The 1,117,185-nt window shown below is 45.5% G+C and overlaps 19 protein-coding genes, 1 long non-coding RNA gene, 1 other non-coding gene and 2 pseudogenes across 39 annotated transcripts; 10 read left to right on the forward strand and 13 right to left on the reverse strand.

Moving 5' to 3' along the window:
* Positions 1–18,927: 18,927 nt before the first annotated feature.
* Positions 18,928–19,757, reverse strand: LOC121474188 (annotated as a pseudogene).
* A 7,566-nt stretch (positions 19,758–27,323) lies between these two features.
* On the reverse strand, positions 27,324–29,417 carry LOC121473205 (annotated as a pseudogene).
* YWHAE (tyrosine 3-monooxygenase/tryptophan 5-monooxygenase activation protein epsilon) lies at positions 29,336–81,395 on the forward strand. Of its 3 annotated transcripts, none has more exons than XM_041725365.1 (7): positions 29,336–29,515; positions 66,763–66,962; positions 71,625–71,731; positions 72,406–72,612; positions 75,638–75,774; positions 78,749–78,795; positions 80,417–81,395. In XM_041725365.1, the coding sequence occupies exons 1-6, from the start codon at positions 29,452–29,454 to the stop codon at positions 78,754–78,756; spliced, it is 723 nt and encodes a 240-aa protein (XP_041581299.1). In that variant the 5' UTR covers positions 29,336–29,451; the 3' UTR covers positions 78,757–78,795; positions 80,417–81,395. The 3 variants fall into 3 exon arrangements, with proteins under 3 accessions (XP_041581299.1, XP_041581297.1, XP_041581300.1); XM_041725366.1 differs by lacking the exon at positions 78,749–78,795 and adding an exon at positions 51,020–51,117 and having other exon boundaries at positions 29,385–29,515; XM_041725363.1 differs by lacking the exon at positions 78,749–78,795 and having other exon boundaries at positions 29,337–29,515.
* Positions 81,396–100,262: 18,867 nt separating this feature from the next.
* Positions 100,263–137,753, reverse strand: DOC2B (double C2 domain beta). 2 transcript variants are annotated; one of them, XM_041724991.1, is made up of 9 exons: positions 137,184–137,753; positions 129,392–129,471; positions 126,270–126,344; positions 123,156–123,265; positions 122,844–122,970; positions 120,136–120,293; positions 105,377–105,458; positions 104,468–104,564; positions 100,263–103,794 (listed from the first exon to the last, which is right to left on the reverse strand). In XM_041724991.1, the coding sequence occupies exons 1-9, from the start codon at positions 137,602–137,604 to the stop codon at positions 103,658–103,660; spliced, it is 1,287 nt and encodes a 428-aa protein (XP_041580925.1). In that variant the 5' UTR covers positions 137,605–137,753; the 3' UTR covers positions 100,263–103,657. The 2 variants fall into 2 exon arrangements, with proteins under 2 accessions (XP_041580925.1, XP_041580926.1); XM_041724992.1 differs by lacking the exon at positions 126,270–126,344.
* Positions 137,754–166,244: 28,491 nt separating this feature from the next.
* Positions 166,245–314,488, reverse strand: RPH3AL (rabphilin 3A like (without C2 domains)). The gene is given in 11 exon segments (XM_041724990.1): positions 166,245–167,389; positions 169,135–169,164; positions 169,166–169,281; positions 172,142–172,255; positions 192,044–192,218; positions 218,674–218,760; positions 244,900–245,029; positions 248,440–248,583; positions 253,902–254,013; positions 308,410–308,543; positions 314,389–314,488. Coding segments are annotated over 9 exon segments (1,524 nt in total). The 5' UTR covers positions 253,979–254,013; positions 308,410–308,543; positions 314,389–314,488; the 3' UTR covers positions 166,245–166,738.
* Positions 314,489–337,047: 22,559 nt separating this feature from the next.
* On the forward strand, positions 337,048–340,115 carry C12H17orf97 (chromosome 12 C17orf97 homolog). Of its 2 annotated transcripts, none has more exons than XM_041725812.1 (2): positions 337,048–337,334; positions 339,528–340,115. In XM_041725812.1, exons 1-2 carry the CDS (start codon positions 337,130–337,132, stop codon positions 340,019–340,021), a joined length of 699 nt encoding a protein of 232 aa, XP_041581746.1. In that variant the 5' UTR covers positions 337,048–337,129; the 3' UTR covers positions 340,022–340,115. The 2 variants fall into 2 exon arrangements, with proteins under 2 accessions (XP_041581746.1, XP_041581747.1); XM_041725813.1 differs by having other exon boundaries at positions 339,531–340,115.
* Positions 340,116–344,961: 4,846 nt separating this feature from the next.
* Positions 344,962–354,460, reverse strand: RFLNB (refilin B). The gene is made up of 3 exons (XM_041725687.1): positions 353,585–354,460; positions 350,983–351,092; positions 344,962–348,269 (listed from the first exon to the last, which is right to left on the reverse strand). The coding sequence occupies exons 1-3, from the start codon at positions 353,789–353,791 to the stop codon at positions 347,939–347,941; spliced, it is 648 nt and encodes a 215-aa protein (XP_041581621.1). The 5' UTR covers positions 353,792–354,460; the 3' UTR covers positions 344,962–347,938.
* A 14,838-nt stretch (positions 354,461–369,298) lies between these two features.
* Positions 369,299–510,757, reverse strand: VPS53 (VPS53 subunit of GARP complex). 3 transcript variants are annotated; one of them, XM_041725241.1, is made up of 22 exons: positions 510,540–510,757; positions 508,461–508,541; positions 500,371–500,420; positions 498,618–498,684; positions 473,204–473,290; positions 469,336–469,451; positions 467,566–467,685; positions 457,544–457,622; positions 454,836–454,979; positions 453,650–453,792; positions 450,160–450,301; positions 435,436–435,537; positions 427,937–428,031; positions 417,751–417,993; positions 414,481–414,628; positions 410,983–411,065; positions 409,984–410,062; positions 395,314–395,462; positions 389,870–389,939; positions 375,066–375,203; positions 373,200–373,304; positions 369,299–372,706 (listed from the first exon to the last, which is right to left on the reverse strand). In XM_041725241.1, the coding sequence occupies exons 1-22, from the start codon at positions 510,624–510,626 to the stop codon at positions 372,536–372,538; spliced, it is 2,499 nt and encodes an 832-aa protein (XP_041581175.1). In that variant the 5' UTR covers positions 510,627–510,757; the 3' UTR covers positions 369,299–372,535. The 3 variants fall into 3 exon arrangements, with proteins under 3 accessions (XP_041581175.1, XP_041581176.1, XP_041581177.1); XM_041725242.1 differs by lacking the exons at positions 508,461–508,541; positions 510,540–510,757 and adding an exon at positions 497,560–497,617; XM_041725243.1 differs by lacking the exons at positions 473,204–473,290; positions 498,618–498,684; positions 500,371–500,420; positions 508,461–508,541; positions 510,540–510,757 and having other exon boundaries at positions 469,264–469,389.
* A 17,511-nt stretch (positions 510,758–528,268) lies between these two features.
* On the forward strand, positions 528,269–537,077 carry TLCD3A (TLC domain containing 3A). 3 transcript variants are annotated; one of them, XM_041726923.1, is made up of 5 exons: positions 528,269–528,533; positions 528,986–529,069; positions 533,493–533,697; positions 534,848–534,943; positions 535,400–537,077. In XM_041726923.1, exons 1-5 carry the CDS (start codon positions 528,412–528,414, stop codon positions 535,667–535,669), a joined length of 777 nt encoding a protein of 258 aa, XP_041582857.1. In that variant the 5' UTR covers positions 528,269–528,411; the 3' UTR covers positions 535,670–537,077. The 3 variants fall into 3 exon arrangements, with proteins under 3 accessions (XP_041582857.1, XP_041582858.1, XP_041582859.1); XM_041726924.1 differs by lacking the exon at positions 528,986–529,069; XM_041726925.1 differs by lacking the exons at positions 533,493–533,697; positions 535,400–537,077 and having other exon boundaries at positions 534,848–534,905.
* A 993-nt stretch (positions 537,078–538,070) lies between these two features.
* Positions 538,071–544,369, reverse strand: GEMIN4 (gem nuclear organelle associated protein 4). The gene is made up of 2 exons (XM_041727177.1): positions 544,099–544,369; positions 538,071–541,425 (listed from the first exon to the last, which is right to left on the reverse strand). Exons 1-2 carry the CDS (start codon positions 544,106–544,108, stop codon positions 538,256–538,258), a joined length of 3,180 nt encoding a protein of 1,059 aa, XP_041583111.1. The 5' UTR covers positions 544,109–544,369; the 3' UTR covers positions 538,071–538,255.
* Positions 544,370–545,041: 672 nt separating this feature from the next.
* On the forward strand, positions 545,042–545,424 carry LOC121472742 (diazepam-binding inhibitor-like 5). The gene has a single exon (XM_041724089.1). It carries the CDS (start codon positions 545,074–545,076, stop codon positions 545,335–545,337), a length of 264 nt encoding a protein of 87 aa, XP_041580023.1. The 5' UTR covers positions 545,042–545,073; the 3' UTR covers positions 545,338–545,424.
* A 3,840-nt stretch (positions 545,425–549,264) lies between these two features.
* GLOD4 (glyoxalase domain containing 4) lies at positions 549,265–570,875 on the reverse strand. Its single transcript, XM_041724494.1, has 9 exons — positions 570,723–570,875; positions 568,602–568,651; positions 567,912–568,032; positions 562,058–562,202; positions 558,312–558,448; positions 557,457–557,543; positions 557,072–557,185; positions 556,896–556,982; positions 549,265–550,712 (listed from the first exon to the last, which is right to left on the reverse strand). Exons 1-9 carry the CDS (start codon positions 570,816–570,818, stop codon positions 550,647–550,649), a joined length of 903 nt encoding a protein of 300 aa, XP_041580428.1. The 5' UTR covers positions 570,819–570,875; the 3' UTR covers positions 549,265–550,646.
* Positions 570,876–570,898: 23 nt separating this feature from the next.
* Positions 570,899–578,406, forward strand: MRM3 (mitochondrial rRNA methyltransferase 3). 2 transcript variants are annotated; one of them, XM_041724492.1, is made up of 4 exons: positions 570,899–571,228; positions 571,484–571,725; positions 574,429–574,596; positions 577,099–578,406. In XM_041724492.1, exons 1-4 carry the CDS (start codon positions 570,915–570,917, stop codon positions 577,641–577,643), a joined length of 1,269 nt encoding a protein of 422 aa, XP_041580426.1. In that variant the 5' UTR covers positions 570,899–570,914; the 3' UTR covers positions 577,644–578,406. The 2 variants fall into 2 exon arrangements, with proteins under 2 accessions (XP_041580426.1, XP_041580425.1); XM_041724491.1 differs by having other exon boundaries at positions 570,900–571,228; positions 571,481–571,725.
* Positions 578,407–582,551: 4,145 nt separating this feature from the next.
* Positions 582,552–735,215, reverse strand: NXN (nucleoredoxin). Of its 2 annotated transcripts, none has more exons than XM_041724489.1 (8): positions 734,716–735,215; positions 612,721–612,838; positions 610,761–610,894; positions 610,183–610,283; positions 608,453–608,559; positions 588,917–589,096; positions 587,117–587,241; positions 582,552–584,187 (listed from the first exon to the last, which is right to left on the reverse strand). In XM_041724489.1, exons 1-8 carry the CDS (start codon positions 735,091–735,093, stop codon positions 584,005–584,007), a joined length of 1,326 nt encoding a protein of 441 aa, XP_041580423.1. In that variant the 5' UTR covers positions 735,094–735,215; the 3' UTR covers positions 582,552–584,004. The 2 variants fall into 2 exon arrangements, with proteins under 2 accessions (XP_041580423.1, XP_041580424.1); XM_041724490.1 differs by lacking the exon at positions 734,716–735,215 and adding an exon at positions 665,021–665,071.
* A 14,050-nt stretch (positions 735,216–749,265) lies between these two features.
* Positions 749,266–749,767, reverse strand: LOC121473603 (thymosin beta-4-like). Its single transcript, XM_041726133.1, has one exon. The coding sequence runs from the start codon at positions 749,750–749,752 to the stop codon at positions 749,618–749,620; it is 135 nt and encodes a 44-aa protein (XP_041582067.1). The 5' UTR covers positions 749,753–749,767; the 3' UTR covers positions 749,266–749,617.
* A 3,079-nt stretch (positions 749,768–752,846) lies between these two features.
* TIMM22 (translocase of inner mitochondrial membrane 22) lies at positions 752,847–759,736 on the forward strand. The gene is made up of 4 exons (XM_041723791.1): positions 752,847–753,373; positions 755,574–755,770; positions 757,439–757,511; positions 759,060–759,736. Exons 1-4 carry the CDS (start codon positions 753,136–753,138, stop codon positions 759,134–759,136), a joined length of 585 nt encoding a protein of 194 aa, XP_041579725.1. The 5' UTR covers positions 752,847–753,135; the 3' UTR covers positions 759,137–759,736.
* Positions 759,737–761,833: 2,097 nt separating this feature from the next.
* On the reverse strand, positions 761,834–949,445 carry ABR (ABR activator of RhoGEF and GTPase). Of its 6 annotated transcripts, none has more exons than XM_041723785.1 (23): positions 948,246–949,445; positions 857,312–857,496; positions 835,209–835,307; positions 827,445–827,630; positions 820,798–820,905; positions 818,172–818,232; positions 813,376–813,428; positions 812,662–812,802; positions 810,500–810,621; positions 808,756–808,921; positions 804,700–804,822; positions 804,283–804,358; positions 803,706–803,810; positions 802,481–802,555; positions 799,494–799,591; positions 798,953–799,084; positions 770,673–770,732; positions 770,335–770,444; positions 769,498–769,637; positions 768,338–768,472; positions 767,462–767,567; positions 765,163–765,310; positions 761,834–764,483 (listed from the first exon to the last, which is right to left on the reverse strand). In XM_041723785.1, the coding sequence occupies exons 1-23, from the start codon at positions 949,303–949,305 to the stop codon at positions 764,478–764,480; spliced, it is 3,495 nt and encodes a 1,164-aa protein (XP_041579719.1). In that variant the 5' UTR covers positions 949,306–949,445; the 3' UTR covers positions 761,834–764,477. The 6 variants fall into 6 exon arrangements, with proteins under 6 accessions (XP_041579719.1, XP_041579718.1, XP_041579722.1 ...); XM_041723784.1 differs by having other exon boundaries at positions 761,834–764,532; positions 948,246–949,443; XM_041723788.1 differs by lacking the exon at positions 948,246–949,445 and adding an exon at positions 905,979–906,401 and having other exon boundaries at positions 761,834–764,532.
* On the forward strand, positions 917,635–919,012 carry LOC121472571 (NHP2-like protein 1). Its single transcript, XM_041723792.1, has one exon. The coding sequence runs from the start codon at positions 917,670–917,672 to the stop codon at positions 918,054–918,056; it is 387 nt and encodes a 128-aa protein (XP_041579726.1). The 5' UTR covers positions 917,635–917,669; the 3' UTR covers positions 918,057–919,012.
* A 10,072-nt stretch (positions 949,446–959,517) lies between the features above and the next one.
* On the reverse strand, positions 959,518–959,624 carry LOC121474323. Its single transcript, XR_005983338.1, has one exon. It is a non-coding gene; the product is annotated as a U6 spliceosomal RNA (small nuclear RNA).
* A 38,865-nt stretch (positions 959,625–998,489) lies between these two features.
* Positions 998,490–999,872, forward strand: BHLHA9 (basic helix-loop-helix family member a9). Its single transcript, XM_041726927.1, has one exon. It carries the CDS (start codon positions 998,490–998,492, stop codon positions 999,150–999,152), a length of 663 nt encoding a protein of 220 aa, XP_041582861.1. The 3' UTR covers positions 999,153–999,872.
* A 9,963-nt stretch (positions 999,873–1,009,835) lies between these two features.
* Positions 1,009,836–1,025,788, forward strand: TRARG1 (trafficking regulator of GLUT4 (SLC2A4) 1). 3 transcript variants are annotated; one of them, XM_041725907.1, is made up of 3 exons: positions 1,009,836–1,010,644; positions 1,021,777–1,022,004; positions 1,023,286–1,023,725. In XM_041725907.1, exons 1-3 carry the CDS (start codon positions 1,010,258–1,010,260, stop codon positions 1,023,418–1,023,420), a joined length of 750 nt encoding a protein of 249 aa, XP_041581841.1. In that variant the 5' UTR covers positions 1,009,836–1,010,257; the 3' UTR covers positions 1,023,421–1,023,725. The 3 variants fall into 3 exon arrangements, with proteins under 3 accessions (XP_041581841.1, XP_041581842.1, XP_041581840.1); XM_041725908.1 differs by having other exon boundaries at positions 1,009,837–1,010,644; positions 1,021,777–1,021,909; XM_041725906.1 differs by having other exon boundaries at positions 1,009,844–1,010,644; positions 1,021,777–1,021,909; positions 1,023,582–1,025,788.
* A 26,546-nt stretch (positions 1,025,789–1,052,334) lies between these two features.
* GOSR1 (golgi SNAP receptor complex member 1) lies at positions 1,052,335–1,106,994 on the reverse strand. 2 transcript variants are annotated; one of them, XM_041725353.1, is made up of 9 exons: positions 1,106,911–1,106,994; positions 1,104,040–1,104,154; positions 1,099,128–1,099,215; positions 1,098,653–1,098,760; positions 1,093,789–1,093,880; positions 1,090,351–1,090,425; positions 1,064,483–1,064,512; positions 1,057,419–1,057,501; positions 1,052,335–1,054,314 (listed from the first exon to the last, which is right to left on the reverse strand). In XM_041725353.1, the coding sequence occupies exons 1-9, from the start codon at positions 1,106,939–1,106,941 to the stop codon at positions 1,054,190–1,054,192; spliced, it is 747 nt and encodes a 248-aa protein (XP_041581287.1). In that variant the 5' UTR covers positions 1,106,942–1,106,994; the 3' UTR covers positions 1,052,335–1,054,189. The 2 variants fall into 2 exon arrangements, with proteins under 2 accessions (XP_041581287.1, XP_041581285.1); XM_041725351.1 differs by having other exon boundaries at positions 1,104,034–1,104,154.
* On the forward strand, positions 1,106,989–1,108,028 carry LOC121473262. Its single transcript, XR_005983130.1, has 3 exons — positions 1,106,989–1,107,206; positions 1,107,757–1,107,859; positions 1,107,957–1,108,028. It is a non-coding gene; the product is annotated as an uncharacterized LOC121473262 (long non-coding RNA).
* Positions 1,108,029–1,117,185: the final 9,157 nt, after the last annotated feature.

Raw genomic sequence — 1,117,185 nt, forward strand, 5'->3', positions numbered from 1 at the left:
CTCATGTTCTCTCAAACAAACAAACAAACAAACAAACAAACAAACAGGGGCACCTGGGTGGCTCAGTGGTTGAGCGCCTCCCTTCGGTCCAGGGCGTGATCCTGGAGACCCGGGATCGAGTCCTACGTTGGGGTCCCTGCGTGGAGCCTGCTTCTCCCTCTGCCTGTGTCTCTGCCTCTCTCTCTCTCTGTGACTCTCATGAATGGATAAAGTCTTAAAAAAAAATGAATGTTACTCTTGTTGGATGTAATAATGATATTGTGGTTATATTAACAAAATCTGTTAGTAATACTGTAGGATATACAATAATGGTCCCCCAGAGATGTCTACATCTTAATCCCTACAACCTGTGAATTTGTCACCTTACATGGCAAAAGGGATTTAGCAGTTGTGAATAAGGATCGTGGGGTACCTGGGTGGCTCAGCGGTTGAGTGTCTGCCCTTGGCTCAGTTCATGATCCCGAAGTCCTGGGATCGAGTCCCATATCGGGTTCCCTGCAGGGAGCCTGCTTCTCCCTCTGCTTCTGTCTCTGCCTCTCTCTGTGTCTCTCATGAATAAATAAATACAATCTTTTTTTTTAAGGGTGTTTACCAATTAGTCCATACTGCAAGCCTAGTAACCTGGAAAGCATGGACTACCATTCAACTTTTTTTTTCTTTAAAAGTTTTACCTATTTATTTGAGAGAGCACAAGTGAGCATGAGCAGAGGGAGAGGGAGAAGCAGACTCCCTGCTGAGCAGGGAGCTGGATGCAGGGTTGATCCTAGGACCCCAGGATCATGACCTGAGCCAAAGGCACTTAACTGATTGAGCCACACAGGTGCCCTAAATCATGGAATCTTGAGAGGTTTGGAAGTGATGGGTTTTACTAATGATTTGGAGAACCACAGAAACTTGATTGGAATCAACCACAAAAGTAGAAGGATGCAGATGTGGTAGATTGCTCATGTGTCCAAGCCTTTCTTGGCACATGACAGAAGGATTGAGGAGGGATGGCAGGATGCAGAGGAGGTGCCAGGGGAGCCATCTGCACTCCCATCTTTTGGCACAATATAAACGTAGGTATTTTCTTGTGGGTAAAATGGACAAGACAGTAAGTTGGTGGGCTGAACCCACTTGCCCGTAACCTGCCAAGAGGGGAAGTCTTTCAGAACCCTCCTAACAAATTTACACAGGTGTTCCCAAGAAAGCCAGTCACTGGCCGCCTGCCAGATATATATATATATCAATAAGGAGAAGTTATCCCACCAATGTAAATAGGAGTCCATATTAGAAACTCTACTGATATAATTAACTATACTTATTCATTGAAGAAAAAAACATATAGTTGATAAAAATAGAGCCTGAAGGAGCATCCAGTAAAAAGTCAACACTTTTGTTTAAAATTTCCTTAAATATGGGATCCCTGGGTGGCGCAGCGGTTTGGCGCCTGCCTTTGGCCCAGGGCGCGATCCCGGAGACCCCGGATCGAATCCCACGTCGGGCTCCCGGTGCATGGAGCCTGCTTCTCCCTCTGCCTGTGTCTCTGCCTCTCTCTCTCTCTCTCTCTGTGACTATAATAAATAAAAAAAATAAATAAAAAAATAAAAAAAAGAGTTGCATGTTCTACAGACTGAGCCTTATAGTTTTTCTTTATTTCATAACTTGAATATTTTGCATGTGCAAGTGTGATTTTTTTTGTATATTTTGTTATTGGAGTTCGATTTGCCAACATATAGTATAACACCCGGTGCTCATCCCATCTAGTGCCCCCCTCAGTGCCCGTCACCCAGCCACCCCATCCCCCTGCCCACCTCCCCTTCCACTACCCCTTGTTCGTTTCCCAGAGTTAGGAGTCTCTCATGTTTCTGTCACCCTCTCTGATATTTCCCACTCATTTTCTCTCCTTTCTCCTTTAATCCCTTTCACTATTTTTTATGTTCCCTGAATGAATGGTTGAAAGATGAATGGATAAAGAAGATGTAGTCTCTATATACAATGGAATATTACTCCGCCATTAGAAACGACGAATACCCACCATTTGCTTCAACATGGATCAAACTAGAGGGTATTATGCTGAGTGATTTTTATTTTCTTAAGTAATCTCTACACCCGACCCACTGAGTGGGGCTTGAACTCATGACTTTGAGGTAAAGAGTTGCATGCTCCACCAACTGAGCCACCGAGGTGCCCCTGCCACTTTTAGCACCTGCCAAAGTGGGTGTTTGGAATTGGAATTGGGGACTGTTTGAGAAGAAAGGCACATGGAAAAAGATTACTGAGAATGAAAAAACTCAGCAAAGCTTCTTAAGGTCAGGGTGTGTCCTTTATTCACTTTTATCTGTAGCACTTCACATGATTACCACATGGAAAACACTCAGAAAACATTTGTTAATGTTTAATAGTAAATTTCTATTTACTATTGTAAAGGAGAACTAAATGTCAACTCTCCTACCCACCTAGTTTTCTACGCAGTGCTGCTGCGTATGGATATCCAGGTTACGCCCATTTAAGACGTGGAGGGCGCAGAGTAGAGTTGAAATCTAGCCTAGTTCCTGGCTTTACTTGTCTGCAAGGGGCACAGTTTTATTCTATTTTATTATTATTATTATTATTATTAAAGATTTAATTTATTCATGAGAGACACAGAAAGGCAGTGACATAGGCAGAGGGAGAAGCAAGCTTCCTGTGGGGAGCCTGATGCGGGACTTGATTCCAGGGTCTGGACTGAGCTGAAGGCAGAGGCTCAACCACTGAGCCACCCAGGTGCCCCATGGGCATAGTTTTAAATCCAAACAGAGGGGTGCCTGGATGGCTCAGTGGTTGAGTGTCTGCCTTTGGCTCAGGTCATGATCCCAGGGTCCTGGGATCGAGTCCGACATCAGGTTCCCTGCAGAGAGCCTGCTTCTCCTTCTGCCTGTGTCTCTGCCTCTTTCTCTCTGTGTCTCTCATGAATAAATAAAATCTAAATAAATAAATAAAATAAATCCAAACAGAGCCCGTTTTTTGCTTGCTAAGCAGCGGCAGCAAGGCCCTAAGACTCTAGGTTGGAGGGGGCACATTTTACAAATCACACAGCACTTCCTATGGCCTGGCAGGGCCCTGATAAGCCATGGGAGTAGAGAACTGGTTACTGAAGAATACAAGATGGCGCAAAATGCACAAAGCAAGGAAAACTAAGCATAAAATCAGAGACACTGTTCTTAAATATTGATCAACATAAATCAGTGAGGGATTGAAAGAAATAGGAGCAAGAAAATAAAAGATAGGGAGGTTAAAAATGTCTAAATCTGGGACACCTGGGTGGCTCAGTGGTTGAGTGTCTGCCTTTGGCTCAGGTCATGATCCCAGGGTCCTGGATCGAGTCCGACATCAGGTTCCCTGCAGAGAGCCTGCTTCTCCTTCTGCCTGTGTCTCTGCCTCTCTCTCTCTCTGTGTCTCTCATGAATAAATAAATAAAATCTTAAAAAAAAAAGTCTAAATCCGAAGCAGAAATCAACCAAGAGTTAACAGAGAGACCAAACAGTGGAGCTCACAAAACATGATTTGTTTCCATAAAGGGTAAATCTTTGAGGTCTGAAAGAGATGAATGGCTGCCTGGGGCTGGAAATGGAAATGGGCATGGGAAATTGCACTGTAAATCTCTCAAAGTTTCATTTTAGTGTGATGGAAATGTACTAAAATTAGGTGGTGGCAATGGCAATATAACTCGATAAATACACTAAAATTCATTGCATTTTATGCTTAAGACAGATGGATTTTATTATGTGTAATTTATATCTTAATAAGGCTATTTAAAACTATTTGTCTCCAAAAAAAGAAATAAAAAAAATAAATAAATAATTAAATAAATATTTGGCTTGGGGGCAGCCCGGGTGGCTCAGTGGTTTAGCGCTGCCTTCAGCCCAGGACCTGATCCTGGAGACCCCAGATCGAGTCCCACGTCGGGCTCCCGGTGCATGGAGCCTGCTTCTCCCTCTGCTGTGTCTCTGTCTCTCTCTCTGTGTCTCTCATGAATAAATAAATAAAATCTTAAAAAAAAAAAAGAAATAAATAAAATATTTGGCTTGGCAAGAAATAACAGGTGTTGATGTGCCTGGCTGGCTCAGTCAGAAAAACATGTGACTCTTGATCTCGGGGTTGTGAGTTCAAGCCCCATGTTGGATGTAGAGATTACTTAAAAATAAATAAAATCTTAAAAAGAAATAACAGGGCAGCCAGGGTGGCTCAGCGGTTTAGTGCTGCCTTTGGCCCGGGGCCTGACCCTGGAGACCTGGGATCAAGTCCCACGTTGGGCTCCCTGCATGAACCTGCTTCTCCCTCTGCCTGTGTCTCTGGCTCTCTCTCTCTCTCACTGTGTGTGTGTCTCTCATGAAAAAATAAATAAAATCCTTAAAAAAAAAAAAGAAAGAAATAACAAGTTGGTGAAGATGTGAAAAAAAGGAAATGTAAATTGGTGCAGCCACTGTGGAAAACAGTATGGAATTTCCTCAAAAAAATTAAAATATAAATACATAGGATCCAGTAATTCCATTACTATTTACCCCTGAACATGAGAACACTAATTTGAAAAGATTATATACACCCTATGTTTATTGCAGCATTGTTTACAATAGCCAAGATACAGAAGCAATCCAAGTGTCCATCAATAGATTAATGGATAAAGAAGATGCGGTGTATATGTATATACAGTGGAATATTAGTCATAACATAGGATGAGGCTCTGCCCTTTGTGGAAATGTGGATGGACCTGTAGAGTATTATAAATAAGACAGAGAAAGCACATAATTTCACTCATATATGGAATTTAAAAATTGAAAAAAAAATTGAAAAAAAAAAAAAACTTTTTTAAAAAGAGTTTATTTATTTACTTGTGAGAGATACAGAAAGAGAAGCAGAGACAGAGGGAGAAGCAAGCTCCCCACAGGGAGCGATGCTGACTCGATCCCTGGACCTGAGATCATGCCCTGAGCCGAAGGCAGACGCTCAACCACTGAGCCACCCAGGCGTCTCCCAAACAAGACTCTTAAATGCTGAATACAAACTAGTAATTTCCAACAGGAGATAGGTGGGGGCAAAATAGGTGAAGGAAACTAAGATAATAATTTCCAGTAATAAAAGAAATAAGCCATAATAATGAAAAGTACAGCATAGGGAATATAGTAAATAATGTAATAACATTGAGTGGTGACAGATGGTGACCACACATAACTGCGGTGAGCACCAAATAATGTATTGCTAAATCACTGTGTTGTACACCTGAAACTAATATAACATTGTATTTTGCATTTTTTTTTTTTTTTTTTTTATTTAACATTTATATTTCAATGGTACAGAAAAAAATAAAAAAAATAACATTGTTCTTTTTTTTTTAAGATTTTTATTTATTTATTTATTCATGAGAGGGAGAGAGAGTGAGAGAGAGGCAGAGACACAGGCAGAGGGAAAAGCAGGCTCCATGCAGGGAGCCTGATGTGGGACTAGATCCCCTGAACTCCAGGATCACGCCCTGAGCCGAAGGCAGGTGCTAAACCGCTGGGCCACCCAGGGATCGCCCAATAACATTGTTCTGAGTGTAATATTGTCCTTGTCAATGTTAGCCACACTAAAAGTGAACAAGACATTGTGTGTCTCTGATGGTTACAACAGGAAGCTCACAGCAAACATTACCTCTGACACATTCAAATAAAAAATTAAACCTGATTCTAATCCAGCTATCAGTTTACAGAAATATGAGGAATATAGGAACAAGGTAAATAACACTATGAGGAAGTGAAGAAACAAATCCAGGATGTGAGATATTCTGTAAGACAAATGGCACAGTTTCTTCTCAAATAAATGGCATAAAAAAAAAGAGAGAGAGACAGGAAGGGAGATCTGTTATGGGTAAAAAGAGACTTAAGAGCTCTATCAACTGATATATTTTATGAATTATTTTGTATCCTTATTCAGGTAAACAATTGGGAAAAAAAAAACATTAGACAACCATGGGAAACTGAACATGGGCTGAATATTATTAATTATTTTTTGAATATTAGATGATATTTAAAAATAAGGGCATCTGTGTAGCTTAGTGGGTTGAGTGTCTGACTCTTGGTTTGGGCTGGGGTCATGACCTTGGGGTCGTGGGATTGAGCCCAAGTTAGAATTCGAGCTCAGCGAGGAGTCGGCTTGAGATTTCTCTTTCTCCCTCTGCCTCTCCACCTGCTCATGCTCTCTCACTCTTAATAAGTAAATAAATCTTTAAAAATAAATAAATAGGGCAGCCCGGGTGGCTCAGTGGTTTAGCGCTGCCTTCAGCCCAGGACCTGATCCTGGAGACCCCAGATCGAGTCCCACGTCGGGCTCCCGGTGCATGGAGCCTGCTTCTCCCTCTGCTGTGTCTCTGCCTCTCTCTCTCTCTCTCTCTGTGTCTCTCATGAATAAATAAATAAAATCGTTTTTTTTTAAATAAAAATAAATAAGTAAATAAGTGTGGGGCATCTGGCTCAGTCAGCAGAGTCTTTGACTCTTGATCTTAGGGTGGTGAGTTCAAGTCCCAGGTTAGGTGTAGAGATACTTTCTAAGAAATCTTTAAATATGAGTGAATGAGGGGCACCTAGGTGGCTCAGTTGGTTAAGCATGGGCCTTCACCTTTGGCTCAGGTCAAGATCCCAGGGTCCTGGGATTGAGCCATGCTTTGTGCTCCCTGCTTAGTGGGGAATTTGCTTCTCCTCAACCTCTCCCTTCCCTCTGCTTGTGCTCTCTCTTTCTCCCTTTACAAAAAATAAATAAAATCATTAAAGGGGAACCTGAGTGGTTCAATCAGTTAACTGCCTTCAGCTCAGGTCCTGATCCTGGGGTCCTGGAGATCTAGCCTGTATCAGGCTCCCTTCTCAGTGGGGAATCCACTTCTCCCTCTCCTTCTGTCCCTCTCCCCACTCCCACTCATGTTCTCTCAAACAAACAAACAAACAAACAAACAAACAAACAAACAGGGGCACTGGGTGGCTCAGTGGTTGAGCGCCTCCCTTCGGTCCAGGGCGTGATCCTGGAGACCCCAGATCGAGTCCCACGTCGGGCTCCCGGTGCATGGAGCCTGCTTCTCCCTCTGCCTGTGTCTCTGCCTCTCTCTCTCTCTGTGACTCTCATGAATGGATAAAGTCTTAAAAAAAAATGAATGTTACTCTTGTTGGATGTAATAATGATATTGTGGTTATATTAACAAAATCTGTTAGTAATACTGTAGGATATAACAATAATGGTCCCCCAGAGATGTCTACATCTTAATCCCTACAACCTGTGAATTTGTCACCTTACATGGCAAAAGGGATTTAGCAGTTGTGAATAAGGCTCGTGGGGTACCTGGGTGGCTCAGCGTTGAGTGTCTGCCCTTGGCTCAGTTCATGATCCCGAAGTCCTGGGATCGAGTCCCATATCGGGTTCCCTGCAGGGAGCCTGCTTCTCCCTCTGCTTATGTCTCTGCCTCTCTCTGTGTCTCTCATGAATAAATAAATACAATCTTTTTTTTTTTTTAAGGGTGTTTACCAATTAGTCCATACTGCAAGCCTAGTAACCTGGAAAGCATGGACTACCATTCAACTTTTTTTTTCTTTAAAAGTTTTACCTATTTATTTGAGAGAGCACAAGTGAGCATGAGCAGAGGAGAGGAGAAGCAGACTCCCTGCTGAGCAGGGAGCTGGATGCAGGGTTGATCCTAGGACCCCAGGATCATGACCTGAGCCAAAGGCACTTAACTGATTGAGCCACACAGGTGCCCTAAATCATGGAATCTTGAGAGTTTGGAAGTGATGGGTTTTACTAATGATTTGGAGAACCACAGAAACTTGATTGGAATCAACCACAAAAGTAGAAGGATGCAGATGTGGTAGATTGCTCATGTGTCCAAGCCTTTCTTGGCACATGACAGAAGGATTGAGGAGGGATGGCAGGATGCAGAGGAGGTGCCAGGGGAGCCATCTGCACTCCCATCTTTTGGCACAATATAAACGTAGGTATTTTCTTGTGGGTAAAATGGACAAGACAGTAATTGTGGGCTGAACCCACTTGCCCGTAACCTGCCAAGAGGGAAGTCTTTCAGAACCCTCCTAACAAATTTACACAGGTGTTCCCAAGAAAGCCAGTCACTGGCCGCCTGCCAGATATATATATATATCAATAAGGAGAAGTTATCCCACCAATGTAAATAGAGTCCATATTAGAAACTCTACTGATATAATTAACTATACTTATTCATTGAAGAAAAAAACATATAGTTGATAAAAATAGAGCCTGAAGGAGCATCAGTAAAAAGTCAACACTTTTGTTTTAAAATTTCCTTAAATATGGGATCCCTGGGTGGCGCAGCGGTTTGGCGCCTGCCTTTGGCCCAGGGCGCGATCCCGGAGACCCCGGATCGAATCCCACGTCGGGCTCCCGGTGCATGGAGCCTGCTTCTCCTTCTGCCTGTGTCTCTGCCTCTTTCTCTCTGTGTCTCTCATGAATAAATAAAATCTAAATAAATAAATAAATAAATCCAAACAGAGCCCGTTTTTTGCTTGCTAAGCAGCGGCAGCAAGGCCCTAAGACTCTATGTTGGAGGGGCACCACTTTTACAAATCTCACAGCACTTCCCTATGGCCTGGCAGGGCCCTGATAAGCCATGGGAGTAGAGAACTGGTTACTGAAGAATACAAGATGGCGCAAAATGCACAAAGCAAGAAAACTAAGCATAAAATCAGAGACACTGTTCTTAAATATTGATCAACATAAATCAGTGAGGGATTGAAAGAAATAGGAGCAAGAAAATAAAAGATAGGGAGGTTAAAATGTCTAAATCTGGGACACCTGGGTGGCTCAATGGTTGGGCTTTTGCCTTTGGCTCAGGACATGATTCTGGAGTCCAGGATTGAGTCCCACATTGGGCTGCCTGTGGGGAGCCTGCTTCTCCCTCTGTCTATGCCTCTGCCTCTCTCTGTGTGTCTCTCATGAATAAATAAATAAAATCTTAAAAAAAAAAGTCTAAATCCGAAGCAGAAATCAACCAAGAGTTAACAGAGAGACCAAACCAGTGGAGCTCACAAAACATGATTTGTTTCCATAAAGGGTAAATATATGAGACAGAAAAGAGATTAATGGCTGCCTGGGGCTGGAAATGGGAATGGGAATTGACTGTAAATAAGCTCAAAGTTTCATTTTAGTGTGATGGAAATGTACTAAAATTAGGTGGTGGCAATGGCTATATAACTCGATAAATACACTAAAATTCATTGCATTTTATGCTTAAGACAGATGGATTTTATTATGTGTAATTTATATCTTAATAAGGCTATTTAAAACTATTTGTCTCCAAAAAAAGAAATAAAAATAAATAAATAATTAAAATAATATTTGGCTTGGGGGCAGCCCGGGTGGTTCAGTGGTTTAGCGCTGCCTTCAGCCCAGGACCTGATCCTGGAGACCCAGTATCGAGTCCCGCATCGGACTCCCTTCATGGAGCCTCTGCCTGTGTCTCTGTCTCTCTCTCTGTGTCTCTCATGAATAAATAAATAAAATTTTAAAAATAAAATAAAATAAAATATTTGGCTTGGCAAGAAATAACAGGTGTTGATGTGCCTGGCTGGCTCAGTCAGAAAAACATGTGACTCTTGATCTCGGGGTTGTGAGTTCAAGCCCCATGTTGGATGTAGAGATTACTTAAAAATAAATAAAATCTTAAAAAGAAATAACAGGGCAGCCAGGGTGGCTCAGCGGTTTAGTGCTGCCTTTGGCCCGGGGCCTGACCCTGGAGACCTGGGATCAAGTCCCACGTTGGGCTCCCTGCATGGAACCTGCTTCTCCCTCTGCCTGTGTCTCTGGCTCTCTCTCTCTCTCACTGTGTGTGTGTCTCTCATGAAAAAATAAATAAAATCCTTAAAAAAAAAAAAAGAAAGAAATAACAAGTTGGTGAAGATGTGAAAAAAAGGAAATGTAAATTGGTGCAGCCACTGTGGAAAACAGTATGGAATTTCCTCAAAAAAATTAAAAATATAAATACCATAGGATCCAGTAATTCCATTACTATTTACCCCTGAACATGAGAACACTAATTTGAAAAGATTATATACACCCCTATGTTTATTGCAGCATTGTTTACAATAGCCAAGATACAGAAGCAATCCAAGTGTCCATCAATAGATTAATGGATAAAGAAGATGCGGTGTATATGTATATACAGTGGAATATTAGTCATAAAAATAGAATGAGCTCCTGCCCTTTGTGGAAATGTGGATGGACCTGGAGAGTATTATAAATAAGACAGAGAAAGCACATAATTTCACTCATATATGGAATTTAAAAAATTGAAAAAAAAATTGAAAAAAAAAAACTTTTTTAAAAAGAGTTTATTTATTTACTTGTGAGAGATACAGAAAGAGAAGCAGAGACAGAGGGAGAAGCAAGCTCCCCACAGGGAGCCTGATGCAGGACTCGATCCCTGGACCTGAGATCATGCCCTGAGCCGAAGGCAGACGCTCAACCACTGAGCCACCCAGGCGTCTCCCAAACAAGACTCTTAAATGCAGAATACAAACTAGTAATTTCCAACAGGAGATAGGTGGGGGCAAAATAGGTGAAGGAAACTAAGATAATAATTTCCAGTAATAAAAGAAATAAGCCATAATAATGAAAAGTACAGCATAGGGAATATAGTAAATAATGTAATAACATTGAGTGGTGACAGATGGTGACCACACATAACTGCGGTGAGCACCAAATAATGTATTGCTAAATCACTGTGTTGTACACCTGAAACTAATATAACATTGTATATTGCATAACATTTATATTTCAATGGTACAGAAAAAAATAAAAAAATAACATTGTTCTTTTTTTTTTAAGATTTTATTTATTTATTCATGAGAGGGAGAGAGAGTGAGAGAGAGGCAGAGACACAGGCAGAGGGAAAAGCAGGCTCCATGCAGGGAGCCTGATGTGGGACTAGATCCCTGAACTCCAGGATCACGCCCTGAGCCGAAGGCAGGTGCTAAACCGCTGGGCCACCCAGGGATCGCCCAATAACATTGTTCTGAGTGTAATATTGTCCCTTGTCAATGTTAGCCACACTAAAAGTGAACAAGACATTGTGTGTCTCTGATGGTTACAACAGGAAGCTCACAGCAAACATTACCTCTGACACATTCAAATAAAAAATTAAACCTGATTCTAATCCAGCTATCAGTTTACAGGAAATATGAGGAATATAGGAACAAGGTAAATAACACTATGAGGAAGTGAAGAAACAAATCCAGGATGTGAGATATTCTGTAAGACAAATGGCACAGTTTCTTCTCAAATAAATGGCATAAAAAAAAAGAGAGAGAGACAGGAAGGGAGATCTGTTATGGGTAAAAAGAGACTTAAGAGCTCTATCAACTGATATATTTTATGAATTATTTTGTATCCTTATTCAGGTAAACCAATTGGGAAAAAAAAAACATTAGACAACCATGGGAAACTGAACATGGGCTGAATATTATTATTATTTTTTGAATATTAGATGATATTTAAAAATAAGGGCATCTGTGTAGCTTAGTGGGTTGAGTGTCTGACTCTTGGTTTGGGCTGGGGTCATGACCTTGGGGTCGTGGGATTGAGCCCCAAGTTAGAATTCGAGCTCAGCGAGGAGTCGGCTTGAGATTTCTCTTTCTCCCTCTGCCTCTCCACCTGCTCATGCTCTCTCACTCTTAAATAAGTAAATAAATCTTTAAAAATAAATAAATAGGGCAGCCCGGGTGGCTCAGTGGTTTAGCGCTGCCTTCATCCCAGGGCCTGATCCTGGAGACCCCAGATCGAGTCCCACGTCGGGCTCCCTGCATGGAGTCTGCTTCTCCCTCTGCCTATGTCTCTGCTTCTCTCTCTCTCTCTCTGTGTCTCTCATGAATAAATAAATAAAATCGTTTTTTTTAAATAAAAATAAATAAGTAAATAAGTGTGGGGCATCTGGCTCAGTCAGCAGAGTCTTTGACTCTTGATCTTAGGGTGGTGAGTTCAAGTCCCAGGTTAGGTGTAGAGATACTTTCTAAGAAATCTTTAAATATGAGTGAATGAGGGGCACCTAGGTGGCTCAGTTGGTTAAGCATGGGCCTTCACCTTTGGCTCAGGTCAAGATCCCAGGGTCCTGGGATTGAGCCATGCTTTGTGCTCCCTGCTTAGTGGGGAATTTGCTTCTCCTCAACCTCTCCCCCTTCCCTCTGCTTGTGCTCTCTCTTTCTCCCTTTCAAATAAATAAATAAAATCATTAAAGGGGAACCTGAGTGGTTCAATCAGTTAACTGCCTTCAGCTCAGGTCCTGATCCTGGGGTCCTGGGAGATCAAGCCCTGTATCAGGCTCCCTTCTCAGTGGGGAATCCACTTCTCCCTCTCCTTCTGTCCCTCTCCCCACTCCCACTCATGTTCTCTCAAACAAACAAACAAACAAACAAACAAACAAACAGGGGCACCTGGGTGGCTCAGTGGTTGAGCGCCTCCCTTCGGTCCAGGGCGTGATCCTGGAGACCCGGGATCGAGTCCTACGTTGGGGTCCCTGCGTGGAGCCTGCTTCTCCCTCTGCCTGTGTCTCTGCCTCTCTCTCTCTCTGTGACTCTCATGAATGGATAAAGTCTTAAAAAAAAATGAATGTTACTCTTGTTGGATGTAATAATGATATTGTGGTTATATTAACAAAATCTGTTAGTAATACTGTAGGATATACAATAATGGTCCCCCAGAGATGTCTACATCTTAATCCCTACAACCTGTGAATTTGTCACCTTACATGGCAAAAGGGATTTAGCAGTTGTGAATAAGGATCGTGGGGTACCTGGGTGGCTCAGCGGTTGAGTGTCTGCCCTTGGCTCAGTTCATGATCCCGAAGTCCTGGGATCGAGTCCCATATCGGGTTCCCTGCAGGGAGCCTGCTTCTCCCTCTGCTTCTGTCTCTGCCTCTCTCTGTGTCTCTCATGAATAAATAAATACAATCTTTTTTTTTAAGGGTGTTTACCAATTAGTCCATACTGCAAGCCTAGTAACCTGGAAAGCATGGACTACCATTCAACTTTTTTTTTCTTTAAAAGTTTTACCTATTTATTTGAGAGAGCACAAGTGAGCATGAGCAGAGGGAGAGGGAGAAGCAGACTCCCTGCTGAGCAGGGAGCTGGATGCAGGGTTGATCCTAGGACCCCAGGATCATGACCTGAGCCAAAGGCACTTAACTGATTGAGCCACACAGGTGCCCTAAATCATGGAATCTTGAGAGGTTTGGAAGTGATGGGTTTTACTAATGATTTGGAGAACCACAGAAACTTGATTGGAATCAACCACAAAAGTAGAAGGATGCAGATGTGGTAGATTGCTCATGTGTCCAAGCCTTTCTTGGCACATGACAGAAGGATTGAGGAGGGATGGCAGGATGCAGAGGAGGTGCCAGGGGAGCCATCTGCACTCCCATCTTTTGGCACAATATAAACGTAGGTATTTTCTTGTGGGTAAAATGGACAAGACAGTAAGTTGGTGGGCTGAACCCACTTGCCCGTAACCTGCCAAGAGGGGAAGTCTTTCAGAACCCTCCTAACAAATTTACACAGGTGTTCCCAAGAAAGCCAGTCACTGGCCGCCTGCCAGATATATATATATATCAATAAGGAGAAGTTATCCCACCAATGTAAATAGGAGTCCATATTAGAAACTCTACTGATATAATTAACTATACTTATTCATTGAAGAAAAAAACATATAGTTGATAAAAATAGAGCCTGAAGTTGCATCCAGTAAAAAGTCAACACTTTTGTTTAAAATTTCCTTAAATATGGGATCCCTGGGTGGCGCAGCGGTTTGGCGCCTGCCTTTGGCCCAGGGCGCGATCCCGGAGACCCCGGATCGAATCCCACGTCGGGCTCCCGGTGCATGGAGCCTGCTTCTCCCTCTGCCTGTGTCTCTGCCTCTCTCTCTCTCTCTCTCTGTGACTATAATAAATTAAAAAAAATAAATAAATAAATAAAAAATAAATAAATAAAATTTCCTTAAATAATCTCTATACCCAAAGAGTGGCTCAAACTCACAACCCCAAGCTCAAAAGCTACATGCTCTACCGACTGAGCCAGCCAGGTGCCCCAATACTTGTTTTTTTTTTTAAACTCATTTTTAATTTATTTTTAAAGATTTTAATTATTTATTTGAGAGAGAGCAAGCACAAAGAGTGAGGGAGAAGGAGATGCAGGCTCCCTGCTGTGCAGGGAGTCCAACTTGAGGCTTTATCCCAGGACTCTGGGATCATGACCTGTGCTGAAGGCAGATGCTTAACTGACTGAGCCACCCAGTCACCCCTAAACTCATTTTTAATAAACATTCTTACCAAATTAGAAATAGAAGAATCTCTTTAATTTAATAAAACAACAACTAGGGACTCCTGGGCATCTCAGTCTTAGGTGATCTCAAGTCAGGTCTTGATCTCAGGGTCATGAATTCAAGAAAAAACAAAACGAATCAATACAAATGATGACAACAACAACTATTTATCAGAAACCAATAGAAAACACTACTCTTAATGGTGAAATATTAGAAATTTACATTAAAGTATTGAATTTAACACCTGGGTGGCTCAACGTTGAGCATCTGCCTTCAGCTCAGAGCTTGATCATTGTCCAGGGATTGAGTCCCACATTGGGCTCCCTGCTAGGAGCCTGCTTCTCTCTCTGCCTGTGTCTCTGCCTCTGTGTCTCTCAAGAATAAAAAGTAAAATATTTTTTAAAAATATGGAATTTAACAATAAATACCCTATTTATTTTATTTATATATTTATTTGACAGAAAGAGAGAGAGCAGAAGTAGGCAGAGTAGCAGGCAGGGGATCCCTGGGTGGCGCAGCGGTTTAGCAGTTTAGGGGATCCCAGGGCGCCATCCTCGAGACCCGGGATCGAATCCCACGTTGGGCTCCCGGTGCATGGAGCCTGCTTCTCCCTCTGCCTGTGTCTCTGCCTCTCTCTCTCTCTCTCTCTCTCTCATAAATAAATAAAAATTAAAAAAAAAAAAGAGTAGCAGGCAGAGGGACGGGAAGAAGAAGAGAAGAAGAGGAGAGGGAGAAGCAGACTCCCTGCTGACAGGGAACTGAATGCAGGGATGGATCCCAGGGCCTCAGGATCATGACTGGAGCTCAAGGTAGATGCTTAACCGGCTGAGCCACAGATGATCCTATGCATTAATTTTAAAAGATAAAAAGGTGAACCAAAAGAAATAAAAATAACTTTTTCTGCTACAATAATATTCTTCTGTAGATTGCCTTTTCCATTTAATATATCATGTGTGTGTGTGTATACATATATTAGGTATATTCTACACCCAAAGTGGGACTCAGACTCCTGAAAAATATGTATTACCTTAAAAAAATATATGTATTACCTTTATAACACAAATGTATTTATAAAGATACTGGGGCAAAAAAAAAAAAAAGATACACATGGGGACACCTGGGTGGCTCATCGGTTTAGTGTCTGTCTTTGGTTGGGGGCATGGTCCCAGAGTCCCGGGATGGAGTCCCACTTCAGACTCCCTGCAAGGAGCCTGTTTCTCCCTCTGCCTATGTCTCTGCCTCTCTGTGTGTGTCTCTCATGAATAAATAAATGAAATATTTTTTAAAAGATTTATTTGAGAGGAAAAAGAGGGCACAGGCCTAGGAGCAAAGAGAGGGAAAGAGAATCTCAAGCAGACTCCCTGCTGAGCACAGAGCCCAATGTAGGGCTCAATCTCATGACCCTGAGATAATGACCTGAGCCTAGGAGATCCCTGGGTGGCTCAGTGGTTTAGCACCTGCCTTTGGCCCACACATGATCCTGGAGTCCCAGGATCGAGTCCTGCCTCAGGCTCCCAGCATGGAGAGCTGGGATAAGTAAACAAATCTTAAGGAAAAAAAAAAGTAATATACAGCCTGGTACTGGACTCCCAAAAAAAAAAAAAAGTGACCTGAGCCTAAATTAAGAGTTGGTCGCTTAACTAACTTAGCAATCCAAGTGCCCCTATTCTAATAGTTTTTCAGTTAATTGTCTTGACTCTTCATAGTGTATTGCTGAAAATTTAGTCTCTTCCTTTATAAACTATATTGTTCCTATTTACTTTTCATTTCTCCATATCTATGGAGCTTCAGAGAAATATTGAATGAGAGATTAAAATGGGCATTTATTGGGGAACCTGGGTGGCTCAGTCCATTTATCACCTGCCTTTGGCTTGGGTCATGGTCCTGAGGTCCTGGGTTCAGTCCCACATCTTTTAAAATTAATGCATAGGATCATCTGTGGCTCAGCTGGTTAAGCATCTACCTTGAGCTCAAGTCATGATCCTGAGGCCCTGGGATCCATCCCTGCATTCAGTTCCCTGTCAGCAGGGAGTCTGCTTCTCCCTCTCCTCTGCCTACCACTTCCCCTGCTTGTGCTCTCTCTTTGTGTCAAATAAATAAATAAGGGATGCCTGGGTGGCTCAGTGATTTAGCACCGCCTACAGCCCAGGGCCTGATCCTGGAGACTCAGGATCAAGTCCCACTTCAGGCTCCCTGCATGGAGCCTGCTTCTCCCTCTGCCTGTGTCTCTGCCTCTCTCTCTTTCTCTGTGTCTCTCATGAATAATAAAAAAAAAAAAAGGCTCAGGGCATGATCCCAGAGTCCTGGAAAAATCTTAAATAAAATAAATAGAATCTTTTTAAAAATTAAAAAATAAAATATGTAAAGATATTTATTAAAATACAAAAATAAATAAAAATAAACACAAAGAAAAAGCTGAAAATAAAACAATTAGAATCCCTAAAGGGTGCCTGCATGGCTCAGTCTGTTGGGGGTCTGACTCTTGGTTTCAGCTCAGGTCATGATCCTGAGGTCCTAGAATCGAGCCCCGCACGGAGCTCTGTGTGGAGTCTACTTGTCCATCTCCCTTCCACTCTGCTCATCCCCACTGCAGTCCCTCACCTGCTCTCTCTCTCAAATAAATGAATAAAATCTTTTCTAAAAACCCGATTTTAATCTTCTTTTAATGCATTTTTATTGTTTTCTAAGTATAATTGTATTTTTTTAAAGATTTGTTAATTTATTTATTCAGAGAGAGAGAGAGAGAGAAGCAGAGGACACAGGCAGAGGGAGAAGCAGGCTCCTCACAGGGAGCCCGATATGAGACTCAATCCCAGATCCCAGGATCACGCCCTGTGCCAAAGGCAGGCATTCAACCACTGAGCCACCCAGGTATCCCCATGTGTATCTTCATAAATACATTTGTGTTATAAAGGTAAAACATATTTTTAAAAATGTAAACAAATTCAGCGGTGCCTAGGTGGCTCAATTGGTTAAGTGTCTGCCTTTGGCTCAGGTCATGATCCCAAAGTCCTGGGATTGAGCCCTGCATTGGGCTCCCTACTCAATGGGGAGTCTGCTTCTCCCTCTACCCCTCCCCCCACTTTCTTTTTTTTTTTTTAAGATTTATTTATTTATTCATGAGAGAGAGAGAGAGAGAGAGAGAGAGAGGTAGAGAAAACACAGGCAGAGGGAGAAGCCCCCTTCCCCCACTTATACTCACTTTTTATCTCTCACTGTCTCCTAAATGAACAACTAAAATCTTTTAAAATATATAAAAATAAAAATGTAAACAAATTTAAAATAAAATAATTTTGAAATATTTAAAATAAAATAATTAGCCTATCTTTACAAATAAAAACACAATGATAACTTAAAAAAACACTAAACTGCAAGCTCCCGGAGGCAATGACTCATCATATTTTTAATGTCCTATTTCCTTCTTGTAGTGCTTAGTACACTGCCATGTATGGATATTCTACTCAAGACAAGTCAAGTGAAGTTTTGTTTCCATTATAGGAAATTTTTCAACAAAGTTGGGAGATTCATACTTAAGCGTGTGATTTAATGACCTGGTGATTGTTTTAAAGGATTTTCAATGGAGTATAAAGTACCCATTAACACAGCAGCTGTGAGAAGTGCTGTATCTTACCGTGAGAGCCACCTCTACAGCACCATGATTTCTTTTTTAAAGTAATCTCTCCACTCAACGTGGGGCTCAAACTCATGACCCTGAGATCAGGAGTCAAGAGTCCTACCCATTGAACCAGCCAGCACTCTGTGCACCATGATTTTTTATAAGTTTATAGCCCCAGATGCTATATCAAAAATGTTTCTGCTTTTTTATTCAACACGGTACTGAAAGTCCTCGCCACAGAAATCAGACAAGAAAAGGAAAAAGAAGGATGACTAGGTGGCTCAGCAGTTGAGCGCCTACCTTTGACTCAGGGCCTGATCCCAAGTTCCTGGGATCGAGTCCCGCATCGGGTTCCCTGCATAGAGCCTGCTTCTCCTCCCTATGTCTCTGCCTCTCTCTCTGTGTCTCTCATGAATAAATAAATAAAATCTTTAAAAAAAAATGGAAAGGAAAAAGAAATGATAGGCATCCAAGTAGGTAAGGAGAAAGTAAAACTTCCACTATATTCTTAACAGATGTAAACTATTTATTAAATATTTGTTACCAAATATTGTTAAATACAATATTTACAGCATATCGCTTTTTTTCCAGCATATCACTTTCAAATATTTTTTATTTATTTATTTGAGAGAGAAAGAGAGAGCATGAATAGAGAAGAGGCAGAGGGAGAGGGAGAAGCAGACTTCCCACTGAGCAGGGAGCCTGATATGGGACTCTATCCCAGGACCCTGAGATCATGACTTGAGCCGAAGGCAGACGTTTTTTTTTTTTATGATAGTCACAGAGAGGCAGAGACACAGGTAGAGGGAGAAGCAGGCTCCATGCACCGGGAGCCCGACGTGGGATTCGATCCCGGGTCTCCAGGATCGCGCCCTGGGCCAAAGGCAGGCGCCAAACCGCTGCGCCACCCAGGGATTCCCTGAAGGCAGACGTTTAACCGACTGAGCCACCCAGGCGCCCAGAGCAGTATATGTTTTCAACATATACAAATTTCATGCCACAGTTTTGAAGGTCTGAATTATCAAGTTGGTTTGATGAATTAAACAGTTGACACTTATGAACATATTTATTGCCTTGTCATCTTTATAATAGGTTTTCAGAGTAACACTGAAACCTTTGGAGTACTTTACAAATTTCAAGTATTCAGTATTCAAGTTCACTGCAGTTCTGGTATTGATATTTCTTGAAGACATTATTCATTTATATTATTTTTTTTAATTTTTATTTATTTATGATAGTCACACACAGAGAGAGAGAGAGAGGCAGAGACATAGGCAGAGGGAGAAGCAGGCTCCATGCACCGGGAGCCCGACGTGGGATTCGATCCTGGGTCTCCAGGATCGCGCCCTGGGCCAAAGGCAGGCGCCAAACCACTGCACCACCCAGGGGTCCCTATTCATTTATATTAAATTCTTTTATTACACTAGCTATATCCTTGATTGCAGAAATGTCTCTGTCATTGATCTTATCTGGGATCTTATTGAGAATTTGTTTAAATGTTCATGCCTTTTCATTTAGCTTCTGCAATTCTGGATCTGTTCATTCAGTCATATGCTCTTCTCCATCATTAGCTGCTATTTGAAGGAGGGACTCTGTGAAGTTAAGTTCTACACTTTTTTTTCTCTAAAATTTTCGTAACGTCTTGTTTGAGTCCTGGATTTTCTTTTTAAGCCTTAATGAAAGCTGCTTTCAGTATCTGAGCTGCAGACAGGTTTACTCATTCTAGCTCATTAAACATAGGATACATTACTGCATAGAGGGGTGTAGAAACCATGGAAGTGGTCTCAGCTTCATTCTTTATCTCTTCCATTGTCATCCTCATCCAAAAGGCAGCTACAGTAGAACAAGCAGTTCTAAAATTCAGAGGAGGGGTAGCCCGGGTGGCTCAGCGGCTTAGCACCGCCTTCAGCCCACGGTCTGATCCTGGAGACCTGGGATCCAGTCCCACATCAGGCTCCATGCATGGAGCCTGCTTCTCCCTCTGCCTGTGTCTCTGCCTCTCTCTCTCTCTGTGTCTCTCATGAATGAATAAATAAATAAAATAAATAAACCAATTAAAAAAATTCAGAGGTGTCTTTATCCACAGCAGTATTTATTTTTCCTTTTTATGTTGAAAGAATAGGGCACAAAGCATATACTGACTGGCAACTGAGGCACTGATTTCACTTCCCACCTTTATTTATTTATTTTTCAGTAGGCTCTGTGTCCACCAACTCACGACCCTGAGATCAAGACCTGAGCTGAAATCAAAAGTCACATGCTTAACTGACTGAGCCACCCAGGTGCAGATACTTCCCACTCTTAAACTTTCACCACTGGGGCACCGGGATGGCTCAGTTGGTAAAGAAACTAACTTCTTTTTTTTTTAAGATTTTATTTATTTATTCATGAGAGACACATAGAGAGAGGCAGAGACATAGGCAGAGGGAGAAGCAGGCTCCCTGGAAGGAGCCTAATGTGGGACTTGATCCCCAACCCCAGGATCACGCCCTGAGCCAAAGACAGATGTTCAACTGCTGAGCCACCCAGGTGTCCCAAGAAACTGACTCAATTTTGCCTCAGGTCATGGTCTCTGGCTCATAGGATCAAGTCCAGAGTTGGGCTCTGTTCTCAGTGTGGAGTCTGCTTGAGATTCTTTCCCTCTCCTTCTCCCTCTGCCCCTCCCCTTGCTCTCTCTCTCTCTTTCTTTCTCTCAAATAAATAAGTAAATAATCCTTAAAAAAGACTTCCACTATTTTCAGAAGACATGATACTATATACAGAAAACCCCAAAGACTCCACAAAAACTACTTGAACTAATAATCGAACTCAGTAAGGTCACAGGATACAAAATTAATATAAAGAAATCTATTGCATTTCTACACACTAATAATGAAGTTGTAGAAAGAGAAATTAAGAAAACGATCCCATGTATAATTGTACCAAAAATAATAAAATACCTAGGAATAAATTCATACTCATATAGAGTATGAAAGACCCATACTCTGAAAACTATAAAATTTGGATGAAAGAAATTGAAGACAACACAAACAAGTGGAAAGACATTTCATGCTCATGGATTGGAAGAACAAATATTGTTAAAATGTCCATACTACCCAAAGCAATCTACAGATTTAATATAATCCCTATCAAAATACCAACACTATTTTTCACAGAACTGGAACAAATAATGCTAAAATTTGTATGGAACCATAAAAGTCCCCAAATAGCCAACGAAGTATTTTTTTTTAACTTTTTACAACAAAGTCAGTTTTATTTTTTTTATATAATAAATTTATTTTTTTATTGGTGTTCAATTTACCAATATACAGAAAAACACCAGTGCTCATCCTGTCAAGTGCCCCCCTCAGTGCCCGTCACCCATTCACCCCCACCCCCTGCCCTCCTCCCCTTCCACCACCCCTAGTTCGTTTCCCAGAGTTAGGAGTCTTTATGATGTTCTGTCTCCCTTTCTGATATTTCCCACACATTTCTTCTCCCTTCCCTTATATTCCCTTTCACTATTATTTATATTCCCCAAATGAATGAGAACATACAATGTTTGTCCTTCTCCGATTGACTTACTTCACTCAGCAGCCAAAGAAGTCTTGAAAAATAAAAACAAATCTGTAGGTATCACAATCCCAGATTTCAAGATATACTACAAAGCTGTAGTAATCAAAACAGTATGGTGGTGGCACAAAAAGAGACACACATATCAATGGAACAAAATAGAGAGCACAGTAATAAACCCACTGTTATATGGTCAGTTAATCTTTGACAAAGGAGGCAAGACTATCTAATGGGAAAAAGATACTCTTTTCAACAAATGGTGTCTGAAAAACTGGAGCAACATGGAAAAGAATGAAACTGGATCACTTTAATATTCTATACCCAAAAATAAATCCAAAATGGGGCACCTGGCTGGCTCAGTTGAGGAGGGTGTGACTCTTGATCTTGGATTCATGAGTTTTAAGACTGACGTTAGGTGTAAAAATTACCTGAATAAATAAAATTGAGAAAATCCAAAATGGATTAAGGAGCTAAATGTGAGACCTAATATCATAAAAACCCTGGTTATAGAGCATAGGTGGTAATTTATCTGACATCAGCCATGGCAGCAATGTTCTAGATATGTCTCCTGAGGCAAGGGAAATAAAAGCAGAAATAAACTATTGGGACTACATCAACATGAAAAGCTTGTGCATAGCAACAAACCATCAAAATGAAAAAATAATCTACTGAATGGGAAAGATATTTGCAAATGACATGCCCAACAAAGGGTTAGTATACAAAATATATACATAATTTATACAACTCAACACCAAAACCCCAATCCAATAAAAAATGGGCAGAAGACATGAACAGATATTTCTCCAAAGAAGATAGATGGCCAACAGACACATGAAAAGATGCTCAGCATCACTCATCAGGGAAATGCAAATCAAAACTACAATTAAATATCACCTTACACCTGTGAGAATGCCTAAAATAACACAAGAAACAAGTTTTGGCGAGGAGGTGGAGAAAAATGAACCCTCTTGCATTATTGGTGGGAATGTAAACTGGTGCAGTCACTGTGAAAAACAGTATGGAACTTCCTCAAAAAGATGAAAATTAGGGATTCCTGGGTGGCTCAGCGGTTGAGTGCCTGCCTTCAGCCCAGGGTGTGATCCTGGAGACCCAGGATCAAATTCCATGTCAGGCTCCCCTGCATGGAGCCTGCTTCTCCCTCTGCCTGTGTCTCTGCCTCTCTCATGAATAAATAAATAAAATCTTAAAAAAAAAAGATGAAAATTAGAAGTACCATGTGATCTAGCAATTCCATTACTGGGTATTTACCCAAAGAATACCAAAAAGATACATGCATACCTATGTTTATTGGAGCATTATTTACAATAGCCTTACTATAGAAGTAATCCAAGTGTCTATCAATAGATGAATGGACAAAGATGTGGTATATATACACAATGGAATATTATTAAACCATTAAAAAGAATGAAATCTTGCCACTTGCAGCAACATGGATAGATCTAGAGAATATGATGCCAAGTAAAATAACCAGTCAGAGAAAGACAAATACCATATGATCTCACTCATATGTGCAATTTAAGAAACAAACAAAGGCACCTGTGAGGTTCAGTCAGTTAAGCATCCAACTCTTGATTTCGGCTCAGGACATGATGTCAGGGTCATGAGATGGAGCCCTGCCTTGGGCTCTGCGCTGGGTAGAGAACCTGCTTAAGACTCTCTCTCCCTCTCCCTTTACCCCCAACCCACCAACCACATATGTGCACACTCTAACTCTTAAAAAAAAGGAAGAAAAAGAGACAAATCACTTTTTTTTTTTTTTAAATACTCCACACCTAGTGTGAAGCTCAACACAGGGCTTGAACTCACAATCCTGAGATCAAAACTTGAGTTGAGATCAAGACTTGAGTTGAGATCAAGAGTTGATTGCCCACCCAGGCACCCCCAAAAGACTCTTAACTATTTATACACAAACTGATGGTTAGCAGAAGGGATGTGAGGGAGATGAATGGAATAGGGAATGAGGATTATGCACTTATTGGGGCATCTGGGTGGCTCAGTGGTTGAGCGTCTGCCTTCAGCTCAGGTCAGGATCTTATGTGCACTTATGATAAGCACTGAATAACATATAGAATTGTTGAATCAGGGGATCCCTGGGTGGCGCAGCGGTTTGATGCCTGCCTTTGGCCCAGAGTGTGAACCTGGAGTCTGGGGATTGAGTCCCACGTCGGGCTCCCTGCGTGGAGCCTGCTTCTCCCTCTGCCTGTGTCTCTGCCTCTCTCTCTGTGTCTCTCATGAATAAATATAACTGGTTTTGCAAGTTGATTTTGTGTCTTTCAACTTTACTGAGTAAGATCTAACACGTTTTGTTTTGTTTTGTTTTGTTGAACCTTTAGTATGTATTTTCTGCTTAAAAGGTCAAGTCTAAAAAAAAAAGGTCAAGTCTACAAACAGAAGTCATTTTACTTCTTCCTTTGTAGTTCAAGTGCCTTTTAATTCTTTGTATTTCCTAATTGCTTTGGCTAACAACTTCTAGTACTACACTGAATAGCTGGGGAAAGGAGGCATTTTATCTTGTTCATGATCTTAGGGGGAAAGCTTTGGGTCTCAACATTGAGTATGATGTTACCTGGGGTTTTTTCATATATGGCCTTTATTATGTTGAAGAAGTTCCCTTCTATTCCTAGTTTATTATATTTACTATGAAAGGTCAATTTTTTTTTTTAGATTTTGTTTTTTTACGATTTTACTTTTTTTTTTACTTTTTATTTTTTTGTTCATGAGAGAGAGGCAGAGACACAAGCAGAGGGAGAAGCAGGCTCCATGCAGGGAGCCTGACGTGGGGAAGTGGGGACGTGGGACCCGATCCCGGGACCCCAGGGTCCTGCCCGGCCGAAGGCAGGGGTAACTGCTTAGCCATCTGGGCTACCCGAGATTTTACTTTTTAAAGTAATCTCCACACCTAGCATGGGGCTTTAATTTACAACCGAAGATGAAGAGTCACATGTTCTACCAACTGAGCCAACCAGGCACCCTTAAAGATTTTACTTTATTTTTTCCAAAGATTTTATTTCATTTTTTTAAGATTTTATTTATTGGGTCAGCTCGGGTGGCTGAGCGGTTAAGCTCTGCCTTCAGCCCAGGGCGTGATCCTGGAGACCTGGGATTGAGTCCCACTTCAGACTCCCTGCATGGAGCCTGCTTCTCCCTCTGCCTGTCTCTGCCTCTCTCTCTTTCTCTCTCTGTGTGTCTCATGAATAAATACAAATCTTAAAAAAAAAAAGATTTTATTTATTTATTCACGACATACACACACACACACACACACACACACACACACACACACACAGGCAGAGACATAGGAAGAGGGAGGGGAAGCAGGCTCCTTGCAGGGAGCCCGATGCAGGAGTTGGGCTCTGTGCTGGGGAGAGTCGGCTCAAGATTCTCTTTCCCTCTGCCTCTCCCCCTGCTCTCTCTCTAAAAAAAAAGAAAAACAAAAGGATCTCCTTGGGGCAGCCCGGGTGGCTCAGTGGTTTAGCACCACCGAAGGCCTGATTCCGAAGACCCTGGATCGGGTACCACGTTGGGCTCCCTGCATGGAGCCTGCCTCTCCCTCTGCCTGTGTCTCTGCCTCTCTCTCATGAATGAATGAATGAAATCTTAAAAAAAAGAAAACAACAATGAAGTTCTTTTTTTTTTTAATTTTATTTATTCATTCATGAGAGACAAGAGACAGAGAGAGAGAGAGAGAGAGAGAGAGAGGCAGAGACCTGGCAGAGGGAGAAGCAGGCTCCATGCAGGGAGCCTGACGTGGGACTCGATCCCAGGTCCCCAGGATCACACACGGGGCTGAAGGCAGCACTAAACCGCTGAGCCACCCCGGTTGCCCTGTTTAAGTTTTTTTTAAATGAATTTTCCATTATTTAGGCATGATTAAGTCACTGGCCATTGGTGACTAACTCAATCCCCAGCTTCTCCCATCCCTGGAGATCAGGAGTAGGGTGGGTAAGTTAAACAATCCTTGGGGGTGCCTGGTTAAGTATCTGACTCTTCAATTCAGCTCAGTTCATGATTTCAAGGTCATGGGATGAAGCTCTAGGTCGGCTCTGTGCTCAGTGCAAAGCCTGCCTGGGATTCTCTCTCTGCCCCTCCCCTGCTCTCGCTCTCTATCTCTCTCTAAAATAAAACAAATCAATGTCTTTTTTTTTAAAGATCTAATTTATTTATTCATGAGAGACAGAGAGAGAGGCAGAGACATAGGAAAGGGAGAGGCAGGCTTCTCACAGGGAGCCCAATGAGGGACTAGATAGATTCCAGGACCCCAGGATCGAGACCTGAGCGGAAGGCAGATTCTCAACCACTGAGCCACCCAGGCATCCCCTAATCCTATTTTTTGTTAATGCTACTACTAGTGCTCATTATCCCAGTGACTCAGTGGGAAGGTGGGAACTCAATTTTAATTTTTGTCCCTCCTCACAAAATCTACACATCTAATCAGCCTTTCTTTTTTTTTTTTTTTTTTAAGATTTATTTGGGAGAGAGCAGAGAAAGCACAAAAGTGAGCATGAGTGGGGATGAAAGTCAGAGGGAGAGGGATAAGCAGGCTCCCTGCTGAGCAGGGAGACCAACCCAGCAGCTTTCCCTACCAATCTTTTTTTTTTTTTTAAGATTTTATTTACTCATTCATGAGAGACACAGAGAGGCAGAGACATAGACAGAGGGAGAAGCAGATTCCTCACAGGGAGCTGATGAAGGACTGAATCCCCTGACCCTGAGTTCATGACCTGAGCTGAAGGAAGATGCTTAACCGACTGAGCCACTCTGATGCCCCACAAACCTTTGTAAAAAAAGGTTTTATTGGGACGCCTGGGTGGCTCACCAGTTAAGCCTCTGTCTTCAGCTTGAGCGTGATCCTGGGTCCCACATCGGGCTCCCTGCAGGGAGCTTGCTTCTCCCTCTGCCTATGTCTCTACTTTTCTCTCTCTCTCTGTCATGAATGAATAAATAAAATCTTAAAAAAAAAAAAAGTCTTTGTTTCTTGAGAGACAGAGATTGTGAGCACAGGCTGTGGGGGAGTGACAAAGGGAGAGGAAGAAGCCGACTCCTCACTGAGCAGGGAGCTCCAAGTGGGGCTCGATTCCAGGACCCTGGTATCATGACCTGAGCTGAAGGCAGTCATTTAACCGACTGAGCCACCCAGGCGCCCCAACTTTTTTTTAAATATTACTTTTAAGTAATCCCTAAAGCAATGTGGGGTTTGAATTTACAACCTTGAGATCGATTTGCATGCTCTACCAACTGAGCCAGCCAGGTGCCCCCAGCTACAAACTCTTGTGGTTTTTCCCTGCAGTACTATTCTTATTTGTTCTTTCCTTCCTATTTTCATTGCAACAATGTGTTGCCTTTTACCTCTTTTATTGTAGCCTGATAGTTTATTTTTTTTTAAAGATTTAATTTATTCATGAGACACAAAGAGAGAGAGAGAGAGAGAGAGAGAGGCAGACACAGGCAGAAGGAGAAGCAGGCTCCATGCAGGGAGCCTGATCTGATGCACGACTTGATCCCGGGACTCGAGGATCACTACCTGAGCCCAAGGCAGGCACTAAACCACTGAGCCACCCAGGGATCCCTTAGCCTGATAGTTTAATCTCTTCTTTAATCACAGCTATACCATCTATTTTGTTTAGTTTTTATTTCATAATCATAAATTTAATTTTGCAATCCAGTTAGACTTGGAGAGGAGTAAGGAAAATATGCAATCCATAGAACTGTAGTGAGAGCACAAAGATTATAGGATATTTTAAGCAGATGGGGGTACAGGGGCACTCTCCTGAGCTATAGAAGTAACAGTCTGTAGTAAAAATACAAGTCAAATTTATTAGACTTGTCCATAGTCAGCAATGTTGATCCTCTTGCTGGTCCTGCCATTCCTGGGCCCATAGTTCTTCATGGCTTCCCCGAAATACATGCCCTCTTTCACCTTGCCAAAGACCACATGCTTGGCATCCAACCACTCATTCCTGGCAGTGCAGATGAAAAACTTTGTGTTGGGTCCTCCATTTGCCATGGACAGATGCCAGAATCCGTATGCTTCAGGAAGAAATTCTCATCATCAAATTTCTCCCCATAGATGGAATTGCCACCACTGCAACTTATGACATGTGAAATAACTACCCTGGCACATACAACCCAAATAATCCTGTGAAAGCAGGAATTTTTTTTTTTAAGATTTTATTTATTTATTCATGAGAGACAGAGAGAAAGAGAGAGGCAGAGATACAGGCAGAGGAAGAAGCAGGCTCCATGCAGTGAACCTGATGTAGGACTCGATCCCAGGTCTCCAGGATTACACCCTGGGCTGAAGGCAGTGCTACACGCTGAGCCCCCCCCCGGGCTGCCCAAAACAGGAATCTTTATAACCAAATCCTTTTTCCTTAGTGCTCAGGGCGAGAAAGTTTTCTGCTGTCTTTGGAATTTTGCAAATAATTCAAAGGAGAGGCGGCCCAAGGGCTGAAAGAATGTGGTGGAGTTGACCATGGCTGGGTGGCACAGGTTGTTGCAGGACGGCAGGTCTGCAAGGCCTGCTGTACAATCTTTATTAATCTTTTTAAAGTACATCTATGATGGCATCATCCTCCATGAAAAATCATAAAAACATAACTCCCCTGTGCTCACAGAATAATGTGCAAACTTCCTAGTTTACTATCCAAAGCTCTTCATAATTTGGTTTCAACCTAGTCTTTTTGTTTTTAGTTTGTTTGTTTTAGGCAGGCTACATGGCCAACGTGGGGCTTGAACTCAGGACCTTGGGATCAAGATTTGCATGCTTTACACACTAAGCCAACAAGACACTCCCAATCTACCTTTTAAGAAGGATTTTATTTTGAGAGTGGGAGGGAGAGAGAGAGAGAGAGAGAGAGTGCAAGAGTAAGCATGTGCGAGGTAGGTGGGGGAGGGGAAAGGAGGGGACAGAGAGAGAAGCAGCCTCTCTGCTGGGCAGGGAGCCTGAAGCTGACTGGATCCCAGGACCCTGGGGTCATGACCTGAGCTGTAAGCAGATGCTTAACCTACTGAGCCACCCATGGGCTCCCAATCTCCTTTTAATTCCACATCTATTGCACACCCTACCACATAGTTTATATTCGAATCTGAGCTTCAGTTTTGCAACCAATATTTATTGAGTGAGTACAAGGTGCTGGGAATCCACTAGGAAGCAAAACAGGCCAGTTCTTTCCCAGTCCTGCCTCCTCAAGCTGGATTTAATCTCGGTCCCACTCTTCCACACCCTGCACTGGACAGGAGACTTCTCTAACAACTTCCTTGTTCCTATCCATGATGGGCTTAAGGCCAAAAAAAAAAAAAAAAACCGCGCTAAAAAGAATAAAAAGATGGCAAAATGTGAAGGTGAGTTGAGGTGTGAAAACTGGGAGGCCCCTTTCCCTTACTATTTATAGCAGACCCTCACTCTCTACCCCGAGTGGAAAGGATGTGAAAAAGGCCCAGCACTGGGCTTGGCTGAGAAAACAGGGGCCAGGTAGGAGAGAAGTTGGGTTTCATGAGGAAGGCCTGCCATTACAAAGACCACTACACGTTTCTCTGCCTGCTAGGTGCAGGGGTCGGCCCTCGGTTCACGGACCTGGATCCCTCACTCACTCGCTTCAGGAGCGGTCCAGGCGGGCCCCCCCCACCCCGCCCTCTCTCGGGGCTGCTCTCCTCCCAGGCGTCGCAGTTCCCGCCTCAGCTCCCCAACACCAGCGGAGCCGGTGGAGGAGGAACGTCTAGCTGCTTCCAGCGTCTTCGGGCTCAGAGCTCCCGGATCCGCCCCCCGCGCCAGTTGCCAGGGAGCGGTTGCCATAGAGCTGAGCAGTTGTCCGCGTGCGCAGGCGGAAGTCCCGGATTGAGGCGCCGCCATTTTTGCTGCCCGGACACGGAGCGAGAGGCTGAGAGAGTCGGAGACGCTATCCGCTTCCATCCGTCGCGCAGACCCTGCCGGAGCCGCTGCCGCTATGGATGATCGGGAGGATCTGGTGTACCAGGCGAAGCTGGCCGAGCAGGCTGAGCGATACGACGGTAAGTTGGGGGGGCAACAGGGGGCTGGAATTGTCGGACCCTCTGCCGCCGCCCACAGAGGCCGGGAACAGGAGACAAAATGGCGGCATCGCCTCCGAGCCTGGCCGGGGATGTGGATTCGAGAAGTAGGAGATGGCCTGTGGGCTCCCGGAGCGGTGGCAGGCCCCAGGCCCAGGAATTTGATCCCTTTGGTCTCCTCCGCTGCAGACACTGGCGGGCCAGAAGGCCGAGGCGAAAGGGTGGAGGAGTTGGTTGTAAAATGGCGGCTGGGGGGAGGGCGAGTCCCGGGGCGGGGGAGGGGGAGGAGATGGCGGGTGTTATCTCCCGGCGAGCAATCCCCAGGGGAGCTTCTGGGTCATCTTGGGATGTGGAGAACAATTGGGTGGGGTGATGGGGGAAAGAAACACTCGCCACATGGGGGAGAGTAGCACCAGGAGCTGCAACGCGGACGCCTATCAGGGAAATATGGCGGGTGGGGGCGGTGGCTTTTCCCCGGAGGCCCAGTGTGGGGCGGCGGCTGTGGAGGCTCACAAAGGAGAATCCTTGCGAGCGGAGGGCAGCTTTGGGTTCGTGGTGGAGGGCAGTCTTGGATGAGGGCTGAGGAAGGACCGTGAGAATCACTGCGGTTCATCTTTGAGCAGAGGCCAGCTGAGATGCTGCGATCGGATTTCCTTTCTGTAGGCCGGCACATCTTGAGTTGAGGGTATTCCAGGCTTTATGTTCAACCTCCCCTTCTGGGGAGGTCTAGAAAAATCTCACGATCCCTTTCCTCAGACTTACCCTGGAGAGCTCAAAGTTCCTGTAAGCATTTTCTTGCACCGTTAGTTAGGGGTTCTGGTGGATACAGCTTTGTACAGGAAACATGGAGACCATGGCTTAGTCCCTCAATTGCCCAGGCCTCAGTTTACCAGTTTTTAAAAATGATGACTTTCCTGTTTACACTAGACGCGCCGCTGTGACAAATGGAAAGACCTGTTGGAAAATAAAGTTATTTCAAATAACGTTTAGTAACTGTGTTTTGGTTGACTCCCCGGGCTTGGAATGGGTGTTTATACTTCATTGGGAATCTTAACCTATCCCAAGCAATCGCCCGAGGCTTGGGTTTTTGGATTTTGAACATAAGGCTTCCCAGCAGATCCTATTTTCTTTTTTCTATTTTAAATAAATGGCTTTGTGTACAGATTTGAACAGTTCTTTGTTCATTGGTTCTTTGCCCCTAAAGGTTCTTTAGTCCTTTTTTTCAGAACTTGATCGAAATGTCCATTGTGTCCGTTTAGTCAGTCTCAGGCTGCTGCTTTTTAAAATTGCCCCCCACTCCCTCCATTTTGGGTCTAGGTCCTTGAATTACCCCCATGTCCGTTAGATTGTAGTATTATAAAAACACAAATTCTTATATGTGGCTTCTGTGGTCTTAATGCTGTCTGGGGTGAGACAAGGTTGGAATCAAGTGCCATTGATCTTCAGATTTTTTTCGTAATTACTGTGAAGCCACTTTTTCAAAACGTTAGTAGGGCCCTTGCTTTCCTTGAATGCCAGATTGGTCATGTGAGTAGCCTCAGGGGGAGTCCCAGTACATCCTCATACCTTAGGAATCAGGAATTTGAAAATCAGGAAAAAAGCCCAAGAACTCAAAATGAGGAAAAGTGTAGTGCACTAAATTTCGTTTTGTAAATCCTTAAATGTCTGCAGTATTGAAGGAGATTCTTGTTGGGAGGGGGAGGGAAAAAAGATGGGGAAGTACAGCTCAAGGTCAGATTTGTCCTTAATTCAATGTTTAAAAGTGAAACAGTGTAGGTGTGCTGGTAGTGGAAATATGATTACTTAATCGTACTGGAGGAAGAGCTAAGTTGTGTTCAGGAAAAAGACACTTGTGGGTTGCAGATAGGAAATAGGAAGTTTGGAGCTAGGACTCTTCACCTTGAACATCCTTTGAAGATTAAATGTAGCCTCTCATCACTTATGAAGTCTGTAGTCTAAGAAGTAGTTTTTATAACATTCGTAGCCATATGAAGCAAATCTATCACTTTTTAGTATTCCTGAACCAAATTTACATTCTCATAAAGAGAAGTAGTCACATTTTTTTCAATATAGAGGGGGCAGCATAAAGTACTTTTGGGTTTGTGGGGTAGTTGCTGGTTTTGTCCTTTCATTACCTTTTCCCTGTGATGATTGACTCTGGGGGTAAGGGTAAAGTTTTGATGGTCACTTTTGCTTCATTCTGTATGTGAGTGCCTCAATACTAGAAATGCATCTATTCTGAGTCACTTACTTGAGAGCTGTCCTTTTAAAACACGAGAGCCTCATCTCTAGCTTATTTTGGTAGTCGGTGAAGGGTGGGGACATATTTTGAAATAACTCTTTAATACACGTTAGGAAAAAATGGGTAAATAGTAATTTTTTTAAAAGATGTATTTGTTTTAGAGAGTGGGGAAGAGGGGGTGCCCTCGTGGCTTAGTCAGTTGTCTGCCTTTGGTTAGTTAGGGTCATGATCCTGGGGTTCTGGGATCGAGCCCCATGTTAGGCTCCCTGCTCAGTGGGGAACCTGTTTCTCCCTCTGCTCTCTCTCTCATGCTCTCTGTCTCAAATAAGTGAATAAAATATTAAAAAAAAAAAAATAGAGGGTGTGGTAGAGGCAGGAGAGAGAATCCTAAGCAGACTCCTTGCCCATTTCGGAGCCCTGGGAGCCTGGAGTAGGGCTTGATTTCAGGACCCTGAGATCATAACCTGAGCTGAACCCAAGAGTCCTGCTTAACGGAGTGAGCCGAGCCACCCAGGCACCCCAGCAAATTAACTTTATTTTATTTTATTATTTTTAAGATTTTATTTATTCATGACAGATGCACAGAGAGGCAGAGACACAAGCAGAGGGAGAAGCAGGCCCCATGCAGGGAGCCCCTTGTGGGACTCGATCCCGGGACTCCAGGATCACGTCCTGGGCTGAAGGCAGGCGCTAAACCGCTGAGCCATCCCCGCAAATTAACTTTAAGTAGTGACTTTATTTTTTTAATTTTTAAAAGATTTTATTTATTCATGAGAGAGACGCAGTCAGAGACATAGGCATAGGAAGAAGCAGGCTCCTTGTGGGGAGCTTGATGCAGGATGCGGGACTCGATACCGGATCATGACCTAAGCCAAAGGCAGATGCTCAACCACTGAGCCACCCAGGCGTCTCTAAGTAATGAGGTTTTTTTTTTGTTGTTGTTTAAGATTTTATTTATTCATGAGAGACACACACACACAGAGAGAGAGAGACAGAGAGCGAGCAGGAGAGAAAGGCAGAGACATAGGCAGAGGGAGGAGCAGGCTCCATGCAGGAAGCCTGATGTAGGACTCCATCCGGATCCCCAGACTCGGGATCATACCCTGAGCCAAAGGCAGATGGCTCAACCACTGAGCCACCCAGGCGTCCCTCTAAGTAATGAGTTTAAAACAGGTTGCTATCCTTTGACTGTAGGCCAGTAATAATTTTTATTATTGCTACTTCAGTTAATGGAGTTAACTTTATTGGATATATTTTTTCTGTATCAGATAATGCAATAGGTCGCTTTTAGTCTTCATATTTAAAGCAGATGCTGTTGTGTGTAGAGGTCTTTTTAGTGCTTCAAAAAGATTTTTTTTTGTTTGTTAAGTAAATTACACTACACATGAAGCTTGAACTCACCACCGACTCCAAGATGAAGAGTCACATGCTCCACCAACTGAGCCAGCCAGGGACCTCTACTTCATACTTTTATCCAGTATTGTGCATAGTGGGCAAACTTTCACGTTATTTTGTTGATTTCCCAAACTAAGGAATATAATGAAATCATTGTAATTTGAGATGATGGGAGTACATTCTTATTACTGTGGACATTCCTAGGCATTCTTTGTACCTTTTTTTGTTAAAGATTTTATTTATTTATTTGAGAGAGAGGGAGAGCTCATACACATAGGTGGGGGAGGGGAAGCGGACTCCCTACTGAGCAGGGAGCCTGATACCAGGCTCCATCTTAGGACCCCGCAATCATGACCCCCCAGTGGAAGTCAGACGATGCTTAACAGACTGAGCACCCAGGCACCCCCTTTTCAGTTTCATATGAAAAGGTCTCAATTTGAATTCTACTTTGAGGTAGAACACATAATCTGAGCAAAATTTGGACTAAGTACAAGAAAACACACTGAAAATTTATACAAACAAGCAAGCTTTTGATAATTAGCTAATAGCTTAGTCAAGGGAATATGAAATATTTAAAAATATTTCTTGACTTTCATCTGTTATACTAAGTGAATTTTCAGTCTAGTTTTTTTTTTTGAATTTTCAGTCTAGTAACTTAATGTACCTAATTTTACAGATGAGTTGGCAATACTTTAAGAAGTTGATCTGAAAGCATAATTTTATTTTTTTTTTTTTTTAAAGATTTTATTTATTTATTCATGAGAGACACACACAGAGAGAGGCAGAGACACAGGCAGAGGGAGAAGCAGGCTCCATGCAGGGAGCTTGACGTGGGACTCGATCCCGGGTCTCCAGGAACATATCCCGGGCTGAAGGTGGCGCTAAACCACTGAGCCACCCGGGCTGCCCTGAAAGCATAATTTTAAAAGAAGAAGCCTGTAAGGCTGAATTTGCTTTTTTTTCTTTTTAAATCTTATATTTAAGCATATGTATCTTAAAGTAGTGACAGGAGCAGTGTAATGGTTAAATTTTTAAACTGTTTAATCCCACACTTATATAGAACTTCACGTTTCACAAGCTTTTTTTTTTTTTTTACTTCATGCATCAGTGAACTAGATGATGTTATTTCTTTTTTAGGGTTCAGGAAAGTGAATTTGAGATTTACTGTTTTTTTTTTTTCCCTCTATCATATGACTGGTTGGCTAGTAAATGGCAAAGCCAGAACTTGTCTGCTGACCTTTAGACCAGTACTCTTATTTCTCCTAAGCCACTGACAAAAATCCTATGTGTAACTAAGTAAGGTGGTACCTTGGGGGGAGTGTGTGTGCTTATTTCTTTAGCAGTTACTTCAAATAATATGTCGGTGCTTATGACCTGTATCCATCATAAACATTAGAATATCTTCATGCTTTTATGAAGAAACATTGTGGTTTCAAAAAAAAAATCCCATCTTGAGGCACCTGGTTAGCTCAGTGGGAAGAGCATGTGACTCTTGATCTTGGGATCATGAGTTTGAACCCCACATTGGGTGTAGAGATTACTACAAACAAAAAATCCCATCTGAAGACACAGTGAATGAAATTAGAATGAGGGATTTTAGGTAGTTGCAAAATGTGTGTTTGCTTGCATATGGTTTCCTTGGCTTGTCATGATGTCTGAGCTATGGCTAATGGCCTGCATTTCTGTAAATTGCTTATAACACATTCTTCCTCCACCCCCACTTTTGTACTTTTGTCTTGATGGATGTAGCCTTTTAGTTAATGATGTAGTATAACACTTTTAGGAGGGAGAAAGGTTGGCAATAAATTTGCAAATGTTTCAAATACCAGTTTAGATAGCTGTCAAACAATCCATTAAGAGGTAATGAGGGACAGCAACAAAAAATTATGTCTGTTTCTGAATGATCAGTTAACACTTTGATAACAGTTAAATACTGATGTACCTTAGTTGGCAAATTGGTTTGCCAATGTAATTCTGTGGTTTGAGCTCATTAACTAAATATTCTTGTTAGGTTACATGATAATAACTGGGTGATAATTAAAGGGTCATCATAATTTATCATTCAAATCAGAATGCCTTGAAACAAAGGGGTACCAATTCATAGTGCTGGGACAGTAAACATAAACTAGGATTGTTCTGAGCTGCCAACTTGCATTATGGTTATCATACTTAGACCATTTGTTCTACTCATTTAGATTCATATAAAGGTTTCTATGGTTTTCATTTTTGTTATTTTTTAGATTTTATTCATTCATGAGAGATACACAGAGAGAGGCAGAGACATAGGCAGAGGGAGAAGGAGGCTCCTCACAGGGAGCCCCTGTGGAACTGGATCCTGGGACCTTAGGATCATGCTCTGAGCCGAAGGCAGGTGCTCAACTGCTGAGCCATCCAGGCATCCCAAAAGTTCCTAAGCTTTGTCCATCCCCTCTACCACAGAGGTATCTTAGATTTAAGTCCCCTTCTTTCTGAAATGAAGTTAACATTTGACAGAATATAAGAGAAATCAAAAGCAAAGTGGAAGATTTCCTTCTCCCCTCTCCCCCAGTTGGGAACTGGAAAAGTCAAGGATATGAATAGTTGCTGAAAATAGAGCTTGCTGGCATACCAACTAGTCAACCTGACTGATAGTATGGTGTCAGAGCCAAGTATGTTGGTTTTATGTATGTCTACCTTGAGCTAGATCAGTGTTTAAAAATACTTAGGTATTAGTGGCAGTGTCTATCCTTAAGCTCAGAACTTTTCTCCCAAATACATTTTTATAGTCCATCCATACATGACTATTCTGTTTAGAACACTGAATTTTGTTTGATTTAGAAAACATGGCTATGATCCTGGTTTATCTTGTTTGAAATTTAATCTTGAATTTATTGCCATTCTTCCAGTGATCTAGCACGATGGCTGGGCAGATCTGTCATAGGTAGGCTTGATTTGTGATCAGGTCAAGATTTTATCCAGCTAAAGCAGTATGAAATATGTTTAACTTTTTTCTTTGTATATAAAATTTGGAGGAGACACTTTGTACTAAGGGTTATGACTATTTCATACTTTGACAGATGCAGTATAGTGCAAAGGCTTCGGAATCATCTGGATTCCTTGCCTAATAATGGCATTTAATGATACCTATCTTGTCTGCTTATTTACAGGGTTATGAAATTACAGGCTGTAGTAAAGGGCAGAGTATAATATTTGTCAGGTAGTATTATTTATTGTGAAAAATTCCTGTTTTCCAGTGTGAAAGATGAAGTAAATGTTTTTGCCGCTGATATACTATGTCATACTAAATACGAACTACCTTTGGGACGCCTGGGTGGCTCAGTGGTCGAGATCTGCCTTCAGCCCAGGGCATGATCCTAGAGTCCTGGGGTCCAGTCCCACATTGAGCTTCCTGCATGGAGCCTGCTTCTCCTTCTGCCTATGTCTCTGCCTCTCTCTCTGTGTCTCTCATGAATAAATAAGTAAAATATTTTTAAAAAATTAATTTTCAAAATCCTTAATTGTAACTTAAATCTGAAAATTTGCATATCCTGAAAGTGAAGGTGGCTAAGTAATTCCCAAGCAGTATAATCTATAATTTGGCCATGTTGAGCTGGTGTGTAGTTCTTTTGTTTGTGTGTAGTTCTTTTGATAGTAATTTCAGGTTAATATCAGGAGAATATTCCTGTCTCCCTGGCAAATATAACTTGTATATGGATTTGGAATGAAAGGTTCCATAGAATAATAAAAATAAAGTAATTTAGAGTTAAAATATTTTTGTTAAAGTAGTCTCAGGTTACTGACTAGGAACATAATGATACTACATATAACGAATTTTGTGAAATGTGATTTTAAAAGCTTAGTGTAAGTCTTGGGCAGTGAATGGATTCTGATTAATAGAAAGCTACCAATTAGTACGACAATCCTTAGTGGTTAGTCATTTGAGGTTCTTGTAGGACCTTGGAATGATTATTGTGAACACCTTTTTGTTGTAGAAATGTGCTACTTAAGAATTTGTGTGATTGATTTTTTTTTGTGTGTGTGTGTGTGTGATTGATTTTTAAAAAGATTTTATTAACTAGAATGAGCAGGGGAAGGGCCAGAGGGACAAGCAGATCCCCCACCCCTTAGGCAAGGAGCCCAATGAAGGGCTTGATCCCAGGACCCAGAGATGACCTAAACTGAAGTCAGACACTCAACTGACTGAGCCACCCAGGGGCCCCTTAGTTGATTTTTTTTTTTAATCGTAATAGGTTGGATTGTAAATTGAGTAATAAAACTTTTTATAAAAGTATTACCATGAAAATTTCAAAACATTGTGGACTCTTTTTTTCATTGTGCACTCTTTACTAAAAAAATATCACTTGATGGTTAAAATCCTGTTTATAGATTTTCCAAAAGGAATTCATTAATGAAGTCTTTTTCTGTGCAGTATAGACTTCTTTCTCACAACTTTAAAACTGCTTAAATTTTGATGATTTCTAGTCTGTTCAGACTTAAGTCAGATTAATAAATCTGAATAAGTAGTACAACTTTTCTCTTAAACTGTATCAGTATAAGGATTATTTCTTAATTCAGGGAGCCCGCCAGGGAGCCTGATGCAGGACTGGGATCTCATCCTGAGCCAAAGGCAGATGCTCAGCCACCTAGCACGCAGGTGTCCCTCTTTGTACTCTTTTTTTTTTTTTTTTTTGTATACTCTTTGATTCTACCATAGCTAAACATATTTGGCTTCTTGAGGGAGTATCCTCTTAAATTCTAAGGAAAAATCTTCTGTTTTTATAGAGTAAGAGGGAATTCCCCACCTCCTCCAATTTTGAGACTGATGGGAGAGAGGTACTTTATTATTATTTTTTTAATTTTTATTGGAGTTCAATTTGCCAACATTTAGCATAACACCCAGTGCTCATCCCGCCATTGCCCCCTCAGTGCCCATCACCCAGTCACCCCAACCCTCCGCCCACCTCCCTTTCCACTTAACCCCTTGTTCGTTTCCCAGAGTTAGGTGTCTGAGAGGTACTTTATTGTAGTCAAAATGGTAGACTCTACGTAGAAGGTTGTCTTGTTTTCTACCTAACAGCTTAATTGGTAAGGTTTTAATTCTTTAGAAGAATGCTTGAACTTTTTCTCGTTTCTAGGCAAGATAGTTAATTTACAGTGAGAAGTACTTCTGTTTACCAGAAGGAAAAATTGTATTTGCTTGAATGTGAAAGATTGTTTTGAAAAGCCTCAGTATTCAGAGCATTAAAAGTAAGTCCCAGGGATGCCTGGGTGGCTCAGTGGTTGAGTGTCTGCCTTTGCCTCAGGGCTGTGATCCTTAAGTACCGGGATCGAGTCCCACTTCGGGTTCCTTGCATGGAGTTTGCTTTTCCATCCTCTGTCTATGTCTCTGCCTCTCTCTGTGTCTCCCATGAATAAATAAAAATCTTTAAAAGAAAGGAAATTTGACAAATCGGTGTATTATAAAAACAAGCTCCAAAGGCATTTGACAAATGCAAATTGAAATTAACTATGTACCAGGCACTACCAAGACATTTGGGAGAGTCCCTTCAAGGAGCTTATATTGTGGTAAATGTATAAATACTTTTAGAATTATTCTTCTGTTAGTATATGTAATTGTTAACTTGGATTAGTAACAACAGTGGTGTTGCACATAAGGCACTAAACTTGGGCAGCCAGGGTGGCTCAGCGGTTTAGCGCCCCCTTCAGCCCAGGTCCTGATCCTGGAGACCCGGGATCGAGTCCCATGTCGGGCTCCCTGCATGGAGCCTGCTTCTCCCTCTGCCTGTCTCTGTCTCTCATGAACAAATAAATAAGATCTTTAAAAAAAAAAAAAAATAAGGCACCCTACTTGATGCTGGTCCTTGCCCTAAATCAAAGACTGTAGAAAACTACAAGTGTTTTTTTTGTTTTTTTGTTTTTTTAAAGATTTTATTTATTTAATCATGAGAGAGACAGAGAGAGAGGTGGAGAAGCAGGCTCTACTGGGCCCCGGGGCTAAACCGCTGAGCCACCTGGGCTTCCCCCCCTTTTTTTTTTCTTTCCTTATGTGGGCTCCACCAAGCCCAGCATGGAGTCCAACATGGGGCTTGAACTCACAATCCTGAGATCAAGACCTGAGCTGAGATTAAGAGTCACATGCTTAACTGACTAAGCTACCCAGGTGTCCTTTATATGTGCTTGCGGTATTGACTACTAATTGTCAAGGGTGCTAACAAATCGAAAAGCTTTACAAATTTTTCATTGACTCTGTAATTATAAAACTCTATAATAATACCATTTACTATTAACAATTATGCCAGAAATTTACCATTCCTCTCAATCCTCAAAACAAAACAAAAAAACACCCTGCAAAGTATATATAACAGCCATTTTATAGGTAAGGATTAAGAACTTCAGGAGAGGGATCCCTGGGTGGCGCAGCGGTTTGGCGCCTGCCTTTGGCCCAGGGCGCGATCCTGGAGACCCGGGATCGAATCCCACATCGGGCTCCCGGTGCATGGAGCCTGCTTCTCCCTCCGCCTGTGTCTCTGCCTCTCTCTCTCTCTCTGTGACTATCATAAATAAATAAAAAAAAAAAAAATTAAAAAAAAAAAAAAAAAAGAACTTCAGGAGAGGTGTGGGTAATCGGTAACGTCATTGAGATCTCTCATTCCCGGCTGGTAAGACTTCCATACTTGTATGTAAACATTAGTCTAAACTGCTTAAAGCTCTATTTCTGTTCCTTAGATTTTAACTTTAAACTTAAAAGTTGCTTTGAACAGCTTTTTGATTTCTGTTTAGCATTTTCTTTCATATGAAGGAGACAGAAGGGTATGTAGTTTGAGTATATTTTCCGGTGGAGAGGCAACAAGAGATGGTAGAATAAACACTGGACCAGAAGTCATTAAATTTAGGGGGAAGTCTGTCATGTCCAGATTTTATCTCAGTTACTCTCCCTTTTAGACCTGTTGCTTTTAGAGCCTATTTTTCTCATCTTTATAAGGACAGATTGCTGAAAGTTATTTTATGAATTACAGGCTGATTTTTCTTTTTTAATAATTTGTTTTGTGACCAGTGGATGGAAAGCTGTGAAATCTAAATTCAGCTCTTTATTACACCTAAAACTTTAATTTCGGGATCCCTGGGTGGCTCAGTGGTTTAGCGCCGCCTTCCGCCCAGGGTGTGATTCTGGAGACCAAGGATCAAGTCCCACGGCAGGCTCCCTGCATGGAGCCTGTTTTCTCCCTCTGCCTGTGTCTCCGCCCCTCTCTCTTTCTCTCTCATGAATAAATAAATAAAATCTTTAAAAAAATAGAACTTTAATTTCTACTCCAGCCAACTTAGCTACTGGTTCATTGAACACAGAATTTCCATTCTCTAAATTTGCACTTATTTATTTTTATATAGATTATTATTTATTCATGGGAGACAAAGGGAGAGAGGGAGAAGCAGGGTCCTTGCAGGGAGCCCCATACGGGACTCCATCCCCGGGACTCCATCCCCAGACCGCAGGATCAAAGGTGAGCACTCCATCCCCAGACCGCAGGATCAAAGGTGAGCCAAAGACAGATGCTCAGCCGCTGAGTTTGTAGTTCTTTTAATGCAGCACGTTTAGGGTCATAATGTCGTACAACTTCTAGAACTGTGTAGCATAGGTACTGCAGATATATTTTGAAAATATTGGAGAAAAGGTGGCAGGCATATTCCCCTCGTAATGAATGGATTTACCCTTAAAGATTTTTATTTGTTATTTTTAGATTATTTGAGAGAGATGGTGAGTGCATGAGTGGCGGGGAGTGGTAGAGGGAGAAACTGAGGGAGAGAGGCAGACTCCACTCTAAGCAGGGAGCCTGACACAGGGCTCCCATCTCTCAACCCTGAGATCATGATCTGAGTTGAGGTCAAGAGTTGGATGCTGGGACGGCTGGGTGGCTCAGTGGTTGAGAGTCTACCTTTGTTTTTTTATTTTTATTTTTATTTTTTTAAAGATTTTATTTATTTATTAGACACAGAGTGGGGGAGAGAGAGGTAGAGACACAGGTAGAGGGAGGAGCAGGCTCCATGCAGGGAGCCTGACGTGGGACTCAATCCCATGTCTCCAGGATCAGGTCTTGGGCCAAAGGCCATGCTAAACCACTGAGCCACCCAGGCTACCCGAGTGTCTACCTTTGGCTCAGGGTGTGATCCCGGGTTCTGGGATCAAGTACCCCATCGGGATCCCTGCATGGAACCTGCTTCTCCCTCTGCCTCTCTCTGTGTCTCTCATGAATAAATAAATAAAGTCTTTTTTTAAAAAAAGTTGGATGCCGCCGACTGAGCCACCCAGGTTGACCATTAAGCATCATGGCTCAGGTCATGATGCATTAGGCTCCCTACTCAGCAGGGAATCTCCCTCTCTCCTCCCTCTGCATGCTGCTTCCCCTGCTTGTGCTCTCTTTCTTTCTGTCAAATAAATACAATCTTTAAAAAATAAAGACTAGAAGGTTGAGAAATAAGGATTTGTTAGATTTCCAAGCTAGAAAGAATCTCACAGTGGGAGAGGGGAAGAGGAAGGATATCTTTTAAAAAAAGAAAGTAAGAAAATTTCCACATTTGTAAATGGGATTCTACTGGTTGTAGTTAAGTAAGCATGTTACTACTGCATAATCTAACAAATCCAGACATTTTCTTAAAACTGGAGTTTACCAATTGTCTTTATCTTTTACTCTGTCAGACTGCTTTAATATTGTTTCCCGGTTCTCTTTCCTGCACTTCTAAAAGCTGAAAGAATTTTGGAACACTAGTAGCGATCTATTTTATTTTAGTTTTGTATGGCTTTGAAAATAATTAGATTAAGAGAATGTTTATACCTATTTTAGATGCCTTCAGGTCAAGTCTATTTTTTTTTTTTTTTAATATTTATTAATTCAGAGAGAGAGAGAGAGAGAGAGAATGGCAGAGACACAGGCAGAGGGAGAAGCAGGCTCCATGCAGGGAGCCCGACATGGGACTCATCCCGGGTTTCCAGGATCACGCCCTGGGCTGAAGGCAGCGCTAAACCGCTGAGCCACCGGGGCTGCCCCAGGTCAAGTCTAGATCAAGTAGACTTAATTTCACTAATTAAGATGTGATTTAAAGAATTAAAATTACTTTTTTGTCTTATTTTTATTTGACATTTAGGTTTTTAAGCTTAATCTCAAACTGACTTTAAATTTCCTGATACTTGTGAAGCAGAGGAATTTAGGAGGACAGTCATTACTAAAAATAGCTGGCTAAATTGCGTGAAAATTAACTTTAGCAACTTGGATATTTTCAGCTGTAGTTTCTTTCTTTCTTTTTTTTTTTTTTTAAGATTTTTTATTTATTTATTCATGAGAGACACAGAGAGGGGCGGGCACAGGCAGAGGGAGAAGCAGGCTCCATGCAGGGAGCCCGACCTGGGACTCGACCCCGGGTCTCCAGGATCAGGCCCTGGGCTGAAGGCGGCACTAAACCGCTGAGCCACCTGGGCTGCCTCAGCTATAATTTCTTCCTTTTTTTTTTTTTTTTAAATTTTATTTTATTTTTATTTATTTATGATAGGCACACAGTGAGAGAGAGAGAGGCAGAGACATAGGCAGAGGGAGAAGCAGGCTCCATGTACCGGGAGCCCGACATTGATCCCGGGTCTCCAGGATCGTGCCCTGGGCCAAAGGCCGGCGCTAAACCACTGCGCCACCCAGGGATCCCCTCAGCTATAGTTTCTATTCGATATATTTTCTTTTTTCTTTTTTTTTTTTTTTAATTTTTATTTATTTATGATAGTCAAAGAGAGAGAGAGAGGCAGAGACACAGGCAGAGGGAGAAGCAGGCTCCATGCACCGGGAGCCCGATGTGGGATTCGATCCCGGGTCTCTAGGATCGCGCCCTGGGCCAAAGGCCGGCGCCAGACCTCTGCGCCACCCAGGGATCCCCTCTATTCGATATATTTTCTGTATTTTTTTCAGTATAAATGTGTTTACATATTGGCAGAAAATCTGAAAAAGGTTGGAAGAAAACTTCTATTTTTTTAAAATAAGATTTTATTTATTCATGAGAGACACAGGGAGAAATAGAGGCAGAGACACAGGCAGAGGGAGAAGCAGGCTCCCTATGGGGAGCCCACTGTGGAACTTGATCCCAGGACCCCAAGATCACTCCCTGAGCTGAAGGCAGATTCTCAACCCCTGAGGCACCCAGGGTCCTAGAAGAAAACTTGTATTAACTGGTGTTTTCTATGCAGTCGTTTTCTGTTTTGCTGTTTCATTGTGCGTTTTTTGTTTCATTGTTTTTTATATATATCTATATCTGGTTTTAATTGATTTTGTACCCCCTTTTTTTTTTACACTTAAAAATATTTATTTAAAATTCTATGTACAACGTGGGTGGGGCTTGACTTCACAATCTTGAGACTAAGAGTTGCATGCTCCACCAATTGTGCCAGCCAGATGCCACTGGTTTTACTTAATTTTGTATCATGGACATTTTTCTTATATCATGAACTATTTGTGAATATGTTTTTGTGTGTGTGTGTGTGTGAATATGTTTTTTAATGATTATTTAACTCAAGTGGCATGTGAGAGGGGAGGGGCTGAGGGAAAGGGAGAGAGAATTTTGGGCTCAGATTCTGCAAGGACTCCAAGCTGGGTGCTGAGGCTGATGTGGGGCTTGGGATCATGACCTGAGATCCAGAATCAAGAGGTTGATGCTTAACCACCTAAGCCACCCAGGTGCTGCTGTTTGCAAATATTTTTTATTGGCTGTAGACATACCAACTAACATACTACTCTAAGTTTTTGGTTAGTATGTTGTTAGTAACACTGCAGTGAAATACTTATATCCAAAATAGAACTTTCTGTAATTTGGGCTATCTGCTTAGGAGAGACTCTGAGAAATGGAATTTACTGGTCAAAGTAAATAAACCTAAAGCTTTTGGCTTCTGTGCTCTCATTCTGTGAAGGGATTTTTTCATTTTACGGTACTACCAATTTATGAACATGCAGTGTATGATTTTTTCCTACAAAACTCATGTATTTAAATATTTTAAATGTTCCTTAAAATGTGAAATGCATACTTTTAATTACAAAATCTAAAATAAAATGTAAGAAAGCTAAACAGTGCAACCCTATTAAATATATACTGATAGCTACACTGCTCTGCCTGAAGTAACTTGTAAATGGTTTGAATATACTTTGAGAACTTTTCTTTTTGCTCATGTCAATGCATGTATAAACACAGAAATTTACTTTGTTTTATGGATACCAACGTGCTATTGATTTAACATGCATTATTATTTTAAATAATACTAATAAATAAAAATGCTGCCAGTTGGCACCATTGACACATCAGTAAGAAAAATCTGTATTTCATTGATGTTAATGTGAAAAAATGTTTCCTGGGACACCTGGGTGGCTCAGCGGTTGAGCATCTGCCTTTGGCTCAGGGTGTGATCATCCAGGGATCAGGTCCCACATGGGGCTCCCGGTGAAGAAGCCTGCTTCTCCCTCTATATCCCTGCCTCTCTAGGCTCATAAATAAATGAAAAAAATCTTTAAAAAAGAGAAAAATGTTTCCTAAAATAGGTGATGTGAACATCTGTATTATGTTTTTTTGTGGAAACATCTATATTATTTAGCAACATGCCTTTTTCACAAAACATTCACAAAACATTGTGAATATAAAAAAAAAAAACTTTAGGGGCACCTGGGTGGCTCAGTTGATGAAGCATCTGACTTTCTTTTGGCTCAAGCAAGCCATCCATGATCTCAGGGTTTTGAGATCCACTCGGCATGGAGTCCGTTTAAGATTTACTCTCTGCCCCTCCCCCCCTAAAAAGCTTTAAAAGCAAATTGGATGGTTTTAGCCAGATTAACATGTAAACTTATTTTTTTAAAGGTTTTATTTATTTATTTATTCATGAGAGATACAGAAAAAGAATGCTGCCAGTTGGCACCATTGACACATCAGTAAGAAAAAAAAATGCGAGGCAGAGACATAGGCAGAGGGAGAAGCAGGCTCCACGCAGGGAGCCCAATGCAAGACTCGATCCCTGGACTCTGGGACCATCCCCTGGGCTGAAGGCAGACGCTTAACTGCTGAGCCACCCAGATGTCCCCAAAACTTGTTTAATTTAGATTTAAACTAGTTTAATCTAGGTCGGTGTAGCCTCTTTTTTTTTTTTTTTTTTTTTTTAGTGTCAGTCTAATCTCTATAAAAAATAAAAACTAAAGGAATTTTAGTGTGCAGCCAGGATTGAGAACCCCTGGAATCCATCAGTGTTTCTCATGTGCCTTACTGAGTTTGCTTATTGAAAATTTAGGCATTTGGTCTGTACTCAAATTTAATGCATATCTCTTGTGGATATACAGCTGGGTTAGACTAGATGATGTTGTAATGTTTCTTTCTGCATGCTGTCTCAGCTGTTTTTCAGCCTTAAGTAATTAATTGCCAGGGATTGAGTTTTAGAATATTGGAAGCTATGTAGCTATACTATATAGCTTTTTGTCTATTTTTTTCTGTTTAACTTTTAACAGACAATAGTTAATGGTTATGTGGATATATTTTCCCAGTATTGAAGGATTAGTTACTGCCTTGCAAATGATGGAATTTCACCATTAATTTAACCTCTTTTTTAGTTTTTTGGAATTTATTTTTAAGTAGGCTCCATGCCCAATGTTGGGTTTGAACTCAAAACCTTGAGATTGAGAGTTGGGTGCTCTACTGATTGAGCCAGACAGGCACTCACTCCATAGAAGTTTAGGCTTAAATTTAGCTATAAGTGCTAATCAAATTTAAACTGACTTAAAAGGGACGCCTGGGTGGCTCAGGTCTGCCTTTGGCTCAGGGCGTGATCCCGGGATCCAGAATCCTGCATGGAGCCTGCTTCTCTCTGCCTGTGTCTCTGTCTCTGTGTGTGTGTGTGTGTGTGTGTGTGTGTGTGTGTGTGTGTGATGAATAAATAAATAAAATCTTAAAAAAAAAACCTGACTTTAAAAATACTATTTACCTTGTTTTATTTATTTTTTATTTATTTAAAGACTTTATTTATTTATTTATCAGAGAGAGAGAGGTAGAGACACAGGCAGAGGGAGAAGCAGACTCCATGCGGGGAGCCCGACGTGGGACTCGACCCTGGGTCACCAGGATCAGGCCCTGGACCAAAGGTGCTAAATAGCTGAGCCACCCGGGCTGCCTTTTAAATCTGGAAGACAGGCAAGCAAAGAAAAGTATTTTTATATAATGCTGAGTTATATTTTGTGCTAGAGAATTTGTCTGTGGCACTCTTCATTTAAATCTCAGAACCCAGTGAGACGTGGGTATCTCTCAAGCTGTATATGAGGAAACAGGAAACTCAAAGAGGTGAAATAGCATGTATGTCAATACCTATTCCAGAATGAAAGCCTCATCTAAATCTTTCTGGCTGTAAAGGTGGTGGTTTTCTCGTATGCTAGGTTTCTTAAAGTGTGTGTGTCTTTTGGTCCACCTAATAAGAGTATAAATGGTATATAGATTTGACAAGAACAGTGAAAATGTTACTGAATAGAATAGGACCTCTTAGGGAGGCTTCCCAGTTCACCTAATTTCTTTTTTAAAAATCCTGTTAGTAGTACCCAACACAAAATATACTTCTTTATTTATTTTTTAAAAAAAATTTATTTATTTTAGAGCATATTTGCCTACAGGGGAGCGGCAGATGGAGAGGAAAGAGAGAAACCCAAGCAGACTCCAAGCTGAGCATAGAGCTCGATGTGGGGCTTGATCCCACAAACCTGAGGTCACAACCTGAGCTGAGTTGGATGCTTAACTGATGGGGCCACTCAGGCGTCCCCAGAAAGTATACTTCTAAGTCAGTTCACTTTTTTTTTTTTTAAAAAAAAAAAAGATTTTATTTATTTATTCATGAGAGAGAGAGAGAGAGAGAGAGAGAGGCAGAGACGTAGGCAGAGGGAGAAGCAAGCTCCTTGCAGGGAGCCCTATGTGGGACTGGACCCCAGGACTCTAGCTTAGGATCACTCCCTGAGCTGAAGGCAGATGCTCAACCGTTGAGCCACCCAGGCATTCCCTAAATCAATTCTTAATCCTGTCCACTTTAAGCTGTTTAGCCGTTTGCTTAAAGTAAAAATCCCAGGAGCAATTTCCAAATCTTGACAAGTTGTTTACTTTAAATTATTCTTTCCTTATATTCTTTCCTTTATAACTGCTCTCCCGCCCCTCTTCCTCTTTAATCTTTACATTCAATATGATGCTTGACCTTGTGACCCTAAGATCAGGAGTTGTTTGCTCTATTCACTAAGCCAGCCAGATGCACCTTTATAATTTTTCTTAACTGACTCTTAGACCACATATCCTGGGGCTCCTGGCTTGCTCAGTTAGCAGAGCATGTGACTCTTGATCTCAGGGTCATGAGTTCAAGCTCCACACTTGAGCCTACTTAAAAAATACATTTCTTGGAATGCCTGGGTGGCTCAGCAGTTGAGCATCTGCCTTTGGCTCAGGGCATGATCTTGGGGTCCTGGGATGGAGTCCTGCATCTGGCTCCCTGCAAGGAGTCTGCTTCTTCTGCCTGTGCCTCTGCCTCTCTCTCTGTCTCCCATGAATAAATAAATCTTTAAAAATATATCTCCTCAATATTTTGCAGGTTTTAACTAAACATGTCTAGTGATTATTGCAATACCATTTTATCTTCCTTGGGAAACATAGGTGATACAAGACTCCTAAAAGCTTACTTCAAGTTTTTTATTGTACTCTTAGATCTTTTCTACATTATTTGCTGTTGGAATGAAAGTAATTCAGGCTTTTTTTTTTTTTTTTTTTTTTTTTTTTTTTTTAAGGTGTGCCTGGGTGGCTCAGTCATGTGTCTGCCTTCAGATCAGGTCATGATCCCAGGGTCCTGGGATCTAACCCTATATTGGACTTCTGCTCAGTTTGCTTTTCCCTCTCCATTTGCCCCTTCCCCTGCTTTCTCTCGCATGTGTGCTTTCTCTCTCTCAAGTAAATAAAACCTTTTTTTTAAAAAAAGTTTTTGGAGGGGGGTGCCTGGGTGGCTCTGTTAGTTGGACTCTATTGGTTCAGCTCAGGTCATGATTTTGGGGTCTTGGGATCAAGCTCTGTATTGGACTTTGTATTCAGTGGGGATACTACTTAAGGATTCTCTCCTACACCCTCCACCCCCATGCTTGTTCTCAAGTAAATCTTTTTTTTAAACTAAGTTTTTTTAATAGATTAAATTATAGTTTTGAGTAATGTAAAATCTTTTTTAAAAGATTTTATTTATTTATTCATGAGAGACACAGAGAGAGGCAGAGACACACAGGCAGAGGGAGAAGCAGGCTCTATGCAGGGAGCCTGACGTGGGACTCCCGGGTCTCCAGGATCACGCCCTGGGCTGAAGGCAGCACTAAATGGCTGAGCTGAGTAATGTAAAATCTTAAGGTGTGTTTTAGCATCCCATAGAGCCCTTAAATGATTTGGAAGCATACTTGTACAAGTGCAAATAGCCGTTAAAATGATGGCACCACACCCTTTGAGTAGACTGGAGCCGCCAAACAAAAAATTGTTTATTTTTAAAAGATTTGAGACCGATTGAAAGTGTGAACAGGGGGAGGGCCAGCAGGCCGGGATAAGAGAATCCCAAGGGGACTCCCTGCTGAGGATGGAGCCAGAGTTGGGGCTTGATCTCTCGACCCTGAGATCAGGATCTGAACCAAAACCAGGAGTCAGATGTTGAACTGACTGTGCCACCCATGTGCCGCAATATACATAATTTTCTACCAAAATGCCCTAACTGGGAAGTTTAGGTGGCTAGTTGGTAAAGCTTCTGATTCTTTTTTTTTTTTTTTTTTAAAGCTTCTGATTCTTGATCTCAGCTCAGGTCTTGATACTCAGGGTTGTGAGTTTGAGCCCAGTGTCATGGAGCTTATTTTAAAAAGAATGAAAGAAATGCCCTTAAGGATTTCATGAGAACCAGAAGTATACAAGTAAAAACTGCTGCTTCTGTAAATCTAGTAAAACATTTCCTGTCATTATTCCTTTTTTTTTTTTTTAAGATTTTATTTATTCATAGAAACACAGAGAGAATGAGAGGCAGAGACATAGGCAGAGGGAGAAGCAGGCTCCATGCAGAGAGCCTGACATGGTACTCGATCCAGGGTCTCCAGGATCACGCCCTGGGCTGCAGGCGGTGCTAAACTGCTGCGTCACTGGGGCTGCTGCCCTCATATTCCTTTTTAAGTAAAGATTGGTATGGTATGAATTTTAGAGTATCTTGGAATACCTCCTCCCAGTAATCTTGCGTACTTCTTTTTTATAAATAATAGTAAAAACAATTTAACCGGGACGCCTGGAAGGCTCAGTAGTTGAGAGTCTACGTTCAGCTCAGATCGTGATTCTGAGGTCTTGGGATCAAGTCCCGCATCAGGCTCCCTGCAGGGAGTCTGCTTCTCCCTTTGCCTATATCTCTGCCTCTCTGTGTTTCATAAATAAATAGGTAAAATCTAAAAAAAAAAAAACAAGCAGCAAAAAGACATTTTAGATTGTTGCTTTAATTGCTGATACCATGGACAAAATTTGTGGTCTTCGTTAATTACTCATAATTCCTATGTGTAGCTCTTTTAAATAATGTCTGATTTGACTTGACAGCCTTTTTTTTCTCCCCAAGCATTGATTGATTTATTTTAGAGAGTGGGAGAGGGAGAGAGAATCTCAAGCAGACTCCAAGCATAAAGCCCAAGACAGGGCTTACTCTCACAACCCAGAGATCACTACCTGAGCCCAAACCAAGAGTCTGAGGCTGAACCAGCTGTGCCACACAGGTGCCTCAGTTTGACAGCCTCTTTTATTTTCGTGTGGCTTCATTGGCTTTTCTTTTGATGTGCTGTAACGCTTCCTCCCCTCTTTTCCCAACTTTTCTACTTAGGTGGAAAGGCCTTGTGAGCTGTTGCTATCATTGAAACTTAAGCAGAACTTATTTAATTATAGAGGCAGTGAAAACCCCTCTCCTGATAATTTTGTTTTTCCCTCTTTTGCTTTGACCAGGAATCCTCAACTATGAAAAGGCATAGCTCCTCACTTAAGAAACCTTTGTTGTGTGAAGTGTCTGAAATTTGGAAGTAATTTGGTTCCCAGACATACCTATCCTGTCCTTTGAAAATACAGAATTTTTACTCAAAATATAGGTCAAATCAATCCCCCTCATCCTCCAGGCTTATCCATTCTTTAGAAAGAGTTTAAAATATGTTTACACCCTGCTTTTGTGTTTTCAATTTTGAGATGCTAAGCAAATTACATCCAGGATACTTTGCCTTCCAGAATCTTAAGGGATTGTTTAAAAATTATGTGCTAGTAGCTTCTCTGAAGATGAAAATTATCCTTTAACTGTTACATTAAATATGTGCATGCATATGAAGGATACTTTACTTCCATGGCAACCTCAGAACATGAATAAATCCTAAAGGGGCAGGATGCCTACCCCCTCTGTGTAGACAGATTCTCTGGTAGAGTCCCTTCTTTTTATTCCTTAATTTCTAAAGTGCATCTCTTTAGAAGTAAGTACTGAAATTTTATCTTAGGTCTTATTTCTCCCTTTGGCCCTTAATCTAGCAATTCTCCAAATTTATTTGCTGGCACAGGTTTGGATTTATGTTTTTTATTCATTTGGGCCTCTCCTACCTCCCATGCAGACATCAGGTTTTCCTTTGCTGCTGTACTTAATTCCCTTTTTAGCCCAGAAGATACAAATATTTTTTTCCACATATAGTGCAAGAGACATTATCTTCATGCAGGGGTCTCTGCTCTCACTGTTAATAGTATCTCTGGTAATTAATCATATAATGAGAACATTGCTAAATTTAAGCTATTGACACTCTCCTAAGTTCACTTCTTTTTTATCATCAAAGGATAAAATACCTTTTTGCAGAAGCTGGGAAAATACTACAAGATGTTTTTTCTCTTCCTTCTTGCTGTTCTCTTCTAGTGCAAATGGCTTTCTGTGATGGTAAGTCTTCTCTATTATATTTGTCCTTATTTTTAGGTTTTTAGTTATTTGGGAAGTGTCTGAGGTAATAATCCTCACATGATAAGGGAAAACTCAAGGTGAGGGAAAGATTGTGGCATTTTATTGGAATGTACAGGTCTTAGACTGCCACTTAAAATTGCACAGATTTTCCTTTATTGGTAGAAGTATTCTTCATAGAAATATTTTTGTCTGAGGAGGTGAAGACTTGTTTGTTGATACATGCATATAAAATACATTCTGGTAGATCCCAGAGTAACAGGTTCAAACAACCAGGCCTGAGAAGTAATAATTAGTCTATAGAGGTTTTTTACTCAGATGATTTTTATAATTACACCAAGGTGAAATTTAGAGAGTTTTATAATTTACAGAGGTACCTTGCTCCCCGCCCCCGCAACCCCCCATGATGTTTCTGCATCAACACTAAGATAGCTTTTCATTCTTTCCATTTGACATGGAGATTTGGGAAACTTGCCTTCATGCAAGCCAGTCTTTTTTTTTTTTTTTAATTTTATTTATTTATTTATGATAGTCACACACACACACACACAGAGAGAGAGGGGGGGGGGCAGAGACATAGGCAGAGGGAGAAGCAGGCTCCATGCACCGGGAGCCCGACGTGGGATTCGATCCTGGATCTCCAGGATTGCGCCCTGGGCCAAAGGCAGGCGCTAAACCGCTGCGCCACCCAGGGTTCCCCCCCCCCCCCCTCGTGCAAGCCAGTCTTTGCAGGAATTCCTTTCAACAGTCTTGAGTCAACTGAATATTCCACTGTCATCATCACGTCTGTCATCCAAGTTACTTTTTATTGAGAAGGGTCCTAGTGGGGAGCCCCAGTGGCGCAGCGGTTTGGTGCCGCCTGCAGCCTGGGGTGTGATCCTGGAGACCTGGGATTGAGTCCCACATTGGGTTCCCTGCGTGGAGCCTGCTTCTCCCTCTGCCTGTGTCTCTGCCTCTGTGTGTGTGGGTGTGTCTCTCATGAATAAATAGATAAAATCTTTAAAAAAAAAAGAGAGAGAGAAGGGTCCTAGAGTTTGGGACATAGCTACTTACTTCATCTTCGTTTATTTTCTCGGTGTTAAAATACACAACAAAATTTATTATCTTAACCTTTTTAAAGATTTTATTTATTTCAAAGATTTACTTATTTTAGAGAGGGAATGAGGAAGGGGGAGGGGCAAAGGGGGAGAGAGAATCCCAAGCAGACTCCCAGCCAAATGTAGCCTGATTCCGGGCTCTATTATCCAGGGCCATGAGATTCTACCTGAGCCAAAACCAGGAGTCAGTTGGCTTAACTGACTGAGAAACCAAGGCACCCCGAGATTTTATTTCTTTATTAGAGAGCAAGCACACATGTGTTGGGGGAGGGGCAGTTGGAAAGGGAGAGAGAATCCCAAACACATTCCATGCCAAGCACAGAACCAATGTGGAGCTTGATCCCAGGGCTGCGATGACAGTCTGAGCCAAAATCAGTCTGGTGATCAACCAACTGAGCCACCAAGGTGCCCCCTTCTTAACCGGTTTTTAAAAAAACATTTTAAAATTCATCCGTGTTGTAGCATATTGCAGAATTTCCTTTTTTTTTTTTTTTTAAGATTTTATTTATTCATGAGAGGCACAGAAAGAGGAAGAGGGAGAAGCAGGCTCCAAGCAGGAAGAGGGAGCCTGATGTGGGACTTGATCCTGGGATCATGCCCTGAGCCAAAGGCAGACACACTCAACCGCTGAGCCACCCAAGTGTCCCTCAGGGGACTCTTTTTTTTCTTTTTTTAAAGTAATGACTTTATTAATAAATATACATCCATATGATGATGTAGATACAAATCATGAACACTATTCCATTCCCATACACATAATTGCACAGGAGTAGCTCAAGTTCATGGACAGCTCAGGGGACTCTTTAGAGGACAAATATAAGTTTTCTACTAAATAATACTGGGTGCAGGAGAAAAGGTCTATTGAAAATGCTGAGAAAGGATTCAGAATCCCTGGTCCTACCTAGAGGGAAGCTTTAAAGATTTCATTTACCTTTGACCCACCAGAATATATGTCCTTTTTTCCTTTTTTTAAAGATTTTGTTTATTAGCGTGCACATGAGATAGGAAGGGGCAGAGGGAGGGGGAGAAGCAGAATTCTCCCTGAGCAGGGAGCCACATGCAGGATTTGATCCCAGGACCCTGGGCTCATGACCTGAGCTGAAAGCAGAAGCTTAACTGACTGAGCCACCCAGGTGCCCCTATATCAGTCTTTTTATTTAACTTAATTTGGCATCTTTATTTTTTCATCAAATGTTTGTGTATTAGATAATGTGGCATTAGATATTGTGCTCTTTGGGGAATAAACATGAAGACACACAGTTCATGCCTTTTTAGGAAAGTAATTCTTTTTTTAAGGAAGGTAATGTTTATTGGAGAGAAAAACAAATGTGAACACAAATTGGAAAGCACAGGAAGGCTTTACAGAAAAGATGTTTTAGTTAGTTTTTTTTTTTTTATTTTTTTTTTTTTATTTGTTTATGATAGAGAGAGAGAGAGGCAGAGACACAGGCAGAGGGAGAAGCAGGCTCCATGCACCGGGAGCCTGACGTGGGATTCGATCCCGGGTCTCCAGGATCGCGCCCTGGGCCAAAGGCAGGCGCGAAACCGCTGCGCCACCCAGGGATCCCCAGATGTTTTAGTTTGATTCAGAGGAATGAATAGTTTCCCAGGCAGAGGAAGGGTCATTGGCCAACTGATTGACCTCTACATAAAGCAAATCAAAGTTCTCTCTAGAATTTTGACTGGACCTTTTTTTTTTGTTTTGTTTAAAGATTTTTTTTTTTTTTTAAATTTATTCCTGAGACACACAGAGAGAGAGAGAGAGAGAGAGAGAGAGGCAGAGACACAGGTAGAGGGAGAAGCAGGCTCCATGCAGGGAGCCTGACATGGAGGAACTTGAATCAGGTCTCCAGGATCAGGCCCTGGGCTCAAGGTGGCACTAAACCGCTGAGCCACCCAGGCTGCCCCTTGACAGAAGCTTTTTAAGGCAGTGTCTGATGCTCTGGTCCTTTTCTACTCTTGGGGTGATTATTTGTGTTTGGATTTCATTGTGTTTGGATTTAAGGATTTCTTGTTTCTTTCTTTCTTTCTTTCTTTCTTTCTTTCTTTCTTTCTTTCTTTCTTTCTTTCTTTCTTTCTATTTATTTATTTATTTATTTATTTATTTGGATTTCTTGTTTCTATGAGCACTTTACTTGGAAATTTAGTTGAAGGTGGTGGTTAAGAGTTCAGGGACTTACGTTAGATTCAGTTTGAATTCTGGTTTTATCACTTACTAGCTATGTGACTTGAGGCAAGTTATTCAACTTCAAGTTTTTTTTTGGTTTTTTTTTTTTTGGTCTTTAATAAGTCAGGATTATGTTTTTTAACAGCTGGCAAATATTTTTCCTATATTGGGAGTAATTATGGGTTATGACCCTATATGCTTCTTAAGTACAAGGTACATTAGTTCTGGCAGCCAGTACAGTGCCTGCTCGTTTTCCCATGCTGATTCTGAACAGTTTGCTTCTTTCCTGATCCTGGATCTCATTAGGAACTATAGAATCAGGCTTTGTGGTAACTTGTCAGTCTAATAGGTAGAAACACACCCTCTTATAGATTGGTACTTTACAAGATTATAAGGCTATTGAATCTCAGCAGAGACTTGCTTTTCCAGGTGTCAAGGACAGTCTTGGGAGAATCATGTTTACTGGAATGTTGATGTAGAAATACTAGTGGCATGGGAGTATCTGCTAAGCATTGGCATTATGCTTTTTGTAGATAATTTTCCTGGAGGGTTAACTTGGTGGAAAAATGTACTTTGAACTGGAATACACATTTTAATGTATTAAGCTTGTGTCTCTTGTCATTGCAAGCATTTATTGCATCTGTTCTTAGAAAAGAGAGGATCCTGGGGCACCTGGGTAGTTGGCTCAGTTGGCTGAGCATCTAACTCTTGGTTTTAGTCAGGTCATGATGATCTCAGAGTCCTGAGATGGAGCCCTGTAGCAGACACCACACTCAGTGGAGAGTCTGCTTGAGATTCTTTCCCTCTGCTCTTTCCCCCCTTGCTTGCACTCGCCTTCCCCCTAAAAATAAATAAATACATCTTTAAAAAACAAGCAAAGGGTCCTGTCAGTTACACTTTTAATGGAGAAAAAAAAAAGAATGGATCCCCATTCAGATGAAGTCAAGTAAATATTCAAACTTGGGGTAATGGGATTAGATCACAGTACAGCTCTGGAGTCAGATTGCCTGGGTTGGTATTGTAATCTGCTGAATTTGTGATTTTGAGCAAGTTTAACATCCATATTCTTCAATTTCCTCATAAAACGAGGATAATACTGCTACCTACTTCAAAGGTTTATTGTGGAAATTATTATTTTTTTATTTATTTTTTATTGTGGAAATTAAATGCATTAATACATACAAAGCATTTGCAGCAGTGCCTGGCATGATGTGTTTTATTTGTGAATGAGTTTATTGAATGAATACTTCAAAGAGCAAAACTAAGAACCAAAGCTGAATTAAGGTCAGGGTGAAAAATAATGGGACTCTCTTTCTGGCAGATAGTCCAGTAGTCAAGCTGGTTTAATGTAATAGATGTCTAACTGGGCTATTACACAGTGAAGGGAAATTACCTGGAACCAAACAGACTTCTCATTAGTGTGTTTACGATGCCTTTTCAGTTGTGAATATTAGAAATTTCAGTTTCTGTAATGTGATTTTCGATCAGCTACCCATTGTCTTTAAACTTTACTGGAAGTCTCTAAAATTTTGCTGCCTAGATTTTATGTACCAAACTGCCAACACATCCACATGTAGTCATTGACTCTTCCATTCTCTAGTTCATAAGTTATGATCATACCTGCTGCAAACAGATTTGACAGCCATACTCCGTTTTAGAAATACTCGGATCACACTGATGAAAATAGTTGTTGCAAAGATGATTTTATGAAATACTAGTATGTTAAGAATTTTAAATGAGTATAATTCTGTTAATCCTCTGCTGATGGTGGTTTTGAGGTTGTGGCCAGTTTTGGGTAAAATCAGAGCTTTCACATCAAGGTTTGGGATATGTTATAGTTAGGATCATGTTTCTTTTGCTGGTGTTAAAAGGGTGAGGATGACACCATGGTCCTCATGAGAGCTTCACTATAGTCATAATTTGTGCAAATTTGTACAAAGCATTGATACAGAACTAGGGGTAGTAGGAAGTGTTTTTCTTTTCTGATTCATGCTACTACTCTCCCTTAATCTACCTTCAGGAATGGAGAAATTCCTGAAGATGAGGGGCTGAGAAGAGTATTTAGAGTTTTAAAACCAAATAGCATAAGTAACTCCTGGAGTACCTAGATGGCTCAGTTGGTTAAGCATCAGACTCTTTTTTTTAAAAAAAATATATTTTATTTATTTATTCATGAGAGACAGAGAGAGAGGCAGAGACACAGGCAGAGGGAGAAGCAGGCTCCATGCAGGGAGCTTGATGTGGGACTCGATCCCGGGACTCCAGGATCACACCCTTGGGCCCAAGGCAGGCACCAAACCGCTGAGCCACCCAGTGATCCCAGCATCAGACTCTTGATTCAACTCAGGTCATGATCTCAGGGTCATGGGATTGTCCTGCATTCATGGGGAGTCTGCTTGAGAGTCTCTCCCTCTGCCCCTCCCCTGCTTTCATGTACACACCTCTATTCTTTCTCAAAAAAAAAAAAAGTTGACAGCATTTGAATATTTTCCAAAGAACATACACAAATGGCCAGTAAGTACTTGAAAAACTGCTCAGCATCGTTAGCCGTCAAAGAAATCAAAGTCATGCACTAAGGTGATTTTTTTTTTTTTTTTTTAAGGAAACTAACAAATGTTAGAGGATGGAGAAATTAGAATCTTACTATATTGCTGGTAGGAATGTAAGAATAGTGCGTGCCACGTGAAAAAGTTTGGCAGTTCTTTCTTCAAAAAGTTACTGTAATGATTCTGCAGTTCCATTCTTGGCTATATACAAAAGAGACCTGAAAGCATATTTGAATAAACTATGTTCATAGCATTATTCATAATAGCCCAAAAGTGAAAATTCAACTCAAATATCCATTAACTATAAATATATAAATGTGGTGTATCCATATTATATTGTTAGGTGCTGCACTCTGGGTGAACCTAGAGATGTGCTAAGTGAAAGAAGTCAGTTACAAAAGACAGTGTATTACAGGCATACTTGGAGATATTGAGGGTTTGGTTCTGGACTACTGCAATAAAATGAACATTGCAATAAGCCAGTCACATGGATATTTTTGGTTTGTCATTGCCTGTAAAAGTTATGTTTACAATATACTATAGTCTGTTTTTTAAGATTTTATTTATTTATTTAGATTTTATTTATTTATTCATCAGAGACATAGGCAGAGGGAGAAGCAGGCTCAATGCCAGCAGCCCGACGTGGGACTCGATCCCGGGACTCCAGGGTCGGCCCTGGGCCAAAGGCAGGCGCTAAACCGCTGAGCCACCCAAGGATCCCTATTTTTTTATTTTTTAAGAGAGAGTGTGAGCACGCAGAGCGGAGAAACAAATTCCCCTCTGAGCAGGGAGCCCTATGTGGGGCTTAATCCCAGGACCTTGAGATCGCAACCTGAGCCAAAGGCAGACATTTAACCAACCTAGCCACCCAGGCGCACCCTGGATGGTAGAATTTCTTTCAAAATTGAGTCAGGCTTCTTAAACCCTGCCACTGCTTTATCAACTAAATCTAAGTACTGTTCTAAATGCTTTGATGTTATTTCAGTAGTCTTAACCAGGAGTAAATTCCACCTCAAGAAACTGTTTTCTTTTTTCCGTTCATAAGAAGCAACCTAACTTGTTAGTTTTATCATGAAATCGAAGCAATTGAGTCAGCCTTTAAACCAACTTTATTTTGTTGTTTTTTAAGTTAATGTACAGTTTACACACAATGTTAACACTAGTTTCAGGTTTACAGTGTAGTGATTCAACAACTCTAGTCTATGCTCACCACAGGTGTAGCTGCCATCTGTCACCTTACAACACTGTTACACCCCACTGACTATATTCCCTATGCTATACCCTTCATCCCTGTGATTTGGTCATTCCATACTGGAAACCCGTACTTCCCACTCCCCTCCTACTTCCATTTTGCATATGCCTCTACTTTCTTTGCTCTGGCAACCACCAGTTTGTTTTCTGTATTTAGGGTCTGTTTTCTGCTTTTTTGTTTGTTAATTTATCTTGTTCTTGAGATTTCTTATATAGGTGAAACCATATGGTATTTGTCTTTCTCTTATTTCATACTTAGCACAATACTCTCTATGTCCATTTGTGTTGCAAATGACAAGATCTCATTCTTTTTTAATGGCTGAGTAATACTCCATTATAAGGATATGTGTGTGTGTGTGTGTGTGTGTGTGTGTGTGTGTGTGTGTGAGTGTGTGTGAGAGAGAGATTGCTTACAAACATCTTTATCTGTCAGTGGACTCTTAAGTTGCTTCTATATCTTGGCTGTTGTAAGTAACACAGCAATAAACAGGGTGCATATATATCTTTTCATTTTCTTTGAGTAGATCGTAGTGGAATTACTAGAATATATGGTATTTCTGTTGTTAATTTTTTGAGGAATCTCCATTCTGTTTTCCACAGTGCCTATCCTATACCAGTTACCTTCCCACCAAAAATGCATTAGGGTTCCTTTCTCTCCACATGCTCACCAACACTTGTTATTTCTTTTTGATACTAGCCATTCTGACAGGTGATACATCTCATTTTGGTTTTGATTAGGTCCACTTTTTTTTTTGTTTATTTATGTAATTTCTCTACCCCACATTGGTCTTGAGCCCATGACCGCAAGATAAAGAGCCACATCCTATACTGTCTGAGCCAGCCAGGTACCCCAGGTTAGGTCCACTTCTAATTCTAGTTATTTTTTTTCTGTTTCTACCACATCAGCAGTTAACTTCCACTGAAGTCATGAACCCCACACACAAAGTCATCCATGAAAGTTGGAATCAACCTCTTCCAAAACTCCTGTTAATGGTGATCTCTATTGAACTCCTCCCCTCAGTGTTTTTTTTTTTTTTTTAAATTATTATTAATGGGAGACAGAGAGAGGCAGAGACACAGGCAGAGAGAGAAGCAGGCTCCATGCAGGGAGCCCGATGTGGGACTCGATCCCCGGATTCCAGGATAATGCCCTGAGCCGAAGGCAGGCCCCAAACCAGTGAGCCACCCAGGCGACCCTCCCCTCAGTGTTCTTAATAACATCTAGAATGTTCTTACTGTTCTTAATTGCATCTAGAAATGATGATTCCTTTCCAGAAGCTTTTCAATTTATTTTACCTGGATTCATCATCAGAGTAATCACTATGGCAACCATAGCCTTAACAAAATTAATTCCTTTCTTCCTTAGTAAGCTCTGCACCCAACATGGGGCTTGAACTCATGACCACAAGGTCAAGAGTTCTGTGCTCTACAGACTGAACCAACCAGACACCTGGATTTAGCATGATTCTTTTTTTTTAAATTTTTTTTATTTATTTATGATAGTCACAGAGAGAGAGAGAGAGAGAGAGGCAGAGGGAGAAGCAGGCTCCATGCACCGGGAGCCCGACGTGGGATTCGATCCCAGGTCTCCAGGATCGCGGCCTGGGCCAAAGGCAGGCGCCAAACTGCTGCGCCACCCAGGGATCCCGATTTAGCATAATTCTTAAAGGCCTAGGATTTTCAGGAAGGTCAGTGAGCATTCAACTTAAAATCACCAGCTGCTTAGCCCCTACCTAAAAGAGAGTCAGGCTTTCCTTTGAAATTTTGAAGCCTGGTGTTGGCTTCTCTTTGGCTGTGAAAGTCTTAGATGGTATTGTCTTCCAATATAAGGTGGTTTCGTCTACACTGAAAAATCTGTTTAGTGTTACCACCTTTAATGATGATGGTGAGATCTGGATAACTTGCTGTAGCTTCTATGTCCCTGCTTCCTCCTTCACCTTGTTAAGGAGAAGACTTCTTCCCCTAAACCTCATGAACCTACCACTGCTGTCCTGCAACTTTTCTTCTGCAGCTTCCTCACCTGTGTCAGCCTTCATAAAATGGAAGATAGGGCCTTGCTGTGGAGTAGGAGGTTTTGGCTTAAGGGAATGTTGTGGATAGGGTAATCGTCTATCTAGACCACTAAAATGTTTTCTTTATCAGTGATAGGGGTGTTTTTTTGCCTCTATTCATTCTTGTGTTAACTGGTATAGCACTTTGTATTTCCTTCAAGAATTTTTACTTTGCACTCACAATTTGCAAATTGTTTGGTTTAAGAGGCCTAGCTTTTGGCCTGAGCTTTCAATATGCCTTAACTAAGCTTAATCATTGGTTGCTTTTGATTTATAGTGAGAGATACTGACTTTTCCTTTCACTTGATTTAGAGGCCATTGTAGGGTTATTAATTGGCCTAATTTCAGTATTGTGTCTCAGAGGATAGGTAGTCCTAAGAAGAGAGAGGGAGAGACAGTTAAGAGTGGGAAGACATGACATGGCACTGAATGGCAGGCAGGTTGGTGGAACAGAATACAACATTTATTAAGTCTGTGATCTAATGGTGTGGTTTGTGGTGCCCCAAAACAATTACAATAGTACCATCAAAGATAACTGATCACAGATCACCGTAACAAATATAATAATGAAAAATTTCAAAATATTGCAAGAATTATTGAAATGTGAACACAGAAACATGAAATGAACAAATGCTGTTGGAAAGAAGAACCTGGTAGACTTGCCCCATACAGGGTGGCCACAAACCTTCGCTTTGTAAAAAAACAAAAGCATAATAAAACAAAGTATGCCTGTATATGCTTCCATTTATATGGAATGTTTAGAGTGGTAAATCCATAGGGATGAAAGTAAGTGGTTACCTAGCTTTGAGGGAGTTGGAATTGAGTGGAGAGTGTGACTACTAATGGGTATGGAGCGTTTCTTTTTCACGTGATGAATATATTCTAAAATTGGCTGTGGTCATGGTTGTACAACTTTGTGAATATACTAAGAACCACTAAATTGTACATCTTGTTTTTTTTTTTTAAAGATTTTATTTATTTATTCATGAGAGACACAGAGAGAGAGAGAGAGAGAGAGAGAGAGAGAGAGAGGCAGAGACACAGGCAGAGGGAGAAGCAGGCTCCATGCAGGGAACCCGACATGGGACTCGATCCTGGGTCTCCAGGATCACGCCCTGGGCTGAAGGCGGCTAAACCGCTGAGCCACCCGGGCTGCCCACATCTTGTTTTTTTATTTTTAAAAATATTTTTAAGTTTATTTATTCATGAGAGACAGAGAAGCAGGTTCACCTTGGAGCAGGGAACCCAGTATGGGACTTTTGATCCCAGGACCCTGGGATCATGACCTGAGCCGAAGGCAGACACTTAACCAACTGAGCCACCTAGACACCCCTAAATTTTACATTTTAAGTGGGTGAATTGTATATGTAAATTAATAAAATCAATAAAATGAAATAGATAAAGCTGTTACTTAGGAAAACTAGATAACTGCTTCTGTAGTTGTACTATATAGTCTTTTTTGCCTTGTTTTTGGCCTTCTAAATGAAGAGAAGGATATATTTAATTGCATTTGGGATAGGATATCATTGAGTGTTGTATTTATTTAAATTTTTATTTTATTAGAGCAAGTGAGAGAGAGTATGAGCAGGGAGAATCAGATGAAGAGGGAGAGGCTGACTTCCTGCTGAGGAGGTCGCAACTTGGGGCTCAATCCCAGAACCCTGGGATCATGACCTGAGCTGAAGGCAGATGATTAACTCACTGAGCCACCCAGGTGCCCCTCATTGAGTGCTTTAATTTCCCCCCTTTATTATTGTAAAAATATTGTTGAAATGTTGGAAAAAAAATTTGGGGATGTCTGAGTGGCTCAAGTCGGTTAAGAGTCTGCCTTTGGCTCAGGTCATGATCCCAGGATCCTGGGATTGAGCCTGCTTCTCCCTCTCCCTCTGCCTGCTGCTTCCCTTGCTTGTGCTTACTTGTGCGTGCATGTGTACTCTCAATAAATAAGACCTTTATTAAGATGCTGAAAAATTGTAGAGCATAGAAAAGGAAATGTAAATTATCTGAAATAGTACCCAGAGACATATATAATTGTTAAATTTTTGGTGGTATAGGTATTTGTGTATAGTTTTTCCCTATATAATGTTACAAAGTCCTACAGTTTAAGATAATTTATAGTCTTTTTTGGTGTAGCGAAGTTATTTTTTAAATTGCTTTGTTGGGGCCAATTTAGAAAAGCTAATTACTGGTTCTCTTCTGGGGCATTTTAATTTGTTAGTTTTTTAAAAAAAATTTTTTTTCTTTTTTTAAAGAGATTTTATTTACTTATTCATGAGAGACACACAGAGGCAGAGACACAGGTAGAGGGAGAAGCAGGCTCCCTGCAGGGAGCCTGATGTGGGACTCAGTCCCAGGACCCTGGGATCACTACCCGAGCCAAAGGCAGATGCTCAACCGCTGAGCCACCCAGGCGTCCCAATTTGTTAGTTTTTGAAAATAAACTAGTATGGAAGTGATCTTGAATTTACCCTTTGACTCTGCTGCCTCTGAATTTAGCTTTTTTTTCATGGCTAGTTTAAAGGGGGGGGGATGCTTTCAGGCTTCCACAAATGAATTAATGGTTTTGTTACTGTACTTCCTAATCATTCTTTAATGTTTCAGAATTACATTTAAAAATACATCTTATTAAAGTATTTGTATGCAATAAAATAGATCTTCTTTCCATGTACAGTTGACGAACACATAGGTTTGAACTGTGTGGGTGTACACTTATATGTGTGTGTGTGTGTCCCCTTCCCCCCCGTAAATCCAGTATAGTACTGTGAATGCTTTTTCTCTTGATTTTCTTTATAGCATTTTCTTTTCTCTAGCTTACTTTATTTTTATTTTTTTTTTATTTTTTATTTTTTTTATTTATTTATGATAGTCACAGAGAGAGAGAGAGAGGCAGAGACACAGGCGGAGGGAGAAGCAGGCTCCATGCACCGGGAGCCTGATGTGGGATTCGATCCCGGGTCTCCAGGATCGCGCCCTGGGCCAAAGGCAGGCGCCAAACCGCTGCGCCACCCAGGGATCCCTCTAGCTTACTTTATTATAGAATACAGTATATAATACATATAACATGCACAAATATGTGCTAATTATCAGCAAGGCTTCTGATCAACAGATTATCAGTAAAGTTTTTGGGGAATCATAAGGTATACTTGGATTTCAGTCTGTGACTGCTTGGTGGGTCTGCTCTCCTGTGTTTTTTTTTTTTTTTTTCCTCCTGTGTTATTCAAGGATTAAGCCATACAGTTAAGTGTTTGATAAATCTATTCAGATGTATAACCACCACAGCAGAGCATTCTTTTACTCTCCAAATTTCCTTTGGACACAAGCCTCCCTCATTTCACCCCCATACCACTTATTTGCTGTCTTTATAATTTTGCATTCTTAAAAAGTTATTTATCCATGAGAGCCATAGAGAGGAAGAGACATAGGCAGAGGGAGAAGCAGGCTTACTGTGGGGGGAGCCTGATGCAGTACTTGATCCCAGGACCCCAGGATCACAACCTGAGCCAAAGGCAGGCGCACAACCACTGAGGCCACCGCCCCCCTCCGCCCCCTGCACTCCTAATTTTGCATTTTATATAACTTAAAGTGAATTATACAGCCTTTTCTGGTCTGGCTTTTTTCATTTAGCATGATTTCGTAACTCATCCATGTTGTTACTTGTACCCATGGTTTATTTTTTGTTGAATAGTATTCCACTGTATACATGGACTTTTTGGATTGTTTTCACCTTAGCTATTTTGAATAAAGTTGCTGTGAACATTTGTGTAAAACGTCTTTGTGGAGATAAATTTTCATTTCTTTTGGGTAATACCTAGTACTAGAATTGCTGAGTCTTAGGGTGTTCCAACTGTATAAGAACTACTATACTGGGGACGCTTTGGAGGCTCAGTGATTGTCTGCTTTCGGCTCAGGGCGTGACTCTGGGGATAGAGTCCCACATTGGGCTCCCTCTGAGGAGCCTGCTTCTCCCTCTGCCCGTGTCTCTGCCTCTCTCATGAGTAAATAAATAAAATCTTAAAAGAAAAAAACACCAAAACGACCACACTGTTTTCCAAAGACCTTACCATCTTAATGTTTCTATTAATTTCCTGATATTCCTGAAAGGATGTTTTTGAACATATTTCCCTGGGATTAAACAATTTATTATGCATTGTTTCATAAAGTTACCATCTGCATCATGTCTTAAGGTATTGCTCATGTTTAGAATGTTAATGTATGCTTAGGGTGCTTGTTAAAATGTAGATCCTGGGCAGCCTGGGTGGCTCAGCGGTTTAGCACCGCCTTCAGCCCGAGGCGTGATCCTGGAGACCCTGGATCAAGTCCCATGGCCAGCTCCCTGCATGGAGCCTGCTTCTTCCTCTGCCTGTGTCTCTGCCTGCCCTCTCTCTCTCATGAATGAATGAATGAATAAATAAATAAATAAAATCTTTAAAAAAATAAAATGTAGATCGTTGGGTCTTAAAGATTCTCAATCAGTAAAGTAGAAGAGCCATATGATAATATGGCATTTAGTCTTTTCTAAAAGCATAATTTTCATTAATGTATTTATTAGGTTACTGTTCATTGAGCTTTTTTTCGTTTTTCATTTGCATTCCATTGTTTTATCTGAAAAAATTTTTATTTTATTTTATTTTTTATTTTTATTTTTTTTTAAGATTTTATTTATTCATAGAGATGCAGAGAGAGAGAGGGAGGCGGAGGCAGAGACACAGGCAGAGGGAGAAGCAGGCTCCATGCAGGGAGCCCGACGTGGGACTCAATCCCGGGTCTCCAGGATCACGCCCTGGGCTGCAGGCGGCACTAAACCGCTGCGCCACTGGGGCTGCCCTGAAAAATTTTTTAAAGATTTGAGAGCATGCGCACAGTAGGGAGGGAGAGCAGAGCGCTCGATCTCACAACCCTGAGATCATGACCTGAGCCAGATGTTTAACTGAGCCACCCAGGTGCCCTTTGTTTTAAGTAGGCACCACATCCAGTGTGGGGCTTGAACTCATGGCCCTGAGATCAAGACTTAAGTGTAGATCTAGAGTCAGATACTTAACCAACTGAGCCACCCAGGGGCACCTCATGTGGATTGTGTTTGTTACCTGTTTTTTCCTTTACTTGCCTATCTCCTAAGATTTATCTGGGCCCCTTTCTTTGGTCGCCACCTAGTGGTAACAAATAGGAACCATCACGAGTTTTGCTGATGAATTGAAATTCATAGGAAGTGAACAGTGTCCCTTCTTAAGAAGGATGGAAACATCCAAAGATAAGTTTGGTTTGTATGTGTGATTAACCAAATGCTCAAATGTGTATGTTTGCTATATGAATGCTCTTTCCTCCAACTTCCTTATTTTTGAAAATACAATTTATTTGGATTTAATTGGGAAATAATTTATTTGTAAGAAAATCTATTTTAGAGCCTATAACTTTTTAAAAAATATTTATTTCAAAGCGAGAGCAGCGAGGAGGGCGGGGAGGGGCAGAGGCAGAGGGAAAGAGAAACAGAAGCCGACTCTGTGCTGAGCACCGGGCTTGGTCTTACCACCCTGAGATCATGACCTGAGCCAAAACCAAGAGTCGGATACTCAACTGACTGCCACCCAGGTGCCTCTATAGCCTATAACTCTAATTTTTGTCTAAACTGCCAGCTTAATTATTTTTACTGGGAAATGGGCAGGTGTGCCTTCTTAGTTCCCTTATTTAATGAGATAGATGTTTCCAAACCTTGCTGTGAATTACACTAGGTACTATATGAACTTTTGTTTACATAGAACTTATATTGCAGATTCTCTTATTCTAGGCTTTTAGTTTACTTTGTTTTTTTTTTTAAAATTTTTTATTTATTTATTTATGATAGTCACAGAGAGAGAGAGAGAGAGGCAGAGACACAGGCAGAGGGAGAAGCAGGCTCCATGCACCGGGAGCCTGACATGGGACTCGATCCCGGGTCTCCAGGATCGCGCCCTGGGCCAAAGGCAGGCGCCAAACCGCTGCGCCACCCAGGGATCCCAGTTTACTTTGTTTTATATGTTTTTAGTTTTTTGCTCCTTTTTAAAAAATATTATTTATTCATGAGAGACACAGAAAGAGGCAGAGACACAGGCAGAGGGGAAAGCAGGCTTTCATGCTGGGAGCCTGATCCGGGACTCTATCCCGGGACCCTGGGATCACGCCCTGAGCTGAAGGCAGACACTCACTGCTGAGCCACCCAGGCATCCCAGTTTTTTACTCCTTTTAAGAAAAGATTTATTTGAGAGGGAGAGAGGGGTAAGCATACTCTTCCCCACTGAGTTGGGAGCCCAGTGCAGGGCTCAATACCAGGACCCCTGGGATCATGACCCGAGACTAAGGCAGAGGCTCAACCAACTGAACTACCCAGGTACCCCTACTCGTTAGTTTTGATGATTGTATTTTTGTTAAGATTCTTACTTTTTACACTAGTTTGACAGAAAAAAAGAATTCTATTGTAAAGGGGTATTGTATATCAAAACTTACGTTGTATGGTCTGATTTTACTTCTCTTTTCCTTTATAGAAATGGTGGAATCAATGAAGAAAGTAGCAGGGATGGATGTGGAGTTGACAGTTGAAGAAAGAAACCTCCTATCTGTTGCATATAAAAATGTGATTGGAGCCAGAAGAGCTTCCTGGAGAATAATCAGCAGCATTGAACAGAAAGAAGAAAACAAGGGAGGAGAAGACAAACTAAAAATGATCCGGGAATATCGGCAAATGGTGAGATTATCATATCCTAGACATCTTTTTTTTTTTTTTTATCCTAGGTTTTGGCTGTTTTATTTTAAAGTTTTATTTATTTAAGTAATCTTTACCCTGATGTGGAACTTGAATTCATGACCCCAGGATCAGGAGTCTCATGCTTTTTCTAATTAAGCCAGCAAGGTGTCCTAGGTTTTGGATATTTTAGATGACAGCCTAGTACTCATGAGTTAAATATGCATAAAATACATATCCTATTTGGTTGATTTGCATTTTTTACTTACCTGGAATTAAGAGATTATGGGCTATACAATATTTCAGGAAAGAGGTAAACTATTTTTCTCCAGAAGCTGCAGAGGGTGTTCAATTTTTAGCACCTCACAGGTAGAGAACCAGTTTGTTTTTGTTGTAGTTAGCTGCAAAATGCTACAGTGAGTGACTGGGAATTGCCATTCAGGATAATTGAGCGAGTATATTTGTACTTGTTATGAATCACAGAATTTGCTGGGTGCTATGGGTGTAAAGATGAGACAGATACATATTATAAAGCCTCCTTAATGGAGGCTCAGTCTGTTTTTTAAAAAAATTATTCACTTATAAATATTTTTTTATGTTTATTTATTCATGAGAGACATAGAGGCAGAGACATAGGCAGAGGGCGAAGCAGGCTCCTTGTGGGGAGCCCGATGCGGGACTCGATCCCCAGGACCCTGGGATTATGACCTGAGCCAAAGGCAGACACTGAACCACCCAGGCACCCGGTCCTTGTTTTGTTTTTTTTTTTTAATTTTTTTTTTTTAATTTTTATTTATTTATGATAGTCACAGAGAGAGAGAGAGAAGCAGAGACACAGGCAGAGGGAGAAGCAGGCTCCTTGCACCGGGAGCCCAACATGGGATTCGATCCCGGGTCCCCAGGATCGCGCCCTGGGCCAAAGGCAGGCGCCAAACCGCTGCGCCACCCAGGGATCCCCCGGTCCTTGTTTTTTAATATAAAATGTTAGAGGGCATTGGACGTCTCATGAAGTTACTATTTCAGATGTTACATTTGTATATGTAAACATATGTAATTTTTCTTACTGTGAATTTTGGTGGAAAAGTAAAATAACCATTGATCTAGTTCACGGTGTTCTTTTTTTAAAAAAAGATTCATAAAAAAAAAAAAGATTCATTCATTCATGAGAGAGAGAGAGAGAGAGAGAGAGAGAGAGGCAGAGACACAGAGGGAGAAACAGGCTCCATCCCGGCAGCCCCACGTGGGACTCGATCTCGGGACTTTTATCTATTCATGAGAGACACAGAGAGAGGCAGAGTGGGGAGAAGCAGGCTCCCCACAGGGAGCCTGGTGTGAGACTCAATCCCAGGACCCTGGGATCATGCCCTGGGCTGAAGACAGGCACTCAACCACTTAGCCACCCAGTGTCCCTAGTTCATAGTTTTATTTCCTTTCCTTCCCCTGCCCCTTCCCTAGAGAGAGGAAGAGACACAGGTAGAGGGAGGAGAAGCAAGCTCCATGCAAGGAGCCCAATGTGGGACTCCATCACAGGAATCCAAGATCAGGCCCTGAGCCAAAGGCAGACACTCAACTGCTGAGCGATCCATGTGTCCCTAGATCATGGTTTTCAACTAGGGGGTGATTTTGCCCCTCAAAGCATTTGGCAAATCTTTTGAAGACATTTTTGGCTGTCAGCGACTTGAAGGGTGCTACTGGTATCCAGTTGGTACAGACAGGGATGCTTCTTGTTATATATTCTGTCGTGCATGGGACAGCACCACACAACAAAGAATTACCTGGCCCAAAATGTCAATAGGAGTACTGCTGAGAAACTGATCCTGGTGGAAGAGACAGGTATATTAAACCCATTTAGAATACAGCGAGGAAAATTACAGGAACCACTCACAAAGTAGCGTGGGCAATGGGAAAACAGAAACTACATCCATTAATTATCTCTACTTTTGTTGGACACTGTTCTGAGTGGGGAGATATTTATTAGTACATATAATGACCCTGTAAAGAATAGGTTATTGTTCTGCTTTATAGATGAGGAGGAAACTGAGGTTCTGAGTGATTAAGTAACATACCTAGAGCCACAGAGAAGTTATATGCTATCAGTGTGTCCATTAACCTCAAATATGTTGGAGTAAGAATATGGATTGTCAGTAGAAAAGTTTGGTGTCTCAGCAGGATGATGAAATGAGAAAATTAGAAGTGCTGAAGGCTGTGCTAAATTGTGGGATTTGGAGTAAGTAAGAAAGGAAGCAGGAAGCAAAGAGTGGGACTGATAAATTGGGGGAAGATGAAAGATTCAAGAGGCTGGGTGTCTTGATGTGTCCCTAAGTAGGATTAACCAGGAATAAAGGAAATAAAAAAAAGGAAGTTACATTCCGGTAGTAAAATACTAGAATTTACAACTTCTTGGGTTAAAGCAGTACAATTAGGGATGTTGACAAATAAGGTCATAGAGAAGAGATCAAAGAACAACTGTGTTGAAAGGAACACGGATGTGATGCCAAGAATTGAAGAGGTAGACTGAATGTGAGTGAAAGGCCTATAGAGATCCACTGACTGAGAACAGATTTTTAGAAATTAAATTGAAGGGCAGCCCCGGTGGCTCAGCAGTTTAGCACCTCCTTTGGCCCCGGGGTGTGATCCTGGGGACCCAGGATCAGGTCCCATGTCTGGCCCCCTGCTTCTCCCTCTTCCTGTGTCTCTGCCTCTCTCACTCTGTATCTCTCATGAATGAGTGAATAAAATCTTTAAAAAAAAAAAAAGAAAAAAAATTAAGTTGAAGATGAGCTTCCAAATAGCAGACACTCAACTGCTGAGCGAACAGTTTGGAGTAATACTGAGTTAGTGGGGAACTGAGTGAATCCAGAAATTGTCTTGTCTCTACAGTAATCGCCACTTAAAAAGCCACAAAAGAGGTAAGTTTTTCAGGAAGGAGCTAGTTTAACATAGAATCAGGATGAGATTACAGGAGAAGAGAGAGTGGGGGAATTCTTTACAGTGGAAAGGGCCTAAATAATTATGTGTGTTTGTGGTGGTATGCATTTTTAGTATGATAAATTGAGATGAGTGGCAATATTTACTTGAGTATAAGCATTTTTGGTGTCATGATGGACTGTGGATCTGAGCCACTCAAGTGATTGGCTGTTGAGCATAGTAGTGGTTTGGAATGTGAGCACTGGAGGCAGGCTGTGCCTAGGTTAGAATTTTTTTTCCTTTTTTAAGATTTTATTTATTTATTCACGAGAGAGACAGAGAGAGGCAGAGACCCAGGCAGAGGGAGAAGCAGGCTCCATGCAGGGATCCCGACCCGGGACTTGATCCCGGGTCTCCAGGATCACACCCCAGGCTGCAGGCGGTGTTAAACCACTGCGCCATGGGGGCTGCCCTGTTTTTGTTTTTGTTTTTTAAGATTTTATTTATTGATTTGTGAGAGAGACACAGAGAGAGGCAGAGACCTAGGCAGAGGGAGAAGCAGGCTTCTCGCAGGGAGCCGGACGCGGGACTCGATCCCGGGTCTCCAGGATCACACCCTGGGCTGAAGGCGGCGCTAAACTGCTGAGCCACCTGGGCTGCCCTAGGTTTTTAATTTTCATTCCATCCCTTAGAAGCTGTGACCTTAGGCTTTATAGCCTACATTGGTTCAGATCCTAGCTCTCCTCCTTTTGGCTAAATACTATAATCATTGTTTCCCCATGTAAATAGAGACATAGTTTCTACCTTGTTAAATATGCTAATTAAGTATGCAGCACTTGTAAATAGCAATCAGTATTATACTCAGTTCTGTAGCTAAACCATGAGGTTGTTGGGTTGGTGTGTTTGTTTGTTTGTTTGTTTAGATTTTATTTTTAAGGGCAGTCCGGGTGGCTCAGTGGTTTAGCGCTGCCTTCAGCCCAGGGTGTGATCCTGGAGACCCGGGACCCAGTCCCACGTCGGGCTCCCTGCATGGAGCCTTCTCTCTCTCTCTGTGTGTCTCTGTCTCTCATGAATAAATAAATAAAATCTTCTTTAAAAAGAAAATGATTTTATTTTTAAGTAATCTTTATACCTCACGTGAGGTTTGAATAACTATGAGATTGAGAGTCACATGCTCCACCAGCTGAGCCAACCGTGTGTGTGTGTGTGTGTGTGTGTGTGTGTGTGTATGTGTGTGTAGGGGGGTTGGTTTTGGTTTTGGTTTTTTAGCATGTAGAAGGAAGATAATGTCTATAACCTGGAGACAGCTTTTCTCTGCTTTTTTTTTATTTTTTTTTAATTTTTATCTGCTTTTTTTTAAAATCAAGAGCAGGGGAGATTCAGCATTTCATTTATTTATTTATTTATTTATTTATTTATTTATAAAAAATTTTAAAGAAGATTTATTTATTTATTTATTTTTTAAATTTTTATTTATTTATGATAGTCACAGAGAGAGAGAGAGGCAGAGACAAAGGCGGAGGGAGAAGCAGGCTCCTTGCACCGGGAGCCCAACATGGGATTCGATCCCGGGTCTCCAGGATCGCGCCCTGGGCCAAAGGCAGGCGCCAAACTGCTGCGCCACCCAGGGATCCCTAAAGAAGATTTAGATAGAGATGTGTATTCTGTTTACTCTGGCTCTCTTCCTCAAAACCAGTGGGCAAATATGTCGTAATTCATGTTACAATTAAGTAGACAATTTTTTACTTTTTTTTTCAGGTTGAGACTGAGCTAAAGTTAATCTGTTGTGACATTCTGGATGTACTGGACAAACACCTCATTCCAGCAGCTAACACTGGCGAGTCCAAGGTTTTCTATTATAAAATGTAGGTTCTATACTAGAAGGGAAAATGTCAGATTAAATGTTGGCCCCCTTAGAATTATCACTTTTTTTTTTTGAATTATCACTTTTTTGTGTAGGTGTTCAACTTTTATTTAAGAATAATTGTTTAATGTTTAAAGGATAATTACATGGGAGGAATGATTTTCAAAACTTAGAGTGCTCATTTGCATATTCACTGCTAATGAACAATTATTGTTGCATTTAAGATGCTCAGACTATTTACTATAAGAGTACTAGGTTTTACCTCTTTGCATTTGTTTTTGTGTGGAGTTAACCCATCAGCTGTTGCAATACATTACATAGTTCAGTTTTAATGTTTTATGTAGAAATTTTATTTCACAATTAACTGTCATGCCATTTTTTGGAACCACTTTTTTGTGTTTAATTCTAGTTGGCAATAAATTTATTGATTTTTTTTTTTTTTTAGAGGCTTTTCAATTAATTTCTCTAGGATTTTGCTTATATTTAGTATTCTGAACTCTGAGAAGGAAAACTGAATAGTCTTTCCTGATAGAGTGAAGTTATTGAAGTATACATGCTGATTATTAAAATAATTTTTGTTACATTTCATTTTATAGATTATAGAAAAATTTTAATAGTTTACTTTCATTTAAAAAGCATTTTTCCTAATTCTTGTTTTGTTTTGTTTTGTTTTAGGAAAGGGGACTACCACAGGTATCTGGCTGAATTTGCCACAGGAAATGACAGGAAGGAGGCTGCAGAGAACAGCCTAGTGGCTTATAAAGCTGCTAGTGATATTGCAATGACAGAACTTCCACCAACGCATCCAATTCGCTTAGGTCTTGCTCTCAACTTTTCTGTATTCTACTATGAAATTCTTAATTCCCCCGACCGTGCCTGCAGGTAAGTCATGGAAGAGAAACAAAAGTTCTCACTGGGAAAGTGAAAAACATTACAAAAGAGAATTACTTGTCTTATTTCCTGGGATTGCCTTTGTGGCCTTGGACATGTAAGAATTCTTTTGGCTTTTAATGAAACTTCTTTGGATTATTTTAAGACCGACTCTATCTCTGTTCACTAGGATAGCAGTTTTAGATTATGTTGATGGGGACAATTTTGGTTGGTAGGTTGAAATTTTAACTTGTTAGTGGGAGGGTGGAATTATTATTATTATTTATTTTTTTAAGATTTTGTTAATGAGAGACACAGGCAGAGAGGGAAGCAGGCTCCATGCAGGGAGCTTGAGGTGGGACTCCATCCCAGGACCGCAGGATCACACCCTGGGCTGAAGGCAGGCATTTAACCTCTGAGTCACCTGGGTGTCCCAGAGGGTGGAATTAGAATAGAATTATTTTCTTTTTTTTAAATATGAGCTTTTAGTCTTTTGTAGGTATGTTAACATAGTTAGGCTCTTAGTGTACATATTTTGTATTTTCTAATATGAATAGTTTTCCGTCTTTCTATGTTAATAATTCCCTCATTTATATGTATTTTAGATTGTTCCCAATATTTGATACAGATAGAAATTTAAGGGCTAGCTCTATGTACATGGCTTTTTCTTGTAAAAGTTATTGCAAAATAGAACAGTTTATCATTCTAACCATTCTTTTAAAGATTTATTATTATTATTTTAATTTTAAGGATTTTATTTATTTGAGAGGGAGGGAGAGCATGAGCATAGAGAGAGAGGGAGACTCCCTGCAGGGCTCGATCCCAGGACCCTAAGATCATGACCTCAGCCAACAGCACATGGTCAGTGGACTGAGCCACCCAGCCACCCAAAAGATTTATTTATTTTAGAGATAATGAGTGAGTGGGGGTGGGGTGCAAAGAGAATCTCCAGCAGACTCTCTGCTGGGCTCAGAGCTGATGCAGGACTTGGTCCCATGACACTGAGATCATAACCTGAGTTGAAATCAAGAATCAGATTCTTAATGACTGAGCCACTCAGGCGCCCCTCATTCTAACCATTTTTAAGTTGTATAATTGAATGGCATTAAATACACCCACAATATTGTGTAACCGTCACCACTAAGTTATTTCCAAAACTTTTTAATCACCTGAAACAAACACTAACTGGTACCGGGTCATTGTCCAGATTCGCCCACCCTTGACCCCAGTTATTTCTACCTTTTCTCTTTGTGAATTTGCCTATTTTAGGTACTTCACATAATTGTTATAATGTATTTGTTGTTTATAGTTTACAGTCGTCAGTATGTTGGGATCAGATACTTGATGAAAGGGAGAGATTGTCCTTTTGTGAAGTGGATTCATTTGAATGCAAACCATTATTTATTCATCTAAAAACATTCTAGGGGCACCTGGGTGGCTCAGTGGTTGAGCGTCTGCCTTTGGCTCAGGTTGTGATCCCAGGGTCCCGGGGTGGAGTCTCACATCGGGCTCCCATGGGAAGCCTGCTTCTCCCTCTGCCTGTGTCTCTGCCTCTCTCTGTCTCTCATGAATTAATAAAATCTTTAAAAATAAATACTTAAAAATAAAAACATTCTAAATGCCTTGTTGAGTTTAAACAGGTACAGGTCTCAACTGAAGAAGTTATAGCTATCTGTTCAGCTAATAGTATTGATTGGGTCTTTCATTTGTCATTCTGCAGTCTGCTTGTCCCACATATCACTTGGAGTTAAGTCTTCTCCATGCCTTTATTTTTATGCATTTGCTTTAATCTTAAATTAAATGAATGCTTCATTCTTTTCCCTACCCTTTAAGATGAGTTTATATTTGATTTTTCCTTTTGCTTGTCCTCTAGGGTTTCTGAAGTACTTTCTCCAGAGAAGCACTTCATACTTGTTTTATAATGGTTTTGTATGTCAGTCCTCTATTTTCTAGATGTCCACTGTGGACTGAGATTGTTTTTTCCCTCTCTTCTGTTTCTCCACCAGTGTTCCACATCACTTGGTATACATCATACAGTATACCCAGTAAATGTTGTTTCTTTTAAATTCTAACGAATGGCTTACATACATTTTTGTGGGTTCTATATTGCCCCTCCCCCCATTTTTGGCTTCTGTTAACATTAAATTCTTCGGAAATAAACTGAACTAACATTTCATCTTTTTGCATTAAAATTTTATTAAATAAGTGAGCTGTTAATGCCTGGGTGGCTTAGTGGTTGAGCCAGATATCTGCCTTCGGCTCAAGTCATGATCCCGGGGTCCTGGGATCAAGTCCCACATAGGCTCCCCACAAGAAGCCTGCTTCTCCCTCTGCCTATGTCTCTGGCTCTCTCTCTCTCTTCTCTCTATGTATGTGTCTCTCATTAATAAAATTTTTTAAAAACGTGAGCTGTTGACTAGAACTTGGTAATACTTTTATTATGCCTATATTTTGGTTGGTTCAGGATAGAATTTATTTAGTCCATATTCTGTTTATTGATAGGCTTGTCAAAGGCCTAGTAAGAAGTGGTGTTCTGGGGTGCCTGGCTAGCTCAGTAGGTAGAGCATGTGACTCTTGACCTCAGGTCATGAGTTTGAGCCCCACATGGGGAGTTTTTAAAAAAATAATGTAGTAGTGCTCCTAACAATTTTATGCCTCCAAATTTGCTAGATTATAAAATTAAATAGAAAATTAATTTTCGGGCAGCCCTGGTGGTGCAGCGGTTTAGCGCCACCTGCAGCCTAGGGTGTGATCCTGGAGACCTGGGATCGAGTCCCACATTGGGCTCCCTGCATGGAGCCTGCTTCTCCCTCTGTGTCTCTGCCCCCCCCCCCAAATAAATAAATCTTAAAAAAAAAAATCTTTAAAAAAAAAGAAAATTAATTTTCATCAGTTACATCTATTTTTCCTTTATTTCAGTATTTAGACCCAGGATAGTATTATATACTGTGGGATAGCTGAAGAAAAAGATTGATTTCTAACACATCATTTCTGTTTTGAGGCTTATTACTATAATATAATTATTAAATACTTTTAGGTTGGCAAAAGCAGCTTTTGATGATGCAATTGCAGAACTGGATACGCTGAGTGAAGAAAGCTATAAGGACTCTACACTTATCATGCAGTTGTTACGTGATAATCTGACACTATGGACTTCAGACATGCAGGGTGATGGTAAGGAAACTCCGAAGTTAAATGCATCTCTTTTCAGCTATTGAATATTTTTACTCTTAGGAATTCCTAAGAATTTCTTCATACTAAGCTACAGTTTAGACTCAGCCTATCATCCAACAAACTATCAAATTTTAATTATTGTTTTTATAGCAAATGATCTCAAAGTACAATTTCCATTTGGGGCTGTATGTTAATAATATAAAAGACCTCCTTGGAAAGGGGGATCTTTTTAATATTCAAAGATTTAAAAGTTAAAAGATTTAAAAGTTTTGTCTCTAATGATGTTTGCTAACCTTAGTTTTTTTCTCTCACTGTGTTTTGGAAAATGGAGACAGGAATCAGCTCATTTTCTTTTTCTCAGATTCAATTTTAGGGATCTAAGATTGTATTTGATTGTCATGATCACTGCTTTGGCTGACTGGTATCCTGAGGTTAAAACTAGATGGTGTAAAAAAAAAAAAAAACTAGATGGTGTCAGTAAATATTTATGAACCATTTTCCCTGGAAATCTTTAAAGAAGGAACTTGTCTCTGGATTTTATAAAGCAAATGGAATGTCCTGCTTTTTGTCTGTAAGAGGTCTGATATAGTCTCTGTTTTGTTGTTGTTATTGTTTGTTTTTAGTTATAAATATTATTTTACAAAACTTAGTCTTGTGATGGGGGGTTAATATTTATTCTAAATGCCCAAATTTGTCATAATTGTTGATTTTAAAGGAGATTTTATTCTTATTCTTTATTTATCCCAAATAATCCTTTTTTATCCATGATAGATTGTTGAAGAGTTGGGGAGAGGGCATGGGGCACATAAACTAGTGTGGCATGAGCATTTTATGAGCTAGCTCTATAGTTGGTGGTATGTGGAGTGGAAACAAAAAGTTTGTCAATTTTAGTTGCAGATCCTTTAAGGACTGAAGCATATGTTGCATTGCTTGAGGCTGTATAGTCTGTTAGTCAAGACAGCATGCTGAATCCAGCATGTTGTCTTTGGAAGCATTGTACTTAAAAGTATTTCTGGGGATGCCTGGGTGGCTCAGTGGTCAAGCGTCAGCCTTTGGTCAGGTCACAGTCTCAGGTTCCGGGATTGAGTTCTGCATTGGGACTCTCCCTGCAAGGAGCCTGCTTCTCCTGCCTATGTCTCTGTCTGCCTCTCTGTGTCTCTCATGAATAAATAAATAAAATCTTTTTAAAAAATTAAAAAGTACTTCTGAAAATGGGTTTTTCAGGGCATGTATGTTTTAAGTTTCCTTACTCTAGAAGGATAGAGTCAGATTTTAGACTTCTTTAGGTAATAAAGTGAGAATTAGGTGACTCAGCTTTAAAGCTAACTAGCTTTATGAAATATTTAGATATTTGACTAGGGTTGGCTTGAGATGTGTGGCATATGTGATCTACTTGCACACTTACCCAACAAAGCCAGGTGGAGCCACATACTACTTTTCAACACAGTACTTCAGGCAACCACTACCAGTCTGTAGGACTCAAAACCAATTTACCATATCTGAACTAATGACTTGAGGTTCCTTCCAGCTTTGACATTCTGTTGTATTCTAAATAATATGTACTCAGAAGAATGGCCAAACAGCTGTGGACTCTTCACAGTCACTCTCAGCTCAGAGAAGACTAATATCTCTCTGCCTGTTTGAGGGGCTAAAGGAAAACATGTGGAGAGTTTGGTAAGCGGTATTGACCTATAAGTAAGGTATATACCCCTGTGACCTCTGGGGACATTTTTCTGAGGGTGAAAATAACAAAGAAGGTGACCTGGGTTGAAACCTTTCTTTCTTTATTTTTTTTTTTAAGACATTTCATGCCAACTTTTATAACTAAACTTGCTAGATTATAAAAGTAAGTAGAAATAAGGTTTATTTTCTAATGCTACTTATTTATCACTGATAACCAGGAATTAATCAAAGTAACTATGTCCATTCAGTTTTTACAAAGAACCAAAGATAACACTTTTTCTTGGTTATCAAGCATTTTATGAAATAGGATTATTCTCTTGAAACTACTTTTCATAGTTGGAGGGGTTCTTTGTATAGAGATGTTTTATTACATTTCTGATAGATCTCTCTTTAATCCTGTTTTAAATTTAGTGAAATCCAGTTGCTATAGTTCTTATCACTTTGTAAGTTGAACAGTTGATTAAATTTAGTTGAGACAGACTAATTTTCATTGAAGAGCTTTGTATTTGAAATTAGGAAACAAAAAAATTATGAAACATACATAGTTTATTAAAAATTCAAGTAGTCTTCGGACATTTTAGTAAAATTAACAAATTATCTGAATTTAAAAATTGTTGTGGGTACTAGTAATTTATTACATGTTTTATTAAATAGGTTTTGTGACTTAGAATCTGCAAAATTGCAGTCATGAAATAGGCAGTTCCTCAGGATGTTAATTTACTTGAACATTATTTAGTTTTTTTCCTTTTTAATTTTATTACGAAAAACGGTGTCAAAAAACTAGAATTAAGGGTTTCTAAAGGAAGAAATGTATGTGATTCACAAGCTTTTACTGAGATGTTTTTATCTTTTTTTTAACTGCAGAATATGTTCACTTTTGTCTGTGTTGGAACATCTTTATAAACAGATTACCACTTTTTCTCATCAAGTGATTTCAGTCCTCTTGTGTTCAGAGGACTGTTTCATACATAAATGCATAGAAAGAAAATGTGCATTCTCTGCCTGTTTCCCTCTTCCCCCCAAATCCGAAAACAGTGGGCTAAGAGATACATATCCAAAGAAACCTTTTTCCCCCCTTCTGTATACCTTTTAAGAGGATATTATTTCATCCTTTTAAAGGTAAAATGAACAAATAATTTTTGTTGTGTGAGGTTTTTATACAAAGTGAAAAGGCCAGAGTCTGACTCCGCTAAATCATTGATGTTTTCTTTTGTCCTGCTCTCTCGGTTTATTTTTCTTGTAATGTTGCTTTCATATGATTGTTCTCCCTCCCTTTCTCCTTGCAATATAGATTCCTAAAGGAAAATTCAACTCTTCCTTTCCTAAAAACTCTACTTTGTAAGTCATTATCATGGCACAGCGAGTTCTGCTTTTTAGTTTTGGTTCTTCACTAATCATGCCTGCATATATCATCATCCTTTTGCTTACAAAACTGCCTGTTCTACATTCTAGGATGTGAAACCTTTTAAGACATTTATGATCTGCTACCCTTGTCTACTTCTGGTTGGGTGTGACTCATCTGACCTTACCCTATGCCAAAGTTACTTGGAACTTGTGGCAAATCTAATGGTTGCTTATAAGTGAATTAGCGTGTGCCCTATTGTTGTTTGTTAACCGTATTTTGGCAGTGTATTGCTGTTAAAAATGAGCGTGAATGTTCCTATCATTTCCTAAGTTTGAGTACATTATTTTGGGAATGGTTGGGTGGTGCATCATTTCTTTCCTCAGGAAATGGATTTTTGTCTTTTTCTGCATGTTTTTTTCTATATAGGAGTCAAAAATCTTTATGTGCCTTCAGTACTTTTTAAGAGTCACATATTAGTGTCAAACATTTTTGTCAGAGAAGAAAATTTGAAATGTCTAAAACTATCTTTACCCAATCCTTGTTTGTAACAGCGTTTATCATTTATCATATCAAGATCTTTCAGACTATGAAAAAGCACTCCTTAGGTTAAATATTTTACATTGGTAGGCAGTTGGTCTTAGTGTCATTTGTCCATCCTAGTTAAGTAATTTAACAAGCAATATGAATGGATGGATTGTCTGAACTGTTGTTGGATTAGTTAATTGGTATTCATTTTGATTCATACTAGTAATTACATAGGAATTGTAGCGGTTTATTAAAGCACAAAAGAATGTAACTTTTACCTGTTCCATTATTTTTTAGCAAAAGCCTGCATGCTTTATTATGGCTGACTTATTTTAATGCTTATTAATAGGTAGATGATTCTCCAGTGAATAGGCTGGCTTTCTGTTGCATGTCACAGTGCAGTTGAAACTCCTCAGGCCAATCACCATGTTGTAAGGGAAAGAAAAATAGCATGAGAGAACTGGTCCAAATGCCCTTCTTTAATAACCTCAGCGGTCTGGTTTACTTTGAGCATGCTGTTTCACCCTGGAGTAAGAAATTTGGTTTATGGTTTAGTGTGACTGGCCAAGATCTAAAATGATATAAAAGTGAAATCACTTTGAAAAGCAGAACCCTCCCTCTAAAACTATAGAACTTCTTTGGAGCATTTTTCTGCTCAGTTCTCTTTACTGAAGTATTTCACATGGAGCTTATGGGTAGATTTTACAAAAAACTATAAAGTACCCTTGGTTTTTGAAGAGGTGAGGTTATTGAGAAAGAGTATTTTGACCCAAGAAATACATAAAAGCTTGAAAATCATTTAATAATATGGTTACCTTGGCTGTCTACTTTTAAGAGCTTATTTAGCATAAAAATAGTTTCACTGTGCATTTTTTTTTCATCCTATTGACCATTCAGGACCTTGATCGAGCAGCACCTCTTGGCTTAGGCATTTCAGGTGTCAAGGATTGTAGAAGTCCTTTGGCTGTCTGTGTTTAATACCAATTGTAGCAAATATAAGGAGTCTTTGCTTGGAATGATAGTTTTTTTGTTGTTGTTACCACAACAGTCTAATTTAGTATGAAATAATTAACTCATTCTTCTTTGCAGGTGAAGAGCAGAATAAAGAAGCGCTGCAGGATGTGGAAGATGAAAATCAGTGAGACATAAAAGCCAACAAGAGAAACCATCTCTGACCACCCCATTCCTTCCCATCCCACTCCCATTGGAAATTCCCCCATTGTCACTGAGAACCACCAAATCTGACTTTTACATTTGGTCTCAGAATTTAGGTTCCTGCCCTGTTGTTTTGTTTTGTTTTGGTTTTTTTTGTTTTTTTTTGTTTTTGTTTTTTTTTTTTTTTTAACAGTTTTCAAAAGTTCTTAAAGGCAAGAGTGAATTTCTGTGGATTTTTACTGGTCCCAGCTTTTAGGTTCTTTAAGACACTAACAGGACTGTGTAGAGGCTTTTTCAGCATTACTGTATTGTCTACTGCCAGATGTGGCAAGATCACCATTAGAAATGGAAATTACATTTGAAAGCCATTAGACTTCTAGGTGATGCAAGCATCTAAGAAAGAGGTTAATCACACTATAGAGGCATTGTGGTATCATTTTTCCTTTTTCTAATTGTTTAAATCGAATTTTATACCAATGTTAAAAATTAATTGGATGTTAGCTTGAAGTGGTTAAAGACTGTTTGGAGAGTTGTTATAATGGTTTTGCTGTAAAAAGTGTTGCGGAAATGTTGCTGAAAAGCATGGTGCTGGTAACAGTTCAACAATCCGTGGCTGCTCATTCTTGCCTACTTTTACTCTCCCTCTAAAGCAGGTTAGCATTGAAGGTGGTATGGAAAAGCCTGCATGCGTGTTCAGTTCTTTGTTTCTTCTCCTTCCCTTTCCCCTTGGGCCCCCCCTTCCCTCCTTCGCTCGCTCAACCTCTTTTGTTCAGTATGTGTAACTTGAAGCTAATTTGTACTACTGGATATCTGACTGGAGCCACAGATACAGAATCTGTATTGTTCTTACTGAAACACAGCATGGAATTAACATTAAACTTAAATAAAACAAACCTAAATTAAAAATGCCAAATATTATTGCGCCTCCATCCTTTATCTTTTTAAAATAAACTGTAGTCCAAACACGTTGACAGTATTGTTTGCCTGAATGTGGAAAGATCCCCCTCTTTCTTCTACAAATAACTTGGTTTCCCAAAGGTGATACATATTTTTTGAAAAAAGTTTTAGAAAAAACTTTTACCTATAGCCTGGTTGTTGAAGAACACTGAATAAGAACACCAAGTCAATTCATTACTATCTTTTCTCAACCAGGTAGCAAAATGGTACTTATTTTTTAATCATTAAAGTACAAATTCATACTTAAGGTACAATTATGGGTCATTTTCTAGCATGGAATTTTGGGTTGTACAACCAAATAAGGCTGAATGTGTCAGAACAGTCCTCCTTAGACTAAAGTAAAATTACCCATTACCACCTCCAAAGGTCAGGGGCAAGAGCAGAAAAGAATAATTACATTCATTTTCAGTAGTACATGTACACGTGGTAGAATCTCCTTACTAGACACACTCATTGTTAACTATTTTCTTCTAGAAATAATCTATACATCAGTGTATATAGGTATTATAGACCATTCTGTATCAGGCATTTAGATCTAATATGAGTGTGTAACATGGGTATACTCCTGATTTTTATTTTAAACCAGTTGACTCCTTTGAACATTTCAGATTGTTTTCAGCCTTCCTGTTGTAAATGGTGCTGCATTAAATATCCTTATAACGGTCTCCACTTAAATATTTGCATGTGTATTTGTGTGATACATTTCTAGATTTCCTGTGTCAGAGAACATAACTTATCAACTGATAAATACTGCCCATTTCCCTCCATAGAGGTTGTTCCACATTTATAGGCGCCCCCCCCCCCCCCCCAAATCAGCAATGTGTGAGAATATCAGCTCCATCACCACGCTTGACTCTGCTGTTGTCAAGATGTTGACACCAAAAGTAATACCCTGGCTTAATTCTCAGTAGTGAAGTCTTAGGAAATTGACAATAGTGATGTGTTCTAGTAGTTTTTATCTTATTAAAATATATGTTGTATGCCCATAATTAGAATAAGCAAGGTTTTTGGGTATTCCTCTTCTATTATATATTTAGATGCGGAGCTATGTCCAAGAGATTTTCAGGTTGATTTGTTCTCTTCCAGCAGTAAAGTGGCCAAAATGCCTACTGCATCAAGGTGCAAACCTGAAGGGATTTTTAAAATTCTGTCACAGACTTTTAAAGATAATGGGACTCAGGGTAGTATAGTCTGCTCCCATGGTAAACAGTTGCACAAATGCGTGGATTTTAAGAGTCGAATGCATAGGCAGTGTTTTTACCAAATAGTCTGGCTTGTGGAGGTGATTTCGGTCAAGTTCCATTGTTATGTGAACACGTTTAGTGAAAGGGTTCTCTAGTTGGCTTTGTGGATGGACTTATATATATTCATCAAACTCAGGATGCCACAAGCATTCTCAAGATTATGGCAATCTTGGTATGGAGAGAAAACTTGCCACTCAAACCACTGAAGGCACTTGGGAAAGATTGTGATGATTGGTACAGGTCTTCAGTTCCTTATAAAAAGTTGGAAGACAGGCAACCAGGGAAGACTGCGGAAAGATGATGGCTCTGTAAGGACAGTGTCCCTCCTTCTGTCTGTGGTCTGAAAAGGTAGAGTTTCAGCTCTGTTTAGCGCTCTGAGGATCAGTTGGTTTCAATAGAAACTCGAGTTACCATTACAATTTGCAATTTATGTTTCAGTTATAATTCTTAAGTGTTTTGCTTTGAAAAAAGTTTCAAACCCCCAAAAGCTTTTTTAAATGTTGCAAACACCAATAAACGTGTATCTTTCCATGCTCGGGTTCTGGAACAAGTGGCAAAAGCAAATCTCCAAAGTTACGTTTTGCTTCTTTAAGGAAGATGAGCATGAACTTTAAGTTAGATCTTTGTAAAGGGAATTTGATGGAATAAATGTAAACATCTAACTTGGCTTCTGTTTCAGACAAATGCCGCTTTAGAGTTTAGTGAATTCCCAAATCAGCTGCTTGCTCTTGATCCTAGGGACAGTAGGAGAGTGAGCATGATGAGATGGCATTTTAAAGATGAATATTGCTTCTGAAAGGTTTTGAAAATTTTAACAGGGACAGTGGGTTTCTTAGGGGTTAAACGTCTGCCTTCAGCTCGGTGTGATCCCAGTCCCTCATTGAGTCGCATATCAGGCTCCCTGCATGGAGCCGCCTTCTCCCTCTGCCTGTGTCTCCCTCTCTCTGGGTGTCTCATGAATAAATGATAAAATAAAATCCTAAAAAAAATAACAAGTAATAGTTAATAGGGGTCCCTGGTGGAATTCTAAGATGGGTCATTAAAAGGAATTTGTGAGCTTTTAGAGGAAGTGATTCTGGATCTAATCAACTAAGCAAAATCAAGCCCTATCTTGTTTTATGATACAATAACTAATATTTAGCTAAATTCAGTATTGGCTGTGTACCAGGCATTGTGCTAATCTTTAAAATTTTTATTTTTGAAGATTCTCATTTTGAGAGCATGAATGTGGGGGGAAAGGGCAGAGGGAGAGGGACAAGCAGATTGCCTACAGGACCCTGAGACCATGACCTGAGCCATAGTCACACTTAACTGACTGAGCCCACTAGGTGCTCCATCACTGTGCTCATTTTTTTAAAGATTCATTTATTTATTCATGAGAGGCAGAGATGGAGAAGCAGGCTCCCCGCAGGGAACCTGATAAGGGACTTCACCCTGGATCCTGGGATCACCCCGGGATCACACCCTGAGCCGAGGCAGACGCCCAACTGCTGAGCCACCCAGTCTTCCCTCACTGTGCTCATTATTAAGCAGTGTCCGTAATGTAGCACATATACTCAATAGTATGTTATGTTGTCTCCTGCATTTTGGAAATTGGATAGGGAGAAGTTGCCCAAGGCCACACAGCTAGTTATATTGAAACAGGATTCATAGTTGGGTTTGTATGACTACAGAGCCTATGTTCTTTTTTTTTTTTAAGATTTTTTTATTTTTTATTTATTCATGAGACACAGAGCGAGAGAAAGAGGCAGAGACCCAGGCAGAGGGAGAAGCAGGCCCCATGCAGGGAGCCCGATGTGGGACTTGATCCTGGGTCTCCAGGATCACATCCCGGGCTGCAGGTGGCTCTAAACCGCAGTGCCACCGGGGCTGCCCAGAGCCCATGTTCTTAACCATTAAGCCATTCTACCTTTTTGCTCTTTATCAAAACTCTTAAGGTTTCATTGCAATATTTTCTCTAAGGTGATCATTTAAAAATTTATTTTAACATTTCTGAGATCACCTTTTTTACAATTGATAGACTCCTTTTCAAAAGCTGTAATATACATACTAAGAAATGGGCCCTGTGCTGTCTTACTACTTTGAGGTAGGCACTCTTGTAGGATTGGTTCACTCTGTCAGGTTGTATGTACAGGCCTGCTATGTGTAAGGAGGGCTGAAATTTTTTTTTTAAGTGCCTTGTTTTTTGGACATTTACTTCTTTCATAATTGAAGAATGTATTTACACAACCCAGGCGGTATAAATTCCTGTCCAGGGGCTACTTCTCTCTCTCTCTCTCTCTCTCTCTCTCTCTCTCTCTCTCTCTCTCTTTTTTTTTTTTTAAGATGTTATTCATGAGAGACACACAGAGAGAGGCAGAGACACAGGCAGAGAGAGAAGCATACTCCTCACTAGGAGTCCAATGCTGGACTCGATTCCCAGACTGGGATCTTGTCCTGAGCCAAAGGCACAAGCTCAACCGCTGAGCCAACCCAAGTGTCCCGGGCTTGCTTTTTCTTTTCTTTTCTTTTCTTTTCTTTTCTTTTCTTTTCTTTTCTTTTCTTTTCTTTTCTTTTCTTTTCTTTTCTTTTCTTTTCTTTTCTTTTCTTTTCTTTCTTTTCTTTTCTTTTCTTTTCCTTTTCTTTTCTTTTTTTTTCTTTTCTTTTCTTTCTTTTCTTTTCTTTTCTTTTCTTTCTTTTTTTTCTTTTCTTTTCTTTCTTTTCTTTTCTTTTCTTTTCTTTTTTCTTTTCTTTTCTTTCTTTTCTTTTCTTTTTTTCTTTTTTCTTTTCTTTTTTTTCTTTTCTTTCTTTTCTTTTCTTTTTTCTTTTCTCTTCTCTTCTCTTCTCTTTTCTTTTCTTTTCTTTTCTTTTCTTTTCTTTTCTTTTCTTTCTTTTTCCTTTTTCCTTTCCTTTCCTTTTTTTCTTCTTTTTTTCTCTTTTCTTTTTCCTTTCCTTTCTTTTTTCTTTCCTTTCCTCTCCTTTCTTCTCTTTCCTTTCTTTCCCTCCCTCCCTTCCTTCCTTCCTTCCTTCCTTTCTTTTCTTTCTTTCTTTTTTTTTTTTGCTACTTTCTTTTAAAGCTACCACTGACCATTCTTCCAATTGTGCTGAAACTCCTGGCATTCAGGCTTCCATCCTATATTGCTTGTTTCTGGTCCTCCCCCACGCCCCCCCCCCCAATCCTGTCTTTTTGCATTTAAAATTCTGGTGCTTGTACATTTGGGATGGGGCTTATTACAGCATCTAATGCTTTCCCATTAATAACATATTTGTAGCCATGATAACAGGCCACAATAAACTGCTGAGTCCCCTTAGAATTTGTTTTTGATGGAATTCTCAGAAGAACTTGAAGAGCATTTCCCCCCCCCCCCCACTAAGCTTTGTTCCTCATTAAGATGTAAGCCAGAACATTTAAGAGATGCTAATTTTGCCTAGGTAAATACTCTAATTGTAATTGGCAAAGATTAGATTGTGAAGATGTAGAGAAACATTGTCATATACTGTTGGCATTCTTTAAGTTTTGTGTTCAAGTATAAAGAAAATACATCAAAAACATACAGCTTAATGAATTTCCACAAAGAGAATACACTGTTTAACTCTCAGTCACATCAAGAAATAGAACAAGACCAGCATCCTAGAAGACTCCTTCATGACCCCTTCTCAGTCATGTAATTACTCCCTAATTCCAACTGAAGCCAATTTGATTATTGCCTTCAGTTAGTTTTGCCCGTTTTTGAACTTGATATACAAGGAATCATACAGAATTTTTTCCCCTCAGTATTATGTGAGATCATTCCATGTGTTTTCATGGCTATATAGTATTCTGTTGTATTAATATACAACTACCTAGTCTATCAATTAGAATTGAGTTATTTTAAATTTTAGGATGTTACCAGTAATATTATGGACATTCTTGTACATCTCTTTAGGAATATATACCTGAGAATGGAATTACTGGGTAGTGGGGGATACATATGTTCAGCTTTCATAGATAATTACAAAACCGTTTTCCAAAGTAGTTGTCCTGTTTTATAGTCTTGCCAGCAATGTAGGAGAATCTTAGTTGCTCCACATCCTGACTGGTACTTGGTATGGTCACTGTTTTTAGTTGTAGTCTTCTGGTGGGTATGTTGTGGAATCTAATTCTGTATTTAATTGGCATTTTCTTGATGACTAATGAGACTGAGCACTAAAATATGTTTACTGGACATTTGAATGTCCTCTTTTGTTAAATGCCCACTTTTGCCTGTTTGTTGTCATTTGCTTATTGATTTGTAGGAAATCTTTATATATTAGGAATAGAGTATGTTTTTGGAGTTGTTAAGTGCAATTATCATCTATATTCTGTGCCCTGCTTTTTCATTATCTCGATGTCTTTTGACAAACATCTTAATTTTAGTGTAGTCTAATTTATCCATATTTTCCTTTAAGGTAAGTGTTTTACATGTTTTATTTAAGAAATGTTTGCATATCATTATCTTTCATGTTATTTTTCTGGAAGCATTGTTTGACCTAATACTTAGATCTAGAATCATCTAGAATTTGTTTTGTATATGGAAGTAGGGAGATGTTAAAACTAACACTTTCCTGTACAGATATTCAAAAGAGCCAGCACCACATATTGTTTGATTGGTCTATTTGTCTTGGTGCCACTGCAATTCTATGTTCAATATCTGGTAATGTGAGTCCTGTAGCTTTTTGTTTTTTGTTTTTGTTTTTGTTTTTAGAGATTTTATGTATACATGAGAGACAGAGAGAGGCAGAGACACAGGCAGAGGGAGAAGCAGGCTCCCTGTGGGGAGCCCAACATGGGACTCGGTCCCAGACACCCGGGATCACGACCTGAGCTGAAGGCAGACCCTCAGCCACTGAGCCACCCAGGCGTCCCTCTTTTTGTTCAAGATAGTATTGGTTATTCTTGCCTCTTTGCATTTCCATATATTTTTTAGAATTGGCTTATCCATTTCAGTAATAGAACAGCAGCAACAAAACCTGCTGGGATTTTGATAAGCATTTTATCAAATTTGGGGAGAAGTAATATCTTTACACAATTATGTCTTTTGAACTATGAACATAGTGTATTCCTCCATTCTTTAGATCAATTTTTCTTCAATAATGTGGTTTTCTTTGTAGAGGTCTGATACCTTTTGTTGGCCTTATTCCTAGGTTTTTAATTTTTGATGTTTTTTTTTAATTTTTTTTATTTATTTATGATAGTCACAGAGAGAGAGAGAGAGGCAGAGACACAGGCAGAGGGAGAAGCAGGCTCCATGCACCGGGAGCCCGACGTGGGACTCGATCCCGGGTCTCCAGGATCGCGCCCTGGGCCAAAGGCAGGCGCCAAACCGCTGCGCCACCCAGGCATCCCATTTTTGATGTTATTTTAAATAGCATTTAAGTTTTTTCATTTTCATATCATTGCCATTTAATTTTGAGTACTGTATATTATCTTGTATTCCATGACCTTGTTAAATTATTAATCCCAACAGTTTGATGTAGATTCTGAGACAAGTTTTTTTAAGATTTTAAGTAATCTCTACACTCAACATAGGGCTCCAACTTAAAACCCTGAGATCAAGAGTCGCTAGGTACCCTGAGACAGGCTTTTTTAGACAGCATAAATGAAAATTTTAAACACTTGTATTCTGGGGCGCCTGGGTGGCTCAGCGGTTGAGCTGAAGCTCAGGGCGTGATCCTGCGGTTCCGGGATCAAGTCCCACGTCGTGCTCCCTGCATGGAGTCTGCTTCTCCCTCTGCCTGTGTCTCTGCCTCTCTGTGTGTCTCTCATGAGTAAATAAATATAATCTTAAAAAAAATAAAAAAAACATGTATCCTTTACTTGTGTGTATATATGCTCACAAATATATGCAGAATATGCTCATTTCAGCATTATAATAGCAAATTAGAAATAACCTAAAATGCCCATCAGTCATGGCACATCCTTGTTATGTACACTATTTTTAAAAAATGAGATAAAAAACATTTCTTCTACTATAGAAATGTAGACTTCTGCATATGTTAACTAAGAAAAGATACATAATCTTGCATGTAAAACAGGAAAAATATTCTGTATGTGTACTTGCCAATCTTTAGAAAATTTCTGAAAGATAGAGTTTTTTAAAGTAAAAAATTCCAGCTTTATTGAAGTATAATTGACATATAAAGTGCATGTATTAAACAATACAGTTTGATAAATTTTGGCTTGTGTATGTACCTATAAAACCATCATCATAATCAAGATAGTCAATATAGCCTTCACCCTCACAAGCTGTATTTTGTAATTCCTCTCCATTCTCGATCAAGCGCTAATCCGCTTTCTGTTATATTAGTTGGTGTTCTTTAGAGTTTTATATAAATGGAATCCTATAGTATGTACTTTTTTGTTTTTAGGAGTGTCTAGCTTCTTACACTAAGTGTAATTGTTTTGAGATTCATCCATGTTGCGTGTGTCAGTTCATTCCTTTTTATTGCTGAGAAGTATTCCATTGTTATGATATACCACAGTTTGTTTATTTACCTATTGATGGACAATTTGGTTGTTTCCGGTTTTTGTCTGTTACAAATAAAGCTGCTGTGAATGTTTGTGTTACAAGTCTTTATGTGGGCATATATTTCCCTTTTTTTTTTGTGGATAACTAGAAGTGGAAGGGTTGGATGAATGATAGGTATATATTTAGCTTAAAAAAAAACTGTCAAACAGTTCTTCTAATTAATTATACCATTTTGTATTTCCACCAGCAGTGTCTGAAAGTTATTTTTCCACATTCTCTCCAGCACTAGGTATGGTCAGTCTTAATTTCTCCATTCTTTTTTTTTTTTTTTTAAGAATTTTATTTATTTATTCATGAGCGACACAGCAAGAGACAGAGGCAGAGACATAGGCCTAGGGGAAGCAGGTTCCCTGCAAGGAGCCTGATGTGGGGCTCCATCCCAGGATCACGCCCTGGACCAAAGGCAGACACTCAACCACTGAACCACCCAGGCGTCCCCTTAATTTCTCCATTCTTAAGAGTGTAGAGTGGCATCTCATTATGGATTTTTTTCTCTCTTTTTTTTTTCTTTTAAGTAGTCTCCACACCCAGCATGGAGCCCAGCATGGGGCTTGAACTAAGATGGAGACCTGAGCTGAGATTAACCAACTGAGCCACCCAGTTGCCACTCATTGTGTTTTCTATTTATATTTTCCTAATGACTAATGAAGTTGAGCATCTTTTTATGTGCTTATTTGCCATCTGTATATCTTTGGTGAAATGTCCTTTAATAATAATATTGAATCTTTTGATCCATGAACAAGGTTGTATATCCAGTAGTTTAGGCATTCTTCAATTTCAGCAATATTTTGTACTATTCAGTGTACAGGTCTTTTGTCAGATTTGTCTCTATAATTTTTGATGTTTTTGTAAGTGCCTGCTTTTTAAAATTCAATTTTCATTGAATAGTTCATTGCTAGTATATAGAAATAAAATTTGATATTTGTATGTTGATATTATATCCTGTAACCTTGCTAAACTCATTCTGTAGGTTTGTTGTTTTTTTTTTGTAGATCTTACCAGATTTTCTTCATAGACAATCATATTGTCTGTGAACATAGAGTTTTCAATTATTTTTTCCTCCAATCTAGAGACTTTTTATTTTGCCTGATTGCACTTACTGAAACCTACACTACAATGCTGAATGGAAGTGGTATCGACATTCTTGTATTGTTCCTGGAAAGCATTTGGTGTTTCACCATTAAGTATGATGTTAGTTCTAAGTTTTTCATAGATACTCTTTGTTAGGTTCAGGAATTTAGTTTGCTGAGAGTTCTTTTTTTTTTTTTAATAACTTTTTTTTTGAAGATTTTATTTATTCATGAGAAACACAGAGCAACAGAGAGAGAGGCAGAGACACAGGCAGAGACACAGGCAGAGGAGAAGCAGGCTCCATGCCGGGAGCCCGATGTGGGACTCGATCCCAGGTATCCAGGATCACGCCCTGGGCTGCAGGCGGCGCTAAACCGCCGCGCCACGGGGCTGCCCTGCTGAGAGTTTTTTTTTTTTTTTTTAATAGTCACAGAGAGAGAGAGAGAGAGAGAGAGAGAGAGAGAGAGAGAGAGGCAGAGACACAGGCAGAGGGAGAAGCAGGCTCCATGCACCGGGAGCCCGACGTGGGATTCGATCCTGGGTGTCCAGGATCGCGCCCCGGGCCAAAGGCAGGCGCCAAACCGCTGAGCCACCCAGGGATTCCCCCCTGCTGAGAGTTTTTATCAGGAATGGAAGTTGGATTTGTCAAATGTCTTTTCTATATTGAGGTGATCATGAGTTTTCTTTCTTTTTTTCTTTTAGTTTTTTTTTTTTTTTTAATATTTATTCATGAGAGGCAAAGACATAAACAGAGGGAGAAGCAGGCTCCATGCAGGGAGCCCAATGTGGGACTCAATCCCAGGACTCCAGGATCGTGCCCTGGGCCAAAGGCAGACGCTCAACCGCTGAGCCACCCAGGCATCCATCATACGGGTTTTCTTATCTAGTTTGTTAATATAAAATTGATTGCTTTTTTGAGTATTAAACCAACCATTCCTGGGATAAACTCCAGTTGTATATTATCCTTTAGATTTTTTTTAGATTTGATTTGCTAGAATTTTATTTTTTGTATATATATGCATGAGCCCATACCTGAATGTTCTGAGTTGATGAAATGTTAATAGCACCAAAATTTTTCTTCTGTGGCATTGTGGACAATATAGAACAACAGGTGGCATTCATAATGGATCTGCATGAAGGAATGAAAGAACACTTTAAATGGTAAATATGAAGGTAATATAAAAGACTTAGATTTTTTTTTAAATTTTTATTTATTTATGATAGTCACACACACAGAGAGAGAGAGGCAGAGACATAGGCAGAGGGAGAAGCAGGCTCCATACACCGGGAGCCCGACGTGGGATTCGATCCCAGGTCTCCAGGATCACGCCCTGGGCCAAAGGCAGGCGCCAAACCGCTGCGCCACCCAGGGATCCCAAGACTTACATTTTTAAAGAAATTAAAAAATAAGTATTTAAGGCAAAAATTATAAATATACTGTGAGGTTTATAACATATGTAGGTACATTTACATATGGTTACTATAGCATAAAAAGGCAGCCAGAGGTCAGTAAATGGATCCATTTGAATGCAAAATGTTTCTTACATTTTATTTGGGGTGATACAGTACTTTGAGAAGACTGAGAAATTAACAATATATGGTAATACTTAGGGCAAGCACTCCATAAAAATAATGCAAAGAAATATAGCTAAAAAATATGTAGATAAACTAAAATGAAATGGTAAAAAGTATTCATTGAATCCAAAAGAAGGCAGGAGAGGACAATAGCATTTGTACTGCCAAGTCTTTTCTCAGGGAGAGATTGAAAACTCAGTAAGACCTAATTTTGACAGCTGGGAACATTTCTTCTTTGTTTTTTGATGGCTGTGAGCTTCTCAACAGTGTTGACGTTTGGAAATGAATCCTCCGAGAAACTTACAGAATAGTTCTGCAGATTATGCTATGTTGTGCTTTTTGAAAACAAAGTCAACTTTAAAAAATAAGTCCAAATAATTTCCTCATCTAAAAATTACTTTGTTCACTGAACTGACATTTCAGCTGCCACCCACTGCTAGTGATACATCATTTATAGTTTTGATTTCAGCCAAGTAACTGCCTGATAAAAATTGTCTTTATTTTTTAAGATTTTATTTACTCGTGAGAGACACACACAGAGAAAGGCAGAGACACAGGCAGAGGGAGAAGCAGGCTCCATGCAGGGAGCCTGATGTGAGACTCAATCCCAGGTTCTCAGGATCATGCCCTGGGCCGAAGGTGGCGCTAAACCACTAAGCCACCGGGGCTGCCCAAAAATTAAGTCTTTAAAGGAGCATAACAATCTAGAGTCTCATCATTAACAATAAAGTGGATACAGTCCAAAACAGCATATGAAGAAACAAAACGTGACCTATACTTGAGACAACCAATGGAGATTATCCCTGAGATGACCCATGTCAGTAAATTAGCAGAGTTTTATTGTCATTGTTGTTCTTCCACCATAGCAGACAAGGATTTTAAAGCTGCTATTATTATTATGTTCAAGAAGGAAATGAAAATGTTTGTGACCAGTGAAAAGAAATTCCTGCAGAGAGATTGAAACTATAATAAAGAACTGGGTGGCACAATTGGTTAAATACCTGCCTTCAGCTCAGGTCATGATCTCTGGGTCCTGGGATTGAGCCCTCAGTGGGGAGTCTGCTTCTTCTTTGTCCCTCTGTCCCTTCCCCCCGCCCATGCTTGCTCTCTCAAAATCTTAAAAAAAGAACCAAGTGGACATTTTGGAACTGAAAAAATATTATCTGAAATAAAAATTGACTGGATGGGCTTAAATGATGAAAAGAACCTTGAAGTTATCTCAATAGAAATTATCCAATCTGGGATCCCTGGGTGGCGCAGCGGTTTGGCGCCTGTCTTTGGCCCAGGGCGCGATCCTGGAGACCTGGGATCGAGTCCCACATCGGGCTCCCGGTGCGTGGTGCCTGCTTCTCCCTCTGCCTGTGTCTCTGCCTCTCTCTCTCTGTGTGTGACTATCATAAATAAATAAAAAATTTAAAAAAGGAAGAAATTATCCAATCTGAAAGAGAAAAAGAATTAAAAAAAAAAATGAGGGTCACCTGGGTGTCTCAGGTCTTGACCCTGGAATCAGAGTCCCGGAATAGAGCCCTGCATTGGGGACCTTGCTCGACAGGGAGTCTGTGCCTCCTTCTGCTCCCCTACCCCCTCGCTCGAGTGCTCACTTGCTCGCTCTCTGCCTTTCAAAGTCATTTTTTAAAAATGAAAACAGCTTTAGGACACCCGTGAGATACTATGAAAAGGTCTAGCATACGTGTAAATGTAGTTTCAAAAGGAGAGAAGAGAGCAAAAGGGAGTGGGAAAACTTAAGTTATACTTTATACTTAAGTTATACTTTAAGTATAACTTAAAGTTTACTCATGTTTTGTGTAGATTTACAATTCAAGGAGCCCAGTGAAAATTAAACAGAAAATGAACACTTAGGCACATTATAGTCAAGGGGCTGAAAATGTAAAACTATTGAAAATAGCATATATAGGCAAATAGACAAATTATATATGAGGGAATGATTCAAATCATGGACTTTATATCAGAAACAACTGAAGCCAGAAGACAAAGAACAGCAAAATTAAATTAAAGTGTTCAAAGAAAACCAGTACAGAATTCTACAGTGAAAATATTAAGAATGAAGGTGAAATAAAGACATTTTCAGATAAAAGAATGAAGAATTAGTTGTGAGCAGATTTCACAAGTGGGAATGCTGAAGAAGCTCTTCAGGCTGAGAAGAAATTATACCAGATAGAAATGTAGATGTTTAGGAAGGAGTGAAGAGTACTTGAGAAGTAACATGGAAGTAAATATCCTCTTTTAATATATTTATTATTTTTTGTTTAAGTAGGCTCCATACCCAGCACAGAGCCCAATGTAGAGCCCAACACAGGGCTTGGACTCAACCCTGAGAACTAGACCTGAACTGAAATCAAGAGTTGGATGCTTAACTGAGCCACTCAGGTGCCCCTGTTTTTGATGTCCTTATTTTATATATATTTTTAAAGATTTGTTTATTTATTCATGAAAGATACAGAGAGACACAGGCAGAGGGAGAAGCAGACTCCTTACAGGGAGCCTGATGTGGGACTTGATCCCAGGACCCTGGGATCACGCCCTGAGCAAAAGGCAGATGCTCAACCACTGAGCTATCCAGGCATTTTGCATATCACTGTTTACATTTAAAACATTATATCATGGGGTTAATAGCTACACATGGCAACCATAACAAGTAACTGAAACACTGGAGAAGTTCAACAGAAGATGTGACCAGTGGAAGAAAGTATCAATGAACTTGAAGAAAAGATAGGAAACTGATATCCATATGCAAAAGAATGAAGTTAGACCTTTATTTACCATACATACAGAAAAATTAAAATGAGTGGAAAACCAACTTAATAGCTAAAACTATAAAACTAGGGCAGCCCGGGTGGCTCAGCGGTTTAGCGCCGCCTGTGGCCCAGGGCCTGATCCTGGAGACCCAGGATCGAGTCCCATGTCGGGCTCCCTGCATGGAGCCTGCTTCTCCCTCTGCCTGTGTCTCTGCCTCTCTCTCTCTGTGTCTCTCATGAATAAATAAATAAAATATTAAAAAAATAACACTATAAAACTAAAATCTTTTTTAAAAAGGGAGGGGCGCACCTGGGTGGCTCAGCAGTTGAGCGTCTGCCTTTGGCTTGGGGTGTGATCCTGGAGTCCCGCGATCGAGTCTTACATTGGGCTTCCTGCATGGAGCCTGCTTCTCCCTCTGCCTATGACTCTGCCTTTCTGTGTGTCTTTCATGAATAAGTAAATAAAATCTTAAAATAAATTAAAACTATAAAACTCTTAGAAGAGGGGTGTCTGAATGGCTCAGTTAAGTATCTGCCTTAAGCTCAGGTCATGATCCCAGGGTCCTAGGATTGAGCCCCAAGTTTGGCTCCTTGCTCAGCAGACAGCTTGCTTCTCCCTCTCCCTCTGCCCTTGCCCCTTGGTCATGCTCTCTTTCTCTCAAATAAATAAATCTTAAAACTCAGGGCACTTAGGTGGCTCAGTCAGATTAGCATGCCTTCTGCTCAAGTCATGATCAGCAGAGAGCCTGCTTCTCCATCTCCCTGTCTGCTGCTTCTCCTGCCTGTGCTATCAAATAAACTAAAAAACAAAACAAAACAAAACAAAACAAAACAACCCCAAAAAACTCTCTTAGAAGAAAGCAGGTAAACCTTCATGATGTTGGATTTGGTAATGATATCTTAGGACAGGAAAACCACAAAGTGCAAAAGAAGTTGGTCTTGGAATGCCTGGGTTCAGTTCAGGGTGTGATCCTGGGTCATGGGATCGAGTCCTGCATCTGGCTCCCTGCGAGGAGCCTGCTTCTCCCTCTGCCTGTGCCTCTGCCTCTGACTGTGTGTCTCTCATGAGTAAATAAATCTTAAAAAAAAAAAAAAAAAAAGCTGGTCTTAAAATGAAGAACTTGTGACGCTTGGGTGGCTCAATGGTTGAGCATCTGCCTTTGGCTCAGGGCATGATCTTGGGGTCCTGGGATTGGGTCCCACATCGGGCTTCCTGCATGGAGCCTGCTTCTCCCTCTGCCTGTGTCTGTGCCTCTGTGTGTGTGTGTCATGAATAAATAAATAAAATCTTAAAAAAAAAAAAAGAACATAAAAAGATGCTAAATCTCACCAGTCATTATGTAAATGAAAAATGAAAGCCACAATAAGATACCACTTCACATCCATTAGGGTAGCTATTATAAAGACCAACAGCAAACGAAGTTTTGGTGAGGTTGTGGAGAAAATGGAGCCCTCGTGCATTGCTGGCAGAAATGTGGCAGCCACTGTAGAAAACAATTTGGTGATTCCTCAGAAAGTTAAATATATATTCACCATGTCCCAGCAATTCCACTCTTAGATATGACCCAAAATAATAAAAAGCAAAGACTTGGATACCTGTACAATATTTCTAGCAGCATTATTCATGAAAGCCAAAAGATGGAAATGACCCAAGTGTTCATTAATAGATGAATGGATAGAGGTGTGTGGCTGTCTCAGAGAGTAGAGCACATGACTCTTGATCTCAGGGTTATGAGTTCAAGCCCCACTTGAGGCACAGAGCTTACTTAAAAAAAAATTCAGATGAATGGATAAACAAAATGTGTTATATTCATATTTTTCAGCCATAAAAGGAATAGAGTTCTGATACATGCTACAACATGGAGAAGACTTGAAAATATTGGGGATCCCTGGGTGGTGCAGCGGTTTGGCGCCTGCCTTTGGCCCAGGGCGCGATCCTGGAGACCCGGGATCGAATCCCACGCCGGGGTCCCGGTGCATGGAGCCTGCTTCTCCCTCTGCCTGTGTTTCTGCCTCTCTCTCTCTCTCTCTCTGTGTGACTATCATAAATAAATAAAAATTAAAAAAAAAAGAAAAATAAAATATTATGCTGAATGAGATAAGTCAATCATAATATATGATTCTGGTTATATAAGGTACTTAATATTTAAGTAGTTATATTTAAGTATATATAAGTATATATGTATAAGTTTATATATGAATATATAAGTATATATACTTAAATATAAAGTACTTAGGCAATTCATAAAGACAGTGAAATAGAGGATACCAGGGGCTGAGTAGGGGGGGAAATGGGGAATTATATTGTTTAACAAGTACAGAGTATCTGGGATGATGAAAAACTTCTGGAAATAGTGGCAGTAGTTGCACCAGATTGTGAATATACTTAATGCCAGTGAATTGTCAACTTAAAAATGGTTAAAATATATTTTTCCCTTAAAGAAAGGCAGACTGCCACATGCAGCTTATTTGGTTGTGTCTGGAGTCTTTGACTACCCTACATTTTCCTACAAATGGACCTTGAAAGTTGGTTTGGAGGTCCTAGCAGAGGAGCACAGCTACTCATGTACCCTTAATTGAAAAATGGTCATCCTCTTGGGTACATAGCTTTGGAGGGACACACATGGAGTAGTGGAGGAGGAAGGAGACACCTGCCTAGCCAGCTAGATCAACTGAATCAACCTTGGTGATCAATAGGATGACAGATGTCACAACCAGATTTCCCTCACATCCTAAAATGAAAAAAAAAGTTTTTTTTAAAGGTTTTAATTATTTATTCATGAGAGACACACTGAGGAGAGGCAGAGACACAGGCAGCGGATGAAGCAGGCTCCATGCAGGGAGCCCAACATGGGACTTGATCCCAGGACTCCAGGATCATGCCCTGGGCCAAAGGCAGATGCTCAACCGCTGAGCCACCCAGGTGTCCCAAATGAAAAATTTTACTGCATTTTACCACAATGAAATACTTTTTTCATAATAATAGCCCTCTACACTCATTTTTCATTTTGTTTTGTTCCCTTTACTTTCTATCATACATTTCCAAGATATCTCACCATGTTTATAATTAAAAATGGAAATGACTACATGACTTTCTAGTCTTCAGATGGGCTATAATGGAATTTACATCAATTTTTTGTTTCTGTAGTGTTTTGGTTGCTTACCAGTCTTTGCTTTTTGAGTGATTACTGCCCTAGAATACTACGGCAATGCTTTTTGGCTTTTGTCCCCTTTTATTGCCTTGGCTGGCACCTCTTCCTCCTTTTCCGCTGGCTCAGGGACTTCTTTTAAGAGACACCCTTGACCCAGTGTGCTTTGCCCATAGCCATGGTTTTGTCATGTGACCTCACCCCCTGGCTCTTTGACCCAAGGAGGTGAGTTATAACCTGAACTGGGCCATTTCTTTCCTGAGAGACTAAGAGTCAGAAAATCTTTCTAAGGATGCCTGGGTGGCTCAACGGCTGAGTGTCCGCCTTTGGCTCAAGGACATGATCCCAGGATCCGGGATTGAGTCCCACGTTGGGCTCTTGCAGAGAGCCTGCTTCTCCCTCTGCCTGTGTCTCTGCCTCTCTGTGTGTGCCAATCATGAAAAAATAAATAAAAAAAATATATATATTTTTAAAGAATCTAGGTAGCAGTGGCTGAAAAAATCACTGGACTTGGGGTTGAGGCCATTTTGGATCATTTATATACGGATGAATCAGAAAGCCTGTGTTGTCAGAGGCAGGATGGAGGCAGGTACAAAGTAGTGAAGAAAACCCAGGAGGCTCTGAGACATCTTGGTCTCTTTCTCATAATGTAGTGATTTTGTTGGCTCATAGCTCACAGCCACACAAGTGCTCCGCAGTTCAACATGTTCTCTAGGTAAGAGATCTTGCCTACCTGTGGCCAGGGAACACACAGAAGGGAATTGGGGCCTATGACAGATAGGAACCCACTGGGCAAAGGTGAGCATTGAATTTGGTCAAGATGATAGCAAGGACCCTCAGAGTGAGCACTGGAAAATCTTTCCTCGCAGAGCAGGACACTGCTAGATCTGGGAACTTGGGGATGAATACGGCTGAACCTACAAGAAAACTAGTGGGACCTGGGCATTTTCCACTAGACCTGGCAACACCATTTGCTTCTTATAGCAGCATAGGGTAGAGATTAAGAGTATGGATTCTGGAACCACAAGGCTTGGGTCCAAATTCCAGCTCTATCCTTTAATTATCCTTGAGCATTCTCCTCTGTTCCTTAGTTTTCCCATCTATAAAATGGGAAAACAGTATTATACAGTATTAGAGTATTATAATTATGAGGATTAAATGAATATAACATAAAACAGTCTGCATGTCTGAGAGCTCTATATGGCTATTTTTGCTGCTGATATTATAGTTCTGGCACCTTCTCTCTGGCTCCTATTATTAGAGTCCTTAAGGACTACTTTCCTGCTGAAATAGCACAAGAACTAATTGCCTTTCCTCAAATGATCTTTCTCTCTCTTTTTTTTAATAATAATGATACTTTTTTAAAAAAAGATTTTATTTATTTATTCATGATAGACACACAGAGAGAGAGAGAGAGAGAGAGAGAGAGAGGCAGAGACACAGGCAGAGGGAGAAGCAGGCTCCACGCAGGGAGCCCGACACGGGACTCCATCCCGGGTCTCCAGGATCAGGCCCTGGACTGAAGGTGGCGCTAAACCGCTGAGCCACCAGGGCTGCCCTGATCTTTCTTTTTTTACCCTCCCTTGTGCTCTGGCCTTGTGTGGGATTTGCTGCTTTCGTTATGGTGGTGGAATATCTAAGAGGAGAGACTATAGGCTTTTACTCTCCCAGGTGGCCTTTTAGAACTGAAATAACCTCTCATCACACAGAGTGAAAACTTGTCTTTATAAAGTCCTACTTGATCTAGCCCTCTGTTCTGTGCCCTCATTTAGGGCTTGTCCCTTGCCCTCCCCTGCTTTGACCCCATTGGCCTTCCTTGCTATTCTCAGTCATGCCATGCTGGCCCCTAGGGACACTGGCCACTTCCTCTACCTAAAACACGCCATTCCTGGTATCTCCACAGCTCCGTATCTCAAACCCTCCAAGTCTTAGCTTAGAAATCACCTTTGGAGGTCTACCTCACCTCCCTATTTAAATCCAACTTCCCCCAACCCCACCCCACCTAATTCCTTTCTTCTTTTTTTAAAGTAATCTCTACTCCCAATGTGGGGCTCAAACTCATGAGCTGGAGAGGGAGTCACATACTCCACTGATGGAGCCAGCCAAGTGCTCCTATTGCCATCATTTAAGATGCTAGATTTACTGTGTATTGGCTGTCTCGCTGATGAATCTGCCCTAGGTGCCTAGGTGGTAGAGTTAATACTCCACAGCTGTTTGCTGAGCAGTAGATGACAGCATGGCATAGTGATCCTGATATAAAGTCTTGGGGGGGGAGGGGGCATTAGTTGAATCCTGGTCGTGTCACTTACCAGCTGTGTGGTTCAGCCAAATATTTAACTTCTCTGAGTTTAGTTTTTCCATCTGTAACTCCAGACCTACCTCTCATGAGTTCTTGGTGAAGAGTTAAAGGAGACAACGTGCTGCGTGAGCTTGTTGCCATTCTCTCGCTCTTTCCGGTCCTTTCATCAATCTGTTTAAAGCAGTCTCCCAAACAAATGCCATTGCAGTGAACGTTTTCATTTATTTTGAATTACAGGTCATTATAAATATTAGCAAATAAGACTTAAAAAGGACACCCTCGAGTCGGTCAGACATAAGTACAAAAATTGTGTGTGGGGCTGCAGTTTAAGGACATTTTTCTGCAGCCGCCACATGGTAGCAAAACGGTGGTAAAGCAGTGCACGAGTCTGCGTCGACGACAGCCAGAGTCCATGCATCGGGAGGTTCTCTCGGTTTGAGAAGAAACGGTAGGACATGCACGGGCCGGGAGGTGCAGTTCCTCGCTCCTGCCACTAGGGGTCAGGAGGTCGCCGCCTCAGGGCTGGGAGGTGGGCCCGTCTGGGATTGGCTAGCGGCGGCGGGAGGCGGGGCGGAGGGTGCCGCGCGCCGTCTGGCGACTTCCTGTCAGATGCCAGACTTTGGAGTTACTTTTTGGGGGTGGGGGGAGGGGCGTCAGCTTTCCCGTCTTTTTGTGGGGCTGACAGACCGGAGGGAAGATGCCAGTTTGGGGTCAAAGGCAGAGCTGATACTGCAGCTTCCAGAACTTTTTCTTTCACTGAAATGCAATCTGCAAGGGGCCCGGCGGTCCTGGCGGAGACTACTCCCTCATTCCCTGGGGGGCCTCCTCCCTAAGCGCCCATCCTCCACGTGGGCTGGCCGTCCAGAAGACCTATCTTCCATCCTGTCCCTGTGGTCAGCTGGGACCATCTTTCAGGACCCGTGTACTCTTTGCACAGCCTTGGTCAGTTAGCCCTAAATGGGTTCCTTACCCTCGCTGGCTGGGCCTCAGTTTCCCTGGTGTCTAGTAAGGAATTTGTATTCAGTTGAGAGTCAAGGCCCCTTCCAGCCTTGCCCTTCAGCCTTTCAGTATCCTCAAGGAGAAGCTGTGAGACTCCTCTTCAAACAAGGCCCTTCAAGAAGCAAAGCTAGAAGATACTTAGGGCTCACCCAGCCGGGAGGTCCCTCAAAAACAGGCCATCTCTTTCCTTAGTCCCCCAGAGGTTCCCCTCTTCCAGCCTTGTGGAGAAGAGAGAGCCCTGGCCTACAGACTCCGAGGCTAGGGAGGGATTGCTGAGGTCCCAGCGGACCCTGGGGACCTCTGGGGGTAGCTCTAATTGGACCAGTGATTTCAAAGCCATCTAGGGGATGAGGCAGCAGGACAGCAATGGGGTCTCACCCCTTCCTCATGCACTGCGTCTTCTGAGTCTATCTGCTGAGCAGTCCTCAGCTCAGGAGGGAGAGGACTGGGGAGTTCTGTCTCCCGACATCCAGAGGATGTGGCAGTCACAGGACCTGGCCTGAGACCTAGTTTGCCCTTTCCCAGCTCTGTGACACTGACAAATTACTCAGCCTCTCTGAATCAGTTTCTTCATCTGTCAAATGAGGATGACACACCCACCTCAGAACTGTGAAAATTCATTAAGAGAGTGCGTGTAAAACTCTTAACATACACAAAGCCGCCTTAAAGACAGGAAACCCAAGGCTCTGTGACCAGCAATGTTGCCAGGTACCATGTGGGGGCTGGAGTCCTGTCGTCCCTGCAAACTGGGAAAGGGCTGATGGGCACTTGGTGGAATTCGAATCATCACCCCAGACCTCAGATGGTGATGTGCTTTGTGTCTGCAGCAGGGAGAGGTGAGCCCCAGGCAGGCAGCTGACAGAGCCCGGCTCCCTCCTTCCCCTGAACTGTGTTGTCCAGAGCTCTGGGCTAGAGGTGAGCCTGGCTTACCCCTGCTGTGGTGGGGCGGGAAGGTCTCCCTCCGGCAGGTTACTCTTCCCCTCTCTGGGCCTCTGTTTTGCATTAGTGCAGTGCTGGGGCAAACAGACATTCCCCTCGCTCCGCATTTGTTCACACGGCAGTCTTGAAGTCTCCTTGGTAGGCAGGAAAAGCTTGGGGCTTCCTACTTGGGCTCCAAAATCCCGATACCCTCCATCTGACTCAGGGTGCCAGGCCCACCAAGCCGGGGTCTCTCTTGGCTCTTGGAAGCGGGATCCAGCCTCACAGGCCTTCCCAGAAATGAGGCCCGGGACTGCCACCCAGCACTCCCGAAAGGGACACCAGTGGCCCCAGCAGAGCCAGGATGTATGGGTATCACCTGGGCCTCTCACTCCCTGGCCCTGAACTCAGAAGTGGGGGGTGGGTAAAGGGGAGGAAAAGGTGAAGATGAGGATTTTTTGCTTCTTTTCATGAAAAAAAAAAAGGGGGGGGGGAATCCTTTTCTTGATGATAGCTGACCTCATGCTTATGCTAGCAAGAATGAAAGGCAGGATCCATCCTCGAAGCTCCTTGGGAGGAGAAAAATTAAAGGTGGGAGAACTGGGTCTAAGGACTGAACTTGACCCTGCTGCCCCAAGATCAGTTTCACCACAGTGCTTCCATCACTTCCCCCCAAGCTATGAGCTGAGGCTGGCCTGGCAGGGAGGGGTGGGGGTTGGAGCAGGGGTGGGTGACATCCTGTAGGCCCCACTCCTGTCCTAACAAACTCTGTCTCTAGGGTGAGACCTCAGGTCTTGCACAGCAACCCTAGCCCAATCACCATACTCTTCCTTCCATTCCTGCTGCACACACCGCCCTTCCCCTTTGTCTGCCTAGAAACTATACTCACCCTTCAAGGCCTTGCTGAAGCATCACCTCCTCCAGGAAACCCTCCCTGCCTCCCAGCAGAATCAGAGTCCAGGCCACTCACAGGTATGTCAGCCAGGTCTTGGCATTCCTCATTCCCTGTTGTAATGGTTTGTTTCTAGTTCCTTGATTAGACAAGGAACTCTCAGAGGGCAGTCCCTGGGCCTCATTCATCCCCAAGGGCTCATGGAAACATTGAGTGAAGTGCTTGCCAATTGCCCATGTTCAGTGAGAGCCTGTAGGAACTTTATCATACTCTGCTCTCAGGTCAACTTTTTCCCACCTGCTCACTAATGCCAGAGATGAACAGATATAGCAGGAACCTCTTTTTGGTAATACTTTCCCAAATCTCCTTCCCCCCATATCCCTCTTGGGAGTTCTCACTGGCCCTGCCAAGGCTCCCCTGCACTCCTGTTCTCAGCCTGGGGTCCCTGTGATTTCTGGTTGACCTCCAGTAGGGTCCTCACTCCCTGGGTGACCCCATTCCCTTCCCTGGGGTGGATGCTGAGGCCAGGGTCCTCTCCTACCTCCTGCCCTCTGGGGCCCCAGGAGCTGAAAGCAGGCCCAGCTCTCTGGTCTTGCTGTCCCTTGGAGGGACTAGGCCCTCCACAGCCTCTAAGCAGGGGCTGCGGTGGCTCTGTGTCCGAGCAGGCACCCTGGATCTCCCCCAAGATGAGGGCTGAGGCCCTTGGTGGCAGCTGAGGAGGCCCAGGGCCAGGCCGGTGCCGGGCCAGGTGACAGGCAGGGGTGGGTGCAGCAGCAGGTGGGGGCTGGTCAGTCGCTGAGCACAGCCCCTGGGAGTTCGTTGGTGAGAGTGTGCCAGCGCTCTATCCGCTTGTCCTTGTTTTTCAGGCAGTCAAACCAGTGCTTCAGGCGTTCACCCTTAGCATTGATGCCCAGAACCACACCTCCTGCAAGAAGGGAGTCAAGGGGGTAGCCAGGGACACAGTGACCTTCTGACTCCCAGGGACCTGGGGGCAGGTACTCCCATAAGACCATCTCTCTGAAACCAGTGACCCTCCCCCAAAACTACCCTTTCCAGATTCTGTGCTCCAAGGCTGTACTCTCTACCCTGCCCACTGGGCTCTGAGGGTGGGCAGTGGACTGACCACCACACCACACTCTTAGCCTGCCCCCTTCTCCCACCTGATCAGGGCCCTGGGATCCTGTCCTTCCCCTCTCCAGGACTGAGCAATGCTGGGGTGAAGCGCAACATCATGTTTTAGGGAATTTCTAGTCGGCTTTATGGCTATGCATAGAATCAGGAATTCAGGGCCACCTGAAGCTTTTTGTTCCATAGAGTCCAGCCCAAAACACCATCATCATCTCTCACCCCTGCTCCACCACAGGCTGCTGTGTGACCCTCCCAGACTTCTTTCCCTTTCGTGGACCTATCTATTCCTCTGTCACATGGAGTCAGGCTGGAGAAGGTCTGAGGCCCCTTGTTTCTGAGGGCAGATAGTCTGGGGAAAGCTGGGGCCATAGAGGCCAGTAAGGAGGGCTGTGGCTTAGATTTACGGACACTGCCCTCTCTGAATTCAGAATAGGCCTGTGGCTAAACGGTATTCTCATTGTTCCTCTTACCAATGAAATCGTTGGATTTTCCAATGTCATAATCCCAAACAGTGACTTCCAGGGTCTTCTTGGCCAGGTCCCCATGCTTAATCTCATAACAGAATTCCTGGTGGCCAGAAGAAGAGAGTCAGGAGCAATGCCATAGGGCCTGGATCTTGGCCAGTGGCCAGGGAGGCTCTGAGGTGTGGTGAGGGGATGAATGAATGGAGAGAGCAAGGGAGGGAGAGATGAAGGGTGGCCAGTGCTCGATGGTGGACAAGAGTGGATTCTCACCCATTCCATTCACTCTGCCTGAGCGCCTGGCTGGGGTCCTCAGGGCCCCCTGCCCTCCAACCTACCTGCTCCTCTGTCACTGACGCTGCTCTCTCCAAATCCCCAAGAGCCTCCTTACTGCTAGATTAATATACACATGGGAGCCTTGGTGTGCTTGGCGTTTCTTGAGTCTGGCTCTGCTCACTACTCCCTTGTTTGTAAGGCTCTCTCACAGGCTCCTGGGATGATTTGCCCCTCTGCTCCTCTCCACGTGCATCTGCCCTCTGGGCTGAGGACCTGGGGATCTACCTGGACCAGATCTTCTCAAGGCCCTGGGGCATCTCAGATTCTCACATCCCACCCAGAGCATCCCCCGTGTCACTTGCACCTCCCCTCTGGCTGTTGGGTCCCTCCATTCCACCTCCACATCCTACATGGCCACAGTCCCATCAATTTGATTCTCTGAAGAGCTTTCCAGGCTTCCCTGTCCTCCATCTATACCACCTTGGCCTTGTCTCTCCCCTGCCCCCCACAGCCAGGGGCTCTCCTGGTGGCCCCTTCCCACCTCTCAGTTTCCACAGTAGCTCTTGGAAAACTCAGTCCTCCAGGCCCTCTGCCCTGGGGGACAGCAAGCAGCTTCCCAGCAGCTTCGCCAGCCCCTTGTACCTCGTTGAATTCGGGGTTCAGGGTCTTCTTCTTTACTGCTGTCTTATGTTTAGATTTCTTGTCCACATCTGGCTTCAGGTATCTGGAATTATAACCAACAAATGGGCAGAGGGTGGGGAAAAGCTATGGGTACAAATGGAGCCAGCAGGGATTGGGAGAGCTTTTTGTTCCTAGAGAGAGATCCCTGGGCCTCCTGTCCCTACTAATCATAGGATACCCCAGCACTGCCCTGTGGCAAACATTAGTGGCCAGCTGCAGTGGGAGGAGCGAGTGGCTCCTTTGTCACTTAGACTTTTCTCCACATGCCCTTTCCCTTTCTTTCTTTCTTTCTTTCTTTCTTTCTTTCTTTCTTTCTTTCCTTTCTTTCTTTCTTTCTTTCCTTTTCTTTCTCTTTCTTTCTTTCTTTCTTTCTTTCTTTCTTCTTTCTTTCTCTTTCTCTTTCTCTTTGATTTTTTTCATTTATTTGACAGAGGTAGTGCATAAGCACAAGCAGGGGAAACAGCAGGGAGGGAGAGGGAGAAGCAGGCAGAGGTGGAGGGAGAGGGAGAAGTAGACTCCCCACTGAGCAGGGACCCTGATGTGATGCGGGACTTGATCCCAGGACCCCAAGATCATGACCTGAGCCAAAGGCAGATGCCTAAGAAATGAGCCCCCCTTTGCCCCCACATGCCCACTTCTGAAGTTAATCATAGAGTCCCCTTCCCCCCTTGAGGTTTTTCTTTGCTTCTGGAAGTTTAATTTTCATAAAGCTTATGTTTCCCACCAGAAAAACATTTTTAGCAGAGTTGGTCCGTTAGAGATTTTCCCTTTTTTAAATAGCAGATTTATTGAGATATGATTCACATACTATGAAAATCATCTTCCAAAAAATAATCTTCCTAAAGTATATGACTTATAGTACGTAATTATATAAATACTGCCTATGGTATATAACGTATTAGTATATTCCTACAGTTATATGACCATTGCCTCTACTTCAATGACTCTTTGAGGAAGTTACAACAGTGCCTCCTGTAGGGAGAGGGAAGCCTGGCCTGTGAGCCAGCTCCTCTATAGGTATTAGTTCCTTAGACTTTGATGCCCAAGAGCTGCTTTCATCAGGCTCAGAGAGATAGAAGGACTTGCCCAAGGTCACACAGCTGCTCAGCACAGGGCTAGTACTCAGAAGCCATAACAGGAGTTCCTTTGCAGAACTTCTTACCCTGTTCCTGTATAGACACTTGCGTGGTAATTGTACTGCCTCTGCTGAGGGTGCTTTGGGGGTGGGAACTACATCTGTCTCATCACCAGCTTCCTAGCACCCTATTTGGGACCCAGTACACTGGGTAGGTCAGCAAACATCTGTTGAATGAATGACTGAATTCCCAGAAGTGAAATTACCCACCCAAAGGCACACATGTATCAAACTTCTTGCTTCATTATGCCAAACTATCCTCTGAAAAGGCCATATAGATGATGCACAGTACGCTCAGCAAAGCTGAGTATCGTTGCCTTAAATCCTTGCTGATTTGCAGTTATCTCTTGAACATCATCAGCCTTCGCAACATATTTATGGATGTGTCTCCTCAGGCAAGGGAAACAAAAGCAAAAAATAAACTGTTGGGAATACACCAAAATAAAAAGCTTTTGCACAGCAAAGGAAACTATCAACAAAATGAAACAACTTACTGAATGAGAGACGATATTTGCAAATGATTTATCTGACAAGGGGTTAATACCCAGAATACATAGAGAACTTATACAACTCTACACCAAAAAACCCCCAAATAATCTGATTTAAAAATAGGCAGGGAACCTGAAAAGACATTTTTTTTAAAGAAGACATACAGATGGCCAACAGATACATGAAATTCAATAATCACCAAGGAAATGCAAATCAAACCATGATGAGATACCACCTCACACGAGTCAGAATGGCTAGTATCAAAAAGATAAGAGGTAAATGTTGGTGAAGATGTGGAGAATTTACATTCACTGCTAGTAGGAATGTAAATTGGTGCAGCCACTGGGAAAACAAAATGGAGGTTCCTCAAAAGATTAAAAATAGAAATACTAAATTCCATTACTGGGTATTTACCCAAAGAAAATGAAAACACTAATTCAAAAAGATATCTATACCCCTGTGTTTACTGAAGCATTATATACAACAGCCAAATTATGGAAGCAACCCAAGTGTCCACTGATAGATGAACGGATAAAGAAGATGTGGTATGTGTATGTATATTTGTGTATGTGTATATGTTATGTGTATATATATATATGTTGTGTGTACAACATATATAGTATATGTATGTATACATACACGTATGTATATACATATAGAGTATATATGTGTGTACATATGTATATGTACACACACACACATAATGGAATATTAACCATAAAATATAATGAGATCTTGGTGTGGTGACATAGATGGACCTAGAGGGTGCTGTGCTAGGTGAAATCAGAGAGACAAAGACCATGTGATTTCACCTATATATGAAATATGAAAGACAAAGTAAATGAACAAAACACCAGAATCATCCTTATAAACATAGAACAAACTGGTGCTTGCCAGAGGAGAAAAGGAGGAAGGGGAGGGACAGGCGAAATAGGTTAAGGGAATTAAGAGGTACCGACTTCCAGTTATTTATTTATTTTTATATATCTATTTATTCATGAGGGATGGGGGCGGGGCAGAGACATAGGCAGAGGCAGGAGAAGCAAGCTCCATGTAGAAAGCCTGATGTGGGACTTGATCCCAGGACTCTGGGATTGCACCCTGAGCCAAAGGCAGACACTCAACTGCTGAGCCACCCAGGTGTGCGGTTATTAAAAAAGATATCTATATCTTCCAGTTATTAAAAAAGAAATCCTTGCTGGTTGGAAAGTGGTATCTCGTTGATTTTTTAGTTGTGATTTTTATTATAAATATATAAATAACACTAATTCATTATAAAAACACTACAAAATATTTATTAAAAAAGGCTGGAGGTGGGAGAGAGAACTAAAGACATAGATCCACACAAAAACCCATTCTTCAGCAGCTTTATGAAGTCATCAATAACTGGAAACTCATAAAAAACAATAGGAAACAATTAGCAAAATGGCAATAAATACACACCTATCAATAATTAGTTTAAATCTAAAAGGTCTAGGGACGCCTGGGTGGCTCAGTGATTGAATGCCTGCTTTTGGCTCAGGGCATGATCCCGGAATCCTCGGCTCGAGTCCCTCTCCTTCATGGAGCCTGCTTCTCCCTCTGCCTCTCTCTCTCTCTCTCTGTGTCTCTCATGAATAAATGGGTAAAATCTTTAACTAACTAAATAAATAAAGCTTTAAAAAAATCTAAAAGGTCTAAATGCTCCAATCAAAAGACAGAGGGTGACAGAATGTATAAAAAAAGACAAGACTCATCTATATGCTGCCTACAAGACACACAGTTCAGACTTAAAGATACAGTCTGAAAATGAAGGGATGGAAAAAGATATGCCATGCAAATGGAAGCAGGGGTGGGGGTGAGGGGAAAGCTGAGGAGCAATACTTACTTACATTAGACAGATTTTATTTTTTATTTTTTTTAAAGATTTTTATTTATTTACTCATGAGAGACACACACACAGAGAGACAGGGACACAGGCAGAGGGAGAAGCAGACTCCTTGAGGGGAGCCCGATGTGGCACTTTATCCCAGGACCCCAGAATCACCCTCTGAGCCAAAGGCAGATGCTCAACCACTGAGCCACCCAGGTGCCCCAACAAAACAGACTTTAAACCAAAGACTAACAAGAGATGAAAAAGGACATTATAAAATGATAAGGGGATCAGTTCAACAAGAAAATATGATAAATATCTATGCACCCAATATTGTAGCATCTAAATACATAAAGCAAATATGAACGGACATAAAGAACAAAACGGACAGTAATATAGTAATAGTAGGTGACTAACACCCCAATTACGTCAATGGATGGATCATCCAGGCAGAAAGTCAATAAGGAAACAGTGTCTTTGAATGGCACATTAGACCAGATGGACTTAACAGATATGTACAGAACTTTCCATCCAAAATCAACACAACATACATTCTTTTCAGGTGCACATGGAACATTCTCCAGGATTGATTACCTGTTAGGCCACAGAACAAATCTCTACATTTAAGGGATGCCTGTGTGGCTCAGTCGATTAAGCATCCAACTCTTGATTTTGGCTCAGGTCATGATCTCAGGGTTATGAGATCAAGCCCCAGGTCAGGCTCCATGCCATGCTCAGCTTAGGATTCTCTCTCTCTCTCTCTCTCTCTCTTTCTCTCCCTTGGCTCCTCCCCCTGCTCATTCTCTCTCTCTCTCGCAAATTAAAAAAAATATATATATAAAAAACTCTACATTTAAGAAGACTGAAATCATATGAAACTCCCCCCCCCCAACTACAACAGTATGAAACTAGAGATCAAAAGAAAAAACTGGAAAAACCCACAAACATGGAGGATAAACAATATGCTACTAAATAGCCAACGGGTCAACAAGAAATTGAAAAGAAAATTTAAAAATACATGGAGACATGGAAAATGAAAACACAATGGTGCAAAATCTTTGGGATGCAGCAAAAGTAGTTCTAAGAGGGAAATTTACAGTGATACAGTCCTATCTCAAGAAACAAGAAAAATCTCAAATAAACAATCTAACCGTACACCTAAAGGAACTAGGAAAAGAACAAAAACACCCTGAAGTTAAAAGTAGGAAATAATATAAAGATCAGAGTAGAGGTGCCCCTGGGTGGCTCAGTTAGTTGAGTGTCTGCCTTTTTTTTTTTTTTTTTAAGTATTTTTGTTTATTTATTCATGAGAGACACACAGAAAGAGAGGCAGAGACAGGCAGAGGGAGAAGCAGGCTCCCCAGAGGGAGGATGTGGGACTTGATCCCAGGACTCTGGGATCACAACCTGAGCCAAAGGCCGACGCTCAACCACAGAGCCCCCAAGGCGTCCCAGAGCGTCTGCCTTGGACTCAGGTCATGATCCCAGGGTACTGGGATGGAGTCCCACATCGTGTTCCCTGCTTGGTGGGAATCTGTTTCTCCCTCTACATGCTTGTTCTCTTTCTCTCTCTCTCTGCAGAATAAATAAATAAAACCTTAAAAATTTTTTTAAGAAAGATCAGAGTAGAAATAAATAACGTAAAGACTTAAACAATAGGAAAATACCAAAAGAAAAAAAAAGTAAATACCTTGTTTTTTCTTTTTTTTATGAAAGCAAGAGCTGGTTCTTTAAAAATATAAAACTGGTTGGGGGGATGGGATAACTGAGTAATGGGCATTAAGGAGGGCATGTGATGTGATGAGTACTGGGTGTTATATGCAACTGAAGAATTACTGAAAACTACATCTGGGGACACCTGGGTGGTCAGCGTTTGAGTGTCCACCTTCAGCTCAGGACCTGATATCCTCTCTCTCTCTCTCTCTCTCTCTCTCTCTCTGTGTCTCTCATGAATAAATAAATAATTTTTAAAAAGATTTTTATTCACCTAATCATGAGAGACACACACACACACAGAGAGGCAGAGACACAAGCAGAGGGAGAAGCAGGCTCCACGCAGGGAGCCCAAAAGGGGAGTCAATCCCAGGACTCCAGGGTCATGCCCTGGGCTGAAGGCAGGCACTCAATCACTGAGCCACCCCGGCATCCCTAAATAAATAAATCTAAAAAAAAAAAGAAAAAGAAAATTACATCTGAAACTAATGATGTACTATATGTTGGCTAACTAAATTTAAATTAAAAAAAACAAAATTGATAAACTTTTAGCCAGACTCATCAAGAAAAAAAGAGAGGACCCAAATACATAAAATCAGAAATGAAAGAGAACAATGACTACTAAGAGACTACTATGAAAAATTATATGTCAAAAACTAGACAACTTTGAGGAAATCAATTTCTAGAAACATACAATCCTTCAAAACTAATGAAAAAGAACCAGAAAATCTGAACAGACTGATTACTAGTAATGATATTGAATCAGCAATCAAAAAGAACTCCCAATAGGGATGCCTGGATGGCTTAGTGGTTGAGCATGTGCCTTTGGCTCAGGGTGTGATCCCATGGTCCTGGGATCGAGTCCCACATCGGGCTGCCAGCATGGAGCCTGCTTTCTCCCTCTGCCTCTGTCTCTGCCTCTCTCTCCGTGTTTCTCATGGATAAATAAATAAAATCTTAACCTCCCCCCCCAAAAAAAATCTCCCAACAAACAAAAGTCCAGGACCAGATGGATTCACAGGTAAATTCTACGAAACATTTAAAGAAGAGTTAATACCTAATTCTCTTTAAACAATTCCAAAAAAATGGACAAAGAAGGAAAGCTTACCAATACATTCTATGAGCACAGCATTATCCTGATACCAAAACCAAAGACACTACAGAAAGAAAGAAAGAAAGAAAGAAAGAAAGAAAGAAAGAAAGAAAGAAAAAGAAAGATGAACAAACTATATAGGCCAACATCTTTGATGAACATAGATGCAAAAATCCTCTAGGAAATATTAGCAAAGCACATTGAACAATACATTAAAAAAATCATTCATGGGATGCCTGGGTGGCTCAGCGGTTGAGTGTCTGCCTTTGGCTCAGGGTGTGATCCTGGGGTCCCGGGATAGAGTCCCGCATGGGGCTCCCTGCATGGAGCCTGCTTCTCCCTCTATGTCTCTGCCCCCCCATCTCTGTGTCTCTCATGAATAAATAAATAAAATATTTTTTAAAAAATCATTCACCATGATCAAGTGGGATCTGTTCCAGACATGCAAGGATGGTTCAATATCAACATGATACACCACATTAACAAAATGAAAGATAAACATTATATGATCATCTCATTGGATGCAGAAAAAACATTTGACAAAATACAACATCAATTCATGATAACAACTCTCAATAAAGTGGTTCTAGGGGGAACATATTTCAACATAATAAAGGCCACATATGACAAGACCACAATTAACATCATACTTGGTGAAAACCTCAGAGCTTTTCTTCTTAGATCAGGAACAAGACAAGGACACTTGTCACTTTTTTTCAACATAGTACTGGTAGTCCTAGCCACAGCAATCAGAAAAAAAATAAAAAGGCATCCATACTGGCAAGGAAGAAGTAAAACTGTCGCTATTAGCAGATGACATGATACTATACATAGAAAACTCTAAAGAGTACACCAAAAAACTGCTAGAATAAGTGAATTCAGTAAAGCTGCAGGACAGGTAATTAATATACAGAAATCTGTTGCTATTCTATGCACTAATATTGAATTAGTAGAAAGAGAAATTAAGAAAACAATTACAGGGACGCTTGAGTGGCTCAGTCAGTTAAGCATCTGACTATTTTAGCTCAGGTCATGATCTCAGGGTTGTGAGATTGAACCCTATGTCAGGCTCTGTACTGGGCATGGAGCCTGCTTGAGATTCTCTCTTTCTTCCCTTGGCCCCTACCCCCTGCTTTCTTAATAAAAAGAAAAAGGAAAAAAGAAAAAAACAAAGAAAAAATTCCATTTACAGTTGCACCAAAAAATAAATAAATAAAAACCACCTAGGAATAAACTTAACCCAGAAGGTGAAAGACCAGAAGGTGAAAGACCTGTACTCTGAAAAATATAAAATGCTGATGATAGAAATTGAAGATGATACAAATGGAATGATACACCATACATGGATTGGAAGAATTAATATTGATAAAATGTCCATACTATCCAAAACAATCTACAGATTCACTACAATCCCTATCAAAATAGCAAATACATTTTTCACTCAACTAGAAAAAATAATTCTAAAATTTGTATAGAATCACAAAAGACCCCAAATATCCAAAGCAATCTTGAGAAAGAAGAACAAAACTGAAGGTATCACACTCCCAGATTTCAAGACCTACTACAAAGCCATACTAACCAAAAGAATATGGTACTGGGGTGCCTGGATAGCTCAGTTGGTTAAGCATCTGACTCTTGATTTTGGCTCAGGTCATGATCTTGGGGTCATCAGATTGAGCCACTCTTTGGGCTCTGTGCTAGATGTGAAGCCTGTTTGGGATTCTCTCTCTTCCTTTCCCTCTGCCTCCCCCATCCCTCCACTATACTCTCTCAAAAACAAAAACAATATGGTGGTACTGGTACAAAAATAGGCATATACATCAGTGAAACAGAATATAGAGACCATAAATAAATCCATGCTTGTATGGTCAATTAATATACAACAAAGGAGGCAAGAATATACAATAAGGAGACGCCTGCATGGCTCAGCAGTTGAGCATCTGCCTTTGGCTCAGGTTGTGATCCCGGGGTCCAGGGATCAAGTTCCACATCAGGCTCCCTGCAGAAGCCTGCTTCTCCCCCTGTCCACATCTCTGCCTCTTTCTCTCTGTGTCTTTCATGAATAAATATATAAATCTTTTTTTTTTAAGATTTTATTTATTCATGAGAGAGACACAGAGAGAAAGAGAGAGGCAGAGACACAGGCACAGACTTTTTTTTTTAATTTTTATTTATTTATGATAGTCACAGAGAGAGAGAGAGAGAGGCAGAGGCACAGGCGGAGGGAGAAGCAGGCTCCACGCACCAGGAGCCCGATGTGGGATTCGATCCTGGGTCTCCAGGATCGTGCCCTGGGCCAAAGGCAGGCGCCAAACTGCTGCGCCACCCAGGGATCCCTTTTTTTTTTTTTTTTTAAAGACGACATACAGCTGGCTAACAGACACATGGAAAGATGCTCATCATCACTCATCATTAGGGGAAAGTCAATCAAAACCACAATGAGATACCACCTCACATGTATCAGAATGACTAATATCGGAAGTAACAAGTATTGACAAGGATGTGGGGAAGAAAGAACCTTTATGCACTGTTGATGGGAATGTAAATTGGTGCAACCACTGGTGGAAAACTGAGTGGAGGTTCCTCAAAAAATACCAAGGAGAAGGGCAGCTGGGTGGCTCAATCGGTTAAGCATCCTGTTATTGATTTCAGCTCAGGTGATGATCTCAGAGTGGTGAGATCGAGCCCCGAGTCAGGCTCTTAATTGGGCATGGAGACTGCTTAAGATTCTGTGCCTCCCTCTGCCCCTTCCCTGCCCTGCTTGTGCACGTGTGTGCACATGCATGTGGGTACACACATATGAACACTCTCTCTAAAAAGAAAAAAAAATACTAAGGGGCATGGGAAATTCAAGCTTCCAGTTATAAAATCAATCAGTCATGGGAATAAAAGGTACACCAAAGGGAATATAGTCAGCAGTACTGTAATAGTGATGTATGGTGACAGATGGTAGCTACACCTGTGTGGAGAATAACATAAAGTATATACTTGTTATATACCTGAAACTATTGTAACATGTGTCCACTATCCTTCAGTAAAAAAAAAAAAATACATAGTAGAATGGAAAAAAGAAATTGTCTGGAATGCCTGGGTGGCTCAGTGGTTGGGCATCTGCCTTCAGCCCTGGGCGTGATTCTGGAGAGACCTGGTATTGAGTCCCAAATCACGCTCCCTGCATGAAGCCTGCTTCTCCTCCATCTCTGCCTTCTGTGTCTCTCATGAATAAATAAATAAAATCTTTATAAAACAAAAAACAAAAAGCAATGAGATCTTGCTATTTGCAACAACATGGATGGAGCTGCAGAGTATGATGCTAAGTGAAATAGGTCAGACAGAGAAAGACAAATACCATGATTTCACTCATACCATGGAATCTAAAGGATAAAACAAGAGCACTTGGGTGGCTTAGTTGGTTGAGTGTCTGACCCTTGATTTCTTTTTCTTTTTTAAAAAAATATTTTATTTATTCATTCATGAGAGACACAGAGAGAGGAGCAGAGACACAGGCAGAGGGAGAAGCAGGCTCCATGTAGGGAGCCTGATGTGGGACTTGACCCAGGTCTTCGGGATCACACCCTGGGTTGAAGGTGATGCTAAACCGCTGAGCCACCCAGGCTGCCCATGACCCTTGATTTTGACTCAGGTCATAATCTCAGGGTTGTGGGATCGAGCCCTGGGGTTGTGTGATTGAGCCCCATGTCAGGCTCTGTGCTCAGCGTGGAGTCTGCTTGAGATCCTCTCTCCTCCTGCTCTCACACTCTAAATAAATAAATAAATAAATAAATAAAATCTTAAAAAAAAAAAAAGAGAGAGAGAACAAATGAACAAATAAAGCAGAAACAGACCCATAAACAGAGAACTAGTGGGTGCCAGAGGGAGGGAGGTGATCACAGGGATAAGCAAAATGGATGTAGGGGGGTGGGAAGTCCATGCTTCCAGTTATGGGATGAATCAGTCATGGAGATGAGAGACACAGCACAGGGAATATAATCAGTGGTGCTGTAATAGTGTTATATGGTGACAGGTTAGCTATACTTCGGTGAGCAGAGCATAATGTATAGAGACGTCCAGTTACTACTTTGTGCACAAACTAATGAAACATTGTAGGTCAATTACACTCAAAAAGGAAAAAAAAAAAAAAGGAAACTCATATGCATTTCAACACAACTGAGCAAAGGCAACAACTTTGGTTTCACTATGAATGACTCTTTGGCAATAAGAAAGACCAAACTAGGGATGCCTGGGTGGCTCAGTGGTTGAGGGTCCAGGGCGTGATCCTGGGATCTGGGATCGAGTTCCATATCGGGCTCCCTGTGAGGAGCCTGCTTCTCCCTCTGTGTTTGTCTCTACCTCTCTCTCTGTGTCTCTCATGAATAAACAAATAAAAGCTTAAAAAAAAAAAAACTATTGGCACATATAAGCATGTGGATGAATCGCCAATGCATTATGCTATGTGAAAGAAGCTAGATTCGAAAGCCAAAATACTGAAAGTTTGCCTTTATAAGAAAGTCTGGAAAAGGCAAAGCTATTGGGACAGAAAACATATCAGTGGTTGCCTGGGGCTGGGAAAGTTTCCTGGGGTGACAGAAGTATTCTTTATTTTGACAGGTGGTAGTAAGATTGTATACATCAGATGAGCTTCAAGAGGGGAGAAACTTATAGTGTGTAAATTATAGCTCAATAAACCTGACTTTTATTTTATTTTTAAAGAGTTTATTTATTTGGGAGAGAGCATGAGAGAGAGAACACACAAGCAGTGGGGAGGGGCAGAGGGAGAGGGAGAAGCAGCTCCCTGCTGAGCCGAGGCTCCATCCCAGAATCCTGAGATCATGACCTGAGCCAAAGGCAGATGCTTCACCGGTGCACTGAGGCACCCAGGCGCCCCTAAATCTGATTTTTAATCCAGCATAGGACCCTGGAATTCCTGTCAACCTGGCAGTTGGACACTGAGCCAGATTTTTTTAAAAATTATTTATTTACTTTTAAAGATTTTATTTATTTGAGAGAGAGAGAGAGAGAGAGAGAGAGAGAGAGAGAGTGCATAACTAGGGGGAGCAGCAGGCAGAGGGAGAGGGAGAAGCAGGCCTGATGCAGGGCTGCATCCCAGGACCCTGGGATCATGACCTAAGCTGAAGGCAGACGCTTCACCAACTGAGCCACCCAAGTGCCCCACTGAGCCAGATTTTAAAACTCACACCATTTTGACTTTGGATTATCTTTCCTTCTGTATGGGAACTGTAGCCTCACAAGTACCAGTGCAGGCACTTTGTTGCCCTCCCAGGCCTTCCTCCCTCCCTCTTCAGAGACCACCAATACCTTGAGATTCTCTGCAGGGCTGGAGATACACAAATGTACAGAAACAGTATCACACTGTGTGCACTGTTCTGAAGTTTGCTTTTGGGATCAGCATGTTTGGATAGCTGTCCATGTTAATTTACCAAGTCCTAATTTATTCACTTTTACTGCCTAGTACTTCATTATACGCACATGCCACATTTTATTAATCTACTCCTCTGCTGATGAATGCTTGGCTGTTTCTAGTGCATTGCTATGACAGGCAATGCTGCGATGAACAGCACTTCACCCGTACCTGGGTTTCTAGAATACAAACCTGGAAGGGAAACAATGCAGCCATACACACTGGCCTAGTTGACTAGATATTACTGACTTTCCCTCCAATGGTTATAAAGAGTCTCCTGATGAGCTTCTGAATGGTTATGGCATTTCCTCTCACAATGGTCTCTAATTCAGTGGAAATCATGGTTTCGCTAATGGTTGAAGTGGGGACCCAATTCACTTTTTTTTTTTTCACGTGGAAAACCAGTAGCCCCTGTGCCATGTGCAGGGAACCTGCCTTCCCCCAGTGATCCTGGTCAGCTTCCTGTTAAACCTGGTACTGCTCCTGGGCCTGGTGGCACTGGATTTTTAAAAAATAACACCTCTACTAGAATATGATTCACATGTATAATGCACCCTTTTAAAGTATACAATTGAGGGACGCCTGGGTGGCTCAGCGGTTGAACGTCTGCCTTTGGCTTGGGGCATGATCCCGGGATCCCTGATGGGACAGAGTCCCGGAGTCCCGCATCGGGCTCCCTGTGGGGGGCCAGCTTCTCCCTCTGCCTATGTCTCTGCCTGTCTCTATCTGTGTCTCTCATGAATAAATAAATAAAATCTTTAAAAAAAAGTATACAATTGAATGGTTTTTAGTACACTCACAGACAGTGGTGTCACTGTCACAATCACAATTTTAGAACATTTCATCTCCTCAGAAATCCAGTTACTCCCTGTTCTCCCCAACCCTCCCCCAGCCCTTGGCACTACTAATCTAATCTGCTCTCTGCCTCTATGGATTTGCCTATTTCGGACTTTCACATAAATGAAATTATATAAGGTGCAGTCTTTTGTGTTTGGTTTCTTTCAGTTAGCCTAATCTAATAATCTTTTTTTTTTTTTTTTAAGATTTTGTTTATTTATTTGAGAGAGAGAGTGCAAGTGAGAGAAGAGAGCACAAGTGGGGGAAGGGACAGAGGAAGAGGGACAAGCAGACTCCCTATCGAGCAGGAAGCCTGACACTGCCGATCCCAGGACCTGGGATCATGACTTGAGCTGAAGGTAGACACTCAACCCACTGAGCCATGGACGGAGCCATCCAGGCGCCGTCTTTTCTTTTCTTTCTTCTTTTCTTTTTTTTCTTTTCTTTCTTTTAAGATTTTACTTATTTGTCCATGAGAGACCCAGAGAGAGAGAGGCAGAGACACAGGCAGAGAGAGAAGCAGGCTCCACGCAGGGAGCCCGATGTGGGACTTGATCCCGGGACTCTGGGCCAAAGGCAGATGCTCAACCACTGAGCCACCCAGGAGTCCTACCTAATCCAATAATCTTTTCAAGGTTCATATATTATAGCATGAATTAATACTTCAGTCCTTTAATTTTTTTTTTTTTAAGAGAGAGCAAGTACGCTGTGGGGAGAGGGGAGGGAGAAAGAGAATCTCAAGTAGACTCCATACCCAGTGCAGAGCCCAACTCGGGGCTCAACCCCACAATGCTCAGAATATGACCCAAGCTGAAATCAAGAGTCAGGCACTTAACTGAGTGAGCCAGCCAGGTGCCCCTTCACTGCTTTCTATAGCTGAATAATACTCCATTGTATGGATATGCCACGGTTTGTTTATCCATTCATTAGCTGATGGACATTTTAGGTGGTTTCCTTTTTGCCTATTGTGAATATTGCTGCTGTGAACATTCGTGTATAAGTGTTTGTGTGGACATGTGTTTCCAGTTCTCTTGGGTGTGCACCTGGGAGTAGAACTGCCGGGTTGCGTGGTATTCCATGTTTAACTTTTGAACACACCAGGCTGTTTTCCAAAGTGGCTGCACCATTTTTGCAATAGGATTTTATTTATTTATTTACCTAAAAATAAAATCTTTAAAAATAAATAATCTCTACATCCAATATGGAGTACACACATTGTGGGTTGTGAACCCACAACCCCAAGGGAGAGTCACTGCTCCACTGACTGAGCCAGCCAGGTGCCCCTGTAATAGGATTTTAAAACTGATAGAAATATAATAGTGGCCAGTGGGCATGGTAGCTCCAGAGTTGGGTCATGGGAGCACTGGGGCTCCTGACTGTCCCCTCAAGCCAGGCTCATCCCTGCTTCTGCGTCTTCACTCCTTTATTCCTCTACTTAAATAGGAACACCTCCTTTCTGCTGAGCCCAATTCTTCCCCACATCTACCCTTCAAGAAAGCCTCAATGGGAATCCAGACTAATATCCATCTTTTATTTGCAGAAGGCCCAGGGCCCTGAGGGTGCTTAGTGCGCCACCTGCCTCCTTCCTAACTGGAGGGCCACCAGCCCCTGCCTCCCTCTCAGAGTCATAGCCCATGCTGGCACAGGTTCATGACTCTGGAGCCCATGGTACTTTGCATGGCCCCCTGACTTAGGGTTTCTCTCCAGCACCACCATGAGTCCCACTGGCAGGGTGGGTGGACTTTCTCAGCATCTGTGCTACCAGCATAGGCCTGGGTGCACACAGGCAGCACTGAGTCTTCACTGGATCTCCTGGTCTGGTCCAGGCCCAGTCCTACCTCCAACCCAGTCCTTTCTGAGGTCACAGTCAATGGGAGGTCTGAATGGGGTGTCAGGAGAGAACTATTCTCTCTCTCTCTCTCTCTCTCTCTCTCTCTCTCTGCATGACCTGGGAAAGTCTACAGGCCTCAGTTTCCCCATCTGTGAAATGGGGCTGGTCAAACTTAACCCCCAGCATTGCCAAAGGAGTACAGAAGAGGATACACCCCCAGGGGTGCAGTACCCGCTGTGCTTCAGGAGCTCTTTTAGTGCTTGCCACACTAGACTCCTGATCTCATCCACAGACCTCCTGTCCTTTGAGGTGAGGGGGCTAGGAGATGGCTGGCCTGGGCCATGCACTCACGTCTTCACGTAGGGGTCCGAGTAGCCGTTGGCATCCATGGCAGCCAGGTGTGCACAGCGCACAATGCCGACCAGCAGGCCCTGCTTCTGTGAGCTGTACTTGAGGGAGATCAGGATTCGTCCCCGCTCCTCCAGGGACTTGTCTTCTGTCTTGTCCACCTGTTGGGCAGGGAGCCACTTGGCTAGCCTCACCTGTTCCCACTCCCTCCCTCAGCTATGGGCTACTGAGGCTGTCTGCTGGCCCAGGGGATGTAGGGGATAGCCCCCTTGTGGAGAACCCAGAAGACAGAGCTTTGACATATTCCCAACCCCAAGGGGAACAGGGAGGCACGGAGGGGCTATCTAGGCCTCTCTCATGCTCCAGCGGCTACCCAGGGCTCTCCTCAGGGGTCAGACCTCAGCTATAGGCGTGGTGTCCCAGTCTGCCTCCCTGTCCCAATTAGCCTGAGAGTTTCCATTCCCTATCTTTCTGAGACCACTTTCCACCGTCTGACTCCTGCTCTTCTGGAACTCCTCCCTACCCTCTGTCTACCCGGACATACCAGTTAGAGCCCCCAGGGCTCCTCCTTAGGCCTCTCTGCTAGGCTCCTCTCACTGAAGTCCCAGCCACATCCCTTTGTCCACGATGGTCTGCTGGTTGTCCCTAAAGTGATGCCCCATGTGGCTCCTCATAGGCAGGGGCCCTGCCTGCACCTCTCTGGAGATGGGCTCCTATGAGGTGAAGTAAGAGCCACCTTCCCCAACTCCCACACCCAGAGCAGAGATGACTAATTGATCACTGCACTTACTCTGAGCTCATATGAAGCCTCAGCACCTTTCAGTGCTGACTGGGCAGCCAACATTAACGGAGACTAAGCCTGCGAGATTTACCTATCAGCCACTCTGGCCTAGGGCTTTGTGCAGGATGGCCTCACTAAACAGTGATCTTATGCTAGTTTGTGAGATGTGTGAAAATTAAACAATGCCAGTGAGCAGGAATATTTGCAGCTGTCTTTCTGGGATGGGACATTACATACTGCGTTGTTTCATAGGAAGCCCACTGAACTGGGAATGACTGATGTTCACAGACTGTGTAAAATCTAAAATGTACCATCAAAATGTGTCTTTCCTGCCAGAGCAGATACCCTAAACTGCACTCCTGTGGTCACCGTATGTCTCTGAAACCAGACAGATGAGCTACCAGCAAATTCAAGCAAGGCGTGCCCATGCTCTTACCCATCCACGTGCATGAACACACAGGCATGCACGCAGTCCATATACTTGAAAATATGCCCGCCTGCACTTTCACAGGCATACACTCATACACACATCCCTGCACGCTCATGTCCCCATATGGCTGTTTGTTGTGCCAGGGCTCAAAACTCAGAAAAAACCATAGTAGGGAGCTGATGTTGCCTTTTATAAGTGACATTGATCATTTGGAAAAACTGGGTTTTGGTTAGTGACTAATAATAAAATAAAAAAGGTCTTACCTATAATGCAAAGGTCTATGAGTAGGAAAGAATATGACCAGGGAATAAAATTTGGTCAAATTATGCAAAAAGGCAGAGCCAGGATGTTGGCCTCAGGTAGACTTTTTCCCAGGGCTTGGCTTGGGCCAGCCTGCACTGAGCATTCGTCCCCATGCCCAAGCCCCAGCAGGGATGGGTTGGCTGCCGGGCTATGTCCTCTTGAGCTTTTCCCTTGCCCAGGACTCTAGGGGGAAGATGTCCTCAAAAGGGGATTGTGCCCTGAACATTGGGCTGCTGGAGGGTCTCAGGACCCTGGGGCCTCCTGGCCAATGCCTCCCTGCACTTCTGAATAGGGTCAAGGCCAGGCCTCCAAGAGATGGGACAGGGGAGAGAGGACGGGGTCAGGAGGGGAGAGAAAGGGAGACACCCATGGACAGAGTTTGGGAGGCTCAGCTGCTGCAGACAACAGGAGACAAAATTGGTTTGGATATGATTTTTAACAAATTGCAATTTCTAGGAAAGAATGATTTTCTCTTCTCTAGGCAGCTCACAGGTGCCTCATGCCTGTCGTGTTCCGGTTGAGCTCCAGAGCATCCCCAGTTGTTCCTCCCAGGGCCCTCCACACCACAGTTAATGACACCTCATCTCTCCAGGTGCTCAACTCCCAGGTCGGGAAAGTTTGACCTGCCAGTGCACCCAACCAGGATCTCACGCTTCTCTCCCTCTGCTATGGCTCCTGTCCAGGCTGGGTCAGGCTCATCCCCTCATGACCGTCCCCACCCTTAGCCCCTTCTCCCTCCCGGTCTGCACCCAATGACCCTGTTAAAATAGTCAGATGCCCTAGTCCCTGCCCAGCATCCCCCTGTGGCCCGCCTCACTTACGGTCAAGAGTCCCTCCCAGCTCCCTCCACCCCACCAACCTCTGATCTCACCTCCTAGGACCTAGTCCCATCCTGCTTCCTGCTCCACACAGTGGGCCTCTTGCTCGGGCCTCCAACAGGCTTGGTACTTGCTTTTTCCTCTGCCAGGAATATCCCCCAAACCTCCATCTAAACCACTGCGCTCTCATGCTTTTCTCTGTGACCCTGATCACTGTCTAACACAGGCTGTTTGGGTGATTCACGTCCTTGAATCTGTCTCCTGCCCAAGCTCCACGAGGGCAGGGACTGTGGTCTGTTCCCCCAGCACCTGAAGCTGTGCCAGGCACAGAGCAGCCTGGGCAGCCTGGGCAGCTTGTGGAGCCCCATCCCCCACTCACCGGCAGCTGCTTCTCCAGGCAGATGCTGAACGTCTTTGTGTGGTTGGCTTTCAGCTTCTTCAGGGGCACGCGCGTCTCCCCAATGAACTCGTTATGACGGAATTTGTCCTCGTCACACACGGAGATCCTGGAGGACGGGAGGCATGGCCAGCTCTTCAGACACAGAGGTGCTCCTGCTTTGCTTCCATGCTTCCAAAATCAGTAGGGATTCCCACACATGGGGCAGGCAGGGACATTGGGGGCAGAGTGGGGCCCCAGAGGTGAGGCTGGGGAGGGGCGTGGGGGACCAGGGCGTCTGAGGCCCTCACCCACCGCAGGGTCTTTCGAATCATGTCTTCGTCCGTGATCCCGTAGTAAGTAAGGGTCTCGTTCCATGTGGGGTTCAGAGTGTTTCGGAGAGTTTTCGTTCTGAGTTTATTTGCCTGGTGAGAGCAGAAAAGATGCTCTGAGCATCTGGGAGCCCGAGGGGCAGAATAATGCCCCAAAGACGGCCTTGCCTGGTCCCTGGGACCTAAATATGCCAAGGGGAATTAAGGTTGTTAATCGGCTGATTTTTTAAAGACGTTATGTATTTATTTGGCAGAGGGAAAGAGTGAGCACGAGCAGGGGGAGCGAGAGGCAGGGGCAGAGGCAGAGGGAGAAGCAGGCTCCCCGCTGAGCAGGGAGCCCAACCCGGGGCTCGACTCCAGGACCCTGGGATCATGACCAGAGCAGAAGGCAGACGCTTAACCCACTGAGCCACCAAAGTGCCCCTGGGCTGACTTAAATGTACGGAGATTATCTAGGTGATCTGGGCAGGTCCCACGTGATTATAGGGCCTCTGAAAGCATAAGAGGGAGGCAGGAGAGGAGCATCAAGGGGACACGTAAGGAGGGAGAGGTACCAGGTGGACACTGGTGGAAAATGGAGGAACTGTCCAGAGTTGAGCGATGTGGGTAGCCTCTAGGTGCTGGAAAAGGATGTGAATTGCTTCTCTCCTAGAGCCCCCAGAATGGACTGCAGCCCCCCACACTGGAGTTGACCCGGTAGGAGCTGTGCCAGCTTCAAACCTGCAGCACCGGAAGATAAGTAATGTGTGTGGCAAACCACTCAGTTGATGACTGGCTACTGCAGCCCTAGGACACTAAAAGAGGAGGCTCCTCTCCTCCAGGTCCCTGGTGTATGCTTGGGGTGGAGGTTCTGCAGGAGGTGCTGGGGCTGGACGCCCTCCCACATACCTCCTTGCCTTTGCCCAGGCCCTGCCCTCCACCTGGAATGCCATCTCTCCTAGAAATGCCTGTGGGTGGCACGTCCCAGCTGCCACACTGCCTCCCCTCCTCTCTCTGGGCTTCTGCAGCTACGGGTCCTCATATTCCTCACTGTGCTGCCCATTTAGACTCAGCCCCATGCTGGCCTCCCCTTGCTGTCTGCCAGCCTGGCTCTGGGGTCAGACAGGCCTGGGTCCCCAGGCTGCTCCATCCCTTGCCTAAGCTCTGTGGAGCCCAGCAGGTTACTTATCCTCTGTGGGCATCAGGTTCTCCACTATAAAAAAGGGCATAATAATACCTCTTTCTCAGCATGGTTTTCAGGAGCCTTCTTTATCAGGAGACTGCTTTTTTTTTTTTTAGATTTTTTTTATTTAATCATGAGAGAGAGAAAGAGAGAGAGAGAGAGAGAGAGAGGCAGAGACACAGGCAGAGGGTGAAGCAGGCTTCATGCAGGGAGCCCGACCTGGGACTCGATCCCGGTTCTCCAGGATCATGCCCTGGGCTGAAGGCCACGTTAAACTGCTGAGCCACCCGGACTGCCCAGGAGACTGCTTTTTATGAAACACTGCCCTACGTGGGAAATCCTGTGTGTGTGGTAAGGTCCCTAGGACTAGCTTTCCAGCACTGTCAATTTGAGGTCCCATGAACCTAGGGACTCACAGCATTGAGTTCCTGAGTTAGGGACACTCCCCTGGTCATAGTGCCCTCAGCCTTCAGCGCCCTGGGAGTCCCACCTGCCAGTGAGGACACTAGGCCTAGAGCGGGGAGCAGCTTCTCTAGGCACAGGTGGTGGGCTGCTGCTGTTTCCCCAACAGCCCTGCACCCCCAAGAGGGAGTCATCACCTCTGTTGGGGTGGCCCTCCTGCCTTGTGGGGAGCCTCAGCCCTTACAAACCAGCCCAGGGAGTTTGAGTCTCAGGCTCAACGGGGGGCCCCAGCAGCCTGGGGCTCCTCAGCCCGGGGGCAGGACTGCTCAGTCAGGCTGCAAGAATCGGTGGCAAGGCAGGCTCCCTGCCCAGGAACCCATTACAGACTCTTCCTATCAGGCCACTTGAAGGCCCAGAAGGAATTCCCCAACTACTGGTTTCTTAGAAAGAGGTCAGGACAAGAACACCAGCCACTGGGCTCTGGGGCTCATGCTCCTGTGTCCCATGTCCCCCATCTCCCTCTGGTCTCCTCTTGGAAGTGAAGCCGCTAGTCTCTAGTTGATTCCCTGCCCCTAAACAATGGGGTCCACATAACCTGCCCCTTGAAAAGTCTGTGGGTTCCAGACCCAACTCTGAAAGGATGATAAAACCCTCTCTTCCCGTGAAATTAAAAAATGAGACAACACTGAACTATAAGACACATGTAAAGAAGTGTTATCGGTTTTGTTTTTCCAGGGCTAAAGGTCAGCGTGATGCTTTTTTTTAATAGCAACTTTTTTCTGAAAAAAACTTTCTTGGCTGTCTGGGTGACTCAGTGGTTGAGCATCTGCCTTTGGCCCAGGGCGTGATCCCGGGGTCCTGGGATCGAGTCCCACGTCGGGCTCCCCGCATGAAGCCTGCTTCTCCCTCTGCCTGTGTCTCTGCCTCTCTCTCTCTGTGTATCTCATGAATAAATAAATAAAATCTTAAAAAATAAAAAAATAAAAAAAATCAATTAATTAAAAAAAAAAAACTTTCTCTTTTCCCAGGTGCACCAAGTGCTTGGTCTGCCCGCTGGGTCACCAAGTACAAGGGTTCCGTGGCCCCCAAACTGGGCAGAACCTACCCACTCCATCCACTTTGTGTAGTGTCACAGGGTAGCCCACAAACATTTTAAAGGCTCTGATAAGTCCTAGAGTAAAGACACCTGTTTAACAAGGTTTCCCAATGTTATTTGGCCACAGAGCACCCCGCCCCCAAACACAATAGTAACCTCCAATTGAGTCTGCTTCTCATAAAATGCTGGCCTAGAAATTCTCTGGAGGGTTTCCCCAATTCATCAGGCAGGCAGTGCTGACCTGAGGTTCCCAGGAAGTCTGGGGGCTGTGGGGCTAACTGGGTGCTCTGGGTGGAGGTGAATCACGGAGATCCCATCAACTTGCTTGATCTGTGAGAGGCCATGGGAGGTATGCACCTCCCTGGGCATCCCGAGTTCAGCCTGGGCCCAACCCAGCAGGCAGAGTTGGCTGACAGGCTTGGGGTGGACCCCCTCACCTTACTGGCTCCTGGCAGCAGATGCAGCTTGACATAGGGGTCTGCTAGCCCGTTGTGGTCCATCGGCTTCAGGCCCTGAGTGGAGGGGAACAGCAAAAGGTGTGAGATGGGACCTGGAGACACAGAGCAGCCAGGGCCTCCAGGCACCTCGGTGGGCAGGTATCCCTTGTCCATTCAAGGGCATCCCAGCTGGGTCCATTCAAGACCCTCTCTGCATAGGCCCCCTGCGCCCATGCTCTCAGAACAGTGAGGATGACCCAGGGCTGGTGTTCTCCCCTTCCCCTCAGTCTCCTGGCCCAGGGCAGGTGTCATGGGGTGTCTTTCAAGACCAGACTTTGTCTTCCTATTCTCCCTTTCTGCCAGGTGACTCCTCCACCTCTGAATGAGGTCCTCATTATCCTGCTTTGGTGTGGCCCTTCCTTCTTCTGGATTCCGCTTCCCCCATTCCCCAACAGAGACTTCCCTCACTGATCCCATGTCCACGTGACCCTCTTGACCTTCTGTCCACTCACCTATAGATTTCCCTCTTTACCATGGGAAAATGTTCTGTGTCCTGGAGACCAGGCTCAATTTCTTTCTGGATTTGCCACAGCTCCCTGCCAGCCTAAGTCTAAGGAGGCCATACAACCTGGCTGGCCATGGAGGGTCCCTCCACAAGATGGCATCCCTCACTAACTTTGAATAACCAGTCAAGTATGCACAGCCAGGGACCCAATGGAACCATAAACAGACAGGGGCTTATCTGACCTCATGACTGCTCTTAGCTATGAAAATTATATTCTTTTTCTTCTGCGGTGGCACGCAGACATGTAGGGAGGCAGCTGTGATATGTGTGGCATCACAGATTAGCTGCCAAGTTGGCTACTCAGGACCAGACCCACCTCTAAGGAGGACTGAGGCTCCTTCCTCCCCCTGACCTTGGTTTGGTTTGGAGAGCTGGGGGGGGGGGAAGAGGAAGCTGAGATAGGAGGTGGGCTCCTCCAGTCCCCCCACAGCTCTGCTCCTGGGAAGGAGCACACAGACTTTAGAGCCAGGCTGGCTGGGGCCCACATCTCTGCTCCTGCACTTATTAGCTGGGAGGGTGGAGGAGTGACTTTGCCCCAGAGCCTCAGTGTTATCTATAAAAGGGGTTACTAGTTCTCATTTCCCAGGGGTAGGCCAGGAGTAGAGGTGGCAATAGTACCGCGTGGCAATTTGTTCCCCTTCCTCACCCGCTGGGCCCTTTTGAAGATGCTGGAGAGGTGGCCGAGGGCTGGTGTGAGGGTATCTGAGCTGTGCAGGAGCTTCTGGGGCTCCGCCTGTGCCCGGCTCTGCAGCCCCGTGTGCACCCATGGCAAGGAGGCGGGCCTCCTGGACACAAGTCCCCCATCTCGGCCTCACCACCTGTCCCTGACGTGCCCAGCGCTGGCCATTTGGTCAGTGCCTTCCCAGTTGTTCTGGGCATGAATTCCCAGGTGTGCGTGTTTGTGTGGGTGGGGGGCTGGGTACCTGCCTCCTCTAGGACAGCAGCTGGGACCTGTGACTGCGCACTTACTCACTTGATGCTCACAGCCGCTGCATAGGCGGGGTGCTTACCTTATTTTTACAGAAGCAAACTGAAGCTGCCCTGCTTACCCAGAGGGTATGGCCGAGTTAGGGTCCCAAGTCCATGGCATATGGCCCCCCGTGCAGGGCCCCTCCACCTGTCAGCCCTACTTCAGCCTCCTTAACCCCCTTTTGCTCCCTCCCCAAACCCCAATTCAGAGCCCCAGTTCCTCCCAGGTTTGTAGCACCCCCTCCTCTGCAAAACTGGATCTCAGCAGATAATGACCTGGAGGATGGGACCATTCTATGGCTTGGGGTCCTCTCATGCCCCACCTCCAGTGTTTTGAGCGACATATCCCAAAGGACACACACAGGTACCCACAGAGACTCACAGATGCACACATGCACCCCCCCCTCCCCAGTACAGCCCCACAATCCTTCTAGAGCCTGGGTAGGGAAGGCAGGGCACACAGCACAGAGGGGCCTGGTGTCTGGGCTGGGAAGGGGAATGGATGGCTCTGGCCAGAGTGGCCTGCCAGCAGGTGCCCATTCCCCAGTTCCCAAGCCTGGACAACTGCTACAAAGCTGGGTGAAGAGAGAGGGAAAGGGATATGCCAGGGCCCTGCAGCCTGCCCTCCCCTTGGCACAGCTGGGAGTCACCATTCTCGACTCCTTTCCTAGGGGCAGGTCTGGAACCCTGGCAGCAAGCCCGGGCAGCTCCCCAAGGAGAGGGCTGTGCCCAATCACGACACTGGGCCCAAAGTGGACACTGCCGTGGCAGTCCAGGCGTGCGGGCCCAGGCGGGGGGAGGTGGAGGTGGGAGGGAGGCACCAGGCAGCCTGACCCTCTGAGTGGGCAGAGGCATGGCTGGGGGCGCTGTGGGCAGGGAAGCTCACAGGGTGGGTTGAGGGCAGGGTCTGGGCCCAGGCAGCTCTGATTTTAGTCCCTTGCCCTGAGCCCAGCCCAGGCCCAGACCCCTCCACGGCTCTACAGGGAGTCCTACCTTGGCTACACTACTACCCTTACCTTGGGAGAGAACATCAACTTTGGCACCTTCCACCCAGAGGGTTCGATGCACAGGGCAAAGGGAACAGCACGGCTAAGAAGAAAGCTGATGCCTGGCAGCCCAAAGCGGGACATGCTCCTGGTTCCAACCCAGGGGCCAAAGAGCAATGCTGGGGTCCCGAGCCCCAGAGATAGAGCTCCTGCCTGGAGCCCACTCACTCCGGGTGGGAACCTTCAGGAGGCCAGAGGCAACCAATCCAACCCCTGCCCCCCTGGCCATCAGGACAGCCTGTCAGCTCTCCCCTTCTCTCCTCCCCACCATAGGCCCTCCCCAGTTCTTGCCCCACACTGCTGCCCCCCACGCCTTCCTCCTTTCATTCTCTTCTTGCCTTTTTCTTCTACTCCTTCCCTGGATGTCTGGCTGCGGGAGGCTCTTAGGGCAGCTGAGGAGATTTAGGCAAGATACACCCATGGTGCAGATGCCACAGAGCCTGGACAGGAAACAGTGCGGGGGACAGGCCCTCGGACCTCAGCCCCTCACCTGCACCCAAGGCCCTGGACCCGGGGGACCGAGGTGGCCGGCGGGGGCCTACCTTGGCCTTGCTGATGGTACAGTGGAGGGCGTTGTTTTCCTGGTCGTAGAGCAGGCTGAAATCCAGCGTGCCCAGGGCAGCTGCGGACAGAGGGCTCAGGTCATGCTCTGGCCACACAGTGGAGGAGAGTCACCCACCCCTGTGCGGTGGGACAAGGTGCCACATTGCCACAGTGACTGCCATCAATTGAGCACCTACTGGGTGCAATCCCTCCGCCCAGCCTCCCAGTGCTACCAGCACAGCCAGGTTCCAGATGCGGGAGGAGTGGAGGCTCAGTGAGGTTAGGTCAGCCCCAGTCACCACAGGTGGTGGCCCAAGTCAAACCCAGGCAGTAGGCCCCACAGCCCAGGCCCCTTTGGCTGGTCCCATGTTGTGCCACCATACAGGGCACTCAGCCAAAGGTCCCTGTCCTCCTGCCCTCCTCATGCAACTGCCAGTCTTGGCACCATGCCTCGGTTTCCCTGATGGTTAACTGTCACAAGGATTGTGTAGGGAGGCAGGACAGGGCCTTGAGAACCTCTGGGCCCTGGCCGGGCTGACAGGCTGATCCACCCCCAACAACACTTAGTGCTGCAGCTCCCCAGTCTCTCCATCCCTTGAGGGGCCCTGGGCAGGCTGCCAGAAGCCAGCTGGGTCCTCACGCTGCAACCTGCCAGCCTCTTCAAGGCAGTGGGTGAGTCCCTAGGGGCGGGCAGAGCGGGCAGCGATAACTAGGTGCAGCCGTAGCCATCAGGGACAATCACGCGTGGCAGCTGTGGCCCGTTGTGCTCACGTGGCTCCTGGCGTGAAGGTGGGGGTTGTGGGTTGGGGGACAGCAAACCTCAGGGGGCAAATCTCTAGACAGCAAGATGCACATTGACAGATGTCTTTAGAAACCCCGATCCTGCACACAGACTGCTGGGCTGGTCAACTGGCAACCTGTTCATTTGTTCGTTCATTCATTCATTCATTCATTCATTCATTCATTCATTCCCAAGCCTTATTACAATAAGCTGGCCTCTAGGGATGAAAATATCAATAAGGTGGGGTTCCTGCCCCAAGGAAAGCATAACTTAATGGGAGACACTGATGAAAAGAATCTGCCCTAGCAGTCTGGTGAGCCAGGAGCAATAGGAGTTCAAGGGGTATGCCTTGCCTGGCTGTGAATGGGGGCCACCAGGGAAGGATCCCTAGAGGAGGTGATGCTTCACCCGAGCCACGAAAGATGAGTAGGAGTTGACCAGTGCACAGTGGTGCTGGGAGAAAGGGCTTTCCAATCGTAGGCCAACTGGAGGTGAGAGGCTGAGCCGCTGAGGTAAGGCTGGGGGAAAGGCGAGGCTCTCCAGGCCAGCAGCACCTCACGCGGTTCTAGATTCATGCCGAGCCTGGATATGCTCATCTCATGTATCTGCTGCTTTTGCACTACAATGCCACAGCTGAGTAGATGCCATACGCCTGCAGACCTCGGGGCGTCGTGGGGGTGGGGGTGCGGACAGTATGGCAAAATTTGGCTTTGCAGAGAAACAGGCAAATTAAGGCCCATGTGGAGCCTCCCTTATTCTGAGGTGATGGCACTAGGTTGCATTTGTCTTGCTCTCTAGCTTCTAAGACAGGGTAAGGAAGGCACTCGGCTCAGTCTCTGCCCTTGCCCAGAAGGAGCACAAGTGGGGTACAAGACCTGCCGTGCCTGACACCTGACCCTGGGTTCAAGTTCTGGCTCTATGCTTCCTTGCTGTTTGACTTTAGCTAGCTTTTCTAGCCTCCTTGTTCTCAGTTTCCTCATCTGCAAAATGGAGACGCAATAGTATCCAGTTCACAGCATTGTGCTTTGACAGCCCCTGGGGTACAGAAAATGCTCAGCACGTAATTATAAAAGGAGCAGATCCACTTAGGTTATTTTTCTGGATAAATGTACTTGCCCCTCTGAGACGCCTGCTGGAATGAACTCGTTCCAAACTGGATCACTCCCCTCCCAGCCTTTGTGAAGAGAGTATACAAATGGTCACTTACACTCTTCCGAATGACCTGAGTCATCGCTGTGACTACAACTCCCATTCCATGCGTTGTGGTTGCAGCCTGGATGAAGTGATCCCCAGCAGCCACTCTTTGAGGTTTTCCTAGGTTTTCTTCATTTTTCTGCCTCCCCCTTTGCCAACAGCCTGAAACTCCTCTTACAATACTTGCCTCTGATAGCACAAACGGCCCTCCTTCCTTTTCCATAGCACTTGTTCCTCCTACCAAACCAGGTGCGAACACCTGCTAGAATTGTGTCCAAACTATGAGTCAGTAGGCCTTGAGCAGAGCCTATCGTGCTTTTCCTAAGTAGAGTCAGGGTGCTTTGGCGCTCGCTGTATCTGGCCGGTTTCCGGACTCCCATCTATGCAGGCTGGAAGTGAGGTATATAACACCATGCCTATAACGACAACCACAGCCATGGTCCCAAGATTCTCCAGGTCCACGCTTTTCTAATATTCTCCAAAGCTGTTGGCTTTATGTGATAGTAAATTAGTCTGCTGCTCAGTTCAGGCCTACCCATGGCTTGTTCTCTCAAGACATCAGCCTCCAGAGAGGAGCGACCATGCCTCGAGCCACGCCAGCGACACCGGCAAAGAACAGATAGATGTTCGATCTGCACAGTCAGGCCATTCAACCCAATTTGCTCTCCAGCTGTTCACAGGAGCAGGGATTTGGTGATGCCCACGAGTTAAGATGCACACTCCGCAATCTCACCCATTTCCCACTCTCAGAGGAGGCCAGCCAGCCAGACATTGGGGCCACCTGCTCCACACTGGGAATCTCAGGTCCCGGAGAAGAAAGAAGCCCCCTTGCTGGCTCTGCAGACATCTCTGTTTAAGGAGGGCTGACACCGCTCAGTGAAAGCGACACCCATGATCAATTCCCAGGAACAGCACACCTTGGGTCCGCTCCATGTGATTGATGAATTCTTTTGACTGCCACTGGAGGTTTTGTAAGAAATAATGGTTTATAAATGTTTATAATAGTTTATTATAGTTTATAAATAGAAGTATGGTCACTATTTTTAGACATTTGCTGGTGGTGGAGCTCTCTTAGGGATCTTACAGTCCGAAGTCTTCATTTCCCATTCAGAGAAATGAGGCTCAGAGAGCATCGGTGACCTGGTCAGGGTGGCCCAGCAGAACTAGACACAGAATCCAGACCTCTTCATTTCCATCATGACAGTTCTTTTCTTAAAGCCTACTGGCTTGGGGGCAGCCCAGGTGGCTCAAAGGTTTAGCACTGCCTTCAGCCCAGGACGTGATCCTGGATACCCAGGATCAAGTCCCACATCGGGCTCCCTACATGGAGCCTGCTTCTCCCTCTGCCTGTGTCTCTGCCTTTTTCTCTCTGTGTGTCTCTCATGAATAAATAAATAAAATCTTTTTTTTTTTAATTTTTATTTATTTATGATAGTCACAATAAATCTTAAAAAAAAAAAAAAAAAAGCCTACTGGCATCCCCTCCCGCCCTTTTTTGTCTGCTACTTTGTGTAGCTGAAATCTCAGGATGATGCAACAGAGAACCAGAGAGAGAAAAGCAGAGTTGCTGTCAGGGACAAGGGAGGGCTGGGCGGCCATCCTAGAGGGGCCTCTGAGCTGGAAAGGGAGCTGTGGGCTTCTAGTACAGATAAGGAGGGTCCTAAGGGTAGGGGAAGGTGCTTATCTGTGTGAGCCACTGCATCCTGCCCTCTGCCCACTGAAGTCACATGTCCTGGCTAAAGTTTACAACCTTGGAAAAATAATGAGGGTTGGTCACTAATGGGCCGGTGAGAGTTGTCACTCACTTGTCGATAATTATAGAGCTTTAATGGGGCTAATTCAGAGAAAATCAGGCTCAAGCCCCTGTCAGTTCCTGTAAGGCCAAACATCCCTTTGCTCTGCTGATGGAGACTGACAGCATCATTCTGACCTTGGTTTGTACCTGGACTTTCCTCACCCCCGTATACCCTTGGGAATAGGAAATCAGCCCTTGCTCGTTTTTTGTTTTTGTTTTTGTTTTTTTTTTTAAGAAAAATGTCAGTCTCTCAAATAGTTCTAAAAAACTGTGGCAAGAACCACAGAAAGTGCATTTCATAGATGGGGAGGCACTATGAGGCACTGAGCCTAGCACTGCAGGGGAGACAAAGAAGAAGGAGCCCTATGTCCCTGCCTCCCAGGAGCTCAGAGGCCAAGGATAAGAACTTTCGGACCTTCAGAAGTCTATTCATTCTCCAGCTTTAAATTATTCAAAGGTTCACCACTGCCTCCTGGACTTGGTTTAACCTCCTTGGTGTAGCATTTAAGGCCCTCGGTGACCACTTTGTCCTCATTCTGGGTCTTTCTCCCTTACTTCAGACACTTGACTGTGGCACCTCTGGGTTGTTTCTTCTACCTCTACCTGTGCACGTGGCAGTCCCCGTGTCAGGAGCATCTTGCTTTCCTAATTGCACTTAGTCAGCCTGCTTCCTCCCTTCTCCCAGCCTGGAGCAGAACCTTCTCTGTGGGTAAACTATGTAAGCCAGCACTTCCATTTAGGTTGCTGCCTCCCTCTCGTCACTGCTGGGCTACTTGTGCCTCTGTGTTTCCACGAACTCCCTCATGTCAGAGACTCTGTCTCAGGCATTCTTAAATCTCAGCACAGTGCCCGACACACAGCTGATCTTGTAATGTTGAGTACATAAAACTGTGGTCTGAGCTGGCATGTGCGGAAGGAAGGGGACTTGCAACCAGCAGGGACTGGGAAATGCTCCCAGCTGAGGGCCTTTGGGACAGTGCTTCCTCCACTCCATCCTTGCTCCAGGCACTCATGGGCACCACTCCTGACCCAGCCCAGGGTGAATCATGTAACGGCAGGTGTAAGCGCAGGCATGTGACACAATTCTGGCCAATGAGACAGAAGGACAGGTCTCCTGGGGACTCTGGGAGAGCTCTCCTCACTTTCCAACCGAGATATGGGCAAGGAAACTTGTCCTTCTCATATTTAGGATCTTAGTGTTACATGTGACACGTGGACCAACAGCAGCCACCCTGGACCAGGAGGGAGGTCAGCCTAAGAAGAGCAGAGCACAGCCAGGTGGAAAGGGGGACAGAACCAGCACCTTTGAGGTTGTTGACAAGCCTGGGCACAAACCTCCCTGGGCATTTGCCATCTCACTGTGCTCATTGTTTCAGGCACTTTGAGTTTTTATTTGCAACCCAAACATTCTAGTCCTCATAGTTTGAAGAATGGACTGGGCTTCCACAGGTGGAGGTTGGGTGGGAGAGCATGGGGAGAGGGGAGGGGGGAGAACCCGACTGGGGGGCAGCAGGCAGTGGAGTCCACTGGGCCAGGCCACACTAGGGACCAGTGGGAGGAAGGATACTTCTCACCCCAATGTTCACTGCCTTTTCTCCCTATCACGGCCCCTATTAGATCAGTCTGGAACATGTGAATTTCGTGCTTGTGTCTTGAAGTGACTTAATAAAGCATAGGCTTTAAAAAGAAGGGAAAAAAAGGCTGAATAAATAAACAGCACTTCATTCTCAGCTTGGACAAGAGAGCAACCGCCCTAATTTCTTTTTGTTAGAACAGAGATAATCCAATAATTAGGGCAGCAAATAGCATAACCCCTGCTAAAGCCATAATGAACCATCTGGCTTAAATCATTTAGGCTAATTCTAGGGATCTGGTTGTCAGAGCCGAGAGGGGTCCAGGCCAGGGTATGGGCTGGAGGGTGGTTCCACCCCAGAACCCGGTCCCACCACAGGAAGGAGCCAAGATTTCTGTGTCCTCATGCCTGGGAAGTCTGCTCGGCCACTGATGAGATCCAAGCCTGGGGTGGGCTGCTCCTTGAAGGGGACAAGTGACCCAAGCTGGCCCAGGCTCAGCCACAAGCCTCCTCTTTAGCTTTTTTTCAGGAGACCACCCGGTGTTATGGGTGTGGCCAGCCCACCATCCAGACTGGCCAGGCTGTGACTCATGTGAATCTGTCCCCTGCTAGGACATGTGAGCTCCCTGGGTGATGAGACCCACTCCTGTTCCCCTTTGCCACACTCTCTGCTGCTGGGACAGTGCTCAGTGGAGAACTGGAGTCGATGGGCTGGAGATGAGGCAGCTGACCTGCTTTGGGGACTTTCGGGACTCTTCCTCCTCACCTGGAGGTTGAGGGAGGGCCCGAAGAAATGACAAGATTTCTCACCCTGTAACAGTGTGTCATCCAGAGGGCCCTTGGTGGCACCAGGAGGGTTGCCTGAAGTTCATGTGGAAGCCCTGCCCTGCCCTCTCACTCCCTTGGCACAGCATGAAAGATGTCCAAAGGGGAACAAGTTCCCTACCCCTTCTGGAGGTGGCTTTGGATTCAGGGCATCCAAAGGGGTGACTTGGGTTCCAGTTAGGGCCTGCCCAGATGCATGGAAGGTGAGGGGGTGAGATTTGCCCAGGGTGTGGGGAGCTGAGGGTGGGGAAGATTCGGGGCACAGCCCCGAGGGCATATACTCTCTGCAACCCAATTTCCCCCAGCTGGCAGGGAAGTGGAGGGAGAGGGCTGCTCCCCGCCCCCACACCGAGGCAAGGCCTCAATACCCCGGGATTCGGGCAGCGTCCAGACCCACAGAAAGTGCACAGGGGACAGTTTCTCTCCTTGGAGGGCAGAGGACAGGCCTCCTCCAGCTCTCTCCTCCTGGGCCTCCCTCGGTAGGACGCTGAGAGGTCGGCCACCTCCCCCAGTGACACTGGTGATCTCCCCCTTCAGCGTCCAGAGACCCACTTTATGCTTAAGGAAACTCCAGGCCCCGGCCCTGGGCCCACGGGAGCCCGCAAACCAGGCGCGGCCACCCTCGCGGCGCCGAGCGACCCTCGGCTCAGGCCGCGAGCGACCCCTGCCCGGAAGGGTGCACCCGCCGCGCGGGCCGGGGAGGGGGCTACAGCGGGGCTGGGTGGGGCCCTAGCGAGCCGCGCCACCTCCCAGCCCCACCCCCAGCCCGCGCTAACCCCTTCCGAACCCGGCCTCGGTTTCCCCTGCAGTCCCGGGTCCCGCGCGGCAGGCGCTCTCAGAGACCCGAAAGGCCAGGAGCGCCCGCCGGCCCGGCCTCGCCCCGGGGCCCCGGCGCTCGCCCACTGCCCGGGGCTCGGGGCTCGGGGCTCGGGGCTCGGGGCTCGGCCCGCAGAGAGGGCGGCGCGGGCTGGGGCGCCCTTCCCGGCCTTGGGAAGCGGGCGTAACAGGTGGGCGAAGGTCGGCGGCCGGGAGAGCGCCGCGGCGGGGTCCGCGGGCGCGGGCGGTGGCACGGCCAAGGGTTTTCCAGAGGACGAGCGGCCCCGCGGTCCTCCGTGCTCGGCCGCACCGGGAGCCGCTGCGCTCTGCGGGCCGCCGGGCCCACTCGGGAGGCCGGCCCGGCCCCGGCCCCGGCCCCGGCCCCGGCCCCGGCCCCTCGGCGGCGAGGCCGGCCCGCAGCGGCTCCCGCGCGGCCCGCAGCAACTGGTGTCTCCGCGGGGCGCAGCTCCGCCCTTCCCGGGAACAAAAGCCGCCGCCCGCGCCGGAACTCCCCGCCGGCGGGCCGAGAGGGGGCGCGGCGCGGGCGCGCAGATCCGGGCCCCGGAAACGCGACGCCCTCCGCGGGCGCCCCCAAACTTCCCGCCTCTCGGGCCTGGGCCCGGGGAGGGGTCGGGGTTGGGTCCGCAGGGCGCGCGGGGGGCGCGCGGAGCGGGGGGGCCGCCCCCGCGGGACTGGGTGCCGGGGACAGGGAGCCCGCGGAGGCCGGGCCGGGCCGGGCGGCGAGGTCGGGAGCGCGCAGAGGCCGGGCCGGGGAGGGGGCGGGACGTCGGCGAGTTGGAAACTTACTGCAGTCGTCGGACTCGTAGCCGTCGGCGTCCGGCTCGTCCTCCGGCGGCTTGGCGGGCGGCCGCCCCGGGGCGGGGGCGGGGCCGGGGCCGGGGCGGGGGCCGGGGCGGGGGCCGGGGCCGGGGCCGGGGCCGGGGCCGGGGCCGGGGCCGTAGGCTCCGAAGAGCTGGTCGACGTCCTCGTCGTCGTCGCGGGCGCCGTCGGAGGGGCTGCGGCGGCCCGCGCTGGCGGCGGCGGGGCGCGCGGGGGCGTCCGGGGCCGCGGCGGCGCGGGGCCCGGCGTCCGGGGGCAGGCCCCGAGGGAAGCGGGGGAAGTAGTCGGAGATCTGCTTGATGGGCCGAATGGGGCCGGGGCACACGTCGATGGCCATATGCTCCTGGATGCTGATGGTCGCTTTCTCCCCGCGCCGCCGGAGGGTCATGCAGGCAGCGCGGCCCCGCCCGGGCGCGGCCCTGCCCGGCCCGGGGACGGCGGGGAGGCGGTTCAGCAGGCCCAGCGGGGCGCGGCGAGGGCTGCGGGCACCGCCGGCGGCGCCCCCGGACGGCCCTGACGCGGCTGCTCTCGGCTCGGCGGCGGCCGGCTAGTGAGCGCGGGGCCGGCGGGCGGGGGGCGGGCCCAGGCCGCGTCACCGGCGGCAACCACGCGGTGTGAGCGAGCGGGCTGCGCGGGCGGGCGCCGAGCGGAGCGAGCCGAGCGGGCGGCGCCGCACTCCCCCGCGCGGGCCCCGGCGCGCGCTCCCTCCGGGCCCCGGGCGCCTTCCACGCGCGCACAGCGGCGGGCCCGCGGGGAGGCTGGGCAGGGAGCCCAGGTCGCGCCCGCCGCGTGCCCGCCCGCGCCAGCCCTCGCCGGGTTCCGTTCGCCCGCGCAGGACACACGCGGGGTGCCGAGTCACTCCAAGCAGACACCGGCAGAGCGCCCGCGGGCTCACACTCGCAGGACGCACACGCGGGCCGATGGATCCTTGCAGAGTTGGTTGAGGTGCCTGTAGTCCACCACGCTCCCAGGACACGCCCGCCGCGCCCGACACACGCGCAGCCCTCCTCCCAGCTCCCAGCCAGCAGGACACACAGGAGTGTGCCGACAGGTGCATCCTCACCGGTCCAAGGTCACGGGCAGTCTGTTCACACTTCCTCTCAGGCCACGTGCAAGCACACGCTCCGTGGCCCTGAGTCAGTCCCTCAGCTGGTTAGTGAGTCTCCTGGTGGGGACAGGGCAGGTGAGAACCTTGACCGCCAGCTGTGGTCGGGAGAGGGGACGGCGGGAGACGGGGCCTGGGCCCAAGGCACCTTCCCAGTGAGCGATGGATGAGGTGAAAGTGGGGAGGCAGGGCGCTGCCCGCCCGCAGGCTCAGGCTTCCCACCTGCTAAGATGACTAAACACGCCCGATAGCCGGGCCCAGTGCTTTCCCGGGACAGCTCTGTGGGGAATGGCTGCCGCTTATACAGGTGTGTCTGCGGGAAGCCCTGGGCCCGGACAGGACCCTGTTTACTCCCCAGTTTCTAGTGACATATTAGAAACGCTTATCTTCAGAAAACCTGGGTAGCTCAGTGGGTGAGCATCTGTCTTTGGCTAAGGTCGTGATCCCAGGGTGGCGGGATCCAGTCCCGCATCCCACATCCAGCTCCCTACAGCCTGCTTCTCCCTCTGCCTGTGTCTCTGCTTCTCTCTGTGTGTCTCTCATGGATAAATCAATAAACTCTTAAAGAAAGAGGGAAAGAAAGAAATGCTTCGCTGGGTCCCTTCCATGAGTCTAAATGAGGGGCCCCAAGCCAGTGTCCCTTCCTCCACCATAACCCCTTGAAAGGGGTGGAGAGGAGAGAGAAGAGACCCTTTCTCATCACTTCCAGCTGCTACATTCTGACAGATCATTTGATCTCTTTGAACCTGTTTTCTCATCTGTGAAATGGGGCTAATTCCAACCTAACAGCATTGTGGTGAGGCCCCATCTAGCACAGAACATGACAGATCAGAGGTGCCCAGTAGGGTTGGCTTTCTCTTTCTCTTCTCTTGGGAGACAAGACTCACTGGTAAGAAATGATGGAAAACCATATGCTGTTTTGTGGTAAGTTCTGTGCTGACTGAGCGGTGACAGTCGGGATACTGTACCTAGACCGTTCACAGCAGTCAGCGCAGTGATTCCTTACATTAGCCATGACGTAGACAGGGATACCGTTCCCATGTTCCCGTGAGGAAATTAAAGCTGAGGCACACTGACTTACCCACAGTGACCACTGTTTGCAGCAGAGCTGGGATTAGAAACCTAGGTGTCCTGACTTTTTTCGAAGCTTCCACGTCCCCTTCCTCTGCCTCTTCCTCCTCACCCCTTCAAAGCTTGAGGGGTCAAAGCAGAGAGCTGGAAATGCAGGTAAAATGCTGTTCCCCAGAGCTACTCCTGAGCTTCTGGGGTGGAGACAGCCCAAATTAAGGTGGAAAAGGAGGGGAAGAATTGAGGAGGAAGAGGCGGGGTGGAGGGAAGGGCCAGTAGCCTCAGGGCTTACACTGGGAAAGAGCGGGGCTGGCAGCTCCCCAAAGACTATTGGGGATCCTGCTAGGAGAAGAATTCAGCCTTCCAGGAGTCTAAGGCCAAGGGAAGGACTAGAGAGCCTGGAAGCCTAGTGGGTTTCCAGTTTCTGGGCATGCTTAAGGGGATTTGTCCTTAAATAGGCATAGAGTGACTTCTGTGCCAGAGGTGGCTGCTTCACAAAGTGATTATGTAATGATACAGGTATTAAAATACAGACACTGAACCATCATTTCGTAATTTCTTCACTTGAGAAAGAGAGTGCTGTTACCATTTTACAGTTGGGGAAAAGGAGGCTTCAGGAAGTCAGGTGACTGGCAATGAGTGTGGATATCGTGACCCCTGACCCTGTGCCCTTTTGACATCAAAGGTATACCACTGGGGGTGCCTGGGTGGCTCAGTTGGTTAAGCATTTGCCTCTGGCTTGGGTCATGAGCCCGATCCTGGGATTGAGCCCTGTGTGTGGGAGGGTTTTCTACTCGGAGGGGTGTCTGCTTATGCCTCTCCCTCTGCCCCTCTTCCCCACTTGTGCTCACTTTCTCTTTGATAAATAAATAAAATCTTGTTTGTTTGTTTGTTTGTTTATAAAGGTATACCTCTGTATTCACTGTGGATGGGGACAGGAGGGGGCTGACCTCTTCCTCTGCCCTCTTTGACCTTCTGTGGGTCTGGCTTTTTGGAGCATCTACTTGCAGCTTTTGACTCTGCAGGTGCTGGCTCTCAGAGGGTCTGGAAGAAGTGGGGAGGGCCCAGCCTCCAAAGCACTGAGTCAGGGAATCCTGAGATGTTCCTTGGAAAAAGAGGTGGCATATGTAGGGCCAACCTCTGGCAGGTGGCAGAGTGGAGAGCCACTCTGAGGTCTGAGTTCCTCCAGCTATGAGCCCCAGTGAGGTGGGGTAGAATTGGTGCTATCTGGGCAGGTATCCATCTTCTAGAAAGAGTATGGGCTGGAGAATCAGGCAAATTTGGATCCAAAAGCCAGTGTCTCCCAGCTCCTGTGTCTGACTTTGGGCAAGTTGCTAAACTTAGGCTCAGTCAGTCCCACTGGTGGAATGGGGGAGGCCACGGACAGTTTTCCGAGAGATGCTGATGAGGACGGATAGAAAGTGCCTGGTGTGCAACCGGCACTCAGTCACTAGTAATTCTCTTGCCCCTGCTGTCCTGGTGCAAACCATCTCCATCTGCCCTGAGCCTGCCTCAGTTTCACTATCAGTGAAGTATATTTGGCCGCCCTCTCCTGCAAGGACCAGGTGAGGATGCTGAGGGAAGTGCAGTGAGAAGTGAACATACTTGCCCAGGCTGGGGTGCTGACTGGCATGAATGAGCATCTTTTAGCAGCTGGACGTGTCCAGACTCCATCAGTCATGTTGCCTTCCATGTTGGCAGCTGAATCGGCCCTTAACGAAGTTGAGTGGGACAATCTGCCCTAGGTCATAGCCCTCAGGAACCCTGTGCTTATACTTGCTTCCTTTCTACCTGCTTCTCTTAACAGGCTTCTGAGCACCACCCCCAAAAGGCCCCCATCCAATGAAGTAGAGGTGGGTTCCTCGAAGGCTGGCCCAGGTGTCTACCAGCAGGATGCTTATTAATGATGCAGATTCCAGGTCCCTACCTCACACCCACTGAGTCAGATATGTGCGCGAAGACTCAGGATGCATCTTAACCAGCACCCCTGGATTATCTTTATGCACAATTATTTTTATAAGAATTGCTGGGTTAGAGGGTGCCACGGTTTAATAATTCTCAACTCATCTTGCTGCCTCCACACTGTTCAATGAACAATGTACGACACCCAGGGAGGGGGTGGGTGTTGGAATTTCTAGAGTGCTTTGGCAAAGATCCCCACATGTCGCTTTGGGCATTGAGACTTCTTTCCTGGCTGAGAATGAACAGTTAAAGCCTTTCCTTTCAGTAGGTGACAGGCATTTCACAGGAAATGACTCTGCACTTGGCTAGATGTCCTTGGTTGGCATCTCTGGCTCGTGTCCAAGTGCCCTGGGAGGAGGGCGCCCCCCCCCTCCTGGGCTCTGGCCTAACATGTACCCCCAATTTCCACTATTCCTTGATTATTGGAGGAGCTCTTAGCATGTTGTGCTGAAAGAACCTTCTCTGTATTCGTAGGAATGTTTTACCCAAAGGAGGGCCTGAGGGACAAATTCTAAGCCCTGTGGCTGGTTGATGGAGAGGCCATTCAGGGTCTCTTGAAAATCCATACATTTACAAGTACTTATTCAGCACCTAGGCTGTGACAGGCTCTGTTACGTTCTGCAGGGGGCCTGGTGATGAAATCCCCTTTGTCTTTAGATTCCAGTGATGGAGGGCAGATCAGGAAGGGACCTGGGAGCCTTCCACTCTGGCCAATGGCTGCCTCCTCCTTGCTCCACACGGTGGCCTCAGCATGGAGAGCATGGTGGAGTGCTGAGGAAGCAAGTCACCGCAAGCGTTTGCAGTGGAGCCTGTGGCTGCTGAGGGCAAACTTGATGTGATAATTTATTATTCACATTCTCATAAACAGATTACACTCGTCACAGTACATTTACAACCATTAGGTCTACCAGTGGGGAAAAGTTAACACTTACCTGATGATGTTTTGCAGATGTCAAATGTTCTGGGAGCTGCCATCGTGGGCTAAATGGCTTAGAGATGCTCGTCGTCTTCCCCTTCTGGGACACCTGTTCAGTGGTGTGTGGACCACAGACGTGTGAGCCCCTCACCCACCCCCCTCGATTCCTATGTGAGGAAACATGCCTGTGGAGATGGAGAACCTGGCCCAAGTTCACACAAGGTAGAGCCAGACTCATACCCAGGGGTTTGGGTAGAAGGACCACACCCCTGTCTCCCTCATGCAGGGTGTGGTCTGTGCTGCTGGACAGGAAAGAGACCCCGGTGAGAAGCTCATCTTCTAGGAGGGGGCTTGCCTGGGATGAGGCTGCCTCTGGCTGGAGATCAGATGCCAGCAAAAGATAATGCTGAATCTTAAGGGAAGCTCCAGAAATGACCTGCTGGAGGACAAGAGTGTAGCCTGAGGCTAGGGTGACAGCACAGAGGAGGCAGTGGCCCCACCACCCTGACCTCAGAGACCTACGGGCCCCTGGAGCCAAGGGTCTTGTCTGAGTGTCTCTGGGACTGGGGTGGTCATGTCAGCATTATGGGAGGTTAGAATGGGCAGGAGCTCTAACTGGCAATTTTGTTCATTTGTTTTGTTTTAAAGATTTTGTTTATTCATTAGAGACACGCACAGAGAGAGAGAGAGAGGCATAGACCCAGACAGAGGGAGAAGCAGGCTCCCTGCAGGGAGCCCGACGTGGGACTCGATCCTGGGTCTCCAGGATCACACCCCGGGCTGCAAGCGGTGCTAAACCACTAAGCCACCAGGGTTGCCCTAAAATTTATGGAATATTTCAATCATACAAAAAAGGCCCAGAGTTTAATGTAAAGATTGCCTGAACCCATAAGCCAGACTTCAAATAAAACATTACAGGCTCCTCAAAAAGCTAAACATAGAATTATCACAATTAAAAAAAATTACAGGGCAGCCCAGGTGGTTCAGCAGTTTAGCGCTGTCTTCAGCCCGGGGTGCGATCCTAGAGACCCGGGATAGAGTCCCGTGTTGGGCTCCCTGCATGGAGCCTGCTTCTCCTGCTGTGTCTCTCATGAATAAATAAAATCTTAAAAAAAAAAAAAAATTGCAGATGCATTTAAAATGCCCCAATATTTCTCCTCCATCCTATTGCCCTCCCCAGGGGATGTCACATCTTGAAATTTTAAAAAAAGATTTTATTTATTTTTTCATGAGAGACACAGAGAGAGGCAGAGACACAGGCAGAGGGAGAAGCAGCTCCCCACAGGGAGCCTGATGTGGGACTCAAACCCCAGGACCATGGGATCCCGCCCTGAGCCGAAGGCAGACACTCAACCGCTGAGCCACCCAGGCGTCCCCACATCTTGATTTTTTTAAAAAAGATTTTTAAAATTTATTTATTCAGAGGGAGACAGAGAGAGAGAGAGAGAGACACACAGGCAGAGGGAGAAGCAGGCTCCATGCAGGGAGCCTGATGTGGGACTCGATCCCGGGACTCTAAGATCACACCCTGGGCCAAAGGCAGGCGCTAAACCCCTGAGCCACCCAGGGATCCCTGATATTCTTTTTTAAATAAGATTTTATTTATTTATTTGGGAGAGAGCATAAGCAAAGGTAGTTACAGAGGGAGAGGGAGAAGCAAGCTCCCCCCTGAATAGAGAACCTGATGTGGGACTGGATCCCAGGACCCCAAGATCGTGACCTGAGCCAAAGGCAGATGCTTAACAGATTGAACCACCCAGGCGCCCCTCTATTGATATTCTGATGCACTAAAAACCTTTTCATCTCAGAAGTATGGTTAAATTAAAAAAGAGGAGGCATAAACAGTATATAAAATGATGCATACACACATGGATATTTTCATATCTTTCAGATACCTCTGGGACTCTTGGACTCTTGGTTTCAGCTCAGGTCATGAGCTAAGGGTTGTGGGATCGAGCCCCGCATTGGGCTCCACACTCAGTATGGAGTCTGCTGGTCCCTCTTCCTCTGCTCCTCCTTGTGCTCTTGTTCTCTCTCTCTCTCTCTCTCTGGTAAATAAATAAATAAATAAATAAATAAATAAATAAATAAATAAATAAAATCTTTAAAAAAATAAAATAGTTCATCTGGGAAGGGAATTGGGGGATAGGGAGACATTTTTCTGCTCTGTGCACTTTTACTACATACATGTATTACCAACTAAAAAAAAAAAATCAGCCTGGAATAGATGAATTGAGAGAGATAGGAAGTATATAGAAGTTACCAGAGGCTTGGAGGGCGGTGGTTATTATTTAATGATTATGGAGTTTCTCTTTGGGAAGATGAAAAAGTTCTAGAAATAGATAGCAGTGATTCTTGCACAATGTTGTGAAAGTACTTAGCCCACTGATCATACTCTTAAAAATGGTGAACATGTGGGTTTTATGTTATGTATATTTTACCACAATAAAAAAGTAGGAAAAAAATAAGCCCACAATGTAAACACGTTTTTAATTGCACCATTAAAAAATAATAATGATGGGGCAGCCCTGGTGGCCCAATGGTTTGGCACTGCCTTTGGCCTGGGGCATGATCCTTGGGACCCAGGATTGGATCCCACGTCGGGCTCCCTGCGTGGAGCCTGCTTCTCCCTCTGCCTGTGTCTCTGCCTCTCTCTCTCTCTCTGTTTCTCATGAATAAATAAATAAAATCTTTTTTAAAAAATTAAAAATAAAAATAAAAATATAATAATGCTGAGAGAGTAGGTCTTCTGTAAGTAGGTTCCAACATGGGGCTTCAACCCACGACCCTGAGCTCATGACCTGAGCTGAGATCAAGAGTCAGATACTTAACTGACTGAGCCACCGAGGGACCCCAAGAGAATATCTTAAAAGTTCTCACCATGAAGGGCAGCCCAGGTGGCCCAGCAGTTTAGTGATGCCTTCAGCCCAGGGCCTGATCCTGGAGACCAGAGATCAAGTCCCACGTCAGGCTCCCTGCATGGAGCCTGCTTCTCCCTCTACCTGTGTCTCTGCCTCTCTCTGTGTGTGCGTGTCTCTACCGAATAAATAAATAAAATCTTAAAAAAAAGAGAAGTTCTCACCATGAGACAAAAAATGAGGGGCGCCTGGGTGGCTCAGTGGTTGAGAGTCTGCCTTCCGCTCAGGCTGTGATACTGGGGTCCTGGGATCGAGTTCTGCATTGGGCTCCCCGCAGGGAGCCTGCTTCTCCCTCTGGCTCTGTGTCTGCCTCTCTCTCTCTGTGTGTCTCTCATGAATAAATAAATAAAATCTTTAAAAAATAAATAAAAAGAAAATGAGACAGGAAATGATAACTATGTGTGGTGATGGATGTTAACTAGACTATGTTGATCGTCTTGCGATATACACTAATATTGAATCATGATGTTGTATACCTACATGAATATATGTCAATTATACCTCAATAAAAAATTATAATTGTTTAAACAGTCACTGTCTGTATTTCCAGCCCCCAGGGCAAGTCCTAATCCTGGATCCAGGGCTGGAATGGTGGGATTCAGGAGAAGCACGGGGATCCACCAAGGCAGGAATCCCCACGGGAGGGCGCTGTGACTTCCCAGGTTCTCCACTGGGCTGAGGCGGCTGCTCCAGAGGCCTCCCCTTGGCTGAGCACTGCCTAACAACTCCCAGTGGGACTCCTGTCCACAACGACCCAACCGACCGGGGCCCTGGGTGCCCAGGCATCTCTGAGCTTCCCTAGCTCCACGTTTCCTCCCACTGCTGGCTTCCCTCTCAGCCCTGTCCCTAGGGCCCAGAGATTCTTGCTCCTCTGTAGGTAAGACTTCTGAAGACCTGGGCCTTCCCCACCATTTCAGCACCCTCCTCCATCCCTGGCAGTGGAGTCTCCCCAAATCCCTCTGAGGCTCCTCCCAACACACCGCATCCCAGGCCCTGTCAACACCCACACTATCCATGCCATTCCAGTGGCTCCCGACACCTTGGAGGCCAATACAACAGATCCAGGCCTGGACACCTCAACCGCCAACCACCTTCCTGGTAGCTTCATTTCAGCCACCATCCCCCATGGTCACACCCTGGGCCCTGCTATGTTCCTAAACCACATCTGTGAGCCCAGACAGGGTGCAGGGATCAGACACCAGATGTGGGAGTGCCTGGCTCACAGGCCAGAGGCGCTTCCTTCATGTCATGGCTCTCTGCTGCTATGGACCACTCTGTCACCCAATAGGCCATGCATCTCCACCTGCCCAGGCTTCTGGGGTCCCAAGGTCTGAAGAACAGTTTGAAAACCATTACCCCCTGTGAAACCCCAAAGCAGAGCTAAGCAGGCCCTGAAACTGGCATTCCCCAGGCTCTGTCGCTTATGAACCAGCTTCTCAACTGAGACCTGCATTATTTACTTTATAGTTTTCTTTACAAATCAACTTGTTTTATTTTTTAAAAGATCTTATTTATTTATTCATGAGGGACACAGAGAGAGAGGCAGAGACATAGGCATAAGGAGAAGCAGGCTTCCTGCAGGGAGCCTGATGTGGGACTCGATCCCAGGACCCCAGGATCATGCCCTGGGCCAAAGGGCTCAACCATTGAGCCACCCAGCTGTCCCAAATCAACTTGCCTTAAAGCTGCTTTAAATATCCAGCTTAGGGGATCCCTGGGTGGCGCAGCGGTTTAGCGCCTGCCTTTGGCCCAGGGCGCGATCCTGGAGACCCAGGATCGAATCCCACGTCGGGCTCCCAGTGCATGGAGCCTGCTTCTCCCTCTGCCTATGTCTCTGCCTCTCTCTCTCTCTCTCTCTGTGACTATCATAAATAAATAAAAGTTAACAAAAAAATAAATAAATATCCAGCTTAGCTTTGTCCTAACAATAGCACCTGTGACACAAATCGATGTGTGTCAGTTATATTTCTCTACCGCACACTGACATAAACATGTAGTTATTACAATGAAGTATTTTTCATTAAGTACATGAGGGTGAGTCAGTTGGCCAAGGTCTCACCAACTGAAATGAGACAGAAGCCACACTTGAGCCCAGGCAGTTTGGCTCCAGAATCTGTGCTCTTAACCATCCCCTGTCCCGATGTGTTCAGCCCCGTCACCCTGGCTGTGACAGCGACCGTCCCCCAACTTCCACGGACAATCCAAGTTTGCCACACATATTTAAGCTGAAGATAACAGAGCACAGCTCTTTGCAAGTGTGTTAGGGGGTCTGGAGCCTGGCTGGGGTTTCCTCACTGTCCCCCACGGTGGTGATGGTCAATCCCAGGTCAGTCCCCCGCCTGCATGGGACAACTGCTCTGGGGCCCAGGCTCCTGCAGGGTAGGCCTAAGGGCTCGCCCCCAGATCTTCGGAGGACCCAGGGTCGGTGTGGGGGAGTGGGGTTAGCAGCAGCAGCCCTGCCTCCCTTGCCCCACTTGCTTGGTCCCTGAAACCCAAGGCTGAGAACGAGTTAGCCTCGTGAAGGCGGTGGAGGAGCGAGAAGGGGTCCTTGCAGGGGGCACAGCCCGCACTAAAGGCCGTGTGGGAAGGTGTGGCTGTTGACAGAACTGTTTCTGGTTGAGCTGGCTGGAGCATGTGGTGTGCAGGGGCCCAGGGGGTGGGGTGGGGGGGCCTGAGGCCCAGCTGTCACCCCCCCCTCCGCCCCCATGCTGCCTGCCTTCTGGGAGAGTGTGTGGAGCACTTGGTGGCATCTGTACTTAGAGTCAAAGAGTCAGGGACAGCGAAGGGCTCCTCCAACTCCTTGGGCACCTCTCCCGCTGCGCAGGCCGGTGCCCGGACAGCCGCTGGCGGGGCTGCCTCTGCCCTCACCCCTCCCTGAGCAGCCAGCCCCTCGGTGCCCTCTGCGCCAGCACAGGTGTTCTTCCCACCATGTCCCCTTGTGGCCACGTCCGTGACATGTTACAGGGCTTGTCACACATCTGGTGATTTTAGTTTAAGAGTCTGTCTCCCCAACAGGGTCAAATTTCTTGAGGACCTGGAGGGAACCGCTCCATCTCTGTGGCCCTTGAGATGTGGGGTGTTACTTCAGGTGACTTTGGACCGCCCAGGAGGTCCTCGGGACTCACCCTCAGAGAGGCCTGGAGCTGGAGTGGGGCCTGGGAATCACCCACGTTCCCAGGGTTCTGCAGTCAGGGGCAGGCAGGGTCCACAAGCATGGCACATCTTGGCTAACATGGAAACCGAGGTCCCGAGAGGTGCCCCAATCTGTCCAAGGTCATCCAGTAATTTTGAAGCAGGGACAGGGCTTGAGGCTCCCTACCTCCTTCTGTCTGAGGGGCAGAAAGGGTGGTCGTCCCCTCTCCTGCCATCTGGGATCCTCTAGACGCAGCCTTAGGCTCAAGGCTTAAAGCCCACTCAGTAAGCCAGTGGGGTTTTCCTGGGGCTCCTCCCTTGGCCCTGCCTGGGCTCTGGTGGCCCTGGTGGTGACTCTACCTTGACACCTCCCCTTGCCCCCCAGGGCCATGGCAGAGGGTATTCAGTCTTGAGGAGGAATCCATTTCATTTCCTTCATCCTATCCTCCCCTGAACAGAAGCATGGGCTTGCCTCAGGGCATTTGTACTAGCCTGTTCCTTTTCTCTTTCCCTCCCTCCCCCCCCCCTCCCTTCCTTCCTTCCTTCCTTCCTTCCTTCCTTCCTTCCTTCCTTCCTTTTCTTTTCTTTTTAAAATATTTTATTTATTTGAAAGAGAAACAAAGAGATAGGGGGAGCGCACCATGAGCAGGGGGCAGGGGCAGAGGGAGAAGCAGATGCCCTGCGAGTGAGAGCCCCCATACGGGACCCAATCCAGGACCCCGAGATCATGACCTGAGCCTAAATTAGTTGCTTAAGCCACTGAGCCACCCAGGCGGCCCCAGTCAGCTTCTTTTCTAAAATATTCTTATACCAAATCACTTGATGGGTGCCTCATTCTCACCTTTTATTTTATTTTATTTTATTTTATTTTTTTATTTATGATAGTCACAGAGAGAGAGAGAGGCAGAGACACAGGCAGAGGGAGAAGCAGGCTCCATGCACCGGGAGCCCGACGTGGGATTCGATCCCGGGTCTCCAGGATCGCGCCCTGGGCCAAAGGCAGGCGCCAAACCGCTGTGCCACCCAGGGACCCCTCATTCTCACCTTTTAGATCTCTGTTCCAGACCCTCTTCTAGAGAGGCCTGACAACCCCACCGAAGCCAACGTGCTCATTGTTTACTGTCCAGGGGCTCCCTTGGGGCAGGGATCTAGCTCAGGGCCTGGCCCCTGCTGGTGGAGCTCCGTTCACAGGAATTGAAGGGGAGGGATCTGAGCAAAACAGCACCCCAGGCCTAGCGCTGGCTGTGGGTGAGACCCCGGGGTTACTGGCAGGGCAGCTTGGGTGGAAGGAGGCCGGAAGGCCAGCCGAGGCCCTGCCAGCCCGCCCAGCTCCTCCCGCCTGTGAACATGCTCCCACTCTGGGCGGGTGGCCTTGGAGACAGAAGCATTTAGAGGGAGGAGAGAGGGAAAGCACAGGTCATCCATCAGCAGGGAGACGTGGAGAGCCTGGTAAATCAGGGAGGCTGTCTGAGGCCCCTTTGGCAACTGTCTGCCAGCGCTCAGTGCGTCTGGGAGCCCGGGGAGGGAGTGAGGCTGAGGGGCCGCTGCAGTGCAGCTGCTCCCATGGGGACTGAGAGCAGCCAAGGTAACCCCAGGGCCACCCTGGTTGAGGAGGGAGGACCAAGGTGATGGATGCTCAGGGCTCTGCCCCTTCCTGTGCGCTTCAGTCTGTGGTCCCAGAAGAGTCTCATTACCCTCTACAACCCTCACCCCAGCCCGCAGGCAAGCCATTATCTTGTTTTAACTATTTTGAATTTCAACAAATAAGAGTATAGAGATTCACATAACAAACCCCAAAACATTCTCAACAAAATGAACACTTTCATCTTTTTTTGTTTGTTTGTTTTTTTGGAGAGGGTTTCAACTTAAAAAGAAAAAAAGTGCTTGAAAATTGCCTGGAGCACGGATGCATAATCACATTTCCACCCAGAAGTCCTGAAATAAGGAAGTGACTTCTGGACGCCAAGCCTCCAGCGAGGGTCCTTCAGTCACGCTTCTCAGCTTCTCCTGCCCCCTTGTGCTCTGGTTCTGTGACACCATGGCCTGGATTTCCCAGTTTAAAAAATATCCATATTGTGAAATACCACAGATAAAACTTTCCCTTCCTGGGTCTCATGGCCAACCCCCTCTCCCGTGAGTGAACATAATCACGCAGCTGATGTGGGTCCCCTCGGGGCAGACTTCAAGATTTTTACTATGGGTATTTGTGTAACAGCAGTATTGTTTTATACAGTTTAGAACTGTCCATAAATGGCACAATACTGCATGCATTATTCTGCAACTCAGCTCTGAATGCCTTATTAAAAAACAGCTTTAATTGAGGCGTAATTTATATGCTATAAAACTCAACCGTTTTGTGTACGAGATAATGATTTTTAGTAAATTTACATGGTTGTGTAACTATCCGCACAATCCAATTTTAGAACTGTTTCATCCCTCCTGAAAAGTCTAAATAGTTTTTTGTTTTCTCTTTTTCTCTAAATGCTTCTCAACACACATTTTACTGGCTACCGTTATAAAGCTCCCACTGTGTGCCAAGCACTGTTCACACAGCGTTCCGTATATCACTCACTGAGCCCTGACAGCCCCTGTGTCAGGGAGGGTCTCTTAGAGACCGGGACACGGGGCACAGAGAGGGCGAGAAACCACCCGAGCTCACACTGCAAGAAACCTGCAGGACAGGCTGTGAATGCAGCCTCCTGAGCCCAGAGCCTGCAATGCAACAGCCCATGCGTGGCTGCTCCCGCGTCCGAGAGCCCGCGTTGGCCTGTGGTGCAGTCTGTCAAGCAAACACTCCCAGAAGGGACTCTGAGGCTTTGGATGGGAACTGGCTGAGCTGGCATTCAGACCCATGGCCCTGTGACTTCCAGGTCCCCTGGCCCTCTTCTAGTCTCCTCTGCAGCTTGTCTTTTTTTATTATAGGGAAGGGAGAAAAGGAGAAAAAAGGAAGGGGAGGACGGATGGAAAGAGAGAGAGAGGGAGAGAGAGGTCAGAACCAACTTTTAAGGGGATCCCTGGGTGGCTCAGCAGTTTAGCACCTGCCTTTGGCCCAGGGCGTGATCCTGGAGTCCTGCATTGGGCTCCCTGCATGGAACCTGCTTCTCCCTCTGCCTGTGTCTCTGCCTCTCTCTGTGTGTCTCTCATGAATAAATAAATAAAATCTTAAAAAAAAAGAACTAACTTTTAAATTCTTTTGTGCTCATGCATATACCACAAAAACACATATATACCTGTATCTGTGCATGCACACCCACACTTGGACATGTGACCGCATGTGCTTATATGCTTGTGCACACATCTGCACATACCCATACAAATGCACATCATGCTCACGTGCACACATGGTCACGTGCGCACAGTGTACACACACTCAGCTGACCAGAGTCAGTGTTCAGAGGTCCTCTGGTGCTCAGAGGGAAGAGACTGTCAGAGTGCACACATGCATGCATGCGTGTGTGTGCATGTATGTGTGTGTGTGTGCGTGTGTGCATGGTAGGAGAGGGGGTTTCAGCCCTGCCTCTGTACCCACAGCCCCCTCTTCTGCCCCATGCCTGCTGAGGACCTTTGTTAAAGTTTCAGTGGAGCCGGGTATGGTCTCTGGAGACTTCCTGGAGCTGCTGGAGCCACAGGGCCAGCCCCGCCTTGCACTGCCAGGAGTCCAATCCACTGTGTCTCTGCTCCCTGGCCTGGATGCTTCCTGTCCCCAATGATCATTCCTGTCCCTGGACTCTTTTGAACATACACAGACCTGCAAGGAACAGTGGGAGCTCATTGAAAAGCACCTCTCTCTGTGCTCCTCCCTCTGCTCATGCTCTCTCTCTCTAATAAGTAAATAAAATTTAAAAAAATAAAATGGTTTAAAAACAAAAAAGAAAGAGCACCAGTAAACATCGAGTCAGCAGGCACTGTGTGCCAGATATGTGGCCTCATCATAGGCCCATGAGGTGTGCATGGTCACTGCTGCCATTATAGATGGGAAACTGAGGCATGCAGGTCTTTAGCAGGATCTTACAACTAACAAGAAGAGAGCTCTTGATGCAAAGCCAGGCTGTGTCTCTGCTCTGGCTGGCTGTTCCCCAGCCAGCCCCATGCCATGCAACAGCACAGGAGCTGCCCTGGGCCCAGACCCAGGAGTTCTGGCATCTAGCTCCCAAGTCTTGGTCCTGCCTGGTGGTTTGCAAAGGCTAGGAAGCTGACGGGTCGTGAAGAAGGCTTTGCCCAGCCATGGTAAAAGAAGAAAAGCAGAGGACAACATAGTAAGTTTTAAACAAGGTTAAATCCGCCCCCCCCCCCGCCTCTTTTTTTAGATTTTATTTATTTATTCACAAGAGACAGAGAGTGAGGCAGAGACACAGCCTGAGGGAGAAGCAGGCTCTTTAAAGGGAGCCCGATGTGGGACTCGATCCCCGGATCACGACCCGAGCCAAAGGCAGACACTCAACCAGTGAGCCAGGTGTCCCGAGAGTGATCTTCTACAGTGGTTATGATTTGATATTCTTACTTGGCAAGACAAAAATGTGGGCAACATCATGCTAGCCCCCAAATCCGGGGTAGATTTTTTTCTGGTTTGTGCCGCTCCTGAAAGTTTGGGTCTCTTTGGGGTGACCACCACTTGGCATACCTCAGCCTGCAACTGGGACCTATCCTGTATCTATCCTCCCCCGTTTCATATTTGCATTTGCCAAGACAGTCTAGTTGGGGAAATGCTATCCAGGATGTTTGCAATTTCTATGTTACCAGCTCAGACTCTGGATTGAGTTAACAACAAAATGGACGGAAACTCTTTCTCCTTCAGCAATCAGACTTCAAGGCAACCTCAACCCTGGGAACTCAGCCAGTTCCCAGGAAGTGAAGGAATCAAAGGCCTCTAAACAGTGAAAAAAAAAAAAAAAAAAAAAAAAAAGTCTTTAGAACGGAGCTCAATTCAGAGCCCAAGCTTTTGCCTCACTGCAAATTAAGAACAATGAGTTGGTAAAGCTTGTTTATCTCCCTTGCGCCAGCCCCGGGGGCAGTGAGCATCAGGTTCCAAACGCAACTGGGAGGACTGCCGAGGGCTGGTCGGCTAACAAGAGCATTCATTTATTTATTTATTTTAAAAAATATTTTATTTATTTATTTGCCAGAGAGAGCAAGCGCAAGCAGGGGGAGTGGCAGACAGAGGGGGAAGCAGGCAGAGGGGAAAGCAGGCTCGCCACTAAGCAGGGAGCCTGAAGCGGGCTCAATCCCAGTGATGAAGTTTTGGAAAATAGGTGAGGTCTGGAGCCAACGACCAAAAAAGAATTCTTGAGACATTTTTGGTGCAAAATGGTGGTTTTATTAAAGCCTAAGAACAGGACTCGGGCCTGTGAGGGGAGGCTGGGAGTTGGGAGGGGTTTGAGGATATCCTCCTCTCTAAGGAATTTTGGAAGCAAGGTTTCCCGGACCTTGAGGGGGCCAGCTATTGTTGGGAAAAGGTCACTTACTACTGCCCAATAAAACCTGAGTCATGAGACCCTTCAGATGAATATCGGTGGGCCATGTGCTTGGGGGATGATCGATGGCCAACATATATCTTGGGGGTTTAGAGATAAAGGAAATTTCTAAAGGAATTTCTATATGTTAAGGTAGACTTACAGGATCCTGGGGGTTGGGCTAAGATTCCCTTTTGCCCTTAGCAAAGTATAACATCCAGGCAGTTGAGTCAGTTGAGCCCGTAGAGGAATGTCCCTTTGCCTGTTTCAAGGATTGTCAATGTGTTGCCCCAGGCTCGTGCCTTGTCCTGAGCTAGCCCTGTGTTTTCCCATCACCAGGACACTGGGATCATGACCTGAACCGAAGGCAGATGCTCAACCACTGAGCCACCCAAGTGTCCCTAACAAAAGCACTTAGAGAGAAGGCTGCTGCCCTCAAAACCGAGGGTCATTTAGTGTGGGGGCAAAGAGGTCTCATTTCCACAGCACCCTGTATGGTCAACCAAAATGGACAAGACACTTATAGGTTGATCTGGAGAAACAGGATGCTCTTAATACATCTCAGGAAGTTTCCATAAAACTGGCTAGGAAGCGATCATAAAACCAAAACAAGACCCCACTGGCAAGGGAAAGGATGAACATCAGTTCTCTGGCAGCTTCAGAGAGAGTGGAGAGCACCCCAGGGTGAGCGCCTCGGCTGGTGGGAGGCAGGCATCAGCATGGGCATGAGCTTTTCTTTGGGAGCTGGCCCTTGGAGTGGGCCCGGTACCCCGGGGCCATGGGTCCAGTTGCTTCCGGTCCTGGCCTTGCTGGCTGAACCTGCACCCGGAGCCCGGTAGCCATCCTGTGTCCCCCTCTGCTTCTGGGGAGTGGGCAGAGCCAGAAACAGTGGGTGTCAGGGCATTTCCCGCCCTCACCATGGACGAGGCAGCGTCGAAGCCCGCGCCATACACCGTTTCACAGTTGTTACTCCGGGAGACTGAGTCCTCACAGAGGTTATCAGCCTCCGATCTCGCAGCGCTGCGCCGGAGCCGAGAGGACACAGCTCTGCTGCCCATCCCCGGGGCCTGGGCTTCCTGCCATGGCCCCTCCAGCCTCTTGGGCCAGCGCTGCAGGTTCTGCTGCCTGGGGATCCCGGGCAGGGTGTGCCCCCTCGGGGCAGCCAGCCGTGGGCCCGGCCTGGGGTTGACCTCACCTCCTCTCTCACCCCTAGAGAGGCACTGACAGCGCAAGCAGAATGCTTTCATTCCTCCTTCCCCAGATACCAGCTCTGACACCTCCAATTTCTACTGTGATCACTGTTTTCTGAGTCAAGCAGGGTATAAGGAAAATTGCTCTTTCCCTGGCATAATTTATCATCTTGTTATTTCCATTAGCTGACTCTGTTTGAGCCTATTCCATGCTGAGTTGTTTGAATTCCCTGTTTGGAAATCCCTTGAAAATGCTGCTTCCCACTGGGGGAGTGGACGGAGGAGTGCTGTGGTCAGATGGGGGACGGAGCTGAGGGTAAGAACCAGGGCAGGAAGCAGGGGGCATTCTTGCTTCTGCTGACTCCACACGTGTGCGTGTGCGTGCGTGTGTGCGTGTGTGTGTGGTGGAGGGGTTCCACAGGGCCCTGTTGGCTGATGGTGGGGGGTAGCAGAGCACCCCTTGGGCCCACAGCTAGGGGACATAAGGAAGGCAAAGCCACAGGAGGGTTCCAGAAAACGGGACTGTGGCCCTGGACCAGGGCCTGGAGTGAGGCTGGGAAGGATGCTGACTTCAGTTTCTGATTTCCACCAGTTGCGCATCCTCAAGAGACCATGGACAGGCGCACACAGCTTGAGAGCAGGAGCCTTGGGTGCAGGCCCCATGCTGGCTGTGTTATCTTGTGTAAATTGCTTTCCCTCTCCCAGCCTCAGTTTTTTCATCTGCAAAGTGGGAGGAATAATAATGCCTTTCTCTCAGGGTTGTGAGAACTAATGGGGGGGGGGTGGGGGGAGTACCAGAGGGGTTTAATGTAGCAGCAAGCTGTGGCATGTGTGACTCAGATGGAGATGGGCTCTTCCCAGGCTGCCCAGGGACTCTGTTGGCTTGGGCATTTTTATTGTGCATCCTGGGAATCCTCTTAGTTGTGGGGAGACTGGGACGGCGGTCGAGCTGGCTGTGGTCTCCATGCTCCGCAGATCCAGGACGGAAGCTCTCAGAGCCCACCTCAGCACCCTGGGGAAGGCCAAAGCCTTTGCCAAGATTCCTGTATAATCCTGAGCGCCAGCGTCACTTGGGCTCTGAGCTCTTGCTCTGGCTGAGGGAACTCCTTGTTGGGGGACAAACTTGTTTCCTTATTCAAGATTCTTTTTTTTTTTTTCTTATTCAAGATTCTGAACCACAGAGATCCAAATGTGAAATTCGGGCCCTTCTTCACTCAAATCCGTATGCATAAGCTTCCGGGTGTGCAGGTGACCCTGGGGGCGATCAGGGTGGGGTGAGGAGTGGCTTCTGTTGCTGCAGCACCCATGGCACCAAAGAGAACATGGCACGCTGCTGCTTCTGCCACCCCTGAGGGGAGAGTGGTCATGTGGGGGGCAGTATGGGTGACAGTCAGGGATTCCCATCTCTCTAGTTTCGGCCTCTGACCTCTTTCCCTTCATTAAATACCTGTTCACTTATGATATCTTTTTTTGGCCTTGGTCCCCTGGTGAAGCATGTTCTTAGGATCATCTATGATCACCAGCCTTTAAAAGTAATTTCCTAGGGCAGCCCCGGTGGCTCAGCGATTTAGTGCCGCCTTCAGCCGAGGGCGTGATCCTGGAGACCCAGGATCAAGTCCCACGTCGGGCTCCCTGCACGGAGCTTGCTTCTCCCTCTGCCTGTGTCTCTGCCTCTCTCTCTGTGTGTCTCTCAGGAATAAATAAATAAAATCTTTAAAAATAAATAAAAGTTTTTTAAAAAAGTATTTTCCTAAACAAAGACAGTTCCTCCCCAGGGGGACTTCCGGGGCCAACCGCCCAGATATTAGCAGCTGTGCTTCACAGGGAACGGTGCTGAGTCATCTGTTTAGATTTGGAAAGCCCTGCACATGGGAAAGGCCACGTTTGGGATCCGTTCCATCCCTCTCTCCCTCCCTCTCTCTACCCTGTCTGCCCACTCATCCACCTGTCTGCCTCCCATCTACCAATCCAGCAATCTCTTTCTCTCTCTTTTTTTAAAGATTTTATTTATTTATTCATGAGAGACACAGAGAGAGAGGCAGAGACACAGGCACAGGGAGAAGCAGGATCCATGCAGGGAGCCTGACATAGGACTCGATCCTGGGTCCCCAGGATCACGCCCCGGGCTGAAGGCGGTGCTAAACTGCTGAGCCACCCAGGGATCCTCTAATCCAGCAATATCTCTTGCCAGCTAAACCAAAGACGAGTAAGGCCAGGCCTCTGCCTTTAAGTCGGTGGGATGTCTGGATGCCAGGGAACCCAGCCCTGCACGCACACAGTGTGCAAGCAGAGTCCAGGCAGTGAGTCCCAGGGAACTGATCTGAGCAGGCCTGTGTGCTGATGGAGGGAGGGCAGGAAGACAACCCCCAGCCTTCTGTTCCTCTGCCCTCCTGAACCATGATGAGCTGGAGAGCTTGCAGTCAGGAAGGAGGGAGTGAGCAAGGGAGAGGCTTCACTAGTCAGCTGCTCTGCAGGTACAGTCAGAATTAAAATGTCCCCAAAGAGTGTCTGCTGAGAGGCAGGGGGTGAGCACGCTGAATTATTTCTCCAGTAATTGGCCCCAAACAAGCCGCAGACATCCTGGGGTCTGCCCAGAGCTCGCCTGTCTGGGTGAAGATTAGGGGGCAGCTTGTCTGGGTCTCCTGGGGCTCTGGCAGCCCCACCGTCCTGTCCTTTCCCCTCCCCCTTCCGACTGATGGGGTGAGCGAGCTCTCCTTGGCTTTCTGCGCAGGCAGCCGGGGGTGGGGCTGGGTGCGGGCAGGTCAGAGCCCTGGCTGTCTGCAGTGGGGCCTCGAGCCTGCTGTGGAGGAAGGGCCAGGGATGAGCACACACATCGAGCATCATCCACCGAGCATCCAGGCCCTTCTCTGCAGGGAACAGCCTTGCCAGAGGCTCTGTCTCTGCCTGGTAGCAGTCTGGGCAAGGCCAGTGCTGGGTTTTCCTTTGGTCCTATCCTTCGGTGCAGAAGAGCCTGTGCTGGCATTTTGGATGAGCAATCTGAACCGACCAGTCAGTTTGTCAGTGGTTAAATCTTTCTGTGTCTGTTTGCACTAGCGTGTGCATGTGTGTGCAGGTGCTCGGTGTCTGTCTCCCTAGGCAAGGGTTTCTGGCTGGCCCCTGGGGCACCTGTCCCACAGCTGGGCCCTCTAGCTGGTAGCCTCCTGCTGGAGGCTTCTCTTCCCTCCTGAGAGGCAGAGTACTTAGGTCGGCAGCTCGGGGTGGGGGTTCCAGACAGGTCAGTTCCTAGCCATCTCTGCCTCCTTCCTGCCGTGGAACCAAGGATTGAGAACAGGTCAAAGGGGAGGCCCTATGTTGGCAGAAGGGGTGGGCATGGGTCTGAGACTGCCCCCTGGGACTTCCTGTGCCCCCACCCTCACCCCAGGCACTCTGGGGAACATGATTAGAGAAAATTTTCTATTTGGTTCAGTTCCCCTGTCTCATGGATGGGGTGTGACAAAAGCAGAGGGCTGGCAGCAGGGCCAGGATGAGGGCCCATGTCTCACATTGCCAGGCAGGGGCTCCGGCCCCCAGCCCAAGTGGAGAGCTGAAGGACTCTCTTCATCCGGCCTCCACGGAGGATCCGGCCCTACTCACAGAGTAGTAGTTCTTCAGCCATAAGATGGAAGGAAATTCTGACGTAGGTTACAACGTGGATGGACCTTGAAAACATTCCACGAAGTAAAATAAGCCTGATGTGAAAGAATACATGGTGTCTGAGTCCATGTACACGAAGTACATGGAGAGTGGCGCTTGTAAAGGTAGAGGGATGTGCGCTGGCTACCCGGCGGGGGGGGGGGGGTGGGGGGGGGCTTGCTCAGTGGGAGTGGAGTTCAATTTGAAATGACCAAAAAGTTCTGGAGATGGATGGTGGGGATGGCCGCCTGACTATGTAGAGGTAGTTAATGTCACTAAACTGTACATGTAAAAATGGCTAAAATGGTTAACTTCTGTGGATTTTGCTGCAATAGGGAGAAAAAGGAAAGAAAGGCAGGTTGGGCATGGGAAGACAAGACAGTTGTGGGGCTAATAAGATATGCTGGGGGCTGAGGAAAGGTAGCTCCTCCTCCTGGAGTTCAGGAGCCAGGTTCAGGTGCAGCTCCCCTAGGCCTTGGAGGAGCTGCAGGGCAGTCCAGAGACAGGCCCTCGTGCTAAAGGCCCCGAGAAGCTACTTGATGGATGGAAGCTCTTGGAAACCCTCTAAGCCAAATCCATCCCTGCCTGCAATTGCCTGGTGTGGCCGGAAAAGACAGCCGCTTTACCGAACCCACCCCGGGTGTCCCCAAGAGGCGTGATTTATGAGAGCACCTGGTGTTAGCCACACTGGGCCACGGGCACAGGACAGCGTCCAACACGGGGGCAAAATCTCTGGGCTGTGCCTGAGCCTAATTTTCATTTATTACATTAGCAATGGAAAAACACCCCAGTGGGACAAGTGGCTGACTTTACCCTATTTATCTAGAAGTTGGGATCTGTGCTGCTGACACAGCCCCACTCCCCTTCTATCTGTGCCCAGCTCTCCCAGTCTCGGAATCCCTATTAACCCCCCACCCTGCACTGAATGTGATCTTTGGCATCCAACTGCCCTGCATTCAATATGGGCTCTTTTGAGTCCTCTGGGTCTCAGTTTCCTCTTCTATTAAATGGGAACAATAGAAATATCTGCCTTATAGGTGGGTGAGGATCCCTAAAGCTGGTAGGTAATTGACTCACTAGATGGTGGCTATAATGGTGTTTTGTTTTTTTTTTAAAGATTTTATTTACTTGAGAGAGAAGGAGAGAGAGCACCAGCAGGAGCTGGGGGAGCAGGGACAGAGGGAGAAGCAGACTCCCCACTGAGCAGGGGGCCCAAAGCAGGGCTCTGAGATCATGACCTGAGCTGAAGGTGGATGCTTAACCAACTGAGCCACCCAGGCACCCCCATGATGGATATTATGCAGCAAAATGCGCCCTCTCTCCCTGGCCCTGGCTCAGTGGACTTGAGGGCTCTGCTTGTCCTCTGCAAACAAAGTGGTGTGAGGAGGTTGGGGAGGGCAGCGAGGGAAGCCAGGGAGTTTTTGCTGGGCCTCCCTCTGGAGCCCGCCCAGCAGTTTCTCTCTCTCAGTCCTGTTGTACCCGCACTCAAGCAGAACGCAGAGACAATTCATGGGAGAAGCAGAGATAGGCAGAAACAGAGACCTCCGGCTTCTGGGAGCCTTGAGCTGCAATGCCTGGAAGGGGGTGTTTTCTCATTGCGGAAGATCTCGCCCCACTTTGTGGGTACAACGGCCCTCACCTGCTGGGCTGTGCATGCTCTCGGCTCCAGGCAGCGCATCTGTCCCCCTGCTGACATGGCAGCAGGACTCTGTCGGAGGTTTGTCCCCTCAGCTTGTGGGGGCCGCATTTTCTCTGCCGGTTCAGTCCTCATCACTGCTTCCCTGCCTGGGTTGGCCTAGGGATGGCTGTCCAAGAAAATGCAGGTAAACTGGCTCCCACAGACCAGCCCTTTTTTTTTTTTTTTTAAGATTTTAAATTCATTTATTCATGAGAGACACAGAGACACAGGCAGAGGGAGAAGCAGGCTCCATGCAGGGAGCCCGACGCAGGACTTGATCCCCGGTCTCCAGGATCACGCCCTGGGCTGAAGGCAGATGCTTAACCGCTGAGCCACCCGGTTGCCCTAGACCAGTCCTTCTTGAGGTGCGATCTCCCAGTGAGGAGCATTGACATCACCTCGAAAATTAAAAATGCACATTCTCAGCCCCACCAGCCAGAAGCTCTGGGGTGGAGTCCAGGGCCCAGTGTTCAACAAACCCGTTGGGTGATTCTGATGCTACCGGAGGGCAGGGACCACTTGTTTTGTCCACGCCTGAGCTTCAGCCTCTAGCCCTACACTTGACACCAGGCAGCTGCCCAGTGAATACTGGATGGAAGCAGATGAGCATCATTATCCCAAAGGGAAGAGTGTGAGTATTTAGTATGCCCCCGACTCCATGCAACCACGGCCCTCATATTCTTTTTTTTTTTTTAATTTAATTTAATTTATTTATGATAGGCACACAGTGAGAGAGAGAGAGAGAGACAGGGGATCCCTGGGTGGTGCAGCGGTTTGGCGCCTGCCTTTGGCCCAGGGCACGATCCTGGAGATCCAGGATCGAGTCCCACGTTGGGCTTCCGGTGCATGGAGCCTGCTTCTCCCTCTGCCTGTGTCTCTGCCTCTCTTTCTCTCTCTGACTATCATAAATAAATAATAAAAAAAAAAATTAAAAAAAAAAAAAAGAGAGAGAGAGGCAGAGACATAGGCAGAGGGAGAAGCAGGCTCCATGCACCGGGAGCCTGACGTGGGATTCGATCCCGAGTCTCCAGGATCGCACCCTGGGCCAAAGGCAGGCGCCAAACCGCTGCACCACCCAGGGATCCCAACGGCCCTCATATTCTTATGTCATCTGAACACCTTGCGGGGCAAACACCACATCTGAGTTCTACGGGAGTCATAGGTAATAGCGGTGGTTGGAGTTTTATATGTGCTTTCAGGCTTTGAATTTCCATGATGGTCCTGTGAGAAGTATGATCCCATTTCATAGTGGAGGAAGCTGAGGCACAGAGAGGTACCCATAATTTCAGCTACTAAGTGGTAGAGTGGGATTTATAACTAGGTGTCCAAACTTCATGAGCTCTCCACTTGCTATGTGTCTTAGGGACTACTTGGGTTATCCAGTACTGACGACAAATCAGGTCATGTCTCTACTCCCTGATTTTTGCAGATGACATAACATTTTCCACCCCCCGCCAGGAAAGGCCTAGTTCTAAAAGTTAAAATTTTTATTTTTATTTTTTTTTTGTGAGGGGCAGGGAGCTTGGGTGGCTCAGCTGGTTAAGCGGCTGCCTTCCACTCTGGTCATGATCCTGATCCTGGAGTCCTGGGGTTGAACCCTGCATCGGGCTCCCTGCTCAATGGGGATTCTGCTTCTCCCTCTGCCCCTCCCCCTGTTCATGTTTGACTCTCTCTTTCTAAAATAAATAAATAAAATCTTTAAAAAAAGATTCACAGGCCAGTATCTGGATAGAGACCTCCCAGGTTGTATATTCACCAGGAAGGTCTTCATTGCTCCCTCTCCCTCACCTGCTATGGCCTCAGGATTCTCACTACTACCCTGTGCAGTTATTTTGAATTTGACATGTTTCTTCTTTTAAAAAGAGTTCAGTGTTAGAAATGCAATATGCTATAAGATGAAATAAGGGCAACCGTCCTCCAAAGTTTATAACATAGGGCAGCAACTCCTGCCTCACGTCCCTCTCTAGGTGACCTTCGAATTCCTAACCCCTCTGCTGGTATTCACGTGTTTTTTAAAAAAATTATTTATTCATAAGAGACACAGAAAGAGCGAGGCAGAGACATAGGCAGAGGGAGAAACAGCCTCTTCACAGGGAGCCGAACATGGGACTCGATCCCAGAACTCCGGGATCATGCCCTGAGCCAAAGGCAGACACTCAACCACTGAGCCACTCAGGCCTCCTGTGGTACCCACGTTTGTAACTGAAATTTCATGCTGATTCTATTTCTTGATTTTTTTAGTTTATATATTTTTCAGTATTACATATTATATATCACGATATAAAATATCATACCATATACAATCTCTCCAAAACATATGTGCTTCTTATACTTTTATATCCTTATATACCTCCTCTGTGCTCATGCTCCAGACTGGGCTGGCTGGCCTTGGCTGCTAGCCTGGCACGCAGCCACTGCCATCACACTGGGGATTCTCTTTCCTCCTGTCCTGTTTGGATCTCCAGGTTCCTGTGTCCCCATATCCACTTTCCTAGTTTTCTCTCTTGTTTGGTTGAGGTACATCCTCTAGTAGCTGTCTGAGAAAGAATGTATGGGAGGTAAATTTTTTAAAAACTCACGTTCTGAAAGTATCTTTATTCTATTATCACTGAAATTTGGCTGGATACAAATCTAGATTAGAAACCATTTCCTATCGGGACACCTGGGTGGCTCAGTGGTTGAGCATCTGTCTTCAGCTCAGGGCGTGATCCCAGAGTCCCGGGATGGAGTCCTGCATTGGGCTCCTCACAGGGAGCCTGCTTCTCCCTCTGCCTGTGTCTCTGCCTCTCTCTGTGTGTCTCTCATAAATTAAAAAAAAAAAAAAAAAAGAAACAATTTCTCATCAGAATTCAGATCTTTTTCTTTTCAAAAAGATTTTATTTATTTATTCATGAGAGACACAGAGAAAAAGTCACAGACATAGGTAGAGGGAGAAGCAGGGTACCTGTGGAGAGCCCAAAGCAGAACTCGATCCCAGGACCCCAGGATCATGACTTGAGCCCAAGGCAGATGTTCAACTACTGAGGAACCCAGGTGTCCCAGAATTCAGAAGATATTACTTCAAAATCTGCTTTGAGAATTTTAGTGTCATTTAAAATCCTGATCCTTGATATATGACTTGTTGGGTTTTTTTCCTTTTTCCCTTTCAGATTTTTAATCCCGGAATCCTGAAACTTCATGATAAGAAGTCTTGCTATAGTTCCTTAAATTGTTTAATATTGAAAGATTTCAGACCTATAAAAATAATGCATATGTAATAATGAAATATTATAATATTGCAAAACCATCTATCCATCATTGACATTTAAACATTAACAACACGCTGAAACCCCCCCTTAGCTGGCCCTGTCTTCTCAAGACATGCCTTGAGATCTGTTGTTTATCCTTCCTGTGCATTTATTCTTTCACTGCATAAAATATATGTTAATATATGTCATTTCTCCCTGTTTTAGAATCTATATATAGATGGTGTCATAAAGTATGTATTTTTCTGCCATCTGTTTCTTAGCTCATGGTTGTAGAAAGTCATCTACGCTGAGAATACCCACTCATTTCCACCAGCATGATATTCCATTGTTTGACTACACTGTATCACCACTTATGCATCTATTCTTCTGTTGATGCTATGTAGGTTGTTTTCAATTTTTAGCTAATAAAAAGGTACTGCTCTAAATAAACACTCTGTACACATCTCCTGGAGCCCACTTAGAGGAGCTTCTGTATGAAAATGGTTCCCAGTTTCGCCAGCACATTGGAGTCATGTATGGAGGTTCACAGAATCCTACTATCAAGGTTGTGCCCCCAATTTTTTTTTAAAGATTTTATTTATTCATGAGAGACACACACAGAGAGAGGCAGAGACACAGGCAGAGGGAGAAGCAGGCTCCATGCAGGGAACCCGAAATGGGACTGGATCCCCGGACTCCAGGATCACGCTCTGGGCTGAAGGCAGAGACACTCAACTGCTGAGCTACCCAGGGATCCCCTGTGCCCCCAATTTTTTTAAAAAAGATTTTATTTATCTTTTCATGAGAGACATAGAGAGAGGCAGAGACAAAGGCAGAGGGAGAAGCAGGCAGGGGAGCCCGATGTGGGACTCGATCCTAGGACCCCACTCAACCATGGAGCCACCAAGGCGTCCCTAGAATCCTACTATCAAGGCTATGCCACAAATTGAAATCAGAATCTCTGGGGAGGTGGAGGAGGGGAAGACTGGTGTGATGTGCTTGTAAAACGCCCCAGGCAATTCCAGTGAATAGCCAGTGGTGACAACCACTGCCCTAGACTGGTGCTACAGAGTGTGGTCCTCCAGCCCGATTTGGGACTGGATCCCAGGACCCAGGGATCATGACCCAAGCCAAAGGCAGACGCTCAACTGCTGAGCCATCCAGGGGTTCCTATATTTTAATTTTCAAGAGCCTTAGCACTTTTTTAAGATTTATATTTATTTGAAAGAGGGAGAATGTGAGCAGGGAGAAAGGGAGAGGGAGAGAAAATCCTCAGACTCCCTGACAAGCATGGGGCCTGACTTGGGTCTCAATCCCAGGACCCTGAGATTGTGATCTGAGCCAAAATCAAGAGTCGGATGCTTAACCGACTAAGTCACCCAGGCACCCTAAGAATGTTATTTTTTTTAAGAAGGAAGTGTTAAAAAAAATAAATAAAAAATAAAAAGGGACGCGTGGGTGGCTCAGTGAGTTAAGCAACCACCTCTTGGTTTCAGCTCAAGTCATGATCTCAGGGTCATGAGATCGAGCCCCACATTGGCCTCTGCACTCAGCAGTGAGTCAGCTTGGGGATGCTCTCTCCCTCTGCCCCCTCCCCCTTCACTTGCTTGATTTTTCTCTAAACATAAATAACTGAATAACTAAATAACATTCTTTTCCTGTTTCATGGGTAGGTGTCTTCAGAGGGTTGTTCCCTAACTCCTTCCTCCTGTTTATTAGAATCTCTGTATTTTTAGTTGTTGGTTTTGGTCAACTGTTGGTGCCTTTGGCTGTTTCAATTGAGTGTAACACAGCCAAGCTACAATCTAAATTGTACGTGCAGGTGGGGCTTGCGGAAAGGAGGCCTTGCAGGGGGTAATTGGGCAGAGAAGGGGGAGTTGCTGACAGCAGGATCTATGTCCATCTTTTCTCTTTAGTCAGTTCTCCAGTGATGGGCTGAGTAACATCTTGCCTGGGGGGTGGGTAGATGGAGAATAGCCAGGTGTTGGAGGGGGAGAGGATGGAGGGTCTCTCCATTAACTGCTGCCTCCCTCCAGCCTTTGGCTGGGCTTGGGGTCCCCAGTAACAACTTTCTAGTTCACCCTTGGCCAACAGTAAACCTGTTTTCTCCCAGGGCCAGGGAAGGGCCCTGTGGGCTAGGGAAAGGGACTTGGGGGTCTCAATGCTTGCAACCAATATGATTTTCATATGCATCATAGTTTCCACCTTAGGAACACCTGGTCCCTCCAAGTTCTCCAATTTGGTGGATTCTGCAAAGCAAATGGACTGGTTCATGGCTGCCTTTCTCCCCTGCAGACATTTTGGGGACCTGGGGAAGCTGGCACTAAACAAAGTATACTCTTCCATCTTCCAAAGTTTTCAGAACTCTCCTGTCCTTTCTGGCTTTGTAATTCATGCATTTCATTCCTTTAGGTTACTCTGATAGAGCCTGGGGGGCAGAGGAGATATAAATGTATCCAGCCCACTGTATTTAACCACAAGTCCCTGTCTGTTTTACAAGCATTTTCACATCTGTGCACAGTTCATACAATTCATTTGCTTAATTTTTTTTTTCTAAATGTGAATGGCCTTGTTTTTCCATTTAACACCAGGTTTGTGGGTTGGAGCTGGAGACCGAGCTCATTCCTTTCACTGTGGCTCAGAGAGGGCTCCAGCGGTCAACATATGACATTCTCTTCCATCCATTTGTCTATCGATGCATTTCCGAAACACAAGTGACGGCAGCCTTTTGATCAGCACACTGGCTCAATGCAAATTCTAATTTTTATTGTTAGAATTCTGAAGCATAACTTGTCACAGGGAAAACAGTCTTTTTACCATCTGCCAGCAGCAAGAGCCAAAAAACTAATGGTGGGGGCCTGAGAGCCCAGAGAGGACTTTCAAGGACCAGGTATGAGGGGTGGTGGATGAGGGGCATGAAGAAAAGATATGGACACAAAACGCATGCACGCGCGCGCGCGGGGCACACACACACACACACACACACACACACACACACATTCTCAATCTCTTTCAATCTCTGTCTTCATTTTCCAGAAGCATTTGCTCACATGCTGAATTAATTATTTTTCATGCCAAATCAAACCTACTGAGGAGAAGTGAATTAAAGGCTTCGGGGGGCCTTGCACCCCACCTGGGGATGCAGCAGAAGGCTGTTCTTCAATGAGTGAACTCACAGTATCCACCAGAACCCTTCCCCACTCTACAAGCTGGGGAGAGGCTGAGCAGAGCCTGGGGAGGCTGTCAGAGGGGTTCCACAAGGAACCCAAGTGAGAGCCAGGTCTGGATACTGCTCCTAAGCCAGTCTCGAGCAAAGGGCAGGCGAGCTTCACTCTCTAGGATCTGCTGCTCATCTCTCGGGGCCAAGTTCAGCCTGGAAGGGCAATGTTCAGGGATGGATTCCTCTTCCATTAATACAAATAGGGAGAAAGCCCAGTCCAGTGTCCTCCGAAACCGCAGTGCATATGGGAGGGCCCCCTGAGTTGGGGCTGCAGGCCCTTCTGGCCCAACCCAGGACAAGGGCAAACCTAAAATGAACGTGGAGGTAGCCTGGGGGAGGGCGCGGAGGCGAGCGGTAGAGAATAAATAAAGGTCATGGCTGAGGGTTCTGGCAGTGGGGGGTGCCTCCCAGGACAGAAGGGTGCAGAAAGGCACTGAGTGCGGGGAAAGGAGACTCAGCACCCCCAAACACTGGTTTGCTGGGTCTGAGGTCACGTCTAACAGGTCCACTGAGGGCTCCAACACCACTCCCCAGACCCACCCAGCTTGCTTTCTCCCTCGAACTCTTCCACTGGGACGTCTGCTCCCTGCACCAAGCGAGCCGGTGCCAGGGCCGGCGGACAGAGCTTCGGAGGCCGTGTCAGCAGCGGGGGATTGTCCAGGTGTGCTTCTTGCCTTCAGGGGAGAGAAAAAAAGGGCCACCCTAGGGTGAGCAGAGGCGGGGACCCTCCCCAGTGACAGGCGGGCTCCAGCCTGCACCTGAAGCAGCTTCCCTTTCTGCCCCTAAACGGGGGTGGGGGGGAGGACTGGGGCTGGTGCCCTGGGCAGGGGACACACACTCCAGCAGAGCTCTGCTCCTTCCGCTGCATCACTGCCAACAAATCATCTACTCCCTGTGCTTCAGCATGGCCATTGAAACGGGGGCAGCAAACACGGCCGATCTTAGATGCCAGGAAGAACAAACGACGTGGGGTCTAAAACTCCCCTTGGGTTGTCTCACAAGCCCCGGGCCCCTTCTAGGCTCCGGGCCACACAGCCTCCCCCTTATTGGATATCTGCTGAAGCCCCATGTGGATGTTTCATCTCACCCTCCTCGTGGCCCTATGAGGAACACAGTTGGTTTCCACTTTCACAATAATGGAAACAGGGTCAATGAGATCAGATATTAGGTTGAGTCAGATCAATGCCAATACTTGACTATTTTTGATCAAAGGATCAAAGGAAATTTCCTATGGTTGAATCTGATGGTTTGCCCAAGCTCACGTGTCTGTGGGTGGCAGGGCTGGGACAAAAACGTGGTTGATTCCAAACTGTCCTCTGTGGAGGATTTCAGGAGGCCAGGCGGAGGGGAGCGGGTCTGCTCCACTGCCGTGCCAAGGGGCCTACCTCTCCCAGAGACCCGCCCACCTGTGGCCTCTCTTATGTGCCCTGCCCTGCGGCATTATGACGGTAGAGAGGGGGAGGAGGGAAGACAGGGAGCAGGTGCGGGCACTGGGGCGGGGGGCTCCTGCAGGCTTGCATGCAGATTCCCGCAGTGAGCTGTCCTCGGACCCCTGGGGAGGTCAGCTGCTGTGCAGATCCATGTGTGCACTACATGTCCCGGGGTCTTCTGGCCCAGAGGTCCCAGGTCCGGCTGGGGCTTTTTTTCTTGCAGGAGACTGAGGGCAGGACTGAGGACCCTCAGCCTGCCCACCCCCATTGCACGATGATCCCAGGTTGGTCAGGTAGAGGCAGTGGGCCTGGTGGGATAGAGCCTGGGTTCCCACCCTTAGTTTCCACACCCATCAAATGGGGATAATAAGCTTTCCATCTACTGCTCCAACAGAATGCAAGTGGCCCTTAGGGGTGTGAGGGCAGGCTAGGCTCCACGCCACCAGCTCTGGTGGACCTGAATTCTCACACTGATTTAGGTCTGGGTTGTTTTGGGTGCATTGATTGGGCTTCTTCAGCCACATGGTAGGTAGTTGTAGGTAGGTGACCTTTCTGAAGGTCAGGGACTGTGTTGTACCTGCCCAGGCTGGGCACACGATTGGGCCTGGTGAGGACTGGGTTGCCTGGTGCATGGCAGGTGTTCCTGAAACAGTAGTTACTAAGGCTATTGTGGAGATGGGTAGATGCTTCGAAAAACGACATGTTTCACAAAGCAGAGGATGGTAAGAACCATTGTTAGGATTATTAAGAATGGATAGGGGTGGTTCCCATTATTATTTTGGGTCCCTTTCTCTGTTCATTGCAGGCAGGGGTGGGGTCTGGCTCACCTCTGTTCCCCCCAGTGCCTGGCACAGCGCTCAATAAACAGAGAATTGCAAATATCATCTAGCACTCTCTAGTTTGGGTGGATTGAGTAAGGAAGGAGGAGGAGCATGGAGAAGCAGAAGAGGGAGAGGCAGGTAGGTTAGAAGGTGTGGCTTGGTACTCACTGGGGCCCTTTGGGTCTGGCCAGGATGGGGTGCCCAGCTGTGGGTCTGCAGAGCCCATTCCAGTCTCACTTGCCAGGCTGCTCTGGCTTCCTGAGAGGTGGCTGGGCTGGCGGGCAGGCCCCATCCTGGGGGACTCCACACTGCCACCTGCAAGAGACCATGGGTGCTCTTTGGGCCTTGAACAAAGATGGGACAAGGATGATCTCAGACTGATAAGGAGCTAGTCTAAAGTCTTCTCATTTGTGGGGCACCTGGGTGGCTCAATCAGTTGGGGATCCAACTCTTGATCTCAGCTTAAGTCTCAATCTCAGGGTCATGAGTTCGAGCCCCATGTTGGGCTCCACACTGAGTGTGGAGTCTACTTAAAAACAAACAAATCTTCTCATCTGGAACTGTGGTAGGTATCTGTGGGATTGTCTGCTCAGAGCCCATCAACCCACTGCCCCCACGTGGTTGCCATGTTCTAGTGAGATCTTCCTCTCCGGCCAGTGCTAATTGGTCCAGGATATATAAAGGCCACTACATAGGTCCCCAGATTGGTTCAGTAAGGAACAAGTCATCAACATGAAAACTTACAGTGAGGAGGAGTTTTTCTTGCCTTTATAGAATGAGGGGGAAAGGTATATATCTCCATTAACCCAATGACATTTTAAAAAACTTATTTATGTATTTAAGTAATCTCTACATCCAATGTGGGGCTTGAATTCACGACCTTGAAATCAAGAGTTGCATGCTCTACTGACTGAGCCAGCTAGGTGCCCCCCACCATGGGTTTTTTTCTTTAAAAGCTGGCTGTGGAGCCTAATGTGGGGCTTGAACTCACCATCATGAGATCAAGACCTGAGCTGAGGGCAGCCCGGGTGGCTCAGTGGTTTAGTGCTGCCTTTGGCCCAGGGTGTGATCCTGCTGGAGACCCGGGATCAAGTCCCATGTTGGGCTCCCTGCATGGAGCCTGTTTCTCCCTCTGACTGTGTCTCTGCCTCTCTCTCTCTCTCTCTCTCTCTCTCTCTCTGTGTCTCTCATGAATAAATAAATTTTTAAAATCTTAAAAAAAAAAAAAAAGACCTGAGCTGAGGGGCACCTGGGTGGCTCAGGTCCTGCTTGGAGGGTCCTTGGATCAAGTCCCACATTGGGCTCCCTGCAGGGAGTCTGCTTCTCCCTCTGCCTATGTCTCTGCTTCTCCCTCTGTGTCTCTCATGAATAAATAAGATCTTTAAGGAAAAAAAAAAGATCTGAGCTGAGATCTAGAGTTGGACACCAACCAGCTGAGCCACCCAGGCTCCCTCCCACCAATGGGGTTATTCATTGCTGCCTTTATTAACTAAGGAAACTTCCTTCAGATATGGTTGCTACCTTGCTGTCTGGGAGCACAGAGGCGGGACCTGTAATACTGCACTCCATCTTCTCCCTGTCTCCCAGACCACCCTGGTCATAGCTGAGAGCTGGTGTTAGTGGGGTTTAAGAGCTCTATGAGAGGAACAGGTTGTAAAACCTGCCCTGGAAACCAAGGCTGGCAAGTAGGTTTCCTTCCTTCCTTTCATTTCCTTCCCTTCCCTTCCTTCCTCCTCCCTCCTTCCTTCTCCCTTCCTCCCTTTCCTCCCTTCCTTCTCTATTCCTCCTCTCTTCCTCCCTTCTCCCTTCCTCCCTCCCTTCTTCCTACCTTCCTTCTTCCTTCCTTCCTTCCTTCCTTCCTTCCTTCCGTCCTTTCTTTTTAAAGATTTTCTTTATTTATTCATGAGATACACACACACACAGAGAAAGAGAGAGAGAGAGAGAGAGAGAGAGAGAGGCAGAGACATAGACAGAGGGAGAAGCAGGCTCCTTGCAGGGAGCCCAGTGTGGGACTCGATCCCCGAACCCCGGGATCATGCCCTGAGCCAAAGGCAGACACTCAACCATTGAGTTACTCAGGTGCCCCTCTTTTATACTTTTCTAAGATAGAATCTTTAGCTTGAGAAGCCTAAGAGATCATCTGGTCCAGAAACTGGTGTCGTCTCTTGTGCTGTTTCCACCTGATACTAACCACTTGGAAAACTATGCTGAGGAGGACTCTGAGGCCATGTCAGGCTCTGTGGGAGAGTACCAAGATCAACTAGTAATGTCTGCCAAGGGCACAGGAGTGGGAGTGGAAGTACGTGTGCTAGGCATTTGCCATCTCCCATCTAGCCTGAATTCAGCCTCCACCAGGAATTTCTTCCATAACAGCTCTGGGAGATCACTCAGCCTTGGTCCTAGGACAGCACCCTGAGGTGTTCAAGTTTGGAAAGTTATTATAAAGCTCTCTGCTTATGCACTAAAATCAGCCTCCCTGAACTTTTAAATATTCTGGTTCTAACCTCTGCAGTAATTCTGAATGACATTGGTCCTTTTCCCAGGAAGGCCCTTCCTGTGTTTAAAGGAGAGAAAAATGTGCCCCCAGGCTATCTCTGCACCAGCCTCAAGGCCCTGTTAACTCTCTTCCATATGAGAAGGTCACAGAGGAGAGCTCTGGTGTTAAATCTGGAAGACACTTGGGGGACCACCTGCTCCATCACATTTGTGCTGAACAGAAGGGGACAGGAGCCCAAGAGGTCAAGATATGTGTTCAGGGTCCCACTGTGGTTTCATGGCAGAGCTGAGCTAGCTCAAGGAACTGCATACCTGATTTTTGCAGCTCTCAGCATTCACGAGACACAATCTCATCTAGGGAATGCTCACAGGGAGACTGAGGAATTCTGGGTGTGCAGGCAGGCTGGCTAGGTCTGCCTCCCTCCCTCCACCCCTGCACACACAGCTGGGTCTGCCCTCCTCCCTCCACCCTTGCAAGTACAGCGGGGTCTGCTTTCTGTCCTGCTCTGCAGTGGTGCTAACACTTTAGCTCCTAGTCATCCCAGCCTCAGGCCCCCTCCTCCTTCCTCATTGAGAGTGGCTCTGTAGACATCAGCTGGGGAGCCATGATCTGAGGAAGCAGCAAAGCCATCTGCACCAGGGGGGCTTCAGAAACAAGCAGTGTCCTTGCTGTGCTTACCTGGTTCACTGTAGGGTTTGTCACTTTTGGGCTCCTTGACCACCGACAGAGGAAGTCGGTCCTCCAGGCTAGAGGAGCTGAGATCCGAGTCACTGTCGCTGTCACTGGAAACCACTGGAACAGACACAGGCATAGGAGATTACCCTGACCAGTCACTCTCAGCAGACTCATGGGACGGAGGGGCTGGGGCAGGCCTCCCCTCTGCCTGGACAAAGCGGCACACGACTTCAGCTGGTCCTTGTGTTTGGGACACAGAAAAGTGGCCTGGGGACAGGGATGGCAGTTCTGTCAGCCGAAGAGGCAAGTCCTGGTGTGAGGAGGCCCTGACTCAGGGCCAGAGTGACCAGCACCAGCAGGGAGGGCTGGCCCCTCAGCCAGCGGCCTCCATGTGTGACCCCATCCCAGGGGCGGACTCAGAAGCCTCTCGCTGGAGGAGGAGCCAATTATCCTCTTTGGTGCAGGCACAACCTCTCTGAGGCTTGTACCCGGTAACGCTCAGGGGTACAATGCTGCTCTACCTTTTAATGAGGCAAAGCAGCTCTGCTTGTAACAAAATTTCCAGTCCTCGCCAGCCCTTATGAAGCGCTCCTGGCACTCTACATATGCTAGCTTGCTGAAGCCTCAGAACATCCCTGGAAGACAGGACTGTGCTCATTTTACAGGTGAGGAACCCAAGGCACTTGCCCAAGGTAGTAAGTGGGAGAGCTCGGACGATTATCCTGGCAGCTGGCTCTACACCTTGTGTTTGTAACTACTGTGATTTTGCTGGAAGGAATGAAGTGGGGAGGCCTGGGCCCTCATTTCAGTTCATCCAGGAATTCACAGCAGGGCCTTGTGAATGCAGAGGGGAGCCAGACTGATGGGGCTGGTGTTCCAGGAGAGGGGAGGGCAGGGAGCTCTCATGGGGAACTCCCACTGTGGTAGAAATCTTCTTTTCTGGACTAAATGGGACCATATTTGGCTGGTTGGTCAATCATGAGAGTCATAATACAGGATGTATTAATAGATTAAACATCCTATGTTGATTTTAAGCATAGACATGTACATCCATTCACCAATCCTCTGATGGAGGGCTTTGAGATAGGGCCCACATGGTCTTTCATGTCCGAGCTGCACCCACATTGCACCGTCTGTGATCCCTGTGTTTAGTGTCTCTAAACTGCAGCACAGCTTAGACACTAGCAAATCCCTAGAATCCCTCTCTGCTGTTCCATTTCTTTCTCCTGCTTTTTACAGTTGTCCTGCCCACACCTGATCCAATAGCTTTTTTAAGCAAGTAGGCTTCTAACAAGACTTTCCAAAGTCCTGGTTTTAATGAAACAACTCTGTCTTTCCTGGCTCTTTTCATCTGTGTACATAACATTTGATTATGCGATGTAACTCTAATAACAAGTTCAACAGCACAGAAAGGTTTGGGATCACAGGTAAGGAGCACTCACAGATGACTGACCTGGTGGATGGGGTAAGAGTCAGTGTGCCTTGCTAGTGAGTGTGCAAAATGCTGATTACAGAGGGAACTGAGGAGAGTTTGGGCACTCTGCTTGGCACAGTGCCAGGTGCCCAGATGGCACTACTGCCAATCAACCCTATGCCACAGGGACCAGTCTGGTGGGAGATGAGACTGGAAATAAAATCGGTCTATGCCAAGAGTGGCTAAGAGGTTTCATCTGATGGTCTGGGTCCCTTGTGGAGCAGTGTGCAGAGGAGGGCCCTGAGACAGCATTAGCAGCCCACAGCAAGGAGAGCCTGATCAGGTAGGGAAATACGCTGTGGGCACTGGAGCAGCAGTGGCAGGACTTGTGCCATGTAGCTTCTACCCGGAAGGGTCTTTTGGAAAGTCTTTGTGCCTTCAGCCCATGTCAAAAGGAGTCACAGGTCACAGAATTTGGCAACCAGACAGATGGAGCTGGCCAAACATTTCAGCTCTAGGAGATTGTCAACCGTGTGCTTCCATAGCAGAGCATCTGGTACCTAGTAGGTGCTTCGGGAAGCACTGAGGACTACTTCACTCTTTTCTCCCCCTCACCCCACATTCTGCCAGCTTTGCCTCCTAAACAGTTCTTCAAACAGTGGCCTCCTCACCGTGGCCACCGCCCTTGATTAGCTCAAGAGCTCAGTGTCTCCAGCCTGGACTCCTTCAATAGCTTCCCACCTGGGCCCCACCTGTGGGCACCTCTCTCTGCGCAGAGGGGAATGCTCCAACTAACACACAAATGCTAGCTTACCTGTCTTAGAAGCTCCCTGTAACCTACATGCCCATGGTCCTGTTCTTCATCTACTTCTTGAGCCTTGTTCTGCACAATCTTTTTTTTTCAAGATTGTATTTATTTATTTGAGAGAGAGAGAGCATAAAGAGCGGGAGGGGCAGAGGGAGAAGCAGACTCCCCACTGAGCAGGGAGCCCATGTAGGGCTGAGTCCCAGCATCCTGGGATCGTGACCTGAGCCAAAGGCAGATGCTTAACTTACTGAGCCACGTACACGCTCCCATCCTGCACAATCTTACCCAGGTTTTTCCACATGGCTGAATTCTTACCAAACTGCTGGTCGGTACCTCCTACAGCAACTTACTTCCTACCGCCCAGAATGCCCTGCTCATGGCTCTTCTCCTGGCTCATATTATTTTTTTAATTATCTCAACATTCAACATGGGGCTTGAACTCACAATCTCAAGGTCAAGAGTCGCATGCTGTAATGACTGAGCCAGCCAGGTGCCCCTTTCCTGGCTCCTTTTGGACACCATCTCCTCCAGGGAGCCCTCCTCCAGGGAGCCTTCCTTATCTCCTGTGCCTGGCTGGCTGAATGCCCTATGCATTCTGCTACAGCCACTCTCTGCTTTCAGAGTTTGTGCATGTGTACATTTGTGCGTGTGTGTGTGTGTATGTGTGTGTGTGCATGTGTGTGCACACGTGCGCTTCCCCCAGCAGACTCCCAGGCTCCTGGAAGGGGCCAAAGCACACTGCGAATGGTGTGCTTTTCCTGCACAGCCAGGCCCACACGGGCAGGGCGAGAGTGATGCTAACCTGATTGTTCCCAGCTTTTTCTTCCTCTATCTGCTCAAGGATTTGCCTTTTCTGCTCTTTCCCTCCTTGCCTTCATGAGAAAGAGTTTTGCTTTGGCTTTTTGGGCTTTCGTGCTATAGAATCAAGAGGGAATTCAGAGGGGCTGTGATCCACATGCCCCTTCATAGTATCTGAAAAATGCAAAGGCCTGATTTATTTTGCAATTGCTTTGCGGGTCCGAGACTGGGTTTCTTTGATCATGACTCCCCCCGACTGGACCTTGCAGCGTTGGTTTTATAGGCATTTATATATTTTTGACTCACTCGGTGACTGACTAAGCACCAACCCTGTGGGTCCCCAGATAAAGGGAGTGGGAGGTAGGCAGGAGGTAGCAAGTGGTGCCCCCACCAAGGGAGACCCTTGAGGGGGCAGCTGTAAAGGAATCAGCAGAGGGTCTGGTAGCCTGTTAGGCAGACAGAAGTCCCTGAGAGCCAGGACTCCCGTCCACACTGGCTTCCCCTTGTCTCTGGCAGCCATTCTTCCTGATCTGGAATGCAGGATCTTCCTCATCCTGGGGCCAGCCCACAGCTGGGGCAGGGGGAGGAGGGGTGGGCAATGTGCAGCGCCCGAATGTTGAAACAATGCCTGGGTCCTTTGGTGCTCTTGTGCCGGTGACAGAGAGCACAAAATACTTGGAGCTCCAAAGGAGACAATGGGGAAGGGTGTCACCATAAAACCCAAACCTGGGCTAATTTGCCATTGGATTGCTGATTGCCACCTTTCTCGCTGCGCGGCAGCTGTGATTGTAAATCTTCCAGGTCTATTAACAAAGCTTTCAAGCTCATAAATCTTCTGGCCCTTGCTCTTCCATCCTCAACAGAACACTCTGTGTGTCTGAAGGCTGATTGTTCCCTTCTAATTCCCCAAAGACAGTCTAGGATGGCTTGGCGATGAGTGCTTGCCTTCAGCCCACGCCTCATTTTTCAGATCGAAGTTGGGAAAACACCAGGGAGAAGACTGTCCCACTTGTCCTCCCAAGAAGGAGGAGTCACCAAATGGACTCACCTGGGCTCTGCCAGGAGGCAGGGAGGAGGTTGGGCCTCCCCCACTCCTGTGGCCTGAGACCCTGGACCTCTTGCTTGGGGAGCTGTCATCCCTGAGATTTTCCCATCATGCCCCAGAAGGGGTGCCCCCCTCTGCTTGGCTCTCATCCTTAGCAGTGGCCGGCCTCAGTGCCAGCCATGCCCACTTCTCTGGGGATAGGCCAGATTTTTTTCTTTCCTGGCTCACTCTTAGATAGATCTGCAATTTGACTGTCACCATGGAAACTTAGAGTTTTGGTACATGAAGGTGGGGGGAAGTCTTCCCTTTTGGAAAGTCTTTTCTGACTCCCTCAAAGGACACATGTGGCAGCTGCCATCCTGTGAAGACACCTTGCCTGGGATGGTCCAGGCGAGAGGTAGGATGCTGACCACTTGACCTCATAACACCATACTGGGATTTGGGGTGACCTAATTTCTGGCTCTTCTCTGCCACCACCTCTCTTTATGACCCTGGGCATCTCTCAGGGGTCACACACAGAGAGTCCAACCTGGACAGCTACTCGGTCTGAATCCTAGGATTCAACTTCAGATTAGCTCTATTTCATTAGTAGAGGGATCCCAGTGTTCCTCTCTGGTTAAGAGATGGGGTGATGTGACTTCTGGGCCACAACATCCGCCTGCCTGGCACAAGAACAGCCCGGGAGCCTAGGAGGCACTTGCGAGCTGCTGCTGTTCCACTTGGAGGCTTCCAAAGGCTCCCCAAAACTACGGGAATTAGAGAGGAAGAAAGATATTTTCAGCAAACATTCTGCCAAGGCAAAGCAGATGGTGGAAAATTTTGCATACTAAAAACAAAATAATTTTTTTAATGTAAAGGGAAGATGATAAGGCCTTGGGGAATGCATAGACATCCCCAATTAGCCTTACTCTGCCTACCAGGCTGCAGAGGGGAGCCGCAGGACTGTCCCCTGGGACAGGCGAGAGCTGCCTCACTTGTAAATAGAGCCAGGCCTGCAGACTGAATCCCACTGAGATGCCTCCCAAGTCTGGGGCGCTGGTGGTAGCAGGAGGAAGGTATGGGGTGGTGAAGAGGCACTGGCCTGGTTGGGCCCTTTTCTGGGTTGTATCATCAGTAACGTAACACAGGTATCTGGCACATGGTAGGAGCTTTTTACTTAAGGGACTCTTCCTGAATTCGTGGCCCACACCACATGGCACGTGGCTGGCCTCTGGAGTTAGAATGTTTGGTGCCAGGGCCAACCTCACAGGGATGGACTCGCCTTCCCCAAGGGGGCTTAGATTCCTAGGTTGTGTTGCACAGGACATTGGAGGCACGAGATGCCTTCAGGGGCCATTTGCAGGCTGAGCTGAGATGTGAGCCCAGGCCTAGCTCCTGCTGACACCTCTGCTCTTTCCTCCCCACACAGCAGGCAGGGCACCCCGCAGTCTGGCCTTGCCCTAAGGGCTCTGCTCCCTCAGGAGTTCCCCTCTCCAGGCATGCCAGCTCCTCCTCAGTCTCTGCAACATGCCCTTCCCAGGCTTCTGTCTGGGCCTTTCCCTTCAGAGGTAGGTGCTGCGATGTGAGTGTGAGGCTCCCTGCTCCCTCCCCACATCGTGGGTGGAGTCCAGCCTCCAACATTCCTGAGCAAAGACCTTCATCTCTCTGAGCCTCAATCTTCTCATGTGGAAAACAGAGACAATAGCCACCCCAAGGAAATATGATCGAGCAGGACAAAAAGCATTACGAGTTCAAAAAACTATGCAAGACTGTATATATTTTTAAAAATTCGATTCCAGTTCATCCTCCAGGAACCTATTTAAATCGTGCCTCTACTGAAAAGTGTCTCTGGCCTGGGGAAGAAGAGATGGAAGACAGGCCTTTCCTCGCTCTCCCCATGACTGCTGGGGCAGCTCTTCTGGCCCCCCAGACACTGCCTGGCATTGCATTTCTTTACCATGGATGCCTGCCTTCATTTCCCCAACTGTACCAGGAACCATTTGAGGGCAGGGCCACATCCTAATCTGCATCTGGCTTCTTTCGGGCTCCTAGCACTGAGCCTTCAGTCAAGCAGGCACTCAGTAAGTACCTGACTGCTTCCTGGAAGAACCTCCCAGGAGAGGACAGGGCACTCACTGTACAGAGACAGCAGGACCAGACGGCGGTCGGCACGGTTGGCACGGTGGTGGCGAGCCAGCTCCATCTCCAGAAGAGGTGGACTCCCCATCAGGCAGGCACCTCCTCACAGCCTCCTCCTGCTTCAAGGACACTCAAGTGGGACAAGCCAGGCTGCTTGGTGGAGCCAGGGACAGACTAATGGGGGGAGGGGCTGTCAGAGGCTGCTTGTCACAGACATGGGGTGATGGGCCCTGGGCGGGTGGTGGTAGGTGGGAGGGATGATGCACTGCTTACAGAGAGCCTGCTCTTCTTTCAAATCCAAGGCCAAGCCAGAGGAACAGGTTCTTCCTTTGTTTGGCAAACTCCCTCCGGGGCCCAGACAAGGAGAAAGGTGGCCTCAAGGCCAGGGGAGGCCATTTCCTTCTCTGTGAAGGAAGAGGTGGAGGTATCACAGGACCACCTCAGAGTGTGGGGTGAGCCTGTGGCACCAAGGGAGGCCCTCTGCCTTGGTCTCCCTCCTGGGCTGCCACCAAGGACACCAGTAGGGATAACACAGACCAGGCTGGGAACTGATAGCTGGGGGATGGAGGGTTTCCTGGGATTGTTTGTGTGTGCCCCATTGATTTTAATTAACTACCTCCTTTGGGCTCACAGACAGACAGGAGGCACTGGGTAATGAAGACGAATCAATCAATAGTGATGTGGTCACCAGCACTGAAATCCTGTAGTCCTGGCTTTGCTGGAGGAGCTCCAGATAGAATGAGAGGTGGGTGGATAGAAGACAAGAACAGCTTCCTCCAGAGAGAATCTGATACTCTCAAGGGGAGGCAGAGAGTGTTCAGGGAGAAGGGAAGTCAGGGAAGTGCATGTTTCCTGCCTTTGCTGGGATGCAGAATGTGCCTTGGTTCTGTCCTTGACCACAGCTCTCTCTCTGTCTCCTTCTGCCTCTGTGGGTCTTTGGGCCTTTGTCTTTTAGTTGGTCTCTTGGTGCCTCTTTTAAGGCTGATGTTTTTAAAAGCCCCTCTCTGCCTTTGCTTTCCCTCGTTCTGCCTTGTATGTCTGGTGTGTCTTTGTGTTCTGGGGCTTCCTGGTTTTCTCTTGGTTCCTCTTTCTGCTTTCAATCAGGTTCTCTCTCTCCTGTCTCGTCTCTTGTCATCTCCACTCATCTGTCTCTGGGTCTCTCTCTCTCTCTCTCCTCAGGCCTCACTGAGGAGAGAGAGAGAGTCCATTCCTTAAGGGTCTAGCTTCCTGGCCTCTGGGTTCATCCTTCTGGCTCCTGCACCTAAGCAGAGACTCAGAGCCTAGGGGTCAGGGTGGGCTGCTGGATCTACCTGAACCCTGGGTGGACCCAGAGGCAAGTGAGGCAGGAGAGGCCTGGCCTCCTGTCCTGCATGGAGATCTGGGCTCGGCCAGACTCTCTTCTCCTTGCTGTGGTTGCCAGGTCAGCAGTGGGGAATCAGCTCAGCCTGTGTGCCAGGCCAGCCTTCACCTATGATGGACAGAAGACCCCAGGAGACAGCTGCGGAGGAATGGAGCCAAGTTGGCATGGCTATCTCCTTGGGCTTTACTGGAGTCAGACAGGGCAGGCAGGCCCAGGTTTATTCACTTCAGCTAGGCCCCTGAAGGCTGAGAAATCTAGAGTGGGTAGGATGGGGTTGTAGGTTCCCACAGTGAGACAGGTGAATAGCTGGAGAGGGTGTGCACTGCACAGGGTTGGAGACCAGCCCTGCCTGGCCCCTGGAGGCTGTGACAGGAGCTCTGTGCACATCTACTGAACCAAAGCCAGAGGCTGGCTGGAAGCCCTGCTTCCCTGTGTCCATTCAGATGGGGTGGGAGTGGGGACAAAGAGGCCCAAGACCTTGCCTTGCACTTGGAATTGGCTAATCAACTGAGGTTATTACTGGCTTGGACAAATCAGAATGGACAGCCATGCTCCCGACCTCTGTGGTGTGGCTAACGATGGCCTTCTGCTCTTGGGGAATCAATCCCCAAGCCAGTGAGGATGCCCAGGATAAGCAGGAGGGCTTCTGGGGCAGGAGTGCAGTGCAGCCGAGGTGCTTCTGTTCTGAGGGTGGCCCTCCCATTCCCAAACACTGGCATTGGGCTCGTGTTTGGCTTCACCAAGGGCTCTGAAGGTCAAGACAAATTAGTATGCATGGGTTTTTCTTTCAAAATACAGCCACATAAGAGATGGCCAAGCCTCTACTTCCCTGGGACTTAGGGAAAGGATAGAGTTTCCTGAACACTGAGGGGATCCCTCTGTCCACACTGAGATCACCTCTCCATGCCTTACTATGAAATGGGACAAGAGTAGTTCCCCCCACTGCCCCGCCCCAGTTATCTGGGGATTCCATGAAAAAAGGAGTGCACAGAGCCTGGCACAGGCTGCAGTGAGCAACCATGCAATCCTTGGCAGCTACAGTTGTTGCTGATTTTATTTGGCTACTCAGCACTGAGGCCTGAGGCTGCCTCTTTCACCTGCACAGACCTACAGGCAAACAGCACCCGGGCCCTCAGTAGAATGGATCTACTGGTGGAGAAATGGTGGCCACGTGAGAAGACTGCCAACTGCCTGACTATGGGTGTTTGCCCCGGTGTGGTCCACAGGGGTTTGGGCAACCTAGCACCATCCCCATCACCTTCTCCTGCTCACGGAGAGGGATAACATTCAGTTCCCCAAATGGCTGGTGGGAGCCCCAGACAGCACTGTCTCTGACTCTTCTTTATTTACCTTCTGGACCAAAACAGCAGACCTACACCACGCAGACCTGAGCCAGGGGGTGTCTGGGGGTTCTGTGAGGGACCCACAGTGCCTTCTCAGATGGCCAGAAGCCTCTCCCGCCCTCCTCTCTAAACCTCCTGGCTCGTGTGTGTGTGTGTGTGTGTGTGTGTGTGTGTGTGTGGTGTGTTTAGTGGTTTCTATTAACTTTATATATAAAAAAGTACCAGTTACTTCCACCACCCTAGGACTCCAGAAGCCATGCAAGGAGTAAAATGGACACGACAGAGAAGGCCATGATTAAGTGAGTGACATGATCCTGGGGACAGAACTTTGAAAGGAAGATTCAGTCAGTTGATAGACACTTAGTGAGCACTTACCACAAGCACCGTGCACAGGTGTGGTGGGGGTGGCACGAGGTACTCGGAGGTCTGAGGGGCTCCACTGGCAGTACACACTAGGGACTGTGTGTGTGTGTGTGTGTGTGTGTGTGTGTGTGTGTGTAAGCGTGCCCAAGTGTATGCACAGAGGGCAGGGTCAGTGCTGAAAGGAGGCTGATCTCTGCAAGAGGAGCAGCCTTAGTGTACGATCTGCAAGCTACCTCACCACCTGCCAGAAATTTCTCCAGAAAGTTTCCTTCCCTTGTATTTGGAACTGTAAGATATGAAAGCTGGAAGAGAACAGACTCTGTCCTGGCTCCCTGGTCTCCATCCTATTCTTGGGGCAACCAGAGTCCAGAGAGAAGGAAGGACTTCCAAAAACTCATTTCCCTAGCCTGGGATCAGGACTAGGAGTGGGAATGCACAGATGTGATATGATCAGGCCTGTCCTTGACTGGTCAAAGGGTCAGTGGGTGACGTGGGCTGGATATGATATTTATTTTGATATACTTATTATGATATTTCTGGATATGAGTAGTGATTTCCACAGAGAAGTGTGTCCACTTTTGTTGCAACAGATGCTCCCACTGGTCTAATTCCTATTGTCCCTCTTTTTTTTTTTTAATAAAGATTTTAATTAATTTATTCACGAGAGACACAGAGAGAGAGAGAGGCAGAAACATAGGCAGAGGGAGAGCAGGCTCCCAGCGGGGAGCCCAATGTGGGACTTGATCCCAGGACCCCAGGATCATGCCCTGAGCCGAAGGCAATGCTCAGCCGCTGAGCCACCCAGGTGCGCCTTGCCCCTCCTTTTGTAGGGATGTGGAAATAAGAACTATTTCACTTCCTTCTTAATAACCGTGTAAGGTGGTGATCAGAGTGCCAAGGGACACCAGAGAATGGTGGGGACTACGGTAGACCCAAGACTGCGAGCCCAGCGTGGAGGGGGAAGCTGCTACTTAAGCCTGTTCAATTTGTCCAAGGAGGGGGCAGTATTGGCAGACATTCTGATTTTCAAAAAAGTAGCCAGAATTCCATAATTTTTTAGTAAGAATTCTCCATGTTTAAAAAAGTTGTCAGTGAATGTAAAGCAGTGAGCCAGGGGATCCCTGGGTGGCGCAGCGGTTTGGCGCCTGCCTTTGGCCCAGGGCGCGATCCTGGAGACCCGGGATCGAATCCCACGTCAGGCTCCCGGTGCATGGAGCCTGCTTCTCCCTCTGCCTGTGTCTCTGCCTCTCTCTCTCTCTCTGTGACTATCATAAATAAATAAAAAATTAAAAAAAAAAAAAAATTAAAAAAAAAAAAAAAAAAAAAAAAAAAAAAAAAAAAGCAGTGAGCCAGATCGAGTCACTGCTCCACCAGTTTGCAACCGCTAACACCAGCAAATGTCTAACCCTTGGAGGACAGATGGCATCCCACCTCCCAACCTGGAAGCCTTCCTGCTCTGATGTCCTCTGCTTCTTTCTCCAAGCCTCAGCCAGCCTGTCCCCCCTGCACAAACATACCCTCCCAGCTGCTCCAAAGGCTGCGGGGAGTTCACATGCCATTTTTGGGCCAATGTGACAGAAATGGCAAGTCCAGAGTCTGCTGGGGAAACATTGGGGGGGGGGGGGGGTGTTGAGTCGTGGGTGGGAGAGGGCAGCTGAGCACTCGGAGTAGCTTCCAAAATGCTAATTTCTTAGGAACAGAAAAAGAAGGAAGGTGGCATAGCAACAGCTGGCTCTGGGCAGTGAGCAATCCTGTATGAAAATAAAACATTTTACAATCTACAACCGTGGCTCATTAAGAATGAATGGATCTACTGGTATAAATAGCACGCTGCGTTAAGAAGTCAGGAAACAGCATATGGGTTTGATGGAAAAACGGCTGCCACCAAACTGCTGATTAGCTCAGTTGGCTGCAGCTCTGCACTACCGAGACAGAGGTCTCTGATCCCAAGCTTTCAGGAGCCATGTGGATTTCTCTATCTTGTATCCCCATCTCCCCAGCCCTGATCACAGTATGGGGGCTAACTCTGGGCACACAGTAACAAATCCATATTGAATTTCTCTCAGTATCTAAAGCATAGCATCCTCACTATAATAGCCCGTCTCTTCTCAAATGCTCCCAAAGACAGGGAACTCACTACCATATTAGACACAAGATACCCAATTCTGTGACTCAGCAGCTACTGAGCAAGATATACGAATTCCCCCCTATGCTGTCCCAGCCCTGCTTTGAGGGAAAGTAGCCCTAACTAGCCATGCCATCTATTATATCTGATAGGACACAAGCTATATGCAAAAAGGACAGCCTGAGTAGGAATGAGTTGGGCCTATTACCTCCTCCCTGAGTGCAGATGTGGGGTTCTGAGGAGAGCAGGCCAGAGGAAGGGCATATGCAGATGTGAGACTGAAGATGGAGCTGATCTAAGAGTTCCCTGAGAAGCAGAAGTGGCCGCTGCCATACTCCTCTCCACCACAGGGCTTGCAAGCCTTATCTCCTTCCCCGCTCTGGAAGACCTCCCCTAGTGCCTGGCACTGATCCCTGTACTTGAGCTGGCCTCGGTGGTCTCTGTTCCTGGCAACCAAATATCCTCTTGCCAAGTCTGAATGGGGACAGCCAGTGTTCGTGGTGATTTGGGCAATAGCCTAGTCAGTGTTAAATTCAGGGGGCTGGGGGGAACAGGCTGGGATTCAGAGGCTTCTTGGCCGCAGCCTCTAGGACAGCTTCCCCCTCCTCGTCCATCCTGAAGCTGCCCCCATGGGCTGGCTGAGCACCCACAGAACTCCAGCTGTGCCAACATAGCACCCAAGGAACGTGGTGGCATGGGGTAGGTGGGCCAGCCGGGTTCTTCAGAAGGCTGGCCCAGGCAAACATGTGTAGCCTGACTTGAACCAGACCGCTCAGCCCAAGCAACCCTAAAGCTTGCTTTTCTGGACTGCAAACAGAACTGCAGCTGAGGATTTTTTTTAAATTGCTTAAAATGTAGTGAACCAATGAAGCGATAATGAAACCCCTCTATTTTTCTCAAAACGATCCAACTGGAACAAATCCAAAACCTGGAAGTATTTTTCTGGAACAGACCTTGAAAGTCAACTGGTGTGTAAATCTGTTCAAATCCAGGAAGCCCCTGCTCTGCTCATGGGCTGCCAGAGGGTGGGAGGCGGGGGAGGGCATCCCTGCAGAGGGACAGGGATACAGCCTCATGGAGATGGGAAAGTGCACTTGCTCCATGGCCACGGGAGCTTTAGAGGTCTGCTTTTGCCTCAGCCAGGGGCCTTTTGGCCTACCATGGTTTCTTATCCATCTTGGAGGAGATGGAGTGGGAGGAAATGGGTATTTGTACCCTGTGGGTAGGGCTTTATGGGGTCTAGGGTGGAAGGCAAAATGAAAGGGCCTCCCTAATCCGGCCAGGCCACAGGGCAGTGATGAAGGTTTTAGACAAGGGGTCCCCTCCCACCTGCCCAGTCCTAGGCTCCCAGGGAGAGGCTAACACAGCAAAGCTTCCCAAGCCAGGGTCACTCAGCTCTCTGGTTCCCATCTGAGAAAAGTATACAGATCCTAGGAAGCCCTGTGAACAGTATATAGACTCTAGACTCAGGGCTTCAGGCCTCTAATTTCAGGAGCTCAGACCCACTTGGGTAGGTTGGGGCAGACCAATCACAGAGCAGATCCAGAGTAATGTTGCCTCTAGTCAGAGGTGGAGAAACACATTCCATGTGTTTCTGAATACACAAGGAATGGGGTGGAAATCTAAGAAGCCCCATCATGTTAAGGATCTTTGCCACTGGAGAGAGAGAAGCACAAAATCCTATCTGAGAATAATGACTTCAGTCAGATAAATTCAGCTGTCTCTTTTTTTTTTTTTTTTTAAAGATTTTATTTGCTCATGAGAGACCCAGAGAGAGAGAGAGAGAAAGAGAGAGAGGCAGAGACACAGGCAGAGGGAGAAGCAGGCCTCCTGCGGGGAGCCTGACCTGGGACTTGATCTGGTGACTCCTGGATCACATCCTGAGCCAAAGGCAGATAGATGCTCAATCACTGAGCCACCCAGATGCCCTAAAAAACATTTAGGTTTTTATTTTTATTTATTTTTATTTTTTATTTTTTATTTAAAGAGAGGTAGGGGTAGGGAGGGGCAGAGGGAAAAAGAATCTTAGGCAGGCTCCATCTCAGGACCCTGAGATTGTAACCTGAGCTGGTAGCAAAAGTCGGATGCTCAACCAACTGAGCTACCCAGGTACCCTTAAAATTTAGATCTTTAATCTATCTGCAGTGTGTTTCTGAATACACATGGAATGGGGTGGAAATCTAATTATGCTAATTCTGGTTGTTACATAAACCTGTTATTTTCTCACTGAATTGAAAAACTACCTATGTTCAGCTTCCATACATCCTTAGGTCTATTACTTCTCTATTCTGTTCTACTTCTCTATTCTATTCACTTATTCTATAAATAAATATTCTATTTATTCTGGTGCCATACTATACTATTTCTATTGATTATAGTCACTTTATAGTAAGCCTTATCATTTGGTCAGGCAGCTCCTTGCCACACTTAAAAAAAAATAAGCAAACCATTTTGTTAAATTGAAATATAACTCATATACCATAAACTTCATTCTTTGAAAGTGTATGATTACATGGTTTTTTAGTATGTTTGTTGAGTCGTGCAACCATTGGCACTATCCAGGTTCCAGAACATCTTTGTCACATGTTCTCTGTACCCATTAGCAATTGCTCCCCTGACCCCTGCTTCCCTGGCCCTGGCAATCAGGAATCTACTTTCTGCCTCCGCGGATTTGCCTGTTCTGAACATTTCGTAGAATTGGAGTAATGCATTGTATGACCTTTGTCTCTGGCATCTTTCACTTAGCATAGAGTGTGCACATTGTAGCCTATGTCTGTAGTTCAATTCCTTTTTAAGGCTGAATAATATTCCACTGCATGATTATGCCACATTTTGTTTATCTAGTGGATAAAAGAAACTTTTGAATCCATTGCTTCCTAAAACCTCCACTGGCAATCAGACAGAAATTATTACACTTATTAATTTGAAGGAATCAAGATATTTGCCTCTCTGTTTGTGTCTCACTTTTGGTCTTTTGATAAGACTCTATATAATTTTCTTCAAGTTAGACCTCTAATTGTCTTTTTTTTTTTCTAATTGTCTTTTCAATTTCACTTCTAGGCATCATTTTTGTTGCAAAGATGAGTGAATTTTCCCATTGCTCCTTCTAAATTGTCAGCATAGAGTAAAACTACTGGTTTTTTTTTTTTTTTTTTTTGGTGTGTAAACTACCGGTTTACTTTGTATCCTGTCAGTTCCCAAATTGTCTTATTAAACCCACTAGGTTGATTTAGTAGGTTCTCTTGGGTTATCTTAGTATGCAACCACATCATCCGCAAATAAGATCATTTCTTCTTTTTTCAACAGCAACAGATTATTTCCTTGCCTTATTATATTAGTTAAAGACTATGAAACACTGTCAAGTGATGGTGGTAATGGGGTGGGGACTTGCATCTCAATAGAACATGGCTTCAGTTCTTTACCAATGAATATAATACTTGGTGTTAGATTTTTTCTTCTTTGGTAATTTTATCATGTTATTTAATTTCCTTTTAATCTTATATTAATTTTTTAAATTTAGCATATACTTCTTTAATCTTGGAGAGGAAGACATTTAGAGTTAAGACAGGAAACCTAGAAACCACAAAACCAACAAAAGACACACTTGACTTCACAAAAATGAAAAGGAACAGGTTTTGAATGGCCAAATACTATGAGTAAAGGCTAAGGTCAAACAAAATGGGAAGTCAAGGAGGAAAGCATTGCTAGCCATTTACCATTCCTAACACAAAAGCAGCACTGACAAATTAATATGAGAAAATAAACCACTTAATAAAAAATGAGGAATGGATTAAAACAGGTAATTTTTAGTATCTGTGCTACCAAAGCAAGCACCAAGATTTATTAGAGAGAGAGAGAGAGAGAGAGAGAACACACAGAAGCAGGAGGGAGGGGCAGGAGAGAGAGAATCTCCAGCAGACTCCCTGCTGACTTGGAGCCTGCCATGGGGCTCGAGCTCAGAACCCTGAGATCATGACCTAAGCCGAAATCAAGAGTCAGATACTCAACCAACTAAGCCACCCAGCCACCTCAAATGTGTATGAAAATTTGAAACACACATCCCATTTTTGGAAACCCACCCCATGGAAATAAAAGCATCATATACACTTAAAAGACTTCTCAGTATCGCCTGCAGCAGTGAAAAGCCAGAAACAATTTGAAATGTCCATCAATATATGAATAATTAAATCATAATACATGGTAACATGAAAAAGAATAAAGTAAAATATCTATTAATCTGGAGGGATGTTCATGATGTTCTTTTAAGTGAAAAAAGTTACATGCAGAGTTATAGGTAAGAGCCTATTTTTGTTGTTAAAAGCAATAAAACAAAGAACCAATCCTACATAAAGTGTTTGTAGGAATAGGGACAAAGGGGCTTGGGGATGACAGCAAGCAGAAGAGATTTTAAATTTTCATACATTTTTGAATTGCTTAACTTGTTAAAATATATTATGTATACTTATGTAATTAAAAATCAACATGGAGCACCTGGGTGGCTCAGTCTGTTAAGCGGCTCTTTGATTTCAGCTCCAGTCATGATCTTGGAGTTGTGGGATTGAGCCTCACATTGGGTTCTGCACTCAGTGTGGAGTCTGCTTGAGATTCTCTCCCTCCCTCTGCCTCTGTCCCTCCCCCCTACTCACACTCTAAAATCAATCAATCTTTTAAAAAAATTAGTACAAAAAATTTAAAGGAGAAAGAAAAGGAACCTGCCTCAAAAACATCAATATATATTACCTGATTGACCTATGGCCTGAAAAGTTCATGGCTTATATCTGTTGATTATTCTTCCTCTTGTAACAGGGCACGAGAAAGAAAGCAGGGTGGGGTGGACTGGGGAAGAAGCTGGAAGTCACAGGTGTACGAGTGCAAGGGCAGAGAGAGAGAGAGAGAGGGAGAATGAAAGAGTGAGAGGAAGGGAAGAACAGGGGCAGGGGAAGAAGGGAGCAGCCTTTTTTTTTTTTTTTTTAATTTATTTGAGAGAGGAAGAAAGAGAGAGAACACACAGCAAGGGTGGGGAGGGGCAGAGGGAGAGGGAGAAACAGGCTCTCCACTGAGCAGGGAACCTGATGTCGGGCTAGATCCCAGGACCCTGAGATCATGACCTGAGCAGATGCTAAATCCACTGAGCCACTCAGGCACCCGCAGGAGCAGCTTTCTCCCTGGGAAGCAGGGACTGTGGGGCAGGAGAGGGATGATGACCCTGGGGTTCCCAGAGGCAGAGCCTGGGAGTGGGGTGGTTTGAATAGTCTTCAAGGGTCTCTTGGGGCTGCCCAACAGAACTCTGGTCCAGGGGAGCCTGCAGGCCCTAAGGAAAATCCTTCTACAGTTTTTCAAATATCTTAGCAGGGAGTGGGTGGTTCATCCATTCCTTCATCCACTCATTGACCTAAGAAGCATCTGTCCCATGCCTCTCCCATGCTAGGTGGTAAGAAATTGGCCTATTCAGGACAGACAGGGCCCTGTTCATAGGCAGCTTCCAGGGTGGTGGGGGTCCACACCCCGATGCGGATCACTGTATTTCTGCCCAGCCCTGAGCTCAGTTTGGGCTGGACTTACCTGACAGGCCCTAATCTGGACCACAAACTACAGCTTTGACCCCAGCCAGCTGCCAGGCACCCAGGCATCATGTTGGGGCAGGGGAGGGGAAGCCAGTCTTGGAGCCAGAAAAATGCTTATTGGCTCCCCAGCTGTCAGTGGTCTGGGAAGGCCCAGGGATGCCCCCATGCCAGCCTCCCAAGGCTGCCAGCTGAGGGCTGTCTGCTGTCAGGAGTCTGACAGCCTAGAGACCAGCTTGAAAAGGAACTGGGGCTGAGGCAGCAGCCCCCCCAGCTTGGGAGACTTCCCAGACAGGCCAGGCCAACATTTCCCTTGCGGCTGCCACAGACTTGACCTCTAGGCCACGTACACCACCAGAAAACCACAGAAGAGCTGGCATGGGGCTGCCCTCCCCTAACCCCCAGGCCCAGGGCCAGCTATAGGGAAGGCTATAAGGATGGTTCCAGTTGGCCTAGGGCCTCTAGTCTCCTACAGGTGTCCAGTAGCTACCTGAATGCCTCTGTGAGTACATGGCCATGTCTGCGATGGCCAGGGGACCCCAACTCAATTGGAAAGCACAGATCTGGGCAGCCCGGGTGGCTCAGCAGTTTAGTGCCACCTTTAGCCCAGGGCCTGATCCTGGAGACCCGGGATTGAGTCCCACGTCGGGTTCCCTGCATGGGGCCTGCTTCTCCCTCTGCCTGTGTCTCTGCCTCTCTCTCTCTGTGTGTGTCTCTCATGAATAAATAAATAAATACAATAAAATCTTAAAAAAAAAAAAAAAAAGGAGAGCACAGATCCTGGCTTCCACATAGGTCAATCAGAGGACCACAGGATCAGGCGTGGAAGCCGTTCAGGAGCAGTTGGCTTGTTAGTGGCCCCCTCCTTGCAAATGCCTGGTGCTCTGGTTCCCTGGTTCCTGTGGCTTAGAATCTCTTGGCTTTCCTCCCCCCTCCCCAGCAATGCCTCCTACTTTGTCTCCTCTGCCAGCTCTGATTCTTCCTTCCTCTCCTCTTGACTGTGGGTTTCCTTGAGTTCAGGTACCCCCATGCACCCCCAGTGTGTCCCATTTCTGGGTGTGTGCAGACGCTCCCTGGGCCTCCCCAACCAGCCTGGGGCCAGCAGCCCTCACCCTTCTGCTGCCCACAGGCAAGACACATAGGTCATCCATCTGGGCCACCTCCTCCTGCTTGGCAGGAAAAGGCGGGTGGTCACAGAGCTGCAACACGCTGCCGGGCCCTGGACCTGGCAGGAAAGATGCGCTGCCTCATGCTCTGGGGGCCTGGAGGCCTCTGACTCAATCTGCAGAAGGAGCTCAAGTTCACAGGGGGACCTCCACATAGCCTAGCCTGGCCACAGTGCAAACTCAGTTAATAAGCCGTGCTGGCTGCAAGCATGTGGGCCGCTGGCCTCCTCGCTCGCATTATTAAAAGGCCATCTGTGCCTGCATGACCGAGGAGATGGAGGCTCTGCCCTCCCCAGGGGTGTGTGTGTATGTGTGTGTGCATGGATGCGTGCTCTGCGCTGAGTCTGAGCAGACAGGGCCCCCCACCCCAACCCACTTGAAGCCACATTATTTCCCTAGCTGCAATGTCCCCCCTGAGCCCGAGGGACAAAGATGTGCCCTGACAGGGATGGGGCAGGAGAAAGCCCCAGCTCAAGGGTGGAAATGGGACTGAGTAGAGGAGGGAGCCCCTTCCCCATCAAACCCCATTTCGGGCTCCTCTCCGGGGGCCAGTCCCAGCAGGGCTTGCTCCTCTGCCTGCCGGCCCAGGGCCCACCCGCACTTGCCCATGGTCCTACAAGGGCTTTGCCGTGGCAGTGATGGCAGGAGAGGCAAACTTATGGGAATGAGAAGTGCAAATGGAGTCCGACAGAATTAGGGAGGAGGGTCCTTTGCAGAAAGAGCCGGGGGATGCTGAGGAGGTTTCAGGAGAACAGAGGCCCAGCTGTTAATGCCAGTCCTGTCTGAAGGGGCTGCCCTATAGCAGATTTTTACCTTCTACATAGTATCATTTGACAACCTTCAACACTTTATAATAAACACACCTTACTTTTGCAACAAGAGAGGAAAAAAAGCCCAAACGAGATAAAGATAGATGCCAACTCATAATCCAAAGACAGAAATCTCTAAGAGCCCTTCATGTCTGCCTGCCTGGCCCAGCATCAGGTAAGCCGCTTGTCCCTCTGACTGCTCTCTCTCATTAAGGACCCTCAGTCTCTAAGTCTTGGGCTGAAACTTGGACCCTTTAGGACAGAAGGAGCCAGGGCCCAGAGGACAGGACGCTGCCTTTTGGTCTCAGCTCAGCCATACAGGGGCTCAGTAAGTGCCTCCTCTTCTTGGGGCCTCAGGCTACACATCCACAAAACAGGACTTAAATACCTGCCCTGGTCACCTCTGGAGCCTGTTGTGAGATGAGAATTTTAAAATTTAAAATCATGAACATGCAAGCCTCATGCAAGCTGTGGAGGGTCATCTACCACATCAGGAACGCTCCCGCTGGTGGGCCTGAGCTCCCCTTCTGACGGCGGCTGCCCGGGATGCAATCACAGTAGCGTAACCTCCATGAATACCAAAAGGGCCCTGGGCATGAAGTCATTTTGCTCATTAGGACCAGGGACTCCAGGAGTCTTCCCTTACTGAGATGCAAGACAAGCACCAAGAAGAGATGGTACAGGCCAACTTTGGAAAGATGCATTTTCATACTCTGCAAAAATCCTTGAGGGAATCACATTTCTGCAAAGATCCATAGTGCTCACAGCATCCCCAGCCCCAAATTAGTGCTTGTTTGTGAAATGGCCTCCAGTGGATCCTCCTGCTTCGAGCAGTCACTGTGCTAAGGCCCCGCTGCCCACACAAGGGCACAGGGAGGGACGAAGTACCAGTACGAGCCACCTGGAGGGTATGGCAGACGTTGGCCTGGTGCCCATGGCACTGCCTGGCTAGCGGACAGTTGCTCTCCCAGTAGAGGGGGCCAGAGGGGACTTACCTCTCCCTCGGGCCCATGTGTAGATGCGACTAGTCTCAATGCTTCTGGGCTTTGGCTCGGTGGGCTCCATGGGCAAAGGTCGGAAGTGGGAGTCATCAGCCCGGCCGGGCGTCTTCAGTGGCAGGATGTACTTGGGGAGCCCTTTGTAGAACCAGGCCCCTGACCTCTTCCAGACCTGGCAGGGGTGACATCTGCTTAGAGCAAGGGGTGCAGAGCAGCCTTCCCTGTGCCATGCTCCCACGCACACCCGCCCTCCTCCCCTGTTGGAAAGTGCTTAACACTCAGTAGATGCCACTTGCATTCCTCTTGCCACCCCTTCCCTCAAGGCTCCGGGGCAGAGCAAGCCAGGGCTGGGTGACAGCACAGTACTCAAAGCTGTCCCAGAGAGCTCCCCAGGGATGAGACTATGTCTGGGAAGGCACGGGGCGGGGGGCAGACCTCTGAGAACCCCAGATTAGAATTCAGAGCAGCACAGAGATAAGACCCCTGAACTCTTAATGCCTACTTCAAGAAACACCAAGTACTCCATAATCTCTTTTCCACTGAAGTAAATATATTCAGGGTATTTAGTAAGATTAGGAGAGTGTGAAGGAATGTGGCCTTCTCAGGGAAGAGCAAGCCTTGGTTTGCTAGAGCAAACAGCCTGGGTCTGAGCCCTGGATCTGTCACCTGGCAGCTGTGAGTTTTGGACACATCGGCCTTCCGGATCCCTAGTTTCATCATCAGTAGGTGGAATGTAGGAACAGTGCCCGCCTCATAGAGCAGCCATGAGATTTTTTTTTTTAAGATTTTATTTTATTTGAGAGAGAGTGAGAGCCAGAGAAATCACAGGAGGCAGAGGGAGAAGCAGCCTTCCTACTGAGCAGGAACTGGGATGAGGGGCCCAATCTCAGGACTCCAAGATCATGACCTGAGCTGAATGCAGACACTCAACTGACCGAGTCACTCAGGCATCCCAAGGACCAAACTCTTTTTCTTTTTTTTTTTTTTTTTGTATCTTTCCTTTTTTTTTTTTTTTTTTTAGATTTTATTTATTTATTCATAAACACAGAGAGAGAGAGAGGCAGAGACATAGGCAAAGGGAGAAGCAGGCTCCATGCAGGGAGCCTGATGTGGGACTCAATCCCAGGTCTCCAGGATCACACCCCAGGCTGCAGGCGGTGCCAAACCGCTGCACCACCGGGGCTGCCCAAGGACCAAACTCTTGAATGAATGTAAGGTCCCATGGCCCAGTGTCAGGCATGAGCAGCCATTTCACAGATGTGATGCTTATGATTATCATGATCACCCTCTTCCTCTCATCTGACAAACATGGAAGTTTAGCAACTAGTGGACCATGTTCCCTACTCAAAATACAGAATTCATTCATTCATTCATTCAGGAAGGAAGGAAGGAAGGAAAGAGAGGGGGTAGGGGCAGAAGGAGATAAGAGAGAGAATCTTAAGCAGGTTCCACGCCCAGTGTGGAGCCTACTACGGGGCTTGGTCTCACAACCTTGAGATCATGACCTGAGCTGAAATCAAGAGTTGGATGCTTTACCAACTGAGTCACTCAAGCATCCCTCAAAAGAGTTAATTTAAAATCAGAAGGCCAGAGGGTACCCTGCTTCTCTCTAGGACAAGTTTTCCTAATCCTCAGTCTTCCTCTGTACATTAATTCTGTGAGATATTAACATGGACTGGACCCCCCCCACACACACACACAAAAAGGTTCTTGATCATGTACACTTGGGAAGCACTAGGTGGTTAAACCAAGCATTACTGCAGGACTTCTCAGAGCCTTGAATGTGCCAATATACAAAGAGTTCTCCATCAGAGCCAAAAAACACCAAGTGGTGTTTCCCACTTGGAATCTACTCAACAAGTTTTCTTACAGATGCTCAACCCTAGTAATTGGTCTGTGTAGACTCAGCACCTAACTGTGCAGCACCGGAATCACTCAACTATCATGAGTCATCTCTTTATGCTCCAGAGTGCCAGACACAGCGCCACTGAGTCCCAACCCTGTCTCTGGCTCGAAGGGGTTGAATGGCTCATGGAGTCCCCTTTAAAAAATCCTTTCCGGTCCTCTCATGGTCCTCCTATGGGAAGTATTTATTTGAATTGACAGTGTGTATACATGGTCTAAAATTCACAGAGTGCAAAATTAAAGTCTCCTCCCCATTCCCAGAGGCATCCAGTGAGAAATTCTTTGAGGAAGCTCTTATTATCCCCACTTTCCAGATGGGAAAACCGAGGCTCTGACAATTTAAGCAACTCGCCCAAGGCCAGCCCACCATTCTATTGGCCTCTATTCCACACTGGAGGCCCCAGAGTCTCATCCCAGTGTTTACAGAAGCAAAGTAGATGCTCACTAAGTGTGGCTGAGTGGTGAGTAAAGCCTCAGCAGGGCAGACATCACCATGGACTCTAAGTGTCCTGCAGACTGGGTGCCTAGAGAGGAGGGAGCTGCTGTGACTGCCAAGGCCACCCTGTCTTTGCACAGCTGCCACATGGTTTCTGAGAACATGTGCCCAAGCCCATGAAGCCACTGGTGCCAGTGAGGAGCTCACTTGGCCTCCGTGTGCTGAGAAAAGGTCTGAGCACCTGTCACTCTGAGCGCACCAGCCTCCTGCCCCCCAACATGCACTGGGCCTCAGAGGGACCAAATGAAACAAGCCCTCAAGAGCCAACTGTATACCTGGGGTATATATGCAATTTTTTTGAAGGATCATGTAGATGCAACCTGTGTTTGCCTCTCTCCTAACTATGTATCACAGCAACTGTTTTGTGTTAATAAGTAATGGTGGTCTCCACTGCCATTATTTAATAGCTTCATTGTTTGGATTTATTAAACTTAATTAAACCAGCCCTCCACTCATAGATATTTAAGTTGCTTCCAGATTACCACTCTTGTTAACAGTGCTGCAACAATCGTCTTTGCACACACATCAGACAGGTGTCAGTTTCGGCCTTAGAAAACACTCCAAGGGGCGGATCTGCCAGGTCAAGAGATGTGTATATTTAGATGATGACATATATCATCAGACCACCCTCCAGGAAGAAAAGTTGAATATCCAGTGAAGTGCTAAGCGTCTTCAAGGTGGGAAGCCCAGACTACACTTCCTGGTGGGATCTAGGGTCTGGCCTCGGGGCCCTGCTCAGGAGCAGTTCCCATGGGCTGCTGGGTGTGGGGAAGGTGCTTGTCAGGACCCAAGGCCACCAGAGTTAAGTGCCATAGCAGGGAGGATGGGGACCCCACTGTGACCCCTGGGGCACACTGTCACATGTGCTGTTTGAAGGGGAGTGGGCAGGACAACATCAAGGGTGACTCAATGAGATGTAAACTACATCACTGTTATGTGGCTTTCAGTGGGAGAGACCAAGAAATGCTATAGAGCTGCATTCGGGGGTTCCACAGGGCCAGACACATCACTGATCCTCCCTAAGGCCTCATCTTGGGCTCCTGGGCAGTTCCTGCCGAGCTGGGACAACAGTTCTGGTCTATGTGTGTGCATAGTCCTTTCTTTCCTTTTTTGTTTTCAATTAAAATTAAGTTTTAATTGCAGAAAATATCCATAACATAAAATTTACCATCTTAGCTCTATCTCTAGGTATATAGTTCAGTAGTGTTAAACACATTCATGTTGTACACCCAGTCTCTAGAACTTCCTCTTGTAAAACAGACTCTGCACCCATTAAACAATTCCCTATTCCTCTGTACCACCCCCAGCCCCTGACAGCCACCATTCTACTTTCTGAGAATCTGACTCAGAATTTGATTACTCTAGATTTGATTACTCTAGATACTTCATATGAATGGAATTGTATGGTATTGATCTTTTTTGTGACTGGCTTTTTTCACTTAGCATAATAACCTCAGGTGTTGCAACCCTGTGTCAGAATTTTCTTCCTTTTTGAGGTTGAATGGTGTTCCATTGCAGGTATACATCACATTTTGTTTAGTTATTCATCCATTGATGGACACTTGGGTCGTGTCTACCATTTGGCTGGTCCTTTCATTTATTTATTTATTTATTTTAAAGATTTTATTTATTATTTATTCCTGAGAGAGAGAGAGAGAGAGCGGGAGAGCAAGAGCGGCAGAGAAACAGGCAGAGGGTGCAGCAGGCTCCATGCAGGGAACCCGATGTGAGACTCAATCCCAAGTCTCTAGGATCAGGCCCTGGGCTGAAGGTGGCGCTAAACCGCTGAGTCACCTGGGCTGCCCTGGTCCTTCCATTTTTAGAAACCACTTGGCTTTACCTCCAGGGAGGCAGGTCCAGGGCACTGTGTTCACCACTGTATCTTCAAACTTCTAGCACAGGCTTGACATACAATAGGTGCTCAGCAAACACTGGTTGTGTGGCTGAAGTAGAGTTATAGGTAGTTTGCTGGAACGTGCCCAATCTATATAGTTGCCACCTTTCTGGAGATGTGGCCTGAGGGTTTCTCACCTAAATTCTTGTAATTAATCAAATAGATTTATTGTTTCAGATTAAAGAAGGATAAAGGAGAAGTGCTTAGCAGGGCCTGCCAGTGAAGAGCAAGCTGCAGTGAACCTCCCTGGCTGTGCGCTCCCAGCTCCTCTTCAAGCACCAATGTGCCCCTGCAGCCCTGGCTGCCCCTGGCTCCCCTGGAATGTCACGGCCAGCAGTCCCCATGTCCTCAGCCTCACCTTCCGTTGCAACAATCCACCTCTACCCCTCCCCCATGCTTAAAAATACTAATCAGTAAAGTGCTTTCAGAAAATGGGATAAAGAGGCCAAGATCCAAAGTATTAGGCTGAATTGCATGAACATGCTGATAATCAATGGTTTTTTTGGTATTTGATAATTTTTTATCTATAAATCCTCCCATAAGGTTCATATAATTCATTCTGATATTTATACTCAGCAGGGCAATGATGCCATGGGGTTGCCAGGCCTGCAGCACCTCCCTGGGGCCCAGGAGGTCAGTCATTCTACCTGAGTCCATGGTCATGAGGCCTGGGGTCTACCTCCTTCTCTCCCGTTGGCACTGTGGTCCAGGCAGAAGGACCAAGACTGGAAGACCAGAAAGGCCCATGGTCCTGGACCAGCTTGAGGAGCTGCAGTTCCTGAAACCCCACTGTAGGGGTACTGGAGCACACAGGTGGGGCCAATATGGAGGGGCCTTCCTGGGTAGGAGTGCATGAAACATGGTGTTTTGGAAACTGCCTTCCCCATGGGAGAGCAGGACTGCTGAGGTGAGGCATAAGGGACCCCAGGGCTGAATTCTGAGCTGCCACCCCTCTTCCCCTCATGTCAATCCATGGCCATCCTCAGACCTTCTCTCGCCTTGCTGCCCACTCCACCCTGCAAAATGCACAACTGTAGCTTTTAATCGCATGATGTCTGCTCTGTGCATCCAGGCCTATCACCCACTGCATGGCCCAACACCCAGCCACCTCTCCAAGAACAGTAGCAAGAAATGCCCTCCACAGATTGGAAAACCTTCACTTTCTAGTGAAGCTGTGGGATCTGCAAAACCCTAGTCGGCTCCCCATGTGTGGTTTGCTGTGATAAGGCCAGCACAACAGCCAATCTTGAAAATGCCATTTAATAAGAAAAGACCCACACTGCCGCCATGGCACTCGCAGGAGTGGCCAGCAGCATTAAATCCTCCCCATAGCACTGCTTTGTGCTCTGCTTCAAGGTTTTCATTAGGATTTCAGTTCACAGCCAACCTGACTGCTGATACCGATGGATATTAGCCAAGCCGTTCCCAGGGAATTTTAATTACCATGATAACAATTGCTAATCATTGGCATTTCCTAAATGGCTGTGGTTGGAGAAGGTGGTGATTGCCAGGCCCCATTAGGAAGAAGAGGATCCTAGGGGACCAGTCACTGGGGAGGGTGGGCAAAGGACAGCCCAAGACCTCTGTCCTTGCCCACTGCCCCACCCCTTCTGAGTGTTACCGCCTCTTCTTGCCTCCCAAGCAACTCTGGAGTGCACCTGCACAGATTCAGGCAAGAAGTCCACACCTGGGTCGGAGCAGGGGTACAGTTTGCAGCCTTTGCACATGCTGTTCCTTCTACTTGAGATGCCCTTCATCCTCGTCTCCCACCAAGACTGTGACACTGCCCCTAGGAAGTCTTCTGTGCCACCTGGTACAGAACAAGAGCACCTCTGCCGTGCTCTTGGAGGCCACATGGAGCTGAGCCCAATGGCAAGGCTGTGTCTGTGCCACCCCTGTACTCCCAGGACCCCACAAGGAGCCTGTGTGAGGCAAGAATGCTGCTGACTGACAAAACGGATGAATGAACGAAGAAGGCAAAGAAAAGGAATCGTCCTCAGGGGACAGAACATGGGACTCTGTCTTTGGGGAGACAAGTTCTGTCTGCTTAACAAGCTCCAGGCTGGCCCAGTCTTGAAAAACCACAAGAAATGGCCTATCAAAAAAAAAAAAAAAAAAAGAAATGGCTTATCATAGAGAAGTTTTCTTGCTTACACTTTGGTCTTTTAAAAAAGGGCTCTTAAAGGGGCAACCCACCTGGCAGAGAGGCCAGACAGCCTTCCCCCATCAGTTACCTGAACACACACACACACACACACACACATGCATAGAGTGCCAGCCTGGCAGGAGCTCTACCAGGCAAGCAAAACTCCTGTTAGCATGGCCAACAGGACCCCAGAACTCTGCCAACCTTGCCACCCTCACCAGACTCATCTCTTGCCTCCTCCTGGTCCATGCTTGGGATCAGCCAGACACAGCCACTCTCACTCCCTGGCCACATTAAACTTGCTTCCAGGTCTTTGTACATGCTTTTCCTTCTTCCCTCCATGGGCTAGGATAAAGAAATCCAGCCTTTAGGAAATTACTATTATCCAGAAGCTTCCACAGAACTGTCAGGTCTCCCACTACAATGCACACACAATTATGTATGCCTGTTTCCCGCACCAGATCGAAAGCTCAAAACTCCATACTGGTAGGATGCATACAGGGGCCCCAGTGCATGATAGCACACAAAAATCTGTCATCTGAGGCTACTGAGCACATCCAAATTTCAAGGCTTTATGTAACTCAGGTTACTTAAGAGAAGCACTGGCTTAGAGGGTGTCATAGACTAAGCTGTGCCCCATGCCCCAATTCATATGTTGAAGCCCTACGGGGCGGTGCTGGAACACGGGCCTTTGGGCAGTGATGAGGGCTAGATGGGACTATAAGGGTGGGCCCCTCATCATGGGATTAGTGCCCTAGAAGAGACACCAGAGGGCTTTCATCTCTCTCCTCTGTGTGAGGACATAGAGAGGTGGCTGACATCTGTGAGCCAGGAAGAGCACTCTCACAGGGAACCCTGACAGTACTTTGATCTAGGACTCCAGCCTCCAGAACCATGAGCAGTAAACTCTTGTTGTTTAAGGACCCTGTCTACGCTCTCTAGTTATGGTAGCCTGAGCTGAGGACAACACAGGAGAAGCTTCCCAGGAGGCTGTAGAAGATGAAAAATGGCCCCCCGTTATTTTCCTCTCGTCCCATCAAGTGGTGAGGTACAGGTGGTGTACCCCACCTGCTCTAGGCGGGTGACTTGTTTTGACCAACAGAATGTGGTGGTGGTGCCATGGGACTTCTGACCAGACCTCAAGAGGCCCAGCAGTTTCCTTTCTCACCGTCTGGGAACACCTTGGCCACCACGAGAGACTGCCTTGTCCAGTGGATGAGATGAGAGACCCGGTGGAGAACCAAGACACCCCAGCCATAGCGAGTGCCGCCAGCAGAGGAGTGAGCCTCCCTGGGTCCCTCCCTATTGAATTGTCCAGGCCTGCAACCTTTGGATGAGCCCTGCTCAATCTCCTTGCTGAGCCCAGCCCAAACTGCCAGATCACAAGCAAAGGAATGTTGTTGTTTTAAGCCATTTAAGGCTCCTTGCCTCCAGTAGGTCACCTATCCTCTGTTTAGACACTCCTAAAAAAAGAAACAATCAGGTATGTTGATAACTAATTGAGTAAAGCAATAGAGTTAAATTCAGGGACTTAAACGAAATAATTAGAAAGGAAAAGGCTCCTAGGAAGAATACAGTGCAGAAATATAAAAATGTAAAATAAAGGCTCAAAGATAAAAATGAGGCCATTTGGAATGTGGCACACAAAGATAAACAGAAAAATGCAAAAGAAGTGATAAGGGGGGTGGGGCGTGGGCCTGGGTGGCTCAGTGGTTGGGCTCCTCTCTTTGGCCCAGGGCATGATCCTGGAGTCCTGGGATTGAGTCCCGCGTAGGGCTCCCTGCATGAAGCCTGCTTCTCTGCCTGTGTCTCTGCCTCTCTCTGTGTCTCCCATGAATAAATAAATAAAAATATTTTTAAAAAAATCAGTGATAAGGGACAGGGTCACCTGGGTGGCTCAGTGGTTGAGCTGTTGCCTTCAGCTCAGGTCTTGTTCCTGGGGTCCTAGGGTCGAGTCCTGCATTGGGCTCCCTGCAGGGAGCCTGCTTCTCCCTCTGCCTATGTCTCTGCCTTTGTGTTTCTCATGAATAAATAAAATCTTTAAAAAAAAGAAGTGATAAGGGACAAAAATGCTCAATTTGAGGGGTCTACTTCCTAATAATAGACTCCCCAGAGAGAGAAAAATGAAAAATATCTCCAGGCACTGAAGAAGAACATGTGTCTTTAGATTAAAAGATTTTTATTGACTATAAGGCAGGAAAAATGAAAAGTAAAAAGCAATAGACACACATACTCATAAAATCATTTAGTTCCAAATATAAAAAGAAGATCCTGAAACTTCCAGAAAGAAAAAAACAGGCCTATGAGAAAACCAGAATCAGAACAACATCAGTCTTATCATCGGCAACACTAGATGCTAAAAAAACTATGCATCTAGAATTCTATCAAACTATCAATCAAACATGAGAGCAGAATAGAGACATTTTTAGACTTGCAAGGACTCCAAACTTTTCTTTGTATGGGTTTGTACAGATGGGTTCCAGCAAAATACTGGTGAAAAATAAGAAAGAGGAAGACACTGGGATCCTAGAAACAGTGTCCCCAACTCAGGAGGGCTGTGGAAGGAGATCCCATGAGGCTGGCTCTCAGTAACTAGTGCAGGCTGGAGCTGGGAAGGTTGTGCAGGGGTTTCTGACATGGCAAGAGAAGGCTCTGTACAACAGAAGATAAAGGTAAAATCAAGAAGTTGCACAAAAGGGCACCTGGGGGGCTTAGTCGGTTGAGTATCTATCTGCCTTCCGCTCAGGTCATGATCCCAGAGTCCTGGGATTGAGTCCCACGTCCGGCTCCCTCCTTCTTGGGAAGCCTGCTTCTCCCTCTTCCTCTCTCCCCTGCTCATGCTCTCTCTCAAATAAATAAATAAAATCTTAAAAAGAAAAAAAATGGAGCTGCATAAAAGGACATAAGTTTCATGATTCTTTTGTCATTAGAAAAAAATCAATAAAAACCTTGAGGGAAAATTAAAAATCAGATCGGAAAGGTCATGATCTAAATATTAGGTAAATTAAAATGTGACAGAAATGAAAAATTAAGAAGGAATGCATCAGGTCATGTTATTAGGATCATTTTCATTTGGGGATGCAGGGGTCAAGGTAGTTACCAAAATGTGATCTTCACATACCATTTGACCCTGAGCTGTTTAATGTTTATATAAAAAAATTTAAAAATTCAAATATTCAATAATTACTGAGCACTTGGTATATGTCAGGCACTGTCCTAAGAATTTTAAATACAATAATTTATTTAACCCTCAGCATTATCCTATGTTGTAGGTACTACCATCAGCTCTATTTTACAGACAAGGACACACCAGGTGCAGAGAGAACAGGGAAGAAAAGGACAGAACTGGAACCCAGGCAGTCTAGCTCTGGGATCTGCCCCCTTTACCCTCTCATAAAATCATATACGGGTTTGCTAAATTAAATGCTATTTATAGATTTCTCAACCTGCACTAACCTGGAGACAAAGTGCTCTAACTTTTCTTAGATTCTTTATTTGTCTATCTGGCATCCATTAATCACGTGGCCAAAATAATGGCCAAAGATGTTGCTATTTATCCTGTGATGTGACTTTTGCAGACCTGTGAAAGTCATGTTGCAAACCCTCCGGCCAATCCTGAGTCCACACTACACCACTGCCTCAGCTAACCCTCACATACCACGCCAATTCTCCTCTGCCGTAAATCACCCAGGGTCCCTCCCTATTCCCCAATGCCTCCCTAAACTGCTTAAACTAGCCAATCTGAAGATAAGTACCCTGCCCTACTTTGCCTTTCCCATAGAAACCCCAATAAAGGAGAGCCTGGGTAGCTCAGTTGGTTAAGTGTCTTCCTTCAGCTCAGGTCATGATCCTGGGGTCCTGGGATTGAGCTCTGCATTGGGATCCCTGCTCAGAGGGAAGCCTGCTTCTCCCTCTCCCTCTGCCTGCTGCTCCCCCTGCTTGTGCTCATTCTCTCTCTGTCAAATAAATAAAGCAAAAAAAATATTAAAGTTCTAACAAATTGGTCATTGGATGTTCATGTTATTGAATTCCTGGGCTGCATGGCAGGTGGACACATGTGGAGTTGGGCCATCTATGGCTAGTATACTGAACCTGGATGTGATTAAGAGAGAAAAGTTGGTAGTTCAGGAAAGGAAAAGAAAGCAGTAATTAAATTTTTAAAAAAGATTTTATTTATTTATTCATGAGAGTCACAGAGAGAGGCAGAGACATAGGCAGAGGAAGAAGCAGGCTCCTTACTGGGAGCCCAATATGGGACTCAATCCCAGGACCCCGAGATCACGACCTGAGTCAAAGGCAAGAGGTTCAACCACTGAGCCACCCAAGTGCCCGGTAATTAAAAATTTTTGTAGTAGCACAGGATAGGAAAAGAACCAAACTATGCTTAGTTGAAAAACACCTGCATGAGTTCATATTACTGAAATTTCTGTCCCTGAAGAAAGCCAAGTTCCCCCTCAGATGTCACTGTACCCATCTAACTTCCAGGAGTCAGAGATGGGAAAAACTTGAACAGTTTTTTCAAAGGGAACCAGGGCTTCCAAGCATAAAAGGCAGGCAGAGCTGGATCCCTCAGAAAACAGGAAGGGCCAGGAGCATTGGGTTGGAGGGAGACTGCTCTCAAAGATAGCTGGCCAGTACCCTTTGACCAGGTTTCCGTAGTGACAAGCTGAGTATGAAAAACCATAATTACAGCCAAGGCGACAAGCTGATATTGAGCAAGGCAAGCTGACATGAGATGTGCTAACGCAATGCACATATACGTTTTAGTACCAGTTCGTGCTGGTAATGCTGTCGCTCAAACCAGATTGGGACCATCCTACCTTAAAGTTCTGGCTGGCAGCTTGATAACTTGCTGCCCTACTCAAGGAGCAAGGAGACTCAGCGTTTACACAGTGTGTGTGATTCTGGCATGGACTTGACCGTGTGCATTTGTTCAACGTGAGCAGTGAGTGGGGGCAGGGAGCAGGTCCCCAAGGCCTGTTACCACAGAGGCAGCCCAGGGAGCCCTCTATCAGCTGTAACGCCTACAAAAGCAACCTCTACATACTCCAGGAAACTGGGTGCCCCTGTGATCCAGAAGGTGGCTGCGATTCTTATCCTGAAAAGGTACTGTGGATCACATTAGCAAAAAACAGAAATCAGGTGCATCCAGTCTGCCTAAAAAAATTGCTCAGAAGTAGAGTTCATTTGATCAACAGATGAATTAAAATAAAAAGCTCATGAATGAGGAACTCGTGGTACCAGAAAATGAAATGATCAATGAAATAAAGGCAGAGTTTAGTCTAAATAATTAGTGTATGTATAACTACAAAATGATAAAAAATGTGAAGGAAATGATGCTTAAAATATTGGTGTAAAATAACCAGTTAACAAAAATAATCTGACCCCAGATTTCAGATTGTCTCAAGAAAAGTGAAATGTGGCTTCAAACCATAAGATACTTTGGAATAAACCTAACCAAAGAGAGAAAGGATCTGTACTCAGAAAACTATAGAACACTCATGAAAGAAATTGCGGAAGATACCAAGAAATAGAAAAACATTCCATGCTCGTGGATTGGAAGAACAAATATTGTTAAAATGTTTATACTACCTAGAGCAATCTATACATTCAATGCTATTCCTATCAAAATATCATCAGCATTTTCCACAGAGCTAGAATAAATAATCCTAAAATTTGTATGGAACCAGAAAAGACCCCAAATAGCTGAAGGAATGTTGAAAAGGAAAATCAAAGCTGGTGGCATCATAATTCCAGATGTCAGGCTATATTACAAAGCTGTAATAACCATCAAGACAGTGTGGTACTGGCACAAAAACATAGATCAATGGAACAGAATAGAGGACCCAGAAATGGAACCTCAACTCTATGGTCAACTAATCTTCGACAAAGCAGGGAAGAATATCCAATGGAGAAAAGACAGTCTCCTCAACAAATGGTGTTGGGAAAATTGGACAGCCACATGCAGAAGAATGAAACTGGACCATTTTCTTAAACCATACACAAAAATAGACTCAAAATGGATTAAAGACCTAAGTGTGAAACAGAAATCCATAAAAATCCTAGAGGAGAACACAGGCAGCAACCTTTGTGACCTCAGCCACAGTAACTTCTTTTAGACACATCACCAAAGGCAAGGGAAACAAAGGCAAAAATGAACTATTAGGATTTCATCAGGATAAAAAGCTTTTGCACAACAAAGGAAACAGTTGACAAAACCAAAAGACAACCAATGGGATGGGAGAAGATTTTTGCAAAGAATTGTCAGATAAAGGGCTAGTATCCAAGATCTATAAAGAACTTACCAAACTCAACACCCAAAGAACAAATAATCCAATCAAGAAATGGGCTGAAGACATGAACAGACATTTCTCCAATGAAGACATACAAATGGCCAAGAGACACATGAAAAAATGCTCAACATCACTTGGCACTAGGGAAATAAAAATCAAAACCACAACGTATTTCATTATGGCTAAAAAATAAGCAAGTCCAGAAATGACTGATGTTGGTGAGGATGCAGAAAAAGGGGAACCCTCGTACACTGTTGGTGGGAATGCAAGCTGGTGCAGCCATTCTGGAAAACAGTATGGAGGTTCCTCAAAAAGTTGAAAATGTAGCTACCTATGCCCTAGCAATTGTACTATTGGGTATTTACCCCAAAATACAAATGTACAGATGTCCATCGACAGATGAATGGATAAAGAAGATGTGGTGTACATATATACAATGGAATACTATTCAGCCAACAAAAAATGAAACCTTGCCATTTGCAACGACATGGATGGAACTAGAGGGTACATGCTAAGTGAAATAAGTCAATCAGAGAAAGACAATTATATGATTTCACTCATATGTGAAATTTAAGAAACAAAACAGACGATCATAAGGGAAGGGAGGGAGAATAAAACAAGACAACATCAGAGAGAGAGACAAACTGGAAGAGACTCTAAATTATAGGAAACAAACCAAGGGTTGCTGGAGAGGAAGGGGTGGCGGGATGGGGTAACTGGGTGATGGGCATTAAGGAGGGTATGTAATGTAATGAGCACTGGGTATTATATACAACAGATGAATCACTGAACTCTACCTCTGACACTAATAATACACTATATGTTAATTAACTGAATTTAAAGAAGTTAAAAAAAGTGGCTGAAAAAAAAGCTTTGGACTCCTCATCCTCAGCAGCAAGGGGAGTTATTAGACACTGTTTCTATTATAATATAAGCAATTAGACAAATACTGGCTTAAATATTTAAACACTAATATGTGTATGTATATATATACTTATCTGTCCCTTTAAGACAATCAGCAGAATTTAAACTAGGGAAAAGTTTTGTCACACCAAAATACATGATTTTTGAGGTTTTTTTTTCCTCTTCCTTCTTCCCTCCCTTTCTCTCTCTCTCTCTCTCTCTCACTCTCTCTCTCTCTCTCTCTCTCTCGGTTTTATTTTTTTATTTTTTATTTTTATTTTTATTTTTTATTTTTTATTTTTTTTTTCTCTCTCTCGGTTTTAAAAATTTTCTCCTTGTTCTTGCCATTTTTGCTTTGAGCCGAAATTGAGTTTTAGAGCAGCCATCTTTTCCTCATTGCTTGCTTCCCCTCCTTCAGAAAGCTGAAGCTGGCGGTCAACCCCTGAAGACAGAGTGAGTAGATATTAATTTATTCAAATAACATTTATTCAGCACCTTCTATGTGTTAAGACAGAGCCTCGGAGAAGAAAAGATCAAATGTTCTTGCAAACGAGTGGTCCAAGGCATAAATCCATACCAGGCTGGGGTCTGTGTCCATGTTTTCCTTCCACGTGAGAGTGTTCATGCTCGCCTTCGTGAGCTGTTCCGCACTGATGCAGCTTCCCTACATCCATCCCCCAAGCACCTGGGGTGAAACCTTCAGTCTGTGATGTAGAGTGTGAGTAAGCAATCCTGAGCCAACAGCGGGCTTTGAGAAGCACCAGGGCAGCGGGACAGAGCTCTCCTCTTTCCCCAGGCTCTCCACTTATCCCTTGGGAAGTGCTAACTCAGAACTGAGGCTTTAGCAGAAAACTAAATGAGACTCCTCTCAGGAGTATTTGTGTATTTGCATTTTTTTTTTTTGTATTTGCATTTTAAAGAATGCTACTTTAAAACCTCCAGGTGTGTGTGTGTGGCGTGTGTATTGGTGAGTCAGAGAGAAAGCCTCCACTGTCCTCGAGCTCACCCTGCTCACCCTGTCTGAAAAGCCTCCAGTTCTTTGGGTACTGCTGATGGCTGGCCGGCTCCCCACCCTGGGGCCAGGCCTGCATCTCACCAGGAGGTAGGTGGGAAATTAAGCCCCAGCAAAGATGGAGCACACACTTGATGACCCTTTCTGCAACCCCACTGCAGGCAGCTCCTCCCTCACCCCAGGAGCAGGTGGCCCCAAGAGCAGGAGGGAGCCCTTGTGAATTTTCTTTTTCATTTCAAGTGGGTTTTGAGTAACCAGGTCAATCTGGAAGGCAAGCCAATTTGCCAGCATAGTAGAACGGAAAAAAAATGCAGTGAGCAAAATCTTCTGAGAGTGCTGTTTTCTTGACAGATAATTTAAACACCTTGGCTAGATTATTTCTGAACCAAAGGAAATGCTTTGGCTTCCATTAACCCCTGGCGAGGGGCTTGCTCCAGTGAAGCTTCTGCACAATTACTGGTGAGGTAATTCTGCACAATTACTTGCCAGCCTCAGAGGGAGGTGGCTCCCAACAATGGCTCTCCATGTCTGCGGGCTGTGGGGCTGTGTGCCCCCAAGGTGCCTAGCCCTGCATCTCCCTCATTACCTGCACTGTGCAAAGGTCCCTGCAAGCCACTGAAAACAGGGACCCCATCTCCCCTCTCTCTCTGGCCCCACAGGCCATCTTCTCCCCGTATTCAGAATGGTCTCCGGAATTCAACAAATCCATGCAGGCTAATGATGCTCTTTCACAAATGTTCTTAATTACTTGCTTTGTCAACACTGCATATGGGCCCCCTCGCACTCTTCATTTGCATGCAGCATGAAATCCCTTTGAATCCAAAATATTTAACTATCTTCTCGGGTCCAAGACAGATTTGAGAGGACAAGCGTGTTCCAGTGGTGTTTGGCTGCAGAGCACGCCTCTGTCCCCAGATGGAGTGGGCCATACACGGGAAATGAATAGAGCTGGAATCAGAAAATTGGACAGGCCAATTAGACCCAGCCAGGTCTTTTCAGAGGAGCTTTATGATTTTGATTCAATTCCCAGAACAACAAACATGCCTATGTTTAAACACAGTTTCAGAAACATATTCCAAAGCCAATATGACAGCATTTCTGGGCTGACCACTCCCTGGCAGGGCTCGTGGGCCTTGCAGGAATGCTTTCCTCAGCTGTGGATTTGATTATTGCTTCATTTCCAATTGGTCTTGTCCCTTCTTGGGGAAAACCTAGAATTCTGGGATTCCATGGCCATCCATCTTCCAGATTCACTGTAGTGTCTCTTACTGTTTTCAGCTCTTTTGTCCCTGCCTCCTGGAAGAGCTTTAAAAAAAATTTTTTTTAAGATTTTATTTATTCATGAGAGAGAGAGAGAGAGAGACAGAGACATAGGCTGAGGGAGAAGCAGGCTCTCTGTGGGGAGCCTGATGCAGGACTTGATCCCAGGACCCCAGAATCATGACCTGAGCCAAAGGCAGACGCCCAACCACTGAGCCACCCAGATATCCCTAAAATTTTTGTTCCTATCACTGATTCAAGCTTTTTGGGGGTCTGACTTTCGTGATCCTTTGTTATATTTAAGAGGCGTGCCTGTGAAATCCAGCATCCATACTAAAGTACATAAAGACATAGTACACTTCAAAGAAACATACTCAACTCAGCACCTGTGAACTCATGGAGAAATTAAATATTACTGAATCTGAGATGCCTCTTTAAGCCCTCTTTGTCTTCCAGAGGTAAGCACTGGGGATCTTGCATTAAGCAATCCCTCACTTTTCCATTCAACAACAACAATAACAAAAAACATATGTGTGCATTTCTAAATAAAATTAATATTTACTATTACTTGTTTGATCATATTCTTGAATCAATGTATTTGTTGGTAAATTTTTTTCTTTTGCTTATTGTGTTTTCAATTTATCCTTTGATGAGTTTAGCTGAAGTTCTTTTTTTTTCACTGCTATTACTTTATAGCCATGATTTATCTATCCATTGCACCATGAAAGGCCAGTTAGGTAGTCTCCAATTTTTTTGTTGTTACAGAATATGCTGCTACATGCATTCTTGGTCATGCTTCCTAGGGAGCCTTGTGAAAGTTTCTCTAGGTCGTACAACTGGGAGTGGGGTGTGAGGTGGAGCATCTTGCATAGGAGATGATACTCACAAGGTCCAGGGGCAGTGTGGAGATGAACCAGCCAAGGATGCTACTGAATGGGCCCCTCTGTGATTTAGTTTGTAGACAAGAGAGCATCAGGACCTGGCCCACGACCATGACATGACCCTCAATTTGATGCATCCTGGGAGCAGTGAGAAAAAATTCAAGGGACAAGGGGACAACCAGGTGCTGGGACCAGGCTCAGAGATGCAAATCATTATTAGAAAGTGGTCAGGGCCAGGCTGGGCTTCAGTTCTGGGTACATCAGCCTGGTCTGGGATGTAATGACTTACAAAGTCAAAGCAAGAAGAAGTGAGGCAGGGAGCTAGGAGTCCCCCAGACATTGGGGGATGACCATTTTGGCAAAGAAGGAGAGAAAGTCTGAGGGCCTCTATTTATTTATCCTGTCTTCCTCCAGCCCCAGAGCTGTCCTGGAATAGGAAGGGGTGAGGGCCTATTCTTGAGAGAAGTGGTCCCAGGTTTGGTAGAAAATCAGGAGCAGGAAGCTGACCTAGTGGCAAGAACCAGTCGGACAGCCCAGGTTCAAATCCCAGTTCTTTGTGTCCTCGCTGTGTCTCCTTGGGCTTGTCACTTAACATCCCGGAGCTTCCATTTGGCTGGAAAATGAGACACAGAGCCCCATGCCTGCTTCAGAGGAGGATCCCAATAAAGGCCAATTCTTTTCTGCTTCCTTTTTTGATAGACGGTTTTCTGGCACTGTGGTATGTTATGTGTCTTGAGTTATTTCCTTAGAAGAGGGGATGGATGTGTTTTTCCAGGGCTGGGCACCACTTAGGAGCTTAATAAATACTTCCTGAAGGATGCAGTCACACTCTACTCCCTAGTCTCCATCTGCAAGACCACTTGCTAAGGAGAAGGGCACAACTGTACCAGCCAATGTCATTTGACATCTGAAAAATGGGCAGGAAAATCTGATTATTCAAAATTTTATTCAAATTAATGCAGGAAAACGACTAAATTATATGCTTTCTCCCTAGCTTTTTGCCCACCGCCCCGGGGACACATTCAGGAGGGTACCATGGCAAGGAAAACCAGGTCATAGAGGCCCAAGACAGGGGGAGCCTGGGGGAGCTAGGCTGTAGTGTCACGACACTATTATACCAACACATCCAGAGGGACAGTGAAGCCGGTCTGCACCTTGTTATACTCAAGGCTGGTGTCATAATTCCTAACTCCACAGGCTGCTGAGCACCCTGGGGTGGCTGAGTAAGCAGGGGCTAGAGGGATATTGGTGTGACAGAGCCAAGTGCTAGGAGCTGTGGGCCATGCTCCTGGTGGGGCTTCATATCAGGCCATGTCAACTAATTTCCCCACTCCCTGTGGCCAAAAAGCCTGTAGTACTCAAACCTTCCTGCCCCCACCTCAGTAGAACCCAGGACCTTGAAGGTGGAAGGTGAGGAATTTCACTGGCTCCATGCTGCTCTGTGAACACGGTACAGTGTGTCCCCATCCTGGACGGCCCCTGGCCTCCCTGCTATACCTTCTCTAGGTCTTTGTTCACACCTTATCTTCTCAAAGAGCTTCAAGCCCTGGCTCTATTGATTACCACTTGGGGTCTTTGGGCAAGTGATCTCCTTTCTCAGTTTCCCCATCTGTCACATAGGATTACAATGAGTACCTCACTGGGCTCCTGAGAGGATAAAGCTAGATATTCACTGTCTAGCCCACAGTGGGTGCCAGACTGGATTCCTTTGGCATGCATGGGCAGGACAACTGGCCCAGTAGACTGGAGCACAGTGGTGACAAAGTCCTCTTGGACTGGAGAGCAACTCTGAATGTTCTTTCTCCAACACATAGACACAGGCACAGGTAGGCACCCCAAATAAGGGGCAGGGAAGTGGGGGGGGGACTACTCTGCCCCCGCACCCTACAGGAGGAAGGGGGGGCTGGTGGGCCCCAGCATCCTACTCCTCTCCTGCCACTTCTACATGTGTGGGAGGCCAGGAGCCTGTACTGATGGTTGGCTTGGCAGAGCCATGGAGTGTGGGAGGTGACCAACACAATGAGGAAGTCTGACCACCAGGGTCCCCCCGGGACGCTGTGACAGCAGTCCAGAGCCAGACACAGATGGTGGGGCACTCAAGCAGCCGCTCGCCTGCCTGCTCCAGTGCCAGCCACCCACTCCTGAGTGCGCTTGTGGGCCTCCGGGTGGTTCCTCTGGCAAAGCTGTTTGCAGCAAAAATCCAAACTGCAAGTAACAGCAGGACCAGGAGAGAACCAGCGTGGGGAAGCAGATGGCAGTGAGCACAGGCTGCCAGCCTGGAAGGCAGGCTCCATGAGGGTGCCGGGCTTGGTTGGCACAGCTGCTCCCCACTGGTGCTGGCTTGCGGAGCACCAAGGAGCTCTTGCTTCTCCTGGCTTCCTGCAAGGAAGGAGCTCTTCCTTGAGGAGCTCTTGCTTCTCCTGGCTTCCTGTAAGCCTGTGCCAAGGTGGACCCTCCACGGGGCCTACCCGGGCTGTACTGGTCACCGTCCAGGCTGTGCAATTGAGAGGTGAGTTAAAGACCACCATGTGAAGCCACTTTCTTAGAAGTGGCTTCCTTTTCAGAAGCCCCTCTTTCAGTCAATCAACAAACAGAAGAGAGGGGCCAGGAGATGAGAATACAGACTCGGCACCAATGGGCATCAGTGTAGGACCCCAGCCAGGGCAAGCTGCGATGAGACTTTGGGGGAAAATCAAATCAAAAGCGCCATGCTGGGAAAAGGTTCTAAAGTGATCTGAACAAGGAACCGGCTTTCCTTTTTTGCAAATGTCTCTTTCAATCAGCAAATGTTTCCTGAGCACCTTTCATGTGCAGAGCACTGCAGGAAACAGAGTAAGTGTCCATGCCCCCCCCACCCTGCTGAGTTATAATCAGGATGTGGAATGAAACTGGGAAGGCAGAGCACGTGCTCTAATTGTATTAATCAGCTTTCAATTGCTTACAAATTGGTCTTCTCCCCTCTCCAGCTCAGCTGCCTTGGAGAATGCCTGCATCCTCAAAGACTTACTCCAGAGCTACAGGCCCTAAAAAGAGCTAGAGGAAAGGTTTCTAGAATCCTGGGGAATTTATTTTTTTTATTTTTTTAAAGATTTTATTTATTTATTCATGAGAAACAGAGAGACCGAGAGGGAGAGACACAGGCAGAGGGTGAAGCAGGCTCCATGCAGGGACTTGATGCCTGGTCTCCAGGGGTCACGCCCTGGGCCAAAGGCAGGCGCTGAACCACTGAGCCATCCAGGGATACCCAATCCTGGGGAATTTAGAGTCTAATTAACTTCTCCATGGGTTACAGTGTAACTTTGAGCGTGAGCCACTCTATTTTTTTTTTTAATGAATTGAGATTAAAGGCTAATATATATATAAAACATGTCCATAGGTTATTTAAAGAGGAATAAAAGCAAAGTCTGGCTCCAGACTTCTCCCCCATGTCTGTGCTTGCGTGAAAACTACTTTCTGTTGTGCACTGGATCTTGTCATCCCGCCTTCTCTTTTTCTCAGTTTTCTCTTAACGGGCTTCATCTACTTGTAGGCTCAGCTGCATCCTTGAAATGGTCCTCTGGCTCACAAAGTCTGTCTTGGGGTTCTATGGTCCTGCCTGATGTGCAATTTAACCAGTCTACCGAGGGCTGCTTCATTCCCCCTTCTGGTTTTGTTTTTTTTAAATCCCATTTGCCAACATACAGAATAACACCCAGTGCTCATCCCATCAAGTGCCCTCCTTAGTGCCCATCACCCAGTTACCCTGTCCCCTCACCCTCCTCCCTTCCACAACTCTTTGTTTCCCAGAGTTAGGAGTCTCTTATGGCTTGTCCCTTCTGGTTATTTAAATCTTGAACACATGTCTGAGTTTATTCATTTGACCACAAAGAAGTCAGGAAAGTGACCACAAAGTGTGCCTGTTCAGGGAGGGAATGGAGATGGGGGTGGGGAGAAGGAGTCCGGAGATTAAAGGCTTACCTAGAAGCAAACTGAAAAAAGGCCAATTGGGTAAGGACTGTAGTTTTGTGTGGTCACAAAGACTACATATTCACGACAGTTGGTATAGCAGAAATAAAGACTTGGGACTCCAGGCTGTTGGGTGTGCCAACCAGAGATCAAAAATCAAAAACAGTAAGAAGCAAATGATAAGGAAACGTGTGTGGCTGCTAATGGGAATGACAAGGTTTATTGCTTTACAAAATTACTGACACATGGTTCAGTTGAGTTTTTAAATTTATAACATTTCTCATTTTTAGAAATGAAAACGTTTCAATGGGTATTTTTCAAATTTGCTGATTCCCTTTTTAAAGGTCCTATTTGTTCAGTGTGGTTTCTCCTCTGTCTCTTATCTCTTTTATTTCACTAATTTAAAAAAATGTATTTATATCTCTTAGTTTCTCTTTTATCCCCAGTTTTATAGACACCAATCCTAGCTGTTACATTTGCTGACTCTCCCTCATGGTGATTCTTTCCACATATGGTTGGCAGACAACAGGGGCACAGAATTTTGAGTGGGAAAGATTATTATCAATTCTACCATCAGTCAATTTGTCTTTTTGTGTAAAGGCAAGAACTACTGGGGTGCCTGGGTGGCTCAGTCTATTGGGGTTGTAAGATGGAGCTGCACGTTTTCTGGCTCTGTGCTCAGCGGGGAGTGTGCTTGAGATTTCTCTCTTCTCCCTCAGCCCCCTCCCCTGCTCTCTCTCTTTATCAAATAAATATTTTTGAAAAATTAAAGAATAAAAGCAAGAGTTATTATTAGATAGCAAAAGACTCAGAAAACACCATCCATGTGCCCTTATTTACAATTAGATAAAATTATACACCAGCTAATTATTGGATGAATCAAAATAGTAACTTGAGAGCCTATAAGAAAAGAGGGAATATAAATGCTGGTGTTTATTTTCCCCTTCTAAGAACCCATTCTGAGGATATAATTTAAAATTTAGGCAAAGAGTTGTGTACAGATGTATACTGCGGTTGTTAAAAAGAAGGGGAAAAAAGGAAGTAACTTAGATATCCTAAATTAAAAGAAATAGCCATATGGCAGAATATTTACAAAGAGTTACTGATTATTTTGAAACTACTTACGATATAATGTTAATTTTAAAACACAGGTTCCATAATATAAAGAAAAAAAGTCAGAAAAAAAGTCAGAAGTAAACATGCCAAGATGTTAGCAGTGATTGTCTCTGAATCATAAGATTTTCGATTTGGGGGGTATTTCTGTTTTTTAATACACTGTAAATGTCAATGATTCATATTAATTTCATAATCAGAAAAGAGTAAAATGTATATAATGTTTTTAAAAAAGGAAAACTTTGGGGCACCTGGTGGGCTGAGTCAGTAGAGCATGTAACTCCTGATCTCAGGGGTGTGAGTTTGAGCCCTACAATGGGGAAAGAGGTCACTTAAAAATAAAAAAAAACTTTTAATTTTTTAAAAATTTATTATTTTTATTATTTTTTAAAGATTTTATTTATTTATTCATGAGAGACACAGAGAGAGGCAGAGACACAGGCAGAGAGAGAAGCAGGCTCTATGCAAGGAGCCCAATGTAGGACTCGATCCTAGGAATCCAGGATCACACGCTGAGCCAAAGGCAGACACTCAACAGCTGAGCCACCCAGGCATCCCCTAAAAAATTTTTTTAAAACGAAAACTTCTGAGAGTAACAACAGCTAAGAACTAAAATAACATGATTAGGAGAGATGAAACACTGATATTATAGTACATGATTTATTCTCAAAACAATATAGCCAGAGCATCCTTTAAAAAGAGGGAGAGGAGGGGCACCTGGGTGGCTCAGTTGCATCTGCCCTCTGCTCAGGTCATAATCTCAGGGTCCTGGGATCAACCCCTGCATTGGGCTCCCTGCTCAATGGGGAGCCTGCTTCTCCCTCTCGCTCTGTGTGTGTGCTCGTTCTCTCCATCTCTCTCAAATAAATAAATAAAATTAAAAATAAAAAGAGGGAGAGGATTCGAGTCATGTCTCTCCTCTACTCAAGACCCTCCATGGGTTCCCCATTTCACTTAGAGTAAAACCCAAAGTCCTTACAATGGTCTAGAAGGACCAACCTGCTCTGACCCTGGCCATATCTCTGACTTCCTCATCCAGTCACACTGGTCTCCTTGCTGCTCCTCAAACCCACCAAGGACACACCTACTTCAGGGCCTTTGCACTCACTGTACCCTCCACTTGGAATACGTTCTGATCACATAGCCACATAGTGTCTCCAACGTCATCTTGTCAGTAAGCCCTTCCCTGACTCCCATGTAAAATATAGCAGCTACCAATGTTTCCAGCACCCTGCTCTTTGTCCTGAGCACTTTGTCACCATCTGTAACATGCCAGAATTTACTTTAAGGTGTCTGTGATCTCCTTTCCCCACAAGAGAGTTATTTTGCCTGGCACATAGAAGATGCTCAAGAAATACGTGTTGAATGCTTGAATGAATATATGCATTAGATTAGGGGCTGCATGGGATCCCTGGGTGGCGCAGCGGTTTGGCGCCTGCCTTTGGCCCAGGGCGCGATCCTGGAGACCCAGGATCGAATCCCATATCAGGCTCCCGGTGCATGGAGCTTGCTTCTCCCTCCGCCTGTGTCTCTGCCTCTCTCTCTCTCTGTGACTATCATAAATAAATAAAAATTAAAAAAAAAAAAAAAAGATTAGGGGCTGCATGGCAGCCTGGGTGGCTCAGCAGTTTAGCGCCACCTTTCAGCCCAGGGCCTGATCCTGAAGACTTGGGATCGAGTCCCATGTCAGGCTCCCTGCAGGGAGCCTGCTTCTCCCTCTGCCTGTGTCTCTGCCTCTCTCTCTCTGTGTCTCTCATGAATAAAGAAATAAAATCTTAAAAAAGAAAAGATTAGGGGCTGCAGTTCACACTGCTGTACCACTGAGGTACATAAGGTGGGCAGCAAACCAACGTGACAGCCCCAGGGACATTTAACCAGTATCCAGAAAAAATAACATACAATTACAGTCAGAGAGGACAGAAGGGAAGCATCAAAAGGAAAGATAGACAGGAGTGTCTGGGCATAGCACTATGAGATTCCATTGGAAAATTCAAGATCTCCCATTGGATGTGGCTTCTGCTGCAGGACAGAACACCACATTTTTATCACAGACTCAGAATCAGCTATGTGCGGCACTTAAAATGACATTCTAAATGCTCTATCTTCTTGTCGTGATTAGATAGTTTTTTAAGACAAAAAGGCATGAGAAAACCAATTACCCTGTCACTCTCTCACCCCAAAAGCAGGCAGGGAAATGCAGCACCCAGGTATGGTCCCCACAGGCACCCAGATGCCTAGACACATGCACTTTCACAGCCTGTCTACACACTCACCCTCCCAGCTGTCCACCGTGTGCCCAGTGCTGCAGAGAGGAAATGGGCCATTCCTGGTCCTGCTAAGTTATATCAACCTCTAGAAATTCAAGGACAAACTGATAGCATAATGCACAGCCTCATATTCTTTGCCTTAGAAGAGATAAGAAAATTCATCCTAAGTTATTTTGGACTTTTCTGGGCACCAGAGCACTCTGAAGATTAGGATGGGCCAGTGGTGGGCCCTGTGCGTGGCAGCTCAGGAAGGTGAGGGGGTGTGAGGGCACCCTGTGGGGGGCTGGCCAGGGGCAGCTGCCTCCTCAATGCTCCACTAAAGTGTTCTGTTTGCTAAATTTGTCTTCCACCTCCTTTTCCCGGATAGCTCCTTCCTCTCTGTCCTCCCACAGCTTGGCAGGTGGAGGGGTGACCAGCACTTCATCCTGCTTAGTGTCTGCCACAGGATACTCTCTGGAGAGATTTCCTTTCTCCTGACAGTTGGTATCTGCATCTTAAAAAGGGAGCCCCCCACCTCCAAGACCAGAAGGACCTCAGGTTCAAGCCGGGATTTCTGGCTGGGTGAGAGGGAGGCCTCTGATATTACGAAGTACCTATCCTAGGCCAGACATTCTGTGCACTTTATATGCTTCAGTGACCTTGCTGATTTCCATGACACCTCTAGGAAATTGGTGCTTTCATCTCCATTTCAGGGAGAGAAATCAGGCACCTCTGGGCAAGACAAAGTGTTGATCCATACTCTTAAGACCTTCTCTGTTCCAAAAACACGGCAATGACAGATAAAAATATTCTAAAAACAAACAGAAAACTTATCTGTGTTCAAAAATAAGATCTATCTACCTATCCAACAGATCAGAAACTCCAAAGTTACTATTTTGAGGGGCTGAAGACAGAGCCTGCTGGGGTCTGGGTACAGAAGCAGATGGAGGAAGCCAAAAGCCTAGCCTTCCAGGGAACAGGGGTTAAAAGTGGTGCCTGGGGGGTGGGGCCCAAGAGCCAGAGTCACTGAAAATGGGAACTGGTGAAGGGATTTCCCACCTTGAGAAGGAGGCTGAAAAAAGCAGAGACTGCCTCCTGGCCCAAGACCAAGAATGTGACCACTGAGGCAGCTGGAAGTAGCACACACACATCCAGGGCCTGGCTAAGCTGCCTGGCATGGTGATGCTCAGCTCTGGGCACTGTCACTATGGACACACAGCCCATCGCTAACCCAAGACACCTGGCTCTGCACTGGCATGGGAGGTGGGAAGAGGGACTCGGGACCTGGGTGGAGGAAACGCAAGATCTTTTCACAAGGACAGCTGAATGGAGGTGTTGGGAAGGGAGACAGATGGACTCCCACTCAAGTGTACAAACGCAAATTCCAAAAACACCTGAGGAAAGCAGACGCTAAGAATGGCAACCGACAAAACCAACAGTTGGGAGTTAAACTCTAAAGTTTAGTGAACTAAAGACTCTCCAGAAAGTATCTCAGCAAGATAAAGAAAGAAACAGGAAAGAGCTGTTGGGAGCTCCAGGAAGATGGACTGAGGCTCTACAAAATATCCAACAGGACTTCCAGAAGAGGAGACATGCATTAGCAGGAGAGCAACATGTAAGGACAGTACGGCTGAAAATCTCCCATAACTGAAGACCTTTTATGGATCCTCAGATTAAAAGCCCATTATTGGTTGCCAAGCGAGTTAAGTGAAAAAATAACTCCGCATCTGGAAAAGCAGGGGATCTACTCCCTGGTGCCGGGATTGTTTTGTTACCACACTCCCCATCTCATGACCCTCTCCAGAGAGAAGCTGCCTGCCAATGTCCTGCTCTGTTTTAGCCCCGATCCTGGTGCAGTGAAGGGGGCTCTGGGTTTGGGGTCAGGAGACCTACTTTGAGTCCCTGATCATGATTGCCTCAGAGAACTCACTGAGCCTTGATTTCTTCTCCTAAAATGGGGTCAGAACTAGAATTATGGAAACATCGCATCAGAAGGGACTTTGGTCCCACAACAGACCACGGCTGTGTTTGGTTTCTAGCTCTTCCACTAACTAGCACTGTGCCCCTAAGTTAATCTCTTGTGTCTCCATTTTTCCATCAATAAAAGAGGATAATAATAGCACCCACCTATGGGGTTGTGTCAGGATGAAACAAATTTATTTATGTAAAGAATTTAGTGCAGTGGCACTAAATTTAGTAAACCCTCAACCTGGGATAGCCATTACTATTACAATAATAATAACCTTGCCCAAAATGCTGCATGTACCTACACACAGTGTGAGGGGCTTCCCACTGAGACCACAGAACCCAGGCAAAGCAGAACCAAGGCGCATGCCAGCTCTCCACTATGGAACAGGCAAGCACCCACTATAGCTCAGGTTAGCCCTCCCCACCCTTCTCCTTGGCCATGCTTGGTAGGTTCTCCTTGGCCTTTAAAGAAGGCCCTTCCAGCGACCACCCATGAATTTCCCCAAGTGCAAGTGTGCTCGGACCTGCCCCAGCCCACCTCCGCCTGTTGCCCTGGGCATCCTACCTCTCTCTGCTCACTGCAGATCTTACATAGCCACAGAGGCCGCTTCTGGCCAGGGGAGGCCTCAATTCCACATTTGGTGCAGACTTTCTACAAGAGAGAGGACATGGGAATGTAAGCACTTCAGCTAATTCCTCCTCAGCTTAGGGGCTGAAAAAACTAATCAAGGAGCCCTTTGGCATCTTCCAAGGGGATGGTGTTAGCTTTAGGCTGTCAGAGTACACAACTCAGAGGGCACAGATCATCTGTAGCTGGCTTTGGGGCACAATGGATGTACCCATCCATGCATTCACCACGATATAAAGTCATCACTACTATCCCCATTACATTCTGTTTGGATCACCAGGCAAACAACAGAATATGATGTGGCCTTGACTTAGCAGATTGTGTCAATACTTGGTAATGCAGCCAGGAAATGATATTATTCAACACAGAAAACACACTTTTGTATATAACTGCACAAAAACCTCACACCTGTGCCTGACAAGGTGAGAAGGTGATTGAGTGAGAAACACCAGTGACAGCTTTATGCCCTGTTGCCCACAGAATGATTCCAGGAATCCTATTATGTAAATATTAGGCCCATTTCACAGGTGAGCAATCTGGGGTCAGAGTAGTTTGAAAATTTGCCCCAGTTCACATAGCAGGTAAATAATGCACTTAGGTATGACTCTAAAGCCATTATATTATTTTCTTTAGACAGACACACAAGTAACCAGAACTTAATTTCTGCAGTGTTTTTCCTTCTATGGTGTTGCCTAAGTTCCTAACCTCTGCATCATTTCCATCTTGCTTCTCTGAAACACATAGCAACAAGCGGGGGTGGGCAAGGCCAGATGAAATCCGCAGGGAAGCAAAGGGAGACTTCATGGGGCTGAGATGAGTTTCCAGCGAACCCAGGCAGAGGATGATTCAGTGACAGTGCGTCCTCCTCAGAGAGCTGTCCCACCAGCTAATCAATCTTCCTACCGCAGGGCAGCTGCCCGGTCTCTGCCAGGCTGGGGGGCTCTCTCCTGTCTCCCGCCACCCAGGGAAGTCCAGAGCTGTAGCTTGGCCTTTTCTGCAGGCTGCCAACTGAGCAAGAAGCACACTCTCCTCCGAGAGGAAAATGTCACCAACTTGGCTTCCCAGAACATGTCGTCACCCGGCTCAGGTGGCTGAGCCCAGCGCTGCAGGAGGTGGGACTCAGCTCTCAGCAGAAGGAAAGCTGTGATACATTTGTGGGGGGTAGACATTTTCTATCATTTGACACTCAGGTATGAGAAGTGTCACTTTTATTTCTCCAAATAAAATGGAATCTGCTTCAAGCTCTTGTCTGTCGGGGCTAGAAGAGACATCTACCCAGCTCTTGTGAAGGTCCTATGCTTGGGGTCTTGGGTGGTGTGGTCCCCCATCTGGGAAGCAGTCAGTGAGTGCTGTCTGGGCTGCTCACTGCTGTGCTTCTCTCCCTCCTGGGCTCCTACAGTCCCTCAGAGGGGGAAGAGGCCCAGCCACTTCTGTACCAGGCCTGGGCTTGGAAATCTGTGACAGGCTGGGGCTTGTGTCACCAGGGGCCAAAAGCCCTGGGCTGACCTCCCTGACCTAGTCTGGGGATTCCTCCTACCCCACCTGACAACTGTTCTACCACCTAGGACAGGGGCTCCCATAAGCCCATCAGGTGGGTCTCCAAAAAACCTAATGTGGACCTTTCTTGCTGGGGGGAAAGAGAGAGATAGGAAGCACTGAAGCCAGTTGGCTGTTTTCCTTGCTAATTCCCACCATCCTGTATAAAATGGGACATGTGGGGATCCCTGGGTGGCTTAGCAGTTTGGCACCTGCCTTTGGTCCAGGTTGTGATCCTGGAGTCCCAGGATTGAGTCCCACATCAGGCTCCCTGCATGGAGCCTGCTTCTCCTCTGTCTGTGTCTCTGCCTCTCTATCTGTGTCTCTCATGAATAAATAAATAAAATCTTTAAAAAAATAAAATAAAATGGGACATGTGTGAAACTAAGTGTGGTCCTCCCAGAGAAGCAAGATTTTCCTACTGTAGGGTAGGATGACAGCTCGCCCTCCCAGCATGCTCTCCTCCTCCCAGTGAAATGAAGGTGCGAGGAATAACGAGAGAGTAGAGGACCAGTTGCTACCATTTATTGAGCAATGGCATGTGCCATGCACTGGGACCCTGACGACAAAGTATGAATGAGGGCGGGGATATCACCATCTCCATTATAAAGATGAGGAAACTGAGGCTCGGAAGTGTTCACGACTGCCCAAGAACCCCAGCTTGCTGGGGGCAGTCAGGATTTAGGAGGCTCCCTTCTTCCAGATCTCTTCCACCATTTCTTCCAGGAAGAGCTGGATAACTCCCTCCCCTGCCCAGGTGCCCAGCTGATGCCCATGGCTCTCCAGGGAGCTGGTTCATGTCCCTGGGAGTGGGGCTGATGCCTCTCGAATAGGCAGAGAAGGCAACGCAGGATGACCCTGAGACAAGGCTTTGCCGGGGATGGGGGAGCAGCCACACTGCTTACCAGCTGCATGACACAGGTTCTAGGAGCCAACACCTGGACGTGAGGCTAGGAGGGTGGGTGGGCACATGCCCTCTATAAATATCTGGCTGAATGAACATCTGTGCTATCAGGGGCAATGCAATAAACTAGAACAGAGTGCATAACAGCTGTATTGTCTTCTACCCACAGACCCATCCAGCCTGGTGACAGGAGTGGCATGGACCAGTGGCACTCGAGGCTGGGTTAAAGGCTGTTGTTGGTCAACTCCCAGTCTGGAGGGCAGGAAGAGGGATGGGATGCATGTCCCAAATGTCCCCCTGCCTCTTGTCCTGTGGAGTGCTGTGGGGGGTTCAGAGGTGGCACAGGTGGCACAACAGGACACATCTGCTCCAGCCCATGCACAAGCCTGTTTTCAGGTGACCAGCCATCGCTGGTTGAGCCACAGGTCTCGCTATTGCGCTGTTGTCTTCACATGCCTGCAGCATCTCTGGCTGGGGAATCCAAGCCAGCAAAAAGATATCATGCTCCAGTTCAAATAATACACAATTGTTGCTCTATTAAATCTTGGATCAATATGTGAATAATGAGACCTTTCACCTTATGGGCTTGGTCTTTGTTCCTAGGTTCCAATAAAGAAAATTAGGCAGGTGACATTTTAAAAAGCCAGGGATAGAGAGGGCAAGCCAGCCACAATATCGACTCGGTGGAAAGGGAACACTGCACCATTATGTCGGGATGGTCTCGGGGCCTGAGGTGCTCACTGACTTCTCTGCCTGGGGAACTGAGCTTCCACTGAGCAGAATTGCCCTAGGGGGAGCTGGTACCAGCTTCCCTGGCATGGCTGTCTCTTGCTTCCTGCAGCCTAGAACTGTGTCCAAGAGTGAAATAACACGAGTCTAGCTCCTGTGCCTGCCTCCAAGCAGAAGGGACAAAGTCTCAGGCCTGCAGCCTGCCCTTGTTCTCTCCTTGCCCTTACACCTTCCTCTTGCAAGTATGTGTTCCAGCTCAGAGGGGTGGCTCAGGACACAGTCCACGGAACACAGGCTTTGGGGCAAGAAAGCACAGTCCACCATTTAGATGCAACCTTGGGATTGTTTCTAAGTTTCCCTGAGCCTCATTTCTTTGCTCATAAAATGGTGGTAATAGGCAGACTCCTGCCACTGTTGGAAGGATCAAGGGAGATGATTCATGAAAGTGCTCAGCACACTGCGTGGTAAAGAGAAGCAACAAGCACCGTTCTTTCCTGCACACCTGTTTCAGTGAAGGGTGCCAGCACTCATCAGTCACACAAGCAAACCCAGAATCATCCTTGGTCCCCATGCTCCCTCCTTCCCACCAAACAACCCACTACTAAGAACTCTACATCTCACCTGACATTGTCACCTCCCCTCTACCGTGCCCCCACTCCACCCTGTGGTCACCTCCAGTGCCCAGCCTGCACTGCGGCCTCCCAGTAGATCACACTCCTATCTTGGCCAGCTTCCAGTTGGTTCCCGGCATAGCAGCAGGAGTGATCTTTTCAAGATGCAAATCTAATCATGTCATTTCTCCTGTCCCTGCCAGCTTAAAAGCCTCCAGAGTCTTCCCACTGTTTTCTGGATGAAGACCACCTGCTTTTACATGCTGTGCAACACCTGCTCAGGCTGGGCTTTCCTCATCTGCCTCAGTTTACATCCCTCTCCCCTGTTTTACTACCTTGCTCTCCATGTGCTGAGACCTAGCCTTGCTGGTTTGCCTTTAGTCCCTGGTCCTCACTTGCTGCCTCTGCCACAGGACCTTTGCATATGCTGCTCCCTCTGTCTGGGATATACTAGGCCACACTCTCTCATTGTTAACCTATGCATCCTTCAGACCTCAGCAAAAGCACCACTTCGTCAAGGAAGTGTTCCCTGACTTCTTACCCCATTGGAGCTTCCATAACAGGCTCTTGCCTCTTTTCCTCCATTGTCATGGTCAAGATTTTTTCCCTTCACTGTCACTGCCTCTACTAGGCTGTCATATCCCCAACTGTGGAGGCCATGTCCATTTCTGTTCACTTTCCTGTTTCCATGACTGTCACAATGAATATCTGTGAAATGAATAAATGAACAAATAAATAGGAGATACTTTTAGTATTATAATTGAGAAGGCAAGACATAGTCCTTCCTAGAATGTGCCAATTTGTTGGGGAGATGGCATGTTTTCCTGCCCAGAGGCAGGAAACAGTATGCACCACAAGCCAGGGTGTGCATTCCTGTCCACACCAAGCGATGTTCACCAGCAGGGCAACAGGAGAGCCCATATGTAGGGCAGTGTCCAAGGTGGTAGGAATGCTGGCCAGGTGGGCCTCACTGTTAGGGTATATGGGGCATGAATCGAGGCAGCCCAGTCACAGAAGAAATGACACTGAGGGTCCTTTGTTAAGGATGGTGTGGTGGGAGGGATGTGTCCCCCACCCTTTGTGTGACTGCTTCTGCCTGCTGCCCCAGGGTACACTCTACAGGCCACCTGTGTGTGCAGACTCAGCCCAAGATCTCATTGGGTGCCCTTTTCAACATCCTCATAATCCTGGCCACTTCAGTTACCCCTCTACTCCCTGAAACTGCACATTGCAATCCAACAGCATCACCTTCCCACACTACAGCCAAGAAGCAAAAGTACAAGGTCTATGAGTCACATGCACCAGAGCTCAAGCACTTTACTCCCAGGCCAGGCTTTCACATCCTCAGTGTGAGCCCCTGACCTGTTTCAGGGAGATCCCATGCTCTCTGGGGGTTCCCAACCTGCTGCCAATTAGGAGAAGGGCGGGGGCGCAGCGCCAGCACTGGGCAGGAATGACCCTGCAGGGCATGCAGACTCCAACACCTCCCAGGAACAGAGGTCTGAGAGCATTTAGCAAGTGGGAAACAGCCATACACCCCTCAACGGGTCCTGAGAGCTTCACAGCATTATCAGTTATCACACAGAAAGCCACACTTGTGATGCTCAGTCAAGCAAAAAGAGATGAAAATGTGCTCAAATGTTCCATGCAAGGAGACCAGAAGATGTCCGCTGCGCTGTAGAAATGAATATTTAAGATGGCTAATTTTAAGATATTTGATGCTTCAATTCAACAAACACTAGGGATGCCTGGGTGGCTCAGTGCTTGAGCGTCTGCCTTTAGCTTCAGGTCATGATCCTGGGTCCTGGGATCAAGTCCTGCATCCCCCCACCATAGGGAGCCTGCTTCTCCCTCTGCCCATGTCTCTGCATCTCCCTCTGTGTCTCTCATGAATAAATAAATAAAATCTTTACAAAAAATTCAGCACACACTTGATACTGGATGTAAGGCTCTGTTCTAGGAAGGAAGGGGATGAACAAGGCATGACCCCTTGTCCACAATGACTCAGCTTGGGAGGTCCCACTGAATGGAGGAGTTTATGAACTGACAAAACATCGAGAAAAGGACTTTCCTAAGAGTTCCCATCATCTGAGGGTAATCTGGAGGGGAGACGCCATCGTGAGGACCAACGCTGCTGTGATGCTCACGGAGTGGCCATCCCATCCCCATGGAATGGGGGAAGAAACAGCCCCACCTGAATCACTGTAGCACCTGTATGAAGCCACGTGAAGACCAAGCTTGCAAGCATGCCCCTCAGATCACACAATGTGCTCCCAGGGCTAGAGATCAAATCCTCAACAAGGAACAATCTGCTTTTGCTGGAGAAAGCTATGCAGCAATAAAAATGCTGACAATGGAAACCAAAAGAGTGAAAACAATCACAGTGAAGCTGTATTTGTACTGAAATGGAGCAATACTCACAATAAATTAAATTTAAAAAGCATGTTATAAACAGCATGCATGGTGTGATTCTCCACCATATAAATATGTATAAGTGCCTGTATCTATTTCGAAATCAATACATGTACAGGAAAATATATGGAAGGATAGTGCCCCAAATGTAAATGAAATTGTGCTAAGTCAAAATCTATTTTAAATGGTTAAGCAGAATTCCTATTTAAAAGAAGCCTATGCTAAATGCTTTGGGAAATCACTCGCCCCAAGTTCATTTTCTGGCTGGATCTGGATTTTTGTGGGTCAGGAAGGATTAAAGAAACTGAAAGCACATGCATGAATAGGCAGGAGACAGGGCTTTTTGGTTGACTATGGCTCAAATGTCGACAGTCAGCCGTGTCCCCCAGCCTCTCCCAGATGTTGTCACTGAGTCACTGACCACCCCCCTCCCCATCACAGGCTCAGCACTGCTCAACCCTGGAGTCGTGAGGCAGGTTAGGAGGTGCTTCACCTGCCCCAGGGGCCAGGAATGCAGGGGCTGGGGATGGACTTGTGGCCACACATTCAGTATCTGGAACCCAGGTCCTGCTGTCAGAGGACCTCAGATAGCTGAGATACTGAGGTACATATTATAAATATTTATACACTTTACTGAGCACTTATGCTACACCAGACACCAAACTACAAGTGTTTTATGTAGAATCTTACTAATTTTTATAATAACCTAGAAGGTGGGCATTACTGTCCCCGTTTCATATATGAGGGATCTGAGGCTTGAGGGTTAGTAACTTGACAAAGGGGAGCTGGGATGTGAACCTTAAGCTATTTGGGCCCCAGGTAGCTGCTTAAGCAGATACTCACCCAAGCCTTCACCCCACCCTCGCCCCCACACAAGCAGAGCTGGCCCCTCTCCGGGGCTGCAGACTAGGTCAAGCCTAAAGTGGGAGAGGACACAGCCTGGTGCTGTGTCCTTCCCATTCACTGGGACACAGCCTGGGGGCCAGTGGGGCTGAAGGCACACTCACTTTAGCTCTGACCACTTACAAACATGGAGTCACTGGGGCCCAAAGACATGCAGCCTTGACAATGCCAGCCTTCTGCTGCTTCTTCAGAGACAGAAGCCAGAAGACAACAGGAGAAGAATTTCGGAGGGAAGTCAACTCTCTCTGTGCTCCCCCCATATGCCCAGCCCAGGAAACACCAGCTCTCTCCAACCTGGCTGTGGGTGGCAGGTGCAGGGCCATGCAGGGCCAGGTCTCCCCTCTTCACCCAAGATTCCGGGAGGCTTCACGCTCAGCTTTGAGCAGGCCCACCTCCACCAGATGAGCCACCGACGCCTGCCCATCAGTCACCCCCAGGCCCCAGCCCCCAGCTGCCTCTCCCATTTGAAAGAAACCACGGCAGATTTCAGGAACACCTCACCCCAGCCAGTCAGCACTGAGCCCTGAGTGGACAGGGGGGGTTCAAAAAAGCAACAGAGTAGCCTCTCTGGATTGTTAACATTCATGAGCGCATGATAAGAAGTTGTGTTTACATGCGGCTTTGGGTCATCTCTGGGCTCAAGCCCCATAGTGCGTGTCTGACGGGGATATGGCTACTTCGGGTAAGATGAAGCTGCCAGGCTGTCAGGGGTGGGGGTATGGATGCTGCCCCACCTGCCCCCTCAACCCCACTAACTCTTTCAGGTCCTGCTTATCCTCAGCATCACCTTTCAGACCAGACCCCGTGTGTCTGACTTTTGCCTCTTTTCCAGACAAACATGGGAAACAATGTGTGTCTCAGAACTTGCCACTCCTCTGAGAATGGTCCTATTAGGTCCCTGAACACAACCCTCCTAAAACCTCCTGGGCCCGGTATGCACCTTGGGGCTCCCCTGTCCCTGAGCCAAGCGGCCAAGGGAGAAGAATATACATGGTCGATGGAGTTCCACCAGCAAGCTCTCCATAAGCTCCGAACATGACCTGCCTCCTCCTGCTTGGCTCTAACAAGTCCTGGGACTAGAATCCTGAGCCCTCACTAGCTCCTTCCAACGCAGGGGAAGGACTCCTGGCTTTTGCACCCTGCTTGCCAGCCTGGACTCCTGGAACTGATGGTGGCAGAACCCTGGCTGAGCACATCTTGTCCCCGACTCCTAGCTGCAGGTCCACTGGGCTCCACTGAATCTCTGGAGGCTGAGGCTCTGACCAACAGGCTCCCAGGACCTCCTGTCACACAGCGGCCAGTAGCTTTCCATCTCTGTGCCATCAGGATGGAGTGAGGCCCAGGTGGTGGAGGGAGCCGGCTTACATCCATCTTGCTCCCTGTTGGGTGGTTACTTAGAATTACAACTCATAATAATGATAATAGCCACCATTTATTGAGCACTTTATTTCGTGCCTGGCACCATGCTCAGCGCTTAACACACATTATCATTATTACATTCAATCTCGTCTACATTTGCAACAGCCCTGTGAAGGTGGTTTTATGATCTGAATGTTGTGGATGAGGGATTGAAGACCCAGAGATGCTGGGTGACTTGGCCAAGTTCATGTTACAAGGAAGTGGCAGAGTCAGGGTGGGGACCTGGGTCCATAATAATAAAAGTAAGAGCTTATATAATACATACTGTGTGCTTGGCAGGGGATGAGTGCTTCATATGGATTATTCATTTAACAATGACAGGAATGGGGCAGACAACTTAGGTAACTCATCTGGGGTCACACAAGGGTAGGAAGTGGAGAGTTGGGCTGGGATTCTGGTCCTGATCTTGTCTCCTGCCTGTGCCCTCTATGATGCCCCCTTCCACCTACACTCTTGTTAAGAAGGATGCTTATAGGGCCCAGGAAACCGAGTCACTGGGAGAAAACCAGTGGACAGAGTGATCCTATGAACAAAGGTGGTCTGAAAATAAATAGCCCACTTTCTGAGACAGACACTGGCCATGCCAGGAATATGAATACAAGGAATTAAAAGTCCCAGAGCCAGCTCTGGCCTCCCTCAACCCAGCCATGCTTGCATAATCAATCTCTGCTTTCCAGAAGCCCTAGGCCCAGGCCTCTCACAGACAATTTCTCACTGGGAGGCACTCCTGCCACCTGGTAGAAATTTGGCTCGGGTTCTATTAAAGGAACCTGGCTCTCAGAACCACAGCTGAGGAAGAGACTGGATCTTTTTTTTTTTTTTTTTTTTTTTTTTTTTAACCTCCTTATGTCTAGCATCTTGAAAATGCCCTGTCCCTTTCAGCATCCCCTGAAATAATAGCTGCATGTAATCCTGGCTCCTCAGGAGCTGCCACAAAACCATACCTTGGAGGGGGGATATTCGCTGTGGTCAGCACTGGCCATGCAAGGAGCCCTTGGCCAGGTATGCCCAACAGATCCTAGCTCAGAAACTCCATGCCTCCAGCGCAAGTGACCAGTGTGGGCCTGACCTCCAAAGACCCTGACGTCACAGCCCCCAGTTGGAAGGCTTGAAATCTTTATGGTAAGGTGAGTGCTCTGTTAAGCCTCCACCATCCCTTTCCCTAGAATTTGGTGGGCAGCGATCTTAGCTGCAGGCCAGAGATAATGCAGGTCAAGGGGGTTCAATAAACACTTCCCAAGGCCCTGCTACTGCCAGGCCCTGGGCCAGGCTACAAGCACAGTGAGGCTTCCAGGCAGAGAGAAAAGAAAACACGCACACACCCCTGAGAATCTGGCCCCTCCTTAACTCTTCAGCCCCTCCAAGCCCACCCCCTGCCCCACTGTCTGCTTCCAACACTCTAGGGACTTCCATGCTTTTTCTTGCTTCATGCCTAGCAAACTTCTGTGTATCCTTCAGGCACAATGCAAATATCTCCTCCTCCAAGGCTCCTTCCTTGATTTACCTCCCAGCAAAGCACTAGTTAACTCCTTCCTGTGCATTTCCATAATGAATAGACATTTCTAGAGTGCTGACTGTATCATATTGAAATTGTCTCTCCCATGACTGTGCCCCCTGAGATAACGACTCCTTGGAGAAAAAGGACATGGTTTGCATCCAAATGCTCAACTTTAACATTAGGAACTAAGTTTCCTAGCATGACGTTGGCTAGGAAAATATGGAGGGGGCTCAGGACAAGCACAGGCTGCTGCATAGCTGGGATTCCATGGCTTTTAAGGAGAGAGGGACAGAGTAGATCTCCGTTTCAGAAAAAGTGCCTTCGCTGAGAGTGATTCAGTCACTTTCCCAGTTGATCTGTCTTCCACATTCTCAGCAAAGATGCTTTTTCTGGAACATTCCCAGATGCCTATGGAATTCCAACTCCTGTCTGGGTAAGGGAGGTAAGGCAAAGGAAGGACTCCAGGTCATTCTGAGGCTGCTAGCATGAAAAACAGGATGCATATGGTGGTAGAGTTAATGGGGCAGGGTGAGAGTCAGCCTGGATAATTGGCTTTGGACATGCTATTTGCAGTGTGAGTGGACTCCCTTGGAAGAGCTGCCTGATGGTAGCAGATACACAGGACCCGGGCTGGGGAGAGAGGGCTGAGCCTGGGTACTTAAGGGCAGTGGAGAGGCCTTGGACATCAGTGAATTTTCTATAGTGATCTGTGTGCTGTCTACTGTCAATTTCACCAGCTCTAGAAGGGGCTTCAGGAGGGCATGCCTCATTCTCTGACGGGGCTCTAGAACTTGGACGGTGCTGTTGGTGCTCAACAAATTGTTTAGTCTGAAGGAGACTTGAACACTTGGGCTCTTACGGATAGGAGCTGATGGAGAGGGACAGCACAGAAGGGGAAGGGGCTGCCACGGGGACCAGCACCTGGGGAGAGGCAGATGGGGACCCAGAGCACATCCATGGGGCCTGAAGCTGGACACGACTGCCAGTCGTTCAATAATCTCAAGTTGCTTTGGCCAAAAAGACCAGTTTGGGAGATAGGGGAGGGTTGGGGAGACAACGGATGGCCAATCAGGGTCCTCCAGAAGCCAAGTCAGCAGCAGCTGCTCCCTGGTGAAAGTCAGGAGACCCCAGCCGTCCCCCAGCCCTGCCCCCACCAACTCAGCATGAGACATTCTGGCCCCTCGGGAGCCCCCACCTTCCATCTGGGGGTTAGGGCTGCCTTCTCTGACTTTGCAGGATTATCGTAACTCTCAAAAGGTCAGTTTAAGTGAAAATACCCTCTCCCTCCAGTGCCTGGGACACAGTAAACATCCTTGAAGCCAAAATAATACCTGTTGGAACCGATTTTTTTTTTTTACTTGAAAAAATACAACAGGCTAGACAAACACCCCAGGGCTTCAAAACATTCCAGGAGCAGCAGCACTAATTATTGAGAAGGGGCCCTGATGGGGTGCAGGAACAGAGCGCCAAGGGGAGTGGAGCCAGGCCCAATCCTCAGGCCTCAGAACTCCCAGCCCAGGGGGTTCGTCTCCGTTGCTCAAGTCAGCAGTTTGTGCCCAGGGAACAAACTGAGGCCCTGGATACCATACGGGGATGGTTAGACTTTATTCTGTAGGCAGTAGGGAGCCATCAATCCCACCTAAGCAAGATGACAGAGCAAAGAAGCAGAGGATGAGCTGGAAAGCAAATGAGACTCTACTATAGGCAGGCAGGAACTGGGCGGGGAGGCCCCACTGGGGCAACCCCACTCCTGGCCATGTCTGGAAACTCCCAGAGGGGTCTCAGGAAGGCCTCTTGGCCTCCTCAGCTTCTCCATCTGTCACCTGGGAGAGTCATCCCTCCCACAAAAGGTGGGGTGATAAGGGTGAGGAAAGGGCTTGGAATGGAAGTTACGAAGCCCCCAAGCTGTCTCTGAGAAAGCCCTGGTTCTTTCTTGGTTTGGAAGCTGGGCCTACTGGGAGCCATAAGAGGAGAGTCAGCTCCCCCCAGCCCCCAGACTCCCCTCAGCAGGAGAGGTGCCCTGTGCTCCCCCCATGGGGAAATGGAGAACTGGCTAAATCCACCTCCAGTTAAGGTCAGTGAACAGCAAACAGCCGGGAGGGAAATGTCGTGAAAGGAAAACAGAGGCCATTTGAGAGCAATGAAGAATCGCAGGCCCTCCAAAGCGTGGCGGCTTGCAGGGCACAGCCGGAGAGGCGAGGGCCACACCACCAACTGGAAATGTCATTATCTGTTATTTACCACAACAGAGGACAAGAGGCTACACAAAATTACCGTTCTTGGTAACAGCCACTAAACCAATTTGCCAACACTGCTTCCTGCTGTCGACGTGCACTCAAAGCTACGCTGACCAGACCTGAGGAAAAGAGCCACTGAGCTCAGGTGGCAAGGGGCTCAAGGGGGTGCTGGACAGGTGTCCTCAGGGAAGAGTCCTGGCCAGGGTCCCCAATACCCCCCAAGCCTGCAGAAGCGTTTGCCTGCTCAGTGAGGAGCTGGCCTCACAGTGACTCTGGTCCCTAACAACTCCCTGCAGATCTCCCCTGCACATCTTGCCACCCAGATACCTCAGGAGTGTGATGAACTAGGCTAAGGCCCCAGGATCACTCTGTGATGAGTCTGCTTCGATGGGGCAGTGTTAGGATTGAGGGCTGCACCATTCTGTGATACTCGGCTCCAGGGGTTATGCAGTCAACACCTTTGGTACCCCATGGGCAAGCTGGCACTAGAGACCATTTTCCTTTGGTGGGGGGGCGGTGGTGGTGGTGGTGGTCTCTTATATGTCTTTATTTTATTTTATTTTATTTTATTTTATTTTATTTTATTTTATTTTATTTTAAGATTTATTCATTTATTTATGATAGACATAGAGAGAGAGAGGTAGAGATACAGGCAGAGGGAGAAGCAGGCTCCATGCCGGGAGCCGGACGTGGGACTCGATACCGGGACTCCAGGATCGCACCCTGGGCTGAAGGCAGGCACTAAACCACTGAGCCACCCAGGGATACCCTCCTATATGTCTTTAGCTCTCTCTACTTCCCATAGGGTATGTGGGCAAAGTTTTGAACCAAGCAGTGAGAGTAGTTCTCACTTAGCTTATTTCTCCATCTAGAAAATGGGTATAATCATTGCCTTTTGCCTACCCTACCTCTGAGGGGGGATGTGAGGGCCACATGGCATCAGAGAAACATCGGAGGCAGAGCAGCTCTCAGAAGCACATGCCAACCCCCACACTGGCTTCCTCCTACTGAGAAGACACAGATGCAATCACAGCCTGAGCCAAAGCAGACTAGGAAATAAACTGATGATGGCTTTAAAAAAACAAGCCCAACTGTGTTCTGGAGGCTCGAAAAATGAGGTTTAGCTCTCAGCTGTTGCTCCCTGATCTGCAAGGGGGGCACTGGCCCCTGGGGAGCAGGTCTGGGGCAGGAATGATGCCGGCTGACGCAGCCTAAGCGTCACAGGAGGAAGGTGCTGGAAGGGCCCGAGAGACATGCTCACCTGGACCCTACTACCTTCTACAGGGGGAGGACCAAGGCCTGGGAGTGGGGGATGGTAGGGATTCTGACTCAGAATCACCTGGGGCCATCAGAACAGAGTTGCATCTGCAGCTGGCTCTCCTGATTATGGATCCCCTTGCCACAGGTGTGGGTACCACTGACACAGATGTGGCATCTGTCACCTACAGGGCCAGGCACCACTGCTCCCACCACACCCACTGGCTGTGTCCACCATCGGATTCCCTTCTGAGAAAGAACCTGACCCATGCCCTAACTGGATTTCAGGCATGGGGGGCTGGGGTTTGTGTGTGGGAAAGGCCTATGCAGAGGAAAGCAGCAGAGCTGAGCTGCAGGGTGGGCTGTAGCCCTGGGAGAGGAGAAGAGTCCACACCTAATGGAGATGGGTGACACAGGATGGCCCAGCATCCCACCTGTGTCCTGACCTCCAAAGGGTATGCAAGCAGCCTGAAGAGAAGGGGCTCAGGGAAGTGTGAAAGATCCCCTTCATCATAGAGCTCCCACAGAAGGAAGTAGATTCCATGTATAAACCTGAAGGGGAGGGATCTTTGATGTTAATAAGTGGGGGGAAAAAAAGGATACTACAGTATAAAGAGTATATTATGACCCCATTTAAGTGTATGTGGGTGGCTATTGGGTCACTGTGTCCACTTGTATGCATGCGCAGAGAGAAGGGTGCAGAAGGACAAACGCTCAGGCTGTGAAGGATGGGTGTGTGGAGTTGAATTTTATATACTCTGTATGTGACTTTTAGAATGGTTGTGCAGGTACCATGTGCTGGGCATTGTTTCTAAGAGCTTACCATACATGTCACTCATTCCGACCCTCCTACCACCTCGTGAGGTAGCTGCTATCAGGAGTTTTCATGTCCAGGTCAGGAAACTAAGGTAGAGAGGGGAGGCAATGTGCCCAAGGGAGGAGGAGAACCCAGGCAGCTGGAAGTCAGGGCTCTCAACCTCTATGAGATGCTGAAAAGTACTTTTTAAAATTCCAAGGAGAAAAAAATAATAATAAATATTAAAAAATAAATAAATAAAATTCCAAGGGGAGGAGTGCCCAGTTAGCTCAGTTGGTGAAGTGTCTGCCTTCAGCTCAGGTCATGAGCCCAGAGTCCTGGGATCATGTCCTGCAAGGGGCTCGCTGCTCAGCGGGCAGTCCACTTCTCCCTCTGCCTCTCCCCACTGCTTGTGTATGTGCTCTCTCGCTCTCAAATAAAATCATAAAAAAGTAAAACTCCAGGAAAAGAGAACTAATACAAATAAGGGAAGGTTATCTTACTAAATCCTTTAATACTCTGGAGCCCCAGCAAAAACCCTGGCCACCCACAACACATAGCAAGGAGGGGAAGGAAGTTACACACCCCTTCTCACTTCCCAGAGGCCTGGTGCCCTGGGCAGCGGCTAACAGGTTGGCACAGTTTTTTGGTAAATGGCCAGAAGATAAATATTTTAGGCTGTCATAACTACTCAATGGTGCCACTGTCAAGCCAAAGTAGCCACATGTACATGAATGGGCAGAGCTTGTTCCAACATAACTTTATGGATGTTGAAACTTAAATTTCACGTAACATTTGTGTGTCACAAGATATTCTTTTGATTCCCTCCCCCCCAAACCATTTACAAAGGTAAAAACCATTCTAGTTCAAAGATGGTACAAAAATAGTTATTGACCCCAGCGCTTGGTCCCTGGTGCGAGAGAGGAACAGGGCATAGGCAGGGTCCCCAGGATGCTTGGTATAGGCTCCAGGGTGCACAGCCTGTAGGGGACAGGAGTTGTGAATTCTGGAAACACGCTCAGAGCTGGAAGTGCAGACGTTGGCAGAGTCAGGGCACGGTCAAGAACCCTGAGCTCTTGGTTCTGCTGAAGGGGCTCCACAAGGGCCAATCAGGAGGATGGATGGTACATATCTCATGGCTGGGGAGAAAACCCCCAGGCCTAGCTCTCTGCAATGTCCTCTGCCCCCCAACACCCTACCAGGCAGCTTCTCTGACATTTATATGGATCAGTACTTCTCAGTGTGACTCCTTTACACCTGGGTGATCTGACTATACCTAGCAGGTACTCAGCCTGGTTCACCTGCTGTACAGAGAGGCCCCAACACTTCAAAAGTATGACACCCACGTGGTGACAAGAAGTCACAGAAATATCTCCAGGTAGGTCATTTAGGCAGGTTCAAAGGAAGAAGACAGCTGCCCCCTACCTTTCCACCATGCTGCATGTGGTGGGAGTCTTCTATTCAACCCAGACCTTTACTTTCTCCCATGTCACTTCAGTCACATCTGCCCCCCACCCGTGGCCCTGACATCCCAACGTCTGGGCTGCTCATCTCCCTCCAGGGTCCCTCTTTAAATCTCGTGGCCTGGGATCTTGCCCACAGACCACACGGTTCACATGACTTGCCCCAAGGATCTCAGTCCCATCCGCACCCACATGCCCCAAACAGTCCCACCAGCCCCTCCCCATGCCTGCCCCTGCCCAGCCCAGCCCAGCAGGCCAGGCCCTGAGCACAAGCATAGCACAGAGGTCAAGGCTGCCAGACCTGGCCATTGGCCAGGTGAGGGATTAACTCCCACACACCTGTTTCTTCACCTGCAAAGTAGGGATGATGACCTCCCAGGGTGGCTGGTAATTCAGTGGGCTCTCAATCCCTGGCAGCTTTCGTTATTTATAACTCATAACTGTCTTTTGAGTTGGCCTGGGACACTTTCTTCAGATCCAATGTAAGTTTCATTCTGGTTCCTCTCTGAATTCAGACCCTCATTATTGCTACTTGGATAATTCAGCATCCAACAGGCTCTCCAACCCACTAAGCATACCCTCCTCCAAATGTGCCTCTGGATGGAACCTCTGCAAAGACCCACCTGTTTGTCATCCCTGTTTAACACTCTTTGATGGCTTTGCTGCCTACAGGATCCTCAGCAGCCCCACCCCCTTCCTTCCCTCCTCCAGCCTGCCTCTTACCCCTCCCTCCCCTGCTGACTCTTCCACACCCTCAACCACCAGCAACCAGTGCCAGCACTTCCACTCACCCTGCTTCTACACAGCTATGTCTCCTGAAATGCCCTCCTCTGGCGCCTTGGTGCCCACCCTCCTGGGCCTGGCCCGGCTGAGAACCAGCTATACTCTGCAGCCCTCCCACTTCCATCACTCCACATCCATACCTCTGAGCCACACAGTTCTCACATCACACTGCACTGTCCAGTCACCAGGGGGCGGGGCTTGGCACGAAGGTGATCTAAGTGGGAGGGTCTCCAAAGGGCTGCCGGAAGTGACCCAATAGCCACAACTCTGCTCTCTCTCCCTGGGAAGCTGTAGGGCTTGACCTCTGGAGGTTGCATGGTTCCCAGAGGCCACCCTTGCTTGGCAGCTCCTCTGGGGCCTTTGTTCTGATGACCCTGAGTTGAAGGGCAGTGGCCTGACAGGGTGAACAGAATGGGCTTGGAACTGCATACAATAGCAAAAAGGAAGCCAGTGTGGGGGAAGGGGAGCCACGCCACAGGCACCACATGGGCACCAGAGCAGCAACAGAGATGTGTACCCTGATGGAGATATTCTGTCCCTTAGACTCCGGAGCAAGGCAGATGTTCCAAGATGCTGTGTGGTGTCTGGTCCGATCCTCCGATCTTGGCAACAGCAGCCAAGTCAATTCCTGCCAAGCAGCCTGGGCAATGCACAAGCAGAGAGAGCAGGCCTGCAGGGCAGGCGAATTAAGTGATTTTTCCCAGGAATTAAGGAAACATGAGTAAGCCGAATGAAAAAATCCATCTTGGTAATGAGGCACCAATGCACGTCTTCTACATCTGAATTAGGTCACGGAGGAGTAAGGACAAGGTGAGGAGATGAGGCTGCCTCCCCCATGGGCCAGAGCAGAGCCACTGGAGGGGGCTAAGAAGGGGGACAGGGCGTCCCGAGTGACCTTCAGCTGTCTCATCCAGGGGGCAGGTTGTGCAGGGAAAACCACTCCCTCCAAGCCTTCCTGCACCCTGGTGGCACTGTGAAAATGGGGCGGCCGCCACAGAGACAGCTCCTCAGAAATTAGACACAGAATTACCACATGATCCAGCAATTCCACTTCTGGAAAGGATGGAAAGCAGAGCTCTGAAAAGAGATTTGCACAACTCATTTTCATCGAGGCACTATTCACAACAGCTAAAATGTGGAAACAACCCACGTTTCTATCAACTGATTCATGAATCAACAGAGTGTGTTACATACACCCAGTGGAATATTATTTGGCCTTAAAAAGGCAGGAAATTCTGACACCAGCTACCACGTGGACGGACCTTGAGGACATCACGCTAAGTGAAAGAAGCCAGTCACAAAAGGACAAACACTGTATGATTCTGTTTACATGAGCACCTGAAGAAGTCAGACTCCTAGAGATGGAAAGGAGGGTGGCAGGTGCCAGGGACTGGGTGGGTGGGAATGGAAGTTAGTGTTAATGGATGCAGAGTTTCCATTTTGCAAGATGAGAAAGTTCTGGAGATGGTAGGACAGCAGTGTGAATGTACTTAATGCCCCTAGACTATATACTTAAAAACGGTTAAAATCGTAAATTTTTTGTTACATACGTTTTACCTACAAATTAAACAACATTTGAAAAACTTACCTCTTGTCTTGAGGGACTCAAGTCAATCCAAGGAGCAGGGTGGGGCGGCCCCACTCTGTAGGCCAAGCAAGGGGCAGACTACAGAGATTTGAGGGGTCATTCGTGGGGCCCTCTCCCTACCCAGGCTCCCTGGCCTTCTTCCTTCTGCTTCTCACTTGTGCCTCACTCCCCCCCCCACCGCCCCCAGCACCTCGTCCACACACCCCTTGGCCTGGGACACTTTCTTCAGATCCAATGTAAGTGTCCTGTCACTGTCTCAGCTCAATGTCATCTCATAGAGACCCATGCTGTGCATCCAAAATAAAATAGCTCCTTCCTCCTCTCGTCCAACTGGCAGTTGCTGTGCCTCCCCCTGCTCTTCATGTTTTGCCCACCGCTTTCTGAAATTATTGTATTTAGCTATTCTTGTCCATCTTGCCTTTCTAGGCCATATACTCTACAGAGGTGAGGTAGGGCCACAGCACACAGCCAGGATGCTCAGAACCAGCCTGCGTGATTTCAAATCCTCACTCCATAACTAACTTGCTGAATGACTTGGGCAAGGTTTAACCACTCAGTGCCTCAGTTTCCCCACCTGTAAAAGGGTGATGCTAACAGTGCTGCCCCCATAGGGTTGTTAGGAGGACTGAGTAAGTGAATGTGTGAAAAGCCTTTAGACCAGTATCTGGTATGACATGAGAGAAGTACAGATTGTCAGGGTTATGAGCACTGCTTATGAGCACAGAGCTGCCTCTTGCCTTGTTCATCACAGGTACCTCCATGGCCTGGCGTATTGTCAGTACGCAATTAACACCACAGAATGAATGAAGGACAGAATTCTGGAGAGAGACAGCCCTTCATGAAAGTCAATTTCATTTGCAAGGCCTAGGGAGCAGAGCTGGCTCCAAAGGGCTGCTCCCTTCTCTTGCCCACATAGGCCCTTGGCCCCTCAAGGTAGGTTCCATCCCGCTGCAGGTATTTAGCTTTTGCACTGGGTACATCCTGAGAACATTCAGGCTGCTTCTGAAGGGCTTGGAGGGTGGCTAGAAAGCTGTTTCCCCCAGTGGTGGTGAGGGCAGCCAGCTAACCACACTGCTGGCACTAGGCAGAGTACAGGTGGGAGGGTGGTCCCCTGACAGGGCCATCTGGGTGTGTGTGGGGTCCCCAAATGCATCTTTCATGCTGACACAGGCACTCACTCTTCGACTTTAATGTGACTTCCCCTGCATTCTTTATTGACTGGTCTATCTTTCCTCCAAAAATATTTATCATTTTACCTTTCACATGTAAATCTGAAATCAATTGCGGGTTGACTTTTGTGACTAGCGTGAGTTAAAAGTCAATTTACATTTTCTTCCACATGAATATCCAGATAGCTTTGCCTTATTTATTCAAAAGACCATTCTCTGCATATCAGTGGCTCCCTTGTCCTAAATTGTACTTCTTATTTTCTCTCATTTCTGTCTCAGATGTATGGAAATACTGATTTTCTTACACCTGTATTGAACTTGTATGCAACAACCCTGTTAATGAATTCACCTACTAATTGTACACATTTGTATTTAGATTCTGTCAGACTTTCTAGTTACATAACGATGTTATTCACAGATAATGACAGCTTTAGCTATGCTTCTCCAACCTGTATACCATACATTTCCTTCCTCGCCTGATTGCCCTGGCCTGGCTGCTGGTTCTATGTGGATAGAAGCAGTGATAAAGATCCATAAAACTTGTCTTATTCGTGATTTTAGAGAAAAACTCTCCATATTTAACCCATGAATATATTTCTCCTGCGTTCTTTTGAAAGACAGCCCTGCTTCTCCAAGGAAGGGAAATGCTGTGACTGCTCTGGCTTGAGGGTGTGGAGACATAGCATGGCCCAGCGAACACCCCTGGGGGACCGAGCTCCCCACCACCTGGCGGGGGGGTGGGGAACCCAAGTAGGCCACGTGACCTCAGATGAACCACTGCTCTCCATCTGTGTGGCTGGGGAACAGTGTCACCACCCGTGCTCTCCCTACAGCTTTGTCCTGAAGATCAAAAAGGATGAGTTTTGTGAAAGGGCTTTAAAAATCCTAGAGGACATCACAAGGACTGAAAGACCACAGCCTCGGCGTCTACTGTTTGCAAGGGCAAGCACAGCCTGAAGGAGGGTGGGGGGACCCTGAGCTGGTGGTGGGTGTGTGGTGCAGGGGTGAGGGTGGGGAAGTGTGGGGGAGGACAAGGGGAGTGGGAAGAGCAGAGGGACTTTAACACTGTCCTTAGCTGGGTCTGGGTCTGGGACCTTACAGCAGAGGTTTTCAAACCAAAGACAATCGGCTTCTCCTGGAGTGTTTGTTGAGCACAGATCAATATCCCCACCCCCAGAGCTTCTGTTCAGTAGGTACCAGGGACTGAAGGTGCCCCCTCAAAACTCATGTGTTACAGTTCTTTTTTTTTTTTTTTTAAGATTTATTTATTTATTTATTCATGAGAGACACAGAGAGAGAGAGAGAGGCAGACACAGGCAGGGAGCCCGACGTGGGACTTGATCCCGGGTCTCCAGGATCACACACCCTGGGCTAAAGGTGGCACTATACTGCTGAGCTACTGGGGCTGCCCATCATGTGTTAAGTTCTACCCCCAACTGGGATGGTGTTTGGAGGGGAGACTTTGGGAGGTGACTAAGGTGAGATGAGGTCATGGAGGTGGGCCCTCTAGATGAGATTAGCAGCCCCAGGTTCCTGGAGGCTCCCCTGGCTGTGGGTCTGGGCTGACTTTTGCAGGACATACCTCCTCAGAGCCTTGGTAGGGGGCAGGAATCAAGGAATCTGGTTCAGGCATGGTCCCTTCCCTCCATGCTTCCCTAGACCAGGCTAGATCCCTGACTAACCCAATGAACTGGACTTCCTCTAAGGGCTTTGAGTCAAATATAAAGAGTCCCTTTTCCCCAGGGACTCAGCATACATAATAGAGCCCACAGCTTCATGGGCAGGCCCCTCTGTGCCCAAACCATGGAACACATTTTGGCTAAGACCAGAAAAAATGCAATTGCTTCCCCTGCATAGTGACAGTGCCATCTGGGGCTCAGGCTGGTTCTCCTGCAGCCTTGTCTGGCTCCCCATGGTTGGTGAAAACACTCTCAATCAAACCAAAGGCTGGCTGACTCAGCTTCTAAGCAATCAGAAGCACCAGGCCTCTCTAATTAACCAGCCAGCCCCTCTCCCTTCCCACCACGGCCCTCGATAATGAGGGCTGGCAGCCTGGGCGTGCAGGCCCAATTACAGAGGGGACAGACGTGGCATCAAGGACTGGCATCACAGGCTCTACTGGCACACTCATTAGCTTATGGCTAAATACACCAAGGCTCTTGCTGGGGACAGCTTCATGTGGCCAAGAGCACCTGAGGCTTAGATCTAGATGGATCCCATGTCAGAGATCTCCCAGTATCCCCTCTCTGCAGCCTGCCCCTGCATGCACACCTCCCAGCACCCAGAGCTCCAAGCAAAAGGGAAGGAGGTGGAAGGTGGACATGGAGATAAACAGGGGAAGCTCCTCAGAAATTGGTGAGCCCAGAGTAGAGGGTTCCTGAGGTACCCCCACTAGGTCCAGTGCCCTGTTAGACTCCCTCAGCCCCCAGGGCTGCCTCAGTAACCCCAATTACAACTGTAATTAATTATCCACAACCATTTAACACTCCCCTCTCAGAGCAGGGGTCTGTGTGTCTTTACGCTGTATTCCCAGGGCTTGCAAACACAGACCTACAATAAATACTTGTTGGATGACTGAATGGAGGCCACTGTCCCTCCACTCCCAGATGTTCAGAAGGGCTGTAAGGTTAAGTCTGGGCCTTGGCTCCTAAGTGACCACCATCTGACAGAATGACCCCAGGGTATTTGTCTGCATCTCTTTGACTATTTCCTGGTGGACCTAATGCCCTATAGACCTGCCCACTCTGCTCAAATGCAGCTTGGTCCTCAAATAACTCTTCCTTCTAACAACCCCCTTCTCCTTCCCAAAGATCTCAGCTCTGCCCCAGGCTTTCCAGTCCCCAGGATCTTGCCCTGCCCCTCCCCCAAGGTTCCTGTTCCCAAGTCAAATCTGATGCCTTCTCCTGGGTCCTTCCTTCTTTCAGCCCCCTTCTCCTTGCCCTCAGGGCCTACATCCTCACAGACAGGTCCCTGCCCAGCCTGTTTCCTGCTCTGTGCTTCTGCTGTGCTGTCCTTCCCTCCTCCAAACACCCTTTGTGCTACTCTCAGCCTCTCAGAAGCCCACCCAGCTTCCAGGAGCCAGCTCCTACAGGCAGATCTCTCAATTGCTCTCATCCTGGAACCTGGGTCCAGCCAGGTAGAGTACCACTCTAGAGAATACAGTGCCCACCTTGACCATCAGGACCTGAGGGAAATGACTGTTCTAGACACTTCTCCTTTTGGATTCCCCTAACCCAGAATTAGCCCACAACAGTTAAGTGACTGAGTGTTAACATTTATATGAGGTACTGTACAAAAGCCAAGGCATCTCTCTGTTGGCTCAGGACATCCAATGCTGGAGGGCTAAAAATACATCTGGGAGTTTTATATAAATTATCAGAAATATGAGACTAATTGTGGGGAACTTCAATTTTAAGTTCAAGAAAACATGAGTTAAAAAAAAAGAAAACATGAGTTATAACAAGGAAAATGTGGGGAGTTATGGACTGAATTGTAGCCTCTCAAAATTCAAATATTAAAGCCCTAACCCCCATTGTGACTGTCCTGGAGACAGGTTCTGTAGGAGGTAATTAAGGTTAAATTAGGTCATAAGGCTGGGGCCCTGATCCAGGAGGCCTGGTGTCCTTTTATAAAAAGAGAGAGGCCAGAGCTGGCTTGCTGCCACGTGAGAAGACGGCAGTCTGCTAGCCAGGATGGGGGTTTGCTAGAAAGTCGATCGGCCGACAGCGAGAAACAAATTTCTGTTCCTGAAGCTGTCCAGTGTGTGGCATTTTGTTATGGCAGCCTGAGCTAAGACCAGTGGTGTCACCAAATCTACCGGAGCTTTGTGAAAGGTCAGTTCCATTCTTTGTAACACGTGGGCAGTCTCAAAAGCTAGAACCTTGGAGTGGATTTAATAATAACAGCAACAGGTATCCCATACTGGGTGTTTGAAATGGACCCTACACTCTGCTAAAGGCTTCCTCCGAGCCTGAGATGAGCCCTCTTAGCTCATCTCCTCCTCACACCCATCCAATGGTGATATAAGTAACTTTCCTATCCCATTTACAGTTAAAGAAACAGAAGCCCAGAGAGGTTAAGTGACTCGTATGAGGTCACTGTGCTGTAGTCCAGCTGGGGCTGCAACCCATACCTGTGGGCACTGAAACGGCACTTACTGGCAAGCCCAGAAGGACCACAGTCACCCATCACACGGGATGGACCAAGTGATCCCTTGCTCTGGCCTGTCTGTAGTCTAGGGCGCCCGCTTTTCCTCCCAGGACCCTCAATCACCCACCTGCTCAGATACAGTGAAAAGACGGCTTTCTTAACATGTGACCCCCACACTGTGCTACCTTGTCTCCAGCCCCACTGTCTCACCCCTAATGACAGGCAGTGCCTAACTTATCTCCCACTGTTACTTTATGTCCCCCTGCAATCCACTCACCAGATAGCAGCTAGGCTCATCCCTCACAAAGACAAATTAGATCACATCACACCCTGCTTAAAACACTCAAGTGGCATCCCATGAAGGTTAGAATCAAATCTCAACTCCTGACCTTGACTTACGAAGCTCTTGTGTGATGGGCATGTCTCCGATGCCTTCATTAGCTCCTTGAACATGCCCAGTGGGTTTCCACCTCAGGAACTTCATGCTTGCTGCTTCCTCTGCCTGGAACCCTTTTCCATTCAGATCTTCCCAGAACTGGCTCCTGCTTGTGCTCAGGTCTGAGCTCAGAGAGGCACTCCTGGCCATACCCTACCACACTGCCCTCAATTTACTACAGAGCCCTCAGTCTACTTGACAGTATTTTATTTGTCTGTTGTCTCCCTTCTCCCACTCCTGGAAAAAAATCACCATGAGAGCAAGGGTTTTGTCTCTCTCATTCATGCTATTGCTGGTACCTAGAACAGGCCTTGCACACAGCAGGCCCTCTACTATTTGCAGAATGAATGAATGAGCAAACAAATGACATGCTTTTCTTGAGGATGGAGAAAAAAACGCACAATGCCCACTATTCAGCTGTGGCCCCAGCTAGCACCCTTTCCTCCCACTTCTACCCAGGAGCAACTCCTCTTGGAAACTTAAAGGCCTCCTCACCTTGCTGCCCAAGCCAAGACTAGGTCCTCAGCCTGCTGCAAAATAAGAACAATTTCAAACTGCACCAGCCCAATGTTCCAGGGTATCATGGGGTAGCAAGTGTCAAGAGCATCTAGAAGAGTGGAGGGGAGGGGAGACAACAGTGGCAGTCCCAGACTGCCTGGTTCTCCAAGGACCCTTTGGCAGTCAGGACAGCAGCCTGCCCCAATAGCAGACGTCTTAGACTTTTCTAGAGGAAGAGATAAGGCTCTGCTCCTTCATCATGGTCCTATAAACCTGAATATTTACAGCATTTACAGTGGGGTTGAGGGGTAGAGAGTGGAAACAGGCTGCTGGGCTCCATTCTCCCAGGCAGAAGTCACAAAGTATAACCTAATCTACCCAAGGGCTGGGAACAAGACATTCCAAGTCCCTTTGCCTGCTGCCTATGTTAGTATCTAGTTCAGGGACTATGGAAGGTGCCCACCCTTATCCTGTCATCCAGGCCCCTCCCAGATCTCCACTGTTCTTGGGACCCTTCACCAGCAAATCCACATTCCTTAGCCCAGTTCACCACATGTTACAAAACAGGGAAAAATGACCTTAGCCGAAATCCTGGCTTTTCCACTTACTAGTTTGGTATATTGACCTTTTTGCATCTGGATTCTCTCATCCAGCTTTTAATTGCCACTCAAAATGATCTTAATAAGGTTGCCAATGACTTCCATGTGGCTAAGTCCATGTTTACTTCTTTGTCTTCTCTATATTCCATGGTCCTCTCAGCTCTAACCACCCCATCATGCCCCATCACCAATCTTCTATTTCCTGTTATTTCTTCCTAGAATGTACTATTTATTTCCTGAAATATTCTTATTTATTTGATCATTCTTTGTTTTTGGTTCCACCAGGAAAACTAGAGTGAAAAAGAAAGGAAAGAGGAAGATACAGTATCTTGGAAACAGCTCTCTAACCTAGGAGGGCAGTAGAGGGAAGACCGTGATAACAGCTATGCAGCAACTAGTCTATGCTGGAGTAGAACTAAAAGTCTAAAAGGGAGAAAAAAATGTAGGCTCCATGCAATAGAGTAAAATTGAGATGCTAAATAATCCTGAGGATTAGAAGGCATATTATACTTGAGTCAACAAAAAAAGACAATTAGAAACTCCAGAAAAAACAAAAAGTTATTTTAAAGAAGTCTTGGACTCAACATGTAACAATTTAATATGGGGCATAATTTAGAGTAATCAGTGGAGTATAAGAAAAGGGAAAAATCCATTTGACTTTGCAGCAAAGATCATTCTCATTTGAGGGGTCAGGGGTCAAGAGCAGATCAAGAGAATTAGGAGCATAATCCTAGCACAATGATTGGTCCTGTGGAGAATTTTATTCCTTTATAATGACTAATAAAATTCATTGAGTACTTATGTGCCAAAGTTAAGACCTATGCATATAATTAATCTTTATGATTTTCTAAGGTACATGTTATCATTATCTCTATCTTACAGATGCGGAAGATAGGGCTCAACATATTAGACAAGTTTTCTGAGGTCATCCAGCTAGTGAAATAGCTAGATTTATACCCAGGCCTGTGGGATCCAGAGGTCCACTCCCCAGGGTTGGCCCTAGAAGCCAGGCCATTCAACCTTAGGCCCTAATTCTTCTTGCCGAGCAGCACAGGATACCATGTGCATACACATGCATACATGGACACACACAGACACATACAACATACACTCATGGAAGCCAGGGTGCAAAGCCACAGAACAGGTCCAGACTGGGTAACCAGAGAAGGGCCTTACCTTCCTGCAGTCTTTGCAGAACACTGATGAGCTGCCCAGGAAGCCCAGTACCTCCCCACAGAGCAGACACTGGGAAAGGCCATTCCCCATCACATTCTGCCTCATGGTCTCCAGCCGCTCCACCAGGCGTCTGCAACACAGGACACACAGAGTCAGATGGAATGTTTCCTATCTTCAACCTGACCAGTGTCCAGGTATGGCTGCCACAGGGCCCCAGCACTAGACCATGGCCCATGTGCTGTTCCCTCACCTGGGGTACTGTTCCCTGCCCCACTTCTTTTCCAAGCTACCTCCTAATCATTCATTCACTCACCAACTATTGAGTACCAACAACGTGCCACACCCTAGGAATATTGCAGCAAGCCAGAGATAGACAGACATGATCCCTGCTCTCACAGAACTTACGTTTAATAAAGTCCATAAACAAGTCAACAAGCAAACTGACTTCAGACAAGGGAAGTGCTATGAAATCAAATAAGTGTCTCACCCAGCGTAATCTCAGGACGGAAGTTTCTATCTCTGTTTTGTTGACCAAAATAACTCGAGGCTTAAAACACATGGAAGATAGGTACCAGGAAAACTAGAGTGAAAAACAAAGGAAAGAGGAAGATACAGTATCTTGGAAACAGCTCCAGACTGGGGAGAAGACTGATGGGGAGGGCATGTCAGGTGGTGATCAGTGAAGGCCCCTCTGAGAACATGTGAACTGAGAGCTAAAGGATAACAAGGCCAAATCAGGTAAAGAGCAGGGCAAGGGTGGGGGTAGGGTGAAGTGGAGGTGGAGGTGGAGGGCACTCCAGGCAGAGGGAAGGCAGGGCAGGGGGCAAAGACAAAGGCCTTGGCACATTAGAACAGCAGGGAGGCCAGTGTGGCCACTGCCTTGTGAGCCTGCCAAAGCCTGGGATAAAAGGAGGCTGGAGGGATGAGGAGGGGACCGGATAGATTACATGGGTTTTATAGACACAGAATGGAATTTAGATTATTTTCTAAGATCAACATGAAGCCACTGAAGAATTTTTTGTTTGTTTTTTAAGATTTTATTTATCTATTCACAAGAGACGGAGAGAGAGAGAGGCAGACATAGACAGAAGAAGAAGCAAGCTCCCTGCGGAGAGCCAGATGAAGGACTTGATCTCAGGACCCCAGGACTACGGCCTGAGTGGAAGGCAGATGCTTCACCACTGAGCCAACCTAGGTGCCCCACCACTGAAGAGTTTTAATTAGAGGGCTGATTTGATCTAAGGGACATTTAAAATTTTTATTGTAATTTTTTAAAGTTTGTATTTATTTATTTATTCATTTAAGTAATCTCTACACTGATGCGGGACTCAAACTCAGGACCCTAAGATCAAGAGTCACAGGCTCTTCTGACTGAGCCAGCCAGGTGTCCCCAAGTGGCATTTTTATTTTTTAAAATATTTTATTTATTTATTCATGAGAGACACACACAGAGAAAGGCAAAGACATAGGTAGAGGGAGAAGCAGGCTCCATGCAGGGAGCCCAATGTGGGACTCGATCCCGGAACTCCAGGATCACGCCCTGAGCCAAAGACTGAGCCGCTGAGCCGCTCGGGCTGCACAGCATTTTTAAAAGCTCACTCCAAGCAGCCATGGAAAGCCAGGACTACAGTGGGGGAGGGCAGGTGAGGAAGCCAGCAGGAGGTGGTAGGAGGCCCAGTGAATGGGCACTGAGTCTGGGAGACAGAGGCAACATCCATGGAGATAGGGGGCGAGGAGGTAAGAGAGAGATCTGGGGTGATACAGAGGTTTTGGTTTGAGCAAGTGGGTAGAGGAAGCAGCTGGAGGAAGAAAGAAAAATGAGCTTTTTTTTGAATCTGTGCTGCTGAGTGTCCAGGAGCCCATCCCAGAACCCTGCTAAGCCAAGGTAGGTGACTCTCCTCAGGGTCCCATGGCCTCTCAGCCCACTATGACCCCTCTTTTCATGGCAACACTATGACCCTCACAAAACTGGTGGCCACTTCCGTTTTGTTGGCCTGTATCTCCAGTACCCAAGGGACACTCAGTGAAAATTTCTGAATGAACGAACAGAGGACAGAGCACAGATACATTATCTCAACCCCCCAGGGAGGAGGATGCTATTTCCCCCCATTTTAAAGTCAAGAAGACTGAGGTCCAGAGATGTAAAGTCACTTTCCACCAGAATTACATAGTTCGGAAGAGGTGGTTCCCAACGCCTAGGCCCTCATCTCATAGCAACCCTATACTCTCCCCTGAGGTGATCAGGCTCTCCCTGGGGGGCCAAGGGGAAGGTGCCTCTACATGCCCTCCAGCAAGCACTCCTGACTTCCACAGAGGTCCCTTCCACTGTCTCTCACCCAGGGGCCTTGCTGAAGCCCAGACCCAGCTCGGGCCTGAACTGCCTGCTCTCAGGGACCCATGTCAGTACAGCCCATGCCTTCTAACTCATGGAAACCCATAGGATACACCTCCTCCTTCTGAGACATTTAATCTGAGGCACTGCCTTCTGGGGCATTCCCTAGCTCTGTCAAAACCAGTGTTCACAATGGGGGCCAGACAGATGGATGAGGGGGTGCAAACACTTCCTGCTACGTGGGAGGACCCACATGAAGCACTCCCTGCCAGCTCCCAGCACGCCCTCCTGGGGGAGCCCAAGGGACACAGGGGGTGCTGGCATGTCAGTCATGAGCTTGGGGCTGCACAGCTTCTTGCAGGATCCTGGAAGGATTAGGCAGGGAACAGGGTTAGCCAGCTTAGATAAGGAAAGAGCTAAAGACAATCTGTCTGATATACACCATTTTTGTAATAAACTGCCCTTAGTATGTCCGCGTTATCAAGGCACATACAACAAACTGGGCAGCAGTGGTCTTTGTAGTGGTGCTTTCACATTTAGAACTATGTGTTTCTATAAGGTCTGACTTCTTAAATGATCTCACATTTGATAAACAAAAGACTACTAAAAGACGACTAAAAGAACAAGGAGAGCAGAATCAAATGAATTCCTGCCCAGTGCAGTGCACTGCATTTGTGCTTTTCTGTGTTTTTCCAATTTTCTAGGAGGTATGAATTGCTTTTGTAATTAAACAATGGACACAACAAACTGTCTGAAGGCTGTACAGAAGTCAGTTCTGGGTGCAGGGGGCCAGGAGAAGAGCTTAGAACACATGCTGGAGAGCAGCTCTTCTCTTGGAACCCTCACTGGGACACGGAGGTTTAGGTTCAATTCCAACTTGAATCCCTCCTCTGGCTGAACCACAGCCGACCTTCCTGTATGTGAGGTGAAGAGCCCCTGATGCATGTCACCATGCTCATTCATCCCCCCCACGGCCTGGGGCCCACACAGGAGCCACTATCCACTTCTTACAGAGGAGTGTATTAAGGCTTTGTGGGGCTGGGTTACACATCTACACCTCAGGAGTGTTCGGGCAGAGCAGACTCACTCCCAGGGGTAGCAGTCACTAGGACTCAGGGCGCCACTCTCAGCCCATGGATCTGACACAAAAGGACTTTGCTTCCCTCTCCAGGATCTTGCTTCTACCCTAGCTCAGAAGCAGCCCTTACCCAATTCTCTGTTGCTCCATGACATCCAGCCGCTCTGCCCTCTGGATGACCTGCAGGATGGCCTCCACCTCGGCTGGGCTGAGGCATTGGCTCTTCCTCTGCTTCTCTGTCTGGTAGGTGTGCACAGACCAGCCTGTCTGCAGCCTGGAGAGAGAACACAGCCAGCCTTGAGGCCCACCACAGTGCAAACAGTGCAAACTCAGGCCTCCCCATATAGTGCCACATCACAAAGCCCCTGCTGAGAACAGTCTGGGAACAGCCCAGGCGCAGTGTGTCAGGGAGAGGGATTCAGGGAACAGGGCAGAGGTTTCGAATGCTGGCTCTGACCACCTGCCAGCCACTGGGCCTCACAAAGATGGCAGTGCCACCTTAGCACCGCAAGAGACAGGAGCATGGGGTGTGACCCACTGGACAAACAGAGAAGGTCACTGCCACAGCACGTGGGGCTTTGAAGGAAGAGTATAGAAGGTCATCAAGGCTGAGATCTGAGGGCACCTGGGTCGCTCAGTTGGTTAAGCATCTGCCTTTGGCTTCGGGTCATAATCCTGGGGTCCTGGGATCAAGCCCCGAATTGGGTTCCCTGCTTGGCAGGGAGTCTGCTTCTCCTTCTACCTTTCCCTGCTGCTTATGCTCTCTTTCTCTCTTACACTCCATCTCTCAAATCAATCAATCAATAATCTAAAAAAAAAAAAAAAAAAGACAGAGATCTGAGGCATATAAGGGAAATGGAACTTACTATGGAACAGGAAAGAATGGTAATTAGATTAAAAATGAACCATGAATATAAAAGGAGATGCACAGAGCAGTTTGAAAACTAGAGGGTTTGAAGAGCAGGAGGGCAGCCCCTACTTCCTTAAACCCACTTCCCTAAAAAGTGACAGCAACAGGGACGCCTGGGGGGCTCAGGGGTTGAGTGTCTGCCTTTGGCTCAGGATGTGATCTCGGGGTCCCAGGATCGAGTCCCGTATTGGGCTCCCTGTGAGGAGCCTGCTTCTCCCTCTGCCCGTGTCTCTGCCTCTCTCTCTCTCTCTGTCTCTCTCATGAATAAAATGAATAAATAAAATCTTAAAAAAAAAAAAAAAGAAGTGGTGACAGCAACCAAGGGTCCTCAATGCGGGACACAGGGCAGGAGGATGAGGATGTGGATGCCTTCCTGGTGGTTCCCTGTCATGAGCTGACACTGGTGTTCTCATATCACTGCCTGATCCGAGCTACTGCAACCAACAGTTCATGTACTGTCGACACTGTGTAAGTTAGGAGAGCTAAAGAACATGTCCTTTCTCTGTAAGGAGAGCAGGCTGATTAAGGTGAGAGGCTCAGACTGGAGTCTACTGGATGGTCTTATCTTAGGCTCTGTCCCTTCCCAGCCGTGAGAATGTGGGCAGCTGCTCATCCCAGATTACCTGATCTGTCTCTTTAAAAGAAGCCATGCAGATTAAATGAGGCAGGGTATGCAAAGTGCTCTGCATATAGCAAATGCCCAATTGCTTAATCAGTGGTGGTTAATGATGATTACTGTAATTCTCATGGGTAGAACCATCAGGAATGGCTAGACCAAAGAGGCAGTGCTCATGAAGGGTTTTGCAGGATGAACAGGAACTTAGCCAATGGAAAGAAGGAGACGGTGTGCAGGCAGAGAAAGCCACATGTGCAAAGGTGCAAAGACATAATAGTCATGTGCTGCACCGAAGGTCTCCAGACTTCTAGACTGCTTATGTCTCCAATTCAAAGAGAAGCACTGCCCTAGGGGCACCTGGGTGGCTCAGGGGTTGAGCATCTGCCTTCAGCTCTGGTCGTAGTCCCAGGTCCTGGGATTGAGTCCCACATTGGGCTCCCTGCAGGGAGCCTTCTCCCTCTGCCAATGTCTCTGCCTGTTTCTCTGTGTGTCTCTTATGAATAAATAAAATATTAAAAAAAAAAAGCAGCACTGCCCTAGATCAATACTTTTGGAGCAGTCCTCATAGGGCTGGGGGATGCCAACAACGGGAAAGGAGTGGGGCTGGGGGACAGAGGAGGGGAGGCCAGTCCTTGGAAAGGGCAGGAGAGCACACACCCACCTTTCCTCCATCTCCCGGGCAGACTCAATGGGTTTAGGCCCTGAAAAGGAATACACTCCCATCCCAACCTGCATGTTTTCTCCACCTGAGCATTTGAGGGACCAGGCAGTTAGTGATTGGCCAGGATACCCTCCATGTGTGACCCCCTGGGCCAGGGAAGGAGAACTGGGAAACAGGGTCCTCAAGCTCAGAGCCGCACCACGTAGGGAAAAGGCAGGCCAAGGAGCACAGAAATGGGAAGGCATGGCACCACCCTGCATCCTGGGAGTACAGTTCTTACCCAGTTAGCTGTGGGCGTGGTGCCAGTCCAGGACATGGGACACCTCCTTTTGCACCAGACCCTCCTGTCATCCTATCAGGCAGGCCTCCCCTTGGGCCTCTCCTTTTCTCAGTGGGGTAAAGAGGCTGAGAGCAGTTAGATGGCTCTGTGAAGGCAAGTCAGAGGTTGGCCAGCCTCCTGACCCAAAGGAGTCCATGGCCAGTGGCTGCTGCCAGACCCTCCAGGCTTCCCTGGGGCATCCTCTCAGCCTCCTTTTCTGCCTCCATCTGGTCACCGACCAAGCCCTGACAATCTGTCCTCTCATTCAACCTCTTCCCCTGGCCCACTGCTCCTGTCCAGTCAGACTGCAATTCCCACATCTGGCCTTGGTTGCCTCTGAGCATCCTGTTCCCCTAAAGGCCCCACCATACTGCCAAAGGTGGCCAACTCCTGGCCAGCAAATGTAGCTGTGGTTGTAAGCTCCAAGGAAGAATCATCAGTGGCACCTGGCCCCCCCCCCATCTGTACGGCCCCCCATACAGTGCCCTCATCTCTCAGCTGCCCTGGCCTCACACAGGTTGCCAAAGCTGCCCCTAGTTCCTTGTGTTCTGGGTTGCAGCCAAGCCTTTGCTTATGCTGCACCCTCCATCTGCAGTGCCTGCCCACCTCCCAAACCTCCTGTCCACTAGGCTACTCCTGTTCTCTTTTAAACTTCTTTTAGGGGATGCCTGGGTGGCTCAGTCAGTTAAACGTCCAACTCTTGGGTTTGGCTCAGGTCATGATCTTGAATGGAGCCCCCTGTCAGGCTTCGTGCTCAGTGTGATATCTACTTGAGATTCTCTCTCTCCCTCTCCCTCTTACCAGCCCTCCCACTCACGCCCTCCTCCCAAAATAAATAAATAAAACCTTTAAAAAAAAGACTTCATTTAGATTCCTGATGAAGGGACACCTAGGTGGCTCAGTGGTTGAGCGTCTGCCTTTGGCTTAGGGCATGATCCTGGGGTCTTCGGATTGAGTCCAGCATCAGGCTCCCAGCAGGCAGCCTGCTTCTCCCTCTGCCTGTGTCTCTGACTCTGTGTGTGTGTGTGTGTGTGTGTGTGTGTGTGTCTCATGAATAAATAAACAAAACCTTAAAAAAAAAAAAGATTCCTGGTGAAGATCACCTTCAAGATGGGTTGAGTTCATTCTTAGAGTTCCCAGAAGGCCCAAGCATGGGTCCATCATGGGGATTAAACATTATTTCAAGGCCAGGTGGAATCCTCTGTCTCTTCCTCTAGAATGTGTCTGGAGGACCAGTCCTATACCATCTGGCCCCTGCCCACTTCCTCAACTTCCTTTTACCCTGCTTACCACCTCATTCTGCATTCAAGCCACACGGGCCTCCTGTCAGGCCCTCTATTCATTCTGTTCCTTCTACCTCAGGGCCTTTGCACATGTTCTTCCTTCTGTTTAGAATCTCCTTCCCCCTATGTCCATCTAATATTTATCCCTCCTCCAGGACTCAAACATCACATTCTCAGGCAAGCCTCTATATACCCCCAGATTAAGTCAACATCTGTCTTCACTCCACTGCCTGTTTCCACTGTAGAAGTAGCTACACATGGGTAATTACATGTATAATGTTCACGTCTCCCCATCAGTGCCTTAAGATGAAGGACCATGTTCATCTTGTTCACTGCTGTGCAATCAGTGCCTGGGACATAGTAGGGGTTTAGAAAATGTCTGATGGTTCTGGAGGACAGACCTGAGCTGAAGCCAGGGAACGTAACTTTCCCGGACCTCCCAGAGGAACCATCAGGGCACAGCACCCAGATGCAAGATTTGTAGTACTCTTCTTTACGGAGCCTGGCATTACAAGAAGCCTGGCATTACAAGGCAGCACACCCTGGGGAGGAGATAAAAACATTTGCTCTACTCAGAGATGCTACAACAGCTTCTGGCTGCTGCTGAGTGCAAGACGAGGTCAGGGAGAACTGATGGAAATGCCAAAGGGGCTGCCAGGGGTCACACTAGGCCCTGGTACAAGAGCACAGCTCTCCCCAGCTCCTTGTATCCTGCCAGGGAGGACACATCATCTTGCCTGGGATCAGAGCAGAGAGGGAGAGTGGCTGGCTTCTTCCCTGGTCTCTCCCCTATGGGGGCTGTGCAGGGACCAAACAGAGCTAAGCCATCCCAGTGAGAGGAACAAATTAACTGTTGCACAGAGATTCCTGCAAATGAGGCAGGACTCAACTCTTGGGCATTTTGGATTAGTTTTTCAATCTGTCTTTGATGTTTCAGCTCTGTCCCCCTGCAGGCCTATAACATCTAATTGCAAATTTCTTGAACTTGGTCCCATTTGGGAAATGCTGGCTTCCATAACTGGCATGGTTTGACAGATAGAGAGGCATTCTTGGGCTTACCAGACACCAGGGACCTCCAAATCCCTGGATAGATGGGGAAGACTGAAAGGCAGGAAAGGCATCCAGGAGGCCCAGGCCTCTGGCCACGGGAGGAAAGTAGGTAGAGATGGCCTAACCTAACTGCATCTGAGGGGCCACCAGGATGGGGCGGGGGGGACAGGAAAACTGGGATCCTAAGGGAAAAACAAGAATCAGAGAGACCCTGACAGGGCACAAAGGAGATTGGGGATGCTTCGAGGTGGACTATGTGTTTCAGCCCAGACGGCAACACTTCGTTCACTTAACAAGCCTTTACTCTGTCCTATAAGTGCCAGGCATTCACCATGAAGTAGGTATCCAAGTATCCAAGGCTTCCTGCCTCTGGGGGTTTGGGGACCAAAGGCTCAGTGATGGGGATTTATACTCTCAGCAGAGAAGGCAGAGGAAGTGGTTTGATCCCCTGTAGCCTGCTGTAGCCATGGGAGACAGGTGGGCCTAAGTTGTGGGTCCCAACCCTGCCATTGGGCAAGGGGCTCAACCTCCCTTTCTTCCTCATAAAAATGAGGGTCAATTCCATATGGCAGTTAAATAAGTGAATGGCTGTTAAGTGCTGACCGCGGGGCCTGGAGTGTGGTGTGCATTAGATATGCACTTGTCTCCAAATGGCTCTTTCTGAATCCCTGATATTGAGGCTTGCCCCTAAAAAGGAGGGAATTGGGGAGAGGTAGGGAAGGGAAGGCCGGGCAGGGCCTTGGAGGTACTCACTTGGCTCGCAGGGCGAGCTGCCGATCGTTGGGGCAAACCCATTGGTCGTTCCCACTACCAAAGATGGTGTCAGCCATGGCTTGGAGTGCCCAGCCAGGACAGAGAGTCACATCTGAGGTGAGAAGGGAAAAACAAAGAGCACATCATCAGCTGGGGTGCAGATGGCAGCTAGGGTCCCTCACGCACCAGGCACTCCCAGTGCATCCCCAAACCTGGCCGCCTGTGGATGCCTTGTCATCAGAATCCTCCAACTAAATACTGTTCCCTCAAAGCTCCTCTTTCAAAAGGATCATAATTCTGGGAGGGTTAACTAGGTGGCTCATATAGCTAAGTGACCAAATTGGACATGACTGGCAGGACATCACAAGTCAGAAGCAGAAAGAGGGGGGAAGAAGCACATCTCAGTAATCTTCAACTTGGCTGGCAGCCACCTGACTTCTGCTCCTCCCAAGCACAGCCCCTACTGTACTGAGCACAGTGCTTAGCAGGAGGGGCTAGGTCCAGGATGCACGCATCTAGACAACCTGGGGAACCCTTATACCACTCTCAAACCTGGGGGACCCATCATGGCACCTCCAGGCCCATGGTGCAGCTAAAATTGGCCATCTTCATGGATTCTTCTCCCCAGCATGTTCTGCTGGCCATCACAGTGCTCCCCAGAGCAGGAAGGAGGGTGGGGAGCAGCAGCTACAGCCAGGACTGCCACCCTGTACAACTGTAGGGGTACCCTGGCACAGTCCACCAGGACTACGATGAAGATGGTACCCTTGGGAATTCTGCAGAGAGCCAACCCTGCTCCAGAACTTCCTGTTGGTTTGACATGTACAGTCTAGCTCAGCTGCCTTTCTCCTTGTTATCAAGGCTATGACCAGCTCTTGGATTATCTAGTATAAGGCTACTGCTCACGTATTCTGAAAGGAGAGAGAGAGAGAGAGAGAGAGAGAGTGTTGGGGGGAGAAAAAAGGGGGAACTCAATCCCAGAGCAAAGATGAAAGCCTGCACTGAGTTATCCACACTCCCCTGGTCCAATCCAATCTAGACCAATAGATCTCAAACACAGGAATCCTTCCTTCATACTCTTAAAAATTACTGAATTTATTTTATTTTATTTTATTTTTAATTTTTATTTATTTATGATAGTCAGAGAGAGAGAGAGAGAGGCAGAGACACAGGCAGAGGGAGAAGCAGGCTCCATGCACCGGGAGCCTGACGTGGGATTCGATCCCGGGTCTCCAGGATCGCGCCCTGGGCCAAAGGCAGGTGCCAAACCGCTGCGCCACCCAGGGATCCCCCTGAATTTATTTTAAATTACTGAAATTAGTCTGGCAGTGCCTTAAATTTCTTTTAAAGATTTTACTTATTTATTTGATAGAGAGAGGGGGAGAGAACACAAGCAGAGGGAGTAGCAGGGGTAGAGGAAGGAACAGACTCCCTAAGCAGACAGCCTGATGTAGGGCTCCATCCCAGGACCCTAAGATCATGACCTGAGCCAAAGGTAGATACTTAACTGACTGAGCCATGAGGCATCCAGTGCCTTAAATGTTAAGTGGAATTGCCATATGACCCAGAAACTACTTCTAGGTATATATGCAAGAGAAGTAAAAACATGCCCACACCAAAACTTGTATATGGATGTTCATAGCAGCATTATTCACAACAGCCAAAAGTGGAAATAATTCAAATGTCTGCCAACTGATAAATGGATATCATATGGTGTATCTATACACAATGGAATATTATTTGGCCATAAAGGTGAAATACTGGTCAAAAAACAATAAACATATTAGATGCTCACATATTTTATTTAAAGAGCTATGTTTTCCAGGGGTCCCTGGGTGGCTCAGCAGTTTAGCACCTGCCTTTGGCCCAGGGTGTGATCCTGGAGTCTCAGGATCGAGTCGTGCGTCAGGCTTCCAGCATGGAGCCTGCTTCTCCCTCTGCCTGGGTCTCTGCCTCTCTCTCTCTCTCTCCCTCTGTCTCTCATGAATAAATAAAATATTTAAAAAATAAAAATAAAAAGTAATAAAAAGCTATATTTTCCATAACAAAACCAACTAGTAAAAATAACAGCTATGTATCACATTTTTAAAAATCTGTGTAATGTTTAGTTTAACAAAAGTCAGCTGGATGTTCATATCTGATTTCTTATTCAATCTTTTGTGATTATGTGGTTTTGTTAAAGTGCATGAAGGACATCTAGACTCTCACAAATATGTACTCCTGGAAAAAGGAGGAGTATTTTCACAGTCTTTCCAGTAAATTGTGGATATTCTTCTTTCATACTGTACCAGAATTCAACAGATGGTACTCTCTTAAAGATTAGTTCTAATGTGGCATCTGAAACCATACTAATGAACTTATCCTTTTCTGTATATTTGTGAGAGGATAGGATGCAGGATTTTATTATTATTATGAAAATAGTTTTGACCTTGTGGATTTCCTGAAAGGTGTTGGAGATACCCCCCGCCCCAGGGATCCCTGGATCAGTTTGAGACCTACTGTGCCAGACCAAGGTCACCGATTTTTATAATGACCAGCAGGGGGCAGCATGTTGACAGTAGCCTACTGATCCACACAGAGACCCAACCCATGACCTTGACTGCAGTGGTCTCTCTATCCCGTGTGTAGTACATCCAAGCACCTGCTCTCCTCTGTGGGCCACCTTGGAGAGAGCCCTGGGCACATCCAGACCCTAAAGAGCCACGTGTGGAGACCCCATGGCCAAGCCTGGCACTAGGATGCCACCATCCCAAAAGCCTCCTCAAATTGAAAGTCTTGACCTTCTCCCAAGTAAGGCTAACATATGATCCAGGAAAACAGAGAGAGTCAAAATGACACACTCATCAAACAAGTGCAAACCAGCATCTCACTTCCAGCCTTCAGTGCTCTATGGTTTGTTTTGCTGTTTTCCAGAATCTGTTATCTTGTGAATAGCACAATCACACTGCCAGGTGGGTGTGAAAAGCATTACTCTATTCCAAGTAAACGTTTAGAACATACATTCATAATGGGCTAACATTCATTAGCCCTGTTTATTATTTTTTTAAAAGAATACGAGTTTCAGGAAATTGAAGTGGGGCACCTGGGTGACTCAGTCAGTTGAGGGTCTGTCTTTGGCTCAGGTCATGATCCCAGGGTCCTTGGGACCTTGTCCCATGTTAGGCTCCCTGCTCAGTGGAGAGTCTGCTCCTCCTGTCTTCCACCACCCTGGGCTCTCACTCACTCTCTCTCTCAAATAAATAAAAAAAACCTTAAAAAAAAGAAAGAAAGAAAAGTGATGAGGGCCTCCCTGATCAGGAGGCTGTGCCTGGGTAAACTGGGCATCCAGTTGGCCACTTGTGATCATCTCACAGATGCCACCGCTCCTGCCACAACCTGCAGGGGGCGCTACATCCCGAGCCACAGCTCCCAGGACTGGAGGGTCCCAAGCCTTCCTGCCTGTCTAGTAGCAGCTGGACACAGTGAGGAAAGGGGTGGCCCCTTTGCTCTACTAGGCACCCCCATAGAAGAGGGGGCACACCAGTGGAGACCCCAGAAGTTTGGAGCAAGCCAGGGAACCTCAGGGTGGGAATTCCATCTTCTGCAGAAGCTTCTAAACAGTGAGTGTATGGAGCTGGCGTGGGGGGTTGAGGAGAAAGAAGGGGTCCTATGCTCTCACACTCAAACCCTCACCTCCTTTCTGGTGAGGACAGGTGGGGACATCCAGGAGAAGACAGCATCACTGGAGTAGAGAGGCAGCAGTTCTTCACAGGCCAAAATCAATCTTTAGGGAATGAGTCCCTTTTGTCCCCTTTGGATTACTTCTAAAGAGGGCAAAATCCTTAGGGATCACTGTCAAGAAAACCCTCAAGCTAACATTTATCCTTCCTCTGACTTATTTGAGTTCATTTTTAAAAAGATTTTTATTTATTTATTTGAGAGAGCCATTGAGAGAAAGCATGAGTGGGGGTAGGGTGGAGAGAGACAAGACTGCTGAGTGGAGAGCCCAATCCTGGGCTCCACCCCAGCACCCTAGGATCATGACCTGAGCCAAAGGCAGACACTTAACTGACTGAGCCACCCAGGTACCACAACCCCCCAACCCCTCGTTTGAGTTCTATTCCTCTTTTCTTTTGAAAACTTTAGCTCAAACAAGTCTGCAATGACTCACAGGCTACTCTGCTCTGTTCTTCCTGAATCTAATCACTGCTTTTCCTGTTGGACAGAAGAGAAACAAGAGAGGTTAAGAGACTGAGGCGAGGTCACACAGCTAAAACTGTGCTGGTCTACTAACCCTTCTTTCCATAGTAACATCTCTGCATTGGATCACCTTCTGCCATAGGGCAGAGGGAGGATTTGGGGTAAAAAAGGAAGGGGGGAAAAAGACTCCAAGAAGAGAGAAAAGAGACCCGAGAGAGTCTGGCTTTTATGCAGACCTACTGGAAGGCCAGGAACCAGTCAGTTATCTTCCTCGGGCCTCGGTTTTCTCATAGGTCCCCAAAAGGGCTGAGATGGACAGGCTGGAGATACTGCCCTGAGCAATCTGAGCTGTCAACCCTCCCTGCCAATCTGCGCAGGGAGGCACAGGGGGTGGAGGTGGGGAGACGGGAGACCGGACCTGGGGCAGGAGGCTGGTGGCTGCTCCAACCTGGGAGGTGGTAAGTGAGCCCCACCCTAGCCTAGTCCCCTGGGCGGGAGCAAGAAGGCATCCCTCTATCCCCCACCCAGACTGAGGAGGCGGAGGTCAACTCCCAGGCCTGGGGCTGTGAACACTGGCTGGCCAGGTCTTCAATGATGCTAAGATCCCGGCTGAGCATGTCCACAGGGGTGGCTCGGGGAGAGAACTGGGGCTTCTGCCCAGGCTGCACCTAACACACGTCTCCTAAGGCACACTTGTCCTCCACCCACACAGAGCAGCCTCGGGACAGATGGTGAGAGGGAAGGGCAGCTCCAGGAGCCACATTTTAAGAACTGCCAACAAAGGCAGCGTAGGTTCTCCAAATCTCTTCAGTCTGAACCACCAGCTTCCGGACTCTCCAGCCAAGCCCCATTCCCGGCTTCCTTAACCCTCTTCATCCAGAACCACTGTGTGCTCACACACCCTGGGCTGGGCCCCCCTCCATTGGGGACTCTGGGAAGAGGGCCAGGGAGGCCCCCTTCCCCAGACCTGTGCCCTCTTACGAGCTGGGTCCTTCAAGCTTCCAAAGAGCAGTGCTAGGGGAGCTGAATGTGGGCCACACCCTTGTCTTAACCAATGCTAATGCCTGGCCAAAAATCAACTGATGAGGGAACCACACAGGGGCTAGAAGGAGGCAAGTGGAAAGGGAGGAGATTCCCCCTGGCAATTCCCCAGGGGGAAAGAGGGACTCAGCCAAGGGCCTAGAGAGAAGGCCACAGGGTCTGTGGAAAGAGGGCTGCACGGAGCTCTGGCCTCCTCTGGAAACAAGGGGAGAACAGGCTGCTGGGGCCAGGCCTGTCCCTGAAATCCTTCCAGCTGTTAAGTGGGAAGGAGAGAGGTTATGTGGTGTGCATTTGTGCACGTGTGCACCTGTGTGTGTGTGCACATGTGTGTGTGTGTTCTGCTGAGGAAGGAAGACTTCCTGGGGGAGGTGGGCTCACACCTGGGGACCCAGAGTCCTGCTCTACTGACAGTCTGCTCCTCTCTCCTCCCCGACAGGCCTGTGGGCTCCTAGGGGCCTGTGTCTCCTCTCTCCATCCTGGAGCCCAGCACAGAGCCTGCTACAAAGCAGGTGCTCAGTGACTCTGTTGGGTGGAACTGACTTCATCAGAGAGATGGCTGTTCCCAGATAAGGAGTAATTCAGACAACAGAGCAGAGTTGGGTTCCAACCATGCTCTGTGACTTGTTCACTCACAAAACACTTTGTTCCTCAGGACTCCCCACAGGGTAGTCAGCACCCAGTGGCTTGGCAGCTGAGCCACCTCCCCTCAAGAGGCCAGCGTGCCCTAAGGTCTCCACTAGGACGTTGAGCCTCCAGGTGCCACCTTTATCTTGCTGAGTGAGGCTAGCCAAGCTAGCAGAGGCTGTGCCCTCAGGAGCCCATGGGCTCAGGGGGCCTCACGGTGTGTGTGGGGTGTGTGTGTGTGGGTGGAACCAGGAACCAGGAACAGGAAATGCCTGCCTAGGATTTCCTGATACATTTCAGGGTGGGGGAAGAAGGAGGTTCTGGAGCCTCCAGCAACTTTCTGAGGCAGATCTGTGAAAGCCAACTCATTCTTGCAGGAGACCTAATTCTCCTTTCCCTCAAGTCCAAAGCACATCACCCTGGGTGTTAGTCACCACCAGCAAACACTACAGTCATGGCTGGCCGTCTCTGAGGGGCAATGGCCATGACGCACCTGCACACAGCATCTCCTAGGCTCTACGGGGTATCACAGGGAAAAGCAGCCCACACACGTCATCACCCACCCAGAGGAAGACTCCTGACATCTCAACAGGAGGCCTCCCAATTTTATCCAGGTATTTCTGTAGAGATTTCAAATAAAATCGATTCTCACTACATGTCCTGTTTGCTGTTTTCTTCTCACGCTGTACTTTCTCACAGTATTAAAATTTCTCAAAAACATGGGTTTTAATTGTAACTTAGCATTCTGTATTTTATCATTTTCCTGCTTGGGAGCACACAGATTGTTTCCAATTTTGTTCTATTATATATTTTTAAAGATTTTATTTATTCATGAGAGATACAGAAAGAGGCAGAGACACAGGCAGAAGGAGAAGCAGGCTCCATGCAGGGAGCCCGATGTAGGACTCGATTCCAGGTCTCCAGGATTACACCCTGAATTTAAGGCAGATGCTCAACCGCTGAGTCACTGAGGCCTCCCTGTTCTATTATGTTTATATTCAACACAAAAATAGGTATCAGGGAGATGAACCTCTGTGCCTATCTCTGATCATTTCCTTAGTACAAATTCCTCAAAGGCAAAGTATACTTTTTCTCTAATATATTGTTGAGGCAACTTTTACCACATTGACATTTATAGCCGCTCAAAGCCATCACTCACAGGCCTCACCCTACTCTCTTGAAGGTGCTTCTAGAATGGTCCACTTCTTCTTCTTGTAGTGACAGAATTGTAGCTCTGTCTTATTGGCCTCATGTGGATTTTGTATTTTCCATCCCAAGATTCCAAGATGGAAAAGCCTATCTGGAACACTCCCAAGTTGGTTTTATAATGCACATAGTCCTGTAATCACTAAAAAGGCCTTCTCTCTGGACGCCTGGGTGGCTCAGCAGTTGAGCATTTGCCTTTGGCTAGGAGCGTGATCCTGGAGTCCAGAGATCGAGTCCCACATCAGGCTCCCTGCACAGAGCCTGCTTCTCACTCTGCCTGTGTCTCTGCCTCTCTCTTTCTGTGTCTCTCATGAATAAATAAAATCTGTAAAAAATAAAATAAATAAAATAAATAAAATAAGATAAAATAAAAAAGGTCTCCTCTCCACAAACATTCATATCTACTTGAAAGAAACCTTCTGCCCCTTAAAGGGTTTCATGCGCTCAGAATCCAGTAGAGTGAACACAGAGGTGAACACAGAGCCCCAAGTGACCCAGGTGGTCACAGAACCTCCAGCCAATGTTCTCCAAAAAGGGCCAGGGGCTCTCCCTCCACCCCAGGTTCCTGGTGAGGATGAGATAAAAGCACACTCCTGGGATACCTGGGTGGCTCAATAGGTTAAGCATCTGCCTTTGGCTCAGGTCATGATCCTGGGGTCCTGGGGTTGAGCTCTGCATCCGGCTCTCCGTTCCACAGAGTCTGCTTCTCCTTCTGCCCCTGCTCATGTTCTCTCACTCACTCTCTCTCAAATAAATAAATAAAATCTTTAAAAAAAAAAAAAAAGCACCCAGAGCAGCATAATCGTCACTAATCACCCAAGAAAACACCGTTGTCAGACCCCCAACCTTCCAAAACTTACAACTGCTTTAACAGAGCTGGGAAACACTGCAGCCCACACTCTCTCTGAGGTAACAGAGGGTGGTGAGCTACCAAACAATCTGCCCTTTGAGAAGGATTACACACACACACACACACACACACACACACACACACACACACCCTGGGGCTCTCTGCTCTGCCTTCCAGGGCCAGGATGGGGATGAGAGGCAACTGCCCTCGTTACCAAAGCTAATAACCTGTCCTTGATGTGCTTCAGTCTCCTGCCTTTGGACCCTGGCATTTTCTGCCTCCTTGATTTTGTTGATGACTCCCCCAGGTGTGGATAGACAACTTTGTGGAAAGAGAAGAAATGATACAGAGAAAACAGTAGGAACAAACCAGGCCAAATGGACAGGCTCAAAGAGACCACAGGGTCTAGGAGGGGACACCACATGCAAAGGCAAATACAAGTCAGCAGCAAGCACAGTACACGGCTGCTCCAAACAGCCAGTGAGAGGATAAGTGAACACGCGTCTCTCCATATGAGGCGCGGGAGGTTTTTCTCACTGCCGAAGCACAATGAATGAAATGTGGGGTCCAGCCAAGAGCCACAGACAGCTGACCCACCGACTTAGGAACAATAAATAAGTGCTGTAAACTGTCAAGTTTGGGGGTGGTTGTCATGGGGCATTATCACGGAAACATATAACTGATACAAATTATATCTGGTAAATAAAATCCCGACCTGGACCTCAATATCCAGCCAAACCCCTCCTAGAGCTGTCTGGAGTTTGACTTTCAAAACTGTGAGTGGTGAGGGGATCCCTGGGTGGCGCAGCGGTTTGGCGCCTGCCTTTGGCCCAGGGCGCGATCCTGGAGACCCGGGATCAAATCCCACGTCGGGCTCCCGGTGCATGGAGCCTGCTTCTCCCCCTGCCTGTGTCTCTGCCTCTCTCTCTCTCTGTGCGGCTATCATAAAAAAAAAAAAAAAAAAACAAGACAAAACTGTGAGTGGTGAGAAGGCCGATAGACCAGGTGAGGGAGGCAAACAGGAGACACGAGGGGCCAACAGAATCCATTTACTCCCGCCCTCACTCTGTCCAGAGTGAGGACAGAGGGTTGAGGAAGGGCCTGGAGCCTTCTCAGGTGGCCAGTGCCGGGCTGGAAAAGAGGCTTCATCCTGGTGCCAAGTCTGAGCCAACATCCAGAGAGCTGCCCTGGGAAGGATTCAGAGCCTGTATCCAGCCTCTGGGGGAACATGTGCCTTTAACCATGCCTGCCCGGGGCTGTGTGCCTTTAACCATGCCTGCCCGGGGCAGCCTGGGAGAGGGGCTATACATCCGCTACTGTCTAGTTTGCCATCCCAAGACAAGCTAGCTGTGATGGGCCAGGGTAGAGGGTGGGGAGCAGACGAGGTAGGGAAATGGAGGGAGAAAAAGCAGAGATGAATATAAAAAATACTTGCCCCCAAGCTGGTGCTTCCCAAGGCCTCCAAGATGCCTGTAAGAGCCCTCAGCTCTACGCCCAGGTATTAATATTCCAGGGAACCCTTAGCAACAGGCCCTGACATCTGTTCTGTTACCATGATATGGGCACCATGCTAATAGCAAGATAAGGTGAGCTGAGACATCTACCTTTCCTCCACCTGTCACACCACACCAGGAGGATGAAAGATCCAGACCGGAAGCCTCAAAGGCCTGTCTGAAACCAGAAGGAATCTCTCTATGGTGTCTTGGGCTAATTATGCATGAGGCAAGGCTTGAGGGCTTGGGAGATGAGGCAGGAATCCCGAGGAAGCTAGTGCCTGACAAACGTCCCTAGAACCCACTCTGTCAGCAGGCGTCCTGACAGATCTGCTTCCTTGGATGACTCTTCACCCCTCCCTGTTCACTTCTTGATCTCTCCTGCCCTGATTGTGGCAAAAGCCTTTGGACCTCCTGAGGCCTCACGCCCTTCCCTTGCAGCCAGAGAGGTCTTCCTTAAAGCTCAGGTTAGGACATGTCCCTTGTTCAAAAACCTTCGATGGCTCCCTACTGCCAAAGGAAAAAAACCCAGAAGCCACACTCAAGGTCATCCATGATCTGGCCCGAGCTACCCTTCCAGTCTCACCAATTACTGCATCCCTCCATAAAACTCACACTCCAGCCACTGGGCACCTGGACACATCCTGACTGCTCGGCTCTTTCTCCAGAACTTCACATGTAAAGTGTCATTCCTGCACACTGTCTACCTGCAGAGGCCTGGTACCACCTCCTCCGGGAATTCCCTCCCTCCTTCCCATCCAGCTCCTGTTTGGATTCTACCTCCCTTGCCTTCCCACAGCATTTCATCCCCCTTTGTATCCTGGGGGTCTTTACCTCCGTCACATGTATGAAGACCACAGCTCCCAGGACACACCTCAGTGTCCCGGGGCTAGCACAGTGCTCAGAACTTAGCAGGTATGCGTACACTTTTGTGGACCCAACACTAACTTTCAAGAGTTTACCGCAGACCAGGGACTAACACCTGGCCTCCCTGGTCTTGAACCAAAGGCCCCACAGTGTGACCCTCGCATTTCCTCAAACACACACAGGCCCATCCACTGCATGGGCCTCAAGCATCCTGCCTCTGGCCCCCTCTGCAAAGTGGTTTTCCCCAACTAGAACCACAGGAAATATAGAAGGACCCCAACTCTTGAGAATAGTCAACCATACCAGATCTGGGCACAAAGGCACAATTAATATCACAAATAACAAATGACTCAGAAAAGGGTTTATGGCAAAATTAGCTTCAAGAAGTAGAATGAGTGGTAGACACAATGATAGCACGATATCCCCAACATGTACCCATGTGGGAAATGCAGAGTCCCTGTATTAGAGGAGTACAGTGTGGCACTGTGGGTGAATTTATTTCAGCAATATTTTCCAAGGATAAGTTAGGCACCCTACCTGTCCTTCTGGCTCCTGCCCACATTCCTCATTCTAGGTGGGGCTCTGTAAGACCCAGCAGCCCCTGCTTGCATTCCCACAGCCTTTCTTGTCTGTGGTCTTCCAGGCCAGCCAATCCTGGACACCCTGTGGCCTGTTCCGTGGCTTATCCCCACTGAATCACAGAGCTGAGTCTGCTGTGGTCCTCAGAAAGGCAAGAAGCAGGTACTTTTGGCTCCATTGCCCTCATTCATTCAACAAGCCAGCCCTGAGTGTTGTTGACCGTATGTCTGAGTCTGCTGCTGGGTGAGCTGGGGCAGTTCTTTGTGCCCCCCAGAAAGTCTCAAGTGATAGGAGGCCTCCCTGATGTCGGCAGGGCCTCCCCCTACGGAAGTGAATCCTCATCCACAATGCCCACTCTGCTGGGCCCAAGCCCCTGCCTGTCTTTTTGTCTAACCGAAACCGTTTTCTTATTCCCAGGATGAAATGCTATGGAAAGCCTCCAACCAAAATGAGATGCAAAGCATCCCACTTCTTCTCCCTCTCACTTCTAGAGCCAGCCCTCCAATTTTAACAGCCACAAGCTCTGCCTACATGCCCCTAGAGGCACAGCTTGCTTTTGTCATTTCTGAAAGGTCTAAAACAAGGCAGGGACATGTCCTAGATCAAAGCAGGCACTGTTGGTGGGGGCCCACTACCTAGTAACCAGACCCCCTGGGCCAGACACAACCTGCAAGCATACAGAAGGAGGGAAGCTTCACAGGCTGGCTGCCAGGCCCCAGCAGTGGGCCATCCCCCACGGGACCACACAGCATCAGTCTCCTAGGGCTGCTCCATCTGTTTACCACAAACTGGGAGGCTTACACAGTTCTGGAGCTCAGAAGTCCAAAGCTGAGATGTTGATGGGGCCAAACTCTCTCTGAAGGACCTAAAGAGGAATCTGCCCCATGCCTCTCTCTTGGCTGCTGGGGTTTACACAGCAATCCTTGATGCTCCTTAGCTTGAAGCTGTGTCATTCCAGTCTCTGTCTTCATCTTCACATGGTCTTCTTCCCCTGTGTCTTTCACGATACAGGAAGGAGACAGGGAGACTCCAGGGTGACCTCCCCATAACCAATGACAACTGCAGTGCCCTCATTTCCCAATAAGGCCACGTTCAGAGGGGCTGGGGCTGGGAATTCAACATATCCCTCTGGGGGACAGAATTCAACCTGCAACACAGGGCAATGCCAGAAACCGAAGCCCTCCCTGCCCTGGGGGGAGGGCCCTTGCCTGTGTACGCACAGTTGGTCTAAAATGCCCCCTGGAATTTCTTAGTGCAGAAAACTAGGAGAGGAATCTAAATCTAAGAAAGCCATCACAGTTGATTCAAAGTGAGGATTCAAGAAAACAATCTCCTTTTGGTCATTGCTTCTCTTGGGAGCTCTTAACAGGGGAGCCATGAACTCAGATGGGAATAAGTTATACCTTTATTTTCATTAACCTGCAACTGAAATTGTCTATTTTCTTTCACTATGAATGTAGGCAACACATCACAGTCATATCATCAGTACCCGTGGCTCGGTGGTTAACAGATCAACAGATATTTACATATCACAGAATTGCAGATATCTCAAAATATTATTCATGTTCATCGCTACTTCAAAATTAGAATAGTTATTAGACCTATTGTGAAGTCGTTTATTTAATGATTCAAAAACGAAGGATATAGATTACTGTATCTAAAGCTTGTTTTTAAAAAAATATTCTGATAACTCTAAGTCAATATAATTAGCTCCTCTGTAATCCTGTTTGTGCATTTAAAATCATTATCTGGGGATCCCTGGATGGCGCAGCGGTTTAGCGCCTGCCTTTGGCCCGGGGCACGATCCTGGAGGCCCGGGATCGAATCCCACGTTGGGCTCCCAGTGCATGGAGCCTGCTTCTCCCTCTCTCTCTCTCTCTCTCTCTGTGACTAGCATAAATAAATAAAAATTTTTTTAAAAAAAGTAAAAAAAAAATAAATAAATAAAAAATAAAATCATTATCTTGGGGTCCCTGGGTTGCTCAGTAGTTTAGCACCTGCCTCCAGCCCAGAGCGTGATCCTGGAGTCCCAGGATCGAGTCCTGCATTGGGCTCCCTACATGGAGCCTGCTTCTCCCTCTGCCTGTGTCTCTGCCTCTCTCTCTTTCTCTCTCTCTCTCTCTCTGTCTCTCATGAATAAATAAATTAAATCTTTAAAAAAAATCATTATCTCGAGAAAGGTTCCACAGGATTCACCAGACTATCAAAGAAAGGTGGTCGATGGCACAAAAAAAGAACAGGAGATAGAATTAGAGCTTGATTAACATTACCAGGAGAAAACAAGCTTCCAGGATAATCAGGTATCTGTGGCCCCAGGGACTCTGCTCAGAAAATGCTCAAGTCCTCCAGGGCCACCAGGCACCTGGCTTGGGGTACACAGTAAAGGGTGTTAGTGCTGCTTATCTTTTAGTGCAGAAAGGCAAGCCTGGGGATCCCTGGGTGGCGCAGCGGTTTGGCGTCTGCCTTTGGCCCAGGGCGCGATCCTGGAGACCCAGGATCGAATCCCACGTCGGGCTCCCGGTGTATGGAGCCTGCTTCTCCCTCTGCCTGTGTCTCTGCCTCTCTCTCTCTCTCTCTCTCTCTGTGTGACTATCATAAATAAATAAAAATTAAAAAAAAAAAAAAAAAAGAAAGGCAAGCCTGCTTCCATGGATGTAATTTGTGTGTGTCTGAAAAGTCGTAGACAAACAATTTTTGCAAAGGAAATCTGAGTTTAGTTCCCACCTGGGAGCAGCTTGTTGGAGGAGCCCAGTAGAAACTTCTCTGTGAAGCAGAGAAACCTCTGGAAGGAAAGCATGTTCACCCCTTCTCACCTGCTTGGTAAAGTCCCAATCTTCAGGTATGCTGCCAGAGGCAGTCCTCCAGGTCCCTGGATCAGCTTCTGCACTGCTGCCACCCCCAGTGCCCCCCCCCCCCGCCAGTCCTGCTAGGACACCAGCTCTCAGGTGGTTCTTTTCAGGCTCTGCCAGGTACTTCTCCACTCTTCTTCCACCCACTTCACCAGAGCCTGGGTGGGAACCCTGGCCCTGGCTATTTGTTTAAAGCCAGCAGCCAAGGCAAGCCCCAGCTGACCTAGCCTGCTATCTGCCAGCCAGCTGTCCCCTCTCGTTCATGGAAACACAAACAGACGTTTCTCTGTTCCAACTTCAAGGTTAAGTACTGCGCTGCCAGGTGCCAGCTGTCAACTTCTCTGCGTCTCCCTGTTCCCCTGGTAGAGGCTTAGACCCCAAACAAATAGGGATGCCCTGATAAATGCCCATGGTGAGGACTGCTAAGGACTCCGGATGAGAGAGGGGATCATCCCCAGAGCATGGCATAGCACAGAGGAGATGAGCAGGGAAAAAGCCAAACAGGACGACCAGCATCTTGCCATAGTTTTTGAGGATTTTAGAAGCAGCCTACAAATTAAAATGTATCTGCAAATGTTCATCCCTGGCCCTGAGCTATCTGATTGGAAAGGGAAAGCCATTGGCTTTACAGGGCATGGACAACCTGCCAGTACTTGCCGTAGGCTGACCTACTGAAATTCATCACAATCCCTAAGGGAATGGCTTGACCATCATCCCCTTCCAGAGAAGGAGCCTGAGACTAGACACAAGAGCTGCAGCCTCAAGGCCATCCAGCTGGCCCCTGGCCCTTTCTGTCACCCTCTCTGTCCCCCAAGGAGCCCTGGCTATGGCATGTGACATCTAATGAAAACAACAGACCCAACCATCTTCTGTGTTCCCAGCACAAGGGAGTATGCCAGGAGTTCAAAGAAACTGAGACATGGAGAAACTGGCCAAACAGTTCTGAAAAGGCTCAGGGTTACCTGGGTCATAGCAGCACTTGCAGGCTGCTCTGGCCCAGTCTATGGCCCACAGAGCAGTGTGGCACAAAGTCACAGGTCTGTGACACCCCTGATCCCCACCATTCCCACTACCTAGCCCAGGAGCTCACCCAGACCCCAATCACCCTCTGATCCTAAGTGGTTCACCTGTCCAGGCTCCCCCGCCCAGATGTAACCTACCCTGCTACTAGAAGGGCCCGACAAAGGCCAGGCTCTACTTAGACACTTCCAAATCAAGCCCAACATCTTCACCCAGAAGTTCATGGTCATCCACAGGCTCTACTCTACCTTGCCAAATTTGTCTCCAGACACACTTGGCATCATCCCCTGTGTCTAAGCCCACCCCTCCTCCAGGCTCCCTCTCCCTGCCCCCTCCTCCATACCCACTATCCCAGCCTGAAGCAACTACTCCCTCCTTGACATCTTCATAAACACTTACTTTTTACCCCTTCCCAGCATGTGCCAATTTCTGATGGCTTATGAATGTGTCTGACTTTTCCTATCGGACCAAAAGCTCCCTGGGAGTGGGACAAGACTCATGCCTGGACGATGCTCAAAACACGTGCAATGGAATAGAATTAAGAGTCTAGTAATAAACCCATACATCTATGATCAACTGATTTTAGACAAAGGTGTCAAGACCATTCAATGGGGAAAGGAGACTCCTTTCAACAAATGCTGCTGTGACAACAGGGTAGCCATATGCAGAAGTATGAAGTTGGACCCTTACCTCACACCATTTAAAAATAGTAACTCCAAATGGATTGAAGAACTAACACTTCAAAACTCTTAGAAGAGGGACACCTGGGTGCCTCAGTGGTTGAGTGTCTGCCTTTGGCTCAGGGTATGATCCCGGAGTTCTGGAATCGAGTCCCACATCAGGCTCCCTGCATGGAGCCTGCTTCTCCCTCTGCTTGTGTCTCTGCATCTCTCTCTGTATCTCTCATGAATAAATAAATAAAATATTTTTAAAAAAACTCTTAGAAGAAAATATAGGGGCAAATCTTTTTTTAAAAGATTTTGTTTATTTATTTATTTGAGAGAGAGAGAGTATGAGCAGGGAGAAGGGCAGAGGCAGAAGGAGAAGAAGACTCCCCACTGAGCAGGGAGCCCAATGTGGAGCTCAATCCTAGAACCTTGAGAATGACCTAAGCTGAACACAGAAGCTTAACTGACTGAGCTACCCAGGCACCCCTATACGGGTAAATCTTTACAACCTCAAATTTAGCAGCAGTTTCTTAGATATGACACTAAAAGCATAAGGAACAAAAGAAAAAAAAACCAGAAAATTTGGCCATCATCAACATTAAAAACTTCAGTGCACCAAAGGGCACTCTCGAGAAGGTGAAAAGATAACTCATAGAATGGGATAAAATAATTTGCAAATCTGGGCAGCCTGGGTGGCTCAGCAGTTTAGCGCCACCTTCAGCCCAGGGCCTGAACCTGGAGACCTGGGATAGAGTCCCACGTCGGGCTCCCTACATGGAGCCTGCTTCTCCCTCTGCCTGTGTCTCTGCCTCTCTCTCTCTCCCCCTGTGTCTCATGAATAAATAAATACAATCTTTTAAAAAAATTTCTCATTAAAATTCTTATTAGGGACATCTGGGTGGCTCAGTGGTTGAGCGTCTGCCTTTGGCTCAGGGCTGTGATCCTGAAGTACTGGGATCGAGTCCTGCTTCAGGCTCCCTGCATGGAGCCTGCTTCTCCCTCTGCCTGTGTCTCTGCCTCTGTGTGTGTGTGTGTGTGTGTGTGTGTGTGTGTGTGTGCCTCTCATGGATAAATAAAATCTTTAAAATAAAATAAAATCTTAAAAAACAAAAAAAGTTAAATACAGAATTACCATATGACTCAAGGGCTCCACTGCTAGGTGTGTCCCCCAAAGAATGTTCATAGCAACACTGTCTACAATGGCCAAAAGGCTGTGGGAACAACCCAATGTCCATTAGCAAATGAGCAGATAAACAAAATATGGTAAAACCATTCAGTGGAATACTGCTCGGCCATAAAAAGGAACAAAGTCCCAATTCATGCTACGACATGGGTGAACCTTGAAGATGTGATGCCAAAAGAAGCTGGCCACAAAAGACTGCATGCCATATGACTGTTCATGTGAAATGTCCAAAACAGGCAAATCTATAGAGATAGAAAGTAAATTAGTGGTTGCCCAGGGCTTATGGGGGAAGAGGGCAAGTAACAGCGAAAGGATACTAGGTTTACCTTCACAGTGATGAAAATGTTCAAAAACTGGTTGTGGTGAGGGTTGCCCCATCTGTGACTATACTTCAACCCACTGAATTGTATGTTGTTGTTGTTGTTGTTTTAAGATTTTATTTATTTATTCATGAGACACAGAGAGAGAGAGAGATAGGCAGAGACACAGGCAGAGAGAGAAGTAGGCTCCATGCAGGGAGCCTGATGTGGGACTCGATCCCGGGATTCCAGGATCACGCCCTGGGCCAAAGGTAGGTGCTAAACTACTGAGCCACCCAGGGACTCCCTGGGTGTTTTTTTTTTTTAATTGTATATTTTAAATGGGTGATCTGCATGATATGTGAATTATATCTCAATAAAGCTGTTTAAAAAATCATGGGGCACAGTGAATTAACTAGTGTCTGAACAAGATAGCCAGTACACAGTCTCCAGGGGGCAAAGAGCTTGCCACTTATATTACCATCCACCCCTGCTGGTCTGGGGCCAGATTAACTGTAAATTAACCTCAAAACAAAACAAAACCACACAACAGATGGTGCATTTGTGAAAACATTGCAGGAGAGGGGTAAGGAAGAGAAAGAGAGAGAGAAAGCAAATATGGTCAAATGCTAAGAATTACTGAATCTTGGCGGAGGGATAACAAGTTTTCTTTTCTTTCTTTTTTTTCTTTTTTAAAGATTCTATTTATTTATTCATGAGAGACACAGAGAGAGAGGTAGAAGCACAGGCAGAGGGAGAAGCAGGCTCTATGCAAGGAGCCTGATGTGGGACTCGATCCCGGGGCTCCGGGATCATGCCCTGAGCCAAAGGCAGATGCTTAACTGCTGAGCCACCCAGGCGTCTGACACATTTTCTTTGTACTATTGGTCTAGCTTTTCTGTAATGGTGGAAAACTTTCACAATAAAAGCTTTCATAATGAGCTCTCAATGGTTAAAGTTGGAATGATTTGGGCAATAAGATAAATAACAACAGCATTGGATTATAAGCCATCAGATAAATATTTATGAGTCCTTATATAAAAAATTGAGTAAATAGGGAGAGAGGACAGCTCTTTGTTGTAGAAGAGCTCCAATTAATAAATGTAGAAGGTGGGGCACCTGGATGGCTCAGTCAGTTAAGTGTCTGCCTTTGGCTCAGGTCATGATCTTGGGATCCTGTGATGGAGCTCCACATTGGTTTCCTTGCTGAGCGAGGAATCTACTTCTCCTTCTCCGTCTACCTGCTGCTCCCCTTGCTTGTGCTTTCTCTCTCTGTGAAATAAATAAATAAAATATTTTAGATAATAAAAAATAAATGTAGGAGGAATTGAAGAAATAGAAGAATCACCATTAAAACATCCCAGTAAAAAAAAAAAAATTCAGTAATAACTGTTATAGGGAAGATCCATGGATAGATCCCAAAATTAGAAGGCAAAAGTTTGAAGACAAACAGGATATTTGCAAAGTCCCAAAGCATCTCCCGCAGAATAGCTGTTGATTTCAAAGAAAAAAATAGTAACTATTTTTTTTAATTTTTTAAAAATTTTATTTATTTATTTGACAGAGAGAGAGAATGCGCACAAGCAAGGGGAAGTGGCAGGCAGAGGGAGAGGGAGAAGCAGGCTCCCCGCTGAGCAGAGAACCTGATGGGGGGCTCAGGGCTCCACCCTAGGATTTTGACCTGAGCCCAAGGTAAGCATTTAACCAATTGAGCCACCCAGGCACCCCAAAAATAAGAACTATACAGGGGGGAAACCATCAGACGCTAATTTAACCAAGTGGTCAAGACTAATATCAACAGTGATGAGACATTTAGACATCATGTACCTCCTGATACAGTGCACTGAGAAAGACGTATCCCCCTGTGAGATTCTTACCAGACATGCATAGTTCCAAAAAAATCACTAGAAAATACCAGACAAAGCCAAACTGAGGGACAGTCTATAAAGTAACTGACCAGGGCTCTTCAAAACTGGGAATGTCATAAAAGATAAGGAAAAAATTAATGAAGAGTGGCCATATCGTTATATAAGCAGGGCAGGCAGCGTGAAGGGGAAATGGGGACTATTTTTGCAAATTTTATATGAGTTTAAATTATGCCAAAATAAAAAGCTTTCAAACTGTTTATAATTAAAAAACAATTCTGGGGGTTCCTGGCTGGGTCAGTCAGAATAGCACGCAACTCTTGATCTATGGATCATGAATTTGACCCCCCACGATGGGTATAGAGATTATTTAAATAAAAAACAACTTTGTATTGGGACGCCTGGGTGGCTCAGCAGTTGAACATCTGCCTTCAGCTCAGGGTGTGATCCCGGAGTCCCAGGATTGAGTCCCACATTGGGCTCCTTGCACAGAGCCTGCTTCTCCCTCTGCCTGTGTCTCTGCCTCTCTCTGTGTCTCGCATGAATAAACAAATAAAATCTTAAAAACAACAACAACAACAACAACAGCTTTGTATTAAGGTGTCTATTGTTTAGAATCACTTTACCAAGGGATGCCTTCTGGGGGAATTATCTCCTCCCTGCCTGAAGCAGTAGCGAAGGCCCACTCAGGAAGTGGCAGGGCTCAAGATGTGTCTTTGGTCCCCCTGCCCCAGGGATCTGGGCTGAAGAGAGCAGGAGTCAACCAAAGAAGAGGTGTCTACCAGGCCCTCTGCTTATTTCTGAGACAGGGGAGGGCTCCACAAAAAGAAGAGAGGACAATAATTAAGAATTTCATGGGACACCTGGGTAGCTCAGCAGTTGAGCGTCTGCCTTCAGCTCAGGGCGTGATCCCAGAGTCACAGGATCAAGTCCTGCATCGGGTTCCCTGCAGGGAGCCTGCTTCTCTCTCTATGTCTCTGCCTCTGTGTGTGTCTCTCATGAATAAATAAATTAAATCTTAAAAAAAAAAAAAAAAGGACCATCACTGTTTGAAATTATTACACTTGTATAATTATTATATACTTTAGGATAACATGGATTAAATACTAGATGACATTTTATTTACTTTTTAAAAAGATTTTATTTATTTATTTATTTGCTCATTCATTCATTCATTCATTCATTCAAGACACACATAGAGAGGCAGAGAAGCAGGCTCCTCACAGGGAGCCTGATGCAGGAACCAATCCTCAGACCTGGATCATGCCCTGAGCCGAAGGCATCCCTACTTATTTATTTTTAAAGATTTATTTACTTACTTACTTGAGAGACAGAGCATGCAGGAGTGGGGGGAGGGGCAGAGGGAGAGGGGAAGCAAACTCCATGCTGAGCAGGGAGCCCAGGACCATGACCTGAGCCAGGCAGGCACCCCCGGAAGACATTTTTAAATAACATCCAATCTATTTAGTAACTTGTTTTAACTAATTTTGCTTTAACAGTGAGTAGGGTGATCCATGGCCCTGAACTCCCCCAACAGCCTGGTTAATGAAGACCATCTCTGTCTCATTACCACTGTCTATGCTATTCATGTATTCTCCTCATGGAAAATTCATAGCATGCTCACTGACACGCTAGGCAGAGATGACGCTCACCTGAGTTCCAGAAGAGGGAAACAGAAGAGCAATGAAATATTAAAAACAGAATTTAAGTGGTGGGCATGTAGGATTTCACTGGAAAAGTATTTCAACTTTGCTTTACATTTAAAATTTTTCATAATAAATTATTGTGTAAAAAAAAGGAAAAATTACAAATGAGTATTCTGGGCACTCAACTCATAAAACCAGATTCACAGCCTCAGTGGGAGGAAACAATGAGCATAGGCAGCCCCATTTGTAGGTAACTACCCTCACACGTGCTCTTTCTCCTCACAGGCATCTGCAGGTGACAGGGTGGCCTGGAAGAAGAAGCAGTGAACTTCCCTGTCACGGCAGAGACCTGGGGTCTGTAGAGACAGTCTCCACATAAATACATTCAGTTCTTTGGGTTTAGACCAAGTCAGAAAATGGGAAGCAGTCCCACTGTTTTTATTAGTTCCAAATGAATTCGGCAATGGATGCCCAGGCTGACCACACAGTCCCCAACCTGGTCCTGTATACCAGGTGGTCCTGCCAAGGGGCAGACAAATACACCTTTTCTGCCGTAATAAAGGGCAATGGTTACAAGTCTGTTCTCTGGATCAGGTGTTGGGTTTGCCTTCTGCTCTGTGAATTATTAGCTCAGTGACCTTGGACAGCTTCTTGACTTCTCTAAGGCTTAGGTGCCTCATCTATAAAATGAGGAGCTGCCTCCTGGGGCTGTTAAGAAGAATAAATTAGATCAGTGGTTCTGAATCAGGGTGATTTTGTCTCCCAAGGGACATCTGGCAAGGGGGCCACTGGCTACAGCCCAGCGAGTAGAAGCCAATATGCTGCTAAACATCCTACAAGGCACAGTCCAGCCCCCTACAACATTAAATCATCCAGCTGAAAAGATCAAAGTGCAAGTTTGAGAAACCCTGATTTAGATGGTACAGGTAAGACATCCAGCACAGGACCTGTGACACGATGCGCTCTCACTGAGGCCACCATGACCTTCACCACCATCGCCCTCACCATCAATGCCATCATCAGTATTATAGCCTTGCAATTTCTGGTACCCAGCAGGTAGGGAGCATTAAGGAATGATGCTGTATGAAACTGAATTAGCAGGTCCTTCCTTTGGGTGGAGGACCGCCCTCTTCTGACATGCCCTTGAAGCGCCTGAGCTCACCTGAGGGAACTGGAGCACTTTGGGTCAGGGAGTGGGAGGTGGGTAAGGGGAGTAAAAGTGAGGTGCTCTGGGGAAAGGGTCTGAACTAATACTGATGATACCTGCTGATATCCCCATTTAACACTGACCATGGAGGCGCCTGTGTGGCATGGTCCGTTAAGCAGCCACTCTTAGTTTTTGCTCAGGCCATGATCTCAGGGTCTGGGATGGGCTCCACACTCCGCGGGGCGTCTGCTTCAGGATTCTTTCTCCTGTCCCTCCCCCTGCTGGCTCTCTCTCTCTCTCTCTCTCTCTCTCTCTCTAAAATAAATAAATCTTGTTAAAAAGACACAAAACCCTGACCGTGTTTAAGTTCTGTTCATTTTAACATATTAACTCAACTCTCTCAAAGACTGAAGGAGATCACCTCATAATAGAATAATATATCTGTCCTCCCCACATGATCAATAACCAAACAATGCTTCCCCGGCAGGAAGGAGCAGCATTTCATAGAATATGCCCTCTGCCGCTGGCCAGTCTTGCATGACTTGTGTGACCTCTATACAGAGGACCTCAGAATGTAGATGTTTTTTGGGTCTTCCATGCGGTTTTGTGGGAAATGCCCAAAGGGCATCATTTCTGGGCAGGGCACAGGCCTGGGGAGCAGAAATTCTAGCTCCTCAGAAAAGAAATCAGCATGAGGGAAGGGCCATACTGTCTTCCCAACAGACCTATAGGGGCCCAATGGTGAGGCTGAATGAGAAGCCAACCCCAATGCCCATGTCTAATGAAGCCACGAGCCAGCCAGTCTGGAGCCACTAATGGAGGCCTCCACCAACCTGGTCACTTTCCCACCACCCCAAAATTTTCCTCACTGCCAACAGCAGGAACTCACTCAAACAAAACGGACCTGGGGTTTATCCTCAGAGAAATCAGAATGAGGAGCAGCTGGGATGTCTACACTTAGAGTCAGGCTTGGAGAAGCAGCAGGGGACAAGGCCCGTAAGAGTAAACAACAGAGGGGGAGTGCAGCAAGTCTGAGGCTTGTAACAAGGGCAGTAAGAGGAGGCCAGGCAAGGGCTAAGGCTGAGAAGTGAGTGCCTGCTGGGGCATGACATGTGCCCCATATGAGCACACATCCTAATTGCTCAGTAAAGATAAATGGAATTCTAGTGCGTCCTGGGGTCTCAAAGACTAGGACACAAGAGAAATACAAAGTGTCACACAGAAGTAAAAGGTATGTATGTTAATTATCTATTAGAAGAACCACCATTTATTGAGTGTTTACTTATTTGTCAAGCTTGGTGCCAAGTGCTTTAGAGAATAGTTTCCTTCATTTTTCATTATATGTATGTATGTATGTATATATGTATGTATGTATTTATTTATTTATGAATGAAAGCAAGCATGTGTGTGCATGCACAGTGGGGGTAGGGGCAAGCAGATTCCATGCTGAGCACGGAGTCGGACTTGGGACTCGATCCCACAACCCTGAGATCATGACCTGAGCCTAAATCAACAGTCAGATGCACAAATCAACTGAGCCACCCAGGCGCCCCGCACAGCTGGTTTTAACATGCCCATTTTACAGGTGAGTAACCTGAGGCTCATAAAGATGAATGATTTACCCAACATCACACTCAATAAGTGGCAAAGCCCAGTATTTGAACTCTGAGCTCAAGCTCTTTATTTTAAGGATATCCTAACTGCTCAACACCAAACAGAACGCTTTGTGTTTGGTGGTCAATCACCCCCACATACACACACAATCTTTTTTCTTTATCCTTTCAGATAAACCAGAGACAATGAGTAAGACTCCAAATGGGGGAACACTGTTTTTTCAAACATAAACAACCCAGTTAAACAATGGGCAAAAGATCTGAACAGACGCCTCATCAAAGAAGACACACAAATGGCAAATATTAGCATAAGGAAAGATGCTCAACATCATGTCCTTAAAGAATCACAAATTAAGGTAACAATGAGATACTACTACACACCTATTAGAATGGCCAAAATCCAGAACACTGACAACACCAAATGCTGACAAGGGTGCAGAGCAACAGAACTTTTTTTTTTAAGATTTTATTTATTTTTTCGTAGACAGTATGTGTAAGCAAGCAGGGGGAGGAGCAGAGGGAGAGGGACAAGCAGAATCCATGCTGAGCACAGAGCCTGACACAAGGCTCGATCTCACAACCCTGAGACCATGACCTGAGCTGAAATCAAGAGCTGGGTGCTTAACCCAATGAGCAACCCAGGAACTCTTATTTACTGCAAAACTGTTCAGTTACTTTGGAAGGCTGTATTTTTCAAAACTTAACTATACTCTTACCACGTGATCCAGCAATTATACTCCTTTGTATTTACCCAAAGAAATGAAAACTTATATCCACACACAAAATGGCATTCTAATGTTTATACCCATTTTATTCATTATTGCCAAAAACCTAGGAGCAACCAAGATCAACAGATGAATGGATAAATAAACTGTGGTACATCCAGACAGTGGAATAAAATTCATTAATAAAAATGAGCTTAAACAGTGAGAAGACATGAGGGAAACATAAATGCATACCGCTAAGTGAAAGCAGCCAATCTGAAAAGTCTACATACTATATGAGTCCAAGTCTATGACATTCTGGAAAAGGTAAAACTATGGAGTCAGGTAAAAGATCAGAGGTCCTGGGGGAGAGAGAAAATGATGAACACAGGATTTTTACAGCCGTGAAACTATCATTCTATAGGACACTTGTAATGGTGGATACATTCACATTTGTCATTATACATTTGTCAAAACCCAAGATACAATAAAAGTGACCCCTAATGTAAATTATGGACTTATAGTTAATAATTATGTAGCAATACCAACTCGTCAACTCAACAAATTTACCACATCAACACAAGAGGTTAATATTGGGAAATTGGGGGCAGTAAGGGATATGTGTGAACCCTCCATAAGTTTCACTCAGTTTTTTTTCTATAAACTTAAAACTGTGTTGAAGTCAAACACTACTATAATGCAATGGAAAAAATTTTTCATTTTCTTCTACAGAGGAAAAAAAATACTACACCCCAGTTGTCATTAATGGGAAAGAATCTTGTGATACTGCTAGTAGGATTAAAATTAAATTTGTAGGGCAGCTCCAGGGGCTCAGCGGTTTAGCACCACCTTCAGCCCAGGGCATGATCCCGGAGTCCTGGGATCAAGTCCCACGTCAGGCTCCCTGCATGGAGCCGGCTTCTCCCTCTGCCTGTGTCTCTGCCTCTCTCCCTCTCTCTGTGTGTCTCCTATGAATAAATAAATAAAATGTTTTAAAAAATTAAAATTAAATTAAATTAAATTTGTAGAACATGTCAGACTCTTCAAAATGTTTTTGTGTCGGTTAATGATTTGATATCATCCTGGATCACAAACACGGGAAGCACATACTGTTCATGCCTTTATTCCCCGACCGTCTTCTGCGTCCCTGCCACATGGGGACACAGCCTATTGCAGAAGACTGCAAGGGTGACAGATGCCAGCTCCCAATTCTCTTCCTTTACCACTTGTATCACAATTTGAATGTGCACATTTATTTCTTTGTTTGTTAATCTCTGTAAGACCCTCTGGGAGTGGGGCCACCTCTGTTTTATTTGCTCTGAATACCCAGTGCAGACTGCATGTGAGTAGTATGAGTCCTGAGTGCATCAGACAATGACTCCAATAAATGCTAGGACTATTTATTGGAACAGTGAGAGCAAAGAGCAGGCACAGTTAGAATTCCTCTCTGTGGCAATCTTGGAGGGCCTCAAGGGAGGAGTCTGGTGGAGAGCTGAAAGGAACAAGTAGGGACTTGGCAGGCATGAGGCAGGCATTCCAGGAAGAGTCATCCTGCTAGAACTGCCAGAAAGGAAGAGGCCTCTCTGAATTTTAGAGCTGGAAAGTAATTCAGAAGATAGCTACTTAAGATCACAGGCATTTAGGACACACAGCTCCCGGGCACCAACTCAGAGCAGATGAGATCCTGGGACCTCCCAGAAGCCCATGAAAACAACAAAGTGTACCCTGATTCTCAGGCTTCCACCTAAGTAAAGCTAAAGATAGAGGAAAGTGAACACAGACCCATCCCCTGTGGCCCCTGCCATCCAGGGACAGGGGAGTATGGCCAGAAACAGCCAGCCCAAAGGTGAAATATATCTGATGTCAAATCTCCATGCTAGGCTATATATCTTAATTATTTTAAAATTAAAACAATGTTTTTCCCTCACCCTAAGTGATACTGTCCCCAAAAAGTCTCCCAGCAAAACTGATGTTCAGGATCGCATAAACTCCAGTTTTATGTAATCACAGCAGCAGCAGCAGCTAATATCTATACATGACCTTCGCTGTATCATAACTCATATAATTCCCACTGCAGCCCATTTTACAGATGCACCCAGCACGCGGCAGAAGCCGCCCCACACACAGACAGTGACTGGATTCTCTCAAGTTACAGATCTTGTCCCCAGTCACACTTCCACAGACAACACCAGCATATGCATGGAATGCAGTTAACTGGCTATAAAATCTGGGGCCAGCTCAAATTCCCCACTCTTCCCTCCTTCGTACAAAGGGGATGATAGTACTTTCTGCAACCGTTTTTGTCCGGGAGGAACTCTGATTCCAGAGTCAAAGTTCCAGACACAGGGACTGGAACACAGTAGGTCCCCAAGGGGGAAAACAAAAACTCTTGTCTTTTATACCAAGCGGATCTCTGAGCTCCTGCTGAACTTACCTGCACTAGAAGGAAGAGATGCGACAGTTAAATAAGACAACTGGCCCAGATGACTGCAGGCTCTGCTGACGAATGAAACCCTTGCCTGGGGCTGTCAGCCAGGCTGCCTGGGCCAACTAGAGGGCAGGAAAATGCACACTTCCTTCTGCAGGAACTCAGCACCCTGGCCTGGAGAGGAGCTTCCTTCAGCTGCCCCCACCCATTTCCTCCAGAACATTCCATGCTCAGCCAGGAGACACCAAGAGACCACTGGGTCAACTGAGAGGGGTGGGCAGAAGCCTCCTTCCCTGCCTCTGTGCACAGTCTGACCTACACCTTTGCCTGGCTCCCATGGTCTCCCCACACAGAGACCAAGGCTTGCCTTGTCCACCCTAGACTTGCCTCTGTCCACCTGCTCCCGGCTGCTGGCCAGAAACATTGGGAGACCAGCTAGGGTGCTGGGTCTGCTTGTCCTCAGCCACAGTCCTAGGTTGGCCTTTTACACTCTCTTTACTGAGGTCCCTGACAGGTCATCCTACCTCTAGTTCTGGTGCCTACTACAAGTGAGTCTCTTCAACAGCAGTCAGGAACCACTCCCCATCTCAAGCACTTTCAATGTCTCCCACTGCCCCTTCACAGGATTCATAGTCCTCCCCAATATAATCCAAACACCAACCCCACAAGGCTCATCATGAAATGAGTTTGAGCAAGATGTGCACACACATTTCTGGACCTGTGAGTATAGGTTCACCCTATCTAGATCCTAGCTGGATCCTATTCCTCCCTGGCCCCACATAACTCTCCCAATAGCCCTTTCCCTTCCTGGTCTCTGAATTCCTCTAGCATGCTATTCCCAAACCTCAGGCATCTCAAGCCACCTGGTATCACCATGTGGCCCCTGCACTATTCTTTACTTAATATTTTCCTCAAAATAAACTCACTCTTTCACTTAAGCTTATTTTCAAAAGAAACCTTTTATCTCCACCATAAACAGAAAACTATATTGGGGTGTCTGGGTGGCTGAGTCAGTTGAGTAACTCTTGATTGCATCTCTGATCATGATCTCAGGGTCATGAGATGAAACCCTGGGTCAGACTATGTGCTGAGCGTGGAGTCTGAGATTCTCTCTCTCTCTGACCCTCTCCCCACTCACAAACATGTGCCCACACATGTGCTCTCTCTCTTTAAAATAAAAAAAAATCATTTTTTAAAGATTTTATTCGTTTATTCATGAGAGATGAATAAACATAGGCAGAGGAAGAGGACTCGATCCTGGAATCATGACCTGAGCCAAAGGCAGACCCTCAACCACTGAGTCAGTCACCCAGGTGCCTCTAAAATAAATAAATCTTAAAAAGAAAATAAAACTGTATCATTTGCCATAAACAGAATGCAACTGAAATAAAGTTATATTCCAACAGACATGAAAATACATAATTCATCAAGTGTTTTAAATGCTCATCTGTATTACATACTTAATATTACTGTATAACATACTTAAAATCACACCCTAAGAAATGCTGCTTTGGGGATTCCTGGGTGGCGCAGCGGTTTGGCGCCTGCCTTTGGCCCAGGGCGCGATCCTGGAGACCCGGGATGGAATCCCACGTCAGGCTCCCGGTGCATGGAGCCTGCTTCTCCCTCTGCCTATGTCTCTGCCTCTCTCTCTCTCTGTGTGACTATCATAAATAAATAAAAATTAAAAAAAAAAAAAGAAAGAAATGCTGCTTTGGCAGTTTATTTTTGCCTCTTGTGGTCCTTTGCTTTTCTGGCCCTGTCATATAGTTATCTGGGGACTTGTTCTAGGCCTGTCCTGGTTGACTCCAAAAGTGAGAACTTTGGGGGTACAGATCCTACCACCTCTTTCCTGGTGCCAACATACAGCATGATGTGCAATAAAAAATATTTATCAAACCGGATGTTTCAGTTAGCTCAGTCATATTAATGGGTCCCATTCTCCACCTGGCCCCAGGCCCACTGCTGCTCAGTTTTCTACTGAAACATCTATCCTCTCTATCGACCGACCCCAAATCAATTCCTGTCCACTAGGTCTCTCAGACGATGACACAGACAGTGACTATCAAAGCAGCCCCGCTGGGGGAGGTCCCCTTGCTGCCTCTTCCTCCAGAGCAGCAGGACCTGGATCACCCAAACCCGGAAAAGCAAGTCTCCAATTAACCATTAACCCACACTCACACAGCTGGGACACACACACCCTGCCCTGGGCCTTAGCAAAGTTCTGGGAAAACCCCTGTATGAGCTGAGTCCCTGGCCCTGGGAAATACAAGTCATCTTCCTGTCCCCTCAGAGCCAAAGACCCCAAAACACCTACCAGAAACCGAGGGGGCTTCGTCTGGCCTGACCCTGCTGGCACCCTAGACGGGAGGTCACTCTCCCTCCCACCACATGTTGTCAGGGGCGACCCTGAGCAAGATCTGAATCACTGAGACTTAAGTCAATAAGTGGCAGTCACTGGGAAGGCTCAGATGGAACCAAACCAAGGCCTGGATTTTCCTTGGTGGACTGAAGCCTGGATAAAACCAGCCCATGGCCAGTTTGCTGGTGACCAACCTCCCTGACAACACAGTCTTTTCTAAAACTGAATAGACTCAGGACACTTCATATTAGAAGGAGGTCTCCATGGGGAATGTTTATAATCTTCTCAGTATTATTTTTATAGTCTGGTCAAGGATATTTTTTGTTACAAAGGCTACATTTCACGGAAAGGTATCCAAAATACTCACTCTATGGGATGCCTGGGTGGCTTAGGGGTTGAGTGTCTGCCTTAGACTCAGGATGTGATCCTGGAGTCCAGGGATCGAGTCCCACATTGGGCTTCCTGCATGGAGCCTGCTTCTCCCTCTGCATATATCTCTGCCTCTCTCTGTGTGTCTCTCATGAACAAATAAATAATCTTTAACAAAATACTCATTCTAGATAGGGGTCACGCATGAGACACCAGCTTCACATAAGTATGGGTGTAGTTCCCCAGGAAAAAGATAAACTGAGGAACAGGTAACTTGCCCAATGCCATAAATGGAACAGCCTCCCAAATGTAGCTCAAAGAGGACAAGGATAATGGAGTAAGCCCCCGTGTAGCCAGGGATTGTTATATGCTACTGCTGCCTATGGTGGGAAGATGACAAAGATCTCCTCTTTGACCTTTTCATAGTGCAAACAAGTTAATGACAGAATAAAGATTGTAGTAATAAGAAAAACACCACAACTAGCAACCTAATCCCACATGGGGAGCAAAAGCAGATGCCACTGAAAGGGATGGATGGACATAATGAGGAAGAGGTTTTCAAATGGGGTTCCAAGAAGCCCTGTCACACCACCTCTTCAGAGCTGCTGATGTAGGGTGAAGGGAATACAGAATATGTTCCACCCCAACCCAGAGTTACATGGCTCTTGTCTGCCTCTCATACGGGACTTTTTCTTTTTTCTTTTTAAGATTTTATTCATTTATTTATGAGAGACAGAGAGAGAGAGAGAGAGAGGCAGAGACATGGGCAGAGGGAGAAGCAGGCTCCCTGCAAGGAACCTGATGTGGGACTCAATCCCAGATCCCAGGATCATGCCCTGAGCCAAAGGCTCAACCGCTGAGCCACCCAGGTGTCCCCATACTGGACTTTCAGGGGAGGTTTCATTTCAAGAAAAGCTTCCATAGCTCACAATGTTGAGGAGTGCTGATGTGTGATACTGGTTGTATCAAATAGGGGAATGTGACGTAGTTGTCTCTGAGTGTGGGGGAAGCAGCTGCTACATACCCAGGTATCCTGGAAACTAGCTGGTCCTTCATCCTGAGGGTAGGCTCTGAGTTTAGGAAAAATGAAGAACCTCCTTCGCCAGGTCCAGCCTGGCCACTTGCCCTTCCCCTGGCAGGACCACAGGCTGGAAAATACAGGTGACACCAAAATCAAGCCAAGCTTAGAGCTAAGTCTAGATCCATAAAGGAGATTCAAACCTCAACAGGAACAGGGCCAAATGCAGACATCAGAGTCAGATTTGTGAATCCCAGGACCAGAAGCCAAAGAGCCACAAGAAGTGGGGTCAGTTGAGTGGAGACACCCTAGGGCACACACAGTGGAGAAAGGTTGGTTTCCACATGCCCCTAGCAGCTTGCTGCCTGCAGAAGGCCAGCCTGGATGAACCAGACCTGAGGATATGAAGAGGCCTGACTTCCTGCATGGAGCCTGCTTCTCCCTCTGCCTGTGTCTCTGCCTCTCTCTTTGCTCTCTCTGAAAGAATAAATAATCTTTAAAAAAAAAATGAAGAGGCCTGAGTGGGCATATTCCTCCCAAAAGCAACAGACATGCTCCCATGCTGCTACACAGACTCCAGACAGCTGTGCGCCCATGCACAAACGCAGAGGCTGGTGTAGGCACACATTTCATCTGTCCAGCATTCCTGTCTTTGTGAATGAGTCTTCCTCCAACCTGAGGAAATAATGCCCAGTCCTTGAAGGGGGGAGGTGGTGGGCACAGACACAACATGGCCACACTGTCCCCTTCCTCAGGGTAAAAGTGAATGGGGTCAACTAACTAGAATATACCCAACCCTGAGCAAAGACTGGCTCAGGACAGGACAGGCATGTGGCCAAAGCCTTGCTACACAAGGCCCCCCTGCCAGGGTGCTCACCAGAGTTACTGAGAAATACACTCTTTCCCTATGAGAGTAAGCTGTGAGGACAATATTGGCTAAGGATGGCCAGTGGCCATCTTGCCACCACAGATAGAGAATGAAAGCAGCTGAGCTGATGGAATGTCTGGGTGGCTCAGTGGTTGAGCATCTGCCTTCAGCTCAGGGCCTGATCCCGGAGTCCTGGGATCGAGTCCCATATCGGGCTCCCTGCATGGAGCCTGCTTCTCCTGTCTCTGCCTCTCTCTCTGACTTTCTCTGTGTCTCTCATGAATAAATAAATAAAATCTTCAAGAAAAAAAAAAAAAAAAAAAGAAAGCATCTGAGCTGATAGAGGTAAATAACCCAGATGGCACTGTCAATCGCTAGATCTAGCTATGCCTGAACCACTACTTTGATTCCCAAGTTGCCAGGAGCACAGGAATCTCCTTTTTGCTCATGCTAGTTTAAGTTCGGTCTTTGTCAGGTATAATCAAGAATCCTGAGTAGAGCACTGCTCCAGGAATGGGAAGGAATAGAAACACATATACTAACCTGAATTAACTTGACATTAACTAAAATACCCTAGAAGGGAACTTCTTGCTCCAGAGCTTGCCGGCCCCTGTGGAGGTCTGTACCAGGAGCAATCTGGCCCAGCGATGCCAGGGCAATGGCTGCTTCCCTTTGAATGCCCAGGGTTCATTCCCAGGCCTACTTGGGCTCCTCTGCAGCAGTCACATGCCCAGAGGGAGCCCCCTCCGCTGTGGGCTTCTTCCGTGGCCCCCCGGATGGTATGGCAGTCTCCCTGTCTGTCACCATGAGTGAACTTTTTCCTCGGCATCCACCCAAACAACTACTAGAGGTTCATCCACTCTTCATGCTCCAAGGTTCCAGACCTGAGTCATCTGCCAGGTTCCACATTTGGGATCCACCGTCCACCCCCAACCACCCCAGGTTTGCTGGTCTTCCAGACTAGTGTGACCAGAATGAACAGGGCAAGGAAGCCTTGTATGCTGACTTGAGAACTTTCCACACTAACATGTAGGGAGTATATGCATCCTCTGGCATCTCTCAATCCAGCATCTTCCTGCAGTGTAGGAATCATAGCAAGAAGGCCTAGCACTGCTACAGCCCCTCACTCTCCAGTCAAAACCTCACTAAACGGGTTTGAACGTGAAAGTAGGAACCAAATTGTTTAATGAATCCATATGTAAGATCTGCAAGAAGGAGGCTAAAAGGGGTAAACTGAGTGATTCGTACAGGAGAGTAATTTGATACTTAATATAAAGAGGAAATAAAAGTTTCCTAGGTAACTGACTGAAAAACACCTTTAAAAAGCTGAAGAGGAAGGAAATTAGGAAAATGATTCTGTTCCTGAAAAATAAAAGCATTAAAAAACCCATGTTGGGCAGCCCGGGTGGCTCAGCGTTTAGCACTGCCTTCAGCCCAGGGCATGATCCTGGAGACCCAGGATCAAGTCCCACATCAGGCTCCCTTCGTGGAGCATGCTTCTCCCTCTGCCTGTGTCTCTCATGAATAAATAAAATCTTAAAAAAAAAAAAAAAAAGCCATGTTCAAGAAATCATGCTACTAATATGCTCAATACACATTCTATTTAAAATTGGAAATGTAGGGGGTGCCTGGGTGGCTCAGTCAGTGAAGTATCTGCCTTTGGCTCAGGTCATGATTTCGGGGGTCCTGGGTTCTGAGTCAGGCTCCCTGCTCAGTGGGGAGTCTGCGTCTCCCTCTCCCTCTGTCCCTCCCCCTGCTCTTGCTCTCACTCAAGCACTCGCTCAAATAAATAAATTTGAGGGGCACCTGGGTGGCTCAGTGATTGAGCATCTGCCTTCAGCTCAGGTTGTGATCCCAAAGTCCTGGGACGGAGTCCCACATCGGGCTCCTCACAGGGAGCCTGCTTCTCCCTCTGCCTATGTCTCTGCCTCTCTCTGTGGGTCTTTCAAGAATAAATAAATAAATAAAATCTTAAAAAAAATTAATTTTAAAAATAATAAAATTTTGAAAAATCGTTAAAAAATAAAATTAATTGGAAATGTGTTGGCACAGTGTTACGCTGTGAACTAGCTGCATACAGCTGCATACAGCCCCTCTGGAGAGCTGGGCCAGGCCAGCAGGAACGGCAGGCACAGACCTGGGCGGAGCTGGGGGCCAGGGGCCAGAGCCTGCCAGAGGGTGGTCCCCAAGGTTGACGGGTGCAGGAGAAGCAGGATATAAACTGAGACTGAAGAATGAAGGCTGCCAGGCCTCCCCAGGTACTGCCTCCGCCACTCCCTAGGTCTAATTTCCCCAGCTCTCCTCCGGCCTGCCCCTGCCTACCTGAGGTCTCTCCCACCCCATCCCTGCTCCACCCACAAACCTGCTGCCACCCCGTGCTGCCCGAGGAAGCCTGTGGGCACAGCTCCAGCAACTGACTCCTGCCTCCCCACCGCTGCCCTAACTGTACCCGAAGTAATTCTGGCCCTTCTCTCCTCCAGCTTCCAGGGCCTCAGATGATCCTCCCCTCCACCTCATCCTCATAGACTCAGCAAATGGTGCTCTACCGGGAAGCCTTCCTTGGTCTCCCTGTCCTCTCTGAAAGCAGCCTCTGCTCCCCTGAGGTCCTTTAGCTCTTCCCTGTCCCCCCGGATCAGTGCAGAGCATCCGCTGCCGTATGTTGGTATTTGTTTATGTCTTTGCTTCCCAGGCAAAGCCTGTGTCTGCTTCCTCCCTATGCATTTTATTCTTTCATTCATCCATGCCACAGTTGTGTACTGGGCACCTCTGACATGCCAAGCCTATGCTGGGATGGGGCATGAGCAGGACGCACATTGTCCCTGCCACCTTGGCGCTCCTGTCTCCGAGGGCAACAAAGCCACTAAACAAATCAACACCAAACAAATGTATCAGTATCAGCTATGATAGGGGTTCTGAGAGAAAAGTGCATGGTTCTTGAGCTCTGAAGTAGAGGAAGAGTCAAGGTGGGCATCTCAGAGGAAGTGACTGGTAGCAGAAGGGAGAGGACAGTGGGTCAGGCATAGTTTCTAGGCAAATAATAGGTGTTTGCTAAATATTTAAGGTACAAATGAGTGGCTGTAGTGAATCAGAAATTGCTATTGTGTCCCTGTGTCCTTCCAGACACACATATTCCCTATCACCTTGGCAGGTCACTGCAGCTGGCACCAAGAGGGGGTTTAGGGCAAAAATATTTGCCATGCACACAGGACTGATCCACCTATGTCACACCTGCAGAGGGGCTTGCCCTGATGGTGCAGTTCCCTCATGACTTCCAACACTGCCATCATGCCCAGTGGGGGCATGCCAAGTGGGTTTTTTCTTGCATGCCGACTCCAAATCACTGGTAATGGCTGCTGCCCAGAGCATATGCTAGAACGATGGGAAGGCTCTCTCTGGCCTCTGCAGGCAAAGGCCACTACCGACTGGTGACATCTGCCATGGGAGCAAGAATACACAGCAGTGGCACATGTGTCCCAGAGTTTCTGTGCCACTCAGGGTCCCACAGATGACCACCCAGGCAAGAAATTTCCTTCAGATCTAATTGCCTGGAAAAGCACTTAGTATTTGGTATCCTTTCCCTCATAGACCACATGGTTTGTGGAAATAATATTGCTTTCCTGCTTTGACCTCTGATGAGTTCGGAGCTAAATTTGTGGTTCAAATGTAGCAGATTGTGTATAGCTCTATGGCCTGAGTACCTATTCTGACTCTCTCCCTGGTTTTGACCTTCCAGTTAATCTACATTTTTCCCGATCTTGTTTATATGGGTTTCTATTTAGTTACATAACACATATACATATACACAGACATACATATATAGGAAACACCCTCATCTTGTCTGGCATATAATATTTACATTGCTATTATAAATACATATCTCTATATATGTCTTCTATATTCAAGATATACAGAGAAAGCTGTGTTCTCATGGGCATCTTGATTCCTTCATGGAACGAGATGGAGGCCTATGTACAGAAATAGGTGGATGATAGACAGGGAACACCAGGAAGGATGAGAGCACTCAGATCGCCACCACGTTCTGCTGTGAATGGAGCCTGGGATTAGAGAGGAGTGGCCAGGCTTCTCGGCCCAGCTCGGCCCAGCATTGATGGAAGGATGGGAGAAAAACTACTCTCACACCCCGACCCACGCCAGGCAACCTGAGGTTGCCAACTCCTGAAAGCATATAAAGCAATCTGTCCTACTTTACTTTGTCTTCTTGTAACAGAAATTAAATGCAGAGGTGCCTGACTGCTAATCAGTGGTAAGCCTGCAGCTTATGCTACCCGCATCATTATGATGCCTAGAGAGAATATTCTAGGCAACCAGCACCCAGTCATAAACATGAAAACACCACACCGCATGGCTTCCTTTAAATGCTGCAGGAATTCAAAGAGAGTGGAGCCTTCGGAGCCAACATCTGCATACAACGTCCTTCTGTTCCCCCACCCCCACCCCCACCCCATGTCTGGGAGCCGTGCCTGACTGAAGGACTTCAAGTCCCTGCTTCTCACAGCCACAGAAAAAGTGCCATCTGGGCAGCTCACGCTCCTTAGGGCCAGAAATGGCAGCCACCATCTTCCCCCGCACCAAGGCTCCTCGTGGCTCTGCCCCCCATGCATCACCTTCAATCCAGGTAAAGAGCCTGAGCAAGGCTGAAAACCACTGGGTGGTGTGAGGTCACAGGCAGCCGACCCTCATGCACACCTCCCACCAGAAGTCACATGCATTTCCTGTCCCCTCTCATGCCCCATCAGAGACCCGTTTATTCCACAATCCCCAGGATTTGGAGGCACCTGAATCAGTGCTGCTGAGTTTCAAAAGGCAGGTGAAAACAAGACAAGGACACTAACTGGGGCCCTTTTCAACAAGTCTGTCAGCAGGGCACGGGTTAGGTCTTTCTTTTCTGGGGGAACTGACAGACTTCACAAAGGTAGTAAGACTAATTCTAAATTCTGGAATGTTCCCTGCCCCAGTCAAGGGTTGAAAGTAAAGGCCAAAAGAGGAGGGGAAATGGACAGTCTGCACACCAGTTCAAGTGACAACAGAAGGTGTCATGTAGTTTATCCCTAGGGGCAGACCAGTCCTAGGCAGTGCATTACCCAAAATGTATGTGCGAGGGGTGGGGGACACTTGCCATAAAGGAACCTGACATCCCATCTAATGTCCCCTCCCCTCCCTGGCCTCACCGCAGCTGCCCAGCTACCTTCAGTGTTCACACTGTGACCTGCTGACCCTCTGGGGGTGCACCAGGCGTGTTGAAGTCCTTCCTCCTGAAAATCTGGGAAATGGGTAAAAGTCTCAACTCAGCTGCTCTCTGGAACAGTAAGATGTAAAGCCAGGAGCTGATACTGGGCCTATTGTCCCCATGTGGACACCTAGGAGAGAGAAGGGTGGTGTGCAACAAAAGAAACAAGAGGCCACATGGAGGCTGAAGCATTTCCGTTAGGTCCGTGGGCTTGATTCAGCCTTTCCAGGGGCCGGGTGATAAATTCCCGTTTTTGTTCAATGGCTACAGTTTGCCACCAGCCAGCCCTAGTTAGCCTGATACATAGAAGGCCCATTCCCTACCATGCAGAAGGCAAGGAGATCTCAGCCAGTCTCTGGGCAGATTAAGAATACCCAAGGGGATTCAAATCAGTGGCTGGGGGAGGTCTGGCTCCATCTAGCGGGGGAACCTTGAACAATAACCTCCCTGAAACGCAGAGGCCTCTCCAAACCCACCACTCACCCTCTCCCATCTGTTCTCCTCCACAGTCACAGAGAGCTCTTCAAAATGCAGTCCTGAAATGGAACTCTCTAGACAAATCCTCCAGGGGCTTCCTACTGCTCTGAAGATAAAACCAAAATCCTCCCTGCTAACTTACCCCCTCTCCAGCTCTCCCTCTCCACTCCTACTCCCCTTAGCCCCCAGGGAATCACTAATCTCCTGGCTTTCTCTTTAGATTTGCATATTCTGGACATTTCATATAAATGGGGCCATTAATACATGGCCTTTTCTATTCTTTCTTTTTTGTGTGTGTGTGCTCTAATCTTTATTATTTCTTTCCTTCTGCTTGCTTTGGGTTTGGTTTGCTCTTCTCTTTTAGTTTCTTAAGATAGAAGATTGTTAATTTGAGGTCTTTCTTCATTAATATAGGCACTTATAGCTGTAAACTTCCTCCTAAGCACTGCTTCAGCTGCATCCTGTAAGTTTGGACATGGTGTATTTTTATTTTCTTATATCTCCAAGTATTTTCAAGTCTCTCTCGTGACTTCATTGACCCATTGGTTATTTAGGAGTGTTTACTTTCCACATATTTGTGAACTTCCCAAATTCCCTTTTGTTATCGATTTCTAATTTCATTCCCTTATAGGCAGAGAACATACTTTGTAGAATTTCAGTCCTTTGAAATTTAATGAGGCTGGTTTCATGACCTAACATATGGTATCTCCTGGAGCAAATTTTCTGTGCCCTTGGAAGAATGTGGACTCTGCTTCTGTTGGGTGGGGTGCTATACAGACATCTGTCAGGTCTACCTGGTTGACCATTTGCTCAACCAGGTCTTGGCTTTCCTTGTGGATTCGGCCTGCCCTAGTCTATCTATTCCTGAAAGGGGAACCTCCAACTACTACTGGGTTTTTTTTAAGATTTTTATTTACTCATTCATGAGAGACAGAGAGAGAGAGAGAGAGAGAGAGAGAGAGAGAAAGAGGCAGACACAGGCAGAGGGAGAAGGAGGCTCCATGCAGGGAGCCCAATGTGGGACTCCATCCCTGGTCTCCAGGATCATGCCCTGGGCTGAAGGCAGATGCTCAACTGCTGAGCCACCCAGGTGTCCCACCAACTATTACTGTTTTTTTTTGTTTGTTTGTTTGTTTTTTTGTTTTTTTTTTTGTTTTTTTTGTTTTTTTTGTTTTTTTTTTCAACTATTACTGTTGAATGGTCTACTTCTCCTCTCATTTCTGTTAGTCTTTGCGTCAAGAATCTTGGAGGCCCATTGTTAGGTACATATATAATTGGTATGTTTTCCTGGTCAATTTACCCTTTCATCATCACACAATGTCCTTGTTTGTCTCTAGTAACTATTTTTGTCTTAAATACTTTGTCTGCTATCAGCAGAGCTACCTCAGCTCGCTTTTGGTTACTGCTTGTATGGTATATCTTTTTCTACTTCTTTACTTTCCGCTTCTGTGTGTCTTTGAATCCAAAGTATGTTTCTTATAGACAGCATAGAGTTGGGTTTTTAAATCCATTCTTTTAATCTCTTTTCATTAGAGCATTTAGTCCACTGGCATTTAACACAATTACCATAAGATTTATGCCATTTTGTTATTTGTTTCCTATATGTCATGTCTTTTTATTTTTTTTTAATTTTTTTTTTTATTTATTTATGATAGTCACAGAGAGAGAGAGAGAGAGAGAGAGAGAGAGGCAGAGACACAGGCAGAGGGAAAAGCAGGCTCCATGCACCGGGAGCCCAATGTGGGATTCGATCCCGGGTCTCCAGGATCACGCCCTGGGCCAAAGGCAGGTGCTAAACCGCTGCGCCACCCAGGGATCCCTCTTTTTATTCTTATATTCTTCCATTACTGCCTTCTTTTGTGTTAAATAGGGATTTTCCACATATATTTTAATTCTCTCTTATTGCATATTTTTCATGGTTGTCCTGGAGTTAACAATTAAAATTTTAACATAAAATGATCTAGCTCTGATTTATGCCAAATTAATTTCAACAACATACAAAAAAAAATTTCAACAACATAAAAAACTTCACTATACTATACTTCACTATATACTGTTTACTGAAGTATACTGAAGTATACTTCACTATACTCTGTTTCCTCTCCCATCCTTATATGGTATTACCCTGTCAACAGAGTTTTACAACCATTGCTTTATGCGGACAGAAGAAAGGAGTTACAAACAAAATACATTTATAGCTTTAAAGGTGCTCCTGATTTCTTCATATAGATTTGAGTTCCTGCCTAGTGTCCTTTCATTTCAGCCCAAAGGATTCCTTCCAGTATTTCCTGTAGAGCATGGCTGATAGCAACAAATCCAGTTTTGATTTATCTGGGATGTCTTAATTTATCTTTCACTTCTGAAGGATAGATTTTTTTTTTCTGGATTTAGAATTCTTATTGATGTTTTTTTTCTTCCAGCACTTTGACTATCATCCCACTGCCTCCTGGTTTCCATGGTTTCTGATGAGAAGTCAGCCATTAATCTTATTAAGGCTCCTTTGCCTAACTGAGTCTTACCCTTCATTTCTGAGCTCAACCATCTCTTTCTCCCTGAACTAGGCCAGACCCTTTGCACATGCCCCCCAGTGCTCTTTATTCCTCCTTTGTAGTGATGATTACAACTGTAATTAAACAATTAACAATAGAAGTAGCTCCTTTGTGTGTGTTTCCACGTCTAGAGTCTAAGTTCCATAAGGCAAGAACCAGGTCTGCTTTGTTCACCACTCTATCCCCAGAGGCAGCACAGTGACTGGCACACTGTAGTCTTTAAAAAATACTTACTGAGTGAATGAATGAAATTCACCCAAAGTAGATTGAATTATTGGTGTCAATTCTTTACTCACAGTAACAGTATAAGATAGCCACACACTGCCTAATGGTGGGCAGTGTACTTTTCCTGTCCCTTGGCTTGGGGTTGACTATGTGGCCCAGGATTGGCTGATGGGATGTTGGCAGATATGATGCAAGTAAAGGCTTGAAATGTGCTTCAGCAACTGAGCTTGCTCTCTTGTACTCCTGACTACCATTATACCACAATCATATGACTTGGTGGTCACTGGTCCAAGTGGGATAAGAGACACACAGAACATATCTAAACCCAACTCCCAGCTTGAAGCCAACGAGTTCCACTGAGAGCAGCTTAGGTCAGCCAAATCTCACCCAACCTGAAGATATGTGAGGAGGAATAAATACTTATTGCCATATGCCGGTGGGTTTTGGGGTGGTTTGTTATGCAGCAATGTTGTGGCAAGAGATGACTGAGACATATGCCTTGGCAAGTTTGAAGAACACTAGGAAGTCCTGGGGAAGATCTTCCAGCTGGTCCTTCATATGGCCCATGATTGGGTCCAAACCAATTCTATGGCAGATCTGCACCCCTCCTCCAGACTTACAGGATGAACTCTTTAGAATTCTACAATCCCACCACTGGGATAATTATCCCTAGTAGCAGCATCCTGAAGAAGCCCAGAGTGGGTTAGGTACCTGCATGCTGCCAGGCAACAGAAGTGCTTGATGAGTTCACCTTTGTCCTCCTGCACCTACCCTATCACCAGCCTCCAAGAGGCCTGAGTGCACATCTTCATGGCCAGAAAAATCTGGGATTTTTTCTCTGCAGTGGGGTTGGGGAGGGAGGTGCACCCTAACCTGTCCCAGGGACTGACCCTTCTTAAAGCCTTAACAAATCCCCCAAACTCAGGTAAAGAGAGTGGGCAGGGACACAGGCAGGCAGAGCATACCTCCTTACATTGTTACTCTGATTCAATATATGATCTAGGGATCCCTGGGTGGCGCAGTGGTTTGGCGCCTGCCTTTGGCCCAGGGCGCGATCCTGGAGACCCGGGATTGAATCCCACATCGGGCTCCAGGTGCATGGAGCCTGCTTCTCCCTCTGCCTGTGTCTCTGCCTCTCTCTCTCTCTCTGTGTGACTATCATAAATAAATAAAAATAAATAAAAATAAAAAAAAAACCAAAAAAACAAACAAAAACAATATATGATCTAAAGTTATATGTATTCATTCAAAATGTATAACTCTCTCTTTTAAAGAGGGCTTGAGGCAGCCTGGGAACTAAACAAAATAGCAAATAAACAACTTAATGATCAAAGAGAACAGAGGCCAGGCAGAGAGCAGAAAGAAAAGTCTCCTGAAATCTGATGATTAAACTGAGAGACACATCTGACTCAGCTTGCTGCAACCACAGAAACAGGGCAAGTATGTGGGTTACAGAATTCAATATAAAATCAAAGCAGCAGCCCTGGTGCCAGTGTTAACCCCAGCTGCAGGCAGGTCTAAGGCCAAGAGGACACCCATCTGGCCAAACCAGGGAGACCTCAATACTAACAAAAATAATCACCATCACCCACATGTCAAGCACTGTTCTAAATGCTTTATACAAGACTTCTCATTTAGTCCTCATGACAGCAAGACAGATATTCTTATTACTTCCATTTTACAGATGACGAAACTGAGGCCCATAGAGGCAAAGCAACTTTTCAAGACCACAGAGTGAGGGAGTGTTAGAGGCAGGTTGAAACCTGTAAGTCTGAACCCAGAGCCCAGGCCTTTAACAGAAACAATCCAGCTTCTGCTTTACTCATGCTAGGCCCACCCATGTCCTACAGACCCTGAACACTTCTGGCTCTTGGCCTTTGGCTCTGGGCCAGGTACCGGCCAACCCTCTTTTCTACTGAAGCCTCATTCCCTACGTTTCTGAAGCTCTCCCACCACTGGCCTAGCCTGTGTGTCAGTACCCTGTGACTGCCTGGTGAGCCTCCTGCAGACAAACTGGCTGATTCCCAGCTGCCAACCTCTGAAGATGTACCTCACCTTCCTATTCCCACTAACCCTGCACTCTCAGCACAGGCCCCCCCCGCTGCCAGCCAGCCCTCCTTCGAAGGCAGCTCCTCCCAAGCTGCCTCAATGTACTGTCCATCTCACGTGCCTTCCCCAAATCCCAACACCAATGCCTTAAGAGTCCATGTTCTACATCTATCAGCAGAGCTCACCACTAAGAATGATGTACAGTGAGCCTGCTCCAGAACAATGACCCATGCGGTGCAAACCTTCAACCCCCAACTAGTTCCTGATCCATCCTCTGGACAGGCCTGCACAAAGTGAGTCCAGCCCACAGTAGAGTTCCAGCTGCTCTGTTGGCCTGTCCTCTCTGCCATGACCTGAGAGTGACCTAGATGCAAAGTATCAGTTCTGTGAAGGCAACTGAGATTTTTTTTTAAGTTTTATTAATTTATTCATGAGAGACACACAGAGAGAGGCAGAGACACAGGCAGAGGGAGAAGCAGGCTCCTCACAGGGAGCGCGATATGGGACTCAAACCCAGGACCATGGGATCACGCCCTGAGCTGAAGGCAGATGCTCAACTGCTGAGCCACCCAGGAGCCCTGGCAACTGAGATTCCACACAGGGTCTGCTTATTTCCCAGCTCTTGCCTTTGCAAAGGTATTCCCCCATCACCCTGTCAAGGTGATGAACCCAGTTCACCACACAACCCAAACCTAAAGACAGGGTTATGGGAAGTCTGAGGCCATCACGGCCCATGACATACTTTTCTGTGGAATCAGAGGAGGTTCCTTTCATCTGAGATGCTTATCTTCCACCTGTTTAAAAAGGATTGTAGTAAACTGCTAATATGAAAACGAGATGCTTCCTATCCATTTGTTAGAAAATCGCTGTCATAAACCACATAAATTGAAGCCCTCTTCTGCATGGTGCCCTTGTATGATGCTCAACTTGCAAAAAAAGCCTGGCAAACCCACCATGCCCACAGCCACCTGCAGCTCTGGCCAAGTGAGACACTCCAAGCAGCTGAGTGACCTGCTCGGCAGTACCCTTGAGAGGGGGAGGCTACGGGGAACCATATTCTGTCTGCTGAGCTCAAGTCATAAGTATAAGGCCCTAATGAGTCCCGAGAGTAGAATAAAGTTCTTCATGTCTAGGCTGGGGTCATCAGACTCCAAAGCAGTGGCTTCTGCAAATGAGGAAAACCATCATGAGGATTAGAACAGGGGAGGAAGAAATGGCTGAAGGAACTGGCCATCCAGAAAGGTCATGGGATGGAAACTGGGCAAATGTGGGCCACTTGGGCGGCTGCCCTGAGACCCAGCCTCAGCTGGCTTTTATTATTTGGGGTAAGAAAGAATTTCACAGTCATATCTGACCTTTTCTTGGCGAACATCACCCATATCACCTGTCCCTTGATCAAATACTTTCCCAGACCCTGATATTAATGAGGACAAGCACTGTGACAACTCAGACACCAGTCAAAATTGAGTCGTTTCCTATCACTAACCTGTGTGATTGGATGACATTAAAAGAGAAATCAGAAATGAATTCATTTCCTTTTTTTAAAACTTTTAAATGAGGTCCCACTTAGAGTAGAACAATGTGGGTGCTGAGCCTTCTGAAGCAAATGGTCCCTGAGGGATGGCGCAGAAGAACTCTGACTCCAGGTCTACCCCAGTTTCCCATCACTGCCCTGAACACCCCCTCCCCTAGCCCCCCAGCACTCTATGTGGAGAAGCAAGAGAAATAAACCTGCTTTCCAAAAATGAAGTTCAGAAAATCATACACACTCCTATATTTCACCTTCTAAATTAAGCCAGCGTTCTCCATTAACTTTCCACTGGGGACTGAGAGAAAATTGTTCCAAAATTGCAAACTAAATTTAAAGTTAGAGGCGGGAAAAAACAACAACCAACAATCCACCAGGTCCAAATGTTCGAAGTAGCTTTGCTGCCAACTTTTAAATTAGAGGTAAAGTGACTACCTGTCTCAAAGCTCACCTTGTCAGGCCAGGAATGCAAGGGTTTGAATGGAGTCGTAGAAGACCTCAGGGATTGGTTATAGGTAGATTTGACTGCTAAGATGGTTGCAGCAATGTGAGGGGGGCAATCCACTAAAATCTGGGGGCTAGTGGTTGGGTGTGCTATATCCACCAGGAATTTGACTGCAAGCAACAGAAGCCAGGTTTGGCTGATATAAGCACAAAGGAATTCACTGGAGGGATACCTGATGGCAAGGCTGAAGGTGCTGATGTGGGAAAAAAATCCATGAACTAATAGCTACAAGAGTCCGGGGCCTCAAAGTCTCTTTGGCTCCACTGCAGAATGAGGGGCTCTACTATCCTTTCCCTCATGCCTCAATCAGCATAGATGTCCAGGCCCAGAATGGACAGCCCAGCTGACTGGCCCAGAGTGGGTCAAGATCCCACCTCTTGACTAGGTGATGGCTACATGGCTGTGTACACTTTCAAAAGCTATCTAAGCAATATACTTTGAATGTGAGTAGTTTTCTGAATGGATCTTATACTAAAAAAAAAAAAAAAAAAAAGGTTAGGCCTAACGTATGACCCAGAAATTCTACCCCCAACAGAAACAAAACATGTAAGAGAAATAATCTATATGAGAGAAATGAGACTCAGGGCCACTCCATTTATAATAATCAAAAGCTAAAAACAGCCCAGGGATCTATCGATAGGTGAATAAGTAGGTAAATTGTACATATTCATACAATGAAACATGACTCAGCAATAGAAAGGAAGCAGCTGCTGATACTCATACCAAGGATAAGTACCAAAACATATGTCAAGTGAGAGAGAAAGAAGCCTTTGACAAAGAAGTACATACTGTATGATTCCATTTGTATGAAATTCTAACACAGGAAAAACTAGTCTATGGCAGAAAAAAACCCCAAATAGTGATTGATTCTGGGGGAGTGGTGTAGAAATTGCCTGGGAAGAGGAATGAGGGAACTTTCTGGAGTGAGGTCATGTTCTCTATCTTGATAAGGGTCTGGGTTGCATGGTTGTATGCATTTATCTGAGCTCACTGGAGGAACACTGAAGATTTGTGCACTTCACTTCACTTCACATTTTACCACAAAAGAAATAAAACATAAACAAATATTGAACTTTTTAAAAAAGATTTTATTTATTTATTCATGAGAGGCACAGAGAGGAGAGAAGCAGAGACACAGGCAGAGGGAGAAGCAGGCTCCATGCAAGGAGCCCAACATGGGACTCGATCCCTGGTGTCCAGGATCAGGCCCTGGGTTGAAGGTGGCACTAAACCGCTGAGCCACCCAGGGATCCCCAATATTGAACTTTAGTTAATGATAAGCTTGCTGGCTTAAGCTCTGACTGTTGTATTCAACAAAAGATGCTATTAGGGTGCCTGGATGGCTCAGTCGGTTAAGCATCCAACTCTTGATTTCGGCTCAGGTCATGACCTCAGGGTCATGAGATTGAGCCCCACATTGGGCTCTGTGCTGGGCATGGAGCCTGCTTAAGATTCTTTCTCTTGGGCAGCCCCAGTGGCCCAGCGGTTTAGCGCCACCTTCAGCCTGGGATCAAGTCCCACGTTGGGCTCCCTGCATGGAGCCTGCTTCTCCCTCTGCCTGTGTCTCTGCCTCTGTGTGTGTGTGTGTGTGTATGTCTCTCATGAATAAATAAATAAAATATTTTAAAAAAAAGATTCTCTCTCTCCCTCTGCCCCTCCCCACCCTCCCTCTAAAAAAGATGGAAAAAAAGGAAAAAAAGAAAAAATATTTTTAAAAGATGCTATTAAGATAGTGAAAAAGCCAGCCACAAACTGAGAGAGGTGTTTACAACACATAATAAACAAAGAATTAGTATCAAAATGCGCATGTGGGAAGATCACTTATGAATCAGTAATAATCTAATAGGGGTACCACCTGGAGGAGGAGAGGGAAGAGAAAAAAGTTGAATAGGAAAGAAATAAAGAAAAGTATAGGTGCATAAATGAGGAAACAAATAGCTCATAAATATGTTCCGTGTTAGCAATAATCATCAAAATGCCAACTTTTTAGGGACACCTGGGTGGCTCAGCAGTTTAGTGTCTCCCTTAAGCCCAGGGTGTGTTCCTGGAGTCCCAGGATTGAGTCCCACAACAGGCTTCCGGCATAGAGCCTGCTTCTCCCTCTGCCTGTGTCTCTGCCTCTCTCTGTGTGTCTCTCATGAATAAATAAATAAAATCCTGGGCAGCCCTGGTGGTTCAGTGGTTTAGTGCCGCCTTCAGCCCAGGTTGTGATCCTGGAGACCCCGGGATCGAGTCCCATGTCGGGCTCCCTGGGTGGGGCCTGCTTCTCCCTCTGCCTGTGTCTCTGCCTCCCTCCCTCTCTGTCTGTCTCTCATGGATAAATAAATAAAATATTCGAAAAATAAATAAATAAATAAATAAAATCCTTTTAAAAAATGCCAACTTTTTAAAAGATTTTATTTTTTTTTTAGAGACAAGACAGCATGAGGGGTTGACAGGGGTAGAGGGAGAGAGAGAACCTCAAGCAGGCTCCACGCCCAGCACGAAGCTCTCACTTGACATATGTTTTGGTACTTATCCTTGGTGTGTGCATCAGTAGCTGCTTCCTTTCTATTGCTGAGTCATATTCCATTGTATGAATACGACTGTTATCTACCTATTCACCTGTCGATAGATCCCTAGGCTGTTTTTAGTTTTTGGCTATTGTAAATGGAACGGCCCTGAGTCTTCTTGTTGATATATGTTCTCATGTCTCTCATATATATTATTTCTCTTACATGTTTTGTTTCTGTTGGGGGTGGAATTGCTGGGTCATACAATGCAAGGCTTGAGCTCATAACCCTGAGATCATGATCTGAGCTGAAATCGAGAGTCAGAAGCTCAATCAACTGAGCCACTGAGGTATCCCAAGACTTTTTAAAAGATTTTTATTTATTTGACAGAGAGAAAGAGAGTGAGAGAGCACGACTGGGGACAGAGGGAGAGAGAGAAGCAGACTCCCCACTGAGCAGGGAGCCCAATGAGCCTGGGATCACAACCTGAGCCCAAGGCAGATGCTTAATGGACTGAGCCACCCAGGGGTCCCCAAGATTTTATTTTTTTAAAGTAATCTCTATACCCAAAATGGGGCTCAAAACTGAGATCCAGAGTCACTTGCTCCACCAACTGACTCAGCCGGGCACCCCTCAAAATGCCAATTTAAACCATAATAAGATACCAGTTCACGCTCACCAGACTGACACAGAGTAGATGCTACAAAGCATTGGTAAAGATTGGTAAAAAGGTAAAGAGCCACTGACATTCTGGTCCAGGGCTGCAAGGAATACACATTGCTTCAGAATCTGGAGAAGAAAAAGAGGTGAAGGTGCACGTGGCTTGTGACCTTCTAACTCTGCTCCCAATTTACGTCCCTGAGAAACTTACACATGGAAAGGATGTCGGTAATAGTAAAGAAAAGCAGAAACAACCCAAATATTCATCAACAAGTGGAAGGGATAAAAAAAAATTCAGTATTAGCTACATGCAACAACAGGATGAATCTCAATGACACACACATAGATCAATTTAAAAACTGGAATCCAGCATGTGTCCACTAATAAAACTTCGAAAGCATTCAAGAATCACACAATGTATTGTTTCGGGATCTAAAACTGTATGGTGAAGCTATAAAGAAAGGACAGAAGAGGGACACCTGGGTGGCTCAGCAGTTGAGCGCCTGCCTTCAGCCCAGGGCATGATCCTAGAGTCCCGGGATCGAATCCCACATCGGGCTCCCAGCATGGAGCCTGCTTCTCCCTCTGCCTATGTCTGTCTGTCTGTCTGTCTGTCTCTCTCTCTCATGAATAAATAAAATCTTAAAAAAAAAAAGGACAGAAGGTTAATAATTATAACAAAATCCAGGTTAGTGCATCCCCTAGGGATGGGGAAAGAGGGAGCTCCAGTTAAGGAGAGGCATAAAAGCAATTCTAAAGGGCTACTGGTGCTCTATTTCTTTTCTTTCTTTTTTTTTTAATATTTTATTTGCCTGACGTGGGACTCGATCCTGGGTCTCCAGGATCACGCCCTGGGCTGAAGGCAGCACTAAACCTCTGGGCCATGCGGCGCCCAGTGCTCTATTTCTTAAGTTAGTGAGGCAGATGTCTATTTTATTCTTCTTCTTTAAACTGTACATATGTTTTATGTGCATGTATATATATATATCAAGTTAATTTTTTAAAATCAATAACTTCTTATATTCCAAAATATCCAGTTGAAAATAAATGTTAAGAAGGGACCTGGGTGGCTCAGTTGATTGAGCTTCTGCCTTCAGCTCAGGTCATGATGCCAGAGTCCTGGGATCGAGTCCCACAGCAGGCTCCCTGCTCAGGGATGGTCGGTTTCTCCCTCTCCCTCTGCCTCTTCCCCCCCAACCCACTCTCTCTCTCTCTCAAATAAATAAATAAATAAAATCTTTAAAAAGAAAAGAAAAGAAATGTTAAGAAAAAAGATCCTATTCCTTAGCAACAAAAAACATAAAACACCTGGTCACAAACTAAACAAGAAATGTTCACAGTCCTCACAAAGAAATCTAAGAAACTTTACCAAATACTATAAAAGAAGAGATGACTAGAAAGAATGCATAAATAAATACAGGACAGGCCATATTTCTAGATAGGAAAATCCAATACAGTTACTATTTTATAAGTTCAATATAATCCCAAATTTGATTTTAATAATATTTGTAGAAAACCAATGATTATAAATTTCATATAGAAGAATGAATAAATTTCATATAGAGGAAGGAAATTTCAAGAAAGAATCTGTACCACCAGTGTTAAAATATATTTAAAAATGTAATCATAGAGGAAAAAGAGACAGATAATGAATGAAACAGAAAACTGGAAGTTAGTATGTTTGTACAGAGAATAAAGTTCACATTTAAGGGCAGCCTTGGTGGCTTAGCAGTTTAGCACCGCCTTCCGCCCAGGGCCTGATCCTGGAGACCCAGGATCGAGTCCTGCGTCAGGCTCCCTGCGTGAAGCCTGCTTCTCCCTCTGCCTATGTCTCTGCCTCTCTCTCTCTCTCTCTCTTCAACTCTAATAAATAAATAAAATCTTTTTTTAAAAAAAAGTTCACATTTAAAGTTGGTCCAGGGGGGATCCCTGGATGGCTCAGCAGTTTTGTACCTGCCTTTGGCCCTGGGCGTGGTCCTGGAGTCTCGGGATTGAGTCCCACATCAGGGTCCCTGCATGGAGCCTGCTTCTCTCTCTGCCTATGTCTCTGCCTCTCTCTCTCTCTCTCTGTCTCTCATGAATAAATAAATAAAATCTTTTAAAAAATAAAATAAAAAATAAAGTTGGTCCAGGGACGCCTGGGTGGCTCAGCGGTTGAGCCCCTGCCTTCAGCTCAGGGTGTGATCCTGGAGTCCCACGATCGAATCCAATGTCGGGCTCCCTGCATAGAGCCTGCTTATTTCTCTGCTTCTCTCTCTCTCTCTCCCTCTCTCTGTGTCTCTCATGAATGAATAAATTTTTAAAATCTTAAAAAAATAATAATAAAATAAAATAAAAATAAAGTTGGTCCAGAGAAGAGGGAAAGATACTTAGTATCCAAAATCAAAACCTATAACCTAGTAACACATGGTTACTAGTAACACCTGATCTGGAACTGGGAAGCTAAGGGATAAGAGAGGAGTGAGAATCTCATTGTCTTTTGTATCTTTTGAATATTGTGGGTTTTTTTTTTTAAGATTTTATTTATTTATTTATTCATGAGAGACACAGAGAGAGAGAGAGAGAGTGAAAGAGAGAGAGAGAAAGGCAGAGGGAGAAGCAGGCTCCATGCAGGGAGCGGGACGCGGGACTTGATCCCGAGTCTCCAGGATCATGCCCTGGGCTGAAGGCAGACGCTCAACTACTGAGCCACCCAGGCATCCCAAATATTGTGGGTTTTTTAAAGTTTTTATTTTGATCCCAGTTAGTTAACATACAATGTTATATTAGTTTCAGCAGTACAATTGTATCTTTTGAATATTGAACAACAGAATTATAATATATACCCCAAAAAATCACTTTAAATTTAAAATATAGATGATGGGAAAGGAAATTAAACAGAAGGAACTGGTCAACAATTTGGAAAGAAATAAAATCAGGGTCTTATCTCACATCATAAAACAAAATAAGTTATTTAAAAAAATTTTTTTTTTTTTAAACATTCTTTTTTTTTTTTTTTTAATTTATTTATGATAGTCACAGAGAGAGAGAGAGAGAGAGAGAGAGGCAGAGACACAGGCTGAGGAAGAAGCAGGCTCCATGCACCGGGAGCCTGATGTGGGATTCGATCCCGGGTCTCCAGGATCATGCCCTGGGCCAAAGGCAGGCGCCAAACCATTGCGCCACCCAGGGATCCCTAAAAAAAATATTTTATTTATTCACGAGAGACGCAGAGAGAGAGGTAGAGACACAGGCTCTCTCAAGGGGAGAGCAGGCTCCCTGCGGGGAGCCCGATGTGGTACTCGATCCCAGGACCCCAGGATCACAACCTGAGCAAAAGGCAGACGCTCAACCACTGAGCTACCTATGTATGCATCCCCCAAAATAAGTTTCAACTGGATTAGAGAGAACAAGTAAATGGAAGACTGGGCCCTAAATAAAGAACTGGAAGAAAATACAGGTGAATATTTATCTGATCTTGGGGTGGGGAAGACCTTCAAATCCAAAAGCAAAGGAAGAAATTATAAAATGAAAGGACTCATGGCCTTAGCCACAAGGGTCAGTGGGCTCAGGCTGCCTTCATAAATAGCCTGGAGAGGACAACCCCTCAGATCCCCTCTTTCTTCGGGAGCAGCAGACTCTAGCTCAATATAACTCAATAGACTGAACGTTGCTGCCCACCACAAAAAAAGAAAAAAAAAAAAAAAAAAAACAAATACCCTGGAGAATGGGTAACTAAATAACATTGATTTCTCAGTTCTGGAAGCTGAAGCTCAAGATCAAGGTGCCTGCTAACTTGGCTCCTGAGTGCTGTGTGCTCACCTGAGTCCTTGGTGCAGGCAGAGCTGGAAGGGAGGGAGAGGAGGAGAGGAAGGGAGAGGGGAAGAGGAAGAGAGGGTGGGAGGGTGGGAGGGAGAGAGGGGGAGGGGGGAGGGAAGGAGAAGAAGGGAGGACAGAAGGAGGAAGGAGGGAGGGAGGGAGGAAGGAGGGAGGGGGAGCCTGCTGGCCTCTCTTCTTCTAGGGATACTAATCCCATCATGAGGGCCCCCCCTCTCATGGCCTCATCTAATTCTGATCACCTCCTGAACACCCCATCTCCAAATACTATCACATTGGAGGTGAGGATATAAACATACAAATTTTGGGAAAACAGAAAACATTCAGCCCACAATACCACAAACTTCTCTATGTTTAAAAATAATGATATAAATAAATAAATAAATAAAAATTTAAAAAAAAAAAAACAATAATAGGGGAGCCTGGCTGGCTCAGTTGGTAGAACATGTGACTCTTGGGCAGCCCGGGTGGCTCAGTGGTTTAGCGCTGCCTTCAGCCCAGGGTGTGATCCTGGAGACCTGGGATTGAGTCCCACGTCAGGCTCCCTGCATGGAGCCTGCTTCCCCCTCTGCCTGTGTCTCTGCCTCTCTCTTTCTGTGTGTCTCTCAGGAATAGATAAATAAAATCTTTACAAAAAAAGAAAAAGAAATAAAGAAAGAACATGCAACTCTTGATCTCAAGGTTGTGAGTTCAAGCCCCAAGTTAGGTGTAGAGATTACTTAAAAATAAAATCTTAAAAAATAAATAAAAAATAGGGATGCCTGGGTGGTTCAGTGGGTTAACCATTAGACTCTTGATTTCAGATCAAGTCACAATCTCAGAGTTGTGGGATTGAGCCCTATGTCAGGCTCCACTCTCAGTGGAGAGTTGGCTTGATATTTTCTCCCTCTCCCTCTGCCCCGCCCCTTGCATACACATGTGCATGCATGTACTGTCTCTCCCTCTCTCTCTAAATAAATAAATCTTTAAAGAAATAAAATAAACATAAAAATAAATTTTTTAAAAAAGAAAAACTGAACTAAGAAAAAGTATGTTACATATATGTCTGTCATCATTCTTATGAATAAGTAAACATGTTAAATAAAATGTAGGTTAGAGGCGCCTGGGTGGCTCAGTCAGTTAGCCATCTGCCTTCAGCTCAGGTCATGATACGGTCTTGGGCTGGAGTCCACATTGGGCTTCCTACCCGGCAGGGGGTCTGCTTTCCCCTCAGTCTCTGCAGCTCCCCACACCGTGCATACATACACACACTCTCTCAAATAAATAAATACAATCTTAAAAAAAATAAAATACAGGTTATAAAATCATTTATATAGAATGATCTCAATTTTTAAACATTATAAACAGCTATTTCTGGGGGTTGAGAATCACTGGCTCTTATTTTCTTGTGTTTTGGTGTATTTCCTAAATTTCCACAGTGAATATGAATTATGTTTATAATTCAAAAGACCATTATTATCTTGAAGAAATATTATGTTGTGGTCAAGCAACAACAGGGGTAGAGGATCCTATTCTGCAAAACTTTAGGAGGATGGCTTATGAGCCAGGTGCCCAGGACAGTTTGGGATCTGGGATGTGTGATCCATATAACCCTACAGATTCTACAAGGAATCCATTTAAGAGATGAGTATTTCTCCCCAGAGGAGGTAGGTATGACAGGTATCTTGCACCAGTGAAAATCCTAGTCCATGGAAAAGGGAAGGCTTATTTGAGAAGGTCCCAAAGGGACAGACTCAGAGGTAGAACAAGAGAGTCAGGTCTCAGCTCAAGTAAAGGAAGAATTTCTACCTACACAAGAAGCCCTCAAATGCAAAGCACTATATGATGAGCATGTCACAGTCCATTGGTGCTCAGAGACACACTGAGGAAAGTTTTCTTGTATCACGAAGGGGATTAGACTAGTATTAACCTTTAATTATATACTTTCCCTTTTACGAATTCAACCAGATTGTATACTTAAAATGAGTGAATTATTTGAGGTATATAAATTATATACATCAATAAAATCAATTTAAAAACTTTAATATCCTCTCTCTCTCTCTCTCATAAATAAAAAATAAAATCTTTAAAAAAAAATAAAATAAAAAAATAAAAACTTTAATATCACAGAGGCTAAATTTCCCTTTGATCATCCCCACCCTACCCCCAACACACATACAATTCTGGTCTCTTCCCTTTTTCCTAGAGATAACAACTATTAGGGGGATCAGCGGTTTGGCGCCTGCCTTTGGCCCAGGGCGCGATCCTCAAGTCCCAGGATCGAGTCCCACGTCGGGCTCCTGGCATGGAGCCTGCTTCTTCCTCCTGTGTCTCTGCCTCCTTCTCTCTCTCTCTCTCTCTCTCTCTCTCTCAGTCTATCATAAATAAATAAATCTTTAAAAAATTAAAAAATAATAATAATAAGTTTGAAAGGTTTGGGGCCCCTGGGTGGCTCAGTGGGTTGAGTGTCAGCCTTTCGCCTGGGTCGTGATCCTGGAGTCCTGAAATTGAACCCCATGTCAGGCTCCCTGCTCAGTGGGGAGTCTGCTTCTCCTTCTCCCTGTGCTATTCCTCCTGTTTGTGCTCTCTCTCACTTTCATTCTCTCTCTCAAATAAATAAATAAAACCTTTAAAAAAAAAGTTTGGAAGTTGTTGTTGTTTTAAGATTTTATTTATTTATTTGACAAAGAGAGAGAGCACAAGCTGGGAGGAGGGGCAGAGGAAGAGGGAGAAGTATGGTCCCCAGGACCCTGGGACCATGACCTGAGCCGAAGGCAGCCACTTAACCAACTGAGCCACCCAGACACCCCTGGAAGGTATTTTTCTAGACCATTTTATATGCTTTTACATGAAGGTGTGTGTTACATATATATGTATTCATATAAAGTATAAAAGACTATGTATATATATTTCTACAAATAGTATAATAACAAATTTATTACTTTGAAACTTTTCCTCCCTGTACAATTTTAGAGATTCATCTATATTGTTTTATTTTGTTTTGTGTTGTTTTGTTTTAGAGGGGGGGGTGGGCAGAGAGAAAGGAAAAGAGAATCTTAAGCAGGCTCCACACTAGGCTTGATATCACAATCCTGAGGTCATGACCTGAGCCAAAATCAAGAGTCAGACGCTTAAGCTACTGAGCCACCCAGAAGCCCTTCATCTATGTTGTTATATAAAGACCTAACTGATTCTTTTTCAAAACTGCACAGAACTCCTGGGTATGACCATCTGAGTTCCTCTAGCTACTCCACCAACAGTGAATGGTCAGGCTGCTCAGTTTCTCACGACCGCAAACTGCCACAAAGACTATCCCAAAACTTTCTACCTGTGCACACATGCCAGGGTTTCCTTAGGGCAGATCCTGAGAAACAGCACCCCTATGTCGTAGGGCAGATACATTTTTTATTTTAACAAATTGATATCCACGTGACATTCCTTTCTAAGCCTCGGATCCCGTGGCTTTATCAGTCTGATCCCTGTGAAATATCCTCTTGTTCATTTTGGCCTGACATGTTGGTCTCCCTGGCATATTCTGTGCCCTGGCTTTGTCCCCTTGCTCTTCCTTCCTATTCAGATCCTCACCTTTTCAAATGGGTTGCCCCTGGTCACTTCCAAGCACAGGCCAAATAGTGCCCCCTCCCTGCTACTCAGTGAGGGGACCTCTGGATGGGGAGGAGGCCCTTCTAAATCCAAGATGCTGCATTTCTGGGAATCAGAGGACATACAATAAGTGAATGAGAAGGGGGCTAGGGAGCAGGCAAGAGAGAACTTTATAAACCCTGGCATCGACTCAACCGCATGGATGGCCAGATCCCAAGATGAAAAAGCAGCAACACGTTGCAGGCATGAGCACAGCTGCATGAGTCAGGCAGGGCTGGGTACTGACGACCATCACCCTCCTCACCAGGCAAACATTGTAATTCTGTAATCATGCCCACGATGATCACTGCAACACCCCACTGATTAACTGCCCCTGGTATACTAAGTGTTTTTACATAAGGTGCTAAGTACGTACAGTCTTACATAAGATGCTCTGGTATTTTTAGCAGTATATAACTGCCATATGAAAGGAGATGCTCTCCCAATGAATGCCACTTACTTTATAGGATGGCGAAGTCCCTGGAATACTGATGTTTTACAGGCAGCTTGTTGCTGTCAGAGGATTGAGGATGTCTGTGCTGAGGGCAATAGCACCAGCCGTATTCTGCAGTTTCTCCAGGTCAGTCTGACACCCTACAACCAAAAGAAAGTGATACATATCACCTCGGTTGCCCCCAAGAATCACAGCAGCAAGAAAAGGGCCACTTCGTTGACTTGGCAGATCCCTACCAGCCACATTCTAGTTTAGTAAGCCCTCCCCAAACCCAACAAAGTGGAGGGGGACAGGAGGAAGCCAGAGCAGAGCTAGCCCTGCTTCCACATCCCCAGAGCTGTCCCCACCCCAGAACCTGGGCAGCTACCAACCTTTACCTCCCAATTATCACTAGAAATCCAAAATTCCAGGGACAGTGAAGTCAGAGATGTGGCGTATCTGTATTCATGTCTTGGGTCTAGGGTCACTGCTGCCTTTATTCTGGTTTTACTAAATCTTCTTGAAGTATGATACACATACAGAGAAGTACACAAATCAAAATTGATGAGTTTTGGCAATATGAACACACCTATGTGACCAACACCCAGATAAAGAAAACAAAAAATTACCAGCCTCCCAGAAGCCTTCCTCATGCCTCCAGGAATCCACTATACTGACTTCCAACACCTTATCTTCCTTTTGCCTGTTTTTTGTGCTTTATGTAAATGGAATCATATGGTATGAGGTATGAGTAGCCGGGAAGGGGGAGCCATTTGGCCTGTGCTTGGAAGTGACCAGGGGCAACCCATCTCACTGCTGGGTGAGGATCTGAATAGGAAGGAAGAGCAAGGGGACAAAGCCAGGGCACAGAATATGCCAGGGAGACCAACATGTCGGGCCAAAATAACAAGAGGAAATTTCACAGGGATCAGACTGATAAAGCCATGGGATCTGAGGCTTAGAAAGGAATGTCACATGGACATCAATTTGTTAAAATAAAAAATGCATCTGCCCTACAACATAGGGGTGTGTTTCTCAGGATCTGCCCTAAAGAAACCCTCATAAGTGTGCACAGGTGGAAAGTTTTGGGACAGTCTTTGTGGCAGTTTGCAGTCATGAGAAACTAAGCAGCCTGACCATTCACTGTTGGTGGAGTAGCTAGCTAGAGGAACTCAGTCATATGGTTTGTGTGATACATTCACATTGTTCCATGTGCCTGTCCATGTTCATCCTCACTGTTGTAGAGCGTTTTATCCTGTGTATTCCCCCCAATTTATTTGTTCACTCTACTGTCAGTTGGATATTGGGTGATTTCTGGTGGTTTGGCTATTATGGATAGCGCTGCTATAAACATTCGAGTACATGCCTTTTCACCACAGACTCGTGCCCTTAAGACATAAAAGGTGGTGAACTGAAGAGGTGCCTGGGTAGCTTGGATGGTTGGACATCTGCCTTCAGCTGGGGTCATGATCCTGAGGTACTGGATCAAGCCCAGAGGTGGGCTCCCTGCTCAGTGGGCAGTCTGCTTCTCTTTCTCCCTCTCCCCACTGCTCATTATGTCTCTCTCTCAAATGAATAAAATCTTTTTAAGTGGTAAACTGAAAAAAGAAAGAAAGAAAATGTTGAAGACTGCTGCTTTAAGCCTCAGTCTTGAGAAAGTCAACCTGCTCAACCCCTCCAATTTTCCCTTTCATGCTTTAAACACAGTCCCTCCACGGGCTACAACAACACCTCATCGGGGATCCCTGGGTTGCTCAGCTGTTTGGCGCCTACCTTTGGCCCAGGGCGCGATCCTGGAGTCCCAGGATCGAGTCCTTCCTCGGGCTCCCTGCATGGAGCCTGCTTCTCCCTCCTCCTCTGTCTCTGCCCCCCCCCTTCTCTAAATATATATATATATATATATATATATATATATATATATATATATATATATATAATCATGAGTAAAAAAATAAATCTTAAAAAAAAAACCTCATCAAGGACACTGGCCACGGGAGCCACACTTCCTACACTTCCTAGGACTATTGCTGTGGTCCTTGGGCAAGCACTCTGCTTCTCTATACATCAATTTTCTCACCTATAAAATGGGAATGATAAGAGTACTTTAAACTTCATTCAGTTGAAGAGTGAATAAGGGAACAGTGTGTACACATAGTAAGTGCTCAACCAACGTCAGCAGCTATGAGGCCTGCCAAAGGCCTCCTTCCTGAGCGCCCCTGAGGCATCCTGCTTTGGGCAGCCCCTGCCAAGAGAGCTGAGTAAGGCTCTAACACAAGAGACAGCAACAGAAGACAATTTCACCACCTCCACGTGGAGCAGAGCTGCACCAAAAGCCCTGCCCACCACACCAAACCACTCTCTCTCCTGCCTTTCCTGGCATTAAGGGATAAGTGGTGGCCACAGCTCCTGCGCCATGGACCACACTCAAAATATGATCTAAACCAGGGACACTGGTCTAGGGTCATTATTAATGGCCTGTGCCGGCAGCCCAGTGACAAGCTCCTGGAGCGCCAAGTATCCAGAGACCACGGCCTGAAAAAACCCTGAAATTTTTCAGTGTTTATGAAAAAGGAGACAGAAGCGTAGCATTTTGTGCTTTAGGCGACAGAGATGGAAACCGCCCCTTGAAGCTTACAGTGGGAAGACCTCGGAGCAAGAGACTCAGAGCCTCACACTAGTGGTTGCCATGGCAACCGTGTTTCACAGCAGGAATTCATTTTCATATGACAGTGACCTGCAGAGGGAAGAAAGGACTAGGAAACTTCATTGAAGGAGGTACTGTTTAGAGGGTGGGGTGGGGTTAATTTTGTTTACCAAAAAAGCCTGTGAAGTGCCTAAGGGACAGACAGGACCCAAACGACCTGAGGGCCCTGCAGCATTCTTTGTACCACAACTTTTACTTAACACACACACACACACACACACACACACACACACACACAGATGTCCTGTTTCTAAGGCCTCAGGGCAGATGTCACAGCCTGAGTCATTTGTCCCACCATTAACCATCTGTTTGGTTACAAAGTCTTTTCCTGGAGTCCCAAAGCAACCACCTGACCATGGCACCAGCACATCCCACACACCTGGGCCAGGTGCCAAGAGGACATGAAGCACATGCTTCCCTGAACAGCAAATGCTAGCAATGAAAAAAGTCCTGGAATCAGACAGACTCGAGTTCCAACCTTTGCCCTGCCCACCCATAAGCTGTGTGATTCAGGCAGGTCCCTAACACTCTCTGGGTTTTGTGTTCTCAAGGGCAGAACAAGACAATAACTGCAGCACCCACCCATCTCGGCACCAGGAGGATAACTCACATAAGGGAATGCCTGGAAAGATGAGCATGCTGCCCCCACTCAAAATGACCACTCAATAAACAGCTGCTATGATTAAGAGCTGGAAAAGCATCGCTCATACCCATGATACACCCAGAGGCTAATGGCAGAGAACAAAGTATTAAATTGGGTGGCACACACTGTAATGAATCCATCAATAACCCAGCAGGAGTGTAGATAGATGGGAATCTGGAAGACTGGATCAGCCGCAGTCAGAGGTGGAGTTTCAGCCAGACTTGGAAGGATAACAGGGAGGTATTCATGGATATCCAGGCAGTGGGAATTCTTTTATGTAGTGCTTCCTGGGTGCCAGGTCCTGGGGATCCAGGAGAAAGGGCACAAAGGGTCAGAGATCAGCAGCAGACAGCTGCACAAGGGAAAGCCAAGGAAACAGACAAACACACATGTCCAGCCAGAGGAGTCACAAAGCTTTGCCAGGGCAACAGCGACTGAGCAGAATCTCAAAGGGTAAAGGCAGAAAGGCTGACCCTGGTAGAGAGCAAAGATGCTACAGGACTGGAAACTGGTTTGGGAGACAGAGGCAACAGGAATGAGGATCCTTCAGCTCTGGGCAGAAGAACTAGGCTCTGTGTGGGAGGAACCCCCAACCCTGTGAAGATTTCTCAGGGGAGGAGGGTCGGCAACCATCAGTCTACCGGCAAGTGGGCTGCAGAAGCTGGATAGGATTCTGGAATCAGGGAGACCAGCTGAAGGGCCTCAGAACCCCATCTGAGATGTTCTAAGGCCTGCAGGGGTAGCCAGTTCACAGAGGGGCCACTAGAGGCAGAGAGAAAAAGTGGGAGCCCCACTGCCGAGGAACAAGTGAGAGCTGCTGCCTGGGAGGAGGAATCTGGGCTCAGATGTGCCGGGTTTGGGGTGTCACTGGGGCAGCCAAGGAACCAGGACTGATGCTAGAACCCAGAGGGGTGGGCTTCCCTGAGGGCTCCTGATGAAAGCTCCTGTGAAGTTAAACACAGCCCCTCAAAATACATGCTGCTAAAGAGGGAAGAGGGGTGCAAAGAGAAAGAACAATAGAGAAGAACAAAGCCAGGAGAGTGAGGTGCCCCAGAAATCACAGCAAAGGCTGCAGAGAAGGCCGGAGCACACAGGGGGCCACTCCCCAGGCAGAAGGATGAGGCCAGCCAGAGAGGAATGTTTGGAAACAAGATGACTTTCAAGAAAGCAGTTTCAGCAAAGTGGTAGGGCCAGGCTGTGCCAAAGCCGCGGAGGATTGAGGGGAGGCGTGGAGCCCAGAGGGAGGCAGCAGGTGCAGCACTTGTCTGGAAAATGTGACAGTGAAAGAAAAGAGGAAATGAAGCCTTGGCCTCCCATGCATGATTTTTTCTCCCAAGAGGTGGGAGATCAAGTGGATGTTACAGGGAGGAGGACGGGCGGGGGGGGGGGTATGGAGACCCCAGTAAGGGCATATTCTCTCAAGGGGGAGGAGAGGGAAGGGTCAGAGACCAGGCTGCAGCCCTGGCTCTGCCAGTGCTGTTACCAGGGTGCCCAGGGCCACCACCCAGACTCCTCCAGCCCTCAGATGCTAGAAAGATCGAAAGTGCTCATGGAGCAGTGCAAGTGGAACATGATCATTCACCAGAACCCCCCTGGCCCTGATCTCACTGAGGATGGGTTTCCACCTTCTGCATCACACCTCTCCCTAGAACCACGTCAGGGGAGGAGGGGGGCGGGTACAGACCACCCAGACCGGAAAATCGGGTGCTCAGCTTTCCCAGCAGCCAGGCAGCAGACAAAAAAACCTCAGAACTCCAGGCAGAGCCCTCGCTAAAGCTCAAGAAATGGGGCTTCTGCCCCAACCACGCAGGTGTCTTAGGTACCACTATGAGCCCAGAGCCTTCATCCTGAAAGCAATGAGGCACCCTAGATGGATTTCAACCTTCCTCCGAGCCTTCTGCCTGGGAAGAAGGTGGGCCTGAGAGCTGGGAGTGGGTTTCCGGGGGGCTCGAAAACACACCCAGGGCAGGACTCTCAGACTAAAAGAGGTGGGCAGAGCGAACCAGAGGAATCCCGTCCGGCCTGCGAGAAGTCCTCGGATTCCGCGCTCACACGCCCCTGGGGACGGTGCCACGGGAATCCCGGGCAGAGCCCAGACGTCGAGGGCCCGGGCCCACCACGGCGCCGCAGGCCAGCCACCCGGAGCGTGAGATCCTCGCCGAGGGCGGGGGCGAGCGCAGGAGCGCAGGGACCCAGCGGGCGGCCGGCGGCGGGCACCCGGGAAACACCGCACTTGTTGACGCGCTCCCGGGGACCGCTCGCCAGCGCCGCCTGGCGTCCGCAGCCGCGCTCGCCCGCCTCTGGCCGCCCGCTCCCCTCCCCCGCCCGGCCGCCCCCGCCCCGGCCTCGGGCGCCCCTCGCGGGCTCCGGGCGACAGCAGGCCAGGCCCTCAGCGCGCGCCATTCCGGGGGGCAAAGGGGGCGCCGGCCGCGGCCGCTCGGGTCCAGCCCGGGCTCCCGGAGAGGCGGACGGCGGGGAGGGGAGCGTGGCGCTAGGGCCTCCAGCGCCCCGCGGGCTCCCGGGGCTCGCCCCCGCCCCCGAGCCGCAAGTTTTCGGGTGGCGCCTGCCAGGACCCCGCCGGAGCCAGGAGCAGCCCCCACCCCGGCCCTCCGAGACCCGGCCCCGGGCGAGGGGGCGGCCCCACTTTAGCCACACTCACCTGGGGTGGGAGTGAGGGGGGCCGGCCCTGCCGCCGGGCGCGCTCCCTGGCTGCCCTCTGCCGGCAGCCGCAGGTACCCGGGCGCCCGCCCCGCCCCGCCCCGCCCCGCCCCGCCCCGCCACCTGTTGCTGGAGCGCGGGGCCTGAGGTCACCACCTGGTGGGCGGAGGACCCTCGGCACGGCCGCCCTCTCCCCGGGACGGGTCTCCTGGGCCCCTTCTCCTTACTGGATTTTAAGCATCACTCTTCTCCAGAAGCAGCTTCGAGTCCCCAAAGCCAAAAATGACCCATTCTAACAATCCCAGGACGCAAAGGGGAAGGCAGGGTATGGGTTCGGGGATCTGAAACAGCTCCACACCCGGGAATGAGGATCCTTCAGCTCTGGGCAGAAGAATGAACAAATCCTCCCTTGACAGAGGGACGGATGGAGGCAACGCTACAGTCGCTAAAGAGAACAGCGACAAAAAGCTAACGCTTTCATCAGCCTGGTGTCTTGGCTCTACCATGTACAGAACATCTGCAACGTTCTCCATATTCTTCCACTCTGAACCTCAAGGGTGGGAGTGGGGAAGAATGGAAAGGCCATCATGCTAAAGCCCTTGAACCCTTCATTCTACCAAAAAAAATTTTTGTGAAATAATTTCCTGAGATAACGACAGAAATCAGTAGTTGAGTGATAAATAAATCTGAAAGTCCTGGTTTCCAGAATACAGCAGCCCCCACCATCACCGGGGTAGACCTCCATTTGGGATCTGGATCTTCCCCACGGGAGATGTGATCTTGGCCATGTGAGCAAATGTCTCTAAACTAGCACTGTCCGGCAGACTTCCTGCCATTATAGAAATGCCATATTGCTCTGCTGTCTACTACAAACCAGTCATATGAGATGGATTCTAAAATTTCTTTTAATTTTACTTAAATCAGAGTGGGTAAGTCTCAGTTTCTTTATATGCAAAATAGACATAATAGTCCTATTGTAAGGATTGAATGACCCAAGTCTCAACTCTTTGTAAAAGTTCAGGGCCACCTGGGTGGCTCAGTCCCTTGAGTGTCTATATTAGGCTCAGGCCCTCCTTGGTCCCCCGGTCCTGGAATGGGGCCCCCACCCACACCCCTGTTGGTCTCCAGGCTCAAGTCCCTGCTTCTCCCTCTCCCTCTGCCCTTTCCACACACACCCTCATGTGTTCTCTCTCTCTCTCAAATGAATAATATCTTTTTTAAAAATAAAAGCTCAAAGGGACTTTTTAACATTAATTTTCACCATCACCATCACCTCACTAACTCTAAAAGGTCAAGGCTGCAGGGATTTTACAGGCTCTACCCCACCTACCCACTCCAAAACCACCCTCCAGGAGTTGCTCACATGCTGCTGGCATAGCCTGTGACAGAACACCTAGCCTCTCTGGGGGAACCTAATTTCTCTTCGGACTGCTAACCACCTGGAGAAGATTTACACCTAACACTTTTGTGTGAGTAGATTTTGGTGGACAACACAAGGGAGCGTTGTGTTCCAAGACTGCACAACAGCCGAGGACAGGGTGAGGCCCAAGGCAGGGAGCTTTGAAAGAGTAAGTGCCTCAAATTAGGGATGGAGGCTTCTTTCATTTCAAGGCTTGGGGGAGACCCAGCTGACAACCTGGTTATTAAGACTTACTTCCCAAATGTTCTGTGGTTGCTCCTGCAAATTGCACCCCCCCCCCATGCTACCAGAAAGGCTTAGTGTTCCTGACACCACAGCAGGTATGCACTTGGATGGCCTTTGAAATCTGCTACATGAGGAGGATGGGTAAAGTGCATGGTTTTCAAGAACCTCATAGTTCTGTGGGGAAAATAGAAACATAAACAATTTCCATGAAATTCATTCTATGGCATGTTGGCTACTGTGTACTGATCACACAGTACACAGGTACCATAAGAAATAGGACCTTGTTTATCCTCATTTTATTGCTGTGCAAGTTGAGTAATTTCCCCAAGGACCTAAAGACAGGTAGTGGCAGAGCCACTATGCTCTCCTACCTCTGTGGCTATGTAAGATACAAAAATGGGCATCTTGGGATCCCTGGGTGGCGCAGCGGTTTGGCGCCTACCTTTGGCCCAGGGCGCGATCCTGGAGACCCGGGATTGAATCCCACGTCGGGCTCCCGGTGCATGGAGCCTGCTTCTCCCTCTGCCTGTGTCTCTGCCTCTCTCTCTCTCTCTGTGTGTAACTATCATAAATAAATAAAAATTTAAAAAAAAAAAAAAACGGGCATCTCGATGGCCCAGTCTGTTGGGTGACCAGCCAACTCTCTTGGCTTCTGCTTAGGTCATAATCTCCAGGGGTGGTGAGATCCAGCCTCAATGGGGCTCCATGCTGGGTGGAGTTGGCTTGAGATTCTACCTTGCTCTCTGCCCCTCCCCCACACCTCAAAAAATGGTAAGATACAAAAGAAACACACAGGAGCAAACTGGAGTGTGGCAGGGCTCAGAGGGGGCTTTTCAGAGGAAACCCCAGTGCAGGGACTCGTGGGTTGAGTAGAAGTTTGCCCAGTGGGCTAGATGGAGAAGGACATTACAGGTAGAAGGAATAGCAGGTGCAAAGGCACAGAGAAAGCAAGAAAGGGAATGTTGACAATTTGGGAATGGCAGATAGGGAGGCAGAGCAGAAAATGAGGCCAGAGTGGTAGGCTGAGATCAGCACAAGAAGGGCCTCATACACTCTACTGAGCATCTGAATTTTAGTTGGCCAATTTCTTCCAGTTTTTGATCCTTGAATTCTGGTACATCGTCAAGAAGATAATCAGGGGGATCCCTGGGTGGCGCAGCGGTTTAGCGCCTGCCTTTGGCCCAGGCCGTGATCCTGGAGCCCCGGGATCGAGTCCCGCGTCGGGCTCCCGGTGCATGGAGCCTGCTTCTCCCTCTGCCTGTGTCTCTGCCTCTCTCTCTCTCTCTCTCTCTCTCTCTCTCTCTCTGTGACTATCATAAATAAATACAAAAAAAAAAAAAGAAGAAGAAGAAGATAATCAGCAGGGTGCCTGGGTGGCTCAGTCTGTTGAGCCTCTGCCTTTGGCTCAGGTCATGATCCCAGAGTCTTGGGATAGAGTCCTGGGATCAAGTCCTGCATTGGGCTCCCTGCTCTGTGAGGAGCCTGCTTCTCCCTCCCTTTTGCCTGCAGCTCCCCCTGCTTGTGCTCTTTCTCTCTGTGTCAAATAAATAAATAAAAATCTTTAATTAAAAAACCCAGAAGATAATCAGCAATCTATTCGTATGTGTGTGAAGTCATGTTTCTTCTCTACTGAATCTATGAGGCGAGGTAAATAGATATTGGCTAATACAGATTCACTCCCACAGGGGGAAAACTTTATGAACATAATGTATCATTGTTGTTTTTTTAATATTTTATTTATTTGTTCATGAGAGACACAGAGAGAGAGGCGGAGACATAGGCAGAGGGAGAAGCAGGATCCCTGCAGGGAGCCCAATGTGGGACTGGATCCCAGGACTCCGGGATCACGACCTGAGCAGAAGGCAGGTGCCCAACCGCTGAGCCACCCAGGTTTCCCTATAATGTATCCTTGTTATAGAGTTTCATATATTTCCAAGTGCCACTGATTGATGTAATAATCTGTGGCCTAGATATTCAGGTTCTAGGTCATAGATGTGCCCATATATGCCCAGAAATTAATGATTAAAGCTCAAACTCTCTTCTTACTTCAAGGCACTTTTGAAACCTTTTGGTCCAATATACCAAAGCTCATTTTATATGTTTCCTATGACACTTTCAAAAGATTGGAGGTGGGGAGCAGGCAGTGTGGACAAGTTGGTATAAACTGGCAGAACACTCCAAGAAACCAAGAGACTCTGGGTATGCATAATGGTCCAGGGTGACATTGGTCAGCATCCTCTGGCCACCTCATCAGTAGAGGACACAGAAATCTTCATTTTTGTATTCCTGAAATTAATCTATTCAGGTTGGGGGCGAGATATGTCAGCTGAGGACATTTTTGTAAATGCCCTAGCTCCCTGTGAAGCAGATCCAGATGACATGGAGAGGGTATGGATCTCTTACCTTCCTTACTCTGAAATCCTGGGAGTCCTGGCATAGCTAAAGTTCCCCATTGCTTTTTTTTTCTCCCCAGTTTGCCTTTAAAAAAAATTAATAGGCCACTTTAGAATGGCATTAGATTTACAGAAAAATTGAGTTCATGCAGGTTTCCTTAGTTTTTTCCTACTATCCTTTTTTATGTTCTGATATCCCATTCAAAGTAGCACATTACATTTAGTAGTCCTGTCATGTAATGTCATGCCTTAGGCTCCTCTTCGCTATGACAGTTCCTCAAACTTTCCTTGTTTCCAATGACCTTGACAGTTTTGAGAAGTAGTTGTCAGGTATGTTGGAGGATAACCCACTACTGGGACTTGTCTGGTGTTTTTCATGTCACACTGGGGCTAAGGGTTTTGGGAGAAAGACAGTAGAGGCAGAGCCATGTTTCTGACATCATATCAAGAGTTCACAACTGTTGCCATAATTTATCACTGTTGACTGTTGGCCTAGATCACCTGGCTGAGGTAGTGTTCATCAGATTTCTTTAAAGTTACTCTCCCCGTGGAAGTCACTACACACAGCCCACACTTCAGGAGTGAGGTGTTATGTTCCTCCCCCTTTAGGGTGGGATAGCTATATAATTTATTTGGAACTCTTCTGTATGGAAGATTTGTCTCTTCCTCACTGTGATATTGTGATATAACAAGAAATATATATTTTGGTCTTCTTCCTGGCTCCTGACCAGAGCTCCTAAAACCCTCCCAATTACCTAAGTGGTAAGAAGTATAGAGCCTAAATAAATAAAAATCTTTTTTAAAAAGGGGAGGGTGCCTGGGTGGCTCAGTTAACCATCAGACCTTGACTCAGTTCATAATTCCAGGGTCCTGGGATCAAGTCCACATCAGGCTCCCTGCTCAGCAGAAGAGTCTGCTTGTCCCTCTCCCTCTGCCCCTGCTCATGTGCTCTCTCCCTCACTCTGTCTCTCAAATAAATACATAAAATCTTAAAAAAGAAAAATAGGGCCGTCTTTTGCTATAATACTTAGGTTTTGTCCCAGGCTCCTGAAACAGCTCCAGAGTGATAAAGTGAGAGGAGAGCATCTTTTCTTATTCATAACAAGCCCCTTTCAAGCACACCTGAGTTTGTATTAATGAGTGACTTTTGGAAAGCCCTTAAGGATTCCTGAAAGATGGATGAGCCAGTTGCCAGGGGAACCAACCCTGTGTTTAGAGGGTTGGAATTTTCAGCTCCACTTCTGGGTAGCAGGGAGGGAAAGGGGCTGGAGACTTGACTTTATGGTCAATGGCCAATAGATTTAACCCACTGTGCTGACATAAGGAAGCCTCCACAAAAATCCTAACTAAAAGGGTTTGGAGAGTTTCCAAGAGGATTGGTGAACACATATATGGAGGTGCTGGGAAGGTGATAACCCAGAGAAGACACAGAAGCTCTGCACCCCTTCCCACATACCATGCCCTACACATCTCTTCATCTCACTGTTAATTTGTATCCTTTAATATATCCTTTGTAATAAATTGGTGACCGCCCCTCCATTTATAACCAATCAGTTTGAAGCATAGGAGGCCTGGACCTGTGATTGACATCTGAATGGGAGTGGGGGTGGGGGAGGTGTTGTGGGATTGAGCCCTTAATTTGTGAAATCTGTGCTTCTTTTGGGCAATTAGTGTCACGATTGAATTAAATTGTAAAACACTCAGCTGGCATCTGCTGAGAATTGGAGACTTTCTTGATGTGGAAAAATCCATATATCTGGTGCCATAAGTGTTATAGGTCTAAAAGAGAACAAAGCAAAATTTTCCTTCAGTTGGTGTCAGAAAAGTGGGATTTGCTAGAATGGCCAAGGCTCGTGTAAACGGTGTGCTTTGGCAGATAAAGGATAAAAGGGTGGGGGTGAGGAACCGTGGACCTACGTGGGTCCTGAAGGTCTGGAGCAGCAGGTATGCCCAGTTACTAAAGGTAAATGTTACTAGTGGAATTTAGAGGTAGATCCAACTCCCAGGGAGTTGGTTCACAGGATGTAGAAAGAAATGCAAACTAATAAGAGAAAGGCAAAATACCCAGTTCTTTGGTTATCATCGGTAATAACTAAAATGAAATTAAAAGAGAGTTCTGGTTGGACTCTGATACTAGATTAAGCACAGATTTGGGTCAGTCTACTAGCCTCGAAGCCACCCACCCAGCACAAAATATGCAGTGACAACAGAAAGTACTTCTAGGATCTCTCTGGTCACCAAGAGGTAGTCAATGTAGGGGTAGGGAAAACCCAAGAAACTATTGAAACCAGGGGTTATAGTGTGAAGGAGCTGTTACATTTTGTAGGTCAGTATCATTAGCTTCCTGAGGAACCTTTAATAAAATGGATTATGAAAGTAAGTACTTTGGGGGCTATGTCTTTGGTTTTGAATGCTGGAGAGTGGAAGAACATGCTTGGATTGATGGAGGGCCCACAGATCACTAGGGAACAAGGATAGACTACTGGACACATAACCCAGACACAGAGCATCTCATTCCCAAGAGAACAGCTAGCCTGGTGGACTGAATAAAAGCCACTGTAAGGTCTGTTTACTATGAGAAGGGGACAGTCTGTGCCCCCCTATAAATGCCAAGTAGAGCATCCCAGATGAAGCGGCAAGTCACGGAAGATGCTTTACAATGACCTGGATACCACTGTATGTGCTCATTACTCAGATCATGATAAATGCCAGGGTTAATGGGGTGCCATGTAAAAGGCACCCCATATGCCCTTACTGCTATAAAACTGAGGGACAGTCCTGGAAGCCTTATCAAATTTGCTGCCTCAGCTTCCCCTCATAGGTCTTACTGATACTAGTAAAAACATTAGGTTAATTAATAAGGGAAGGACGAAAGGCATATCCTAGTCACTGGTTTAAGCATGGTGGACATTTCTAAATGGCTATTAAGAAATAAGGGGAGGGGTGCCTGGGTGGCTCAGTTAGTTAAGAATCTGCCCTTGGTTCAGGTCATGATCATGGGGTCCTGGGATGGAGCCCCACATCGGGCTCCCTGCTCACCAAGGAGTCTGCTTCTCTCTCTACCTCTTCCCCCTGCTTGTGATCTCTTTCTCTCTCAAATAAAGAAATAAAATCTTAAAAAAAAAAAGAAGGATAATAAAGCAAATATTGATAAGAGCGAAACAAAGAGGAAACAGTCATGGGACTCACCCAGCAGAGTGGAAATCTTTAGAGGGTTATTAAGAAATGATAAATGAAGCAGACATTGATGGAGTTTTTAAAAAGGTGTTAATACAGCACTACCAAAGGTTTAGTGGGCCAAATGGACTCCCTACTGGTCTCCCCAATGTTAAAAGGCCCCAAACAAGCCCACTCTCTGTACCCCAGTTTAGAGGAGAAACCTAACCAACTATACCCAGGCAGTGGTAAGATAGAGTAACTAAGATAAGGATCGACAAAAGGGCCAGGCTGGGGACCCAAAGGTTTTTGTACATTGAGGAATAAATGATCAGAAGGTGAAGAAGTTAATTTCCTGGGACCCCTTTCCAGGAGAGCCCCACAAATCATGGTGCCAAAACCCATTGAGAAAGCCTCCACTGGGGCTGCAAATTGATGGAGAACATAAACATGTGAGTTTTGATAAGTTATGAAGGTCAGAATGTTTACATATGCTTTATGTAAAGCAGTTGTAACTCTTTTCTCTGAATGTTTATAGGAATGAATTAAAAAAAAAAAAATTCATGAGAGACACACACACAGAGAGAGGCAGAGAGACACAGGTAGACGGAGAAGCAGGCTCCATGCAGGAAGCCCCATGCAGGACTCGATCCCGGAACCCTGGGATCACTTCCTGAGCCAAAGGCAGATGCTCAACCACTGAGCCACCCAGGCTCATTCCCTATATTCCCTATAGGAATGAATCTTATTAAAAAAAAAAAAAAAAAAGAATGAATCTTATATCTGACTGGGGAACATTTCCTCTCCCTACTATTGTAAAAGCAAAACCTGTTGATGGAGTCCTAATGGAGGCCACAGTAAGGAATGTAAGGGTTGATGGAATTAAGGTAAAAGTTTGTAGAACTGGAATGTTTGAACAGGCTTTCTGTGAACAGATTATGTCTATTCACCTGATATATTATGAAGATGTGTTAGAGCAGGCAGTTAGGCTTTAACCAGATGCCTGGAGGCCACCAAAGGGGGAAACAAGGCCCACTATCAGGAAAGTTAGCAACCTGCCCTGGCAGCATTCCACAAACAAGGCCACAAGAAGCCAGATCAAACCGAATAGGCTCCAGACAAAGGCCTGAGAGACTCCAACCAAAAAAAAGAAGAAAAATTGCAAAACCCTGCTCCCAAACAAATCCCCTCCCCAAATAAGAAATATTCCACGCCTTAGTTAACAACTGTGGATAAAAGACAGAGACCCAAGCCCTTAGCACAGCCCTCTCTGAGCTTGTTCTCTCTCACATCTCCAGAATATTCTCTGTCTCTTTGCTTGCACTGCTCAACCATTGTCTAGTCCCTCCTTGAATTTTTTCCTTGCAACAAGTGTTAAGACTCCTCAGTGACATCTGGGGGACGGACTGGGCAGTCACCTTAGAGCCCCGAGGTCTCCCCAATCCACCCAACAATAGACGGACATTGTGTCTGACTGGGGAATGTTTTCCCTACCTGGTATCATAAAATAGAAGGAGTATAAATCTGGGCCCCTGGGTGCCGGAGTTGGTCAAGCGTCCAACTCTTGCTTTCAGCTCAGGTCGTGATTTCAGGGTTTTAAGGTCAAGCCCCATGTAGGCTCAGCAGTCAGCACAGAATCTGATTAAGGCTCTCTCGTCCTCTCCATCTGCCACCCCCCAGTGGATGAGAGGTGTCATTTCAAAGCTCCCAGGCAATTACAGGAAGGGAAATACTCCAGGAACATCCAGGCACCCCTCTCGGGGCCAGGCTGAAATATTCATTGGGTCATTATATCTTATCTGTAAGGCAAAATCTTGAGAAAAGAACCCTCAGTGCTAGGGCCTGGAGGTATGACCCTGACAACTATCATTCTCGTTGGCTTCCTTAAAGTGCATAAGATGTTCTGAAAGTTGTGTTTTTAAGGAATAAATGTCATCATTCCTCAGGGTCAGCCAGGAGTTGAGAATGTCTCATCACTGATACTGCACTCAGGCCATTTTGTCTAGAGAAATAAATCCTGATCTGCATGGAGCTTTGCGGGATTGCAAAGCTCTAGAGGTCTCTATCAGAGCAGGTGCAGCCAGGCACCACTGTTGATAGAGTGGCGGCAAAACAAGCAAGGAACTTACTTCCTGAGGCCAACGCCAGGCAGACAATGGACTAATGTCTCAAATACTGTCTCCAAAGTGCCAAAAATACTTCCAGGTTTATGTAAGGAAAATGTGGGGCAAAGTGGGTGAGTATGTGCAAGAAGGCAGCCAAGGTCAAATCCATCATGTCTTAGAGTCAATCACAGGCCTTGCTGGTTCAGGGCAGGCTTTATTATTGCTTGAGGGAGTAGCTTTGGTTCCCATCAGGGATGCTTTGCCCACAGAAGGAAAGGAAGGAGTATTGTCTTTGAGAACTGGAGTTTTTTACTGAGGATGATGGCCTGGTGTACCTGTCCTCTCAAGCATCCAGGCACTGATTAGAACAAATATGAGGGCCCAGGTGTTATTCCTTACAGCCGAGGAGGGGGCAAGAGGGTGCTGGTATCCAAATATGTAGTGCAGTGGTCTGGAATATACAATAGCCCCCTGCCCACCTCATTGCCAGTTGGTCCTTCCTTAGATGTTATCTACCATAAAGAAATCCTTGTCCCTTATATGGAGGACATATACTATTTGCATTCTGAGACATGCATAAAAGTGGGGGTGCAGGTCCTAGCAAGAATAGACATAGGAAAAGGAGCAAAACGCAAGTTTTTATAGAGTCCTTCAGTTTCCTTATCTCACAGGCATGAATAAGTAGGTTAAAGTTTTTTTCAAAAACTCATTTAATCCTCTAAACAACTCCAGGATCTAAGTACTCATCATGGTAACTATTCAAAAGATGAGAAAAGTGAGAAACAGAAAGGTTAAGTATTACCCCAGGTCACACAACAAGTAAGTGGCAGAGCTAGGATTCAGCCCCCAGCAATCTGGTTCCAGAGCCCGTACAAGTAAGTAGCACCTGATGTAGCCAGCCAGGGTGGGGGTGGGTGGGTAGCTGGGTGGCTTCCCCAACCCCAGGCCTTTGGTCAGCCCAAACAGTTCTCCCAACTCCCAGCATTTTCATGCCAGTTTCTCCCTCTGGAACCCCTGCTCCTACATGGTCTGGGCTCAGGTCTGAAGATGGGTTTTTAAAATGCTAAGAACAGGATACCTGGGTGGCTCAGCGGTTTGGCGCCTGCCTCCCGCCCAGGGGGTGATCCTGGAATCCCGGGATTGAGTCCCACATCAGGCTCCCTGTATGGAGCCTGCTTCTTCCTCTGCCTTGTGCCTCTGCCTCTCTGTGTGTGGATCTCTCATGAATAAATAAATAAAATGCTATGAACAAGAGGTGCCTGGCCAGCTCAGTCAGTAAAGGTTGCAACTCTTCATCTCAGTGTCCTGAGTTCAAGCCCCACTTTGGGTATAGAGACTACTTAAAATGCTAAAAACAGGAGATGGGATTATTCTAGTCAATGGCAGATCCCACTCTCTTCTGTGCTATGTTTGTCTGCTTTGGTGGCTAAACATACCAGGAAGTCACTCTGAGCCTGGTAGGAGGTAGAGTCTGAAATGGGGAGGTAAAGCTGTGACCCATGGGGAAGGTAGAAGACAAAAACACATGCGAGTCTACTCAGGCTATTACAACAAAGACCATGGACTGTGGGAGCTAAACAATGGAAATTTATTTCCCACATTTATTTGAGGGCAGAAGTCCAAGATCAGGGTGCTAATGGGCAGTTTCTTCCGAGGCCTCTCTCCTTGGCTTGTAGACAGACAGCCCTCAGCTTGATGTGTCCTCGTGTGGTTGTCCCTCTGTGCATGTCTGTGTCCTAATTATAATGATACCAGTCACACTGAAATAGAGCCCACACCAATATCTTCATTTTCATTTATTACCACTTTAAAGATCCTATCTCTAAATACAGCCACAAACATACTGGGGGTTGGGATTTCAAAGTGATTGAGGCAACACAATTCAGCAGCCAATAGGATCCTGAGGAAATGTACAGGCAGGAGTTGTGTGAAGCTGTGAATTGCTTAGAAAACAATTTTTTAAAGATTTTATTTATTTATTCATGAGAGACACAGAGAGAGGCAGAGACACAGGCAGAGGAAGAAGCAGGCTGCCTGCAGGGAGTCCAATGCTTAGAAAACATTTTAGACAAGAGCACCTGGCTGGCTTAGTCAGAAGGGCATAAGACTCAATCTCAGGATGGTGAGTTCAAGCCCCATGTTGAATGTAGAGATTACTTGAGTAAACAAAAATAAAAATCTGAAAACAAAAGAAAATATTTTAGACATACCAAAGGGTATAAGGGAATAATATAAAATATACATATATGGGGGTACCTGGGTGGCTCAGTCTTGGTTTCAGCTCAGGTTGGTGAGATCGAGCCCACGTTGTCTCCGCACTGGGTATGGAGCCTGCTTAAGATTCTCTCTCTCTCTCCTCTCATCTCCTTCTCTAAAAAAAATAAATATATTACACAAACAAATACACACACACACACACACACACACACAATGTACACACTGCTCAGCTTAAGAAATGAAATGTTTCTGGGGTACCTGGCTGGCTCAGTCAGTAGACCATGTAACTCTTGATCATGGTTGAGATCTTGGTCATGAGTTCAAGCCTCATGTTGGATGTAGAGATCACTTAAAAAAAGAATTTAAAATAAAAAAAAAATGATGGAGCACCTGGGTGGCTCAGTGGTTAAGCATCTGCCTTTGACTCAGGTCATGATCTCAGGGTGCTAGAATCAAGTCCCACAAAAAGAAAAATTTTTTTTCTAAGATTTTATTTATTTATTCATGAGAGACAGAGAGGGAGAGAGAGGCAGAGATATAGGCGGAGGAAGAAGCAGGCTCCCTGCAGAGAGCCCGATGCGGGGACTTGATCCTGGACCCTGGGATCATGCCCTGAGCTGAAGGCAGACGCTCAACCACTGAGCCACCCAGGCATCCCCCTAAAAAAAAAAAAAAAAAAAAAATTTACTGAAATTTCCAACACAGTAGAATGTTTCCAATACAAGTGGAAGCCCCTTGTATATAGCCTTTCTGGTCATGATCATCTCCCAACCTCCAGAAGTAAAACTAGAATTTAGTGTCTCTGGTTTCCTTGCATTCCTTTATACTCTTACTATATACCCGTGCATCCTAAAATGAAATATAATATTGGTTTATTGTGCTTTAAACTTTATGTAAATGGTAACATTCTCTATCCTTTTTTATTAAGGTGAAATTCACATAACATACAAGTAACCATTTTAAAGTCTTACATTTTAACCATTTTACAGCACAGTGGCAGTTAGTGCATTCACAGTATGGGGCAACCACCACTTCTCTCTAATTTCAAAATTTTTCAGCACGCTAAAAGAAACCTTCACATCCATTAAGTAATTACTGCCCGTTTCTCCCTTCTTCCTACCCTCTGGCAACTACTAATCTGCTTTCCAACTCTATAGATTTGTTTATCTGTATTCTTCTTTTTTTTTTTTTTTTTTCTATTCATGATAGACACACAGAGAGAGAGAGAGGCAGAGATACAGGCAGAGATACAGGCAGAGATACAGGCAGAGAGAGAGAAGCAGGCTCCATGCCAGGAGCCCAACGTGGGACTTGATCCCAGGACTCCAGGATTGCACCCTGGGCCAAAGGCAGGTGCTAAACCGCTGAGCCACCCAGGGATCCCGGGTTATCTGTATTCTTTTGCAACTTTTTGCTCAACATCTGAAGATTGATCTATGTGGTCACATTTGACCATAGTTTGTTTGCTTTTCATTCCCATAAAATAAAGTTAATTCCATCATGGGACTCAATCACGTTTTTAAAATTCATATACCTAAAAAAATGTTTAATAAAATTCTTATTCCTATTGAAGAATTTATAGAATTAAAAAAATTTTTTTAATTTTATTTATTTATTCATGAGAGAGAGAGAGAGAGGCAGAGATATAGGCAGAGGGAGAAGCAGGCTCCCTGCAGGGAGCCTGATGTGGGACTAGATCCCAGACTCCAGGATTACGCCCTGAGCCGAAGGCAAATGCTCAACCACTGAGCAACCCAGGCATCCCTAAAAAAAAAATCATTAAAAAAAAATATTATATGCTTTGGGGAATAAAGTTAAGCATCACAAAAGAAGATAAAGTAAAAACTGTCTCTCCCCTCCTTTCAAAAAGAACAATCAGGGATCCCTGGGTGGCACAGCGGTTTAGCGCCTGTCTTTGGCCCAGGGCGCGATCCTGGAGACCCGGGATCGAATCCCACATCGGGCTCCCGGTGCATGGAGCCTGCTTCTCCCTCTGCCTGTGTCTCTGCCCCTCTCTCTCTGTGTGTGACTATCATAAATAAATAAAATTAAAAAAAAAAACCAAAAAGAACAATCACTTTACCTGATTTTTATACATCCATTTATTTATTTATTTGTTTGTTTGCTCATGAGAGACATAGAGGCAGAGACTTAGGCAGAGGAATAAGCAGGCTCCCTTCCAGGGAGCCTGATGCAGAATTCCATCCCAGGACCCCAGGATCATGCCCTGAGCCAAAGGCAGATGCTCAACCACTGAGCCACTCAGGCATCCCCTTATACATCCTTTTAGCACTATGTCAGGCATATACATACATACATACATACATACATATATATACATATATATTTATTTATTTAAAGTATGCTCCATGCCAGCGTGGAGCCCAATACAGGGCTTGAACTCAAGACCCTGAGATTAGGACCTAAGCTGAGATCAAGAGTCAGATGCTCAACCAACTAAGCCACCCAGGTGCCCCATATGTTGCACATATTTTTTACATATATGTGTTATTTAATAAACATTTATTTATTTTAAAGTTTATTTATTTTTAGTAATTTCTACACCCTATGTGGGGCTCAACCTCACCACCTCAAGTTCAAGAGTTGCATGCTCCTCTGACTGAGCTAGCCAGGAGCCCCCTAGTAAGTATTTATTGAGTGCTTGTATGTCAAGCAGTGTTTTGGGTGTTGGAGGTACAACAGTGAACAAAACAAAATTTCCAGCTTATATTTTAGCAGAGACAGACAGAGGAGGCATAAACAACTAGATGTAGATGTCAAAAGATGATCAAATGTTCTGGTGGAAAATAAAGGACAGTTAGGGACAGTAGTCAGGGAAGGCTTCTCAGAAGGTGATATTTGAATTGTAGGGGAGGAAACAGCTTTTTCTTTCAATCCTCCAAGTTTTGTTAGCTAGGACCTGTGAATTAAACTGATAGAAGATAGATTTACAAGAGAATAAAAGTTTTAATTACCTACACACCACAGCTTACAAAGAAAAAAAATGTGGCTCAAGAAGGGGGCCAGGTGCTTGAGGCTTATATACTATCTTGGGCTAAACAAAAGAAAAGGGATTTGGGGCTTTTAGCTGGGGAGGGAATAGGGAAGGTGACCAGGAGAAGTATAAGGTAAGCAAGGGTTGGTTGTCTAGTAAGGTTTGTTATGCAGAGTTAAGTCAGTGACTCCTTCGAATTAAGAGTTTGCTTCTACTGATATGGGAGAGGGAGACATCTCTATGACTGTAAATTGCAGTTATAAATGTCAGTTTCCCTTACAAGAGCTTTTTTAGAGCTTTTCCAGTGTCTGCTAGTTCTCAGTGGCCTGTAGCTCAAAATAAACTATATTCCAAAGAGGTATATTTTGGGGCGGCATATTCTGGTACCCTTTAGAATGAAGGCAGGACATCTGGAGCAAGAGTGTTCTGGGGGCAGCAAGCATAAAGACCCAAGCTGAGGTATCTCAGCATGGCGCAGAAGCAGCAAGCTTAGTGGGTTTGGAGGGAAGTGAAGATAGGGGTAGGAGGTGTGAGCAAACCATTCACACTGCTCTGCACTATTCTCCATGAGCACTCTTCGTGGCCTCTGTGCAAAATCAGTTTATTTTATTTTATTTTTTATTTATTTATTTTTTTTTCCAAAATCAGTTTAAATCAAGCTACCTCATTCTATTTCAGAAGCTCCCAGGGAGTCTACCATATGGATAGAGTGCAATGTATTCAACTGGTTGTAGGGTTTTCCTTTAACTTTTTCTGTGGGGACACCTGGGTGGCTCAGTGGTGGAGCATCTGCCTTCAGCCCAGGACGTGATCCTGAGGTTCCAGGGATCGAGTCCGAGTCCCGTCTGCCTGTGTCTCTGCCTCTCTCTGTGTGTGTCTCGTGAATAAATAAATAAAATCTTTAAAAAAAATTTTTTTAAAGTAATGTGAGGTATGAAGTATGTAAAAAAGAAAACCACAGTCCCAAAATGGCATCACTCAGGCCAGGTCAGCTAACCAAGACTTAATATCTAAACTAACTGCAGTTTCAAACCCCAGGAATGTAACCTTTAAAGCAGCCAACATGGAATTTCCTGGTCAATATTAGGAAATTTACTGATAGAACCAACCCTTCTACTCCCCTTAGGAGGGCAATCTTGCCTAAACAATGCATTCCTTGCTAATAATTTCCTTCCTTCATGGAGTACCTGGGGGGCTCAGGTCATGACTTCAGAGTCCTGGGATCAAGCCCCATGTGGGGCTCCCCACTCAGTGAGGAATCTACTTGAGGATTCTCCCTCTCTCTCCTTCTGCCCCTTCCCCACCTCATGTGCTCTCTCTCAAATAAATAAATAAAATCTTTTTTTTAAAAGATTTTATTTAGTTATTCATGAGAGATACACAGAGACACAGGCAGAGACACAGGCAGAGGGAGAAGCAGCCTCCTTACAGGGACCCCAATGCGGGACTCGATCCCTGGACTCCAGGATCATGCCCTGGGCTGAAGGCAGGTGCTAAACCACTAAGCCACCCAGGCGTCCCTAAATAAATAAAATATCAAAAAATAATAATTTCCCTCCTTCTTTCCTTTCTTCCTTTCTTCTTTCCTTCCTTCCCTCCTTTTTCCCCTCTCCCTGCCTTTAAAAAACCTTTCTTTCATTCGGCTCAGTGGAGCATCTCTCTACTTGCTAGATGGGATGCTGTTTAATTCATGAATAGATTAATAAAGCAAATTACATATTTGCCTTAAAGCAAATAGATTAATAAAGCAAATCAAATTTAATCAGTTGAATTTTTGTTATTTAACAAGTGAAAATCAGGAAGCGGTTGGAGTGGGTAATAAAAGGAGGAAAAATAAAGAGCAAACCTGCTTTTTTTTTTTTTTTTAAGATTTTATTTATTTATTCATGAGAGACACAGAGAGAAAGAGAGGCAGAGACACAGGCAGAGGGAGAAACAGGCTCCATGCAGCGAGCCCGATGTGGGACTCGATCCCAGCACTCAGGATCACGCCCTGGGCTGAAGGCAGGCACTAAACCGCTGAGCCACCCCAGGATCCCAGCAAACCTGATCTTAACAGTTGTGAAGCCCGAAGCAAGAGTGGAAACAGAGGCCCACATACCATATATCTAAACATTAAAAGTTATAAATTAAATTGACATACTGTTAAATAAACTATGTACTATTTCCCACCTTGACAAACAGACCGTCATAATGATCTGGAAGGCTAGATTTTATTTTAAAATTTCAGTGCCCAGGGGATCCCTGGATGGCTCAGCGGTTTCGCGCCTGCCTTTGGCCCAGAGCGCGATCCTGGAGTCCTGGGATCGAGTCCCGCATCAGGCTCCCGGCATGGAGCCTGCTTCTCCCTCTGCCTGTGTCTCTGCCTCTCTCTCTATATATATTTCTATCATAAATAAATAAATAAAAATAAATCTTAAAAAAAAATGTCAGTGCCCAAAACAAAAAAACAAAACAAAAAAACAAATAAAATAAAATAAAATAAAATAAAATAAAATAAAATAAAATAAAATTTCAGTGCTGTTGGAGTTTTGCATCTAGCGCATGACCTGCCACTCATCTTCTCATTCCCAGCTCCATCCTGCAATGACAAGGTCCTTGAATGAATAGGTCTGGACACCTCAGTCTGCCTATGGAGTTTCCATCTATGCTGCCCTTGGCCCAGGGTTACTCTGCAGGATAGACTCCAAAAAGAGACTGAGGCAGGCCCAACAAATGGGCTGGGGTTATTTGTGGGATAAAGTCCAAGATGCCAGGGACTCAGATTATGGATTGAAGGATGGGGGAGAGAGACTAGGTGAGCAGGACCAAACTTGATTCCACGGTCTTCCTGTCCCTTTTGGAGGGAGACAGCTGGAGGAGAGTCAGAGCATGGTCCTGCAAAGCACAAGATCTAGGGCAGGGTCTCTACTTGCACACATCTAAGGCTGGTGCTGCTGAAGAGTGAAACCACCTGGTAGCATTGGGAAAGAAACTGACAGCATGGAGAAAGTGGGCAGGACAGAGCAGAGACCTGGAACCAGCAGCCCAGCCACCTGGAGGGACCCAGGCTGAACAGGCAAGTAGGAAAGGATAGAGTCACAAGCTCTCCAACACATGGCCAGGTCAAGTGCTGGCCAAAGGAAAAACTTAATCCTTATAAAGAAACCTCACCTTTTATGTGCTCAAAACAATACCTACCACTGACACCACAAGGAGAAAGTATAAACAAGGAAGCTGAAACAATTATAAAAATACTATCATCTCTTCTGTCGGTCAGTGAACATCATTGTAAAATTGACTGCTCTCCTGCAAGAGATGTAGAACTAGAAATGTGGATTTTGTCACCAGCAAGACTCCAAGACCTGACCTTTACTGCCCACGTGTGTGTACCCATTCACCTTTGTTTTCTTTACAGCTTTTTTTTTTTTTTTTAAAGTAAACACTACCTGCAAGTGGGGCTAGAACTCACAATCCCAAAATCAGGACATGCACACTCTACTGACTGAGCCAGCCAGGTGCCCAATTTCCAGCTTACCTTTTTTTTTAAAAAAAAAAAAAAAAAAGATTTTATTTATTTATTCATGAGGGACACAGAAAGAGAGAGAGAGAGAAAGAGAGAGAGACAGAGGCAGAGGGAGAAGCAGGCTCCCTGCAGAGAACCCGATAAGGGATCCCCGGATTCAGGATCACACCCTGGGCCAAAAACAGATACTCAACCACTGAGCCACCTAGGTGCCCCTCCAGCTTATCTTTTAACCCAGGCAAAAAATCCCACGGGCATAGCATCTTATGATAGAAAATAAAACTACCCTCTAAAGAATAACGACTGCCCTGACCATTCAGACCACTTTGAGTTCAACCAAAGACTCACAACTATGGAGATGGACCTAGTACAACAGTTATCTCTACCTCATTATAATGCTAAAATATGATGCTAAAATCTTCACCCAAGGAGTAGTTGAGCTTCATTAACATAACATACAATGTATGAACACACTTAGGGCACATTTCCTTAAGACCTATGTGTGACCTTATGCCCACCTCTACAGACAATGACAAAACTCCTCTTTCTGAATATTGAACCTAACCCTAAATAAAAAAGACCCACTCACCATTGCTCAGGGAGTCACAGCAGTGCAAGTTATAGCTTTGGAAGTTATTCCCCATGATTCCTTATTTGCTGCAAATAAAGTTGCCTTTGTCTGACTCTCCACCTGGTGTGGTCTCTACCTGTAACTCACCAAAGAGAGAGATCATATTACTTCAGCTGGAATTTCAGGCCTCATTAACATAGATTGAGCAAGTCACTTGCATCTTTCTGATTCCTCACATATCAAATTTGGATATACTTCCCCAATTTCTATTCGAAAGAAATTTTTATAATTATTCAAAAATGTATTCCTGAGATGCCTGGGTGGCTCAGCCAGTTAAGCATCAGACTCTTGATTTCAGATCAGATCATGATCTCAGGGTCCTGGGATCTAGCACCAAGCCAAGACCCTCATCAGGCTCTGTGCTCAGTTGGGAGTCTGTTTGAGATCCTCTCCCTCTCCCTCTGCCCCTACCCCCACTTGTGTTCTTCTCTTTCTTTCCCACTCTCTGTCAATCAATCAATCGATCAATCAATCAATCTTTTTTAAAACAGGGGACCCCTGGGTGCCTCAGTCAGTTAAGCATTCAACTCTTGATTTTGGCTCAGGTCATGATCTCAGGGTTGTGGGATTGAGCCCTGCACTGAGCTCCCCACTCAGCAGAGAGTCTGCCTGTCTCTTTCCCTCTGCTCCTCCCCCTATTCACACTCTTTCTCTGTCTCTCTCTCTCAAATAAATGAATAAATAAAATCTTTTTTAAAAAAGGATTCCTGGGCAGCCCAGGTGGCTTAGCAGTTTAGCGCTGCCTTCAACCTAGGGCATGATCCTGGAGACCCAGGATTGAGTCCCACGTCAGGCTCCCTGCATGGAGCCTGCTTCTCCCTCTGCCTGCGTTTCTGCCTCTCTCTGCGTCTCTCATGAATAAATAAAACATTTAAAAAAATGTATTCCTTTGCTGCATGTGAGTTTTCTCTTTTGAAGCTAACTGGCTGGCTCAACATAACCTCAATACAACCTTCACTAAATAGAAACAGTCAAGCTGCATCCTGCCAGATGAGCATCCAGGCAAGGAGGAACAACTGAGAGGGAAGATATGCCAGCCTTCCTTGGAAAGCAAGAGAAGCTAGCCTTTCCAAGCACCTGTCTACAAGCACCAGGGTGAGTAGGGCAGGGTGCCTAGAAAGCAAACCATGACATCTCCTCTAGCAGGTGATCATTTGCACGAAGGATCTCTGTCATTTACATTTCACTTAGCTCTTAGGGACAAAAGCAGACAGGCAAGAGGTAGATTCCAAGCACTCATCATGTACAGAGTTGTGCTGGACACATTAGGGAGCTTGCCAGTGTCTGAGAAGACTGAGGACACACATACAGAATAACAGAAGGATCCCTTACAGAGTAATGTGTCCACACATGCCTGTCCATACATGCTGAGCAATATTAATGACTGTCATTACTGAGTAAAAGAGTACCAAACTTGATAGATCCGATGCAATCAACATCAAACCCCTAGCAGGTTATTTTGAAGAAATAGACAAGATCATTTGAAAATGTATATGGAAAGGAATGCCTGGGTGGCTCAGCAGTTGAGCATCTATCTTCATCTCAGGGTGTGATCTTGGGATCTGGGATTGAGTCCCACTTTGGGCTCCTTGTGGGAAGCTTCTCCCTCTGCCTGTGTCTCTGCCGCTCTCTCTCTCTCTCTCATGAATAAATAAGTAAAATCTTAAAAAAGAAAATGTATATGGAAAAGCAAAGGCTCTACAATAGTCAAAACAATCTTCAAAATGAACAGAGCTGGAGGACATACACTACCTGACACCAACATTTACTATAAAGCTTACAGTAACCAGGACAGTGTGGTATCAGTGGGAGGAGAGACAGATAAATTGATGGAACAGAACAGAATCCAGAAATGGATTCATACATAAATAGTTGATTTTCAAAAAAAAGTGCCAAGTCGGGATGCCTGGGTGGCTCAGAGGTTGAGCATCTGCTTTTGGCTCAGGGCATGATCCCAGGGCCCTGGGATCAAGTCCCACATCAGGCTCCCTGCATGGAGCCTGCTTCTCCTTCTGCCTGTGTCTCTGCCTCTCTCTCTGTGTCTCTCATGAATAAATAAATAAAATCTTTAAAAACAACTGGAAAAAATGAATCTTGACATTTATCTGACTTTATTCACAAAATTAATTTGAGGTGGATCATGGACCTAACCTTAAACCCCAGAACCATAAAGCTTCTTGAAGAAAACAGAAGACTATCTCTGTGACAAGAAGGAAGGGAAGACTCCTTGGGCAAGATACAAAAGGAAAAAAAAAAAAAAAAAACCCTGCTAAAATAAATTTAGCATTTTATTTTTTTTAAGATTTATTTTTATTTATTTATGAGAGAGAGAGAGAGAGAGAGGCAGAGACACAGGCAGAGGGGGAAACAGGCTCCATGCCGGGAGCCAGACGCGGGACTCAATCCCGGGACTCCAGGATCGCGCCCTGGGCCAAAGGCAGGCGCAAAACCGCTGAGCCACCCAGGGATCCCCAAATTTAGCATTTTAAATTTTAGAATTTAAGATGTCAGCTTATCAAAAGACACTATTAGGAGAATAAACAACAAGCTGCAACCCTGGAAAAATATCTTTGCAGCCATATAACTGAGAAAGGATTTATATCCAAGACATGTAAAGAGCTCCTACAAATTGACACTAAAAATAAAAACATTCCAATTACAAAATGGGAAAAGCCTTCAACAGACTCCTCACAAAGATATACAAATGGCCAAAAAAGGAGTTGAAAAAGTGCTCAAACCATTAGTCCTCAGGGAAATGGCACCTACAACCACAGGGAAATATGACTTCATACATATGAGAATAGTTAAAATAAAAACCCGATGTTCCAGTTACCTGTTGCTGCATATCGTATCACCCCAAAACTTCATAATGTCAACTATTATAGTCATTTTATTATTTCTTACAATTTCTTTGAGTCAAGAACTCAGGAAGGGCTTGGCTGGGTGAGACTGTGTGGCAGGCAGTGGTTTCTCCTGCTGCTGCAGTCAGACTATGGCTGGATGTGGTAAAGTGGGAACTGGAGCAGCTGGGGCATCTCCCCCCCCCCCCTTCACATCGTTTTATGGTCTTTCCATGTGGTCTAGTTTGGGCTTCTTCACAGCACGGCAGCGCCGAGGCACTCAGACTTCCTTCCAGGGGCTCAGGTCTCCAAGGCTAACAAGGATGCTGTTGCATTACATTTTATGAGCTAGCTAAGAAGCCACAGCATCACTTTCAGCACATTCCATGAGTTACAAGTGAGTCAACCAATCCACCCAGATGGAAGGGGAGTGGAATTAGACTCTGTCTCTTGATGTGGAACTGGCAAGATTCTTCAAGCCCGAGGCGGGATAGGAGCTATTTCTGCAGCCATTTTTGGAGAAGACAATCTGTGGTGGATAAACGTGTCGAGAAAAGCAGATCACACCAGGCCTTGGAAGACACAATAAAGTTCAGTCTCGATGGGTGTTGTGACGGGGACCTACCGGAGGGCTTGAAGCAAGAGTGAATTTAGCCAACTGTCTTTAAAAGTTCGTGGCAGCAGGTGTGTGGATAAAGAATTTGTGAGGAGGGCTTGGAAACGGGGAGACCATCATTTAGGACGGGGGCGCAGAAGTTCCAGGGCCGGGCATGGCCGTGAGTCCCGGCCGGGTCAGTGTCGCGGCAGGAGGGCCGCCAGGTTTCGGTCCGTCCAGCTGTTTTGTTCACGGAGAACCACGGAGAAGCAAGTCTGTTTAAGACGTGTTGGGCTCAAAAGGCCGTGGTAGACGTGCGAGACTGGAACTGGGGATATAAAAATTTAGCAGACTACCAACGGCATTTTAAAAGGCACAGATGAGGACTTACGGGTCAGGCCAAGCTGCAGAAACTCTCTGCTCACTCCGCCCTAACGCACCTGGGACTGGGCCAGGGTCTCACGCAGACCGAAGGGCGCATGCGCACACCTACGCTCCCGGGCGGCCCCTGGGCGGCAGCTTCCCGACTGCGCACGCGTGGTGTGCGGCGGTCGCCATGGAGACGCGTGGCGCCGCGGGGGCCCTTTGCTCCTGCGGCGGCGGGCTTGGCGGCAGGGGCTGTGGGGCTGTCCCAGGCGCGGGTGGCGGCCCTGAGGGCGGATGGACGGCCGCGGGGGAGCAGGGGCGTCGGGGTTCAGCGAGGAGGCCGTGGACGACGAGGACGACGAAGAGGAGCGAGAGGGTGGCACTGCGGGCTCTCAGGGAGCCAAACTGCCCCCCATCGCCGGCAACGCCTCAGAAGTGAGCAAACGGAAAGTGAAGAAGAAAAAGAAGAAGAAGACCAAGGGGCCCGGCAAGGGGGACGGTAAGAGGAGCAGCTAGCTCAGCAGCCTCAGCTCCCATACCAGAGTTTCTTCTCCAAGGTCACTTACTCCCACTCCTCACAAAGAACCCCATCTACCTGGGGACCACTTCAGACCAAAACCAGAAACTCGCCAATCCCAAACAGAGGTCCTGCCGCTCCCCACACATACCACTTAACACAACACAGTGATGCCCCAGCCCTACCCATAAAAACCGTACGTGTCCACAGAGATCCTCAACATCCGTGGAGACCCTCTACCCCACAGAGATCCCCAACATACCCAGCATTATTCCCGCAGAGCCTCCCAGCTCCACACAGCAACTCAGCTTTGCACAGACATCCTCTCAATGTCCTAATCAATCCCTCAGCTAAAATTCAGAATCTTAAATAACTACACCTTCCCCACAGCAACTTCAAGCCCCCCTACAGAGATCCTCTCATCTTCACATGGACTTTCCCCAAGCCTAAGATACTAAGACGCTAGTGACAAACATGCACTGAAACACAGGTTTTTGCCTTGTGCCCCATGCGTTAAGGGGCACCTGCCCTCTAGAAGTCCTGTAATGCAGAGAAAGTATCTTTCCTGCAGGGACTGCATTCTCACACCCTTCCCCCATTTGCCAGAGCCAGCCTTCAACTGCACACATACCATCACACCAGTCACTGCTGCATACTCTTATAAGCCCCAAAATCCTCAACAACACCCCCTTATATCATTAGAGCCACCAAATAAAACTAAAGTCAGATACCCCATCAGGCACACACATTCCCAGTCTATGCATACATATGGGCACTCGGCTACACACTCACATGCATAATCCTCCACTCCCCAATACTTCCTGTACACATACAACCACACACACACACACATGTTCCCACTCCAGTCTCTCCCATGGACACCTCACATACATACACATACCTACACCTGCCACAATCCCACAGAGTGCCTATATCTCACCAAGGTCCTCTCTCAGAACCACCCCCTGCCCCGATTTCTTGACAAAGGCACTGAGCACCCAGTTTATGGAGAGAGAGGACCATCGGTGACAGAGAATGCACCTCCTTATGAGTGCTGAGTCTCCAGCGTCACTTGTGTGGTCCCCTTCTGAAGCTTTGACTGTTAGGAAAGTGGCTCTCATTGATTCTGGCATGGTGGGTCCTGACCTCCAGCATGGGTCCTGACCTTGGTTCACGTTTCTGGGCCCTAGCCTGTGGCATGTAGGGCTGGCACCACTAGCAAGCTGGTGGCAGAAGGAGTGACAGCCTTCCCCGTGTCATCCTTGTAGTTTGAGAAAGGAAGCAATGGGAAGGTTATAATGACTTCTTCAGGTGGAATCTTAATAAAAAGGCAAGAAAAAAATTGTGGAGCTGAGATCAAAAGGCCCCATGTGTATCTGCAAAGCCAAAATAGGAAACTTACTGTCTTTTTGGCTTAGTTTCTGACCCTGAAAATTATAGTGGCATGTAATTCATGCTGTCAGCAGGACACACCAAATAGTTCTTGAGGAATAGGAAAGCATAGAAATGTCCAGAGAGCACTTTTTTATTTTCTTATTTTCTCTTTTTTTGCAGGGGGAGGGATTTCTGTCTCCCCAAAACCAGAAGGATGAGCTGATAAAAGAACTACCACTTACAGTATTTCACATGAGTGCCATATAATTCAGCTGGCTTGGCATAATATTGCTTTCCACAACCAGGTTTAGGAAGCTTTTCTGTTGTTCTCCATTTCTCCTATCATAAAGAAGTCCAGACTAGGGGTGGAGTCATAGACTCCTCAAACTGCAAGGTACCTTGATGAGATATGGAACATGGAAAAAAAAAAAAAAAGATATGGAACATGAATGGCACAGTGGAAAGAACAGGGCATTGGGAGCTGGGCCTGTGTTCGAATCCTGACCCTGCCATTCACTATGTGATACTGTAAGTTAGACTTTTAGAGTCTCAGTTTCCTCACCGGGAAAATAGCGCTGATAGCCTTTATCCAAAGGACCTGTCCTATAGTATGTGCCCAATAAATTGTTCCTCCTTCCCCAAAAGGACTTGACCCAAAGCACAGAGCCAGTGGTGTATATAAGGCTAGTGGGTTTGGCTATCTGAGCCCAAGTCAGGAGGGGCCTCCACTCCCGTACATCTTCAGGGACTTGGGCATCACCCTTGAGCAGGCTGAGGCTAAAACACTGTTCATCTGCTTAGCAGATAAACATCAGAGTCGAGGCCTGAAGAGTCAGCAGCTGTCCTCATCCTTTCATGACATCTTAAGTCCCGGCAAAGATCATGGCCCAAGGCAAGAGCACAAACAGGACAAGGATGAAACCAAGCCCATCCCCCCTTTCTCCTCCACTGTAAACCTCACCCATTTTGCTGAAATGGAAGAGAGCCTCTCCAACCAGATCAATGAAAGTCTGCGTTGGGATGGAATTCTCGCTGACCCAGAGGCTGAGAAAGAAAGGATTCGCATATATAAACTGAACCGGAGGAAGCGGTACCGGGTTTCGGCCCTCAAGGGCTTCCACCCTGAGCTGTGTGACCAGGAGAACCCGGAGAACTTACCCTACCTGTCAGATAAAGACAGCAGCACCGAGGGCAGGCAGCCCCGACTGAAAGCCGATCGCCCCAGTCACTTCTTTGAAGGAACCCTCACTCCAAATCTCCTGCACTCTGACTTGGCTGCTGCTCTGCCAGAGTGAAAATCCACTCCTGACACTGACAAGTTTACACTGTATCCTCACTACAAATTTTTGTGTTAAAAAAAAAATAATAATAAAAGGAAATCAGACTCTCTGAAGGAAGCAGATGTCTGGTGTGTCAACGAGGTCAGGCTCTCCTTCCACTAGGGCATCATTCGTGGCCCAGGGAAGAAGGCACAGCTCCAGTACATAAGCAATTTAATGGACAAAGTTCTTTCCAAATTTTTTTTCTCAGATAATTTGGTATCTCTTTGTTATTTTTTTTTTTTTTAAGATTTAATTTATTCATGAGAGATGCAGGGAAAGGCAGAGACACAGGCAGAGGGAGAAGCAGGCTCCATGCAGGGACTTGATCTGCGAACTCCAGAATCATGCCCTGAGCCAAAGGCTCAACCACTGAGCTACCTAGGTGCTCCGCTTCTTTGTTATTTAACTTCTCATCACAGATGTCTGTAATCTTCCCCTCTAAAAGAGAAAGTGTGTAGAGTATATCAATTCTAAATCTTAAGCTAATTTAATGGATAAAACTCCTCACATAGCATGCTTCTCTAGGCCCAGGGAAAATGCCCCAAATATCTTGGAGGCTTTTTTTTTTTTTTTTTTTAAATTACATACACTCCCTGCCCTTATGTGGTCTTCAAAATAACTGAGTTCCAGAACTCTATCCCTGGGAGGTAATTATGAGAAGTCACAAAAGGAATATTGCTTCTCTTCTAAATATGGTCCTCCCAAAGAGCAAATTGGTGGTTGCCAGAAGGGAAGGGGATTGAGGGTGGGGTAACTGGGTGAGGGGCCTCAATTGTGCAGTGATGGATGGTAACCAGACTTGTGGCAGTGATCACTTTGTAGCATGTACAAATATTGAATTGCCATACGCCTGAAGCTTATGTAATGTTACATACCGATTTTACTTAAATTAAAAAATATATGTATGTAATTCTCCTCTAATCCCCTAAAACAGCATTTTAAACAAAGTTCTGGAACATTTAAAAGGTCCTACTATACTACTTGTCCTAAATTAATATTCATCGCTTGCGCAAATATTTATTGAGTGAGGGCCATGTGTTGTGTTAGTATGGGTTCTCCAGAAGCAGTTCCTGAGACAAAGACTCAGATGGAAATAGATTATTTGGGATCTTAAGGGAAACTCAGTAGAGAAGGCACTGGGAGGGGAAGACAGCTAATCCAGGGACACTGTTAAATCAGCTTCCATACTGGGTAAGTGGAGCTTAAATCATGGACAAGGAAACTCTGTGGGGATTATCCTGCCTGAGCCTGAGGGAGCGGGGCTGTCCTACTGCCCGCAGGTATTGGCTGAGGGATGGTCCTGGAGGGTGCTGGTTTCCTGGGGCCTACCTCAGGCACAAAGATACAGACAGAGAGGTCTAAGGAATGGGGTTGTGTAACATGGGGAAGGGCCTAAAAGGGACAGACTGAAGGTCTAAGATCAGGTTCCTGCCTTCTAAGGAATTAAAGACCTGCATTGTACTTGGAAGAAGTTGAAAGTCTATACAAAACATTACAGAATGCTCTTTGAAAGTTAGGAAAGTGGTTGTCTTGGTCCCTGCTAGTCCCAGCTGACAGAGCAGCCCTCTTCTCACCTTTCCTTAAATGGCCATTTACAGAGTTTTCATATTTTGGCCATCGTACTGTGGCAAAATATAGGAAGGGGACTTTTGGAAGAGCCCTGTCCTCCCCCTGAAAGGAGGTAGCAGCTGAGTCTGTCAGGGGCCCTCTGGCAGACAGGAATGGCCCTCTGTCAGGTTGTGCCACTGTCAGGTTGAGGGGCACAGCATCAAGTGAAGAAGAACAAGGGCTTTAGTGTGTCCCCATGGGGAGGAAGAGATGGGAGACATGTTAATCCTCAGCCATGGGACCTCACCTGATGCCCCAGGGCTCAAGGTAAAGAGAGCAGAGGGTAAAGCAGCTGGGCTGTACCTCCTGTGCCCTCTGGATCAACCACAGTGGCTGGGAGTGCAGTGCATGGAAGGCCCTGAGGCTTCAGGGTGCCCTGATTGCTTTGCATTCATGTCTTCCATGGGTGCTGAGAGTGGGAGTGGCCTGTGGTCACCTTTCCACTATGAGACATTCTGGCATAGTGGTTAAAATTATGAGCTTTGCCATCAGAGCTGAATTTATGCCTTTTCCGCTATGCGCTAGCTATGTGAACTCAGGCAAATTGGTTAGCCTCTCTGAGCATTAGCTACCACATCTGGATCCAGGGATGCAGATACCTACCTCAGTGCTGTGGGGTTCAAATGCAATACTTATATAAAGCATTTAGCACAGTGCCTCACCCCTAGGGAGCACTTAATTCATTGTAAGAGTTTTGACCAATGATATTTCAGGTTGGGCTGGCTGCACAGCTGCTAGAGGGACCGTCCTGCTGATGGTGTAGAGCTCACCTCATCAAAGGTGAGTTTCACAAAGATTTGGATTCAATGGCTGGCCAATAGATATAATTCAAAGAAACCACAAGACAAATTGCTCCAGGGGTCTGGAGCAAGAGGGAATGTAGGAGGAATGAAGCCAGGGTCTCCAAGTCCAGTATTTTTGGGGACTTGGGGCCAAACAAAAAGTGCCTACTTGGACCTGGAACCTTTTTATTACTAAGTGGTATTCCTTTTTTTTTTTTTTTTTTTAAGATTTTATTTATTTATTCATGAGAGACACAGAGAGAGAGAGAGAGGCAGAGACACAGGCAGAGGGAGAAGCAGGCTCCATGCAGGGAGCCCGATGCAGGACTCGATCCCAGGTCTCCAGGATCAGGCCCTGGACTGAAGGCGGCGCTAAACCGCTGAGCCACCTGGACTGCCCACTCAGTGGTATTCCATTGTATGAATATACATCACAGACATTTCAGTCCCTTCAACATATGGCTATTGTGAATAAAACTGTCATGAACATACTCATTTTTTGGACCTATGTTTTCATTTCTCTTGGATATCTAGTGTTATTTCATTGTGGTTTTATTGTGCATTTCCCTGATATCTAATGATGTCGAACACATTTTCATGTGTTTATTTTGCATCCATGTATCTTCCTTTGTGAAGTGTCTAGTAGTCTCTTGCCCATTTTTATTTTATATTTTTAAAAACATTTTATGTATTCATGAAAGACACGGAGAAAGAGAGGCAGAGACATAGGTGGAGAGAGAAACAGGCTCCCCAAGCAGGAGCCTGAGGCAGTAACTCGATCCCGGGATCCTGGGATCATGACCTGAGCTGAAGGCAGATGCTCACCACTGAGCCACCCAGGCATCCCTTTTATTTTATTTTTTAAAATATTTTATATATTTGTTTAGAAAGAGTGGGGGAAAGGGCAAAGGAAAAGGGAGAGAATCTCAAGCAGACTCTGCATTGAGTACAGAGCCTGACTCAGGGCTCCATTGCAGGACCCTGAGATCATGACCTGAGCCAAAGGCAGACACTTAACAGACTGAGCCACCCTGGGTGGCCCACTCTCACCCATTTTTAATCAGGTTTCTCATCTTTCTTTTTTTTAAAAAAGGTATTTATTTATCTATTCATTCATGAGAGACACAGAAAGAGAGAGACAGAGACATAGGCAGAGGGAGAAGCAGTAATATGGAACTTGATCCCAGGACCCTGGGATCACGACCTGAGCCAAAGGCAGACACTCAACCATTGAGCCACCCAGGTGCCACTAGCTCATTCATTTTATGGGAAATTTATACTATATAATCTAAGTGGCAGTAATCTTGTTGTCATCCCAAGGAGCCAAATTAGAGCTAATTTCTGTTAAAAAGAGACTGACTTTAAAAAAATACAAACACACTAATATGCATTCCTGGGATATATTTAAGTTGTAACTCAAAGACTAACAGATAAGACACAGAGCCTTGCCCTAAATTTGACACCTGAATGAAATCGCTTCACTTTTGATATTTCTTATCAACTCTTTTCTTATCAACACTTGCCCAAAAGGACTTTCCTTCAGGGAAGACAATGGTCTGAGATTGAAGAGATTGTAGGTATTAAATGAGTAGTGTTATCACTCCAGCTGCCTCACTTTGAGATATTGGAAGTAAGAACTTCCCAACACAGGCCAACATTCTGCCACCACATTCCATTCTTGACCAAAGTGTGTGTAGGACACTGATAGACCTGAAGCCCTACAGTGGGGTCCTGGTGCCCTAAAACTGATTTTTTTTTATTTTTAAAATTTTATTTATTTATTCATGATAGAAATAGAGAGAGAGAGGCAGAGACACAGGCAGAGGGAGAAGCAGGCTCCATGCCGGGAGCCCAATGTGGGACTCGATCCCGGGACTTCAGGATCAGGCCCTGGGCCAAGACAGGCCCTGAACCACTGAGCCACCCAGGGATCCCCAATATTGATGTTTCTAACTGTCCCTTTGTCCAGTGCCTATACGTTTTTCCTGCTCAGAGCAATGTCCTACAACAAAATTAAAAATTAAGGATGTGTTAGACTAACACATCATAGTTCTGCAAAATGGGAGAAAGGCAATTTGTAAGGAGAGGTGAGGAGGAAGGATTGGCCCAGTCATAATTTCGGGGCATATGGGTTTTAGGAAGGAGTACACACTGAATCTGAGAACAAATTCCCTAAAACTATGCCAAGGCATCATCTTGAATTCCACATCAGTATTTTCCTATTAAAATACAATCACATCGGGGATCTCTGGGTGGCTCGGCAGTTTAGCGCCTGCCTTCAGCCCAGGGCATCATCCTGGAGTCCCGGGATCGAGTCCCACATCAGGCTCCCTGCATGGAGCCTGCTTCTCCCTCTGCCTGTGTCTCTGCCTCTCTCTTTGTGTCTCTCATGAATAAATAAATAAAATCTTAAAAAACATACAATGCAATCACATCTTAAAATTTCTCAAGATGAGGAGGTGTTTTTCTCATGTTTCTTCACCAACACATAATTTTACTTTAAAAAAGAGAGGCATCTCTAAGTTTTGTTTCTTTAAAGATAATTTATTGTGAAGTGAGAGGAAGTCACAAAGCAAAATGGAATGGGGACAGGTGTCAAAGATAAATTTTAAAAATGTTTTTGTCAAATACTATTCTGGATTTCCTAAGTTTAGAAACAAGAAAAGAATCAAGTGAAAAGGTAATCGTTCTTTTCAAAAGATTTGAATTTGTAAAGAAAACAACTTTTCTCTGAAAATACAAATCATCCTTCTTACATGAAACCTATAAGAGACTGAAAAAAAAAAGACTTTAGTAAACTATCTCTCAGATATGCTTAGGAATGTTTGGTTTTAAGGAGTTTTAAAAATCATGGCTTCCACTTTGTAAATGAACCTAAGTCCAGCAATGATCAATGTCACTTGATCCACCCTGAAGTGTCCCATTATGTCTTCTTATGCTTATGCTTCTTTCCTGTAACTTGCAGCAAAGCAGGTTTGAAGGAAAAGAAAGGATTAGAAGGAACTACAGTTAGTTCCCTAGTAAATAACTTAAGATAAAACCTGCTTTTCCATTCACATTACACATTCACAATTGCTCACTTCTACTTACTTTACTGGTATATTTCAGATTCTCTCCACACCTAGAATGCTTTGTCTGAACTTAATCCAACCCCCAAAACAAAAAACAAACTCTCACGTGGATATCTCAAAACATGGCTGTGTACAAAGGCCATGTTTTCCCATATATCTCTCCTGTCGTGCTGCCCACAATATTGTTCTGAGCTCATTGAAGTGTTCCCGTTGGGCCAGAATAAAGCCTTGGGAACTCTCTTAACACAATTTAAACATTACATTTACCACTTGTCTTGAATGAGAAGATTATGAAATCAGAGAGAAAAACCCATTTTTATCAAGAAATGCCACGTAATGGACTCTTCCGGAGGCAGATAGCGTTTGTCACTCTGAGTGATGAAGGTGATCACGGAGTCCCAGAGTGCCCTCTTTACCAGTCCCCGCTGAGCTTTACTACGGCAAACTCAGGACCATGGACCCAACAGCAGGATCCACCCAGAGATGCATCCAAACAAGAGTATGACAGACTAAACACTGTTAAAGCTGAAGAGGACACCAGACGGTTTGGCTCTAGAGATTTCCAATGACTCTAAATGAGAGCGATGATAATCACACCTGCTCTCCTCAGAACAAAAGTCCCCACTGTGGCTCCAGGGTACCCACAGAGCTATCGATTCTGCTTTCAGGACACATGGAAGCCATCAAAAGAAACCCAAAAATACAGCGGGAATCCGGGCTTATAAAACTCTACAGCCCTTGAGCACGTGATATAATTTGGACGTATTCAAAGAAAATATTCGCGATTGTTCTTTCCAACATTGGAAGAGAAAAAGCCACCTGCCCCTTTCTTCACTCAAAAACCTTGGGGATTGGCAGGAGGAGGAAATATGGGCTGGTGGGGAGGCAGGGTGAGCAGGGGGCTAAAGCCAGAAACTGTCTGGCCCACCACACCCCCTGGCCCAGCGGCCCTTTCTGCTGCCTTTTTTTTTTTTTTTTAAAGATTTTATTTCTTTATTCATGAGAGACACAGAGAGAGGCACAGGCAGAGGGAGACACAGGCTCCATGCAGGGAGCCCAATGCGGGACTTAATCCTGGACCCTGGGATCATGTCCTGAGCCAAAGGCAGCCGCTCAGCCGCTGAGCCCCCCCGGCACCCCCCTTTCTACTTCTGAGGCCGACTCAGCTGAACTCACAAAGTGTCGTCCATTTGCACCTCACGCCCTGATTGTCACTGCCATTACAGTAAGCACTTACAAGAAATGTGCGCCATCACAACAGTGCCCAGGTGTAGGAGTTTGACTCCCGACAGCAATCCCGAGCCTTTCTTTCACCTGGAGGGAGGGGCGGGGCCGTGTTCTGCCTTTGGGCTTAGACTAAAGTCAGGGGCAGGATTCCTCTGCGGTGTTGGCACCATCGAAGTTGACCCAGGGTCCCTGGAGAGGAGACTCATCCAGATGAAACAGATCACCAGAAACATCTCCATCTGCCTCTCTCAGAGGTCATGCAGTCCCGGGTGTGGCCGGCCCTTCCCACTGGGAGTGAAGTCCCCTCGGGGAGTCCCCAAAAGTGGTTTCCCTAAGCATTCTCTCAAAATGCTGTTTCTCTCCGCTACATTTTGCCTTATGAGAAAAACAGGCAAGTATTTGGAAACACCAAAATACATCTCAGGAGAGTTACACAAGCCTGTGGAGACATTACCAGATGCCAAGGGTTCAAAGCGCTTTGCCAGAGCCCACGCTCAGAGCCAACCAGGCGAAGGAACCAGAACTGAAGCCATTGCTGTCAAACTGTCCCCTGGTGGACCTGACTCCCCTGAAGAGAGGTGAAAACAGGATGAACCTTTTCATCCTTTCTTTTTTAAAGAGGCATCTTTATTTTATATTGTGGTTTGGGGTTTTTTGATACGAAAAGGGTTTGGAGAATCCCAAGAGTTTTGGTGACACAGTAAGTACAAATGGAAATGGGAATAAACTAGGGAATGGAACTCAGCTCTCCACAGATGGGACCCATCTGGATGTCAGCTCACAGAACCAGCACCGCTGTCAGTGAAGACATCCTGGGCTGAAAGTTCTTAAAACTCACTTTTTCCATCCCGGACACTTTTTCCACACTCTTCCTCGGGCTAACAGGCTGACTGAGCAATGGAAGAAGAGCTCTCTCTTCCCTCCCTATTTCAAACTGGGCCCATTTTTCTTTTGCTCCAGTTGGCTTTCTATTTGCTCATCGAATTGAGACTTTGGGGGAAGCTGCACAGCAGCAAACTGGAAATATTTTGAAAATAATTTGAACGTTTTAAAAAACCAAATCGTCTCAATGATTGTAAGATGCCATGACATTTTCTCCTTCCCCAGGCCAGGCTTAGAGGTATGGCTAGGTCAGACTCCTCTGGGGCACGAAGGCCATGGAGGGCAGCAGAAGAGCTGGTCCAACCCCACACAGGCTCACGTCAGCATTCATCTGGGAGGCCATCGCTGCCTGGGAGCTCTGTGGCTTCGAGCTCCACGCTGGACAGGAACCTCCTCAGCGTCTTGCGGCAGTTGTAATCCAGGGTGGTCGTGTAGACGGTCTTGGGGTACTTGGGGTAGACGATGGTGGTGCTGAGGAAGCGGGTGGGCTTGTGGCAGGGCTTGAAGTGCACCTCTGCCTTGTAGTTGCGCCAGGTGCAGTTGGGGAGGCAGGTGACAGTGTAGCTACAGGAGGCCACTGCCAGGCCCAGGGGCAGGTGGACATCATCAATGAAGTGCCGCTCCGAGTCATACTTGACCGATGAAGTGTACCTGGGCAGGAGACAGAAAGAAGGCAGCACGAAGCTGTTCTCCTGAGCTTGAGGCACAGGAGTCCCTACTGTGATCTTGATCCTGGGGAGGGGGGCAGGTGGGGTGCAAACTTTGAGATGAGGCTACTCTAGTCAGAAGCAGCAAAGATGGGATCCCTGGGTGGCGCAGCAGTTTAGCGCCTGCCTTTGGCCCAGGGTGCGATCCTGGAACCCGGGATGGAATCCCACGTCGGGCTCCCTGCATGGAGCCTGCTTCTCCCTCTGCCTATGTCTCTGCCTCTCTCTCTCTCTCTCCTCTGTGTGACTATCATGAATAAATAAAATCTTTAAAAAAAAAAAAAAAAGAAGCAGCAAAGATGAAGCGCCTACTGGGTGGTACTGTTCTAAGCACTTTACTTCCAGGATCTAATTTAACTGAATTGACCGCCCTGGGAGAGGAAATGGAGGTGCAGAAGTCAAGGTCACAGTGGCAGTGAGCAGCAGAGCTGGGATATATGTGCAGGTGTGCAAGATCCCCAAGTTTACCCCACACGTACTGTTTCTCCTGGCAGGCAGCAGCCCCTGGCGTCTTTGTGTGTTTAAAGCTAGGGGAGCCTGCTCAGATCACTTCTCCAAGCCTTGTGTTCTCTTTCTGTGAAAGATGCCCAGAAATAACCGAGCAGGGTATTAACTCACAGCAAGTGGTGTAAGTCAGTGGTAGAACAAGGCGGTTTCTACTGCCTCACTAGGGGTGAATGCTTTGTTTTCTCTGTCCCCTGACATTATAATCAGGTTGCTTGCTTGCTTTTTTTTTTTTTTTTTTTAACATAAGCTTTCTGCCCAACATGGGGCTTGAATTCACAGCCCTGAGATCAAGAGTCGTACACTCTACTAACTGAGCCAGCCCATCACCATCAGCTCTTTAATGAGAGGATGACAGAACCCAGGACTTCTGAGAGTTAAGTGATACCAAGTACTAGTACTTGGTCCCCTTTGGCCTTTGGTTTAGAGACCCCTCAAACCAGAGACTCAGAGACCTTAGCTTATCAATCAAAGCCAATGACCGTCTTGATTTCTTTTTTTTTTTTTTTAATTTATTTACTTGTGAGAGACAGAGAGAGAGAGAGAGAGAGAGAGAGAGGCAGAGACAGGCAGAGGGAGAAGCAGGCATCATACAGAGAGCCTGATATGGGAATCGATCCAGGGTCTCCAGGATCACGCCCCAGGCTGCAGGCGGCGCTAAACCGGGCTGCAGGCGGTGCTAAACCATCTTGATTTCTTAAAATAAATTAGCATCTATGTTCCCCAGCAGCTACTTTTTTTTTTTTTTTTTTTTTTTTAGTCCTTTGGTAATTTGGGAGCTAATTTTTTCTGTAATGTAATTTTGGTAATTTTTAAATTTTTTTGAAAGATTTTATTTATTTATTCATGAGAGACAAAGAGAGAGAGGCAGAGACATAGGCAGAGGGAAAAGCAGGCTCCCTGCAGGGAGCCCAATGTGGGACTCCATCCCAAGACCCCAGGATCACAATCTGAGCCAAAGGCAGACACTCAACTACTGAGCTACCCAGGTGGCCCAAGTGTTATTTTCTATGTAATGTAATTTTTAATGTAATATAATTTTTAATGTAAATAAAGCATTTGCTTATTTTTAAAATTTACTATTGCTAAAATAAATTGACTATTATAACTTCATAGATCCTGAAATATGTATGTGTATCACACAGCACTGCCTCCCCCAGCCCCTACCCACTGGTCAGGGAGTAAGAATTAGCATTCTTTTCAGCGGGTTGGTTGGATGATGGAAACCTCGTCTATTCTCCTTAAGCAAACAGGTAAGAAGGCTGGTGGAAACTAATGTCATGAAGTCATGTCCTCATTTTGTTCAAAATACAAGCTCTGCAGGAATAAAAGACTAAACCCCTCACCTCCAAACTGGTGAGCCTCCTTTGTTCCCCATCAAAGGGCCCTTTGTGTTAAGGGAGCTGAAACTCCGGCAAAAAAAAAAAAAAAAAAAAACAGCAGCTACCAAAAGTAAAATTCTTTTTCCTGAAGAGACAGATCTTTAACAGAGGCTCTCAGTGGATCCTCAGCCCCCAGGTAATCCTGGAGGAGATAAATTCCCAAAGGAAGAATGGTATGAAACTGTAATATAGGACAAGGCTATAGTGCCTTGAAGCAGGGGTAGGGGCGATGGGGGACCAGTTTCTGGAAAGAGTAATTATTTTGTTACAAAACTGTGAATGTCTGATGGTCATGATGTCCAAAAGCAAAAAGTGCAAAAAGCAAGTCACCGTACTTTACATGACCTTGTTTGTTATTTCAACAGGTATATCTATGTATGTAATAAGTTAGAATACACAAAGAAATCCAAAAATAGTATCCAACAAACTATGAATAATCTTTGGCACACTTTTATGATTAACTCATTAAAAACAACAACAACAACAACAACAACAACAAGCATTGGGCACCTGGGTGGCTCAGTGATTGAGTGTCTGCCTTTGGCTCAGGTCATGATCCTGGGGTCCTGAGAGGTAGTCCCGCATTGGGCTCCCTGCATGGAGCCTGCTTATCCCTCTGCCTATGTCTGTGCCTCTCTCTTTGTGTTTGTCATGAATAAATAAAGAAAATCTTTTAAAAATAAAAAAAATAAAAAAGTAATAAGCATTAATTTCTGCAATAAAAAATGAAAAATGGAAAGCTCCAGTCAAATCTGCGCCTGCTATATTTACCTTACTTCCGTTGGCGGTAAGGGATCAAACTCCACTCCTTCACCAAAGGACAGAGGGCACAGCCTTGGTGAGCAGGCAAAGGCCAGTGGGCTGGGGAGAGGTGCTGGATTCTGTGAGGATGGAGAAGGCAGTTAGACCACAGGCCAGTCTGACGCATCCCTCAAAGAGGTCCTGGCTCTGAGCTTCCAGCTGACAGGCCCCACTGGGATTTGTGTCCTCTTCCTGGAAATGATGCCAGAGAAGGGCCGCCCCACAGCATGGCGAGAGCTCTGGATGGAGAGCCAAGAGGTCCGGGTCACATCACCTGCCCTGTGACCTTATCTGTAGACCAACGGGATGCCCCCTTCCTTCCCTGAGGTCTGTGAAAGGCTAAGGAGCTCAGCATCGTGACCTTGGCAAGACCCTGGGGCCGTGGCACCATCCCACGACAAGGTAGTGAGAAGACCTCAGTGAACGGGGGCCTCACTCACCAGAACCCTCAACCGTATCACTGTCTCGGCAACACTTTTGAAAAGCCAAAAACAAAATTCTCTCAGAAATCTTTTCACACGGAAGGCTCGGGCCAACTTCCCCCGCACCTTCTCTGCCTCCAGGACCACAGGATTAACACTCTACCAACGTGGAGGATCCATCCACAAACTCACTGGGAGGCTGAACACCAAGAGAGTCTTCCTCACCCCCTGGCTCTGTTCAGCAAAGGAGACAGAGCAGTGACCCTAGACGTTAACTGGCTTCTGGCCCAGACAAAGCTCCACACTTTCTAATTCGTGGAGCAGCCTGAGCGAAGGCCAGGGCTGTCCAAGACATGGGTGCTCGCTTTCACCCGACGTGGCTGGCATCAGGCATCTGTGTTAAGTGTTCAACAGGGAGCAGCCCTTTGGGTTCCTGGGTTTCCCGGTGATTGGTCATTTTCTTGGCCTCATTCAAGAGAAGGGGCCACTACGGGGCCAGGATGTGGAGTGGCAGCCCCGCCCCCACACCTTCCAGGATGGAGAAGGAAGCAGACAGTCCTAGAAGGTAGGCTCCAAGACTCTCACCTTGCTACCAGGACAGAGCGCCAAGTGAGGGCCTAGGGTGGAAATACCAAAGTCAAAGGGGACCAGGGGAAGGGAGGGAGGTGCAGAGGGGCCTCCTCGGGCTCCTGAACCTGGATGGGGGAGGGGCTGTGGCTGGCAAGTGAGGTCAGTAGAAGAGGGGGAGGGGGAAGGTGTGGGCACTGGCTGCTGCAGAGCTTTTGGAAGCAGCCCCCAAGTAGTGGTGGTGGGCCCTGCTCTGCCCCCAGCCCCCTGGCTGCCACACCTTCCACCTAGGGAGCACCTTCGGGCCGTCCTGGTGGCTGCGAGGTGGCGGCAATAGGGGAGGTGGACAAGTCTCCAACACACACTAAAGCCAGGAATCCACACAAGCACTTGGTTCTCTTGTTGGCTCCCTCATCCCGGCCACCCAACAGACACTCCCTGAGCACACACCTTGGCCCAGGTGCAGGGTGGGGATGGGACAGGCACCTGGGAATTACAACAGACACAGGAACAAGTGCCAGCAGGGAAGGGGGACCCAGCCATGGATTTGAGCATGGCTCTGGGAAGCATCAAGGAAGTCTTCCCAGAGGAGGCTACAGTTGGGCTTGAAGGGCCAGCAGGGCTCTGATAGGTCAAAACGGCAGCTGTGGGAGGGAATGGGCTGGGGGTGGGGGAGGCATGCCAGGGAGAGGAGAGGAACCTGCCTGTGGTCAGGGCGCCCGAGGCTAGCAGGGCCAGGCAGCAAAGGTTCTGAAGGCCAAGTTGAAGCAAGTGCCGCCTTCCAAAGAGAAAAGACCCCGAGCCCGAGCCGGGGCCAGTGGGTCAAGACTTCCACGCCCATCAAAGGGCCCAGGTCTTAAAGGAACAGCAGCTGCCACCCACTACTTCACCCCAGGGGAGAGGGCTGGAAATAGCCACCCCCAAGGGGGAGCAAAGGGGCCTGAGAGCCCCACTTTGAACCTTGGCTGTAGACAGGATGTGGCTTCCCCTGAGCTCTAGGTAAAGGCAATAAACGCCCCCACCTGAGCGGTTCCTAGGGGCAGAAAAGACTAGGCGTTTCTCCTTTAAATAAACATTTTGAAGTAACATAAAAGGATTCCTTTTTGAAAGGTTCCACCCAGCTAAAGCCCTGTCACCCACCAAGTGCCCCCCCCCGGGCTAGGTGACGGGACAAGGGGGGCACCGGGCGGCGGGAGGCTCACGCGGTGAGGTCGCCCTCCACACCTCCAACCTGGTGCCCACAGGCTGGCCCCACTTGCTGTCGGGATCAGGGAGCTGAAGCGCCCCCCCCAGACCGGCCACGAGGGGCAGGTCCTTGGGAGGCGCCGCCGCTGGGGGGCACAGCCCGGCAGCCGCGGGGGCCGCCACCCCGAGGAGAGGAGGCTCCCGCGCCTCCCAGGCGATGACCATTTTCCAGCCGCCGACTCCAGCTGGCCCGGCTCTCGCCGCGCTCCCGCCCCGGGCGCCCCGCGGTGGCCAAGCCGTCCCGACGCGGAGGTGGCGGCGCCGACAGCCGCGGTGGTCCCCGGGGAGCCGGCTGCGGGCGGGGCCGGGAGGGAAGGGGCCGGAGCGGGGCCACTCACCGGGGCCGCGGGGCTCGCCGCCGCGTCGGGCTCCAGCGTCCCGGGGGCCGCCGAGCGCTCCCCGCCTCCCCCGGCCGCCGCGAGCCCCCAGTGGCTGGGGCTGGGGCTGGGGGGCAGCCCCGAATCCGGGCTGTCCAGGACGCCGTCGCCCTTCTTCTTGGTGTCCACGAGCTCGGGCACATCCTGCAGGCTCAGCCGGCCCACCATGGCTGGGGCGCGCCGGGGGCGCCGGGGCCGGGGGCGCGAGGGGCGCACACGCGGGCTGCGGCCGCCGCCCGCCCCGCCGCCCTCCCTGCCGCCCTCCCCGCCGGCTGCCGCCTGCCGTCGGGGTCTCGCGGGCCGCGGCGCTCCGGGCCCCGCCCTCCGCCCCGCCCGCCGGGACCCACCCGCACTGGCCGAGCGGCGAGGCCCGGCGCCAGGGGCCGCTGCGCTCCCGCCCTGCGCTCCCGCCCTGCGCGCCCGCACTGCGCTCGGCGCCGCCGCCCTGCCCGCCCTGCCCGCCCTGGCGGCGCGGACCTGCGGGTCCCCGCGCGCTGGGCGGCTTCTCTGCGGAAGGTCGCGCGCCCCGGCCCCGCGCCCCGGCCCCGCGCCCCGCACCCCGCACCCCGCTACAGGTGCCCGCGGGGCCCTGCTCGCCCCACGCTCCGGGCGGCGCCTTGTCCCCTGGCCCCGGCTCCGCAGAGCCCGGCGGGCGCCAGTGCGGCCCCGGCAGCCCGAGCTGAGCCTCGGCCTGAGGAGGCCTGGGGAGCCGGCCGGACCCAGCGAGCAAACAACTGGAAATTATTAATAGTTAATGCGCTTCGTATGGCTCCGACCGCTTCTTGGCTCAGCAGAGCGGGCTCTCAGAGCGCCCCCGGCTTTCACTGCTGCCCGAGAGGAAAAGAGGACCTACTCTGAGTATCCCCGGGACTCCAGGGGGCGGGGACAGGGGACGCAGCACTCCCTGGTCTGGCGCTCAGCTCCCACGCTGTGACCACACCAGGCAGGGAAATTCTGCAGAGTGGGACCTCCAACTACATGGACGAGCTCAGGAGGCTGCCCGTGGGCTGTCTAATGGGCCAGGGGCTCCCTGGTGGGGGGCCATAGTTTTTCATTCATGGGAGTTCCTTTCTAAAAACCACACTGGGGGCGGGGGGTGCTGCCTTCTCTAGTTGGACAGACAGGCCCTGTCTCCGTGGGAACTCGTTTCAGTACCTGTCAGCTGCAGAACAGAACTGGGCTATCCTCAAACCTAGTACTTTTGCTCATGGAGACCTCCCTGTATTGGAAGTATTGGAAGCTCTCACCCCCACCAGCCACCATCTTCCAGGAGTTTCTGATGGGTGTTTAGCCGGATAGGAGTTGTGCCCTGGCTGGATGAGACGTAGGCTCTGTGCATGCCCCACAATGGCAGCCTAGTCTACATCCTGGCAAAAACAAAGGCTGCTTGTCCTGCTTGGGACCTGTTAAAGTCAGCATTTAGAGTAGGTAGATGTTACAGGTCTCCTGGCAAAGTTCAGCCCTCCTACCTTCCTCATCATTTTGAAGTAACAGAAAAGGAACTTGACTTGGTCCGAGTCACATAGCTGGTGCAAACTCCCTTCACTGGAAAATAAAACCTGGCACATGCCTGTGTACTGGGAAGTCGCTTGTTTATTTAAGGCTTGTGGGGATAGATTACAAAATCAATAGCATCAGTGGTTAGTGCAAGGATGTACTGTAAGCGGTGGGCCTTAGAGGTTGGGCCAAGTATATGGCTACACCTTCCTACCCATGCTGATCCCACCATCTGCACATCCCAGGCTGCTTTCGATATGGGGCATCACGGGAGGAATGGCAGTGCTTCTTGGGGTTGTGAAAAGGGTGGTCTGTTGGCAGTGGGAGGACTCAGCGCCCTGGGGGGAATTCACCCCGCCACCCCCCAGCATTCCCAGGTAGATCCTAAGAACCCTTCAGGTAGAGATTAGGCAGGGCTTTCTGAACCCAGAGGACATCCTTAGGCCTTGCCCAGGACAACTGCCAAGGAGTTCCTGAAGCTAATGGCCCCCCATGCTTCCTTCCCCACAGAGGAAACTGGCCTTGATACACACACAGAAGAAACTGCAGAGGCTTGAAGAGGAACCTAACCCCAGCTCTGCACACTGACAGAGAAGCACAGTTAGAGACCACGGTCTCATAAAGATTCCTCTGAAACAGGTGCCCCCTTTCCCAGTAAGCCGCACCAAACTGGGATCCTCCCCTGGCTCCCAGCCAATCAAAAGCCAAAAATGAGGGGGGACCCCAGGTTTGTAACCTCTTGTCAGACTGTCTTTGAAGAGCTCAAAGATAAATCCGAGCTGACTGGCAGCCATATGGGGACCAAGAAGAAAGTGGGGGACATCCTGCCTGAGCCACCTCTCCGTCAACTCATGGCATTTCTGGTGGAGATGAGCAGAGGAGTTCTTCCAACAGAAATTACCCAACTTCTACTTGTCCATGTGTCCTTCTGGGTGGGAGGGCAGGGGGACTTCCTTTGTCACCACAAGGGAGCTGTGCAGCTCAGCCTAGAAGTCAGCTGTATTTGCTGGGCTCTGAGCAGTGAGTTCATACTGTAAATCTACAGTAGTCCTTTGGAAGAGCCCTGTTGTCTGTGCTCATCGTTGTCCTACATCTTATTCCAGATTGCTTTCCAAATGATGCTTCTTTAAAAATCTTTAACTAGGGGGATCCCTGGGTGGCTCAGTGGTTTAGAGCCTGCCTTTGCCCCAGGGCGTGATCCTGGAGTCCCAGAATGGAGTTCTCCATCGGGCTCCCTGCATGGAAGGAACCTGCTTCTCCCTCTGCCTGTGTCTCTGCCTCTCTCTCTCTGTGTGTCTCTCATGAATAAATAAATAAAATCTTAAAAAAAAAAAAAAAACACAAAACTTTAACTAGAGCTGGGGAGGGACAATGGATCCCACTTTTACTCACTTCTGTCCCAGCTTTGAAGACAGGCCTTCTTTTGAGGAGTAGCTGGGGCACACCTAGAAATCCGGGGTGAGCTACACAAAACAAGACCACAGAGCCTGCTTCAGAGGAGCCACTTCTCAAAGCTGTCCTTTCAGAGCACACCAGGGCCATGGTCCCCCTGCCTGGATCACAGAGACTGATGTCCTCATAGGACTTGGCTTCTGGCCTGAGGTCTTTCTCAGCAGGGTCTGAGGAACAAAAGATGCCTAACAATGATGCCAGTACTGCATTTTCCCTTTTTCTGCACTAAATGAAGCTGATGCCTGAATTGAGTGGAGTCAGATGAGAACAGGGAAGGACCCCTCCCCACACTGCCACTGCTTATTGTTTTGGAACAGTTTGTCTTCAGTAAACCCAGCCAGACAGTGGATTAAAAACACGGCTGGCTCCAGCATGCTGGCTTGCACCCCATACCCCGTGGCACCTTGTTGTCCCAGCCACTTGGGTCCTGGTGTTCTGGAATTCCTGATGCTGTGGATTTGCCTTACTATTGAATTCAGTTCTCCCTTCCCTTCATATGCCTCCATATCAAGCAAAATGCTCCTAAAACACACACACACACACACACACACACACACACACACACACACACACACAAAACTTTATTTATTTCCATAAGTATTTCAGGATTAAGATGACAGTTTTCAAAGAACATTAAAAGTGACCTGCTGGGGCGCTGGGTGGCTCAGCCATTAAGCATCTGTCTTCCACTCAGGTCACAATCCTGGGGCCCTGAGATCGAGTTCCGCATTGGGCTCCCCGCTCAGCGGGGAGTCTATTTCTCCCTCTGCCTCTGTTGTTCCCCCCACTTGTGCTCTCTGGTTCTCTATGTCCAATAAATAAAGTCTTAAAAAAAAAAGTGACCTGCCATATTCAATTAAAAAAAAAAAAAAGGAACTGAATGAAAAAGAGACACTTGGAAACAACACACTCCCAGGAGTGTATGCACCTACATTGTGAGGTCAGTTTAGAGCCCCAAGCCCCCGGGCACTCACAAAGGTGCATCAGCCAGACAGAGCCCTACCGAAGTTCTGGCTTAGCAATTTTAGAGTGAAGTGGGCCCAGGGGCACAGGTCAGCTCCTCTTCTGACCTTTCCCCTGGGAGACCACCAAGTCAGGTGGGTAGATTTCCTGCCCAGCCCAGCTGGTGACACTAACCTAGTAAATGAATGCAGCTTGGGGTGGATTCAGGTGTCTCCCCTTGTGGACAGCCCTGTGACCCCAGATACAGACCCTCTCCTCCAGGGCTCCTATTTGTTAGCTTAGAGGCCTGCTCCCCAAAGCTCCCTGGTTACACAGAAAAGGGCCATGGCCTCTGCAAAATAAAACCCAGATGGGATTTTGCAAAGAGCTGGGGCACATGGCCTCCTTGGAACTGCATCAATACACTTGCACTCCTGGCATTGGTCTGCATATTCACACTGGACAAGGACTTGCAGCCCAGAAAAATAGCACTGAGTTGAGCAATTGAAGTTAAGACCCTTGGCTCCTTGGTTGAAAGGCGTGATAGATGGGTGTGCTGTCACTGTCCCTGGGGAAAAGACGGCTGGTCTGTGCCATCACTCTCCAAGGGCAGCCCTGAAATGCTGGGGTGTTCTGGGACCACCCAGGGATTCAGGGCTGCCTCGGCCCTGTGAGTGGGCCGAAGAGATAGTGAGTGGGAGCCAGTCGAGGTGGCCAGTTGGGTCCACAGTGATGGGCTCACCCATGGTGTCCTTCCCAGGAGCCAGAGCCCCTAAGCGCATTCCTCTCCTCCCCCAAATGCAAAGCAGAGTACGCACAGGCAGGAGGCGGCTGTGGTTTGCAGCTATGTACAACTGGGAGCCCTTGATGCTTGCTGAAGACCTTTATGTGCCTTTGAAGAAATGTTTTTCAGTTTTGAGTCTTTGCTGAAAATTAGCCAGGGGTGGGGGAAGAACATGGGGTGAGAGGAGAGGTATGAAAGAAAAAAACTGTCTTGTATTTCCCCAGGTCATATCACTGGAGGGGGGGAGGGGATACTAGAATTTTATTGCCTCTTGCCCTGCACTTTTGCAGGATGACCTCAACCACTGACAAGTATTTCTAGAAACCTCTGAAGGTGTCTCTCATAGGCTCATGAATAAAGCTGGTCATAGACATGGGATGCCTGCTATCAGTTTGCCTTTTCCTGCCCCCACCACCTCTGCGCTGGTTCTGCTATGCTGCATGACAGTGTCCCACCCTGGCCCCCCGGGAAGGCTGCCCTTGCTGAGATCACCATCAGCTCCACTAGGCACCTGGGAGAGGTCACAGCCATGCCGCTGTGAGTACCGTTCCTTTGCCCCTTACCAGGCACTACCCAAAGCCCTGGGTGCTGCTGCTAAACACTGAGGGTGGGGGGAGGTTAATTTGCAGGGTGATCCTGAAGCAGTGTAGCCTCCTTTATGCCTGTTTCCTGCACTAGGATTCAACCTTGAACCCTGCAGGGCTAGGCCAAGAGGCAAATAATAAAACAAGCAAAACCAAAAAAAATCCCTTTGAATTCCAAATCCCTCTCCCCAGAGCCAGGCCTATCCTTCTGCCACTTTTCTTAGGATTTCTCTAAGATGCTCCCAGGTTCTGTATGGAAAAAAAAAAGGCTGTCTGTACCTGGGGATGAAAAGGTTACTCAACTTCGGCCTCAGCTGGGACCTCTGCTCCACCAGACAACCATCAAACCACTCAAATCCCATCTCAATGCCTTGCTTTCAAAGACTGAAAGGTAGGCTCATATCCCAAGGATATCAGCTAGCTTCCTCAGCATCGACACTATCTGCTTGGCATGCTTTTGGGGCCAGAGCTGCCGGGGCGGAGAAAGGGCCTTCTGCTGTTAGTGGCTCTGTTGGAAACAGGAGTTTCGAGAATGTCAGACAGCATCTGCCACGTCCCAAGACAGGCCTTCCACATAGGACACAATGCCCGCCTGTCCTCCTTCACACGTGTAATCCAAAGAGCTAAGAGCGGTTAACACAAGCTTGCCCCGGGCCTTTCATCATACAAATGTTAAAAAATCTGGGCTTTGTGCTCGTAGTTGAAATACTATTTATGGGAAGCTATCCTGGCCTCGTTCCACCAGGATCCATTTTAACTCTACTCCCAAGGCTGATAGCTTTCACCAAAATCTGTTTTGGATTAGAGTGACTGCTCTTTCACAAGACTCATTCATTCACCCAGCACCTACCAAGTGCCTACTGTCTGAGAGGGAGAGAGTGGGAGCACAGAGCTCCACCCAGCCCAGGAAGGAGGGGAGGCAGAGCCTGGGGAAAGATTTCCGGAGGAAGTAGCACATGTGCTGATCTTAAAGCACTGAGTACCAAATAGGCCGGCAAAGAAGGCAGGGGGAGAAGGCAGAGGGAACAACAGACCAAGGCTGGGAGCTCTGGCGGTCTTTGCTTATTACTGAGTAGACATCCTCTACTCAGTATCCTCATACATCCTCATACAGCATCCTCTTTACCAAGTGCCACCTGCTTCGTGGTCAACCTTGGGAGTTCTTTGATGGCCACAGCCAGAAATACCTCAGACTGCCTAAACTGTGGGGATAAAGGGTGTGTTGGAATCCAGTCATGTTTCCTTGAGTTTGCCTAGCAGTCTCAGACTGGATCTTGAGACCTCATGGCAGAGCTTTGGTGGTTATCTTTCTCTTCCGGCTTAGCTTCATTAGGTAGAGAGCACTGCAGACCTGGCCCAGGCTCCACATTCAATTCCTTCTGGAGTCAATTAGTTCCACTGCAGGACATGCATCCTGCAAAGGTGTTGTGCTGGTCGCAAAGGGAAGCAAGAATTAGGGTGACTGGCTTAGTGCAGCCATGCTCTTGGCTGGCAATGCCATGTCAAGTACACGGCGACAAGCTGTTAGTTCTCTTCACTTATGATGGGGATTGTTTCGTGATTATATACTCTGGCAGGAAAAAGGTTAATGCTCTTTTAATTTTTTTAACTGGACTCAATTTAGCTCATGTGCTCCCATTTTCTCTCAATGGAAAACTATCTTCTCTTGAAATGACTAGTGGCTTTGGGTAATTACTACTCTTGTCCTTCTCTTTTGGCTGGATGGCATCTGGGGAGGCTTATTATAACGTCATGGCAGCAGGGGTGGGGTGGCTGCGGTGAGTGCCCGATCCACGGTCATCTTCCTACCTCTGGCCTCTACTAAGGTAGAGCTTGTTTTGCTTGGCCATGGAATGCTACCCTCTGTTTTTCATAACCACAGGCCACCTGTTCTGCATCACAGTTGTGTCTTCTAATGAGCTGGCCCTTTCATTACTTCTGGAAACTCAGGTTGCTTGGGAGCCATCATCTGCCTATGATGGGGTATGGGGGACTCTGTGGTATGCACCCTCTCTTAAAGTCTGTTTGCCTGGACAACAACACCCTGAGATACTGTTTCTTCTCCCTCAGGCACCTTGTTCCTGCCTCCTTCAGGCTCCTCTATGGGGCCTGCACTCTCCCAGGTGATCACTGGAAGCTAGGCAATGGCTTCTAGATCAGGATTTCCTTCAAACTTATGAGCATGTCCCTTATACCTCCAGAGGGTTCAGCCCAGAGTGGTGGGGTTTTCTATTTCTTCTCAGTGACCATCAGCTTCTAAGCCAAGTCATATTTCCTTTAGTTTTCCCTTTATGACCTAACAGTCAAAACCCTTTATTTTTATTTTTAATTTAATTAATTAATTAATTTATTTATTTTAAATAATTTATCTATTTATTCATGAGAGACATAGGGAAAGGCAGAGACACAGGCAGAGGGAGAAGCAGGCTCCCTGCGGGGAGCCCAATGTGGAACTGGATCCCAGGACCCCGGGATCATGACCTGAGCCAAAGGCAGATGCTCAACCACGGAGCCTGTGGTTAATATAGGTGTCCTATATTAAGTGATTTTTTAAAAAATATTTATTTATTTATTTATCATAGACAGAGAGAGAGAGAGAGAGGCAGAGACAGGAGGAGGGAGAAGCAGGCTCCATGCAGGGAGCCTGAAGTGGGACTCGATCCCGGGACTCCAGGATCGCACCCTGGGCCAAAGGCAGGCGCTAAACCGGTGAGCCACCCAGGGATCCCCTATTAAGTGATTTTTTTAAAAGATTTTATTTATTTATTTGAGAGAGAGAGAGAGACAGAGATAGCAACAGAGAGCAGGATCGAGGAAGAGAGGGAGAAGCATGCTCCGCGTTGAGCAGGGATCCTGAGACAGGACTTCATCCCAAAACTCCAGGATCATGACCTGAGCCGAAGGGAGATGCCTCATCAGCTGAGTCACTCGGGTGCCCTCATACCTCTTTTAAAATGGAAAAAAACATTTATGTCAAAATGCACCGTTCCTGTGATGATGGTGTGGATTGTATGCAAGGTCCTCCAGAGTTTTGAGGTTGGCTCAGTTGGTAGTGCATATGACTCTTGATCTTGGGGTCCTGAGTTCAAGCCCCATGATGGGTGTAGAGATTACTTCAAAAAATTTAAAGGTACACTTTTAGAATAAGAAACAAAACCAAAATACACTGCTATCCCAATACTCTTGCATTGACAGCGACGGCTCTCAAGACCTTTCAAGACTTTCTTCTCTACTAGAGAATCACAAAAATCTATATAGTTCCAAAGCTAAGAATTTATGCAATTACATCTCTACACATTCCCACCTGAGGACAATGAATATAAGACACCCTGCCTGCTACTGGAGTGGTGAGGAGAAAGAGTAAAGAGTAGGAAAGATGCTCAATTTAATATCAAACTATTACTTCTCTCATTTACAAAGAATAATCATTGCTTTCATGAGTGAACCAATAAAGCACATCCTCCAGGAGCCCTGACCATGGAGGAAGCCACAGGTCTTTTGCTTAATAAGGAAGCTTTCTTGCAGCAACGTGCAACCCCTGTTGGGTCACATTCGGTTTTATGCAACGAAACCCAAAGGGGAACTTCTGCTTACTGGGTTTCCATAGGTAAAGCTGCAACTCTATCCTTTAGATCAAGAAGCAGGAGAAAACATCCAGGACCAGTGATATGGAGAGGTGGGTACACACATGCCGTCAATGAGCGTGTACAGCAAAACCATCTCTGTAGAGAATGTTTTGGCAAGAGCAAGCAACATTTTAAATGGGAATAGAACAATTTTAGAAGGGTATCCTAAAAAGGTGAGAACAAGTAAGCAAAGATATTTACACACACAGTTTCACTGATGTTGTGTTCTAATAGCCAAAAATTATAAACCACCTATTTGTATACTGGTAGGAGACTGGCTAAATAATGATATATCTGAACTATAAAATACCAGGTAGCCACACACAAAAAAATAGCTCTCCAGATACTGAAGAACAAGATATCTAAACTATGTTGTTAAGTTGCAGAAAAATACATAAATATGCTTACTATTGACTTTTTCTCTTTTTGCAAAAGCCCCTCTCCCCCACAGTATAGACATAAAAAAAGTCTAGAAAGACAACAGGACTTTGGAAACCTTGCCATATTGTTTTAACTTATCAACAGGAATACTGATATTATACTTTTTTTAAAATTAAGATTTTATCTATTAGAGAGAGCGCATGTGCATGTGCACCCGTAGGGGAGAGTGGCAGAGGGAGAAGCAGACTGAGCAGGAAGTCCAACGCAGGACTCAAACGCAGGACTCAATCCCAGGACCCCAGGATTATGACCTGAGCCAAAGGCAGATGCTTAACCAACTGAGACACTCAAGTGCCCCTAATATTACACATTAAAAAAGAAAACTTTATTTTTAAATAATCTCTACATCCAATGTGGGGTTCGAACTTACAACCCTGAGATCAAAAGTCACATGCTCTATCAGTTGAGCCAGCCCGGTGCCCCTGATACTTTATTATTTTTATTATTTTTATTTTTTGATACTTTACTTTAAAAATGAGTATTATGGGGTTCCTGGTGGCTCAGTCAGTTGAGTGTCAACTCTTGGTCTTGGCTCAGGTCCTGATCTTAGGGTCGTGAGATCGAGCCCTGTGTTGGGCTCTGCACTCTGCAGGGAGTCTGCTTGGGATTCTCTTTCCCTCTGCCCCTCCCCATGGCTCTCTCTCTCTAAACAAACAGAATCTTAAAAAAAAACAAACAAAAAAAACAAAACCAAAAACCCAAATGAGTATTACTGTTGCAGTATTTTATAAGGTAAAGAAAATTGAGACAGCAGCCCAGGAAACACTCAGAACCCTCAGTGTTGCCAGTACTGGAGAAAGCCTAGCGTAGTGAGGCTTATACTAGCTCCATCTGAGGAGACCCTCAGAGCAAAAAAACCTCACTGGGTCTCCCGGCCTTACTGGGGCTGTCTCTATTTGTTGAGGCAAGTTAAATTTTCTCTTAATAATTAAGAAAATGCTTTATGATCACCTGACCACACTGGTTGACAAGGAGAGTTGTCAAGGGTGACTGACTCTAAGGCTTTGAGATGGAGGAACCAGAATAGGAAGCTGGTGCCATAGAGAAACGAGGAATTCCAGGAAATGGGCCAAGTTTACCCAGAGGTGTTATGCACGAGCTAAGTAAGGATGGGACATGCAAGTAGGCTGGAGTCAGCTGGGGGGAAAGGGCACAAGGCAAAAATCTGCGCAACTTCAGAAGGCACAGCTGCTGCTTACACCTTCAGATATGTTCTCTGAAGGAGTATGGAGTAAAAACCTTGGGGCTTGATCACAGTCAAGGGTCAGGACAAGAAGAGTCAGTGAAGGAGACCAAGAAGTATTAGACAAGAAAGCAAGGTATCATAGTTTAGGAAGAACTCCCAGGGGGAGGGAAGGGCTCATCAAATAAATGGAGGATGCACAGAGAATGAAAGTTTAGCCAGATGATCATCAGTGACCTTCAAGAGAAGCTTCTGGAAAGTAGCTGACTGGATGCTGAATGAGAGGAAGTGCAGGTGGGGGATGGATGCAGTGGCTGCACCTCTCATTTGAAATGATAACAGAAACAACAGAAGTAGTAAGGGGGCTGGGAGGGTGGTGGGTCATAATGGGGAGAAGCAAGTGATTAGAAACTCTCAGGGCCCAATTTCCCATCTGTGAAATGAAGGAATTTGACCAATGTTCTAAAAATAAATAAACTAACATGCTACATAACACTCATGATCCAATTCAGAGCTTCCCAACTACAGCACTGGGAATAATACACAACAAATGTCCACACTGATCCCCCATCTCTGGGGCTGTGTTTGGGGGCCACCCTCAAGCAGCCACAGTCCCCACATCTATCACCTCTAGCCCTGGCACCCTCTTCCATTGGTTGGCCCCAATGAGAGGGAACAGGAGCACAGATATTATCATTTCTATGTTTTGAGTCCAGGTTCAGGAAGCGTGGCATGCACTGACGTGAGGCCTCAGGAGTACAGTGTGAGGCTCATGGGGGTTTTGAGAAGGATGGTGCTCAAGCTTCCTCCACCCATTCTAGTTGCACTGCTTTGTTCTTAGAACACAGCTGCCTTGCACCAGGGGTACCTTGCCCTTTGAAGGTCTTTCTAAAGGGAGCAAGGCTAAGCCCAGGAGGTGGCCTCTAGGATTACCGCTTAAAACCTGTTCTGATAATTGAACATTCAAAGCTGTAGTAACACAACGTGCAGCCTCAGATGTGTTCTAGGTGCAAGCATGTGATGACGCAGACCCTCCGTGTGTGAACTGGGGCTGTCAGGGCTGCTCAGGCGTATGCAGACCTCAGGATCCAGTGTCCTTGTCACATTTGTGTAACTGCGAGAGTATCTGGGATTGGAAGGAGGGCTCTTAAAACAGAACTGATGTTAGTTGCAATATCTAAGCTAGATTAAATCAAGATTTCTGTAATCTGTTCAACCAAAGCCAAACACAGAAATAAATTGGATGCTGGGATTGATACACATAAACTGTCATCTGCAACCTTAGATTTAAAATGCTTTCTAGGGGGTGCCTGGGTGGCTCAGCTGGCTAAGCGTCTGCCTTCAGCTCAGATCAGTCCCAGGATCCAGTTCTGCATGAGCTCCTTGCTCAGCAAGGAGTCTGCTTCTCCCTCTGCCCCTCACCCAACTTGTATTCTCTCTCTCAAATAAAATAAATAAAATCTTAAAAAAAATAAGATGTTTTCTATTCAATGAAATAGTTTGAATATTCTCACTGATTGGCTTTGAAAGTTATTTGAACTCAGAAAATATATTAATAAAATACTTCTGTATTGTAGAGTGAGAGTCATGCAAAATTGTGCCTTGTACATTTGAAAACCACAGGTGTAGCATGAAGAGCAAGGGTAGATGGAGAACAGAATCAAACCCTGTCCCCACCATCACCTACTAGCCACACAGCCCCAGGGGCATTTGCCCTCCTGGCCTCCAGGTTCACATCTATAACATGGATCTGGTCATATCTACTTAACAGGGAGTTTGATCCCATGAGATATCACCATGTATACTCAGTAACTAGTTCCTGCCCAGATACAGACAGCATTGGAATAGTGCAGATCTCTCAGTACCTCTCATGATCAAAGATATTATCTACCTGCCAAACAGTAGCTGGGCTGCAGCCAGGGCCAGGGACCAACCAGGACCTTACCTATAGTCCGCACCCTCCTCTGACAACGGACCCAGCCAGCTGTAGTGCCAGCACTTTGAATCCTCTAGGAGGCATGCCAGGGATGCAACAGGGTATGAGGTTGTGGGGTGTCTGTGTCAACTCATGTTTTCTTTATACAATATTTGTTACTTTTTCATTTGTCTGCTAATGCTCTTCAGAGGCTGTGCTAGGCACCCCAACCACAGTGCTTGAGCTTGTGAAGAATTCTGTGGAATGCAGTCTTTCTAGCAGCTGGTGTGCTTCCCTTCTCTCTGAGAACCGCCTTCCTTTTCCATCAGCACAAAGCAAACAAGCACAAGAAGATAGAATTTCTCTCCATTTTACCTGGTACCCCTGAAAGTTACGGCTCACTTTGCAATACTTTTCTTGGCTTCAGAAGTAAAGGGAAGCTTTTTGTGAAGCTGTTCTTAATTTCTCACTTTTGAAAAGTTACCCCAAACAGAAGGAGGCACAGCAATTGTACAGATTCCATTTGATTACTGAGCAGAAGCTACCAGAGGCCTAAGATTAAGTGATAAACATTCTCAGGGGACAAAGCACTGGACCCCATTTAACTTTAATATCTATCACTTAGCACTCTCTGTATCAATGTCCCCAAAGGGGACTGAAAGCCCAGATTATAGGGATTCAGCTGGCCGTGGGAAAGCCCTAAACTTCTTTGAAAGGCAACTGTAAAGTAAACCAAATAGTTGCTGAACCTCTGCCTGTCTCAAGATAGTCTTGCATAGTTTTTTGGGCATTGCAGGTAAGAGAGAAATAAAAAAATAAAAAAAATAAAAAAATAAAAAAGGAGGGCAGGCAAGAATTTGTCCCTGCCACGAATGGCCAGTTGAAGTCTGGTCTGTGGACACCAGACACTGTATCTAAAGAATTTGTTTGGAAGGAAGCCTTTGGCAACCCTTCTAATTTGCATTTAGAGGAAACGTGCCACATTTTCCACAACAGGTAGCCCAGCCAATATCACCAGGAGGGAGGAAGGTCTCTTCTCTGTGTCTGCAAGTTTATCCCTAAATGCTATGAAAACAGCAGCTGTTAGGGCAAGGGGAACAGAGGGCTCAGAGAGTTAAAGCTTCTGAATAAGCTGGATATCACAAGCCTGACCTAAAAAGGCAAAGACTAGCTATTCCAATGCCTGTCTCAGATGAAGCCTACACACAGCAGCACGGTTATATCAATTGGCCATTTTGTTCAAGTAGGTCCGGGGACAGAATAAGTCCTATGGCCACCCACCATCCAGTCAGGCTGGCCACTGGTGGTTCAGGCCTGGCAAGTGATAATGAACACTTCATACTTCACACTGCCTTATGGTTTACAGAGCATGTGCTCACAATCTAGTCCTATGTGACCTCCACAGCCTGATTCATTATAATCCCTTTACAGACACTGAAATAAGGCTCAGAGGACCAAAGACTCATCCAATGTCCAAGTACCAGAACCAGACCTGGACACCAGGGCTTCTGTAGAAGTTTCCAATCTTGGGCTGCTTTTGTTTCTTTTTTTAAAAATATTTTATTTATTTATTTATTCATGAGACACACACACACACACACAGAGAAGCAGGCTCCATACAGGGAGCCCGATGTTGGACTCGATTCTGGGACTCCAGGATCACGTCCTGTACCAAAGGCAGGCACTAAACTGCTGAACCACCCAGGGATCCCCTGCTTTTGTTTCAAATGGACACCTTCTTCCTATCCTGCTGCTCTCCAGTGTCTCCCATGCCTGGTTATGTAGGTGAGAAGGAAGAGAAATGGGCAGATGAACCATCCTGCCCTGCTCTTCCAGACGGTTATAGGAAATGTTTTTTTCATCAGATTGATCCCTCGGTCCCCTACTGAAGTGAGGAGCTGGTGAAAATAGAGAATGGAAAGTAGGTAATGATTTTGAAGCCAGACTAATGGAAGTGCTGCAACAGATTTTCCATTGCTGAAAGCAACATCTGACTTCCCAAAAAGTTCACTGCAAAATGCCCACCCAGTTATTAAGCAAACAGGATTCACTTACTGTGCACAGGACAGAAATCACTTGCGGTCATATGGAAAAGCAGGCTGCAACAGCAAGGTGGAAAAGGGAAAGTCAACAGGATAGAAATTCAGTGCACAAGAAGGGTTCCAAATTGGAAGCAGCACACTTTATCCATATTTATAGAGGATGTCCAGCACAGCCGGACATGCTAGGACCCTACTGATGAGCAGCTCTGTCTTCAGGCATTGCTTCCTTCGGCTGTCACAGAAGGGGCCCATCTTCGGCAGGAGGCAGGGGGCAGGGGGCAAGGGGCAAGGGGCAGGGGGCCGGGGCAGGGGAAACGCTGAGGGGGGCCCAAGGCTCACAGGCTTCCTGATTCTTTCCTATCCTCCGTTCTGTTTTCTGTCAACAATGAGGAAATACACCCTAGCAAATGACATCCAGTAATGCTTTAATTAACTGTAGTACTGTGCGCTCCAATATGCAGTGAGAAATCACTTCCAGATGGGGGAAATGAAAGATATTTACACAAAAAGCAGTCCCTTTAAGGAAATTGATATCTCCCAAAGGTAGAGAACTTTGAGGGTTTGAGAGGCTATCTAGTTTGATAAATACTAGAATGAGACTGGAAATTTGGATTTGCTTTATAAAATACATGGGCCTTTTCTGCACGCCAGCTTTTCATGTGGCCATGTTTCCAAGTCTATTGTTTAAGTGGCCCAATGCAGTTCTAATGATTTTATTTTTAGAAATCTGACTTGGAGTAGACAAGAAGTGTGAAACACTTGCTTTCACCGTCAGCAAGCTAGTTATTTTGGAGATTTCTCTTCCTAGGGAGAGGAATTGCATTTCCAGCTGTGACCTTCTGGCATTTTCCCTAGCATTCCGCAAACAGAGAACTAGGTTTCCCTGTCCAACAGCAACCTAGGATGGGCTGGTGTAACAGCTCCACATCAGGGAGCAGCTGCAGACCTGCTTGCTCACCCTGTCTGCCCTGTAACTATCACTCGTCTTTGGCAGGCTGCTCTGAGTCCCGTTTGATCTGCACGAAGAGCCATCCTAGGCATGAGAAAGCAGGTACTTTTTTTTCTGGGGGCCAAAGTCCTAGGTACCAGTTCTTTCTTTCTTTCTTTTTTTTTTTTTTAAGATTTTATTTATTTATTCACGAGAGACACAGAGGGTGAGGGGGGGAGAGAGAGAGAGAGAGACGCAGAGGGAGAAGCAGGCTCCATGCAGGGAGCCCCACGTGGGACCCGATCCTGGGTCTCCAGGATCACGCCCTGGGCTGAAGGCAGCGGCGCCAAACCACTGAGACACCCGGGCTGCTCTAGTTCTTTGTTCTTTAAGAGAGAGAGGAGTGGCAACAGTTTCAATTCCAGAACGGAACTTGGAGGTCAACACACTCTGTCCATTGTGGTTCCCATTTCACTGTTACGATCCAGTGGAATTTCCTCCAGCCTGGGTACCTCTAAGCCAGCTATCAGGAAGTCTGTCCATAGTAAGAACAGATCTTTAACAATTATAAATTATCAACATTTGTCAAAATCACATCAAGTGGCTTCAGAGTTTTTTTTTTTAAGAGTTAGAGAAAGTGGTGGGGGGGCGAGGAATGGGTACAGCATCTAATTTAGCTGAATAACAGAGTTGTTAGCTACTGTTTTTATCAGAGTACTCCATGTTTTTTTGAAGTGATAGTAATAGAGCAAATTTGTTTGGGGCTTGGTCGTCAAAACTTAAGAATTCTAGTCTGGATGGGGACAGCACAGTTCTGGCCTGGTCTCTATCACCAACACAAGCTTAAAATTTAAACTGCTAGATGTTAGTTAAGAATCTTTACCTGTTGGTAACAGATCAATTGTATAGTAATTATATTCGTTTAGAGAGGCAGGAATAATGTATGTTCATGAAAATGTGCTATAGGAACACTTTGATAAAGCAAATTTCTCTCTAATGCTATGGATTTTAAAAAGGGGTAAACATTATAATTACCTACTTGCCCAGGCCCCACTCCAGACATACTGGTTCAGAATCTCCAGACAATTTTATTTGTAAAAAGGGCCCCACGTGATTCTGATGTGTACCCCCAGTTGAGAAACATGCTCTGTCTTTAGAGGATGCATACACAGCATTCAGACCTCATCAATGTAGACATTTTACATAACTCCTACTGACATCTGGTGGCTCCTCGGAGATTACTGACAATATAATAAATCAAGAAAGCGACTTCCTTGGTGTGACCACCAACTGGGGGAAAACAGCAGCTTGACATCTCAAAGCATTATGGAGATGTCCAGAAAATGACTCCTCAGGAACGAACCAAAAAGAGAAGTGTGGCTCTATAAACACGGAGAGTGACAAGAACCAGCTGCAAAAGACTACTGGCTTTCACAGCTCCCTAGTTTGATGACAGAGGGCCAAAGTGGCTGTGCTGTTTGGAGATGGGCTCATCGGCCCATCTTTCAAGAACAGTAAGAGAATATTCACCTCCATTAGTGGAGGCTGGGCTGTAGGATATCACCAGAGCAGCATCATGGCTGTCCTGGCAAAGTGAAATCTTGACAGTGCACTTCCCTGCTCTACCCTGCCTGGATGCTTGCCCCAACCCATCCCCTACCCGCCCTATCTGCCCTTTCCTTATTTAGCAAACTTTTCCTAAGAGAGCTCAGCCGAGGGCTACACCTAGTCTTGTATTTTCTTCTCAGGGCTGTCCTGAGATGTTCAACACCTAAGAGTCATACTGACTAGCAAGAAGGGACTGGAAGCTGGTGGAGAAATGAGGCTCTGGATCACAGTGGGGCCGATGGACTGAGTCTGGGAGAAGGTTAGTGGAGAGAGAAGGGGGACAGCACAGAGTGCTTATGTTAGGAAACAAGAAGGGGAAACACCATCAGTTCCTGGTCTCATTTTCAAACCTTAAAGTTTTCTCCTATGTGGCTTTCACAAGTTTTATGGATTTTCAGGAAACTTCCTCTGTCCTGAAAACTCATTTTTGTGTGCTATTTGATATCCCAATTTTCTCCCGAGGCCTGTTATGTGCATTCTCTGTAAAGAGCTCCTCCTTCCTTAGCTCCCTCTCTACCTGGCCAACAAATTGTTCAGAATTCCTGAAGAATGCCCACACGAACAGCTGCTGCCCTGATGCTGTGGTCACAGTTAACTGAGGTTCAGTTCCCAGCCAACCTGGCAAATCACACAGCTACCTGCTATGCGGTCTGTTCTCGTACAGCTGTGACCTTCTGGCATGTGACCTTCTGTATGATGTGAGGACTGAAGCAGTTCTTGGAGGCAGTTCTCTTCTGCAAAGCTCTGCTGGTGGTGAGCCAGTGGATAGGATTGGCAGGCCAGGGCTCACGTTGCGTTCTGGGCTGGGCCAGGCTCCGAGCAGGTGTTTTAAGGTCAACATTCTGGTCCTAAGGTATCCATGGACCTGGGTTCTTTCTCGTTAGTAATAAAGTAATATGTCATTCTGGCACTTCACATCACCTTTGTTGTTTCAGATCATTCTGTAAAGTTATTTGGGTTTAAAAATAAATGAGCAGGAAGGGGGTTAGAGGGCCCAGGCCTCCTGCGCAGTCCCATAGCTTCATCTGAGAAGAAACTTCCTAGTTTCTCTTCAAAGAAGGCAATACTTCCCTTAGAAGTCAGGAGAATGGGGGGAATAATAACCTGCTTACATCATACAGTGAGTGTCCCAAGCAGAAGTCTCTCTCCAAGGCAGATATATATAGGTCTAGCCCCACACCTGAGCAAGGAGCCCCATGGCACAGAGGACACCTGTTTCCAAGGTCCAGTACATCCAATCTTCCTGGGTGAGAGACAGTGGGAATTTTTCCTTAGATGTATATCAACAGGAGACTACAGGTTCCAGAGAAATGGGAAGAAGGCATTGGCCCAGTCATGAAAATATGTACCAGGAAATGAATCTACAAGGAAGAGTACTCCTGCTTCCATTGCCTTCCTCCAACCAGGCTAATGTCCTACACCTATAATCTTCCACCTCATTAACTCGGGCCCCAAAGCCAAACCCATAGAGCAGGGAGGACAAATCTTAGGGCCTGGCTACAGAGGAGGAAGGGGTGAGATCCAGGATTTCTCACCCTAGTTGCCTGGATAGGCCCAGGAGATAGGGCCACATGCCAGATGGTGTGATTGCAGAGGTGAGGCTGCGAGGCCAGTGACAGCTGGACCAGTTGAAGGCAGCCCAGGACCACAAGTGAACTGCAGGGCCCTTTTGTCTACTACTGCCTATGCTGTAGGAACCCCTTTTTATCAGCCTGCATTTGCTTGGCTTCTTGATTAAGACACAAATTAAGACTGGTCACAGGGAAGACTCATTAACAACCCAAATGTCCCAGGAAGTTTCAAGACTGATGATCTGAGAGTTAGGGAGAGCACAGAAGAGGTGGGGGGCTTCCAGGCAATGGGGTGCTGTGGGTCACCAGCCAGGGGAAAAAAGCGCCCTTTGTGGACTCCTACAGTCTCTTTTTAATTAGTTTCTCTAGTTTGCGGATGCGAGATGATTCCTGTTCTGGTGTCGGAGCCAGGAGGGACAATGAGCTGGAGCCTTCTGGCCCTGAAGGCGGGGTGGGGAGCCTCTGGCGCAAGAGTTCCAGCATGCTGCTCTGCTCGCTTCTCTTCAGCCCCTGAGGTTGAAAGAGAGAGGATAATCATGACATCTGGCCCAGAAAGGCCTGAGGTGGAAATATGGTATCTGGTTGTGCAAACGACATAATTACTCTAGGCTGAGGATGAACACTTTCTTTAGGGGAGTTATCGGCCCAGGTTAGCAGCCCAGGAGAAAAGCAGAGGAAGGAAAAACAGGTAAGAGGAAAGGAGAGAAAGGGGGCTGAGAGAGGAGGGACAGGGTGGGGAAGTGTAGTCTTCTTCTCCATCCCATTCCTTCTGCCCCCCAGCTTCCACTGAACAGTGGTTCTCGAAGGGGCATAGAGGTATCTGCAGAGTTAGGAAGTTATTTTCTCCTCAGAAGGATCCCAGGCAAAATCTGGGTGACAGCATGAGGTGAGGCATATGTACTTTAAGAAGGCTCCCCAGGAGCCCATATCGGTCCTCCGAGTTAAGAACCACTGAGTGTGACAAGGATGTGCAAGTGTGGACAAAACAAGACACTGAACTAACCTTCATGTCCAATATCTTCTGGAAGGTTTCTGTGTTGCAGTCTGTAAGGAGTTTGATGTAGTTGTCAACAAACACCACCAACGGTTCATGAGGGGCCATCACCACCTACCAAGGAAAGAGAGACAGGAGTAGGCCTTTAGGGACTCATGACTGGAAAGCAGGGCATCATTTTTCCTTACTTGCAAGCTGACCACAAAATGGATCCTGCCAGATTTCCTTAAGTGACAGCAGGCCTAAATTCAGAAATATCCTGATGGCCTATTTCATCTCAAAATTCAACTACAGCAAATGTTTCTTAAATTTGCTAAATCATAAATATCACCTGGATTACTTTTTAAGTATAGATTTCTATGCTTCCCTCTACCCTGAATGAAGATTTTAACTCAGAAGGCTTGGGGTGGGGTCCCATGTGATTTTTAAGTATCAGGATCATTTGTGGGACACTGTTGGGAGAGTCTCCTGTTTTGGGGCAGCGGTTTATGATACCTGGTCCTTCTGTCCCAATGCATCTTTACCTCTGAGGGATGGGTCGCAAAAGCCATAAATCTAAGTGGATTTTCTCAAGACACAAATCCCAAAGCTGCTTCACTCTTTTCAAAACTTAAAATCTGAACTTCAGGGCGCCTGGGTATCTCAGTCGATTAAGCATCTGCTTTTGGCTTGGGTCATGATCCCAGGGTCCTTCATCAGGCTCCCTGCTCAGCGAGGAGTCTGCTTCTCTCCCTGCCCCACCCAACCCCACCACTCTCGTGCTCGCTTGTGCACAAGCTGGCTCTCTCTAGCTTGCTCACTTTCTCCCTCAAATAAAGCAATAAAATCTTTAAAAAAAAAATCTGAACTTCATTTAGCCACATTCATTTAAACTGTCAATTAATGTACAAACAGAAAGGGAATCACTGGCATCGTAATCCTCAAATTCATTCCTATCTGGCTTTGGAATGCAGCATCTGATTTTCTTCCTACAGTAGACTGGTTTTGTTTTGAACTCCTGACAATATCTCAAGAAGTGGTTCACTCAGAAATTCCCTGCAGTTAGCTCCCCAACTGCAGCTCTCCTCCCCAGTCAGTTATGCCAGCTACAGGAAGAAACAATTTCCTCAGGCTGGAGCTCAAGCTTCACGCAGGAGGACCCTCACCTGGTCCCATGGATGTCCCATGGATGCCTCCCATGGAGGCCCCATAGCTACTTTTCACTCTTGCCATCATTTGAGCCATTGTTTGGGAGACAGACCTGATGAGCCTGCAGGTTCTGCACTTTTAGGAACATTTCATGATAGTTCCATTTGTTCTCTAGCCTCTCTCCTCCCCAAAAAGGCTTCCCTCTTTTCAACAAGGGCAGGTGCAAATCAGATGCAGGTGCTCAAGGCTTTAGGCATTCTCAACATCATCACCCCACATAGAAGAATTTGTTAAATGGGGCTTTAGAAAGCCCATTTGCTGATTAGATTCAGTTACTGCAACATCTGTTTGCAGTTCCTGTATAGTTGCAGAGTACAGAAAGCTAAAGAGGTTTATGTGGAAGGGAGTAACTGATACCTGGGCCGGAAATTCCTGCTGAGAAGCAAAGAGATCCTTGACTTAGACCCTGATTCATAGCGACAACCCATCTAATTTTCCAATCTTGGCAAAATCCAAATGAAAAATTCATTTGTCAGAAAGAATTATTGATCCCCCGAGTAACTGTCCAATGACTTTCAACAATATCTGGTGAGGCCAAAACCTACTCCAGCCAAAGAATGTGGACAATCCTCTGGGACCGATGGGGACAGGCCTTAATCCAAACTTTGAAAACCAGGACTCCTTGGAATAAGTCACCAGATAACCAGCCCCTTGTAGTAGAAACCCCGGGGAAGACACAAACCCCACCTTGAGTATCATTTCTGCCCGGGTCATGCCTTTCACAACAATCTTAGTGTAACTGGCAGGTGCTTTCCTCACCACCTGTGAGCCAATGGAAGGTAGATCGAGCAGGACCATCTTTAGGGAATGAGTGTCTAGCAGCAGCTGTGGGAATGAAGCAGAATATTACTAGCCATTTCACAGGGACACAACACTTAGTATATCTATGCTAATTAATATTATTTTCCTGATTTTAAAAAATGCATTGGAGAGAATTTGGAAAATACACAAAAATATAAAAGGAAAAACATTCATTACAACTTCTATTGCCCAGGAGAAAACAAGGAAGACAAGGTTAAATGTGGTATATTCCTTTGAAAGTTGGTGAGTAGATCTTAAATGTTCTCACCACAAAACAGAAATGGTAATTATGTAACAGGACGAAGGTATTAACTAATGCTGTGGTGGTATTCATTTTGCAACATATGAATGTATCAAATCAACACACTGTATCCTTTATACTTATACAATGTTATATGTCAATTATATCTCAATAAAGAGAAAAAAAAAAGATGTGATATAATTCCTGCCAGTCTATGTGTGTGTATAAAAAACTAAATTAGAGGGGTGTCTGGATGGCTCAGTCAATTAAGCGTCTGACTCTTGATCTCAGCTCAGGTCTTGATCTCAGGGTAATGAGTTCAAGCTCAGCATGGAGTCCACTTAAAAAAAAACAAACAGGGATCCCTGGGTGGCGCAGTGGTTTGGCGCCTGCCTTTGGCCCAGGGCGCGATCCTGGAGACCCGGGATCGAATCCCACATCGGGCTCCCGGTGCATGGAGCCTGCTTCTCCCTCTGCCTGTGTCTCTGCCTCTCTCTCTCTCTGTGACTATCATAAAAAACAACAACAACAACAACAAAAAAACAACAACAAAAAAAACAAAACAAAACAAAACAAACAAACAAAACTCACTAAGTTAGACTCATACTATATATACAGTTTTATAACCTGGTTTTCCCAGTTAATACTTCAGGTTTTTTGTGTTTTTCCATCTTGTCAGTCTTTTAAAAAAATCATGATTTTTAATGGTTATATATACTCTATGGTGTGTGTGTGTGTGTGTATGTGTATGTGTGTGTTTTTATTTATTTATTTAAAAGATTTTATTTATTTGAGGGAGGAGGGAGGGAGAGAGAGAGAGAGAGAGAGAGAGAGAGAGAGAAAGGAAGCATGGGGAAGAGCAGAGAGAGAGGGACAAGCAGACTCGGCACTGAGCACAGAGATGGACGCAGAGCTGGAGCCCATGACCTGAGCTGAAATCAAGAGTTAGACACAACTGGCTGAGCCACCCTGGCACTCCTAGATTTTTATTATTATAAATAATGAGTGCTGTGGTGAACAACTTTGTACATATTAATTCTAGGTCTATCAAAGGCATTTCCTTAAGGAAAGATCAAAAGATAAGGACATCGTGTAAGGTTCTTGATACATATCTTGAACTGCTTTTCAAATGGAATGTGTACCTATTCACACATCTGCCAGGAGTGTATACCCTCACCAGCACTGAAAACTGTCATAAAAGTTTTGATTATTCAACAGGTAAAAAAATGGTAGCTCAGTACTGCTGTCTCCTATTTTTAAGTAAGCTCTATGGCCAAATCATGACCCTGAGATCAAGAGTTATACACTTCACTGACTGAGCCAGCCAGGTACCCCAGTATTGCTGTATTTTTAATTTCTTTGGATGTTTGTGAGGATGTAGGAAACATCCATGAAACCAAATTTAAACATCAGTATTTTGGTAACCATCTGCCTTTTCCTCTCTTCAATCTTTTGTTCTTTCCTTCCCTCTGTTCTCTGGGGTGCCAATTATTTGGAAGGATATTAACTTTCCTGATTGCTCACCAACTGCCAAGAAACATGTTAGGAATGTTTCATCTCATTTTTTCTCTACAAGACGCTGTCCTATAGGTATTTATTTTTTCCATTTATAGATGACAAAGTCAAAGTTCTAGAGGTTAAGTAACTTGCTGAAAGTGTCTCACATCATGGACAGGGGTTAGATGATAAGGTGGACAGGAAGCTGTATTTCCATTTCCTGCTACCCTGATATGTGCTATAGAACAGTGCTGGCTTAGAATTCACACTGTTTCCTGCTGACTCCACATATACTGCTAAGCAGCTGCTGCTACTGGCAACCAGGTGGCAGGGAAATGGCTGAAGCCTAGAAGGGCATGTAAACTCTGGCCTGTTCAGATAGTAGGAGATAGAATCACATACCCACCCAAGGTAGCGGTGGGGTGAGGGTCCTACTGGCATGGCCACCATCACTCTGATGATCAATTTTATGTTCAGGACAAGGCTGACTTTTTCTGCCACTGCCTGCTCCTCTCAGAAAGCCTTTCATAATTTTATCAAACAAGGATGGAATGGTATCCCTTAATGTCCTATGACGCTGCTTTCTCCCACTCTTCTGGTACTTGGCAGAATTACCAACTAAAGATAAGATACACTCATTAATGAGAGACCCCGTTGACTTTTATTTTTTAAGATTTTATTTATTTATTCATGAGAGACACACACACACACACACACAGAGGCAGAGACACAGGCAGAGGGAGAGGCAGGCTCCTTACCAGGAACCTGATCTCAGGACTCTGGGATCACAACCTGAGCCAAAGGCAGACATTCAACCATTGAGCCACCCAGGTGCCCCAAGACACCACTGACTTAATGGTCATGTGATTATAATTTTGACAATGGTATAAAAATTTGGACCAGACATCAATGTTTTACTTGGAATAACTTAGTAGAAATATTACTCTAAAGGGGAAAGGAGAAAAAAATGAGTGGGAAATATCAGAAAGGGAGACAGAACATGAGAGACTCCTAACTCTGGGAAACGAACTAGGGGTGGTAGAAAGGGAGGTGGGCGGGGGGTGGGGGTGACTGGGTGACAGGCACTGAGGGGGGCACTTGATGGGATGAGCACTGGGTGTTATTCTATATGTTGGCAAATTGAACACCAATAAAAAATAAATTTATATAAAAAAGAAATATTACTCTAAAAAAATGGTGAGGTCTTGACAAACTGATTCTAAAGTTTATATGCAGAAGCAAAAGACCCAGAATAGTCAACACATTATTGAAGAGAGAGAACAAAGTTGGAGGACTGATACTACCTTATTTCAAGATTTATTACCTTATAATCTCAGTAATCAAGGCAGTGTAGTTTTGGTGAAAGAAAGGCAAATAGCTCAATGGAGCATAAGACAAGAGTCCCCACAAATAGAGTCACCAGATCTTTCACAAAGGAGCAAAGGCAATACAGTGGAGCAAAGGCAGTCTTTTCAACAAATTGTGCTGGAACAAATGGACATCTACATGCCAAGAAAATGGATCTAGACATGGACCTTCCACTCTTCTCAAAAATTCAGAATGGATCACTGGCCTAAATACCTAAATGTAAAACCCAAACTTAGAAAACTCCTAGAAGATAATAAAGGAGAAAACATAGATGACCTTGGGTATGGTGATGATTGTTTATACACAACACCTGTGATCCATGAATGAAGTCAGTGATAAGCTAGACTTCATTAAAATGAAAAATTTTGGGGATCCCTGGGTGGCTCGGTGGTTTAGTGCCTGCCTCCATGATGCTGGAGTCCTGGGATCGAGTCCCACATCGGGCTCCCTGCATGGAGCCTGCTCCTCCCTCTGCCTGTGTCTCTGCCTCTTTCTGTGTCTCTCATGAATAAATAAATGAAATCTTAAAAAAAACAAAGCAAAACAAACTTCTGCTCTGCAAAAGACAATCTCAAGGGAATGAGAAGACAAGCCACAGACTGGTTAAAAATATTTGCATTAAAAATATTTGCAAAAGACATGTCATAAAGGACTGTTAGACATAAAATATACAAAGAAATCTTAAAACTCAACAATTAGAAAACAAGCCAGTTTAAAAATGGGCCAAAGACCTTATAGACACCTCATGAAAGAAGATACACAGATGGCAGATAAGCATGTGTAAATATGAATATGCTTCACATTATATGTCACCAGGGAAATACAAATTAAAACAAGATACCACTACACATCTATTAGAATGGCCAAATATTTGGAACACTGACAACACCAAATGCTGATGAAGAGGCAGAGCAACAGGAACTCTCACTCATTGTTGGTGAGAATGAAAAATGGTACAGCCATTTTGGAAGATAGTTTGGTGGTTTCTTATAAAGTAAACATACTCTTTCCATACAACCTAGCATAGTGTTCCCATGTACTTACCCAAAGGAGTTGAAAACTTATGTCCACACAAAAACCCATACATATATGTTTCTAACAGGTTTATTCTAATTGCCAAAACTTGGAAGCAATCAAGATATCCTTTAGTAGCCAAATAAACTGTGGTAATCCAGACAATGGGAGTATTATTCAGTACTCAACCAGAAAAGAGCTATGACGACACAAAAAGACATGGAGGAACTTTAAATGCATATTACTACGTGAAAGAAGCCAATCTGAAAAGGTTACATGCTGTATGATTACAACTGTATGACATTCTAGAAAAGGTAAAACTATGGAAAAAGTAAAAAGATCAGTGGTTGTCAGGAATTGGGGGTGGTGGTGGGATAAATAGGTAGAGTGCAGAGGATTTTTAGGGCTATGAAACTATGATATCTGATACCATAATGATGGATTCATGTTATTATACATTTGTCTGAACCAGGAGTATGTAACACCAAGAGTGAACCATAATGTAAACTACAGACTCTGAGTGATGATGATGTGTCAATGCAGATTCAGTAATTGTAACAAGTGTATCAATGTGGTGCAAGATCCTGATAATGGGTGAGAGGCTACACTTTTGTGGGGGCAGGGAGGCATACAGGAACTCTGTACCTGCCCTCAGTTTTGTTGTGAGCCTTAAGCTGCTCTAAAAAAATAAAGCCTTAATTTAAAAAAATTGGTGAGGAAGCTACACTAAGGAAAGAATAATTCCATGCAGTAATGTGGCTAGTCATTTCAACTGCTAGGATCTTGGACTCTTTTTGGTTTCCAGAGATGAAAATTCTTACTCTCCTAGTACCTGTTTTTTGAAAAGTCCTTGGGCTTTTTTTTTTTTTTTTTAAGATTTTATTTATTTATTCTTGATAGACACACAGAGAGAGGCAGAGACATAGGCAGAAGGAGAAGCAGGCTCCCTGCAGGAAGCCCGATGTGGGACTAGAACCCAGAATTCTAGGATCACACCCTGAGCCAAAGGCAGACGCTCAACCACTGAGCCACCCAGGTGTGCCGAGTCCTCGGGCTTAAAAAAGTAAAGTATCTAAGCATGCATAGGAGACGAGATTAGACTGCTTTGGGCCTATATGAAGAGCCTAGCATCAGAACACTTCTCAGAGGCCACTAGAAATGATCACTGCTCTTGCTCAGAGGGAACCCAGTACACGCCTCTATAGAATAAGCATGCTAAATTCCAGGTATAGATTAAAAACATAGATATGAAAAGAAAAACCTTAAGAAGAAAACAGAGGTTATTCTTATTACTTAGAGGTAGAGAAAAATGTGAAATACCGATCGAAAAATCTATTACCTTAAAATGAGGCTATATCAAAAGATACATAAGCAAAGGAAAGACACAAATCAGAAAAGGGTACCTGCAATATTGGCAAAGGAATAATATTCAGAACACATAAAGATTCCTACAAAGCAACAACAGCAATAAAAAGATCCAACAATCTCAATAGCAATAATAACACCAACAGTAGGGCAAAGATCTGAACAGGCAATTCACAAAAGCAGGAACTGAAGTGCTCACAAGGCATCTGAAATGATACTTAATGGTATTAGTAATCCGGTAAATGCAAATTATTATTATTTTTAAAAAGATTTTATTTATTTATTCATGAGAGACACCGAGAGAGAGAGAGAGGCAGAGACACAGGCAGAGGTAGAAACAGGCTCCATGCAGGGGGCCTGATGTGGGACTCGATCCCAGGTCTCCAGGATCACACCCTGGGCTGAAGGCAGCGCTAAACCGCTGAGCCACCTGGGCTGCCCTAGTAAATGCAGATTAAAACTACAATTGTATACTGTTCCATAATCACCAGATAGGCAAAAGTAAAAAGCTTGATTAATACCAAACAATGGCATGGATATGGTACACTGAAACTCACATTTGTGCTAAGAGTATGAATTAAAGCACTTTGGGGGAAATTCAGTAATATTTTCCTACTGGAGGATGTGTATAACCCATAACACAGCCCTCACACTTATATCCTTTAGAGAAATTCTTGCCCATGTGAAATATGTTCCCTGCATCCACTGTTTGTAAAAGCAAAAGACTGGAAACAATCTAAATGTCCATCAACGGCTGAATGGATAGACAAATGGTGGCATATTCATGCAGTGGAATAGGATCCTGAAGTTAAGATGAATGAATTCAAACAACATACATCAACATGGATAAATCTCAAAAAACAATATTAGGCAAAAAAAGCAAGTGGGGGAAATGGTATGTATAGTACCATTTATATAAAGTTTTAAAATGCAAACAAAATCACATATAATTTGAGAATATAAACAGATGTAACATATCAAAATACACATGGGAATGATAAACATCAAAATCAGAATAATGGTTACCTCTGGGCACGGAGAGAGGGGGAATGGCAGGGTAGGGTCCACCCACATGGGGCTTTAGTAATAACTGTAATGACTTATTTTATTAAAGAAATCCAAAGCAAATGTGGGAATATGTTAAGATTTGATGGAGCTAAGTGTTAAGCCAGTATTCTCAACATTAGTTTCTATACTCTGTTAACTGGGAATATTTCTTTCTTCTTTTTTCTTTCACTCTTTGTTTTGTTTAGTATGCTACTTGATGCCTTGTAAAGACTCAGCTTTATCTTCAATGTAGCAACTTTTCAGAGCCTCATCAAAATCAAAGCCATGTCTTAGTATTATTTGTTGGTGGGAGAAAAATGATTATGTTTTATAACATATGGGGATACTTCCTACTTTTTCTATACTTCCTACTTCCCAGAGATATATTATATGCATAAATAATTGTGGAGTCTTAAGTGACAGGAAGAGTTTTGGATGAACTTGACAGAATTCTCTAGGTCTCCCATGTCTTGAGAGATGTGACATTTTCAGTTCCTGACCAGTCACAATACAATTCTGTTCTCACCAGACAGCTAAACAGATGGAAACCTTGGTCTCAGGTTTGACAAAAAGCCATGAGGTCAGAAAAGGCAAGAACTAGTCTGACAGACTTTGCAGCTGTCTGTGGGAAATGCAGGTAAAAGGCTTCATTTATCATTAAAAGCTGCTGGTTTTCATCTTGGAAAAATAGCTAATAGTTCATCTCCTGAGGCATGGAGCATTGGGCAGGTGGTGGCCATTAGCCAAATTTGTTTGAGCCTCAGAGAAAATTTTGGGGGTGGCATAGCTCATGTTGTTTGTGTGCTACTGGGATGCAAGGCTGGCCAGCGTGCTATGTATGTGGAAGGTAATCACCAAGCAGTGGGAAGTCTGAAGGGTTGATTTCTTCTTCTTTTAAAAAGATTTATATGAGAGAGAGAGAGTGAGAGAGAGAGCACGCATGAGCATGAGTGAGGAGAGGGCCACAGGGAGAGGGCTAGATCTCCAGGAGATTCCCTGCTGACCATGGAGCCCAATGTGCAGCTCGATCCCATGACCCTGAGATCATGATCGGAGCCGAAATCAAGAGCTGGATGCTTAACTGACTGAGTCACCCAGGAGCCCCTATTTTTCCCTTTTAGAGCTTTAATACACCTGGAATTGATTTTTTAAAAATCGAGATACAATTCATATATAATATTCATTCTTTTAAAGTACAGTTGAGTGTTGTTTCGCTTTTTTCTTTTTAGTATATTCACAGGTTGTGCAACCATAATCACTTTGTAGTTTCAGAACATCTCATCACTCCACAAAGAAACCCCATACCTCTCTGGAGTCATACCTTGTTCCCTCCCCTGGCTTCACCAATCATGAATTTCCTTTCTGTCTTTCAGATTTGCCTCCAGGATGCCTGGATGGCTCAGGGGTTTGAGCATCTGCCTTAGGCTCAGGGCGTGACAGGGGATCTGGGATTTAGTCCTACAGCGGGTTCCCTGCAGGGAGCCTGCTTCTCCCTCTACCTATGTCTCTGCCTCTCTCTCTCTGTCTCTCATGAATAAATAAATACAATCTTTTAAAAATTATTTTGATTTCCTTTTTGTCTTATTGTTCTAAACAACAGAACTTCAAGGCCAACATAGGAGAGAAATGGCTAGAGAGAAAAGGTAGTAGCAGATATCCTTGTCTTATAGTGTGAAGAGAAAATCTTTCTATAATTGACCTTATTATTATTTTTTATTTATTTTTTTGACCTTATTAATTATTAAGCATGTTTATTGTAGTGTGTTTTTCATGAAATGATTCCTTGATTTCACAAGCTTGCTTGATCCTCCCATCTCCACAGCCTTGGTGACCTTGCTGCTGGCTGTAAACTCCTCTGGGGTGTGGCTGTGCCTGTCTCTTTGCTCTGTGTGGCATACACGGCAGGACCCTTTGACTGAGTGACAGAAGAGCTCAAGCTCTCAGAGGGAAGGATGGTCTCATAGAAATCAACGTGGGCTTAACAAGATGGAGAAAAGTGAGTGGCTGGGTAGGTTAGAGATTCAAAAAGCTCTTGAGGAAGAGAAAAGTTCTGTGCAAAAGGAAGAAAGCTTTGCTATTGGGGCAGCAGTACATGCATACAAAAATTGGAAAGGGAAAGTTTAGTTTTTCTGAATGCTAAGTTCTTTTTTAAGTAGGCTCCACACCCACTTAACATGTAGAACATGGGGCTTGAACTCATGATGCTGAGGTTAAGACCTGAACCGAGATCAGGAATTGGACGCTTAACTGACTGAGCCACCCAGGCACCCAAGTACATAAGTTCTACAATCAGAAAATCTAGAAGGAAACCAGTTTAATTTCAGGATGCATGGGGTTTTATGTCAATTCTTAAAATTTTATTTTGGATTACTCATGAGTGGGGTAACACCACTGTTATTTTTTGGTAAATTTGGTTATAATGGAGAGTTTTAAACACATATGAGGTAAACAGAATAAGATAATGACTCCTTATTGCACTCATCATTCAGCTGCTACCACCAAAGACATGTCATTCTCATCACACTGCATCTATGCCTCTAATCCAGTGGCTCTCACGGGGGTGGTTTCACTATACTCTCACTCGTGCTCAGATGTTTGGCAATGTCTGGAGATATTTTTCTTGTCAAAATTGGAAGGGTGTTGCTGGCAGCTAGTGGGTCATGGTGAGGGGCACTGCTAAGCATCCCACGATGCACAGGACAGCCCCACAGCGAAAGGTTCTCTGGCCCAAGATGTCAATAGTGCAGAGGGTGAGAAACTCTGCTGTCATCACTCTCTATCCTTCACTTAATTTTTTTTTTTTTTTAGGTAAAATTTGAATGTATTTGAATGTACAATTCTGGGGTCCCTGGGTGGCGCAGCGGTTTGGCGCCTGCCTTTGGCCCAGGGCACGATCCTGGAGACCCAGGATCGAATCCCACATCAGGCTCCCGGTGCATGGAGCCTGCTTCTCCCTCTGCCTATGTCTCTGCCTCTCTCTCTCTCTCTCTCTCTCTCTCTCTGTGACTATCATAAATAAATAAAAAATTAAAAAAAAATGTTTGAATGTACAATTCTTACTGTTTAATTCTGACAAATGGATTTAGCTTTCTAATGCACACCCTCTCCTAAGTTTCTGTATATAACTTTTATCAGATTCAATCGTCTTCTATTCTACTTTGCTGAGTTAATGGTGATGTTTTTAAGTCTATTGCCTATGGGGGTGCCTGGGTGGCTCAGTCGGTTGAGTGTCTACCTTTGGCTCAGGTCATGATTCCAGGGTCCTGGGATCGAGCCCCAAGTCAGGCTTCCTGATCAGTGGGGAGCTTGCTTCTCCCTCTCCTCCCTGCTTGTGCACTCTCTTGCTACCTCTGTCGCTCTCCCTCTCAAATAAATAAACAAAATATTCAAAAAAATAAACCTAATGGGGATCCCTGGGTGGCTCAGCAGTTTAGCACCTGTCTTCAGCCCAGGGTGTGATCCCGGAGTCCCGGGATCAAGTCCCACATCAGGCTCTCTGCATGGAGCCTGCTTCTCCCTCTGCTTATGTCTCTGCCTCTCTCTCACTCTCACTCTAATTCTCTCTCTTTCTCTCTCTCTCTGTGTCTCTCATGAATAAATAAAATCTTAAAAAAAAACACTATTGCTTATGGGTATTACACTGTTATCAATCCACTTGCTTTTTATTTATTTATTTTTTGCTTTTTAAATTAAAAATTTTTTTTTGCTTTTTTAAACTTTTTTTTTTTTTTTTTAAAGGGGTACGTAAAAACACATGGCCACACTTAGGAGATCTACTGAGAACTGTGCCCAAGAATAACCATCTTATTTTCCTTGGTGTTGGGCTTAAAAAAAAAAAATCTAAATTTTGCCTTAAATATTTTTTCCATATGGTTTTGAATTACGTGAATTTTTAAAGTCAATATGGTCACAATGTAGTGTGTGTGAATATATATATATATATATATATATATATATATGATGGAATATTACTCAGTCTTTTTTTTTTTTATATTACTCAGTCTTAACAAGGAAAGAAATTTTGAAAAATGGATAAACCCTGAAGATATACTAAGTGAAATAAACCAGGCACAAAAGGACAGATACTGTACCATTCTACTCATATGAGGTATGTAGAACAGTCATATCCATAGGGATAGGAAGTAGAATGGTGGCAGCCAGGAGGGAATGGGAAGTTACTGTTTAATGGGGAATGGAGTTTCAGTTTAAGAAGATGAAAAGGTCTAGTGGATGGTTACACAACAATGTGAATATACTTAATACTACTGTGCACTTAAAAATGGTTAAAATGTTCAATTTTATATGTTTTACCACAATGAAAACAAGGTCGATATGTATATAAAGATAATATAAAAGAAACTAACTTCACAGGCGATTTATTGCTCAATATATTTTAGAGTCCATAAATGACAGATTTAGAAGGGGCAAGTGAGAGTCTGATTCAGTGCTCTCTTAATGTATGAGGAAACCGAACCCAGAGTAGGGAAGCAATGGCTCATGATCACAGGGATCATTAACAGCAGAGTGACGACTGGACCCCAAGTCTCAGGCTCCTTTTTCCCACACCATATTGTGCTGCTTTCTCCATGGTAAATTTGTGCAAATGGATTCTATTTCTACTGTGTGCTCAGTCACAGATAGCATCGCCATAAGACTAATTAATGACCCTGCAAATCCCATAAGATTCTCTGAAAGATCACTATCTAGGAAGAAGTATTATAAATATCAGTATGGTTCAGTTCCATGTGCCCTTGCAATTGCTCAAGAGGACTCTGGGGCCCACAGATAAATAATTCACTTTGTAGTAATCAGGAAGAGAATAAATCAGGAAGAGAATAAAGAGCAGGAAAATGTCTCCTTTCCTATTTTCTGCACAAGTGCTGGAGGTAATCTAAATTTAGGATCTAGTGCCTTTGTGATCAAGCAAAGGCAGCTGAGATTAGGCTAAATCTTAGTTTCAATTCCACAGCTTTTGTTAAAGCTTGGATTAGAGGTGCTACAAGACCTGAATCAGAATCTGTTGCAGTCCTTGTTAATTAACTGATTCCTATGGTTCTGCTGCCCGAGTAATCATGTCTACAGCTATATGACTGCTTAGGTTTCTAAGCCCAGATACTCGGGGCAAGCCATGTACCTGGCCAAACCTGAACTTCATGTAGGAATCCATCAAGGGTCACACTGCCCTTCAGTTCCTACCCATATCCTCTTCCAGGCTGGGCTCCCCTATTACCCACTCCCATTTGCCTGGTGAACAAAGTAAAATCCCAGCTTCACAGATGGTTTTCTCATCCACATCTCAAAGCAGAAGTTAATACTGGCCAAACTGGTATTTTTCTGAAAATATGTGCTTTGACTTCAAGCTGATTTTTTTTTTTTAATTTTTTAATTTATTTATGATAGTCAAAGAGAGAGAGAGAGGCAGAGACACAGGCAGAGGGAGAAGCAGGCTCCATGCACCGGGAGCCCGATGTGGGATTCGATCCCAGATCTCCAGGATCGCGCCCTGGGCCAAAGGCAGGCGCCAAACCGCTGCGCCACCCAGGGATCCCTCAAGCTGATTATTTTAACATTCTTTTGAAGAAGAGAAAATCTGAGGAACATAGATATGGTATTGGATTTATGTGACAATATGAAAATATCATGGTTATTAGGCACTAAATCAGCTAGCATGGCCCAGACAAAGCTGCAAACTCATGAAAATATGTTCCCAAAGAGTCAACATTATTATGTTCCAGTGGCTTCTGCCTGGAGACAGAAAGTTAGTAACTCATAACTCTAAAGCTTCTCTTAGATACACAAATCATTACTCCACATCCTCTCTGATTATGCACAACAGCGAAGTAAACAGAATAAATTCCCAGTGAAAGTGTGCTAATGAAACTGGAGACATGCCGGGGCATTATTCTGCTGTTTCCAATGGAGAGAATTAATTCTATGCTTACAGCATTCAAGAGGCAAGAATTTCAAAACACTGAAACTCTACAGTCAGACACAGTTGGTCAGTGTCTGTCTGAATCCAGGCAACCTCCCAGGAAGTTTTCTGAGACAATACTTTTGACTGGCTTTTAAAGTTGGTCATCCAGACAGCCTGCAGCAATTAGCAACTAGATGTCATACCAGGTAAGATGGTTATTGAAAGCAGAAACAAAGTTATGTTCTTGGTCTGAGCAAGCCTAAAATTAGTAAGAGCTGGCATTTGTTGAGGGCTTAGTATGTGCCAGATGTTGCATCCAGCACTTTACGTGCACTATCTTGTTTAATCCTCACGATACCCTGTAAGGTGGTACCATGATTATTCCCATTTTATAGATGAGGAAACTAATGTGCTGGGAGGTTTGTCAAAGGACAAACAGTTGTTATGTTGCAGAGCTAGAATTCAGTGGCAGACCTTCATGAACCTGGACCCCAGGATCTTCATGCTCACACCATACTGCTTTTTCATAAGCTAGGAAGGTGAGAGCCTTACAAAAAGCCTGTAAGACAGCGTGCATGTATCAGATCCAAGAGATTCCTGATATTCACAGCTATTACATGTCCAGCTTTGATACTTCACGAGAGATCCATGATGCCCTGGGGCACATGCTCACTTGCCATCTTCCTGAGGTGTGACTCAGCTCAGCAAAGCTGAGGGCCCAGGGTGAGGGCAAGTTACTGAGCTGGGAAAGAGTGGAGCCTCTGCCAAGTCAACTAATTTGGTGGAAGAGCAAGACTTATGGAAATGTCTTGTATTATGTAAACTTGCTTTAAAATGTGGTTGGGAGTTCTTTCAAATATAAAAAGTAATTGGAACAGGTTAAATGTTGCTACATACAGGTCTAGGGAGGATTTATTTTAATGAATATAGAAGAATCATTTATGATCAGTATATGAATAGCTTGTATCTAAACAGGTATTTGTCAAGAATTAGGGGCTATTTTATTTTGTTTTGTTTTGTTTCTAAAGTAGCTTAAAATGTTCTCCACATTCAAGCTGCTCAAATTTCAGAAAGTCTGAAATAGGTGGTAGTTGAAAAGAGGTGACTCTGCTGTAGCATATAACTCAACTCATCAGTGTTCAGGTGACACAACCTGTGAGGAGCTATCTTGAAGCACAGCATTCAAGTGAACGGAGTGGGGCTGATCAAGGAAGGCTTCTGGGAGGAGGTGAACAGTTCTCGGTACCAAAAAGATAAGCCTTTCTTTGCTTGCTACTCTGAAGTGGTATCTGGCCAGCCACTACTATAGGATCCAAAATAATCCAGAGGAGCCTTTGCTGCTCCCTCTGCCTGGCTTTTTTTTCTCCTAGTTCTTCTCAAGAGCCAGCTCTCAGAGGAGCCTTCTTGGAGCAACCAATCTAAACTTATTACTCAGGGATCCCTGGGTGGCGCAGCGGTTTGGCGCCTGCCTTTGGCCCAGGGCGCGATCCTGGAGACCCGGGATCGAATCCCACGTCGGGCTCCCAGGGCATGGAGCCTGCTTCTCCCTCTGCCTGTGTCTCTGCCTCTCTCTCTTTCTCTGTGACTATCGTAAATAAAAAAAAACAAAAAAAACAAAAAAAAAAAAAACAAAATAGCATACATTACAAATTAAAAAAATAAATAAATAAATAAACTTATTACTCCTACATGCTCCTAAGATATTCTCTCACAGATCCTAGCTTTATACCTTTTAACATAAGTTAAATCTTCTCAGGACGCCTGGGTGGCACAGCAGTTAGGCGTCTGCCTTTGGCCAAAGATCCTGGAGACCTGGGATTGAGTCCCACATCCAGCTCCCTGCATGGAGCCTGCTTCTCTCTCTGCCTATGTCTCTGCCTCTCTCTCTCTCTGTGTCTCTCATGAATAAATAAATACAATCTTAAAAACAAACAAACCAAAACTATCTTCTCATTTGTTAATTCACATCTTACCTTCTCTTCTTACTTGGATGTGAGCACCACGAAGAAGAGATCTTTTCTGTCTTGTTCACTGTGGTACAACCTGCACCCAGTGGAATGCCTGGGTACTTAGCAGGTGCAACAAAAATGTTTTAAATAAGTGGATGAATTAAGCTGCCAGATCATCCTCCTGTCCCCAGACAGGGGAAATCAGCAATTTTATTTCTCCAGAGTAAATCCCTACTGGAAAGGTTTATGTATGACAAAAGCTGTAAGAAAAAGGCCCTGTACCAATTTACCTCACCTGTTCTGCTCCCACCATGCTAATTGGCTTGCACTTGAAGAGGTGGGTGATGAACTTGGGAATGAAGGAGCTGTGGATAAAAAAAGAAGGCAAATTAGGCTTATTCTCTCTCTTTAAAGATTTTATTTATTTATTTATTGATTGATTGATTGATTGATTGAGATAGCATGCACAAGTGGGGAAAGGAGCAGAGGGATAGGGACAAGCCAACTCTATGCTGAGGGCAGAGCACAACATGGGACTCGATCTCAGGACCATGAGATCATTACCCGAGTTGAAATCAAGAGTCAGACACTTAACTGACTGAGCGAGCCACCCAGGCACCCAGGCTTATTCTCTCTTTGGTAAAGAACTGCAGAAACTTTTTTTTGAGGCCGCACTTTTTTCTATAAGAAAGCTGAGAAATGGAGGTAGACACTACTGTGGCCTCCCAGCACCCATTGTTTTCTTTCTTTGCAGCCAAAACTTGGTTTTATTTAGGTATATGTGGTTTTTGGATGCTGGGGAAAAGTTGTTCTCTACTAAACTGCAGACGTAAATTCTAATTAGCCTCAGCCAGTCAGAACATGGCATTTCTTGTTGACTATTGTGGGTCCTGAGGTGGGGACATGATCTAAGCCAGCCAATCAGATTGAAGGAATGGACTTCACTGAGTGGCAGGGAAGACTTTCTCTCCTTCTTCAGGGTATTCTTATGTTTGGATAGAGCATCTAGAGCTGACATTTTACCACCATACTAAGGATGAAGTCAGCCTCAAGGAGAGCAGGGTAGAGTAAGGAACTTGGGTCCTTAATGACATTGCTGAACCACTGAATCAACCATCTTTGGATGTGTCCTACCTGGGACCTTCTGGTTATACGAGATACAAACTTAATCTTATGTTTAAGTGAGTTTAAGTAAGGGCTTCTATTACTAACAGCTGAAAACACCCTAATAGATATGACAGTGAGATAGCTAGAGGATGTTAAACACAAAGATAGAAACTAATTACTGAGGCGGTAACTGTCAGAACAAGGGGAAAAAATACATGATCCCTGAAAAATTTACTGAGGATGAAAGGGCAAGCAGATTTGAAAAAGGGAGAATAATTTTATATTTTTACTTTTTTATTTTAAAAAGATTTTATTTATTCACTTGAAAGAGTAGGAATGGAGGGGAGAGGCAGAAAGAGAAGCAGACTCCATACTAAGCAGGAAGCCCAACTTGGGGCTACATCCCAGGACCCTGGGATCATGACCCAAGCCAACAGAAGATACTTAACCAACTGAGCCACCCAGGCACTCCAGGAGAATTATTTTATTTTATTTTATTTATTTTATTTTTTAAAAATTTATTTATGATAGTCACACAGAGAGAGAGAGAGAGGCAGAGACACAGGCAGAGGGAGAAGCAGGTTCCATGCACTGGGAGCCTGACGTGGGATTCGATCCCGGGTCTCCAGGATCGCGCCCTGGGCCAAAGGCAGGCACCAAACGGCTGCGCCACCCAGGGATCCCTCCAGGAGAATAATTTTAATAGACCAGCAGGGCTTTTTAGAAAAAACTGCAGGGCCTGAATAGGGAAAGCTGAGTTGTACAGGTGCAGAATGGAAGGTGTGGGAGAGAAATGCCTATAATCAGGGCTAGGCCCAGAGTGGACTGACCAGGAGAGCATAGGGTCCATGAACAAGGAAGGAAGGATAATAAAACAGGATCTGGAAGTCAAGACAAAAAGGCTGGCTAGCACCCTCCTCTCCCACTCTTCAAAAGCTGCTCTCAGGGCCATGACTTCACTTTCTCCAATCCCTCTACACATTCGTGCCTGCTCAAATACTCAAAGAAGTACGAGACACCTCAGACACCTCACTGGAATAGCACTGGCACCTCAGCTCTAGTATATCCAGGACTCAGCCCCACCCTAGAACGCAGGCTCAGTGGACCCGATCTCGTCTATCCAGTCAATCCAAGCCAGAAACCATGAGTTTGCCGAGACTGCTCCCTTGGCCTTCCACCCCAACATCCAATCAGTTCTCAGCCCTTCCCCTGAACTCCCTTACCCCATCTCCTGATCAAACCTACCACAGCTGCTTCAATTGTTTCCTAACTGGTCTTGCTGTCTTCAGCCTCCTCTTTTCTAATTATCAGCTGCCAAAGGTATTTATTGCAGATGCAAATATGCTCAAGACCTTCCCTGATTTAAAATTCTTGTAATGGCTGCAGACAAGGCCTTCCTTGATTGTCTTATTTTCCATCCTTAGCCTTAGCATGCTAAGCTGTGGCACCCTATGCTTGATTCTGCCAGCTATGTAACACTGCCTTTATGCCTTTGCTTACACTGCTCCCTGTGTGCAGAATGCCCTTCATTATGGCCTTGTGGATGAGTAGACACACATCTCTTGCACCCCGCTCAAGGACCTCTCTCCTTATGAAGCCTTTCCTCAGTCACCTCTACCGTACTCTACATAGAGTCCACAGACTTCCAGCCTAGCATGTAACTTCTTTTCTGTACCTATTTGCTTGGGTGTTTATTTCCCTTTACCTGATTTTAAGGGACCATATCTAGTAAGCCAAAGCATTTAATTCTGTGTCTGTAACATAGCAGGTGTTCAAATGGCTGCATGTTGAATAAAGAATAAAGAGTAACAAACTAAAATGGTAGCAGTTGCCACTTTTTGAATGTCAGCTTGGTACCAGCACTTTACCAGGAAGTTTATACGTGACTTTTCATTTTTATCTTCAAAACCACTATTAAGAGATTTGTCTTATTATCCCCATTACTGAATGGAAGAGAATCAGCTTAGTAGATGAGGGAGGCTGCTTATGGTTCAAATAGCAGGGTTTGTTTTAAAATATTTATTTATTCATTTGAGACGTGGAGAGGGGCAGAGGGAGCCAGAGAGAGAGAATCTCAAGTGGACTCCCCACTGAGTGCAGAGTCCAACTAGACTCCCATAACTTTGAGATCATGACCTGACTGCAACCAAGAGTCAGACACTCAATCAACTGAGCCACCCAGGCATCCCTCAAATAGTAGTTGTTTTTTTAAGATTTTATTTATTTATTTATTTATTTATTTATTTATTTATTGAGGGGGGGGGGCAGAGACACAAGCAGGCTCCATGCAGGGAGCCCAGTGTGGGACTCGATCCTGGGACTCCAGGATCACGCCCTGGGCCGAAGGCAGGCGCTAAACTGCTGAGCCACCTGGGCTGCCCTCAAATAGTTTTAATCAAGGGTGATCTTGATGTCAAAATAGGAAATACTGTTGTGCTTCAGAGACCAGATGGAGGCAAAAGGAAACATCCATGGCTTTGCATTGGTGAGATAAGAAAGAAAGTTAAAGGGAAAGAAACATAAACTCCAGAGATCAGATCTAGGGGGATGCTTGCTGATCAAGGAGAACAGGGACCATGTAGAAGGGATTCTTCAGGGCTCTAAACCAGAGCCAGGCCAAACAGGTAATGTGAGATTGAATTCATGACTAATTGCAATAGTACACGCAGTTTATAACCTAAGTCACTTCTATCTCAAGTAGGCTTTGGTTGTACCCTTGAACTGGCTCTATGTGCTGGTCTGCAAGAGTGGGGTGAGGAAAATATAGGGACCAGAAACATGTCACAGGTGGGGGGTAGACGGGAGGAGAGAATTCTCGGCAATATGATGGGTAACTGATAGGTAACTGCCCAGGGCTTCTCCAGCCTGTGGGATGGTAGCAACTATTACTCTTGCTGGGGATGGATCTTCCCACAGCACTACCTCTGAGGTTTCTACTCTTGGCTGGGATTTTACAAGGATGAGAGGGTACCATGGATTAAATCAGAAAACCACTTTTTCTATCAGAGGTAAACTTTTCCAGATGTGAGAGATGGGCATCCTATTCCTAGCTCACCCAATATGAGCATAGTAAAAAAAATTAAAGGGCTCTGAGAGAATGTGAGGCTGATGCTGGGGCTAGCTAAGCAAATGGACCCTTTACTCACTTTAATATGAGCTCAGTTGGACCTTTGTGCAACCACACTGGAGATTTCTGGCCACAATAAAATTTTACAAAGATACTGTTTTTACCAAAGGTATGGGAGTGTCACAACGTGATTTATCAGCAATGCTTTTAACACACACTGATGAGCACTCAGAGAGTGAAGGGAATATCAATTCCTGGTTCATCTGCCATATTGCAAACATTAATGCCTCCCTGGAGAGTCCACTTGATCCTTTCTTGACAAACTGGAAACTGAAGCTTATGCCACAAACCCCTCCATAATTGTTGTTCCTTAGGGATTTATTTGTGAGGGAGAGAGAAAGCCTTAATTGAATACAAAACAGGAAAGATCTGGAGAAGACAGAAGCCTGGAGCCCTAAATCCCCCCTTGGGACTTGGATGAGGACAACTTAAATACAGTAGCTTGGAATAGGCTGACCTTCCTGAAGCCCTTCCTTGAGACATGTGCCAAAATGCTTGTTTGCTTGCTGGTCAGAGGAGGCATTGGCCTTCTACACTGCCTGGTCTCAGAGGAAACAGTGCTACAGCCAGATGCTGACTGGCAAAGGAACAAACCATTTCCCCACTTCCAAACTTCAGACCAGTAATGGCCACACATGAGGACATGTTAGGAAGACACGCAGCACAAGTGTTCACTTCATTGCCTTTGGCAATGGAACCCTCTGACTTGCTCTTCCCTGTTTCTAGTACCTTCCCTGGACTCAAGGATATCCAGAAGCAGATAAATTCTGGCAGCCTCAGTAATAAGTACTATGGGGAAGGAGGAAGAGAATGCTTAAAAGAAATAGAACTGAGGGTTCCTACCCTAAAAAAGCTTATCATCTAGTTGAAGAGACAAAATATATACATGAAATCACTAAACAATAATTTTAATTATCTAAACCTGTGGGGAAGCAGGGACACTGTTATGTCCACATAGTTTCCCCAATTCATTTCTGAGTTTGTCTTCATGTGGTTGACTGTATTGCTTTTACTGTTGTCTGTGACTTTAAGTAGTGAATTTAGTTTTATTCTTCTTCTTTGGGGTACAAGAAAATTAGATGGCTATAGGCACCAGAATAAGCCCCAGCTAAATGGTGGGACATCTGGATTGGGAACATGCTGGTGGTAAGTATGGCATTCAAAATAACCCAGTGAGGGAATCCCTGGATGGCTCTTTAGCGCCTGCCTTCGGCCCAGGGCGTGGTCCTGGAGACCCGGGATGGAGTCCCACATTGGGCTCCCTGCACGGAGCCTGCTTCTCCCTCTGCCTATGTTTCTGGCTTGCCTCTCTCTGTGTGTGTCTCTCATGAATGAATAAATAAAATATTAAAAAAAAATAATCCAGTGATGAGAATGTTCTAGGGGTACCCGGTGGCTCAGCTTGTCAAAGGTCCAACTCTTGATCTCAGGGTCTTGAGTTCAAGGCCCAGCATGGAGCCTACTAAAAAAAGGAAAAAAAGAATAATGAATGTTCTAGGACTTACTTTGCAAACTTAATGCAGAATTGAGTGAAGTATTTCCGTGTGGAAGCTAGGTTGTCACGGATGATAGGGACATTCTGCTTAATGTGAAGAATGACAGAGGTGACATAAGGGCTCTGGTCACCAACGTGTTCCACATTCTGCCACTGCATCTGAAAATAGGAGACAGGGAGGACAAGCCTTTAGATCTTTCACAGGAGGACAGTCTGACCCATTTCCGGGGAAGAGGCAGGTGGGGTGGCAATGAAGCTAGAGCTTGCTATCACCGCTGCCATTTTATCTTGGGTAGTGTGTCTTACCCAGTCTGTTGTGGCTAGGCATGGATAAAAACAAGTAAGCCCATCTTATCCTGGCCAGTGAGGTGTGACTTCAGTACTTTCTCTAATCTGTCCCCCTCATGCTTGAAATAGCCTTGTCTTCCCATCTAAGTGGCCATCCTATAGAGGAACTCTCACCAGGCAAGGGAACTGGACTGTCCTAAAGCTGTTCCACCAGAGAGGGGCCATGGGAGGACACGAGAGGGGCATTCACTTGTGAGCAGGTTGGTAGCTTGGGAGATTGGAGGTGGTTGGGGCTAAGTGAAATGAAACCTGGATGAGAGTTACTTAGGTCTTTCTCTCAAGTAAATTGTAAGGAGGGGAGGATTTTGAAAAAAGGGAACTAGACATCAGTGTGAAACTTGCTTCAAAACAATCCAGAGTTTGGAGGAGTAGATGAGAGAAGATTAGTGAAGCCGGGTGATGGGTCCATGAAGTTTATTATACTGTTTTCTCTACTTTTGCACAAAATTGAAATTTTCCATAATAAAGGATTCAAACCTTGCTCCTAAAACCTTTGAGATTCTATTGGGGTTTCAATCAAGGAGGAAAGAAGATCTTGGGAATTCCAAGGGGTGCAGATCAGAGGGCATGAGGAACAGGGCAGGGACTATGGGTGGCAGGCATGGGGCAAACCAGCACCATTAAGAGGACCTGAGTGGTCCTTAACCAGGCCATGAACAAATGAGAGACCTGCTTGCCTCAAGCTCTGACCATCTGCGAATTAGGAGAAAGGCTCTAGGAAATGTCTATGGCAAATCAGGGAAAGAAGCAATGCTGCAGGGCCTCTCCCGCCTTGGATACACACAGAAGAGAGGCAGTGTGGGCTCCCAGCCTGCCCCAAAGCTGCCAGCAAACGGGCACTTTAATCCTGAAAAGAGCAGGAATGTGCTGGAAGACATCTGCTGAGTCAGCCTCTCAGAATGGAGCGCTGGGTTGTCTGTTAAAAAGATCCCAAGCCAAACACAAACCATATAATATGTTCATAGAAGGAGGGCAGTAGTTCTGAGGCCTTGATGTCTCTGGCAAGAAAACACTATTTTTTATGGAGCTCTTGGGGAAAGGAAAAATTCAGTACTGAAGGAACTTGTTTAAAAGAATCATATCATACGTGGATGACTCCCCAGCTCCTGGGAAGCTTGAGTGACTCTGTTTTGCCCTAATGTTTCTTCAAATCAGCAGTAATACTTATATTTTGAAAGCTGTAGGTATGTGTAAGCATATAAAAAAGCAGGAAGGGACTTACGCCTTCATTTTAGAGATAAGAACACCAAGGTCCAGAGATATTAAGTCTTATGCAAGGTTTCACAGCAAAGTACCACATAGAAAAAGTCTCGAAGTTTTTTTATTTTTTAAGATTTTATTTATTTATTCATGAGAGACAGAAAGAGAGAGAGAGAGCAAGAGAGAGAGAGGGGCAGAGACACAGGCAGCGGGAGAAGCAGGCTCCACGCAGGGAGCCTGATGTGGGACTTGATCCTGGGTCTCCAGGATTAGGCCCTGGGCTGAAGGCGGCGCGAAACTGCTGAGCCACCCAGGCTGCCCAGTCTCTAAGTTTTTACTGGGGGAAATCAGAAACAAACAATGGAGAAACAGTAGAAAATTCTGTATGAATTGACTTTATATTCTAACGCTTCAGTTATATGTAATGTTCTCATTATCTTTTTATCTTATTCAAAAGGCTTCTTTTTCTATCTGATTTTTAGACATTTGACCCATTCAAACAGTGAGCATCCTGGGTGATCTTAAATGAGCTCACAGCGTGAGGCCAAAGTTGATAGATGCTGTTAATGTCTGTATTTCATCTTCTTTTCCCCAGCTCCATAGCAACACCTGGCACAGAATGCCCTGGGCAAACACAGTCATCTGGGAAGGGAGCTTGATGCCCCTTCCTCCAACTGCCATGAGGCTCTTCCACAGTAATGACTATTGTTTCCCTATTGGCAGCATATTATATTTCAACATCTCAAAAAAATTAATAAATAATTATCTAACAGAAGACAACCATAAAGGGAGGTGGTGATATGCCTTGTCATTGGTTACAAATCGACTCTGAGGCAAGATGGAGCTTGCGCCGCTGGACTTCCAAGTTCCTGCTGATGAGCCAACCCCTCTTAATCACCACTGGCCACATCAGTACATACCCACATTTGGAATATATGTGAAAAGATATGATGTGCTTTAATACATTAGCACATCCAGTGGTCAAGTGTATTAGTATTAGCAAAAGTAAAGTGGATTTGTGATTTTAAATTTAAATCAGCTTAAATGACATAAGAAAACAATGTAAAGTACTGGAGAACAATGAAAATTGATACTGGTTTCACTATTTAAAAAAAGGAAATTCTGCAAAATGTAATTAGTAGTGATTCTGAGCAGTCACTGCCTCAAGTGGGCTGATGCTTGCCATCACCCATCCTAGATGACTTAGGGTCTGAGCTGTAACCTGAATGACTCAAGACACTGACATTAGGACCCACCATATTCAGGTCCCTTTGCCCAGCACTTTGCATCCATTGTCTCATTTACTATTCATACATGAGCTCATTTGGTTCTCACAGCAATCTTATAGATGAGGAAAGTAAAAAAGCTCAACAAGATTAGGTAATTTGCCCAAAGGCAAGGTAACTTGTTTGGTAAATGAGAGAGTGGAGACAAACCAATTCTGTCTAAAGCCTAAGCACTGTAACATCAGGCTGTTTCCTTAGGTGCTTGTTTAAAAAAAAAAAGAGAGAGAGAGAGAGAGAACAAAAACATTTACTGGGCCTTATGCAAGGTAAGCTGTGTTTCTCAGGGAGAAGCTAATGAAACACATAGTGATAAAAGTTCTCTTTCAAAAAAGGCAACAAAAGGTAGCTTGCACTAAAGAAACAACTATCCTGAAAAGCCATCAGTAGGAATAAAATAAAAATTCCAACTTTTCCAGGTTGGATCTGACATTTAAAATTTACCCCTCCCTACTTAAAAGTTTTTCCTTTTGTGCTTTTTATTTAGGTAGGGTTGCATACTACTGCTACTATATACACAAGAAAAACAGTTTACAAAAGCTGTAACTAAGATATAGGATTCACTGAAACTGCACACAAGGAAATGATCACACTTAGCTATATAGAGAGACTGGGGTCAGGGGCACAACCACGATTTCTGCCACCTGAGGACAGCATGTGTGATTGATATTAATACTTTACAGGGAAGCCTGAGGAGATAATCACTTCCTAGAGAGAGCCCGCTGTAGCAGAGAATTTTGACCAATCCACCAATCAGAGTACAGGGCTCTACAATGAGCTTACTTTGGAACTTGTTTTTATCTGTTGCTATATGAAGCTTGGAGAGAGGCCTCCTGAGAAACTACTGTTCCTCAAAATCAAATTCCCACCTATTCAATTTAAAAAATATTTTATTTATTTATTTGAGATACAGAGTGAATGAGAGAGAGAAGGCATTAACAGGAGGAGGGACAGAGGGAGAAGGAGAAGCAGACTCTCTGCCAAGTGGGGAGCCTGATGCAGGGCTTGATCCCAGGATCCTGGGATTACAACCCAAGCCAAAGGCAGATGCCTTGGGACACCAGGTTGCTCAGTGGTTGAGTGTCTGTCTTCAGCTCAGGTTGTGATCCTGGGGTCCTGGAATCGAGTCCCACATGGGTCTCCCTGCGAGGAGCCTGCTTCTCCCTCTATGTCTTTGCTTCTCTCTCTGTCTTGCATGAATAAATAAATAAAATCTTAAAACAAAAACAAAAAAAGGCAGATGCCTCACAAATGAGCACCCAGGTGTCCCCCACCTATTCATTTTGATCACGGAGCCAGAGAAATATAGAACACAGACTGAGACTTGTGGATTCTGGGAATATTTTGGGCAATCAGAGTCTAGTGTTGTGATTTAGGCTGCTGGGCCACTGGGCCCAAAAAATGGCCTTTGCCCAAGCAACACACATGCACTCTAACGCTTGTCTGGGCTACTTTTACTCCTATAACAGGCGTTTGCTATATTTATAGGTATCTTGTGCGTGTAGAGCATTGGACCAAGCACTGTGTAAGAAATAAAAAGGGAGAAGGAACATTTTTTGAGCATCTACTATGTACCAAGCATCATGTAGCTGACATTTTCACATGAACTTACTGCCTACAATAATACAGTAAATAAGGTAATATTACTCCTGCTCTATAGATAAAACAGACTTGAGGATAATAAGTGATTTGTCTAATGAAGCATAACTGATAAGTTAGCAGGGCTGAGATTTAGAAATTGGTATGTTGGGATGCCTGGGTGGCTCAGTGGTTGGGCGCCTGCCTTCGGCTCAGGTCGTGATCCCAGGATCCAGGATCAAGTCCCACATCGGGCTCCCTGTGTGGAGCCTGCTTCTCCCTCTGCCTGTGTCTCTGCCTCTCTTAGTCTGTGTCTCTATGAATAAATAAATAAATCTTAAAAAAAAAAAAAAGAAATTGGTATGTCTAACTCCAAAGTCCACCATGTTCTTTCCGTTTTACCATGTTGCTTTTCAAAAATGTTACCATCTTACAAGAACTTGAAATCAGCTTACAGAATTGAAGTAGGCAAAATCTATGTATGAGGCTGTAGTATGCAGTCATGTGGTAGTGGTGATGGCAGTGAAGAGGACAAAGATCCATGTTCCTTGACTACAAGGGGAAAATCAAGAAGATCCAGAATAGACAGTGGAATAAGAATGGCTTTAAGAAGATAAATATGTATATTTTTCCTACTCACTGCTACACCAATGGGAAGGTGAATTTATACAACCTTTTCTTTTTATAAGATTTATTTATTTATTTTAAGAAAGAGGGTGAGCTGAGGGGCAGAGAGGAAGTAGATTCTCTGCTGAACGGGGAGCCCCATGCAGGGCTCAATCTCCCAAAAGGAAGATCATGGCCTGAGCTGAAACCAAGAGTCAGATGCTTAACTGACTGAGCCACCCAAGTGCCTTTATACCCTTTCTTAAAAGCAACTTGATGGGGATCCCTGGGTGGCTCAGTGGTTTAGCACCTGCCTTCGGTTCAGGGTGTGATCCTGGTGTCCCAAGATCGAGTCCCACATCGGGCTCCCTGCATGGAGCCTGCTTCTCTCTCTGCCTATGTCTCTGCCTCTCTCTCTGTGTGTCTCTCATGAATAAGTAAATAAAATATTTAAAATAAAATAAAAACAAAAATAGAATTTTTTTTAATATTTTATTTTATTGGGATCCCTGAGTGGCGCAGCGGTTTGGCGCCTGCCTTTGGCCCAGGGCGCGATCCTGGAGACCCGGGATCGAATCCCACATCGGGCTCCCGGTGCATGGAGCCTGCTTCTCCCTCTGCCTGTGTCTCTGCCTCTCTCTCTCTGTGACTATTATAAATAAAAAAAAAAAAAAAAGAAAAGAAATTAAAAAAAATATTTTATTTTATTTTATTTATTTATTTATTTTTTAATTTTATGATAGTCACAGAGAGAGAGAGAGGCAGAGAGAGACAGGCAGAGGGAGAAGCAGGCTCCATGCACCAGGAGCCCGATGTGGGATTCGATCCCGGGTCTCCAGGATCGCGCCCTGGGCCAAAGGCAGGCGCCAAACCTCTGCGTCACCCAGGGATCCCCAAAAATAGAATTTTTTTAAAAAGAAAATTTAAATCACTCATATTCCAATTAATAGATTTATTTCAGTCTTTTTATGCATGTATTTTTAAAATATAAGTTCATACTTTATGTACTTATAATTTTTTCTCATTTAGTAGGTTTTAATAGTTTTCTATGACATTTAATTCAGAGCTACAGTAATTTTAGTGATTGCATACATTCCATAGTACAGAGTGTTTGTTAAAACCATAACAATAGTTAACATTTACCATGGAATGAATACCTGACAAGCACTATGTTAAGAGCACTCCATATGTCATCTTTCAGTAACTGTCCAGATTATAGATATTATCATCCCAATTTTATAACCAAGAAAACTGAGGATCAGAGAGGTTAGGTAACTTAGCCAAGTCACACACTTAGCAGGTTGAACAGATAGTGTTTGAACTCTGGACTAGCAGACTCCAGATTTCATTTTAAGTATTCTAATGTACTTCTTCCCTTAAAATATATGTAATCAACTCACTTTTGATAATTATTTCATTTAAAAACGGTCTTGTAAAGGACAACCTCATGTGTAAATGTGTGTGTGTGGGTGTATATGTGTGCATGTGTGTATTTTCTAAACATTCATAATTATTAACATCTAATTAATTTCCTTGAATTGTAGAGATCAAATGCTATGTAAAATGCTAAGATTTTTGGCAGAAATTTTCAAATTGTTTTCACCCAGGCACCTCCCAAAATCTGTATTTTTAAAAATGAAGGGATCCCTGGGTGGCGCAGCGGTTTAGTGCCTGCCTTTGGCCCAGGGCGCAATCCTGGAGACCAGGGATCGAATCCCACGTCGGGCTCCCGGTGCACGGAGCCTGCTTCTCCCTCTGCCTATGTCTCTGCCTCTCTCTCTCTCTATCATAAATTTAAAAAATAATAATAATAAAAAAATAAAAATAAAAATGAAGGGGATTTGCTTTGGACATAATGAAAAAGAAATCTCTTTTATAAAAAAAGAAAGATATGCTTTGATTGTAAGTGGTAATGAATGTGAGATTTCTTAACCATGGAGTTTTGTGGGCCCCCTGAAATAGATCTACATTTTAATGACTGAGGAAAATGAGAACAGATTTGAAGACTGTTCTAGCTATTTCAAATGTCTTTGGGGGATAGGAATGCAGCCTCCTAAATTAGTACATGCTCACAATCTTGAAACCTAATAGAAATTACATGCCAGACTGTAAGAAAATTTAATTTGTTTAGTTTTTTTTTCTTTCTTTTCCCCTAAAACTACCATTAGTGGGCAAAAAACTAAGTGTGTTTGATTTTGGACAGAGAGATTCTTTTGACCCAGTGATGTGAATACCCCTAGGATAAAGGATGTAGTGAGGAGGGTATCATGGGACCAATGGTCTCTTTTTAAGGAAGGCATAGGATTTTTAAAAAATCCTACTTATAAAGCCTAATTACAATGGGTGGTTCCTAAGAATTTATAGAATTCACATTTAAAAGACAGAACTTGGGATGCCCGGGTGGCTCAGTGGTTGAGTGTCTGCCTTTGGCTCAGGGCGTGATCCCGGAGCTCTGGGATTGAGCCCCAGGATCGAGTCCCATATCGGGTTCCCTGTGTGGAGCCTGCTTCTCCCTCTGCCTGTGTCTCTGCCTCTCTCTCTCTCTCTGTGTCTCTCATGAATAAATAAATAAAATCTTAAAGAAAAAAAAAAAAAGACAGAACTCTTCATATTTCCACTAAAGCATTCCAAACAACTGGTTTTTCAAGAATCAGGACTTGGTTTTATTTCTGGCTTCAGTGTTATAAGGCTATATATGGCTTTGGGCATATTATAAAAAAGAAAACAAACACACCAGAATGACTTTACAGGGAGAAATATGCAAAGCAGACTGGAATATCTGGGTTGGTTGCTCAGCCTTTTTTCTCCCCTATAGGAAAGTCATGGTATCAGATAAAGAAAAGCTGAAAGCTGAAGACAAATATCAAACAGGATGCTTGTGAATGCTTGAAGAGCTCATAATTAGCCAAGCATGAATATTTACATGAACTCAGCAATACTGGGCACACATTGATTTAGGGACCCACCCACCACTTTTAGGCAAGTTACTTAAGCTAATTTTGCCTCATTTCCACCTCTGCCAAAAGGACTTACTCTTACTTGGTATGTATGGTGTAGTATGTTCCTGCATAGACAGACCTGAATTTGAATCCTGGCTCTCCCACATGCTATCTAAGAGATTTGGGATAAGTGACTTAACTTCTCTGAGTTTCAGTTCCCTTATCTGTGAAAGGCAGAAGGAAATAATTCAAGTACCTTATAAATTTATGATCAGAGTTGAATAAGATACTGCATTTGGGTGCTGATTCCTGGTTAAGTGCTCCATAAATAATAACTTACTGTCATATCATAGAGCTCATCTAAGAAAATAATGCAGTATAGGAGGGGAAAGTGGTCTGAAAGGTAATTCTGACATAACTTATCCACAACATTACTGTAATCTTTTTAAGATTTTATTTATTTATTCATGAAAGATACAGAGAGAGAGAGAGAGAGAGAGAGGCACAGACACAAGCAGACGGAGAAGCAGGCTCCATGCAGGGAGCCTGATGTGGGACTCAATCCTGGGACTCCAGGATTATATCCTGAGCCAAAGGCAGACTCTTAACCGCTGAGCCACCCAGGTGTCCCTCTTTTTTGTTGTTTTAAAGATTTTATTTATTCATGTGAGATACAAAGAGAGAGGCAGAGACATAGGCAGAGGGAGAAGCAGGCTCCCTGTGGGGAGCCCAAAGCAGGACTCGATCCCAGGACCCCAGGACCATGCCCTGAGCCAAAGGCAGACAGACACTCAACTGCTGAGCCACTCAGGCATCCCACATTACTGTAATCTCAAAGTTATAGTTTCAGAGAGACCATTAAACTCTTACCATCTTTTACTTCCTCCATAAGGGCCTGGCTTATTTAAGGCTGTTCCTGTGTATTTTCTATCAAACTTTGCCACTCTGTATTTTCCTCCCTTCTTCCAGCAGCAGGTCTCTTGCCTACACTTTGGGAGCTAACAGCTAAATGTGGGTATTTCCTATTTCTGACGTTCCTTCAATCAGCTCCAGGATGTTACTTGTTAAAGTAAGAAGCCTTGTTATTGAGTACTATCAAGGAACATCATATCTTCAACAGCACTGGTACATACCCAAAGATTTCAGAGTCTATGATCCTGCCAATTCCTATAAACATACTCTATGTCTACCAGCTCCATCCAGCTAAATCTGTTCAGTGGGGTCATCTATATCTCACTTTGTCACCATTCTCTCATTAAATGGGGTCTACAAACTTTAGTTCTTTCTTCTTCCTGCTCTCTTTACCTTCAAAATCATTCAGTGAATATTACGAATATTCAGTGAATATTAAGCTATGCTATGGATATCCAAAAGTGAGTAAGACACAGCCCTCAAACTGTTTAAAGCTTAATAGAAGAGACAGATATAGAAAGAATTGTATAACAAAGTAAAGAGATAATCTAGGTACTGTGGTGTCTTTTAGGGAAAAGGATATTGTGGATGAGACAAAAAATGGGGACACTGCAAGAAATCAATTTATTATTATTATTATCATTGAGGGAGGTGGGTGGGAGGAACAGAGGGAGAGGGAGAGAGAGAATCTTAAGCAGGCTCTACATCCAGCATGGCGCTTGATCTCATAACCCTGAGATCATGACCTGAGCCAAAATCAAGAGTTGGATGCTTAACTGACTGAGCCACCCAGGCACACTTGCAAGAGATCAAAATAGCCAAAACAATCTTGAAAAAGAACAAACTTGGGAAGATTCATACATCCTGATTTTAAAGCTTGCTATAAAGCTACAATAATCAAAACAGTGTGGTACTGCATAAAGACAACAGAATATAACTGAAAGTCCAGAAATAAACTTGTATATCAATGGTCAACAGATTTTTGGCAAGAGTGTCAAGACTGTCCATTGGGTAAAGAATAATCTTTTCAACAAATGGTACTGGGATAGCTGTATATCTACATGTAAAGGAATGAAGTTGAATCCTTACCTCACACTACGTACAAAAATTAACTCGAAATGGATTGAAGGTCCAAATGTAAGAGTTAAAACTATAAAAAGCTTAGAAGAAAATACAGGTGTAAGTCTGTAATTCTGGATTAGGCAATGGTTTCTTAGATATCACGCTAAAAGCACAAGCACCAGAAGAAAAAATATAAAAACTGGACTTCAACTAAACTAAAACTTTAGTGTTTCAAAGGACATAATCATGAAAGTGAAAAGACAGGGCAGCCTGGGTGGCTCAGTGGTTTAGCGCCTGCCTTCGTCCCGGGGTGTGATCCTGGAGATCCGGGGTCGAGTCCCATGTCGGGCTCCCTGCATGGAGCCTGCTTCTCCCTCTGCCTGTGTCTCTGCCTCCCTCTCTCTCTCTCTCTCTCTCTCTCTCTCTCTCTCTCTGTCTGTCTCTCATGAATAAATAAATAAAATCTTTAAAAAAAAGTGAAAAGACAACCCACAAAAAGGGAGAAAATATTTGCAAATCATATATCTGATAAGGGGTCTAGTATTCAGACTATAAAAGGACTTTTACAACTCAACAAAAGGATAACCCAATTTAAAAATGGGCAAAGAATTTCAATTGATATTTCTTGAAAGAAGATACACAAATGGCCAATAAGCACATGAAAAGATGCTAATGTCTGAGTAATCAAAGAAACAAATACAAACTAAAACCATAGTGAGGTAGAATGCCTATAAAAAAAAAGGCATTGGTAAAGGTATGGAAAAATTAGAACCCTTGTACATTGCTAGTGGCAATGTAAAATGGTGTAGGTACTCATGGAAAACAGTTTAGTAGTTCCTCAAAATGTTAAGCATAGAGCTACCCACACAATATAGCAGTTCCACCCCTAGGCATATATGTGAGAATTAAAAACATATTCATACAAAAACTCGTACATGAATATCCATAGCATTATTCATAATAGTTAAAAAGTGGACATAACCCAAATGTCATCAACTGATGAACAAATAAACAAAATGTGGTATATTCACACAATAGAATATTATTCAGCCAGCAAAAAGGGAGGAAGTACTGATACAAGATATTGCAAGGATGAACACTGAAAACATTAAGCAAAGTGAAGAAAGCCAGTCACAAATGGCCACATATTGTATGATTCCATTTATGTGAACTGTCCAGAATAGGCAAATCCATAAAGAAAGTAGATTAGTGATTGTTAGGGAAAGGAGAAGTGAGAGCTAATGAGTAGGAGGTTTCATTTTTTGGTGTGATGAAGATGTTCTGGAACTACTGGTAGTGGCTGCATGGTCTTGGGAACGTACTAAAACCCACCGAATTATATGCTTTAAAAGGGTGAATTTTGTGGTATGTGAATCATACCTTAATATTTAAAAAGGGGACGGATATGAGCTAGATCTTAAAAGATGTGCTCATTGGGCAAATAATAGTGGGAAGAGAATTCCAGGCAGAAAGAACAGAAAGAGAAAAGGGATGGAACACGCCCCCCCCTCCCCCAAGTAACGCATCCAGGGAAGTAGAAGTGGCTCAAAGATGGGACACCTGGGTGGCTCAGCGGTTGAGCGTCTGCATTCGGCCCAGGGCATTATCCTGGGGTCCTGGGATCGAGTCACACATTGGGCTTCCTGCATGGAGCCCGCTTCTCCTTCTGCCTGTGTCTCTGCCTCTCTCTCTCTTTGTGTGTGACTCTCATGAATAAATAAATAAAATCTTAAAAAAAAAAAAAAGAAGTGGCTCAGAGGCTAGAATATAAGTATATGTGCAGGAGTGGCATATATAATGGGACAGATAAAGTGGGACAGATAATGAAAGCCCTGCATGTTTCCCAAGGACGGGGTTATGGGGTGCCTTCAAGTGAGAACAGGGCCTCTTCCTAGGAGAATGACAAAACTGAATTGCTTAGCTCAACTCATTTTGTCAGAGAAGCCTCCTATCTTCAACTCAGAATCATCTAACAATTCCACTCCAAGTGGGCAGGCCCAACACTCATTTTCTCACTATTTATAAAATCCATTTATTTACAGAATCAATTATTCAAAGTTTTCTCCCTACCAGATTATAAACTCCTCCAGGGCAGCCCATTTCCTGTTTTTGATCTTGACTATGTGAGCGCAAGTACCGAGTACTCTGGGAAAGAGACTCGCAATTTTGACAAAGTTCTGAGCTTTCCTAACTTTATAAATCTTTGCTCAGACTGTCACCCTGTTTGGAACATCCTCCTGATCACAAATTTGTTCAAAACTTCACTATCCGTCATGGTCTATTTCAAATGCCACTTCTTAAAAAGGTTTTCTTTGCTTCCTCACCTGGCATGAAGAGATACGAACACTCCTCTTTTAAAGAGGACATATTTTGTACTTTCCCCCATAATTTTTTATATTGCTGTTTTGAGCATTCCTCTTATCTCACACATCTCTTACCCTACACTATGTGGAATCTAAGCACCCTGGGGTAAGGTCCATGGTCTTTCCCGACTTTGCAACTCCCAGTACCATGCTGGGTAGAGTCTGAATTGAACTGTCCAACCAAAGGCAAAAATGATGGAACCAGAGACAAAAATAGGCATTATCACAAAACCGAAGTTTTAAAAAAACCTTAAAAGAAACTATACAAAACAGGATGCAGGCACAAATAACAGAGTGTGTGTTGAATCAATTTGTGACCACTTGGCTTGTTTATATCTGGTCATTTTCATCACATGGATTTCATTTCACTAAAACTCCAAAGACTCAGACAAAGAGTAATAGTCTCCCAGCTGCTGCTTTCCCTAGTCTGTGGTTTTCCTATGATATAAACAAAAGATTCTGGAGGTATGGTCTCTGTTAATATTTGCTGGTGTGAGTCTGGAGGAGAAATGGGTGGAGGTGGGGGAGTGTGAGGGAAATCCACTAATGAACTGACAGTTCATAAAAGCAACACCTGCAGTGTTAAACCCCCTACAACTGTTATTTCACTGGGAAAAAAATCCACTCTTCCTTTGGTAAATGTAAAAATTCTTTCACCAGCTGCATTCCAATCTAAAGTGTGTGGCAGTTCAGGAGAGATGGCAGCTGGAACAGATCACATGCAGGATATAGTGAATGCTCACCAGCAGTGAAGGGATAATCAGAGCCCACAGAATGAATCTTCAGAGCCTGTTCCTTTAAGAAAAAGGGTTAGCGTCAATTTGCCTGCATATGTTCTACTCATAAACACCAAGAATCCTGGAAATACAGGTGGAAGGATCAGCCTTTTGAATAGACACTGTGACATCAGCTATTCAGGACTCCCCACTTAGCTTCATAAAACTCTGCAGCTTAAGTTTTGGTTTGTATCCTATTTTCGTTAAATATTTACAATCTACTACGAAACCAAATTCAGACCAAATGTGTGCTTACACAACCTTGTGACATGGCCACTCACTCCTGATAAGAGGGAAAGAGCACCAAGACTAGTTGTCCTCAGGCCACTCTCTTCGTGCTCTGTCCTTGTAACAGTGGGAGGCAGAGAGGCACATTGCACATACCTAGGAGTTAACTTGGGCACAGAGAGGTTATGTGCTCAACACTCACAAAGGAATGAGGAGAGTTAGGTTTGACTCCAAAGCCAGTGATTTTTCCACTGTACTGTGCTACTGGCCAGTATGCTCCAGAGAAGTTCTTTCTCCAGAGTTTGTAAGAATGCTACAAGAGTCTGATAACTCGAGAACAAGCACTGGCAAACATCTACTATAAAGGGCCAGACAGTAAATATTTAAGGCTTTTTGAGCCATATGGTCTCATTACTTAATTTCTTGTTAATTACTTAATTCTGCCATTGTAACACAAAAGCACCCTTAGAAAGCATATACATGAATAAGCATGGCTGTGTTCCCATAAAACCTTATGTACAAAAATAGGCAAAGGGTAAGACTTGGACTACAAGCTGTAGTTTGCTGAGCCCTGCTCTAGAAATTCTAGAGTGGACAGCTTTATGTCATTTAGATTAAAAATTAATAAAGAGGGCAACCCAGGTGGCTCCGTGGTTTAGCGCCACCTTCAGCCCAGGGCATGATCCTAGAGACCCAGGATCAGGTCCCATGTTGGGCTCCCTGCGTGGAGCCTGCTTCTTCCTCTGCCTGTGTCTCTGCCTCTCTGTGTGTGTGTCTCTCATGAATAAATAAATTAAATCTTTAAAAAAAATAAAATAAAATAAAAATCAATAAAGAACTGCATACTTCCAACTTAACTAATCAAGAAACAAGAGTCTTCTATATCCTATATGGTCCAGGTACTTTGAGAATTTACATTCTTTTAGGAAGAAAAGATACAGGCACATAAAAGCCAAATAGTAACACAAGGCAGCACGTACTCCAGGAGGGGACTGAGGACCCAGGGTTGACTGATGCGCCACTACATTAGAAAACCAAGGTCCACAACCTGATCAAATAATACTGTACTGATACAGGAGCTCAGAACAAGTCACGAGTTACTGCTGTAAGCACCAACAAAAACACTCATTCTAGTGTGACTACATTAAGGTTTTTAGCATGTGTCAGATGTTGAACAAAGACATGTCCTATTGACTTACCAAACACACCTACTCCCTGTCTCATCCCCAGAGGACAAGCAGTTCACCTAAGGGACAAGATATATGATCTGCTCTCAGCTGACACTTGAAGCAGTGAAGAGCCTGAAGATGCTCCAGGCAAGGGCTGACAGAAACCACTTGGGGCCACTCTTGGAGGTCTAAGAAGCAGCACTTTCCAAACCTTACCTTGCTCATGGCAGTAAGGGCAGGATCGCAGGCAGCATCCAGATCTTGAACCAATAACTGGATGCTGCTCGAGATGACACTGCAAATCAAACAAATTACTGGTCATAACTTTAAAGAAGTAACTTTTTGAATGACTAACACAGCCCCTGCCAAATCTTTTAGGCACCTGGATCAAAATTAGATTCATCATTTCATCAGAAAAACTCAAATTTGATTTCAAAAGGGAATGAATGGCAATGATAAGTATTTTGGCTCTTTGTTCTTGCTGCATGTCCTGTCTTATTTGGATGTATCTTCATTGAGTCAGGTCAAGGAATTCCATGGCTAGTCTCCCCCAGAATCCCTCTTCACTTCTTACTCCAAAAGCACTTGTTTGTTCAAAATGTTTAAATCAGAACTTGAAAAAAAAAATTGAGAAAAGGAGAAGAAATGACCTAAGAAGAAAATCTTGATTCTTCCTCGTTATGACCTACCCCAATCTCATTTGCTGACCACAACCAAAAATTACAAGGCAACACTAGTGAAGGAACTATTTTGAGAAGGCTTTACAGTTTGAACTTTTTGGACAGACACTCTCCACTCCAACTACCCTCTCCCACCTGGCTAAAATCAAGCTGCTCACATTTTCATTCTAAGACACTGAGGGTGGGGTTGGCCCTCTTGTGGATATGGGGTAGCGGTGGGGCAGACAGAAGGCCTTGGATTTGACCTTCCTACAGGGATGGTCAAGGAAGGATTTCTTCTCTTCTGTTGTTCTAGAAAGAGCAACAATAAAGGCCCTGTAAGCTAAAAATGATTGCATCTGAGCAGGCCAAATGGGAGGCAGCTGCACTAGCTTCTGATGCTGCTTCTTACTGGCTACTGGTGAGTAATTCTGATTTGACAGGAGGCCCTGGAAACCTCTTAGGTTCCTTAGTAGCCTCAAGCCAACAGGCTGAGACAGTCTGCTTTTTGAGGGGTAAAGGGCAGGCCTTAAGCAAATATGTGCAAGGTACGTACGTGCTAAATGTATCCATTTCTCCAGTCAGATTGATTCGTTCAATCAGACTTACATCAACTTTTTCCTTGAGTTTTTCTTCTAGCTATTAAAAACAGGAGAGAAAAACAAGCTTAACAATTATCCAAAGGAGTATCATAATAAGAATACTTAACATCTCCTGAGTTTGATGATTCAGGTTCAATTTCAAGTACTTTTCACGTAATGACTCATTTAATTTTCACAGCCCTATGAGGAAGATTCTATTATTACCTTCATTTTACAGAAGAGAAAATGGTGGGGGGGCACCTGGGTGGCTCAGTCGGTTAAGCATCTGTTTTTGGCTCAGGTCATGATCCCAGGGTCCTGGGATTGAGCCCTGCACCGGGCTCCCTGCTCAGCGGGGCGTCTGCTTTCTCCCTCTCCCTCTGGCCCTCCCTGCTGTTCATGCTTGCTCTATCTCTCAAATAAATAAAATGAAAAAGAAGGAGTAGAAGGAGGAAGAGGATGAGGAAGAGGAGAAGAAAAAAATGGAGGTGTGATCTCCCTAAGACAGTATATGGTAGGCTGAGGAGTCAAACTTCCTCCAAAGCCTCTGCCCTGTAGCACTGGGCTAGTTGTACTTGTTTCTTATGACACACTGATCATTTCATTAATAGTAAAAAGACCCCAGTTTTCAGGATCCTCCCTGCTCTATGAACTGCAGGCTCACTCACCAGCACTGGAAACCTATGGTGGTTAAGTGGCAGTAAAAGCAGTTCAAGTATTCACCAAGTGCTGCTATGGGCCACCCACTATGTGAGGGTGTTGGGGATACCGATGTAAACAAAAGAAACAACATCTGCCTTCATCATCCTACAGCCAGGGAGAGAAACACTGGCTATGCTCCCAGCTGCCTCAAAGAAGTTACTACAAACGTGGTGGCACAAAACAAATTTATTCTCTCACAGTTACAGAGGCCAGAAGTCCAAAATCAAGGTGTTGGCACGGCTGGTTCCTTTGGAAGTTCTGAGGGAAAACTATTCTATGCCTTTCTTCTACCTTCTGGTTCCTGGCAATCCTTGGTGTTCCCACATTACTCCAATCAGGTCCAATCTCTGCCTCTATCATGTGGTCTTCTTCCCTGTGTCTGTTAGTTCTCCCTTTCCTTTCTTTTTTTTTTTTTTTTTTAAGAGTTAAGAGATTGATTGATTGATTGATTTAGACAGAGAGAGAGAGAGGCGCAGAGACACAGGCAGAGGGAGAAGCAGGCTCCACTCAGGGAGCCTGATGTGGGACTCGATCCAGGGTCTCCAGGATCACGCCCCGGGCTGCAAGTGGCGCTAAACCGCTGCACCACCAGGGCTGCCCTCCCTTTCCTTTCTAAGGATGCCAGCCAGTCATTGGCTTTAGGGTTCACCCTAAATGCAAGATAATCTTTTCTTGAGATCCTAACTTAATTACAGCTTCAAAGACCCTCTTTCTGAATTCACATTTACAGGTTACTGGGAGTTAGGACTTGGACACATCCTTTTGTACAAATAAGCCCATTATGGCTCCCAAATCCTTTTGAAATGACTGTTACAGTCTTTGATATTTTTCTTGCTTCTTGTATGACATGATGCTTCAGACTCATCTTGTAGATTTCCTGTCCCAGACCAGGAATTACTAATTTCTCCAGGAAGCTCTGGTTTCTTTTAGGGAAAAATGGTATTCAGAGTTCACAATATAGGTGCTAAGAATGTACTGACTTTCATAATCTGTAAAAATAATCTCCACAAAATAACAAAAAAATTGACTACATCTATCATGAGTCATCAAAATGGTCTTTGACTTCCAGAATTTTTAAGAATCTGTTCTAGAAAAATAATGCAAAACATATTAGATGTTCTTTGTAGGATTACTTCGAGAAGCAAAAACCTGAGACAGCATAAACAATTATGAGGGATACTATGAAATAATTTATGGTATTATCACTTTATGAAATATAACTAACAACATTGGCAATAAAGATATAACAACAAGGGAAATGCTAGTGCTGTGATCTTAATAAAAACAACAAAGGGATACAGGAATGAATTAAGATTATAGCATACAAAACTACGTGTAAAAGGACTGAAAGAAAATACTTTAAAATTGCTAATATGATTATTTGATGGTGATAGGATGAAGAGTCATCATTTTTATTTTTCCCCCCTTTGGTACCATGGTTATTTTACTTTAATTTTTAATTTTTTAAGATTTTATTTATTTATTTATTTGAGAGACAGCAAGAGTGAGAGAGCAGAAGCAGAGGGCCCAACAATGTGGGGCTCGATCCCAGTATCCTGGGATCATGACCTGAGCTGAAGGCAGATGCTTAACTGACTGAGCCACCCAGGTATCCCTATTTTTAATTTTTTAAACTATTTATTTACTTAATGTATTTAATTAATAATTTTAATATAAATTTAATTAATTTATAATTTATCTTTAATTTTACTTTTAAAATACCATATTACATATGTGTATGTCTTTCTGTTTGGTACACATGCAAAACAGATAAATAGTGTTTCTTCATCACAGAAGTCTGGGACCCCTGCCTTGGAGGTCCTTGTAGATATTGCTGTCCTGCCCTGGGAGTTTTTGGGGCTAAAGGGATTGCTGTCTCTGGTTCCAAGGCTAAACATTTACAGATCACTCCCTATGTGACTCAATGTGACCACGTCCCCAAACAGAGCATGCTATTGCCTCTGTCTGGCTTAACCTCAACTGTGAAGTTTAGGGGGAACACTTCTTATTTTGGCTTCTTGTATTCTTGCTCTGGCTCACAGGCACTCCAAGCTGTACTGTCTGAACTATAATTTATGACTACCTTCCTATGATCCAGACATGTGTAAATAATAAACCCAAAAAGGGGGGCAGAGCACAACCTTCTCCAATTATTTTCCTTCTCTTGGCCTTAGGAATTCCAGACCAATGTGAAAAGGAACTTCTAATCCCATGTCTAAGGCTGAATGGAAAATTCTTCTGGGTCTTCCTTCTGCTGATGGGGAGCTCCAGGAGAGGCATCACCCTTTCCTGCTTCACAGTTCCTGAACGTCAGCATCCAAACAATGGTTGTTTATTTAGGCAGACTGAGAATGCTATGTACATTTTAGGAGACATATAAAAGCCCAGAGGATTTTGCTTAGCCTACTAACACTTCTGTGATGGAATCACTGGCTGTGACTCATCACCACCAAAGGCTGGGTCCTAGCATTCTTTTCACTGCTTTTCTCATATGGGAGACAGTGCTACTGACCTACTTTCAAGAGGACATGCCCTCTGAGTAGCTTAAACGACACTGGGGAGGAGATCAGCCAGACTTTCTTGCCCAGTCCCCTTTTAACAAGGCTCTTCTGTGAGATGGCTGCCTGGACCATCTTCTGAATGGACAGCAATTTTCCTCTAGGACCAACTGGTCTGCCCCAGGTGGTATGTGGCTTGTTAGGGCCCATAATTTTACCTACTGAGTCAAGAGGCCCAGATGGTTCAGGAAAAGGAGGCAGTGGGCAGCTCACCTGCTGGGTGGTAGCCAGACAGTACTCGGCTGTGCTTAGGATGCCACAGATGAGGCAGAGCTCCTCTAGAGTGAACTTGGCTACTTCTGAGCCTTCCTTTTCTTTGAGGAGGCTGCTGATGGTCAGCCCTCCACTGCTGCTTGTGGTTCTGAGGAAAAGGAACAGGAACTAGTTAGGCTGGGACTTCTCATTTGCTTCCTGAACAGGTAACCGGACATCTTAAGACAAAGAAAAGGGGGAAGGAAAGGCTGGATATGGCCCAAACAAATTCATGTACAATGAGCCTCTTTCCTACTGACCTTACCTTGACTATCATCTGTTTAAATTCTCTGACCATCAGGAGTGGGAAGAAAAATTCCAACTGTGAGCCTGTAATCTGTCATATTAACTATGATGACTCTGGTACTCAGAGAAAGGCTGCTGAGTGGCCTCTCTGCTTAGCTTACAATCTCCTGATCTGGAGAGCTCATTCAGGATCATCTGTGGTACAAGAGGTTGTTCCACAACTGTTTCAGTTAAGAACACTGCATAGGAATTTGTACATTGTGCTGTGGAGGGTACCAAAGTGAATGTCAGACATGGTTCCTGCCCAAAGGCCACCTTCCTACTGATCTAATAATTTGCTCACAAAACATAAAAGTACAGTTATAAAACCTATTTCAACTGTGAGATTTTATATATTTTTTTAAAGAAGACAGAATTCAACTACATTTACCTTAAAAATAAAAATATTTAAAAAATAGTGCTAAAACTGCCCAATCTTACTGCCTAATCAAAGATTTGAAAATCTCTTCATTTCCAGCACTTACAAGGGTGTGAGGATGCTGACACTCTCTTGCACTATGGGTCAGGTGCATTAAGTTGTACAGCCTTCCTGGAGGTATATTTCAGGAGCTTAAAAAAATGTTCACATTATTTGATCCAGTGGTTCTACTCCTTTTCAAGGATGCTTTTCTGAGTGTTATTTAAAATACTAAACTGGTGGGGGGAGGCACCTACTCAGGTCATTATCTCAGGGTCCTGGGATTGAGCTCCACACTGGGTTCCCTGCTCAGCAGGGGAGTCTGTTTCTCCCTCTCCCTCTGCCCATGCTTGTGTGCTCTCTCTCACTCACTCACTCAAATAAATAAAATCTTGAAAAAAAAAAAAAACTAAACTAAAATAGTGAGCCCAACCTATCTATCAATTAAGAGGATAATCAATAAGAACTTCAGAAGTTAAGTGAGGTTCTTCTGTATGTTGGATTATCACAACATCATTAAGTGATTTGATGACTATACAATGTCCTGAATGCTGAATGTTCTCTGTTGGCCTCCCAGATCCATTCATTACTCTTCTCTTTCCTTCTCTATGGTTCAGGAGACCGACCTCTACAGACTTATCATGCTGGCTCCCTGGCCCTCTGGCCTCCTGTTGGGTTCAGTCAACAGAAGGTGCGGCAAGAAGTTGGAGAGGTAGAGGAGAGACACATCTGAGTACTAATGAGGCCTCCTACTCCCTCTGCTTCAGTAGTGGTGCTGGCAAGGACTGTGGCCCCCCATTTTCTGTGTGGCAGCCCTTCATCCACAGCCCAGCTCTCAAGCGAGTTTTCAGGTAACAACTACCTCCTAGTATTGGGATGCTTCAGAACCTTCTTTTGGTTCCTTTTACCTTGTCCCCATTTCTGTGAATACTTGCTTTGGTGATAATACCCTAGCCGAGTATAACATTTGTTTCCTGCTGTGACACATGGGGAAAAATGCTCACAGGATGATGTTAAGTGAAAGCAGCATGGTAGAAAACTACAAGCTGTATAGACCCAATACTGTTAAACCAAAGCACAAAATCACACACATTATATATAAAAATAAAAGACAGAAAAATATATGCCAAAAAGTTATATTTATTTTCTCTGGCTGGTGAGATTATAGCTGACTTTTATTTTTGTCTCTGTGCTTTTCTATGTTTTCTAAACTATAATAAACATATTTTGGTGATCAGGATAAAAATTATTAGAATTTTTTAAAAATGTTTTTTATCATAGTCAAAGAAATTCTCATTGGTGAATATATCTATTACTTCAAGTCTCTGGTTAGAACACAGGTATTTTATTTTCTTTCTTCCAGATAATGTAAAACTCCCATGTAGGACACATTTTAGTGAAAACAACAGCAACTACTTCCAGAATTATTGGATTTAGCCGTGGGGATAATTTATAAATACTAAATTCCTAAGCATTACTTTATATTATTATTATTTGTTTAAGGTTTTACTTATTCGTGAGAGATACAGAGGCAGGCAGAGACATAGGCAGAGGGAGAAGCAGGCTCCCTACAGGGAGCCCAATATGGGACTTGATCCCGGGAACCCCAGGATCATACCCTGAGCCAAAGGCAGATGCTCAACTGCTAAGCCACCCAGGCGTCCCGACCAAAGCATTACTTTAGATCATACTCTATCATAATCAAAATTGCTATAGAACCAAAATCTTTAATACTTTAATTAGTTAATCAAAGTAGGGTCCATGCTGGGCTTGGAGCCCAATGCGGGGCTTGAACTTATGACCTCGAGATCAAATCCTGAGCTGAGATCAAGAGTCAGATGCCTTATTCAACTGAACCACCCAGGCACCCTTGAACCAAAAATCTTTAGTTGAAAAAATCTAGTTGAACAGCCATTTATTTCAATTAAATAAGCATTATAACAATATTCTGATGTCCTAGAACACAGTGAAGTCACTATAATTAGGGGCTGTGCTATGTAACCTCCTCTTCCCAAGTCCTACCACATCTTTAAACATGAGACTCTATTCAACAAGACACATACAAACTAAGAGACTTTGGAACATAATCAGATCAAGGGAAATGCAGATTCATGCTTCCCATGTGCTTATCATCCCGGGGCATACTCTCATTGAATGAAACTGCCTGTGCTGTTAATAAAAGTTATTACCACCACCACCTTACCTTTTTTGGCCACCTACCTATTGTTGAATCCACACAGAATAAATACGTACATAATGGAATTGACCCTTGAGTCCACTGTGGTTAAGATCTGACCTATGCTGGCAGCCAGTGACGGTATTTCCTCTAATGGTCTTGATCAGCTGTGGAATCCCATTAGAACGGAAATCATCTCAGACCCTTGGGAACTCGGTAAGAGTGTTTCCCTCCTTCTCTGAGACTCTTAGCAGTTCAGTAAACAATTTCAGATTAGATTTTCTTAGATTCCCATATTTAGGTATATTCAGAATCTTGCTGCACCACTCAGATCAGCAAGAATGGCACTCACTTGGGTAGATTGCCAGAGAGGATTTTCCAGGCATATTCTCGGAGGTACTTCTGGAAAATGGTGGTCAGAGCGATCATAGGCTCCCCAGTACTGAGTTGAGAGCACTGCACCATGCACTTCTTGTAGTAGACAAAGAGATCAGCACAGCTGGGGAGCACAGCACCTCCTTCTTCAGTGTTGGGCTTAGGTGGCCCCTGGGCTTTGAAATCGGCCACAAACCTATCAATCAGCTCTCCAAGGTTTCTAGAAGGAAGAAATCCTGCAATGTTATTTCAAGAAAGATAAAGCAAATGTGCTCAACTGCCATGGGTAAATCATTCCTAATGCTTTTCACGTTTAAAATCAGACTTTTATCCATATCTTCATTAACCACCATCAGAACTCCAACAATTTGAGTGCTGCTTTATGCTTCTCAAGGCATTTCATGATCACATCTGACCCCAAGCCTCTGTAAGGGAGATAAGGTATTACTGGATCCTCTAAGAGATGAAAAAATTAAGGTCTAAAGTGTTTGTCACACAATTTAGTGGCATAGCTGAGCCTAGAAGCTACCATTTAAATGCTTGCACTGGTCCTACTATCATTTTACTACCATTTCCTCTCTCCACAAATGAAAATCCTAAGTAACAACAGTGATCATTTTCTGAATACATACAATATACCGGCACATGCTGTGTCAGTAATTTATTTTTAAAAAAACTTTATTTATTCCTGAGACACACACAGAGAGAGGCAGAGACACAGGCAGAGGAAGAAGCAGGCTCCCTGTAGCGAGCCCAATGTGGAACTTGATTACAGGACCCCAGGATCACGACCTGAGCCAAAGACAGACACTCAACCACTGAGCCATGCAGGTGCCCTACGTCAGCTCTTTAGAAATGTCGTTTCACTGCACTTCACTCAATATTCACAATAACCTTATGAAGTATGGACTATTCCTGTCCTCATTTTCAAAAAGCAAGGTGCAGAAAAGTTAAGGACCTTGTCCAAGGTCATAGAGCAAGAGAGGAGGGGATCCAGGATTCAAAACCAAATAGCCTGGGCTCAAATTTCATGCTAAGCCCTCTACCTTCCTACGTCTGAAAATACAAAAAGGTTACGGTGTCAGCCTTTAATAATATTTTGATATTATTAAATGTGCACATAAGACAGATGCCTAAGTATTCTTATATACTTAGAAGTATTCTAATGCTTGCGGTTTTAATGCAGTATTTTATTTTATTTTATTTTTTAATTTTTATTTATTTATGATAGTCACAGAGAGAGAGAGAGAGAGAGAGAGATAGGCAGAGACACAGACAGAGGGAGAAGCAGGCTCCATGCACTGGGAGCCCGATGTAGGACTCGATCCTGGGTCTCCAGGATCGCGCCCTGGGCCAAAGGCAGGCGCCAAACCGCTGCACTACCCAGGGATCCCTTAATGCAGTATTTTAATGCAGTTTTTTCCTTAAAACTTTCAGAATCAAAAGGGTAAAAAATCTTGGGACAAGGGAGGGTATGGCAGCCTCAGGCTTGCAGCAGGTCACGACAGTGATGACGGCTGTAACTGTCTCCTCATGCCCCATTCAAACATCACTGCATCTGGCTCAGTCATACTGAGTCATCATAGCTAGGACCCAACAGGGCTCTACTCATTGTTTCCTGCACAGTTGTGCTGTATGAAGAATGGGAGGAGTCCCCACCTCTTGACATTTTATGTCTTTTTGGGTTGCTGTCTAAGGCTACAAGAATCCAGCTGTGCTTTCAAAATGTATTTATGTAACAGGAAGAAAAAGACAAGAACCACACACAGCATCAATTAGCAGGAATAGGAGAAAATTGACATTTTACTCAAGAGATTTTGTTATTGAAAGTTTATTATATCCAGATGTAGCCACTCTGCCCTCAAAGAACTTCAGGTCTAGGCTAGGTCTTTGTGGTGATGGTCAGCAAGGAGAGAAGGAGAGGAAGCTGCAGGGTCACCACCCCATTCCTTGTTGCCTCTTCTTGCCCCCCTTTCCTGTAATCTCTCATTGCTCCTGCATGGGGACCCTCCATGCCAGCCAGATTCCCCTCAACTGCCCCCTGCCCCATCTCTATCCCTGACTCTGGGCCTTTGCCTGTAATGCCTGGATGCCTCCCTTGGCCAAGGAGGCTCTTCTGCTACCTCTCTACTCATCCTTAGGCTTGGCTCAGGGCTCAGGCTGGACAACTCCCACTCCCACCACCCTCTGTCTCAATTTCAACTTCTGTCATCTGCCATACACTGACATTTATTATTATTATTATTATTATTATGTAACACTTTACTATCCAGCATAAGGAAGGATGTCAAATGTTCAAGAAACATGACAGCCTTCTCCTATCCTGGGCCCGCAGCACAGCAATGTATCAATAATGGCTTTCTCTTTCACTGATCTTTGGTGTAATTTCAGAATCCTTCTTGAACCAGCATCTAGCCAGCATCTTACTGATAAGCTGAAGTTGGTACACAAGCTAAAGGTGCTTGCTCAATCTTCTTCCCCGGTTCATATGCATTATCACATGCTCCTTGAGGGATAATGTTTATTTCTTCCTGCTCTCCCCAGGCCCACCCCTCATGCTTATGTGTGTAAAGGTAATCTTCCAGTTATGTCGGTGCCCAGTATGTACCCAGCTGGTCAGCCCCACACTCTGCCTGAAGGACGGGAGCAGAAGGGTGGGAAGGTGGGGATGGGGCAGGGGCTGGTGCAGGGGAGGAGAGCACGTAACAGAAAGCAAAAAGTTCCACTTGAGTCTTCTTAGGAGAGATGCTAATTGCCAAATCTCTAGTGCCAACAAAAACAGGTGCCAGAGCTCTGAAGTGTTTTTATTTTAACCACTCATCTAGTTCCCCTAGTAGCTGAAGTCAGGATACTTACTTCCCTGCCTCGTATTTCAGAGCCAACCTGATCAGTAGGATTATAAATTAATCATGCTCCTAAAACAAAAGAAAATTTCCACTTAAAGAAAACCTCTGAAGTTCTTGTATACTTTGCAGGCTGTCTCCCAGAGCACTTTTGACGCCGTCCTCTGGGCAGATGAGATATAAACCCGTCAGAGTAAGCTTCCCTCCCTTACAATGCTACTCTTCGCATCTGCATGCTTCTGTGCCATAGGAGACACTGGAAAATGAGTAATCAACATGTCACAGCACAGATGGCCCAATCCAATGGATTTCAAACTGAGCATGTAGTATGTGCATATATACATATAAGATATGTATAAGATATGGTATGTGCATATATACATACAAGATATAAATGAGTTCAACTAAAAACAACAACAACAACAACAACAAAGGTTGTCATTTCTTCTAGGCACCAAACACTAGCCTGAGTCTGGTCAGACCCTGTAAAACTACTAGAGAAAGGAGCATGTGGCATATTGACCTGCTGAGTGGAGTCATAAAGAGGTGTCTTTCACACCATAAAGCAATTACAATCAAGGAAGAGTTTCTAAAGGGTCAAGCCCTGATCAAGGTGCTGCTGGGTATGGTGGTCAGGATACAGCATCAACCCATCAGGAGCTCTAATCTATGTAAGGAGTCAGAACCCTCATGCTCATGATGTTGAGATTTCAAGATAGCAACAAAATGCTAATTTTGCAGTACAGACAATATTAACCATTTGTTTCAGACAAAGGAAACCAGAGAGAAAATTCCACAGTAGACTAGATAAGGCAATAAAGGCCTGGAGTCAGAAGTGAGCATAGTATATTGTCTGCGGGAGGGAGGACGTAAGGAAGAGGGGATGGGGCAAAAGTTTGACCTTCAGTTTGATTTACACAGTCCTCTTTATTCCCACAGCAAACTACTGGTAGCTTCATGCCTTCATGCCATACACCACAATCTCCCACCAGGCCACAGGCCTATAAACAGATGCCTGGGTGGCATCTGTGCCAGATGCATTAGAAATACTATCTTCTCACAACAGCCCTGAGGAGAAGGCATTCTTATCTCCATTTTGTAAATGACAAAACTGAGGCTGAGCAAAATAATATAGCTTGCCCTAGGTCACAGAATTTGTTGGAGCTGGAATCTGAACTTAGGGGTGTCTGACTCCAAAGGCCAGCTTTATCCACTGTACTGTGATTTTGATTTCACAACACTAAAAGACTCTACAGATAGATGGCATTGTGCTTGTTGCTATGTTCACTTTCTCTCCAGCTTAAAGGAACACATCATGGATGTGGATGGTATCTTTCACCTCCTCCTTTGCAGCATGAGGTTTCTGCCCAAGAATGTACAAGCATGTCAGGGGGCCACGTGAACTACTGCTGAGGGTTCCACCGATCAATGAAACGACCCAAGACGAAAGACCACTGCAGAGCAGTATCAGTAGAGGAAAGACTAAGGCAGTTTCTTCTGGTGGATTTTCAGTCAGCATCCCCAGCAACAATACTCTAACTGGAATGGCACAGGGAAAGGAAGATGGCAGTCAGACAAAGCTGGCAAGGAGGAGATCATGGGCAATGAAGCTTAGGATCCCCCAGAGATTACAGAGCTTGTTAACTCAAGGGTACTCAAACTAACTTGGACCCCTTCCTCCCCTGCTCTTAGGTAGAGGCCGATGACTTGGCTCTAGTGTGGCCAGTAGTGTTGCAGAGCCGAGGTTTGGCTTGATCACAACTAGGAGATGGGTTACACACAGGTAAATGGGGCAAATAAATAAATAAATACAGGGAAGATCTGGGGAGCCAAGTTTCTCACTGCTGTGGAAGGTAGTTAGAAACAAGGAAAAGGAGACGCTAAAATAAACCCTGTGGTATTAGATCAGAATTAGAGTTATTGGCATAAACTCACAGGTTTTAATAAGTCGGTATAAAAACAGATATAGAGGTATACATATATGTATATACCCACATATAATCCTTAGCTCTTTCAACTGCAAGTGCCTAGAAGCATAACATTCAAGCAGTAATGAACATATCTGATCCTCCGAACTTAGTTTCTAAGTATCATTCCCAAAGAAACAAGGGATCTTGGAAAAATGGGTGACTCTAGGGCTGGGGTAGGAAAGTGCCAGAGACTCTGGTATATTTTGTTGTGCCAGAAATGATAGGTGCATGCAAAAAGCATGAAAAACCAGTTTGAAGGGATTCCAGTGGCCAAATCAGGGACAATTTGAGCATTAAAACAATGACAGAACCTGAAAGAAAAAAAGGACATCAGTGGAAAAACTGGTGGGAAATCCAAATAAATCCTGAGTTTAGTAAATAGAACTGTACCAACGTTAACTTGCTGGAGAGGTAACTGCTATGGTTATATAAGATGTTAACATCAGGAGAACTTGGGAGAAAGGAATATGAGCAATCAGTGCTATTTCTGAAACTTTTATGTAGGTATAAATTTATTCCAACATAAACTTTAAAAAAGGTAATAACGGGGGATGCCTGGGTGGCTCAGCAGTTGAGCGTCTGCCTTTGGCTCAGGACGTGAGTCCCACATCAGGCTCCCTGAGAGAGGCCTGCTTTTCCCTCTGCCTATGTCTTTGCCTTCTCTCTGTGTCTCTCATGAATAAATAAATAAAATCTTAAAAAAAAAAAAAAAAGAAGGTAATAACAGATATAACCCACTGAATAAAATAGGAATCTATGGATACATGCTGACACAATAAATGTGGAAAAGAGAAAGCTTTCTCTTAAAATATAATGCAAACTAATAAAAGCAGAAGAAATGACAGTATTAGAAAAATTGTCATTTGGCAACTGTTTTAGTAATAAGTGATTCAGGCAAGTATCAGCAGGAGGTGGAAGATGAGAAAAAGACTATTTATATGGTTTTAATGTTTCTCCTGACACTTATTATTATTACTTATTAATAAATAGAGAAGCCTGGTAGACTCCATCTAAAGCAAGTAATAAAAATTGAACACAAGTAGGACACTGTGTCCTCCTAAAATGAATTACTGAGAAGAACTCAGCATCACTTCTGCATAAATCATAAATCATGAAGAAACATTAGTCAAGCTCAGATGGAGGGACATTCCACAAACAAATTGGCCTGTACTCTTCAAAAATTTCAAGGTCATGAAAGATAAAGAAAGAATGAGTTATATTTCTGGATTGAAGAGACCAAAGAGACATGACAAGTAAATGCACCCTGTGATTCTGGCACGGATCCTGGATCTAGAAAAGACATGACTGGGACTATCAGTGAAATGGAATGGAGTCTATGAATTAAATGGTACTAATGGATCAAGTTAACTTCCTGACATTGATATGTACACTGTAGCTAGGTAGACTGTATCCTGATTTATAGGAAACACACACTGAAGTACTAAGGAGTAATGGGGGCACTCTTGTCTGCAATTTGAAGAAAGTGTCTATGTAGAGAAATCTCTTCTCCAAGAGTCAGCCAGAGAAAATCACTACATTCCCAAGAGTAAAAGTTATATAACTTCCTTCTTGACATAAACAAAAGTTGAGAAAGCTGCTTAAAACATAGAAGGACAGGTTAGCCCAATCTGCTGAGGAGACGGCTCTGGGGATATCTTTACTTTCTTCCTCCTCCCTAGGTACTGGCTCTGCAGTTCTCCCGCTGCTTTTTGGCTTTTGGCTGGGACAGGTGCTGCCAGAACTTTGCCTGGGCAGGTGAAAGGCTTGGGAGATGAGAGGGCGGACTCCATGCCAGGCCCAACAGAAAGCTGGCAACACTGATCAGGGCTACTTGAGAGTCTGGAACAAGAGCACCAGGTGGGCAGGGCAGGTATCACTTGTGCCAAATGCCAGCATGTCATCTCATCTCATCCTCGCCACTGATCCTGTGAGGGGAACATTACTAACTTGACTGTAGAGAGGATAAAACAAACTCCAAGAGGTTAAGTACCATGCCTGAGGTCCCAGGCTAGTGAGTGCAGACTCAAATCATGGTCTGTCTGGCATCTAGGCCCACGCTCTTTCCACTACACTGTGTTGGGTCTCTGTCACCTGGGAGCTTGTGAATGGTCTAAGATTTTCCACCCTTGCATATTTTTGAGTCAAAGCTACAAGACTGTAATAAGTACAAAATCAGTCCCCACCTGAGTTTCTTCCCTTAGGTTTCTTTAACAAAAGGGAGGAAGGACTTCGTAGAACCCCTTGAAATTGCACTCAAGATAGTGTGTGGGTTTACGTGAATTTTCTTTTGTCAAGAGAGTCTACAGTTTCATTGAGCTCTCAAAGGGATCCATGACTCAAAAAAAGGTTAATAGCCACTGCCATAGGCATTATTTTGTCTGATTCTCTGCTTTAAAAGATGAGGAAATGGATTTCTTGAATTCTGTTTTCTACTTCAAGCCTTTGCTGCTTATTCTGGAGCGACAACAGCACAACCTACGCAATTCTCCTACAAGTAGCTTCTGCTACTTCCCTAGTGCTGTGGAAACATCCTAGTGAGGCCAAACGGCAGGATGAGTGGCCAGCACTTCATTTTTCATAGAGAAATGGAGAGTCCCTAAGGAAGGGTGGTCTGGCTCTCTGCCGGAAGTATCATGAACAATGAGTACACTTTATATGAATCCAGGCTATGTGAAAAGAGTAGATACCAGAATTAAGATAATTCAGAAAAACAACTCTCTAGACCAGGTAGGTCTGAGGAAAGTACGTGGTTATTTCAGATATCCACTTTAAACTCTGGATCCAACAGCTTTTAAACCTTTTTAAAAATAAGAATTGGAGTTGATGAGAGAAGAGGTTTTGTCCAAAAATAGTGATCTAGGTGGGCTGCTCTAAGACCTGTTAATGTCTTAGGTAAATAACTGGTCTTTTACCTGTCTCTTGAGGTGTCTCACTAACTTCCTGAGAAAAAACCTTTTAACACAGAAGACAAGGTGTTCCAAAGGAGCAAATGGCAATAGCAATTACTGCCTTTCTGTGTGCTTTTGGACGTAAGTCCAAAGAATAGAGAGGAGGTGGCAGCCTGGCTTTGCAAGGCAAATGTGAAAGTACCTCTTTCTTTGGGGGCTGGGGGCAGGAGGTTGTTTCTGTTAACATAGAAGCTCTTCTACAAAGTTCATTTTCTACAACTTTAATATGAAACATTTTATATTTGTTTTTTAAAGATTTATTTATTTATTTATTTATTTATTTATTTATTTATTTATGAGAGAAAGAGAGAGAAAGAGAGAAGCAGAGACACAGGAGGAGGGAGAAGCAGGCTCCACGCCCGGAGCCTGACACGGGACTCGATCCCGGGACTCCAGGATCATGCCCTGGGCCAAAGGCAGGCGCTGAACCGCTGAGCCACCCAGGGATCCCTACATTTTGTATTTATATGGGGTCAAAAATTAGATGCAATCTACAGAATCAAATAGGTGAATAATAATAAGGTCCCATGTAGTGAATCCACTTGAAAAAGTCTCTCCTTTTTTTTAAAAAAATCTCTTAATCTTATGGTTTGCCTCTGAAACATATTGGGAAACAAGAATTTGCTAACCCACAACAGAAGCATTAAAAAAAAAAGGGGGGGGGGGACTAAATCTCAGCACCTAAATGCTTTCCCAGAGAACTTCCCTTGAGAACTCTCTCACAGTCGATACTGTGCTCCCCACGTGAGTCACTGTCGGGTCCTCCCAAGTACGTTTTTTAGGCTACAAGGCCTCGTCTCAGAGCCAGGGCCAGCCTGTCTCCAGAAACCTGACTTTTCCAAAATCTGCCTTCCAGTGTGGAAGGGTCTTCAATTGATCCTCTGGCTGTGGACAGAAATTCAGGGATGAGGAGAGGCCTTCCTCTTTTTCATGAAAAATGGACACTGGAACTTGAACATACTCCTCTGACCACTGTGAGGAAACTTGGCAGCAGTGGGCTGCTTTGTGAAAATTTTTAGGAACTCCTGTGTTTGTAAAAAGTATGTATTTTAAATGGATGCTAATCCATAAAAGAGGGCAGCCCCGGTGGCGCAGCGGTTTAGCACCGCCTGCAAGCCCAGGGCGTGATCCTGGAGACCCTGGATCGAGTCCCACATCAGGCTCTCTGTATGATGCCTGCTTCTCCCTCTGCCTGTGTCTCTGCCTCTCTCTCTCTCTCTGTCTCTATGAATAAATAAAATCTTAAAAAAAAATCCATAAAAGAAAGTAAGAATCTACCAGTGCATACTGACATAAATAAGCACACACACAGGGGGATGAAGGGGAAGTGCTTCTTTACAGAAGAAATCCAATTAATAAATACAGGAGAAATGATGGAAATGGAAAATCAACATTTGGCAAACACTACAGTAATAACTGCTTCAGGCAGGAATCATCAAGGGATGTCAAAATGAGTGGGCACAGCGTGAGGAGAAACAGGAATAGTTACATAGTCCCAATGTATTCCCCCACATGATACTTATTAATTACAAAGAGAAAAATAGTAGCTTCAAAGCAGAAAAAGCTAGCAAGCACCATCTTAAGTGATCAAAGTTAACATCACCAGTAATGAGACACAGCCACATGAAGTGCCTCCTGATGTGACGTAAGCAGAGGGACATGACATCACCTGTATGGTATACTTGCCCACAATGCAAAATTTAGATTTAACCAAGAGCAAACATCAGACAAATTGAATTTGAGGGCAATGTAGAAAATAACTTGTCAATCAATACTCTGTAAAGTGTCAAGGTCATGAGAAATAGACAAAAGACTGTGGAAGGATTCAAGGTTAAAGGAAACTAAAGAGACGTGACAACCAAATGCATGATGGGATCTTGGGCCAGAAAGTAGACATTCATGGCACAATGTCACCCTCCTGGTTTTGATAACTGTGATTATGTAAAACAGTAGCATTCTCTGGGGGAAGGATATATGAGGATTTTTGGTAACTTTTTCAGAAGTCTAAATCATTTCAAAATGAAAACCTAAACAAATTATACTGAAAAATATGTATATTAGAGACAAGGCTTTCTTTCTCTATTTTCCAGTGCCTGCCATGGTCAAGCCCTGTGGGCTGACAAGTGTAGCTATATAAGAGCTCAGTACCTATGTGGGAAGAGGTTGTTAGGATCCATTTAGGACCTTATTATTAGAGTAAAACTAGGGGTTCTAAGATTTATGGATACAATAAATGATAATATTCATATGAGTGAAAAATCTCCTTAGAAGGTTTCCAGGGAGGGTCACAGGAGGCCTGTGACCTCCTTCAGCCTCTGGAAAGGGCTGTGCCCTTGTGAGGCCCAACCATGACTAGAGGAGGGAGAAACGCAGTAGAAAACAGCAAAACGTTCATCACTCACTTGTCCTGGGACTCAATATACACGTAGAGATGAGGCTCGAAACACTTGGAGACAATGCCATGAAATGGATTGTCTGGGGCTTTAGGCTTCTTTGGCTGTGAAGGGAGAGGAAAAAAAAGAAAGAAAGAAATCTATACTTAAGCCATTTTTTCAAGTTTTCAAGCAGTTTCAAAGAAAAAAAAATCCCTTCAAAGTTTACTCCTGACACAGATAAGCACTCCGTGTAGCTGAACTGGGACTATGTCTTGCACTGATTCATGCCAGTCTGTGAACAATGAGCCAGTTTTGTTAATATCACTGACTTGCCCTGTATGGTGAAAGATTTACTGCTATTCTGATAACACATGTGCTTTTAATTTGGAAACTATTCATCATATGACTGTTTAAAAAAATTTAATCCTAGCTAATAACAGTACCTTATATTTGCATAATGCTTTAGAATTTATAAAATGCTTTCACGTCTATTCTTGATGGCCTCCATTTAGTGGTTTTTATTATGGATCAAGCACTTGTACATGAAATAACATCTCATCTATTCCTCACAACAACCCTTGGTGTAGGAATTAGACTACTATATTACATCTAAAATGCACTTAGCAGCCTGCCCAAAGGCACATGGTGAAGCTTCCTATCTCCTGAACTAGAACTCTTTCTTTTATAGTGTTGCTTTGCTGAGATGGTTCCTGAACTGTTGAATTGATGAGTAAATGCAAGAAAAAGAACCTTAAAGGACCAACATAGCATTGCTAACTTTTTGTTTTGCTACTTTCCATTCTCACCAGTCCCTTAAGAATATTTTATACCCAAATACTTTATAGGGAGAAAATAGCATTAGGGCAGTCCTTCCTATGAAAAGACAGTTGGTGACCTTCTTTTTTTTTTTTTTTTTTTTTTTAATTTTACTTATTTATCCATGAGAGACACACAGAGAGAGGCAGAGACATAGGCAGAGGGAGAAGCAGGCTCCCCATAGAGAGCCTGATATGGAACTCGATCCCAGCTGGGATCATGACCTGAGCCAAAGGCAGATGCTCAACCACTGACCCACCTAGGTGACCAGTTGGTGATCTTATACCAGATAGATAGATACATAGACAGATAGGCAGGCAAGCAGACTATTTTATCTTTAGTTTTTGCCTTGGGCCACTGTAAAACAGGGCCAGTGCTGGCCCCCAGTTGATACTTAAAAACCACTGATATATAGGCCATCTAGTTAGGCAAGCATTTAAAAACTGTTTGCTTCTTAATTCCTTTTCAGAATATCTAAGAAATAAGTGAATATCCTCCTACATATCTTTTTGTATTCCTAAAAAAAAAAAAAAAAAAAAAAAAGTCAATTCTATTCATTGTCAAATGCCAACAAAAGGACCCTGAGCCCTTGCTGGGGTTGATATTAGAGTACAATTTGGGAATAAACTGATACTCATAGCATACTTGTTGAATGGAACTGTTCATATCTCTTAATAGAGGAAAAACTAAGCCCCTAATGACAAACAGAAAAATGATTCCCTTCTTCTAGTAACTTTTAAAAATAAAACACTGTAATAGTTAAAAGCATCTGTAAAAACTGGAAATGAACACTGTAAATTAAATGTCAACCTTAGACATATCCCAGTCTCCTGTTCAGCTCTCCCGCTCTCCCTTTATCACCTTTAGAGAGTTCCATGTCTTCAGTTTTGTTTTTTTTTGCAAGATTTTTAGAAATTCTGGTCCTTCCTAAAATAATTACACTCGGGTTGTTTTGCTTTATCCAGAAGCCACCACCAAAGTCAGGTCTGAGGCTGAGACCACCAGAGACGCCCCAGCCTGGGTTCATGGAGTTTGTCTTGTCTGAATTCAAAGTTCTACTTCATTTCTCAGATGCCCTGGGAGTTTCTCTCACACTTCCATCATTTTAAGCGGCAGATCCATGACATAGTGCTATGTATGGGTGGTCTTTACCTAATTGTTCTGTATTTTCTAAGTCAGTTATCTATTTTTTATTATTTCATTCTTTTCAATAAGGTGATTGTTAAATGAATAGATAAATGTGATTTAACTTTTATAAGACTAGATATCTGATTTTAGAATTGAAAACTATAGCCACAATACCCAGATAGCTTTTTATTAATAGTCATTATAAGGATTGTAATTATCCCATTTATATTTTTTCCTGTGACAAAACAATTCACACATCTGCAGGATAGCTTCTGGTAATTATAAACTGGAGTTTATAACACAGAATGTTGTCATATCTTAAATCAACATGTTTTTTATTTTTATTTTTTTTAAATTTTTATTTATTTATTCATGAGACACACACACAGAGAGGCAGAGACATAAGCAGAGGGAGAAGCAGACTCCATGCAGGGAGCCTGATGTGAGACTTGATCCCAGGACTCCAGGATCACGCCCTGGGCAGAAGGCAGGCGCTAAACTGCTGAGCCACCCAGGGATCCCCGAAATCAAAGTTTTATTTTTTTAAATATTTTATTTATTTATTCATGAGAATACACAGAGAGGAGAGAGAGAGAGAGGCAGAGACACAGGCAGAGGGAGAAGCAGGCTCCATACAGGGAGCTCGACGTGGGACTCGATCCCAGGTCTCCAGGATTATGCCCTGGGCTGAAGGCGGCGCTAAACCGCTGGGCCACCCGGGATGCCCAATCAACATGTTTTAAATAAAATATTTTGTATTTGGCTTTGTTTACTAATTTATGGGCAATTTTCCAATTACTGACAATGTTTTAGTTTATCACCTTAGAATGGCTACATAATGAAATATAAGCTCTATAAATTAGATCATAGTATTACACTGAAACTACATTTTCTGATTTTGATCTGTGGTAACTGAACTGAATGATCTTCTTGTTAGGAACTGCATACAGAAATATTTAGAGATAAAGGACATGATACATGCTAACTTACAAACTATTCCAAAGAAAGAGAGGCAGAGGGGATCCCTGGGTGGCGCAGCGGTTTGGCGCCTGCCTTTGGCCCAGGGCGTGATCCTGGAGACCCGGGATCAAATCCCATGTCAGGCTCCCTGCATGGAGCCTGCTTCTCCCTCTGTCTATGTCTCTCTCTCTCTCTCTCTCTGTGATGACTATCATAAGTAAACAAAAATTAAAAAAAAAAAAAAAAAAAAAAAAAAGAAAGAGGCAGAGAGGGAGGAGGAAGAGAGAAAGAAAGGGAGAGGAGGAATGGGGGTGGGGGGGAGAAAAGGAAGATAAGTAAATGTAGCAAAATGTTATCTTTCCAGGGGAAAGATATTTGAGAGTTCTTGTAATTCTCTGAAAACTTTTCTCTAATTTAGGTATTTTCGTTTCTTTTTCTTTCTTTTTTTTTTTTTTTTTTTAAGATTTTTTATTTATTTACTCACGAGAGACAGAGAGGCGGAGGGAGAAGTAGGCTCCATGCAGGGAGCCTGACATGGGACTCAATCCCAGGTCTCCAGGATCAGGCCCTGGGCTGAAGGCAGCACTAAACCGCTGAGCCACCCGGGCTGCCCAGGTATTTCCTTTTAAAAAGTAAAAATTAGTTAGCACCTGGGTGGCTCAGTGGTTGAACAACTGCCTTTGGCTCAGGTTGTGATCCTGGGGTCCTGGGATCGAGTCCTACATCCGGCTCCCTGTAGGGAGCCTGCTTCTTCCTCTGCCTATGTCTCTGCCTCTCTCTGTGTGTCTCTCATGAATAAATAAAATCTTTAAAATAAATAAATAAAAAGTAAAAATAACAATAAAAAGCTTGGGAGATGGATGCCAATGGCTTGGCAAATAACCCCAGACAGTAAAGGAACACTGAAGCAATGGCATGTCACCAATTCTTTAGATAGCCCAGAGGACACCAGTGTGGGAAAACATGGGCATTCATGCCTGAGTAAAATAGGGGTTAGAATCAATTTCACGGTTTTAATAATGCACTATAGTTATAGTAGCTGTCACCACTGGGGGAAGCTGGGATGGGAGATGGGTATATAGGACCTCTCTGCACTCTGCAACTACTTATGAGTTTACAATTCAAAACACAAAGTCTAAAAAAAAAAAAATACAACAAAAAACAATAACAACAACAACAACAAAAAAAAAACAACGTGGGACAGGAGTTGGACTCTGAATGTGAAGTTGTCTTAGGAATATCTTATTTATTTTGCTCTTATTTTCCTTTTTATGCATGTGCAAAAGTGACATACAATAAAAATCTAGGTCTAGAGAAGCCTGAGGAGCTCATTCAGAATATGTACAAGAGACAAATTCTAAGTGATACAAGAAAATAGCTATGTGCTATTCCAACAAACTCATGTTGGTCAGTCTTCCACAGATCCTGTGCTCGATGAGGCACCGCAGATCACTCCAAAACTGGCACTCAGAGAACTGCATCATCAGACAGTGTGAGTGTCCCAACCCTATGGGCAGGTGATTGCTCCACCCTGCCTCTCCCCACTAATGCCACTCCTGGCAGTGAGGAGACACCTGACACCACAGCTTCTGGTCCCTTGCAGCATTTTTCGTCTGAGCTGGAAGCAAAAGGGGAACAATGGGAGGGACTGCCCAAAGTTTCCTTTTTGCTTTTTTTCCACAGGGCTGCCTCCAGCCTATAGTTGCTTGGTGACTGTGCTCATATTTAGATAAGAGGTGCTGGAATTTCAGCTCAAACTGGTGTCTCCTTGTGTACTGTCTGGCTCCCCAAAAGGGTTGTGTCTCTGCTGAAAGAACATACGAAGTCATTTAGCAGTAGCATTCGGGCTGCCTATCTGAGTGTGTGAATTCTGTCCAAGAGCCACAGATGTTTCAGTTATTTCCTCCTGGAGTTTGAGGGAATAATAGAAGGTTACTGTTGTCACAGTAAGGAGCTCTGCAGCTGGCCCCACTTCCTTTTATTACCATCCAATGTAAACAGATTAAATCTAACTGCTTGGATCACCAGAAGGGTACATTTTAAAACCAGAAATTCCTTATTTCTTCTCCTCTTTTCTTTGAGTACCCTCAAGCCCCTTTCAGATGCCATTTTTCATCACTTGGGACTCGGCAACTGGTGGCTCAGACTAAACACCTTTTTTCAAGTTCACACTCCTTTTTCAACAGCCTATGCTGCAGGAGTGGGCAGGGAGGGATCCTGCCCTTGAGGGCCATGTCTACTTACTGCAGTGACACAATGGGTTGAGTAACCCCAGGCCATCAATAGGGGCCTTCCCCTATACTTCTGGCTCAGCTTACCTCTCACTTTCTGTGGACTTCCTCCCTAAGGTCATGCGGGGCTCCTGCACTTCCTGTACAGCTAACTCCAGAAGTAAGTGGTTGGGAAGAGGGAGATCCTGGAGCTCCCACCTAATGGACCACAAGCAAGACAAGTGCTACGGAGGCTGCAGGGAGCTGGAGACGGTGTGCAGGTGTTATCACTAATAAGTAACGGCCAGTGAGACTGCAGGTGGGTCATCTAGTCCAGGAGTTTTTGGTACTTTGTTTCTAAACAGATCTCAAACCTCAGGTTCAGAAGAAATTTTACCTGAAATTTCATGATAAAAGTGACTCAGAACTTTTATCAGAACAGAACAGAACTGCTCTGTTTGGAGGGAGTCAGAGCCATGGTCTCCTCCCAACTCCCACAGCCAACATGTGATGGGGCACAGAGGAATATAGTTTGACAACCACGGGCTCTTTCTAAAGATGGAAATATTATGGCAAGTCTAGAGAGAGCAAAAACCCACCAGGTGGTCAGCTAATGGCGGACCAGAGTCTGCCTCTGCTTACCCCCATACCTGTGCTCTATGTCCTTAGAATGAGCAGTCTTGGTCCTTACAACAATCACCTCTAGGTTCCAGGGTGAGCAACAAGTGCTCTGAGAGAGACAAATCATATTTTATCTACTAAACTGATTTTGTGGTAACAGGGGCCTCATCAAATCCAGTTTAATGATATCCAGAGATGACTAGCTAAAGAGATCAATTACTTTCCATGGCAGAAGAACAAAAACAGTCACTGGCACTGGGAAGGCACAGGGCCCTGAGAATGGCACTATGATCCAAAGCAAGCACCAAGAGTATGGGTGATGGAGTGTGGGTAGAGGATGCACCAGAAGAATGAGCTCTACTTCCATACTCCTTCCTATCCCAGTCCTTCCTCCCCAAATGTGAGAGAGGTTATTTCTTTAGTTATTAGAAATCTTTTGTTTTCTCCCATACTAGCTGATAGGATGGCTTTAAATCAATTACATCTAATCCCACAAGTCCCTGGGATATAGCCATAAGGTATCCTTCCAGTTGTATTCATTCACCTTGTATTCACAGGGTTCATTTCTGTGACCTCCACTTTTCACTGAGACAGCCTGGAGTAGTAAAAGAGCTCCATGAAAGGAATTCCACTCTCTGACATCTAGCCTTTCTACCAGTCCTAGCTTGTCCATGCCCAAACTCTGTAACCCTGGGCAAAATCACTTAATCTCTCTGACCTGCGCATACAGCGGCTCATATAAAATCCTATAAAACAAGAGGCAGGCATTGCCAGAAAGATGAAATGAAATAAAGCACGTAAAAGACTTTTGAAACTATAAAGCCCATAAAAATGCAAGGTATCCATGTTATTATAATTATTTAATCAGTGGACCAGACACATTTTACTGCATCACTTCAGGATTGCTCCTAGAAATTCTTTCTTTTGCTCCTGCCAAGATTGGAGGTACACCCACTGTCACCATGCGAGGAATGCAGGTTAGCTGCAAGTGTGTGGCTATGGGGTTCCCAGGCTGGTTTTCCCAGCCAGCCTCCCCTTTCTGTGGTGTCTGGAGCAAAACAACACTATAAAATAACCCTCAAGCAGCCAAGTGTAGAAAATTAAAGAAGGATCACTAATCCAGACAGGAAAAGGTCTGATTTATTGCTCTAACTGCTCTGTCATAAAATGGCAACGAAACAAAAACACCATTCTATAGGATGAAGGGAGAGGAAATTTAGAGTTGGACAGAAAATCCGAAGGAAATGAAAGTGCTAGTGTGCTCTGAAAAGTAACTCTCCAAATATGCCATTGGTCACTTGATGTTTCCAGGCCTCCCCGATGCCTTCCAGACCTCAAATGCTCAGCTTGCACTGAGTGGAGGCCTCTCCTAGCTGCTGCTGCTACTAACTCCACTGGGGAGTCTCAAGCCTCTCCTGTGTCGTCACCAGCCAGATGAGAACACAACCAAGAGGTAGGCTGGCAGGTGCAGGAGATGGTGAACGAGATGGGTAGAGTTCTGGCCGCCCCCACCCTGCCCCGCAGCTGCACCGCACAGACCAATTAAATGGGTGTGGGTTGCTCATTCCAGCAGGGGAGCTTTTTGGGAATGGAGGTTGGCAAGAAAGGCTGCTCTTTCACTCAGTTTTCAAAATATGATAAAGGCTTTAGATAAAGGCTTTCTATGAAGACCACCAAAGCTGTAATCTCTGAATGTGGTCAATGGCCAAAGGGCCACATTTAGAGTGAACAGAGCCATTTTCAGAAGCAGACATTAGGTCAGTGGCATGTGGAAGGGCAAACTGGACTTACTTGATCTAAATCTCCTTTCTCCATTGTCAGTTCCTCCATCTCTGGTGCTGGCTCATCTTCCAGAAAGGGATTGGTGGATGGGGGTGGACACTCAAGTTTTTTCTGTTAAGAAGACATGAGAAAGTGATAGATATTTTGTGAGCATATTCTCAATACCTTTCCCAATTATCTGCTTTTTCTGAGTCTCTCCAACTGCCAAATTATGAAATTTGATCTAATGAACCAGAACTGAAACAACATGGACCACATTCTTACCTCCCAGCCTTTATACTATTTCCCATCTTTCTGAAACCTATTGCTCGCTCCACCCCAATCCCAAATCCAATCTGGCTAAAACTCTCATTCATTCTTTAGCCCTCAAATTAGAAGTCCCTTCTTCTGGGAAGCCTTCCCTGCCTTTCAAGTTTGGGTTAGATATCCCTGCTACATGTTTCCATCCCACCCAGCATATATACACCTACCTCGGTATTTATTAAAATATTGCAACTGTCCATTTATTTGTCTTGTCCCCACTAGATTTTATGATGGTGGGGATCATGTCTGTCCTTCTCCCTCCTCCAATATCTGGGTACCTGGAATTTCCTAGCTGCCCCCTAAATATGAATGAATCAAAATGCTAGATGGATTAGAATACAAGAACAAACTATAAAGCCAATCTTACGTGTTCTAGATTATAGAAAGAAGTCCCTTCCCAAATAAGTCTCATTACAATAAACAGCAAAATTCCTTGGGAAAAATTAGTTCTCAGGATCTGATTATGACCACTCTTTTAAAACACATCATTGAGTGGGACCACAGGATGGTGGAAAAGCTAGAGGCAGGAGGTGTGGTAAAGTTTTAGCAGCAGCACTGGCCAATCACCTAACTTCTCTTGGCCACAGCAGCCCCATATTCTGCACAAAGTCTCCTGTTACAGGACTCCAGGAAGCGTCAGATGTGATAAAGGGTGCGAAAGGCAACAAAGAACACATGACACATATAAGGGATCCCGGTGATGATAATTCCAGTGCAACAAAAGAATTGAGACAGCTCTTCGGATTTTTTTTTTTCACAAATTTGACCCCCAGATATTGCTTATACCAGGGAACTGAAAGAAAACTAAGTGGACAAGGAGGAGAAAAGGGATTGGCTAGCACTGGGGATGAGGGGAAGGGCAAAGAATGGACAAGAAGCCAGGTGGAGAGGGTGTTGTTTGTTTTCCTTAAGATTTTATTTACTTGAGAGAGAGAGAGCAAGTGAGCATGTGCACAAGCAGGGGGGAGGGGCAGAGGGAGATGGAGAAGCAGGCTCCCCGCTGAGCAGGGAGCCTGACTCAGGGCTCAATTCCAGGACCCTGAGATCATGACCTGAGTTGAAGGCAGCTGCTCAACCGATTGAGCCACCCAAGCACCCCAGAGAGGGTGTTTCTACATGTACTTGGGACATCTTTGCATATTATCAGCAGACCAACTTGAACTAACCCCTAAGACAAGAAGGACAGCACACGGACTATATAGTGTGAACTCTGTCAAGTGTCAGGAAGTATCTTCTGTCAGCTGAAGATACTACGAAGAAAAAAAAAAAAGAAAAGAAAAAGGAAAATCCTAACAAAAACAATTCAGGAAAATATAAAAAATTAAAACACAAAAAACACAAATCATGCCAGTGTCTGGTTTAGGTTTTAAGACCATACTGCTTACAATCATGTAAACTACTTAATTTTCAGCCTAAACACTACTCGGATGCTATTAGGTTGCCAGACAGACTCAGTGTATGAAGAAAGCCTTGTGATCAATGTGTTAGGTCAAGGTAATCATTAGTAGGACAATGAGTTTTATGGTATCCTGCTGAGAAACAATATGGTGCAATAACCAAGCAAACATTTACAATTTATACACCCCAAACTTTGGCTTGCTTTGCCTGATACAGGGGAAAAAAAATCCCTATCAACTTAAAGCAAAATAGTTTATTTTTAGAATTAGGCCATTTTCAGAAAGTAATGTACATTTGAAAGCAATATTTCTAACGTATTTTTTTCTTTTTAAAAGATTTTATTTATCTGAGAGAGAGCACAAGCAGGGAGGAGAGGGAGAAGCAGGCTCCCCGCTGACCAGGGAGCCCAATAAGGGGCTCAATCCCAGGACCCTGGGACCATGACCTGAGCCAAAGGCAGACGCTTAACCAACTGAGCCACCCAGCCACCCCTGAAAACATTTCTAAATTCTTCTTTATACAGGATGATCAGACAAGGCCTCCTCAAGGAGGTGATATCTGAGCAGAGACCAGAATGAGAAGGAGCTAGTCAGGCAAAGATCTGCAAAGAACATTCTCAGCAGCATGACCTGGTGCAAAGGCTGGAATGAATTTGGTGCTTCTGAGGGACAGACAGGAGGACAGGGGGATGAGGTAAAAGAGGCAGCAGGAGCCCAAGTGCATAGCTTTTGTGGGCCATGGTAAAGATGAGATTTTCTTCTCATAGCAACTGGGTAATCATCAGGGTGGGAGAGGTTAAACAAGGAAGTGATATGATCTAATTTAGACTTTTACAGTATCATTCCACTGCTGTGAGGAAGATGAGCTGTAATGGAAGACCAGTCTAAGAGGCTGCTACTGTGTTCCAGGCAAAGACTAATACAGGACTGGATTAAGCTAGTGCTGTGTAGATGGAAACAGGTGGCCGGATTTGGGACATATTTAGGAAGTAAACCCAAGAGGACGGGCTGAGAAAATGAATGTGAGGGTGTAGGAAAAAAAGGAATCAAAATTCATTCCTTTTTTGGCCTGAGCAACTACATGGCTGGTGTCGTCATTAATGAGTGACAAACCTGGGTTTGAGTCTAGGCTCTATCACTTGGATATGCTGCTTAGCTTCTCTAAGCCTTGGCTGTTCCCTGCAATGTGAAGGGACATTAATGCCCACCATGTGGAACTGCCTGAGGATCAAATGAGACTATGTATGTAAAGCATGAGATATGTATATAAAGCAGCTCAAACAACATCTGGCATGCAGGGAAAGCTCAGTAAGTGGGAGTTCTCATTCATATTTAATGGGGCAGAACTGTGGCGGTGCCTTTCTCAATGGAGCAACTCTCAAATGGCAGAGAAGTAGGAACACAAGGCAAAAAAGTTCTGTAAAAAGAATTTGTTTTAGACACAAAATGCTGTCCCTACTACTGTGCCTCTTTGGGATTTCCCAAGGAAATGAAAACAATGGGTCCATCAAATTACAAAGGCGTAAGCATGGGCTTCTCTTTTTCCCTAGTCTCCAAGGAAGCTCTCAAAGTACAGCATGTACTGCTAACACTATGGGTAAATACTGTGTTAGAAACATTGAGGGGTGGGGACACCTGGGTAGCTCAGCAGTTGAGTGTCTGCCTTGGGCTTAGGTAGTGATCCTAGAATCCAGGATTGAGTCCCACATCAGACTCCCTGCATGGAGCCTGCTTCTGCCTCTGCCTATGTCTCTGCCTCTCTCTCTCTGTGTCTCTCATGAATAAATAAATAAAATCTTTAAAAAAAGAACACCCCCCCCCCCCCAAACATCGAGGGGCAGGCACAGACTCCTGCTGTTTGGTAGGCTGTGTTTCTGCTCGGACTAATTTGCTGTGATGAAAGAATGTCTTTGCAAGGAGCAATCACCAGCACAACTCGGCCTTCTATGCAAGAGCCCCCTTATTGGAGCCAACCAGACCACATTTCTCATTTCTTCTTTGCAGCTGTCATAGACCATAAAGAATTACAAGTTTGGGTTTAGATCTTAAATAACTCAAATGACATATTCCATGAGCTCTGGGTTGCTAAACAAAACAAAACAAAAAAATGCCAAGAACTGAACGACTTTCCAATTTAAAAAGAATTCATAATTTGTGCTATGATGACAGTTGACTTCAAGTCCATAAGGGAAAGAAAAATTCTACATACAGCAAGTTAACTCCTACTAATTAAACACATGGGATTCCCACCACCTCCAAAAAAATAAGGTCCACGGGATGGACAAGCAGTCTAATATACTGCTAGGGAGAGAAGCTGGCTTTGGTCAGTAGTGCATCTGCATCTGGGTCTGCCCGCACAAATCCTTTTCTGAGACCCTTGCTGGACACTTCAAATGATCAGAGAAGGAGCTCTGAAATTTAAGACTCATCTGTTTCCTTTTCCTGGAGGAGAAAGCTTTCAGTTAGTAGACGAAAATTCCACAACTTCTGCATTTCTCATTCCATAAATACTTTATTCCAGCTCAACTCCTGATTTGTCCTTAAAGAGATGGCCTGGAGGCTTCAGCTGTTATGACTAAACACAGGGCCCTGCACACCTGGTTTAATATTGCTGGGACCTATCTCAGTACCACCGTGCTCATATCTTATATTGTGACCGTTATGTATAGCTTCTTTCTCCACTAAACAATAGGCACCCGTCTGATTCAATTTTTCATCTTTTGCCAAGGCTATACACAAATAGCTTTAAAAACGTTCATGAGGAGTGCCTGGGTGGCTCAGTCAGTTAAGCATCTGTCTTCTGCTCAGGTCATGATCCCAGAGTCCTGGGATTGAGCCCCATGTGGGGCTCCCTGCTCAATGGGGAGTCTGCTTCTCCCTCTTCCTGCTGCTCCCCCTGTTTGTGCCGTCTTTATCAAATTAATAAATAAAATCTTTTTTAAAAGTCTGTGAATAAATCTTGATTGGATGAGAAACACTCAATAAAATCCTCTTCAGACACGGGCAAAAGTTTCTGTTTTCTATAGACAAAACAAAAAAAAAAACCTGTGTGTGTGCAACCTGTGTGTGCATGCGTGCATGTGCATAACTTATAGCACAGTCTCAAAAATATACCCCCAACTCTTAAACAGTAGACATCTCTGGGGAGAGGAATTTAGAGTAATTAAGAAGGAAGAGATTGTTCTTTTGAAATATTTTATTCTGGGATGCCTGGGTGGCTCAGCAGTTGAGTGTCTGCCTTAGGCTCAAGGCGTGATCCTGTGATCTGGATCTTGGACTCCAGGCAGGGAGCCAGCTTCTCCCTCTGCCTAGGTCTCTGCCTCTCTCTCTGTCTCTCATGAATAAGGAAATAAATCTTTAAAAAAAATTAAAAAATTAAAAAATACTTTATTCTGTTAGAGCTTTAACAAGCATACATTTTTCTTTTTTTGGTAGACAAATTATCTGAAGAGTGAAGATATTTATAACTAATCTATTTCCTAAAACCTGTAATATTTTAAAATTGTGACATATAATTAACATCAAATTCACCATGTTAGGTGATTTACAATTGAGTGATTTTCAGTATGTTCATGAGATGGTGCCACCATCATCACCACCGTTCGGTTCCAGAACACTTTTACCCCAAAGGAAGCCCCATATCCATTAGCTATTACTTCCAATCCTCCCCTTCCCCCAATCCCTGGTGACTCCTAATCCACTTACTGTCTCTATGAGTTTGCCTATTCTGGACATTTCATATAAAATGTGGCCTTTTGCATCTGGCTTCTTTCACTTTGTATTGTGTTTTAAAGGTTCAACCTGTAATATGGGTCAGTATTTCAGTCCCTTTTTTTTTTTTTTTGGCTGAATAATATTCCACTGTGTGGGTATACCACATTTTGCTTAACCATTTGTTCATTAAAAGATATTTGGGTTGTTTCTTCTTTTTAGCTACTGTGAATAGTGCTGCCATGAACATTCATGTACAAGTTTTTATATGAACATAAAAGAATTTTCAATTTTTTTTTGAATTTTCAATTTTCTTGAGTATATTCCTAGGAGGAAGCGTGTATTACTCTAAAAAAAAGTTTCAGATTGCTTTGCCTTTTTTTTTGTTTTAATCTGGCAGAGTTATCCCTTTACATTAAGCATCAGTGCATTAGCACCACAAATTACATGAAAACAAAGAGTAACTCTTCTGAACCTTTACAAACCATCACTAACATCAAGACTAGCGCTGGGAGATTAAGCAGAGGCATTCATTAAGACACAAGAATACAGGGGATCCCTGGGTGGTGCAGTGGTTTGGCGCCTGCCTTTGGCCCAGGGCGCGATCCTGGAGACCCTGGATCGAGTCCCACGTCAGGCTCCCGGTGCATGGAGCCTGCTTCTCCCTCTGCCTGTGTCTCTGCCCCTCTCTCTCTCTCTGTGACTATCATAAATAAATAAAAATTAAAAAAAAAAAAGACACAAGAATACAGAAAACAGTTTAAAACAGAGGCTTTTTTTTTTTTTTTTATACTTTCCAGAGAGAGAGAGAGAGAGAGAGAGCTTGTGCACAGGTAGAGGAAGCGGGAGAGGGAGAGGCAGATTCTCTGCTGAGCAGGGAGCCCAATGCAGAGTTCAATCCCAGGACCCCAGGATCATGACCTGAGCCAAAGGCAGGCAAGTAACCGAGTGAGCCACCCAGGCACCCCAAAACAGAGGCTATCTTAAATTTGAAAAACTCCTCTCTTTTGGCCCGGTAATTCAACTTGTAGCATAAGAAACTTATCTCCAATTTGAACAAAAATTTGTTTGCTGTGGTCTTGTTTATAATAATGAAAAAATGGGGCAGCCCCGGTAGTCCAACGGTTTAGCACCGCCTTCAGCCCGGGGCGTGATCCTGGAGACCCGGGATCAAGTTCCGTGTCAGACTCCCTGCATGGAGCCTACTTCTCCCTCTGCCCCTCTCTCTCTCTCTCTCTCTCTCTCTCTCTCTCTCTCTCATGAATAAATATTTTTTTTAAAAAAGAAAAAATGACAAGTACTTAAGGGTCCAACAAGAAAAGGATAGTTAGGGAAATTGTGGACCATCTCTACCATGAAATATAATTACTGAGAAACCACTTAAGATATGACATACGGGGATCCCTGGGTGGCGCAGCGGTTTGGCGCCTGCCTTTGGCCCAGGGAGCGATTCTGGAGACCCGGGATCGAGTCCCACGTCGGGCTCCCGGTGCATGGAGCCTGCTTCTCCCTCTGCCTGTGTCTCTGCCTCTCTCTCTCTCTCTCTGTGTGACTATTGTAAAAAAAAAAAAAAAAAAAAGGGATCCCCGGGTGGTGCAGCGGTTTGGCGCCTGCCTTTGGCCCAGGGCACGATCCTGGAGACCCGGGATCGAATCCCACGTCGGGCTCCCGGTGCATGGAGCCTGCTTCTCCCTCTGCCTGTGTCTCTGCCTCTCTCTCTCTCTCTCTCTCTCTCTGTGACTATCATAAATAAATAAATAAATAAAAATAAAAAAAAAAGATATGACATATGAAGAAAAGCTATAAAACCATATTTACACATCATATATAAAAATAAGCTCGATATGAATCAAAGATCTAAATATAAGAGTCCAGGGATGCCTGGGTGGCTCAATGGTTGAGCGTCTGCCTTTGGCTTAGGGCATGATCCCGAGTCCAGGGATCAAGTCCTGCATTGGGCTCCCTGCGAGGAGCCTGCTTCTCCCTCTGTGTCTGTCTGTCTCTCTCATGGATAACTAAATAAAATTTTTAAAAATAATAATAAATAAATATAAGAGTCCCAAACTATAAAACTCTTAGCATAAAGCACAGGTTAAGTGCTTGTGACCTTGGGGATGACACCAAAACTCAAATAACAAAAGAAAAAAAAACAAGAAAGTAGGATTTCATCAAAACGGAAAACTTTTTATATCAAAGGACACTATCAAAAAAGTGAAACGACAATCCACAGAATGGGAGAAAATATTTATAAATCATGTATCTGATAAATGACAGAATATATTTAGAAAACATTTTATTTATTTATTTATTTATCTATCTATTTATTTATTTATTTTTAAGATTTTATTTATTTATTCATGAGAGACACACACACACACAGAGGCAGAGACACAGGCAGAGGGAGAAGCAGGCTCCAAGCAGGGAGCCTGACGTGGGACTCGATCCTGGGACTCCAGGATCACGCCCTGGGCTGAAGGCAGGCAGTAAACCACTGAGCCACCCAGGGATCCCCTAGAAAACATTTTTTAAAAACATTCCCACAGGAGCACTTGGGTGGCTCAATGAGCATCTGCTTTTGGTTCAGGGCGTAATCCCAGGATCCTGGGATTGAGTTCTGCATCAGGCTCCTCACAGGCAGCTGGCTTCTCCCTCTGTCTATGTCTCTGCCTCTCTCTGTATCTCTCATGAATAAATAAAATCTTTAAAAAAAAACAACCCCAAAACATTCCCATAACTCAAGAATAAAAGACAAACAACCCAAGGATGCCTGGGTGGCTTAGTCAGTTGAGTGTCTGACTCTTGATTTCTGTTCAGGTCACTATCTCAGGGTTGTGAGATGGAGGCCCGTGTTGGGCTCAGTGCTAGTGCAGTCTGCTTGAGATTCTCTCTCCCTCTGCTCCTCCTCACCTCCCACTCTCTCTCTCTCTCTCTCTCTCAAATAAATAAATAAATCTAAAAAAAAAAAAAGGTGCAATTTCAACTTTATAAAAAGAACACACTACCATCTCTGATGGGAAAACGAATGATGTTTTCTCTTGTCTCCGTTCTTGGTATAATTTCTACCTTTTCTATCTTGACCATTTATTACTTTCTTCTCAGAAACAAATTAACAGAAGTTAATCTCTTCTTCAGATGTTATTTAAATGAAGGAATACATTCCTTTATCATCAAAGAAATTATTTATAAAGCATTTTGAAATCAAAGGAGAGCTATTTCCTTGCTCAGGACAGAAGTCATCATACTGTGGCAGAACTGCTGAAACCCTGTTCCTCCTCTACTTACATGGTCTCCCTGACTCAGGTGTTAAGTTGCTGTAAGACTGAAGTACAGGGCAAGCCACTCTGGTGGGCTTTCTTACATAGTGAGCTTTCTGCAAACATTCTTATGCTCAAACTTCATGGTTAAAAATTATGTCTATAGCTTATACATTTATAATGTAATTTTAAAAATCAGGCAAATATAATATGTACTAAAAGCATCCCTATAAGCCAAAGGATGATTCTATTTAGAAAGGCAATTTATGCAATGGCCAAGAGGAGGGGAAATCCAGCTACATGAAATGGGAAAATTTTAAATTTTATTTAAGAAAACAAAAACAAAAACAAAAACAAAACCCAAAATCTCCCAAACTCAGTGAGTCTTTTACAAAAACTTAACCTAACTGGAACATTGCTCCAGTGGCTCAGTGGTTAAGTGCCTGCCTTTGGCCCAGAGCGTGATCCTGGAGTTCCGGGATCAGGTCTCACATCGGGCTCTCTGCATGGAGTCTGCTTCTCCCTCTGCCTATGTCTATGCTTCTCTCTCTCTCTCTCTCTGTGTCTCTCATGAATAAACAAAATCTTAAAAGAAAAACTTAACCCACTCTGCTTTCACAGAGGTTGAATATAATATTTACCTTGAATCTAATCATTGAGTTACTAAGAATGCCTGCAGGTATAGTTAATCACACCCACACATTTGCTTTTAATTTCAAGGCATTTTAATTTACAGAGTATTTTGAATCTCTCTTAAGGGCCAGGAGTTTAGGCAATTAGCAAAAGGCAGCTCACTTCTTCCAGTAAATTACAGCACAGGACACTGTAAACATGTTAGGGCTAGTACCACAAAAACAAGACAAGCCCTATCCTTAAGGTTCTTTCAGCTTCCATTTCTTTCAGATGTCAAAATTGCATCTGTCAAAAAAGAGCCAATGATGATGCATCACACTGATCAGTTTGGAGGAACTGGACTGTGGCAGGCTCTTCCAGATGAGATCATCGCCTCTCCTGCTCACTCTACTTGTTCATCAGTCAGCAAGAGGCTTAAAAGGATCTGAATAATACAGTGAGAAGGGATGAGTGGACCTGGGAGGGTCTATGGTCCACCTGACTGGCTGACTTATCTGTTCCATAACTTTGCAAGGAATTCACTAACCTTCTCTGAAATCTGGCATATGTTAAAGGGTATCAAGATAATATCTTGGTTCATTTTGTAGTTTATTCTGATGCCCTGAAATAAAATGGTAACCACGGAAGATTTTTCCCAAAAGCAAGACAGCACAGGGAGGATGTAAGGAGACAAGGAGCAGCTTCTTCAGGTGGGGTGCTGAGCAGCTAGACTGGGGAGTCAGACCACTTGGAACCCCAGCACAGCCCAACACTTTTGGGAGCCAGTGGCCATGACTGATCCACCAGTGGCCCTGCTACTGAGGTCTACAGGCTGCAGGTGAAGGTGTGTCCCCACTTGGCCCACAGCAAGATGACAGAGCCAGGCTCAGAGAGACCACCACCCACAGTGAGAAGCATATCATTTACATATTTCCACAGTGGGGCTGCAGTGAGCTGATTGGCTAAGACCTGCCTGCCTTATTGAGGAGGCAACAGGAGTTCTGCTGCCTTTCTAGAAACTAATTTTTAAGGGATAATCATTAAGGGTTATGGACCAGCCACTGTCAGGACTTGGAATGCAGAATGGTTGCTGGGTCATGCTAGGACAAAGAGTGGTCCAGAGGAAGTCTGGTCTAAAGAATTTGAATGATTTGGAGAAGTCTGTGGAAAAGATAGTTGATTATTGGGAGGGGAGAATAAAGAGTGTATGTCTTAGCAGGATTTTCTGGGCAAGGATCTTTAACCTAAAATTCTCTGCAAACTTGATAGAAGCAACAACTGAACAATCGGAGAAATTTATAGGTCAATTATGCCAGAAAATTTCCAAAACAGAAGACAAAAAAGGGAAGAAATTGGTAATAAACCAAAACACAGACACAAAAACAAGAAAACAAAACTGCAAAGGTTCAAGTGTTCCCAGCTGACCATGACCAACCTTGCAGAGCACAGCACCTGTCAGGAGGTTGAAGGCTATAGTCTAGGAGCCTGGCCCTGGCAGAGTGAGCTCAAGTGAAGAGGCCACACTGCCCTGAGAAATAAGCACCTCCAAGCCCTCTCCTTCCTCATATAGAATGTGCTTACAGGGGGCCACCTGCCGTTGTGACATTCCTATACCTATTTTCTATTAAAAAACAACATCTTCAAACAGCTCCTGCCAGTTTTCCCATGGTACGTACCTGGTTATCCTGTTCAATAGGTTCACCCTGTCCAGAAGGGGCCTTCCTGGCCCACATTACACTACCTCTTTGGACCTGTGGTGTACTTCCTAGTACAAATGAGATGTGATATGTCCTGGGACAGCTCCAAGTTTATAGGCTATGCTGGTCATCAGATACAATGGGGCCATTTGTTCCCCTGTAATCCTATAGTTCTAAATGTAAAAGCAAAATCACCAGGAAGTAGGGCCCAGCCAGAGGAGAAGAATGGTCTGAAACAGGTGTTTGGCACTAATGTTATTCAAGCAGCCTTCACTGGGATCTATTTCCCACACAGTTAGCTGGAATACTGGCTCATGGAACCTGTCCTTATGCTCCCCTGACCCTGCTCAGATGGAAGCCCCAGGTGCATAGGGGGGCACTCCCACGTGGGGTCTATGTTCAATGCTTAAACCTCCTGTCCCCAAGCAGATCTCTTTGGGATGAACCCAGAGCTGCATGAGTCTCTCTGAAACCAGGCCAGAAACACAGCATGGGTAGGGCAGAGAGGAGGGCCAATGTGAGGCTATCAGGCACTGCTGAAGACAACCAAATACTTCTCAAGAGAGAGATGCATTCTTCTTTCAATCGCATTTCTATCACCTATTATTTCCTTTTGTGATTTGCATCTTTTTTTTTTTATGGGCATTTTCATTTGTTCCATGGCCAATTGTCCTTGTTAGTAAAAAGAAACCGATTTTGAACATGAGGTAACAAGCAGAGCAGTATACATATGTATTTTTATTTTTTAAGTAGGAAAGAGTGTTCTGTGGTTCCTTGTATTTTATTTCAATACGGTCATGTCTGGCCTGAAGCAGGCAGGGCCTTACGGATTTGCCTTAAAACTCAGTGTTGCCGGCACCACTCTTCAGCCCAGTATCCTGACGGACCAGCTCATGATGCACCTACTCTGAGGCAGGTCTTTTTTTTTTTTTTTTAAGATTTTATTTATTTATTCATAGAGATGCACAGAGAGAGAGAGAGAGAGAGAGAGAGAGAGAGAGAGAGAGGCAGAGACAGAGGGAGAAGCAGGCTCCATGCAGGGAGCCTGACGTGGAACTTGATCCTGGGTCTCCAGGATCACGCCCTGGACCAAAGGTGGTGCTAAACCACTAAGCCACCCAGGTTGCGCTCTGAGGCAGGTCTTACAAGGAGGCATAGAAGGGATTCCACTGAAGTCCCAGGATTTTAGGCCTAAAAGGGTAGGGGCTAGAGAAGGTAATAAAGGTGAAGGGTGAACAAGGGAATGGGACTCCAAGCCCAATCTCTGCTCTTTCCTGCTTCAACCAGAGTAGCTGTTTTTCTGTATTTACGTATTAGCTGTGTGACTGCTAGTAAGTTTTATTTTATTTTATTTTATTTTTTTTATTTATGATAGTCACAGAGAGAGAGAGAGAGAGAGAGAGAGGCAGAGACACAGGCAGAGGGAGAAGCAGGCTCCATGCACCGGGAGCCTGACGTGGGATTCGATCCCGGGTCTCCAGGATCGCGCCCTGGGCCAAAGGCAGGCGCCAAACCGCTGCGCCACTCAGGGATCCCTGCTAGTAAGTTTTAAATGAATATAGGACCTCCCTCCTATAGCTGATGAAACAAAGTGACTGACCGCAGGAAAAGGCACTTATACCAGTGTAGAACACACAGTGGATGTTCAAAAAATGTCAGTCAATATTCTGTGTGGATTCCACATTAGAATTTGTTAAATAGTTTGGAAGTCACTGTTTTGGCTCATCTCCCTCATTAAAAAAAACAAAAACAAAACTGAAAAATAACTTCATTAAAGCATGTAAATACAAAAAAGTATTTTTAAAAAACTACTCAAATGCATTTGTATAAGAAAAATTCAAACATAATACCAGAATAAAATGAAAAAATAATTCTTTGCTTCTCCACATAGTCTCACTCCAACTTCCTTCCCCAGAACATCCATTATTGTCATTTCTAGACCTTTTTCTGAGATATTTATACACATAAACATGCTCTTTGTTTCTTAAGTGTGGAATTACACCATATATACTGGGCTGTAGCTTATATTTTCCACTTGACAATGTATCTGAGATGTTTCTTTTCTATGATAGTACATCTAGATTGATCTCCCATTTTACCACTATTCCATAGTAAGGGTATACCATATTTTATTTAACTATTCTCCAGTGATGAACATTATAGAAATCTCCAAATTTATTTATTTATTTATTTTTAATTAATTAATTATTTATTTATTTTTTATTTCTTTTATGGCTGTAGCTCACCCCTTTCTTGGTACATCCTCCTCTACAGGTATGAATTTTTTTGTAGACCCTATAACTAGTTGTGAAATTTAAATTTTTGATACATGACAACTGGCTCTCCAAAATGGCTATACTGATTTGTATACTAGCACTAAAGTCCTGTATTGTTAGTCTTGTAATTTTTTTGCCAACCTGATGTAAGAAAATTAGTATCCTGTTCTATTTTTTTTTTCATGTTTATTGGCCAACTATTTCTTCAGTGAATTTCCTGCTCTGTACCCATTTTTCTAGTTGGTTACTTGCCTTTTTCTTATTGATTTAAAAAAAATTATTTTGGATATTAATAATTTGTCTTATAGCTTAAGCTGTTTTTCCCCCCCAGCTTATTGTGTATCGTTAATTACATTATTGTCTTTTTCATTCTTTTTATATGTTGTGAAATCTTTCAGTACTTTTCTTTATGGCTTCTGGGTTTGATGTCTTGTTTATTTCCCTACTACTCTGTTATTTAAGGATAGTTTCTTCTTTTCATGTAACAGAGGAGGCAGTTCTGAATTCTAGCAGGATCTAGATGATCACAAGTGTCTCTTGATTTGTTGGTCCAAGGATTTTCCTACCAAATCACATCACTTTTCTGTTGTTACCAGTTTTAAAGGCATTTAAGAGGTCTTACTCTCTCAACTTTGATTTCTTCCTCCTTCCCTCCCCTTCCTCCTCATTCCTGCTGGCCTACACAGACAGGTCTGTGTATTTTTTTTTTTGCATGACTAGGGAACAGAGATGAATCAACCACGATTTCTGCAATCAAAGAGCCCAAGGTATGTGTGTGCGCACGTGTGTAATAATACAAACAGAAATTACCATAAAAGTTTGATTCCTCATGGATAGGAAATCTGAAGAAAGCATATGGATATATTAGCAAGGAGGCTGGGTTTCCAAAGAGAAGTTTTTAGAGAGATGCTTTGAACCTAGTCTTTGCTTATGTAGACATTAAGTAATCTTAACTAACAACACATACTCCACCTTTCCAATGGAGGTGCATAGTTCTCAGACTTATGTACCTTGTGTTTTAATCTTTTAATGTTTCTCTGACATGCGGATTTGTATATTTGGCTGTGAGGTCTACAGAGACACAATGACCTGGTTTGCTCACCAGAGACATTAAGAAAAAAATCCCTAAAGTAAAATATACCCTAATTATGATAAAACTCAATAGTCACAAAGTAATATAGTATTTGTAATTCAATAAGTGAAGCCTCTGTAACTCACAAAATTACCAGTCTGTAAAATGGAGCCACTACTTAGATAAAATGATGACAAAATATTCTAAAAACGTGAAATACTGCATAATAGAAAACACGAAATCTACAGAGTACTCTGCATTGCCATTCACATAATTTAGTGAAATCCTTGGAATGAAAGATTGAGCACTCAAGCCACCAGATGGAATCACCGAACTTGGAAAGACTGAAGTGAAGCCCAACCACCCAAACCCCCTGATTTTGTGTTTCAGCCCCACTCAGGAAGGTCCTACCAGAGTTCCATCTGTTAGGGTGCACCCGGAGAAGCGTTTTGCAAGAAATCCCTCAAAGTTAGTTGTTCTCTGAATAGCAAAAAGAAGCAGTTTCACTTCAATTTCCTTAGCTCTGGTACGCATAATCTTGGCAAGTTCTGTCCTTCAAAATAAAGAAATAAGAATGTTGTAAAAAACAAAACAAAAACAAAAACAAAAACCTGTTCAAGATAGGTTAAATAGTTTATAGCTTACACCCCCCCAAGAAAGAAAAAGTATGTGGTCATTTCAAACCCTGAGGTCTGTTACCAACTAAGTTTAATGTTTGGAGAACAGAAATACATAATCTAAATAAGAATTTGAAGGTAAAATTAACCACTAGTCAAAAAAATCAAGGATTAAGGAGATCAAATTGTTTACATGGTTACTACTATTTTTAGATCTTTCAAACTTTCCATAATTTGTTTCCATATAAAGCACTTACTCAGTATTTTATAAAAATGCATATATTTTTACTGAATTATAAAGCCCTCTCTTCCAAAGAGGTCAATAACCATCTCTTCAACCAGAGAGCCGGAACCCCAGAAACAGACTAAAATCCCCATGTGAAAAGTGGCATGTACATGCTCAGGTGGTTCCTGCCTGTGAAGCTTATGTACCACTTCAATGTTCTGCTTCAGAATGGGCACTGTAAGGAAACAGTGACCTGAGAGCTCTTAGTAAGTACTGAGCTATGATTATCTTCCCATACAAATAAATGGCAAAATCAAAGAGCCTCTGCGATTATTTGAAAATTATGTATCTGTAGGATTTTAGCCAAAATTCCAAAAATATGGCAGCAATAGCAGCAACACAATCAGCACAATGATAGCAGATTTGTGGCATTAGTATACTTCTAGTCTCCTACAGACTGCATTTTTCACAGAATTAGTTTGCAAGTCACTGAACTATATAGGCCGAAGAAAATTAGTTATCAATTTCTCAAGGAATTTGCTTTCTTTGCTAATCAGGACTTAGAAAGTGACAATCACAATTGTCCTCGAATCAACATTAAACCGATGGTAGCCAATGTGCTTCTGAAACAACAGCCACAGAGAATGTACAACATCAGGACTGAACGAGCCTAATGTAAACTGTGGACTCTGAGTGATAATGGTCTGTGAGTGCAGGCTCGTCCATTGTGACAAATGTACATTTTGGTGGGGGATGCTGATAATTGGGGGGCTATGCACATGTGGGGACAGGAGTATATGGGAAACCTTTGTATCTCCCTTTCAATTTTGCTATAATCCTAAAATTACTTTAAAAAATAAAGTCTACTAAAAAAAAAAAATAGGGACGCTTGGGTGGCTCAGGAGTTGAGCATCTGCCTTTGGCTCAGGGCATGATCCCAAGATCCAGGATTCAGTCCCACATCAGGCTCTTTGCAAGGAGCCTGCTTCTCCCTCTGCCTGTGTCTCTGCCTCTCTCTCTCTCTCTCTCTGTCTCTCATGAATAAATAATCTTAAAAAAAAATAAAGTCAATAGCCAATATCCCTTAAGAAATCTTGGCAAGTTCTGTCCTTCAAAATAAATATGTGTTTAAAGCGTACAACTTGATTGTATTCTCCATGATTTTAAGAAAGATGCCTACCATCAATTATTCTAAAGTGGCTGAGTTATGCTTTAGACATGGGACTTTTTAAAAAAATTAGGCTGGAGTTAATATAATTGTGCACTGTTAGAAGGGCATAGATAAGGGGTGCCTAGGTGGCTCAGGTCGTGACCTCTAAGTCCTGGGATAGAGCCCTACATCAGCCTCCCCACTCAGCAGGGAGTCTGCTTCTCCCTCTCCCTCTGCCCCTCCCCCTGCTTATGCTCTGTTTCTCCAACTGCTAAATAAAAAAAAATCTTTTTTAAGATTTTATTTATTTATTCATGAGAGACACACACACACACAGAGAGAGAGAGAGAGAGAGAGAGAGGCGCAGAGACATAGGCAGAGGGAGAAGCAGGCTCCATGCAAGGAGCCTGATGTGGGACTCAATCCCAGGTCTCCAGGATCACGTCCTAGACCGAAGGCGGCGCTAAACCGCTGAGCCACCAGGGCTGCCCAAATAAAAACAATCTTAAAAAAAAAAAAATGGAGGGATCCCTGGGTGGCGCAGCGGTTTGGCGCCTGCCTTTGGCCCAGGGCGCGATCCTGGAGACCCGGGATCGAATCCCACGTCGGGCTCCGGGTGCATGGAGCCTGCTTCTCCCTCTGCCTGTGTCTCTGCCTCTCTCTCTATCTCTCTGTGACTATCATAAATAAATAAAAATTAAAAAAAAAATTTTAAAAAAAATGGGGGATGTCTAGGTGGCTCAGCAGTAGAGTGTCTGCCTTCAGCCTACGGCATGATCCTGGACCCAGGATTGAGTTCCACATCAGGCTCCCTGCATGGAGCCTGCTTCTGTCTCTGCCTGTGTCTCTGCCTCTCTCTCTTTGCCTCTCATGAATAAATAAATAAATAAAATCTTAAAAAAAAAAAAAAGAAGGGCATAGATAACTCTGTTATCGATGGGCATAGATAAACCCTGTTACCACCACTGCTGAGGTATAGCTGCAAGTAAAGAATAAAAAGTTTTGACTCTAGCTTTAGCTTTGTCATGGACACACTGATCTAACCTTAGATTTTAATTCTTCAATACAAATGAACTATCTGGCCCTGGGCTGCATTCATGAAACTGCAGACAGGAGGAATGACAGAAAGTCTTTAGAATGCTCAGAACACTCAGATGCTGATATTATGAACTATCCAAAGACTATAAAAACACTGCATTAGGGGCAGGAAATTTGTTTAGCAAATATTTCCTGTCACTGATATAGATACTACCCTGTCCCTTTAGAACTATGTAGCAAGTCAGAAAAGCAAAATGATGATGGATATATACACCGTACACTGATGCATGTGATGGAGATACAGGAGAAAATGCGGGGTGACGAATAACATAGGGGAATCTGGTGGATGAACCTTGACTAGGTTAAGTCAAGAAGGCAGGCTGTCTGAGGCAAGAGTCAGGCCAAAGGAAAGCCCCAGAGCAAAGACAGGAGCAGATGCATTACTCTTGGGGGGGTGGGGGGGGACATGCTTTGACTATAGGCTACTAGCCCAGGGCTCTTATGTACGCTTTTTTACTTTTTTCCCTAGAAGTTTCTATTCTTCCTCCACACACATGCCCTCTCCTCTAGGTTTGGAAGTCTGAAGCTGGAGAAGTTGGAATACAGCTGCAACTGGAGTTTAGGGTTTGGTTTTGGGTTTATAAAACCTGACTTTTGACAGGAGAAGGGGCTTCTAAAGGGAGAGAAGAATCTAGCGCAGATGAAGAACTTCTCATTAAAAAGGGGACTTTCAAACAACAACAACAAAAGGTAGAAATGGTATCCAATCCACAAGACAACATAGAATTCCTAAAGACTGGGGGATTGATTTCAATCAACCAATTTTAATTGATCTCAATTAACAATAGAACCAGTAGAGTTGGGATCTACCTTGTGACATGGCAAAATTCTACTGCAATCCTCTCGGTCATGTACCACTCACGTGGAAACATACGGCCGTATTTCTCCTCATAGTCCACAAGCTGGCGTTTTATCCAGGCATAGCGTCTGTCGATTTTGTCCAGCCAGGCAACCTTAGGAAGGTAAGGAACAAAATCCACCCGGTGCTTAGAAGTAGTGTTGACATAATAAAAAACACAGAACTAAGAAAAACAGAACAAATCTCTATTTCTCACAGTTTTTTGTTTTGTTTTGAGATTTTTTAATTCATTTATTCATGAGACACACAGAGAGAGGCAGAGACATAGGGAGAGGGGGAGAAGCAGGCTCCCTGCCGGGAGCTTGATGTGAGACTCAATTCCAGGACTCTGGGGTCACATCCTGAGCCAAAGGCAGATGCTCAACCACTGAGCCACCCAGGTACCCTATTTCTCCCAGTTTTATTTTATGTTATTTTATTTATTTTTTAGACACGGAGAGAGAGAATCCCAAGCAGGCTCCATGTTTGGCATGGAACACAATTTGGGGCTTGATCTCACAACCCTGAGATCATGACCTGAGCCAAAATCGAGTTGGATGCTCAACTGACTCCTGAGCCACCAAGGAGCCCCTATTTCTCACAGTTTTAAAGAATCTAGGCAACTTTTTCACTTAATCCAGAGGTTATTAACTTGGGTCTATGTTAAACTATAAGGGTCTGTAAATATCCTAAAACTGTATGCAAAGTTTTATGCATAGGTACATTTTTCTGGGGAGAGTATGTGTAGCTCCCGTTAATTTCTCTAAAAGGTCAGTGAGGGGATCCCTGGGTGGCGCAGCGGTTTGGCGCCTGCCTTTGGCCCAGGGCGCGATCCTGGAGACCCGGGATCGAATCCCACATCGGGCTCCCAGCGCATGGAGCCTGCTTCTCCCTCTGCCTGTGTCTCTGCCTCTCTCTCTCTCTGTGTGACTATCATAAATAAATAAAAATTAAAATAAATAAATAAATAAATAAAAGGTCAGTGACCTCAAAATGGTTAAGAACCACCAACCTGTACAGTCATCCCCTACCAGGATTCACAGTTCAACCACCAACATTTTAAGGCAGTAGTACTATTAAAATATAAATCAGATTTGAGGGTACTTAATTGTCAATAAAATTCAAATGTAATATCAATTTGGTGTGGTTATTACTTACATCTTGGTTTTCTTGAAAAAGTACTAGATATTCTGACAGATGCTGTTTGATAAATTTTTTGATGATTTCCTGTTTGATTCTAGGATCCAAAATATTAGCAACCAGACATGCATCTCGTAGCACATTGCTGGGTCCTCCTGGCCTCTGGTAAAACAAACAACACACACCAGTTCAAGAGCCAGATGCAACCTTTAAATCTCATGGCTTCTGACAGCTACTACTTCTTGTTCCTCTCTTGAAGACATTATTACTTCCACTCCCCTGACACTTATTCTTTTGCTGTGGCTGGATATTTTACTTATTAGTCGATGAAAGAATTATTAAGCTAGTCCGTAGTAGCCAATATAAAAGCTACTTTGTGAGTCAGCAAGGAGACATCTTGGAAACAGGGCCAGCAATGGTCATAGGAAATTTTGCTCTCTGAATACAAAACTGAAATCACCTTGGTGAAGAGCCATAAAATTCAGAATGACACTGGTCTCACCCCACATGTGCCATTTTCCCGATTCCAACCTCAGGTTCCTGTTCTTAGTGACAAATAATGCAGTGGCATTTAAAATCTAAAATCAAGTTCTAAACTACCAGACTTGTTTTGCTGACAGTCAACTACCCACAAAGGTAGCCAAAGGTAAAATATGATATTGGCCCCTTGATCTGAAAGGCAATAGAAGGTTATTGAGGGCCATACTGATACATCATGCTGGAAAGGCCTTTGTTGTTTGGAAAGGCCTGAAGCCAATTCAATTTCACTGAACTTTTCTTTGTAGTAACTTACTGAATGAACATGAACATGGTTGGATGAGTGGACTATAGCAAAAAGAACACCTGGAATCTACTCTTGGTTGGGCTAAACAGCTGTGTAGCTTTGGTACAGTTATTAAAACTTATCTGAAAAATAAATGAAAAAAAAAAAGGACTTCAATTAGGTGATGATTAATGTTCTTCCAAATCTCTATGATTCTTCCGGGTAAACTCTGTCCAATAATGTATCTGTCTCAACTGAAGTTCAAGAGTTTTTAAATTTACCAAGTTGCCTGAGAGCTAAATTGTTAAGATGCTGACTTGCTCTGTGCTGAGTGGTTGTTATGTCATCTGCTGAGTGCTCTGACTGCCCACCTCTTGTTTCTGGATGAAAGTGTTTGAACTGATAGAGAAGACACAGAAGCCGAAACCGATGGGCTCATGGATTCAGATATTTTCATTTAAAAAGGACTTAGGTTACCTTGCACAATTTTAATGTCTTGATTTCTATTTGTGAAAGAGGAATAGCAATATAAGGCCTTTAAGAAAAGTCAATAGTCATTGAAAGGGAAAGTAGAAAGCTTAAAAAAAAAAATTAGGTTACCCAGCTACAGAAAAAGGAAGCAAGTTGTTAAAAAATTTTTTTTAAATTTCATCTGCCTGGTGGGATCTGAGAAAAAGACATAAAGTAGATCAAGATTAGTTTCTTCTGAACAATAAAGCTGGGGCTTCATTCATATCTTTCTGAACCTTTTTGCAACTGGGCTAGAATATATAGTAAAGCAGACCTTGGACTAAGTGCTTATAGTTTGGTCTGGTGCTTATAGTTTGTGAATATCTTGCAATTCTTTTTTACAAAATGGCCTTCCAACATCCATTCTCCACAGTTATATCAAATGAATAAAGAATATAAAGTCCTGAAAGGAACATATTTTACAAATGAAATATCTGATTACTAGAAGGCAGCCATTATAGATGCAGACATTAAAATCAAGAGCAGGTTTCCTACAGGAAGTAATCTACAAAGTTGGGGCAGCTACCCCCACCTACTTCCTAAGTTTCTTTTATGGAGCACAAAGAAAAATGATTAAGATATTTCCAGTTATTGAATTATAGAGCAGATCCAGGAAACGTTCCTTGGCTCAGTAAATGAACATCTATCCCCATCTCTACCCACCAAATGCAGTGAGGAATGCTGCTTGCCTGTGTGTACTTTGGTTTGTTTCTGTGTTGAATAATTTGTTCTCTAGAAATGCTCAAATAATAGAGGAAAAAAACTTCTGAAGATTCTTCTCTCCCTGACACATGCAACGCATTAAAATTACATCTGCTACAATTTGAAAGATAGAGCTAAAAGCAGTTACCCAAGAACAATGACAGCCAACTGAAGCAAAGCTTGTTATGGGAGAAGGGTAACCATAGCTCACAAGCGAAATACCATGGCCTTCGCAGACACAACACAAACAGCTATGCTACCAGCAAGAGCTAAAGGGATTACTCCTAAAGAACAGGATTCTGATCATTAAAAGTGAGTCTCTTAACTGTGTCACTTTGAGAGTTACATAAGCCTGTGGATGCTCCTCCCAGCATCTTTTCACCAAAATGAAACCGGTAAGTTATGTAATGATCCTAAAAAACACTGTGGTTTGAAAAAAAAAATTTTTTTTTTTTTTTAACACAGCCATGAGAAAAAAGGAATTTGCCAGGCAGATGAGATATTAGGTTTGACACACATTAAATTAAACCAAAATAAATCCTCATCCTTTGATGTTTGGAAGAACACAGATGAAGAATCAATGTTGCTTTGGGATATTTAAAATCAAGGATGGTCTTATTACCCTGAACATCTAGCAAATAGACTTACAGCTGCCAGCAGACACTTTTGGAAGGATAAAGGAAGAATAACAGTAGCGGGTGTGAATTAGGCAAGAATGGTGATAATGTCTAAGATTGGCGGGAAACAATACCTTGGTGCCTTGGGAAGGAAACGCTTCTTCAAAATCAGCCAGGATTTGCTGTCCTAATTCAGTCTGGGCAGCCTTCACTCTGTAGGGAAAAGAGAACATGTCACTGCCTGGTGTAATTTTCATATATCCATAAGGAACTATGCAAAGATTGATCAGGCTCAGAACTGTTAAAGTCTTTAGAGATCATCCAGGGAACAGGGAGGTGGTAGCTAGATAGGAGAGGTCACATACTAGTTAGTAGCAGGTTTATGACCAGAACCCAGGCATCTGATTTATTCTCATGATGGATTTTCTATATCCCAAAGTTCTTCTACGCCACTCTGCTATGAGGGAGTATATGTTAATCTTTACAAGGTATTATCAGAGGGTAGTTATGCTGTGGGAAAATGCTACATAAAAACACCCAATCCAATAGAAATCTATGTGGGGTTACTGCTATAGCTGCACCCCTGCTCCTTGGAGTCCAGAATGCAGGAGGGCTCCATAATGCCTCAGAGATGTTTCTTTTTCACCCCGCAAGCCAACTTCAGGATCCTAAGTTTTAACAAATGAACAAAAGGAGGGTTGCCTGGGTGGCTCCACTGGGTAAGCCTCTGACTCAGTTTTGGTTCAGGTCTATACTCAGTGGGGAGTCTGCTTTAGATTCTCTCTCTCTCTCCCTCCTGCTCTTGTATGCTCTCTCTCCCTCAAATAAATAAACACAATCATTAAAAAAAAATTGGGGATCCCTGGGTGGCGCAGCGGTTTGGCGCCTGCCTTTGGCCCAGGGCGCAATCCTGGAGTCCCGGGATCAAGTCCCACGTCAGGCTCCCGGTGCATGGAGCCTGCTTCTCCCTCTGCCTGTGTCTCTGCCTCTCTCTCTCTCTCTCTCTGTGTGACTATCATAAATAAATAAATAAAAATTATAAAAAAAAATTGAACAAAAAGAATGTTTTCTAAAGTAAAAAGAAAAAGCTCCAAAAGATAAAATGAGCTGTAGTGTGGGAGTGAAGGCCATTGAATGAAGATGAAATTCATGCCCACTGACAACCAAAACAAGCTAGCTTGAAAGGGGAAGTCAACCTGAACTCAACCCAGTGATCTGTGTGTCTACCAGGAGCTCAAGAAATCATTATCACGCTGAAATAAGAGGAGAAACAGTTGGGATAAGAAAGGAACTGTGCGCGTCAGCACCACCTGCAGTGACCATGTCCTTCTTCAGTCTCCAGGAGCTAGATGCCTTGCGCCAGTCATTCATTCCCACAGAGCTGACTGCCCTGAGCCTGAGGCAAACATTTTACCTTTGCTAAAAGCACCATAAAACAATGTTCTTCCTTTTTTGGTCTCCACCCTGTTACTTTGGAATTAACTGTAAAGTTTCTAGAAATAGCAAGCAGCTCAAAACCACAATTTCTTTGGCTATTTAGCGGTGCTTGGCAACCTACTGAGAATTTTTTTTTTTTAATGAGGGGATAGGGAGGACCCCAAACAATCTGGCTTTTTCTGTGGCACAGTTGTAATTATGTTTTACTCCAAATACTTTCCAGGATTTTTCCACTATCTTCAAAACTTTTAAAACCACTCTTACAGGTGGCTTTGCAGCCTCTTGAGTCACTCAGTGACAGAGGTAATGCTATTATTGGAGTAGCCCCCAAATCACAAGTAGGGCCATCCATCTAGAGTTGCCAAATGGACAATAGGAAGTATGCTTTGAGAATGAGCTCTGACAGGAGTGAAGAGAACTTGTTTTTGCAAAACTGTACCTCAGAGGTCTTGTGACTCCACATAATGGGCCTGGCAGACAGCCTCCCCTTGTGCCAGGTCACAAGACAGAGCTTCCAGAAGCGCTCTGGAGGTTTATGCCCCTCTGTCCTATTTGCTTCTTGGCAACACAAAGAGAGCACCAGTTCCTTCCTAAGCCACAAGGACAATTCCTGCAGGGGAAGTTCTTACACTCATCGGGGACATTTCCAGTCATATTCTCAAGGCTCCTGAGCATCTCAGAGATATGAAGGTTCCATCTCTGCCTCTCACCTTTCCCCCTTCAGCGTTTAACTCCATATTCTTGCTGAGGTGCTTGAAAAGACAACCAGAGCCTATGGCAAGGTTTGGTATTTCCAGAGTGCAGAAGACAGGAGAAGTACCAGAGTATGATTTGCAGATCCCCTTGCCATCTTCTCTAATCCATTTTCAAAGTCACGTCTTGAGACAGTCTAGACTTGGCTGTGCCACCAGTGAGCCATTTCCCTTAGGATAAGTCATTTCCCTTATATGTGTCACAACTAAGATTTGTGAAGGAAAAGGTGGGGGATGCAGGCCTGGACTTTCACTGTCTTCTCCAAGACTGACCATTCCCCAACACCCACCTTTACAGCACTAACTGGCAACAGCAGACACCTTCACAGGTGACTGCAAGTTGGATGTATAATTAATGTTGGAGCACAAGAATAGGCTTCAGAACATAAATATTTCCATGGGACATACACGTTTCCAAGTATAGTTTTCAAAGTGTCAATCAGTGTACTCAGATGAAAGAGTGACCATTTCCCTTACCGACATTAACAACAATACCTATAAACCCAAACCATAATTCCATGCATTTTCAGGGTGAGATGTGAATAGTAGTCTTTACAATCAGTTGCCTAAGCAGGATCTGAGAAAGAAATCAACACTAAAAAAACACATCTTTGGCTAAACTCCTTCCTCTTTGAAAACCAAAAAGTTTCTATTGTAAAGAGATGGAGCAACTGAGACTCCATTAGCAGAAGAGAGTTGAGCTACCATGATTTTTAAGAATAATTAGGAAATTTATCTACAACTAATAGAGAAGAGAGTGAATAAAAATTCATCCTGGTATTCAAATAAGCTCAGTCCACTTGGGTGTGACAACTCAGTGTTGATCGCACTTAGGAAACAAAGGCGTCACTGTGCTGCTCAGAAAGGGAAGGTCAATCAACTGACTTCTAGCACTCTCCATGCCATTTGACAAAGGTGATCTTTCCTAAAATTGTGTTATCAGTTTACATAACAGGTAGCAGCAGCAGAAAATAGTAAATTATGAAAATTATTTAGACATTTGTGGATAAGGTAATCCTGATGCTTCTGCTACCTTATGAATGACTGCCCTGAGGGAAACACCCTCAGCACTTCACAGTAAGTTGACCTCCCAAACACAGTCTGTACTGGACAGAATGGTTAACTAGTCAGATTGGTCAGACGCTCTATTTCCAAACAGGCCCTATAAAGAATCCAAACCCCGAATCTTAAGTGTGATTCCATGGGACAATGAAGTACAACCCTTATGCTTTTGAAACTGAAGTTCTTTCAGAAAGAACTTGTCAAAGTCCCACAGCTATTCAGGTCTTTTCATTCTCTGATTTCTTTCACTGCTACACAATGTGATAGTACCCACCCTCCCAATCTGCCAAATATCTCTCACGTCTAAGAGGTTAACTATAGCCCTGAAAAATACTTTTTAGTTCGAGAGCTTTACGAGTTTCAAAAGAATGCAAGAATCTTCCACTCTTTCTCAAGAAATATTGACTGATTACTAGAAATATTTGCTTTTATGGATATTCTTAAGCCAGGAGGCTCTGAATGTAAAGATGATATTAATGAAAAAAAATATTTCCTTCAATGCTACATTAACATTTAAGCATTTTCCAGAAGGGTAGTTGAAAGAAATAGTGATATTCAAATCAAGGTCCATGAACTTCATATTTCAAATGTACAGGCAATGGTTTCAGAGCACAAACTTTCATGTTATTTCTACGATTTATAGACAGCAAGCTATTAAATTGGAGAAACTAAAGCAATACACAGAGTACAGCTCTGCTGCCCTCTCCCCTGCCCCTTAACAAACAGCTACTTCTATCATTTCCAGATGGTTCTACCATCACTATGCAAACATAAGGGAGGAGAATTCACCAGAAAAGATGCTGAAAATAAGAAATCTGGACTTTCCTCCAACTTTTAGTACCTCTTGAAAAACAACTGTAATCAAGCACTGAAAACCAGAGAGCTCTTCTCTCATTTTGTTTTTTGTGTTACTTAATAGCACATATTTATATTTACTCTTTTTAACCCATACAAAATTTTTGCAAATAGAAGTTGTGAAACGAAAGTTAAGTCCTCCCATTTGCAGCAATCCTACATGGTAATGAATGTTCACATATACTGCTAGCATGTTAGATTTTTTCTCTTTTTAAGGAGAATGTTTTATAGCAGTGATCACAAAGTTCCTTCAAATTATAAAACCACTTCTTTGAAAAATGTTAAAAAGCAGTCCTAAAAGACTGTATCCTCTTGTTTGTCCCTACATTACTTTTTTAGGAACAGAATTCAGTTCTGCCATATTCCTGCCATCAACAATGTCCATCCAACACAACCAATTAGTAACCAGCTCCTCCGCAAATCTCCTTGACCTCATGGTCACTGTCCTGGTAAGGTTCTTATCTTTTCTAGTCTAGAACATAGTCTCAATCTTCAGTCTTCTGTACCTACAATACATAAGACTTTTACAAAACACAAATGAGATCATGTCCCTCCCTGCTTAGGATCTTTCACTGTCCATGAAACAAAGAACAGATTCTTAGGCAAGGCATATAAAATCTGATCCTACCTACCTATGCAGACTTTCACACTTCATTGTCTCCCAAAGTTCCATGATGTCCTCTTTCTCCTTTTTTTCCTCCTCTTCTTGTCTTGCTGGTAAGATCCTAGCTATTCTTTTAAGATCAGATGAAAACTGAATTCTACTGTGACCCCTGACCTCAGCCCCTGAAGGCTGAGTCTTTCAATTTCTCTTACTGCTTGTACAGCATCTACCAGTTTTGTTGTATCTATGCTATACTAAAATTTTCTACTAGGGTCTCCTCCACACACCACCAGTGAACCTCCCTGAGGGCAGGGAGTATACATTTTCTACTTTGTGCCTTTGGTACCTCAGCATGGGCCCCAGGACATACAAAGTCCTTAGTATATATCTATTAGGTAAATGAAGGAAAGAATCAGTTAATGGGGAAAAAAAGATCAACTCTGGATTATCACAAGAGTAAGGGGAAGTGATAGTGCCTTCCCTTCTCCTCCATCCCCTGGGAACAAGTCTGCTCTCTCTAGCCAAGCTTCCTTCTTTTTGGCAGCTTAAAAGGCCCTGTTTGTCTGCTCCCTGGGCTACTCCATGCCCCCAGTGTGATATGGCAATCGGTCAGCTCTAAGTGTGAGGAGTTAGGAAGAATGGCGGACAGGGTGGTGATTTCCCTAGGATTCCGCCAAACTCTGTTCTTACACTCCCTACTGGCTCTCTGGCACTTCCACTATAAGATGGCACACTTGAGCACATGTTGTCATCTCTTCTTCCTGCCCCAGATCCCTAGAAATAATAAAAGATATTAAGAAAAATCCAGAACCAGGCAAGAAAAAGAAGTGGTGCACTAGAAACTCAGGACTGCCTGGTAGCACAGAATTGAAGGAAACCATTGCTGAAACTGCTTTTCAAAAATGAAAGACAGGGGATCCCTGGGTGGCGCAGTGGTTTAGCGCCTGCCTTTGGCCCAGGGCGCGATCCTGGAGACCCGGGATCGAATCCCACGTCGGGCTCCCGGTGCATGGAGCCTGCTTCTCCCTCTGCCTATGTCTCTGCCTCTCTCTCTCTCTCTCTCTCTCTCTCTCACTCACTGTGTGCCTATCATAAAAAAAAAAAAAAAAAAGAAAGACAGGAGAGTAGCAGACAATGAGAGCAGGAGGGGCTCTGAAGCAAATGGTAGCAGGATATGTTGGGCTCTTGCAAGAGGAGTAACAAAGCCAGTCTCCAGGTCTGCATCCCTGCCTTGAACGCTCAGGTCAAAGAATGGTATGGGTCTGAGAACCCCAGGAGTGACCAGAAGGCAGATGAAGAAGCCCACAAGTGATTTACGATTTATGGGAGATGCTACTGCCCGACCCCAGGGCTGGGACAGGGGGAAAGGAAAAAAAAAAAAGAAGCCCACAAGCACAGATTAACCACTGGCATATCTACCTGGCAGCTCCTCCAGCTCCAGCCCCACCACACCTTCTTAGAGCTATCTATGGCCCTTAGCTGAGCAGCGCATAGCCCCCTTTCCCTCACTAGCCAGTGGCAATAAAAGAGCATCCCTGATCAGGATGAAAGAATCTCAAAGTCAAAAATAAGCTTTCATCTAGAAATCACCAAACACTAGAAGAATGCTAATGCCAAGAAAGAAAGTCACCATGCTCAACAAACTGAAGACCTGCTATCAGAGGACAAAGAAACAGGACAGGCAACTCAGAGCTTTAAAGTACATAGAGGGCAGCCCCGGTGATTCAGCAGTTTAGTGCCACCTTCAGCCCAGGGCATGATCCTGGAGACCTAGGATCAAGTCCCACATTGGGCTCCCTGCATGGAGCCTGCTTCTCCCTCTGCCTGTGTCTCTGCCCCTCTCTTTCTCTCTAGTCTCTCATGAATAAATAAATAAAATCTTAAAAAAAAAAAGTACATATAATCTGGGATGCCTGGGTGGCACAGTTGGTTGAGTGAGTGACTCTTGGTTTTGGCTCAGGTCATGATCTGAGGGTTGTGAAGATCAAATCCTGCGCTGGGCTCTGTGCTGGGCACAGAACCTGCTTAAGAGTCCCCCCTTCCCTCCTCCCTAAAAAAAAAATAGAAAAAAAAATCTAAGAAATATGGCAGCAGATCTAGAAGTTCCAATATTCGTGTAATAGGAATGCCACATAGAAAGAGCACAGAGAACAAAGCATAGAAACTACTCAAAGGAATAGAAGAAAATGATTTCTCAGAACTTAAACTCATGAGTCTTCAGATTGAAGATATGGTAAGTACAGACCAACTTGAAGGACAACAGACCTATACCCTAGTAAAATTCCTGACCATCCTCCTTACCCAATCTCAAGTGCTTCTGGAGCAAAATAAAAATCAAATTAGGGCAGCCCTGGTGGCCCAGCGGTTTGGCGCCACCTTCAGCCCGGGGTGTGATCCTAGAGACCTGGAATCGAGTCCTGCGTCGGGCTACCTGCGTGGAGCCTGCTTCTCCCTCTGCCTGTGTCTCTGTCTCTCTCTCTCTCTGTGTCTGTCATGAATAAATAAATAAAATCTTAAAAAAAATCAAATTAAAATAGATTACCTTATAAAGGAGTAAGAATCAGACTGACCAGATTTTTAATAGACAACAAGAAATACCAGAAAATAGATTTACCTATTCTAACAGCCAATGGGTAGAAGCAACCTGTGTGCCCATTCACAGAGGAATGGATACACAAAATGTAATAAACACACATACACACACACACACACACACAGACTCACACACACATGCACACTGAAATATTCAGCCTTAAAAAGGAATGAAATTCTGATGCATTCTACAACATGGATGAACCTTGAAACATTGTACTAAGTAAAATAAGCCAGACACAAAAGAACAAATATTGTATGATTCCATTTATGAGAGGTACCTAAACTAGGCAAATTACAGAAACATAAAAGAGAACACAGGTAACCAGAAGTGGGAGAGAGGAGGTAATATGGGTTACTCTTTAATGAATAAGAGTTTCTGTTTCAGGTAATGAAAAAGTTTTAGAAATAGAAGTGGTGATGGCAGTACAATATTATGAATATATACTTAATGCCACTGAGTTCTACACTTGAAAACTATTAAAATGGTAAATTTTATGTTATTTATATATTAACATAGTTTAAAAAAATAAAAGGAAGTAGGAAATCTGAATAGTCCAATCACCATGGAAGAAATTGCAGTGAGAGTCAAAGATCTGCCTTCAAGATTGATAACATGCCCAGATGGTTTTACAGGCAAGGTCTACCAGCTCTGCCAAATATTAACTTCTAGAATATATAGAGAACTCTTACATAACAATAAGGAAAAAAATAACCCAATAGACAAAGAGACAATACAGGTAAACAGGCATTTCAGAGGAAATGCAAATGACCAACAATCAAAGGGAAACGAGTCTCAGTAGTCACCATAGAAATGGAAATGAAAGGAACCTGATGTTATTTTTCATCCTTCAGTTAAATAAAAAAGGAAAACTGACAATATAAAGCATGCTGAGGGTATGGGGAAGTGGGTACTCACATACTGCGCAGATGGTTACTATAAATAGATAAAACCTCTTGGGAGGGCAAGTGGGCAGTTATTAAAATTTTAATTGCATTTTACCAATGACCCAGAACCTACCCTAGCAAAATATTTACAGACATGCAATAGCTTTTACAAATTAGAAGCAAACAATCAGTGATATGAAAATGGTTAAATAATCTGTGGTATGTTATATTAAGGAATTGCAGGCATCAATTAAAAAAGAACAAGGTAGGTTTGTACATATCAATGTGGAAAAATCTCTAAAATACATCACAAGGTTAAAACCAAAAAGTTTCAGAATGAAGCATATGGTGTGAAACCATTTATTCAAAACAAAACATAACAAAACCACAAATTGAAAGTACAGATTTATGTAAATGCACATAAAAATCTAGAGGGATACATATTAAATTAATAAGTCACTACGTCACTATCTATATATAGGTAGCACTGTAGCACTAGGATCTCAGCTATAGCTAACGGAGACTTGAGTTTCATCTGTATATTTGATTTTTTAAAAAATAAATAAAATGCATATCTGTATTATTTACATGATTAAAAATACAGAAACTTAACAAAAAAAGAGGCCTGAAGTAATCAGGCATCATTAGGAAGACAGAAATAAGAATGATGGCTACTGCTAAAGGCCTGCCTCTTTTGTTCAAGAAAGGTTAGGATTGGGATCCCTGGGTGGCGCAGTGGTTTGGGGCCTGCCTTTGGCCCAGGGCGCGATCCTGGAGACCCAGGATGGAATCCCACATCAGGCTCCCGGTGCATGGAGCCTGCTTCTCCCTCTGCCTATGTCTCTGCCTCTCTCTCTCTCTCTCTCTCTCTCTCTCTCTGTGACTATCATAAAATAAAATAAATAAATAAATAAATAAATAAATAAATAAATAAATAAATAAATAAAAGAAAGGTTAGGATTAAAAAAAAAAAAAAGAAAGGTTAGGATTCCTTAATCGTGATCAGCTCTACCTTCTCAGTATTCTTTTGGCTGCTACTTCTAATAGAAAAGACACTGAATTCACTCTCCCCTTACTCTCCTTCAGAAGCTTCCTCTTCCTTCTAAGTATCAGGCTTTCTTTCTACTGGCTCTGGATCCGGGACTGGAACTCAGACAGAGGTAGGAAGAAAGAAGACGCTAGCTAAATCATCATTTTGTCACATCTGAAGTTCTAGTGGCAAATGAGATTTTTCAAAAGTTGCCACAGCAATATAGCCAATCCCATATGCTTTTTTTTGTCAATGGAACTTTGACATTCCTCCCAGTGAGGGGGTGGGGGAAACTACATTCCTTCCTCCCTAATCCTGGCAGCCCTGTGAGTACCAGAGTGATGCTGTGTGACTTCCAAGGCCTTGTTCTCTTGGGAGGCTCATTCTTGGGACCCAGCCACCTTGCCATGAGGAAGTCCAAGCAGCCCATGGAAGATAACTCAGCTGAGCTCTCAGTGGACAACAAGTACCAACCTGCCAGCCACGAGAGTGAGCCATGGATCCCTCAAGCCTCTCCTGGCCCACCCCAGCTGATGCTGCATGGAGCTGAGGTGAGCTGTTCCTGCCACGGCAGGTTAAATTACATGAGTAAAATATTCGTGTTTTAAGCCCCTAAGTGTGGTGGTGGTTTGTTATAAGGAAATACTGTGGTTCGTGAGGGAAACAGTTTCCCTCACAAATGTGGACAACCAAGAGCTGGACAACCACATATATAATTCACCAGCTACCCCTCCAGTGATGCCAGGCCAGCAATTACATGGTAAAAAGTTGGAAAGGGGTATAGTGGACATCTATATCACACAGACTTACATCAGATCACATCTGAGGTTCCTTCTTACAAGATTTTGCGGTGAACATACTGACCTAAGTGCTGAAGTGCATCCTAGCACCATCTTTTCTTAAAGCAGAAGACTGTTTTCTCCAATGACATTTTACCTTTCAGAAAGCTGCCGGATCTGTGGAATTCCCATATACTTGTGGAAATGCTCCAGAACATTCATCACACCTTGAAGAAGGTTAGCAACTTCTCCATACTGTCTTCGCCTGGTCATGGCTCTGCAAGGAAATAAATTGAGAAGGTAGAAAAACACCATGACACAAGATATAGATATGGAACCACCTATCCTGAGCTCCATAATAGAGCAACTTGATTTTAGTCACCATTCACTGAGCACTGAATATACATGGTCCTGAACACTGGAGGTGAAAGAAAATAAGACCTGGCCCAAATCCTCAAGGTGACATCGCTTAGTGAGACAGAGTGCCAAATACCATCTAACTAATACCAAAGTAGGATAAACTGAGTTCTAAACAGAATTACACGTTATATGCTATAGAAGATAAAAAAGAATGTGTGAGTGATGGATTCTCATTGGGTGGGGGGCAGGGAATCTGGGAAGATTTAGGTTGGGCATTATGGGATTAGCAGGCTTTAGACAGAAAATAGGGATAGGAATGTTACTATTTGAGGATTACAGCACGGAGCAAACCAAACACATCTTCCTAGGCTACAACAAAGGGCATTTATATGTTAACTCAAATCTGTAAATTTTAAGCCAATGTTAAGCACCTCTGTCTACTTCCCTATTACTAAGGTTAATGAAGCTTCAGTAAAAGGATGCTAATAGAAGGACAAACTTTTAGATCTAAATTTTTCAGTAGAGTTGGGCTTTTACACTAAATGTATAATATATTACTTTCCTTAAGAGACACTAAAAAAAAGAGGCATTTAAAAAGAGGACCAAGTTCAAGTCAACATGTTACGGTAATACCACAGCCTGGTCTCATAGTCTGGTGGGAAGGGACATCTGGAGCATCTGGAGCAAGGGACAAGGAAACTGCTCTTCCAGTCTCCCACTGGCTGGCTTACATCTCTGATTGCTACTTGTAGGAAGATGGGCTAGAGTTCACTGGAGCTCACACAATGCCTGGAGAGACCAGGAAGGAGTTTGACCCTGTCCTCCCTCTAACTTCAGATGCTGCATCCAAATTTCTGTGAAGATTCTATGTCCTCAAATGAGATTCCACTGAGGCTGGGGCAGGGGGAATTCTCAGCCTGAGACAGACAGCAGAAGTGAACTGGCATGTCAGAATCTTGCTAGTAAAAAAGGCCTCTGGATTGTTTCTTGTAATAAATAATCAGCTCTTCCTTTTAATACAATTTCTAATCTCATGCATCATTCCCTATAGCTCCCCTATGAAGCAAACAAGATACTAATGCCTTTGAAAAAGTGGGTTGAAAAAAAAAAGTGGGATGAATGATAAATCAAAGCTCTCTTTCTTTTACTTTTTTTCAACCTCTGTTTCTATATGGATCCAACAGTATTGCAACTCAGCCCAGCACAAGTAGGAAAACCTGCCAAGACAGGGGCTACAGGGAGCAGTTATAGTCCTGAATGACCTTGTTGGCCTTAATGGCAGAGATCTACCACATTTCAACAAGCCATAGTCTTGGAATCATCCTCCACATGCTATCTGAGTCCCCTTCTCACTGACTTGCACCTCAAAGTTTCAGGTGTTTGTCACATTTTGAACACCAGAGGGCATAAAGCCAAATAGTAGCTTAACATTTGAGACCCATTTGCAGGAAGTGGGGCAGGACAGTGAGCCTTCCCTGGCCAAGAAGTAAAATACCTATAATGCCATTTTCCTTCCGTGGCACATTCATTTCCTGTGGACCCCAAAGAGAAAGGTGACACTGCTTACTCGAGCGAATCCACACCACCTGCTAACATGTGCAGGTGGTTCAGTGTTGTGATTGAGGTGGTCAGGTGGCGTTTGGCATGATCTAGCTGCTTAATATCGCGGGTGATTTCCTTAACCTAAGTAGGAAAAAAAAAAAAAAAACGGGAGAAAAAGGATGAAGGTTAAGAAAGATGTAAATCCATTTGCAGGTAGCTCCAAAAGAAAATAAGGCAAATGAAGCAAGGAAAAAAAAAAAAAAACCCAGGTTAGCCCCTGGAGAAAACACATTCTCATCATATAAAATCAAAATACCTTCTAATCAGTCCATTTAAATCTTATTTGGCATTTCTTCAGACGACCCTACCCAGAGGTACAAAGCCTTCAACTGCGAGGAACAAAATGAACTTTATTTTTTGCCCCAAATGGAGGGATCCAAATAGCAAGTTAATATGAAGCATACAAAGTCCAGGGAGCCAAGTTTGGCACACCTCCTCTTCAAAAAGGTCAGAAAAGAATGCATTCTGATCAGGGTGGGGGAACTACCAGGTTTGAAACAAAATGGGCGGTTGGCTATTTCTATTGAAATGATCTTTATTCATGGAACTAGGATTTACTGCCCCATATCCAGCAAAAAAAAAAAAAAAGGCTTGCTCTGAAATCTCAAGACTAAAACGTAACCCCTCTGCGGTGAGTACTTAATATGTACTGTCACAGAGAAGATGTGAAGTCCTCAGGGGCAAGAAGATAACTGGGGGAGTAAAAAATTCAGACAGTGTTGACCCAATGAAATCCAAGAGAAATAAACTGTACCTGGAATACAAGTATATATTTCAGTCACCAGAAAAGCATATTCAGTAGTGAAGTGGGAACAGTGCTCCAACTTTACTAACACCTAGGTAGAATGTTCCACTAAACTGCCTAAGTTCATGTTGATCAAGAAACTTTCTGAAAAGCAATTTGGTATCCCAGGTTCTTTGATACCTTGAAGGAAGGGAGTGCCCCGGATACTAAGCACAAACATTCTAGTCACTGGAAAGATCTACCTCCCATTAAAAGTGAAAAACACTGGAAAGATCTACCTCCCATTAAAAGTGAAAAGTGAAAGAGTTAAGTTAATATGATCTGATTTTTCAGAGTTTGATCACCCCAGGTAAATCCATAAAGTAAAGATTATGACCCTCACAACTTAGTTCCACACCCACAAACCTGCTAAGCTAACTTGGATCTTGGCAGTAAAAGTCTCTCTCATGGAGACTTCCTGATCAAGCCTGCTCTCTCTCTAACTCACAGGCCCTCAAAGTATCTCTACTTCTATTACCTGGGGGTGGAGGTGGAAGGGGGAAATAGGTTAAGAATTTACCACTTCTCACTTTTTCAAGGAATGACTGAGCTTAGGGAAAAAGAAGATCAAGAGTAGTATAGTGGGGGCACCTGGGTGGCTCAGTGGTTGAGCATCTGCCTTTGGCTTAGGTTGGGTCCTGGGATCAAGTCCCACATCAGGCTCCCAGCAGGGAGCCTACTTCTTCCTCTGTCCACGTCTCTGCCTCTCTCTCTGTGTCTCTCATAAATGAATAAATAAAATCTTAAAAAAAAAAAGAAAAGAAAAGTGGTATAGTGAACAGGAGTTTGGCTCTAGAATCTGATAACCCACTTCCAACACTGAAATTGTCACCGTGTTCTCCTACAGAAAAATCCTGCACCTCTTCTGAGGTTCCTTAGCTCCAGTGCTAACATCAGGGAGTCCTTTCTCATTCCTGCATTACTAGCAGTCATTAAATCCTGAGTATTCAGAATCCTGTGCCTCATCACAAAAAACTGTCCCTTTCTACTCATCCGTCAGACCCTCCCTCGAGCTCTGTACCAGAGCTCATCAGGCTCTACATTCCCAAGACCTCCCATCTTTACCCATCACATATTCTGTGCTTCTCCACACAAACCAAACTACTTGATATTCTCTAAACACCCTTAATGGCAACTCATGGAAAGGATGTTCAGGTCAAAGTCACAGAGATCATTACACAAATAAAATATCCATAGTTAAGGTGCCTTAATTGTCAGCCAGGGGCAGCCAAAAAAGGACAGAACACAAGATGGCAGGTTTTGGAGTTAGGTAGCTCTAAGGTTGAATCTCAGCTATTCCACTCACCAACTCTGTATCCTAGAATAAGCTACTTAGCCTCACTGAGTCTCAGTTTTCTCATCTATTAAGATGGGTAATCACAGGGGCACCTAAGTGGCTCAGTGAGTTAAGTGTCTCCCTTCAGCTCATGTCATGATCCCGGGGTCCTGGGATTGAGTCCTGCATCGGGCTCCTTGCTCAGCGGAGAGTCTGCTTCTCCCTCTGCCCCTCCCCGCTGCTTGTAGGCTTGCTCTCTCTCTCTCTCTCTCTCTCTAATAAATAAAATCTTTTTAAAACGATGAGTAATTCTAAAAATAATAATAAAACTTAGTTCACAAATTTGCTGTGAGAGCTAAATTAGATCACTTATATAAAGCAAGTCCCTCTCAAAGACTATTTCACTCTGTGACAAAGCACGATTAATTTTTTTCCTCTGATGAAGGAGTTCTCTTCCTTTGACCCCTCGTTTGGTAGTTAAGGCCTGAAACACCGCCTGCCCAGGAGGAGGAATAGGAAGAGCCAACAGGTAAGAACAGCACCTGGCAGGATCTCAGTGTCTCCACCCCAGCTCTAGCTCTCAGTCTCTGCCTTCCTACTGGCCAGTTTGGATGAGGAGGCCTTGGTGGGCATGCCAGCACCAACTGATCCTTACTCAGGGCTTATGTGTGTCACACATCATCTCATTTAATTCCCACAATTCTATGATGTCCCCAGGACTATTATCTCCATTTTACAGTGACGAAACCAAGGCACAGAGAGATTAAATAACTTGCCACAGTTAGTAAGGAGAGGGGTTGGATCTCAACCCAGGCAGCCTGACTTCAGAGGTCATGCTTTGCACTCATCAAATTGCCCATCCCTCTCCCATTCCACATCCTTCCCTACCTTGCCAAATGGCCACTGAAGAGAGCTGAATGATACACAGAAACATGACATCAGATCTGTTCTTGTAGTAAATTAGAATAGAATGTAGGGTGACAAGACTGTAAGGATCTGGGAGTTTTTGTAACCAAAAGAAGTTGGCGGCCAGGGAAGGGTAGGAATGACATTAATAATGGCTTCTATAAGCCTGGTACTATGCTTAGTACTCCTCATACATTTAATTCTTCAACAATTTGAAGAAAGGCAGGTGTTATTGGCACCTTTAAGGCAGGTGTTATTGTTCTTATTTTATGATTGAAAAAAATGGAATTCAGAGGTAATTCAAAGACATGACATTATGCGGTCAGAATGTAAGCACAGGAGCTAACATTTTATAGTGTTCCCCCATGAAATAGGAGTGGGTGAGGCTGGATTCTCAGTGAGCAGAGAGGCCCTCCTGAGTACATCACCAAAGGACACAAATTTATCAAGGGAGAACTTAATCAAAACCATAAGCACATTTCATGGCAGGATACATCCCACCTCCCAGATCCAGACCAGTTTTCATGCTATACGAAGTTATATATCATATATCTTAACTGAGAAATACATGATACATACAGATGCCAGAAAAAGGAATCCAAAATGACTAGAAAACTATTTTGGGGAGAGAAGAAAACTTTTCCTATTTAAAAACAGGGCTGCAAATGTAGGGCAGCAGGGATGGTGAGTCACTGCATGTGCAGCTCTTCTTGAATCAATCTGGAATGTACTCATAGGGCTTGCTTTAGAGAAGTGGGTGCTGTAGTTGGCAGCAAGTGGGAGAAAAAGCCCATTAATTAGTATGACTGGACAAGAACCTAACTTCCTCTTCTAGTGCAAAAAAGTTCGAAAGAAACCTAAACTCACCATTTGCTCCGACTTTTCTGCTTTGTCTTTGATATCTTTGATTTTGCCAAAGAGTTGCTGAATAGCTTTCTGGGCCTCTTCAAGTGCCTAGAATAAGAGAAATAAATGACAAACAAGAAGCAACCCGAGACAACACCAGTCACTACACTACAATCAAGTCTAGCTTCAGAAGAAAACTACCATAAAGTTCTTTTGATTCACTGTACTTATGTATATGATTTTACTGCACCAAAGTAGTAGACAGACTCTAGCATTTGGATACAGGCAAACACACAGGATTCTTGCCAACCTGAATTATAAAGTTTTAATTTAAAAATGATCTCCCTCCATCTCAGGGATTACTATATGTTTTTAAATTTTTTTATTTTATTTAAATCAATTAATTAACATAAAGTGTATTATTAGTTTCAGAGATAGAATTCATTGATTCATCAGTTGCATATAATGCCCAGTGCTCATTACATCATGTGCTCTCCTTAATGCCCATCACCCAGTTATCCCATCCCCCAACCCACCTCCCCTCCAGCAACCCTCAGTTTCTTATACTTAAAGAGTCTTTTATAGTTTGTCTTCCTTTCTGATTTCATCTTATTTTATTTTTCCCTCCCTTAGGGATTACAAGGTGTTACTGTAATAACACATAAACAAGACATGCACACTTGTGTATTCTTTTATGTGTGTATATATACACACATGTGCATAATAACCATCAAAGCTTGTAGAGAGACAGAGGTGGCTACAAGTAGGGAGAAACTCTGAATTTTGAAAGTTCTAGAAGACTGTACTTTCAACATAATCAACTGTACACTGGGATTCCAGAACCATGGCAAACCTTGAAGACATTTCTAGTACCCCATTTGGAAACCTATGACATGAAGTTAGAAAGGGACACTTAAAGCAGATGGTAAGCCAAATGTTTCTACTGAAAAACCTCTAAGATGGATGCCACACATTAAAAGTATGATAAGCCATGGTCGCTCCCTCGAGTAGGGGAAGTGATATTCGGGAGTTGTCAGGGTGCTAAAACCATACACATGCAGAACATATGTACTTAGAAAAGATGCAGCAGCCAGAAGAGCTCATACTGTATTTCATCACACTTTATTTATTTTGGATTTAAGAGTGGCCTGTCCTAACTGGGCCTCACAAACCCTTTCTGAATGTAATGATAAGGCCAATGTAAGCCTCGAGCTGTGTGTGGCCCTCTTAGCCTACACGGGGAAATAGCCAACCTCCCTGAGAGGGCCGCCCCAGAGGGAAGAGGAAAGCAGAGCCGAGATGAAGGGATGACAGAAGCCCTGACAGAATTATTTGGACTTCTGTGTTCAGCTGGACCCAATGAAAAAGCTACCTCTAGATCATGAATTAATATGTCTTTTTTGTACTTAAAAAACATCCCCAAAAAGCAAACTCAAGCTGGCTTCCTCTGCTGGAAATTCCTTCCTTGCTGGAGGCAGGGCTTGTGTCTTCCTTTCCTTCATAGGTTTCCCGGACTGTTCACTTCTGATACTGGGAATTCTTTCTGCTTTTGGAGTCCCTTGCCCTGCGTGTGGCTCAATCCCAAATAGGAGTTTCACAGGCTGAGCTGTTGCATGTGACTGTATTACAGCTTCTAAAATGCAACCAGAAAGTCATCTGAGAAGCTGTTCCTTTAGCCCATTGTGGTGAAGTCTGAGGGGACACTATTCGGACAGCTGCTGGCACCGTCTCCTGGGGCACCAGGTCAGTGTGTGTTCTCTCTGCTGGATCGCTTCACTTGTATCGACAAAGGTTTGTGAGCAAAGGAACTTCTATACTTGTGATTTCTGCCACCTGGACAAGGGATTTTAATCACCAGAAAGTCTGGTCTTAGAACAGTTGGCATTGCTGTCAGAGTAAAAAATTCCTAACTTGGGAAATGATACCTAAAAAGTAGGGAACAATCAAAAGACAAGATGGAATGGAAGTGGGTCACAGTAAGTAACTCTACTCAATCCCATTCCACTCCAAGAGGATGCCTCGTTTGCCAATGTTTCCACTCGGTTTCTTGACATTCTGCCTTTCTCATCCTAGTATTCAGCACCCCTGAAATGGCAGTGGTGGTGTGAGAAAACCCTGCACTTTTCAGCCAGCAGGCAGCAGTTTGAGGCCCGCCTCCACTATCACTGTGTGCAACCTTTCTGGGCATCTGTTTTATTGTTGGCAAAGTGCTGATGATGGCACCTACTTCCACGGTTGCTGGGAAGATTCGATGACACAACAGGTGTTAAAAACCGCAGAAATAAAAAAAAAAAAAACGCAGAAATATTATTTCCAAGGCTTAGGACTCCCAAGCAAATGTATGTCTGTAACATGTATAGACACCCAGAGATACATGCATATATAATGTCCCCCAGACCATACCTTTCCTTCTCAGCAAGACCACAAGGCCTGCCCTTCCTACCCTAAGCCATTCTTTTTTTTTTTTTTTTTTAATTTTTTATTTATTTATGATAGTCACAGAGAGAGAGAGAGAGAGAGGCAGAGACATAGGCAGAGGGAGAAGCAGGCTCCATGCACCGGGAGCCCGATGTGGGATTCGATCCCGGGTCTCCAGGATCGCGCCCCGGGCCAAAGGCAAGCGCCAAACCACTGCGCCACCCAGGGATCCCATACCCTAAGCCATTCTGAGTGAATCCTACCCTAAGCCATTCTGAGTGAATCCACATCCACTCATCCCACCTCCCCATCTCACCAAAGAATTCTCTCTCTCATTTTTATTTTCATTTTTTTTAAAGATTTTTATTTATTTATTCATGAGAGACACAGAAAGAGAGAGGCAGAGACACAGGCAGAGGGAGAAGAAGCAGGCTCCATGCAGGGAGCCCAATGCGGGACTTGATCCTAGGTTTCCAGGATCACGCCCTGGGCCGAAGGCAGGCGCTAAACTGCTGAGCCACCCAGGGGTCTCCTCTTCCTCATTTTTAATGTTCACCTCCTCAAAACCAGCATACGAGCAAGATTCTTTTGATTGTTGCTTAGTACTATATCATCCAACTTCAGATTTCATAAAATTATGACAAACCAAAACCAAGTTCTAACAAAATTAAAATGATAAAAAGGAACGTCCACTTAAAACCAAAAGGGTAAATAAAAAAAAATAAAATAAAATAAAATAAAATAAAATAAAATAAAACCAAAGGGGTGAAATGTCAAAATAAAATGTTCAACACAGCTACTGAGAGTGTGCAAATCTTTGTTGTCTGTCTGGCCTAGTTCAAATGCCACTTGTTCCCCATCCTTTCCCCTACCTTCCTCCTCCCTCCCAACAAACTCTCCTGCAGGACACAGTGGAATCAACTCATTCATCATCTGAGTGCCTCAGATCCTTTATGGATACTTAACATTTACAATAATTTTTTTGTGAGTGTGTTTTCTGGTTGGACCATGACATCCTAAAAGGCATTCACTGTGACCTACTGGCATTGAGGGCAGAATAATATAGTAGGTGCTCAATACATGTTTATTAAGTTGAATTTTAAAATCAATCATGGCACACACACACATGCACACTCCGTCTTTGCTCTCAGAATAGACAGGCAACAAACACATCAGCCACAGTAGTTACAACTGAGCCAGCATTTCAACTGCAGACCTTCTGTCAAACAACATAATTCAGTTTTGCAATCCTCACATTCCAAAAAAAAAAAAAAGAAAAACAAGTTAAGACTAGGAAATGAGACAGGAAAATGTTTTAACTTGCCATGCCATCAATTTTGTAAAATTGTAGTATGTTACTCATATACACATATATGTATGTATGTGTGTGTATATATATGTATATGTTATTCATATTACTCATACATATATGTATACATGTATTTATATATATATAATTCATATTTATGTGTGTGTGTGTGTAATTTAATCCACCTCAGAACCCTCCATATATTTTTCTATTTAAGAAAGGCACTTTTCAGAGCACCTGGTTGGCTCAGTGGTTGAGCATCAGCCTTTGGCTCAGGGCATGATCTCAGGGTCCTGGGACTGAGTCCCACATTGGGTTCCCTGCAGGGAGCCTGGTTCTCCCTCTGCCTATGTCTCTGCCTCTCTCTGTGTATATCTCATGAATAAATAAAATCTTTATTTTTTTTAAGATTTTATTTATTTATTCATGAGAGAGAGAGAGAGAGAGAGAGAGAGAGAGAGAGGCAGAGACACAGGCAGAGGGAGAAGCAGGCTCCACAGAGTCCAACCTGGGACTTGATTCTGGGTCTCCAGGATCATGCCCTGGGCCGAAGGCGGTGCTAAACCGCTGAGCCACCCAGACTGCCCTAAACAAAATCTTAAAAAAAAAAAAAAAGAAAGAAAAGAAAAGAAAGGCACTTTTCAATGATTGTCTTTGAATTAACTATATTTTTAGATTACTTCAGATATTTGTAAACACTATAATTTTCTCTTCTGAAATAATTGCTAAATCATTGTCTTTTTCTTTCTTTTTTTTTTTTTTTTTTAAGATTTATCCATTTATTCATGAGAAGCACAGACACAGTTATTCCTCTAAGCACTGAAAACCCAATGGCAGATGAGACACATGGTCCTCAAGGAACTTACTCTGAGAAGTGGCAGGTTGAGGACACAGTGGAAGAACAACTAACAAAGAAAGAGAGAAGATTTCAAGGAAGGACAGGTGTGTTGAAGAGGGAGAAGCAGGCCCCCCTACAGGAATCCGACACAGGACTCCATCCCAGATCCTGAGACCACGACCTGAGCTGAAGGCAGCCGCCCAACCGCTGAGCCACCCAGGTGTCCTGCTAAATCACTGTCTTTTGACCATGCTGTTCAGGAACTAGAACAAATTTTAATATCCACTTTATTCAATCAACAACTACTATACTGGAGATGTGGGGATAAAAAATGTAATTCCTACTCTCAAGGAGTTTATACTCTAATAAGGTAAATAGGATAATAAACAGTAAGAACATTGAGATATGATAAAGATATGTAGAGAATGTCGTGGGAGCCCAGAGAGCCCATCGCCAATATTGGCTTTTTGTTTGTTTGGTAGGAAGAGAGAAAGAGAGAATGGAGGTCCACAAATTCATCCTGAAGATCACAACCTTACAAGCTACTATTTAGGCCAAGGTCTTTTAAAATAATAGCAGTAAGAATAGCGAGTACTTTAAAAATGCTCTTTTTTTCTTTTTTTTAAATGCTTTTTTTTCAAATCCATCCTCAATCACAAATAATTCTCACTTTCCAGCCACACAGACATTCTCTTCTCATGCCTGAAGACAACCTGTATCTGAACCATTACTCTGAATTCCTGTGGCAGTTACAGTCCCAGCTCTATTAGTCAGCATTTCATTAATTCATTCCTTCTATCATTCGACAAATATTTATTGAGCGTCTCCCATCTACCAGGTATTCCTCTAAGCACTGAAAACCCAATTACAGATGAGACACACATGGTCCTCAAGGAACTTATTCTGAGAAGTGGCAGTTTGGGGATACAGTGGAAGAACAACTAACAAAGAAAGAGAGAAGATTTCAGGGAAGGACAGGTATGTTGGAGGAATTGAGCAGGGTGGTGGGAGTAAGGGAGATGGTTGTAGGTGGTTTCCTGAGAAAGAATACATGAACTGGGGCCTGGAGGATGAAGAAGAGTCGGAATTTTTAGATCTGGAGTAAGAAGGATTTCAAGTAGAGACAAAAAATAGAAGATCCTGATGCAGAAAAAGACTTCAGTGTTCTAAAGGACTTAAAAGGAAGGCAGTGGATGACAGGGTAGTATGGCAGAGGGGGGATGGGGGGGTGGCAGTGCTAATCATCTGGAGAAGGAGGCAGGTGCCAGAGTTTGGAGGGCCTTAAAGGCTTGGTGAAATCACGGGATTTTGTTCAAAGGGCAATGAGAAGCCACTGAAGGGTTTTAAACAAGGGACTGGTGAATGGTTTACATGCTATGTGGTGGGGGCTGGACAGAGGCAGGAAGGAAAGAGCCAGCTGGGAAGGGTGCTATAGTCTAGGTGAGAAATGGGGCAGGTCTGAAGCAGGTGGCCAGCTGTGGTGGAAAGAAGTAAAGTGACTGGGATTTATAGGAAGATAGGACCTGCAGGGCTCACTGATGGACCGGATGTGGATAATGTAGAAAGAATGAATCAAGGATTACTCTTTGGTTTCGGTTACTAAGTAGGGAAGACAGAGAAGGAACAAGTTTGACAGACAGGTGTGTATAGCGGTGGTGGGATCAGAAATCAAGAGTTCTATTTCAATAGGCTAGGGGTGCACAGCCCCTTGATGTCCAGTGGGGATATCAACCTGGACATCTAAGCCTGGAGCATGGAAGAAAGGTGCAGGCTAGAGATTTAAATTTAGAAGTCAAAAATAAATAAATAAGCAAGCAAGTAAGTAAGTCATCAGCTTATAGATGATGCTGAAGTCTGTAGGACTAGAATTCACCCAGGAAGACAGTATAGACAACAAAAAAGAGAAAACTACACAGGTTGAGCCCTTAGTCACTCCAATGGTCAGAAGTCTAGAAGAAAAGAAAAAGGGAGAAAAGATGTGGCCTCCTTGTTGCAGCAGCGACATGAGAGAAAATGAGGGACTGTGGTGTCAGACACCAAATAAGAGTTGGAAGAAGGAGGAAAAGATATTATGTCTTACGCTCTTGAAAATTTGTGTAAATCAAGGGGCACCTGAGTGGCTCAGTTGGTTAAGCGTCCAACTCTTGATTTTGGTTCAGATCATGATCCTGGGTTGTGAGATCAAGTCCCGTGTCAGGCTCTGGGCTCAGCACGGAGGCTGCCTGTCCCCCTCCTTTGTTCCTACCACCTGCTTGCCTGTGCTCTTTCTCTCTCTCCAAAATATACAAATATATAAATAAAGTATAAAAACAGAAAAAAAAAACACACAAAATTTATGTAAATTAGGATAGAGAATTGTCACTGCATTTGACAACAGGGAAGTTGCTGATGACTTCATGAGAGCAGTCTGAGTGGGGTCAAGGGGATGGGAGTGCACAGCGATGATACCATCAAGTGGAGATGAGTGTAGGGCAGGAGCCAGCATACAGTGGCCTGTGGGCCACATCCAGTGTGCCACCTGTGTTTATAAATAATGATTGGAACACACCAATCCCATTCATTTAGGTACTATATATGGCTACCTTCACCATACAACAGCAGGTAAAGTCTAAAGTACTTCCTATCTGACCCTTAGCAGGAAAAGTCCGTTGACCTCCCGTGTAGATTATTTTTTTCAGAAAGTGTTTGCTATGAGAAGAAAAATGGGGCAATAGAAGGAGTGAAGGGAGGACGTTTTGAAGATAAGCAATGCCTGCATGTGGCTAATGTGGGAATAATTCAACAGAAGAGAATTGATTTGGGAGGCTAGGGGGATGGTGGTAATGAGACAATTATAGAAGAGAAGGACTTTTTCACAATGTTATTAGATTGTTTAATGTATAAGTATTAGCTCTTGGGATGCCTGCGTGGTTCAGTCAATTGTGCATCCAACTTGGTCCTGGCTCAGGTCATGATCTCAAGGTAGTGGGATCAAGCCCTCATGTCAGGATCTGTGTTGGGCTGAGCAAGGAGCCTACTTGGGATTCTCTCTCTTCTCCCTCTGCTCCTCCCCTCTGCTCACACACATGCACGTGCTCTCTCTCAAAAAAAAAAAAATTAAAAAATAAAAATAAACAGTATTAGCTCTCAAACAGGGCTGTAAGTCTCCTTTAGAGCATAGACCAAGGGCATGACCAGCATTCTTATATCCCCTATAGTTCAGGCAATCACCCATTTTGGTTGCCAGAAGGACAGGTCCAGTTTAGGACTACTGTCTCGGTATAATTATTAATAGCTCCTTCTCACTCTGAAAAGGGACTCTGGTGATTGACCATACAGTTACATCACCTACAGCATCTAGCCAAAGCTAGAGTACAGCTGGAACTTGACAAATACTTGCCAACTGATTAAAACTATCACAGGGCATTTCTCAGAAGGGTAGCAGTGCTGAGGCCATTGCCATGAGTGAGGTGTGTTGACTGGTGGCCCTGCCTTTCCCTAACCTCAGGCATACCTATCAGCAGTGGTTCAAAAACACAGTATCCTGCTTTCTGTAATTGTTATCTATTTGGCTAACATGGAGTCTCATGCCCATGATACTGAAAGGGGTTGGTAAATTCTTTTTTTTTTTTTTTTTTTTAGGATTTTACTTATTTATTCATGAGAGAGAGAGAGAGAGAGAGAGAGAGAAAGAGAAAGAGAGAGAGGCAGAGGCACAGGCAGAGGGAGAAGCAGGCTCCATGCAGGGAGCCCGATGTGGGACTCGATCCCAGGTCTCCAGGATCACACCCTGGGCTGAAGGCAGCACTAAACCGCTGAGCCACCCGGGCTGCCTGAGGTTGGTAAATTCTAAACCCTTTGGAGTCTTCTAAAAAAAAAAAAAAGTCAGGTCATGGGGTAAAAAAAGTACTACCTGAAAGGCAATCGCCCACCAGAAAGGACTGACTTTTTGGAGTGCAGTTTGCACCAAATTCTTTGATGTTATTGGTCATGTCATGCATAGTGATGCGTTGATGGGATCATAAGCAACATCTTCTAGCCAAATACCCTAAGACACATGACATTCAGCTAAGAAAGGCAGAAAGGACCAAGTTCCATATTCAGATGTAAGGTCTGAAGAAGTGTGCATGATCCCTTCTCACGGAGTTTCTACCTGAAGTCCTTATTCTCAATCTGGCATCCTACTAGATCCATCTCTGCCAAAGGTACCACGTTTTTCTTCCAACAAACAAATAAGACTCACACAATCTTACATTTCACAGTCTTAAAGATAAATTGTTTGCCAGATTTTTTTTCAGATTGGAATACTTCTGCTTGTTATAACAATGTACCAAAGTTGAGGAAATTTAACACAATTCATTTTCCAGAGTCAAAGGGGTTCTTCGGAAGCCTCATTCCATTAAGCAAGTCCATTCTCAACACACACCCCAATGTTTGATATCTAATCTCTACTAATCAATTACCCAGGAAGAAGAGTGTTTTGTAATTTGGAAGAATCATTAAAAACTTACAAAAGGTTAAGATTTTATTTTTAACTAATACTAAAATACTTTTACTACCTGGCTAATGAGAAAATGTGCTGAAAGAAAGATTCTGGCACTGTCCCTAGACACTCTTTAAAATAAATGTGGCTACTTTCCCATTCCAAGCTGTATGAGGATTAAAAACAGAAGTATCACCCAAAAATATCTGCTTTCAATCTACCCTTACCAGAATTTCTAGACTGAGCACAGGAGTGTGGCTAAGCCTGCATTCAAGGGTGTTAGTTCTCTTTAGACACTCTAATTCTACAACTGGGAGAGGCAAAGCAACCTACTGAGCTAGCTTAGAAGACTAAGTGAACCAATTAGGCTATCTCTGTTTTTTTGTGTATCATTAACTGTAACCAATATTCTTAATTTTCCTTGCTTCCTGAAGTAGATCCTGAATAGAATAGCAAAGGCCCATTAGGTCACAAGCACAGAAAATAAGCAGCATGGAACCTGGCACCACAGACTCTACTGCCTTTTTCTTTTATCTTTTAAATTTTTCTCTCCAGAACTATCATTTGCCACCTGTGTATACAGAGGAGATCTGAGTGAATGGAAATGTGGAAATACTTTAAGAAATTAATATCCCCTTTGGCTCTTAGATTCATGTAATTTTGTAGTTTGCTCTATTAGAGAATTATATCACCTTTATCCTGTGAGTCCACAGGCAGCCTTTAAGAGATGTGAGACTGAGGGATGCCTGGGTGGCTCAGTGGTTGAGCATCTGCCTTCGGCCCAAGGCGTGATCCTGGGGTCCCAGGATCGAGTCTCACATCGGGCTCCCTGCATGGAGCCTGCTTCTCTCTCTGCCTATGTCTCTGCCTCTCTCAATATCTCTCTCTCTGTATGTTTCTCATGAATAAATAAATAAAATCTTAAAAAAAGAGAGAGAGAGAGATGAGATTGAGATCCCATTTGTCACCACTGCAGAAAGGAGGAAAAGGTTAATTATTTTCAGAAGAACTGGTATGGCTTTATGTTCCTCGAAAAAATAAGGTGCTAATATTCAAGGTTCCTGGGAAGAAAATTGTGTTTTCCCACTATTCTGCTATCATTTCTGTTGTCCAACTTTATGTTCGTCTGCCAGTTCCTTTCCTATTGTTTGGAAAAGGAATGCATCATATTAGTAAAAAGCAAGGGTCTTTTGAACCAGCAGCCTGGGATTTGAGTGTTGGCCTTGCCACTTACTGTGTGATCTCTATCAAGCCACTTTACATCTAGGAGGCAGGGGCTCACCATTTCTAGAACAGGAGCTCCTACCTCAAAGACATTTTTTTTTTCAAAGACATTTTGTTAGGAAGGAATATACAACTTATTCGTGAACACCTCTGGAACTATTAACCCAGTTCTCTCCTTCTGGGAATCTTTCTCTCATCGTGTTCTTAGAGAGTCTGCTGTCTCAGAAGCAGGCCTGGTCCAAGCTAGGCCAAAGAGTTTTCTTATAGACTTTCCAGAATAAATTGGCAAAAAGAGGTCATCTCTCTCTGGTGGGAGCCCAGGATGAGAAGCTTAGTTAGAGAGCAGCAAGTTTCCCCAGTAAGGGGAGGAAGCTGGTCTCCACATAGGGATGACAAAGCCAATACAGACAGACAGACAGATACAGAAAACTTTGGAGCATTATTCCAATCCTGAGCTTGAATTGTTTGACAAGCTCAGCTGACACTACTCTTCCACAGTCTAACTTCACCTTCTTCAAAACAAGACACAAGTGCCTTTCAAATAACCCCCCTTTTGGCCTAAGCCTGCTTGAACTGGGATTTTGTTTTCTGCATCTGAGAAAGTTCCGACAGAGGATGCAGCTCATAAAAGGGGGCTCACTAGGGCAGCTCGGGTGGCTCAGCAGTTTAGCGCTGCCTTCAGCTCAGGGTGTGATCCTGGAGACCTGAGATCGAGTCCCATGTCCAGCTCCCTGCATGGAGCCTGCTTCTCCCTCTGCCTGTGTCTCTCTCCTCTCTGTGTTTCTCATGAATACATAAATAAAATCTTTAAAAAAGGGGGTGGGGCTCACTAAATGGCCATTATTAATACTACTCCCAGATCTCCCCAAAGGAGTATGATACTTCATGTGTGACTATTCCTTCAATAGCCAAATGTTGTTGACCATCCTTTAGAGTTTGTAAGTAAGCTGTTTAAGTTCAACATCTACAGGCATACGCAGAAGAATGGCTCACGAATCAGGAAAACTATACCTTTGAACTACACTGAAATTGAGACATTGTCCAGGAAAAAAAAAAAGTTTCAATCTTTTGTTCACTTTTTCAATAAAATAAGCCTATTATATACACTATGCTAGATACTTAAAAGATCATTAGATGGAGACATGTCTTTAAAGAGTTTGTAAGGAGCACATGAAAAAATGCTCCACATCACTTACCATCGGGGAAATACAAATCAAAGTTACAATGAAATACCACCTCATATCAGTGAGAATGGCAAAAATTAACAAGACAGGAGACAACAAATGTTGGAGAGGATGTGAAGAAGGGGAAACCCTCTTGCACTGTTGGTGGGAATGCAAACTGGTACAGTCACTCTGGAAAACAGTGTGGAGGTTCCTCAAGAAGTTAAACATAGAGCTACCCTATGACCCAGCAATTGCACTACTGGGTATTTACCCCAAAGATACTTATGTAGTATGTAGTATGTAATGCCAGAACACCTGCACCCTATTGTTCATAGCAGCAATGTCCACAATAGCCAAACTGTGGAAGGAGCCACGATGTCCTTCAACAGATGAATAAAGAAGATACTATATAGACATATAGTATATATATACATATATAGTATCTTCTTTATATATATATAGACATATATACTATCGATAGTATATATATCTATATATAGACATACAGTATATATATACTATATATAGTATAAAAAAAAGAGAGAGGAGACTGAGATCCCATTTGTCGCCACTGCAGAAAGGAGGAAAAGGTTAATTATTTTCAGAAGAAATATATATATATATACACACATATATATATAATGGATATTACTCAGCCATCAGAAAAGACGAATACCTGCCATTTGCTTCGACGTGGAAAGAACTGGAGAGTTTTTTTTTTTTAAGATTTTATGTATTTATTCATGAGAGACAGAGAGAGAGAAAGAGAGAGAGAGAGAAAGGCAGAGACACAGGCAGAGGGAGAAGCAGGCCCCATGCAGGGAGCCCGACATGGGACTCGATCCCCGGTCTCCAGGATCAGCCCTGGGCCAAAGGCGGCGCTAAACCGCTGAGCCACCGGGCTGCCCTAGAACTGGAGAGTATTATGCTGAATGAAATAAGGCAGTCGGAGAAGGGCAATCATCATATGGTTTCACTCATATGCAGAATATAAGAAATAGTGAAAGGGATTACAGGGAAAGGAGGGGAACCGAGTGGGAAAAATCAGAGAGGGAGACAAACTATGAGAGACTCCTAACTCTGGGAAACAAACAAAGGGTTGTGGAAGATGGGGTGACTGGGTGATGTGCACTAAGGAGGACATTTGATGGGATGAGCACTGGGTGTATATGTTGGCAAACTGAATTTAATTTAAAATATATAATAAAAAAATGAAGAGTTTGTAAGGAATACATGTAAGAAACAGAAATAACTGTAAGATAATAACACAAAGAGAGTAAGAGTGAAGAATGCCAGAATCACTTGGAAACCACTAGACATCTATTGGAGGTAGAAAGCTACAGGTAAGTATCCCTCATTAATGGAATGTCCCTTGTTTTTGAGTCTGTCTGCCACCTGGCATCATGAAAAGCTGTTGCTATGGAAAAAGGACATCCTCAGCTGGAGGAGAGATGCTTTAAGAAGCCTCAGCAATAATAACAACGCAGCCCATTCCCCATAATGGCGCCAAACAGTAGCAGAGACCACAAGAATCTCACAGCTATGGATGGCTGCATGTGTACAATTTCCCTGTAGAACACTGGGTACCTTCTCAGTCTGGCAGTCATTGTCAAATGCCAGATGGCCACCCATGAGATGAGAATCACTGGTGTTAACAATAATTCCTCCAGTGCTCATTCAGAAACCTTAAGTACAAAGGGGGTTTATTTAAAGCACAGATTTTTTTTTTTTAATTTTTATTTACTTATGATAGTCACACACACACAGAGAGAGAGAGGCAGAGACACAGGCAGAGGGAGAAGCAGGCTCTATGCACCGGGAGCCCGACGTGGGATTCGATCCCGGGTCTCCAGAATCGCGCCCTGGGCCAAAGGCAGGCGCCAAACCACTGCGCCACCCAGGGATCCCTAAAGCACAGATTTTTTTCCAAAAGAATGTAAAGGGCAAAAGGAATAATTCTCACCTTCTTTGTTAAAATGCTCTGTTCCACCTAAGTCACTTTTATTTATAATTTCTGCAAACCACATTCACTGAAAACATGAACCAAAGAGTTCATTTTTATTGTTTTTAGGAGACAAGCCAGAAGTTAAAATCACAAGATGAGACTGGGACACAAATTCAGCAGTGCCCAAACAAGACTAAACATTTACATTTTAAAGTTCTGCTTATATCTGTTATCACCCATAACTTAAAATACATTTGCCCTGAAATAGCTGGGAGTGATAAATGCATCCGAGCAGAGCTCCCTCTGCACAAATGTAACCCTGGGGGATGAGTGCATCGAAAGCAATAACCCCAAATGGCAAAAGGAAGTGTTTAAATAAAAATCTCAGCTGAATAAAAGCTGAATAAAAGGTACAGAAATTCAAGATTTTAGGAAATAGGGCAAACTTCAAGGTACAATTTGTCAAAGTTTAACAATGGAGTGTTTCCCACAAACAGCTAGGACTCCCTGGTTGCCTATATGGCCTAATTCACATCTTCGTGAAGATCAAGTAATATTTACAACAACATTTCATAGAATGTAAGATAAACATACTTACGTTGTAATGAAACATTAGCATTATAGATCCAGACAAATGACTCAAAACGTACCTTCTGCCAAAGCAACTCAAACATGTCTTTGCTTACAGTGAATCAATCAAGAAAGACATATTAGTCTTGTGACAGTACATTCTTAATTCCAGAGATCTGGGTAACTACAGGTCTGACAAATGTTTTGGAACCTAACCACAAAATGCTAATCCAGTCACCAGAAATCTCCAAAGATCAGACTCTCCAACTAGTCCATGAAGAAAAAGCATGTAGCACTTGGTCTACCATAAATGATATTACCGTATGAGTAATAGTTGGCTATCTGTCCCTATTATCCTTAGGAGATTGAGAACAAGAAAAGTTCAAAAGTATGACAAGTAGACAAATTTACCTGTCAGTAAGTACATCTCCAGAAGAAATGTCCCCCTTCTGGTTGGAGGTCATTATGAGAGTCCCACTCATATAGTTTGCCTAACATCTGTATTCTAGGTATCACATACAATACCTAGAGATGAACACAGCATCTGTTCAGAGTTTACAATGTTACATGGAAACAAGAGTCAGAAATCCTGGCATGTGAGCCAATACATGAAGGGCAGTAAGTTTCTTATATGTTTTAATCCCGATGACTGTAGAACACCAAACCAAAGCAGACTACAAAATACCATTATCTCTAGTTTGCAAAATTAATCTCCTTCTAGAGGAGACCTCAGAGTCCAAATTACAGGAAAGGAAATTTTATAGCTATATTACAGACTTACAAGGATTTATAAATGGAAAGGATGACAGGGCAACCACAGCACTGAACTCATGCTGTTCTAAATTCTGTATTTCCATGTATGAAAAAAGGAAGAGGAAAAAGGAGGTCAAGTTCTTACATGAAGACAGAGTTTCAAATTTCCATCCATTGTTTAAACATATCTGAATGACTTATTGTGTCAAGGACCTGGAACCCAGAAAGCTTTGCTCTGTCAGCAATTTTTCTCATGTGCAACCTCAAAGTAAGGATAGAATTTTCCTTCCCAAATCACTAACTACTAGCAGTCAAAAGCAAGAGCAACCTGGGTAACAGCCAGAGCAGCTACAGTAGTGATGAACAGTATTTTCCTCTTTAGATGTAGAGACTCCAGTTTAAACTTGTGACTGCCTTTAACATGGAAACAAGCAGATGGCAAAAGTTATACTTGACCTTCTTGCTTGGCTCCTGAAGACTGCCAATTTATATGGAGATGGCTCAGAATAATAATAAACTTCAGTGTTCCTTCCTGGCACACCATTTTCCAAAGCCATTTTCAGTAGTCATGTTGCACACAAGTGGGACTTGATGTGTTTCTAAGGGGAGGGAAGAAAGAGTCCAACTGCTGGACTTGCTAGCTCAAAGAAATCATCTGGGTGGTTTTCCTGGTTGGAGGGGACAGCATCACTGCTAGTAGGTCCTGAACACAAAAACTTACGTGACCCTAAAGCTAGCCTGAAACATATAGCCTATATGGATTAAATGAAGAGAAAATAACATATGCTTGTCTAGTGGAAAAATAAATCTATTAAAGTTCAGAACGTGGGGAAAATGTTTCCAAAGGGATTAGATATTAAAATGATTAAAAATTATCATATGATTCAGCAATTCAATGCCTAGGTATATACTAAAAGTAATTGAGAGGAGGGACTCAAACAGATACTTGTATGTCAATGTTCACTGCAGCACTGTTCATAACATCCAAAAGGTGGAAATAACCCGAGCGCCCATGAACAGATACACAAAATGTGGTATATGCAATATTATTCATGTTGCAAAAAAGGAATGAAGTTTAATATGAATGAAAATCCCTGATTAAAATGCCAGAATTCAACAATACATTAAAAGTACATAGTGATGCAGCAGGTAGGATTAAATATTAAGAAACAAAACCAAAAAGCTAAGATAATTGATGAAATAGAAAAGCCATATGATCATATCAGTAGAAGCTGAAAAGTCGTGATAAATTTCAATATCTGTTTTCTGGCAAACATTGCTTAGTGAACCAAGGTCATGAGGCTAACTCCTTAACAGCCACAGAATCTGGAAACGAGTAAATGTCACAATTTGTGTCTCTTTGCTTAATTCACTGGTATTATCCTCAAAGCCTAGAATAGTAACCTACACACAGACGGTACTAGCTCAATATTTACCGAGTGAGTGAACGAACAAATACACTAATCAGAGTCACTGTCATTAAAATCATTAAAGAAAAAATTGCCTGAGATCACTACTTATTTAACACTGAAATACTACTCAGAGCATTTCTAAAGCTTTTTATCTCAGGGTCCCTTCATATTCTTAGAAATTAGTGAAGGCCCCAAACATTTTGTTTTTGTGGATTGTACCTACTGACATATATACACCATATTGGAAATTAATGCTGAGAAGCTTAAAAACCATTTATCTATTAATCCATTTAAAGATAACAAGCTCATTATGTGTTAACATAAATAACATTTTTATGAAAAATAACTATTCCCCCCAAACAAAACAAATTTCTTGAAAACAGTGGCACTGTTTCTGTGCCTTTGTAATTATCTTCAGTGTCTACTCCAAAAGAGGGCAGCTGGACTCTCACGTATGCTTCTGTATGGACTCTGCTGTGATATGCTGTTGTGGTTGAAAAATATCATGAAATTCTGGCATCACACAGATGAGTAGTTAGAAAAGAAAGAAATACTTCAATACCTTTTTCAGGTGCTTGTTGATAATCTTGAAACTATATTAAAACTTGAGAAGTGGTAGATTCTTTTTTTTTAAGATTTTATTTATTTATTTGGATGAGAGGAGAGAGAGCATGAGCAGTAGGAGAGGCAGATATAGAGGCAGACCTCGCTGACAGGAAGCCTGACGTGGGGTTCGATCCCAGGATCCAGGGTTCATGACCTGGGCTGAAGGCAGACGCTTAACTGACTGAGCTACCCAGGCATCCCTGAAAAGTGGTAGATTCTTAAAGATTAGATGCAATGTGGAATCTAAAATCTTATTAATGAACTTATCATAATACTTTAAAAGCCACTGGTCAGCTGTGTTTTTGCCTAGGATATAGAAAGCCGGAAAAAGCATTGCTCTTCTACTAACGATGAGAAAAAAATAAACTGAAAAATCATAACTTTTCTTGAACCCATCAGAGAGCTGCAGGCAACCAAATCTCCTGAAATCCAAGGAGAGATAGGCTCCCCATGGAGAGTAGGGGACACCCAGGGACCACCTCCTACATAGGAGAGCTATTCAAGCAGACAAGAAGGAGTCAACTAAAACTTCTAACAAATTACTAGTGGCTAAGTGCTGGGCTAGTGCATCAGTTGGTACTGGGAGCTGCGTGCACAGAGCAGTTTGCAGCCACCCTCAGGCTCTTTCCCAAGAGCTCTGCTGTGTGCTTATGAGAAAAACTGCAGAGTGGGAAAATGGAAAGAGCCTCCTCTCGTGGTGCAAAGACAGCGGAGGAGATTAGTGGGCACTGGAGGAAAGGTGTGAAGCCCTGAGAACCACGGCTCAAATTCATCTCTCAGAAGCCTTAAACCCCGGGGGTGAGGGGCAACCCTGGCCAACGTATGATGCACGTCTTAAGGACAAGACAAGAGAAGAGCCTTCTGGCACCTCTGATGGAACAGCAGATATTCTGGGCCACAAGGAAGCTGTGTGGCAATTTTCATTCAGACAACGGCACTGTGAGGGACAACAGGGAGGCTTTCAGAGCAAGTAAACCTACAGTTGCTTTGAAGTAAGGCAAGTTGGGATGGAAAGGAGTGGAGCTGATGGAGAAGCCCCAGGAACATGACGAATGCCCGGCCACACAGCATTAGGATATTCCAGTGGGTGACATCATAATCCACAGCAGCAGATTGGGCATTTTGCTAAGCACACTGAGCCCCACCACCTTCAAGTAAGTATGACTATCTCCTTACCACAGATGAAGAACCTGAGGCTCAGAGCAGCTAAGTAACTTGTCCAAAATCATACCCAGTGGCAGAGCCAAGATTTCAATTCAAAGCTCAAGTTTTTTCACTTGACCCAGGCTGACATCCAATGTTCTATCTGTGACAATGTCCAATTGTCCTAATCCTTAGAGGGGATATACAAATAAAATGCTCAGGCCTCCCCTGTCCATAGAGGAGAGAGAAGACAGCTAGTGGAATTCCTTACAGGATATCTGAAAATCAGAGATTTTATTTTCATTTTTTAAAGATTTTATTTTTCCATGAGAGACTGGGTGGGGGTGGCTGGGCAGAGGGAGAAGCAGGCTCCCCATGGAGCAGGGAGCCTGACATGGGGTTTGATCTCAGGACTCTGTGATCATGACCTGAGCCAAAGGCAGTTGCTTAACTAACTGAGCCACCCAGGCATCCCATAATCAGAGACTTTTAGAAGACAAGTGGCAACGGGGTTCTAACATGCAGCAGACAAGTTACTCTGCCAAAAAGTGTTATTAAGGCCCATGTGCAAGAAACAGGATGAAGCAATCAATAAGACTGACCCAGTCATTACAAGTCCTTGCCTCAACTATAGTCAGTCATGCCCCACAAGTAGGCTCCACAAGTCATGTGCAGATTCAACTTGTCAAATAATGGCAAACCAACTTTGACCTCTGTGCCAGAGGTCAGAAATCCTCATTGGGGAATGGTGGGGAGCTTCAATCAAAACCAGGGACCCTGGGACACCTGGGTGGCTTAGTGGTTGGGTGTTTGCCTTTCACTCAGGGAGTGATCCCCGAGTCCCAGTACTGAGTCCCACATCCGGCCTCCTGCATGGAGCTTGTTTCTCCCTCTGCCTGTGTCTCTGCCTCCCTTTGTGTGTATTTCTCATGAATAAATAAAATCTTAAGAAAAAAACAAAAAACAAAAAACAAAAAAAAAAAAAGAAAAAAACAAAAAACAAAAAACCAGGGACCCTGTTCCCCTAAGAAAGGCTGTAGGAAAGGCACAAGCCCTGAGCCCCCTCATAACCTGACTCTGGCACTGCCCCTCAAGTGGTTATAGCACTTCTTGCACTCTCTGGTCATTTAAGGTCTTGGCGATTCCTAAAGTGGAGTGCTGTCTGGGGACACTCTGAAAAATATAATTAAAAAAAGGTAAAAGAGGGATCCCTGGGTGACGCAGCGGTTTAGCGCCTGCCTTTGGCCCAGGGCGTGATCCTGGAGACCCGGGATCGAGTCCCACATCGGCCTCCCGGTGCATGGAGCCTGCTTCTCCCTCTGCCTATGTCTCTGCCTCTCTCTCTCTCTCTCTGTGACTATCATAAATAAATAAATAAATAAATAAATAAATAAATAAATAAATAAATAAATAAATTTTTTAAAAAAAGGTAAAAGAATCAAAAAATGCCTAACCATTCTTGGTCACTAATGGAAAAAATTTGAGCATATGCTTTTAAAGCTCAATTGCTTTAGATTTAGTATGTTTCAGCAGGAGGAAGCAAGAGACAGTACCTCCTCCCCTTTCTTTGCAAAGTATTTATAGTCTCTTTAATATTAATGCCTTATTTTCTTCCATCAATGGGCTTCATTTTCCTCCCAAAGAGAGGATGAGAATAAATCTGATGTGATGGAAGGGAAAAATTCAAACCATCCTGCTAGAGAACTGACAAATACAAATTCATAACCCTACATGATGAAGATCAATGTTATTTTTTTTTAATAGATTTTATTTATTTATTCATGAGAGACAGAGAGAGAGAGACAGAGACAGAGACACAGGCAGAAGGAGAAGCAGGCTCCATGCAGGGAGCCCGACGTGGGACTCAGTCCCAGGTCTCCAGGATCATGCCCTGGGCCGAGGGTGGCGCTAACCCGCTGAGCCACCTGGGCTGCCTGAAGATCACTGTTATACTGTGAACTCCCACCTTTTACCTAGTTCAGGGTCTTGGGGAGCACAGTTATTTTTGTTCTAATGCCTAAATTAGATGATAAGCTAATTTTGAGGATGAAAGCATAGAACACTTTTTCCTTGGAAGACAACAAGCTTTACTGATTGAGTTAATAAATCTTTATATCTCCAGGAAAAGAGACGGCAAGTATGATTAGTCCCCTTTTCTGAGGAAAATGGAGACATGGAAAATTTAAGAAACATGGCGCTGGACAGATACCAAGGACGGGGAGAAAATCTTTGTTTTCTGGGCCTGGCACTTTTTACCAAAATGAGGATAAGGAAGAGAAGAAAAAAGTCTCTCATAATACACCACATGGCTCTGAACCCATCCTGTTCAACCCTTTCGCCTACAATGTGAACGAAGACATAGAAGGCATGCCTGACCAGTCTGCTAATGATAAAATGGGGAGGTCATCAAGATTCCAAAAGGCCTCAACTGAGACAATCAAGCAAAACTAGCAAGATAAAACTGAGGGGAGAACAGAAATTCCAGCACTTGATCTCAAAAGAATCTCTTAAACAAACAGAGGAGGAAAAAGTTGAAAAGCAGTTCATATGAAAAAAGACCTGGACAGATGTTGCAAACTGTTGGCACGGATATGTTTTGATTGGCCTTAGCAGTATTTGTGAAAAACCCTAAGCCAACATCTAAAAATTTGGAGAGTCACATAAAAATCCGGATTTCCGGCTTCTCTTGAAAAACTGATAGATCTGGCATCTCCGGATCTGCATTCAGACATGACAACGGTTGGCTGGAACTGGGTTGCGCTGTCCCCTTTAGACAGGGCATTCACTTGCCCACTGGATACATGCATATGTAGATGCACACTAGCCTGCTGAAACCATTTAGGTCACTTTCTTAGCTCTGTGGGCATCTGTTTGGAACTCCTGACCTGAGGATTTCAGAGAACTGCCAACTTAGCAGAAGCCAGCATCGTGATACAGCTGCCAAAAATTTCACCCAGTCCAAGGTAATGGAAGAACACTGTCTGAACCAGTGGTCCTTAACTTTTGTTTTTTTTGTTGTTGTTGTTTTGTTTTATTTTTAGTTTTTTTTTTTTTTGGTCCTTAATTTTTGAAGAGTCATGGACTCTTTAGAGAATTTAGAAAAATCAATGAGTATTTTCTCAAAAAAAAAAAAAAGTCTATTCATACAAAAATGAGTCATTAACTTCAGGAATTATAATAATGAGGGATGCCTGGGTGGCTTAGTGGTTGAGCATCTACCTTCAGTTCAGGGTGTGATCTCAGGTTCCTGGGATCGAGTCCCGCATCCGGCTCCCTACAGGGAGCCTGCTTCTCCCTCTGCCGTATCTCTGCCTCTCTGTGTTTCTCATGAATAAATAAATAAAATATTTTTTAAAAAAGAATTATAATAATGAATTTCAGTCCCCCTGAGCCCCTAGTTCCCATGTGAATGAACAGCCCCCATGTACAACAAGGAGGTAAACGTCCCACTCTACATCCAACACAGTAGGTCTACTCCTGGCCAGGAACTACATTTTAAGAACGATGGTGACAAACTACAAGGCAACCAGGATGATAAAGGGTCTGGAAATCAGGTCATAAAGCTGAAGAAACTAAGAATGGCTAGCCTAGAAAAAGGAACACTAAGAAAGGAACATAATATCCATTTAAAATTTTAGAAACTATAATAAGGAAAAGGAATTAGGCTTACACTCATCCAGCTGGCAGAAGGAAGAGCAATGAGAAGTTACAATGAGGTCTATTTTACTATTTCAGTTCTGTCTAAGAAAGAAGTTTCTTACAATTAAAGCTGTTCAAAACTGGAAGACACTGAGACTGTCCTGCAGAACAACAAAATAGCAAGCTGCCCGTAACTGTGACTGTCCAAACAGAAGCAGGTCAATGAAACGTCAGAGATGTCATAGAAAGGATTCTTGAAGGGACGCCTGGATGGCTCAGTGGTTGAGTGTCTGCCTTTGGCTCAGGGCATGGTCCTGGGATCTAGTCCCACATCAGGCTCCCGGCGAGGAGCCTACTTCTCCCTCTGCCTGTGTCCCAGCCTCTCTCTGTGTATCGCTCATGAATAAATAAGTAAAATCTTAAAAAAAAAAAAAGAAAAGAAAAGATTCTTGAACTGGGTGCAACATTGTACTACAGATACTTAAAGCTTATTGCAATCAAATTTTGGTGAGCAGAGCTGGAGATGGCAATTAACAATTTCTTCCCCTCCCCAACCTTAGTCTTGCTCTGATGCAAGAGTTAACACTGTAGCCAAGCTCCACTCCAGAGACAGAAGCCCAGTAGCTCATCCTCTTGGTGTTTCTCAGTGAGCTTACTGGGAATTGGTCAAGCTTTGGCCACTCTTGACATTTCACATGCCAGCTTTTTCTTTTTCCAACCCACTCCTCTATTCACCTCTTTCTACTCACAGTCAAGCCGTCTGTTTTAATTCTCAGGAAGCTACGTAAGGTTCATAGCATATCAGATCATGTATTAGTTGAATTGACTCATCCACAAAGTTTGAAACATGTGGGCATTTAATTAAAGCTTTTGCCTGATGATTTCAGCAGAAGAAAATGGGGAGAATTCTGTGCTGTATTAACTTTGTATGAGCATCACAGTCTGGTTAGAAGAGGTCACAGACTAAATCAGTTCAAGTCTGCCACGTAGGAGGTGGTCAACAATCAGAGGCTCTCCAAAACGCAGAGCAGAGTGCTAACCGGGCAGCTAGTATTTCAGAAATTTCAAAAACCTAAACAAGGTGCCTTATGGGGTCTTTAATTTCTAAATCATTGCCTCCTCAGAAATACTTTTGTAGTGAGAAACACTGTTTTTCAAAAAGTTCTGCTAAAAATACCTTTTAAGACACCATGAATGGGAAGTAAACATTCCTCCCTTATTTACAGATTATAAGTTAGCACATCAGTTCTGGTTGAACACAATCAAGATGAAATTTATAAAACAAAAATTTCCTTTGGTCCATAATTATGGTCTCCTCCTGAGTGCTCCTCAGAAGATTAGGAAACAAGTTCTGAAGGCAGACTTTTACTCTATTCCAGGGAAGAGGGGAATCTGGGGCCTCTTGACCTATAAAATTCAGTATTTTGGAACATCCATAACTCTCCCAAGTCTGCCAGTCAAATAAGAGTCTCTCTTCAGCAAACCATCAGCCAGCCAGGGCTGGACAGCAAGACTTTTACCCCAGGAGTTGACAAGGAGGGGACCCAAAAGCTCCCTGGGAAAAAAAAAGTCTCTACTTCAGCTTGCATTACAAACTGCTGGAAAAGACAGATGGAGGGGATGACAGGAAAAGCAATTATTTCCACTGGGCTTCCTTTCTGTCTGGATTCTAAGGAGACGAACACAAAATTCCACCACAGATTGAAATGCTATCTAAACATTCTTAAATATGTGGTCTTGCTCTCTGAAATATAACCTGCCCTGCTGCAGCAACCTGTAACCTATTAATATGTGAAGGTGGGGAAGCCCGACATTCCCACAGGCTGTCTAATTTGGGGCCCGACTCTCCAATACCGCTAGTTTGTGACCACAGGTTAAAACATAAACAACGAACTAAAAGATACATAGCTACATATCATGACCCAACAAAAAGTCCTGACAAATCATTCACATCATTTTCACATTCTTGGAATTTTAAAAACCTGAGACTCTTCTATGTATTTTCATGAGCCATGGTAAGTGTAAGCTGAATCACACAAAATAGTTGTGCTATTATTTCAAATGGCAGTCATTTGGAACTAGTCACACACAAATCAAGCTCTCAACAGCTATATGGGGCCATATGCTGATCAAAATGATGTTTTATGGTAAAAGGTTTTTGTTTATTTACAATAAATAAAGTTTGACACAGATCAAATATTCAATACAGCTGAATAAAATGTTACTGTGCATGAACTATGTGTTGAGATGAATACAAAGATGAGGAAGATTCAGTTCTTGCCTCAAGGAACTTATAAGCCAGTCAAGGGGACAAGATGTGTGCACTAGTAAGTCAAAGGAGACCACAAAACCCAAATGGAAAGTATAAGCATGGGCCTGGGATTTTGTGGGCAGAAAGGACATACATCTAACTGAGAGATATCAGGATGAATCTGCTCATCTGTAGAACAAGAATTGTGGACCAGGTGAGTTCCAAGTCCCTTCTAGGTCTAAAATTCTGATTCTTTTTGTATATCCAGGTGAGCTAAACAGAAAATTTCATAGAGGAAGTAGTATTTGAGCTAGGCCTTAGGTAAGATTTTGAGGTGAAGTTACTGGAAGAAAAAAAGGAGAGAGAGCATTTCAGGCAAAAAGAAGTACATGGGTTCAGAAAGCACAGGGCATGCTTCTAGAGTACTAAGTCTGCTGTTTGGATTGATCTTAGCAGGAAGCAAAATTGCAAAGGCAGACTGAGGCCTTGAATGCCAAGCAAAGGAATTTGTATTTAATTCAGTAGACAGAGGCCACTGAGGTTTCTAAAGAGGTAGATGACAGGGCCAGACACAAAGAAGGTAAGCTAAAGGGCAGAAGGGGGCTGGAGTGTTTGCAGGCTACCTTGTTCCTCTTTATTACCTGCAAGGGCCCCATGTACACAGGCTTCACCTGTGAAGTGATGCTTCACGGGAGAAACCTGAATGACAAAAACAAAGCAATAAGAATTAAGAACCAAAAAAAAAAAAAAAAAAAGAATTAAGAACCAGGCAGGGATCAGGAAATTGGGTCAGTTCTAGAAAACTAATATACAGAAAACTAACTATACAGAAATACTGGCAATAACAAGGAAGAAGGTAGACACAAACAGGACAATGGAAGACAATTATTAGGATGAAAAGGATGTCATACAATGTAGGCAAAAACAGAGACATAGATAAAACTAAAAATGTAAGAAAAAAGAGACTCATAATACCTGTAAGCTACTAGCAGAGGAGGCAGGAGTATGAGAGATTAGGACATTTGTACATAGGCTGACACCTCCCATCCCCTGCAAATTTGGACAGCACAATGTATATTTTAAGAAATGAGCTGCACTACAAAATGTCAAAGAGGACAATTAACAGAACTGAGGCTACTACTGCCTGAGTCAGTACTGAAAAGGCAGAACAGACACCACACGAGAGGAAGGCTACGAAAGGTGTCTTTGGCACCTCTATTGTAACAGCAATTTCTGAAATACGGCACCTAAACAGAATAGAATCCAAATAAAAAGGAAAATGGTTAGCAGAGAATATCTGGCCCTCAGTCATGCAAGAATCCCTCCACCCCAGACATTCTTTTCTCCCTTTGTTCCCTTAGGAGGATCTAACCTCCTAAGTTAGATCCAAAAAGAACTACAAAACTTTGAAATGAATGTATGTCTGCCCCTGAGGAGAAAGACCAGGAAACGCTGGCTTTCTCACTTGGGCCTGGGTGCGATGTGCTACCATACACTCCTGGTTCCACGGACGCTGAGTGAGAACTCACTGCTGGTCTGGGCAGCCTACCTCTGGTATTAGCAGGACAGGTCATGAACATTTCCTGCTGCGTGTGGGGCACATCAGCAAGAAAGTGCTCTCCACAAGCAGGAAGATCAACACTTTGGATCATGAAGAAATCAGGAGAGTGTGATTAACATGGACGAATAAGTCACTTACTTGTCTGCCATCCTGCCCCACGTTTGTTTGACCTCTTACAACAGTTCGAATATTGTCATCCAGTCTCCTAGTGAAAAAGGTAAATAAGAATCATTAAAACAATCTCCATTCTAGGGTGACCCAAAGAAAAAAAGATACCCATCAACTTTTGCAGGTTGCACCCACTTGTCCGGAAAACCAAACAAGTCTGAAAGACAGAAGGAAGATGGAGACCTCAGACCCTAGCTGAGGCAGCAACAGTACTGTAAGAAGCCAAGCCCAGCAGAGACTGATGAGTGGTCTTTGTTTTTTAAAAAGGCTATTATTACTTAATATTCAGAGCTGTCCAAATGGGCCAAGGTAAAGTTTAGTATTTCGCAATGGAGAAAACCAGGAATGATGTTGCTGGAACTTTATGGAACAAGTCAGTGAATTCAAATTATCCCCCATGAAACCCTCAATAATGTCCTCAGAAATCTTAAAGAGCTAAGGAGCCAGAGTGCTATATGAAATCAGTGCTTCACCCCCTGGGCCCTGATTGGGCAAGCTGTGTGCGGCATGGGTCTGTGATCTCCGGCTCCAACAGGGACCATTCAGTGGCACCTCTGCCAGAGAAATTTAGATCAATTTCATTTTTCATTTAAAGAATCTTTTAAATGTATGTTGAAAGAAAGCTGAAAATAACCAGTTTGTGATGATTTGGAGATCATTAGGGAATCCCCATTTTCTGGGCAAATCCTGGACAACTTAGTAGTCTCCACTAGAACTGCTATAGCTGAAGTCCACTAAAACAACAAGAGGCCCTAACTAAACAAATTCATGGCAAAGGTCTTCACTGAAAGACCCAAAGCTGGTAAGGGAAAAAGAAATAATCTCCTGATTCAAAATGAAGGCTTCTCCCCATCAAAAGCCAACCAAAAAAAAAAAAAAAAAAAAAAAGCCAACCAAAATGGGGACACCTAGGTGGCTCCGTGGTTGAGCATCTGCCTTCGCCTCAGGGCATGATCCCAGGATCCCAGATGGAGTCCCATATCGGGCTCCCTGCAGGCAGCCTGCTTCTCTTTCTGCTTATGTCTCTGCCTCTTTTGGTGTCTTAAATGAATAAATAAATACTTAAAAAAAAAAAAAAAGAGTCAACCAAAATGAAAAAAAACAAAAACAACCAACAACTATATTTGAAGTAATGACACCAACCATTATAATATTAATTACAGTGAACAGACATTGACCACCTGGACAGCCATATGCCAAAACTGGAAATCCAGCCATACTACTGGGCAGGAAGGACACTTGATGTTTAACTCTGACAAGTGCACCCTAGATTAATCACAATATTTAATCTTGGGTCACCACAAATGCCAACCAGCAGATCTGACCATACTGTTAGCTGTTGTGTTGGCCAAGGGATACATGTATATGCCCATCCTTGTATCTAAGCCTTAGGAGTACAAAAAATGGTAAATCTGCTAAGGAATTAAAACCATTAAAAATACAATAGAAATGCTTTTGCCCCCTTTTATAATCAACCATTTTGAATAGCCTGCTAAAGCTTCCTTTCCTTTTCATAAATGATTGAAGACTGACCAAAGAATTGAATTCTTTGCCATGAGGTTCATAATGAAATCCACATAAAAGGATTATTTTTAAAAAAACTGTCATAAACAGCAAACTTGATATTTTGGTGTTCTAACAGATAAATGTGATCCAGAACATGATAAACTAAATCAACAGTATATTTTTCATTAATTATTAATAATCTTATGGTGTTACTTACCTTATTTTCAGTCTAATTTTGTTCACGACTTCATCTATGTTTGCCAGAGACTACAGTAAAGAAGAAAAGTGACAGCTATTATTTCACTTTCTAGAATTCCTCTTTTATAGGGAAATGAGCTATCAAGGCTATTTGACATCTCAAAAAATGTAATCATAGTGTGATACAATTTTATTTAAAAAGGTATAAGGATGCCTGGGTGGTTCAGTTCATTAAGCATCCAACTCTTGATTTCAGCTTAGGTCATGATTTAATAAGGGTCATGAGATCCAGCACCACATCTGTACTCTGCATTTGTGGCTCAATTGTTTTACTGGAACACAGTCACGCCCACTCATTTACATATTATCCACAGTTCCCTTTGAGGTACAAATGCAAAGCTGAAAAGTTGCAATGAGACAGAATGGTTCACAATGCCTAAGGTATTTACTATCCAGCCCTTTATAGAAAGTTCTCTGACCTCTGGTATATAGGATTGTGACAAATTCACACAACGAAATACATCAACAAAAATGAATGATTACAACACACAAAAATAGGAATAAATCTTACGAACATAATATTACACCAAAGAAACCAAGACACAAGAGTGTATATTGTATGACTCCATTTATATAGTTCAAAAATGAATGAGACTATTCTCTCATGTTAGAAGCCAGCAGGATAGTGGTTATCTCTGATGAAGATAGTTACTGTGAGGAGGCAAGAAGGGTCCATCTAAAGAGAGGGACACCTGGGTGGCTCAGTCAGTTAAGGGTCTGTCTGCCTTCAGCTCAATCATCATCATAGGGTCCCGGGATTGAGCTCCACATTGGGCTCTCTGCTCAAGGGAGTCTGCTTCTCCCTCTGCCTGCCCCCAGTTGTGCTCATGCTTTCTCTCTCTGTCTCTCAAATAAATATATGTTTAAAATCTTAAAAAAAAAAAAAAAGACAATGACAAAAACATGGACTATATTCAACCTGAGCTAGCAGAAAATGCGAGGAAATGGTGCCCCCTAGTGGAATAGAGATTGTATAATTTTATAGCACCATTTTAACTCAAGTAGTCAAAATATAATTTTTTAACTCCTCTTTCCCTTTCCTTCCACAGATATTTTACCTGAGAAGAAAGCAGGGGAGATGCAAGAGGAATTGTGCTTATAAACTGCTATCAGCAACTTATGGTGGCAGGAGGAGGAGGAGGCCAGAAGCCTGCCAAGAACCAGGTCACAAGTGTTTGAGATGTCAGACCAGACCATCTCCATTCCGTCTACTGTTCTGCCAAAGCCAATGATTATTCAGAATTTTCAGAAATCCAGACTGAGATGAAGATGAATCTCAGAAAAAAAGAAGTTATTTTAATTGAGGAATCTGCTGTCAAGTCACTCTGAAATCAGCCTGGGTATAAATGTTAACAGGAGCTGAGTCTGTCAGAGGACCTAGATTTGGCACAGCTCTGCCACTACAAACCTGCTATATGTACAGGGGGCAAGCTGTTTAACTTTTCTGAAGTTATATTTCCTCATGTGTAAATAGGACATAACAGTTCCTACCCTATCCCTGCTGGAACCCATTCCTTTAAAATACATATATATATATATATATACATATATATATATATGTATATATATATATATATTGGTATTTTAAATCAACTATTTAAAAAATATTAACATTTGGAGAATCTGGGTGAAAGGTAGTGAATTTGTTGTACTATTCTTATATGTTTTCCTAAAATGCATTATTATACCAAAATTTTAAAATAGTAATCTATTTGAAATTGGTAAAACAGGGTCATGACCAAAAATTCAAATAGTACAAAAGGATAAACAGCGAAAAGCAAGGCTGCTTCTCCCTGTCCTGACCGTCTCCCCTAATCCTTCTCCACAGAGGCAATGGCTCTGAGCTGGTTTCTTTTATATCTTCCCAGAAAGTCTATGTATTTAAAGCATATCCATAACTTATGTCCCCTTCTTTATATGATGCACATTGTCTTGCATCATATTTTTTTTCCTTAACAAAATAACTTGGAGGTCATTCCACAACAGTAAACATAGATTTGGATGATACAGTAACCAATTCTTAAATTTAATACTCCTTAAACATTAAGGTCTTGCTTAAATCATAACAATTTTTCTTTTTTTATAACAATTTTTTAAGAAGAATAATTCAAAATATTTATGCCTTCTGATGTTCAACTGCATTTAAGGGAGCAATAACCTGGAAATGACCTAAATGGCCAAAGTAGAACAGTTCAAATAAATCAGGCCACATTTACTCAAGGGACTTCTATGCCACTAAAGACGCTGGGCAAGGAGGGTCAGAGAAAACAAAGGTCGCTTATGCCAGCATGCTAATAAAAGGAAAACACTGAAAAATATCAAGTAAAAATATCAGGCCCATGAATGCAGCTATTAAAAGACCAGAAATGTCCTAAATTATCATGCTTGACCACATGCTAGCTGAACCAATGGGTGACCACTTTACCTTTATCTTTTAGATTTTCTGTTGGGGAAGCAAAAGGGAAAGGGTACTAACATTTAATGTAGATCTATTATGCAACACTCTTCTAGAGGGTTCTATAGACATTATTTCCCTTAAGTTAGGCATGCCATTTTCCTCTTCAGTGGGAAAAATGGAAATTTAGGCTCTGAAAGGACAGATGTTTTGTCCAAGGTCCTATATGTAACATTTAGCACAGATGGATCTGGTTGCAGTCAATCTGCCTTCTGGGTCTCTGCTCTTCCTTACTCCAAAATGTTACCTCTAAAGTTAGGTCCTTGACCTAACTTTTCTACATCCCACGTATCTGAGGGATGCTATCAGTTGAGTGCCTGCTATGTCGGTAATCCTCACTGGGATTGAGGGACTCTCCCCACAGGAATCCAGATTGGTGACCCTCATTGGAGATCATCTTCTCTTTTCAGAATCACCTATCTAGTTTAGTTATAATGTGATTGTACAGTTTTACCATTTAAAAATATTTTAATTAGGGACACCTGGGTGGCTCAGTGGTTGAATATCTGCCTTCAGCTCGGGTAGTGGTCCCAGGGTCCTGGGATGGGGTCCTGGGATCGAGGCCCACATCAGGCTCCCCGGGCTCCCCGCAGGGAGCCTGCTTCTCCTTCTGCCTATGTCTCTGCCTCTCTTTGTGTCTCTCATGAATAAATAAAATCTTAAAATAAATAAATAAAAATATTTTAATTATTTGGCGCACCTGGGTGGCTCAGTCAGTTAAGCATATGCCTTTGATTCAGGTCCTGGGATGGAATCTCACATTGGGTTCCCTGCTTCTCCCTCTCCTTTTTCCCCTCCCCCTGCTTGTCCAGGCGTTCTCTCTCTCTCTCTCTCTCTCTCTCAAATAAATAAAACCTTTAAAAATATAAAAATGTTTTAATTATTGAAAATTTTGTCCTGATTCTTTTTTTTATTTATTTGACACAGAGAGTGAGTACAAACAGGGGGAGCAGTAGGCAGCATTCTGGTATATTGCTTTCTATGGTTCCTTCTAAGCAAATATCTGGCTTAAAAAAAAAAATTAAACTGGAATGATAAACAATGTGGCATCTTATTACTGTTTTCACTTAACAACATAGACTCAGAGCATTTTGGGGGGGTCATTAAAAATTCTTTAGAAACAGCTTCATGTGACTCTTCTTTCAAAGTTCTTAGTTATATTACTTTCATGTTCATTTTTATTTATTTTTTAAAAAGATTTTATTTATTTATTCATGAGAGACCCAGAGAGAGAGGCAGAGACATAGGCAGAGGGAGAAGCAGGCTCCCCATAGGGAGTCTGATATGGGATTTTATCCCAGGACCCCAGGATCATTACCTGAGCCAAAGGCAGACACTCAACCACTGAACCACCTAGGTGCCCCTTATATTCATTTTTAATAGATTTTATCTAGATTTCCCTAATCAAACCTCTAATGAAAATATGACAAATGATTATCTTCAGTTTTCTACTAGGAAACTAGACAAGTTTTCCAGATCATTGTTACCAAACCCGGCTACTCTTCAAAACTAACCAGAGGATGCTATTACATACAGAAAACTGAGCTCTTCCCTAGATTTACAAACATCCACAGATCTCCTGCCTCCAGGCAGATACCTCCAGGTAACCACAGACTTGCAAGTAACTGCTATTCAATAGAAACTGTATACAAGGCAGCCTGGGTGGCTCAGCAGTTTAGCACCCCCTTCAGCCCAGGTCGTGATCCTGGAGACCAAGGGTCGAGTCCCGCGTCGGGTTCCCTGCATGGAGCCTGCTTCTCCCTCTGCCTGTGTCTCTGCCTCTCTCTCTCTCTCTCTCTCTGGTCTCTCATGAATGAATAAATAAAATCTTAAAAAAGAAACAAACCTGAATACACATCCTTCTCCTTAGAGTGACACTAAATTTATTCTTGATATACTGACATCTACTTTAAATATTCTAAATATTTGGGGTGCCCAGGTGACTCAGCAGTTGGGCAGCTGCATTCACCTTAGGTTGTGATCCCATGATCCAGGATCGAGTTCCGCATTACGCTCCTGCAAAGAGCGTACTTCTCCCTCTGCCTATGTCTCTGCCCACCCCCAACCCCCCCGCCCATGTCTCTCACAAATAAATAAATAATCTTTAAAAAATTTTTCTAAATATTTACTGCAAGCCCTTGAGGTATATAGGTGGGTTTTGCCCCAAATCTAGCAAGAGGTGAAAGAAATTGGCACTATTTTTTATTACCTTTTCGTTACGGTCCATGAGAATCTGGGTTGGAAAATGAACTGCTAGGTATAAATCTGGGATTGGGGAAATAAAGGTAAACCTTGTGTTACAGATTTTCTTAGTTTGCTAAGAAACTTCACTACAAGGTGCCTGGGTGGCTCAGCTGGTTAAATGTCTGCCTTCGGCTCAGGTCAGGATCCTGGGGTCCTAGGATCAAGCCCCATATCAGGATCCCTGCTTAGTGGTGAGTCTGCTCCTCCTTCTCCCTCTGATGCTCCCCCTGCTTGTCCTGTCTCATGCTCTGTCAAATAAATAAAATCTTTTTTTTTTTAATAAAATCTTAAAGAAAGAAAAACTTCACTACATATTAGCATGTATATGGAGGCATAATTAGATAAGACATATAACTGAATGTGTGTTTTTTTTTTTAATTTTTATTTATTTATGATAGTCACAGAGGGAGAAAGAGAGAGAGGCAGAGACATAGGCAGAGGGAGAAGCAGGCTCCATGCACCGGGAGCCCGATGTGGGATTCAATCCCGGGTCTCCAGGATCGCGCCCTGGGCCAAAGGCAGGCGCCAAACTGCTGCGCCACCCAGGGATCCCTGAATGTGTGTTATAACAAATGTCTAGCGTTACCTTCCGTAATTTAAAATCAAATACATACAAAAGCATACCAGAAAAAAGTAAGAACCTGGTGGTTTCCTGTATAATTTCCAAACCTAACAGTTATTTTTGCTTTGATGAGTCAGCATTCTTGATAGGTTGGGGCAGACGACATTTTCACAGCTAAAACTGCTGTCTTTATACCAGTTGTTCCCAAATTTCTGCCTCCAGCTAATTCCTAGAATTCCTCTTTCTGGCAGAAAACAATGAGCCCTAAAGACTATCTGTGAAACCTCAAAGACAATCACACAGAATCATACCATTTTTTCCAACTTCATTTAAAAAAATTAACATGTCTATTAGAAAATGTTTGAAGAATATATGCCAAAATATTAACAATTACCGGGATTATGAGCTCCAGACTCAAATATCCAACTACATATTTCTACCCGGAGGGCTCAAAAATGTTCAAGACTTAGCTCACTCTTACACCCTACTCCTACCATATTTACCACTGAAGCCTACTCTTTGTCTTTATGCCCAACCAAGGGTAAAGGTGTCAATATCCACCCAGTAGACCAGGCTAGAAATCAAAGTTCAAAATCCTTCATTTGGTGTCTATCGTGCAGCTGAAATGCCATTTCCTCTATGAAATCTTTCTGGAAGGCAGCCCCGGTGGCGCAGCAGTTTAGCACTGCCTGCAGCCCAGGGTGTGATCTTGGAGACCCGGGATCGAGTCCCATGTCGGGCTTCCTGCATGGAGCCTGCTTCTCCCTCTGCCTGTGTCTTTGCCTCTTTCTCGCTCTCTCTGAATAAATAAATAAATAAATCTTTAAAAAAAAGAAATATTTCTGGATCTGAAAAAGATTTATTTATTTTAGAGAGAGCATCGGCAGGGGCAGAGGGAGAGAATCTCAGAGAATCTCAGGCAGACTCCCTGCTGAGCACAGTGCCCATTCTGGGGCTGGATCTCTGGACCCTGAGATCATGATCTCAGCTGAAACCAAGAGTCAGACACTTAACAGACTGAGCCACCCAGGTGTCCCCAGGTGGAATTTTTTAAATGTGAATCTGATCCAGTCATTACCCTGACAAGAGTCCTTAAAAGAATACCCACTGCCTATAATCACAGTCCCTAGCCAGGGTGTGTACATTTCCAAGGGCTTTGTAATGATACCCATTAGAGTGTGAAGACAAAACATTAAAACCTCTATTTTTATTATTTCCATGATAAACCCTACTAAAACCTATTTACTTAAGACTGGTATTAGGAATATGTACATAATATTTTGAGAGTATATAAGCTTAAAATTAGCTCGGTGAAAATTAGTTGTGTGCAAAATATTTCAGTGAGAAGCATATGGTATCCAAAAAAACTGGAGACTGTGGGCCTAGAGAAGAGAATCCCTTCAGGACCCTTGTGCTGCCAACCCCTCCAGCCCCATCTCCTAGGAGGCTATGTTCCCTGCACACACTGTGTTTCTCATCTCCGAGCCTCTGCCCTGTGCTTTGAATGACCTTTCCCTGTCATTCTAGATTTCAGCGGTTCACTCTGCCTTAAACAGTGTTCTCCCAGCCTGCCACAGCCTGGCTCTTTCACAGGTATCAAGTCTCAGTTTATAGGTAAGTACCTCACAAATACCTTCCCCGCCCACTGGTCTAAAGGAGCCCCTCCCCGTGCTGTCATGTTCTTTCTCTGTGCCTGCTTTTTATCACAGCATCAACTATGCTTGATGATTTCTTATATATGTATTTGTTGATCTGTTTACTCTCTTCTTCCTTATATTAGATTCCACGAGACCGGGAACTTGCCTATCACATTTACCATTTCTCCCCAGTTTCTAAACAGTGCCTGGCACTTAGTAGACACTTAAATACATTTGACTAAGTGAAGTGAACAAACGACTCCTTTAAGATTTGGCAGAACGGCTGCCTCCTCTCTGAGGTTTTGAATTTTCTTAGGAAAAACTGTTCCTTTGTTCCTTACTAAACCCATTACGTACCTCTCCTATAGCATTCAACACTGTATCCCCCACCCAACCTTGATCATGTATACTTTAAGAGGGCATAGACTGGGCATTATTCATCTTTGTGTCCACAGCACCTAGCACAGTGATCAATATAGCTGACAGGTGCCCAATGAACATTTGCTGAATTCATAAAATGAAAAACCAAGCAGAACTGTAGCAGACTTTTCAACTCTGCTTTCTCTCTCTCTTTTTATTAAAGTAGGGTCCACAAGCCCAAAGTAGGGCTTGAACTCAGGACTTTGAGTTGGAGGCTTAATCAACTGAGTCACTCAGGTGCCCCCACCTCTGCTGTTTCTAACTCTGATCTACTTCTCACCTAAACACCCAAAATCCAATTTTGTAAGAAAAACCCATCTGTATAGGTAAGTCACCCAATGCAAAAAATAAATAAATAAATAATAAAGTCTGAAAACTTTGAAATAGGACAAAGCAGCCTTATGATTCCAGGGTTATCCTGTCCACTCTCACTCTTCTCTAATAATTTTAAAAATCCTTTCTACTTCCCACTATACTATGGAAAAATGTGGGAGGACTCTTACAAGGTAAAGGTATAATTTCAAATAATATGCTCACAATACAAAGAATTCTCTTACACAACAGCATTTGGCATAAGCTATCCCTCACCCCCAAACAGTTACAATGGGGTATGATTTGAATTTAACTCTCACTTGTTTATCAAGTCTCCTTAGATGATATAGTATAACACACCAATCATAATACTTATAGGATAAGCCAGAAACCACTGAAGTGAAGGAAACTATACTTACTTGTTCTGTTGGGAATAAGGTATTGATATACTCCACTGCATTGAAATCTGCACGATCTAGAGGATCCTGGCTTGGAAATACCTATATAAAGACAGGGGATTAAAAATAACTGTCATCCTTCTGTCTTGTTTTATGTATTATTTCTTTCCTTCCTACTGGATGGTAAATTACTTTGAAGGCAAAAAACCTATCTTTTTTCATTCTGTAAGCCTAATACACAACAATTGCTCAGTAAGATATTTGTGAAAGTCAATCTTTAATTTTCACCAACATCTGTAATTTTAACGTCTTGGTGCAACTAACAGAATGTGCAACAGTGGAAGTTCCACAATATCAACAAAATCCCACAGAAAGGAGAAATAAAGGGGCATTGCCCACTCTCAGATTAAACCAGCTGATGACATGACTGTAATAAGGAAGCCTTGATAAAAGACTTATGCACTATGTTTCGGGGATGGCTCAGCATTAGAATTCACTATGCATTGAAACAATTTTTTCACTTCAGACAGTGTCAGGAAATGGAGCTTGCCTTCGGGAACTGTCCATCTATTTAACAGAAGAAAGAATACTGTCTTCTGAAAAATAATTCCCTTCAAAAGCTATAACCTGAAGAACATATAACAAGGTAGATTATAGGGGATCCCTGGGTGGCTCAGCAGTTTGGTGCCTGCCTTTGGCCCAGGGCGCGATCCTGGAGTCCCAGGATCGAGTCCCACAACCGGCTCCCGGCATGGAGCCTGCTTCTCCCTCTGCCTGTGTCTCTGCCTCTCTCTCTCTCTCTATGTCTATCGTGAATAAATAAATAAAATCTTAAAAAAAAAAAACAAGGTAGATCATAAAAGAAGCTGAGTGATCCCCTGAGTACTGAATTTCACCAGCTCAAGATAGTCATTCTGAAAGGCAATTCTTTTCTGATGTCTGTTTATTAGATAAGGTTAACCTAAAACTCATTCTTATTAAGAAATAGCAAAAATGTGCTCTCCCAAAATCCTTGTCAAATGGTGACTGACTGCATTGTTTGTTTCTTCTATGAGAGCCCACTAGGCCCAAAGGAAAAATGAAATGCATGTCTTTTTCTGTCAGGAAGAGGTGGGTGGGAGGCTGTGGCCTGAACAACTAAACCTTTGCCCAATGGTCTAGCATCCTCAGGATGTGCCAAATGTACTTTATATGGGTAATCCAACCACTGGTAGAACACCACACATCCAAAAATCTATAAGTGGCACAATACAAATAAATTAGTACAGAGACAGACCTAGAGTAAGTGTTAACGCTCAATAAATATTACCATTAGCAATGGCAGTAACAGTACTTTACTTCACAACACTTCCCAGTGGTCACTAAATGTGGCATAATCCTCCTTTTCTTAAATCTTATCCCCTACACCAGTTCCATTAAGGGAAATCCTCTCCCTTTATCAGAAGCAATATCCTGAACAAGAGTCTAAGTGACTATTTCTAATATCATTACTCTTAAAAACTCAATAAACTGGAAAAGAGAATTTAGTCAACCAAAGAGTCCCTGAAGGGAAGGAAAGGAAGGTCTCCGGGGAATATTGTTCAATCTAACCCAAACTGATCAACATTAGGAATTCTCAACCACTGAAGTATGATAAAGGGGTCTTTTTTCAACCGTGTCCCCTCCCTCTGCTCAGGGACCCGCTTCAGGTATTAAAGTGGCTCCTCCTCTCAATCCCGAGTCCCTCACAAAGGGCTAGATTAAGAATTGGGAGCGGCGGCACACCAGCCTGGTAAATAACCCCCCAGATCTGAGGTCGGTATCCGTGACTTCCCTTCTTCCAGGTTCATATGCTTTCAAGGGGCTCGGTTCCTCTGCCCAAACCCACCAGGACGCCTCACCCGCCAAAGACAATCAAGGCCTAGAAAGGGCTCTCTCCCTGCCCTAGATGCTGAATGAATCCCCTTCCCACCACCACCTCCCTCCAAACCTTCCCTTCCCGCTCCTAGTTCTCACCTCTCGGTCCGAAGACCGCTCCCTCCCCATCCATTCCACCCCGGATCCCACCCCCAGGCTTCCCCAAGCCTCCGCTCTCCTCCTGTCAGGGGGCGGAACGCTCACCTGCTCTATGGCGAGCTGCACGTCAGGCGTGAGCTGCAGCACGGCTTCCAGCTCCTCCACGAACTCCAGTTCCTCCTCCTCCATCATCCCGCCGCCCAGTTCCCTCCTGGCGCCCACCTCGACCCCGAGTCTCTCCTCCAGCCGTCACCCAAACTCCAGAACCACAACCCTCTTCTTGCAGCGTTCAGGTAAACCTCCTCTCTGTCAGCCAGCCGGGCACTTCCGGAAAGCCGGGCACTTCCGGGATCCGGGGCACTCTGGGATAGCGGAGGACTGACCTCTGGTTGCCCGGAGAAGGCGTTCCCGTCACGTCCCGGGAGCCTCCTGGGGCAGCCCTGTGGGCCCGCACCCCCTGCCCGCCCTCAGCTCTCCCTAACGTGATGGGGGCCCACTTTAACTCGCCGAGGGCACGCCCCCCCCCCCCCCCACTGAAGGCCCCGGTGTTGGGGAGGGCCTGGCCGCCCTGGCAGGACCCCCAGTGAGGGTAAGCCCCGACAGCGTCGCGACCGACCGGCAGCAACCCTCCCAGGCCGCGAAGCTCCCAGGGCCCCCTTGGTCAGGGGCAGTAGGTATCCCCCTGCCACCGGGGGAGGAATGACCCCAGCTGGTAAGTGGCGATGCTGCCAAGGACATTTTGTCGGAGGGACAGCGTCCACTTGACATTTAAGTTCCTCACGTGCCAAGCCTCTAGACAGAGTTTTCGGGGGGGGGGGGGGGGTGTCTGCAGCTTCTCCTTGGGGCGGGGGAGGAAGGTGGCTCCTTAGGTATTGCTCCATCGCCGGGGAAATGTTGACTTTCTGAGACTCAGTATTTGGAGTCTAAGTCCCATTCCACGACCGATAAGCTGTGAGTTCTTGAGCAAATCCCTGCATCTGCCCTGCCTACCCTACAAGGATCTGGTGAGCATTAAATATAAAAAGCGCTATGCAAATTTAAGCTAGTAATACAGGTAATATTAGACTGTCTAGGTCTTAATGCACCGCAAAGGAAAGAGGCCAGATCGCCCTGTGCAACCACTTTTCCCGCGGACACTTAAAACAATGAAGCGACTGCAGCCCAAAGAAGCGTTGTTTTACCAGTTAAACATTGTAAAATTCCAAAATGGAAGAGTCCCTGGTCCCACTGAGCTTTTTTTTTTTTTTTAATTTATCAAAGTTGTTTATTGTAAAAACATAGAGGCAATTTCTAACAATAAGGAAAGCCTTAAAAATACAAATTGGCAGGACGCCTGCGTGGTTCAGCGGTTGAGCGTCTGCCTTTGACTCAGGGTGTGATCCCAGTCTGGGATCGAGTCCTGCATCCAGTCCGCATCCAGTCCGGCCTTGGGCTCCCTGCGAGGGGCCTGCTTCTCTCTCTGCCTTTCTCTCTGTGTCTCATGAATAAATAAATAAAATTGTTTTTTTAAAAAATTGGCAGAATAGTATAACAAAATCATGGTTTTGAAAGTTACTTAATGACATGGAAAAATGTGCTTAATATATACCAGAAAGTAAAATGTACATTTGGGAAAGCAAAAATGTACAGTGTAGTCCCAGTTTATGTGTGTTTTGCACATATAAAAATGATAGGAAAGAAATAGTACTGTTCTGTGGGTGATGAAATATACACTCTTTGTATATTTTCCCAAAATGTCTATAGATAGTCTGTAGTGCTTTTATAATACTTTTTTTTAAAAGGAAAAGGTAATTTTATCTACCTGTTTTGGATCTTTATCTTTTATATTAGGGCATAATTTACAGATAGTAAAATTCACCTTTCAGTTTATAATGCCATGAGTTTTGATAAATGCATATAGTCATGTCACTACCATCCCAAACAAGTCCTAGGACAGTTCTATCATTCCTCCAAATTCCCTCATGCTCCACCCATTGCCTGGCTACCACTGACCTGATTTTTCTCCCTACAGTTTGACTTTTTCAGAACATGACATAAATGGAATCCTATAATATGTCACCTTTCAAGTCTGGCTTCTTTCAGTTAGCCTGAAGCTGTTGTATTTCATCCATGTCTTTGCATGTATCAGTAGTTAATTCCTTCTCCTTGAGTGGTATTCTACTATGTAGCTGTATCACAATTTGTTCAAAGGACACTTGAGTTGTTTCCAGTTTTTGGCAATGATGAATAAAGCTGATATAAACATTCATGGGCATGCTTTGTGTGAACAAAAGTTTCTATTTTACTTGGGTGAATAGCTAGAGGTGGGATTGCTGGATTGAATGGAAAATCTGTGTTAAACTCTATAAGAAACTGGTAAACTGCTTTTCCAAAGTTGCTATACCATTTTTGCATTCCTACCAGTGATGTATTAGATAGAGTTCTGTTTGTTCATAGAGCTTATTTTTATGACAATAAGAACTAACATTTCCTAGCCCCTAATATAATGCCAGGAACCATGGTAGGCAGGCATTGTCTCTTTTAATCCACATGCAACTCTGAGGTTAGAAATTAGTAACGTTGTCCCATTTAGCAGATGAGAAAGTGGAGATATGGCTAAAATTAAAAAAAAACTTTTCCAAAGTCCCATAGCTAACTCTTCTGAACATTCATTCACTCATTCAGTAAACTCAATAAATGTGTTAAGTGAGTGAAAGAATGTTCCTGTTACTGATAGGTGTTTCTACTAGGCTAGGTCCTGGGAATTAAGCAGTCAACAAAATTGACCAAGTGCCGGGCTCCATAGCTATTTCCGTGCCTGAAAAAGGTATTAATACAAATAAACATAACTGTGATGCGTCTAATGAAAGACAAATCAAGTATATGTTGAAAGACTATTTTGATAGTGTCCTGATTGGATTTGGGGGTCAAGAAAGGCATCTCTGAGGAGATTTTTAAGCTAAAGCAAAGGGTGGGGGATGGGAAGAACCAGAGGTGACAGATGAAAGGAATGGTATGTGCAAAAAAGCTTTTAGGATGGAAGAAATTGGCCAAAGAGGTGGGACTTGGAAAGCCATGGGGAGAGTGGTGCAAGCGGAGGCTAGAGAAATAGGTAGTGCCAGATGACTGAGACTCCTGAAGGTCATACTAAGGAATGGGAAGCCATTGAAGAATTGTAAGCAGAGAAATGACATGGTCCAGTTTAGCATGCTGTGTGATCCCGGAGTCCCGGGATCGGGTCCCACATCAGGCTCCCTGCGAGGAGCCTGCTTCTCCCTCTGCCTATGTCTCTGTCTCTCTGTGTGTATGTGTCTCTCATGAATAAATAAATAAAATCTTAAAAAAAAAAAGGCATTTAGGGGACACAGCACATGGGTAGATCAGTCGGTTAAGCACTAACTCTTAGTTTCAACTTCAGTCATGATCTTGGGGTTGTGGGATCGAACCCAACATTAGGCTCTGTGTTCAGCAGAGCTTCTTTCTCCCTTTCCCTCTGCCCCTTCCCCCGCTCATGCTCTCTTTTTCTCCCTCTATAAAATAAAATAAATGAATAAAATCTTAAAAGAAAAAAAAAGGCATTAAGGGGCACCTGGGTCGCTTGGTGAAGAGTCCAACTCTTGATTTCAGCTCAGGTCATGATCTCAGGGTTGTGAGATCAAGCCCCATGTTGGGCTCCATGCTAGGCAAGGAGTCTGCTTAGGATTCTCTCTCCCTCTCCCTTTGCCCTTCCCTTCTCTAAAAAAAAGTGGGTCATTAAGATAAGTAATAAGTAATAACAGGCTAGACTGATTTATTTATGATAAAAGAGGGAGGTAGAAGGAAGAAGTCTGGAAAGAGATTATACAGTCTTAAGATAAAATATGGAAGTTTACATACATGAGACATTTGGATATGAGAATGAGGAGCTTCTAAAAAAAAAAAATGAAGAAGAAGGAGCTTGTGAAAGTCTCATAAATGAGCCAAGCTTTAAAAAATTATTTTTCCGGGCAGCCCCAGTGTCACAGCAGTTTAGTGCCGCCTGCAGCCCGGGGTATGATCCTGGAGACCAGGGATCAAGTCCCATGTCAGGCTCCCAGCATGGAGCCTGCTTCTCCCTCTGCCTGTGTCTCTGCCTCTCTCTCTCTCTGAATAAATAAATAAAATAATCTTAAAAAAATGTTTTTAAATTACTTTTCCTGTTATGCAATGGGATGGGGTATAGTTGATGACAGAGTATTACAGAAAACATATTTTCCCACTTGAAATTTCACCTTATGCATAAATTCAGTCTCTAATACTTAAAACACTCACATACCTTGGAGAGCCTATCTTTTAATAGGGAATAGAAAAAGGATGGATTGATAAGAGAGGATAGGCTGAAGGGGATTTGTGCAGTGCATCTCTGAGAACAGCATCAAAATAAGATGGAAAAAAACCAGTAATCCCCAAAATAATGTTCATAATGTTTCTCATTATGCAAAAAAAAAAAAAAATTAAGTCCATAGGATGAAAGTATTAACTATTTTAAGCCTCTGTTGGGGCACCTGGGTGGCTCAGTGGTTGAGCTCCGGATGTGATCCCCAGGGTGCTGGGATCAAGTCCCGCATCGGGCTCCCCATGGGGAGACTGCCTCTCCCTCTGCCTATGTCTCTACCTCTCTTTCTGTGTCTCTCATGAATAAATAAATAAATAATCTGAAAAAAAAAATAGCCTTCGTTAATGAAATCCAGTGAGATCTCTAAATTTCATGTTCCTGTCAATTTAGCATTTCTAACTCTGTTAAAAGGTGTCTCCAATACCCTGTTGTATTTGCAACTAGTTTCATTGTTTTTGAAGTAGCTGTACTACATTAAGTAGACAGCATGCAGAGTGTGTTATTTTATAAGATCAAGATAGTATCATTCTTCCATTTAAGCTTCCCCTCCATAATGACCTTCCCCTAAACAGCTGACCTTTTTGTGAAGTTTCTTGTAAAGAAAACTGCAAGATGTCTATATTACTGGATCCTTACCTACTAAGCCAGCAGCATAGCTCCTTCCCAAAACATATTTTTTTAACCAAAAATACTCCCTGCAAATTTCCAAAATGTCCCCTAGGACTCTCAAACCCTGTCACAGACAGATCCTTTTTTTTTTTTTTTTTTTAAGATTTTATTTATTTATTCAAGAGAGACACAGAGAGAGGCAGAGACACAGGCAGAGGGAGAAGCAGGCTCCCTGTGGGGAGCCTGATGTGGGACTCGATCCCAGGACCCTGGGATCACGCCCTGAGCCGAAGGCAGATGCTCAACCACTGAGCCACCCAGGCGTTCCCACACAGATCCTATTATTATTATGGGTGGCAAAGTTCCCATCAACTTGTAATGGAGAGTCTAGTTTGATTTCTGCAAGAAATCTTGTTCAAAAAAATGTTTGCTTGGCACTCCTTTAGTGGAATAAGTGGCTTTTCATGATGATAGTCTTTTGCTGTACATTCCTCAAGTTTCTGAATATCCTGAACACCAGCATTCATTCTTGATTGGCATTCAGGTGTTCTGCTTGTTCCCATAGGCTGGACACCCAGTTGTGCCTTGATTGGTACTCTGGTTCTCTGTGCATGCCCATTCTTGCTAAACAGATCATAATCTCCAGCTAGCTTCAGCAGCTTGCCTGTTCCCACGATCATAGCTCAGGCATTCAGTCATGCATACGTGCTAGCTCCTGGATGCTTTTAGAACCCTTCCATGTTGGCTCCATTGGGTTTGCATTCAGTAATTCCTTCACATACTCAACAAGGTGATAATTATATGTCAAAATGACAAACCCTTTTGTGTCAGTCTTATACTTTACAACAAAAAAGAAAAACATTTGTTTTATGAAATTGACATTAACTAGTACAATCATTTTTTTTTAAAGATTTTCTTTATTTATTCATGAGAGAGACACAGAGAGAGAGAGAGAGAGAGAGAGAGAGGCACAGACACAGGCAGAGGGAGAAGCAGGCTCCACGCAGGGAGCCCAATGTGGGACTCGATCCTGGGTTTCCAGGATCACACCCTGGGCCGAAGGCAGGCACCAAACCACTGAGCCACCCGGGCTGCCCAACTAGTACGATCATTATAGTGTATCTACCACTAATTCATTGTATCTAACACCCTTGAGTATCTTACAATGCCATTGCCACTTCCAGCCCTGTGTTCTTGTTTCTTTGCCTCCCCTTCTTTCTGTTGCATCCCCTGAGCTGGATCTTCAACCACTTCTCTTCTGGTCTATACCAGTAGTTTTTAATATTTTTTGAGTCTGGATCCCTTCTAGGACATGAAGAACTCTATGTAGGTCCTTTCCCCAGAAAAATATACATTTGCACATTTTGCATGGAATTTTAAGGGAAACGGAATTCCACTGAATATTTATTAAACTTCCTTTAAAAAAAAAAGACTATTTATTTATTCATGAGAACATAGAAAGAGGCAGAGACATAGGCAGAGGGAGAAGCAGGTTCCCTGCAGGGAGCCTGATGTGGGACTCCATCCCAGGACCCTGGGATCACAACCTGAGCTGAAGGCAGCCACTCAATCACTGAGCCACCCAGGCGTCCCTTAAACTTCTTTAAAAAAAAAAAAACAAACAAACGACTTTTTTAAGTCCATGCCTTCTGCTAAACATAAAAAACTTGTGGGCAACCTTCCCACACATAATATTCTCTAGTTTTCACAACCACTGATAACACAAGGTGATATCCCTTCTCCACCAGCCAAGAATATTTTGCCTGGCTGTACTTTAGGTCTATACCAGAAAAACTGTTAAAAGTTTTATTTCCTAAATATAATATTGTCCAAGATTCTGACGGCTTCCTCCACCCCAGTCCCCCATTGAGAGTCACTGCTGAGACTGCTCCTGTGGCCATCATTAATCTCCAAATTTTTTATATCCACATTTGGTTTTCTCTCCTTAGGGTCAATCTCATAGTTACAACTGCCTATGAAAATCTTGACTTTTTTCATTCTCAATTGCTCTTTTTCTTTGCCCTCACTGCCCTTGCCAAACATGGTTCTCTGTTGGGTTTAGAGTGTAACATTTTATGAGCCGATATAATCCACTACACTAAATGATAGTATATGGTTTTAGGAACTAATACAATGAAGTACATTTGCATTGTACTTTATACCAGCTTAAATATCTTCTCATATATGTGTGTGTGTGTTTGTGTGTGTATAAAATGGGAAAAATCTTGGAAAAATCAAAGCCACTGTCTTCTAAGAACTTTTATGACATTTCAACACTTTAAAAAATGATGACCCCAAAAGTATGTTATATGTATGTCATGTTTTTAAAAATATTACCTTTCATGTATTTTGGGAGGCAGCATGCTCTTCATTTTTTTTTTTTATTTATTTTTTTTTTTAATTTTTTTTTTTAATTTTTACTTATTTATGATAGTCACAGAGACAGAGAGAGGCAGAGAGAGAAGCAGGCTCCATGCACCAGGAGCCTGATATGGGATTCGATCCCAGGTCTTCAGGATCGCGCCCTGGGCCAAAGGCAGGCGCCAAACCGCTGCGCCACCCAGGGATCCCCAGCATGCTCTTCTTCATCCCATTTCTAACTATATTTCAAGATATTCACATGCATGTACTAAATAATGTTCCATAGAAAACAAGCATGTTTAATAATTAGAGCCATTATTTTCTAGGTGTTTATTATGATTTTCCTTTTTTTATATTTATGTAACAACCATTTTTATTGGAAAAACTCATACAACACAGGAAAGTGTAAAAGTCACTCTTAATTTAAGGTTTACTCCATATACATACTCATGAAACCATATGAGTTCATACTCATGAACTCCATATACATACTCATGGTATTTTTTTCCTTCCAAACTTTTCTTTGCATGGTTATATAGCAGTGACTGTATAGTATCTTATAGTTTGGCCATAGCATAAAATATTTTACTTTTTTACTGGATATTTAGATTTTTCCTAAGTTTTTGCTATTACAAAAAAATAATACTATATCCTTGTAATACATATTTATACTTCTACCAGCATCAAGAAAATTGCTATGTCCCTGTATCTTTTTTTTTTTATGTCTCTATATCTTTATGTACACAGGATATTATCAGGGTTTTTTGTTTTTTTTTAAGATTTTATTTCTTTATTCATGAGAGATGCAGAGAGAGACGCAGAGACATAGGCAGAGGGAGCAACATGCTCCCTTGGGGGAGGCCAACGCAGGACTGGATCCCAGGACCTTGAGCCAAAGGCCGATGCTCAAATACTGAGCCACCCCAGTGCCCCATTATCAGTTTTTTAAAGTTAATTATAAAGCTTTCATTGGCCTTTTTGTATGTCATCTATATCCAGTTTATATTATTTGAATAATTCTCTTGGTCATTTGTGTTTCTTCATAATTTGTAGGATCTTTTGGCTATTCTGGGTATTAATCCTTACTCTGCTATGTACTACAAATATTTTCTTCTTAACTAATACTTAGCTTTAACTTGTTAATAGTGCCCTTTGATGTACAATTTTGTTTTAGCATACACAAATCTGTCTTTTTCTATATGACACCTGGGGTTTGTTCCTTGTTTGGGAAAGCTTTCTCTAGTCTGTGTATTATAAAAATATTTTTCAAACTTTTCTTCAATACATCTGTAATGTTGCTTTTCATCCTAAATCTTTTATATATCTGGAATTTATGTTTGTGTTTCATGTGTGGCAGTGTATTACTTTTCTAGGACTGTGTATCACAAATTATCAAAGGCTGAGTGCATTATGACAACAGAAATGAATTTTCTCACAGTTCTGGAGGCCGGAAGTCTGAAATCAAGGTGTTGGTAGAATTGATTCCTTTTGTGGGGCTCTAAGAAACTGTTCCAAGGTTCTCTCCCTTAGCTTTTGGTGGCTGCCAGCAGTCTTTGGCTTGTAGATTCATCATTCCAATCTCTTACTCCATCTTTTCTTCTTTTCTTCTACTCCATCACCTTCCTTTCTGTGTCTGGGTCCTTTTCTGTCTCTTACAAGGATATTTTCTTTGGATTTAGGGCCTACCCTAATGCAATACGGTCTCAACTCAATCCTTACCACAATTAAATCTGCCAAGACCCCATTTCCAAATAAGATCATGAGGTTCTGGGAGGACATGAATTCTGGAGGGGGACGGTATTTAACTCATTTTATTTTTTCTGAAGGAAGTCTAATGATTTCTGTGGCTTTCTTAGTCCATCCTTTCCCACAAGTATGATATATTTACCACAGATTAAATTTAGTGGGTCTAATTCAGGACTGTGTTTTATTCCATTGATCTTTTTGTTTCTTCTATACTGTTTCAATTATGATAATTTGAGGGTGTTGTTTTGATATACTGTAAATTCCTTCCTTCCTTCCACCAGTATTCTTTATTCAAATATTTCTTGGCCATTCTTGCACATTTTTTCTAATTCATATAAGCTTTAGAAAGAGCTTACTGAGTCTATTAAAAACATCTTAGGAAAAAAAAAAATCTTAGGAATTCAATTGGAATTGTATTGAATTTATAGATCAATTTGAGGAAAATCGACATGTTTACAGTATTGAATCTTCCGTTTAGGACCATGCTCTCCATTTATTTATGCTTTTTTTTTAAAATATATATATTTCTTAAAGATTTTATTTATTTATTCAGAGAGACACAGAGAGAGAATCAAAGGCAGAGACACAGGCAGAGGGAGAAGCAGGCTCCATGCAGGGAGCCTAACGTGGGACTCGATCCAGGGTCTCCAGGATCATGCCCCGGGCTGCAGGCGGCACTAAACCACTGCGCCACCAGGGCTGCCGTATTTAGGCTTTTATATCTTTCAGTAAAGGTTTGTAGCTTATAGGTCTTGCATATTTCTTGTTAGGTCTAAAACTAACAGATTTTATAAATTAAAAAATATACCTAGAACTAATAGAACACTCTATGTTGTTAACTGTACTGGGATTAAAATTTTAAAAATACTGTAAATGGTCCTCCTTTTCTTTCTTTCTTTTTTTTTTTTTTTTTTAAGATTTATTTATTTTTGATAGACATAGAGAGAGAGAGGCAGAGACACAGGAGGAGGGAGAAGCAGGCTCCATGCCAGGAGCCTGACGTTGGACTCGATCCTGGGGCTCCAGGATCGCGCCCTGGGCCAAAGGCAGGCGCCAAACCGCTGAGCCACCCAGGGATCCCCCTGGTCCTCCTTTTCTATTACATTTTCTAATTGATATTTGCTGGCTTATAGAAAAGCCATGTAATTTTGCATATTGGTCTTGTATCCAGCCAGCTTACCTCGATTATTTTATTCTTTTATTTCAGTTGATTTTCTTCATTTTTCTTGATAAATTACTATATTCTCTTTCTTTTCAATGTTACAACCTTTTTTGAAGGTTTATGTGTGTGCTGCTATACTGGGCAGGACCCAAAAGTAGAGTGTTAAACAGCAGCAGATGGAGTGAACATGGCACTTAAAATTGAAATAGAAGAAAACATATAAAGTTAAACCAATCAACCCACAGATGCTGCATAAGACAACAATGGACTTATCATACATAAAAGATAGACAGTAGCAGAATCTTGACTAGCAAGTGCTCCCATCCTTTATATTGCAGCAGTGTTTAAAACTTTCTGAATCCTTCTAAGACCTCTGTGGGGCAGCTCCATCATGTTACCTGACAACATGGAAATCTGTACTGCCTCCAGGGCAAATGTATTTCAGTCTGGCTCATAACTAAACAGTTTATTCAGTCTTCAGACTCACAATTAATAGTTTGTGAGGGGACACCTGGGTGGCTCAGCATCTGCCTTCAGCTCAGGGCAAGATCCTGGAATCCCAGGTTCGAGTCCCACATCGGGCTCTCTGCAGGGAGCCTGCTTCCTCCCTCTGCCTGTGTCCCTGCCTCTCTCTTTGTCTCTCATGAATGAATAAATAAAATCCTTTTTAAAAAATAGTTTGTGAAGTCGGTCACAGACAAGTAGTGACAGTCAGCTGCTACATAAGTATGCACTAGTATGCTTGGGGCTGAGGTTCTTGTTGCTATATATATAATGAAGATTCCTTCCCAAATAAGAATTTTTAGTCTTTGTAACTAATTCACTTTCTCTGCATTATTTATACTTTTTGGCCATGTGGGTTTTCATCACAATCTTGTTGAGAAGTAACTAACTGTTGGGGTGGAAGTTGCCTGTGTGGTAAAAGATACTACAAACTTAGCTTCACAAAGAATGGTTTTCCTTTATTGCTTAAACAAGCACCAAGTGCCTACGTAATTACAGTTTACTAAATAGGTTAATAGAGCTCAGCCTATAAAAAGCAAAAACTAGAGACTTAAGTAGCAGCTTGAGTTTCTATAGGTACTATGATGCCCAGTTTAAAGACAGAAACTAAATGCTAATAAGGATAGGACTCTTACTATTTTTAAGTTTAAAGTTACCAGAACAGGGACGCCTGGGTGGCTCAGCAGTTGAGCATCTGCCATTCAGCTCAGGGCGGGATCCCCAATCTGGGACGAGTCCCACATCAGGCTCCCTGCAAGAAGCCTGCTTCTCCCTCTGCCCATGCCTCTCTCTCTCTGTGTCTCATGAATAAATAAATAAAAATCTTAAAAAAAAAAAAATGTTACCAGAACAGAGGCACCTGGGTGGCTCCGTTGGTTAAGGGTCTGCCTTTGAGTCAGATCATGATCCTAGGGTTCTGGGATTGAGTCCCACGTCCGGCTCCCTGCTCAGCAGAGGACCTGCTTCTCCCATTCCTCTGCTTCTCCCCCTGATTGTGTGTGTTCAATCTCTCTCTCTCTCTCTGTGTCAAATAAATAAAATCTTTTTAAAAAGGTTTAAAAAAAAATAAAGTTACCAGAACAGATGAAGACCTTGTCTGTTTTTGTGCCAAAGTGTGCATCTGTAGACAAACCCACTCTCCCCGAGTTAAGAAGATAATCTATAATAATCAAAAATCAAATACCTTCTGACTTATTAAAAATTAGGTTTGTAAAGATTGTAATAATGTTGAAAATATTTATAAGTAAAATATTCAAAATTAATTTACAGCATAATCTCAATCAAATATATAATAAATGCATTTAAAGAGGACTGGGAAAAAATCTACCAAAATATTAATATATGAGAGTAATATATCTTGGTGATAGCATTATTTATTATTATTTTCCATAATGGGCATGTTTTACTGTCTAACATATCTATTTTTTCTAACATATTTTAAAAATTTTATTTAGAGAGTGCATGTTAGCTGAGGGTGAGGGGGTGAACAGAGGCAGAGAGAGAGAGAGAGAGAGAGAGAGAGAGTCAGTCTCAAACAAACTCCACACTGAGTGCAGAGCCTGATGCTGGGGCTCGATCCCACAACCCAGAAATCACAACCTGAGATGGAATCAAGAGTTGGTTGCTTAACCAACCAAGTCACCCGGGTGCCCCCATATTTTTTGATAAAAAAACTAAAAATACCATTAGAGTAAGCAAAATAAACCTGTTATGGAATTATTTATGAGACATGAAGACATTAAAAATTATTGATCTGATGATTTAGGAAGGCAGCTCTATTTGTTCACAGCAATTTGCTGGTTCTAATTCATTTCAAATGTAATTTCCTTAATGGTTCAATGCCCTTGAATATTTTTTTAAACTTGAGTTTAGAACTCACACTACTTTTGGCTAGGTGTGATTATCTGCAAACAAGCAAATTTTTGCATTTACAGCAAAAGAAGTATGTGAAAGTGCCTTAAAAATATAAAGCAATACACAAAGGCAAGTACCATATAATCAGTTCTTTGTGTAAATTAATGGTTTTTATTGACAGAACCATTATCAATGTTGTACCAGAGCAAAGACTTCCCTGTGGTGTGCAGCTGTGGTCACTGTTTGTGGAAACCATTTGCTTGCGGTGTGACTGTGCCTCTTAGACTTACAGTTTGCTTTTGCACATAGTCCAGGATAAAACTGAGGAAGCTGCAGCCTGGCAGCTGGCTAAGGCCAGGTCTAGTTCGTCTTCAATCCAATAGATATTTACTGAGAAGTTTCAGAGCAAGTAACTGTGCTGCCAGCTATAAAGAATAGCCCCTTCCTGTGCCTGGCATGTAGTTTACATGTATTTCTGAAAATCTCTCATCTAATTCTTGCAACCACCCTGGGAGGTAGGCCCGGGAAGTCATGTTTTACAGAGAGGTTAAGTAGTTTTCCCCATGTCACACAGCTTGTTGTAGCAGAGCCAAGACTGGAACTCAGGCCCTCTAATACTAACCCCTGCGCTGTATGTCGTGGTTGTCCTCTGGACTGACAGGCCCTGCCTGCCCATCAAGAGGCACAGTCTAAAGGGGAAACACACATACAAGTACACAGACTAAAGGGGAAACACACATGCAAGTATCAGTGCAAGGCCATAATGATCAGGTGTTCCTGTGGAGTGCAGAGTGCAGGATAAAGAGGAGGGTGGCGATTGATTCACTTCCTCCTGGCCACATTCTGTCCTAAGAACAAGCTGCCTCCTTACTTGATCTTCAAATGCAATGTGGCTTTTGCTGGTGTCAGCCTAAAGGGAATGCTGTTCCATAAAAGGCTAGCACTTTCTCCCTCTGTACATCTCCTTTTACCTTTCTGTGTGTCTTACTGCCCCTTTCTCTTGTTCACTTGTTGTGAATTCCAGTCTCTGTATCTGAATCTCTGTTTGTTTTCCTGAGTCAAAGGAGATGTATCTTGGCATTTTATTCCTTGTAACTGCCCTGATCTCAGTCTTCTAATAGATCTGCTTCCTGTGCTATATCTTTCTCTCTGTGTCTCCCATCATTTTATTTCTTCCCTTGTTCTTCTTGCTCTGTTTCCAAAGCCCCTATACAGAAATGAAGTGCAGTTCTAAGCAAAATAACTCATTTCAGCATAGAGTTTGGTTTTCTCTGTTATGATTTTTTTAAAAAGATTTATTCATGAGAGATACAGAGAGGCAGAGACATAAGCAGAGGGAGAAGCAGGGTCCCTGCGGGGAGCCCAGTGCAGCACTCGATCCCAGGACCCCGGGTTCACACCTTGAGCTGAAGGCAGATGCTCAACAGCTAAGCCACCCGGGGTATCCCTCTGTTACGGTTTTTTTTTTTTTTAAGATTTTATTTATTTATTCATGAGAGAGAGAGAGAGGCAGAATCACAGGCAGAGGGAGAAGCTGGCTTCATGCAGGGAGCCCGACGTGGGACTCGATTTCGGGTCTCCAGGATCAGGCCCTAGGCTAAAGGATGCACTAAACCGCTGAGCCACCTGGGCTGCCCTGTTAACAATTTTTTTAAGTAGATGGGTGGATAAAGACCTCCAAGGTCTCAGTTCTGGAGCTTGAAATGAAGATGTTCATTTGTGAATCTCAGTTGTTTTTTCTTGACAGATTTTTCTGGATAGGAAGAAAATGTCCTTGATCGAGGGTAGCAGCCCACACATCATATATCTTAATGACATTCACCTGAGTATTCTCAGAGTCTCGTACAAGTAAATATGATATTTTCAATTTAAGGCTAGAGAAACCAGGGAGTAGAATGGGAAGAGTTCTGCTATCCTATTCCCTAATGGTGTTTAAAGGAATGGAAGAGATAGGGTAGGAACCAGAGAAATCCCACCATAGCCCTCCCAAACTGGGAGCTTTATAAACTCCCTTTCAAGGGAGTTTTGTAAATGAGGTTTGCCTTGACATCAATGCAAACTTCATTCTCAAAACCCACCTACGAGGCATAATTAAAAATTCCTTGGGGCACCTGTTTGGCTCAGTGAGCCCCTAATCGGGGACCCTGCTTAGCAGAGAACCTGCTTCTCCCTCTCCTGCTCCCCCTGCTTGTGTTTTCTCTGTCAAATAAATTAACTAAATCTATATAAAAAAAAAGTAAAAAAGAAATTAAAAAAAAACTTAAATCCCAATCTACAAGATGAAATCTCCATGAACATAATCAGGAGCCCTGGGTTCTAACTGAGCCTTGTGACTTCATAGGGTGGCATGTCAGTTTACCATTCTTCAGTTTCTTCTAAAAGGAAGTAATATGCTCACCTACCTCACCGGATTATTTTGAGAACCAAGTGAGATTAATATATGTGAAAGTGATTTGAAAAATTGTGAAGGTATATATACATATGAAATGATGTTAATAATAGCAGCACCAGAGCCCATAAACTACACTCCACACATTTAAACTAGGAGGAAACAATTAGGAACAGTTGTTATTAATCAGAAACTATATTGTGAAAAACACTACTCTTCCCTTGCTTATCAAGGTTGAAGAGAGTGTAGTCATTAAGTGCAATGATGCTGAAGGCAGACAGTAATGAGTTCAAATCTCAACCCTGCCACCAGCAGTGTGAACTTGGCGAGTTTTTTCCTTGCTCTGGGTCTTACTTTGCATGCACGCAAACACACACACACAGAGGATAATAGATTCTTTGTGAGGATCCAATGAGATAATGCTTGTAAAATGTTTGATATAGTGCATGGCACATAGTAAATATTCAATAAATATTAGCATTTAAAGAGTATCAAATATTTCTTGAGCGTTGGCAATGTGCCAGGCCTAACTTGGGAAACAAAATGAAAAGACATGGTTCTGTTTCAAAGGGCTAACAGTTTGGTGGGGAAACTTACATACAAATAAAAGCACATGCTCACTATTCAAATGCAAAAGTGATCTAGAAAAGGAAATTTATAAATGTGCCTAGGAGAAACAGGTCAAAACCTTCCTGGAGGGCAGCCCAGGTGGCTCAGCGGTTTAGTGCCACCTTCAGCCCAGGGTGTGATCCTGGAGACCCTGGATCAAGTCCCACTCGGGCTCCCTTCATGGAGCCTGCTTCTGCCTCTGCCTGTGTCTCTGGCGCTCTCTCTCTCTCTCTCTTTCTCTCTGTCTCTGTCTCTCATGATAAATAAATAGAATCTTAAAAAAAAAAAGAAAGAAAAGAAACCTTCCTGGAGAAGGAAACACAACTCAAAACTTTTGAAGGGGCATAGAAGTTTGTATTAAAAAGGCTTTATCATTTGCCTAAGGGGTTGAAAAACCAAGGCTCATGTTTACGCTTTTTGGTTCGAGCTTAACATTCTGGTGACTTCATGAGCCTGGTGTTGGAAACTGATTTTACTTACTTTTTTCTATATGTGAAACATCTGTTTTGTTTTCATTTCATAGACTCCGTAAAAGCTGTACAGACAAACTTGCATAGGCAATAGATTGTTCCCCATTACTTAAAAGTTAGCATCCTTGGTGCGTGTTGCTGAACCCTTTAAGGAGAGAAAGCAAGGAAGATGGGTAACCACTTGACCCTCTGGAAAAGCTGGAGCTGGAGGTGACTGGGATACTTAGGTAGGGAATAGAAAGTGGAATTCATCAGCACTTGCCCTGGAGGCGATGAAAGTTTACACGTAGCTGTCCTTTGTCCACATGCAAATGTGAAAATACAGGAAGCTGTGTATTTGCCAGGTACCTTGCTACCAAATTGAAGTGTCTTTTTCAGTTCACCCAGTATGTTAGCAATGAATTTGGGAATTAGGGATGTTACCCTCATTGGAAGAAATTTCAGACCTTCCTTTGGGTATTCTGTTTCCTTAATGTTGGTTAAATTCCTCAATAATAATATGAGATGTTAAAAGCTGTGTTTATATTTGCTTCTACATCAGTAACGGCCATGATTAATTATTAATTAAAGAGAAATTTAATTGGCATCTAACTGAAATCATGTTATAAAAGTCATAGAATCAGGGACTCCTGGGTGGCTCAGTGGTTGAGCATCAGCCTTCTGCTCAGGGCGGATCCCAAGGTCTCAGGATCGAGTCCCACATCCGGCTCTGTGCACGGAGCCTGTTTCTCCCTCTGCCTGTGTCTCTGCCTCTCTGTGTGTCTCTCATGAATAAATAAATAAAATCTTTCAAAAAAAAAAGTCATAGAATCAGAAGAATTTAGAACTGGAGGAAACTTTAAAGAGTTTGTAGCTCAGCCTCTTCGTTTCACAGATGAAACAGTGGCCCAGACTGGCTGGGCCCATTGTTTGAAAACGACTGAGATCTCTTACAGGGCTTTCCTCAGCATTTTGCATGGTCATGGTGGTAAGAGACCCACAGAGCCTTTCCACCGCAATAGGCCTAAATGAATGGTCTTTCCCACCCTCGTTCTCGGAGGAAGATAAAGGCCGGAGGCAGTAGCGCAGGGCCACACAAAGTCCGCAGACACGGAATTCCACCTCGCGAAGCACGAGAGGGGGTCTGCGGGCTTCTGTGGCAGGATTTAATGCTTTTCGGAGCGACCTCCGACCTCCGCCGCTTCTGGAGGAACTGCAGCAGTGGGCAGGACGTGGAAAAGCCATGTCTGGCCTACAGAGAGATCATTTCCTTAAGACTCCTACTTGGACGCGGCAGTGCAGGGTACATATGCCAGGCGGGCAGATGGCCACAAGCCCACCTGTCCTCTCCCTACGGTCACACGGATGGCGCGGCGCGGCCCGGCCTGGAGGGCTCGCCCACTCTCGTGGGGTGGGGGGTGGGTCCGACCCAAGGCGGCCTTCTACCTGCTTCTGCCCCGGCCCCCGCCCCCGTGGCCTGCGGCTGGGGAGCAGAGGGCAGGTGCGGGGCGTTTGGTCCGTCGGGGCTGGTCCCGCAGGGAGGGGACGCGTCCGCGGTGACGGAACAGAAGCCCCGGGAGTCTCGGCCCCTCCCGCCGCGGCCTCGGCTCCACGACGCTCGTGCAGGGCGCAGCGGCGGAGCCCTCGGAACCTGGCCGGCCGGGGAACCCGGGGCAGCCTCGGGCCCAGGGGCGGCGGCGGCGAGACCCCGCCCCCCCCGGCCGGCCCGCGCCTATCGCGGCCGCCTGCCTGGTCACGCGGAGGGCCGCGCTGCGGGGTCTGGGCCGAGCCCGGCGGCTGCCGGAGTCGCGGCGGGCCGGGGCCGGGCTGGGGCCGGGCGGGGGCGGGGGCGGGGGCGGAGGGTTGAAATAGGGGCGGGCGGGCCTCGCCCGTCGGGAGTCGCGCGGAGCCGACCTGAGCCACGCCGAGGGCGCCGAGCGCGGCGACCGCCCCCAGCACCCATGCTGCTGACGCTGGCCTGGGGCTCGCTCTTCTTCCCCGGGCTCTTCGCGCTCTGCACCTGGGGGCTGCGCCGCGCGCGCCCCGCATGGAGCGACAGCGACTGCGTGATGATCAGCACCAGGTACGGGCGAGGCCCCGCCGGCTGCCGCTGCCGCTGCCGCTGCCGCTGCCGGCGCCGGCCCCTGCCCGCCCCTGCCCGCCCCTGCCCGCCCCGACCCGCCGGCGCCCGCCCCTGCCGGCCCTGCGCCGCGCCGAGGGCGGAAAAGGGGGGCGACAGGAAGCGAGGGGGCTGCCTCCCTGGTGCCTTGCCCCTCGCGGGCGCTGGCCAGAGCTCTCCAGGACCCCGGTGTCCGCCCCGGGGCGGAGAGGGAGAGGGCGGAGGGCGCCCACGCGGCGGGGACGCGGCGGGGAGCCGCTGGCCCACGTCCGCCAGCTGCTTCGGGGCCGGGAGCGCGGCGGCGGCGGCGGCGGCGGGACCCCGTCCTCCCCGCGCGGGCCGCCCGGGCTTTGGCATCTACGCGGGCCGCCGGGCTGCATTTCCACCCTGCCCTCTTCTTTTCTGCCGCACGTTAGGCTGGTCTCTTCGGTGCAGGCTGTGTTGGCCACCGGGTCAGGGATCGTCATCATCCGCTCCTGTAGCGACGTGATCACGGACAGGTAACCCGCCCTGCCCGCGGAAAGCCGCACGAATGACAGCGCTGAACTCTTTCGAAGTTTCCACATTTGAGCGGCGCAGAGGCGCTAGTTCTTTCAGCACATGCTGTTAGGTAGCTGGTTGATGGGAAACCTTGAGCTCCCTAATTAGTACCTCTTCCTCTCCTTACCTGTCGGCCTCGCCCACTTAGGACTGAAGACGCGCTGGACAATGACAGGGTCTACGTCTGATTTAAGGTGGCCCATCGATTCAAGCTCTTGATGAGACACCTAAGAGTGAGAATTATTTGGAGGTGGGAGTCTGGTGTGTGGTTCTTTTAAATGACTTCACCCGGATCCTGCTCTGGAGCATTCTTTGGCTAACGTATGCCCAGTGTGGTTAGCAGAGACCCTCTATGGAAAGGAACAAATCCACCAACCCTGATTTACAAGGGCTGCTCCTGTCTTTCCTCTGGATTTGCTAAAGGCAACGAAGAGGTTTCTAGTGCTTTCAGAAGACTGACCTGTAGGGGAATTAGAGGTCAGTCCAGAGGCGGGTCAGGAAATACACATCTAGTGAAACAAATCATAAAGACCTGGATGGTCTGCTTTGTATAGTGTTTAGATCTGGGCAACTGTGAACACGCCCACCCCGCCCTCTGCTCTTTCTAAAAAGCTTTTTTTTTTTTTTTTTTTTTTTTTTTTTTTACCTGTCTTCCTAGAACCACTCTTTCTCCTAGTGGAAGAGCAATAGTCAAATGTGCAGGGAAAGTCTCACAGCCTTTCCTAGTCCTTTAACTCTCGTTGATTCTGCAAAGTGTCCTGCTTTTTACCTGTTGCGACTGAAATGTGATGGGAGCAGGAGCAGGATATCCATTTCACTGTGGCCTGCAAATTTAGTGTCTGGATTTTGTGTGTGTGTGTGTGTGTGTGTGTGTGTTTGGATCTTACTTGGGATTAGTCCTGCCTTTGTGACTTTTGTACATTTCTTTCTATGCTTCTTTTTAGACAAAACCAGCTATCAGCAATGAATTATAGATGCCAAGAGAAGATAGGTCAAGTGACTTTGATTGCAGGCTAACAGCAGGGCTAACAGCATTTGCTTGCCTGGGTTAAATTTTTATTTTCATCGAGCATTTTCTGATCATGCATCAAGGTCCCTCACTGTCCCCAGTTTGTCATATCAGACTTAAAACCCGCCTCCTTTGCAAAGATTAAAATGACAATTGTGACTTCACAACATTTTTTGAGCTAATATGAGGGTAAGCAGCAGGCACCTAGTATGCATTTCAGAAGATATTTGCGAATCATTAACTGTCAATCCTATATAGCACCACTGTTGTGTTTTCCCCTCAGAAGCTCTGTATTTTTAGTGGTTTGATCATGGTAGGACATCTGAGTTTGCTTTTGAGGTTCCTCCTTTTTTGTATCTTTATGTCTTAGATTCTCTACTTACAAAATGGAGATAGACACATTTCTGTGCCCTCTGCCTTTATATGTATGTGTAAGGATGTCTTAAAGGCACCTAGATCATCTTTAAAAAAAGGCCTTTTGGGGCACCTGGGTGGCTCAGTGGTTGAGCGTCTGCCTTGGCACAGGCCATGATCCTGGGGTCCTGGGATTGAGCCCCATGTCAGGCTTCCCACAGGAAGCATGCTTCTCCCTCTGCCTTTGTCTCTGCTTCTCTCTGTGTCTCTCATGAATAAATAAATAAAATCTTTAAAAAAAAAAAAGTCCTTTTGGGGCTCACATACTGTACACTCTACTATTTTTCAATCATATGTGAGTTTTTTTAAGATTTTATTTTTAAAAAAGTATTTATTTGAGAGAGCATGCGCAAGTGGGAAGAAAGGCAGAGGAAAGAGAAGCAGACTCCCCACTGAACATGGAGCATGACGCGGGGCTCAGTGTGAGGACCCCAGGATCATGACCTGAGCTGAAGGCAGAGGCTTGGCCGACTGAGCCAGGCACCCCAAGATTTTATTTATTTGAGAGAGAGAGAGAGAGAGAGATCAAGAGAGAGAGATCGAGAGAGACTGCACATGTGCACCTGTGTCCCAGTGGAGGAGGGGGAGTGGCAGAGGGAGAAGCAGGCTCCCCACAGGGAGCAGGGAGCCTCATGTGGGACTCTGTCCTAGGACCCTGAGATCATGACCTGAGCTGAAGGCAGACGCTCAACTAACCGAGCCACCTAAGCACCCCTATTATATGCCTTTTCATTTTATGCCTTCATATAGATTATATATATACATATATACACACACATACACACATACCCCAAATTATATGCATAATGTGGTATAGGACCAAAGATTTCAGGAGATTCTTAAAGGAGTCCAGATCTCTAAAAGGGTCAACAGTCATAGCCCCAGGCATGGGGGTTTTAAATACTTCTATTTGGATAGTACTTTTTACATTGAAAAGGATTGCACACTTCTAGTTTTTTAATCTGCACAATAACTCTGTCAGGGAAGTAAAACAAGAATTATTATCTTGATATTACAAAGAAAGTTAAGTCCTAGGCTGGTGGGAGTTAAGATTCTAATCCAGATCTCTTGTTAATAAGTCTTCAGAGAATTCTACCTATCAGCCCTAATTTCAGCTCTCATTGGATTGGTACTGTGTGCAAAATATTAAAACCCCAGGCTCCACTCAAGGGGAGGAGCCGGTTATATTTCAGTTAAGCTTTTTAGTAGGTTCTTCATAGTTTTTTTTTTTTTTTTTTTTTTTTTTTTTTTTTAGGTTCTTCATAGTTATTTTACTTGGAATTGCTTCCATAATGCAATGGATGGGCAGTAGACTAATTATCACACCTTTCTGCCTGATTGGAACCGGGCTAATTAATTCACATACAAATATGTTATATTTGCATTTATTTACTTGTCTGCTTGTTTCATTACTTCTTTTTTTAAAGATTTTATTTATTTATTTGAGAGAGATACAGAGAGAGCACAAGCAGAGAGGAGAGGGAAAAAGAGACTCCCCGCTGAGCAGGGAGCCTGACATGGGGTTTGATCCCAGGACCCCAGAATCCTGACTTCAGCTGAAGGCAGAGGCTTAACCAACTGAGCCACCCAGGTGCCTCTGTGTTTCATTGCTTCTTTATGATTTATTTGTGCCGTGACAAGTGTGGACTCAGTCCGGAACAGAAACCTGAACGGTACCCTCTCTATATTTCCAATATTGCAGTGCAGTGGACTGGCTTCTTAGGAAATCACCTTTGACAAAGTTAAAAACAAAGATTTGAGGTTCCTAGGCATAGCATGCAGAGTCTCTGGGCAGAAGAGCCTTTAACAAGCACTGCAGGTTAGACACTCAGGTAGTTTGAGAACCATGAAACCAAATTGTTTCTTTTATCTGACACATGGATGCTCAGTAAAAATGTGCTGATTGAATGAAGCTAATCCTCAGCAGAGTATATAATTTCTCTTCTGATTTTTTTTCACATTTTCTATAGAACGATTATTTCTCATTTCGGAACAAAATTGTAGAAATTGGAGACTTTCTGGGTGCCCTGGGTGGCTCAGTCAGTTAAGTGTCTTCCTTTTGCTCAGGTCGTGATCTCAGGGTCCTGGGATTGAGCCCTGTGTTGGGCTCTCTGCTCAGCAGGAAATCTGCTCCTCCTTCTCCCACTCCTCCTCCCCTTTGCTCATGCTCTCTCTCTCTCTCTCAAAAGAATAAATAAAATCTTAAAAAAAAAAAATTAGAGACTTGTAATCTGCTCTGGGACTGTGATAAACAGGGATTTAGACTCAGCAAATATTGACTCAACCCCCTTGGACAAGTAAATGGGAACACTGTCTTTTGTTCCAGCCTCTCTTCTGGTATCTGACTGCTATTAAGGTAACCCTTGAGCACTGGGCTCATTTCCAGACATATTTTTCTTAATGAGTGGAATTGGGATTAGCTATAGAATTATACAGAAAAAATGGTCAGGGTAGCTTCCCAGGAACTCCCTAAAGTGGAGTGGCAAGCAGATGCAAGAGGAAACTCCCAACTGTTGAGCAACTAAGTGGAGTTAAACTGGAAATATTGGATTTGGCATTTGGAATACCTTCAAACCAGTTTCTTGGTGGAGCTCTTGAATCATTTGTAGAGGTTTATATTTCAAAGTTAGCTTATATCACAAAATATCAGAAAATCCATTAGAAATGAGTAGCTAAATCAGGGAAGTAGTGGCCAATAGTTACTGAAACATGGTGCCAAGTGAGTCCCAGCTTTCTTCCTCTGACACTCATTAATTTGCCCTGTAATTTAAACAACAGTTTAAAGCTGTTTATTTTGCCTTATTTATCACTGCCAGCATCTTCAACTGTAAAGCGTTGGGAGTAAAAACAGCTAGTCAGGTACAAAGCTGAAGGGGATGTGTTCAAGAAGAGGTTGGCTTTGAGCCTTCATAGTTGATATCCATAATCATCTCATGGACGGTTCCTGTGCTTTCTTTTAGGCACTGGCTTGCCCGAGAGTATGTCTGGTTCTTGATTCCGTACATGATCTATGACTCCTACGCCATGTACCTCTGTGAGTGGTACCGAACCAGAGACCAGAACCACAGACACTCCCTCACCACTTTTCGAAACTTCCTAAGTAAAAACCGCCTCATGGTTGCGCACCACGCAGTCATCCTGTTTGTCCTTGTGCCAGTTGCACAGGTATGACCTTCCAGAACAGCCACCAACAGACTCAGTCACTCATTTTCTCCGGTGAAACTGGTATCTTGCCCATTACAAGTGTGGACTGTCCCTCTTTCCCTTCCCCGTCCTCCTGCACCCACTCTTGTGTGCCAGCAGCAGCACAGGAAAATCTCCCAGGGAGATCCTATAGAAGACAATGCAATGTGAAATGTTCATGATCTTCCTTACCGTTTTCCTTTATGCAATCCCCCAGCCCTCTGTGATTCCCTAGGCTCTGTCAGACTCTGTCTTCAGTTTATAAAATATAAAAACAGTATAAAATACAATACTAAACAACATGAAAATTGTTTTAAAAAATGAGAGAGTAGCTCAGTCAACTGGTTATTTGCTGTAACAGTGCCAGAGTACCGTATGTGCTCTTTTGATGTCACAAAAGCCCCCTCTCAAGGCAGGTAGCTTTCCAATTTCTTCTCGGGTCCATTTCCCCACCTGGTGAGGAAGAGAAATGAGACTGCAGAAAGGAAATTAGTAACTCCTGAGTGCCAATCAGGTGATAAGCACTGGGCTGAAAAGCTCACAGCTTTCTACTAATAATTAGAAGTTATTAGAAATGATAGATATTATTAGCCAGACAGGAAGAAACTGGGGCTCTAAGCGTTTACTTATTGTAACTTACTTCAGTGGTAGTGACAGAGCTGCTATTCTGTGCTATCCTGTTTTCTTGACCAGATAAAATGAGTGGTGGAGTACATTACATTCTTAAAAGAAGTTTCCCCTGATTGCTTTGGGACCCTGACATCTAGTACAGGGCCTGGCACATATTTTGTTGAATTAAATTGGAGAAGTGCCCTTGGCATGACTAAGTCAGATACCCAAAAGTAGGCTACAGGGTTCTTCCAGCTGACATTGAAATTCAGAAAAAGCTTGGTGTGTGATGCAATCAGCTGATCTCTGAGGTTGCCTCTGGGTCCTAGGGATTTGACCCCCAGAGGGCTATTGCTATGGAAGCAGCAGAGAATTAACTGTCGTCCTTGGTCAGTTAGCATTTCCCTTTCCCTTCATGGTCTCTCATGGTTACCCTTTCCAATAGCCCTAGTTAGAATTTTCCTTCCAGTGGTTCCTTAACCTCTAGTTCTTATTTCTCTTTTTTCCCCCTTTTCCTCTGCAGAGGCTTAGGGGAGACCTTGGGGACTTCTTTGTTGGCTGCATCTTCATGGCAGAACTGAGCACTCCGTTTGTGTCACTGGGCAGAGTCCTGATTCAGGCATGTATGAATGAAATGGCGGTGGTGTGGAGGAAGCTGGTTCTGTTCTTCCATGGCAGGTTGTGGGGCTTGGAGAAATCCCTTAGTGCTTGCAATAGTGGGACAGGAGACCCTTTGACAGACTAAAGGTCAGTTGGTCTGAACCAAATTTGATATATCAAATTTGATATAGCTTTTTATGTATTTTTTTTTCCTGGCCACAGATTTGTGTTTTTTTCTTTTTTGTTGAATCCACTGTTCTGTGTACCTGTTGGCTGAGTGGCTCAGGCCAAATTCAGTATCACGGTTAGAAAAAAGCAAACCTATGTGCACATACAAATATGCAGTACTCCCGTCAGCTTTTCCACAAGTTTTGGAAGACTAGATGCTTGGCTTCACTGCCATAGAACTTGGGCTAGTGGTTCCCTGAAGGCACAGCCTCTTGGTAACTGCATTTTCCTCCCCTTTATCCTGTAGCTAAAGCAGCAGCACACCCTTCTGTACAAAGTGAATGGAATCCTCACGCTGACCACCTTCCTTTCCTGTCGGATCCTCCTCTTCCCTTTCATGTACTGGTCTTATGGCCAACAGCAGGGACTCAGCCCACTCCGAGTGCCATTCAGCATCCCTTTCTACTGCAATGTGGCCAATGCCTTCCTCATCGCTCCCCAGATCTACTGGTTCTCTCTGCTGTGCAAGAAAGCAACCCGGCTCTTTGACACCGCCCCGGCCAAAAAGGATGGCTAATTGCTCCCGGGAGTCAGGCAGTGAGGGTACCTCCTCATACCAGCTGCCTCCTCCACTCAGTATTCCACGGACCAAATTGTGCCCTGGGTGGCCTCAGCTTTTTGGGTATTGATTGATAAGCAGATAGATGGGATTGTTTTTCTAAAGAACATTCATATTACCTCCCTCTTCTAACCTGCCCCTTTTGCAAAAGCACTTTTTTCTAAGTAACAACAAATGGATCCTATCAGACCTCCATTGGCAGCAAGGTGGTTTTAATGCAAGCCCAAGGATCTTTCCATGGGTCCCACCTCAAGGGTTCTGGGAGGTAGAAGCATGGGGTGTGGAGACAGGTGGACTAGGGTGATAGTGTCTGGGTACCCACCTGGCCCTAAATATTGGTGGCTACCCACCTTTCCAACCACTCAGGGCAGTATCTACGCTTACTAGGCCAGCAGCAAGTGATGACTTGGTTCTTGAAATAAGTTCTCTCCTCGTGATGTTGGCCCAGGAAAATCATTGTAGGTAGGTAGTTTTTTACTGTGTACTAGATAACCCATTGGTCCCATGCCTTATCCTGCCATCCACGTGCCAACATTGAACTCCTATGTCCACTGACTTCCATTCAGAAGTCTCACTGGCACAGGGGTAAGGGGCAGGGAAGGGGACCTGAAGCACATGAGTAGGTGGGGAGACCGATAGCTCAGCGCCATTGTAGGCTGACTTGGGAAGACCAGCATCAAACTTGTGAGCTTATTGTAAAGCCACAAAAACTTTTCCTTTCTTAGCATGTCCCCTCAAACCCAGCTTTCACCATATCCAGACACACAGGATGCTGTTAAAAACTGTAGGGGTAAAGTGACTTGGTGCCTCTCAAGCTCTTTCCTGGGTAACCCCACTCTGACATTGTCCGTTTCATAGGACATGGAAACGGGCAGTATTCCAAACTGTGAGAGGTCTCATCCACATTGCCTCCCAATAAGCCAGAGCTTGTGTTCCAAAGCCTGTTCTTAAAGGAACATACTGCCACTTTGCCACAGAAGGCTGAAGAGTAAGAGTGCGAGAGAGCCCTGGCCAAAATACATCCTGTGGACTGACTCACCTACCATTTGCACACAGGATCCTCTGGTGCCAATACTAATTGTTCCTCATCTAGGATGGGTTTTAGAAACTGCTACCAAGAAGGTTTTTTTTTTTGTTAGTTTTTTTTTTTAAGTGGTAGTAAAGATCTAAATGTATTAAAGTGCCTTTTAATTCACTGTTTTCTGTGAACTTTTAAAGTACTGAATGTGTGTCTCAAATTCTATTTCAGTCTTTAATAGGTGCCATTTAAAAATGTCAAATGCTGTAATTTTTTTTACCGTTTTTGTTTACTGTCATATCTTTATAAATCATCCCTGTGGTGATTAAATTGCACTAATATTTCCTAGCTTCTTCTCATTTGTTAAATACATCAATACCGACAGCTTTTCAGGCCCATTCTGTGACCTGACTGGACTCCTTGCTGCATGCTTTGAGTCTGGTCTGTGTTCACATCCATGCAGCTGGCAGAGTGGAGTGTGGAGGGCTGTGGTCATGCTTTCAGCATTCAGGAGGGCCTAGCTCATACCTTACTCTAATATGTTTCTGGGGTTCTGAGAGTACATCATAGGTCCTAGTGTTCAAGCCCCAGTGGTGAGGTAACTCTTGGTTCAATCTTCCCTTCTTACATGAATCCCAATTAGGAGCTAGGAGGGAACCAAAATAATGCCTCATTTTGAGTGAGGGTATGTATATGAAGGTGATGGGACATATCCGCTCCCCCCCTTCCTTGCTTCCCAAGCCAGTTCTACTTCTGTGATATAAACTGGACATGTTAAGTTCACTTTTTATGCTTCTGTGTACACCACTGCCTGCTCCCACTCACTCTTCAAAACCATGACAACCCACCCCAGGCAGAAGATAATTACACCCATCCTTTAGATCCATCTCTGCTATGTTTACCAGACTTAGTTTTCACAGCCCCTCCTGGATCCACGAATGGAGTTGACTATATGGCAAAAGTCCTCAATTTAGAACACACTCATTTTCTTGGGGTTATTAGTCTATTTAATTTTCTTGGTCCAATGTTTTCCTTTTACAGTGCTGCAGGCTTTTTGGGTTCAAAAGTCACACGGCTAACCAGTGACGTTATTTTCCTTGCTGCCCTTTCCAAGACCCCACAAAATGACTCTTAAAAGAGGGTTTCAGTGCAAAACAACACATACCTTACAATTTTTCCACTTGAGTGGTTTCACCTTTGGACTTCTTTGCCAAATTCTAGGGTGGGTAAGTCCAGTTATGAAAATATCCCTCCCAGCTTGCCTTGATCTTTAAGACCCTAGCTGTGCCCAACTGCAGAGCACATCTAAGCCTAGACTACTGACGAGACTTAGAGACCCAATCAAAATCAAAAGTGAATTTAATAATTTGTATGTTACAACCTAAGAAACTATTTTCTTTACAGTTACTGCCATATACTTTTAGCTTGTGTACAATTTCACATCACTGAAAAGCTTGTGTTTCTCAGCTCGAGCCCCTAGAGCCCCCCACCAAGGCAAGGCCCAGCTGTTTTCTGGTCTACAAAGGTCAGAAGTTGCTGATCTTCTGCAGCAGGGTTTGGCGCCGTTCCTCAGGGCTAATGTTCTCAGCGATGGACTTTAAGAAGCGCTGCTCATTTACCTTCTGGAGCAGGGAACTACTAGAAGGATTAGCCTTGCTTAGGGTTTCATAGCAGGTGAGGATTTCCAAGGCCAAGACATACAGCGGCTCGCACACCTCGTGGGGGAGCATGGCCATGATGTGCAGAACGTGACAGAATACCTGGGTATAAAAAAACAGGGTTTCCTGGGTCAGGTCCTGTTCTTGTCCTTGAGCCCAAGGGCCAACTGACTGTATCATTCTAACGGAGTCCAGGAGATTGGTCAGACTGTTACAGAGAAGCCTGACTACATGGCTCCAGCCTTCCATAGGAAGCCAGTTACGACAACTCTGGCTGCAGAGAAACTGGAAAACTCTCAGCAAGAGTACGGACAGCTGGAGCTCCGGGGCAAAGGGCTTCAGGTTGAGCAGAGGAACAAACTGAATATATTCCAGGCTATAAGGGACATGTAGGAGTTGTTTCTCCAACAGTCTCCTGGTCAGCTGGTAAAGGTACTGCCACTCTTGGGAGCTGCACCAAGGCATGACTTGTACCAGGGCCACCAGAAAGCCCTTGCTGAACAATCTGACCTCCTCGGGGTTGCCCACATCTACCACCAAGAGGGACAGCATCTGCTCAGAGATGCTGCTGGAAATGTAGCAGCACTCCATCCAGGCAAGAAGCCCTGTGCCTGGCCCATACCCAGGGTGGGCCTGGGAGGTCCATTCATCCTCAGAAAGCTTGCAGATCTCAAAAAGCGTGGCTGGCACCTCACACTTGAAATGGCCCTCAAAGAGGTTCTTCATCCTCAGGCGCACTGTCCAGTCGAGCTGCTCCAACTTCCGGTGGAGCCAAGACAGGGACTTGATCCAGGTGTCTGGGGAAAAGGTCTCAGCATTAGCCAGTACGATCTCACAGAGGATCTCCAGGATATGGACCACCAGATCCTTCCCATCCAACAAGAGGCACCGTTTCTCCTTGGGGAGCTGCCAGTATTTGCTGAAGCAGTCCAGCAGCTGGCACAAACTGAAGATGAGGGGGAATGGAGAACAGGTGTGGAGCCAGTATTCCTCTAAACATGCATTTGCTTCAAGAGTCTGGAGGAAAATCTTCAAACTGAGGTCTACCTCTTTGACATCGAGCATCAAGAAAGGCAGGACAAACTCCTTTAGCACCTCATGTGGCTCAAGAAGAGCAGCAACCGGGATACCCTGGGGCTTCACAGGACTCACCAGGCAGCCCAGGAGCTCCAAAAATTGCTTTTCTTCCTTAGGTGTAGAGAACTTTGTCCAAACAGTTTCTTTGAGGCATGACACCACAAAGGTAGTAGATGGATTTGGATCCTGCTCTTCCGTGAACCTAAGGGCAGGGAAGGCAGAGAGAATCTGAGCCAGGAATTTGTGGGTGCCAAGGTTGACCACAGCCATGCTGCACATTTTCTTCACTGTGATCTCCGGGTGCAATATTATCAGGCGGGCCACAGAAGCCACTGCTTTGGCTAAGCCCTGTTCAGAGGCACTCTGCGCAAGCTGGTTAAAAGTTGTATTGAGGTCCTCCTGAAACCCGTCCAAGTAAGCCAACAGGTTCTCAGAGAGACCCTTCCGCCCCCAGGAAAGCAGGGTGCCTGAGAGGACTTTATTTTTATCTGGCAGCGAGAGGTCTGCGTAGCATTCCAGGATCAAGCCAATCACTTGTTTGATGTGAGATTCAGGGATGGCTCTGTCTGTCGCGGTAACTTCCATCACTGTTTCCAGCAGCTTTAACACCAAGTCTGGCTCTCGGAAGAGAGCCCAGTTATTAACCAGGCAGGCTAGCCACTGGTCTGAGAAGGCCCACTTCTTCTCAGAAGCAAAAATGTAGCACATTTCCATATGCCGGTCCATCTTCTGCTCAATGATGGCCATGGCAATCGAGGCGGTGATGTCCTTCTCAAAGCCCTTATTCTTCAGCACCCTGTTTGTTTTCCTCAGGAAGTCTTCAACACACTCTGCTAGCTCCGAGACCACCTGCCGCTCCTCCTTAGACAAGCTGGTAGAATCAAGGTAGAGCTTCAAGTTCTGGCTGAAGGAAGTCAGGCTGTCACACAGCCGGTAACTGTCATAACTTGTCCCCTGGCTGCTGTTGAGCATGGTCTGCAGCTCCTTCCCCCACTCCCGCAGGAGGCTGCACATGAACTCAAACCCAGTGAAAATCGTCTCGCTTGGAAGCTTGGCCAGGGAGGTCAGGCTGACGTCCCGTTCTGCCTCCTTTACCTTCTCTGCTAGTGCCTGTTGGTGATACGGGTTCTGGGTGTCCGAATTCCACACGGAGATCACTGTGGCCAGTTTGTCCAGATACACAGTTGCAGACACTTCCTGGGGGTCATCCTCCATCAGTGCAAATACTGTTAGCATGTCCGCTAAGTTGGCTAATGCGCAGCATTTCATCCCTGGGCACAGGATTCTATTTTGGATTTGCTTTAGCCCAGTGAGCAGCATGGCCAACAGGGGCATAGTGGGACACACCTCTGGGTCTGACTTAAACCTCTTTGGAGGATGGGAAAACTCATCTGAAGAAGACAAGTACTTATGGGCCATTGTTCTAAACTGGGAGAGCAGAGGATCCTGCTGATTGCCTTTGTGCTTCATCATTTCCCACCAGACACTGAGGAAAAAGGCCACATCCTTTGAAGAAGTGTCAACAGACATGTGCTCCAAAAAGCGCTCTAGTTCTGCACGGCAGATGGTGGTGGGCAGGGCCATCAGAAGCTGGATAAAGAGTCCAGAAGCTTCCAGAGACTTCAGCAGCTCAAAAAGGACCGTGTGATTGATGGTAGGGATCATGTTGCCTACCGAGAAGAACACATCTTCCTGCCACCGAGTGTCAGTATCTGAAGGGGTGACAGGGTAGGGCTGAAGAACCTTGGCCCAGATGATGATCAGAGCTTTCTTCTTCCAGGCAAAGGGCTGGGAGCATGTTGTGGCGGAGGAGATCTCCCTTAGGGCCTCCACAATGGGCTGCCCAACATGTTCCCAGTCAGACTTTGTCAGTTCTGTCAGTGCTTTGGGGTGGAAGAGCTGCTCGGCAAGCAAAAAGCCCCCATGCAGAATAGTCATTTCTTCACAGATATTCAAAGGTCCTGCACAGAAAGAAGTCACACAAGACAGTGTGGTGAAAAATCTTTAAAATAGTTAGTAGAGGCTAGACAGAGACATCAGTTGGTAGGCTGGCTGTCATCACCAGGGTTAGAGATGATAAGGGTTCTAATGGGGAAGAAGAGATGGTTCTAGCCACTGTAGAGCTGGAATCAAAAGGACTTACCCAAGGAATATAAAGAAGGACTCTCAAACTCTAGCCTGGATTTAGAAGACAAAGGCTATCACTGGAGGAACAGAGAATCAGAACAGCTTTGGGGGGAACACTGTTCAGTTTTGGTTATTTGGAGTTTGAGGTAGAACATTAAGATAGGGAGATCCCTGGGTGGCGCAGCGGTCTGGCGCCTGCCTTTGGCCCAGGGCACGATCCTGGAGACCCAGGATCAAGTCCCACATCTGGCTCCCGGTGCATGGAGCCTGCTTCTCCCTCTGCCTGTGTCTGCCTCTCTCTCTCTCTCTCTCTGTGTGACTATCATAAATTTAAAAAAAATTTAAAAATTTAAAAAAAAAAAAGAACATTAAGATAGAGATGTCCTCCAGCAATGGAAATGTGGGGTTGATGCTCAAGAGGAGAGTCAACCCTGAGATGTGACTCAGGGAGGGGTCTGCCTAGAGGGGATCAATGGAACGAACAAAGTGAATGAGATTCTGCAGGAAAACCATGTGTAAAGGAAAGGGCTAGGCCCTCCAGTAACGGATGGGCCAGCAGAGGAGGTGGAGAGGAGGGGTGACAGAGGGTGCGTACTGTGCAACATGGCAGTCAAGCTTCTGAGTAATGATGCAGCCTAAGAAGGGAGGGGCCAGGGCTGAGGCCTCAGAAGCAATCAAACAAGCCCTGCCTTCCCCCTTTTCTCTTACAGTCTTCTTAAAATTTCAAATGTTCTGCCTTTCAGGGAAACAGATTACCCCACAGCTCTTTCTGTCAAACAGAACAAGCTACCAAATGCTCTGGTTCTCTCGTAGAAACCAAGAGGTAGACATAAAATATACTTAGTAGATTAGGAAAGAAAAGTCTTTTCTTCAGTAAGCCCTGAATCAACACTTATCAAGGAAGGCATCTGGGGAGGTTTAATTAGACAGCTTTATATCCTAGTTCAGCCATCTAGAAGCTAGAGCTTCTCTGAGCTTCCCTTCTGCATCTGTGGGGAGAACACAGACTTCATATTAGACTGGGAGGATCAAGTGCGATATACTAGTCACACCCTGAGTACTGAGCTAGTTGTTCAGTGTTAGCCCCCAATTCCTCGTTCCCTCATGCCCCCAAGTACATATCTTTCCCAGGAGCCAGCAAGAGAGAATCTTGATTTAGGAGACTAAAAATGATCCTGCCCTTCAACTTTAAGAGAGCAGCAAAAGGCCAAAGGATCAGCACTCCTATGCAACCAACTGGTGAAGGCAATCCACCTTGGCTCCTAGTGGCCTAGGCAGGATCCCAGGAAGATTAGGTTGCTGAAGGTCTCACTGGGGATTCTGGCTTTTTTTTTTTTTTTTTTTTTAGCTCAGGCTGCTCTCCTAGGCCCCCAAAATATGTTCTCTTATGACTCTGTAAATTTAATTTTATTGCACAATCAGCTCAGCTGAGATGTTTGTCCCCCAAAACCTATTATTCCAGAGACAGTATATTCATTGTGCTACCAGAAGGAGTAAGTCCCAGGAGCTATTGGTCAATAGCTGGGCAAATCCCAAGTGTTTTTATCACAACTGGATAACAGTGCCCACTCCAAAAGTTTATTAAGTGCTTACTCCGTGCCAGGCACTGTGCAAGAGCTCTTTTAATCCTCAACCTTTTGAGAACCATTCTTGTTTCAGAGATGGGACCACTGAGATTCAGAAACAATTTGCTCAGGATGTCCCAACTATAGTGTAGTTGGGGCCTGGGACGGAAATCACCACAGCTCCAGGGCTCCAAGCTCTTGAGCTCTACTGTTGCACCACTGAAGCCGTGGCTGGGGGCAGGACTACAACATTTCTCCACAGCCTGTTACTGACACACCTTGGGGTGCCTCACCTCAGCTCTCTGAGAACAGCATGACCGGCAGGGTGGGAGGCTGGACAGGAGTCACCATGTATACTAGCTCCCCCCTCCCTTCTCCCAGGCTCTGCCTGTGAGGATTCTGAATCAAACGTGCCCCCTCGGCTCCTCGGCCCTCCCCACAACTGCTGGTCGGCTGAACTAGCTGTGCGCATGGCACCCTACCAGACACTGTATACACGTGCTCTCAATCAAAACGCCCCCAACTGTGTGTGGTGGGTATGCTATCATCACCCCCGTTTTATCGATGAGGACCTCATGGCAGAGGACGCTTGCCCAAGAACTCTGCAGCGGTTAACTAAGTGAAACCGTCGGTGTATCCTTCTGAGCCTGCATTTTCCAAAGCACGTGCACGAGCCCTGTCCACTCTGAGGAAATCTAACCTCACATCCGCTTGGCCCTTCACGTGGAAAGGCGCCCCGCGGGGGGCAAGCCGCGGGTGGAGGGGCGGCGGCGCCGCGGTAGCGCCGGGCCTCCCGACCCCGGCCGCGGAGGACACCCCCGCCCTCCCGAGCCCTCCCCGACCCGGAGGTCTCCCTTAGCCCGGGCCCGCTCTGCACCGCCCTGGCCGCCTGGTGCGGGACGCAGACCACGAGGGCGGAGGACGGAGAGCGGCGACACCCACCTAGGTCCATGGCGGCGACGCTGCTGGTCGCGCGGGCCGCCCCTCCCCCCGAGGCCCCGAGTGAGACGCAGGCGCCACGACACAATGGGCGGCTCCAGGAGGGCGGGACAATGGGCCGCGCCTCAGCCCCCGCCCACCATCTCGGCTCAGGCTCCGCGCAGCCGTCTGCAGGCCTCCCGCCGCGCCGCGCCGCGCGCACGCGCAGAACCCACCAACAGGTCCGCGGCGCCCAAGCAGCCCGGCCCACAGCGCCCCCTACCAGCCGAGGCCTCCGACAAGCCAGCCGGCAAGTGTACCCGCGCTTCCGGGCGGCCGGGCGCGCCCCGCCCCGCCCCGCCCCGCCCCGCCCCGCCCCCAAGCCGCGGTCCCCACCTTCCCCTTGGCCCGCGCCGCTGCCCTGCTTCTGCCCCGCCCAGCGCAGCCCTGGGGGATCATCCCCACGGGATCACCCCACTAGCTCCGCCTCGGCTCCGCGTTCGCTTCCATCCAGTAACCCTCGGGATCCCGCGCTTAAGGTTCACCGCACTGAACGCCCTCCCCAGGCCGCCCACTAACTAGCACAGACTGGCGGTTCTGAAAGGCCTCCTCCCCGGCACAGCGCAGCGCCCCCCCAGCACACTTCCTTCTCACGGGAGGACAACATCCTTAATTTTCTGGCATCAAAGGCACCTTTGAAATGTTCCTGGTTGCCCTCCCCAGAAAATGCACTTTGCTATCCAGAGCAATAGTAGCGGAGATCCAATCCAGTGGGCCTCAGTTTCCAATCTGTACTTTATAAAAACACATTTGACTCCTGAGAAAACACATACACAAATATCCTATGTTCTTCTCACACATTACCCTGTCTTCTTTGCTCCCATTCCCTTCCTCCCAGACCTAATCACTAGCCTCCAGTGTTTCTAACTCTCCATCCTCCAGCTTCCAGTGCCAGCCATCACCCAGAAAGGACACAAGGGCTGGGCCTCAGCACCCCCAATGTGCCAAGTGGAGTTTGAGATGGCCTGTGCTGCTATCAAGCAGTTGAAGGGACCTGTGAGTGATCAGGAGAAGCTACTGGTGTACAGCTTCTACAAACAGGCCACCCAAGGCGACTGCAACATCCCTGCCCCACCTGCTACAGATGTGAAAGCCAAGGCCAAGTGGGAGGCATGGAACCAGAATAAAGGAATGTCCAAGATGGATGCCATGAGGATCTATGTTGCCAAGGTGGAAGAACTGAAGAAAAAAGATACTGGTTAAGGAGGACAGAATATCAAACACAATGAAGTAGCATGGCTCCTCCGGTAGCGAAAAGGATTTCTTAAAAGACCAACGGCTGAAACGTCCTGAAACCATAACCACCATAGCTGAGACACATCAATAAATCACTTAAACTGCAAGAGAGTGTTATTGGAAAGCTGATTAAACTCCAAGTGACCGTGAGAGTTCTGGGGAGGTGTTCAAAATATATAAAAAAGCAGTTCTCCAGGGAAGTTCCATCACAACCGGTTTTATGACCCTAAGAGTTCCCAGCTTTCCTATTCCAAGAGTATATGCAGATACTTGGCAGGAGTAGAAGGGCTGGGGGGAAGATCATGCTATGAAAACGCCCAAGATTTGAGGCTTGGCCTTTGGGGAAAGGGGAAAGAAGAGGCTGAGGCCCCTTATCTTCAGGGATTGTGTATTCACTACTAACCCAACATTACTGAGGGGAAAGGGGCTTTGTCTTTCAAAAAGCTAAAGTCAAGTCCTACCAAAAGCCCCTACTAGAACACAGTTCTGATGAAGTTTATATTTTGAGGGAAGTCAAACTTTTAGTGAACTAACTGATGCATGACAACACAGCAGAGAAACACGGGAGCATATGGTTTCAAAATCCCAGTCTCTGACAGCCTCATCGAAGGCCATGCAACCCAACTTTTCTTGGGATTAGTTCATAGTTAATACTGGTTTCTGCTTGGGGATGTCTGTGGGACAATATGTACATAAATGTAAATGAGTTTGTTTCAGAAGCTCTACAAAACCCTAGACCCATGTAAGGGCCAAAGTGCCTGTGCTCAGCTTCCACTCCTTAGTGTTGATTCTCACCGGGGCATCAATGTACTGGGATATGGAGTGCTAAATGCTATTATTAAAAACATTTCAGGGCAGCTAAACCACTGAGGGTGGCTCAGCAGTTTAGCGCTGCCTTCAGCCCAGGGCCTGATCCTGGAGACCCAGGATCGAGTCCCGCATCGGGCTCCCTGCATGGAGCCTGCTTCTCCCTCTGCCTGTGTCTCTGCCTCTCTCTTTCTGTGTGTGTGTGTCTCTCATGAATAAATAAATAAAATCTTAAAAAAAAAAAAAAAACAAATAAAAACATTTCAGAGGAAAAGCCTTGCAGTGGCATGGGACTTCAAAAAATACTTTTCCCCAAAAACTATTTTCATAAATTGTGACATCAGGTCAGCTCCTGTTCATGAAAGGCCATTAAACAATAGAAACAACAACCATAAGGACTTCATAGGACAAAGGAAACCAAATATCACCAGATATCCTTGAGCTCTTCTGTTCACATATTTGCAGGAAGCTGCTACAGACTAAGTACATCACTTGAGAATAAAGTACCCCCGGGGACATCACAGTAATTAAAGAACTCTTGTAAGTTGGGTAAGAGTCATATTGCATAATGGTATGTCTCTCTTTTTTTTTTTTTTTGGTATCTCTTCTTTGGAGGATATTACAAGCATATTTTGATGCTTTTAGGGCTCTGATTCACATTAAATGTGAATTACTAGTAAAAATAATAATAGGACATCTTGCTCTGAAATAATGGTGTCAACTTAGGTGCTGTAGGTATAGTCATACCATTCTGTAAGTGATTATAAAACCTGACAAAGTAAAAATGCACCATAGGTAGAACTGCAGAAAGCAACTGTAGGATATAGTATTAAGAAATACATAGTATACACAGTATGCTGAATTTTGTGGGGAAAAGGGAGAAAATAAGTATATTTATCTGCTTAACAAGTAGGAGCCAGGGCGAATGAGATTGATAGGAGCAAGACTTTTCAAAATACACTTTTTTTTAAAAAAGATTTTATTTATTTATTCATGAGAGACACACAGAGAGACAGATGCACAGACACAGGCAGAGGGAGAAGCAGGCTCCATGCAGAGAGCCTGACCTGTGACTCGATCCCAGGACTCCAGGATCACACTCCCGGCTGCAGGCGGCGCTAAACCGCTGCGCCACCAGGGCTGCCCAAAATATACCTTTTTTATATTGTTTTGATTTTTGTATTATCGACTCTATGTTACCTTATAGAAGTCTGATGCAAGAGTATTTCTTGGGGTGCCTGCATGGCTGTTGATTAAGTGTCTGACTCTTGGTTTTAGCTCAGGTCATGATCTCAGGGTCAAGAGATTGAGCCTCATGTTGGGCTCCATGATCAGCGTAGAGTGCGCTTAAGTTTCTCTCTCCTTTTCCCTCTGCTCCTCCTCCTGCTCACGTGCACTCCCCCCCAAAAAATTTTTTTAAAGATTTTATTTACTCATGAGAGACACAGAGAGAGGCAGAAATACAGACAGAGGGAGAAGCAGGCTCTATGCGGGGAGCCTGATGTGGGACTTGACCCCAGGACCAGGATCACGCCCTGAGCCAAAGGTAAATGCTCAACCGCTGAGCCACCTAGGTGTCCCAACTCTCTTTAAAATTAAATAAAATCTAAAAAAAAAAAAAGAAAAGAGTATTTTTTTTGTTAATTATTAAGGCCACAGTAAATTTCCTATGGATTTCCCAAGGGAAAGGTAAGAAGTTTTAGCTCAAACTGAAACTTCCCATGGTGGATCAGCAGTTGAATGTCTGTCTGCCTTTGGCTCAGGGCGTGATCCCACAGTCTTGGAATCGAGTCCCGCATCAGGCTCCCTGCAGGGCGCCTGCTTCTCCCTTTGCCTATGTCTCTGCCCCTCTCCCTCTGTGTCTCTGATGAATAAATAAAATATCTAAAAAAGAAAAAACTCTCACCATAAATTTCAGTGGACATATTGAAACCCCCCTAAAAATTCTGCTAAATCACAATGGCAACTGCATGTGACATGTGAGATGGGCAGAAAGTCACATAAGGGAGCTGTGAATGTCCACAGCTTTGCTAATTTCACCAAGAGGTCAAGCAAATATGGATTTCATACTAACTCCTCAGACTAAGGTAAGGGAGCTCTTGCAACATAGCCATTCTTTCTGTATTTAAATCCAAGGGAAATCTGAATTTAAACTTAATATGCTAGAACTCAACCCCTCAAGGCAAAATACCAAAATGAATGCTCTGAAAATACAACGTTGGAGAAGCCAAAGAACTTTCCAACTTTATCTGTTTTAAAAAGCCAGCTTGGATTGTTTCTAGGCCTTTTGGTTAAGATCAAGTGTAAAAAGCCAGCTTGGGCAAAACTGTTTTATATCCTTCTTTTCTAATGGACCATACCATTCTCAGAGGTGGAAAAGTAATCATATTGGTGGTTTAAAATCACTAGCTACACCAGGGTCACATGGCTCAGTTGGTTAAGTGTGCAACTCCTGATTGCAGCTCAGGTCATGTCTCAGGGTTGTGAGATCAAGCCCCATGTTGAGCTCAATGTCGCTGAGTATAGAGCCTACTTAAGATTCTATCTGCCACTCCCTCCCTCTTAAAAAAATAAATACAAATAAGTAAAATCACTAGCTGTACTATGCAGAGGTAAACTTTTGCATTCCTTGATAAAATGCCAAAACTGGGGCAGCCCCGGTGGTGCAGCAGTTTAGCGCCGCCTGCAGCCCAGGGTGTGATCCTGGAAACCCAGGATCAAGTCCCACATCAGGTTCCTTGCATGGAGCCTGCTTCTCCCTCTGCTTGTGTCTCTGCCTCTCTCTCTCTCTGTGTGTCTGTCATGAATAAATAAATAAAATCTTAAAAAAAATTAAATAAATAAATAAATAAATAGCCAAAATTGTACACTAAATGGTTGTAGGATGAACACATTCTTAAAGAATACAAATGAAAAATAGTTGGCAGTGAGACAAAAGGGGGCTTGTATCATCAAGTCAAAATGTCCCAGGTAGATAAACAGCATTAACTTCCATCATGCATAGCTGTAATTTAAGAGAGAAAAGTTTTGGTATGCTAATACACAAGTAGATAAAAAGAAATCTAGTATGTATTTAGTCATTCAGTACTTAACATAAACCATTTATTTTACTAAGACAAACTCAGAAGGCCTATGACAGCAGCCTGATATGCTGGGAAAAGCAGAGTTTCTTTGCACAAGAACAGTGTTACTGGAAATAAACATCAAGAATTACTTAATAATTTAATAGGAAATCTGAAAATTAACAAATCATGGTCTAAAGAAACATACAGAAATTTGTTACTCAAAATCCATACAATAATTTCCCCATGTATAGGAAAAAGTGAACTACTAGTCTAGAGAAGGAACATATATAACTTGGTTTGCTTTGAACTCATGACTGTTTCCCTAAGACAGAGAATTTAAGTTGAATGAAAAGTGCACGGAGCTGGAAAAGGATTTTTTTCTCTCGGTGAAGGTAAGATATGAGAAGGTGAGCTGAAACCCTGAAATTTCCTGCCAACAAAGGAGAACATCACAGATAATTTCATATTTATATTATTCTGGAACTGGTAACCTCTGTGTCAATCCTTTTCAGTCTTAGTTTCTTCCCTAAAATTTGAACCTGGACACGATATTTTATGTTATCATTTTATTTATTTTTTAAAGATTTTATTTTTTTTGACAGAGAGCAAGTACAAGCAGGGGTAATAGTAGATGGAGAGGGGGAAGCAGCCCCTCAGCCCAGGGCCTGATCCTGGAGACCCGGGATCAAGTCCCACGTCGGGCTCCCTACATAGAGCCTGCTTCTCCATCTGCCTGTGTCTGTGCCTCTCTCTCTCTGTATCTCTCATGAATGAATAAATAAAATCTCAAAAAGAAATGGGAATTTTCATGAGGATTTTAAAAAATTATATAAAGTAGCATGAAGGCAGGCATGTAGCAACAACACATTAGATCCTTCCATCTGCTTTCTCTAGCTGCTCAAAATTTTAAAGTAAGGAATATGTGGGTTGCTAGTCAAATCTTTTTGATTCAAGGTACAAAATTTCTTTAACATTTTTCAATGTCAAGGCCTGCCAGAGGAAGGCATTAGATCAGCATACTATCATGGAACTGGAAGTATTCCTGCTCTAAGCTTATTAAAATTCCCTTCATCTCCAACCAAAGGTAATGCTCCACATAATTGCCCAAGCTAAAAAATATTTTATGACTAATCTACTAGAGTTATATATAGAATGTGCCATTCCAGCGACAGTGCAGATTACAGCAAGAATTCTCCTCTAACTGGGCTGATAATAATAGGATTTTATTTCTAAAATTTATCTTAGAGCTTTCAAAGAGTATAACACACAGATCTTTACCACCACACCCCCCCTTGCCTATACAGGAAACAACCAAGTTGTGAGAACATTTATCATGCACAGACACATCAGGCCTTGAAGGTGCTACACAGGAATCACAAATGCTGTTCCACATGATGTCTTCTGTTATCCCGAAGCCTTGGATTTATTTTGTTTAGTGAACCATTCGTCACTTTTATCTGCCGCCATTGCCTACAGAAAGAGAATTGGAATATATAGTTAAGTCTCTAAAACAGGGCAGCCCTGGTGGCCCAGCAGTGTAGTGCCGCCTTCAGCCCAGGGTATGATCCTGGAGACCCGGGATCGAGTCCCATGTCAGGCTCCCTGCATGGAGCCTGCTTCTCCCTCTGCCTGTGTCTCTGCCCGTCTCTCTCTCTCTCTGTGTCTGTCATGAATAAACAAAATCTTTTTAAAAAAAGTCTCTAAAATAAAATATACAGTTTTGTACTATCTACAGTCATTAACAATTAAAAAGTGTTCATTCAGGGGGTGCCTGGGTGGCTCAGTTGATTGAGCATCTGACTCTTGGATTCAGCTCAGGTCATGATCTCCGGATCGTGTGACTGAGCCACGCATCAGGCTCTGTGCTCAACACAGAGTCTGCTTCAGATTCTTTCTTCCACTCCCTCTAGCTCATGCTCTCACTCTCAAATAAAATCTTTAAATCCTTTGGTAAGGATATACATTCATTTATGGAGTCAAAAAGCAAGTGCAGAAATGCCTTTAAAAATACCAGCTCTCATTTGAGCTAGGTATTACGTTGGGTTCAGGGTGGTGGCAGAGACATAGTCTGAGGCTTTGAGCACATAGAATAGCTGAGGACTCAGATAAGGAGACAACTATTTTGCATGAGGTACACGCAGGCATGTGTGTCTCCTAGGGCATTTGCTTTAACAGAATCGTGAACAAAGTGCTATCAGACAGAAAGGAAACAAGTAACTAATTGGAGAAGTGGTGTAAAAAGACTCATTTGCCTCAGAAGGAAGTGCAAAGATGGTGCCTGCCACTGAAACAAAGAAAAGTATACATATTTTTTATTTAGAAGCAGTGAAGGGGGATCCCTGGGTGGCGCAGCGGTTTGGCGCCTGCCTTTGGCCCAGGGCGCGATCCTGGAGACCCGGGATCGAATCCCACATCAGGCTCCCGGTGCATGGAGCCTGCTTCTCCCTCCGCCTGTGTCTCTGCCTCTCTCTCTCTCTCTGTGACTATCATAAATAAATAAAAAAAATTAAAAAAAAAAAAAAAAAGAAGCAGTGAAGGTAAAAGCAGCTGCCCCAGGCAGTGGGTCTCAGAGATGGGACAAGACACTGTTGCACTGCATTTATATCAAATCTCAGTACAGACTTTCTATTTTGATGAAAATAAAAATAGTTTTGAAAATCAAAGTATGCAAAATAAGAGAAAACCAACAATGCTGCAGAAGTTTCTGTCTCTAAGGAGCCATAAAAAATGAAGGGAACAACAAACACTGGTGCAGAGAGTCCAAGAAAGCTTCTGAGTCTTAAAGGATGAGCTAAATAAAGAAGGAAAGAGACCTTTAGGTGGAGGCAAGAAGACAGATCTTGGTTAATACATATGGCTCACTAAGCCTGGAATAGGAGGGAGGAAGGAGGGCAGCACAGAATATCAAAGAGCAGGAAGGGCTGGGCAGGTCCCATGCTCTGTCAGAGTTTAGAATGTATCTTGGAGACAATAGGAGCTCTGAGAAGATAAACAGTTTTTGAAATGACTGGATTTGTGCTTCAGAAAGCTGATGTTGGCAGGAGGGATGGCTGCAGGGTGAGAGGAGGTTTCTGCACTATGACAGGTGATGATGAGGGCCCTTTCCAAAGGAAAGTACAGAGAGAAGAGATTTCAGAGGTAGAACTCACACTTCTTGGTGACTAACTGGGGTGAGGAGAAACAATGTTCAAAAATTGCTTTGTAAACCCAAAATTATTCCATAATCAAAAGCAGAGTAAATGTTAAAAGTGAAAGCAGTTCTACTCCTAGGTATTTACCAAAGAGAAATGAAACATGCTTATAAGATTTACTCAAGAATGTTCATAGCAGTCTTCCTTATGATAAATAAAAATGTTACATTAAATTGCTCTACCTTTTGAAATTCAGCCCAGGGTTTATCTAGGTGAAGAGGTTTCATTTGCTTAAACTCTAGTGGACAGAGAAACCACTAAACATGAAAGAAGTTGATAAATTGAACTTAAACTTTTTTCTGCTCTTCAAAAGACTCTGGGTAAGAAAATAAATTAGCAAGCCATAGACTGGGAAAAGTACTTGCATTTGTAGATATTTAACAAATGACTCACATCCAGAATTCTAATCAATCAACAAGATAAATAACCAAATGTTTATAAAATGGATTTGAATGGGACTTAAAAATAAGCAAATATTTAAATAAGGAATATTCCAGGAGGATAAAATCATGTGAGCAAAGACACGTAGTATGAAAGTGTGAAAATACATTCATACTTAGAGATTACAGACTAGAGTGGCTAAAATGTAAAATAGATCAGAGGTGTGTCTTCCAACTAGTTTGTCATGAAACTCAATGGATCATATAAATTGTTCTGTATTGATACAGCCCAATTATATTAAAGCTAATTTAAAAATACATAGGGAAAACCAACTATTAATCATTTTTAGATAATCAGGGAAATTTTTTTTTAATCAGGGAAATTTAAATAAAAACTGGATTTTAAGAGCAGCCCCGGTGGCGCAGCAGTTTGGCGCCGCCTGCAGCCTGGGGTATGATCCTGGAGACCCGGGATTGAGTCCCACATCAGGCTCCCTGCATGGAGCCTGCTTCTCCCTCTGTCTGTGTCTCTGCCTCTCTCTCTCTGTGTCTATGAATAAATAAGTAAAATCTTAAAAACAAAACAAAACTGGATTTTAAGTAACATTAAGGATACACTGGTGATTTTTTTAAGTGTGATAATATCAATATGGCACATAAGAAAATTCCTTGATTTTTATTTCTTTTAAATAATTTAAAAATGTATAAAATACTGGGGCACCTGGGTGGCTCAGCATTGGTCAAGTGGCTGCCTTCAGCTCAGGTCATGATTTCAGGGTCCTAGGATTGAGCCCTGCAAGCCCTATGTTGGGCTCTCTTCTCAGCAGGGATTCTGTTTCTCCCTCTCCCTCTGCCCCTCCTTCCCTGATTCATGCTCTCACTTGCGTGCTCTCTCTCTCAAATAAATAAATAAAATCTTTTTTTTAAAAGATTTTATTTATTTATGCATGAGAGACATAGAGAGAGAGAGAGGGGGGGGGGGCAGAGACACAGGCAGAAGCAAGCTCCATGCAGGGAGCCAGACATGGGACTTGATCCTGGGTCTTCAGGATCATACCCTGGGCTGAAGGCGGCGCTAAACCGCTGAGCCACCAGGGCTGCCCAATAAATAAAATCTTTTAAAAAATTAAAATGTATAAAATACTTAAGTATTTAGGGTTGAAATAACGCAATGAAAACATTTGCCTTAGAATTCCCTAGCAAAAAAAATAAAATAAGAAGTCGGGTGGTAAGGAATAATAAAAAATTTTGGCAGTGTTGATTAGTTATAGTCACATAGAGATTTGTTGTGCTTGTGTATTTCTAGAATTTTTAATTGCTATATGTTGAAAATAAAAATCTATGGAAAGAAATGGACAAAAGACTTCAACATATAAATCACAAAGGAAGTTATGCCAACGGTTAATAAGCATACTCAAAAGTGCTAAATATCAGTAGTATCAGGGAAATGAAAATTGAAACTACAATGAGAAACCATTTTACATGTTCTAGGATAGCTAAAACAAAAACCCAGAAAAATACAAATGCTGATGAGGACAGGGAACAGCTGGAACTCTGAGACAGACATATACATGGCTGACAGAAATGTAAAGTGGTTCAATCATTTTGGACAATTGTTTGGCAGTTTCTCATAAATAATGTGACAAATCAGTACAGTACTTGCCTCTGGGAGGCAGGGGTGGGATTGCTGGAAATGGGCATGGGAGAACTTTCTACAATGATGAAAATGCTCTATTTTTGAACTGCAGTTGTATGAGAATATTTTAACTGTCAAAACTCATCAAAGGGAACACTAAATTTCTGTTCATTTATATTCCATGTATATTTTACCTCAATAACAACAAAAAATACTTATTTGGAGCATAGGAAGGAGTACAAACTAGAAATTAGGAAGTCAGACAATGGATGATGGTTGCAATTCAGAGGAGAGACAACTAGTCATAGGTAACTTCTACTCAGAGAAGAGGAAAAATGTGGAGAATAAAAGATAGCTGGAGTGAGGCTGTGGGGGAAATTATTTTGGAATGAGACAGAAAAAGGTGCTTGTGTCTGAGGAGAAGCTGTCAGAGAGATATGAAGATGGCATGATCTCTAAGACCAAAGGAGAAAAGAGCTTGAAGGAAGAAACTGGTCAGTGATATGAAAAAGCAGGAAGGAAAAAGTCTAACAAATGTGCCAACTGAAAGGCTGTCTGAGATTCTATTTTATGATAAAATTTATTAACGCTTTATTTTCTGTTTCCTGCTTTAGTTAATCAAATGTCTGTTATGATGTCAGCAGTTTGCCACACTCTATACATCATACAACCATCCTATGAGGTTTATGATCCTATTTTCTCAAGTTTTCAGGTAAGAAAATTGAAGTTTAAATGCACCTGGTTGGGGGGATCCCTGGGTGGCTCAGCGGTTTGGTGCCTGCCTTTGGCCCAGGGTGCAATCCTGGAGTCCCGTGATCGAGTCCCGCGTCAGGCTCCTGGCAGGGAGCCTGCTTCTCCCTCCTCCTGTGTCTCTGTCTCTCTCTCTCTATGTCTATCATAAATAAATAAATAAATAAATCTTTTAAATGAATGAATGAATGAATGAATGAATAAATAAATGAAGGCACCTGGTTGGGATGCCTGGGTGGCTCAGTGGTTAATTGCTTGCCTTCGGCCCAGAGTGTGATCCTGGAGTCCTAGGATCGAGTTCCGCATCAGGCTCCCTGCATGGAGCCTGCCTCTCTCACTACCTGTGTGTCTCATGAATAAATAAATAGAAATCTTAATAAATAAATAAATAAAATAAAGGCACCTGGTTGAGTCAGTTGGTAGAACATGTAACTCTTGACTTTGGGGTCGTAAGTTCAAACCCCACGTTGGGCATAAGGATTACTTAAAACAAGACAAAAATACCCCCAAACTGAAGTTCAGAGAAGTTAATTACTTACACAAATAATAAGTGAAGAACTAGGACAGATTGATTCATTTTTTAATCATCAACAGAGCATTCACTAAGTTTCTACTACACACCAAGTATGTACTAGAAGCTGGAATACAACGGTGGCTTTGGATGCTGAGAAAAGACTGAGTTTGATGAGTATAAAAAAGTAGTTGCTGGGGATGCCTGGGTGGCTCAGTGGTTGAGTGTCTGCCTTCGGCCCAGGGCATGATCCTGGTCCCGGGATCAAGTCCCACATCGGGCTCCCTGCATAGAGCCTGCTTCTCCCTCTGCCTATGTCTCTGCCTCTCTCTGTGTGTCTCTCATATATAATTAAAATCTTAAAGAAGAAAGAAAAGTAGTTGCTGGATGTGCCAAGATGGAAGTCACTGATGACATCAACAGGAGCATTTCCCTGAGTGAAGGAAGCCAGTGCAGAACACAATGAAATATGAATGGAATGTAAGAAGAAGAAACACAGTATAAGCAGATTTTTTAAAGGAATATGGAGAAGGGATATGGGGCAAAAGATTTTTAAAAGATGGGAGACATGAAAGCTTGTTTGAATGCTAGCAAGAACACTTCGTTAGAGAAGGGAATTCTGCCACTGTGGACTGGAAACGAGAGGACCAAAAGAGCTAAAGGAGCAAGGGAGGGTATCCAGGCCTTTCCCCTTACTGAGCAGAACCATGATGCATAGAGCAGGAGTGGTTCCCCAGGGAGCGTGAACAAGTTTAAACGCACAAATGCTGCACCCAGCTAAGAGTCAGATGGGTGCTAGGGCACCTGACTGGCTCAGTTGGTAAAGCGCTCAACTCTTGCTGTTGGGGAAGTGAATTCGAGCCCCACATTGGGTGTAGATTAGTTTTAAAAAAATGAAATGTTTTAGGGGCACCTGGCTGGCTCAGTCAGTAGAGCATGTGACTCTTGATCTCAGGGTTGTGGCTCTGAGCCCCATGTTGGGTATATAGAGGGTATTTATAAATAAAAGCTTAAAAAGAGAGAGGGAGAGTCATATAGGTGCAATGAAGACACATTCTTGACTCAATAGTCACCTTATCAACAATAGAACACAGCACTGGATCCTGTTGCTTTAGCACTTTCCCCACACACTTAACACTAACCCCTGTGCGCCTATGGGGATACAAAGTCAGAAATGAGACTCACATCATCCAACAATCTGCTTCCCTCTGGATCCATCTTAGAAAGTTCTCGAAATGCTTCATCCCCTACAAAGCAAATTTCATGTCCATCCTACATCAACAAAGAGAAAAGAAGCTTGGCAAAAAGACACCTTGAAAAAACCCCTGGGGCAGCCCATCCCTTTCCTGGGTAATACTTACAGGGTCAGCCAGAATGATCACTTGTACTGTTGCTTTCCCTGGGGTATCCAGACTCACCAGGGGAGTCAGAATCTTCTGGTTTTCCCTTTTCATCAAGGCTTCTAAGTCTGGTAACTAGAGAAAAACAAAGAGGCAAAGTGAGCAAGGGGTCACAAAGCACTCCCACACTGTGGTTCTCATCAGCCCTAGGGGAGGAGTATCAGATTAACCAGAGAGAACCCAGGCACCATTTGTTTGATTTTATTATCTCAGCTGCTCTCGAGACAACTGTTGAACTTGATACCAAAGCCACAATCAGAACAAACCTAAAGGGAGGATGAGATTATTAGCTGGTTCAACTAGCTAATCACAGAGCTTACATAAAAGATTCAGGAACACACATTACCTCTTTTTGGGGGCAAGAAAAGGCAATTCTTCCAAAAGCTGCTGCATGATCAACTGTACCCTTAATACCCTGTAGCTCCAGCTTACACTGAAAAGAAATAAGAAAGTGGGTCTCTTTTGGGGGGACAGGTTATGTGGTTAAAAAAAAATCCAAACAGTACTAATAAAGTAAAAACTAACTCTCCCTTCTATTCTCTGCCAGAGGCTTCCTGTGTGTCCTCCTAGGCAAGTGGCATGGATAGATCTTTTTTTTCCATCCAAACAGTAGCATAATTTACGCACTATTCTGTCCCTTGTTTTTATCCAATGTTACTCCATCAGCACATAAAGATGTGCTTCCTTTTTGATAGCTGTACAGTAATCCATTCTATGGATTAACCATAAATTATTGAACTATTCCTCTAATGCAGAGGAGGACATTGAGGTTATTTCTTATCTTTTGCTATTATAATGCTGCAACAGATAACCTTGTACACATTTCCTTGCTCACATGAATAGTGAGTATATCTGTGAAATTCCTAGAAGTAGATCTGCTAGGTCAGAGTACAAGGACTAAATCATGTTCAAATGCTAGGTTATTTTTTAAAAAGACAAAAATAGAACATTGTTACAATATTAAATCTTGTCTCCATCTCTCCTGACTCAGCAGTTCCACTTCTGAAAGGATATATCCCCAAGTATAAACAAAGGTAGTTATCAGGGTGATGAGGTTATCAGCAATTTTTATTTTCTTCTTTCTGTTTATCTGTGTAATTTTTGAACCATTGTGGAAAAAACTCTGCAAATAACCTTCATGTTAACCTCATTTATAAAGCAAACTCAAGGTAACAGATTACTTCTCTCCAAGATCACTCACTTGGTTATCAGCATAGCCCAGCAAAACCCTTTGCTTCTCTTCATCTTTTTCATAAATTTTCATTCCCAGTAGATTAGACCAGTAGTTCAAGGACTTCTGAAGATCAGACACTGCTAGAGTTACTTTTAATACAGGATCTGGAGAGTAATGGAACGGACAAATCAGTGCAATGGAATAGAATAGAAAGACTATCAGGCTCGAGTATATATAAGAATTTAGTTTATGATAAGAAAAGGATTTTAAGTCAGTATGAAAGGGCACATTATTCAATAAGTGGCACAAAGATAACTGGCTTGCCATTTACTGAGAAAAAATTATACCTTTAAATGGCAAAATATAGTTCTGGTAGGTTAAAGAATGAAAAAATTTTTAAAGATTTTATTTGTTTATTCGTGAAAGACAGAGAGAAAGAGGCAGAGACACAGGCAGACGGAGAAGCAGGCTCCATGAAGGGAGCCCGACGCGGGACTCGATCCTAGGTCTCCAGGATCATGCCCTGGGCCGAAGGCGATGCTAAACCTCTGAGCCATGGGGGCTGCTCAAGAATGAAATTTAAAGAATGAAACCATGAAAATACTAAAACCAGGTCATTATTGCTGCAATTTTGGGATAGAGAAAGATTTTCTTTTTAAATTACCATCCAAGAGTAAATGATAAAGTAGGAAGCATTTTTGCAACACATATGACAAAAAGCCCTTAATATTTAAATCATCTTTAAACATTACTAAGAAAAAGATGAACATCCTAGAAAAATAGGTAAAAAGCACAAAGCATTAATCCACAAAAGAATGAACTGGAGGGCCCCCCGGGTGGCTCAGCAGTTGTGCCTCTGCCTTCGGCCAGGGTGTGATCCTGGAGACCCAGGATCAAGACCCGGGATCAAGACCCGGGATCGAGTCCCACATCAGGCTCCCTGCATGGAGCCTGCTTCTCCCTCTACCTGTGTCTCTGCTTCTCTCTCTCTCACATGAATGAATAAATTAAAATCTTAAAAAAAAAAAAAAGAATAAACTGGAATGGTCAATGAACATACAAAAACATTCAACCTCACAAATAATCAAAGAAATCAGAATTAAAACAAAAATTTTGTTATCTCATTGGCGAATAATTTTGAAAGTATTAACTGTGATAAGGCAGCAGAAAAAAATCACATTCATATAATACTGGCAGAGTGTAAATTAATACACTTCTAGGCAACAATTTGACAGAACATACCCAAAACCTAAAAATTGTAAACTGCTCTTCAAAGAGCAATCCTATTAGCACCAATTAAAGAACTAATGTAGATGTATGAAGGGCTTTCAGCACAAAGCATTCTTTATGGTGTTGCTCATAAAAATGAAACCCTAGGGACAACATAAATATCCAACAACAGACAACTATTTAACCTTCCCACCATGTAATACAATGGAATCGCTACAATGGAGCATATGATAGATATATACATAAATTTCTTTCCTTAAATGATTGGAAAGATACACTTTAAAATGTTAACAGTGATTATCTGGCTATGTGGGTACTGTTTTCTTCCTTTTTCTTTACTTACCTATCTAGGAAAAAAATCTATTTTTTGCAAAAAAGATAAAAGTTATACTGGAAGATTTAACATTATTGAAAATTTTTATATTGTAAGGTGATCTTCTGAAGAGCTGCTCTATGATAAATTCAGTACATTTTTCTTTGGTTTTCACTGCCTCAGCCCCATTTGCTAGAATAGCAATACAATGATGAAGGCAAATTGTTTCTAACAGGTGCCTCTGCCTGGCAGACTGTTAGTTTTCCCTGTTCACTAAGAAATGAACAAATTCCAGCCAACTGGGTCCCTGACGGATGAAGAACAGGAATGGCAACAAGTGGGTGAGACTGCCCAGGACCCAGTTATTCAAAGGAAGACTGGACACCAACCAGGCCAATAGATTTGACTTTATTACCTACCAGTCGGAAATTAATTTCCTAAAAGCATGATCATTCCAAAGGAAAAAAAATCTTAGGATTGTGAGGCTTTCCATTATTTTATGTATTGAAACATCATTAAAACTAGAGGAAAAAATGCACAGTGGAGTTAGTGGCAGGAGTTAAGCTTTAAAGTTTAATTTTTGCTTTATATGCAAGAATCACCCATCAATAAAAATAAATAAAAATCCCTTACATCACCAGTGAAGTACAGAAATACCATCTGGCAATAAGTCCTACAGCACCAGTCTAACCTCCCGTACTGGAACAGATCATTCTTTCCTTTGTTGAGTTCCAGATGAAAAGCAAGTAGCATTATACACACAGTAAGATTCAGTACAAGGGGCATTTGGGCACTGACACAGACCAGTGAAAGAAAGAGAATATATGTCTCCCATTTCAGGTCCATTTAGCGAAGTGTGCTCATAGACTGAAATGCAGGCAGAACCGCCTTTATTATTCACTAGTTTTCTGCTGTTGTTTTTCTTTCGGCAGAGCAGATAGCAGAACATGCAGGAAATACACATATAATGAGTATGCTTCTGCGGTAAATGAAACATGTTATGCAAAGTTTCTTTCCGCACGTCAGTTAGCCTACAGGGTTTCTCACCTCCATTCCACCCTCACTCACCTAATACTAGCACTATAGTTTGGAAAACTAACCTGGGCTGGAGAGACAGGACCAACCGGTCTAAAGATAATCCTTTTTTTTTAAGACTTTATTTATTTATTTGAGAGAGACACAGAGCGAGCAAGCGAGAGAGAGAGAGAGAGAGAGAGAGAGAGAGAAAGCACAAGGCGGGGAGAAGAGCAGAGGGAGAGGAAAAGCAGGCTTCCTGCTGAGCAGGGAGGCCTATGTGGGGTTCAATCCCAGGACCCTGGGATCATGACCTGAGCTGAAGGCAGACACTTAACCGACTGACCCAACCAGGTACTCCGGTCTAAGGATAATCCTATTTTCCTTAGCAGTGATTTATTCAGGGGCAGGAGTGTGAATCAAATCTGACCAAGAAGTCCGAAGGAAGCTTCTAGGAAAGTTTTGGCTTTGCTTTTAATAAAAAGCCACAGAAGTCAGTCTCTCCCACCCCTGTCAGATGAGAATGTGGAAGCATGTAGCCCTAATTGCTACTGGCACCCACCCAACAACCACAAGGGCACTGGCTCTAGAAGTAGACTCCTGTGGACAAAAGGATGGAGAGACAGAGAAAAGTTGGATTCTTGATGCCACTGCTGAGATGCTGAATCAACTAACTCACAGAATACCTGCTCTGTGAGCTAAAGCATTTTCTCATTGTTCATGTTAGAGATCAGTTTTCTGTGACAGCTTAAAGTATTCTAAATAGATATATTACCAGCATAATAGAACCAGAGTCAGTTTAGAGCCCCTAGAATTATGCACTCAAATTCTAATATGAAAATATGATTTGTTGGGGTGCTTAGGTGGCTCAGTCGGTTAAGGTTGGACTTTTGATTTAGGCTTAGGTCGTAACCTCAGGGTCGTAAGATTGAGCCCTACATGGGGCTCTGCACCAGGTGTGGAGCCTGCTTAAGATTCTCTCTCTCCCTCTGTCTCTACCCTTCCTCCCCCCTGCACACACACACTCTATTTCTATATCTCTAAAAAAAGGAGAAAAAGAAAGAAATAGGATTTCTCAAAAAATAAGAAACACTGGCTTGGGAAAGACATCATGTCAATATAGAAAGACTCCATAGGAGAAAGAAATCCAGTTCCTCTCTTGTTTCATCAAAGATATGGTTAGAAACAGGGCTTTTATTAGTCCGGGTATAATTACCTGACTCAGGTGGACTGTGATCCTGCAGATAGAACTTATATCCTCCTGGGGCCTCGGTTTCAAAAATACCTTCTGTAACTTCACTGAGAGGCCACTCCAGCTTCCTGGCATTGCAGACAGCTTGGCTGGAAACGAGTGTGATACCCTATGACAAACAACAGTATCACCAACCGTATAACCACAGATCTTTTCTAGAACAAGATAAGGCAAAACCCCACTGCCTTTACATCAATGCACCTAGATTTAATTTAATTGGAATTAAATTTGGATTTAATTACAAATTTTCTTCCAGTGATTTTTATTTTTTTATTTTAAGATTTTATTTATTCAGGAAGTACACACAGAGAGCTAGGCAGAGGGAGAAGCAGGCTTTCTGCAGGGAGCCCGATGTGGAACTCGATCCCAGGACCCCAAGATCACAACCTGAGTCAAAGGCAGATGCTCAACCACTGAACCACTCAGTTGCCCCTCCACTGATTTTTAAAAAGGTTTTATTTATTTATTTGAGAGAGAAAATGTACACATGCACACAAGCAGGGGGAATAGCAGAGGGAGAAGAAGCAGGCTCCCAATGAGCAGGGAGCCTGACTTCATGACCTAAGCCTAGGCCAGACAGATGCTTAACTGACTGAGCTACCTACGCGCCCATCTTCTAGTGATTTTATTTACTTACTTATTTGTTTATTTATTTTTAAATATTTTATTTATTTATTCATGAGAGACACAGAGAGAGAGGCAGAGACACAAGCAGAGGGAGAAGCAGGCTCCACACAGGGAGCCTGACGTGGGACTCGATCCCGGGGCCCCAGGATCATGCCCTGGGCTGCAGGCGGTGCTAAACCGCTGCGCCACCGGGGCTGCCCCCCCCCCCCTTTTTTTTTTTTTTTAAGATTCTAGTGATTTTAAAGTAGGTTTTGGACATACTTCTTTTACAAAGATCCCAAATGTTGTGAATTGTAGGACAGAAGTTCAAAGGCTAGAGAAGTCTAGTCATTTTATTTTATTTTAAAAAGGATTTTATTTATTGGGGTACCTAGATGGCTCAGTGGCTGAGGGTTTGCCTTTGGCTCAGGTTGTGATCCTGGGGTATGGGATGGAGTCCTACATTGGGTTCCCTGCAGGAAGACTGCTTCTCTCTCTGCCTATGTCTGTGCCTCTCTCTCTCTCTTAGGAATAAATAAATAAAATCTTTTTTAAAATTTTTATTTGAGAGAGAGAGAGCACACCTGCGCAAGAAGGGGAAGGAGGAAAAGGGAAAGAGGGAGAAGCGGACTCCTCACTGAGTAGGGAGCCTGACATGGAGCTCTATTCCAGGACCCCAAGATCACAGCCTGAGCCAAAGGCAAACCCTTAACCGACTGAGCCACCTGGGTGCCCCAAGAGGTTTGATCTTTTTTTTTTTTTTTTAACAATTTTATTTATTTATTCATGAGATAGAGAGAGAGAGAGAGAGAGAGAGAGAGGGGGGCAAAGACACAGGTAGAGGGAGAAGCAGGCTCCATGCAGGGAGCCTGACATGGGACTTGATCCCAGGTCTCCAGGATCACACCCTGGGCTGAAAGCGGCGCTAAACCGCTGAGCCACCTGGGCTGCCCCCGGTTTAATCATTTTGATACCAAAGATAATCTCTTAATTTTAAAGATCTAGGGACACCTGGGTGGCTCATCGGTTGCGTGGCTGCCTTCAGCTCAGGGCATGATCCTAGGATCCAGGATCGAGTCCCACTTCGGGCTCCCTTCGAGGAGCCTGCTTCTCCCTCTGCCTATCTCTCTGCCTCTCTCTGTGTGTGTCTCTCATGAATAAATAAATCTTTAAGACAAGTTTTTTCAAGATCTCGTCAGAGAAATTTCAATCTTACCTTGGTTTGCCAGCTACCTACTTAAGATGTTCTATTTTTATTTTCACTTTTTTAAACAAAAAAATTTAAACCAATTATCAAGGTATTATGTAAATTTAACCAAAACACCTAAAAATGTACAGTGTCTTCTGATAAGACCAGCTGCATTTCTAATTTGGATCACCATAATGGCCTGTCTTTCCCTGAGTCTTGTCAATCCATCGTCCACTCTGTAGCCAAAGTAAATTTTCTGAAACACACTCTACCCTCAAGACAGCAACCTTATGTGGTTTTTCCCCTGCTTAAAACCCTTGATAGCTCATCATTTCACTCAGGGATGGCTCCTAATGGTCTGAAAAGCCCAACACAATCTGATATCATGTCTTTTCTGACCCCATCTCCTCCCACTTTCCCCTTGCTCTATTCCAGGCATCTGGCCTCCTTGCATTTTCTTGAACATAACTAAGTGCTCTTTGAGGGCTTCTGCACAGGCTCTTCTATCTGGATTGCTGTTCCTTGTAATATCCACATGGCTAACTCTCTTCTCTCCTGTGAGACTTTCCTCAAATGTCACCTCTTCAACATCCTCCTTAAAATTAAAACCAGCCATCTGTTCCATGCTCCTCATCCCTTCCTCTGCTCTGTACTTTTCCAGCAACAATGATCTCCTTTAAAACAACATATTATATGATCTATTTATTCTATATATTATATATTGTCAGGCCCTGATTCCCTCCCCTGCCAGGCATAGATTTTTGTCTGTTTTGTTCACTAGTTATCCAAGGTTCCTGGAACCATGCTAGCACAGAGCAGTCACTCAATAAGTATATGTTGTATGAATAAATACCACAATAAATAATTTAATACATAGTTCATTTAACATGTTTGTTAGCTAACACACATGTCAACTAAATTCCTAGGTGTGAAACTTCAAGGTCCAAGGTCAAATGCATTAATTATTTTGATATTGCCAAACTGAGGCTGTAGTAATTTATACTCTTATAAGTAATGTATGAGGGACAGTTGTCTAACACCCTTTCTAACACAGTGTCATCACACTTGTTGATTTTTATCAATCTAATAGGTGAAAAATGACAGCTTGGCAGTTGATCATCTTTTTCAGTGTTTGAGAGACATTTCTAATTTATTTTCTATGGCTATCTGTTCATAGTTTTTGCCCCTTTAAAAAAATTAAATCTTAAAAAAGGATCAACAACTTATTTATTTGAAAGACAGAAAGAGAGAGGGAGAAAGAGAGAAGGAGGGGCAGAGGAAGAGGGAGAGAATCTCAAGGAGACTCTCAGCTGAGCATGGAGCCAGATGCGGGGCTTGATCTCATGACCCTCAGATCATGACCTAAGGCAAAATCTGATCACTAACCAGATTGGACACTAACTGACTGAACCACCCAGGCACCTGTGATCCTCTTCTTTTTAATGGATGGGAACTCTTTATATAAATGGGAGTTCTATGTGACCTGTTTTTCTTTTTGTTCCATGAACTGAGGAGCACAGAAGGTCCTGGCATTAGGGATATTTTAATACCAGAGTCTTTCAAAAAGACCCACAGTGGAGCAGCCCTGCTGTTCTCCACCTGCGTGACCTTTAACTCCTATAGCACCATCAATCAACATCTGTCTTGAGCTGGTGAAATGTTGATGGTGCCAAGATGGTTTTGCTCTTTTTTCTCTCCCTGATTTAAATTTGGAGAGTAAGGAAAAGATAAGGAAAAACACAAAGACATTTTCATTTACACTGAAATCACCAAATCCTTTTAACTCTATTTCCTAAACATCTCTCAAATCTCTCCATCTCCCACTACTACCACATTAGTTAAGGGACTTCTAGTCCCTTTGAGCTAGTCTCCTCACTTTTAGTTTTGCTTCCTTCCAACCCAATCTCAATGCTCCAGCAAGGCGGATTCTTGCACACCACAAATACTAGTCATTCCTCTGCTTTAAAAATTGCTTCACTTGGGACACCTGGGTGACACAGTGATTGAGCATCTGCCTTTGGCTCAGGGCATGATCCTGAGAATCTTGGGATCAAGTCCTGCATTGGGCTCCCTACGGGGAGCCTGCTTCTCCCTCTATGTCTCTGCCTCTCCTTCTCTGTGTCTCTCATGAATAAATAAATAAAATCTTTTTAAAAATTGCTTCACTGTTTTTTTTTTTTCACTGTTTTTAGAGCAAAGTGTCAACACTCTTAATATGATGTGGCCCCAGCTTACTTCTCCAGCCTCATCTCTACTCACTTCCTCTTCACACACTTAGCTTCAGGTAGACTGAGCTATTCACATCTCCCTGACTGCTGGGCTCTCTCTCACCTCCAACCCTGTGCACATGCTGAGGACACCCATCTCATCCTCCCATTCCACCCCACTCCCTGGCTCAGGTGTCACTTCTGGGAAGCTTTCCCTGAACTCTCACTTCTTGGGGAGTAAGAAGGGACTTCCTCCTAGGTGTTCCCACATCTACCTATTCTTGCCTTAGCATTTATCACAATATATTCTTGGGTCTCTTTACTTGTTTCTCCCAATAGACAGGAAGCTTCTTAGGCCAGGGAACATGCTTCACTCTACTGTATCCCCAGGACTGAATCAAGTACATGACATGTGTAAGTCACAATAAATATCTATTAAGTGAATAAATTAGGGCTACCTGAGTGGCTCAGCCGGTTAAGCATCCGATTCTTGATTTTGGTTCAGGTCATAATCTCACAGTTGTGAGACTGAAGCCCTCATTAGGCTCTGTGCTTGGATGTGGAGCCTACTTGAGACTCTCTCTCCCTCTCTCTCTAATAAAAATGAATGAACAAATAAATGAATGAATTAGCGAGAGACACGAAGAATGAGAAATAGTAAAACAAAGACACGAATACATTAAACCTGAATCATCCTTTTCATTTACAAAACACTTTCATAGATATTTGATTCTCATAAAACTTCCATTTAACTGTGATTATTATTATTTTTTTAAAGATTTTATTTATTTATTCATGAGAGACACAGAGAGAGAGAGAGGCAGAGACACAGACAAAGGGAGAAACAGGCCTCATGGAGGGAGCCTGATGTGGGACTCGATCCCTGGTCCCCAGGATCAGGCCCTGGGCTGAAGGCGGCACTAAACTGCTGAGCCACCGGGGCTGCCCTGTCATTATTATTTTGACATGAGTTAAGAGGAATAGCAAGATCCAATGACCAAAATAACTGGCATGAGGTAGATTTACTCAGTAGATACTGAGAGAAAACTAGTTACTCTTATCTTGCTGTGTATTTGGGGCCAGTGACATTCTAGCTAGTACACAGTAGCTACCCAGTAAGAGGCAGATACTGTAACTATTAGATGCACCCTAACTTGAACTCTTGCATGAATGAAGGAATGAATGCAGTATATGCAATGCCTCCTTCTCTCTCCTTAAAAGTGTCTCATGTTTTTCTCTGACTAGTACTGGCCATAATAGTACAGCCTAATCCTAATGGTTCACAAAGAGAAAACATTTCTCTGGTCTAAAAGTATTTCTCTAACCCTTCTATCTATCTCTCAAGGTTCAGTCATTCTGCTAGAGGAGTCTTGTCTCCCTCAAAGCTGTCTCTGAGTCTTGAGTTTGACTCCTAAACATGGAAGAACATATTTCATCCTGATGTCAGCTCTAAGACAGGTGCATGAGCAGTTTTTCTTCCTAATAGAAAACATAAAACTCATCACTTGCCTGCACTCAAAAGCAATCAATTCAGCAGCCATAATACCCAACGTTGTATCAGGGACTGCAATAAGAGGTACACCCAAGGGCGCCTGAGTGGCTCAGTAGGTTAAGTGTCTGTCTTCAGCTTAGGTCATGATCCCGGGGTCCTGGGACTGAGTCCCACCTTGGCTTGCTGCTAAATGGGGAGTCTACTTCTTCCTCTCCCTCTGTCCCTCCCCCTGCTTGTGCATGCTCTCTCTCAAGTAAATAAAATCTTTAAAAAAAGGGGGGGGGGGGGCTCAGCCAAAACTGGCTAGAATAAAATGACATTTACCATGAAGTCATTGCCAAGCTTGTAGTGTCCGATGCCATAATTATAAGTCAATTCTGCAACAAAATGATCATCTTCAGGTCCAAATCCCACCATTGTTTTACTCCATTTCCCATCATAAGGCCTAGAAAAATTCAAGTAAATGAACCCAGTGAACACAGATAAAATCTATCTCAGGTCTCCCCTAAGGAGCTCTTGGGACAGAGTAGTGGGTAGTCAGTCCCCTCTGGTCCTCTAAGTACCTGTAAGGATGAGATGACCTCTCAGCTGGTGCTGATGGCAAGTATGAACAGTGTTCATGGGCCTCACCACCAGAAGCTCCAAAGACCATCTGTCCGGCACTTATTTGAGGAAAAATTCGTTTACCTTTTCTTTAAATTAGGGGACACACTCCTGTAAAGATACTTCTATAACCTTTTATTTATTTATTTATTTTTGCATATCTATCAACAAGAATGCAATTCTCATTAGGCCTTGGAATTTTCCAGCTTGCTCTGGCTACTGAGCTAAGGAATACTAGATATGACATTGCTTCAATTACAGTATACATTTATTTGTGTTTTTGAAGCTGCCACCCTGATTTATTGATTCTTGAATTTATTCCACTGCCTTACACTCACTTCAAGAAACTGTCTTCTGTTCTCCAGGGGTATTCAGAGCCTAAAGGAGATTTTAAGAAACAAGGTGTCATACCCATTACAGGCAGCTTTGCAGCCTTCTTCAAATTCCTCATGCCGCAGAATCTGGTAAGGGAATTAGAATATACTGTAAAATGTTACCAGTACCGTACACAGCTTATTTAGCACAAGCTAAAATGTTAAAACACAGACATTTATAATTTGTAAGATTTACTTCTAAAACAAACAAAAGACAATGAGCTTTACATCTTTCCCAGACTGGAAGTAAGAAGTAAGGAAGAACAGTTTGACATCAAGGGTCAGGCAACCAAGCTTGTGAAATTTACTTAGATTGGGAAGCAGTGCTGTGGAGTTAAAATAAAAACAACAACACAAAGAAACAAAGTATAGCCTTCAGCATTAGAGAATTCTGATTTGGAAATATGTCTGTCATCAATAGTTGTCTGAGATTGAGAACAGTAGGAACATTGTTTAGGGTCTGGGTCTCCCAACTTGTTGTGGAAATAGATAATTTAGGAAACCAATTGACACAGAACCCCCCACAGTAGCCTCTCAATGTTGTAGTGCCTATTCTCCTTTTTGATTCCCGTTGCTATTGCTCCGGGTCAAGTTCTTATCCGTTCTCTCCTACACTATTAAAAATTATCTTTACTGGTCTCTTTCCTTAATACCACCATAAAATTACATCCCTCATGCACTGCTCTGATTACATCATTACCCTGTTCTAAAATGCGAGAACTCCCTACTTACTGTGCCATAAAATCCAAATTCCTCCATATTCAAGATACCATCAGAAGTAGTCCCAGGAGCGCCTGGGTGGCTCAGTTGGTTAAGTGTCTGCCTTCAGCTCAGGTCATGTTCTCCAGCTCCTGGGATCAAGCCTGGTGTTGGGAGCCTGCTTCTCCCTCTCCTCCTCCCTCTTCCCTCTTGCTCTCTCTCAAATAAATAAATAAGTAATCTTAAAAAAAAAAAAAAAAAAAAAAGGTAGTCCTAACCTATTTGTCCTGTATCCCACCTCAACTTCAACTAAGTAATCTAAGCTAAAGGCACAGAAAACTAGTGGTGTTTTCCAAACATACCTTATTTTTTCACTGGCTCTTCCAGTTTTCCTAGTACACTCCTCCCTCTAATCTTTGTTTGTGGAAATCTTACCTATCTTTACATATCAACTCAAATTCAATTCTCTGTGGATTATTTCCTGACAACTCAGGCTGAAATTAAATCTTTCCTGTAGTATTTTTGTAATAATAGTGGTGGCTACTACTCATACAATACATATGATATATTAAATACCACACATATAACAGTGTTTAATCTTCACAACAACCCTTTAACCAATGAAGAAACACATTAAGGGAGAGTTTTGTGGTTTTCCCTCATTTATCAAGTTTTGATTTCCATTACTGTTAACCATATACAAATCAGCTCAACACAGGACCCTGAAACGAGGATGATATACTTTAAATGACTGACGAATTCGGGTAACTCCCTTGCATTCCACGTCTTCTTCACTCTCTACATTAAATTGCACTCTTGCACCTCTAAAGCCCTTGCTTGTCAGGAGCTCTTTCAATAGCTTCCACCTGCATTTGCCACGCAGGGATCCCTGCAAAATCGCAGCTGCTTAGGGCTGGAGAGGCCGCTTCCGGGTGTTAGAGAGAATGGGTACTGACTTCACAGTTAGATCTGGACTGCTAAAAGGAGGGCCGGTGCAATCACCCAGAGAGTGAATATCCAAGCGACCAGAAGCCTTGAGAGAAGCAGAGCTCTAAATGGGCTGATTATCTAAACTGAAAGGCTCCAAACAGTAACTGAGTTATTTATTGTTCACTGGAGAAGTATTATATTGCTTTTTGTTTATGATCTTTCCCGCTTGACTGGAAGCTCCACGAGGGCTGAGGCTCAGTATTTGTGAATGAACTTAAAAGCGTGAGGGCAAACAGTCGGAGACTAATAAAGGCCCCTTTCAAAGGTCATCTAACCCAACCAAAAACATGCAACGCTTCCTGGAGCTGAAGACCTGACAGGGCTAATGCGGAGTCCAGGGCTAAGGTCTGACGCCCGGGCGCTGGCGGAGATTCACGGAACACCCATCTGTCCCCTCCTGGGGCTAGTGGGGCTCAGCGGTCCCGGCCACCCAACCTCGCGCGCCAGCCCCCCTCCGCCCCATCTGCACCTTCATCCCCAGGACATCGCGAAAGAAACGCGCCGTCTGGAAGCGGTTTCCCACTTTGAACACGAAGTGCAAAGCTCGACGAGTAGCCATAGCCATTAGCGAAACACACCGTCAGGACGCTGCGCCGGCCGGTCGTGACGTCACTGGTCCCCGCCGGCGCGCTTCCGTGACGCACGCACGGCGCGAGGGAAGATGGCGGCGTGGGTAAAGGGCTTGGGGTGGGTCACGCGGCCGCTCTTGTCGGTGGTCCGAACTTGGGACCTTGACGCGCGGCGCTGGGTCCGGGCGCTACGGCGGAGCCCGGTGAGGGTGGTGTTTCCATCCGGACAGGCGGTGGGACGGAAGCCTGGTCCTGAGAAGCAGCCCCGGAGGGCAGCGGCTGAGGCCAGTCCCCACGAGCAGCGACAGAAGCCGCCGCTTCAGGTGTCCGCATCCCAGACGTCCTGCGCCTGGGAAGAGTCAGGGCTTCGCTATGATAAGGCTTTGCCCGGGGACAGAAGGCTGAGGTGATGTGTTCCTGAGACTTGTCATGTATTCCCGTTTCTCTCCCCGCCTGCCAGCGGGACCTTAACCCGTTTTTTCCTTTTGGAGGACTTCTCCCGGTACAACTTTCTGGTTTTTATTATGCATGGAGGGCAAAATAAGTGTTTTCTTTAGAATTCGTTTTTTTATGTCTATGAAGCTCTTTATGTCTCTTAGAACTAGGTGTGTTTTGGTAACAAGGATGTTAGTAATTACTTTCTTGTTTCCACCCACAGCAGTGTAATGACAATAGTTAAGTCCAGGCCATTTCGGGAAAAGCAAGGAAAGATCCTGCTGGAAGGTCGCAGGCTTATTGCAGATGCTCTCAAGGCTGGTGCTGTGCCAAAAGTTTTCTTCTTTAGCCGTCTGGAGTACATAAAGGAGCTTCCCATTGATAAGCTGAAAGGTGTCAGTCTCATTAAGGTGAAATTTGAAGATATCAAGGATTGGTCCGACCTAGTAACTCCACAAGGAATAATGGGTCAGTACTTATACAATATGTCACTAGAAGTAGAGATCTAGGATTACTTATTCATAATTGTCTTAGGGCAACAAATTTTATTTGAACCAAATTCAAAATGTTTTAAGACACTCAGATAAATACAGTTCTCAGATCTGTGCGTCTTACAGTATTTTCAGTGGAAGCTGCAGTTTTTTTGTCATCTGTATTGTGGCTTTTTATAGTCTCTAGGAATAACCATTGTTCTTTGAACATTGTATTTTTTTAGGTCACTTTTCAACCTTCAATGTCCAGCTAAAATTTAAGAAAATGTTTATTAAAGTATTTAGCTCTCCATTTGTCCAAGACCTCTGCCAGTATGGTGATACCTCTGTCTTTAACCCTCTTTTTGTAGAAGCATGTCTTTTTTTTTTTTACATTTTCTTTTCTTTTTTTTAAGATTTTATTTATTTATTCAGAGAGACACAGAGAGAGAATGAAAGGCAGAGACACAGGCAGAGGGAGAAGCAGGCTCCATGCAGAGAGCCCGACGTGGGACTCGATCCAGGGTCTCCAGGATCACACCCTGGGCTGCAGGCGGCGCTAAACCACTGCACCACCGGGGCTGCCCAGTATTTACTGTAGAAGCATGTCTAAGCAGAAAGCTTTGAGCTTATTACCCTGCTTAGCTCATTGAATAAGAAACTGTATTTGGTTGAATCAAAAAAGATTCTAATAGACTGTGGTGTCTATTAGCACTTAGGGTTTAGTTTTCTAAATATGGAAAAACTAAATTTACATCTTTTTGACATTGGAATTATATCTTAGATCTGAGAATTGAATGGCAGTTAAGTGTAGAGGTTCCTCTTGGATAGTAAGGGACAGTTGGGGCAGGCAGAGTTATTTTCAAGATTCTAATGTTTAGGCCAGGGTCTGTCTTTCTCTCTCTCTCTCTCTCTCTCTCTTTTAACTTATTTATTCATGAGAGACAGAGAGGCAGAGACGCAGGCAGGGGGTGAAGCAGGCTCCATGCAGGGAGCCTGATGTGGGACTTGATCCCAGGACCCCAGGATTACGCCCAGGGCCCAAGGTAGGTGCTAAACCTCTGAACCACCCAGGGATCCCCTAGGCCAGGGTCTCTGATGTCAGTTGTGCATGTGTTTCCTTGTGGGATAGTTCAGCTATTAGGAGAGGAAATTCTGGGGACCATCTCTCATTCTGTAATCCATTAAGTCATAGGGATGTGACCCTGGATTTAGAACGCTCCCCTAGGGTGGGGATTTGGGACTGCTAAAGCCCTCCACTTTAAGTATGTATGGTCTTGTTAGCTACACCTTTAATTCCCTACTCTATACTACAGTGCAAATATCACTCAATTTTTTTACCATGCTTGTCACTTTGCACATGTGTGCTAATAGTGGCCAGCCTATCCAGGACTCTAGCCTTCCTTGTTGTTATGACTGCTTTCATCATTTCATGTCTCTTAGAAATACATGTTATTTAGTTTATCCTTTTTTTTTTTTAAGATTTTATTTATTTGTCAGCATAAGCAAGGCAGAGAAGGAGAGGGAGAAGCAGACTCCCCGCTGAGCAGGGAACACGATGTGGGGCTTGATCCAGAATGCTGGGATCATGACCTGACCTGAAGGCAGACACTTAACCAACTGAGCCACCAAAGTGCCCCTATTTAGCTTATCCTATGTTTTATTTAATGTTGGAGGGGTGGGGTATAGGGAGAAAGAGATAAGACTGCCTATCAGATTTCCAGTACATCTTTAAAATCCAGTAATGTAAGTAGGGCCTCTCTAGTAGAGAGCTCTGATCATTGCAGCCATTCAGGTAGAGGTTAAAGGACTCCTGAGGCCCCTGCCCCACTGAATGGTTTTAGAGCTAGCTATCTGTGGCTCCTAAGTGCAGGACCTTTCTACAGCACATGGATGCCTAGTATCATTCTAGTACCTTCATTGATGGGTTAGGTATAGGTATTTATGTGTTCTTGGTGTGAATACATTGGACTAGACTGGGGAGGGCAGTTTAAGAGTATTAACATTATGAGTGCACACACATCATATATCGATTTCACTTGTGGGCTTTCTCATAGGACATGTTTGGAGGTGTGCGTGTGCATAGAGAGTCCTACAGGGATGTTCATTGCAGGATTGTTTATAATAGGGAAAAATGGAAAATATGCTAAATGTCAGTTGGGGAAGAGCTAAATAAACATGGTATATTCATGTTACAAAATAACATACAGTAGTTAAAATAATGGTAGCTCTGAATGTATTGACTGGTAAGATATCTCATGTTACCAAATTGAATAAGATTACAGAATAATACATAGAGTATGAATCTTTTACATAAAAGAGAATAGCACCTATGCATGGGGAGATGTGTGTATATGCAGGTAGATGCATGGAACAGGTTCTGAAGGGATGTACCCTTTTTGTTTGTTTGTTTGTTTAAGAGTATTAACATTATGAGTGCACACACATCATATATCGATTTCACTTGTGGGCTTTCTCATAGGACATGTTTGGAGGTGTGCGTGTGCATATAGTTGGCAAACAACTATAAGGGGGCAGGTATCACTGGTAGGACTTTATATATGAAGTTTTTCAATCAGAATGTATTCATGTATTACTTACATAATTGAGAATATAGAAAGATGGATAAATAAATGAAAAGCCAAATTTCTCCCCATGGTCCTGACGTCAGACTAGTAAATCCTCTGTTTTGTTTCCTCAGGGATTTTTGCCAAACCTGACCATGTGAAGATGACATACCCAGAGACTCAGCTCCGCCATTTACTACCCTTATTGTTGATTTGTGACAATCTCCGTGACCCCGGGAACCTGGGAACAATTCTGAGATCTGCGGCTGGGGCCGGCTGCAGCAAAGTGTTACTCACCAAAGGTCAGAGCACTTGTTGCTGGGTGGATGGGTTGGCTATTTGGTTCTTTTTTTTTTTTTTTTAAGATTTTGTTTATTCATTCATAAGAGACACAGAGAGAGGCAGAGACATAGGCAGAGGGAGAAGCAGGCTCTCTGCAGGAGCCTGATGCAGGACTTCATCCTGGACCCCAGGATCACAATCTGAGCCAAAGGCAGACACTCAACCACTGAGCCACCCAGGCATCCCTCGGTTGGCCATTTGTAAGTGAGCTGGATCTATGGGCATACACACATGGATTTGAATCTTCGATCTGCCCCTTATTAGCTGTATGTCTGTGAGTGATATTCTGAGTGTCCATTTCCTCATCTGTAAAGTGGGCGTAACAGAATCTAGAATCTACCTAGTAAGGCTATTTTGAGGATTGAAATTACATACTCGGTGCTCTGCTTGCCATCTAAGTACTTAAGGAAATGTGGATTATCTTTCTAGTGCCTCGGGCGCCCTGAAATTGGGATGCATTTGTCTTAGCCTTGGGATGGGTCAAACATCCCCACACAAATTAGCCTCTTGACATTTCTCTTTTGTCATCAGAAACGGAATGAGTAGGGGGCGCTTGGTTGGCTCAGTCGATTAAGCATCTGCCGTTGGCTCAGGTCATGATCCTGGGGTCCTGGGATTGAGCCCCAGGTCAGGCTCACTGCCCAGTGAGGAGTCTGTTTATCCCTCTCTCTTAACTCTCACATCCTTCCTTGTGCTCTCTTGCTCATTCTCTTGTTCTAATAAATAAAATCTTTTAAAAAGAAAGAAAAATGGGATAACTAGGCTTGGTTCTAAAGAGACTTGCCTAACACACGGGACATACCTAAAATGCCTCTCACAACTTGCAGGGAGGGAGAAGATCATTCATTGAAAATACTCAAGCTATCATTCACTATAAACTAATAATACCTGCTGCTGAGACTTGCCTCAGTTGCTCCTGTTAACTCTTCGTCCCTGTCACTCTTTGTTGGAATAGATGGAACAGATATGAAGATGCCAGTATGAGAGCTAGATGCTGGGGTTCCATCATCAGTACCCACTTACCTAACCCATCGTTGAGAGCTCTGAGAGCTGGTGTGGTTTTGGAAACATACCTATATCTTCTGAACAATGCGGTTTCTACATTGATGATGGTGGCTAGTATATAGGAGGTGGGGAATGAATAGGGAACACTTGATGTGGTGCCCAGTATGGAGGACATGAGGATGAAAGGGGAAATCTCTTGTCCCTTACTTCCCACCAGGGCAGAGGTCAGACTAGATGGCTTCCCTTATGAGTCTCGGGCCCCTCTTCTTCCCTCCCTCACCCCCAGCTTCTTGATCTAGTGCCCACCTCCCATCTCCGGCTCCCTGCAGTGATTGAGGATGCCTGTGGTTGGTACAACGTGTGGCAGTGTTCCATTCTTTGTGTTTTACTTTCCTTTTAAAGTTTGGTTTGCCTGTTTACTCTGTCTAGAAGTTAGGTTAAGTTTTGCAGCAGCTTACAATTCAGAGTTGTGCTATGAGGTAGGAGAGGGTAGGTAGCAGGTATGTGGTGCCTCGGCCCTGCTGTTTCTCCCAGCCTGTGGTCCTGGGAAAGGCCACACAGAAGTGGCTGGGTTTAGCATGCGACTATGTATAAAAGAAGAGTTCTTTTAGCCTTCTTTCTGTGTTGAGAGGCTGTGTGTGTGTGTGTGAAAGAGAAGGCTGTCACCCTGGTGGCTCTCCCTGGATTACTGTTATTATCCCCATCTACTTCCCCCTCTCTGGCGTCTTCCCTGCTCTGGTGCGGATTCAACATAGAAGCCAAATGGGCCTTTCTAAAACATACATCAGATTCTACCACTACTTGGCTTAAAATCCTTGACCCCATTATATTGTCTAATGGATAAAATCCCATCCTTCCTCTGCTTGGCATACCTACCCTTCTTCATATTGGTCCTTGCCTGCTTCCAGCCTCCTGTCCCACTGGCTGGATCACTTTACTGTCGGAGCTGTGGCATTCTCCCCCTCCTCTAACTCCCCGGCCTTTCTTTGACAGCTTCATCCTGTCCTCTGAGATCCAACTCAGTGTCATGTTCTGTGGGATGTTTTTCCTGGTAGCTCTACTTTGTACAGGGTTTTTTTGGTCACCATGTTCATGCCTCATTTGTATCAGTTACTGATACTGTAGTTAGGTGATTAGATACTGTCCCAGCACCATCGCCCACTATCCACGGGCCCCATGAGGTTTGGGATTTGAATGCTCTTTGCATCTCCTGTAGAGTGTCTGGCCCAGGTGTATGGTAATGTTGAAGGGATGAAAGAAGTCTGTTTCAGTACTAGCTGGAGTTCCCTCTGCTAGACATCACCATAGTTGGGGAAGTAGAGGTCCCAGCTATGAAGAAGGCTGCAGTAGAACATTTTTTGCTTTCTTTCCTGATCTAGAATTAATCTGATTTATTTTAAAGTCCCCTTGTCTGGGAAGGTTTGTAATCTTAATTGGATCCTGTCTCTATTTTCTAGGCTGTGTGGATCCCTGGGAGCCCAAAGTGCTACGAGCAGCAATGGGTGCACATTTCCAGGTGCCCATCATCAATAACCTGGACTGGGAAACATTGCCCAACTACCTGCCCACTGACACCCGGGTCTACGTGGCTGACAACTGTGGCCTTTATGCCCAGGCCCAGATATCTAATAAAGCCAGTGACCACGGCTGGGTATGTGACCGACGACTCTCGAAGTTGCACAAGTATGAGGAGGAGGAAGAGGAGGAGGATCTAGAACCAGGAGCCAGTAAAGCCTGGCTCCCTGAACTTGAGGTCCAGAGTTACGACTTGGACTGGACAGAGGCACCAGCAGCTGTGGTGGTAGGTGGGGAGACCCATGGCGTGAGCCTGGAGTCCTTGCAGTTGGCCGAGAGCACCGGGGGCAAGAGGCTGCTGATCCCCGTTGTGCCTGGTGTGGACAGCTTGAACTCAGCTATGGCTGCAAGCATCCTGCTTTTTGAAGGGAGAAGACAGCTACGTGTAAGGGCGGAACACTTGAGCAGGGACAGGTGTTACCACTGAGAGGGAACATGGTAGTCAGTCCTTGATTTGAGGGGGTCCCTAGCTCCTCCTGCATTGTTAGGAGATAGAGTCAGTAACTGAGGCTTCCCAGGCCATACCCAGGAGGCAAGAGGTGTGCAAGGTGCTAACTGTACGGTTACTGGAAAAATAAGAATTTCCATGAATTTCTGCTTATTCTCAAAACTAACAAGGATGAGAATTCTTTCTGAGATTTCTCCCTGCTCCCTAGCAAAACTTCCTCTTGAGAGAACCCGGATATCAAAGCTGACTTGTGCCCCAAGCTGTGGCAGAGTGGGACTGTTTGATATGTTTGAGGGGAGAGGTTTTTTCAGGAACAATCTCTTTGGTTGGCTGTGCTGTCCAGGCTGATGGCCTGGAATCGCTGCTCTGGGCCCCACCGGTCTGGGCCATCCCCGGGGCCTCACACACATGTTCTGTGCAAGTGGCCCATGGGTTCTTCTTGAGACCCTCCGTGCTGTGTCAGCTTTGAGAAGGCAGAAGAGCCCAGAAGGGCTGAGGCCTGGGCCTCTAGTTCGCAGAGCTATAATGCCTGTCTCATGAGCAGGCTGAGGCAGCTCAGGGAACTGTACACTGGGGTCTGTGGACATTTGTTCTCTCAGCACTTTGGAAAAGTACTAAGCAAACAGAGGTCACTAAAAGGAAGTTCATGCCTTTCCACCATGAAACCAGTCTCCTGCAGCTTTCCCCTGCATTATTGTTCCCGCGGATTTTTGTTACAAAATAAAGATCAAGGAATAACAAACCCTATGCCTTGTTCCTGTTAAAAACAAAACCTTGTAAAACCCGTATACCTGGCATTTAATGCTAAGTCTGTTTTATCACACTGGGTGGAAGAAAGAAAAGAAGTTTCCATCCCATTCGCTTTATAGTGAGTGGCTTATGTACCATGCCCTGTGAGTTCTTTATGTTTGTGATCATAATTTAGCAGAGAGGAGGGCAAGTTTTCCTTTTTAAAATGACTACAGGTGAAGCATGTGGTGGCGAAGTTGCTTGAGTGGTCATGAAAAACTGCTTTCTTGGATTCTTTTTCATTTTAAGGCCAACTTTGGTTTTTCATCATTTCCCCAGGAAGTCAGAATAAAAAAATGAGCAGTACCTGACAGAACATGAGCTGAAGGAGAAGCCACCGAATGATTGGTAGGCCCAGGGCCTCCTCGCCTTTGTTGAGCACAGTGCTCACGGTGGTTTCTGCCACAAGATGGCAGCCAAGCCTCAAAAGCACTCCCAGCCCTGAAGGGAGAGGTTAGGGTTTTTCTGGGATTTTAAGTTGAAAAATGAGGGAGTCCAGTCTCCACAGAGGGCATTTTGCAGACCATTTGTGCTCAGAGGTGCTGAAGTTGGATTCTTATTGTCTTAGCAGAATCTGAAGTATAGCTAGGTGTTGGACCAAACACTAAGGAGGAATTGGGCAGCAGTGGGAAGTGGCTGCAGCAAGAAAAGCTGACACAACTTTTTCCTTTGAATGGAACGTCTGGGAAAGCAGCTCTGGACAAAGGCTGCTGCCCCCTCACGTGTCTGGAACTCACACCGGGAACCCTCACCCCGGTTTGGAGCTTCAGGGCAGTGAGGGCTACAGAGTCCTCTTCCCCACCCGCAGCTGCCAGCTCGCAGTGCGAATCCCTTCAGGAAGGCCCCAAGGGTGAGCAGCCCTCTGGGGACTGGTTTCTACCAGTTTGAGCTAGGTAGGACCTTCTACCACTTGCTCCATGGTTAACAGGAGCACCAGATGCCCCCCCCCCCCCCCCCCAGCTGAACTGCTTTTAGATGCACTTCTGTCATCTTGCCACACAAAGACCCCAGCTACAGCACCTCATGCAGGGTTCTGTGACTAGTACTAAACACTCCCAGCTGTGCTGCAAGGGCCTGGGTGGCCCCCCGCCCCACTCTTCAAAAGCAGATCTGGCTGGCTCACCTGAACAATTTTTAGGAAACACTCATGTAGATATCTTTAAACTCCAAGAACTTATAATGTACATAGGTAACAAGCTAGACGCCAAATGAATGGATGAGCTCTTTATTGCTGTGGGTGACTTCAAGTCTCAACTAGGTTGCCATGTTACATTAGTCCAGCTGAGACAGAGCCTGCTAGCCAGGCCACCCTCACTGAAGGACTTGGGAAGCCAGGCCAACACTCAGAGGCCAAGCATAACCGAAAGTCTGAATTCATTATAGATGGCATCGTTGCTCTTCCTACTACATTTGTATTGTAGGGGAGCTACCTTCTTTAGCTGGAGCCTCGGATTTGGAGAGGGCCCTCCCCAAAGCTGCTACTTGCAGAATGCAAGGAGGAAACAAGGGTTGTGGAGGCAACGGGGCTGCAACAGACTCTGGCCTCCCCGCTTCACCTCTGCAACCAGAGGGGGTGGTGCAAACTGTGTATGGGCAGAGTGGCTCCCTAATGGCTGGGGACTTCCACATCCTGTGATGTCCAAAGGAGATTTCTTTTTTAGTCCTGGGTCCTAAGATCATGCCTCCTACTGTATCCTCATTCTAGCCCATGTGGGTGACTGACCCGTGTGAGGCATGAGCACTCAGGAACCCAGACTTGGGGCTGCCTGCCTCTGGGCTGCATACTGGCCTACAGGTTTGGGGACAGGCTTTCATGAGTTGGTACATTCATTAATAAAAATCCATTGGTCCTTCAGAACAAGTCCTGCCCCAGCGGAATAACATACTTCCTGGCCTGGGAAGCATTCCAGAACTCCAAGGGAGACATAAGCCTTGAACAAAGCCTATTTTCTTCATGCTTTCACATTGGAGGCACGCCTATGACATCCTAATGTCATATTTCCCCACTAGACGGAGACATCCCAGCCATAAAGTAGACCCAATATAAAATTTTCCTACAGCCTTCTGTTTGCTGGAAAGTATTTCACTTGCACCATTTACTAACATTGAATAATCAAGAATGAAACCAATAGACAACAGCCATTTGTCAAAGAATTTTCCCTTGGGTACTCCTGCTTGCCCCTGTCAGTGTCAGCTAAGAGGGATGTAGGTTAAGCGCTTCTGCACAGCTGCTTCAGGGAACTTCAGTCCTCCGTTCACATGGCACCACCCAAAGAAGCCACAGAGGGCACTGCTGAAGCTCCCCACCTTCCACACGCTGCCCCATTCCAGCCCTATCTGGCAAGCATGGGCCTCCCCAGCCTGGCCCTGGGAAATGGCGTGTGACCAAGGAAGTGCCTGCAACTGTGTGATGAGGGGGCTGGACCAGGTGTGCTCAGATCCCTCCCAGAGCTAGCATTCCCAGTCTATACGTGTGCACTCGCACACGAGTGGTGTTCTCCCTAAGCCGGCAGTGCGATACCTTATTGGGTCTTGCCGATCTGATCTTGGGCCATGGTTCTCTCTAGATCATTGCAGAGCTCCGTTTGCTATCCTGGAAGAGGGCAGCAGGAGGAGAAAACAGCTTTATAGTGTGTTTAACTAGGCAAGAGGCAAAAACAAAGTCTGGCTGAAAATTACCACTTGAAGCTTGGCCGCTGCCAAAACAGTACTAGCTCCCTATGCTTGGATAAGTGAGAGGCAATGAATTTGAGGACACGCTTGGAGATTGTGGTTGGGAGGCAGGGGAGGGAAGCAGGCAGCCACCTCACTCCTGGAAAGGAAGCTTCAGTTGCACTCTGGCATTTACCGCTGCCCACTGGACCTACCAATTCCAAATATGTATCTTTTTTCTTAACCAGATCTTTATTGCTGGGGTTAGATAAAAAATCTCATCTCTGTTGTGAAAATGAATAGAATCAGATCTGGAAGTCATTGTGGTGAGTGCAAAATCTGGAACTTCAGGGTGGCATTTTTATAGCTACTTTCCTGCCTCAACCTGCTGGGGTAGTTTCCCTTGCTACTGATGGAAGCCTTTGAATACATTACAGCTGGGGTTTTAACCTGCTTCTAATTAGTGACAAGAATTAAGGTATTTTGGAGCTGCTTAGTGGGAATTAAAAAGCCACCCACTTCGTCTGCATCAAGAACCTTAAGATATCTTGCACTATTGAGCCAGGGGTTTTTACTGGCACTGGTGAATGGTCTTCCCCCAGCGTTCCCCCTCAAAGCCTCCACTATATAAACCTCAGGGTTTTTTTTAGTAAACCTTCCCACTGATCTTAACCTACACACCCACTCCAAGAGGGGAATTTTGGTGTCAAGGATCCAGTTGATCTTAGTGGCAAGTAGTTCAAGTCAGTCCTGTTAAGGCCATAGAAGAATTACAGACGATCTAATTTTTCTGCTGCAGTAACTTAAAGGGACTCCTCGCTGGACTTGTTACTTCTATGCCAGAATATAAGTAGTTTCTAAGAGAGGCCACTTTTCCTCCAAGGCTATCATGATATAGGACATAGGCAGAAATCCATCTTCCAAGTGAGGTTGACCTCACCTTGTCCCCACATCCGCCATACTCTCGGAGGAGACACTGGCCCAGGACAGAGCTAGGGTTGACGGTCTCCAACTATCGTCCATTCTTCACAGGGAGACCTGTGTGGGATTCCTTGTGTCTGCAACTGACCTCCTCAGGCTTCAGAGCACTTGCTCCCCTGCGGGGAGGGAATGAGCACCAGTGTCCTCAAGGATGCCTGTGATCAGAGAATCAACCTTCCACAAGGGCAAGTGGAACCAGGAGAGATGGCAGCCAGAGCTCCAGCAGGGATCTGCCTCTGGTGCTCTAAACCAAAGGAGCTCCCTGGCTTCAGAAGGATTCAGCAGATGACCAGTTCTAAATTCTAAATTCAGAATTCTAAATTCTAAACAATTCTAAAACACAGATACTAGGTATCCAGAAAATTCGAGAGGATCTAGCGTGTCCTCCCCCACCCTCTCCCCAGAGCCCAGCACCACAAGCAAAAAGATTTTTGTTACTGAGCACAAGAAAGGCCAACTCATTGATAATGTCCAGAGATGCCTGCTTTATTTCTTACTAGGTGATTGCATTTCAGGCTTGTGACATCAAGTAACTGTCTAATCACCAACTAACTTTGTACCTCTGAACTACGAATAAACAATCCAATTCAGCAAGGAGCAGTGCTGTCAACAGCTGACTGGGGGCTGGATTTTTCAAATCAATGGTCTTGGCTGACAGAATGCTGTCAGTGGAGCCAAGGGTAAGGCCTGAGATTGTGTGAAAGACCCTAATGCCCGGTGGAGATAGGCCCAAATCCTGTGAACCCCTAGACAAAGCTCTCCACCCCAAGTCCCAAGGACACAGCTGTTGTTACCTTCCTTTTGTGGGAGCTGAGCTACCCGAGCCTAGCAGAGTGGATCCAAGGCCTACTTTTAGTTGACAGGTCCTCTGCTCCCACTGTCACCCTAGGACATATCTCTTTGTGCAGGTTCTTAGGAAAAAGCTAGGCTTCCGGTAATTTCTTGTCACTTTTTAGTTCTGCTTTGAAAAGAAAAAGAGGGACGACAGGTAACCAAAGGTGGACACAGGCACCTCAGCAGAGCTGCAGTGGCCCCCAGGCCCAGAGTGGGGCCGAGTCAGAGGCCTGTGCCGGTGAGGTGGGGCTCCTCCAAGAACACAGGGCTGGGTGCCTCTTGGGAAGATGTCCAAAGGGAAGAATTTATTAACAAAATTCCAAGACAGTAGAGGCTGTTCATAGATGAGGGCAGAAACTTGGAGAAGGTAAATCAAAGAAGAAAGATATAAGGAAAAAATGAGAAATCTCTTTCTTATCATATGGTAGGAGCTCAGAGTAAGCAGTTACTACATGAATCATTACCAGAGCTGCTTTTTTTCTCACCAAAAAAGAACACAAGCTTCCTTTGAGACTTGAGATCCCTCGCCCAAGAACTGACTGCCAAGCGTTGTTCTTCCCTCAGACCAAGATAGACAAAGTCACTTAGGAGAAAGGATGTTCTCACCGGTAGCTCGGGGCTGAGGCCTAGCAAGGCCATGGCCCTTTCCCGGGTCCACCCGCACGTACGTGTGTCACTGAGCCGTCCTGGGTGCTACATGTGCACGCTGACACCAGAGGCAGAGCCAGGGCACCAATGCACTGTCCCTTCAGGTTCATGCAGCATGAGAACACCTGGCAAATACTTCACCGAGAGCTAGTGACTGAGAGTGTGCTGCAGTCCTGGTTCTGGCCAGGGTCTACCAGCCCTGTGGATCCCAAGCAGAGTCTCCGAACACGGTGGGTTCTTCTGCTGCTGAGAGGATATGCACCTTAGGGTGCTAGCTGAGGAGTTAATGCAGAAAACAAGGCACCACAGAGAGGTTGGACACTTGGGTTGTGTGATTCAGGACACGCTGGAAAAGTCCAAGGGTGGAGGGAAGGAAGGGGAGGAGGAGGAGGAGAAGACCGAGTTTTAAATAACGTCTCCTGAGGCTGGAGCACCCCTAGATGGGCTCTGGTTTGAGCTTTTCTGCTAGGAAGTCATTCACAAAGGCCTCCACAATGGCGGGGGTGATCTCTTCCACGTCCATCACGTACTTGGCCCGGGCCGACATGTCCAGAATGGTGAGCAAAGGGGCAGCCTCGGGCAGGTTGGTGTAATCTCGCAGGGAGTCAGTCATGTCATCCTGGAAGTCAACATAGAGAGAGAAAACCAGTAAGTTTTCAAGAGGGTAGGGAGTCCCCTGACCGCCCCCCCATTCCCCCCAAGCCAGCATGGAAAGCAGCCACTCCATTGTCCTGAAGAGTGGGTGACTCTCTGGGAAAGATGGGCTCTCAGAACAGGGAGCAGTGGACTCTACCCTGCCTTGGGGGTGGTTAGAATTCTCTGTGCAGCTCCCCAAATCACCAGGCAAGTCCTCTTTCTTCATTGGCACAAAAAGCAACTTTAACATGTCCTCTGCTTGGTAAAAATGTGTTGTCTTTTAATCACGTCCTTTTGCAATTACCTCTCAATTATTTGCAGGCCCACTATGAATATCTGAGGCCAATCTGGACTTTCCAACTCTGGAATGTCTTTAACAGAAACAGCTCACTGTCCCCAACCCAGCCCTGTGGTTTCAGGGGAGCAGGAGTTGCACAGCCAGTTCAGAAGACTGGGCTACTGAAATACCTCCTGGAGTTGGCACGGGTGGCTGCATTCATCATATATTTCCAGTGACTGTCCAGGTGAGTTTCCCTTGTTAAGTGTTAAAGCAAACCCCAAAACCCAAAGACTAGCAGCAGAATTTGTAAGGGAGCAACCATTTGAGATCACTGTTCAGGCTACCGACCCCCATTTGGTAGATGGCAGGAAATGGTTGTATACAACCACCCCAAGGCTGTCTCACTATAAAACAAACACACACAGTATTTTGAACTGAATGAAGACCCCAACCACTGTGCAGAGGAAGGGCTTGGGGCATTCCTGGCCTTAAATGCTGGCAAGCAGAAGGCCTGAAATTTACCCCTCATTGGTTTCTAAGACATAAAACCATTCTTTTCTCAAAGGGCAGATCTTTAGGAAGATGATTAGTGGTCATCTTTTTTTTTTCCCCCACCCCAGAAAGGGCATGTACTTCCAGCAATGATGGGTGACTCATCATCTCTGGCACTGATGAGCTCATTCAGGCCCTCTGTGTGGGTTAATAAACAGTCTTCATGATAAGCAGAGGGGAGGCACTGGACAGATATTGAACATCAAGCTCCCAATAAGAGGCCTGGGCCAAGCTGAGCTCAACGCTGTGTCCCCTCCCCTCTCCCTCTGAGCAAACCACAGGGAGATGAATTTTAATGTCTACTACAGCTTCAGAAGGGATGACTTCTGCCTTTGGCGGGGGGGGTGCGGCATGGTGTCAAGACAGGTACCCTTAGCCCTGGGAAGAGTGGTAGAGGGCCAGAGTCCTGGCTCAGAAGTGTTCCGTCTGTGCTTCATGACCTGGCACCCAGGGCCCATCCCCCTCCATAGTGCCTGGCTTCTAAGCGTGAGGCCAGAAAATTGGACCAAGAGAGCTGCCATGGTCAGGAGTCCAGGTGAAGTGCACAAGAAGGATGGGATGGCCAGGTGGGGAGCCTGAGCAGTGGATGACCCCCCTGTCCTGGTGCAGGCCTCCTTCCCTCTGGGCCTGGCCACCTGCCTGACCACATGCACAAAGGAGTGAGAACACTGTGGAGTCACACTGAGCTCACATTCAGTCCTCTGCACCACCTGCCCAACGTTTGACTTTGATAAGTCACTCCTGTGAGCCCAGGTCTTGTCCCCTGTAAAATGGATTTAAGAACGGCTCACACGGGGCTTCGTGCAAACCGGCAGGTGAGCCAGTAGGTACACTAGCCTGGCCGACCAACTGACCAGACTTGGGAGCCGCCTTGTGCTCTCATCTGTGAAACGGTAATGGCTCCATTCCCAGAAAGGTGAGGAGCAAATGGGATGGTGCTGGTGAAGCTTGGCTTGCTGCCTGGTCCATAGAAAACCTGCAAATGCGCCTTTTCAGCCACATTCCTAATGCACTTACTAGAGCTCTCCAGCCCTACCCCTGCCCCTGGCTAGGCCCCTTCTGTTCTGCACCCACCTTTTCTCTCACAGCCATTTGAAAGGGGTTAGAGTTTAATAAATTCAGAGCAGCTTCCATTTGTGCTTTGTGTGGAGCAGGCCTGTGTAGCCCCAAGGCAGTGAATCTTTGTTCCCTCCACCCCACCTCGGAATGGGGTGACTTCGGCTGCCTGAGAGAGGCCCGCCGGGGCTTAGCAGGGGTGGTTATTGACCAGGTGATGAATGGGTGGTGGCTCAGGGTATCTGCCTCTCCTGGGATCCAAACAACACAGCATGAAATGAGTCCCGGGCCCTGACCAACTGGGGATACAGACAGGTGCAAAGGGGGCAGAGGGCTTTGAGAAGTGCGTGTATCAATAACCAGCTTCTGGCTTGGGGCAGGGGGAGGTTGGCGGGGTCTGCGTGGAGCATGCGTGGACTGTGTTCTTGGGGGTGGGGACTGAGCTGGGGCTCAGTCGTTCTAGCAGGGGATTCCTGTGTCTGTGGGATGGAAGCTCCTGCCCCTGTGGGAGGCAGCCTGCCTTCCCACCCTGTGAAAAGTCTGCGTGGTCTGTCCTGGTTGGAGGCCTTCAAAGGACAGGCCTTGGGTAAAAAGAGACTGGGACAGCAGCACTTTCCGACCCCCAGCACCCTCCCCAGGGCAGCTGGGGAAACGCAGGTCTGAGTTGTGGATGCCTGCAAAGTGAAGAACCCATTCTGCAAGGCCAGGAGGAGGGATGGGCCAAGCCATAAGGGAGCAAGTGCCAATCACCATCTCTGTGGCTGCCAGGCTTCCTAGCAGCTCAGGTGGGAGGGGAGCAAGAAGGCAGCCCTACCCTGGGACAGCATCCTGTTGCTCTGAGGCTGCTGAGTGACAGAGAAGGGAGGAAGGTACAGCAAGGACAGGAAATGGGCTTCCATGCTGTATGACACGTATGTGTTCACCCCAGATCCTGGGGCTCCTTCAAACATACCCTAGAGCTGAATCACATGTTCTAAAAGTCACCCTCCAAGCAGCCAGCAGACCAGGCCCCAGCAGCACTCACCTCCCCCGCCACAAAGAACAGAAGTGGCGCCTCTTCCTCTTTGGCTTTGTACTTGGCAATGATCTTCTCCGCTATTGGCTGGATCAGCTGCTTGGCTGCCTCAGACTCCCCATCATCCTCAGAATCTGTAATGGGGAGAGAACCGCGAGAAGCACTGGTTTGTGGAACAGATGGAGTGGTGCCCCCTGAGGGAGCTGGGTCCTGGGCCTGAAATGCCCATGTGGGTGGCCCCTGAATGGAAACAAAACTTCCCCTGGGCAGTGGGCCTGCCTCCGGGATACACGAGGGTGTGTCTGCAGCACATGCACACCACTGCTCTGTGCTCCCTCAGGAACAACTCACCTTACTGAGGGTCCCTAGTACCCTAGGCACCAAGGTTCTTTCCACTGAATTCCTCACAAATTGGCCTTGGAAGCTGAGCTTCCCCTCAGCCAGGACCTGAGGTCCTTGTACTTTTCCTCTCAATCACAGAAGCAGAATGACCTCAGATCTGACTGCCTATTGAAAATGGCAGAACTGGTGGTGGCAGTGGGTCAGGACTGCGGTACAATCAGCAGCTTTGGTGGCAGTGGGATGGCACCGGGACCCCTAGAATGCCAACTTCACGGCTGGTCGGACTCACCTGGGAGGGAATGGACTGCCTACCTGGGTGCCCCAGAGCCCCCCTTCAGTCACCTCCTGCCTCCAGTGAAAGCAGCATGGGAGCAGCCACACTCCAGGGCCCTGGGGCTCACTCCTGCTGGACCTCATAACCCAGAACAAGAGCAACACGCCGAGTGGCAAAGCTGGGAAGGGGAGGCAGGAAGCAGGATTTTCCTCCAGAAATGTTGCGCTGCCCAAGGGGCCCGCCGGACATAGTTTAGACCCACATCTAATCAGCTCTGTGATGCTGGAAACTCGCTTTGCCTCTCTGGGACCTCCTTACCAACATCTGCAGGTAGCCAGTGAGGTACAACTGTCCCTCAGTTCAGAACTATCTCCCAGAGGCCTGGGATGTGGGTGTGTGAGGCTGCAGCAGGCAGGACAATGATTCCCCAAAGCCATCTTTCCCCAGGAGACCTCTGTTCTCCAGGCACAGGGGCCAGCCAGCAAGTCAGTTTAAGAATTCCAGTGAGTCTGTATATAGGCTCCCCTCCCCACACCAGACTTCCAGAGCACGGGCACATGACCCCCAAACACCTCCCTACCAACCCCATCAGTGACGTGGGGGTAGCAGCATCTCGGCCACGATCCTTGAACTCCAAGTTATTTTGAGCCGGGGCTCGTCCCAAGGCAGAAGGTGAAGTGGCCCTTGGCCAGCAGTTGTTCCATTTGCAAAAAGGAACACAAGTCATCCCACAGGACTGCAGGGAGCCTGGAGTGGATGCTCTGGTGTCCTCCTGCCCCACAGGGCAGTCACCCACTGAGCAGACTGGGGAGACTGAGAAGAACACCTGGCCACAGAGATGCTGCCCTGAGGCTGGGGGGCGGGGGATTTTGCCCAAGGGGGCCCAGCCCTTGCAGCTGCTGTGGATGCAGCCCGCCTCCTTCCAACAATGGGTCTATTTGCGGGGGCCTGGCTCCAGCCTGACCTATTCTTCCCAGCTGGCAGTCTAGGAAGGAAAGCACAGCAGCAGCTCCCAGAAACCCTCCCACAGGGGCAGAGCCATGAATAAATCATGGGGGTCAAAAGCAAGGCTGCAGGGAGAGACAAAGGCCCAGGCTTGGCATTGTTTGTGACAGAAAGAAACTGCAGGGACAGATACCCCTCCCATGTGAGGTCTGTCCAGCCCACCCTGGGGCTCCTGCTGGGCTTCATACCTACAAAAAGGACGAGGCAGGGGCCCTCGTTGAGCTGCACAGCATTGGAATCGGAGAGCTCCAGCACAGGCTTGGGGTGCCAAGGGAACTCCCTGCAGTCCTCGTCATTCAGCACCTCCACACGCCCCTGCCGCGTGATCACCTCCCCCTGTGGGTCCAGCACGATGAGGGTGGGGATGCCTGCAAGGGAGAGAGCTCGCTTGAGAGTCAGGAAGTGCTGGGAGTGCTAGGGCAGATTCCAGGCTCAGTCACTGAACAGCCACTGAACAGAACTCCCCCTGGATCTGTGTGCCACTTCTCCAAGGAACCCAGGCAACTCACTTCACCTCTCCTGGCCTCGGTGTTCTCCACTGCCAGGACTATGGTATCCTCCTTATCCCACTCTGTAAACACCAACAAAGTCATGCATTTCAAGAATTGAACCCCAGGTCTTGGCACATAGAAGGATTTGGTAAATTCTCAAGAGATCCCAGAGAAGCAGAAGATACCCCTGCCACCTGCAGGGGATCTAAAACCTGATGGAGGGGGTGTGAAAACACACTCCTGCGTCTGTACTCGCTACACACACAGGCCAGCGCAAATCCACCCATGCAGTGGGAGGTGGCCCAAAGGCGGCTGCCCTAGCAGTGTGAGCACAGGGGCCAGAGGAGGGGAGAAGCCTGGGGGCAGGGGCTGCAGCAGAACAGGGGACAGCTGGCTGCCAGTGAGCCAGCGACCCCACCCCCATCTCCAGCCCTGCTGCTCAGGGAGGTTCCAGGACTCCCTCTCTGAGGGGGACAGTCCAGGAGGGAATGTGCAGCCTGCAGTGCTACCGCCCTCACTTTAGAGTCCTAGGCTAGAGTAAGAAATGCCACACAGCAGTCTCTGCAAACCACACACCTCCCCCCAACCACAAAGCCTCAAGTGAAAAACCAGAGAAAGCCCCACCCTGGGTTGCAGTCGCATTTGGGATTTCTGCCTCCTTGTTCTTTGTACCCCACTGCCCACTGCCTCTCCTCCAGCTGGGGTACCCCCTACTGACCACCACCCACAGCCACGGCTTTGTCCTTTTGGAGACGCTTGTCCCTCCACTGGCAGCAGCTCCCCACCCCTGTCTCCGAACCAGCCACCTCTCCTCTGGAGCTGACCAGAGCTTTAATTCTATATGGGCCAGGGAAAGCCATAGCGATTTAATATTTATAGATTCCAAAGTGTTCAGTGAGTAATTTGTTCCACTGACATTTTACTTCTCTGTGGGGGTAGGGGCATTGAAGGACCAAGAATATGGCCCTAGTGTTTTGTAATCCAGTGTGGCTATTGGCCCAGCAGGCATGTGGTGGTGGGCCTGTCTTCAAAAGGACTTAAATCCATTATGTTCACACCTATTAGAAGTGGCCTGGCGTGTTGGAGAACAGGTCCAGGGATCCCTGGGTGGCTCAGCAGTTTAGCTCCTGCCTTCAGCCCAGGGTGTGATCTTGGATTCCTGGGATCGAGTCCCACATCGGGCTCCCTGCATGGAGCCTGCTTCTCCCTCTGCCTGTGTTTCTGCCTCTCTCTGTCTCTCATGAATAAATAAATAAAATATTTAAAAAAGAGAGAGAGAGAGAGAGAGAGAGAGAGAGAGAACAGGTCCAGAGAGAAATGAGCTCTGGAGAACTGCCATTCCCACCACATCCTATACAAACGCAAGCGGCTCGGGCTCCTGGGCCTTTTCACATTTTCAGAGCCAGTGTGGCCTCCTGAGTTGTGTGTCACACAGAGCACAAGAGGCATGGAGTATTTTCAGCTTTATCCTTACAGCTGCATGTCATCCTCCAGAGTCTAGGTTCCCCATCCCCAAGGATAGGCCAGCCAGCTGTGGGCAAGTGCCTCCCACTGTGCCCCAGCTCAAATAGGCTTTGGCAGAGTTCTTTAATCAGAGCTGGTGTGTTTCTGACATTGGGCAATTACAAGTGTTGGGTTAAACCAGGGCCTGCCCACTGCTATGATTAGACATAGCAGCCGGTCTGTTTGTAAGCCAGAAGTGGGACGCTGAGCAGGTTGGTGGAGGACAAGTAGGCACACAGGACAGAGACGGGAAGAAAAGTAAAATCTGAGGGCAAGGAAATCCACTTCCTGATCTGGTGCCTCGGTTTCTCCAAGGGACTCTTCTAAGGGGCCTTCTCTGTTCCATGGCTGCAGCCTCTCTGAAATCCTTGCTGGTGAGGACCGGCAGGACAAGGACCTGAAACCCTCTGCTGGCTGCTGAGGGGTCCTTAGCTGATTCCACCAAGGAACAGCACCCCTCAGCCTTGACTCTCCCCACCCCTTCCCTGCAGCTGCACAAAAGCAAAGTCCCCACTTGTATTTGTGCTTTGAGCACCAAAGCCCATGTCTAAGAGCCCAAGATAACGAGGAATGAGTGACTGTGATGCATAAACAGAAAGCAAGTGGGTAAAATAATCACGGTCAGCCATCAACCCAGAGCAGCTCCTCTCTGGCAGGCACACTGGGCCAGGTCCTGTCGCCATCACCCGGTCTTGGGTTAGCTTGGCCCTAGAGCCTTAAGAGTGTGTGCTTTCCTCCAGGGATGAACCACAGGAAGAACAGGAGAGCTATCTCTCTCAGCACATCTGCTCGGTACCATACAAGCATGGCCACGCTCCTTTATTCACCCTCCATAACGATAGCTGCGGGAGGTACGATTAATCCTCTTTTAATGGATGGCCAAGTTCCCCACCTAAGGTCATCAGCCGCAAGTGGCCCAGGAGCCCTGGTCTGCCTGTTGTTTTTCTACAGGCCACTGTAGGTGGGGGGTTCTCACAAGCAGGCAAGAGAGGGCCCTGGCTCCTGCGCCCCCACATCCACAGCTTTCTGCACTTCCTCCTCAAGGCCATGGGGAGGAAGGCTGGGGCTGCCATCACCTCTTCCCTCTCCTCCCCTCAGCAGGCGTTCCCACTCCCCTCCCTTGAAGCAGGTTCCTGGAAGCAGAGACTTTTTTTTTTTTTTTAATTTTTACTTATTTATGATAGTCACACACAGAGAGAGAGAGAGAGGCAGAGATACAGGCAGAGGGAGAAGCAGGCTCCATGCACCGGGAGCCCGACGTGGGATTCGATCCCGGGTCTCCGGGATCGCGCCCTGGGCCAAAGGCAGGCGCCAAACCGCTGCGCCACCCAGGGATCCCGGAAGCAGAGACTTCTAAGGAGAAAATAGGGCAAAGCCTCTAATGGGAAGCTGAAAAGGAATGGAAAATTTCTAATCAATGCCTTTGTGCAAAATAACTTCCATGCCAGTGAGGGGCTTCTCTGAAGGGAATGCAAAGGAAGCATCTCATCTCTGTTCAAGCTTGTTAGTTCCCAGCTGGGATGTACTTGAGGAAAAGTACAGTGAGAATCCTAAGGAAGATCCAGGCCGCCCACTTAACTTCTTGGAGCCTCATGTCCACAGCTGTCACAGGGGGTAGAGACGGTATCCTATCTTACTGGGTGTTGTGAGGAACAAACAAGATGACAAGTATAAAATGCTGAAGGCAGAGTATCTGGTATACAGTGAGTACTCCATAAATACTACCTCTTCTTATAAATAACTTAATGATTATTAGTTTTGGCCATCCCTGCATTGATTATCTGGCTCATGGAAAGGCAGAGGTATAGAAAACTATGCCTCGGTCTGGTGAGATAAACAGCAACTTCCAACCTCTGTGCTGGCTGGAGGAAGTAGCTGAAGAAACAGAATGCAGAGACAGTGTCAACACTGCAGCAAGCATTCTAGGAACTATATGAGGTCCACCACATGTGGGGTTGGTGTCTTTTACTTGCACCATCTCAAGCTTACCATTGAGGGGAAAAACATACCTCAAGGAAGAAAACGCCTCAAGCCCCCTGCCCTGATGTGCTGGGCTGGACCACAAGTAGTGCCTAAGAGTCCCCCTTCACTGTCTCCCTCAAAACCTCCAGAACAAAGAACAAGGCCGAAAAGCCTGCTCCAAACAATTTCCTCCGGGGAGGAGCCAATCTGTGAGTATTTAAAACAATCTCAAAGCCATGTGTCCCGAGACTGTCCTACATTTAGTTTGGCTTCTTTTCCACTACCAAGGAAAGAGGAGGTTTTGAAGGGAGTGGCAGCGGCAGGGGCCTGGGGCAGGAAAGCTCTGTCGCACAGCACTCTGGCAGTGGGAGAGGAGCTGGGTGGGGCTGGAACCCGAGAGATTTCTTGCTCTGCCTCTAGACTGTGGTAGGATCTGAGGGGCTGGGAGGCATCACACAGAGGCTGCTGAGAGCTGGAGGATAAATGGGAGGAAAAGCAGACCCTCAGCAGGAACAGCAGGTGAGGGCATAGGGCAGGGCAAAAAAATATGTGATTACAACAGTGGCCATCATGGGGGCTAGAGCAAGCTGGAGAAGGTTTGTAATATATCGCTAAATAGAAAGTAGAGAATACCCAGTGCTATGTGTGTAGGATTACAGCTCTGGGTAAGTACGTATGTGTGTGGACAGAGACCAAAAGGGACTCAGAGCATGAAAAACAATTCTGTCGTAAGGCAGGAATGCAGGTGAGAGATATAGATTTGAGTTCTCTCTCTCTCTATTTTATTTTATTTTATTTTATTTTATTTTATTTTATTTTATTTATGATAGTCACACACACACACACACACAGAGAGAGAGAGAGAGAGAGGCAGAGACACAGGCAGAGGGAGAGCAGGCTCCATGTAGGGAGCCCGACGTGGGATTCGATCCCAGGTCTCCAGGATAGCGCCCTGGGCCAAAGGCAGGCGCTATACTGCTGCACCACCCAGGGATCACTCTCTCTCTCTTTTTTAAGATTTTATTTATTTATTCTTGAGAGACAGAGAGAGAGAGAGAGAGAGGCACAGGCAGAGGGAGAAGCAGGCTCCATGCAGGGAGCCCAATGTGGGACTCAGTCTGGGGTCTCCAGGATCAGGCCCTGGGCTGAAGGCGGCGCTAAACTGCTGAGCCACCCAGGCTGCCTAGATTCCAGTTTTCTTAAACGGTGTTTTGCTAAATGCATATTAGCTTCAAACAAAAACCAAAGAACAACTGGAGGGCAGTCAGGCAGAGACAACAAACACAGGCTACGCTCTGGCCACCTCGCTTGCCAGCTTCCTTTAGCAGCTCCCTCTGCACTCCCTGCTGGCTTGCCCAGACCAGCCCCTGCCAGGAAAACGAAGGGACAGAGAGGACTGCTGGTCTGGGTGGTGAGACTTGGAGAATCACAAGGAAGGGTGCAGGGATGGGTCTGGCCTGCTTGAACTTGGCCAGCAAGCCGCTTGGGTGAGTGTCTGCGTCAGGAGGTACAAAGATTTATGGCACCATTCTGGTGACACAGAGAAACCAGATGCAACCCGGTGTCCCTCAACAGCATATGGCTATGTAAACAGCGGTCCAATTGTGCTGTGGAACCCTTTCTAGCACTGAAGAGAAATGAACCAGATACCAATATCCATAAAGATATATCTTGAAAACATAACAGTTAGTGAGAAAAGCCAAGTTACAGGATGATCTTACAGCATGTCAGCACTTAAGTACGCTTTTAAAAAACACACCCAGGGATCCCTGGGTGGCGCAGCGGTTTGGCGCCTGCCTTTGGCCCAGGGCGCGATCCTGGAGACCCGGGATCGAATCCCACGTCGGGCTCCCGGTGCATGGAGCCTGCTTCTCCCTCTGCCTGTGTCTCTGCCTCTCTCTCTATCTCTCTGTGACTATCATAAATAAATAAAAATTTTAAAAAAAATTAAAAAAAAAATAAAATAAAATAAAAAACACACCCAGCACGACTATATATTATTCATGGATTCATACATATGCATTAAAAATATGAAAAACCAATTATGAAGATACACATGAAATGTATGGAAGCATCTCTCCCAGAGGAAAGTGCACGGCGCTCCAAAGGAGAGAGGATCCTCACCTTTGTCTCTGCAAACCCTCCCACCTGTTTATGTTTTACACACCCCAAACAAAACCTTCAATTCTAGGTGGTAGCCACAGCAGTGCTTATTGTTATCCTGCGTCCTTTCTCATTTTTTCCTTTTGTATGTTCTCCAAATTCAACAAGACACCAGAAAGGGACATTGCGGCAGCGCCCAGCCTGCCCTCCCCAGGCCCAGGCAGCCAGCTGCAGCCGTGTGCGCCAGACCTTCACACACCAAGATTGGTCTATAAAACACACGCAGTGGCCCCCCACCCTCTGCCTACTGAAAAACACAACCTCCAGACGCTTTGTTTCTGTAGAAAATAAAGAGGTTCTGCCTCAAACTCATTTTTTGATGGGGGCGGGAAAGAGGGCAGAGTTAGAGAAAGAGCAAAATGGTGGAGTCGGAAGAGGAAGGATGGAAAGGCGAAGAGAAGCAGAGGGATAAGGAGCAGGGAAAGAGGGTGACAGAGAAGTCGGAGGAGATCCTGCGGCCACAGGCGTTTGTGCTGCTGCCCCTCAGCAGCCACCCTCAGCAGCCAGGCTGGCGGCACCATCCCGCTCCAGGGCTGTTCTCCTGGAGGAGGGGACTGCATCTATCCCTCTGTCCACTCTGGCCCCTACACAGCCCTTAGGCTGTCTGCCCTCTCCAAAGGCTAGGGCCAGGGGAGGGGAGAGGAGGATAAAACTCTGGGGCCCCCACCCAGGAAAGAAGGGGCGTTATTGCCTCCCTGCAAAGAACATGGTGTTCTCTGACAGCCAGGATTAGACAATTGTTAATGGGATTTGCTTTTTGCCAAGTGTGTCTAAACCCTTCCTTTAGAAAGGCATTTTTAAACAGCTTATAGGCTGCGAATTCCTCTGCAAAAAGTGGTGGAGTAGGGACTCAGAGTAAAAGAGCCGCTCCCATGAGACCCAGGGGTGCCAGGGCCTCGGTGAGCCCAGGTGGCCTGGTGAAGCCTGCCGGTTAACACGGCCTGGGCTCAGCCCAGGGTGCCAGAGGGAGCCGGCAACCCACCAGCAGCAGCAGCAGGACTTCTGGCCTGGCCAGGTCAGGTGCAAGCTCCTCAAGACCTGTAGATGCTTCTGCAACCACCTCAAGATCCAGGTGTTCCCACTGTAGCTTGGACGGGGCCTCAACAAGGCATTTTATGCAAGGCCTCCTTCAGTACGCTGGGCAGTGCTCAGAATCCAGTGATGCTCTGAGGCTGAAGACCAGGATGCTCAGAGGATTCCAGGTCCTATCTGCATCACCCATTTTCATCTGAGCTTGTCAGGATAACACAGGGAAACTCTGTCCTCATGGGTCTCAATATACAGAGTGACCATCAGATCAAATTACTGGCTCACTGTAAGGCACAGGTCAGACCAGGAGAAGGTGGCTCACCTTGGATGTGGGCTGGGAGTATACCCAGTACTCTGTGAGAGCACCTTCATCAGAATGCTTCAGGAGGAGACACAGAGCCCAGAGCTCATGAAGAGTCAAACAAGGGAGCATGAGCTCTCCCAGAAGTAGCCCCATAGGATTTGCTGAAGACTGGATCCTCAAAACAGCAAGAACCCTCTACTGACCCAGCATATGTGTGGAGTGTGTGTGTACACGGTGATATTATAATATGGTAAGAAATTCATAATTATCTTCATTCCTAGTTCCTGGCACCCAACTCCTAAAATCCTTGTCATCTTCTGAGTGGTAGGGGTGAGAGGGACATCCTATTACAATACTTGGTCTTATAACATTTGATCTCAGATCCTGACAAAAGAGCACCTCAGACCCTTGGAATCTGGGAGTGATAAGTGTCTTTGGTGGCTGGGGCCCCTAAATAGTTTCAAAGGTGAGGGCTGGTGGCCAGAAACTTCCAGCTGGCCCCCGACCTTTGCCTTCTGGGGAAAGGAGAGAGCTGGAGGCTGAGTAACCAAGAAGGGCCAATGGTTTAATCAGGCCAATGATTTAATCTTTGTAATGGAATCTCCATAAAGACCCCTAACTGGGGGGTCCCTGGGTGGCTCAGCAGTTTAGCACCTGCCTTCAGCCCAGGGCATAATCCTGGAGTCCTGGGAGCCCTGCATGAAGCCTGTTTCTCTGCCTCTCTCTCTCTCTCTCTCTCTCTCTCTCTGTCTCTCATGAATAAATAAAAAAATCTTTAAAAAAAAAAAAAAAAAGACCCCTAACTGGTTGGGGGCAGAGAGCTTGGGGTTGGTGAACACGTGGAGATGCTGGGAGCATGGTGGGCCTAGAGGACATGAGGGTCCTGTGCCCCTTCCCACACACCTATGTATCAGTTCCATCTGGCTCTTCCTGGCTTGTATTCTTGACAATAAACTGATGATAGTAAATAAACCGCTCTCCTCAGTCCTGTGGGCCATTCTAGCAAAATACTGAACCCAGTAAGGGTTGGGAGCCTCTGATTTATGGCCAGTTGGCCAGAAGTATGGGAGGCCTGGACTTAACGATTAATGTAAAGTATGGGGGTTCTGGTGGGAATGAGCACTAGACCTGTGGGATCCGACACTATCTCCACGTAGATGATGTTAGAATTCAATTTACTTGGAGGACACCCAGGTGGTGTGGGTGTGGGTTCTCCTTGGAGAACCCAGGAGGCTGGTGTGGGTGGAAAACCCACATACACATTTGGTGTCAGAAATGCTATGAGTAGAGGTACCTGGCTGGCTCAGTTGATGGAGCGTGCAACTTTTTTTTTTAAATAAAGATTTTTCAAAAATTTTAATTATTAGAGGGAGAGCAAAAGCGTAAGCAAGTGGGGGAGGAGCAGAAAGAGAGGAAAACAGAGAATCCCAAGCAGACTCTGTGCTGAGTGTGGAGCCCAATGTGGGGCTCGATCTCACAACTCTGAGATCATGACCTGAGCTGAGATCAAGAGTTGGATACTTAACTGACTGGACCACCCAGGTGCCCCATGGGCAACTCTCGATCTCAGGTTTATGAGTTTGAGCCCCTCAGTAGGTGGAGAGGTTATTTAAAAATAAAATCTTTAAAAAGAAAAAAAAAAAAAAAAAGGAAGAAGTGCTATAGCAAAAAGAGCCCAGAATATACAGATGTACATATAAACACATCTGTTGAATGATTTTGGAAGTTGTAACCACAGAGTCACACAAAGCTCAGAAATACTCAGACTTCAATCAAAAATAATTTTCAGAGTTCTGTGATGCTATGATGAGACAGATAATTCCATCAAGGTCAAAGGTATCAGAGTTGGACTGGAGGCATTTAAATCTCCTCAGATGCAAACAAAAGCAAAATTCAGTCAAAGGACGGTACAGCCTGGCAAGGAGCTACCCACTTCCAAGACTTGAGAGAAGCCTTCAGAAATGATACCACACCAGGGACATGAACTACAAGGGCTCCAAAGAGGACGACCGTCCTAGGTGTAGGGCAAGGAGCCTGGATGCTGGACCTGTGCAACCTCAGTGAGCCAAGAGGAGACTTCCTGCGCTCAGGTGCCAGGCCCAGGTATCCCGCTCTGCCCTCTGCTTCCCTGGGCCATCCCCATCCCAGCTAGGGCACATGGCTCAAGCCATGCTAGATGACCAAGAAATGATTCCTGAAGAAAAGCCTGAATGAACAGGAAAGGAGGGAGAAAGAAAAAGAACTTCTGGCTGGGAGCACATAGATCCTCACTCTTTGTCCTAAGGGAACAGCCAATCTATGAAAAAGTCAGCCTTTGGAACTACACACGGGAACAGGATACATGGCAGGAGGTCGCACAAGCACAGGAGTTTGCAAGAAGAAGGTTTGCTCCAGGAGGGAAGGCACTGGGGAGGAGGCCATGAGAGATGGCAGGGCTGGGGAGGGGAGGGTGTGGACAGGGGAGCAATAAGACATGGGCTGTGAAGGTGTTTGAGACCGGACTACAGAGAGCCTTGGAAGCCAGGCCACAGCTGTGAGGGTTTCTGGGCAGGGGATGAATCCCAATGTCTAGAAGGTTCACTTGGAGCTGCTCTGCCACGCTGGTGTGTACAGCATAGTGGGACGAAGGTGGAATACCTGGTGCAGAGGAACGGAAGTGTTCTAGGTGTAATGGAATCCTTAGAACACAGGGAGAGGAGCCCGAGACAAGCTTCTGTGAAGGAGAAATCCAAGAAATGGGGCAGGAAACAGCCAGGAGATGGGGTGCCGTGAGGAGAGGCGGAAGGGGAAAGGATTTTAGGGGTAGCCCCAAGTGTCTGAAAACAAAAGCAAATGAAGAGGAGAATAGAGAGGTCAGTGGATTGCACGCATCCCTATTCATTCCCACAAGACCTCGTCCAATTTCAGGCTTGATCTATGACTTCGGGACAACTAGAGAAACAGACTGCTAGGTCAAGGCCACCTCCCTCACACTTCCAAACCGCTGAATCCACACCACCACTTGAGTGTCTAATGGGCATCTCCAACTCAACATGGTCAGAATTAAACTCCTGCTCAACTGAATTCCACGCTCCGTCCACATGCCCCCCACACAGCGCACACAGCTCTCCCAGCTCCGCTGATGGGGACTGCCTCCTTCCCATGGCTTGGGCAGGAGGCCGTGGAGCCGTCTCTGACTCTTCCTTTCCTCCCACACCCCATATGGAATCTGTTAGCAGACTCTAAGACTCTACCATCAAACTGTCTAGAGCCAGCCATGGCTTGCCACCCCTACGGCCACTATCCCTCCCTGAGCACTGCCATCTTGTTCCTGGATGACCACAACCCCGTCCCAGAGTGTCTCCCTACTTCTTAGCACAGCAACCAGAGCGACCCTACCACTAGCTCATGGGACTCCTCTGCCCAGACCATGCCAGTGAAGTGTGGCCCACTTCACTCAGCATGAAAGCCAGAGTTTTATTAACAAAGGCTCCTAGGGGACCCTTTCTAGTCTTAACCCCTGAAAATTCCCCCTTCCTCATATTGTTCCAGCTGTGCTGGCCTCCCCGTTCTATAAACATGTCAGGCATGCTTCCACCCGAGCCTTTGTACTGGCTGTTCACTCTGCCTGGAACATTCTTCTCTCCCAGCGAACCACAATGTTAATTCTCTCATCATCTTCTTCATGGAGACAACCCTGACCACCCTATTTCAAACTGCGACCCACACCTTGTGATCCCAATTCCTCTCCCTTGCTCTATTTTTTTTCCATAGCACTCATAGCTCAATACACCGTACACTTAATTTTTTAACATTATATTTACTGCCTGTCTCTTTCTATAAGACTGGAAGCTCCATGAGGTCAGGGGCCTTTGTTTTTTCAGTTCACAAATGGAGCATACCACATGCACAAGACTACATTTTATTAAATAACACATGAATAGGAGGTGCCCAGTGATCTGAGAGGCCTGCTGTATGTAGCTTAGTACTGGGGCTGGAAGAACAAGAGGAGCAGATTTCCCAAGCTCCATAAAGACAGGGACCACAACCTTACCATGTTGGTGTCCCTTGCAGCTGGAGGCGGGTCACATGGTAGAAGCCAAAGCAATGGCAGTGTCTTTGAGAATTTTGGTGTTTAGAAAAAAGAGAGAGGAATGGTAGCTGCTTGGGACGGAATGTGATGCCCCACATTCACATATGAAGTCCTAACCCCCAATGTATTTGGGGATGGGCCTGTGAGGAGGTGATAAAGGTTAATGAGATCATAAGGATGGGGCCCCTAACTGGATAGGGCTAGTGTCCTTATAAGAAGAGTAAGAGACACCAGAGCTCTCTCTCCACCACAGCAAGCAGATGGCCATCTACAAGCCAGAAGAGGAGCCCTCACTAGGGATCCAGTCAGCCAGCACCTTGATTGTGGACATCCCAGACTCCAGCTCTGTGAGAAATGAACTCCAACTATTTAAGCCATGGTGTTTGTTATGGTAGCCAGAGCAGCCTGAGACAGCAGCTTCTATGTATGACTAAGAGACCTGAGCATTCTGTGAAGTGGCAAAGAACTGAGAGACAAGGAGGAAAAAAGGGAAGGAAAACTGAAGAGGCAAGAGCAAGACTCTAGAAGGGCAGAGGCCAACTCTCAGAAAGCCTGGATGACATTTCTTCCAACCAGAAAGAAGGGGGATGGGGAAAATGCCTAGACGTCTTAAGTTATGAATTTGATGGTGTAACAGGGATGTTCCCTGGCAGAGAGGAGAACAGGGAATTAGGGAGAGACTGCACCATGGGAGACCCTAGCAGGGAGGAGGGGCACAAGCCTGGAGCTCAGCCTATGGTCCCTGGTGAGCCCTCTGCTGGCCCCTGCTCCGCATCCTCATCACTCTGCTCTGGCCCAGCCTGTGCGAGCCTGCAAAGGCATGTTCTCAGCGCCCCTACCCCTACAACAGGCTGTGCATTTTCTCTACCTTGTTTGCATAGTCAGAGGCAGCAGAATGCAAAAATTCATCTGCTCTAATCCAGGCACACCTGTGCTTTTTTTTTTTTTTGAGAGAGATTTTATTTATTTGTTCATGAGAGACACAGAGAGAGAGAGAGAGGCAGAGACATAGGCAGAGGGAGAAGTAGGCTCTCTGCAGGGAGCCCAATGTGGGACTCAATCCTGAATCCCAGGATGACACCCTGAGCCGAAGGCAGACGCTCAACCACTGAGCCACCCAGGTGTACCAGGCACACCTTGTTTTATTGTACTTCCCTTTACTGCCCTTCAGAGATGGTGTGTTTTTTACAAATTGAAAATTTGTGGCAATCCTGCTCAAGCATGTCTATTGGTGCCATTTTTCTAATAGCACTTGCCCATTTTACGTCTCTATGTCAACATCTCAATTCTTGCAGTATTTTAAGCTTTCTCATCATTATTATATTTGTTATGGTGATCTACGATCAGTGATTAAAATTTGCTGAAAGCTTGGATGACAGCATTTTCTGGCAATAAACTATTTTAATTAAAATATGTACATTGTTTTTTTAGACATAATGCTATTGCACACTTAATAGACTACAGGTTATAGCAACAATTTATCACATGGTGTTGATCACACGGTGAGGATTAATTGACTTAATACATATGAAAACAGAACCACATTTAGCATACTCAATTAAAAAAAAACGTTCATACTATAGTATAAACATAACTTTTATATGCACTGAAAAAACAAAAAATTAAACTGACTGGCTTTATTGAGATATTGCTTTACTATGGTGGTCTAGAACCAAACCTGTGATATCTCCGAGGTGTACCTGTACTTCTAAGTGCAGTGCAACTGGCTGGTAAGATCAATATAAAATGCTGTACAAGAACTTACTAACAACATGCACTTCTAACAGAAACCAGATCCCTGGAGCACCTGGGTGGCTCAGTTGGTTAAGCATCTGCCTTTAGCTCAGGTCATGATCCTGGGGTCCTGGGATTGGATTGAGTCTAACATCAGGCTCCCTGCTCAGTGGGGAGCCTACTGCTCCCTCTCCCTGCCATTCTGCCTACTTGTGCTCTCTCTCCATCAAATAAATAAAATAGAAAGAAAGAAAAGAAAAAAAAATTAAAAAATTAAAAAAAAATTTAAAAAAATAAAAATAAATAAAAAAGAAAGAAAGAAAAGAAAGTAAAGAAAGAAGAAAAGAAACCAGACCCCTGATGCACATGGAACCCCCAGAATGCCATGAGGCAGAAGATCATTAAGTGACCCCGTGAAGTTGGAGGGAGGCAGAGATAGGGAGATGGGCCCTTGGCTGCAGAAGCCACCTGGGCCACTTGTCCCAGGGCCTGAGGGAGCAGCCTCCCTCTCCCCTGTCATGAACCCAGTGTGAGGCCTGGTTACAGTGGGTGTTTAATGCATCCATCAGAAGTACCAGTGGATGATCTGTCTCTGGAATTTCTCTTCCAATCTAGATTAAGTATCACTATTGCATTGATCACAACTTTAATGAAAAATTTCAAAAGGTTCCAAAGTGCAAAGGGTCAAGTTCAAGGACATTAGCATGGTGCTCAAGGCTAAGATGTAGCATCACTAACCTTATGGCCCACTCTGCCCTACAGTACACTATAGGCATCTTATTCTGGCCTTTGCCCTAGACACTCCCTATCAAAATCTCATCCACTCTGCAAGGCTCTGCTCCAGAGCCACCTCTTCTAGGAAGCCTTCCTGGTTCAATAGCTCCAAGCCAGAGTCTCATCGAGACTCAGGTTATTCTATCACATGGCCCTTCATTAGATACTGCCTGGAGAAGGATCCTGTGCTTCTCTCTATACTCTCACTTCACTGTGCTTCAGTGCATCTAAGAGGCAGACAGATCAAGGTCAGCATGCAATGCCTGCCAGGCTGTGTGCAGGAATGAGTTTTAAGGCTTATTAGCTCAAGAGGGTCAGTGATTGAGGGAGCAAGAGGTGGAGGCTAGGAGAGTAGATAGGTCTGCCCTGAAGAGAGACTAGCACGGATGGCAGGGGAAGGTATGCCATGGAGCCAGCAAATGAGGAGCAGCGGGGCTGCCCCAAAGCAGAGGATGTTCACTGGTGGGAGCTGGGTTCTTTCACTGTTGCTAGCTGGCCACTGCTTGCCTGGCCACAGGGCCTCTCCAGGTCAGCTTGCTGATCCTCCACTGAGGGCTCCTTGAAGTCGCAACCATATGTGTACTTCTCAGCCCCACACCACCAGGGCCTTAAAAGATGGCGCCAAAGCAATGTGTCCCTGAGAATTCCCCATTCTCTTCCTCCTCAGATGCAGTCAGCTGCCTGGGCCACACCTAACAACCGCGGCTCCTACGTCTGTAATATTTATAGGCTGACAGCTGGGGACTCTGAGAGTTCCCTTCTCTGCTGTCTGAAGGCAGACAGAAAATGATCCATTTAATTTTTTTGTGCCCTGCCCAACAGTTAACAGGGCACCCTCTAGCCCTAGTTAGCATATCTAAAACTTGTGTTGAATCTTCCAGGGCTTGTGATCTCTCCTTATGAGATTGCTGTTCTGTGTCAATCGTCCTCCCACTCCCTCAGGGTCCTCAGAGGCATCTCACAGAGCACACAGAGAGGGGCACAGACTGCCACCCTCAAACCGACTATGCATGATATAGACCCATCTTTTGGTAATTTTAAGTTTCAAGTAACTCCACAGCCTTAGCACTGACTGCCAGGAATACCGACCTATATTGCACTGGTCCCCACATCCAGGAAAGGGCTCTACCTCGGGGAGGGAAGGTTCTGCTCCTTGATGGCATAGGCTCGGAAAGAATGTGCCTCTGCATGGAGGGCCTTGTGGTGGAGCAGGGTGGCAGAGTGAGGCCCAGCACCTGCTCTGCCCTCTGGGAACAGTGTTGGTCTTCAAAGTCTTCATACAGAATGGCACTTACAGGACCCTTTCTAGTTCCTCAAAACATTGTCATACTCTGCTCTCTAGATATCTCCCAACGTAAATCTCCTCCTGTCCACTCAAGGTCAAGACTGGGCTACTCTTCTGGTTTCCCATAAAGGTCAGTGCATAGGCTTAGCTGGAATTAAGAAATAGATTCCTATGCATTTAAATCCTTCAAAAAGGACTGGAGGTTGCCTAAACAGCATGTGATATAATTCAATAAAAAGAGATGAAAATATCTTCCTGAAGGGAAAACAGAGAAGAGTAAATGAAGCTAAGGTCAAGGGCATGGAAGAGAAAAGGCGAGTTTTGCAAAGTTGCTAAAGGTGGTTACAAATTCAGCTCTGGGTTTTCTAGGGGCTAACGCCAAAAAAAAAAAAAAAAAAAAAAAAAAAAAAAGGTAGTCCATTATGAAATTTAACATATACAAAAAATGAAAGGAAAAAAGGAAAAAACCAAAAACAAAAATCTACCACTTGCTTAAGAGAAGCTCAGCTTCTGCTGGGCACTAAAAGATAATTTCCTGAGCATAAATTTCTAAAAGTGGGATTTCTAAATCAAAGGTTTTGTAAATTTTCTAGAGGCCTTTGATGTATATTGCCACTTGCTCTCCTGAAAGGTTGTCCTGATTTCATTACTACTAGCAGTCTGATCTCTTCCCTATACTCAGGATTATCTTTAGGGGAGGAGAGTAGAGGTAATGGGAGTTCTTTGCAAATAAGATAGATACAAATTCAGTGTTTTCATCTGTAAATCATGGAAGTAAATTATACTGAATATTTTTCATGTCATACGAAAATGATATGATCCTATCATATCAATGCACTGGATGAATTGCCTACCTCAAATCCCGTACATAATTTTTACTAAATTCTCTTTTTTGGACTAGTGTCTAAGGAGAGTTCTTTTTTTTCTATGAAAGATACTATTTGCCATACATGTTATTAATATTGTTGGTTGCCTTTGTTTAAACTTGACATCCAAAAGTTATCTTTTTTATTGTAAAATGAAATTTCCCCTTTTTCCCCGAGTTAATCAGTTAAATATTTATTAAGTGCCTACTCTGCCCAACACTGAAGCCTTCCAATTTTACTGAGGGGATAAGTAACTAGCTCAAGGTCAGTCAGCAGAGGGAGGTAGGGACAGGGGTGGGTTGTTGGTGGCCTAGACTACAGAGGTGGTATCTGTGAGGGTAGAATAAGATAAGAAACAGGGAATAACGCCCCAGGCAAAGATCCAAGAGGCCCCAGGCCTGGTAGAGATAGGATGGTTGACATTCTTCTTGGTGTGTACCTCTAAGATGCCTCCCCATGGCCCAACCAATCATGTCACACAGAGTCACATTTTGTGTACATGCGAATACATGCATGTGTACAGATGTGTAAAGAAGCTGGGGGGTGGGTAGGGGAAGCCAGAACATGACTGAAGGGCCTTTGTTAGGGGAGTCAGAGGAAGACACACATCAAACACACCTGCTGGTGGGTATGGGGAATAGGGGATAGAAAAGCTCAAGAATGTCCTTGTACTGCTGCAAGGACAAAGATGAGAAATCCATGATCCTCTGAAGAAGCAGGGCACAGCTGCATGTAAACATGGGCATTGAAGGGCCGCAAAATCTAGGTAATGCTAAGGATAGATCTGGAACTAGCCAGCCTACCAGTGGGTCTCACTGGGAGCCCCTCCAAGAGCTTCTAGTCACAACCTAGAAACTGAGGCTGAGGAACATCACACTGGCTGGCTGCACTCCTTTTCCATTGTACAATGACAGTAAAAGTGTCACTTCTCCTTTAAGTGACACACAGGGTTACCTTTGGAGTGAAGATCTGAATCCTAGGAGCAAGAAGATATTTTAAATGAACAGAGGGACCCTCAAGACCTTTCCTTTCCCTGTCATACTCTTTTTGAGAGCAGAGAACCCTTGCTGGGGCTTGTCAGGTCTAATCTGCTGCATTCCAGCCTTCTTTCCCAGTAGCCTTTCACTGGCAGGGCCTTTGCTTCTTCTGCCAATAACACTCTTCCCTCTCTGTTTTACTAAGGCAACTCCTATGGTTTCCAGATCTCAGGTTGAGCATAACATTCTTATCTTCCCAACCAATTGGGATTTCCCCATTTATAGGCTTTGCTAGCCCTGGGGACACTTACAATTGCAACTTACACTTATTTGTACAACTGACCGATGGGGTGAGTCTCCCTTCTAGGACTGTTAGCTTCTTGAGGGCAGAGATTGTGTGTTTTTACTCAAGATTGTTATCTCGGGTGCCTGGGTGGCTCAGTGGTTGAGCGTCTGTCTTCAGCTCAGGGCATGACTCCAGGGTCCTGGGATCCAGTCCTGCGTCAGGATCCCCACAGGAAGCCTGCTTCTCTCTCTGCTTATGTCTCTTTCTCTCTCTCTCTATGTCTCTCATGAATAAATGGATAGAAACTTAAAAAAAAAAAAAAAAAAGGACTGTATCTTTCATGCCTGGAAGAACAAACATCCTCTAGTCAGCCCCCAGTAAATACTTGCTGAATGAATAAATAAATGAAGTCAGAGACCTAAAGTTTCACTTATCCTCACAAAGGGGCAATTTTTTAAAAGATTTTATTTATTTATTCATGAGACAGAGAGAGAGAGAGAGGCAGAGACACAGGCAGAGGGAGAAGCAGGCTCCATGCAGGGAGCCCGACGCAGGACTCAATCCCGGAGTCCCGTGGGCCGAAGGCAGGCGCTAGCTAAACCGCTGAGCCAGGTGTCCCTCAAGGGGGCAATTTAACCCTCTGTTCTGTACCACTGGCCAAAGGTCATTCTTGATACTCATCTCAACAGATGATGCTCCTATGCCAAGGCATGCATGTTTAAGTCTCTGTGCAAACAGAGTGCTTAGAAGGAAATAAGCCTGTGACCTCTTTAAGTTACTCAACCCAGTACTTTTCCTTCTGGACCAGTAAACAATTCCTATCACTCAGTTTTTGTTTGGGAAGGGAATTCATTTCATCTTTTTTGTTAATAGGAGGCGTGAGCCTCCAAAATTCTTGAAGGGTTAATACATCTAGCTTATTTTTTTTTAATATTTTATCTATTTGAGACAGTGAGTGAGTGAGAGAGAAACAGCATGAGTAGGGGGGAGATGCAAAGGGAGGGGGAGAAGCAGGCTCTTGGGTGAGCAGGGAGCCCAATACAGGGCTCAATCCCAGGACCCTGGATCTTGACCTGAGCCAAAGGCCAATGCTTAATCAACTGAGCCACCCAGACGCCACTAGACCAAGCTTATTAATACCCAAAGTGTGGTCCCTGGGCCCCCCACTTGGGGGCTTGCTAGAAATCCAGGCCCCCACTCTAGTCAGATCCAGAGAATCTGAATCTACATTTTCGCAAGCTCCCTAGAAGACTCTTATGTACATTTGAAATGGAGAAGCACTGATTTTAAATTAACTATTAAGTTTTTTGAAACCTTAACTCAAAACAAAGCCATATGCTTACTCTAAATGATAAAGAAAAGGCTTAAAGAATCTGATGAGTGCCCCCATAAGCTGTGGAATTTGTGGCTACATTTTGATTTGTCTTTTTTTTCCCCTACTCCATATAACATAAGCAGCACTTAGAACTCAAATACGAGCTGTGTCTGCCTAGGGCTAACCAGGATCATACCACTGCTACAAAGGAAATGAGCTCAATCCTTTTTTAAAAATTGAGATATAATTGACATGTAAGAATGCATTTAATTCTTAACAGGTCAATTAAGTGCTTTACCAAGAGAAAACCTGGCTGGGTGAAGGCTGGGAAGAAGGTATTCATACAACAGAGAATAGAAACACAGTTTGTCTCACTTAATAACTGTTATTTCTGAAAAACATGATTAGTACTTTAAATCCTCGTTTTCAACACTCTCTGGAAATCAGTTTCTTCACCTACACAAGTACCAGCCACTCAGCCCTCACTATTGTGCTTCAGGGGCCTTCAAGTGCTTTGTACACTTTAACCTATGAATGTTCCCAGAGATTCTCTGCAGCAAGGATTTACAATGTCCACTTTGTGGATGAGGAAACTGAGGCTCAGAGTCTGATTGATGAAACCAAAGACCATTCCTAGGTCTGTTTGACAGGAGAACCCTCAAGATGGAGTTTTGGCCAAGTCACTTGGGAGCATGTGCTCCACGGCCCAGCTGCATCAGAGCACACAAGCTCAGGTGGCTGTTTCACCTGGACTAGTACTTAAAAAAAAAAAAAAAAAAAAAGGCTTTAATGAGGTGTAATTTACATACCCTAGAATTCCCAGTATGTAATTTTTAAGATGGTAAGGAACACAAGCATTTATGGAAATAAAGATGTCCTTTTCACTCTAAAAGAAGAGCCAAAGATTTGGTGACCCCGGTTGGGCAGGTCTCCAGGGAGCCCCGCGGAGTCAAGAATGCCTACCTTGGATTCCATACAGCCGGTTGAGGCGTGACCGCCGGGCCTCATCAGTATAGGGGACAGCAAGCCAGGGCATCTCACTGAAGTACTGTTTGAATGAGTCCTCTGACCTACGGAGACACACATGGAAGAAAGGCTCTATTATCCCTGAAAGAACCACTGGAGGGTCTACCAAGTTATGGCCAGGGCTCTGCAGAAGCCAGGGCCTCGAACTGTCACACTCCTCAGACACCAGGCTACAAGAGGTAATTATTTTAATCTTCTTGGTGTATCCCAGGAAGCAACAGCCTCCACACAACAGGCAGATGTGAACTAGACTGCCAGGCCATTTCAAGTAGCTTGCTCCTCTGGATCCCAGGTTAACTCATGCTCAACTTCTTATTTGTCAACACAGATAGCTGGTACCTTCATAAGAAGCCTAGATGTACACACAGACACTGCATGTCCACTGATCCTTCTAATCTGTGCATATGACTGTGCTGTGTACGAGAAGACACTTTTCACCAAGCATAAGCCTATGATTCTGAGTATAAAAAACTCTAGGAATGACAGATCTAACTAAAGTGATAAAAAAAACAGATCTGGGGTTCCCTGGGGTTGCAGTTTGAGGGTGGGGACTGACTGGGAAGGGGCAGGAGGCATCTTGTGCATGATGGAGATGTTCTATACTTAACTGTGATGATCTCAGGGGTACCTACATGAGGCAATTTTCATTGAATCGTACACCCAAAATGTATTTTGTATGTGAATTATACTTCAATAAAGTTGATGCTGTATAAAGCTTTAAAAAAAGAAACTGCCCCATGGGACACCTGGGTAGCTCAGTGGTTGAGCTTCTGCCTTTGGCTCAGGGCATGATCCAGAGATCCTGGATCGAGTCCCCAATCAGGCTCCTTGCAGGGAGCCCGCTTCTCCCTCTGCCTATGTCTCTGCCTCTCTTTCTCTGTGTCTCTCATGAATAAATAAAAATCTTAAAAAAAAAATAAGAAGAAACTGCCCCATGTGGCATGCCTTTAAACTTCTCCCCAGTCACATGCAGAGATGGGGATGTGGGGAGCAGCAGGGCAAGACCACGGGCCAGTAAACTGAGCACAGCATAGTGCATTCTGTATCAAAGATACAGAATGCCCTCAGTGTGTCAGTATCCCAGAGAACCTTCTGTGAACAGGGATTTAAGAAGCAGAAGCACCTGGTGGCTCAGCCTGAATCAGAGCTGTAGTTTGGTGATGACTAAAACCAGCAAGAGGGCACACGCCAGAGGAAGTTGAGGGGAAAAGGACCTGATGTACTCCAGGAGGGGTTAGCCCTTCTTGTTTTTAGGACACCCCCCAGGCAAAGTACATGGCCAAAGTGAAGGAAAATTAGGGCAGAGCCATCCCAGACAGGTATCACATTCCATTAGCTTCTGGTTCTTTTCTTTCCATTCTTCCCCTCCACGCCCTTTCATCACGATCCAAAACACTGAACAAATCAGAAAACTGTGCCCTAATCTCAAGTGACCCAGGCCGGAAGTGGGACATGCCCCGATATTTACAGCTAAGATAGGTTTTTCTTGGCGTCCTTTCAGATAATTGTGTGAGAAGATCTGAAATGCATCTGTCCATCTGCCATTCACCCCAACCCCCACCTCCATGTTCTGCACTTAGGAGGTGAGACATGTAAGGCAGGAGAAATGCATGTTAACCACCTCTGGAAAAGGGAACTACACAGCCACCTTCCCCAGCACACATTACCTGTCCGCACTAACAAAGATGATCTCAAATTTCTGGCCTGCCTCCTTGATCTTCCGGTAGGATTCCACCAGGACCCGGGTGAGGCTTCGGCAAGGTGGACACTGAAAGAGGAGAATGGGATCCTGCGGCTTGATGCTGTCTCTTGCCTTCTCATTTCCCAGCCACTTGCCAACAGAGACTGGGCGAGCAGGATGCAAGTAGGACTGCGGTGGTGAAACCCAGCTTACTAAAGAGGCAGAAACAAACATGCCTCTCGGAATGGCAAGCATCCAGCACAGGCTCCTTCCATCCCACAGCATGCCAGCAGGTGAACTCCCCTGGAGACTGCTAGAAGCTTCATCAGAATGGGTTAGGAAGACTGTCCTCTTAGGCCAGTCAAAAGAAGTCATCTTCTTGCTGCTATTATCCTTCATGATAATAAGCAGCCACAGCATGTCAACACCTCTGGTGCAGAAGGAAGTAAGAACACCAGGAAGTCATGGCCTAGCAGTTAACGCTTCCAAAAGCCAACCACAACTGGTCTTGGAGCACTGTCACTGCTTCCTCCCGTCTGGACTAACGAGGAACTGACCACTCACCCAGTGTGCGGAGAAATAGACTCCCACGTGAGACCCCTCCAGGCTGCTGCTCTCCAGGGACTGGCCATTATTTCTAAGCAAGGGACCTGCAATAACTTCCCTGAAGGGCTTAGGTCCCCAAGGGAATTCCAAACCTGAAAGAGGCAACAGGTGGTGAGAAGGTTAAGACCCTTCCTTGTGGTTTCTGACCCAGCTTTATCATCAAACAGTATTTGTTAACATGTGCAGAGGATCTAGAGCTAAAACACAGAAACAAAGGCAGAACCCATTCATGGCAGAGCCCTACCCACCTTCAACACAATGGTTCCCAAACCTGGGTGATCACAGGGTGCATCTCCTGAGGGGCTTCTGGAAAATATGGAAGCCTGGGTCATGCTCTGCGTCTTGGAATCTGGGGCCAAGGCTGAAGAGATATGTTCAACATAAAGCAACACAGACTCTCCAGGTAAGTCTGATGATGTGCCAGGTTGGGGAATCACTGCCTTGTGTAAGAATCATGAGTTTCTTCAAGTCCAACCCTGGAATCTCAGTGGCTCCCAACTCTGACAGCATTTTAGAATCAGCTGGGGTAATTTTATAATATGATGCTCCTGGGGCCAACCCCCAGGGATTCTGATGCAGTTGGTCTGGGTTGGGGCTCAGGGAACCAAATTAGAATTAAATCCAGTAAAAGGAAAGAGTAAAACTCACTCAACCCAGATGTTCTACATTCTGATGACACTTAAGCCCCAGGCAGGAAGAGCCACAGAATAGTGTTTTCTCACAGGGTGGTCCATGCACCACTGCTTCCAAAATCGCCTGGGTGGGTGGGGGATGGGAGAGGCACAGACTGGTTCAAAATGTAAGTGGCCAAGCCCACCCTGAAACAAACAGCCCCAAACATATCTGGAGGGGACTGGCCATTATTTCTAAGCAAGGGCCCTGCAAGGACTTCCCTTGAGGGCTTAGGGCTGGGAAATCTGCATTTTTAACAAGCTCAGAGTAATATGTGTGTGTGTGTGTGTGTGTGTGTGTGTGTGTGTGTGATTTGAGAAGGTGAAGACTTGGTTCCACCAAGCCTTTGTTTTTACTGAGGGTAATTCTTTAAAGCAGGTGAAAATTTTCCTAGGAAAATTTGTTACCAGGGTTGAATCCTCTAATCAATAAGTGAGAAAGGGAAGACCTTAGGATGCTTTTCTGACTCCAGTGCAGAGAGGAAAGAACCAGACCTGGCACAGAGCAACAAACAAGGAAGCTACAACCCCACTGGCCTCTGCGGTCTGTGGCAGGGCAGGGAGTCTGAGTCCCACCCAGGCTCAGCCTGTGACAGAGGCCAATGGAGGATTACACTTGCTCAGAGAGAGCACTCCTCTCTCACCTCTCCCACAGGCATTTCCTCTAAATGATGAAAGTGAGCAGGACATCATCATCCAGTGAGCAGGACGATGGTAAGAGAAGCCTACCCAGTGTATGGGCACCCACCCACCAAGGCCAGTCAGCAAGGCCAAGGCCACAGGACTGGGCTGGCACCAAGAAATGAGGCTGGTCACCCCTGAGGCCAGGAGAGCAACACAGAGGCTGTGACTTTGCTATGGTAGGATTTTAAAGAGACAAAAACCTCACAACTGCTGAGTTTGCCTCTAATTGCTAAGGTGGCAGCTGCCATGGACACAGCACCAAAAGTCAGTCTCCGGGCTCTCGCTGTTTCTCAACAGCCTCTTCAGCCCTCAAAACAGAACTTCCTTTTTCTGATTCCATCTCCTTTGACCCATGAATTTAAAAAGCCCCCAGGAGGGACATTCTGATCTCTTTAAAAATCTTAACCATGACCTGGAGAATTCTATAATTTCATCACGAGAAGATCCGCCAGCCAAGTAAATCCACTCATATGTATTTTATCAGTATGTCCTCTACCAATGGCGATGAAGTCAGGGTCGGGGGACAGAGCAGGGAGTATGGGATGGACATGCCAAGGTCCTACCTTCTGGGTCATCACGGATCACCAGCAGCCCATTCCTGCACACGACCTTCCCGGTGGTAGCGTCTAGGAATATTAGCGATGGAATGTTGGAAATTCGATATTTGTTCCAAAGTTTCAGCTGTAAGAAGAAAAGAGAAAGAGATGGTTCAGGCCTAACTGCATTAATTGCAGCATCCTTTTGAGCCCCTCCCGGGCCTGATGGTCACATGAACTGGAAAACACCGAAGCACAGATCAACAAACAAGGAAGCTACAACCCCACTGGCCTCTGCAGTCTGTGGCAGGGCAGGGCAGGGGGTCTGAGTCCCACCTAGGCTCAGCCTGTGACAGAGACCAACGGAGGATTACACTTGCTTGGAGAGAGCACTCCTCTCTCACCTCTCCCACGGGCATTTCCTCTAAAAAGCATGAAGATGAAGATGTATTGGGAAATGAACTACACACGCACCCCCAACACCAGATGGTTAAGGCAGGAAGGGAGGCCCTTTATTGGTGTTTCTCAACCCTATCAGCAGGCAGGTGCTCCCCTGCTTCCCAGCTCTGCTGGGCCCCTGAGCCCTGGGGGACAGGGGACAAGGGTACCCAACAGAAGACCAAGTAGCTAGAATCTGGCCCCTCTGCTCCACTGCATTCCTACACTTGGAATATCGGCAGTGGCTGTGTGTGCCATCCACCCACAACCACAAAGGAACAACATCCTGAGCCAGCCCCAATCCTCAGCTCTCGGTGCCACTCCAAACAGCCAACTTGTTAGAGGAGCAGGGTCTAGGAGGGACAAGGCTGAGGAAGCATGAATGCACCAGCCCAGGACAGGGCACAGAGTGTGGGCCAGCTGTTATCTGCTCCCAGCCATCAGGGTGAACACCATTCAGGTGGGCCACTGCGTGCTCTGGCATTTAACTGCCAAAGCCAGAAAGCAATCTAACTAAACAAAATGTCCAACCACCAAGGCAGCTCCAGAGAAGAAAAAAGCCAGGGGAAATGGAAGAATGGCCCACTGGTGATTCAGCCACAGCCTCCCTTCCGGGGGCCAGAGGCCCACACAGGGGAGCCAGTCGCCTGGGCATTGGCAGAATGGGACACGGATGAGGCCAAAGATAGCAGGCACCAGAAGGCCAGCTGTACAGAGCAGATTATTATTGTTTTTAATTCAATCCCGAGCAGCAACAGAGTCGGGTGGGGTATCTACCAACAAATGTTAGGCTTCCCCTGGCTGTGGAGACCTGGGTCTTGGCAGGAAAGGCTGTGGGACTCTACCTCTAAGTTAGGGGGTCCCGCCTCTCCAATGGGTTCCCAAACCAGTCCTTAGAGCAAGAGCAAGTCTGCACATATAGTCTGTACTGCCCAGAATTGCAACATTCCAGGGAAACCTGATATAGGCCACAGATTCAACATTTTTTAGAAGAGGTTCAACAACAGAGTAAGATCATTCCACTGCGGGGATCAGTTCTGTAAGTTTGCTACTGCAAGGATCCAGCCAGGTTAATAATTTTAGAAGGGGGCATGGAGGAAGATGAAGGAATTTCTCTAGTTTAAAAGGTAATTGGGGGGAGAAAAGTCATTATTGGGAAAAGTAAGAAACACACAACAAACCATAAAAGCTGAGTAAAAATCACCCATGACTCATCACTTACAGAAGCTTGGACAATTTTCTATTTCCACCAATAGAAATAGCAAACAAGAGAGCCCATTTCTCAGTATTCTTACCAATATTAGTTTTTTTAATTTGGCAGGAAAAAATGATGCCTTGTTTTTGTTGGTTATCTTTTGCTTATTGATATGTAGGCATTCCATGTCTCCCTATAGTAAATACATTGTTTCTTCCCAATATATTTTGTGACTGGTAAGTGCTAAAATTCATTCAACAGATATTAACTGAGCACTTACTACGTGCCAGCCCTATGCTAAGCACAAAGAATACAAGATAGAACAAGGCAAATGAAGTGGCTGTCTTCACAGAGTTTCTACTCTAGTGGGAGACACAAATAACAAACAAGAATATAAACAGAAAAATAATTTCAGATACTTCATAAGAGAAAAGAGAGCAGAGTAAGAGCAAAGGCATGCTGAGGGGGAGTGGTACATATTTTAGAGAGTGATCAGGGAAGGCATCTTTGAAGAAAGAGCATTTGACCACAGACCCCTCATGTGATGGGAGTGAGTCACATGCGCCTGGGGGGAGGCCACCTGAGGCCCAGGGAACCTGGTTAGAGGTTGGAAGGCAGACTGGCTGGGATGGAAGAGCCCCATGGAGTGAGGGAGGGGGCTGAGGTGAGGTCCAAAGGGCACTCTTGACAGATCTTTAAGGCCCTGTGGTCCAATAAATATGATGGAATTTTACTCTAAGTGTAACAGGAAGCTATGGAGGGTTAAGCAGGGGAGTGGTGTGATCTGATTTACATTTTAAAAGGTCACTTTGGCAGCCCTGAAGGAACAGCCCACAGAGGAAGACTAGGGGAAGGAAGGATCTGGAGAGGCCAGTGCAAATAGCTATGGCAAGAGTGGACAGCAGTGGCAGCCACCTCGGTTACAGCAGCAGAGTGAGGACATGATATATTTTGGAGACAGTCAATAGAGCAGGCTAACAAATTGAATGCGGGGAAGGGATGAGAGAAAGGAAAGGATATATTGTGGTTTTGGGGTTTAAGCAAAAGGGTGTCAATGGGTCCCACTGACCAAGATGAGGAGCAATGGGGTAGGAGAAAGCTTGCAAGAGAAAAAAAATCAAGATGAGACAGGTCAATCTGAGGTGCCCACTAGATGTGCAAGTGGAGACTGCAAGTAGGCATGCGGACTTACAAATCTCTGGGGGAGCCAGAGTGGGGATCATGAGATCTATCAGGGATCATCATCCAGGCAGCCTGGATGCTGTTTGGGGTCACAGGCCTGCGTGAGGTTATCCAGAGAGAGGGCATGGCCACAGAGGAGAAAGCACCCCAGGGGCAGAGCCAGGGACCACCCATGAAGATTAAGGAGTGACAAGTGACATGAGAGGAAAACAGGGAGACTCTGATGTCCCGAAAGGCAGGTGACAGAACTCTTCTGGGGAGGAGAGAGTAGACTCCTGTGCCAAATGCTACTGAGATGTTGAGTACGATGAGGACAGAGAACTGACCCGAGGATGTGGCAACTAAGGTCATCTGTGACCTTGACAGGTCAAGAAGGAGTCAGGGGCATGAGGATGAAAGAGCAACTGGAAGCGGGAGGGACTGGGGTGCAGCTCTGTCTAGCACACACACCTAGAGTCCGCTGGCCAACACGAAACAGGAGCTAAGGTGGTGACTATAGACAACTTTCTTTAAGGGTTTTGCTGTAAAGGGAGCAGAGACTAGAACTGTAGCTGGAAAAACACATGATGTGGTCAGGGGTGGATATTTTATAGATGGGAGATACTCAAACATACATTGTTGGAGATAATCCAGATGAGGAAAAAAATTGATAAGAAGGAAAAATTCAAGAACAAAGTCCTTGCGTAGGCCAGAGGGTGGGATCGAGATCACAAATAGAAAGGTGAAGCTGTAAAACAGCTAACTTTTGAAAGCACATTCTTATTTCAAAGCACATTTTAGCCTGAATAGAAAGCCAAGCTATTTGCACATAAGGATAACTTTATCCTCTTTCTCCAACAATTATACTATTTACTTCCTTTTTCTTATAGAACTACACTGGCTGGAATTTCCAGAACAAAACAGTAAGTAGTAAGCACCTCTAACTCCTACCCAATCATGATCTTTTACTTTCAGATGTAATATCAACCATTGGTGTGAGACAGATACTCTTCAACATGGTAAACAAAATAGTCTTGAATATTACTCAGCCATAAAAGGAAGGGGATTCTGACACGTGTTACAACACGTATGAAACTTCAGGACAAAAAAAAAAAAAAAAGAAACTTCAGGACACTGTGCTAAGTGAAAGAAGCCAGTCACAAAAAGACAAACACTGTGTGATTCCATTTATGTGAGGTACCTAAAGTAGTCCAATTCGCAAAGATTGAAGTTGTTTGTAATGGCAGTTGCCAGGGGCTGGGTGGACAGTGGACATGGAAGAAATGTGGCATTGTTAATGGGTATACAGTTCCAGTTTGTTTTTTCCTTTAAAAATTTATTCATTTATTTGAGAGAGAGAGAGGGAGAGAGAAAGCGAGCAGGAGGAGGAACAGAGGGAGAAAGAGAGTCTCAAGCAGATTCCCTGCTGAGCACAGAGCCTGGCATGGGGCTGGATCTCACGACTCTGAGATCACGACCTGAGCCAAAATCAAGAGTCGAGCACTTAACTGACTTAGCTACCCACGCATCCCTCCAGTTTCAGTTTTACAAGATCAAGAGAGTTACAGGGATCAGTGGTGGTGCTGGCTGCACATCAATGTGAATGTATTCAACACTACTGAACTGTACACTTAAAAATGGTTAAGATGGTAAATTTTATGTATGTATTTTACCACAACTTTAAAAAATGGCCTTCCATAACATTTTGACCAACAGTTTTATCAAAAACGGATGGTTAGGGATGTCTGTCTGCCTTTGGCTCGGGGCATGATCTCGGAGTTCCAGGATCAAGTCCCACATCGGGCTCCCTGCATGGAGCCTGCTTCTCCCTCTGCCTGTGTCTCTGCCTCTTTCTGTGTGTCTCTCATGAATAAATAAATAAAATCTTTAAAAACAAAAATAAAAACTGGATGGTTACTTTATGCTTATTCTTTTGATCCATTGCAATATATTTCATTAGTTTAACTCCAGGGTTAAACCATCCTTGCCTTCCAAGAAGAAATCTTGGGTCATGTGTATTGTTAAGGGATCACAACTATCATGTATTTCCTGGGGCTTGGGGCTCCCATAAACAAATGGCATTAGGTAACAAAACTTTCTTTATGGGTAGCTAGACTATTCCCTGAAGAAAGTTACGGTCTGTGAGCCTTAAATATAAAAATGGAAGATTCAACAGGATTGTAATAGACTGCTTTATGTGTGGGCATGCATATTGTATTTGAAATGTAAGCATGTGTTGGCTCTTGGCTAGATATTTTTATTTTTTTTTAATTTTTTTATGATTTTATTTATTCATTAGAGACACAGGCAGAGGGAGAAGCAGGCTCCATGCAGGGAGCCCGATGTGGGACTCGATCCCGGGTCTCCAAGATCAGGCCCTGGGCCAAAGGGGCGCTAAACAACTGAGCTACTGAGGCTGCCCTTGGCTAGATATTTTTAAAGGAAGGGTGGGCTTTGGTACCTGGGCTACCTAGCACCTAAATGCTTAGTCACCCGTCAGGACTGTTTCCAGCTGACATAATAAAAGGAGGGCTTGTGGCCTGGCCCATTGGCTAGGGGTACCCTGAGAGCATTAGTACAGTACTTTTTAAGACTCTAAAAACAGAGATGCTGTCTCTCTACCCTACCCCCACAGATAAAAAGAACAATTTGTTCTGGGTCCCTCATGTAAGCAGAAGGACTATAACACCCTTCCTCTGCCCCACCCCCAATCACCAGAGATAGTTCTTTTTTTCTCAGTATCCTTCTTGGAGAGGTAAGAAAATGTACCCCCTTAACCCTTCCCATGACTCCCTCCCTAGGGATTTCCCCCCTTTCTTTCCCACTGGGTCTCAAAGAAGACAGGAGGTCTTGGCTTGTGTTTTATCCCTGGTTGCTGGATCTTTTGTTTTAAATAAATGCCCACTGGTTCAGTAGAAAATAGTATGCTTTTAGACTCATATCGGTCACTGAAAAGTCCATCCTTTTGGAGACTACTACATCATGGTATAATTTTATATAATTGTGATTTATTGTGGAATTTCTGGCATTCATCGGTGATGTGCAGTCTGCACAGGACTGCCCTTTCCGGCTGCAGTTGCTGGAGCTGGTTGCTCAGAGTCTGTGCAGAAGGCACAGAAAATGATCATTCTAACCATGTCCATTTTGAAACCTGAATCAGAAAGCAAACCTTATGTTAGAAAAGTCATAGAGGTCTACTTTGATGATTCTCTTGTGCTGACTGGAAAGGAGAAATGCTTGAGTGTAAAGAAATGATCCCAAGACTCACTCCTGTGCCTTTTTGTGTGTGTGTGTGTGTGTGTGTGTGACATCTCAAGTCCACTAAAGGTTTTCAAAGAGGCCTCTTAAAACAGTGGCTTCATAACCATGTTGGGGTCACAGACACTTTTGAGGATAAAAGCTACAGATCCTTTCCGCAGAGAAAAATGCACATACACAAAAAAGTCTGCATGTAATTTCACTGAGTTCATGAATTCTTTGAAGCCTTTTAGTGAACTTGTCTGATTCCAAGTGGCCTATGGTCCCCAGGTGATGACCCCCTTGTCTTAAGAGTTCATTTTAGGGCATGGCTTGACCTTGGTTCAACTGAGAGAGCTATGCTATTACTCCATCCATAAAACTCCCTCTAATAAAAATCAGCATTTGCCTAAATTCTGAGATGATGCAACAGTGAAGGGTGGGAGGTGATATTCTCACTGCACGCGGCCGCTATGCTCCTGAACTGTTGGAAATGCCTACCACCTGTGGCCTCCAATTCATCTTCTGCCTTCAGGATGCTGAAGATCAGAACCACCCAGGACTGAGCACTAACTGTACTTATTTTTAAGGATCCCTAAGGAAGGAGTTCCTATTCCTTCTTAGTGTGATAGTAGAACATCTCATCAGAGTCAGGAGCCAGAGCCGGTGCTTTCTCACTCTCTTAAAGTTCCTTCTTGGGAGGAAATCTGGTAGCACAGAATGAAAATGGGCTCCAAGGGGCCCGATTTACTCTTCCTGGCCCTGACCTCTCAGTGGATGTCACTGGTGACATGATTTTACAGCTGGGGCAGGTCACACCTGCTTGCCTCACATGGTAATGCCAACATATCAGGACCAATTTGGAACTTAAATGAGGTGATGTGTGTGGAGATACTGTGAAAACCAAAGCACTGTACACATGGGACACATCGCTAATATCCGCATCAAATTTATGCTTATTCCCCCCTTGTCTTGTCAGCATCCTCTTCAAAAAAACATTTTCCTGTCAACTCTATTGTAAAGTTAATCAATCAACTGTATAGTTAGTAGGCTGTATATAAAACTCCCCAGAAAACAGGGTTTTCCTTCTGTAGCGAGAGGTATTTCTACCATAAGCACCTACTGCAAAACATATACCTATTTTTCGGCCAGTTTTATGAGGTCTGTTTGTTTCCCCCACCCCCTCTTTTCTGCCTTCCACTTCCCATTCTGGGATTTGAAGATTTTAAAGGGCATCTGGAAATTGTTCTGAACAGACTCTGTGGACTTTGCTCTTCTCTCAGAACTCTCTGGAACTCTGCTCGGTCTCCTCGCCTTCTGGCCGGTGATGGTGGGGTGAAATGCAGTGTGGCCTTGACCAGAGGAGCAGGGAGAAGGAGGAGCCAAGGCCAGCGGCACCCATCCTAGCAGACTTTGATCCAGACCCTGGAGGCAGAGCAGGAGCTTGCATTCTGCTGGCCATAGAAAAAAAAAGGCTCTGGGCAACCTCAGTACTTTGAAAGGGCCTCCCTGGCTGGCACTGCTGCAGCTGGAGGCAACCAAGTGATTTTCCCAACCAGTGCCTGCTCCCTCTCGGGTGACCATGTGGCCAAATGTCCACCCAGAGCTCACTTTGACAGCAGACTGCACCACCTCCTTTCAGAGCTGCCCAAAGGCCAGGTAACAAGGGCAGCAGAGGTCGCAGCAAACCCTCTAAGCTTAGAGATCCAAGGGCTTATAACTAGTTTGCCAGATTCAGAAGCAAGGCAACAAAGATGAAATGGAAAAAAAGGAAGAGGAGACAATATTAGTTCAACTTGGCAAAAATCAGTAAGGATGACAAAACGGGCTATCAAGTTACTTGAAAGTTCCATTCCTTGGCCTGGCGGCTGGTTCTAGTTAGTGATTCTGAGGCTGTGGTTGGAACTATCATCCTAGGAATGCCGGCCAAAAACATTTCTCCAGTGACCCATGAAACAATGAAGCAAGCATCAAAAGGGACAGGGCTGGGAACTGGGAAACTGCAAAAGTACACACTCTAGAACCGAGCTCATCTGACACACTGGGGGGATTTGTCAGCACCCACAGATGCCACAGGGAGACTCAACCTGATGATTTCCCAGAAGCCCCAACTCCAGAGGGTGACTCAGAATCTGCCTCTCATTCCAAGGACTGGGCCTTGCACTTGACTGGGGGGTTCAAGTTTTTATTTCTCAACAGCTGCTGCAAATCTATGGGATCAAGCCAAAGCTAACACAGATGTAAGATTCATCAGCAACCTCCTCAGCAAGGTCAGTGGAGCCTTCTCAGACAAGCCTTTCCCCTGCTCTTCACCAAATGCTGACCACAGAGACACCATCCTTTCTGTGAGCAGCATTTGAAAACAGGCTTAAAAGCATCCCCACCCTTCTCAACTGAACACTACTAAAGCTCATTATCTATGCAGTCTGAGAAAACAATCCTCACCCACCAATGTGGAGGCAGTCTGTAACGCTAGAGGTTACTTAGCATAGGCTCTGGAGCCAGGCTGGCCCAGGTCTAATTCTGCTCTGGCCACCTGCTGGTTGGTGACCTCAGACAAGCTACATGACATCTCTCTTGGTTTTCTCATTTGCAAAATGGGGATAACAGTACCTATTCTTTACTGGATGTTGTGAAGATTTGGTATGTTCCAGAAAGTGCTTAGAATCGAGCCTGGAATACATGAGGTACTACATGATTATAGTTAGCTGCTGTGATTACTATCGATTATTATTGTTGTTGTTGCTGCTACTGTCATCTCAGGATCACTCTCAATGCTCCAGCAGGACTTTGTCCCAGAGGTAAGACCAAATCTTGCTTCTGAGGCATGATTCCAGTGTGATCTGTCCTGTGACTGAAATTTTAGCTTGGTACAGCTGTTGGTTGGCTAAGTGCAGGGCCGGACACATGTTATGTGCTCACTGAATGATGGGGGAATGGATCAGGGGATGAAGGTCTAGAAGGAAGGGAGGGAAATAACACCGTCGAGGGGCCAGCCAGACTGAATGCCTCACTTAGCAACCAAGTGCAACTGCTTAGAGGGCCCCCTGATGACCAAGACTCTTCCCAGTTCCTTGGGATAGTTGGGGACCCAGAAGGCTTTTTATATTTATGTAAAAAGATTTTATTTATTTATTTTAGAGTGAGACACAGAGATAGCAACAGAGAGCACAAGCAGGGAGGAGAGGGAGAAGCAGACTCCCCATTGAGCAGAGACCCTGGGATCATGACCTGAACTGAAGGCAGATGCTTAACTGGCTGAGCCACTCAGGTGCCCCCCCAGAAGGCTCTTTAAATTGAAAAATAAATTGCCCAAAACAAGTGCTGGTGGAATTAGAGCTCTTCTTCCTTTCTCTGGTGGGGCCTTTGACCTCTGCACCCTCCTCACCTTCCCATCTCTCCTTTACCTGAAGCCAACACAGAAAACCAACCAGCAGGCGAGACCAAGGGAAAGAGCCTGGTGGATGGACCAGGCTGATTACAAGAAATCAAAGCCCTCCTCATGGACTTGCACTTAGGAAGCTGGAGTAATGATCAATGCTCCCTTCACCATAGCTCTTTCAGAAGGAGGGCCTGTGCTCCAACCATCACAGAGCATAAGGTTCAGAAAAGAACACATCTACCCTGCTTCCTGCAGACAAAAGTAGCAGGCATTAGATGTGTCACACACACTCCTTCTGGGTTCATCTCCACCACTCCAGGCTATACTAAACACAAAAGACAAGACTGGGTCAGAGGGACATTAAAAATGTATTCTTCATTACTCTAAATGTCAGAACAGTTAAGTTTTCTAACCAACAGACTGCTGACCTAGCTGGGCTATATGATATGATATTAGGTGTCGCTGCCTTACAATACTAAAGTGCAGCAGGAGAAATGACGGGGGTGAAATACTGTGTCTGCCTTCAGGAATCTTATAGTTTACAAGTAAAAAATGAATAAAATGGTAAGTGTTACATTTTATCTATTTTACTGCAATTAAAAAAAAAAAAAAAGAACCATGACTACTTTTGTCCAGACATGGGGCAGATCACGGCAAGGAACAAGCAGTGTAAGGAGTACAAGAAGGAAGGCTGGCTTCATCTCCATTAGGGAATATGCCAGGAATGGCTTTGTGTGTTGAACACACTCACGCTTTCAAACATTCTCTGTATAACATTTATTCCGAATTGGGGTGGCCACAAGAACCAACAGCTCATGGCTGAGTTGGATCTTGTTGGTCAGTCCAATCTTTGGTCATTACTTTTGTTGGAAGGCAGTACGGTATAGGTAGAACAGTTAAGAACATGGTTCTGGAGCCAGACTGTCTGGGTTCAATCAGCTGGGTGACATTGGGCAAGTTATTTCATTTCTTGGAGCCTCAATTTTCTCATGAGTAAAATAAGAATCATAATAATAATAACTACTTGTATATTGTGAATGTGAGAATTCACTGGATTATATGTGCACAACACTCAGAACCCTGCCTAGTACCTAATAAGTGTTCAATAAATGGTAAAAATAGTGATGTTGATTATGATGCTCCTATGATGATTCTAAAGAGAAAAATGTGGTGACCCATCTAACTCCTGCTTATTAGCGCCCATGTCAGCTGCCAGTTCCCATCTGTGGAGGGGGTGGAGGAAATGACTTCATGGGCCTTGTATCATTTGGGATACCCACAGATAGAGGAACTGGGCCAGGAGACAACCCAACACAGTGAGTAAATGCCAGTCACTCACTGATGGTGTGTGGACTTCTTAAGTTCTTAGGAGCCTCGCTTTGCTTTCCATGAATTCTTTTACAACAGAAATCACTTTGCCACTGGTAGGGGAGGTGCCGAATCTGATACACTGCTTCTTCCTTTTATCTCTTTCACCAAGAGATGTCTATCCTTATCAGCAGCCAGCCTCCCACCACACACCTCACCAGTCAACAGTAAGCCATGTTTCCACCTTAACCTGTGACTTTAGAGTGCTGTCAAATACACGACTGATTCCCAGAATAAAGGGCCACATACTGTCTTCTCCTAGGTCGGGCCCAAAACCACCACTACCCCTTAATCCTTCTTCCAAGGGGATTGTTGCTTTCTGGCAGCCCCACAGCTTCACTGTGTCAAGTTGGGAAGCAGTGCAGCAGGCAAGGGCTCAGGCTTTGATGGCACACAACATCAGTTTGAACCCTGGCTCTGCCTACCTTGGACAAATCACTTTGTCTCTCCAAGCTTCATTCTCTCCAATCGCAAAATGGTCCCGTGATACCCATCTCCTAGGGTTACTATGAGAATAATACATATATATGTTCAGAACTGCCCCTGGCACACAGCAAGCACTCACACAAGAATACTTCTAATGTGTGCCCTTCCAGTTTTTACATCAGAAAGCCCATCTAGGACAATGGGCCCTGCACAGGGTCAGACATCAAGAGCATTAAGTAGGTAGTAATTGACTTTGGTGATCAGGACACCATAGTGCCACTGGTCCCTGCCCCTGGGACCCAGGATGACCCACACAAATCAGCACGAGAAAGTACAGAATATTCTACAAGAGAACTTATGCCAGAGGCTAAGCGGATCAAGCCCGACAAAGGAAGGGGAGAACAGAAGAGTCTCTACTTCTCCAGTAACAACTCTGGGCAGGTGGCCAACAGCTTCCCTCTTCATAGAAAGGAAGGCAACATTTCAGACTAGCACCCAGTCTGTGGATCCTTCTCTTTGTGGAGTGACAGAAATCAACTAAGAAATGCTTACAAGCACCAGAGACACAAGGGGATGATGGTGGCCATGCTGGCGGGCATGAGGAATTTAAAAATAAAAAAGTAGTGTCTCCCACGGCTTTGAAACCTGGGTCTAGCGGCAGTGGGCTGCAGTCTTGTGATTCTGGTGGCAAAGAGTAGGGAAAGGAGGCCGCATCCCACACGCAACCACCAGGCAAAGAGGCTGACAGGGAATGAAAGCACATTCTAAAGCATCTGTGGCTGTCTCTTCCTCTCCTCAGGAGTCACTCACCAAGCAACTCTGCCACCAAACTTCTTTTTAGAAAGCTGCACCTTCGGGTCAGCCTCAATCAATAACAACAACAAATTACCAAGATTAGAAATGATGCCCACAAAGGGCACCTGAGTGGCTCAGTTGGTGAAGAGTCTGCCTTTGGCTCAGGTCATCATCTCAGGGTCCTGGGATTGAGCCCCGCATCGGGCTCCCTGCTCAGTGGGGAGCCTGCTTCTCCCTCTCCTTCTGCCCCAGCTCCTGCTCCCCCTGCTTGTCCTCAATCTGTCACATGAATAAACAAAATCTTTAAAAAGAAAAAAAGAGGCATGCCTGGGTGGCTCAGGCGTCTGCCTTTGGCTCAAGGCATGGTCCGGGGTCCTGGGATAGAGTCCCACATCAGGCTCCCTGCATGGAGCCTGCTTCTCCCTCTGCCTGTGTCTCTGCCTCTGTGAACAAATAAATAAAATCTTTTTAAAAAATGAAATGAAATGATGCCCATAAAGACAAAAAGTAAATATTTTCTTCTTACCCTTTCAAAATTGCTGAAATGTAAAAATCTTTCTTTTTCCCCCCAAAATATTTCTTAGTCACTCTAGTTCCCCATGGCCTTGGAGAATCTCGTTCTTGAACACTTGGAACCTGGTATCATTTGTAACACTAATTAAAGAGGTTCGTTGACTATGCTATACAACTTCCTGCCCTAATGACTCAACAAGCCAGGAGATGAGCAGTTTGTTGGGAGTACAAAGCGACATATGGCTGCCAAGTTCTTTCTGGCCAACACCACAGACGGAGGGAAAGGCTGTTCTGTTTCCCCGTGCTGCAGCTCTTACAAGCTGACAGAGGGATTTCCTAAAGTTCCATCTGGTACAAAAACCTCTACTGGGCAGAGTGGTTTGGAATAGTAAGAGGGTGGCTAGTAATAACAGACCAGGGCCAAATGCTGTACAGGCAGAAGGATTAAAGTGGCTGGGAGTTTGCCCATGAGACAGGACAAGGAGCCAGAGTCGGTCTGGAATCTGAGAGACCAAGTCCCAGCTCCAAAGGCAATTGCTTAGGAAAGCCTGGGGGATGGAGGGACAGAGATAGGGTTTCTGTGGCTTGTATCACTGTGAATCCATCCCTCTACTGATATAATCAGGAAAGAGTTCAAGTTTGCCCATGTTCCCTCTGAGTAGTGCGCATTTGTACTTGAACACTGGGACCCCTGATCTGTCACCTCCTTTGAGATGCGTCACCACACAAGTCCAACCCAGAATATTGAGTTTATACCACAGAAAAATAAATTCTGAGTATCTGCACACCAGATTTTTATAGGATCCAGAAGGCTGAAAGAAAATAAAAAGAAGAGGACTCTAGAAATAAGGACTGTGTGGAAGGAAGAGTGCCACTTCTCATAGATGTGGGGATTCTGCTGGAGAAGTAACTTGTCAGGGCAGGAATCTCTCTTCATTCCCTGCCTTTAGATGGAAGGTGCTAGACGCCATCAATTCATTACAACAAACCCATCCCAAGGACTTTGCAAAAAATAAGCCAGCAAGATTTTGTTTCATTTCGTTAAAAAAAAAAAAAAAAAGGTCCATGCTAAGGAACCAAAAGACTGGCTCACATGTCCTTCACTAGCCGCGTCCCTCTGGAGGAGGGAAATCTCATGCTGCTTTTGTATCCTCAATGCCTCACATACGGTAGGCACTCCATAAATGTGCATGAGGACCATGAGGGCGTTCAGGCCAAGAAAGAGGTCACTTAGCAGCTTCTCATGTGACTCTAACGATGTATCATGAAAAACAAGCAAGTTGGTGTTTCATTTTTACACATTCATTGTGGTTCCTCAACAGTTACTAAATAAGTTGCCTTCCAAAAGGAAACCAGGCAAATAAGCTGAAAACTTTTCCGTAGCTTCCAGTAGATCTGGACTGCGATTGCGTAACCCTGCCTAACCCCATGCTAGAACTTACAGGCCAGCAGGTCAGGCTGCGCATTTCCACATCTACTCTTGAAATGAAAATAGGAGCAGGAAGTGTGGTTTGTGCGAGTTACGAAGATGTTTAGTTAGCATTTAAGCGCCATCCATACCTGTTCCATGGTGGGGCCATCAGCACTCGCTCAGCAGAGCACTCATTTCAATTTCCTTACCTGATTGTTATTTCACTGGGGTGTTTTTGCTGTGTTTGTGTCCTCCCCCCACCCCCCCGCCCCAACACACACACCCACAGCTGGCTGCAGGAAAGCTGTTTCTTGGCAGAACTTTCCAAGTGCCCAGTTAAACCCCTTGTTACCACTTTCCTGCCTCAGGAAGGCCCACTGAGCCTGGGCCAAATGACAAGGGGAGGGAAGGAAACATTTACAATGATGTGAGAAATTCCCAGTCTGGTGGGGGGGGGGGGGGGGTCAAAGAGGACAGTCATTAGGGACCATTCTGCACAGAGCCTGGCACATGAAGGTCCTCCATAAATTAGACTGGATTGGCCCATGACAGGAACGCCATTACCTCACGGGAAACCCGGTGAGCTCCTCTGCAGCTCTGAAAGTGGCATGAGCCACGCTACCACAGACCAGCTGTGTCCCGAGTGAAAGGAGTCGTGTCCTATCCTGAGAAGCTGTGATCACCATGCTCCCGAAGGCCTTTATATAGAAATACACTGTGGCTTGCACTGGTCCCCTCTGCCAGCTCTTGAAATGAAAGGGTCCACAGTGAAATAAATAACAGCAGGGAGAGAGAAAGAGGGAGGTAAATTGTTTGGAAAGTAGAAGACAGGGTGGAAAAGATGAAATTCAAGACAGATGTAGGAGAGCCACAAACAAATGTCCTTGAATTTATGCATCCAAGTGATTCATGCAGAATAAGGCGGGTGTGGAAAAGAGCTACATACCGAATACAGAAATAAATATGGGAGTAAATACAGAACAAAGTATTATATTCCCTAAGTCTTACAAAGAAACATCAATCCATATCTCTCTGCTATATAAAGTTGTTACAAAACAGGGTGAATGAAGAGTTGGAGATGAAGCTATTAATTAAGCCGAGGGTCTCTGCAGTCTCTGTCATTCTCAACAGGGTATCAACCACCACCAACCACCAACAATTTATGTCCAATTACTGAACACTGATTTCTTATCTCCAAAAGGCACTGCTGCTGCTTGCTTAGTATCAGCAGGATTTTAAAAAATAGTAGTATTTGCCAAGTTAATGCCTGGCCATTAAGAAAAAAAAAATCAAGCAGGAAATTTAGATGGGCGTTTCCATAGAAACACAAAAGTCCAAGATATTGCCCGGAAAGACATTTTTACAATGAAGTATTAGTGTGTGTTGTTTTACTTCTAAACAGCTAACTCAAAGGGGCCACCGTACAATTGGTTCCAAATGCTTCATACTGAGAAGAAACACAGGCGGCCTGCCTCGCTGATTAACTACTCTCAGTTTGAGACTTCAGATGGTAACAAGAAAGAAAAAATGAGCAAGAACGTCCTCAGTCACTAGAAGTGCTAGAGAAATGGGGTGAAGCAGCGTCCAAGGTCAGGACACAACGGGGGGCGGGGGGGGATGACAGTTTTCTAGATAGATCAAACATCACACTTCAAGATACTGCTTAGTGTTAACTTCAGATCTACATCATGTACATGCCTAGTCATTTATTTATCAATAGATATTTACTGAGCATCTAAAACCTACCAAGTATTTGTGCCAGATGGTGTGGCGATATAGAGATTAAGGCCAAAGATCCATGCCTTCAAGGGAGGAAAGGAGCCTGCTAAGTATCTGAATCTGTGTGCTATTTGGACACTCCACCTGGGATGCTGGTCCTTGCCTCACAGACCCTCAAGCCCCATGGTGAGACATGTGTGTTCCATGGGCACCAATTGTGGGCTGCAGGTGACTGCTGCATGTGACTGCAGCAGGTGTGGACATCTGATCTGAAGCCAATCATACTCTCTCCCGCTAACTTAGAAATTGGACACAAAGATTCAGTAAGGTCAGAGCTTCTCAACCAGTATGCAACACATAGGTTAGAGGAAGATGCCATATTGATTCTCTCAGCCCTTGGTGCAGCTGGAGCCCTCACCCCCTCCCCTCTGGTGACACCCTTCTGGTGTCCCTTTTTCCCAGAAGACAAACAGTAGATTGTTTTCTAAATGTGGCAGGGATGTGGAAAAGATGGAGCAGCACTGATTAGACCGTGGTAGAGGTGAAGTGGAGGAAGGTGTAGATTTGGGGGGCCAGTGACAAGCAGAGAAAAATAAAGGTGACAGAGAAGAAGCAGTCAGAAAGACAGCACAGGAGCCTGGGTGGCTCAGTCTGTTAAGCATCTGCCTTCAGCTCAGGTCATGATCCCAGGACCCTGGGATGGAGCCCCACATTGGCTTAGTGGGAGGCCTGCTTCTCCTTCTCCTTCTGCTGGCCAATCCCCCTGCTTGTGCGCTCACTTTTTCCTCTATATAATAAATAAATAAAATCTTTTTAAAAAAGAAAAAGAAAAACAGATGGCAGAAAACAGAGATGCAAATAAGAAACTGCAGCCCAGAGGAGGAGGGTGAGAGGGCCCGGTTTCTGAATCCCATTCTGGTCCTCTGTATCCCAGCCGAACTTGATTTCCTGAATCTGGATGCCCCTGTGACTAACAACTTTATTCTGAGAGCCTAACCAATCTACTTATGCCAGCTTGAGTGCATTTCTGTTCCTTGTAAACAACTCCTAACTAAGCCAGATGTGTGCATATTTGTGCATAGAAGGCCCACATGCACCACGAAATCCTCACTGCTTACACCACCAGTGAAAGAAAAGCAAAACTGCATTATACTCTGAATCCTTTCAAATCCCTTTCTTGTATATCCTTCCTCTGTTTTCACCACAGGATTCCAGGACCCTGGGGAGGAGATCCCTCCGTATGCTATGGAGGCAGAGATAGAAGCAAGAAGACTCGCCTAAGATGACAGAGCAAATCAGTGGTCAGGGCCTCTCTGCCCTCTGCCAGCCAGCAGCCCTGAAAATACAGTACTTCTTAAATATAAGAGTCTAAAATATTATATGTGGGTGTGAGAAAAATCAGCCTGCTTCTCTGACTTGTGGGTCAAGGGGAAGGTGACTGTGAACAAACCGTCACAAACTTGCAGAGAGAAGCAGCCTCCTTTGAGTTCCCCAATAGAGGGCTGGCCCTCCCTCCAGAAAAGTTTTACATTCTCTTTGGCTCCAGAAGACACAGCCCTGAGCTGAGTCAGGAGGGAAGAAAGCCTGAGGTTTCCACAGACAAGATGAATGGCCACCTGAAAAAAAACCAACGTCCTTTAAAGCACATTCCCAAGGTATCACAGCATTCGTTGACATTCAGAAGCAGACACATTCAGTCTCTACCAACTTTAGTTTCCAAGACAGCTCAATGAGCCACTGCAGGCTACGTGTGCCAGCACCCTCCTATGGGCTTATTCTAGAAGCCACTGGTACCACAGAACCAAAAGGGGCAGAGAATCTAAAGCTTCTGAGGCTGCAACCAGACTAGTTTTCTCCTCCAGAACAGAAATGTCCCAGTGAATCAGAGCTCTAATATGCCACTAACCACTTGCTTAGAGAGCTCAGGCTGCTGGACCCTCTGAATAGAAACCACACACAAAGTGCTTCTTCCAGAAGCAGCACAGACTTTCTGGGACACACTGACCATTTTCAAGAGCTCATAATCTTGTCAACCTTTACCAGAACTGAACTGAAGCTTGTTAAATATCAACAAGCTTCAAACTGGGCTCCAGACCACCCATACAACAATTTGTGTCCAAAAGCCAAGAAACTGGATCCAGTGCCCCTGAATTCTGTTCTTGGTGACCAAACATTTAAGACCCCAAATTCTCTAGGCTGCAATGAAAAAGAGAGTGGGGGTAAGCCCTGCCTGCTCCTCTGAGAACAGCTCCAAGCTGCAGACAGAAAGGGAAAATGAACAGGAAACACGAGTCAGAGCAAGTAGGGATGAGGAAGGGTCACTGAAGGATATGTGGTCACTGTGTCCCCTAGTCACAGTGAAGAGTAGGCTGAAAGAGCAGCGTGGTGACGTGGACCAGGCTGTCCCAGTCACTTCACTTCTCTGAGAAAGTTATCTCCACTGTAAACTGGGAGAAATGGCCATTCTTGCCTCAGAGGATTGCTATGAGGATGAAATGACAGAAAATCCAGATGGCTCCATCCAGTGTGCAGACTTCCCACACACAGTTTTGTTCACATACATCACTGACGGTCTGTGCCCACTAACTCTTATTAACTTGTTTTAAATACTCTTTCTAAAAAACAAACTTGGGTACCTGGGTGGCTCAGTTGGTTAAGTGCCTGTCTTCTGCTCAGGTTTTGATCCTAGGGTCCTGGGATCCAGTCCCACATTGTGCTCCCTGCTCAGTGAGTAGTCTGCTCCTCCCTACCCCCCCCACCCCCGCTCATGCTTGCTTGCTCACTCTCTCTCAAATAAATAAAATCTTTAAAATAAATAAATAAACTTATTTTGAAAGGAAATTTTATATTGCTCTTGTAAATGGAAAATCAGTACCACCATATAGAAATTAAGCATCAAAATAAAAAGAACAAAAACCAAACAATTATTAAACTTGATCTAGCCCCTGGTGTCTGCAGAAGACTCTAAGGTCTGCCTTCTCTATTGGAAGGGAGGTTAGCAAGTGTTCCTGGGGTTTAAAGAAGGAATGCATCAAGACTTCTCCTGATATAAACAAAGACTTGAAATGGAGGATGGAAAAAGCATAATGTAGTTTAATCAATGATTGCAATCCCAGTAACAGTCCTACCACCTTAAATTCCTTTGGTCCTGTGCCAATGGAGGCAGTGGTGAGAAATCCTTTGGTCCTGTGCCAATGGAGGCAGTGGTGAGAAAAGGGGACAAGAATCTAGTGGGGCCCAGCTTATCCTTACATGCTGGCCATGGCCCCACTGCCTCCAGAAAGTTCTTCACCAAAGAGGAAACCCTGCTGGCTCAGTCTCACTTCTGTCATTTGGGGGCATCACAGTGACTCCTTCCCACAAGCCCCCCAGTGAGAACCACACACACACACCTCAGCCACAGCAGTGGTGTCTCCATCAAGGCAACTTGATGAGGTGAATATGCATCATGGAAATGCACCATGACCAGGAAGCTGGCAAGGCCCCCTGAGCAGTTGGGTTACATTTATGCCAAACCTAACTGTAACCACCTTTACAAAGGAGGCCTGGAGTTGTCTCCAGCAAAAAGTTGCAAACTGAAAAGAAAGAGCGTCTCCAAGGATGCTTAAGGCAGCATTTCCCCAGGAAGACCTGCATCAGAATCCCCCCAAGGTGATAGAGATTTGGGGGCCCCAGTTTTGACCCACTGACTCTGAGGGTGAGATGCAAAAACATACATTTTAAGAAAGCTGCCGGGCAATTCTTACACCCATTGAAGTTTGGGTCCTATCAGCTCTTTCCTACATTTGTCTATCTGACCTAGCTTTTCTTTTCCTTTTCCCAAATATTTCTTACTCATCCCACAGATGTCAGATCAAATGTTATTTCCTCGGGGGAGCCATCTCTGCCCTCTGCCCCTCCAAGTCTTAGACCAGGCCCCCCATTATACATCCAAATCCTGATGCTCTTTCTTGGTAGACCTGATCATGAATTTCATGATGCGTGTGACTTGTCAGTCTTCCTCAATGGCCTGCAGGGCCCCCGAGAGGACAGGGCTGATACTATGCTCACGACTGGAGGCCCAGCTTCTGGCAGTGCCAGGCACAGAGTCAGCACACAATCAAAATATCTGTTGATTAAGTGAATGAGTCTGGAATCACTGTTTCTGATTCTCATTTCTCACCATACCATCCTCATACTATTCTCACCAAAGTTTTTCTGTACCTTGAAAGTCCCTTGTCTTAATGGGGGTGGGGAGATTCTGTTGTTGAGATATTTTTTAGTTAAATGGATTTTTAAATGATTCCATCTGCTCACCTGAGTGGAATTTTAAAAGTTGAGAATCATTTATACACAATGAGAGGTTAAAAGCCTTCAACAGTCCGCCCCTGCCCTTTTCAGCCCTTGAATCTCTTGCCCTAAGGGGATACAAGAGAGCTACGCCCAGGGTTGCAAGCAAAGGGAAAGGATAGCTTTCTATCCAGTCCAAAATACCTTTTCTAAGGCTAGCATGAACTTGACTGCTACCCTAGATCAATTTATCCCATAAGTTCTATTCATGAGTAAGTTTGTTGAAAAGTTTTGTTTGAATTAGTCCAACACTCTCCGAAAATATGCCCCAGAAGGAAGCAATCCTCCCATCCTTCAACAAGTATAGACACAGCCCCATCTGATCTACCACCACTTCTGGCAGCCAAACACCCCCAAATGTTTAGCTCTGCCATGGGATATGTAGAATAAATTAAGTTTAGGGGGAAAAATCATAAAACAAGCCTCTAAGTCTAAAGACTCTGTGTACCTTGGCAGAGGGAATGTATGTGCTACAACAAATCAAATCCAGTGTGCCAGAGAACTCAATCGAAACCAGCAGAGAATGATTCCTGTCATATGAGACAGGCAACTCAACAGCAGTCCCTGAGGGGAGATGGAGATAAGGAGGTCTAATCTAGCCTTGCATCTGCCAAAATTCTTTTCAATAATGGCTGAAGAAAGAAATGGCCTCAAACCCTAAGTAAGAGGAGATGGATATTCTGAAGTCAAGGATTTTGCAAGCACAAAACAAACACTGAAACCTTTCAGGTTGGTTTTTTCACTAGGTGTTTGCCTCTAGGATTCTGACTGAAAGCACTGGGTAGGAGAAGAATCTTAAAGTCATTGCAGGGCATGCTCTAGGCTGGGGACCTGCCAGGTCTTACAATAGGGCCCAATCAGTTTTGCTAAGTACTTGCCTTTTACTAAGGCCACAATTTCCATGGTGGAGCCCATCCTGCATCTGAATGGCTAAATTCACTGTAACTCATCAGCCTGCAAAGTGCAGCCATAGTAAAGCAGGGCTTACTGGTAACACTGACCCATCCCTGGCAAAAGAGGCGACAGAGTATGGAGTAGCCACTTGCTTAGTCAGGTGGGGTTTCTCAGGCCAATGTCTTATATGAGGGGCAAGGCCATCTCATACCCCAGTCACTTTTCTCACCTGGTGGAGAAATCCATCAGAAACATCAGATTACCTGTGGCTCTGATGGACCTCTGCTTCTTCGGATAGGAGCATGTCATAGGCCAAGGGTATGAACTCAACCCTGAGCTACTGAGGCTCATTCAGATCCTGTATCAACCATTCATGAGTAGCGATCAGAAATGTTCTAAGGGAGTAGTTTCAAACAAATCAGAACAGATTTCCATTCTAGCCTCTCTTCTTTGTAACTTATTTCTAATGATACCACTTCTGGGTGAGCCTTCTTTTACCACCAACGGTGTAAGTTTATTGCCTCAAATGGACAACTGATTTTGCTAATTATCTGTTGCCAGAAAAGGACTCAATACCAACTATTCTAAAGCCCAAGTGACTGTTCTTTGGGTAAACTTTTCCAGCTTTTCATTGATGCTGCTTCCTTCAGTTACTGTCACACAGAGTTCACCAGGAACCAGAATGAAAGCTAGGTAGTCTGTGGGAGATTCGGTAGGGTTTTCTTTCTTGACCAAGGTGAGATGAGCTGTTAGGACATGTAAAACTCTACACTCCCATGTAGCAGGTGGACAGGTCACAGTGATACACATTTTTAGCCTCGATGCTAATTCTCCTTCCTTTTTTTATTTCTTATGTATCTTATTCCTTGTTTATCTTATTTTGTCTTGCCTTTATTTTATCCTGCCACATCTTATGCTTCCTTTTTTTGAACATGGATTGCAATGTGTATGCCTGTAATCTGTTTCTAGAGGAAACACTAGTGCCTTGATCTAACGGGTTTTTTTTTAGACACATGACGACTACTATGAAACCTCTAGTTTTTAAGGACAGTCTAAAAACTTGAGCAAAAAAAAAAAAAAAAACCAAAACAAAACTTGAGCATAAAAGTGATGTGTTGATGGTTACCACCATGCCACACACCATCAAGAGCAATAAATCTGTCACCGGACAATGTTTCTGTAAGTGGAATTCCTTATTTAAACTCAATGGAAGTCATCTTTAGGTAACACAAATATTCCCCACTAAATAATACTGAATCAAATCGCAATCAAATGTTAATCCATGTTCAATTTTCTTCTGGCCCTCCCAATTACTTTAGGGGAAAAGTCTTAGTTGGATGTTAATAAATGATGAATGTTTCTCCAACACCTGCTCATCTCCCTTTTCAACAGTGATACAAATTGAAACTTTAAAAGTGAGTTTATTTAAAGAAAAATAGTAAGTAAATGGTAATACAGCTGGTATTCTCCATGACAAAACCACAAAGGTGGTACCAGAATGCCTGAGACAGTGAAAAAAATCAGTGGAAACCTCACACTTCTCTTTTTAACCCATCTCTAGTCTAGCCGAGAGCTGGCAGTGAGCAATTTTCAGTTTATTTACTCTATTCCAAGTGCCCTGACATGGTCAAATTTGGCTTCATGCTCCAAGGAAGAACTAATGAAATGATTTAAGACTGAAATGATCTGGTTCAGAGGCCATCCCATCTCTACTGTCTGGGAGATTCTTTACCAAGAACATTCACTGCTCAAGAAAAAGACCAAGTAATTCCAGGAAATACTTTCGGATCCAACTTCCTGTCCAGTTAGAGTTTTATGGTTATCTCTGCTCAGTCTCACCCCAAAATCATGTTTAATGGCATGTATTAGACATGTTTATCCACATTTACCAATAGTAGAAAGTTGTCACTTGGACGTGAGACCAAGAGTCACTCCCTAAACTCACCAAAGGAGTTAAGACCAGAAATACTGGAAGAGATCCCTACTGAGGTCATTTGCAGTTTAGGGGAATTTTTGGTTTGGGTTTTCTCTTTGTTTTAATTGCTTATAAAAGTTCCTTAATGTCAAGGAAAGAACAACAAATGTGAAAAGTTAACTTCCCCAAGATGTTTATTCTAAAGAAAAAAATGTGTTCCCTGCAGCTCTGATGAAGGAGAGGATTAAAGCAGATGAGATGGTATGAAAAGGAAAGGGAAACCCAATGACTCCAGTACAAAACAACAGCTGCACTAAAAGACCCGCTAGAGAAGCAACTTATCTGCTTAGTCAAAATCTGTTTCACAGATTCCAGATCTGCCCCGGGGGTACTAGCATCAGTTCCACTCCTGTCAAAGGCCATTAAATAGACAGTCAAAACCAAACTCGGATGTCTTCATTCTATTTGAAAGGCCTGCATCTCTGGTCCTCTCAGTTGCCTGTTAGCTGGCTTCCACACAGTGCTGTGCCCTCCACACAGATTACTAAAGCAATAGACAAAATTGAGCAAATTAACTGCATTTCACTATTCCGAATTTGCTTCCTCTGGTTATGGCTGACTCTGAGAACCAGCACCTCAACCATTCCTGGGAGCGCATGAAAAACAGGTCCTAAGACAGAGAGGTATTGGTTAGCTTTGCAACAAGCAGGACAGGAAGGATAAATCAGGGACAATGAAAATGGCTACTTCTAGGGCACCTGGGTGGCTCAGTCAGTTAAGCGTCTGACTCGTGATTTTGGCTCCGGTCATGATCTCAGGGTGGTGAGATCAAGTCCCACATTGGGCTTTGTGCTCAGTCTGTTTAAGATTCTCTCTCTGGCTCTACCCCTCCTGCCTCTTTCTGTCTCAAATAAATAAATAAAATCTTTTTAAAAAATGGTTACTTCTGGAAGTAGAAGTGAGACTTCTCTTAGTATATTATTTTATATAGTTTTGACTTTGGGACCATGTAAATATTTTATGTGTCAAAAAATAAAGTCAAATAAAAAGCATGAGAGAAAAGGGAAACGCTAAAGTTGAATAGGAACAGAAACATATAAACCTAACTGTATATGGTAATTACAACATTACCTATACAAAAAAGTGAAATCATTCATGTGACTTTTGGATACAGTTCTCTGACTGTTCCCTCTTACCTGGATATAATCCAAAAAGAGAGAGAGAGAGAGAAAGAGAGAGAGAATCTTGAACTTTACTTAGTAGGTTTATTGTTGGCAATATCACTATTATAAATTTGTAAGCAAGGTTCTCACTTTGGGGCAAAAAGGATGCAAATATGCAATGAGAAAGTAAGGAAGTGCCCTGTGATGGTAGTTCTGAATCAAACATATAATTTTAAGCTCAAGATTTTAAAAAACATTGAACTTCTTGGTTATGTCTTCTTGGTTATGAAAAGTGCCTGGGAGCAGTGACACTCCTAGCAATGGGCACACTTGACATCCACACCTTAGTTTCTAAATACCATTTCTCCACCAAAAGGAATCAGGGTTTCTTAGAGAAACAGCTGATTCTAAGATGCGGGCAAGAAAAGCACAAGTTGAGCATGAACATCTTCCTGTATGCCAGAACAGCAAGAAAATACTTCAATAATGTTGGGGACATGTTAAAAGGTCCCAGGAGATACCTTGAAAAGGTTCCCATTTATCAGGTTTTAGAGTACTAAAAAGAATAATAAAGTTTAACTTTATCAGATTAATTGAACTCTTTAAAAATCCATGAGTCTAGGGAGCCTTGGTGGTATCCGTTAAGCATCTACCTTCATCTGCCTTCAGCTCAGGTCATGATCTCAGGGTCCTGAGATCAAGTCCCACCTCGGGCTCTTGGCTCAGTGGTGAGTCTGCTTCTGCTTCTCCCTTTCCCTCTCCCTCTGTGCTATTCTTCTCCCTCTCTCTCAAATAAATAAAATTTTGTAAAAAAATAAAATAAAATAAAATATTCACTTAAAAAAATCCATGAGTCTAAAGTGATACTAAATGGGAGAGGCAGGGTGCAGCGCAATGTTATCTTCTTATAAAAGAACGCAAGCTAATAAATGTGGGAATGACAGAATGTAAAGATCAACATTCTGCAATGACCATGTAAAAACAGATTTAGGCAAGGATCATCAATGTATCAGTGAATGCTAAGCCACTGGGTGAGGCAGACAGCCTCTCCTCTGCTGTCCTGGCCACTGCTCCCTTGCGGTATATTCAAGAAACTTCTATCTTAAAAACATACAATAAAATAAAGCCACTGTGTGACAAGTTACTGGGGACAGAATGTGCCTATGGTTCGAAAGTATCATAGCATTTATTGCTCATTAATTAGGAATGAGAAAATGTCTTTAAAGACACAGATGTGGCGGACATAAATTTAACCAAATGGTTAAGCTCAACATTGCCAACTGCTACAGACTGAATGTTTGTATCTCTTCAAGTTCCTATGTTGAAATCCTAACCCCCAACACGATAGTTATTAGGAAGTGGGGCCTTTGTGGGGTGATTCGGTCATGAGGGTGGAGCCTTCATGAATGGGATCAATGCTCTTATAAAAGAGGCGCCAGAGAGTTCATTCTGGCCACATGAGAATGAAGTGAGAAGAAGCTCATCTATGAGCCAGGACCTGAGTCTCACCAGATACCAGTGCTTTTGATCTAGGACTTCTCAGCCTCCAGAAGTATGAGAAAAAAAGGTCTGTTACTTAAGCCATCCAGTCTATGGTATTTTGTTATAGTAGCCCAAATGGACTAAGATACCAACAGCAGGACAAACTCATTATGTGTCTCTTGATGGATTAAGATAGGAAGTATGCGTCAGCTGTGAAGTGTTGACAAAAAATGTTTGACTTGAATCTCATCGTGAGGTAACAATTACACAAATCCAGACTGGAAACTTCTAGAAGACAAGTGACCTACATCCTTTATGTATCACTGTTAAATTTCTTGGATATGATAATGATACCGTTACAAAGAGAACATCCTTGTTCTTCAGAGATACATACTAAATGTTTAGGAGTGAATTATCATCATGTACACAATCTACTTTCAAATACTTCAGGGAAAAAGGATACCTGCCACTCATACACTTGTATAGATCTATATCACAGATTCTTAAGCAAGCTCTGCAGCCAAGGTGTGGCTTGAACTCACGACTCAGATCAAGAGTCATATGCTCGGGCAGCCCCGGTGGTGCAGGGGTTTAGCGCTACCTGCAGCCCAGGGTGTGATCCTGGAGACCTGGGGTCGAGTCCCACTTTGGGCTTCCTGCATGGAGCCTGCTTCTCCCTCTGCCTGTGTCTCTGCCTCTCTCTCTCTCGCTCTCTCTGAATAAATAAATAAATCTTAAAAAAAAAAAAGAGTCATATGCTCTATCAATTGAGCCAGTCAGGTGCCCCATGGATTTATGTCACAGGTTTTCACACTAAGCTCCTCAGACCAGCAGTGGCAACAGCAGCAGCAGCACCTGGAGCAGAATGCTTACCATAGGTACATTAGGTGTGGAGTGAATGATGGACACGCAGCATATTGTTCTTTAACTTTCCTGTAGGTTTGAAATTTACCAAGGTGAAAGGCTGGGAGAATAGAGAGGAAGTCTTAATCCATTTCCTTCTTAGGGAATCTAAAGATTGGTCTTCTTCAAATTGCTGGTTCTTGAATGTGCAAAAGTGCTATGTTGGATTGCTCCATGTTCTCTGTGCCATGTATAATGTGTGAGTAAGACACCAACCTCCAAGGGGGCTGGTCAAGGGGTCTGACTGAAGGAAATAAAACAGAGGAACAAATGGGGCTCTGCCATGTGAACTGCTACCTTTGGTGTTTGGGCTGTTTTTCTCTAATGAACATCAGTTCGACCAAGATGGATGAAGCTTTAGAAGAATTCATCTTGCATTTCTTCCCTCTCTAGACAATTCTCTGGTCCAGCATCTCAGAAATTCTTTTCACCAGACTTCTGCCCAGCGAGAATTTCCATGCTAATTGCAACGGAAACCATAATTACCCCATCCCTCAATCTGAGGTTCTTCTAATTAGAGGGCCTCCTTAAGGAATGCATTTGGCATTAGAGGACCAAAGAGGATGATGCACAGTTAAGTAAACTGTTAGGAAATCTCCTGAAAACATAGATGACCCAGGAGTCATTCAGCCTGTCTGCTGCCCAGGGAAGGGTCGGATAGCCTGAGGCCTTCTCACTTTGTTAAATGATGGTAAAAGGTAAAGGAGCTAAAAACTGAAGGGCCAATTGCATTTTATCTCCTGCTTAAGCCCTCTCAGAGGCCAGGCTTCCAAGCCTCCCCACTAGAACTGTACCTGGTTTATTTAAAGTCACAGCATGGGACTAAACAGATCATCTTGCCCACACTGAGTGGACAAGAAAACCGAGGTCCCCAGAGGTCATCTGTCTTGCCAAATGCCATTCATGCTACTTGTCAGTGCTGCCTTAATGGTTTGTAATGCATGTGCTTCTAGCCTCTGTATTAGGGAGCAACAACTTTTTCTGGAAAGAGGACACTGCCAGCGTTTTGGGCTGTATGTGAGCAGCTGGAGTGAGACATTTTCTGTAAAGCAGCTCCAGCTCTGTCCCCTACATGAAGGACTTTGGCAATGTCATCAAAGTTAACAGTGTATATATCTTTTGCCCTATCAATTCAAATTCCAGAAAGTTATTCCACGATATGCATGCATGAGTGTGTAAGAATGTTAATCACAGTATTACTTGAAATAGCAAAAGACTAGAGCAGGGTCATAATGTCCATTTACAGGGGACTGGGTATGTAAATTATGCTACACCCATTCAATGGAATATAATGCTGGTATTTCTTATTATTAAGATTATTTATTTATTCATTCATGGGGCGGGGGCGGGGGGGAGAGGGGCAGAGACATAGGCAGATGAAGAAGCAGGCTCCATGCAGGAAGCCTGATGTGGGACTCAATCCCAGGACTCCAAGATCACGCCCTGAGCCAAAGGCAGACACTGAACTGCTGAGCTACTCAGCCATCCCATAATAATGGTATTTCAAAGATTGAGCCAGGTCAGCAAGTGCCTATGGAGGAAGACTGTTAAGGTACATAGTTACAATTTTTTAATCAAGCTTTTTTTTGTTTTTGTAAACAAGACGTATTAACACACATATGGATGTTTATAAATACATGGAGAAAGATACGTGCATTTATTCATATTCCAGGAGGGCATGTGGTTATTGAGTTATACACCTGTGTTTTATTCTCCAGTACAGCTTAAATTTTTTAACTTGTGAATGTAGCTCTGTTTTTATACTTAAATTAAAAGGGGGGGGAGGGCCTCTTCTTTTTTTTTTTTTTTTTTAAGATTTTATTTATTTACTCATGAGAGACACAGAGAGAGAGGCAGAGACACAGGCAGAGGGAGAAGCACGCTCCATGCAGGGAACCCGATGTGGGACTCAATCCCTGGACTCCAGGATCACACCCTGGGCTGAAGGCAGGCAGGCACTAAACCGCTGAGCCACCCGGGCTGCCCGGGCCTCTTCTTTTAGGAAAAGTTCTGGCAGCCTTAGAGGGCTGCTCAATCTCAGCCCAGACCCTATCAAATGAAGACTTTTTAACTGAATTAGCAATTAAATTGTTGGATGTGAGCTAATCTAGTTTGCTATCTCAAAATACATACTCTTAGTGAAACAAATGATTTGAACATGGGTCAGGGCAAGGCCAACATTCAAATACTGCTTTGCTGCAAACCCTCAGCCAGTGCCAGCCTCAGGCTGGAGTCAGATCATTTGAGTAGAAACATTTTACAGGAAAGAAAACCGATGCCAGCTTGGTCAGCAAGTTCTCTAGCTTCTCCAGGGAATTCTTTCCAGTCCTCCAAGTTATATTCAGGGTAGGGCTTGCATAGCTTCCAAAGTATAGTCTCCCTTTGTTGAAGGAAACATCCAGCCAAACTATGTAGCTAAAAGTCAAGCTACACCAATGACTTTTTTTTTTTTTTTTTTCCTGAAAGGCTAGGAGAAGAACAGTTTGGCCTTCCGGATAATCCCAAACTTCCGATTAATAAGAGAGAGAGAGAGAGAGAGAGAGAGAGAGCCTAATTTGGGAGATTCAAAAGTTTAAACAAACATGAGCAATAAACTAATTTGTAGAGGATATACAGAATATGTCAAAATGTCAGTGAAGGTCCTGGATGGGACTCTACCTTGTCATTAGAGACCCTCAGAGTTATAGGAACTTGACCTATTTTGAGGGGCACAGGGGCAAGGGGGACATAACTTAGGTTGTGGGCAGTGCTTGTGGGGCTTCCTGTGCACCATCTCCTAGTTAGACTCCTGAAAAAGTGGTCTCCCTGCCTCCATTCATGGGACCCTCCATCTCCTACCCATTGGCCATCTGCAGGATTATTGTAAAACACCTGTTTAAAACCATTTCATATTTCTTGCAAGACCTATATAGGTAAAGCTTAAAAAAAAAAAAAACTAGAAAAACACAAAAATGGCCTTGTAAAATGGAAAGCGATGCTGTTACGGCATCAGAATATGGAACATCATAGAGATAGATGTTTATATATCTTTTTAACTGAATTGGCAATTAAACTGCTGGATGCGAACTAATCTAGTTTGCTATCTCAAAATATATACTCTTAGTGAAAAAAATGATATTACCCATACAAATATGAATATCTATAAATATGTATAAATTAATATGTAAGTCAATTAAAGTGATCCCAAAAGAATGACATCAGGTTTGCTTTAAAGTTCACATGATGGGGATCCCTGGGTGGCTCAGCGGTTTGGTGCCTGCCTTCGGTCCAGGCATGATCCTGGAGTCCCGGGATCGAGTCCCACATCAGGCTCCCTGCATGGAGCCTGCTTCTCCCTCTGCCTGTGTCTCTGCCTCTCTCTGTGTGTGTCTACCATGAATAAATAAATAAAATCTTTTAAATAAATAAATAAATATTCACATGAAAAAGTCAAGAATAGACAGTAAATCCCTGAAAAATACAATAAAAATGCAGGATTTGGGGCACCTGGGTGGATCTGTCAGTTAAGTAGCTGACTTCAGTCCAGATCATTATCTCAGGGTCCTGGGATCCAGTCCCCGCTGGGCTCCCTTCTCAGGAGGGATTTACTTGTCCCTCTCCCTCTGCCCCTCCCTGACCCCACTTGTGCGCTCTATCTAATCAATAAAATCTTTTTTAAAAAATACAGGATTTGTGGGATGCCTGAGTGGCTCAGTGGTTGGGCATCTGCCTTCCGCTCAGGGTGTGATCCCAGGTCAGGAGATCAAGTCCCAAGTCAGGCTCCCCCCAGGGAGCCTGCTTCTCCCTCTGCCTATGTCTCTGCCTCTCTCTCTGTGCCTCTCATGAATAAATGAGTAAAAATCTTAAAAAAAAAAAAACCAGATTGTAGTACTGGTTATTAAAAGTTCATCATAAAGTCTCTCCATACAGTATGTTTTGGTACATTATAGAAAACAACCAATGGAATAAAATAGAAAATCCACAAATACATCCAAGTGAATAATTTTAAAAGGCATTTCATGTTAAAAACCCTTCTGATAGGACACCTGCGTGGCTCAGTGGTTGAGCATCTGCCTTCGGCTCAGGTCGTGATCCTGGGGTCCTGGGATCGAGTCCTGCATCAGGCTCCCTCGCTGCTGTGATTCTGCAGGTTCTTCCTATGTCTCTGCCTCTGTGTGTCTCTCATGAATAAATAAATAATTTTTAAATAAAAACAAAAAGCTCTTCTGACTCCTTCAAAACGAAGTCTCAACTCCTTCCCATACAAGATTTTTTGCTCCTATCACTCTAAATGCCAACCTTATATTCCAACATTTACAACTGTATGTACCTCAGAGTCCCCCACCTCACATCCTCTGTATGTGCTACTCCCTCTATCAGAATTGCCCTTCCCTGTCTTATTTATCTGAGTCTTACTCTTTCTTCAAGACTTCAGATCTCTGGGAAATCTCCCTGATCTCATCTTTTTCAACTCTCATCCAGCCAGCAGAGTGAGGACCCTCTGGGTACTCAACGTACCTAATGCTATCCCAACCACACATCACAATTCTCTCCTGCTCCCACTGACACCAAGACTCCCCCAGAGCAGAAACCACACCCCTATACCATGGTAGCCCCAGTGCTACACTGGATCTGCACTGGCTCTGCCATCCAGTACAAGTTCGTAGGAATAAATGAACAGAAGGGAAATGTCCAGAAAGGACAGAGAGGGAGAGAGGCTTTCTTTTCCTCTCAGAAATCACTGCGCAAGTGACAGGTGCAGAGTTCACATCCAGAAGTGAGGCAACAACCATGCATATGGGGCACTACCCCCAGCCACAGGGCTTAATCAAGTCTGGCCCTCTCACAGGTGAACCTCGAGGCCTAGTGAACCCCATCCACCAAACAGTTCCTTTTCTTGCCATCTTTTTCTATTTCATTAAATATTTAAATGTCAATAACGCCAAGGTTGAGAGGCCTTGCTCTAAGCCTCTCCTGCAATTATTTTGGTTTCCATTCACTCTTGAATCACTTCCTAATTCTAATTCCCCAACACAGGCACAGAGGTAACAGAGTAGAGAAACTGAGGGAAAGCTGACTTAGTGAGGTTCTGGTTCCACCAAGTCTTAGTAATAGGGAAAGGCACCCTAAATTTACTGTGTGATTTGGAAGACTCACAAGCAAGCTTTAAGAGTCTCTCATTTTTTATAATTTGATAAGAGTTAGAAGGCCTAAAGGAACATCATGGAGTAGGAAGGGTCAGACTGAATGAGGAATCCTGTCATCTTTCCTTTTTTTTTTTTTTTTTAAAGATTTTACTTATTTATTCACGAGAGACACACAGAGAGGGAGAGAGGCAGAGACACAGGCAGAGGGAGAAGAAGGCTCCATGCAGGGAGCCCGACATGGGACTCGATACCGGGTCTCCAGGATCACACCCTGGACTGAAGGCAGCACTAACCACTGAGCAACCCGGGCTGCCCGGTCATCTTTTCTTCTAAGCAAATACTTTGGAATCACCCATACTTTCAGAACTTTGATATATGCTTCGATTTTTTAAAATATTTTTAAGATTTTATTTATTCATGAGAGAGACACACAGAGAAAGAGAGGCAGAGACACAGGCAGAGGGAGAAGCAGGCCCATGCAGGAAGCCGGATGTGGGACTCAATCCTGGGTCTCCAGGATCATGCCCTGGGCTGAAGGCAGGCGCTAAACCGCTGAGCCACCCAGGCTGCCCTATGCTTTGATTTTAAACACAGTGATCTTCACTGCTGTGATTCTGAAGGCATGTTCACAACAGCCACTAATGGAAGAGTATATACAATCTTCAGGAATCCAGGAGCTCCAGCATCAGAGACTAGCCCAGTACTGTCACCTCCATGATCAGATAGCCAAGTAATCTAGTATTAAGAACACCTAGAGGGGAAATTTGTAAATCATCTTTTCTTTTTTTTTTTTAATTTATTTATTTATTTATTTATGAGAGAGAGAGAGAGAGGCAGAGACACAGGCAGAGGGAGAAGCAGGCTCCATGCCAGGAGCCCGATGTGGGACTCAATCCCGGGACTCCAGGATCGCACCCGGGCCAAAGGCAGGCGCTAAACCGCTGAGCCACCCAGGGATCCCCTCTTTTTCAAATATAAATCACAGCATGTGCATTTGTTTCTCAGAAGCTTCCTTGGGCAGAAAAAGTTGAAGTACACTAGCTTAACTAGGAATTACACGTTTCGCCCATTCCCAATCTAGCTATGCTGCACTACTGATGAACACTCAAGGGTTTCTCACAAGCTTGTAAAATGCTTTATTAACAAGTCACAGAGCATCTATGCTGCTATCTGCTTTATTTTCTGGGAAGCTGGAGGGTGGGCTACAGGGAAGGCATTTTCAAAATGTGGACATACCCACAGAAGTATGTTATATGTGGAATTTCATACACCATGTGTGCTGTGGCGAAAAAATAAAAATAAAAAAGAAGAAGAAAAAAAAAAAAAAGCTGAGGATTGTGGTTCTAATACAGAACAAAGAAGGCCTGAAGTAATACTAGCTGTATGTGGAAGAACCAGAGACAAAATGGGGAGCTCCAGGATCAAGTCCTGGTCCTTCAGCTAAGCTGCCATACACTCCCAGGTCTAGACACTGAACCACATCATTAAAAGAGAGACAGACAGAAAAGAGTGCAAGCACTTGTGATAATTTTATGTGATGATCTAAATGGGCCACAGAACGCCCAGATAGTAAACATTATTCAAGATGTGTCTATGAGGGTAGTTCAGGGTAAGATTTGCATGTGAATCTCCAAACTGGGGAAAGCAGAGGGGCCTGCCCTGCCCCAGTGTAGGCTGTGTCCAAGTCAGTAAAAAGCCTGAAATGAACAAAAGGTTAAGTAAGGGAGAATTCACCCTCTTCCTGCCTTTGAGCTGGGACACTGGTCTTCTACTTTTGATCTTAGACTGGAATTTACACCATCAGCTCTCCTAGGTCTCCAGCCTGCCAGCTGCAGACCTTGGAACTTCTCAGCCTCTAAAACTCCATGAGCCAATTCCTTATAATAAATCTATTCATTTGTAAATACACACACACTTATTGGTTCTGTGTCTCTGGAAAGCCCAGGCTAATACACAGCCCAGATCAATGACTTTTGCAGGTCCAAGAGAATCTATCCCTTTTGAAATTATGCACTGGGGAACATCAGGCTCTTACTGGAAACTTTAGCTTCTGCTTACTTGAGATCTCCACAGCCCCTATGGTAGAAGGCCTGGAGAAAGTGAAGTTCTAGAAACTTTGTTCATATTAATGATGATAATAATACCCAATGAATTGGTGAGGAAATTGCCTTCCTCCAGAAAGAAAAAAAAAAAACCCACCCAAATCTTCTCACAGTTGATCAAGGAAAAGTGTTTAAGCCTTCATTTAAACCATTTCCTTGGGGAAAAACAGGGCAGCTCATTTATTACATAGGATGGCAGAAGAGGGAAGGTGGGAAAAAAAAACTAGACCCAAGTCTACTGAGAATGACACTTCTCAGCTTCTTTTCATTCTCCAACCCTCACTCCTAAAATAGAATCATATTCTTCTCCTGCCTGAGTTCTCCACTCAAGCACAATCCTTTTGCCACAAAGAGAACTGTCATTACTGCAGAGTCCTGCATGAGAAAACCAGAATCTGCTGTAGATGAATAAGTAAATTAGCTGGAAAAAAAGACAAGAATGACAAGAGAAAGGAATAATTTTGAAGAAACACATCAACACTACCATTAACATAATGCAAATTATTAAAAATCAAAATAACATAGGCTGAGTACTCACTTTGTGTCAAGTATCATATGCTTAGAACAGTGTGTAGAGCTGATAGTGCCATATTATTTAATCTTGTTGCAAGTTAGAGCAAGTGAAGGAGAGAGAAGAGAGATCTGAGCTGCTTTTTGAAGAATCAGTGTATTTTTATCAGGCAGGTCATGAGTAGGATGAGATAAGACATCCAAGATACAATGAGGGGTAGGGTAAAGCCCAGTATACTTGGGGAACTGCAAGCTTTTCAGTCCTGTGGAATATAAAGCCTTGGAGGCTATTGAGGAGGGTAGGGGAGCAGCAGGAGATGGTGAACCTGGTGCCATGTGGGCTGACAAGTCTGACTCTCCTTCATGTCATCATGGAAACAAACTATTAGAAATGAAGCCAGAAGAGAAACCCCAGGCTGCACACTCGGAACAGTCTGGAGAGGGAAACAGACTATAAGTGATGAATGCATGACAGAGATCTGCAGAGCCAAGACATAACTTCAGAGTAGAGGGCAGGTTTTTCGTGACACCTCAAGGGACAATGTATACAGCTTATTTTTGAGCACCACTTTACCAGATATAGAAGGAAGGAGCAGCCCTGGAGAGGAATCAGCATGAACAAGGCTCAAGGGTAAGACAGTAGGTGGTTATCTGAGGATCTCTGAGGCAAGTCATGGTAGAGTGCAGAGCAACGGTGAATGTGCAGGAAACGACACAGGAAGCTAAGTGGGGCTTGGTGGTGAGAGAGGCCTTGAAGTCCACACCAAGGGGTTTTGGATTCAATCTGTCTACAATGAAGGTTTGTATATGAACAACTGGTGTTGTAGAAAGATCTGCTGGGAGCCGTACAGAGGCGGGGAGACTGGAGGTTAGCAAACTAGTAAGGCACTACTAGAATAATTGTGCCCCAATCAGATTCTGAGAATGGAGGAAATGGGTGGAGAAATGCCAAGGATCACAGCTGAGGTCAATGAATCAACAGGACACTGTTATGGAGTTAACCGGAGTCTTAAATATCAGGTAGAACCTGTTCAGAGATCAAATATTTGATGAATGAACTAATTAATGAAAGAAGGGGTGGAGAGCCAGGGATAGAGAGACAGAACACAAAGTGGAAGCAGAAAGGGTAGAAGTCAGGAAATGAATTCGGTTTTGGAAACTGAGGTCTCTCCAGCAACCAGGTAAGGGCACCGCTGAGTAGGAGATATCCAACATGAATACTGCACGCTGCATCCAAATCCACTGGCAGTTGGCTGGACTCCACCTTTCCCTACCTAAGCGGTTACGTCCTACAGAATGGGGAGGAGCTTTCAGCAACTGCCACTTGGTGTCCTCCAGCAGGGGGCAGCAAAAAAGGAGGGTTCAGAAAAAACTTGCTAAGAATATGTGTGGTTCAAGCCCAAAGGTCCCTGGGAGCTTCTCTCACAGGTATGGAATTCAACCACAGTGCCCACTGTGGTAAAGCATTGTTCTGATCCAAGGAGAGAATGACGACCAAAATGACATTGAAACCAATTCATCTTTCAAGTAGAATCTCTGAGCTGGATTTTGCTTGCTTAAGAAGGGAAATTCCAGGGATGCCTGGGTGGCTCAGTGGTTGAGTGTCTGCCTTTTCATCTCAGGGTGTGATCCCAGGAGTCTCGCATCGGGCTCCCTGCAGGGACCTGCTTCTCCCTCTGCCTCTCTCTCTGCCTCTCATGAATAAATAAGTAAATAATCTTTAACAACAAAAAAAAAAAGAATGGAAATTCCAGTTGAATTCCAAGCTGATTGTCTGATGCACCAAATTCAAGGATGAGGCTTCATTCAAGAAATTAAAAACAAAACAAAACAAAGAAACAATAGTGAGATCACAATGATTTTTTTTTAGACCATTGGCGGGTGTGTGTGTGTGTGTGTGTGTGTGTGTGTGTGTGTCTTATTCTCAATCAGGGCATAATTCCTAATCCTGGTCTCTTAAAACAACACACAGCCTTGAGCAAATAATTCTTTTTTTGGGGGGGTGAGGGTGGGTGTTTATTTCCTCATATGTAAAATGAAAGAATTTAATGAAATAATTTTGGATTAACTACCAAGGCTGAGGTTTAATCGCAATAAGATTGCGATTAGGGGCATGTAAAAGAAGTGTCTTAATAAGCACTTTTTTGTTGCCTATTTGAGCCTTTCTCAGTAAACTAATAAGTTACACTTTTCCTGGAGAGAAAAATCTTGGAAATGACCCATTTCCCCAAGAGGAGAGCATTTCCTGTAATTCACATGTGGTAGAGTTAAAAAAGATTATTGAACCTAGCTCAGAGAGGTCAGGGAGAAAATTCAAAATAAGTTTATTTTTCTGATCAAATCCAAACAATTGGTCTCAAAATAGAGTACCCCAGAAAAGCCACAGACTCTTCCAAGGGGCTGTGAGCTAGCACACCCAAAGACCTCTCTACTCACAGGAGTGAGAAGCAGTGAAAAGAGGGAAAGATGCTCCCCTGCCCCACAGGGAGTACAGCTGGGGATCCATCCACCAAATTCCTTACACATATTTAGGAGCAGAGCAACATTGAGACCAAAAGAATAAGTTGATTGTGAAGAGTAGATACTTCCAACCAGAAACCAAGTAGGAGATTTGGTCTGACAACAGGATAAGGCTATCTTAAATGAGGCCTTTTTCAGCAAATTCCACAGTCTGGGCCAGAGTTCCGAGAGGTTGATCAGAGCAGGTTAGGTGGCTCAAATGTCTAGAACTGTTTCCCTCTCTTGCTGCTCCCTCTTTGCCAGGTAGCATGAGATCTGGTTTCGTTCAGCAAATGCACACTCTCAACAATCCGGAAGCCTTAGGGATGGGAGTGAGAAGCTAGAACAAAGAACAATTGGCTGGAGTCTGCATGGCTATGGAATGTCTTCCTGGGAAAAGTAAGATTGAAAATTGGTCGGAAAAGTGCAAAGGATTCCTATAAATGAAAGGAAGAATAAGCTTATGAAAGATAGAAGGTAAAAGAGAAAAGTTAGGATGAAAGCCTCTAGGTAGTGAAAGATTTCTTCTCATGACACAAGAACACAACCTTAAATGAAAAGTCTGACAAATTTGACTTCATTTTAAGATTAATAAATAATTCTATTTATATAAAGCTCCAAATAGGTAAAACGAAACCATACTGTTTAAGGAAGCACAGTTAGGTTGAAAATTCTCCACAGAGGCAAAGAAATGATTGCCATAAAAGTCAGGATGACGGTTTCTTTGGAATGAGGAGAGGGGTGTGCCAGGGAAGGTGTACACATGTGAGACTCAGAGACTGATAAAGGGCTATTTCTTGATTTAGATGAGCTTGTATGGAAGTTATAATAAAATAACTCATAGATTTATGTCTTAGGCACTTTCTGCATGTATGTGTGCTGGACATAAAGAGTTTGTTTTTAGACACTTCATTTATTTACTGAAAGAGAGTGAGAGAGAGCAGGAACTGGGGAAAGGGCAGAGAAAGAGGGAGAAGCAAGCTCCCTGTTTGACACGGGGCTCAATCCCCAAACCCTGATATCATGACCTCAACCAAAAGTGTATGCTTAACCAACTGAGCCACCCAGGCACCCCTTTTGGGGTTTGTTTTTTGTTGTTGTTTTTTTTAGATTTATGAGAGAGAGAGAGCAAGCAAGCAGGGGGGAAGGGCAGAAAGAGAAGGAGAGAGAGATTCCCAAGTAGACTCCCCACTGAGTGTGGAGCCTGACGCAGGCTGATCCCATGACTCAGAGATCGCGATCTGAGCCAAAACCAAGAATCAAATGTTCAACCAACTGAGCCACCCGGCCCCCGGACATAAAGATTTTAAGAAAAAAAGTGAAGGGGAAGAAGCCAGCTGGACTGAGCATGTGAGAATGTACCCTAAAAAACATATGATCCCAGGGAACCTATATATAAGAGCTAGTACAGATGAAAGGGGAGCAAGCCTGTCTTCGGGAAGTGATAATCAAAATTCAGACAAAGGCCATTCAAAAAAACTGTTAAAAAACCAAAGCTTTATTACAGAATTATTAATTTTTAAGGTATGATAATTTGGTTGTGTGCATTTATATTTGAAGATTCTTTACCTTTTAGAAATATATTCTAACACATTTATGGCAGAAATGATATGACGGGCGCCTGGGTGGCTCAGTCTATACGTGTCTGCCTTTGGCTCAGTCATGATCTTGGGGTCCTGAAGCCCCATGTCTGGCTCCCTGCTCAACAGGGAGTCTGCTTCTCCCTCTGCCCCTCCTCCTGCTCATGCTCTCTCTCTCTCTCAAATAAATAAATAAAATCTTAAAAAAAAAAAAAGATGATATGACATCTGGGATTTGCTTCGAAATAAACTGGGGAGGAGTAGTTAGTATAGAGAGATTGGATGAAATACCACTGAGGCTGGGTAGTAGATTCTGAGGGTTCATTATAGTATTTTCTCTACTGTGAAATTAAATTTGGAAGTCATCATTATTTACCACTGTTTTAAAAATAACACAAAAGAATACATTATTGGGAAAGGCTCTAACACTGGCTTTTTTTTTTTTTTTTTAACACTGGTTGTTTAATAGCTGGGAACGACTCTCCCTGGCACCACAAATGAACATATTTCTTAACATCCAGAGCCTCTCCTAGGCCTACATGGGCCCTGCTCACCTCCAACTCCCCACCTAAACCCACAGCCAGCAACAGTGCCCCATACCCTCTTTTGACAATTGAAACAATTGACTATAATCACTAAAGCACCTTTCATCTTATAATTTCTTGCAAAAAACTGAAAATGCCTCAAATGCTTTTAGATAGGTAGAACCCAAGTGGTATAAAATCCAAAGAACTTGTGCAAATGTACATCTGACAAAGGATTCGTACCCCAACTATATAAAGAACTCTTAAGAATCAACAATAAGATGAGTGGTCCAGTATAAAAAAAAGAAGAAGAAGAAGAACAGGCAAAAGATTTGAAGACACTTCAAAAAAGTAGATAGGTGGATAGCCAATAAGCAAATGGAAAGTGTTCAACACTGTAAATCATCAGGGAAATGCAAATTAAACCACATCTCAGGCACTAGAACTGCAGAAGAGAAACTGTGCCATGTTCATTCAATGGAATACTTCTCAACAATATCCAAGAACAAACTATTGACATGTGCAACAATATAGATGAACTCAACAGACATTATAAGGCATATGTATGATTCCATTTATATGAAGCTCTAGAATGTGCAAAAGAAAATGACAGTGACAGAAGACCAAACATGACAGAGGTGGGGGGGGGTGACTAGAAAAGAGCAAAAGCACACCTTCTAGAGAGATGGAAATGCTCTACATCTTGTTTTGAATGATATTTATGTAACAGTTGTCCAAACACATTGAACTAAACACTTAAGATCTGTGCTTTAAAAAAAAAAAAAAAAAAAAAAAAGTTTGTTCTTTTCATCTAGGGGTAGGTAATGGAGAACTCCAGAGTGAACAAGTGGTGCCTGCCTACTGGGCATGTTCACCTTTCCACAAGTGATCACATCCCCCCTCCCTTCTTTCTCTGCTATTACTCCCTGTCCTGGTGAATGGCAAAAACCACCCTCTACCCAATTTGCCAAGCCAGCAAACTGGGAGTCGTCCACAATCTTCCTCCTTCCTTCCTTCCTTCTACTCAGTTACTCCCCGGATAGCTCCTGAACCTACCTCTCCTCTCCTCTCCAACCCATCTGCTTTACTTGGAGTTCAGACCCAGGTTAGTACACCTGCCCCCTGACATTTCCAGTCTAGCTACCCAGTCTATCCTCATCCAAACACAAAACCTTCTTCTGCTTAACTTCCTTCTATTGTTCTCAATCACCCTGAGCATAAAGACCAAACTCCTAGCAAGAAAAGCAAGAGGAGTGAGGTCCTTTCATACACCAAGCAACTCTTTGCTTAAGCTGTTACAGCTGCCTAGAGCACCCTCCTACCACCTTCCCCCTTCATGCTTCCCTCCTATGTCTATCTTCACACCTGTCCTCCTGATAAGTTCCCACTCTTCCTTAAAGCTTAGATCAAGTACCACCTCTTCTTACAAGCCTAGGTATCCCTCCTCTGCACTCTGCCTCCAGACACCTTCTTACACTCGTGTGGGGCTTATGTGCTTATAAGATGGTTACGGCTGCATGCAAGCACTTACGTATGTTAGCTCATTTAAGAGTAATTATCACTCTGCATAATGAGGATTGGTTTTCTGTCTTGTGTAAACTGACAAAACTGTAAATAGGGGTTATTTCATTCAAATTTTTCCCAACTACCTTTTCAGACACTTGGAGAATATAGGTACTAGCTTACTGATTTGGTGAATGAATATCAACACAAGTGAAGGCACAGAATGGTTGCTATTTCATTTTACATCAACAAGCAACATAAGCAGGTAAAGCAGAATAGCTGCTGAGGTTTCTACCTGGCTTGCTGTGGCAAAGCCCAACTGGATCCAGATCCGGATCCAGAGCAGTTCACAGGTAAGTCACAAGCCATGCCCCACACCCAGGCACCTCAACTGCCTTACTCTCTTTTCTAACTGCAAGCAGCTACTTACGACCACCTCTTATGAAGTATCTATTGTGTACCTAGCACTGTCCTGGCACCTCACACGCATAGATTCATTTTATGTCAGCAACGGTCCTGAAGGTGATCATCATCATCATCACCCCCATGTTTACATACGAGAAGACAGAGGTTCAGAGAGAGCAAAGGAACTTGGTTTAAAGAGTCAGAGCCACTGGATGGTGAAGGCAGAACAGACAGCAGCCCTAATACTAAAAACCTACCTTCTTCCCACTCACCACACTGTGTCCCCAGAAAAACAAATTGAATAACCTTGTTATTGGTTTGAGACAATGGTTTTTGAGAGTCACAATCATATAGATGAATGTTTACTTTTTATAGAATGGGGACCCAAGACTCACTGCAACTCTGTGCTGAGGCCGAGGAGTAAGGACAGGAGGGTGGCCAGGTGGGGGCTGTTTGGCCAGGCAGTTGCCAAACCACTGGACAACAGGCCCCCCCTGGTTGCTCACCCTGCGTGCCACACTTCTACTGACTCAAACTCATCTTATGGCTGAGAAGAACCAGGCTTACTGTTCAGAATTTCTGGAGAAGGAGAGAAATGATCATAATATTTTTTTTTAATTTTTATTTATTTATGATAGTAACAGAGAGAGAGAGAGGCAGAGACATAGGCGGAGGGAGAAGCAGGCTCCATGCACCGGGAGCCTGATATGGGATTCGATCCCGGGTCTCCAGGATCGCGCCCTGGGCCAAAGGCAGGCGCCAAACCGCTGCGCCACCCAGGGATCCCTGATCATAATATTTTTACAGTCTCTGATGGCTCTGGCTTAAAAAAGCAACAATATTTAAAGCCAAACCCTTAGTAGGTAGAGACAGCAGAATTGAGAAGAGACTATTTTACATGAATACTGTCTTGATGGATAGGTGATGTGTTGGAGGCAACTAGGGAAAAGAAGCCACAAGGCTTGAGGACCTGGAAGATACCTGTGGAAAGCTGTTTGTTTAAGGCAAGGTTGACTCTATCAACAGCTAGGGATTTGAGGAGGTGATTGACTGGCAACCTCCCAAAATGTGATAAAGAGCAGAGAACCATGCTGATAGGGCTGTAATCTCATGGAGAACAAAGCCTGCAGAACCCAAGAGAATACAAGGAAAGTGAGCTGGACTATGCCTGGCCATGTGGAACCATGAGACAGAAGCCACCGTGGTCCCCAAAGCCAGGCCATGGAGCACGAGCAGAAAACTGGTGGGTGGGTGGTTCCATCTCTCCTGAGGAAGGGAGGAGTAAGGGAAAGAACTCTAGGCAGAGGACCCAGCCTCGTTCCCCTCCATGTGTCCGAGACATCAGATCATAGAATCTAAAACTCTTCATTTTAAGTGGAAGAAAAAAGGACTGGTTTTCTGTTTTCCTCCTTATTTCTTCTTTCTGCACACCAACACACGCAAGCATTGTGCTGATCAGGCCAGAAGGTAGGAAGAAGCTGGAGGAAGAAGAAAGCTGATTTTGATGAGGGACCTGGCTGGCTCTGGCTAAATCTCAATTTCTCACACAGGCAACCACCCTGTTCGCAGCAAGGCCTCTCCTCTTCTCTCCCTGAACTCGGGAGACAGGAGCCAGCTTGCTGGCTATTGTAAAAGTAGACTTTGTTCTTGGAGTTCAACCAGCATGGGCTTCAAATTTCCATGACACCCACAGCTTGCAATCCCTCCCACATCACCTTCATGACCTGAGGTTAAAGAAAGAAAAAAGCTGGCCATAAACGTCCTGTGCTAAGAAACTAAAATCTCCTCCCAAGACAGATCAACCATGAGAAGACCTTTCCAGAATTCTCCCCAAAAAGGGGGCACACCACCAGGAGAACCAGAAATTCCCATAAAGATAAGAACCAAGGCAAGGCGGCTTGGTGGAGAGTTTAGAGAGAACTGTCCTATACAATGCAAAGTACAGAGATGGGGCAGCAAGACCACAGGACCTTGGCCTAGTCAATGAGATGAGCACATCTAAAGAAAGACTGGGGGGGTGGGGGAGTACCATGAACATGATGTGAGGCGTGGTGAGCAAAGAACAGAGAAAATCAGGGCGCACAAAAGCAAGTTCTGGAAGTGTGCCTGGCACCGTCAGGGGAAAGAAATTCAGTGGTCATAGGAGAAGGGTTGAGCTGGGAATAGGTGGAAGGAACTATCCCTCCATCTTGCCATCCACCTACCTTTCTAACAAATCTAGTTCCTAATTTGGTTTTCTAGACGCCAGAGAACAGGGAAATGCAGCATCCTGGATGGAAAAGAAACTATCAGATACCAGAACAGGGATGCATGGCCCCTGCGAATTCAGAAACTAGCCTGAGCTGATGTCTGATCCCAAGTGTCTCACCGCCTGTGGATGTCTTGGTAAAACTCATTTCTAGAATATGAACAAACAGTTCTTTAGCAGCTATATCCCAAAAACTAGTCTAGCACCCAGGGAACTAAAGATCAAAAACATGGTTTCCATACACTCACATCTAATTAATCCACTGCACAAAGTAATTTGGTAAAATGAAACTCGCAGCAGACAGGTGGTTGACCTCACCTTAGTAATAGTCAAACACAGGTGGCCTGGGTGGTCCACCTACCTGTCTTGTGATTTCTAGACACAATAAAAAATGAAGTATTAGAATCTGTCGTTTATTATTATCTTGAGGGGTTCTTTTCCCCTTAGATATAGAGCTGAGGACAAGGAAGAATGATGAGAAATGCATGAAAGAGGAATCTGTCTGAGCACATGATCTGGCAAGAGCCATTTTAGGGGGAAGAGTGGTATCTAAGACAAAGCAGTCCTAACCCAGGTTTCCCAGGTGGGAAGGACTGGTACAAGGGAGAGAGATGCAGGAAAGGGGTCTGGCAGGATGACAGGTCCCATAATAATCAGGCAAGCCTTGGATGGTGAACATATTAACAGACGTGCACGTCTGAGCAGGAGACTGGCAGTAAAAAGGGTGAAGGATTCCATAGTGTATCCTACTTCTGGTCTTCCATTTCTCCCGTTCAGTTTCTCAGCCTGAAATGGTCTCTGCAATTAAATGGCCTTCCCTGGGGAGGGACACCTGGGTGGCTCAGTGGTTGAGCATCTGCCTTTGGCTCAAGTCATGATCCTGGAGTCCTGGGATCAAGTCCCGCATCTGGTTCCCCACAGGGAGCCTGCTTCTCCCTCTCCCTATGTCTCTGCCTCTCTCTGTGAATCTCTCATAAATAAGTAAAATCTTTTTTTAAAAAATGGCCTTACCCTTATCTTTTTGCACATGCCCCATTCTGGAGACAGGCTCTGTGCCCACCTGAGGACTATGATGCTTTTGAGGTCTCTTGGGGAAATTTGAACAAAGGCTCTAAATACAGCTCAAAACCCTTGCACAGAACCACACAGAAAAGGCAGAGGAGGCTGGCATGAGGTGGAGCCCATCAGAAGTAAAAGGCTCTGCATTCGGGACCCATCACATTCTGATCGTGGTACAGGATTTCTCCAACCAAAGCTCCCGGGTCCCAAGTGTAAGGCAGACTGGATTCCCATCCAGCAACAATGCAAAGGTATGTTCTTGTACAGAATCTCTCCAACATTATTCTTGGCTCTGCTAACATTGCTTTGGCTTTAGAAAATCAATAAATAAAGCAAGCAGAAGGTTTCTTCACATCCGGGCTGGACTAGAAGGGCTTTGCCCTTACCAAGCCAAAGGAATATTTAGTCCAAGGAGATGTATTCTGCTGGATACCAGACACTTCCACATGATTTTTTCTTGGGAGGGCCAGCAGTTCACAGGAGGCTTTGCTACATGAGAATCTATGTTGCTAAGCTACCAAAAGTCACTGTGGTGAAAGAAGAGCCAGAGATTGGGGGGGGAGGGGGGGGAATGGGACATCAGCAGGACAAAAGGAAGAAGGGGCAGGAAATAAAGTCCCAATTCTACAATGACTTTTAAAGCTCTTCTTTTAAGGGAAACTGCTGAATCCTGAAAGTTTCAGTTCTAGAAAGTAGATCAAAATCCTTTCCAGTGATCCTGAATGACATGACATAAAGAAGGTATCTAGAAAGAACAGCTCTTACTCCTCTGGGTACTTCGATCCTGCTCTGAACCTTTTCCGTTTGATTTAGAATTAAATCAAACGGAAAAATGCCTTGATATTATTCTAACATTTTTGCCTGACAATCTGGATACAACAAACTTTTATCTAGTAGGAGCTCAATAAACACTTGTTGATAGATGGGCCAGTACTCTCCCAGGGAAGAGACCACAGGGGTGAAGGATTCACGGGGTAAGGGAGAAGAGGATGTGTGCAAAGTTCTGCAGTAACCAGGCTGTGTGTGATTCTGAGGGGTGTAATGCAGAATGTCATTCACATGCTCTTTTTTTTTTTAAAGATGTTATTAATTTATTTGACATAAAGAGAACACAAGAGGTGGTAGGGGCAGAGGGAGAGGGAGTAGTAGACTTCCCACTGAGCAGGGAGCCTGACTCAGGGCTTGATCCCAGGACCCTGGGATCAGACCTGAGCCAAAGGCAGACACATAACAGATTGAATCACCCAGGCGCCTCCATTCATATGTTCTTGTCATCAAAGTCAACAAATGCACTTCTATTTTGCACCGCATAGTGGAGTTTTTCCAAATCCCAGCCATTTCAGTCTTTTTCTCCTTCGACTAAAATTCTACAGCTTACTTCTCCCCAAGTGAAGAGGCCAAGAAAAGAATCCATGTTGTTAGAAGTAGCCACGAGGTAAACAAACACAAAGAAACTGTGTGCTACCCAATTAAACAGAAATGCAGGCTCCTGGCAGTGACATGACCCAGTTTTTCCATTCACTTGATGTAAGTAAACCCTCTTTACTGTAATGGCCCCTTTGGCTTCAGGGGGGGAAAAAAGAAAGGTTTTCCATGTGTTTCTACAAGACTTCTCTACCTCCTTTTCCCTAAGTAAAAGCAATTAATTCCATTAAACCCAATTCCCATTCAATGGAAAGGAAATATATAGGGTGAAAGAGGATGGGCTTTGGTGGCATGCAGGCCTGGGTTCAAACCCTTGTTCTGTTCCAGCCCAGGAGCCGTAAGGTTCAGAGCAAGTCTGCTAGCCTCCCCAAGCCTCAGTTTCCTTGCTCACAGTCAGTAACTATTACCTAGGTTGTTGAGACAACTAGAAAAGATAATCTATGTTCAGAAAGCAGCTGGCACATACATAGTGTGTGCTCGTCAAGTGTTCCTTTCCCTTCCACTTGGATTCACACCACACCCAAGGGATGTAGCGCAGGTATCACGGTAGTGCAGAACAAGACAGAACACTGGGCTTAAGGAGCTTTTCATGGAGAAAAAAAAAGGAGAGGGGATATTCTATATCTCAAAACAGGGGACGGTTCAACAAGATTTTAAAAACCTTTAAAAACTAGTGTGCTCTAACGTCTTCAGACAACGATGATTATCAATCACAGAGAATAACTACAGCTGGGATGCCAGAGGACTTTTTAGATACCTTGGAACTTGCACAAATACTGACTGGCCCACTCCAAATGCCAGACTCAAAAAACCAGAACCAGAAAGTTGGGAGTCTTTCTGATTCTCAGAGCACAAAGAGAAAACACCACAGCCTTGTGGCTAAGGGCTTGTGCTGATCAGGAAACAGACTCAGATCTCAGCTCCTTCACCCACCAGCAACACGACCTCCTTGGAGGACTCAATGAGAAGGCAGGGCACTAAGCCCAGTCCCTCGCATGTTAAATGCTTACTAAGTGGTGAAGTGACTGTTGTTGCCATGTGCTAAAAACTCTGAGCCCTGAGAGCTGGAGTGATTCTGCCATTCAAGCCAAAAAGAAGATGGTGGAAAGGTGGAGAGAAGTGAGAAATGCAGACGGGTTAATCCTGGGGGGCTGCAGGATCCAAAATGAGTGTGGTGCCTAGGGTTTCAAGTTTAAAGCCACAGATACTTCAGAGTCCATGGACTTCATGGATCTCACAGCTCATGATACTTATTATACTTCAGAGTGAGGAACAAAGCACCAGAATGCTTTTGTCTTTGCTCTCCCTGGATTTGCCGCACAAAATGTACCCTCACTCACAAAGAACATGCAGGAGCGCGGCCAGTTCATGATCCCTCCCATTCGTCTAAGGAAAAAATGCCCCAAAACTAAGGTCCAAATTTACTAAGACATTAAATTCAAAACAACAAAAGTTGACACCTCATATGTAAGAGATCTTAATTTAACAGTGTCAAAAATGCAAATGTGAATGCAGGGTCTGGACCTACTTGTTATGAAATAAACTTGATTAAGAACAAATCCCTTTTAAGAAAAGGAAAGAACTCAGCAACTTCCATGAACATCAAATGTGGTTCTCAATTAGCCCTTTCCCTCTGAACGTCACAAAGTACCAGCAGGTGGGAGATAATTAACGTTTTAATAAAACTGCAAAGCTTTTCCCTCTCCAGCCGGAAGATGCATCCACAAAGGAAAATGTTTTTCACATCATTTTTCTGGTTACATTTGGGGTTTTATGACTTCAGGAAGATAAAGGTAGAGGAGGCAATTTATGAAAAGGAGTATTTCTCTTTATCCATATTTACATTCTGTAGGGGAGTGAGTTTGGTTTTTGGATTCTCCTCCCATGCCTATCAGGGGAATAAAGTCCTTGCTCCCACTGGACAAGATTTATGGAGCCATGAGAGGTCTGCAGGCTGATGCAAGCTACACCACCCACTTCATGAGTGTAAACCCCCCCCCCACCACCACCATTTTCAAGAACCACTGACTTTGATAGCTTGGATTTTTCCCTTACCAAATCCCTTGTCTTTACGTTTTTAATTTTGTCTTGAGAGAGAGACAAAGAGAGGGAGAGAGCGCAAGAGAGAGAGCACAAACCCGGGGGAGTGGCAGAGGGAGAGGGAAAAGCAGGCTCCCCTCAATCCTAGGACCCAGAGATCATGACCAAAGGCAGATGCTTAACTGTCTTGAGCCATGCAGGCACCCACAAACCTCATCTTTAATCTCATCTTTAACCTTCTTGTAGCTTGCACCTTCATCTGCAAACCTCAACGTCCACATAAGCCTGTTCCAGTATAAAAATGCTACTGCTTGGAAGTTTTTAATTGATTAGGTCTTTAAAAGCATGTCCTGCTGCCCATAACACAACACTGGCATCACAAAAGCTAATAGTGTACATTGCAGAGAACTCATAAAGACACTCTAAATTGAGACAAGGAAGACAACTGTCTTCCTTTTCAGAAGAGGACACTGAGGCAGTTGAGAAAAGTAACTGTGTTGCTTAAATGCATGGGATCTGAACCCAAGACCTGGGCTTTTAGTTCTGGATAGATCAAGGACTGCATTCCACTGGAGAGTAACCTAAGCTAACCCCACCATGCACAACCCAATAATTATAATTTTTGGCATTTTAATTGGACTCAGACCTCAGGGTTTGAATTTAAGAGAGTGAGAGTTAAAGGAATGTGTGTAGGGATTATGGCTGGAATGCTGCCTGCAAGTTACAGTTCATTTTCTCCCCAAGCTTCCCAAACCCTCCCAGCTGCCTCTTTTCGCCCACTGTAGGCCTCCCGCCATCTAACCTATCAAGCCCATCCCCACCCCCACTCCACACACAACCAGACCCGCACAAGGGTCTGTACAGAAGGTATCCCAATGGTGGCACTACTGACACTTTTTTTTTTTTAAGATTTTATTTATTTATTCGAGAGAGAGGCAGAGACACAGGCAGAGGGAAAAGCAGGCTCCATGCCGGGAGCCCGACGTAGGACTCGATCCCGGGACTCCAGGATCACTCCCCAGGCTGACGGTGGTGCTACACTGCTGAGCCATCCGGGGCTGCCCAGCACTACTGACATTTTGTTGAGGTACTGCCTTGTGCATTAGAGAATATTTGGCAGCATCCCTGGTCTCTACTCATTAGATGCCAGTAATATCCACCCAGTTGCAACAATCAAAAATGTCTCCAGGAGGCACAGGATGGGACGCCTGGGTGGCTCAGTGGTTGAGCAGTTGCCTTCGGCCCACACGTGATCCTGGAGTCCTGGGATCGAGTCCCACGTCGGACTGCCTGCATGGAGCCTGCTTCTCTCTGTGTCTCTCTCATGAATAAATAAATAAACTTTAAAAAAAAGTCTCCAGGAGGCACAGGGAATTTTTAGAGCAGAGAAACTATTTTGTGTGATACTGTAACAGTGGGTACATGTATTATGCATTTGTCAAAAACACACAGAATGTACAACACAAAGAATGAACCCTAATGTAAACTATGGACTTGGGCAGCCCAGGTGGCTCAGTGGTTTACTGTCTGCCTTCAGCCTGGGGCATGATCCTGGAGACCTGGGATCGAGTCCCATGTCGGGCTCCCTGCATGGAGGCTGCTTCTCCCTCTGCCTGTGTCTCTACCTCTTTCTGTGTGTCTCATGAATAAATAAATAAAATAAAATATTTTAAATGAATAAACAATGGACTTTAGTTAGTAATAATGGATCAATATTGGCTCATCATTTGTAACAAATGTACCACACGAACATAAGATGTTAATAATGGGGGAAACTGAGGGGAAGCAAAGGGTGTATGAGAACTCACTGCTAAATTTTTCCATAAACCTAAAACTGTTCTAAAAAATAAAGTTCATTAACAAACCCATAAATACAGAGAACAAAATAATGGTTGCCAGAAAGGGTGAAGGGGTAAAGGGATGGTCAAAATGGGTTTAAAAAAAAGAATCACAAAAAAATTTTAATTAAAAAAATAATTTTATGAATTTTTTTAAGTTTATGAATTTTTTAAAAAGCCTCTATACACTGCCATATGTCCTTCTAGGGCAAAACTGCTCCAGGTGAGAACCACTGCTGCAGGGGGCAGGCTGAGTGCTTGAGTGAACTGACCAGTCTAGTTGTATTTTGTCACGCTTTGGGATGGAGATGGAAAATGTGAGTTTTCTGAGTGTACATGGGTTGCAGAGACTCCTCCTGAGAATCATCTTTTTGGGGGAGAAAGTGAGTAAATCTCTTAAGAAAGTTCAGGCAGAACCTAGAAAGAGGGACCCAATCCTCCTCTCCTGGCCTCAAAGAGAGCACCTGGGCCATTATGAGCAGTCTTTGGTAAGAACACCTTCCTTAGTTTTCCCTTTATCAAGACTGATCTACAGCACAGCAGCTTGAGGTAAGGAATAAGGGCATTAGGCTTCCAAACTGTCAAAGGCAATATCTAAGTCCTGCCCCCCTCAATCCCACTCCAAGTCCTCCTGGTGGCAACTGCCACAGCTCTGCCACAGTGTTTCTGAGGGCTCTGGGCAGGGGTACCATGTGAAGAGGGACCCATGTATACCACCTTCTGCTCTGTGTGTCCCCCAGAAGGCATAATGAGATGTGACAATATGAAGTTCACATCCAGTTGGCTGACAGCAGTACACACATGTACCTGAACCATGAACGCCACCACCCCCTTGCAGCCTTGAGTTCTGACTACCCCTTTTCACCTGTGGCCCCATTTCCTTCCTCTCCTCTTATCCTGTCATCTCTTCCCTTAACAGTCCATCTTCTCTAAAAGAAAGAACAAGAAAGGAGGCTCCCCAGAGAGCCAGAAAAATGAGAGATGGTAATACACACACTGGGGAAACACTTAGAGTGCCCTCCAAGGGGACAAAGGGCACTACCCAGCATTCCTAAGCTGCTGCAGGGCTACTGCCAGGCTCCAAAAGACCAGAGCTTTCCCAACACCATTCATTTTCCTGTATGCTGTCCATTTCTTCCAAGGTTGAACCTTTTGGTAAAATAGGCCTTAAGAATTACTCTTCTACCTCCCAGGGCCGTTAGGAGACTCAAAGAGGATCGTGGGCATCCAGCACTTAATCTGGTACCTGGCACACAGTACTAGTGACCCCTGAACAACACAGGTCTGAACAGCACAGGCTCACTTACACATGAATTTGTTACAGTATAGTTTTGAAAGTGTAGTCTCTCTTCCATATGATGTCCTTAATAACATTTTCTTCTCTGTAGATTACTTTATTGTAAGGACACAGTATACAATACGTATAACATACCAAGTATGTGCCAATAAACTACTGATGTTATTGGTAAGGCTTCCAGTCAATAGTAGTCTGTTGGTAGTCAAGTTTTTTGCAGTCAAAAGTTATACATGGAATTTTGACAGCACACGAGATCCATGCCCCTAGCCCCATGTCATTTAAGGATATGCTTATTAGATGGTTTCTGCTATAATTTAAATTTGTACCTCAACTTCACTTTTAACTGAATCTAAACACTTATTAAGCCATCTCATCTCACCAACCCTAGCACATGGAATTTTCTATGGAATTGACATTTGTTTTTATGGAGAGAGCTGTTCCTGGTAACAGGAGCTTCTCATCCAGTTCAAGACTCCCTCAAACCCTTACCAAGAGACCTCTCAGCATCTCCAGACCTTCAAGACAATAAAAAGGACCAAACAGCCCTGGCTACCACAACTGACTGAGGCTTTCCCACAGTGTGTGCCCCACGAGCAGCTCACCCCTGCCTCAGTCGTCTCTATCAGAGAATTTTTTTTTTCTTCCCCAAACCAGTAGTGACTTTCTATGCCTCACTGTTTAAATTATGCCTCGCAGAAAAATCCCTACAGCAGATAAACACAGGATCTGTAATGGGAACTCCAGCACACCCAACAATAGTGCCACTGTCACACATGTGTGAGCTTTCATGAATGCAAGGGATTGGCAACCCAGGGCTGCCATGCCCAGGAAAATTATTTCCTGTGGGAGAAAGAAAACAACCTTCAGCTCCTGGCAGGTCCCAGGCAAGCCCAAGCCAGGCTCACCAGGGAACTTGAATGCTTTTGGGAAAGGAGGCAGAGGTAAGTAAGGACTGTTCCCACCCTCGAATGCCCAGCTGGGTGAAAATCAATGCTGCAGCATCAGGGTTTAGCTTTTTCTTTCTTTCTTTCTTTCTTTCTTTCTTTCTTTCTTTCTTTCTTTCTTTCTTTCTTTCTTTCTTTTTTTTTTTTAAAGATCTTATCTATTTATTCATGAGACACACAGAGAGAGGCAGAGACATAAGCAGAGGGAGAAGCAGGCTCCCTGTGGGGAGCCTGATGAGGGACTCAATCCCAGGACTCTAGGACCATGCCCTGAGCAGGCATGGAGGTGGTGAGTTTATTTATAGGCGAAAGGGATCTACTAGTTTAAGAGGAAGAAAAATGAATGACATTAATTTTTCATTCTTACCACTGGGACTGGGCCTAAACTTTAGCTTTATTAGAAGGCCAAAAACCACTCAAAAGCCAATACCTATAAAGAAGAGGGACAAAATGGTCTGCCTTTTTCAAGAAAGAAAAGTCTGCAATATTCAAAAGCTCAGGGCTGTTCTGTACAGATATTTAAAAATGACCCAATCTGTTGGGCTAGAAGCCCAACTTCTAAGGGGTGCCTAGATGGCTCAGTTGGTTAAGCATCTGCCTTTAGCTCAGGTTATGAGCCCCACATCGTGGCTCTCCCCTCAACGGGGAGTCTGTGCCTTCCTCTCCCTCTGCCCTCCCCCCACCACCCGCTCATGCTCTCCCTAATAAATAAATAAAATCTTAAAAAAAGAAGAAGAAGAAGAAGAAGCATCTTCTGAGAAGTAGAGTGGTTCCAAGGAACAAGCAAGGACTTCAGGAAGGCAAGCATGCATTCAAATTTGCACCCACTTAGCCTCTCCAAATTCCAGGATTTGGAAGGAAGGGTTATGATACCTAAGGCAGAAGTGGACACTTACTGAAATGTTGGCTCCTTTCTTCTCTGTGCAGTGCATGCCAAGGAGGAACCCCAGCCTGGGAAACAGGAGAGCTGGTCTCACCCCCCAGCTCTGCCCCGACTTCCACTGTGACTTGACCTCCAGCTTCCTCACTGGCACCTACCTTACACAGCAGTCCTAGGATTAAAGGACACTTTGTCAGTTAAAACCAGCACAATGCCTGGCTCAATCTCAATCAACTGGATTTTGTCCTGGAAACACTTGTCATGAAAGCTCCCCCTCTCGATTTGGGAGTTTATTTTATTTTTTATTTTTTTAATTTTTTATTTATTTATGATAGTCACAGAGAGAGAGAGGCAGAGACACAGGCAGAGGGAGAAGCAGGCTCCATGCACCGGGAGCCCGACGTGGGATTCGATCCCCGGTCTCCAGGATCGCGCCCTGGGTCAAAGGCAGGCGCCAAACCGCTGCGCCACCCAGGGATCCCAATTTGGGAGTTTAAATGTAGCCTGATGCAGTCCCATCTGTCAGCTGGACAGTGACACTAGTAGGAGGTTCCAGCCCCCTCCATGGTCACAATTCCCCCAAACCACCACCACCACCACCACCACCACCATCACCCCGCCCCAGGCTGTTTACTCCAGCTGACTATTCCAGCTGAACCTGAAACCAAGGGAAAGTATTACTACTCACCTCCTACCTCTCACCAGTCTTACCACTCTTCACACACACACAAAGAACAAGTATGTGGGGCAGCCCGGGTGGCTCAGTGGTTTAGTGCCGCCTTCACCACAGGGCGTGATCCTGGAGACCTGGGATCAGGCTCCCCACAGGGAACCTGCTTCTCCCTCTGCCCATGTCTCTGCCTCTCTCTCTGTGTGTCTCTAATGAATAAATAAATAAAATCTTTAAAAAAAAAAAAAAAAGAACAAGTATGTCTGATCCAACCCCGACACAAATCAACGTTAGCGATATTACTCTTAAAAACCATAGCAGTAATAGGGAAAAAAAAAATGTATGTTCCACTAGCAACCTCTGATATCCTCAGCTTTCAAGCAGAAGGCATCAGAAGGTCTTTCTGAAGCCCCCAAATCACAGCAAAGGTCCTAAGCATAACTATGGAGAGGCAGCACAGATGGATCAGGGAGAGGGCAGGGATGAAAAAGAAGTCTCCATGAAGCAAGCTGCCTCCCCGGCCGTCTCACCCTGCCCCGTACCCCAGAAGTCAGGTCATTCAGTGGCAATGCCACAGGCTCTCTAGGGCTTGTTTTCTTTCCCCCAGGCATGTTTACAAGGAAGTAAGAGAGGAAAGTGAAGAGAAACAGAAAAAGCACCATTACATGCTTGCTTCTCCTACCATTTCAACATTGTGTGCTGCCATCTGAAAAGGTTCACGCGAGGAATGATTACAATAATGGCAGTTAACAACAGCAGCTAAGGTCGGTTGTTAGGTGCTTGCCTCTTCCATTCTCCTTTAAGAATCACATACAACAGTTCATTTAGTACCTATAACTCTTTGAGGCATCATTATCCCCATTTTCCAGATGGAACTTTAAGGTTCAGAAAGGCTGGGGAAACTGCCCCAAAGTCATACAATCTGTAAGTGGCTTAGCAGGATTCAAACCCAAGATGTTGAATTCCATAGCCAGAGGGCCTGACGGCTGCCTTAATTTAAAAATCAGAATAACTTCCTTCTGGAGTGACCCCTCAGAAGCACCTCCCTACCCTGCCCCCAACAAACACAGGTTCTTAATAAAATGCATGCTCCTCTGTTTGAGGGGAAAAGTCACTAGGCTGTTGTGGACAGGAAAGGGTTAAGGCCACATTTCCAGACTTCGTTTTCTCAGTTTTGTGGGCTGAAGTCAGACTTTGTACCACTAACTTTAATGCAAATTTTTTTTGGAGGTGATTCACGTAGAATTCCTGCCAAGAATCTTAATAATTAGGCTGAATGAGAGCAAACTCTGTCGGTACATGCCTAACAACATCTGCTGATGTAACAGTTATCCTGGAAGTCCCACGAAGCCTGGGGAAGGACTGGCAAGCAGGCCATGTGTGGGGAGCACACTGTGTGCGGGGCTTGGCAGTGCAGAAAGGCACCTATGGGCTGCCCACGACTTTGGCCTTCCCTCCAATTAACAATAGGCTCCACTTTTATAATATCCCATAGCCAACGGGGACAAGAGGAAGGGAGACAACAAATCAGAAAAGGCCCATAAAGAAAAATGTTTCCCAATGGTCTCTTTTCTACTAGGAGTCAAGAGCTATAAAGTGTTTCTCTCTAATGTGATTTTCAGCCTTTTTCCCTGCCCTGACTCAGAACATTCCCAACAGTAACAGGGACTTACCCACAGGGCTGGATTTCTTTAAGGGGAAAGGGAGGAAGGTGGAGTATCCAAATCTTTATTCCCCACCCTTCAAGAATCTGATTCTTGCAGTTTGGCAAAGGCCCCTGGAGGATCTGTTTCCCATCTTCCTCTTCCCTTCTCTCCTGGTCACACATAAGCACATGCATACATGTATGTGTATGCTCACACACAAACTCACACTCTCACTCTCAGAGCACCACGGACCCCGAAAAAGTATAGTGCCAATGGATCAAACCTTTCCTGGAAGGTGGTATCATTAAAAACACAGAAATTATATTAAAATTACAAAATTATAAGCTTCTTAAAGTAGCCATCAAAACAGAGAAGTTTCCCCCAAAAGTGAAGGGCACCGTTACATACCAGAATGCTAGTGAAACATAAAGGCATATTATTTGTGTGAGACACAAATTATACTTTTGCAAACCATGTAAAACGGTTCTCACCACTGCTGTCCAATAGAAATATAATGTGAACCACCTATATAATTTTAAATTTCCTACCAATCCCATTAAAAAGAGACAGGTGATATTAATCTCAATATATTTTAACTCAATATATATGAAATATTATCATTTCAACATATAATCAATGTAAATGAATATTAATGAGATATTTTACATTCTTTTTTCCATATTTAGTCATTGAAATCCAGAATGCACTTCAAACACAGCACATTTCAATTTCAGGTGCTCAACAGCCACATGAGGCTGGTGGCTACCATATGGACACTATATGGCTCTAGGAATTGGTATCACTAAGAACAGCCCAGAGTTCCAGCTGCTAATTTGTGTATTTCTGAATGACTGGCCTGTAAATAATAAATACATACTATGTTTTTAAAAGATTTCTTAAAGGGACGCCTGAGTGGCTCAGCGGTCGAGCATCTGCCTTCGGCTCTGGGCATGATCCCGGAGTCGCGGGATCCTTGCGTGGAGCCTGCTTCTCCCTCTGCCTGTGTCTCTGTCTTTCTGTCATGAATAAATAAATAAAGTCTTTAAAAAATAAAATAAGGGCAGCCCGGGTGGCTCAGCGGTTTAGCACCGCCTTCAGCCCAGGGCCTGATCCTGGAGACCTGGGATCGAGTCCCGCGTCCGGCTTCCTAAATGGAGCCTGCTTCTCTCTCTGCCTGTGTCTCTGCCTCTCTCTCTCTCTCTCTCATGAATAAATAAATAAAATTTTTAAGAAAAAATAAAATAAAAACATAAAAGATTTCTTAGAGCCATTTTTGAAATGACTCTGGGCAAGTAATCTTAACTTTCCCAAGCTTTAGTTTCATCAAATGTAAATGGGGATGAAAATGCCCTTAGACTTCCCTTACAGGGCTGTTGTAAGGATCATATGCTGTAACATTTACGAAAGTGCTTTGTACAGTGCTATGCAAATGCTAATTGTTGTTATTATAACTCCTGGAAGAGAACAGATCATCCTTACAGATCAATAGCATTCTTGTCTTCAGTTTATAAACATTTTGCACACAGCTGCCCTTCCTTTTGGGAGGCATATGTAAACAGTAAGAAATGCATATCAATAATCCCCTAGCAATGGTACCATACCATAAACCTACTTTATGAGAAAAATCCCATCATAATTTCTAAGGCATATTTAGATAGTTATTAAAATGAAGACCTTGCTTTAAAAACAGGAATACATCACTGGTCAGCAAATTCTAGAGGGAACAAGCCTTGACTCCAAGAGAATTAGACAATTCAGAAAACATGTCCAGAACTAGTGAACAAAGATGGAGAACACCCACTCTCCACATCATATTCACCCCATCTTGTTCCCTTTCTTCCAGTCTCCTGACTCTTGTAAGAGTTTTCACAAATTATCTGTGAATTTGAGTGGTTAGAAATAATCAATATTTTAAGTACAGAAGGGAGCTGTTGTCTAAATATTTCTTGATAATTGAACAAAAGCTTGCTAGAAGCTCCTCCTCACCCTACTGTTATGATAATGCAAGACAATAATGCAAGACAATAATGCAAGCCTTGAGTAGCGATTAGAGTGATTAAGTGAGTACTACTTATTTTTGAAGAATTATTTCCATAAAGAGAAACCAGAAAAAGCTTCTGTCTTTTGAGAATTAACCGTAGGCAGAGAACAAATCCTTCTTTGCAAAAGCCATCTGCAGTGCTTGGCATTGGCACCCTTCCATGAACACACAGAATGCCAAACTCCGCAGTGGTCATGGATGCCCTCCATGACAGCATCCCTACTTTACAGCTAAGGCATAAAAGCGCCCAGTTTCTGAAGCCTAGATTATATCTAAGATCAACCTTTCCCAAAGTGTGTTCTTCATGATGTTTCCAGTCATTTCATTAAGGAGAAGGGGGAGCAGGCAGGGACTGCATGCCCAAGTAAGTTTTGGGAAATCCTGGGTCCACACAAACTTCACCAGGTTCTTCTACTGCTCATAGTAATGTTCTGGGGGTGGGGGTTCAGGTATCAGATCTGGAGTATTCTCAAGCTGACATAAGCATGTCTTCAGACACTTCCACTTTCAAAAATAACTACAAAATATACTGAGAGGCAAAAAAAAAAAAAGGAAGATCCTCTGCTGAAAGTAGTAGATTATCCGTTTTGTTGTTTTCACACTTGCTGAACTGTATATCAAAGCTGACCTTCAACCACACTAGTTGACTTCAGCCTCATCAGGCACAGTAGTAGCTGTTGCCCACTGACCTGTGATTTCTCTCTTCTACCACCCAGGACACCCCTACAGATACCAGCAGCTCCTAAGCAAAGGCATTTCTGCTTTTGTACCTAAAGGTACCAAGAGAAAAGGTGTTAATATCCTGAAACAAAATGAATCATAATAACTTATTGTCTTGAGTGTTCCAGAGCTTGCTCATAGTGGGAATGCACCAAAAAGGAACAACAGTTTCAATTCTGACCCCTGATTTTTCTACTCTAGAGCCCAATTTGGCTATTTCAAAAACCCATGTTCTAAACCTCTGGATTAAAGTCACAGTGGTTAAATCTGAATAGTATGTGGCAGTGGTGCCCAAATATGAGTGTCAGGGTCATTACGAAGGTCTTTCCATCCACTTGAGCACCAAAAATCATCTACGAACCCAAAACTCCTAAGTATGATTGCTATGATATGAGGGAATCTATGTAACCTTTTACGTTTAAAAAGAACTCCTCACATTAAAAAAAAAAAAAGAAAGCCTGAAGCCAAGATTAGGGCTTTTAAAAAATACATGTCCTGCCAGTAATCTGTCCTAAAAGTAAGAGAACACATCTTGATATTTAAATGACAATAAAAGAAATTTGGGGGGCACCTGGGTGGCTCAGTTGACTGAGCATCTGCCTTCAGCTCAGGTCATGATTCTGGAGTCCTGCAATGGAGCCCCACATCGGGCTCCCTGCTCAGAGGGGGGTCTGCTTCTCCCTCCACCTGCTCATGCGCGCTCTCTCAAATGAATGGATAAAATCTTTAAAAAAGAGAAATTTGGTCTTGTTTCTCAGTTGCTTGTTGGTTTCTCAGTTTTAATCTCAAAACATGGCAAAATGTGAAATTACAAATGCTCATAAACCCAAACGTTACAGTGTCCTTTTCTGATTTTTCTACTCGGGGAAGAACAGATTAGTAGATTCTCTATTAGTTTTTCAGTGACACCAAACAGGTAGATACTGATGTGCCTTTAGAATAAAGTCTCATTATAACATTTTGACTGACCTGCACTGATTAGAAAAACAGTAAAGCCACCAAAACCCTGACAACCTTTGACTATTCACAAGACACCCCTTTTTTTAAAGATTTTATTTATTTACTCATGAGGGACAGAGAGAGAGAAAAGAGGCACAGCCAGAGAGAGAACCAGGCTCCATGCAAGGAGCCCGATGTGGGACTCGATCCCGGGTCTCCAGGATCAGACCCTGGGCTGAAGGCGGGCACTAAACCGCTGAGCCACAGCGCCCGCTGGGCGGGCTGCCCACAAGACACCATTTATTTCTGCTGGAGCTTCACAAGTGATAAAAAACGGAGGCTTCATAAACTTGTGTTTCAAAGGAAATGAATCTTAACCACTATAATTGATGCTGATAAGCCAGCTAATGGGAAATGGCATACAATAGATAACATATCTTAAGAAATGTTATCAAGTGAGATCTCCCTTAATACCTATTTTTATTTCCTACCCATATTACAAAAGAATCACCATTAAGGCGCCTGGCCAGCTCAGTCAGTGGAGCCTATGACTCTTGATCTCGGGGTCATGAGTTTGAGCCCCATGCTGAATGTAGAGATTACTTAAAAACAAAATCTTTAAAATAAACAAACAAAACCCCAAAGGAATCATCATGAAATACTCCCAACATATAGGCAATTTATTTGTCAGGGGAAAAATCTTAAGAGTTATTTTACCCATTCACCATTAAGATTTCATGAAGACCTATAAAAGCAATTGTTTTCTCTATAAAAGTTCTATCCAGGGGATCCCTGGGTGGCTCAGCGGTTTAGCACCTGCCTTCAGCCCTGGGCGTAATCCTAGAGTCCTGGGATCCAGTCCCACATCGGGCTCCCTGCACGGAGCCTGCTTCTCCCCTCTGCCTGTGTCTCTGCCTCCCTCTCTCTCTCTCTCTCTCTCTCTGTCTCCCATGAATAAATAAATAAAATATTTTTTAAAAAATTCTATCCAGTTCTAGGTTGGGATAACATGTCACACCCAAATCAAACAATCTATGACTTAAATTCTAATTTTTGTAACTGGCATACAGATGATAAAATGTTTTCCAAATGTTGTGAGAATTTTTTTTAAAGCTCCCAGTGCATTATACTGTTTTTTGGGGGGTTTTTTTTGTTTTTAGAATTTATCATCAGTTCCAAGTTAGAGTTCAATTGCAGCAAATACTCAGAACTGATGACTTTTTTCTTAAACAACATACTTTCTACATACAGCATTATTGCTTCGATGAATGCCAACAAATGCAGTATTGTTTCCAGATTCTTCAAGCAATTGTACTCCTTGTACAGTCAACCCAATCCCCTCTGTCCTTGATTACTTAATTTTCAGTCATTTGCAAACTCAAAAGTGAAAATGTAGAGGAATTTGGGCCACTTTATTCAGCGGCAGAATAAGGAATGTGGCAGTTCATAGACTTTCTCACATAGGTCTTTGCAATACAAAATACACTGCGGAGGGGCGCCTGGGTGGCAGTCAGTTGAGCATCTGCCTTGGGCTCAGGTCATGATCTCAGGGCCTGGGACTGAGCCCTGCATTGGGCTCCCTGCTCTGTGGGGAGCCTGCTTCTCCTTCTCCTCTGCCTGCTGCTCCCCCTGCTTGTGCTCTTTCTCTCTCCATGAAATGAATAGTAAAATCTTTTTAAAAAAATACATTAGGGAAAGAATTCCCTCCCTAGACAAAGACAACTTTGGGAGAGGGAGTTTTGATTTTGGGGGTGTGGGGAGAATGTGGACTTTAAGAAAGATTCCTTCTCGTTACAGCTTATCTTTTGTAAGCTTTTTTTTTCTTTTTAAACTATCCTTTGCTGATTAAGTCCATTCTGTCTATTCTCTCAAAGGACTCCAAGTTCCCACAATACATATGTATTCAATTTTATTGCTTTGCACTTGATATACTGCTTTATAACTGTTCAAGGCATTTTCTGTGAACATTATGTTTCTGTCTCCCAAACCATACTCTAAGCTTCTTAACGATAAAAACCATGCCCTGCCTCCACCTTGAGATTTTTTTTTCTTTACCATGACTGTATTAAGCCTATAAATTAATTTTGATTACATGACATCTTTACAATATTTCACATTTCCAGCTAGGAACAGTCTGTTTCTCCATTGATGCAAGTCTGTTTTTTTTTTTTTTTCCCTTACCATCTTACCAAAGTTTTATGGTCTTCTCTGACTAGAAAAACAAACATGCTACATGGTAAGAAATGTCAGTGAATCTGTCTCCCCCAGTCTCAGCCTTACCCTAAGAGGTAACACCTCTCAACATCTTTTTATGTCGCTTCCAGAAGATGTTCACGCATGTGCATATTTATATAACCATAAATATCATCTCTCCCCGCCCCCTTGCTTTAAAAAAGCAAGGTATCAATTTATTACCTTTCACCTAGCAACACAGAAATATTTGAAGGGAACAGATCCACTTTCCTAGATCAGGCAATGAAGGATGAATTTGGAACTGAAAGACTAAGCTGACACTGGGCACAGAGGCTACATATAAGTACTCCCTACACAGCACTAATGGTAAATCTTTTCATAATTTACTCAACCAGTCTTCTAATCATAGGTATTTACATTGTTTCACATCTGAAATGCAAATATTGCTATAATAAGTATCTTTGTACAGACATCTTTGTTTACATCTGTAAATTCTGTTGGGTAAATTCCCAGAAATTGAATTGGTAGGTCAGAGATAATACACATTTTATCCAGCTATCTATCTATCTATCTATCTATCTATCTATCTATCTATCATCTTTCAAGGTGGGGCTTGAACTCATGACCCAAAGATGGAGACCTGAACAGATATCAAGAGTTAGACACTTAACCAACTGAGCCACCCAGGCGCCCAGATGATATGATTCACATTTTAATTTTGAGTGACACTGCCAAGGAAACTGTATCAGTTTACACTCCCTCTAACCACATGAGGACCTGCCTTTCCACATCCTTGCCAACACTGTATATTATCCAGTGTTCTTTCTACCAGTCTAAATAGTTACATACATTTTACCAGTTGCACTTTGTTCATTATAAGTGGAACCAGGTATCTTAGCATGTTCACAAACATGTTTATGTTTCTCTCTCTGTTTAAATTCTTTACTCAAATTTAAGAGCTGTTTATGCATTACAAAAAAAATGGACCTTTTCTCTGTTTCATGTGTTGGAAATATTTTTTCCCAGTCTGTGGCTTGTCATTTGATCTACTTTCTGGTATTCTGAATTACATAGAAGTTTTGTATTAGAGTCATCTCTGCTATAGTCACCAACAATACCTAGTTTAATTTTCTGAACATGAATATATGATAATTTCCTTTTAAGAGAGGTGAGGTCAGACAGAAAACTTAACAACCAGTCACCAAAAATCCTTCCCCTAAATCTGTGAGAACTTGGAAGAACAAATAGCTGTTAACCAAGCCACTGCCAGCACCCAGTGATGTAATTCATTGAAATGGCACATGCCCTGGAAAGACACATTTTCTCCTTTTGTTTGAAAAGTCCATTATGCTTGTCAGTTTCCCAGAGTCCAGTAACCCATTTTGCCTAGAGTAAAAGATGCCTTGGCTTAGCCATTTCAAAACAGAAGTGATTACAGATGAAGATTTTGGCCCTTGCCCTGCCACAGCAGAGACTCTTCAACACAACACCCAGTTCAAAAGGCAAAGAAAGATTTGGTCCATTTCCCAGAGAAACTATGGCTCAACACAAGACCAAAAGAAAAAATGATAACAAGGCAGGTTCTCCAACAACCCACTAGGTCCCCAGGCAATGAACAAATGACAGATGTTCTCAGATAACTATTTCTCTTCTAGCACCTTCTTCTTATCCTTTCCAGTAAAAGAACAGAGAAAAATGAAATAGGAAAAAAAAACATTTAAAAAGATTTCTTTTCACCTCCACTGGCATAAAGTCACTTATGTTACAGCAAGGACATTAACTCTAATTAGAATGGTGTGTCCTTTCAAATTCAGGGAAGATTTTAACTGCATTCTAATTTGTTCTTGGTAGTTGAACATGATGGTACCAAATTAATGTCTGTGGAAGTGGGATAGCTAAAAAATACTAATCAATGTGCCACCACAATGATAAGCAAAGATTCTTTGTAGGGGGGCTTATTTAACAAATCCTCTACAAATGTTTATTTACTTAACAAACACTTCTGGAGTACCTGCCACATGTCTGGATCTGTGGATGTGGAGTCTGCACCTTTCAGAAGTATACCATCTAATGAGAGACGAAAGCCCATACAACAATGACTGCAGTCACCTGAAGTCTTTTCACAGAAGAATGCATCAAAGCACTAAGAAAAACCACACTGGAAGTCAGAGGGAAAGGATGGATGAATACAGTGAGGGTGGATTATTGCAAAGAGAAGCCTGGAAATAAAAATGACAGTGATGGAATGAGAGCTTAATTAAGGGTTCATTAAGGGAGAAGGAAGATTTTTTGGGGAGGAAGTAGACGGATCATAGAGGAAAGACTGAAAACAAATACCAAGTTTGCAACTGATAGAGCAAGCAAGATTCCCGGAGGAGACAGGATATACACAATTCAACAAGTATTTACTAAATGCCACCTTGTGCCAGCATTGAACTGGATGGACACAGCGGTGATTAACAATGATTTCCTTCTAAGCTTCCAGAAGCTCACAGTCCACTGAGTGAGGCAATTAATGAAATACGCAATTTAACAGAGAGAGAATTATGATATGAGAAGTATCAGGTACTGTGAAATGCATGTGAGGCAGATCCAAGCCCTATTTGGGGAATTGGGGCTTCCTGGAAGAAGTGGTAAGTTCATGGAATCAAGAGCAGAAAGAGAAGAAAAAAAACAAATAATAATATTAAAGGTGGGGAGTGGTAGAGAAGTTGTATTAGAAAAATAGGGGTTTTTTTTAATTTTTTTTTAATTTATTTATGATAGTCACAGAGAGAGAGAGAGAGAGAGGCAGAGACACAGGCAGAGGGAGAAGCAGGCTCCATGCACCGGGAGCCCGATGTGGGATTCGATCCCGGGTCTCCAGGATCGTGCCCTAGGCCAAAGGCAGGCGCCAAACCGCTGCGTCACCCAGGGATCCCCAGAAAAATAGGTTTTTTTTTTGTTTTTTGTTTTTTTAAATTTTTATTTATTTATTTATGATAGTCAAACAGAGAGAGAGAGAGAGAGAGGCAGAGACACAGGCAGAGGGAGAAGCAGGCTCCATCCACCGGGAGCCCGACGTGGGATTCGATCCCGGGTCTCCAGGATCACGCCCTGGGCCAAAGGCAGGCGCCAAACCGCTGCGCCACCCAGGGATCCCCGAAAAATAGGTTTTTATAGTTGATAGTAAGTGGGATTATGGTTAGGACCTTTGGAGTATTAAAGGTAAAATTCTGGGTAGACTCTAGGAATTGATTCTAAGAAAGGACTAAAAGTGAGAATTAATTAGTAGATAGTATAATGCTAACCAGTTTTGGTGCAGAACAAAGAAAGAATATAACGAGCATACCCAGGAGCTGGAAAGACGACATGGCGGTAGACCCAACAAAACAAGGGTGGAGGTTCTCGAAAAGCAGAGGACACTACACTAAAATGGGTGATAACCAACCACATACAGGGGCAGAGCTAGAACATCCAGGATCTCCCCACCTTTACCCCGTGCCAGGTCTTCTGCCCTTTTCCCTAGAATTTTGATCTCCAAGCAATCAGGTCTTTATTTTTATCTCTATACTCATTTTTAAACCACATTTTGAAAAGGCATTTCTTGAAAGAGAGATTGGGAGAAAAGTACTGAGGCTCGCTCCTAAGAACTCCTGTCTAGCTGCCAGAGCACTGTTTTAGTCAAATGTCAAATGAACAGGGAGAAATGGAATGATGATTTTATTTGAATTGCTTCCAAGGAAAAGTAACCTCCAGTGAAACACTGGGCCCACTTTGCTGGAAATCCTGGCATGTCGACAAGAGAAATGGAAGCAGAAAATTGCATCTTCCAGAAAGTGCAGTATCAAATAGGAAAAAACACAAGCAGTGATGTGCTTTCAGGTTCCTGTGGCTCAGGATCTGTTTTATTCTTTCCTACTTCTTCCTGCTGAAAATGAAATTATTTTAAACGTAATTTCCCCTTACCGAGGCTCTTGGAAATGATTAGAAGTCAAACCCCTTGTTTTAAGTAAAATTAATATATATTAAATTCCAAACTTACTAAACTAAAAATGGAGGCAAAGAAAATAAATAAAAAATATTCCCAAACTCTAAAATTAAGGAGCTTTCAGGATGTAGTTAAGCAATGGTTCCCTCATGGTGAAATGTGAAATCGTACCCCAGCTAGATTAGCTACTGTAAATATTCAAGGAATCATAGTTCTAAGCGTTCAGGGATTCCAAGGATCCCTATAGCCCAGAGGAAAATGTTATGGGCAAACAGGGGAAGGGAAAGAAGAAAAGATGAGCGATGAGCTGTGATCTTGTCCATCTTTCTTAACATATAACTGAAAAAAATCTGTATATATTTCAGGTATACAATGTGATCATTCAATATACACATATATTGTTAAATGATTACCACAATTAGGTCAAGTAACACATCCATCATGTCACACAGAACCATGTTTTGTGTGTATGTGGTGAGAACACTTAAGATCTCACCTCTTAGCGGATTTCAAGTACATAGTACAATATTATTAACTATGGTCACCATATTGCACATTACATCCCTGTCTTAAAAATTAAAAAAAAAAAATCTAACCAAGTTGAAAGCAGATACTTTCAGGTCTTTATTTATCTTCACTCACTAATCACGTTTATATTTATCTTCACTCACTAATCACATTTATATTACACTATTTCTTCTCTAGTTCCATTATGCATGTTGTAGTACAAACCAAATAGACTTTGCCTCCAACGAGATCACTTATGAAGGAATGAAGTCTTCTGTCAGTGACTCTCATACCCATGAACCAAAAGCCAAGCCCCAAGTACTACCCTGTCACCTCTTTGTGACAGATCCTCCTGGTTTCTTCTCAACTCACTCACACTCTCTGTTCATGCTTCTTTCTTGACACCCATCTTCTTGTCCCATCTTGCTTTTCATGCTCTTTGAATTTGGCCCTGGTACCTATGGGCAGTCTGGTTTGGCCCTGGGCATTCTGTCAAGGACTTGGCTCAGACCAACCTAACGTTCCACACAATTCAGGCTACCCACCCTAGGTGAACGTTCCTACCCAATTCAACCTCCTGGAGGTAAACCCCAGTTTCCAGCTCTGCAAGAGGCACATACCAAGCACATCACAGGATTAATGGGAAGGGCAGCTAGTAGTACCTGGCTCTGCAGACAGGGGACAGCTAACCCAAGTCCTAGAGGGTGAGCAGAGTGGGGAAGGGTGAGGAGGGCATTCTGAACAAAGAGAAGTCAGAGAAGAAAAAGAATGTGTTTTGTAGTCTATTTGGTAGACAACACCTCTAATGGATTCTAATAAAATGTTTACTGAGCTCTGGGCACATGATCCGGTACAGGACGTGGCATGTAACAGAAATTCAGTAAGTATTTGTAGAATAAATGAAATATCAGTTTCATTTAAACAGTACAGCTATATGTCAAAACCAGAATGTAACTTATAACATTATTCTGCTAGAAGTACCAAAACAAAACAGAAACAAAAACCCCAGAAAATTCAGTATCACCTCCTACAAGACAACAGAACTTTTCCCCTCAGTAATCACAGGATGATTGGGTGACGCCTGGTCCTTTGTGCCAAAAACAGAGACACAGAACCCCAGGCCCAAAGAGGCCTGGTCCTGATTAAGATTATTTTCTTCTGTGACGTTCAGATTGGAGGGAGAAGGAAAGAGGAGGAGCCCAAGATGCATCAGTGAGCCTCATCACGGCATCTTCCTTTGTGAACTGGACTCGGGGGCCCCTAATTCCCATCTTCACTTGGCTGCTGAGTCAACAATTCACTTAGTTCCAACGACCTTCTGTATTCCTGACTTTAAAAGGGTTGGTTGAAACCCTGGTGAATTTAATGGACTCAGATAACAAAGTAAGGTTAAATCAAGTTTGCACACTCTTTCCTTATTTAAAAAATGGTTCTGGGAGGGTTGTTCCAATTAAACAGCCTTTGTTACAGGGCTCTGTCAATGTCGTGTGATAATTCCTTACTTCTAAATGCTATTAAATGTGAGTGACAAGGAAAAAGCTCTATAATCTAAGGATGATTGGAAGTTAAATTAATGCAGCCAATTCTGTGAAGACTAGGTCAAATTCCTTTCTATATACCTACCTGTATCGTGGGTCACAGAATCTGTGTCCTGCCACCGCCGCCGCCACCCAGGCTTCGCTCAGTGAAATCCCTACATTCATCTCATCTGGCCCTCAGATGGAAGATAGAATAGCATCGATCAACATTCATTAAGTAGTATATAGCTCTGGAGGCAAACAACAATTGAGAAAATAATGTTGGAAAAGAATCCAGGAAATCCAACTAGATGTAAAGCAGTCCACTTCCCACAACCAACTCTTCCACCTGTGCTCTTGTGACCCCAAACTTGCCATGTAAATGCTATGACCTTTAGCAGTTGCTTGACCTCCTCGTGACTCAGATTTCTCATCTGTGTAATACAGAGCAGAGCAGCTATCTCACAGATCTGTAGTGAAGACCGGCAGGACCACACAGATAAACCATTTAGAACAGAACTGCAACATACACAGGAGTCTTTTCTTTACTGCCCCTTCTCTTCCTCTTCAACCTACAGAGTCAGATCTTTACTGCCCCCAAAATAACTGTTTAACCTCAGGCAACTGCTTGCTTTCTCTCTTCCTCAGCACCAAGCTGCTTTTTATTTTTTTAAGATTTTATTTATTTATTCATGAGACACAGAGAGAGAGGGGCAGAGACACAGGCAGAGGGAGAAGCAGGCTCCCCGTGGAGAGCCTGATGCAGGACTCAATCCCAGGACCCAGGGATCATGACCTGAGTTGAAAGCAGGTGCTCAACTGCTGAGCCACCCAGGTGCCCCAGCACTAAGCTTCTTGAGTGGCCACCACCTCTTCCTGACCCCTGCTCACTCCCCCTGGCTTTCTGCAGGCGGGCTTGGCCTGGCAACTCCACAGAATCTGCTCTCAGTGAGGTCACCACCGATTTCATGGCAAATCCACTGCCCAGTCTCCAGTCCCCTCTGCCATGTGACACCACTGCCCTCTGTCTCTTTCTCAGAGCCCTTCACTTGCCTCTCCTGGCTCTTTAGCTTCCATGATTTCTCCTTGCTGTCTCCCACCCCAGGCTCTCTGCCTGCCTTCTAAATGCAAGGGCTGGTTCCACCCGTGGCATTCTTGTCCTCCCTCAAAGATGAGCTCGTCCGCTCCCACAACTTAGACAATGCCTGGTAGCTAATTGTTCCTCATTCGTTCCTCACCCAGCCTCTTTTCTGGGCCTGGTGTCACCACCTGCTTATCCCAGGTGAATGTGCTGCTGAGGTTACAGCTTTCCCAAACCTGCTTCTTCCCTTGGATTTATCATCAGTGGATGACATCATTATCAACCCAGCTCCCTGCTTCAAACCTTTGGCAGCATTCTAGGCAAAGGGCACATCTCTAGTGCACCCATTTTAGTGGGTGCCTGGGACCCACTAAAGAGAAATGAAAAGAGAAATGGTACTGGTAAAGAGAAATGAATGGGTTAACCCTGTATTCACGAGCATGGATTCCAAGTATTATTCCAAGTATAAGGATCATGGGATAAGGCCACAAATAAAATCCAAGGGGTACATTCTCAAAGCAAGAGCTTAATAAAACACCTAGTCAGCTCAAGGTATTGGGGAAGTCAAGTTTGGGGCTAAGAGCTAGAGAGATGAGAGAAAGTAAGGAAGGGCCCGGATAAAGCCCATCCCAATTCTTATATGGTGCTGTGACTCCCAATGGCCTGAGGTCATTCATCTCCTTCCTACTTCTCACTTCAACTCTACCAACCACTCAGTTCCCCAACTCCTCTAGGCTCCTCCTGGTCTACTTTCCCTGCCACCACCATCCCACCAACCCAGGACTTCTCTGTTTCCCACCTCACTAACCACAACCACCTGCAAGCTGTTCCCAGCCTTGAGTCTCCCTCTCGTCCATCTCTTTAAACCATAATTATGATCATACTATTCCTATGCTTTAAAACCCTCAATGGCTCCTGACTGCTATTAGGAACAGGCATCAGCTCTTTCGGTCTTTAGAATCAAGCCCCAACATGCCTTTCTGACTTCCATCTGGCATCACTACAGCTACAATAAACGACAAGTATTCTTTGTTGCCCTGAAACATGCCACACTCTGACCCCTTCACCCACCACACAGGTTATTACTCCTGTCTGGGCCACCTCTTCTTGCCTTATACCTCCTACAGCCAATGCCAACACTTCTCTTTTACGTGCACTTGGAACCACCTCATGGGTATAAGGCTTTCTCCTCAGGCAGAGAGCTAGTCCTTTCTCCATCCGTGATTTTTAAAAATAGTTGTTTATGCTCTGTCTTCCCTACTCTCGATGATGGACTCCTGAAGGGCAGGCCATCTCTAGTGCACCCATTTTAGTGGGTGCACCCATTAGTTTCTAACTCCAGGGGGCGCTATTACGGTGTCTAGCACAGAAGAATGATGAAAATAGCCCTTTAAAGAATGCTAATCCCCACAAGAACATGTAACATTTTGAAATAATCTGGCAACTTTAAGAGATTCTCAGATTCCAAAATAACATCTCTACCCTTTGCTGCCTGTCTCCCAGAAACCAGATTTCTTCATCATTGGAAACCTCTCATTACCCAGTGACTGCAAATGCTAGTTATTCCTTCATAGACTGGTTCAGGGTGAGAACTTTCCTCAGAATTCCAATTAAAAGTTCATTTGGATGAAACAGATATGCTCAGAGGAAAATATAAAAGACCAAAACTAATTAAGAAGTTAAAAACTTGAATACAACAATAATCACAGAATATTTATACATTATTGTCAAATCACAACTTGCCCAAAAAGGCACTGGGCTCAGACAGGTTCACAGGCAATTTCTTTCAAAGCTCTAAGAAAAAGATATTATTATACTATTTAAACTATTCCAGGGGCACCTGGATGGCTCAACTGGTTAACTGTCTGCCTTTGGCTCAGGTCAGGATCCCAGGGTCAGGGAGCTCTATGTCAGGCTCCCTGCTCAGCAAGGAGCCTGCTTCTCCCTCTCCCTCTATGCTCCACGACTGCCCCCCACCCCACTTGTGTTCTCTCTTTCTCTGTGTCAAATAAAGAAAATCTTTAAAAAAAAAACACTATTCCAGCCACAAAAAGGACTGTGAATGATCTTTATCTTTTATGTTTTCTGAATCTCCACACAGAGCATTACTTTATTATATTTAAAGATTTTATTTATTCATTCATGAGAGACACAGAGTGAGAGAGAGGCAGAGACACAGGCAGAGGGAGAAGCAGGCTCCATGCAGGGAGCCCAATGAGGGACTGGATCCCGGGACTCCAGGACCATGCCCTGGGCCAAAGGCAGGCACCAAACCGCTGAGCCACCCAGGGATCCCGCATTATTACTTTAATAAAGACATACTAAACATTAATTTAAAGGAATTTTTAACAAGGAAATTACTATGAATTTGTGCAAAGCTTTATCTACAAACAAATGAGCTTTTAAAAAATGAGCTTTTAGGGGCACCTGAGTGGCTAAGTCAGTTAAGCATCCGCCTTCAGCTCAGGTCAAGATCTCAGAGTCTTGGGATAAAGCCCAGAGGCAGGCTCCCTGCTCAGCAGGGACTCTGCTTCTTCCTCTCTTCAGCCCCTCCCCCCATTCATGCTCTCTCTCTCTCTCTCTCTCTCTCTCTCTCTCTCTCCAAGAAATATATAAAATCTTTTAAAATCATAAGCTTTTATATATGCTTTATGAGCAAAAATCAGAAAAGGAAATGTCCAACAATGTATTCATCTATTCACTTTTTGTTTGCAAACCTACAACATGCCAGGTGGCACTGGAGATAAAATGGTGAGCTAAATACACACCATACCTTATCCCTATGAAGTTGACACTCTTGTAAGCAGACAGACATCAAATACCCCCAAAACATACATATTGTAAACGCTCAGAAATTATATGAAATAAATGTAGAGATCACAATAAAAGTGCATATGGTACTGGGAAGGGGGCCTTATCTGGGGCTCAGGAATGATGGAATATCAAACAACTGTGAAAGCTAATGATGTCTTGATGAGTAGTAAATGCCATAGGAGAATATTCGTGGGACAGTAAGTGAAAACTACAAATCGTATAGTTTTGTCCCGTTTTTGCATAAAAATTACATTTACACAGAAAAAAAAGACTGGAAGGATATACAAATATAGAGAAATGCAAAATGTTAGCAGTAGGGAGATTTATGATTCCTGTTTTCTTGTGCTTCTCTTGTAGTTGCCAAATTTTCTAAGAGATCTTGTATTTTTGTATTGTTTGTGCCATGTTCTTCATGAAAGCCTCATCTGACTTCTTCTAAATCGTGGTGAAATATACATACCATAGAATTTTAACCATTTTTCAGAGTACAGTACTGTAGCATTAAGTACATTCACTTTACTCTGCAACCATCACCACCATCCATGTCCAGAACTTTTTCACCTTCCTAAACTGAAACTCTGTGCCTATTAATCACTAACATACCTATCCGTTTCCCCCAGCCTCTGGCAACCTCCAAGCTTCATTTGCTTTTAAAATCAACAAAGACCAAGCCTCATTCACACTTTAAGTGTAAATTACAGTCATCTGCCAAACCCTGGGCACTAGGAAAGACTGCCCTAGTGAGTCAGGCAAGCACTAGAGTTTTACAGTGCTGGTAGACAGGTCTAGGTGGCAATTTTGGACAGCCAGAGGACAGAAGTCAGGGTGGGAGGAAGCAGGGGGAGGAAGTTCTAAAACAGAAATGAGAAGGCAAAATAAGTGCCTGCTTTGAAGTCTGGCCCAGGACCCTGGGAGCAGCCAATGTTTTCAGGTGCAAGGACTAGCCAACCATAAACTTCTGCTTTCTTCAATGTTCACTGCCTCTGGCTAAATGACACACACTCACAAAAGAAGGCAGAAGGAAGGAAGGATGGTAAGGAAGAGATAGAGAAACTTAAACATCAACGAATCAGGTCACCCAGAAACCAAAACGCAGGAATTTCTTTCACAATACTCTTGACAGCTGGCCATGTAGCACCTGCCCAAACACATCCAACGACAGGGGTACAATGGAGCCCTGACATTCCGGAGAAGAACATGCAGACAGCTCCATAAATCCCCAAACCCATAAATACGGAAAGGGTTATAGAGGCTTCTGGCTTTTTCCTGATTTTTTTTAATGTCTCACCTCCCATTGCATGTTAACCCCCTTTTCAACCTTCTCCAAAACTCTATCTCACTGGAAAAAAATGCTGTCCTGGCTCAAGCAACCACTAAAACTTTCATGAACTTCCTTGTTTCCCTATGAAGTATCCGGTGGACTTATTCCCAGCACAGCAAAATTCATCATTCGAGTCTTTAATTTATCCAAAACTCCTTTCTTTCTGGCTAAGACCTATCCCTTTTTTGGACAACTTTGCTTTTTCTTCCCTAACATCATTAATACTAGCAGCTGATTTTCTTTCAAAAGGGCCACTTTTTTTCCCACAATGAAAGTTTTAATTAGTTAAGATTTACAACCAAGCTGCAATTCAAAGCCAGGTCTCAGTAAAATTACAAATTACTACCTGTCAGGAACCTGTGGGATTGCTTGAAGTGCTCAAAAAAAATCAGGACAGTGTTAAATCAGCAAATTCTAAGTATATACTGTTTATGTGGCTCCCCCCATTTTTTAACACCAGCATCTCATGTTATTGAGAACATGGTTCTAAGACATGAAAAGTTCTGTTCTTAAATACAACTACCCATCTTCCCACTCAATGCAGCAGAAAACAGTTAGGAATACCCTGGAAGGTAAATGGGAGGAGTCCTGGAATAGGAGGTAAAACAAGCAAAAGCTGGCCCATGGGGTTGGGCTGATCTGGCTAAAGGGCAGAGGGTACTTCCATCAGAAGGCACTGGGTTCAGGGTGCCTGAGTGGCTCAGTAGTTGAGTGTCTGCCTTTGGCTCAGGTCGTGATCACAGGATCCTGGGATTGAGTCCCACATCGGTCTCTCCATAAGGAGCCTGCTTCTCTCTCTGCCTCTGTGTGTCTCTCATGAATAAATAAAATCTTTTAAAAAAGAAAGAAAGAAAAGAAAAGAAGGCAGCACTGAGCTCTTAGGGGCAGAGAGTAGAGGTAAAAAGGAGACAGGCTAAATGGGAGACAGGTGAAGTGAATTTCAAAATAGTGCCTGGAGATAGGCCTGGCCACCCCTCGCCAGCTGTCCTTTAGTTCCTGAAATCTGCACGTAGTGTTCCTTCTATTCCCTAGAATGTCAGCAGCCCGGGAGGCTTGTACTAACAAAACCATCTCCTCTGAGAAGCTGGGCTGCTGGTAATTTAAAAAGAGAGGTGAGGATAAACATCATAGATAAAGGAAAACCACAGTTTGTAAGCTTGAAGCAGACCTTGACCAAAACTCTGGAAGAGTTATTTGTGTCATGGGACCACCGCAGAGAAGTAAGGAGAAGGCAGATGAAGGTGTTCTACAATCAAAGCGCTGGACAAATGTGCTGTTAACTTGTTGATGAGCGGAGAGTTTAAGGGGTGGGATCATGAAAGCTCAGCAACACTTCTTTAAAAAAGTCACATCTAACTTCATATTTTACTTCAAAGTAATGGCAGTTTGGGGAAGGGTGGTATAGCTGGCATATCTGACTTCATGAGGAAAGCATTCAATAAGCTTTTCTCCATGGAATCCTCGTGGACAAGATGGGAGACCTGAAGGTTGGATAAGGCCAACTGGTAAGTGGCCAAACCAACATGCCTTCACAGTGTAGATTACTGGATGAATATGAACCTACAGGGATGTTTCTCACTGTGTCCTGAAAGACTCCCTTCTGGCTGTGTTCAGCTCAACATTCTGCTTAACTCTCTTGAAAAAAGTATCAGGGAAAATCATAAACACAGATATCACAAAATTAGAAGACAAATAGTATAATTGGCTGAGTAGATGCAATACTCAAGATAATTTTTATGAACTGCTTCCAATTTACATTTAATCCCCATATAGTAAAGCAGAAGCCTTAAATGGTGAACTGCATAGGTACTTTGTTTGGCTTGCTCAATGTTAAGAAAAAATTTAAACTGGATAACAGCGTGTAAAAATTAGCTGATTTCACTTTATTTTTTAAAAAATATTTTATTGATTTATTTGACAGAGATGGAGCCCAAGCAGGGGGAGCAGCAGGCAAAGGGAGAAGCAGGCTTCCTGTTGAGCAGGAAGCCCGATGTCGGAACTCGATCCTAGGATCATGGGATCATTACCCACGCTGAAGGCAGACACTTAACCGACTGAGCCACCCAGGTGCCCCTGGTTTCACTTTAAAATCCATAATTTAAGCTTGAAGAAGCAGAAAACTTCCTTCCTGCAAGGCGGCATCAGGTGGAGGCAAGTGTCGCCTTCCCGGGTTGGATGGGCCTCCATTTGGGGCACCCACACAGCCCAAATCACTCCTCTTCACCTGCCTGGCTCCCATTGGCCTCTGAGTTGGTGATTCCCAAAGTAAAATGCTAAAATGCCGGTTTATATTATTAAATGTGACCCTGTACATTCTTTTTTTGTTTGTTTTTTTTTTTTTTTTTTTTGGATTAGGGAGCTGTCTACTGGATACTAAGTGTCTTTGTTTTATACCCTGTACATTCTTTTTGTTTGTGCATTAAACTCCATCTTCTCTCACTTTCAGCCTTTGCTAATTTTGCTCCTGCAGCAAGCTCCAACATCTAAACACAACTTCATCAGGATAACCTGTACATACACAACGGGCCAGTTTTTCAGTGGGACTTCTTTTCCTTTGGTTATTAGATCTTCCCAATATTCCAGGAAGTCTGGCTTTACTGTCTGTATTACTAGGTAACAGGCGCCAAAGGCAGGGTTTCAACTCAGGGCTTGGTTAAATCTTAATCTACCATTTCCCACCATACCATGCACCTCTCAATCCCCAGAGACAGCTTCAACTGGGACTGACCCAACCAGAGGAGACTTAAAGAAAGTTGCAAAGCCCCTGGGCTGCTCTGAAAAAAGGACAGTATTAGGAATCCTTGTTTTACTTCCGTTTTTAATCTTCTAAAAAAAAAAAAAACTTTATAGTAGTGTTTAATCCAAAGACAGCTGACTCTCATTTACACTTAACCTGTGATGAACTCATATACTAAATTTTAAAGCTCTGCACTCAAAAATGCATTTTGCTCTTTAAGATCTCCTTGGTAACTAACACTAGTAATTGGGGTCTGGGCCACAAAAAAAAAAAAATCACAAACAAAACAAAACAAACAAAAAAGGCTTGGACCCAATCAGTGACTGGAATTAGAATAAAATCCCACTGGAAATCAAACTCAGGAAAGTTCCAGGATGACAGCTGTGTAGCAGACTCAGAGAACAATGTTTCCAGAAAGAAGACTAAAGAATCCCAGGAAAGAGGGGCTCTCCAAGGTAAAAGGGGCACTCAATAGAATGCCTGACTGAATCAAGTTTTGGGGAGAAAAATTGAGGGCATAAGACCAGTAACAAGGCAGGAAAACTAGAAAATTCGAAACTTCAATAAATAAATACAAGCTATACAAAAAAGTACAATCATAATGCACCACTTGAATTTGCCCTGAACAATATTTACCGACTTTGAACTACATATAAGGTAGGAATCACAGTTATATAGCAGAATATACGTATCAACAGCTTTGACAGAGTGAAAGTTAAGGTATTTCGGGAAACAGGATGAGGAGGGGAAACAACTAAAAGGCAAAGCAGAAAGACACCAACAGACTCAAAGTCTATGGAGGGATGAGAATTAAAGGCATAGGCATGTTACTTAAAGCTAAAGCTCTTGTAAACAGGAGCTCTATAAATGGTGACATAATCATATCAAGAGAACCAGAAAGGTAAGGTTCAGTTTAAGTGGGCTAAATCGTCATCCTTCCTAATAGAAAAGCAACAAATAATGTTGGAAAAGGACTGACAGAGAAATAGCAGCAGGAACATATATTAGAGACATAGATGTAATTACCAGAATTTTTAAAAAAGAAAAAACAAGTCATAACAGTTAAAAGTGGTAGCTTTTGGGAATAGAAAGAACACAAAAAGTCCCTTTTTATTATAAGCCTATGTACGCTGTTTAGTTTTAGCCATAAACATGTATTTTTTTTTTTTTTTTACAGATTGGAGACTGCAGTGGTAACTCTACAGATAAAGTACATAATAGGCCGGCCACGCTGTTTTCCCTGCAATCAGTATTACCTCCTAGGGAGCCAGAAGAGACCTGAATGAGGCTGCTTTCTCTGACATATTTGCACAAGGAACACCTGCTCTGGTCCTGCAGTGACATGTCACACCTGACCAGGGCAGCTCACCCCGCCTCAACCCCATGTCCAGTTATTCCACAGATTAGGTGAGTGGATTAAATAATAAATAATCAAGCTGTCTCAACGTAGGTAATAGGGGAGCACCGGAAGTTAGAAGAGCCAATTACCAGAACACATTTGGACCCTCTGGTTAGGACCTGAAAGAGTAGGCTGACCTACTCTGGCACAGCAGGAGATGGCCGCCAACATCCAGATCCAGGTGAGTTTGTTACCAGGTGTTCTCTGGGCCCTTAATCTGAATACACAGATGGCTTCAGGGGGTATAGACCTGGATGGAGACTGGCAGACATCATTGCTCACAAGAGGAAATAATAGTGTGCATATGTTCATAGAGGTGTAGGTGGGTTGCTCGGGGGTGCTCATCCCCAGGAAAGAAAGAAACAGGCATGTGGTGTTAAAAGGAATCTGTGACATTGTGGACATTACTAATGACAACTGTGGCTGACCACTAGGTCATTTCACAAGACTAACAGGAGAACTCAACAGAGAAACAAATGGATATAAATACAAAGAAAGGGATGCCTGGGTGTCTCAGCGGTTGAGCATCTGCCTTCAGCTCAGGGGTCCGGGGATCGAGTCCTGCATCTCCCTCTGCCTGTGTCTCTGCCTCTCTCTCTCTCTCTCTCTCTCTGTGTCTCTCATGAGTAAATAAATAAAATATTTTTAATAAAATAAAAATAAATATAAAGAGGGTAAACAGTTAATTGAGATGCGTCAAAAAGAATCAACCATCAGGACCAAAGGAAGAGTTAAAGACACAGGTGGGTTTCATATTGGGGAAATGGGGAAGCCCCACCTGACTAATGGCTTATCTTTCTCTGTACAGAACTCATAGGATACACTAAGAGTGTGAACTCAGCAATGGAGGCCCCAAGTTTGAGGACAATAGAGCGTGTGTTGGAATATATTCTTTAAAAAAAATTTTTAGGGCAGCCCTGGTGGCTCAGCGGTTTAGCGCCGCCTTCAGTCCAGGGCCTGATCCTGGAGACCCGGGATGGAGTCCCACGTCAGGCTCCCTGCATGGAGCCTGCTTCTCCCTCTGCCTGTGTCTCTGCCTCTTTCTCTCTCTGTGTCTCTCGTGAATGAATGAAAGAAAGAAAGAAAGAAAGAAAGAAAGAAAGAAAGAAAGAAAGAAAGAAAGAAAGAAAGAAAGAAAGAAAGAAAGAAAGAAAGAAAGAAAGAAAGAAAGATCTTTTTAAAACAAATAAATTTTTTAATAAAAAAATAAATTTTTAGGAGGAGCAGAGGAAGAAGGAGAAGCAGACTCCCCACTGAGTAGGGACTCTGACATTGGGTTCAATCCCAAGATCCTGAGATCAGGACCTGAGCTGAAGGCGGACACTTAACCAACTGAGCCACCCAGGTGCCCCAATTTTTAAAATATTTTTAAACTATTTTGAAACCTAGGAAAAAAGCAAAGGCAAAAGAACATCTGAAAAGTCTATCTCCCTGCCTGGCTACCTACTAATGTGTGGTTTTATCTTGAGTGCTGGTTCTTTTTTTTTTTTTAAAGATTTTATTTATTTATTCATAAGAGACACAGAGAGAAAGAGAGGCAGAGAAACAGGCAGAGGGAGAAGCAGGCTCCATGCAGGAAGCTTGACGTGGGACTCGATCCCAGATCTCCAGGATCACCCCCTGGGCTGAAGGCAGGCGCTAAACTGCTGAGCCACCCGAGCTGCCCTTGAGTGCTGGTTCTTAAAATGTGATCCCTGGACCAGCAGCCACTGCATCAGCGGCATTACCAGAGAACTAGTTAGAAATGTGAATCTGGGGGTTCCATCCCAAGACCTACCTAGTCAGAAACTCTGGGGTGGGGCCCAGCAATCTGTATTTTAGCAAGCCTTCCACATGATTCTGATGCAGACTCAGGTTCAAAAATCACTGGTCTAGAGCAAAACAAAACTCAATGGCACTCAACTGATGCTATCATCATCTCCTTGGTAAAACTGTTCACTCTCCATTAAGGCCATCTCAGGTGAAAGCCAGAGCCCCTTCTAAGACAACACGTATTATTTTATCTCTTTTTTTTTAATTTTTATTTATTTATTTATGATAGTCACACAGAGAGAGAGGCAGAGACACAGGCAGAGGGAGAAGCAGGCTCCATGCACCGGGAGCCCAATGTGGGACTTGATCCCGGGTCTCCAGGATCGCGCCCCGGGCCAAAGGCAGGCGCCAAACCACTGCGCCACCCAAGGATCCCAACACATATTATTTTAAAGCAATCCCTAGAACTAGTTTCCCCAAGGTCAGGACCAGAGAGAGGCTACCTTTCCCTAGGTTCTGGTGGGAGCCGGCAGAAAGGACTCAACATAGAAAGAAGCTTCTGAGAGGTACCCATTTGCCACAGCCATCAGTGGGCAGTAAGAGGGCTGGGTGGCCCTTGGCTGAGCAGCTGAGCAGGGTGGGAGTGCCATGTGGCTGGCTTTGCATCAGTCATCTGCTATTATAAGGATGCAAGAGACACTTCACTCCTGTTCTTGCTCCTGGCATTCTGAACAGAGCTCTCAGATATCCTTTGGCTATTCCTGACTTAAAATAGGCCAAAGTGAGAGTGGGGAAGCCATATCTTGCATCCTATATATATTGTGATGATGGGCTCCAGGGCACATGCTTTGTCAGCTTTTCACTTCTGCTTCTGTTTGGAGGTAGTCAGAGTTCCAGAAAGGCAGAGAACATTTCATGACTGCCACCATTTCCCTCCATGGAGTCCCTGACAGACACAGCAATCAGACAAAGCTTTGGAATCCTTAACATTCACCTGACAGAGCTACTACCAATCAATCAGTGTTGATAGGCAAGATGAATCATACCCATTTCTGTACACCCAAGTATTTTGGGTGTACAAAAGCCCCAAAAGGATGACACAGCTAACCCTAGAGACTCTTGGTAGAAACAAGTGACTGTCATTAATGACTTAGTTTTCTGTACATTTTCCTTCTTAGGGTAATGAATTTCATGTTTATTACCAGCTACATGAAATAGAATTCATTCTCATTTCTCCTACAGTCTTGCTAGAATTTATGTCCAGAGGTTGGTGGGCTGATCTTTGGGCCTAACTATCCTTAATAAGGGAAATTGAAGTTGAAAGTTCCAAAAACCCATTTGGACCTGGTTGAAGTCCCACCTGAACATAAACAGGGTGATCTAAATGGTCAATCCTATTCACTTCCCTCAAAACATTTATAACAAAAAAAAAAAAAAAAAAACATTTATAACACAGTTTGGAAAGCAAAATGAAAAATACAAATCAACCTAAGTGTCCAACTGCTGACGAGAAAGTAACTAACCAGACGTTCCCGAAAGGAGCTCAGAGTTGGAGGTTCCCTGAAAATTGGAGAAGGCTTTCTGGAGGTCACAGTCGGACTGGGGCAGGCAGAGAGCAGAAGGGCAGACATTGCAGGCAGGAGAAAGCACGAGCACCGAGAGGAAAAATAGGATAGAGCCTGTCATGCAGGAGTCCAGGGAGGAGCAGGGGTCACTTTATCCAGCCCACCAGAGATGCCTCAGGGCCGGAGAGCAGTAAGATGGAAACTGGATGGGGGGGGGGGGGGGGCAGCTGAGAAGACTGTCCTCAAGAGTGGTTCAGTGAGACCAGTGTTTATGAAAGATTAGTGCCACCTGTATAAAGGATGAACTGAAGCCATGGGAGGTACAACTGAGCACTTATGGTCTATGTTCTTTCTCACGTCTCCTCTGGGAACAGTGACACTGAGTGGTCAAGGAATTCAGACCAGCCTCCCCCACTTCCTCCTGCTGTCCCCCTGCCCCATCAAACCTACCAATCCCTGTCTTGCCCCTGCACCCAGCACCAGAAAATGCCCCAAAGTGCTTCTAGGTTACCTGAGGGCTGGGGAAATCACTGAGATCTCACATGACTGGTTCATAATTAGTTAATTACAGAGGCAGTGGGGTATAATGGTGAAACGCTTGGCTTTGGAGTCATCCTGCCTGGATTTGAATCCAGATGCATCACTTAACCAATCAATAACCTTATGAGTGTTAGTTACATAACCTCCCTGTGTCTCAGTTTCTGCATCTGTAAAATGGGGCTAATATCAGTACATACCTCATAGGGTTGTTTTATAGATTAAATTAACATATGTTAAAAATAAACAATATCTTACATATAGTAAGTGTTCATAAATATAGCTATCATCAGTAATATTATTATCCCATACATTAACTATACTAGTTCCAAGATTATTTTCATGGATTATTATTTCAAGTCTACCAGTTCACAGGTTTTCCTTACAAAGTCTAAACATCTGGGCAGCCCAGGTGGCTCAGTGGTTTAGCGCCACCTTCAGCCCAGGGTGTGGTCCTGGAGACCCAGGATGGAGTTCCACGTCGGGCTCCCTGCATGGAGCCTGTTTCTCCCTCTGCCTGTGTCTCTGCCTCTGTGTGTGTGTGTGTCTCTTGTGAATAAACAAATAAAATCTTTAAAAAAGAAAAAAATAAATAAAAAATAAATTTAAAAAAAGTCTAAACATCCCTCAGCTGCATCTGAATCCACATGACCACCTGATGTTCACATAAAATTCTGGAGCTGGAGAGGACTTAGGAATGATCCAGTCCAACTATCCCCCTCCTTTAAAGATGAGGAAACAGACTCAGAAAGGCTATTTGCTGGTGCTCAGTAAAAATCTCCTCTCAACTGATTTGAATTGCCCAGATCACAAAGAAACTCAGCAAGCCTCCCCCACCTTTTTTTAAGACTTTATTCACTTATTTGAGAGAGAGCGTGCGTAAGCATAAGCAGTGGGGAGGGGCAGAGGGAGAGGGAGAAGCAGACTCCCTGCTGAGCAGGGAGCCTGACACGGGGCTAGATCCCAGGACCCAGAGATCATGAGCTGAGCCAAAGGCAGACACTTAACCAACTGAGCCACCTGGGCACCCTTCAAGCCCCCTTCTTTAACTCTGCTCCTTTCAATCTTTGTGACCACTTGGAATAGTGCCTTCTTACCAATTTTAATATCTGCAGCTTGAATCCTCCAAGAGGACTAAAAATTTGCCAGTTTCCAAATCCTCAAAAGTTCCAAAATGCAGGATAATTTAGTGTCTCATTCCTGGTGTCACTGGGACCGAGATACAATGTAACCAGCCACATAGAAGGTACTTTGGGTTTCCTGGTAAGATTTCCTCCTTCAGGATGCAGTCACCATTGAAAGCCAGTATCTGCATCTGAAACGCAGAACCATTCTAACTGGTTAAGTGTGCTTCATAAGACCAAGGCAAGGCCTTGGGGAGAAGAGCTTGGCCAAGAGAGAAAAATCTGATTAATAAGAAGATAAGCAGCCAAGAAATAAATTAAAAGACTGCTCACAGAGAGAGCACAAGAGGGAAGAGGGGGAGAGGCTTGGTATACACATTGTGAGAGGAACAGAGAGGTTTAAGGATAAGGAAGGGGGTAGGGTAAGAACTGATTTTCTAATATTAGCCTCGCCACATGCTCAATTCCCAAATCCCAGCCAAAATGAGGGCCCTGTCTTGTCGTGAGTCCCAGGCAGCATTCTGCTTCGGGACACTTTTCACATCAGGACTACACTTGAATGCCAAAACAAATCCCATCCATCTCAACTCCTCACTCCAACACAAAATTACTCACAGGGCTTATCTTGAAATGTCCTTTCATCTTTGCCTCCCACTAACTTAAAACAATGCATTTTAAAAAATATTCAAGACCCCTACAATAAATCCACATCCCCTATTATTCACAAAGCACTTATTATAAAGTTGTTTATCCTGAACGATATGTGGTCAGTTTGAAAACTATGCCTTCGTTTAAGCTGCTTTGATAAAATAAATTAAAGCCTTAGTGAATAGCAGAACATTATCAATTTGGACTAAATTCACGGATTCCGATGTAAGCAGCTAAGGGCCTCAAGCCCCGAGCACAAACATCCCTTGCGCTTTATTAATTGAAAAACAAACAGATGCGAAAAGGCATGAGTACATGCCTTGTTAAGCAATTTAACAAATGATGTGACATTTTGAAACTTCAATTTATTTTTGAGTAGGCATTTTATTTTTAATGTTATGATAAAAGTAATAAATGCTAACTACAGGAAATTTAGAAAGTACAAAAAGAAATCCAAGGGGTCACTTCTGAAAAAATTCTCAAATTGATGATTGACGGTCAATAAAATCCCTAGTCTGGCCAAATTCCAACCCACGTAAGAACATTCTCCTAACCTGTTCCCAAGCTGACTTTCTAGTTGGACAGAGTATTCATTTGCTGCCACTTATCATTGCATCATTTTGCTGTGCTCTTTAATACAGCTGCAGGACTCCACCCCAATTCCTAGGTTTCTGGGGACTCTTGGGCAAAGTCACCACCTCTCTGATACTATGTGGTCTACATGACAGCCAAAAATCCCCTCCTCCACTGCTTAACAACACCGAGAGACCTGAAAGGAAAGTAACACACCAGAGGCTATTTTGTGGGTAGCCAACCAGGCAACGGGGTTTGGGCAAGGGCAATTCCTGGAAACAGAGCCATGAAATCAGGTCGGGGTGTGGCCAGAGGAAAGCTCGGAAAGCCCTTGAACCTTCCAACCAAGGCAGAATTAAGAGGAATCAAGAAAACAAGAGGTGAAAAAAGTTTACAGAAGACCTGGTAGAGTCTTGTGAAAATGAGAAGACGTCAGCTTTGAAAGTCATTGAGGGCTACAGTAAATGAGTGTCCTGATCAATGAGCCATGTGCTTGTTCACCAATACATATATACTGAGCACCTACTATGTCTAGGACCAGGACCTGTGCTGAACGGACCAAGAGTCACAGAAGGAGCTGACTCTGACAGAGCTCTGGGAGAAAATGCTCTTAACGTACACCCCTGGGGTTCTCTAGAGAACAAAGCCACCTTTCATACCATGCTGCCCACATGAGAGTCTGCTTAGCATCCTTCAAACACACCCCAGTTAAGACCTGTAGCCCTGCTGCCATGAGGCTATGCTATCCTCTGTCCCCCTCCTGCTTACATCTGTTGCCCCCTAAAGTATGGCTGGGTCTCCCTTTATCACTAGCATGCCACTCCTTCAACCTACAGAGTAAAGCCACACAATCAGGCCTCAACCCAGTGTAAACACTATTCACTAGAACACCGGGCTAAAGCTATATCCTCTCATTAGATAAAAAATGTTCTCCATGACAAAACCCTCGGCTTTACCTTCCCCACTCCTAAGAGAAGAGCCGCCCTATGTCTAAGTGCCACAGCTGTGTACGCCATGGCAAGTGGCAGCTGGCACGTGCAGCCCTCACATCGACTGCGGTGAAAACCACGAAGCTAGAGGGGAACAGGGAGAGAACAACAAAGATGACAAACCCTGGCCACGCAAACAATGAGCAAAGAAAGATGTTCCAGCACCAGCCTTAATAGGCCTATGGAACATGGGTCAGGTGTCAGAGCTGTTGGCTGAACCAGTTTTCAGAATACACAATCATAGGATAGAATTTTTCCCAAACTTGCAAGTATATATGAAATACTTTAAAAGATACAACCATTCACATTTATACATATAAACTCATCTTCACTGAAAAAGCTAAAATTATATAAAACTGGGAGTGTGTTCCAGAAAACACAGGACATGTGTTCACCATCACGATACCTACTGATATAAAAGAGACAGAAAATAATCTTTTCCCTCTGGTAAATTCAAGCTAATCTTCAGGGTTGTTATGAAAGCAAAGAGCTAATATGTACATATAAGTACTTAGATCAACGTTAGGTATAAAGGGAGTGCTATGCAAGTTTGTTAAACAAGGAAAAAGGAATAACATTTTTAAAATTAATTAATTTATTTATTTGACAGAGAGCACAAGCAGGGGAAGCAGCAGGCAGAGGGACAAGGAGAAACAGGCTCCCTGCTCAGCGGGAGGAATAACATTTTAAAATGCTATAGTTAGAAACAACACATTTAACAAAAATTTGCTGTGATCCCAGAGACTTAAAGTTTATTAGGAAACCGTCCTTAGGCTCCAGGGGCTTCAAGCCCAAGAAGGAGAAGGAGCCTAGGGCTCTAGTGAGGAGGGCTGTCTGGCTAGAAGGGTCTGCAGGATGGGCCCAGACACTTTCTGGGTGAGAACTTGGCCAAGAATCCTAGACTGGCTGCCTTTCACTGAATTCCCCTTGCTAGTCTTATGGGTGTGTTTAATTAAAGCTCACCAGGCCTTAGCTGGATGAGCACTTAAGGAAAAGAAAGCTTGAGGTTAACCAGGATATTGATGTAATTTTAAAAGCTGACTTTCAAATACATATATAATAAAAAATATTAGGTCTGCCTTCAGCTCCGGTAGTGACCTTGGAATCCTGGGATCCAGCCTTAAGTCATTGGGCTCCATGCTCAGCCAAGAGCCTGCTTCTCCCTCTTCCTCTCTCCCCTGCTCATGCTCTCTCTCTCTCTCAAATAAGTAAAATCTTAAAAAAAAAAAAAAAAATGGAGGGGACGCCTGGTTCGCTCAGTTGGTTCAGCGCACTCTGCCTTCAGCTCAGGTCATGATCCCAGAGTCCTGGGATCAAACCTCACATCAGGCTCCATGCTCAACGGGGAGCCCATTTCTCCCTCTGCCCCTACTTGTGCTTTCCCTCTCTCTCTCTCTCTCTCTCTCTCTCTCAAATAAATAAATAAATAAATAAATAAAATCTTTTTAAAAATATGGAATATCTGAACACTGACTTAATATTTGAAGTTATTAAGTAGTTATTAATTTGGGGGATGCAATAACAGTATTAGTTATTTCTCAAATCCTAACCTTTTATAGCTCATATTCAAATATTTATGTCTGAAATGTTAGGATGTTGAGATTTGCTTCAAAATAACAGAGGGGAAGTGAAGAAGTAGGGTGGCAGAGGGAACAGATGAAACAAAGCCTGGTTGTGAGCTGTTGTTGCAGCTGGACGATCGGTGTATGTGGGTTCACGAAGTTGTCTGTCCACCACTGTATAAATTTTATATTCTCTGTAATAAGAAAAAAAATTTTTTTAAGGGAAAGAAAAGGGGGTGGGGGGAAGGTGGCATGACTGAAAGAAGAGTCCAGGCATTCCAGAGAGGGAAATGGCCAGAGGAAGAACTCAGGAAAGAACAAATACCTCGGGATGCCTGCATGGCTCAGCGGTTTAGCGTCGGCCTTAGGCCCAGGGTGTGATCCTGGGGACCCGGGATCGAGTCCCACATGGGGCTCCCTGCATGGAGCCTGCTTCTCCCCCTGCCCGTGTCTCTGCCTCTCTCTCTCTGTGTGTGTGTCTCTCATGAATAAATAAATAAAATCTTTAAAAAAAAAAAAAAAAAAAGAACAAATACCTCAAGGGATGCCTGGGTAGCTTGGCAGTTGAGCGTCTGCCTTTGGCTCAGGGTCCGTGGGTCCGGGTATTGAGTCCTGCAATCGGGCTCCCTGCATGGAGCCTGCTTCTCCCTCTGCCTCTCTTTCCGTGTCGCTCATGAATAAATAAATACAATTTAAAAAAACAAAACAAATACCTCAAGAAAACCACCAGATAACAATCAGAACACAATAAATATGGAAGTCACAGTTTAGGGGAAAGCTTGGGGGGGGTGGTGCAGTGAAAAGGAAAGAAAAACTGAAATATTCACCATAATCAAGAATAACATATGTCTGTCCAGGATTATTGCCAGTTAAGCCTCATTTCCTTCCCAACACATACACAAAGTTATGGGGGTCTCTCCCTACCTACCCCCCACCCCTCTTCACCCCCTCAACACACTTATACCAGACAATTTCACTCTTCTCTGTACAGATTCCAGCGAGGTATCCTGGAGACAGACATCAAAGGAATTGGAGCTGGCAGCCCAGAACAGGTCATGCTGTCGGGAGGGAGGCTAGGAACCACATGAAAAGCAGGGAATTCACAGGGTGTATTATTATTATTATTATTATTATTATTATTATTATTATTATTATTTAAAGAGCTCAGAAATGTCTTTCGTTTTAGTTTTAGTTTAAGGATAAGCTACCTCTGGAGAAATGGCTTTGAAGTCACATAGCCCAGAGCAGCACTCAGCAAAGTCACATAGCCCAGAGCAGCACTCAGCAGCAGGCCAGCAAGGGAAGAAAAATGCTGCACCCAGCGGAAAAACAACAGAGGTATCCATGTCAGCTTATGGGTTAGCCTCTCTTCACTAAATAATAACCCAGAAGTTTTATGCTTGGTAGAAGGACACGAAGGAAGGAAAAGGAATAGCTGCCAGATATAAATAGTGTAGCTGGGACCAAATTTGAAAAGGCTACCAAGGCTAAAATTGCAATTGCCCTCCCAAGTAGCAGCAGTATAGAGAGATTAAGTGAAAAAGACCCTGGTACAACCCCACTAATGACTTCTTATTTGGAAGGGCAAGTGCTAGAGGACAAGAGTGGCCGGAGATACAGAATAAGGATCTCACTGGGACTGTTTATTGCTCTCGAAAGTGCTATCGGAAAAGCACGGGATGGGAGGTCCAACAGCAGAGGTGCAGTGTCTACAGCAGAGATGTGACAAACTGGTGGGCTGGCCACAGTCTCAGCTGACAGCGAGCAGGAAGGAAGAAAGAACAAAATCTGAGCATAAAGTTGACCCCATCTCAACAACTTCAACCAACACAGAAGAAAAAGAACAGAGACGTTCCCTGATAGAACTGCCCGTGTGTCCAGCATCTTCCCCACTCCCACGAGGATACTGAAGAGCTAAGATAGCACATAACTTTGTATTAACAATCCTAAGATCTGAAAGGGGCTCTGTCAGCAACAAGGCAGACAGAGGGGACCCAAGTTGAAATTATAAGCCCCATCTGTGGCCTTATACAGATGTAGCCTTTTGTCAGGCCCTTAATATAGGGCCTGACAAAACTTTATTCAAGGACAAATAAAGTATGAAACTTCCAGAAAGATTCTACAACACAACAGCAAAATGCTGCATTTAAGATACAAAGAGTAGACCACTGGAAACAGAAGAAAAATGTGGAAAATGCATGCTTGTTTTCAAGCCAAAATGTTTAAAAAGAGAGAGCTGAATAAAATGAAGAAATACTCTAAGAAAACTAAAAATGCACTTGCATTTTTTACAAGATCCATTTAAAGGAAATAAAAAACAACAGAGCCAATACTATAGAACTAAAAGGAACAATAAAAAGACAACAGGGAAAGCCAAAAGAAATTAAAAGAAGGTCAAAGGAGATGAAACTGAGGAAAGAGGGGTGCCTATGTGGCTCAGTTAAATGTCCAAACCTTGATTTCAGCTCAGGTCATGATCGGATTGGTCATGATCGGATTGAGCCCTGCATCAGGCTCTGCACTGGGTGCGGAACCTGTTTAAGACTCTGTCCCTCTTCCTCTGCTTCTCCCCGCTCATCCCCCCCGCACCCCCATGCTCGCTCTCGTGCTCTCTCTCTAAAGAAAAAAAAGAAAGAAACTGAGGCTAGAACAAATGAAAGGGGAAGAATAGCTAAAGATATAATAGAATCTTTGACCCAGCAGTTCTTCTTAGAGATTTATTCTGTGAAAACGACCAAAACATACACAAAGATGTACATAAAACCAAGTTTATGGGGCGCCTGGGTGGCTCAGTCAGTTAGATGTCTGCCTTCAGCTCAAGTCATGATCTCAGGGTCCTGGGATTGAGCCCTGTTGAGCAGGGAGCCTGCTTCTCCCTCTCCCTCTGTCGGCTCATGCTTGCTCATGCATGTTCTCTCTCTCTCAAGTAAATAAATAAAATCTTAACAACAACAACAACAAAAATAACCAAAACAAAGTTTATGCCTGCACTGATTATTATAGCAAAATTTGGAATTGGCCTAAGTTTCCCATAATAGGAAATTGTTACATAAAGCATGGCATATTTATACAGTGGGATACCATGCAACTATTAGAGATCATCTGTTAGAAGAATATATTCTTACATGGAAATACAAATACACAGGAAAAGGGGCTGATACATGATTTTACCCCCCCCCATACACTTTTTTGTATTTTCTAATTTTCTACAATGATCCTGTATTACTATTGAAAGATAAAAGTATCCCAATAGATGTTTTGGGAAAATGAAGAAAAAAGAGCCTTGGGCAACCTTACATACAACAGTAGAGATGCCAAAAATCAATTCTGCTAAGGTCAAAGGCAGCTCCCCTCATGAACCTATCACCCAGACAAGTCTCCTTACTACTCAGGATTGGCATCTTACAGTTTGCCTTATCTTACAACAACCCAGCGAGTTTTCCAGAACCCTTAAAAACAGGACTCCATAGCATAGCCATAAATTTATAGCCTGTGTTTGCCTCCTTGGATTTTCTACAGGGAAGACAGGCTTGAGACTCTACCCTCCCTTCTCTATGCCAACATATTTCACTACGTTTAAATAACCTGTCAGTTTCTCAAGGTAAATATTAGGGTTAGCTCCTTCTCAGGCATCGTTATTCTCTCTTGACTAAAATGTTTGTGAATTTTAAGTCTTTCAACTGAGATACGTGTCCTGCATGAAGTTACCCTGTGGACTACAGACTCCTAACTCCATATTGACTATCTCTGTTCAGGAACATCCAGAGAAAAGTCACAGGCAGGGACATGGAGGCTCGAAGGAGATCTACCAACCAGAGGATTCTGAGATCACAATGGAAAAATAGAAAGGACTCCCTGGCAAGGCCCTGAGCACTCACCCACAGGTGGGTCTGCTCTCCAGAGCTTACACACTTTTTCCACCCTTCAGGCATTGAAAATAAGTAACACCTTGTCATCAGATTATATATCTTTCTTCAAAAGAACATTACTAACAAATTTTAAAATAATCCCCACCTCCAAAATCCATAATTGGCAGTCCTATTTTATGGACAGAAAACAAATGAGGTTGCAAGAGAAAAATCATAAAACCACAAAGTTGGAAGAGACCTTAAATTCTACCTCCCTGTCTACGGACAGATGAATAGATAAGCAAAATGTGGTATACACATACAATGATGCAGTGTTAGCCAGACAAATGAAGGAAAATCTGACACGTGCTACAATACAACATGGATGGGCCCTGAAGACATTACATGAAATGAAAGAAGTCAGACACAAAAAGACAAGTACTGTGTGGCTCCTCTTAAATGAAATTCCTACATAAGTCAAATGTATAGAAAGAGAAAAGTAGAATGGTTGATGCCAAGAAGAGGGAATGAGGAATTATTGTTTAATAGGTAAAGAGTTGGGCAGCCTGGGTGGCTCAGCGGTTTAGCACCACCTTCAGCCCGAGGCCTGATCCTGGAGACCCTGTATCGAGTCCAACGTCAGGCTCCCTGCATGGAGCCTGCTTCTCCCTCTGCCTGTGTCTCTGCCTCTCTCTCTCTCTCTCTCTCTCTCTCTCTCTCGTCTCTCATGAATAAATAAATTTTAAAAATCTTAAAAAAAAAATAGGTAAAGAGTTTCAGGTGAGTAAGACAAGAAAGGTCTGGAGATGGATGGTGGTGACAGTTGCACAACAATGTCAATGTACCTAATGCCATTGCACTGTACACTTAGAAATAGCTACATGGTAAATTATTATGTATATTCTACCACAATAAAACATAAAATTTTTAAAAAGTCATTTCACTCGATAACTCTTCCACTTAAAATTATATATATATGTGTACATATATATATACATATATATACACACACATATATACATATATCGCCAGCTATATTACTTGCTCAAACTTTTATAAGGAAAGCTTGTAATCTCAGTGATTTATGTTCCAATCTTGTATTAGCCCCAAACTCCAAGAAGATTAAATATACTTCTGACTTTAAAGCTTAAACTTGATACAGATCCTTCCTGTATCTACCTCCAAAAAGACCGCCTCCAAAAGTCATTATCTTCCTGTCAGCTGCAAAGGCCTTGCTTTGTGTTCATGTCAACATGATGACTCCTCTCACTGTGTTCACTTTGCTTCACTTTGCTTCAGCCAGTAGTTCCACTTTGGGCAACAGGAAGGCTCTTTCCATGAAACAGATGGCAAAGGGCCAAAAGCATGGTAAGTTTTTGTTGCTTATTTGTTTCAAATAACTAAAAGTGACCAGATCCAGGGCATCTGGCTGGCTTGGATGGTAGAGCACAAGATTCTGGATCTTGGGGTCATGACTGAAAGCCTCACATTAGGCACAGAGCTTACAACCAGTCAATAAAATAAAAGTGGGGGATCCCTGGGTGGCGCAGCGGTTTGGCGCCTGCCTTTGGCCAAGGGCGCAATCCTGGAGACCCGGGATCAAATCCCACATCGGGCTTCCGGTGCTTGGAGCCTGCTTCTCCCTCTGCCTGTGTCTCTGCCTCTCTCTCTCTCTGTGTGACTATCTAAATAGATAAAAATAAATAAATAAATAAAATAAAAGTGACCAAAAAAAATAAAAATAAAAAAAATAAAAGTGACCAGATCCTTTTTCTTTCATCTCTGACAAATTATCGGGTGCTGGAAAAGTCTCTCTGCAAGCACACCAGTCAGCGGGGCAAAGGTAGAGAGAGGCAGGAAGGGAAAAAGGCCCCTTTTCTCATTCCCACCTCAAAAACACTGAGGTTTGGGGATTCCCACCGAGTTCATATTCCTCAATCTTAGAAACTGAACAGAAAAACCTCTGCTTGGGCAGAGGTCAAAAATTTTTAAATTGTGGCCAACAGGGTCAGTGTTTTCCTTCAGGCAAGGGCCGCACTGGAGGAAATTTTAAAACCAACAATAACAAACCACCTACCAACTGTGAAACACATGGAGAAGAGAAAATTGGGTGCAAAACGAAAATGGATTTTTCTAAAATGGAGTCAGATGCCCAAAGGGCTCACCAGAGAACTCTAGGAATGGTTGCCGCAGTAATCAACAACATACCAGTGATCTGTAACAGCGAGCATTTCTCTTTAAAGTACTTGTGGAACATCGGGCTCCCGGTGCATGGAGCCTGCTTCTCCCTCCGCCTGTGTCTCTGCCTCTCTCTCTCTCTGTGACTATCATAAATAAATAAATAATTAAAAAATAAAAATAAAAATAAAAAAATAAAGTACTTGTGGAAGCGCCAGAGGGGCTGAAAACCGTTTTTCTCAAGGCTTCAGTCCTGCGACAAGTTTCTGTGACAAGCTATGCCCTCTGTCACCACTCTGGCCCGCGTCCTCTCATTAGCCTCCCAGGCTGCTCTGCCCCTCTAGTTCTCCAACAAAATCGTACTAGAATAATTTTCCTTAAATACCACAATCATCATCTCATGCCTCTGCTCAAAACCCTTTAATGGCTGCTTAAATCATCATACATTCAGGGTAAACTTTCTAGCCTGCTTCTCCAACCCCACCCTCAGTGCAGACTTCTATGCCTCTACTCCCAGAAAGTACCTCCACCTCAGGCCCTCTCAGGACCCAGGTTCAAGTGCCTAGTCTGACTTTGATAGCTGTCTGGACCAGAACATTTTTATGACAGGAGGAGGTTGGTTTTGGGGCAGGCCTGAGGTTATTTTATCTTTTTATGATAGTAACACACACACACACACACACACACACACACACACAGAGGCAGAGACACAGGCAGAGGGAGAAGCAGGCTCCATGCACCGGGAGCCCGACGTGGGACTCGATCCCGAGTCTCCAGGATCGCGCCCAGGGCCAAAGGCAGGCGCTAAACCGCTGCGCCACCCAGGGATCCCAGGCCTGAGGTTAAATCCCATCACTGTCACTTGCTCATTTGCATGGCTTGGGTAAAACCCTTTGCTTCTCTGGGCCTCTATTTACTCACCTGAAAAAAGTGGGTTACCACCACCCACCTCACAGGTTTGTTTTGCGAGGAACACGGAAAAGAGTCTGCAAAGCAGCAGTACAGTGCTCAGTCCCTGGCAGGCACATCTTCCCTCATCTCGCAGGCCTGTGGTCAGGAATACACACTGCTGAAAGCGCTCTGAAGATAGTCAAGTGCTATGCAGACAGTATGTGTTATGACCACTTTTGAGCTCACACTGGGAACCCTGCCTGAAATGTCATTCTCCCCTCCCCTTCTAGGCCACAGCAAGTCCTAGTTTCTCTGCCCGCTCCAAGGGGACCCAGGCTTACCTTCCAACTCATTCTACACAGTTCTGCATGGCTGAATGCCATCTTCTCTGTTTTTCATTGCTTCTCTGATCCGGGTAGGGGTTTTCCTCTGTAAGAAGACCATAAACTCCCTGGAAACCATGTGCTTCATAGTCCGGAATGCTCCAAGGGCCTCCCTGTGCAAAACTCCCCACCTACAGATGCCCTACAGGTTGCCAGGTACAAACAGCACAGCCATAGGAGTTGCTGCACCACTGGCAGCCCTTAAGGCCAAAATCCCCAAGAGGTGACCCAAGGATCACACCAGGCCCTTAGATGTATCACTTGACACATTTTAAATTTTAATTAGTTAATTTTAGTTAGAAATTGAAAGATCCCACATTTTGTAAACATTTTGAAAGATTTGACCACCAGATCTGCATTCCAGCATCGCTACTCCTTTGAGATGAAGGATGCTCTCACCAATTCACCCCAGGCCTGCGATTCCCTATTATTACCTCCACATGGGATGGAGCTGAAGCAAAACCAAATTATGCTTTACTCCTAAATCTCTACCAAAGGTTAGGACATAGAAAACACATGAGAAAGTATGTATGATTCTTAAAAAACGGGCAAAGAGCATGTTTCTTTGTGGAAGAGATGATTCCTATATGTTTCCTTTTTTTTTTTTTTTAATTTTTTTATTTATTTATGATAGTCACAGAGAGAGAGAGAGAGGCAGAGTCACAGGCAGAGGGAGAAGCAGGCTCCATGCACCGGGAGCCCAACGTGGGATTCGATCCCGGGTCTCCAGGATCGCGCCCTGGGCCAAAGGCAGGCGCCAAACCGCTGCGCCACCCAGGGATCCCCCCTATATGTTTCCTAAACACACAAAGAAGGTCCATGTAGAAATTCCCAACGTGCTCCATGCGGTTAGGTGACAATAGGCATCTGTGCTCATGGCCTGACAGCAATCCCAAGTAGGTCTCAGAGGAACTCCAGGGAATAAATAAGTGTTTTGCCAATTACAGTCAGAGGTTAAACAATGAAAAGTCAGTGGATACTAAGGGTATGGGTATTCTCCCCCAATATAACAAATCAAGGAAGGGGTCCAGCACAAGTGCCTCAAACTGGACCACAGGGCCACAGAGCACACAGCTACCCCAACACCTCTGCGCACACTCGGGTGTCAGGGGCAGCCTTCTCCCATTTGCTCCCACTACGTATCTCTCAAGTGACTTTTGTTTTTGTTTTTGTTTTTTTTCTACCTTTTTTTCCTCTAGAATCTTGTCAATTGTACCCTTTCATAGAAATGCTAACCTTTCAGAGATGATCAGCCAATCAGCAGCCCCTTTGGGTTAGGTCAGCAAACCACAGGCTGGAAATGTCCCTGGGGTCCTGGGACATTGGCTGTTTTCACCCTGTTAGCTGCTCAAAGGGCTCTTTCTTTGCTGCCATAGACATTCTTTCCTGGGGTAGGGAAAGATTGTGTGTGTGTGTGTGTGTGTGTGTGTGTGTGTCTGGGGGAGCTGGGTTAACTAAAAGACAAGGGGTAGATGGATTCTCTGTGCCTGAAGGCCATCTCCTGAGAACTGAATGTTTCAACCACTCATGTGAATTTTCCCTATTCGAAGAGTCCATGTTTGGTGTGCTCTAGACTCTAGCCTACCTTATCTCTAATAATATCCCAGCTGAGAGATTCCTGCCAAAGACAGAGGCCATATTTGCTTCCCAAATGAGCCTTAAAAATGTGACTAACTAGGTGAATCTGCCACTTACTAGCTCTGTGAGGTCCCCTTTTCATCTCTCTGGACCTCAGTTTCCTCAACTATGAAATGGGGGTAATAGCACCTACTTCATAGGTTCTTGTGAAAATTAAACAAGGCAGCACATGTAATAAGTACTTCCTATCATGGTGCTCTGCCTTTGGAAGAAACTTCCATGTGACAGTCCTCATCAGTTATCAGCAGATCAGCACATCCGCAGGGGCAGGTTCTGGCACAGGGGCAGGTTCTGGCGTCAGGGGGCCAAGTTCAAATACTGGCTCAACCACTTATCAGCGTGACTGGCAAAACTACTTACTCCAGTAGTGCCTCCCTTGGAGATTATGTTGAGACAGAGAACCCGCAAGGACATTGTGAAAGAAAAAGCAGTTTTTCTCCTTTACTTCTTTTCCTGCTTCAAACTTGCTAGGACCTGTACCCCTACCTCACACATGCCTTAATGAATGTCCACCTTGTAAAGGCCAAGGAATTAATGATTTCTTTGGAATCTTCAAACACAATAGATAATATCTAAGGAGTATCCAGTGAGGTCCTCATGAATGTTTTTCAAGACCATGGACTCCAAACACCTTGAAGCAAGCCCCCCTGGCTCCAGGGCATAATGACTTCTGGATGACACCTGAGCACTCATCTCTGTTCAACCAATTCCTAGATGCCTAGGAGGACATGACACCAGAGCACTGTCCCCAATAAAAACTCCAGACCCAAAGCAAAGACAAGACTCATGCTCCTTTTCCTTTCTGAGTCTCCCAGATGTTCTGTCTATATCTGCTCTCCCTAGGTCTTCACTATTTATTTGAGAGAGAGAGAGAGAGATCACAGAGGCAGAGGGAGAAGCCAACTCCCAGATGAGCAGAGAGCCTGACTCAGGGCCCAATCCCAGGACCCAGAGGTCATGATCTGAGCCCAAGACAGACATTTAACCAATTGAGCCACCCAGGTGCCCCTGCTCTCCCTAGGTCTTCAATAAACTCTGTTCTTACTTCCTCTCGGCTTGTATTTGATTTCCATCCTCTGTGAAGCCAAGGACCTGGTCCTGTGGGACCCACACTGGGTCCTCAGAACTGGCCTGCCTGTATCAATGTGAGAATTTAAATAAATACATACAAAACACTTAGGGTGTGGCAGAGTGCACATCCAATAAACGAAAGCTCTAAGTCTTACCCTTATTATAATTCTTTATTCTCAGCATCACCTTCACCTGTGTGTCTCATTCTAGATCACAAAGCACTAGATACCTGAGTATAGTGGTGATCTAAAAGCATATTAACACTAAAAATCATCAGGGCCTGAGACGGACCAGAGCTGCACAACCGTCTCATATGGGAAAGGCTACATCTCACAGCTACTCTGAACTCTGTATGAATGACTGACTGTGAGAATGTACCCCCTTACTTTCCTTAGACATCATGGTCAAGCAGAATGTGGTTCCCATGGATTCAATTAATTTTATATAGTGCATGTCCTATGTCCCAGGCACTATGGTATATGCTGAGAACATAACAGCCACAAGCACTGGTAATAGGCATTTTTTCAAGCTCCCAGTCAACTCTGAATATCAGTCAGGGTTGAAAAATTACCACTTGATGTTTCACTCGGAATAAGCATTTCAGGCAAATCTATCAGTACTTCGTACCAACGCCATTCCCCGCCTCTCTGTAGTGCACGCTGAGGTTGAGAAGTGTATTCCCTACAAGAATATGGGAGCTACACTTCCGAACAGGAAGAACAGAGATGAAGTCTCCTCTCCGTAGGCCTCCTTTGCTAGCACTACTTCTTTCCTCAATCTGGAGAAGGACAGCAAAGTGAGGGCCCTCCAGCCCCCTGAGATCCAGCCTGGTAGCAGCATCAGAGGCTGGCGCAGGCAGACACAACCCCATTCTCAGGCCCAACACCTCTTGATAACAGCCGTTTGGCCAGCAGCTTCTGGGCAGATAACGCTGAAACCAAATAGCTCAACAGCCAGAAGTAATTTGCCCCAAGTATCCGTCCTGCTTGGAGGCAAAACAATTAGTAGGCTGATGACAGCCTGATGCTTGAAAAACCATTATTTTAAAAAGAAGGGACAGAAGGATTGCTTAAAAGAACCCCTTTAACTCAGAAGGCAGTTCCATCCACCTTACAAATTCAATGCCCTCTGAATACACATCCATCTGTCACAGCAGGGAATCTTTTAACTAGCAAAAGAGCAAGAGAGGGAATTCAGATCAACATCGCTGGGCTCCAGCAATAAAGTTGGTGCCAATTCACCCCTTTCCCTTGAGGCAGGAAAGATTCAAGGAAGAATTTCAAAATCTTTTTATACAATTAAAGAAAGAGATCCGGTGGGGGAAGGGGGCAAGGACAGAGATCAAGAAGCTTAAGGTTTGCTATTTTCAGCTCTAAATAAATCATGACAAGAAAGGACTAGAAGGTGTGATTTTATTTTTAAGATCTAATCTAAGGCAGGTACGGTGTTTTGAGGGGAAGATAGGCCAAGCAAAAAGTTGGGCCAGTAGCAATTTTCTCACCCTGGCTCCCCAAAACAAAACCAGAGCTTGTCATATGCTTCCAGAATTTTACAATCTTGAATTACAGCTTTTAAATAATTCAGATTCCACTCTTCATAAATTTCAGAGATGTGAGGCAGATTACAAAGAAAATCCAGCAAAACATATCCAAAGAACTATACACAACCAAGATGGTAGCATAGAAAAGAATGAGACAATATAATTTTGGCACAAGAGGACCAGCAAATTACACACCAAACCAATAAAAAGGGCTCCATAAGAAATATACATTAATGGGATGCCTGGGAGTTAGGGGGAGACAGTCAGTTAAATGTCTGACTCTTGGTTTCAGCTCAGGTCATGAGATCAAGCCTTTGGGCTCTTTGCTCATCAGGGAGTCTGCTTGAAGAGTCTCACCCTCTACCCCACCCCCACTTGCACTCACTCTTTCTCTCTAAAATAAATAAATCTTTAAAAAAAGAAAAATACACATTCATGATTTCCCAAAAGAACTTTAACATTCACTGTTGTCAACGATCGCTTTCTAGAAGTCTCTTACATGGCCCAACCATTGTCTGTGTACCATGCATTATAAAAAAGCATTTCCTCAGCAAAGAAGTCCTTTGAAAAGACACATCAGCAGGCTGCTGGGCAATTTTAGGTCTATTACTAAGACTGCCCAGGGTCGGGTTGTGTTTAGTGCTTCATTTATTTCAGCAGAGCACTACTACATTTTGGTTTGTCCTCCTCAGATACTCTTTTCTTAAATCAGTGACAGAAATGTACACATGCTAATATATGTTCATACACACACATACACAAATGTTTATAAAATCGATCTCTTCTCCCCCAAAAGTTTATTTCTTTATTTTAAGATTTACAAGCTTATCACTCACGAGATTAGAACTTTCTAACAATCACAATGTTGGAGATAAGTGTAACCACAGTACTTAGGAACCAGACTGCAGTTTCCACTGCCTATTCTCTCTGAAGAGATGGCCAAGTCCTCTTTCTGCAGACAGAGGTGGTTAAATCCAGAGTCTTTTTCAATAAATACATTTTTAAAATGTGAGCCGGGGGTGTCTGTCAGCTGTGGGGAAACAAACCTCCTGCTTACAGGCACTCTTGCAGCAGAGGCTGGCAACCCTGTTTCCATGTATGGAAGTGAAGGAAAGCAGTAAAACCTCAGGCATGAATCTGGGCAGGGCTGGGGGGTGGGGGCAGCATTCCTCACGGTAAAGCCAGTCCTGGTCCAGAGGGATGGGCTACGCCTGCCCTGCCACCCTGCCCTGGGCTTGGGGTCCCGCGGATTCTTTAGTGCGATGGCCGTAAGGTCAGGAAGGATGGGAAGAAGCAAACAACAGGCACAGCGCAGTCAAGAGCCAGAAGGCACCCAGGAAGTGGAGGCTCATCCACTCAGAAGCATAGATGGAAGAAGCCAGGCTGTCCCAGGAGCAAAGGCTGAGCCCTGAAAACCGGCGCTACTCGGCTCACGCATGCACTGACCTCAGCGCACTGGAATGCAGAATTCTCCACTATTTGCCATCCATCACCATTGCTCCCACAAGGCCAGAACTAAAGGAAGGCTAGGTTTTTTTGTGTGGTCTAAGAGACTCACGACTAAGCCTGAAAGGATAGTGCCCCACTTCTTGCCAGGGCAAGTATGGAATTTGCAAAAAAGTTTAGGTCAAATTGTGGGTACTGAAGCCCTGCAGGGGGCATTTACTCTATGACTCTGGGTCTCATGGCTCTGTGTCTCAGTATCCTCATCTATGCAATGGGAGTAAGAACAGTAGATGCCCCATGGGGCCGTTGTATGAAGCCTGTAGTGCTGTGCCTGGCACAAAATAAATGGTATAGGATGTTAAGTATTGTTATTCACAATAATAAAGCATAAAAATTGCTTATGCTAAAAAGATTTAGAGCACCCTGCCTAAATTTATAAATCAAGTGGTACTTTTCAAACTTCTCTTACATTTCATGTTCACACAACTAGTTGCTCACCTGCTCTGTGACACCCTTCCCTTGGCTCTGTGACCCACACTCCTGTGACACACACTGCACACCACCACCACTCCCGTTTCTGTTCCTCTGCTATCCTGTCCCCAGATCCCTGCTGGTGCACCACAGGACCTGCCCTCAGGCCACTTTCTCTGTCCACACATCCTCTGGAAAGCTCAGTCTCTTTCCTGCTTTATTTGCTGGTGACTCACAGGCCTTTCTGAGGTACAGATCTACCTCTCCACAGACAACAAAACATCTCTATAGGCTTTTACTCTCCCTAGCCTCCCCACCCCCAAACCAATCTCCTCCCATGTCCCTCCCTCTCAGCTGCTGACATACCTGGATGCCACTAACTCCCTCCTGTCTCAGCCTGTCATTAACAAAACACTGGAAGACTGGGTGACTTTAACAGCACATTGATTTCTCGCAGTTCTAGAGGCTGGGAAATCCAAAATCAAAGTTCTGGTAGATTCAGTGTTGGGTAAGAGAGCTCTCTTCCTGGTTTACAGACCACTGTCTCATATGGGGATGTGGGGAGAGCAAGCTCCTCTGACCTCCTCTTGAGGGCACTGATTCCATGATGAGGGCCCCATCTCATGACCTCATCGAAACCTAATTACCTCCTAAAGGCCCCATCTCCAAACACCATCACACTGGGGGCTAAGGCTTCAACACATACATTTGGGAGGACATAAATACAGGTGTGCCTCATTTTACTGTGCTTCGCAGATAGCGTATTTTTTAATAATTGAAGGTTTGTGGTAAGCCTGTGTCAAATCATTCAGCGCCGTTTTTCCAAAAGCATCTGCTTACTTTGTGTCTCTGTCACATTTTGGCAATTCTTGCAGTTTTTCAAGCTTTTCCGATATTGTTATATTTGAATTGCTGCAATCTTATGATAAAACTAATGGATGAAGAGTTTTTCTTGTGGCTGAGTAAAGAAGGTGTTTTGTTTTGTTTTATTTTTTTAAGAAAGTGGTTTCTTGAGATGGACTCTGGTTAAGATACTGTGAAGTTAAGATACTTGAGATGGACTCTGGTTAAGATACTGTGAAGATTATTGAAATGACAACAAAAGATTTAGAATATGGGCAGCCTGGGTGGCTCAGTGGTTTAGCGCTGCCTTCAGCCCAGGGCCTGATCCTGGAGACCCAGGATTGAGTCCCACGTTGGGCTCCCTGCATGGAGCCTGCTTCTTCTGCCTGTGTCTGCCTCTCTCTCTCTGTGTCTCTCATGAATAAATAAAGTCTTTAAAAAAAAAAAGAAAGAAATGAAAAACTTCATTTGACTTGCTTTATGGCAGTGGTCTGGAACTGAGCCTGTGGTGTCTCCATGGTATTTCTTCGGTCCACGGCAGCCTCCAAAGTTGGGACACAGCCATGGGTTGTATCTCCAAATGCTTCTCAGACCCACTCCCTCCCTCATATCCTATCACCACAACCCTGTGAAGTTCCCTCACCATCTTCCCCTTCGGTCCACTGCTGTCCACTAGAAATATGGATGGTTCCTGACTTAAGACTATTTTGATTTTTTGACTGTACAATGATGTGAAAGCGATACACATTCTGTGGAAATCATACCCCAAATTTTGATCCTCTCCTGTGCTGGCAATATATGATGCATCCTCTCTCATGAGGCAGGGCGGGGGCAGTGAGTTCCAGCTCCCAGCCAGCCACCCAATCACTAGGGTGAACAAACCAACACACTTAACAAACCATTCTGCACTCATACAACCATTGGTTTTTACTTTCAGTAGTAAATTGGTTTTCGGTAATCAATTACATGAGATAGTCAACACTTTTAAATAAAACAGGCTTGGTGTTAGATGATTTTGCCCAACTGTAGCCCAATATAAGTGTTCTAAGCATGTTTAAGGAAGGCCAGGCTCAGCTATATTTGGCAAGGTAAGTGTACTAAATGCATTTTCAACTTACAACGGGTTTTATCAGGACAGTCAACATGCAATTTAAAATTTTTTAGTAGCCACTAAAAAGTAGAACAGGTGAAATTATTATTCCAACATGCAATTGATATTTTTTTAAAAAGTATTAACAACAAAAAATAAATAAAAATAAAAAAGTATTAGATAGCTTACATGCTTTTTTTGGTACCACATCTGACAACTGGTATATATTTAACATGGCACAACTCAATTAGGATCAGCCACATTTCAAGGTACTTCCTGTCACATATGGCTAGAACCTACTAGACAGCATGGCTCTGGTCTCTTTCCCTCAAGTCCGTTGTCTACATGGCTACAATGGTTATCTGATTATGGAAGGTCCCTTCTTAGGACCCATCAGTGGCTCCCATCAGGACACAGTCCTGCTCTCTAATGTCCCTTCATTTTCTACCCCCTACTTGCCCATCCAGCCTCGTCCCTCACCATTCACTCCTACTTCTCATGTTAGGTTCCAGCAACGAGGGACTAAAAATGCAGATTGCATAACAGTTAAGTATGGTATGATACTAATTTTTTTTAAGTTTTATTTTTAAGTAATCTCTACACCCAATGTGGAGCTAGAACTCACAACCATCTCAAGAGTCGCATACTTCACTGAGACAGCTAGATGCCCCTGAATTTTGTTTTAAACATATTTATGCACAGACATCTATAAAGTGTGTGAGAATACAGACAAGTATATATTTCCATGGAAAAAAAACTCCAGAAAGATAGGCACCAAAATGTTATAAATAATGATACCTGGTTGGTGAAATCTGAATGATCTTCAGCATGTTTCCTTTTGCAAATTTGTATTTTCTAATTTTTTTTATAATCAAACAATTTAAAAGGTGGTGGAAATAAAGGAACTTGCTGAAGGCATGGGCCCTAAAGCCAAGCAATTTTACATTATAGTTCTGCATGTTTAGCACGATATATTGGAAAAAGAGGTTCAGTCGATCATAATTCATGATTTCCATATTTATAAATTTGCCTATTTACTCAAATGTATTTGTAACCCTCAAATCGATCTAGTGACACCTTTGTGGTCAGTCTCAGACATGCACGGGTGAAAAATCTGAATCACCTGTCACACATGTCCCAGCACAGGTCAAATTAGGCAGCATGCTGCCTCCTTGTTTCAGCTCGTACTGTAAACAAGGGTCCTCTGCATGGTCTGTTGAGTACCACATTTTTCACATTTCTGTGCTGTTTGTTGGTGATTTCACTGTTTAAAATGGCCCCCAAGCATCATGCTGAAGCGCTAGCTAATGTTCCTGAGTGCAAGAAGGCTGTGCTGTGTCCTGAGGAGAAAGATAAACTTCGTTCTGATACACATTATACTGCCGTGGCAGAAAATTCAGTATTACTGACTCAATGGCATGTGTTGGACCAGGGGTCGTTAAGCAGAAACATGGATGAAACAAGTTCCGTGGAGGAAAATGATCACACATACACACACGGTCCCCAGAGATCTATGCCACATCACCTCCCTGGAAAGCCAGCTGCCAAGCACAACTTCTAGAAGACTGTGCTGGAGTTCTGAAAGTATTTTGAAGCACACAAAGATGATTCATTAACAAGAACTGGCTTTAGGAAGGATTCCCAGCCCCTGCACTTCAGAACATCTAAATGCTCCCTCTAGTAAAATAGCTGGTCTGGCCCAGTCCTCTCTCCAAAATCGAGGCTGAAGCCAAGTATGTATCTAGGGAGGGCTGCTCTGTGCTGACTGGGCTTTTCTCTACTCAGCCTCTATCTTCCTGCTCAGGTTGGAACGACCTCTCTGGAAAAACAGGGCAAATTCCCGCGACCCCAGGCCCCCTGGTGGGGTATCCAGGGTTCAGGTCCCGGCTATCCCTCAACACGGGAAGGGCACTCACTGTCTGGACGGGCCCCAAGATAACATGCCCCCTTCTCCCTTCCCCACTGGCCCCATAGGAAAAAACACCATGGCTGGCCGAGTCACCCGAATGGAATTTCTCTTTCACACTTAGGAGCCTCATCAGCCTGGACCCACAATTTGAAACACCTGGCTCCTTTTAAATTCCTTTCTTTGCATCTCACATATTTCAGCCTCGGTAATCCCCTTCTGAAGTGCTCAGTGCTGCTGTCCCCAGAGGCAACGTGTTTGTTTTCTCAGTGGTGAGTTACAGCCACTTGAAGCTTTCCACAGGGGAGGTCTGACAGGCACCCGGGCCTGACCCCCGCCCTTCCCCAGGAAGGTGGCTCCACTCTCAGGGACCAGGAAAAGCACAGCCCTGCTGTCTATGGGCCAAAAGACACAAAGTCACTCGGGGAAAAACAGGACTGTGGCATTTCCCTCTTTTCATGATGCTTATCTCTCTGCACTAAGAGCAAAATTTGGCAATATCAGATGGACTATGCTGGCAATTTTTTTTTTTAAAGCACTACCAGGAAGAGTATCAAGGAATGTCATGGACCTGCGACCTAGAGGCTGGCCAGCAGTATGGCTGTGTTCACTCAGGGCCTTGGTGTCCTCAGCTGTAAAGGAAGGGAGTTGCTACATAATCCCCAACATCCTTTCCAATTTAACATTCAAAGACCCCACTGCCCAATGTTATATAATAAGAGCATCTGTTTAATTATGATTCAAGCACAAATATACAGAAGAACGTACGTCTGTTTAACTTTGAGACTCGCCTTTCTGCTTGGAATTCCATTCCTCTTTCTGACTCCTGGCAACTCTTCAATTTTTGGTCCCAACCTATTCATTCTTCCTTTCAATAAATATTTGTGCCTAATATTCATTAATAAGTTATACCAAATGTATTGAGCACGAATAACATCAAGATGAAGGGCACAGAGTCCCTGCCCTCAGAGACATTCTGGTCTTGTGGGACATGTGCCATCCACCACGCTGAGGGCTTTTTAAATCTTGCATTACCTCAAAGCTCCATGGTGGCCCTACAAGGTAGGTACTGTTCCCATGTTACAGATGGTGAAACAGACTTGAAAAGATTAAAGTAGCTTGCCCAAAATCTCAAAGCTAGAGAAGAAGAGAGAGAAGTCTGAGCCAGGTCATCCATGAGGGAGGTCAGCCTCTGTGGCTGCTGTCTGACTAGGGTCACAGGACTCAGTTTTGGGAGCTTCTTCTGTTGGCAATCCCATCCCTATGAGAATCAACTCACCAAACATCATCCAACAGAGACTCGAAGTTTATGTATACACACACACACACAGATACAATATATATTTTTGGATGTATACAATATATACACAAAACTATATACATATATATATACACACACAGACATGATATATATATCATGCCTTATCTCCCCAGGTAAATTAAAATTAAAAATGCCTTTGAGAGCACCGACTTTGTCATTAATTTCTCTGACACTGCCTGAGGCAAATGAGATAACTCAAAAAGCATGTGACCCACCAAGGTTGGGCAGTGTCAATATAAAGCATTGAAAACTGCAGGCTTGATTTTGTAGAGTGCGAGTGCATGCTGAGCAAGAAATCCAGCTTGGGAGCTTCTTTAGGCCCTGTCATTGCTCCCCTTCTCTCCAACACTATTTGGCACTGGAATATTCCCAGAGGAATTTCTTTTCCTTTATTTCACAAACAGAAGTCATTAACCCAGGGTTTCTTCTCTATGAGCCAATGAAGCATTTAGAAAATGCATTTCTGGGGATCCCTGGGTGGCTCAGTGGTTTAGCACCTGCCTTTGGCCTGGGGCATGATCCTGGAGTCCCTGGATCCTGGATCCTGGAGTCCCACGTCGAGCTCCCTGTGTGGAGCCTGCTTCTCCCTCTGCCTGTGTCTATGCCTCTCTCTCCTCTGTATGTGTGTGTGTATGTGTGTGTGTGTGTGTGTGTGTGTGTATCATGAATAAATAAATAAAATCTTAAAAAAAAAATGCATTTCTGCAACCTGGCCCATGATGAGGTTCCTGGGTTTAAACAGGAATCCAGGGGGATCCCTAGGTGGCGCAGCGGTTTAGCGCCTGCCTTTGGCCCAGGGCGCGACCTGGAGACCTGGGATCAAATCCCACGTCGGGCTCTCGGTGCATGGAGCCTGCTTCTCCCTCTGCCTGTGTCTCTGCCTCTCTCTCTCTCTCTCTCTCTCTCTCTCTCGCTTTGTGACTATTATAAATAAATAAATAAATAAATAAATAAATAAATAAATAAATAAATAAATAAATAAAATAAACAGGAATCCAGGACAGTTTGGGTCAAACAGTTTGTCCTGTTTGGTATGAAGGCATCTGTCTCTTACTACCTGGCATGTCTGGAATCCAGACCTTTTCTCATTCCAAGCCCAAACCATGAGAGAGGCCATCATCACCGTGCAAGCAGTCAGTTTCCCAGAGTCTTCCCCCCAATGAAATCACCCCTCCAGATCAGAATCACCTGAAATGTATCCTCCTGACCACCCGCCACAGGAATTTCTGTTTTCCTTATAAAAGATAACAGTGTTCTCCCTGAATGTGGGGAGCCTCTGTCAATCATCAGTTTCCAAACATGCACACGGTCTCTCTTTCCAACCTCTCCACCCGGTACTTGGTACTTATTCTCTCCAGGGCTGGATCAAATGAACTTGCTCCTTCTCGACTTTCCCCTTCATTCCCACGTGGTTATTTATAACCAGAATACCTTTCTTTCTTAATCCACTGGACTACCTTCCCCCTCATTTGAAAAGGTTGCTTACAAGTTCTTTCCAGAAAGCTTTCTTGAAATAGGTCACCACAAGCTAATTCTTTCCCCTGTGTTACTCTGCTCAGTAAAATACGACTATGAGCAAGGTTACTTGCTCATCTTCTGAAAATGCCACTCAACTGCCAACTAGATCACAAGGGGGTAAAAAACCCTACCCTAAAACTAAAAGCATTCCCAAACTAGATGCACTCTTTTGGGCAAGAGCACCATTATTTTTTTCACATATGTTTTCATTACAAAAATTACATTCAGAGCATTTGTAAATCAGAGACCCACCACCATAGACACGATTAGCCTAACATAATGATAAGTAATTCAGGGTATTTACTTCAATCTTTCTTCTTATACATCTGTTTAAACAGTGTTGTACTATAATCATAGTATCTGTATAATTTGGGATCTTGCTTTTTGAATACAGTATTTGAAGTACAGTTCTATGTTCCAGCAAAGGTCATTAACTCCATGTTTAAAAGCTGTTCAATATGATTCTGAGTACTATAATTTACTTAACCATTCTGTAATGAACATTTAGTGTTTCCAGTATCTTATTACACAGCTTGAAAGGATACCTTCACAAAGGTAAGATGAGGCAAGAATCATTAGTTTTGTTCTAATGTATTGGACGTACATTTAACTTGCAGTTTTTACTAACTTTGGCAAAGTCTCACTTCAAAACTGACACTCATTCCCCTTCCCTTCTTATTCTTAAATCAAGTCCCCTTTTAAAGTTCATTGGATCTTTGCAAAATTTGCCTTTCATGATTTCTACTATCTATATAACAAACCTATTTAAATTCCCACAGCAAACTTGATTTTTTGTAAGCAGTCTGCATCCACAAACTTACAACTGAATGAGTTGTAAGTTTTCTCAGCTGCCTCTTATAGAAATGAGTAAGGAATGTGCAGGGGAAAGGGAAAAGTTATGTGTGATATTTGGTAAAATGACTTTTGATGTAATATTTGTACATTTTTCTCAAAACAACAGATGCATTCTATAGATGTTATAAATGAGTTTTTTTTTCCTAAGTGGAAGAAATCCCATTTTGAACATCTCTCAGGAGCTCACAGTCTAAAACACTCTGGCCTACTAAAATGAAGATCCTTCCATAATGAAAATAACAGACATAATCCCTTATGTTATCTATTTCATAACTTTGGATTCTGGGGGTGATGGATTTTCTAAGAGTGCAGCACACTCAATAAATAAAAACTTATATTAAATACAGGTTGCCTAATACTAGTCATCACAAAAGACACAGCATAATGCAAGTGCCCAGCATGGGGACGTCTTTTGTCCCTGTATAAATCCAAATACTCTTGGAAGGGAAGAATGACAGCTCAGAGAATGAACCTCTTAATTTATCCAAATGGCAGGGCATGGCAGTGGAAATTCCACAGACACTTCTCAGTGCTTTATATCCATTTGAGAGGGGGCCCCTCTCCAAGGACAGGGAAAGCTGCTTTCAAAGGTCTCTTAAGCTCACCATACTCAGTGAACATGTCACGCTAAGCTACTTCCCTTCTAGGAACAGTGGTGTCTGGGGAGGATTCTGTTCCTTGTCTCTGTGTTGGGTTCAATACAAGGCAGGCACAATACAAAGTTAACACAGGGCTATGCAATGACATTTCTAGTCTTTACCCACCTGAGAGAAAAAGCAGCACCTGTCAGGGACAGCCAAAAATATGGGCAAGATCTGTTTAAAAGGCTTGGCTTAAAAAAAATTTTTTAAAGTATGTGTGTATCCAAGACAAACACGTGTACATGCCTGTGTATGTGCAAAACCTCTGAAGAGATATACAAGAAACTGATCATGGGGACCGGGGGAGGGAGTACTTGGGTGGCTCAGTTGGTTAAGCACCTGCCTTCGGCTCAGGTCATGATCCCGGAGTCCTAGATCAAGCCCCGAGTCAGGCTTCTTGCTCAATGGGCAGCATGTTTCTCTCTCTCCACTTCTTGTGCTCTCGCACACACTCTCTCTTGCAAATTAATAAATAAAAATCTTAAAAAAAAAAAAAAAAAGAAAAAGAAAGAAAACAATTGATCATGGTGCCTGCTCTAGGGGAGGCAAGCAACAGTGAGCAGTGGGAGTGAGACTTTCTTATCCTTGCATGTCTTTCATTTTATTTGAAATTTTATTTAACATGTGAAGACACTGCCCTTTCAGAAAACAAAAATTCATCTCAAATGTTAAAATCTACTGTGTAAAAAATAATTAAGCATATACACTCATATGCAGGATATGTCTATTTTTCTGGAAGAATATACAAGACACGGTTAGTGATTATCTCTAGAAAGAGGATTATTTTTCTAACTAAAACATGAAATGCTGGATTTCTCTTGCAAATGGGAAAAAGTTAATAAGTGGAAAAAGTGTTTACGTATATGCCGAGTAAAGGAATATAAATGGCTTTTTAATGTGAACATCAGTAAAACCATAATTTGTGCTGTGGATACGCACAAACCAACCCCAGGCTCCTCGTGAAGGCACACCACGTTTTGTTCCAGGAATCTGGACTCGCCTGGTAACTACTTTCTCCGTAGCTGTATCAATCAAAAAATAGGCTCAGATGACCTCAGAAAAAGTCACTAAGCCTTCACAGGAAAGCAATGCTTCAAAAAGCGCCTTTAAAACTAGAGTGTCCCACCACGGTCACTGCAAGTTAATACTTTCCACAACTCCAAGTGAAAGAGAATATGTTCAAGTGGTATTAAGTGGTATTTTACTCTTAAGCACATTTGTACAAGTAAAAACAATGCATCCAAGAGCTGAAACCAGCAACCTTCTGCAAATTTGGGAAAGTGATTTCCCTTAGGAAAGTGTGTTAAGGCATTTAATTCCAATTCATCCTCATGCCTAACATGTGAAATGTCAAAATTCTTAGTGGCCAAGCTGCAAAGCATAAAACAGGTTTATGTGTAATCTTAAATAGGCAAATACACTGAGATAAGAAAACAGGTCCATTTTAAAATAAGGTAAAATTTTCCAAATAAATGGAGTAATTCATCCTAGAAAGTCAAATATTAAGAAAAATCTATCTTCACAAGGACACTAGGTTGCTTGGTAGCTAGTTTCCTGTCTCACGCTAATTTTGAAACAAAATGCCACACTTAATTAGCCATCCAGATTCTCATCCTGCCTGAGCCTGATAGGGAGAAATGGCATTAAGGAAAGACTCCCTCAGGCTCTATTAGTGCCCTAATGAGACAGTGGGGGGAGGGAGATGTTGGGTTGGGGATAAGGCAGCCACTACTGCCACACAGCCTTCAGAAAGTGCAGGATCTGTGTATCCTGAACAAATGAGATGAGGTGCTCCCAACCACACACAGACGGGGTCTCTGGCCACAGCTCTTCCTACAGTGTCCTCTGAAGGAAACAACTGTACCAACACTCCACACAGGCCCAGCCAATCTCAAACCTCTCCTCCTGTAAGGTATGAATTACATCCAAGAGGGAGAAAATGTGCCCCCAAGATCACCTAACCCCATCAATGATTTCTTCACCAGCAACCAACAGATGGAAGGAGTACTGGTTTTCAAATGGGCAAAAAAGGGATCCCTGCGTGGCTCAGCAGTTTGGCGCCTGCCTTTGGCCCGAGGTGTGGTCCTGGAGTCCCGGGATCGAGTCTCGTATCGGGCTCCCTGAATGGATCCTGCTTTTCCCTCTGCTTTTCCCTCTGCCTGTGTCTCTGCCTCTGTGTGTGTGTGTCTCTCATGAATAAATGAAATCTTAAAAAAAAAAAAAATGGCAAAAAGAGGGAGATTCTGCAAACTACCAATTGGTGAAATTGAAATCAACCCTTCAACAGATCCTACAACTTATTACAGTTATCAAACACACACTGAGGAAAAGAAGTGATCAATAGAAGCAAGCATGGGTCCCCTAAACAGAAGTCATTTCAGACTCTCTTTCCTTGAAAGGGAAAAAGCAAATATCTAATTAATTTTTTTAAGATTTTATTTATTCATGAGAGACACAGAAAGAGAAAGAGGCAGAGACATAGGCAGAGGGAGAAGCAGGCTCCATGTAGGGAGCCCGATGCAGGACTCGATCCCAGGACTCCAGGATACCACCTGAGCAGACGCTCAACTGCTGAGCCACTCAGGCATCCCACAAATATCTCAGTTATAGCAATAAATCTGTTAAGGTCTCCTATGATAAATGTTAGCTGGATGGAGAAGTTGGGCTGAATAATAATATAATTAGGCAAATTTAGAACTGGCTGGATTTTAAGTTGTTTCAACAACTGACTAACAGACCAATATTAGCCTGGAGGAGGCTTTAGTGCTGTGCCCTGGGACTCCATCCCCAGATTTCATGAAGGTCTGGAATGGATTAGATAATTCAAAACTCGGAAGAGGTTATGAGTATTGTGGATGACCATATACATATGCAAGAAGATTTTGACAGACTGTAGAAAATGACCAAATCTAAGTAAACTGTTTATGCTTAAAGATCATTGATATAAGATTTGGGACTGTAGGGGATCCCTGGGTGGCGCAGCGGTTTGGCGCCTGCCTTTGGCCCAGGGCGCGATCCTGGAGACCCGGGATCGAATCCCACGTCGGGCTCCCGGTGCATGGAGCCTGTTTCTCCCTCTGCCTATGTCTCTGCCTCTCTCTCTCTCTCTGTGTGACTATCGTAAATAAATGAAAAATTAAAAAATATATTTAAAAAAAAAAGATTTGGGACTGTGTTCTCATTTGTTCACATATAAAACTGATGAAAAAGATTTTGAGTTTTGGTTGACAAAAAGGTCAGTGAGTCAACACAGTGTGATGTGATTGTCAGAAAAGCTAATGCAATCTCAAACTATGATGATGTAAGTTTAGATAATAACAACAAAGGAGGTAATAAGCTGACCCGTTGTGCAGGGCAGACCACCCTGGAGTCTGTGTTCAGGTCTGGGGACTACTCCTTAAGAGAGGTCCCAGACAATCTTGGAGAGGGCTCAGATATGAATGGCCAGGATGGCAATGAAACTTGAACCTATATCATATGAGAAATGGCCAAAGAATGAAGGGAATCTTTCATTTCAGAGAGAGAGGGCATGTCTATAGTTCTCTAAAGGCTGGCCAGTTGCCGAGGAGAGGGTGGTTGATGTCAGGATGGCCTTCTAAGGAGATGGTACTTTGTGGACACCAGAAATCTCCAGCAGAGGCTGACCACTTGTCAGGCATGTTGCCATGGGGTTAGAATAGATGACTCAAGTAGACGTCTTGAGTAGACAGTTCCTTTTTGTCCCCTCTCTCTGGTAACACACTCTCATTTTCCTTGGTAAGCCCCCATCACCACCTCTTTCTTGATGTTCAGTCCACTTAGTTTGTGACTCCACTCTCTGGCTATACAGGTGTGGATATGACTTAGGCTTAGCCAATCAGTATATTACATATTCTGGCTATGGTGACTAGTCTTGGGATTGGAGGGTGACAAAGCTGGCCTCTTTCCGCTGGGGATCTAAGAGGATAGGAAGCAAACCTGGAGCTGTGGTGGCCCTCATGTCACTATGAGAGCAACATGCTGGAGGTCAGGGCCCCAAAGAGAGAAGCATGGTGGACAGATGGAGAAGGGCAGCCCATCTAGAGCCACCCGGACCTACAAAGTGGCTGACACCTGGACTGCATTTGAGCCACCCGGACCTACAAAGTGGCTGACACCTGGACTTCTCAACAACAGCCTAGGACACTTTTGAACCTAAGAGTCAATATTCTACAAACCTTTACAGATTAAGGGGGAAATATGGATAAGAAGGGGTTGGGAGGGGCACCTGGGTGGCTCAGTCAGGTTAGTGTTTGCCTTCAGCTCAGGTCATGATCTCTGGGTCTGAGATCAAACAACACACCCGAGCAGGGAGTCGGCTTCTCTCTCCCTGCCTCTCCTCCTTCCCACTGCTTGAGCTCTCTCTCTCTCTCAAATAAATAAAATCTTTTAAAAAGGGGGGATCGGGTGGGAATGTGGAATGTATACAAGGAGCCAGACCCAGAGAAAGTTTAAGTGGAAAGAGAAACTTTAAGTTTAAAGAAACTTTAGAGACATAGCTATCAAATGCAATGTGTAAACTTTATTTGGATTCAAACAATTCAACTGTAAAAAAAAATTATGAGACAATCAGAGAAATCTGAATACTGACTGGTTACTGGCCAATATTAATGAATTACTGGATTTTTATAAGTATGATATGATATTGTGATTTATTTTTTTATTTTTTATTTTTTTATTTTTTTTATTTACTTATGATAGTCACAGAGAGAGAGAGAGAGAGAGAGGCAGAGACACAGGCAGAGGGAGAAGCAGGCTCCATGCACCGGGAGCCCGATGTGGGATTCGATCCCGGGTCTCCAGGATCGCACCCTGGGCCAAAGGCAGGCGCCAAACCGCTGCGCCACCCAGGGATCCCGATATTGTGATTTTTTTAAAAAGAGTTCCTTGGCGAAATGTTTACGAAGGAAATGATATGTTGCTTGGGAACTGCTTCAAAGTAATCCAATGAAGGGCAGGGAGAGAGGGTTACATGAGTTGGTGGATCCGTGTATCTGGGTCCCAAGTATATAGGGGCTCACTGTGCTATTTTCCCTACCAGTGCAATGCTTGAAGTTTTCCATAATAAAAAGTCCAAAAACAAATAAATGACAGGAGAAATATACACAGACCAGACTCTGCTACCCCCTCCCAGCTCAAAACTGAAATTAGAATCCATTCAGGAAAACTGAGCAAGCAATCAAAGAGATGGTCTAGAATCCTATCCATATTCAAAGACACGCAGATGTGTTATCAAATCAATAACTGACCAGTAATTATTGAGGTCCTAGTACAAAACTGAGGAGAAACAAGATTACATGACAGGACACTAGATGCAGAGTCTAGATGTTGAGCGAAAGATAATGCTGAGGGCAGAGGTGATACAAAGAAATAAAAGCTGAGCATTTTTCTCTCCTATATTCTGAATAGCCATAACATAGGGACTGAAATATACAAGCATTTGGGGCAAACATTTAAACGACACTTACTAAGTCCTTGGCACTGTTCTAAATACTTTTTGAATATTAACTCATTTAACCCTAACAGCAACCCTATAAGGTGGATACTATTATCTTCATTTTAATGACCAGGACCTGGAGACACACAGGTCACATAGCTTACACCAAAATCACATTGCTAAAAGTCAACAGGGGTGTGATTCAAACCCAGGAAACCCAGACCCAGAGCCCATACTCTTGTCAACTGTGCAACAGATTTTAAATGTTCATTTCTGGAATCAGCGGTTTAGCGCCTGCCTTCGGCCCAGGGTCTGATCCTGGAGACTTGGGATCAGGTCCCGAGTCAGGCTCCCTTCATGGAGCCTGCTTTTCCCTCTGCCTGTGTGTCTGCCCCTCTCTCTGCGCCTCTCATGAATAAATAAATAAAACCTTTAAAAATAAAATAAAATAAAAATAAATGTTCATTTCTAATAATGGAGAATTTGTGAAGATCCATGGGTATAAACACTTTTTTAAGCTGCAGTCAGGCCTGAGCCCAAAGTAGAGAAAACGCTGTCCTCAGAGCTGCCATTCAGAGCTCAGAGGGTAACACTGTGATTTTTCCCCGAAGCAGGTTGTTCTGCCCAATCTGTATATTTCACATCAAACCCTGAAAAATGACTAACAGATGAGGCAGCTGTGCTATGAGCCACCACGATCAAAAGAAAACTGGCCTGACCTGATCACATTTAAAGGGGAAAATAGGCAACATCTTCTGATTTTAAACAGACTACATCCATTCAGATTTTTATCCCTGGCATACTGACCAAAAAAGACAAATAAAAACTATACAACCAATTCATCTGGATAAAATTCTCCTCGGAAAACAAAGAGGGGAAACCCTATCCCTAGAACAGCAAAACTCACCACACCCTGTTTTATGACTATTCAACAATGATCTGAGATAAAAAGCATTCTTAACTGTAGAAATATTACTTGAATTTACCTGTAACTGGTGTCTACATCGAAATAATACAATGAGGAGTGGGTGATCTTTTTTTTTTTTTTTTAAGATTTTATGTATTTATTCATGAGAGACACACAGAGAGAGGCAGAGACACAGGCAGAGGGAGAAGCAAGCTTCCCGTGGGGAACCTGATGTGGGACTCCACCCTGAGACCCCCAGGATCACAACCTGAGCGAAGACAGCCACTCAACCGCTGAGCCACTCAGGCGCCCCAGGTGATAGATCTAACAGAAAGGAATGCTGAAATTAAGCGTGAATGGTTTTTTGAAAAGGATTTTCTTAAGTGTAGCTCATACAAAAATACACTGTATATCTGGTCCAAGAGTTATGACCAGCAAGCAGCAGAAAATTTATGTTTGCTTTTAATCATGGATGCCACAGAACAAAAGTTTCCATTACAGGGTTTCACTGGAGAATAACAGCACTCAAGCAACTTTCAATTACTATACTTCTTACTTGTCATAAAGCAGAAAGCACATGTTTGAGATTTTACTGGAAGTTAGAACAGCAGTTTCTGAAAACCTCATAAAAGGGAGGACTGATTTAGTCCTAGGATCTCGGCAGGATACCTGAAGTTCAATTTTGTCTCTGAACAAAAGCACTGAAGCAGCCCGCAGGCTTTGCATAGGATGAAGGGGAGTTGGGGGCACTTCACTGGCTGTTCTAAAAAAAAAAGCCAAATCATTAAAAGGCCCTTAGAAACCACCACCGCCACAGAAAGGCAGCAACAAAAAAGAAGTTCTGGCTTTCCCATCTTCTAGGCAAATGCTTTCAGCAGTTAAAACTACTTCTATCCTATTTCAGGGTCTTCTATGCATATCTAGAGTGAATCCACACTAAAAGCCATTTGTTGAAAACAGAACTCTCAGCTCCCTCCTCTTCCATGGGGAATGTTTGATGTGAACATTTTTTAAGATACAATCTCACGAACAGAAAGGACCACTGAATTTAAGGGAGTTCAGCCGAGTCCTTTCATCCGACACTGTGACCCTCATCTAATTAATAATCAGTTCTATTTGCTTCAATTCTCCAACTCGAACATACTTTGAAAAGTTAAAACATTTAATATCTACTGATTACTAGTTGCTGGAAGATGCAATAGGCATGCATTTTGAGTTCCTTGGAAGAAAGATTCTTGAGAAATCCAAATTATTTATGAAATACAAAAGCACAGAATCATAAGTCTGCAGATAGAAGACTATGTCAATGGCCTAAGATTTTTGACATTTCGAAAGTGGAGAGTAAACTGAGGGTCCCTGGAGGAAAAGGGGGTGAGGGGATGAGGTAGGTAACTTGGTGATGGACATTAAGGAGGGGCATGTGATATAATGAGCACTGGGTGTTATATAAGACTGATGAATCACTGACTTCTACCTCTGAAACCAATAATACATTATATGTTAAAAAGTTTAATTTAACTAAAATTCTTTTGGGCCGCCTGGGTGGCTCAGCAATTGAGCATCTGCCTTTAGCTCAGGGCGTGATCCTGGAGTCCTGGGATCCAATCCCACATCAGGCTCCCTCTGAGGAGCCTGCTTCTCCCTCTGCCTGTGTCTCTGCCTCTCTGTGTCTCTCATGAATAAATATTTTTTTAAAAAATAAATAAACAAATAAATAATTTTTAAAAACAAAACAAAAGTAGAGAATAGAGTCTTCTTATTTTTGAGCATGGAATTACAGGGCAATGAAGTTACACGCCTATTTGCTTGTTTAAGCGCTCTTTAAACACTCATTAAGAAACAAAAACAAACAAAAACACCCACATACTGTGAATATATACAATTATACAATTCAATTAAGGCCCAACTCTAATATTAAGCGTTAAAATTAAGCTATGTAATAGTGAAAGTGCACATTTCAACTTACACGATGTGGAATCTACCATATTTTCACATACCCAATCTAAAAGTCACATGCCTGCTTTTTGTGATCACATTATCCACGTCTCAGCACATGACTGATTATCTTCCCCTCCCTTTGGTTGGTTCTGTCCTCAAGAAGCTTATGGTCTAAATGAAAACTAAAAATAACCTAAGTGCTAGGGTATTTGTACATAAGATCTATGGAAGCCCACAGAATCATTCCACCCTAGAGGGAAAAGAGACAGGAGAGCTTCTTAGGGAAACAGGGAAACAAGGACTAAGTTTAGAAGTTCCAAACTCAGGGCAGCCCAGGTGGCTCAGCAGTTTAGCACCGCCTTCAGCCCAGGGCCTGATCCTGGAGACCTGGGATCAAGTCCCTCGACGGCTCCCTGTGGGGAGCCTGCTTCTCCCTCTGCCTGTGTCTCTGCCTCTCTCTCTGTGTGTGTCTCTCATGAATAAATAAATAAAATCTTAAAAAAAAAAAAAGAAGAAGAAGAAATTCCAAACTCAGCCAGTTGGGAGTAGACACTGCACAGGAGAGAGAAGAGGCAGAAGAGTGATGTACCATGCTCTAGAATTTGGATTTGACCCCAAAAGCTATGAAGAACTACTGAAGAATTCTAAGCAGAATGACATGATCAAAGTTGTGATTTTTGGACTTGACCTTTTGGAAGCAGTCTAGAGTGGTGCTGAGCTGCTCAAGGTGGGTCTCCAACCCAGTACTTGCCCATAAGCTGTTTCTTACTGGTCCACCAGGTAAGTAGAGAAACTGAGAATACTCAGAAACATGTATAGCAGCTCAACACAATGGCAACACCCAGTTTTGTGATCAGTGGGCTCATCTTGCTGAATAGGACAGAGACCAGCTTGTGCAAGGTCAACCTGGTGGGGGGTTGCATGTGGTTCAACCCAGATAGGAATCAAGCTTAATAAGGCCACTTGCATTGGTGTGACTGACTGTAAATTAATAAAACAAAATAAAATTGACCACTGACTACAGACAGCTTGAGAAGGTGATCTGAGAATCATTTCAGGGATCAAGATTGGAAGCAAGGAAGAGCTCCTGGGTGGCTCAGTGGGTTAGGTGACTGACTCTTGGTTTCAGTTGGGGTGAGGACCTCCTGGTCATGGGATGGAGCTCCCTGTCAAGCTCCATGCTCACTGTGGAATCTGCTCCCTCCTCCACTGCCCCTCCCGTAGCACGCGCACACCTCGTACCACGCGCACCTCGCAGGCTCTCTCTCTCTCAAATAAATAAATAAAACCTTAAAAAAAAAAAAAGGACTGGAAGCAAGGAGCCCCAGGAGAAGCTGCTGGTACACAGTGGTCGGGATGAAACCTAAAGTCAAGCAGTGATGGTAGGGATGGTGAGAAGAGGTCAGAGTTGAGAGGTATTAAAGAGATCAAATCAACAAGACTCAGTGCCATCGGGGTATGAGGTGTGCAGGAGAAGCAAGGATGGCTCCTGGGATTCTAGGACTCTTCCTTCCTTTTATTTATTTATTTATTTATTTATTTATTTATTTATTTTTAAAGATTTTATTTATTTATTTATTTATTCATGAGACACACACACACAGGGAGAGAGAGAGAGAAAGGCAGAGACACAGAGGGAGAAGCAGGCTCCATGCAGGGAGCCCGATATGAGACTCAATCCCGGGTCTCCAGGATCACACCCTGGGCCGAAGGAAGGGCTAAACTGCTGAGCCACCAGGGCTGCCCTCTTCCATCCTTTTAAAATAATGGCCAGATATAAAGCAATGTAAGAGTCGGGACCAGCAAAAAGATTCTGAATTCACAGCCATTTTCTTTGAGTGCCTTTGAATAAGCAGAATGGGGAATTAATAACAGAAAACTAAGCACCCTAGTGGTTGGCATTGAGCACCATTGGGAATTCAGAATGTGAAGAAAGAAAACATCCCATGTCAAGCCTATGTTCTCCCCCTTGAAAAGAAATCCTGCCTTGAGGATCCCAGTCTATTCAGAATGGGGCTAGCTAGAGCCCTGGAGTCCCAAGTATTATGGGGAAAAAAAAAAAAAAGACACCTCCCACCATACACGGAGGGTCTTGTTCATCCTCCTCCCCAGATATGTATAACACAAAGCCTTCTTTCTCAAATTTGTGCAGATATTAAAACAAGACCTTAAACCAAAAGGAACAGTGATAAAGGAGGGGGGAGCATAAATGGAGAGTGTCAATGAAATCAATGACCCTAACCTCAAAACCCACAGCTTTCCTCTTGTGCTCTGGTTCACGTCCTCATGTGTATCAGTTAGCAAGGGCTGTGGACAGCTAGCCAGTCAGGCCTGAATCGCTACCTCTAGGCCTAAATCATAACCCACAGGGCTATACGTCTAAGCAAACCTATCTGACAACATTCCAGAGCTCAGAAGGGAGGGGGCCAGTGTTGGGGGAGGGGGGCGCGGGGGAGATAGTCACTGCTCCAGAGAGCGGGCACCATCCCTTTTCCAGGCTGAATGAGCAGTAATCCTGCAAGCTTCACACTGCCCAGATTTAAGCAGGCAGGATCAGTGGCAGACACTCCTAATAGCTCTGGCAAACCACAAAACGATCACCAAGTACATAATTAATCTCTCTCAAGAAGGGTGCCTCATCATCTTAAAGTTGTTACCCTTTATCATGTCTGGGCTTCATTGATCTGATGTCTCAAGTTTCACTGGCAAGTGGGAGTATGGTGCTCTGTAAATCTCAGAACTATCAGTTCTTTAAGGAGTATTTTTTAAATATTCACTTGCTTTTGTTGTTTCATTTTTCTAGGTCTTTCTCCTCAAGGGCATTTCTTTTAACCCCTTCACCATATCCTCCTTAACACTTACAAAACTCATTTGTGTTGGGATCCCTGGGTGGCGCAGCGGTTTGGCGCCTGCCTTTGGCCCAGGGCGCGATCCTGGAGACCCGGGATCGAATCCCACGTCGGGCTCCTCCCTCTGCCTATGTCTCTGCCTCTCTCTCTCTCTCTCTCTCTCTCTCTGTGTGTGTGACTATCATAAATAAATAAAAATTTAAAAAAATAAAACTCATTTGTGGGCAGCAGTTTAGCGCCGCCTTTGACCCAGGGCCTGATCCTGAAGACCAGGATGGAGTCCCACGTCAGGCTCCCTGCATAGAGCCTGCATCTCCCTCTGCCTGTGTCCTCTCTCTCACTGTCTTTCATGAATAAATAATATCTTAAAAAAAAAAAAAACTCATTTGTTAGAAAAATTGTAACAGTTTGCAATTCTGTAATGTGATATATTCCAGAAGGCTCAAACTATGAAAGGAATTCCTAAATTTCAGGACAACTTCAGACAACTTCGAGGAACAGCTAACACATACTGAGCACATAGCACATACTATGTGCTCAGTAAGCACAAGCTAGGCGGATGTTATTATCATCTCCATTTTACAGATTTGGCACAGACAAGTAGGGTTAACTTGCACAAGGTCACACAGCTAACAAATGACAGAGCCAGGATCTGAGCTCAGGCAGCTGGACAACAGTCCCTATTTTTAACTATAACTACACTAGATGTCTTCATTATACAGAGAAAAAAATTAAAGATTAAAAAATACATTACAAATAATGGAACAAGGAAAAAGCCTCTCGAGGAAAATTGTTCTTACTACTTTAATTGGACTGTTGTCTTTTATTAGACAGCTCTAAATCCTGGAAACACAACGAACAGAGGGAACCTGTCCTGGCTGGTCCAGGCTCCTTTGGCAGATGATGGAAAACCCAAATTTTTGAAGCTGTGCTTTTTTTGCTGTCTTTTTGCACCTTCAAAGTGGTCAGTCGGTGTCATAGGGTTCATGTTTCTTAGTGGCTAGGGAATCTGGATTTGGCAGAGGATGAGCAGGGAGAAATGAAGCTCTAAGATTGTTTGGATTGGTACCAAATCTTGCCCCGTTCCAAAGAGCCTAAGGGATGCTGGTGAATTCTAGGCCATGCCTCTGGTTTAGTCTGACCCAAAAGAACCACCCAGAGCAAGCAACCCCACAGGGAAGCAGGAAGAATAGACGAGAGATAATCAGGGATACCTCCTGAGTGCTGCTCTCATGCCCCAACTTTCTCTTTTCCCTTCTGCCTGGAAGGAATCTGTCCAGTCCAAGACCACTGGCCCTGCACCATTTGATGTCAGTGCACTCACAATGACCAAATGTAATCCACCAGGCATCCAGCCCAGGCAAAACCAAGCCTAGTGGCTTTAAAACCCAAAATCTGTACTCCCCTCTATGATGCTGAAGTAGATCCTGGGGATCGACTCTCCTATTCTGACAACTAAGTAACTTATCCTCATCTGTAGAAATAGATCAAATCCCTAAACTTTCCAACTGTTTATCACCTTCTCTCTCACCAGAAATCTGAAAAACGTCTAACAAAACAAAAAGCAAACCTACTTATTAGAACAAGTCTAACTACCTTAACTTGAAGATTATATGTTTCCTGACAAAACTGCTCTTGTGAAGGCACTCAAACTTCTATTATCATCTAATTACAATTTCTATACAGCTATTTACATATGTGTGCTTGGAAGCCAAAAAATGAAGCTTCAATTACTTTTGCACCTTCCACAAAAGCAAGCAGAAACAGGAACACCTTCCTTTGGGATTTTTTTTTTTTTTCTAAGATGCTGGAGTCCTTTTATTTGCTGTTTTCTCAGAGTTCCAATCAAGGTGAACAGAACCAGGCAAAACGCAAGCATAACATATATGGTCATCCCCAGGCTTTCTTACTGCATAAAGGAGAAATTAATTAAAAAAGAAAAGAATACCACACAGCATTTTCTTTCCCCACCATAATTTTTCAATTTTCTTTAGAGAAATGCCAGCCAATAACTAATTAGAACCATATATTTTGTTATCCCAATAGGAAGAAGTATATGAATGGTTGTAAAGAACAAACGTTAAGGAGAACTTTAAAAAATTAGTAATCTGGAACTCTGGTTGCCTGTCAGTATAAAACAAAATTCTCTTCTGTGAAAATATTTTAGTAGTTGATGAAACAACATGGACAGAGTTCAACAGCAAGAAGGTAAGTGTTCACCCACTCAGCCCCCTAGATGGGGGATGCCCTGACCTTTTTCACTGTTCTTCACATGGAACTGCCACCACTGGCTCACAGACTCACTTCTAAGCATCTCGATTTCAAACAGGAGAGACAAAACTCAAAATTACAAAAAAGAAAATTTTTTATTCTCTTTGGTTTCAAGGGAGAAAATAATTCCTGTCAAAGTGAGTTCACTGCTTTTGTAATTTCTAAAAGTATGTTTTCCATAAAGAACACAGCTGAAGTCTTTTTACCTGGTATATCACGATGAATGTTTCTGGGATCAGATCTTGAGTTGCCTATTCATGAATATCCTGAAGCAAAAACTACCTCCTCAAAAACTGGACTTATTTTACAGAACAAAGGGAACCACTAGATGAAGGACAGAAAAACTGTGAGCAAAAAATAAATGTTTAAGATGCCATGCACCATGGTTTGGGCATGTTCAGTATTCTGAACTGTATTTTCAAATGAGGGTCTGTCCCATGTCATCCAAACTCTCATCCTAGTAGAGTTAGCAGGTCCAGAGCAGGGCCACAGACCACTTTTTTTGTGTGTGTGCAAAGTGACTAGCCAGGGCAGAGAAAACCAGGTGTGGTATATATGTGGTATATATCACATGAAATATTCTCCTTTTTCAAGAAAAAGCTTTAACCATTTGCAAAACATCTCAATTTGCTCCATATTTTTACCATCCAACAAATTTACTTCCTTCACTGTGAAAAACACAATAGGCCTTAGGTCTGTAACATTTTACCATCATTGTAGGTTTGCAAAAGCTAGAAATTACTTACATTGCCCAATAAGGATGTTATTTTACACAACTGGTATACAATAGAAATTTGCCACAACAATGAAAATATTTTTTGGTAAATCACTTTCTGATCATTATTCCTCTCTGAAAGGATCATAAAAACAGCTACCAAGGAAAACAAAGAATTCCCATATTTTTAAAGCAAAAAAAGACTAGCCATTCATATTCATGCACTATCAAATATGAGCAAAATCACCTAAAAAGTGGTTAATATGCTAAGTTTTGCTTCTGTGTGGTTAGTGAGTCCATGTTTTTCCAATGTGAAATTTACAAGCTGTATTTGTTAAACCGTATTTCATACTTTAAAACCCAAGTCTGTACCTTATACTGCGTGAGGATGGGTGATTTACTGGAGACATTCGGGGTCACGGTATAAGCCTTTTGCTCTTACTAAATCTAAATCATCCTTCTCCACAAGACTGTACACATGAAAAAGACACACGGCACGCCGTTACCATCCTCTCTAGAGGCACCTAAAAGCCCCCAGAACAGCCCTTCTCCTGTCCACTCCATAAACTAAGATTCTCCTTAGAAAGGGAAGGGGATGGATTCATACGCTGCATCGGGCATACCAATTAAGTAAGAGCGCTCCAAAAGTTGTCCTGTTTCAATTCGTGACAAAATTTCCCGAATCCGTTTTTATTAAAACAGACATCTTCAATCCATCAGATTACACTCGAAAACCCAAAGTAATTTCAGCAGCAAACTGGCAGGAATGAGAAGTTGACAGCGAAGTATAAATTTCCCCAATTCCTCGTTTTTCCAGTTAATCTGCACCTATTCAGCATTTAATTCGAAGTGTGCCAACACAACACCGACCGAGCAACTGAGATCGGCGCGGACGGGTCTGTTCCTGTGCCTGGGAGGCGTCTGGGGAGGACTGCTGGACGGGCAGACAATGAAAAGCTCCCCGGTGGCCACCAGTCGAGCCCGAGGGGGCGGAGGGAAGGAGAGAGAGAGAGAAGGGGAGAGGAGTGAGCGCCCTCCTCAACCAGAGCCGCGGTCAGCGGCTGCCTCTCCCGGGGCGGCCCGGCCTCGGCCTGGGCGTCCCGGGTCACGCGGGGAGGGGTCCCCTGAAAAACAGATTTCTCCCGGAGCGAGGAAACTTCCTGGTCTGGGCATTATGGGTAGGGGGCGAGCGCCTCCCCCACCCACCACAGGTATCCGCCGGGAGCCTGGCGGCCGAGCGGAGGAAGCAGCCCCTCCCTTCACCTCCGGTGGGGAGTGGGGGTCACGGGGTCGGGACCCCGGCGAGGCTGCCCGCGAGACGAGGCTTCCGGCGCGTGGGGACCTGGCTCTCGGCTGCTCGCGACGCGAGCCGGGGTCGGGGACCGGAGGGTGTCAAACTTCCCCCACGGGCGCGCGGCCTGGCTCCCCACCGAGGAGCTGCCGCGGGAGCCCCGACACGGCAGGGTCCTCCGACGGGGGCGGGCATCACAGAGGACGGGGACACTGACCGGCACGACGGGAAGCGCGCGCAGGGCTACGGCAGCGGCGCGGGCGAGGACCCCGCTCCCCCCAACTCGCCGGCTGAGCGCCCAGGCCGCCCCCCGGCCGCCGATGAGGCCCGCGCCGCTCACCTTCCTGTGCTTCTCCTTGTAGGGCAGCGCCAGCCACGGCATGTCCCGCACGAAGTCCTGCCACTGACGCTGGTCCTGGTCCGAGGACACGAAGACAATCTCCAGGCGGCGCCGCGGCTCGGGCTCCGCGGCCGCCACGGCCCCCGGCCCGGGCCCGGCCCCCGCCCCCGCCCCCGGCCCGGCCGCCGCGTCCCCTCGCAGGCGGCCGTAGAAGGCGGCCAGGCTGCCGCTGAGCTGCGCGCAGGGGGCGCTCAGGCTGCAGCCGAAGTAGAGCCCGAGCAGCGAGATGCCGCGGGCGCCCAGCGAATGCACGTCCACCTCCTCGCCGCCGCCCGTCACCAGCTTCTCGCCGAGCAGCTCCTCCAGGAAGCCCGACATCCTGGCCCACCGCAGCCCCGGGCACGCGGGCGGGCAGGCGGCGGCGACCCCGCTCCCTCGGTCAGCGAGGCGGGCGGAGGCGGCAGCGGCGGCAGCGGCGGCGGCGGCTGCGGCAGGCGCGGGGCAGACGAGAGCCCCGCCCACCCGGGCCCGCCCACGCCCCGCCCCCTCCGGGCCGCCCTCGCCACGCCCCCTCCGCGGCCGTCCCGGGCCGCGCTGGGCGGCGATCCGCTGCTGCCGGCGAGCTGCGGGCACTGGCTCCCCGCGCCGGGCGGGGTCGGGGGTTGCCTGGGAGGGAACCCTGACGAGAAAGCCGGCCGGAAGCAGCCCACCCTGAGGGCGTGCTCCCGGCTAAGCGCCGAAAGGAGAGGGTTCCGCTGAGCCGGCCTCTCTGAGGTAGCAGCCCTCGCGGACCTGGACTTGGCCTCCACCCTTCCGAGCTTTCAGTTCTCTCCGGACTGAAACGTCTCTTCCCCAGACATTCCCACAGCCCCCCCACCGGAGTGCTCCCTCTCTCTCTCCCCCTCTCCCTCCGAAGCCTACTCGGCCATTTCGTACCCCACTGGCCTCTCAGAATGCTGACAAGACTTAGCATTTTCATGCACAACTACCACTTCATCAGGCTGGGTCTTGTACTGATTTCTCTGCTGTGTGTTTTGTCTACTCTAAGAGAACTGGAGGACGCCACCTCGTATGTTTCTCTGGTAGCTTCTGATCTGGGGCTGGTCACACGTGAGAGTCCACGCTGCTTGCGAGTGGGTCGCCCTGTGGCTTCAGTCCCCAGGTCGCAGCAGCCATTCCCCTCCAGCGAGTGGCTCTCTTCCATCTCCACAAGTGCAGGCAACAGACGCCGCGGCATCTTTCAGTCAATGCTGATTGCACTCCTGAATACGTTCCATAGCTTCTATAAAGTCTGGAGATAGTTAAGAAAAATTCTAGCAATTTTATTTATTTATTTATTTATTTAGCCAGCTGGCAAGATGCTACCCTGTGCTTCGATTGAACAGGTGGTCTGTGGCAAGCCTTCCCGCCTCACACACAAGAAAAAATAAAATAAAAAAAAGAAAAAAAGAAAAAATAAAATGCATACTCTGCCAAGTCGCGATCGAGGAGCTTCATTCAGTGTGTGAGCTCAGCTACCAACAACCTAGTGGACGGAAAAAACGCCCCTCGCCGCCCTCCACCTCGCCTTTGGAAGTTATTTTTTGGGCATCTACCGCCATCTACTGGAAACAGTGGGGAAAAAACGAGACCTGCCAGAGCCCAGTGTGTGAAGAGATACGGCTGGCAAACAGTATTTCTGTTATTTTATAGCGGCTTTCCACACACACAAACACACACAAATCATGGCATGTTTTACAAGACTTCATTTAAACCTCAATATAATCGCAAGATTTTGAACAAACAAATTTTCATGGCCAAGGTTCTCGTTTTTTTTTTTCCTGGGATAGAACAAAGAATTGTACTAGTTTTCATCTCAGTGAAACGTTAACCACACAAACTGGTAAAACAGGTGATGGTGGAAACCAAGAGTGGATTGACCATCTCTAAAAATTATACCCACTCTCCTAGTTTCCACCTAATATTGCTGCTCATTTCACAGGGAGGATCTTTGGACTGAGGACTGCTTTTAAACAGGCAGGAACCCTATTGCAAAAGGCAAATTCTGAGGTACATCGTAGAGTGCCATGCCAAAATTCTGTGCCACTACAGGGACAATCTTATTTTAAAACACACAGAAAGCATCACTTTTTAGTGAAAATGTACTAAAGCTATTAACATAACAGACATTAAGTTATTAGATATCTTTTAAAATCCTGAAAGTAGAGGCACCTGGCCAGCTCAGTTGGTAGAACCTGGCAGGCTTTTGCCCTCAGGGTCATGAGTTCAAACCCCACATTAGACATAGAAATTTTTTTTTTTAAGGAAAAGATTCTGAAAGTAAGTTAAAATCCTTGTTTTTTCACCCAAAGCATCTTTGAAATACTCATTGGTGGGTTACATTAAGCACCACTGAAATCATGTGAGACAGATAGATCCTACGTTCGGACATTTTCAAATGAACACTAAAGAGTAATAAAAGGACTAGAAGCATTTACATACTATGTAAGCCAAAGGACAAAGTATTTGGTGCGGAGCTAGGTGAAGTGGGAATTTGGGGGATTGCAAATTTGAGAAAATAGTGAAGTCACTATTAGAATACTTAGCTTTGGTACACTAGGTGCAAGCCTGATATAAAGAGGGAGTTTGTTCAGCATTTTACTTTTATTATTTTACAGGAAAGCACTTTCCACTGGAGTGTATCCAAACCAGCATCTGGCACCTGGGAAAGTGAGAGTTTGAACATACTGCATATGAAATATAAATAAAATTTAGAGAATTGTTGGTGCAGCAGGCCTTGGTTAGAAGCCAAATAGCGCAGCTGCCTTTTAAAAGGGTGTGGAAAGAGGAGATTTGCAATGGAAATGATTCCAAAATCATAATTCTGGTGGGTGTTTGTTACAAGAAGAAGCCCAAGGAGACTCATTTGGCTTCCTGTAAAGAATAGCCAACATCCTTTGGCTTGTGAAAAGCACTCTCTCTGCTTATGCAGTTCAAGAGACCCACTTACAGATTATGTCCCTACTGGTATTTAGCTAGTTATATGAGTTGACTAGCTATTATTTTTCTAAAGATTTATTTATTTATTTATTTATTTATTTATTTATTTATTTATGAGAGAGAGAGTATAAGTGTGGAGAGGGGCAGATGGAGAGAGAGAAGCAGACTCCCCACTGAGTGGGGAGTGCCGTGTGGGGTTTGCCACTGGCTTTGATCCCAGGACTCTGAGATCATGACCTCAGCCGAAGTCAGACACTTAACTGACTGAGCCACCAAGGCACCCTTAGCTATTCTGAAAATTATTGTTTTAAAATGTCTATTTAGGGACCACAATATGTTTGACATTGTACAGAACATACATATTTACAGAATTTCCCTTTTGAGAAATTGCTTTCTAAGGCACATGATGCCATACAAAACATGTACTAACATACACACACGTACGTCTGTCACCTTTTAAGATTTTTAAATCACTAAGGCACTTGAGTGGCTCAGTCAGTTAAGCATCTGCCTCTGGCTTGGATCATGATCCCAGGGTCCTGGGATCAAGCCGCGCATCAGGCTCTCTGCTCAGAGCCTGCTTCTACCTCTCCCTCGCCTGCCACTCTGCCTACTTGTGCTCTCCCTCTCTCTCTGTGTATGTCAAATAAGTCCTTCAAAAAATATTTTTAAATCACATTTCTTGGTACTCAAGTATAGTAGCATATGTGCACAAAGATGTGTGTGTACAGATATTTATTGATAAAGTGGTGCAATCAGAAAAAGACTGGAAAATTGGAAAGAGCCTGTGTATTCACAAAGATGATTAAATCATTACCACATTACCATTTGAAATACAATCTAGTCATTGAAAATAATTAACAAAAATTAAATTTGCACTGTATTAGTCCATATTTTTCAATGAAACAGAACCAATATATATAGTGATTTATTACAAGGAATTGGCTCACATTGATTAGGGAGGCTGAGAAGTCCCAAAATCTGCCATCAGCAGGCTGGGCCCAGGAGACCTGATAGTAGAGTTCCAGTCTGAATCCAAATGCCTGAGGACCAGGGGAGGTGATGGTGTGAGTTCTGTCTGAATCCAAAGGCAGGAGAAGACCTATGTCCCAGCTTGGAGATAGGCAGAACAAATTCTCCCTTGCCTCACTTTTGTTCTGTTCAGGCCTCCATCCAATTAAATGAAGCCCTCAAGGGAGAGGGCAATCTCCTGATTCACATATGAAGGCTAGAAATGCCTTCATAGACACACTCACAATAATGTTTAACCAAATTATCTGGGCACCTTGTGTCCCAGTCAAGTTGATACATAAAACTAAACATCACAAGTCAATCCCTTGTCAAGTTGGCCTCCATATGCATCGCCTTAAATCAGGCTTGCTCTCCAAATAAAGACAATAATGAGATCGTAATTCTGCTACATGCTACAAATGAGATCGTAATTCTGCTACATGCTACAAATATCCTGTCTACAACCAAAAATGCACTAACTCTTTTACCATAAGAGATAAAGTCCCTTAGTGATGTTTACTCTTCTCCTTCTCCTGTGACTTGAATATAATAATGTTAAGTTAACAATACTTAAATAGGGATGCCTGGGTGGCTCAGCCGTTTAGCACCTGCCTTCAATCCTAGAGTCCTGGGATCGAGTCCCACTTCGGGCTCCCTGCATGGAGCCTGCTTCTCCTTCTGCCTGTGTCTCTCTCTGCCTCTCTCTTTCTCTTTCTGTATCCCATGAATAAATAAATAAAATCTTAAAAAAAAACAATACTTAAATACATCTATGTTATGTTATAAGTGAATAAGAGAAGGAAGAAACAAAGATGTCTGCCAAACCTTTATGTATACATACATATTCCTAACAATATAAGAAGGAAATATTCATGACAATTATAGTTCTCAGGTCTACAACTGGTCATATGATCACAGCTAGTATTATAACTACTATGCTTCTTGTATCTCCCTTGTTTTAAGCAAGCTCCTCAGCTGGTCTTGTTTCTTTACCTGGTGAAGTGACTCCAACCTTCATTCCTGAAGGGTCTGGGCCATTAGTAGTCCCGCCTGGATTAGGTCGTTGTAGTTTCCATTGACCTTAATCATGCCTGATGGGACCTCCTATATCCCAGACACACTCTTTCTTGCCTCTACACTGGAGTAGGAGTCCAATTTCTCCTTGATAGCCAGGATCAATCACCCAGCCAGCACAGTAGCCCTTCTTTGCCTGCTGGTTCAGAGGTATGAGGAGCTCCAAGTGGCTAGGTAGCAGTCTTAACTTTCAGGGCCATGAAATCATTGTGTTGTTACTGGTGTAAGCATCCCTCTCTTGGGAACTATGACTCCCCTCAGCCAGGAGAGCAGAAAATTTGGCAAACAACAAGCAAAATTTTTGCTAGTGGGCAACTAGGGGTAGTAATTAGTGGTGCCACACACCATTTCTCCCCCTTGATTCCCAGACCCATGAATTTATTGGACACTAGTTCAGGGCATACACAGCCTTCTAGAGAATCTTCCTCCACCCTGTGAGGTACTGCCAACTATCCATGTCCAGAGGAAGTATCTATTCTAGTAACAATAAAACATTGCCCCTTCCATGATGGAAACAATCCAAAGGAACCAACCTGCCACCAGGTAGCTGATTGACTGCCATGGTGTCATACTAGAGGCTTGGTGTTGGTCTCTGCTGATTGAAGATCTGGCACTCAGCAGTGGCTATAGCCAATTCAGCTTTGGTGAGTGGAAGTTCATGTTGTTGAGCACACATAATCTCAATCCCTGCCCCTGTGGTCACTTTGCTCATGACCTCATTGGGCAATGGCAGAAGTAATTGTGGAAAGAGGCCTAACTATCCACAGAATGGGTCATCCTATCCACTTGATTATTAAAATCTTTCTCTGGGAGCAGCCCGGGTAGCTCAGCGGTTTAGCGCTGGCTTCAGCCCAGGGCGTGATCCTGGAATCCTGGGATCGAGTCCCACGTTGGGCTCCGTGCATGGAGCCTGCTTCTTTCTCTGCTTGTGTCTCTGTCTCTCTGTGTGTCTCTCATGAATAAATAAATAAAATAATTTAAAAAAAAAGAAGTAACAGGTTGCTTCAGGAAGGAAATTGAAGGACTAGAAATAGATGTGAGAAAAATATGGAAGGTATTTTAGCCCAAGAATAAAATACTTTTTGGATTTTCAAATAAGAGTTTATTCAAAAGATAAGATACTATAAGTAGAGAAAAAATATTAAAGTACATCAGGACAAAAAAAAAATAAAGTACATCAGGACATCTCTGAATGAAAGGAAAAAAATAAGGTGTCCTACCAAAAAATTCAAGTTCCATTATAAAAAAGCCTGTTACTACAAAATGAACATTTTGATTATAAAAGTCTTCCAAGTCCACTTAGTTTAAAAAATAATTGGTTCAGGGGCAGCCCCGGTGGCTCAGCGGTTTAGCGCTGCCTTCAGCCAAGGGTGTGATCCTGAAGACCCAGGATCGAGTCCCACATCAGGCTCCCTGCATGGAGACTGCTTCTCCCTCTGCCTGTCTCTCTCTCTCTCTCATGAATAAAAAAATAATTAATTCAATAAATTTTGTATTTATTTATTTTTAAAAAAGATTTTTATTTATCTATTCATGAGAGACACAGAGAGAGAGGCAGAGGAGAAGCAGTCTCCCAGTGAGGAGCCCAATGTGGAACTCAATCTAATGAGGGACTCGATCCGGGAACTCTGGGATCACACCGTGAGCCAAAGACAGATGCTCAACCACTGAGCCACCCAGGCATCCTGATTCAACAAATTTTAAATCAAGATAGATTCAAACAAAAAGTACATTCCATTTAATTGAGAGTTCCCTGTAAAAGATTTTATCTGTAGATTAATGTTGTATTACAGATCTTATATGTGTTTTATCTGTTCCTTTTTTTTTTAAAGATTTATTTCTTTTTTGGGGGGAGGGTGCGGGCACTAATCGGGTGGGAGAAGCAGAGGGAGAGTATCTCAAGCAGACTCCCTGCTGAGCTCAGAGCCCCACATGGGCTTGATCCCACGACCCCTGAGATCAAGACCTGAGCCCAAGCCAAGAGTCGGTTGCTTAACTGACTGAGCCACCCACACACCCCATTATCTGCTCCTTTTTAAAAAGTTGGTCTTTTCTGCAGATCCACTGATAAGGTAAATTCCTAGACAGAGAGTTGAGTGGAGATGTGTTGAGGGTCATGATGAGGGACAGGAAAGCAGGGCATCGTCCTCATTGGTTATAATCAGAAATGTGGTGCTTATCTTGCTGGCACCAACTTCACAGGTAACTTTGGGAAGTCATCATTACTGTTCTTTTTATTGTTCACATCATCCCTCAGCAGAGCAGAAAGAGCCTCTAGTCCCGAAGCCTCCTAACACTTTTCTGAGTTGGAAGTGTGAGGTGCTGGAAAAACATTATGCATATTTCCATTGCCTCCAATACTTCTCAGATCAAACCAGGATCACAACTTGGCATCACTGTGACCCTATTGCAGACACAGCCAAAGTGGATGATTCATTAACCGAGTCTGAAGTAGGTCCTAACAATCCACCAGACTGCCAGACTGTTTGCCAAGTCTCCAATCACTTTTTGTAAGCAAAGCCAAAGCAACAGCCCAAGAGATAGTAAGCAAATCTGGATTATTGGGTATGGATGAGGAAGTAAAAGCTCCAAACAATTATGCCATGGGAGAAATCTGCTCCAGAACGTTAAGACCACCCACCAGAATCAAGCTACAGTCTAAAGATCTGTCACTGGAAACAGCACAGCATAGCTTTGCTCTCACCATGGCTTTTTTAAGTAAGAGGCAAAAAGGAATTAAGAAATCCTAGTAATAAATATTTTCTAACCATTGTCCTTCACTGAGGACAGGGCACAAGTAAAAGAAATGACACATAGTCAAAAAGTCCGAGCTCAGGGACGCCTGGGTGGCTCAGTGGTTGAGCGTCTGCCTTTGGCCCAGGGTGTGATCCTGGAGTCCTGGGATCGAGTCCTGCATCGGGCTCCCAGCATGGAGCCTGCTTCTCCCTCTGCCTGTGTCTCTGCCTTTGTCTCTGTGTGTCTCATGAATAAATAAATAAAATCTTAAAAAAAAAAAAAAAAAAGAAGTCCGAGCTCATCTCTCAAACACTACAGGTCACAAATTATTATGATTCTGAGCCGAGCTATAACTTCTAGATCCAACAGAGATATGGAAAGCAGACAACTGGCAACAGAGATGTTCAAATGAGACATGAATGTGGCCTGAAGCCTATGTGCCTTTACACAAGGTGTAAAAGCAACATATTGGGTTGAGACTTTTCTTCTGGCACAGAGAAGAATTCTGAGCAGGGAACTAGTCATGTTTCTGTGATGGGAAACTCAGAAAGAGTGGATTTGTGGAGGAAAATAAGTTCTCATTTAGATCCATCCAAAGCTGGTAGCCCCACAGAAACTTCTACCTGTGGGTGCACAATAAAAGCCATACACCCTGAGGCGAGCTCTCTGGCCTGCCTCTCAGATCTGCTCCCCTGGCCTCAGGGAGCCTGATTTGGGATCTGACTTTTTTCCCCCCCTAACTGCTCCCCTGTAGGTCCAGGCTCTTCTGTGCTTTCTGAGACTCTTACTGGGCTTCTGCTCCCAGTTCACAGGAAAAGCCCTTCCTGCCAACCCCACACTGGTGGTGCCTCCTGAGGCCGCAGAGAGCCTATTGTGGGCCAAAGTCCCTTCTCCTGGGTAGGGATGGAGGAATGGAAGTTTTTATTTAAAACCCAGGTTGAAGGGCAGCCCTGGTGGTGCAGCGGTTTGGCGCCGCCTGCAGCCTGGGGTGTGATCCTGGAGACCTGGGATCGAGTCCCACATCGGGCTCCCTGCATGGAGACTGCTTCTCCCTCTCCCTCTGCCTGTGTCTCTGCCTCTCTCTGTGTGTGTCTATGAATAAATAAATAAAATCTTAAAAAAAAACCCAGGTTGAGGGGCACCTGAGTGGCTCTGTTGGTCAAGCGTCTACTTTCAGCACAGCTCATGATCTCAGGACCCTAGGATCAACCCTGCATTGGAGGTCCCTGCTCAGTGGGAAGTCTGCTTCTCCCTCTCCCTCTGCCTGCAGCTCCCCCTGCTTGTACTCTCTCTCTCTCTGTCAAAGAAACAAAATCTTAAAAAAAAAAATCTTTTAGTAAACCTAAAACCAGGTTGGCCTTAGCATCCTGCGTCCTGGACCTGCTTCCAATCTGACAAACTCTTCTTGTCCATATGAGGTCCTCGTGCCTGAGGACCTGGCTCAGGTCCATTTGATGCCTGGCTCTTATTCTGCTGTCTGATCAGAAGCCTCCTGCCAATGATCCTCAAAGAAAATCGTGCTCCTGAGTGACAGGTGATTAGCTGTGAGGATGTTATGACAGAAAAATATAGAACTCCGCTTGCCCTGCCTGTGTCATGGCCCCAGCCAAGCATCACACCAGCTGTGCCTCTCCGAGAAAAGCTTTCTCAACCCGGAGGATCTCCAGGTTTCTCCCTCAGCCAGGAAAAAGGCATCAGGACCCAAGACCATGCAGGATCCTCAGCCTCCTCTCACCGCCCCTGATGAAAATCATCTTGTGCATCCTTCTGAACTGAATGGCCACTGTTTCCTTGGGGGCACTTTTCATCTTCTTTTGACCTACATCCTCTGAGGGTCCCTGGTACAGGTAGCCAGGTGTCTGCTACAGCAATACCTCCAGGCCAAAATCAAGAAGAGCGCCTGGGCAACATTTTGTCCATATAAGGGAGCCAAAATGATATCAAACATGGTGTTCCATTCACAGAAATGACAACCCCTCTGTCTCTTTTTTTATTATTATTAATCTCTACACCCAACATGGGCTCAAACTCAGGACCCTGAGATCAGAAGTCACATGCTCTACAGACTGAGCCAACCAGGTGCCCCAGAACCCCTCTCTTTCTAATTATCAGTCAGGAACATTCACTATTTCCTAGGGCTTTCCTACATATTTCTAGCAGTTCATGCCTCACCTTTTTGCCCTATTGCCCCCCAACTGGTTTCCTCAGAAAGGGGAAGGTGTTCTCAGTTCCCACAGCTTGCTTGTAGCAAGTGGTAGGCTGGTAGATGTTGAACAATAACAACAAAAAGCCCCAACTTACAGCATGTACTGATTCCTATGGTGTAAATATTCCCATCATGGCCAACTTCCAGCTACCAACATGAAGTCACTGATCGCAAACTTGAGAAGACAGGCCAGCAGGACACCATTACGTGGCATTTCTATCAAACAGATATGATCGATAGCCTCAAGAGCATAAATAGGAACGTTGGTTTGCAGGCTCCCCCGGGGCTTCCCGGCTGTGATCTGAAACTGGCCCACATGCAGAGGGCAGGGAGAGACAGGAGGAGGAGACAAATCACTCCAGGTGGGTAGGGGGCAAGTTTAATAAGCAAGGGAATGAGGCTTGTCTTGGGGAGCTATGAGACAGTAGCTCTCCACACCCACTCACCACATCTGAAAAGTTGATATAGAGGCCTTACCTGGGTCCAGTCACATCTACTGGGTGCAGATGTTCTCAGCGCCACTTCACTAATTCAAGGTTGTGCGTGAGGAGGGCCCGCAGAACTCACATTCCAGAGACAGGGGAGGGGCTGAGGCTTCTCTGAGTGCCTGGATCCCGTTCACAGGGCAGCAGCAGTCATGCATCCTCCCTGTCCTTCCCCAACAAATATATTTAGGAGGTGAGGAGCTTTGAGTATATACATATATTACCTTTATTTTTAAAAAAGATTTTATTTATTTATTTGTGTGTGTGTGAGAGAGAGAGAGAGAGAGAGAGAGAGAGAAGGCATGAGCAGAGGTAGGGGCAGTGGGAGAGGGAGAAGCAGGTTCCCTCCTGAGCTGGGAGCCCAATGTAGAGCTCAATCCTAGGACCCTGAGATCATGACTTGAGCTGAAGGCAGACGCTTAACTGACTGAGCCATCCAGGTGTCCCATATTTTTAATAGAATTTAATTGTAAATGTATATAATTTAAAATAATGGTCATGCTTTATAACCAGTTTAAAAAATTCCTATGAGAGGCAGCACTTGTGAATAAGTAGGAGCTCGCCCCAGGACCCCATTGCTGATAACAGATTCTTCCTGAAATCCCTGGCTTGGGTGAGAGGGACAAGTAAGGCACAACATTTAAGGGGATGTCAAAAACTCAGTAGTTAAGATAAATGCTGTTTTATTTTATTTTTTTAGATAAATAATTTGTCCTCTAAAAAACCTTTTTTTCAAGATTTTATTTATTTATGCATGAAACACACACAGAGAGAGAGAGGCAGAGACACAGGCAGAGGGAGAGGTAGGCTCCATGCAGGGAGCCCGATGGGACTCGATCCCAGGTCTCCAGGATCACGCCCTGGGCAGAAGGTGGTGATAAACCACTGAGCCACTGGGGCTGCCCCTCTAAGAAAAATTTTAAGTAATTTCTATCCTTCCCTCCGATGTGTGGCTCAAACTCACAACCCCTAGATCAAGAGTCACGTGCTCTATTGACTGAGCCAGCCAGGCTCCCCACCCCATTATACTTCTTTTTTTTTTTTCCCCCATTATACTTCTAATAAGTCCCTCTCTTTTTGTGGGAGCTGGCCAGGGTTGGTTTCTGTTGCTCACAATGAAGATAATAATTACTCTGTAGCTTAGAAAATTCTGGTCAGAGATCAAAGGAGGTTTCTTCCTTTTTTGCTAGGCCAGAGGTTAATTAGTTGGCTCCTTTTTGCCTGTTATCTTGAAGTTTTAAAACCTCAAGAGATGGGCAGCCCGGGTGGCTCAGCGGTTCAGCGCCGCCTTCAGCTCAGGGTGTGGTCCTGGAGACCTGGGATCGAGCCCCACGTGGAGCCTGCTTCTCCCTCTGCCTGTGTCTCTGTCTCTGTCTCTCATGAATAAATAAAATATATATTTAAAAAAAAACCCTCAAGAGATAAGGATCAGTAGAGGAAGTTTTTCAGAATTCCCAGCTTTCTGCCCTCAGTAATAAAGCAGTGATTATTTATTAACAATCAAATTAGCTACACTGCTTTTTCAGCCCTCCTCTAGAAAGGTTTATTTTGTTCTTTTTTTTTTTACTTCAAAAGTCCGAACAGTAGAGAACTTATCCTGCCTCTCTTAGAGGGATGGCAGAGGGAGCTTCCTCATGGGACACAACTTAATCACTACTTCCAAGAAGTTGGATGACTTAACTTCCTTTTGAAAATCCAAATGAGTACATAGAAACCGCTTCCAATATAAATGATTTTCTATCTTTTTTTTTTTTTTTAAGATTTTATTTCTTTATTCGTGAGAGACACACAAGAGAGAAGCAGAGACATAGGCCGAGGGAGAAGCAGGCTTCCTGCGGGGAGCCTGATATGGGACTCGATCCTGGAATCTGGGATCATGCCCTGAGCCAAAGGCAGAAGCTCAACCACTGAGCCACTCAGGCTCTCTAAATGATTTTCTTTTTCTTTTTCTTTTTTTTTAAGATTTTATTTATTTATTCATGAGACACACACACACACACACACACACACATACACAGAGGCAGAGACATAGGCAAAGGGAGAAGCAGGCTCCATGCAGGGAGCCTGACGTGGAACCCAATCCTGGGACTCCAGGATCACGCCCTGGGCCGAAGGCAGGTGCTAAACTGCTGAGCCACCCGGGCTGCCCCCTAAATGATTTTCAATCACAACTTTATTTGAGATGCTGAAAGGTTTTAGTATATACATTAAATATCATCAAGTAACAAGCTAGCAAAGTATCTTTGGATTTGGAGGAAAATGTATGAACTTTGCAAAACACTTTGTGTTTTTTTTATCCTTTGCTTTCTTGTAACTTGAATGGATATTGTCTTTAGAAAGAAAAGGCTAAACCAGGTGAAAGAATGTTTGTGGGACACTGGTGACAATTTACCAAGCCCGTCCCTTCAAAGATGAAGGAAGGACTGCATATGGCAAATGATCGAGGATCTTGGCTTATAAGTACGTTTGTTCCAATGGGCTACTGGCATGCCCAAGGTGCCTCTCAAATTTTGAACAGTTACCTTACATCCCAGGGTTTACAATGATCCAGGGGGTATATCTTTCTTCTAGACAATTCAAGTTTACCAGCCAAAGCTTCTGAAAAGAAATCTAGAGGACCAACAAGAGTGGGCAACTTTAACCCTGAATCCTCAGCCCAGAAAAACTGGCTGCTATTTGCCTCACTTGCTGCTGATCTAAGAGATGCTGTATAGGCATCTTGGAGGGAAGTAGGGCTGTCCAGGAAGGACTTTTGGGGAGAGACAAGTGGTATGGCCATATACCCAGGTAGGGGCAGCCTCTGTCCAAATGTGATGCCTGACCCATCATTCCTTCCTAGCCAGCAACTCTAGCCAAGCAGGTGTGCAGGGCTTCAGGTGGCCCCATGTTAAAACCAACACCCTGCCTTATGCCACCATATGTGACAGGCAGTGCAAGGATTTTATCAAGTCTTTTTTTTTTTCCAAATTTTTATTTATTTATGATAGTCACACACACAGAGAGAGAGAGGCAGAGACACAGGCAGAGGGAGAAGCAGGCTCCATGCACCGGGAGCCCGACGTGGGACTCGATCCCGGGTCTCCAGGATCGCGCCCTGGGGCAAAGGAGGCGCTAAACCACTGCGCCACCCAGGGATCCCATTTTATCAAGTCTTAATTCCTAAATCTTCTTGGATTTCCCCTCTAACCCACAGTTCTCACATGAAGACAAAGCCATCCTGGTGATGCTGGTGGATAGTGCCACCTTCTCAGGCTACTTCAGCTCCTGCTCCAGCCCAGCTACTGCCACTTCTTAGTGTCTTCTCCTTCCATGAACTTTTCAGATACCACATTTCCATCCTTAGCCTCCAGTTACCCTCTGGTTGTGGAGGGCATGGACGAAGGCCCTTTATTTAATTTATTTTTTTAAGATTTATTTTATATATTTTAGAGACAGAGAGTGAGTGCATGCATGGGGGGGGGGGTAGAGACAGAGGGAGAGAGAATCTCAAGCAGACTGTACTGAGAACAGAGCCTGACTTGACCTCACAGCCCTGAGATCATGACCTGAGCTGAAATCAAGAGTTGGATGCTTAACCAACTGCACCACCTGGTGGCCCCAAGGGCCCTTAAATACAGTCACTTGTCCAGCACCCACTGTCCACAGTGAATCAGTTGGCTAATGAGAATATCTATGTGGCGATACCTCCTGCTGGTGACAGGACTATTCAGTCGACTCTCTGTTACCAAAGTCATATACAATTCAAATCCACGTGGACACAGCACACTTCTCCACTTGGACCTTCTCATTCTATCCCACTCATGCTCTTTCTTTTACTTCCAGGCTCCAGTGACATGCTGAGTGAACTACAGGCCAGCTAAGGGCTCCTGGACACCTGGGATGAGATACGATCAGACCCTCCTCCTGTTGAGCATCTACTAGCTGGCGTCCTTCAAGTGAGAGTCCTCCCTTCAGACTGTTCTGACTCTATCACCTCCCCTGTGAAACTAATTCCTCTTTTTTTTTTCACGTTTTAAAACTTTATTTGCTTATTAAAAAATTGTGCATTCCAATAATTAAAATCATTTGAACAAAAAAATGGCACCTGATTAAATTGCATTTTAACAGCCTGCAAGATACCTTGGGCCAGCTTGGTTTTTTACTCTAGATCTCACTGTCCTCCCACCCAGCTTCTTCCTTCACCAACATGCAAGTTCTTTTCCTTCCCTGCCAGCCAGCCAGACAGGCAGATGGGAAAGGCAGGAGCCTTCGTTGTCAGTAGTTCTCCATTCTTTGATGTGAAAAGGAGCAGCACAGTCATTTAAACTTGATCCAACCGCTTTGCATCTTACAAAGTTAAACAGCTAAAAGAAGTAAAATAAGAAGGCAATGCTTGTGGAATGTACAGTGCATATTGGCGGCGCACGCCTCATTATGATTCGCCTGCTTGCTTCTCCTGTTCAATTGTTTCTTTAGAAGGCAGTGGATTTTTCTCTTGCATTTCTGTCTTCTTCAATTTCGACTTATCGAATTTCTCAATCTCAGTCATATCGGGTTTGTCAGACATGGTTGCAGAGGAAGCGGAGCGAGGCGCACGAGTGAGCTGGAGAGAGGAGAGAGATCTGGTCTGCGCTGCGGTCGCTGCCAAATAACTTATTCCTCTTTAACTGGGCACCTGGGTGGCTCAGTGGTTTAGCACCTGCCTTTGGCTCAGGTCATGGTCCCTGGGTCCTGGGGTTGAGTCCCGCATTGGGCTCCCCATGGGGAGCCTGCTTCTTCCTCTGCCTATGTCTCTGCCTCTTTCTCTGTGTCTCTCATGAATAAATAAAAATTAAAGAAAAATTTTCCTCTTTAACTGTTCCCTGTTCTCTCTGGCCCACTGAGATGCTTCCCTGTTGCCTTGTGATCGGGACAGACAATATGACGTGGGGAACCAAACTGTAACACGAGGCTGCTGGATTCCCAATGATGCCAGGGCCAGATAGAGTCCCCAGACTACTGGCAGAGGTTCAGCCCTGGGAAACAGACATGGGAAACCACTTTTCACTTTCAGAATATGCTTGGAGAGGTTCAAGTTTTCCATCAGAAAACTACCTATGGAAGGAAATTGGGTGAGTGGAGAGAGATACCAGATCAGTGTCTGTAACTGTTCTCTCTCCATCTATGATCCAGGCCAAGGATGTTCCATAAAGGCTCCCTCATTCATGTACCTCGGCCACATGGAATTTCTTCACATGCTCACCTGGACCTCACCTGAACTCTAATGAAGACCCTTCATTTGGGGATTGATTATTACTCTCTAAGTAGTTCCATGGGTTAATTATTTAGACCATTCCTTGTTTTCCAAGGCCACCTTACCTGGGACTTGCCAAGGGTGGGGGGGTGGGGTGGCTGTCCCAGGTTCTCTCAGATCCAACTGTAGCTCTGAAGATCTTGGCATGGGGCGTCTGAGTGGCTCAGTTGGTTAAGCATCTGCCTTTGGCTCAGGTCATGATTCCAGGGTCCTGGGATTGAGCCCCTTATCAGGCTCTCTGCTCAGTGGGGAGCCTGCTTCTTCCTCTCCCTCTGCCTCTTGCTCTGCTACTTGTGCTCTCTCTCTATCAAATGAATAAACAAAATCTTAAAAAAGAAAAAAAGACTTCAGCATAAATCAGAGCTCTGGGCCCTTCATTCATCTGGAAGGAAAGGGTGGTTGCGAGGGCATGTTGAGTTAGAGGTGCTTATGGGAAGTGTCTGGTTCCTGTGTTTATGAGAAGGGTCTAAGCTGAAGATGAAGATTTGAGAGTCATTAATGCAATTTGAGGTGGAGTAGAAGCCACGAAGATGAGTTGCTCAGGTAGAATGAGCTGCGGAGGAAGACAGTAAAGGATGAAGCCCTGAGAGGACCAACAAGAAAAGGCCACGCAGAGGTGCGTGCAAAGGAGATGCAGCATCTGGAGAGGCCATAGCAGAACTAGGAGAGAGGGGCTCCACTAAAAATATGAAGAAACTTCAGACAAGAAGGGAGACAACAGTGTCAAATGCAGTACAGAAGTCTAGTAAAATCAGGCCTGAATTAGATTCAACAAATAGGGGACTCCTGGCGGCTCAGTCATTTAAGTGTCTGCCTTCGGCTCAGATCATGATCTCAGGGTGCTGAGATCGAGCCCTGCATTGGACTCCTTGCTCAGTGAGGAGTCTGCTTCTCCCTCTCTCTGTGCCTCTGTGTTCTCGTGCATGCTGTCTCTCAAGTAAATAAATAAATCTTAAAATAAGAGATTCAACAACTGGGAAGTCCCTTGGGACCCTCAGACTAGCCCACTCAATGGCTTGGTGGGAACAGAATCAGGGTGAAGCATGAGGTAGGAAAAGACATTAGGGTTCAAAGCCAAGGGTCGAGAAAGAATTCTTGAAATGTCTTTGGTGCAAAAAGGTGATTTTATGAAAGCACGGGGACAGGACCTGTGGGCAGAAAGAGCTGCTCTGGGGTCATGAGGAGCAGCCTGTTCATATACTTTAAGTTGGGAGGGCTTAGGGACACCTTAAGTCTCTAAGGAATTTTGGAAGCAGGGTTTCCAGGACCTTGATGGGGTAGCTATTGTTGGGAAAAGGCCATTTACTACTGTCTGATACAGTAATGTCATGAGCCCCTTCAGATGAATATTGTTAGGTCATATGCTTGGGGGATGATCGCCAACATGTATCTTGGGGGGTTAGAGATAAAGAAAATTTCTAAAGGAATTTCTAAATGTTAAAGTAGACTTACAGGATCCTGGGGTTGGGCTAAGATTCCCTTCTGCCCTTAACAAAGTATCAACATGGAGGCATTGAGTCCCTAGAGGAATGTCACTCTGCCTGTTTCAAGGTCTTGTCACTGGGCTGTAGGGAGTAAGAAAATTTAGCAATTTTTCTTCTGCTTTGTTTCCCACATCAAAGCATATGCTGTGCTGGGACGCACTGAGAACTTCGGGTACCAAAAAAGTATCTCTGCCCACCTCAACTGGCTATGCTCACCACCTGTTTCCATTAAGGTTTCTCTTAGCTAAAACACTCAAATACATTGCTAGTCGGGACCAATGCAATAGTGTGGAATCTATTTTAGTTAACATAAAAACTAGTGCAAAAGTTTTTCTGGATTCATGCATAGTACTACCTTGCAGTTTACCTTCAGGTTCTGAGTCTGCAAGCCGGTGAGCACTTTAATTGGTTTCACATAATCTAAACCTGGCTTTCCAGGGCAATGCTAGTCCCACATCACCAATTCCACCGACAACAATAACTGGCTGGAGCGTGGGTGGGGGCCCCAGCCTTGCCCTCTCCACCTCCTTTTCTTACACTTAGCTAGCTTCGCTCATTAGTTCACTCATTTGTTGGGCCCTTTCTCTCTCCGCAAGGGTTTAATTGTCAAATAAAACATATATTGCATACATTTATACCAGGCTTTTACGTTTATTCACAAAGCACTTTCCACCATTTACCTCTCACCACCCCTGCGAGGAAGGAGTAGGCTGGAAGGGCAGCGGCGCGGTGCGTGCGCCCCCTGGCGAGGCTCCGGCGCGCTGCAGCCTCGCGGGAGCGCTCCTCCGCCCCCTCCCCGCAGTCGGGAGCTCCAGATGAGGCCCCGAGGCGCGCGCCCGCGCAGAGCCTCCTGGGAGATGCCTGGCCTACAAATCGCGGTACCCCCCGCGCTGCCGCCCTGAGGAAGAGGGCGCTTTCTGGTGACTCTAAATCTTGTTTGTTAGTGCCGTTTGGATGCTGCACAAGCCTGATTCGGTATTGACAAGGGGCTTTTGGGGAACATGGTATCTCTTTCGCCGGAGGCACGAACGGACTTCGCTGGCGTCGTTTCTTGCACTTGCTCGTTGTGGCGAATCTGCCGTTGCGGCACCGGGGCTAGGCGCGCCCTAACGTGAAGCTTGCGGAATCTGCTGTGGGAAGAAGAACGCCAGGGTTTCTCGGGCATCTGCGGTCATGGTGGCGACTACCCCCAGTGCGGGGGCCTCCGCGCCTGAGGCAGCGGGTTCCGCCGAAGCCCCGCTGCAGTACAGCCTTCTTCTGCAGTACCTGGTGGGCGACAAGCGTCAGCCCCGGCTGCTGGAGCCCAGTAGTCTGGGCGGGATCCCGAGCCCGATCAAGAGTGAGGAACAGAAGATGATCGAGAAGGCGATGGAAAGCTGCGCCTTCAAGGCGGCGCTGGCCTGCGTGGGAGGTGAGGCAAGACTAGGGGGCCCGTTGGAGGCTGAGGGCTTGCACGGCAGCAGGGTCCTCTGCCAAGAAGACCACGCGCCTGGGAGGCGAGGAGCCTGTGGACCTCGCTCCTGCCTGCACCCCTGCCTGGATCCGTGAGCTCGGGTGACCCCTTTCTAGGCCCTGAGGTTATTTTTCGCCCCTGGAAATTGGGTCAGAGAATCGGTACCATATGGGTTGGGGCCTAAAGGTTGTAAAATGCCTGCCTTCATTCGTTGGTTCGCTTTTAAATAAGCATTCTTTATTTTTTTTTAAAATATTTTATTTATTTATTCATGAGAGACACAGAGAAAGAGGCAGAGGGAGAAGCAGACTCCGTGCAGGGAGCCCGATGTGGGACTCGATCCCAGAACTCTGGGATCATGCCCTGAGCTAAAGGCAGACGCTCTACTTCTAAGCCACCCCGGCGTCCCTAAATAAGCATTCTTTCAACGAGTTGTTAAAAGTAACCGTCACGTGCTCAGGGGCGGAGGGACAGGGTTAGAGACCAGAGCCAGGTTCTCATGAAGCTCACATTTTAATATATATATATAGAAACAAGAATGTTGGGAAGGAGCCAGGCAGTTAAGTGGAACATGGGGGAGCAGCAACTGCCAAGGCCCGGCAGGAGCTGGCTTCCTGTTTGAAAAACAAAGGACAGGGGCACCTCTGTGGTTCAGCAGGTTAAGCATCTGCCATCAGTTCGGGTTATGACTCCAGGGACCTGGGATCCACCCCGCCGTTGGGCTCCCTGCTCAGCGGGGAGTCTGCTCTCCCTCTCCCTCCGCCCCTCCCCCAGCTAGTGCGCTCTCGCTAGCTCGCTCTCAAATAAATAAATAAAATCTTAAAGAAAAAGAAAACAAAGGCCAGTGTGGACAGTGTGATTAGATGGTGGGAAACAAGGGGGAAAGACCCCCCCCCCCGCACACACACTTTTTTTTTTTTTAGACCTTTTGAAAAAGGATTTGAGAGTGTATGGTGTCCCTCCTGTAAAGAGGTTGCCCACATTTGCAGATGAGTTGAAATCTCATGAGAATGAAAGACAAGAAACAAATACAGTGGGAGTGCAGGTATGTAGTAGAAAGAGCAGTATTTTTATGGTTTGGGGAAGGCTACAAGAGGTGAGACTGCAGCTGTATCTTGAAGGATTGAGAGAATGGGGGTAAAGAGAAATGCCCTTTCAAGTTGGAGGTGGAGTTGGGGCTTTGGGCTTTTTTGTCTTTAGGCATTAGAGCGGTAATTGATGCACATGATGACCCAGCATAGAGTGTGGTGAAGAAAGAAAGTGTGGATGGGAAGACGGCATAGGGAATTTGCAAAACTGAGGTGCAGTGCAGCCTGGCCTTGGTGTTTGTTCATCATTATGTCCGACCCTAATACATCACTTACATATTTGTTAAAATGATGAATAAGTCTTTGTAATGCTCTAGAGTGGGAGTGATACAGGCCTTAGACTAGGATGATAACTGTGAACATGGGGTTGTAGGGGAAAGCAAAGAACCGGTCAGAAATGCCCTTCAGGTTTGGAGCTGGAGTGACTGGAAAGAAGGAAGAAAGTCTGGAGGGAAGGTGCCCATGACTTCATTAAACATATTTTGACCTTGAGGTGATGAGAGGACATCTATATGGAAGTGTCTAGCAGGCTCAGAAAGATGGGGACAGCAGTGTATGGTTGCTATTTGGTAGCTTTGTGACCTTAGGAAAGTTACTTAACCTCCCTGAGCCTCAGCCGATTCAGCTGTAGAATGGAAAGGGTAATAGTATCTACCTCACGGGACTATTGTGAAGACTAAAAGGAGCTGTGACTATAAAGCATCGGAGTGATTGGCGCATGGTACTCACTAAATGATAGTTATGAATGTCACCATTGTCAAGGGAGTGATTTGCAAAGTTGAGAGTTGAATGTATGAGTACAGACAGAACAGAAGGTTAAAGATTGAATCTTGAGGAATGTTAGAAAATGAAAAGAAGAAGAAATCGAAGACAGAGAAGAAGATGTCAACAAGATAGTTTATGGCTTGTGTGATGTGCAACCAGATAACTGGAGAGTTTGGTAAGATGGAGTGGGGGCGGTAGGTAGGGGTGTCCTCTTTGCTGGTAGCCATCCAAATGTGCAATTCGAGTATGACCTCATTATAGTAACCCAGAAAACATGCCATCTTCATCTGTGTGTTTCTTTTTAGGATTTGTCTTGGGAGGTGCCTTTGGAGTGTTCACTGCTGGCATTGATACCAATGTGGGCTTTGACCCTAAGGATCCTTACCGTACGCCGACAGCAAAAGAAGTTCTGAAAGACATGGGACAGAGAGGAATGTCTTACGCCAAAAATTTTGCCATTGTGGGCGCCATGTTTTCTTGCACCGAGTGTTTGGTAGAATCTGTAAGTGTCTCTGCCTTCTGAGAAAGACTTGTACCATCTTACGACTTCTAAAGAGCGCTATTAATTAGAAAGCAGAGCAGAAATGTCTGATACTTGCTAGATTGAATTTTCATTGAATAGTTCTGAATGTAAACTTTTTATGCATTTATTGCATTTACTTGGGCTTGCGTTGTTTTTTACGTTTCTTTGTAGGCTAGAATTTGGTTAATGATTTATTTTTTAAATTTTGTAAAATTCTAGTTAACATACAGTGTAATATTAGTCTCAGGCATACAATATAGTGATTCCACACTTCCTTTTTTTAAATTTTTTTATTTTTTTATTTTTATTTTTTTCACTTCCTTTTTTTTTTTAAAGGTTTTATTTATTTATTCATGAGAGACACACAGAGGCAGAGGGAGAAGCAAGCTCCATGCAGGGAGCCCGATGTGGAACTTGATCCCGATATCCCGGGACTGCGGGATCACATCCTGAGCCAAAGGCAGACGCCCAACTGCTGAGCCACCCAGGTGTCTCTGATTCCACACTTCCATACAACACCTGGTGCTCATCACAAGTGCGCTCCTTAATCCCTATCACCTATTTCACCCATCCCCCACCCCCTCCCCTTCTGGTCACCATCGGTTTGTTTTCTGTAGTTGAGTTTGTTTCTTGGCTTGCCCTTTTCTCTCTTTTTTTTTTCCCTTTGCCTATTTGTTTTTGTTTCTTAAATTCCACATGAGTGAAATCATATGGTATTTGTTTTTCTCTGACTTATTTTGCTTAGCATAATACTCCCTAGCTCCATCCATGACATTGCAAATGGCAAAATTCTTTTTATAGCTGAGTAATATTCAAGTGTGTGTGTGTGTGTGTGTGTGTGTGTGTAAACATCACATCTTTACCCATTTGTCAATAGATGGACACTTGTGCTGTTTTCATAATTTGGCTATTGTAGATAATGCTGCTATAAATATCGGGGTGCATGTTTCCCTTTGAAGTAGTATTTGTATTCTTTGGGTAAATACCTAGCAGTCTGCTGGATTGTACAGTAGAGCTTTTTTTTAAGATTTTATTTTTAACTACTCTATACCCAGCGTGGGGCTCGAACTCCTAACCCTGAGCTCAAGAGACACATGCTCCACTGACTGAGCCAGCCAGGCACCCCAAGAGTTCTATTTTTAACTTTCTGAGGAACCTTCATACTGATTTCCAGAGTGGCTGCATCAGTTTGCATTCTCACCAGCAGTGGAAAGGGGTTCCCCTTTCTCCACATCCTCACCCAACACCTGTTGTTTATTGTGTTGATTTTAGCCATTCTGAGAGATGTGAGGCGTTAGCTCATTTAGTTTTGATTTGCATTTCCCTGGTGATGAGTGATATTGAGCATGTTTTCATGTGTCTGTTAGAAGTTGCTTAATCATTTTAATCGTGAGACTTATTGGGGAACCAGAGAAGAGATTTTGATTGCTTCTCAAATGGTACACTTGGTTTCAGCACTCTGGTACCACCTGCAGGAAGTATCCATGAACACATTCAAATTTTAGGAACTATACTTTTGAAAGTGAAAAGGATTAGGTTTCCTTTGGGGGAGGGACTAAATTAGCCAGCTAGAAACTGTGTTTTTTTCCCTTAATCATCTTGTCTGGCTTATTTCTTTGGCTCTAAACTGCACTTTTCCACCCACAGTACCGGGGAAAATCAGATTGGAAGAACAGTGTCATTAGTGGCTGCATCACTGGAGGAGCCATTGGTTTCAGAGGTTAGTAAACAACTCCTGCATGGTTTTCTTTGTGGCCTTGGACAACGTGCTATAGTTGACATTTTCAAACATATGAGTGTTCCAGGGACAGCCCAAGGCATATGTGGGTACTTGATACTCTTCCCTTCTGACAAGTAAGACACATTTACTTTTGCATTAACTTAATTTTGGGAACTTCTAATATCTAGATCAGGGGTTTTCATCTTTGGCACTGCTGGCATTTTGGACCAGATAAATCTTTTCTGGGAGGAGAGTGGGGCTAGTCCATGCATTATAGGATGTTTAGCAGTATCCCTTGCCTCTACCCACTAGAAGCTAGAAGTATCAGTTAGCAATGACTATTGAAAGTATCTCTTAGACATTGCCAAATTCCCCTAGGGGACAAAATCACCCATGGTAAGAACCACAGAAAGATCTACATTTTAGAAAAAAGATGGGATGCTTGGATGGCTCAGAGTGTGATTCTAGGGTCCTGGGATCGAGTTCTACCTCCGGCTCCCCGCAGGGAGTCTGCTTCTCCCTCTGCCTCTCTCTCTGTGTCTCATGAACAAATAAAATCTAAAAAACAAAACGAAACAAAACTGCCCTCACATTGAACACATGAGAACTTCTCCCAGTAAGTAATTCCTGAACTGTGTTGATCTGCAGGATAGTACAGACGTACAGCTAAGTCTCATTCAGCTCCGGAGAGCCCATTTATCCAAAGTCCCTGCTGGACTTTGTCTCAAGCAGTTAAGACATTTTAATACTGTACAACTGTCAGTTTTAATATTATGTATAAGTTACACGGTAGTTGTTTTTGCAGTTGAGGATTCTTAGATTTCTACCCATTGAAAGCCAGATAAAGGTATTCTAGAAATGTCAGGTTATCAATTGTAACAACAAAGAAAACTGTTCTCTGCACTTCTCCCTGTTGGTGTGCCCATGAAGGGGGTGGTGTAGGGTGTCAGTGACACGACTCTCCTCCCAGTGTCCATTGCTGGGCCACTCTCTATCTGCTGTGCCCTGATTTGCCCAAAACAAAAAGCCTATTTTCTCATTTTCTGAAAGGCAAGATGATTTGCTATCATTAAAAGCTGCTTCTGCTCCTCAGACAGCCATTTGTGATTTATAGAGTAACTTTTCCTTTGATCTTCCCATCGCTCAGCTTTGTCAGGGACTTTGAGAAGCTCAGCTCCCTCTAGGATTGCTTTGGTCACCTTCCCAGGAATTTATTTCATAAACAAATCCGGGGAACAGGCCATATGCTTTCACTTGGTTCCAAGGGCTGGTTCTCTTAACCAGTTTCCTGCCTGCGAGGAGCTATTTCATGAAACTGGAAATCAAAATTGTAATTTTTTGGAATGAGAAAAGCTGGATGTACAACTAGATAAAGCACACTGGAGTAGATTGTAGACACTGCTTCATGGAAGTCTGACAGATCTGATGGGTTGGTTGAAGGAGAATATTGACACCAGTGTCTCTGCATCTACGGCAAGGCACACTTCTGAATGCAGTCTGACTCGGTGTCTGTCACCACAGGTAATGTCACTTCTCTTTGCTTTACAGCTGGCTTAAAGGCCGGGGTCATTGGTTGTGGAGGTTTTGCTGCTTTCTCTGCTGCAATTGATTATTACCTACGGTGAGAGTTACTGCCTCCAGGAAAGGACACTGCCACCCCAGGATCAGAGCTGCCCTGTGGAGGGAAGTTGCTTCAGAGACCACACACCTTTGCTTTCCCTCATGTGGTTGGCGTCACGAGGGAGCCATCTGACTGCCACCTTGAGGAGCCACGTTCTCGGCTCCTGGATTCCAGCCACACTTTGGGGGTGTGGAATGTGCCATACCAGCCCTTCTCAGGCAGATCAGGAATGTATTGACTTGTAGGAACTCAGCTCCCCAAAGGTTCAGCCCCGACCACAGCTGGCCTTCTGGCCATTCGGTGCAATGGGACCATAGGTGACTGGACACAGATCCAGGAAGCTCGTCTACTTTGGATGTCCCTGTAGTCTGTCATCTCACATGGCAGGGCAGAGTACATTTATACCTTCTGACCCATTGTTATTTCGTTTAGTGTTCTATCTTTGTTAAAAAATATTATATTACAATTTAAAAGGTTGGTTAAGTTTTTGGCAGGAGGGAACAGCGACAGAGTCTTCGGAGCTGCCTTTGGAGCCAGAGTCGTCATGTCCCCTCCTCCCCTTCACTTCCCATTACGAACAATAAAGGCCGTTCATACTATAAAATCAATGAATAAATAACAGGTTGGTTTATTTTTATTTTCATATTCCATGATTCCCAAAAATGGTGCCAGGTGGCCCAGAGATTGGACATCCAGAGGGAGAGTGAGAAAGCTCTTGAGAAGTGTGGGAATGTTCGATTCTCAGGGTTTGTAGAATAGTGTTAATGGAGATTGTTACCTCAGCCGGGGCCTACCGTCCAAGAAGCCTAGCCTAGCCATGTCCTAAGATACATGGACATTCCATGCATAAGCCTTGGCCTCTTCTAAAAACCTTCCTGTGTGCTGGCCGATGGGAATGCCTGTGGTCTGAGCCACATTGGTTTTATGGTCTGACCACTGGACTAGACCCAGCTCAAGGACACGACGTATGAAGACTCCTGCTAAGGTCCTCCTGATGACTCAGATCAGCAGCTGCTGGGGAAGATCAGTGTTGAGGGGCTGTTCACCACTACCCTTGTTCTCAGGTATCAGGCTTTTGTGTGTGTGTGTGTGTGTGTGTTTAACATTGTTTTTTATTTGACCTAGTAGTAGCCTTTTTCTGACAATAGCAGCTCAGCTTGATTATGTGCCCTGGGGCAAAAAAAAAGGCTCTTATGGTTAGGATCTGCCACGAGTGTTTCTTTACTTTGGTCCTTTGGTAATACATGAAGGTAATGAGCTCAGGCTTTCCCATTTTGGGGCAGGAAGGTAGGCTTGGTGGGGCCGTGAAACTCCAGCCACTTTCAGCCAGCAGTAATGTCTTGTTTTCTACTGTACACAAACGCCTTCACCTTTTTTGGCTTTCTTCCCCCCGCTTTTCTGCTGTCTTCTAGCTTACCTCCTTTTTTTTTTTTTTTAATTTTTATTTATTTATGATAGTCACACACACAGAGAAAGAGAGGCAGAGACACAGGCAGAGGGAGAAGCAGGCCCCATGCACTGGGAGCCCGACGTGAGATTCGATCCTGGGTCTGCAGGATTGCGCCCTGGGCCAAAGGCAGGCACTAAACCGCAGCGACATCCAGGGATCCCCTAGCTTACCTCCTTCTAACCAGAATTCAGACTTGGCTGAAAGGTCCTGATGTCCTGTGGTGTGTGTGTGAGAGTGAGTGATAATGTCAAATTCAGCTTGGTAACACCTTTCTCTGGCCATACCCATTTCCTTTGCAGTGAATGTGAGTTAATGCATAGAGTTTATGTCCTTCTATGATGAATTCTAAGTAATATTGAGCCCAGTCTCACAGGTATGAGGCTTCACTGCTCCTAGGCTGGCTGGAGTATCCTCAAAGGTCTGGGAACAAAGGAGTGTTTCCTATACTGTCCCTAAATAAGTCACCTATAAGCACTTTGAGAGCAAGAGCAGACGCTCCTACCTGGCAGCTGTCAAAGTACTAGGATGCCTGGCATCTTCTACCAGGCAGTCTAACAAGGAGGGTCAAATACCCTGAATGAATATAAGAAAAGCTGCCTTTATGATTCCCTTGAAGCAGATGAGCCCTGGGGCTGTCAGTAGCCATCATTTCAATAAGCCAAGCATTGTCCACATTGACTATTCAATCAAGAAAGGAGATGAATAGTTTCCTGTTTTAGATGGCTAAGGAGTCAGTATGAGCTCACAAACCAAACACCAATTTTCAGAGACATCTGTTCCTGATCTCCAGAATAAACATTGTGTTCACTGGCTTAGGCTGGTGGGAACCTATATTAACCCTGCTGGCTCTCAGACTAGGCCAAAAGGCTGCCCCAAAGACATCTACTTCCAAGGAAAATGAGAAAAGTTTACATAAAGTAAGAAGCCTCTACTTGGGTTGACAGCTTTCTGCCATCCCTCACAGGCATACTGACGGCCAGGTCTTTGTTGGGGCCTTTGTCCTTCATGAAAGGAATCTGGCTGGTGACTGACCTGGAGGCCTCTGCACAAGGTCTTGGGTTTGCCTAACACCCCCCCGCCCCCCACCAACTGCCACAGCCCCCATAGGCTGAAGGGAAGCTCAAGGGAAGTTAACTGGGTGCATAGATTCCTGGAAACTCCTATCTGGAGGCAGCTGGAAGAGTTAAATATTTAGATTGGTGGTCTTCCCTGGACTACTGAGTATACAAATGTCCACACCACAGGGCTGAGTTGTGTGCAAATGTTGGGGCTTTGCATTTTTTTATTAACATTTTCCTCTCACGTGGTTTACATCAATTTATAATAATCTACATAAGTTGAAACAGAACATAGACAAAAAAAATATATCCTTACCAACTTCTTAAAGTCAAATATTAATGAAGATCCCCATCCTACCTGTATCAGCAAAAACTGGCAGCCAATAGCCATTGCCAGCAGGGACAGGCACACTGGGATTCCTGCAGGCTGGGTGCTGGGCTCCTGTTGGCACAGCCTGTCCTGCTGGGCGCAGTGGCCAGGGGTTCTGGGCTGCGCAGCCCGACTCAGGGGAACCCATGGGCTGTTTCCTTGGTGCAGCTTCTTCTGTGTCTGGTACCTGCCCCTCCCCACCCTGGGGGTGGGATTTATAAATATTCTGAGTCTTTTGCATTTCTCAGCGCCCCCAGCCTTCCTCCTATTCTCAGGATCGCCTAAGCAAGCCTGGGGGCTGTGGTAGCTACCTGATGCCGAGAAGCCAACATCTCATTTAGGGGAGGTGGGAGGCACCCACTTTTAGCTGTAGCTAGCTCTAGCTGGGCCTCCAGTTCACCATCATCAGTGGCTTTGGAAGCATAAGCCTTCCATGCCACACGCCAGAGTGCTGAGCAGAGATTCCAGGGATGGTCACAGGCTGGGCTCTTTAGACTCCATTGTGTTCCTTCACCTCCGGTCCCAGGGAGCAGGGCTCCTTGCTAAGCCACTAACAGCTACGTGGTCAGAATCATTTCCCTCCCCTTAGGCTTTTCTTTCCTCTCATGTGCACAGAATGTGTACCGTTCTGCCCAAGACTGGGCAACAGGTGTAAACTAGATGAGAAAGGGCCCTGCCTCTCACTAAGCCAATGCTATAGCTTTAGGGCCAGCAGACCCTTCTTTAAAACTCAGCCCTGAGTGCAAGCTAAGGGAGCGGTTTCTCTAATTCTGAGGGCCTAGACTCTACTCTGCCACACAGGAGAGCCAGAAAACAGTGCTCAAGCTCCTGCAGCCCGGGAGGGTTTGCTCTCTCAGGCCAACTGCCATGTGCTGGCAGCTACTGCTCAGATGGGAGGCAACTGCACTTTCAGGATACCTCTTATTCCTTCCTGGTACGGAGAAATGGGTCTCATGGTTGGGAATAGAACCTGCTGATCCTCTACTCTGGAGTAGAGTGTCGACAATGTCCCCAGCAAAGCCCAGTCCCAAGAGAGGCAGGTGCCTGGGACTCCTCATTCCTCCCCAACTTCTGCAGTTTCCTAGAGTTCAGCCAAAAGGCGCATCTAGAAGCTGTGGGTGGGGAGGCAGCACCATGATGGCTGGCTACTGCTGGACTGTGCCTGTCTTTCCCAGGCCCCAGAGCACATGTGGCCATAGGGGCTGCCCTGTGGCAGTGCTTGGCTGTGGAGGATGTGTAAATTCTAAGGCAAAGTTACCACGAGGTACGAGAGGTACCTGGAAGGGGCTGCCTCCTGGACGGAGCCTGCCTGCTTCCGGACACCTGCTTCAGCCCTATCCATTGCCCTCCTAGAGACCTGGCTCCAGTAGAAAAGCCACTATAATCCCTTGCTGCTGAGAGCCGCTTCCCCCCAACTTAGGGTGCCCAGTGCTACATGGCACTTTTCTGGATGTTCAGCCCATCCTGTTTCCTCAGTGACCCAACTCTCCCATGTTCCTGGATTCCTGACCCTCTGGCTCTCTTGATAGCAGGTCACTTGTGAGTCTTTACACTCAAAGGAAAATAGAACACCAGGGGAAAAGGAACTGAAAAGCAGAAGAAACAGTCAAAGATGCCTCACTGGGAGGCAGGAGTTGGAACAGATAAACCCCAGAAATGGAGATTGTCAGGTGGAAGTTCCAGAAATCTGCTCTCTAGCTCTGTGCTAAGCTGAGGATTAGTGTGAGGCTGCCTCCGTGTCTGACATGTGCATGGGCAGCAGGGCAAAGCAGGTGTGCTTCCACAGGCTGGGGGTGGGGGAAGGGCTGGGGGGCAGCCAGCGGCGGCCTTGGATGGGGCCACTGCCACCGCCGCCACCGCCACCTGGGGCCCCCTCAACTCTCAGAGTGATGGAGCAAAAACCAAGGCTGCACATGCATGTGGGCAGGCTGGGAGGAAGGGGAGGGTGGAGGCAAACCGAGGGGACGCGGCCCGGAGGCTGCCATCTGGGAGCAGGGCCAAGAGAGGAGAAGCTGGCAGCAGTTACAGAGCGCAAAATAAAAGCCCTTGGACTGGACTTGGGGGGCGGGGGGAGAAAGTGGTGGAGGAAACGAAAGAACAAAGCAGGCTGTCTGTATGCCCACACTGGGTCGGTCACTACCATTTCTGCATGACAAATAGACATAAAACAATTCCTGAACGGCACGGAGCATTAGACACAACTAGAGGTACGGAGGGCAGGGTTGGGGCGTGGCGGGGGAGGCGGGGGCAGCCGGCTTTGTACAGGTGGCACGGAAGATGCACATATTCCAGTTCTTGGAAATCTGCGTCCCTTGGAGTCTGGAGTGCTGGGTGGGGGGGGGGGGGGTTCCTAGTGTAGTCTTTCCAGTCTGTGTCGGGTCCCCGGGCTGGAGAGGCTGGCCGGGGCGTCCCCACAGCAGCTCCCACCTTGGCTACACGTCGGTGGAGAAGTACAGTGTGTTCCGCTTCAGTTCTGCGAAGGAAATGGGGGGGTGCTGCAGGTAGTAGAGGAGGACCTGGACCTGTGGGGGGACAGGGAAGACTCAGCCTGGGCTCCTTGTCCTCCTGGCCCTCCTCCATTACGTGGAGAAGTGGTCCCTGGGCTGGGGTCACCTCTGTGCCCCCCCTTCCCCACCCTTGGGCTGTCTCAGGCCGCTTGGCCCTCTCCGGAAGCCCAGGTGTGTGCCCACTTGTAGCAGCAGAGGGCGCTGCAGAGCAGAGGGCTGAGGAGCCCAGAGCCACTCCCCCTCCACAACCTCAGCCAGAAACTTCCAAGCCTGCTCCAGAGGTTGGCTTTGGCTGGGCGGCTCTGCCTCCAGACTGGACTCTGCCCTGGATCTCGTAGGGATTCAGGGGAAAACTTCCTCACTCTGGAAGCAATCCTAGAGCTTGCACACATGAGGACAAGGCCCCCAGATGTGCCCAAATCTAGTGGCGAGACTGAGGCATCCCCAGGATTGCAGTCAGCCCCTGGGACAGATGTTCTCCAGGCCCCTGGTGCAGAGCCCTGCCTCCCTGGTGACATCCTACAGACCCAATGCCCAGCTGCTCAGCAGGGAAGGGAGTGGCACTGAGCTGTTTTCCCTCCACCCCCGGGGGGAAGCCCGTCGCACAACTCTGCCAGCCACAGGCCCACGCAGTGCTGGAGGTACCTGTGCCATGACATCATGGGACCAGATGTCTGCAGCTGACGTGAGGTGTGCTTTGCTCTCCACTTCTGAGGGTCTCAGTAACGTGGGGCCAAACACAGTAGCCAGGTTGTGAAGGGACATTTTGTTGACGGGTTCCTTCTCAGCAACCCTGAAAGGTGGGGGAAGGGCCACAGAAGTCACTTCTTAGCAGCCACTGGGAGCTCCAGACCCTTTTCCTTAGAAGAACTGGAAGGACTCCCAGAAGGTGGGCACTGCCCACCCTCTCCTAAGGGTAGAGACCTCTTGGTAGGGAGGGACGAAGCCAATGGACTAAGTCTCCAGCTATGTCCCAGTACGTTCCTATATTAGATTCCTAGCTCCCAGGGCCACCCCTTGATGGTAAACTGCCAGAATGAGGACCAACTCCAACTCCTTCGCCTTGGGGATAATGACATTACCAACTCAAGAACTTTCCCTCCTGCTCCTGCTCACCACAGCCTGTGGGGACGTCCTCATCACCACCACCGTACAGATGAAGAAACCAGAGTACAGAGGCGTGACATGACTTGCCCAAGGTCACACTGCTAGCCAGTGGCAGAGTTGGGGTCTGACCCCGCACGGTCTGCCCTCAGAGCCCATGTTCTCCACCACCCTATGCTCTTCTCAGAGTCAGCCAAGCTGCCGTGAGGTGCTCGGGGAGAGGGTCCCCGTGTGTGTGTGTGTGTGGGGGGCAGTGGCAGGGGTCAGCAGCAGCTGCTAACTAGACCTCGGTTCCGCCTGCTGTGCTGTGGCAAGAATGACCCTAATCCCAGATGGAGCCCAGGGGCTATTCTGTGCCTTTCCAGAAGGGTCTTCCTCACGGGACTCCACAGTTGCTTCCCTTCGGATCTTTCCCCGCTTCTTACCTAATGGGCCACATGCTCAATAGCTATTTTCTCTGAGTGACAGCAGGGGCTGCCATCTGTGGCTGGGGTCCAGGCAGACCCAGTACCACCCAACACATCAAAGAGGCCCTGGGCCTCCCTCGGCCTAAGGAAATGTTCCTGCAGCTGAGACCACTGGCCCTGAGCAGTACCCGCCCCCACTCCCAGCTATACCATCATCCCCAGCCTCTAGGCAAGAGCCACGGATGCGCATGATGACTGCTTTGGAAATGGGCAAACATTGCCCAGCCAGGAGGCAGCTGTGCAGCCAGCCCAGCCCCCGCTACACACACACACACACACACACACACACACACACACACACACACACACACTAGCCAGGGGCCCAGATGTGGGAACAGACTGCCTGGTTCCCAGGGTGGAAAACCTAATGGATTTTCCCTTCCCACTCCTTTTCTGTGTGTCCTCTCCCCACAGTGCTCACCAACCTATGGGAATTGGTTGGGGCTTCGGTTCTGGCCAAACCAGAGGGAAAATGTCTCATAATGGGAAAAATAAGACAGCAGCCCCAGGCATTTCCAGGGCTCTGCTGGCCCTCCAGAGCTGGCCTGGCTGAGTCGCAGCCTAGAGCCCAGGCCCAGGGAGGAGCTGGCCCACAGCGTGGCCCCGGCTCAGGGTGCTTCCTGGTCCTGGGTGGCAAGTGGATTGAAGGGACACCAGGATGCTTTTCCTTCCCACTAACACCCGGTCCAGCACTGGGCTCCAAATCGAGTGGTGAGGACGCCATGAGGGCTGGTTCCCATTCTGAACTTTGCTGCAGGCATCGACTTGAACAGCTCTTCGCTGGACTCAAGGATAGAAGGGGCGGGTAGAAGGTGGGAGGGGGCTTAGGATTTGGGACCCGTGCCTTCCAAGGACAGAGTGTTGCTAACCCCAAGCAAATCTGTGCTGGGCTGGGGCTCAGTTTCCCTATCTGTTAGATGAGGTGTAGGTCAAGACCAGCAGGTTGCAAACTTCTGACTGTGAGCCACAACAAACACACTTGATGTCATAACCCAGGACACATGACCATGTGCAACTGAACAGAACAACATGCACGCTACTGCTTGCAGTGTACCCTATGCTGTCTGGTTCCTTCCATTTAAAAATGTGAAGCTGACTGAATGACCACTGACTACAGGATCCACCCACAGTCGTTGGTTCTGGCCCTGCCTTTCTAAGCAATGTATGGCCAATATTTGAGGTTGCTATTAAGACTCAAATATTTCTCAAAACAGAAGAATTTGAAGGCAAGAGTTTGAAAAGCAAACTCTTACCCTTTGATGGATGACCCAACAGAGGCCAGCACCCATGAGGCAGGGCTGAGGAGGTGGGTTCCCCAGCCAATGAATGTGTCTTCCCCAGACAGTGGCCTGCCCTGGGCCCCCGCTCATTACCTTTTCAAGTGTTCCAGCAGGAAGAGGAAGGTGATGAGGTTGGGGTCAGGCAGGGTGCGGAGCAGGTGCATCATGCAGTTTTCCTTGGCAGCAGGGTCTGACAGGGCTGTGGGGAGAGCGGAGCTAGGGTGGGGCTCGGCTCCCGGGTGGGGAGGGCTATGAACAGCTGATTCCTGTGGAAGCCCCCACCTGTGACCTGTAACTCAGTCAGGAGGCCGGCTGGGGGGAGCAAGAAACTTTGGACCCCTCCTGCATGGGCCTTCATGGCTCTTGCCCTTTCCCGTTCCTGGTCTAGGAGGCTAAGTTTTAGGCAATGAGGACACTGCTTTGAACATTTCCTCTCTTCCAGCTGCCTGTGATGCTGGAGCAGGCATTTAGCAGCCTTCCGTGGGGTTCCTCACTTCTTGTGGTGGCTGAAGCCCTGATCTGCCCCTGGAGGAGGCAGGGAGGAGGAGGCAGGGGAGAGGCAGGAGGGAATGTGCCCAGGCCTGGATTCAGCCCAGGTGGGTGGTGGCTGGAGCCCCGCTGGCAAGGCCCTTGGCTTCTGCCCCACCCATGGCATCAGTGAGAGTGAGCAAGTGCTCCTCTGGAAGGCTGGGTTCCAGCCATCTCCAGTGCATTCCAGCCAGGCTTGTCTTTGGCTCTAGGATGCTGGCCCTGACCACCCATCTCAGGGCACATTTCCCTAGACACCGGGCTTTCCAAGCAAGGAGGTCAGTATTCAAGGAGGAAGCACAAAGGGCGGCCCACAGGGATAAGAGGGGAGAGAGGCAGCTGAGAGAGGGTCCAGCCTCTGGATCAGGCCCCAGCAGGTCACGCCTCACCCTCTCAGAGCCACGGACGTCAGCCCAGCCCTCTGGTCCCACAGAGCCTCACCGATGCCCTCCATGAAGGCTGGGTAAAGCCGGTCTGTGAGGAGGGGCTCGGGCAGCTCCCGGAAGTAGAGCTTTAGGGTGCCGGCGATGGCATTAATGTCCATGTCACTCAGCATCAGCAGGATGTCCTTGTTATCTGCAGAGGGGGTGCAATCGGGAGGGCACCAGCCTGAGCCCGTCTTCCACGCAGTCCTCAGCCAGGTGGGCGGGCCCTGCTCCATCCCACACGACACAGCCAGGGAAGCCCCCACCCACTCCATGTGAGCTCTGGTCTCCCCAGGAAAGGCAGGATGTAGGCAGTGCCCACAGGTGGTCTGTGACTCAGTCCTGTGGGGGGCAGGGGAGCAGAGCTCTTCATCCAGAGTTCTAGAGTCACACTCACACCACATGTCAGACACCCTCTTTAGAATCTCCCCACTGCTGAGCCTCCCTCTGGAAGGCCCCGCACAATTTTTACACGTAAAATCATGTTCCGACAAAGCCTCAGCTTCTAGGCTGCACCGAGGAGCCGTATGCCAGCACATCCCCAGTCCCTCACCCCCAGGCTTCCCGAACACAGGCCTCCCCTTGGCTCCCATGGAGTCAGCACTGCCTGGGCAGTTCAGGTTGCCGGACTACTGAAGCTTGAACCAGCAAGATGGGGGAGAGAAGAACCAGAAAGGTCAGGCCCCACCACAGAGGAGTTTACAGGGCTAGAGGCAGCAATATCCCTCCCCCAGGGCACTCGGGCTCTGGAGAGAGCAGAAGGGAGCCCAAGCCAGCCAGCCCAGGCTCGAAGCCCTTTAATTTCCTTACAGCCCACTATGCACTGGGGAGCTAGCAAGAAAGCCAAGGAACACAGGAGTAAGGAAGAGCTGAGGGGAAAGGAGGCTCGAAACCTATAAGCTGGGTGACTTGGCCTCTCTGAGTCTCAGTTCCTCATCTGGAGCAATCGATAAGGGACTGGAGGGGAGGCGGATGTCACAAGAAAATACAGGCAGAGTCCTTGCATCAGAGACTCAGAGACGGCTCATCACGTGGCACACTGAACTGTAGTTCACAGGACAAGGCTCCTTGGCCATCGGCTACTTGGGGCCTCTCTGTGGACAAGGCCTCTGGTTCTCCTGCGCTCCCGGAGTGCCCTCTCCCCACCAGTGCCCAGGCAGGGCCTCCCACACTCACTGGCATCAAAGACAGCCTTCAGTGCCTGGATGTCCGTGGCCACCCCTGATATCCGGTAGATGCCGACCTCCTCGATACCCCTCTTCTCCACCTCCTCCACACACTGCCGAACGATGTAGGGCACCTTGGAGCGCTCCCGCCTGTTGGGAGGGGCTGTGAGGGGTGGTGGAGGGCGTCCCCTCCCCCCCATGGAGACCTCACAGCTCCATCCCTGCATCCCTGGATGGCTCCTGCTTCCTCCAGGGTTGGGGCCTTGGAAGGGGCTAAGAGCCCCCCCTGCTGCCCAACCAGCCCTGGGCAGGCCTGCTGTACCACAGCAAGGGACTAAGGCAGGAGGAAGGTTTGGGAGACCAGCCCAAAGACTCCTGAGGCAAGAATGTTCCCTAGAACAGATCCCAACTTCAGGTGCTTATGTGGGACCTACACGTGGTCCACTGAGGCTGATGCTTGAGGTCCCGGAGACTGGGGACATGGAGGGGGTGGTAGGGAGCAGAGGGATGCAGACCCTTTCCTGAGGGGCAGCCACTCCTGGCTTCCAGCCTGCTGCTGTCAAGCCTCAACGTACACTACAGTTGTCAGAGCTTCTCGTTTATTACCAGAAGCTGACAGTCTGGGATTTTCACAGGCAATCTCCCAGGGTTTGTTTCTTTCTACAGCATCATGTAAGATGGAGACCTACCCCAGCAGGCCACTTTTGGCTTCCAAACTGGCCATCCGTCACTACTGAGCTGGAGGGCAACCAATTAGGGGCCAGACAGGCGGAGGGGCTGGGCGGCAGGGGCTGCCAGGGCCCCCGGGCACCAATGCCAGCACTCAGACACTGCGGGCGGCACCTACTTAGTCACCACGCTGATCTTCACGCCAAAGACGCCAGTCTGCTTTTTGGATGGAGTCCTCTTCAGGCTCATATCTCGGCTGGTGAATTTCATGGAGAATTCAACTTTGATCTGTTGGGGGGAAGGCAGGCACAAGGCCCCCCAGGTATGAGTGCCTGCGGAGCACCTCCAAAGCCCAGGTCCCCTCCCCAGGGCTGTGGACGAGGGCTATCTCCACCACCCAGGGTGGAAGTGGGAAGGGTGCAGGCACAGGAGAGGGGACGGGGTGCAACAGCACCCCGAGGACAGCAGCCAGAGGCCCACCCACTGCGCAGACATTTCCTGCCTCTCCGGACTCACTCCGTTCATCTCAATCACATCTGTGTGCCAGTTCTTGGTTTCTACAGTTTGTGGATCCAACTGCAGAGAAAGGAAGAAGGAGAACGTGAGTGTGAGGGATGGAGATGGCGGCTTGGGGGCAAGCTCTCTGCTGGCTGGTGGCGGCTCACAGTGGGCTAACTGGTCAGGAAGGCAGAATTGGGGGCTATGGTTCTCTCAAAATCAGCCCTTCGGGGTGGCTCCAGCACCCAGCCCCTCCTGTCCTGGCTAGTAAAGGACTCCCCTCCTCCGTGAACGGGCTGGGGCACACGAGTAGGCACGCTGGCCCATCATACCTCATTTCTTCCTAACCGCCACCCACTGAGATGGGTTCTATCACCCACTTTGCAGATGCAGACACAGGCTCACAAACAGGAGGTGCTGCAGCCAGTGCATACGGAGGTTGCTGAATGGGGGTGGGCAGAGGTCAGGGGCCCCAACTCAGGAGCCAGGGCTGCCTGGATCTGAGGCCTTGGGACCCTGGCTCAGCCTCTTCTGCTTCATCTGTTCCCCGTGGCCAGCAGCAGAAGCTGCCTTGTGGACTGTTGCGAAGGCTCCCTGAGACAAGTGGGGGTGAGCAGCTGACCTCCAAGGAGAAAAACACTCTGTAGGGGAGGCCCCCGGATTGGGCAGGAGCTCCAAGAAGTGGGGATGGCAGGGGAGGATCCGAGGCATCCCTCACGGGGGACAGGACTCCATTCCTCTGACTCAGTGGCCTTCAAAGTGTTTTTCCTTGCGCACCCACATAACGATTTGGAAAAATTATGCACTCCCCAGCACATTTGCAACTCACCATCTGAATATTTCCAAAGCAAGTTTAAATAGTTGCAAAGAGTAGGACTTCCAGGATAATGTAAATATTTACATCTTAAAATAAAACTGTTACATCACTGTCTTCAGTGTATTCAGTGGGATCCAATTACCACAGCGATCTGATACCCACCATCATCCATGAGGAAAATACAAGCTCTCCTTTCCCCTTGCAGATATCCTGCATTGTTTCTTTGCCCTCCCAAAGAGTTTTGTCCTAGTTTGTACTTTTCTGTCTTACGGTCTTTTATTCATCACCCTATCATATTTTGCTTCACCAAAAATATCTGTACAAGTGGCAATGAAATGCTTCCTAAGACCTCAAGGCTCCAAATAATCAAGACACATTCTAGATTAGTTATTACAGTGACCGGCAGAGCACAACAAAAACACGAATCAGCACGTTACAAATAAGTTCTAATGAATATTCAGCAGCCAAGTACCATCTTGGTGGGCTTGCGTCTCTTCATGAGGTGGGTAGAACACTTTTTTTGTTTTAGTTTGTGTGTGTATTTTGCTAGGGTGGAACTGGGTGCAGCCTCAATATGCGTGTGTGTATGTATGTGTGTGTTCTAAGTTGACTTGTTATTTTTTTAGCAATCTCCACACCCGATGTGGGGCTCAAACTCACGAACCTGAGATCCAGAGTCCCAGGCTCCGAGACTGAGCGAGCTGGGTGCCCTGGGTTTTGTTTTTAAACACATAAAGGGTGAAACATCTTGTTCATATAAGTAACTAGATGGGGCTGAAAATAGTTTTGTTAACGCAGTGTTAACTTTTTCCTCCTCAGCTGCCTTAAATTACCTATATACCTCATTAGCAAACTTTATTTTAAATGACCTCTCAGCGGACAATTTCCAATAGTTTTGTGGAGAGCAAAGAACTAGAAAACACCGGACTTGTGAAAGCATTCATTATGCAGCCATCAGCATCTTCTATTTCTCCACATGTACCCCTATGTTTCTAGAGGCCCCACTGTTGGCCACCCAGAAGGCCTTGGCACCCTGGGCTGGGCCCCACAGCGAGCCCTGGGCTCCCGGCAGAGGAGGGCAGCTGGAGACCAAAAGCCCTTCTCAGGCAGATTGCTTTCTGGCAGTTGCACCTGTGGGAGCTGAGAGCCTACAGATGGGTTCTCTGAAAACTTTCCCTGCCCACATACCGCCTGCAAAGTCTGTGCACCCCCAAGAGCATATGCACCACAGTGTGGCCACCACTGTTCTAGTTTTCCACAGAGTTAAACAATTGGGTGGGCCCAGGGTGGGCTGGGTTCTGGAGCTTCCTACAGCTTGAGGGGATTCCGCACCTTCCTTTTTTTAAATTTTAGATTTTATTTATTTACTTGAGAGAGAGAGACAGAGATAAAGAGAGCACAAGCAGTGGGGAGAAGCAGAGGGAGAGGGAGCTGCTGAGCAGAGAACCTAATGTGGGCTTGATCCCAGAACCCTGGGGTCATGACTGAGCCAAAGGCAGATTCTTAGCCAACTGAGCCACCCAGGCGCCCACCCCTCTTCCACACCTTCTATTGTCCACACACCAGCTGGGCACATGTGGCAGTGGCTCTGGGGTCTGCATGTGGGCCAGCTTTGGTCTAGGCCCTGCCTCCAGCAATAGGTTCCTTGCATGGAGGAGGGGTGGAATTGAGCAGAGAACAGGGGGAGAGCAGTGTGGACAGGACTCAGCAGCCCCCACGCTCCCTGACGCCGTCCGAGCACCTCCTCAAACACACAGAGGAAGGCATGTAGGATACATCAGCCTGGCTGTGGCCCAGGCTCACTACTCCAGAAGCCCTGGGGCCAAGCGTCCTACTGGTCCCAGAAACTTCCCTTTCCTAGACTTTTTTTGTCCCAAACCCTCACCAGGTCTGTGGCACAGGCTGCCCCTCAGATGCCCTTGCACCTAATGCCCCTCCCATGCTCTAACCTCCCATGACCTGGCACCTCCTGGCAGCTGCCATGGACTAAGTCATTGGTCCCTCCCTGTTCTGGAGTGGCATCTGGGCACAAGTGGGGAAAGGCAGGGATTGAGAATCAGGCCTGTCTAGGTCCAAATGTATGCTCTTCCACTCAACTGTGTGAATTTGGGCAAGTCACTTAACTCCCCCAAACCTCAACTTCCTCACAGGGGCATCCATACCACCTCAAAGGATTGTTCTGGAAAATAATCATAGAACTAATGTATTCTGAGCATTTCCTAGGAGTCTGGCACAATGACAAACCCTTCACATATATCTCAATTAATCATCCTAACAAAGCTGTGAGGTTTAAGCCTTTTTATGCTCCCGTTTTACAGATGAGAACACTGAGGCTTAAGGGGAATAAGGAATTTGCCCAATGTCACATAGGAAGTGAGAGTTGGGGTACAAGATCAAGTGTCCCTGACTCACCTGCCCTGCAAGGTAAGGTGTAAAGCACCTTGCCTGGTGCTGTGTCTCTCAGCAACAAGGTATCTGCTCTTTCTGTTATTTATTTAGAAAGGAGACATCAGGCCTCCTGGTGCCTGATCTGGGGCTGCCTCCAGTACAACTCTGCCATTTTTCCCCTCCCTATTGCTTCTGTTCTAGCTGCCGAGCAGCAACCTTACATTTTCCTGGGGGGATGGGAGATGCAGAAAAAGCAACTTCTGATGCAAAGGCCCAGTTCTTGCCCTGCTTCTTCTGGGAAGCTTTCCTTGGAGAACTCAGGCCTTCGGTTCTCCTCTGCCTTCCTCGTACACCGAGACACTGTCCCTTTGCAGCCTGCTGGCATCCTCTGCTGTTGCTTCTCACACTTCACGGGTCCAAGGCCAGGGGCTGAGTAAGGCGGCAGTCCTGTGTTTTACTGTGAGTCCCCACCACTGCCATATCCTGGGTGCCCTTTGCAGGTGTGGCCCTGGGGCCTGCCTGCCCAGTCCTTGGTGCCCCGACAATGAAGTTCTGTCTCCCTCCCGGCAGGCCAGCAGCCTCCAGAAACCAAATCTATTTTTAGTATGTCATTTAAATACAGAAAAGGGAGGGTGAGGAGTAGAGAGGGACATGGCACATTTTCCAGAGAAATGATGCTGCCTGAGCTGCTGTGGCTATTTATAACCCCTGGGAAATGTGGACTTGCTATTTCCTGATTAGATTAGCGCTGGGGGTGGAAGAGCCAGCCCCCAGGATGTCAGTGGACGCGAATACCTGACTGCTTATCGTCCGGTCCCAACAGACAGGTGCCACCACCAGCCCTACGGAGTGGGTACCTCGGCGAGGCCAGATCACCCAAGGCGGGGAGACAGATGGGGCTGCGAAGGCCAGGCTGGGGGAGACCTCCAGAGGGCCCTTCCTTCACCCCACAGGTAATATACAGTTGGGGCTCCCTCAAAGTAGGGAGCAGGCAGGAGACAGAAATGAGCCATAGGACGTCCTGGAGAAAAAAAAAAAAGAAAAAAAAAAAAAAGGACGTCCTGGAGAAAGTTATGAACAAGTGTGCCATCCACTGCCGCCAGGAGCAGCTCAGTTATGTTCTGTTTGCCTTTGCATTTAGACTCAGTCAGGTCATGGCTGCATGTGCAGCCCTCTGCCCAGGAGACACGGCTGACCTTTGGAACCATATCCACAAGAGACTCACACCAGGTCATCTGCAGCGAAATCTTGAGCCCGCATAAGGAGATGGAGACACTTTCTCAAAGAGAATCTGGCAGGTGGTTGGGGAGCTGCTTGACCAGCCTCGAGTCTAGGACAGGAAACCCCAGTGGCCTTGCAGGGGCTTGGAAAGGATCCGAGGACAGGAGGGCAGGGGAGGCATCCTCTGGATGGTGGGTGCACCTGGTTCCTCCAGGAACATCCTTAGGGGGCCTTAGGCCTAAGCCCTTCCTTCTTGCTGTTTTCTCACCAGCCTGGGGCAGGTGACCCCAGTGCACCTCCTTCCCTCTGGTTGTTCATGGCCACCTCCCAGGGCCTGGGGTCTCAGAGGCACCAGCGAGTTTGGGGTCCCCATTCTTGCTCTCCTGGGTAGATGACACAGTCCGTGTTCAAACATGGGCCACAGCCTTCCCACTGTACTGCACTCCTGCAGCCATGCAGCTTGCCCCAAAGTCTTATGCTGACTTCTGTTGCTGCCATCCCCGACACCCTCACATGTGTCTTGTCCGTGGGCAGTGGGGCTTACCAGATGGAACCAGCAGTGGGGAGGCACAGCCATCAGTGTGTTACTTTGGGATGTAACACAGGGGCTCCCAGGCCTCCACTTCCCCTTCTCCACAAGAGCCCCTTGGCACCGAGCCCCTTTCCTCAGATCCTCACTCTGTCACTTCTACAGCACAGGCCTGAGATCCTGAGGAGCCTACTTGATCCCTGACCTCCTGCCTCCATGGGCCTGGCTTCCTGCTTTCTTTCACTCCAGCACTGCTCTACCCTGGGCTTTCTGAGTCTGGGGCCTGGCGTCCTCGGCCTGACCTGGGGAGGTGGTATGGACCTCTCTTGAAGCCAGTTGTTTCTAGGGCTAATAAAAATAAATGCTTTAACAAAAAGGGCAATAAATCTAGTATACTGGAGTTGTCACTGTCAGAGGTGAACGGGATACCGAATGGAAGGTAGAGATAGCTGGCTGTGCTTCTGGAGATGCCTGCCAGAGGCTGAGTGCTGCGCTGTGGAGACCAGGCTCTGAGCCAGGTGTCCCATCTGACGGGGGTACACTTCCTGTGGCTCCCAGGCCAGTGGCCACGGTGGCGGTACCGGGTTGGCTTTTTCCTGCCCTCCCTCAAGTGTGTCCACATGCTCTGGGTTGGGTCCCCTTGGAATGCCAAAGCCAGTCTGTCATTGGGACAGACCACAGGCGTGAGAGGCATGGTAGGGCTGGCAACGGGGGGAATAGGGAGCTGCCAAGGCCTGCCTCTCCTCCCTCTTGGGAAGGGTACTGGAGGATTCCGTTAACGTGGCTGCTCTGAGAGAAACAGAGAGGCAGGGTGGAGGGGGAGGGGGAATGCCAGGACCTAAATCCTGCCTTTCAGCTCAGCAGCTGGTCCGGAGAAGACCACACTCAGGATCCGTTAAATCACCCCATTTTCCAAGAGGCTGGCTCCCCCATGATTAGGCCAGGCAAGCTCTTCCCTGCCAGCCCTCACCCTGCAGGGTCAGGCCCCCTCTCCCAGGGCAGCCCAATGACAGGCCTGTGCTGACTATATGCAAGTCCAGGAGCATGCCTCCCCTCTCCCACCCTCCCTGGACTTTGAAGTTCTTACAGGCCCACATATGGAAAGGGTTTAGCAGCTTTGAATGAGGCTTTTATTGAAGCCAGGTTAGCCTCATAGCACCCACTGTGACCTGCCTGCCCCAGCACTTGGCAATCCAGAGCCTCAGTCTGCCCTGAGCCTGCCACACTTTTAGTCCTTGGGCCAGGCATGGCTGCAGATGGCACTCAAACCTGGGCTGCTTCGGGAGGCCCCCAAAGCTGGGTGCATCTCTCCCAGAGCCCTGAGGCCCTGTCTTCCTCAGTGCTGTCTGCACCCCATCACCTTCCCTGCTTCACATAACCTGGACACTTCGCCCCAGAACCAGGTCTCAGACAAACAGGAAGCTGACTCGCCTTAGCTCAGGGCCATGTCGGGGGCACCAGGGTAATGACGGGAGGGTCACCCTGGCCAGGGCCAGAGCAACACAGAGGCAGCCCAGAGGGGCTCATCTCCAAAGTTGGGAGTGGGAGGCTGAGGTCCCAAGCGGGAAGCTTCATGCTCACTGCCATGGGAGAGCTAAGGGCCTGTGGGAGCACCGTGGGCTCCGTGGCCTCCCTCTGGACTTGGAGTACTTCGGTGAGCATTATGAAAGTCCTGCTCTGGAAAAAAAAAAAAAAAAAAGAAGAAAGAAAAGAAAGTCCTGCTCTGAAGCTGACCTCATCCTCCCTGCCCAGGCCAGGAACGTGATCTGGGCATAGAGCTGTCCCTGGGAATGAGCAGCCCTGGCGATTCCATGTCCTGGGACTGCTCTGAGGACCTCTCAGCCCCGGCCCTGGCCCCACATGCTGAGAGTCCCACGTTCACTAGACAGCACTAAAAGTAACCGCTCCTTTCTCTGAACAGCGTGCTAAGCTGGGTAATCCAGGCAGGAAGGCACCCATCCAGGGCATCCAGCCCTGACCCTGATGGGCTCCATGAGCACCCAGACAACCAGGCAGCTAAGAAGAGCCAAAGACCCCCATGGGGCTCTGGCTCTCCACCCAGGCAGGGCGGCCCACCAGCTGAGAGCCGGGTTTGGGTGGCAGCTTCTGCATGGAGCCACTCCAGTCCCTCTGGGTCACTCTCTGAGCCTCAGTTTCTGCATGCAAAGCAGAGTAGATAATAATAACTCCGCATAGGTTATCACCTCTCACGGCACAGGCTGAGAATGACGTCTGGGACTCAGCCAGTGCTCAAAACTTGACAGCATCACTAAAACCAGGCTTAAGCTCCCCAGCAGCTTCCCGCTGCACTTCGATTAAAAGCTGAACTCTTTGCTGTGGCCTACAAGGTCCTACCCCATCTGGCCACTGCCTGCTCCAACCAGAGTGACCTCCTACCCTCGCCTGTGGCCTCTGTCTGCTTCTGAAGACCCCATGGCCACCCCACCAGCCACAGAGTTTTTACCTTGACAGTTCCTCTGCCTGGAATGCCTGTCCTGGATCTTTCCAAAATTGTTCTTTTCTTTTATTTTTTTTTAAATTTATTTATTGGTGGGGAGGGGCAGAGGGAATGAGAGAGAGAGACTTAAGTGGACTCTGTGATGAGCGTGGAGCCTGACAGAGGGCTTGACCTCACGACCCTGAGATCACAACCTGAGCTGAAAATAAGAGTTGCACACTTGACCAACTGGGCTACCCAGGTGCCCCCAGAATCCTCTTGTCACTTAAATCTTGGTTCAAAATTACCTCTTCCAGCAAGGCTACTCCTTCCCCATTACTCCCTAGTCCATTACCCAATTTTATTTTCTTCCCAGCACTTGTCCAGCTTGACGTGATCTTATTTATTGCCTGACCCTTCTGTAGACAAAATGTTCCATGAGATTAAGGGCTCTTTGCCTCCCACCTGTGGTGTGCCCAGTACATGTAAGGTACCCATCGATACTCAGGGACTGAATGAATGAAATGGGATGTGGGATATGGAGAAAGCAATGCCTTTCCACCAAAGCTCTTTTAGGACAGGGGTCAAGAAGCCCCACATTCCTGCTCACTTCTCTTCTGCTGTGTTCAGTGAATGGCTGGCCTTGGCCCAGGGGCAGCCCTGTGACCTCTCCCACCCAGACTTTCCCAGTGTGTTGAGAGTTTAAGGCTTAGGAACAGGAATCTTGAGACATGGCCAACATCATCATATGAGCTGGATCTAGGAGATCATCCTGCTCAGCTCCTTCATGATACTGAAGCCAGAGAACTAGAAAGGTGAAGAGATTTGCTCATGGTCACACAGCCAGTAAAGACAGCAGACTCAGGGTTAGAAAAATAAGGCCCCTTGACTCCTACTAGCCTGGTAGAGTCTCTAACACCCTATGCCATGTGAGCCTGAGGGGTGTAGGTGCTCCAAGGAGGGGGCCAGAAGGCTTAATGCATGCGATGGGAAGCAGAGCTGTGGCTGTCATTGCTCTGGCTGTGCCCATCTGAGGCACCAATCTTGGCAGGGATCACTGTCCGGGACACAGGTGGTTCTAGCTCCTGGCCGAGGCATAAGTTCCACTCTCAGCCAAAGCAGAGCTGAGGAAATCACTGCGGGCTTATGGTGCCCTCCCAGCCCCTCTGCGGAAGAATCCCAAGGGCAGTGCTCAGGGTGGCTTTACCTGATAGGGAAAAGGAAGCCAAAAAGCGCCTGCTGACCTGCTCCCAACAATTTGGGCAGCTGACAAGGCCACGCAGCAGTGGGCTGGGCGTGTTCCCTGACCAAAGCCTGGCAACTTCCCCGAACCAGCACCTGCAGAAGTTTCTGGGCTCTTTCCAAAATGTTGCCCTCCTGAGGCCTCTCTGCCTCTGGATACTACTGCAACACTGGGCTCCAACAGCTTTGGCCTTTCAGGAACCATGCTGGTTGGCAGGCTCAGTTCCTGCTGGTCCAAGGCCATCTAAACACTGGGGCACCAAGCCCAGCATGGCTGCCTGACCAAGCCACCTGTGGGCCACAGAGATATTGGAGAGGCCAATGCCCTCTCTAACCTCCCCAGCACCCTGCCAGCCACACTCAGAGTAGGGGTTTTGTGACCCTGATCTAAAACTGCATACAACTGTACAGATAGGTGGCTCTCTGCATGGAGGCTCCATAACCTCTAGGAGATTCTCAGAGTTGAGGATCCCTGCTCTGGGGAAATCAAACAGGTCTCTTGGGAGCTAGCTTAGTAGAGAAGTAGGGGCACTGGCGGTCAGGAAACCACTCATGTGGCCGGAGGAGTAAGGGCCTCTCACTCTAGGGAGTGAGCAAGTGCTATGAGAATGATCGTGGGGATGCAGGGAAGTGGCTCTGCTCTCCATTCCCACTCTCCAACCAGCCTAGTTACAATCCTGGCTCTTGCAGAGGCCCAGGGGGAAACGGGCCAGCTGTAGGCATCTCCAGCTCAAGGGAGAGCTGCCACTGTCACTTTCCTAGAGCTGAGGGATTGCCAGAGGGGTGCAAGTGGGCATATGAATGGTTAAGATACAAGCCAGGGTCCCTTCCCTCCAGCAGATAAGGCAGAGAGGGGCGGGGCAGGGGAAGGGAGCAGGGCAGAGTGCGGACAGCCAAGGCAGGATAGATGTCTCCCACGTAAGGTTTCAAGATCTTTCTTGATGCCCAGAGCCAGATCATGAAATAAAATTAATAAGCCCAAGACATATCTACGTCTGACAGCCTAGCACCCTTGTACCCTCAACACCTCGAACGGCCAGCAAATGGCAGGTAAGCCTAGGGGGTGTACACACAGTTTACATACCTTGTGCTACCTGTTAGGAAGAACTGTCAAGTTAAATGACAGACTCTCAGAGGGGCCAGGAACTGTCTGGCAGTCGCAGTCAAGACAGCAAGAAAGGGACCCTCCTGAGCCCTAAGGTTTCTCAGACAAGTGACCCAAAGGCGGGGGGGCTGCCTATCCTGTCCCTCCTCAGGCAAGACCTCTGACTCTTCTCTGAAGTATGGGGAAGCAAACCCCGTCACAGAGCAGCTGGAGTCACTCTGTGGTTCAGCAGGAAATGCTTCCATTCGCCTTTCTGGTCTCTAGCTTCTGGACAGAAGTTCTGATGCAGGGAATTCTCAACCCCACATGGCAACCCCTCAAGCAGAGACAAGGTCATCAGGAACTGACCTCCACTCTCCCCTACTCCTCTGGGCCCTGCCTCCAGACACACCCACCCCAAATGCTTCCAGCTTGGCCTCGGCCTCACGGGGTCCTGCTAGCCTCTCTATGGTTCCCACAATGACCCCATGAGAGCCTTTAGACACTTTGGGGGGCAGGGGATGGGACTCCTCCTTTAGCCTCTCCTAAGGATCCAGAAGCAGGTGGGAGGGCAGGAAGAACAGGAACCTAGCCTGGTCTCTGTGTGCTTTGAGGCAAAAAATTTCAGAATTGAAAATTAAGGGAAAAAATACAGGAAAAGGAAAGTAGAAATGTGAAGTGCCGAGAGCGCCGGCAGAACCCACAAACCCCAATGCCACGTGTCTCCTCTGCTCAACGCTTGCACAACAAACCAACTGCCAAGTCAGAGGCCAGAAGGAGGCTTCAGCCCCAGAACTTCTTGGGCGCAAGAACCACCCCGAGCCCCAAAGGAGAGCCTCTCCAAGCAACAGCAGACCCCCAGGGCCAGGGACCCCCAGGTTGATCCCAGGGCTCTTCCATCTGAACAGATTCTTTAGCATGGGGTTCCCAGATGAGTCACATTCATGACCCCCTCCAGCCTTTAATGTAAAGAATCTTTAGTGAAATGGGACTAGGAGGGCCACAGTGTCCTGGCATCCAGAGCATCACATCTCAGGACGAAGCTGGTGAGGGTTAATGGGTGACCCCTCCCGCCAGGCTGGGCGGTACCTGGTGCCCTTCCCCCAGGCCGCCTAAGCTGGTGCCTGGTCCCAGCCCCCTAGCTGGCAGCCAGCCTGAGCCTGAGCCTATGGCACCAAAACAAATAGGTTAATGCAGGCGGGGGGGGGGGGGGGGGGGCAGGGGGGAGCAGGCAGGCGGGGAAAGAAGGGGAGCAGGAAGCGGGCTGGCTCTGCAAGTCTCCCTGCTTGCCCACTGGCCTGGGCACAACAGGGTGAGTGAATGGCTCACCACGCAGACCCTTGAGTCTGTGACACCAACACACTTTGTCACATGGCAGGAGCTAGGGGCCTGGACCTCTGCCTCATAGGGGTACCCCAGGGCCAGCGTCACCCCGCAGTGGCACTGATGCCAGTGGGCTCAGCAGTCAAGCACCTGGCTGGCCCACTGTCTTTGCCCAGAGGGCACAGTGAGACCTGCAGATACATGAGGCCACCAGAGGCAAAACTGGCTAAAGAACTCCAAAGTGGATTCTTAGATCTGCCAGACACAAACACACAGGGAAAGAAAAAAGTCTGGGATTTTTGGGGTTTAAAAGTTGCCCCTTATTTGCCAGGCACCTCCCCCAAAGGACAGGAAGGTAGAATGCCTCTGTTTGGCTGGCAGCAGGCCAGGGACCTGCCAGGTCAGTTTCTTGCCAGCCCTGAGGTTTGGGAGTGGACAATGAGCTCTGGGCTGGTATCTGCTGGCCTCAGCAGGGGCTAGGGGACAGGGGGGTGTGCAGGGAAGGGACGGCTCCTTGCTGCCGGGCACAGACAGCTGCCTCAGCACAGAGGGGCTCTGGTAGCAGCTGAAGCCAGCAGAGCTCTGCTAGCCTGGTCCCTAGAGATGCTGAAGGTGACACAGGGGCCAATGCAGGACAGCTCAAGTTGCTGCCCTGCCCAGCACTTTCCAGGACTGATGTCACCTCTGGAAGGTCAAGTATGCCCTACTAGCAGGGGGTGAAACTTGGCAAGGAGCCAATGGACCCGGGATCGCTTCCTCTTGGCAGGTGCTGGCTGGCACAGAGGACTTGCACAGAGGGTTACCCCTCCTCTGAGCGACAAGATGGTTTGCAAATCTCCATCCGCCACAGGGAATAGCCAAAGCCTCCATTGAAGGATGGGCATGGCCCTTGCCAGCCAGGACAAGCACCCCATGACATCTTGCTTAGGCATTTAGTTCAGGCTGCAGTTATCAAGTGCTTACTGTGTTCTAGGTGCTAGGTCTGGTTCTTCCTTGGACACCCTGTGCCAGGGCCCAAAGCCAGCCCCAAGGTGGCCTGTCCAGCTGCAGGACCGGCAGTCGGCCCTGGCCCAGGTTGGTCTGAGCCACCTGCTGGGTCAGGGAACCCCTGGCACACTGGTGCCTAGCTGGCACTGAGCCAGCAGTCGTCTGGGTGGTCCCTGATGAGGCATCCCCCTGGATGCCAGAGCCCCAGACTCAGCAGCTCCACTACCTCCATACAACCCTCCCTTCCTTCTTGGTGGGGCATGATGCCCGCAACCCCATACAAAGAAGTCTTACATGGCCAGTGGTGTTGAGATGCTTCTACCAGTGCCCCTCAGTAAAGGGGCAGCCAGCAATGTCCACTGGGTTCGGGAAGGGGGTCCAGTTGGGGCTGGGCACCCTGGGTAGGGGTGACCGAGACCCAGGAGACCCCTGCTTAACCACTCACTTTCCTGCCTGTATAGACTCAGAAAGGAGCCAGGGGGTTCTCTCCCACAGGAGACAACCCCCCTTTTCCTGAAACAGGGACAGATAAAGAGAAAGCAGCTGGGGTGGAGGGTGGGGGTGGCAACAGCATTAATCATCAAATTACGGCCACTTAGAGCAGACCCGCACCCTTACCCCGGCCTCCGTCCTAGGACTCCATAACCAGGCAGGAGCAGTAATGGATCTCCAAGGAGGGTGGGGAAACAGAGCGGCCCCAGCAGTCCCCAGCCCTCCCCCCACTCGGTCCCCCCACCCCCACTCCGCTCGCACCTTTTGGCGGAGCAGCTTGCTGCGCACGCGGCCCCAGAGCCGGGCGCCTGTGTTGGGGGGCCGCTTGCTCCCCGGCTCGTCCAGCCGATCCAGGCAGCAGCGCTCCAGAGGCTCACACACCGCCTTCAGGCTGCAATCCGGCTGAGGCAGAACGTCGGTCATGCCGGCGGCGGCAGAGCCTGGCCCGGCCCAGGACCTGGCCTGCGGAGCCGAGCCGGGCTGGGCGGGAGCGGCGAACGGAGGAGCCGGAGGAGCGCCGAGTGCTCAGCCCCCGGGGCCGGGACTGCTACGAGCCGGCAGGGCAGCGCATGGTGGGAGGCGCGGCTTTCTCCTCCCTCCCTCCCTCCCTCCCTCCCCTCCCCTTCCCTCCCCTCCCCGGAGACGGCCTCCCGGAGGAGCAGACCCGCGGCGGCCTGGGCCCTCTCCTCCGCCTGCTGGTCCCCGCGAGGCTTGCAGGGACGCCCGGAGTGTGCACCACCGACCGCCGACACAGCGCGAGGGCCCGCCCCCACCAGAGGAAGTGACTCAAAGGAGGCGCCGGCGGCTGCCCCTCCGAAAAACCCAATCTCTGGGTTTTAACTCTTGGCAGGCTGGCTCCGGCTCGGGACCCTCACTCAGCCCAAGTACTAACTAAAGTTTGACAAACCTAAACACAATCCAGTCCCTTCCCTTCTAGATTCCCGGTTAACCCCTTCACCACCAGGCTGCTCCCCGGGGGCCCGCGGGGTGCCTAAGGGAGGCTTGGGAGGAAGCCAGAGGGGGTCGGCAAGGGGCAACTGCCTTCACCCTGGCGAAGGACCTGCCCTGCCCTGGAGTTCTGCCTCCCGGATTCCCAACTCCTGTCCCAAGGCACCTCCCTGGATGCCAATTTGGTGACAGAGCCAGACACATGTGGACTGGCACTCACAGACCTCTTCTTGGGAATGTGAAGAATAAGGAAGGTCCCTAGCAGGGCAGCCTCTGGGCTCTAGTGGACAGGAAGGAAATGGCCATTATGGGCCATCTCCAGGGACATGAGCAAAAGCCAAGAATGACACTAGTTACAAATGCCCAGCAAAGGTACCTCTCTGATGGCCACTTTTAACCGTGGCCCTGTGCACCTCACCAGAAAAGCCCAAAACAGGTTTGTACTGCCAGGGACATCGGACTCCCACTGGCAAAGGGGCCATCAGCCACTTTGTCTGGGCTGCATGGCTCAGAAGGCAGAGAAGAAAGAACTTATTCTTGAACCCTCAAGTTGGTAAACATTCTAACCAGAGTGAGAAGTGAAGCATCACAATAGAGTCTGGTGCCTAGGGAAAAAGAGAAAGGCCTGAACCCCCAGATAGTTAGGGTACACCAAACCCAGAGGCACCCAGGATGTGACATTATGTATCGCTAGGCTCAGAGTAGGAAGGAAACCAACATTTTCATGGTACTACCCATGAGCCAGATCCCATGCAGAAGACTTTCAGATATTCGATTGCATTTAAGCCTCATAACTTTTGTGATGCTTATGTTGCTTTCTCTGTTTTTGAGTTTTGAGGACTTCAGCTCAGGGAGGTAAAGTGCTCCCCTGAGGTCACCCATCTGCAGCTGGGGAACGACAGGCCTCTTCCAAAGCTGTCAGTGCTCATGACCCCTGGGCCTTGCGGAAGTGTGGCTGATTCTTTAGATTCAGGAAATGGAGCTGGGTCCGGAGATTTCTTGGTTACCCCAGGGCAGGTGGGTCAGGGCACAGAGCTAGCCCTTGGCAGCTCCACTGCAAAGATAACGGAGACCTGGTCATAGTAAGAGCTGCCCTTAATGAGTGATGCAATGGACACCATGCTAAATTTCCACACAGATTAACTCAATGCTCCTCAACCTTATGAAGTAAGTACCAGCACCCCCATTTTCCATTCAAGGAAATGAAGGAGACTGAGACGTCAAGCACTCTGCCCAAGGCCATGCTGGACTGGGCCATAACCAAGGTCTGGCTGACAGCACCACCGTGATATCCTAGTAGAGCAGGCTCTGGTCCTGCACTCCCCTCTGCCTAGCTGGTGGAGGTGGGGTCCTGGAGCTTTGCAGGGCTCTGGGGGCTCTGTAGGATGGCTGGGCTAGCTCCATCTTTTCTAGGGCTCCACATGCCATACCTGCTTTTACACGGTACAGACATGGCTGGGCTGCCAACCCTGCACAGAGCCTCCCCATATCTAAGTCAAAGTTGCCCAAAACCACTGCAGCTATACAGGTTTGGTCTATAACACCTTGCCCAGTACTCCCCAAGGGGGAAGGAAAGAGGCCCACAGACGCAGGGACACAAGTATGTCTCCTGCTCAGCTGAGGCCTGAGCCACCCTTCCTGACCTGTCCCCCACCTGCCCTTTCCAGGGCACCCGGTCTACCCTGAAGAGTCTCTCTCCGGTCCCACCCTGGCTGTTACAACACCCATTTCCTCCAGGGCCGCTCTGCTCTTTCCTGCAGTCTTCACTTCTCCAACTCATTCATTTCATTCAAGAGGCACTAATTGAGGGCCTGGCTGAGTTCAACCCTGGGTGGAGGCAAAGGAATCACAGACATGAATCAAAAGCCTGTGCTTCATAAAACTGACAGTCCAAGACATGGGCTTAAACACCTTTTGACAGGAGGCAGTAAAGTATTCGTGCATTTGGCACATACCGAGCATACACCTACCACGTGCCATACCTAGATGGACAAAGCATCATCTTCGCTTTCAAGAAACCCAGTCTTATGCCATAAGAACAATACAGATAAAGTACAATAACAGTTGAGAAAAAGGAGAGAAAATTTCTAGCTAGAGGAACCACGGAAGGCTTCCTGGAGGAGGAGGGGTTGGCATGGCCCTTAAGAGCTGTGGAAATAGGCCATCCACCCTGGCTTTCCTCTGCATTCCTTTGGCTAATGTGCCATTGCTGATTGTGTATCTGGCTGGTAAGGTGCCATTATAATTGCTGACCATGTCAGTGTGCTTGGTACCAACAGCTGGTTAACTTCAAAACTGGCCCCTTGCTGGCTTTCTAAGGTTCCCTTCCCTCTATCTGGATCATATACCATCGGGTGCAGATTGGAGGAATGCATTGCAAGGTGTGCAACCCCCCTAACCGGGTGTGTGGGAGAAGGAGGGCAGTACAGATCCTGTTCCCGACGCCCCAGGCTCAATACTTGTCTGGGTAAAGCAAGCTCCGATTGGGTGAAAGCTGGCCAACTGGTCTCCATGGTGACATAAGCGCCTTAGCAGATGGGTAGCTGAGTTGGGAGGCTCTTCCCTTGAGGTGTTCATCTTCCTTGCCTCCCCGTGGGCTAGGGGCTCTCTCTGGGACAGCACAAATTTGCCTTCTCTTCCTTCAGCCTGACTCACTCCTTCCCGGAATCAATGGTCTAGGATAGGAGCAGGCTGCAGCAGGGGGCGGTTGGGGTGTGCAAGACAAATGTTCCCAGTCAGTTCCTCAAAAGCAAAGGTCTGATTTCTGGACCTTCCAGCCCACCATGGACCCTTTCTCATCTCTGCTGGATGGTCTAGGCTCAGGCTGTTCTGACCACCCAGGAAGGGACCGCATTCCCTCCTCCCTCCGTCCATCCCTTCCATCCAGCCACACCTGGCAGAAACGGCCTCTAAGGACATGCAAGGGCCCCCTGTCTGGATAAACAGAGCCCAGGCAGGAAGGCCCACATGAACAGATGTCGCTGTCTTTGGAATTAAAAACATTCCTAGTGGACTGTCCTGTCCTCCCTCATCTCCCCTGCCTCCCTACCCCCACCCCAGGCTCTCTGCAGGAGTAATGAGAAGGGCCATCCTCAAGGAGATACATGCAGAGCCCTGGGTTCTACCCAGGGAGGGGTATATCCTGGGGCTCTTGGGGCCAGGCACACAGCCACAGCTGGGACTGAGGCAAAATCAGGTAAAAGTGATCATCAGCAGCATCACTGCAGGAAAAAAGGCCAACAGGGAATATATGCAGCCTGAGATGTGTGGGCGGGAGAGGCAGGGACTGCCACCAGTGCTGCCTTGGTGACAGCTGGGGGTGGGGACAGCTTCCAGGCAAATCCTCTAGCCTGTGAACACGAGGAAGGTTCTTTCTCAGAACTTTGGGATGCTGCTGCCACTTTCTGGAGTGACCTCCTTTTTCCCAATGGAATGAATTTTGTCTTCTCACCCAGCCCAGATTGGAACCCTGATTCTCTCCGCTTCTCCTCTAGCCAAATGACACTAAATCAGGTTAGGGGGTTTCTGTACAACCAGCTAGACCAAGGTCACAGACATCCTAGGGGACAGCCTGGGAGTGAGGGGGGAAGATGAGAGCCCCAACAGGCTATGTAGAGAGTTTGGGTACAGGAACTGGGAGCCTGAGAGGAGCCTAGGATTGTGCTGAGGATGAGGACCAGGAGGTCTGTCAAGATTGCTCCTTCTCAGCCCCAGAGGGAACACAGCATGGAGCAGGCCCCACAGGAGCAGAGCTGGGGGGCAAGGTGGTGGTGGAGGGCAAGGTAGGGTCTGAGGTTGGAGGGCTGAAGAATGGAAGTTCACAGGGGTCCCCACCCAAAGACTGGCATGGGAGTCCAGGCTGAGAGAACCAGCAGGACCAGCAGTGCTCAGGAGCCCAGAGAGATCGGGGCCCTCATGCAGGCTGTGCACAAACTGGTGGGCAGGGTGGCACATCACAGGGCAGTGTGAGAAAGGAAGATGAGGGATGCCTGGATGGCTCAGCAATTGAGTGTCTGCCTTTGACTCAGGTCTGGGGATGGAGTCCCACATCAGGCTCCCTGCATGGAGCCTGCTTCTCCCTCTGCCTATGTCTCTGCCTCTATCTCTCTGTGTTTCTCATGCATAAATAAATAAAATCTTATTTTTAAAAAAAAGAGAGAGAGAGAGAGAGAGAAAGGAAGATGGAAAACTCCCCTTAAGATTCCTGGCTCTGTAGTCCCTGCATCCCTAATGTGTGTTCCCATCTCTTTGTGTACTTATCCTAACCTATTGGAAGGGTAGAGATCTCCAGAGGATGAGAAAGCAAGACCCATTTATGTTATTTTATCTATCCATCCATACCTACTGAATGTCTGCTATGTTCAAGGCCTGTATTAGGCCCAGGGACAGAAACACTTTGCTCAAAATCACCAAACACCAATAGCATAGAGCTGAGCCTAGATGCTATACTTTCACTTACTGACTCATTCATTCATTTATCATTGAATAGACGCTTACCCCCCACTCAAGGTGGGGAGGACCTTGAGCGGGTCCCAGTCTAACGACCACCTCTCCAAGAAGGTCACAGCAATCGGGACTCTTTTGGGCAGTTCAGGCCAGAACTCCCTGGGGCCTGGGCCCAACTCACTGACCAGCTGTGCATAGGGCTATGGGCTCGCAGCTCTGGAAGCTCAGCCCCACGGCCTGCCCCAGGTGTAGCACAGTCCTCCCATGTCCCAGGGCCTGTGACTCTTGGCAGCACGGGTCAAAGCATGTCTTGTTCCCCACATGGCCTCCTTCTCCACTCTGCCTGGCTACCCCAGGCTGGTAGGCTCTAGGTAAGCAGGAGAAGCTGAAATAACCACAGAACTTGTCCACTGCAGAAGAACTGTCCTGATGGTACACCCCTGGTAACCCCTAGTGATTTTCATGGTGTATTTGGTCATGGAAATGGCTGGAAAATCCACTTGAGCCTTTGGGAACATCCTGCTTATCTAAAACAAAACCAATCCAGGGACAGAGTGGGCAGAGGACACCCACCATATGTCCTTCCATTCCTTCCCCATAAAACTCATGGCCAGACCAAGAGCCAGACTCCCTTGGCCTCTTTCCTACTCCTTCTCACAGAAAGGAGGTATATGGCCAGGGTCTCCCAGCACCACGTGAGTCAGAGGGGGTGGCAGGCAGAGTACCACAGGGGGACCCCCAAGCCTCCTGCTGAAGACAGAACAGCCTCAGGCAGAAAGGTGTGAAAGTAGGTCAGGGTCCACTGAATGTTGCATGCCTTTCTTCTCCTTCTCTATTATTATCCAATTCTTTTCCCACCCAAATCTGAGCTCCAAGTGAACAGAAGAAAACTCCTGGGAGCCAGGGAACCTGGCTGAGAGTCCTGCCTGGTCACTGGTGACTCAGGAGCCACTTTCTCCCTCTGGGCTCAGTTTCCACATCTGTCAAAAACAGGAGCTTGGACCAGACAGTCATCAATGGAGATTATCTATCTATCTATCTATCATCTATCTATCTATCTATCTATCTATCTATCTATCTATCTATTTTTTTAAGCAGAGGGCACTCTTTGCCTTTCTTTCCAAATGAAATCTTATGCCAAAGTCTCCCTGCCTCTCAATCAGATAAAAGCAGAGGAAGGCAGAGGCCCTGGACTGAAGCCCTTGGGGTGCTGTGAGTCCCTCCCAGCAATCCCTAAGCTCTGCAGGCAGAACCTGGAGCCCTTGAGCCTCCTTCCGGGGGAAGGTTCTCATGAGAACTGCCGTCTCTCTCAACCACAGCCATTGCTCCAGCTCGCCCCAGGGTGGGGAGATGTGGAGGCCAGGGAGATTAAGGGCTTTTTAAGGAAACTTCCGGGTCAGAGTCCTAGATCTGAAACTCGTGTCTTATCTCTACTTTTCTCTCTGTTTTGGGAATGCTGTGGGCCTCTGCTTTGCTGGCTCCCTTCCCAACCTTCCCTCCCCTTTGCTGGGCTACTAACACTTATCGAGTCATTCAGGCTGGTGCTTTCTGGGTCATCTTAGCCCTGAAGCCAGCACAGCTCAGGTCCTGCCTCAAGGGTAGGAGCTGGCTGTCCCCCGTCTTTCCCATGCCAGCCCGTGGGGAGCAGCCTGTGCCTGGGGGTTAGACCCTTAGCGAGTAGCGGGTGCCACCACCACTACCACCCTGCATACCATGGCAGAGGCTTGGCTGCAGTGAGGGGCCATGGGGGGGTCCGCAGCACCCACAGTGAGGGAAGCTGGAAGAACCCACACAAGGTGCCCCCTAACAGCATTCATATTCGCCTCAGCCCTCACTCGAGGGTGTCCCTGGCAATTCCTCTCAGTCCTTTTCTCAGAGGTTTTAAAAAAATCAAAAGTGAGGGATCCCTGGGTGGTGCAACGGTTTGGCGCCTGCCTTTGGCCCAGGGCGCGATCCTGGAGACCTGGGATCGAATCCCACATCAGGCTTCCGGTGCATGGAGCCTGCTTCTTCCTCAGCCTGTGTCTCTGCCTCTCTCTCTCTCTCTCTGTGACTATCATAAATTAAAAAATAATAATAATAAAAATTAAAAAATAAAAAATAAAAAAATCAAAAGTGAGACCACCCTAGGGACCAATTTTTGGATTTCTAGGAGGATGCAGTTATAGCCTCCGCCTGCAGGGAGCTTAGCCAGGTACTGTTACCTCTGTAATCTCATTTAATATTCACACGAGTTGGAGAGGTCACCTGGGGCCACCTTGCTATTAGGTGGGGGGGCTGGGATCAAACCTGGCTCTTCTGCCTGAGTCTAGGAGCCCCTCCAGAGCTGGGAAGAACACACCCCTCTTTTGGTGTATTGAGAAGCTGGGTATTCTCAGACATTGAATGAGTCGGTCCCCGGGGTCCTCTCTGGATCAGCTCCTCTGCTCGACACCCACCCGGAGAGGTGGCCCTGGGGAGTGGGCAGCCAGCCTGCCCATCAAGGTGGCATTCCCAAATGGGGCGGGAGAGCAAGAGGGAGACTTGAGCCTCCAGCTGCTTCCTATTGAATGCTTCCTCTCTCCAGAATCCACTGGGCAGGGTCTGCCTCCCCAAACCAGGAACACCTGTGAGACAGAGGTGGCCGAGCAAGGGTGTGGAGAGGTTGTACAAGTGCGCGGAAGTCATTGGCAGCAGGGTGGCCCTCTCAAGGGATCCTGCCTCTGGCTTCCCCCCATCATACCGCCTGCTCTCCAAGTGTAACTGAGGCATCTGGACCTGTCTTGAGGAGTGAGAGGAGAAGGAGAACTACATGGAGAAGGAACAGCTACTCTAGAGAGGGTGGGGGGTGGGGTGGGGGGGTGGGGAGGGCAATGGCTCGAGTCCCAAGTGCCCTGAGAGGAAGCAGGGAGAGGAATAGTCCTGGCACTCAACCACCCCTGTCCCCATGTGCCTCTGGGCTGGCACAGTGGTGATGACAGCGGCAAAGGAAAGAATCCCACGTGGGCTGGCTCTAAGAACAGCAGGCAGCAGAGATATGAAGCACAGACTCTAGAAGCAGACACTTGCCCTGGTTGTGCACCTCAGGCCTGGGATGGGTGCAAGGGAGGGGTGGCCTTGGTGGGGGGGGTGGGGAGAAGTCTGGAAAGCCACACCCAGCACTGCCACTGCAGCCTCCTGGGGTAGAGAGCTGTCTAGGGCTGTGAGGTGCCAGGCCAGGGGTTGGGGGCTGGGGTGGTGGAATGAAAGGGAGAAGCCAGCCCCAAGGCTTTCTCACAGCTGCCTCCACCCCCCACCCCACCCCCAGTCAAAACCAGGCCATTCCCAGGATTCAGGTGCCCAGCTGTGGTCAGTGTGGCTTAAAGGACATTGGGAGGTGTTAAGGACCCACGTGAATGCCCTTCTGTCATCCCACCCAGGGAGGGAGCCGGCACCTCCTGGTACCAGCCCATGAAGAACTAGAGTGGCAAGAACTAAAAGCGTTTTTGGGTCAACCAGACCAATGCCCCAAAGCCCAGGCTCCCAGAACAATAAAACTGGCATGCTAGACCCTTCAAGCAGGGTCAAACAGGGACAACAGACCCTTCGGTGGCTGGAGAGAGGGATTTGGGGTGGGGGAGCCCCTGACTCCCACCCTCGCAGGCTCCTGACCCATGCTTACTCTGAATTTCCTCCTGCTCTGCAGAGTAATTGAAACCAGAAACAACTCTAGGCTGACAATGGCCCCTTGTTCCCAGCTCCTCGCTCACTCTGCACTCCAGGCCTAACTACACCATGCCAAGCTGAGAGCAGTATCAAGGGGGAAGAGCCCAGAGCTGTTTGACCCAAGGTGAAGGCAGGGCTGGCAGGTGGTGAGCACCCTAACCTTGACCTTCAGTCTACTCCGAGGTCAGTTCATCGAAGCTGGATCTGACTTCATCAATGTAAGAAAACAGATGTGGCCTCAGCCAGCCTACGGCCTGTACACAGGGGGCCACTGGTAAGTGATGGCCTGGGTTGGGGGGCACTGCTCTAGGACCTGGAGTCCTTGCAGGAAGGTAGAGGACAGTGTACCTGGACATCCCAGTTTGGGCAAAGGACTGTCATCATTAGATGAGTATGACTCTGTGCCAGCCCCTGACAAGGGCTTCAATGGACTTTCACATTCAAGTCTCATTAGGACTCATTTTATGGGTGAGGAAACAGGCTCCGAAAGTAAAGTAACTTACTCTATTCTCCCAACTAATGAAGAGGGAAAGGGGGACTGACCCCCAAATCTGTTTTGACTTCAAAGGCCCATCAACACTGATCAATTGAAATTCTGTCTTCTTTACTATATGGTGAGGTCATTTTTCATATCTGTAGCATAGTGCCTGACACTTAGAGGGTGCTCAGCATGTAGAAATGCATGGATAAGCTGGTGATGGCACAAATATACATGTCATAGCTCTGACTCTTTTAGGTATATTTTGTCTTTTCAACCTCACAACACAAGCTGGTGATGAAGAAAGAGTGGGAATAATTATCCCCATTTTAAGAGATGAAGAAACTGAGGCCCCCAGGAATCAAAGGACCCAAATGGTGATCTTCTGACCCTCAGAATCAGGGTAACTCCCTTCACACTCGATACATATAAACCAGGACCAAGGGGAGGGCAGATGAGATCGGAGGAAATGAGGTCAAGGAGACAAGGATGCCTAACTCTGGGGTGAGAAAGCCAGGAGGTAACAAAATCTCCATCCTCAAAGACCAGGCTCCTTTTCTCACTTAAAAGGAAGGAAGTCTAAGGTGAAAACAACCAAAATGTCCACTTGTGCATGACTGGATCAACGAAAGGTGGTCTACGCACACAATGTCTCTCAGCCTTAAGGAAGGGATTCTGACACGTGCTACAGCACAGATGAACCTCAAAGACATTACACTAAGTGAAGTCACAAAAGGACAAATATTGTAGAATTCCACTTCCATGAGTTCCCTGGAATAGTCAAAATCATAGAAAGTTGAATGGTGGCTGCCTGGGGAGTGCCAGCCAGATGCTCCTGGAGAGTTACTGTTTAATGGGTATGGTCAGTTGGGACAAGAAAGTTCTAGAAAAAAAAAGAAGGAAAGAAAGCTCTGGAGATGCATGGTGGTGATGGTGGCACAACAATGTGAATGTACTTAACGCCTCTGATGGTACACCTAAAAATTATTAAAATGATGTATTTTATGGTATGTATATTTTACCACAATGAACAAAAAGAGTAATAGTCTAGATATCATCAGATTTGCCAGTCTGAGCTCTGTACCCTAGTCCTGAAGGCAGGGGACTGGCCTTCATGACCTCCTCCTGAGCGTCATTTATAATAGCTCTGAACTCTCAACAAGCTTTCATGAGGCCAGGTTAAGGTCATTATAGAAACTACCTGTTTCCCCTTCAGACATGGGCTCTAAGCTTCAAAAGGGAAGAGAAAGGAGGCAAGGCATCCCATCAAGCCTGAACTTTTCAAGTGTGGGTGAAGGGCACGGGGAGGGTTGGAGCTTCCTTCCTGGCCTGGGACCCTGCCCTTTCCCACATCAAGGTCTTGAGTGAAGCTGCCTCCTACTCTGGGACGTGTGCTTTGGCGGGGGGGGGGGGGGGGGGGGGGGGGTGAAAGGGGGGCGTGGTTGTGCAGAGCCAAGGGTGGGGGCTGTCTCTAGGCTTGTGGCCAAACTAGGGAATGGCAGAGAGCAGGGGCATGGGAGGGCTCCTCTGGCTTAGGTATCTTCTGGGTCTCAGACTCCTCTTCAGTCCATAGTCAGTGGCAGGAACCGAGCTGTGAGGTCCTCCGGGAGAACTCGCCCCCTCTAGCCCAGCCAGTCAACCAGGGCTAGGCCCTGGGAATATGCTAATCAGGCAGCAGCCAGGTCCCAGTTGGGGATGGTGCATCTGGAGTCTGGAGCAGCAGGGTTGGAAATAGACTGGGATAAATATATGGGAGTCCTCTGGGGCCAGGGAGCCAAGGCAGACAAAGAGGGGCCTCCTAGCTGGGAGGTTCCTGGGCCAGGCAGAGGCAAGGAGGAGGAGGTGGGCAGTGGGGGTGGCCTGGATGGAGAATCTGCAGATACTAGCTGCTTGGGGGAGGAAGGGGGATGACCAAGGGAGGACTCCTGAGCCTAGAAGAGGAGAAACGCACCCAGCTGCATGGGAAGGAGCCCCACTAGATTTGTAATGACAAAAGGCAGACCGTTGAGGGTCATGGGCTGATATTCAAGTCTACTCCCATCCCATCTAGGGGCATTTTCTTTCCTTTCATTCCTTTCCCCAGCAGCCCAAAACAAGCATGACAGATGTGGGGCTGAGCTCCTGAATTTAGAACCCTTGGTTCAACCACTGTGGTATGTCACTCATCTTTTCTGGTCTCAGTTCCTTTTCACCCCAAAACAGAATTCGACTAAATGCACTCTAGGAGCCTTTTGGCCTAAAACCCTACTGATCCTCTTCTTTCATTCATTCCTTCAACCTCCCTCTTGTGTGATTCACAATGCCTCCTGCTCAGGGCAGGCAGGCTCCTTAATTTCCTGGGACACCCTCTGCACATTCCCATCTCCCTGCGTGGCCATGAAGGCCCTTTCTCCAGAATGCCCACCCTGCTCCATTCTGCTGATCCAGAGCCTGCCCACCTTGCTAGAATAACACACAGCCTTAAAATGGCAATTAATGTGCTGGGCCATTATGTACAATGATTTTTATGAGGTATAAGAAGTACTTTTGACAATATAACAAAAAAGGTCATTACAAAGACAACATATAGCCCTAGAAAAAAAGAGAGGCTTATGGTAATATTACGTGAAAATAGAAAGAATACAAAATACACACAGTGACTAAAACTATATAAAATTTCTATGCCCGAAGAAGGGAAAAGGCACAAAATCAAACGGCTGCTTTGGAGGAGTGGGAGTAGGGATGGTTTGTGATTATGTTTCAAGTCTCTGTACTATAATTGCCATTTGCCTTCTAATATAAACATTGCATTTGGAATGAAAAAAACACAATGCTCTCTGATCCCTCTCCTTCCATTTTCTCCCTGGAGCTTCTGAAACTCCAGCCCACGATGATCTTGCCTTCTTTGAATTCCTGCTGCACACTTTTCCATCTTATTCTGTAGGAACAGTGGCAGATGGGAGGGCAGGGCCTGGGTCTGCTTCCAGTCCTGGTTCCCTCCCCTCGGGGTACTTGGCCTTGGACAGGTTAGCCACCATTTTGGTGCCTCAGCTTTTTTTTATCTAATCATGTTTTTTTTTTCCTCCACCAGAAGTATATGAAGACCCCTGAGATGATGGCTGTAAGCAGCAGCCCATGCTGGGCTCCCACTAAGTTCTCAGGCACTGTCATCATGACTGGCATCTTGTGCTCTCTACTGGCTTGGCATGTCTTGACACATTTGTCTCATCTTGAAGCCAGGCCCCTATGGCCCTTGGAACGGCTAGCCTGTGCTAGGTGCACTGCAGGGGAATGGTGAGTCTCCCTCCCGTGGCTCATTCCCATGCATGTGTGCTCGTTCTGCTTCCCTCCAGGTGCACCAGACAGTGAGGATCCCCCGCCAAGATAAGAGGACCCCAGATTAAAGAAGAAGGCTCAAGCTCACTTATACAGTGAACTGGGATACTAGGGTGGGACAGCAACCTGACTCCTCCTCCAGGCCGCTAGCCATGCCAGTGCCTTGTGCTGGGGCTGAAACTCCCTGATGGAGGCCCGGGGCATAAGGACACAACACAGAGGAGAGCGCATAGCTGCCCTGCACATGGCCAGCAGAGGCAGTGGGCCTCCATGTCCTTGTGAGGAGGACATGCTTGTCACTTCCCTTACGGAGCTGCTGCGAGGATCAGAGGAGATGTTTGGGAATGTGCCTCCTGGGGCACAAGTGCCACACACACATGTCGCTGCTTAGGGCTGCCATTTGCCTGTCACTAAATGCTGTCCCCCATCCCCCTAGTCTGCCACTCAGGATTCCTGGTCCCCACTGATGCATCAGGCAAAGCCAGAAAGAGATTCATTCTGGGGCAAACACGCAGAGCTCAGGAAATGGGGTCCCTTGCTCTTCTCTGAACAGACTGAGGGAGAAGCGCCTTAGAAAGAAGGCGGAAGAAGGGGCGGCCCTGTTCCCCCAGCCTCTCCTTCAGGCCACCTGAACATCAGGGAAGACAGCCTCTAATGCAAAGCCACCTTTAGCTTTACCCTCGGTGCCTGCTGAAGGGGAGCAGAACCCAGTGCCAGAGGCTGGTGCCAAGTCTCTTCCTTGGACACGTGGCTGAAAGGGAGGTGGGAGCAAGCTGTGGGAACAGACTGTTCTGCAGTTCAGTGGGGCCTGGCCACATGGGAATGGCTTAGTGCAGGCTTTCTACCCAGCATGGTCATCCTCAGGGGGCTCTGAGGGGTGTCGCAGGGCAAGCGGACTTCACGGGGCATGGTGTACCCCTCGTGGGATAGCCTATCCCCCTCCCTGACCCGCGGGGAGGTGGGCGAGATGGCTCCATTGCTGAGGGCCCAGGGCCGCGTGGGGGCTGCATCCTAAGGAGGTGAGGCCTAGACACTTCGAGTCCTCCACTGAACTCGGGCTCCAGGCTGGCTACTCATAGGCCCAGGTCAGCTGGCAGCAGGAAGGTTTGTGTTTCTCTTAATATCAATTCCCAGGCATTTAACATTCCTCGAAGCTTAAACACAGAAACATTTTCCTTACCAGACTGGCTTGCTGCTCTGCCAAACATAACCTGGCGACCTCCCCTTCCCCCAAAGCCTCCATCTGCTCCTGTCTCCAAGATGTAATGATTTATGGTGCGTTTTTCCTGAGGCTTATGTGGCTGACAGGAACAAGGAGGAGGGAAGGAAAAGGACTTGGAAGTCCAGGTGGAGACAGTGCCATGGGGCCCTGGCATCTGGATTCTGGCAGGGGAGGGGGTCGGGGCCCATGGTGCTCACTGAAATGGCTGCCCCAGCCTCTTTAATTCTTCCATTTCGTGGCCACCAATGGCTCAGGAAGCACGGCAGCCGCTCATGTTTCTTGGTGGATATCTCCTGGAGCTAGGCAGACAGAACCTTTTCCCCGCCTGTCCTTCTGGCCAGCCCAGGGCTGTGGAGACAGGGCTCCCACCCCTTATCCCTGCAGAAAGCAGGTTCCCAGGACTGATTTACAGACCTCTTTCTGATCTAAGTGACGGAGAACTGGCTTATGGTTGCCTGGCAGCACTGTCTCCCTGGCGACAGTGCTCAAGGGCTGGTCCCACAGCATCAGGAAGGGCCATGCACAGGAACACTCCCGGGGTGAGGGAGGTGGGAGGAGACAGGAGGCAGATGGCTGGGCCCCCACTGAATGGTGCCATTCCCCTAGTCAAACATTCAGGTGAAACAGGTAGGGAGGGGAGGAGGCCCATCTGAGTCCCTAAGGGTGCTACCACCAAGAAGACCCAGCCAAAGGCCAGACACCAGACTCTGCAATCTCCACAGGGCCTCAGACAACAAACACTTCCTTCAAAAAGCATTGCTCAGCTCCCTTGACCCCTCCGGATCACATCTGGGTGATTTTTAAGAAGCTCAGAGCACCAAACACCCATGGGCTCAGTCCCAGGGCCGGTTACTGTTTTCCTTGATTTCAGGGTCACAGAATCTACCCCCAATGAGGCCACCTATGTCCTAAACCTGAGATCACACAAGGTGCCAGATGGAGTGTGGATGGCTCCATGCTGAATGTCATCCCCCCAAACCTACATCCTCCTAATAGGTAAATGAATAGTAGCCATCTTCAAAACTGGCAGAATGTTCCAGAGACATAGGCTGCAAATGAGGGCCCCAAGAAATACAGCTGAGGCACAAATACTCTTAACCTGACTCAGGACCTGGTTCTACCAATACCCAGAGAACCCATCTTAAGTCAATCAACTGGCGTGGATAAGGCTCAGCCACCCTAGCAGCAAGTCAGAGACCAGCCCTCAGCAAGCCAGCAGGATTCTAAGCCCTTCCCCTTCAGTGGCAAATGCTCAGGGCCCCACGCCTCCTATGCCAGACATTGCTAATCAAACACAGCATTCACGGACACAGCTTCAGAATTCTTCTTAACACAGTGTTCCTGGGAAGAGCCATCAATAGACTATAGAATTGGGATGTGAAAGCAAAGATGGCTGCCATCCCCTGATTCCATTGTGCAGGAGTGAGCATGATGCACCTGAACCAGCCTTGGAAGCCTGAGGAAGCAGGCACACATGGGTTTCTGGAGCTAGAATAAGACACCATCTCAGCAGGGAAGAACCACCGCCTTGGGAAATTTTCTCAAACCAGTTTTGAACTCAAGTCACAAAAGACCAAGCACCTTAACCAAGAAGGCAGGTGAGAAGGACTCTTTCCCAGAAGGCACCACCTCCTGGCAGATCCCAGAAGCCTGCCTTGATGCCCTAGCTGCATCTGGACCCTCACCTGGATCTGTCCTTTGCCCATGATCTTGTCCACGATCTCATTGTTGTCCTTGTTGACCTTGGTCTTGTCATAACACTTCTCATAGCACAGGATCCTCAGGGACTGGGAGCCCTCCAGCTCAATCTCAAACTCCTGGGGAAAGACAGTACAACAATGCTGAACCTCCAAAGCCAAGACACATAGCTTCCTGGCAAGTGTGGGCCCCAACTTTGCATGGGTTAGAAGGGGGTGAGGAAGGCCCATGAGGAGCACATCATAAGGCATGGAGGAACCTCCCCCCTCTCTGGAGCTCCAGAGGCCTCCAAATTGCTGATGAAGTGGAATCTGGGCCTGAGCTGAAAACCCCAAGTCTAGACGTAAACACAATACCAGACACTTAAATGAGCGGGGAGTGGAGGGCAGGGGATTGGGGAGACAGAATTCACCCAGCCAGCAGGCTTGGCCACCCCCAGTCAACAGGAAGTGAGCACCGGGAGTGGGGCAGGTATACTTGGTGACAAGCTCAGGGGTCCCTAGGGGGATGCCAGCCACCTCCACTCACCTCATCCCACTTGGGCTCTGTCGTGTCCCGGAACACCCTGGTTTTGGCTTTGCTGACAAAATAGCCAAAGGAATCCACTTCCAGGGTACAGTACAGGTCTGCAGCGGGGACAGGCAGAGACACACACAGAGTGAGGCCCCTGGATCAGGACCTCAGGATGGAAAGGGGAATAAAGGCTTCTGTCCCCTACAACATCCCTGTAGGACAGCCCTCCATGTTCTGGCTCCTTCCCACTTCTCCGCCCTCTTCTTAGCTGGCTCCACCCTTCTCCCCCTCATTCCACCCTCCAGCTACTCTGGCCTCCTCCCTCCGACCTACCCAGCTGCTCTCACCTGAGGGCCCTGACACCTTCAGTCCCTTCATCCCTCATCCCCACTTGGCTGAAACTTTAGCCAAGGTTTTCACTGGCCATGCTGGCTAAAAAAGTCCTTTCTCCCCCTTTCCTTCTCCCACCCATCCCAGGTTCCTCAACAGGACATCTGGCATTTGAGGTGGAAGTCTCTGGAGGGCATTTGGCCTCTGGGTAATGAAAATCTGGAGGAACCCCCACTCACTGTGAAAACCAAAAATACCCCCCACATTCCAAAAGCTTGATTTGTTGTTTTCTTCATTGTACTTGACTTTAACTCAAGTTATCTTTTCTGCCTGTCTGTCTCCCTTTACTACACCAATACCACACAGGCAGAAGCCTTGTCTTCCAAGCCCCCGGTGTGCTCCTGGCACCAAGAACAGGGGCCAGCACACAGTAGGCACCACCGCCCATGTGCTTCAGGTAACAAAGTGGTGGAGGGCTGGGGAGAAGGAAGGGAAGCCTGCCCTAGTGGCTCTACCTTGAACCATGGCCTTTAAGGCTGAAAATCTCCCCTCTACTCTCAGACCCAGGTGACACAGCCACAGCCCTGGGTGGCCACCCTAGGCCCTCTGCAAAGCCAAACACTCCCTCTGGGGCTAAGACCCTGACACCTGTCCCTCTCCATGGGAGCTGCCACAGATGTATCCCCATAGAAGGGTGCACTGGAGGTGCTTTTATTTAAGCCAACCCTCTGCAGTGTGAATCAAGGGGCAGAGGTCAGAGGATGGACATACATGCCCCTCCTGGGCCCCCATTAAAGGGCTTTCCTCAGAAGTGAGAATGGATGGAGCCGCCCCCGAGTTATCTCTGCCTGGGTATGACGCAGACCAGATATAGCTGGGCATCAGAGCACACTGGGAAATGTGGGCACAGATTAACAGGTGAACAACACCAGAGACCTTCAGCACCCCAGAGCAGGTCTGGGTGGCTGAGAGATGGAGGTCTGGGTGGCTGAGAGATGGAGTGCTATCCCCATTTACTGATTTTCATGTGATTGAACACTGTCAGGTGTCAAGGGAACATTCACATAACAGAAGGGAGGTCTTTGAGTCTGACTGACTGGGTTCAAATCCTAGCTCTGCACAAATCACTGAACCTCTCTGCCTTAGCACTTTCATCTATAAAACAGAACTAACAATGGTGCCTATTCCCCAGGCCTGACTGTGGAGATGGCAATGAACATATCAGGACAAAGAGCCATGGTTGAAGATTCATGGGGCCTAACCCTACTGAGTCAGAGTGAACATGTAAGTGGCTCAGGAGGCCAGTCGAAGGAGGTGAGGACACCCTGGAGGTCAGGAGAGATTCTGTAACAGCTCACCTCATGTCTAACCACCCTGTCTCACTTTGGGAGGTAAAACATCTGCTCTGGGAGAGTAGGCCACTGCACCCCCAATGGCCATGTTCCCTGAGGCTCATCCTGGCAAACAGGTGAGGCATCTGGGCACAGTGGGCCACAGACTCAGGTGTGCGGAACAGCCCTACAGAACTCACTAACCAGGAATACTCCTGGGCAGTGCCCCCTAGAAGGGGGTTCTGTGTGTCTGGGGAGGGTCCAGGAGGCTGCCACATGTGTACCAGCAGCACAGGCTGAGTGGTGAGTTCGGTGGTCCTGGCCATCCTGACAGAATGCTGCTCTAAAGTGAAAACATGGTATCAGGGACCTCGGAGTGATGTCAGGAGGATCAGAGCATAAAATGCACTTGAAAAGGCTCCAGAACATGCCAAGGCATTGTCCAGACACTGGCCATGTTTGCATTTTCTCCAGCCCCTAGCAAGGTACCCAGGCACACACCAGTAAGGTACCGCATGAACTTCACCATCAATGTTTATCAAATGCCTGCTTGCGAGCCAACACCTTGTTTTCTGTGCAGTGGACTGTAGGTAGAGAGGCCCAGGGCAGACCTCACCCCCCAGAGGCAGAGAGAAGGGGGTGGGAAGGGGCAGAAGGAGAGGACAGGAGTCAGGAGCCCTGGGTTTGTGATCTTCTGCAATGTTCAGTCCCTTTGTGACAGTTTTCTCATCTGGCAAACGGTAAGAAACTATTGGCTGTCTAACTGACTCATAAATTCTTATGCGGGAACATTAGGTAAAAAAGTGTGACTATATCTTGTTAAACACTAAGAACTGCAAAGATTTGGGAGATGGTGATGAAGGGGAAAGAAAAAGGGATGTGTGTGGCAGTGTGCTGGCACTGCACATATTCGGTCATATCTAAGCCTGCTCTTAGGTCAGTATTAACAAGTGTGTTTGCCTTTTACGGAGAAAGAAGCTGAGGCCCCGAGAGGTTAAGAGACATGCCTTAACCTCTTAAGGGGGTCACATAGCATGTTCCCCACATCTGCCGGGGACGAGTGCAGGATTTCAGACACCCAAGAGTTGGAGAGGGCTTAGGGAAGAGCAGACCTTGGAGACACGAAGCAGGAATGATCCTCCTGCCTAGAGGAGCTGGTTCCTGACCGTTGGGGGAATGCCTACCCACATGTCAGGGTGGCTGTCAGGGCCCCAGCCTGGGGCCTACCAGAGAGGTGGTAGGCGGTGGGAGGCCTCATGCAAGGGGTCCATGGAGACTTCCTATGAAAGGATGAACACTGGCTCCCCACTCTTCCTAGGGCTGGGGGTCAGAGGTACTTACTGGCTGACTGCTTAAACCCCTTGGCAGAGTGGACGATGACATGGAGGAAACCATAGAGTCCTGGAGACTCATCGTCTGTAAGAGAAGAAAGCCCCTGGGGTAAGGGTTGGTGAGAGGGCGGGCTTCAGCCCCTTCTCACCCCAGCTCATAGGAAGGCCAAAAGGGTGGGAGAAACAGTCTGAGTCTTGGTCTCACAGCACCACCTGGTGGCTGGAGTTTCCAGAGTCCACTGCTTCCTGGAAAGTGAGCCGGTACCCCTTTCTCCCTCACTTGGCCTGGAAGGCCAGTCCACACCTTCCCTGCTGGGCCAGGCGTTTCTTAGAATTTTTTAAAAAGATTTTAAATTATTAATTAAAATGAGAGAGAGAGAGAGAGAGAGAGAGAGAGAGAGAGAGAGGGAGGGAGAGAGAGGCAGAGACACAGGCAGAGGGAGAAGGAGGCTCCACGCAGGGAGCCTGACGTGGGACTCGATCCAGGGTCTCCAGGATCAGGCCCTGGGCTGAAGGCGGCACTAAACCGCTGAACCACTGGGGCTGCCTTGGGCCAGGGGTTTCACACAATTTCATACCCCATACCAGGGCTACTTTTCCTCCCACCCTGGAATCCTGCCTATCCCCTGGCTGTCCTCCTCAGTGCAGCCTTTCAAAGTAAAAATTAACCAATATAAGTCTGGCTTCTCTTGGGACAGGGGCAGATAATCCCCACATAGGGAGGAGAGCCTGCCTTCAAAACCCCTTCCCAGCACCCATGAGCAACCAGGTTCCACCCATTCTGGACCCATCCTAATGACAGCTCTCCCCTGCTCAATAACATCCTATAGTCTCCTCGGCTTGAACATACTCCCTGGCTTGGCATTCCAAGACCTGGTCCCTGGAAACTTCTGGCCTTATTTCTCATATGCTAATCCACCTACCCTTTCTCCCCTCCACCACCCCACATCCCATGCTTCAGTCGTTTGCTTACATTGTCTGACTACCTCACAAACATATTAGCAACATGATTCCAGTGCATGAAGGTGTCAGGTTCTTCTCTCAAGCCAGAGAGGGCAAGGAGGAGTTGGGACCATCTGGAAACCCAGCAGAGAACTACCCCTATTCAAGCTCTCTGTGTACCTGGCCAGTGAGTTGTTACACCCCTGTGTCTGGCTAGGTCCTTGTAGGAGGCTCCAGGAATGCCCCGGGGGCTTAGACCTGCTGATGAGGCAACCTTAGGTTCCAAATCTTACCGTCTTTATTGCTGGTGACAGGAATGTTGTGTACAGTCCTAAGTTTGAAACAGGATCCCGTGAGCACCTGGAGCTCCACGGAGCTTAGGACAAAGGCCTGGAGATCTGTAGGAGAAGCCAAGCAAGGAAGATGTCATCACAGGTCCACTAGGACCTGCTGTTCTGCTCTGGGGGCTACCGCAGGAAAGAAGCTTAGGTCTAGGGGCAGAGTTGGTCACTGGAAGGGAAGGAAAGACTTGTAGGGACATGGGGACAGTGATAGGTTCTGTTAGAGGGCAAAGAATGGGAGAGTCTAACTGAAAAGGCTCGAGACTGTGTGTGAGTGACAGTGAGAGCAAGAAAAAGAGACAAGCCTGGGCTCCAGGCCCAGTCCTGTCACTAATTCATTTCGTGCCCTTAAGCAAATCACCTCATTCTTTGGCCTTAGGTGAACAGTAACATCAATTAAGTGCCACCTGCCCTGGCACCTCATGGGGTGACTGTGAGGGCCACAGAGGAGACTATGGATGTGAACATGTATGGAAACGCAAGAGGCCACTCTTGTCACAGATAAGCGCGAAGTGGGGTGGGACTTTACCCTTCTTCTGTAGCTTCTGAATGGCTTCTCTCCACTCCGACCTCTCATAGTCCGAGGATAGTAGGAACAAGTAGCTCTGAAGAGAGATGAAAATTCAGCGGGGTGACCACATGGCCAAGCACATTCCCGGCTCCTTCTCACCCAGGCACCTGAGGCTTGGCCAAGGGGGCAGCTGGGAGGAGAGCCCCCTGTCTGGAAGCCCAGCGACAGGAGTGGCAGTGCCAGCGATGGCCAGCAGGGGGCACTGGCTCCTCACCAGCCCAGGGAGGGAGTCCAGGGGCAGGAGCTGTGGCAACATCCTTGGGAATTGGGCCCAAGTCCCTGATTCCCACAGGTCATGGATAGGAGCCCTAGAGAACAGGCAGCCCTGGACTGAGGAAGGGGGCCACCTTGGTCCCATCACCACCCCTCCCTGACCTTTCCATTCCGATTGTGGATCCGAAATGGGATCGTGGGGGAGTTGAGCAGCAGCAAGAACTCATTCTCGAACATCTTCTTTTTCAGGCGCTCAATGGCCCGGCTCTGTCCTTTGTTGGCTTTCTGTGGGGGCCAGAGGGCACAGATGGTTTCCCTCACACACTTCACTCCTCACTTGGCAGCTCTATGCACAGCACTTCCTTGGGCACTAACCGTGTCTTTTCCTTTGTTTATATTTTATGATGCTTTGTTATCTTGGGGGTGCCTAGTTGGCCAAGGAGAAAACTACCCCTCCTAGGGCAAGCTGATCCCTAAGATAGTAAAGGACCTCTCTGTGCACACACCTCCATGGATAAACCATCCAGGCCTGGGTTCATGCCCCCAAACACCTCCTCTACCTACCCCCAATTCACTGACCCAATATTCCTCTGTCCTAAATAACCCAGGGCCAGGTAGCAGACAGCTAGGGACTACCCCAGAGCCCAGACCCTACTGAGTTTTCAAACCCCTAGTCCTAAGCAGTTGCCTCTGCCTGCTTTCCTTTCCTATGGCAGACACAATACAGGCTCTGGGCTGGGTTCTCCCCCTGTGTCTTTGGCATCCTGCCCAAAACTGGTGCTTCCCCTGTGGCCCTGCGTGGGATAATGCGCCCCTTCCTCTTGGTAACTGTGAGAAATAAGAATCTTCCTGCAGTGCCATAGCCTAACCACGTCATCACTCAGTCACCTCAATAAATCACTGATGACTGGTACCATCAAAATACCCTGCTTAGGGATCCCTGGGTGGCGCAGCGGTTTGGCGCCTGCCTTTGGCCCAGGGCGCGATCCTGGAGACCCGGGATCGAATCCCACATCGGGTTCCCGGTGCATGGAGCCTGCTTCTCCCTCTGCCTGTGTCTCTGGCTCTGTCTCTGCCTGTGTCTCTGGCTCTGTCTCTCCTTGTATCTCTCAAGAATAAATAAATAAAAATCTTTAAAAAAAAAAAATACCCTGCTTAAAAACCTCAGATGCCGTTCAGCAAAACCCTAACTGCTGGCCTGGCACATGGGGCCTCTGTGCCCAGCCAAATACCCTACCATGCCCCACCCTGTACGTTCCACCTCAGCCGCACAGTATTATTCCTTGTTCATTTTTTTTAAAGATTTTTATTTCTTTGACACAGAGAAAGAGAGAGAGAGCAAGCACAAGCAGGCGGAGTGGGATAACCAGGCTCCAGCAGGGAGCCTGATGCGGGGCTCAATCCCAGAACCCTGGGATCATGACCTGAGCTAAAGGCAGACACTTAATTGAATGAGCCAAACAGGTGCCCCTATTTCTTGTTCTTTAATAAGCCCTTATGTCTCAGCCCAATTCTTCAACTTTACATTTTATGAAGGATTCCTTCCCTTTTTGTAACTGTTATGAGGCTTCAAGTTTCTGTTCCAGCATCAACTTCAAGTTCCTCAGTTAGAATTCATCTCTACGGACTTGCTTTACCCACTAGACTGGCAACAATGTTAACAACTGCTCACAGCCAGTGTTATGACAGCGTAGGAGGGGACAGTGACTCTCACACTGCTGGTGGGGTACACAATGGACTGCAATCTTCCCAGAGGTAAATCTGGCAATTAGAGCAAGCCCTCTGCCCCAGCCATCCCGTTGTAAGGAAGCTACCAGAGAGGAATAGGAATACAGTCAGGTTTACTGTAGTCTTGCCTATTAAAAGAACCAGAAACAATCTAAGTATCTCATACATCATTGCACAGTTAAGCAACAGAATAGGATGCAGCTGTTAGAACCTGACAGATCCAGAGAGCTCTATAATGCACAAAAATAAAGTGAAAAGCTCAAGTTGCAAAATGGCACATATAGTCTAGTCTCATTAAAAACAAAAAACAAAAAACAAAAACCATACACACCAGCATAAGCACAGAAGAGTCGAGAAGAATACATATCAAACTGTTAACAACGGGGGGGGGGGGGGGTGATAATCTGTTACACTCTGTGTGCTTCAGTATTGTATTTCTTGCTATAACAAGCCAGTATTATGTGGTGATGAGAACAAAAATAAGTTTTCAAAAAGTATTATTAAAAGAATAAATCACTGCTTCTCCTGTGACTCAGAGAACAACAATGTGCCTCCCCAGGGACTCTCCTCACATCGTGTCACATGCTGAGGTCAGTAACGGGCAAGACAAGGAGCTCCGTGAGGTGTCTGGCACACCCCTGCAGCGAGCAGCCAGTGGAGTTCAGGAAGTGTTGATTCGACTGAGCAGAAGGCCATGTCTGCACACCTGAGGCAGGAGGGAGGAGACAAAGTCCACCAGCGACCAGGACCGGGAGAAACAGGCATGCAGGATGCCCTGGGTGGGGCTGGTAGGCAGTGCTGGCTGGGGAAACAGGCTCCACTGAGGCAGGGTGGGGCTTGGCCAGTCAGGAGGAGGATACCTGTGCCCCTCTGAGCAGATGTGCCCCCAGTGAGACCCTTAGTCCTAGGTCATCCCTTTGCCCTAGACCCCCCTGGGGTCATCACTGTGGTCTTCCTCTCCTTCAAAGAGGGATGTCAAAGCTGAAAGGAATCTTTTTTTTTTTTTTTTTTTTTTTTGCTGAAAGGATTCTTAGAAGCCACCTGGTCAGGGGACGCCTGGGTGGCTCAGAGGTTGAGCATCTGTCTTTGGCTCAGGCATGATCCTGGAGTCCCAGGATCGAGTCCCACATTGGGATCCCTGCAGGGAGCCTGCTTCTCTCTTTGCCTATGTCTCTGCCTCTCTCTCTCTGTGTCTCTCATGAATAAATAAAATCTTAAAAAAAAAAAAAAAGCCACCTGGTCATGGATTCCTCAACAACAATTTATGAAGCACCTACTACATGCTAAGTCCTAGGGACATAGAGCTGAAGAAAGCGCCTTCACTAGAGTTCAAATTCAAGGGGGTGGGGAGAGAAAGTGGCCTATGAAACTGCAATTTGGGACCTATAAAGCAAATGGAAGAGGCAGACTGCAGGGTGTACTGGAAAGCAGAGTGTCCAACCCAGACTATGGTGGGTGCACAGCAAGGAAGGCTCCCTGAAAGGTGAGGCCTAAGCTGAGCCAACGGGTAGAAAAAGGAAGGCCAGGCCTCTCCCTGCCCTTTGTGACATGCGTGGGGAAGCTGCCTCCCAGGGGTGCTTTACTCTAGCCACTGTTTTCAAACATATGAATTGAAGGCTATCCATTTTCCTCTAAAGAGTGCTTTGGTCACACCCACACTCCAATAGGAGTGCTCTCATTTTCATGCAGTTCTAAACAGTCTGCAGTTTCCATTTTGATTTCCTCTCTACCTCGAAAGTCTTAATTTTCTAGGCATATACTTAGCTGTATTCTAGTTGTTGATTTCTAATCTCGCTGTACTGTAGTCCAGAAATATGCTATCAAACTTTTTTTAGGGGCCCCTGGCTGGCTCAGTCAGTAGAGCATGTGACTCCCGATCTCAGGGTCATGAATTCAAGCCCCATGTTAGGTGTAGAACCTACTTTTTAAAAAAATCAACAAAGTGCTTTTGAAATTTCAGATTTCCTTTGCAAGTTTAATACACGATTGCTGTGTGTAAATGCTGCATATGTGCTGGAGAAGAATTTCAGTTCTAGGCTAGGGTGCAAGCATCTGTGCATTTTTACATCAGGCAGGAGCATGTTGACTGTGTTATTGTATCTCTCCCTACTATTTGCCCACTTGATCTGTCCGTTTCTGAGCAGCCTCTCAAGCACCTTCTCTGGCATCCTCCCTGCTTTTCCTTAAGAAAGGCTTCTTCTCTTGCCTTCCTTTTCTATGGTGCTTGGCATACACTAGGAAACTTCCCACGACTAACCCCATTAAATCCTGAACAGTGACTTCTTGGTCCTCCTTTCATCTGCTCAGCACTTATGTGCTACCACCAGTCTTTTCCTGAGCATGTACCTGAGGTCTCCTACTCTTGCATCCTGTCTCCCTTATCAGGCTCTCAAACCTTCTGCCACCCTGGCACATCTGGCTCAAAGGGCCCCAAGGAAAAGGGCCTTCTTCCCCCTCTCTATCTCCGTTCAGATGCCAGGCTCTGCTCACCTCCTTCTGGATTTCACTCTTGAGGGCAGAGATCTTCATTTTCATGTCCTCCAGCTCATGGTCTGGAAAGGGATGCACCTGGGGGCTGGCCTCAGACTCTTCAGGGGATGGAAACACTAGGTCGGCCAGGGGGATGTACCATTTGCAGTCATATTGCTGGTGCTTCCTGCAAACAAGCCAGAAAGAGATGTGAGCGAGAGAGAACTTGGCTCTGCAAGCCTGAACTGCTAGAACAAAAAAAAAAAACAAAAAAAAAACAAAACAAAAAAAAACCAAGAGGGATTTGCTGAGAATTTGTCACAGGCAAGAATGATCTGTGTCCTTGAGGAGTCTGATCAGGAAACCCACATGCGGAGAAATGACAGTTGGGGTCTAAAGTCAAGTGGCAGTGAGGGCTCTGGAACTTGGCCTTGCCAATCTTCAGGCCCAGTAGGACTGATGTTTTTAAACATCCCAAACCTCTAACACTTTCCTATCCTCCATCCCACGCTCTCCCCTCCCCCTAGCTTATCTATACTTAGCTCATAGTCATTGTCCTTTCCGCTGGAGATGGAATACACACGTTATTTTTTTTTTTTTTTACACACGTTATTTTTAATGCCAATTCTGATCAATGGAGGTCACGTGGGGTCCTGGGCGGATGATTATAAGGCCACATCCAAGCCCAGTGGGAAATAGTGCTGTGGTTCATTAGTAATGTCTGTCATGGGCAAAAAACTAAAGGCATAGATGTGTTTGCTTATTATGACTGCCATCTGTGCTCTAGAATGATCTCATCTGTGATCTAGTTCCAGGGAGTCACCCCCTCTATTGAAGTGCACTCATACTACTAACCTCTCCTTCCTTCGCTTCCCCTAGGACTTAGGCTTGCACCTCTTGCTCTAGCCCCAGTGCTGAGGTGGGCATGAGGCTTGTCTCCCTGGACTGTGAGGTAGTGTACTTGGCACACAGGAGATGGCAAGGAAATGGAGGTGGGAGAATGTGGGAATGAGTTCTGCATAACCTCTTCTGCTCAGTGCACAGGGCGGACCTCGCTCACTGGGTGCAGAAATGGAGGTGGAAAGCAGCCTTCGGGTCCGATTAAGGTTCAAATTCCATCTTCTCTACCTCTAGTTATGCGACCTTGGGCAACTGATTTCACTTTTCTAAGTCTTTCCTCTCATCTGTGAGAGTTTTTGGGAAGACTGGAAATAATAGAGTCGAAGCATTTGTCATGGCACCTGGCATGGCATAAGCACCCAATAATGACAGCAGATTTAATGAATATTCACTGAATTGCAGTTAGCAAAAATTTAGAGATGTCTAATAAGAGGAGAGTGCTTAAGTAAATTATGGCATATCCACTTGTAACATCACGCAGGAAAGTAAAGGGATGATTATGAAGAATAGGAAGAGACTGGGAAAATGCTTATGACATGAAACGGAAAAAGCAGAGACCAAAATTGGGTATTCACTCTGATTACAAGTACATGAAGAAACATAAGAATGTTTTAAAAAACTGGAAGGAAATATAGCAGCAGGAGACTGATGCTATGTTCGATTGGTGATGGGTTTTCCCCCTGTGATTTGGTTATATTATCTTTATAATTAAAAACATGATTTATTTTTAGAAAAGGGGCATGTAGTAAAATAAAATTAATTAAAATATTTTTTAAAAGGAAAAAATAAATGCAGATTGCCCCTGGTGCTGGGGGGTCCTTTGGGGGCAGAGTCTAGCTGCCTCCCACGCTGCCCCTGGACTCACCCTGCAGATGTCTTCTTGAGCTTGGCACACAGGAGAACATCTGTAAAGAGGAAGACGTGCCGCAGCTTCCGGGAGCTCTCCGACACTTCCACCAGGAAGCCATCCTTCACCAGCTGCCGCGTCTGAGGGAGATGGCACACCCACCCCCACCTGCTCAGGGGAAGTCAACCCAGGGCCCAGCCTGTACTGGGGACACCAGCCAGCTGGGAGGGGCCTCAGGGAGGGGGCTATGGTCCCTGGTGGTTAAGGTCACACAATGGGCTTTCTGGTTGTAATCTTGGGCACATTCCCTGACCTGAGTCTCAATCTTAACATCTGTAAAATGGGGATAATGACGGCAGCCCTGTTACATAGGATTCATCAAGATGGTATATGTGAAAGAGCCCAATGCCTGGCACATAATATGTGATCAATAAACGGTAGCTTTATATTTTCCTGCAGCTGTCAATGGCTCTCACCTGGATAGACCCTAGTCCAGAATGACTTGGTTCCTCCACACTGGGGCATAATAAGCAGAGTCTAGCTCCCTCACACCCTGCCCCCTGGCCCTGGGAACCTCTTCAACGCTGCCTAGGAAGTTGATCTTGTTTCAATTCAACAGTGACCCACAGACCCTCTCAGTCTGTTTAGGCTACCTGTGAGTTAAGATTTTACAACTTCCCTCAGGTGGATGGGAGACACTGGCTACCTTTGATGGGGCTGTAGCAGCTCCTGGGGGAACCTGCAGCCATCTTTAACCTGGGTTCTGGATGGTTAAGAGCATTGTGCTCCATGTAGAACTTCCAGGATTCCTGCCCTGACACCCTCACAGCCAGCAGGCTTCTCAGGGGTTGTCACAATCTGCCGTAGCCTATCCCATGTTTGTTATATACTGTGTGACCTACATATGCTGCAATATGTAAGTGAACATGGTGAAAGTATGTACTTAAAATGATCTGAAACTGATAGTGCTCTAAACCCTCTGGAGATCTTTCAGATATCCTCGAGTCAAACCAACCAGTGACATTCCAGGGTTTGTAAACCAGGGCTAAGGGTTGTACACAGAGATAGCTCTCTGTGCCTCATTAGTCATGCTCCAGACCCCTTCATTACTTCCCTCCCTAGGAGACACTGGAGGCTCACAAATGTAACAAAGGAGCATAAACCCAGCCAGTCTTCACTCCTAAATGCCACTTAATTATCTCTCCTGGACAGGAAGTACTGAATAAGGGCCAGGTTGCTGACCCATATGGGTAACTGTCCCTCCAATTCTTCACACTGCTTCTCCTCTCTGGTGTATCCCCGCCCTTCCACGAAGAAGGGCCCCCAAGGAACTGGAGCTGCTATACCACATCTGTCCTTGGGACATTCCAGCAACCTGACAGCCTTGGCCACCTCCTGTTCCAGCTTTTCATTACTTTTGTAGTAATTTTGGTATACTCTAGTCAGGACTGAATGTATTAGATGAAATGTAAGGATCTTGTTCAATCTGAAACCCTCATCACTCCCTTTCCCTCCCCCCCCCTTTTTTTTACTTAAACATTTTTATGATAATTTAGGTGGAAGTTGTTTGTCAGTTAATATTGGTTCCAGTCCTTCAAACTGTTCATATCTGCTTTATAACATTAACTGTACTAACCCTTCAGGTTGGGTTGGGGGGGGGTGATGACAGTTCAGTTATGTCCTCAAGATAAAGTCTTGCTTTATGGCTTGCTCCCTACCTCCTGCCCACCTGTTCATGCAGGCTGTTAACACGGAGCTCAGAGTTCCTGCTCTCAGATTCCCTGGGCTCCTTCAGGCTGAGCCATTACCCTCCAGGAGACCCTGGGGGCATCATACTGCCTACAGTGGGTGTTTACATTCAATAATGTGATAGCCAGAGCCCCTGGTTTCCCTGGTCTAGGGGACAGCACATCAGGCTTGAAGACAGATAACCCCTGCTGAATGATCTGGTTCCAACACTTATGGCCTTGTGTCAGATCTGCAGAGACTCTCTAGTGGATTATTATGAAGATAAATGAGACCTGAAGACCTTTTCTTGGCTGGGCATGGGAGATGAAGGTTGGAGAGGCACAGAGGATAGGGCAGTGGTGCCCATCTAAGCAGGACAGCAGGGATGGGTGATGTGGTCTGCTGTGCCTTTCTCAGCCTGGGTGAAAAGCCAGGCTGGGTCCTGAGCTCACCTCTCCCTTGGGAGTTGTGACCGCAGTCCGGCGGGGGTCAATGTCCTCGTTGATGCTGGACAGGAAGTTCTGGGAGATGCGGAGGGCATCTTGCAGCAGTGGGTAGTCTGGGTGGTCCACTGGTGTGTGTTTCAGCAGGTCCTGGGAAGGGGTGGGGTGGTGAGTCGGGGACAGTAGTTCTGGGGCTCAACGAGAAGACAGTAGGGACTCAATCTTCACCAAAGGAATTCCAAGGTGGGGCATTAAGGGACCCAAGTTCCAATCTGGTCATGCCTGTAAAATCTGAGCTAAAAATGAGGGTCAGAGAAGCAGGGGTGGGGGCAGGGGTGCCCCTTTATTACTACTGCAGTCATTACTCTTCCCTTGGGCAGAGCAAGACAGGTGGAGTCTCATCTCCCCAAACAGCTGGGAGAAACACCCCTCTACCCATCCCACAGCTGCTCCCAGGACCCTGGAGACCATTAGGCAAGGGGTGGGGAGGCAGGAAGTGCCTGCCTCTATGACACATTTGGCCAAATGTCAAGCTTAGTAGCCAAGCTATACTTGGGCCCTGGCCCCAGTGGTGTGGTCACCACAGGCCAGGTGGGTAGTCAGGGCCTCGCTGTCCAGCTCCCCACATGGGCTGCTCTCAGTGACTCCAGTGCCCACCACGTAAGGCTCATCTCCCACGAAACTTCTAACCCCTCTCTAGCCATTCAGGGGGCTGACACTTACATGTAGGACCAGGGTGCTCCTGGTGACACGGTCAATGGGCTTGTAGAGCAGAGCTGTGGGCAAAGGTGGGGAGAAGGGCACAGGACAGATGAAATATGGGGAGCAGCTTGACACCTTAGAGATGAGCCTTATCCCTCCACCCGCCTCATGGACACCCACGGGGAGGAAGTCACAGCTCCATTCTTTCCCATGGTGGGCCAGACAGTGCCAACAGTCAGACATTTTAGCCCTGGAAACCCAGGTCCCCTCCCACCTGCCTCATCATGTCTCCTATCAGATGTGACCTCTTGAAGGGCCATCTCTCAGGATATCCTTGTCTGACCAGGCTCAGAATGGATGAAGATGTTCCTCTGTACCCCTAAGCCTGCATCATACGGCTATCCCTAGCCTTGCCCCACAGAGCTCTAGTGCATCTCGGACATACCCAGCACCTCAGAACACAGGGAGGAGACAAGATGTTTTTCCAGAGAAGGCAGCTCCCCCACGCCAACCATTCTGATACTCCTCTGGTCCAAGGCCTGGCATCACCAACCAGCTGGACATGGCAGGCTTTGCTTTGACCCACATGGCTGGTCTCATCTCCAGGAGAAGATTAGCCTCTGTGTCATCAAACTCCCCAACAAAGGCCTAAGACAGGCTGAGGGCCAGGGAGGCAGGCCAGCCCTTCGCACAAAGGCTCTGCTCTCAAGCAAGTGGCAGCTGAGACAGCAAAGATTTCCTGAAGGAATTCAGGTGGGGCCTCTGGGGGTGCTGAAGGGGCTGGGGAAAAGAGTTCAGATTCAGCATGGGGCATTCCCCACAGCCCTTGGCCAACCAGGACACCAAATGAGGATTGCTGGGATTCAGTAGGGACAGGTGGAGGCAGCAGCTGGCTGACCACACTTTCCAGCAGAGCTTCCTGCAAGCAGCTGTGGCTTGCCCCTCCCCACATAGGTGGTTCAGCCTGAGTCCTAAACCTGGATGTCACTGTCCATGGGGTCATGACCTCTGCTCTCCTGCCACAAGGGCAGGAAGGGGTGGGATGCTGGTTATGACAGTGCCAGAGCCACCATTCATGCCCTAGCCAGTCTCCAAACCAAAGGGTTCCCTGGAACCCTGGACAGAAATACCCCACGCATCACTAGGCAGACGCTATGGGGAGCTATCTGCTGGCTGTGAAGAAGATACAGTCTCAGTGGTATGTCATGAGCCTTATCTGCAGTTTTGGCTTGGCTGCCCCTGAAAGAAACAGCTGCCTGTCCCCCTCTCCCCACCTCATCAACTAAATCCCAGGCTCTGCTAGTTGGAACCTGGGTATCAGCATTTTTTAAAAAGCTCCTTTGCAGATTTTGGTATGTAGCCATGGTTGAAAACCACTCTTTATGCAAACACACTTCCTGTGACTTATCTGTAGCCCCCTCTTAACTTAGCAGTTTCTACAGACCCTCCTCATGGTCTATGGGAGCTAAGACCAGCAGGACCAGCCTTAGGGTATCCTGGGTTGGTGGAGCCCAGTTCCCAGCCCAGGTGGGGGGACTCCATACTGACACTAGAGTACCCACCTGTGGCTCAGATCATCTTCAGGGTGAAATAACACCCGAGAACCCCAAAGGCCCAAAAGAAAGTGCAAGTTCAGCAGATAGCTGCCAGGGTGGGCCCTGGAGTTCCAGCCCGGGGATAGCTGATACTGCCATGTCAGCTCTGTCCCTCTCTCAGGTCCCAGGAGGAAGAGGTTTCTGACTAAACTCAGAGATCTAAACAAATGGTGGCTTGGGTTTCAGAGGGGTTATTAATATGCCTGCGGTTGCCTCGAATCTACCTGATTGGGGATATGCAATGACTGCCCAGGTTGGGGGAGAAGATCTAGGAGGAAAGGTGGGAGGAGCGCCCTGGGGCCACAGTCAGATATGGAGGGAAGAAGGGGAGGAAGAACAACCCCAATGTTCTGTTTGCGCTCCCCAGGGCCCCTGTGCACTGGCTTCCCCTGGCAATGCAGGGGACCCCACCCTTCCCCCCATCATCTGTTCCATGGCTCTCCCAGGCCCAGCTGCTTCCCCTACCCTCCCTTCTCCTCACCATGCCATTTCTGTTCTTGAGATAGACACCACTTACCAAGTTACAATGCCTGTCTCCCCACCTCCTCCAGGGAGCCTTCCCTGACTCAAAAGTGAGCACTTTTGCAGACCACACCCACAGTGCCTAAAAGACTGCTGATGTGAGCAAACTGGCCTCTCTGTAGTTTGCTGGGTACTTACTGTGTCTAGTGGCACTATCTTATATGCACTATTTCCTTTGATTAAAAAGAGAAGCCATTATCACTAGCCCCATTTACAGGTGAGGAAATCTCTCTAAGGCACAGAGAAGTTATGTGACTTGCTCACAATGACAAGGTGCCAATGGTAGCTGGGTTTTGAACACAGGTCTACCCATGCTCCTAACTTTGAGCTCTTTGGTACAGGAGGGTAGCATCTGTAAAAGCTCAGTGACCCTTGGGAGGATTCTTGGAAAGATTCACCAGGAAGGAGTGGGTAAGCTTGTCTCTTTTGTTACCAAGGTGAGTCCCCTCCTGGGGGGCGGGGGCTGGATCACACATGACTTCCTTTTGAATCTACCCCCCTCCCCAGCATCTGGCACAGAGATCTGCAAGGTGGATGCTCAGCAAATAACCATTAAGCCAGAGTGAGCCCCAAGTGTAGAATCTCCCCCGGGGCGCCCCAGAAGCAGCCTCCCTTGGAAGGGCTGAGAAGATCCTAAATAGTGTGGTTGGGAAGGGCTCGTTCTCTCCTCCCTCCCCACTTTGAAGCTGACTTCAAAGACAGCATCTTTGCTGAACCAAAGAAACACTGAACTCCAGGTCCAGGTCTGTATCACTAAGACTAAACTCCCTTTTGGGGAGGGAAGAGGAAGCCAAGGACCAATCCCATTTCTTTTTTAAGGTGGCAGAGTTGAGACCTGACCTACTCCTAGGCCAGCATTTCTCTTCTGATCTTCAAACAGGCCAATTTCAAGTCCATCTCTCCTCCTGACCCCAGCCTGTCAGAATCTGAGCCAGCAGGTGGGGCACAGGGCTGCTTCTGGCCAGTGACTAGAGATCCCATAGCTGTCCTGCTGCAGCAGCTGGAGAGGGGCGGCCCAGGGGTTCCTCCAACCAGAGCGATCCTCGGCCCAGGACAGCCTGAGAAGGTGAGTGGACAATAGCCCCCCTGAGCACAGTGGCCTCTGAGAAAGAGCCTAAGAAACCTCATCATTTTCTCCTCCAGCAAACTGCCACCCCCCTCTGTTCAGCCTTCGCCAAGGAGCTCCAGGTTACCACGGAGATGTGAAGGCAAAGTGACTGAGAGGGTGCAGACAAAACGCCTGGTAAGAGGGAAGAAGGTCCTAAAACCAGCCACCTGCCACTCCAACACACTGTGGGGCCCAGGGCAGCTTGCCTAGAGGCAACACTTGACCCCCACCCCTGCCAAAGGCAGCCTGGATCATCCCTAAAGCACTTCTTGCCTCAGCAGGTAGGGTCCACTTCTAGACACCTCCTTGCCTAGGCCTGCTTCGGCCGGGGCTGAGCAAGCGCCGGCTGACGGCACATGCCTGTCCCAGGACCCCCTTGCTGAAGAAGCTGCCCAGAGACTGCTCTGGGTCCCTTCCACTGACCGGTGAGTACATGACCTTCACAGAGCAGCGGTCTGCCACGCCCCCCTCTCCCACCAGCATGCACCAAGCACCAGAACCTTAGCTTGAGGGTCTCCATTAGCTAGAAACACCCTCTGGGAACCCAGTTCTCTCCTGCTCTCCCAACCGTGGCCCTGTTCTCCCATCACCACAGTTCTGAGGAGAGAATGTTGTGAAGGCAGCATGTGCACTCGGAGCACACAATACCCTAGCGGCTCAACCTCTTCTTTTCTCTCCCCGAAACAAAGAAACTCCCAACTTGTCCCTGTAGCAGGAGCTGGAGCCCCCCTGGGCAGAGGCACTGCTGCCCAGACCAGATGCCACTGTTTGGCGGCCCCTGCTGACCCCCCCTCCAGCCCCAGGGCTGCCACACCTGCAGGCACAGCACTGTCACTTTCTCTCCTTAACAGCATCTCCAGGAAGTTGCCTACTCCCTCCTAAGCCACGCCACAATTCCCCCATTCCCCATTCCCCCCCACCCCCATTTCCAAGCCACCTGCCCAGGGATGGCTCCAGACTTCAACTCCAGGCTGGATGCTGGCCAGAACAGGGGTAAACACCGATCCAGCCGCTTGTACCCCCCTTCACTGCTGCCCCCCCCAACCTCACCAGCCACAAATAAGCCCACTCCAGCCAGCCCCAGAGGTGGGAAGCTACACCACCTTCCGTGAGAGGGGGCCTGGGTTACCATAGGTGCAGTTACAGCAGAAGCGAATGATGAGAAGAATTTCCATGGCAGCCTCCGTCCCAGCGGCAGGAGCTTGCGGCCATCGCTCGGAGGCTCCCATCAGCAGCCTGGCCACTCAGCCACCTTGTCGGCTGCTGCTGCACAGCCTGAATCAAGCAGCCGCTTCAGAGTGCTCCTCTCGCAAGGGGGAGGGGCGCAGAGGGGAGGTGCGTGGAGAGACGGGAGGGGGGAGGAGGAGGGGAGGAGGGGAGAGAGCTGCCTGCTGGCATCCTAAGGAGGAGCACGTTTGTAGCTGGCTGGCTGCCGAGGGACAGAGGCTGGATTCCACGCGTCTGTGCAACACACACACACACACACACACACACTTACACTCACGTGCACATGCTCACACGAGCAGGGCACTATAGTCCACAGAAACCAGACAAAGGAAGGTGACTGTTACCCAACCCGGTCCCCAGAGTACCTTCCATAGTGACTGATGTGTGGCTGTCCTTGGAGTCCTTGGGACCTTTCACTTTGAGTTCCTGCCAAACAGAGGGGAGGAATCACTACATGGCCTGCCCTCTGAGCCTCCCCATCCCCCTGATGTGGACAGAGCAGCAAGAAGTGCTCTGAAACCCAGAGTGCAGATAGGAGGACAAATTCCAAAGCACAGGTCTCTCCCTGACTTATGAGCTCGACTTCCTGTGCCACACTCATGATCTCCAGGAGCCTGTGGAGTACTGAAGCTGGGTGCAGGCAAGAAAGAGGGGTTCTGGGTGCCAGAGAGGTTTTTAACATTGGTGGTCTTCAGACATACCCCCTAAAGCCCCTCCCTGGTGACTCTGAGGGCCTTCCAGAGAGGGGCCAAGAGCTGGATCCCCCAGCAGCAGCCACTATTTACGGGTCTGTCCACATCAGCCTGGGGTACCTGGGATTTGAGAGGACAAACAGCAGATGTACCTGCACCTTAGGGCATGAGCAGCCCTGGGGATAAGGGGCAACCGGTTGTGCCCATCTGCACAGGGGCAAGCTGGGAGGCAGTGCACCCAGGGCAGACTGAGCTCCACAGGGCAGTCTCACCTATATCTTACCACACCGAGAGGGTTTCACTCAGCCCCCAACCCTACCTGCCACTCCCCACGCCATGGGTGCTAGCATCAGGGAGGAAATTGCAAGCAATGAAGAGGCAATACCCCTCCTTGAACCCTAAGCAAAGTGACCTGGTATGAGTGCTGGAAAGAAACTAGGGATGGCTGATCTGATCCTCTTCTCTCTGCCTTTAGAGAGAGGTTCCAGCTCTAGCCCTTGGCCACAGACCACGATGGCCTGCAACTGGAGCTGTCATGCAATCCTCACTTGCAGGCACCTCCAAGTGGGATGTCAGCAGGGAGGCCAGGGTGAGGTGAGGCCAAGGTCAGGAACCCAGGTGATGTTGCCTGCTCTGCCTGGAAGGGAGGTGAGGAAGGCCCAGGCAGTGGGAGCTCCACATTTCCTACTCCTGCCTCAAGCTCTTTCTCAACATAAAAAAACCCCTAGGGACGGAACATGGGTGTGGGGTGGGGAGAAGGGGGTTACTCAGCTCCTCAGGTCTGTGTCTCTGGCTGGTGACTGGATTCCCAGCTTCAGGAAATTTGTCTCCATGCCCATCACCCACCCCAGTGTAGCCTAGAGGTAGGAAACTGCTCCACTGCAGAGAAGGGCCCTAATTGCAGTAATTAAGTGGACGTGCCAGTAGGAAGGGCCAGCATGAGCACATGAGTCAGGGTGAGAAGCCACCTGGCAGCAGGCCAAGGGGATGGCAGGCTTCCAGAAGGACTTGGGGAGGAATGCAGGGGTTCCTGCTGACCCAAGAAGGGGCAGTCGGCCTAGGCTAAGAGGAGGCTCACCACTCTCTGCTCCCCTGAGCAGGTAATCAGGCATATCCAGTTTGTTCCCAGGAAGGGCTGGGAGCAAGGAAGGGAAGCACCATTTCTCTAGCCTTGTGACTCCACAGACAGGGACTTCCCTACCCAACTCTGTCCTCCTAGGCAGAGGGTGACTCACTTGCTGGCTGGGTCCGGGAGAAGAAACTAAGCTTAGCTCCCCGTTTCCATCTCTGATAGATGTGTTTAACTGTGGAAAGGAAGCATCAGCAAGCCCAATGTGGCTACAGATCCAAGTCCAGATTTTTCCAATCTGCCTTTTACTTATAATCAGGCTGGTATTTTCATCTCCATCTGTCCAACTCTTATGCTGCCTTTCAGCTGATTCCAAGCTGGAGTATAACCCATAACCCCAGGAGTCTCACAAACACAATCCGGTACCTCACCAACTTTTCTAGCATCAGAGCGGATATGGGAATGCAAAAGGTCCAAGGAGGCCTGTAAGGCAGAATTTCCAAAACTGCAGAAGGAGCTCCCCCTCCCTAGAACCAGAGGTTCTCCTGACCCAAGCTTGGAGCTGGGGTTGTGAGGCCAACAGCTTCAGGGGTGGGATGCTTACAGAGATTCTTTTGACCAAAGAGGTAGGCTGGGCTGGGCTCCTGAAGGATATTAGAGCTCCTCCCTGCCACTAGCATCTTTGCCCTGCTTCCTTCCAGAGTGTGGAAGGAAGGCTTGGCTGCAGTGGCAGGGGCTAGTGCTGCTTCTCCACACAAAGGGCCCCAGTCCTCTCTCTGTCAGGGGGACTGCAAAGCTCTTAAGAGACCACCATCACCTAAGAAGTTTGTTAAAAATATAGATTCCTGGGTCCCACCCCAAACTCTCCGAATTAAATCTTGAGGGAAGGTATCTGAAGATCTGCATTTTTAAACAGTGCCCCTGGTGGTTCTTATCAAGCAAGTTTGGGATGAGCTGAAGAATCCAGATACCTCATTTGATGGGAAAGGAAATAAGGCCAAGAGAAGGGAAGTGACTTGCCCAAGGTCACCACAGTGCATGAGAATACTGCTTTTTTTCCCCCTATTTTGTCTCCTCTGTTTTAATAAGAGTAACCTAAATAGAATAACAAAATCAAACAAATCATTACTCTCTAAGTGTTACCCTCAGGGGAACTGCTTCCCTAACTGGCAACAGGCCAGAAGACTGGAAGGCTCCAAGTTGTCAGGGGCTGTGCAGGGAGCTGCCCACCTCAGAGATCTTCTGGAATTGGTTGTTGGACTGGCTGCACTTCTCAGCTGTCTCCAGAGCGACTTTATAGTTATCCACAAATGCTTTGTACACGCCAAGCTGGCTGGCCTGCAGGGAGAAGAGGAGAGAGGGAGGAGGGCAGTGGGATGGGAGACAGGATTAATGAATGGATGAAAGCGTAAACAGGGCTCCTGGAGCTCCCTTAACACTCAGAACCTCTAACTTTGCTCCAAAGGGCTATGTGCGAACAGAGGGGAAAGGCTGGATACACATACTACAGTATCCCTTTGAACTTGACAGTTTCCATGGAAACCAGCTCAGCCAATAAGGTTAAGGAGAGGGCACTGGGGGGTTGGGGGAGAGCAGGGCAGGGCCTTTGTTGGCACGTGAGAAATTCAACAGCATTTGGCTTTATTTAGCATCATAAAGGTCTCTCAGGGTTTGAAGCCCCTTAATGCCTCACGTGTCTTTCATATTCTGGAATTAGCTGGAGCTGGGAGGGCAAGCATGGCCAGGTCTGTACCCCATTCCCCATGCTGAGTGTAAGGCACAGCATTTAAAGGTGCAGTTCCAGGGTGCCTGGCCAGCTCAGTCAGTGGAGCATGCAACTCTTGATCTTGGAGTTGTGGGTTTGAGCCCCATGTTGGGTGTAGATTACTTTTTAAAAAATGGTGTGGTCCCCACTTTCCTTGGGCTCTCTTGGTCCCTGTCCTTATATCTTCTGTCTCTTAGGGAACCAGATACTTGACCTGCCTCAGTATACATTTGCCTGTCCTTCTGGACCTAACACAAAAGCTCTCCACTACTTAACAACCACACAAAACCTCATCTCTGAGAGGCAGAACAGACACCATCACCCCTTTCTGCAAATGGGGAAACCAAGGCTCATGAATTCAGTTCCTCAAATATTTATGGAAAGTTTTCTCTGTGCTTTGCATATATATTTCCTCTTGGGAGAGTAAAGGGTGGAAATTTGAATTAAGACCACGAGATACTATTTCATCCCCATCAATCTGGCCAAGATTTAAAAGTCTAATGATATCAAGGGTTGGCAAGAATGAGGGAGGAGGGGGGATTAGAGCTTTTATAGACTGCTCATGGGGGTGTTAGTACTGTTATTTGGACAGTAATTTGTCAATAACTGATAAAGCTGAAAATATGCACAGCTCGGCCTACTACTTAGCAAATCCACTTCTACATACAAACCTCAGAGCTCTGCTGTCCAGTACAGGAGTCAATCACTACTTGCGTCCAGTGAGCACCTGAAATGTGGCTAGTCCAAATTGAGATTTGGTGTAAGTGTCTGCGTGGACATAATATATAAATATATTATATGTATTATATATTATATATATTATAAATATATTATATATATATTTTAAGAAGGGGTGGAGGGGCAGAGGGAGAGAGAGAATCTTAAGCAGGCTCCACACGCAGAGCAGAGCCTGATAAGGGGGCTCAGTCTCACAACACTGAGATCATGACCTGAGCCAAAATCAAAAGTCAGACGCTTAACCGACAGAGCCACCTAGGTTCCCCAAGATGTGCTCTAAGTATAAAATACACACTGGATTTCAAAGGCTTAGATACAGTATAAAAGAGAATGTAAATTATCTTATTAATTTTTAAATATTGATTACATGTTGAAATGAAAATATTCTGGATCTACTGGGCTTAATACATTTTCTTTTATAAAAATAAAATATATTTTTCTTTTTTAAAAAAGATTTTATTTATTTATTCATGAGAGACATACAGTGGGGCAGAGACATAGGCAGAGGGAGATGAGGGCTCCATGCAGGAAGCCCAATGTGGGACTAGATCCTGGGACTCGGGGATCATGCCCTGACCCAAAGACAGATGCTCAACCACTGAGCCACCAAGGCGTCCCATAAAATATATTCTTAAAACTAATTTCATGTGTTTATTTTTACTTTTAAGTATAGGGGGCTATTAGAAAATTTAGAATTATATATGTGGCTTACACTATATTTCTACTGGAAGCACCATTTTAGAGAAACTTTTACATGTGTACTCAAGGAAATGTGAGCAAGGGTAATCACTGCTTCATCCTTCCTCCTGTGGAAAGGCTGGTAACAAATGCTCACAACAAACAGGAGAATCCACACACACACTACAGTTAAAATGAATGAACTAGATCTGTGTGTAGTAACACTGACAACTTCCCAAACAAATGTAGATGGAATTGCAAAATATATAAAACATATACATTTTAAAAGTACATGTAATACAGTAAGAAGATACAGATATATAATAAAAATACAAACCACAGCCCAGAAGGCAACACACCAAATTCATTCCTGTAGCTGCTTCCAGGCTGAGCAGAAGGGCAAGGGGAAGGGAAAGAGGGACTTCATCTATAATGCTTTGTTTTCTTTCTTTCTTTTTTTTTTAAATTTTATTTATTTATGATAGTCATCACAGAGAGAGAGAGAGAGAGAAAGAGAAAGAGAGAGAGAGAGAGAGGCAGAGACATAGGCAGGGGGAGAAGCAGGCTCCAGGCAGGGAGCCCGACATGGGATTTGATCCCAGGTCTCCAGGATCGCGCCTGGGCCAAAGGCAGGCGCTAAACCGCTGCACCACCCAGGGATCCCAATGCTTTGTTTTCTTGATTAAAAAGTCTTTCTGCCCATAACACCTGGGTGGCTCAGAGGTTGAGTGCCTGCCTTTGGCCCAGGGCATGTTCCTGGAGTCCCTGGATTGAGTCCCACTTCAGGCTCCCTATGGGGAGCCTGCTTCTCCCGCTGCCTGTGTCTCTGCCTTCTCTCTCTGTCTCTCATGAATAAATAAATAAAAATCTTAAAAAAATATATTAAAAAAAAGTCTTTCTGCCTATCTTCAGAGTTAACATCTGTTAATTCTGAGATGAATGCACAGTTGTTGGCTACATTTATTCTCTAGAATTTCTTTTATTTTTTTAATTTTTATTTATTTATGATAGTCACAGAGAGAGAGAGAGAGGCAGAGACACAGGCAGAGGGAGAAGCAGGCTCCATGCACCGGGAGCCCGATGTGGGATTCGATCCCGGGTCTCTAGGATTGCGCCCTGGGCCAAAGGCAGGCGCCACCCAGGGATCCCTATTCTCTAGAATTTCTTTTTTTTTTTTTTTCTCTAGAATTTCTGATTTAAATATTTTGCAGCGAAGTAGCAAGGAGGTTCAGCTGCTATGGGACTTCCTCCTGGGATCCCACCAAGGTGCTGGGGAAAGTGGACTGCCCCTGAGACCCACCCTGTACCACTCTGCTTTCTGCAGAATCCTTGTGCTTCTCCAGATCCCAAAGAGGTAGGGCAGGTGGAAGGTGGCAGGAAGCTGGCAGGAAGCTGGCAGGTGGGGGGGCCAGGAGAGCCAGAGGGAAAAATGAGAACTGGAAGCCAAGGCCAGAGTCCTGTGCATCTCCACCCCAGACAGGCCAAACTTTGCAAAAAAGAAAAATCTTGGGGGAAGTGCAGGAAGGGATGAATTCAATTCCTTTTCCAGGGGGAGTACTGGCCCATCAGTGTCCCAAACTATAGGGAAGGTGCTAGACAGCTGCTTCCTAAACCAAAGTAAAAATCATTGCTTTCCTTCTCTCAGGTATGTGCTCTCTCCTCATCCCCCTGGCTGCCCAGTTGGAACACTATCCTCCCATCCCATGGCCTAAAGAAGTAGCAGGGGCTGAGTCAGAGCAAAGCCATCTGGGCAGAAGGGCTGCATACAGGGGTCACTGACCATCCCTGGCGCTGCCATCTCCACCATGTACCCCCATCTGTAGAACCTAAAAAGCCTGGCCTGCAGGGCCATTAACTGGGAAGTAGAGGTTGCTTAGAAACAGCAGCTTAGCACTGGGGTGATCTCATAAAACAAATAGCAGAGATGCTAATTCCCTTCTCAGTAATGGAGACCAGCTGAAAATAAACTACCTCCAGATGCCTGGACTGCCCGGCTCTACCCCAGCTCTCCCAAGCCTGCAGCTCCAGGGGCCGCAGATAGCAGTTCATAATGCTGGGGGAGGGAAGGAGGGTAGCAAATTCATGACCCAGGCCTGTGGAGCTGAGACCAGAATGGGGAACCCTGGTGACAGCAGCGTCCGAGTATCAAAGAGAAGCTGGGACAGCCCCCAAAACTCCCCTGGTTTGCTCGCTTTGTCCTCCTGAGGGCCAAGGACAGGCTGTCCCCCAAGCCAATCAGCTCAGGCTCCTGGGACCAGGCCCGGAGTGATGACTGGGTACTCACTGTCCCTGAACAGGGGCAAGCACTCTGGGGTGCTGGAACCAAGAGCGTGGGGTCCCCTGCAATACTTCTGGGGGTACCTCTTGCTAAGAATAACAAAGACAATGGTGGTGACAGTGATAGTAAAAACAATAATGCTAATGGCCGACTATTGAGTATTTACTAATTTACTTTGTTCAGGGCCCTGTTCCAAGTACTTTTAAGGTAGTAAATGACTTAGTCCTCACAACAATTCAGTGAGGTAAATACTATTATTACCCTCTCTTTTACAGATGAGGAAGCTGAGTCACAGAGATTGCACCCACAGGTTTCATCTGTGGCAGAGCCAGGATTCAATGTGAGCTGTGGATGGGATGCCTAGATGGTGTAGTCAGGTAAGCATTTGACTCTTGCTTTTAGCTCAGGTCATGATCTCAGGGTTTTGGGATCAAACCCTGCTTTAAGTTCAAACGGGCTCCATGCTCAGCACTTCAAGCCCCACACTGGGCCCCCCGTTCAGCGTAGTCTGCTTGGGAGTCTCTCTCCCTCTGCCCAACTCACCACCCCCCACTGTGTGTGTGCATGCGTGCTCTCTCACTCTCAAATAAATAAATCTTAAAACAAAAACAAAAACAAAAAACAAAGTCGGCTGTGGCTCTAGAAGCTATGTTTGTTCCTATAACACTGCTGGCCTCTCAGGACACAGACCTCAGACCCCGTGATGTCCCCATCAACGCTCTTCCCAGTTCTCCCTTGTGACAGAGGTCAAGGTCATGGTGCACTCACTCAATCATGTATTGAATACTGGGCTGGTTCTGGGGTCTACTGATGAAGAAAATATAGTCTGTTCTCCCAGAGCTTATGGTTTTAGGGAGACAGGCAGTTACTATGTTCACTGAGGGGATAAGCATGGGGCTGCATTCAAAGGTTGTTGGGGGAAGGCTTCTCCAAGGAGGTCACTTCTAAGCTGGGAGCAGTTAGGGAAGGACATTTCAGGCAGCTAGAGCTGCAAGAAAAGAGAGGTCAAGAGTGTCTGCTGCAGGAATTGAAAATAGAAAGTTCAGTGTCAGGCAGCATAAGGATAGGGGAGGCAATAGCCAGAGGCCAGGGTGGACAGAGGCCAGCATGCAAAGGGTCTCATAAGCCATTTCTCTGAGCCTGGAATTTATCCAACAGGCAAGGGGAAGCCATTGAAGGGATCTAAGTAGGGGAGAAGAGAGTTGTCAAGTTGAGTTGGTCAGTTGTTCAGATAACTCTCTGCTGCTGCTAGGTAGAGGTGGGAGGCTCACAGGGAGGCAGGCTTGAAGGCAGGAGCAGCTCCTTTGGTGAGGGCCCTGGACAGGCGGGGAGAGGCAGGTGGCAGTGAGCATCCTCTGGAAGTAGGGATGGGGGAAAGGGATGGGACAAGGGAGGTGCCAAGGACTAGTCCAAGGGAGTTGTGGATGGATGAGGAATGGGATGATGGCAGCACCCACCGAGAAAGAGGCAGGAAGAGCAAAGAACTTCTGAGACAGTGAGTTCCATTCTGAACATGCTGTGAGCTTGAAGCCCTAGGAGTATCTAAGCAAGAGTCTTCTCTAGTATAAGGAAAGTATAGGCCTGCCCATTCAACCAGTCGCACCACTGCAGAGGAGGTAAGGGAGAGGCACTGCTCCCTGCCCACCACCCTTCACACCCAGAGAACAAACACCACGGACTGGCAGTCTCCTTGCTGTCCCCTGGGCAGGCCGAAGTTATGGGCAGGGAAAGATCAGGGAAGAGTGGGGTTGGGGACATTGTGGGTCTGCCTAGGGGTCTTCAAGGGGATACACCCAGAGACAGTCTCAGAGAGGGTGTCACAGAAGCCTTAGGAACTGGAAGACCTCCGAAAGCCTTTCCCAACACTATGTCTGCACATTCATTCTACCTCCTTGTACCTTTTCCCTCCCCTATAATGGTGGGTGGACTGAGCTCTTCGTGATTTCTGCTCCGGGGTCCTCAGGAGAGGATCGTTTCCAGCCTGACTGCTTCATTTCAGGGGCAGCACTGCAGTATGGCAAATGCCCACAGTGTTCCAAGAGAACAATCCCTCCCTGCCCATCTGGCACATGCCCCTCTGTCAGCTGAGGGACAGGCGACCTGAAATCCAGCAGCTGAGCCTTCATTCCAGCCCTGGAGCCCCCCTTTGAGAGATAATCAGTGTCCTCCCAGGAGCACCTCTGCATGTGGCCTCTCACATCCGTAGAAGTACTTTAGTGCTTCACTGTAGTGGGAAGCCAGGAGTTGAGACACTAGGCCCTGGTACCAACAGAGCAGAAGCCCAGGTTTTCCTCCAGGACTCAGAAATAACCCAGGCCTTCAAGAAGGCCAAGAGGACTGGGGAAGACTAGATGTCCCCCAACACCAGCAGCTCCACTGAGGTACCAGATAAGGACCCTCCCTCAGTGGAAGACTCACCAGCTTCTGGAAGAGGTGGCCCATGGTGACCTGGCTGTCCCACTGCTGCACCTTAGGGCAGAGGTTGTCATAGAACTCCTTGTGGATCTCGTAGATGTCCTGGATCTTGTAGAAGATGGTCTCGATCTGTTGGATGGTGAGCACAGGCTGGGAGGTGGTGGCTGTGGCCTTCAGGGGTTTCATGGGCTGGGAATGAGGAGGAAGAGAGAGAGAGAAGGTTAGAGGCAATAAACCAAATGGTCAGAAGGCCCAGGGCATGGAGTAGCCCTTCCTGCAGCTGGAGTTGTGCCTAGTCAAGGCCACGGAGGGTAGGGCACCTGAAGTGTGGGTTGTAGCAAGTAGCTGGTGTCTTAGGCCCCAACAAGTCATGACCCACTGCAAGGGGTGGGGGTGGGGGACCCTGACAGCCAGGGCCTGGTCTAGCAGCCCTCCCAGGCCCAAGGGTCAATGCCAGGACACATTTCCCCCATGCCCTTGGCTCCCGAGGGAGCCCCTGGTTCCTAGCTTATACTGGATTCGCTTATTGGTGTAACAGGGTCCATGCCTTTCTTCCACAATGGCCTCAGACTCTGAGTTATAAGCTCTCGTGTCCCACGTCAGTGGAAGGGAGAACTCAAGCCCTTAGCTATTTCTTTCCAAGAAACAAAATATGGCTCTAGAATTTGAGGGTAGAGTCTCAAAGAGACCCAAAACCAATCTCAGCTACACTGACATTTCAAGTTCCCTTCATTTAGTATATAGAGAGCAAGCAGATGGCACACATACCACCATCCTACCTCCCACACCCATGGCAGACATTTCTAAGTCAATCATAATGCTCTTTCTCACAGAGCCTGGTCATTGTCTCAGACTCTTTCTCAATGCTGACATTCACATGTAAGATGAAACTTATCTGTCGACTCTGCTTATCTACACCAAGGTGCTCCAGGGCCTGCAGGTGGAGTGCATGATGCGGCAAAAAAGTAACTCAGGACCACTACCTAACACTGGCAGGGAGCTGAAGCTATCGCCTTCATGCCCAATAGTAGGACTGTTAGGAGAATGGTACCTGGGTGCATTTTCTTTAGTGTGATTTTCTGTATTTTCTAAATCACCTACAACAAGTAAGTATTAATTTTATAATCAGGGGGAAAAAAGCTATTAAAATTCATAGTTGAAGCAAAAACAAACACACAAACAAACCTGATATCAAAAGATAAGGATCTCCTCCTTGATTAGCCTTCCCCAGCCCCAAAGCCCCCAGAGATGCCTAGACTACACTCCAGAGGCCCTCCAGGACACCTGCATTTAGAGAAAGTATGGGAGGGGCAGGCATGTTTCCCCAGAAGAAAGAAGCCTAAGTCAGACATGGTTGATGTTCTTCATCTAGCTGAAGGGCTATGTGGAAAGAGGCGTTTGACTTAGTGAGTCAGTATGGAGATCCAGAAACAGCATGGAGAAGTTATGGGGGCAGGTGTGGACTCACTAGGGCTGTACCCCATTACCTCACAGGACTGGGTAGTGAGTTTTCCAACCAGAGAGGCATTCTAGCAGATAATGGGCAACTCGGTACTGGACTGGATGGAACACTGACAATAGAGATCAAAGTTGTCACTGGCTCACTCTGAGAGATGACCACCAGCTCAAGCCACCACAGCTGCCAAACTCCAGCCAAGCTTCCAGGTCTCATCCCTTCTGCCTCTCTGGTGGTGGCAGGGCCATGTCTGTCTGTAAGAGGAAGGCCCATCTACTCAAATACCCAGATGGTGTTCTGACTTTCAGCTCCCTCGTCTTCCCACATCTAAAAAGTCCAGAAACAATGATAAATGCAAGGAAAAGCAGAGAGCCCTCCTTCCGACCCTCTTAGCGCTGGAACCAACCAACCCTAACAACCAGGCTTTGCTGGAAAAGTAGGCTGGGGCTTTACTTGGTGCAGGCCAGGAGGTGTGGGATTGAGTCTCTGCCATTTAATAGCTGTGGGCACGTCTCTTAGCATCTGGGCCTCAGCAGCCTCGTCTGTAAAACTGGTATAATATTACCTTCTCAAGAACACTGATGGGAAGATCAAAAGCTATAATTTATATAAAATATCAAGTTTGTGCCTGGCACACAGAAGGCAGTCAATGTTAGCTGCTACTATTATAATTATTCACGCCACAAATAGTGTACCAGGTGCCTAATGTGAAGCCAGACCAGGTATTTAGGGATTTACAACACATATCCAGTCCCTGCCCCAAGGAGCCTCCCATCCATTAGGAGAGACAGACAAAATACAAGGAAATGGTCAAACACATTAATTACACCTAACTGCAATGAAGGAAATAAGAAGGGGACCTCCTAAGACAGGGTGGTGAAGGAACATTTACCCTGAAATGGAAGCATGGGGGCGCAGAAGACAGTATTCCAGGCAGACTTCCTCAACACCAGTCCCAAGGTAGGCATAGGCATAGGCTTGCTGAGAGAGAGGAGCTAGAAAAAGCCAGGGAGCCTGTGTGTGGTGGGCAAGGGCAAGGGGGAAGTGTGGGGCCAGGCAGGGCTGCAGGACTGGGTAGGGGCCAGACCAGGCAGGGGAAAGGAATGCAGCTTTTTTTTTTTTTAAAGATTTTATTTATTTATTTATTCATGAAGGAGAGAGAGAGAGAGAGAGAGAGACAGAGACAGAGACAGAGAGAGGCAGAGACACAGGCAGAGGGAGAAGTGGGCTCCATGCAGGGAGCCCAACACGGGACTCAATCCCAGGACTCCAGGATCAAGCCCTGGGATGAAGGGGGCTGAAGGCGGCGCTAAACCGCTGAGCTACCGGGCTGCCCCAGGAATGCAGCTTTTAAGCCCCTGCAATGACATGGTTTTTCCTGGCGGGATTTAGGCAGGGGAGTGATGGGGGGGGGGGACAATTCTCTTTTTAGATTGTTTTTCTGACTCATGATTCTTGCTCTGGAGAACATTATCACCCATTTCAGTAAACTGAACCAACACAAATGAAACAATTTAGTGGACAAAGCCAGAAAGGTATTACCCATTTTGGACTATAAATACCAACCAAGTGGTCCCGCTGGCACAGCCCAGCGGGCTTCACAGAGGAGGTGACAGGAACAGGGCCTAGAAGGTTGGGAAGATCTGAGCAGGCAGAGGGTAGGGCATGGCTAAGCACACCAGGCAGGGAAACAGAAGGCACCAGGAGCCAGAGAAAGGGACCAGGAGCCAGAGAAAGGGAACACTGTTCTCCCAACCCCAGGTGTGCAGCCCCACTCAGCTTCAGGGCTCCCAACACTCTGTGAGGGATATAGAGCTGTTCCTCAGGATCACTGTCCTGGGGGCACCTGGGTGACTCAGTCAGCCAAGTGTCTGCCTTCGGATCAGGTCATGATCTAAGGGTCCTGGGATGGAGCCCCATGTCAGGCTCTCTGGTCAGTGAGGAGCCTGCTTCTCCCTCTGCCCCATTCCCCGCTTGTGCTTGTGCTCGCTCTCTCTCTCTCTCTCTCTCAAATAAATAAACAAAATCTTGAAAAAAAAAAAATCACTGTCCTAGTCTTCCTTTTTCCTTCTACCCAGGATCCAGTGGAGGGACAAGTTACCACAGAGTCCCAGAACCACTACTCCTTGCTCCTGCCTGGGTGCAATCCCCACAGACAGGGTAATAAAGGACCTAGGAAGGGAATGGTCCTGGGAAGCCAAAGGGTCAGGACTTCTCAGAAGCTGCTGGGGAAGCACTCATCAGCCGCCTATGCAAAGATAAGACCCAACTGCTCTGCTTCCTCCTCAACTTCCCACTCTGTCAACAAAAAGGAAGAAATGGGTGCTCACCAGCATCAGGTCACATGACAAGGCCTGTACTCAGCCCATCAGAGTGTTCCCAGGACAGGGTTGGGGACCTTTGCTCTCAGCCCTGATTTCACCTGTGGGGGGAAGGGCAAGTGCTGGGTGTGTGTGAGCCCTGGCTAACCAGAGACCCCCGAAGACAGTTACTTTTATCTGGTGAAGCCCTGAATCCAGGCCTCAGGTCCAGACAGTTAAAAGGCCAAGGCAACCCAACACTGAGCTTTGATCCAACACTATTCTTGTGCCCAAATCTAGCATTTCGTTACCTCCTCCCGAAATCCTGCTGTAGAAAGCAGAGTGAGCCCCTGGCTCTCTGTTTTATTGGAAGGTAAATGGATTCTTTTTTTTTTTTTTTTAAGATTTTATTTATTTATTCATGAGAGACACACAGAGAGAGAAAGGCAGAGAGACATAGGCAGAGGGAGAAGCAGGCTCCATGCAGGGAGCCCGATGCAGGACTCGATCTCAGGACTTGATCCTGGGACTCCAGGATCACGCCCCGGGCTGAAGGCAGATGCTTAACCGCTGAGCCACCCAGGGATCCCCGAGAAATGGATTCTTAAAAGAGAGGATCACTGAGTGGCTTGGGAGCTAAGCTTGGCTCTCAGTCTCCCATGAAATACCTCTCAGGAAGATGGGCCAGGTGGGTTCTGACTCATAGTGGGGCTCCACACCACCATCTCTCAACTCTGTCCTCCAGCAACCTGCCCTTCAAAACAGGAGAAAGAAATCAGCCGACTTCCTCCACCTCCTATCCCAGAAGGCCTGGAGGCTGCTATCACCTCAGTTGCTCCTCCTCCCAGAACTCAGGGAGGGAAGCGTCATTAACCTATTTTAGAGACAAGGGCCCTGAGAACCCCAGAACAAACTGTCAGAATAAGAAGCTGAGAGAGGAGAACCAGTGGGGCCCAGAGGTGGGAGGTGCTGTAGGCAATGGCCAGAGGCCACACCTGAGCTCACTTCCCACAGTCCCCACAGTTGGAGAGATGAAGAATGACAGGCACTTGGTTTGTCTCCCTTCCTCCACCACCCATTTCAGCCCAGGCTCCCAGACCCACTTGGCTTGTAATCTGAGCCAACTAGGAACCTGGAGGTTTCCAGATTACCAAATCTGGCCCCAGCCAACAGTTCAGGGGACAGGAACAGAGGCTCTTGCGTGGGTTCCAGCTGCGTCTGTGTATGCACAGTCTTGGGTACACACACCACACACACCCAGCCATCTGCATATCAGGAAGTGTTAGGCTGAGAATAGTCTCACACAAACACGGTAGGAGCAGAGCCAGGGGGCTGGGTAATGAGTAGGAGATCTGGGAGTGGGCCACGGAGAGGAGTGATTTTTTTCCCTGTGCCCCTTGGTCAGGTCACCCCCAAAGAGTAAAGGGCTTTAGCAACTAAAGGGCTGTGAGGGGAGGGCTCCCAGTTCAAGGAGAGGGCGGGGAGGCTTGATGCTTTATCTCTGAGGCTCATTATCTGAGGTTGAGGCCGTAGAGGGTCCTGCCCCCTCTTCCTGGGGCTCTTCAGCGCAGACTAGGTCAGACCAGGTTCCGGCCTGGGCCTGGCCTCTCCCCTCCCTCCTGGGGACAGGCAGGATGTGCCCTGGGTCACCTCAGGATGCCTCAGGACTCACAGGGTTTCCCTTCGAGGCATGAGCTGTTAGAAAGGTGAGGCAGGGAGGGAGTGTCTTGGCCCTCACATCTGATGTTATCTTTGCCTGGACACAAGGAAACTCACATGAGGCCCAATGACTGATGGGAGCACAAGTTGGAATCTGTGAGTGGCTGGCCTCTGCTGAGGACGCGCCTCCTCTCCCTTCAGGGAAAGGGTGTGTTGACAGAAACAGGTCCCGACATGTGTCTCTCCCAGCGCTGGACACAATAATACCAGCTAAGGCTTCATCTCCGTTCTAAGAGCTTCATGTACAAACTCATTTTGTCCCCACAACAACCCCACGCACACAGTGCTAATCTCAGGGTGGGCGGCTTGCACAGGGTTCGTTAACCTGCTGAAGGGCAAGAGCTGTCAAAGGGGGACACTGGCACGCAATCTGGGTCCTTTGTCTGAACTCCTCTCAAACACACATCCTTTTAGTGATGACTACTTTGCGCCCCACCCCCTCCCATTCTGCACTGGCAATTCACCGTCTGTGAGGTGCCCTTCACATGTGTCTGGTCCTCTACCTGTCCTCCTTCCTTCAGCTAATCTGAATGCCTATGTACCTGGCTTTTACTAGGTCCCCCAAAGGATCACCTGATCTTCTCAGCCCCATGACAAAGAGAGAGAGGAGGTAAGAGGATTATTCTCATCTCCAGATGAGGAAAATGAGGCCCAAGGAGGTTACTCATGGCTTGCCCAAAGCCAGTGGTTTTCAAAAAGGACAAAAAGAATGTGGCCCAGTACATACATATATATACACATATACAAACAACCCAAAGTTAAGTGAAACAGTACTTTTATTATGTGTGATGCACACTAATATTTTCTCAGTTAAAAAAAAATACTGGTTCAACTTATGTTGATTTCATAACACACTAATGGGTTCAGATGCAGAGTATGAACAACAGTGCACTGAGTCTATGATTAATGGCAGAGTCAAGTCTTGCCCTAGTTCTGGCCCCAGACCTCAGTCCTTGTCTATCTGCTATACTGTCCATAACTTGAAAAACATTGCTGTGCCTACCAATAAATTCCCAGGGAGAGCTACCACAAACTGAACCCAGGCAGTCACAGAATATCTGCAGTTTTTTAAATAAAGATTTTATTTATTTATTTGAAAGAGAGAGAGTGTGAGTGGGGGATAGGAGGAGAAGAGGGAGAGGGACAAGCAAACATGGGGCTCGATCCCACGACCCTGAGATCATGACCTGAGCTGAAATCAAGAGATGGATGCTTAACCAACTGGGCCACCCAGGTGCCCCAAAGTACCTACACATTTCGATAGTTATTCCTTGGGTGATAAATGCCAAGTCAGGCATTGGGTGACAACATCTCACATCCCACAGCAAATATATAAAGGTCTATCTTACAGGGACTCCTGGGTGGCTCAGTGGTTGGGCATCTGCCTTTGACTCAGGGCATGATCCTGGGGCCCAGGATACAGTCCCACATCGGGCTTCTACAGAGAGCCTGCTGCTCCCTCTGCCTGTGTCTCTGCCTCTCTCTCTCTCTGTCTCTCATGAATAAATAAATAAAATCTTAAAAAGAAAAAAGGTCTTACAATTCTTGTAAGAATGAGTTTCTACTCATTTACATCCTCATTTCTTATTCTCCCTTTTACTGATATCATCCTATGTTTCAGACTGCAAAACACCCAAGGGAAAGAACTTTACATGCCACAGTTACTCTGCATTATATCTAGCTGCATCTAAGGAGCACTTTCCTCAAAGGCAAAAACTTCTTACACCTGTGTAATACCTTTATCTAATATAAATAATATTTCCCTCCCAGTTTGAGTCTCACAATGCCTCCATCGTGGGAGGAAACAGGCACCTTCACAGAGGTGAAGCTATGGTGCTTCTCAAATGACACAGATACCCTTCCACTTCCCATTTCCTGCCACGGGGTCTTGGGATGGCCTCAGCTCTGTACCCCAGGGAGGAGGGACTAGGGGAATGCCAAAGAAGGCTCAGCTTGATAGATTGGTAGACTGCCCAGAGCAGTGTGGAGGTGGATGCTGGGTCCCCATCTGGACAGAGTACCACCATTGATTAGTAATGCCTGTGCGTGGTCACGGGCCATGAGCATTTGCCATCTCCAACCTGGCTGTGCTTCTCCCGCCTTTCCCAGAGCAGGTAACAGAGGGCTGAGGCTGAGAGGCACAGACCCCTTTCTGGCAATGACCCTGGCCACCCAATGTCAAGCTGTCAGCAGAGCAATACAGACTCTGCTGGTCCAGGTTCCCCTTCTTCCCCAAACCCAAAAGTAATTTTCGAGCATGACGCCTACCAGCAAGCCAGAGCATATACTCACCAGCAACAAGGCTTCCAGTTGGTTAATGTAGATCTCTTCACTGGCCAGGAACCCCGAGAGAACCAGCTTCCTCATCTCCAGGCCTTTCCCTGCTTCCACCTGTATGAAAGCAAACCAAGAGCCAACAGCTCGTGAAAAAGGAGGCTAAAAACCCGAGTGACCTGTTCTCTTGCCTTTTTTCTCTTTATCACTTTTGTAGGGAATAAAAGCCAGATATGTTTATTATACTTTGGAAAATACAGAATAAAAAAGGAAAAACAATCACCCATATTTCTGTTGCTAACATCTTGCTTTCTCTCCTATATTCTTTTTCCCACATTTCCTTATTTGCTATCCACCCATCCACCTATTCAGTCTTGTAACAGTGAGCATGATAACCAAGGACCTAGCCTCATGTGTAGGGGGCAGTTTAACAGGGGGAATACAGACCAGAGAAATTAGAGGGGTGCCTGGGTGGCTCAGTCACTTAAATGGAGGACTCTTGATCTCAGCTCACATCTTGATCTTGGGGTCGTGAGTTCAAGCCCCGAGTTGAGCTCCACACTGGGTGTGGAGCCTACTTTTTTAAAAAAGAGGGCAGCCTGGGTGGCTCAGCCTTCAGTTTAGCGCCGCCTTCAGCCCAGGGCGTGATCCTGGGGACCTGGGAGGTAGTTCCACATCAGGCTCCCTGCTTTTCCCTCTGCCTGTGTCTCTGCCTCTCTCTCCTCTCTCTCTCTCTCTCTGTGTCTCTCATGAATAAGTAAATTTTTAAAATAAATAAAAATTAAAAAAAAAAAAGAAAGAAGAAGAAAGAAAGAAGGGAAATCAGCTACGACAGAGGCAGGGCATGGTCACATGGGAAGACCCAACAGGGGCTGGAAGAGGCTCCCGGAGTAGTACCAACTGAGAAGGATACAGAGAATGCGATGAACTGGCCACAGGAGCCTCATCTTGTGGCTTTCTAGCTTCACCTCTGGCTATATCTTCCTGTTCCCCAAGGGCTCCAGCCCACAACAGAAGATGCTAGCTGGGGTCCTCAACATCACCCAAGCATTTCCTGACTGCCTCATTGTGCAAGCCACATATCCTAACCGGCCTCCTCCCCACTCCAGGATTCCTTCTCTTCTCTGGTGATTGTGCCCCATTTAGCCTTGAAAGTCTGTCTTGTTAATCTCTTACAAGGACTCTGTTCCACCCCTCCCTTCTGCTGCGGGCTTTGGTTCTGCTACCTGAATTCTTCTAACTGACCTCTGCCTCTCCCTCCTCCCTTCACACCACACACCAGAGCCAGGTTAACCTTATGAGAGCACCAGCTCACACCTGATGCTTGTCAAGGACTTAATACCAATACTGTAAAACCTTGCTATTTGCAACAACATGGGTGGATCTAGAGGGTATAACAGTGAAATAGGTCAGTCATAGAAAGACAAATACCATATGATTTCACACAAAACAAACTAACAAAGAAAAAGAAAGAAACAGAAAACCAGACTCTTTGTAGAACTATATAGAAGAAACTGGTGGTTGCCAGAGGGGAGGTGGGTCAGGGGCTGGGGGAAATGGGTGAAGAGGACTAAGAGTACACTCCAGATGAGCCCTGAGTAACGCAGAGAATTGCTGGATCACTATATTGTACACGAGGCAATAATGTAACACTATGTTAACTATACTGGAATTTAAAAAATAAAAATAAAAAAATCAACATTGCAAGATGTGACTATTCAGGGATCAATTAGGTCATTCATTTATTCGTCCAACAAATATTTACTGAATGGCCACCAGACTCTGTAGATATAAGGAGAAGCAAACACACAATAATCCCTACTCTTATGTGGTTTATAACCTAGAGGAAAGATGGTAAAAAAAACAAGTAAATATAAACATGTAACGATACACTGTGATATGGGGTCTGGCTTAGTCTTTGCTTAAACACCTTTGCCATCTCCTAGCTCCTCTCCCTCCCCTGCTGCCATCCCCTACAGATGGCAGACCTGTTGGCTTTCCCAACCTGCTGGGAGTGTTCATGCCTCTGCACTTACTTCCAGCTGCCTAAGAGGCTTTCTCCCCCTGGGTCTTCTCTGGGCATAGACCCTCCCATCTGACACGTGGGCCCTCTTGTGAATTGCCAGGTGATCCTGGGGGGCCTCTGAAGCAAACTCTTCTGCATATCCCTAAAGGCTGGCAGTGCAAAATACCCCCAGCATGTGGGCCTTGTAAGTTCCTCTTGCACTCCTTTAGCCCTCCAATACCTCACTGAGGTTGGTACTATATTTTCCATCATGCAAACTGGAAGCAAATAGGACTTGGAAGAGGGAAGAAAAGAGCCCAGGATCACACAGCCAGGAAGTGGCAGAGCTGGGATTCCATCCCAGTCCTGGGAATACCAGATTCTAGGCTCTTCCACTGCTTTAATGATGTCCTTGTTCTCATTTTCTTTTTCAAGCATCAGATGCTTACCTGGAATCTCAAACAGAACCCTCTCTGGGCATTACATGCACGCCCTTACTTATTTAGCACAGGCTGGGAGAGTGAATGAAGCTATCAGAAATTTCTGAAGTCTGGAGAAAAGTGGCTTTCCCCCAGCTGCATGACCTGCCCCACTGCATTCCCACAGCTTTCCCACCCTTCCCCAGGTGAGGGCCTGCATCCTTGGCCTTCCATTAGCAACCGGGTTATCAGCTCTGTGCCAGAGGCTGCTGCCCTCAGAGTCTCTGAAATGTATCTGACCCTGTGATAGAAAAACGTCCAGGGATCCCTGGGTGGCGCAGCAGTTTAGCGCCTGCCTTTGGCCCAGGGCGCAATCCTGGTGACCCGGGATCGAATCCCACGTCGGGCTCCCAGTGCGTGGAGCCTGCTTCTCCCTCTGCCTGTGTCTCTGCCTCTCTCTCTCTCTCTGTGACTATCATAAATAAATAAAAATTTAAAAAAAAGAAAAAGAAAAACAACGTCCTGCCAAAGATAGTCCCCCAAACCTATAATTACAGCACCTTATATAGAAAAAAGGATTTTTGCAGGTATGATTAAACTAAGGATTTTTTGATGGAGAGATAATACTGGATTATGTAATCAAAAGGGCTTTTATGAAGGGGTGGCAAGAGGGTCAGAGTCAGAAAAAGCAATGTGACCAGAGAAAGGGAGCAGGGGAAGGGAAAGAGATTGCAAGACTGCAAGATGCCACACTGCTGGCTTTCAGGACCAGGATGGGGCCATGAGCCAAGGAGTACAGGGAGCCTCTAGAAGCTGGAAAAAGGCCTGGGAATGGATTCTCACCCCTAGAGCTTCCAGAAGGAACTGCTAAGCCTTTAAGACTAGTGTATAAGAGAACAAATTTGTGTTTTAAACCACTAAATATGTGGTAACTTATTTCAGCAGCATTAGGAAACCAGTATGGACACTAAGTTTTAGGCAAGGACGATAGTTATTTATTGATGGCTTCACAAGTACCAGGCACTGTTCTAAGAGCTTTCCAGGAATTAACTCACTACAATCCCACAGTCTGGAAGGTGTTGTCATTATCCCTCTGAGGCACAGAGTGGAAATTGCCAGCTGCTTGGAGCTGTTGGCACTTCAGGCAGGCAGCACACCCTTCAAGGAGCAAAGTCCTACTAGCTGGAAGCAGAGCCACAGCCCTAGCCCCTGATGGTCAGATCTGAGGCAGCCCCCTTGCACGTCTGACAAATGGAAACTCACCTTTCATGTTGGGGGCCAGTGCTCCCCTACTGCACCCCACTCCCTTCCTGTTCCCTGACAAAAAAGATGTACCTGAGGGCCTGGAAAACATCCTGTAAGAGAAGTCACTTGAAGCACATTGTGAGCTTAGCTGTAGGGCTGGTTGGACTAGGACCGGAGTGTAGACCTGGTGATTGCAGCTCCTGCCAAGCTCCCCCATCTTGGCATGAGCACAGAACCTGTGACAGTCCTTGCGACAGCCCATTTCAGCAAGACCCTCTCTGCAAGAGACTCTACCTCAGAGTCCAATCTTGAAAGAGCTCCCCCAAAGTCAATAGTCACCTCCAAGAGCTCCACCCTCGGCTACTCTCATTCTGAAATTTTGGCTGGCATAGGGGTGGAAGTGGTGGAGAGCTGTAGCATGTGAAATTAAGTTCTGCTCATGTTACCAACAGGAGGCCTGTTCTCAGTTACCACCCAAAACCTCTTCCCTTTTTCTCTTTTTTTATTTTCTTTCCTCAGACCCACATGTTCCTGGCTTAGAATTATCCAGAAATTCACAATTGTTTCTTCAATCCTTGTGGGGCTATTCTTATTTCATAAAACACCAGCACTGGACATTCATTCACTCTGCCCTATGTGCCAGGCCCTGGGAATACAAATACAATGGTGAGAGAGATGGTCACTGCCTCCAGAGAGCCCTCCAGAGGTGGTACCCACATACCCAGAATCCTCGGGGCCAGTACTCTGAAGAGTTCAGGTCCCCCACAGGATGGCAGCCCCCAGCATAGGGAAGCTGCCTTCTGAGTGACACTGTCTCCATATCTTCCCCAAACGGAGCTCATGAAGTGCAGCCACTGTGGGCTTGTTCATTCCCAGCATTTTACACAATCTGCTAGGCTGAAAGTTTGTTGACTCCCTCCCCCTCCCCCGCCCCCCATCCAAGAGCTCAAGTCCCTCTGGTAGGGTCAGTATCTACAAGGTAAGTTTAGCCAGCTCTGGCCAGGTCTTCTACAGAGTTTAGAGGCTAAATAAAAGGTTTGGCTCGAGGCCAAATCAAGATAGGATCTGTCCAGTAACTTTGACCTCCTCCAAGACAATAGTGAGGACTGAACTGGCAGGGCCACCTGCCATTCAGAGCCTTAGGCCACGTGGCACTACACACAGCAGAGTTCAATTCACGGGCCACACCACTTTTCAAGGAGCCCCAAGCAGGATCTGCACAGAGTAGATGCCACTGGGTCTAGGGGCTGTGCTCATGCTTACCATCAGCCTCAGGACAGCTGGCCCCTCTCTGAGCCACAACAATGCAGGGACATCCAGCCATTCCTCCTCTTCCTAGCGCTAGGCACTGGGGAGGTCTCCTTCAGCTATTTCCTCAGCAGAATTTAGAGGGTGGATCCCTGTGCTCTAGGCTCCTTGCTGTCCAGACTTTAGGCAGGTCCAGCAGTGTTTCCAAAGGCCAGGTATTCATATAACCATCCGTGTAGTTTTGTCATACATACCACCTGCACTACTGGGTACTTAATATTGTTCTTTACAACTGACTTCTTAAAAGCACAGCCTTGGGGCACCTTCCTGGCTCAGTTCCTTAAGCCATTATCCCATTTGCCTCAGGGATAGAGCCCCTCATGTGGCTTCCTGCTCAGTGGGGAGCCTGCTCTCCCTTTCCTTCCTGCACATGCTTTCTCTTTCTCTCTCAATAAATAAAATCCTAAAAAAATAATAATAATAAAGCACAGCCTTACCTCAAGCATTGTGTTTGAAATCGTAAGATGTCTAAGTTGTATTTTCCCTAATATATGCTAAAATATAAGCCTACTATTAAAGTGCAAAAATTACACCTAGGTGCCACCTAAAATCACATCTCAAACCATCATATGCGCAGCTCACACTTCAGGAAATACCTCAGTGGGGGACACAGGCATGGCCATCACTGCCAGTGGGGGCCGAAGACACTGGGGCAGGTGAAGCAAATGTGGGTGTTTCCAACTATTTAAAAACTGGCACAGAATAACACCTGATGGGTTAATCTGCATTACAGAAGGATTTTTCTTCTTGACAAATGGGTTCCTTTAAATAGCAGTTTTTAGATAGCATGGTCGCTATCAGCCCTACATGCCTTTAAATAGAATTGTATGAAAGATTTTTGGAAAGCACACAACTCTGTACCGCCAGGAGGTGATGTTGCTATCGGTATTAACGTTATTGTTTATAGAGAATTAACTCCTCAAAAGGAAGCCTGGGTTGAAAGACAGAGCAAGCTCCAGCCCCAGCTCTGGAGAAAACCACTTTTCACCTCTGTTCCCCAGGAAGATGGAGCATCTCAGAGATGACACTGAAAACAGGATTGATTTATAGGACTGACATTTGGACACATGCTCACGAATACAACCATGGTTTAAAGTAAGTACTCCTGAAAGAAAGTTACAGCAAAGAGAAAACTGCCTTGGATTCCCACCTGCTGTTGAGGAGAGTTTCTTATTCAAGACGGTGAAGACCATCCAGAGCCCAGGACAGGAACGCACCCTCCAGAAGTGCCCTGTGAGTACGCACGTGTGCACATACACACACCGGCACACACGTGCACCCAGTCCAACTCTGACCCAAACACAAGTGGTCTCTCCTCCCCCGAAGTTCATACCCTTTTATCAGAACCTTGAGTACTTTCTCATTCTATTCCTATTATCTGTGCACTTGTCCCCTTGCCCTGAACGGAGAACTCTTTGTGAAAAAGGACGATGCCATGTTCATCTTGTCTCCTCCCCAGTGCCAGGCAAAGTGCTTTGACTAGAACACAACCTGGCAGTGTTTGTTGAATGAATGGATGAGGTTTCTCCCCACCCCTCTGGTAGCCACCTTGTTTGCCTGCTCCCTCTATAACTGACCAAGCTTGGGAGAGAATGAGGGCATCCTAGAGGTGTTCAGGATGAGATGGGGGCCTGGGATTCTCCAACACTCAGGAAGGGCCCCTTCCCCCATGCTGAAACAAGTCCAGGAATATTGAGGCAGCAAAGAGGGGAAGACTCCATCTAGGTGCTCACAGGACTCTGGGAGGATCCGGGGTTTTAGGACTGATGCATGCCTGGGCCCCCTTGGCATCTGTGTGCTTCCTCCTTGGAACACCTCTGAGTAGGAGAAAAAGGTCGGGAACATGGTACACCCTTTGCAGGCCCCATGAAGCCTCCTCACTCTACAAATTCACTGAGCATCAGTCACGTCCCAAGCTCTGTGCAGTGTTCAGTAGTGAATACAACATGGCCCTTGCCCTTGAGGATAACAGGGCATAATTGAGGAGGCAGGTGTCTAGAGTTCTCAGCAGACTGAAATACAGGCTAAGACCCAGGTACAAGCCAGAGTCTAGAGAGCAAGGGTGGATCCATTAGGTCGTACATGAACAGGACCCCATCTGTGCTGGGGAGGAGTTCTCAGAGAAGGCCCATTAGGGACCCCCCCACACACACACATCTCCCATCCCACACACTACTTAGCTCCCAACCAGTGTTCTTGGTTCATTACCAGACTTTTCCCTATCCTGTTTCTGGTGGGAAGGTTGCTCAGATCCTGAGTGCAGAGGCCTTTGCAGGCTAGTAGAGATGTGACTTAACCCCAGTGCTCTGAGCTAGTATCAGAAGAGAGAACCAGGGGTGGGATGCTAGCCACTGCCAGCCTCCCATTACAGCTCCTCTCTCCACTGCACCCAGGCCCACAGCTACAGCTTCACCCAGACACCCCACATCAGCCATCTCCTGTGAGTCTGTAGTCTGTTTTTTACCTCCATTAGCTTGTCCTCTGAACCACACTGCAGTGCGGGCGTGGCAGGACTGTGATCCCCATCTCAAAGGAGGGACAAAGAGGCCCAGAGAGGCCCAGTGGCAGCCCCCAGCCGACAGCAATGCTCTGTGTACCACACCCTCTGGGGTGCAGCCGGCCCCGGCAGGGAAAGGGGCACAAATGGACAGGGTGTTAGGCAACCTGGCTTGCAGTCTGCAAACTCCCTGCCATACATTCCCACTGGCATTCCCTTCTAGCCACAGAACAGAGGTGATGAGCAAAAGGCCGAGGTTAGGGCTCTTAGAAGTGGGCTAAGGTGAAAGAAAGGAAGAATCAATGGTGCAGTGTGCCATGCCTTCAGGCAGCACTGGTGTGGTTGCAAGGGAGGTAGACCCCCGCCCCTGGGGAGGAGGTGAAGAGAAGGAAAGGGGATTGATGCACAGCCCCCTCCTGCTCTGCCTTTAAGGCAAGTGCTATGAAAGGACAGGACCACTGCTGGGAAGAATGTTCAAAGCCCTAGACTGAGTGGGCTGGGGCCCTGGCAGATGCTTCTTGCCTACACCCACCTTGGGAAAAATGCCTACCCACCTGGCTCCTGCCTGGAAGCCAGCTGTTATCACCCCATTTTCAGCGGATCCAATTCTATTCCTTCAATGGAGCTCAGTGGCCTCTGGCTCCCAATCTTTCCCCATGCTCTCTGGCCTCAGCTCCCAAGTCTCCTTGCTCAGAAGCAAGTGGCCCCTTCGGCCAGAACTTCCCAAGTGCCCTTATCCTACTGTAGCCATGGAAACAGTGAATTATGGCCTCCTGGTTTCAAGTCCACCAGCTCCTCTGGGGCAGCAGGCTCACAACCACCGCCGTGCCCACCAGGTGACTTATGTCACTGCCAGAGAAAGACCCCAGCACAGCTGGCCTGGGGAAAACCAGCAGCCACTCCCGCTGCGAACAACTGGTCCGGGGGGAGGAGGAAGGCAGGCACCGTACCTCTGCCCTGGGAACAGCTGCCAGAGAGCTCAGCCCCTCGCATCCCCTCGCTTCCTGCCCCTGCCGGCCAGAGTGCGGTGTTTCCACCCAGCCATGAGGTCTGTGCACAAACCAGCCATTTCTGCCCGCACACGGCTTCGGCAGTCGAGAGCTGCCAGCCCTGCCCCTCCCCCGACAAGCATCCAGGGCGTGTCACGTTCCCACCTTCACGGCCACCAAGAAGGGGGACCCTGAGCCGGGGCTGGTCGGGGTTCCCAGCTCGCACTCCTCCAGGAGAAACACATCTTCATCCTCCAGCACCTTGTCCAAAAAGCCTATAGCCTCCTCTTCCTCTTCCATGGCAGCCGGAGGCGCGGAGGGCAAACAGGAAGCGAGGTCCACGCAGCAGCAGCAGCCGTTGCCGCCGCCGCCCCCGAGGGAGGCAGGCGGGCAGGGAGGGGACGAGCGTGCAGGGCAGGCCTAAACCAGCATGCTGGCCTCCCCGGAGTCAGTCCTGGCGCCCGGCCACCGGCTCCCGATGAAAGGCTCCATTATGAACCTTTTCCTGCCGCCGCTTCCCAGCCCTCCCGCGCGCCGGGGCTGCGGGCCGCCTCGCGCGCGTCCCCGGCCCGGAGAGGGGCCGCCGCGCTCGGGCAGCCCCGCCGCCGCCGCCCGCCGCCGCCGCGAGCGCAGGGCCGTCACCGGAGAGACCGCGCGGCGCGCCGGCGGACCAGGAGGAGGCGCCCCCGCCGGCCGCCGCGGCCCTTCCTGCGGTGCGCGCCGGCCCGGGCGCAGGCGGGGCCCCGCGCTCCCCGGCCGCCGCTCCGCTCCCGAGCTCGGGCCGGCCGCCCCGCCGCCCCGCCGCCGCCGCGGGCCCCGGCGATCCCGCCCTTTCTGGACTCCGAGGCTCGCGTTTGCTATTAATACACAGGAAATGCACGACTTGACTTGTGAGGTGGAGCCGTTCCCTCTGCGGTCACCGGCCGGCGGCTGGCGGAGGCTTCTGGAGCGCGGAGGAGGGGCGAGGAGGCCGCAGACGGGCCGGGCGCAGGGGGAGGTCTGCTTCCCAGAGACAGGCTTTATTTACAGCCCCTCGCCAGAGCCCGGGCAGCAGGGGGAGGAGCGGCGGAGCAGCTGCCCGCGCGGCCTCGGGGAGGACCGGCGAACCTCGCTGTCACCTTGGGGTGGCCACAAGCTGAGCCCCCTGCTCATCTCTGCCTCAGGTCCTGACACCTTTGCAGAGAGGAGGCCAGGGCCTGACGAGGAGACAGTTTCTATCACCACTGTGGTTGGGAGAACAAGGCTTTGTGCAAAGGAGGCCTGGGCCGCCTCACTGCAACAGAACCAGAAGTGCCAGCCAGGGTCTGCAGCAGGCCCACCTCGGACTGCGGGAGGTGCCACATCTCCTACTCACGGATGCTGCTGGGATGAGCAGTCCCACCTCCCTGGGGCTCTTCTGCCTCCAGAGAGGCCTCTGCCCAGTAGAGCCAGCCTGATGGCAGAGGATACACATAAACCCAGGACGGGTAACACCAGCAGCCCTTCCCGCTCCCAGCCTGCTTCCCTTGGCTTTAGCGAGGGTGGCAGAAGCGAGATCCACCCAGATAGTGAAGTCCACGTTGTGGTTGTCTAGGCCCCAGCCAGAGGGGAGCATCCATTTACTCTCCTGAGGGAGGAGTTCAGGGGCAGCACCTGGGAAAAGCTCTTTCACCACACAATACCTAGGGCAAAGGTTGCAAACTCCTGTAGCCGCCAGAGTGCAGCTAGGTAGGAGTGAGCCAGGTAGGAGCAGAGTGGAGTGAAAAATTCCACCACTCAGCTCCAGCTAATGGCTGCTAGGGCAATATAGGCTTCAGGGTGCCCCATCTCAGATTGTCCTAGAAAAGCTGGGGATTTGGATTCTTAGCTGATATCTCTCCATTTAAAAATGATGGCAGATAAATGACATTAAAACAAAACGAAGAGGCGCCTGGGTGGCTCAGTGGTTGAGCATCTGCCTTTGGCTCGGGTCGTGATCCCAGGGTCCTGGGATTGAGTCCTCCATCAGGCTCCCCTCAGGGAGCCTGCTTCTCCCTCTGTGTATGTCTCTGACCCTCTCTCTTTGTCTCGCGGGAATAAATGGATAAAATCTTTAAAAACAAACAAACAAAATGAAATGAAACATGGTGCAGTCTAAATAAAACACATCCATGAACTGAATTAGGACCACAGACAAGGCTGCAGAAGACTGCAGAAGATTGTTTCTTTGAGGGAAGCTGGGAGTTGTGTAGGTATGGGAGATTGGGGGGGGGGTGTTCCCCGAATATCCCACTGTCCCATTTCCTCACTGGACCTGGCATCTTGGAATCCAGTTCAGCGTCACACACTACCAACCCACTTCCCTTTGTAAATCTGCATAATAGGTGCTACCAGGTAGATGAAGTAAAAATTCAGAATTCTGGGTGGTGATCAAGTGAAGATTAAGGATTCTGGGTGGTGAGCCCTGAAGCTTCAGCCCCACACAAGCCAACCCCCACAATCTCCCACCAGCCCCTAGACAATGTCTCCAGCCAGGGATTCCCCTGAAATCTTCCTGATGCTTCTGGTTCACAATGTTCTCTCCTAAAACATAGTTGCCAGGACCAGTCAGCATGGCTCTTAATGATCCACTGTCTGACCTGTCCATCAGTGTGTGTATGTACCACCAGCCTCCTTATGCACATGTCACATACCCTGTTAGGTGGTAATATTAGGCCACAGCGGGGAGGACTCAAACTCTTTGGAAATGAGCTCCAAAGGAAGATCAACTGTGCACCATCCTGGGTCCACCTGACATCACTGCCTCACCTTTCCACTGGATACCTCAGTTAAGAACAGGGCCCCTGGCTGAGCCTCCAAGCTGGATGGAAGTTTGAGGAGAGAGGAGAATGGAAATGGTTTATCCCAACTCCCCAAAGAAGTCTGTGGAAGCTCTGAGTTTGAGGTGGGTGCGTCTCCTGCTATTCTGTTGGAGTTGAGAATATGTCCTCATCGCTGACTGCCTGTCACCAAAGGTGAAATACAAACTGAGGGATTTGGGGTAGGCTCTTTGGGGCCTCAAGGCTGACAGGGTTCCACAGAGGCACACCCCACTTTATACCCCACCCCCTCCCTCAGTCCCTGGTTTTTCCCTGTCCTTGCCCTGGCTGGGTTATAAATACCCGGAGCACATCTGAAGGGCGCTTTCAGCCACAATTCCTCATTTGGTTTGGGCGGGTGAGGCTGTTCCCAGAGCTTGGGAACAACTGGGCCTGGCATTCCCCAGGGCACAAGTGTGCCAGCCCAGGGCTCTATGTCACAGCTTCTGTTTCCCACCCTGCAAGTTTCAAGTACATGGCAGGACTGCCCCCACTGATCAGACAAGCAGGTCGAATGGGAGAAGGGTCTAAAAGCCCAAGGGCCCCTCCTATGTCCCTTCTCCCACCCAAGTGAGCATGAAGTACCCTTAGAAGTCTCCTGGAGTATCCCCCTCTTCATTTCCCATGCCCCTAGCCAGTATATCAATACCCACTTCTTCCCCATACCCTGAAACCTCTCAGAAGCTGCTCCCTTAACATCCAAGGCATCTCTGCTCCACCCCACCCCAGCTGGCTGGAAATTCCAGTGAGTAACTAGAATGCCCTTCCATCTTCATCGGGCACACAGACACCACTTAGAGGCCCTAAGTCCTCCCCCTGGTGGGGGGGGGGGAAGTGACTCACAAGTCCCAGCAATGCTCCCTCCCTTTCCCCTACAAGTGCCCAGAGCCAGCCCTGGACCTGAGCTTCCTCTCTGCATCCTCCACACTCCACTGCTTCAGCCTGGCTCCTGCTCCTCCTTCCAGAGAGGGAGCCTGTTTCAAAGGTATCTAAACTGCCTTATTTCAAAGCCGGAGGCCTCCCTCTCCTACTCCACAGCCTCTGCAGTCTGGGCTTTGGCAAATCCCTCAGCTCCCATGAGCATGCTAGTGCTGCTCTGACCGCTCTGGCTCAGGCTGGCCCTCCTTTCTCTGGCCTCCTGTAAACTGGAGTCACCCATTCAGGACCCCAGCCTTGGCCCGCTGCTCTCTACCCTCTCTACCTCTCATCCCTTCTCGCTTCCAGGCCAATGGCAACCCATCACCATTTGTAGCTCCAGCATCTTGCTCAGCTCCAAGCATGACATCTACACTGTCAAGCTGCATCTCTTCCCTTGGAAGTTCTACCAACAGCCCCTCAACTCCACATATCTAGACCAAATGACCCTTCTCTCTCCCTAAGCCAGCTTCCCCTTCTGGCTTTTCCCCTTCTGTTGGCAGGGCCACCATCTTGCAACTCTTCCTTCCCCCAGGCCCCACATCCCTTTTACAGAATCCCTTTGGTTCTTCCTTCTTTTCCTTTTCTAAAGCCACCGCCCCAGACAAAGTTTGCATCTCACTCCTACACTGTCAGGATAACATTCCATTCTGAGTCCTGATCTTGCCTGTCCATCTATCTGTTCACTTGTTTGCTCTTTCATACTCAGAGAAGGCCTGGCATTACAAACACAAATCCAAGAGTGCTCTCAACCTATATCAAGTGAAGGACATAGGAACAAAAGAGACGGTGTCTCAGTGATCAACACAGGGGAACGCAGGACAAAGGCACTATCCCTGCCTCAGAGGAAAAGCCTCACAGAGAGCGGCTTCTAAACAGCATTTGGAAAAGGGGAAGAGTTTGTGGGCAAAGGGAGGAGGGAGGCCAGAAAGGAGAACTTCTTTCTGTGCAAACACAGAGGGAGGCCAGAATAGAAAAGGGGCAGGAGGTGAGTTTGGAGAAGCACACTATGGAGGGTGAGGGGCACTGACTGCGATTTCTTTTCTTTTCTTTTCTTTTCTTTTCTTTTCTTTTCTTTTCTTTTCTTTTCGAGAGAGAGAGGTGGAGAGGGGCAAAAGAAGAGAGAGAATCCTAAGCAGGCTCCAACACCTAGCATGGAGCCAGATGTGGCGCTCGATCTCACAACCCTGAGATCATGACCTGAGCCAAAACCAAGAGTCAGACACTTAATTGACTGAGAATTCTGACACTTGCCAAGCCCACACTCTCAAAGCCACTGATAGTGTCCTCTCCCCAAACCCCATGGTCTTCCCTCATACTCACTCTCCATCCCTTATTCTCTTAGTCACTAAATCAATAAGTATTTGTTAACTGCCTACTGTGCACTGGGCATTCATAATGCTGCCACAAATGGGACACTATGTCTACTTCCATGGAGCTGATAGGCTTAGGGCCAGACTGACCATTGTCATTCTGGCCAAGGCAGTGCCAAGAATGGGGCACTATCTTAGAACTATGGGGCTGAGGTACAATTCCCCCAGAAAGGATAACATGGAAGTGTCTGTTGTGATTTTAAATTTTCACATCCTCTGACCCAGCAACTGTAAGGGATTTTTCTGAAAAATATTTATTTTTTTCAAAAGATTTATTTATCTATTTTAGAGGAAGAGCATGCACGGGAGGGGGGGATGAGTCTTAAGCAGACTCTGCACTGAGGGTGGAGTCTGATGTGGGGCTCCATGTCACAATCCTGAGATCATGACCTGAGCTGAAACCAAGAGTCTGATGGACACTTAACCAACGGAACCATGCAGGTGTGCTCCTATGTAGTTTTAAATGTTCACACTCTCTGACTCAGCAACTCCACTTTAAGACATTTTTCTGCAAAAATATTTCTACAAGTGTACAAAGATCTGTGGACGAAGACATTCACTGCAGTAATGCTTATACCAGCGCAAGACTAGAAACAGCCCAAATGTCTAGCGGAAGTGGATGGTTAAGTGAATTACGGCACATTCGTAAAGTGAAATACGTGTGCAGTCATAAAGAAAGAAGAATGAGGTGGATCTATACTTACTGATATACAAAATATCCAAGACCTACTAAGTAAAATAAGGAGAGCAAATTGCATAACAGTATACCAGTATGATTTAAGAAAAAAGCATATATACATATTTATATATCACATGGAAAAATAAGGAGAAGTATACAACCAACTTTTAACAGAAGTTCTATCTGTAGGATGGGACATTAGGAGACTTTTACTTTCTACATTATATATTTCTGTACAGTTAATTTTCAGTGATGTAATCAGAGAAAATAAAGAAGTTAAAAAAAGAAGTGCCACAGTTGGGAAAGCAGACTGGGCTCTGAGTGCACAAGACAGATGCAGCTGATGCAGCAAAGGGGGAGTCACAGAAGGTTTGCTGGAGGAGATGACATTGAAGTTCATACCTCGAAATGACCAAGGGTTAGCCATGTGAGTAGAGATGACAGAGAAGGCAGATGGGACTGTGTGAGGCACAAGGAAATGAATTCAGTCTGGGTGGCGAGTGTGCATTCATTCGATCACTCAATTGACATTTACTGAGCATCCGTTATGCATCAGGCACAGTTCTAGGCACTAGAGTTTTCAATGAAACAAAACAGACAAGACTTCATCTTGGAGCTCACATTCATGAGGCTGCAGAAGTAGTCAGGGGACAAGTGGTCAGATCAAGCAGAGTCTTGACAGCATGGCTAAGGGTTGTATTTTACCACTAGGAGAAAGGAATGCATTGGAGGGTTTCTTTTCTTTTTCCTTTTTTTTGCACTGGAGGGTTTTAAGCAGGGAATGACATGACCATTGTTCAATGGTCTTGCCTCCCATTAACATCAGATTATTCTTTCTGAAACATTGCTCACTCTGCCCAGCAGGAAGCCACCAGGTCAGCTTCAACAAGGGGAATGGGGCCCTTGCTGGCAACTCAACCAATCAACAGCCTCTGCTACTCGCTCTCCCCTGAACTGGTCAGGCACATTCTCACTTCCCGGCCTCATACTGGGCTTGAAGCCTCTTCTCCCTCCTCTATGACTATCCCTGGCCCTCTCAACTTTCTTAGCAAAAGCTGAAGTTCTACCTCCAGATTTTCTGGAGCTCAGTAGACTCTGGGCCAATAGGAACAGACACCACCCAATGGGAACTGACCCCAAGGGGCCAGTGCCAGGGGCAGGCAGAGTCTGCTACAGCCGCAGATCAAATCAGACACATCGTCTTCCTGGTAACCGTGCTTCTCCCTCTGCCTTTCTCTCTCTGTTACAGAAGTCATTCCAAAAGTCATATATAGTTTATTACATAAAGCCAATGTTGGGAAGACGCCAGTACATGATACCCCTTATATGGCAAAACAAAAACAAAAAGAACTCCCCTAGATCCTGGATTTGAATCCTCACTCTGCTGGTTGCCATTTGTGTGACCCTGGGCAAGTCGCTCAAGCTCCCAAGGTCTCAATTTCCTCATCTGTAAAATGGGGACAATTATAGCACCAAGTTCGGGGTTGCAGAGAGGACTAGAACATGTAGGGCAGTGCCTGGCAAGTGTCAGCCCTTGTTAGGCACTAGCTATTCTCCTTTCCTTTGGCAGTGGTGGTGGGGTGTGGGGAGCACAGAAGTGGGGGCCCTAGCTCACTCCAAGCATCACCTCCCACCTCTTCTATTGGGCCCAAGGCCATTATCCTTTTCTCAAACTTCAGGAGGTTTTCTCACATTCCAGAACTTACACAGCCCTCTATCTAGAATGTTTTCCTGACCAGGACCCAAGCAGAACACTACCTACTCTCTGAAGCTACCTCCCACGGACTCCCCTCCCTGGTTCCCTGACCTGAGGTCACACGATTCCTCCCTTGGGATGCTGTGCATCTCTCAAGGCTGTTGCACAGATGGCCTTGAAATAGAGGGAGTATGTGTGTGTTGGGGGAGGGGGGTGTCAGGAAAACCTCATTCCTGCTAATTCCCCCAAAGAGTTGGAACAATATCTTATAAGAAGTAGGTGCTCCGAAAATACTTAGTGAGTAGACATGGAAGCTTCTAGGGCAAGGCAAAGGATCTCTCAAGAAGATAAATCAAGGGGTTCAGATTAGATGAATGATTCCTATGGAAAGTGGTTGTATGATGGGGGCTCCTGGGACTAAAGGGAACACAGTCCTACTGAAGGAAACCAGGCTGAGGGGCGGGGGAGAGTGAGAATCCACCAGTGCCAAATGCAGCAGACCAAGTGTGGCTTTATCTCGATATCCCAGCACTTCCATCCTTCCTTAGCACACAAACTCTTAGCAGTGGGTTGGTGTCCAGCAAGGTGGGCTTAAGGGGAGCACCTTGCAGTGGCAGTCAGGGAGAAGGGAAGGCAGATTGTGACCAAGTGAGAAATAGCCCAAGACAACTCTAACCTCCTTCCCAGCAACCAGGCTCGCCTTTTTGTGCCTCTCTCCCTGCTGAATCCTGCCTGGTGGTGTCCCCCAAAGGGGCCTTCACCACGGAGGAATGCTGCTGGGAGCTAAGCCACCTCTGCAGGACTAGAGCAGGGACAGGAAGGTCCTAGGGCAGCCAGAGCTGGCCTCATGAGGAACTGGGTTCCCATCCTAGGAGAGATTCAAATTCAACTCCCACATTGGGAGTGGGTCCTCTTGTGTGGCACGGCATAAGGTGTTCTTATGGATCTATGTCACTTGGTCCTCGCAGCAGCCCTTCCAGATAGGAGGCATTTATCCTCATTTACAGCCGAGAGTACCAACACTCTGCAAGTTGCCCAAAGCCACACAGCCAGAAAAATATAAAACAAAGGTGCCAAGTCTCCTATTCTGGAGAGGTCACAGAGAGCGGCTGTGACGAGTACCCTACCACTTACCCACTATGGGGCCCCGCATGGGTTGTGTAACCTCTCTGCATCCAGGTTTCCATATCTGCAAAAGAGGGCCATAACGGTGCTCTTCCTCACAGGGTCATGATGAGGGCTAAGAGCACTGATGTTTATAAAGTGCCATACCAGCGCCTGAATTTAGCAACTGCTGTGAAAGTGTTTCCATGCGTTCTCTTTGTTCTACTACACAGGTAGGAGATTGAGGGATCTGGAGGCCCTCCAGACAGAAGCAGCCAGTCCACAGCCTTGAGGGTGGAAGGCTCACCAGCACATTGTCCATATAAAAGAAAGCACTAACACACACCAGTGGAGAAATGAGGCTTGGTGCAAGTCCAAGCAGCTGTGATGATGAGGAGGAAGGGGTAGGGAAGACAAGGACAATGGTGATCATTTCAACACTCTCCCACTCTTACTTTGGATTCTCCTGCTAGCTGAAGTCTGAGCCCCTCAATTAATCCTTTTATTAGAAACCTCTGAACTGGGGCAGCCCGGGTGGGTCAGCGGTTTAGCGCAGCCTTCAGCCCAGGGTGTGATTCTGGAGACCCGGGATCCTGCTTTTCTGTGTCTCTGCCTCTCTGTGTGTGTGTGTCTCTCATGACTGAATAAATAAAAATCTGAAAGAAAGCAGAAAAGAAAGAAAAGAAAAGAAAAGAAAAGAAAAGAAAAGAAAAGAAAGGAAAAGAAAGGAAAGGAAAAGGAAAAGGAAAAGGAAAAGGAAAAGGAAAAGGAAAAGAAAAAGAAAAAGAAAAAGAAAAAGAAAAAGAAAAAGAAAAAGAAAAAGAAAAAGAAAAAGAAAAAGAAAAAGAAAACAAAACCTCTGAACTGCATGCATCTGGGTACCACAGGAACTATAGAATGAGTCTGACACTGAGCAGTCCCACCCACACACATACAAACTTTGCAATTGCAAAGTGCTCTGCCTAATGCTGTCTTATGGAAACTTCACAACAGCTGTGAGGTCAGGAGGGAGGAAATTCTCAGTATCTTCCCTGTACAGATCTGTCAACTATAGCCCAGCCAGGGTGAGTGACATCCTTCAGGTCACACAGCTAGAAAATGCTAGCACTAAGACAACACCAAATCTTTGCGTTGTTTCCATTTTTTACTGCATCTCCTAAGAGGGGAGACAGAGGAATCTATGGCTTATAGGGAGCAAGCTTTTCTGTAAGACCACGTTCCTGGCAGAGGAATGTCTGTCCCCACTTGTTGGCTGAGATCAAGAGTCCCTGCCCTTCCTTCCCAAGGCGAAACCAGACACTCTCAGCTGAATCGAGCCAGCAGTGGTGTGAGGCTCCAGACTACTAAGGAGCCCTGCTCAGCTTGGGCTTGAAGAGAGTGAGGGGTTTGCAGGGCAGGGCTTCAGGTTTCACCCTGATGCCCGGTGAGCTGCACAGCTGGGGGTATATCTAAGACAAGAGCAGTAGAGCAAGGCTGTTGGGGACATGTTGGGGAATGAGCATTGTGTGTCCTGCCAACACTATAGAGACCTGGCTTCATCTAGGCTACGATACCTCGCAGGACTGATCCCCCCCAGAAAGGGGGTTGCAAAAAGCAGATTCAGTTGTTATCTAGGAAATATTCATTAGCCTAGGTCCTTGCAATGGTCTTGGCTCCAAAAGCTGGCAAGAAAAGTCCTGTGGGTCCCAGTCACCAAGGATGGAGCATCATGATGAGCCCAACCTAATGCTGCAGGCTTTACCTGAGCTATCCCAGTCCCTCCTCTCAATAATCCTTTGGGTAGGTGAGCCTATTTCAAGATGATCAGGGAGCACCTGAGTGGCTCAGTTAGTCAAGCATCTGATTTCATCATAGGTCATTATCTCAGGGTCATGAGATCAAGCCCCACATGGGGCTCCATACTCAGCATGGAGTCTGCTTAAGATTCTCTCCATCTCCCTCTGTCCCACCCTCCACTCTCCCTCTCCTTCTCCCTTTCAAATAAATAAATTAAAGTAAAAAAAAAATAAAGATGAGGAAAGCTCATGTTCCTCCCATTTTCCAGGGCACTGAGTAAAGCTGCTAAGATGGCCACATTCATGTGTCAACCTGACTGGGCCATGGGTACCCAGACATTTATTGAAAATGATTCCAAGTGTGGCAGTGAGAGCGGTTCTGAGTGAAATTAACATTTGGATCAGGTGACTGGATAGAGCAGGTTGTTCTCCCTAATGTGAGTGGTGGGCCTCATCTAACCAACTGAAGACCCAAATAGAAGAAAAAGACTGAATAAGAGGGGACTCTTCCTGCCAGGTGAGCTGAGTCATGAGTCTCTTTCAGGTTTTACACTCAGCCCGAAACATTGGCTCTTCTTGGATTTTGAGCCTGCTGGCTTCAGACTGCAATGTATGCCACTTGGCTCTGCTGTTCTTAGGCCTTTAGGCTCAACCTAAAACTATACATCATTCCTGCATGTCCAACTTGCTGACTAAAGGTCTTGGGACTTCTTGGCATCCATAATGAAGCACACCAGTTCCTTATAAATCTCTCTATATCTTATAAATATCTAGATCTAGATGCAGATGCAGATGCAGGTAGGCATCCCATTGGTTCTATTTCTCTGGAGGACCCTGACCAAATACAAAGACCAAACCTTAGGCTTCCCGGCACAGGTTGGCTGCATATTTCGTTATGAAATGCCCAGCTGCCAGAGGCCAGACATCTGAATATCTAGAACAATTGTCTGATTTAGTCCAAAAGTCCCCTTGGTTCCCAAGGCCCCAACAGGAAGCCTGGCAGGGAGGAGCCCTGACTAGCCAAAAGAGCAGAGCCAAGTAGCAGAAACCTTCATTTTCTTTTGTTTTGTTTTGTTTTCTTTTTTTGTTTTTAACCAAAACAACCCCCAAGTACTCCGGAAGGGGTGTGTCAACGCTCCCCAGCACCCCAATGTAAACAGCAATACTTGCAGAGTCCACTAGATGGAGCCAGTGACCCGGTGGAAAGGACAGAACTGCAACCAACTCTAGGAGTGAAAGCTGGCAGGCAGAGGGTGTGAGGGTGCGTGGGGCTGGAATCTTCACCACCATCCCCAAGTTGGATAAGTGGTCCTCACCCCCATCTTGTATGACTTCTAGTCAATGGTGTAAAAAATCAATTCCAGGGTTTCCAAGCCCTTTTAGTCAGTTGTCACTGTAGCATCTCTGGATTTCAAAGCCTCAAACCAAGTTATTCCCTTGTGAGCCACCAAGCAAAGTGGGCAGCCACAAAGTGAAAAAAGTCACTACTCCAAAGCCTCAGAGCTCCAGGGAGGGCTACGGGGGTAGGGGTGTCTCCTGTTGTGCCTGTTTCACTGGAGAAGGCACCAGACAGTATCCTTCATCAAGGAATCTAAAAATCAATGGGCCCGCATTCTAGCAAGGTGATCAGGAACGGGACAGTGACAGGGAGCAAGGAGGAAGGCAGAGAGGGGAGAAGTAAATGGCAAAAGTGCTTTTCTTTTCAGCCAGTAGCTCTATTCAGCCACAGGTTCTCAACCCTTAGCTAGCATTCCTGGTCCCGGGTTGGGTCCTATAGTTAATCTTCCTGCATCTGCTCATAATGAGGTAACAGCTTAGTCGTCCGGGGGTCCTCTGAGCTGTTTGGTCAGAGACCTGAAGGCAAGGATGGGAACAAGAATTTTCTCCTTGTTTCCCCTGGGTGGCCTTAGCTCAGGTCCCAGAATACTCCCCCCTTCATCAGTAGAAAAACCCTACCCTACATGTTCAAGATGGTGGTCTCTCACTTTCCTTAGGACGACAGGGCAACAATCTAGAATGCTGGCTGTGGGGGGTCCCGAGCCTCACTGGTCCCTTCCACTGTTCACCTGCCCCCACCATCCATTTCCAAACCTGCACTGCCTGGCAGCCACTAAGCTCTGCCGCAGGCCTCTGTTGCCATGGCAACAATCTGGCTTCCCCCAAGTGGGAAGCTGGTTGCCAAGGCCCTTGTTGCCAAAGGCTATAACAGCCACCCTGGCGTGTGAAGAGGGGGTGAGAGGAGGGGCGGAGGGTGACCAAGGAGGCTGCAAGGCAAAGAAGCAGGGGGTTCTCCAGAAATGATAGGGCAGCCCTCCTGCTGGAGTGGGGATTGCTGGGCCCTTCAGGAGGGGAACAAGTATCCCACCACACTTCAGTGACTTCTCCTGGGCTGTATCAGAGAGAAGAAAGGGGACCTCCACAAAACACACCTGGACAAGCCCTCTACCAAGCAGGACCAGGCACTCCAAGTCCCACCCCTCCCCCCAATTGAGGAATGGCTTTGATTCTCCCCAACACCAGAAAAATAGCCCCCAGGAGCCTCTATGTTTCCCTCATCCCTGTGTTTCAGGTACACGCGTACAAGCTGGGCACAGACAGAGCTGATCTCTGTGGCCAGAAGCAGCATTCATTATAAGGATTACAAGCCTCCTACCTTGTCTCAAAGCACATACTTAATATTCCTTGTAAAATGTTTCTCTTTGGAGCAGAGCTCCTATCAGTCGACAGGAGGAGAGGGGGACACCATTAGAGCTCATTCCGTTCCAGAGTCACCAGAGGAGGGCAGAATGGGGCCTTTAATCTTCAGGGAATGTTACTGAAGCAACTCACTCCACCCCACAGAGAGCAGAGAGACCAGCCTTGCTTTGCCTAGCAGGCATCTGTACCATACAGCCCGCAGGTCACATGCGCAGCCCTTCCCAGCTGCAACCCAGAGGAGAGCCTGTTCTCTCCCCCAGGCCCCATCCTGCTCGAGAGGGGCTGGAAGAGAAAGCTGAGAGAGGAAGTGAGGGTGTCCAGGAGGCAGGGGAAACAGATGGCTGGTAGAGGAGGCAGAGATAGGTACAGGGGTGGCAGAGAGAGCAGCAGGTGGTGGGGGGCGGGGAGCCTAGTCTACGAGGTGCCCGGGACCTGAAGGAGGTAACGAGGGCATCAAGAACATCCAGGTCCACACGTCCCTAGCCCTGCTCCCCCAGGAGCATCCCAAGCATTCTCTGGCCTGTGACACAGAGGCCTGCTTAGCCCCCCCACCCCCTGTGGCCCTCTCTTCCCCAACCCAGAAGGAAAATCAGGTGTACCTACCCCAGGTGCCAGCCCCTCGGGTGGGGTGGGAGAGATGCTGTCCCCGCCGCCCTGGCCACGGGCGCTGAGCTGGGGTGACATGGTGGGCGACTCGTCGATGTATGGCATGGTCTCCGAGCCCTCTGGGGGCCCCTTCTGCTCTTCATTCCCTTCTCCGTCGTAGTCGTCTGCCCCGTAGCTGAAGTCTGAGACAAGGAACAAGAAAGGCCACTGAGAGTCCTCCACGAGGGCTGCCAGGGACTGGTAGCGCGGTGGGCGCCGGCGGCGACCCCCGGCTGCCATGTCCCCCACCGCAGCATGCAGGGCCTGGCCCGGGTGGGGGCTGCGCGGGGGCCCCGGGCGTCGGGAGAGGCTGGGGAGCGCCAGCAGGCAACGGGGCTGCAGTTCAGGGGCTGCTGGGAGTCAGGGAGGAGCGGCTCCACGGTTGCCACCCGCTTAATAGCATGTCAGTTGCAGATTCTGAGCTGCCGTTTCCTTTGCCTCCTGCCTAATTCCAAATCTAAAAATTCACAGTGGGAGCAGGAGGCAGGACGCTTCCAACTCTCCTCTCTGAGTCACCATTTTGCTTTTTATAGGGAATAAGGAGGTGGGGCGGGCCGAGCGATGTCACTTCCTGAGCCCCTCCTCCTTGGGTACCATTTGTACATTGAGCCGATCCCTGGTGTGGGGGGCAGCACAGGTTTCAGGGTGGAGGGTGCAGGTACCGCACCCGCCTCCAAACAAGGCCCCCTGCACAAGATGGAGTCCGAGGCTGGCAGGGTGTGGGTGAGAGGGTGGCTCCAAGGGACAGGGTTTCATGGCAGACTCAAAAGCTGGCACTTCTTTCTGTGATTTCAATGGAGGCTCCCTTCAGAGAAGGGGGAAGAAAAGGCCGCGGGGAAGTCGAGCTGCTGTTAACTGCCTTGGTGCTGCTGGCACCAAGCAGGCTGCACAGCCCACGCACAGGCAGCCCTGCCAAGGGGACAGTGGGCTGACAGCACCTCAGAAAGGCCCCCAAGCTCCACCAGTGGGGTCTCTCCTGCAGCAGCACCGGCAACCCTCTCACTGCCCCTCACCCTCTGTCTGGACCCCGTACCATCAACTGCTCAGATATCACATCTTCCAGGATGTCTTCCCTGGCACCTCAGCTCAGAACTACAGCATGTGGCCTCCCAGTGCTTCTGTTGATCCTGCCCACTTGTCCCTGAGCCCCTGGGCCAGGAACTGGCTGTCTCAGTCATAGTTGTGTGCCCAGAACCCACAGGCCCACGAGCAGTAGGACCTCGGGAAGTAATGTGCAGACGGAATGAATGAGCAGAGGAATGCACTGTCCCTCTCAGGTCTCGGGTTTGAGCCAAATTCTCCACGGGGCCCTGGCTCCTCCTCTTCTGTCACAACATACCAGGCCCTGGGCAGCCAGCAGCCTGAGAATGGTGTTAACAGGTCACCAAGGTTTCTGGCCACAGCTTACTCAGTCCAATCTGGCCCTTCGGCAGCCAGGAGCTTCCTCAGGCTCGCGGCACCTGCTCCCCCTGACTTTCGCTCCAGTCCCTATGCTGACAGCCCATTAAGCTGTCAGAGGATGTAAGCTGTTATTTTTTTTTCCCCAGAATAGGCATGTATGTGAAGAACCATGAGATCCAGCCGCCGAAATGTGTGCATGCCAGGCACACGGAAATAGGGCCCACTGACGGGAGGACACAGGGCTTGTGCACGAGGCTGGCAGCGGAGGGAGCCGATTCTGCTATTTCCAGGGGGCAGAAGGAAGGAAAAGAAGCTGCAGAGTCCAGTAGGCCCAAGTCTGGCACTGTGAGGGAGCCCGGCTGTTTAGTGAGGTCTCCTCATTTTGGAGAAGCTTAAGGAGGGAACGAAACATTTGTTAATCAACCTCTCCTCCAGGAGGTTCCCAGCTGCCCTGCTAGTGCTTGGAGTCAAGGCCAGGGTATGAGCTATGGTGAACCCTGACCTAGCCAACAGTTCAGATGCCAGCAGGCCATGCTGACCCTCCTCAACATTGACCTATATTCCCAGAAGTCACAGGATGAGATCTGGATAAGATCCAATTCATTCTCATCAGAGTGGCAGCCGTGAACCTGTGTCTCCTATTCCTCTCAACCTAGAAACATCTGTGAGGCTCTTGGTACTATCCCCAATTTATAGCCAAGGTCAGGGAGTCTCAGAAAGATTAGCCCAGAGAAGATCTGAGCCCAGGTGTGCCTGTCTGTCTCCAAATGCCATCCTTTTCCCTTTGAGTGTCTAACTTCCAGAGAAGTCTACTTCCACAGCTCTCCTTGTCAGGGGGAGTTGACCAAAGAGGGGAGGGACAGGCGCCAGCCACAGCAGTGGGGGAGGCCCAGGGGTACACACACAGAGCCCTCTGCAAATGTTCTTAGATACTTTCCCTTTCATTCCACCCTCTGTAAAACCAGTCAGAGACCCAGGAGAACCTTTACCAGGAAAAGGGTACAAAAGACACAAAAAAGAGAGAAACCAATTCTCAGAGAAGGAAGGAGCCCTGGGAACTCAGGAGGATGGAAATCTACCAACCACGGGCTTCAGTTTATAAGAAGCCACAGATAAAAAGGCTCGGCCGCCAGGTCTCAAAAGAGAGAAGGCAGAGGAGGCTGCTAACAGCCAATATCCGTTTCCCTTCCTAGTAGCAGAAGTATCATTATATTTGGAGTGGCAGTGTGCCCAGTGGCTAACTAAAAGACTACTTTCCCTAGTGGTGTGAGCCATGTGGTTAAGTTCCAGCCAATGAGATGTTAAGTGGATATGTGTGGAACTTTGAGGAAGGCTGCTAAAAACGATTGGCTTAGCTGGAAGGTATACCACACCCTACTCCACCCCCACCCCCATGGTTCCTCCTTCTATTGCCAGTTTGGCAAGAAGATGGGATGGCTGGAGCTCCAGCGGCCATATTAAACCATGAAGTGATACTGAGGGTAGAAGCCAGCGCTGAAGCTAGCTGAGCAGACAGCTAGGAACCTGGGCTGGTGATGGCACAATGAGTTGCCATACCACCCCTGGACTGCCTACCTCCAGACTGCTGCTTCTTTTTAAGATTTTATTTGTTTAGGGATGCCTGGGTGGCTTAGTGGTCGAGTGTCTGCCTTTGGCTCAGGGCGTGACCCTGCAGTTCCAGGACTGAGTTTCACATCAGGCTTCCTGCAGGGGACCTGCTTCTCCCTCTGCCTGTGTCTCTGCCTCTCTCTCTGTGTCTCTCATGAATAAATAAAGTCTTTTAAAAATATGTATTTTATTTATTTAGGGGCACCTGGGTGGCTCAATTGGTTGAGTGCCTGCCTTTGGCTCAGGTCATGATCCCAGGATCCCAGAATTGAACCTCCCTGCTCCGCAGGGTTGGGGGTGTGGGGGGGGGCCTGCTTCTCCCTTTCCCTGTCTCTCCCCGTGCTTGTGCTCTCTCGTGCTCACTCTGCCTCAAATAAATGAATAAATAAAAATCTTTTAAAACAAGATTATTTGAGAGAAAGCACAAGCAGAGGGGAGGGAGAAGCAGACTTCCCACTGAGCAGGGAGCCCGCAGAAACTCTATCCTGAGACCCGGGGATCATGACCTGAGCTGAAGGCAGACACTTAACAAACTGAGCCACCCAGGTGCCCCCAGACATTTTTTATATATGAGAGAAAAAAAATGCTCATGTGGTTTAAGCCACTGTTATTTAGCTTTTATGTTATATGTACTCAAACAATATAACTGATGGAGATTTTCCTTGACATTCTGTCTAGGTGCTTTTTCTGTTGCCTTCACTGTTCTTCTAAGCGTCCCTGGTAGAATCCTTTTTCTCTGCCCACACCTTAAAAATAGGTATTCTGTATGTATCCTTACAACAGAATACTGCTCACCAATAAAAAGGGACAAACTACTGATACATACAACAACAGCAGTAACTCCTACAGGCATTATGCTAAGTGAAAGAAGCCAGACACAAAGGAGCATATCCTGTATGGCTCCACTTAAATGAAAACAGTAGTCACCTCTGGGTTTGGGGTAGAGACAGCAGTTGATTGTAAAGGGCACAGGGAACTTTCAGGGTGATAGAAATGTTCTATGTCTCAGGGCGCCTGGGTGGCTCAGTGGGTTAAGGGCTCAACTCTTGATTTCGGTTCAGGTCATGATTTCAGGGTCCTGGGACCGAGCCCTGCATCGGGATCTGTGCTCATTGGGAAGTCGGCTTGAGGACTTTCTCCCTCTGTCTCTCCCCCTGCTTGCACATGCATGCTCTCTCTCAAATAAATAAATAAATAAATAAATCTTAAAAAAAAAATATTCTGTATGCTGGCAGGAATTTGGGGTACACAGGTTGATGCATTCGTCAACTTCGTGAAATACACTTAAGATCTGTGCATTTCACTAAACACTGAACTCTAGTTAATGATATTCATGCTTGGGGATCCCTGGGTGGCGCAGCGGTTTGGCGCCTGCCTTTGGCCCAGGGCGCGATCCTGGAGACCCGGGATCGAATCCCACATCAGGCTCCCGGTGCATGGAGCCTGCTTCTCCCTCTGCCTATGTCTCTGCCTCTCTCTCTTTCTCTCTCTGTGACTATCATAAATAAATAAAAAAAAAAATTAAAAAAAAATGATATTCATGCTTAAGTGTTGAAGTGTACTGCTGTTTGCAACTTGCTCTGAAACATGTAACAAGATGGATTGATGATACTCAAAGGAATGGAGATATGGATGATAAAGCAAGCACAGAAAACATCTAAAAAGGACAGATAATTATAGATTCTAGATGGTGGGTACATGGGTATTCACTGTACAATTCTTTTTTTTAAAATTTTAAGTAGACTCCATGCCCAAAGTGGGCTTGAATTTATAACCCTGAGATTAAGGATCACATGTTCTACTGACTGAGCCAGCCAGGTGCTCCTCACTGTATAATTCTTTAAACTTTTATATTTGAAAATAAAATGATGGGGGGAAATGGTGCTTTCCAAGCTTCTGTCACCCCTGCTTTGCTGCCCCTCCCAAATTTTATTTACACACCAGAGACAAGTTTGGGCTGTAGACTCATCTTTCTATTTCCTGGACCTCTCCATCCTCAGGAACCTCAAGTCCACCCCTTTCCTGAAGTTAATATGCTAGATTGCTCAAGTTGGAAACCTAGGAGTCATTCTAGATCCCTCCTTCTTCCTGCTCCTCATCTTCTATATCCTGAAATATCCCCATCCCCAACCTCTTCCCCACTCTCATCAGCTCTTACGAGGACAATTACAACACTGTCTTCCCATGAGCCAGACTGCAAATCTGACTGTTTCTCCCCTATTCGAAATTCAACAGTTACACATTCATTTCAAGGGTAAAACCCGAATGCCCCAGCTCGAAGCCCTTTATGGTCAGCACCTGAATCTGCCTTTACAGGTCATACTCTGCTGCCGAGTAATATCAGACATCTCCCAGGTCCCTGCAATGGGTGCTACAGTAGAAATATATATAAATGCTCAAATCTTTTTTAAGATTTTATTTATTTATTCATAGAGACAGAGAGAGACAGAGAGAGAGAGAGGCAGAGACACAGGCAGAGGGAGAAGCAGGCTCCATACAGGGAGCCTGATGTGGGACTCGTGTCTCCGGGATCATGCCTGGACTAAAGGCGGCGCTAAACTGCTGAGCCACACGGGCTGCCCTAACCATTCAAATCTTAACCTCAGTTCCTATGAATGTGACCTTATTTGAAAAGAGGGGATTTGCAGGGTCACCTGGGTGGCTCAGTGGTTGAGAGTCTGCCTTTGGCTCAGGTCATGATGCTGGGGTCCTGGGATCAAGTCCTGCGTCAGGCTCCCTGCAAGGAGCCTGCTTCTCTCTCTGCCTATGTCTTTGCCTCTCTCTGTCTCTTACGAATAAATAAATAAAAACTCTTTAACAAAAAGAAAAGAGGGTATTTGCAGATGTCATTAAGTTAAAGATCTCAAGATGAGGGGCGCCTGGGTGGCTCAGCGGGTGAGCGTCTGCCTTCGGCTCAGGTCATGGTCCCAGGGCCCGGGGACCAAGCCCCACATCGGGCTCCCTGTGGGGAGCCTGCTTCTCCCTCCACCTGTGTCTCTGCCTCTCTCTATGTCTTTCATGAATAAAAAAATATATATATCTCAAGATGAGATATTCCTAGATTAATTGAGTGGATCCTAAATCTGATGATAGGTCCTCACGGGAAACAGAAGGGGAGAGGACACAGATGCAAAGAAGGCCATGTGAAGACGGAGACAGAGATTGGAGTTAGGCTGCCAAAAGCCAAGGAATGCCTGGAGTCACCAGAGGTTGGAAGAAGCAAGAAAGAATTCTCCCCGCACCAATCTCAGCAAGGAGCACTGCCTTGCCAACACTTTTATTTTGGAGTCTGGTTTCCAGGCTGTGAGAAAATAAATTTCTGTTGTTTTAAGCCACCAAATTTGTGGTAACAATTTTTATAGCACCTCTGTGAAATTAGTACAATCCCCAGACATGCAACACTGTTTTCCCCCTCTGGACCTTTGCATATGCTATTCCTAGACCTAGAACACTACCCTCAGCCCTTTCCACCCTGTGAAATCCTATTTAGCCTTCAAATTTGGCTCAGCTGCACCTTGTTCCCATAAACTTCCTCGTCTCCTGAATATATAAAGCACTTGCACAAACTTCTGCAAAATGTTCTAAATGTTAGAAAAATGAAGAGACAATTAAATGGAGACTACAAATGCTCAGTGTATATGTACATTTAAAATGTAATAAAAGGGCAGCCCGGGTGGCTCAGCGGTTTAGCGCAGCCTTTGGCCCAGGGCCTGATCCTGGAGACCCAGGATCGAGTCCCATGTCGGGCTCCCTGTGGGGAGCCTGCTTCTCCCTCTGCCTGTGTCTCTGCCTCTCTCTCACTCTCCTTCTCTGTATCTCTCATAAATAAATAAAATCTTTTAAAAAATGTAATAAAAGAAAATAAAAGAAAAATAAAAAAAGAAAAGAAAATACAAACATATATGTATACACACATATATATATTTACATATATATATATATTTGCAATTTTCTATCAAATCAAGGTTTAAAAAAATACCCAAAGTTGTCAGGGAATAGGCACCCTCAGAAACTCTTGGAGGGTATAGGGGCTCCTGGTTGGCCCAGTCAGTAGAGTGTGTGACTCTTTTTTTTTTTTTTTTTAGATTTTATTTATTCATGAGAGACACACAGAGAAAGAGGCAGAGACATAGAGGGAGAAGCAGGCCCCATGCAGGGAGCCCGACATGGGACTCGATCCCGGGTCTCCAGGATCATGCCCTGGGACAAAGGTGGCGCTAAAACGCTGAGCCACCCAGAATGCCCATAGAGTGTGTGACTCTTGATCTCTGGGTCATGAGTTCAAGCCCATGTTGGGTGTAGAGATTACTTAAAATAAAATCCTTTAAAAGAAAAAAAGAACATTACTTGGAGAGTATGTACAACTGGCACAACTCGTCTGAAGTCAGTTTGGTAACTCACTTGGAAAGCTTTAATAGTTGGCACAGCTTTTAACCCAGCATAACCCAAGATTAAGAAATTAATTATGTGTATCTACAAATAAGATTATGTTATTAATCATAGGGCTGTTTGTGATTGTGAAATACTAAAAACAGACTGAATGATTATAGGGAATTGGTTGAGTAAAGTATAGTATTTCTCCAAGATGGACTACTATGTAGCCATTAAAATTATACGGATGGTGTATATCATCTTATTAAGAGAAAAGGGAAATAATGTGTACAGTAGGATACTATGTTTAAAAAAATAAAAGTGTATGTGCATAGAATAAATGCAAGGCAACAGCACATTGTATTATAAAGCATTCAGATTCTAAGAATTTGGAAGTACATGATCTCTATGCCCTAAGACACAAGCATATACCGCTTATCTCCTGCCCAATATCCACCTTCTCTTCATCCCTGCTTATCTTACCCTGGTTTTATATGAGGTGGCAAAGGACCCAGCCCCAGGCAAGATGCTCGCTTTCTTTGACTCTCTTACAACTAGGAGTGGCCATTTGATATCACTATGGTCAATGAGACATAAGCAAAGTCTTGATGGGGCCTCTGGTAAGGCCTTTGCCTTGATAATTAAAAAGGGACTTCTTGCTTTGAACTCTAGTGTGATGACTAGAGCTACAGTGGCCATATTGCTGCCTGAGGAAATGATCAAGAAAGAACACAGACATTCCCTCGAAGCTGCTGAGCCACCGAACCACACCAGAAGTAGCCCATCACATTTCTCACTTAAGTGAAAAATATAAGCCCCTAAATATTAGATTTTCTGTCACTTAAAATAAATATATTCCTAAGTGATACCCTTATAGCCCAGCAAAGGAAAACTGTTCAGTGAGCAATAAAACATTCTGGGTGCCATGACAGAAGTACCTTGCAGGTAAGGCAGAGAGGAGGGAGGAGGCAACCGTGTGGGTAAGGGGATGGCTGGAAGAGCTCAGGTGGTACTCAGAAGGAGGTGGTTTATTACTGTGGCTAAGAGCAAGACCCTGGGGTCATACAGCTTAGGTTCCAGTCCAGGATCTGTCAGTTTCTAACCTGTCTATGCTCAGAAGAGTGCCTGACACAGGGTAGCCACCTATGAATGAATACAGGTTAACCTAGTGAATGTGAAAGAGGATGATGAAGGAGCCAAGTGTCCAGGGCTGCTCTGAGCATTAACTGGAATAATGCACAGAGTACTTAGCACATAGTAAGTACCCAGTAAATCTTAGTGGCTGTTATTAATATTATTAATTGAATCTTGAAGGATGTGTGGGTGCTTGCCAGGCAGATGGGGATGGGAGCAGAGTTCCAGGCAATGAGAAGAGGCTTGGCAAAGGCACAAAATGCAAACAGCAGGGCCCCTCAAGGGGACTATAAATAGCCCAGCATGGCTAGAACACTGCGTGAACAGGAGGGTGAGGTAGCAGAGAGCACTGGAGAAGCGGGCACAGGCTGGCACACTGGGGGCCTCATGAACCAAGCTGAGAGCTAGGCAGGACCCAGTGGGGACTGCTGATCTGGACCATTAACCCTGTGGGGTCTTGCCGGCCACATGACTGCCAAATATCACTAACTTTAGGTCATTCTGCCCGATGCACATATTCCTCTCAAGTTACAATCCAGGCAGAGGATCCTGTGACCTCCAGATCTAGAAGTCATCCAGGTTGACCACACATGAACACAGGGTTACCTATTCCAAACCTGTAACGGAGCCTGTGCCAGATGGCAGGACATAAGCCAACCAGTGACAGACCACAGAGACCTTGGATATGCTCTTTTGGGGCAAGGTGGAGAGTTGGCCTGTTGAGGGGTAAGGTTCAAACCCAAATGACCAGCCGTCATTTTCACCATCCTAAGCTCTGGTAGGTGCAAGGGGAGGGAAGGGGTAACCCAACAGCTGGAGGCACACAGGTGTCAAGCTGTTTACAACCTTCCCCTGAGGCTGTCTAGTACCAACGATGTTAGACACAGCCAAGAATATATCCTGGTACATCCAACCTCCAAAACAGATGCCGACGGCAGTTTGAGGGAATCTTTCCCACCTCTTCTCAGCAACTCTAAGAACCATGTAGGTGCAGGATAAAGTTACATTCTAGGTATGGAATAGTCCTGCCCTCCCAGCAGGTGTGCTGTGAAGGCTCATGTTAGGTGATAGGCTTATTTTCTGCCCCAGAACTGCCATAGGACTGGGGAAGGGCAACCTTGGGAAGCCCAGTCCTGACCATCATTCCCACCAAAGCAGCATTAAAGGTCTTCAGAGAACGTCCAAAGTATCTGTGTGTCACACGCTGCATCAGGTAGTAACAAAGCAAAGAGGCAGAGGTGGCATTCTTGCCCTCTGGGATCTCCCACTGTGGTCCTATGCACACTCACTGTCATTTGTGGCTGTGCTGGGCACTGGCTGTGCATAGCCTGATCTTCCAAGCTACCCAGTGATGTACAAATCTTACAAACATGTTCAGCAAAAGAAACCAGACACAAAAGAGTGCATACACAGGTCCATTTATATGACATTCAAGAACAGGCAAAACAAATGGATGGTGATAGAAATTCTCATTAGTTGCTCCCGGGGTGGGCATAGGAGGCAGTGGATGTTGACTGGGAAGGGGCAAGAGGGAACTTTCTGAGGTGCTGGAAATACTCTATATCTCGATCTGAGTGGTTGTTACACAAGTAGACATATGTAAAATTTAAAACCAAGCAAGTAGTACTGTCATGAGTCTCATTTACAAAAAAAGGAAGTGAGGGCATTGGGAGCCAAGTCACTTGCCCAAGGTTTAGACTGGCAAGTGGAAGATTGAGTTGAACACAGCTAGTCTGACTCCTGGACTGGTGCTTTAACCATTATAATGTGGAAGACCAGAATGAATAAAGAAAAATCATGCGGGCGGGTTGCTGTCAGGGCCCAGAAGTGTAGGAAACAACAGGTGTTAAACTCTGGTAAAGGAAGAGATCCATTTGGAAGAGTGTCTGAGCATCCCTTGATTGGAAGTGAGACAGGAAGGGAAGGAAGAAGCTATTCCCAGTGAGGTGAACAGAGCTGTGAAGAACAGGGTTATAACTGTGCCCTTTTGTTTGGGCATTGCAGAACAGACGGGTGTAGCTGGAGCTGGGGTCTCAGTGCCCTCTTGCATGGATAGAGTCCTTCTGACCTGCCATTCCTGTCACCAGGTCCCAGACAATGATTCTGCTCCCTATCCAGACCTTCCCTGGTTGCCAGGTACTGGGCTGAGGCCTGTACCCTGTTGTATACATGTGGCTCCCCAATGTCAGCCCCTTCCTGGGAGAGGCACAGATCGGCTCATTTCCCCCCAAATCCCCTAACTCCCCTCAACTCCTCCTCCAACTAAGCCAGGTCTTCCCCATATTCTCAGGAGGCCAGGACACTGGGGTCAGTTTTGAAGCTGACAACCCCTACAGTGAGCCTCATCTCCACACAGGTGAGGGGCACACAGGACTATGAAACTTGGCCTCCCCCCAGTGTGGTGGAAACAAAGACCCCAAAGCTGACCCACAATCTAGGGTCTTCTTGCCCATGCCGGAGCTAGGCTGCCACAGAACTGGAAGAACTGTGTTTTGTTACTCACCCTTGAGACAGGGATAATGATGCTCATGTTACAAGTGGGCTGTGAGCTGCCATTAAATAACATAATTAAGTTAAAGGACTTGGACAGTGTCTGGGCAGAAGAGTCGTCAGGAGAGGTCAGTTGAAGGAATAGCAAAGCAGGCTGGACACCTTCTGGGCCCCATGACCTCAGCAGATCCAGGAGATACCACTAGGAGCCCTCAGGGGTAGCATAGCACTAAGGTGAGGTGTCCCTGGGCCATCACATTTCCAGCCACCTCCTTCTCCATAGTCCCTGCTCTACAACTGACAGGAGAGGGGCTGGGCAGCTGGGATGGCACAGTGGCCCAGGGCATGGGCTTTGAGTCAGATGCAGGTTATAATCCCAGTATTAACACTTCCAGAGCCTCAGTTTCCTCATCTATGAATGAGGTAAAACACATAATGTCTAAGCCTCATGAGGCTCATGAAAAAGAAAAGCTCATGAGCTTTCTGTGGGGTCCCAATAAGAAAATATATTAGTATGAGGCATGTGGCCCAGGGCAAATGCTAAATAAACAGTAATCATCATTACTAACTTGGTCCTCTTCCTGTGGGGCAAGTGCCCTCAGGGATCTCCTAGTCCTTGAAAAACAAAAAACAGAACCAGGGCTTTGGAAACTGACCACAGGGCAAGGCTCTTGGAGGCCTTCCTCCATCAGCTGGCCCAACTGTTCCTCCATCAGCCTATATTCAAGAGGTTCAGCTTCGAGCAAGGCATCACAGGCCATCAGAATAGTTCAAATCTTCAACTTCACTGCACACTGGAATCCCCCGGAAAGTTTGGAAACTACTTTGGAAACTATCTGGCTCCCACTCCAGAGATCCACATTGAATTAGGGATGGGAGCTGGGCATTGGAGCTGTTATAAACTCCCCAGGTGATTCCAATGTATTGTAAGGCTGAGAACCACCAGACAAAGACAAGGACCCCAAGTCAAATGAAACTGAAGCCTGAAACCGTACTGGGAAGCCATCGGCTATGTGGAATGAGAAGCCCAGGAAAGGATACTTGCAAGAGGTGGGGTTGGAATTAAGTCCTGAAGGTCTGGGAGGGCTCCCTGGGAAGAGGCAGGGGAGGCGATCATAGAAGGCTTTACTCAGATTGTACACAGGGGGCAGGCTGGGGCGGGGAGGTACAGCCCCTACCCCAGTCACACAGAGCCTGCAGCAGCCACCTGGACCACAGGGTAGCCTCCTCCTCACCTGGAGGCCTTCACATAGGCCCGGAGCAGGGGTGCTAAGCCAGCGAAGGGGCAGCCAGAAGACAAGGAATTAGCGATGCAGTAGCTGGTTCCTGCAAGTGCCTTGGGAGAGCTGCAGTTGGAGCAGTGGGTTCTGGCTCGGCCTCACTGCTGGGAACAGACTCAATGCCCCCCCCCAGTATGGGGGTGCAGCTTGGCCTCTCTGGTTGCCATGGAAATTCGATCAGATGCTCTCCCTCCAGGCTCCCTTGGGGAGGAAGGCAGAGACGGGGACCTGCCCGGAGAAGCCAGGGCCCCAAAGCCTGAGACAAAGGAATCCTAAGTCTCGGGGTTCAATGACAAGGGCAGAAGCAGCAGGCGAGGGGGAAGGGGCCTGCCAACAGCCCTGGGCAGAGAAGAGTGGCTTTAGCAGTGTCCAGGCTCAGAGAGATGGAAAAGAAACACTATTATCTGCACCACGTTTTACAGTGTGCAGAGCAACCCCGCAGCCCAGTTCTCACAATATTCAGATGTTGTCAGAGTGGATATTACTCCTCCATTTTACACAGGGGGAAACTGAGGCTCAAAGAGGTTCTGGGCCTTGTCCAGGGCCACCTGGCTAATAAACAACTGACCCACAAATTAGAGTCTACTCTTTGGACCAAGTCCAAAAGACTGGCATAGTCTGACTGGCATAGTCTCCAAAGAACCTAGAATTTCTAATTGCTCTAGGAAAAAAGCAGTTCTCTACCCTCTGAACATACAGGAATACTGGTCCAGAATGGTTAGATGTTGGCATAATGGAGGAAATCTTTCTGTGTCAATGAACAATAGTCATTCAACAAACATCTCCTGCATTATTATGTGCAGGACCCAGGGAAAGGAACAGACCCCGAGCAGGACTGGACAACCCCACTGCTACTATCAGTAGCCCATCAGCCAATCAGTGGCTTACAATGAGTCAAGCCTGGAGCCAGAAGTCAGACAAACCTGGGTTCTCCCAGCTCTTCTGGACTTCTAGCAAATTGCTCATTCTTTGGGAGCCTCTACTTTCTCATTGTGAAATGGGATACCACAGATGCCCCGCCCATCCCATGGGGCTGCTCTGAAGAGCACTGTAAGACGCCAAATAAGCAAAGTATTTTACCAACAGTATAGCATTCAATCAATCAGACAAAAACCATTCTTTACAAAGAAAGTTGAATTCGCATTCATTTGGCCTTTGGCGTATTCTGGCTTCCCCCACTAGGTGGCAGGAGTCTGGAGAGCAAGGACGGCCTCTTCGGGCGCTCACCTAGCAGACGCTAGGTCTCTGCCAACTGGTTGATTTCGATAAAACTCCTGTGAATCTCCTCCCATAACAACCAATTTAATTATTTAGGGTCTGGGGCCAGGAGGTCACTCTGACAAATCCTACAGGAGCTCTAACTCTTGTTAGAGTTAACAGCTTTAATTTGTCTCCAGCTTCCCCTCTGAACTGCCATGGATTAATGACAAGTAATGATCCTGGACTGATTTGATTTAAGGCTCGCTCTGCTCTTCTTCCTCTCTGCCCACATGCTGGTGGGAAATGCTACTTGGCCCCAAAGAGGCAGAAGGGGGGAATGGATAGGAGGTAGTGAAGAGGAAGCATTATGACAACGACTTTCAAATCCAATCCCACTTAGCACCCGCCTGGGATGGCCTCCTCAGAGACCCCTCTCCTATATATGGTTTCATGAGTCCCTAGGGTATTTAAAAAAATTAAATGACCCTCAATCTAGTGCTGAGAAGTAAGAAGGGACAGTTCAGAAAACAGTAAGTAATGTAAGGTCCAGAGGGATCAGTAAAATCCCTAGAGCAGCCTTGTGCTTTGGTGGCATCCAGGACCAGAATCTATGACTCCTGCCCTCCAACCTGGGGGTTCCCTTCAATCTCAGGGCCAAGTAGCCCCAGGCTCCCACCTTTCTCTGTAGAAGTCAGCCAAGACATTTCCAGCTTGCACATGCTTAGACACCCTCACACATACATCCACAAAAACACCCCACATCTCTGTCCATTGCTTCCAGGAGGCCAACTTGCTGGCATTCAGCTCAAGCTGCTGGCCCTCCACAGAGCTTCTCTAGACCTTAAAAATCACTCTATTATTGAACAGGGCTATATAAGGGTACCTCCAAATTCATGTCCTTCTCTGCCCCCCTCAGCTCCAGAGTGTCAGTGGTTTTGTCTGACAAACTCTCTTTTGTCATCCACTGAGAGGAGATGAGAGGATCCCCCCAAGTCAATGGCCTCTTCCTGAACCACCAGGAGTGGTTCAAAGCCAGGTGAGGGCTGGGCTGGGAAAGGGCAATGTGGTTTGCCCAGCCAGCTGGTTTCTGCTCTTTGCCCACATGCACACATACATGCACACAGAGAGGCACACACATGCATACAGGTGCACACAGATACAGACACATAACCACATCAAGGCCCTGATGCCTTCTGACTCTCTCTGCTCTGGTCAGCCTTCATGCACAATTCTCCATTCTTCTTCCCCTGCTGCAGTGACCTTGGAGGCTATGGGTTCAGAAGGTACAGCATCCATCTGGCTGGGTCCCTGAGTGACCACGTGGAGCAGAGGCCCCTACCTACTGACAATGAGGTGTGAGCAAGGAGTAAACCTTGCTTGTGTTAAGTCATAGGGATTCCAGGACTGAGCTGGTTCTACAGCATAACCAGCTTACCCTAAAACATCTCCAAGTACTCCATGTAAGGTCAGCTGGCCAGCCTCAGTCTCAAAGAAGTTCCACATGCACTTTGCAATGCCCACTAGTCCCTTTCTCCTAACACCACCCATGCCAGGCTTGTGGTGAGCTACAGCCACCTTCCTCCTATTTTGGAGAGAACCAGCACTCTCTTCTGAGGGCAGAGGAGAAGGAAGTCTGGAATGTCCTCAGGCAAGTAGGTTGATGCCAGGAGCATCAACAGGCTTAGTGTTTGGTAGAAGCCGACACCAGATCAAGCCTTCCCACCAATTTGGTGACCCACCCACTTTTCTAAGACCAAGTCAACAAGCCCATCCCTGACCAAGCCCCAAGGATGGCCTATCACTGGTGTGAGAACTAAGTCCAAAAGTAGACAGAAAAACACCCGTATTCATTGTGGCATTATTCACAACAGTGAAACACTGAAGAAACCCACACCTCTAATGATGAATAAATGGATAAATAAAATGTAAACATGGTGATATACATACAATGGAATATTATCCAGTCTTAAAAAGGAAGAAAATTCTGACCTGCTATAATGTGGATGAATCTTGAGGACATCATGCTAAGTGAAATAAGCCAGTCACAAAAAGACAAATACTCTATGATTCCATTTATATGAGGTACTTCAAGTAGTCAAATTCACAGAGACAGGAAGTGGAATGATGGTTGCCAGGAGCCCAGTTGGGCAGAGGAGGAGTTAGTGTTTAATGGGTACAGAGTTTCAGTTTTGCAAGATGACAAGAGTTCTGGTGACAGTGAGGAAGGTTGCACAGCAAGGTGAATGTACTTCATGCCACTGAACTGCATACTTAAAAATGATTACGATGGTAAATTTTGTTTCATGTATTTTATCACAATTTAAAAATAGAATAAAATATTTTTAAAAAGCAGACAAGAGGGAAGCCCTGGTGGCTCAGCGGTTTAGCGCCGCCTTCAGCCCAGGGCGTGATCCTGGAGACCTGGGATCGAGTCCCACATCGGGTTCCATGCATGGAGCCTGCTTCTCCCTCTGCCTGTGTCTCTGCCTCTCTCTGTGTGTGTCTCTCATGAATAAATTAAAAAAAAAAAAAAAGCAGACAAGAAGGAACAGAAGGAGCAGAACCAAAGACAGAAACTCTTTCATGGGGGTTAGCAGGGGGCAGGGAACTAAACCAGGCTTGGAGTCCACCTGATTTCCAAAGAGGGCTTTGGAGTCACTTTCTGCGTTACACAGGCAGGTTCCACCTCCACAGTTCATTTCTGTTTTGCTGCCAACTACCTGGCACAAGACAAGCCCAGCTCTGCCCTAGGCAGGGGCTGTCAGGTATCTGCTGGCCCCAATTCCAATACTCTCTCTCCCATCAAACAGCACCTGGGCACCCATTACAGTGTTCAACCCCCCTACACCCAACCGATGCCATGGCAATGTCTTGGAGAGCACACAGAATCACCCCAGGGGTCACAGCTGGAAATGTAACTTCTCCCAGGTCACCACTTCCCCTGGTTCTACCCCTACCCCTCTGTCACCTCCCAGGTCCTCCACTCAGATCCACAGCTCCATCCTCCCACCTGGCAGCCAGAGATGCCAGCCTTACCTCCTGCAGGAATAAAACCTCCTCCAAGAACTAGTTCAGGACCAGACATGACCCAGGGGCTGATGTGGGAGAAGGGAGGGAAAGAGGTTGCAACCTGGCTCTCATACAAGTGTGGCTGCAGACCACAGGCCAGAGAAGACAAGCCAAGAGACACAGGTACCAGAGCCCACAGGGCCAGCAGGACCTGGTATTTACACACTGGATTATCTGAGCGCGGGCAGACTGGTGAGATGAGGCCGGAGGAGCAATGGCCAAAGTCAATTAATTACTTCTGCTCCCAGGAGACCTCCTGGAAATGTCCCTTCCACATCTGGGCATGTGAGCATGGAGGAGAGAAGGGGCACAATATCCACAAAAACCAGGGCTTGGCTGCTATCGGAGGCTGTATCTCATACATAGGACCTGCAGGCAGGCAAGTGGGTACATCCCAGTCTCCCAGGAAAATGAGAGCAAGACTCTGAATTGAGGGCAAGAGAAGGGTTATAGGGTCTGGAGACTTCCTCGAGGAGCCATGAAAGGGCACAGGAGTGGGTAGTGCTTTGATAGCACTGGCTCTGGAGCTAGGCTATCTAAATTCAAATCCCAGTTTTAGCTGTGTGACCTTAGGCAATTTACTTAACCTCTCTGTGCTAGAGTTTCCTCCTTTATAAAAAGAAGACAGTAATAATAACACTATTTCATAGAGCTCTGTGACAGTCAAATGAGTTAGTTAGCTCAAGTAAAGGACTAAGAACAGGGCCTCGCATGTAGTAAATAATGTTGGGGACTGTTATTGTTGATATTATTATTATTATTATTATTATTATTATTATTATTAATCCTCTAAATCCTGGCCCTTGGAAAGACATTGAGAGAAATCCTAGTTTGTCTGGTGTCTCAGGGGCTGAAAGAAGCTACACAATGGTGGGCCCTGGGTGGCTCAGTCAATTAAGTATCTGCCTTTGGCTCAGGTCATGATCCTAGGTTCCTGGGATCATGCCCCATGTTGGGCTCCCTGCTCAGTGAGGAGTCTGTTTCTCCTGCCCCCTTACCTGTGAGAGCTTTCTCTGTTAAATAAATAAATAAATAAATACATATATACATACATACATTTAACAATAAAAAAAAGGGGGGGATTTCTTCCTTCCTTAAAAAAAAAAAAAAAAAAGAAGCTGCACATTGTGTGGATACTCCATAGGCTACCCACTTACCAAAAGAGGCACAAAAGAAAAGCCCAAATATACAGCAATTGTGCTTCCACTTTCACTGCCTGCTTCTTCAGGGCCCACTATCCACTCACAGCCCCAGATCCAAGCTCCTTCCTGGGAGCCTGGGGCCCTCCAACAGGATTAAGCAAGCAATCCAGGTGCACAGTCTGCAGCAATATGTTCTAGAGCTCTACACCAGTGATGGCAGGGCACACAACCTCCAGGGAACCACAAAGGCAAGAAGGGAAGAAAGGGGCCCTCGTGCACACAGGTACAGGTCTCCCTGGGCTCCCACAAATACACAGGCCACAGCCATTAACACACAGGAGCTCATAAGTGTAGCACTGAGCCTTCCCTCCCATTGCTGGTAAACTCTGTGTGTGTGTGTGTGTGTGTGTGTGTGTGTGTGTGTGTGTACGTACATGTACACACACACTCTCCAGGGTAGGCCATGCAAGCTAACTCCCTATCATATTTCCAGAAGATAAGAGCAGAGACAGTAGTCAAGTGTTCATGCTCCAGAGCTAGACTACCTAGGCTTGAATCTCAGCTCCACCTCTTACCAGCTGTGTGACTTTGGGCAAATCACTTAACATCTCCGTGCCTCTATTTCATGTTCAAAATAGAATAATAGCACCCAATCTCCCAGGGTTTCTGTAAGGATTAAATGAGTAAAGTACATCTAAAGTGTACTTAGTGCTAGCACCACCTAAGTACTAACTACTCATAAACTTGACATGCCTCATAAACATGACAAGTCAGATCTGACTGCCAGGCTGTGGAAAAGGCCCTCATTCTCCTGGTTCTCCATCTTACTCTGGACTAGTTCACCAAACCTCTCTCTGCTGAGAATTCATTTAACAAGTAGTCTTCACTCCTAGAGGGTCCCAGGCAGAAATTCCAAGCTCTATCAATGACTCAAGTCTGGGCCCTGCCCTGACATCACCAACTGCTTCCCGGGTTTTCCTCTGTCCACAGGCAACGACCACATCTCTCATTCTGCCCGTGCAGAAATCAGGAACAGCTCCAGTCAACCACGCCATACACAGAACATGTGGGTTTCTCTGCAGAGAGACTGCCATGGTGTTTCCACTAGAAGACGTACGGTGTTTCTTTACTAGACAACCTAAGAATTCCTGATTCTAGTGGACCCGGAATCCAAAAGAACACTGGACATGAAACCCAAAGATTTAGGTTTAACTCTTTGGGCAAGTCACTTGAAACTCTCCAGGTCCGTGAGCCTGCTCCTCTGCAAAATGGAGACAGCATTACCTACACCCCAATGTGAAGGCAAGGAGATAAAATAATGAGGTATTTTAGTGCAGTGCCTGGTACATAGCAGGTCCTTGATATGGCTGGAATGTGGACTCTTTACCTCCTTCCCCTTACAGGCAAAATGTGAGAGAAGATATCTGAACCAAAGTACTGTGCTGGCTTGGCCAAGCACTTTAATATCGTTGGCAAGATGAGCTCTGTCAGGTGGTTTAGGAAAAAAAAAATCGTGCCTGGGATGCAGAGCTGCCCTCTGTACTGGGTGACAGTTTTTAGTCTGGATCCCTTCCTTCCCCCAGAATCTGGTTTACTTGGTCAAATCACCCACTGTTTCCAAAATGAGGCAGACGGGCTAAGGGAGCCACTTGTGTCTTCAGGTCACACACACCAGACCTGGCCAATGCCCACACGGCTTTGGGAGCAGCTGCCCCACCATGCCCACCTAGGCAGATGACACATCTCCCCGTGGAGGGCTAGAAATACAGGCCCACAGACCTGTGTGCCTATCACATGATAGCATCGCAAGGCAAGAAAACCACACCCTGTGACTAACTCATCCTTCTCACTGGTTTGAAGCCTCGTGGTCACCATAGCAACAGGCTCCTGCTCCAGCCTGCCAGGCGGGGCTGATGCAATTCTCAGGCAGTGAGCAACTCCAACTGGGCTCACACAGCTCTGTTGCCACTTGGGGGTGGGTGAGTGGGCGGAGCAAACAAAGAGGGAGGAGGTGGGCACACACCCTACAGAAAACTCTGCTCTCCCCGCAGTTCCTTTGGAGGACTGGAGATAAGAGATGTGGGCCTGAAGCAAGCAATAGATTCCCCTCTCGTGCACCTAACAAATACAGTCTCACCACAGTGGCTGCCACTTCTAGAAGATAAGGTCTCTAAGGCCTTAGGAGATCTGGAGGAGGGAGAGACAGACGGCACCATCACCATTGGCCTCTCTACCACCACCACCCCATGGTCCCTTCCCTGCCTTCTGAGCCAGCATTCCCCCACCCGCAGCTAAAGCATTCCCGCTACCCTCAGCCCACAGGAAGCCCAGCAACACAGAATTCAACAGGTGTAGCTTTACAGTTCTCTGCTCCGTTGTGTTCTCTGCCTATGTTGCACGAAAGTACCCCTAAGTCTGGAACTCCCCTGCAGCTAAAATGTCCCCATGATACCACCGATCCCCACCCTCCCAGCTCTCTATCCCACTCCACAAAAGTCTCATTCACTGGCTGGAGTCAATGTGAGACAACAATCCTACACAGAGAATATACCAGCCAAGAGCCCACATGACCTCTTAAAAGCATCCAAGTCCCCCAACCTCATGGAATAAGAACTTGGGAAGGAGGGGGATAAAGTCACACACTCCCACTCCCCCCCCCCCCGCCACACACACACTCAAGAAACAGGGAAGGAAGCCATGTTAGGACCGGAGCTTGGCAACACTAATGGCCCTTTCCAGCATCCCAGTGCCTACCCATGGATGCAGGGTTCTCCCTCCCAAGGCTGTTGTCCTGGTGAAGATGCCTCTAGTGCCAGGAATGCTTTCCTCCTGCAGGCCCCACTCTCTTCTCCATCCCAAGAGCCACTACCCGCCCTACGTTCCCTCCTACCTGGCCCACATCAAGGGCATCCATCCAATCAGAAGCTGGGCTTTGGCACAAACAGGCCCTGCTCTGGGACCTTGTACTCTTCCCTGGGAGATGTGCAGGCGTGCAAGCAGAGGGAGGGAAAGCATGCTTCCACAGCACCCTCCCCCATGTGCTTTCAGGGGCCAGTCACATGTCCCTGTGGTCACCCTGCCAGATGCAGGAAGTGGTTAACTCCAGGGGCCACTCGGGAGATGGTGTTCCACTGTGGGGTGTCCTGGTAACTCGTCCTGCAGGAGCCTCCAGGACTGCTGAGGACAGATGGGCAGAGATGGTAAATGGTCAGAGCTAGAGGTGGCTTTCCACATATAGAGATCAATGGAGTAGATCTGAGATGCCAGACATAAACACATCTGTGTGTGGTCACCTGAATTTTCTACATGAGTGCCAAGACCATTCAATAGTTTTTCAACAAACGGGGCTGAGACATCTAGGTGTCTGCCTACAAAAGAATGAACTTAGACCCTTATTTCATACGTTATTTCATATACAAAAATTAACTCAAAATGGATTGAAGACCTAAATATAAGAGCTAAAACTATAAACCTCTTGGAAGAAAACATAGGGGTAAACCTTGGATTTGGCGAAGGACACAAAGCAAGAAAAGAAAACGTAGATAAATTGAACGTCATCAAAATCAAAAGCTTTTGCGCTTCAAAGGACAATATTGAGACAGTGAAAAGACAACCCACAGATCGGGAGAAGATATTTGCAAATCATATATCTAGTAAGGGACTTGTGGCTAGAATATATAAAGAAATCTTACAAATCACTTGACAATAAGAAGACACATAACCCAACTAAAAAATAGGCAAAGGATCCAAACAGATATCTCTCCAAGGAGGGTAAAAGCAGCTTTCCTCTATTACATTGATGGATATCCAATGTGTACCTACTATATGCCGGGCACTGTGCCAGATGATAAGAATACAAATGGGAGGCAAAGGAGACTCAGCCTCTGTCTTTGTGAGGCTTACATCCAGTGCACGGACAGTGGACACTATGTGTCTGGTGCACCTTTAATTCTCACAATGAGGCAGAAACTCTGAGAGCTCCTGGCATGAGCAAACTAAGACACAGAGAGGTTAGGGAACTAGCTCAAGAGCACACAGTTAATAAGTGGTGGGGCTGAGATTCCAACCCAGGGCAGTCTTCTCTCCAGAGCCCATATCCTGAACAATTAATGATATTGTTCATGAGCATGATATTAAATATTATTAGAAATGATTCATTCTACTAGGAGTCAGAGAGAGCTGTTTGAGGGATGCAATAATGAACTGGTTTTGAACCTCTTCCTTAGGCAAGCAAATGGGGAAGGAGACTTGCGAGGTACAGATGCAAGAATCAAGCTGAGTCTGGGAAATTCGGGGGGAGTCAGAGGTTGTAGAGCAGAAGGCAGAAGTGCAAGGTGAAGGCAGAGACAGTGCTGTGGTCCTAGAAGCCAGGAGGCTGGGCCATAGAGCCCCAAAGTCTATGCTAAGTAGTGGGACTCCTCCCTCCCAGAGGGCAATGGGGAGCCACAGAAGCAGGAGGGTAATCTGATCCTATTTTAATTTGGAAGTGCCCTGAGTTGGCTGAGAGGAGCTGCCAGGGGAAGACATGGGTCTGGCTGACCAGCTATGGAGGACTGGGAAAGATGATGACTCAGGTGCAGGTGGCAGGTGGGAACATCCTCCTCCACGTGCCTCCTACATCTGTAACAAGGATAGGGTGGGCAGGGCGGGCATCTGCTGGCCACCAAGGGACAGAAGGAAAGGTGCTCACTGTGGGGTGTTGTTACCTGCCTCGTGACTGGACGACTCTGGGTCTGAGTCCAATGTGCTCCTCATAAGGACAATAATAGCTGGGGCCGAAGGGGACCCAGTTTAAGACACCCATCCCTACCAGCCAGCACCACAAGGAAGGCATGTATTCTAAGGTGTGCACACCTTGTCACGAGAGAGACCCCGGGGGCCTCCAGTTGTAGTGGCTCATGACCAGGGCAGTTCCAAGAAATGAGCTTTTGCTGAGAGGGAACCTTGCCCAGGTGGCTGCTCCCCTCACATAGGTGACAGCATCCTGAGAGAAAACAAATCTCTTTTTTTTTTTCTACATCACCTATTCCTCCAATCTCCCCATAACCTGCCCCCGTCCCCTCAGGTAACCATCAGTTTGTTTTCTAGAATCTGTTTCTTGGTTTGTCCCTCTCTCTTTTTTCCCTTTGCTCATTTACTTTTTTGTGTCTTAAATTCCACATGAGTGAGATCATTCAGTATTTGTCTTTCTCGGACTGACTTAATTTCACTTAGCATTATATTCTCTAGATCCATCCATGTGGTTGCAAATGACAAGATTTCCTTCTTTTTATGGCTGAGTAATACACCTCTGTGTGTGTGTGTGTGTGTGTGTATACACCACATCTTCTTTATCCATTCATCTATGAATGGTCCCTTGGGCTGTTTCCATATCTTCGCTATCGTAAATAATTCTGCAATAAACACAGGAGTGCATATACCCCTTTGAATTAGTGGTTTTGTATTTTGGGGTAAATATCCAGTAATGTGATTCCTAAAAATAAATCTTTTTTCTGTTTGTTTTTTTAAAATCCATCTCCTAAAGTTTTGGCTGGGCAAGCAGGTTGAAGGCAAAGCCAGATGCTGTGCTAAAAGCTTTATGTGCAACTCCCTGCATGGAGCCTGCTTCTCCCACTGCCTAGGTCTGTCTCTCTCTCTAGGTCTGTCTGTCTGTCTGTCTGTCTCTCTCATTCTGTCTCATGAATAAATAAATAAAATATTTTTTAAAAAAAGCTTTATGTGCATTTGCTTATTCAATCCTCTTAATAATTATGTGGCAGTTTCTATTAATGGCCCCATTTTGTAGATGAGTAAGTGGAGACCCAGGAAGGTTAAAAATAATTTGCTCATGGCTACGTGGCTAGTTAGTGGTGGAGCTGAGATCTGAATACAGGCAGTCTGGGTCCAGAACCAGCTCTTCTATCCACCTCCAACTTCTTTTAACTGAGTATTCTAACCTCTTCCCAGTGTAGCCATTGTGTCCAGAAAGATTAACAAAGAATGAGATTCCAGACCCTGACACACAATTGGGCTCAGGGACAATAATAAGAGCCTATACTTATACTAACGATTGACCCACTTTATCCTCACACTGTCCCAATAAGGTGGGTACTCTCAATATCCCATTTTCCAGATGAAGAAACTGAGGCATAGAGAGGCCACATGTCTTGCCCAAGGTCACATAGCTGCAGAGTGGCCAAGCTTGGAACCCAGGGAGTCTGGTCCCAGAAACTACCTTCTCTCTTGCTACCTGACCAAATCAGTAATGCAACAGAGCACACACTTCTAACATGCCTAGGGATTTGGTCTCTCAGGCCACAGCCCATGGGATGGGCTACAGGGGCAAGGCCACAGGTATAAAATGCCCAGTAGGAGTGGGGAGATGCCAATAGTCATGACAGATGGAAGAGTGGGAACCAGCAGGCACAGTGGTCTCATACCAATGAGTGCATGCGCAGACAGCCCCGGTGAAAGCAGCAGAGCCATGCCCTGTGCCTACCTGCTGGGCACAGAACCACAAGGCCATCAAGCCGGACATACAAGGGGGCACATTCAGTCATCGTAAATTGACCCGTCAGTGCATTATGCAGTCACTCTGGCAGGTCACCTTTTAGGATGGATTAAAAAGGAGCATCTCACAACTAAGAGTAGGTATTGTCTGGTGAAGCTTGTTTCAGATATATATACAGTATGTATCTATGTGTGTGCTGTGTTGCAGTGTAAAATGGTTTTCCTACTATGGATTTTGTCCAAAACTAGAGGAGTACCATTATTACTACTAAATAAGTTATAGTTTATTCATAGAATAGAATTCTATGCAGCTTTGACAATGAATAATCTAAAGCAATAGGCAAGAACAAAGATGAATCTCAGAAATATAATTTTAAGCAGGAAAAGGTAAGCCACAGAAAAATACTTATACTATGATTCTATTTATATAAATCACTGGCAAACCTGCACAGTTATGTTATTTAGGAATACACACCTATGCGGTAAAACTCTGAAGAAAAGGAGGGAATGATTAACACAAAATTCAAGACAGTGGTTACCTCTGTCTGCATTGGGGGCGGGGGAGGGCAGTGAAGGTGAGTGTGATAGGATGAATTGTGTCCTCCCCAAAAAAAGATAAGCTGGAGTCTTAACCCCCAGCACTCAGAAATGTGACTCATTTGGAAACATGGTCTATACAGAGCTAATCGAGTTACAATGAGGTCATTAGGGTGGGCCCTAATTCAACATGACTCTTTTCTTTTTACAAAGCGGATGTAGAGACATAGGGAGAATACTACGTGAAGAGGGAAGGCAGAGGTCAATCAAGGTGACGCATCTACAAGCTGTGAAACCCCAAGGACTGCCAGCAAACCAGCAGAAGCGAGGAGGGAGTCATAGAAAGGATTCTTCCTCAGAAGGAATCAACCCTTCCGGCACCTTAATATCGGACTTCTGGTCTCCAGAAGCATGAGCCAATACATCTCTATTGTTTAAACACCCCAGTCTGTGGTGCTTTATGTTAGCAAACGAACACAGTGAGGCACACAGTCCCTTCATAGGCCTGGCCAAGGTCTCTCTAAGCTTAATGGAGGACAAATGGAGACTTGTAAGTCTTTATTAAGCCAAACCCAGACATTTAATCAACTCTTTAGTATATGTGCTATTTCATATAAAGAGTAGAAATAAAAATCATGTAGGGATAGCCCCATCATTACAGGTTTTGGTTGAGGACACCGAGAACCTGCCTAGGGTCATGCAACCAGGAAGCAGCCAGGCTTGGAGAAGACCCCAGGTCTTCTAATTCCCAGTTCAGTGAAGGCCACTGTCAGAGAGCCACAGCTCAGAGTCACACACAGAAGGCTAAATTCCCTCCAGAGGACAGGGAACCTGGAACTTTGAAGTCCCCTGGGAATGAGCAGGGACCCTTCACTCTTTTGTGCCAAGGACCCATGGCAGTCTGGTGAAGTGAATGGATTCTTTTCTTTTCTTTTCTTTTTTTTTCTTTTCTTTTCTTTCTTTTCTTTCTTTCTTTCTTTCTTTCTTTCTTTCTTTCTTTTTCTTTCTTTCCTTTCTTTCTTCTTTTTTTCCTTCCTTCCTTCCTTCCTTCCTTCCTTCCTTCCTTCCTTCCTTCCTTCGATTTTATTTATTTATTCATGAGACAGAGAAAGGCTGAGACACAGGCAGAGGGAGAAGCAGGCTCCCTGCAGGGACTTGATGTGGGACTCAATCCCAGAACCCTGGGATCATGACCTGAGCCAAAGGCAGATGCTCAACCGAGCCACCCAGGTGCCCTGAATGGATCCTCCTCTGAAGAATGTTTTGAAATGCATAAAGTACATAGGACTACAAGGGAAATCAGTTACCCTGAAATGCTATGCGAGCTAGCCACAGGGACTCTGGTGAGTCCAAGAGGATGAACTGATGATCAGTGCCTGTGCATAGTAAGGACTCAAAAAAAGTCAGCCATGGTTATTGTCAATATTAGGAGTTGCTTCTGTGGCCTTGGGCCTGAGTCAGTGATGCTAAGGAGAGATACTGGGGTCCCATGTCTTGGAGCCTGGGGACCACAGTAGGGCCTAGATTCAGCTGAAGGATGAGGGATGCTACCCTGAACTTGGGCCCCTGTAAGTGATGGCACCCCCAGGGAGGGGGTGCTTGTCCAGAGAGAACAGGTCCCTTAGGACTGAAAGGAGAGGGACCCACAGCAGGCCTTGCCTGGGGACAGGGAGGCAGGCCCTCCAGGAAACAGAGCCCTGCGAGGGATCCAGAGGACCTGTGTCCATAGTGCCTGTGGTCTCGTGTATTGCTAAAGGGCAAAAAGTGACATTCAGTGGGTGCATCCATGGGCCTGGCATCTCTGTGCATTACATAACCGAATTTCATCAAATGTCAGCTTTGCAACCCCACCATAAACATGAATCATACAGCGAATTCACAGATGAGGAAGCCAAGGGTTAAAGATGTAACTACTCCATAGAACCCACATTCACATCTAAGGCTCCCAGGTAAAGAAGAACCTTTACTGCAGGCTAACAATCCTTCATTCATGTGTTCATTCATTCCTTTGTTCACTCAATAAATCTTTAGTTATGTAGAAGTCTCCCAAGGTGGGACATTTACCCAGCGAAGACACTGGCTTGACGTGCTTGTTGTTCTTGACTCTTTCAGCCTCTAGGGAGTGCTGCTGACAAGTGCTGTGGCTAAGAGAAGCAAGCAGGCAGCAGCGGTGCCTCACCGTCTACTAGCCCAGCCAGAGAACCCTGCAGACTCCCAGCCCACGGACACCACGAAGGCTGGGACCTCAGCACCCATCTTGGGCCTTTCAGAAACTCCCACCCATCTGGAAGTTAAGTCTTTCCTACTGGGTCAAGGTCGCCTGTTAGGTCTTCTAACCTACCCACCTCCCCAAGGCTGACTAATAGTCATGACAGCATCCATGCTTCCCTGAACCCCAAAACAGCCCAGTGAGGTACTTCCACTACAGAGAGGTTCATTGACAACCTGCCCAATGCCACACAAACATTTTCAACAGGGCTCGAGAATTCAGACCCAGGCTCTTGCAACTTTGTAATTTTTGTTTCCTTTATCCACATATCCTTTGGAGATTAGAGGATCCCCAGCAGAAGTAAGAATGTAGAACCCTCATTTCACTGGGGGGGGGGGGCTACCCAGTGAGTGTTAATTAATGATAACAATCACTCCTTATTCTGGTATAAAGCAGTATGCTAAACACATGTTGTCACCACTCATCATCTTAGCTGATTTTTCCAGTGACCTCACAACACACACAGGACAGATTTTATAACCCTCACTTTGCAGATGAGGAAAGATTCAGACAGAATGATTTTCCCTAGACACGGTCTAGTTTCCTGGAGTGTCCCCCTCCAGTCCATTCTCCCTGCTTCTCCACCCTGGTTTCTGCTCCAGAGAAATCAGAGGAAGAGAGGGCATGAGGTGGGACATTTCTCCCCCTGCCCTTCCCTGTGGGCCACTAAGGCTGTATGCTTCCTCTGAAGGTTGCAGCTCCTGCCAAGCCTCAACACATGGCCTCCGTGCCTCCAGGTATGAGAACCAGAGCCTCCCCTTCCCCCGCTCACATTTTGGTCATAGTTCTGTTTAAGCTCTCCCCAAACTCCCCAGCCCGAGTGTGCCACCTGTTTCCTGCTGGACCCTGATGGATGCTGCAGTAAAGCAACTGACTGGGGACTCCGGTCTCCAGATGGCTGAGCCAGGGCATCTCGGAACCTGCCAACAAGCACTTATTGAACAGTCCCTCGGGTGCTGGGGGAAGAGGATGCAGAGAAAGGAAGAAGATGGCAGACAACTGGAAGAAACTAGTAGCAGAGACATCAGACAAAGCTCTTGGTCTCGGATTTCTCTTTAAATTAACTGGAGTTAACCTTTGGAAAATGAAGAAAGACCACAACACTGAGAAACTGGACCTGGGGGAGGCACGTGGTAGAAAAAGAGGTAGGGGACGCTTGGATCTAGGCTTCTGGCCAAACAGAGCCACTAATGCTACCTACATGAGAGTTCTCAAAACTGGTCTCCAGTGACAAGCTGGGACAGAGCCAGGGCAGCCCCTCATAGCAGCAGGTACTTCCACACTGTGCCCCTGGGATGGGCTTGAGAGAGAAGCTGCGGGCACTTGATCCTCACCCCGTCTGAAAGAGCCAGCTGGAGAAGGGGAGACGCCACCTGTTGGTTTGCAGATCCTCTTTCCTTGGCACAAGCATCCAAGGCTGGTGCTGGGACATGGGGCTGTTAGAGGTTTCGATCACGCCCTGGCCTCCAGCCTCACCTCTGCCAGGAGCACACAGTTCAGCTACATGCCCAGACCCGAGGTGACAAAGAAGAGCAAAGAGGAAGAAAGCTCTTCTCAGGGGGTAGGATGGTGGAATGTGGATTTTTCTCCCCTCTATTTTTGGGTATTTTTCTCATCTTCAATAACTGCATGCATTCCTTATACAAAGGGAAAAAATTCTATCCTGGAGAATCATGAAGATTCTTAAGAAGGAAATTATCACATTGTAACACAATTATTTGTGAGTTAATAAATCTGAAGGGGATCTGGAATTAGGATTTACAGTCATTGACCTCATCAGACAGGCCTGGGGCCCAGGCCAGTTAAGGACACTCACTTTCTACAACCTCTCAGCAAATACAGAGATGAATCTCTTGCACCTGGTGACAGGCTGGCATGTGGCCAGTGTCTCCACAACATGCTGGGGGGGGGGGGTGCAGGTGAGTATAGACCCTACTGTGAGGTCTTCATGCCTGCCTAAACCTTCTCTCCATCCAGGGATCTCAAGGGAAACCATGAAGTCACACCTCCCTCTGGGAGCAGGCTGTGTTATCACCTGCTCTGTGAAACCATCCCTGGAGGTTTCTATGTCCTTGATCTTAAAGAAACTTTACATCTTTAACTGTGGTAGTTGCTACCAACTGCAAGATGTAGCCTCATGTCCTGTTAAAGACCAAGAACACAGGGGTCCAACTGCTTGGGTTCATATTCCAGCTCATCACTGACTATGCGTCTTTGAGCAAGTTACTTGCCTAATTTATGCATCTGTGTTCTCATTTGTAAAGTGAACATATGTGTCTTCTTCATAGGATTGTTGTCAAGAATAAGAGAATTTATATGCATAAAGTCCTTAGAACAATGTAGGACATATAGCAAGTGCTAGATACATGATAGCTATTATCACTGGCATTTTCCCATTAATCATATCATTATTTTTTTGTGTCAAGTCTATAAAAACAGTATCAGTATTTCTCTGTCAAGTCCACAGAAGCTTCTCATCAGCTTAGCCTCTAGGAATCAGGGGGTGGCCCAGAGGAGAGAAGAGAGTAATGAAATGAACAAGGAACATCTAGATGGGTCCCTGGCTAAGTGTTACATACATGCCATTTAATCTGGGGTAGAGACACCAGATAAAAAGCAAGACACCCAAGAAAATGTGAACTTCAGATGAGTAAGAAATAAGTTTTAGTACAAATATATCCCAAATAGGGGGATCCCTGGGTGGCTCAGCGGTTTGATGCCTGCCTTTGGCCCAGGGCGAGACCCTGGAGTCCCGGGATCGAGTCCCGCATCGGGCTCCCAGCATGGAGCCTGCTTCTCCCTCTGCCTATGTCTCTGCCTCTCTCTGTCTCTCTCTCTCTCTCTCTGTGTTTATCATAAATAAATAAATAAATAAATAACTAAATAAATCTTTAAAAAAAATCCCAAATATTACCTGGGATATACTTACATTTAAATTTTTTCATTCTTTATCTAAAATTCACATTTAACTGGACATCCTCTATTTTTCTTTGCTGAAAACTTTGGCAGCCGTATCATTATGGGTCGTAAGGTTCTCATCTTACAGGTGACTAAACAAAGCTCAACGAGGTTAAGTAAATCACCTGAGATCATTGTTGGAGCAAGTACTTAAAGGCTATGTTCTGTCAGCCACACATTGGTTCCCTCCAGCTGCTCCTCTCAGAAGAAATAAGCCAGGAGCCCAAGAAGTCAAGCCCTCAATTACCTGCCTACAGCAGCACGCTCCTCAGCCCCTGGACAGGAAGTGTACACATAAGAAGAGCCAATTTTTCTGCAGAGTGGGAGCTATTGCTCCCCCAAAACCAGTGCCCCAGAGAGCCTTCCTGCAGGAGAGGAAGGGTGGGTGACCAGCAGGTAGGAGGTCTCCAAGAGGGCTGCCGGCAGCCAGGGCAGCAGCCCCAGCCCTTCCGGAAGCTGCTCTTGCCTGTGGCTGGATTCTGGAGGCAAAGAGCCCAGGGGAAAACTCTGGAAGCACCAAAGGAAACCCCTCCGGAAGTCCTAAAATGTTTCCACAGCCCAGGGAGAAAACGTTAAAGTGAAAGCAGCCGTAAGAACACTGACAGGAGGGCCAGGCTGGCCTCTCAGAGTCCCAGGCATGACCACAGTGCCCCAGCAGCCCTGGCCCAGGTCACAAGGCCCCCTCCGCAGAGCTCACACAGATGGCTTCGGGCCTCCCTGGGCTCCAAAGAACACCTCCATGCCTTTCCAGGGAGGGGCCCCATCTCTGCCTTTCTGGACTCCAAGGCAGGTTTCACTTCAGTCATTCTCAGCTCTATTTTTACTCAAAGGTGGCAAGAAACAATGAATGTTAGAAGCAGGACAATTAGGTCACCTGATTCCAACTCTGCAAAGCCAGGGACCATGGCTGACCTTTGCTGAGAGCAGGACAGGGAAGGGTTCTAAAAACCTCTGGGGGACTTCTCTTCAGGGCTAAAAGCTTAGGTCTAAAGCCCACTCCCCAGTCCATGACTTCCCGAGGAGGTGACATTCAGCCTCATCATCATCTAGTTAAGAAAGGCCAACGGGTGCTTCTCTAGGGAAAGGAACAGCATGCAGAAAATACCAAACCACGATGGGGCATGGTGTGTCTGAGGACTGTGAAGAATTCAGTTTGGCTGGAGGGTCGGGAGTGTGGTAGGGAACACCAGGAGGTGAAGCTAGAGGTGGGCTGGGGACAGTGTCTAAAAAGGCTCCCCACACTATGCTAAGGGGTTTAGAAGGGAGGTAGGAAGGTGCCAGACTGGCAAGTGGTTGAATCAGATCCTCTAGAACGGCTTCGAAGAGCCTAGGTCCTTCCTACTCAGAATGGGCATCACCGGGGGCTTGCTAGAAATGCCAAATGAAGGCACCTGGATGGCTCAGGCAGTTAAGTGTCTGCCTTCGAGTCAAGTCATGATCTCAGGGTCCTGGGATCCAGTCCTGCATTGGGCTCCCTGCTCAGTGGGGAGTATGCTTCTCTCTCTTCCTTTGATCTTCCCCCACTGTTTGTGCTCTCTCTCTGAAATAAAAAAATAAAATCTTAAAAAAAAAAAAAGCTAAGTGGGAGACTCTGCCCTGGACTTACTGGATCAGAATCTATTTTCACAAGATGCCCCTGCTGATTCACAGACCTGATGTGAGTGAGGCCCTGAACTATAGGTGGGGCTGAGAGAGGATCACTGACTGACTTAGTCTCTCCAATATCCTTTTTTGACTGGCCTTCTGCCCTCCTTAGGCCCAGCCCTACTGCCTCCTTGCATCTCTCCTGCTCCATGATTCTCTTAGGTGGTCCTTGTATGATGGACCTGGGCCCCTCAGAACACTCTGTTTCTTTATACCCTCTCCACCAAACACCAAACATCACCAAGCATTTCCAAGCTACCACGTGGTTAGGGCACAGCTGGGTATGTGGGAACAGGAGAAGCACGTGGTGGTTAAGAGCCGGTCCCCAAACTGGAAGAGGCATGCAGAGGAGTTTTTCAAACATACATTTCTCATTCAGAGGGCCCTGGCACTTGGGCCTTTCTGGTGCAGACCACAGGCTGGGGGAATTGACATACATCCGGGTTTAGAGTCCAGCTCAGCCCTTTATAAGAAAGCTGTTTAATGTCTCTAGAATCCTTTTTTAAAGTTTCCTCATCTATAAAAACTGGATAAAAATAGTTGCGACCTCCACAGGAGGTTGAAGCTTAAATGGAACATTGTTTGTAAAGTGCTTAAGGACAGTGTCTGGCACTCTATAAATGGCAGCCTTTGTTATTTTTCTTCATGTCTCTAGGGAGTGTAGAGTCTGACAGAGAAGAAATGACAACAGACTGGAAACACTATATAGGAAAACACTACAGAACAACAGGTAAGAAAGTGCTCCGTGATGGGGCCCAGAGCAAGCAAGAGCTCTGAGCTGGGGCCCTCAACCAGGCGAGCGCTACAATCAGGCATGGGAGGCTTCCTAGAGCTGGTGGGCATCAAGCTGAGGTTTGAGGTTGGATGGGAGTTCAACAGAGCATGGAGGTTGGCTGCAGGATGCTGGGAAACCTGAATGGAAAGTGTGAGGATCCCCTAACATGGAGGACCTTGAAGGCAGTTTGGATCTCATCTGGAAATAAAATGTGGCCCCATGGAAGGTTTCTGGGCAAAGGAGTGGCAGATGGAAGTGGGTTTACCATAACTCCAGCTACAGGGAAAGGTGGGGTGGCATCAGGAAGCATCAGAAAAGGGGCTTCCAGGGAGCCCCGGTGGCCCAGTGGTTTAGCGCCGCCTTCGGCCCGGGGTGTGATCCTGGAAACCCGGAATCAAGTCCCACGTCAGGCTCCCTGCATGGAGCCTGCTTCTCTCTCTGCCTGTGTCTCTGCTTCTCCCTCTCTCTCTCTCTCTCTCTCTCTCTGCTGTCATGAATAAATAAATAAAAGCTTTAAAAAAATAAAAAAGTAAAAAAAAAAAAAAAGAAAAAGAAAAGGGGCTTCCAGGTGCTCAGCCATCTGCTGCAAGGGCCCTGGCTGTGGTGGCAGTGATCAGCCAGGACAGGGTTCCCAGGCCAGAAACGGCATTCAGACATCAAATTTGTGTCCCATCCTTCCTTTCCAGGGAGGAGACAGAATCAGCTCCTGCTTTTGGCCTCTAAAGTTTCTACAACCAAAGATGGCACACAATGCCCATTGACATCTAGGTAGGCACCATCCAGGCCCAAAAGGGGAACATTTAGTCAGGAGCTGCCATGGGGTCTGCAAATGTTTGCCCACCTAAATCAAGGGGAAATGGTGGTTCCACATGGCTGAGCGGCACACCAGCTGGTCCCTCATTAACCCTCTCAATCATGCACTAGAAAATGAACAACAAAGGCATTTTGCTCCATTAACACTGGCGTTTGCCCTGCAGGGGAAAGGAGGTAGGGAGGATACCAGTGTTGTCTAGACAGAGGCACTCAAAAAGGCAGATGCCTGAATTTCTGCCACTCAGGGAAGGGGTGAACACAGAGGTCTGGTGTGCCTGCCATGCCAGAAATCCCCAGCAGAGGCCAACCACAATGGCCATTCTCTCTTCTCATCCTTAGCATGGGGGTAACAACCTTTCACAGGTTTACTGTTTAATGAGATCATGAATGTGAGAATACTAGCCCACGTCTGGTACCCACTAGATATCCAATCAACTGCTTTGTTCTTTTTGCTTTTGTTGAAAAGTGAGCTCAAAAGAGGTATGTGTCATGGGTGGCTCTTCACCTGTCTAGAATCCAGTTACAGTCTGACTTGGTTCATGGTCTGTAGTCATCTTCCTAGGGATGGGAATAAAGGACCCTGGAGTTATGCTACTCAAACTGTGATCCCCAGACTGTTCAGTAGCACTGGCATTACCTGGGAGCTTGCTAGAATGCAGAACCTTGGGCCTCAGATCTGTTAAGATGCAGATGAGAATCTGCATCTTAACAAGATCCCCAGGCGATTCAAATACACAGCAGAGTTTGAGACTCTGCTCTAGTATATTTGTCCCTAGGAGAAAACCATCTTCTCTCCTCTCCTCTCCCACCACAGGAAATAGGGGTCCTGGGTAGACAGAAGTAGAGAATGTCAACATAGAAGGGCCCTTTGATTAGCACCTACTTGCTAGCCACACTGCATTAAAGCACACTCAGGCACATGTTGAGAAAATTATTCCCATCTTGATTCCTTTCAATCTCCCTGTTAGTGAAGAAGAAAGACTCTGTTTGATGCCAGTATGTCTTTAACATCCCTGTATCTTCTATTCCTTTTTCTTTAAACAAGGACACAGGAGGTTCAGATCTAGATCCTTCCAAGGGCAACAGTGCATAATTAGAATTAATAACACTGTTTAATTTTTAGTGCATTTATTTGTAAGGTAACTTTTGGTTTATTCCAAGTGGTACAGATTTTCCACTAGTTCCCTTTCTAAGTAAGTTATATTTTAAACTGAATCAAATAGAAGAAAAACATTAAGTCCATAGGAATAAAACTGTGTGAATCTGGCAAAAACCACAACACAGGTATATAAATGACCATAGTTCAGTAAATTATTATTCCTTACAGTTTATAAAAGCCCTTTTGAGATCATCTTGTCTGCTGTTTTCATACTATAGGTCATGAAATCAATGTAGCGGGTCATGACCAGCACTTTCTGGGTTTGCTTTGAATGCAATGAAATGGCATGGAATAGAAGAGTATAAAAATATAAGTGCATTGCAAATATTATAGAAAAGTTAAGTACAGTCCAATGAAACTTTTGTTTTACTTTGTGTATCTACTGGTTTATAACATAAAATATATGTATTATGTTTAGGTTGTAAGAGTTAGCAAGTCATTCATCTAGCTTAATCTCCCAGCCACTGCTAAGTTAATTTCAATGGTGAGGAGCTAACTCCTTTGACCAGGCTACCTGTGAGCAGGCCCTTAATGCTATACACTGGAGGTCCCCACCTTAGCTCTCTGGCTCCTGTCTCATGACACAGAGCTGACAGTAGTAGTAGCTACTGCAGCAGGTCATGAAACGGGCACTCCCCAGCCCTGCTCAGGTGAAGGAGGATTTGGGCACTTTGCAATGAGGCATCATTTCAACCTGCACAAAAAGAATTGTGGAGAAGCACTAGAGTGGAGCCATGTCCTTTTTGGAGGGACAGGATCCCCATCACCAGGACATGCTCTCCCAGCCCTCTCAATTCTTTGGCTTGGGCAGCCCCATTTCAGCAGTCTTCCCTTAGTGGTATCTCTTCCCTTGAAAGGCTGGGGGGGAAGGGCAAGAAGAACAGGAGACGGCTGGGGGTGAGGATGAGGGGTGCAGGGAGGGGGGTGGGATAGAGAGCACCACAGGGTGGCACCTAGAGGCTAGACCCGGTCAAGGCCGAACCCCTGGTCTGACTGCATCCTGGAACCACAGGGAGGGCAGTAGCATGGGAGGGGAGGGTCATGGGTCCCACACCCAACTCAACAGGAATTCCTAAAAATGCCTGCAGACTCAGTGAGGGAAGTACACTGCCAGTGAATTTTCAGGCAGGGAAGGGAAAGGAAGAGAATGGAGTTGTGGAATGGCCCTCTCTCCTCCCCACTTACACCTTCAGGCTTTGGTTCTCAGCTCAGGGAAGGCAATCCTCTGTTTTATCACATCCAGAACACTTAGCACACACAAACCCTTTCTTCAACGATCTTGAAAGAGGGGTCTGCTAAGGTGAACAATGCAGGGTACAGGCCATACCCAGCCCTAGCAGAATGACCCCTTGGCAGGGGGCTCTGGGCTCTGGGGCCCTTGAGGGGATGGGGAGAGGGGCTGGAGGGGCTGTATGGAACCACCCCATCATTAGCATGCTGTGCCTGCGCGAGTTCAAAAGCAGAACCTGGAACTGCAGCACAACTGGCCCTGGGCAAAGGACCTTGGTGTGCAGTGGCCTGATTTAGGGCTGAGGGCCCTTTATTCTCCTCTGGAAACTGTGGAGGTGAATTTTAAAAGGCCGAAGAGTGAGACCAGCACGCCTTGGCTGTGCCAAGTCCCCTCCTCCAGTCCCCATCTCCTTGCCTCTCGCCTTCCTCTGCTCTAGAAACTGGGCACTAGCTGTACCTCATTTCTACCCCCCAAAGCCTATTTTCTCTCTTTCCCTTAAAACTTGTTTTGTTGTTGTTAACCATCAGTGTTTCTGGCCAATAATCCCAGGGAGAAGGTAATCTCACTCTCCAAGTGCCTATGGGGAGATCTCCTTGGGATCACTCCTTAGGAAGAGGTAGTCCAGTTAGTAGGTACCTACAGGCCACCTGTAGGCCGAGAGCTCCTTGAACACCATGGGGGAGCCAAGACAGTTTTTACAGTTGTCATTTTAGCTAGAGAGGTGAACAGATCAATCAACTTCCATGAACCCCCAGCTGCCAAGGGACCTTCACTGACCCGGCTATGAGAGGCAAAGCGTGTGGGAGAAAGCAAGTTTCGAATCCAGCCAACCTCATGTTCAAAGCCTGGCTTGTGCTCTAGCTCTAGAACCTTGAATTAATTACTTAACTTCCCTGGGCTTGTTTCTTTCCTTTCTATAAAGTAGAGATAATAACTCCTGCCTCACAAAGTAGGGCCTAATGAGGATTGGTGATAAAACAGGGTAGGTGCCCAGGACAGTGTTGATACGTTGTAGGTACTCAACAGGATTGGCTATAAACCATTATTGCTGTTGGAAGCTACACAGAGAGTCCGAGCAATCTGAAATCTGATCCAGTTCAAACTGGAGACCTTTGCCAATAACCTAACTTCCCTGTTCTCTCATCTCTATAAAACAGGGGGATAGTAACAGGTACTTTGTTGGGGTGTTAGGATAAAATAAGGAAAGTGTATAGCACAGCACAGCATCTGGCACATAGTAGGGCTGGTTATAGGTCATGTCCATTCTTCCCAAACCAAATGGAAAAACTAATTTCTACACACCCAGCAGGACTGACAAGCTTTCTTTTTACTGGGCCCAGTGAGAGACCCAAGGGTGAGGTTTCTATGTACCTTTGAGGCACCCAGACACATTTCCCAAAGAGGTTCCCATCATGCAACTCCAAGGTGTGCCATCATATGGAACGCACTGCCACTCTGACTCCAGAATTCCCAGAAAAGGATTTTTCACCTAAAATTTCACCTTCAAAGGAGAAACTCATTCACAAAGACAGCCCCTAGGCTCTTTAGGCCCAGGGTAATTTGCAGCTGAACAAGGCAACCACAAATGAGGAAATAAATTGTTGCTGTGGAGAAAAGATAAAGAACTGGACTTAATTACACAAAATCTGGGCAGCCTGGGTGGCTCAGTGGTTTAGCGCCGCCTTCGGCCCAGGGTGTGATCCTGGAGACCTGGGATCGAGTCCCACGTCCAGCTCCCTGCATGGAGCCTGCTTCTCCCTCTGCCTGTTTCTCTCTCTCTCTCTCTCTCTCTCTCTCATGAATAAATAAATAAAATCTTAAAAAAAAATTACACAAAAATCTTTGGTCTCCATAATCTTGGTTCATTAAACCCTTGCTGCTAGCCAGGAGGCAATGCCCAGGAGGAAGGGGTTAGCCCGAGTATTAATAGGATCAGCCCTTCAATCCCATGAAGGCAATTATGGACACATCCTTTCCCAACAGCCCCGAGTAAACCCACAGATCCCCAGCCAATATGGGGCTTTTCTAGGCAGCACTGGCTCTGCCGACACATCAGTGAGGCAAAAGGCCATGTTGCCCAGAGTGACAAGGACTCTGAGCTCCAGCACCACTGGCCCACTCAAGGCCTTCTAGGCACTCATCCCTTTCTGGAGACCCTGCTCACCTTATGCAAAATGCCTGACCACATCCTCATGTCTGCCTACGGTCTAGAGGGAGGGACATGCAGGCTTCAGAAGTAAGGGTGGAGAAAGGAGAAAAATGGCACTTGACAAATTAGGCCATCACAGAGCCCACCCCACCTGCCCCATCTCCTGAAGACCACACTGACCCTGGTAGTTTCTACATGGCTACTAAACCCACATTCATTTTTCATTCTGGTGTGTGCCAGGGAAGAAAGGGCAGAAGAGAAGATAGAAAACATCTATTCGTCATCCATTCAGTCATGGTTCCAGTTGGCTCCACCTTGAAAAGCTCTTTACCAAATGCCTTGGGCAGGGGTTTGGACTGGGCATCTAGTCCCAATCCCCATATGGGGACATTTCTATAGTCTGCCTATTGCCCTGATTTCTTCCTTCCCATTTACAGGGTCTGGACAGGTTCCCTTCAAGCTGCAGGAACAAGTGGGACACTCCTACTGCCAGTCAGGAGTATCCATGGCTCCAACTGAGCCTTTCTTGCCCAAAGAAATGCAAACTAAGGCAGACTCAGGCCACAAATCAAAATCCACCTCTCCTATCCTGCTCTGGAGACGGGTGAGCTCTTCCTACTGGTGCTCAGTGGAAAGTGCTAAAAGCCTGTAGGTAGAATGTGATGGGTACTGGAGCTCCATGGATTGCCTCTACCTATCAGAGCCAGGGGCCTGGCAGAAGCAAAGAAGGAAGGACGTGGAGTTGACTGTGAGGCCAATTGTGAAGCTGCCTAGTTCCTGGTTTGCCCCTACCGGGCTCAAGCTGAGCCAAACAGCTGCAGCACCAACCCTGGCAGTAAAGTCTTCCAATTGCACAATCACAAGCCCTAGCAGCGCATGGGACTCCCTTGGGGGGTCTCTGACTCCACTACAAATGCTACAATTACCAAATCCACACAGCTGGAAACTTGTGAATGGGCCAATGAATGGGTTTCTGGGATTTCTGGTGGAGTAAGGAGTTAAAGGAGCCAAGGACCCAGTCTTCTTTTCCCTCTTATGCTACCAAAAATTACTGAAGGCTTATTAGGAATGAGGAGCTGGCCAAGGCACCACCTAAGGACCACGTCCAGCACTCTGCACCAGCCAACACCCTCACCGCCTTTATGGCCCTTTCTATGCATCAGCAAACCTTTCACGGACCCCTGTTTGTGATGAGGACCATGATGAGCTGGACAGCTGAGCAGCAGTCCCGTAGCGCTCCTCACCTTCAAAACACCTTATAAACATTAATTAATCCATATGGGATCTACAAGAGACGTCATGGCCTGGCATTACAGAGGGGTATGCACAGGGTACCCAGGAATCAGACCACACCTCAGGGAACAGCCCAAGTCTTCCATCCCACCTGCAAGAGTGAGGCAGGATGGGTTTTCTCACTATTCCTCTGTCTTCTACCCACTTAGCTAATTCTTCACAAATGTTCCTGTCATTTCTTCTGTTTCCTAAAGAACAACAGCAACAATCACAATAACAAAAATTTTCTCTGAGTAGATGACTTCTTCCCCCATCAGCCCCACCTCTGAGACTCCAGCAGCCATGACAATAATCGGCTGGTGTTAAAAAAATGAATGAATGCTGGGGCTTTTCAGAGGATAAGAAAGCATCCATCTGCAGGTGCAGGTGTCTACCAGTACATCTGGGGTGGTCTGATGCGGCCTGGGTGAGACAGCTGCTCTGATCAGACCCACAGTCTGCCTGGCCCTTGGTGTGGCCAATATAGGAATAAGATGGGAAACTGAGGCTGGTTCATGATGATCTGGAGATGGATTTGTATCCCTACAGCCCCAAATGCTTTCCTGGCTCTTGGAGAGGGTACTGAGTCTATAAAGGACATGTAAATATCACGAGCAACTGAAATATCCCTTGGAAATGTTTCCTGGCATAAAAGAAGAAAGACTTTACATTTGAAGAAGTACCAAATTATTGCCTGCCTGGGGTATATACATTTCTCAGTTCAGATATGTGTGGAGGGTGGTATCCACTCAGAGGGACAGGCTCAGAGCACCTCCCATTTTGCTATTCCACAGAGCTTAATATAATCTAACCTAACCCCATGGTATAGAAGAGAACCAAGAGAAAGTGGTGTTTAGTGGAGAAGGTGATGAGACAAAGACACGGGGAAGATAAAATGAAGAACATAGACCTTTATGGAAAGAATCACACCAGCGCTGGGGAGAGGGTCAAGGCAAGGCACTGAAGGGCAAAGCTGATTTATTACATGAACGTAGGAAAATGAGTGGTAGAGAGACAAGAAGTAGGATGGCTGGAAACCTCATCTGCCACTCCAGCTTATCAGAAGCAAAGACCCTGCTCCAATCAGTCCTATATTAACTGGTAGCTGGGAGTCAACCCATCTCCTTGGGTCAGACAAATCGCCATCACAGTAGCCCTTCAGGACTTCTACCACAGGAGGAAAAGGGGGGTCTGCTGCCTACTCATTATCAAATGACCATCAGCTTGCAATGAAAATACACACACTCCTCCTGGCATAGATGCTGAAGCCAGAAGGAATGAGCTGACAACTCCAAAGGCAAGAAGTCAGTCAGAGGAGGGGCTGGCTGGCAGTCTGGCACCTTAAGAGTAGAAAATCACCAACCTCAGTGAGTTCAGAGCCTCAAACACCCCTGCCTTGGCTCCAGGACCAGCCCCAAGTTCCTACAAGAGACCCATGGACAGGATGGGCTCAGAATCATTGAGGCCACTTATCCTGCTGGACCATTTCAAGAACACAGAGGACCAAAGAGACAGATGCTCCCCATTCCATGACATTCCAAGGCCTTGAGGAAGCTCAGACATATCTAGGTGACACTCAGAGTCTTCCTTACCAACATAGGGTATGAACTGAATTCTAGCTTTGTCACTTATCAGTTACTTTGGATAAGGATTTGAGCTTACCACATCTCTCTTCCTGCTAAATGGAGATAAGACTACATATCTTGCATAGTCGTGTGGTCTGGAGAGGATGGATGGAGACAGCCCAGCATCATGCCTGGCATATACTGGATCCTTAGGATATACTATTATCACTGCTACCAGGAGCAGCACTTAGGAAGGGCCTCTATCACTGGGTCATTCCCATATCTAAGACATATGCGGGCCACCCTGTGCCCTGGAGGCATCCACTTTACTACTCCTGCTGGACTTAGCTTTTGTGGGGACTTGCCACCCCAGTAAGCCTTGTAAGCAAACAGCTGAGAGCCAGAGGAACTTCCTCTGGGAGCCACGAAACCAGGCTGCCAGGCAAATGACAGCCCGGGTATTTGTTTTAATTTAGTCTCTTGTCAAGAGGAAACTTCATGGCTAACAGCCCAAACATGACTGCACAGCACCTCCCCAGGAAGCCTCATTCTACGGCTCTCAAATAAGCCATTCTGAGGAAGGAGGGAGGCAAGGACTCCTCACATTGCTGCCAAGTCAGCGCCTCTCCCACCCCCCCATCCAGGCTCCTAGAAGCCCAGGGGCCAGGGCAGCAGCAGCAGCAGCAGCAGCAGACAAGACAGCTCAGATGCTAGCTTGCTTCACTCAGGGTTGGTTAACAGGTACTCCCAAAGAAGGTCTCAGTCTAATTCTCTTTTCAGGTCCCATCTTCCTCTGGGCAGAAATTTTCAAGGAGACCTCAGACAATTTTACTTCCCTACTCCAAGAGGTGGGGGGGAGGGAGCGATAGGAAAACTTGGAAAGAATTACGTTGGGGAGTCTTCGTCAGGGCAACAGAGAGAAAACTAGACAGAGATTTCCATGGGATTCTATGTTTTGAGAAATACGGAAACCACTACTGGGTTTCCCAAAGAGCCAGAAAATATTCAGGAACATAAGTAGCATGTGAATATGAGGCATTGTTATTACTGTTATTTGCAAGAGCGCAGCTAAGAGGTCACTAATCCTTCCTTCAGGTCAGGGGCTGATCTGCAGCAGGGCTCTGAACAGATGTATGCCTCTATTCACGCAGACACATGTGTGCACACACACGCCATACAGCCATGGGCCCTGACCTTCACCCAACGTTGCTGGCCTCTGTGGGAGAAGGAGCAGATGGAGTGGCTGGGCTTGGTGCAAGACTGATACCCAGGGGATCCGGCTTTGCCCCTTTGATGTTGAAAAACCAAAGCGGAATGAACCATCACAAGGGGAGCTGGGAGTGGGGGGGGGGGGGGGAGGAACAGAAGTGGAGGAGGAGGGAGAAGAGGGAAGAGAAGTAGGTATAGGGAATGAGAGGCACCCAAGGGGATATAGAGGTCAGAGGCTGGATGCTGAGCACTGAGGAGCCTCCAGGGCAAGACCTTGGGGTTCAAAGCACCATCCTTGTTCATTCCTGTTCTCCCCCATATAACTGTCACCAAGGAATCTGAGCCAGCTTAACCCTTAAAAATGTCCTTGTCCCATGGCATCCAGTGTCCAGAAACTGAACTTGGCACCACCTGCCTCCCCAACCCCTACCCCCTGCCCCAGGACTCTGGGCTAGGAGACACAGCAAGAGACTGGGAGGGTCCCACCAAAGTGCTCAGAGGGCAAAATCCACTTACTAGCTCCTTCAGGGGCCAGGACCCTCTTCCTACTCCCCTGAAAGCTTTGGGGAAGGTGTTTCAAGGGAGAGGTAGAGAGAAGTGCAGGGCTAGAGTCACCTAAGAGAGGAAGGGTGTATGGTGGGGGTGCTTGCCGCCTGGAAGGAGCCCCTGGAATGTACGAGTGAGTGATCAGTTACACATCCCCAGCGGCAGTGCAAGAGCAATCACATGATTGAGGCAGATTTGGGAGCGAGGGGGTGGAGAAGCCGAGGGGTTTTTTGTTGTTGTTGTTTTCTTTTTTCTTTTTTGGGGGGTGGTGAGGGTGGGGGTGGTGATGAGGCTGGCAGGAAAGGCTGCTGAGCCGGAGGTTTCCAGCTCCTTCAATCCAAACGGCCCCCGCGGAGATCTGCGCCTACGGTCCCTCCCACCCGACCCCACCTCCACCCTAAAACACACAATGGCCCCAGGATGTCCCTGAGGCGACAAACTCGGGGGCCAAGGACTTGGCCAAAAAGGCCTTTCAGCTGCAGCGTGGACAGAAAGCGGTCAGTCGGGAAGCGCAGGGAGCACCCTACAAGGGCTCTCCTTCCTGAGGGCTGGGGAGTGCTCGGTTACACAACAGGTGGGAACGGGGTGACACAGCTCTCCCGGCCCCCCGCCCGCTGGAAGTCCTCCGGGGACCCCGTCTGCGGCAGAGCGGGGGACCCCCGTGTGCCCCGCACCTCCCGCGCCCTCCGCCCGCAGCCCCGCGCCCCGGGGCCGTCGGGGCGCCGCGGCCCCTCCCCGCCCGGCCTCCCCGGCCCGAGCGCGCACGTACTGCTGTAGAGGGTGTCGATCCAGGAGAGGCGCGGCAGGCCCCGGTGGCTGAGCGGCTCCATGCCCGCGGCTCCGCGCGGCGGCGGCGGCGGCGGCGGCGGCGGCGGCTCCGTCAGATCGGAAACCCGACCCTCATCGCACAACAAAGGAGGGAGGGCTCGGGCCGCGGGCGGGCCGGCGGGGCGCCAGGAGGGGCGGTCGGCCCGGGAGGCCGAAGTTGCCGGGCGCGGGCTGGAGGCGAGGGGAGGCAGGCAAACAGGTAGCTGGGAGGAGCGAGCCGGGGCTGCGGCGCGGGCGCGGGCGCGGGCGCGGGAGCGAGGGCGGGCGAGGGCGGGCGGGCGCCCCTGGGAGCCCTTCCGGATGCTGCGGCCGCGGCCGGCCCCGCTGCGGATCCCGGAGCCGCGGCCCCGCAGCCCGCCCGCAGACTAGCAACTTCCCGGGGCTGCGCGGCGGCCGGGGGCGGGGGCGGGGGCGGGGGCGGGGGCGGGGGCCGCCACCAATCCGCGCGAGCCTCCGCGCCCCCTCCCCCGCCGCGCGCCGCCAGACCCTCGCGGGGGTGGGGGGCAGCCCCGGTCCCTTCGGACGCCGGGGCGAGACGGGCTCTAGCCGCTGGCGGAGTGGTGGTCCCGCGGGGGGCTCCCGGCGCGGCGCAGGCGCAGGCGCAGGCTCCTCTTCCTCCCCTCGCTGGGCTCAGCCGAATTCTGGCAACCCGCAGACTAAGTGCCGCGGGGAGACCTACGGGCCCCGCAGGGGTGACATCACCTGCCGCCCCAGGATCTCTAAGCGCAGTTGCTGGGGCCGGTGCAGCCGTCAGGCCCCTCCCCTAGGCAAGCCTGGGGGGCGGCGCTGACGGGGTTAAGGTCCTGCCCGCCCGAGGAAAGCCTTGGCCGCTGGGCCACTCTTTCCTTCCAAACCTTAACAACCTCGTCTCTTTAAACACCCTTGACCTAAAAGCCGGGCGGTTCTGCCCTACACACCCGAAGGCGGAGGCTGGAGAGAGGCAGGGGGCTGGGGGGTCCAGGAGGGGCAGTGAAGGAAAAACGGGAGACAGGAGACACTCCGGGGTCTCCACTGGGTTCCCCAAGAGACTTGTCTGGGGATCTACAGTCGCAGCCCAGGAGGCATACCTTGTAGGCATGATCACATACAAGTTCAGGGAAGTCTGGGGTCAAGACGCCTCTGAAAACAAAACCTTTAGAAATAAAATTGCTGGGACGCCTGGGTGGTTCAGTGGTTGAGCATCTACCTTCTGCTCAGGGCGTGATGTCAGGGTGCCAGGATCGAGTCCCACATCCAGCTCCCTGGAGGGAGCCTGCTTCTCCCTCTACCTATGATCTCAGCCTCTCTGTGTCTCCTGAATAAATAAATAAAATCTTAAAAAGAAAGAAAGTTTCTGGTAAGACCTCCCAAGAACAGTGAGGGGGGGGGCTTTATGCCCATCTCCTGGGTGCTGGTTCTAGGGAAGCCAAGGCAACTTTGCTGCAGATTCGGTCCTGTAGGCCTCCTATGGCCAAGGACTCTGAAGGACCTGAGAGGGAGGGGAGTCAGGCTACAGGCTGTGGGGGAGGGAGGAAGAGGGCAAGGGGCACTGAAGCTCCTCTCCTGAACCCAAGAGAAGGGAAGCAGAAGACTTCAAGGGACTCAGCTCCACTGGGACCCACCCACATGGGGGCTAGGCTCCTCATCCTTCCAAATAACTGCAAATTTAGTTCTTCTTGCAGACCCTCCTCACCCACAATGCTGAAAGGAAGCCTGCACCCAACCCCTTGCAGCTGCTTGGGTGGAGGCCTCCAACCCACACCAGGTCAGGCAAGCCCTTGGGAGGTGCAAGGTAAGTGAGCAGAAAGCCCCTATAGGTGGCTATGGTGGGTGTTTTTTAACTGCAGGTAACACTGGGCCCTCCTCAAATCCACTCAGCTCTCCCCCACCCCAACTCTCCTGGCTCAGACTCTGGCTCTGGCTCTTGTGGCCCCTCCCTGCTCAGCTGTCACCCTCCCACCAGCCCTGACTTGCACACAAGACTGGGAGGACCAAGCAGGCACCTGGAGCTTGGCAGAGAGGGGGGTGTGCATCTCCAATGAGATGCTCCAGAAATAGAGCCAGGATGGGAGAGGAAGCAAATGGGCTCTCAGAGGAACCAGAGGGAGGATGGTGAGAGTGGAGGAGTGGAGATGGGCCCAAGAGCCTCTCTTCTTCCCACATGGAACTCTCAGAAGGCACGGAACCCAGAAGAAAGGTAAAGGGGAATGTGGACCAGGGAGGCAGCAGAACTGCCCCCTACCCAATGTCTACCTCCACCACCAAGGCAGCCTGGGCCCCCTCTGTATGCTGCAGGGATTTTTCTGATGGCCACATCCGGGTGCTGTCAGGAGGCCACAGATGTATGTTTCTCTGCGTGAGACACATACATTTGCATACATTTTACATTTTTATCTACAAAGGCTTGAACATGCTATTTTCAGCATTTCCAAGCTAAAACGTTACAGTTGCTCTCCTTAACATTGCCACAGTTTGCTTTTTTTCCTACATTCTGTCCAATCCTGTCCTGGATCTCCCACTCCAGAACACAATACAGGGTACAGGGAGAGAGAGGAGTCTTGGAGGCAGTAAGGAGGAACACTTGTAGTAATTAATGGAGAATGTGGTGCACCTGCCTAGGACCCCAGTGCTTTGCTTTATAAGATCATCTCCCTGCGAACCTCATTGCCATCTCAGCTCCCTGTGTTTTCTAGATGAGAAAACGGAGGCACTGAGTTAACCCTCCCAGCCCTCCTCCATCTCCACACACCCATCTCCCGTGCACACGTCCCAGGAAAGGGCAGTTACTTCAAGATGCCCTTGATGCCATTTCTAGTAGCATCCAGTAGGTGGTAACGCCACACAGCCTGATTCTAGTCTTGGCTTAGAGACAAGTGTGTGGGCCTTTGAACACCAGAGCGATTTGAGACTGGAACAGAAGCCTCCAGATTCCTGGCACTGAGCATAGGGAGGAGTTTGGGGGGGACCCAATACATTCTAGGAAGGAAGGAGTTAAAGAATCATTCTCATCTGTATTCTGCCAAAGGTTAAGTGCTCTGCCCAAACCCCAGTCTTGTCAGAGCAGGGGAGGGGCTTTCCTGTGGACAGAGTACCCTGATTCAGCTAAGTGCAGATCTGCCTGCGAACCCCCAAGGCACTGAATCAGCACCCAACGCAAGAACCCAGGCCCACAAGAACCATTCCCTGTCCAGGCTTTTGGGCAAACCCTCTCCACCTTTGCCAGTGCTCCCTCTGGCCTGTGCACATAGGCTGTCCTCAGCTCCCTACCAGCCTTGGTGACTACCTGCTCCTGCCAAACCACCCACCAATGTAAGGGGGACTTAAGGGTTGGTCGCCTTGCCCGTAGTGCTGGGCCAATGATGAGACGCTGAGCGGGAAGGAGATATATCCTATCCTTTTTTTTTTTTTTTTAAGATATATCCTATCCTGAAGGTCAGTGGGCTTGCCCTTAATTCCCAGGTCTGCTACTCACTCACTGCCTTCCCAACAACCAACTCTTGCTTCCACAGCCACTTACTCAGATGGAAAAACGGTAACTGTGCTTACAACCAAAACTCAGTACCTCCACTTTTCTTCCATCCTCACTGTGAGCAACCCACCTCCACTGTGCACAAGAGGAAGGCCGGGGAGTCCCAGCTTCCTTGATCACCTGGAGGTCACTGCTGGTGGAAAGGATGTCCGTTCACCTCTCCCCATGCTGGGGCTGGCAGGGGACACCAGTGTGCAGAGAGACTGGATGTGCATGTAGGGGTGGAGGGCCTCCACATTCAAATTAGGAAACAAAAACCAAAACCAGGGGATCCCTGGGTGGCGCAGTGGTTTGGCGCCTGCCTTTGGCCCAGGGCGCGATCCTGGAGACCCGGGATCGAATCCCACGTCGGGCTCCCGGCGCATGGAGCCTGCTTCTCCCTCTGCCTGTGTCTCTGCCTCTCTCTCTCTCTGTGTGTGTGACTATCATAAATAAATAAAGAAAAAAATATTTAAAAACAAAACAAAACCAGACTATGATAGCCCCCCCCCCCTCAAAAAAAAGACTCTGTACCTTTCCTGCCAGATCTGCTCTTTAAAAGCTGGGACTGCATCTTTTTTTTTTTCACTGGGGTATCCACAGCACTCAGCCCCATGGATGAATGAGGCTCAGGTAGACTCGAAAACAGCCATAACCACATTGTGCCCCCAGACCAGACTCTCTGCCCAAAGCCCAGCAGGCTGGCATTCAACAGCACAGGCTGAATAAGTAAGATGAATGACGGCTGACGTTTGCAGAGTGCTTCTTAAGTGTGGGACACTGCTCACTTAACCCTCATAATAAGCCAACGAGATAGGCACTGCTCTTCTCTCCATTCCCCAGAAGCAGACAGGGTAAGCATTGGCCAGCTAGCAGCTGGTGACACTTGAGAATGAACTAAGATGCTGAATCCAGAGTCCACATGTATAATCTCTGAATTGGGCTGCGATGAGTGAACAAATGAATGAATAGAATGAAGTTAAACTCAGGGAGAAAGACATTGGAGCCATAGGAGGAAGGCAAGACAGTGGAATTCCAGAACCACCCCCACCCCCATCCCCACCCCATCCCCAAGCCCATCAATGGTTAAGCAAAATGAGAACTGGTACTCAACACCACATCTACCACAACAGGGCAGATGACTATGGACACAGGCTGGATGCAATCAATTCTGTGACAGTTTCTGGAATTCCAGTCCCCACTGAACTCTACTGCTTCTATCCTTGGGCCTATCTCAAGCCTTTCCCAGCTCAGTTTTCAAATCTGTAGCATACGCAGGTAGCTCAGGCAAACGACTGTATTCTGTTTCTGGATTCTTGCTTTGTTTTCTTTACCGGTACGGGAAAATAGTATTTACTGTTCTGAGATGCACCTTCACCCCTTGGGCCTAGAAATTCCCTAGGCCTCTGCTGGGTCACATCTCAAGGAGAAGTCTTGGCCTGATAGTTCTATCCTTGGTCCTCTTCCGACCTGTCTTGTCCCAGCCTCCTTGCTTTTCCAGAGGCAGTGAGATCTACAGATAGCACAGATTAACTCAAAGCCCTCCCCAATTATTTATTTCTCTACCAAAGTTTTGTGTCAGCTTGAGTCATAAATATCTGCAGCCCTGGCAAGATGTAAACCAGAGAACTGCATTCACGCCCCTTGCTGCCTCCCTCAACACCATGGCCAGGAGAAGGCACAGTGACATCCAACTCACTGTAGCCATGAAGCTCCCCACACATACCCACACATTTCCCATGTGGGGGAAGTCTAGCTCCCCGCCACTGGCCACAGTGAGTTCAGCTTCCTGGACAGACTAGCTGCCCTAGATTATACTAGGTAAATACAATTTCAGGAGGATCTTCGTGCCAAGCCCCTAAAGCGGCCCTCACTCAACTTGGCTCAGATTGCACACCCATACCCCCTCCCCCCGCCAGGGGTCATTGTGAGAGGTTTCCTACAGAGTGGATCAGAGGGCTCAAAAATAGCGGTGGAGCCCCCTGCCTGATTTACTCACCACAGCATCCTCGTCAGCATTTGGAAAGAGGCCAGCAGAAGAGATTGAAGGATTCTCTGAGTCCCAAAAACACAGAGACCAAGTTCAGTGGTTCCAACCTTATCAGATCCAGAGTGCAGCAGAGGCATGCCCACCTGGGGTCAGAGCTCACAGGCTGGCCCTCTGCTCTCCTGTGGCTGCCATTCCCCTGAAACTGGCCATGCGTCTTGTTCTTTCAGCCAGTGTTCTGCAGATGCACCCCAGCCCTGTGCTGCTCTGCCAGGAGCTGTGACGCTACCAGCCAGACCTGGCCCCCGTCCCTGTCAGACCCAGGAATGGCCACAGGGGCTGAGGATAGGCTGTCAAGGAGATTGGCTCCAAGAGGTGGCGGCTCAACATTCAGGAAGGCGAGGACAAAGGAGCATCAGAGCCTAAACAGTGGTGCTTGTCAGCAGTAGAAGCTTGTTTTGGGGTTAACGTGCAAGTTTGCGGTGTGCAGCCATATCTGTTTAAGGGCTAGGCCTCTTTAAGGCAAGTTCCCTCTGCAGACACTTCCAGCCACCAGCAGTCCTGCGGCGGATGGGGGGGGGGGGGGGGGGGGGGGAAGGGGCTCCCGAGTGCCATCTGGTGGCCCAACAGAGCAGCACATCAGCCACTAGAGGTGGTCCTGCCACAGTCCAGCCAAGAGGCCTGGAAAGCCTGTACTAAAACCTCAGCTTTTGGGATGCCTGGGTGGTTGAGCATCTGCCTTTGGCTCAGGGCTTGATCCCAAGATCCAGGATTGAGTCCCACATCGGGCTCCCTGCAGGGAGCCTACTTCTCCCTCTGCCTGTGTCTCTGCCTCTCTCATGAATAAATAATCTTAAAAAAAAAAATCTCAGCTTTGCCCACTAGATTCTGCACAGAACTGCAGGCGACCATTGTGAGTAAAGAGGCTAGGGAAGGCAGGAGGAACTCCGTGTGGGGTCAGGAGAGAGCAGGAATCTGGGAAGAATAACCAGCCACCCCACTGAACAAAATCTTCTTTAAGATATTCTCCAATGGGTTTTTTTTTCCAAGTTTCCAAGCTTGCCTGCTTCAGGACCTAAAGCACAGCTATGCATATCCGGTGCCTATAAACATGTAACAGTGTCTCTCAGTGAGGGAAGGGCAGTTGGTACTGCCCCACAGGAAGTATTTGCAAATATGTAGGAGAATTTAATTTAATTTAATTTAATTTAATTTAATTTAATTTAATTTAATGTATAGGAACATTTTAAAGCCAGAGATGTTAAAGTGTCCTGCAAAATGCAGAACTCTCCCAAAGAATGTCTGTCCCCAGGTGTCAACAGTGCTGAGAACACTACTTGGTTAGGGGCACATGTGGAAGTTCACACCTCCTTTTTTTTTTTTTAAGATTTTTATTTATTCATGAGAGACACAGAGAGAGAAGAGGCAGAGACAGGCAGAGGGAGAGGCAGGCTCCATGCAGGGAGCCCAATGTGGGACTCCATCCCAGGACTTTAGGATCACACCCTGGGCTGAAAGCAGGCGCTAAACTGCTGAGCCACCCAGGGATACCCACACCTCCTGTTCTTTTCCCCATCATTTTGCCTCTGATGTCCTCCCGAAATTTCACCTTTCTAATCTTAGAGGTGGAGAGAGGAAGTGGTCTGGCCTAGGCCACCTTCACAAAGGGTGCCCCTACCCAGAAGCTAGGTACACACCTGTACTCAGTCATGACCCTTGGGCAGCAGCAGGGTGGGTGGCCTAGAACAGACCCTTAGGAACAGCAGATGGTGTCTGACCAGAATCACAGAAGACCAAGGGACCACCCCGCCATCCTTCCCACATGAATGATTCAATCTACCACTGGCTTTCTCTCCACAAACCGACCTAGGACACCCATATTTTACAAAAGGCACTTTCAAGTTCTAGTCATGAAACCTTGTAACTCCTTATCTCCCCTTCCCCAAGTTCACTGCACTCTGTCCTGGACTAATCACTTCTGTCTCAGGAACAGTCTGGTGCCAGCAGCTGACTTAGGAAATCAACACATGTGACATGTATTCTAATGAAGGGAGAGTGGAAAGGAATAAAATTCTGGCCGTGGTGGCTAAAGAAAGCAGTGCAGTGGTCACATTTGACCTGAGTCTCAACCTGAGTTGGTTTGAGCAGTCCCAGACTCAGGAGGCTGACATCATCACACGATGATGCAGTTGGAGGAAAAACCTTCCCAGCATCCCTCAGCAACTAGAGCACTTCCCATTGCTGTCAGAATAAAGACCCACATCCTCTTGGTGGCACACAAGGACCTGTGGCCTGGCTCCTTACTTCCTTTCAGCTTTGTCTGGCACAGTCCCCTAGCTCTCTTGCTTTTTCCAAACTTTTGGATAGGACGATATTTCTAGCTAAAATGCCTGGATATCTCTTCATCTTCCCTCCCATCTTAACTTGAATGTCACTTCTGCTAGGAAGCTTTCCCCAGGAAGGCCTGTATTTCAGATTACTCAGTGCTTTTGTAAACCACTCAATGCCTGTGTCTCCTGCTAAATGGAACCCTCCAAGAGGATTCAAACCGCCATCTCTCTTGTTCACCACTGTAACCCCAGCACCTTGAAATAGTGGTTTCAGTAAATGAATGAATGGATGGCCAAATATGTTCCTGGTCACAAAGACCCTTGAATAAGGGAGTACAGACACTTCAGCCAGCCTAAGTCCACCAGCTGAAAAAAAAAAAAAACCCAAAACTGTCTAGGTCAGCTGGGATATCATGACAAGAGGGGTCATGTTCTCTGGAAAGACTCAGAAAAAAAAAAAAAAAAAAAAACCAGGATCCTAGAATCAGATTTGGGGCAAGAGGATTGCTGCTCTAATTAATTCCTAACTGTTCACACAAAATCCCAGCTAAAAACTCCCCAATGCACAGGGCTCCCTCACTAAGCAGCCAGCATTCAATGCTGCACTCTTTTTTGCCCAATCAGACTCCAACATGGAAATGAAATAGAAACCAAGAAATGGTTCAGCCCACCAAGGGAACTTTGGTCTCAATTCTCAGAGTCCTTCTCCTGGACCCGTCCCAAATTTGCAATTACATTTGTTTTTAGAGGAAGGGGGCAAATTTTAGGCCTCCTGTGGGAAAAAGCAGTCCCTGAGAATGCACCTGTCCAGTCCCTCCTCCTATTGTCTGGCAGGGGACAGAAGTTGGGAGTCTGAGAAATAAGATGCTGCTGGCCTGCAGCAATGCTGAACTCCCCAGTCCCAGGGGCTGTAAGCTGAAGCTGTCACCCACTGGGTTCCAGTGATAACTTTGGTGCCCCTTCAAACAGACAGATGGGAAATCTTCCTTTCAGCTCAATGATGGGAGAAGTATATGGGTACTGATTCTGGGTACCCTGTCTTCCTGAAGACCTTGCTCAAGAGGGTCTTCAGGTTGCCTGACAAGGGCAGGCAGACAGGGCTTGTAGACTCTCTGTGGCTGCTGCTTGCACTGAGCTATGGGGCTCCTGGGCAGGCCAGAGAACAATGGAGGTACTGTGCCAGACTCACCCAGTCTGCTGGGTACCTGCAAAAAAGGAAGAAGATTCCTTTTCATTTTTCCTTCACCAAAAGAAAGAGACAAAACACCCAATTTTTAGTCAAGGTCTGATTTGCTGGGACTTGGGTCTATAGTCCAGAAATCACCCTAGGAACCTAGAGTCAATAAACCAGATGGTTAGTCCTCTAAAGCTACCCACCAGCTTCTCACCTGCTGCCTAGGAAGAGTATTCTGGCATAGTTAATATTCCCAGGGTTCTTCTCTCCCCTGAAATGATGGGATCTGAGGGGAGGAGATAGTAGTTGTCAATGATGGGCAGAGGAATGATAATAAAGGTGATGGTAACAAACACTTATATTGTGCTTACTGGGCCAGGGCTGATCTCAGGACTCTGCATGTATGAAATCATTGAATTATCAAAGTAATCCCTGACTGCCCCAAAATTTATGTCTACTGAGGTCCCCAACAGAAGGGAAAGAGCAGTAAACTGAGCACACCATGAGTCTAGGCCCTGACTCTGCCACTAACTTGCTTTTACTCTCTGGATCTTGGTTTCCTTACCTTGATATGCAGGGATCAAAGTTGTCCAGTCTATGATTCCTTGAAAGATAGATGACTAGGAAATAGCTGATAAGGGAGGGGAAAAAACTTTCTTCTTTCCCACCTCTCAATTCCCCAATATTTCAGGAGGCCCCAGAGGTTTCAAGGCTAGAAAAGCTATTCATTAGCCCATTGAATATTCCGAGCTCTATATAAGGCTGGGTTCCTTTGTCGGGCTTGTGATAGTAGATTTGAGACATGTCTAGAAGTCCCCAAGAGGCAAGGCAGTGTCTGGTGGGTCCAGAGGATGGTGTGGACAGAACATTACGGAGGGGATAGAGGGGTCACCACTTCGAAATTAGCTGATTAGGGGCACCTGGATGGCTCAGTGGCTAAGCATCTGCCTTTGGCTCGGACATGATCCTGGGGTCCTGGGATTGAGTCCCGCATCGGGCTCTCTTCAGGGACCCTGCTTCTCCCTCTGCCTATCTCTGCCTCTCTCTGTGTGTGTCTCTCATGAATAAATAAATAATCTTAAAAAAGAAAAAAAGAAATGAGCTGATAACTAAACACTTCTTGGAGGAAGTATCATTTCCAGGGCTTGGAAGGACACCTCATATTTCACTGACAAAAATGGTGGGGTAGGGAGACAGGGCATTCTGAGGGAAGGAAAGGCATAAGCAATTTTGCAGAAATGTAATTAGGCAGAAATAGGAGGTGAAGAGGGAAACCAGAATGGATGCCTGGAAGAGAAGATTCTTCTGGAAACTGGGGAAGAACATAGGCACTTGCCAATAAAACGTGTGGCCTCAGCACAAATTCAAGGACAACAGAATTTACAGCTTTTCTCAAGCCTGTCTTTAGAAAGAAGGGACATCTCTTCCCTGCAACACCACCAACAAAAGTTGAGGACTTACATGCTGTCCCTGTGAGTTTGTGGGCAAAGGCACCCAGTTACTGAAAGTCTTCAGTCAATGTGCCTCCAGCTTCACTGATATTTGTTCTAGGCACTGTGTTAAGCACATCACTTTCACCCTTTCTTCTTTCCAGGCTTATTGAGGTGTAACTGGCAAATAACGCAGTGTGAGTTTAAGGCATACAATGTGATGATTTACTGCATGTATCATGAAATGACAAATGTAACAAGGTAGAGAAAACTGAGGTGTCAGCTCTACATCCAGCCCCATCCAAATGTTTACATCTGCACTGCCCTGGCCCCAAATAAGAGAACCAGTACACTCAGAACTTTCTCAAAAATGTTTTGTACTTTGAACAAAGCCAGAGGCCATGGGGGAAGATAGTACCACATAGTGAGCTATGAGAGATTCACCTTCCTAAGGAAGGACCCTATCTTTTTGAGAAACCTTTTCACAGAACCTCAAAGGGCAAAGGCTCTGAGGAATTGTGGTTCCCCCGCAGTGCCATCTGGGGGGAGCACTTTGCAATGCTGCAGGCCCCACATCATCTCTGAGGCATCTCTCCCACAAGGGCATCCCCCCAGGCCAGGCCCAGCTAAGTATTTATAAGGAGCACTTCAAGAGAATCATTCCTATTCCAATGCCACCAGGAAAGAGGGCCTGAGCTCTGGGCTAGAGAGGGGCATGGCCGAGGACTTGAAGCTGCAGCAGCCTCACACTAAGTGATTTCAAATTCCCGTCATGGCCACCCCTCCAGGGTGAGACTGTGCTCAGCTTCTAGGCTGGCAGGTTGCAGATAGGAAGACACTGTACCTCTGCCTCCTGACCCCTTGGACGTTTCCCACTCTAGGGACCTCCTTAGATCTCAGCCAGGACTCACACGAAACCTGGTTCCTCACCCTGACGCCCCCCTCATGGCCCAGAGTCTTCTAGACAAGTCATTGCCCAATCCCTTCCATGGCCCACTGAGTTATTTTCCAGGTTCCTATTTCTATCTGATTATGCAAGTTTCTTTCCTCCAGGAAGTCACATGCTCATCACATGAGGGTGGCCACAGGTCACCAGCAAATGGGAGAAGGGTACCCAGAAGGGCTTCTTTCCAGGACCCCAGGGCTATGGATGGTGGTTCCCTGCTCTCACAGGGGCCTGAGACCACCAGAAGGAGACCAGTGCAACCCCAGATAAGATCATGACTTGGTTTTCAGTTTCACCAGAGAGCAAACCCCAGAGGTGCCCCTGTCCATGGGTTTTGTGCCCGGCAGCCTGAACGGGAGACAAAAGCAACCACTCCACACAAGTGGGGAACGACATGGCACCTCCCCTTAACACCAGATGGACCTGGCTCCAGGCCTGCTCTGCCCCCCAGATCCCTGGTTCTTGGAGGAAATGTAGCCTACTGACTATTGGAGCAAAGTCCTGCTAGAGGCTGCTGAGATAGGAGCCTTTGCTGTTTCTCGCTGGCCAGAGCCTCCACACTGGAAGTTAGTTTTGGAGAGGCCCTTAGGAAAGCCAAGCCGTTGTTTTCTTCTTTTTCTGGAGGTAAAAAAGACCGTTTTTGTAAAAGAAATCCAATTTGCCTCCCACCATGACTAACCACAGATGAGGAAGCAGTCACAGAGAAGCTCTGGCCCCTACAGCCCCTGGTTTCCTGCTGTTCTCTCTGGGAGACCACACATGGAGCTGTACACGCAAGCAGGCCACATTTCCTTCCAGACCTACAAGAAACCTTGACTTCCTACAAAGACCACCAACGCCAACAGTAGTCCATGTGGCCGCATCTGTCCACAGCAGCACTTCTGCTGATTTCAAAAGGAAGAAGTCTGTTCTGTGGAGGACAACACAGCCCGAGACACCGACAGAAGCTGACTTCCTGTCTGGCTTGCCTGATCCTGAAAGCAAAGGTGCCTGATTCCAGGGTCAGTGCTCTATCTCCCATGAAGACCCTCATTCTCAGGGAGCTGATGAAGGTGCGGAAGCTTTGCTCAGGAGCAGTCAGGGTCACAGACACTTTGGCAAACCAGTTCACTCTAGGTCTGTAGGAGGCAGGGAAGAATGGGGAAACATGAACTGTGGCAGGGTCCTGCTACGGAGAACACCCAGGCTGCTGGCTCAGAGGTGACACTGCAATTAGCACTCTGTAATTTGCTTACTTGTATGCATCTCACATGTCACCAAAAGACAATGTAAAAGGTGTGCTGCATATAAGCTAGTGTTTTTGTTGTTGTTGTTGTTTTTTAAGATTGATTGATTTATTTGAGAGAGAGAAAGAGCAAGCAGTGGGGAGAGGCAGAGGGGGAGAGAGAGAAATTCAATGGCACTCCACACTGAGCGTGAAGCCTGACAACCCTGAGATCACACCTGAGCTGAAACTAAGACTCGGAGGGAAGCTTTAACTGACTGTGCCACCCAGGTGCCTCTAAGCTGTTTAGTGAGTTTATTCAGGTTTTTGTTTCCTGTTCTAACAGTAATAAAGCCATAAACACATTTTTTAGACAATAAAAGAGTAAAATGTGCATTAGCATTTTCCAGCTTTCTTTGGTATGCATACAGGGGGTCTTTGCATAGTTATCATCAACAGCTCTCTAGACTATGCTCAGGCATTTCTCAGCCACTGAGCCATGGCCAGTCCAGCTTTTATTCTCTCCTGGGTCCAGAAGTTTTACCTAGATGAACTATAACCTCACTTTACTCTGCGCCACCTTGGGCCCACACGAAGATGAGCCCCCAGGAGGAAACTCTAATTCATCATCGAATTTTGTTCTCAGTACATGGGAGATGTCTCTGCTTCCTTGTGGGAGGGAGGAATATCACCCACTTGTCAGCACTGCCCAGGAAATACTGAAGATGAAGCCTCATCTGTAGTATCCTCAGTAGAATCTGAGAACTGCTACTGACCAGGCCTTGGGACTCTTCCTTCCTTGGGGATGGACCACAGTTTTGAGATTAGAAGGAAGTCTTGGGATTGGCCAGGGCTATATTAGCGACATCAGCCCTTTAGCAATGGAAACTGAGGAGGAGGAGGGAGGGCGGTGGTGCGGGGAGATCTCTAAAGAAAAGTTCAGTTTGAATTCACCACCCAAACCCCAACCTATGATAGGGACAAAGTAAGTTGGAGGGTTGGGTTTGCTATTGCAATCTCAGGAGAACAAGAGAGAGATGAGCTTACTAAACTTTTTCACAATGTGCCACAGGCAGGAAATGCCCATGTCTGCATAGCACACTGGGACCAAAAGACCAAGAGTCTGAAACATCAGTATTTCCTCATACCTTCAACACATTCTAGGTATACTGATTTGCAAGCTCTGGGAGAAGGAATGGGAAGAGATAGCCCTTCTACTTTCAATAAACCTTCCAAGTGGCCATTGGGTTCACAAGCATTTCTGACTTTAGAAGCGTCCCACACACACACACTGCCAATATAAAATCAATGACACTCCCTGGAAGGCAGCAATCCTGGCCCCCACAGCTGATAAGATGAGGCAGTGCCCAGGGGAGTTCCCTTGTACACTCAAAGGGGCTGAGGCATGCTTCCCAGGAGGACACTTTATCTGCTGGGAATGGCTGCTGATAAAGCATAATTTGATACTTTAGAGGAGAATGCCATGGCTTGGGCCAGTCTTGGTAAAAGGTTCAGGAGTTTGTAGGCCTGCCGGCCAAGGCAGAAACAGATAATTACTTTACAAAAGCAGAACCACCAGCACAAGAGTGGCTCTTCTCTGGGCTGGGTTAGCCCATCTTCTCATCCCTGGTGCAGGGGGAGGGAGGGGACACCTGCTAATACCCCTGGGCACTGCTGCTGAGAGTTTCCGTCCCCTACATGCAGCAGCATCACCCAAAGCCACTCACATCAGCCATAGCTTCATGGGGCCAGTTTCTGGGCCACTGCTGGTCCGGATGCAGTTTAATGGTCAGGATGTGGGTTCCAGAGAACCTTAATTCAATCTTTCTAGGCTTCAATTTCTTTCATTGTAAAATGAGGATAATGATGGTATCTGAGACAGCTGAAATGGGATAACAGATGTAAGACACCCGGCTGGGTGCCTGCTCCGTCTACATACTCAGCACCATTAGCTATCACTGTTACGCTGCTTGAGCTTTGCATGCACATGCACACACGCACTACACACACTACACCCACTGCTCTCCAGAGGGCCAAAACAAGGCAAAAAAGTGAAACAGCCCCCCACCCCCACCCAACTTACAGAAACCTAGTGAAGAGATACTGTGAGATGTGCTGAGGTTTCCAAGCCAAACCACACCCTATGTTCTTTGTAGATGTCTCATCTTTATTGCAGAGTTAACTCATTAGCATTTTGTAAAGAGTCAAAGTAGCCCTATTCCCTCTTTAGAAGTGTGCGTACCCTCCATACTTCGCTATTCAACAGCTGCTAGAGCAAGAAGATCCATCTAGAAAAATATAATCCCTTCGCCTTAAAGTCAGGGCTGTCAGATTTGAGAGAGCCAGGAGCTTCTAGATTGGTAAAGATCCTTTAAAGACTTCCAAAACAGTGGAAGCTGAAAAATTCAGTTCAGTATAGAATTTCTTGACAAACAGAATTTTCGCCAGGACACCAAGTAGAGCACCTTCCTTGGGCAAAAGGGAAGTTGGTCTGAAGTATCTAAGTGTGTTCAAAGTAAATAAGATATATGTGTAATTTTATGTTAAAATTGTAAACTTTGCAGGGCGCCTGGGTGGCCCAGTCGGTTAGTTAAGTGCTGCCTTCTGCTCAGGTCATGATCCCGGGGATCCTGGGATCAAGAGCCACATCGGTTCCCTGCTCAGCAGGGGAGTCTCCTTCTCCCTCTCCCTCTACCCTTGCTCATATGCTCTCTCTCCTGCTCACTTTTTCTCAAATAAATAAAGTCTTTTCAAAAAATTGCAAACCTTGGGCATCCCAGGTGGCTCAGTGGTTTAGTGCCCCCTGCAGCCCAGGGCATGATCCTGGAGACCAGTCCCATGTCGGGCTCCCTGCATGGAGCCTGCTTCTCCCTCTGCTTGTGTCTGCCTCTCTCTGCATCTCTCTGTGTCTCTCGTGGATAAATAAATAAAATCTTTTTTAAAAAAATTGTAAACCTTGTATTATCCAGAGTAAACACTAGATCAGAATGTTGGACTAAGAAAAAAAAATTCTTAGAAATCAGTATACACCAATATATATACACACATACACACACAAACACACACAAATGATGAGGCCATATTTAAGGGCATTTCCTCTGTGGACAAAGAGCCCAACTTCCCAACCCTCTTCTGAAGGACCTCCTGCTATGATATGCCCATTAGAGTGTATAACACCCTTTTCATGCCTCACATATTAGCCCTTGGTAAATGTTGCATGAAATTTGATGAGCCTGCTAGGAAAGGGAAGATGATTCATAATCATCTATTCCTAATCCACAGACCCTTGATGAAAGCCTGCTAGGTTTAGGGTTTGAAACACTGGGGCTGGAAACAGTTGGTTTGAAGACAAATGGCCCTCTTACTTAAAGGAGGAGGCTCCAGGCGCCTACAGAATGGTAAATTCAGCTCTTCCTTGACCCCTACTAGTTCCTCCATTAGTCTATGTGCATAGCGGATCCTGGGGAGGCCCCCCTTGCGTGGGGCTTCTGACCCCAGCGGGGCTTCTTGGACAGCTGGGGGGCGGGGCCTCAGGGCAGGATGGGGGCGGGACCGCAGGCTCTTAGTCACAGGACAGGGCCCTTCAGCGTTTAAATGTGAAATGGAGCACCAGGGTAAACCTCGCAGGCTGCTCCCATGATTAATCCAATATCAAATCACAAGTCGCGGGTCGGCCGGCTGCTCGACCACCCCCCTCTTCGGTGGGGGAGGCGGCCTCGGTTTCTGAGGTTTACGAAGTTGTTGCGATGCAAATGTACTCAGGACCTGGGGACTCTTTTTCTCTGACTCGCGCAGGAAGGCAGATGCCCAAACCCTTCGGGATCTGCCTACCCCTCAGCACCCTGCGGGGTGAAGGGAGGCCCAAGCTCGCCCTGCTGCGGTGGGAAGGGACCTGCCAGGGGATGTGGCATTTGTGTGGGTCCCACCGAGCTGCAGCCAAACAGCCCCAAGCGGCGGACAAGTCAGGAGGCTGGCTGAAGCAGGAGGAGCTAGCTCCAATCTTTTATTCAAGCTTTAAAACAAACAAATAGATCAAAGAGTTTCCGTTTCCTGGCCTTGGTGTCAGATCCACTGGGGAAGTCCCTGGAGTAGAGGGGGAATGAGTGAGAAAGCACAGGCGCATCTGTCCTAGGCTCCCGGCCAACCTACTTCCTCTTGGCTTCTCCTCCAGCTCATCCTGGCAGGAGCCACTGTCAGGGGCTCTGGGATTCCCCCTCGGGCGCTTGGGAGAACCGTTAGAGTCCCTAGCACCTGAAAACCTTTCTTGGAAGCACTTGTACGATGTCTTTTCACAGGGCATAAACCGTCTAGCAAAATGGAAGCTCTGAAATCCAGATAAGAGTCACCTCAAATTATTAGGCAAGGGCTTGCTCATTCAGGTCTCCAAAAGGACAACTGCTAAAGGAGAATGCAGCTGAGTGGGAGACCCCAGTGTCCCTCAGACTCCTTCAGACCTTTCTGGGTTTGTAAGAAATACACCACTGAGCAAGGTTCATTCGTTAATTATTTTCAAGACTAGTGCCTCCCTCTCCTGAAAAAGAGGTACTGGCTCTTTTCAAAATAAGAACCATGAGTTCGGTCCTTGCGGTACCGGGCAGGAGACCACCGCGGCAGGCGCGATGACTGAGGCTGATGTAAATCCGAAGGCCTACCCCCTTGCAGATGCCCACCTCACCAAGAAACTACTGGACCTTGTTCAGCAGTCATGTAACTACAAGCAGCTTCGGAAAGGAGCCAACGAAGCCACCAAAACCCTCAACAGAGGCATCTCTGAGTTCATCGTGATGGCTGCAGACGCTGAGCCCCTGGAAATCATCCTGCACCTTCCGCTGCTGTGTGAAGATAAGAACGTGCCCTACGTGTTTGTGCGCTCCAAGCAGGCCCTCGGGCGGGCCTGTGGGGTGTCCAGGCCTGTCATTGCCTGTTCTGTCACCATCAAAGAAGGCTCGCAGCTGAAGCAGCAGATCCAGTCGATTCAGCAGTCCATTGAAAGGCTCTTAGTGTAAACCACTGGCCTCTGTCCCACTCCTCACTGAGTCCAGTCCTCCCCCTGGGGTTGTGTATCATATCGTCTGTTCGCATATAGTTTCTCCAGCTACCTTCTCTTGTTATATTCTAGTACTAAATCCGGGTTTTGCATTTTTGTATTATTTTTGTTTTACAGGTTGTTCTCCATATATTAATCCCCCACCCCACCTCTGTCTCCCATTCTACTCTCTCTCTACCATCCTATCCTCCCTTTTGAAAAATGAACTAATGCCGAGAACAGGCAGAAACAGAGTGGTGACACCATTCAGATGCAGGGAAGAGCCTCATTAGAGATCTGGTTCGAGCTCACTTCCCGCTGCATGTAGGACATGGTGGATGTAAACACCATTCACTTTGTATCCTTTGTGCCTGGAGTACAGAATCATTCCATATGTGTTTGGTCTCTAGGGGATTATGGATCATTAGGGGAGAAAGCATGTATTCTTTGAGGTTGTTAGATGTGTGTCCAAGTGTCATTTGCCAATATGCTCCTGCTGTTTGCTTTGGTAATGTGATGTTCCCCTTTCCCCCAAATCCCAACCATGCCCCTGAGGGTGGCAGGGCAGCAGCATACCAAAGAGATGTGCTGCAAAATTCCAGAGGCTACCTGGGTGAGTTAGACATGGGGAAGCTGATGTAAGGAGTTGAGAAGTGGCTAGGAAAAAAAAGAGGGTCCACTGACGCTGGAATGAAGTCTGAGCAAGTCACAGAGCCCTGACTGGAAGCTACAGCAGAGACACTGGAATCAAGGAAACATCCTCTCTGGTGAATGGAGTTGTCTTCAGTGGACACTTGGTACCAGCTCTGAGAGCCCTTATGCCTGTTTCCTGCCAGAATGTGGGTCAGATGTATGTATTCTTTATCACATCAGAAGGACAGTGCTAGTGTGTCATTCTTGTGAGCATCCTAATAAAGAAATATATTCATATTCCAATTTAAAAAAAAAAAAAAAAAAAAAAAAGAACCATGAGTTCAAACTAATCAGCTGTAAGCCCCTTGGCACATTATCCAACTTTCTTAGGCCTCTGTTTTGTCAAACGGAAAATAATTTTTTTTCAGAAAATAAATTAATAATACTAATCTCTTTTGGTTGTGAGAACAAATGAGACAATGCACAAATTAGATATGATATTTGTATGTATGCCATAAAAGGACTGGAAAGATATATTGTCTACAACAAGCTGTTAACTGAGGGTTCTTTCAAGAGAGAGGAGTGAAAGTGGTGGGGATAGATGCCTAGAACTGATATGTTTTCTTCCAAAGACTTCCCTACTGTTTTCATCTTGTATATTAAGAATATTCTTATGCATAATACAGGGACTGCTTCATGGTAGATACTCATGTTAATTTTTATTATTTTTATTTTAAGATTTTTATTTATTTATTCATGAGAGACACAGAGAGAGAAAGAGGCAGAGACATAGGCAGAGGGAGAAGCAGGCTCCATGCAGGGAGCCCGATGCGGGACTCAATCCCAGAACTCCAGGATCACACCCTGGGCAATGGCAGGCGCTAAACCACTGAGCCACCCAGTGATCCCCCTCATGTTAAATTTTTAAACTGAGATCTCGGGATGCCTGGATGGCTCAGTGGTTGAGCATCTGCCTTTGACTCAGGGCTTGATCCCAGGGTCCTGGCATCCAGTCCTGCATCAGGCTCCCTGTGAGGAGCCTGCATCTCCCTCTGCCTATGTATGTCTCTGCCTCTTTCTCTTTGTCTCTCATGAATAAATAAATAAAATCTTTTAATAAATAAATAAATAAAGTAAAACTGAGATATCAATTCTAACTTAATTTTCCTTTGAGGCTTCTGGTTCAAGGTGGAAGACTGAGCACATGGAGCTTTTTTGTATGTTTTGCACTATTATAATAAACTTGTTATATGCCTCCCCCTCTTAACCCAAATCTCTTGACATGATCTAAATCATGTATTAACACAAAACCTGTAACAACGTACTCCGACACAGGGTACTCTCGACCATGAATTCTAAGTAATCCCAGTTAGAAGGAATTGGGAGTATCAGGTGGAAAGAAGAAACCACAGGCCACAACACACCCAGGAAAGCACTGCTGCCAGAACAGTGGGTAAGATGGGGTGCAGGGAAGAAGTAGATCCTGGAGCAGGAAAGCATCAGGAGCAGCTATGTGGGAGACTAGTAGTAGAGAGGAAGTAGGAGGAGCGCCCAGGCAGTTTAGCTCCCAATCCCCCTCTTGTCCCAACCTCCCTTCCCCAAGACCCAGAGCCCAGCAGGCTCTGGCTTCAGCTGTCTTTCTCACATTCCATTTCTGGTTCATAGAAATGTATATCTTATTTTTGAGAACAGCTATATGTTAAAAAAAAAAAAAAAAAGTTTTGTGATACCTGGGTGGCTCAGCGGTTGAGGTCTGCCTTTGGCTCAGGGCATGATTGCGGGGTCCCTGAATCGAGTCCCACATCGGGCTTTCTGCATGGAGCCTGCTTCTCCCTCTGCCTATGTCTCTGCCTCTGTGTCTCTCATGAATAAATAAATAAAATCTTTTTTAAAAATAATAAATAAGTTTTATCTATGGTTTTTAGAGCAGAGGGATAAGCTTAAAGCATGAATTCACAACATGAACTTGATTTGCAGTTTGAAATTACTGATTTTCAAAAAAAAAGTCCAAATATTGGTTTGAGAGAAAAACCGCAACAAATTACTAACCTTAAAAAAAAAAAAAAAAAAAAAAAGCTGCTTAGGACACCCTAGTGGCTCAGCCAGTTAAGCATCTAACTCCGCTCAGGTCATAATCTCAGGGTCCTGGGATCGAGCCCCACCTTAGTCTTAGTCTCTGCTCAGCGCAGAGTCTGCTTGAGATTCTTTCCCCCTCCTCTTCCTTCCCCCTCTGCTCCTTCCCACCCCATCACTCTTTTATACATACATACATACATACATACATACATACATAAATAGGTACCTAGGTGGCTCAGTCGGTTGAGTGTCTGCCTTCAGCTCAGGTTGTGATCCTGGTATGGAGCCCCGCATCAGGCTCCCTGCTCAGTGGTGAGCCTGCTTCCCCCTCTGCCCCTTCCCCTGCTCAAGCTCTCTCTCTCTCTCAAATAAATAAATAAAATCTTTTAAAAAATAAATCAATAAGTAAATGAAAATGCGCAAAGAATATCACAAAGAAGAGAAAATAGGAATTGCCAAAGAATAAAAGATACTGTACCTTATTAGTAACTGGGGCCATATGTACATTGAGATGCCATTTCTGTCCATGAGATTGGCACAAACGAAAAATAGTAACAAATGTTGGTGCTTTACCCTCAAAAAGTGTGATGAAGAGTCTAAGCTGGAACAGCATTTTTGGAGGACAACTTGACAATATCGATGAACATTTAAAATGCACATAGTTTTCAACTTTTTGAGTCCATGTCTAGATCTTCTCTAGAGAAACATTCACACATATGCACACATGGGTCATGTACATGGTTTTAATTTTTGTGTTGCTTAGAATTGCAGAAACTGGGACACTCTACCAGGAATTAAATTTGTCCCCTTTGCCTTTTCTATAGAAAAGAGAAGTGCCTCTTGCCATCACCACCACCACCTCCTGCAGAAAATGCTCTTGGAGTCACAAATCTTATAGCCTTATAATTCCTTAGGCATTCTGTCTTAAATCAACCACTTTGGAACTGCCTGACATCAGAGGCAGCCTCCCTGCTCTAGTTTAGGAAAGATGGTATAAGAAGATCCACTGAGTTTGGAGGGTTTAAAAAGAGTTTTCCAGTTCCCCCAGATGGGTTGTCCAGGGAAAAGAAATAGTGGCAGATGCTAGAACTTGTCCTCTTGGCTTCCTGGGCAAATGAACACATGGTAAGCCATTCTGTCTATAGCCTAAAGGAATGGGTATCAGGAGCAGGTGCCGTTGGCTGAGCTTAAGACCAAGGAATTAACGTTTTCCTGTCTCAAGGATGACAGCAGGCTGTGCTGGGTCTTGATTGGTGCGTTCCCATACCACTTTCGTGTTCCAGGGTCACCTGTTGGCCTGTGCAGTGAGAAATCCTTATTACTAGGAGACTCAAATTTTCTGCCAATTTGGGCGTAGCAGCACTGACCACTGCTCCCTCTGGCTCTAAGGGAAAGCTTCAAGAGGGAACTGCTGGGATTTTTGCTGGTAGGCATGTGGGCACTGGAGCTGAAGAAACAAAAAAATATCGAAGGATGCGTCCTCAAGATTGTGAAGAGGGACTACCACTCCTGTTACATTGGTTAATCTGCAAAGATGTGGTTGTTACTGTTCGGGTATTTGAACACAGTGGTTACTGACGGTTTTACAAAAACCTTTGTGTCTTGGGAGACAGTTAAAGATGGCAAGCCCTTAGCATGGGTCTCTATTGTATTCACATTCGAGCAGTGAAAACCTGTTTGCTAGCCTGTTCCCACAGTGAAACTGAAGGGTCTTGAAGCATAGGTTTGAACCCTTTCCCCAGACACGTTTGCACAATTCAGGTATAAATGAAGTTGATTTAATAGTGGCTGCATCCCTTTCTCCTAGAAAGAAGAAATTTATATGATAGCCCAGAATTTATCTCACATGGTCACAAAATCAGATACACAATGCTTTACTCTCTGCAACCTGCTTTGAAATGGATGATGTTTTGGTTTTTTAAAAAGATTTATTTTTAGAGAGGTGGGGAGGTGCAGAGGGAGAGGGAGAGAGAAAGAATCTCATGGAGGCTCCACCCTGAGCACAGAGCCTAACTTGGGGCTTGATCTCACAACCCTAAGATCATGACCTGAGCCGAAACCAAGAGTCAGACACTTAACCAATTAAGCCACCCAGGTGCCCTGTGGATGATGTTTTATTGTCCAAATCCTCCTCTTTTAACCCTCTAATACTTGGTAATTTAGATACTCTATGAACATTGAGAAATATAGTAAAGGTATTTGTCGACCTTTTTTTTTTTTTTTTAAGATTTTATTTATTTATTCATGAGAGACACAGAAGAGAGGCAGAGACATAGGCAGAGGGAGAAGCAGGCTCCCTGCAGGAAGCCTGATGAAGGATTTGCTTCTAGGACCCCAGGATCATGACCTGAGCCAAAGGCAGAGACACTCAACTACTGAACCACCCAGGTGCCCCTGTTGACCTTTTTTTATTGATCAGCTTGGAGGTTATAAACAGTCCATGTTATCTAATGACTTTTTAAAATCTGAAAAAATAAATAAATAAATAAATAAATAAATAAATAAATAAAATATAAAATCTGAAAAAAAGGGACACCTGGGTGGCTCAGCAGTTGGGCACCTGCCTTCGGCTCAGGTCGTGATCCTGGGATCCCAGATCGAGTCCCGCATCGGGCTCTCTATGGGGAGACTGCTTCTCCCTCTGCCTGTGTCTCTACCTCTCTTTCTCTCTGTGTCTCTCATGAATAAATAAATAAATCTTTTAAAAAATAAATAAATAAGGGCATCCCGGGCAGCTCAGTGGTTTAAGCGCCACCTTTAGCCCAGGGCTTGATCCTGGAGACCCAGGATTGAGTCCCACGTCAGGCTCCCTGCATGGAGCCTGCTTCTCCCTCTGCCTGTGTCTCTGCCTCTCTCTCTGTGTCTCTCATGAATGAATAAATAAAATATTTTTTAAAAATAAAAATAAAAATAAATAAATAAAATCTAAAAAAAGTTCCATCTATTTAAGTCCAGCAGGTTTGCTTAACTGTTTACACACCAGCAAATTTATAAATTGCAGTGAAGTGGTTATCTTAACTCCTCATTAATCTCTGCTCCCAAAGAAAATATCCACACAAGTATTTCATGCTGCCCACCTCTAAGCTAGTGGAGGCTGATCTCCTTGAGACAAAGAGAAAGGAGAGGCAGAAAGTAATGAAATTCAGAGAGGTATAAGCTTAGCCTGTGTTGGGACTCTGGGGCTATCACTTGTAATGTGGGTGGGAAGATATTACCCCACCCCACTGCCTACCTTCCCCAAAGTTCAGCAGGAGGAATGAATGTGGGTGAACATTCCAACTTGGAACCCAACACCTTCCAACACCATGATGGTAATCTAGGGGCAGCAAGAGGGTGACCTACATGATTCAAACCACAATCAGCCAAGTGTTCTGAAACAGCAGATCACAATGGACTTCTCTGTATCACCATCTAAGTGTCACTCAGCTTGCTGACGCTATGTTTGCTCTCAGGCCAAAGGTCACCCTGGGCTGCTTCCTCCCTCTGACTGCTTGCTGGCTCCTAACACAAATGGATTACTTTATCAACTGTCTGGCAACTCCTTATCTACTCACACATAAACTCAAAAGGCTTCTCTCCCCACATTTTTTTTAGGAGCACCTAAAGTTCTTAAGTTACCTGGGGACATTTTTTTATGGCTTCCTTTAAAAAAAAAAAAAAAGATTTTGTTTATTTGAGAGAGAGAGAGAGCACAAGCAGGGAGAATGGCAGAGGGAAAAGAAGCAGGCTCCCCACTGATCAGTGAGCCCCATGCAGGGCTCAATTCCAGGACCCTGGGATCATGACCTGAGCCAAAGACAGATGTTTAACCGACTGAGCCACAAAGTTACTCCTTTATGGCTTCCTTTTTTTTTTTTTTTTTTTTTTTTTTTTAAATTTATGATAGTCACAGAGAGAGAGAGAGGCAGAGACATAGGCAGAGGGAGAAGCAGGCTCCATGCACCAGGAGCCTGATGTGGGATTTGATCCCGGGTCTCCAGGATCGCGCCCTGGGCCAAAGGCAGGCGCCAAACCACTGCGCCACCCAGGGATCCTTATGGCTTCCTTTTAATGTCAATCTTTGGGGCTATCTGGGCAGAAAGGGCCTTACTAGACATGCTCTAGCAATTCCACTTTTGGGTATTTACACAAAAGAACTGAAAGCAGAGTCTCAAAAAGATATTTGTACTCCAAATTTATAGCAGCATTATTCAGAAGAGCTAAAAAGTAGAAGCAACCCAAGTGTCCTTGGCAAAATGTGGTATAGACATAGAGTGGAATATTATTCAGCCTTTAAAAAGAGGGAAATTCTGGAGTGCCTGGGTAGCTCAGTCAGTTAAGTGTCTGCCTTCAGCTCAGGTCATGATCCTAGGGTCCGGGGATCAAGCCCCACATCAGGCTCCCTGCTCTTTGAAGAGCCTGCTTCTCCCTCTCCCCTCATGCACTCTCTCTCTCTCTTTTTTTCTCTCTCTCTTTCTCAATCTCTCTCAAATAAATAAATAAAATCTTTTTAAAAATTAAAATAAAATAAGGAAATTGTGACATATGCTGCAGCATGGAAAAATTTGAGGACATTATGCTAAGTAAGGCAGTTACATATAATATATATTATATAATTCCAGTTACATGAGGTACTTACAGAGTAATTAAATTCATAGAGACAGAAAAAATGGTGGTTGCCAGAGGCTACAGTGGGGAAGTGGAGGTTGGGGCGCTATTGTTTTATGGGTAGAGTTTCAGTTTTGCAAGATAAAAAGAGTTAGGAGGATGATGGTGGTGATAGTTGTATAGTATTATAAATGTATTTAATATCACTGAACTGTACACTTGAAAATGGTTGAGATGATAAACTTTGTTATGTGTATTTCACCACAATAAAATTTTTTTGAAAAAAAAAGAGAGGATGTAATGTGCATAGCTGCACCCTGTTTTCCATATTTGATGGCAATTGTAATAAAATTTCCTTTTAAAAAAATTTCCTTTTTGATAAAACAAACTATAAAAGTGCATGTGAGGGGCACCTGGCTGGCTCAATTGGTAGAACGATCAACTCTTGATCTCGGGGGTTGTGGGTTCAAGCCCCATGCTGGGTGTAGAAATTACTTAAAAATAAAATCTCTATTTAAAAAAAAATAAAGGAGAGGCACCTGGGTGGCTCAGTGGTTGAAAGTCTGCCTTTGGCTCAGGTCGTGATCCCAGAGTCCTAGAATGGAGCCCCACGAGGGAGAAGCAGGCTCCTCGCAGGGAGCCTGACCAGGACTCGATCCTGGATTCCGGGAACATGACCTGAGCCTAAGGCAGGTGTCCAACTACTGAGGCACCCAGGCATCCCAGGAGCCCCACTTCACTTAATTCTTACATTTCAGGGACACCTGGGTGGCTCAGCGGTTGAGCATCTGCCTTCTGCCCACAGGCGTGGTCCTGAAGTCCTGGGATGGAGTCTCACCTCGGGCTTCCTATGAAGAGCCTGCTCCTCCCTCTGCCTGTGTCTCTGCCTCTCTGTGTGTGTCTCTCATGAATAAATAAATAAAATCTTAAAAAAAAAATTCTTACATTTAGGAGGTATAAGCTATTAACACATCCATTTTACAGATGAGAAAATCAAGGCACAGAGAGGTGAAATAGCTATTTTAAGTCCTCACAGCTAGTAAATGTGGCTCCAGGATCTGCCTTCTTGCATAAGCTCGCACCTGACTTCAACAAGGCTTGTAAAGTATGGTCATTGAAATGACCATAACAAGAGGCAGAATGGGACACCTGGGTGGCTCTGCAGTTTGGTGCCTGCCTTGGGCCCAGAGTGTGATCCTGGAGACCCGGGATCAAGTCCCACATCGGGCTACCTGCATGGAGCCTACTTCTCTCTCTGCCTATGTCTCTGCCTCTCTCTCTGTGTCTCTCATTTAAATAAAATCTTTAAACAAACAAACAAAAAACAAGAGGCAGAATGAAGCAAGTTCTAAATTGAGACATAAAGACAAATGCTGGGGGAGGAGCCTGAACTGGGATGACAGGTTTGGACTCAAGTGATTTTTCACCTTTTTGCCAATCAGCTAAAGTCATGTGAAATTCCCCAGCAAATCCTTGAATGGAGCCAAAAAGAATTAGTAAGAGTCAACTCACTGACCACATCAGAGATCCAGAGTTTGTTCTAATATAGATCTTTCTTTGACATATGACATTAAACAAGCTCTAGCCCAGGGACCAGGGAAGAGAGTGGTCTATTTCCACCTTTCAGTGTCCTAAAACCCTATGCTTTAGAAATGTGCTCTGGATGTGAGTCACGTAAGCCTGGGAAGTAGTCAAAAACCTTCAGATCCTGTGTTTCCTTCCCATTCTGCGATTCACCTAAAGACTGATTTGCAGGGGCGGCAAAAGCTATCTGTAAATTTGGGAGCCAGAGAACCAACTAATTAAGTCTGAATTAAGATCGCTGAGGTCATTGTCCTAGGTCATAAAACCTTCTCAGAGATTGTGTGCAAACTGCGATGAAGACACTATCTTCACCCCACAGTGATCTCTCTTCTTCAAAGATGTGACAGGCCCTATGGTTCCAAAGAAACAAACTGGAGGAAAGAAAGGAAGAAAGAAAAAAAGAAAAGAAAAGAAAAGAAAAGAAAAGAAAAGAAAAGAAAAGAAAAGAAAAGAAAAGAGAAAAGGAAAGGAAAGGAAAGGAAAGGAAAGGAAAGGAAAGGAAAGAAAAAAGGAAGGAAGGAAGGAAGGAAGAAAGAAAAGAAAAGAAAAGAAAAGAAAAGAAAAGAAAAGAAAAGAAAAGAAAAGAAAAGAAAAGAAACAAATTGGTTAAAAGCAGGTAGTGCAACAATTTCTATTTTGAAGAGATGTGAAATGCTGTTTAGGACATCTTTTCATTTCTTTATTCCCTTAATCCTAAAGATTAGCTTTTATAAAGTCCCTTCTAAAAATGTACTTTGGGGACACCTGAGTGGTTCAGTGGTTGAGCATCTGCCTTCAGCTCAGGGGGTGATCCCGGAGTCTCAGGATCGAGTCCTACATCGGGCTCCCTGCAAGAAGCCTGCTTCTCCCTCTGCCTATGTCTCTGCCTCTCTCTCTGTGTCTCATGAATAAATAAATAAAATCTTTTTAAAAAATGTACTTTGGCTTTCATCAATTTTTAAAATTTATGATACATATATTTGATTGTATTATATATACATATATCTCCTCCATGTAACAAGTTTAAATTACCTACTTTAACCCAACTTAAAGGAAGAAAAAAGGAGAGATTTAAGATTTGAATGTAAAAATTCTGCTTGTAAATCTCTTTTTTCCTCTAAGTTGGCAGCTATCTCAATGTATATATAAGCACAATGACTAAGTTGTATTTCTCTCCAAATAAGTAACTTGGGTGAGATGCTATTGCCTAAATCTAATTTTGATATCTTAAATCAATGCTTTTATGGTATATAGGAATTTGAAGCATGAAGTTAAAAATAAAAAGGTTGTTTTGGTCCCTCCCCCTGCAGTAAACCAGACAAAAAACAAAAACAAGGCAGTCACTCTTCACAAGCTAAAAGTAGCAACAAGAAAATAAGCCAGAGGAGATGTCAGCTTGAGGCTTCTTTAACTGGTAGCAAAGACTGCTGAGCATCCACCAAAGATTCCTGCCCCAGGTCCCCTCCCAGGGTAGACTGTAGCTGGGAAGTAGCTGCCAGTTAGGGGCTACCCTTGCCAGGATGCCTGAGGGCTAAAAGGGGACACAGGCCTTATCTTTGCCAATACAATGTGAGTGAAAGAAATGTCTATCATTTCTGGGCTAAGAGGAGTTAAGAAGCATGTGTGTCTTCACTCTCTTGTTTGCCTAATGCCCTCTGGAAGCTGAGAACTACCAGGACCTGGACGAGGGCCCATGCACAAGAGCACGGGAGCCTGGGTTCCAAATACATCCACTGTCATGGGATCCAGAAGAAACTTCACCTGTTAAGCCACCACCATGTTGAAGCTGGTTTGTTGCAGAGGGTAGCACTACTCTGATGGCTTATTCCAAGGTGCTGGGATTAGGGGCTGGAGGAGGGAGTAAAGATTTATTAGTGAGTGAAGACGCACACTAGGAAAGAAATATATTCTCTTCTTCTGTGGAAAACTCTTTAGCACAAGGATTGTAATCTCAGATGCCTAAAACACTAGGCCAGTGGTATGATACTAGTAGCTAATAACACCCAAGCAGCACTTATCATTTAACAGGCCGCTGTAAGCACTTACACTAACCTACTCATTTCTCACACATTTATTGGGTAAGCTATTAATATCACCCCCATTTTGCAGATGAGGAAACCGAGGCCCACAGGAGTTAAGTAATTTGCTTACAGTCATACAGCTCGTAAGAGGCAGAGGTGATGCAAGCCCGGGCAGCCCAGCTCCAGAATCTTGCTCGTTTACTGCTCCATACACACACCCCTCACAATGTAAGCAGCACACAGGGCCAGACGAAAGCTGAAGCAATGAGGGAAATCATGCCCGGTCTGAAGGAGTCAGCTGTTCAGCACTACCTGATGATTTTCACATGTACTCGAGATCTTCTCATCTTTCAATAAAAGCCAGAAATCCAGATTTTTATGTCAAGTTTCCAGATTTTGTCTCCATTTTGTTTTAACCCTCTGTGGCCCAAACAAAGCACATCAGCAGACTGCAGGTAGCACAGGGCCAGCCCCCTGCCACCCCTGCTCTTGGGGCAGCTGTACCCTAGGACTGTGTGGTCTCCTGCTTGCCCAAAGGCCCTGGGGAATTCTGAGTCTGGTGGCCAGAAGAGGAGTCAACTCCGCAAACAACAGCTCCTTTAGGCCCACTGATATGAATAATTAATTTCTGTTTTCTCACTTGCCAGTCCACAAAGGTTACCAAGAAGCCCGGCATTCAGGAAGCTATTAGGTCCCCTTCTGAGACAATGAGGACAGGCATGGAGGATCCTGGGGATACTCAGGGAGCCCCATAATGAAGTCTGGAGTAGTGGCCTATGCTCAAAGGGAGCCGGTGGATACCGGCCAGGGCCTGTGTGTGTGCTCCCTGTCTGGCTGCCTTGGTAGAGCCATCAGAGCATCGAGGCTCATTAGAAACTGACACTCTGTGGCTTTTACTGCTATCAGCGGGAGGGGGCTCTGAATTCTTCAAGACGCTTTATAATAAAACAAAAAGGCGCAATTATGCAGCCAAACTGAAGACAAGGCAGCTGCATACAAAGCAGGACTTTCTCCCTAATAGGACCAACCTCAGCTAGACATTGCTGAGGCCTTACCTTCCTCCCCAGGCTGCAGCTGTGAGGCATCCGTAATTGGATGCTCCACTGCTCCAGCTCTTGGATTATTCAAACTGCAGGATTTCCAGATGCGTTGGGTTTCAATTAAGGATATGCCCAGGCAACAAGATGAGCCACATACCATTTTTCACCCTTACTGTCAGCAAAACTGAAACTGATAACTATAATAATACAATTAACCAGCATACATTGTATACTGTGTGTCAGGCGCTTTTCTAAGTGCTTTACATATTAAGTTACTTAATCTTTACACCAACTTAATTTGGCATTGATATTGTTATTATCACCTTCAGTCTACAGCTATGGAAACTGAGGCACAAAAAAATTAACAGTGAAGTGGCAGAGCTGGGCTTTGAACCCAAGCAATGTGGTTCATTGCTATACTCATACTAGACAGTATGCTCTTGACCATCATACCAGTGGCTGTTTGCATTTTACACAGAGCTTATTGTATGCCAGGCCCTGTCCCACATATTTTCTATACTTTATTTCATTTAATCTTCACAACTCCAGTTGAGGTATAATCATCTCCATTGAACAGAAAAGAAAATAGGTTTTATAGAAGGAGGAAGTAACTTGGTTAAAGGCACAAAATAATAAGTGGCCTACAGACTAGATCCAAATCCAGGTTGCTCTGATTCAAAGCCAGGCTCTTGGGCAGCCCGGGTGGCTCAGCGTGAGGCAGCCTGGGTGGCCCAGAGGTTTAGTGCCGCCTTCAGCCCAGGGTGTGATCCTGGAGACCTAGGATCGAACCCCATGTCGGGCTCCCTGCATGGGAGCCTCCTTCTCCCTCTGCCTGTGTCTCTGCCTCTCTCTCTCTCTGTGTCTCTCATGATTAAATAAATAAATCTTTAAAAAAACAAAGCCAGGCTCTTAACTATTACTTGGCACACAGTACCAGTCCATCTAACTTACTGGTATTCACAAAGTTTAGGCCTGAAAAACCTCTAGTCCAATCATCTTTTTTCAGGTGAGGAGATGTAGCCCAGAGAGATTAAGAATTAGTGGTTTGGTTGGTAAAGCATGCAACTCTTTTTTTTTTTTTTTTAAACTTTATTTTTTTAATTTTTTTTTAATTTATGATAGTCACGCAGAGAGAGAGAGAGAGAGGCAGAGACACAGGCAGAGGGAGAAGCAGGGTCCATGCACCGGGAGCCTGACGTGGGACTCGATCCCGGGTCTCCAGGATCGCGCCCCCGGCCAAAGGCAAGCGCCAAACCGCTGCGCCACCCAGGGATCCCAGCATGCAACTCTTGATCTTGGTGTTGTAAGTTCGAGCCCCATGATGGGTACAGAGTTCACTTTAAAAAAAAAAAGAGGGGTGCTTGAGTGGCTCAGACAGTTAAGAATCTGCCTTCTGCTCAGGTCATGATCTGGGGGTCCGGGAATTAATAAGCCCATCTCCGTTGGGCTCTCTGCTCAGCGAGCAATCTGCTTCTCCCTCTGCCCCTCCCCTGTTCATGCTCTCTCTTTCTCTCACAAATAAATAAAATCTTAAAAAAAAAAAAAAGAATTAGTGGTGGGTTTTACTAGAGTAACATTGGCCCCAAAAAGAGCTGGGTTCCAATCCTAGCTCTGTCCTTTATTAGCCATGTGACTTCGGCAAGTGACTCAATGTTTCCAGACTTATTAGTATAGTACAGAAGTAATAATACTCAGTCTCATGGACAGTAAAGTATGTGTGTACATATACTTCTAATAAACACTCAGTATGGCAAAGCCATTTCATTATAGTCAGGTGGTCCCCAAATTACAGATTGATAATTTCAAACTTCTGCTTACAAATCTGTTCTTTAGGGATCCCTGGGTGGCGCAGCGGTTTGGCGCCTGCCTTTGGCCCAGGGCGCGATCCCGGAGACCCCGGATCGAATCCCACGTCGGGCTCCCGGTGCATGGAGCCTGCTTCTCCCTCTGCCTGTGTCTCTGCCTCTCTCTGTGACTATAATAAATAATAAATAAAATAAAATAAAAATTTTTTAAAAAAACAAATCTGTTCTTTATGATTTGAAATAATGTGTAAGTGGTAAGTAGGTTGCCAGAATTGGCCCCTAAAGTCTAATAAACAAAGATTTTGGAAAATTATACTGTACTTCTAAAACTTTTCTGGTTGGCACTCTTCTTGTGCAAAATCCCAAGGAAATCACATTTATCAAAGATCTGAGCGATTAGACATTTAGGCCTTCTACTCTCACAAATAAAGTTAATCTACTACCAGATCAGTGGAGAAGATAGGTTTTGTTTGTTTTTAAGATCTTATTTATTTATTTGACAGAGAAAGAGCACAAACGGGGGGTGGCAAGCAGAGAGAGAGGGAGAAGCAGATTCCCCATTGAGTAGGGAGCCCAACAAGGGACTCGAACCCAGGACTCTGGAATCATTACCTGAACCAAAGGCAGATGCTTAACTGACTAAGCCCCCCAGGCGCTCATGGTTTTTAATTCTAATATCCTTTTCACTATGTAGTGATTTCATGATTCTGTACCTGGAACTATGGACCATGCTGTGATGCCATGTTTGGTCCTTTGGCACAAACATCAAGATTGGTGATTGCATTTGGTTTCATTTTGGGGTTCCTATTTTTAGTTGCTGTAGCTGGTTGTTTATCAGGACATGCTCATGTGACCAGCACCCAGTAATAGTTTCAAACCTTAAGACTCAAACAGACTTCACTGGAAGTAGATATTCTACGCATGTCTTTGTAGTTTGCTTTTAGAGAGATAGCACTCCTACATGGCCTCAGACAGGGAAAGACATCAAAGCCTATGCTGGACCTCTCCTGTGTCTGTTGATACATATATTTTTCTTGCTGCTTTTTGCTCTGTATCCTCTGTAAAAAAAATCTTAGCCATGAGTCTAATCTGCTAGTGAGGTTTATATACTCTTCTAGCAAATCCTTCAATAAAACAATGGTAAAACAAATTGAGCCATTTCTGACATTGTTTTTCACATTTCTGAGACCGACTCTCTCATATATATCTACAAACAGCTACGGTTACCATTTGGTCTTAGTGAGAAGGGAACTTAGAAGTTTGTTTTGTTTTTTAAAGATTTTATTTATTTATTTGTTTGTTTATTTGAGAGAGAAAGAGAGAGAGCAAGAGAGCACAAGGAGGGAGAGCTGAAGAAGGAGACGGAGAAGTAGATTTCTCCACTGAGCAGGGAGCCTGACACAGGGCTCAATCCCAGGACCCTGAGATCATAACCTGAGCTGAAGGCAGACACCCAACAGACTGAGCCACCCAGGTGCCTCTGTTTTGTTTTGTTTTAATGCAGATTCAGGTTGGGCCTGAGATCCTGCATTTCTTTCTTTCTTCTCCTTTTTTTTTCTACTCTTTTTTTTTTTTTAAAGAGGCTCCAAGCCCAACACGAGGCTTGAACTCATGACCTTGACATCAAGAGTCACATGCTCTACTGGTTGAGCTGATTGAGCCAGCCAGGTACTCAGCAGTACCTGAGCCAGGTGCCCTAGAAACTTAGAGGTTTTGAGGAAAATACTTTGATTTCTGAAGCTCCAAACAGCCATTCTTCTTTATGAATTTACATCAGATATTTGTATCAGTCAGGATAACCTAGGTAATGTTGCAATAACAAAGAGCACCAAACATTTCAGTGGCTGAAAATAAAAACAGTTTGTTTTTCACTCTAGTACATGTCTATTAAGGATTAACTGGGAGCTCTGCTGTGTTTTGCCATCCCACTAGGACCCACACTGACTGAACAATCACTATCTAAATCACACTGTACATTTCAGCAGCAAAGGGAAAAGAGGTCTCATAACAGCATTAAATGCTCTAATGCGGAAGTTGCACATATCACTTCTATTCAAACACACTGGTTAGAACTAGGCAATGGTCCCTACCTAATTTCAAGGGAACCAGGAATGTAATCCTACTTACCATGTTCCTGGAAAGCAAGGGGGAATCAAAGTACTTAGTTTAACTGTCCTAAGGACTAGCACAGGTCTCCATTAGTTGGGGAGGGCCTAGTTAGCCGAGTTTGAAGTATTATCCTTTTTCTGTATCATCCACCTTTAGGACACAGCACGCTCCCATGAGGAAAAGGGGCACATGGGGATGCCTGGGTGGCTCAGTGGTTGAGTATCTGCCTTCAGCTCAAGGCATGATCCCAGGGTTCTGAGATCAAGTCCTGCATCAGGCCCGCCATGGGGAGCCTGCTTCTCCCTCTGCCTATGTCTCTGCCTCTCTCTCTCTCTGTCTCTAATGAATAAATAAATAAAATCTTAAAAAAAAAAAGGAAAAGAGGCACAATGTGGCAGATTCTGAACTGGTGAGCAGACAAACAGGGTAGTAAGGTAGAAGGTCACATGTCAAAGTCTTCTTGGGGGCAGACAAAGCTTGAAAATAACTTCAGGAAGAAAAACCACAGCCCTGAGAATAATGGTTCTAGAATATATCTTATCAATTGGTCCTTCTGGACCCCCAGAAAAGAGAAGGGACAGAGAGGATGAAGATAAAAGCAAAGAAGGGGTGCCTGGGTGGCTCAGTCAGTTAAACATTTGACTCTTGATTTAGGCTCAGGTCGTGATCTCAGGGTCATGAGATGAAGCCCTGTGTCCTGGGCTCTGTGGGGAATCTGCCTGAGATTCTCTCCCTCTCCCTCTGTCTCTCCTCCTATTTGCATTTGCACAAGTGCACACATTCTCTCTCTCTCTCTAAAAATAAATAAATAAATCTAAAAGAAAAAAAAGTAAGAGGAGGAGAAAAAAGTAAAAGCTCTTTAAATGCTTAGCAACCCCAACAGTCTGCTCAGGTAGTCTAAATCCCACAGAATTCTTGAAAATGCAATAATTCTTTTATTTGTTTAATAAATACAATACACCAGCATTGTGCTAGGGTCAGGAAGACCAGAATTTTAAAAAGTAGTCCCTTGGGGATCCCTGGGTGGCTCAGAGGTTTAGTGCCTGCCTTCAGCCCAGGGTGTGATCCTGGAGTCACGGGATATTGTCCCATGTCGGGCTTATGCATGGAGCCTGCTTTTCCCTCTGCCCCCCTCTCTCTCTGTCTCTCATGAATAAATAAATAAAATCTTTTTAAAAAAAAGTCCTTTTCTAACATACATACACTTTAAGGGTTTAGAATCCAGTGGGGGGGGGGGGCAGCCTGGGTGGCTCAGTGGTTTAGTGCCACCTTCAGTCCAAGGTGTGATCTTGGAGACTCAGGATCAAGTCCCACGTCAGGTTCCCTGCATGGAGCCTGCTTGTGTCTCTGCCTCTCTCTTTCTCTCTGTGTCTCTCATGAATAAATCAATCTTAAAAAAAAAAAAATCCAGTGGGGGAAGACAGAGAGGCAAACCTTTTTAAACCAAATTATAATTGCTCAAAAGAGTGAAATGTGCAAAGTGCGGGGAAGAACTATGTGGCTAGCACTAGGCTGGTTTTCCAAAAGCCAACCACAGTCTCTTTCTCTCTTTAAGGATCTTTACAACAGAGGCTGAAGAGCTGAAATCCCTAATCCCAAGCCCTCCTTGCAGCTAAGGATAGCCATGTAATGTTGACCAATAGCATGAAGGCAGCAGTTGCTAGGTAGGACTTGGGGGGAAAGCTTTTTAAAGCAACAGCCAGTATGATCACTATAGTCCTTTGCACTCTACTCCCTTTCTGAAACATGAGCACACATCTCGTGATGCAGCAGATTTTTTTTAACTGTGAGACAACAACCAAGAAGACAAACACTTCTCTGCTCCATAATGGGGAAAGTCTGGGCCCCTGAGTGTACTGCTGAGCCATCCCAGAAAGCTTGCCTCTGGGGTTCTTAGACTGGAGGAAAACAAATCTGTACCTGGTCAAGTCACTGCAGTAGTCTCTATTGCTGTTAACAAATCATCACAAGTTTTGTGGCTTAAAACAATACCAATTAATTATCTATTAAGAGAGAAATCTGACAGGGTCTGTCACTGGGCTAAAATCAAAGTGCAGGGCTGGGTTCCTTTCCAGAGGCTCTGGAAGATAATTAGTTTCCTTGCTTTTTCCAGCTTCTAGAGGCTGCTCATAATGCTTGACTCAGGCCCCATTCCTTCTTCAAAGCTGGCAACAGTGGGTTGAGTCCTTATGTCACTGCATCACTCTGATCTATCTCCTTCTTCCAGTTTTTTTTTTTTTAAGATTTTAATTTATTGGGGCAGCCCTGGTGGCTCAGTGCTTTAGTGCTGCCTTCAGCCTAGGGCATGATCCTAGAGACCCAGGATTGAGTCCCACGTCAGGCTCCTGCATGGAGCTTGCTTCTCCCTCTGCCTGTGTCTCTGCCTCTCCTCTCTTGTGTCTCTCATGAATAAATAAATTCTTTAAAAATATTTTTTAATTTATTTATTCATAAGCGACACAGTGGGGGGACAGAGATATAGACAGAGGGAGAAGCAGGATCCCCGCAGGGAGCCTGATGTGGGGCTCAAATCCCAGAATCCTGGGATCACGACCTGAGCCAAAGGCAGATGCTCAATGACTGAGCCACCCAGACATCCCTCCTTCTTCCATTTTTAAGACCTATATTACTACATTGGGCCCACCTGGATAATTCAGAATCATCTGTTTCAAGGTCCTTTTTTTTTTTTTTTTTTTTTTGAGAGAGAGAGACGGAGTATTCCTGAACAGTGGGAGGGGCAGTCAAACATTTCATGCTTGCTGAGTGCAGAGCCAGATCTAGGGCTCAATCCCATGACCCTGAGATCACAGCGATCCAGTTAAGGACCTTGAGGGGCACCTCAGTGATTCAATTGGTTAAACGTCTGACTCCTGATTTCAGCTAAGACGTTTAACCAACTGAACCACTGAGGTGCCCCTCAAGGTCCTTAATTGGATCACATCTGCAAAGTTCCTTTTGCCATGTAAGATAATATAAGTTCCAGTGATTGGGACGTGGATGACTTTGGGGACCATTATTCTGCATGCCACAGCCATTATGGCAGCTTTCTCTGCAGCCAAATGCAGTCCTAACTGACACCCAGCTCTTGGGTCTACCTAGGAAAGCAGGGGAGGCTTTACAAATGAAGTAGCCTCCTAGCTGAGACCTGAGGGATGAACAGTAATTTGTCACATAAACAAATATGGAAGGGGCATTCCAGGGAAAGGGTATAGCACATGCAGAGGAATAAGTACACAAGATATGTTTGGAAATTACAAGCAGCTCAGTATTGCTAGAGCATAAAGTGTATGCACATATGGACAGTGATGAGGGTGGGCTGGAGCACAAACGGCTGGGTACATGTGTATCTTAGAAGCTCCGAGTTTACTTTATAGGTGGCAGAGAGTCATTGAAGAATGCAAGCAGGGGGCACATAATTACATTTAGGGGCAAGAGCAATCCCTTTGGCTTTAGCGTGGAAGATAACCAGGGGCTGGAGTAGAAAGGCTGAGGCTGTAGGCAGAACAATAGGTTATTGCAGTGGTTTACATCAGGGGCAATGAAATGAAAGCCCAGGTATTCATGAACATTGTTTGAGCACCTCCTCTATGTGCTGTGACATTCTGGGGCTACAAGGACAAATCAGACCCAGGTCAGAATAAGAGTGCCTCTCACCACACCAACCACAGTCCCAGGGCAAGAGTGATGGGTGCTCGTGAACTTAGGTTTGGGATGTTCTGCTCCCCTACCCCAAGTCCAGAAAACACAGACAGGGTGGGGTGCAGCCCAGAGAACGCAAAGGGGCACCAGGACCATCACAATGATGGGAAAGCAAATGAAGAATTGGATGGTCCTTTCCTGCACATATCTCACCCAAACAAGCTTGATGTGCCCCCACAAATCTGGTCTAGTTATATTTTTTGAGATTTTATTTATTTATTCATGAGAGACACAGAAAGAGAGAAGCAGAGACACAGGCAGAGGGAGAAGCAGCCTCCCTGAGGGGAGCCCGATGTGGGACTCGATCCCAGAACCCCGGGATCACGCCCTGAGCCGAAGGCAGATACTTAACCGCTGAGCCACCCAGGCATCCCTGGCCTAGTTATTTTAAATCACTGCATGTGGTGATTTAGAAGAGGAAATGGTGTGGTCACAGGAGAAGCCTAGAATTCACTGTCCTCCACTCCCCCCACCCCCACTGCTGATGGAAATGGTCTGAAATTAGAGACGGGGGATGGTTGCACAAGTCTGTGAATATACTAAAACCTCAAGACTGGGGGCCTCTGGGTGGCTCAGTCAGTTAAGCATCTACCTTCAGCCCAGGTCATGATCCCAGGATTCTGGGATCAAGCTGGCATTGGGCTCCCTGCTTGGTGGGGAGCCTGCTTCTCCCCATCCCTCTGCCACTCCTCCTGCTTGTGCTCTCTCTCTCTCTCTCATTCTTTCTCTCTCAAATAAATAAATCTTTAAAAAAGAAATAAACCAAAAACCTCATGGCCGTATACTTTATTTATTTATTATTTATTTTTTAAGATTTTATTTATTTATTCATGAGAGAAACACAGAGAGAGAGGCAGAGACACAGGCAGAGGGAGAAGCAGGCTCCATGCAGGGAGCCCAACATGGGACTCGATCTCTGGTCTCCAGGATCACGCCCTGAGCTGAAGGTAGCGTTAAACCACTGAGCCACCCGGGCTGCCCAGACCGTGTACTTTAAAAGGGTGAGTTTTATACTATGTGAATTACCTCTCAGTAAAAAATAATGAATTTTTTAAACAGGAGAGCAAATAACCCAGCGCTGAGCCCTAAGGGAACCTGGGCTTGTTAGATAACTGGTTAGAGCCTCAGTGTGCTCATCTGCAAAATGAGAAGAGTGGTATTCACAGGAGGATTATACACAATCATGCAGGTTAAACACTTAACATAGTGCTTTGAACGTAGTAGTTGCTAAATATATTCAAGTTCGCCTAAGTGCCAATAAAAATTTTAAAACAATCATTTTCTCAGCAGCCACAAGATGTGACATAAGCTCTAGGCAAGCTCCCTTCAGACAGTCTCGTCTCAGGCAGACTAGAGCAAGGATCAAACGGGAAGACAGCAACGTGAACCAGAGCCCACGCTCACTGCAGAAAGACTGCAGATTTACTCTGCAGCTAAGCAGTGCAGAAATAACAGGCGAGATTCGCATGGTGTAAATACAGCTACGCAGAGCGGTGGTAAAGAAAGTCAGATAGGCAGAGATTTCCGCTTATAATTCTAGCTTGGTATACAAACAAGTCCAGTTTCCAAAATAGCCTAAGTCTTCCCTAACACCTGGACAAGTGTAGCATGTGGCTACAGCGCAGCCCTGATGTTTAGAGATGTCCCATGCCTCACTCTCCTTATTCTGGCTCCTCAAAACCACAATGAGACAAAAACAAGCCTTACACAACCAGAATTTGCTAGCATAGTACCAAGGCAGGGGATTTACATTTTCACTGTAATTCCCATTTGTGACATTCCAAAATCAACCAGGTACTTATCAAGCACCTACCACATGCCCAGACCTGCGAAGGATACTGTGAGGGAGAAAAAGAAGCATAAGCCATGGTCCTGCTCTCAAGGAGCCAAGCTAACTTCTGAGTTTGAAAGGAACACTTCACAGTAAACATATAAAAGGCATTGTGCCTTGCACAGAGCAGTGGTTCAGTCATCATTTGTTCTTTGGGTCAATGAATTAATAGAGGGCACAATAATAAGACAATTGTGTGAGTGTGGGGCTCACTCTAAGAACCACAAGATGGGTTGGAGTAGCTGGAAAAGGCTTGTGCCAGAGGCTGCTAGCTGCCTACTCAATATCAATTCTTCCATTTTTCCTTGTAACAGAGCCCCTATTTTATTTGAGGTGGCCATGTGCCCAGATAAAATACTACATTTCCCAGCTTCCCTTGTAGCTAGAGGTGGCTAATGAGATCTAAACAGAAATTGTTAGGAGCAGCTTCCAGGAAAGGGCCTTAAAAGGCAGACCAACAACTGCTACTCACTCCTGTGTCCTTCCTCTCTTTCTTCTAATTCTCCTCTGAAACTTGAGTGTGATGGCTGGATTTCCAGCAGATATTTTGGATCATGAGGCAACCTTAAAGCAGAAAAGCACGAATACAAAAGAAGCCCAAATTCTTGATGATCACGGAGTCACCATCCTCTCCCTGGACTGCTTACTTCTGACATCCTTTTACTTGAGAGGGAAATAAACCTCTATCTGGCTTACACTACTTTTGGGGGGTTTTGTTATATACAGCAAACCTGTATTGTAACTAACACAAGTTTCCATGAAAAAGCCAGCCATTAAAGGAAGAGTTGGCTTTGTGACTGGGTAGATGGGGATAGGAGGGCATCTTGAATGCCAGAAAGAACACAGGAAAAGACTGGCAGGAATGAGCATTGACTGAAAGAAAGTGGGTAGAAAGTAGGAAATAGAGAAGCCAGGTGATAGTTTTATAGATGTCATGGAAAACAGGGATTGATGGGGGAAGGACTAGGGACCACAAAGGAACAAGAAAGCTTGGGGCACCTGGGTGGTTCAGTTGGTTGGGTGTCCAACTCTTGGTTCCAGTTCAGGTCATGATCCCGGTGTCATGAGATCTAGCCTCATGGCTAGCTTTCACTCAGCAGGAAGTCAGCTTCTCTCCTTTTTTTTCTCTCTCTGCTCCTCCCCTCCCCATGCATTCTTTCCCCCTCTCTCCAAAATAAATAGCTAAATCTTTTTTTTTTTTTTTTTTTAATTTTTTTTAATTTTTATTTATTTATTATAGTTACAGAGAGACAGAGAGGCAGAGACAGAAACAGGCTCCATGCAGCGGGAGCCCGATGTGGGATTCGATCCCAGGTCTCCAGGATCGCGCCCTGGGCCAAAGGCAAGCGCCAAACCACTGCGCCACCCAGGGATCCCCTAAATAGCTAAATCTTTAAAAAAAAAAAAAAAAAAAAAAGAGGAAGAAGAAAGCTTGTCTTCCTCCAAAGGAGTAAAACACCAATAGACCTGGAGGGAGTAAGAAAGAAGAGAAAGAGGGAGAAGAAGAGACTTGGGGACCTTCATTATATGAGGAGACAGGAGTGTGAGCTATGGCCTAGACTTAGAACAATAATAACACCACCATCTAAGCTTTATTAAATGCTTATGTGCCTGGCTCTGTGCTATGCACTCTCCTCACACTCATCTCATTTAGACTTCACAACATGTCTATGACATGGTCCTATCATCACCCACGTTTGGCAGACAAGCAACCTGGAGCTTAGAGACAGTAAGCAACTTATCCAATATAAGCCTCACAACCTTGTAGGCTGGCGCACATCAACCCCGTTTTTCAGATGAGGAATGTGTACCATTATGTCAAAGCCAGGAAAATATGTCAAGATCCTGATTTTCAAACATAAAGATCCAGAGCCAAGTACAGAGCCAATTGCTTTGTGAACAGCCTCTTAACCAGAAGAACAACAAATAGATGAGGAAGAGAAAAGTTTTTAAGTCTTGGTTGTATTTACTATGTGTAGAGGAGGAAGGATTTCTTAAACCCACCCACACCCCCTGGCTGGCTGGTAGAGTGCTCCTGAGGTGTAGATAGTGCTAAGATGGTGGGGGTGAGGGGTGGAGGGAAGTAAGCATTGAGAAACCAAGCAAATAGTGATGCAATGCCAACTTCAGTTACAAATGAATCACAGCCAACCGGCAAATCATGGGTCTCAGGTAGTGTTTTAATATCTCTCTGCACCAGGGAATGGGGGGAAAAATTACTCTATCACCACTAAGGCAGAAAACACAGTACTTTGAGTTAAGTTATTCAGATACATCCACCGAACACAAGGAATTCTTCCTAGAGCAAAAATCCTATTAGTCACTCACAGGAAGGGGAAAAAACCTATTAGGTTACAAACAATTTAGGTAACATGAGTACCTAATAGGAAATGCATTTCCTATGCAGATTAAAAATACAAAATGTGGGACACCTAGGTGGCTCAGCGTTTGAGCATCTGCCTTCAGCCCAGGGCGTGATCCTGGAGTCCTGGGATTGAGTCCCACATCGGGCTCCCTGCATGGAGCCTGCTTATCCCTCTGCCTGTGTCTCTGCCTCTCCCTCTGTGTGCCTTATGAATAAATAAAATCTTTAAAAATAAATAAATAAATAAAAATAAAAACACAAAATCTTTGGCACCTTGACAGAATCCAATGGCAGGACCTCCCAAGTACAGAAATCTGGAATTCTATAACTGGCCCAGGACAACACTAAATTAAAATTATAGCGTGTCATCTTTGTAAGACTGACCTGAGTTCAAGATGATTCCATCACGAGCTGTTTGACTCCAAGTATATTACTTTACTTCTCATAGCCTCAGCACTTTACCTATAAAATGGCAGTAGTAATTTCTACCCCCTGAGATGGCTGTAAGGCTAAATGAGGTGTCTTACTGCTCCCATTACCATGACTTTGACAGAACTTCTGTCTTTAGAGTTCTCTGCTTAAAATTCTAGTAAAGAGGGTGCCTGGGTGGCTCAGTGGTTGAGCATCTGCCTTCAGCTCAGGTCATGTGTGATCCTGGGGTCCTGGGATAGAGTCCCACATGGGGCTCCCCAAAGGGAACCTGCTTCTCAACCTGCCTTTGTCTCTACCTCTCTCTGTGTGTCTCTCAAGAATGAATAAATAAAATCTTTAAAAATTTTTTTAATTAAAAAAAAAGAAATGAAAAAAACTCTAGGAAAGAAAAGGCCATAGGAAAATGGAAAGAGCCTCATCCTGGCTCATAGGCCCAGCCTTGAGAGTCATAAGCATGTGACCTTGAGGTTACTTTTAGGTCTTCAGGGTTCTGTCTGGAAGAGGCAGGAGTGGACCTGCTCTAAGATCTCTTCCTGTTCTAGGCTCTTGAATGTCACTAAGATTCAGATGAATGGTCATTCACTGCAGGATTTCCCAAGCTACCTAATGGAAAGTTGTTTCTTTATCTAAAAATGTATGGTTTCTACCCCAGAAGCCAAAGAATCCGTAAGAACCATAGAGGCAGGTCACTGACTTTTGCAGTCTTGGCCCTTAACACAGACCTGGCATGACGTAAGACCTCAATAAATTTTTGTTGAGGGGAAGAGATGAATGGATTTCAAGGGCCAGCAAAAATAGAGACCACTTGTCCTCCACTGAGCGAGTTTAATCCAAGAAGAAAATGCTGCCAATTTAAAATACTAATGATATTTACTTTGTCATCTAAACTATAACCAGAATATCAGATGAATAGTTTACCAGTCAAGGGGATGCCTAACTCTGCAAAGCCACCTTTGGGCTTTGCTAGAAGAATGTACTTTGGTGCACAAGGAGTACAGATGTGGCACAGGGCATGCCACAGGGTACTGAAGGGATGCATAAGCCCTGAGAAGAAAATGTCACCCAACCTCTATGGCAGGAGTGACATGGAAGCATGTCAACTGATCAGGCCTCTGAATGTGGGCATATTGTTGTGTCTGCCCAGTGCCCAGCTGAAGAGGGCAGATCTAAAATCCAGCAGGTGGTTTGCTCACCTGGGAGGCCAAGTCCACACAGGAGCTCCATGGGTGGGCAGCAGCCCTGATGGTTGACCCCAGCAGCCGACGGGCTGGGGTCCACTAGGGACTTTAGCAATGAAGAAAATAATAATAATGCTCACAGACACAGGTATGCCCTTAATGGTCACTGTGTGCCAGGTACTTTGTTAAACTCTTTAAATATTTTATTGTATTTAATTTTCATAACTATCCTGAGAGGTAGGTGCTTAGGCAGTATTTGAGGCAGTATAGCTTAGAATTTGAAAAAAAGGACTCAAGAGTCAGACTGCTTGGATTCAAATCCCAAGTGCCACTTAGAAGCTGAGTGACCTCAGCCAGGGTTATGTAAGCTCTCTGGGCCTCACGATACTCAAATGTAAAATGGAAATTATAATAGTGCCTGTCTTATGAAGCTGTTGTAAAGTACAAATGAGTCTGTACATGTAAAATGCTTAAAACAGGTACTGACACAAAGCAAGCCCTCAGGAAGTTTAGCTATTCCTGTTATTCCTAGTTAATAGAGACTGAGGTGGCTTGCCCGTAGCCTCATACCTGGTAAGGGGCAGAGCCGGGGCACACAGGTCTGTCTTTAGAGCACCCACGATCCAACACAAGTAATTCTGGTTCTGCAACCCCCACCCCATTCATACCACCATCCTGATCCTTGTCAACAGGGCCTAGTCTTCCTTGGTACCAACCCAGGCTAACAGGTGCCAAAAGGAAGATACTAAAAAAACAGGGATTCTAACTTAAACTCTGGTTTGGCTACTACATGTAGAAACAGATAGATACAGATGTGTCTTTGTATGGGAATCTACCTCATAAGAGAAAATAAATGGTCCTTTTCCAAGGAGGGGGACATCTCTGCCTCTGGGCTTTTTTATGTGGCTCTCATGTAGCTCTTGAGACTCAAGACCTTGAGATTGCATGGCCCAATAAAACTCAACTTTCACTGAGGATCTCTGAATACAAATAAAGGGCATGACTGCTAATAGAGAAGGAGAAACATAAGAAACATGAGGGCCAATACAGCAAGAGGGCCTCATGAGCCAAGACTCAGCCCTGGGTCCTGCTCTGCTCCTGGAAGGTTCTAGAAAGAGCCAGAGCCAAGCTAGAAAAAACGCATGCATTATAGAAAACCAAACCATCTGTGATTCAGAATGGTCTGGGAATAAGAATCTTTGAAGCACTGGGCACCTGGGTGGCTCAGCAATGGAGCGTCTGCCTTCAGCTTATGTGGTAATCCTGAGGTCCTGGGATGGAGTCCTGCATCAGGCTCCCCATAGGGAGTCTGCTTCTCTCTCAGCCTATGTCTCTGCCCCTCTCTCTCTGTGTCTTGCATGAATAAATAAATAAAATCTTTTAAAAAAGAAAAAGAATCTTTGAAGCATCAACTTAAAAGAAAATGACCTATAGTCATGGATAATTAACACTGTGGGTGCGGATTATGTGTCAAGATGTGTTCAAAGCCCTTCAGAAACAAAAATCCCCATTATTATTACTCGTATCAATGGTATGATGTAAGCAATGTTTATTAGTCTCATTTTACAGATGAAGTAACTAAGACACAGAAAATTCAAATAACTTCTCCCAAGTTCACACAGTCTAGCTTCAAAGCCCATAGTCTTTATCAGCATTTCCAAACCTTTTTGTCTAATCCACAGAAGAAATAGATTAGGACCCAGTATATACTCCTGCATGTATACATAATTGAAACAAAATTTTATTTATTTATTTATTTTTATTTTATTTATTTATTCATGAGAGACACAGAGACAGAGGCAGAGACACAGGCAGAGGGAGAAGCAGGTTCCCTGCAGGGACCCCGATGCAGGACCCGATCCCAAGACCCCGGGATCACGGCCTGAGCCAAAGACAGATGCTCAACCACTGAACCACCCAGGCGTCCCGAAACAAAGTTTTAAAACAGAAAATACCGGGATCCCTGGGTGGCGAAGCGGTTTGGCGCCTGCCTTTGGCCCAGGGCGCGATCCTGGAGACCTGGGATCGAATCCCACATCGGGCTCCCGGTGCATGGAGCCTGCTTCTCCCTCTGCCTGTGTCTCTGCCTCTCTCTCTCTCTCTGTGACTATCATAAATTAATAAAAATTAAAAAAAAAATTTTTTAAATAAAAAATAAAATAAAATAAAACAGAAAATACCATACCACAGACAATTCACTCCCATGTTTTCTCTTCTATTCCATTCCACTAAAAAATATATCATCCAAACATTTATGTAAAACCTAATATGTATTAGACACTTCTAGGTTTTGAGGTTATGTCAGTAGATGAAAAAGATAACAATCCTTGCTCTCTCGGAACTTGCATTTTACTGGAGAGAGAGTGAAAAAGATCAACATGCAAAATCATAGCATCTGAAGCAGTAATTTGGGGGATGGCTGAGTGGCTCAGCGGTTGAACGTCTGCCTTTGGCTCAGGGCCTGATCCCAGGGTCTGGGATGGAGTCCCGTGTCAGGCTCCCTGCAAGGAGCCTGCTTCTCCCTCTGCCTGTGTCTCTGCCTCCCTTTGTGTGTTTCTTATGAATAAATAAATACAAATCTTTAAAAAAAAAAAAGAAGAAGAAGAAGAAGCAGTAATTTGGTGAGTGCTATGGAGAAAAATAAACCAGGGATGGCCAAGAGCGGCCAAGGAAGGCCTCTTGATATTTTCATTCCCCACTACACTGATTTCATTAGACTATCACCCACATCATACCCGGCCACAGTGAAAAACTCTGCTATTAATCCCTCTACTCTAGTGACTCTGTATGTCTGAAGCTCTTTCTCCTAGACCGTGTGCACATGCACACATGCATGGGATTGTGTGCACAGGTGTATGCACGTATAGGCATGCATGTACGTGCGTGCACGCACGTGTGCATGTGCATGTCCACCTCCAGTCACTCCCTCAATGGGGAGGTTTTGGAGGTGTGGCCCTGACAAACAGCTGGGTTCCTTCCACAAGTCTGCCCTGCAGAGGGGTCCTGGAGTGAGGCCTAAAATACAGCCCAGGCACCACAAGCCATAGCCACAAAGTGCCAGACATGTGACCCCACCGGAGTCTTTTTAACCCAGAGGAATGAGAATCTTTTTATCATGGGTCCACTGAAAGGGGGCACCCTTTGTAATTCATTAGGCCAGAGAGAATGCTAATTCCTAATCTTCATCAAGATGTTCTTTGTGCTAGAATGCCCTCAGGGAGAGAAGAGACAGTACACAGAAATAAAAAGATCTCCCTGGGGAAAACCCAGTGCACTGGGCATACCTGAAGGGGTGATTGATGTGGGTCTCAGGGAAGATGGGATTGGAGCCAGCTCTGAGGCAGCTCTGGGCCACTTGGGTAGCTTCCATGGAGTATTTGGAACTTGGCACTAGAGTGAAATCTTCAGACTCTTTCCTTAAGTTAAAGGGGCACATAAAAATGTTACTAGCATGGACATCAAAAGCATTACCTATGGGAAAAGCAGCCAATCTCTGCTAATGAATAAGTGTAATTGATCACAACAGATGACTTGATGGACCTTCCAAATGTGCTTTTAGCAAAGTGGACAGTTTTTCATTCAAATGCAAACTCACCCAGATAAGATCTAATAATGGAGATTTTGGAACAATCCCAGCATCAGTGATTTCTTTTTTTTTTTTTTTTTCTCCTTCACTGAGCAAGAAGGCATCTTATGTTCCTGATCACAGCCTGACCCAACAAGACATCAATTTATGCTTTCCCAGTGACTGAGTAGACACTGACAGTTCCAGGGGCAGCAAAGGAGCAATGACAGGTGATCCTCCCATCCATATCTGTCCTTTCCTCCTTAGCCCCATTCCTACTCCCTGACCTATGAGGACTTGGGTGGCTAGGAGACATTCAGTTCAAAGCAATCATCCATTTATTCAAGAAATATTTAGTGAGCACTTACTATGTGCAAGGCACCATACTGACTGCCACAAGAGGACTCAAAGATGGCTAGGACCAGGTCCTGTCCTCAAAATAGTGGCCAAATGTGAGGAGAAACAACAAATGACAAGAAGGCTCGAGTAGAGGTCTCAGTGCACTTCAACAAGCACTTAATCTTTTGGAGCTTAAGCTTTCTCCTTTGTCAAACGAAGATATCGCACTAGACATGATCTCTGGGCACTAGGCCAGCTTGAAAACTATGGTTCTATGCCCTCCCCTTCCCACTCAGGCTCCTGGAAGCTGACAGATCAGATGCAGCCTTCTAGGAAGGGGGCAGCCAGCAAAGGGAGGGGGTAGTGAGGATTGTGTACCTTTCCCTGAATGTAAGGATGTTTCAGTTTGGCCAGAACACAAGATACAGGCTGGGGAAAGATGGAGAGAGAAGTCCAAAAATTAAGTGAAAGATTTAAACTTTCACATCAAGGAATCTGGGGGAAAAGGGGAACCACTGTAGTTTGTGCAGAGAATGGTACCATCATGTAGTGCAAAGGAATCTGACCGACCTGTGGAAGACCAGTTGGGGGGAGGGAAGGCGGTGATGTTTACAATAGAGCATAAGGGCTGAGGCCTGAAAAGAAAGGTTCCTCCCTGGTCTAGCCAAGCACACCATTCCATCACCCCCTGGCCCTCGCCATACTGACTATTTTCACAAACATCCTCGAGGAGAAATCATGTTGCACAATCTTAGTGGTTTTTTGTTTTTTTTTTTTTCAGTTCTACAAGTGATTTCAAGATAAACAGAAACATTTTATCTCCCTTCTTCCCAAGCGTCTGAGGTTCAACAGGATCAACAAGGTGAGCCAGGGAGGGGTGCAGGAAGGGGCCGGGAGCCCCCGGGACGCGCGAGGGGGGCGCCTACCTGCAGAGAAGCCGTCCTCGTGGTCCGAGCTGTTGTGGCTACAGTCACTGCCCCTCTCGGGAGAGCTGTGGCTGGGAGAGTCCCGCTCCGGCACCCGCAGGAACCTCTTGCGCCGCCACGGGGGGAGGTGCTCCCGAGCCCCGCGCCGGGGGCGCTCCTCGGCCGCCAGGGGCGAGCTCCGCCCGTCCTTGGCCTCCGCCTCCAGCTGCTCCAGGTCGCGGCTCCGGCGCTGCTGCTGCTGCTGCTGCCGCCGGCCCCCGTGGATCAGGTGCATCCAGCGATGGGGGCTGCCCGCCCGCGCCGGCTTCTCGGCCTCATCGCGGCCCCCGAGCCGGCACGGGGCCACGAGTAAGTGGCCGAGGACGAATTTCTCGTTCAAATCCACCATCTCGAAGTCGTGATCGCTGCTGTTGCCCCCATCATCCGCGACCGCGGCGTCCGGCTCGCCCTCCTCCGAGCCCCGCCCCGCGCGAGTCCCGGAGGACAACTCGTCTCCCCGGGCGCTGGGGACTGTGTCATCGTGGCCGGGGGGCGCGTGCTCCTCCTGGGGCCTGAAGAGCAGGCGCGGCTGCAACAGCTGCTGGTGGATGGCGGCGGTCAAGCTGCGCACCGCGCCCCCTGCCCCCGCGGGCCCCGGCCAGGAGTGAAGGTCCTGGCCCGCGCAAGGAGGGGTCTCGGCCGTGGCGGCCACCTCCGCGTCCCCGCGCCAGGGGCCTGGGGGTTCCGCGCCGCCGCCGGCCGCGCCGTCCCCGGTGCGCGCCGGCGGCGCCCGCTCCCGCCCGGCCGGCGCCGGCTCCTCGGCCCCAGCGCCCGGGCTGCCGCCGCGTCCGCGCTCCGGGCGCCCGCAGCCGACGTCCCGCTTCTCCCTGGCCAGGGCCGCTTGCAGGTAGGACACTTTGAACTTCTCCTCAGCCAACACCTGTTGCAGCCGCTTCAGGTTGAGTTTGCAGCGCTCCAGCTCCCGCTCCACGTCCAGCACCGAGTCCAGCCGCAGGACGGGCGCCTCCTCCCCGGGGAATTGGGCCCGCCAGTGCCGCTCAAAGTCCCGAGGGTCCCACATGGTGGCCGCCCCCTCGGGCCTCCGGGGCCCGGCTCGCCCGCGCGCAGCGGGCCGGGGCTGTGCCGGGCTCTTCCCGGAAGCCCTCGCGGGCGCAGTCGCCTGCCCTTCACTTCAGCCCTAGAAGAAAATAAGAGAAAAAAATAAAAGTTTTACCCCTTCCGCCCTTGTGCCTTTTTTTTTTTTTCCCCCTTCTTCTGGGTTTCGCCTCCTGACGTAAGCGGCCGCCCGCGGCGGGGGCGGGCGTCGGGAGCCCTGGGCCCGCCCTGGGCAGGACGCGCGAAGTCTGCGGCGCGCAGCTCCCGCCGCGGGGCGCGAGACCCGAGGGCTGCGGCTGCCGGAGAGCCGCGGCGGGGCGGGGGGCGGGCCGGGGGCGGGGCCTCGGGGGCGCCCCCGGAGCCGCGCGGCAGACGCTAGAAGCCGCCGGCGGGAGGCCGGGCTCGCACCTTCCCCGCCGCCGCCGCGCGCCGTCCGCGCGGGCTCCCTGCATCCGAGCGCGGGGCCGCGCGGCCGAGGGAGGCGGGAGCCCCGGCGAGGCAGCGGGCGGGGGCGCACCGGGCTCGCAGCCCGCCCTCCGCCGCCCGGCCGTGCGCAGCCTCGTCTGCCCGGAGTCGGCGCGGCGCCTCGCACCGGGAAGGAGGGGAAGGTGGGGGCGGCGGCGGGGAGAGGTGCGGCGCCGGCGGCCCGGGCAGGTGTCAGAGGGCGCGTCGCCGACCAGCGGGGTTGTGGTTCCCCAGGATTTATGGAGCGCCTTGAGCTACTGTGTCCAAGATCACAGAGCTGTTTAATTCAAAACCGGGGAGTGAACTTTGGTTTGTGCGAGCGCCTTTTAAAGCATTCTATTCTCTCCAGGGCTCCCTAGAGCTGTTCGGGCGGAGAAATGGGCAAGGGCGACAGCTTCAAGTGGTTCTGGCTGGAGCCCCCTGTGACTTCAAAGCTGAGAGTACCCGCGCCTGACAAACCATGGCAGCGGGAGCCATGGACACTTGGGCATCTAAGAGGGCCCTCCACTCCACCTCCTCGCTGTGACCTCACACGAGTCCCCTAGGGAGGAAAAGAAAGGAGGAGCTGGAGACAGGTGCCTGGGCTGGCACTGGCGGTGGAGCGAATGGGGGCGGGGGGGGCCTCCGGCCTCGCCTCCCCTCCGCACTCGGCTGCCACGCGTTGCCCTTCCTCTTGTCAGGATTTTAGGGAAGGCCCCGGTGTCTGCACAGAGAGATCCGGATAAACTGTCTCGTGCTTGCTGCAATGGGGGACCTTATCGGTGATTCACGTTTCCTTCATTTCAAGGATGAAGAAATTGATATTCTAAGAGACTAAGTGACATGGCAGCTGCAAACTCTTCCTGCAGACAGTGCCCTTTAGGGCCTAGAGCTAAACTCAGCAACCCTTTCCCTCAAGCCACCTACCACTTGTCTCTACCTGAACTGTCTGAACAGGCTAGCCTACTCCCATTCTTCAATCCCTTTCAATACAACCCTTAAAAAAAAAAAAAAAAATACATCCCTAAGGCTGGCCATTGGAAAGATACCAGGAAGATATTCTTTAGCCACAACTGAGATAGTGCCATGCTTCTGCTCAAAACTCTTCAATGGCTCCTCCTTACCTACAGGATGATGCCTAGACTGTGCGGGATACAGGAGGCCCTCCCATACATGGTCTCTGCCCACTGCTCTGCCTTCCTCCTGTGCTTTGGACTTACCAACTCCACACTGTCGTCAAAGACATCTCCCTCTTTATGGGTGACTTTTCCTCCTACTTGGAACCCTCATCCCTACACACAGGCACAACTTCCTGCTGCCTGGGGAATTCCAACCTCCTTTAGGACCTAGCTAAGGGATCTCCACCTCTGAGAAGTGGCCCCCTTTTCTGGCCCCTCTCCCTCCTCTTTCTACCACCACTCCATCTCCTCCATGTCTTTATCTTTGCCCTTACTCCACTTTATTATAACTGTTACTGACATCTTTTGTTTCCCCTGCTTTTATAACCCTCAAGGGCAGGGTCTGTGTCTTTTCCACTTTTGTATTCTTGCTGCTTCTTTCAGAGTGTGGCAGAGAGATAACTGATCACTGTTGAATGAAAGAAATGAATGAATGAACAAGCGGGCAGATGAATGAATCTCCACCTTGTGGTTCCTGCTCCTTCTCCAGTTGTGAATCACTCCAGACTAGGAGCAGATGTGCTTCCCACAGAGGCTTCTCAACTCTGGAATTTCCTTCTTTGACAAAGTCTGTGTTACTCATTTTCCCAATATCCTTTCTTCCTTCTCTCTTTTAAAAAAAATTGGTGTGCTAGTGGCATGACTCATCATAGTGTTTGTCTTGTGCCAAACTGATGGAATGGATGTTTTAAGATTACATTAATTGAGTAATTCCCCAGTTTGTGTGATTTCTCAGTCCTTCACCTACTTCCTCAAGCTGCTCTCTCTCCCACCTTAGCTTTATATTTTCTCCCTACGTCTCCAGAGGCTCCACAATCTCTTGTGGGAAGGATTGAGGATCCCCCAATGCCTACAGACAACCAGTGCAGAGGTATTCCATCAAACAGAGTCCACAAGCATCTTGGCTTCTGTTAAATTTAAGAATGGAAGAGAAATGCAGCACAGCAAGGATGGATGATCCCAGTCAACAGCATATTGATTAGAAGATGTTTCAATAGGTACATTTAAATGCACAAAGAAAAAAACCCCATAAGTTATTACAAGCATCAATTTCTGAATTTGTAAATTCCCTAGGAGGATAGTTTCAACTCTGTCCTTTAATTAAAACAGCAGTATGATTCCCTTTTGGTCCAAGGAAGTTGTTACTAATACCACTAATTTTTTCCGTGAGGACCAATATAGCTGGAAATGCCAGCATACATCTTCTGTAAACAGATCCCAGGAGCAACCTTCATTGTCTCTAGCTGGTGGGTAGTTCAGCTTTATTACTTGGCTTTGGGTCATCATGGGGGCAGAGGTAGAGTGGCTGACATTTATTGAGTCCATACTTCTAGTTGCCATACATCTTTGATCTCATCTAATTCCTCACCACAACTCTGTAAAGAAGGTATTATATTCAAGGAGGAAGCGAGAGAGAGAGAGAGAGAGAGAGAGAGAGAGAGAGAGAGAGAGAGAGAGAGAGGAGAGATCAAAGAGGTTAGAAGTCACACAGCTAGTCTGATGGATTCTAAAGCCCAGTAGATTTGCAAAGGTTTGGCCCAGGTGCATCTGTCATCAGCATTCATTCATTCAATAAATATCTACTGAGCACTTGTAAGGGAACCTGGGTAGCACCAACTGTTAAGCGTTGGACTCTTGGTTTTGGCTTAAGTCATGATCTTGGGGTCTTGAGATTGAGCCCAGCATGGGGTTCTGCCTTTGACAGGGAATCTGCTTAAGACTCTCTCCTCTAGGGATGCCAGGGTAGCTCAGTGGTTCAGTGGCTGCCTTTGACTCAGGTCATGATCCCGAGGTGGTGGGATCGAGTCCCACATCCAGCTCCCTGCAGGGAACCTGCTTCTCCCTCTGCCTGTGTCTCTGCCTCTCTCCGTGTCTCTCATGAATAAATAAATAAAATATCTTTTAAAAAAAAGACTCTCTCCCTCTGCTCCACCCCCCACCTATCCTTCATAAATAAATAAATAAATAAATATTTTAAAAATATATATTTGTTGGGATCCCTGGGTGGCGCAGCGGTTTAGCGCCTGCCTTTGGCCCAGGGCGCGATCCTAGAGACCTGGGATCGAATCCCACGTCGGGCTCCCGGTGCATGGAGCCTGCTTCTCCCTCTGCCTGTGTCTCTGCCTCTCTCTCTCTCTCTGTGACTATCATAAAAAAAAAAAAAATATATATATATATATATATATTTGTTGAGTACCTGTTAGGTGCCAGAGTTTGGCAAATAAAGTTTAAACAATGCATATAAGACACTTCACAATGGATCTCTGACCCAACCTACTTTTCCAACCCCGTTTCCTGAACTTTTTCTTCCACTTGCTGCACGCATTCAGTCTCTTAATCTGAGTCACGCTTTGAGCAGATCCATCTCCCTTTGGCCCATCTCAGATTTCTGCTGCAGCTGACATGGATACCTCCCACAGGCTGCTCTGGTCTCAAGCACCTACCTCTATGATTCTCCCACTTTCTGCCCCAGGGTTTTTTTTTTTTCAAAGTCGTGTCAATGGCATCCCAGATGGAAACTTCCAAAGCGGAAGTTAATATCCATCCCAGGGACAGTGGAGATGGGAGCTGCTTAATAAATGTCCAAGGCTACTATCTTTGAAAGGCATTTCTGAGATATACTCTACATGGTTACTCAGCGGTCCAATAGGAACGAGCCCCAGTTGTTCACAGTGGTAACCAATCCATAATGACATCTCCCTTGGCTTTCTCTTCTTGTCTGTCTCCCTCACCTCTGCTTTCTGGGATAATCTCCTGACTAAAATACCCGCACCAGGTTGTTGTGTCGTTTCCTGCTCTCCTTCTCTGTTTTACCCACTAAGACACCCTCCAGCCTCCCAGTGCCCTCTCTGATACAGCCGCACAAGGTGCTTCACCATTCCCCCAGTTACTCCTTGGTCTCTCATGTCTTCTTTGGTCATGCTGCTTCCTCCTCTACCTGATAAGATCCTTTGTAATCTATCAAAGCCCAGCTCAACTGGGACTTTCTCTAAAGCCTTCCCTCTCCTGGGTCTAGTTAGATATGCTTATCTGCAGAGGGATTTACCTTGGTTGCAACACCAGTCACCCCACACTGTAATTAATTACAGGGCTCCTGGAGGAAATTCTGGCTCTAGCCAGCTGTCACTTCTTATTCCTCCAACTGTCACAGCACCTAATATGGTGCCAAACAGCCAGAACCCAGGACACATCTGCTGAGGAATGAATAAATGATGACTGAATGAATGATCAATACCCTACCTGGACTTTTAAAACTGTATCCTATGCCACCTTTTATTTTTTTAAGATTTTTATTTTTAAGTAATCTCTATACTCAACATAGCACTCAAACTCACAATCCTGAGTCACATGTTCTATGACTGAGCCAGCCAGGAGTCCCTAAAATGTTCCATCATGTTCTTTTGCAATCAATCCCTTCCCCCAGCTCCCAGTCCCAAACCACAGTTTTCTGTAATTTTTGTCACTATAGTTTTGCCTTTTCTGTAATTTTATATGAATAAATGCAGTTTGTGGTTTTCGGCTGAGTGCTGAAACTTAGCATAATGTTTTTGAGTATCATTTATGTTAAGTGTATTTCTATTTCATTCCTCCCTTTCCTCTCTCCCCAGGATTGAGAATAGGCATTTTAATGGTATTTTATCACTTTCAACCTCTATCATAAGTCCTGTGACAGAAGTATTATCATCATCTTGCAGATAAATGGGTTATGGTTTGATGAAATTAAGAGAGTTGGTAAAGTTTAGATCATTCCTTCCTTTTTACTGCTGAGGCATAGTCCATACTATGAATACACCCCTATTTGTTCATCCTTCTCCAGTTGATGGACATTTGGGTTGTCTTTGTGTGGACATACTTTTTCATTTCTCTCAAATACAAAAACAAAAACAAACCCCCACACAGGAATGGGATTGCTGGGTTGTATGACAACTGTATGTTTAACTTGATACGATTATTTTTCCTTTTTTTTTTTAAAGATTTTATTTATTTATTCATGAGAGACACAGAGAGAGACAGAGAAAGACAGAGACACAGGCAGAGGGAGAAGCAGGCTCCATGTAGGGAGCCCAATATGGGACTCAATCGTGCGACTCCAGGATCACGCCCTGGGCTGAAGGCGGTGCTAAACTGCTGAGCTACCCAGGCTGCCCAACTGGATAAGATTTTGCTTCCAAAAGCAGCCATACCATTTTCTGCTACTACCAACAAGGTATGAGGGTCCCTCCCGTTGCTCCACATCCTCTGCAACACTTAGTGTTCTCAGTCTTTTCATTTTAGCCCATCTTAGTTTATATTGCTTTGATTACAAGTGATGTGTAGCATCTTTTCATGTGATTCTCGACCATTCATATATATTCTTTGTGAAGTGTCTGTACATATCTTTTTGCTCATTTTACATTGGACATTTGTCTTCTTATAATTGAGTTGTAATAGTTCTTTATATTCTTTATTCAGGCCTTTTGTCAAACATGTTTTGCAAATAACTGTCTCCTAGTCTATAGCTTGCCTTTCATTTTTTTAATGAACTTTTTTGGGCAGCCCAGATGGCTCAGAGGTTTAGCGCTTGCCTTCAGCCCAGGGCGTGATCCTGGAGACCTGGGATCAAGTCCCACATCAGGCTCCCTGCATGGAGCCTGCTTCTCCCTCTGCCTGTGTTTCTGCCTCTCTCTGTCTTTCTCTCTCTCTCTCTCTCTCTCTGTGTCTCTCATCAATAAATAAATAAAATCTTTAAAAAAACATTTTATATTTTGGTGAAGTACAGTTTATTAATTTTTACAGCTTATATTAAATTGTATAGTTTACTCTCATAAATAAATTAAAAACTCATAAATTAATAAATAAAACTCATAAATAAACAAATAAATAGAATTGTATAGTTTATATATATAAAATTTACAGTTCATAATTTTTTTTGCACTTTCTGTGTCCTGTTCAAGAAATCTTTGTCTAACCCAACATCACAAAGATTTCTTTTACATTTTATTCTAGAATTTGAATACTGTTAGGTCTAGTGTTTGTCTTCAATCCACTTTTAGTTAATTTAGGGCGTGATATAGGGTCAGGGCAGAGGCTATGTCTTTCCATGTGAATATCCAATGTTGCAGCTCCATTTAGTATGAAGACTCTTTTCTTTTTCTTTTTTTTAAAAGATTTTATTTATTTAGTGAGACACAGAGAGAGAGAGAGAGAGAGAGAGAGGCAGAGACACAGGCAGAGGGAGAAGCAGGCTCCATGCAGGGAACCGACGTGGGACTCGATCCGGGGTCTCCAGGATCACACCCCAGGCTGCAGGTGGCGCTAAACCGCTGCGCCCCGGGGGGCCGCCCTGAAGACTCTTTTTTGCACTTAATTACTTTGGGAACTTTGTAAAAAGTCAATTGACCATGTAAATGTGGATCTATTTGTAGACTCCATTCTGTTTTGTTGGTGTATATGTCTATTTTCACAGCAATATCACTTTGTTTTGTTACCATAGTTTTATAATAGGTCTTGAATCAGGTAGTAAAGCCCTCCAACTGCTCCTTTAAAAATTTGTCTTTGCTATTTCTAGGTCCTTTGACTTTTGGTATAAATCTTAAAATCAGCTTGTAGGGATGCCTGGGTGGCTGGTGGTTAAGCATCTGCCTTTGGCTTGGGGATCCCAGATTCCCAAGATTGAGTCCCACATTGGGCTCCCTGCATGGAGCCTGCTTCTCCCTCTGCCTATGTCTCTGTTTCTCTCTCTCTCTCTCTCTCTCTCTCTCTCTCTCTCTCTCTGTCTCCCATGAATAAATAAATAAAATATTTTTAAAAATCAGCTTGTGGATTTTTCAGAAAAGTCTATTTGGGCTTTGGGATTTCATTGAATGTACAGATACATTTGTGGAGAACTTAACAATACTAAGTCTTCCAAACCATGACTTGGTGTATCTCCCCGTACATTACAGTCTTCTTCAATTGCTCATAGCAATGTTGCATGTTTTCAGTGTGTAGATTTGCACATCTTTAGCTCAATTTCTAAGTACTTTATTTTTTAAAGGCTATCATAATGCGATTGTCTTTTATTTCATTTCTAATTGTTCATTATTGGAATATAACATTATAATGGTTTTTTTTTTGTATATTGACTTTGCATCCTGAGACCTTGCTAAACTTACACATTAGTTCTAGTAATTTTTTATTGTAGAATTATTTGGGGCTTTTATGTTTTTGTTTTGACTTTTTATTGAGATACCATTTACCTGCTATAAATCTTGCCATCTTAAAGTGTACAGGTCAGTGGTTTTAGTATATTTTCTCACTTGTATAACCATCACCATTATTTATTTCCAGAATACTTTCATCACCCTAAAAAGAAATCTTGGGTGGCTCAGCAGTTGAGCACCTGCCTTTAGCCCAGGGCGTGATCCTGGAGTCCTGGAATCGAGTTCCACATTGGGCTCCCTGCATGGAGCCTGCTTCTCCCTCTGCCTGTGTCTCTGCCTCTTTCTCTGTGTCTCTCATGAATAAATAGATAAAACTAAAAAAAAAAAAAAAATCCTGTGCCCATTACCAGTCACTCGCTATATTCCCCCAACCCAGTAGCCACTAGCTCTTTTCTGGACTTTTCTGACTTATTTCACTTAACATAATGTTTTCTAGGTTCATCCATGTTGTAGCATGTATTAGTAAAACATAGGAGGGCAAATATCTCTTCCAGATGGTAATTTCATTTACTTTGGATTTTTACCCAGAGGTGGGATTACTGGATCATATGGCAGTTCTATTTTTAATTTTTTGAGGAACACCCATACTGTTTTCCTTAGTGGCCGCACCAATTTACATTCTTCACAACAGTGCTTGGGGATTCCTTTTCTCCACATCCCTACCAACACTTGTTATTTCTTATCTTTTTTATAACACACATCCTAACAGGTGCAAGCTGATGTCTCCGTTGTGGTTTTGATTTGCATTTCCCTAATGCTTAATGATGCTGAGCACCTTTTCATATGCCTATTAGTCATTTGAATGTCTTCTTTGGGAAAATGTCATCATGTCAGGACATGTCTCTTCTTGTGAAGTTAGTAGCCATTGCTGATGATTGCAAATGGTGTTATACAACCATTCCTTCTTCATTTAGTAGCTAGAAAATGTCTATAAAGGGAAACTTTCCCTCATCAACCATTTGGTTATCCAGAGATACAGTTCATACAGAAAACACATGATACATGCTTGATTTTTCACCTTTATTTCCAATTTTTTAATTATTACTTTTTAAGATTTTGTTTATTTGAAAGAGAGCAAGCAAGCACACATGGATGTGAGAGACAGCACAAGTGGGAGGGAGGAAGCAGAAGAAGAGAGAGAAGCAGACTCTCTGCTGAGCAGGGAACCTGATACAGGGCTGGATCCCAGGACCCTGAGATCATGACCTGAGCCACTTAAGGCACTTAACCAACTGAGCCACCCCAGATTCCCCTATTTCCAATTTTTTAAAGTAATGAGTTGGTTTAGGGATGCCTGGCTGGCTCAGTCAGTGAACTGTACAACTCTTGATCTCAGGGTCGTGGGGTTGAGTTCCATGTTGGGTTTAGAGATTACTAAAAAATAAAATATTAAAAAAAAATGAGTTGGTTTACTAGTTTCCTGAAAGGCAACAATGAGGTTTTATTTTGGTTTGAATTGTTTTTAATATAATAGTTAAATTAGGGATTTAAATATACACTCGTGTTTTGTTCTACTGTAGCTATTATCTTTATTGGTATTCAAATTGTCCCATCTTTGGTCAGCAGGAGCCTCTTCAAGCTGGGCTTTCTAGGCTTTTTGACATCAGTCTAGTGGTCTTTGATAGCTTTATTGTTTTCTTGTTTGACAAGATGTTCCAGATGTTTTCCTGTCTGTTGTATTTCCTGTCCCACACCTAAAATCCGCCATTTCTCCAAAGAGCCCAGTTTTGTTTTAGTGGGAAATGGTACTTGGAGATGTCAGTTAAAGTATTCAAAGTGTTTATTTCTATTGCATTAGTCATTATTGATAGGTCTTTTCAGTGGAAAAAGCTAGGGAATATTTATATTTAAACTATATCACTAATGTAGAGGCAGTTTTTAGGCAACCAACATGAGCACCAGAAGCTGTGTGAGGTAGAAAGGCCACAGTGACTACCAGGGTGAGTGCAAACAGAGTCATCAAGCGACTCACCTCAAAATAGCTGCAAGCGCTAGCTGACCAGTGGGCAACGTACAACAGGGCATATGTACCAACAAAGGAAAATTCTATGCGTTCCCATACCTCCTCAGGCCCTACCTTAACTACAGCCCCCAGCTCTGCCTCCTGGCAGACAGTCTCTCTTGCTGTCCTACACGCGGCCCCCTTGCCGTGTATTCAATAAACTTCTATCTCCTCTGTTCTGCTTTAGGTGAATCTTTCCACAGCCCCACTCCATCAGCCTCCACCTGATCAGCTCAGCCCACGATGAATTTATAGTGACTTTTCCAATTAATATTCAGGATGACAGAATTTCTACTTACTCTCCTTCTTCTATTTCCATCTCAAAAAAGAGCTCCTTTTCTCACAAACATCAACTTGATCACTCCTACCACAGCCTCACAGGAGTTGTCATTAATTTGCATGTCATCTGTACCCAGGGACCATGCCAATCCTCTCTGTGTCCTTCCAAATTTAGTATATGTGCTGCTGAAGTGAGAACAAATTTTATAATCTTTATCAATCTGAAAGGTGAAAAATTTTATCTCATTCTAATTTGAGTTTGCATTTCTTTGGTAATTAATGAGGCTGAGAATGTGTCTTTTCATTAGAAGCAAGTGCCTGGTTTAAGCCTCTGTAAAATGGTTGGTATTCTCCACAACAGCACTTCCCAAACTTTGGTCATCTGCGTAGAAGGCTTTTCCAGTTAACAAATCCCCCCATGCTCTATTTAGTTGACCGGATTTCTAGTTACTGAGCCCCCTCTTACACAGTCATACACAGGCATGATAAATGTTAATAGATTTGGCATCTACTTGTATACTTCCTTAATGACCATTAACATAAGTACATTACTCCTAAAATAAAAACACAGATACCATCTGAAATCATTTCATGGGCCACCCCCCTGTGGGGTGAGCACCACCATCTGGGAATCACTGCCCTACAGCCCTTGGCATTCTGAGACTGAGAGGCAGAGAGATGTCAGTCACTGCCCTGTGTCCATATCTTTTCCATTATGTTCTGAAGAAAGCCAGACCACATGCCTGCCCTCATTTGGTGCTAGAGGCCACTGCACTCTGACAATGATGTGCTTCATCATCTGGGGGTGGAGGGAAGAGGACCTGGGGCTGGACTTGCAAGGCTTCAGTGGGCCAACTGGTGTCTTGGGGAGACCACATCACCCCTGTAGCCCTCAGTTTCCTCATCTGTAAAATGGAGAAATTAGAGCAAATGGTTTGAAATCCCTTCTGTGCTTGAAGGCAAGGTTTGTAAACACTTCTGTGTTTGTACCACAAGACCTCCCAGTGTTGGGACGCCTGGGTGGCTCAGCGGTTGAGCATCTGCCTTCCACTCAGGAAGGGATCCCGGGATCCGGAATCGAGTCCCGCATCGGGCTTCCTGCATGGAGCCTGCTTCTGCTCCCTCTGCCTATGTCTCTGCCTCTCTCTGTGTGTCTCTCAAGAATAAATAAATAAATCTTTTAAAAGGGGGGAGGGGCAGCCCCGGTGGCGCAGCGGTTTGGCGCCGCCTTCAGCCAGGGTGTGATCCTGGAGACCCGGGATCATCGAGTCCCACGTCGGGCTCCCTGCATGGAGCCTGCTTCTCCCTCTGCCTGTGTCTCTGCCTCTTTCTCTCTGTGTGTCTCTCATGAATAAATAAATAAAATCTTAAAAAAAGGAAAGAAAAGAAAGAAAGAAAGAAAGAAAGAAAGAAAGAAAGAAAGAAGGAAAGAAAGAAAGAAAGAAGGAAAGAAAGAAAGGCTTCCCAGTGTAGAAGTGAACACGCTGCTCCCGTATAGCCATCCGTTTTTGCCCATCTGGGATGCTGGGTCAGGACTGGGCGGGGTGGGGGGCTCCCAGTCTGAATCAGCAAGCCTCTCTCTAGTGTCACTGATAGAGGACTGACACCTAAAGAGCTTACAAGCTCCTCTGCACAGGGATCACCAAAGGGTATTGAAGAGTTAAAGCAGGAGGAGCTGAGGTTAGGGCAGCAGAGGGGAGGGCTGCGTGATCATCATGGAAAGGTGAGACTTGTTGAATGGGTAAGCAGGAAAGGGCGCTGTGAAGTCCAGGAAAGGCAATGCGCACATCTCAGAAGCCTAAATCATGCCCTGCTTCTGGTGGCTGGGTCCAGATCACAAGAGGATCAGGAGAGTGTGGGTGGTGTGTGTGTGTGTGTGTGTGTGTGTGTGTGTGTGTGTAGTCTGGAGAAGCAGAAAAGCACAGTGGTTATGAACCAGAGAGAGAGCCTGGGCCTGACCACCACCCTTGCCCCTTCCTAGCTGTGTGGCCTTGGACAAGTCAATGACATGTGCCCTACTTCCCTCATCTGCAGAGTAAGGATCATAGTATTACCAACTTCAGAAGATAGAGACAAGGCTTAAAAGGACTAACACTTGAAAAATAGTGTGATCATAAGCATTAGTTTCTGTGTCTAAGAGAGAGGAAAACAGGGAGAGGGAGAAGGAGAAAGGACAAGTTAACCAAGGCTACTTCTCCAGTGAGGTGGGGATGATGGGGGTAGGGGAGTGATCTCCAACCCTGAGCTTTGGGAAGAAAATGGGATACACAGGGGTGAGCTTCTCTCACAGAGCTAAGGCGAGAAACAAACAAACAAAAACTGCCTAGGGGTATTTTGTTACTCAGATAGGGCCTAAAACTGAGGCCCCTGACCTCACCCAACAAGGTGTGTCTTGCTAAGAAAAATGACACATTGTCCAGTGGCATATGCGCCTGATGTTATCTGTTTGAGGGAAGACACTGAGTTGCCAGATTCTTCTGTGGAGACCAACATGCAGCTCAGAGGGGTGCAAATTGTATTTAATCTTAGGGACAGTCATAGCGACTCGCTGTGGGCTGTACCACCTGACAAAGCAACAGATTAATCTGTTGCTCCCTCTGTGGAGCATACCATTTGCTCAGACAGTTACATGTGTAGAGAAAATATAAATCGCTCTAGACGGTGTGTCGGGTAACCTGCTTGCGGCATTAAGCTCAGTTCCAAATGGCTAGTGCTGGGGCCACCCAGGCGTCCCAAGATCAACTGATACTTATGACCCTGGTGTTGGTAATCCTCTCCAGATACCACGTCCACTAAAAATGCCACCCCGAAAGGAAGTAGCTGCTTCTTCAGAGCAGAACCTGAGACCTATTGCAACATTTACTTTTTTATACTTAAATGAACAAACAAATAAAACACTCTGGTAACTTCCTTGAAGCCATGTGTGTACGTGTGTATGTGTACGTGATGTCTAAAGAGACAACTTATTTCTTCCTCTTCCAGGCAGAGGAGGCTGCTTTTGCAAATGCCATCCCTCTCTTTTCTTTTTGTAGATAAGCACGAGGCTCGGACGCCTGGGTGGCTCAGCGGTTGAGCATCTGCCTTTGGCTTGGGGCGTGACCCCATCCCAGGATCAAGTCCCAAATCCTCCCATGTCAGGCTCCTTGCAGGGAGCCTGCTTCTCCCTCTGTCTATGTCTCTGCCTCTCTTTGTGTCTCTCATGAATAAATAAATAAAATCTTTTTTTTAAAAAAAGGATGAGGCTCATCTGTCATCTGCCTGGCACACAAGCCATGTGAGAATGACACCCAGGGTGAATATGGGGCAGCTGAGCTCCTCATGGGCACTTGTTGGTGGCCAAGTGCACATCTGAAAGTGTGAGTGCTCAACCCACTGGAGAAGGGTTTTGAAATATTCTTTTTTCCCCCAAATATTTTATTTATTTATTCGTAAAAGACACAGAGAGAGAGCCACAGATACAGGCAGAAGCAGGCTCTATGCAGGGAGCCCGACGCGGGACTCGATCCTGGGTTTCCAGGATCACACCCTAGGCAGAAGGCGGCACTAAACCACTGAGCCACCTGGGCCGTCCCACAGTTTTGAAATATTCTAAGTAGAGAAAGTAGCTTCAAAAATAGCGTCTCACCCACTGTCCAGGGTGAGTAAAAACTGATGCCAGTGGGCAGGGGAGAGCGCTTATTTCACTAATTCAGTGGTGCCTTCGCACAGTTTTGATGCTATTTGGAGTGTCCCTGCCCAGAAGCCCTCTCAGAGGCGGTCAGGAGGCAATCAGCAAATTACTAAGCTTGCAGCCTTTTTCAGAGTTCTCATTAGCAAGTGATACATGAGTGCCACCACAGGCCATCTTTGCCGACTGCCAAAAAAACTGTGACAGTTAGAGGCATAGCCCTGGTTCCAATTTATGAGGAGCAGGTATAAGCTGCAGACCCATCTGTCCTTCCTATGGAGGGGTGCAGAGGAAGGAGTGCTGGGAGTCTTTTAGAATCCTTATGGTCCTGGGATGAAGACCCACATGAGATACCAACACATCTGTGGATCATCTGCACAAACAGAGGGGAAGTATTAAGGTCTGTGGTCTCACATTTCTGTTGCACCATTTGATTGTGATGCATTTATATACAGGAGGTGCTTGGCTGTCTTACACTGTCTTAACTGTTTGTATTTTAACTTTCTTCCAGCTTTTCCCCACAGTCCACATTCTTAACATCTAGTCCTTAATCTTAATCATAGGAGTGTTTCTCTGATAAGCTCAGTTGGTTAAAAACCAAAACTGAGCCTGAGGGGCTCAGGCAGTGAAGTGTCTGCCTTCAGTTCCGGTCATGATCCCAGGATCCTGGGATCAAGCCCCACATTGGGCTCCCTGCTGAGGGAGTTTTTCCCTCTCCCTCTGCCTGTACCCCTACCTCCCTGTGCTCACTTACGCTCCTTCTCTCTCTCTCTCTCAAATAAATAAAATATTTTTTAAAAGCCAAAATTAGGGCAATTCCACTCCCAGATGCTTATTTCCAAGAGAACTGAAAGCAGATCGAACAGATACTTGGACACCAACGTGCACGGTAGCATTATTCACAATAGCCAAAAAGTGGAAACGGCCCAAATATCCATCAACAGATGAATGAATAAATAAATAAAATATAGTCCATCCATGAAATGGAATGTTATTCAGCCATTAAAAAGAAAGAGATTCAGGACGCCTGGATGGCTCAGCAGTTGAGCGTCTGCCTTTGGCTCAGGGCCTGATCCCAGAATCCGGGATTGAGTCCCACATCAGGCTCACTGTGAGGTGCCTGCTTCTCCCTCTGCCTATGTCTCTGCCTCTCTCTGTGTCTCTCATGAATACATAACTCAATCTTAAAAAAAAAAAAAAAGAAAGAAAGAGATTCTGGTACATACTGCAACATAGATGAACCTTGAAAATGTTAGGCTAAGTGAAGTAAGCCAGACTCAAAAGGACAAATATTGTATGGTTCCACTTATATGAGTTATCTAGAACAGGCAAATTTCTTCCTTTTGTAAAGATTTATTTATTTATTCATGAGAGACTCAGAGAGAGAGAGAGAGAGAGGCAGAGACCTAGGCAGAGGGAGAAACAGGCTCCCCACAGGAAGCCCGATGTGGGAGGACTCGGTCCAGGATCCTGAGATCATGCCCTGAGCTGAAGGCAGACACTCAACCACTGAGCCACCTAGGGGTCCTGAGAACAGGCAAATTTCTAAAGAGAGAAAGTAGAAAAGAGATTCCCTGGGACTGAGAAAAGGGATAAAGGAGAAATTATTGTTTAATGGGTACAGAGTTTCTGTTTGGGATGGTGCAAAAGTTCCAGAGATGGATGGTGGTGATGGTTGCACAACTTTGGGAATGTACTTAATGCCACTGAATTGGACACTTGAAATGGCTAAAATGATAAATTTTGTATTATGTATGTTTTACTACAATTAAAAAAATTTTAAGTCAAAGTTAGGGGCAAAATCTAAGTAGGGGTCTGTTAGCTTCATTCTGTCTCATAAATCCCCTCAGCCCTTTCCCAAACCCAACTGATATTTAGAAATTAGTGCCTTTAGGGGCCCCTGAGCCTTTGGCTCAGGTTATGATCTCAGGGTCCTGGGATTGAGCCCCCGTCAGGCTCCCTGCTCAGTAGGAAGTCTGCTTCTCCCTCTCCCTCTGCCTGCCACTCCCCCTGCTTGTTCTCTCTCTCTCTCTCTCTGTGTGTCAAATGAATGAATTAGATCTTGAAAAAAAATCAGTGCCTTTGGCCAGTAGAAAGTTTGACGCAGGGCAATATCTTCCAGTTGATAAGAATACGATTCATCTGGTACTTTATTAGTGGGTTAGGAAAGTTGGCCATGACACTGAAGGTTACACCCAGAGATGTAAAAAAACAAGACATCCATATTATTCAAACATTAAAAATAAAAGGCAGTAAAAAGTCTTCCTCTTATACTTTTCCCATCCACTTAGTTCCTTCCAACTGATGAGTCTGTTTTTAGTTTCTTGTTTATCCTTCTGGAAAGATGTTATGCATACACAAGCTATTATGGATATGTTATTTTTCCCCTCTATTTTTTGTTTATTTCCAGTATAAGGGGGCCTGGGCGGCTCAGTTGGTTATGCATCCTTCTCTTGATTTCAGCTTGAGTCAGGATCTCAGAGTTGTGAGATCAAGCCCCAAGCTGGGCTTTACACTGGGTGTAGAGCTGCTTTGGGATTCTCTCTCTTTCCCTCTGCCATTCCCCACCCCACCCCCGCCTCTAATTAAAAAAAAAGAATTATAGTATAGTTAGTATAGAGTATTATATTAATTTCAGGTGTACAATACATGATTCAACAATTCTATACATTATTTAGTGCTCATCACGATAAGTACCCTGCTTAATCTCCATCACCTACTTCCTCTGTCCCCCTACCCACCTCCCCTTTGATAACCAGTTTGTTCTCTATAATTAAGAATCTGTTTCTTGGTTTTTCTCTCTCTCTCTCTTTCCTTTGCTTATTTGTCTTGTTTCTTAAATTCCACTTGTAATTGAAATAATATGGTATTTGTCTTTCTCTGATTTACTTATTTGCTTAGCATTGTACTCTCTAGTTCCATCCATGTCATTGCAAATGGCAAGATTTTATTCTTTTTTCTGGGTGAATAATATTCCACTACATACAATACATTTATTACTACATATACATATATATTGTATATATAAATATAGTATGTGTATGTACATATTACCTCTTCTTTATCCATTCAACTATCAATGGACACTAGGGCTGCTTTTATAATCTGGCTATTGTAAATAATCCTGCAATAAACATAGGAGTGCACGTATTCTTTTGAATTAATGTTTTTGTATTCTTTGGGCAAATACCCAGTATTGTGATTGCTAGATCATAGGGTAGTTCTATTTTTAATTTTTTGAGGAATCTCCATACTGTTTTCTACACCAACAGTGCATGAGGGTTCCTTTTTCTCCACATGCACATCCACATCCACACTTATCGTTTCTTGTGTTTTTGATTTTGGCCATTCTGACCAGTGTGAAGTGTAGTCTTTATGGTTTCCCCTCCTTTTTTTTTTTTTCCACACAAATGGTAACACTGTTCTGAACCTTGAATTTTTTTTAAGATTTTACTTATTTATTCATGATAGACACAGAGGTACAGAGGCAGAGACATAGGCAGAGGGTCAATTCCATGCAGGGAGCCTGACATGGGACTCGATCCTGGGTCTCCAGGATCACGCCCTGTACCAAAGGTGGTACTAAACCGCCAAGCCACCCAGGGATCCCCTGAGCCTTGACTTTTTAAAATTAGAATGTATCTTGCTGAGCTTTCCATAAAATATGTAAGGAGATTCCTTAGTCACTCTTTACAGCTGTATAATATTCCAACATATAAAAGTAACATAATTTATTTAACCAATGCTTTGTTATTGAACATTTAGCTGTTTCTTATCTTTTGCCATTACAATTAGAATGAATAACCTGATATGAATGCTATTTATACACATGTAAGGATATTGGTAGAAAAGAATTCTGAAAGTAGTTACTGGATCAGAGGATATAATGCATTTGTAATTTTGATAAATACTAACAAATTGCCCTTGATATAGGGTGTCAGTTTACCAGGAATGTATGAGAATGTTTGTTTGGTAGTCCACAGAGTGTGATACCAAATGTTGGGATTTTTACTAGCATAATGAGTGAAAGATGACATCTCAGTGTGGTTTTAGTTTGCATTTATCATGACTAGGGTTGAGCATCTTTTCATAATAAGAATCATGTCTCTTTTCTGTAGACCATCTGTTTATATCTTTTGCCCATTTTTCTCTTGAGCTATAATCTTTTTCCCATCAATTTTCAGGAGCTCTTTAAATATTAGGGAAATTAACCCTTTGCATGTAATATAAGTTGAAAATACATTTCCAAGGTTGTCATTTGTCTTATGACTTTGTTTATGTTTTTTGCCTTGCAGAATTTTTTATGCAGCCAGATTTATCAATGTGTTTTTAGTAGCTTTTAGATTTTGTGATATAATGAGAAAAGCCTTACTGCCTTCAGAGTTTATAAGAGAATCCTCTCGTACTTTCTTCTATTACTTTCATGATTTTATTTTTCCCCATTTTAAATTTTAATCCAATTGGAATTTATCCTTATATGAAGTGTAAAGTATGGAACCAACTTTGTTTTTCCAGGGGCTACCCAGTTGTTCCAATACTATATATTGAGAAATGAATCTACTCCCCCAGAGGTTTTAGGTCCTATCCGAATTAAATACTATAGGATTGGGGTGCCTGGGTGACTCCCATCAATTAGGCATCTGCCTTCAACTCAGGTCATGATCTTGGGGTCCTGGGATCAAGCCCTGAGTCCTGCTTAGTGGGGCATCTGCTTCTCCCTCTCTCTCTGCTCCTCCCCCCAGCTTAACAAGTTCTCTCTCTAGCTCAAATAAATAAATAAAATCTTTTTAAGAACTTTAAAATAAAATAAATACTATACGATGGAGTAGTTTGCCAGAGTCCCTTCTCTAAATGGATTCCATATTTTGTCCCCCATCCCTGTTGGACTGTCTAGGGTACGCTTTAGACTCTCAGCAAATGTTTCTGGAAAAAGTGACCCCACTGCTTTGCTCACCAGTCTGCATTCCCACTTCTCTCAGATCTCATCCAGTAATTATTCCCTACCTTGTTAACTCTTTGATGTTTTTAAAAATTTTTATTGTACTTTGTCCAGCTTAGAGTTTTTTCTTTATGAAGAGGAGTGTTCTAAATTACCCAGTCCACTACTACCCAAAGAGGACATTCTGGGTTTTAGTAGTAGCGTTCTATATGCTGAACCAGACTTGAATTCCTGGAATAAACCCCATATGGTCATGACATATTGATTTAATATGCTATATTTTATTTACTAAAATTGCATTTAGACTTTTTGCACTAACATTATTGAGATACATGTATCTATTTAGTGAAGTCTTTTACTGGTTTGGCATCAGTCTTGTGATCATATTTTTTTAAAGATTTTGGAAATTTTTCTTCTTTTTCTATAATATGTAACAGTGTAAACAGCTCCATGATTATCTTCTTTTTTAAGGTTTGGTAGGATTCCCCTATGAAACCATGTAGTGCAGTGGTTTTAATTGTAGTCATTGGGACTCTTGCTGAGCAGCTATGGAGGGGACAAGTGTAATCTAAATGACAGACAGTATTTGATTCACACCAGCGCACACAGCTGGAGCTGGAGCAATTGTGTGATTTAAAACATTATAATTCTAGTAAACTTTAATACTATGAAAGTATAAAGATTAAAATCTTGGTTTTTTTTGTTGCAAGAGTCAAAAAGCTTTAAAGTTTTTTCTTTTACTCATTTCATGCTCTAGCCTTTTTCAGAGATCAAAATGTATTTAACCACTTCCCAAACATTTATTCTGCTTTTCTTGGCTATCAGAGCTCTAGAGATGCATCTGGTTGCTCCAGGCCATAGTGATAACCCTCCCTCCAATCCCCAAAGTTAATCTCCTATAAAATTTGACATTTGCTCCTCAAAAACAATTCCTCTTTCTGGACTGCTTATCTATGCTGTTTTCTCCCAAAGGGAGAGGGTTTCATCTCTTTGATTAATCCGATAAGTGGAGTAAATGTGATAATTAGGAATAAAGATGAAAGCAATTTGGAGAGGTGGAGCATCAAATCTACACTCTAAAACAGAATCAGAACAAAATAAACAAAATCCCAATAACAGTAAGAGCTCAAAAGCCCTTTAGGAAACAATGTGCTATTTATTAATAGGCTTTTTTCTCATTTCCCCTTCTGAGGGAAAACTCATATAGAGAGACCCTGATGCAGAGCCAAAGGGCCTCAGGTCTAAAGTGACCTTTCTCAGGTGGCCTAGTTTCATAGGAAGTATAGGATGTAGAATGTAATTTAGGGCTTTGAAGTAATAGGAGACTGAGGGCATCTGAATTGGAACCCTGCCCTGCCCTCGCAACCCTGGAAAAGAAGGTGGGAGTCTATTCGCAAGATCAAGAAGTGCTTGAATTTCAGGATATTGCCATGTTCAGTGAATATGTATATCAACTATGGGACTGATGTGATTTTGCCGGCTAAATGAAGTTAGTTAGCTACTAATTAGAGGAAGCTACAAATTGTTGTTGCCCACTCTCATGTCTATCTCGTGTGCATATTGTAATCTCCTGGAAAACAGGGATTATATTTTTAATCTCTGATTTCCCAATGCCTGGCAGAGTATATGCTCAGTACATAAAGAGAGAATAAATTTATTTATTTTAAAGGTTTTATTTATCCACTCATGAGAGACAGAGAGGCAGAGACACAGGCAAACTCCATGCAGGGAGCCCGACGCAGGACTCGATCCTCGGTCTCCAGGATTACGCCTTGGGCCGAAGGCAGGCTCTAAACCGCTGAGCCACCCAGGCTGCCTGAGAATAAAATAATTTAAATAATGGTTTACATGAATTCATTCATTCGTTCGTTCGTTCATTCTCATTCATTCTTGCGTATGTGGGTGGGTTAGGCCCTATGCTGGGTGTTGGTAATAGATCAGAGGACATCTCTGATGTCCTCCCTAATGGGTCTCCATTAGGGAGACCGCCCTAATGGGTTTTGTGGTCCAATGGCACAAGATGTCCAAGCGCCAGAGATGGTCAGAGGAGGACCGGTGAATGTGGGCTCAAACCTATGTTCTAGAAAGGTTTCCCACTCCCTGTCCATGGGATCCGCAGGGCGCAAGGCAAAGGCGTCTTGGGAGAGATGACTCAGATGCTAGGGGCCTCTCGCTGCCTCCGCCCTTGTGCAGTGAATAGCGATGCTCTCCTAGAGCAAGAAGAAAGGCAGGGCGCCCACCTCGACTGCCGTCACAGCCCGAGGCCATAGGCGCGGAGACCGTAATCTGCACCCGGCTGTTACAGGAAAAGGAAGACCCTGGAAGAAAGACTGCCGGCTTGCGCAGATGGTGGGGGTGTGGTTTCCGAGGCAAGCTCTCAAATCCGGCGGCGGCGCGCCCCCTGCTGGATCCAAGGCCGTACTGCAACTAGCGCAGGATCAACCCAGCCAGGTGAGAGGAAGGCCCCTCAGACTCAAAGTCTGAACAGGGAACTTTCCTCGTTCCTTCTAAAGGCGGAAAGCAAATGCCCAAAGGGAGAAAATCAAGGCTGATTCAGGGACCCCCATATCCCCTACCTCCTGGGAGAATCAGAAAGAAATCAGGAATGGACAAGTGGTAAAAAAAAAAAAAAAACCCTCCATCTGTAGCCCTGGCTACTCACTCTACTGACCAACTCATTACCCACTCAATTCCATTTTGGGCTCACCCTGAGAAAAGTTACATGAATTGTTATAAAACATCTGTCCCCCTCCTTTTCTGCAAATAAAAGGACCCTGGGTGTGGGTAATGATACAGATAGCACCACTTGTAAGAGGTATGTGTAGCTTACTGGCATCCCCCCCAAACCCCCCCAACAGTATATAATTTGAGGATTTTCTTAAAAGAAAGACTTTAACGCCCCCAACTAATCTTTTCCAAACAGCGATAATTATAAATTCCAAACAAAATTTCAAGGCATGTGAGCCTCTCTCAGGCTTTTCATTTCAATAGATCTGCTAATTAAAAGCTATAATTTAACAAATAATGACCTAACCATCTCACATTGAAACCAAACAAAAAACTACCACTAAAACGTTGGACTAGATAAAGATAATGATTCCAGGCGCAATTCAGACTCCTGCTGGGCCCATGCTGGCCTCCTTCCAGCAACAGGCCTGACGCCTTTGATTAGAAGCAATAGTTTTCCAAACCATTTGGAGCAAACTCACTACAGGGAGGATAAATGAGCAATTTGTGAGGCTAAGTGTTTTTTTGGACCAACTCCCACTGCTGATGGAGCAGGACGGAATATTTATCCCTTCCTTGCCCTCATTCATTGTCACTTCTCTTCTCCCTGACCCTTCTCCAGCCCTTGGGGGAGAAGGTTGTTTCTGATGTAACAAGCAGGAAGGAATTGGGGGAAATGGAAACCTAGCAGTGAAATCGGATGATGCTCACTGCACACAGCATCCTCAGTGGTTAATCAAATAATAAACGATGAAAGCAAGATTGCTTCCCACCTACCACGCCCCCTCCCTCGCTGGGAATTGGGCATCTGTGCCAGCCTAAAAATAGCCTACTGTTCTGGAACCTCCCCCGCAGCCCAAGCCCACATCAGTCACCCGTGTGTGCCACGCGTCTACTCTGGGGAGCGCTCCTTCTCCATCCTTCTCCAGGACAGGAGGGCCACAAACACTGGCCCCTTCCTGGAGTCCCGAAAAGGGCAAGCTTGGACACTGAATCTATCTGTAGATGTAGGGGTGACGGTGTGGTCAGGTGTATGCACATCACACTCCCACCTCCAGGACCTCATCCGGGACTGTTATACCCCTAGGAACTGCTCCAGCTTTGAAACCTTGAACCCTAATGTCCGTCTCTCTTGAGCACAACTCCTGTCCATGTTCTCCCTCTCCCATGATTCTACCTGTAGTTCATGAGCCTTAAGTAGACCTGATAACGGCTGTCACCCTCTCCCTCTTTCTTCTCAAGGCTATCATACATTGAAGGCTTACAATATACCTAGTACTTAGGCCAAGTCCTATATGTGGATTGATTCAATTAATTCTCACAAAAACCCTATAGCAATAGTAATAGATTGTTTTAATTCTTTATTGCTGCATTTTCTTCCTCTATTGTCTTTCTGTTCAAACCAATGTTATTGCATGAATCAAACAGTTCTGCATGTCAACTACTGCCAGAGTCCTGCTCTGAGGAATGTGGTGACTTTCTGGGGATTTCTTGCTTTGCCCTAGGTCATGTGACTGAACTAGTCCTTTGGCACTCATAGGTTGGTTCCGGAAATAGGGCCCAAGCTCAAAGTGGCTACAGACAGGCTGGACACAGAACAACCACCCCCCACTTATGAGCCTGTGATAGTCTGTCCAACCGGGATGCTCCATCCCTGCATCATAAGGGGTTGATGCATCGTACATTGATGCATCATAACAACATCAGCCAGTCAGATTTCCCTTGGAACTTGCAATGTCAGGTGCACGCTGGGACAAGGGAGGCTACTTGCTCAGAGGTGACAATAACTACAGTGACAGTGTGTACCCGGATATGTGCTTACCAAGTGCCAGGGGCTCTGCCCAACACTTCTCAAGTTTTACCTGATTTAATCTTCCAGCAGTCTTTTTTTTTTTAATTTTTTTTAATTTATTTATGATAGTCACAGAGAGAGAGAGAGAGAGAGAGGCAGAGACACAGGCAGAGGGAGAAGCAGGCTCCATGCACCGGGAGCCCGACGTGGGATTCGATCCCGGGTCTCCAGGATCGCGCCCTGGGCCAAAGGCAGGCGCCAAACCGCTGCGCCACCCAGGGATCCCTTCCAGCAGTCTTATAACATAGACACTATGAGCAGCCCCAACTTTAGGATTAGAAAACAGAGGCTTGAGCAGGTTAATCAACTTGCCATGGGTCATCCAGCCCTGGTAGGGAGGAGATTCAAACCCAGACATTGTGGCTTAGGAAACTGCGTTCCATTCTTTAAAATAATGTAAAAATTTTAATGTAGGGGCACCTGGGTAGCTCAGTTGGTTGGACGTCTGCCTTTGGCTTAGGTCATGATCCTGGGGTTCTGGCGCTGAGCTCCAGAGTCAGGCTCCCTGCTCAGCAGGGAACTTGCTTCTCCCTCTTCCTCTCCCTGCTGCTCCCCCTGCTTGTGCTCAATCTCTCTCTGTGTCAAATGAATAAATAAAATATTTACAATGGTTTTTTTAATTTAAAAAAGATAACAGATGGTTGCCAGGGGCTGGGGGGTAGGGGATGAATAGGCAGAGCAAAGAGGATTTTTAGGACAATGAGACTGCTCTCTGTGTGATACTATGATGATGGCTACATGTCATTATATGTTTGTCCAAACTTGTAGAATGTACAACACCAAGAATGAACACTAATGTAAATTGTGGACTTCGGGTGATTATTGCTCTATCAGCCTAGGTGCATTGACTACAACAAATGTTATCGCTTTGGTGAGGGCTGGTGTTAACGGGGGAGGCACTGCATATATAGGGGCAGGGGTATATGGAAAATCTCTGTACCTTCTGCTCAATTTTGCTGTGAATCTAAAACTGCTCTAAAAAAATAGTCTGTTAAAAAAAGATAATAGAGTCACATGATCCAAATGTTTTTGATTTTTTAAAAAGATTTTTAAAAAATTTATTCATTTGAGAGAGGGGAGGATTAGAGGGAGAGGCAGAAGCAGACTACCCACTGAGTATGGAGCCCAACACGGGGCTCGATCCCAGGACCCTGGGATCATGACCTGAGCCAAAGGCAGTCACTTGACTGACTGAGCCACCCAGGTGCCCTGATCCAGATGTTTTTTACAAAGCATAAGCAAGGGGGCTCCTGGGTGGCCCGGTGAGTGAGCATCTGCCTTTGACTCAGGTCCTGATCCTAGGGGCCTTGGATCTAGTCCGAATCAGGCTCCCTGCATGGAGCCTACTTCTCCCTCTGCCTATGTCTCTGCCTCTCTCTCTCTATCTCCATGAATAAATAAATAAAACCTTTTAAAAAAAAAAGCATAAATAAGTATTCAATAAAAGTTTGCCTCCTACCACTGTTTTCCAACCTTCCAGTCCTATCCCATCCCTGCCTCTGAAACCACTCATTTTAATCTCTCATGTATCTTTCGAGTACTTCTTTATACTTGCAAATGCAAGTATGTGCAAATATATATTCTTCTTTTCCACCTTTTACACAAAAGGTACATACTCTACACCCTGTTCTGTGCCTTGCTGCTGCTTTCACTTAACAAAATGTCTTGGAGAAACTTCTACGTTGGTTTGGTCTTTCTCTTTTTTAAAGCTGCATACTATTCCACTGTGTAGGTGTACCATTTGTTTAAACAGTCCCTTACTGATGGATATTTAGATGGGTTCCAATCTTTTGCTTTTAAACATGGTGCTCTCATGAACAACAGTGGCAGATGTGTGCAGGTATATCTGTAGAATAAACCCCATGAAGCAGGATTGCTAGGCTAAAGGGAATATACCTATGTTATTTTGATGACTATGACCAAGTTGCTCTTCATCAGAGTGATTCCAATTTCCTTTCCAGCAGCATGTGTGAGAGGGGCTGGACCCCTGCTGTGGGGCCTGTCTTCTCAACCCTCTGCTAGCTTGCTTTATCTATGGGAGTTTCTTCCATGACTAGAGTGCCAACAAGCTGTTGATCTAGTTCTCCCTGTGTCCCTGAGTCACCATGTGGCTGCCAAGAAAGTGTAACCTTGTGCCTCACTCCCCTGAGGGTGGCACTGACAAAGTCGGTGTTTCTTAATGTGGCCCTGGGACAGCAGCACCAGCACCACCTGGGAACTTGTGAGAAATGCCCATTCTCAGGCCTGCCACAGACTTCCTGAACCAGAATCTCTGGGAACAGTCCCAGAACTATGTTTTATTCTTACTTTTTTATTTTAATATTTTATTTACTTGAGAGACAGAGAGAACAGGGAGAGGGCAGAGAGAAGCAAACTCTCCATGGAGCAGGGAGCCTGACTTGGGCCTTGATCCCAGGATCTTGGGACCATGACCTGAGTGGAAGGCAGATGCCCAAATGACTGAGCCACCCAGGGGGCCCCCAGAACCATGTTTTAAGCATCTGATGCATGCTCAGGTTTGAGAACCACTGTCCTAAGGAAATTCTTCCTTGCATCCTGGAAAAACCTTATAATACAGCCAGTACTATAATCCAGCTATCAAGATGGTTGATCATTGTACTTGACTTCTTCAGAGCCTTTGGTTCAGGCCTGTGGCCGCCTTCTCGAAATGCTAGCCACTGGTTTCTGTGAGTCTTCTCTTGTGGTTTTCCTCCCATATCCCTGACCTCCTTCTTCAGCTTCCTTTGAGGGCTCCTCCTCACCACCCAAAACTACTCTGCTGTTAAGAGATCTTTCTGACACCCACAGCTCTCCTCACTCTACATGTTTCCTCAGGCAATTTCATCCACTCACCTGGTGTTAGCAGCTTCCAGCGTCTGCTGCTGACTATACCTCCATGCTAAACTCTCCCCAAGCTTCATGCTTGCATAAACTCTTGCGTGTTTTGAATATCTCCACTTGGATGTCCCACAGTCATCCCAAACTCGACTTTTCAAAAACGAGCTCCTTGTATTCCCAAGACATGTTCCTTCTCCATGGAAGAGGACTGGAAATTCCAAAACTCTGATCTTATGATTGATTCCCCCTGGCAACCAGCCCTCATCCTTAGAGATGGTCTGAAAGTCAGCTCATTAATACAACAAAGGACACCTTTATTGCTCTCATCACTTAGGAATTTCCAAGGGTTTTTAGGAGCTCTGTGCTAGGAACAAGGTTGTTTCAACCAGTGGGCCATATGCAATTATGTGATGCTTATACAGAAGTTAGAAATACATCTTACATGGGCGAGGTGGGGGTGGGGATGTACCCATTGGGTGATAGGCATTAAAGAGGGCACTTGATATAATGAGCACTGGATGTTAGTAGGCAACTGATGAATCACTAAATTCTATCCCTGAAATTAATAATACACTATATATTAACTAAACTGAATTTCTTTCTTTTTTTTTTAAGATTTTATTTGAGAGAGAGAGAGAGAGTGAGTGAAAGAGAGAGAGAGCACATGCACAAGCTGGGAAAGAGGCAGAGGAAGAGGGAGAAGCAGACTCCCCGCTGAGCAGGGAGCCCAAATCAGGGCTTGATCCTGGGCCCCTGGGATCATGACCTGAGCTGAAGGCAGATGCTTAACTGACTGAGCCACTTAGGTGCTTCTAAGCTGAATTTAATTTTTTAAAACACACACACACACACACACACACACACACACACACACACACACATCTTATAGGGTGCCTAGGTGGCTCAGTTGGTTAAGCATGTGACTCTTGGTTTTGGCTCAGGTCATAATCTCGGGGTCATGAAATCAAGCCTTGCATCAGGCTCCACAGTCAGTGTGAAGTCTGCTTCAAATTCCTTCTCCCTTTCCTCCCCATCAGTCCCTCTATGCTCCCCACATCTCTCTTCCTCTCTCTAAAATAAATAAATAAAATATTTGGAAAAAAATCTTACAAGATTTTTCTAAGAATTATTTGAAAGAGGCTTTCAGCAAAGTGTGATTTCAGTGAGTGGAACATATAATCACTAAGTAGTGCTTATAATTGATGTATTTAAGAACACTTTTTACAAGATGTTTCTAAGAAGTGATCTGAAAGATGCATCCAGCACAACGTTGTTTCAGTGAGTGGAACATATGGCCATTCTCTGATGCTTATACAGATAGGTTTAAAAAGACTTATTTTGGGCAGCCTGGGTGGCTCAGTGGTTTAGCACCGCCTTCAGCCCAAGGCATGATCCTGGAGACCTGGGATCGAGTCCCGCATTGGGCTCCCTGCATGGAGCCTGCTTCTCCCTCTGCCTGTGTCTCTGTCTCTCTGTTTCTCATGAAGAAATAAATAAAAATTTTTAAAAAATAAAAAGACTTATTTCAAGGTTTTCTAAGGATTATTTCGGTGGTGCCTGGCTGGCTCAGTCAGTAGTACATGCAACTCTTGATTTCAGAGCTGTGAGTTCAAGCGGCACGTTGAGTGTAGAGATTTCTTAACAATAAAATCTTAAAAAAAAAAAAGACGATTTAGCAAGCGCATGTTCAGTCACTGGGTAATGCTAATATTGAATGTTTAAGAGCACTTCTTAGAAGATGTTTCTGAGATGTAATTTGAAAAGAAACTGGGTGAAAAATTTATGGCAACTCTGTATGAGCCTCTCAATTTTTATGTACATCTAAAGTCGTTTAAAAAATAGTCTAGTTTCAAAAAGTAAAAAAAAAAAAAAAAAAAGGTCTAGGTTTTGTAAGAGATGGAAGGGCAGGGACTCCCCAGCTCAGCCACAGGTGAGCCTGTGGAGCCCCCACCAGCTGGAGAAGAGGAGACGCAGGTGGGTGCAGAGAGAGATTTTCGTGAGCCCTAGCAGGAAGTTGCGGGTTCACATCTGAGGGCTCTAATTTCTCCTCCTTGACACGGAAGGTGAGGGTAGGTTCCCTGCTGAGAGGCCTATGGAAAAACTGTGGGTTGCAAGTGATGAAATTTGGACAGCCCCTGAGGGGAGAGGAGGAAGAAGCTGACCAGGGCATAGAAAAGAACAATTTCCTGTGCTGTGTCACAGACGGTACCACGCGCACCCTCCTGAGAGCAGGGCCTGGAGGCCTGAGCCCAGAGGCCTAGATTGAAGGGCTCCTCGGAGCTTCACATCATCACCAGCAGAGAGCGCCAAGACACCACACTATTTTTCTTTCACTTTTCTACAGCCCTGGTTTGGTGTGGATTTCCCAATTTTCTCTTCCCGAAGTTCAAAGCCTTTGGTTGCAGAAGTAAAAAGTTCTTTTCTGAGTGGGCCAGTTTGCAGGATAAGAAACTCTTTGAATTAGCCCAAAGGAACACCTTTGAAGGGAGAGAGTTTGGTTATGCCTCTGGAAGCTTATTTCTTTTGCTTGCTTCCCTCAGGGGAGGGCTGGCAGTGTCCACGGGCGGGCCATTCCTGAGGGCCTGGAGCGTGTCAGGTGATGTTCTAGGTGCCGCCTCATTTAATCCTCACAACCACCTGAGTGGTTAGTATCACCCCCGTTTTACAGCCAAGTAAACAGAGTCGCGGAGAGGTTAAGGGGGTTACTGGAAGATCGTTCCACTGCATTCCTATTTGGTTTGAACCAGTTAACAATTATTCAACAGATGTGTGTGCTGGGAGACGCTTTCTGAGGAAAGGATCCTGTGTCAGTAAATTTGGCAAACCTGCAAGCTATCTCTGTTTCTGTGCATAGCAAGCGGCATAGAGAGTCCTAGGAGGAAGGTAGCGAACAAACCTGCAACGGTTTTGTTCAAACTCATCATTTTTCAAATTTATTTGTCCAGAGAACTTTTGTTGTGGTGGTAAGCATTGCCCTGGTGGCAGGGAGGGGAGAGACCAGACTTGTTTGGGAATGGTGTTTGGGTAGCTGGGTGGAGGGAGAAATGAAGCATAGGTAGACTGAGGCCAGATCAGTGAGAGCAGTTTGGGATCTCTTCTCCCATGGGGCAGTGGCCATGATGGTGAAGAGGAGGGGACAGATTGGAGAGCAAACCCAGAGGTGAAAGCAGCAGGCTCAGTGGACCATCGGATTGTGCATTTCTGGGAGGGTACGCAATGAGGGTGGGAAGTATGTAGGATGGCTCCCGGGTTTTCAGTTGGAGTAGTCAGGTAAATGAGAATTTTGTTCATTCACCAAGGTGAGAAGCCAGGGAGAAGAGATATGTATTTGGGCTGTGATGTCTACAGAATAGTATTCCAGAAGCTGGGAAAATGGATCTGCATGTTGGGAGAGAGCTTGCAGCTGGAAATAGAGATTTGATATTTAAGGGGTTGATGGAAGAAGAGGAGCTAACAGAAAAGACAGAAAAAAACTGGGGAGAGATCTAAAAGAGAGGTGTATATCAAGAAGCAAGGAGCACTGTTTCTGGAAGGAGGTGTCAACTGCTTCAGAGCTCATTGGTCGAGCAAACAGGGTGGAAACTGAAGGTGGACATCATGTCAGCCATGTAGTAGGTCACTGATTAATGCAGTTTCTGCAGAGTAGAGAGAAGCTAATCCAGATTATTATGGGATGCATAAATGAGGCAGGTGGGGGATGGGGAGTGAGCCAGTGAGAGATTTCTAGGGTGAAGCAGGATCTAGGGAAGGTTTTGTTATATTCAAGATCACTTCTGGAAGATAGTTTCCCAATGCTGTTGCAAATAATTCATCTAACCCACGGACACACGTGCCACTCCATCTATCAAGAAGTGGAATCTATCTTCCCTCCCTCTGAGCTGACCTTGGGACTTGTCTGACCAAGAGAGTTGGCAGAAGGGGTGTTTCGGCTCTTCTCACCAAGGACAGTCCTTAAGGGAACCAGCAGTTTCCCTTTTACCCTCTTGGAACCCAGCAGCTGAACTGTAAGGAAGTCCAAGCTATCTTGCTAGAGAGATGGCCCATGTGGAGAAGCCCCTGGACGAGGTGAGAGGGGCCTTCTTGGGCATTCCAGCTTCAGAGAAGATCCCAGATGAATGAAGTCACATCACTGACCCTAGGTGACATCACGTGAGGCAGAATAACTGCCAAATCAACCCACAGAATCACGAGCAGTAACAGATTAGTATTTTAAGCCACTTGGTGGTTTGTCATACAGCAATAGATAACTGAATAGCAGTGTATTTATGGACGGAGGCGAAGGAGCTGGGGGAGAGAGGCTGATTCATGACAGAGGAGGAACAACTGATGGAGTGAGTTTGTCCTGGAGGCTGAAGGCATGGGCCTGGACAGAGGGAAGTCTGCTTCTTTTCCTGACACAAAAGCAAAGGACAGTGTGCACACAGAAGTGTTACAGGTGGGAAGCTGGGGATTTCCCTGCCCCGACCCCCACGTGACTTCTGCTTTCATTGTGGACACAGAGGGTGGGGCCTTGCTAAGAGTGAAGTCCCAGGATGAGGCGGGTGTAGGTGAGCCCTGGAAGGTTGGCTCTGTGATAAAACCCATCAACAAATATACCAACCCACACTAGGCACAGAGTATCCAGTAGGTCTCAGCTCACCTGCTCTCTGGGGTAAATGGTGCAGGGAAAAGAGGAACACGGGGGTCTCCGAAATTTTGATTCAAGTCCTGGCTGGTTCTGTGATTTAGGGCTCCCCTTTAGGGTATTGGACTAGATTAGTGATTCGTTTGTTTCTTTTTTTTTTTTTAAGATTTTATTTATTTTTCATGAGAGACACAGAGAGAGAGAGGCAGAGACACAGGCAGTGGGAGAAGCAGGCTCCAAGCAGGGAGCCCGATGCGGGACTCGATTCTGGAACTCCAGGATCACACCCTAAGCCAAAGGCAGAGGCTCAAACACTGAATCACCCAGGCATCCCAGATTAGTGATTCTTAAACCTTTTTTTGGGTTATAGATTCCCCTGACAATCTGATAAAGCCTCCAGATGTAACATTTTTTAAAGAAGATTGTATTTATTTATTTGAGAGAGAAGGAGAGAGAAAGCATATGCCTAAGAGCAGAGGGGAGGGGCAGAGGGAAAGGGAGAAGCAGACTCCCCTCCAGAGCAGGGGGCCAAATGTTTGATGCCAAGACCTTGGGATCATGACCTGAGCTGAAGGCAGTTGCTTAACCTACTGAGGCCACCCAGGTGCCCCTACATGTAACATTTTAGATAAACTATATATTTTATTTATTTGTCTGTTTCCACCCACGAAGACAGGACTCATTGTCTGTTTCATTTACTGCTGTCTAGACTAGTACCATGCCTGATGTGTAGTAGATGTTCTGTAAGAACTGATGAATGGATTTGGGGGGATGCAGAGACCACCCCTACCCCCACATCTGAAGTTAGCCAAGGTTCAGGATCTTGAAATAAGATGATCTCTTGGGACACCTGGTGGCTCAGTGGTTGAGTGTCTGCCTTTGGCTCAGGGCGTGATTCTGGAATCCTGGGACTGAGTCCCACATCAGGCTCCTTGCAGGAAGCCTGCTTCTCCCTCTGCCTATATCTCCGCCTCTCTCTCTGTGTGTGTCTCTCATGAATAAATAAGTAAAATGTTTTTTAAAAAATAAGATGATATCTTTCTGTCTCAAGATTCTTAGGGTCTATGAAATTCCACCCTGAGTGCTTCTGATGTAGACTGTGTAGCTTACTCAAACAGAAACAAACTTCTAGCCCTGTACCCTGGGAAGAAATATTTGCTATATAGATCCTTCTTATAGGAGGCCAGGGGTTGTTTTATTTTTTTTTTTTATTTTTATTTATTTATGGTAGTCAGAGAGAGAGAGAGAGAGATGCAGAGACACAGGCAGAGGGAGAAGCAGGCTCCATGCACCGGGAGCCCGATGTGGGATTCGATCCAGGGTCTCCAGGATCGCGCCCTGGGCCAAAGGCAGGCGCCAAACTGCTGCACCACCCAGGGATCCCCCAGGGGTTGTTTTAAATGCATTTTATCTTATTTAACCTTCACATTATCCAATGAGGAGGATTTTATTTTCCTGATTTTTTGAATGAGGAAACCAAGGCTCAGAGAGGTTAAATAACCTACCTATGGTTGCCCAGCTAATCAAAGGTGGAGTAGGATCTGAGCCAGAGTCTGTCTGGCTCAAAATCCATTGAAAGATCTTTATTCCACGTCCTAATGACCCCGAGGTAAAGGTTACACTTATTCCTTCCAGTGTAAATACAGTGGTAGGGTTGAGGGGCTGTATATGAAAACAGGCCTACTATCCCACTAGACGAGTGGCTGGAACTTCACCATGGGCTGTCAGATTCCCAGGAGAGGGAGATCTGGTTGGCCTGTTCATCTGCTGAAGGCCCCTGGAGCCAAAGCCCCTTTCTTAACCCAAGCCTCCATGAATCCCTGCATAGATGGTGAATTCAGCTGTGCTCCCTTCGGTCCTCATCCAACCCCACAAAGAGAACAGTCCAGATACCTGAACTTCCCAGAACTGCTAATCCTCCAGGAGACTCTGTTTCCACATCTATGAAAGGGGCTTAAGGATAGTCAACCAAAGGGCTGTTCTAAAGCTAAGAGAGACATCTGCAGTGCCTGGAGATTGTCTGCTCTCTTTCCCCACTTCCCAGACCCACCTCAAGCTGGTGCCCTTTCTCCACCTGGGCTGTTTCCCTGGGGGGGGGGGGGGTATGACAGAGCCAAAAGGCCGCGGAAGGGGGTGGGATTATATCAGTCCCCAAGAAGTCATTGAGGATGGTACAACAGACAGCACCAAGCTTTGGAGTCAGGGCGAATTTCGTTTCCCTGAGACTTCCTTTTCTCTTCTGAAAAACAGGGTAACAGATACCAGAACTCTGCAGGATGTGAAGAATCAGTAATCTCGTAGAACCCCGGCCCCAGAGCCCGGTCCTGGGAGGCTAGGAGAGGGAGACAGCCGGCCCCGGGGGTCTGCAAGCCGGGCTTGGACAGGACCTACACGGCCAGCCCACGGGATTTCCGTGGGTGACCACCGGCCTCCCTGGCCTCTGGGCACCCCGCTCCTCGGGCCTCCCGCCAAGAGCCCCTCTCCGGGTCTTAGCTCATAAATCTCCTTCACACAGAGGGCGATAAATCAGGAGGCCGTCCGGGACCCCCCAGCTCCCTGCGCCCTCCCTCCCCCTTCTGCAGGGGACGAGCGCGCAGGAAGCCCCAGGGACACGGTGGGCGGGGCCGCCGCAGCCCCGCCCCGTGCGGCTTGTTAATTACAGGCCCGAGCCTCCCCGGCCTGATTTACTGCGGGGCGGGCTGCGTCCTGCAGCCGGCGCTGGGCACGGCTGGGGGAGCCTGGAGGCCTAGGGACAGGAGACCCGAGAGGCTCCCAGATTCTCAGGGCCTTGTTGAAATGACAATCTTGATAGCAACAAACTGTAATATGTTTGTATATAAATAAAATATAAACAGAATAGCAATAGCTAACATTGATTGAGAGACTGTGCCAAACCCGGCCAAACATTTTATTAATTCATTCATCAAACATTTATTGAATGCCTGTTCGGTGCCAGGTATTTTGCATATACTAGCTCATAAACATCCCCAAACAGCCCTGCAAGGTAGTCATTATGGTTCCCATTTTACAAGTGGAGAAATCCCAACAAGAACCAATTAAGTGGCTTCTTCAAGGTCACTAAGCTAGTGAGTAGTGGGTCCGGGACTCAGACCCCTGACTATCTGTTAGACTTTTTTGAATAGATAATATTGCATATTTGCTACTACTTGCCTCACTGTCTTTCTGCTCTACTGGGAGCTGTGTGAGCTTGGGAAAATACCTTTGCCTTGCTGAGTCTCATTTGTCTTTGTTGGCAAAAGAGGAACTCTTCCTTCCCTACCTCACAAGGAGTCAGGAGGATCAAACTAAACCAAAGTTTATGGAAATGCTTTTTAAAATTGTCCGGGGGAGGGGGGTGCGCTGGGTGGCTCAAGTGGTTGGGCATCTGCCTTTGGTTTAGGTCATGATCCCAGGGTCCATGATCATTGAGTCCCGCATCAGGCTACCCCCCAGGGAGCCTGCTTATGTCTCTGACTCTCTCTCTCTGTGTCTCTCATGAATAAATGGATAAAATCTTTAAAAAATCAAAAAGAAAAATAAATAAATAAAAAAAATAAAAAAGATAAAAAATAACAAATAAAATTGTCTGTAAAGTGAAAAGAATAGATGTGAAGGAGACAGTGAGAAAGTCTATTCTATGTGTAATTAGAGAACCATAAGAAGAGAAAAATAAAAAGCAACAGAGGCAATATCTGAGAAGATAAGTGTGAGGAATTTTACCAGTCTGAGAAGAGATAACAAACCACAAACTCAAGAAGCCCAACAGATCCTAAGAACTAAAATTTTTAAAAAACAGACATTTAAACGTGTCATAGTGAACCATCAAAACAATCAAAACCACCAAAAGCAATGCAAGGCTTTCAAAACCAATCTGGGAATAATATTACCTTCGAAGGAGTAACAGTTACTCTGAAGCCGGCATCTCATCAATAGCAATGGAAGTAAAAAGACAACATCATATCTTCAAAGTGATTTTCTAAAAATATAATCATTAACCAAGACTTGTATAGGAGAACCAAAGGTGAGCGAGCCAGCACCAGCAGGCTTTCAGTAGAGAAAATTCTTAACACTATAATGTAATCGAGGCAGAAGTAAATGACCCCAGATGGAATGTCTGAGATATAGGAGGTAACGTAGAGCAAAGAAATTCATAAATATATGAGCAAATTCGAATGAACAACGTCTCTTTAAAAAAATCCATAAAACACTGTATTGAAAGTATATTAGTTAAGGTGATGTTAGATGCAGCTCTGCTCCAGGCAGGATGAGGGGCCCAGGCTTCTTTTCCCTTTTTATTCTGTGATCTTTAGCTTGTGGTTCCCATGGCCACCCTCAGTCTTCAAGCCAGGAGGAAGAGGAGGAAGTGTGGAGGCTGCATATGGAAAATTATTATGGGCAGACTGGGAGTGAGTTCTATCACGTCTGCTCACATTCATAGGAGAACCCAGTCAATTGCAAGAAAGGCTGGGAAATGGTATATCCATTATCTGTTACTTCATGACAAACTACCTCTAGACTTAATGGCTGAAAACAACAATGAACATTATTTCATAGTTCCTGTGGGTCAGGATTTGAATCACTGCCTAGTTGGTGGTTTTCTTGTCCTTTTTTGCATGATGGAGTATGCATGTGACTCCTAGAATTCCTGCAGCTATTTTGCCACCATGAGAAAAGCCACCTTGAGAAAGAAACATACAAAAAAGGGATATTAAAATAATCAGGGACACCTGGGTGGCTCAGCAGTTGGGTGCCTGCCTTCTGCTCAGGTCGTGATCCCTGGGTCCGGGATCGAGTCCTGCATCGGGCTCCCTGCAGGGAGCTTGCTTCCAGGGAGCCTGCTTCTCCCTCTGCCTATGTCTTCTCTCAGTCTGTCTCTCATGAATAAATAGATAAATCTTTAAAAAAATAATAATCATAGAATAATCAGAGGAATGTTTAAACTAGACAAAAGGATTCTAAAATTCCCATGGAAGTATAGAGGGCCAAGAACATCCAAGACAATTCTGAAAATGAACAAGGAGGCCAAGGGATGGCCAGATCACATGAGGATTATTATTGTGTTTTTAAAGATTTTATTTATTTATTCATGAGAGACACAGAGAGAGAGAGAGAGAGAGAGAGAGAGAGAGAGAGAGGCAGAGACACAGATAGAGGGAAAAAGCAGGCTCCATTCAGGGAGCCTGACGTGGGACTCGATCCCAGGTCTCCAGGATCAGGCCCTGGGCTGAAGGCAGTGCTAAACCGCTGAGCCACACAGGCTGCCCAGATCACATGAGGATTAAACAGAAATGGTTGGAGGTGGCATTATAGACACGTAGCATTACAAATCACTGGAGACAGAATAAGCTATTTACCAAATGGAGTTGGAAGATTTGGTACCTGGGTTCTGATAATAATAAAAATAGAAATCCAATAATAATGAAAGCAATAACAACAATAATAATGACTACCGCTTATTGACACCGGCAAAGTTGTAGAAATATACATTCAATTTCTCTCCTGTTCTCACACCAGTCCCACAAGGTGGATGTTATCATTTAGCGTTCTCATTTGACAGATGAAAACACTGAACTTCAGGAGGGCAGAGAAGGCTTCTTGAGGCCACACCTGGCTCTTGGCCTCCTAGGCACTGGGGGGGAACCCTGTTCCCCCCCCCCCCCCCCATAATAGCAGGGCATTGTCCTAGGAATTCCAGGTCAGGGCAGTGGCACAGGGAGACAGAGTCCTCAGTCTATACCAAGCCTGGCCCCAGGATCCAGAATTCCTACCTCACCCCTGACTGACCCTGGGGCAGATCTATGGCTGATTAGAAGTGGGCTAAAATCACAGAGGCCCTTTGTCATTGCTTTAATGAGAAGCCAATCACCAGGTCATTAGTGGGTGGAGGTGATAAGGAGTTTGGTGCTAGGGTGGGAGGGGGAGGATGCTCTTAGTTCTTGAATGATTTACAGCAGTAGTGGCCAGACTGGCTGGGAAAGGGAGCAGGGCATCAACAAGAGGAGAAAGTTAACATTCATAGAACACCTTACAAGAGCCAGGTGTTGAAAGCATAACATCTAATCCTCACAACAAATCTGATGAAGCAGTTCTTTTTTTTTTTTTTTCATTAAAGATTTTATTTATTTATTCATGAGAGACACAGAGAGGCAGAGACACAGGCAGAGGTAGAAGCAGAAGCAGGCTCCATGCAGGGAGCCTGACGTGGGACTTGATTCCAGGTCTCCAGGATCACACCCCGGGCTTAAGGTGGCGCTAAACCACTAAGCCACCCGGGCTGCCCATGATGAAGCAGTTCTATTGCATGTCTCCACTTTACAGACAAGGAAACTGGGGCTCAGATCGGTTAATTAAGCATCTTGCCCAAGGCTATACAGCTAATAAATGATGGTCTTATTCCAGAGCTCAAACAAGCACTCTGCTGTTAAGCATTACAGACATACCAGAGGTGAGTATAAGTGAAGAATCCAGAAATATTCTAGCTTTAGAGCAAGAAGAAACAAGCTGCCAGCATGTGTTTGGCTGAGTTACTCTGTAGGCTGAACCTTGGGGCAGGGTAGAGGGCCATATGCCTGCATGAGCTTGGAAGAAAGAACTCCTGGGTGGTAAGTCTGCCAGAAAGAGGATAACAATCATAATAACAAAATTGTATTAAGTGCCTATGTGCCACGCACAGCACCAAGGGTTTTCTGTGCATGCTGTCATTTACTTATTACAATCTGGTTAGGAGGCAGTTATCAATTCATTTTATAGATAAGGAAACTAGGGATCAGAGAGGCTAAAGTGACCTGGCCCAGATTTCAAAGCTGGCACACCATAGGTACAGGGCTTGGCTTGGGAATTTGTGTTGTCAGGATTCTTGGTTGTAAACAACAAAACCCAATTTGGTTCACTTAAGCGGAAGAGGAACTTACTGGGTAGCTCTGAGGCAGCTCATAAGGTCAATGGAAAGAAAGGCTGGGGATCAAATTAAAGAAACTCATAGGAATTACAGGAGACCGGTGGCTGGACCCTGCCTAGACAGTAACTTCCTAGAGATGCCCCTGCAGGACACTGGAGGCTACTGGCCCAGGTACTGGCAGAGTGATTTCTCCTGTCTTGCCTGTTTCTTTGGGACACCTGCTCCTACATTCAAATCAAGACCCCTGTCTGTCTCAGCTGGGAGGAATCCCTCCCACCTGAAATCCCACCAGGGAGGTGCCCCTCCCCCCAGGTAAGAAGACTATTGGAATGTTACTTAGCAAACAACAATGACAACAAAAAGCAGGCATGGGAATGCCCCAGTCTCCCAGGTCTCCCGGCTACCCCCCAGAGGTGACTATAACGCCAACAGCTCTCTGCCCTACCTGGGCCTTCTCCAGGTAGGTCTACAGTTGGACTCTAGAGAGCCCATCACTAGAGTCTGCTCAGAAATCCCAGGCTTCTTTTTTTTTTTTTTAATTTTTATTTTATTTATTTATGATAGTCATACAGAGAGAAAGAGAGAGAGGCAGAGACACAGGCAGAGGGAGAAGCAGGCTCCATGCACCGGGAGCCTGATGTGGGATTCGATCCCGGGTCTCCAGGATCGCGCCCTGGGCCAAAGGCAGGCGCCAAACCGCTGCGCCACCCAGGGATCCCAAATCCCAGGCTTCTGGTTCTTGAAGGAGGATGGGGAGATGCTCATCTGCCACATCCAGTTGGTGGCCCCTGTGCCAATTCTAGTTTCCAAACAGGTGTTGACTCCAGTTCCCCCATCCCAACTTGCATATCTCAGGCCCCTCCCCTGTCACCTGGACCTCTGCAATAGCCTCTTTTTTTTTAATTTAATTTTTTAAAAAAGATTTTATTTATTTATTTATTCATGATAGACATAGAGAGAGAGAGAGGCAGAGACACAGGCAGAGGGAGAAGCAGGCTCCATGCAGGGAGCCTGACGTGGGACTCAGTCCTAGGACTCCAGGATCATGCCCTGGGCCAAAGGCAGGCACCAAACTGCTGAGCCACCCAGGGATGCCCCCCCCCTTTTTTTTTTAAGATTTTATTATTTTATTCATGAAAGACACAGAGAGAGAGAGAGGCAGAGACATAGGCAGAGGGAGAAGCAGGCTCCATGAAGGAAGCCCGATGTGGGACTCCATCCTGGGACTCTAGGATCACCACCTGAACCAAAGGCAGACACTCAACCATTGAGCCACCCAGGCATCCCATCCCTGCAGTAGCCTCTTAACTGGAGTTTGCCTTAAATCCATTCTCCATACTGCTCAAGGAGCTCTAGCTACAATCCGTATATGACTGTGTCACTCATCAACTTAACTTCCTTCTGTGGTGTTCAGGGACCTACAATAACCAAAACCCAAGCTTTGGGGCATGATTCCTAGTAATCCCCAGCCTCCTCTCCCACTTCTTGGTCTCTCATATCATGGTTTGGAAAAGCCAATTTACTGCATTGTCCTCATCATACTCTGATGGCTTAAACTTCCAGGCCCTGGCACATGTTGTTCCATTGATCTTCAATGTCTTTCTACCCCTTGTCTGCTTGGCAAATTCCTCTTCATCCTTTGAAATCTAGTTGAGGCATCACGTGCCCTGTGAAGCCTTTCCTGATCCCTCAGAGAAACTCATACTCCTCTGCCCTACTTCTAAACCTTGAGTTCTTGTTTTGTGCTATTGAAATAATTTGTTTATGAGATGGTATTCTGCACTAGATGGTGAGCCCTATGAGGATAGGAACCCTGTTCATTTTTTTCATCATTGTATCCTCAGTACCTAAGACAAGACGTGGTAAATAAATGCTCAATAAATGTGTAACTGGGGAGATGAATGAATAAGAAGAGGGTTTTAGAAGACTGGGGGTTGGGGTGGCAAGAGCCAGACTTGGCTTATGAGGAGTGAGAATTGATGCTGGGAGATGAAAGGAAGAAGATAATCATTGCAGTATGTAGAGAAAGACTAGCTCAGAGAAGGCAGCCTGAGCACTTTTCTATTTCCAAGGAAAGAGCCAGTGAAGGGGGGAAGCTATGAAACCAAGGGAGGAGCAACTGATGAGCCAGGAGATGTGGAGGGGAGGCAGGAGAGAAAAGGACACACCCCAGAGCACTGGTAGGGGAAGGAGGACTCTAACATGAAGAAATGAAGTAGGGTGGAGGGAGTCTTCATCCAACAGGGAAAGAGAAAGCTAATGTTTTTTCTATTTAAGTTTTTTTTTTTAAGATTTTATTTATTTATTCATGAGATACACACAGAGAGAGATAGAGAGAGGCAGAGACACAGGCAGAGGGAGAAGCAGGCTCCATGCAGGGAACCTGATCCGGGACTTGATCCTGGGTCTCCAGGATCATGCTCTGGGCTGAAATCCGTGCTAAACCGCTGAGCCACCTGGGCTGCCCTTTTCTATTTGTTTAATTTTTTTTTAATTTTTAAAAATATTATTTTTTTTTAAAGATTTTATTTATTTATTCATGAGAGACAGGGAGAGACACAGGCAGAGGGAGAAGCAAGCTCCATGCAGGGAGCCTGACGTGGGACTCAATCTTGAGTCTTCAGGATCACACCCTGGGCTGAAATCCGTGCTAAACCGCTGAGCCACCCGGGCTGCCCTAACATATTTTTATTTATTTTTTATTTTTAAAGTTTTTATTTATTTATGATAGTCACCTAGAGAGAGAGGCAGAGACATAGGCAGAGGGAGAAGCAGGCTCCATGCAGGGAGCTCGACGTGGGATTCGATCCCGGGTCTCCAGGATCGCGCCCTGGGCCAAAGGCAGGCGCTAAACCGCTGGGCCACCCAGGGATCCCTGCCCTAGCATATTTTTATTTTTATTTTTTATTTTTTTTAATTTTTATTTATTTATGATAGTCACACAGAGAGCGAGAGAGAGAGGCAGAGACACAGGCAGAGGGAGAAGCAGGCTCCATGCACCGGGAGCCCGACGTGGGATTCGATCCCGGGTCTCCAGGATCACGCCCTGGGCCAAAGGCAAGGGCCAAACCACTGCACCACCCAGGGATCCCTGCCCTAACATATTTTTAAAATGTAATTTCTACACCCAACATGGAGCTTGAATTTATAACCCTGAGATCAAGTGTTGCAAGCTCCCTGGACTGAGACAGCCAGACACCCCTGTTGAAAGCTCCATGAAGTGAGGGGAAGGAGATGAATGTTTAATGGCTTCCCTCTCTCGCCCAAGTAAAACTGGAAGATACTGCGGTGGCCTACATGGCCATGTCACCAACACAAACTGGCTTCTTACTCTGCCCCACCCTTACTGGCCACCTTGCTTGTCCATACTCTCCTGCCTTAGGGCCTTTGCCCTGTGCTATTCCTGCGGCCTGGAAGCTCTTCCTCAAGAAAGCCACCATGCTGTCTCATTCAAGTCTTCCCTCAGATGTCACTTTCTCAGGTGAGCTCTGCTTTACCCCGCTGCCCCCCCAGCCCCTGAACCTATACACACTCTCTGCGTCCTACCTTTTCTGGTGTTTTTTTCTTTCCCCCGGGGAGCATTTATTACCTCCTAATGTACTTCTAATAGTGCTTATTTACTCCATAAATTCCTTATTTTCATTATGATTTGCTCTCCGCACTAGAATGTGACTTCCAGCGCATGGGTGGCTCCGGTGGGTTAAGGTCTGCCTTCCACACGGCTCATGGTCTCGGAGGCTTGAGATTCAGCCCCGAGTAGGGCTCCCTGCTCAGCGGGAGTCTGCTTCCCCCTGCCCCTTTGCCCCTGCTCTTGCCCTCTCTCTCCCTAAAATAAAATCTTAAAAAAAAAAAAAAAAAGGGACTTCCATGAGGACAGGTTTTTGTTTTATTACCCTACACCAGTAACGAACTCCTTAGGCAGTCAATGTACTTCAGTTGAATGAATGAATGAATGAATGAATGAATGGGCAGCGCCTGAAACCCAGCCCAAATGTGCCAGGTTCCAAATTATCCCTACACGATCTCGGAACGGACCTGGTGAGGGTCCCGCTGAAGGCGAGGGAAGAGGCAGGCCTTCCCGGAGGTCGCTTTCGGGCGCTCGTCCGGTTCTCAGGACCCCGCGGGCTCCGTTCTCTCTCGGGCAGGACTTCTGTTCTCCCCTGGGGGGGTGGGGGGGTGGAGGGGGTGGGGGGGTGGAGGGGGTGGGGGGGGGGGGGGGGGCGGGGGGGCGCGCCGGAACTTCCAGAGGAAGAGCAGGAATTTCTGACATCCCGGCCCAGCCGAGCGGTAATAGGCACCTTCGCGGCCGCCAGCGGAACCGCCTGGCCCTAAATCACGGCGGCGGCCCCTCCTCCTCCGCGCCTCGCGGGCCGGGGACGCGCTGCTCCGAGGCGGGGGCGGATCCAGCCGCGCGGCGGGAGGCCCGGGCGCCCCGCGGGTGCCTCGGAAATACTGGCCCCGCGGCCCGCCTTTGAAGGGCCGACGCCCCGCCCGCACCCCCCGCGCCCCCCGCGCCCCCCGCGCCCCCCGCGCCCGCGCCCCCCGCGGAGCAGCACGCCCCGGGGACCGGGCCTCGGCGGACTCCCGCGGTTGGGGGCCGCGCGCCGAGGGAGGCGGGGGCGCTCCTCTTGGGCGGGGCGCCGGGCCATTTGTCGGGAGAGTGTGGCTCAGAATTATGAATTTGGAGCCCGGGGCCATGTCCTGATCTGTGCAGGGGAAGGGCGTGGGGAGCTGGCCTGGAAAAGTCCGGAACGCGGGAAAGAAGAGCCAGAGCTGTATGGGGGATCCGGGGTGGGGAAGGAGGGATTGGAGGGAGAGCCCCTTCCCAGACCTGGGAATGGTGCTGCTTGGGCATTTTCTTGGCTTTTCCTAACGTCGTCTTAAGGTCGATTAGAGGGTTCATGTTAGGGGACCCGAAGAGAAGTCGGTGGTTCAATCTCATTTATTTTTTTCCTTGCTGATTTTCTATGGCCACTTTGTTCCTTTTGAGACCTATAGTTGTCTCTTGTCATAAATTTTCCCTCCATCCAACACAGGGGTAGGGCTTTCTAAAGTTAACGTGCAAGAAGAAAATTGCGTGTAATCAAAACTATCCTTGAATAAACCTTACGTTATAGTATGCAAGTATGATGTAAATAACCTCAACAGTCATTCCTATGCAAGCTAGAATTTATTTATTTATTTATTTATTTATTTATTTATTTATTTATTTATTTTCAAACTAGAATTTAATAGCCACTGAGTGAGACTCTGGAGAATCAGATACGTTTTTCTCAGCATTCCAACTACTTTGCTGTTAAGACAGAATTTTGAATTCAGTAGATCTGAGATAAGGTCAGAGGTGCTGCTGCCATTAAAACACAATACGAGAACCACAGCTTTTTCTTTTTTTTATAAGATTTTATTTTTATGTAATCTCTACACCCAACACGGGGCTTGAATTTACAACCCAAAAATCAAGAGTCCTGTGCCCTACAAACTGAGCTAGCCAGGCATGCAGAGAACCAGGTTTTGACAACTGTCAAATTACCCCCAGGGAATGAGGTGGGTGGGGAATTCTAAAGTATTTCTATTTGGCTGTTGGGTTTTATATCCTTCTATTTTAATCCTGAGCTTCTAGACTTAAGTTAATACAGGTTTGCAGCTTCAACACACATGAGAGCCTATAGCACTGGGCCTGGTATTTGTAGATGCTCAATTAAGGTTTCCTGGATTTGAATATAGAGTTTGTTTCATCAGACCAGTGTGGAGTTTCCAATGTTTCATGAAATTCTTAATATCAGGAATCACACCATCTATTCAACATTCAGAAAATATTTCCTTGCACCTACTATGTACCAGACACTGTGGTAGGACTGGGACCTAAATGTGAACCCAGCATGAACACAAGAATACAATATGATCTGCTAAATTCTGAGTTGGAGTTTAATAAGGAGAGCCCTCTAGTTCCTTTTTTTTTTTTTTTTAAGTTTTATTTATTTATTCATGAGAGAGAGAGAGAGAGAGGCAGAGACACAAGCAGAGGGAGAAGCAGGCTCTGTGCCGGGAGCCCGATGAGGGACTCAATCCTGGGACTCCAGGATCACGTCCTGGGCCAAAGGCAGGCGCTAAACCGCTGAGCCACCCAGGGATCTGAGCCCTCTAGTTCCATCCACGTAGTTGCAAATGTTAAGATTTCATTCACGGTTTCCATATATGTTACATGGAATATATATATATTCCATATATACATGTGTATATATATATATATATATATATATATATATATATATGTAACATCTTTATCCATTCATCTGTCGATGGACATCTGGGCTCTTTCCATATTTTGGCTATTGTGGACATCACTGTTATAAACATTGGGGTGCAAGTGCCCCTTTGGATCACTATGAGGGTATTATGCTAAATGAAATAAGCCAATCACAGAAAGACAAATATATGACTTCACTCATATGTAGAATTTAAGAAACAAAACAGAAAGGAAGGGAGGGAAGGGAAGGGAGGGAAAAATAAAATACGACAAAATCAGAGAGGGAGACAAACCATAAAAGGCTGTTAACTATAGGAAACAAACTGAGGGTCACTGGAGGGAAGATGGATGGTGGGATGGGGTAACTGTGTGATGGGCATTAAGGAGGGCATGTGATGTGATGAGCACTGGGTATTATACGCAGTTGATGAATCACTAAATGCTGTCTGTGAAACTAAAAATACACTATATGTTCATTGATTTTAAATAAAATTAAAATTTAAAAAAAGAAGGGGAGCCCTGCAGGGAAGGGCTCAGGGCTGGCTTCACAGAGGAGGAAAGGTTAGCAAGCTGTGGCAGAGCCTAGTGACTCCCTGCAGTCCACTGAACTCCATCCAGAACTCCCGCCTAGAGCCTTCCCAACCTGTGCACCTAGGAGGCTACAGGCTGACCTTGAATCCCCTCAAGCTATACCTGGGTTGCTGGGCCCTTGCTCACCTGCAGTAGGGTAAGCAGGTGGGCACCGGTTTGTCACTTCTGTTCTCTGTGCTCTCCCTGGGGTCCCAGCATTCATCAGTTCGGCTGGTGTTGGAAATAGGATTAGCCAAGGAAACCCTAGGTAACAAATGTCAGCCCAGGAGGAGGGCAGTTGGGCTTCTTGGGACTTTTCCTGGCTTCCAGCCTATAATCTCTGTTCTTTCCTGCTTGTCTTTCTTCATTTAGGGGACCTTCCCTCCTTACCCCAACCCTTCTCTATGTCAGCCAAGCTCTTTTTAATTTTTACACTTGGTTGAAACTATTTGAGTATCTTTTTTTTTTTTTTTAAGATTTTATTTATTTATTTATTTATTTATTTATTTATTTATTTATTTATTTATTTATTTATTTATGGTAGACATAGAGAATGAGAGAGAGGCAGACACACAGGAGGAGGGAGAAGCAGGCTCCATGCCGGGAGCCCGACGTGGGACTTGATCCCGGGACTCCAGGATCGTGCCCTGGGCCAAAGGCAGGCGCTAAACCACTGAGCCACCCAGGGATCCCCCCTATTTGAGTATCTTAATGACTTTTGTTTTATTTATTTATTTTTTTTTAATTTTTTTTTTAAAAATTTTTTTTTATTTATTTATGATAGTCACAGAGAGAGAGAGGCAGAGACACAGGCAGAGGGAGAAGCAGGCTCCATGCACCGGGAGCCCGACGTGGGATTCGATCCCGGGTCTCCAGGATCGCGCCCTGGGCCAAAGGCAGGCGCTAAACCGCTGCGCCACCCAGGGATCCCTTGACTTTTGTTTTAAAGGGCAGGTCTCTAATACCTGCAGGTGGTCAGTGGGGGCTGCCCACCAGTGCTGTGGAGGTGAGGGGATCCCCTGAGTTGAGAATGCAGGTCCAGTCCAGAGGGGTTAAGAGCTTGATCTTTGAGGGAAGCCATACTGCGTTATTTGAAATCCTGGCTCAGCTATGGCTCAGCCCTCTGACTTGTGGCAAGTTACTTAATTCTCTTTGGGTTGCTGCCTGTAAAATGGGGATGACAGTAACAGGGCCTTCCATAGAGGATTGTTGTGGGACTAAGATAATATATGTTTCAAAAGCACTCAGTAAAAATAAATAAATAAATAAATAAATAAATAAATAAATAAATAGCACTTCATACTAGGCCTGGCCTATAATAAGCACTCATCAGAAGTCAGTACAAATATTATTCAGATGATGGTTGCTATTATTACTAAGCTGCATTCTGCTCATGGAGGATTGTGAGTTCTCACTAAGGGGAAGAAAAGAGGTTGCAAACATTTTAAGCTTGTTTTTTTTTTTTAAGATTTTATTTATTTATTCATGAGAGACACACACACACATAGAGAGAGGCACAGAGAGACACAGGCAGAGGGAGAAGCAGGCTCCATGCAGGGAGCCTGATGTGGGACTCAATCCTGGGACTTCAGGATCACGCCCTGAGCAGAAGTCAGATGCTCAACCACTGAGCCACCCGGGCATCCCTAAGTATGTTTATCACCTGACTGGCACCCTCCCTTCAGCTCCTACACTGCCCCAGGCAGACTGTCCCCTCCCTTCAGCTCCTACATTGCCCCAGGCAGACTATCCCCTCTCTGGGGATCAGTGGGAAGGGAAGGATTCCTTGGGGAACTCATGTCTATCCTTCATGAGGGGGGCTCTGGGCTTGCCCATCCCTTTCCTCCTGATCATGTGTTATGCGCTCCCTGGAGACAACATGGGGGAGAGGAAACCTGTTAATGGTCATACTCAGACTGAGGTTACCCTCAAGATAACCAGGCATGGTGTTTCTTGAGGCCGACTCTTCACCGGGTTTCACCTCGCTGAGTCCTCTGAGGCAGGTAGAGGACTGAGGTTCAGAGCCTTTCCTGAGGTTTTTATGAACGAGAATACCAGGGACACCTGGGTGGCTCGGTCAGTTAAGCATCTGTCTTTGGCTCAGGTTATGATCTCAGAGTCCTGGGATGGAGTCCTGCATTGGGCTCCCTGCTCAGTGGGGAGTCTGCTTCTCCCTCTCCCTTTCCCTCTGCCTCTTCTCCTTACCATGCTCTCTCTTTCAAATAAATAAAGAAAATTTGTTAAAATATTAAAAAAAAAAAAAAAGAGGAAGAGGCAAATATTGGATGAGTTTACATCCAAAGCTTGTGCTCTTTACCACTACACTTCTGTGTCCCATACTCAAGGCCAGCTTCATGGACTTGGGACCTGTGCACCCTGCCCCCCCTCCCCGCATAGAAGGGCCCCAAGCTCAGTTTAATGCTCTGCTGTCACCATCTTCAAATCTCAATAGTTTTGAATAAGCAGCCCCATATTTCCCTTTTGCACTGGGCCATGCAAATTATGTAGCTGGTCCTGCCTACCTTCTTTTGTAGAAAGGATGTCTTCTTTGCAAAGAAAAGGAAACTGAGGTACCACGACTGGTACAAAGTCATGAAGCAAGTGGGTAGCAGAACTAGACCTGGGTCTCCTGACTCCCTGTCTGGGGGAATTCTCTGGAAACACTCATATGCCCCAAGGTGCCATGGATGGGGGACATTTTATAAGGGGACACTGGCTGGGGGAAGGTAGAAGAGGGCTTCCACTCACCAAATCACCTATTCTACCTGGCCCTTCTGGGACTAAAATGTCCACCTGCTATCTCCTGACACTCCCACCTTTGGCCCTAGGGGCCAGGCTTTTCTGAAGGGCTGGGCAAAGCCATGAGCAGGGCAATGACTCCATTCTTTCTAGAGTGACATTGAGGGGCTAAGGGACATGAATTAGGGTGGAAGCAGCGGTGGCCATAGAATGTAACACTCAGGAATCAGAGTCTCTGTTTGTTTGTTTGTTTTTTTTAAAGATTTTATTTATTTATGAGAGATACAGAGAGAGAGGAAGAGACACAGGCAAAGGGAGAAGCAGGTTCCTCACTGGAAGCCTGATGCAGGAATCGATCCCAGGACCCCGGGATCACGACCTGAACCAAAGGCAGACACTCAACCATTGAGCTACCCAGGTGTCCCAGATTTCCTGGGTTTTGACTCTCTCTGCCTCTCACTCTGACATCCAGTGAGACTGACATCCTGTGACTTGAGCTGGATGGGTGGACTTGGGTGCTCAGACATCCGTGGCCTGTGCTCTGTGTAGAATCCTCCTGGAGGTGTGTATTTTTGTGTGATCATGTGTGCATATGTGTGTATTGTGAGGTGATGGGAAAAAGATTGAGAGGAAAAAACATCCAGTTCTATTTGCTTTCATTCACTTTTTATTTTCATAGATATTGCAGATTTGGGGAACAGAGCCCTAGGAATACAAATATCCTTAAGGATGCTTACAGTCTAGTGAGCAAGACTGACAATAAAACAAATAATCACACAGATACATATATAATTTGTTTCCTAGTGCCCTGTTCTCTTTCACCTTGGAGCAATTAACAGTTTGAAATAACGGGATTGTTGGTATGGTCTTTTTTTTGTTTGTTTGTTTGTTGGTATGGTCTTTGGTGAGATGAATGTGAACCCCATGGCCATCCCAGCTGATGCCAGAGCAAGCCTTTCCATTTTGAGGCATTTGGACTATGGCTGAGAATGAGATTGACCTTGGTACTCCAAATAACTCACTTGTGGATGCCTGAAATTCCATTGAGGGTCTTCCTCTAGGACTAGTATTATTCTATTTCTGAGACTATTACAAATTCAAATCCCCAGGAATGGGTGGGTGGGGTGGGTTCTCTGAGTTCACAACATGGCAGCTCTGTGTCATGAGACACAAGGGCCCTGAATACCAAGAGATGCCCCTGATGGGTACCACAAGGGGAGCCAGAGGGCCACAAGACAATCTCCATCACCCTCTGCTGCTCAGTCCAGCTCTGCCTTCAGAAGTAGGAGCCTAAGGCAAGGGAGAGGGAGAGTAAGGCCCAGTAAAAGCCCAAATCCAGATCCCAGCCAGCCTCACTCAAGTAGCTGAAAAAGCAAGAAGCTCCAGGTCCCTTTTACCTGCAGGGCCCTTCTGTACGGTCCCACCGGGACAGTTATGCTTTCCTCAAGGACAGCTCTGTGGTTGTCCACAGGCCTGGACAAGAACTTTCCAGGTTCTTGAAACACACTCAACTACCATTGTGACCCTTCTGTGCACCTACCAGCACTCCCGCCCAGAGGCCAAATTTGGCAGTGTATTTGGGGGCTGCAGGTGTAGAAGGTTCAACCTGGTCACCTGAGAGAGGCCCCCCAGTGAGGCAGGGCCGGTTCCCCCTGGCGGCTGGAGCACTGCCCCGGGCGTGGCCGGCTGCCCCGTCTGGTCCCCTAGTACAAGAATCTGCATGCTTCCTCCCCTCGTCGTTTCCTTCCTCTCGGTTCCTCCCTCGCCAGCCTACCTGGAGGCAGGTAATAAAGCAGGAGGAGGGAGATGGATGGATGGGGAGGGTGGAGAGCCACGTGGTGCCATAAAGCCCAGCTAGAGAGGGCCCGTCCGGGGAGTGTCCAGCCCGCAGGAGTCGAGGCTCGGGAGGTGGCCTGCAAGCCCAGTGGGCTGGAGCCGGGGGCAGCGAGGCCCGGGGAAGGCCATGCACCGAGGCGTGCCGGGACCAGGCCTCAGGGGCCTCCAGGGCGCTGAGGGCTCCTCCGAGGACTCGGGGGGCTCTTGCCTGGAGGCCGGGAGGCATTTGGGGGTGCTGAGGGAGAAGGGCGAGGCCGAGGAGGCGGCGGGCGGCCGGAAGCGCGCTCGGCCGGCGCGCTCCAAGGCGCGGCGCATGGCGGCCAACGTGCGGGAGCGCAAGCGCATCCTGGACTACAACGAGGCGTTCAACGCGCTGCGCCGGGCGCTGCGGCACGACCTGGGCGGCAAGAGGCTCTCCAAGATCGCCACGCTGCGCAGGGCCATCCACCGCATCGCGGCGCTCTCCCTGGTGCTGCGCGCCAGCCCCGCGCCCCGCTGGCCCTGCGGGCACCTGGAGTGCCACGGGCAGGCCGCGCGCGCCGCCGCGGGGGGCAGCGGGGATGCGGGCTCCAGCCCCCCGCCGCCCGCGCCGCCGCCCGTCGGCCCCTTCGCGCCGCGCTGCGCCTCGTGCTCCCCGCGCACGGCCCCCGGACGGCCCCGGGCGGCGGCCGAGGCTCAGGGCGCGGCCCAGGCGTCCACGGGAAGCTGGCGCCGGGTCCCAGCGGCTCCCTCGGCCTGGCCGCGGGCCCACCTGCGAGCGGGCCCCGGGCTGGGCTCCCAGCACTCCTGACTGGCTCCCGGGAGCTACCCGTAGGCCTGGAGGGAGGAGCCAGTGGCAGGACGGCTGCAAAAGGGTAGACTGCCCCAAACCGCCGCCGGGACCCAGAACAACGGAGTGGCTGAGGCCTGAGAGCGAGAGGAGGCAGCCTGGCCAATGGGAAGGAACTCGAGCCCAGGGCGCACTGCCCGGCACCCCTCTCGCCGCCCGGATCCCAAGCAGGGGTGGCGGCTCTAAGAAAGGTGCAGGATCCTTCCGTTTGGACTTGAACTCTTCTCTCAAAGTGATCTTTGCAGTCCTGTGCCTCTGAGTCCTGTGTTCTCTTGCTGCTTTATAGGAGAAAGGGGGCTTTTGGACAGGGGGACTTGAATGTGGGAGGGCGGGTGACCCCTGGTGTGGTCGGATGACAGTGTGGTGTCCACATCCCCTGCCTGTGCTGATACCCCAAGTCTGTGATCTGAGAGAGCCAACAGAAGGAGCCAAATAAAAAGGAAAAAGTTGCCATCTCTGACTGCTATAAGGTGTCCACTGGGCTTAGTGGCCCAGGGTGGCAGGAAAGCCTGAGGACTGGGAGCTCACTGCGGAATGTGGGGACCCGGGCCTGATGCCTGGAGGTAGGTACCTGGGGCATTGATTCCTGGCAAGCCCCCAGGTGTGGCTGAGCACTGTGAGGAGCACTGTGGGAGAGGACATTATTTGAAGAGGGGGAGCAGCACCAAGAGACTCAAGCTGGGGTCAGCCTCACCTCTGGACGGGATACCCTGCAGAGCCGCTGTCTGCAGTGACCCACTGCCAGGGCTGCATCAGAAGCAAAGTCTGGGCTAGTCCCAGGAAAGGAAGCCTACAGCAGACCATGGACTGGGGGGTCAGTAAGTCCTGCCTGTACCCTCAGTGTGGGTGCATGGAGCTCCCAGGGAGAAGTGGTCTGGTGCAGCCAGAGCCTCTCTGATGAGGGGCAGAGGTGGAATCAAAAGATTACAGGGAAGAGGTTAAGGGAATTAGGGCCTGAGGCCAAGTCTGCTGAGAAAGTGGGAGGCATGACTGGCCCTCCCAGAGAGGTCTGGAGAGCTTTGGGATCTAAGGTGAGCACTCCCGCGCTAGTGTATGGCCTCACTCCTGCTGACCAGGCTGCTGCTGCAGTTGCTGCTGGCGGGGGTGAGAACCCAGGTGTGCCAGGGGAGGGGCTGGGGGCTCTCTGGTCTCCTTGGAGAGCTGGACACTCTCCAGCTGGGGGAAGAAAAGTTACACAACTCAGAATTGGGGGAGCATCACGGATGAAGTTGGAGCTATAGACCCAGAGATGAGTGAGAGATCCCCCAGATAGTCAAGGTGAGGCTCACTGCTGTAATTAAAGATATCTTTGCTTTCTGCAAGCAAGACACTGGCTGGCACACTCAGCACCCTGTCCAGAGCCCACAGGTATTAGGACTCCCAATTTTACAGGGCAGGTGGCTGCAGCACAGATCACAAAAAGGCTTTGACTCTGGGCAGAGGAATCATGGGGTCCAATCAGGAACAAAATGTGGGAATCTGGCCCCAGGCTTGCCCACTGAGCCTTCCATCTGTGGAGAGGTGGTGCCACTGTCTGATAGTGGAAAGGAAAGAGCCAGACCAACGTGTGTTCTGCCACTTACTACGTGTGTGACCCATGGCATCACTTAACCTCTCTAAACCTCTAGTTCCTCACCAGTGACACAGATGATTCCACCTCAGGGTGGCTGTGAGGGTTAACACTGGTTCATTATGTGCAGTTTCTGGCAATTAGAAGGTGTTCCATAAATTGTTACTGTTTGTATATTCTTATAAATCTTATGATAAGTTTGGACAATGCTTCTGCCTTGCTTCGGCTCCAGGTTTTTATGCCCTGGAAACATAATAAAATGACCAGTAAGTCCTGCTTTCCTAAGTTCCAGGATAGAAAGAGGTGAGAGTTCTGGCACAGTTGCACTCTCAGCTCAGGAATGGTGAGGGTGCCCCCTGCAGGTGGAAGTGTGAGTGTGCAGCAGATGTGTGAAGTCAGAGGGGAGGATGTGAAAGTACTTCGCAGTGTCTTCATTTTCCAGCTGAGTGACCTTGGGCAAATTGCCTAAGGGCTTTGAGCCCCGGTGTTTCCCTCTGTATAATGGGCTAAAATAAGTACTTACATCATAGGCTGTTGTGCAGACTAAATGAGATAATGCATTTCAAGCACTTAGCATAGTGTCCGGCCCTGTGAGCGCTCAATGAGTGAAAGCTATTAAGACAAATTCTATTCACAGGTTGTTATAAAAAGAGAATGCGTGGGAAGCTGTTTTATAAATGAAAGCTGGGGATCCCTGGGTGGCGCAGCGGTTTGGCGCCTGCCTTTGGCCCAGGGCGCGATCCTGGAGATCCAGGATCGAATCCTACATCGGGCTCCCGGTGCATGGAGCCTGCTTCTCCCTCTGCCTATGTCTCTGCCTCTCTCTCTCTCTCTGACTATCATAAATAAATAAAAATTTAAAAAAAATTATAAATGAAAACTGACAACACATTAGCTATTGTCTTATCAGGACCATGTGTTCGAGTGCATTTGTGTGTGTGTTTGTGTATATATACATATATATTGTTAAGATTTTATTTATTTATTCATGAGAGACACGGAGACAGGCAGAGAAAAGCAGGCTTCTCATGGGGAGCCTGATGTGGGACTCGATCCCACCACCCCAGGATCACTTCCTGAGCCAAAGGCAGGTGCTCAAACACTGAGCCACCTAGGCTCCCCCATACTTGTGTATATTTGTGTGCTGTTAGGTGTTTGCCTAGTATTCAAAGACATTTTTTTGTCGCAAAGGTTCTCTGATACCCACACATCACATGAGTGCTTATATAGACATGTGGACGTGTGAATATTTGTGTGTGTATATGTGTATGTATTGACCTAACAGGTACTCCCTACCTCTCCCTGATGCATTAGGGTCTCCTGGGCTCTAATACCTTTAATTATGTGCCCTCCAAATTTTCTGGAACCCTTGTTTGATTTTTTTAATCTGGATCCCCAAACCATATCCATCCAAGATGACTGGCTTACTGTGAGAGAAGCTAAATTTGTGATTATTAAAGAAATGGACATTATCAACGGAGACCAGATAGGTTTGTCCAAATACAGAGAAAAATGGTTTGACAATAGGTATGAAGCAAATCTAAAGAGGAAAGTGCTAGAAAGAGAAAACATGTAGGAGAGCTGCTAAAAGTTATGGCTAAAAGATACGAAGTGTTGGGGTGCCTGGGTGACTCAGTCGGCTGAGCATCTGACTCTTGATTTTGGTCAGGTAACCATCTTGGGGTCGTGGGATGCAGCTCTGAGTTCAGCAGGGAATCTGCTGGAGATTCTCTCTGCTTCTCCCACTGCCCCTCCCCTAGGTCATGCTCTCTCTCAAATAAATAAATAAATAAATCTTAAACTTTAAAAAAAAAAGATTTTATTTATTTATTAATGAGAAACACACAGAGAGAGAGGCAGAGACATAGGCAGAGGCAGAAGTAGGCTCCCTGCAAGGAGCCTGATGTGGGGACTTGATCGGGGATCCCAGGATCACGCCCTGAGCCTGAGGCAGACGCTCAACTGCTGAGCCACTCAGGTGTCCCTAAATAAGTCTAAAAAAAAAAAGAGAGAGAGAGAGAGAGAGAGAGATGGAGGACTGGTATATCTAAAGACAGAAATCCTCTATCTATAAGGTTGATCGCAACCATGCACGGGAATAGTGCAGGAAAGAGGGGGGCACAGAAAAGAATGGCAGACCCTGGTAGCAGCTTCACAGCTCACGAAGGGCTGATACACGCAGTCTTTTGGCTCCTCTTAGGAAGTCTGAACCTTCCAACCCCTCGCCTTGTATTCATTACCTCCAACACAGGGACCAGCACCTTGTCTGTCTAGCAATGAGAAAGACACACTGGCAGAGATAGATAACAAATGTGAGACCGATGTTGTCAGGGATGGTGAGGAAAGGGCACATTTCCAGATTTCTAGTTGTCCTGTGGATCTGTTCCTTTTCTGGTATAAAACAATTTGGCCAAATTGCAATTAAAGTACTCCAGGAGAGTAATCCGAAAAGGAAAAGCAGATTTGCAAAGAAGGTGGTCCCAGAGGCACTGGCCCAGTGAAAGATTTGAAAGAATACCAAGGCCCAATCCTAGAGACATGGTGAAGAGCAAAGGCTGGTGTTCTAACAGAGGGAAAATCGTGAGTTAGAGGAGCAGATCACACAACGGTCTGTGCCCACTGATTATAACCATAGACAAACGTGTAGGTACATGAACGATACCCTAAGAGAATTTGGAGAGATGCAAACAGTTAATATCTATTAGGTTCTTCACAATTGCTTTTTAAAGGTGCAGATTTGTTTCCTTAGAGAGGTAGGGAAATGTTTTGAGCAAGGACAGCAAGGACAAAGTATCCTGAGTGGATCCTTTGCAGGGAGTCCACTTCACTGGATGTGAAACCTGGATGCTTGCTGATAGGAGTGGGATTACATCAAGTTTTTCTTACATTGTGTGTGTGTGTGTGTACATGCATGCTCACACGTACCACAGATACCAGAAGGCTGCAGTTGTCCCTGGTGCAGGGTGAGCTAAGCCCAGGAGGGCCTCAGTGAGAAGAGGAATTGACTTCATTATTCCTGCCCTGTCAGCCCCAGAGGGTTTCCTGACACCTGTGGGGCATGGATCTGAGAGAGTTCAATTACCTCTACCCTTGGATTGGGGTCTAACTCCCCCATCCTTCTGAGGTTTGCTCCCCTGCCCATCCTACCCCCAAAGGACATCCCCACAGTATGCAGGTCCCTTTCCCCTTCACTGCTAACATCTCGCCATCTTCCTTGCTCCGAGTGCACTAAGGCTGGGGCCAGGCAGAGAGGTAGGAATTAGCGTCCATGTGGACACACCCTGGGCACTTGGTTGGTGTCTTCAGCCAGCCAGACCTTCGCTGGGCCAGGGTCTGGGCAAGGAAGGGGCAGGGCATACCTGGGAATACCTTTCTTCAGCAGCTAGTGGAACAGACAGGCCAGTCCGGCTGTCTAGCTGCAGGGGCTCACAGCTCCAATCCCCTGGGGAAGGCCAGACTCCTGAAGGTGGAGCTGCAGGAGCTCCATGCCTGCAGCTAGCCCAGCCCCTTGCTGTTTTGCAGAAAACGGGCCCAGAGTTCCCAGATCTTCATGTTAAAAGTCTGGTGCTCCATTTCTATGTGAAATGGATTTTTTAAAAAGCACATATTGAGTTAACACTGTGCAGACCAAACCCACTCTGTATGCTAAGTATGACCCATGGGCCTCCGTTTAAGACCCTACTTGGGGGATGCTTAGGGGGCTCAGTGGTTGAGCATGTGCCTTAGGCTCAGGTCGTGATCCCAGGGTCCGGGGATCAAGTCTCGCATTGGGCTCCTTGTGAAGAGCCTGCTTCTCCCTCTGCCTATGTCTCCGCCTCTGTGAATCTCATAAATAAATACATAAGATCTTAGGAGAGAGAGAGAGAGAGAGATGGAGGACTGGTATATCTAAAGACAGAAATCCTCTATCTATAAGGTTGATCGCAACCATGCACGGGAATAGTGCAGGAAAGAGGGGGCACAGAAAAGAATGGCAGACCCTGGTAGCAGCTTCACAGCTCACGAAGGGCTGATACACGCAGTCTTTTGGCTCCTCTTAGGAAGTCTGAACCTTCCAACCCCTCGCCTTGTATTCATTACCTCCAACACAGGGACCAGCACCTTGTCTGTCTAGCAATGAGAGAGACACACTGGCAGAGATAGATAACAAATGTGAGACCGATGTTGTCAGGGATGGTGAGGAAAGGGCACATTTCCAGATTTCTAGTTGTCCTGTGGATCTGTTCCTTTTCTGGTATAAAACAATTTGGCCAAATTGCAATTAAAGTACTCCAGGAGAGTAATCCGAAAAGGAAAAGCAGATTTGCAAAGAAGGTGGTCCCAGAGGCACTGGCCCAGTGAAAGATTTGAAAGAATACCAAGGCCCAATCCTAGAGACATGGTGAAGAGCAAAGGCTGGTGTTCTAACAGAGGGAAAATCGTGAGTTAGAGGAGCAGATCACACAACGGTCTGTGCCCACTGATTATAACCATAGACAAACGTGTAGGTACATGAACGATACCCTAAGAGAATTTGGAGAGATGCAAACAGTTAATATCTATTAGGTTCTTCACAATTGCTTTTTAAAGGTGCAGATTTGTTTCCTTAGAGAGCCTTCCAAAGAGGGGTAGGGAAATGTTTTGAGCAAGGACAGCAAGGACAAAGTATCCTGAGTGGATCCTTTGCAGGGAGTCCACTTCACTGGATGTGAAACCTGGATGCTTGCTGATAGGAGTGGGATTACATCAAGTTTTTCTTACATTGTGTGTGTGTGTGTGTACATGCATGCTCACACGTACCACAGATACCAGAAGGCTGCAGTTGTCCCTGGTGCAGGGTGAGCTAAGCCCAGGAGGGCCTCAGTGAGAAGAGGAATTGACTTCATTATTCCTGCCCTGTCAGCCCCAGAGGGTTTCCTGACACCTGTGGGGCATGGATCTGAGAGAGTTCAATTACCTCTACCCTTGGATTGGGGTCTAACTCCCCCATCCTTCTGAGGTTTGCTCCCCTGCCCATCCTACCCCCAAAGGACATCCCCACAGTATGCAGGTCCCTTTCCCCTTCACTGCTAACATCTCGCCATCTTCCTTGCTCCGAGTGCACTAAGGCTGGGGCCAGGCAGAGAGGTAGGAATTAGCGTCCATGTGGACACACCCTGGGCACTTGGTTGGTGTCTTCAGCCAGCCAGACCTTCGCTGGGCCAGGGTCTGGGCAAGGAAGGGGCAGGGCATACCTGGGAATACCTTTCTTCAGCAGCTAGTGGAACAGACAGGCCAGTCCGGCTGTCTAGCTGCAGGGGCTCACAGCTCCAATCCCCTGGGGAAGGCCAGACTCCTGAAGGTGGAGCTGCAGGAGCTCCATGCCTGCAGCTAGCCCAGCCCCTTGCTGTTTTGCAGAAAACGGGCCCAGAGTTCCCAGATCTTCATGTTAAAAGTCTGGTGCTCCATTTCTATGTGAAATGGATTTTTTAAAAAGCACATATTGAGTTAACACTGTGCAGACCAAACCCACTCTGTATGCTAAGTATGACCCATGGGCCTCCGTTTAAGACCCTACTTGGGGGATGCTTAGGGGGCTCAGTGGTTGAGCATGTGCCTTAGGCTCAGGTCGTGATCCCAGGGTCCGGGGATCAAGTCTCGCATTGGGCTCCTTGTGAAGAGCCTGCTTCTCCCTCTGCCTATGTCTCCGCCTCTGTGAATCTCATAAATAAATACATAAGATCTTAGAGACAGAGAGAGAGAGAGAGAGAGAGAGAGAGAGAGAGAGAGAGCCTAGTTGGGAGTGGGGGAAGTGCAGAGGCGGCACCTCACACTGGAGTGGGGGCAGCTGGCTGCACCGGATTACCCGCCCTGGAGGGAGCCCGGACCTGAGGCTCCTCCCTGCTCCTCTCCTTCCCCGGGCCACAGCCCTACCTTTGGTCTTTCCCCTCATCACTAGGAGGCCACTAGATGGCACTGTGAGCCCAGCATCGCCCTGTGGCCTAGTCATCCCAGGGTGGGGAGGGGTTGGGGGGCAAGACCAGGAAGCCAGCCTGGCAGCCCCACAGCCACGAGTCATCCTGGGGGCTTCTTGGCTTTTTCTTTTCTCTTAGAGTTTTAAGTAAGTCAAAAAGACCCCTTTTTTATTTTTTATTTAATTTTTAATTTTTAATTTTTTAATTTATTTATGATAGTCAAGAGAGAGAGAAAGAGAGAGAGGCAGAGACACAGGCAGAGGGGGAAGCAGGCTCCATGCACCGGGAGCCTGACGTGGGACTCAATCCCGGGACTCCAGAATCATGCCTGGGCTGAAGATGGTGCTAAACCACTGAGCCACCCGGGCTGCCTACATTCCTTTTTTTTTTTTTTTTTTTTTTTTTTAAAGATTATTTATTTATTTGAGAGAGAGAGAACACAGGGGGAGAGGCAGAGGGAGAGAATCCTCAAGCAGACCCCCTGCTGAGGATGGAGCCCAACGTGGGGCTCAATCCTAGGACCCTGAGATCATGACCCCAGCCAAGGTCAGACGATTAACCAACTGAGCCACCCAGGCGCCCCTTACATTTCTTTTTGTACTAATTATTCGAAAGTGTGTTTTATAGTTAAGCACATTTCACTTTATTTTATCTTTTTAAAGATTTTTATTTATTTATTTATTCATGAGAGAAACACAGAGAGAGCTAGAGACATAGGTAGAGGGAGAAGCAGGCTCCCTACAGGGAGCCTGATGCAGGACTTGATCCCAGGACCCCAGGATTACAACCTGAGCCAAAGACAGATAGATGCTCAACCACTGAGCCACCAGGTGCCCCAGCACATTTCACTTTAGCTACGTTTCAGGTGCTCAATAGCCACACTGGGCTAAAGGCTATGGAATCTTTGGGCTGTGCAGCTATAGGCCCCCGCCCGCCCCCCCCCCAGGGGCCCAGGGTCAGCTTCCATGTAATACGGAAGTGCCTAAGTCGGACACTGACTTAGAGTCTAGGGGTCTCAGGGACCCAACTTCCCACCCTCTGCAGGAGATCTCCTGTTTAAAAAGGCATTAGCACATTCTCGGAAGTTCCTGGGCAGGGTAGCCCAGCTTATTCTCTTGCCCCACCCCTGGCCTGAGGGTGAAAGAGCTTCCTTAAGAACAGAGATAAGGAGGAAGTCTCTATCCCCCACCCTCCCTGCTCTTCCCCACAGAGAGCAACAATCTCATTGCTTGCCCTGGAGGCCAGCCTTTTGCAAACAATAATGGGTTTCCTTTATGGAGCAAAAATTCTTAATTTAGTATAGTCAGATTCACCAAACTTGAAAATTTATGCCAAAGTTACACACCAGGGCAGCCCCGGTAGTGTGGTTTAGCACCGCCTTCGGCCCAGGGCGTGATCCTGGAGACCCTGGATCGAGTCCCACGTCGTCGGGCTCCCTGCATGGAGCCTGCTTCTCCCTCTGCCTGTGTCTCTGCCTCTCATTCTCTCTCTGTGTTTCTATGAATAAATAAATAAAATCTTTAAAAAAAAGGGATCCCTGGGTGGCGCAGCGGTTTAGCGCCTGCCTTTGGCCCAGGGCGTGATCCTGGAGACCCCGGATCGAATCCCACGTCGGGCTCCCGGTGCATGGAGCCTGCTTCTCCCTCTGCCTATGTCTCTGCCTCTCTCTCTCTCTCTCTGTGACTATCATAAATAAATAAAAATTAAAAAAAAAAAAAGACTTTTAAAAAAAAAAATCTTTAAAAAAAAAAAAACAAAGTTACACACTATTTTCAAAACTTATTAGTCTCCAGGTGCCTTTTCATCTCCCCAGACTTCCCTTGAGCCCCTAGCATGTGGCTCTTTCCTCCCTCCACTCTGTTATCTGGTCACATTACCACCCCCCCCAACCCCCCCACCCCCATCCCTTGTCACAGCCCTTGCTGGAAGCAGCATTTTTTAAAAAAATATTTTATTTATTTATTCATGAGAGACATAGAGAGAGAGGCAGAGACTTAGGGAGGGAGAAGCAGGCTCCTGGGACTTGATCCCAGGGACCCCAGGATCATGACCTGAGCCAGAGGAAGACTCTCAACCACTGAACCACCCAGGTGCCCCTGAAAGCAGCATTTTTGAGGCCACCTTGACACACAAACCAAAGCTACTTCTTTTCACTACAGTGGCTCATCTTGCGCCAAGCTGGGCCCCAGGCCCGGACAAGGGAGTGATGTCTGGTTGAGATGAGTGTCCCTCCATTTCCGGCCTTAGTTTTCTCATCCGGACTATCAGACGATCTGAACCCCACAACCTCTGAGGTCCATCCCACCTCTACCTTCCCATCCCTGTCCTGTATGACCCTAGCTAGGGCTTTAGATTCTTTCCTGTACCCTCTCCCATCACCCACTCTGAGACACACACACACACACACACACAGAGTGATTCCAGGTGGTGCTTATGAAACAATGCAAGGAGAGAGATATTGGGGACACAAAAGAGATGAGGAGCATGGAGGAGGAGGCTGAAACAAGGGGAAGACAGGGGAGGGAATGACAGGAGACCACAAGAATCAGAGAGGACAGGCTCACCCGGTGAGGGCTCACCAGGATCGAAGCCCTTCAGAACTGGCATCTGCCCCCAGGGAGCTCGTGAACAGAAGTGTCTTTGCTGCTCTTTGAAAGCACCCCAGAAAGGCCCTGATGGGCATGAGTTGGAACTCTCATGGAACCTTCCTCCCTAACACCCCCCGCACCCTGAGGAGCTCAGAACCCCATTGAGGCAGGATCCTCAGGCGATGCTTAGTCCACCCTCCCCTCCTGGAGCCCGGAGCCAGGCTGTGGCCTGGACACCTCAGGGGGATGGAGGTGAGGGTGGAAGTGGGCTGCCTAGGTCCATAGGTCTGGAGCTCAGCGTTTCCTGACAGAGGGGAAGGTGTGTGAGCCTACTCCAGCAGAAGAGAAGCGGAGGGCTCCATTTCCCAGGACAGTTGAAGACACCCCCACACTCTGTGACCCACTTTGTCTTTTTCCCCTACCTGGAGCCCCCAGCCCATTGAGGCGGGTTCTGTGGCTGCAGTGGAAGCCAGAGGCCCACCCCAGTCCTTCTGGGCTGCACTGGGCTGCGCTGGGGCAGAGGCAGTACACGGCTTGGCAGTTCTCAGGGGAGAGGGGAATTAAAAAGGAAAAGCATCTCTGAAGGGGGAGGGAGGGAGCTGTGTGTACACACATACTCGCTCCCTCCCTCCCCGACTTAGCCTGAGCCTCACCCAGGAGAGGAGCGTCTTCTCTCTGCTCTTGGAGCTGCCTCTGTTACTTCCCCGCCCATCTGTGCTGTTAGCAGCACCAGCAAAGTTGGCCTCCAACTTGAACAGAGCCCAGGGCTCCAGCTTCCCGAAGCTCCTCGGGGGCATCAGATAGGCCTCAGCCTCTGAACTCGGGCTGCCTGGAGAAGCCGACCCTGCCATCTAGCCCTGGCTTCCCTGGGTGACACTTCTGCCCCTGACCTGTAGGCCCCTGGATCTGGGCTGAGGAATGGTGTGCTGAGGTCCCTCTGGAGCCGATCGTCTCAGCCTGAAGCCCCAAGCCAACATGGCCAACCCTGTGCAGCCTCAGTTTCCCTTGGCTCAGGAGCCCGGCACTGCCTTACCCCTGGACCTGCCAGAGATGGAGAAGCTCCTCACGAAGGTGGAAGGCAAGGATGACAAGCCACTGAAGCTGTCCAAGTCCCTCTCCGGGGCCCTGGACCTGGAGCAGAATGGTCATGGCCTGCCCTTCAAGGTGGCTTTTGAGGGGCGGCAGGAAGCCACACTGCCATGGTCTCCCTCTCGGGCCAGCTCTAGAAGGGCATCCTCCGTTGCCACTGCCTCCTCTGCCCAGGACCAAGAAGTCCCCAAAGATTACCTCATCCTTGCCATCGCCTCCTGCTTCTGTCCCGTCTGGCCCCTCAACCTCATCCCCCTCATATTTTCTATCATGGTAAGTGCTGCTCTTTGCTCCAGGGCAGAGGCTGGGCCCTGGGCTCAGGAGGTATGTTCCCCTGGAAGGCACCACTCTGCCTAGGGTGCAGAGGAGGGAGAGCTGGGGGCTGGGGGCTGGGAGGAAAATTCCCTTTCTCACCTGGCCTACTACCCCCCCCCAACAGAAGAGGGGGCCAGGTACCGAAGACCTTCTGTTTGCTGCCCTCCCTCATCTCGGCTCTTTGTCATTACAGCTTGACTTTGCACACATCCCTGCTAGGGAAGGGACCCCAGGGAGCCACATGGAGCTCAACTCCACATTGCAGAGAGGCCGCCAAGTTGAAGTTGGGAGGGCTTGCCTTTTGTTGGGGGGGGGGTGTCCCAAGGAGTCACCCTGAGTGGGGCTGTGGCTGTGTGATAGTAGAGGTTGTGACCAGTGTGGGCTCTCAGGACCCTGAGTTCTCAGGAGGGGGGCCAGCTGCCCCCACCCTTCACCCCAGGTCACCTGGGTGTTCTAATGGCCTTTGCCAACTCTGGTTTCCAAGAGCCGGCAGTGGCTTCCTTGACGCGCACTGAGGGCCCTGGGGCCTGACTCCCCCGAGGCTGCTCCTTCGGGGAGGGGGGCTGTTTTTGCTGGAGCCCCTGGGCCTCAGTGCTGACACTGATTTCAGCATCTGTTTTTAGTCTGTCTTTAGGTTAGGCGAGGTCTGGGCCGTGGATGAAAATGTGTGTCAGAGGGCATGGCTGGCCTTGCCAAGGAGGAGCATGTGGGCTAGTCTTTGCTTCTCACACACTTGTCCTTAGGGTTCTGAGTAAACTTAGGTTGTCCCCAAACCAAGCCATTTGATTAGAGCTACTTACAGAAGATCCACAGCAAACATTGGTAGATGTTGGCAAGTGACTTTGAGGTCCAGGAAGAGGGGGGACGGAAAGGGTGGTGAGAGAGACATGGGGCAGGCACTGGCTTTCAGAATGCAAACAGAAAACAGGAGTAGTAAAGCACTGACCCCACGCTGGTCAGGGCTGGGGGACAGGGCAGGGAGATGCTGTCTGCTTCCCTGTGGAGGGACTCCCCTGCTGAGTCATCTGTCACCGAGTCCTTGAGAGCTGTGGTCACTCCTGCTGTGGTCACTCCTGGGCTGTCCTCTGAGAAAGCCCCTGACCCCTCAGAAACCTCCTTCCGCCTTGCTAAGGCCCAGTGTCCATCCAGGGATGCCTTCCCTGACCCCGTGGCAGATCTAGCACAAGATCCAGGGCTGAGCGGGGCCTGACAGTAGGGGGGTGTCTTTGAGGAGCTTCCTGTACCTTTCTGCACTTAGGGGCTGCTGGGGCAGAACCAGGTCTCAGAGGTGCAGCCAGGGGCTCTGGGCAGGGCCACCCTCTTGGTTATAGGGAGAAGCCCCAGAAGGGGAGACAGGCTTTGGTGAGGAAACGTTACAAGGGCTCAGGAGAAAACAGGTTGTTGGAATCCATCTCTTTGTGGGGGTGACAGGGTGCAGGCTGGGAAGACATTGTCAAATGCCCCTGAGTCCAAGACTGTGAGACCACTGAACCCACCCCTAGGACATTTGTACATCCTCCTCAGGTTCCTGAGTCCATTCTGAAGGTCACTGGGCCAGAGGCAGGGAATATGGTGCTAAACCAGAACCAATTCCCAGGAGCCTCCAGTCTAGTGGAGAGAAACTTGTAAACAGATCCTGTAACACACTGCAAGAAGTGCTCATGCTACATGGAACCACGAGGTATCATGGGGCCTCGGGCAAGTGACTCAAATCTCTCTTCTCAGTTTTCCCATCTGCAAAATGGGTGTCACACAATACTTACATTAGAGAGCTGTGTGAGGGTGAAGTGAGATGAGCTGCACAAAGTGCTTAAGTACAATACCCAACACACAGCAAGTGCTCTTACATGGTAGCAATAATTAAGTGGAACCTGAGTGTCTCCCTGGCCAGGCATGGGATGCCATCATGGTTTTTTTGGGTTTTCTCGGAGCTTTGAAATATAATACACATATCATAAATTCATCTGTTCAAAGTGTACAATTCAGAGATTTTTAGTATGTTCACAGATAAATGCAACCATAACCACAGTCAGTTTTAGGACATTTTTCTCACCTCCAAAAAAGCTCCATGCCTTTTTTATCACCCCATCTCTCCCATGAGCCCCCTCAAATCTAACAAACCACTTATCTTTCTGTGTCTATGGATTTGCCTCTTCTGGACATTTCATATCAGTGGAATCCTACAGTATGTGGTCCTTTGGGTGTGGCTGCAAGCTTCAGCTGGGCTGTGGCATATGTATCACACGGTTTGGAGCCAGAGAGAGAGGTGTGGTCAGATTTCCATTTTGGTAAAGCTGGCTGGTACAGGGTAAGAGGAGGGGTGGAAGGGGTCCCTCTGAGCCTGGCAGTAGGGAGAAGGAACCTTTGCAGGAGCACAGGTGAGAGATGAAGAAGCCTGGACCAGGGCATAGTGAGAGGCAAAAAGGATTCCTGGAAACCTTCTAAGAGTTGTTAACATTTATTCAGTCGACCATTCACTTGACTGGCAAGTTGCTTGTATGGAGACAACTAAGTAGTAGAGAATGATTGAGTCCCCCAAGAATCAATATGCCCCCTTTACCAATGAGGTGTCATGCTAGGCATTTGGGAAGATGGAGGACATGGTCTATTTGACATGGTGGAAGGATGCAAGAGAATGGTGATGGAGGGAGGTAGGCAGAGACCTGCTCTTGGGATTTAAGTTTTATCCTAGTGGCTCTGGGGAGCCCCTGAAAAATTTTAAGCAGAGGCATGATGTGGTCTGTTCATATTTTAAAACTAACACCCAACTGCACTGGGAAATGAGCTTGAGCAGGCAGGACTAGGGGGAGGACCCTCTTGAGTTAGTCCAGATGGGATGATGAAGGCATGGGCCGAGCAGTGGCTTAGGAAGGAGGGCACCAATGAGAGAATTGGAGAAGAGAAAGCAGTGGCAATTATTTCACACTCCTGGTTATCTCACTCCAAGGGAAGGGGACAGGAAAGGGTTTTGAAAAGAAGATTCCAGGGGTGGAAGGCAAACTAGAAGAGAGGGAGAGACACCCAGGGAGGAGCAAGTTTGAGAGGAGGAGGAATGGTCCAATGCAGTGGAGAGGTCAGGCCCAATACAGATGTGAGTGTCCAGTGGCTGGGCCACTTACAGACCCCTGGGGACCCTGGTGACGGAGAGGGTGAGGCAAGAAGGAGAGGTGACTGAGGAGGTTCATGGAGGGTGCAGAAGTGGGATCCCAAAGAGGGACCTCGTCTCTGGGAGCCTGCAGGAAAGGCCATGAGGGCAGCAGCAGATAGAAATGCTCAAGTGAAAAGGAGCTGGCTCATGCTGTATGGGCTCCATGCCACCAGGGGCACACACAAGGACATTTGCTGAGAAAAAGGGCCTGGTGACAGGGGATGACAAGAGAGGTGACAAGGGACAGAGAGGTCAATGACCTAAGGGCCCTGCTGAGGCTGGACATCAGGATCCTGAGTGGTCAACAGCCTGCGCGGTGGTGCATTTTTTTCTCCAGCTATTTGGGTATAGAGTCACACATGGGGCATTGGATCCACCTGAGGCTGGGGATGGCAGGGTTGCCATGAAGGCAGACCAAGTGTCACAGAATGATGCTGGCGAGGATGGCAAATGTGGGACAGAAGGATCAGGCTGGGCTGGAGGGAATGAGGCTAGGAAGGTGGTGATGACTTTGGAGGAGAGGGCGGGGTAACAGGTAGAGGCTCAAAGAAGTCCAAGAGCTGGTGCTGTGAGAGAGAGGGCATGAGAGAGGTTCTGGGGGCTGATATTTCAAAGCAGGGCCATATGGGGTGGCAGCGAGGTGGAGTAGAGCTGTGGAAATGAATTTCCAAAGAGAACTGTGAGAAACCAGGAAGAAGGAGCCTGGGGGAGCCCTGTGTTGAGGGATATCACATGCTAAATGTCGGGCACAGGTCCACATTTTTTACATACATTATCTCATTTAATCCAGGCTATAACCATATGAGGTCCAGGTATTGGTATTATTTTCCCTTTTACAGCTGAGAAAGCTGAAGCAGAGCTGTGGAGTAACCTGCTGGGATTGAGGAACCCAGGATTAGACGGCTGGAGCCAGAGCCCCTGTTCTACCCAGGACACTAGCCCACCTCGTGGGAATTGGGGGAGCCTGGCCAGGATGGGGTGTTATTGGGTGTGCCCACCATTGTCTCCCTTCTTTTGGGAGCCAGCTAGAGTTCACAGGACCCTCCCAGTCCCCAGGAAGGAAGGGGTCAGTTATTCATGGAGCCATGAGACGTGGCCCCACCCAAGCAGAGGTGAAGGAGGGACAGAGAGTACGGATAGTAAGTCTCCTGTGCTGGTATCTCTAGCTCCTGGGGACAGACCCCAGAACTCCTTACCTGAGTCCCGCTCTAGTTACCAAGTAAAGCCCTTGACCCCAGCGGGGAAGGAGACCTACAGCCCTGATGGCCTTTCCAGAGCTTAGAGTCTGCAGAGCATGCCCTACCATGAGGCCGACAGTCTGGCTAATTGTTCTCATTTACCACATGAGGTGACAGAGACACTTGAGCAGTGCCTTGCCCATGGTCACACAACTGGTAAGAGGGATGTCCGCTGGATGCTGAGTCTATCTCCATGCCCCTGCCCTGCATCTACCTCTGGGGACAAAGATGGTGTATCCCTCCCAGGAAAGTCAGACCTTTGGGGCATTTGTGTAGGGAGGAAAGAATCCACTTCCTTCCCTCTTTCTCTCCACGCTCCCCCTCAACATGTCATCCCTCTCCACCCCTACTGACTCTATCAGTGGGAAACTAGAGGACCAGCAGTGTCCTTTCCACTGTGGCTGTAACAACAGGTCTGATCCCAGGTATTCAGACCTAACCCTGCAGCCTCCCGTGAGCCTCCTGAGGTGGCCAGGACTGGCTTCATCTGTTTTTCTCCTGGGTCAGGCTGACAGATGGCCATGTTCCTCCTCAGGGCCAGCAACAGGGGGACCTGAACCCCAGGCAGTTGGGCCTTCAGTTGACAGCAGTGCTTAAACAAGCATCAGACAGACCTGGCTGTGCATCCCAGCTCTGTGCCTTATAAGCCACGTGACTGTGTCTAAATCCCTCAACCTCCTTCTGTAGCCTCAGTTCTCTCATCTATTAAACAGGTTTAATAAGACTGTCTACCCCATAAATCTGTTGGGAGGATTAACTGGGTTAATATATGTGAAAACACCTACCACAGAGCCTGGCACATAGTAAATGCTTAATAAATGGCAGTGGTTACTGTTATTAATACTAAATGAAATTTGTAATGTCAGAGGAAAGGGCAAATCCCTAGTGGGCAAGCAATTCTGACTTGAGCCAGTTTGGGGGATACTGGAGTGTCAGCCCTCATGACGCCATCTGGGAGAGGGGCAGCCCTGTCCGTGGTTTTGTTGGAAGCCTCTGATCAACCACTTTTCTGTCAATTCCTCTTACCACATGTGGGAAGCATGAAAGAGGTCCAGAGTGGTTCAATATTCCCTTTCTCAGGCATTCTGGATGACCTGGTTATTTAACTGACCAGTTGTAGACTCCCTTTCATGCATTCATGCATTCACCCAGCAAGAGCGCTGAGCCCCAACCAGTACTGAGGATCAGCTGGCACAGACATATGGCTTAAAGTATTGAAAATATTGACATACTTCTGAATGGTTGGCAAACAGTTGCTGTCTCAAGGTCTTAACCATCCCCAATCACTCCGACTCCCACCCCCCATGGGAGCTGACTGGAGTCCTTCCCCAGGAGCCCCCACCCCACCCCATGCCTCTCCACTCTCCAGCAACTGAAGTTAACCCTGTAGTTAGGGCATTCCAGAAAGAACTGCACTGTTGTACAGAGAGGGATGTGAAAGGGGGCATGGGGAAGCACATCCCTTAGCTTTGACCTGCCAGGAGTTTCTTGATCTCTGTGGAAGAACAAATAGCTGGTCAGCGATCAGCTGATCACATCTTGTCAGTCCTCCTCAGACCTGCTGGGGCTTGGCCGGAGCCTCCTGAGTGGAGGAAGCTCATTCCTGATAGGTTCCGCAGCCACCCTCCTCTGGCTGGTTTCGGCTACGCACCCCCCCCCAACCCGCAGCTCTCCCCAACACTTCCCCTACCCCATCTGCTTCCCTCCCCACCCCCTACCAGCTCTCAGGCTTTTTTCAGTGTCTTTCCTCACTGATCTATTAACCTGAATTCATTTTCTCCCTTACCATTCCCACAGCCGTTGCAATCACAAATGATCTATTAATTCACTGTCATTACAACCATTACTGCAATTATTATTGTGCCTTCCACTTGAGCCATTTGGTATAAAGGGGAGAGGATGTCATTAAGTGGGGTTTGATATGCAGCTGGTAAGTCACTCATAAAAAGTAATGAAGGATCTTCTTCCATTCCTGGAGTCAAGGGATGAATTTTTCATTTGGGAACTAATGGAAGGACTTCAGAAATGAGTGCCAGCTAGTGGTAAGGAACTTCTATATATAAAAGTAGGGTTCGGGTGGGGGTGAATGGGTGACGGGCACTGAGGGGGACACTTGACGGGATGAGCACTGGGTGTTATTCTGTATGTTGGTAAATTGAACACCAATAAAAATTAATTTATCAAAAGACAAATAAATAAATAAATAAAATAAAATAAAATAAAAATAAATAAATAAAAGTAGGGCTCTCCTCTTCAAGGCAGCTATTCCCTCCATTTTACAGATCAGAAAACTAAGATTTACAGAATAGTCATGAGGTTTACGTTGCACAACATATGACACATAGCGTATGATCCAACAATGGCTTATCTGGCCATTCCCAGTGCATGTCCCTGAACACTGTCTCTCAGGCTCAAAGGAACATGCATGAGTGGGATGCACAGGCTGATGGCTCTGTGGATAATGAAGAGCAATTGAGTTTAGAGTGAAAAATTCATTTCTCCCTCCTGCTTCCCCTTCCCACCTCTTATACCCAAGCAACCACACATACGCCTCCACGGTCCTGAATCATTGCCAAATGCACAAAGATTTCTCTGGCAAGTGAGGAGCAGGACTCATCTCAAATCCTGTGCCCCTTTCCCGCTGCATGCCACGCTTACAGCTGAGAATGAGTCTCTTGGTAATGATTCAAAGTAGCCCCCAGAATTTCTTTTCTTTTCTTTTTTCTTTTTCCTTTTTTTTTTTTTTTTTTTTTTTAAGATTTTGTTTAGAGACACAGGCAGAGGGAGAAGCAGGCTCCAGGAAGCCCGACATGGGACTCGATCCCGGGTCTCCAGGATCACACCCTGGGCTGCAGGCGGCGCCAAACCGCTGTGCCACCTCTAGTGGACTCCGCTGCCCAGCCCCAGAATTTCTAAAGCCAAACTTCCTGGAAATTCCTGAAGCATTTCTGTATGTTGCCCCCTCTTCCTCCCAAGAGGGAGGAAGGTGCTGCCTTGATGTTGAAGTCCTTCGTGCAGTGACCTGGGCTGGCCATACAGAGAGCTGGAGGTGGCGTGAGTTACAAAACCCAGATAACAGATATCTTTCCTGTGGGACCTGTTGCCTTTATTTTATTCATGAATCTTCTATTAACTTGGAGCATTCCACTGGCTAAGTTCAGTGGTTGGAAAACAGACTCTTCTCTCATTCTTTTTCTCTTCTTTTATCCTTTACTTCCTCAAATGCTTACTGAATGTCTCTTAGGGCCAGTCCCTAGGTTATATAAGAGGGACACCAAGATTGAGGCTGCTCGGTCCCTGCCTTCAAGTCTAGGGTAAGAGATTGACATGAGAACTAATGATACAAGATGGGAAGGGAGGAAGAGAGCATGGTGTAAGATGCTATGGGAGCCCCAAAGAAGGGCTGATTGATTGCTTTTGGGCACCAAGGAAAGTTTTACTGGAGGTGATTCTTGAAGGGTGAGGCTGGTGCAGTCTCCAGATGAAACATATTGCAGGAGTGGATAGGGCAGTGGAATCAACTGGAGATGTAGGGGCAGACTTGAGGGACGTTAGAAAGGTCAAGAATTCATACCTGGTGATATTTGAGGATGAGGAGAGACAGAGAAAAGCCACTCATCCAGGGTCATGGAGCTAGGAGAGCTGTAGAGGGTGGGGACAGGCACGCAGGAAGTCTAATTTCAAAACCTGCACTCCCCTCCAGGCTGCCCTTGCCTTGTAGGGAGCTGGGAGGCTGCACCTGCTTGCCAGGTCTAGGTGGGCTTGTGAGTCTCAGGATGGGCTGTTGCCTGAGCCCCTGCCCATGCCCCCTCCTCAAACCAGCCCCACCTCCTCTTTAACCTCTTGCTGGATGACACTTGTCCATTGTCACTGGGCACCCTGAGGTCCAGAGGCATGAACACTCACAACATTCTGACCAGACCCTCCTACAGACCTATTGAAGTGTGAGACCACCTGTACCCACATTTGTCCTGTCTCCAAGACAGCGGTGCTCTCCTCTGCTGGCTGTGCTCAAGTCTAAATCTCTCTGTTACCCTGAGTTCAGGATATTGGGGTTCAGAACTCAGGAATACTCAGGACATTGGGGCACCAATCACCTTTGGGTCTTTTCATCCTCTCCCTCTGACTGGATCTTTCTCTCTCCTGTTTTGATGAAATCCTCTATTTGTCTTACTCAGTTGTAGGACGCCCAGTACCTACAAGACAGAATCCAGATTCCATTTTGTGATAGTCAGGGTCCTTGCTGACCTGGCCTCTCTTCTCTGCTCCAGTTGCTTCTCTCACACCTGCGTGGTGCTTTGTGCTCCAGCCTCTCATCTGTAAAATAGTCTAATAATACTCCCTAACTCATAGGAGTGTTAGGTGCTCTAATGCTCTGCTGGATGACAAGGACTTAACATGGTTCTCGGTACAAGGTAGATGTTTGAATAATGATAGGGATTGTTATTCTGGTGGAGGTGGAGGAGCCTTGGTGGGCTTCACAGAGGGGGTGGCATTGGGGCAGCCATCGAAGGATGGAGGCGATATGGACCCGTGGTTGAAAAGGTGGGAATGCTGGCAGGAGAGAGAGCACCAGCAAAGGCATGTGAGAGTTGGTGCTCAGACCTGGAGCAATTCAGATTGGCTGAGTCCTGAGGTTGTGGAAAGGAAGAGTAGAGGATAAAATCTGGAAGTGCAACATTAACCTGGGTTTGGACTTTGTTCTGTGAACAGTGGAGAGGCCATGGAAGATGCTGGGCAGGGTCACTGGCTAAGTCACCATCTTCTTAAACTTGTGCATCAGCTTCCAACTCTCCACTTCCTCTCTTTTTTAAGATTTTATTCATTAATTCACAAGACACACACACACACACACACACACAGAGAGAGAGAGAGAGAGAGAGAGAGGCAGGGACACAAGCAGAGGGAGAAGCAGGCTCCATGCAAGGAGCCCGATGTGGGACCTGATCCTGGGACCCCAGGATCACGCCCTGGGCCGAAGGCAGGCGCTACACTGCTGAGCCACCCAGGGATCTCCTCCACCTCCTCTCTGATCCCACCCTACGACCACATGCCAGGGGTCTAGCACAGGGCCTGGCACAAATCTCTGTAGAGGGGAATGGTCGTGTGGGGAGTGGCATGGAGAGGAAGAGAGTGTAGAGCTGGGGATGGATCTTCAGGAGGTCATTGTGCTGGCTTGGGTGGGAAGTGGAACTGGACCCAGAGCAGGTGCAAGGCAGCCAGAGAAGACTGCAGTGGAATTGACCAGGAGAGGAAACCTCTTGGTAGGATGGATGGGACAGGCATTGTGACCAACTGGGATGACGGACTCCAGGCTGTGTCCAATAATTGGACAGAGGAGCACAAGGCCAGGAGCAGATCTGAGGCAAAGCAAGTCTGATGTCAAACACTGTGGCAGGCAGGTGGCACTGTCCTGGAAGGAGCTTGAACAGGGAGCCATGGCGTGGGGTGGGAGATTGGTTAGGTTTCTGAGAGGAGAAAAAGACAGGACCTGGGGGAGGGAGGGCACCCTCATGAAGAGAACAGAGAGGGGAGGGGTATCTTTGCTGAACTTCAGCTTCTTTAAAAGTGGGCAACACTGCCAAGCGCATGGGGTGTTCTGAGCCTAAATGAGATTCAGGTATAGTCCTTAGCAACCTGCCTGGTGCAAAGTAAGGCCTCAAGACATCATCACCACCACCACCATCATCAAAGGACTCAACTGTATTTCCTGCTGAACTCAGGAGCCTCAGATAATTGGATAATAAAGTAACCAAATAAGTGGCCTAATACCTTGAAAGCAGTCACACCTCTAGTGGACTCCTGCTTGTATCTGTTCTAGAAGTCCAGGAAGCATCAGAGACTTCTAGAGCTGGAGGAATCTGGAAGTCACAGGCCAGCCTTGGTCAGCAGGCTGATTCTTAAACCATCATGGATGGGGTGTGGGGCCTCCATGGATACACTTGGGACATACCTCCTACTGAGCCCCTGTAGGACCTCCCAAGAGCTGGCCATCCCCACACTCACCCACCTGCTTTCACTAAATTAAATAAGGCTGAGAAAAACCAAGCTCACTGAGAAAGAGTGAGGTATCAAATGGACCCCTGTGAAGCTAGGCATGGCCTCCCCCAAGCCCCAGCCTCTCCAATTCAAACCCACGATGCTTGCCTTTCTGGTATGATTTGGGAAGTCAGCTTAGTTGAGGAAGCTCATGGTTTCTGGGTGGGAAATAGGAAGAGGGAGGATCAATGATATTTTTTCCTGTTGTGGAAGACAGGGTCATAGAGGAGCAGAGGCAGGCCTTCGGGCTACAGAAAAAGCCATAGGGCTGTGTTAGGGTGGCCATAGCAGTGAGCCTTGGGCAGGGCTCCAGAGGGGGGACTTACTGTCCTGCCAGCTCAGCATGGCCTGGACCTGGCCCACCCTCCCAGACTCTCCGTCCCTGCTATGCCACCTGCCACTGTGACTGTGACTCAGCACTGCTCTGAGAGGAAGTGCCCTGCACTGCTTGGTTCTGTTTCCAGTGAGGGGTGGGCTCGGTTGGGGGTTCCCACAAGAGATGTGAGCCACTTGAGCAGGAGAAGCCTGCTTCCTGTCCTCAAGATAGGTGCTGGAATGTGGGCTGCAGTGGAGGCTGGGTGGGTTCTGGAGGCCCAGGCCAGGGGCCCCCCAACAGGTCTGCTGGGAACAGCTTTCCTGAGGTCTCTGCCACCCTCTCTTTGCAGTCCCGAAGTAGCGTGCAACAGGGGGACCTGGATGGGGCTCGGAGGCTGGGTCGCCTGGCCCGGCTGCTCAGCATCACCTTCATCATCATGGGAATCATTATCATCATCGTGGCCATGACTGTCAACTTCACAGGTGAGGCCCCGTCACAGGGAGCCAAGCAAGCCAGCTTGCTCAGGACTACGGAAGGGTACAGCCCAGCTCCCTGGGGAGGGGGCAGTGGGAATGAGGTAAGAGCACATGGGGGACATAGACCGATTCTCTCTCAGAAGTGACCCTATCCCCGGTGGTGCCCAGCTCAATGAGACTGGCTTCTGACTTGCCTTTCACCGGGGTCATTAGGAAAGGGTATGGGAAAAGCATAGGCCTGGGAGTCAGAGGCGGCCAGCTCCAGTCTCAGCTCTGAGGGACTTGGGCTGGTGTCGTGTCTGGCTGAGCCTTGTGAGCATCACCCAAGATCATGGATGTGATGCTGCTTGGTGAATAGTGGGCCTGCCCTGGAAGCATTCCTGTTGCGATGGCCAGCACATACTGGGAATAAACAATGCATGTGGTGGAAGTCTGGGGGGAACGCTCTGTGAGCCCCCAGAGTTGGCCCAGGGAAATTAACCAAGTGGGGGCACCATTTTGAAAGGTGACCCTCAGCTGCTCAATGGGCCAGCACAGCTTTGAGCGTCTGGGCTGTGCACAGCAGCGTTGTCCATTTGCCTCCCTTCACATGCTCGCCTTGGGAAGCCCCCAAGCATCTCTGCCTCTTGCAGGGAACAGCCTAAGCTTTTCCCCTAAAGACTTGGCTACTCCAGACGCACCATGTGGACCAGCAGTAGTGGCTGCTGACACCAGGAGTGTGTCAGAAACGCAGAGTCTCAGGCCCCAGCCCAAACCCACTGCATTTCAGCTAAGAGTCTGCATTTCAGTAAGATTTCCAGTCCAGTCATTAAAAGAGGCACTGATTTAGAACAGGAGGGTTCAACCTGGGGCAGAAAGCCTGAGATTCGGCGGTGGGGTCATGGGCAGCCCTGGCCACTTTGGAGAGGGAAGAGTTCAGTTTGTATTCAGCCTGCCTGGGTTTCAAATCCATGTCCTCCACTGTCCAAGTGTTTGAAATGAAGCACGTTCTATGCTGTCTGTAGGGCTGGCGGCTGCACAGGAACATGAGGGGCAGGGGCCTGCTGGTGTGAGCATTAGCTGGGGAGCCCCCTGTGCACCTCAGCCTCCTTTGTCCTGTGGCTGCTTATCACGTTTGTCATGACTTTTTTGACGGCAAAGGATGAGTATTGAACTCAAACTGGCAAAGGGAATTGTTTGAAAAACTCAGGCCTCGATGGTTCTATGTTTGGGGGTCCTCTGGCACTGTGAACTGACAGCTGAGGCTGCAGGTGGGAGTTTAGACACCCCAATCAGAGGACCCTGTTGCCTCTTCCCATTAGGAAACAAAACCCCAAATCCTCCAGGCAAGGACTTGAACGCCTGTTCTGAGCTCTCTTCTGCCGTGACTGTTCTCTTTACAGTACCAAAGAAATAAAACCAACCGGGGCACTGCGCTGGTGGAGGCAGCCCTGGCCGGCTGGAGGCCTCCAAACTCACACACCCCACCTCCCGCGGGAGCACAGAACAGTGACGTCCCTGAGCCCCCAAAGCACTAACTTGGAGGGAAGCCCCCAGGTCTCCCCACTGTCAGCCCACATTAGATGCAAAAAGCAAGAAGAATGAATAATGTGGTTTAATCTGATGGACACGGCCCGGTGTTTGGCCTCGGTGTACTGGCTTGTTTCTTATCCCTACGATCTCCTGACCCACCAAGCAGCACATATTGCCTGTCGGAAGGGGAACCAGCCCCGCAGAGGAGATGCAGAGGAGATGGACCGGACCGGGCAGAGGAGAAACAGCACATTCCCTGTGTGTCTGATGAGCAGGAGCCAGGACGTGGGACTTTCTCTTTTGTATTTTTGTGGGCGGGGTGGGGAGGTGCCCGGGTGTAAAAAAGATTATTTGCATGCCTTGTGCCACATGCTTGCTTCGATCCCAGCTCAGAGGCTCAGCTGCCGCCCAGCACACACCCTGGGACCTCCTTGGGCACCCAAGATGTGCAGGTGCCTGGAGAGAGGTGACGGGTCCCATGCATCACAGGGTGGAGGTACCAGAAGGAATGCTGGTGAAGACAGGAACAGGAACTGCACCTCTTCTCTAGCTTTTCAATTTCAGGATCATCTCTGCTGAGAGCTCCGGTCCCAACACGTCTCCCCAGATGACCCAGCCTGCCTCTTGCTCTCTCCCTACCTGTGCCGTTGCCTGGGGCCTGACCCCAGACCTGCTCAGCCCACGAGGAGCCCAGACCTGAGCCTGCCTCCTGCGACGGCCTCCCTGATGGTCTAGGGTACAAACTTGGGACCCCATGCAGAGTAGTTCCCAGCCCAGAAGCCCCTGATGCTCTGTGCTTTACCCTGTGTCCCTGGCCATCCACAGACTACAAAGGCTTTCCCTAGAGGGGGTTTTGGGAACACCTTTGGTGGGGGACTTCCCATGGGCTCCCAGGCTATTAGCAGGGAGTGGGCTGGAGGGTTTGATGAAGGTTTAGTGTTGATTTGGTCTAGAGAGTTCTAAGATGGAGGGAAGGGCCTGGCTGTAGGGGCCAGTCTTTGGGAGAGTGGGAGGCCCTGGGTTTGGGAATACACTCATGTGCCGGGAGGCAGGGAGTGACACTATGGCTTCTGTGTCGGGACCTAATTTGACAACTGAAAGGACTGAGCAGGGTCCTTTGACCTCCTGCCTGGTTTCTTGCCCTGGGATTCTCCCCCAGACTTCTACTGGCACAGGCTCTGCCCACAGGGGCTTCTCCTAGGCCCACCTACCTTGCTGGCTTCAGCTCCCAAGCCCTGCCCAGTAGCCGGTGGGCGTTATGGCCCCTGATGGGAGGGCCTGTTCCCAGTCACAGCCAGACTAGCCCCAGGGTGGCAGAGACGGTTTCCCGGCACCCATTCAGAGCCCTCATGCCTTCTCTCAGGTCCCCTGCCTGTCTCCCCGACGCTCCTCAGAGCTCCTGGGAGGGACCCCTTAGCACAGAGGCTCTGTCTACCAGGAGGAGTCCCAAGTGCAGCTCTGAACCTTCTAGAAGGGCCTTGGTGGCAGGGGAGGGATGCAGGGCCCAGGGGCACTGGGCGGATCCCTCTGGGGCCCAGCATTCCTGTTCCAGCGTCAGTTCCTCAGTTCCTCACCTGGGGAGCAAACTCCGGAAGGAGGGGCTGGTTTTGCTTTACAGGACCTCTGAGGCCCAAATAGAGATGCCTCTGTTGGGGGAGGGAGAGAGGGAGCCCAGAGTATTTGTGTCACTTGCCAAGTCAGGTTGGGCCAGGAACTGTTATGAGGTCTGTGGAACTGGCTGCTCATGAGTTGGTGGTCTCCTGGCAAGCCCTGGGGACCACAGCTTCAGCACCCCAGGGGGAAGAGAGAGGGTGACTAGCTGGTTTAGGCATGGTCCTGTCCGGAAAATGATGGCCAAGGCGGGGCTGGTGCTGTGACTGGCATACACACCCAGACCTGCCCTGGATCTGCACAGGCACACACTTGTCCACACTCAAAGCCCAGAAGAGAGAAGCCACTGGCAGACAGCCACAGGACAGCGGGGGCGTCCTTCCGTTCAGGAGAGGACAACTTGGGAAACTTGTAGTTGTACCAAGGACGGAGCTCAGAGGCTCTGAGCATTGTGGAGGCAGAGGCCCCTGGAGTCTGATCCCTCTGGCCAGAGGACCAGGAACCCTGCAGAGAGACTGGGGGGGAGGGTCCCCTGACGCCTCCACCCACAGGCAGCCTGGCACCCCGAGGCCTCACCCCTTGCTGTCCCAGTTCCACTGGAGGTCCGGCCACTGGCCACATGAACCCGCGGTCCTCCAGCTTGGGGCGCTGACATAGCCTCTCCCTGTGTCCCAGGGGGAGAACTACCCCCACCGCCACCCGGCAGGTGGCCCCTCTGTATCGCTTGGCTTGGGAAGAAATAAAGCTGAAAGTAAACATGCACCATGGGCCTGTGTCTTTGTGCCGCCAGGGCCAAGAGGGTCCAAACCACGGGGCACGAGCGGAATTCACTCAGCCTGTCGGTTCCAGGATTCCAAGGCTGGGGCTGGGAGCTGGGCAAGGGGAAACTAGGGCACACTCAAGGTGGTCCCCTGGGCAAGTCTGTCCTCCCTGGGCCTCAGTTTCCCTAATGAGGAATGCCAGTCCCGTCCTTCCTCAGCTCTTCTTTCTGCATCTGGACAAAGACCTCAGGAGCAGAGAGAAGAGAGCAGGAAACCGACACCTGCTGACAGCCTGGCACCTACTGGGCACTTCATGTACATGGGTAAATCCTAGGGGCTACGAGTGCCATCCCCTGGTTCAGATTGGTAAACTGAGGCGCCAAGATGGTCGGGGACCTGTGCCAGGTCACACCATGCCTGGCACATAGGAGGTGCTGAATAAATGTTGGTGAACTGACCCTTTCCCTAGGGCTGACCCCAAAGTTGGCATCTTGCTGCCACACTTTGCTACCCAGAGAGGAAAGCCCTATGGAAGGAAAGGCAAGTTAGTCGGGGTGGGGGAGGGGCGGGGGGAAGGGGCGTCCATGCCTTGCCTGCAAGAGGGCAGGCTGAGCGGGGAGGTGAGTGTGGGCAGAGTGACAGCCCCTCCCCTTTCCTTCCCTCCCCCTCCCCCTCCTCCTCTGGGGTTTCTTTTATAAGGGCCTAATCCCAGAATGCTGTTGACCTAGGCCCCTCCCAAAGGCCCTACCTCTTAACATTCACCTTGAGGGGTAGGATTTCAACATAGAAATTTGGGAGGGACACAGCAAGCAGATACTGAGAGCCAAGAAGGGAGCAGCCACCTTTGCCCCAGAGTGGGAGGGAGGTTCCCCAAAGGACCCTGGGCTAGGCCCCCTCCCTCTCTCCTTCCACAAACCTCTATTAAGTGTGGGGTGCTCTGATCAGATGGCAGGTGGCACCAAATGTGGGGTGTCCCAATCTTTTGGCGGCTAGTGGTGCGGGTGGTGAAAGGATTCCCCCAAGGCAGGACAAAGGAGATAGAAGTCTATTGAATACATTGTAAGGGAGCAGAGGGCAGGACGGGGAGAGACTGTCTGGGACGGTCTGGGTGGTGAGGGGTCACAGTTATAGAGCAGAGTGAGGGAGCACAGGAACGTAGGGAATTTGTTCTTTTTTGGTAATTTTAGGAACTGTGCCCGGTTGTAATTGGTTAATTAGGGCCTATGGTTATTTCAGGTTGGGTCACCTGATAGGTCTGTTTGCACTCAGCCTGGTTGTCCCTGCGGCCCTTTTACCTCACTCAGCTTCCAATGCTCACACCTGCTGCCTAGAAGCTGCCTCTACATCAAGCACCGACTACATACCAGGCCGTGTACTGGACCCTGAGGACACAAAGATGAAAAGGACAGGTTTTCTGGACCATATGACCTTTGATGTAAAGGGAAAGTTCTGGAAGGAAGGAGAGAGTTAAGTTCCTGGGGGCAGGGTAAGTGAATGTGCCCTGGGTAGATGAGGGCCGCAGGGAGGGAACCTGGGGCAGAAGCCTATCGTAGGAGGTCAGGGGAACCGAGAGCAGGAAGGTGGCCTCCACTAGGAGCCTCTCATGACATTTCCAAAGATATTTAAAACATTACCCACGGATCCCAATGAAGATGAGATGCTACCATTGTAATGCTGCCAATTTAAGGTGATGGACAGTTCCTACCCAGGGGCACTGCCAGGAACAATCACATCTCCTGAGTGCCTGGCTTGGTAGTCTGAAAGCATCATTTGTCAGACACAACCCAATTTTAGAAACTTTGCACGGGAAGCAGGTAGTACACGTGTCTTACAATCAGTGAGGGAAAAGTTAGAGCTTCCACAATGCACAGGCCTCAGATGACAGATGACTGTACCCTGGGATGAGGGATCTGGCCTCTCTGAACCCCAACTCACCATCTGTAAGTGGGGTGATAATCTGCTCTGTGAATCCACAGGGCTGCTGGAAGCCTGATGGCAGGCTCCTCCAGGTGAAGCCTGAGAGCTTGATACATGTGGGGAGCACAGCCTGAGAGCATCCCAGAGTCTGGGCGGTTCTGGGCACCCTGTCCTGACCCTTGAAGCCCCAATGTCCTCCATCCCCAGGCCTATCTGCCTCCTCCCCACTCCCCGGCACATGATAGGAGACAACCCTGTGTGCCCCGGAAAGCTCTCTGGCTCAGGCCCCCAAAACTTTCCCTCACTGTCCGTGTCACTGTGGGCAGACCCCTGGCCTCTCTCTGAGGCTGTGTCCTCAAGTGAAGGAGTGAGCTGAGCTGGTGTCGAGTGGGCTTCTCAATCCTGGCTACACCATGGAATCACCTGGAGCTTCAGGAAATGCTGAGGCCTGGCTGCCACCCTTAGAGAATCTGGTTTAAATGTCTGGGGTGTGGCTGGAGCATCTGGATTTTTAAAAGCTTTTCAGTGGTTATTCCAATGCTCTTTTTGAGGTTGGGAGCCACTGGGATAGACTCTTGAGCCTTGCTACTCAAAGTGCGGTCACTGGACCATTAGCTTGGCCATCAGCAGCAACTGGCAAAAATGCAGAAACCCAGGCCACAGCCTAAACTCTAACAAGATCCATGGGGGGTTCATCTACAGGTTAAGTTTGGGGAAGCTCTGGTTTGGATGCCTGGAGAGGTGCTAGCTGGTCTCATCTTAGGTGCTCCTTCTCTCTTCTCTTCTCTTCTCTCTTATCTCCCCTCCAAAAATAAGTCATTTTCCTTTCCTTCTTATTACCAGGATCTACTATAACAAACTGAGAAAAATCTAGGCAATACTGAGACACAAAGAGAAGGACAAAGAGAGAAACCCCAGATAAGTTTGGCATTTCACAGCAGAAGAGGTCTGCACTCCTCTCCCCAAAGTGTTTGCCAGCAAGGCTGTGGCCTGTGTGTAGGGAGCATGTGCATGTGGGTGGAAGTCAGAGGGTCATCATGGTGGGTGTGCCCCCAAAAGTACCATTCCCAAGGAAGCATGAAACTTCCCCAGCCTCTGCCCCATGCACTATGGACCTGCTGGAATCTGCTGGAAAGTCAAACAGGTGTCTTAAAGCTACTGCTTGGATGAAAACTTCTTGTAACCAGAATGAACTCTCTGGCTCTCCTGACTCTCTACCCTCCAGACTCTGGGCCCTAGAGGGGATGTCTCTTTCACCTTCATCCTGAGGTGGGAGTTCCTACTCCAGGGGTTGGATCTGTACCCAGAGTTTCTTTGTGTTTAAGGATACACGGGCCCCTCCAGGTGGAGGAGGTTTGGAAATTGTACAAAGGTCCCTTCCTGGGTATGTTTGCAGCCCAGCTCCCAGTCTGGAGCCCTGAGGACAGTGCCCCGGCCCAGAGGCCTGCCCACACCGCAGAGTCCCTCCCTGGAACCCAGGGCAGAGCCGGTCTGCTGGAAGCTGGGCCTGCCAGGGCTTCTGCCTCCTGCATTATTGATCTGCTGCCTGGCCGTGGACATGAATAATTCAGCAGGGGAAGGAAGTACTGAGGACTACAAATTGGAGGCATCCAGGCTCCTCCCACCTTAGTGCTCAGGGGTTATTCCTCTTTGTTTAATGGACTTCCTGAATCTCAAGTGTCTCCTCCTGCCCACGGGTAGGCCCAGTATAGGTCCTGCAGGCTCGGGGTGGCTCTGGATCTGGCCTAGCTGGTACAGAACTGCCTGCAGCTGCAGGAGCCAAGTGACCCATCCTGGCCATGCTTCCTTCTGCTCACCTGGGACTCTAGAGTCACTGGGCCTGACTTCACTGGCTGAGCCTTTTAACTTCTCTGACTAGCTGGGTCCTTATGCCTGAGAAGGTCCTCATGTCATCCTGACCTGCGGTGCCTGCTCTGTAAGCAGGAGCCAGTATTGATGTCGATGTCATTTATGATAAATGGTGGCTTCTTTCATTGGTGTCCAGGTCTTGGCCAAGGGCTGAGTACTGGCTGGGAAGGGGTGAGTGCCGGATGATGGAGAAGCCTGCTTGGGGTGGGGTGCAGTCGGAGCCTCAGGGGTGTGGCCCTGGCAGTGAAGGGGGCCGTGGGGGGACATCACAAGAATTATTCAGGATTCTTCCTGGGATTTTCTTTCTCTGACCAAATGTTTCCAAACGACAGTCTCAGGGGCCCCAGAGCCGCCTGGGAAAGGCAATGGGACTGCAGGTTTTGGAGTCTATCAGCTCATTCCTGACACTGCAGATCTCGGGCTCAGTTCTGTTCCACGTTTCCATTTAACTCATATTTATTAAGGGTAATGTACAATGTATAATCTCAGGCCAAACTCGGTGTGCAGGAAACTTCATTTCTCCTTTGCCCCGACATGGCTGGTGGCAGAAACGTAAGTGTGGTCGGTTCAGATGGCTTTCCCTTTTCCCTGTGGATTGCAGCTGGCTGGGGTGTTGGGGACAGAGGTGGCAACAGTCTGGTCCTCATTCCATTGTCCTTAGTCCCTGTAGAGGGCTGCGGAGTCAACCTTTAGTTACCCCTGTTGGTCTCCGCTTTGGCTCCTCTGCTCCTCCGCCCTCTCCTTTGCCTGAAGATGGCTCCGTTGTCTCCTCACGGAGTCCATCCCTTCTGAACACCAGTGTACGCAAGATAGGGTTCTTTTTTCTCATTTAACAAGAAGTCCAGAGGTAGGCAGCCAATGGTGAGGTGCAGTGTGCCCATGGGGTCATCAACCAGGTGCCTGCAGTCTGCTCGCTTCACCATCCAAGCCTAAGGCTTTTGCCCTTATGCCTTCTGGCATTCCACCCCAGGAATGGGTTGCAGGGCTCCAGCCATTCCCACTAGGGAGAAGGAGGAAAGGGGGAGGGCAGAAAGGGCCAACGAAGGCTGAGTGGGCTCCATTTAAAGGGCTTTCCTGCAAGTCCCATCTAGTGACTTCTGCTTTCCATTCTTTGACCTCAGCTGTGTCACATGGCCACCACTGGCTGCAAAGGAGGCTGGAAGTACAGTCTTCTCACCGGGTAGGCTGCTGCCCCAAGGAAAAGCAAGGTTCTTCCTTACGGAAGGAAGGCAGGGAAAATGGACACTGGGCAGCACCAGGGCTTCCCACCACGTTGGCTCTGTGGGCTGCAGACGTTCCGTCGGGCTGCCCCACGTGCTGCCTGCCCAGACCCACTAGCAGTGTTTGTCTTCTCTGGGGCCCTGCTCTCCTTCTACCTGCTTAACCAGAGGAACATGCTTAGAGCCCCTCCATTCCTGCATCTTATAAACCCACCAAGAGCTGCATTGTATGTCCCCCTCACCACCACCACCACCACCACCACTGCCACGGGAGCAGACAGGCGCCTCCCCGCCTTTCTCATTTCCCTTCTGATCGGGAGTCTTGGGGCAGGAGCCCTGCTCCGACTCCTCTTACACATATTCTTCCAAATCTATTTCTTAAGCCACTAGTTCTTTAAAAAAACTAGGCTTTTGAAACTCAAAAGCCAAGAACTGGCTCCTTTTGCTTCCTGCATTTTCTTGGGTCTTTCCTACCTTGAGGTAAAGACTGTGAGTGAATGGAGGGAAGGATGATTCAGAGAAATACGAGAAAAGGAAAATATGTGGTTAATATTTCAAAGCAATACTGTGCCACAAATACACTGCACTGAATGCTTTTCCTAGTGGCCCGAGCCTCGGTACAGGAGCAGAGCAGGTGTAGTCTCTGCTCACAAGCTGCCCACAGCCTAGGAAGGCAGAGAGACACACAAAGTAGACAGAGCCCGGGCTGTGTGAAGATGGGGGTAAGCAGAGGGCATCCCAGCAATGCTGAGGAGGGGTCAGAGGGCTCCCCATGGAGCTGAACTGAGTGCATGGTGGGAGGAAGAAAGGGTGAGGAAGGGCATCTTAGGAGGGGAATAGCCTGAGCAAAGCCCCAGAGGTCTGGAGGGGTGTGGTCTGTGCCACAGAAGACACCATGACATTTCGCAGCCTAGGAGGGGTGGGAACAGACAAGTGGGGAGGACCCCGCCAATCACAGGAGGCCTGGGAGCTACTGCCTGGGTCCAGGACTCCATGCTTGGAGATGTTTCTTGTTTCTGTCTTTTTATCTTTTATATATATATATATATATATATATATATATATATATATATATATATATGTATTTTTAAGATTTTATTTATTTGAGCAAAGAGAGAGAGAGAGAACACAAGCAGGGGTAGCAGGAAAGGGAGAAGCAGGCTACCCACCGAGCAGGGATTCTGATGTGGGGCTCGATCCAGGACCTTGAGATCATGACCTCAGCCAAAGGCAGATGCTTAACCCAGGGTGCCACCCAGGTGCCCCTCTTGCTTCCGTCTTAAGTGGATCCTGTCCCTAACTACGCCGTCTTTCCAGAAGCAGGGCCTTATTTCTCACTGAGCTATCTGCTCTTCATGTTGCCATATCAGAAGCAGATGTTTCCTTCTTTTTATTTTTATTTATTTATTTATTTATTTATTTATTTATTTATTTATTATTTATTTATGTATATGTTTCCTTCTTATTGCTCACCTGTCTTCATCTTCCTGAGGGCACTAAAAGAGTTAAGCTGACCAACATGAAAATCAGCATTATTATTATTCCTACTACTATGTGCAGCTAGTTGTCAATAATTGCTGAAGAGTACAGCTTGCACTTTTCTTGCTTTGAAACAGTATTAGCAACATACTGCCAGGCTTGACACTTTTCCTTTCCTTGTCACTCAAGGTGAATCATAAATAAAACTTAATTGAGAAATCCTCTAAATTGGAGATTGGCAAACTTTTTCTGTAAGGGGTCAGATAGTAGCCCTAAAGGAGCCATTGATAATACAAAAATGAATGAGTATGGCCAGGTTCCAATAAAACTTTATTTATAAAAACATGTGGACTGGAATAGCCCTATGGGCCATAGTCTGCCCATCCTCGTTCTAAACCCACTCAACATATTAGTTTCTGTAGCAGAGACCAGCTTGCTTGCTTTCCTCCCCCCCTCCCCCTTTTTTGGTATGGGCCAAGGTCCAGGTGGGAAAGTGTTGGGCTCATCTCACAGCAATGTCAGGAAGGCTGGTTAGTGCACCTGGCTCCTGCCTAGAAGGTGATTAATCTCTTATTATAGGTAAGTTAATGACAGTAGAAGGGTGAATTGATTGCTCATCCTATGATGATAAAAACCCATTATAAACACCAGTTAAAGAAGGAAGAGTCAGATCATCAGTATCAATGCTGGAAATAAACATGGACTCTAATTCCAAAAGGTGTTACCACAAATTCCCATGTGCCAGGCCATGGGGTGGGAACTAGGGGTGAGAGGAAGAGGAAGGAAATGCAGCCTCTGTGTTGAGGAGCTCCTGGGGTGTCCAGGGAGGCATGTGGGAGCCAACTATCTGCTGAAGACATAGAAACCACCTGGTAGGGAAACAATGGGACAGGCAAGGTCACACACCTTGGCCCCATGGCTGGAAAAGGGGTCTTGGGAAAAGGGTTCTATCATCAAATAGATCAGGAAAACATTGAATTAAATACAGCTAAGTAGAGCGCTGGACTGGAAGACTTCTCAGAGCCTTGAATACACCACCATGCAACATGAATCCCCAAGAGAGAATAGAGATGCGGCATTTCCTAAAATCAATGCACCGCCAAGCCCTTTCTTTGAGGAGCTTTTTTCTTGCAAACCTACTTTAGATTTGCAGAGCCGAACATTTCCCCATGTTATTAGAGACTCTTTGTGAACATCTTTTTTAGTGGCTGTATAATATGTATAAACCATCACTTATTTATTTGCTCATCTCTTCTCCTATTGCTGGGCACTTAGGGGCCCAGTTTTTCTGTCCTTTTTTTCCTGCCTATAATTTAAAAACAGGGCTTAAGCACAAGGGGAGCAAAGTCTGAAGGTGTTCCAGGAGCAGCTCTTGCCCTTGAGGACTTACTGGATTCCAAGGCTCCTGAGAGCCAGGGACTATGGCCCTGGTCACCATGGCAACCAGAAGGGCTGGGAAGTGGGAAGATGCTGGCAGGTGGGGGCTACACGAGGCAGCCCCTGGAGCCAGGTGGCTGGGAGCCTGTGGTGCTGAGGCTGACCACACCTGACAGTCTTGGGGGATCTCCTGGCAATGATGGACGGGCCTCTAAGCTGCCTTGACTTTCTTTATGGTTCCTGGCACTGCCAGGCCATCAGGACTCACAGCCAGAAGACTCTTTCTCCTGTGGTATTTGCCTGTTGGGGCAAAGTGGGCAGCAGAAGTCAAGAGTTGGAGAGGTGGGTGGCTGGGGGTCAGTCACCCCACACTCTTGCCTCAGTCCTCTCCCATGTCTCCACGGTTTCTCCATGTGTTTTCCCTGGATGGAGAATTTTCTTCTATGCATGTCTTAATTTACTTTGAATTCTGGGTTCCTCAAGGACTTTTTAACAGGGATCCCCTCTGTGCCTCAGACCCAACTGTGTATCCACAGTTGCCTGTCAGAGGCTGAAGTTTCTGGGTCAGAGAGGACTGGTCTCCCTAGGACCCTCCAAGGAATGCAGTGAGCTACCGTGTGGCGCAAGGATCAAGCACCCCAGAGGCCTCTCCGGCACCACGAGTGCTGTCAGCAACTTTCCTCAAGAACTTGGTGCTCCCTGGCCCACTCAGTCTTCATTCCTTAACATTTTTTACAGGAAAACAGTACAAGTTAGATGCCCCCAAGTGAAATCAACAGATACCCACGGGGTGGGGGAGTAGCCCCAGGGAGGGGACAGAGTGTTTTAATCCATTGCCCTTGTTTCTTCAGACTTTCACGACAAGCATTCATTTCCATGGTACTTTCACAATTTATAATCTAATTTTTAAAAATAGGAATGTAGGAGGGAGGAAAAATCTTCCCCATAATCCATTAGCTGAAGCAATCAATGTGAATACCTGAGCATTTTGCTTCCAGGCTTCCAGAAAGGAATTTGTGTTTAATACACAGCAAGTTGCTCGATAGTAAAAGGGCTCATCAGCTAAGGGCTCTTGGCGCTGTTGCTGGAGATTAAGTAGCAGCCCCCGTTGAGTTCCCTTAAAACTGCCTCCATAGGCATGCCAGCCTCACCGGACTGAAAGGACACACCACACGGCACAGCATAGGTGGGAGGGAGTGGGTGTTTTCAGAGGGGCTGGAAGCCCAGAGCAGCTCTCTCTCTCTCTGTCTCTCCTTGGACTGGGCTGATTTCCAGAAAACCTCCCTCCCTTGGCATGGGCATCACCTCCAGGGACCTCCCCAAGGTTTACTTCTTTCGACCTTTGCTTTGGATTCAATTCTTGCTCTTGGCCCTCACCCTAGGACTGGATGCTTCACTCTGGCTCTTGTCTCAAATCTTCTCTCAGCCCCTGCCCCAGTTTCCCTTTGCCAGAAGCCTGCCCTCCCATTACGCCAGCTGGAGGCAGATACCTCCAGTCCCTCCTCCTTTCCCCTACTGAGGTCAGAAGACCTTTGCTATTTTTTTTTTTAAGATTTTATTTATTTATTCATGAGAGACAGAGGAGAGAGAGAGAGAGAGAGAGAGAGAGAGAGAGAGAGAGAGAGAGAGGCAGAGGGAAAAGCAGGCTCCACGCAGGGAGCCTGACGTGGGACTCAATCCCAGGTCTCCAGGATTGTGCCCTGGGCCGAAGGTGGCGCTAAACTGCTGAGCCACCCGGGCTGCCCTGAGACCTTTGCTATTTGCCAAGCTTTCTGGGGTCCTGTGGCTGTAGCAGGATGCTCATGTCAGAGACAACTTGGATGCTGGAAAGTTCATGTAATGGGATTCAGCCGTGTGGTTTCCTCCTGCCTCTCAAACCACCTTACAGCTATCCCCAAACCCATCCATCTGTCAGGGGCTTTGGGAAGCTGAGGGAAGTCCTGGGCCGGGCTCCCTCTAGGTCTCAGGACATTCCCTGGAGAGGGAGACACAGGGTTCCAGATCAGACCAGCTCACCCTCCCAGAGGAACCATGCCTGATGAACTCATGTTTTGATGATGGCCTGTGGGAGCTGCTCTTGTGCTGGTTAAACAGGCAGGAGGTAAACACACACCAAGGAGACTGACTTCAGCTCCCCGTGCAGCAGGTTTAATTGTAATGACAACAGCGTAAAAGGTGGGGGGAAATAGGGAAAAACCCCTTACCAGCAACCCCAGCCCCACTGCTCAGTGTGTACGGGCTGGGCTCCCTTGTGTTCCCCCAGCTGACATCTTGGGAGTGTGGAGTGGTTCCTTCCTTCCTTCACTTCATTCTGATCACAAAATTAATACAATTTTATTGTGACACACTTGGAAAATGCAAAAAACTATAATGAACAAGACAAAAATGTCCTGAAATTATATACTCTAGACACGCTCACATTCAGCAGGCTTACTGTCAGTATGGCACTAACCATCCTCTGAACTCATCCTATTGATTTACTTTACTATCTATTTCTCCCCCCACCACAATCTGAAATCTTTTTTTAAGTATCTGCTGTCAGGTTTTTGTTTGGTTGGCTGTGTATACATAGTATATTTGAGTTGCAGAGAAGCCCAAAGAGTCTGTTATGTACCCAGTTAATGTCCAGGGCCCAGGAAAAGGCTGGGCACGTAGGAGGTGCTTTATCATGCATCTGATGAATGAATGAATCCAGGGCAACATGTATATGTTCACTCGCAGGAGATGGTAATAGGCAGGAGATGGTAGTAGTTCATCAATTGTGTTATATTCACCACTTCAAATGAACTCTGTCAATTGTACTTGCTAATTAAAAATAAAATCCTCCACCTCTTTGGGTCTTTGCTCTTTCCAAACCAAAAAGTATCTCAGAGTACCTTTTGAGATGACCATTGCACCTGCTGTCTCCCACTGGCAAGAGTTCCCAAGTGTGACCCAACAGAACAGCTTCTGACAGCCTGTAATTTGCAATCCGGCGTAGTAGGTCTTTCTGTTCCCCAAATTCGGGCTCTTTCTCAGCTGCCTCCTCCGAGGCCATCAGTCTTCTTTCTGGTCACCTACAGCCATCAGCACTTACAAAACCAGAATACTAGATCTTGTATGGATTTAATTTCATTTTAATTAGAGGTCCTAGAGTTTTCATCTCTGGATTGCTGCTCATGTTTCTGAGGTTTCTGGGGAGTCTGTTCCTAAAAGTTTCCTCCAGCCCAGCTCTGGCCCCAAGGGTAGCTCTGAGTTGTCCATCCATATCTAGCAAAGTCCTGCTTGCCCAAGGAGGCTCCTTGAGAAACCCGTGCCCCAGGAGGCTGTAGTCCTGAGAGCCCTGTGCCCCAGGATGCTTTCCTTGCTCAGAGGAACATCCCCAGGGCAGATCGGGGGTGCAGGGAGGTAAGAGGGGCGTGGTTTGGGGAAGCTGAGCCCTGGAGGTTCATTCTCAGGATACCTGGTCCTGCAGGGAAGGAAAAACACCTCCCTTGAGCCTTCTCTTGCCTCAAAGAAGGAATTCAGTGAGGGAGAAATTAAGAAAACCCTTCATCTGGGGACATGGGCATGTGTTTGGAGAGAACAGACATGAAGAAGTCACCCCTTTTAGAGATGGTTAACAGATGATAAACAGGCAAAGCACACAGATGAGTTAAATAGTGAACTGCAGGTTTTCATTTTCATTAAAAACTTCAGTCTCATTCTTAATGCAAATTACCTGGGACAAATCATAAGATCCTTTACTCCCAGAAGCTCTACTTTATTTCAATTTTTATTATTTTTTTTAAAGATTTTATTAATTCATTCACCAGAAGCTCTATTTTATTTATTTATTTATTTTATTTTAAAAAGATTTTATTTATTTATCCGAGAGAGAGAGAGAGGCAGAGACACAGGCGGAGGGAGAAGCAGGCTCCATGTAGGGAGCCTGGCGTGGAACTCAATCCCGGGACTCCAGGATCACGCCCTGGGCCGAAGGCAAGCGCTAAACTGCTGAGCCATCCAGGCATCCCAACATTCACATTTTTGTGTAGCCACCACCACCGTCCATATCCAGAACTCCTTTCATCTTGCAAAACTAAAACTCTAAACACTAATGCCATCTTAACCCCCTTGCCTACTCCCTGGAAACCACCTATTTTTCTATTCTATTTTCTGTCTCTAAGAATTTGACTAGGTACTTCGTATAATATGTGGAATCATACAGTAATTGTCCTTTTTGTCACTGGCTTCTCTCAGCCTAATGTTCTCAAGTTTCATCCACATTGTAGCGTGTGTTAGGATTTTTCCTTTTTAGGGCTGAATAATATTCCACTGTATATACATACCACATTTTGTTGATCCATTCATCCATCAACATATACGTGGGTTTCTTCCACCTTTTGCTTACCGTGAATAATGCTACGAAAGTCATAACTCTATGGGGTATATACCCAGAAATAGAGTTGCTGGATCATATGCAAGTTCAGACTGACAACACCAAGTGTTTGTGAGGGCATGGAAGAACTGGAATATTCATACACTGTCGGTGGGAATGGAAACTGCTACAATCACTTTGGAAAACTGTGACAGTATATCCTAAAGCTAAATATTCTAAATACGTGTATAACCTATAATCCAACAATCCTACTTCAGAGCAGCACATCTTGTAATAGTTCCAAACTAAAAACTATCCGTCTACGGTCGGCTGGCTAAATACATTGTGTGTGGGTATTCACACAAAGAAATACTGCAGAGCAATGGTTCTCAGACATTTGTGTGCATTAGAATCATCACCTGGAGGGCTTGTTAACTACGGATCGCTGGGCTCCAGCTGCCTGTGCCCTGCCACCAGAGTATATCTCGCGTTTCTCCCCCTTAGCTGCTCTTACATTGTTGAAGATGGCTGCGGCGACTGCCTGCGTACTCTCCTCTCCCACACCGGCAAGGGCGGGGACTGAAGCAGCGTAAGAGGCCTGGGTTCTGGCCATTAGAACAAACACAAAAATCTCGGTCAGGTCAGCCCCACACCCCTGGATTTGCTGATATGCTTGTGAACGTTACCTCCCATAACTCTGACAACATAATTAGCGTATAATTATGATGTAATTAGAGTGCCCATCCTTATCCTTGTTTTACAGAGAGGGAACTGACCATTAGCTGGATTAGTTGCAAGGTCCTGCTGCTACACAAAAGTAGAGATGAGATTCAAGCCCACATCTTCTGTCTCTGGGTCTAATGCTCCCTCCATAGCCGGCTGTGTCTCCAGAATGCAAGGCATGCTCCTCTCTCTTTCCATCTATCCAGTGTTACCAAGGCGAGGCCCCTTTCTCCAGGAAGCAAATACTGCAACCCAAAGCAAGATGGTTTTGCCTGATGTGAATACAGTATTGTTTAGCTACCTAATGTGCCTCTGGGCATTAAAAGCTCAGCCCTCAAAGAGCTCCTTTAGTCAGTGTCTGCTGTTTCAGCTAATCAGCTAATAGGGAGGTGGATGCAGCTGTAGTGAAATGCTGATCTTTTCACCCTAATCACTGGGAGCAAGCTGGGATAGTTTCCTCCATGCATCAGCGTTTCTGAAACAGCTGCTTATGACTTAGGCAAAACAAAGTGGGAAGTAGGGTCTCCCTGAGCATAGCCTGTGGCCTAAAGAGATTCAGCACCAAAGGCAGCGATTCAAGCCCCATCGGAGGAGTAAAAAGCCATAGAAGCAGAAGTTCTCAGTCCTGGCTGCAAGTTGGAATCATCTAGAGAGATTACTAAAAAAATTCCAACATCTGGGCTCCACCCCAAGTCCAATCGGGGTAGATCTGTATGCATCACTTGGTTCCCAAGTGATCCCAGTATGCAACAAGGATTGAGAACGGTCGTAGTAACAAACCACAGATAGGAGGGGGAGTGTTCCAAAGAACAGGCAGTGACCATGAGACTTAGAGTTTTATTTATTTATTTTTTAAATATTTATTTTTTAATTTTTTCTTTTTAAAAAAATATTTATTTATTCATGAGAGACACAGAGAGAGGCAGAGACACAGGCAGAGGGAGAAGCAGGCTCCATGCAGGGAACCCGATGTGGGAATCGATCCCGGGACTCCAGGATCACGCCCCGAGCCAAAGGCAGGGGATAAACCACCGAGCCACCCAGGGATCCCCTTTTAATTTTTTTCTTAAAGATTTTATTTATTTATTCATGAGAGACACACAGAGGCAGACACAGGTTCCACACAGGAAGCTCATCTGGGACTTGATCCTGGAACCCTGGGATCACGCCCTGAGCCATCTGCCTTTGCTGAGCCACCCAAGTGTCCCTAAAACATTTATTTATTCATCTGAGGGGTGTGGGGTGGGAGGAGGGGCAGAGGGAAAGGGAGAAAGAATCTCCAGCAGATTCCTTGCTCAGCATGGAGCCCAACTCAGGGCTCGATTCCACAACCCTGAGGTCATGACCTGAGCTGAATGAGCCGCCCAAGTACCCTGAGACATAGAGTTTTAAATGGAATCTTCCAGGGGAGGTTATTTAGTTCTTTGCAGCTCTGCTTCCATGAAAACTATTCCTGTCCCACTCTAAATGGGTGAGTGCTACTCTCTCTACTCTGGCATCCTCCTCTTTGGGATCCCTTTTTCTTTTATCTATGAGAAATAGCCTGGACATTCTTCATAGCAAATTGGAAAGCTCAACTAGTTCCAATTCAAAAAACAAACACACACTCACCCAGAAAGAAGCCATCAGGCTGCAGATGTCTTGAGAATTGGAAGAATGTTTCCTTCTTTCAAGATTTTTAAAAAGAAAAGTCAAGTGTTCAGTTACCTATAATGGGGTAAAAACTGGAAACCACATAAGAGTTAAAAAAATAGGGTGTTGGTGGGTCACCTGTATGGCTCAGTTGGTTGAGTGTCCAACTCTTGATTTCAGCTCAGGTCATGATCTCAGGGTCATGGGACTGAGTCCCACATCAGGCTCCATGTTATGCATGGAGTCTGCTTGGGAGTCTCTCTCCTCCTCTGCCCCTTTCCCCTGCTTGTGCTGTCCTTCTCTCAAAAATCAATCAATCAATCAATCAATCAATCAATCAATCAATAGTGTGTTGGTTATATTTGTATAACAAAACAATCATAAGTTGGGTGTCTGCATAATGAAATTCAGTGTGACCCCTGCAAAGTATGCTGCATGTGAAAATGCAATGATGTGGAAGCTGTGTGTGCTTCAGTCCGTGAAAAAAATCTTATAGTATGTACCATAGGGTCCCAACTTTAAAAAACATATGCATGTAAGTATTCTGATATTTTCAAAAATGAAAAATATTTCAAGTGTTAGCTGTTATAGGATGTTGGTGAAATGGGAATTTTTATTTTCTTTGAATTTTTCTACTTGATCCTTATTTCTATCATAAAGCATGTTTCTTTCATAAAGAAAAAAATTAAAACCCCATAGATGCTGAACCAGTGAATTGATCTGTAAGAATTTCACGTTTTCAATGGGGGAATACAGGGAGTTTTAGGCTGAAATAAAATTTCAATGACATTCAAATAATGACGACAATGTAGATCCTTCCCTAGAATAAAGAATTTCTTTAAGACAGATGTCCATGCTTCCTTGGAGTTAAATATTAATCCAGTAGAACTCAGCCCAGCCTAGGAGATGAATTTTAGTTTATGTGAAATTTTTATGAACTAATTAGTGGGTTGGACCAAAGAGCAGGACCAGAATAGAGTCACAAAGAGGTCTTAGAAGATAAAGCATTTCTTATTAATTCACCATCACTTTCCTAAAAGGATATGAACTTGGATGAGGCAAGTTACCTACCATGGATCAGACACCTGCAAATCTAAGTCATGCCCCAGGTGGGAAGCAGGGCTCGAAGCAGAAAGCAGGCTGTGGGAACGGAAATTTACCAAATCTTTGATCACAGATAAGGTGGGAGAGCCAGGCTTGGGTTTTCTTTCCATAGACTGCCTTCGAGCAGGGAAGAGGGAGGAGATTAAGAAGCCAGGACAATATTCACTTAAACATAAATACCAAGCCCTGCTTGATGGGGTCTTAGAGGAGTCACAGCCCAGACGGCATCACTGCCACTTGTGTGCCACCATAAATGATTAAATATGATGCGATGTAAAAAGCTCATGGTTCCATTAATGCTTCAGTGCTCCAATTTCCTACCAGTGTGGATTTCTGAAGTGCTCTTGGCTAAACAGAACCGTCTCCATCCATCCATTATAAAACCTGCTTTCAATACTGACATTTTCCTAAGCAGCCTATTTCCTTTTTAAAAAATATAAACAATTATAAAATGCAGTACATGCAGGGTGAGAAATTAAGAGTCCTTCTTGACTGTGGCCTCCAATTTGCTCATTTTGTTTCCCAGAGGTGGCTGCACATACCGTCTCCAATATCTTTTCCAATATTCTACACAAAAAAAATAACCCATAAAAGCGGGCAAAAGATTTAACAGACATTTAGTGACACAGGTGACAAATAAACATATGAAAGAGCTCAAGATCATTAGTTATTAAGGAAACGTAGACTAAAATCACAATGAGACATTACCACACACCTATGAGAATGGCTAAACAGACTTACATCAAACATTGGTGAGGATGTGGAACTAGAACTCTCACAGACTAGATTTTAAAATGGTACCCTTTGGAAAATAACTTGGCAATTTCTTAAAAAGTTAAACACACACTAGCCAAGTGATCTAGTCATTCCACTCCTAGGTATTTGCCTGAGAGGAAAGTAAATATAAGCCTGTACGTAGATGTGTACGTGAATGTTCACATCAGGTTTATTTGTAATGGTCCCAAACTGGGAACAACCCAAATGTCCAACAACAGAGAAGTGGATGAGCAAATTGTGGCACATTCATATAATGGAATACTATTCAGCAAGAAAAAAGAATGGTTTATTGGTATACACAACAGTATAAATATATCTCAAAATAATTATGCTAAGTGAAAGAAGCCAGACCCACTCCAAAAGAGTACATATTGTATGATGCCATTTATATAAACTTTTAGGGGCAGCCTGGGTGGCTCAGCAGTTTAGCGCCACCTTCGGCCCAGGGTGTGATCCTGGAGACCTGGGATCAAGTCCCATGTCGGGCTCCCTGCGTGAAGCCTGCTTCTCCCTCTGCCGGTGTCTCTGCCTCCCTCTCTCTTTGTGTCTCTCATGAATAAGTGAAATCTTTTAAAATATATATATATATAAACCTTTAGAAGATGTCAACTAAACTATAGTGATAGAGCACAGAGCAGTGGTTGCTTGGGGATGAGCAGGTAATGAGGGGTAAGAAGAAGGGATTTACAAAGAAGTACATGGAAACTTTGGAGGATGATGGAGATGTCCACTATCCTGATTATGGTGATCAAATCGTTCACTTTAAATATGTGAAGTTGTGGGATCCCTGGGTGGCGCAGCGGTTTGGCGCCTGCCTTTGGCCCGGGGCGCGATCCTGGAGACCCGGGATCGAATCCCACGTCGGGCTCCCGGTGCATGGAGCCTGCTTCTCCCTCTGCCTATGTCTCTGCTTCTCTCTCTCTCACTGTGTGCCTATCATAAATAAATAAAATTAAAAAAAAATAAATATGTGAAGTTGTCTGCCAATTATAACTCAATAAAGCTGCTTTTAAAAAACACATTATGAAAAAAAATAAAAATAAAAATAAAAAACACATTATGGGGATGCCTGGGTGGCTCAGTGGCTGAGCATCTGCCTTTGGCTCAGGGCCGGACTCCAGAGTCCCAGGATCAAGTCCCACATCAGGCTTCCTGCATGGAGCCTGCTTCTCCCTCTGCCTATGTCTCTGCCTCTCTCTCTGTGTCTCTCAAGAATAAATAAAATCTTAAAAAAAATAAAAATAAAAAACACATTATGTGTATGTGACACATGCAGATCATTTTCCCCACTTACCACATCTTGGAGATCATTGCCTATCTGTACATAGTAAATTAGTAAATTAGCTTTCTTTTTAACAGCTGAATACAGATTTACATAATTTATTTAGCCATCTTCCCTCTGATGGAAGTTTAGGATACATATAGTCTTTTACAATTAATGCTGCCATGAACATCCTTATTTATACATCTTTTTGCACCTTATAAGATTGATTAGCCCCGGGACGCCTGAGTGGCTCAGCGGTTTAAGCATCTGCCTTTGGCTCAGGGCATGATCCCCAGGGTCCTGGGATGGAGTTCTGCATCGGGATCCCTGCAGGTAGCCTGCTTCTCCCTCTGCCTCTGTCTCTGCCTCCCTATTTCTCTATGTCTCTCATGAATAAATAAATAAAATCTTAAAAAAAAGATTGATTAGCCCCTTTTATATTAATTTCTGATTTTGATTGAGACTTTGAAATTGCTTCATTTTTCCCCCTAGCTCAAGTCCTGCCTGCTTTGAAAAAGCAGGGACAGTCCCTGCATGGACTGCCCAGCAGCTATTAGAATTCCACAAAGTGGGATGTCCTTGGTGGTCATGCTCCCTATGCACTGGTAGTGCAGTCCTGGTTTGTAATTACTCTTTGGTACCAAACTTTCTTTGGCAATGGATTGTCTTGAGCTAGTTGTGGGAACTCAGGCACCCTGTGGTGCCTATTCCGCCTGAACTGATCACAAGATTGAAGGAAGGTGAAGGGCCGGGCAGCTGTAAAGCAGGGAGGTGGTGGTTCATGAAGATGCTCTGACATCTGCTGACATTCATTTCCATGTGCTACAGCCACTGTGGTGCAGGGCAACAGGATCCCTCCATGGACCGCTCCCTCTCTTCCTCAAGAATTATGGAGCACCTGCTATGTTTGTTGATAGAGGTGGGGGGGGGGGGGACAAGGGAAAAGAGGCACAGAGGAGGGGCAGCTCAGGAAGTGTTCCCAGAGGAAAGCCCATTTATGTAGTTTCTTTTTCCTTTTAAAAATTGAGGTGAAATTCACATAACACAGGTCATTTTAAGTGTACAGTTTCAGCTCAGTGGTTGAGTGTCTGCCTTTGGCTCGTGATCCTGCCTTTGGCTCGTGAGATCGAGTCCCACATCAGGCTCCCCTCTAGGAGCCTGCTTCTCCTTCTGCCTATGTCTCTGCCTCTCTCTCTCTCATGAATAAATAAAATCTTTAAAAGTGTACAGTTCAATGGCATTTAGCACATTCACATCATTGTGCTACCCACTACCTCTCTACAGTTCTAAAACAGTGCATCCCCCCCCCAAAAGAAACCCTGTACCCATTCAGCAGTTACTTCCCACAGGTAGGGTTTTAAAACAAGGGGGAGGTGTTTGACAGACAGGCTTGGAAAGGAGGCCATTTCATTGTTTGTTTGTTTTTTTAGATTTTATTTAGAGACACAGAGAGAGAGAGAGAGAGGCAGAGACACAGGCAGAGAGAGAAGCAGGCTCCTTGCAGGGAGTGGGACACGGGACTCGATCCCAGGTCTCCAGGATCACACCCTGGGCCGAAGGCAGGCGCCAAACCGCTGAGCCACCCAGGCGTCCCAAGGAGGCCATTTCAAAAGAGGAGCTTTACAAAGCCCTTGAAACATGAAGTCACTTGGGATGATGAAAATATATGCAGTGTGGGGCTGAGGAACTGATGGGGCGAAGCAGGAGGGAAAGGCAGGGCGAGGGGAGGTGGAAATCACGTGTGCCAGCTTTGCCCTATAAGTGGTGGGAGGCCAGTCATGGGGTAGTAAGGAGGAATCAGTGCTTATGGGATCTATTTGAGTAACCTTCACCCCTGGAGGGATATTGTCAACTTTACCATGAATTCAGTTGGAGGCAGGGTGTCTGTCCTGTGTGCTGTAGGATACTTAACAGCATCTCTGGCCTCTACCCACGAACTGCCAGTAGTGTCCGCCCCACCTTGCCCAAGTTGTGACAACCAAAGATGTCTGAAGACACTGCCAAGTGACCCCTGAGGGAGGGGCAAGATCACACCAAGGAAAGCCCTGGAGGACCCCCAACTCTGTACCGCCAACCCTGAGGAGTGGACAGGTCTTAGGGTGCTCTGGGAGGCCCTTCCTCTGAGCTGTATGGAGACAACAGGACACAGGGCAGGACTATCACCTCTTCTCCCCGCCAAGAGTGGGAATGTGGGTCCTGAGTTTCCAAACGCAGAAAATTAGTGTTAAAACTTTGTGACTTTTTAAATTCCTTCCTCCATTTACTCACCAAGCACTTAATGCCTACTGTGTGCCAGGTCCTGAGGTTACCAACAGGGGGAGGAGCTCCTGAGGGAATTAGCAACTCATTCTTTTACCACAACCGTCTGTGTCTGCCAGAGTTAGTGTCTCATCCTAGAAGTGGTAGGGGAAGAGGAAGGTAGAAAGACAGAGGGAATTGTGGGAGCACGCTGGTGGAGTGGGAGATGGGGGGTGGTCACCGGCATCAGCTGGGCCTCACTCTCTGCCAGTGTGCCAGTCCCTCCCAGTGCTCCTGGGAGTCACCTCAGGGGATTGGCTGTGGGTTGGGGGTGCACCAGGAGGCTGGAGCCCAAACCCAGGAGCTCTTTGGCAAAGATCCCTAGCCCAAGGGTGACATAGAGGCAAGGTGGCTGGTGGCCTCAAGGAGAACGATGAAGGCTCAGACAATGAACACATCTGTGGAGTTCAGTGTGGATCAGAGTGCCTGCCCCCAACATTCTGGACATTTAAAGACTCTCGGGAACCTTGCTCAACCCGGAGGCAAAGGAAAGGCGATTCAATTATGAACAAGATTCTTTTTCTTTTTTTTGCTAGGCCCAGTAGGATGGGGCTCTGAGTCAGATTTCATTGAATTTAGAAGAGTTGTGTGACAGGTTTTTTTTTTTTCTTTCTTTCGCTCTTTCTTTTTCTTTCTTTCTTTTTCAAGATTTTATTTATTTATTTGAGAGAGAGACAGAGCATGAGCAGGGGAGAGGAGGCAGAGGGAGAGGGAAAAGCAGACTCTCCAAGGAGCAGAGAGTCTGATGTGGGACTCGATCTCCTAACTCTGAGAGCATGACCTAACCCAAAGGCAGATGCTTAACCCAATGAATCACCCAGGTGCCGCCCTACCAGTTGCGTGACAGTTTCTGCATAAAGTTCATGCAAATGGTAACAAGGAACAGAACACTGCCCTGGTTCCCCCAGGGACTTGGCTCTAATAGACGCCCCCATCTCCAATTATTTCTTGAGAACATTCTGAGGAATTTTGTACCATTGTTATCTTTAACTTGATTCAATCTCTACAACTGCATAAAGTTGCTCGAGTCAATTTTGCAGATTAAAAAAAACAAAACAACAGCTGAGCACGGTTTAGTGATTTTGCCCGTGGCCTAGAGGTGTCCAATCCAGTGCCAGCATACAGCACGTGTTCTACTACGTGAGGCAGCCCTGCAGCAGGTAGCACAGGGATGAGGAAGCGTTCCTTGCGCAAAGGGCGTGCGCCAGGGTCTCCCTCCCCGCGGTGCACCAGCTGCAGCGCCCACTGCGCTTCCAGGCAAGGAAGATCTGTGCTCCAGGGCTGGCGCTCAGAACTGTGAGCAGAGGGATCCCTGGGTGGCGCAGCGGTTTGGTGCCTGCCTTTGGCCCAGGGCGCGATCCTGGAGACCCGGGATTGAATCCCACGTCGGGCTCCCGGTGCATGGAGCCTGTTTCTCCGCCCTCTGCCTGTGTCTCTGCCTCTCTCTCTGTGTGTGACTATCATAAATAAATAAAAAAAAAATTAAAAAAAAAAAAAAAGAACTGTGAGCAGAGCGTTCACGAAATGCACAAAAGCATGAAAACTGAGGAAGAGGAACCTGAGGAGACTCTGGTTTCGATTAACCCAATGACAGGGGCCTCCCAGGAGCGTGGCCTGAAGAACCCAGCATTCACTGTCAATTTAAGTGCCAGGTAGAGCTCAACAGGAAAGTACTTGTGGATCTAGCCATCTGTGAAGCAAAGACTTTTAAATATTTGGCTGCTTTGGCCAAAAGGAGGCGACAGGAAAAATTTGCTGCTGCCCTGGGTGGCGGGAAAGAGCCAAAAGGCATATTTTCAGAGTGGTGCACGATCAGCGAGGGGGTTGCAACACTACCTGCCCTTTGCATCTGAGTGTCTTAGGAAAAGGTTCCCTACCCCCCATCCTGCCTTGATGGTCACAGTAATTAAAATAGGGGCAAAAATTATTTGTCAACAGTAAGTTTGATCAGCAGTTATATTAATCTGCATTTTAGTAACACATGTGAGAGACAGGCCCCTTCTTCCCTCATTGGGACAGATTCAGAAATCTTATACAGATTGTGCAAATAAAGCTCATGTAGTGTTTAAAAAAAAGCACTCTGATCTCTTGGCTTTGTTTCCTTATCTATAAAAGAATACTATCTAAGTGAACAGGACTTTGTGTGATGTATGTAGGAATGTAGCAAAGTTCTGGGTGTATATTCTGAGTGTTAATTCACTATAACACACTGGCAAACATGATAGAGAGCTGCCAGATATTCTTGAACTGAGCAATGAGGGGTTGGAAGTTGTTAAGGAAGATATACTAGGCAGCTGTGTGCGGAGCGCTCTGAGAGGTTACATGAGAGGTGGGACACCCAGCTCAGGACTGTCACCGCAGTTGCTAGTGAACAACAGGGTCCTACCTGTGGGACATGCAACAGGGCACAGGAGAGGTCAAGATGGGGACTGAGGACTTATTCCAGAAAAGTACAAAATGCCATATTTTTAACACATTATCTGTGAGAGCACATACATCCAGGAGAATTCTATGAATTATGCGCCACATTCATTTAGAAATAACTAGTCACTTTGAGGGAAATGATTATGTTGAAACCATACTTTTTCAGCAGTGATTTAAAAGTAGTTACCAATCATATATGCCTGCTCTCCCTCAAGCTGTAAGCAATTTCACCAGTAAAAGGATGAACTAATTAGATGCTTGAGAATATCTAAAAGAAATGCACTAATAAAGAGAAAGTGATGGTTTCCTAAGAGCTTTGTATCCCAAAGGAGGAGAGCTAAAATACCACAGATCAGGATAACAAAAGAGATGATAATTTGATGAGGGCAGAACACAGCCAAGTGATCTCTGGGATTCCTCTAAGCAGTTACAAATTTTCAGCACCCAATCTTCCTAGCTTTTAAGTATTTTCTGAGTTAGTAATAAAGAGCTCTGCAAGCTGAGGAGCTCTGCCAAGTTGGGGGAATCTTAGCCGGGTGGAGCAGAAGGCATCAGGATAAAGTGCATCCCTCTTTGTTCCAAATCAGCCAGCAAGTCTGTATCTTCAGAAGGAGGAATATACTTGGTTTTTCTTCTGGCTTTTGCTTTAGAGAAAGAAGAGAAAATGTCCTGATAATAAACAAACATTTTCAGTAAGATTCTCCAGCTTTTTTTTTCTTTCTTTCTTTTTAAATTCTAGGCATCTCTGCCATCAGACAAGGCATGCTGGGGCGGTACCTCAGATCCTTTCCCAGGGAAAGGGCAGGTTTAGTAGGAGTGGGGGCCCATCAAAGCCATTCCACCCAGAAAGGAAATGCACCACGCTGCCGACGCTGCCACCGTCGGCCATCTCTAGGAAGACCTCCGAGGTTCTAAACTAGAAGGTAAGAAGAGTTGAACAGGAACAGAGTTGGTCCAATGAAAGCCACTAAAAAAAATTTTTTTTACAACTGCAGTGCATTACATTTACTTCTCGTAAAGGAAGTGATTTAAAACAAGTCCTCTTTACTGAGCATTCAGCCAGTAGTTAGTAGTCCTTTAAAATAATCAAGCCTTAGGACTTTAAGCTTTAAATATATCACTTTTAAAACCAGGCAAAATTGGTGGTTCTTTCATAGCTTCTCTCATAATGATGCAGCACAAGTTAAATTTTATCTTCTGGAACTAGCACAGTATTTGGGACCAAAAGCCCTCAATATTCAAATCCTTGCTTTACTTTTCGTTGAGCAAATCACTCAATCCTTCTGGGCTTATCCCTGTAAAAGGGATGGCTACCCTCACTGAGAGTGGTGTTGGATTTTATGTAGGTCTACGTGGGGCTGTGCACATTCAGAGCTGGGCACGTTAATAGCCAAAGAAATATCAAGATTTCAAGAAAGAAGGGGGTACTTTGGAAATCATGTCAATGGGTAAAAGGGAAAAACTGGGGTGGCCAAGACAGTAAGAACACTGGTTGGATAAAAAGGAGAGGGGGTAGGGAGTCACTGCTAATGGGGATGGTGCTGCTTTTTGGGGGTGATATAAAAAGGTTTTGAAGTTAGTGGTGCTGGTTGCACAACTAATACACTAAACCCCATCAGCACACACCATGAAAGACTGGATTTTATGGTACATGAATTTTATTTCAATTGTACTGTTATTTTAAAAAAGGATGCAGAAAACATGAATAAAAACATTTTGGAGAGGTAACGGATGATGAGAGATTTTCATTCTCTGGTGGGGTAGACAATCAAGTTCTGATCTGTAGGATAAAAAGTCATTATTTAGGGAGGATCAGAACCCATTTCTCTTGCTAAATTCTACAATTTTACATTCCCGTCATACCCTCTAAAGTTTCATTTTGAGAAGAGATTCTCCTTCATTTCTTGGGCTAAATTATCAGTGGAATATTCATATGATGTTTTTGAATGATAGGTGAGGGGGCAGCTTTTCAGTACCTATACTACTTCACTCTAGGTTTTAGGACATCATGAAAAATACTTATCTATACCCAAGATTTCATAATCATTATTGCAAACTAACTCAATGGTACTATTTCAATACAAACAACCATAGGCACAACCATTTAGATTTCTAATTTATTATTAAATTACATAACAAAGCTTCTATACAGTCAGAAAATGCACATTTAGATGACAACAAAAATTAAGTACAAATACAATAAATCTGGTTCCAGAAGCCATTTTAAAAGCAAAAAAATTAGAAAGTGCATTTGGAATAGATTTTTAAAAAATCTGTATTGGCATTTTTTCATGAGGAGACATCTCTCATCCTGGTAAAGTGTGACTGGAAATGACTTCCCTTCCTCTCTCAGAGCTAACAGGATGGGAACAGATGCAAATACTCTTATACTAAAGAGAGACGTTAGGTATAAAGAAAATAAGAAAGATCCCTCAAGACATGGCTCAGCTATATCTCAGCTTTTTATCCAATAAACATCCTTCAGAGTTACTTAGTCCTTATTTTCTTTTCCCAGAGAAGCTTAAGAGTATGCAAGTTTATAAAAGAATAACGAAAAAAAAAAAGAAAAGAAAGAATAACGAGATTGGTTTATAAAGACCATGATGAAAAGCTCTGCATCTGTACAGAGATCAGGCTAAACCATCTCTAACCCAAAAGGAGAATGGAGCACAATCATTTTACTTTTCTGAGTAGAATCCATTTGTGCTTTAGTTACATTTGCCACATTTAGTGTAATCCTAGACATGGCCATTTAACCTCCGCAGCAAGTTAGAGAACTCGGTCAATTTTTAAGAAATCATATCCGGCTAATGATCAAACATGAGGTATTAGAAAACCAAAAAAGTTAGTCCAGTTCTTTAAAGTCCTTTTCATCAGGTTGAGATTATTAATAGTAAAATAGACAATCAATGGTGGGAATGCAAGTCCAGGGTGCCTCAGTTCCACAGAGGCCAAAGTCATGACATCAAAAGTCTCAATAAGTACATTGTCCTAGTTAGATGTATTCAGCATCCAGTAGGAAAGACCTAAAGTAAATATTATTTGGTTTCAGGTACAAAAAGTGCCCGTGTGATGCCTCCTCTCTTCACTTGTTTCAATTCTTAGGATTTTACTTCCATGCCTGATCTGCAGAAGGGAAAAAGGCATTCTGTACAAGTAGATTTTGGTACATAGGGGATTTTGGTACATAGGAAAGCCCTTTTCTAACACTAGAAAAATTAAAGGTGAGAAATGCAGGTTATAGGGAATCCTTCAGCATCATTAAAAACTCTAAAAGAATGTAGAGGGTGCCAGGACAGATTAACTGAAGCATATGGATATCTGGGTTTGAAATTAGTAGTAAATTAAACATTTTTAACTAAAGTTATCAACACACATTAAAACAAAATCTCAGTATACTTTTGGGAATTTTTTCCCTTGGGTTGCCTTCTTAGTGAAAGGGAAAGGTTTTGAATGGTTACCAAAATGATCCCAAAGGAAAGATCCATTATTATTATTATATAAGACAATGGCCAAGGGAGAATAATTTCCCCTAAGAGGCCACTTCCTTCTGACCTCTTGGCTGTAACAAGCAATTTACAGTTGGCCCCTGAGCCTAGCAGTAGGTCTGTAAGGACAGAAGAAAAAGGGGGAGACAACAAAGATGGTTAAAAAAAAAAAAAAAAGTTAAATGGCACAAAACTGAAAGAGTTCAAATCTGCTATCATGGGATTCAAATCCTCTTCTTGTAAATGGCACACTTCTACTTCCTTATTCCAGGATTTCTTTCTGTGAATGAAGGAACTGTAGGAGGAGAGGACAAGCCCTATCCTGACTAATCTACATTTGATCCCGGGGTCACCTCACTATGGGCTACAGCACTGGGCAGTTAGTCAGACCTACCTGACACCAACATCTCACACCAAGCTTTTTCAACTTGCTTGGAAAAACTAGTTAATTTTCATAAAGAAAATAACATAATTATATTACTTCATTTAGGCATAACCCTAATAGAAAGGCTCATCAGCCATCAAAAAGTAGTGTTTAGTGCAGCAAGCTATATTAGCTCAGGCCCTCAGTTTACTCTCACACAATCAGCATTAATGAATGTACCAAATAATCAGACCAGTAAAAAAGACTGGTAATATAATTAAATAAATAACTTTATTTATGATACTTCAGATTGTATAAATGCCAACCATATAGCAATGGAAGTCCCATAAATTCTAGCTGAGGCACAACCACCAATCAAGGCCCTTTGAAAAATCAAAGATAATAATAAACTGTCAGGGGAGAGTAGTTTTGTTCTCCCAACACAGAATTTAATAAATGAACTTCTCTGATCCTTTATGATCCACATTGGGAAAACTTACTTTCTTTTAAGGGCATCCCCAATCAAGTAACCTATTAATCAACCCATATTTAGAAAAATAAACCTCACAGTTAAAAAAAAATATATCAAATGCCTTTCACACCCAGAACATAATAAAACTTCGACACCAGAAGGAAACACCTCTCAGTTTCTATATCAGACCAGGGGTTAGTATAGCCATCAGCCTGTGTATTAAGTTCACCTGAATGTCATCGCCCACATACTGTGATGTAGTTAAGAACTGCATGCTAATATCCTTTTATTCCCTGTGGCAGAGTCTGAAGCCAACACTATAAATACCATAGTCAACATTCCAACAGTGAAGGGCAACCTTCTTTCTTAGTGAAGAGTGTAGATGTTGACGTCTTCAAGCTATCTGTGGTAGTTCAGTTGGACAAATAAGTCATACTTGTACAGAAATGGAGAAACGGTAAGCCTGAAAAGAATTTGGGTGGGTGGTTTAAAATTCTATCGCTGTCCAGGGGTGGTAGTAGAAGTCAGATGCAGACATAGCAAGATTCTGACACACGCACCTTCAATAGTAAAAGCATTCTCTGGATGTTTGGAAAAGCTTAACAGATTTGGAATGAATAGGTTTTCATAACACCCAGAATTTCTAGAACATCAGGCAGTAGTTCTTAAACTTTTGCTCCTAGATCATGGAGCATTTACAACTGGAATTATCTGGACGGTGACCCCTCAATGTCTTTTTACATGTGGCTTGTTGAATAGATCTCACTGAAAATTGACCAGTCCCCTCACTCAAGAGTCGATTCTGACATGAGGAATAGGTGGGGGTGATGACAGACATTGGCTATCAGCTACTTTTATCACTGTAGAACTGAAATTTCATTTACTTGTAGTAGCAAATATTAATCCTATGGAAGAAGCAAAAAATCAAAACAATGACTGAAAAAAAGCCTGTTATTCTTGATGCTTTTCCAGTAATACAGTTAACCCCCGTGTGCATACAATTTACAAAAAGAAGGAAAAAAAAAAAAGCTTTTTTTGCAGCGTTTGTCTTCTGTTTCAGACAACCTCAACTATGTTGAAGTTATCTGTTGGCATCTCAAAGAATCTGTGAAAAATGTAATTTTCCTTGAATACCAAAACAGTTAGGGACACAGAGTAGAAATTTGTAGCACAGCTTATCAAGAAATGACTTGTTATTTCTCATCATGAGTGTAAAATAAAAGGAGAAGAACTATTTTTATTCACAACCCAATCTGGGGCTGAAAGGAAAGCAGTCTTTGGATATAGAGAAACCTGGTTTTCTGAAGAGTCCAGATATAAGACCTGGCTTGTCATCAGCCTTCGACACTATTACTGAAGCACAGAAACTGTTTCTGATTGGTTTACTTACCTCTTAGGAAGACAAAAGCAACTGAAAAAAAAATTTTTTTTTTTAACTAAAAACAGAAGGAAATATGTGTTAGAAAAGATAGCACAGCAAAACTGTGGCTTCAGCTCAACCTGACCATGTCACAGCAGAGTCCACCGCTACCAGTCTTGAATTAATCCTGCTGGTCAGGATAATCATCAGGGCATCAACTTCTCCTTCCTACTTTTCCTTATTCCAGATCAGGGTGTGAAAGTGGTGGTTGTTAAGAGTCCCTGGAGATGTTCCATCAATGGAAAGCATACAGCAGCAATAGGATGGTACAGACACCAATGACACCACCCAGGATGAGTGAGTCTCGCCGCTTCCTAAGATTGATCCGCTGGATCAGGCTGTTCACAGCAGGAAAACGATCTTTGGGAAATCTTTATTAAGGTCATATTTGAAGAAGCCTCTTTAGATAAAAGTCACAGGAGTCACAAAAAGATCAGTGTAGTCCAGAAACAATAAATAATGAGAAGAAATACAGGAGAAGAAAATTACACAGAGGGAGTCTTTAAAAAACACATGCCCAAGCTAGGTATGTCCTACTGCTCAAAGTCCCCCCAAATTGAGGCATTACGACCAGGTCAGGGTGGGAACCAGTGTGTGAAGAGAGGAACACTGCAGGGCAGGGAGGCACAGGTATAGCCAACTACGACTGCTACCACCCCCACTTCCCCCCTCCCTCTCTCTTCCTTCCTCTCCCTCTCTTCCCTACCTCCCACTCTCTTCTAGGGATCCCTGGGTGGCGCAGCGGTTTGGCGCCTGCCTTTGGCCCAGGGCGCGATCCTGGAGACGCGGGATCGAATCCCACGTCGGGCTCCCGGTGCATGGAGCCTGCTTCTCCCTCTGCCTGTGTCTCTGCCTCTCTCTCTCTATGTGACTATCATAAATAAATAAAAAATAAAAAAAAAAATAAAAAAATAAACCCCTTCTCTCAGGAGAGTGGGGAGTTTTGCCAGAAGAGTTTTGAAGAAGTAACTGATCCTCTCCTCACAGGGTGATACGCCCCTTGGAATGGAATTGGTGGGAACCAACTCTAGGGTCTGAAGAAATCAGTCACTGGTGAATTATTTAAATTTTTAAATTTACTTTGCAGCAGTAGATAGGATATGGTAGGAAAGTAGGTTACACTGCTCTCTAGCTGTCCTACTTGGGAAACATAAAAGATAGGAAGTTTCCAATTTTAGAGGTTTAAAAACAGTCACAACTACATTTTACTTAGTATTTTAAAATATCTTCATGCTCTAGTTTGTATGTTGTAGACCACAGCACATGTGTGCCCATCCTATATTCTTTTGCATTTCTGACAACATACCTGCAGGTGAATCCTCTTTGTTAACAGAGGTATCATATCAAAGTCAGAAAAACCACCAACAAAACCCACCTACGGTACTAGAGGGCTGGAATTGTATCTCCACCCTGTGAATCCTTATTGCATTTTTCTGTCATTAAACTACTCAGCAGGGACTATATTCATGTATTTATATATTCTACATATTATATGATTAGGACCATGTCTTCTACTAATCCTGAAATTCCCTGTCTACCCAGGGTAGAGCTTCACACACTGTATGAATGTGTTTCTGAATTAATGAAAAAAATTTTTTCAGAAATAATTTTAAAAATATATAAGAACAGGAGGCATGAAATTATAGGCAATAACTTTTACAAGATACCAATCTCATATAGAACAAATGCTGAATCTTTTTTTGCTTAGTAAAAAGATCAACAATCCCCTTAGAGTACACAAACTCTCAGCATTAGGAAACCTTGTCTCTAATGTGCACATTTCTGTCCAGTTTACTTTTAGGGAGTCCCCTCTGTCTTCTTCTATAGTCATCTAGTTCAGTCCATGTAAGAGTGTGGGCTGACCTTGTCCTCTGCCATCAGGTATATATAGAACTCAGGACTGGCCAGGAAGAATATTCCTTTCCAGTGACCCTAGCTGGGGCAATTACAGTCCTCTTGAAACTTTTATCACAGCTGTTAGAAAAGACCCACCATTCCATTGGGACTTCTGAACTAGTAGAAGGTGACTCTTATAGCCATCTCTATCCCCATAAGGAGAAAACCTGAGAATAAGGTCAACCACAGGAAAGATAAGAAGTGGAATAGGTAGGGGGAAAAGAGAGAGAGGAACGGCAGTTTAATAATGAAATCTGACCATAAATCTGAGCTCCTGAATTGAGTCATGTCTTAAGTCAAATTCTACCCATGAATTTTAGATACATATATACAAACTAATTTCCTCCTTTCCCCCCTTAAGTCAGTCTGAATTAGGTTTCTGTTACTACCTCTCTATGGAGTCCTAACACCCATTTTATTTGATTTTTTTGAACACACATTCTTCTGGAAGTATCATAATTTGATGATACAAGTATATGTAACAGTACTCTGTAAACTGTATAACCCTATATAAAATATAAATGATTGCAGATGTGTGGTTTTATACTTAGGGTGATAAAAACAAGAACAAAATTCACAAAAAACTAGAAAATACCAGTACACTTCAGGATATTCCTTAGGGAAATAAGCATCATACTAAAAGTGGCCTTAAATTATCTAGGACCAGAAGATACTCAGCTTTTGAAAATTATAGGTTCTTCCTCTCTTAGTAACCGGAAAAAGAAAACTTTTTCTCCAAAAGGCTTGACTTCTCAGAGAGTAAACAGAGTATTTCAGAGTAGCAGGCTTACCAGTTTCCCCACTGGGTTTTGTGGAAGTATTAGTAATCCTAATTCAAATCAGGAAACTCAAAAATTAAAAAGGTAGAAGTCACAAGAAACAATCTATCCTAGCATTCAGCTTGTGCATGAAGAGTCACAATGAAAATACAACTCCTCTAAATGTATGGACATCTGTCTCCTTCTTTCTCCTTCTAAGCATCTGCTACTGACTTATTCTCCAAACTGGGAAAAAAAAGTAAGAAAAAGCATGTAATTTATGATGTTGAGGTAATAATAATATATACTGTGGCATTCTAACATGGATTCACGAGTTTTTAAAATGGGGATCCCTGGGTGGCGCAGCGGTTTGGCGCCTGCCTTTGGCCTAGGGTGTGATCCTGGAGACCCGGGATCGAATCCCACGTCAGGCTCCCTGCGTGGAGTCTGCTTCTCCCTCTGCCTGTGTCTCTGCCTCTCTCTCTCTCTCTCTGTGTGTGTGACTATCATAAATAAATAAAAATTAAAAAAAAAGAGTTTTTAAAATGTAAAATAATTTTGTAATTTGAAAATTCATTTATAATTTTCTGAATCTACTAGTATCAGACTTATGGTGTACAATCTTTTACAAATGACACTAAACAATATCAACTTTTATAAAGTAGGAATGCAAGGCATATTCATATTATGTAATTACTAATGGCCTCAACTGCTATTTGATGATGGCAACCTAACCCTCCCTCCCCCCCAAAAAAGGCATAGATACCTCCCCACCAAAAACTAGTGATTTCAAAATTTCAAAAAGGATACTGGCCAAAGTATTCATTTTGCTCTGAATTGACTTCAGCATTCCTCTCTGTGAAGTCATATTTTCTTTTGTTGCCATAGCAATGCTGAAGAGGGGGAAAGAGAAGATAATTACATTGGCATTTAAAATTATCCTGTATGGATCCATCATACCCGTAAAAGTGAACAGAAAACTAAAATAAGCAACATAATCTTGAAAAGCATGCGCAGAGAAAAAAAAAACATTTCCCAAATCACCTTAACGCTATCCCTTTCCTGAATGACCACTCCATCCCCACTGCTATCCTCTGGTATCTTTTTGGACAAGGCAGTAGGCCAGTTCCTGTGAGTTTTCCCAAAGTAACAAATGAAATAACAGACAAATCACTATTACAAAAGCTTCTTAAAATCGTTTTGAAAGGGGCCAGCTACTAAACTATCCTTTATCAGAAAAACTGTTGAGAGGGAAGTATGAAATTATGATCATAAAAATAGAACCTAAAGTGAACACATCACAAAATATTCATATATAACCAGCCCTTAATTTATGAAAAGATTATGTTCCAGAATTCTACTTGAGAATCAACTAGGCAGATTTTAGGAGACATGTGCAACATTATGCTGGGTTTCCAAGTAGGTTTTGACAAAGGTTACACATTCACCAAATGCCTAAGAGAGATGGGAAAAAGTCCCTTCCCTTACAAAAACTAATAGTCTCTTCCAAGTGACTACACTGATATCCTATTTAAAAGAATCTCAGTTGGTATTTTTTTGCTGTCACTGCCAGGATCAACTTTCAACAGCCTTATTTCCCTGGGCATTAGAAACCTAGAGGGCAGGGTCAGTATCCATTTTGACATGTAATACACAGTGGAGTGCTATAGATACTGACAGAAAAACAGCAAGAAACAGAGTGTTCTTAAATCTGAAAACATATGAAACACACACACAAAAGAAAGGAACAGAGATGAAGAGATTCCAGGACGATGATGATCAGAGCACAAATTCCTGACCGCATTTCTGGTCCAATTTCTTCCATGGAGAAACATAAGAACTAAGGCAGATATGTAGGGGAGGGGTCCATCTGAGATCCCACATTCTTTTGAAATCTCCAAGGAAGAAAGCCAGGTAGGTTATACTCTTTCAAGCAAGGGAAGAACCAAGGAACTAACGACAGGGAAGACTAGATTTTTCTCCAAGCCTGGGGCAAAGATCTATGTTTCACTGCATCCTGAGGAGATCAGAGAGTGGAAGACATGGACCTGCATGCACTGGAGCTGCAGTAATGGACAGAACTGCTTCTGGTCCCTGCAGCTGGTAAAGGGCTGCTACGTACAACCAGAAGAACCTATGAACTGATAGCTGACAGGCCACGAGTCCTGAAGAAGAAAAAACTGCTGGGTTGCCTACTGCCACTTCTGGTAGGGGTCTCTGCTTAGAGGTCTCTAATAGCTTAACCCATCTGGGAGCTGAATGAACATATTTTTGAACAGGCAAGGGATCCCTGGGTGGCGCAGCGGTTTGGCGCCTGCCTTTGGCCCAGGGCGCGATCCTGGAGACCCGGGATCGAATCCCACATCGGGCTCCCAGTGCATGGAGCCTGCTTCTCCCTCTGCCCGTGTCTCTGCCTCTCTCTCTCTCTCTCTGTGACTATCATAAATAAAAATTAAAAAAAAAAAAAAAATTAAAAAAAAAAAAAAACAGGCGACACCAGGTATCCTATTGGAGAAAAATGCTAGAGGGAGTACTCTAAGCAAATGGCAAATAAAAAATGAAATTTCAAGAATTGAGAAGGAGGCAAAGAAGAAACAAGTGTGTGAAGAGACAGATAAAAGGATATATATTAGAGCACTATTTGGTATAGTAAAAGACAAACACACAAAAACAACCCCCCAAATGGAAACAACACTGGAAAGGTTTAACAGATTATGATTTAACCACACTATGAAATAATATTTTGTTATTAAAAAGAATAAGATGGCATTATTTCTATTAACCAAGAGGGATTTTTATGATATACTGAATGATTAAAGCAAGCCACACGATATGTAAAGTATGAAATCTTTTTTTCATTTCAAGCAATAAACCATCTTTGTATACACCTGTGTGACAGTGAGCATATTAGAAAGATATTAACAACTGTCAGTTTTTTTTTTTTTTTTTTTTTTTTTTTATGATAGTCACAGAGAGAGAGAGAGAGAGGCAGAGACACAGGCGGAGGGAGAAGCAGGCTCCATGCACCGGGAGCCTGATGTGGGATTCGATCCCGGGTCTCCAGGATCGCGCCCTGGGCCAAAGGCAGGCGCCAAACCGCTGCGCCACCCAGGGATCCCAACAACTGTCAGTTATTATAAGTTACTCAGGGGATAGGAATGGAGGGACACTACCAGGAAATGAACTTTTTCTTTATATATTTTAGAATTATTTAAACTGTTACAGAAAGAACACTGTACACATACATAATAAAGAAAATTGAAAAGAAAATTGCAGGAATTCTACCTGAGTGACTAAGAAATGTAAATAACATTATCAGCACCAAATCTACTGCAGTTATTTGCCTCAGTATCACCAAGAGTCAAGCAATGATTATAAAAGTTTTTCCCAGATCCCAGAAAAGATAAAGAATTGAGGAGATGAGAAAAAAATGAATTAAGGGGATCAGGTATCTTTGAAGGCAAAACTGTGGAATAGGGCTAAAAATGGAATTTGTACAAGTAAATGCCAGACCCCTACATTACCTTTCCTGAACCATTGTCAGGTGACTGCCCCAAGCTCAGTGGGAGATCTAACCTAGAAGAGATCTTAGAGATACTGACATTATGAAGCTCTCAATGAAACAGCCAGGCCCCCTTCTGATCATCCACTGTGGGGTCTACCACTTGGCAAGTGTCCTACCACCCAAGTACACAGAACGAGCTTCCAGGTACTGGATTTTGGAGCCTTACCCTTAAATATGAACAAAGAACCAAGAATCACTATGAGTTTGAGAAAAGCCTCTAATGAAAGGCAGGGATCCAAACCAACTAATCAGCAAACAGAAAAGTGAATCTGAGGAAACAGGCAGTAATAGAAGCTCAAGAAACTATAAAATCAAATTATATTTAATGTCTTCAGAGAGAGAAAAGAAGGCATCACAACCATGAAACATAAACATAAATATATGTGTGTGTAAGAGTGTATCCACCCCTTAGAAAAACTGGTGTAAATTTTAAAAAAGAACGGAAATTAAAATGTAATAGAAGCACTGAAAGGACAAATCGAGTAAACCTCTCAGAAAGTTGAAAAAAAGATAAATGGAAAACAGAGAAAAGGTAAGAAAGGAACAACAGAAGGCCCAACCTATTTATTACCAGTTAAAAGCAAAAAAACAGAAAACGAAACAGTGAAAAAGGAGGTAGGAAAATGATAGTTTAAGAAAATTTCCCAGAACTGAAGATGTGTTTCCAGATGGTAGTAGCCCACCCAATGTCCAGTGCAATGAACTGGAAAAGATGTGTGCTAAGCTCACTATGGGGAGGTTAAAGAACACCCCAAAACACGGGGGAAAAAGACCCTAAAAGTTTCCAGAAGAAAAAAGCTCATCACATTCAAAGGACCAGATATCTCAACTGGCACTGAACTTAAAAACAGTACCTTCAAACATTTCAAAATTATTTCTAACCAGAACTCTTTAACTTAGCTAAACAATGAATCAAGGATATATGTGAGAAGTCCAAAATTGGACCTCTTGTTCTTTCTTAGGAAACTACTAAAGAATGTGGTCTGGCATAATGAGGGAATAAACTAAGAAAATGGAAGACACTAAATTCAAGAAATAGCTGATCCAGGGACGCCTGGGTGGCTCAGTGGTTAAGCGTCTGCCTTCGGCTCAGGTCATGATCCCCGGGACCCGGGATGAGCCCCGCATCAGGCTCCCTGCATGGGGCCTGCTTCTCCCTCTGCCTGTGTCTCTGCCTCTCTCTCTCTGTGTCTCTCATGAACAAATAAATAAAATCTTAAAAAAAAAAAAAAAAAAGAAATAGCTGATCCAAAAAAGGAGGTATTTGAAGGTAACAGGGACCCCTGGACCAGTGCAGTGGAGCAGACCTGGATAACAACCAGAGAGAGTGAAACAGAAGGAACCCCACAATGTTAACTTTACACTGAATTTTAGATCCCAAATCCAAAAGAACACAAGGAGAGTCCAAACTAACAACATCTTTTGCATCATTAGTTCTTTTTTTTTTGCATCATTAGTTCTTATTCATAATTATGTCTGTAACAAAATAGGATACATTTAAAATGTGGTTGTTTTAACATAAATTTATGTACTTTAAAAAGGGTATGATGGTCTTATATAAAGTAACACAACTTCATTTAAAGTGAGGCTGAGCTTCTGAAGGCAATCTTTGAATCATATATGCCTCTGTTTTTTACACTGGGACTATCACCATCTCCCATGCACTTTGACTCAGAAGTAGATAAAGAAGATTAAAAAATAATTTCCACAAAGCACTTTGTATTCCTTAGAGAATGGGTATTATCATCATACATTATGTTATTATCTTGTTGAATATGCATGATTGCCAGTACCACACAGAATATATCTAGATATACTTTCCCATCTCATTGCAATCATGTGGAGTCAAGCTGAGTGAACTCTAGGCTGTTGTTATTTCAAAGGTCAAATACTCAGAAGCAAACATAAGCTCCAAATAATATGTAATGCTTTTAAAATGATAAATCATTGATGTGCTTACTGGAACTTTCTTACCTGCTTTAGTTCTAAACTTTAGTTCTAAACTCAGACACATAGTTTTTCAACAGACAATACTAGTTTTAAAGCTTAAGAATAAATATTAAAAATATTAGTTCTTTTCAATTAATTGATGCCAGAGTCTATATTCAGTTTGCACATATTCTTAAAATCTCCAAAAGGAAAGGAAAAAGTAAACTGTTAAATAGAGAATATGCAAAAATAATTATTATTTGGCACTTAAATTTTGTAGTATCTATAAGTAATTATAACTAGTTTCAGAGTCAGTAAAATTTCACTTGTGATACCTACCATATTTTGAAATAAAGGCAAATAATGAAATAAAAAACCCTTATAATTATATATATTTTTTGCTTTTTAACTAGCAAAATAGTCGTAGCAGTGATTAACGGTTCTCAAAGGTTCCTATCCTAGGAAGTACTCCAAATTTTTATACTCATATTACTAGCCCTTAAATAGGTCAGGTTTGAGTTAAACAGTTTAATTAAGGCAGGCTGGCCCAGAAAAAATCAGGCAGAAAGAGGAGGAAATAATAGGAAGAAAAAAAGGAACAGGATTATAGGGAAACTTTAAGTAAAAAAATCCTTGGCAAATGTGATTTTACTTTATGTGCTGATGAAAGGGAAGGAGTCAAAGAAAAATATTTCAGTTGACAATTAGGCAATTGTGTGAAAACTTTGTTCAGATAGACAACCTAGTGCATGTAATTTAAACAAAATCTCCAGATATGATAATTGCATATTACTGTAAGTGATTATACTTTATTAAATAATGATAGAAACATTATAACCTACTGAATAAAATAAGAATCTATGAGTCCATATCAATATAAATACATATTTAAAATATGAACAATGAAATATTTAGTGGTAGAGAGGCATCAGGTCTACAGTAGTTCAGGAAAAAAGTGAAAAAGCAAATGTGGCAAAATGTTAATGTGGGGAATCTAAGTAAAGAGTATATGGGAATTCTTTGTACTCTTGGAATTTTTCTGAAATATAAAAATAAAAAATTAAAAGAGTTTGCATTAGTAATACAGCTACTACTTATAGATTACCTAGTATCAGCTAGGCATTGTATTAGGCATTTTACCTCATATTATCTTTAATCTTCACAATAGTATTTTAGGGTAGATATTATCATCAATCTTTGTTTTTATTAAAAAAATTTTTTTTACGATTTTATTTATTTATTCATGAGAGACAGGAAGAGAGAGAGAGAGAGAGAGAGAGGCAGAGATACAGGCAGAGGGAGAAGCAGGCTCCATGCAGGGAACCTGACATGGGACTCGATCCCAGGTCTCCAGGATCATGCCCTGGGCTGAAGGTGGCGCTAAACTGCTGAGCCATCTGGGCTGCCCAATCCTTGTTTTTAAACACATAAGAAAATGAAGGCCCCAAGTAACTTATCCAAGAACAGAGATCTGATGAGCAGCACAAACCAAATCACACTCCAAAGCTTGTACTCTTTCTACAAGGTGTTAAATATGGTAGTAGTTTAGATAGAGCCCTAGTTCTAGAATTACAGAGATTCAGATTTGAGGATCTGAATCCTCAACATAATTTATCAGTCATGTGATGATAGGCAAATTACTTACCTTAATTTCTTTTTTGTTTTGGACACAGTATTTATTTCTTGGGTTATTGAAGAAATTAAATAAAATAAAGCATGTAGAACATTTGAGCACAACACCAAGGCCACTGGTAGGAGTAAAACAGGTCTGTTGATGTTTCCAAGTACTTCATTATATCTTTCCTGAGAAACGCTTTAGACACTGATGAATTCTAAACTGTCAAGATCATATCTAGTTCATTTACTTTTTTATTGTCATAAGATAGTACCTAAAAATTCACCAAACCTAGAGAATTAAGCAGTTCAGACCAACAAATAAATGTCCCTTACCTTAAGCAATAACTACTTCAGTGTTATTACAGATAACACTAAATATTACTGCAGAAGATTTTCTGCAGCTGTTGTGACAAAACCAAATCTACATAAATGGTATAAATAAGACATCTGCCAAATCACATGTCGAAGGTGGTTTTCGACTAAAAATTGAGAATGAAAAGATTGAGGCTGAAAGTACTGAATATGAATTAATCAGAAAAATTAACCTAGGTAAGTCAGCCTAATTCTAGAAACAAAAATTCTGGGCTTCAAATGTCTCTGATAAGGAAAGGACACAGTAAAAATACATCACAACCTAGTGAAATTCCCATCTTTAAGAATGGCAAATTAACCTTAACTCTAGTTATAGGGTTTAAGTTAGCATGTTCATTTATGTTCCAAGCAAACAAAAAACACACTAAAGGACAACAAAAATTTTTCCTACCTTATTGTCTCTTCTATCAGACGATCTGAACTGAAAATAAAATGAAAATGAAAATTCTGAAATCAATAAGGCACATTTAAAACTTGTACTTCTTAGTTTTTCTACCTGTTAGAGGTTAAATTTTCAGCCATTTATATTAACAGAATATCAAAGACTTATGAAAGCATTGAAGAATATTCTGGGCCCTGAAGTAAATTTAATTCATCCACATGTATAATTTTCATCTTACTTGTATTTGTTAGCTTAAATCTATTTCTTCCACAGAAATACTTGATGATTAAAGACAGAACAGTTTTAATGACAGCATAAAGAAATGAAACTTCTTTAATCTAGATAGCTCAAACTTGTCCCCACAACCTATTCAAACCTTAAGAATTACAACCAACTTGTTGAGACAGGATAAGGAAATATAGTTCTGATGTCTATAAGTAGTAATTATTTACACCTTAAAGTTCCTTCCATTTTTGGGGAACAGTTTTGTTTTGGAAATGAAACCAAATTTCAGCTTACACCCTTTACAATTCAAGAATCTGAATAAAGACACTAAATGCACCTTTGATCTGTAAAATGTTTGCCTATTTATGTTCACACAGTGGAAAGAAAAAAGTCTATTTTAGGAAGGAATTCATAGGTATCAAGGTAAAGGTGCTGCTTTATGGCAGAATGCATGAAAACTAACTCCCAAGGTGCACAGCAGGTTCTTTTTTTTTTTTTTTTTAAAGATTTTATTTATTTATTCATGAGAGACAGAGAGAGAGGCAGAGACAGAGGCAGAGCGAGAAGCAGTCTCCTCACAAGGAGCCTGATGTGGGACTTGATCCCAGACCCTGGGATTGTGCCCTGAGCCAAAGGCAGGGGCTCAACCACTGAGCCACCCAGGCGTCCCTGCACAGCAGGTTCTTAACTGAATACCTGCACATTTTTTTCTAACTACTTTGCAAAATAATTTCTAAGTTCACGGTATCAACTAATAACTGGAAGTTTCATAATAAAGTAGTAGACCAGGAAATCTAAGTTATTAATGTATGAATTAGGAGACAAAAATGAACTTTAAAAAATGTCATAAATACCTTCTATAAGCCCTATGATTGAGAATTTCAAAAATAACATGGGGCGCCTGGGTGGCTCAGTCAGTTAAGTGTCTAACTCTTGGTTTAGGCTCAGGTCCTGATCTCAAGAGTCATGAGATGGAGCCCCAAGTCAGGTCCATGCCCAGCATGGAGCCTGTTTAAGATTCTCAATCTTCCCTTGCTCCTTACCCCTAAAAAACAAACAAACAAAACAAACAAGCAAAAAAAACCAAAACCCAAACTTCAAAAATTACAAAGATAGTGGAGGAATTAAGAGCAGACTATGTGGCTTTTGAATGCTGTCTCTACCACTTACTAGCAATCGGACATTAGGTAAATTACCCTATGCCTACATTTTTTTCAACTGTAACAGGAATGATAAGCAAAAACACTCCACCTCTACTTGTTAAGAGGATTAGAGAGGTTTATATATAGTGATTAGAACAGAATCTGGTACATGGTAAGCACTAAGTATTTTTTGCTATTTATTGCAGCAGTTTCTCAGTAACTATGCACTAATTCTAAATCTAAGCATAAAGTTGATAATAAATTTCCAAATAAACCCACTGCTCTGGTGAATTCTATTGATAAATATGATAAACATTTATTTTGTTAATAAATGTTGTATGGAAGTTCCCTGGAAAAGAAGTGCATCAAACAGGAGCTACAAAGATAAGTAAGGTACTAACTTCTACAGACTTTACCAAGGAGACAGAGAATATATATGCCTACAGGCATCTTGGTAAGGTGGTCATAAGCTCACAAAAGAGGGAGTAGTTAACTATAATTGGGTTAATATCTCCTTGTTCAACACAATGGTCTGGTTGACTGTTCTCATTAAAACTTTAGTATACTGAAGGTCAAGAGAAAAAAAAGACATTTTAAGATTCAGGAAGTATAATTTGAAAGTAAATAATTATATTGCCAATCACAGCAAACCAGTTTTAAAAAAAATATTTTATTTATTTATTTGAGTGTGCGCTCACACACACAAGCAGGGGGTGGGGCAGCGGGAGAGGGAGAAGCAGAAGCTGACTCCCTGCTGAGCAGAGAGCCAGACAAGGGGCTGAATCCCAGGACCCTAGGGGCATGACCTGAGTTGAACAGAGATGCTTAACCAGCTGAGCCACTTCAGTGCTCTCAAACCAGTTTCTTTTTTAAAGATATTATTTATTTGAGAGAGAGCACAAAAGAGTGAGAGAGCATGAGCAGAAGGAGGGGCACATGGAGAAGGAGAAGCAGACTCCCTGCAGAGCAGGGAGCCCATGCAGGCTCCATCCCAGGACCTGCGACCATAACCTAAGGCAGATGCCTAACAGACTGAGCCACCCAGGTGTCCCTCTTCAAACCAGTTTTGTGTTAATAGCCTTATCTTTTAAATAACCTTATTTTTTTATGAAGATAAAATGAAATAAACTACTAAATTAAGTGCAAAAGAACAGACTATTAATTTTGTTAATTTTTCTAAAAATAATGACAGCTAATAGTTATGGAGAGATTATGAGCCATGTACTGTTCTAAATGCCATAAGAAAATAAAATTACAGTAGTCTCCCTTTGTCTAAGAAGGATACATTTCAAGACCCCCAGAGAATGTCTGAAACCATGGATAGTACTGAAACCTATGTATACTATGTTTTTTTTCTATTCATACATACCTATGATAAAGTTTAATTTGTAAATTATGCACCATAAGAGATTACGATAATTAAGAATAAAATAGGATTGTAACAATATACTGTAATAAGTTATGTGAATGTGATCTTTCATTCTCAAAATATCTTACTGTACTCACCTTTCGTTTTGTGATAATATGAGGTGATAAAATGCCTATGTGATGAGATGAAGTGAGGGGAATGAACAGTAGCATTAGGCCACTACTGACCTTCTGACAATATGTCAGAAGGAAGATCACCTGCCTCTGGACCACAGGTAACTGAAATCATGAAAAGTGAAACCGCAGATAAGAGGAGACTAACTGTATAGGCCAATATCCTGATAAATACAGATGTAAAAATCCTATACAAAAATGTCAGCAAACCAAATTGAATACATTAAAAAAAGATCATACACCATGATTAAGTGGGATTTATTCCAGAGATGTAAAGATGATTTGACATCTACAATCAATGGGATACATCACACTAACAAAATGAAAGATAAAAATCATGATTATCTTAACAAATGCAGAAAAAGCATCTCGCAAAATTCAACATCCATTTATGATAAAAACTCTCAACAAAGCAGGTACAGAAGAAATGTATCTCAACATAAGGATCATATACAACAAGCTCACAACTGATATCCTCTATGATGAAAAGCTGAAAGCTAAGATCAGAAACAAAGATGCCCACTCTTGTCACTTTTATTCAATATAGTTTTAGAAGTCCTAAACAGACCAATGAGGTAACAAAAAGAAAAAAAAAAAAAAAGCATCCAAACTGCAATGAAGGAAGCAACTGTCACTATGTGCAGGTGACATATAAAAAACCCTAAAGACTCAATAAAAAAACTGTTAGAATAAATGAATTCAGTAAAGTTGCAGAATGCAAAACCCATGACTCAAAAATCTGTCTTATACACTAATAATAAACTATCAGAAAGAGAAATTAAGAAAATCCCATTTACAACTGCATCAAAAAGAACAAAATACCTAGGAATATATTTAAACACAGGTGACATTAATACAAGACACTGAAGAAGGCATAAATAAGTGGAAAGATATTCCAAGCTCATGGATTAGAAGAATTAATGTTAAAATGGCCATACTGTCTAGAGCAATGTGTAGATTCAATGTAATTCCTATCAAAATTCCAACAGCATTTTTTTACAGAAACAAAACAAACCATCCCAAGATTTGTAAAGAATCATAAAAGACCCTGAATAGCCACAACAATCATGAGGAAGAAAAACTAAGCTGGAGGCATCATGCTCCCTAATTTCAAATTATATTACAAAGCTAATTAAAAGAGTATGATACTAGCATAAAAGCAGACATAGATCAACAGAACAGAACAGAAAGCCCAGAAATAAAGCCACACATATATAGTCAATTTATGACAAAGGAGCCAAGAATATACAAGGGGGAAAGGACAATTTCTTTAACAAATGGTTTTGGGGAAACTGGACAGCCACTGCAAAAGAATAAAACTGGAACACTATCTTACACCAAACACAAAATTAACTCAAAATGGATTGGGGAACTGAACATAAGATTTGAAACCATAAAACTTTCAAAAGAAAATGCAGGCAGTAAGCTCCTTGACATAGATCTTGGTGATGATTTTTTTGTATTTGATACCAAAAACAACAAAAGCAAAAATAAATAAATGGAACTACATCAAATGAAAAATATTTTTTCTTCCAAACTAAAAAATTTCTGTACAACAAAGGAAACAATCAACAAAATAAAAAGGCAACTTAATTGAATGCAAGAAAATATTTGCAAATCATGTATCTGGTAAATGGCTAATATTCAATATGTAAGGAACTCATATCAGTAGCAAAACAAGACAAAACAAAAACCAACAAAACACCCAATCTGAATAAAAAGTGGCCTAAGATCTGAATAAATGTTTTTCCCAAAAAAAAAGATATATCAATGGCCAAAAGATACATGAAAAGAAGCATCTTAATCATCAGGGAAATGCAAATCAAAATCACGGTAAGATATCACCTCATACTTGTTAGAATAGCTATTATCAAAAAGACTAGAAATAACAACTGTTGAAATTATGTGGAAAAAAGGGAACCCCTGTGCACTGATGGTGGGAATGTAAACTGGTGCAGCCACTATAGAAAATAGTATGGAGGTTCTTCAAAAAATTAAAAATATAACTACTACATGATCCAGCAATTCCACTTCTGAGAACTGAAATAAAAAGTGAAAAATAAAAAGCAGTAAAATTAACTCAAAAAAAATACATATCCCCATGTTTACCGCAGCATTATTTACAAAAGCCAAGTTATGGAATCAACCTAACTTCATCAACAGGTGAATGGATAAGGAAATTGTGATACAGGAATGCCTGGGGGGCTCAGTGGTTGAGTATCTATCTGCCTTCGGCTCATGGCGTGATCCTGGGGTCCCGGGATGGAGACTCATATCAGGCTTCCTGTATGGAGCCTGCTTCTCCCTCTGCCTATGTCTCTGCCTCTCACTCTTTCTGTCTCTTATGAATAAGTAAATAAAATCTTAAAAAAAAGAAATTGTCATATATACAATAAAATATTACTCAGTGGTAAAAAAAAGAATGAAATATTGCCCTTTTCAACATGGATGGACCATGAGAGCATTATGCTAAGTGAAATAAGACAGAGAAAGATAAATACCACATGATCTCTCATATGTGGAATGTAATACACTCCCTCACCCAAGAGTAGATATCATTCTCATAATTTACACATAAATGGAGACTGAAAGAAGTAATCTAATCATTGGTCACAATTATTAGCAGAGGTGGGATTCAAATTCAGTCTGACTTCAGAAATTTGGCTCTTACTGTCTCAATAAATGATAGCTCTCTTCCTCTCTTCTTCTACAATCAGTTTTAGTTTTCCCTACTACTTTTAGATAATGACTTCTCTCTACTTTAATAAAAATCTATACTCTTAAGATTTATTCCATTTCTCTATTCTTCCCCTTTCCTCTCATCTAGCAACCTTTATGTCACTGGAAGATCTCTCTATTCTAAATTTTATTGTTCTAGGAAGCAATTTAATTTTTTTTTTATTCATTTATGATAGTCACAGAGAGAGAGAGAGAGAGAGAGAGGCAGAGACACAGGCAGAGGGAGAAGCAGGCTCCATGCAGGGAGCCAGACGTGGGATTCGATCCTGGGTCTCCAGGATCACGCCCTGGGCCAAAGGCAGGCGCCAAACCGCTGCGCCACCCAGGGATCCCTAGGAAGCAATTTAAATAGCTAGGACAGACTATCCATATTCTAGACAACAGTTCTTTGACCCCTTTCACCCCAAAGAATGAACAACATATGAATGCTCCTATAATTTCTTTAGTCTTTTTCAGATTTGGTAACTTTTCTCCTTGTTCATAATCATCATTCAATTTTTGTCTTAATAACCAAGTAAACAGCTCCTCAACAGGTTCTTGAGATAAATAAAATTAACTCAGTTCTCCTAATTTTTAAAAATGTAAAATAGAATTCAGCAACATATAAAAAGAATTATGCACCATGACTAAGTGCGGTTAATTCCAGGAATGCAAGATGGCTTCAATATTCAAAAATCAGGATATAACCAAAAAAACTAAAAGGCAACCTACGGAATAGAAGATATTTGCAAATGACGTATCTGATAAAGGGTTAGTATCCAAAATATATAAAGAACTTATTAGATTTAACACCCAAAAAACAAATAATCCAACTAAAAATGGGTAGAAGACATGAACAGACACTTCTTCAAAGAAGATATCCAGGGGATCCCTGGGTGGCTCAGCAATTTAGTGCCTGCCTTCGGCCCAGGGCGTGATCCTGGAGACCTGGGATTGAGTCCCACGTCGGGCTCCCTGCATGGAGCCTGCTTCTCTCCCTCTGCCTATGTCTCTGCCTCTCTCTCTCTCTCTCTGTCTTTCATGAATAAATAAAATATTAAAAAAAAAAGATATCCAGATGGCCAACGGACATATGAAGAGCTGCTCAACATCACTCATCATCAGGGAAATGCAAATCAATAACACAATGAGATACCACTTCACACCTGTCAGAATGACTAAATCAACGATACAAGAAACACAGGGTGTTGGTAAGGATGTGGAGAAAGGGAAACCCTCTTACACTATTGGGGGTAGTGCAAACTAGTGTAGCCACTCTGGAAAACAGTATGGAGGGTCCTCAAGAAATTAAAAATAGAACTACCATATGATCCAGTAATCACACTATTAGGTATTTACCCAAAAGATGCAAAAATACTAATTCAAAGGGATACATGCACTCTGCTGCTTATTATCTACAATAGCCAAATTATGGAAACAGCCCAAGGGTCCACAGATTGATGACTGGATAAAGAAGATGTAGTGTGTATAAATATATATAATGGAATATTTACATGCATAATATTTATATATATAAAGTAATATGCTAAGTGAAATGAGTCAGTCAGAGAAAGACAAACCTTGTGTGGAATTTAAAAAACAAAACAAATGAGCAAAGGGGAAAAAAAGACGTGGGATGGAGGGGAAACCAAGAAATAGACTCTCAACTATAGAGAACTGATGGTTACCAGAAGGGAGGTGGATGGAGGAATGGTTTAAATAGGTGATGGGGATTAAGGAGTACACTTGAGATGAGCACTGAGTGTTGTATAAAAGTGCTGAATCACTATATTTTGCACCTGAAACTAATACTACACAGTATGTTAACTAAGTGGAATTTAAATACAAATTTTTAAAAAAATTATTCAAAAATTAATCAATGTAACCCTCCATATATGAGCAGGCTAAAAAGCATTTGACAAAATACAACACCCATCATGAGAAACATTCTCAGAAAAATTAGAGGAATACTCGCTCAATTTGATAGAGGATTTACAAAAACTTACAGCTAGCATTATATTTAACAGTGAAAGACTGGGCGTGCCTGGGGGGCTCAATCGGTTAAGTGTCTGCCTTTGGCACAGGTCATGATCCCAGAGTCCTGGGATTGAGTACCCCATCGGGCTCCCTCCACAGTAGGGAATCTGCTTCTTCCTCTCCTTCTCCCCTCCCCGCTGCTCAGGCTCTCTCTTGTCCATGCAAACTCTTTCTCTCAAATAAATAAAAATCTTAAAAAAAAAAAAAAAAAAAGGCAGTAAAAGATTAAACACTTCTCTGTAAGATCTGGCACGGGGCAAGGAACCCCATTCTTACCAGTCTTATTCAACATAGTGCTGGAAATTCTAGCCATGCAATAAAGCAAGAAATGGAAATAAAAGGTATACAGATTGGAAAGGAAGAAATAGATCTTTATTTGCAGATGACAAGATTGTCTACATAGTAAATCTCAAATAATCTATATAAAAATTCCTAGAATGAGTTCAGCAAGGTTGCATTATAAATATGCAAAAATCAATTGTATTTCTATGTACTAGCAAAAAACATGTGGACCAAACTTAAAAAGAATGCCATTTATAACTGTTTAAAGAAAAACAGGAAAAAAAAAAAAACAAAGAAAAACAGGCGTAAATCTAATAAAACTATACAGAACTTGTGTACAAGTTCAGAATTTGTATAGACACAACATTGATGAAGAAATCAAAGAAGACCTAAATAAATGGAGACATACACCACATTCATGGGTTGGAAAACTCAACAGAGTAATAAAGATGTCAATTCTCCCCAAACTGATTTATAAATTTAATGCAATTCCTAGATCTAGACAAGATTATTGTAAAATTGATAAGAAAGCCAAATAATTAGTATAGGTTAAAGCAATTCTGAAAAAAGAATAAATGAGAGGAATCAATTTACCCAAATTTAATACTTATTACATAGCTGCAGTAATCAAGACTGTTGGAGAAAAAAAAAAGATCATGATACTGGCAGAGGGATAAACAATGGAACAGAAAAGCTAAAAATTTAAAAACTGAAGTGTTGACCAATGTACCAAACAGCAACAATAGTTACACAAATCCAATCCCAAGTTAGACTGAATATAAAGGTACATACCTTAACTAGTATTACTGTGGTGAAACGGTGTTAAAAAAAACAAACAGAACCTAATATGGAAAATACATTTCAATCTAACTAAACTCAAGTGAATCTGGCTAGATAAAAATGAAAAAACAGAAAGCTAAACATTTCACACAAATCATCAGAAAACCAGCTAGATATACTTCATTATAATTATCTGATTTCTAGAAGATATGAAAATTTCTTGTGGATTTGTTCTTGACCACAGATCTCAGAGCTAAAGTTCTACTAGCTAATAAATCACCCTAACTGCTAGACTCTGATTGGAAAACAAAGCCATTCTGTTTTCTATTCAAAGATAATGTCCTTGGGATCCCTGGGTGGCGCAGCGGTTGGGCGCCTGCCTTTGGCCCAGGGTGCGATCCTGGAGACCCGGGATCGAATCCCGCGTCGGGCTCCCGGTGCATGGAGCCTGCTTCTTCCTCTGCCTGTGTCTCTGCCTCTCTCTCTCTCTCTCTGTGTGACTATCATAAATAAATAAAAATTAAAAAAAAAAAAAAAGATAATGTCCTTGAAGAAGTGAGGTTGAAACGGCCACTAAGGAACAACTTTTTGTGTCATTTCATAGCAAGAAAATTCTTTGATGTTGTTTGTAGCACATAGATATAACCCTTGTTTTATGTAATGAGTATGTTCCTTAAAAGGTACCCTTTCTGAAAGTAACATTTTGGCTATTTTAAGTCATATTTTAAATGTAATAAGACCATTCCTATTTACATAAATTATATTAAGTATCTTATAAGGCAAATACTCATGCCTTCATTTTCCATATTTTTTTTTGTAGAAAACTAATTTTCAATAATAGGTTTTCTTAAAACACATTTTCATTAAGATAGGTCATTTTAAATATTTCAAATTCACAATTTATCCTCATATAATGGTAATTTTATAGCATCATCTGAACTGCAGTCAAAGAAAACAGTTGGCTGGATTCCCCTGAAAAGGAAACCAACCTAAAAGGCTTTCTTACTTATTGAAGAAAACAAAATTATAATCCCAAATATCCTATCCTATGGAGGAAGGAGGTCCTCCCTCCCAGTGGCATCCTTAGCTTATACAATGGCAAATACAGAGGAAGGCCAGTGATTTCTAAGTTTCAGATTGCCCAAAGTCACTCATTTGCCCTAAGCCTTCCTGAATAGACACCATTCATTCCAAGCATTTTTGATATTGTGGATACCAATTCAACAACAGAGTGGTTCCATAAAGATGGCATAAAGATTGTAAAAGTCAAATTTAAAATTGCTTTCCTTTGGGGAATAATATATACAACGAAGTGGAATTATCCTTCTTAAACAAGTACTTCATAACAGCTCAAAGGCATTCCATAAAGTCATCTGGAGTCTGTAAGCAACAAGTTTCTGTTTCTCTCAAGACCAATTTAAATTAGGTGAAAACAAGGAGTCAAATTTCATCACCAATTATTGAACAGTGGAATCACCAAAGCAACATTTAAATAATTCTTTTTAATAATTAATTTTCCCCAACACACACACTGCAAATGGCACAAATTTCAGGGGAAAAAAATGGGATTTCAAGCACATATTTTAAAGCAATTTAAACCAAAAAAAAAAAAAACCCATAAGAATTTGGCAAAATCACTTAAATAACACCTAATTAGAATCCTTTTATTCTATTAAGTACATAATAAACAAGTAAATAAACAAATAAGAAGATAAGTGCATAATAAATAATTTATTTCTTTAAATTTACTTATTTATTTTAATATTTATTTATTTATTTATGATGGACATAGAGAGAGAGAGAGATGCAGAGACACAGGCAGAGGGAGAAGCAGGCTACATGCAGGGAGCCTGACATGGGACTTGATCCCGGGTCTCCAGGATCATGCCCTGGGCTGAAGGTGGCACTAAGCCGCTGAGCCACCAGCCTGCCCAAAGGGATCAGTTTTAAAATTGTTATTTATGGGGATCCCTGGGTGGCTCTCTCTCTGTGTCTCTCATGAATAAATAAATAAAATCTTTAAAAAAATTAAAAAAAATAAAACTGATCCCTTTGTAAACTGCAACCAATCATATCATTTACAGCAAACACTGTGGTGATGCAGTCTTTTACTGGTAGTTAAACAGAGAGACCCTTAAGATCTAGGTCTTATTTATTTTTGTGTACACTCTCTTTTTAAAAAGATTTTATTTATTTCTTTTAGAGAGAGAGAGAAAGAGAGAGAGAGACAGCAGGAGCAGGGGAAGAGCAGAGGGGGGAGAGAGAGGGGGAAGGAATCTCAAATAGACACTGGCTCAATCTCAGGATCCTGAGGTCACGACCTGAGCTGAAACCAAGAATCGGACGTTCAACTGAGTCACCCAGGTGCCCCTGTATATATATATCTATTGAAACAGATAGATAAGTGAATACAATTAAGCTGTAATAGGATACAAAAGACTGTTTTAGTGCAAACAGATATTTATTTTATAGATACCATCTGGGAAATAGAGAAAAAAGGATGAAAGTATAAATTATTTGCAATCCCTATTCCATTAACATTATATATGGTAGCTTATTTCCTTTCCTTATTTCCTTTGGCATAGAAATTTTGTTTTCTAATTACATGAAGTTACCTAAGGACAAAAAGTAAAGCATCAGACTCAGAATTCTAATTTAGGGAGAAAAAAAAGAGAAAAGTTAAAGCTAAATTATTAGCAGTGAGTTCTTTAAAATCAATAGACTTATTTTTTAGAAGAGTTTTAGGTTTACAGAAATATTTAGCAGAAAGTAGAGTTCCCATGCACCCATTTTCCCCTATCAATATCTTTTAGTGTGGTACATTACAATTGATGAGCCAATATTGGTCATCATTATATAAAATCCATAGTTTACATTAGGGTTCATTCTTTCGTGTTACATTGTTTCGTGTTTGCATTTCGTGTTCATTGTTTCGTGTTTCGTGTTCTACAGGTTTTAACAAATGCATAATGTCATGTACCCATCATTACAATGTCATACAGAATAGCTTCACTGCCAGTGTGCTCCACCTACTTACTTACTCTTCTTCCTCTTCTCCCCCACCCCGCCCCCCGCCGAACCCTTGGAACAGCTCATCTTTCTACTGTTGATAGTTTTGCCTTTTGTGCTACAGTTGGAATTACACACACAGTATGTGGCCTTTTCAGACTGGCTTCTTTTGAGCATTTAATGGCTCCTCCTTGTCTTTTGGGGCTTGCTAGGTTACTTCCTATATTACTGAATAATATTCCATTGTATGGATGTACTGTTCTATGGGTGCTTCCAAGTTCTGGCAATTATGAGTAAACATTTGTGTGCAGGCTTTTGTTTGGACATAAGTTTTCAATTCATTTAGATAATACCCAGGAGCATGACTGCTGGACCATATGGTTAGATTACATTTAATGTTTTAATGAAGCTGCCAAACTGGCTCCCAAAGTGGCTATACCATTTTGTATTCCACCAGCAGTGAGAGTTCCTACTGCTCCACATCCTTACCAACATTTGATGCTGTGTTTTGGATTTTAGCCATTCTAATAGGTATATAGTGGTATCTGATTGTTTTAATTTGCAATTCCCTAATGACATGATGCTGAATATATTTTCATATGCTTATTTGCCATCTGCTTATCTTCTCAGATGAATTGTCTGTTCTGATCTTTTGCCTACTTTTTAATTGTTGAATTTTTTTAAAAAAGATTTTATTTATTTATTCATGAGAGACACAGAAAGAGAGAGGCAGAGATACAGGCAGTGGGAGAAGCAGGCTCTATGCACAGAGCCTGATGTGGGACTTGATCCCAGGACTCCAGGATCACACCCTGAGCCATCCAGGCGTCCCATAATTGTTGAATTTTAAGAGTCCTTTGTATATTTTGGATAACAGTCCTTCATCAGATAGGTGTTTTGCAAATATTTTCTTCCCATCTGTAGCTTTTTTCATTTTTTAAAAAAGATTTTATTTATTCATGAGAGAGAGAGAGAGAGAGAGAGAGAGGGGCAAAGACACAGGCAGAGTGAGAAACCTAAACATACATGGTTGATAGAGTTCAAAGTGCTTTCATGTTTTAGTCTTTCTCTTGCCTTGGAATCCCTTTACCTTATTCTCAACATAAATTGCTTATATCTTAAAGTCCAGCTCAAAAGTCACATCCTTTGTGAAGCCTTTCCCATTATCTATACACCCAGGCAGAACTAATTATTCTTTTTTTTATAATATTATGCTTTCATTATTTTGTTTTTTATCAATTCATTAATGAATAAACAAGCATTTAGGATATATCAGACACTGTACTATGCAGTGGAGGAAAAATATCTTAAATTTGTAAAGCTTACAAAGTTTTTTTTGCAAATGGTGTCTCATTTAATACTTTAAGAATATATCTTATAAGATATCATAATTATGTTTATTATTTCTCCAACTAGAATGAATTCCCAAGGTGTGGAGGCTGAGTCTAATTCATCTTTGACTCCCTAGAGCCTAGTATAGTACCTAGCACACAGGAGACACTCATTTAATACTTGTTAAATAAATGAGTAACAAGATACTTGTTAGATTAATACAGTAGCAATCATAGTTAACGGGGCAGACAGAGGATATATATGTCACATTGTGCAAACATATCTGGGAAGATAAATTCCTCACTACAGCAGAGTATCTCCAACTCTGTTTTACTGTATAACAAAGCCATGTACTGACTGAAGATAGATTTGATTTCCATATGCTCCAAGGGAAGAAAAATGAGTTCTGCATAAAAGCTCCAAACTAGGTTATTTTGCCTTATAAAACTGTATATTACCACATGAATATGAAAATAAGAAAAGTATTATTCAGAGTTCTATTAAGTTGCTTTATCATCTATTTCAATATGGAAGACAACTGCACCACCTGAGACAAATGGGGCTTCAACATGTAATTTTAAAATATCCCATAAATGGGGGATCCCGGGGTGGCTCAGCGGTTTGGCGCCTGCCTTCAGCCCAGGGCCTGATCCTGGAGACCCGGGATCGAGTACCACATCGGGCTCCCTGCATGGACCCTGTTTCTCCCTCTGCCTATATCTCTGCCTTTCTCTCTGTGTCTCTCATGAATAAATAAATAAAATCTTAAAAAAAAAAAAATCCCATAAATGAAATGATAGATAACACAGTGAAATAAATACTATCAGTCCTCATATGTTAAAATTCAAGTCTCTATTATATGAAAGACCCCTAATATAGGTAAGGGATATATCTCAAGATCTTTGCATATTCTCATATTTATGGCTCAACTAACACATGTGGCTTCTTCTATAAGCTTCTCATTTTTCTACTTAGGAACACCACTTTTTTTTTTAAGATTTATTTATTTATTCATGAGAGACACACAGAGAGAGGCACAGACACACACAGAAGGAGAAGCAGGCTCCCTGCAGGGAGCCCAATGTGGAACTGATCCTGGACCACAGGCGTCCCAGTAGCACCACTTTTTGTAGGATCACTTCATTAGCATTACCTTTATAATGGTGTTTTCTCCAAGGAGTGATGTTTCACAAAGAAATAAAAGTATATGTATGTATGTATGTATGTATGTATGTATATAAACCATTTCAGGTAGTTACCAAGTAAATAATAACAAGCAGGGGCACCTGGGTGGCTCAGTGGTTGAGAGTCTGCCTTTGACTCAGTTCGTGATCCCAGGTCGTGGGACTGGGTAATCTGACCATCATTTAATTGGAGTCATATGGTATTTATTACACAACAAATGTACATATGATTACACCAAAAACTTTTGGGATAAAGCCACTCCTTGTAAAAATCACTAAATTATGGTGATCATATGTCTTATACTTTTCAAATATGGTCATGCTCCATTAACACAATTAAAATTTAATTTCACAAAGACATTTAGAAGTATTAGAAGTATTTCTAACATTAGAAGTATTTCAAATTATATTTAAGGCATGTAAATTAACAATGCACATAAAAGGTTTCGTCTTTAGTATTTGCTTTTCTTAGTCTCTAAAACCCTCATTATGTTTTGTTTCATATAGACATGCCTTACAAAGCTTCTTTACATGCATTTATCTTAGCAACTGTGTGATGTGGATACCATAAAAATCGGTTTAGATTGAGTACATACTAATTGTCCAAAAAGATACAAGGTTCTCTCTTCAGTATAATTTGGATCAAGTTAGATTCTGAATAATGATCATAGCAACAGTAAAAGCTTACATTTCTGTGAGGGCTTAGCAGTTTATAGGAAAAAAAAATCGGTTTAGAGAAGCAGTGTAGTATTGCAGAAGCAACACAGAGGATCAGCTTTAATTAGCTGTGGGACCTCCGAGAAATCTAGCTAAAATCATGAAACAAAAAATGAAGCCATTTTCATTGTTTTTAAAACACCTATGTAAAATATTTCCACAACCACAACTCTGGATCATTTAACCCAAATGACAAGTCTGGTAAATTAAAAAAATTCAAAATATTAATAGTCTAAACATATGCTAAGAAGAAAAGTCATAAGAAAAATTGTTAGTAGAGAAAAGGTAAGCCTCTGACAATATAGTAGTTCTTTACTTACTCATGAACATATTTACACCTAAGTGTACAAGTATATGTACCATCTCAGATAATAACAACCATATCTGCTGAAGTCAATGGAATGAAAACAAAACATATTCTCAATACTGCAATTGATTCTGTGTATTTAAATGTAACTTGCTTTATACAACAGTCCTGTATTTAAAAAGTTAGGTGAAACGAATTCTTTCGATTTTTTAAGTGCTTTTAATTGTGTAAAATGTCTTAACTCTTTTTTTTTTAATTTTTTTTTAATTTTTATTTATTTATGATAGTCACAGATTGAGAGAGAGAGGCAGAGACACAGGCAGAGGGAGAAGCAGGCTCCATGCATCGGGAGCCCGATGTGGGATTCGATCCCGGGTTTCCAGGATCGCGCCCTGGGCCAAAGGCAGGCGCCAAACCGCTGCGCCACCCAGGGATCCCAAATGTCTTAACTCTTAAGCCATTCTTCCTAAAAATCATGTAACATAAAGGGACAGCTACAATCCCATTACAAAAAAAAAAAAACAAAAACAAAACAAAAAACAGAAAAAACCAAAACAAACAAAAACAAACAAACAAACAAAAAACCCCACCCCAAAAACAAGACACAGGGAGGTCACATCACCTGCTTTTCAGAAAAATGTAAAGCAACTGATCTTTCAAACCTTAATAACATTATGCATGCTGAATCCCTAAAATAAGAAAAATAAAACTTGAAAAAAAAGCAAGTCACAGGGAGGCAGTATGCTGTGGGACAAATATGGAACCAGGTTAGGAAATACGGATTTGAATTTTTATGAAACCTTGGCCTATGTCCTTTCTGAATCTTGTTTCTATCTATAAATAAGAGAGAGAAGCATCTGCCAAAGACTGTTAATATATACCATAGAAGAATTTGATTTTTAATAATTTATCACCTTAACAATATTCCCTTTAGTTCTCAAAATCAAATTTCATATGTAAATATAGCATCTGGACCAATATCTTATACATTGTATGTATTTAATAAATATTTGGGGAATAAGTAAATGAATGAAACAGGTTTCCTATAATGGGAAACAGGTGTCCTACATATACATGTATATGAAACCAAAATTAATACCTTCTGTTTACATCTATATACATCCATTCATTTAAACAAGAAATAAATATTAAGTGTCTATGATATAACAGGAACTAGGGACACAACCACAACACTGCCAACAGACTAGACTAATCAGGTCCCTACCTTTACAAAACTTACATTCAAGGAGTCACTTGATGATAAAAAATAAAAAGCCCAACAAATTATTACAGATTCTCATAAATGTTATAAGAGAAGCCAAAAAAAAAAAAAAAAGAGAGTGCCTTCTTAGAGATAAAAAAAGGTCTATTTTAGATAATATAGTCAGAAACTCCTCTTTGAAGAAGTAACAAGTGAGCTTAGACTAAAGATGTCAATGAATAAGCCACATGAAAAGCTAAGAAAAGAGTATTTTAAGTAGATAGAACAAGTTAGAAGTACAAAGAAGCTGAGAAGGGAAAAGGCTTAGTATCTCTGGGAAAGAAGTAAATAGAGGCCAGCATATCTAGTATCTAGATCAGACGAGATCGGGTGCGTTCAGGGTGGTATGGCCGTAGACCATATCTAGTATCTAATAAGCAAAGGGAAAGAATGATATAGATGAAGGGATGGAGATGAGGTTGGAGATTTAGGCAGTAGGTTGTATCATGTAGCATTTCATAGGTCCACAAAAAATTCATAATTCATTAGTGGTGGGGGATGGGAGAAGGCAGAATGGAAATTTTTTTTTTTTTGGTAAAGATTTTATTTATCCATTCACGAGACAGAGAAAGAGAGAGAGGGGGAGAGGCAGAGACACAGGCAGAGGGAGAAGCAGGCCCCCTGCAGGGAGCCCGTTGCGGAACTCGATCCCAGGACCCCAGAATCACGCCCTGGGCCGAAGGCAGGCGCCAAACTGCTGAGCCACCCAGGGATCCCCCTAGAATGGAAAATTAAAGTAAAAGTCCACCTCAAGGGATGCCTGGGTGGCTCAGAGGTTGAGCATCTGCCTTTGGCTTGGGGCGTGATCCCCATCCCAGGATCAAGTCCCACATCCTCCCACATCGGGCTCCTTGCAGGGAGCCTGCTTCTCCCTCTATGTCTCTGCCTCTCTCTGTGTCTCTCATGAATAAATAAATAAAATCTTTAAAAAAAAATCACTAGAAGAAAAGATTTTGTTTGACCATACTATTTCTATGTTTATGGCTTGGAATACAGAAGAGAGTAGTAAATCCAATTGAAGCGAAAGTTGGCTAATAACTTCTCTGGAGCTCTGTATATGACACATTCTCTTCTGATTAACAGATGTTCTAAGTCCACTAGCCACAGTGATGGATTTGTGATCAGCTGGGCCAATCACAGTAACCCTCCCAGTCCCCTGCACCCTCAAGCCCAGGGAGAAATTCAGAGCCAAGAGTCTTGGAGTATCTCCAAAAGAAACTGCATTTGTAGTTTAAAAATCTTGCCACAAAGAAAATTCCAGGCTGAAACAGATTCACTAGTAAATTTCATCGAACTTAATATAAGGAAAGAATAACACCAAACCTGTACAAATTCTTTCAGCAAACAGTAAAGGGGACATTTCTCAACTCATTTAAAGGGGCCAAAGATATTTTAAGAAAACTAAAGATATTCTTCACAAGCATAATGCAAAAATCCTTTTTTTTTTTTTAAAATTTTTTTTTTATTTATTATAGTCACAGAGAGAGAGAGAGAGAGAGAGGCAGAGACACAGGCAGAGGGAGAAGCAGGCTCCATGCACCGGGAGCCCGACGTGGGATTCGATCCGGGGTCTCCGGGATCGCGCCCTGGGCCAAAGGCAGGCGCCAAACCGCTGCGCCACCCAGGGATCCCTGCAAAAATCCTTAAAATAAATTCAGGAATATATCAAAAGGATAATAAATATATCATGACAAAGTGGAGTTTATTCTAGGAATCAAGATTGCTTTAATGTTTGAAAATAATCAATGCAATTCACCATATTACAGCAATAAGGGAAAAAAATTGATCACCTCAGTAGATGCAAAACAAGATATAAAAAATTCAACCCTATCCATGACAACAACTTTTAGCAAGAGAGAGATTAAAAGCAGTAATAGTCCAGTGACAATAAGCACAATAAGTACCCAGGTCTTAGTTTCTGAACCATTCTCCAAAAATAGGAACTGATGCTGACTGGAGAAGTGGTTGATTCCAGGGCTGAGGTAGGGAAAATACAAGAACCATGAAAACTGTGTGGTAACAAATTATAAAGAAAGATAAAAAAAAGATGGGCATGTCAAATGACAGAAGCTAACCTGAAGGAGTGCCCAATGGCTAAAGTTGGAACAATTTCAACAACAAAATAATGATAGTGCTAGATTATAACCCAAAGTGTAAAATAAATATCCATGAGTCTACACTGATAAATAAAAAATTAAATCAATGAGGGAGAAGGGTACTTAGAGAATCTCAACTATTAAATGTACAAAGACGGGCGGCCCCGGTGGCGCAGCGGCTTAGCGTGGCCTGCAGCCTGAGGTGTGATACTGGAGACCCAGGATCGAGTCCCATGTCGAGCTCCTTGCATGGAGCCTGCTTCTCCCTCTGCCTGTGTCTCTGCCTCTCTGTGTGTCTCTCTCATGAATAAATAAATAAAATCTTAAAAAAAATATATAAATGTACAGACTGATGGAAACAGAAAATCACCAGTAGGCAAACAACCCAGGAATAATTGGGGAAGCAAGATTCACTAACGGATGCTAAAATTACTGGAAAAGGGACACCTGGGTGGCTCAGCGGTTGAGCATCTGCCTTTGGCTCAGGTCGTGATCCTGGAGTTCCGGGATCAGAATCCCACATCGGGCTCCCTGCATGGAGCCTGCTTCTCCCTCTGCCTGTGTTTCTGCCTCTCTCTTTCTGTGTCTCTCACGAATACATAAATAAAATCTTAAAAAAAAAAAAAAAAAACTACTGGAAAAAGTTCACAGAGAAATAGGGTATTTGCAGAATTTCAAAGCATCTTTCCATATATTTATTAATTACAACGGGAAAAAATTTTACAGTAGAGAAATGTGACAGATACCACTTTAAGCAATCTAGATTAATATAATCAATAAGACATCCTGGCATGATATACACCCTGGTATGATGCTCCAAGAAGGGCCCAACATCACCATATGGTATTCTTGACAAAAATGCGTAAGGTCAGACCAGAACACTTAAGAGTAGTGGTCAGTTATTTTTGTACAATGTCCCTTAACTTGGGTATGTCCGTCTGACGTCTTCTCTTGACAAATTAAGGCTGGGTAATTTTATCACAGATCTGAGGAGACTAAGGAGACATGACACCTAAATACAACACAGGAGCCTGAACTGAATCTTGGAACATAAAAAGAACATTAGTGAAAGAATTGGTGAATAAAGTCTGTAGTTTAGTTAATATTATTGTATGATAATTTGCTGAATTTGATTATTAAGGTACTATAAAACATTAACATTAGGAAAGCTGGGTGAAGGGTACAAGAAATTCTCTGTACTATTTGTGCAATTATTCTGTAGTCTAAAATTTCAAAATAAAAAGCTAAAAAAACCCAACCAACAAAAAAGTAACCCTTGGTAAATCAGAAAGGGAAGGTTCTTTTGCAACCTGATTAAGGGCATGTACAAAAACTCTCTGAATATCAAAGGATAAATGTTTCTCCCTAAATACAAAGCAAGGCAAGAATATCTGCATTGACCGCTTCCATTTAGCATTGTGTTGGTGGTTTGACCCAGTGCAATGAGGAAAGGGATAAAAGGAACACAGCTTAGAAAGAAAGAAAACTAAATTCTTAGATAACATGATTACAAACATAGAAAATCCCAAAAGATTTACCAAGAAACTACTATAAATATAAGTAAACTAATAAGGTCATAGGATGAAAAGTTATATACAATAATCAATTATATTTCTGTATCAGACAAAACAATTGGAAAATTAAAAATTCCATTTATTTATTGTTTTAAAGATTTATTTATTTATTTATGATAGACACAGAGAGAAAGAGAGAGAGAGAGAGAGAGAGAGGCAGAGACACAGGCAGAGGGAGAAGCAGGCTCCATGCCAGGAGCCCAACATGGGACTCGATCCCGGGACTCCAGCATCGCGCCCTGGGCCAAAGGCAGGCGCCAAACCGCTGAGCCACCCAGGGATCCCCTAAAATTCCATTTATAATCACATCCCCAAACAGGAAATATTTAAAAACAAATTTAACATAATTTGTGCAACATAATTTCACCTGCGTGGTGAAAACCATAAAATGCTACAAGAAAAAAATGAGACCTAAATAAACAGAAAAACATACCATGGTCCTGAATTGGAAGATTTGCTATTGTTACCACGGCAATTCTCCCCAAATGGTTCTGCAGGTTCAATGTAATCCTATTTAAAATACCAGCAAGTTTGTTTTTTTTTTTTATAAGCTGGTTGTAAAATTTGTATGGTAATGAAAAGGACTCAGAAGAGCCAAACAATTCTGAAAATACAGAGCAAAGTTAGAAGACCTGCATTACCTTATTTCAAGACTTAAAGCTACGTAATCAAAACAGTTAAGCTACTGGCCTAAGGATGGACCTATAGGGCAGCCTGGGTGGCTTAGCGGTTTAGTGCCGCCTTCAGCCCCTAGTGTGATCCTGGAGACCTGGGATCAAGTCCCACGTCAGGCTCCCTGCATGGAGCCTGCTTCTCCCTCTGCCTGTGTCTCTGCCTCTCTCTCTCTCTGTCTCTCATGAATAAATAAATAAAATCTTAAAAAAAAAATAGATGGACCTATATAGGTCAATGGAACAATATAGGGTTCAGAAATAAACCAACTAACGGTTAATTAATTCTCAACAAAAGGTGCCAATATAATTCAGTGGGGGAAAGGAGAGTCTTTTCAATAAACAGTCCTGAAACAACTGGATATTCATGTGGTAAATAAATGAATCTTGACCTTAACTCACTAGATACAAAAATGAAATAAAAATGCTAAGATTGTAAAACTTCTGTTAGAAAACAAAGGGTAAAATATTTGCAAACTTTGGTCAAGATTTTTCAGTCTGAAAATACATGAATCATAAAAGAAAAACTGATCAACTAGACTTCATCAAAATGTAAAACCTCTGCTCTTTTAGAAGCCATAATGAAAATGAAAAAAGTCCGAGCCTCAAGGAAAATATCTGCAAAACCTCTGACAAAGAACTTGTATCCAAGATACAGAAAGAATTTTTAAAACTCAGTAGTAGAAAAAAAACAAAACTCAATAATAAAAAGATAAACAGCCCAATTAAAAAATGCGCAAAATATATGGACATTTCATTAAAGATAAACAAGTGGCATATAGTACTTGAAAGGATGTTTATCATTAGTCATAGAGAAGTGCAAATTAAAACCACAATGAGATACAATTACACATCTATTAGAATAGCTAAAAGAGGACTGACACTATCAAATGCTGGAAAGGATTTAAAGTAACTGGAAAGTTCAATATAGGATTGTCAGGAATGCAAAAATGATAAAACCACTTAATTCTGACAGTTTCCTATAAAACGAAACATAAACTTACTCTTGCCATATAATCCAATAATTCAACTCCTAGGTAATTACTCAAGAGAAATGAAAACATAGCCACATGAAACTGTCAAAGAGTGGTCATACCAGCTTTATTGATAATAGTCCAAAACTAAAACATTAACCTACGTATCCACCAAGATATATCATACAGTGGAAATTATTCAGTGACAGAAAGGAAATGACTACTAATACAAAAATACACATATGTTAAAACTACATCCTTTAAAAGTAAAGGATGAGAGACATCATAATGGTAATAGTTCTTTAAGGAAAAAAAAGAACTTTAAAAACAGAAAACTAATTCAGATACTTCTTTCAAAAAGGAAAATATAAAGAACAATGAAAGAAAGTGGTTAAAGAAAGAGAAATCAATCTAAATAGCAAGCAAAGAGCTCATAGAAATGCATCTACATTACAGCCCAGTAAAAAACAAATAGCTACAAGCTTGACGCTAATTCAAAGTCAGCATTTTCTTCTGACTGATGTACTGAAAACAGACTCCGAGAATAACAAGTCAAAAATGAAAGCTACTTTATCCACAGGAAGAGAAATTATTGCCTTTCATAAGATAAATTGTTACAGGCTAACATTTATTTTTAGACAAAATGTATTAATGGGAACTGGTAAAAGCAATTACAAAGTTAGGGTTTTTTTTTTTAAGTTTGGCATTCATTTCTAAAACTTGTTTTATTCTTTTTCAAGGCAAAAATATGTACTTTTGAAACAAGTGTAGAAGTGTACATTACCACAAAAAATGTTATGAAGAATCAAATAAAAATCTACATTTGATTCTAGCCATAAAAAGTCCAGTGCTACTGTACAAAATCAACTAGTTACCTGAGTTACTGGATATTAAAAATCTTTATCCATGAAATATCAAAATAAAAAATATCAAAAAAATACCCTAGTAGCAAATCTGGCCTACTAATTACAAATGAACTATATAATCTATAATCACTACAGGTTTCTATAATCACTTTTAGGTTAATTTAACTACTACTACTTTATGCTTCTTTTGTTTGGCTGCTTAACCTATGTTTTCTCTAATGAAAATGTATCCCTTGTATTTAAAAAAAAAGTCTATTACTGGGGAATTTTTGCCTATCTTGGTATAAATTAAAAAAAATTCAAAATATCAGTGTTACTGAAGGCACTGAGGAATGTTTACATATATGCTACTAATGAAACTCTAGCAAACCTTTAGAAGATAATTTGATAATATATCAAAAGCTTTACAAATGAATATATTCCAATTCTAAGAATCATAAGGAAATAAAAGACTTCAATATGTATAATAATAAAAACTGAAATTAATCCAAAAAGCCAACATTAGGGAAATGGTTACATCTTGGTCTGTATTATGAGATACATGCAAAAATAAACCAATAATTTATCAAATAACATGCAAAAAGGCTCCCAATCTACCAGTAAAAAATGGTCACAGAATCTGTACTAACAAGTGATTTGAACTGTCTTTTTTGTGTTATTCATACTTTCTACTCTGAGTACTTTTATTATAAAGAGCACTTCTAGCTTCTGTAAGGAAAAAGTTCTGAAAAGATCTTGCCAATTCTTCCCTAAAGCACTTAGCCAATGACATAGAGATGACGCTGAAAAAACAGAAAAAGTTTTCCATATTATTTGTACACCGATCATCTATGATTTTATGTTATTACCTAACAAATATTTATAATTTACCCACAAAAGATTGATTTTCCCAAAATGTATTTGGAAGCTGTGTTCCAATGTTGAGAGCAATGACTGAGCCCTTGCTTTTGGTCTCAACAACTTCCCTAATTCTTTTTTTTTTTTTTTTTTAAGATTTATTTATTTATGAGAGACAGAGTGACAGAGGGGGGGGGGGTGGGGGCAGAGACACAGGCAGAGGGAGAAGCAGGCTCCATGCAGGGAGCCCGATGCAGGACCCAATCCTGGAACTCCAGGATCACACCCTGAGCCAAAGGCAGACGCGCAACTGCTGAGCCACCCAAGAGTCCCAACAACTTCCCTAATTCATCAGAAGCTCATATTCCATACAACTCATCTGGCCTGCTTCTCTCTGTACAGAATGAGCACATATAAACTTTTTCACAAAACTACTGAAAGGAATATATATAAAGTATATCATATGTAAAACTGAGAAAAATGGAAAACGCCTTTTGATTTCCAATCTTCTCATCATTTTTATAACCCTAAATAAATTGTTATATGCTCCTGAACTGATATATTTTTTTTCCTGTAAAATGAACAATATAAAACTCCTGAAGGGTTTTCTCTGAATTGTCAAAATGAAGGCAAAACTGCAAATTTTCATATATAATTTATAAAAAAACAGTGTTTGGAAATTACTGGAAATAAACAATATTAATTTATATCATTACTCTGGTATACTACAGCAACAAATTATTCTTAAAGTAATTAAACTACAGCATTTCTTTCTTTTTTTTTTAAGATTTTATTTATTTATTTGACAGGGAGAGAGCACAAGCAGGGGGAGCAGCAGAAGGAGATGGAGAAGGGAGCCTGACATGGGGCTCAATCCTAGGACCTCAGGACTATGACCTGGGTCTGAAGGCAGACGCCTATCTGAGCCACCCAGGCACCCTCATTTCTAACTTTTTAACATCTTTTTGAAGCAATAAATACAGAAACACTGATGCAATTTTAACCTTTACTTTGTGCTACTTGAGTGTCTTATCCCTCAAATCTTTTTTTTAAATTCTTTTTTTTTAAATTTTATTTATTTTTATTTTTTTATTTTTTTTATTTTATGATAGTCACAGAGAGAGAGGCAGATACATAGGCAGAGGGAGAAGCAGGCTCCATGCACCAGGAGCCTGATGTGGGATTCGATCCAGGGTCTCCAGGATCGCGCCCTGGGCCAAAGGCAGGCGCCAAACCGCTGCGCCACCCAGGGATCCCTTATCCCTCAAATCTACTCTGTAACTAAAGAATGTATTAATATAGTTTTGGATGTTATAACGCAAAATGGTGGTTTTTATCAAATACAAAAAGAACTACCAAAGCTAGGAGTAACTATAAACTAAACATACTCTAGGAAAGACTGCCCCCTTGTGCCAATCAATAACATTCAACAGATTAAGAAACGACACTAAGAACTATATCCAACACTACAAGAACCCAGACTTCTAAAAAGGTCTTTTTCCATGTTCTGATTTCACCAGCTTATATTTAAAGTGGTGATCTTTAAAGAAAAATAAATTGAACAGTACATTAAGATCCTTCAGACATGACTAATTTATGACATTTAGCAGCAAATATCAACATAATTTGCAACATCTAATTACTGTGGATACTAGCTGCTCAAGGGCTTAGAGGCTAAGCTCACAGAGAGGAGTAACCTTCTGACTTCTAAGTTCTACAACAAAATGCAGAGAAAATATTAAAGAAACCAGTAGCTTGCAGAGAAAAACATACATGAAAAAGGGATAGAATATGGTGACTTGTTTTTAAAACATACAGAGTTCATTTTTAGGCTTTTCTTCTGAATTCTTAGATAATAAGATGTTTTCTTTGGATCTGACCTATGGCCTGTTAAAAGCTTCTTTTCTTTGGATCTGACCTATGGCCTGTTATATAAAGCATATATAAGTGGTAACAGGGCATTCAAACATAAGTTATTATCAGCATCATTACTACTATCATTACTACTAATCAACAGTACCAAACAAATATATTAGATGGATTGACTTGCTAAAGAAAAGAACATTAAGGATAAAAAGATAAAAGTAAAAACTAAGTGATGTGAATGCAGATTTTGGATATTCCATAGCATCGTATCTTTCCTAATTAACAGCTAGAAAAGTTACAATTCCATTTCTACCAAATAGGGTTCTTAGGAGAATTAAATGAATTAGCACTGATAAACCACTTGCTATAAAAAACACCACAAAACGTTTGTTACATCAACAAAGGAATTTGTAAGCATAAGAAGCTACACGGCATGTATGTATACAATAATACCTACTTTCGAAGGTGGTCATGTTCTTTCAAAAATAGTTCAGTTCTTCTGTTGTTTACTCCAGATCCACTTTTATATGACCTAGAATAAAACAGAAAATTTAAGAACATTTTTGGCAGATACCGCAAAATAGAAGTGATTGACTCCAGTAATATCCAAAGTAGACAAATTGAGCCTATTGTTTTGAGTGAACAGTTAAAATGTCATTTTCATCTTCTAAAAATGACATCCATAATAAATAGAAAAATATAATTGCCTCTCTAATTTAGGGTTAAGTGTTTATTTTTTACCAAAATAATCCAACATTTTATTTTATTTTTATTATTTTTTTAAAGATTTATTTATTCATGATAGACATAGAGAGAGAGAGAGAGAGGCAGAGACACAGGCAGAGGGAGAAGCAGGCTCCATGCCGGGAGCCCGACACGGGACTCGATCCTGGGACCCCAGGATCCCGCCCCGGGCCAAACGCAGGCGCTAAACCGCTGAGCCACCCAGGGATCCCCCTAATCCAACATTTTAAACAAACAAAAGTCTTTTCCTCTACTATTGCTGTTATTATTTTTTTCTATTATTGTATCTTAATTTTCTCCAAATGGAGATAAAATTTTAACTGGTTACTACACAGCATATGGGGTAGGAAGCTACTGCTATAGAATGTTTTCCTTCACAATGGTATATGTAGTCTATCAGCTAAAGCCTATGAAAGCCTATGGAGCTAAAATGAAGCTTGAGATCTGCCAATTCTGGCATTTGTCTTGGCTGTAAATGCACTAAAATTTACAAGAAAATAATTTTTATCATTACTATCAACACTCATGTTTCTGCTCTTTACTCATGTTAAAATAACAAAAACTAAATGCAAAATTCATGAAACTGGGGCGCCTGGGTGGTTCAGTTGGTTAAGCGTCTGCCTTTGGCTCAGGTCAAGGTTCCAGGATCCTGGGATTGAGCCCTGCATCAGGCTCCCTGCTTGGTTGGGAGTCTGCTTCTGCCTCTCCCCTCTGCTTGTGCTCTTGCTTGTTCATTTTTTCAAAAAAATAAATGAAATCTTTAAAAAAAATTTCAAGAAATGGCACATATAGGAAGACAAAAGAGGGCCATGCTGATAAAACTGAACTGCTTGCTAAGAGGCAGTGCTAATTTGCAAAGCAGAGAAGGAAAGAAACCCCAGGAAAAGCATCATGAGATAACCAAAAATGCATAGAACTTGCAAGATAGATGATTCTTCTTCTTCTTCTTTTTTTTTTTTTTAAGTAATTGCCACATCCAACATGGAGCTCAAACTCACAACCCAGAGATCAAGAGCCATGTACTCCTCCAACCGAGCCAGCCAGGGGCCCTGAAGACAGGTGATTTAGATTTAAATCTATACTGGCATCATTTATTATTAGCCAGTTAACCTTTTTTTTTTTTTTCCAGTTAACCTTTGACAAGTCTCTTAATACCTAGTTTTATAATTTAGTACTAATAATTTCTTTTTTAAAGATTTTATTTATTCATGAGAGACACAGAGAGAGAGAGAGAGAGAGAGAGAGAGAGAGGAAGAGACACAGGGAGAGAGAGAGAGAGAAAGAGAGGAAGAGACACAGGCAGAGGGAGAAGCAGGCTCCATGCAGAGAGCCCGATGTGGGACTCGATCCCAGGTCTCCAGGATCAGCCCCTGGGCTGAAGGCGGCGCTAAACTGCTGAGCCACCCAGGCTGCCTAGTACTAATAATTTCTATCTATACCAAAAAACTATATGAAGCCAGAAAAGAGGTAATATATGGAAAAGTAGTGTACAATTGCAAAGAACTTTAAAATGTCAGTTATTACTACTATATCTCATCTTACTAATCATATTCTGCTTTGCATTATATTAACCTGAGTACATGTCTTACTCCTCTCTAGTATCCAGATTATAAACTCCTAGAGGGCCAAGTTGGTCTTTTCATTTCTAGCTTCTACTGTGACTGATCAAGAGTCTTACTCATGGCTGGTAATCAGAAAATAGTTTAATGAATGGATGAACATGTTTCTTTTATGATTATTTTTCAGAAAGCAAGTTGTTATAGTGGGCTATATTCTAACAATTCCCACAAATTTGCCTCAACACCGGTTCTCAATGTATTCCTAAAAATACGTACATGAATAGTCTGTACAGGTATTAAGTAAAAGACTTACATGTTCCTGAGAACTATAAATATTACAAAATATCTATCTAATTATGGCAAACATGTTGCTTTTTTTTTACTCCTACATGTTTCACAAAGTACATAAGACTAAAAAACAGAACAGATTCAAAAAACAGAACAAACAATAAAAATTAACTTTCCAAGATAATTTTTGGGGACAGGAACATAACTTTAATGGCTGGGTAATCCTCGATTAGTTTCAAACAAAAATTCTGAATGAAATGAATATGAAATTACTTCTGTTGCAAAACTATCTTACTGTCGAACAAAATAAAGGATCTCTAGGAAAATATTTCTCAGAGTATACATGGTACATATCAGATTATGATATGGTGATGTATACTATAGATACGTTTATGAAACATAAGATAATCATTACTCATGAAACATAAGTACCATAAATTTATCACAAGGGATGCCTAGGTGGCTCAGTGGTTGAACATCTGCCTTTGGCTCGGGTTGTGATCCTGGAGTCCCGGGATCGAGTACCGGATCAGGCTTCCTGCAGGGCGCCTGACTCTCCCTCTGCCTATGTCTTGCCTCTCTCTGTGTGTCTCTCATGAGTAAATAAATAAAATCTTTTTTAAAAGTTAAATTATCACAAGTGAGACAATGATAAGCATCAATAGATGGTCCAAAAGTGGAAAGTCTTCACGTTTAATTAGCTGCCCAACAGATCTACAATTGTAAAAAACATTTTATTTTTTATTTTTTAGATTTTACTTAATTCTTTGAAAGAGAGAGAGAGGGAGTGGGAGAGTGAGGGGAGAAGCAGAGGGAGAGGAACAAGCAGACTCCTTGCTAAGTGTGGAACCCAACAGGGGCTTGATCCCATGATCCCAAGATCATGACCTGAGCAGAAATCAAGAGTCGGATGCTCAATTGACTGAGCTGCCCAGGCACTCTGAGAAAAAAAATTTAAATGTGCATATGAAATGCCAGAATGCATTATTGAACGTAAGGTAAACGGATGGAAGAACAAATCTTTAAAGTTACAGACTGAGATTAGCATAAAAACATTGGGAGTTCTTAAATAATTTGACATGGCTATGATGTTTGAATAAAACCTGGAAAACAGATATTTCAAATTCCAGAGAAATAAAAGTTTCTTTCTTTATACACACATATATATAAATTTATATATATACATATATATAAAAATTACTCTGAGATACATATATATATGTAACTGTTAGGATAGGTGGTTATCAGAAAGGGAAACACGGAGAGCTTCAACATCCTACAAAATAACATAAAAGGTAACTTACTCAATATCCTTTCGTACTGATCCCATCAAATTTTCCCTTTCCCGTATTGCCATAAAGTTTGCTTTGGTTTTATGGAATTCATGTGTATAATCCTGCAATAAATCAATATCCAATCTCAACATAAGCTCTTTATATGTTTTCATCTTACTGAACCAATTATATACTGTCATCATATAAGTTACTGTCAAGAAAATTGCTATTTAAGAATCAAATAGTCACGAGGTAAAAACAACATTATAGTCCCTTTCCCGAAGAGTGACCAACTTTTTTCAAATGAAAACAATTCAGTGTTGGGGTAATAGTACCACTAGATCGCTATCCCTTGTATCTTCTAGTACTTTGTCTTATGGGACAGAATTATAAAGAAAAAAATAACTTTAAGATAAAATGATTCCAAATAGCCTAGGATAAAACTTTGAGGGGTTCTCTCTACTTATTAGTATACATCCAGTGGAGCTTACTTTCAAATTTCATCTTTTTGCAATTCCCACAGAAATTTAATTTCTAAACCAGTCAAAGGAAGAACAGAACCAAAAGAATTACAAAGAACAAAATAATCTTTAAATATTTCCCTTTCTCGGGCAGCCCCGGTGGCTCAGCGGTTTAAGCGCTGCCTTCAGTCCAGGGCATGATCCTGCAGACCAGGGATCAAGTCCCACATCAGGCTCTCTGCATGGAGCCTGCTTCTTCTGTCTGTGTCTCTGCCTCTCTCTCTGTGTCTCTCATGAATAAACAAATAAAATCTTAAATAAATAAATAAATAAATAAATAAATAAATAAATATTTTCTCTACTACCATACTTTTAGTAATTAAGGAGTATTCTTTACTTTTTAAAATTCAGAGATGCATACAGAGAAGATGAAAATCATAATTTCATCTCCCAGAAAGCCCCTACTGCCTCTTTGAACACAAAAATATAAATAAAAATGGAGAGCATACTAAAAAGAGCACCAAAAGGAACAAAAATAAAAACCATCCTGTTCTAAAGCTCATAACTATGATCATTTTCTTCTATTTTCTTTCAGGAACTACATTTCTGTGTATACCAGCTTACCTATTATTTCTTTCATTTATGCTAAAGAAATCAAACTACAGTTGATTCTTGAACACCACAGACTTGAAATGCACAGGTCCACTACAATTCTGCAAATATATTTTCCTTATCATTTTTAAATAACACTTTCTCTTCTCTTCTACTTTATTGCAAGAATACAGTATATAATATGTATAACATTCAAAGTATGTGTTAACCAACTGTTTATGTTAGGCTTTTAGTCAGCAATAGACTATTAGTACTTAAGTTTTTAAGGAAGGCAAAAGTTTTATGCAAATTTTCAACTGCACAGGAGTGGAGAGGTGGGATGTCAGACCCCTAATCCTTGCATTGTTCAAGGGTCAGCGGTATTCTGCTATATACTGTCTTTCCAGTAGTTCATAAAATATCAAGTAATCTTTTCATATTAACAAATAGAAATCGGGGTCCCTGGGTGGCTCAGCGGTTTAGCGCCTGCCTTCGCAGGGTGTGATCCTGGATTCCCAGGATCAAGTCCCACATCAGGCTCCCTGCATGGAGCCTGCTTCCCTCAATCTCTCTCTCTCTATACATACATATATATATATCTCTCATGAATAAATAAATAAAATCTTAAAAAAAAAGAAATCTATGTTCTTTTTAATAGCTGTATAGAATTCTATCTTATGACTATCATAATTTAGTAAATACCCTATTAGTAAACATTTTAGTTACTTTTGTCTTAAAAAATGCCATTTGAAAAATATTCTATATACATACTTAACTCTTTTTATTTTTATTTTATTTTTATTTTTTTAAACATTTATTTTTTTAATTTTTATTTTTTAACATGGCTGCATGTATTTTTTTTTTTTTAAATTTTTATTTATTTATGATAGTCACAGAGAGAGAGAGAGAGAGAGAGAGAGGCAGAGACACAGGCAGAGGGAGAAGCAGGCTCCATGCACCGGGAGCCCGACGTGGGATTCGATCCCGGATCTCCAGGATCGCGCCCTGGGCCAAAGGCAGGCGCCAAACTGCTGCGCCACCCAGGGATCCCTGCATGTATTTTTTTAAAAGATTATTTATTTATTTATTCATAGAGACAGAGAGAGAGAGGCAGAGACACAGGCAGAAGGAGAAGCAGGCATCATACAGAGAGCCTGATGTGGGACTTGATCCAGGGTCTCCAGGATCACACCCTGGGCTGCAGGCGGCACTAAACCGCTGCGCCACTGGGGCTGCCCTTAACTCCTCTTTTTAAAGTGTGAAGAGAAGTGGATTAAAGAATCTTACATTAAAATTGATAGTACTAACCCACCAATAGAGAGATAGACCACCAATTCATGTTCCCAGCAACAGTGAATGAGGGCTCACTTTTCTATATTCTTGTAATATGCTACTGGATGCTTCAATATTTGCTAGCTATTCTTCAATATTTGCTAACTATTCTGACAGGTGAAAAATCTTTTCTCATTTTGATTCGCATATCTTCTTTTCAGCATGTGGCTGAACATCTTTTTACAGTTTTGGACACTTTCTGTCAACAGCCAGTTTGTATCCTTTGCTCATTTTCCTATTAGGTTACTTTTTAAATTTCTATTATTTCTGTACATTAAGCAAATTAGACATTCATTATAGGTTCTGTTATTAGGTATTGTTTAAAAATATGTATAATTTCTACAATGTTTAATTTCACCCATTCTAAACTCCTATAGTTTTTCTACATGTAAGTCTTTGATCCATTTAGAATTTATTCTGGATGTGAGGATTGAGACAGAAATTCAAGTTTGTCCCCTCTCCCCACACAATCTGCTGACGGCTACAGGTCTATTTAATTTACGATACCTCTTGTTCCTACTCATTTAAAATACCACTTTTATCAGAAACTTAATTTCTATGTCTGCTCTGTTTTATTGGTATTTTTTTTCTCCAGAATCAAACTTTTTTTTTCTTTAAAGATTTTATTTATTTATTTATTCATAGAGACACACAGAGAGAGAGAGAGAGAGGCAGAGACACAGGCAGAGGAAGAAGCAGGCTCCACGCAGGGAGCCCGACATGGGACTCGATCTTGGGTCTCCAAGATCACACCCTGGGCTGCCAGGCAGCGCCAAACCACTGCGCCACCGGGGCTGCCCAGAATCAAACTGTCTTAATTCTTCTAACTTCTTAACAGGTTTTAATATCTGGGAGAATTAGGCACTCTTTACTACTTACCTTCATTTTCACGTTTGTTTTGTTTTGTTTTTTTAGATTTTATTTATTCATGAGAGACACAGAGAGAAAGAGAGAGGCAGAGACCCAGGAAGAGGGAGAAGCAGGCTCCATGCAGGGAGCCCGATTCAGGACTCGATTCCGGGTCTCCAGATCATGCCCTGGGTTGAAGGCAGTGCTAAATCGCTGAGCCACCCAGGCTGCCCAACACATTTTTTTTTTTCCCCTTGGTTGCACTTGTATGTTTGTGATTCCAAATGAACTTTGTTGTCATTTTGGCAATTAAAAAAAAAAAAAGAAAAGAAAATGAAAAAAGAAACAAAAACCTCTTTTTCCATTTGGAGGGACTCAACTTATAGGCTGATTTAGAGAGAAATCCTCCTATTCAAAGGCAGAGTAATTCTTTCCTTTACTTAAATCTACTTTCATTTTACTAAGTTTTTTTTTTTTTTTTTTTAAAGATTTTATTTATTTGACAGAAAGAGCGTGTGTACAAGTAGGGGAAGCAGTGGAGAGAGAAGGAGAAGCAGGCTCTCCGTTGAGCAGAAAGCCCAAAGTGGGGCTCAATCTCAGGACTCTAGGATTATGACCTGAGACAAAGGTATATACTTAACTCACTGGAGCCACCCGGGGGCCCAATCTCAGTAAAGTTTTATACATGCAAGTCCTATTCATTCTTATTAAATTTATATACAAGGATTTTAGTTTCTTCCATTATATTTTCTAACAGGTTATTGGTTATATATAGGAATACTTCTTGCTTTACTATATTAATTTTGTAATCTACCATCTTAATTTCTTTCTAATTTTTTTAAGTTGTTTTTCTTAGTTGTATTAGATAATCTTTTCACTGCTACATAATACGTTTTGCCTCTTCCTTGTCACTATTTAGATCTTGTTTATTTATATCTCTAATTGCACCACCAAGAGCTTCCAAAACAATATTAAATACCTGTGGTGACTGGGGATATCTTTATCTTGTTTCTTTAAAGGGAATGCTTTCAGAGCTTTATCATTAAGCATCATGCTCGTTTTAATATGATATAGACATTTTACCTTAGGTAAATGAAGTGTCTTCCTATTCATATTTTTACAACAGTTTTTAAAATTAGAAATGATCGCTTAATTTTTTTAATATTAAAAACATTTACCTTCCTATTCATACATTTTTAATATATCTGTATATATAAATTTTTAAGAGTTTATTTCATTTTATTGGTATACATTTAATATTTTCTTAAATATACTTAATATAGTAAATTACCTTCTTTCTACATTATCTTCAAAGCCTGATGAAAGTATACTCTAAACCACCATATTGTGGCCTATGCATGCCATTAGCTCTTCCACTGTTATTGCTAGCTAGCAAGGTCTCCCACAGTAGAAGTATATGTACCTAGTGATGAATGTTATTCATTTTTACCAGGCAAAAGCAAGAGCTATCGGGTATTTTCAGAATTTTATTATAACAAAGGGGGAAAAAAAATAAAACAAGACAAATTTCTATAGCATAATATTTATTGTCTCAGAAGATTCTTCCCTTTAGTCTCTAAAATACACGTATACACATTCTATCCAGGGATTTAAAAAAAACCCACTACAATAACTTAAAAGTCTAAAGCCCAATATATTACCTGTAATATATCTCTATGTCTCTGTAACGTATGCATCAGTGCTGCATTCAAAGATGGGACACCCGCACTGTTGGTATATTCTGCCATTTTATCATTTACCCCTGTAAGCTAAAAAGAAGAGGAAGGAAAAGAAAACCAGTAAAAATATTTTTAAAAGCACTATAAAGAGATAAAAGTAAATTATTTGCCTGTATGCTCTTCTGGCTAACAACAAAGCAAACAAAAAAACACCCTGAAAGCAAAATGACAGGCAAGGATTCAGTATTTCCCCCCTAAGAATCCATAAAGGCTAAAATAACACCCGTAAGACTTGAGAATGACTATAATAAAAATTCAAGGGGCCTCGGCAGGCACATATCTTGGATGAAAGGGTGATTTCAATAAACATGTCTGCATTAATATAATCGAGTACCATATATAACAAGTGATTAACACAGCTGACTAGTAAAACAGCCAATTAACAGAAAGTACTTACCCTTGCCAAAAGCTGTTCAATCTCAATTGCCATCGTTTCAAACATTCTGTCTTGGCTTGATCCATTTAAAAGGGGTGTTGTGTCAGAACTAAAGAGAAGTTCCAGTAAAGAGAATCCATTACTTAAACCTAAACCTTTAAAACATACTTAAAATAATAAGGTAATTATTCTTAAAGAGGGCAAGTGGAACCTCAGAGACATTCTGTTTAAGAAACTAGCTTTTCGGGGATCCCTGGGTGGCTCAGCAGTTTAGAGCCTGCCTTTGGCCCAGGGCGCGATCCTGGAGTCCTGGGATCAAGTCACACATTGGGCTCCCGGCATGGAGCCTGCTTCTCCTTCCTCCTGTGTCTCTGCCTCTCTTTTTCTGTCTATCATAAATAAATAAATAAATAAATCTTTAAAAAAAAAAAGAAAGAAAGAAAGAAACTAGCTTTTCTAGAAAAATCACACACATTCTAATTATTAAATTCAGTATAAAATAGGTGGTTTTTTTTTTTTTTTTTTGATAGTGTACATGCACATATGGTGGTGGATGGGTGAATGGTGAGGGGCAGAGGGAGAGAGAGAATCTTAAGAAGGTTCCAAGTCCTGTATGGAACCTGACACAGGGCTTGATCTTATGACCGTTAGATCATGACCTGAGCCGAAATCAAGAGCTGGATGCTTAACTGACTGAGCCAAGCCACCAAGGCACCTCCAATATAAAGTGTAATTGTACATAAGGTTTTTCTGAGCTTTAATATATCTAACCCTAGTAATGTAGAGTAACTTAAGCTGTGGCAGTGCCCAATTAAATGCTGAATCTAAAAAAAAAAACAAATTATGTGTAACAAAACTGGAGAACTAAGTAGTACTACATAAAAAAGAAAGTATAAAAGGTATTATGAATTATGTCATGAGATCTAAAAAAAAAAAAAAAAGTCATGAGATCTGTGAAGAACAGTCTTTCAAATTTTTACTCATAAGCAATAATGGTTATTCAAATTAAGTTCTCTTTTCTTTCCTTGACTCTTGCCAAAAAGAAATAAAATTGAGATTTATATGATTCACAGACTGGATTACTAGTTATTAAGTAATCAGGAACTGGCTTTAAGGCTAAAATAGATAGCCATGTCCAGCAGGGAAGTTTCAGTACCAACTTTCTACATTTCTACTTATATTATGCAATACAGTAGGGGTTTTTTTGGTTATTTTTACAAAAATGTGAACTGTTTTCTAATCTGAATAGTCAGTCAAAAATCTAACTTTTTACAAATGAAACTTACGTTTGAAAGATTCAAATTCTTTTTTTTTTTTTTTTAAGATTTTATTTATTTATTCATTGGAGAGAGAGAGAGAAAAGCAGGCTCCTTGCAGGGAGCACGATGTGGAACTCGATCCTGGGACCCAGGGATCACGCCCTGAGCCAAAGATTGACGCTCAATCTCCTAAGCCACCCGGGCATCCCAAAAGATTCAAATTCTAAAACCAGATGTCCTTGACAGGCCAGGTGGCTCAGCAGTTTCACACCACCTTCAGCCCAGGGCTTGATCCTAGAGAGCCAGGATCGAGTCCCATGTCAGGCTACCTGCATGGAGCCTGCTTCTCCCTCTGCCTGTGTCCCTGCCTCTCTCTCTCTCTCTCTCTCATGAATAAATGGGTAAAATCTTTAAAAATTAAAAATAAATAAATAAAACCAGATGTCCAGAAAATTTATTTTGCCTCTTCTGAAAATCGACTAACCTTCATTTGGTCCCCAAATGGTATGCATTATCATGTGAGCAGCTCAACTGAGATCTCAGTTCTACTGAACACAGATAAGTACCCAGGCAATGACAAAGCTCTTCAATCTTAGTGAAGACTTTGTCCTGCCCTATGACAGTGCTTGGGTGTGGTAAATGAAAATAGATTAAATCATCAGTTTAACATTAAAAAAAAAAAAACAACTTTGGCTACTATTTCCCCCTCCACATACAATTCCACAGCAATAGTAATGGGCAACAAAGTAATCAAAAAGTAACTAATGAAAAGAATTTTTACTTAAAATGCTTAATTAGGTATGAAATTTTTATTTCTAATTTACTTGTCTTAAAATATATCCAAATACCTAGTTCTTTTTTTTTTTTTTTTTAAGATTTTATTTATTCATGAAAGACAGAGAGAGAGAGAGAGAGAGAGAGAGAGAGAGAGAGAGAGGCAGAGACACAGGCAGGGGAGAAGCAGGCTCCATGCAGGGAGCCCGATGCTGGACTCAATCCCAGGACTCCAGGATCACGCCCTGGGCCGAAGGTAGGTGCCAAACCGCTCAGCCACCCAGGGATCCCTCCTAGTTCTTTATTATATGTTAGAGCTAACCCAATGTTCTATGGTTACTTCTTAGAATGTGCCCAGGCAAAAATGCTCTAAATACTACTAATAGGGATCCTCCCCAGATATATGAAAAAGAACAATGGGCCAACAAACGTGAGCTCTCTGAAGAGGGAAACTGCTTGTTCACAGATGTATGGCAAGCACCTAGAACAGTGTCGGGCACATGGTAGATACTCATTAAATACTTGAATAAATGAAGAGACAATCTCCATTTTCACCATTCTCAGAGTCTATGAGTCCAGGGAAATGGTCAAAAACCTCTCCACAATTCTACAATTCAGTTAAAGTGAATTCACTTTATAGTTAATGTGATGATCCATAGGCCATAAAGTTCTCAAAACACAAAAAGTAAAAAAAAGTAAAAAAAAAAAAAAAAATTTCTCCTAGATGAAAAATTCCAGTCATCACCGAGTTTATTCAATATGACATGTTTTCAATCTAGGCAATAACAACACTTTAGAACATACATTGAATCTTTGATCCTCATGGCCTTAGGTTTCTTACTGAAGGGAGAGTTGGGCTGTAGGAAATCTACAAAGTCAGTCCCAATTTGTTGTAGAAGTATTATATTCATGAAGCACAGAAAATATAGAAAAAGCATCATGTAATTGTGTCTCTTGACAATTCAGAGTTTTAAAATTGTATACTCACTGGCATAATCAAGCAGGACACTTAAATACAGGAAAAATGCTTTTCAGTGATAAAATAAGTTTAACATACAAAAGAACCTTCGTCATTTTCTTTACCTGCTAAGTAAAGGCAAATCCAAAATAACATCAGGCAAACAAAGCTATATGACATGGCAACAGCTTACTTTTAGGTCCTATAGTCAGTATGTTCGCCCTGCTATCGTTAATTCTTTAATAATTTGCCCTTATTTAAAAGAAGCAATACTTTGGCTATGATGTTGAAATGAATCTTTTTGTTGGAATGTTCATAAAAAGGTTTAGAGTGGGGTGCCTAGGTGGCTCAATCAGTTAAGTGTCTGCCTTCTTCTCCGGTCATGAGTATCACATTGGGGTCCCTGCCCAGTGAGAAGTCTGCTTCATCCTCCTCTTCTGCCTCTCCTCCTTACTTGTGCTTCTCTCTCTCTCTCTCTCTCTCTCTCTCTCTCAGATAAATAAATAAATAAATAAATAAATAAATAAATAAATAAATAAATAAATAAAACCTTGAAAAAGAAAAAGTTTTAGAGCACAGGCTCTGGAGACAGAAAGACCTGGGTTCAAATCCATGCTCAGGGATCCCTGGGTGGCGCAGCGGTTTGGCGCCTGCCTTTGGCCCAGGGCGCGATCCTGGAGACCCAGGATCAAATCCCACATCAGGCTCCCAGTGCATGGAGCCTGCTTCTCCCTCTGCCTATGTCTCTGCCTCTCTCTCTCTCTCTCTCTCTGTGACTATCATAATTAAAAAAAAAAAAAAAATCCATGCTCAATTTTTATTGTTTTATAATGATTGGCTGAAAAAAAATCCCACCCACAGCCAATCCTCAAAAAAGTATATGAAATAAAGGATAACAACTCTGCTACCAGCAATTCCACTGATAGATATGTGCCATTTTTATAGGTAAAAATGTTCCTATCAGCCTTCATATACAGCTCTTACAACAGTATCTGACACGTGATGAACACTGTGTCAGCTATTAAATTAGCAAAAATTAGAAACAATGTCCATCTGCAAATTATAATACACAACACAACCACAATATGATGCTGTATGTAGCAAATGAATATACCACAGCTAAACGTACCCAAAGCTTAATCACAAAGATAATGTTAAACAAAAACCAAGTTGCAAAGTAACTATTGTAGTAAGATACTACAAATTGTTAGGAACACAAACATATGTAGTAAAAACATAAGATTATAGGGAGGCAGAAAATGGGAAATTAGGGGCTTCAACTGAACTGATAATGATTATTTCTTAAAGAGGAAAACAGGCACATGAGGATTCATTATTCTTCATATCTTTCTAAGTATCTTAAATATTTCCTAATATTTTTTTAAACAAGTGGATGGCCTAAAGTGAGCATAAGATTCAAAGATAAGGATACATTTTTCCTATGTTCAATACAATACTGTTCTGGTTTCTCAAAAAAGAACCAAAATTAAAAACAACTTCAATGATTAATAGTGAGGATACACACTGCATTAGATTCATTATAAAACACCAGAATAGCAGTATGTATACTTTACATTTGAATAGTTTCTTAGATCCATTTAACAACCAGAAGTTATAAGAAATACAATGTGGGAAATCAACCACATTCCCTTACACTGCTAAACTAGAAACTTACCTCTGATACAGACTCATTCTTAAGCCTTAGCATTTTCCTCCTGACACCATCACAACCTTCACCTAAGGATCCCAAATAAATGCTAGTCTCAAGAATTAAGAAAAATTTTTATAAATTACTAACATATAAATAACAAAAACACATAAAATACCAAAAATTCACCAATAGACTGAGTTACAGAGTTACACATTTTAGCTTATTTTTTAATGATTTTAAAAACATTCTATGGCTTAAGGCATAAGAGACAGAATCTGGTAGTACCTATACCTGTCGCGTCTTCCATCTCGGGCACCGCTGTGACTGTAACTTGTACATAGTTTACTGAAGGAAACTAGTTTCAGGTCAAGTTCATTTTCCAGCTGTCGAGCTTGTTTTCTGAGATCTTTGACAAAATTTTAAAAGCAAATAATTAAACACGAAGAGTCCATCACCCAGACATAAAAATCACAAAACTATTCTGAAGAAAACAAACTATGAAAATAATCATATATTGATCTAGATTCCCCATTAAGAAAAGTGTTAAAAGGAGAAAGCCAAAGACTTCCCCAGAAAAGCACACTGTCTCTTATTTAAACTTCAGATGGGTCATGAAATGGAGAGACAGTGAGAGGTGGAAATTTCCCCTGTATTCCAATGATAGCTAGGCAACAACTGTTGTTCTAACATCCCTGAAATGGTTTCTGTAACAATGACTAAAATTTTGTAATTTGGGGGGAAAACAGAAGACAACACAAATCATAAAAGAACCTGAGTATGGTTTATGATCAGCATTACATCAATTTATCAATTAACTTCATAAAAGAGAACCCATCACTGTTTTCGACTGAGGTTTTCCTGTCTCTTTACATTCCAAAGCTTATGAATTTCTTAGTAGAATGAGTTATTAACTGACGCTTAAAGAAACAATAATTATTAACAAAGGATTAAAAATTGGCCTTTCAGTAAGTTTACTGAAGGAAATTCACAGAGGCTAAAATGAATAATAAACTATGTGACTAACAAGGTCAAATAAAAGTATGACAAAAATAAGGGCCTAAGTTTTAAAAGAACAGAAGCAAAAAGAAACATTATAGTAATTTGGCTTAGTGGTTGAGGGACAGAAGTCCAGTCAGGAGGCAGAGACATAGGCAGAGGGAGAAGCAGGCTCCATGCACCGGGAGCCCAACGTGGGATTCGATCCCGAGTCTCCAGGATCATGCCCTGGGCCAAAGGCAGGCGCCAAACCGCTGCGCCACCCAGGGATCCCTAGATGTGAATACTTTCATTCATGGTAAAGTGGGCCTCAAAATACAAGGGCTGAAATATATAAAGAAATATTATAAGGATCTCATCTTTCAGGAATAAGGATTACAAAACATTACTTCAATATATTTATCAGCAACCAGAGTAGGAAGCAGTAGAACACAGTGGAGCATATTTTGCCAGAGACCAAGTCTCCGCATCTTATCTCATCCTAACATCCTGAGATTTTGAGAACTTGGCTCTGAGATTTATTGAAAATCTACTGAACCAATGAACCTTCCTTTTTGTTTTGTTGTTAAGATTTATTTATTTATTTTTAAAGAATTTATTCATGAGAGACAGACAGACAGAGAGAGAGAGAGAGATTGAGAGAGAGAGAGAGGCAGAGACACAGGCGGAGGGAGAAGCAGGCTCCATGCAGGGAGCCGGATGTGGGACTCGATCCGGGGACTCCAAGATCACGCTCTGGGCCGAAGGGAGGCACCAAACCACTGAGCCACCCAGGGATTTATTTATTTGAGAGAAAGACAGTGAGCATGAGCAAGGGAAGGGGGGGGGGGAACCGAAATCCTCAAGCAGACTCCTGCTGAGCTAGCAGCTGGAGCAGGGCTCCATCCTAGGACCCTACCTTCAGGGTTTTTCTATGCATTTGTAACCATGTGCTTAAAGCCCTTCGCACAGAGTAGGATGTCAACAACAAGCTGTTGTAATTATCACAACATGGCGCTTCAAAAAACTATAGCCTAACGACTAGTATTAAGGATACCAATAGCCGGTTCTACAGAACTTAAAAATGTTTTCTATCTAGCACACACATTTCAAATGGGCATTTAAATACATGTTTTAAACTATAATCATGCTTCTCTGCAACCAGAACTGTCCTCCCTAGTAGAAAACATCCAAAAACCAAAACAAAACAAAACAAAGCATTCTGAAAGTGTAATAAGGCAAATACGGACGAACTTAGAACTAAGCTCTTAAACCAACTAACTGGCTGCTGGTGACAGTACTGTTACTTGTGGTTTCCAAGAGGCTTCGGAGAGTAGCTCCCATTGTAATAGAGCAGAGAGACAATGGAAAGAAACAGATGAGCCTTCTCTGACCCTCGGTCGTCATCATGGTCCAGGAGGGAATTTTATAACAGCCCACTCGATCGGAACATATTTTCATTAATTCAATAAACGTACTTGTCAAATCACAAGACAGGTTTTTTTTGGGGGGGGGGTGCTAAAGAGGTATATAGCAAATGCAATCATCGCAATTCACACTGGTTCTCTCAACTTTCGCTTTTTAATAAAACCCATCTCCACGGCAGAGGGTAATTATTTCCTCAGTCTCCAAACCGCGACTGGAAGTCTCCAAACCCAATCCTCGAAGTCCCAGCCCGAAGTCCTGCCAAAGGGACCGAGGAGGAGACACTTCGTTCATATAACTTCCCTCGATGGACCGGACTGACAAGTTCCTTCTTCCCCTTATCCTACTCCGCTGTCCAACAGTGACCGCAACTCTTAAAACGCTGACTCTTCCAGCCTCCTGGGGTCGGGATATTCTCGCTCAAAACTCGTCTCCTCTCAGAGTTCGTCCCCCAAGCCCCTTCGTCCAAGTTCGCCTGGCCCCTCAACTCAGCTCTCCCCCAGGGACTCAGGACCTTCCTTCCCCGCCCAGCTCCTTCCGCCCACCTCTGTCCCAAGTCTCGCTGCCTCTCGGCTCAGCCCCCCTGCCCCAGACCGTTCGGGCTCTTCAGCCCCCAGGCCAGGGGCTCCCACTAGAGAAGCCTCACCCGTCAGCTCGGCCGCTCCGGAGGCCGGGCTCTTTCCTCTGCCGCCTCCCCCAAGACCCGTCCTTACCCAGCCCTTCTACCTCTTGGTGAGACCCACACGGAAGCCTCGCCCTCACCTTCCCAGTAATTGCTGGTTCCTGCAGCCATCTTTGTTGTCCAACGTCAGTCGGGATAGGAGAGTAGAGACGATGCGAGCCAGAGAATCACTTCCGCACCTTCTTCCGCCCCGGCGCCAGGGCCGACGGGATACGTCAGTTTCCACGGACACCGCCCCCCGGCGGTCAACTAATCCTTTTACAGCTCTTCAGCAATGGGGCTGGAAACCAGTTTTAATCCCAGACACTACCTGAGTGTCTGTCCTGGTGCTGCTCCTGTCCTCTCCGGCGCCCCAAACCCGCATCATCGCCCTCAGGTCAGCTTACCCCCTCTCTCAGCAGGAGCCAGCGTGGCGGAGAAGAAAGTCATCGTCAGTGTTCAGCCAACCGCTTTCCCTTCTCGGCGCCGCAGGCTCTTTTCTTCCCAAGACGAGCCCTTTCATCCGGCCTCCTCCGCGGGTGCTCCAGCATCCCTCGGGCTCGGGCAGGTGTGCGGCCTACCTGGCCGCCTGCGTCCGTGCACCTCATCCGGCCCCCTCAACCTGTCGGAATCAGCCGTCCAAAGCCGCCCTGAAAGACACACAAATCATCGCAGTTGGCTTGTGTCCGCATTTTACCGGTTCTAGTGAAATGTAGAAAAGTTACGTCCCATAGAGGTGTTTAAATCACACCTGTCCCTTTACCCACTCCCACTTACGACTCTTTAAGATTTCCTCTACATTCATTGAGAACCACACCACATAACGTTACCATTTTTGCTTCAACTGCCAAACATGACTTACAGAATTCAAAAGCAGAAGGAAAGTGGACTGCATTTATCCATACTTTACTCTTAACATTTTTCTTTCTTCCCTCCCGATGTTCCAGGATTCCTTCTTGTATCATTGCCCTTCTGTTTCAAGAACTTCCTTTAGCCGTTTCTAAAGAGTAGGTCAGCTGGAGACAAATTCGACTCGTTTTCCTTCATCTGGTAATGTCTTGATTTCCCCTTAATTCCTGAAAGATATTGTTGCCAGATGTAGAATCTGAGGTTCACAGTTTTTTTTTTTTTTTTTCTTTCCCTTTAGCACTTGAAAACGTGCCCAATTCCTCCTGGCCTCCACGGTTCTGATGAGAAATTGGCTGTTTTTTGAATTGTTTTTCTACTATAGCTAAGTACTGCTTTCCAGATTTTTTCTTTACTTTTCAGAAAGTTGATTAAGATGTGTCTTAATGTGGATTTCTTTGGTTTTATCCGGTTTGGGATTTGCTCAGCTTCTTGAATCTTAGGTTTATGTCATTTGCCAAATTTGGGGAATTTTCAGCCGTTGTTTCTTATAAAACTTTTTCTGTCCCTTACTCTTTTTCCTCTCCCTCTGGGATTCTGATGACATGAATGCTAGATCTTTTGTTAGAGTCGTACATATCCCTGAGGCTCTATTAATTTTTTTTTCAGTCTGTTTTCTGTTGTTCAGATTGGGTAATTTCTATTTTTTAAAAAATATTTTTAAAATTTATTTATTCGTGAGAGACAGAGAGAGAAGCAGAGGCAGATTTTATTTATTTATGACAGACACAGAGTGAGAGAGAGGCAGAGACACAGGCAGAGGGAGAAGCCAGCTCTATGCAGGGAGCCCAATGCAGGACTCGATCCCGGGTTTCCAGGATCACGCCTTGGGCGGAAGGTGGCGCTAAACCACTGAGCCACCCAGGGATCCCCCGTAATTTCTTTTTTTGTCTTCAGTTTCACTGACGGGCATATCTTTCCTCTCTCCCATCCATTCTGCTATTGAGGCCATTCACTGAGATGTTTAATTTCAATTATTGTATTTTTCAGATATAAAATTTATTTTTTTGTTAAAGATTTTATTTATTCATGAGAAAGAGAGAGAGAGGCAGAGACATAGGGAGAGGGAGAAGCAGGCTCCCTGCACAGAGCCGGATGTGGAACTCCATCCCAGGATCCCAGGATCATGACTTGAGCAAAGGCAGACACTCAACCACTGAGCCACCCTGGTGCCCCCAGATCTAAAATTTCCATTTGGTTCCTCATATCTTCTATTTCTTTCCTAAGAGTCTTTCTTATCATTTAAGTTTATTTGTAATTGCTCATTAAAATATTTTTATCAGGTCCTTGTCAGATAATTCCAACATCTTGTCATCTTGATATTGGCACCTGTTAATTATCTTTTTTTCTTTCAAGTTTAAATTTTCTGGGTTCTTGGTATAATGAGTTATTTTTAAGTTGTAATCCTGGATATTTTAAGGTATTATAAGACCCTGGATCTTATTTAAATCTTCTGTTTAAGCAGGCGTCCTCTGACATTGTGCTGGTGGGGGTGGTAGGGAACTTGCCTTGTCACTACAATGTTGAAGTAGAGAAGTTCAGGTTCTCCCCTGGCCTCTGATGATAACCCAGGTGGTGGGTTGGGGTGCCTAACTGCTCTTCTCTGGGTGGGCTTCTCTGGATGGCCTCCACTGACGGCATAATGCGGGGCCTCATAACCACTCTGCTGTGGTGGAGGTCCTAGCTCTCTATATGGGCCTTCTTTGTTAATATTTATTCATTTCGGAGTGTGGGGGGTGGTGAGGGGCAGAAAGAAAAGGAGAGTAAGAGGGGAAGCTGCTCTCCCTGAGTGTGGAACCTGAAGTGGATTCAATCTCCCATCTCCCAAGTTGAAGATCATGACCTGAGGGGAAACCAAGAATCTGATGCTCAACAGACTGAGCCACCCAGGTGCCCTAACCTGGGCCTTTTTTTGACACCACCCACTACCCTGGCTTCTTTATAGTCAGGGGAGGGTGGAGTGTAGCTGCCAGGTCAGCCATTGCTGTAAGGCGTAGAGATGGGCCTGTTTTCTTGGTAGCATTTGGCTGGAGTAGTGCAATTATTGTCTAAAACAATTCCATCTTGGTAGCCTGCCCCTTTTTGTGTCCTTTGGCGACAGAAGTATTTTCTTTTGGGCTTTTTGTGTCTGCACCCTTTGGCATCTCTGGATTGCCAACTTCTCCATTATGGGATATATATCCCTGCCTGGGATGTATAATGCAACACCCGCTATAGGATATGTGAGCAGAAAGAAAACCCAAGGAATTCACTTCATACCATTCCTTGGATTCTGAAGTCCCTAACTGGTCTGCCTTCTCTCCATCTTACTCAGTCTTATTTGTTTTGTATACAATACATGAGGTTTTTTGCTCTGTTTACTCGGAGGAATAGAAGAGAAATACATCTATTCCATTTTGTCTGGAATCAAAAGCTTCCATTTTTAAATAGATTTTTAAATCTTCGCTAAAATCTTTGCAGATCAAAATAAAGATTAAAAATCTTTGCTAAGGGCAGCCCGGGTTGGCTCAGCGGTTTAGCGCTGCCTTCGGCCCTGGGCGTGATCCTGGAGACTGGGGATCAAGTCCCGCGTCGGGTTCCCTGCATGGAACCTGCTTCTCCCTGTGTCTCTGTCTCTCTCTGTGTCTCTCATGAATAAATAAAACCTTAAAAAAAAATCTTTGCTAAAATTCTCCATCTTTTCTTTTTGAATTTATCATTGCTATTATTTTAAAGTTTCTGATAAATGAAAAGTCTGTAACTCCTATGGGACTGTTTCTTTTTTTTCCCTTGATCTTTCATCTTCTTTTTAAATTTTTATTTATTTATGATAGTCAGAGAGAGAGAGAGAGATTGAGAGAGAGAGAGAGAGGCAGAGGACACAGGCGGAGGGAGAAGCAGGCTCCATGCACCGGGAGCCCAACGTGGGATTCGATCCCGAGTCTCCAGGATCATGCCCTGGGCCAAAGGCAGGCGCCAAACCGCTGCGCCACCCAGGGATCCCTAGATGTGAATACTTTCATTCATGGTAAAGTGGCCTCAAAATACAAGGGCTGAAATATATAAAGAAATATTATAAGGATCTCATCTTTCAGGAATAAGGATTACAAAACATTACTTCAATTTATCAATTAACTTCATAAAAGAGAACCCATCACTGTTTTCGACTGAGGTTTTCCTGTCTCTTTACATTCCAAAGCTTATGAATTTCTTAGTAGAATGAGTTATTAACTGACGCTTAAAGAAACAATAATTATTAACAAAGGATTAAAAATTGGCCTTTCAGTAAGTTTACTGAAGGAAACTAGTTTCAGGTCAAGTTCATTTTCCAGCTGTCGAGCTTGTTTTCTGAGATCTTTGACAAAATTTTAAAAGCAAATAATTAAACACGAAGAGTCCATCACCCAGACATAAAAATCACAAAACTATTCTGAAGAAAACAAACTATGAAAATAATCATATATTGATCTAGATTCCCCATTAAGAAAAGTGTTAAAAGGAGAAAGCCAAAGACTTCCCAGAAAAGCACACTGTCTCTTATTTAAACTTCAGATGGGTCATGAAATGGAGAGACAGTGAGAGGTGGAAATTTCCCCTGTATTCCAATGATAGCTAGGCAACAACTGTTGTTCTAACATCCCTGAAATGGTTTCTGTAACAATGACTAAAATTTTGTAATTTGGGGGGGAAAACAGAAGACAACACAAATCATAAAAGAACCTGAGTATGGTTTATGATCAGCATTACATCAATTTATCAATTAACTTCATAAAAGAGAACCCATCACTGTTTTCGACTGAGGTTTTCCTGTCTCTTTACATTCCAAAGCTTATGAATTTCTTAGTAGAATGAGTTATTAACTGACGCTTAAAGAAACAATAATTATTAACAAAGGATTAAAAATTGGCCTTTCAGTAAGTTTACTGAAGGAAACTAGTTTCAGGTCAAGTTCATTTTCCAGCTGTCGAGCTTGTTTTCTGAGATCTTTGACAAAATTTTAAAAGCAAATAATTAAACACGAAGAGTCCATCACCCAGACATAAAAATCACAAAACTATTCTGAAGAAAACAAACTATGAAAATAATCATATATTGATCTAGATTCCCCATTAAGAAAAGTGTTAAAAGGAGAAAGCCAAAGACTTCCCAGAAAAGCACACTGTCTCTTATTTAAACTTCAGATGGGTCATGAAATGGAGAGACAGTGAGAGGTGGAAATTTCCCCTGTATTCCAATGATAGCTAGGCAACAACTGTTGTTCTAACATCCCTGAAATGGTTTCTGTAACAATGACTAAAATTTTGTAATTTGGGGGGGAAAACAGAAGACAACACAAATCATAAAAGAACCTGAGTATGGTTTATGATCAGCATTACATCAATTTATCAATTAACTTCATAAAAGAGAACCCATCACTGTTTTCGACTGAGGTTTTCCTGTCTCTTTACATTCCAAAGCTTATGAATTTCTTAGTAGAATGAGTTATTAACTGACGCTTAAAGAAACAATAATTATTAACAAAGGATTAAAAATTGGCCTTTCAGTAAGTTTACTGAAGGAAACTAGTTTCAGGTCAAGTTCATTTTCCAGCTGTCGAGCTTGTTTTCTGAGATCTTTGACAAAATTTTAAAAGCAAATAATTAAACACGAAGAGTCCATCACCCAGACATAAAAATCACAAAACTATTCTGAAGAAAACAAACTATGAAAATAATCATATATTGATCTAGATTCCCCATTAAGAAAAGTGTTAAAAGGAGAAAGCCAAAGACTTCCCAGAAAAGCACACTGTCTCTTATTTAAACTTCAGATGGGTCATGAAATGGAGAGACAGTGAGAGGTGGAAATTTCCCCTGTATTCCAATGATAGCTAGGCAACAACTGTTGTTCTAACATCCCTGAAATGGTTTCTGTAACAATGACTAAAATTTTGTAATTTGGGGGGGAAAACAGAAGACAACACAAATCATAAAAGAACCTGAGTATGGTTTATGATCAGCATTACATCAATTTATCAATTAACTTCATAAAAGAGAACCCATCACTGTTTTCGACTGAGGTTTTCCTGTCTCTTTACATTCCAAAGCTTATGAATTTCTTAGTAGAATGAGTTATTAACTGACGCTTAAAGAAACAATAATTATTAACAAAGGATTAAAAATTGGCCTTTCAGTAAGTTTACTGAAGGAAACTAGTTTCAGGTCAAGTTCATTTTCCAGCTGTCGAGCTTGTTTTCTGAGATCTTTGACAAAATTTTAAAAGCAAATAATTAAACACGAAGAGTCCATCACCCAGACATAAAAATCACAAAACTATTCTGAAGAAAACAAACTATGAAAATAATCATATATTGATCTAGATTCCCCATTAAGAAAAGTGTTAAAAGGAGAAAGCCAAAGACTTCCCAGAAAAGCACACTGTCTCTTATTTAAACTTCAGATGGGTCATGAAATGGAGAGACAGTGAGAGGTGGAAATTTCCCCTGTATTCCAATGATAGCTAGGCAACAACTGTTGTTCTAACATCCCTGAAATGGTTTCTGTAACAATGACTAAAATTTTGTAATTTGGGGGGGAAAACAGAAGACAACACAAATCATAAAAGAACCTGAGTATGGTTTATGATCAGCATTACATCAATTTATCAATTAACTTCATAAAAGAGAACCCATCACTGTTTTCGACTGAGGTTTTCCTGTCTCTTTACATTCCAAAGCTTATGAATTTCTTAGTAGAATGAGTTATTAACTGACGCTTAAAGAAACAATAATTATTAACAAAGGATTAAAAATTGGCCTTTCAGTAAGTTTACTGAAGGAAACTAGTTTCAGGTCAAGTTCATTTTCCAGCTGTCGAGCTTGTTTTCTGAGATCTTTGACAAAATTTTAAAAGCAAATAATTAAACACGAAGAGTCCATCACCCAGACATAAAAATCACAAAACTATTCTGAAGAAAACAAACTATGAAAATAATCATATATTGATCTAGATTCCCCATTAAGAAAAGTGTTAAAAGGAGAAAGCCAAAGACTTCCCAGAAAAGCACACTGTCTCTTATTTAAACTTCAGATGGGTCATGAAATGGAGAGACAGTGAGAGGTGGAAATTTCCCCTGTATTCCAATGATAGCTAGGCAACAACTGTTGTTCTAACATCCCTGAAATGGTTTCTGTAACAATGACTAAAATTTTGTAATTTGGGGGGGAAAACAGAAGACAACACAAATCATAAAAGAACCTGAGTATGGTTTATGATCAGCATTACATCAATTTATCAATTAACTTCATAAAAGAGAACCCATCACTGTTTTCGACTGAGGTTTTCCTGTCTCTTTACATTCCAAAGCTTATGAATTTCTTAGTAGAATGAGTTATTAACTGACGCTTAAAGAAACAATAATTATTAACAAAGGATTAAAAATTGGCCTTTCAGTAAGTTTACTGAAGGAAACTAGTTTCAGGTCAAGTTCATTTTCCAGCTGTCGAGCTTGTTTTCTGAGATCTTTGACAAAATTTTAAAAGCAAATAATTAAACACGAAGAGTCCATCACCCAGACATAAAAATCACAAAACTATTCTGAAGAAAACAAACTATGAAAATAATCATATATTGATCTAGATTCCCCATTAAGAAAAGTGTTAAAAGGAGAAAGCCAAAGACTTCCCAGAAAAGCACACTGTCTCTTATTTAAACTTCAGATGGGTCATGAAATGGAGAGACAGTGAGAGGTGGAAATTTCCCCTGTATTCCAATGATAGCTAGGCAACAACTGTTGTTCTAACATCCCTGAAATGGTTTCTGTAACAATGACTAAAATTTTGTAATTTGGGGGGGAAAACAGAAGACAACACAAATCATAAAAGAACCTGAGTATGGTTTATGATCAGCATTACATCAATTTATCAATTAACTTCATAAAAGAGAACCCATCACTGTTTTCGACTGAGGTTTTCCTGTCTCTTTACATTCCAAAGCTTATGAATTTCTTATCATTTAAGTTTATAATTGCTCATTAAAATATTTTTATCAGGTCCTTGTCAGATAATTCCAACATCTTGTCATCTTGATATTGGCACCTGTTAATTATCTTTTTTTCCTTCAAGTTTAAATTTTCTGGGTTCTTGGTATAATGAGTTATTTTTAAGTTGTAATCCTGGATATTTTAAGGTATTATAAGACCCTGGATCTTATTTAAATCTTCTGTTTAAGCAGGCGTCCTCTGACATTGTGCTGGTAGGGAACTTGCCTTGTCACTACAATGTTGAAGTAGAGAAGTTCAGGTTCTCCCCTGGCCTCTGATGATAACCCAGGTGGTGGGTTGGGGTGCCTAACTGCTCTTCTCTGGGTGGGCTTCTCTGGATGGCCTCCACTGACGGCATAATGCGGGGCCTCATAACCACTCTGCTGTGGTGGAGGTCCTAGCTCTCTATATGGGCCTTCTTTGTTAATATTTATTCATTTCGGAGTGTGGGGGGTGGTGAGGGGCAGAAAGAAAAGGAGAGTAAGAGGGGAAGCTGCTCTCCCTGAGTGTGGAACCTGAAGTGGATTCAATCTCCCATCTCCCAAGTTGAAGATCATGACCTGAGGGGAAACCAAGAATCTGATGCTCAACAGACTGAGCCACCCAGGTGCCCTAACCTGGGCCTTTTTTTGACACCACCCACTACCCTGGCTTCTTTATAGTCAGGGGAGGGTGGAGTGTAGCTGCCAGGTCAGCCATTGCTGTAAGGCGTAGAGATGGGCCTGTTTTCTTGGTAGCATTTGGCTGGAGTAGTGCAATTATTGTCTAAAACAATTCCATCTTGGTAGCCTGCCCCTTTTTGTGTCCTTTGGCGACAGAAGTATTTTCTTTTGGGCTTTTTGTGTCTGCACCCTTTGGCATCTCTGGATTGCCAACTTCTCCATTATGGGATATATATCCCTGCCTGGGATGTATAATGCAACACCCGCTATAGGATATGTGAGCAGAAAGAAAACCCAAGGAATTCACTTCATACCATTCCTTGGATTCTGAAGTCCCTAACTGGTCTGCCTTCTCTCCATCTTACTCAGTCTTATTTGTTTTGTATACAATACATGAGGTTTTTTGCTCTGTTTACTCGGAGGAATAGAAGAGAAATACATCTATTCCATTTTGTCTGGAATCAAAAGCTTCCATTTTTAAATAGATTTTTAAATCTTCGCTAAAATCTTTGCAGATCAAAATAAAGATTAAAAATCTTTGCTAAGGGCAGCCCGGGTGGCTCAGCGGTTTAGCGCTGCCTTCGGCCCTGGGCGTGATCCTGGAGACTGGGGATCAAGTCCCGCGTCGGGTTCCCTGCATGGAACCTGCTTCTCCCTGTGTCTCTGTCTCTCTCTGTGTCTCTCATGAATAAATAAAACCTTAAAAAAAAATCTTTGCTAAAATTCTCCATCTTTTCTTTTTGAATTTATCATTGCTATTATTTTAAAGTTTCTGATAAATGAAAAGTCTGTAACTCCTATGGGACTGTTTCTTTTTTTTCCCTTGATCTTTCATCTTCTTTTTAAATTTTTATTTATTTATGATAGTCAGAGAGAGAGAGAGAGAGAGAGAGAGGCAGAGGAAGAAGCAGGCTCTATGCACCGGGAGCCCGTTGTGGGATTTGATCCCGGGTCTCCAGGATCGTGCCCTGGGCCAAAGGCAGGCGCCAAACCGCTGCCGCCACCCAGGGGTCCCTGATCTTTCATCTTTTGATATTGTCTTGACAATAAAATTAACTTTCAATTAGATGTTGTATATTATAAATTAAAATTTGTAGTGATCATCTGAGGCTTTAGATAATATCTCCCTCCAGAGACAGTTTACTCCTGCTTCATGCAAGCAGTTCAGGTAGTGGCATGTCAGCTTACTCCAGCATGGAGTGGAACTAATACCAAGTAGGAATCTGGGTTTGTAAAAATTTGTTTCTGATTAGCCTGTACTTCTAATAATATGTAGCCACTCAGGTGTCCTAACTGAAAGCCTGTTGAGGGATGCCTGGGTGGTTCAGCAGTTGAGCGTCTTGCCTTTGACTCAGGGAGTGATCCCAGGATCCTGGGATTGAGTCCTCCCTCAGGCTCCCTGCAGGGAGCCTGCTTCTCCCTCTGCCTATGTCTCTGCCTCTCTCTCTCTCTCTGTCTCTCATGAATAAATAAATAAAAACACTTAAAAAAAAAAAAAAAAAGAAAGACTGTTGAGCAGTGTCTTGATGGAGGCTAAATTTGTATTTTCCCTGACCAATGATTCTGCCTACTCAAGCAGAAGCTTGAGTTCTCTGCCTCTTGACTTACCTCTCTGCTACTAGGTATCTCTCTCAGTCACTAGTTATGAATCAACAAATGCCTCAAGGTGAAACTTTACTATCCTGTTCACCCCTGAATTCCCCTTGCTCTAGGATCTGGACCCCATAAGTCCTTGTTACCTTAGTAGTTCTTCGGTCCTTCAAGCAAGAGTTTTGTTTTGCTTTTAAATCCAGCTTTTCTGGGGATCCC

This window comes from Vulpes lagopus, chromosome 12, assembly GCF_018345385.1.
Source record: "Vulpes lagopus strain Blue_001 chromosome 12, ASM1834538v1, whole genome shotgun sequence".
Lineage (NCBI taxonomy): Eukaryota > Metazoa > Chordata > Mammalia > Carnivora > Canidae > Vulpes > Vulpes lagopus.

Bases quoted from the DNA above. Each gene is read 5' to 3' on its own strand.
- LOC121472571 (XM_041723792.1), top strand. From the start codon at position 917,670: ATGACTGAGGCTGATGTAAATCCGAAGGCCTACCCCCTTGCAGATGCC.
- TIMM22 (XM_041723791.1), top strand. From the start codon at position 753,136: ATGGTGGCGACTACCCCCAGTGCGGGGGCCTCCGCGCCTGAGGCAGCG. The intron at 755,771-757,438 runs GTAAGTGTCTCT...TTCCACCCACAG, and splicing joins CCGAGTGTTTGGTAGAATCT to TACCGGGGAAAATCAGATTG. The intron at 757,512-759,059 runs GTTAGTAAACAA...TTTGCTTTACAG, and splicing joins AGGAGCCATTGGTTTCAGAG to CTGGCTTAAAGGCCGGGGTC.
- TLCD3A (XM_041726923.1), top strand. From the start codon at position 528,412: ATGCTGCTGACGCTGGCCTGGGGCTCGCTCTTCTTCCCCGGGCTCTTC. The intron at 529,070-533,492 runs GTAACCCGCCCT...GCTTTCTTTTAG, and splicing joins AGCGACGTGATCACGGACAG to GCACTGGCTTGCCCGAGAGT. The intron at 533,698-534,847 runs GTATGACCTTCC...TTTCCTCTGCAG, and splicing joins TCCTTGTGCCAGTTGCACAG to AGGCTTAGGGGAGACCTTGG.
- RFLNB (XM_041725687.1), bottom strand. From the start codon at position 353,791: ATGGTGGGCCGGCTGAGCCTGCAGGATGTGCCCGAGCTCGTGGACACC. The intron at 351,093-353,584 runs GTGAGTGGCCCC...CCATCCTCACAG, and splicing joins CGGCGAGCCCCGCGGCCCCG to AATCCAGCACCTCTCCCCAG. The intron at 348,270-350,982 runs GTAAATATAGCA...TCTCCTGCCCAG, and splicing joins TTACCGCCAACGGAAGTAAG to GTACACTTCATCGGTCAAGT.
- LOC121472742 (XM_041724089.1), top strand. From the start codon at position 545,074: ATGTGCCAAGTGGAGTTTGAGATGGCCTGTGCTGCTATCAAGCAGTTG.
- ABR (XM_041723784.1), bottom strand. From the start codon at position 949,305: ATGTGGGACCCTCGGGACTTTGAGCGGCACTGGCGGGCCCAATTCCCC. The intron at 818,233-820,797 runs GTGGGCAGCTCC...TCTGTTTGGCAG, and splicing joins AATTCCAGAAGATCTCTGAG to GAACTCAAAGTGAAAGGTCC. The intron at 799,085-799,493 runs GTGAGTGGAGGT...GTCTTTCCCCAG, and splicing joins CAGAGCCCAAGTGGGATGAG to GAGTTTGAGATTGAGCTGGA.
- BHLHA9 (XM_041726927.1), top strand. From the start codon at position 998,490: ATGCACCGAGGCGTGCCGGGACCAGGCCTCAGGGGCCTCCAGGGCGCT.
- YWHAE (XM_041725363.1), top strand. From the start codon at position 29,452: ATGGATGATCGGGAGGATCTGGTGTACCAGGCGAAGCTGGCCGAGCAG. The intron at 66,963-71,624 runs GTGAGATTATCA...TTTTTTTTTCAG, and splicing joins TCCGGGAATATCGGCAAATG to GTTGAGACTGAGCTAAAGTT. The intron at 75,775-80,416 runs GTAAGGAAACTC...TCTTCTTTGCAG, and splicing joins TTCAGACATGCAGGGTGATG to GTGAAGAGCAGAATAAAGAA.
- MRM3 (XM_041724491.1), top strand. From the start codon at position 570,915: ATGGCGGCGTGGGTAAAGGGCTTGGGGTGGGTCACGCGGCCGCTCTTG. The intron at 571,229-571,480 runs GTGATGTGTTCC...TTCCACCCACAG, and splicing joins CCCGGGGACAGAAGGCTGAG to CAGTGTAATGACAATAGTTA. The intron at 571,726-574,428 runs GTCAGTACTTAT...TTGTTTCCTCAG, and splicing joins AACTCCACAAGGAATAATGG to GGATTTTTGCCAAACCTGAC.
- LOC121473603 (XM_041726133.1), bottom strand. From the start codon at position 749,752: ATGTCTGACAAACCCGATATGACTGAGATTGAGAAATTCGATAAGTCG.
- C12H17orf97 (XM_041725812.1), top strand. From the start codon at position 337,130: ATGGACGGCCGCGGGGGAGCAGGGGCGTCGGGGTTCAGCGAGGAGGCC. The intron at 337,335-339,527 runs GTAAGAGGAGCA...TCATCTGCTTAG, and splicing joins GGGGCCCGGCAAGGGGGACG to CAGATAAACATCAGAGTCGA.
- GOSR1 (XM_041725351.1), bottom strand. From the start codon at position 1,106,941: ATGGCTGCAGGAACCAGCAATTACTGGGAAG. The intron at 1,104,155-1,106,910 runs GTGAGGGCGAGG...ATTTTGTCAAAG, and splicing joins AACCAGCAATTACTGGGAAG to ATCTCAGAAAACAAGCTCGA. The intron at 1,057,502-1,064,482 runs GTAGGAAAAATT...CCCCCTCTTCAG, and splicing joins CTGATAGAAGAGACAATAAG to CATTGCTATGGCAACAAAAG.
- GLOD4 (XM_041724494.1), bottom strand. From the start codon at position 570,818: ATGGCTATGGCTACTCGTCGAGCTTTGCACTTCGTGTTCAAAGTGGGA. The intron at 558,449-562,057 runs GTAATTATACCC...ATTACTCTCCAG, and splicing joins TCACAGTCCACCTGAGTCAG to ATCCTGTATTAAAAGTAACT. The intron at 557,186-557,456 runs GTAATGTGTGTT...GTTTTTCTCTAG, and splicing joins TTTCTTGCCCCCAAAAAGAG to TTACCAGACTTAGAAGCCTT.
- TRARG1 (XM_041725906.1), top strand. From the start codon at position 1,010,258: ATGGCCAACCCTGTGCAGCCTCAGTTTCCCTTGGCTCAGGAGCCCGGC. The intron at 1,010,645-1,021,776 runs GTAAGTGCTGCT...CTCTCTTTGCAG, and splicing joins CCCTCATATTTTCTATCATG to TCCCGAAGTAGCGTGCAACA. The intron at 1,021,910-1,023,581 runs GTGAGGCCCCGT...CCCACCAAGCAG, and splicing joins CATGACTGTCAACTTCACAG to CACATATTGCCTGTCGGAAG.
- VPS53 (XM_041725241.1), bottom strand. From the start codon at position 510,626: ATGATGGAGGAGGAGGAACTGGAGTTCGTGGAGGAGCTGGAAGCCGTG. The intron at 498,685-500,370 runs GTAAGTAACACC...CTTTTTCACTAG, and splicing joins AAAATTAGACTGAAAATAAG to GAGACTGGATGACAATATTC. The intron at 453,793-454,835 runs GTAAGTAATAAC...TACCTTCCTAAG, and splicing joins TTTTTCAAGAAAACCAAGAT to GTTGCCTGGCTGGACAAAAT.
- DOC2B (XM_041724991.1), bottom strand. From the start codon at position 137,604: ATGACCCTCCGGCGGCGCGGGGAGAAAGCGACCATCAGCATCCAGGAG. The intron at 123,266-126,269 runs GTGAGGGGGTCC...TGCTCTCACCAG, and splicing joins TGCTGCCAGGAGCCAGTAAG to GCAAATAAACTCAGAACGAA. The intron at 103,795-104,467 runs GTAAGAGGAACA...CCCTTCTTGCAG, and splicing joins AAAATCCAACGATTTCATTG to GAGGTGTGGTTCTGGGCATC.
- NXN (XM_041724489.1), bottom strand. From the start codon at position 735,093: ATGTCGGGCTTCCTGGAGGAGCTGCTCGGCGAGAAGCTGGTGACGGGC. The intron at 608,560-610,182 runs GTAATGTGTGCT...GTGTCTCCGTAG, and splicing joins ATCTTTGTTAGTGCGGACAG to GTCAGAGGACTCATTCAAAC. The intron at 589,097-608,452 runs GTAGGCATTCTT...TCTCCCTTGCAG, and splicing joins CCGGCTGTATGGAATCCAAG to GCATCCCCACCCTCATCGTG.